Source organism: Aquarana catesbeiana, linkage group LG04 (assembly GCF_042186555.1).
Source record: "Aquarana catesbeiana isolate 2022-GZ linkage group LG04, ASM4218655v1, whole genome shotgun sequence".
Lineage (NCBI taxonomy): Eukaryota > Metazoa > Chordata > Amphibia > Anura > Ranidae > Aquarana > Aquarana catesbeiana.
Genome location: NC_133327.1, coordinates 432,107,512 through 432,939,915, shown reverse-complemented (window position 1 = coordinate 432,939,915; position 832,404 = coordinate 432,107,512). Strand labels below are relative to the sequence as shown.

General features: G+C 41.9%; 2 protein-coding genes across 2 annotated transcripts in view; one reads left to right on the top strand and one right to left on the bottom strand.

Annotated features, from left to right (window-relative positions):
- LOC141140338 (protein-L-isoaspartate(D-aspartate) O-methyltransferase-like) overlaps nt 1-85,596 on the bottom strand; it is a gene marked incomplete in the record, with an annotated part of 92,395 nt that extends 6,799 nt beyond the window's left edge. The window contains 5 exon segments of the mRNA XM_073627398.1: nt 6,694-6,814; nt 14,588-14,692; nt 20,244-20,275; nt 41,263-41,367; nt 85,183-85,596. Coding sequence (XP_073483499.1) covers nt 6,694-6,814; nt 14,588-14,692; nt 20,244-20,275; nt 41,263-41,367; nt 85,183-85,339 — 520 coding nt within the window.
- Nucleotides 85,597-170,887: 85,291 nt separating this feature from the next.
- Nucleotides 170,888-710,835, top strand: NMBR (neuromedin B receptor). Its single transcript, XM_073627396.1, has 3 exons — nt 170,888-171,693; nt 676,528-676,876; nt 704,154-710,835. Exons 1-3 carry the CDS (start codon nt 171,299-171,301, stop codon nt 704,550-704,552), a joined length of 1,143 nt encoding a protein of 380 aa, XP_073483497.1. The 5' UTR covers nt 170,888-171,298; the 3' UTR covers nt 704,553-710,835.
- The last annotated feature ends 121,569 nt before the right edge of the window (nt 710,836-832,404 follow it).

Here is an 832,404-nt window from a genome sequence, read left to right as displayed (position 1 = left end):
CCCTGTCCGTCCCATCCTGCGCTTTCCCTGTCCGTCCCATCCTGCGCTTTCCCTGTCCACCCCATCCTGCGCTTTCCCTGTCCACCCCATCCCTGCGATCTCCCTGTCCACCCCCCCACCCATCCTGCGATCTCCCGTCCAATCCTGCGATCTCCCCGTCCACCCCCCCGTCCCGTCCTGCGATCTCCCCGTCCACCCCCCCGTCCCATCCTGCGATCTCCCCGTCCACCCCCCTGTCCCATCCTGCGATCTCCCCGTCCACCCCCCCCCCGTCCCATCCTGCGATCTCCCCGTCCACCCCCCCCCCGTCCCATCCTGCGATCTCCCCGTCCACCCCCCCCCGTCCCATCCTGCGATCTCCCCGTCCACCCCCCCCCGTCCCATCCTGCGATCTCCCCGTCCACCCCCCCGTCCCATCCTGCGATCTCCCCGTCCACCCCCCCGTCCCATCCTGCGATCTCCCCGTCCACCCCCCCGTCCCATCCTGCGATCTCCCCGTCCACCCCCCCCCCCGTCCCATCCTGCGATCTCCCGTCCACCCCCCCGTCCCATCCTGCGATCTCCCCTTCCACCCCCCCGTCCCATCCTGCGATCTCCCCTTCCACCCCCCCGTCCCATCCTGCAATCTCCCCTTCCACCCCCCCCCCCGTCCCATCCTGCAATCTTCCCTTCCACCCCCCCGTCCCATCCTGCAATCTTCCCTTCCACCCCCCCCGTCCCATCCTGCAATCTCCCCCTTCCACCCCCGTCCCATCCTGCAATCTCCCTTCCACCCCCGTCCCATCCTGCAATCTCGCCGTACACCCCCCCGTCCCATCCTGCGATCTCCTGGTCCAATTCTGCGATCTCCCGGTCCAATCCTGCGATCTCCCCATCCAATCCTGCGATCTCCCCATCCACCCCCCGTCCCATCCTGCGATCTACCCGTCCAATGCTGCGATCTCCCTGTCCACCCCTCCGTCTAATCCTGCGATCTTCCCGTCCCATCCTGCAATCTCCCTGTCCACCCTCCCGTCCCATCCTGCGATCTCCCTGTCCCATCCTGCGATCTCCCTGTCCACCCCCGCCGCATCCTGCGATCTCCCTGTTCACCCACCCGTCCCATCCTGCGATCTCCCTGTCCACCCCCCGTCCCATCCTGCGATCTCCCCGTCCACCCCTCCGTCTAATCCTGCGATCTCCCCGTCCACACCCCCGTCCCATCCTGCAATCTCCCCGTCCCATCCTGCAATCTCCCCATCCACCCACCCGTCCCATCCTGCGATCTCCTCGGTCCCACCGCCCCGTCCCATCCTGCAATCTCCCCGTCCCATCCTACGATCTCCCTGTCCACCTCCCTGTCTCATCCTGCAATCCCCCCGTCCCATCCTGAGGTCTTTCTGGACATGTGGTCCCATCCAGTGCGCTGCGTGTCTTCAGAGGTCAGGATGTATGCATAAACATAAGAGATTTTCTCAGTCCAACTAGATTACATTCTTCTATTAAACTTTAAGCAAAATACTCTAAAAATTGTCTAAAAATAGAAAGACTTGTTAAATTGAGATTATATATATATAAAATTTTTTTTTTTGTCATGTTGCTCATGAAGCAGAGTTCAGAAAAAAAGCAACAGGCTATTGAAATGGTACAGCATTGGGAAGGGAGCAGCAGGCCAGCAACAACGCAGCGCAACAACGCAGAGCACAGGTAAGTGTTATTGCTCAGTTTCACATTTATAATTTCCTTTAATTTATAAACAATCAGGACACCACACTTCATAGTGTTGGTGAATTTAAAGGAGAATCTCCTAAGGTCACTCCACAAGTTACATTATGATTGTACAATCTTTTTTAAATCAACCAACAAATAGTGGAACAACTGGTAGTGGAAGGTCCTGCCTAATTGGATACACTCCTTGGAGTGCTGAAAAAATTATTAGACCCCCGCGCTTATGGTGAAAATGAAAAATGAGGAGATGCAGCATCAATAAATTCATCCTAAGGTGAATCTACAAGAAATGTTAAAAAGAGGGGATAGGTTATGGAGCTGCTCTTATTAAGAGGTGACCTACAACCTCTAAACACTTGAAGGGGTGTGTGTCACGGGTGCATTTAGTGCAAAAAGTGACAATAAAAGTGCAGAATAAATATTTGTATATCCACAAAAAAAATCCTACTGTGCAAACTTTCTAACCGCTTATACATAATACATATTGTGATGTTCAAACGAAAATAAAATAAAATAAACACAATCCTGTGCAAAACCTGCAATTCAAAGTGACATTTCTGTGCAAAAAAATCCAACATATATGACTGGTGTATATTGTTGCTGTGAAACTGGGTTCAGAAATATGCATATACCGTCCTTAAACCCTGGTGTATTTAAAAAAAAAAAAAGAAAGAAAAAAAAAGGAAGTCCAATAAAGTGGCAATGTGCTCCTTCAAATTGTTCTGCGCTTCTTGGAAAACAGTGCCCCATAAGAAACGCACTCACTGCTATTATTCACCCCACAAGGAGGTATTTCACTTTCACAGTATGAGCCACTGTGTAGCCTGTGGAGAGGGAGCAAACTTCCTGTCCTGTGTTCTCCAAGTGCCTCCTTGTCTGCGATGTAAGTGGTCTCCTCACTGTTAACCTCTTAGAAGTTGCCCACATGTAGAGAGGAAAGAGACTCCATAGTGTGATACCGTACAATTATCCAAAAATGTATTAATACTGATGGGTACTCACATTTAATAAAAATCATTAAAAGCGAAAACAGTGTTTTAAAAACAGAAAACCGGAGCGATCTGCGCTCCACGGCTCGAAACCGGAACAGTGAGGAGACCACTTATATCGCAGACAAGGAGGCACTTGGAGAACACAGGACAGGAAGTTTCCTTCCACTCCACAGGCTGCACAGTGGCTCATATTGTTAAGGTGAAATACCTCCTTGTGGGGTGAATAATACCGGTGAGTGCGTTACTTATGGGGCACTGGTTTCCAAGAAGCACAGAACAATTTGAAGGAGCACATTGTCACCTTATTGGACTTTTTTTGTTTTTTTTTTTAAATACACCAGGGTTTAAGGACGGTATATGCATATTTCTGAACCCAGTTTCACAGCAACAATATACACCAATCATATATGTTGGAGTTTTTGCACAGAAATGTCACTTTGAATTGCAGGTTTTGGACAGGATTGTGTTTATTTTATTTTCGTTTGAACATAACAATATGTATTATGTATAAGCGTTATAAGTTTTCCTTGGAGTTCTGGCTTCTTTCTATTACCATCTTATTCTTTATGAATTGGTAGTGATGGTCTTATTCAAATTTATGTAGATGTGGGTTACATCCTTCATGTGCTAATATTGTACTGGATTGGAAACATTCCAGTATACCTATAAGGTCACTATGGTTTATTACATTCTTTTCCACTCAAAGTGGTTCTAAAGACCGAAGGTTTTTTTTTACCTTAATGCATTCTCTGAATGGTAAAAAAAAAAAAAAAAAAAAAAAACAGTCTGTATGCAGCAGCCCAATACTTACCTCAGCCCCATCTTGATTCAGCGCTGTGCATAAGAGTGGTGGCTCACTCCTCTCTCCCTTCTTACTGAGCAGATTGATAGCAGTGGGAGCCATTGGCAACAGTCAGACAGACATGCTGTAGCTGCCAACCCACCACACAAGCATTGCCAGTCTCCACTTTTTATAGTGCTTCTGATTCCCAGTTATCGGAAAAAAGTTGTAAAGGCAGAAGTCCTGGTCACAGGTTCCTTGTTGGAGCACAACATTTCAATTTCTGCTAGTGACCATCTAAGGCCTTTGTTTAACAAAATGTTTTCAGACTCACAAATTGCACAAAAAATATGCCTGTGCAGCCACCAAAACAACACACATAATACAAAGTGCAATTGCTCCGGAAGCAATAGCAAATGTCAGAGCTGCCATTAAAGGGCAAAGCACATATTTTGGCATTTTACTAGATGCAAGCTCTGACCAATTTGACAAATATTTCCCTCTTCTCATTATATATGAAAATCCTACAACAGGGCTCACAGTTACAGAATTTCTAGACATGGTGTCCTGTGCATCCTGTAGAGCCCAAGATCTTTTTGATGCAGTGAACGAAATGTTAAAAAAACATAACGTAGACTGGAACATGTGTTCCACTTATTCTGCAGATAATGCTGCTAACATGCAGGGAAAACACAACAGTGTGCTTTCTAGAAAAAGGGCAGCTCAGAAACCAGAGCAAAAGGTGTACGCTGTTGGATGTCCCTGCCACTTAGTTCACCTAATGGCTGAACATGCAGCAAATACATTGTCCATCAGTGTTGAGGACCTCATTATTGACATATATTTTCATTTCCAAAAAAGTAGTAAAGAGTAGCAGCTCTTCATGAATATATGGAATTCTGCAACACTGGTGTTTGGAAAATAGTGAAACATGTGAAAACCCGTTGGTTGTCACTTGAAAAATCCATTGAAAGAACACTGTTTGCTTGGGATGCCTTGGGAATCCTATTTCAGAAGCACACTGGGTGAAGAAAGTTATCTTGGTGCCAGAGAAAAAAGAATACTTGATTCAATGCAAAATCCTCTGACAAAACTATATTTGTTGTTTTTGCACTCCACCCTACCTGTCTTTAATTCTTTTAATGTGTTGCTTCAAACAGAAGCCCCTATGGTCCATATTATACATTCAGCTATGATCAATCTCTATAGAGATCTTCTTGTAAGGTTTGTTCTGCCAGCTGTAATTGCTGGTGCTAAAAGTTTTCTGAGGCTTAATTATCATGATTCTTCACTTCAGCTGCCACAATCAGATTCTTATTGGCTTTGAAACAAGAAATTATCAAGAAGAGAAAATGTAACTGACACAGCTGGGTACAAAAAATTTGCCTCAGAAACTGTTCTTTTTTTACTGCAGAGCTCTAGACTACATGAAAAAGGCTATGCCTTTGGAGGACCCAGCCTTAGGTTCCCTAAATCCAAATTCATGCCTTTCTTCCACCATTCATGACCTGCAGACTGTAATTTCTAGATTTCCAAATGTTGTTAAGGTCCAGGACATAGACTCCTATCAGAATTTCGGGACTATCAGATCACTGATATATCTTCAGTTGACAACCTCCGGATAGATGCATTTTGGCATAACTTGTCGCAAATTAAAGATCTAGCGACAGGCCTGAGCAAGTACACAATGTCTTGCAAACTGGCCAAGTTTATTCTTCTTATTCCACATAGCAATGCTTCATGTGAAAAGCTGTTTTCCTGATTATGCTAGATCACAGACCAGCGGAGCTCCCTTGGTAAAAATCCATTAACTCAACAGCCAGCTGCCAATGTATATGAGGAGGTCACAACAGTCAGAAACACACTTTGTGCAGGGCTTGCAAGCAAGATTAATATATTCTCCCAAGTGAGATGTCACCAGTGGCAGCCCTCCACACAGCTTCTCAAGAAGGCAAAATCCGCTACATTTGTGGCTTTATCTAGTAGGAGGAAACCAGCAACTGGACCAGCAGAAGAGGCAGAAACTGGAACTGCAGAATCTGCAACTTGGACGGGAAGGGACGAAAACATGGCTTCTATCCCACAGGCTATCACTGGGTCCACCGGTGAACGAATATCCGCAGTTGAAGACTCTCAGGTGGCATCATCTGCTTCTACAAAGCAAAGAGAAAGTGGAGGGGTATCCAAAAAGAGATTTGCCTCTTTGTTTAAAAAACATACTGCAGCTCTGCTGAGCAAAAAAGCTGCTCCAAAGCAGAAAAAAAAAAATCAATAGAAACTAAGCATGTAGCAGACACCAGCAGTGAGGATTAGGACATTTTAGACTAATTTTGTTTTGGTGAATTCAGTTCTGCTCAAGTGTAGCTTTTTTGCATTCTTTAGGTTATAGAACGTTGGGTTATTTATAATTTATATTCTGCATATACTGCAGCCTCAGTAAGTTATTTTGTTTCTTAAAAAGTAAATATGTTTAATATTTTCACTAAACACTACTAGAACGCCGGTTCACATTAGAAGCGGCACGACTTTCAGGTCGCCTCACCGAGGCGACCTGCACACGACTGCCGCGGCGACTTGCAAGACGACTTCTGTATAGAAGTCTATGCAAGTCGCCCCCAAAGTAGTACAGGAACCTTTCTTCTAAGTCGGAGCGACTTGCGTCGCTCCGATTAGAACGGTTCCATTGTACAGAACGGGAGGCGACTTGTCAGGTGGCTAGGACACCAAATATACTTGATTTATTTCAGGAAGATTCAGACAGTTGAAAGCCCACCGATTTGTTGAGTTTAATTGATCAATAAAACATTTAGTATAGTAATGGGCGAAAACTTATATAAGTATAAGTTATATCAGTGGATGCACATTTCAAGTTCTCCAGTGCATAAGCTATACAAGTGATGTGGTGGGAGAAATGTCAGACTTGAACAAGACTGGCCAAGATTCAGCCAGCATTACACTTATTTTTGTAAGCTTACAGTATATATAAAGATCTCCTTTACGTTTTAATGGTAATAGGGAAGGGTTAACCATCTTGTCAGGTTTTTATTGTGGTCTGCTTTAACTGGAATGGAAATCTCATATTTGAGTTGTCACCAGATGTGAGGGATATTTTTCACAGAGATTCTCCTCACTTTAGAGTAATTTCCTCACATTTACTGTTGTGTCTAAAGAAAGGGAGTGAAAGGAAAGATGTAAAGAAAATTTCACACTTACCTAATAATTTTACACGACCTGAAGATAGTAATGCTGGATCATCTTTTTTCACATTATTTACAGAATCATCTACTAATTCCTTGATATGGTCGATTCCCACTACTTGTCCCTTGGGTCCAACCTCGAAAACAGAAAATCATTCTTTAATATTTTTCTTATAAGACCATGAAAAAAACGATATCAATAATTCATTCTAATTGTCTAATTGTTTGCGAATATTTATTATACACTGTTCTTTGTTACATTAATAAACATTCTATTGATTACTATATGACTAACCCATTTTAAAAGGTTTTTAAATTGTTTGGGTTTTTCATATGCTACATATCATCGGATTAGTGTGGTACAAGCTGCTTTCCCTCAGCTTTGGCTTAAATGCTACACACAAGGGCATACTAATAAGGCAGGAAATGTGATATCACCAAAAATTTACAACAACCACATCAACCAGGAAAAATGACCTTCACTTAAGTTCTCAATAACAGTCTGAAACTAAAATTGCTCATGTACAGTAGACACCATAAGGTAGAAGACTGCATATCTGCAAATACCAGGAGAATAATAGGAGACATGTATAAGCTGGAGCTGGTGGGGGGTAAATGTGGAATTATCAAACCTGAAATAAAACATTCAGGTCATTAGCCAGCGGATGGTTCGCTGGGAGGTGGTTTGTTTCCTGTTGCTTGCAATATGCTTCAGCCCCCTCTATATTGACTCTGGGTCATTGGCAGAAAAGTCTTCAGTTTATGAGAGTAACTTCTCTTTGCTACTCCGAACTCTTGTCAGCATGTTTCTGGTCTGGATATGCAGGGTTCTGTCCCCACTTCTGGAGACATGATGTTTAAGCTGGAGTTGGTGGGGGGATGAAATTTGGCATTATTGAACTTTGAAAAAAGAACATTCAAGTCATTTGCCAGTTAATGGGTCTCTGCAGTGTAGGGGGGGGGGGGTTCTTGTAGCTTGTAATGTTCTGCAGCTCTCTCCATACTGCCTCTGGGTCACTGGCAGAAAACATTCTTCAGTTTGCAGAGTAGCCAGTCTTTGCTACTCATCTCTTTAGCATGTTGCTGGTCTGGTTGTGCGGGATTTTGTCCCCACTTCTGTAGGCAGCTTCCCTAATCTACCTGAGCCATTTTAGTTATGCTGTAAACAATGGCTACTCATTGTTGAATGTCCGAACAGACTTAGTGGGTGCACACACCCTCGCAAAAGCTGATATATGTCATCACAGTAACAGTTCATACATATCTTTGGCCACAGCCTCAAAAAACACTCCCGTCAATGCAGTCAAAGCAGGCCTGTAGCCTCAACTTTGTCCACCTCTTCACAGTCTTAAGTTTTTGCAAATTTTAATTTTTTGCCTATAGACTGGAGGAAAAGGAAAATGTTGTCTATATTTTGCCAGTTCGTGGTTACGTTTTGCTGTTAAAATCCCAAGGAATAAAGGAGGAGGTCTGTCTGTTCTATGCTGCCATATATTGTAATACCTTCCTGACGCAGGCTTGAGGTGGGATGTAGACACCAACAAGAAAAAAGGGGGAAAAAATCCAGAGGTTAATCCAAGGGGCCGAGTTGGGCATTTGGCCTAATAACTTAGCTGTAATTTTTTTTCTAAAATTATGTTTTTAACCCTAGTCTTCATTTCATGGAAATTTAGGACTAGAGATCCCTACACCTTGGCAATAATCTGTTTAGTGGCTGTAAAAACAAATACCAATAATTTAGACTGAGGTGAAGAAATATCAATTAGTGTTTAGTTGGGTAGTGTTTCTCGTGGGTCTGGGTTAAACAGGCAGGCTAGAATGACTATATGTCTATATACCTTAGTCCACAATGCTCCACTGGGTACTTTTACCAAATATGCTCAAAAGTGCCAGAATCTGGGCATCTATAAAAGTACGTTTCTTGCGTTTTCATTGCTACTTGCATTGACTTAAATTAAGTCGCAATGAAACTGGAAGTCCAAAATTGCACTGTTCTGCGGCTTTGAAACCGTGCGGAAGTAGCGCAATTTTAAAGCCGCACTAGTGTGAACCAGGGCTTAGTGGTGATTATCTGATCAAGTCTGGTGCATGAGATTCTTCCTCGGTGTCCTCCCCTTGCCAGTTTCCAAATGGTTTATCCCCCTCTTTTTTTTTTTTTTTTTTTTTTTAATCAAGCCTCTGATTGCTTCAGATACTAGCTGGATACACACTATACAATTTTCTTTAGATTTTTCCTTTAGACTTACCAAAACCATATAAACCTTAACAGTTTCAATTTGTATGCAATCAGACAGACCCTTGCACTACATGGTTTTGGTAACTCTAAAGGAAATCAAACAACAAAAGTTGTATAGTGTGTATCCAGCTGTATAATCTCCACTATTGTTTGATCTCTTACTGGCTTTTGCCCACTGCTTGGTTGGACTGCCTTTGGGATGTCTCGACTGTTAAAGAATAGGTACAATTTTTTTTTCTCTCTCATTGAGTAATGTTTGTAGTTCCATAAAATATTTTTCTTGAAGTCCAATGAGGCACACGGGTCACATCCTATGTTATTGGCTCCTATATGGCTTACTCACAAAAGTGAGGCATGGTGATTGAAGGGGAAAGATGAGGGGTTGTTAATAGGAGCTGGGTTAATGTTTTTTAAATTACAGTGTCCCAACCTTCTGTAGACAGCAGTATTACCCAATGGTCCAAGTTTCTACAATTCTTGTGTTCCTCAATGGGCTTACAGAAACGGTAAGTGCAAAAATATTATTTTGTTTGGGTTCCTTTTATTGTTCAGGTTGTTCTAAAACTGCCAACCTAAACGCTTTTCTATACTTAATATAAATGGAATGTGGGCATTCCCGCACATGGGCAGCTTGCCGAGTACAGATCCATAGTTTAGAAGGATCTGAATGCAGCAGTTTTGTATGCTACTGGTCCATGCCTACTGTCCTGTGACCATGGTCCTGTATGTTATAAACCCCCCCCCCCCCTTCCCAAGCAAGGTCATGCTGTGAATTCAATTCTGCCACATAAATGACTCATTCAGGGGGGGGGGTGTAAACAAGAATGGTGTGCAACCAGCAGCAGCCCCTCAGCTGGCTACACATTGTTGATATTTACATGTTAGTCTAAGCCCTCATGCACACAGGCTGTTAAAAAAAAGTTATGAAAATGCCAGTATCTTAGCAGTGATTTTTTTTAAACTTTTTTCAGCGTTTTTGCAATAGCATTTTTTAGCGTTTGAGCGTTTTTCCGCGTTAGCGTTTGAGCGTTTTTTTTTTTTTCAAATTTTTTTTTTTTTTTTCAATGGATCAAAAACGCTAAAAAACGTTGGTAAATGATGTTTTTCAGCGTTAGAGCGTTTTTACAGCTGAAAAACGTCTTTCAGAACCCACTGGTCCTGGGTTTTTTTTACAGCTTAAAAACGCCTATGCCACTTGCAGCTCAAAAACGCCTAGGTGGGCATGAAGCCATAGACTAACATAGACAGGCCTTTTTAAGCTGCAAAAAAGCTCAAAAAAGCAGCTGTAAAAATGTCCGTGTGCATGAGGACTTAGTAGCAGTGGTGGCCAATAATAGGGTTCATGTATGCATGTAAATGTTAGCACAAATGTTACATGCATAAAAACAATATGTTCATGTGCATGGAAGAATAAGGCGTTATAAAATGAGATGTAAGCAATATTAAAGGAGCAATATGAGTGTCTTTGAACACTTTTGGCTTGTCCTGGAGAGGTTTTATCTTTAATGGCAAAACTTGCCCTGTGTGCAGTTAAAACCAAAAGGTGAAACTGAAAGAAAATCCCAATTTTTGGTTTTTCACCAGAACAGAAAGTCAAACAAAACCTCTCTGATGGGATACATATGGCTAAAGAAAAGTAAAGTAAAATAAAAAAAAATATCCGAAATGAAGAAAAAAAAAAAAAAAAAGTTATGGCTTTATTTCTACCTAAAGCAAAACTGTGTTCTAATAAGTTCTCTACTGTAACCACGATGGCTTCATACACAGTTGTACATAAATAGCAACTTCTGGGAGCAGTGTGATACATCAGGAATTGCTGGCAGCTGATGTCTGCTTTCATTCCTGTAATCCTTTCCCTGCAAGACTGCAGCCAACATCTACTGCCAAACATTTCACCTCACAAAATAGAAACCTATAGTTGTCATACTGAAAGACCTCAGCTGGTCCCATGTGGCTGCTTTTCAAAGCTCTCCTGGTACCATTTTCATTGTATACAGTATTTCCTCATGCTTCCAACTGAGAGACTTCTAAATTTGTTTAGCATTCTGGCACAATTAGCTGTTAATTTAAATAGTTACATCTGGGTTTCATTTTTCCGTTTTAAAAATTGCTCCGATTTTGCAGAGTTGTAGAAATGTAAAAGCATATCAGTTTGGACAGTACATTGTCAGAAAATTAAGACCTACTACCACGGCTATCCCCACACAAAAGTAAGTGTGCAAATATTTTTAGCACATAAAAGTGTGGAAATTTAAACAATTTTGGCCACTAGACAAAATAGGCCATTTCATAGGCTAAAAAAATGCATGGGCATCAGCCCAGTACAACTGCTTGAAATCAAATGATGTACCAGGTACATGATTTGGTGGCAAGTGGTTAATTTAATTAATTTTGGCGTGGGGACCCCCCCAAATCCATACCCGACCCTTAGACCTGGAGAACCTACTGACAGCTGAGGAGTCATTGGTTAAGGACACAGTGGCCAGCTTCCTGGCCCACTCTTTAACAACCAGCTATTGTTAAAGACGCTGGTGGCTGCCGTCTCCAAAAATTTGCATCTGAGATCACAGCTGAACCGCTGCTTTGGAATTTCTCAGTGAAAACGGACTGGAAATTCATACTGCACATGTGTGAACCTGGCCTTAAGGTGCTATATAAAATAATGCTTATTATAATTATAGCTGTAACAGACGTCTCCCCACTCTTAGGAGTGAGGGCACACCTTAGTTTGCAGGAGGGCTTCAGGAAAGACTTTGTGGGCTGTATGGGCCAAGTCTTGTGCCAAATGGAAGAAGGGCTGAACGTAGGCTTAGAAGTTGAAGCTTGGGTAAAGTGCTATGGTGCTGTGTTTTGAGAAAGTAGAGGCTGAGGAAAGGAACTTTGGAAATTTCTGCTGGGGAAGGAAGAACCTTTCCTTCTGTGACATTGATGAATCTCTCAAGTACTTTACCAGAGAAACATCCTCCTTCAAAGGGAATATATGTTAGGCATCTTTTACAGGCAGCTTTGGCAGATTAGGCTTTAAAACAGAACTTCATCCAAGTTCTGCTTTAAGTCCTCCTGCCTTCTTCCCCTGTCACATTTGGCATGTCATTTTTTATGGAAGGGTGGGGGCAAGCAGCACTGCTGGCTGCCCAGTCATGATACCGGCACCAGGAACCCAAAGGCTAGTGATAAACTAGCCTGGATGAGGACAGAGCTGGATCCCTGTATGGGTAAGTGTCTTCTTATTAAAAGTTAGCAGCTTCAGGATTTGTAGCTGACTATTATTTTATTTTTTCCAGAGTGAACAATCTCTTTAAACCGTAGGACACTGTCCATAGGAATGGAATCAGAGCCATTCTTGAGATTTGTGTCATTACTTGCTCTAGAGCACATGTGTTAAACACAAGGCCTGTGGGCCAAATTCGGCCCACTATGCCTTGTTATGTGTCCATCACACTCAGTTTTGCAGCCATAACCTAAATTCACCACCTACTGTGCTCTGCTTCCCACTGTCACTTGTAAACACAGAAATGTGTGGTCAGCCAATCCCCTTCAGTTTTAGTCACTTATATTACCTGTATCACCTAGATACTCATATAGATCATATTGCTGGAGGGGTGGAGTGTCCAAAAGGCTTCATATATTTTCTAGGATATGACAGAAGAAATGGGGACTCTGAAGCCCTCTGATTATTGTATAATTTTGCATATACTCTGCTGGGTTTGTCATCTGTGAGCTGGAATCCAAAAAAAACACTACACTATGGAAAAGAACCAAGGCTTCGGACTAAAAATTTGTTTGAATAAATATTCACTTGAGGGAGATTACATTACACACACATTTGTGCACACAAAGTAAAAGCAGCACACATGATGAGCCTACCGTGATTAGTTGGGAGGCTCTACAAATATGAGGCTCCAGGCAGCACAAACTGACACTCACCATCGGATTGAGTGCCAGAGTGTGCTCCCATATGTTTGCTTGTCCGGTCTAAGGTATGCTCAGGTTTACTAATTTGGTCCTTTTCTTGACTGCTTTGTCTGTCCATGGTTTCTCTAGATGTCTCTCAAACCTTTCCAATCCTGACAATAATATTTAATCCTATATTGGTCATGTATTTTCCATTGAAGTTTATATGATCAACAGTTCATGCATATTTATTGAATAATATTTTCTAATTCCAGCTTTGGCATTAGCAATTACTTCATTCATGATCATAACTGCTTTGAAAGTGCATATACATATCAGTTGCTTTAATTTATCTATTAATTTTCCCCCCAATTATTATTCACATATACGCCATCTTGTGGACATTTACTATATTGCAAATTTATAGAGCTATACATCACTATTCCCTAATTAGACCTACATTCACAGGATGTCCCTCTATGTGGTTAATTTATTTAAATTGGTGAGCTTTGAGTGTCAGAGGCGTTTGAAGGATTGATTGCAAATATCCATTGAATTTTTCCTAGACATTCAGGCAGTCTCAAATTAATCAGATGGCCATTATATTGATACATTTTTTAATTATATTTTTCAGCGGCCACTTATTTCTGAGCCCGCTATATCTACTTGTGAATGAGCAAATATTAAATTTACCATCATGAGGTACGATGCTGGAATGCAATATTTTACGTATGGAAATGCATTACTTTCTGATAAACCTTAATCATTATATACATATCTTTATTACTTCTATTTGCAGGGCTCTGCTTCCCCCGACTCCAGCAGTTTTGGGTGTTGATGCCTTACCGGGTTTGTTAGGTCACTTTTCAACAAATAACCTTATGCCTAAGGGCTAGATACCATAGATGGGCATATCCGGGACATACCTCTGTTCTTGTTTTTAATACTTTAAGTGGAATGTGTTGCATATGGCAGTCTTAGCAAATCTTGTAAGTATATATGTGTGCTATATGCATATTTATATGATTATTAATGCATGTTACTATCCTTGTATATATATCTAAACTATCTGTTAATACATTCTAGATACATAATTGATTCTTTTATGTACCCCCAAAGGAGGAGATGAAAACTCCGAAACATGTAGTATTGACGGTTTCAATTCATATGCATTTGTGTATAACATTCCGCCATTTTTATTCTGTACTTCTTACTACATGTATTCATTAATAAAATATTTATAATTTTCTATCTATACGCATTTGAGTGCCTTAAATGTCCAGTTAGGGGTCAGTCCTTTTCTGTCTAGTTACCTTGGATGTGGCACATTTCAGAGACACTCTCTGACAACAATACATTGTATCATTTGTAGACGCTACAACTTTTCCACAAGCCAATTAATACATGAAGAAATTTGTTTTCTTATTGGATATGTTTTATAACAGAATAGAAACAATTTTTTTTCATTTATATAATAGAATAATAAAAAAAGAACAGTGGTGATCACCACCAAAAGAAAACTATTTGAGTGAAAAAAAATGACATAATATGTAATTTGCGTACAGTGTTGCATGACAGCGATATTGTCAGTTAAACTAGCACAGTGCTGAATAGCAAAATATGCTCTTGTCATAAAGGGGGTAAAAGCTTTGAGAGGTCAAGTGGTTAAACAGAAGTGGCAAAAAGTGTGCGACCTGTAGTGTGATGTAACACTTTGTAATCCATTAGACATTAGGTTCTAAGTCAGACATTCTCAGCCAGCCAAAATCACAAAAATTACCATTCTTGCAAAGCAGGCAGTTAGAATTCCACTTCCAGATCCTACATCTAGAGCTTTGGCACCTTCATGTAACTGGTCGTGGAGGAGTTCTAATGCATATGCATGCTACAATAAAGAAAAAATGACAATGTCAGACGTGCAGAGAGGTTTGAGCAACAATGCCAGTGACATTAATCTTCAGAAAAACAGTCCATTAAACATAATGTCAACTGAAAAGATGTCATGCACCGTATTCAGCCGTCAATACAGCTTGTGTGTTTCTGTTTTATACTAAACTGGCATTTTTAAATGCATTTCTTTCTCCATTTGAATTTCGGCTCCCAAAGCAGAATTTCTTTACTCAAAGGCATTCAATAAGTAATCAGGTCAGGCATTTTAAGTGTAAGTATACTTACCATTACTCCAACCTCAGGTAATCTACTCTTTCCTTACCTCCCTCCCTAACAAACGTACCTAACTATTGCAGCTTTAGGCTGCAGCACTGTTTACATCCTTTGCGCTGAATCCCGCTGAGCCCTTTTAGACTATTATACCATTCTTCAAGAATTTGTCTCAGAAGAAGGCTCTCAGTGAATATCTACAGGAACAGACTGTGCAGGAGTACTTAAGTTCAGGAAAGGGAATAAGGGCATTTAAAGTGATTGTAAAGGCTTTTCCTATAAAAATAACGTTATGCTTACCTGTAGACATGTGCAATGTGTTTCGTAACTAATCAAAATTCAGCTGAATTTTGCATCTTTCGGACATTCGGAACCATCCGAATAAAAAAAATAATGAATTTCAACTAATACGAAAGAAATTATAGCGGATATAACAAATGAATTCGACATGATTCGGTAATGCGTTAAAGATCTAATGAAACAAAAGGTCAACTCAAAGTAAATCTTACAGTCCAATCAGCTGATTAATTTTGTACTGGAGGTTGGATTACTGGCAAAGTGCATTCCTGAGAACTGAGTGAGAAGGGTGTTGTATTGTATTTGAGCAGAGAAGAGATATTTTCATTGTGTGTGTTAATAGATTCAATAAACAATCGACTTTCCAAACTACGAATCATTATCACTGATATATATATATATATATATATATATATATATATATATATATAATAGATAGAAAGATATATATATATATATATATATATATATATATATATATATATATATATATATATATATATATATATATATATCTCTCTATATACACACATATATACACACACATACATAAATAAATATCGAATTTCAACGAATGCGATAGAAATTATAGCGGATATATCGAATGAATTCAACATGATTCGAGATTCAGTATATCGAATATCGACACTCTACAGAAATAACAAATTATCCGAAAACGAATTAACGTAACAGAACAAAATTATGTATTTTACGAATGACAACGAAACAAAACTAAACAAAATTTTTTGTTGTGCACAAGTCTACTTATCTGCTCTGTTGCAGTGGATTTGCACAGGACAGACTGGATCCTCCTCTTCTTGGGTCCCTCATCGCTTCTCCTGGCCCCACCCTCACGTTTAGTGCCTCCATAGTTAACAGCTTGCTATGGGGGCACCCAAGCTGAGTCACAGCTCACGGTGTCTATTCAGACACAGAGCCCTGATATGGCCCCACCCCCTCTCTCCGCTGATTGGCTAGCTGACTTTTATTGACAGCAGCGGGAGCCAATGGCGCCGATGCTGTCTCTCAGCCAGGAAGGAGAGTCTCGGGCAGCTGAGACATTTGTGGACATCGCTGGACAGAGGGGGACCTCAGATAAGTATTAGGAGGTATTGGGGCAGCAGCTGCACACAGAAGGCTTTTTATCTTAATGCATAAAATACAAATCTTTACACTTACCGTATTTATCGGCGTATAACACGCACTTTTTTCCCCTTAAAATCAGGGGAAAATAATGGGTGCGTGTTATACGCCAATCCCCCCCCCAGCTGATTGTGAGCGGAGCGAGCGCCGGCCGCCGATATACATACATAGCTTAGTGTACTTGGCTAGTTCCGCTCACAGTCACGCCCAGTCCCGCCCTATGATGGACATAACACAGGGACTGGGCATGACTGGGAGCGGAGCCTGCCGAACCTAGCCAAGTACACTTGGCTATGTATATGGGCGGCGCTCGGCTCCGCTCACAGTCACGCTCAGTCCCTCCATTGGACCTGTGTTATGTCCATCATAGGGCGGGAAAATGAGAGGAGCCGAGATACACAGGACCGGCTCTGTGTATCTCGGCGGCACCATTTTCAAACTGCAGTAACACTGACAAGTCACTGGCAAGGTGGCAAGGCTGCAAATGGACACTGGCAAGGCTGCAAATGACGCTGTGCAAGGCTGCAGCATGGACACTGATAAGGCTGCATTGATGGGCATTTAAATGTAAGTTTTCTTCCTTAAAATTCCCTCCTAATCTTGGGGTGCGTGTTATACGCCGATAAATACGGTAATTGTTCCTAATTTGATCACATAAAAACAAACATTCAATGCATTTTGGGGGGCAAGAATACTCTATCAGGGCATTTCCTCTTACATTTATTATTTTCATCTCCCCTCCTACTCTGGTATACCATTATCCACTGTTTTAATGCTCGTCTGTCATTCAACGAGTGACAGGACTGCCAGTCTGCTTCCCAATATCCTGGGGATCTGTGGACTCCTCCTCCTCTTCCATCCCAACTTCTTTTTACATTTAAAGCTTCATTCTCTTTTTTTTTTTTTTAACACAGTCATGTTATACTTACCTACTCTGCGCAGTGGTTTTGCACAGAGCAGCTCCGATCCTCTACTTTTCGGGTCCCCAGCACTCTTGGCTTTTCCCTCCCAAGCAGTGCACCCAGAGAAAGCTGCTTGCCCTGGGGGCAATACTGTGTGCTTGCTCCCGAGCCGCTGCTCTATGCATTCATAAGACGTAGAGGGCCCCCCCCCCCCCTACGCTCTCTTCTCATTGGCTCACTGGCTGTGATTGACAACAGTGGGAGCCAATGGGAGGGAGAGTCATGGGACAGCCGAGGCTATTGTGACCATTGCTGGATCGGAGGGAGCTCACAAAAGGTTTGGGGGGGGGGTGCTGTGCACAGCAAGTTTTTTACCTTTATGCATAGTATATGCATGAAGGTAAAAAACCTTCAGCTTTTAAATAGCAATAAGCTGCCTGGTCACATCTGTCACTAACCACAGTACATCAATGCAGCAAAAGTTACCAACTTTTTTTTTTTGCTTTCAACACATCAATTTCAGGGACAACATGTTAACTAGATGCATAATAAATCCCACTACTGTAATGACATAATCAATGTTTTTTTTTTTTACCTTTACCTGTCAGTGGTCATGTCATTATCTATATCTCTATCTATATCCACACACATACACACAAATGAAAAATAAACTTGTGCCCATGCATGTATGGCTAACATACAATTTTTTCATAAACTGGCACATAGGAGGTTGTGTGTGTATTATATATATTTGGTGTGACTGTTTGCCTTCAAGCAGCATCAATTCCTCTAGGTACCCTTGCACACAGTTTTTGAGGGAACTCAGCAGATAAGTTGTTCCAAACATCTTGGAGAACCACACATCTTCTGTAGATGTAGGCTGCCTCAAATCCTCCGGTCTCTTCATGTAATCCTAGACAGACTCGATGTTGAGATCAGGGCTCGGTGGGAGCCAAACCATCACTTCCGGTACGCCTTGTTCTGCTTTACACTGAAGGTAGTTCTTAATGACATTGCCTGTATGTTTGGGGTCATTGTCCTGCTGCAGAATACATTTGGGGCCAATCACACACCTCCCTGAAGGTATGGTATGATGGATAAATATCTGCCTGTATTTGTCAGCATTGAGAACACCATTAATCCTGACCAAAGCTCCAACTCCATTTGCAGAAATGCAGCACCAAACTTGCAAACAAACTGTCTCCTGCTACAGCCAAATCATTCAAATTTTGACTCATCAGTCCAGAGCACCCACTGCCATTTTTCTGCACCCCAGTTCCTAGGTTTTTGTGCATAGCTGAGTCGCTTAGCCTTGCTTCCATGTCCTGTGCAGACACAGAAGGATTTGAGGCAGCCTACACTCTCTCATACTGGTCACTGGAAGTTCAATATGGCACTTCATGGCAAAGAACTCTGAGGATATTAAAAAGAATTGTAGCTCTACATAAAGATGGCCTAGGCTATAAGAAAATTGCCAAGACCCTGAAACTGAGCTGCAGCACGGTGGCCAAGACCATACAGCGGTTTAACAGTACAAGTTCCGCTTCGCCATGGTCAACAAAAGAAGTTGAGTGCACATGCTCAGCATCATATCCAGATGTTGTCTTTGAGAAATAGACGTATGAGTGCTGCCAGCATTGCTGCAGGGGTTGAAGGGGTTGAAGGGGGTGGGGGGGTCAGCCTGTCACTGTTCAGACCATACACCTCACATTGCATCAAATTGGTCTGCATGGCTGCCATCCCAGAAGGAAGCCTCTTCTAAAGATGATGCACAAGAAAGCCTGCAAACAGTTTGCTGAAGACAAGCAAACTAAGGACATGGATTACTGGAACCAAGTCCTGTGGTCTGATGAGACCAAGATAAACTAAACTTATTTGGTTCAGATGGTGTCAGGCGTGTGTGGCGGCAACCAGGTGAGGAGTACAAAGACAAGTGTGTCTTGCTTACAGTCAAGCATGGTGGTGGGAGTGTCATGGTCTGGGGCTGCATGAGTGCTGCCAGCACTGGGAGCTACAGTTCATTAAGGGAACCATGAATGCCAACATGTACTGTGACATACTGAAGCAGAGCATGATCCCCTCCCTTCAGAGACTGGGCTGCAGGGCAGTATTCTAACATGATAACGACCCCAAACACACCTCTCCAAGACAACCACTGTCTTACTAAAGAAGCTGAGGGTAAAGGTGATGGACTGGCCAAGCATGTCTCCAGACCTAAACCCTATTGAGCATCTGTGGGGCATCCTCAAATGGAAGGTGGAGGAGTGCAAGGTCTCCAACATCCACCAGCTCCGTGATGTCGTCATGAAGTGGAAGAGGACTCCAGTGGCAACCTGTGAAGCTCTGGTAAACTCCATGTCCTAGAGGGTTAAGGCAATGCTGGGAAATAATTGTGGCCACACAAAAATATAATATTGACACTTTGGGCCCAATTTGGACATCTTCACATAGGGGTGTATTCACTTTTGTTGCCAGCAGTTCAGACATTAATGACTGCGTGTTGAGTTATTTTGAGGGGACAGCAAATTTACACTGTTATACAAGCTGTGCACTCACTACTTTACATTGTGGCAAAGTGTAATTTCTTCAGTGTTGTCACATGAAAAGATATAATAAAATATTTACAAAAATGTGAGAGGTGTACTCAGTTTTGTGAGATACTGTGTGTGTGTGTGTGTATATATATATATATATATATATATATATATATATATATATATATATATATATATATATATATATATAAATAAAATAGTTTTTTTTAATAAAAAAACTTTCTGCCTTTACAACCACGTTAAGCCACCAATAGCACACTCGGCCCATCATGCCCTACTTACAACTATCACATTTTTTGTGGACTTACCCACTGAAATAGCAGATATTAAAATAGTACAACAAATATTTTAACAAGCATAATAAAGGCATGTCACTTACCATGTGTGGAGCACTAATTGTTGCTTGATAACCTATTAGGAAAAAACAAAAATGAAAGATAATGAGTGGATATCTTTTATAAGAGATATTGATCAGCATATTTTAGTTAAGTCCAATGCAGGTATCAAAAACAAAACAAAAAAATCAAATGCCCATGGGACTTTTAAAGGTTACACCATCAAGAAAGTAGATGAACTTTTAAAAAAAATTTTTATTAGTTTACAAAGAGAAAAAATCTCATAACAAATGTAGGAGATATTTAAAAAATAGTAGTGGTGCACCGAAATTAAAATTCCGGTGCCGAAACTGAAAATTCAGTATGCACTTGGCCGAAAACCGAAATGGATAGTTTTAAAAAAAATGTGTGTTTAAATGTAATTAACGCGGCTGGCGTTTTTGCATTGAAGTCAACGAGGGGAGAACAACAGGGCGTGATCTTGCATTGAAATCAATGGGGCGTGATCTTGCATTGAAGTCAACGGGTTGCAGCATGCGATTATCAGCACCTTTTTTTTTTTTTCTATCGACAAAACGCAGATAACCCTATTTTCGGACAATAATTTTCATCAGCCAATATATCGGTGCATCCCTAAAAAATAGAGAAGGCCGATTTAACTATTGTCAATCTACCCAACAGCTTCTTAGTTACAATTCCATATCTGTTGCCTTCAATTGCTTAGAAGATTTCACATAATTCCAGTGAGTAAAACGAAGCACATTACAAATCTCAATTTGTTATGTGAATAGTCATTCACTTCATCAGGAGAAGATGCTACTGATAAGGTGTCTATAAATTAGAAAAACAGGATTAGATTTTTAAAGTAATGACAATAAAATTGCATATTTATCCATTCATAATCCGCTACTAGGGGCTGATAATAAACCATCCCCTGGGGGATAGATATGCAATTTTAATATCAATACTTTACAAATCTAACCCCATTTCCCTAATTTATAGATACCTTGTTAATAGCATCTACTTCTGATGTAGTGAATGAACACTCACTAAACACATTGAGATTTGTGATGTGCTTCATTTACTTACTGGAATTAGGTGAACCCTTAGGCTCCTTTCACACTTGTGCAACTTAAAAGTCATGCGATTTTGCCAGGATTTTGACGCGACTTGAAGCAATGCCTGTGTAATCTTGAGGTCTATGGACCTCAAGTCGCATCAAAGTCGGACCAATGTAGTGTAGGGACTACTTTGAAGTTGCTGCGACTTGGACGCACAGATATGGTACTCCTTGGAAATCATCTTTGCAGTCCCAAGTCGCATAAGTGTGAAAGGGGCCTTAAAAGTAACTGAATGAGAAAAATATGCAATTGTAACTATGTATTTGTCATGTTAAGTAGATTGACAATAGTTAAATCAGCCTTCTCCATTTTTAAATATCTCCCACGTTTGTTTTTAAATCAGTTTTTAGTATACTAATAAAAATCTTTTTTTTATTTATTTTTTATTTACTTTGTTGGTGGTGGTGTACCTTGTAAAAAGTTCCATGGGTAGTTGATTTATTTATTTTTTTTAGATTATATACAGAGTGGATGGGGTATCATCATGTTGCAGGTATCAAAAACACAGATTACCACATCTAAGGGGAGTACACTAAGCATGCTCTGTGCAGTAATTGGGCATATGAACACTGATATCTGCTTAGAAGATAACATCAGACACATGAAAAGCCTGTGGTGTGACTGTAGACTGTAAAAGGGAGACATCTGTGTCCAATGCCATGACATGGACACAAAGATATTTGTATATATTCTGTGACTGTACCTATTAAAATATAAATGTTTTCTTATACATAGACACACTGGTGATGAGGTATAATAAAATGTGTTGAGGAAGTAGATGTTTATCCACAAAGCAGGCCAGAAATGTGTAAAATCTGCAAAATCTCATGAAGCGATTATTTGGATAATCAAAATAACAGTGCGAAAAAAAACAAAACAAAAACAAACAAAAAACACCCTTCTGTGTGCAGCGCTCCCCCCCCCTCCCCCTCCAATCCTTACCTGAGCTCCCTCTGATCTAGCGATGTTAGCGATAGCCTCGGCTGTGACGGGACTCTACCTCCTCATTGGCGCTCACTGCTGTCAATCACAGCCAGTGGGCCAATGAGTAGAGAGATGGGGCGGGGCCAAACTGCGGTTCTGTGTGCCCTATGGACACAGAGCAGTGGCTCAGGGGCTAGCACGCAGAAGTGCCCCCAGGTCAAGCAGCTTTCTCTGGGGGCACTGCTAGAGGGGGAGGAGCCAGCAGCACCAGCGAGGGACCCTAAAAGAGAGGACTGGAGCTGCTCTGTGCAAAACCACTGCACAGAGCAGGTAAATATACCATTTTTGTTATTTTAATAAAACAAATTATAAAAAAAAAAAACAACCAAGATTTAATAACACTTTAATGAACTGTGCCACTGGATTTAGAAAAATGAGAGGAAAATACACTTTATTATACAATATAAGTATTACGATGAAGAAAACTGGAAAATGTAAAAAAAAATGTGTGTCATTTATATATTTTAAAATAAAAGCATTTTTTTTTTTTAATAAATCCAGTGGCCTGATCTTGACTGGACAAATGCAAGATGAAACACTTTGTTTAAATAGCATAATAAATGTATAATATATCAGTAAAAAATGGAATTACTTTTTGATACTAGAGCAAAAGGAGTTCCCCTAGCGGACTTTAAAGGCACATTTTTTAAGAAAATATTTTAAAAAAAGGTATGTAAAGTAGATAACAGTTTATTAGTTACAAAAAATAATCAAGTGAATCACATAGTTACAAAGTTAAAACAAGGAATGCATTTCCATAAATATAGAAGTTGATACCAATACATGTGCACCCGACGCGTTTCGGAGTTACTTATGCCTCCTTCTTCAGGGGTGATTGTAGGGTTTGCAACAAGAATTTTCTATATGGGAAACTTTTTTTACTTTTTGATACTAGTTGGTCTTTAATATCCTAAATTATTTCATTTCATTATTTTAAATAAAAATTAATGATTGAATATATATATATATATATATATATATATATATATATATATATATATATATATATATATATATATATATACATACACACACACACACATACATACATACATACACATACATATACATACATACACAAATTTAGAGAGAGAGAATATATATTATACACATATATATTATATAATACATACACCCACACAAATAGATTTTTCAATTTAATCAATCTTAAAGTCCAAGTTTACTTCCACCTCCTTATATAAATTTATTACAGGATGCTGGTGTAGGTAAGATGGCTATTTGAATATACACCAGGTTGTCTATTTTAGCTAGAGTTACTGCAATTTCCTTTCTAAATATATAGTGCTTTTACTATTTTGTTCTTCTTAAGAACCTAAAGATTTCTTTTTTTTTTAAATGAAGTAATATGTGCTATATTTTGAGTGCACAATAATATCCTCCACAATTTGCTATGTAGGTCAGTTCAAATTAAGTCTTTTCAAAAGATGTCATGCATTAATGCATACCCCATATTTTGAACAATCACTGACATTTATTATAAGAAAATGGCAAGTACAAAGTAATAATCTAATGCAGATTAGATACACGATAAACACGCTTTTCAATTCTTTTTTAGGTCGATCTGTGCTGTTTGAATCATTAACGTAGCCTCCCTGGCGGTATTCCCGAGTGTGGCTCGGGGTTAAAATTCAGTACCATTAGCGGTAACCCTGAGCCACACTCGGGATCGCATTGCAGGATCCTGGGGCGGCTTTACTTACCTTGTCCCCGGGATCCTGCGATGTCCCCCGCAGTGTCTGAGGGCTCCGTCCTCCTCCGAAGCCTCTCCGTGCCAGGCTCCGTTCCCTGCGAGCGGCGCGACGCACGGGGGCGGAGCCTGGCGGCAAATTCAAAAAAATGTCAAAATCATAACACATACAGTACTGTAATCTTACAGATTACAGTACTGTATGAAATGATTTCACATCCCTTTTGTCCCCAGTGCTCTGGCCCATGCCCTGCATGCAGTTTTACATGATATACACTGTTCTTTCTGCCTGGAAACTGGAGATTGTCCATAGCAACCAAAAAGTGTCCCTTTACGTCAAAAGTGGCTTTAGACCAGCTAGAAAACAGCGATAGTAAATTAGAACACTTGCAGAATTGAGCGATAGTGAATTGTGGGGAAATTTATTTTATTACTATTTTTTTTAATTTTTTTTAATTATTTATTTTTATTTATTATATTATAATTTATGTTTTTGTGTTTCAAACTTTATCATACCCGGGATATCTACTAGACTCTGGTTTGGACAGATTTAAGTGTGTTATTGTTAAGATTTACAGACCTACAATATAAAACGCCAAATTTCCATGCAAAATAATTGTACCGCTTTCAGCACCTAAAATCCGAAAGAATCATACCGCCAGGGAGGTTAAGACTTATTCTCAAATTTAGCCTGTTACTTTAAAGCATGCTTGTTTCATTTTTCATGTGGTTGTAGAGCTGCACGATTCTGGCTAAAATGAGAATCACAATTTTTTTACTTAGAATAAAGATCACGCTTCTCTCAGGATTCTAAAAAATTGGGCTAACTTTACTGTTCAATTTTTTATTAATTCATTAAAGTGTATTTTTTCCCCAAAAATTTCGTTTGAAATACAGTGTGACATAAAATATTGCAAGAACCACCATTTTATTCTCTAGGGTCTTATTTTAACTTGTAAGCAAAAGGTGTCAGAAAAAGGTTTAGGTCTTTAAGTGGTTAAACTGACCTCATTTACAGAGCGAAGCTCATCCCATTGATCTAAAAGATCTATGTTACAATGTTTCCCTTTATCTCCACCCAAGTCATGTTGTGAGAAACTTGGTAGGCTGACTGTTTTTTTTTTTTTTTTGACAACTGTCGGCTTGAGCAGAGAACTCTCTGCACTGAATCGAGGAAATGTTTTTTTAAGATCGGGAGGAGGGTAGAATCGCGATCTCCATTTTTTACGATTGTTGGACTTTGCCATCTGTTCTGGGATGCAATAAATGCTATGGTCTCTGGAAAAGAACCACAGTTGCTACAGGAAATTAATTTGGAAGGAAGGAGTGTGTCCTACACCTGTCTGCATTCCTGTTTCCACAACTTTAATCATTACCATTCATTTTTAGCACTCATTAATATTTACAACATATGAGCAACATATTATATAATTAAAACATATTGGTGCCATTCAAGTGACCAGAAGGAGCGCTAAGGATTTATTAACAACAATCAGTGAAGACAGCAGTCCTGTGAGGATGCTTGAGACAGAAGACCATCAGACAGTAAAGCAGCCCATAGATTAGCCTTTTTTTTGTTCAACTAGCTGGTAGAATGAAAAAAAAAAAAGAAAGTTACGATTCCCTCATCCACAACCTCCTTGTTGCGCTATTGTATTCTGACAGTGGGGAGACTTCTTTGTCATCAAAATACACTGATCAGCGCTGGTGATCGAGCAGTAAAACCAATAATCAGAAGAAAATGAGATATTGAAATGAACAATTATGGAATTGGAGAGAAATTCATAGGACTGCAGATGAGCATCAAATATAAAAACTCAACAATGAGCAGGAAAAGCAGTTAGTTCTTATCGGTAACTCTGGTTCCAGTAGTCTTCCAGGGAAGCCCTTGAGAGATGGAGCTCCTCCTCACACACAGGAAATACATTACCAATAATTTCTTTAAAAGGCGGTCCCTCAGGTCCCTTGTCAGTCATCCAAGAGAACCAAAGGCCGGAATCTGAAAGACAAAACACAACCCCACAAGGTTAAACATTAGGGTGGGATTATGCTGCCCTGGAAGACTACTGGAAACAGAGTTACCGGTAAGAACTAACTCTGCTTTTCCCCCCAGTCATTGTCCAGGCAGCCTTTGAGAGGATAACCAAGTACTCACCAGACTACGGTGGGACAACAGCTTGGAGGACTTTCCTACCAAAAGTCTGGTCCTGGCCGAATAATATCAGATCCAGTTTGTAAATGTTGGACAAAAAGTCAAGAATCTAGACCAAGTTGCTGCCCTGCAAATTTGCTTTGGGGTAGTTTCCGCCTTCTCCGCCCCCAAGGCCACTGAAGCCCTTGTTGAATGAGCCCTTAGATCTTTTGGTGGTGTTACTTGCATAACTCTGTAGCATTCCACTACAGGTGACTTGATCCATCTGGCTAGCATTTTCTTGGACGCTTGTTTACCTTTTTTTGTTTTCCAATGTACAGGACGAATAGAGCGTTTGATGCTCTGAACTTATGGGTGACTTCAAGGTACTGAAGAAGACATCTTCTAACATCTAGAAGGCTTAATTTTTGCTCTTTATTAGCTGGTGAACTACAAAATGAAGGTAGTATTATAACCTGGGATTTATGAAAAGTTGATATCACTTTTGCAGTAAATCCTAGATCTGTTTGAAGGACAATTCTGTCATCGTGAATCTTGAGAAAAGGTTCTGACAGACAGAGCCTGGAGTTCCCCTATCCTACGTACTGTAGTGATAGCCGCAAGGAACACAGTTTTGAGTGTCAGGTGTAAAGATGTTTCTTGTAGAGGCTCAAAAGGGGCTTTTGATGATCTTCCTCAATACGACCAACAGATCCCATGTAGGACATTTTTGTGTCTTGGGTGGTCTGTACTTAGCCAGCGCTCTGCAAAAGAGAGACCAACAGGTCTTCTTGTAGTGTCCATTCTAGATACACACAGACAGTGCAGCAATCTGGACCTTCAGCATACTGAGCACTAGACCTTTATCAGCACCTAGCTGTAGGAACTCAAGAATAGTCAGTGCATCAATCTTTTGTCTGTTATTTTCTGCGCACCAGCTGTTAAATTTTCTCCAGGTCTTTCTGTAGATGGCCCTGGTGTTCGTCATCCTAGCATTCCGAAGCGTCACCACCACTTTATCTGAGAGTCCTTTCGATCTCAAGATGTCTTCCTTAGTAACCAGGCCGCCCATTTGAAGCTTTCTTGTTTTAGGCCTGTTAAGGGTCCCTGACACAACAGGTCGTCCCTGCGAGGAAGTAGCCAAGGCTCTTCTGCTGAGAGACTAAGGATCTGAGAGAACCAGGCTCTCTTGGGCCAATATGGTGCCATCAGTATCTACCTGGTCTGTTCCTGTAGGAATTTTTTTATTATTCGAGGAATCAGATATACTGAAAGTGTAGCACATCTTAAAATCCCACGGGGTTTTGAAGCGCATCTATCCCCAGAGGCCGATCTTGCAGGTTTAGCGAGTAGAAACACTTCACCTGTAATTTCCCTGGGCTGTAATTTCCCTGAACACCTCTGGGTGTAATGCCCATTCCTCTTGGGAGATCTCTTGGCAGCTGAGGAAGTCCACCACTTGATATTTTTCCCCTTTAGGTGGACCGCTCCCAGCAACAGTAGATGCCCATCGACAGATCTGGTTAGAGATGTGGCTTGAGGGGCTCCTTGTGCCCCCTTGTTTGTTTACATAAGCAACTGCCCTGGCGTTGTCCGACAAGATCAGGGTGTGATGATTTCTTAGCTGGTTTTTGAAGTGTTCTATGGCTTTGGCTATTGCCATAAGCTCCCTCCAAATCAAAGATGCCTGGACTTCTTCCAGGGACCATTTCTCCCTGGAAGTAGGCTGACCTGCTAGGTGGGCTCCCCATCCCCAACTGCTCGCGTCCGTGTTCAACTTCACGGAGGTTTCTATTTAAAAAAAAAAAAAAAAAAAAAAAAAAAAAAAGTGTTCTGTCCAGATCCTCCGCTGTTTTTTTTTTTAGGGGCCTTAGATGATACTTGGCCCGTTGTACTGCCAGTATCGTTGAGGTCATCAGACCCAGAACAGACAACTCCCTGATGGATATCAGGAGGTTGTTCTGTACACTTGCTCTCTTGGCTGGCCTTGAATTTTTTCCTCGCGTAGGGACGTTTTCTGCTCTATGGAGTTGAGCAGATATCCCAAAAACTGAATGTTCTGAGTAGGACACTGGTTGGATTTTTCGATGCTCAAAATCCATCCTAATGACTTCAACCATAGTTGGGCTTCTGCCAGGTCTTTTACCAGCTGTATTTCTGATGGTGCTACGAATAGTAGGACTTCTACGTAAGGTGCTGCAGTCATCTTCTTCAACCTCAGAGGGGCAAGGACTTCTGCTAGGACTTTGGTAAATATCCTCTGTGACGAGGATAGCCCAAAAGGAAAAGCCCTGCTTTGGAAATGATACTCATTTCCCTCTTTCTCCACCACCAACCTCAGGTATCTCTGGGACTCCTCTTGTATGGGAACGTGGAGATAAGCATCCCTGAGATCCATGGTCACCATGAAAGTTCCTGGTTGAAGAATATTCTTGACTGAGAATATGTATTCCATGCAGAATTGTATTGTATCGCTTGGTTCAGAGTTTTAAGATTTAATATCAATCGAAACTTCCCAGAAGATTTTTTGATCATAAAAACAAGAGTAAAAACCCTTTAGTTTTTCTTCCTCTGGGACTGGAGTAAGGACCTTCTGGTCTACCATCTCCCCCAGCAACAACGGGGGGAGCCCTTGCTTTTTCGGGATCCCTGGGAAGTTTTGATAATAGAAATCTCTCTGGACGATGACAATTGAAATTCAGGGAGTAACCCCTTGCGATGATTTCTAGAATAAATTGGTTGGCTGTCGTCTTCTGCCATTGAGGTAGGAAGGTAGCCAGCCTTACCGGCATTCTATTGTTTTTGGAGTTTGATTAGAAGAGCCAAAAAGAGGACGTTACTCTTCGGCTTCCCCTTGTGACACGTCCAGTGCTTTTTGGGCTATTCTTTCTTCTTACGGACGTTCCGTTCGATGTAACCCAGGTAATCTGCGCTAACCCCGACTCGCTACCATGTTCTAAAGGCAGTGTAAATTGGATAGTGAAAAACAAACATTTAAAAAAAAAAATACATGAAAAAATGAAAATTGTGACTACTAGTGCTGAATATGGAAACTACATCAGCGGTTCCTGCCAGCCGGTTTTGATCTGAGCCCTTAAGACCCCCGTGACAGGGGTCCCACACATCTGGTAAGCGGCCCCCCTCTTTTCAATTTCTTACAAGTTTGTGGCTTCTTAAGAAAAGGATTGTTTTACCTAGCAAAGTATACATCGGGTTGCAGAACTTTTTCTCATTTTTCTATTTCTAACCACCTACCCTTTAAGTGGACTGTGTCATATTACAACCATTTATTCATTGTCACTTTTTGGAGCTTTTTTTTGTATGATACACTTATAAGTTTATATGTGGTACACTATAAAATACCAGCATTGTTTAAAAATTAAAAAGATGACTCATCAGCACACTTAGGCTGAAGGAGTTTTTTTCAGCTTGTTTATTGGTTTGATATTAGTAGCGCACCTGAGTGCACTTCATCGGACGTTCCGTTCGCCCACGAAAAAACCTCTTTGGTGGAGGTTTGTGTTTCTCGGTCGGGAAGGTTTTCTCCCTGTCCGCTGTTCTTTCTAGGGCTTCATCCAAGCCTGTACCGAATAAACAGTCCTTGGAAAATGGGAGGTTATATAGCCTCATCTTGGATGCAGGGTCCCCTTAACAGGTCATCATCCAAATAGCCCATATGGCTGCCACAGCTAGACCTCCTGATCTCACTGCCAGTTTGACGGACTCTGCGAACACATCAGCTATGTAACCGACCGCCTTGGAGAGAACCGGTAGATTCTTCAGAATTTCTTCCCTAGGTGTACCATTTTTTATATGGTATTGAAGTTGGGAGAGCCAAAACGCCAGGTTTGGTGCCACGCAAGTGGTGGCGAGCGCAGGCTTCAGGCTGGCAACACTTGTTTCCCAGGCTCTCTTCAGGATAATGTCGCCCCTCTTGTCCATACAATCTTTGAGATGCCCCATGTCTTCAAAGGCCAATGAGGACTTTTTGGAGACTTGATAGTGGCGCATCCAATTTTGGATTCTTATTCCACACCTTCTGTGGATCGTCACTGAAAGGGAACTGCTTCTTATGGCTAGCTGCAAAAAAGGGTTTCTTTTCTGGGTCTGCCCACTCATTCCTCACGACGTCTGACACCACCTGGTGGACTGGGAATACTTTTTCTTGCTTAGCCCCCAGTAAGTCCTCTACATCTTCTAGGGACAATTTGTACTTGGGGCCTCTTTATTCTTCTCCCTCTTCTTCCTGCTGAGTCTGAGCTGTCTGTAGGTACATCGCTAACCATGCCGCTACCCACTTGTTCCCCGTCTCCTGCGACCCTGAGGCGACTGACCTTGGCGAGGCTATGGGAGAGGAACTTCCAGAGAGCGGTTGGAAGTTTTACCTCAAATACATTTTTGAACATCCTTAAAAAAGGTAGTAGCCAGGTCATCCCACACGGATCCAAAAATGTGTGTGTAAATTGCATCCAAATGCTTAACCAGTCTTTCTATGCATACTTGACACAGCGGTTCTGTGTATTCCAAGGGCATCTTGGTAGCACATTTTAAACACTGCTTCCTAGGAGTGGGCAGTGGGCTTTGGCCAAGACATAAAAACACAGGGGCCCATAGTGGTGAGAAAATGCAACCTCAACCAGCCAGAACAGTGTGCACACCCAGTGACACCTGCCTACCACCTGTAGTGTCCCAGCCTGCTAGAGACCACCACCACTAGCTAGCTGTTCCCAAATTCGACAACAAAAGGTCACCCACCAGTGCCTACCCATGTCCCGCTGGTGCCTGCATCCCTGGGCAGATGAGAACATCGTCCTCTTGCGTCCTGGACCTTCCTGTGGCGTCCATGCTGTCCCCTGCAGCCACGTCCATGATAATGGCACCAGCCGGCAATTCAAACTTCCTGCACCTCTAAGGGGTTGGACCAGTTCCCGGCACACGCCGATGACATCACCCCATCCCAGAAATGACGCGCCGCATCTTTCGGGTCAAGTGGCCTCCAGCCGTGGGTACATGCCCCCCCCCCCCGTCGGAGCCACCAAGGGGATGGTACATTGGCACCTCTCTCCACGCTTTGGCTCAGGAGAAGCTTGAATCCAGGTCACGTCCTGCCCGCAGCCTAAGGAGGGTTGCCCACGGCCGTACGTCCGACCTCCTCCACCCAGCAAATTGGTAAGGGTGCACTCATCCCCACAGCCCAGAGGCTTACACCGCACTCCCCCTGCTGCAGCCATGGGAGGCATGCCCCAGCTCAGCCCTCATGAGAGGGAGCCTCCGGTGGTCTCAGGCAGCATGTCTCCTCTGGATGAAGAAAACACTAAGACTACCAGGGACCACCTTTTAAATAAACTATTGGCAATGTGTTTTCTGTGTGTGAGGAGGAGCTCCATCTCTGAAGGGCTGACCTGGAAAACGACTGGGGGAAAATGCAAACTCAAACTTTCCATCAAATGACATAAAATATGAGAATTACCAGCTGCACACACCGTAACTACCACAGTTTATAACAACAGCGGTGAATTACAGCTAGTAATGAGTGGTCTGAAGCCAAATGAACCAGACACAATTCTTAGAGATAGGAATGGTTCTTTGTAGGGTCGAAACAACTAATCGATTAATTGACAACTAATCAATTATGAAATTAATCAGTTACCATTTTCATAATCGATTAATCGGCCAGTAACATAATGGGGTTAAAAAAAATAAAATTAGCCCTTTATAGTACAAAAAGAGCAAATAATCATCACTGTAAATATTACTTTCACTGTTCCACAGTTAAAAAAAATGAACCCCTTACAGTAGCGATTTGACCCCATCATTTTACTAAACGCCTGGTTCACACCTATGTGTTTTTTTGGTGCTTTTTGCAGGGACACACTACAATTCATTTAACATGGTTTCCTATGGGACACGTTCACATCTATCTCTTTTTTTTCAGCCACTGCGTATTTGGAAAGTGTCAAGGACTTTTTTTTTTAAACGCAAAACGGTGCTTTTTTGGTTCAATATACTTTCATGGAGAAGCTGCAGAAAACCATGTAGTGCGTTTTTGCAGCAATTTGTGTTTTTGCTCAACAAATTGGCCAAAAAAAAAAACAAAAATGCAAAAAGGCAAAATCGCAGCAAAATCACGTATGCAAAAATCAAAATGCACAGCAAAAAGCACTGCAGAAACAGATCAAAAGCAAACTGCATGCGTCCACCGTGCCTTATGCTGGCCACACAGATCAAATTTCAGACGAAAATATTCATACGAAAAATCTTTGTACATTCGCTGAATGTAGTTTGAAATTTTCACTTGCTTTTAACATTCCGTTTTAAAATTAATGTAATTTCTGAACGAAAACCACATACTGTCTAAAAATTCCTTTGATCAAGAAGTTTTCTATTTCTAAATTTTCCTGTCACTGTGGTTGAAAACAAACGTCGATTATACCTCACTAACGATTAGAAAATCGAACGTTCTTAAAATTACATTTTTTTTTAAAAGGAAAACATTGTTTTTGTATGGCCAGCATATAATATATTGCAGTTCTGTTTGAAAATCTGCAAAACAGTCTAACTTTTTTTTTTCTTTAAATAAAAAAAAAAATTTGATCTCTGAGTCTGATATTTACCAGCTTCAACCTTTAATAGTATATACAGTACATCTGTCTGTTATTCTCAAAGTGGATTAGAGATTTTGCTCCCTAACCATATAGTTGGTTATTTATATTTACCACTGCATCAAGGTATTTAAGAATAAATTGCTTTTTTTAAACTTTAAATATTAACTACTTTTTTTTTTAAGGTTATTAACCGACTAATTGAAACAAAAATCGTCCAACTAATAGATTATGAAAATAATCGTTAGTTGCAGCCCTAGTTGTTTGCAGTGGTTTAACAGATTTTTAAAATGGTTTTGTAATCTGCAGCATGCTAGGGAGGTGTACAATCTAAACCTGATTTAGAAAGAGTAATCCAGTTTACTATAGGAATTGGTCTATGGATGAGCATTTAAAAAAAAAAATCTGTATTCAGACTCTTAGGACAAGAGATAAAATAAAAGAATTAATGTGTGTATCCTGATCTTAATATATATAGGAAGATCAACCAAATACAAAACAAGTTTCCCTAGAAGTTGTCACACAGGATAGAAACTGTGATGGAACTTTTAGCCTGTAATAGTCCTGCATTTGAGCATTGACGCTTGGTACACAGGAACATGATTTTAGAGATTTTGAATGAGGATCATTCAGGAATCAAGTTAAATATTTTTATCAGTTACTCCAAATCCTCATGATTTAAATTACATATAAGAGATTATTTATAAAGGAAACTAAATAAAGGCTATAATAGTTGATGAAACAACATTGTGTTGGACAGATGCCAAGCATAAAGATCAGAAGATGAAAACTTATCCAAAATGACCAGGTCAAAGACATGTATCTTAATATGGGAAACAAAGTGAAACAAAACAATTAGCAAAAACCCAGGACCTGGACCCCATTTTCTCAGTTAAGACAGAAATTTGACCATCTGAATCTTGAACATGATAAAATGACGGCAGACCGCAAAGACATTGTCAGAAAATGCAAATCTCAGGAACAGTTGAGGAAGCTAAAGGGTGCCATAGATGCAGAGAGGGTGGTCTGTTTTTGAATGCAAATACACCTCTATGGTAATGGTAGTAAATTAGCATAGACCTGTAAAAATGTAAACTGTAGGTAGAGTTTGTGTTATCCTAATTTATAATGTTTAGCCACTTCCTACCCAAGGTACTTGTATGTCCTTGTGTTTCAGTGGTTATACTGGGAAGATGCCTGCACCTAACAGGCAGTAGTGATCTGAGTGGCCCACTCCCTTCCCCTGCCTTTCCCAGGCTCTCCCTGTTCCATCACGGTGGCTGGGGGCGATGGCTGCCATATACAGAGAGAAAAGGTACTGACGTCATTCTTTCCCACATGCATAAATCTACATAAGCACCCAAGACCTTAAAGGGGCCGGGACCAGAACCACTGGGACTGAGATTTTTCGAAGTGATGGCTGGAGGGTCCCCGGTGGACAAGAGGTCTATAGTAGCTATTACAGCTTCAAGCAGATGGATGAGTGTTTTTCTGCACATATTATGTGCAGGAAGTTGAATCTAGAGAGCATGGAGGTGACTTGAGTGGATGTATACAGAAGCACTGGGATTGATTTACAGATGTGGAAATTTCAATACACATGGAAATTTTGGTACTGAAACTGAAAATGCAGGATTCACTTAGCCGAAACCGAAAATGACAGTTAAAATTTTTTTTATATATAAAAATTGTATTATATTCGACTTTTTAAATTATTATCATCAATTTAAATTAATATGAATTTATTGTTGGCCACTATTGGAGCCTTTAGTGCAAGAAAATCTTAAGAAAAATGCAGTAGACATCTCTTGTATGTCTGCAATCTCTTACTTCAACACACTGCCAATAGCATTAGCACATTTTCCATTCGGTGCACCTCTAGCAGACATGATATGGGAGATGGTCAGAGACTGCAGACATGATACAAAAGATCAATGCAGCCTCACCAGTGCCTGGATCACACAGAGCGGCGGATCTCTCGCTGTGTCACGGAGCTGAATTTGGAATTCCCGGGGCAGGCGGCCGCTGTAACATAGTCCCACCTCCTATGATACACGTCACACTGATTCAATTTCCTAGCATTGGATCAGTGTGCCATCTATCACAGGAGGCGGGACATTGTTGCAGCCTGTGCCAAGGAGAGGAGGGATGGGGGACTGGGGCACACCAGGATGACACCCCCGCAATGCGCGGCACCCGGGGAGGACAGCCCCCTTTTTGGCACTGTCACGCTGAGGCGAAACATTGGGTGGCCATGGAACTAGAAGACTCCAATGACATGGCAAAGAGTTGGTCATGGATAACCTCTCCATTACCGAAGGCTCTCTGTGACCATCCCACCCTCAGCAGCACATTGTTGGTCGCTAGGGATGCTTTTCGACACTCTTCGGCGTCACCATTACCTTCTCCCTTGGTGCCTATACTAGGTAATCCAAAATTTGAACAAGGCCTCCAGAACCCTAATTTCCAGCACCTGGCTTCGAGTGGCCGCCTTCATTTTTGTGACTTTATAGGACCTGGCTGTCAGCTCTCTTCGGCAGGCTTGACCACGACTGACCCTCCACTAGACTACTGGTGCAATCTCCAGTTACACAATTTTCTCCTCCGGTGTTCGAATTCTCCGGGTATACTTTGCCAGCTTACAGAACTGGAGCACATCTGCCATAAGAGGGAACAGATCTGCCATGGTCTTTCAATGATTTACTCCTCCCTGATTCGGCCAGAAACAGGTTATGTCTCTAGGTGCCTTACTAAGTGGGAATCAGACCTTGAAACCCAATTTACTGACTCACAGAAGGAGAAAATCTTAAATTTTGCCCAGAAATCTTTCTTAGCCACTAGGAGTCCAAGAGACTTGTTACAAGATCTTGACACGTTGGTACAGGGTACTCACTACTTTGCACTGCTTTTTTCCTCAGGTTCCCCTAGTACATGCTGGTGATGTGGCAATGCTGATGAACAATGCTACATATTTCCTGGGATTGTCCCAAACTCAGGCCTTTCTGGCAGGAGGTGATCTGTACTGTCAAACTCCTGACGAACGTTGATTTGGAGTTGAATCCTGCGGCATGCTTGTTACATCTATCGAAATGACCTATTAAGAAATATAAGGCTTCTCTTACAATTCAGCTACTGAATGTGGCTAAGGCATGCATCCCCTTGTGTTGGAGATCTGAGACCCCGCTGTCGAAGTCCCTGTGGTTTACCAAAGTCAATGAACTGAGGGATATGGAAGAGCTCACAGCTACCTTAAACAACCGGGAGGAAATCTTTCGTGACATCTGGAGACCTTGGCAGCATTTCGTATACACTGATGCTCATCTTCAGGAGGTCTCGCAGCCTGGCTGATCTCCTGGACTTAGTCTGGACCCTTACTCTCTCTTCTCTAACTCTCCCCCCCCCTTGTATTCCTGGCTCAGCCATGAGCATGTTATTTCTTCAGATGTTTGAATATCCTTTCATGCATTTTTCGTATCTCACTGTTCCATGTCTGGGCCCAGATGGGCATCGAGATGTCCAGCTTCATGATATATTGTTGTGTTTTATATAGTTGCAGTTTTTTTTCTAAATTTTTTTTTTATGTAGCATATCCAAAATAAAACATACAAGACATGAGGGTAGGTATTACATCATGTATAGTCAACAATGAATAAAACAATGATCCAGACACTAGTGTAACCATCAGCAGTCTATGACCACATTGTCCTGAATCTCCAACCCTACCCCGTAACTTGGTACAGTTGCTTTTTATTTTCTTTTTCCTTTGTTTTGTTTTTATGTTTTAACAGTAGAAAACAATCAGTTCAACAACCCACCCCAACTTGCCCTTTAGGAGAAGGAGGTAACCAATCCTCCCTATTCCGTGAAGGGTAGAACCTCCCCCCACCAGGGGTTTCAACGTTCATTTTAGAAACCATGGGCAATGGGATAAAACTTCACATACCCTACATCCTTCTAACTTCAATATTCATTTGTCAATGCATTGTGTTCATAATCCCACCTTCTGGCTGAACACTGCCATTGGGATTACGCTTCTAATATCCACAACTCTAGGTCCCTTCTTCCTCCAGTGTGTTCTTGGAGTCCACCCATATAAACCATACCTTCCTGAATTTCTGGGGGGTACCCCTGGTCTCATACGTCATCCTATATAAAAGTACATCCGCATTTACTACTTTTACCCAGAGCTTCCTGCCATAACTCCTCAGACAACTTCGGTACAATAGCCACCCATCGAGCCCTGGCCTTGGATAGCAACCCCGGATTCCCAGGACCCACTGCCCAATATCTAGAGAGATTCGTTTGGTTGGATCTGGATCGATTAGAACCTTCTCCAGAGCCGTATTCTGTACTTGAAACTCACCGTTCCCAAACTGAGCCACCGCTGCATGACGCAGCTGAGCATAGCGGAAATGCCACGTCCTGGGTATTCCAAACTGTTCCCTCAATTGTGTAAAAGTGGACAATCTGTTGTTCTGGCATGTATGACGTAGATATTTTATACCATACTTTGCCCATAACTGTCCATCAATAGTTGCAGTATTTTAAGTGTACGAGTATTTGTTCTGGGTCTTCCATGCCACCGCCACCTCGTATGCCTTATATTCTCTGTACATTGATGATCAGGTTAATGTTGGTATTATTATATGTACTCATATATACTATGTCTTACCTAGCCTGTTGGCTTATACATCTAAATGGTGTGACCCTCTTGGTTTTCGTTTGATAAATAATGCGTTTTCCTCTTTTGTTTACCTGACTGTAAACCATAACTTTTTGAAAATAAAGGAATTAAAAAAAAATACTAGTGAAGGGGGAATGGCAGTCCCCCATCCTTATGGTTATTACTTGGCCGCCCAATTACAGCATATTGGGGGATGCGAGACCCCGGGTGAAATTCACGCCAGTAATAAAATCATGCTAGAAGGTAATCCACATAAATCCTTGGCAGAAGCATTAGAAGCAGGCTCATTTCAGCAAAAGTTGTCAACATACAAACTGGTAACCAAGGCCTGGCAGATAGCTAAAAAGATCATGGGGTACAAGTGTGTCACCGAGTTTTCACCTATATGGCATAATAAATCTCTGCGGGAGTTGTTAACCGTGGAAAAAAACATCATATGGGAGTGTCATGGTATACATAGACTAGTTCACTTGTATAGGGATAACAATTTGAAATCCTTTACAGAGCTGAGATTAGAATATGGAGTACCGAATAACACATTTTACAGTTACCTGCAGTTTAGGCATGCATTAGGTATTCAATTTAGGACTTGCCCTATGGAGTGGTGTAAAGCGCCGCTCCTTAATAAAATAGTTAAAGCAAAAACCACTAAAGGACTGATCACAGATGTATATAAGCAGTTAATGGATAAAATGTTGACCCAACAAGCAGTCTCGGGCTCCAGGGAGAGATGGGAGGCGGACAACCAGTGGAAAAGAATATTGGAATTTGGTTCGACGGTGTCTGTCTCTCCGTCACAGAGGGCCTCGCACCTCCTCCTGTTGTATAGAGCGTACTATACTCCTAAGAGGTTGTATAGGTTTGGTCGTAGACTAGACGACAAATGTCCTAGATGCTTGGGGACAGGAGATGTTATACATATGGTGTAGAGATGCCCAAAATTAGTAAGATATTGGCCTGAGGTCGTCAGAATAATAAACTCCAGGTTCAAAGTCAAATTAGAACTGGAAGCTAGAGTGTGTATTCTGGGGCTGGTAAAGGGAAATATTGGGAACACCAACACAATTGTTGCTATAGTAAGGTGTCTATACCAGGCGAGAAAACGGATAGCGCAATCCTGGCTTTCAGCAACACCCCCAACTCCAGAGGAATGGCTTAGGACAATGGATTCCTTGGTCTGGACAGAAATGACGGTATATACTAGAAAAGGTAGTTATAATAAATTTATTAAGATATGGAGTCCCTGGCTGCAAGGGCAAAGCACCTGGTACCTCTTCCGGAATTATAGAGACAAAGAAGCCCTCTTATGAGAATAGGAAATAAAGGCCCATAACGTTCGGACTGGGAGAGAGTAAACAAGTTTAGAAGAGATACAGATTGTCCCAAAACACAATAAGGCTCAGTGCTAATAATCTATATGTGACATTCGATAGATGGGGGGAGGGAGGGTGGGGGGCATAAAAGGAATAGGGTTAGGGGGGAAGGGACGGGGAAGAAAAAGGGGAAAATGCAACCGGTTCGTTAGCATATTTATATATATTTAACACTATGGGGCGTAGAGTAGCTGCTATAGAAATGTCTATTTCCTGTTTGTACTGCAATATGGTGCTTTTTGTACACTCTATTTTTTATGGTCATTAATAAAAACAATTAAAACGTAAAAAAAAATAAAAAAACACTGTTTTCGGCCGATCTATTTTGGCGGTCTAAATTTCGGTGCACCTCTAATTTATATAGTTTGTTTTAAGGTTGCACCACATTTGATGCTAATATTTGGTTTCTGAATTGTAGCGCAGCACTTTATACAAAATGTATTTTTTATCATACTGTGGAAACACGTGTCTGCAGCAGCACCATCTATTTTGCTGTCTACCTACAAACAAGATCACATATATTAGGAAGCACACTTTTTTTATTATTTCAACACAATTATAATAATGGTTGCAATACTTTGCAGGCTCCTGTAGAAGACAAATTATAAATGGACATTTTTTTACCTGCAAAATTTGTGCATTTATTAATTTTTTGTTAAAGGTGAACTTGGCTTTCAAAGCAGTATTAAACCTAAAAGGAAAAGTGTAATTAATACAGCTCACCAATTCTTGTGGTGGCATCAGTTTTATTTATTTTTTCCCTTTCTATTATCTGGTGAATCTGCCAGTAGCAGTTGTTTTTCAGGTGGCAGTTAAGAGGGTTGAGACAACCCATTCAACACTAACACGGGTGCTTACAATGATTTTTTTTTTTTTTTTTTTTTTTTTATGTAAGCCTTTTATGTAAAACCTTTATTGCAAAAAGGAAAAAAACTGTTGCGATAACTGCTTAAAAGGGATAGCTATAGTTCAGCTTTAATTTGCTATCTAAATCTACTAGTCCATCTAAGACTACCCTCTCCAAATAATGCTGCTGTCTAAGGGTGTACCCGTTGCTCCTCCATAGGTAGAAGAACCACCCTCAAAACAGGAAGTGTGTTACTGGCAGGATCACTAGAATAAACAAATGGAAAAAAATAATTAAAAAAAAAAAAAAAAGTTTAAAAAAAAGAAAATAAATGCAGCCACCACTTTGAAGGACTGGTAAGCTGCAACAAAACCGTTTTTGCTTTGGGGTTTATTATTGCTATAACTACGGTATTTTACCAACCAGGAGTTAAAGCAATCAGTTGCAGCATCATTTCAAAACTAGCCAAGTGTTACGCATTACCAAGATTAAGGGATAAACACATTTTAACATTCAAGCAAATTAAGCAGTTTGCAAGTGTAATGGCATACCTTTTTCTTTTCTTTACATTTAGGAGCCATCAACAAGACACTAGCCAATTCAAATCTCCTTCTGTTTGCTTAAAGGGGCATGATCATGAAACATTAAGCGGAGTTGCTCATAAGAACTTTATTTTAGGAAGACCCGAAACATGTAGAATGATACTGTAAGTAGTTCCCACACCCATTTCCACCATGCTTTTTCTGGAGCTGTGACTAAGCCATGCCAAAGTTGGTCTTCTAGCATTTTCAGAAGGTGGCCTACAATGGCAGCCCCCGTACGTCTCTCAGAACAGAGTCACTTTAAACAGAACAGATATCTAGTAATGACCATTTAAAAAGCAAGGCACATTGGAATTCCTTTAGGCATGCATCATTCTATAAGGCTGCTTGCAATATGTTTGATGAATCCACATCAGCTGATTTAGCTATAGAAAGATGAGGTATGTGCTTTTTGCAGATCCTCTTCCTAATGTAAAGTACAAAATGTGATTACAAGCAAAAAAAAAAAAAAAAAAAGCATGCATTTTACAAAAATAACTTGATGGCGTCTGCCATTTAACCAGCTATGAGAAGCAGAAAAACGTTCTTGATTTAAAGTGTACCTTGCATCAGAATGCAAGATCTGATTATTCTTTGTATCCCCCATAAAATAATGCTGTATAAAAACATGGAAAGAATAAACTTTTTTCTTACACAGCTGCACTGTGCATGTTTTTCAAGATTTTGGATCCAAAGCCTACCCTGGATCTGATCAGCAGGCCCAAGACGTCCCCTCGTCTAGGTGCCGCAGGTGGAAGCTGAGGTGTAATGCAAGGATATAGATATAGATATATATATTTTTTCACTTTTCTCCAAATGTGTGATTCTCTTTAAAAAGTTGCACTTGGTCTTAAACATTACTGATCTACATTGAAGTCAACTGTGACATTTACACAGCACAACAGAGTTAAAGTGGTAATTGACCATTTATCATCAGGTATTTATATGGAAAGACAAGTATGAAAAGAGCAAAACTAATCAAACAGAAAAGTATACTAGAATCTGGTATTACCAGCAAAGAATGGCAATTACCTATTGACTGTGGAGAATCCATATATGGATTGCACTTTGCATAATGCCTTCGGTCAGTTCCTAGCATTACTTCAAATACTCTGTCTGACTTGATGATCCCGTTTTCTGAAAAGAATTGAAGAAAAATTGTTAATTATTCATAAACTTGCTTCTACGGAGCATTTTTAACTTTCTTGGTTTGTATTTGCATAAATGAGAAGCCGACAGCTGCTACGTGATGCTCTGAGCGGTATGAACGTTTAAAGTAGAAGTCCACCCTAAAACTAAAATCCCTGCATCTATAGACATCAACGATCTAACATTATCCTATCTAGCCCTGTAAAGAAGAAATCTGTATACATACCTGTTTTGAAACTGGTCCGACCCGATCTCCAGTGGAATGAAGCTCCGCAGAGGACACAGCCGACAACAGCTGTGAAATAAATGGGGAGTGACGTCACCCAGAGAGTTACTATGGGGCTTCCATTGTCGGATATGTTCTCTGCACCCACCTACACAGTGAAGCCGCGGTTCTCTGCGTGGCATCAGGTCGGAGCTGCTTCCCCAAAAGGTATGTATACTAATTTTTTTTCTTTACAGGGTTAGTGAGGTTAGTGTTAGATTGTGCATGTGTCTCTAGATGCAGGGGTTTCAGAGTGGACTTCTACTTTAAGGCAACATGTGCCCAGGGACAAATTCTCGGAATGTAGTCTCTTTGCTTGATGCAGTGCCCGGCCCCATTTGGCCAAAGCAACTGTCAGCTTTTCAAAGCGTTTAACAGGCTACCTGAATTGGGGCTGAATTGCCTCATACACCCTGCTAATATGTTCAGTGTGCATGGTGCCTAAAAATTCCATAGCATCTTCCAACAGAACAAAACACATGTAATGCAGATGTGAAATCCTCCCTATGCAGACCCAGTATTTGGATTATTATCTGTAAATAAGCCATTGGGGTAGATGATAGGCAAATAATAAAAATGTGTGTGAGGGTGGAACAGATTGGCCACCAAGAATGTGCGAAGCAGGAGAGGGCAGCAAGCTCTGAAATAACCAGAAGTTTGAGCATTTTATTTTATTGGCGACAAATTTGCTTTAATCTAATGTAACAGAAAGCACCTGGGTCTTCTAGGTAGGAGCTAGGCAGTTGCTGATGTGTGTTTAATAGCATGACTCAAATTATTGATAATCCGATAATACAATTATGGATACATTTTGAAACAAAAATGATTATTTAAAAAAACTATTAATTTTCCTTGTGCGTGGCCTTCATACTGAAAAAACTTTTATTCTGAGATTTTCATATCACTTTGTAAAGTAGAGATGGTTGTGGAAATCTAGATGCAAAAACTAGATGCAAGAAATTACAAGCGCATTTCAATCAACTACTGCAACATCATCACTGTATTTGAACTAATCTCTATTGGCTGTACAGGCAGTTCCCGGGTTACGAACAAAATAGGTTCTGTATGTTTGTTCTTAAAGCGGCGTTCCGCCCACCCCCCCCCCCCCCCCCCTTTAAAAAATAAAAGAGCAGCTACACATATGGATTTTAATGAACACATTTTTAGAAAAAGGTATTCCTAAACCTCTATTAAATAAGGCTTTTCACAGAAACATGCAGTGACTTTACTTACTGTTCAGAGATTGAGAAATGGAACAAACAAATGCAACTAGATTTGTCACAGGCTATAATGACAAACATAAAATAATTACCCAGGCCATTTGTAAACACTGGAAGATTTTGCAACTAGATCCTAAACTCATGCATATAATACCCAGTCCTCCTCAAGTAACTTTTAGGAGATCCAAAACACTAAAACATACTTTGCTCCCAGTAAGCTTAAATCCCTTAAAAAAAAACAAAACAAAACAAAACAAAACAAAACAAACACACACACACACACACACACTACAGACATCCGCTCTTACTTTGATCACAGAACTGGGATATTCCAGTGTCATAAGTCCAAGTCTCACTTGTCAGTTTATATCTCACGGGAAATCAAAAAGGGTAGAGAGTATATAATTAAACAATTTATTACTTGCTCATCTGAATTTGTAATAGGTTTTTTATAACAGCTTACCTGTAAAATCTTTTTCTTTGAAGTACATCACAGGACACAGAGCCATAGTAGTTGCACGCCCTAAGACAAAAAGTGCACTCCCTATATAACCCCTCCCACTACTGGGAGTACCTCAGGTTTGTAGCAAAGCAATACACATGTATACCAAAAAGAAGGGAGGGACCTCTTCGTCCCGTGATGTACTTCAAAGAAAAGGATTTTACAGTTAAGCTGTTATAAAAATAATATTTTCTTATCAAACATCATGGGACAGAGCCATAGTGGATACTATGTGGGATGTCCCATAGCAATGCCAACTGAAGGGAGGCAGACATAACAAAAGTTGGGCACCAAGAGACTAGAGGATTTATACTGCAGCCTGCAGTACACTGCGCCCAAAGGCGATATCCTCGTGACCTTTTACATCTACTTGATAGAATCTGGTAAATGTATGGACTGAAGACCAAGTTGCGGTCTTGCAGATCTGAGCCATGGCGGCTTGGCGATGCACTGCCCAAGAAGCACTAACAGCCCTGGTGGAGTGCACTTTAATATGAAAAGGAGGAATTTTCCTCTTTAAACCATAAGCTTGAACAATCACTTGACGAATCCATTTAGGAATAGTAGATTTCAACACTGCCTGTCCTCTTTTAGGACCGTCTGGCAACACAAACAAAACATCCATTTTACGAATCTGAGCGGTCACTTTCAAGCAGACCTTGACCGCCCTCACCACATCAAGAGAATGTAGTGACCTTTCTTCCACAGAACGAGGTTCTGGAAAAAATGAAGGCAGAACAATATCCTGGTTTAAATAAAAACCTGACACTACCTTCGGTAGGAATTTAGGATGAGGCCACAATACAACTTTATCCTTATGAATAATCAAATATTTTTTCATGAAAGAGCAGCCAACTCTGATACTCTTCTTGCAGAAGATATGGCAACCAAGAAAATGATTTTCCTCTACAAGAGGACTAAGGGAATATCTTGTATTGGCTCAAAAGGCTGTTTTTGTAATGCCGACAGGACTAAATTTAAGTCCCAAGGGTTTAGGGGTGACCTAACTGGAGGATTAATCCGCGTTACCCCCTGAATAAAGTTACGAACCAGAGTGTGTGAAGCAAGTGGTCGTTGAAAAAACACTGATAGGGCCGACACCTGGCTTTTGATAGTACTCAAGGCCAGCTTCATTTCTAATCCCATCATCTGTAGGAATTCAAGGATCCTGGGGTGCCAACCCCTGGATTCACACCATTAGACTTATGCCTTCCAGACTCTATAGTATATGACTCTGTAGGCTAGTTTCCTAACATTAAAAGTAGAAACTACTGAAGCTGACAGCCCATGGTCTTTCAGAATGTGGGTCTCAATAGCCAAATGTTAAATTTAGCGTTTGTAAAGGTAGGATGGAATACCGGACCTTGCGAGAGAAGGTCTGTCCACAGTGGTAGAGTCCAAGGGTCCCCTACCGCCATCTTTATGATCTCGGCAAACCAAGATCTCCTGGGCCACGAGAATGACCTCCTTTCCTTCTTGCTTGATCCTGCAAAGAAGGCGCGGAAGCAGCAGAACAGGAGGGAATGCATAGATCAGTGAAAACTGATCCCATGGAAAAACCAAGGCATCTGTTCCGTATGCTAATGGATCTCTTGTCCTTGACACAAAGTTGTTGATCTTGTTGTTGAACCTGGACGTAAACAGACCCACGTCCGGAACTCCCCATCTTTGACATATTGACAGAAAGATATTTGGGTGAAGGGACCATTCTCCCGGGAACAATTGGCGACTCAAGTAGTCCGCCTGCCAATTCTCTAGTCCTGGAATGAAAATTGCTGATAGGCAAGGAATGTTGTTTTCTGCCCAAGATAGAATATGATTCACCTCTCTCTGGGCTGCGTGACTTCTCGTGCCCCCTTGGTGATCGATATAGGCCACTGCTGTGGCATTGTCGGATTGGATCCTGACAGAACAATTCTGTAGTCTGAGCGTCCAGGCCTCTAGAGCCAGGCGTACTGCCTGAATCTCTAGAATATTGATGGGCAAGGTCCTCTCTGATTTGGACCATTTCCCTTGGACAGATGCTTCTTCCAGGACTGCTTGTCAGCCCAGAAGGCTGGCATCTGTTGCTACCACCTTCCAGGTGAATGGTAGAAAGGATTTTCCTTTTTGAAGATTCCTGGATATGAACCAATTGAGGCTCTGACGCACTTCGAGGGATAAACGCATTGGGAAGTCCAGAGCTTGGACCTTCTCGTTCCAAGTTGACAGGATACTGTTTTGCAGCAGTTTTGAATGAAACTGCACATAAGGAACGGCCTCGAAAGAAGCCACCATCTTTCCCAATAACTTCATGCAAAGTCGAAAAGAAGGATTCTTCTTTGTTTTGACCAACTGAATCAGTTTTTCTTTATGGGACCGATCCTTTCCTGGGGCAAAAACATCTTCTTCTGAACTGTATCTATGATCAGCCCCAAGTAATGCAATCTCCTTGATGGTTTTAAGGAGGATTTCTTTAGGTTGAGAATTCAACCTAGGTATTCCAGGTAGCTGACTGCGGTGACCAAACTTTGGTTTAAGCAGGCTACCGACTGATCTATCAAGACTAGATCGTCTAAGTGGGCTAGTATCGTTATACCTTGAGCCCTTAACCTGGCTAAAGGAGGAGCCAGGACCTTTGTAAACACTCGAGGTGCAGTAGCTAGACCGAAAGGCAGAGCTACAAACTGAAAATGAAGATTTTCTACCTCGAAACGTAGAAATTTCTGGTGAGCGGGGAAAATTGGCACATGGAGATAAGCATCCTTGATGTCGATTGACTCCAGAAATTCTCCCCCTTGTGGGATGGAGACTACTGATCGGATTGACTCCATGCGAAAGGAGCGTATATTCAAAAACTGGTTTAGATCTTTGAGATCTAAAATGGGTCTTTCATCCCAGTTTGGTTTCGGAACTGTGAAAAGGTTTGAATAAAACCCTAATCCTTGCTCTTCAAAGGGGACCACCGATATCACTCTTTGAGACAAGAGATGATCCAAAGCTAGAAAGAGACCTTTTTCACTGGATCTCTGGGAACGTTTGATCTGAGAAAACGAGGAGACGGGAACTCTTGGAACTCTAGTTTGTAACCTAGAGAAATTGACTAAGCCACCCATCTGTCTTGACATTGTTCCTCCCAGACCCTTGAAAACTGTAGAAGCCTTCCCCCGCCCCCTCGAGTGAGCGGGGGCACCCTTTCATAAGGAGGCTTTAGTGTTTTGTTTTGTGAGTTTCCTCCCCCAGGTCCTCTTTTGGCCCTGGGACTGACCCTGAGGTTTACATCTTGAACCTGACGGTGGAGGCCGTTGTGACTGCCTGGAGGCTGACGTTCCCGGCACTGGAGATGAAGCATGTTTAAAAGAAAAATGCTTCTTAAATCGGTAAAAGGGAACTTTTCCCATTAGAAATTCTTTGGATATATTTATCCAGATTATCTACAAATAACCATTCACCATGAATTGGGAAACTGGCCAAAAGCTTTTTGCATGGCGTTTTGGCTGACCAATTTTTCAACCATAGGATTCTACGCACATGTACCAGCCCTAGCATGAGCCGTGAGGCCTGGAGAATACTATCTTTCATAGCATCTACTGTAAAACTCAACGCTTCTGATATCCCGGCCAAATCCTGGGCCTGCTGATCAGGAATAGCCTTGAGCACCTCTATAAACTGGTCCTTTAAGGACTGAGATACATCGATTGCTGCCAGCGCAGGCTGAACGACTGAACCTGCGAGCAAAATATAGTTTTTAAAAAGGAATTTCAACTTCTTATCTGTTGGATCCTTTAGCATATGAGCATTGTCTACTGGACAAGTCAGGTTTTTATTTACAGAGGATGTAGCAGCGTCAATTGCCCATTTCTTATAGAACTCTTCCTCCATAGGATAAAGTGTTGAAAACTTTTTCAGAGGAAAAAACTGATTATCTGGGTGCTCCTACTCAGAATACATAAGCTTTTTTAGCCATGAATGGATAGGAAAAGCATGAACAGATTGGGGAGGCTTTAGTGAACCCAAACCAGAAGTGGGCTCATCGACTGACTGCGTTATTGGCAGTAAAAATGTGGAGCGAACCAATTTAGTGAGAGACTGTATCAACAACCTTTCCTGAGAAACTGATCCTTCCGTATTAGGTTCTTCGGAAGAGGAGAAATCAGCCTCTTCCTGGTCCCTTGAGAGAAATTCGTCATCTCTCGTCCCTTGTTCCTCAGCATGAGGGTCCTGAGCAATGGACCTGCTACGCTTAGTCCCACTTTGAGATGTGATTAAAGCATCAATTTTTTTCTCCAAACTTAAAATGGTTGAAGAAAAAACCTCCTTAGTAATATACACAGGGGCTGCAGTGTTAAGAGCAGCTGCAACACTTGCCCCTCCTGAAGGCTCACTCTGACCAGCCATATTACTCTCAGGAGAGGATGCCATTGTTTCAGAGATGATTCTTAGGGCATGCTAGTGTCCATCACCTGAAGGTGGCCTATAACCCACATAGTAACTACTATGGCTCTGTGTCCTGTGATGTACGATAAGAAATACATACTTCACTGTCCATATAAATCTACTATATGTTGGTCGTACCATAGGAACATTACGCAAGCGTGTGGGTGAACATAGGGGATTCATAAAAGGTGGCTGTGACAAGCATAGCGTCCCAACACTTTTTAAACACACCATAATATTGATAATACATTTCTTGAAGTTATGGCAGTTGAATATATTACAGACAAAACACTGACAGATAATGAGAAATATGCCCTATTTTGCAGGAAGGAGGCTTTCTGGCTATTCAAATTAAACACTTTGTCCCCCAACGGATTAATCAAAGAGCTAGAGTCCAATAATTTAATATAGGTATCCAAAACTTCTAGCATTGTGTACAGGGGCTGACCATTATGGTCTATTTGTTTGTTTTTTTGCTTAATTCTTAAAGATATTATGTTGTGTGTCCCCTCTTGGTATGTGGGAACTAGCATGTACATGTTTGGCTTTAACATATGGTTTAACACATGGTTATAATCATTTTTCATTTATTAAAAAAAAAAAAAAAAAAAAAAAGAGAATCTGTTTTCTTAGCTCTCATTTATGAATTTTTTATTACTATAAATATATATTATACACACACACACACAGGCATACGGATTTTGGATTTTTCTCACTTAACTTGTTCTTTTACATAACAATCTAATTTTAATTAATTTCTCATGTGAGGTCATAACATTTTATTTTTAATTAAGTTTATGGACACAATTTTGTTAATCAAGCCGGGTAGAAATGGGTTAAGTTTTCCCAGAGAGATCAGAGATGTGTTACTGCCAATTGAAGTATCCAAGCTCCCTCAGATATTTCCGGTTTTTAGTCCATTTAATCTTGATTGGGCGCAAAACATGATGTCAAAGCAACGGGACCAACGCGATCGGCTTTCTCTCCAAGTGCCCTTACTCCTCGACTTCAGCATTCATCTGTCGGCGTGGCGAGCGATGTCATCGTCAGACGCCGTTTCCAGTGTTGTCTCCAAGGGGTGAATTGCCACAGCCGGCGGTTGTTTACCTCCCCAGTACCGCTATGGCCATCCACTCAATGTCTTCTAAAAAACAGGTACCCGCTCCCCCCTGAAAGGTGCCAAATGCCACTGGAGGAATCAGATAAGTGTAAGTTACACTTTTGGGTGCAACTTTGCCTTACGTTGAATTTGTATGCAAGTTGGAACAGGTAAATTTTTTTGATTGATAACGCTTCAGTGGAGAAAGCTTTTTCACATAACTCTTTCATGAGTGAATTTCCCATCCAAAGGGTAGATTTTCCTCTCACTTCCTGTGGTCTCCTTCATTTTGTAAGTATGAGTCGGATGTTTGTAACTCGGGGACTGCTTGTACTTAGAATTCGGCTTTAAATGGGCAAAACATTTGGCGATGCTGTCACAATACAATTGATTAGAGCTTATCTGTGGGGAAAAAAAAAAAAATAGGACTTTTGTACTAGCCTTAAAATCCTCTGTGTTCATTGAAGGGCACAGAGTGGAGATACCCAATCACTGACTATTGGGTTATGTTGCCACCTTCAGGAATAGGACACCAGACAAAAACCCACATACAACCTACACAAACGGATGGTGGTCAAATGTCTCCTCGCCTCCCTACATCTGCTAGAGGCAGCTTAGTCTTAAGCATTACATTGAGCAGGTGGTTCTCAACCCTGTCCTCAATTACCCCCAACAAGCCATGTTTTCAGGTTTTTCATCATCTTGCACAGGTGCTTTAAATCAGAATCAATGACATGGTATTTCGGACATCTATTTTATCTAAGAGAAATTCCCAATTATGGCCTGTAGTGGGTACTTGAGGACAGGGTTGAGAACCACTGACAGAACAAGCGGTCAGACAGTAGTATAACCGAAAGGGGAAGGAAAGCTTCATCCCTCGCACCAGATAGGGCATGCATTCCTAGCTTTTAACAACCTGGGAAACACCGATTTAAGACTGGTACACACTATAAGCTTTTTTTCATTCAAACCCAGCAGTCTGAACAAAAAAACCTGACAGATTGCTGTACGAGCACAAGCGATGTTAGTAGAGCAACCTCCCCTGCACTAACACAAGCAACGTTAGTTACCCCTGGCACAGATTCTCTGCCCCCCCATTGGCTGCCAGCTCTGATTTTCCAGCATGCCTGTTCGACACAAGGGCTGCACACACAGGCCAAAAGTTCTGCCAAACTGACCATTTTCAGCCCATGTGTACCCAGCATTAAAGAGTCCTTTCCTGACCTAGGCTTGAAAAGCGAAGCCATTAAAAACCAGCAACTGAATAGCAGAATAGCAAGTCTGTTCTTGACACTAAGGATCTAGGTGGACTGGGAGACAAAAAAGGATAAATGGCACTAGAACATACAAACATGCATATAAAGAGTCCAAAGTAAATGTGAAAAAACATCCAGGGTGTGATAGTCAATAAAATTATATACATATAGAAAAATTGTATATATATATATATATATATATATATATATATATATATATATATATATATATATATATATATTCACTGAAATTAAAGATCTGATAAAAAGCACCAGCGGCAGCTCACTTGAGAGTGGAAGCAGGCAACTCTGAAAAAACAATGTAAAAAACAGCAAGAAGCGCCAATCTAAGTGCAGTATCATGAAACTTTAATGAGATAATTATAAACGGACAAACAGCCAAATGGCTACTCACAAAGATGAAATAGGTTAAGGCAAGGACAAGTAATGGGTCCAGGGACGTCCTCCTCAGATGTGGGCAAAGTGCATGGTGCAGGTTCTCCTGGAAGCGCTGTCCACGTTAGGATGTGCAAGTAGTCACCGGGGTCATCGCTGGGTGCTGGGCTGCAAAACGATGGAGGTGTCTGCAAAGACAACCAGCGTCTAAGCGGACATGGAGAGCCAGAGCCGTCGCAGTAGACAGGAACCGGAAGACAAGCGTGGAACGCAAGGCACTTAGTCCAGGAACCAACAAAGCGGAAGTGACGTATGGACGTGTTGGATGACGCGTTTCAATGCTTCCGCATTTTCTTCAGATCCGATAGGCTAATACAACAGGTGTCCTTTTATGGGAGCTATGGAGTCAGTAACTAGGCAACAGCTAAAAACAAAACACGATATACTAAATACAATAACAATGAGATGAAGAAAATTAGTTCAAAAACACCAGAAAAATGTGAAAGTGAGATATAAAAAAAGGGTAGAAAGAAAAGAAAAGAAAAAGAAAAAGAAAAACGGAAAAGGATGAATAAATAAAATAAAATAAGGAAAATTCAAAAATAAATAAAATTCAAAAAAATATATTAAAAATATATGAAATAAAATATAAAGTAAAAATAATAAATAATAAATAATATAAGAAAATTATAAAAAATTGTTGTTGGAAAAAATAAAGAAAAACCTTGGTAATAAAAAAGAGTGAAGAAAAAAATATATACATATATATATATATATAAAAAATTATTATAATAGAAATAATAAAATAATAATAATAAGTGGAAAAAGAAGAAAGAGAAAAAATGGGAAAAAGATCTGAACGAGAAATATATATAAAAAAATATATATATAAAAAAAGTGAAACCTAAAAGGGGAGCAGTTGATTAAAAACTGTATATGGGCTATAATAGTCACACATGTGTAAATGTAGGAAACATACATATTGACTATTGACATATTGACTTTTTTTTAGGTGTAGTCAATATGTATGTTTCCTACATTTACACATGTGTGAATATATGTATATATTTTTTTCTTCTCTCTTTTTTATTACCAAGGTTTTTCTTTATTTCTTCCAACAACAATTTTTTATAATTTTCTTATATTATTCATTATTTATTATTTTTACTTTATATTTTATTTCATATATTTTTTATATATTTTTGTATATTTTTAATATATTTTTTTGAATTTTATTTATTTTTGAATTTTCCTTATTTTATTTTATTTATTCATCCTTTTCCGTTTTTCTTTTTCTTTTCTTTTCTTTCTACCCTTTTTTTATATCTCACTTTCACATTTTTCTGGTGTTTTTGAACTCATTTTCTTCATCTCATTGTTATTGTATTTAGTATATCGTGTTTTGTTTTTAGCTGTTGCCTAGTTACTGACTCCATAGCTCCCATAAAAGGACACCTGTTGTATTAGCCTATCGGATCTGAAGAAAATGCGGAAGCATTGAAACGCGTCATCCAACACGTCCATACGTCACTTCCGCTTTGTTGGTTCCTGGACTAAGTGTCTTGCGTTCCACGCTTGTCTTCCGGTTCCTGTCTACTGCGACGGCTCTGGCTCTCCATGTCCGCTTAGACGCTGGTTGTCTTTGCGGACACCTCCATCGTTTTGCAGCCCAGCACCCAGCGATGACCCCGCACATCCTAACGTGGTGGGTATTCCCACGAACGAATGGGCACAAAAGAAGGGGGAGGGGGGGTTGTCCATGCACTCTCTACCTGTTATCTTGTCAAGTTGGGAAATATTTTTTTTTAGATACTGGAGGTTTATTGGATATCACGTATGGTCTGATTTGGATCTAGTGGACTACCAGCCGGTGAAATGAAATAATGAGCGGTAAAATTAAGGTGTTGTCATGGAATGTGAGGGGGTTGGGTGATAGGGGGAAGAGACGAGCAGTTTTTGAAGCAATTGAGTTTTAATATTTTTGCAGGAGACCCATCTTGAGCAAGACGACAACGCTTTTTGAAAGATCAAGCGTCCCGTATCAAATTCATGCTGTATACTCCACCTATTCCCAAGGCGTTAGTGTCTTAGTCTCTCGCTCAGTACGGTTCTCATGCAAAGAGTGCTTTAAAGACCCAGAAGGTCGGTGGTATGTGCTATGGTGCTCATTAAATAATAAAAACTTTGTGTTGGTGAATGTTGCTCCCCCATACAATGATGAAGTGTTGAAAAATGTCTTTAGGAAAATGGTACAGTGGCAGAATTTACCAACCCTAGTAATGGGAGATTTTTGGATAAATTGGTTCTTCCAAAACTTAAATTAGAAGAAAGAGAATTTCTTGACAGTCCCATATCCCTGGAAGAGCTAAAACAAGCAGTTGCACAGACCCATAATAAAGCACTAGGGATGGACAGACTACCAACAGAAATTTATAAAAAATTTGGTAAGATTTTGCTGCCAGAATTATTAGAAGTAGTAAATGACGCTTTCCAGAAACAAAAACTTCCAGGGTCAATGCAGGAAACGATAATAATAGTGATTCCGAAACAGGGTAAGGACCCAATGTTACCCGAGTCTTATCGCTTTATCTCTCTCCTCACGTCAGGTTTTAAGATATTGGCTAGGCTTCTTGCAGAAAGGCTAATCAAGATATATTAACATCTTGATTCATGAGGACCAAACGGGTTTTATTCCAACAAGAGCAGCATCAACAAATATTCGTAGACTTTTTTTTAAAAATGCAGTTACCTATGGAAAATATGGGATCCAGAGTAATACTATGCTTAGATGCCCAAAAAGCCTTTGATATGGTGGAATTGGAATATGTTTGGGTTGTATTGGAGGCTTTTGGTATAGGCCCGGGATTTTTAAATGGGTTAAAATGTTATACAGGGACCAAAAAGAAAGAGTAAGAATTAATAATACATTATCTAATCTGTTTATTCTGTCTAGGAGGGACAAGGCAGGGTTGCACTCTGTCCCCACTACTGTTTGCCATAGCAGTGGAACCTCTTGCCCTTGCTATTAGACAGTCAGCGGAAATAGTTGGATTTCGAAGTGCAGGAAAAGAGGATAAAGTGGCCCTCTATGCAGATGACACTCTTATTTTCTTGGGGGATACCTCAAAGTCAATAACGGAACTTATGAGCCTCATCTCCATATTTGGGCTATTTTCGGGCTTTCAGATTAATTGAGAAAAGTCTGTATTACTACCATTAGATGAGATAAAAACCCCTCTAATAAATCAAGCTTCCCAAATTCAAATTAAGCATACAGTGAGATATTTGGGGATAGAGATATCTCGGAATGTAAATGATTATAAAAATCTGAATCTTAAACCTTTATTAGTGAAATTTAAGGACAAATGCCGAAGCTGGTGTAAGCTACCATTGACAGCGATAGGTAGAGCAAATCTTGTTAATCTTGATCTGGACCCCACAATTACTTTGTGTGTTTAATAACTCACCCGTATGGATCACAGTATTCTGGTTTAGAAAAATGTAATCTCTTTTTAAAGAACTTATTTGGAAGAAAAAACCACCACACATTAAAGTTAACAACATTAACGCTAACCAAAGAAGCTGGTGGATTGGCGATTCCCCATCCAAAAAATTACAACACTTATGGGTGGACTGTAAATTTAAGACTCTGATCCTATACAGAATTTTAGTATACAGTGATCTTGCGCAAAACCTTCAGTGTCTAAATAATAATAAACAGCATATCAAACATAAAGGTGAAGGATTATAGATAATAAAGTCCATTCATGCGATTCATTCAGTAAGCCAAGTAATGTAAATAGTGAAAAAAGTAGTCTATTAGTGGTTTTTCAGATGACACAACCGCCATCGCCAACACCTCTGTGCTCACAAAACTCTCACCTCATAGGCATATAACATAAGCCTTGGATGTCAGTCAAAAAAGGGGGAGAACAGTACGCTTTTCTTCCACAGCTACGGCTTCCCACAAAGGATTCCTCCTCACATAAAGGACATTCTGTTCACCATGAAAAGTAAACAAGCCTCTAATGGTGCATTATCACTTAAAAGCATTTATTAGACTAAAAAATGCCTGCTTACACAGCTAAAATAAAGATACCCTTCAGAAACAAATATCGGCGTTCACGCCGCCTCTCACGTCACTTCCGGTCCGCGATGTGCTCCGGCCTCGCCCGCATTATGCCACGACTTCCTCGGGGGAACCGGATTGGATGATTGATGATTATATTTATACCCTGCAGACAGGAAGTGCATCCGACACCATTTTCTTGTAGATCAACGTCAGAGAAGACAATAATGCATCAGCCATTTTCCTATGGATGCCAGATAGTTACCAAAAATGCAAATATATAAAAAGCTACATAGCTAACTGAAGCCATTTTTTTGTAGATCAACGTCAGAGAAGACAATAATGCAGCGGCCATTTTCTTATGGATGCCAGATAGTTAACCATAATGCAAATATATTTCTTAAAATCCAAGCTACAATAAACATCATCCCGAAACGGATGGAATAAATCTTTAATACTTTAAGGTTATGAAAAATAAAATTTTTTTAAAAAATTGACATGGGAAATAATTTTAGTTTTAAGTCTTAATTAGGTGGACATAATTCCGTTGTCCAAACGGAGAAGTAATCATAAAATTAGATCTTTGAGCCAGAAAGAATCAAAATGGATACAGAAAACTTTAGTGCCTGATGGATTAAACGTTGAGTATGATCTCAATTGTTTTATTAGCAATTATTGATTTTTTTCTTCTTTCCTGACTTGTCTTGGACATTTTTGCTTCTATGTAAGCCTCACATTGCATTTCTGGTGTGCGTGTAGTTGCTTAGTATCCCACTTCATTTTTTACTCATATAGTCCCTCCATTGATCTGTTTGGACAACAGAATTATGTCCACCTAATTAAGACTTAAAGTTCTAATTTTTCCCATGTCAATTTCTTTTTAAAATTGTTTTATTTTTCATAACATTTATTAAAAGATTTATTCTATCTGTTTCGGGATAATGTTTATTGTAGCTTGGATTTTAATAAAATTGGCTACGAAGAATTTTATATATATGCATTATTAACTAACTATCTGGCATCCATAGGAAAATGGCTGTGGCATTATTGTCTTCTGACGTTGATCTACAAGAAAAAATGGCGCTGGATGCACTTCCTGTCTGCGGGGTATAAATATAATCAAACATCCAATCCGGTTCCCCTGAGGAAGTCACGTGATATAACGCATAGAGTGTGGCCGGAGCACATCGCGGACCGGAAGTGACGTGAGAGGCGGCGTGAACGCCGATATTTGTTTCTTTTAAAGCGCATCTTTATTTTAGCTGTGTAAGCATGCATTTTCTAGTCTAATAAATGGTTTTAAGTGATAATGTACCATCAGAAGCTTGTTTACTTTTCATGGTGAACAGAATATTCTTTATGCAAGGAGGAATCCTTTGTGGGAAGCCGTAGCTTTTTTGATTGACATCCAAGGCTTATGTTAAATGCGTATGAGGTGAGAGTTCTGTGAGTACAGAGGTGTTGGCGATAGTGGTTGTGTCGTCTGAAAAACCACTAGACTCCTCTTTTCGCTATTTACATTACTTGGATTACTGGATGAATAACATGAACTGACTTTATTATCTATAATCAATCACTCACATTTATGTTTGATATACTGTTTATTATTTAGACACTGAAGGTTTTGCGCAAGATCACTGTATACTATACTTCTGTTTAATTGTGTAGTTGTGAACACTTTAGGTTTTGCAGCATTCCATATATATATATATATATATATATATATATCTATATCTATCTATATATCTATCTATATATCTATCTCTCCATCTCCCATACAGAGTTTGCTACTGTCAGTATATGACGCTTACCCACCGATTTCTCTATTGGAGATGAGAAATCAATTGTCTGATAAAAGATTTGTTACAGGTAAGTTGTTTGACAAGGTATGGTAGGAAATGAAAAAAAAAAAAAAAAGAAAAGGAAATAAAGGGTTACACGTTATATACCCCAATATGGAATAATAGTAGTTATGGGGAATTGATGAAACTGGATGGGTTTGAGATATGGAGGCTCAAGGGACTAAGGTATATGGTACAACTATTCCAGGAAGATGTGATGAAAACCTTTATTGAATTAAGAAATGAATATAATATCCCAAATCAAAGATTTTTTTCAATTTTTACAGCTTAGGCAAGCATTAAAAGCACAGGGTCGATCGCATGAATTGAAATTGAATAAATCAGTGGTAATAGCCTTGTTGGAAAAGAAAACAAATAGAAAAAAAGAGTTTGATATCACAATTATATGAAATATTATATGATAAATCTAAAGGAGCTGTGGACATACCAGCAAGGTCAGCTTGGTCTTGGGATATAGGGCCAATCTCAGCTGAACAGTGGGCACGGGCATTGTCGGCAACACACCTGGCATCCCTAGCCTCAACACAAAATTTAACATAATTATTTATTTTACATAGTATGGTCCACTACACACCAGAAAAACTATTTTAATGGAAATGCAAAGATACAGTCCTATGTCCCAGATGTAAAGGGAGCCCTGATAATTTAATACACATGCTATGGAGATGTCCTAAACTTCATTGTTATTGGCATGAGGTGGTATTAACGATTAACGTTTTTGGGATCGGGTTGTCTCTAGAGCCGGGGGGGATGTCTTATGGGTATCCTGGATGAATTGGGAATCCTGGTTGAATACACAATATCAATAACAAGTAGCCTATTTCAGGCTCGTAAGCTTATAGCGCAAAAGTGGACATCACCATTTCCACCTACAGCAGCAGAATGAAAAATACTACATTTAATCGGCGTATAACACGCACCCAAGTTTAGGAGCGCATTTTAAAAAGGAAAAAAAAAAACTTTTAGGAGGGAAATTTAAGGAAAACAACTTACATTTAAATGCCAATCAATGCAGCCTCATCAGTGTCCATCTGCAGCCTTGTCCATCATTGCAGAATGATCAGTGTCCATTTGCAGCCTTGCCCATTGTCATAGGCAGCCTTGCCCAGTGCCGTTTGCAGCATTTAATTGTTTAAATTTGCCGCCGAGATAGACTGAGCCGAGTGTACTGTGTACTCGGCTCCGCTCGCAGTCCCACCATTGGACGGAGTGTTATGTCCATCATAGGAGCTGGGCGGGACTGCAAGCAGAGGCGAGCACTTAGCTCGGTCTTTTTCGGCAGCACTCGCTCCTCATCCTCTCAGAGACAGCAGGGAGGCGGGATGGCGTGACTGCGAGCGAAGCCGAGCACTCGGCTCTGTCTTTTTCGGCGGTGCTCGGTCTTTTTTGGCACACAGACAGTGGAGATCGGCGTATAACACGCACCCACAATTTTCCCCTGATTTTAAGGGGAAAAAAGTGCGTGTTATACGCCGATAAATACGGTACAAGTAAAAACTTAAATTAACCACTTCAATACAGGGCACTTATACACCTTCCTGCCCAGACCAATTTTCAGCTTTCAGCGCTGTCGCACTTTGAATGACAATTGCGCGGTCTTGCTATACTGTACCCAAACTAAATTTTTATAATTTTCTTCCCACAAATAGAGCTTTCTTTTGGTGGTATTTGACCACCTCTGGAATTTTTATTTTCCGCTAAACAAATAAAAAAAAAAAAGACCGAAAATTTGTAAAGTTTTCTCCTTCACTGATGGGCACTGATGAGGTGGCACCAATGAGGTGGCACTGATGGGCACCAATATGCGGAATTGATGGGACGGATGGGCACTGAAAGGCGGCATGGATGGGCACTGAAAGGCGGCATGGATGGGCACTGAAAGGCGGCATGGATGTAAAGATGGATGCCAATCAGTGCCAAATAACGCCTGCCAGTGATGCCCATTGTGGGCACTGATTGGCATCTCTGAACATCTAGGGTGGCATACCTGGCGGTTCTAGAGGCGTCCCTGGTGGTCCAGTGTGGGCATTCTCGGGGGGGCTGCGCTGATAATCAGCAGACTCCCCCTGCGAGAGGAGCAGCCGATCGGCTCTCCTCTACTCGCGTCTGGCAGACGCGAGTGAGGAAAAGCCGATCAACGGCTCTTCCTGTTTACACTGTGATCAGCTGTGATTGGACACGGCTGATCACGTGGTAAAGAGTCTCCAGAGACTCTTTACCTAGATCGGTGTTGCGATGTGTCAGACTGACACACCACCGATCGCCGTGATGCACGCCCCCACGGGAGTGCGGCGGCTGTTATCCTGCTGGATGTCTATGACGCCCGGTCAGGATATTGAAACCACTTTGCCGCCATCATTTTGCTATCTGGCGGGCGGCAAGTGGTTAAGGAAAAATATACTTTTCTACATAGAGGCTGCCCAGAGAAATTTGAAAAGATATGGAGAAGATGGTCAGATTTTTTGGACGAATGATGAGATGGGAGTATGGAGGGGGGGCATGGGGGCCAGGGGTGTTAGTAGGTTTTTTATTAACCCAATACATGCCTGGCCTATATGTTGTTTTTGCTGTTTTTGTTGTTTGTATGTAAAAGTAATAAAAAGAAAAAAGGTTTAAAAAAATAAACAAACAGCATTGAAATGTCTTCCATCCAAATCTAGTGGAGTAGAAGAGGAAGGTGTGTCATGGAAGGAAAGATATAGGCCAGTAGACGTGTGCAATTCGTTTTGGTCCGAATATAAAATTGGGATGAATTTGGGGTTTTTCGAAGAGTCGGATATATCCAAATCACCAAATAAAATAGTAACAAATTTAGTTGAAATTCAATACATTTCGTATAATCGTTTTCTAACGAATTCCACATTTTTGGAACGATACGATTTGGGATCGGTTGAAAAATGATTGACTGATTAGAATTCTGTGTGAATAGCTGGTTGTTAAGGAGTGGGCCAGGAAGTAAGGTGCCGTGTCCTGGTATGGCTGGGGGGGGGGGGGGCCCACAATGTTTTTTTTCCAGAATTTTCTATTGCGCCATTCTCTTATTTACATTTCAGCTCTCAGCTGGGAAGCCCGCTGACAGCTGATGAGTCATCACTTGTTAAGGACACGGCTGCGGCTTCCTAGCCCGCTTCTTAACAACCAGCTATTCTTCACACAGAATTTTAATCAGTCAATCATTTTTCAACCGATCTGAAGTTGAACCATTTAGAATTTGTTGGAAAATAAACAAAATTTAACAAAACTAAACGAATTCTGAAACGAATCAACAAAATGAAATTAGTAACATAACGAATCTATCCGAAAAAAAAAATTTTTCCGTTCTGTACATGTCTATATACCAGATTAACAATCCAATGGAGCAACTACAGCATCACGCAAAAGCTGGAAGTCAGGAGTTCAATGCCTAATGTCTCACACTTGTGATAAAGATGCTATACACCTCCAGGTGTAGGACTACCCCCAAATCGAGGCCCTGGTGGTGGGGGGGTTCTGCTTGTCAACGGTCTACTATTTGAGTGTAAATGGAAGACCAGGTTGCAGTATGGTCCTGCCAAGGACAGAATCCCTTTCTATTTTGCTTGCCACATCCATATTTTGGGCTTCTCCCTATAGGCTGATGCATGCTACTGTTGGCGTAAAGTGGAAAGCCTGGAGTGACTCTTTAGCCAGGAGGTCCTACATTGCTGGAAACCACTGAATTGCATGCACCTGTGATACTCAGTCACAATAAGAAACATTTGTGACCCATGGGAAGTGAGACTGGTGTACCTGGCACTCCTGGAACTGAGATTCCATGAACTATCAAATGCTAAAGTACATGGGGCACTGGAAAAACAGCCCATCAAGGCTCAGCAGCAGCAAAGTAAGGGTGCCAGGAGTGATATTATCACATGGCTCCCGTAAGTTTGACTCGAACATCGGGTGTTCGCCGAACATTATGGGGTCATCAACATAGACAAGTCCAAATGGACTCGAGCAGCGCTTGTGAGTATGATAAATGAATAATCACTATGGTAAAAAATAAATCATACATAAAAGGTCCATAAATCAATTAAAGTCCATAAAATCAATGTAATCAAGACATTCATTAATGAAAACGGAAGATTCCTTTTGGAATTAACTCCTTTTAGAAGGCAAAAGTCTCCTGCAGCAAACTATTCCAGAGAGGACAGCTGTTTACCAAAACTGTTCCGATCCCCGTGTGGATCCCCAGTAGGAGACGCTGTATAACCTGTGCTTTGCTGATGTTTTGTGAACACCGTATATCTTTTACACATTTTTGTAAGTGTACATCTGGAAGTGGGGTTTATTCCCCTCCTCTTTGTTTTTTACAATAAAATTGATTTAAACGGAATTATGCTATGTCCGATCCTTCTCCCTTGTTGCTTATGTGATTGAATGATTCGAGCGAGGTTCCATCTCGGACAAGGGAAGGAGGATACCGGCTGGGATTTCTATAGTTTTGGTTGACATACACGCTAAGATCAAGCTCTTGTCTGGTAAGTTTCACTAGAAGGGGGTTCTCTTGCACACCCCCTCTCTTCATTTGAGCATGTGTGGTGTCTGGACTCTCTCCTTTGTTTTGGTAAACAGCTGTCCTCTCTGGAATAGTTTCCTGCAGGAGACTTTTGCCTTCTAAAAGGAGTTAGTCCCAAAAGGAATCTTCCGTTTTCATTAATGAATGTGTTGATTACATTGATTTTATGGACTTTAAATTGATTATATGGACCTTTATATATGATTTTTTTTTTACCATAGTGATTATTCATTTATCATACTCACAAGTGCTGCTCGAGTCCATTTGGACTTGTCTATGTTGATGATTGCTTTTCTTTTCCCATTTAGGAAAGATTCTTTAAGGCAGCAGCTGTTGCCATTCAGGTTGGCCACGAAAAATCATATTGGTCTCAGATAAATTCATTTCCCCTTAAGCGCTTGTCATATAGGGAGACATTAGGCCTTGTCTCATTTACATTTCATTAGGAACATTATGCGGTGTTCGCGGCAAATTCGAAAGCTGCCGGAACACTGTTAAAGACTATGGGACATTAACATGAAAAATCAAAAGTGCTAATTTTAAAGGCTTATATGCAAGTTATTGTCATAAAAAGTGTTTGGGGACCTACACCTTTTTTTTTAATTTGGCGCAGGGTTCCCCTTAATTTCCATACCAGACCTGAAGGGCCTGGTATGGATTTTGGGGGGACCCCCATGCAATTGTTTAAAAAATTTTAGGTTCGGGGTTCCTCTTAACCCCTTCCCGCCGAGCGTATGCAGATGTGCGTACTCAGCTTTCCGGGGTTATATGGGGATGATGCCCGCAGCTGCAGGCATCATCCCGGTACCGTTGTTTAGAGCGGGCGATCGGCTATCAGAGTATAACAACCGATGTGGCTAAAAGCCGCTCAGCTGTTATACCGGAGGAGCGGGAGGGGACCTCCCCCCTCCCGCCGCTTTTACCAGGCCTCCCGTTCCATCGGGAGGCCCGATGACCAATCGGCCGCCTCTGGCAGCTGGGGGCAGGCTGGAACAAAGCTGTGGACAGCTTCGTTCCAACCTCCTAATCGTAAACACGGAAGCGACGTCACTTCCCGTTTACTTCGGTGCCAATGGCGCCGGTTTAAAAAAATACACAGTATTCAGAATCGCCGTTTTCGGCGATCTGAATACTTTGAAGTGCAGAGGAGAGGTCGAGGGTCTTTTAGACCCCCGATCCCTCCATAAAGAGTACCTGTCACTGCCTATGTTTACATTCCTTGTGACAGCAATAAAAGTCATCAAAAAATTTTTTTTTTTTTTTTAAACACAATTTATAAATATAAAAATAAAATAAATAATAATAAAAAAAAAATTTTAAGCGCCCCTTCCCCGCGAGCTCGTACAGCAAAGAAAACGCATACGGAAGTCGCGCCCACATATGTAAACGGTGTTCAAATCACACATGTAAGGTATCGCCGCGATCGTCAGAGCGGGAGCAATAATTCTAGTACTAGACATCCCCTGTAACTCTAACCTGGTAACCGTAAAAAAAAAAAATTTAAAGCGTCGCCTATGGAAATTCTTAGGTACCATAGTTTGTCGCCATTCCACGAGTGCGTGCAATTATAAAGCGTTACATGATTGGTATCTATTTACTCAGTGTAACATCATCTTTCACATTATACAAACAAAATTGGGGTAATTTTATGGTTTGGATTTTTTAAAATTCATGAAAGTGTCCCTTTTCCCAAAAATTTGCGTTTAAAACAATGCTGCACAAATACCGTGTAATATAAAATATTGCAACAATCTCCATTTTATTCTCTAGATTCTCTGCTATATATATATATATATATATATATATATATATATATATATATATATATATATATATATATATATATATATATATATGTTTGGGGGTTCTAAGTAATTTGCTAGCAAAAAATAAGGATTTTAACTTTTAAACACCAAATTTCAAAAATAGGCTTAGTCATGAAAGGGTTAATATTCATACCAGACCCAAAGAGTTTTTTTTTCAATGAGTATTATCTATATTGCCGATACCCGACAATTCATTACAGCGGCGATCAGTTTTAATCACTTGCCGCCCACCATATAGCAGAACGACGGCGGCAAAGTGGTTTCAATATCCTAACTGGACATCAAATGACGTGATCAGGATATTAAGCAGCTGCGCACCCCCGAGGGTGTGCTCTGACGGAGACTCTTTACCACGTGATCGGCCGTGTCCAATCACGATGTAAATAGGAAGAGCAAGCGATCGGCTTTTTCTCACTTGCGTCTGACAGACGCGACTAGAGGAGAGCCGATCGGCTGCTCTCCTGACAGAAGGGGTCTGTGCTTATTGTTTATCAGCAAAGCCCCCCCTCGGATCCCGCCCAGGACCACCATCATGCCACCCAGGACCACCAGGATGGCCATCCACAACGGACCACCAGGTATGCCCCCCCTAGACCCCCAGGGAAATACTAATTTGTGCCCAGGCAGCTGCCAATCAATGCCCAGGCAGCTGCCAATCAGTGCCCACTCACAAAGCCTACCACTGCCAGTGCCACCAGGGATGCCTATCAGTGCCTCATAACAGTGCCGCCCATCAGTGCCTCATAACAGTGCCGCCCATCAGTGCCTCATAACAGTGCCGCCCATCAGTGCCTCATAACAGTGCCGCCCATCAGTGCCTCATAACAGTGCCGCCCATCAGTGCCTCATAACAGTGCCGCCCATCAGTGCCTCATAACAGTGCCGCCCATCAGTGCCTCATAACAGTGCCGCCCATCAGTGCCTCATAACAGTGCCGCCCATCAGTGCCTCATAACAGTGCCGCCCATCAGTGCCTCATAACAGTGCCGCCCATCAGTGCCGCCCATCAGTGCCTCATAACAGTGCCGCCCATCAGTGCCTCATAACAGTGCCGCCCATCAGTGCCTCATAACAGTGCCGCCCATCAGTGCCTCATAACAGTGCCGCCCATCAGTGCCTCATAACAGTGCCGCCCATCAGTGCCTCATAACAGTGCCGCCCATCAGTGCCTCATAACAGTGCCGCCCATCAGTGCCTCATAACAGTGCCGCCCATCAGTGCCTCATAACAGTGCCGCCCATCAGTGCCTCATAACAGTGCCGCCCATCAGTGCCCAGCAGTGCCGCCCATCAGTGCCCAGCAGTGCCGCCCATCAGTGCCCAGCAGTGCCGCCCATCAGTGCCCAGCAGTGCCGCCCATCAGTGCCACCCATAAGAACCCATCTTTGCAGCCTTTCAGTGCCCATCAGTGTCACCTATCAGTGCCACCCATGAGTGCCCATCAGTGCCGCCTATCAATGCCCATCAGTGCTGTATATCAGTGCCGCCTACCAGCGCCCATCGTCAGTGCCTGCTCATTGGTGCCACCTTATCAGTGCCTGTCAGTGCCGCCTTATCAGTGCCCATCAGTTAAAGAGAAAACGTACTTATTTACAAAATTTTATAACAAAAGCAAAACCTTTATTTTTTTCAAAATTTTCGGTCTTGTTTTGTTTAGCAAAAAATAAAAACCGCAGAGGTGATCAAATACCACCAAAAGAAAACTTTGTGGGAACAAAATGATGTACTGAAGTGGTTAAATGACTTTTTTCTTTTAGAAATGTCATTTTGCTGCAGTACTGTTCTAAACACGGGAAAACTGTGCCACTTTACAGGAATACTAAGGACACTCCCCAGGCATGATATTTAAAGGAATATTTCATTTTTGTTTCACTTTAAGCATTAAAAAAAAAATAAAAAATCACTGCTCCCAAAAAATGGTCCGTTTTTAAAATTTTTTTTTCATTGATACATGTTCCCTGCTGGGGCAGGACCCAGTTCCCCAAACACTTTTTATGACAAGAACTTGCACAAAAGCCTTTAAAATTAGCACTTGATTTTTCATGTTCGTATCCCATAGACTTTAACAGTGTTCGTGTGTTCTGTCAAATTTTTTTGGCCTGTTCGGACGTTCTGGTGCGAACCGAACCAGGGGGGGGGGGGGCCCATGCCAGGCTGAAAAAGGCAGAGAAAGCCCTCATGAAAGCCAGGAGAAGACACAAAATGAGAGGAGGCTCAAGCTGCAAAAGGGGTTCTTTATTGTTAATGCAGTCAAGATGTGGAACTTCCTTCCACAGTTGGTGGTGTTAGTAGGGAGTGTAGAAAAATAAAAACAAAAAAGTTTCTTAGTGAATGCAATATCCAAGGATATGTAAAGTGGTTGTGACAAACACACAGGTTGAACTGGATGAACCAATGTCTTTATTCAATCTTACCAACTATTTACCCATGTACAAGTATATGGGTAGTAGTGGTTGGGAAAACGCAGGCTGACTAGGGCAAGACAAACCCCACAAGCAGTAATTGTTCCACACCAAGCACAACCGGAACACAACACAGGGGCAAAGGGGATCAAGGGATACCCCAAAGACCACACTGGGCCAGCCAGAACAGGGGGAAAGGAGGGTGTTCTTTAATACTTACCACACATCATGAAAAAGGAGGGAGTACCCTCTTTTTCATGATGTGTGGTCACTCAGTCATATGCACCTCCTGTGACATAACTCACAGGCTACCCCACTAATAGAGCCCGTGAATTTAAAGAGGAACTGCAGTCTGCTCACATAATTTGTAATAAACACATCTTTGCCATTCTGAAGCTTCCCTCCAACCACTTTGCATATTATTTTATATATACTGTGATCCTGTACCTGGCAAATATGCTGCAGAAATCTCCAAGTCTGGCTGCAATAATTTTAACTGTGGGCAGCTGAAGCTGCTGCCTGTTAACTTTCTGGATTTACACACACACACACACACACACACACACACACACACCTGCAGCTCTCATTGGCCCTCTTATGACTCATCCCCCTCCCTTCCTGTCAAACTTTCACGAGTAAGAGAGAGCTGTGCACGATGTCATAAGCCTAGGCTTATTACCAAACAAAAAATAGGATGTGGGCTGTATGAGGTATTTACTGACAGAAAAAAAAATAATGTTTTACTATCCAAAGTTAAAACAAGGGCAGAAATTTTTTTAGATGGAAAGATGAAAAAATTACTGAAGTTCCGCTTTAAGACCGCATGTAGCAGAATCTGCATGCGCTGGTTGGTTGAACTGAACCACTAGGATCTAGATTATGTAGCCTGTCACCAAGGTCAACTGTTAATTGAAGGCCTTGAAGAAAAAACTAAGCAAAATTTCCCAGGAAAAAATAAATAAAAAATATGACAGGAAATGAATATTCACAACATTGAGTTTAGGTCCTTACTTACGCCTGACAATGAAGCTGTAACCCAATGGTCAGACTGAAGATCTCCGTTGTATTATTCAATGAATGGAAGAGAAAATCTCACACAGAGAGCAAAGGATTACATCAACATGCCTAAAGACAGCCAGTATCGCAAAGGGAATCAGACCAGACACACTGAATAGTTAATGTTCATCCATGTGGGAGTTTGAGCTACAAGGTCAAGTCCCCTGTGTAGTTTCATAGTATGCACAGAATGCTCAGTCTTTAAAGAGACCTCGTCACCAAATTAAAAAAAACTGCAGGTAAAAAGCACAGAAAAATAGGATTTTTTACTTACCAGTAGGAATAATTTTCTTGGAGTACAATACAGGACATAGGATCTTAGTCATAACCATGTTTTATGCAACTAGCATAAGGCGATTTGAAAAAAGTAAAGAAGCACTGTAGGGACATCACCTCCTATTCCCAACATAACTCAGTTTTGTAGCAACCATTAGGGAGATTATAAAGAACAGAGAAGAAGTACCCATGTCCTGGCCTCCAAGAAACAGATTTTACTGGCAAGTAAAAAATCCTTTTTCTCTTTAAGTGATTGTAAAGTTTTTTTTTTTAACAAACATGTTATACTTACCTGCTCTGTGCACAGAGCAGCCCCGATCCTCTCCTTCTGGGGTGCCCCCTTGCCGCTTCTGGCTCCTCCTCTTCATCGGGTGCCCCCACGGAGAGCCACTTAGGTGGGGGCACCCGTGCAGGCGCGCTCACGAGTCCCGCTGCTGCGTCCATTGTCACAGAGAGCAGGACTCGGCCCGCCCCCCGTGTCACTGGAGTTGATTGACAGCAGCGGGAGCCAATCTATCCAATGTGGATGGAGACAGCGGCTGGAGTGGGTCGAGTACAGGTAAGAAAAAGGGGGGCTCTGTGAGCAGCTGCAGCACAGAAGGGTTTTCAGCTTAATGCATAAAATGTATTAAGGTGAAAAACCTCGACTTTACAACCCCTTTAATTGTACAGTATAGGGCATAAGATCATGGGCACAGGTGGTGGAGGTTGGGATCGATTGACTCACTGTCAATCGATTCCCCGGGAATTCCCTCACCGTCACTTCTCCCGCCAGGATGCCTTGCCTCATGGGTAGACACCGATACAGGTACTCCACGCAGCCGCAGAGGGGAGAGCTCCTCCCCTGCCTTCTCTCATTTGGTGTCAGCAGGTCTGCTGACTTAATTTTTTAGTGTTCGGCCCACCTCCCTACATTCACTATTTCTCTGGATAGGCGGGGGCGGGAAGGTCCAGTCTCAGCGCTGCCTCTGCCTTCTCCCCTCATCGGGTGAACAGCAGCCAGAGTGGACACACACTCACACAGTGACAGGACAGTTAGGTGGGCCCCTCACACTAGCGAACGGGTGGGTGGCGGGCTCCCCTGAATTGGCGGAACTACAGGGCCCAGTGCTGGGGTCGCTGGGGACGTGGGGCCCCCAGACAAGTGGGGCCCCTGGGCAACTGCCCAGCGTGCCCTTGCAATAAGACAGTACTGAGTCACCATAAAAACAAATAGGCTCTACGACCAAATAGACTTAGGTCTCTGGCTTGGGCAATTTTAAGAAGCCCATGCTGGAGACAATGGGGCGAGTAGACTCAGGCTGCTCTAACACTAAACAAGAGCATACTGCATCAATAAGTGTACCAATGGTATTCTTGAAAGCTTTGTTGAGATCACAGCCAGGGGTGCTGCACCCTGATCCAATTCCCAGAAATTAGAAGGGAGGTTGTGGGGGGGGCAAATCCTCCTCTTTTGCCTTCTTCTCAAGCAGAGCATCAGCCACAAGGGCAAGATCAGACAGCAAAAGAGACTAAAGAATCTTGTTTGTGACCCCCACTATCTATGGCCTCCAAAAAGGACGCCTCTACAGTATATATTATGTAGAAGGAAGGCTATGAGGCGGAGTTCCCAAGGGGAATCAGGTTGTGGGCAGTTATTTGCACTCTATCCTCCCCTCATCTGAAGCCATGAACAAGTCTGAGCTAGGTCAGCGAGGCCATCTGACCTCTTGCCCCACACAACCTTAGCTGCTGCGAGGAGAGGGCGTTATGTGCCAGGCCCTATAAGCTGCTGAAGCTGGTAAGTGTCCAGAAACCACTGTGCTGCGGGGTCGGAAGACCAGGTGCCAAACAAGAGAGCACGCCAGAGGAAGTAAAAGGAGTCTGCAGGTGCAACAGGGTGGATAAAAATCAACAATTTTTTTGATTATCAAATTTATTTTATTAAAATGCTTTTGGCGTAAAAATCTATCCAAAAGATAGTTTTCTATTTAAGATACATTAATAATTTTGTTTATTCAGCATGAAATGAAGCTCAGTTATGTAGCATGAGGCTGTATATTCTGCAATATTTACATTTTTGGTAAACTCATTCAATGAATCCAAGCTCTGCAACCTGAGATATGCACTGTATTAATGTATTCACACAATTTCACAGTAACCATGAGATAAAACAAAAGTTCGGGAATATTCCTTTATCCATTGTTTTGCCACATCATTGTTTTGCAAATCTATGTACACTACAAACTGAATGATTAAATCGGTTCTGATATCGCTGTTTTATTAACCTGACAGCTTGTTATTCTAAATAGGAAACCTTCATTTTGTTTGCAAATATTAAAGATTCTAACTACCACATTTAAAGTGCACTTGTCATTTCAGATCCATCATGGCAGAGCCTGTTAGCAGGCATCCACTCATCTGCTGCCACCACGTCCCTCACCTTGTTGTGTCACTGCTGCATCACCAGCCGTCCCATTAAAGTGAATGGGACTGTCGATGAGTCAACAGCGGGTCAGAGGAGGAGCCACTGCGGGACAGATGATAGTTGCTCTCTAATCACTTCAGCCCCAGAAGGATTTACCCCCTAAATGACAAGGCCATTTTTAGGGATACGGCACTGCGTCGATTTAACTGACAATTGTGCTGTCGTGCGTCGTCGTACCGTAACAAATTGATGTCTTTTTTTTTCCACAAATAGAACTTTCTTTTGGTGGTATTTGGCCACCTCAGCGGTTTTTATTTTTTGCGCTATAAAACAAAAAAAAAAAGACCGTCAATTTCGAAAAACAAACCCAAAAACAATATTTTTTTTATTCTGATAGATATCTATCTAATTTCCAGCTTTGATTGTATGTATTGGTGATGTTAGAGAGGAAGACTGACTGAAGTTTTGCAGTGCTGAAGTTTACAGACGGCTGAGGGGAAAAAAGGGAATAAAAGAGAGATGAGACACTATCCTTTTAAGTTAAAGCTCTTTTGTCTCCCTAGCAGCATGATTTATCCTATAACTTCTTCTGCTTTTACTTTCACCCTCCCTATTCTCTGTTCCCTCAGCACAGACTGTCATTCCTGTTGCTTTCTTCCCCTTCAGCAACCGTAAGGGTGCTTCTCCCCCGGGGGCTGCCCGGCAGACTCCATTTTGGTCAGCATCAAACTGCTGATCCCCGCTCAGCAGGCGGATGACAGGTCTGTCTCCGATTACTGTGCAGAAACGGACCTGTCAGAGTCATGCTCTCCTCTATGGGGAGATCGGATGAAAATGGACTGCCTGTCTGTTTTCATCTGATCCCATCCGATCGACGGATGGAAAATAGGGTCTCCATCCGTCTGGATGTGATGGACAAGATCGGATAGCAGCGGACATGTCACCGCGGCGCAGACATCCACTGCTCCATAGGAGTGAATGGAGCGTCCGATCAAGTCCGCCTGAAAAACTAACAGGGGGACCTGATCCGTAATCCCGTGTGAAAGGAACCTAAATCTTAAAGCTGTCAGCAGATCGGCCTTTAGAAGCTCTCATTTTAGGCACAGTACCAAGAATAGAGAGCAACTGAGCGAGACTCAGTTCTGTCTCAGACTCGCTGATCACAGAGTGCCCTGCAGGGGGCGCACAGGCCGCTCGTGCACGGGACGACGTCAATGGACATAGTCCCGGCAAAGCAGGTCCGCCCTGTAGCCATCATTCGGCTATAGCGTGGATCGCTAGTGGTTAAAAAGTGGCCTGAAGTAATCTAGCAGGACCTAATTTTCTGGCTGAAGTTTCACTTTAAAGTGATAGTAAAGGCAGAAGGTTTATTTTATTTATTTTTTTAATGTTAAAAGGAGGAGGTCCACCCACTCACCCCTGTAAAAATTAGAAGTCAGCAGCTACACATACTGCAGCTGCTGACTTTCTATAATAGGACACTTAGCGGTCCTGGAGTCCAGCGATGTTTCCATCAGGTGTCAAGTGGTTAAAGTATACACCAATAACGTATAATTTTTTGTTTAAAATCGGTCTCTCTGTATCTGGAAGGAGTTTAGCGTTGACATTTCTTGCTGCTTCAACATAAACAGGCAAATATAGGAGTAATGTGAAATCTACCAAATATGTGGAGAAATTAAAGTAAGCTACAAAATCATACCTTCTGAGATAAGTCACAACATGGCTATACAGTATATACACATAGTATATGTATGCAGGTTTGTAGAATGTATGTGCCGCTCACAAATAGGGAAGACATAAACCTCTCACTTCAAAATGATAAATCACTACAGTCTAAACTTTTCATGGAAAGCCTGATACGTTGAAGATGCATGTGCAGTCTTAGGTGCCTTCACTTAAAGCTATTTAAATGCATAAAATCAGAAGTGATGACTTTTCACTAACCAATGATAGGAATAAATGTATAAGCCACAGATTCTAAAACTTGAAGAAACTGCTTGCTACACATACTTTTATATTTGAGGTGCTCCAATAACAGGACTTGTGTGTTTTGACATTTATGTGTGGGCAACTGGAATAACACAAGCTTTCATAAATCCGGGTTAGTCAACTACTGAAAGTGATGTTTTGGAAACGCAGCTGGAATCTGCACAGTAAGCAAGTTCTCAACCATGTTATCCAGCAATGTCAGAAATTGAAGAAAACTATGATCAGAAGCTTCAGTACAAATGTATGTGTTCAGACATAAATATTTGATCAGATTGGTAGAAAATCCAAGTAGTTTATTTATATTTCTGTCAAGAGCTTATGCAGCTGCACCAGTCCTATGTTCTTACCAGGATCCATTTGATAATTGCTCCTTATTGGGGGGAGCAGGAGCTATGAATTCTACCCTATGCACCTCTTACTCAGGCAACAGTTACAACCATACATACTTTAGAACAGGAAGAAAAACAAAATCTATTAGAATAATAATTTAATATCTTATGATAAGCATAAGACTTAGCAGAATGCACCTGCTCAGCAGGGGATCTCTCTGCTGAGCAGGCGGATGGCAGGTCCTGTCAGCTCCACTATGTAGAGCAGACAAGGACAGAGCCTGCTCTCCTTTATGGGGTGGTCCAATGGAAACGGACTGCATATCCATTTCCATCCGATCATATCACTATACTTCCGTTTTCAGCGGATTTTGTCAAATCGGATGCCAGGTAAGTGTCAGAGGGCAATAGGTGGCCCAATCAGGTCCATCTGAAAAACAAACAGATGGACCCGATTGGTCCGATCGTGTGAAAGGGGCCTTAAAGTGATAAAGTCTCCTGGTTTACTTACCTGCTCTGTGGAACGGTTTTGCACAGAGCAGCCCAGATCCTCCTCTTCTTGGGTCACTCGTCAGGCCCCTCCCTACTGTTGAGTGGCCCCACAGCAAGCAGCTTGCTATGGGGGCAGCCGAGCCAAAGCTTCTTGTGTCCAATTAGACACAGAGCCACGGCCTGGCCCCACCCCCTCTCTCTCCTTATTGGCTCACTGACTTTGACAGCCATGGGAGTGTCGCTGCAGTCCCAGCCAATGAGGGAGAGTCTCTTGTGCAACATCGCTGGATCGAGGGGAGGCTCAGGTGTTAGGCGGGCTAAGGGGGAGCTGCACACAGGTTTTTTTTTATCTTAATGCGTAGAATGGATTAAAATTTAAAAAAAAAAAATACTTCTGACTTTACAACCACTTTAAAATGTTACCAGATATTTCTGTTCATATTTAGTGTGTGCATGCCAAGTAATGTGTAAAAAAACACCTGCAGGTATTGATTATCTCTTGAAGTTATTACAGTAGTCCTTCAGACTATGGCTCAACATTCCCTCATCCCCAAGTGGCCAGCACCATCTTTGTTTAGACATCATACAAGATCAGCGCATTTTTAGTGGTCCAAGATGCTGACACAGATAATGCAATCAATATAATTCTGGTGTCTATACCTATCTGCATGTATAGATGTCTAACATACATCAGCTCCGATCTTGTGAGATGTTACAAGGTTTACCGAATAAAAACAGATTGAGAAAATGTTTTCTCTTGCCTGCAGCAAATATCTCTAATAGCTCCTCTTTAGCTTAGGAAAATAACTAAAGTACAAAAACTGCTTAACGCTACAAACATCTTTTAATTAATATTAGTATATTATTGTTGTATAGTGAGACATCTCATTACTGAAAGTTTACTTTAAAAAATGCAGGACACACTTTCTCATACATTAGGATGCTACAGTCCAATAGTTTTGAATGGGCCAACTAAAACCGCCTCAGTACAAAAAAAAATAAATAAAAAAAAGGGTGTTTGCTGTGAGTCCTAAAAGTTATAACCACTACTTAAGAGTTATTCATTGCTTCATTTTGGGGTTATTTATTGTAACACGTGAACACTTTACCTAGGACAGGAAGTGAATTAAACCTCCCCGATAAAAACAAAGAAAAAATAAATAAATAAGGAAGGATTGGCTTGATTTCAACTTTCCATTTATTTGTAATGTATATCACAATAGAAACTAGAACATAGGCCTTGCTCATATTAATTCACTACATGCAAAGAAGCAGGTAGAAGAGTAAAAGTCAAACTATGGCCCTAGTCTTCAGAGAAAACTAGAATAGCGCATTGCTAATGAGCAACAATGAGCAAAGGAGCTCCCAGACTTATTAATACAATGATCCCACTGAGCATACACCTTGCATACATTGTTTGCTCACTTCTGATTTATGGATACGATTCTAGAAGGAGCCCATTGTACTAAGGCTTACAATACTGGATTGCTACCATACTTAAGTACTGAACAAGTTGTAAGTTAGCTAGTAAACAACTTTCTTTATTGATCTGAAATATTTATATATTACATCTTTATTGTAATTCAAACAGTAATCCTACATACATTTTCTAATAACAGAAGACGTGTGTTTCAATAATTATTTCAAAGCAACTTTGTGTGGGCTGTAATGGGGCATTGCAGAGGATCCGAAAATAATATTCTTTGCTCAAACCTTAAAATGATGCTGTAGTGCTAAAATACCTATTGTTATCCCGTGTGCATTTGGCATCCCTTGCATCCTAAGCTGCAGATGTGTATGGGACCTCAACTTTTGGCCAAGTCATGATATATTTGCTAAAGAGAACGGAGGACTTCATGGCAATGTGTCTCAAGAACTATGGAATCCAAAGAAACCCATTTTAAACTTTATTTTCTTATTTTTTTTGGGATGGATTGTTATAGAACAACGCAGACAAGTTCTTTGCTCACACCTCTAAAATGAGCTTAAAAAGGGTAGCAATGTGCTGAAATTCAAGCACTTGGTGGTGCTGCAAATACCTATGATTATTATTGATCCTTGTTTTTCCTTTTGTACCTCATCTTAAGCTGGCCATATATGGATCAAAATTTGATGTATGTATGGGCGCTGTGGATGAACAAAAGTTGATCCACCGAATGACTTGCCTTCAGCCAGCCTGTTGGAAAAATGCTGCTCACTCAGCGCTGACGGTGAGGAAGTCTCCCCATTGTCAGAAAACAGACAGCAGGCAGAATTGCCCCTTCCACAGTAAGACGCCATACACACTATTCAATTTTCTGCAGATTGTTGTTTTCAGATTTACAAAAAACATGTAGTGCAAGGGCCTGCCTGATTGCATACAAATTGAAACTCTTAAAGTTTGACCTCATATTATATGGTTTTGGTAAATCTGAAGACAAAAATCTGCAGAAAATCAAATAGTATATATGGGGTCTAAGTGTGTGGATGGGGAAATTGGGTCAGTTTTTTCCTTCAACCTGCTGGTTGAAGAAAAAAAAAAAAAAATAATAATAAAAAAAACACAACTTATTTATGGCCAGCTTTAAGCTATAGCTGTACAAAGGACAGTTGAATTACTGAGTATTATCTAAGGGGATCCAGACTTCAAGCTGATCTCCAGGTTTTCAAGAACTTTAAAGTGGTTGTATACCCATTTTTTTTTTTAATTTCTACCAACAGGTAAGCCTATAACAGTAATAGTGAACCTTGGCACCCCAGATGTTTTGGAACTACATTTCCCATGATGCTTATGTACTCTGCAGTGTAGTTGAGCATCATGGGAAATGTAGTTCCAAAACATCGAGGGGTGCCAAGGTTCACCATCACTGGCCTATAATAAGGCTTACCTGTAGGTAAAATGAATATCTCCTAATCCTGTACGGTTTAGGAGGTATTCACTTTGCATGCAGCCGCTAACGTCAGCGGCGCATGCGCTGTGAATGCCCAGCTGAAGACTCCCACGCGGGAGTGACATCATCACGGCTCCGGCCACTCACAGCGCCGGAGCCGTGAACCCGGAAGACACGTTGAGGGGAAAATGTCAACTCCCTCGGTGTGGACTGGGATTAGATACCAACGCCTCGTTCTAAGGTAAGTATTTCATAATGAGCTAGTATGCGATGCATACTAGCTCATTATGCCTTTGCCTTACAGGTTTTATTTTTTTTAAACTTTTTTTTTACCCTACGGGTATACAACCGTTTTATATAGTTTGTTTGGACCAAGCTGGTGCAAATGAACCATTTACTTCACTAACAGATGCAGTGGCTGTGTGCACTGTATAAATTCTATGTAGCCACAGCTACAGTGCTGTGTTCCAGCATCTTGTTCATTCTGGCTTGATTTTCTTCTGGGCGCAAAATACTGCTTAGCCATTCACAGGGATCTTTGTATTCTTTGAATGAATACAAAGCTTCCTCCGATTTCCTGAGGTGGAGGTTATGATGTCATCCGTCTGCCTCAGCCAATCAGAGAAAACTGTAATAATTCACAGAATACAAAGCTCCCTGTGATGGCTCAATCCAACTCCATTTTATTCTGGGAGTTCCCGTCTTGCTGCTGGCACACATCCCTAAAAACTATAGGTAGCTAAGGCTACATACTATACAGTTTGTACAATGCTCACAGCCACTGTATTTGTTAAGTAAATAGTTTGCTTGGGCCAGCTTGGTTCACACAAGCTAATTAAAGTTCACGGAAATATGGAGTTCTGCTCCAATGTTAGCAGGAGGCAATCCTCACATACAGCCTAGGCCTAGACAAGTCCTAATCCACAGCATACTGCACATTTCCAGCTCCTATTAATATTGTCACTATTTATAAAGTCTGATCAAATATAAGATATACAACAGATCACCAAGCCAACATTTTTTACATTGACCCAGGTCCAAGATACCAATAAAATTGCTTTTCCTTTATGGTCCCAAACTAGAAGCATAAAACCTACAGCAACAAATTAATGAAGGACCTTTGCACAAATGAATATGTTTGTAGACAAAATTGTACTCAACTGCCTACGACATGACATTCCTTACAGATCTACAACTACGCCTGTAACCATTCTACCCAAAAGCAAGAAGAAAATACACAAAACATGCCATGGTAAGATGCAGCACAAGTCGAATGCTGGCCATACACTTATATATTTTTGAACCAGAATATTCGTACATTCGATACCTGGACAAATGATGTTGGAAAATCTCACTTGCTTTTAACATTAGATCTTAGAATGAATGCAATTTCTGAACGAAAACCACATAGACTTTTCAAATTTGTATTGGAAAAAAAAAAAAAAAACACAACACACACCACACACAACTTCTATCGTGCTCCTTTGAATTTTCTCTTTACTGTGGTTGGCAAAAAAAAAAAACACGGGATTTGACTCCACTAAGGATTAGAAAGATTGAAGATGGTTGAAACAGAAATTTTCAAACAAAAATTTACACTTTAATGGTCAGCGTAAGGCTAGGTTCACATTTGTGTGTTGGGGAAAGGAGTACAAAATGGTGCTTTCCCACAATGCACAAGAATGGGCTGCCCTAAACGCAACATGTGGAAATGTACAAAAATAAGCGTACTCTGTCGCACCTGCACAGGTGTGAACAGAGCCCAAGGGGAGTTCTACATTTTGACGGATTATTGTTTTGATTAGTTGGATAAAAATCTCAATATGCCAGTTTTTCTTTTATGTAAAATAATTTAAGTTTTGTAAATTTTTTTTTTTTTTTTTTTTTAAACACAAACATTCTGAAAAACAGTGTTCCAAAAACTTTGCATTGGAATGTAAGAATGCCAAAATGTTCATATGCTTATGTTGTTTTTTTTACAAACTACATTGCCTACAGCAGAGAAGAGGCGCTCTGATAGCGTGGAGGTACATGGGATACACAAATAGGTTATTTCTCTTGGTTACTCTTTCACCAATTCAAAGGGTTCCTTTCCCTCCTTGGCAAGGAACCTCTCTACAAAATAAGCCTGGACTTCATTTCCTACTTGTATACAAAAGATACGCTGCGCTAAAGGTGAAAATATCAATCTGGAGATTATTACATGAGGTATACTGAAAGGTACCGCATAAGCGGCTTATCCAGCCACAGCAAGGCACAAAGGAGATTATATATATATATATATATATATATATATATATATATATATATATATATATATATATATATATATCGTTTATAAATATTTATTAGATTAAAAGCTCCCTACATTAGGGTACTCACATTTGCAAAGTGCGTGAGTGCACCAATCTGATAACAGTCTCCAAAGTTTGCCTGTCAGGAGGGATAAGCTGTGCATTGCATCTCAGTGGAGTGAAAGGCTCCGTGTTCTGTCCTGGCCCTTCCCCTGCACGTGTTCGACACAGGGTCACGTGTCTTCATCAATCTCCCTGATGAAGACAGGTTTTTTATTTAATAAATATTTATAAACGATATCACACTATCCAGTTTTTCTTTTACTTTATTCCTAACTGTGGAGTTGCTGCTGAAAACTGTGTATCTGGATTCCATCACTGAGCCGTGGGATGGCTCATAAGCGTGTTTGGACTCAGTCTCACAGCTGAGTCGCACGCTCTGAGGTGAGCGGCTGTCCCCGGGGGGGGGGGGGGGTCACTGGATGGCATTTGAGCATGGAATTCTGAGCACTAAGCACTAAGATTAATGCACGCACATTGTATTTTTTATGAACTGTTTTTATGGACTTTATGTGCATTTCTTTCAAATATTGGACTTTAATAATCACGTACCACATCTTGGATTTGATATTCACACTCATTGTGTGGCACTTGGCACTTTGATGTATTTTGCACTTATCACTGTGAATATATATATAAAATCTCTCTATATATAGATATATATTTTTAATTTATTTTATACGGTAAATTTCAGACTATATAAATGATTTTTTCATCCATTATATATACAGGTAGTAGTTCAGTAATCGCTACTCATTCTAATGGTATACATCTAGTATATTATTTACACATTGCACTTTAAAATCACTAGATAGACAGATAGACAGATAGACAGATAGACAGATAGACAGATAGACAGATAGACAGATAGACAGATAGACAGATAGACAGATAGACAGATATCTCCTTTATTTTCAGTATACCTCATATGCATTAATAATCTCCAGATTGATATTTTCACCTTAGCGCAGCGTATCTTTTGTATACATTGTATTGCACGGCATATGAAATGTGTTCTGCGCGGGCAGCTAGGTGATTTCCACATTTGAGGCAATATATACCATTGAGGCTCGCAAAATCCCTTTTATCTATTCATTTCTTACTTGCTAAAAAACATTTATCGATCAGCTTGCTAAAAAACTTACTTGCTTGCCAAAAAACATTTATCGATCAGCAGACACAGGCAATAAACTCATTTCATAAACTCAAACGCAATTGTTTTAGTTTTAGTTGTATTTAGTCGACTAAAATCTCCAGGACATTTTAGTCGACTAAAACTAATTTTAGTCATCTAAAATCTAATGGGTGTAATTAAATTGTAATGCATTATTTAAGCATTTCTCTACAATTTCCAAACTCATATTACTGCTGGAGTGAAAATTTGAATATGTTATTATTTATGGCATTGAGGTATGAGCATGCACTACAGACCAGTGTTAAGTTTGACGTCAAATTTCAATTTAGTTTTAATCTTAGTCTTGACTAAAATGGCATTTTAGTTTTTTGACTAAAATGCTATTTTAGTTTTAGTCATCTCAATTGTTTTAGTCATATTTTAGTCGACTAAAATGGTATTAAGTTAATCGACGAAATTAACACTGAAGGAAGAGACACATCCCCTCTCCACAGTACCCAAAGAAAATGCAGAGCTAAAGATATCAGTCACAGGCTGTGTGCTAGAGCTCTCCTTTCCCATCACCTTTTTAATACTTGGTGTAGGGAAAAGCTATGAGAAGCGACTTATGCTAATAGCAGAGAAACAAGGCAGCAGAGAGAAATCACATTCAGTGCTTTGGATAGAGGCAAGTGCACAGTATACAATGTGTTTTGTTCATATCTGAGGTTTACATCCACTTTAAGGCAAAATTATTCTGCCTCTAGAACCACTTTAAATCACTGGAGTTACTTCTTCTTTATTAGCCGTAATGATAGTATTCAGTATAGGATTTTTCTTTTTATTTCACAGGACTTTATATTTTTCCCCATCTTTACATGCAGGTCAAGTAATCCATCAAAGTAATAGTTGGAACAGACTATTATACTTACAGGGGTTCTTACAATGGTCAACTTTTTAATCGTATCCTTGCTTGCTATTACCATGTACTTGCTGCTGTAAGTGTCTAAAAAAGCTTAGCTGGAGCAGGGCTTTGTTTTGTTGCCTACTGAACGCCAGACAGATACCAAAAGGCACAAATGAATGCAGCTATGTATTCATTACTTACATCATCAAATCTGTATTTTAAATGTAGGCATTGTTCTGGAATTTGATATATTGGCTTCTCAACGTCTACTGTATAGCTTACATTAGAGCTTAGAGCCAGAGGAGGAAAAAGCAACACATCGAGCGAGACAGGTGAGCTGCAGAGTAATAAACACATCTATTGTATAGCTCAGCCCTCAAAAATTCCACTCCCCTACAATTTAGTGGAGGGCAAGTGAGGAGCAGCTGACCAAGCTGACAGTTTCCTGGCTGATCACTTCTGGCAGAAGCAGTGCAGTCAGAGGTTTCCCTGCCCCCGGGCCACTCTGATGTCCTGTAAAAAAAAGCCTGCACCGCTTCTGGCAGACGCAATCAGCCAGGAGACTGTCAGAAGAATAGTGCATCCAGGACACAGAGCGGGAATCTCCCACTGAGACGTGGCTTGTATATGAATAGCCGGCCGATGTCAAAGTCCCGCCTCTTGACCAAGATTGGACCAGTATGCTGCCTATCAGATTCCAGAAGGTGGTACTTCGTTTGACAGTGCAGCTATACATATACAAGCCGCCTCTCAGCGGGAGATCCAGCTCTGTGTCATCTGGCCGCCAGAACCTCACGATTCCTCTCTGGTGCATCACTGGGCACGGATGACTGATGACGCTGCACTGATAGGGCCTCTCTCTTCAGCTGTACGGGGGGGGGGGGGGGGGAGATCTCAAGGGACCCCTGGAGCATGAGACCAGGTCGCAAGTGTGACCCCTGTAACTACACCCCTGTGCAGAGCAATAAACACGCAGATAGGAGAAGAGAACAAAGATATAAAATTATCAGTGTGCCACGTCTTTTTTCACTGCCAAACCAAGGTGTGTGATTGGGAAGGATGCCAAAGTAAAAGTGAAACTGAAGCAGAGAAAGATCAAGTCATACTCCTCTGCTAGACAGGCTGTGCTGTGGGGCAGAGCTGTGTAAATCTCAGCAGGTAGAAAATCTACCTTTTATGCATTTTTTGTATTTAGCCATTTGCCTGCAGATTGTATAAAAAGGATAAACTCACATGGCAACGATCAAAGGCATGTATGACCTCAGATGATGGCTTATTAGCAGAAACGCGTTGGGTGGACCTACTTACATACAACTTTTTTGTTCCTATACATGCCTTTGATGATCGTTACCATGTGAGTTTATCCTTTTTATACAATAAATTTTTTTATATATACGGTATCACGCTATGCGAGTATTTCATTTATCTTTGCATGGTTTATGAATATCGGATCTGAGCCCCCTATTTGAGTATTACCTACAAGCTGCTGTCCGAGAAACGTTTGCATCAAGTTATCATGGCTGATCAAGCAGGTGCACCTTTCCAGTCAGCTGGTTAAAAGTCTTTACGACTTGGGCGGCATACGCCTTCCCAAGTCATCGACATCTGGTACGCCTCCTTACAGCTATTGGTGGTGGCTTACTTATTATTCCAACTTCCTTCCAAGTGATGTCTGATAAATATGCCTCTGGATTTGTGGGATCATCCTCTTTAATTTTTGGACTCCTTCTTCATATCTGTTGACATCCTTTGGACTTTTGCATGATTGGATCATGTGTGGCACACTTTTATATCACTTTAATCTCACTATTTTTCACATTTGTATTCACTTCGTAGTGATTTAAGAGATCAGAGTCACTTATTGTATACTTGTGTATTTATATAAGGTTAATATCTTATTCCCCATTGGGCACATTTGGATTATTATTAACCTTTTTTTTGTTTGTGTGATAAGTTATTTACTCCATTATTAATCTAATGGTCAATTCACGGTTTATAGCGCTACACTTTAACTTTTTATGCAGCACTTTACAACATAAGGACAGACAGTACAATACAATAGGAATCAGAGAGTTTACAATCTAAGAGGGAGGGTCAAGAGATTCAAAAAGGTAATAACTGTGGGGGATGGGCTGATGGAGAAAATAAATGTACAGTTGTTAAGTGGGGACCATATAGGCTTCTCTGAAGAGATAAACTTTTAGGAATCGTCTGGAAGTGGACAGCGTAGGAGATAGTCGGACAGATTGGGGTAGAGAGTTCCAGAGGCTCTGGAGAAGTCCTGGAGAGGAGTGTGGGATGAGGTGTCAAGGGAGCTAGAGAGCAAGAGATCTTGGGAGGAACGAAGAGAATGATTTGGTTGGTTACTTTGAGACTAGGTTAGTGATGTAGCAGAGTCGTGGATGGCTATGCAAGTTATTGTTAGTATCTTGAATTTAATTTGTTAGGTGAGTGAAAGCCAGTGGAGGGATCGGCAGAGAGGGGTAGCAGACGCTGAGTCTGGAAGCAGCATTCATGCCAAACTGAAGGGGGGATAACCTATTTGAAGGCAAGCCCATGAGGAGAGAGTTGCAGTAGTTGAGACGAGAGATTACCAGTGAGTGGATTAGAAGCTTTGTGTTGTCATTAGTTAGTAGAGATGGGCTTGGGCATGTTTGAAATCCCACATGCCCGATCCCGCCAGGAAGTCGACACTGTACGGCATTAATCACAGGCAGTGAGACATTTTCCGGTAAACAGTTGCACAGACTGGGAAATGTCTCACTGCCTGTGATTAGCACTGTGCACCGTCAGCTTCCTAGCTGATTGGGCATGTGGGATTTCAAAACATGCCCAAGCCCATCTCTTTTGGTTAGGAAGGGGGCATATCTTGGAGATGTTGCTGAGATTGAGGCAGCAAGCTTTGAACAGCGATTGGATGTAAGGCCGAAAGGATATTTCAGAGTCCAGAATTACACCTAGGACCTTGGCATGAGGGGACAAGTTGATAGTTGAGCCGTTGATTTTGGCAGAGAAATCAGGTGAAGAGGCATGTGGGGGAGGAAATATTATGAGCTCAGTTTTGGATAGTTTGAGGAAGTGGTGTGACATACAGGCTAATATGTCTGTTAGTAAGTTGGTGATGGGTAAGGAGGCTTATAGAGTGAGCTGAGGGGTAAAGAGATAGATTTGGGTGTCTGAGTAGAAATTATACTGAAAGCCATGGGAGGAAATCAACTGACCCAAGGAGGAGGTGTAGATTGAGAATAGGAATGGTCCAAGAACAGAACCTTGGGGGGACCCCGATGGAGAAAGGAAGAGGAGAGGAGGAAGTAGAGCTGTAAGTGACACTGAAGGTGCGGTGGGATAGGTAGGATGATAATTAGCGAAGAGTACAATCACGAAGACCAAAAGGAGGAGTTCTTTGAGGAGGGAGTGGTCCCCTGTGTCAAAGGCAGCAGAGAGGTCCAGGAGGAGTAGTACAGAATAGTCTCTGTTGGTTTTAGCCATTAGTAGGTCATTTGTGGATTTAAGGTGAGCAGTTTCTGTGGAAATCCAGACTGAAGGGGATCAATAAGTTTGTTGTAGACCAGATGTTCAAGGAGTTTGGAGGAAAAGGGAAGTAAGGAGATGCAGCGTATGTTAGAATTGGTGGGGTCTAGTAAGGGATTTTTAAGGATAGAAGTGTGACTAGTGCATGTTTTTGAGAGTTGGGGAAGGTGCCAGAAGAAAGAGAGAGATTGCAGATGTGAGTTAGAGAGTGTAAAATAGAGCCAGGATTGTGAGTGTAGCATTTGTGAGGGAGCAGGGAGCAGGTGGGCATTACAAAAAAAAAAAAAAAAAAGTTTAAGAATCTCAAGAAGAAGCACTATAAGATCATGGGGTGGCCTAGCCAGTTTCCAGACCCTAATCCTACAGAAAATGTATCCAGCAGTGTCCACAAGTCCCTCAACCGTCTGGGACTCTTCCTCCTGATTGATTGAGACACAGAACCAGCGCCATTGGCCACTGCTGTCAAACTCAGTTAACCAATCAGGAGAGAGAGAGGGGGCGGGGCCAGAGCTCCATTTCTGAATGAATACACGGAGCTGCAGCTCAGCTCATGTGCCCCCATAGCAAACTGCTTGCTGTGGGGGCACTCAAGAGGAGAGAGGGTCCAGGGTCTCCAGCTAGGGGCCCAAGAAGAGAAGGATCCAAGCTGCTCTGTGCAAAACCAACTGCACAGAGCAGGCAAGTATAACATTTTTTTAATTAAAATAATAAACTACGAGACTTTACAATCACTAACGTCTTAAAAAACCCATACGGTTTTCACGGAGCAGCCTCGATTTTCTTTTTTGGGCGGTCTTGGCTCCTCCCCCCTGCTAAGTGCCCCCAATAGCAAGCCCCTTTCTACTCAGGCACTTGAGCAGGCTTGCTTGTGTGAATGGTCATTGTCAATTCACACACACGGAGCATGGCTCGGCTCCTCCCTTTTCCCCATTGGCTCACTGGCTGTAAATGACAGCAGCAGGAGCCCATAGCTCTCACTGCTGTGTGAAAGAGAAACCCAGAAGAGCTGCTCTCATTCACATCACTGGATTGAGATGGGGCTCAGGTAAATTCTGCACCTAGAATATATACATAGACTGCATTAAGGTAGGAAAAAAAAACTTCACTTTTAAAGTGGTTCTAAAAGCAGAAGACTGTTCTCAGCGGCATAAGCAGCTTGAAAAAGTGGGGGTGGAGAACCAGCATTACACCGATTTTCCCAGTTTCCCTGGTTTTGACAGGTATCCGCTCCCACTTCCAGCTCAGTTTGCCATGGTGAAATGAGCCGGAAGTTAAAGAGGAAGTAAACCCTGGTGGGTTTTACTTCCTTCTTATTTCCCTGCAAAGGTAAAGCATAATGGGCTACTATGCATTGCATAGTAGCCCATTATGTGTCACTTACCTTAAACCGAAGCCTGCGATGTCACTGTTGTCCTCACTAGTAGGGAGTGTTCATCTTCGCCCCTCTTCCTTCCGCGGCCGCGAACTCCGGCTCTGTGACTAGCCGGAGTCGTGGGAGCTGCCAGTCACGACATGACCCCTATTGGAAACGGCACGATGTGCCCTTTCTAAAGTGCGCAGTCGCGCCAATGACATTGGCGCACGTGCCGTAGGCTTACTTGTAGGTAAAAGTGGTTGTAAAGGGTGTACAACCACTTTAAGCCCTCCTTCTCCCTGCACAATTCGCGCATGTGCAGTAGGAAACCAGCAATAAGCTCTGCTTCACACTGGAGCGTTTTGACATGTCAAATCAGCAGCAATTTCCGCCAATGGCACCAACCTAATCGGTGCGACACCGTACTGATTTCAAAAAGTAGTTCCTGTACTGCTTTTTGCGATTTCGGGCTGCGATTTACATTGACATCTGTGCAGAAAACTGGATTGGGGGGGGTTACATGGTCCCAACAGCAACTGACCCAGCGTGCAGCTGATTGGACTAATAAATGTTACACAAATTTGATGTGTGGATAGCGGGGAATTGGGAGGACGCACAAACTCATTTCTAATACACAACAGAGGGAGCGCAGAGGTTACCTACATGTTACACTGGATGGTCACATACACATATCATACAAAGATTTTCTCAGATCAATGTGTTTTCCTACACCAAATGTCAAATGAAATAAGTGCACTTGTCATAAATGGAATAGTACACAAAGATTAAAATGTAAAAGCCATAGTAAATAATCGCACAGCACAAGGTGTCCTGTGATGTGAGCACACAGTGATCTACAGGTCTTATACAGGGCACAGAATGAATATACCTCAAAGGCCGACCTGCTGTATGGTAACATGACCACCTAGAACAGCACGGTGCCAGAAAGTTAATCCAGATCCCCCATAAGGAATCATTGTGTGCACTAGAATTACATACAACACGCTGTAGTCATTCCATAGAAATGAATGCACGCTCCAGCATGCAGCTAACACACACATGTACACAGATAGCACCGTGCTGTCACTGCGCCTATGGATGGAACACGACACAGCCTATGTCCAATGATGTCACCGCTCCTGTCACACTCACTGCGCAGGTTGCCGACCAGCTCGGAATGGCTGGCTCCTCCTGACTTCCAGGCCATGACTGCACACAGCGCACGGAGCAGGTACTCTGCTGCTTTCAGCGCGGCGACTGCGCCCAGCAGCTTACCCAGGAATCCCAACACCCCCAGCCAGGAGACGTCATCCGGGGGCCCGCTGGAGGAGGGGGCGGAGCCACGCACATGCTCAGGGCCGTGTGAGAGGTGGATGGCCACGCCTAGTTCGGTCGCACACGACGCATTTTCGGCCACGCCCAGCGAGGGCATTGGTGCACGTGACTCTCTGCCGGGCGCGCGCTAGGTGGGGACGGATGAGGAGTTTTAGTTGGCGGCTGGAGCTGGAAAAGCCGTAGCGTATGTTCATGTCTTCTCCGGCTGTCAGAAGAGGGGTGATAGTGACATAGTTCGCGTCTTCTGTCTGCGGGTGCGGTGTGTTGCTAAAGGCCGAGAGCGTGACGTGACGTGCTGCAGTGCGAGGCGTACTGTGCATGTTCAAAATAGTGGTGACATGGCCACGCCCTCTAGCGGTGGGCCGGCCTGCTGTTATTACATTGTGGCGCTTGGGAGGCCCTGTCATATACCTCATGAATAAATACATGCATCCACAATCTGAAGCAGCAGTGTAAGGCAACCAATCAGCTTCTAGCTTTCATTTTTTTAAAGCATCTAAAAACAGTTGCATTGAAGGCGACTATGAATAACTATCACAGTTGCTTGTGCTATCAACTTGTTAAATAACTGGGGTTGATGCTGAACACTGCAGCACCATGGGAACTGGAGATCAGAGTCCTTGGTTGTACATGATAAGAGGGTTTAGTTGAGCTTGCCTAGGTTTACACTAGTGGCATACCTTCCCGGATTCGCTGGGACCATCCCGGAATATGTAAATTCCAGGGTCCCGCGAATCCGGGCTGAGACCCGCAGCGGAGTTCCAGTACTTGACTCTATTAATCTTTCTGTCCAGTGTGTGCCACTCTGCGGTGCAGCTGGGGCTCGATGTGTACACAGCCGCCCACTTACCTGCCCAGCCTCCTCTAGATCCATTAAAGTACGAGAAGTTAGGAGGAAGGCCAGTTCTCCCCTGTGTGCCTGCCCTCAACCCCTGGCATGCAGCCAATGCTGTGCTGTGAAGGGGTTGTGTGGGCAGGTGATCCTTCCTTCCTGCCTGCCTTCTATGCCCTGTAGTGATCCTGGTCTGGGGACACACTGGGCACCTTTGCTGCCATTGTGCGATTTGCTGGGAGTCCGATGTGCTCCTGTAACTTGCTTTGAAGGCCAGTTATAAGTGGGGGCAGGGGCCATTTGTTTGTTCCTGTAGTGATCCTGCCTTCCATGCCCTGTAGTGATCCATCCTTCCATGCCCTGTAGTAATCCATCCTTCCTGCCTTCCATGCCCTGTAGTAATCCATCCTTCCTGCCTTCCATGCCCTGTAGTAATCCATCCTTCCTGCCTTCCATGCCCTGTAGTAATCCATCCTTCCTGCCTTCCATGCCCTGTAGTAATCCATCCTTCCTGCCTTCCATGCCCTGTAGTAATCCATCCTTCCTGCCTTCCATGCCCTGTAGTGATCCATCTTCCATGCCCCGTAGTAATCCTACCTTCCATGTCCTGTAGTGATCCATCCTTCCTGCCTTCCATGCCCTGTGGTGATCCATCCTTCCTGCCTTCGCTATCTTGCAGAAATGTCCCCCATTCTCAAGTTCAAAAGTTGGGAGGTATGCTAGTGGCAGAGTTTGCTGCTCCCCTAAAAAGCATTGCAGGTGATATGCTGGCTTAGCCACATATATTTCTTAACCACTTCCCTACCCGCCTATAGACATATGACGTCCACAGATGGGATCTCCCATCCTGGGTGGACGTCATATGACGGCCTCGGGTTCCCGGCCGCCTAGGGGGCGCGCGCCCGCCGCGTTGCTCGGGACCCGGAGCGTGTGCCCGGCGGCCGCGATGTCCGCCGGGCACCCGCGATTGCCTGTTAACCGGGCCGGACCGTGGATCTGTGTGTGTAAACACACAGATCCATGTCCTGTCAGTTCAGAGGAGAGCGATCTGTGTTCCCAGAACAGAGGAACACCGATCAGTCTCCTCCCCTTGTGCGTCCCCTCCCCCTACAGTTAGAAGCATTCCCTAGGAAACACATTTAGCCCCTCCCCGCCCCCTAGTGGTTAACCCCTTCACTGCCTGTCACATTTACACAGTAATCAATGCAATTTTATAGCATTGATCGCTGTATAAATGTGAATGGTCCCAAAAATGTGTCCGATGTGTCCGCCATAATGTCGCAGTCACAAAAAAAAATCGCGATCGCCGCTATTACTAGTAAAAAAAAATAAATATATTTTTTTTAAAAATGCCATAAATCTATCCTGTATTTTATAGATGCTATAACTTTTGCGCAAACCAATCAATATACGCTTATTGCGATTTTTTTTACCAAAAATATGTAGAATACATATCGGCCGAAACTGAGGAAAAAATGTGTTTTTTTTTTTTTTTTAAATTGGGATATTTATTATAGCAAAAAGTAAAAAATATTGTGTTTTTTTCAAAATTGTCGCTCTTCTTTTGTTTATAGCGCAAAAAATAAAAACCGCAGAGGTGATCAAATACCACCAAAAGAAAGCTCTATTTGTGGGGAAAAAAAGGACATCAATTTTGTTTGGGTACAACGTCGCACGACCGCGCAATTGTTGTTTAAAGTGCGACAGCGCTGAAAACTAAAAATTGGTCTGGGAAGGAAGGGGGTGAAAATGCCCGGTATTGAACCGGTTAAGCTTGTGGCGTGGGTCACATTTGGTGGCAGTGCTGAATGCCATGGGGGATGATATTTATCCACCACCATGAATCAAAGCATTGCAGCATGTTTATACCTCCGTCCAGCTGCCTTTGCAGTTTGGGGGGGCAATGAAACTTTTTTTTTTTTTTACCTTATTTACACATTTTTACCGACCTTCGAGTATAAATGAGCCCTAAATGAACAAGCTGAAGATAGACACTTAGGCTCCATTCACACCATGGTGTTCCGTTTTGTGGGCAAAATCACCACAATTCTGCCACGCCATTGGGAAATACTGCAAATCACAGGACGCACTTGTAATCACTGTTACTTTGAATGTCACCAAATTGCGCAAACAGAATCGTGGGACGCCCAAAAGAAGTTCTTGTACTTCTTTCGAGCGTCCCGCAATTCTTTTTGTCGCCCGATAAAATTTGCAGCAAAATCATGCCGTGATTTTGTGCCATTCAAACTAACGGGGGATTGCAAGGGCGTCACATGATTTGCGGCGTTTCCGAATAGCGGGCAGAATCGTGGCAGTTCCGCAAAACGGACCACTATGGTGTGAATGGAGAATTATTGGTTACCATGTACAGCTGCTCCAGTTTTCAAAAAGTTCCCCATTGAGGGGATAATACTGAGATAGGAGCAGACTGACTAAGGAACAGCTGTGCATGGCAACCAGTCAGCTTCTGTCTTTTAATTATTAAAGCAGTATCACCCCCCCATTCACACTAAGCCCTCATTCTTATTGCCGCTTTGAAATTGCACCATTTCAAATTCGTATGTCAATGCGACTTGGAAGACATCAGTAGGGCTTCATGCACAAATGTTTATGCAAGTCACACCTGAAATAGCCAAAAGTAGTGCAGGAACTTTTTCAAATTGATGCTGCGCCGCAAAGTTGGCATCGCTTGGATTTTAACAGTGCAATTGCTGACAATAGGATGCAACTTGTCAAGCGATTTGACCTGGCGGGTTGCCGACATCTGTGTGACTTCATCTACAGACGTCTTTGCAAGTTGCACATGAAATCGACAAAAATAGGGCAGGAACCTTTTCAGATCGGTGCAAGTCGGAGTTGCACTGATTTGAATGGTTCCATAGGCACAAATAGGGTGCAACTTGCCATGTGATTTTTAAACAATCAAATCACATGACAAGTTGCACCAGTTGCCTAAACCTGAAAGCAGACATTTATTATATTGCAGCTTACCAATTCTTAAATGTGATGGCTGCATTTTTTTTTCAGGCTTTCTTCTATTCACCTGGTGATCCAGCCAGTAGGTCTGTTTTTCAACTGAACAAGCTGTCCTGCAGATATAGCAGTTAGAGGGCTGAGACAAACCATTCACCACTCACAGGGGTGCTTACAATGATTAGTTTAATTTATGTAAAACCTTTATCTCAAATGGAAAAAATATTGTTTGCTGAAACTGAGTATAAAGTGTAAGCTGGAGTTTGGCTTCAATGTGTTAGTATAATTAAACCTGCTAGTACATCTAACATCTATAGTGGGTATAGAAAATAACCCCCTCCTTTAAAATAATCACATGTTGCTTTGCAGCCTGAAATGAAGACAAACACCATTTTTGTTTTATCCAGCTGTATTTACTCAGTGCAACTTATAACGTCCAAGTGAAAGATAAAACACCATGTCAGAAAAAAAAACAAAATCACTGACTTGGAAAAAGGAATCCCCCCCCATCCAAAAAAAAGGACTTGTATAACTCAATCAGGTGTAGCTAATCACCTTCTCAATGGCACACAAAGCAATTTGACTTTCAACTGTGATCAGCATAAAAAGAGCTTTTCTGGAGCATTTCAGTCCCTGATAGTGCAACTGAAGCAAATAATCAACTATGGGTGGCAGGGCACTGTCAAAAGTTGTGGACAGGCACAAGTTTGGAGATGGATAGAAAAAAAAAGTCAAAGGCTTTATCGATGCTTGGAAGCACAGTGAATTATTAAAGCAGAAGTAAACCCATCAATTTCCGGCACGTACAGGAAATGTAACACTCCCATTGGTTGTGCTCTCAACCAAACTGTCAATCCATCCAATGGCTGGTGTCATAACTGATCATATGTGCAGTATCATGGCAGTTGTAGATTAACCACTTAGCGCAAATCGCCATCATTGTATGTCGGTACTTTGACACTAAATACCATTGTTATGGCAGCAGATAGCTGTCATAACCCCGGTATATTCAACAACGGCGAGCGGCACTCTTTCAGATAAAAGTGGTCTCTGCGGCGGATTTGCTGTGAGATCACTTTTATCGGGGGCAGGAGAGGACCCCCCCGCCGCATTCCAGTCATCTCCGCCGTTTACCGGAGCCGTTATTAGCGACGAAGACGATTGCGTCCTTTCCCCTGATAGGCATGGAGCCGAGTAAGGGAAAGATGGGCCCCCGCTCGGCTCCATAACATTGAATGGCCGAAGTGATGTCAAACGTCACTTCCGCCCAATGGTCTTAAAGGGGAAATTTTTATTATTTTTGCAAAAAAATTATATTTCTTTATTGTACATCACGGGACACAGAGCCACAGTAATTACTGTATGGGTTATAAAGGGACCTTTAGGTGATGGACACTGGCACACCGTAGACAGGAAGTTTAGCTCCCTATATAACCCCTCCCCTTACTGGGAGTACCTCAGTTTTTTCGCGAGTGTCTTAAGTGTTGGTCACGAGTAAAGACATGCTAGGTTGAGCTCCACTGGAATATTCCCTTGATGGGGCAAGCTATGCAACCGGATCCATTCAAAGTGTCTTTTTAGGCCGAATTGAATGGTACCCGGGTCTCGTGTCGGAAGAAAAGAGGTTTTGCCTGTAATGCTTCTCTTTTTAGAGAGCTGGACCCGGGATCCAGTGCTTGCTTTTCTCAGCCATATTTCCTGGCAGGGTGCTTTACGGGTCCAGGGGTGTGGATCCCCTGATAAAAAGGGGCCCCAGTCCCTGAAGTTTTTTTAAATGGAGCCCACTATGAGTGGTGAAGATTGGGTCTGTCTGGTTTACCACAGAACCCTGCAGCTGGATAAGGTAAGTGGAGATTCCTAAGGAAATTTTTAATTCTTATGGGTTTTCTCCTTTAAGTAAAATGTTGTCATGCCTAAAGTCGCCACCGGGGGCTGTCAGGAGTACGTACCTGATTCCATGCTTGTCAGATCTCGCTCTGTGTTATTACAAGCTGCATGCTTCCACCAGCCCCAGCCCCAGGTAAGATGTTGGAAGGGGGGCTTTTCTTTTAGAATCCCCCACCTGGACTGGTATTTCTTCTCTCCAGGAGGCCGAGGGAGCATGAGTCAGTCAGCGGTATGCCGCGCCCGCCGCCACCGCCATAGTAGGGTGGTTTTTCTTCCAGCAGCTCTCCTCCACACCAGCCCCCCCCCGCATGCCGATCTGGTCGCGTGGGAAAGCAGTCCCTTTTAAAAAAAAGTAAGGGGGGGGGCGCAGTGGGAAGTTGGGGGGGCGGGGCTTAGCACAAGGCTGACGTGCTTCAACGTTCACAAACACGGGCTATGTAGGCTATAAGTACACCTTTTTGCAGGTGCATTAGCTGAATGGAGGGACACAGAGCAGACGGGGGCATGTGAGTGTTGGTGACACAGGCATTCCCAGGACACGTTTACTTAAGCATCAGGCTGAGCCTTGATAGCAGCGGCAGTTGCTGGATTATTTGCTCAGCAGTGGGTGCATTTTCTGGTAATACCTCTGCATTTCTGCTTAGCACTATGGGCAGAAGGGGAGGTACAAATACCCCAACAGACAGGGGCTCTAAGGGGTCTCCCTCAGGCTCTGAGGACCCTCCCTCTGCAACGCCATCTCCCCTGAAAGGCCTAGGTAGGCTGGTCAGAGCGAGCTATTGGGGTTGTCAGGGGTTGCAACTGCTTCCGGCATTTCAGCCCCTGTATATATTACTGAGGAGGTTTTCTCCTCAGCCATGATTGGATTGGAGGAAAGATTAGCGGCTTTAATCACATCTTCACAGAGTAGAAGAAAACGCAACAGGACCCTCAAACAGAGGAACAGTGGGAGAGGGAAGATGATTCTCCCTCAGGGGACCGAGAAGAGCCTGATGACTCCTCTTTTGTGGGATCAAGTGGGGAAGGACCTTCTTCAGCTTCACAGGCTGAGAAATTGCTGATACAATCTCTTACTGAAATGGTCTGCTCCACAACATTTAAGCTACCCTTAACTGAGTCAGTTGAAAAGCCCACTTCTTGTTTGGGTTCACTAAAGCCTCCTCAAGCTTTGTGTGCCTTTCCTGTCCATTCATTGCTGGAAAAGCTTATGTATTCTTAGTGGGATCACCCAGCTAAGCACTTTTTCCCTCCTAAAAAGTTTTCAATACTTTATCCTATGGTGGAAAAATTTACAAAGATGTGGGGTATACCAGCAATTGATGCTGCTATATCCTCTGTAAATAAAAGTTTGACTTGTCCTGTCGACAATGCTCAAATGCTTGTTTGATCCAACCGATAAAAAGTTGGAATTCCTGTTAAAAAAAAAAATTTTCTCTGGCAGATTCAGTAGCTCAACCTGCAGTGGCGGCAACTGGGGTGTGTCAGTCCTTGAGAGACCACTTGAAACAGGTGCTCAAGGTTTTCCCTGAACAGCAGGCCCAGGATTTAGCCGAGCTGCCAGGGGCTTTGTGTTTTGCAATTGGCGCAATCAGAGATTCTATTCTCCAGACCTCTCACCTTACGCTTGGGTTGGTGCATATGCGTAGAATCTTATGGTTGAAAAATTGGTCAGCCGAAGCGCCATGCAAAAAGCTCCTGGCTGTGTTTCCTTTCCCCATTGAAAGGTTGTTGTGGGATGATTTGAACAAATATATCCAAAAGATATCAAGTGGAAAAAGTACCCTTTTGCCAATTAGGAAAAGGAGTAAACGTCCCTCATTTAAACTGGCTCTTTCTCCAGTGCCAGGGGCATCAGCCTCCAGGCAGTCGCGACGGCCTCCACTGTCAGGTTCAAGAGGTAAATCTCAGAGTCAACCCCAGGGCAAAAGAATTCCTGGGGGAGGAAACCTACAAGACAGAACGCTAAAGCCTCTTTATGAAGGGGCCCCCCCTAGCTCAAGTGGGGGAAAGACTGCTAGAGTTCTTAAGGGTCTGGCAGGAGGACTTTCAAGACCGATGGGTGGTCTCCACTATAGCTCTAGGTTACAAACTAGAGTTCCGAGAATTCCCGTCTCCTCGGGTCAAATGTTCCCAAAGATCCAGAGAAAAAGAAGTCTCTCCTTCAAGCGTTAAATCGACTTAAGACGCAAAAAGTGATCATGGTGGTTCCCATGGAAGAGCAGGGGTTGGGGTTTTATTCAAACCTTTTCATGGTGCCAAAACCAAATAGAGATGTCAGACCCATTCTAGATCTCAAAGATCTAAACCAGTTCCTGAAAATTTTCTCTTTTCGCATGGAATCAGTCCGATCAGTAGTCTCCATCCTACAAGGAGGAGAACTTCTGGCATCAATCGACATCCTACCACCATGTCCAGACCTGCTACCGCAGGGATCAGTGTTCCATCCTACCTTACAAATGCTAAATTTAATGGTTTGGCTATTGAAATCCACATTCTGAAGAATTGTGGGCTTTCAGGCTCAGTGATATCTACATTGATTAATGCAAGGAAGCCAGCTTCCAGAGTCATTTATTATAGAGTCTGGAAGGCATATGTTTTTTGGTGTGAATCCAGGGGTTGGCATCCTAGAGTATGTTATAGGTAGAATCCTTGCCTTTCTGCAAATGGGGTTAGAGATGAAGCTGGCCTTGAGTACTATCAAACGCCAGGTCTCAGCCTTATCAGTATTGTTTCAATGACCACTTGCTTTGCATTCTCTGGTCCGTAGCTTTATACAGGGGGTAACACAACTTAATCCACCGGTTAGGTCACCCCTGAGCCCTTGAGACTTGAATTTAGTTCTGTCGGCATTACAGAAGCAGCCTTTTGAGCTGATACGGCATATTCCCTTGGTCCTTATGACAAGGAAGCTAATTTCACAGAGCCTAAGTAATAACTTAATGGGTATATAGGCACCTTCAGGTGATGGACACTGTTATACCCAATACAGTGTCATGAGAGGGTTTACGGCGCTATCGGTCTCTTGGATCGCAGTACCAGTGTCCACCAGCGGGTGTCTTCCAACACCTGGGACCTGTAGTAAGAGGTCTCTCCTGCTGGTGGCACTGTTGCATCTTTGGGCCGTAGTACCGGTGTCCACCAGCGGGTGCACTCCGACAGTGTGGAACAAACAGCACACTCTGCGCTCAGCTGTAACATGAGGTCAATTACCACAGCCTTATAAATACCCGGCAAGCCCTCATAGGCTTGCCTTGGTATCTTTCTTCCTTGCGCCCTGACCTGTTATCCCATGTATCTGTATCTGTATCTGTATCTGTATCTGTATCTTATCCTATCCCATCCATTATCCCCCTCTCCTAACCTGCCCTTGTTCAGTTGCTTATCTCCTGTGTATGACCTTGGCTTGGCTAAACGTTTATGTTTCTGGTATATCCCTTGTTCCTGCTGACCTGCTGTGTATGACCCTGGCCTGGCTGACATCTGTGATCCCGGTATTGCCCCTTGCTGTATATATTGTTGTTTGTAATGGGTTTGTTGTGTTGGTTTTTCACTGTTTGTATTTTCTGAATTATCACCTATTTTAATAAATATTTATTCACTTACATGCGTTTTGGGTTATCTCTGTGCAGTCCACACAGTCTGGTCTACTAGTCTCCTGACAGTATACCAAGGCCATCCCTGACCAGACGTGGCTGCATTGAGGAAACCATCCTGGTTTGTCGGGTCTGCTAATATTCCCTGCTGGCAGAAGAGGATGGTGAATATTGTCACCAGATTTTAAAAGGGTGGACTAGTGATCAGCTGATGGAAACTATCTGATCAGCTAATTCCCTAGTCGATCAGGGGTATATGTCATTTGAAGATGTTCAACCCCTGATCCAGTTATGTGCAAAACCAGCCCTGTCATGCATTCCCAAAGGAAGCGATGATTTTTCTCCCCCCTTCAATTATGGCCAAGTTGAATCCCTGGTTTGGTTGTTAGAGGATGATCCAGCCTATTTCATGGAACATTATTCCTGCTGTTCACAGCAGGTGTTGTCTAATTGCATCCAGGCGGTGCAATCCCTGGTTAGTCAGGCTGTGTTTGAATCAGCGTTTGTTCAACCTGTGCTGCAGGCATGGTCAGATCTCTTGTCTTTAGCTAAGCCACAATATTCCAGCCCTGCCATTAATCATCTGCCTTCCCAAGAATCTATCTTCCCGTCGCCTATGGCAACCTCAGCTACAGCCCAGTTTAATCAGCCCCCTAGCAAATACTACTACCCAGTCTCCAAGTGTAGCACCTATCCTGCCTTCAATCCACCTGTCTCTTCTCCCTCCACCTGTAACAGTCCCACAAAACCCTCCTCCAGCTACAGTTCCCTGGTCTTCCTTCTGCCCAGCTACTTTCTTTTCTTACAGCCCTGCACCTACATACAAAACTGCACGGGCTAAACCAAAAAAGAAACAAAAATTCTTCCCTATCCCACACCATCTTGCCAGTAACCCAACCTGCTCCCACTTTTCAGTCTGATGTGCCTGCCTCCCAGTCTGATGTCCTGATGCCTGCCTTCCAGCCGGATGCCTCGGTGCCTGCCTTCCAGCCGGATGCCTCTGTGCCTGCCTTCCAGCCGGATGCCTCGGTGCCTGCCTTCCAGCCAGATGCCTCGGTGCCTGCCTTCCAGCCGGATGCCTCGGTGCCTGCCTTCCAGCCGGATGCCTCGGTGCCTGCCTTCCAGCTTGATGTCTCTGCCTTCCAGTCTGATATGCCCGCTTCTCAGTCTGATGTCTTGATGCCTGCCTTCCAGCCCGAAGTCTCGGTGCCCGCTTTCCAGTCTGATGTGCCTGCTATCCAGTCTGATGTGCCTGCCTCCCAGTCTGATGTCCTGATGCCTACCTTCCAGCCCGATGTCTCAGTGACCGCCTTCCAGCCGGATGTCTTGATGCCTGCCTTCCGGATTGATATCTCTGCCTTCCGGATTGATGTCTCTGCCTTCCAGCTTGATGTCTCTGCCTTCCAGCTTGATGTCTCTGCCTTCCAGTCTGATGTGCCCACCTTCCAGTCTGATGTACCCGCTCTCCAGTCTAATGTGCCTGCTTTCCAGTCTGATGTCCTGATGCCTGCCTTCCAGCCTGATGTCTCGGAGCCTGCCTCCCAGCTTGATGTCTTTGCCTCACAGTCTGATGTGTCCACTGTCCAGTCTGTTCTGATGTCTGCCTTCCAGCCCGAAGTCTCGGTGCCCACTTTCCAGTCTGATGTGCCTGCCTTCCAGCCGGATGTCCCGATGCCTGCCTTCCAGCCGGATGTCCCGATGCCTGCCTTCCAGCCGGATGTCCCGATGCCTGCCTTCCAGCCGGATGTCTCAGCCTTCCAGTCTGATGTACTCGCTCTCCAGTCTGATGTGCCTGCTTGCCAGTCTGATGTCTTCATGCCTGCCTTTCAGCCTGATGTCTCGGTGTCTGCATTTCCACCTGATGTCTCGATGCCTGCCTTCCAGCCTGATGTGCCAGCTTCCCAGCCTGATGTGCCAGCTTCCTAGCCTGATGTCTCGATGCCTGCCTGATGTGCCAGCTTCCCAGTTTGATGTGCCAGCTTCCCAGTTTGATGTGCCAACTTCCCAGTTTGATGTGCCAGCTTCCCAGCCTGATGTCTCGATGCCTGCCTACCAGTCTGATGTGCCAGCTTCCCAGCCTGATGTGCCAGCTTCCCAGCCTGATGTGCCAGCTTCCCAGCCTGATGTGCCAGCTTCCCAGCCTGATGTCTCGATGCCTGCCTACCAGTTTGATGTGCCAGCTTCCCAGTTTGATGTGCCAGCTTCCCAGCCTGATGTCTTGAAGCTTGCCTTTCAGCCTGATGTCTCGATGTCTGCCTACCAGCCTGATGTGCCAGCTTCCCAGTTTGATGTGCCTGCCTCCCAGCCGGATGCCTCGGTGCCTGCCCTCCAGCCAGATGCCTCGGTGCCTGCCTTCCAGCCGGATGCCTCAGTGCCTGCCTTTCAGCCGGATGTCTCGGTGCCTGCCTTCCAGCTTGATGTCTCTGCCTTCCAGTCTGATATGCCCGTTTCTCAGTCTGATGTCTTGATGCCTGCCTTCCAGCCCGAAGTCTCGGTGCCCGCTTTCCAGTCTGATGTGCCTGCTATCCAGTCTGATGTGCCTGCCTCCCAGTCTGATGTCTCAGTGCCTGCCTTCCAGCCTGATGTCTCAGTGCCTGCCTTCCAGCCTGATGTCTCAGTGCCTGCCTTCCAGCCTGATGTCTCAGTGCCTGCCTTCCAGCCTGATGTCTCAGTGCCTGCCTTCCAGCCTGATGTCTCAGTGCCTGCCTTCCAGCCTGATGTGCCAGCTTCCCAGACTGATGTGCCAGCTTCCCAGACTGATGTGCCAGCTTCCCAGATTGATATGCCTGCTGCCCAGCTCGAAGTGCCCATGCCCGCTGCCCAGCTCGAAGTGCCTGCTGCCCAGCTCGGTGTATTCCTGCCTGCTGTCTGCCCGGATGTGCCCGCTGTCTGCCCAGATGTGCTCACTGTCCAGCTTGATGTACCCGATGCCCAGCCTGATGTGCCCTCATCTGTTGTTCGGTTTGAGGCCATGAACTTTGGACAATTTCACCTTGTTGGAGCGTCCGGAGGCCGCTCCTTTGGGGGGGGTACTGTCATGAGAGGGTTTACCCGTTGGTGGCGCTATCGGTCTCTTGGATCGCATTACCAGTGTCCACCAGTGGGTGTCTTCCAACACCTGGGACCTGTAGTAAGAGGTCTCTCCTGCTGGTGGCACTGTTGCATCCTTGGGCCGTAGTACTGGTGTCCACCAGCGGGTGCACTCCGGCAGTGTGGAGCAAACAGCACACTCTGCGCTCAGCTGTAACATAAGGTCTATTACCACAGCCTTATAAATACCCAGCAAGCCCTCATAGGCTTGCCTTGGTATCTTTCTTCCTTGCGCCCTGACCTGTTATCCCGTATCCTGTAAACCTGTATCCTGTATCTGAACCTGAGCCTGCTCCTGAGCCTGAGCCTGTATCCTATCCCATCCATTATCCCCCTCTCCTAACCTGCCCTTGTTCAGTTGCTTATCTCCTGTGTATGACCTTGGCTTGGCTAAACGTTTGTTTCTGGTATATCCCTTGTTCCTGCTGACCTGCTGTGTATGACCCTGGCCTGGCTGACATCTGTGATTCCGGTATTGCCCCTTGCTGTATATATTGTTGTTTGTAGTGGGTTTGTTGTGTTGGTTTTGCACTGTTTGTATTTTCTGAATTATCACCTATTTTAATAAATATTATTTATTCACTTACATGCGTTTTGGGTTATCTCTGTGCAGTTCACACAGTCTGGTCTACTAGTCTCCTGACATACAGGAAGTTCACTCCCCTATATAACCCCTCCTCCTTCCAGGAGTACCTCAGTTTTTTCACCAGTGTCTAAGGTGTTGTTCACAAGTGAAGATGTGCTCCGAGGAGCTCCACTGGAGGGATCCAGGCTGGATTTAATAACCTCCACAGACCGGATCCATCCAAGCCACTGAGGCCAAAGGATGGTACCCGGGCCTCGCATAGAAGAACAAGGTTTTGCCTGTAAGCCTCTCTTTGAGGGCTGGATCCCCAGGACTCTTTTTTGGTCATGCTACATTACCTAAAGTTGTTCCTGAGGGGTGCTATACAGGTCCAAAGGAGTGGAACTCCTATAATAGGGACCCGGTCTTTGAAGGTTTACTAACGCAGCCCGCCGTGATGGGTGAAATTTGGATCTGTCTGTTTTCAGCAGTATTCTGCAGAGAAGAAAAGGTAAGGGAAGAAGCCTAGGAACTGTAAAAAGTCTGCCTATGCCTTTTTCTTCCATATGAAAAACATTGTAATGCCTTTAAATCTCCACTAGAGGGAGTAAAAATATACATACCTTGGTACGTTGCTTCTCAGCAGCTCTGTGTCCATCATAACATCGCGTGTGTGTCCCAGCAGCCAGGAAAGGGTTCTTTATTGAACAAAGGTGTACCTCTCCCCCCCAAATGGGGGAACTAAGGGGCTGGGGGTACAGCATATTGTTATGAATAATGGCTCCTGCTAAGACACTCAAGTGTTACTAGAATACTAAGCCTCATACTGCTGAGAAAACATCCCCCCCCCTCCCGGTGGCGGTTTCCTTATGGGTATTACTATAATTTAGTGTGTCAGACCTGCCTTTTAAATAAGCCTTGTTACGCCCCAGTATGTAGAAATCTGGCAAGAGTGCCAGGCAGCGATTGCAGAGCCTCCTCTTCATCGCACACGCGGACTAAGGTTCATTTTTGAAACAGAGGAGGGAGGGTTACTGGAAGGGGCTTGGTTTAAGGCAGGAGGCACTGTGTGCGGGACTCAGCATCCCAAGTGGAGCACACAGCGCACACGCTGAGGACGCCAATCAGGCTCACACCTGAAGTTTTTTATAAGACAGACGCTCTTTTTTACAGATCTCTTAAAAATGGGGGTTGGTGGGACTTTAATTGAGGTATAAGACATGATGGAAAGTTGTTTGAAGGGATCACATGTTTATTGATATAAAAATAGTACATATATAGGTCATGGGATTGCGCACAGGTACAAAATATAGCATGAATAAAAGAGACATAATGATCATATCAACTTGGAAACGCATGACAATATGGCAGTGCATATATCTAACATGGTACATCAAGGATGCGACATAGTGTCAACTAATACATACATGACAATAATAGTGATCAATGAGCAATTCCCATGGATATATATAGGTAGTAGTAGTGGTGGAAGCAACAAAGTGCATGAAATGACAAAATATCAATAAATAGGGGCATAAATTGTATAAAACTTGGTTGGTTGCTGGTAGAGATGTGTGTCGGCATCCTAGGTTGCCCGACGCGTTTCGTGTTTGTACACTCATCAGGGGCGGATGCTCCCAAGTATCTAAAGGAAATAGGATGTTTAATCTAATATGATATTAGTGATAGTAAAAACAAGGGCAGAGAAAGCCCAACCTATGTACTCACATATGCAAATTGGTGTTTGAAGAGGTTTTGGAGGCTATGGGACCAAGGCCAACTAGGTAATGTCCAACCCGGAAGCTGAGGTGTCGTAGAGCCGCATGCAGCTGGGGGATGTAACAATGGGTTGTCAAGATGGAAGAAATGGTAAAGTGTTCCAACTAATCTGCTCTGATAGCCAAGGATATGGGAACTGGCATTTTTTACAGATCTCTGGCAGAGCAACTGAAGAGAGGAAGTCTGACACACAAGGACACAGGAGCGCTGGGGCACGTAAGGGATGTATACAGGCATTTCCAGTACAGGAAATACATTGTTACTTAGCACCAAAAGCTGATCTTTATGGTGGCATTGTTATGCTAGACTATTACTCAAGTAGTACTTTTTTCTTAAAGTGCCTCTGCTTTTGTGCTTAGCACTATGGCTTCCAGAGTTACCACAAATTCCACTCCCAGGCTCTGGGAACTCCAGTCATGCCTCCACACTGGGGGTCATTTACTATAGCGTCAAAAAATTATCCTGCAGTGCCAAAAAATAGCGCTCAAAAAACGCCACGGAAATCCCTGTAGCATCAGAGGGGGGCGGGGTCACCTGTACATGTCACTAGGTAACCCCGCAGTGTTTCCTCATTGCGTCAGAGGGGAGTGGGATCACCCGCGCACATCACGGGTGGCCCCGCCCTCAGCTATTTAAGAACTGTCACGGCAGGTCTAGCGTCATTCAGCATGCTCCTCCCATGGAGGCGGATCATGTCGTGGCGGCGTCTTTCTCCGTATCCCGGGACGAGGAAGAATTACATCACTGGAATTTTTTTTTTTTTTTTTTAATAAAGGACTTGTCCCATGCTGTGTCTGTGTGTTTTTTACAATTCTTGACACTTTTTTTGTGAAATGGTAGGAGTACAATGTACCTGTTACCATTTCACACGGGGGGGGGCGGGATCTGGGGGTCCTCTTGTTAAAGGGGGCTTCCAGAATCCGATAAGCCTCCCGCCCGCAGACCCCCACAACCACCGGGCAAGGGTTCTGGGGATGAGGCCCTTGTCCCCATCAACATCAGGACATCCTCCCCATGTTGAGGGCATGTGGCCTGGTATAGTTCAGGAGGAGGGGGCGCTCTCTCATCCCCCCTCTTTTCCTGTGGCCTGCCAGGTTGCGTGCTCGGATAAGGGTCTGGTATGGATTTTTAGGGGGACCCCCACACCATTTTTTTTATTTTGGCGCGGGGTTCCCCTTAAAATCACTTCGGGTCTGGTATGGATTTTAAGGAGGACCCCCACACCATTTTTAAAAAAAATTTTGGCAAGGGGTTCCCCTTAATATCCATACCATACCTGAAGGGCCTGGTATGGAATTTGGGGGGACCCCAAACATTTTTTTTTAAATTTTGGTTCGGGGTTCCCCTTAATATTCATACCAGACCCAAAGGGGCCTGGTAATGGACTGTGGGGGAATCCCAGGCCGTTTTATCAATGAACTTTTATGTGTATCGTCGGGACCGACAATTCATTAATAGCCGGTGTTCTGCCGAGAAAGTTCCTCTCGGCGGATAAGGACCCCCCTCTACTGCGCAGGCGCAGCGCTTGCGCAGTAGGAGGTGGCGGAAATAACCGAAGCCAAATAGAATAGAAATCAGCTGTACACGGCGCCTGTAAGAGGGCTCCTCGCGGGCACGCTTCGATCGCCACGCTTCGAGCACGGCCTCGCTGCGCTCGGCACTTTTTTATTCTCCCTCTAGGTCCACTTGGATGGTGCACCTGGACCCAGAGCGCAGGCGCCGTGTACAGCTGATTGAAGGTTTTCATCTTCGGCTATTTCCTAGTCATTCGTACTGCGCAAGCGCAGCGCCTGCGCAGTACAGGGGGGGTTCTTATCCGCCGGGGGAACTTTCTCGGCAAGACACCGGCACTAGCGCTAGCACTTTTAAATTACTTTTTTCTTCCTTTAGAAATGTCATTTTGCTGTCAGACTGTTCTAAACATGGGAAACATGCTCCACTTTACAGGCATACTATAGACACCCCCACAGGTACGAAATTTAAAGGAATATTACACTTTTATTGTTTCACTTTAAGCATTATTAAAATCACTGCTCCCGATAAAACCGCCATTTTTAAAACTTTTTTTGCATTGATACATGTCCCCTGGGGCAGGACCCAGGTCCTCAAACACTTTTTATGACAATAACTTGCATATTATCCTTTAAAATTAGCACTTTTGATTATTCATGTTTGTGTCCCATAGACTTTAATGGTGTTCTTTGCCTGTTCCCATGTTCTGCTGCGAACCGAACAGGGGGGTGTTCGGCCCATTCCTAGTTATCATTGAGAATCATGGGGTACAACTTGTCAAGCAACTTGGAGGTCCAAAGTCGCCCAACTGTGAAACAAGTCATATATATTTAAATAGAAAGGAGCTCTCATTTATACTTGCATTTACATCAGCAGAACAAATGCAGGAAGTGATGTGTGCACATGGGCCAGAAGCAAATGTGTGGGGATGCCAAACAAATCAATGAACCCCACCCACACCAAATATAACTACCACATCCACCCCACATTGATTAAGCACAAGTACATATCATACCCTTATCCAGAAAATGAGCAGCACCTCCTCTTTGCTAAAGAGGGACCTCGCCATGTCCACCTAGATGGAGATCCTGACCAGCACAGGAACTTCCGGGTGATAACAATGACTTATTTCTGGGTCAAAAGGCGAAACCACACTCTTTAGATTGCTGCTGCGAATATTTGATCGCAACGACAATTAGAATTTTATTATTTTTGTTTATTTGCAGATATGCAAATGTGTATTTCTACTTATGATATTTAAAGGTGTTCGATAAGAAATGGTGTCCCTGGGTTAGCAGCAGGTGAATGACAAAAACAAAAGGCCCAGTTTGAGCCCTGGTTCACACTGACAGAGGGAGGAAATCATTCAGCTGAAATCACACAATTTCATTCCCGCATGTCAGTCCCGACTGCAAGGGGAATTTCAGAGAAATCTGTGCAGGTTTCTGCACTGATATCAATACAAATTGCACCCCAAAGTCGCCCCGCTTCAAACGGTGCAATTGCCACCGATTTGACATGTCAAATCGCACCAATGTGAACTGAAGCTGACACATACAACACTGCCTATCCACCAGCTGAATTAATTGCCTGCAATTCTCCACAGCTGTTATATATAAAGATTCCACCTTTATCATTTACTTGCAGGTGTGCAGAAGCCTAGGTTTACATTGGAGCGATTTGTCATGCGATTTGAGAGATCAAATCGCATGACTATTGGCAGCAATGGCACGGTTCCAATCGATGCGACACTGATTTTGTGGCGCCGCACCAATTTGCTTAAGTAGTTCCTGCACTACTTTTGCCAATTTCAGGTGCGACTTCAATAGACACCTGTGTATGAAGCCACACGGATGTCTATCAAGTAGCACCTGAAATCGCGCTGACCTTGCTACTTTGAAATCGCACTACTTCAAGTGAAGTAGCGCGATTTCAAAGTAGCATCAATGTGAACCAGGACGAAGAGATTCGTTTTTTGGTGCACAAATACATATTGAAATAAGATATAAGAGATATTGCACTTTCCCAAAACCACCACCACAAAAACTAAAGCGAAAGAAAAGAAGAAGAAAAAAAAACTACTAGTAGGAAAAAAAAAAAATATGTACATTAATTCACTAGCTTCAAAAAAATTTGGACAGGATATATGGTGCTACATTTAGCAATAAGATTTTAAGGACCCTGCTCGTAGGAGCTTACAATCTAAAATTTGACAAAAACTTAGAGTGGACACAGCTTTACTTTTACATCACATTTTTATCTGCAAGATTATAGAAACATACCTAACAGTCATTATTCTTACAAAGCATTCCAACATAGTATTAAAAAAGACTTATTCAAAACACCCATCACCAGCCCACAATCCACACATACATTGGTGACCATGTTCTGCTGGAAGCTGCATTTCGGTGTACATGATTAAACAACGAGATCAAAAAGAGTAGGTCAGCAGATGCTTCCAAACAATGTTTGCATGATCAGACAGGAACAATACACACACATTGACAGCATGGCCACATAAACCCACTTTTGATTGAAAAAATGCATAAGAATTTCAGCAAATATCCCTAGTTGGGCATTTGTCAATAGGCACAATATCATTCCTTCTCCCCCACAAATCACAGCAAAAAACCTGGCCTTCTCAGGCCAAACGAACCCCCCTACTGCAGGCCTTTATATAAGTGTAGCGATGACATTTTTGTTTTTTTCTAATGCCATATAATGTTAATCTATGGGCTGTGTTATAAATTGGCATTTGGCACCATCTAGTGGCCAAAATGTGAAATGGACTTCGTTTTATTTTCAATTTCAAGAACACAGAGAGATGTTACAGGAAGCGACTGTTTGTTTACACTATACAAGAACTGACCTACCCACAATGCCAAGTGACCTACCCAGCAGCACCCAAGGACTGAACTGCATACTGGGTAGGTTATAAAAGGCTCCGCGCGGCCATCTTTGGTCTCTTCGGGACGCATGGCCTTCCTGCAAGGATCTGTGAGGAGGTGTTCCACAGAGTTGCGGCCTACATCTTGCAGATCGGAACAGAAGCTTTTGATCCTGTCTTACATCACAGCGTGCTGGAGCAGCAGTGTGATCGTTCCAGAGATCCTTGAAGGAGGTAACTGAGGACTCCCAGTCATCCGTGAGCAGCCTTTGATACTGCCTTACATCACAGCATGCTGAAGCAGCAGTGTGATCGTTCCAGAGACCCTTGAAGGAGGTAACCGAGGACTCCCGGTCGTCTGTGAAACAGAACAGCGTGGCCATAGCAAATAGACTGAGATCTGGTGGAGCGGAGGCATCCATCTGTATGGACCCAGTGTGGTGAGAGGAGCCTATTCTGCCGCCCATAGTTTATTAACGCATGTTTATACACCTAAACTTTTAACACAGTGTTGCTGGGACCTGTAGTCCCACAGAGAGGATCTTATTCAAGAAGGACTGAGTTTAGACAGGCTTCAAGCCTACCCTTTTCTATACTACTAGCACTGTGTTACATAAAGTTAATTGCATCGGAGACAGTTGCAGGTTACTACACTACAAGGATAATTTTCAACATCCACTTACCTAACCCTGGTTTATTTAACCGTTGGATTACAGTTTATAATTCCTAAATAGCTAGCAGAAGACAGAAGAAGGAAAAGACTTCATCTATCATTGCAAAGCCTTTCACTCTCCAGTTTATCAGAGGGACTGCATTATAAAGCAGGGGGAGCTCCCTGGGGATTGCATTTGTGCTTTATTTACTAACATTGTCTTCTTGTGGTTACAAGGGCGCACTGGAAGTTGGAAGGTGCCCAGAATGAAGGTTCCCAGAATTAAGGTGTTTCCCATTCTGGCATTAGTCCCACTTGGAGACGCAATTCCAGAGACCAGTTAATATAACCTTATATGTACAAACTGTTGTGAATACTTATTGGGCTCTTGCACTACGTTTGTGTGACAGTACAATTATTGTAATTACTATCTTTATACCAATTCCAGTAAAGTTACGTTCCTGGTTGAGTACAAATTGTGTGGAGTGTTGTTCCTTTTACAGCAGGTGGAATATCAGATACCCAGGTGATAACAAAGGTATATTTTCATCACATTATACATTGTGGGGTTATCCTTTACCATTAGCTTCACACTAACACTGCACCACAGCTGTGTCAAGGGGATTGAGCCAAGTTATAGGGGGTAGGGATAGCAGAGTACAGGCCCAATCAAAATATCAGCAGCTCCTTCGGGGGTTAGTGCTACACGTGGGGGCTCGTCCGGGATATCTGTTACTCTGCAAGCAAGCCCACCCTCTTGGCACCAGTATGGACCTCGACGCTGTGAGTCAGTGGTGCGAGGAAGAAGGTGCCAACCCAGTGTCAAGTGTAGTGATTAAGCTTCCTGGGAGACCTGGACTTATGAGCAGGTCAGTCAGGTAGTGCAGACATTGTCCTTTGGCAAGAAAATATGGGTGATCGATGTCAGACCTGATCGTGAGGCCTCATGTACCCATGTGCTACTGGAATGGAAGAAGGGGATTCCTGACCGTTTCCGAGGATCCAGTGTGCAGTTAGCCGACCAGACGGAGTTTCGTTTAATCCAAACACCAGACAGGTGTCGGGCAAGTACCAGCCGAGTCAAGGCCATGAAGGAAGAAGTCCCATCCATGGCACCTTCAGCCATGATCGGGCCAGAGTTCCTTACAGCCATGGGGGACTTTGTATCCAAATGCCAGAAGGGCAATTCAGGCTGTTCTGGGGCTGACTATCGGAAGCTGCAATTCTTCTCGGGAAGTGTTCCCATTTCCTCTGACGAGGATAATTTTGACACTCGGTTTGATCAAGCTGTCCAGGCAGTCGAAGAATTGGAGGTAGCTGATACAGTAAAAAGACAGAGATTGGCCGAAAGCCTGCGAGCTCCGGCTTCTGATGTAATTCGGAACCTGAAAAGAGACAAGCCCAGCTGTACCGCCTCTGAGTGTTTGGAAGCCCTTCGAGAGAACTATGGGGGAACTGAAGATTGCACAGAGTTATGCCCTGTACACACGGTCAGACATTGATCGGACATTCCGACAACAAAATCCATGGATTTTTTCCGACGGATGTTGGCTCAAACTTGTCTTGCATACACACGGTCACACAAAGTTGTCGGAAAATCCGATCGTTCTAAACGTGGTGACGTAAAACACGTACGCCGGGACTATAAACGGGGCAGTAGCCAATAGCTTTCGTCTCTTAATTTATTCTGAGCATGCGTGGCACTTTGTGCGTCAGATTTGTGTACACACGATCAGAATTTCCGACAACGGATTTTGTTGTCGGAAAATTTTATAGCAAGCTCTCAAACTTTGTGTGTCGGAAATTCCGATGGAAAATGTGTGATGGAGCCCACACACTGTCGAAATTTCCAACAACAAGGTACTATCACACATTTTCCGTTGGAAAATCCGACCGTGTGTACAGGGCTTTACTCTATCTCTTCTCTCATACTTACCAAAAGAAGGGTGAGAAGCTATTGCAAGCGACTAGATCAGATCATACACCAAATCATAATGAAGGGTGGAATGGAAGGCAAAGTAGCAACCAAGAACCTAGTATCTCAGATGATCAGAGGAGCACAGCCACTGGATCCCATTGTGCTACAGTTTCGGACCCAGGGCTCGAGTAACCTCCACACTTACTCTAAGTTAATGAAAATCATTAGAGAAGAGGAGGCCCTCAACACAGCTAAGGACCTAGGGCCTGAGCTTACCAAATGACCCAAGCCTGGTGTCTCAGCTTGCATTATACAACCCGAGCCTGTTGTCGGAGTCAGAGTGGTCAGCACAGAGCTTGGTGTTCTGAAGGCTCAGATGTCCAAAATGATGGAGATGATGAACTATTTGATGGCAGAATGTACTGGATTGTCCGGCCAGAAGCACACGAATCAAGACGTTTGTCTAAACTGTGGAGGTGCAGGTCACTACCAGCGAGTATGTCCTAGCCCACGAAGGGAGACAGAAGAGAGGCATGGATCTCAGAGAAATGACCCAAGGATGGGGAGAAGATCCGGACCTTCAAGAAGAACTTTCTCTGAATCTGAATGGGAACAATACAGAATACCGTCAGTTTATGCTGTCTCAGTGAAAAGTGCTCATCGGCCTCCAAAACGGCACCAGAAGCAGCATTCCCAACACCGAAAGCTGAGGGCAGCACGAATCCGGTCATGCCGACCTACTGTTCCAGATGTTCCCAGCAGGCCTACTCAGTTGGTAGGTCCTCTGCCTATTGTGCCTGTTCTGGTTGAAGGGATCTATACCAGAGCCATCCTTGATTTGGGTGCCCAGGTTACCCTGCTGACCAGAGACTTTTACAAGAGGTACTTGTCATACCTGCCCCTGAAAATGTTAGAAAACGTAAAGATTCAGGGTAATCAAGCAGAAGATTACCCTTGTGATGGATGTCTGTGGATCAAGTTGTTGTGTGATCCATTGAGGACTGGGAAGCCCCAGAACTTTGAGACACTGGCCATTGTCTGTCCTTGGCTGTCAGGGTCCTCAAGAAGTTCATTGATTGTTGGGACCAACACCGACCTGGTGAAGCGGCTGTTAGCCCCTGTCGTCCCCAGATGTGACCCTCGACCCTCACTGCCAGAAGAAGGGTCAGAAGTGCCTACTTTTTCCGCAATGGATGAAGAAAAGTCCAAGGCAGAAGTAGTTGTACAGAAAGAAAAAGCCAGTGAGCCTATTGCACTAGAACCAGTGAATCAGAGGAAACGAAGAATCCTTTCCCAAACCAAGAGACCGGCCTGTGAGGTGTTGGATGAGAGTTCCGAAGAAGTTATTCTCACCCCTCAAAGGTTGCCAAAAATGCCTGGTCTCTCCATAGCCATAGCCATAGCCATGCTCAGTGTCACAAGCAATATACAATATATTGGCCTAAGTATTGGGACGCCTGCCTTTATACACACATGAACTTTAATGGCATCCCAGTATTATAGGGCGTACACACGGTCGGACTTTGTTCGGACATTCCGACAACAAAATCCTAGGATTTTTTCCGACGGATGTTGGCTCAAACGTTTTTTGTCTACACACGGTCGCACAAAGTTGTCGGAATTTCCGATCGCCAACCACGCGGTCACGTACACCACGTACGACGAGACTAGAAAAGGCCGGTTCAGAACCAAGCGCGGCACCCTTTGGGCTCCTTTTGCTAATCTCGTGTTAGTAAAAGTTTGGTGAGAGACGATTCGCGCTTTTTCAGACTCGTGGCTTTCAGATCGTTTTCTGCCGTTCAGTTTGTGCTTGTGGGTTTGTATCTGCTCTTCAGTGCGTGACTTTAGGTAGTCATTGTATTCTTGTTCGTTCGTTACTGGTTTTCAGGTCGCTCTTCACAGGCCTTGCTGTTCTTCAGTGCATTTGTTACTTCGTTCTGAGCAGCCGACCGTTTTCTAGCCATGTTTCGTATGCGTACTCCTCGTAGAGTTCGTGCTGTGCGGGGGCTTGGTGTTGGGGTCCTGACCTTGACACAAGTCCAGTCCATGAACAGGGTGTGGAGGAGTTCATGGACCAAGAATTGGTTGCTTCAGCGTGACCAGTTCTCTCATATGCCTTTGCTCCGTGAGATCCGTGAGAATAATCCTGATGATTTCAGGAACTTTCTCAGGATGACGGACCCTGTGTTTCACCGTTTGTTGGCTTCGCTGACCCCCTATATCAGCAGGCAGGATACCTGCATGAGGCAAGCCATCACTCCGGAGCAGAGGTTGGTCGCTACCCTGCGGTATTTGGCCACAGGGAGAAGCCTGCAGGACTTGAAGTTCTCGACAGGCATCTCCCCCCAGGCTCTGGGGATCATTATCCCAGAGACCTGTTCTGCCATCATACAGGTCCTGCAGAAGGAGTATATGAAGGTAAGATTTTTATCCTTTTATATCACATTTTATTGTATTGAATGTTTGATAATATCTTGTATTTCTTTCCTCATTCCCTAATTACCATGATTGTAATATGCTGTGAATGTCCCCTTTGTTCTCATGCATGCTGGATTTTTATGTAATTATTATTTTAGGTCCTTCATACATATTTGCCCTTCACTAACCTCCCCAGCATGGTGTCTCCTGGCCCTATATTCACCTCATGTAGTCACTTAACAATGTATTTTATCAGCTCCATAGTAGTGCTTTACCCTAAACACCCCCTAAAATGTTTGGATATTTTATTTTTGATTTAAATTCAGGCAGAGTGGCAGAGGCTTTTTTTTGTGGTGTCCCCAAATAATTTTTAGTAACCCTCCCTCCCCCAACTGCTAAGTCAGCTGATCACAATTCTCTATCTATCCTCAATCATCTATCTGCTGACTTTGCCAAACCCATACACACTATACCCATCTCTTTTGTGCTCAGATTTATGGATGAATTCCCCAAAGCATGTAGTGCAAGGGCCTGCCTGTATACTTTCAAATGGTACTGTTAAAATTTTTGTATCCTATTATTATCTTGACAGGTAATAGCAGAATATCCAAATGTCCTCAAATGTGTACAGTGTGTATTTACATCTTTGTATTATGACACTTCTTACCTGTCCAGTGGACTGCCAATAGTGTAACTAAGGAGGGGCTGTTCCAAGTAATACCCATTATTTAGGCATTCATCTCTAAATGAAGTGAAGAGGGTTACCTGTCCAAGATTTCCACACACCCCTTATAATGTTAGAAATGGCCCATGAGAGGGGGGAGGGGGAATATGATAGGTGTACCTTATACTTTGGCCTTGTTAAATTCCCCTTACTAAATGCTATCTGGAGGTTGCCCCATAATGTTTGTGTCTAATCTGCTTGCCATGTTTCTGTGAAAAAATAGTAATGTTTATTGTTTTTTCCTCAACAGTTTCCTTCCACGCCACAGGAATGGCAGACTGTGGCCTCCCACTTTGCCCAGCGGTGGGACTTGCCTAACTGCGGAGGGGCAATTGATGGGAAACACGTCCACATCGTTCCACCACCCAACTCGGGGTCGTACTATTATAATTACAAGGGGTTCAATAGTATAGTGATGTTGGCGGTGGTGTCGGCTAATTACGACTTCTTGTATGTGGACGTGGGGAAGAATGGCCGGATGTCCGATGGTGGAGTCATCGCCCAGACGGAGTTCTACAGGCGTCTCCAGAATGGCAGCTTGGACTTGCCAGCTCCAGAGGACAATGTTGAAGGACTCCCATTTGTGTTCATTGCTGATGAAGCGTTTGCGCTGGGGGACCACCTGATGCGGCCATTCCCAATAAGGACCCTCACCCCGGAACAGAGGGTTTTTAATTACCGGCTGGCCAGAGCCCGAAGAGTGGTGGAGAACACATTTGGAATCCTGGCCAGCCGGTTCCGCCTATTTATGACACCCATCCATATGGCGGAGTATAAACTGAACCATATTATACTTGCGTGCTGTGTTCTCCATAACTTTTTAAGGAAACATTCGGCCAACTATGCTGGCTCAGTTGGGCCTGAGGCCAGAATCATACATCAAACCACACTGACGGCGCTTGAAAGTGGCCGTCCTGGCTTGCCCTCCCTGAGTGCCCGTGATGTCCGGTTACGCTACCTGGAGTTCTTTGCGGGTAGGGGGGCTATCAATATGCCAGACAATCTGTGAAGCCTTTTTATACTAAAAAAAAAATTCTTTGTGGACATTTACTGCTTGTGTTTGTTTTAGCTGACCCTGACAGAAATGTTTTGAGTGCAGAAAATGGCGTGATTGTGTAACCTTATACAAAGCACTGTTGGCTGTTATTTACTAAATGCAAAAACACATTTCACTACAAGTGCACTTGCAACTGCACTGAAACTGCACTTGTAGTGCAAAGTGGATTTGCCCTTAGGAAATAACCCCCATTTTCTCATAAAACAACAATTACATCACCCAAAAAGTGTTGTAGCGTTGAGACAATAATCCATAGATTCTTGATTAACAATCTTTTTAATACCTGCACAATCACGTGCATTTACCAAAGGTTTTTCAAACAAACCAACATGTTTGTTGTATAACAATTTTTGTGGTGGCATTATCCAAAATCAAAATGTCCATTTTATAGAAAACAGGCCTGTGTAAAACCAACAAGAAAAGACACAAATCTTGAACTTACAAACGTCACATTTGGTCGAATTTGAAGGCAATATCAGACATGAGTATTTAGGAACTGTGTTTGATATTGCGTTCAGATGGGGGGAAATCACCCCTGGAAAAGCCAAATTTGGAAGATGCACACAAATTTCCCAATCTCAACATGTGCTAGCTGCCATCACGGGGGATCAAGGGATGTGTTTTGGGGGAGAAACCCCTTCCTCACCGCTACTTTATTATTGAGGAAGGGGTTGCACCCCCAAAACGCGTCCATTGATCTCCCGTGATGGCAGATAGCACATGTTGACACACTGTGTGCATCCTCCAAATTTGGCTTTGGGAAAAATCACAAAAACATTTAGCACATTGTAGCACACAAAAGAAGAAAGTGATTTGGAGGGGTTTTAAACTCGCCCCAAAACATCAATGATGTTTTTATATTTTGGAATAACATCATTGATGTTTTGCTTGATGATTTCCAATTGTAAATTACACCCCATGATCTCCCCGATCAGGATCTGGGCACTTTCGGATGTGAAAGGATCTGGATCCACAACATCACGATCACCTAAAAAGAGAGGAACCCCAAAATAAATTTGGTTTAAAAAAAATGCTGCCATCCATCTCTTATCTGAGCCTGTGGTTGCAGACACTCACCTGTTGTGGTGACTAGTTCCACCACGTCTTCATCCTCCTGCTCAGCTTGTGTTGGGGGGATTTCCCCTTCTTCCAGGGGGGGGGGACTCTGGTCTCCTCAGATGAGGCGTGTCCTCCGAGTCTTTTATCCCCTATGTAAAACAAAAATGGTATACTTAGCACACAGATATTTAATGTCAGAACTATAAATAGGAAACATTGCTTGGAAGTGAGGTACAATTGTCTATTTTAGCAGAGTTCCAAGATGTAGCTTTTTTAGTGTCCTTTGTCAACCTGCATTACTTTACCTGTTTTGTACAAACTTCACAGATGGAGACCCCCCTATAGTATACACTGGAGCACCTGTGTGGCCCCCCTAATAAAAATGGTGTTCTTTTGTCCCACACTATAGTGCTCCAGTGTCCAGATGTGAAAACAGCTGCTCAGTGTCCTCTCCTTACACAGAATCTCGTTTGCATTTCATTCTAGTAACAAAGCCATCTACACAACCCAATTCTTTGAAGACAAGTATAGGGCGTCAAAATGGTGGCCAAATGCATATGGGCTAAACAATGGTATTTTATAGTTGGAACGAAAAATGTTTGATCCGAACGAATAATGTGCCCATGAACATGAAAGTTGCCATTTTAAACTGTACAACAGTTCCTAAAAGCACATGGAGCAGCACGAACGTAATAAACACAAAAAGAATAGGAACACAGCACAACTACTTACTTTTTTGCAGCACTCTCTGGATCTTTCTGTACTGCTCATGTTCTCGTAATTTCAGGTCCGACCACCGCTTCCTGAGCTGATCTTTCGATCGTCGTACCCCGAAATTCCGGTGCAGACTCCTGACCACTTTCGCCATGATCTTGGCCTTTCTGATATTGGGGTTGGGGTAAGGCCCATACTTTCCATCATAGTCGGCCTTCTTCAGGATGTCCACCATCTCCAACATCTCCCCAAAGGACATATTTGAGTCCTTAAATCTCCTTCTGGATCGGGACGTTTCAGGCTCCGGCCTTCCCTCCTCCTCCTCCTCCTCCTCCTCGTTGCTACAATTAGCACGCACCTGCTGTCTATCCGCCATGTGCTCTTCCCCCACTGCGCCGAACTAAAAGGGGCGGGGAATAGACTAGAAAGAACGTCAGGGGCGGGCGGAGTTATACGCATGCGCAGTGTGTATAAAGCGTAACACACGTGCGTATTACGTACGATCTGTGAGCGGAGGAAGGAGCATCGGAGACGCCGATCGTGATAACGAAGGTAAGATCTAAACTTGCACCTATACTGCTTAGAAATGGAAGCCTATATTGTAACAAGATTAGGGGAGTTTTGCCTGACATTAGGGTTTGTCTTGTGTTGTGTCTTGCAGAGAAAATGGATGGGTTCAACGACCACAATTTCCTGCCCCTGTTCATAGACAAGTACAGGGAGCTGCCCTGTCTGTGGCAAGTGAGACACCCCCACTATAATCACAAACAGAAGAGGCAAGCAGCGCTGGAGAAACTGCTGGAGTTGGTGATGCCGGTGGTCCCCACAGCAGCCATCCCTTATTTAAAAGCCAAAATTGGTGGCCTGAGGAGCACTTATCTTAGGGAGCGCAAGAAGGTCACAGATTCCCAGAGATCCGGAGCTGCAGCAGATGATGTTTATGTCCCCAGGCTGTGGTACTACGAGAGACTGCGATTTCTGTCAGACCACACTGAAGTCAGGGAATCCCTCTCCACTCTTCCTTCCACCCCAGCTGAGGCTTCCGATGTCCAACCTGGGCCTTCCAGCCAAGAAGAAGTGGAGGAGCCCAGCTGGAGTCAAGTATAGCATTCTTCTACAGATTTCTGGTCAATAAATAAATGATGTTTACTAGATGTTATTATTGATCACTAATTGCTGATTAAAAAAAGTGTTTTACATATCAATAGACAGTAGTGGGTACCCAAAATTGGGACAAGAATGAAAAATGCTGGGCTCAGAAGGATAGTCTGTTATATTTGTTAACATTCAATTTGCAGCAGTCAGGAGGTGAAAATTGTGTGTGATTGATTGAAAAAATACTAAAACTATGTCCCTTTTTCATACACAGGAAGACCTCAGCCAGGAGGAGGTTGTGGAATGTGGCAGTCAGGAGGAGGCGGGGGTTAGTGGCAGCCAGGAGGAGGTGGGCTAAGTGTCAGCCAAGAGAAGCCTGGGACCAGTCGCAGCCTGACTGAGTCTCAGGTCCCTCCCCTCCGCCTGCCATATAAACGAGCCAGGAAGGCCACTCCGAGTCCCGTGCAGGATTCAGCGTTCAGGCTGATCCAGGAGGCTTCTGCGTCCCTCAGAGCCTTACCCACTCCTGAAGAGACCTTTGCCTGCATGGCTGCCACCAAATTGCAGGACACGCAGGAGGGTCAACGCAGGCTCTGTGAGGACCTGCTTTATAAAGTCCTACATAAGGGGGTGAGTGGGGAACTAACACCCAAGACCGACGTGGTTGAGTTGGACCATCCTCCTCCTCCTCCTCCTGCTGCCACAACTCCACCGCCACAGCCACCGCGTGGAAGGAGGCGTGGAAAGAAGACCAGCGAGTGATGACCCTGGGTTCAGTCTGGTCTGACAGAAGATGCAGTCTCTCGTATGACCACAGCCTGGGGACACAGATGTCATCTGCTGCTTTCCAGATCTCTGGGACTTCTGGACCAGACTGCACTCCCTTAGATAAGGACTCCTCAGGCCACCAATTTGGCTTTCAAATTATTGATGTCTGCCCTGGGGGTCCAGGGCTTCACCCACTTCTGCAGTTTCTCCAGCGTTGCCTCCCTCTTTGTTTAGTTGTGACCCCTTAATAAAATTTTTTAGGTAAATTATACTCTCCTGTGTGTGTTTTCATCCAAAAAGGACAGTTTGTTGGTGAGGATTCAGGTACATTTCTAACATAAAATGTGAAATTAACAAGGGACAACAACACCAAACAATCTCCTACAGATTAAATAGAACAACATATCAATGGTGTTGTGGGAACTTGTCACAAAAAACACACACAAACATTTTCGGGAGTACAAATCAAAATCGCAAAAAAAATAAAAATAAAATACAAACACAAAAAAAGAATCTACATTAAAGCCAAAAAATATATAAAAAATATACAAAAATATGTTGTCAGATGTGAGAAATCAAAATATATTGAGGGAATCACGATAAATAGTAACAAAATAAGTTTGTGAGAAGTGTGTGTGAATATGAGCAGCAAAAATACTTAATTCTTGTCACATTATAAAGAAGAAGAGAGTGCGCTGTATTAAACCATTTTGAACATTGCAGCGTGACGAAAGTGCTGTATCCATTGCGAACGCTAAGTTTACCAGAACGAGCTGTTCCGTCTTGGAATTTCTTCTGAGCATGCGTGGCACTTTGTGCGTCGGAACAAGCCACACACGGTCGGAATTGACGCGATCGGATTTTGTTGTCGGAAAATTTTATCTCCTGCTCTCCAACTTTGTGTGTCGGAAAATCCGATGGAAAATGTCCGATGGAGTCCACACACGGTCGGAATTTCCGACAACACGCTCTGATCGGACATTTTCCATCGGAAAATCCGACCATGTGTACGGGGCATTAGTCTGTAGGGTTCAATATTGAATTGGCCCACCCTTTGCAGCTATAACAGCTTCAACTCTTCTGGGAAGGCTGTCCACAAGGTTTAGGAGTGTGTCTATGGGAATGTTTGACCATTCTTCCAAGTGCATTTGTGAGGTCAGGCACTGATGTTGGAAGAGAAGGCCTGACCTACAGTCTCCGCTCTAATTCATCCCCATGGTGTTCTGTTGTATTGAGGTCAGGACTCTGTCCAGGCCAGTCAAGGTCCTCCACCCCAAAATCACTCATCCATGTCTTTATGGACCTTGCTTTGTGCACTGGTCCAAATGATTTCGTGGAGGGGGATTATGATGTGGGGTTGTTTTTCAGGGGTTGGGCTTGGCCTCTTAGTTCCAGTGAAGGGAATTCTCAAGGTGTCAGCATACCAAGACATTTTGGACATTTTCATGCTCTCAACTTTGTGGGAACAGTTTGGGGAAAGCCCCTTCCTGTTCCAACATGAGTGCACAAAGCAAGGTCCTTAAAGACATGGATGAACAAGTTTGGGGTGGAGAAACTTGACTGGCCTTCACAGAGTCCTGACCTCAACCCGATAGAACACCCTTTGGCTGAATTATAGCAGAGACTATGAGCCAGGCCTTCTCATCCAACATCAGTGACTGGCCTCACAAATGCACTTCTGGAAGAATGATCAAACATTCCCATAGACACACTAAACCTTGTGGACAGCCTTCCCAGAAGCTGTTCTAGCTGCAAAGGGTGGGCCAAATCAAATTTTAACCGTACGGACTAAGACTGGGCTGCCATTAAAGTTCATGTGTGTGTAAAGGCAGGTATCCCAATACTTTTGGCTAAATAGTGTATCTGGAAAAGATTTACAATGGTGGTGGAACCCTCCTACACATAAATACTACATTTAGACACAGTTATAGGACCTGGGAGATGAGGCAACTTCTCTAGATGAAGCAGCATGTTTGGGATTTGAACCCAGATGCTCAGGGATACTAAGCAGAAGTTATAACCTCTAAGCCACGGAGCTGCCATGTGTGAGAACCTCCTACACATAAATACACATAAAAACACATGAATACTGCATTTCTTTGGACATACAGGTGATGGAATTACATTACAACAAGAGTTATTCTTGATTTATTCTCTGATATTTGGTGTTTTTTTGTGGGTGAGAGTAGAATATTACGCTCAAATTTTTGGGAATTACTTTTTGATTTCTGATGTTGGTACACATATCACATTTTTTGGGCTCAAATTATAAATATTTGGAAATAATAAAAAGCACAAAAAATTGTGATTCATTTTAAATTTGCACCAGCAATGGTATTGTTTGTGGATTGTAAAGACACCTGTGTGAGTTTGGATAAAGATTGTTCTGAGATGGAGAGTAACAAGTGAAAGTGACAGAGAAAAATATATTTTAACAAAACATCAAAACATTCCACATTCTAGCATTCTTAAAAACAAAATATTTTAAGTAGAAGCAACAATGTTGCAAAGGAAAATTTATTTCAGAGAAAGATACATTTCATCTCAACATTAAAAGGTTTTTTTTTGTGAAAGTTACAATTGTTCCATTAGAATCAATGGCTAAAACTTGGACTATAATAGAGCAGATTTTCACTTCCAAAAAATGCTCTCTAATTAGCTCTCATTTTGGTATTTACTATAGCGCTGGGTAAAAAAGACACTGGAGCTAAAATGAGAGCTATTTTCAGGTCTGAGCATGCTCAGCTATGTTGGCACCTAGTTGTCCAAAATGGGGAATTTTTCACTTCTCAGACTTTTAAAGATATTTCATTGTAGAAATCACTTTTTCACACAGTTTAAAAGCAGATTATCTTTAAATAATATACCGCATATTTCAGTACCATTTAGGCAATTATATCATGCTCTAATCATTATTTCCATGTGTAATTTTCCAGGTTTTAGCAGAGTAAGGGTTTGGGCGCTATTTGGTATTTTGGGAGTATTTTCTCACCGGCGCTATAGTGAATACCGGTTTAGTGCTAATTACCGCTAAACTGCCATGAATTAGCGCTAATTCGCGGCAGTTAGCGTGAATTAGGGCCACGGCGCTATAGTAAATGACCCCCCTGTCATCCTCTACGGAGATACCAGATATGGCAAGCAAGGGTGAGTCGTTGGAACCAATTGGTGGTGCAACTGCTTCTCACACTTCAGCCCTTGTATCCATGACTGAAGATGCATTTTCCTCTGCCCTACAGGTCCTAGAAGGAAGATTAGCGGCTTTAATTGCATCCTCCATCCAAATGGATAGGAAGCGTGCTAGACCCCCCTCCCCCACTTCAAACCCTTTACCAAGGGAACAGTGAGTATAGGATGAGGAATTACGCTCAGGCGATCACGAGGAAAAACAAGCCGATCATTCCTCTGCGGAGGAAGCAAAAGTTGATGAACCTTTTTTAGCCTCACAATCTGACAGATTGCTGGTACAAACTCTTATGGAGATGATTCGTTCCACTTTCATGCTACTCCTAACAGAGTCAGCTGAAAGTTCGGTTTCTTCCTTGGGTTCTTTAAAACCTTTACAGACTTTTCATGCGTTTCCGGTCCATGCATTACTAGAAAAGCATATATATGCTGAATGGGATCACCCGGATAAGTACTTTCTCCCTCCAAAGAGATTCTCAGTTCTCTATCCCATGGAGGATAAATTCACCAAAAGATGGAATGTACCAGCAGTTGACGCTGCGATTTCCAGTGTAAATAAAAGGTTAACTTGTCCAGTAGACAATGCGCAAATGCTTAATGATCCAACAGATAAAAAGTTGGAATTCCTGTTGAAATCCTCTTTTTCCTTGGCAGGGGCCGTTACTCAGCCTGCAGTTGCTGCAATAGGCATCTGTCAGTCCCTAAAGCACCAGTTCAGAGAGGCCCTTAAGGAGGTCCCTGCACAACAGGCCTGTGAGTTGGCCGAACTACCAAAGGCATTATGTTTTGCCATAGACGCTATGAAAGACTCTATGCAACAGGCATCCCGCCTTGCGCTTGCGCTAGTACACATGCATAGGATCCTTTGGTTAAAAAGTTGGTCAGCCGAAGCACCTTGCAAAAGGCTTCTGACTAGTTTCCCTTTTCATGGGGATCGACTATTTGGGATGATTTGGATAAATACATCCAAACAATTTCTAGTGGGAAGAGTACTCTTTTGCCAGTCAAAAGAAAGTATAAACGTCCTTCATTTAAACTGACTTTCTCTCCTGCACCAGGGGCATCCGCCTCTAGGCAGTGGTGATGGCCTCCGCCGTCAGACTCTAGAGGAAAACCTCAGGGTCAGGCCCAGGCACAAAAGAAGACCTGGGTCCGGAAATCTGCAAAGCAGAATACTAAAGCCTCATTATGAAAAGGCGCGCCCCCTCGCCAGAGTGGGGGGAAGACTTCTGCAATACTCAGAAGTCTGGCAAAAGAAAAATTCAGGACAGAATAGTCATCTCCACAGTGTCTCTAGGATACAAACCAGAATTTCGGGAGTTTCCACCGTCTTGTTTTCTGAGATCAAATGTTCCCAAAGATCCAGGGAAAAGGCAATCTCTGTCTCAAGCATTAGACCGATTACTGGCTCAGGGGGTAATCATACAGATCCCCACAGAAGAGCAAGGTTTGGGGTTTTATTTGAACCATTTTATGGTACCAAAACCAAATGGAGATGTCAGACCCATTCTAGATCTAAAGAATCTAAATCAGTTCCTGAAAATCTGCTCCTTTTGCATGGAGTCGATCAGGTTAGTAGTTTTTATCTACAAGGAAGAGAACTTCTGGCGTCCATCGACATTAGGGATGCATATCTGCATGTCTCTATATTTCCCCACTCACCAAAGGTTTCTGCGATTCGAAGTAGAACAGCAGTACTTTCAGTTTGTAGCCTTGCCCTTCGGGCTAGCTACAGCACCCCGGGTGTTCACAAAAGTGCTGGCTCCACCTCTAGCCAAGTTAAGGGCACAGGGAATAACAGTCTTGGCGTACCTAGATGATCTATTGCTAATAGACCAGTTGGTGGCTCGCTTGGAGCAAAGTGTACGCATTACAACCAGTTACCTGGAAAGTCTGGGTTGGATTCTAAACCTAGGGAAGTCTTCCTTAAAACCGCTAAAAAAAAAAAAAGCTGGAGTATTTGGGCCCGATCATAGACACAGCCCAGAAAAAGGTGTTCTTGCCTCCGGCAAAAATCAACTCCATATGAGAGCTGGTGCAGATGGTCAGGTCGAAAGGAGATCCCTCCATTCGCCTTTGCATGAGGTTTTTAGGAAACATGGTGGCTTAGTTCAAAGCAGTCCCCTATGCCCAGTTCCATTCGAGACTATTGCAAAACAGTATCCTGTCTACTTGGAACAAAACAATCCACGCTTTGGACTTGCCAATGCGGCTGTCCCCAAGGGTGTCCCAAAGCCTAAGTTGGTTACTAACCCAGAAACTGCTGAAAGGAAAATCCTTCAGACCTGTAAAGTGGTAACGACAGATGCCAGCCTTTCAGGCGGGGGAGTAGTACTAGAGAAGACGACTGTCCAGGGACAGTGGTTAAGAACCGAAAGAGCCTTGCCCATCAACATCCTAGAGATTTGGGCAGTGCGTCTGGCTCTGAAGGCCTGGACTTCCAGGTTAAGGGATTGTCCTGTCAGGATCCAATCTGACAATGCCACAGCTGTGGACTATATCAATCACCAAGGACCAAGAGTCTTGCAGCGCAGACAGTGATGAACCATATTCTAACTTGGGCAGAAAGGAATGTTCCATGCCTATCAGCAGTCGTCATTCCAGGAGTAGAGAATTGGCAGGTGGACTACTTGAGTCACCAGCAGTTATTCCCGGGGGAATGGTCTCTTCACCCCAACATTTTTCAGGCTGTTTGCCAAAGATGGGGACTCCGGACATAGATCTTCTAGTGTCCAGATTCAACATGAAGTTAGTCCACTTTGTGTCCAGGAAAAGGGATCCACTCGCACGTGGAACAGATGCTTTGGTGACCCTGTAGGATCAGTTCAAACTGATCTATGCATCCCCCCTATTCAGTTGCTGACTTCTTTGCAGGATCAAGCTGGAAAGAAAACCGGTAATTCTGGTAGCACCAGCACAGCCCAGAAGGTCATGGTATGCAGAAATTGTAAAGATGGCAGTGGAGGATCCATGGTCCCTACCACTACGGCCAGACCTGCTCTCACAGGGGCCGATATTCCATCCTACTTTACGAACGCTAAACTTAACGGCTTGGCTATTGAAACCCACATTCTAAAGAAACGTGGGTATTCTGGGTCAGTTATCTCCACCTTAATTAAAGTGGAGTTCCACCCAAAAATGGAACTTCCACTTTTTGGATCCCCCCCCCCCAGTGTCACATTTGGCACCTTTCAGGGGAGAGGAGGGAGCAGATACCTGTCTAATACAGGTATTTGCTCCCACTTCCTGGCATAGATCACCGCGGCGCTTGCGGTGACCTACGCCACTTCCGGAGCCTACACTGTCCTCCCCCGCTGTATTCTGGGAGACACACAGGTCCCAGAACACAGCAGGGACCAGAGAGGACGTGCAGCCGACTCGCGCATGCGCAGTAGGGAACCAGGAAGTGAAGCCGCACGGCTTCACTTCCTTATTCCCTTACCGAGGATGGCGGCAGCAGCAGCCGAGAGCCGATGGACGGATCGGCTTTGGCTTCGGCTGCCGACATCGCTGGCTCCCTGGACAGGTAAGTGTCCATATATTAAAAGTCAGCAGCTGCAGTATTTGTAGCTGCTGGCTTTTAATATTTTTTTTTCGGTGGACCTCCGCTTTAATGCAAGGAAACCAGCTTCCAGAACTATATATTACAGAGTCTGGAGGGCTTATGTTTCCTCGTGTGAATCCAAGGTTTGGCACCCTCGGAGATATATCATAGGAAGAATTCTTGCCTTTCTACAATTAGGGGTAGAGATGAAGTTGGCCTTGAGTATTATTAAGGGCCAAGTCTCAGCCTTATCAATCTTATTTCAAAGAACGCTTGCTATGCATTCTTTATACCAGGGGGTTTTATGCAAGGGGTGATGCGGATTAATCCGCCAGTTAAATCACCTTTGAGCCCTTGGGACTTGAACGTTTTGTCAGTGTTACAAAAACAGCCATTTGAACTGACACAGCATATTCCCTTAGTCCTTCTGACAAGGAAGCTGGTGTAATTGGTTGCTATATCCTCAGCAAGGAGGGTTTCGGAATTGGCTGCTCTTTCTTGTAAAGAGCCATACTTGATTATTCATGAGGACAGAGTGGTGTTACGCCCTCGTCCAGACTTTTTGCCAAAAGTGGTCTCAGGTTTTCACCTGAACCAAGATATTGTCCTGCCATCGTTTCTTCCAAAACCATGTTCCAGGGAAGAAAAGTCACTACATTGTCTTGATGTGGTGAGAGCAGTGAGAATCTATTTAAAGACAACTGCTCAGATTCAAAAGACTGATGTCTTATTTATTCTGCCAGAGGGTCCTCAGAAAGGACAGGCAGCCTCGAAATCCACTGTCGCTCGGTGGATTCAGCAAATTATGATTCAGACTTATGATTTAAGGGGAAATATTCCTCCTTTTCAAGTCAAAGCGCACTCTACCAGGTTGGTTAGTGCTTCTTTGGCAGTGCGTCACCAGGCCTCCATGGCTCAGATCTGCAAGGCCGCAACTTGGTCTTCAGTACATACATTCACAAAATTTGATCAGGTGGATATAAGGAGGCAGTGTGCTGTAGGCAACTGTATAAGTCCTTAAGTCTGGGGGTACCCTACGGGATGATCTCTCCCTCCCCTCAAATAGCATTGCTATGGGATGTCCCATTAAGTTATTACTTAGGCTGTGTGTCCCATGATGTACGATAAAGAAAATAGGATTTTTATAACAGCTTACCTCTAAAATCCTTTTCTTGGAGTACATCATGGGACACAGAGGTCCCGCCCCTCTTTTTGGGGTTTAGATATATTGCTTTGCTACAAAAACTGAGGTACTCCAGGAAGGAGGAGAGGTTATATAGGGGAGTGAACTTCCTGTTTTGGGTATACCAGTATCCACCACCTGAAGGTGCCTATATACCCATTAAGTTATTACTTAGGCTCTGTGTCCCATGATGTACTCCAAGAAAAGGATTTTACAGGTAAGCTGTTATAAAAATCCTATTTTTTCTGGTGGCCATATCTTCTGCAACAAGGGTATCAGAATTGGCTGCCCTTTCTTGTAAAGAGCCATACTTAATCATTCACAAGAATAGAGTAGTATTGCGTCCTCATCCTAGTTTTTTGCCAAAAGTGGTCTCAAGTTTTCATCTAAACCAGGATATTGTTCTACCTTCATTTTTTCCAGAACCCTGTTCTATGGAAGAAAAGTCACTACATTTTCTGGATGTAGTGAGAGCAGTCAAAATCTATTTGGAGGCGACTGCTCAGATTCGGAAAACAGATGCTTTGTTTGTGTTGCCTGAAGGTCCTAGGAAAGGACAGGCAGCGTCAAAATCTACTATTGCTACGTGGATTCAGCAAGTAATTATTTAAGCTTATGGTTTGAGGAGGAAAGTTCCACCTTTTCAAATCAAAGCGCACTCTACCAGGGCTGTTAACGCTTCGTGAGCAGTGCATCACCAAACCTCTATGGCTCAAATCTGCAAGGCCGCAACTTGGTCTTCAGTCCATACAGTCACCAGATTCTATCCAATTTTTTTTTTAAAAGGATAGTGAAAAAATTAAAAGTAAATAAAATTTAAAGCACCCTGTCCCGCTGAGCTCACGCGCAGAAGCGAATGCATATGTAGGTCGCGCCTGCCAGTGTTAATTTAGTCGACTAAAATGACTAAAACATTTTAGCCGACTAAAATGACTAAAACATGTTAGTCGACTAAATGAATACTATTTTAGTCGACTAAAATACGACTAAAACTACAACAATTGAGATGACTAAAATACGACTAAAAGACTAAAATGAGACTAAAACTAAAATGCCATTTTAGTCAAAAGACTATGACTAAAACTAAATTGTAATTACTGAAATGTACTGGAGATTTTAGTCGACTAAAACGTAGGACATTTTAGTCGACTAAAATGTACTGGAGATTTAGTCGACTAAATACGACTAAAACTAAAACAATTGCAGAAGACTAAAATGGGACTAAGACTAAAATGCCATTCTAGTCTTAAGACTAAAATTAACACTGGCGCCCGCATATGAAAACAGTGTTCAAACTACACACATGATGTATCGCTGCTATCGTTAGAGCGAGAGCAATAATTCTAGCACTAGACCTCCTCTGTAATAGGGCGTACACACGGTCTGACTTTTTGGCTACAAAAGTCCAACAAACTTTTGACGGACTTTTGGCGGACTTGCGTCGGACTTTCTAACGAACGGACTTGCCTACATACAATCACACAAAAGTCCGACGGATTCGTACGTGATGACGTACACCGGACTAAAATAAGGAAGTTGATAGCCAGTAGCCAATAGCTGCCCTAGTGTGGGTTTTTGTCCATCGGACTAGCATACAGACGAGCGGATTTCTGGGTCCGGCGGAGTTACGACGTAAAGATTTGAAGCATGTTCCAAATCTAAAGTCCATCAGATTTGCGACTGGAAAAGTCCACTGAAAGTCTGGGGAAGCCCACACACGATCGGATTGTCCGCCGGATTTGGTCTGTCTGCGTCTGTCAGACTTTTGTAGCCGAAAAGTCCGACCGTGTGTACGCCTCATAACTCTAAACATGTAACCTGTATACATTTTTAAAAGTCGCCTATGGAGATTTTTAAGGGTCAAAGTTTGTCGCCATTCCACGAGCGGGCACATTTTTGAAGCATTACATGTTGGGTATCAATTTCCTTGGCGTAACATTATCTTTTACAATATAAAAAAAAAATGGGCAAACTTTACTGTTGTCTTATTTTAAGTCAAAAAGTGTATTTTTTTCTGAAAAAATTGCGCTTGTAAGACTGCTGCGCAAATATTGTGTGACATAAAGTATTGCAACGACCGCCATTTTATTCTCTAGGGTGTCTGGAAAAAATATGTAATGTTTGGGGGTTCTAAGTAATTTTTTAGCAAAAAAAAAAAATGATTTTAACTTATAAACAAGTGTCAAAAAGAGGCTCGGCCCTGAAGTGGTTAAACAGAGGCAAAGATGGCAGCTTCATTGGCTGAAAACAATAGGGGGGTTTACTTAAAGAAGTGGAAGGCATTTGGTACAACACAGATCCTTCCTGGATCAGGACATCACTCCAAACTGGATGAAAGAGCCAGGAGAAAACTAGTCAGAGAGGCTACCAAGAGGCCTACAGCAGCTCTGAAGCAGTTGCAGGAATTTATGACAAAGAGTGGTCATTGTGTGCATGTGACAATATCACAAATTCTCCAAAAACGTGGCTTGTATGGGGGGGGTTGCAAGAAAAAAGCCACTCCTCAAGAACACACCTTGAAGATTCTGAGGCCACATGGAAAACATGTTATGGTCAGATGAGACTAAAATGGAATTATTTGGCCTCAATACCAAATGATATGTCTGGCGAAAATCCAATACAGCTCACCATCCAAATAACACCATTCCTACAGTAAAGCATGGAGTGGTAATATCCTGTTATGGGGGTGTTTCTCTGCAGCAGGGACTGGAACACTTGTCAGAATAGAAGGAAAAATGGATGGGGCAAAATACCATCAAATTCTTCAGGAAAATCTGCTGCCCTCTGCCAGAAAGTTGTCAATGGAAGAAGGTTTACCTTCCAGCCTGACAATGACCCACAGCACACAGTAAAAATTACCACACAGTGGTTGAAGGAGAAAAAGGTGAATGTCCTTGCATGGCCTAGTCAGAGTCCAGACTTAAACCCAATTGAAAGTCTGTGGAATGGCTTGAAGACTGCAGTCCACAAATGATCACCATCAAATTTAACTGAACTTGCAAAGAGGAGTGGGCAAATATTTCAATGTCTAGATGTGCAAAGTTAGTAGAGACATATCTCAACAGACTAAAGACTGTAATTAAAAGCAAAATGTGGTCCAACAAAATACTGACATAAGGGTGGGCGGGGGAGGGGGGGGGGGTGATCCTTTTTTCCAACTCAGCGATTTTGTTTTTGACTGACATATTGGTGTTACATCTTTTACTTGGATGCCATAAGTTGCACTAAGTAAATACAGCTAGATAAAACAAAAAACTGTGTCTGTTGTCATTTCAGGCTGCAAAGCAACATGTGATTATTTTAAAGAGGGGTGATTCTTATCTATACTGACTGTACATAGCTGCTGTCTAAAGGTGTCTCTGTTGCTGATTCATCCAGAGTAGAGGCACCCTGATACAGGAGGTGTGTTAATGGCCAGATCACCAGGTGACAACAGAGGGCGGAAAAAAAGAAAACTAATGCAACCACCACATCCAATGATTGGTAAGCTGCAATACATATTAACTGTGTAAGCTGATACTATAAGCTGCGCCAGATCTGATAAATTTTGCTTCTATGACATTGCCTAAGCAGAAATATCATTGTGACTGAAAACTGACTCATCTGGGAGTGTCCAATGTTTAGACTTCCAGCCTGCCTGCAGTGTTTTCCACCCAACCTCTACAACTGCAACAAGTACAATCATTTCCAATGATTGGCAGTGAAAATCACTGCATGATAACACCAGCTGTCCTTATTTATTGTGTAGCCAGTTTCAATGTCAATCTCAGGGGATTGTTATACTTGCTACAGAAACACTTTGATTACACAGGGGCTGGATGGAGAAGCATTGCTGGCAGCTTGGGAATCCTAGCACCCAACGCTCCCAGACTGGTTCATGTCCAGTCAGAACTGCAGCACTGTGACTACTTAGGAGGCTCATATCATTGTAGAAAGCACTTCTGTAATTACATGAAATGCAGTTTGCCAGCCAGATTGTGTTTACAGAGTCTTTAACCATTTTCCATCTGGGGCAATTTTGAAATTTTTTTTCTTATATGTTAAAATTTGCATTTTTTGCTAGAAAATTACTTAGAACACCCACAAATTATGTATTTTCTGAAAGCAGAGGCCCTGGAGAAAAAAATGTTGTTGCATATTTTTATGTTGCATGGTATTTGTGCACCCATTTATCAAATGCAGATTTTTAGGAAAGAAACACTTAAATTAGTTTTAGTGCACACAAACAATATAATACCCAATATTTTGATAAAAGATGAGGGGCATAGTCTGGAGCAGCATGGAGTAAGATGCTTGTGGAAGCACTCATGAAACTCATGAACCATCCTTTCTTCTTCATCTTGTGAGTAAACAAGCTCTACTAGACTATCCTGTTACCACCTGGGGGTCTACTTGCATAGCCAACTATGTCTCTCCCCTCAGAAGGTTCCAGATACCAGCACCAAACTTGACAGGTTTCGACGGCAGAAGAGAGTTGCAGTGAGAAGATGGCGGCCTGTCTTCCCCTGAATCAGAGTAGCTGGCTGCGACACAGCAGGCTAGATGCCATCTCCCCATGCCAGGCTTAGCCTACTTTAAAGATAAAGGAGGTGAAGGTGGACATTTTACTGATCTGAAAAAAAAATCAACAAATTGTGGGACAGAATAACCGAGTTGGGAACCTGGCTAGGTTGGATGAAGGACATTCAACCCCGCTACAGGACTCCACTGATCACATGCAACAGCAAATACACCAGCTTACACAGAAATAAGATGATTTGGAGAACAGGCTACGCGGCAGCAGCTTTAGATTCATTGGCCTCCCAGATAACATGGAGGCTTCCTTTCCAGAAAACCTGTTGATCACCACCTATGGCAGAGCCACTTTCTCTGCCACATTTGTGATCAAGCGCACCCATCACATAGTGGCCAGGCAACCACCTCCAGGTGCACCACCTCACAAGTTTATAGTGCAGCTCCTCAATTACAGAGATCAAGACACTGTCCTCCGCCTGTCCAGGGAGAATATTGCATTCCAGAATGGAATTCCAGCCATCTCTTCCCCAGGTAAGCGAACCCCATGCACCAGCCATGCACGTGATATAAAAGAGATACTGATTCTTCAGACCAGTCTACCTTCTTTTATTGCTTCATGGTCCAGTTCTGATACTCACATGCCCATTGTAGGTGCTTTTGGCTGTGGACACAGGTCAGTGTGGGCAGCCTGACCAATCTGCAGCTACACAGCCCCTTGCACAACAGACTAGTGTAGCCAGGTGGTCGCTGGTCAGAAGAACGGGCTTCCCCCTGCTGCTGTGTTGCTGAGAATGGGCAGTACCCTGGTGCCTGCTCTCTCTCTCTCTTATCCCAGCGCAGGCTTTGTGTTGGCTCCTTCTCCTCCTCTCTCCTAACAGCAGCAGCAATGCTGATACACAGGGGAGGAGGACAACAGCTTATCCCCCTCCTTGCTGGATGGTGCAGCACATGGGACTCTGAGAATTGTAGCCCTCAAGCAGTGCTGCATAATTCAAGGAATTGAGCTGCAAATTACAAGGGACATCATTACCGAGGACACACTGCAGCAAGAGGAGGTGAGCAGTGAAGTTTTCCCGAGGCAAATGTGCAGATGTCTGGGCAGAGCAGTGTGGGGTGCCAGAGAGTGAGCCCTGAGAGTTTCTTGCTGCTGGAGCTGGAGGGGCCCGTTGTCATGTGTGCCTACACCAGTAAGGACCAGAGCTGAGAAATGTGAGGACTGAGCCACTGGGGGCCAGATTCCAAAGGCCAACAGCCCACCAAGTATTCTAGACTGGGTCCATTAGGTACCAGGAGTTGTGGACAGAACCAACTATGCTTATCCCGTTACTGCCTGCAGTTAATGCCAGTAGAGACTTTGATTGCTCATTAGCCTAAGCATTATCGACTGCCTACAGTTAAAGAGACAGTAACACTTGTGCCATCGTACAGGTGAGCCCCAACATTAACCGGCTTATATTTGTTAATCAGGTGCCAGGTACTGTGCAGCCAACTTTTCTTTGTGACATTCATGATTTTCATGATTAATGTTGTTCTTATCAATGCTGTGTATACAAATTCATTGTAGCTTAGCCTTATTGTAGTTTAAAGAGGAACTGCAGTCTGCTCACATAATTTGTAATAAAAAACATATTTGCCATTCTGAAGCTTCCCTCCAACCACTTTGCATATTATTTTATATATACTGTGATTCTGTACTTGCCAAATATGCTGCATAAATCTCCCTCCACTAAGTCTGACTTCAGCCATTTTAAGTGTGGGCAGCTGAAGCTGCTGCTTGTTCACTTCCTGGATTTACATAGACACACAGAGGCACACCTCCAGCTCTGCAGCTCTCATTGGCCCTCTTATGACTCATCCTCACTCCCTTCCGGGCAAACTCTCACGAGAGAGAGAGAAAGCTGTGCATGATGTCATAAGCCTAGGTTTTTTATCAGACGAGGAAGTGGGCTCTGAGGTATTTACTGGCAGAATTTTTTTTTTTACAATCCAAAGTACAAGGACAGAAGATTTAATAGATGGAAAGTTGGAAAAATGACTGAAGGTCTGCTTTAAGCCAATTGCCATAGTTGAGGCTAATATTTTCACCAGTTAATCCAATGTATTCATTAACTTGTTTATTGTTCTGTGCTTTGCATTTTGCCTGCTTTGCAATAATACATTTACTTTACCATCAAGCAGCCTGTGGCCTATTTTGCTGTATGCTAATATAGTGTGGTAGCATACTAATACTTAAGCTATACAGGTGCATGCAGCCTTCAAATAATATATCAAGAGTTGTCTATCATATCAAGCGGCTCCTCTGGGGGTAGCGCTACACTGCGATGCCCATTTTTTCTGCTTTATGCACATCAACTTCACTGATAACATGTTAACTTGCTGTCTAATATTATAATATTAATATAATTTCAGTTGCCAAGTTAATGAGATAATCATTATTATTAACTTCACCTGTCAGTGATCTGGGGGGCGGGGCCGAGTCATATATTCGGCGGCTATGGATGCCGAATGATGGACTCGGGAGCGTGCCCGCAAGGTAACCCCCCCGGGAGAGCGCTTCTCCTAGGGGGTTATCTGATGTGGGGAGGAGCCGCCGAGGGACCCCAGAAGACGGTGTTCGGGGCCACAGTGCAAAATGAGCTGCACAGTGGAGGTAAGTATGACATGTTTGTTTTATAAAAAAAAAAATTTTTAATGATCATTGGATTTGATTGACAGCAGTGGGAGCCAATGGCTGGGCTGCTATCAATCTATCCAATCAAGAGCCAAGAACCGCAAACTGAGGAAGAGCGCGTCCCCGCCGGATGAAGTTCCAGGGCTCAGGTAAGTAAAACGGGGGGTTGGGGGGCCGGTCACTGCCAGGTGTTTTTTCACCTAATGCATAGGATGCATTAAGGTGAAAAAACACAAGGGGTAACAACCCCTTTAAATACCCCCCATCTGGCCTGTCAGGCCGGATGTAGACCAAAAGACCATGCTGCGCATGCGCGAACTGTGTCACATCCGCCGCTCTACCCATTGCCGCTGGGTTCCAAAGTCCAGCTCATGAGAGGACAAAAGAGCTCCCTCTGGTGGTCGGAGGGGGATAGTCACTCACAGAGCAATAATGAATGCCGGATAAAGGGGGAAAAAAAAGGAGGAGGACAACGAGAAGTGCACAGACAGCACGGTGAACTGGGTGCTGTCCAGAAAACCTGGATCAGACGCCCTGGGCGTCCATATGGTCACCCCAGGTGCTCAAAGGCAACCCAAGCGGCAGGTAGACTTTCCCATAGATATACAAGTAATATTACAAAAAAAGGGGGAAAAAGAAATTAAATTAAAAAATCATATAACTACATTATTTTCGCTATATAGCAACAACATAATTGTCAAAGTATACTAATACAAACTTTAATATTGTAAGTACATTGCCAATCACATTTCGTGGCCAAAATCCAGGGGAGATAAAAAAAAGGGGGGTGGTAAAACCCTAGATGGAGTAGGGAATGACCAAAGGGCATAGGGTCCACAAGGGAGAAAAGCAAGAAAGAAAAATAAAAAAGAGAAAGGAGGGGAAGGAAGTGGGGAGAAGGGTTGGGGGAATATAAAAAGGAAAGAAATAGAAAAGATTTTAAAGAGTTTTAGAGTAGAAGAGAGAGGAGGTCCTTCAAACAGCAATAGTTCCTATAGAAAACATTTCATTATTAATCCAGGAAAACCTGTAGCTTTTAAAGAATTAATTCAACAGGATTCCAACTGTAAACGTTTTTGATTGTTACTTCCTCCTCTAACATCAGTGGGAATATACCCCAATGCCATAAATTGTATAGTATGCAAACTGAAGCCATGACATAAACCAACATGACAGCTTATTGGGTTTCCATTTTACGTTTTTTAATAAGAGACACATGATCCTTAATTCTCTTAAAAAAAGGGCGTTTCGTCTTCCCAACATAGAAACCATTACAGGTGCATTTCATCAGATACACAATTCCAGGTGTTTGACAGGTTACTCTATGTTTAATTCTATGAATTTGACCATTGGGCAATACTACCTCATTACTGTTTAACATAAATTGACAATGGTCACATTTTCTACATGAAAATGAGCCAAAGTTCATGGTGGATGGTACCGAAATTCTATAATAACTTTGGACCAAACGGTCCTTTAGAAATTTAGCTCGTCTGTAGGCGATTTGTGGTTGCTTCTCCACATATTTGCTTACTATAGGATCAGCCAATAACAGTGGGCAATACTTATTTATGATCTTTCTTACTTGTCTACATTGTTTTGTATATGAGGTACAGTGGAACCTCGGATTGCAAGTAACGCGGTTAACAAGCGTTTTGCAATACGAGCAATTATTATTTTTTAAATCCTGACTCGATTTGTGCAAAACGAGCAGGATTCAAGCCTCTGCAATGTGTAGTACCGCATTTGGTCAGAGGTGCGGGGGCGCCGGTGACACTCAAAATGGTTCGGAGCCGTTCAGAAATACTTGGAAACACTCTTGGAAATACTCCATTCCCGAGTGTGGGAATTATGCTCGTAATCCAAGGTTCCACAGTAATTATTCTCACTGGCTGTGATATTGGTTTGATTTTTTTCTTGTAAATCAAGGTATCACGAACATGAGCCTTAGCTCTATTAAAGGTTTTTTTTTTTAAGATACTATGAGTATAGCCTCTCTCGCGTAAACGTGAATATAAAGAGTTGGCCTCAATTTGAATGTCCTCATCTCTACTACAGTTCCACCTCAATCTGAGGTACTGGCTGTAAGGAATACTGTTAACCAAGGATTGAGGATGGGAGCTAGAGGCGTGCAAAATAGCATTGCCAGCTGATGGCTTCCTAAACAAAGAAGTGCCAAGAGAGACATCAGGTTCAACAAAAATCTTGATGTCTAAAAAACTGATAGATCTTTGATCACATAACATTGTAAATTTGAGATCATATTCATTAGTGGCTATGATACTCATAAACTCAATTAAAGTAAACACCTGAATCGCGCTAATATAAAACCATAAAAAATAAATTGAAAATCTCAACCTAAATTAGGGATACCATATACCCAAGACTACATTGCTGAGATGCATAGAGTCAAATGGGTATACAAGCTATGTTAAATAATATAAATCTCTGTGATCGCTAATGATGTGATCTATAACCAAATTGAATAGATAATAACAAATGAAAGTCTCTGAATAGGTGATAAAAAAAATTGTCCACCCGTACAAAACAAAAGGAATAGTATAAAAGTCCACACACAAGGAAAGGTCTTCAACTGTTGTATAGCGAAAAATTGTGTGATCCACCACCAGTGTAGAAGGGGTTACTCCTTACCAGACAGAGATGATCCCCCATTACAGAGGATCATAGAAGGCATGTCAGCTGTGATGGTAAGTGTATCTCCTGTGCTGGACTGCGGGTGTACCTCAGATCGTCACATTGAACGGATCGGTTCAGATGGAAAGCATGGCATGTAACAAAAAATAGAAAAAACTCAGATCGTGTAAAATCTCTTACATTTATTCAGTATAAAAAGACAAAAACACACTTACAAACGTAGTATCGTAATCAAGCCTAGAGTCCGTTGTGTCGGCCAAACACATACGGACAGACCCGTCCTGCTAGAAGTAAACACAAAGACGGGAGGTGAAGTCAGTGCATCGTCCTGCTCCGCCCTATAGAAATGGCCCAATGGGTTTAAACTTTGTTATTGAGAAAAAACTCATAAAGCTTGGTGGACAGAGGCTCAGAGCAACAGCACCAATCACCCCACAATCCACAACTAAACCATATAACCATCTCTACAGTAGGCTTACCGCTGGTTTATGAGTTTTATGACTTTATGAGTTTTTTCTCAATAACAACGTTTAAACCCATTGGGCCGTTTCTATATTATTTTACATATTTACATTTTTGTGGCATAAGTCATGGTTCTTTGGAGTTTCCATATAAAGGTTCAATGTTAAAAAATTACCAAAAATTTTTTTTTCCCATGTTCCGAATATAGTGGTTTTATCCTATGCACAATGATAATTTTTTGCAGTGCATTATGTGGTTGTACCACTAGATGTCAGTAACCTTCATCATGGCTGTGGCTCCAATTGTCAAAATCTTTTTATTTCCGGTCCTAGATTATCTGTCAGGACTCAAGTGTTTGTTATATATTTAGATCTATTATATCAGTGAGAGGTGTTGGTTATTCGAGCATTCTTTTACGTTCAATTACCAGATATAAGTTATATCAATGCTGAGATGGACAATGCACTCCATGTGGGTTTATCTGTACCATCTTTTTAACATGCCGATTGCATTCCTGTCAAGGCTTGCGATCGATATGGATATGCATCTCTTACCAACTTTTGACCAAATTTTTTTTGGGTGTGTCCTTGATAGATATATTAAAGGCCCCTTTGGTAATATAAAGGTTATTATTAATATAATATTTTTATTTTAAAATTTTTGCATAATATCAGCACTTGATGCCTTTGGCTGAACTTTTATCAGATAAACATGCATGGGTGCCCTACAGTTTTTATTCATGTCATTGTTTGGTGGGATATATGGAGCACCAGAGTGGCATGAGACTTTTGGATCCCTTTTTAATTTAATTTTATTTTTTGTCATAATTGGTATTATCTACTAACACTTACTAGCCATTCGTTTCTGGCCCTGCGGTCCATATCAAGCAATTTGGATGCTCATTGGTGGATCGCAGCTCAGAGCGAAAGCTTGGCTACGAGGTTCTGGTACTTAGGGAGGTGATGCAGCGTGCCGCCGTGCTGACGTCACCTCCAGTCTTTGTGTTTACTTCCAGCAGGACAGGTCTGTCTATATGTGTTCAGCTGACACAACGGACTCTAGGCTTGATTACGATACTATGTTTGTAAGCGTGTTTTTGTCTTTTTATACTGAATAAATGTAAGAGGTTTTACACGATCAGAGTTTTTCCTATTTTTTGTTACATGCCATGCTTTCCATCTGAACCCATCTGTTCAATGTGAGGATCTGAGGTACAGCCGCAGTCCAGCACGGGAGATATACTTACCATCACAGCCGACATGCCTTCCATGATCCTCTGTAATGGGGGATCATCTCTGTCTGGTAAGGAGTAACCCTTTCTACACTGGTGGTGGATTACACAATTTTTCGCTATACATTGTATGGACTTTTATGCTGTTCCTTTTGTTTTGCACAGGTGGACAATTTTTTTTATCACCTATTCAGAGACTTTCATTTGTTATTATCTATTCAGTTTGGTTATAGATTACATCATTAGCGATCACAGAGATTTATATTATTTAATATAGCTTGTATACCCATTTGACTCTATGCATCTCAATGTAGTCTTGGGTATATGGTATCCTTAATTTAGGTTGAGATTTTCAATTTATTTTTTATGGTTTTATATTAGCGCGATTCAGGTGTTTACTTATTTTGATTTGGTATATGGGTGTCATATATTTCGAATTGCTGCTTTTCACAATCATTATTTCATGTTATTTTTGTATTATTCATTTACACATTTCTTAGCGCAGTTTTTATTTTCTTTTTTTCATAAACTCAATTAATTCTTGTTGGGTACCTGACCATATCATTAGTATATCATCAATATATCGATGGAAAGTAATTATATGTTCTAGATATTTACTGATATCTTCCCTTGCAAAGAGTTTCCTCTCCCACTGCCCCAGGTACAGGTTGGTATACGATGGTTCACAACGTGTCCCCATCGCTTCCCCCATTGCAACCCCCTGCACCTGGAGGTAGTGGGAGAGGCCAAACAGGCAAACATTTTTTGTGAGAATAAATCTCAAAAGGTCCAGTATAAACTCATTGTATTTGTAAGCGGTCTGGCCCCGTTCACACAGATGGCCTGCCATAACACGTGCTCCCAACTCATGTGGGATCGCTGTGCTGTCTTGCAGTCTAATTAAGTTATAGTTATTTATATAGAATGTGTAGTTTATCACTGCCATCTAGTGGCCAAAATCTGTAGCAGCTTTATCTCTAGTTATGTAAATTTATCAGATAGGAAGTGACCTTTGGTTTAGGAAGTTCTTCAACCATGTCATTCTACATGGATGCAGCATGTCTGTTTCTCTCTCAAGGGGCTTGAGACATCATCACCTGTAAGTGCCTTTCTGTTGTGTCATCTGTCATTTATGCTAGATTAGTTATTCTATGTGTACTGATATTTTGTTATTGTATTGTATTGCAGTTTCACAAACTAAAAATTAAAAACTAAAAATAAATACAAAAGAAGTAAAATAAAGTTGGATTACTTCAGTAGACAAATCAAGCATTGGGCTTCCGTTTACTGGAGTCTCTGACAAGTGTTTAGCTGTCCGTTTAGAACCACACATAGTCAGTGTTTTGAGAGCTGAACAGTGAAAAGGTGAAGCGCAACAAGCCTGGAGATATTAGTCTTTGCACAGACAGAATGAGTCTAAGATCAGGAAGACAGTATAAGGCTGAAGATCAGCTACCCAGGACACATCAAGGCAGGGAGAGCATGCCAAGTGTCCAGCAAGATGATACACACTCACACTTGTCTAAATCAACAAGGTCCAGTCAGATTTCATCAGCAAGTGCCCTTTTAGTCAGAGCTCGTGCCAAAGCAGAGGCAGCTCGTGTTCAGCTAGAATTTGCTGAGAAAGAGGCTGCCATTATGAAGGAAAGAGCAGAGAAAGAAAAAGAAAAATCAGAACAAGAAGCAAAGTTGCATATACTTCAGCATCAGTGTGCAGCCGCCGCTGCTGCAGCAGAGGCCGCAGCTTATGCTGATATGGAGCGGTCTGGAAGTGGGTCTATCTATGAAGGACCAGATGTGCCTGAGAAACCCCGTTCCTCAGTAGAACGTACAAAGGAGTATGTCCAAGAACTTTTAAACAGCAATGCAACAAAACAGTTTCCCAATCCAGAGTCAGCTGAATTTAAACCAAAACCAGCAGAACCCCTGAGTGTACGAAAACAAACCCATGAAGCCAGCAATGCCAGAACATTTTAAGATGAACCATTAGAGACATATAGGAACAGGCCAAGTGAATCCTTACTACAGCAACCCAAACATCAGAGTGCACAAGATGTCACTAAATATCTTATCCGTAAAGAAATGGTTAATTCAGGCTTTCTCAAGTTCGATGACTCCCCCGAGAATTACTGGGCATGGAAGTCTTCTTTTCTGAATGCAGTCAAAGACTTAGAATTACCAGCAGCTGAGATGCTAGACCTGATGATAAAATGGCTTGGGACTGAGTCAGCAGAGCATGCAAGAAGGATGCGCAGGATACACATATTTAACCCTTCAGCAGGATTTGATATGGCCTGGCAAAGGCTAGAGGAAAGATATGGATCACCAGAAGCAGTTGAAGGTGCTCTAATGAAAAAACTGGAGTCTTTCCCTAAGCTAAACAGCAGAGACAATTTCAAACTGCAAGAGCTGGGTCATATTCTTTGGGAAGTCCAGTGTGCCAAAGAAGAAGGCTATTTAAGAGGACTTGCACATTTAGATACCGCTAGCGGTACTAAGCCTATAGTGGAGAAACTACCTCACAACCTACAAGAAAAATGGTTGAGTGTTGGAGCCAAATACAAAGAAGATCATGATGTCCCTTTTCCCCCATTCTTTGTGTTTTCTAGGTTTGTGCAGCAGCAAGCTAAGATCAGGTGTGATCCCAGCTTTTCCTTTATCACCAACAGTCAACTGCTGAAAGCAGAAAAGCCACCTAGAGCCTTCCATAGGACTTCAGTGATCGCCCATAAGACAACTGTACCCTCTGAGGACCCAAGGTAAACACCTGTGAAGACCCTGACAGACTTTGCCCACTTCATAAAAAGCTCCACCCCCTAAACAAGTGCAAAGGGTTCAAAAGTAAACCTGTCAAGGAAAGGATAGCCTTCCTTAGACAAAATGGCATCTGCTTCAAGTGTTGTGGATCCACTAAACATGTAGCCAAAGACTGCAAAATACAAGCGGATTGCTCAGAATGTGGCAGTAATAGACACATTACAGCTTTACACCCTGATACTTTGCACCAACCATTAGAGGTCACAGAAGCCCCGAAAGGTGGGGACAGGGAGCAAAAAGATAATTCATCTACTCCAGTGATGTCCAAATGCACGGAAATCTGTGGTGACAGTATAACTCCACGTTCATGTTCCAAGATCTGCCTAGCAACAGTGTACCCCACAGGGGAAAAGCAAAAAGCAGTTAAGATGTATGTGGTTCTGGATGAACAGAGTAACAGGTCACTGGCAAGGTCAGACTTTTTTGATGCTTTCAACATTACATCGAGTGCAGTTCCATACACCCTAAAGACATGTGCAGGAGTGATGGAAACTTCAGGAAGAAGAGCTACTGACTTTACTATCGAGTCTCTTGACAAGAGAGTCCATCTCTCACTTCCCACCTTGATAGAGTGTGATTTGTTACCAGACGATAAAGCAGAGATACCTTCACCAGAAGTGGCCCTTCATCATCCTCATCTCAATTCGATATCACACCTTATTCCAGCTATGCAGAAAGATGCCTCTGTTCTTCTACTTCTTGGAAGAGACATTCTACAGGTACATAAGGTACGCCAACAAATTAATGGGCCCTTTAATGCCCCCTATGCTCAAAGACTTGACCTAGGGTGGGTTATAGTAGGAGAAGTTTGTCTAGGAGCAACACATCGGCCTGACAGCGTCAACACTTCAAAGACATCTGTGCTAGTGAATGGGCGCACGTCCCTTCTTAGTCCATGTCAGAACAGCTTTGTCGTCAAAGAAACCCTAAAACCATACTGCGACTCTCCTTCTAATTACAATAGAGACATTAGTAGTGGCATGAAGACTGACACTTTAGGGAACTCAGTGTTCCAGAGAACAAAAGATGATGACAAACAAGCAATCTCCATAGATGATCAAGCCTTTCTCAATATCATGGATAAAGAGACTTTCCAAGATGAAAACAACAATTGGGTAGCTCCTTTACCTTTTCGCACACCCAGGTGTTATTTACCTAGTAACAGAGAGCAAGCCATGAAGCGCCTGAACGCACTACATAAAACTTTGCAAAGAAAACCTGAAGTGAAAAAAGACTTTACAGAATTCATCAAAAGGATGCTTGACAAAAATCATGCTGAAGTAGCACCATCACTGGACGAAGGTAAAGAACACTGGTATCTGCCAATGTTTGGCGTTTACCATCCACACAAGCCAGAACAAATAAGAGTTGTGTTCGACTCCAGTGCTCAACATGAAGGTGTTTCATTAAATGATGTTCTGCTGAGTGGCCCAGATCTAAACAACACACTTCTGGGTGTCCTCTTACGCTTTAAGAAAGAGCCTATTGCCTTCACAGGGGATGTGCAACAGATGTTTTATTGTTTTCTAGTAAGAGAAGACCATTGTGATTACCTGCGTTTCCTGTGGTACAAGGATAATGACACAGATAAAGAGGTGACAGAGTATAGAATGAGGGTGCATGTTTTTGGTAATAGCCCTTCTCCTGCTGTTGCCATATACTACATGCCCAAAGCTGCCCAGAAAGGTGCAGAACATTATGGTCAAGATGCCAAACACCTTGTGATGAGACATTTCTATGTAGACGATGGACTTGCTTCAGCTAGCACACTTGAAGGGGCAATCAACATTCTTAACAAAGCAAAACAAATGTTGGCAGAGTCTAATCTGCGACTACATAAGATAGCCTCTAACAGCAAACAAGTCATGGAAGCTTTCACCGCAGAAGACAGAGCTAAGAATCTCAAAGACCTTTGCCTGGGAATAGACACCCTTCCTTTACAGAAGAGTTTAGGCCTAAGCTGGGATATAGAGAAAGACTGTTTTGTTTTTTAGGTTTCTTCAGTAGAAAAGCCATTCACGAGAAGAGGAATTCTATCCACTGTGAACAGTCTCTACGATCCTCTCGGGTTTGTAGCACCTGTCACCATAAAAGGTAAGGCCTTAGTTCGTGAACTGTCAAGTGGAGAAAGTGAGTGGGATGCCTTACTTCCACAAGAGAGACTCCATGAGTGGGTCCAATAGACAGAGTCTTTACAAGCCTTACAATATTTACAAATACCCAGATGTTATGTTCCTGTTTCATTGTCACAAGCCTGCAAAAGAGAACTGTACATTTTTTCAGATGCATCTGTTACAGCAATAGGTGCAGTTGCTTACTTGAAGGTAAACAATGCAGGAAATGTCTGTCATGTTGGATTTGTTATGGGACAATCCAAACTGAGTCCTAGGCTGGCACATACAATTCCACGCCTAGAGTTATGTGCAGTTGTACTAGCTGTTGAACTGTATGAGCTAGTGAGAGACGAGATGGACCTAAACCTAGATGCTGTGAAATTCTTTACAGACCGTAAAACAGTCTTAGGCTATATCTGTAACACTACCAAGAGATTCTTCTTATATGTTTCCAATCGGCTGAATAGGATCAGACAAGCAACCTGTCCAGAGCAATGGTTCTATGTGCCCTCAGAACAAAATCCTGCAGATTATGCTACCACGCCTACATAGATAGCCTGCCTTCAGAACTCTATATGGTTCTCAGGCCCACATTTTCTGTATCAGACAGTTGTAGATAATCCTGATAACACCAATGTTTACTCTTTAGTGGAAACTGAAGCTGATCCTGAAATTAGGTCAGAAGTAGTAAGCTTCAGTACTAAAGCTGTTGACACTAGACTGCAGTTACATTGCTTCGAAAGATTTTCCAACTGGAGGAGAATAAACAGGGTCATAGCAAGACTAATTCATGTTGCGAAAAGCTTCCAGAAGAAAACCAATGATGATCGACCCGGAAGCTGGGGAGTTTTCCATGAAAGAGTCAGTTTAGAAGAACTTTCACAAGCCAAGATAGTCAAAATTTCTTCTGTACAACATATTTCAGGCAAGAATATGACTGCACTGAACTACAAAAGGTGCTTCCAAAACATAGCCGTCTTACAAAACTCAGTCCTTTTATAGATCAAGATGGACTATTGAGAGTAGGTGGCCGTTTATCCTTTGCCACGCTGTCAGATAAGGAGAAGCAGCCTGTCATCATTCCTCATGATCACCACATTGCTAACTTGATTGTAAGATATTATCACAATCAAATAGTTCACCAAGTCAAGAAAGCAGAAACAACTGGCCTATGGGAATTGTCACAAATACGTTGCCAAGTAAAGATGGTAATGTCAGAAAGGTTGACGTCAAAGTGACGGAACAAGGGACTGTTAAAGTGTACGCCAGACCAGTTTCGGATGTCATTGTTCTCCTTTGAACAGGTATTTCTGTTATGTTGTTGACACAATACATACATAGAGCTTGCCACTGACAGCTTTCAGACGCGACACTTGCCATGAGTTAAAATTCATCCTGTGGATTACAATTGGCATTGGAGATAGTTTGGCCTAGTGCCGCTTTTCCAATCCAAAGATGGATTTATGGACAAAACTATTTCTTCATGTAGGCTATCAGCTTGAAGTACCATAGCCAAGAGACACTGTTATTGTGGACTCATGTTTTAGTTTATGTTGTTACCAGTTCTAGACAGGAACATATTTTCTTATGAGTGTGTTTTTCCCTGTACAGTAGATAAGTATATAAGTAGTGATATAATGTATTATATCAGACAGGGAGTGTGCTGCCTTGCAGGCTAATTAAGTTATAGTTATTTATATAGAATGTGTAGTTTATCACTGCCATCTAGTGGCCAAAGTCTGTAGCAGCTTTATCTCTAGTTATGTAAATTTATCAGATAGGAAGTGACCTTTGGTTTAGGAAGTTCTTCAACCATTTTAGATTGTCATTCTACATGAATGCAGCATGTCTGTTTCTCTCTCAAGAGGCTTGAGACATCATCACCTGTAAGTGCCTTTATGTTGTGTCATCTGTCATTTATGCTAGATTAGTTATTCTATGTGTATTGATATCTTGTTATTGTATTGTATTGCAGTTTCACAAATTAAAAATTAAAAACTAAAAATAAATACAATAAGTAAAATAAAGTTGGATTACTTCGGTAGACAAATCAAGCATTGGGCTTCCGTTTACTGGAGTCTCTGACAAGTGTTTAGCTGTCCGTTTAGAACCACACATAGTCAGTGTTTTGAGAGCGGAATAATCGCGTTGTAAAGAATCTCAATGTCAATAGAGACAAGCCAACCATGTTCAGGAACAGAAATGCCCTCAATGATTTTGATAAGGTCAATAGTATCTTGTACATAAGAGAATAAGGATCTCACATGAGGATTCAGATATGTGTCAATTAAACTACTTGCGTTTTCAGTTAAACACCCACATCCAGAGATGATGGGGCGACCAGTGGAATGAGTGAAAGGCTTATAGACTTTGGGTAGAGCATAGAAGGTTGGAACTTTACGTTCCTGAACATTGAGAAAGGTCCAAGTTTGCTTATCAAATTTTTTTAATAGGCTTTGGCAATGATGCTTCTATATATTTATTACAAAAATATTTAATAAACGTTTGAGAGATTGGTCTATACCATTCTCGGTTTTGAAGAAATGTAAACACTGTAATAGAATGTATAAACAACTGTGACTCCATCTTAAAGATTCTCTTCCATTTTACATAAAGTAGAAGTGAACATTTTGCTGTGTGTATTTGTATTTTACCATAATCAGCTGAAAGGTTTGCATAGAACCGCACCCTATGAAATATTGTGGTTAAGCCGAATTTGTGTCAGCAAAAGTCATTAGCTATTTCTTGTTATCTAGTTAAGCAGCCTGTTGTATAGGCAAAATCATCATCAGAAAATACTGAGTTTGTATAAACTTTTAGAAACATATGCATTAAAACACAGCTCCTCCCTTCTTTTTTTTATGCATATAAGCCACTGTGGTATTCAGTAAAGGTTAGAGATCTTGTTTCCCTGTGTCTTATTTGGTCTCTCACGAATTTGGGGGTCACTGAAGCTCTTCCCGCATTACCTGAAGTACACCTGGGTAGCGTATTACCTCTATCAAATACATGTGTTCATAATTAATAGGATCCATTACCACAAGGTTTCCACCCTTATCGGCTGGTTTAATTATGATCAAATACCACCAAAAGAAAGCTCTATTTGTGGGGAAAAAATTATAAATATTTCATTTGGGACTGAACGGACATACGGGCTTAGAGCTCCACTCCAGGGACAACCACACCGGAGAACTACAAGTCGCAACGGTTCCACAAACGATACCCGCGACCCCCCCCCTAGTCTCAGAGTCCTCTGAGTCCTTGGGATTGCATCGCAGTATCCTGGGAAAGTTACTTACCTTGTCCCCAGGATCCTACGGTGTCCTCCCGCTGTGTGTGCGGGCTGTGTACTCCATTTGACGTACTGTGTGCCGGGCTCCGTTCCCTGCGATGCACGGGGACGGAGCCCGGCGCCAAATTCAAAAAGTGCAAAAAACACATACAGTACACTGTAATCTTACAGATTACATTACTGTATCAAATTATTTCACCTCCCTTTTGTCCGTAGTGCTTTGCCCAGTGCCCTGCATTCAGTTTTATATTATATATACTGTTCTTTCCGCCTAGAAACTTAAGAATGTCCATGGCAACCAAAGATCATCCCTTTACGTCAAAAAGTGGTTTTAGACCAGCTAGAAAACAGCGATAGTAAATTAGAATCACTTGCAGAATTGAGCGATAGTGATTAGTGGGGAAATTCGGCATCAAACACTGAAAGTAATGACAGCGACAATTCTGCAATTGAGCAAATTTTAGTGTTTTTGATTTGATTACATTATTGAATACATTTTATTATTATTATTATTATTATTATTATATGTTATAATTATTTATAGTTATTTTTATATTATAATTTATGATTTCATGTTTCAAACTTTATCATACCCGGAATGTCTACTAGACTCTTGTTTAGACAGATTTAGGTGAATTATCACTAAGAATTACAGGCCTACAATATAAAACGCCAAGTTTCCATGCGAAACAATGTACCACTTTGAGACACAAAAATCTGACATAATCATACCACCAGGGAGGTTAAGCCAGTTTTCTACTCATTTATAGACAGATTTTTCTAAGCCTATAGACTTTAACTTACACATTAGCTGTGGGAAGCTGTGCCAAACATTTGGTAACACTGTAATACAAGAAAAAGAACGGGTACCATTAGGAGACACAGTAAAGTAAATTCCCAACAGCCAAAATAGATGGTGCTCACCCTTAGGTGTAGCCAGGTAAACAAATATGTATAACTAGGGAAAGTTTAGCTTGCAAATAATATTAAGCAACTGGAGAATCTGTGTCTGTAAATCTCTCATTTCTAGGGATCTTCTATAGATTTTGCTGTTGGATAATTGCACAGTACCTAAATGTAACTGTTTGGATACAAAAAATCAAAGGCTCACTTTAGCAAGTAGCTGTGTATGAAATTTATCACGGTAAAAGCAGTTGTTAACATTGCCTGTAGGATGGAAAGAAGCAGAAAGGCAATTTCCACAAGAGAGGTGTAGATAAAAGGCTCCAACTGTAAAAAAAATAACTCAGTGGTTTCAGAGCAACCCATGCTCTCTCTTCAGTAACAACATAAAATGTGAAAACAAACACTTTGGCATATTCCATGTATACTATATCTACAGACATCCCTACATCCATGTTTTTGTTACTTTTGTCTGTCCTTCGTGAATCCATACTAGCTATCGCTTATGATATTGTTTCCTAGAAGATACTTTTATGTGGTCCTCTATCATACTTTTATAGCAAAAACCCTGTAATTACAGCATTTTTAAAAATATGCAGGTTTATAATATTCACATTTTCTCTGAGCACCAGGAGTACTGCCTTTTAAAATGCGCTCGGTGCTCTGACAGGAGAGATGTGCTCTCCTACACAGCAGCTGCACTGCCTGCCCCTTTCATCTGCTGTCTATGCACAGAATACTTTGTATTTTGTGAATGGGCTCATGGTGGCTGCAATCGACTCTGCAGCTGCATGTTCAGAAACCCTAAAGTCTAGCACTGGAGGGCCAGAATAGTATAGTTGTACTCCAGGTGCTCAGTAAAAGTATAAGTAGCAAATAAGAGCGATAAGTCCAAAGGTGGCATGCAGCTTATTGGACTTAACCCCAACACATTTCTAAAAGTGTTGCATATGTGACTGATCATATATGGCCTTTAGAGATGGGCTGAACACCCCCCTGTTTGGTTTGCAGCGGAACTCCTGAACAGGGGAGAAGTTCTAACCCGAACGGCAAACCCCATTGAAGTCTATGGGAGCCGAACAGGAAAAATCAAAAATGCCCATTTTGAAGGCTTATATGCAAGTTATTGGCCATAAAATGGGTATGGAGGTCTGAGTACTGCCCTGGGGGACATGTATCAATGCAAACATTTTTTTTTTAAACTGATCATTTTTTAGGAGCAGTAATTTTAATAATGCTTAAAGTGCAACAATAAAAATGAAAAATTCCTTTAAATATAGTGCCTAGGGGTCCCCTTAGTCTGCCTGTAAAGTGGTGCATGTGTAGCATTCATAGAACATGCTGCAGAAAAAATGAAATTTCTAAAGGAAAAAAAAAAGTCAAATCACATTTAAATTGACTAGTGGTTGCAATTGCTGGCACCTGGCTAGTGAAAAAAAAAGAAAAAATTCAACCCAGCGGGTTGAACGAAAAAATATTGACAGCTCCGGTCAGAGACGATGTACTAACAATCCAATGTTAGCACAGCGATCTCTCCCACTGAGCTATTGTGTTCTGACAGGGGAACGGCCCCCCTCCAGAACACTCCGGTCAGCGCTCTCAGCCATTGGTTTTCCAGCATGCACATCCGACAGAAGCCGGCGGATGTCGCCCAACATTTGGCCCATGTGTACTAGGTTTTAAAACAAATTTATATAAAGCACCAATGTTATTCACAAGGATAAACAAACACAAATACTGATAAAGTGTGAACTAATTGCCTATACAGTATTTCAAGCACAGCTATGAACATCCTAACCAACAAGGTGCAATTATTTCAAATAATTTTAAACCCAATCTAACTGGGAACATCCTTAAACTACAAACCTATTATACTAAGACAAAGGCAACACGTGTTGGCATTACAAAAGAGAGGAGTGAAAGAAATAAACTAACAAGGTCTTGGGGAGTCCATACCCAAATAATGCTGCAATGAGGTATTGAGGACCTGAGGACATCCACAGGATAGCTTCATGTGTATTATTGTGGTGTAGAACTTCCTCAGAAACTTGAAGAATGGTTAAAAACATGTTGTTGTAACAATTACATGCTGGTTAATGCTCAGCTCTGAAGCTTGGTCAGCTGCCCACCTGGCTCCCTTGGTTGTGTTCTACATTTAGGTTTATAGTGAGCCAGTTCCCTACATTGCGCTTTTTTGGAATTCTTTGTGATCACATCGATTTATCTGTACACAATTTATCTGTACACATCAGCCTTGATGTTAGTACTTATGTTTTTAAATAAACCCATCCATTTTTGATCTATACTATGAAAATGCCCTTCTTTTACTTTATGACCTAATTCATGATCATCTGTTGGACGACACGTTAGCACATTGTACCTGGATTTCCAGTGATGGTCCGTCAGAGTTCCTGTCTCTATCCTCATGCTTGTTTGACTCACTGCCACTGGTATGTGAGTCCAGAGTCTCCGATAAGAGTACCTACCCTCTCCCCTTGGTGGTGGACGCACAATCCCGGTGATCCTGTAACAGATGATTATCCATCACTGTCTCCATTGAATAGACATTTTCCCACACTTCTATTTCCAGATTTGTTCAGTTTTTCCTCGTGAACTTTTACATGTGGATGTTGGTGAACTTTCTATCTTTAGCAGAGCCCCATTGTTTTTGCCCATCGTTCAATCCATTGTGGCCATCAGCAATTGATTGAGCACATATGATATGTTTTTATTAGCACTTATGCACTTTAATATTGATACAAATCTATTTAATTAACATTAGTCACATATATGTTTATATTGTGTTGGTGTCATTACACATTTAAACACTTCTGGTTTCATATATTCATGATATATTTAGCGCTGCACTTTTCACTTTCATCCTCTACACAATTTTGTCACATTGTAGTGTCAGCAACTATTTTTCTTTCATTGTAGCACAGTCATTTTCTATTCATTTCTATTAGGGAAACACACAATGAAATTTTGATGCAGAAAAGGTGCATTCCGTGTGTGTTTCCTGCACCACAGGTGAACACGCTGCCCTTGGGAGACGCTCATAGGTGCCAATTAATTGTTATATGGCACCCCAAATGCATCTAGCAAATGCAGCGCATTTACGGACATCAAATTGCATAGTATGGCAGTACCATGCATTTTCATGCAGTGTGATCTGAAAAAGTAGTGCTGACACTACTTTTTCCATGTTCCAGGGAATTTTACGTCACTTTTAAATGAATAGGCTGACAGAAGCGGACTGCACGGGAATGCGCGCATTCCGGTGTGCACTTGCCCCAAGACTGGGACTACAGTATAGTCAGCTACTGCTTTTGCCCACTGCCTGTTCTAACCTCCAGCCTGCATTATTACCATCCTGCCTCATGATTTTTGTACTGCATTTGTTTCTGCTTGTTTAGTCGGCTGTCACTCTTCAGTGATACACAGACTGCATCCTGAGACAGTAGTAGATAGATTGCAGTAGTCAGGAGTTTGCAATGCCCAGCACAGAATGCAGTGGTCTGGAGTATGTAACATACAACACACCACATAAATTGCAGTGTTCAGAAGTATGTGCTGTAGAAAATACTTTATAGAGTGCTTTGGTCAGATGTATGTAATATACAGCACAGTGTATAGAGTGCAGTGGCTAGGGGAATGTAACATAAAACACAGTACATAGACTGCAGTGGTCAAGGGTATGTAACATTTAGTACAGGATATATAGTTTAGTGATCATGAGTATGTAGCATGCAGCATAGTGTATTGGGTGCAGGGGTCAGCGGAATGTAACATACAACATATATAGATTGCAAGGTCAGGAAAATTTAACTTAGCACAAAACATATAGAATGAAGTGTTTAGAATTATGTAACAGTTTATAGAATGCAGTGTCCAGGAATATGTAGCATATGACATGTACAGTATATTATTATTTTTTTATTATTATACAGGATTTATATAGTGCCAACTGTTTGAGCAGTGTTTTAAACAGGGCTTTTTTTCAGCAGGAACGCTGGGGAACGCAGTTCTGGCACCTCCAGCACTAGGGGTCTATTGTTGCTGAGGAGGTCTACTGTTTCTGGTGAGGGATCTCTTGTTGCTTGGGGTAGGTCTTATATTGACTGGGTGTCAATTGTAGCTGGGAGAGATCTACTGTTGAGGGAGGGGTCTATTCTTGTTGGCTGCCGTAAAGTCTATTGATGCTGGCTGTGAGAGATCTGTTGTTGATGCCACAAGTCTGTTGTTGCTTCGGGGGAATTTTGTTGCAGGTGGTCCATTGTTGATGGGGGAATCTATTGTTGCTATGGGGGGACGCTATTGGTACTGGCTGCAGGGGATCTATTATTTTAGTGCTTTTCTTGTTATCATTACTAAATTCCTTAAAAATTCCATACAAATTACAAAATGATACTTGGCTCTGTATTCTCTAAAAAAGGCAGTACTGGGAGATGGGTAGGGGGTGAAACCAAGGAATGGTGCTCGTAGGTGGGTAGGGGTGGAGAAAAGAGATGACTCAGAAAGGGGAAGTTCCTGCACCTATTCTCTAAGAAAAAAAAGCCCTGCTTTTAAAACATGAGGACAGACAGTACAGCTACAATACAATTTAATACAGGAGCAATCAGAGGGCCCTGCTCGTTAGAGCTTAAAATCTAGGAGGAAGGGTCAAGTGATACAAAAGGTAATAGCTGTGGGAGTTGAGCTGATGGAGAAAATAAAAGTACAGTTGTTAGGTGGGGCAGAATAGGCTTCTCTAAAGAGAAGGGTTTTCAGGGATCGTCTAAAAGTGGACAGAGTAGGAAATAATTGCAGATAGTATGTGTATAAAGTAAAGTTTAAAATGTACAGAGCATTGCATGCTGTGTCCCAATAGACATTGATGCAACTGCCTGCCCAGGGATGCATGGAACACGGGTGTTTCCCAGTGCGGGTAAACATGGTCCTGCGTGGGGGTATGGTGTTGTACGCCCTGAGTGAGCAAGGCCTATCTCTATGTAACAACTTGTTCCAACATAATACATAAACATTCCATAATGTACAATGTATTTTAAATATATTAGCAGTTGTATGGTTGCCTCTAAAATCCTACCACAGGGGTTTACAATTTGACAACTTAAGGGATGATGGCAACCACATCCCGAATCGTTAAGGCGGATTTACTCTGTAGTAATACACTAGCATCTGTGTGTTTATATATGCTTGTATATTCTGCACAGGAAGGAAAGAAGTTGTTTTTTTCCTCTGTTCTCTCCTGTAATGCTGTTCTCACACATACTGTATATGTTTTTCTCCTATGCAAGTGTAGCACTTACCCCCGAAGGAGCGGCTGATTAATTGTTATATCCGTAATTCACGTTTACCACCTACCCATCGCAGCCCATAAATTCAGAAACACGGTCCATAATGCTTTTTCTCTTGCTTTATTACATAACATGAACTGGGATAGGAGAAGGACTTCTTCTGAGATGCTCTTTTGTTGCATTATCATCTTTTCACTTTCTCTTATGGAGAACTAGAACCAATTGCATATAATAAGAAATCACTTTGTGTGATTTCTTCAATCAGGGAAGATGGAAGTAGATTTGATAGAGAATAATAGATAAAGAGTCACTCTGAATAGCATCTTCATCTGCAGAACTCCTTAAGAACAGTCTGTATCTCTATATATGTGCTTGCAGCTTTACCGCTACCTTTTTACCACTACTTCCCATCTGCATGGTACTTCCAAGTTGAGCTAAAGAAAAGTCACTCTGAATAACTCCTCCCGCTTGACTGATTGGAATCACGGGGCATTGCTGAACCCAAAGTCACAGGCCATCACCGCCTGTCTCACTGACTTGCGTACCAACATCCCTCAGCCTCTGGCAGTACCCTTCCCTTGGGCTTTCACTCACGTGATCAATAGTCCATGTGCCACTCATAAACGATCGATCGCCCACTTTCCTTCCGCTTTGTTGCTACTTCTTCTGCAATGATTCTTTGTTCTCTTATCTCCGTTCTGGCCCGCTCCCTTCCCCGCAGGGGCGGCCAATGACACCAGGGACTACGTGCTGTACGGTGTCGTCTCTTCTTCTATGGAGACCAGTTCCCCACCCTTCTCGCTAGGGGGGAGCTCCGTTGGCTCCCCGGAGGGGAAACCTCTCCCCTCCGGGAACCAGGCTGGCTTCTCCAAGCTCGAACAGGAAAACAACAACCCTTGCCGGACCATGTGATCAGGCTTTTATATGAGAGTCCCGGTACATTGCCCGACAAATTCATGATTGGAAGAGACTCGCATACAAACTACCTGCCACTCAAATCCCAAATGAACAAACAGGCCTGCTGTAATGGTACAAGCCTGCCTAAATTTACCTGACATTGTAAACTAACAAAAAGGTCACCTACATAAAAGTAGGTGCCTGCTACATACACCCCCCACTTGAATCACAACTGTCCCCAGTTGCGGGGAATGAATTTAGAGTACCTCCATAATTTTAAGGAGGAAAGAGCATCTCATTGCATCAATGGAATGGGGAAAATGGAAAATGAACTTGAAAAACAATAACATCAATATCACTGTACATAATAGCAACATAACATATTTCCTTATACAATTTACATGGCCTGACTGTAGATCCCTACAGCTAACATCCCATACAAGCAGAACCAAAGCACTGCTCCCACAGGAGGAATACTCTGCTTACCACAGGCCTTCATCTGTAAGATAGACAGCCGTCACATCTTCAATATTCCTAAAAGAAGACACAAAACATTTCTAACTAATACTAACTACTACACACACATTACCAAACAGAGGGGGTTATCATCCTCTACTGGGTAATCAATTAAATATGTACAATTATTTATGGCATGTACATTTCTGTTAGACTCCTTTTGAGGGAGCGATGATCCTAACAGACTTCCTGCAGAGCGCACCCTGAACAGACATGCTCAACAAATGAATCCATCTGCCCGTTGGCAAATAAACTTTCTGTTTGGCTCTTAAACAAGAGTCCTTGTAGAAGTACTTGTGCAGCAAAGGGACTTAGCAGAAACACACTCTAGTGTCCATAACTTTGTCCTTGTTAGGCACCATGAATGTGAGTCTCCTGCTGGGCAAATTATTTGGGGAAAACCCACCCTAACCCATCTGCCATCCTGCAGTCAATATGGGTACTGAAATACATTTGTGAATGCACTGCCAACAATCCTGCTCACAAATAGTACCTCGGGTCGGGCAACCTTTTTCAACTGTCCCCTTGTCCTCTCACCGAGATAGAGTAGCTACGGGTGTTTTGTCCTGCCTTTACCACCAACACCCTATCCTTGTGAATCGCTCTTTCAAGTCTCCATTCACGGTGAATGTCTTTAAATCGGACCCAGATCTCACTGTCAGGTGTACTTTTTGGTTTAGGAACATGGAGATAATCCCAAACAAGATCATCCCCCCATGCTTCCCGGGAACTTTCAATAATTTCCATAATGTGTTCCGGAACATAGGGGTAATCAAAGCCCCACTCTTGAGCCACTTTTCTTTGAACCTCTCTTTGAAATCTTGAGAGTCTAGGCAAGTCTTTAGCCTTTCCTCTACCAGGCAAAACACATGCGTCAGTAGCTCTGCTGACCCACTGTTGAAACGTAGCTGTCCTAGCAGGAAGGGTAGTACTCGAAACATTAAACGGAGGTACTGGAGTTTTGACTGTTCCAGATAACTTTCCTGACACTCCTGTGGAGGAAGTCTCCACTGAAGTGGAACTTTCTAGGAAACATTCCTCCTCATCACTTGAATCAAACTCTTCTGGAGATTACGATTCAAACAGATTGTCCATAGATCCATATTTTTTGTAGAATCTGTGGTGATCCCCAATCTACAGCCCAGCCTCCATCTACCATGTCTGGCTCACCCGAGGGATCCCCCTCCTGTAACTTAGGCTCTTTCCGGACGGGCAAATCAAAGGGTTTACTGCCAACCGGCTCCTCAGGGGTTTCTTCCAAAGACTGGGCAATAACTTCAACAGTCCCTGGGTCCCCAGCCAGGTTACAGGCTTTTCCATTAGATCCTACCTGATCCTCTGGTGGTTCTGATTCAGCCGAATCAGATGGGAGCTCCTCCACTGCTGCTGCAGGCAATACACAACCCTCTCTGGCCTTCCAAATCACCTGTTCTTGCGGCAGATAAAGTCCCGTTGTAACATTAGCAGAATAATATTTGACCTCTTGTTGGACAGGTCCCATTCGTGTCAACTGGATACCGCAATGTCCACACTGGGCCCAGGCGGTGACTCCAACCTCCGACATCCGGGACACAGCATACAGAGCCTCACTACTCCATCAATCATTCCCAACACCAGTCCTCTGGTTAGCCCCAACTGAACACCGGTGTAAATCAGAACCCGGTCCTGCAGATCAGATAACCGCTGCATGGCAAGTGTATTCCCAACACCTTCCGCCATCTTCCTCCACCTGTCTCGCTCTGGCGAGTGGCACGCTGAGCGCTGAAAACTTTTCCTCTGGGGCGTGGCTCCACCCCCCACTTGTTGGTTCAGTGCGCGAGGAACTGTAGCTGCACATTTTCAAAGTCCTCCCCAGCGACCCCTGGTGGCAGGTACTGTTATACTGCAGGCTATCTTGGCAACAGTTACTGAAATGCAGACTTCATTGCTATGGGAGATGGTTAGCGGCAAACGTGAAACAGATATCCCGGACGACGCACCCACATGTAGCACTTACCCCCAAAGGAGCGGCTATTTAATTGTTATATCCGTAATTCACGTTTACCACCTACCCAGCCCTAGCCCATAAATTCAGAAACACAGTCCATAATGCTTTTTCTCTTGCTTTATTACATAACATGAACTGGGATAGGAGAAGGAGTTCTTCTGAGATGCTCTTTTGTTGCATTATCATCTTTTCACTTTCTCTTATGGAGAACTAGAACCAATTGTGGATAATAGGAAATCAATTTGTGTGATTTCTTCAATCAGGGAAGATGGAAGTAGATTTGATAGAGAATAATAGATAAAGAGTCACTCTGACTAACATCTTCATCTGCAGAACTCCTTAAGAACAGTCTGTATCTCTATATGTGTGCTTGCAGCTTTACTGCTACCTTTTTACCACTACTTCCCATCTGCATGGTACTTCCAAGTTGAGCTAAAGAAAAGTCACTCTGAATAACTCCTCCTGCTTGACTGATTGGAATCACGAGGCGTTGCTGAACCCAAAGTCACAGGCCATCACCGCCTGTCTCACTGACTTGCGTACCAACATCCCTCAGCCTCTGGCAGTACCCTTCCCTTGGGCTTTCACTCACGTGATCAATAGTCCATGTGCCACTCATAAGCGATTGATCGCCCAGTTACCTTCCGCTTTGTTGATACTTCTTCCGCAATGATTCTCTGTTTCCTTATCTCCGTTCTGGCCCGCTCCCTTCCCCGCAGGGACAGCCAACGACACCAGCAACTACATGCTGTACGGTGTCGTCTCTTCTTCTATGGAGACCGGTTCCCCACCCTTCTCGCTAGGGGGAGCTCCGTTGGCTCCCCGGAAGGGAGACCTCTCCCCTCCGGGAACTAGGCTGGCTTCTCCAAGCTCGAACAGGAAAACAACAACCCTTGCCGGACCATGTGACCAGGCTTTTATATGAGAGTCCCGGGATATTGCCCAACAAATTAATGATTGGTCGAGACTCGCATACAAACTACCTGCCACTCAAATCCCAAATGAACAAACAGGTCTGCTGTAATGGTACAAGCCTGCCTAAATTTACCTGACATTGTAAACTAACAAAAAGGTCACCTACATAAAAGTAGGTGCCCGCTACACAAGTAAAACTGAATTCTATATTCCCCAAGATCTCAGTGCCTCATCTTATCACATATCCAACAAAACCTACTCTTCCATCCTACATGTTATATCCAAAGTATCATCAAAATGCTAAAATGTATTCACTCTAATAAAACGAGTACAAAGAAAAGAAAAAGAAGAAAATAAAAACAAAAAAGCTATAATCTAAGAATAGCATCAATATGGATGGAATAAAAAAGATCTAAATTAGAAAGAAATCTAAATATTGCATACCTACACATGTAAGGAAAATGTATATACAGCAGAATGATATAGATTGGGGTGGGGGGTAAATGGGAGGTAGAGGAAAGTGGAAGATAATAGAGGGTCATCATTCCTAAAACATCAGCTAAAAAAAATATGTTACAACATAGTCTTCAATCAAAATTATGATTTCAGAGTCCAACTGTCATTGTCTAAAAGTCTGAATTTTACTGGATATTGGTGCTAAAGGTATACTTCCTTGTTCCCTGTAACAACCAGAAATCAGCTTCCTTGATTGTTTGTAAAGCAATCTTTGACTCTGTGTTAATAGCTCAGCCAAACTATGTTTAAACATGGAGAGCTTTTTCCACTGCCACCTATTCACAAGCACCTTCCTCTTTTACATATTAGCAAACTAAGACACACTATACTGCATTAGATTGCTTACAGAATGTCATTATAAAGGATGATGATGTGATTTAAGAGCCATGTATATTAGTTAAATCTATCAGTTCTGTGTAAAATACAGCAAATTTTGAAATATTGTACTACTGAGCAATGTGTTTGATGCTTTATAATAACCTCAATCCGTCACTAGATGTCACGTAAAAAACGGAAATAGCTCAGTGCTTGCAGAATAATGCTGTCTGTGACGCTTAGGTGGCGCTGTTTCGCTTAATACAATGAAAGTCCAACAACATTTTCTTTGATCAGTTAGCATTGTCACATCGGGCAGCTACCTTCATACAGAACCACCGCAAATTAATTCCTATGCTGATTCATTAAATCAAAGTTGCCAGCCTTTTCTTAAGGCACATTCAATATGAAAGAATTCAAATTTACCTTTGTTCTTAAGATGCCTGTTGGGATATCTAGTTTAACCGAAAATCTTTAAATTACATCTTTGTGTCTTGTTTCCAGGTCTTTGGAGCTTTCAGTTTAGTAAAAATGTGATTAAGCTGTCTCATAAATGGATGGAAAAATTAGGCCGAGGTATTGAGCTATAAAATAGAAAAAATGTTATTAGAAATATTATAGTGGTGGGATGCGATTTTTCCCTGTGGAAGTCATAATTGTGCCACAATGCTTTGCTTTGTGCCCGCAGTAAAAATAATCCTAACTGTTGTGTTCATCGGGCAGTACTGCCGCTGAAAATGACCCATTCAGGCAAATGTAGCAACTGCCCTGCAACCACAGGTAACGCAAGTACACTGATGCTGCATTGCACTGCAGATTTCTATCCAGCGGTGCCGCAGTGACAATCACATGTACCATCACAGTGCCCATACATGGACCGAATTTCGTCTGGTCTCTGCTGAAGCGGGCGATTTTTGATCGATCTCTGGGCAGCTTTACTGACTTCTTAAGCTGCCCATACATGGATCGAAATTCAGCCAGTTTAACTGGGACCGGACAAATATTGATCTGTATATGAGCACTTTGATTGTACAGAAATTGATCTACTGATTGACTTCTGTACAACCGCCCTGCTGGAAAATTTCCTCTCGTGCAGCTATAGCTATAGCCTGCAGCGCTGATCTGTGTATTCTGATGATGGCAAAGTCTCCCCCACTTTCAGAATACAATGGTACAACAGAGAGGATCCTCCCATCCACCTCAAATGTGTGAATGGGGGAATCAGGGTAGTTTTTTCGTTCAACCCACTGGTTGACTTGACTGGAAAAAAAAACAAAAAAACACTAGTCTATGGGTTGTCTTAGGCTCAACACATACATTACAATCTGATTATACAAACTCCTTTAGATTTAAAAAAAAATGTAATGCAGTTAACTTCCTGGTTAGATACAAAGTGATTGGATTAATTAGGGTGGTCCTCATATTACATTATTTTGGTAAATCTAAAGTTAATTGTACAAAGAATGTATGGTCATATTGTAAGGCCTCATGTACACTGCAGCTGCTAAACGGACGTTTTGGAGCAGTTGGGCATTTTTGTTTTTTTAGCAGCCCCTGAACTCTCCACAATATTATTGTATGTGTACATGTACACTCAGTCAGTTATAGTCAGTTAGAAGCATTTTTTTGAAAGCAGATAAATCTCGTTCAGGAAGGTAGTTTACTGGCATTTAAAATGCCAAATGCTTGTAACAGCGTGTAAATGCGTCTAAACGCGGTAACCCGAGTTTATAGGCGTTTTTAGTTTAAAAGCGTTTTGAAAGGGAAAAAATTTCTGACCATTTACAATGTGGAAAAAAAAGATGAGATAGAGAGAGAATATCTGTAAAAAAAGGCTTCTAAGATAAATTAATACAATTACGATATTTCCCCCGAACGTACTATACCCCAAAAAGACTCTTTCTGATGCATAGGTGGCTATCTCCCATTTGTCACAACATCAAGATGGAGCAGGGAGACTTTATCCATATGGTATGGTCCTGTAATAGGATCAGACCGTTTTGGTTAGCATTCACCACATTTATTGCAGATACCTTTGTGCTCCACAACATGTGCAGCCCCAAGTGGTGTCTCCTGGGGGGTGTTTGAGGACGTTGAGCTTCCTACTCAGACTAAAGCCCCTTTCACACTGGGGCGGTGGGTGCATCGGCGGTAAAGCGCCGCTATTTTTAGTGGCGCTTTACCGTCAATTTTACCCCCCACTAGAGGCCGAGAAAGGGTTAAAACCACCGCAAAGTGCTGCTGCAGCAGAGCTATGCTGGTGGCATAGCCGCGCTGCCCCATTGATTTCAATGGGCAGGAGCGGTGAAGGAGCGGTGTTTACACCGCTCCTTCACTGCTCCAAAGATGCTGCTAGCAGGACTTTTTTTACCGTCCTGCTAGCGCACCACTCCAGTGTGAAAGCCCTCAGGGCTTTCACATTGGAGAGACAGCAGCAGCTCTTTCAGGGTGCTTTGCAGACGCTATTTTTAGCATTATAGCGCCTGCAAAGCGCCCCAGCGTGAAAGGGGTCTAAGGAGTCTAAATAGTTATTGCGGCTATTGCTTTATTATGCCGGGAAAACTGTAGTACTTTATTGGACTCGGGCTGAACCCCTACATATTGGTCTGTGAAAACAAGTTATAAACCAACATCTCCCGTTGTACAAATTAATTTCTGTGGCTAGGGGCTGCCCTGAGAAATTCACTAAAATTTTGACTCTTTGCTAAGCTTAATATCTAGCCCCCCTTTCTAATGATGGAGTATTTGTAATAGTGACAACGCTTAGCCCCGGTTCACACAGGGGCAACTCGACTTGCAGTACGACTCTGTAAGGCGACCTGCACATGACTTCAGCGGCGGCTTGCAAAATGACTTCTGTATAGAAGTCAATGCAAGTCACCCTGAAGTCGTCCCAAAGTAGTACAGGAACCTTTTTCTAAGTCGGAGAGATTTGAGTCGTTCCTATTAGAACGGTTCCATAGTACAAAATGGAACGTGACTTGTCAGGCGGCTGACAAGTCAGCCCTGTGTGAACCGGGGTTTAAGAGACTTTTTATGATATGTACATTTATTAGGTAACCATCAGTGGTTTGTTTACTCTGGTTTGTTTACTGTTCTTGAATAATGTGACAAATGGATTTTGGTGACTAAGAGGCATGTTTTAGTATGTTTTCTCTTTATAATACTGGTAAACCCGTATTTTGTTATATAATACTACGTAGTTTATGGATTGCTGAGATGTGTTCTTATGTTTTTCATTGTACATAACCTGTATGGCTCTTCCGCTTCTTTCAATTAAACAAGTTTAAAAAAAAAAGGCTTCTAAATGCGAACGTGGCATGTCAAAGTAGTAAAACCGTTGTTTTTAACCATCCGTTACTAGCTTTCAAGTTCCAGCATTCAGAAAAGGCTTTCAAATGTCCTGTGTACATGAAGCCTAAAGTGTAAGGTGACTCTCAGCCCCCGTTCACATTGGGGTGACTTGTCATGTGACTTGACAGGCCAAATCGCATGACAAGTCGCAGTCTAATTTCCTGGTAATAGCACTGTTCAAATCGGTGCAACGCCAACTTTGTGGTGCTGCACCGATTTGCAAAAGTAGTTCCTGTACTACTTTTGGCGATTTCGGGTGTGACTTGAATAGACATCTGTGCATGAGGCCGCCCAGATGTCTTCCAAGTTGCACCCGAATTCACACTGACATACAGCTTTGAAATTGTGCAATTTCAGATGACGTCGTAAGGTTTCAAAGCCGCAGTCAATGTGAACGAGGTGAAAAAAGAAAACTAAAGCGATGATGTGGATTCTCTATAAAATAACAAAACACCAAAAAGAAATGTGTAAGCTGCAGCCAACCAATTAGTGCTGTGACACCTGTTGCTATATATCAATATAAAATATGTTGGTGCGTTTATCAAACTATCCCCATCTGTTGGAGTGGTGCTTATATATAAAATCCTAAACCATAAAAATATCTTGGTCTTGAGAAAGTCACGTGACATGTCATGATACGTGTGGGGAGAAGGAGTCAATGACGTCTTCGCATAGTGGTTGGCAAACACAGCGATAGCTGTATGAGCGGTGAAGCTGTGTGACCATTATAACAAAAGCGATTCAGCTACTGCAAATGTGTGAGTGGATTACATTGTTTTCCCAGTTTTGTAGCATTTAAAAACACAGCGCAATGATGTTTTTTTTTATCTCTATGTGAATCATCACCTTGCAAATTTAATCAATCATGCAACTGTGATCTGTGAGAATTGTAATACAAGCAAGTTCATCAAAGGCAATTGATTGGACATTTAGACCTCAGCTGGATTAACACAAACAGACACTATTTATTGCTTTTTTTAAAAATCTACCTATATCTAGGGATGTGTGTTTCCTTATATGTTTTTTGATGCATCTATTTGCATTTATTCACTTTATTGATTGATATATTTATTTGCACCTATTCACTTTACTGATTGTGATATCAGGGTATATGTTTTTTGATGCATTTTTTTGCATTTATTCACTTTATTGATTGATTATTTATTTGCACTTATTCACTTTACTGAGTATGATATCAAGGTATTTTTATGGTTTAGGATTTTATATATAAGCACCACTCCAACAGATGGGGATAGTTTGATACGCGCACCAACATATTTTATATCAATGTGAATGAGGGCTTAGGCTCCATTAACACTACTGCGATCCCTCCTGTGTTTACTGTTCCACTGCAATGCATGACTCTGGAAATCACATTATTCTCTATGGTGCTAGTTCACATCAATGCAATATTGTGCAGTGAATTTTTTGAAAAGGCACAGGTGCTTCATTTGGTGCAGCATAGTGCATTTTTGGCCTCATAGACTTCAATTGGAGTGCATGAAAAGCCTGCATTTTTGACTAGGTTTTGTGCTTAACAACCAGTCACATCATACTAATAATAAAAATTTAAAAAAAAGCATGAAAATGCATCAAAGACACATGTAGAAAAATAAAATACATGATTATACAGCAGCACTAGTGTGAACCTAGGCCTATGAAAATACTAGTTGCCTAGCAGTCTTGCTGATGGTCTACAATACTTGATCTGGAACAAGTATGCAGTTCTGATTTCACTCTGACTTCCTAATCTTCATGCTTATTTTAGGCCATTGACTCAGAAAGTAGCAAAGCCAGAGACAACAAGGAAAATAGTATTCTTATAAGGATGTCAACAAACAGCAGTTTCTGTATTCCTTGTTATATGTCAGTTTAAGCCCTCATTCACACCGGGGCGATCTGACATGTCAAATCGCATACCAAATCAGACCCTATTGCTGGCAATGACACTGTCCGAATTGGCGCGATGCTGACTTTGCGGCACCGCACCGATTCCCAAAATACATTTTTTGCACTACTTTTGGCGACTTCGGGGGTGATTTCAAAAGACATCTGTGCATGAACCTGCACAGATGTCTCTCAAATGGCCCCTGAAGTTGGATATAAATGCAGGTTTTAAATCGTGCGAGTTCAGCTGATTTCATACCCGCATTCAGTGTGAACCTAGGCTTAAAGGAGTACAGAAATTGCAGACAGTGGTATAAAACAATAGTACAATTTAAATGGCAAGGGGTTTGGGATTGTTTACCATGGGTTAGTGTGCATTGCTATTAAGCTTAGTAAATAAGCCTCTGGTGACAGCTTGGTATGTTAGCTGTGGCGAGACATATGGCTTAATAGGAATCTAGTGTAGGACAGTTCTTATGTCTCTTGCAGTAGGAGTGCAGTAGAGAAATGTTTAGAGGATGTCAGGCCAAGCCAGTGATAACAGCCTGTCTGTTTTTCTCTGCTCGTGTTAGCTTCAGACATCTGCTCACTGCAGATAAAAAGTCCCCAACGCACACAACACAACCCAAGCTCCAAAGGAAATTTAATTGTAAACTCAAGTCACTCCGATTAGGCGTAATGTCACTGTCTTTATTATTTTACCTGACTTATTGCTGGAAATATAGGTTATGCTAAATAATTTTGCAGCTAACATTTTAATGATTCTATCACCTCTGATGAGATGTAGGTGCATTTGTAATAATAATGTAGCATAACTGCATATTTAATAAAGTAGAGGCTTAGAAGAGGAGGCATCTGATGCTGTGATAAGATTAAGTTTGTATAGTTAAGAAAATTCCTAGCTAAAAAAGCCTTGCTACGGTAGGCCTGGGAACATGCCTGTGCATTTGTGATTATCTCTTTACCTGTACTTTTAATCGTGACTGTGAAATCTTATGTGCACATTAGCTAAGTATCTATTCTATGCATGGCACTGTATTATGTGTAGATTTTCTATACTGCCTCATTTACATTTATGCATGCATGCATTGCTTATTCATATAAAGGATGTTCTGTCTGTTGGGGAGAGTTGCATTTCAGCTCTGTTTGGAAAGACCCAAAGACCAGTTATCATGCTGATGTATATTAAAATCCTTCAGCAAATGCTCCCACCTCGTCATATGGAAACCTAGACAGACGGTCGAGCTCATGTTTATTAAGCTATGTAGGCTAAAGGCTGTCTATTATCAGAACACTGGGCTATAGCAAACTTTTTCTTTAAGCTTTTCATTGCTTATATTGAGGGGTTTTCAACAGCACAGAAAACATTTATTCCTGCTTAATGTACTCCCTTGTGGGCCCTTTAATATAAGAAAAATACACAAGCAGGGAATTTATTGGGCTGTTATTTGGCATGTGCTTCTTATGCTGAGTATGCTAACTATGTAGTGCAAGGGCCTGCCTGGTCGCATACAAACAAAGTGTTTAGGTTTAATCTCATCAGTGGCGGTCACATGGGGTGCAGGGGCACTGCCCCCCCCCCCAATCCATGCGTCCTGCCTTTAATCTACATGCAGGGTGCAAGATGCATGGATTCCAATGTTTTGTTTATTTTTGTTTTTGTTTTGAAGTACATGATTAGAACCTGAGGCTCTAATTGGCTTCAAAAAAGGGTGGGCTTGGGAAACAGAGCACTGCTCCCAGAGACCATCCAGTTGTGTGACAATAGCAAATTAATATTCGCTATTGTCTTCTTGATTCTCTTCCCAGCCAATCAGGAAGTGGGTTTCCGAGACCCCATTGGCCAGGGCGATCGCCGCCTTCCCATCCATCTCCCGCGCGGGAGAAGGGGGGTGTTGGATCGCCGCCTTCCCGTCTGTCTCCCGTGGGGGGGGGCGATCGCTAGCTACCAGTCTGACTCCTTCGGGGGGGATCGCTGCCTTCCTGTCCGTCTCCCGCGTGCACGGTGGGGGGGGTTGGGTGGCTTTGGTTTGCCACCCCCCCCAAAATTATTGAGCACCAGCCCCCACTGGATCTCATATTACTGTATATGATTTTGGTAAATCTAAAGGAAAAAAATCTAAAGAGAATTGTATCGTGTGTAGCCCGCTTTATTATAGTCATACATGCTTTGATTTTATCATCTTGCAAACAATTAAATTAAATTAAATATGCAAACAATTAAATAGGTGTACCTGTCCTTCCAGTCCATTTAGACTGTCTTCAATCAAGCTAGTTAATTAGCTAGGATGGAAAAATGTTGATCCTGATGTATTAATTGGCACCACTGAGATGCAGATTGTGTGACTAAAACACATATGCGATTGGTAACTTACAATTTCATCTTCAACCATCTATCAAAATCCACTTCCCCATATGTGTCAAATATCAAATACAATGTTAACCATAGATCAATTATTTGTTTCGGGTGAGGTTTATTGGAAGAGTGATCCATCATTTATTAAAGTGTGTAAGGCCCCCAACAATAGACTCCTAGTCAAGCTCATATGTGGACCCTGACCTTGTAAAACAACTCACTCAATTTAACCACTTGAGCTCAGGAAGAGTTTACCCCCTTCATGACCAGGCCATTTTTTTCTATTCAGCACTGCGCTACTTTAACTGGTAATTGCACGGTCAAGCAACGCTGTACCCAAATCAAATTCATATCATTTTTTTTTTCACATGAATAAAGCTTTTTTTTGGTGGCATTTGATCACTGGGCTTTTTGATTTTTTGCGATATAAACAAAAAAAGAACAAACATAAAAAAGACATTATTTTTACTTTCTGCTATTTAACATATCCAATTAAAAAAATTAGAAAGATAAAATTCATAAATTTTGGCCATAAAAAAAAAGTGTATATTGATTGGTTTGCATGAAAGTTATAGCGCCTATAAATGATGGTATATATACTGGAATTTGTATTATTTTATACTACTAATGGAGATCAGTGACTTATAATGGGACTGCGATAGTGAGGCGGGTAATGCTGAGGGGAACTGACTGCCACTGACATCACCAGTGACATTAATTCAGTGATAGTACCATACACTGTCACTTTACTAATGACACTGGCTGGGAAGGGGTTACCATCTTGGACAATCAAGGGTTAAATGTGTGCCTAACTATGTGTAATGTGTGCTGCTTTTACTAATAGATCTTTTAGTTTCTCATCATGAGAAACAGAGAGATTGTTCCCTCTGTTTCCTCTGATTGTCAGCTTCAGCAGGTCCCATTCAATTTGCTGACAGGCTCCTGCTGTATAGAATCACAGTGGGTGCCAGGGGGGAGCGCATGTGCGTGCCCTAAACTCGTAAGCAGACAGCGACATACAGGTACACTGCTTTGCCTGTGCAGACTGCCGTCAGCAGTACACTGTGGACGGGTGGTCTGCAAGTCGTTAAAATAGAAATAAAGGGCAAAATGTTTTAGTGTATATGTGTATATATATAAGTGCTAAATAACCTTTCATATATAAAAAAAAAAAGTGACCACATAATCTCTGTTCTCAGCTGCATAAGGGGTTTAGAGAGGTGGGGTGGAGAAACAGCAATACACTGATCTTCCCATGGGGGGCATGTCAGTGCAAGTCTGATCACAGGAGGATGGGCAGGCTGTGCTTCCAGAAAACTGACCACATTGGGAAGGATATGCTCTCCTGGCTAGTGTGGTCAGTTTAAAATAGGAAAGCAGGGGGGCTGGTAGGATCACCAAGTATTTCACACAAAAGAAGCAAGAAAAAAAGAACAGGATCATTTTTAACACAAGTGCATGGTACAACAAACTCATATAAAGAATGTAAAATTCTGGGGTAACATAGGGTTGCCAACTCATCCCTTTAAATTAATTCAGATAAGGCACCAAGTGAGTTTAATTACCACCTTAATCAGCCACAGAACCTGTGTAATTAATATGTGTTCGGTTTTAAAGGGATGAGGTGGCAACCCTAGGGTAACATATTCTTTCATCTCTTTGCGACTGCATAACACATATATGTGGTGCCAAGAAAAGTGGGCTTTAACGCCCAGCACCTGCACACTAAGCTGTTTCTGATAGCTTTTGATCATGACTTCTGATAGGAAGACAGTGGGAAGGGAAACATAGGTTTAAATCCCTGAAAGGCGGAGAGGCATCTCAGCTGTGCCCCTACACTCACCTCTTAGGGAAAAGGGTCTACAGTGACATTGTTTTGCCTTTTCCTCCCGAAGAAGTGGATCTATCTGCAAATGTAGACGAGCATTTGGACACCCCCATGTGGTTTACCACTTTAGGGGGGCCATACTATTGGTGACCGCTGTATATTGTATAGATAAGCCAGTCACTAAGTGATTGATGTGATTTTATCATCTATCTATGTATATGATTTTGAAAAAGCTTTTCTTTTTACCCTTGTATTTAATAAACATTTGTAATTTTATACTTGTGTTGTTAATTGGTACCGAGATAGTCCACTTATTTTGATAGAAGACCCCTCTTTTTTGCTGGGGGTTGATTCCCCAATTCTTTAGACGTGACCACTGTCATTGGCTCCCACAGCAGTTACTTGATTGGGAGCCCATCCTGCTGACTTCCAATCAGAGCCAATCAGAGCCATCATCAAAAGCTTTCAGTAACAGCTCAATCAGTGTGCAGCAACTAGGAGTTAAAGCCCACTTTTCTTGGTATTGAGGAGTTAAGCTATGTAGGCTTAACACCATTGCCTAACAAACACTTTTTCTTCAAGCTTCCCATTGCTTATAATGCAGGGTTTGCAACAGCACAGAAAGTGATTCATTCCAGGATAATGTACTCCATCGTGAGCCATTCAACATAAGCAAAACCCACAAGCAGTGAATTTATTGAACTATTATTGGAAATATGTCTACAAGTATACATAAGGCTGTCAATATATTTGTTCCAGTAAAATGCATTTGAAAATAGGACAACTCTCCAGCTACACCTATTATAGAAACAATGCATATTAGACAGCCGTAGCCTGGAGCAGTCTATCAGTTCTCACCTTTTATTAATAAGTGGGGATAAAAAGGGTGGCTCTAGATAGGCAGTCATGTCTTTCCGCACAGTGCTTATAGCTGTATTCAGGTCCATTGGTTCATTGACTTACTCATTGGACTATTATTGGACATTAGTCTCTACTCTCTAACAGTACACAAGACTGACAATACATTTGTTCCAGTAACATGCATTAAAAAATAATTCAACTCTCCAGCAACACATATTACTTAAAAAAAAAAAAGCATATAATAGACAGTAGTAGCCTGGAACAGGCAATCAGATCTCACCTTTTATTTAAGTAATAGGAATAAAAATGGTGGCTCTGGGTAGGCTGTCATGTCTTTCCGCACAGTGCTTATAGATGTATTCAGGACTGTTGTTTCATTGACTTACACATTGGACTATTATTGGACATACACTTAGACTGGATTCACACCTATGCATTTTTAGTGCTTTTTGCATTTTGCAGATTTGCAATACAGAACGTGTTCCTTAGGAAACCATGTTAAATGGACTGTAGTGCAAATCTGCAAAATGCAAAAAGCACCAAAAATGCATAGGTGTGGATCAGGCCTTAGGGGGCCGATCTGCTGCAAGGCATACAAGGTAATTGCCTTGGGCGGCATTTTACAGGGGGGGCGCGTCGCCACCCCCAGGCGACCACGCTGTAGCCGAATGATGGCTACAGTACAGTACGGTCGTCCAATTTTGGCAGGATGTCCGTTGACGCCCTCTCAGAACCTCGCTCGCTGCGACGCACACCCGCCATGATCTGCGATTGCTGTGTCCTTCGAACACAGCTGATTACAGATCAGGGTAAAGAGACAATTACAGAGGCTCTTTACCATTTGATCATCTGTGTCCAATAACAACGTAAATACACTTGCCAGTTATTGGCATTCCAAGGAGAGAGCCGGAAACCAGCCAGTGTAAAAGGGGACATCTACACTGATAATCAGGGCACTGATCATCAGTGTCTTGATTATCAGTGCAGCCCCAACAACGCCCATCAGTGTTGCCCATCAGTGCCACCTACCAGTGCTGCCTATCAGTGCCCAATATCAGTACAGCTTCATCAGTGCCTCCTCTTCAGTGCCCACCAGTGCCGCCTCATCCTATGCCCTGTTGACCCCATCCTCTGCTCCATTGACCACATATGTGGCACTTGGAGAAATCATGTCTCAGGGTCACTGTGAACAGCTGCAGCTTCCTCATCAGACCCTGAGACAAGAACGGTATACCACAGCTGGGGTGGGACAAATTTAGATGGGGGGGGGCGCCCAATTTTAGTCTTGCCTAGGGCAGCACAAAACCAAAATACAGCACTGTATACACTATGTTTCTGACAGTGCACAAAACTGACAATACATTTGTTCCAGTAACATGCATTAAAAAATAAGTCAACTCTCCAGCAACACCTATTACAGAAAAAGCATATTATAGACCGTAGTAGCCTGGAGCAGTCAATCAGATTTCACGTTTTATTAATTAGTAGGAATAAAAAGGGTGGCTCTAGGTAGGCTGTCATGTCTTTCCGCACAGTGCTTATAGCTGTATTCAGGTCCATTGGTTCATTGACTTACACATTAGACTATTATTGTACATACAGTATGTCTATAACAGCACACAAGGCTGTCAATACATTTGTTCCAGTAACATCCATTAGAAAATAAGTCAACTCTTCAGCAACACCTATTAGAGAAAAAAAGCATATTATAAACAGCAACATCCTGGAGCAATCAATCAGATCTCACATTTTATTAAAAACAAATTTCCTCATCAATTTAGGTCAATATGTATTCTGCTACATATTTTTAGTCGAAAAAATCCCAATAAGCGTATATTGATTGGTTTGCACAAAAGTTATAGTGTCTATAAACTACGGGATATATATATTTTTTACTAGTAATTGCGGCGATTAGTGACTTATAGCGGCACTACAATATTGCGGTGGACAAATTGGACACTGACATTTTTGACACTTTTTTGGGAACCAGTGACACTAATACAGTGATCAGTGTCTTATAGACAGTATTAGCCTGGAGCAGTCAATCAGATCTCACATTTTACTTATTAGTAGGAATAAAAAGATGGCTCATGTCTTTCCACCCAGTGCTTATAGTTGTATTCAGGTCCATTGGTTTATTACCTTACCCTAGGTTCACCTACGCCTTTTTTAGTGCATTTTGCAGTTTGCAGAAATGCACTACAGTCAATTTAACATGGTTTCCTATGGTACACATTCACATCTATGCGTTTTGTGGCCAGTGCATTTTTTAAAAGGGTCAGGGACTTTTGTTTCTGTGTTTTTCATGTAAAAGACTTCAATGGAATCACACAAGAAATGCAAGTGTTGTGTTTGTGATGCGATTTTTGATGTGATTTGCATTTTTTAGTTTTCTGTTAAAAACACTATATTTAGCTGGTTGCTAAGGAGGGGACCGCGAAGTTGGGCCTCTTCCCAACAACCCTGGCCGGTGGTTCTTGGGGCCTGCGGGCGGGGGGCTTATCGAAATCTGGAAGCCCCTTTTAACAAGGGGGCCCCCAGATCCCGCCCACCCCCCTATGTGAATGGTTATTGGGTACATTGTACCCATCCACCCCAAAAAGCAGTGAAATGTAAAAAAAAAGTGCCGGTTTATGACAAGTCCTTTATTAAAAAAATCTTCTCCCCAAGCCATCTTCTATTGCTCTCAAATTCTCCCGGTGCACGCCTCATGGCTATATAAGAGATGCCACACAGCAGGTGACAACACAACGGAGGAAGACAGCCACAGAAGCAGAGTGGCTTTTTTTTGCGGGTAACCGGTATTGAGGAAGAAGACGGCAACGGGAGAAGATGGCCTGGAACCATTTTTTTAAATAAAGGACTTGTCAAAAACCAGCTCTTGTTTTATTACATTTCACTGCTTTTTGGGGTGAATGGGTAGGGGTACGATATGCTCGATACCTATTCACATAGGGGGGATCTGGGGGCCCCTTGTTAAAGACCCCGCCCGTAGACAAGCCTGGTCGGTGGTTGTTGAGAAGAGGCCCTTGTCCCCATCATCATGGTGGCAAGGTGCTTTGGTATGGGCCTGGGGGGGACCCCATGCTGTTTTTTCCACAATATTTTTTTTGCCTGCAATTTTTTTTCCATTCAGCTGCCAGCGGGGAATTCCGCTGGCAGCTGATGATTCATCAGTTGTTAAGGATGCGGCGGCCGGCTTCCAGGCCCACTCCTTAGCAACGAGCTATATAGAGTGTGTTTACAGTGTGTTTAAAGAGAAAACGTGCCTGAAAAACACATCGAGCATAGCTTCATAGATGTGAACCTAGGGTCAATCTTGTGTATTGTTAGAGACATACTGTATATCCAATATTAGTCCAATGTGTAAGTCAATGAACCAGTGGACCTGTATATAGCTATAAGCACTGTGCAGAAAGACATGACTGCCTACCTAGAGCTCCCCTTTTTTTCCCTACTAGTTAATAAAAGGTGAGATTTGATTGACTGCTCCAGGCTACTATGTTCTATAATATGCTTTTTTTTGTAATAGGTGTTGCTGGAAAGTTGACTTATTTTCTAATGTATGTTACAGGAACAAATGTATTGCCAGTCTTGTGTACTGTTAGATACATAGGGGGTTATTTACTAAAACTGGAAAGTGCAAATCTGGGGCAACTCTGCAAAGAAATCAATCATCTTCCAGGTTTTATTGCCAAAGCTTAATAGAAAGCTGAAGTTAGAAGCTGTTTGGCTACTATGCACAGCTAAACCAGATTCAGAGTGCACACGTTTTAGTAAATCTACCCCTATGGGTAGTGCTTATAGCTGTATTTGGGTCCATTGGTGCATTGACTTACACATTGGACTATAAGTGAAAATACACTAGGGGGTTTATTTACTAAAGGCAAATCAATATAGTGCACTTGGAAGTGCAGTCGCTGTAGACCTGAGGGGCTCATTCAAAGGGAAAAAAAACAGAATTTTTGCTTGCACGTGATTGGATGATAGAAATCAGCAGAGCTTCCCCTAATTTCAGAGCTTCCATTCAGATCTACAGTGAGCTTCTAAGTGCGCTTGAAGTACACAGTGGATTTGCCTTTAGTAAATAAATCCCCCGTCTCTAACAGTACACAAGACTGACAATACATTTGTTCTAGTAACATGCTTCAGAAAATAAACTCTCTCTAGCAACACATATTACAGAAAAAAGCATATTATAGACAGTAGTAGCCTGGAACAGTCAATCAGATCTCACATTTTGTTTAATTAGTAGGAATAAAAAGGGTGGCTTTAGGTCGGCTGTCATGTCTGTCCGCACAGTGCTTATAGCTGTATTTTGGACTATTGGTTCACTGACTTACACATTGGACTATTATTGGACATACACTATGGGGTTGACTTACTAAAGACAAATCCACCCTGCACTGCAAGTGCACTTGCTGTAAATCTGAGGGGAAGATCTGAAATCAGGGGAGGCTCTGCTGATTTTATCATCCAATCATGTACAAGCAAAAATGCCATTTTTTATTTTCCTTGCATGTCCCCCTCGGATCTGCATGGACTGCACTTGCAGCGCACTTGTAGTGCAAAGTGGCTTTGCCTTTAGTAAATAACCCCCACGAGGTTGATTTACTTAAGGAAAATATACTGTGCACTTGGAAGTGCAGTTGCTCTAGATCTGAGGGGAAAAAAAATCTGAAATGAGGGGAAGCTCTGCTGTTTTCTATCATCCAATAATATAGAAGCAAAAATGTTTTTTATTTACCTAACATGCCCCCCTCAGATCTGCAGCGACTGCACCTCCAAGTGCACTTGCAGTGCCCTTGTAGTGCACAGTGAATTTGCTAAATTAATCCCTATGTCTCTAACAGTACACAAAACACTGAAATGCAGTAAAATGCATTAGAAAATAAATCAACTCTCCAGCAACACCTATTACAGAAAAAAACGTATTGTAGACCAAAGTAGCCTGGAGCAGTCAATCAGATCTCACCGTTTATTAACTACTTCCTGCCTGGCCTATAGCAAAATGACGGCCGGGCGGTGGTTCAGTTATCCTGTCTTACAAGATAACTGCCGGTGTGCAGCATGGCAATCGGTGGTGCGGCATGTCAGTCTGACACACAGATACACCGATCTCGGTAAAGAATCTCTGATGGAGGCTGTTTACCACGTGATAAGCCGTGTCCAATCACGGCTGATCACAGTGTAAACAGGAAGAGCCATTTGTCGGCTTTTCCTCACTTGCAGACGCAAGTAGCGGAGAGCCGATTGGCGGCTCTCCTGACAGGGGGGTCTGCGCTGATTGTTTATCAGCGCAGCCCCCCCATGGATGCCCACACTGGACCACCAGGAATTCCGCCAGAACCACCAGGGATGGCCAGAACACATGGATGACCAGGTATGCCCCCATGGCCACCAGGGATGCCACACAGTGCCCTAAAAGATGCCAACCAGTGCCCAGAAATGGTGCCAGTCAGTGCCAACTACAAATGCCTGCCTGATATCTCCTCATTAGTGATGCTCAGCAGTGCCATCCATCAGTGCCACCTATCAGTGCCCAACCTATCAGTGCCCATCCATGCCACCTATCAGTGCCACCCATAAGTACCCATCAGTGCAGCCTTTCAGTGCCACCTATGAGTGCCCATCAATGCCTCCTCATCAGTGCTGCCTTATCAGTGCCCGTCAGTGCAGCCTCATCAGTGCCCATCAGTGAAGGAGAAAACTTATTTACAAAATTTTATAACAGAAACAAAGAAAAACTTTTTTTTTCTACATTTTCAGTGTTTTTTTATTTGTTGCGCAAAAACTAAAAACCCCAGCAGTGAACAAAATGATAAAAAAATTGTTTGGGTGCAGTGTAGCATGTCCGTACAATTGTAATTCAAAATGCGACAGCACTGAAAGCTGAAAATTGGTCTGGGCAGGAAGGGGCGAAATTGCCTGGTATTAAGTCTGAATAAAAAAGGGTGGCTCTAGGCTGTCAAGTCTTTCCGCACAGTTCTTATAGCTGTATTTAGGGCTATTGGTTCACTGACTTACACATTGGACTATTATTGGGCATACACTGTGGGGTTTATTTACTAAAGACAAATCCGCTGTGCACTACAATTGCACTGCAAGTGCACTTGGAAGTACAGTCACTGTAGATCTGAGGGGAAGATCTGCCGATTTATATCATCCAATCATGTACAAGTAAAAATGCTGTTTTTTATTTTCCTTGCATGTCCCCCTCAGATCTACAGCGACTGCACCTCCAAATACACTTGCAGTGCCCTTGTAGTGCACTGTGGATTTGCCTTTAGTAAATAAACCCTATAGTCTCTAACAGTACACAAGACTGACAATACATTTGTTCTAGTAACATGCATTAGAAAAGAAATCAACTCTCCAGCAACACATATTACTTAAAAAAAGCATATAATAGACAGTAGTAGCCTGGAACAGTCAATCAGATCTCACCTTTTATTAATTAGTAGGAATAAAAAGGGTGGCTCTAGGTAGGTTGTCATGTCTTTTTGCACAGTGCTTATTAAGTATTAAGTGATTCAAGACATTTATTTGTCTTCTATAGCCCAGTACAATCCAAAGGTAAAGCCACACACTGATGATATCTTCACAGGTAAAACTTTAATCAGCCAACAAGCTTTAGAAAATAACTATCACATATATAATATGTGATATTTCTGTCTATGTCTATAGCAGTTGAATGGAGTGCACTCTCTATCAGAGAACTCTAGTAGGTCCGTTTCAGCACTGCTGGGAGAACAGCTCCTTCAGCCCCAGCCCACCGGCCGGCTATTGCTGCGCTGCACTGCACTGATTCCATGTAAGTCTAGACTGATACTGGCAGGCATTTGGTCCCCAATGAATAATATGAAGAGGCTGATGACAGAAAGAAGAAGTCCAAGCACACACCTCAGTGTAGGCTCTGAGCTTTGGATGAATCCAGTCCCTCCCCTTCACAGGACCATCAGGCTGTAGACTATAATAGGAGCATTGCTGTGTGCAGCACACAGCAGCTAAACATCTCTGACTGCAGCTTGGTGTTCACCACCCACAAAACTTCCTGGCTCCTGTACAATCTGCTATCCACATAAACTGGTCATTTGTAGCTGTTGAAGCTCCAGAACTGGGCGATGATCTATGGGACACTGGCTTTTATCGATTTTTCCTAAGCTGCTGAAACTTTAGAAAACTTGCTCCTGGTTTGGGCACCGTGCTTGGCTTTTGCCATCTGTTGAAGATGATCACCTGGAACATCACCCTCATCCAGGGTAATGGGAGTCAGGTCCTGCCAGAAAACTCTCCTCCCCAGGGTAGGGAGATGGCATTCTTCATCATCCGTTGTGTCATCCCATCTGTGTATTTAATCATCATTATGGTGGGACTTTTGGGCAACATCACCCTTGTAAAGATCTTCATTACCAACAGTGCGATGAGAAGTGTGCCCAATATATTCATCTCCAGCCTGGCCGCCGGGGACCTGTTGCTGCTGGTGACCTGTGTACCGGTGGATGCCTTCCGATTCTTTTTCGAGGAGTGGATGCTCGGGGAAGTGTGCTGTAAACTCATCCCTTCCATCCAACTGACTTCTGTAGGAGTATCTGTCTTCACACTCACTGCACTCAGTGCTGACAGGTAAGTGCTTTTCCAGCTGCTGCAAATAGCAGCGGATTACACTCCTAGGCTGTTAATAAACGTGTAGTGCACGCTATAGTCATTTTGTACTGTGTTGGTTTAGTAGGATTATGTAGAGATACAGCTGGGTTCATCCAGTGATTTTATTGCAGATGAATATCACTGTTCTGAATACTTATAGCCTATTATTCCTTTGCAACACAATCCAAAAATTGGACGAAAAAAAACCCGCTTTCGTACGATAATCGGATCGTTAGTACAGAGCTTTCAAGAGCCGATCACGACAATTCATCCGATATTATTTGATTGGACGAGCACGATAATTTTCATTGTACGATTTTCAGTACAGTTAGTCAGTACAGTTGTCCGAAAATACAGTACAAATACATTACAACACATGACATCACTTCAGATTTTTTTTTTTTTCTCTGTCGTATGAGAATTTTCGTGACTTTAGTAGCCTATTCAATTTCTACTTGCAACTATTAAGCGAAAAAAGTCGTACGATCTGTCGTACGATATTCGGATCGTGTGTACGGGCCATTAGGCTCCATTCACACCAATGTGTTTTTTTTTTTTTTTTTTTAACATGGGTTCCTGTGGAGCATGTTCACATCAATGCATTTTTGTGCCTCTGCATTTTTGGAAAGGGTAAGGGACTTTTTTTAAACACAAAACTGTGCTTTTTTTTGGTTCAATAGACTTCAATGGAGAAGCTGCAGAAAAGCATGTGATGTGTACCTTGTACCACTTGTACCACTTGTACCTACAGGTAAGCCTATAATACGGCTTACCTGTAGGTACTGTGAATATCTCCTAAACTTGCAAAGTTTAGGAGATATTCAGAGTTCATGCAGCCGATGACATCACAGGCGCATGCGCTCTGAAGGTCCGGCTTACAGTGCTGGGCCTTCAGAGCCAGTGCCATAAACGGCGGCTCAGGAGTGACATCATTGCGCCCCCAGCCACTCATGTAGCTGGAGGTCGCGAACTTGGAAGGAAGACCGGGGGAAGATGTCAGCCTTCTCAGCGGTGACATCTCGGCACTGGAGGGCTTCATTCTAAGGTGAGTCTATCATAATGTGCTAGTATGTCATGCATACTAGCACATTATGACATTGCCTTGCAGAGAATTTTTTTTTGTTTTTTCTTTTAACCACCTGCGGTTTTCTACCACTTTAAGCCCTGGCAATAAAACCTAGAAGCTGATTGGTTATTATACACAGCTGCACCAGATTCACTGTGCACCAGTTTTAGTAAATTCTCCCCATTCTGCTAAACCTTTGGTCAGCACCAAGGTGTATTCACTAAAAATATTGTTATTTCTTCCTTAGCTTTATTAATGTGTTCTCTTTATTTTGTGATACATCTGATTTATACAACTTTGTATATGTTGTGAATTACTTAAAGCTGAATTCCAGGTATAGACTTTTTTTTTTTTGTTGTTGCATGGATACAGTAGTCCAGCTTGGATCAATATAATTAAGCATATGTAATACCTGTGGGATTGCCGTGGAAGTGTAGAATCACTGTAGCATTCACCATTACTCTGTGATCACCACTGTCTTCTGGGTGCTGTGCAGATCAGCTGCCCTGCTGCATAGGGGGTTTCTTGCTTGATACGGGCACCATTCACAGAACGGCTTGCCTTTTTCTCACTGAATGCCTGATTGGACGCAGTGGAAAGGCGGGATGGTGACATCACAATCTCCACCTCATCCAATTAAAGAAGGCTATGCATTCATTGAAAAAAATGCAAGGTGTTGTATATACTGACTTATTTAATATGGAAAGAAAAATAAGCTTACCCAATAGGAGTTAAATGACATATTTTATTGATTGCAGTGATCTGAAATCTGGTGGGTGACTGTGTTTATACACTTTCCACATTATCATGGTTCTTTATTATGCCAAGTATGCAGTTTTAGGGTTTAATGAAAACATATGCATGTATAAATACAAGTTAAATGCTACACCGTTTAAAGCAATGCTGCCTTTGCCGCATGCACAGTGCATTTTTGGTGCTTAGACAAAATCCTTAATATAAGAAGTAAGTATAAAAAAAAAAAAAAAAAATCAGAACAACCTTGCATACTTTTTATATGACTCCATGCTTCCAAAATTACTTTTGAGGATGGACCATGGAAAAAATCAAAGAATTCAATGCAATAATATTAAGAAAAGTATGGATTCTTTGGCCAAAATAAACTTATGATCTCTGATCGTTTTGTGTTTTGATTAAACAATTCAAACCACAAACAATTGGATAGCCATAACTTTCTTTCCGATCAGTCTACTCAATTGTGATTGGATTCAATCAAACTGAGTTGATTGACCAGAGAGGAATGTTATCAATCGTTTTACATCAGTCTGCAGTACCGAGATACTTTATTCATGAATTAGTATTTGGATAGTTTAGATGTTGAAATTACATGGTGGAAACAGATGCAACTGATAAATTACAATCATAAGTTGCAATGACTGAACTGTCTGTTGACTTTAGATCAATTACTACTATCAGAAGAGATTAACTGGGCGGGAAATCCATCATTTATTAAAGTGTATATGGCCACCAGTAGTGAGTAGTAGAGATATACGATAAATATGGGAGTTGTATCAATTAGACCCTAACTAAACAGTTCAGATTGTGAAGGCAAGTTCCTGATGCCTCTGTACAAAAGGATGAATGGCTCAGGTTTATATATCTGAACTGAGAAAAGATGCAAGGTGTAGCCACTAAGGTGTTTAATAAATGGTGAAAAGCTGGTGATTAGCCATGATAAGACTTTTGTATGTTGTAAATATCAGTCGCGCAAAGTATATAACATTTAAAAAAAAAATGTAAATATAAATGTGGGTTAGCAAATGCCAAATACTAGGATACTGCAGCTTAATGGTAAATTCTACCCATGTGCTGAACTCTTCTAATGTTTGCTACGCTTCCTTATAAATATACACAGTGTGTTATAACAAAAATCCAAGTAAAGTGCCAATGTGCTATTTCATTGATTATTCTTACAGCAATATATTCCTCAATTCATATAATACAAACAAATACTTATAAGTATGAAGAAAGTGGAAAATGGATTCAATCCATAGATTCAAAAGCAAGTATGTTGCCAGTGAAAGTGGTGAGTAAAAGTTTGGCTAAAAACCCAAATTCCACTCACATGGTAAAGTGCAGCGTTTTGGCATTGGGAATGATCTGCCAGCCTTATAGTCTGTGAAATCTGTTTTCACCTCTGCTCTGCACTTCCCTGGAGACAATGTGCGTTCTACTTGGCGGAAATTACGTCAAACGTGAACTGTGTGCCCGCACCTATGCATTTCGTCATAAAGACATCATCACCTCAATGTAGTGATATTGTATACCCAAGGCACATAGAAAACACATATTTTCTAGCACTTGGGTGGTTGTAGGGGGTTAAGACAGGGCTGTAGAATGTTCCATGGATCAGCCAAATCAGTTAAACAATACAAAATGTCTATAGTCCCAATCCTGTTGAACGCGGCATTAAGCCAGATACCAAAAAAATGGCAGGAAAAGGAAAGTCCTAAAATTTGGGATTGGATTTTGTGTGTGAAAGAAATTTACAACATAGAGAGTTTGGATTATAGGGGAATGGAACCAGAAGAAGAGTCGGAGTGAAAGGGTAAATGGGGAAAGTGGCAAGCATTTAAAAAAAGGTGGAGATATGTTGAGGAGATTACCCTTTAACGGTAATGGAGAGGAGATGGGATTATTGAGTAGTTGAAACCTACGCCTTCCGAGAAAACTGCAAGAGTGGGGTGGGTGGAGGGTGGGAGGGTTTGATGGGGGGGGGGGGCAAGAATTGGTTGCTATAATATTGCTTTCTATTACGGTTGTTTGGATGTTTATTTAGGTTTTTTACATACAAAATAACTAAAGATTAAAAAAAAAAAAGACAGGGCTGTAGAGTGATGTCAGCTAAGATGGTGTAGGGGGTGAGAAGTGACTAGGTTAGCTTGGGATGGAAGTGGCAGGGTGCAATGTCAGCCAGGCGCAGCAGCCAATGAAGGGAGCAGCACCATGCATAGAGGCAGCAACCGAAGCTCTGAAGAGTCGAGTCTGGGCTCAGACTGATCTACAATGCCAGTTTTAGAGCCTAGAATGCGCGATCCCCACTGCCAGCTGCAGAACCAACAGCAGCTTGAGCTACAGTGTAGGCCTCAGAAGCCAGGGATAAAGCAATTTGCACTGTCTGCTGCATAGCCTAGTAGCCAGCTGATTCCCACTGTCTGCTGATTCTGCACAGACAGATCGTAGTACAAGTTGTTCCTGAGGAATAATCTTTGATCTTTCAATGTGGATCATGAGTTTCCTCACACTGGATGCAGGGAAAGGATAGACCGTGATAATGCAAGCACTGGACCAAGGTTTGTAACATAAATGCAAAGTTGCTTATCTCATTCAGTGAATCCTATTATATCCAGTGTTTGTTTAACAGATCGTTTGTTTCAAGGTGGTCAAATGCTGTCCTTGACAGATAAGAGGTTTACAAAAATAGTCCTAGCCAAGGGCATCATGTTCATCCTCTTACAAACACGGTCAGGTTTCCCTCAATACTTCTTGCAAAACTGAGTGGAGTTTTGCCTCACAAGGGAAAAAATACTTTCCTGATACCACAAAGGAAATTGGATGATAAATACCATACTATATTTTCTGGTAATCTGTTCATGGTGATACCATTAGTAAAGAAACCCATGGTATACTGATGGTAAAATTTTCTTTACTATTTTGCATCCTTTATACATCTTTGAGTTTTAAAAAAATTGGGTAGGCAGGTGCTGGGCTACAGCAATATGGAGATGGAGACATTGCCCCTTATTCTTCTCTCCCTCTACTGAGATATTGATGTTATGCTGCACCTTCCTTCTCTGGCCAGTAGGGGGAGAGCTAAAGCCAAGTAAGCCTGTAGACTTCCATGCAGAGTGTTGAGAATCTTACAAAGATAAAGTTAGTCATACACCAATTAGGCCTATTATCCCCAATTAAAACTGTCTTACTGCTGGAAAATTTTACACTGCTGTCTCATTGCTACCATTACAAATAGGTAAAATAGTATAGTCAGTAAGACCTAACAGAACAGACTAGGGATAAGGTTTGAGTTCTTGGTGACACAGGGTTTGGGAAAGCGAAATAGCCTGTGCACCTACTCCTCTGAAGTTGTTGCAGGAAGTCATACATTTAGTCACAAAATTATTACAACCACTAAGCTGGCAGGGGATTTTTTTCCCCCAAAATGGCACTTTTGCTTGTGTATACTTGCCAGGCATTGAAACATTTTGTTTTTTAATGTCTCAGTATTCTGTAAGCATTATTAACTAATTTGCTCTCTGCTAAACGTTATTTTTTTGCATTGGACATGTCACCCAGGACAATACCCAACTATTCTTACCACCCGGCCCCTGGACATTTTCGCCGCTGTCCTCTTTATTGGACAGCAGGGAGCGGCCGTTATCACAGGGCTGGATGGGGGCGGGAATTGCTGGAGTTAACTTTTTCATTAAACAGCAGGTGATTGGTTGCTGGGCAATCCTAGCAACCAATCACCAGCCTGTTAATGTGAAAAGTTAACTTCAGCAGTTCCCGCCCCCATCCAGCCTTGTGATGCTGATCTCTGCTCTGCTCGCTGTACACCTGTTTAAGGTAGGAGAGTTCTACCTACACAGTGTGTGTTTGTGGGGTGCAGGGGACAGAGGACACTACACTGGGAGGTGCAGGGGACAAAGGACACTACAGTGGGGGGGGGGGTGCAGGGAACAGAGGACACTGTTATTGGGGGGACCCTATTAGGAACCCCTATCACCCCTGGGGACAGGAACCCCTTCTCACTTGGGGACAGGGGCCCCTTCTCCCCTGGGGACAGGAGCCCTATCTCCCCTGGGGACAGGAACCCTATCTCCCCTGGGGACAAGAACCCCTTCTTTCTTGGGGACAGGGACCCCATCACCCCTGGAGACAGGGACCCCTTCTCCCCTGGAAACAGGGACCCTTTCTTGCTTGGGGACAGGGACCCCATCACCCCTGCACCCCTGGGGATATGGATCCTTCTCCCCTAAGGGCAGGAACCCCATTTTCCCTAGGGAGAGGAACCCCATCTCCAGACATTGCTGGCTGGCAGGGCTGGTGCCAGCCACCCTTGGGTGCCAGGATGGGGGAGGGGGGCAGTAATATCTGAATCCTCAATCACATACTTCCTCAGGGTGAACTGGCATTGTATTAGTGAAGCACCTTAAAGTGAGGTATACCTGTACTGTTATTATTACTATGTTAGGATTTTTATTATCTTCATTTATTAGCAGCTGAATGTGGCCCTCCATGCATTCCCATACATTAAATCTGGCCCTTAAGTGGAAAAAGGTTGCTGACCTCTGATCTAGAGAATAAAATGGTAGTAGTTCCAATTTTTCATGTCACTTGATATTACCGCAAAGGTCTAGGCAACATAAAATCTCAGTAAAAAACACACTAATTCACACTAAAGTGAATTTTAGGGCAATAGCAATAAACGTTACAAATTTTTGGTAAAATGTAAAAAAAAGAGGTTGCACTGAGGAAATAGATACCTAACATGTCAAACCTTAAATTTGTGTGCAACCATGAAATGGCAACAAACTTCAGTCCCCTATATTTTCCATAGTCGATGCTTCAAAAGCCCCCTATAGGTCATCAGTTTAGTGTAACGGAGGAGGTCTTGTGTTAGATTTATTGCTCTCACTCCGGCGTGCGTGGCTATATGTAACGTGCATCGCAATCAACGTTTTCACGTGTAGGCACCCCCAACATGTGTGTTTACATTCGTATATATGGGGGTAGGAGCCTCAAATTGTTTTGGGGGGATTTTATGTGGGTGTAACTTTATTTTTTGCTAATTTTTTTCATCACATATGGGGCGAAAAGTCCCCCATGTGATGATTTTTAAGTGACAGGTTCTCTTTAATGAGACATGATGGGTCCCTTTCACTGCCAGGTCTGTAAGACATATGGACCTGGCAATGAAAGGGTTAATATTAATTCCATTTATGTCTCCATGTATTATTTTGTTGAGAAATCACTTTGAGAAACTTGAATCTTGAAGGGTAAGTTCACCTTTACAGGAAAACCTGTAAGGTTAACTTACACAGGACCCCCTCCTCACCCCCCCCCCCAGTCCCGATGACCTGGATCGTGGCAATCTCCCATTCTGAGCCCCGGTTCAACCCCGTCAGGGGTCCAGGGCTTAGAAACCCCTGCAGCTGAATCTCCAAAAGGTACCCCGTCAGGAGGGACATTTCAGAGCATTCCAATTGGTCAGCAATGTCACATGGGCGGCGCCGAACTCATGTAGCCCGTCCTGCCAGCGGGGAAGGAGACGTGTGAGGGGATTTCTAAGCCCCTTACCCCTGAAGCGGCAATACTGGGGTTCAGATAGGGAGATCGCCGCGCAACAGGGCAGTGGGACTGGGGGGGATGAGGAGGACGTCATGTGTAAAGTCACTTTACAGATTTTTCTGTAAAGGTGAACTTACACTTTAAGTAAGGGCAGATTCATGTAGCATTTACTTCCTGGAATCCATCTGCCCTTAGCTCAGGCATGAGAAAGTCCTTCCTACCCTCCTCCAGATGAAAGAAAAAAATGCCATACTCCAAGACTCCTGGGATGTATGACATCATTGTGGCCTAGGCCAGAAACCAGGAAGCAATTGAACAATGTAAAACAAGTAAATACAAAATACCTTCCTATCTTTTTACTAAGGCTAGCAGCATAATGCTTAAAAATACTGTAGATCATGATGACTGAGAGTATTTAGTTCCACTGTAACTCATTAAAGACATTTCTTTCTCTACTCTCACCTACAAGGTGGTATCCCTTGAAGCCAATGCCATCACCTCTGCCAGTCAAGTGTCAGAGTTTTTGCTGCGATGAACTATGGAGAATGTCATTGTAGTCAGCTCATTCTACCAAATTGTTGCTTTTTAACAGTTTCCTCCTTAGCTGATCTTTTAGGCTACTTTCACACTGAGGCGCTTTACAGGCTCTACAACGCTAAAAATAGTGCCTGTATAGTGCCTGTAAAGTGCCTCTCCTGTGTCTCCAGTGTGAAAGCCCGAGGGCTTTCACACTGGAGCGGTGCGCTTACAGGACGGTACAAAAAGTCCTGCAAGCATCTTTGGAGCGCTGTAGGAGTGGTTTATTCACCGCTTCTAAAGTGCCCCTTCCCATTGAAAACAATGGGGCAGTGCCGCAGCTGCAGCGGCGCTATGCCGGCGGTTTTAACCCTTTTTCGGACGCTAGCGGGGGTAAAACCTCCCCGCTAGCGGCTGAATAGCGCCGCCAAAACGATGGTGAAGCGGCGCTAAAAATAGCGCCGCTTTACCACCGGCGCCCGCCCGCCCCAGTGTGAAAGTAGCCTTAGTCCTGTAATTGTCTTTTTGTCTGGTTGCCATTAAATCATCCACATTTAGGTTTTTATTGATTTATTGATTCACTGTACACTATTCTTTTTTTAATTCAACACTGGATACTTAGTTCATTTGTCGGCCTCCATAAGACAAATGTATTCATTATCTGCTTTACAACTCTCATTATTTCCAGTTCTCTTTCATTGTGTTCCTTAAGTGAAACTTGTACCTAGTTTGCATTTCTTCCCCACCAATATTTGTTTCACCAAAGCAGGCATGGCCTTCTAAGTAAAAAAAAAAAAAAAAAAAAAAAAGAATTGAAATATGCACAGTTAAAAAACAAAAAAACTAACAAAAATAAAAGAATCTAATACCTCTATGCTGTAGGCCTTCTTGTCCCTTTTTCATTTAAAAAAAAAAATGGCGATTTCCTAAATTTAAGGGCAGCTATGGAAATAGGAAGGGTAATTATGTGATACTCACTACTTTACTGCACAAGTACACAGTATGATGATGTGATGCAAATAACAAGGGCAGCTCCACAAGTCCTGTTGCAGTCTTTGGCTGTAGATTTTTTTTTTCTTGTAGCTATACCTCCAGTGTGGGGATCCAGCCATCATCAGTAAATTTGTTTGCACAACATCCTCACAGTGGATCATTTTGGGTTTACTCTGGGATGGTGGCAGTAGATCCCCCAGATGTTTCCTCTTGTATCTATTTGTTGCCTATTCAAATGCTTGTGAACTGTCCCGACTCTAGTCAGTTTTTACTAAACAACGTACCTGAAGTCTATATTTTGAATATTATGAGAATAATGATGTACACAGGTATAGGAAGGGATTTAAAGAATGTGGGGTAGTGGATTTGAAGTGTTTTGTGTATTCTGCTTTGACATTTATTGAACGTCTGTGAGAATCGTACTGTTCCATAACACCACATACAGTGCATCCGGAAAGTATTCACAGCACTTCACTTTTTACACATTTTGTTATGTTACAGCCTTATTCCGAAATAGATTAAATTAATTATTTTCCTCAAAATTCTACAAACAATACCACATAATGACAACGTGAAAGAAGTTTGTTTCAAGTCTTCACAAATTTATTAAAAATAAAAAACAAAAATCACATTAAAAATCACATAATACTTATTCACACCCTTTGCTCAATACTTTGTTGAAGCACCTTTGGCACAAATTACAGACTCAAGTCTTTTTGAGTATGATGCTACAAGCTTGGCACACCTATTTTTAGGCAGTTTCTCCCATTCTTCTTTGTAGGACCTCTCAAGCTGCATCAGGTTGAATGGGGAGCATTGGTGCACAGATCTCTCCAGAGATGTTCAATTGGGTTCAAGTCTGGGCCGCTCAAGGACATTCACAGAGTTGTCCCTTAGCCATTCCTTTGTTATCTTGCCTGTGTGCTTAGGGTCGCTGTCCTGTTGGAAGATTAACCTTTGCCCCTGTCTGAGGTCCAGGGCACTCTGAAGCAGGTTTTCATCAAGGATATCTCTGTACATTGCTGCATTCATCTTTCCCTCGATCCTGACTTGTCTCCCAGTTCCTGCCACTGAAAAACATCCTCACAGCATGATGCTGCCACCTCCATGCTTTACTGTAGGGATGGTATTGGCCAGGTGATGAGCGGTGCCTGGTTTCCTCCAGACATGACACTTGATATTCAAGCCAAAGAGTTCAATCTTTGTTTCATCAGACCAGAGGCCAGAGAATTTTGTTTCTCATAGTCTGAGAGTCCTTTGGGTGCCTTTTGGTGAACTCCAGGTGGGCTGTCATGTGCCTTTTACTGAGGAGTGGGTTCCGTCTGGCCACTCTATCATACAGGCCTGATTGGTGGAGTGCTGCAGAGATTGTTGTTCTTCTGGAGCTGGAGCTCTGTCAGAGTGACCATCGGGTTCTTGGTCACCTCCCTGAATAAGACTCTACCCCCCCATTGCTGAGTTTGGCCGGACGGCCCGTTCCAGGAAAACTCCTGGTGGTTCCAAACTTCAATGCTGCAGACATTTCTCTGTACACTTCCCCAGATCTGTGCCTCGATACAATCCTGTCTTTGAGGTGTACAGACAATTCCTTGAACTTCATGGCTTGGTTTGTGTGCTGACATGCACTGTTAACTGTGGGGCCTTATATGGACAGGTGTGTGGCTTTCCAAATTCCAAAGCTAAATTTACCACAGGTGGACTCCAATCAAGTTGTAGAAACATCTCAAGGATGATTAGTGGAAACGGGATGCACCTGAGCTCAATTTTGAGTGTCAGGACAAAGGCTGTTAATACTTATGTACTTGTGATTTTTTCGTTTTTTAATTTTTACAAAATTGCAAAGATTTCAAGCAAACTTCTTAGTAAACTTAAACAACTATGATTTAGCAGCAACATTCACTAATTTTGTCACATCTAACTTTACCCTACTCAAATCCAAAACAATGAGGGCTCCTAAGCTATATTCCTGCCATTGTTTGACCATCACTCCCAAAAAATTTACTCTGGCACACTTACTGTTCTTATAGGAAGGTCGTACAGTTGGGGGAGGACTGGGAACCTTTGGCCTTGGGGGTGTACACAACCTAGTGGCCCTCTTATGGAAAGTAAAGAATCCCTGGTGCTAAATATACATACATTGACCAGTGATTGTTTGGCTTGTTAAAAGACATGGTTTATTAGAACAGCAGTGTAATGACCAGCAGCTGTTACTGACTTTGTGTCCTCCTCTCCTTAATGTCAGAATGGGAAAGTATCTACACTTAGACCCCTTTCACACTGGGGCAATTTGCAGGCGTTATTGCGCTAAAAATAGCACCTGCAAACCGACCCAAAACAGCCGCTGCTGTTAGTTCAGTGTGAAAGCGGTGCACTGGCAGAAGAAGAAAAAAACTCCTGCCAGCCGCATCTTTGGAGCGGTGAAGGAGCGGTATATTCACCTCTCCTAACCCGCTCCTGCCTATTGAAATCAATGGGACAGCGCGGCTATACCGCGGCAATACCGCGGCTATAGCCGCGCTATACGATCGGTTTTAACCCTTTTTGGCCGCCAGCGGGGGGTTAAAACCGCACCGCTAGCGGCCAAATACCGCGGTAAAGCAGCGCTATAAATAGCGCTGTTTTACCGCCGACGCCCCCTACTGCCCCAGTGTGAAAGCAGCCTTAGAGCAAACAGCCCAACATATCTTTTTTTTATTGGCTGGGGGACAAATGCCCCCTGTCCCCCAGCCCACTCTTCCCCTTGTCTACCTACAGTTGGCAAAATTAGGGAAGCTCTTCATAAAACAAAGGTAGATGCTGCATTTGGTATCCTAAAGATTTATGGTTGCATGATGTGGTTCTGTAGTCATGAGCTACTCTATGATTCTTTGCTCTATTCACACCCGATGTCTCCTTGTGTACCGTGAGATCTTGGGCATCATTAGTTTCTGTAAAAAAAATATGACCTTAAAAATACATGCTAAAAGACTGCCTCCACCTGAAACAACTAGAGGAAACAATCACTGAAAACCTGAAATGCTATATCTTTTATATAATAAAATATTTTATATAAAATATTGCGGTGCCATCCCAAATATTCTGTATGTTCCTGAGCAGTGTACCAGACATATTTATTAACAGGTTTGAATGTGATTGCTATAAATAATCCTTGCAAAAAAATTGTTCTATGGCATAATTTGAATAAATTCTAGATATTTTTTTTCATATTTGATAAACAATGTTTATTTACTGTTTAGTAAATGTGTATTGCGCATAAATGTTATAAGTAGAACTGAAATCGAAACCTAATTTTATAGCAAAGATCCTCCTCCCCAGGATCCATGGTTAATAAAAAAGCAGACCTGAGATTAGATGTTTCTTTTCAGCAGCTGCTCTTTATATCCTTTTCCTCTGGGCCAGCTGAGTGCAGTATTGCACCTATGCTAGTGTACTGCAAAGGCTTATTAGCTGCTAGATTTCTTGGGCTGCCCATTGATTGTCTATCTAGCAGACTAGTGCAGAAGCAATACTGTGCTCAATTGTCTCGAAGTAAAAAAAATAAACAAAAAAAAGGAAGTAGGACTACAGATCAGCAAATTTTAAATAGAACATTCGATCTTTTTTTTAAATTCCCTGTAGATGTAGGGTTTTTTTTTTAATTAAATTTAAAACAAAACTGAACTCCATTTACCTATTACTATATGTATTAAATATATCCTAAAGTATTTTAAAAAGTATCACAGGCAGTCTTTACATTGAGAGGGGCAGCAGTGGAAACAAATCAGGCTTTACTACATGACAAGTACTCAAATAGTTAGTTGATAGGAGGACAACTGCGACCCAGCCCCATGCTCCAGGGGGCCCATACAGCTTCTCTGTACACCTGGATAGGAGGGGCGGCATATAGAAGAACCAATGCCCTCCATTTTCCTCCTGCAGCCGCTGAAAGCCTACTTCTCCTCCTCTCCCTTCCGCAAGTATCCAGCAGCTGTAGGAGGAAAATGGAGGTGATCGGTTCCTCTATATGCCACCCCCACCTCCCCTCTTATCCAGGTTACTTGTCTCCTGCTGCCCCCAGGCCCCTGTGTGCTCTCCTGGCTCCCCCCCCCCCCGGAGTGCTGTCAGATTCCCCTCTTCCCTCTGCCGCTGACTGCTGCGTGGAATGTGTCAGGATGGATATCAAAGAAGGGGCTGGAAAAAATGTATTTTACCAGCCCCTTACTTTTCTAAATGAACAGAGTCAGTGATCAGTACTAATTGCTCCTGTGTCCATTCATAAATGACACATAGTAAACAGTGTCTACTATGCTTTGGTTTGTCAATGAACAGGAAGCTCTGTACAGAGCTATTCCTGTTCATTCATTCTGTGCAGCTGAGACTTTAGAGATGGAAATTGAGGGCTGTGTTCTCAATCTCCTTTCTCTGTCTCAAAGTTGAAACATGAGAGGTCTGTTTAGACCCCCGATATTTCACCAAAGCCCCCCGACGGGGGTCCTAAAAAATTGTCAAAAATAATAAAAAATAAAATAATAAAAAAAAATAAAATAAAATGGTAAAACAATGGTAGTAAAGGGCCCCCGGGCTCAGAGGGAAGGGCCCTGGCTGAGGGTCAGGGGGGCCTTTCATGGTTTCTTGCATCGGGGTCCTAAAAGTTCTAGTTATGCCTCTAGGGTTGACCTTACTAGCATGTTGCCATGCCAGGGTAGTCCCTGGCTAAACTGTAATGCTTTAACTGCAGTAGAGAAAAATGTCATCAGATCCTGGATGTGCTGCCAACAAGGATGCCTGAATTATAAAACTATGTGAACAAAATTATATTTTTCACTGGTAAAACTGATAAGTTGTTTTAGATGTTTGCATTAATTTTCTGGACTGAATACTTTCTGGCTTGGTTTTTTTTACGATTACTATTTTCTGTTGAAGGGGGTTTGTTTGCAATGCATTACACTTTAGGCACCTAACACATAAGCATCATAACCTAAAGCTGTGTGTAAAGACCTTGTGTAATGTTGAGTATAGGTGTGTAAAGGTGCTTAAGGGTATAGACGAGTACAATTCTTCTTCATTGCCAGTGTTGCAATATACTCTGTCCTCAATGCTAGGAATGAGCCGAACACCCCCCGGTTTGGTTCGCAGCAGAACATGCGGACAGGCAAAAAAATTGTGCAATTTTTGGGATGCGAACGTGAAAAATCAAAAGTGCTCATTTTAAAGGCTTATATGGGGGGACGTGTATTAATGCAAAAAAAAGTCTTAAAAACGTCAGCTTTTTCAGGAGCAGTGATTTTAATAATGCTTAAAGTGAAACAATAAAAATTAAATATTCCTTTATATATCGTGCCTGGGGGTGTCCTTAGTATGCCTGTAAAGTAGCGCATCTTTCCCATGTTTATAACAGTACCACAGCAAAATGACATTTCTAAAGGAAAAAAATTAATTATAAACTGCTTGCAGCTGTAATGTGTTGTCGAATCCCGGCAATATAGATAAAAATACCAAAAAAATGGCGTGGATGTCCCCCCCCCCCAAATCCATAACAGGCCCTTCAGGTCTGGTATGGATATTAAGGGGAACCCTGCACCAATTTTTTTTATAAATAGCGGGGTCCCCCAGGCCCTATATACTCTGAACAGCAGTATATATATCCTTCCCCATATATACTCTGCACAAAAAGTCAGCCTTAGGTGTTGGTGGTAGCAGAACACTGTAACCCCTCATAGTTACTCTTGTTGGGCGCAGGAACAGGCCCTGCTGTGAAATATATAAAAAATATTACATCAAAAATATAGCAATTTGGCCAAGCTAGCATTTAGATGCTGAGCATGTGGATGGCTGGGACCGAATTTCTTTTTATGGTTCAGCGACTGGGGTAGGGAAATTTGCCTGCTAAAATCAATTGGTGATGTACTCCTAGCAGATTGGCTGCAAGTACTTGGGACACCTATTGCTATACCTTCATTCCTCTCAGTGCAGGTTTTTGAGAGGACTGGAGGTTTAGTAGAGTTGGAGATCCCAGATGAGGAGGAAGGAGAAGTCCGCCTTTTTATATGATGTGGGTCTGTTGCCAATGAACTGTATGGCAGGTCGTCATATGTCTGGTCAAGCATGTGGTGCCCAAGCGGCTGCTGTTCTGGCCACGCTTGATCCTTTAGACATAGGTTGCAAACAGCAACGGTGCGATCTGCTGCATACGTGTTGAAAAAGGCACACACCGAGGAACTTTTAAAAGTCAGCGAGAAGTCAACAGCGCCCTGCACCTTTGGAGCTCTGCGGTGTGATGCAATAGGGTGGCTGCCCTTAAGCTGCCCCCTAGAGGACATCCTGCCTCGTTGGAGTTGTGCCTCCTCCTCCTCACTTGCCTCCTCTCTTCTCTCAGGCACCCAAGTACAGTCAGTGACCTCATCATCCCCTCCCTCCTTACCACTGGAGCAAACTTGGCAGTGTGCTGCAGCTGGGGGAACATGACTGCCAGTTTCTTGTCCTTATGTGGCACCCTCTCTCTCTAGGCTCACGTTACTCCCTTCCTCAACTGAGAACCAACATCGGAGCCTTCAAATCACTGCGCATCCTCCAGAAGCATATAACCGCATGTGGTTGAAGAATTCTGGTGACTCCTCCGTGCATGATGGTGGGGCTACGGAAGGAGTGACTGTGGACAAGAAGCCAGTGAAATAGGCCACTTTGGCAGCTGTGTTGGAAGGCAAACTACTCTGACCCTGGGTGACAGAGGATGAGGAGGATGAGGAGGATGAGGACGGCTTCGTTATCCACTCCACCAACTCTTCTGCATGTTGTGGCTCAATAACATGGCCAGCAGCAGAAAAAAAGGACAAGCGTGCCCCACGGCCACCTGCAGAGAATGCATCATGTCTACGACCACCACTGTTGACTGTAGACACAGAGCCTGCTTGCCCTCTTTTAGTGGCCTATGAGCGTCTCCTGTCCTTGGTGGCCTTCTGGACATGATATATTTTTTATTTTGCAACACCACACTACACTGTAGTGTGTATATATATATATATATATATATATATATATATATATATATATATATATTAATACACTGACTGAATATAGCGTAAACACTGAATACAAAGTCTTTGCTAAATGCAGAGTATATATATATATTATATATATATTCATATACATACATACAGTATGTCACAAAAGTGAGTACACCAGTACACCCCTCACTTTTTTGTAAATATTTTATTATATCTTTTCACGTGACAACACTGAAGAAATTACTCTTTGCTACAATGTAAAGTAGTGAGTGTACAGCTTGTATAACAGTGTAAATTTGTTGTCCCCTCAAACTAACTCAACACACAGCCATTAACGTCTAAACCACTGGCAACAAAAGTGAGTACACCCCAAAGTGAAAATGTCCAAATTGGGCTCAAAGTGTCAATATTTTGTGCGGTCACCATTATTTTCCAGCACTGTTTAAACCCTCTTGGGCATGGAGTTCACTCAAGCTTCACAGGTTGCCACTGGAGTCCTTCTCCTCTCCTCCATGACAACATCACGGAGCTGGTGGATGTTAGAGACCTCGCGCTCCTCCACCTTCCATTTGAGGATGCCCCACAGATGCTCAATAGGGTTTAGGTCTGGAGACATGCTTGGCCAGTCCATCACCTTTACTCTCAGCTTCTTTAACAAGGCAGTGGTCATCTTAGAGGTGTGTTTTGGGTCGTTATCATGTTGGAATACTGCCCTGTGGTCCAGTCTCCAAAGGGAGGTAATCATTCTCTGCTTCAGTATGTCACAGTACATGTTGGCATTCATGGTTTCCTCAATGAACTGTAGCTCCCCAGTGCCGGCAGCAGCAACAATGCTTGACTATAGGCAAGATACACTTGTCTTTCTACTCCTCACCTGGTTGCTGCCACACACAGTTGACACCATCTGAACTAAATAAGACCAAATAAGTTTATCTTGGTCTCATCAGACCACAGGACATGGTTTCAGTAATCCTTTTCCTTAGTCTGCTTGTCTTCCGCAAACTTTGCTAGCTTTCTTGTGCATCATCTTTAGAAGAGGCTTCCTTCTGGGACAACACCCATGCAGACCAATTTAAGGCAGTGTGCGGTGTATGGTCTGAGCACTGACAGGCTGACCCCGCACCCCTTCAACCTCAATAATACGTCTATTTCCCAGAGACAACCTCTGCATATGACACTGAGCATGTGCACTCAACTTCTTTGGTCGACCATGGCGAGGGCTGTTCTGAGTGGTGCAGCTTAGTTTCAGGGTCTTAGCAATCTTCTTTATAGTCTAGGCCATCTTTATGTAGAGCAACAATTCTTTTTTTCAGATTCTCAGAGAGTTCTTTGCCATGAGGTGCCATTTTGAACTTCCAGTGACCAGGGGACAGGATGGTGCAGGAGGCAGCTGGTCTTTCTCACAGTGAACGAGCCTATGACCTCAACAAATTCCCAGCATTTTAAGGCTTTGAATAGAGCGATGCACTTACTCACCAGATACATGTGAGTACCCTGGACTGGGGTTCTTTTGTATAATAAATTGTGTAAAAAAAACTATATCACACTATGGAGTTTTTTCCACTGTTTATATATGAGGAGACAGCATTATTGAGCAGTTCGGGATCTCACAGATAACTTAGAATCCAGAGGTGATTCACATGCGTGATTTAACCAAACTTAAATGTGAGGTCACACGCTCAGAGGTGAGTGGCTATTACCTAAGGGTGGGGAGCACCTGAGTGTGGACACTGCAACATGGTTTTTTGATCATTTCCATCAATGGACTCACAATTATATGTTTAATAAGGAATTTTATGTTATATATGTTGAACAGAATATAAGGTAGATTGCGCAGCACAAAATTCTTTATTTTTTATGCTATCACACGACTATATTGGACATGATTAGTACCAGCAGCTGTCTTTATAATTTTATTTTGAATAGGTAGCTTGCAAGATCCTCACATTTTTTCTAAAAATGGTAGTCTGTGTCTGCTGCTGATAGGACAGGAAAAACAGGGAAAGGAGAGAGGAGAACTCTGATTAGGTACATAGGCAGCACACTTTGGCTCCACGCACTGGCAGGACTGCTGATAGGTGGGTAGAAGCAGTTTTGCCTACTGGCCCTGGGTCCTATCGGGTCAGAAGGTGGGCTTGGGCAAGGCGGTTCTCTTGCTGCATTCTCCACTGACAGATATCCACTCTGCGTGGCTCCCCTCTGATGTCATAATTGCTCTGCATTGATATCCTTTCTGCACAAGAACTAGCTCTGCCACTGATCTACTTCTGAAGCCAGAAGCAACATCTATTGTTTCTCTGTTGTGAGCCAATCTTGCAGCTAATTTCCAGACGCTACCTTAAGCCCCATACACACTATTAGATTTTCTGCAGATTTGTGTCTTCAGATTTACCAAAACCATGTAGTGCAAGGGCCTGCCTGATTGCATACAAATTGAAACTCTTAACATTTGACCTCCATATTATATGGTTTTGGTAAATCTGAAGACAAAAATCTGCCTAAAATCTAATAGTGTGTATGGGGTGTTAGTCTCTGGGCTCCAAAAAACTCGATTATAATCCATCCTTTTAGCTAGCTTTGTGCACCAGTCTAACTCACAGTGCCCCTTTGTGTTCTCCTGCAAGCTGTTGGCATCTCTCTCACAGACTCTAAGCAGCACAGGTCAGTGACCCTACAGCTGAACCTGGGGGGGCCCTGCCCTTCACTGTTTACCTAAAACTGGCCCCACTGTTGAGCCTTGGGAAAATCTCTTCTCTTTAGGGCCTATTCACACCAGCGGCTGCGCTAGAATGCAGCTACTTGTGTGTGGTAGAATGACAGCAGTGCCCATGTGCCAATCCCAACACATTGCATTGTTTCCTTTTTTTTTTTAAGCAAACCTTATTGAAATGTCACAAAGTGACATTTTATTAGAGTAAAGCGGAGTTCCACCCAAAAGTGGAACTTCCGCTCGTTGTCCCCCCCCAGTCCCACATTTGGCACCTTTCAGAGGGGAGGGGGGACAGGATAACTGTCTTTCACAGGTATCCTGTTCCCACTTCAGGGCGTCCCATGACGTCACCGCCCGGGCTCCCTCCTACTCCCTCCTTCTTCCTCGGGCCACCGAGCCAGTAGGAGAGAGGAGCGGAGCCTCGCGCATGCGCAGTAGGTTTCCTGGCGTGAAGCCGTAAGGCTACACTACCGGGTTCCCTTACTCGCAGTGGAGGCGGCATGCGCCCAACAGCTGATGGAAACATCGCTGGATTCCAGGACAGGTAAGTGTCCGATTATTAAAAGTCAGCAGCTGCAGTATGTGCAGCTGCTGGCTTGTAATTTTTGCAGTGGTGAGCGGACCTCCACTTTAAGCTCTCTTGGCAGCAGTGTGGAGCAAGGCTGTGGACTGCGTCACACTGCGCTTAAAAAAAAAGTACTGCATGGCATACTTTTTTCAGAGCACACCACTACAACACAGTGGTGGGAACTGGCCAGGTAAGAGACAAGGCATTCTGCCTTGTCTTGCAGTGGGACTGTGCTAAAATAGCTGCCCAACGCAGTGTCAGAAACCATGAAATAAGGCCGAGACAGAAGTACAGTTAAATCACACTTGTTTAATAATAAAAGTAAAAAGAACAAACGTAGTTAAAACATAGCAAAAGTTCAGTAACCGGAACGAATCCTCAGCCAAGCCAGGAGTCAGGGATCAAAGTAGTGGAACAGCAAGCAGGATCTGTAGCCTGAAGGGATTTCAGCAAAGCCAGCCTTTAAAACAGGAACGCAGGAGATTCTTGTGATGTGACCAAGGTGAAGGCAGAGCTCCTCTGGACTGGATGGCTTAAGTAGGCAGGACTGATGAGCAGGATCGACTTCAGCTGGGTAACTGTGGAGAGAGATGGGAGATGGCAATTAGCCGACAGCTGAGAGGCCAGCTCAGAGAAGGAAGGGCTGATGCCAGCCCTGACAGTACCCCCTCAACGACCCCTTCCCCTCGGAGGACCACCAGGCTTGAAGGGAAAACACTATGGAAATCACTGAGGAGGACAGGGACATGTACATCTGAGGATGAGACCCAAGAGCGTTCCTCCAGACCGTACCCTTTCCAATGCAGCAGTTACTGTATGCGCCCACGGAACCTACGGGAGTCCACAATGGACTGTACTTCATACTTCTCATGGTTCTCAGCCTGTACAGGGTGAGGACATGGCACTGAGGTGGTAAAGCGGTTGCAGACCAAAGGTTTTAATAAGGAGACATGAAATACACTCGAAATACGCATATTAGAAGGAAGGTCTAATGCATAAGCCACTGGGTTAATCCTGCGAAGAATATGGAAAGGCCCAATAAACCGAGGTGCGAACTTCAGTGAGGAAACAGGAAGTCGGAGGTTGCAAGACCACACAGCACCCCATATTGACAGAAAAACACAGAATTGTTGACATTTTTGCAGATTTATTAAAAAAGAAAAACTGAAATATCACATGGTCCTAAGTATTCAGACCCTTTGCTCAGTTGTTAGTAGAAGCACCCTTTTGATCTAATACAGCCATGAGTCTTTTTGGAAAGATGCAACAAGTTTTTCACACCTGGATTTGGGGTTCCCCTGCCATTCCTCCTTGCAGATCCTCTCCAGTTCTGTCAGGTTGGATGGTAAACGTTGGTGGACAGCCATTTTTAGGTCTCTCCAAAGATGCTCAATTGGGTTTAAGTCAGGGCTCTGGCTGGGCTATTCAAGAACAGTCACATAGTTGTTGTGAAGCCACTTCTTCATTATTTTAGCTGTGTGCTTAGGTTCATTGTCTTGTTGGAAGGTAAACCTTCGGCCCAGTCTGAGGTCCTGAGCACTCTGGAGAAGGTTTTCGTCCAGGATATCCCTGTACTTGGTTGCATTCATCTTTCCCTCGATTGCAACCAGTTGTCCTGTCCCCGCAGCTGAAAAACACCCCCACAGCATGATGCTGCCACCACCATGCTTCACTGTTGGGACTGTATTGGACAGGTGATGAGCAGTGCCTGGTTTCCTCCACACATACTGTTTAGAATTAAGGCCAAAAAGTTCTATCTTGGTCTCATCAGATCAAAGAATCTTATTTCTCACCATCTTGGAGTCCTTCAGGTGTTTTTTTAGCAAACTCTATGCAGGCTTTCATGTGTCTTGCACTGAGGAGAGGCTTCCGTCGGGCCACTCTGCCATAAAGCCCTGACTGGTGGAGGGCTGCAGTGATGACTTTCTACAACTTTCTCCCATCTCCCGACTGCATCTCTGGAGCTCAGCCACAGTGATCTTTGGGTTCTTCTTTACCTCTGTCACCAAGGCTCTTCTCCCCCGATAGCTCAGTTTGGCCGGACGGCCAGCTTTAGGAAAGGTTCTGGTCATCCCAAACGCCTTCCATTTAAGGATTATGGAGGCCACTGTGCTCTTAGGAACCTTAAGTGCAGCAGAATTTATTTGTACCCTTGGCTAGATCTGTGCCTTGCCACAATTCTGTCTCTGAGCGATTCAGGCAGTTCCTTTGACCTCATGATTCTCATTTGCTCTGACATGCACTGTGAGCTGTAAGGTCTTATATAGACAGGTGTGTGGCTTTCCTAATCAAGTCCAATCAGTATAATCAAACACAGCTGGACTCAAATGAAGGTGTAGAACCATCTCAAGGATGATCAGAAGAAATGGACAGCACCTGAGTTAAATATATGAGTGTCACAGCAAAGGGTCTGAATACTTAGGACCATGTGATATTTCAGTTTTTCTTTTTTAATAAATCTGAAAAATGTGAACAATCCTGTTTTTTTCTGTCAATATGGGGTGCTGTGTGTACATTCATGAAGAAACAAAATGAACTTAAATGATTTTAGCAAATGGCTGCAATATAACAAAGAGTGAAATATGTAAGGGGGTCTGAATACTTTCCGTCCCCACTGTATATATATATTGTGACAGACCTAGCCGGGAAAGAGACTTTTGGAGGTGACTGTATGCTAGCCTCTTGCCAATCGATCGGGGGCCCTTGCATTTGGGGGAACGGTGCTCTTTGTGAGCTGTATGCCTGGGGACCCTTGAGGTGGTATTACTGTGGATTCGGGTCCTGGTCCCCCAGGACACACAGACTCTGGGGACCCTGTATTTGCCATATTGGAATAGTGGCTGATTCATAATGCTGGGACAGATATTGTTAGGAGATGCTGATGTAAATTCCAACACCTGTCTGTCTATTGTCTGCTAAAATGTGTATTGTAAATAAGTCTACTATGGGATCTAAGAGTCATTAGATCCCCATTGTTATTTGTGTTAATTAACTCTGCTATTGTGTGAAGAAGAGTCTATGTTGATTGTGATAATGTTGATTGGATTTTCTGAACTACAAGACGGCCAGTCTGGCCTAACGGTCATGTCTGAGTCATCTAGGCTGTCTAAAGGGATTAGTTAATTAGCTCATGTTAATTAGGTTACAGCTGTATTGTTAGAGTAATATGAGCAGGAGGTCTGCACCTCCACTTTGAGTGTATAAAAGCCTGTATTTTGCAATAAAGGATATTCCTGTTTGAACTTACATACAGCCTGCCTGGTGTTTGTTCTGAGATATCACAACTGGGTTAGAACATTGGATGACCGAACAATCAGATGTTGCGATCTGCAATCTGATTCTATAGCTGCAGAGGAGTGTCAGGAGAGTGGAACCGAGCGTGCAAGGGGCTCGTTACATATATATATATATATATATATATATATATATATATATATACACACACACTGTATTCAGTTTAGCTAGATCTGTTCCTGTTATTCTCTTCCTACTGACAGGCAGGCAGGTGTTTTTACAGTATTTACAGCTACCTGAAGAAAATTGCTGGTGTTCTTCTGATCCTATTAGTCCTATTAGCTACAGTATTTACAGTTAGTGTAGTGTGTTCTCTGCACAGTGTGTACCTAAAGCTACCTGAAGAAAATTGGTGGCGTTCTTTTGATCCTATTAGTACCACAGGCAGCTGTAGTATTTACAAGTTAGTGTAGTGCATTCTCTGCACGGTGTCGACCTAAAGCTACCTGGAGAAAATTGGTGGTGTTCTTCTGATCCTATTAGTACCACAGGCAGCTGCAGTATTTACAAGTTAGTGTAGTGCGTCCTCTGCACAGTTTGCACCTAAAGCTACCTGAAGAAAATTGGTTGTGTTCTTCTGATCCTATTAGTACCGCAGGCAGCTGCAGTATTTACAGTTAGTGTAGTGCATCCTCTGCACAGTGTGCACCTAAAGCTATCTGAAGACAATTGCTGTTGTTCTGCTCCTATTAATACCACAGGCAGGCAGCTACAGTATTTACAGTTAGTGTACTGCGTCCTCTGCACAGTGTGCACCTAAAGCTACCTGAAGAAAATTGGTGGTGTTCCTCTGATCCTATTAGTACCACAGGCAGGCAGTTAATTCTGCTAGCTGCAGTATCAGTATATATATATATATATATATATATATATATATATATATATATATACATACACATCCCAGCTTTGTGCAGCTACATCTCACTGCAGGCCATTAGTATGTCTGGAAGGCCAACAAGGAGAAGCAGACAGGCACAAGCCAATAAAAGAGGGCAAGCAGGCTCTGTGTATAGAGGCAACAGTGCTGGTCATGGAGACGGTGCATCCTCATCAGCATGTGGCCGTGGGACACGCTTGTCCTTTTTTTCGGGCAGCTGGCCGTGTTGAGCCGCAACATGCGGAAGACTTGGTAGAGTGGATGACCAAGCCGTCCTCATTCTCTTCATCCTCTCTCACCCAGGCTCAGGGTACTTTGTCTGGTAAAGCAGCTGCCAACGTGGCCTCTTCCCTTGGCTCAATGGCATCAGTCACTCCTTCCCTAGCCCCACCATGTCCTCCTGAAGAGTCCCCCAAACTATTTGACCATAGTGTTGGGTACATGCTCCAGGAGGATGCCCAGCGTTTTGAAGGCTCCGATGATGGTACCCAGCTAGAGGAAGGCAGTAACATGAGCCCAGAGAGAGGGGGTGCCCAAGAAGGACAGCAATCTGGCAGTCATGTTCCCCCAGCTGCAGCATGCTGCCAGCTTTGCTCCAGTGATGAGGAGGGAGGGGATGATGAGGTCACTGACTCCACGTGGGTGCCTGATAGGAGAGAGGAGGAGGAGGAGGCACATCTCCAACGAGGCAGGATGCCCTCCAGGGGTCAGCTTAAGGGCAGCACACCGACTGCATCACACTGCAGAGCTCCGCATGTGCAGGGTGCTGCTGTCTCTGCGCGTTATTCCAAAAGTTCTTTGGTGTGGGCCTTTTTTGAGACGAGTGCATCAGATCTCACCTGCTATTTGCAACTTATGTCTCAAGTGTATCTCGCATGGCCAAAACATCACCCTCTTGGGCACCACATGCTCGACCAGTCAAACTGCCATGCAGTTCATTGGCAAGCGTACCTAAAAGACCCACACCAAAGAACAAAGCGGACCTCTCCTTGCTCCTCATAAGCTGGGATCTGCAACCCCACTATACCTTCAGTCCTCTCTGAAACCTGCACTGAGAGGAATGAAGGTGTAGAATTAGGTGTGTCACAGCCAAGTACTTGCGGGCAATCTACTATCGGTACACCGACGTCAGATTATACCAGGCAAATTTCCCTGCCCCAGCTGCTGCACTGCCGAAAGAAGTTTGCTCCCAGCCATCCACATGCCCAGCGGTTGAATGCTAGCTTGGCTAAATTGCTAGCACTTCAACTGCTGCCTTTTCCGTTGGTAGACTCTGGCCCCTTCCGTGAGTTTGTGGAATGTGCGGTTCCTCAGTGGCAGGTTCCCAAATGCCACTTTTTCTCACAGAAGGCGATTCCGGCTCTCTACCGGCATGTGGAAGGCAATGTCTTGGCCTCGCTGGACAGGGCGGTCAGCGGTAAGGTGCATATTACCGCTGACTCATGGTCCAGCAGGCATGGACAGGGACGTTACCTATCTTTCACCGCGCACTGGGTGACTCTTCTGGCAGCTGGGAAGGATGCAGGACAGGGTGCAGTGGTGTTGGAGATTGTTCCGCCACCCCGCCTCCAAAATTCTACTAGTGGTGATTCTGCCACACCTCTCTCCTCCACCCCTCCTCTTCTTCTTCCTCCATGGCCTCTTCCTGTGCTGATTTGTCCTCGGAACCAGCAGTGCTCTGTAGGCTTTCAAGGGGCTACGCAAGCACGCAGACTAAAGATGCCATGCGGTGCTTGAACTGGTGTGCTTGGGGGACAGGAGCCACACTGGGGCAGAGATTCTGTCAGCTCTGCAGGGGCAGGTTCAGAGGTGGTTGATGCCACGCCAGCTTAAGGCAGGTATAGTGGTTTTCGACAATAGCACCAACCTCCTCTCCGCCCTCCGACAGGGACAACTGACCCATGTGCCCTGTTTGGCTCACGTCCTTAACTTGGTGGTGCAGCGGTTCTTGGGCAGGTACCCAGGCTTACAGGATGTACTGAGGCAGGCCAGGAAAGTTTGTGTGCATTTCCGCAGGTCATATAATGCCAGTGCTCGGCTGGCTGACCTCCAAAAGGAATTCAACCTGCCCAAGAACCGCCTAATCTGTGACATGCCCACCAGGTGGAACTCAACGTTGGCCATGCTGCAGCGGCCGCACACTCAGCAGAGGGCCATCAATGAGTACCTATGCGACTAGGGCACCAGGACAGGGTCAGGGGACCTTGGTTTTTTTTTCCCACGCCAGTGAGCTATGATCAGGGATGCATGTACTGTCATGTCACCATTTGAGGAGGCTACGAGGATGGTGAGCAGTGACAGTGCATGCATCAGTGACACTGTCTCTCTTGTCCACCTGTTGGAGCACACGCTGCGTGGAATAATGGACAGGGCACTTGAGGCAGAACAGAGGGAGGAAGAGGAGGACTTCCTTACCTCTCAAGGCCCCCTTTATCCAGACAGTGTTCCTGCGTGCCCACCGATCACACAGGAAGAGGAGGAGGAGGAGGAGGATTGTGTCAGCATGGAGGTGGAGCCTGGCACTCAGCATCAGCAGCAGTCTTCAAGGGATCATTTACAGTCTGAAGAAACCCATGGACTTGTACGTGGCTGGGAGGAGGTGGATGCGGATTAGGTCGTCCTTAGTGACCCAGAGGACTCTGGACCGAATGCCTCAGCAAACCTACGCTGCATGGCCTCCCTGATCCTGCAAAGCCTGCGGAAGGATCCTCATGTTCATGGCAGCAAGGGGAGGGATGATTACTGGCTGGCAACCCTCCTTGATCCACGTTACAAGGGTAAGGTTGTTTTGCCGTCGCAGAGGGAGCAGAGGATGAAACATCTTCGGGAGGCCTTGCAGAAATGTTTGTGCAACGCGTTTCCAGAGCCTGGGAGGTTACAATTTCCTGGTCCTCCTGGACAACATGTTGCTGAGGCTTCGGTCAGTCACAGAAGGAGCGGTGGAGAAGGTGGCCGTCTGACCGATGCGTTCAGACAATTTTTTAGTCCGCAGCCCCAAGGTCTGATCGGTTCCAGCAACCATCGCCAGTGTCTGATTCACATGGCGCTGGATTACCTAGGGCAAGATCAGACTTGGACACCTTTCCCATCGAAAATCCTCTGGGTTACTGGGTTTTGAGATGGATCACTGGCCAGAGCTTGCACAGTATGCAATTGAGCAACTGGCCTGTCCTGCATCCAGCGTTCTTTCGGAACGCACATTCAGTGCTGCTGGAGGCTTTGTAACTGATCACAGGGTGCGCCTGTCCACCGAATCGGTCGATCGGCTGACCTTCATAAAAATGAATCAGTCTTGGATCACCAGCTACCAAGCACCTGATGTTGATGTAACCGATTGATTTTTTTTTTAATGTGAGATCCCTTCAAGACTGCCTATGCTGATGCTGGGGGACTATCCTGTTATGCTGAGTCACAATCCTCTTCCTCCTCAATTTTCATGCTGATAGCTTGTAAGAACATTTTTGGTTCTGGGCACCGCCACAAGTGGCCAAGGCCCAATTTTTCACCCCCTGTTTAACAGGGGCGTGTAATTACAATTTTGGATGCAATACTTTGCAGCAGGGCTCATTCCTGCACTCCGACTATAGCATTTGTGAGGGGTTGTAGTGTTGTGGCACCAGTGCCTAAGGCCCAATTTTTCTGCCCCTGTTCAACAGGGACATGTAATTACAATTTTTGATCTAATATTTCACAGCAGGGCCCATTTCTGCGCCCACCAAGAGTAACTGTGAGGGCTTACAGTGTTGTGGCAACACCACCACCACTACCACCACCAAAGGCCCAATTTTTCTGCCCCTGTTCAACAGGTGCATGTAATTACAATTCTTGATATAATATTTCACAGCAGGGCCTGTTCCAGCGCCCACCAAGAGTAACTGTGAGGGCTTACAGTGTTGTGGCACCAGCACCACCACCAAAGGCCCAATTTTTCTACCACTGTTCAACAATGGCATGTAATTACAATTCTTGATCTAATATTTCACAGCTGGGCCCATTCCTGTGCCCACCAAGAGTAACTGTGAGGGCTTACAGTGTTGTGGCAACACCAACACCTAAGGCCCCAATTTCTGCAGAGTATATAGGGCAGGCCCCTACTTTCAAACATCCAACTTACAAACGACTCCTACTTGCAAACAGAAAGAGACAACAGGAAGTGAGATGAAATCTACCTCTAGGAAGGGAAATTCTCTCCTGTAAGAGTTAATATAGGAAAAACGTGTCTCCTCTTCACTGATGCTTTATCACCAATCCTTGTTTCACTAAAAACCCCAAGTTTTCAAAAAACATTTGTCATTGGGACAGAAAGTGAGGTGAAATCTTCTGAAGAGGTGCACAGACAGCAAAACAAATGTTACAGGGGTGATAACCCTTCCCTATGTTTTCCAAAAAGCTTAAAAATAGATTTTTTGGCTGGAGCTACACTTTAAAAATGTACCAGTTCAAAATTACAAACAGATTCTACTTAACAACAAACCTACAGTCCCTGTCTTGTTTGCACCGCCTGTATACTGCTGTTCAAAGTATATAGGGCATGGGTTCCCCACACCTTTCCTTTTTTTAATTTGAGTGCGGGGTTCCCCTTAATATCCATACAAGACCCAAAGGGCCTGGTAATGGACTGGGGGGTGGGGGGTACCCATGCCATTTGTCTCACTGATTTTCATCCATATTGCCGGGATCCGACATTACATTAAAGCTGCAAGCAGTTTTAAATGACTTTTATTCCTTTAAAAATGTCAGGCATACTATAGACACCTCCCAGGTAGGATATTTAAAGGAATATTTCACTTTTTTTTCACTTTAAGCATCATTAAAATCACTGCTCCAGAAAAAACGTCCGTTTTTAAAACTTTTTTTGCATTGATTCATGTCCCCTGGGGCAGGACCCGGGTCCCCAAACCCTTTTTAGGACAATAACTTGCATATTAGCCTTTAAAATTAGCACTTTTGATTTTGAACGTTTGAGTCCCATAGACTTTAATGGGGTTCTAAAGTTTGCGCAAACTTTCGGTCCGTTTGCAGTTTCTGGTGCGAACCGAACCGAGGGTTTTCAGCTCATACCTACTCAGAAGCATCAACATCAATGATAAAAGGTAACGTAGGATCAGGATGTGCCAACACAGGAGCAGAAACAAAGGCATCCTTGAGACTCTCAAAGGCCTTAATGGACTCCGGAGACCAACTGTGGGTTATCCTCCTTTCTGGTCATATCAGTCAGGGGCTTGACCAGAGACGAGACGTTACGAATAAACTTCTGATAATAGTTGGCAAAGCCCAGGAAACGGGCTTTTCCTTTTCCGTAAACCCACGGGTCGGGGCCACTGTAGGACTGCCGAAAGTTTCTCTGGGTCCATCGTAAAACCAGCGGTGGAAATAACATAGGCCAGGAATTTAACCTGTTCACGATGGAACTTGCACTTCTCCAGTTTTCAATAGAGATTGTTCTCTCTTAGTTACTGAAGCACACGACAGACATCTGTGTGGTGGCTCTCCAGGGACTTGGAAAATATGAGGATATCATCGAGATAAACCACCACACATAACTGCAACAAATCTCAGAGGACATTGTTAATAAATTCCTGGAAAACTGCAGGGGCGATACAAAAGCCAAAAGGCATTACGAGGTACTCATAATGACCTGTTCTGGTATTAAATGCAATTTTCCACTCTTCGCCCTCCTTAATCCTCATGAGATTGTATGCCCCTCTCAAATCAAGCTTCGTGATAACCGTTGCTCACTTGAGGCAGTCAAATAACTCTGTAATCAATGGAATCGGATAAGCATTCTTAATCATGAAACGATTGAGACCCCTATAATCAATACAAGGTTGACCGCTCTTCTTCTTCACAAAGAAGAAACCAGCATCAGCAGGAGACGTGGATTTGTGGATGAAACCTCGAGAAAGTGCGTCTGCAACATACTCCTCCATGGCCTAATCCTCCAAGACCGACAAAGGGTAAATCTGGCCACGAGGGGGTATGCCACCAGGTTGAAGGTCAATTGCGCAGTCATACGGCCGGTGTGGAGGCAAACTACTGGCTTGACCTTTGTCAAAGACATCGCTAAAATCACGGTACTCCTCCGGCAGGGAGGAGAGTAAAGAAGTGCACAGGATCTTGGCTACCTTCTGGAAGCATGTCTCACTGCATTGTGGTGATCAGGAGAGAACCTCAGCACGGAGCCAATCAAGAGGGGTTGTGCCTCTGTAACCAAGGATAACCAATAACCAGCAGAAACTTTAGTGAGGAAATAACTTTGAATTGGATTATCTCATGGTGAAGAGCCCCTATGGCCATGGACAACGGAACCGTCTCATGAGTCACATGGGCAGGCTGTAGAGGTCTCCCGTCAAGAGCCTCAATGGCAAGTGGAGTGTCACGCAGCTGCAGCGGAATCGAATGCTTCGATACAAAGGCAGCATCAATGAACAGGCCTGCAGCCCCAGAGTTGATTAGAAGAGAAGAGAAAACAAACGTGCGCTCATAATGAACATAATCTGTGTAAAAAATACATAATCTAAATCCCTGTAAGAAAATCAGAAATGTGCATCAAAAAAATATTGATAATTAATAAATGGTAAAAAGCTGTGAAAAAAAATTATGCTTAAAAAATGTCATAACATTTCAAGAAAAGTTTTCACAACCCAAATGGATAAGGAACAGTCCTTAGATGAAATACTCCAAGGAGCGAAAGTTCTTATGATGAACAGTAGGAGAGGGAGTCCCATACATAAACAGTTACTTCACAGAAGCAGGAGGAAGCATCCACCTTCCGACCAGTCAGACACTGCACATATATATGGAGAGGGAGGGAAATGAGGATAAGAGCTCTCATATAGTCCCACAGTATTAAAAGGTGGACCCTTACCCTCAATGATGGACCTCCTCTCTGGCGAGGTCTCACACGCAGGCAGACTTTGCCCTCTGCAGGGACTGTGGATGGATGATGTCCGGATTCAGCTCATACAGTGTGCGTCTCCAGCTTGGCTTCTACCAACTCATCCACCTGGGGGGGGGGAGGGAGTGACAAGCACACTTGTCCCAAAGGGAGGTGGATAAAAAACAAAAGAGGGGCTCCGATGGTGTAATAAAGTTTTGGAATTTATTGCTAGTTAAAACAATGGAGTCACAACAAGTGAGCTCCAGGAATACAATATAAAAAAGCCGGCATAAAAATAGCAAACACCCGTGCAAATCATGGGGCGGACTGAGTGATGGCTTACGATGCGTAGCCACGCCCTACTAGTTTCGTTACATCTAACATCTTCAAAGGGGCACGGGCAACGCATCAAGTCATCACCTATATAGTGCAAAGCATGAACCAAGCCTCATTCTGACTTGATATCACCACTCAGCAGTAATCAGACAGCTGGATGGGGATATAACCAAGCCTCTCACTGGTGTTCTTCCCTGCAATCAATGCTGCCATGGTAACCTTTAATAAACAGAGACCAGAAAAGAGATTAACCCCTTAAGGAAGAAATCCCTGGTTCAGTATAATAAGCTATTGCTAACTATACCGCACAGTGCTCACAGTATTAAAAACTCTCAAGTACACTTATCTGAAGTGTTATAAACACAAATAATTTAATTCAATTTATTAAAATTAATAAAAATTAGAATTATATAATACACTGAACGGAACCCAAAATGAAAGAAAAAAAGGGATTTCTCAGTATGCATGTTCCCCTGCAAAAATCAGTACAGTAGCAAGCGCATTCATAGATGGAAAGAACATCAGTGAACCTGTATTAATGATTTTACATTGGGGAGTATATCAACACACTAATTTTTTTTTTTTTTTAAAGTGGATCTCATATATAGTTCCACAAATATGAATAAAATAAACATCATAAAGAATAAAAATATAAAAATATAAAACCATCGGAAATGTATGATCACAGACGATCGTATAGGACCCTCAAACTGAGTCTATTGCCCTCCACTCTATAGTTGTCTAAAAGAGGGGAAAAAAAAGGGGGTGGGGTTATTTCTAGGAATTATCTATAAAAGCATTGAGCTCAATGTCAACATTTAGTCCTCTGGGTCTTAAAGACCAGAGTTGATTAGAGCCTGTATCTCGATGGATAACTGGGGACAAAAAAAACCCACCTAAGGTCTGTCCATGACAGGACCTCAAGGTTCGGGCGTTCCCTGGATGGGTAGGACAAGACTTCAAAAAGTGGCCTGCCTGGCCACAATAAAGGCACAATCTCTCCCTCCTAAAGGTTCTCTCATCCGCAGAGAGAAGCGTGAAGCCCAAGTGCATGGGTTCATTTTCACTGACCAACTCTGTACCAGGAGGCATGGGAGGTGAGGGAGGCACGGGTGGGACTGCAAAGCTTGGAGGCAAATGTATAGGAGGCTTCCGCAAGCACTTCTTAAAAGAGAGTCTTTCTCTGAGTCTGGAGTCAATGAGGATGGCAAACATGATCAACTTCTCCAGCTCAGTGGGTATATCTCGGCCTGCTATCTCATCCTTGATGGAATCCGAGGGAACATGAGAAAAAGCAGCCACGAGGGCCTCATTGTTCCAAGCGACTTCTGCTGCCAGTGTATGGAATTCAATGGCGTAGTCGGTAACATTTCTCGTTCTCTGTTAGATAGACATGAGGCAGTTGGCAGCAGAAGTGGAGCGTGCGGGAAGGTCAAATACCCTTTTAAAGGAGGCCACAAACTCAGGGTAACTCAAGACAACAGGTTTTTGCGTCTCAAATAGAGGGTTTGCCCAGGCCAAGTCTTTCTCAGAAAGCAAAGATATCACAAAACCTACTTTGCTTCTGTCCGTGGGAAACGCCTGGGGCAGCATCTCAAAGTATATCTATAACCTGGTTGAGAAACCCTCTGCATTGAACTGGATCGCCCCCAAATTGCTGGGGAAACGGAGCGGAACCAGATATACCTCTTATAGAGTTAATAATCGAGGTGGGTGCCTGCACAGAGACTGGGGTAGCAGCAGGGACGGCCTGCAACTCAGGTTGTACCGGAGCAGCCACAGTGGGAGATTCCAGGTGAGCCGTGCGACTAGCGTTTGTAACACTATGGCAAACTGATCCATGCAGTGATCTTGCTCATCCAATCTGGAAAAAATATTACCAACAAGTGGATTGGCTGTATCTTCTGAATTCATGGCCTTCGCCTACTGTCAGAAACCATTAAATCAGACCGAGACAGAAGTACAGTTAAGTCACACTTGTTTAATAATACAATTAAAAAGAACAAACGTAGTAAAAACATAGCAAAAGTTCAGTAACCGGAACGGATCGTCAGCCAAGCCAGGAGTCAGGGATCAAAGTAGTGGAACAGCAAGCAGGATCTGTAGCCTGAAGGGATGTCAGCAAAGCCAGTCTTTAAAACAGGAATGCAGGAGATATTTTCTTGTGATGTGACCAAGGCGAAGGCAGAGCTCCTCTAAACTGGATGGCTTAAGTAGACAGGACTGACGAGCAGGATCAACTTCAGCTGGGTAAATGTGGAGAGAGATGGGAGCTGGCAATTAGCCGACAGCTGAGCGGCCAGCTCAGAGAAGGAAGGGCAGAGCCCAGTCGTGATATGCAGTCCTACTGCACCTGGTGTAAATAGGCCCTTACTGTGCACCCAGTTGAGGTTTGTAGATGTTTGTTAAACTTTAATTACTATGCCACAAATAAAAGTCTATCTGGTGGGTACAAGGACTGTGTTATCGTGTACACAGTGAGTAAGCTCAGGTATTAAAGTGGTATTCCTGCCTAAAGCCGTGTACACTTTTCAGCATCAAACGTCCGACGGTCTTTCCGATGGACTTTCGACGGAGTTGGACTTGCCCACACATGAACGGACTACAATCTGTTCGAAAGTCCGTTGGTATGAATGTGATGATGTACGAAGGGACTAGAATAAGGAAGTTCATAGCCGGTAGCCAATAGATATCCTTGCGTCCTTTTTTGTCCGTCGGACTAGCATACAGACAAACAGATTTTTCGACCGGACTCAAGTCCATCGGAAAGATTTGAAACATGTTCCAAATCTAAAGTCCGTCTGATTTTCAACAGAAAATGTCCGCTGAAGGTCCGATGAAGTCCACACACGGTCGGATTGTCCGATGGATTTGTTTCGTCGGACCAATCCGGTCGAAGAGTCCGCCCTTGTGTACATGGCATAACACTAACTATGTTTAAAATTGTCCCCTCCTTATGCCTGTTACCTATGCTGACTAACCTATGTAAAAAAAGTGTATACTTACCTATTTTCAGCCCGCTCCAGTTACGCGATCCCCTGTGTCAGTGAGCGGTGGCAGCAGTGGAAAGGAGGGAGTGCTCATCAATTGCTAGGAAATCTGAGAGCAGTGACATCACCCATAGGGTCCCATGTCCCACCATTGGGGCTTCCTCCTTTCCCCTGCAGCTGTTGCTGACTGACACAGGGAAGCTGCACCACGTGACCAGACTGTAGCAGGCTGCAAATGCGTAAGTATACACGTTTTACATAGGTGAGTAAGCATAGGGAGCAGAAGGGGGGAGACATTTTTAATACTAGTTAGTGTTAGGCAGCAATTCTACTTGAAGTGCAATTTTACCACACCCATAATTTTCAGGGATGCACACTGCTTAATTATTCTCCTCTAGGCTTCCAGGGCTGAACCTCCTCATCAAGAAAAAAATATCTACGGCCCTCATAGAACAGTGTGCAGTTATTTCTAAATTTGTAACCGATACTAGAAGGTTTTAAAGCCAGAGACAACCAGCTTACATTTTCAGAGGCGATAATGCTTTCCATAATTCTCTTACAAGTTTCATTTAGAATATTATTCATCCTTGTATTACATAAATGAAATAAAAGCAATGACGACATTTATTTTCACATGCTCGAAATATCTACACACAGTTTAATGTCAGAACAGGGCTAGAAGCATTACGTCTTGAAAGTTGCAGCTCTTTCACTAGAATAAAAAACATAGTAAACGACACAGAAAAACATCTAATCTCTGATAAAGACAGTAAGGCAGACAACAAAAAGATACTGCATGAAACTGCTAATACATTTCACCCTTCTTATGTCAGCTAACTTGAGCAATTTCTGTAATTCCCTGAAGCACTTTTAAATAGTTTTTGAGTCTAAGATATGTTTCCCCCTACCTTGTCCAGTAATTCATCAAAGCATTCTTCTATCACCTGTATCTAATACTTATGTGTTGTGCTATGGCTGATTCATCAACAAAATTGGTTCTTGGACGTTTGTTTATATTGTGTGAGATTAAATGGTATATTAATCACAACCTGCTATAGAACGAGTACATTTTATCAAATTACCACCATCTATCATTGGGTTCTATTCTTGCCCTATCTATTTCTTCTGCAAATTTGATTGATTATACTTTGAAAAAACTAGTACTTGGAAGTTCTTTTGGCCATTTTAGACAGACAATATACAGTATATACACTACTGTGCAAAAGCTTTAGGCGGGTGTGAAAAAATGCTGTAAATTAAGAATACTTTCAGAAATCGAGGGGTTGCTAGTTTTACATTTTACATTCCAATTTGTTAATTGATAAAATAAACAGAAGACAAGTCCAATTTGAAACTCGGGAAGTAGGTTGTTCTAAACATCTTGGAGAACTAATCACAGATCTTCTGTGGATGTAAGCTGCCTCAAATCCTTCTGTCTCTTCATGTAATCTCAGACAGACTCAATGGTCTTGAGATCAGGGCTCTGTGGAGGCCAAACCATTCCACGACTCTTCGTTCTTCTTTATGCTAAAGATGACATTTCCTGTATGTTTGGGGCCATTGTCCTGCTGCAGAATATTTGGGGCTAATCACAGGCCTTCAGGATGATATGGCATGATGAATAGGTATCTGCCTGTATTTCTCAGCATTGAGGACACTGTTATCCTGACCAATCTCCAACGATTTGCAGAAATGCAGCCCCAAACTTGCAAAAAACCTCCACAATGCTTCATTGTTGCCTGCAGACACTCATTATTGTACTGTTCTCCAGCCCTTCAGCGAACAAACTGCCTCTTGCTACAGCCAAATATTTCAAAATTTGACTCATCAGTCCAGAGCACATGGTGCCTTTTTCTTGCACCCCAGTTCCTATGTTTTCATGCATAGTTGAATCTCTTAGCCTTGTTTCCACTTCAGAGGTATGGCTTTTTTGCTGCAATTCTTGCATGAAGACCTCTTCTGGCCCGATTTCTCCGGACAGTAGATGGGTGTACCTGGGTCCCACTGGTTTCTGCAAGTTCTGTGCTGATGGTACTGCTGGACATCTTCCATCATCGAAGGAAAGTAAACATAATGTGTTTTTCATCTGCTGCATTAAAGAAAAATCTTTAAGGTGAACTTACACAGTAGCTGCCTCATGGCTCTGGGGCTTAGAAATCCCCTCGGCATTCACGCGTCTTCTTCCTTGCTGAGAGGATGGGCTACGCAGGTTTTCATTGGTTGGCACCGCCCATGTAATGGCGCCGACCAATTAGAATGCTCCTAAACATCCCTCCTGACAGGGTACGTTTAGGAGAATAAGCTCCGGGGATTTCTAAGCCCTGGAGCCATGAGGCGGCTATATCAAGGCTCAGAACGGGAGATTTCTGCGCTGACCTGGGGCGGGGGGGGGGGCACCACTGCGTTTACGATCCTCAGTGTTGCCCATTAATTTGAGCTGCTTCAAAATAGCTTGAACAGCACAACTTGAAACCTCAGTCTGGTTTGAAATCTTTGCCTGAGAGAGACCTTGCTGATGCAATATAACTACCTTGTGTCTTGTTGCTGTGCTCAGTTTTGCCATGATGTATGACCTGTGGCATGAAACTGTCTTCCACAACCTCACCTTAGTAGCAGAGTTTGACTGCTCATCCAGTTTTAAGCCTCGTACACAGCTGTTTCTGATACAGTTAACGACTGGGCTTCAACCTACATATGAAATTGATGATCATTAGCATTTGCTCTCTATAATTGGTTAATCATACACCTGACTCTAATTCTACAAGATTCCTGACTTTATGTGGAAGAAGAGCCAATCTACAAAGAACTAATATTTCTGTGTCTTATAAACGCTGTTTATAAGAGTTATGCCCCGTACACACGGTCGGACTTTGTTTGGACATTCCGACAACAAAATCCTAGGATTTTTTCCGACGGATGTTGGCTCAAATTTGTCTTGCATACACACGGTCACACAAAGTTGTCGGAAAATCCGATCGTTCTAAACGCGGTGACGTAAACCACGTACGACGGGACTATAAATGGGGCAGTGGCCAATAGCTTTCATCTCTTTATTTATTCTGAGCATGCGTGGCACTTTGTCCGGCGGATTTGTGTACACACGATCGGAATTTCCGACAACGGATTTTGTTGTCGGAAAATTTTATAGCCTGCTCTCAAACTTTGTGTGTCGGAAAATCCGATGGAAAATGTGTGATGGAGCCTACACACGGTCGGAATTTCCGACAACAAGGTCCTATCACACATTGTGTACGGGGCATTAGTGTTATTAAACCTTCAGCGGTAAATATAAATGTGGAAGCATACCTCACATTCATGCTTGTTGTTTGCTGTCCCCTTTTTGTCTCTGGCTTGAAAAAAAAACAGTTTACATTCTGATATCCATTTTTGCCTATAGGGTGGCTACACTCCTGTGCAGTGTATTCTGGAGCCACCCTGGTGTGTGCATTTCCGGGACTACACCTGTATCTGAAAACACACACAGGCAGCACACAATCCTTTTATTCTAGGCCATCCCTTGCACTCCATTGCTCATCCTACCAGCACTTTGACTGACAGCTAGCGCTGTGCATTCTACCACATAACTAACCATGCACAGTGCAGGCACTCCTTGACTAGATGTACAGGGAAGGAATGCAAAGATGCTCACAACAAAGACATTCTTGAAGGGTCGGTCTAGTGTAAGTGTTCAAAGCCAAATGCAGGAAATTAAATTTATAATTGTAGCGCTACCCCTGTAGGGGCCACAGTTAATAGCTGGTTCTTCCTAAACAATACAGAGACTGCCCATCCTCACAAGGATCAGTCCATGCACACTAGATCCAATAAATCAACCTAGGGGATGTCGTTGATATTTATTGCTTTAAGAACTTTGAACAGGTCAGAACAAACAATCACTGCTCCTTTGACTACAAAAAGAGCCAAACATTACATTTTTCTAGCATCCTATGCTAGGAGGGTGCTACATAATTACAGCTAGTGACATGGAGCTAAAAAGGAAAGAATAGTTATGCATTGAGGGTTTAATGCTACATTAAGCAATCTAATAGTTTATCGTGCTCTTTTATCCATTTTGTTGCTGTCCAACTTATTCCCAGGGCTAAATTCATGATGGCAGCCTTTCTCAATTCCAGTACTTACAACAGATTATTATTGAGCTGTTAGCATTTTCTGAGTATAGTGGAATTGATTGCTTGATCTCAGTGCTGCTCAATTCAGTAAGTTAATGGTGGCAGATCTTGATTCCAGTGCTAACAACAGATTCTTTGATCAGATCATGGCAATCTACATACAGCCACCTTTGCTGCTACAATAGAGACTTCTGTTCTCTACAACTATTCATCTATTCAACTACATGACCTTTCTTCAATGAAAATCAAAGACTGAGGAAAAAATCAATATCGTTCTTTGTGTTTATGAAGTCAATCCTCTGTCTGTGTATACCTAGCGTGTCTTCAGTTACATATCCCTGTTGTTGACTATATGTTCAGAGTCATTGTGATATGGAGCCTCCTTAAACTCATCATTTGTATTTTGTGCCTGACTGACATCTCATTTTTACTTGGCTTGCTCACACTTTGTATTACACTAAGGTATTCAGTAAGTTCCAGGCTAAGACTTTGCCATCACATTGACATACCATGGAACTTCTGTCTCCTCATGGTGGAGTTTAAATATTTATTCTGACTGAAACCCAAATTCTGACACTACCAAGAGGGATCTGTAGTAAAGTCTGATAGTCCACCTTGTGAGCAGTTGATTGCATGTTGCCTTATTGTTACCTAAACAAGGTTATGGAAATTCATGTAAAATATCACAGACACATATATCTGTAGTGTCTTTTAGGCGTTTCATTCAATAGTTTAATAGCATTGATAGTCAGACTGACTTAAAAACAAAGTGTGAGTTTATTGTCACACAGTTGGAATCATAAATACAATGGAAAAAGTATAACAGTTCAGTGTAGGTAAAAATATATCAAACAAAAATAAATAGTTATAAAGCTGTGACAAGCTCATGGAAGCATGTGTGCTTCATGGCTGTGTATCTTTCCATGTGCTTTTCCTTAGTGCAATCTGAGTCTTCCAAGATGACTGCAGGAAGTGACAAAGTATAAGGATACACGACAATTAAAAACTAGAATAAAAGGAGCACCTTATAAATATAAAAAATGGTTATCCTAACCATAGTGTCTCCAGACATTTTAAACTTTTCCACAATAGTGACCCAACACTGTGCACATTCTACGGTATTGATAAAATCTCTAAACATTGGAGGGGTACCCATATGAAGAGACCTTAATCTCAAAACGAAACATATTGGCTCTATAAATTACAGACCATGCAACCACATGGAATGAATATAGAACTAGATTTAAATTGCTTTCTGACCAATGATTAGCTCCTTAAACTACCCACTGACGGTACACATTAATTTCCTTCCATAATTTCCTCTAGTAGCTAAAACCATTCTGTATTCTTAGCCTAGCAGTTCACCCTAGGAATATTCATTGTATTCATCCCATTTAATTGTTGTCTACTAATCATTCTAGCTTAACACATATACATATGATCACTCATATTAAAAAATTGTTTATCAAGTATCTTACTTTGTATAAATCCCTTTCATGACTAAGCCTATTTTTGAAATTTGGTATTTACAAGGTAAAATCCGTATTTTTTGCTAGAAAATTACTTAGAGTTCCCAAACATTATATATATTTTTTTAGCAGAGAATCTAGAGAATAAAATGGCGATTGTTGCAAAATTTTTTATCGCACGGTATTTGTGCAGCGGTGTTTTAAACGCAAATTTTTGGAAAAGGGACACTTTCATGAATTTTAAAAAATCCAAACAGTAAAGTTACCCCAATTTTTTGGTATAATGTGAAAGATGATGTTACGCAGAGTAAATAGATACCAAACATGTCACCCTTTATAATTGCACGCACTCGTGGAATGGCGACAAACTACGGTACCTATGAATTTCTATAAGCGACGCTTTAAAATTTTTTTACGGTTACCAGGTTTGAGTTACAGAGGAGGTCTAGGGCTAGAATTATTGCTCTCGCTCTGATGATCGCGGCGATACCTCACATGTGTGGTTTGAACACCGTTTACATATGCGGGCGCGACTTCCGTATGCGTTTTCTTCGCTGCGCGAGCTCGCGGGGACAGGGGCACTTTAAAATGTTTTTTTTTTTTAATTTATTTTTTTACTTTATAAATTGTGTTTTAAAAAAAAATTTTTTTTTTTTTACTTTTATTGCTGTCACAAGGAATGTAAACATCCCTTGTGACAGTAATAGGTGGTGACAGGTACTCTTTATGGAGGGATCGGGGGTCTGAAAGACCCCCGATCCCTCCTTTACACTTCAAAGTATTCAGATCGCCGAAAACGGCGATTCTGAATACTGTGTACTTTTTTAAATTCGGCGCCATTGGCAGCCGAGTAAACGGGAAGTGACGTCATGACGTCGCTTCCGCGTTTACAATGAGAAGGCTGGAACGAAGCCGCTCACAGCTTCGTTCCAGCCCGCCCCCAGCCGCCGAAGGTACCCGATTGGACACCGGGCCTCCCGATCGCACGGGAGGCCCGGTAACAGCGGCGGGAGGCGGCGGGAGGGGGGGATGTCCCCTCCCGCTCCTCCGGTATAACAACCGAGCCGCTTTTAGCCGCATCGATTGTTATACACGGGTAGCCGATCGCCCGCTGTAAACAACGGTACCGGGATGATGCCTGCAGCTGCGGGCATCATCCCGGTATAACCCCGGAAAGCCGAGTACGCATATCTGCGTACGGTCGGCAGGAAGGGGTTAATATGTCATATTATCTTTATGAGATCATCCCATTGGGATCAATATGATGGTATGAATCTCTATTAACTAGATAATGTAAACCGAGATTGTGGCTGCACGCTAAAATAGGGTATATATATCATCTTTTTTTGAAATTTCCGATGTATAGATATTTATTTTTACTATGTGGAAAGCTCCTAAACTTATTCGGCTATATACCACCAGGGGGAGCACTATCGAGCGTCCCACAAATAGTGCTAATTCCATCAAGTAAACCTTATTGGTACGGATGTATTTTTTCCATCACGCCTTTATATCCGCCCCCTTTTACTATAAAATCTCGTATCCTAGTGACCAACGTACGCTTCCCTGAAGACGTTCATACAAAACGTACGTCGAAGCGGTACGTGGTCACATGATCTCCAACTACATCCGGTTCTCTGGTTTTGCTACTCACGTCGGGTGGAACGCACGCCGAACCTCAAAGCGATGCGACGAGATCCCGATCCTAATCCTACCTAGACAAACGAGCAGCCCCAGTGCCGGGTAGGCACCTACAAATGTAAGCGGCCATTTGGCTTTTTATCTGTTTTCTTATCATTTTAATAAACGGTTTTACACTATGGGAGCTATTATTGTTTTCCATATATCCCATGCCTGAACTATCGGGGCCGGAAGGGTCTTTTTGCCTAGGTATCATCCAGTCGTCCTATGTGAGCAGGCACAACCCTGCACAAGCACTAATGACTCTCTTTTTAAGTAAAGGAGTCATTGGTATCTGGTAAGCAGATATCATTTTCCTACCGCAAGGTGTACTATCTTTCTCTCTTGGTGAAGGAATCTTTATTTGTGAACATCAAGAAACTAATCCAATTTAGAAGAAGTTTATTTTCCTGTGTGTCACTCTCTATCAAGATGGATCACTGCTGAGTCTGTGTCATTGTCACTGATCATTGTGTGTCACTTTATATTATGTGATGTTGCTACATATTTACTATTATTGGTTTTCACTCCATACTTCTCAATTTGTTGTGAAAAGTTCTAGCCAATAATTTTTTTTCCTATCACATTAGTTTTATTATTTATTTTATTTTTTATTCTGTTATTTTTCACTGAATTTGGTCACTAGCGCCCCCTTATTTACTCACTTACAATCTGATCATTATATGTTCAAGTTGGGGAGCAGCTGGGTTTGGTTATTTAAAAATTTTTTAGACATTACTTATCTTATTTGGCGCAGAGTTTTTCTTTTTTTCTTAAAGTATAAGGTTACTCTGAGATAGAATCACCTGTCTAGCACTTGTCAAAGGGTATACTAATAGATGTGTGTGTATACGTCTGAAGACTGGTCAGCCTTCCCCTGTGTGCGTGTCCCTTAATATCGAAGTGTAGCTTTATATGTTACATGTGAATATCATAACCTCACAAAACTCAGAACCTTGTATGGCACGCATTATGCCATACAAGAGGACGTACTAACTCATATATAGATTTGATTGACAACCCCACGTGTAACAGTCTATTCTTGTTTTGTAATGCGTTGTTATTTAACCAAATGTCTACTAAAATAACACATACAGTGCTGTGAAAAAGTATTTGCCCCTTCCTGATTTTTAATTTTTTTTGCATATTTCTTACACTTAAATGATCATCAAACAAAATTTTAATATTACACAAAGATAACCCGAGTAAATCCAAGATGCAGTTTTTAAATGATTATTTCATTTATAAAGGGAAAAAAAAGCTGTTCACACCTGCCTGGCGAAAGATGTGAAAAAGTAATTGCCCCCTCTCATGCTGAATCATGAATGAACTGTGATTAACCACAATTTTTCAGAAAGCTGAGTTAAATTTCACTTGACACATCCAGGCCTAATTACTGCCAGACCTGTTGAATCAAGAAATCACATAAATAGAAGCTGTCTGACAAAGTGAAGCACGCTAACAGATCACAAAAAGGCACACATCATGCCACAATCTAAAGAAATTCAAGAATAGATTTGAAACAAACATGTACCTGTCTAGGAAGGGTTTCAAAGCCATTTCTAAGGCTTTGGAACTCCAGTGAACCACGGGGAGAGCCATTATCCACAAATGGAGATAACTTGGAACAGTGGTGAACCTTCCAGGAGTGGCCGGCCTACAAAAATTATTTCAAGAGCATGACGATGACTCATCCAGGAGGTCATAAAAGAACCCAGAATAACATCTAAAGAACTGCAGGCCTCACTTGCCTCAGGTAGGATCAGTGTTCATGATTCAACAATAAGAAAGAGACTGGGCAAAAATGTCATCCATGGGAGAGTTCCAAGACCGAAGCCACTGCTGACTAAAAAGAACACAAAGGCTCATCTCACATTTACCAAAAAATTCTTGATTATCCCCAAGACTTTTAGGCAAATATTCTGTGGACTGATGAGACAAAAATGTAACTTTTTGGAAGGTGTACGTCCCGTTACATCTGGCATAAAACTAAAACAGCATTTCATAACAAGAACATCATACCAACAGTCAGCCATGGTTGTGGTAGCGTAATGGTCTGGGGTTGCTTTGCAGCTTCAAGACCTGGACGACTTACCATAATTGATGGAACAATGAATTTGGAGCTCTACCAGAAAATCCTAAAGGAGAATGTCCAGCCATCAGTTCATGACCCCAAGCTCAAGTGCACTTGGGTTATATAGCAGGACAATGATCTGAAACACAACAGCAAGTCCACCTCCAAATGGTTCAAACAAAGCAAAATTTAGATTTTTTTAGTGGCCTAGTCAAAGCCCAGACTTAAATGCAATTGAGATGCTGTATCATGACCTTACACGTTCCGTTCATGTTGGAAAACCCTCTAATGTGGCTGAATTAAAACAATTCTGCAAAGAAGAGTGGGCCAAAATTGCTCCACAGCAATGTGAAAGACTATTTCTCATATAAACACTGCACTATTGAACTAAATATAAATATACATTTAAATATATGTGCTGCTACTTAAAATGCAAATAATAAAATAAAGGGTGAAAAACAATGTAGTGTCAATATACACAATAACAGTAGTGCAAAAGAACAATAAAAATTTAAAAGTGTCCATAATAAAATCAAAAATAATGTCCATCATAAATAACTTCAAATATCCAAAAAAGAATCAATTGTGAAAATAGTGCAACTCTTCATGAAGTGGAAAATTGTGGACACCGTAGATCCTTCACCAAAGTACACACGTGCTAATCCACACCCTTCTAGAATGAGGCTTCCTAGATTGTAGATTTCAATCGCATGTGTGATTAAATCACTTTAAGCTTTATGCAGATGATCAACCCAATCTCCACTCAGATCTCCTCAGATTCAAATGGATGACAGCTCTCAGCTTGTAGATTTGAATCGCACGTGTGATTAAATCACTTTCAACTTTATGCACATGATCAACCCAATCTACACTCTGATCTCCTCAGATTCGAATGGATGACAGCTCTCTCCACATGTGTGGATAAAACCAACACAAAGCCTCCAATAGTTTAAAAACCTCTTGGGTAACAGTTTTAAAGGGGTTGTAAAGATAAAAACATTTTAACCTATTACCACTCTCTATTACATACTGATTTATAATAATTGTATGATTTCCTCCCAAAATATTTTCTTACCAGCTAAATGTGTATGTAAAAATTGCCCTCCGGCTATGCCACAGCGATTCTTTCTTCTCTTTCCTGGTTTGCGTGCATTAAAGTGGCGTCACGGCAACCACGGAACTACATTTCCCATTGTGCTTAGCGGCACCGCGCATGCGCAGTGCCCTTTTTGTATATTTCGTCTAACGAGAACGAGCAACATTCTCGTTCACACGCCGCATAAATTACACGCCCATTCCCGCCTCCCCAGCCTTCCCAGCATGCATATATTAATGTAAATGGTAATGTCTAAAATGTTCTAATGTCCACTGAATGTAAAAAGTTTTGCTATTTTTTTCTTGTCTGAGAAAGTCTAGACAAAATGACGATTAGGAATCCAAGTCTGAGGACTGCAAGGGGGCGGAGTTAAGGCGGGGCAGTGAAGATTGGTGCAGATTAATAAGGCATGGGAGGCGGTGCTGCAGCGTCGTAGACACGCCCACTAACCCCCAGCCCCTGTGTCTCTCTGATACGTAGAAAGCGTCTCCACGCAGGACTGTAGTCCTAGGGAGGGGACGAGCACGATCACTCACCACCAGGAACAACGGCTCGACTGACGGTGACAAGCTCCATGAAGACCAACAGGAAGTAAAGATTTCAAAGAAGGATTAGTGACATTTAGCAGAGAACTAGAAGGAACAGGTAAGTGAACTAGCACTGCATTAGCTTAAAAGAAGCTAGTTAGCAAATAAAAAAATTACCTTTACAACCCCTTTAATGAAAAAGTAATACGCTTACATCACAGATAAATTGCCTTTGGTACAGTATATGTTAGTTACGGGTCGGGTGCCTGAGTGCTGCGTCTCCAACCCCCCCTCACTCGCACTCGCAGCTAACACTCTCAGCGTCAAGATTCAGTTGCCGTGTAGCCAAGCCCCTAACATGTTTCGTTACTTCCAACTTGATCATTAAAACTGTTACCCAAGAGGTTTTTACACTATTGGAGGCTTTGTGTTGATTTTATGTCTACAAGTGGAGAGAGCTGTCATCCATTCGAATCTGAGGAGGTCAGAGTGGAGATTGGGTTGATCATCTGCATAAAGTTGAAAGTGATTTAATCACACATGCGATTGAACTCTACAACCTGGTGAGCCTCATTCTATAAGGGTGTGGATTAGCACTTCTGCACGTTGAAGGATCTACAGTGTCCAAAATTTTCCACTTTATGAAGAGTTGCACTATTTTCACAATTGATTCTTTTTTGGATATTTGAATTTATTTATGATGGACATTATTTTTGATTTTATTATGGACACTGTTGAATCATTTTTATTGTTTTTTTTGCACTAGTGTGATTGTGTAGATTGACACTTTAATGTGAAAGACTCATTGCTAGTTACTGCAAATGCTGGATTGCAGTTGTAGCCACCAAGGGTGGCACAACCAGTTATTAGGTTTAGGGGGCAATTACTTTTTCACATAAAGCCATGCAGGTTTGGACAGCTTTTTTGTCTTAATAAATGAAACCATTTAAAAACTGCATTTTGTATTTACTCGGGTTATCTTTGTGTAATAATAGAATTTGTTTGATGATCTGAGTAATTTAAGTGTAACAAATATGCAAAAAAATAAAAAATCAGAAAGGGGACACATACTTTTTCACAGCATTATATTACCAACTTAAACAACATTTAAGTAAATACATACAACTACTATTATATATGAGTGAGACTACACTAATCCCAACTTAACAGTATTTAAACAAATTTGTAATATTCCTCTAACTACATAGTTACTTGCCTATTCTTGACTTTCTATACCAAGATACCTTATATGTCATTCTAAAACTAGCTACACCAGAAATATCTAGCAATTTACTGACTCAACTTTAGCTGAAGAATCATATTGAATCAATTGATCAAGGTCATTCACACATCTTAATATTTTGATTAATCATAAAAAACAAATATATTTTGCAAGCTTGCTATTAATATAACACCTATAAGTGCTGAATTATGAATTTGGAATAATAATCTAACAATTCCTCCTGAATTATGATTAATCATATTATGTTAAATTAATAATACATTTAAATATCATTTGTATCATATACACACATCCTTGTATCAAATGACCGGACATAATTTTCCTCAGAACTGAAGCAGCTAGAAATAACTCTCCTTCTAAACTCTTTTCTCTTTACTTTAACTCCTCTTAGATCTATTTATTCAAATTCCTAAAATAATGATATTGATTTTTAAATATGTATAAAATAATGACTAATATCAATAATTAATAATAATAATTAAAATAATAATTATTAAAATAAGTAAAGGATGCAATTATATATTTCCATATTTGTGCTTAAATAATATTTTAGCTCTTTGTAAATATACTTTACACTCTAAAACTTGTCATAACTTTCCATTGTACTTTTAAGAGTGATATGTTTCTTAAGTTATGAACAAAAGATGTTCTGTTAACTAGTATAATTATGCAGTTGTAACTTAAAAAATGTCACTATATGAATAAGGAAAAATAAGTAAAAATAATAATCATAATAATTCTAACTTAATATGAGCATTAATATCAAAATAATTGGATAATCAAAAAATATATATGTGGACAAATGTTTCAGTCTTAAATTATTATCTATAGTAGATAGATAAAGTTTCTTCTGATAAATTTTTTCTTCATGAAATGTCTATGAAATTTCTTCTTTAAGTTCTGTTAGGTTAGAAAAACCTTGTTGAATAAGATAAAACAGTCATAAATATGAAGTATAAATCTTTTTTCCAATATTCTTCCCAAGAGGATCTCTTCTTTAACTTTGAATTTCTTGATGTTATCTTTGCTCTTCATAGGAGCCTGCAAATAGCTCTCATTTTAGCTTTAGTGTCTTTTTTACCAGGCGCTATAGTAAATACGAAAATTAGTGCTTGGCTAAAATGTGTTTTCGAGAATGAAAATCGGCGCTATTATAGTCCAATGCAAGTTTCAGCCGTTGATTCTAATGGTACAATAAATAAATACTTTTAATGTTGAAATGAAATGTACCTTTCTCTGAAATAAATGTTCCTTGAAACAATGTTGCTGCTTCTATTTTGTTTTTTTCTCATCTATTTTGTTTTTAAGAATACTAGAATGTGGAATGTTTTGATAAAATATATTTTTCTCTGTCACTTTCACAGCTCAGCGAAGCTGGCCCCCCTACAATCAGCACAAATAAAAACTCAAGTGTGTTTCTTTAGTGCTACGTTTGTGCTGTTTTGTGCCGTAAAAATTTACATTTGTGCTGCTTTTATTTTTAAGATATTAGCAATTGTTTTTTCCAGACCATGACATCACCTAGCCCCCCTACAATGTCCAAATGACACAAAACTGGTCTCGTTGGTTAGTGCTACGTTTGTGCTGTTTTGTGCTGCTAACATTTCCGTTCTATCTCTTATCGTTTTTGTGTTATTAATGATTTATTAAAGGTCACCAAAGGTCAGTCAGCCCCCCTACAACGCACAAATGACACAAAACTGGTCTCGTTGGTTAGTGCTACGTTTGTGCTGTTTTGTGCTGCTAACATTTCCGTTCTATCTCTTATCGTTTTTGTGTTATTAATGATTTATTAAAGGTCACCAAAGGTCAGTCAGCCCCCCTACAATGCCCAAATGACACGAAACTGGTCTCGTTGGTTAGTGCTACGTTTGTGCTGGTTTGTGCTGCTAAAATTTTTATTTGTGCTGTTATGGTTTTTAAGTTATAACAGTTTTTTTTTTTTTCAAACCCCACTCACTTTTCCCACCCTACAATCAGCACAAATAAAAACTCAAGTGCGTTTCTTTAGTGCTACATTTGTGCTGTTTTGTGCTGCTAAAAATTCCGTTCTAACTTTTAGCATTTTTGCGTTATTAATGATTTATTAAAGGTCACCGAAGGTCATTCAGCCCTACTACAACACCCAAATGACACAAAACTGGTCTAGTTGGTTAGTGCTACGTTTGTTCTGGTTTGTGCTGCTAAAATTTTTATTTGTGCTGTTATGGTTTTTTAGTTATAACAGCTTGTTTTTATATATTTGTGCTTTTTTGTGTCATAATAATAAAAATTTGTGCTGCTTTTATTTTTAAGATAATAGCAATTTGTTTAGTATCTAATAACATGGGATGCCAAGTGGGTGGGGTTTGATCAAATAAAAACAAACTTTTACAATTAAGAAATCAGAGCAGCACACATAATAATTTTAACAGCACAAACGCAGCTCTAACCAACCAACCCAGTTTCATGTGTAGGGGGGGGCTGAGTGACCTTTGGTGACCTTTAATAAATAGTAAATAACTGAAAAACAAAAAGCGGTAGAACTGATATTCTTTCATGCCTTTTGTCTCTTGTAGGGGGGCTGGGTAACTTTGGTGACCTTTAAATAACTGAATAACTTGGGGGTTCAAACAATAACTGAAAAACAAAAGGAGATAGAATGGAAAGTAAATAGGCACAAACCAACACAAACGTGGCACTAACCAACCAGCCCCTTTTCGTTTTGTTTGGCTGTTGTAGGGGGTGTCAGGGAAGGCTTTTGCATAGCACAAATGTCTCCTTGTACATACATATGCGCATGCGCAGACTGGCAACTGGCTGGGCAGATGAGCGTGAGCCTGTCACCAATGCTGGCACCAGACAGACTATTTAAACAGGCTGCAATTTGGTGTGCCGCTTCTGTGTGTTCATTCCTGATTCCTGTGTTTGACCTCTGATCCTAACCCAGCTTGCTCCTGATCTCCGTTTGACTGCTACCTGCCCTGACCTTGGCTTGTCCCTGGATTCTGCTTCTGCCTTCTCTTCTTGCCTGATCTACCTCCTGTTGCTGACTTGGCTTGTGACCCAACTATCCTGTTGTGTGCCATCTATGCCTGATCTGCCTGACCATTATGGACCCGGCTCATCTGACCTTGCATCCTGCTCATCCAGCCTGCTACAGCTCTTCAGCCCAGCAAGGTCTCATCTGTCTCCTGCTTCCAGTTGCTTACCCACAGTCTGCCACCAGCCAAGCTCAGTGCCAGCTCATCTGCCACCAGCTGGTTCTGCCGCCACATCCACCTACTGACTGCTGCCACTATGCAGTCTACTGGACTGATCACGGGCACTCATACCGGACTGTGCTCCCATGGCTGCTTTCTAACCAGGAGCTCACTAACCAGGTACGTGACAGGAGAGCAGGGTGATGTCATCATCTGGAAAAAACTAATTGCTATTATCTTAAAAGTAAAAGCAGCACAAATTTTTATTATTATGACACAAAAAAGCACAAATATAAAAACAAGCTGTTATAACTAAAAAACCATAACAGCACAAATAAAAATTTTAGCAGCACAAACCAGCACAAATGAGGCACTAACCAACGAGACCAGTTTTGTGTCATTTGGGTGTAGTAGGGGGGCTGAGTGACCTTTGTTGACCTTTAAAAAAATAATAAATAACGCAAAAACGATAAAAGATAGAACATAAATTTAAACAGCACAAAACAGTACAAATGTAGCACTAAAGAAACACACTTGAGTTTTTATTTGTGCTGATTGTAGGGGGGGTAAAGTGAGTGGGGATTGAAAAAAAAAATCTGTTATAACTTAAAAACCATAACAGCACAAATAAAAATTTTAGCAGCACAAACCAGCACAAACGTAGCACTAACCAACGAGACCAGTTTCGTGTCATTTGGGTGTTGTAGGGGGGCTGACTGACTTTTGGTGACCTTTAATAAATCATTAATAATGCAAAAACAATAAAGGATAGAACGGAAATTTTAGCAGCACAAAAGAGCACAAATGTAGCACTAACCAACAAGACCAGTTTTGTGTCATTCGGGTGTTGTAGGGGGGCTGAGTGACCTTCGGTGACCTTTAATAAATCTTTAATAACGCAAAAATGATAAAAGGTAGAACGGAAATTTTAGCAGCACAAAACAGCACAAACGTAGCACTAACCAACGAGGCCAGTTTTGTGTCATTTGGACGTTGTAGGGGGGCTAGGTGATGTCATGGTCTGGAAAAAAGCAATTGCTAATATCTTAAAAATAAAAGCAGCACAAATGTAAATTTTGACGGCACAAAACAGCACAAACGTAGCACTAAAGAAACACACTTGAGATTTTATTTGTGCTGATTGTAGGGGGGCCAGCTTCGCTGAGCTCACTTTCACTTGTTACTCTCCATCTCACAATAATCTTTACCCAAACTCACACAGGTGTGTTTACAAACCACAAACAATACCATTGCTGATACAAATTTAAAAGGAATCACAATTTTTTGTGCTTTTTATTACTTCCAAATAATCATAATTTGAGCCCAAAAATGTCTCTTGTTTAATGTAATTCCATCACCTGTCCAAAGAAATGCAGTATTTATGAGTATTCATGTGTAGGAGATTTTCACATGTGGCAGCTCTGGTTAGAGGTTAGAACTTCTGCTGAGCATCTGGGTTCAAATCCCCAACATGCTGTGTCATGTAGAGAAGTTGTCTCATCTCCCAGGTCCTAAAACGATGTCTAAATGTAGTATTTATGTGTAGGAGGGTTCTACCACCATTGTAAAACTTGCCAGATATACTATCTAGCCAAAAGTATTGGGACACCTGCCTTTACACACACATATGACCTTTAATGGCAGTCCAGTGGGTTAAAATTTGATTTGGCCCACCCTTTGCAGCTAGAACAGCTTCCGGGAAGGCTATCCACAAGGTTTAGTGTGTATATGGCAATGTTTGACCATTCTTCCAGAAGTGAATTTGTGAGGCCAGGCACTGATGTTGAGAAGGCCTGGCTTGCAGTCTCTACTGTAATTCAGCCAAAGGGTGTTCTATCGGGTTGAGATCAGGACTCTGTGCAGGCCAGTCAAGTTCCTCCACCCCAAACTCACTCATCCATGTCTTTATGGACCTTGCTTTGTGCACTGGTGCACAGTCAGGTTGGAACAGGAAGGGGCCATCCCAAAACTCTTCCCACAAAGTTGGGAGCATGAAATTGTCCAAAATGTCTCGGTATGTTGACGCCTTTACAGTTCCCTTCACTGGAACTAAGGGGCCAAGCCCAACCCTTGAAAAACAACCCCACACTATAATCCCCCCTCCACCAAATGATTTGTACCAGTGCACAAAGCAAGGTCCATAAAGACATGGAATGGTGAGTTTGGGGGTGGAGGAACTTGACTGGCCTGGACAGAGTCCTGACCTCAACACAACAGAACACCTTGGGGATGAATTAGAGAGGAGAATGTAAGCCAGGCCTTCTCGTCCAACATCAGTGCCTGACCTCACAAATGCACTTGGAAGAATGGTCAAACTTTCCCATAGACACACTCCTAAACCTTGTGGACATCCTTCCCAGAAGAGTTGAAGTTGTTATAGCTGTAAAGGGTGGGCCAACTCAATATTGAATCCTACGGACTAAGACTGGGATGCCATTACAGTTCATGTGCGTGTAAAGGCAGGTGTCCCGATACTTAGGCCAATATATTGTATATTGCTTGTGACACTGAGCATGGCTATGGACTTAGAGCTGGTTCACACCACACTACAGAGATGCAGAGAACATGTGCGAGGCTGCCTGCTGGCTAAGTGGGTAGCAATTCTGTCTAGCAGCAGTGGGGTTGCTGGTTCAATTCCCCAACATGCTAATGCTTGTGTTGAAGTTTATTTGTTCTCCCTGTGTGGGTTTCTCACAACAATCCAAATATATGCCGGCATAATATCTGTCTCCTGTTGAAATAGTCTCTAATGTGACTTTAGATTGCAAGCTCATTGCAGCCAGAGACTGATGCTAATGGGGGTTATTTACGAAAGGCAAATCCACTTTGCACTACAAGTGCGAAGTGGAGTCACTGTAGATCTGAGGGGAAGCTCTGTTGATTTTATCATTCAATCATGTGCAAGCTAAAACGCTGTTTTTTATTTTCCTTGCATGTCCCCCTCGGATCTACAGCAACTGCACTTCCAAGTGCATTTCCAAGTGTACTTTGCACTTGTAGTGCAAAGTGGATTGCCTTTCGTAAATAACCCCCAATGTTTGTTAGCACTAATCATGCCCAGGCACTTGCACATTTAAAATCGTAAGGTTTACACTGCACAGGTACATATGCTTAGAAAACGGTTGTTTTGTTATGTGCATGCAAATTGCTTTCGATCTTTGGCCTGTAGTTGGAGATTTGATGCACATAGCCAAGGGCAAACACAGTTGCAAATAGTATTATGTGTTCCTGCTCATCAGGTGCAATCACTTTAGACATACATGAAGAGACAGATTGAAAGATACTAGTGGGCGTGTACTTCTATTGGGCATGTGTCAGTGTGCTAACAATACAACCTCTCTTATATAAAGGGCTGCAGTAGGTGGGGGTTGTTTTGCCTGAGAAGGTCAGGTTTTTTGCTGAGATTAGTGGGGGAGAAGGAATGATATTGTGCATAATGACAAATTCCCAACTAGGGTTGTTTGCTGAAATTCTTGTGCATTTTTTCCTTCAAAAGTGGGTTTATGTGGCCATGCTTTCAATGTTGTGTGTGTATTGTTCCTGTCTGATAATGCAAACATGGTTTGGGAGCATGTGCTGACCTTCTACTCTTTGATCTCATTGCTTAATCCTGTGCACTGAAATGCAGCTTCCAGCAGAACATACTCACCAATGTATGTGTGTGGATTTGTGGGGTGGTGGCGGGTGTTATATTTTGAATATGTGGCTTTTTTAATACTATGTTGGAATGCTTTGTAATAATAATGACTGTTAAGTATGTTTCTATATTCTTGCAGATAAAAACGTGATGTGTTGCCCGTTATACACTGAAAGTAAAGCTGTGTCCTCTCTAAGGTTTAGACAAATTTTAGATCGTAAGTTCCTATGAGCAGGGCCCTTAAAATCCAGTTGCTAACTGTTTTGTTAAATGTAGCACCATACATCCTGTAGAAATTTTTTATTTTTTTTTAAAAGCTAGTAAATGAATGTTTCTGTTGGTAAAATAAATATTATTGAGCTTGTTGTGGTGTTCTTTATTTTTTTTTGTTTTTTTTCTTTCTTTTAATTAGTTTTGGGGGGTGGTGGTTTTGGGGAAGTACAATATCTTTTTACATCTTATAATTTCTATAGTTTTTTGGTGCACAAATACATAGTCTCTTTGCCCTGGTTCACATTGATGCTACTTTGAAATTGCGCTACTTCACTTGAAGTAGCGTGATTTCAAAGTAGCAAGGTCAGTGCGATTTCAGGTGCTTCTTGATAGACATCTGTGTGGCTTTACACACAAATGTCTATTGACGTCACACCTGAAATTGGCAACAGTAGTGCAGGAACTACTTTTGCAAATCGGTGCGGTGCCGCAAAATCGGTGTCGCATTGATTGGAACAGTGCCATTGCTGCTAATAGTCATGTGATTTGATCTCTCAAATCGATTGACAAATTGATCCAATGTAAACCTAGGCTTCAGCACACCTGCAAGTAAGTGATAAAGGTGGAATCTTTATATATAAACAGTTGTGAAGAATTACAGGTAATGAATTCAGCTGGTGGATAGGCAGTGTTGAAAATGTGTCAGCCCTGGTTCACATTGGTGCGATTTGACATGTCAAATTGGTGGCAATTGCACTGTTTTAATTGGTGAGATTTGTATTGATATCAGTGCAGAAACCTGCACAGATGTCTCTGATATTGCCCCCGCAGTCGGGACTGACATGCGGGAATGAAATTGTGTGAGTTCAGCTGAACGATTTTCTCCCGCTGTCAGAGTGAACCAAGGCTCAAACTGGGCCTTTTGTCTTTGTAATTCACCTGCTGCTATCCCAGGGACACTATTTCTTATCGAACTCCCTTAAGTTTACCTTCAAATATCATATGTAGAAATACAGATGTGCATATCTGCAAATAAACGAAAATAAAAAATAATCGTGGTTGCGATCAAAAGAGCGTGGTTTCACCTTTTGACCTGAGTCATTGTAATCATCCGAAAGTTCCTGTGCTGGTCAGGATCTCCATCTAGGTGGACATGGCGAGGACCCTCTTTAGCAAAGAGGAGGTGCTGCTGATTTGCCGGATATGTACTTATTCAATGTGGGGGTGGAGTTCATTGATTTGTTTGCCATCACCACACATTTGCTTCCGTCCCATGTGCACACATCACTTCCTGCATTTGATCTGCTGATTTAAATCAGTAAGGACTATGCAAGTATAAATGAGAGCTCCTTTCTATTGAAATATATATGACTTGTTTCACAGTTTGGCGACTTTTCCAGCAAATTTGGACCTCCGAGTTGCATGACAAGTTGTTCCCCATGATTCTCAATGATAACCATTCATATCTGTGCTACTTTAAGTCACACCAACTTCAAAGTAGTCCCTGTACTACTTTGGTGTGACTTTCATGTGACTTGAGGTACATAGGGCACAATATTACAGTATCTCACAAAAGCGAGTACACCCCTCACATTTTTGTAAATATTTTATTATATCTTTTCATGTGACAACACCGAAGACATTACACTTTGCTACAATGTAAGGCAATGAGTGTACAGATTGTATAACAGTGTAAATTTGCTGTCCCCCTTAAAAAAACTCAGCACCCAGCCATTAATGTCTTAACTGATGGCAACAAAAGTGAGTACACCCCTAAGCAAAAATGTCCAAATTGGGCCCAAAGTGTCAATATTTTGTGTGGTCACCATTATTTTCCAGCACTGCCTTAACCCTCTTGGGCATGGAGTTCACCAGAGCTTCACAGGTTGCCACTGGAGTCCTCTTCCACTCCTCCATGAAAACTTCAGGAAGCTGGTGGATGTTAGAGACCTTGCACTCCTCCACCTTCCATTTGAGGATGCCCCACAGATGCTCAATAGGGTTTAGGTCTGGAGACATGCTTGGCCAGTCCATCACCCTTACCCTTAGCAAGGCAGTAGTCATCTTGGAGGTGTGTTTGGGGTCGTTATGTTGGAATACTGCCCTGCGACCCAGTCACCGAAGGGAGGGGATAATGCTCTGCTTCAGTATGTCACAGTACATGTTGGCATTCATGGTTCCCTCAATGAACTGTAGCTCCCCAGTGCCTGCAGCACTCATGCAGCCCCAGACCATAACACTCCCACCACCATGCTTGACTGTAGGCAAGACAAACTTGTCTTTGTACTCCTCTCCTGGTTGCCACCACACACGCTTGACACCATCTGGACCAAATGAGTTTATCTTGGTCTCATCAGACCCCAGGATATGGTTCCAGTAATCCATGTCCTTGGTCTGCTTGTCTTCAGCAAACTGTTTGCGGGCTTTCTTGTGCAGCATCTTTAGAAGAGGCTTCCTTCTGGGACGACAGCCATGCAGACCCATTTGATGCAGTGTGAGGTGTATGGTCTGAGCACTGACAGGCTGACCCCCCACCCCTTCAACCTCTGCAGCAATGCTGGCAGCACTCATACGTCTATTTCCCAAAGACAACCTCTGGATATGACGCTGAGCATGTGCACTCAACTTCTTTGGTCGACCATGGCGAGGCCTGTTCTGAGTGGAACCTGTCCTGTTAAACTGCTGTATGGTCATGGCCACCATGCTGCAGCTCAGTTTCAGGGTCTTGGAAATTTTCTTATAGCTTAGGCCATCTTTATGCAGAGCAACAGTTCTTTTTTTCAGATCCTCCGAGAGTTCTTTACCATGAAGTGCCATGTTAAAGTTCCAGTGACCAGTATGAGAGAGTGAGAGCGATAACACCACTTTTAACACAACTTCTCACCATTCGCACCTGAGACCTTGTAACACTAATGAGTCACATGATACCGGGGGAGGGAAAATGGCTAATTGGGCCCAATTTGGACATTTTCACTTAGGGGTGTACTCACTTTTGTTGCCAGTGGTTTAGACATTAATGGCTGTGTGTTGAGTTATTTTTAGGGGACCGAAAATTTACACTGTTATACAAGCTGTACACGCACTACTTTACATTGTAGCAAAGTGTAATTTCTTCAGTGTTGTCACATGAAACGATATAATAAAATATTTACAAAAATGTGAGGGGTGTACTCACTTTTGTGAGATACTGTACATAGGCATTCCCAGAAGTTGGGGCCAAGTTGCAGAGGCAAAGTGGCTGCAAAATAGTGTGACTTTCAAGTCGCAGCAGTGTAAATGAGATTCAAGGATAACACCTTTGAATTTGGCCCTATTGTCACTTGTGCATCCTGAAAGTGGGGCAAATTCCTTGGTTTGACTTTGATGCGATTTAATGTCCATACACCACAAGATTACACAGACATTGCTTCAAGCCATGGCAAAGCTGTGCAATTTTAAGGTAGCACAAGGGCAAATGGGGCCTTATTCAAAGGTGTTATCAATTAATCTCATTAGGTTACTTTCACACTTGACTTTTCATGCAGCTTTGGACCTCAGAGTCACATGAAAAGGTGTCCCCCATGATTTCCATTCATATCTATGCACATTCACCCATGTTCACATAGCTCTGAAATGTCAAATTGCAGGCCAAATCGGCGCCTATTAACGGCAATGGAACTGTCCGAATTGGTGCGAAGCCACAACGATTCCCAAAAATAGTTCCTGCACTACTTTGCGCAACTTCAGGAGGTGTTTTCTTACCACACAACTTGGGTATAAGGGACACCTATTAGCAAAAGTATGTAGGCATAGGACACACCTCTTAACACTTTCTTAAAGGAGAATTATTCCAAAAAAATATATATATTAGTTAAACATCCAAGTGCTTTTTTTACCAATAATATTCCTTTAGATTGGCTTTGGAAATTTACAAACAAAGCAATTTAGAAATTAGATGAAAGGTTTAGCGCTGGGAAACCCTTTTTGAAAGATAAAAAGTGCATTTTATATACAACTATACAGATCAGAACAAAATGAGGGACAAATGAGGAGGAAAGAGTGACAGAGGGACCTATGTGATTTCACTAGACATCTCTGCAAGAAAGTGCACCGATGTCTCTGAAATCGCTCACAAAGTCGATCTGAGGCCCCTTTCACACTTGTGCGACTTTGGACATCAGAGGCACATGACAAGTCATACCCCATGATTTTCAATGTGTACCATTCATATCTGTGAGACTTCAAGTCACACCGACTTCAAAGTAGTCCCTGTACTACTTTGGTCCGACTCTGATGCGAGTTGAGGTCCATAGACCTCACATTTACACAGGCATTCCCTGGAGTCACGGCAAAATTGCCGACGCAAAATCGCGGGAAAATTGTGCGCCTTTTCCTGCGACTCCTGCGTCCATAGACCTCAAGATTACACAGGCATTGCTTAAAGTCGCATCAAAATCATGCAACTTTCAGGTCGCACAAGTGTGAAAGGGGCCTAGGTCACTGTGCTGAGTACTATTATACCTAGAATATAAAGTAGTCCCACCATCAAACACTAGTAAATGTATGTTCTCAATATAATTGTGCTCAAATGGCTGAAATCACACAGATGCAGCATATGCTGAAAAGAGGCGAACGCCCATTAGCCAATGCCACATCAGCATGATCATGGTTTTTACTATAATATTAATACTTAAAATGCAAAACAATATTGTATTCAAACATTAGTAAATGTATTTTCTTTCTAGGTATGTGCTCAGCTCTGTAGCATAGCGGTATGCCCTGCTGCCCTTAAAGATTCAAGCCATGAGTTCAAATCCCACAGACAGCATCACCTCCTGAAAGTGTGCATTGTACTCAGCAGCATAATTAGCTAATGCACTTTAGATTGGTTTATTCCATATTTTAACCCTTCAAATGCATGCAATGGTATGTACTTATTCAATTATATTATGGTGTGGAATTCCAAAAATCAAGGAAAAAAACATTGTAGGGGTCCCCCCAGTACATACCAGGCCCTTCGGGTCTGGTATGGATTTTAAGGGGAACCCCACACCAAAATGTAAAATAAAATTCACGTGAGACCCCCCCAAAATCCATACCAGACCCTTATTTGAGCATGCAGCCTGGAGGTCAGGATGGGGGGGCGAGCGAGCACCCTCCCCTTCTGAACCGTACCAGGCCACATTCCCCAAAGCACCTTGTCCCCATTTTGATGTAGACAAGGGCCTCTTCCCGACAACCCTGGTCGGTGGTTGTCGGTCTGCGGGCAGGGGGTTTATCAGAATCTGGAAGCCCCCTTTAACAAGGGGGCTCCCAGATCCTGCCCCCACTGTGTGGCGTCTCTTACATAGCCATGGAGCGGACTCTCCGGGTGACGTTATCGGATGGCCACAGAAGACTGCCACAGAAGAGAGGCTTTTTTTTTCATTAGTGGATAACCGGCTGCGTGAAAGAACACAGCAATGGGAGAAGATGGCAGCGACAGGAGAGACAGCTCGGGGAGAAGAAACATTAAACACTAGTAAATGTATTTTCTATGTATAAATTTGCTATGCCCAAAAGGCTAGTGGTCAGCACTTCTAACTTGCAAAACCCAGGCTTTGAAGGACTCATGGGTTCAAATCCCACAGAGAGATACTAAAATATTGACGTCGTGAAAAAAAGGCAAATGACTATTAGCCAAAGCAGCATTTGCTGAAACTTTAATTTGGCTGATTCTATTATATTAACTCTTCATATGCATGCAATGGTATGTAAGTATTCAATAATATTATGGTGTGACATTTCAAACACCACACACTAGCTAACAGGTAATTTAGAATTCGTTGTTTGTTTATTTTAATTTGCTTGTGCACTGAAAAAATAAGCATAGTTGGTGGATGGTATTTGAACCCGTAGCATGAGTGCTGTGGAGACATCTGAGCAGAACACTAAGCCATTGTGCTAAGTATGAGACCTGCATAATAGTGTAGTATGATTGAAGAATGAACATAGATAATTACTGCTTTATAGTCACCTAAATTAAAAAATAAAAAAACACGAAAAAAACAACATACAACAAATAGGTAACCTAAATGTTTAATGTATGTAACTTTACAGAATAGCAGACATTATTATGTAATAATCATTCATAACTGCATTTGTTAGCAAAAGAAGGAAAAAAACTAGGAATACTAATTGCAATATACATCAATAGATGCACATGAGGTAGAGCACATCTCACATAAAAATGTTTCTTTCACATACATGGATCATGGTTACAGTGCAGTGCTATATAACTTAGTAGAAATTGGCATTTGCATATACGCGGAATCGCTAATTAGCGCTGATTTCGAATTTACTAACAATTGTTCACCGCTAATAGTGCTCTTTTTCATTCGCACATTCACCTGTTGAAATTTTAATTGCCTAAAATGGGCACTATTATTTGCAATAGTGTCCAGTACTTCCTGGCGCTATAGTAAATGACCTCCTTTGTATCACTTCCTTTTAAAGCACAATTACCTTCAGTATCAGACCATTTTTGTTCTGAAGACATATTGGTAACTGAACAAACATTACTGTATACAGAGGGATCAATTCACACTGATTTGGGCCTAGATGGATCTTTCCAAATACTTTTATTAGTCACATCAATCACCCACTTTTGTTTATTGATTACAACAATGCCAAGTATATTCTCTGCACCGTGACAAAACCAAATGTCAATGTTAGTTTTTACTAGTCCAGGTACTTCAAATGTTACATTAGACACCTGTCTAGCAGTGGAATTACCTGTATTGTTAAAATCAACTATATTACACTTAGGAGAATTAGGTATCACAGGTATGTTTTCCCTGGTTAGGCTAATCTCAGATCCACTGGCAAGGAGACAATTAATAGTTTTACCATTCAGAAAACCTTGTATATATGGTCTACCATTCTCATTCAATATAATTGGAGCAACATATTGTAATGATAGAGGGATTGAATCTCAATGTGATTCTATTTTTGGCAATGGCAATAAACCATCTCTGCCAGTGACAGCTGCTTTTGCCATGTTGTCTGAACTACTGTTAACAGTCAAATTGCTGATCTGTTTGATTTTGGTGGCATAAGGTAATTCAGTCAAAATTTTATCTTGACATAATAAAGCAGGTTGTACAAAAGCTGCTTTTTCATTCCCCAAATGTTTAGCTTTTATTTGTGAGTCTCTCTTTAATTTACAACAATGTTTTCTTATATGGCCAGATCTATGACAGTAAAACCTTGTGATAGACTCTCCTTGTCTCACTTGCCTGCACCTGTCGTCATCATTCTTGCTGAGACCTGTAGTTTCTGACATGTCTGTAGCCTGACTATTTTTGTCACATTGAATCATAGCTATATGGTGTGTGATTGTGCTTTGCTTCAGTGGTCTCTTTTATCAATGAAGCTTACTATATCATTTAAATTTTGTCATTCCTGTGCTATGGCTAATGAAGTTGGGTCAAGGTATTTCATTTTTTTTTTTTTTTTTATGAAAGCCATTTTCAGACCTGGGTCATCATCATTGTCTACTCAATACATTTCGTATGCTTTGCAGAGTTTAATTTTAAACTCAACAGGGTCTTCTTCTGCAGTAGTCTGTAATAGGTCTAACAGTTCTATGGACGGTGTTTGCTCACCAGTCATACATAGCAATAATTGTTGCAGTCTGTCTGTTGCATCACTATATCTTTCCTGAACTTCTTCATCAATAACAGGTGACTTAATTCGTTTAGCAAAATTAACAGGAACCCACAGCTGAAATATGTAATTGCGATGACAGATTAAAACGATCTGCAAACATTTCAAATAAATCCCAATTAGAAATACATTTTCCTGCAAATCATAAATAGGAAGGTCTTTTAAAATTTTCATAAGTTGGTCATGTATTTGCAATTTTAGTTTTGCAGTTCAACATAATAGGTTTTTATGTTTCATTTCCTCTCCTCTGCCTTCAACCCCCTCCCTCTTACACCATGGGAGCTTTGTTGATGTATCCAGCATGATATCCACACATATCTCATGCATTTGCAGATACCCCACCCATGGCATGTCTTTGCATGTGTAAAAACCCATGAAACCCCTGCGCATGCACAGAAAACAGCAAGTTTATTTCAGTCTGTGGGAGTTGAAAGAGATGTGCAGCATTTATGCACTTGCACAGTGGTTTCATACGATTTCCTGTATGTGCAGACATGCCAAGGGTCTTTTCCAGGTCCCATAAACCTTGCAAAGACCTGCAGCATATCTTTGCAGGATATCGGTCCAAGATGAGCATTGATGAAGAACTGTGGGTGGGAAGGAGGGCAATGCTGGACTACTAAGTATGTTTTTTATATTCACAAACAGGAACAATTACCAGGGACTAGAAATAACATTTATCTAGGTAAGGTGAAATTCCTCTATAAGAAGAGTCCACAATGTAATCTTTATTAAAGAGGGGAATAACTGGAAACTGTTCAAATTTTGTATACAGTTGTCTTAATAATGATAAATACTGTATAATGTAATTCTGCAGTGGAAAGACACAAAAATTACTTTGGATATATTCATTTATGTTTTAAATATTTTTTTGAGTTAAAGTAGGAGGATAGAACTAGCATAGCAGCCAGCGGCTTTTTTATTATTATTAATTTGTTATTTATAAGAATCGGCATTGCAGTTCCATACAAAGAATAGACAATTTGGTTCCAGCTGTTCTAACACAGTATCAGACAGAGAGCAAAGAGTTACAAAGCATTACAACCAGAATCCTATAGTTGAGCCAAAGTATATTAGACATAAAGAACACATATCGTGTTAAGCAAACATTGCTCAAAACGAGCAATTCACAATTTTTGGAATTTTATACATAGTTACTTAGTTGGTAAGGTTGAATAAAGACATATGTCGATCCAGTTCAACCTGTGTGGGTGTGTGTATTCATGTCAAAACCCATTTCTCATATCCCTGTATTCTGTGTTCGCTAAGATGCCCATCTAAGAATTAAAAAAAAAAAACTATCTACACTTTCCGCTGACACCACCGATTGAGGAACGGAGTTCCACATCCTTACCGCTCTGACAGTGAAACACCCCTTACGCAGTTTAAGGTTAAACCACTTCTCTTCTAATTTTATTAAATTTCCCTGTGTCTTCTTATGCCGTGTACACACGGGCAGACTTTTCGACCAGACTGGTCTGACGGAACAAATCCATCGGACAATCCGACCGTTTGTGGGCTTAATCGGACCTGCAGCGGACTTTTTCGGTCAAAAATCAGACAAACTTTAGATTTGGAACATGTTTCAAATCTTTTCGCAGGAACTACGCCGGACCCAGTTCCGCTCGTCTGTATGCTAGTCCGGCGGACGAAAACCGACGCTAGGGCAGCTATTGGCTACTGGCTTTAACCTTCCTCATTTTAGTCCGGTCGTACGTCATCACGTACGAATCCGTCGGACTTTGGTGTGATCATGTGTAGCCAAGTCCGTCTGTTTGAAAGTCCGTCAGAAAGACCGTCTGACCTTTGATGCCGAAAAGTCAGCCCGTGTGTACACGCCATTACACTCCGTGAGACTGAGTGTAACGGGTGGCACAGTGGTGTAGTGGGTAGCACTCTCACCTAGCAGTAAAAAGGGTCACTGGTTCAAATCCCAACCACAACACTACCTGCATGGAGTTTGCATGTTCTCCCTGTGCCTGTGTGGGTTTCCTCCAGGTACTCCGATTTCCTCCCACACTCCAAAGACATGCTGGTAGGTTAATTGGCTTCTGTCCAAAATTGGCCCTAGTATATGAATGTGAGTTGGGGACCTTGGATTGTGGGCTCCTTGAGGGTAGGGACCTATGTGAGTGTGTGATGTATGTGTAAATTGATAGTGCTATATGGGTACCTTAAATAAATAATAATATAATAGATGAGCATTGTAATGAGATGCAGTGTACAGGGATAGGGATAATTGTAGACACACACACTCACTCAGGATGGACTGGTGTCTTTATTCAACCTTAGTAACTATGTAACTGAATAGTTTATTCCCTGTGCTAGAATCACCATTACGATATTTGTATATCACTATCATATCTCCTCTCAAGGGTCTCTTCTCCAGAGAGAATGAGTTTAATGTTTGTAGTTGTTCCCCCATAACTGAGATCCTCCCCTTATTAGCATTCTTGCCCTTTCCTGGACCCTCTCCATTTCCAGCACATCCTCATAAACTTGCTCATCCATGTCTTTATGGACCTTGCTTTGTGTAATGGTGCGCAGTCATGTTAGAACAGGAAGGGGCCATCGCCAAACTGTTCCCACAATGTTGGGAGCATGAAATTGTCCAAAATGTCTTGGTATGCTGACGCCTTAAGAGTTCCCTTCTCTGGAATTAAGGGGCCAAGCCCAACCCTTGAAAAGCAACCCCACACCATAATCCCCCCTCCACCAAATGATTTGGACCAACAGAGTATTGGTAACTGTAAGCGCAAACACACAAGTCCATATATAACAGGAGATATAAAAGGCTGAGCAACTTAGTCCATAGGGGACAGGCTGGAAGTTCAAGGGTTAAGTGGAAACCGGTGATGTAATGGTTAAAGTAGGCTGGTAGGCTAGGCGGCTGCTGTTCCCTCAGAGAGCTGGCTCTGTGATGGATGAGAGAGGGGTAGAGAAGGAAGCGCCACCTGAGTGTAGTATTAACAAATGATGTTTAATGACACCAGGTAAAAACACACTTACAAGATAAAAACATATAAAAGGCTCATCTGTATAGGTATGTGGTCCTCGGTGTTCCCTCTGATCCTATGGTGGTGACGCTGCAGGGATGCTGGGCTGCAGAAGGTGGATAACCAGGCGGGAGCTCCTTCTGTGGCCATCAGGAAGAGACTAGGGGCCGGCGTGGAGCGCACGTGAAGCGTGCATGACGTCACAGGTCGTCCGTCTGCTTCCGGGTTCAGTATCCAGGGGAGGGATCGTCCAGGGAGGAGTGCTAGCAGGAGGTTGAGAGAAGGCCAGGAGATATAAAAGGCTGAGCAACTTAGTCCATAGGGGACAGGCTGGAAGTTCAAGGGTTAAGTGGTAACCGGTGATGTAATGGTTAAAGTAGGCTGGTAGGCTAGGCGGCTGCTGTTTCCTCAGAGAGCTGGCTCTGTGATGGATGAGAGAGGGGTAGAGAAGGAAGCTCCACCTGAGTGTAGTATTAACAAATGATGTTTAATGACACCAGGTAAAAACACACTTACAGGATAAAAACATATAAGAGGCTCATCTGTATAGGTATGTGGTCCTCGGTGTTCCCTCTGATCCTATGGTGGTGACGCTGCAGGGATGCTGGGCTGCAGAAGGTGGATTACCAGCCGGGAGCTCCTTCTGTGGCCATCAGGAAGAGACTAGGGGCCGGCGTGGAGCGTGCATGACGTCACAGGTCGTCCGTCTGCTTCCGGGTTCAGTATCCAGGGGAGGGATCGTCCAGGGAGGAGTGCTAGCAGGAGGTTGAGAGAAGGCCAGGAGATATAAAAGGCTGAGCAACTTAGTCCATAGGGGACAGGCTGGAAGTTCAAGGGTTGACCTCCTGCTAGCACTCCTCCCTGGACGATCCCTCCCCTGGATACTGAACCCGGAAGCAGACGGACGACCTGTGACGTCATGCATGCTTCACGTGCGCTCCACGCCGGCCCCTAGTCTCTTCCTGATGGCCACAGAAATAGCTCCCGGCTGGTAATCCACCTTCTGCAGCCCAGCATCCCTGCAGCGTCACCACCATAGGATCAGAGGGAACACCGAGGACCACATACCTATACAGATGAGCCTTTTATATGTTTTTATCCTGTAAGTGTGTTTTTACCTGGTGTCATTAAACATCATTTGTTAATACTACACTCAGGTGGAGCTTCCTTCTCTACCCCTCTCTCAAATGATTTGGACCAGTGCACAAATCAAGGTCCCTAAAAACATGGATGCACAGAGTCCTGACCTCAACCCGACAGAACACCATTGGGATAAATTAGAGTGGAGACTGCGAGCCAGGCCTTCTCATCCTACATCAGTGCCTGACCTCACAAATGCGCTTCTGGAAGAATGGTCAAACATTCCCATAGATACACTCCTAAACCTTGCCAGAAGAATTGAAGCTGTTATAGCTGCAAAGGGTGGGCCAACTCAATATTGAACCCCTCAGGTTAAGACTGAGGTGCCATTAAAGTTCATGTGCGTGTATGGGCAGGTGTCCCAATACTTATGGTAATATAGTGTACTTACTTGCCAAAGAAGTCTTATGAGCAAAAAATAAAATCCTATCATTCTGTTGTAGGAAAGAGAGGTCCTATGGAGATTAACAAGGCATAGATTTGTGACAAAGAGTGTCTCAACGGCTCTCATGCAAGGCAGGTTTATGCAAATAAGGATAGTTCTCTTTCTGTATTATATTTCACTTATAGGAAGAGAAGATATGCGCTAAGCTGAGCGCTTCAAAGGAAGTCAAGGTCTTTGAGAATTTAAGTTCAATCCCTTGGTTGACCATTAGGCGGTGACTGGTAGAGAGGTGCAAAGGCCTGAAGGACCCGAAGGACCTGCTAAACAGGATATGTTGAGCTTTTGAATAAATTAAACTTGTGATATCAGATTCAGATGGTAGTTTTTTCTCTGATGGCAACCAGTAAACTGGTAACGGCAAGTTAAATTGTATTATGTGTCATGATGCCAAACACAGCATCTGCATTAGAATGCAAACTAATTCACTGTTGGTTTCAGAAAAATCCAAAGTGTTCTGTTGGGATAGGGGTCTGAAGTAATATGTTTATTTTAATGCTGTGCAAACGTAATTTGTGCAAGCATTGCTGCATTTGGTGTACCCTATTGCCTTGTACAAGCTACAAACTATAATGGTTAGTGTTAGGATGTTTCCTTTGAACTGTACTTAAAAGAGAAATGTTCTATAGGATCATCAGAATGTTTTGTGAAATGTTGACCTGGATCAAAAGTGCCAAAGTATATCAGGCCATAATCTCCAGCTATCTCCAGCTATCATTTCTCTCAATTCAAGAGGTTGTTTTTTTGGTGTGTGACAGCATTATCTGCACTCCTGACCAAATACCAGTGTATCACAATGAAATCTATTTTCCTTGTCAAAAGAAGTTTATTGAGTATACAATGTTATAAAGATACATAAAGTAAGTTTACAAGGATCTATAAAGTAAGCTCATTGTTTTACAGTAGGGTTTATATAGGTAAATATCATGAAATTTCAAATATTAAACATTGGGTTCACGTAAACCTAAATTAAAGATATATATCATTTCCTTAGTTACTTTTGTAGGTATTTAAATGATTTATACCTACTATACATATTGTTTACAAGTAGAGTGTATATAGGTCAAATAAATTCTGATAATGAGCTTTAATCGTAAGGTGGAGAAAAGGAAAGAGAAAGAAGAAAAAGGGTTGAAAGGTAGAGGTATGGTCCACAAGGTTGTCCCGCTCGTCAGTTTATTATTCTTTTTAGTTCTCTTTGAAGCCTTAGAATGGGTGTCTCTGTAAGTCATTTAATCTGTTACCATGGCAACAGGACAGAGTCATTGAAGTTTGACAGGAACTGTTGTTTTATCCAAGGATGCCAAAGTTTTTCAAACTTTGGAATTTGATTTTGATCGATCTTAGCATGGGACATTGTATTATTCATTCTGTGAATTGTTTCTGCTAGTACCAATGTAGGAGATTTCCATGCCTTGGCCACTGTTTGTTTTGCAGCCGTTATTAGTTGGATCATAAGTTTGAATTGAGAGAGTGTTAACCATTCCGGTTTTAGATTAAGTAAAGTTAAATATGGATCTGGTTGTATTATTTTTTTAAATATTTTAGATGCAATCACGAAGACTTCCTTCCAGAAGGTTTGGATTACTGGGCACGTCCACCATATGTGTAAATATGTGCCTATTTCTGGGCATCCTCGAAAACAAAGAGCTGAGGTATTAGGTGAATATTTTGCCACTCTAGAGGGTACAAGGTACCAGCGAGTTAGGACTTTATAATTTGTCTCCAGTGCTAAGATGTTGGGTGAAGATGACTTAGATGTGAGCCATATGTTAGACCAGTCCATGTCTTCTAAAGTTCGTCCCAGGTCCTCCTCCCACCTCTGAACGTAAGAGGGTCTATTAAGATTTGCTACTCCATATAATTGATTATAAAGTGATGAAATTGTACCTTTAGCAAATGGATCTTTTGTACAGATTGATTCAAAAATGGATAATTGGGATAATGGTGTATCCCCCTTTAGGAATGGTGTATAGAAATTTTTGATTTGGAGATATCTAAATATCTCAGAGTTTGGTAGATCATATTTTTCTCTAAGCGATGGGAATGAAAGGAATGATTTAGATGCTATGAAGTCATTTAGTGTCTGAATGCCTAATGTTGTCCAAGCTTTAAAAGAATTTGGGAAGATCCATGCCGGATAAAAGGCCGGATTTCTGATAAAAGAAAGGAGAGGATTGTGTGGAGATTGTAACTGATATTTGGTTTTTAGTTTATCCCAGAGAGATAAGAAGTGTTTAGTTATGGGATTATGAATTTTAAAATGGTCTTTAGGATCAAGCCATAATAAATTTGATATTAATAGAGGGTCATTTTCTGAAGCCTCTAACAATACCCATAATGGGATTTCCTGTTTTGCATGGTATTTGGACAGACTGGCCAATTGTGCTGCTCTGTAGTAGTTAGTAAAATTATGGTATCCCAGGCCTCCTTTATTTTTGGGAAGATGTAGTGTGTGTATAGGTATACGTGGTTTAGAAGAGCCCCATATAAACAAAGTTGCTCTTTTTTTGTACTATTCTCAAAAAATAGGAAGGAATTGGAATAGGGAAAACTCTGAATAGATAAAGCAATTTGGGTAGAATAGTCATTTTGATTGCATTAATCTTCCCTATCCAGGATAAAGGAAGTTGCGACCATTGTTTTATTAGATTTGTGATCTGTCTTAATACAGGAGGATAATTGGTTGAGAATAAGTCAGAATGAGATGCTGTTAAATGAATTCCAAGATATGGGATTGATTTTTCTGCCCATGTGAATGGGAGTGCAGCCCTAGCCGGGATCAATTCCATGTTTGTGAGTGAAATATTAAGCACTAGGCATTTCTTAGGATTAATCATAAGGCCGGATAGGGCTGCAAATCCATCAAGAGCTGGTATTAAGTTAGGACCAGAGACCTGTGGTGATGATAGAAAAAGTAATATATCGTCTGCAAATATACATAATTTGTGTGTAATACCTCCTACTTCAATGCCAGTTATAGTTTGGTTTGTTCTGATGTATTGGGCCATGGGTTCGAGAATAAGGGCAAATAATAAGGGAGATAATGGGCAACCCTGTCGGGTACCTCTTTCGATATTAAAGGCTTCAGATTTGTATCCAGCATATTTTATATAGGCTTTGGGTTTATTATATAATGCTTTGATCCATGTTAAAAAGTGGGGTCAAAAACCCCATTTTTGTAATGAATATTGCATATATTGCCAGGATACTGTTTCAAATGCCCTCTTAATATCGAGAGATAGAAAACATAAAGGAATTTTCCGTTTTTTAGCAATATGTGCCAATAACACTGCCCTGCGTATATTATCGCCTGCCTGTCTATTTGGCATGAAGCCTACTTGATCTCTATGTATTAATTTTCCTATAATGCTATTGAGGCGTTTTGCTATTATTTTTGCTAATAATTTAATATCGAGGTTTAACAAAGAGATAGGCCGATAATTCACACAGGAAGTATCATCAGAAAGGGGTTTTGGGATCATACAAATAATTGCCATTAGTGTTTCTTGCCGAAAATAATGTCCATCTAGAAGTTTGTTAAAAGTTTCAGTGAGAATGGGAGAGAGTATTTCTGAGAATGTTTTATAGTATAAAGCCGAGTAGCCGTCTGGGCCTGGTCTTTTGTTAATTTTTAGGTCTTTTATGGCGTTAGCAACTTCATCTATAGTTATAGACTCATCCAAACTGCTTTTTTGATTCTGAGATAACTCAGGTAAGGTTATTTTTGAGAAGAAGGATTCAGCCTCTGTAGGATTAAATTCATTGTTTGTCTTGTATAAAGTTGCGAGATGTGAGTGAAATTTATGGACTATTTTAACTGGATTACAAGTGTAAACATTTTTTGATAATTTTAAACGTATTGGTTTGAAAGATTTGTTAGTTGAATTTAATGCCCGAGCCAAATATGTACCTGGTTTGTTTGTATTCATGTAGAAATTGTGTTTGGAGCGTTTGAGGGATTTATCAACTGACTCAGTGAGAAATAGATCGTATTCCAATCTAGATTTTTCCAGATGAGATTTTGTACTCTGAGATGGATTATCTTGAAATGATATGTAGGCTGCATTAAAATTGAGTTCTAGTTTTTTTGCTAGATTTTTGCGTTCCCGTTTAAATAGTGCCATTTGTCTTTGTATTGTACCACGCAAGACAGGCTTATGAGCTTCCCACAGTGTTATTGGGGAGATGTCTGTTGTATTATTAATTGATATGTATTCCTTTAAAGCTTGTTCAATGGCCATCTGATGTAGTGGGTGTTTGAGCATTATGTCCGGTAAGTACCACGTTGGGTCATGCGCTTTTGGTATGGCTGAGGCTATAGTAGTGTATACTGCATTATGGTCAGACCACGGAATCGGAATTATATCTGATGCAATAATTTCTGGTATCATTCCTATTGTTAGAAAAATATGATCTATTCTGGTGAAGGTTTGATGAGGGTGCGAGAAATAAGTGAATTTCTTTTTCATTGGGTTACTTTCTCTCCATGAATCTACCAGATTGTATTTGGAAAGAAGTTGAGAAAAAGGTAATCTAGAGGTTATTTTGGATGGTGTAAAAGGTGATTTATCTAGAAATGGGAGGAGGACCTGGTTCGAATCCTCACACATTATCACTGTTCCTATTTTGTGTGTATTAATCACTTGTAATATATGTGAGAGGAATGGTGTAGGTTGTTTGTTAGGAGCGTAGTAGGAAATCACCATGATTGCTGTATCCATTATATAACCCATGAGTATCAGGTATCTACCTTCTGGGTCTTTAATTTCTGATGATAAGGTGAATGGTGTGGATCGGTGAAATGCAATTAGAGTTCCCCTTTGCTTGGTACAGGCAGAAGCCGTGTAAATTGTTGATAAAAAGGAGAAATATATTTTGGAGTAGAATCTTTGGTGAAGTGTGTTTCTTGGAGGCATACTATGTGAGCCTTCTTGTTATGGAAAGTACGGAAGGCTTTGGTCCTTTTTTGAGGGACATTTATTCCCTGAACATTCAGGGAAAGTATATTCAGTGGTGCCATGGCAATAGATCAAATAGTTTTGACTTACTTTTTGTTATGCAGAGCTGACTGCGCAGATCAACCTGTGTGGACTGAAGAGATGAATAGATAGAAAAGAAACCAGTGAATTCTGGAGTAAAGAGTAAACAAAAAACATATGAGATTAGATGATACATTGTATAAATTATTTTTTGCAAGTAATCACAATTTACCCATGAAAGAGAATAAATATCTCTCTCAGGGGAATAAGTGCCTTCGTCACACTCCCACATAATATGGTTGGGAGAATGAGGAGGGCTAATGGGGGTACACGGATCTTCCGCTTACAGGAGAGAAGTGCTATGTCAAAAGACATCAAAATGATGTTTCATTAATTGGAGTGCAGAATATAGTTTTTGTTGAAATTATTTATTCCAGGGTGGTTGTATATGGTTAGTCTTGCCCTAGGCTAAATAATTCAGTTAGAAAGTTACTGTTAATAACTTTGGTATTGATGAAGATAGTTTGAATTATTTTGGGATTTTAACCCTTTTAGAGTAAACAATTACATATTTTATTCATATGCAACTGTTTAGATATGTTAACTCATAAAATTGAGGTTGTATTGCTTCAGATTAGAATAAACAAAAACATAATTCTAGGAACTAGTTAGGTAATAATATATTTGTTTTAAGAAAAGAAAGAAAAAGCTTCCATTACTTCTGGATTATTGAACATATTTGTCCTAAAAAGTAATAAATCTATTGTTATTACCTGATAATATATAACTGAACAAGAATTTCCTTATTTCACTTATATATTCTAAGGCTATATGAATCAGAAGTAATAAGAAATATAACTGGAATGTAACATGATCCCACACAGTGTGTGACTATCAGAATGCAGTTACAGTCAGTTATAAATACAGGTTTTTTATAGAGAACCATCTCTTAGTATAATAAATGAAGAGATATAAGGAATTAGGATGTCAGTCCATTGAATCTTCTTGGTCCATGGATGATGTGGCATAACGGCCTCTTTTGTGAGAATGATGATTCCCATTTTGTTCTGAAATTTTCTGGGTGCTGCCTGAAGGTGAAGATGATGCCATTCTTCTGCGTGTGGGAGTGTTGCTGCTTGTGGGTTCTGTCAGATTTAATTTTAAAAGGGTTTGTTGTAGTTCATCTGCTGATCTGCTTCTGTAAATTGTACCTTGGTAGTTAAATCTGACTGAAAATGGGAAGCCCCATTGATACATAATGTTGTGGCGTTGCAGTTCCATTAGTTGGGGTTTCATGGATCGTCTTTTTGTAATAGTAAGTTGGGATAGGTCAGCAAAAATTTGATAATTGTGTCCTTGAAAATTAAGTTCCTTTTTTTCTCTTGCAGCAATTAGTATTTGTTCTTTCGTTCTGTAATAATGAAATTTTGTGATTATATCACGTGGGGGTCCGTCTTTCTTTTTGGCTGTGAGGGCTCTGTGTACTCTGTCCAGTTCTAAACGTTCAATAGGGATATCTGGCTTTAGTTCTTGTAATAGAGCAGTAATAGTAGATTGCAGGTCTGTCACAGTTTCAGGTATTCCCTTATGCACAAGTTTGAACGTCTGGCTCTATTTTCGTAATCTTCGAGCTCAGTTTGAAGTATTAAATTCTCTTTTTTTAATTGTTCCAATTCTGTTATATTTTCTTGGGTTGTAATTTCAATTTCATCCATTTTTATTTCTAAGGCTGCGGTGCGGTTTCCCAGCTCTCTTATTTCTTTGGTTAGGCTTTTTGTTATTTGGTCTGAGGTTTGTTTTAAAGCCTTATGAAGCATCTTTTCAAATTGTAATAATATTACTGGGGATACTGAGGAGGCTTGTGGAGAAGTTTGTGAGAGGATTTGTTCTGTATCTGACTCAAATGGAGAGTCTTGCTGTGACATTTTCTGTCTGTGAGAGCGCCCTGATGCTGTATCTTGTGAGGTGACTGGAGCTGCTTTAGCTGCAGTGAGTGCCTGTGAGCTCTTTGTTAGGTGATTTTTATTTCTGCCACGGTTTCCTCCCAGTACCATATTTCCTGCCCAAACTTTCACAGTTTGTTCCCTGGGGCAAAAAGGTTCAAATGGATACCTTTTGAGCCTGCAGGCTCCGCTTTGTCCTTCTCTTCTCTCCTCAGCGGTGTGGAGCTCTAACAATGCATGTCTGCTCTGCTAGGCTCAGCCTCCTGCCCCCCCGAAATCGATTTTCTAATGCATGTTCTAATACTGGCTTTAGCAAGTTTCAAATCAGATATTGCAATGTTGTGAGAAGGTTTTATTATAATCAGATACATTCAACAATGAAAATCCTGTTGTTTGATTGTCTTTATTAGCCAGCTTGCGCTTCTGTTTCTTGTAGAAAAAGCAGCCCGTAGGATATAATATGATAAAACTTTGGAATTTCAACAAACTTTGGCAGCCTCAAGGAAAGAAAGACAATTTAAAGCATATTATTAAAAAAGAAAAAGGGAACATATATTTTCTGTGCTATTGTTATAATATTCAGTTCTTTTCCTTGATTATGATGATACTCACAGTCTGTCACTGGATGACACATACCCTGACTCCATCTCTTACCTCCTGAAGTACATCTATGATCAAAATGTATTCATTTCCACGTTGTATTTCAACTATTTCTAGCCTACTCCTTCAAAAGGCAGAGTCAGTACAGGAATCAAATTGAAAGTGAACTAAAGGAATGAGGAGGAAATTGCAAAGCATGCCAGGACAGAAAGTGAAGGGAAATCTCCACAATGGAACACAGAGGGCAAAAAACAAAAAAACAAAAGTGACATGGTTTATGAACCTTCCTATCCAAAAAAAAAAAGTTTTGCCTATAGTTCTACTTTAACCACTTCCATACAGGGCATTTTCACCCCCATCCTGCCCAAGCCAATTTTCAGCTTTCAGCGCTGTCACGCTTTGAATAACAATTGCGCGGTCATACAACACTGTACCCAAATGACATTTTTATAATTTTTTCCCCCACTAATAGAGCTTTCTTTTGGTGGTATTTGATCACCCCTGCGTTTTTTATTTCTTGCGCTATAAACAAAACAAGAGCGACAAGTTTGAAAAAAAAACACTATATTTTTTACTTTTTGCTATAATAAATATCCAATTTTTTTTTTAAACAAATGTTTTCCTCAGTTTAGGCTGATATGTATTCTTCTACATATTTTTGGTAAAAAATATCTCAATAAGCGTATATTTATTGGTTTGCGTAACAGTTATAGCGTCTACAAAATAAGGGGATAGATTTATAGCATTTTTATTATTATTTTTTTTTTACTAGTAATGGCGGCGATATGCAATTTTTATCATGACTGCGATATTGCGGCGGACACATCGGACAATTTTGACACATTTTTGGGACCATTCACATTTATACAGCGATACATGCTATAAAAATGCATTGATTACTGTATAAATGTGACTGGCAATGAAGGGGTTAACCAGGAGGGGCACTGTAGGGTTAAATGTGTTCCTAAGGAGTGATTTTAACTGTAGGGGGAGGGGATTCACAAGGGGAGGAGACCGATCGGTGTTCCTCTGTACAAGGAACACACCATCGTTCTCCTCCCATCTGACAGGACGTGGATCTGTGTGTTTACACACACAGATCCACGGTCCTGCTCGGTTACCGTGCAATCGCGGGTGCCTGGCGGACATCGCGGCCGCCGGGCACGTGCACCGGGACCCGAGTGACGCGGCGGGTACGCGCGCCGCCGGCGGTGCACGCGCGCCCCCTAGGGGTCCTGGAAGGCAGCGCTGTCATATGATGGCGGCCCAGGATAACAGCTGCACCGTCCCGCTGTCATATGACGGTGGGCGGGCAGCAAGTGGTTAAACTTTGTAGCAGTATTGTCATCCACACACCAGCTAAGTACATAGTGCAGCCCTCAAATTTGCCACTCAACTGCTCGCATTTGGCGAGTGGAAATAAACTGAGGGCAAGTGGAGCATACCTGCCAGGAAGAAAGATGGTGGTGGGCGCTTCCTGTCCCTTCTCCTCATCCTCCCATTAGCGTGGCTGCCCTGTCTTTCTCTACACATTCATTCAGAACAGAAGAGTCAGCAGCTGCTGCTCTCTGTTATTTTGCTCACGTGTGTATAAATGAGGGGAGGTGCTGTTTGTGTACAGGGGGGCAGAGTTGTGTGTGTTATTATGTGGGTGTGTTATGTATGTGTGTGTGTGTTGTGTGTGTCAGAGGGGACTGAGTGTGCACAGATGTGAGGGGGGGGCTGCCTGCAGGACTGTGCGATGGCCAGTGGGTGGATTTGGTGGGATGGCCAGTGTGTTGGTCCAGGAGAATATTGGCGGTTAGGTCCGAGGGGGGGTGTTGGGGTTTTCTGATGGCTGCCCTGTCCACCCTGCCCTCAATATAATTTGTAATTATTACACTAAATAAGAAAAAAAAATAACAAATGCCAGCAATCGGTAATCACATTTCATTGATCTGACTGTGCTAAATAAAATAAGTAGAGAAATGATAATTTACGAGGGCGTGTTTAGAGGCGGAATTAGGGGCAGGGCAGGGTAGGGGTTGGGTGGGGCAACTGGTGACAAGTAACTCTTAAGGCATGGCTAGTAGCTCAGGACTTGAAATTTTGAGCCATTTAATTGGATTGTAATGAACCTATGTACTAACCTAGCAATAACAGGGAGAGGACAGAAACAAGACTAATATACCCCTCTCCCCTATTTGCCTGTACAGATCTCTTCAAACGATGGTTTTGCTTTGGGGCAGAAAGTGTTGTTCTTCAATTGGTATTCACAATTCGCAGACCTAACTTAAACTAGAGTTCCAGCTTTAACCGAACTAGCCTTAAAAATACTCCCACCCCTCCTAACATCTACATTGACTAGCCTTAAAAATGCCTCATCCTCCCTCCTAACACCTACATTGACTAGCCCTAAAAATGCCTCATCCATCCTCCTAACACCTATATTGACCAACCTATGTAAATAAGATGCATACACTTACCTATTTTCAATCATGTGATCCCCTGTGTCAGTCAGTGGTGTCTGCAGAGGAGGAGAGTACTCTCGACTAAGGCTGGGAATACCTAAAGCAGTGACATTAACCATAGGATTCTATGGCCCATATGTTGTTGAGCACTCCCCCCTCTGCTGCAGCCATCGCTGGCTGACACATGGGAGCCAGATCATGTGACCAGACCAGAGCAGCCTGAAAATAGGTAAGTATATACATCTTCTTTACACAGGTAAGTCAGCATAGGTGTTGGGAGGGGACATTTTTAAGGCTAAGTTTCAGCTGGAATTTCACTTTAACTTAATTATCTCTTTTAACATTAATGCAAAATGCAGTGATTTGACAACTTTAACAATATGAATTTTAGTAAAACTGGTTTTAGGGAATGCCAGGTGCATGCAGGGCTTTTTTTCAGCGGGAACGCGGGGGAACGCAGTTCCAGCACCTCCAGCACTGAATGTATGCTGGAGGGTCTATTGATGTTGGCTGCTGGGGGATCTATTGTCACTGGTGGGGATCTGATTTTGTGTGAGAATCTATTGTTGCTGGGGGGGTCTTATGTTGCTGGAGGGGATCTACTGTTGAGGGAGAGGTCTATTTTTACTGGCTGCTGGAGGATCTATTGATGCTGGCTGCTGGGAGATCTGTTGTTGCTGCTGGGGGTCTAATGTTGCTTGGGTGGATATTTTGTTATTGGGTGTGATATTTTGTTGTCGGTGGTTCACTGTTGCTGCAGGGAATCTATTGTTGTTGGGGTGGAGTCCATTGTTGCTGGGGGAGTCTATTGTTGTGTGGGGTGACTCAGACAGGGGGAGTTCCTGCACCTATTCTCCGAGAAAAAAAAACCCTGGGTGTATGTGCAAGCAGTTAACATTTTTTTGAAGAACAGATGTTGCATATCAGGGAATGTAATTTTTACCGGGTAACTCTTGGGCAAATTTCCAGTAGTTTGGCTTAATGCGTAGGATGAATGATCATCATAAAAGTAACAGGTATCATGAATAATTCATGTTGTAAAGCGCTGCGCAAACTGTTGGCGCTATATAAAACCTGTATAATAATAATGATAATAAATTTACCACACAGTTTTAGCAGAAATATAAAAAATGCTTTGGTCCAAAAGGGGTAGATGAAAGAGGTCTTGGTTAACAAACGTAGCCATTAAACGTTTATGTATGTAGAATTGTATCAGTAATGTCTTTACACTGTGTTGGATTCTAGACATGTGCATTCGTTATCGTCCCAATGCATCTTTGAATGAATTTCGTGGATTTTCGTGTTCGTTTTAACCAAACGATAACGAACACGCATAATCTGAAAGATCCAAAATTTAAAAAATGCTTTATTTTCATATCCATTATATTTTTGTATCATTGCGACAACAGTTCGATATAGATAGAAGATTTAACATGACGGTGACAATAGCAGTCTGTGTCTATCGAACCTGCGGTCGAATGTGCCAAACCTAACTCTATTAGTCCAAGATTATTCGACATAGAGAGAAAAGATTTGGCATTATAGAGACAAGATTTGACGAAGTAACTAAAAACATACGATACATTTACATTAAATGCTCCGCCCATAGGCTATAGAAGAATTCTAATGTTGTTTGACTAGTAATAATAATTAATAATTATAATTATTACTAGTCAAACAACATTAGAATTCTACTATAGCTTGTGGACGGGACATTCGACTGGAAATGTGCGATTGGGGCGTCGTACAGTTTAGCTGTTTTGTCAAAACTTCTTAGAACATCCAACAGACACCGTAAACTTTCAATTGACAGATTCAATTGAAAATAAATAAATAAAAACAAATTTCGGGAGTAACTAAATAAATTTATTTTTCGGACGAAACAAAATATTTCAGTGTGCACATGTCTATTGGATTCACACCTATGCATTTTTCCCCATATTACGTTTAGCATTGAAGCAAATGTTAATGAAAATGTCAACATAAACGGGTGTTGCAAATTTGCAATGGACTTTATATTGAATATCAACACTCATAATGATGTGTATATTAACACGTATTGAAAAGTGTTTTAATGCGTTTCAATTGATTGCAAGTGAAAATGCATCAAGAAATAACACAAAGGAGTGATTCAAAGGACCTACATCTTGAGAAGTACAACAAAGAGTCAAGAAAGAAAATTAAAGATATAACATACTATATACAGTGCCTTGCAAAAGTATCCACCCCCCTTGGCTCTTTACCTATTTTGTTACATTACAGCCTTTAGTTTAATGTTTTTTTAATCTGAATTATATGTGATAAATCAGAACACAATATTCGAAGTTGGTGAAGTAAAATTAGAAAAATATATACATAAAACTATTTTTCAGAAATAAAAAACTGATAATTGGCATGGGCGTATGTATTCACCTCCTTTGGTATGAAGCCCATAAAAAACTCTGGTGTAACCAATTACCTTAAGAAGTCACATAATTAGTAAAATGATGTCCACCTGTGTGCAATCTAAGTGTCACATGATCTGTCATTACATACACACACCTTTTGGAAAGGTCCCAGATGCTGCAACACCTAAGCAAGAGGCACCACTAACCAAACACTGCCATGAAGACCAAGGAACTCTCCAAACAAGTAAGGGACAATGTTCTTGAGAAGTACAGGTCAGGGTTAGGTTATAAAAAAATATCCAAATCTTTGATGATCCCTAGGAGCACCATCAAATCTATCATAACCAAATGAAAAGAACATGGCACAACAGCAAACCTGCCAAGAGAAGCCGCACACCAAAACTCACAGACCGGGCAAGGCGGGCATTAATCAGAGAGGCAGCCCTGGAGGAGCTGCAGAGTTCCACAGCAGAGACTGGAGTATCTGTACATAGGACGACAATAAGCCGCACGCCCCATAGAGTTGGGCTTTATGGCAGAGTGGCCAGAAGAAAGCCATTACTTTTAGCAAAAACCAAAATGGCAAGTTTTGAGTTTGCGAAAAGGCATGTGGAAGACTCCCAAAATATATGGAGGAAGGTGCTCTGGTCTGATGAGACTAGAATTGAACTTTTTGGCCATCAAAGAAAACACTATGTCTGGCGCAAACCCAACACATCACCCAAAGAACACCATCCCCACAGTGAAACGTGGTGGTGGCAGCATCATGCTGTGGGGATGTTTTTCAGCAGTCGGGACTTGGAAACTGGTCAGAGTTGAGGGAAAGATATATGGTGCTAAATGCAGGGATATTCTTGAGCAAAACCTGTACCACTCTGTGTGTGATTTGAGGTTAGGATGGGGGTTCACCTTCCAGCAGGACAATGACCCCAAACACACTGCTAAAGCAACACTTGAGTGGTTTAAGGGGAAACATGTAAATGTATTGCAATGGCCTAGTCAAAGCCCAGACCTCAATCCAATAGAAAATCTGTGGTCAGACTTAAAGATTGCTATTCACAAGCACAAACCATCCAACTTGATGGCCCTGGAGCAGTTTTGCAAGGAGGAATGGTCAAAAATCCCAGTGGTAAGATGTGGCAAGCTCATAGAGATTTATCCAAAGCGACCTGGAGCTGTGATAGCTGCAAAAGGTGGCTCTACAAAGTATTGACTTTGGAGTGGTGAATAGTTATGCACATTGATTTTTTCTGTTATTTTTTCCTATTTGTTGTTGCTTCACAAAAAAAAAAATCTTCAAAGTTGTGGGCTTGTTTTGTAAATTAAATGATTCAAATCCTCAAACAACCCATGTTAATTACAGGTTGTGAGGCAAAAAAACACGAAAAATGCCAAGGGGGTGAATACTTTTGCAAGGCACTGTATGTATATATCTATATTTATGGTCGTGGCCCTATGACCGAGAGAGATGTGGATTACATAAACACGCGACAAGACTTACAACATAAATGGACATGAAGTGTGCCTTGGTGGTCTGGTCGGTATGCCAAGAAAAGGGGGTAAAAGACTCAGATAGGGGAATAACTCTTAATTGATTCTTGTGCTTAGTGAGCCATCTGGGTGAATGCTTGTGCCATTTCTTCCTGAGGATTTTGGATGTATGTGGCAAAACAAGCGCATTTCCATCGGCCTAGTTTCTTGATTACGTGGTCTGGTACTCCCTGTTGGGAGGCAGCTGAGGCTGCTCCAATCCGGAAGTAATGTCCAGAGGATTGACTGGGGTTGAAGCCCAAGTTGCTTAGGAGGATCCTGACATGCATAATAAACTGGCTGCCACTCAGGGAGCCAGTTAGAAAGGCTAGCAACGAGCTATCATCATATTGGCTGGGTAGATGGGACAATAGTCGATCAAGCACCGACACTGGGCACCAGGTGTTGTTAGTCTGAAACAGGTTGATGTCAACCCTGGGGCTGGTTTGTTGCATTCTGCAGACTGTGAGATGAAGAGTGTAATAGTTTGCAAAGCGAGTCAGGTGGTGTCGGAGGAGTGTCTGATTGCTGGAGCCACTGACAGTAAATTTACTAGGCCGTAGGAAACCGTAGAAGGCCTGGTAGATGGCCGCCTGGATGACTAGGCTAGGCTAAGCTCCAAAATGGAGAACGAGTAAGGACTTCAGACATGTCCCTAAGAGGGCACTCGTGAAAGGTAGGTGTTTGTCACTGACTACGGGTTGGTGTTTCTGTATGTCCTGTTGGAGGGACTTGACTGCATGGGCCAAGAATACTGACGGTTTACTGGGGTCCTGTAAGAACAGGAAGTGTTGGACACCGACTAGGTATAGCCTGATATTGTTGTGAAAAAGGGCCAACTGCTTGGGGCAATACGATATGAAGGCTAGGACATGTCTAACGTTACCTATTGCTGCTCCGGGGGAAGAGGCCAAAAACTTGCGGTAAGTGTTCCAAGCAGTGCGATAGGCCTTCAGTGTGTTGCGTGACAAGGAGTGGTTAATGAGCTGGGTTGCGTTGGTGAGATGTGACTTCAGTCCATTGTCAGCAATGACCAGGGTGGGACAGGAGTAGTTGTTGGGTTGGTTCCAGGCTCCTGCTAGAAAAACAAAGCAAGGTTGAAACAGGACAGCTCATCAGCTGCGATTTTGCGTTTGCCTGGAATATGTCTACAGAAAATATTAAACTGGTGGAGTGACAGCTGTACGAGCCTACGCAGGAAGGACATGATGGGGAGTGACTTGAATCTACCTTTATTGATGATGTCGGCCGTGGTGTGATTGTCCGTGGAGAAGAGCACCGTCTGTCCTGTCCGAGTGTGGCCCCAGACCGGGGCAGCTGCCACGATGGGATACAGCTCGAAGAGTGATGAAGACTGGGTGAAAGCAGAAATTAAAGAGAATTTCTGGGGGCCAAGGTTCAGCGAGCCAGTGGCGGCCGAAAAATGGCTGCGAAGCCCGTGGAGGCTGTGGCATCAGTGAACACCCATAGTGGCTCGGCTGACACTGCCTGGATGAACATTGAAATGCCATTCCAGCTAGTGAGGAACTCATCCCACATAGCTAAGTCTGCTACTGCTGCTTGGTCTAGTTTGAGAACTTGGTCTGGATCTTGCACTGGTGTGAGAAAGACTAAAAGCTGTAATATAAAGGACCATCCTTGAGGAATAATCCTCATTGCGAAGTCCGGTATCCCTAGTAAGGATTGCAACTGCCTCATGGTGCACTCTTGTGACCGGGTGAAGTTGTGGATAACTGTCCTGGTACGGGTTAGTTTGTTGGGGGGCAGAGTGACACCTAGGAAGGTGATATAGTATGCCAGAAATGCCACTTTATGCTCGGCCATGGGCACATTGAGATTGCTGAACACCACTCAGCCTGTCCAGATCCACAGGTGGCGTGCCCAGTTGTTCGGTAAGCAGGAAGTCATCGAGGTGGTGCATAACCATCTGACGGTGAGCCTGGTGTGACTTTACCTGAAATGAACTGGCAGGAGTCTCAATGAGTATGAAGGTTTGTTTTTGAGACAACATTGCGTGGTTGCAAGTGTCTCAGTCTGGTTTGCTGAGATGATATTGTGTGGTCGCAATATCGTGAATACTTTTGCAAGGCACTGTAACCACTTCAGCCCCGGAGGGATTGACCCCCCTTAATGAACAGGCCATTTTTTGCGAAACGGCACTGCATAGCCTTAACTGACAAATGCGCGATTGCGCGACACTGTACCCAAACAAAATTAATGTCCTTTTTCCCACAAATAGAGCTTTCTTTTGGTGGTATTAGATCACCTCTGCGGTTTTTATTTTTTGCGCTATAAACAAAAAAGTCTGACAATTTTGAAAAAAAATAAATAAAATTTTTACTTTCTATAGCAAAAAAGTGCAGCGCTATAAATTGATAAATATGTGCAGGGCCAGATTAAGAATCATGGGCCTGGTGCTGAGGATTTTGGTGGGGCTTTTATTGAAAATAAATAAATAAAAATGCAAACAATTTTTTGTTATAAGAAATTAAATGAAATAGAGAGAGGGAGGATGAGAGAGAGAGAGAGAGAGAGAGAGAGAGAGAGAGAGAGAGAGAGAGAGAAAGAAAGGGGATGAAAGAGGGATAAGGGAGGGAAGATGTGCATGCATGGGAGTGACATCAACGCTGCCCGGCCAAGGCAAGTAATCGAAGGCACAGGACCCAGAAGGAAGACCAGGTGAAGAAGGAAGCGCCCGGGACCAGCCAGATTGATCACAGCGCATCGCTGGAGGGCTCAGTCTGACAGGTAAGTGTACCCTAATGTGTTAATATGCTGTGCATACTTGTACATTATGGCATAACCTACCTCAGGGCCTCTAAAAAGTAGTAATGTTAGCAAAGTTTACTACCGCTTTAATATCACAGGATCCCAGGAGCCTGTCATGGGGCCCACTACTGACCCGGTGGCCCTTGGGAAGTGCCCACGTGCATAGTTGTCAACATTTCAAAAATATTTTCAGGGACACTTTTTTGTGGTATATTTAGAGTAGCTGACATCCCCTATTTTCCTCTATACATCACAATAGTAATCACAAAATTAAATGAATATTAATAATGGGCAGAACAAATATGAGGACTGAGAAGATTTCCTTTAGTTAACAAAAGTGTGTCCATTCTAGAGCTGGTAACATTGAGGATATTTAATATAATTTTAAAGAACTGTTTTTGTGGGTAAGAGGCATAGGGGAGGAGTATAGATGGTATACAAGTGGGAAGTATGTGCAGGTGAGGGAGAGGAATGTGGAGAGTATAACAGTGGGCACTATGTACAGGAGAGGAGTGTGGAGGGTATGGCAGTGGGCACTATGTACAGGAGATAAGTGTGCAGGGTATGACAGTGGGCAGTATGCACAGCAGAGGAGTGTGGAGGAGGGTTGAAAGTGGGCACTATGTACAGGAGAGGAGTGTGGATGGTATGACAGTGAGCAGTATGTACAGGAGAGGAGTGTGGATGGTATGACAACATGCACTATGTATAGGGGAGAAGTGTGGAGGGTATGACAGCGGGCATTATGTACAGAGTGTGCCAGCTTGTATTTAAACTGGCCGTGCTATATGTAGCTTCTGACAGGCTGCGCAAGGACCCACATATCTCCGGAACCATAGGTCCTAGGAGCCCCTAATTTTGACCAGTGGTGGGGTAGGTCTTCGGCTACCTACCCCCACCCCCTTCCCCCCATACGACCCTCAAAACTCAATCATTTTTTTTTTTTGCAATTTTATTTTTATTTTTCGGCAAATGGGCCTATCTTAAGGTAAGGGCCTGGAGCTGCAGCTCCAATAGCCCCTATGTTAATCCGGCCCTGAAAATGTGTGTGCCACAACTAAATATTAAAGTGCAAAAGTGCAAACAATATCCATGGTGTAAAACCATAAATCATGAAAATTAATAAAAAAACAATCAATATAGTGCACAACAGCAATTGATTATGTAAATGTCCAATATATCAATAGTGCACAAAATACAAATATCCATATTCTATTAAGGTTAATGAGTGACGTGAGTTCATAAATAAAATCCTGGTGGGCTGTGAAGTGAATCATTCATAAATAGTGGGACATGAAATAGACTTGACCATGTGAGACCACCACCACAGAGAGACAGGAGGCTTATCAGAAAGCCAGTGACCGCCTTTATTCAGGGGGGTCATACAAAGCTTGTTGGATCTGAGATCCTGTTGGAGAAGTATCCTGATAACTGGAGCCTGAAGAGATGTCACAATGTGCCGGGCCTTCACCACCAGATGTTTTCCACAAACTCTGAGCGGTAGTCCAGTCCAGTCCAGTCCCACAGCCAAAAGTGCAAGTGAATGAATAAAAAAAGAAAAGGGGAAAAAGCCCCAATAGCGCAATATTGCTAAAAAAAAAGGCTTTTATTGGAGGGTGATGCAATGCTGCATGTAACAAGATGACCCAAAGCTGAGTCACTCGATCAATCAAGTAAAATCAAGTAAAAAATTGGAATACCAAACAGAATAAAAACACATCAGTGTGTGAGGTTCACTCATTAACCTTAATAGAATATGGATATTTGTATTTTGTGTACTATTGATATATTGGACATTTGCATAATCAATTGCTGTTGTGCACTATATTAAGTGTTTTTTATTAATTTTCATGATTTATGGTTTTACATCATGGATATTGTTTGCACTTTAATATTTAGTTGTGGCACACACATATTTATCAATTTATAGCGCTGTTATATCCTTGTTTTTTTGGATGCACAGGGCAGCTTGGTGTTGGGCCTGGCTGAAAATATGCTATGGAAACAGTTGACTTACTCACCATCTAAGGGTAAAAATCTCGTTGGCTCTGCCCTTGGCATTGTTATCCCTGATGCTTATAATACTTATAATACTTCCAGATGTATGCCTGCCTTAATGCAAGAGATCTTGGGATAGGGTGGAGGAACCCTAATCGTCTTCAACTACTGTGGGAGCACCTCATAGACATTGAAGCCACACTCAGGTTTCAGATCTCAAGGCTAAAAGTTCTCTATCATTTGCTCATCCCTTAGCATAAAAAGCACCTGCTAAGCCAAGGAACATATCTGCACTCTTAAAGTAGATCCTTTCCCATGATCTCTTTCAGTAAGAGTTGGATTGCAGGTGTATTGCCATTAGTTCCCGTTCTCATGTGTCCCTCAGTACTTTTCAATTTTCTTTTTCCTTTTCCAAACTGGAGAATCTGGAATTTGGGCAATGCATTAACTAGTTCTTTGCACCAATAAGTTACTTATAACTATTTCCTAGACTCTAGTAAAAGTGGGAATTATCCCCTTTTTCTTTTCTCTCATTCTGAGAGGATACTGCTTACAGATGTATCATGTTCCCTTCTTCTTGACTCTTGCTCATCATAACAGCGAATTTCCCAAGTTTGAGGGACCTCTCTATTGGTCACTTCTTTTGTTTGACCTCTGCTGGACTTTATCTGAAGGCTACAAGATCTTTAAAGGGTTAGTTCAACTTTACAGAAAAAATATAAAGAGGTGAACTAACATCGAACACCCTCCCTGCTGTATTTACCCCTGGTGATCCTGAGCTGTCAGGACTCCTGCAGCTGGTCCAGAGATCCAGGGTTTAAAATCCCTGCTGTTCTCTCCCTTCTCCATTGGTGCTTCCAGGACTGACTAGATCGATTCTGATTGGTCAGCACTGTTTTTAGCTTCCCTCCCCTACAGATGCCCATCCTACCTTCTTCATTTAACAGCAATTGCCAGCTGTCAAACAAGAGCCAAGAATTGCTTTATTTTACAATGCAGTAGCAACTTTCAAAATGCAGCTGTTCCAGTATAAAGTACAGTACAGTATAGCATTGCAGTAAAGTCTGCAAGTGTCTTTGGGCAATACAGTGTAACAATATGTTGTTATTAATATTTCATTCAAGTGTAGACCTTAGATTCGTATGTGTGACCTTTGATCTGTAAATGAAAGCAATTAAAGAAACCTTTCATATAAAAAAAGTTTTGAATCATATTCATGTTTAATCCCTTAACCTCTTCAGATCCGAGCTATTGCCAAATAACGGCAACAGCGCGGACCTACATTGCCGGGAAGATATCTATGGACGTCGTCCCGTGCATGAGCGGCCTGCGTGCCCCCTGCAGGGCGTGCACGGTGCGCTCGGTGATCAGCGAGTCTATGAGACTCGCCTGATCACAGATCAGAGTAAGGGGTCGGTCCCGAGCCCTTACCACATGATCAGCTGTCAGCCAATGACAGCCGATCATGTGATGTAAACAGAGCCGGTAATCGGATATTTTTGCTCCTCGCGCTGACAGCGTGAGGAGGAAAAAAAAGCCGATCACCGGCGGCCGTGAGAGGGACATTAGTCCCGATCATGGCGATCATCTGTGCCCCCTGTCAGTGGCACAGCAAAAGGCAGCAGTGCCGCCTACCAGTGCCCACCAGCGTCACCCATCAGTGCCCACAGTGCCATCGAATCAGTGCCCACAGTACCATCGAATCAGTGCCCACAGTGCCACCCATCAGCGCCCACATCAGTGCCACAACAACAGTGCTGCACATCAGTGCCACCTACCAGTGCCCATCAGTGCAACCCATCACTGCCCATCAGTGCCCACCATCAGTGCCGCCCATCAGTGGTACCTATCAGTGCCCATCAGTGCCACCTATCCATGCCACCCATCAGCGCCCATCAGTGGCCATCAGTGCCGCCTTATCTGTGCCCATCAGTACCGCCTTATCTGTCCCCATCAGTGCTGCCTTAACTGTTCCTATCAGTGCCGCCTTAACGGTGCCTATCAGTGCAGCCTAATCAGCGCATATCAATGAAGGAGAAAAATTACCTGTTTGCAAAATTTTATAACAAACTATGAAACATGATTTTTTTTTTTCAAAATTTTCCATCTTTTTTTGTTTGTTTAGCAAAAAATTAAAATCCCAGCTGTGATTAAATACCACCAAAATAAAGCTCTATTTGTGGGAAAAAAAATGATAAAAATTTCATTAGGGTACAGTGTTGTATGACCTCGCAATTGTCATTCAAAGTGCGACAGCGCTGAAAGCTGAAAATTGGTCTGGGCAGGAGGGGGGTTTAAGTGCCCAGTAAGCAAGTGGTTAATAACCCTTGGGTAACCCTAATCCATTAAAACCATACTATTAGTATTGTACCTTTTTAATATTTAAAACATTTTTTCCATTTGTTTTGCTTGTTATGCTTTTTTGTGTCAAGTAAAAATATTCACAACAAAAGTTAAAGAAAAAAGAAATTGCGCTAGGTGCATAGAAGAATTATAAAAAGATAAAAAATGAATGAAAAAATTCCTGCTGCTGTGCACTATAACCCTGATATAAGGGCACAAAAAACAAAATATAATATAGAAAGTGCAGCGCTGGACATGTAAAGTGAATGGTGAAATTTGATAAACTAGTTATTAAATTGGTGAAGAAAGTTATTCAAAATCAATATATCAAACTAGTGACCTATATATATAAAAATATTTTTTATAACGTGGACATATAAATTAAAATAAGTGAGAAAGAAATTCCTGTAAATAAAATAAAAGTCCAAAACAGTGTATTTGATGCGATATAGATTTCAGGGATGCATCTTCAATATTTAATGTTGCCCACCACCGAATAGATGAATAAAAGGCTTACCAGAAAGCCTGTGACCGCCCTTATTCAGGGGGGTCAAAACAGGCTTAGCAGATATGGGGGAACCACCACAGGAATACTCCACGGAACACCGATAGACCAATACGTCAGGATTCCTAGCCAGATAGCGAACCAGCCGACAACCACTGTGGATGCTCTCCCAAATCCTGTCCTCTCATGGGGCAAACTTGAAATTACCACGGATCCGGTGCACAAAGATATGGTTTATAATGCCAAAAAAGAAACAAAGAAAAATGCTCCGCTGGTGCAGATAACTTTGGATTTATTGGCAAATTGCGGTATATAGCATTAAAAACCAAGAAAACGAAATAAAAACGAGCAAAGATAAAAAACGACACTACCGCCGTTTGTTTTAAAATCGCGCATGCGCGGTGCGTGCAATGTTGTAACCCTACGGCCGTTTCGTCACAACTGACGTCATCAGGGGTACGCACCGATGCACGCGCATGCGCATTAAATACACAAGCGTCAAAACAGAGGACGCTATGATTGGTTCACCCAAGGCCATGCTTCATTTGGATAGATGCTAGAAAATTAACTACAGGGGATAGTTTACATAAACCTGGAGACTAATAAATCAATTAAGAAAAGGGGTCGTCAGGCTGTTAAACTTCACCCCATGAAGATAACACCATACGAACATTCCACCAGTGCCACCTAGTGACTTTTTAAAATATTACACAAGAACTTAACAGCGGCATATATCCAGGCTGCTAAATAAAGAATAGTGAGTTTAAAGGTGGCATAAAAATAAAAAATAAAATAAACCTATTAGCACATCATGGTTGTTATTTTAATGTCTGTAGACATTTATAGAATTATCAAACTATATTAATTAATTATCAAAGCAACTAACCTCATGTAATACAGGTAGCTACATGAGACGTCACTTCTAGTGCCATCTAGTGGGGTGTTAAAAAATTACACCAGAGTTAATGTTAGCCTTAATTCACATAATTAAATGAAATTAAAATAAAAAAAAGGGATATATATAAGAAGAAAAAGGAGGAAAATTTGTATGATATTTTAAAGAAAAAGGAACTGAAGCCTGTTAGTGCCTATTGTGAAATTAATAACATAGCCTGCTCCTTACATTGATTCTAAAATTACAACATATGAAAATAACCACCCCTATTTTGGACCAAAGAAATTGAAAGAGCTAAATGGTATATGAAGGATATTCAATAGAAGTTTTTGAGATTCTTTAGGCCCACTTCACCACAAAGGGGCATATTCCTGGTATTCAATATTTATCGTTAGAAGTGCGTTAAATAATCAGGATATGGTTGTCGTCAGAAAATATATCGGTTAGAAGATGTATCGGAGTGGGAAATCAACTTCACCAACAACCTCATATATTCAGCTGTTGTTGATAAAGCAGTTGATGTCCCACTCTATATTTAAACCATTGGGGGCATGGGAACCAAGCCTAAAAATCCAGTTGGTTTCTGATCTGGATATGGTTCGCTTGCCATTACTGCCTCGCCAGTGTGGGACATACTTTTCTATCCCTATAAAGGTAGTACCACTAGGGTCTCTATTATGCACTTCATCATAGTGTCTAGAGACACTATGCTTATCGAACCCTTGTTTGATATTGGTGATATGCTCCCCTAACCTTACACTAAGTTTCCTGGTGGTTCGCCCCACGTATTCCAAACCACAAGGGCACCTAAGAAGGTACACCACACACTTGGAAGCGCATGTTATAAGGGAGTTAATAGGGTAAGTGACGCCTGTGCCTACTGATGTAAATTCCGTAAGCCTTCTTTGGCGTAATACATTTACTCTACAAACCCTACATCTTCTACAGGGAGAAAAACCCTTTAGATCACCAAAGAAAGTCGGACGCTGGGGTGGATCGGGAACATTTGGTGCCAGAGTGTGCCTCAAGCTTGTGGCCCCCCTAAACTATAACTATAGTGGATGGTAGAATCACTACATCTACTTTCTTCAAATCCACTGATAGGAATAGTTTTATTCCCCTTAAGTCTTGCCATCATCAATCATGGTTGTCTGCTGTCCCTAAGGGCCAATTTTTACGCTTAAGGCGAAATTGTTCAAATTTGGATGAGTTCTTTAGAGAGGCCTCATCCTTAAAATCTAAATTTCTTGGCAAAGGTTATGAGGCAACTATGTTGGATACCTTAATCGTGGAAGTTGGAAATAGGGACCGTATGGAACTTCTAAGGGACAAACCCCCCCTGGTTAACAATGGTGAGGACTTTAGTTTGGCTTTTCTTACCACCTATTGCAGCCAACACTGGGCCATTAAGAGAATTATTAAAAGACATTGGCCGGTCATTAAAAACGACTGTATTCTTGGCCCTATATTGCCTAATAATCCTCGTGTCTTATTTAGGGGGGCCACGAGCTTGAGGCACACTCTGGCACCAAATGTTCCCGATCCACCCCAGCGTCCGACTTTCTTTGGTGATCTAAAGGGTTTTTCTCCCTGTAGAAGATGTAGGGTTTGTAGAGTAAATGTATTACGCCAAAGAAGGCTTACGGAATTTACATCAGTAGGCACAGGCATCACTTACTCTATTAACTCCCTTATAACATGCACTTCCAAGTGTGTGGTGTACCTTCTTAGGTGCCCTTGTGGTTTGGAATACGTGGGGCGAACCACCAGGAAACTTAGTGTAAGGTTAGGGGAGCATATCACCAATATCAAACAAGGGTTCGATAAGCATAGTGTCTCTAGACACTATGATGAAGTGCATAATAGAGACCCTAGTGGTACTACCTTTATAGGGATAGAAAAGTATGTCCCACACTGGCGAGGCAGTAATGGGAAGCGAACCATATCCAGATCAGAAACCAACTGGATTTTTAGGCTTGGTTCCCATGCCCCCAATGGTTTAAATATAGAGTGGGACATCAACTGCTTTATCAACAACAGCTGAATATATGAGGTTGTTGGTGAAGTTGATTTCCCACTCCGATACATCTTCTAACCGATATATTTTCTGACGACAACCATATCCTGATTATTTAACGCACTTCTAACAATAAATATTGAATACCAGGAATATGCCCCTTTGTGGTGAAGTGGGCCTAAAGAATCTCAAAAACTTCTATTGAATATCCTTCATATACCATTTAGCTCTTTCAATTTTTTTTGGTCCAAAATAGGGGTGGTTATTTTCATATGTTGTAATTTTAGAATCAATGTAAGGAGCAGGCTATGTTATTGATTTCACAATAGGCACTAACAGGCTTCAGTTCCTTTTTCTTTAAAATATCAATCCCTTTTTTTATTTTAATTTCATTTAATTATGTGAATTAAGGCTAACATTAACTCTGGTGTAATTTTTTAACACCCCACTAGATGGCACTAGAAGTGACGTCTCATGTAGCTACCTGTATTACATGAGGTTAGTTGCTTTGATAATTAATTAATATAGTTTGATAATTCTATAAATGTCTACAGACATTAAAATAACAACCATGATGTGCTAATAGGTTTATTTTATTTTTTATTTTTTATGCCACCTTTAAACTCACTATTCTTTATTTAGCAGCCTGGATATATGCCGCTGTTAAGTTCTTGTGTAATATTTTAAAAAGTCACTAGGTGGCACTGTTGGAATGTTCGTATGGTGTTATCTTCATGGGGTGAAGTTTAACAGCCTGACGACCCCTTTTCTTAATTGATTTATTAGTCTCCAGGTTTATGTAAACTATCCCCTGTAGTTAATTTTCTAGCATCTATCCAAATGAAGCATGGCCTTGGGTGAACCAATCATAGCGTCCTCTGTTTTGACGCTTGTGTTTTTTAATGCGCATGCGCGTGCGTCGGTGCGTACCCCTGATGACGTCAGTTGTGACGAAACGGCCGTAGGGTCACAACATTGCACGCACCGTGCATGCGCGATTTTAAAACAAACGGCGGTAGTGTCGTTTTTTTATCTTTGCTCGTTTTTATTTCGTTTTCTTGGTTTTTAATGCTATATACCGCAATTTGCCAATAAATCCAAAGTTATCTGCACCAGCGGAGCATTTTTCTTTGTTTCTTTTTTGGCATTATAAACCATATCTTTGTGCACCGGATCCGTGGTAATTTCAAGTTTGCCCCATGAGAGGACAGGATTTGGGAGAGCATCCACAGTGGTTGTCGGCTGGTTCGCTATCTGGCTAGGAATCCTGACGTATTGGTCTATCGGTGTTCCGTGGAGTATTCCTGTGGTGGTTCCCCCATATCTGCTAAGCCTGTTTTGACCCCCCTGAATAAGGGCGGTCACAGGCTTTCTGGTAAGCCTTTTATTCATCTATTCAGTGGTGGGCAACATTGAATATTGAAGATGCATCCCTGAAATCTATATCGCATCAAATACACTGTTTTGGACTTTTATTTTATTTACAGGAATTTCTTTCTCACTTATTTTAATTTATATGTCCACGTTATAAAAAATATTTTTATATATATAGGTCACTAGTTTGATATATTGATTTTGAATAACTTTCTTCACCAATTTAATAACTGGTTTATCAAATTTCACCATTCACTTTACATGTCCAGCGCTGCACTTTCTATATTATAAAAATATTCACAAAAAAATGCCCTTTTTAATTTGCAATTAACTGTGTTATGCTTTGTACCAGAAATATAATTTAAATATAAATTTGAACTGGATAAATGATAGAATATAATTTAGCCCTGGTTCACATTGATGAGATTTGGTGTGCCAAATCGCATGCCAAATCGGTGGCTATTGCCAGCAATGGCACAGTCCAAATCGGTGTGACGCCACATTTGCGGCACCTCACCGATTCCCAAAAGTAGTTTCTGTACTACTTTTGGTGATTTCGGGGTGCGATTTCCATTGACATCTGTACAGCAACTCGCACAGATGTCTCTGAAATCACTCCCGAAGTTGGAACTGACAGGTGGGAATGAAATTGTGCGAGTTCAGCTGAACTCACATGATTTCATTCCCACTGTCAGTGTGAACCTGGGTTTAGAGTAATGCTGCGTACACACGACTGGACTTTACGGCATACTTTGCCCGGCGGACTTTTCGTCGGATTTTATGACTGACTTTCCGAATGAACGGACTTGCCTACACACGATCAACCAAAGTCCGACGGATTCGTACGTGATGACGTACGACCGGACTAAAACAAGGAAGTTCATAGCCAGTAGCCAATAGCTGCCCTAGCCTCGGTTTTTGTCCGTCGGACTAGCATACAGACGAGCGGACTTTTCAACCGTACTCGAGTCCGCCAGATAGATTTGAAACATGTTTCAAATCTAAGTCTGTCAAACTTTTGATAAAACAAAGTCCGCTGGAGCCCACACACGATCAAATTGTCTGACGAAATCCGGTACGCCAGGCCAAGTCTGCCGTAAAGTCCGCTCGTGTGTACGCGGCATAAAGCTACTTTTTTTCTTAAAACTAATTCTGGTCACACTAGAAAAACATGATTTAATTATGGTTTTCTGGTTTGTTGGAATACAATGTTAAGTGGACATTCCAGTTAATATTAGATTGGTTTCACATCTGATCTTAAAGTACTGACAGTAGAAAAGAATTCTCCCGATTGATCAAAGTATTATCTCTTAAATGCTTTTGACATGCAATCTCCTCTAGCTTTACTCCACAGTCCCAGCTGTATTGCCTTTTTTCTTATGCCTAATGTTTTCAATTACACACGATTGATGAACATTTGCAGTTTAGGCACAAACACTGTAGAGATGGTTTGTGAAAACTAGAGCAAAGGAAAGCAAAATTGTTGCTCACCAGACCTTTCTATGATTATCAGGCATTAAAGGTTGCTTTAGAGCTTCCATGTCTGGGCTTGCCAAAGATTTTATGGCTGACATGATTGTTTTGGTTGCATAAGAGCTATATATGAGCAAATTATTGTGTAACTACATCTAGTGTTTACCATCTTCAAATGCACAAAATTGTCCAATTTGGTCAAACTGGATTTTGCAGATTAGGGCACCTGCAGCCAAAAAAGAAGTAATTGGCAGCTTGATATGGCTAGCCATGTATAGCCAGCTTTAGACTTTACCTAAACAACACTGCTGAGGATATACAGGATTATTTAGCCCTTTATCTGTCATTGGTTTATTTGTGAAGGTGAAACAGAACATTTTAGGTCACATTGGTCTAGTAACTCTTATTACAGCTTATCACGCACTGTAAACTTAAATACATTTTTGTACATTTAAATGGCGGCCACGACTAGAAGATCGTATGTGTGAATATGACTATTAATCACAATCACAGGAAATCTAAAATGTAATTTGTAAGTTGATGTCAAACTTTTTTATAAGAGAAATCTCTACTTCACTCAGAATACGGCAGTGCTATGTTCCTCTGATGTCCTTGGCACCCTTATAAGCCTTAGCAGTGCGTGGCTGAAGTTTAAATTGCAATTTCTGGCCTTTCATATGACTAAATGCTGGTCATTTGTGGGCCACCCAGTCCTTTTGATTCCATAAGGATGGTTAAAGCATGGTTGAGCATAAGAGTTTGGTGAACTCTGATTCACAGAATTCCTTCTTTTATGATTAAACCCAAAAGTGTTCAGTTCTCATTCATCAATAATCCCTGATGATGTCCCATGTACATTTTCATAGCTGCCTTTTCAGCTCCCTTATAGATATAAAACTCGTAAATGAAAGTACAAAAATAAAGTATGGAAATGCAATCTACAACACATAAACATAAACACAGTTTTGTCTTTTACATATAGTAGACTGCACTTTTTTGGATTTGTATGTGCTTAAAATGATTTTTATTTCAAGTTTCTTTTTTCTTTTCTTTTTACAATAAACATTTGCAAAAGTGTAGTAGGACATGCAAATTAAAGGGAAATTTGTTTTTATATGTTGTCTGCTTTTGGAAGATGTGCTATGCATGGTATTTGGCAAACGTTAAAGAATAATCACTCATAGATTTCTTTAGACTAATTAAACTTACCAGTTAAACGATATCAAATCCGATCCTGTGAACTTTTTAGCTCTTTGTGCTATGTGATTAAATTTAGGACTGTGTTAGTCACAAATTGCAAATGTCAGCTAATTACCTTGATCATTCAGGAAAAAAAAGAAACTCTACAATTGTAAGAATTAAACATATTTTAACTTCCATTTGCCTAGCGACACATATAAAAACAGAATACCATAAAACACTTTAATGCTTTCAATGTTAATTAAACTAACTAGCATGTCCAAAATAAGAATGTAAGTTTGCTCTTGATGAAATTTTGTTCCATTTGAGTGACTGTCTATCATTTGCAAACTGAATACATCAATGAGGCATAGTGAAGAGACAGTGTATTTACTGGATATGCCGAGTACTTAATTAAATGTTCTGCTTTTTATATACCTCGTTCAAGATTCTGCATCAGAAGACTGAGAACAGCTTGATGTGTTTAACCCAATGCTTTTCCCCTTCTTTTAACTACTGGGAAATACTATTTTTTTTACCTGCTATACAGTATATGGATTTATAATTGAATGTGACCCATTTTGCAGAAGATATTGTAAGTGCTGCATGAAAAAGTCAAGCATTTCATTTTTATTTAGTACCACTGAATAAATAGAAATAATAAATTGCATTTCTAGTAGCTTTTCATTTACCCTTGAATGTGTAACATTTTTTTCCTGTGTGTGCTTATGCATTTATTTGCAAAGATGTGAGTATATATGATTACAGAAAAGTCATAACTGACATCAGTGAATAAAACAGCTTAGAATGCTGAAATATTGACCTGAGCCATTCATTTAAACCCCTCTTGTTGCAAATATTTCATTAAATGTCTCCCAGGCCTTTTCCAACATTTTTCTTGTTCACTGAAAGAAATGTTATGGTGTTTTAGTGACTATACAAGATCAGATTATAGGAAAATTAACATATAAGCATTAAGAGTATATTTTTAATATACATACAGTATATATCTATAGACTATAAAATGATGCAAAAAACTATGTTCACAAGGGATCCATGTGTAACTGGCTCAGAAAGGAAAGTGGCAAAAATGTTAGAATGCAGTCTGTATCTGTTCTGACTTATATGACAAAAAAGAAAAAAAAGAAAAATGTAAAGTGTCCCCATACCACAGTGCTTATGCGCATGCATACATTACTCCCCCACGCATATGTAAGCGATGATCACACCACACATGTGAGATATTGTCGCAAACGTCAGAGCGAGAGCAACAATTCTAGCACCAGACCTCCTGTGCAACTCTAAAATGGTAACCTGTAAAGGCATTTAAAGCGTCGCCTATGGAGAATTTTAAGCATCCGTAGTTTGCCACCATTCCACGGGCAGATGCAATTTTAAAGCGTGACGCGTTAGGTATCTATTTACATGGCGTAACATAATTTTTCACAATATACAAAAAAAATTTGCCTAACTTTATTGTTTTGTTTTTCCCCCAAAATTATGTTTCAAAAACTGCTGTGCAAATACCGTGTGATATAAAAAATTGTAACACCCATCATTTTATTCTATAGGGCCTCTGATAAAAAAATATATAATGTTTGGGGGTTCTAAGTAATTTTCTAACATGTAGTAGTGTCAAAATTGGCCCAGATACGAAGTTGTTAAAATAAGAATTATTTACACTGAAACAAAAATCCCTCTAAACATGAGCAAACAGAAAACACAGCAAACATGAAGATATAAGTGAACAAAATACCTAACAAGCTACCTGAGTAACAGAAATCCTAACAAGCAACAAACTTTATACAATATTTTCAAAATAATGAACACAGATCACAGGGAAAAACTGGAGAGGCAAGGAAAGGGGGAACCAGGCCTGGAATCAAGAACAATGGGAGCAGGTACAAGGCCGCAAGAGGAAGGATAAAAGTACAAGACTGGATCAGAAATGAGGTTCAGGATGACTCAGCAAGCAAGTCTCTGGCTAGCAGGCAAAATACTGTAGTGCAAGGGAACAGTAGAAGAGGAACTAAATACCTTCCCAGCAGCCCGCATCCGAAGACCGATTAGTGGGATCTGCTAGCTGCTGGAAGTCACCCACTGGTGGATACTGGAACTTCAACCCTCCGCCCAGGGAACCACAGTGCTGCCAGCAGGTGATCCAAGTACTGACAATTGATAAAAAACATCTATAGTGACTGAGTGATAGCATCAAACAGGAAATCACCAAGGAGATCACACAAAAAACTGTTTGTGCTTAGAATCCCACACATCCCATTTGGTGGAAAAGTATAATGATAATGATTGCTGGGAAAAATTTAATTACATTGAGATCTAAGGTAGATTCCGACCCCGTAGCTGATAATGGCCCTCGTTTGTTTCCCTTATGCCTCTTTCTTCCCCTCCTTGTTTTTCCCTGTTTTTTTTTCTTCTTTTTCTTTTTGTTGGTGCCATTGACGACCTGGTTTAAACCCTGTGTAATTACTCTGCGAGCAGCCTCAGTCGGCCAACCTGATTCAGGAGATGAGTCTGAAGCTGTTACTGCTAAGGTGTCATTGGCTGGCTCACTCTCTGGGTCAGGGAAGCTGACATGCTTCTTAGTGGATACTTTGCATTGGCATCCAGGATGAAACATAGGCTTTTTCCATGTACAGGTATATACATTGTTGGTTTAATAATCAATACAATCCCTGATTAGTTTCTCCTTTTTAGTTGAAATTACACTTTTTTCCAATTAATCTAGTCTCTTGTTCAGCTGGCCATCAAGTTCAATGAAGCCAGCAAGATTTTGTTGTGTGATTTACTCTTTGTGGATAATGGCCATTTCACCCTGTACATGATAAAGTTCCTTCTTTTTTGATTTAACGATGATTTGCATAAGTTTGAAAGCGCAAGTGGAAAGGGTGTTTGTCCATTTTAATTTGAGATCATCGTCAAAAAGGTTGAAAGTGGAAAATGTTTTAATCCTGAGTCCGTGCGGTATTTGTTCCAATGTAAGGTATTCTGTTATGGTATTCACATCCCAAAATAACCTGATCTCATTTGCCATCAAGCTCTCTAGCCTCCGGAAGGTTTGTTTCAACATCAGATCGCTGGTATCTGGAAATTGTAAAATTCCACCTTGCGGATTGTCGGATGGCGATGTAAGCACCGACCTACAGTGTGAAACGTGTTAGCCATTGCCCCCAAACCTCTGCATCGTATGGACTGACTGATTTGGATTTTATATTTACATAATAAAGGTGTTGTATCAGTGTGCGGCAGTCCAGGACTTTTTTGCTCTTTGTAATAAAAGAGGTGTAGACTCCAGAGAGGAAGACATAATTTTTTCCCTGCATAAATCATTAGTAAAACCCTGTTTGGAATATGCAGTTCAATTTTGGGCACCAGTTTACAAAAAGGATATTGGACAACTGGAGAAAATGCAGAGAAGGTCAACCAAACTGATAACAGGCATGGAGGAGCTCAGCTATGAGGAAAGATTAACTGAACAAAATATATTCCCTCTTGAGAAAAGGTGATTAGGGGGGATATGATCAACATGTACAAATACATACAGTAAGTGGTCCATATAGTGAACTTGGGGTAAAGTTAATCACTTTTAGGTCATTACAAGACAAGGGGCACTGTTTAACATCTGGAGGAAAAGAAATATAACCTTCACAAAATTGAAAATATTCTTTACAGTAAAAGCTGTGAAAATGTGCAATAGACTCCCTCAAAAACTAGTTCTGGCCAGCTCAGTAGACTGTTTTAAAAAAGAGCTAGATACATTCCTAAATGCAAAAATTTATTTTTTAGAGGTAATATCGGCAGAGGTAGTTGATCCAGGGAATAACCATTTGCCTTATGGGGGATCAGGAAGGAACTTTTTCCCCACTGGAGCAAATTGGACCATGCTTTATTGCAGTTTTATTTTTATTTTGTTGCCTTCCTCTGGATTAACTGTGTATATACAGTAGGGTAGTGTATATGGAGGTTTTCTATTTGTGTGTGTTTTTATATTATTGTTTGCATTTTTTAGTTGTCAAAATTTAGTAAAAGGAATAATGTTGGATTCCTCTTGGATAGCTGAGAGGGTAACTAATAAGTGAGTTAGATTTCCACCAATAAAATTGAGCAGAAGAGGGAAATGCTACTGCAAAAGAAGGATCTCCTAGAAATAAAGCCCCATGGCCAAGTCTGAGATCAGCTGATATTTATGTTTATGTAAGGACCACAGTTTGAAAGATCAGGAAACTAGTGCAATAAGTGGAGAGAGATCACTGTATGAAATGGATTTGGACCGAATTAGGATAGGTATATAGTAAGGTCTAATAGAAGAAGCTTCAAATTTGATCCACAACACTTTAGAGTAGGAGGTATTCCATTGTGCTATTTGAGAGAACATAGAAGCCAAGTACTAAAACCAGAGGTATGGAAAGCTGACCAAATGAACTTATTAATCTCAGATTGAATCTTATCTAAAAAGGATTGTGGAACCAAGACGGGAAGTGCCAATAAGTAGAAACTTTTAGTTCATAACTTTTTATTGCAACCACTTTATTTAAAAAATATACTTTTTAAGTGTACCACAGCTTTAACATATCACAAATTTTGGTTAGGAAAGAGGGGTAATTTAGTTGAAATAATGTAGTTATAGTAAGTGTTAGGGAAATGTCTAAGTATGATAGATTCAGTGGACCAAGTGAAATTAAATTAGCAGTGGAGAGATTCACACTGAGAAGGGGGTTTGATTTAGAGAAGTATATTGTAAGCTCCAAGTGTGAATCAAAATTGCACAAAACTGTGAACAAATTAGGTAAGGATGTAGTAGGATGAGAAAGAAAAAAGACAACATCATCCGCATATAGGGGGAAAAAAAATATGGCGAATAATACAGAGAAGTGTGACAGTAGTAAAAGGGAGAAAAGTAAAACATATCACAAAGTAATACGCTGATAATTAAAGGAGAAGTATGGGTTTGTTTTTTTTTCTCCCATTATACTTACCTAGGTGGATGTAGCATCGGTCCGATGCTGCATCTGTCCCCTGGTGTCTCTGCACTGAGAACCCGAGCCATCAAACACTGCCGATGGCTCGGTTCTCACAGCTCCCCCAGCAGAGAGCAGCTGACTGTTGATCAGCAGCTCTCTTGCTTTGCTCCTCCACGCTCAATGGATCGCTGAGTTGTGGGGGGGCGGCTCGCTGAGAGGCTGAGGCGGCCATCAGTCCAGGCACCTGGTGGAGCCAGATTTCCAGAGTCGGGATGATGCGGTGCCTAGACTGATCTGTGTGATGTCAGCAGAGAGCGGACTTCAGACCACTTTCTGCTGAAAACGGGTCACAGGAGTGCAAAACGGATTGCACTCCTGTGACTCATAGGAGATGCCCAGCCGAATGAGCGCAGGCTGGACTTCTCTTTTAAGAAGAAGTCCAAACAAATTAAACAAGACCAAAAAAAAATAAATATTTTTTTTTTAATAATTTGTTATATAATTTTGTAAACAGGTAATTTCTCTTGTAGAGTTGTGTACGACTAAGGTAAACGCCTAGTGTTTAGCACCTCATCCCAAATAGTCAAATATTCAAAGAAGGGAGAGAAGTTGGGTAGGGATTATCACGGTGCTTGCAAATAATAATAGAAACCGTATATATATAAAAAGTTGTAGCTTACTAAAGACTAGATTAAAAACTAAACAAAGCCGTTTGTTGAGTAATGTTTAACATTTCATTGTGATGGTGGTCACATGGTGAAAGTTCATGGTGAAAAGGGATCTCATGTTCGTATATTAACCCAACATGTTTCATCTTATGGCTTCATTAGGGGATAAATACGAATCAACCAATGACTATGTGAGACTGTACAAAAAATAGAAAATATACATAAGCAAATTATATCAAATATAAACATACATCAATGCATATAACAAACAAATTGACATCAAGCAAGGGACCACCACGAGGGGGGAGGCCTCCGTGGCTGCGTAGTGCCTCCCCCTCGTGGTGGTCCCTCTCTTGGTGGTGGCCCTCTCTGGGAATTTTGAGGCAGTAGGCTCCCTTTTTGGGTGCCCAGGTAAGTACCTAGGTAAGTATAATGGGGGAAAAAAGTCCCCAGTCTCCCCAATAACTGCCTGGATAGGTTGAAACTCTTGATATGCTACTATTTCGTCTACAATACCTACCTAATGTGCCTCATATAAGCTTTTTTTCCTGTGAGCCAAGTTATAATAGATGGTTTGTTTGATTGCTTATATTTTCTTTCAGTGCTCATTACTAAATTGCTTTGATCACATCTCTTTAGAACTTTTTACGATATATGATTTTGGAAGTGTAATGTTTCTAATGTTATTACTTAAATAATTCTAGGCTACAACTTTCCATTCTCAAAGGCGTTTGAACCATCCGAGTGGCTAGGTTACCCTCCCTGTATTTCCATCTATGCCTCCACTATAACTATATTGGTTTACACCATAGAGCAATTCAGTTTTTGGGTTGATATCATAGCATTGTGATAAATATTTGAGTTGTTGCAAATCTTCCAATTCAGATCATATTACTGTAATTGTATTACTGCATGGCACATTTTTCTCTGTACAATGGCACTTTCAATGCCTTTTTTTCTGTTCTGTATTACTTATTAGAAAAATAATAAAAATGTCAATTAAACAAAATAAGACACAGGAGTTTAATCCAATGTCATTTTACTTCAGCAAATTGGAGTACAGAGGATGTTTTTTTCAGTCTTATGAAGTGTAAGAAGACAATGACTTTCCTTAGCCCTATCTCTGCAAACAAACAATGACTGAGGAAACATCAAATAAATGGGGAGGGTCTAGCTAGGACAAAACTAAAGGGCACTTGACAGCAACGGAAGACAGAGTGTGATACCAAAATCACATAGTAAACAAGTTACAGTGGCCTTAAAATTTTCACTATATGTTTGCATATACTACACAAAAAATGATAACCTCATGCAGATCAATATAATACATACAACATACATAAAAGTGGGGCAGAACAACAAACATTGTATTACATAACCTGATATTCTTATGACACAGAGATCTTGCTGACATACCAATCTTGGTTGAATATCTAAATAAAAGAAATTGGGGCCTTACTTTCACTTATCAGACACATCTGACCACCATTGACTACCTTGACATCACCTTTACCAGTAACCAAGACAGTACCATTACTACCACCATTTTTTTCAAAACAGTCAATAGTAACAGTCATCTTGAACAGTTGCCACCACAAACCATAGCTCAGAAATATCATATTTGGTCAGTTGATGCTACTCAGATGTAGCTGCATCATGGATACTTAATTCACTGATATTTAACCACCTCCCACTCGGCTACTGCACATATACGGCCGGGTGGGTGCTTCCTCCTTCTGAGTGGACGTTCAGGAATATCCCTCAGAAGGAGGGGGATCGCGCGTGGACACCGATCGGCAGGAGGGCTCTGTGATTGGCCCTCCTGATCACACGATGGCTGTATCCAATCACAGCCGTCATGTGATGTAAATAGAGAGCCGGTTCCTAGGGGATCAGCTTTCCTCTCCTCACACAGAAGTTGAAAGTGAGGAGAGCAGATCGCTGCAGCCAGCAGGTGATCAGTGAGTAGGAGCTGTTTTTTACAGCTTTTTACACACTGATCCCCACACATGTAAACACACAATGTAAACACACAATGTCCCCAAAATAGTGTCCCCAAAACACTGTCCCCGCAAAGTAAAAACACCTGTCCCCAACATATGTAACACTAAAATCATATGTCGAAATGATCATCTGCACACATATGTCCGTGATCACCTGCACACATCTGTACATGATCATCTGGGTACATATGTCCGTAATCACACAAACCAATTTTTATACACTTAACAGGATTTTTTTACCAAAGACATGTAGCAGAATACATTTTTGCTTAAATTTATGACAAAATTAGTTTTTATTGGATTTATTTTAAAACAGAAAGTAGAAAATATTTTTTTTTCAAAATTTCCACTCTTTTTTTCACTTATATCGCAAAAAATAAAAAAATTGATTTGTGAATAAATACCCCCAAAAGAAAGCTCTTTTTATGTGCACAAAATGATAAAAATTTCATTTGGATACAGTGTTGCATAACCGCGCAATTCTTATTGGAAGTGCAAGAGCGCTGAATGCTGAAAATTGGCCTGGGAAGGAAGGGGGTAAAAGTGCCCGGTATTAAAGTGGTTAAGTCAAGATTTAAGGCCAAAAAAAATCCCAACCAACTCATTGAATAAGCATTTGAATGAACCATCTCATATGACCAAAGTCTTAGACCATGAACTTTATTCAGACCTACCAAACCATTTTCACTATGTAATTTCATCACAAGTTACAACACCAATCACATCTCCATCAAGAACATCCTCTCTAATCATTGGCATATTATTCAACATGATTTACTCCTCAAATCGAATTTACCCCAACTGAAGGTCATGTTCCAAAGAGCCAAAAGTATCAAAAATCATGTGGGTCCAAGCAGAATACCACTGATGCAAAATTGACCCCACCCCCACAGACAACATAGGTTTTTCAGATGCAACATTCTGAATGCCTTTCTTACACTATCATGAAAAATGAAAAAACAAGGGGGCAGGAGGCGGAGCCTAGCGGAGCAGACATGCATTGTTAGAGCTCCACACCGCTGAGGAGAGAAGAGAAGGACAAAGCGGAGCCTGCAGGCTCAAAAGGTATCCATTTGAACCTTTTTGCCCCTGGGAACAAACTGTGAAAGTTTGGGCAGGAAACATGGTACTGGGAGGAAACCATGGCAGAAATAAAAATCACCTCACAAAGAGCTCACAGGCACTCACTGCAGCTGAAGCAGCTCCAGTCACCTCACAAGATACAGCATCAGGGCGCTCTCAAAGACAGAAAATGTCACAGCAAGACTCTCCATTTGAGTCAGATACAGAACAAATCCTCTCACAAACTTCTCCACAAACCTCCTCAGCATCCCCAGTAATATTATTACAATTTGAAAAGATGCTTCATAAGGCTTTAAAACAAACCTCAGACCAAATAACAAAAAGCCTAACCAAAGAAATAAGAGAGCTGGGAAACCGCACCGCAGCCCTAGAAATAAAAATGGATGAAATTGAAATTACAACCCAAGAAAATATAACAGAATTGGAACAATTAAAAAAAGAGAATTTAATACTTCAAACTAAGCTCGAAGATTACGAAAATAGAGCCAGATGTTCAAACTTGCGCATAAGGGGAATACCTGAAACTGTGACAGACCTGCAATCTACTATTACTGCTCTATTACAAGAACTAAAGCCAGATATCCCTATTGAATGTTTAGAACTGGACAGAGTACACAGAGCCCTCACAGCCAAAAAGAAAGATGGACCCCCACGTGATATAATCAAAAAATTTCATTATTACAGAACGAAAGAACAAATACTAATTGCTGCAAGAGAAAAAAAGGAACTTAATTTTCAAGGACACAATTATCAAATTTTTGCTGACCTATCCCAACTTACTATTACTAAAAGACGATCCATGAAACCCCAACTAATGGAACTGCAACGCCACAACATTATGTATCAATAGGGCTTCCCCTTTTCAGTCAGATTTAACTACCAAGGTACAATTTACAGAAGCAGATCAGCAGATGAACTACAACAAACCCTTTTAAAATTAAATCTGACAGAACCCACAAGCAGCAACACTCCCACACGCAGAAGAATGGCATCAGCTTCACCTTCAGGCAGCACCCAGAAAATTCAAGAACAAAATGGGAATCATCATTCTCACAAAAGAGGCCGTTATGCCACATCATCCATGGACCAAGAAGATTCAATGGACTGACATCCTAATTCCTGATATCTCTTCATTTATTATACTAAGAGATGGTTCTCTATAAAAAAACCTATATTTATAACTGAATGTAACTGCATTCTGATAGTCACACACTGTGTGGGATCATGTTACATTCCAGTTATATTTCTTATTACTTCTGATTCATATAGCCTTAGAATATATAAGTGAAATAAGGAAATTCTTGTTCAGTTATATATTATCAGGTAATAACAATAGATTTATTACTTTTTAGGACAAATATGTTCAATAATCCAGAAGTAATGGAAGCTTTTTCTTTCTTTTCTTAAAACAAATATATTATTACCTAACTAGTTCCTAGAATTATGTTTTTGTTTATTCTAATCTGAAGCAATACAACCTCAATTTTATGAGTTAACATATCTAAACAGTTGCATGTGAATAAAATATGTAATTGTTTACTCTAAAAGGGTTAAAATCCCAAAATAATTCAAACTATCTTCATCAATACCAAAGTTATTAACAGTACCTTTCTAACTGAATTATTTAGCCTAGGGCAAGACTAACCATATACAACCACCCTGGAATAAATAATTTCAACAAAAACTATATTCTGCACTCCAATTAATGAAACATCATTTTGATGTCTTTTGACATAGCACTTCTCTCCTGTAAGCGGAAGATCCGTGTACCCCCATTAGCCCTCCTCATTCTCCCAACCATATTATGTGGGAGTGTGACGAAGGCACTTATTCCCCTGAGAGAGATATTTATTCTCTTTCACGGGTAAATTGTGATTACTTGCAAAAAATAATTTATACAATGTATCATCTAATCTCATATGTTTTTTGTTTACTCTTTACTCCAGAATTCACTGGTTTCTTTTCTATCTATTCATCTCTTCAGTCCACACAGGTTGATCTGCGCAGTCAGCTCTGCATAACAAAAAGTAAGTCAAAACTATTTGATCTATTGCCATGGCACCACTGAATATACTTTCCCTGAATGTTCAGGGAATAAATGTCCCTCAAAAAAGGACCAAAGCCTTCCGTACTTTCCATAACAAGAAGGCTCACATAGTATGCCTCCAAGAAACACACTTCACCAAAGATTCTACTCCAAAATATATTTCTCCTTTTTATCAACAAATTTACATGGCTTCTGCCTGTACCAAGCAAAGGGGAACTCTAATTGCATTTCACCGATCCACACCATTCACCTTATCATCAGAAATTAAAGACCCAGAAGGTAGATACCTGATACTCATGGGTTATATAATGGATACAGCAATCACGGTGATTTCCTACTACGCTCCTAACAAACAACCTACACCATTCCTCTCACATATATTACAAGTGATTAATACACACAAAATAGGAACAGTGATAATGTGTGGGGATTCGAACCAGGTCCTCCTACCATTTCTAGATAAATCACCTTTTACACCATCCAAAATAACCTCTAGATTACCTTTTTCTCAACTTCTTTCCAAATACAATCTGGTAGATTCGTGGAGAGAAAGTAACCCAATGAAAAAGAAATTCACTTATTTCTCGCACCCTCATCAAACCTTCACCAGAATAGATCATATTTTTCTAACAATAGGAATGATACCAGAAATTATTGCATCAGATATAATTCCGATTCCGTGGTCTGACCATAATGCAGTATACACTACTATAGCCTCAGCCATACCAAAAGCGCATGACCCAACGTGGTACTTACCGGACATAATGCTCAAACACCCACTACATCAGATGGCCATTGAACAAGCTTTAAAGGAATACATATCAATTAATAAAACAACAGACATCTCCCCAATAACACTGTGGGAAGCTCATAAGCCTGTCTTGCGTGGTACAATACAAAGACAAATGGCACTATTTAAACGGGAACGCAAAAATCTAGCAAAAAAACTAGAACTCAATTTTAATGCAGCCTACATATCATTTCAAGATAATCCATCTCAGAGTACAAAATCTCATCTGGAAAAATCTAGATTGGAATATGATCTATTTCTCACTGAGTCAGTTGATAAATCCCTCAAACGCTCCAAACACAATTTCTACATGAATACAAACAAACCAGGTACATATTTGGCTCAGGCATTAAATTCAACTAACAAATCTTTCAAACCAATACGTTTGAAATTATCAAAAAATGTTTACACTTGTAATCCAGTTAAAATAGTCCATAAATTTCACTCACATCTCGCAACTTTATATAAGACAAACAATGAATTTAATCCTACAGAGGCTGAATCCTTCTTCTCAAAAATAACCTTACCTGAGTTATCTCAGAATCAAAAAAGCAGTTTGGATGAGCCTATAACTATAGATGAAGTTGCTAACGCCATAAAAGACCTAAAACTTAACAAAAGACCAGGCCCAGACGGCTACTCGGCTTTATACTATAAAACATTCTCAGAAATACTCTCTCCCATTCTCACTGAAACGTTTAACAAACTTCTAGATGGACATTCTTTTCAGCAAGAAACACTAATGGCAATTGTTTGTATGATCCCAAAACCCCTTTCTGATGATACTTCCTGTGTGAATTATCGGCCTATCTCTCTGTTAAACCTCGATATTAAATTATTAGCAAAAATAATAGCAAAACGCCTTAATAGCATTATAGGAAAATTAATACATAGAGATCAAGTAGGCTTCATGCCAAATAGACAGGCAGGCGATAATATACGCAGGGCAGTGTTATTGGCACATATTGCTAAAAAACGGAAAATCCCTTTATGTTTTCTATCTCTCGATATTAAGAGGGCATTTGACACAGTATCCTGGGAATATATGCAATATTCATTACAAAAATGGGGTTTTGGACCCCACTTTTTAACATGGATCAAAGCATTATATAATAAACCCAAAGCCTATATAAAATATGCTGGATACAAATCCGAAGCCTTTAATATCGAAAGAGGTACCCGACAGGGTTGCCCATTATCTCCCTTATTATTTGCCCTTATACTCGAACCCATGGCCCAATACATCAGAACAAACCAAACTATAACTGGCATTGAAGTAGGAGGTATTACACACAAATTATGTATATTTGCAGACGATATATTACTTTTTCTATCATCACCACAGGTCTCTGGTCCTAACTTAATACCAGCTCTTGATGGATTTGCAGCCCTATCCGGCCTTATGATTAATCCTAAGAAATGCCTAATGCTTAATATTTCACTCACAAACATGGAATTGATCCCGGCTAGGGCTGAACTCCCATTCACATGGGCAGAAAAATCAATCCCATATCTTGGAATTCATTTAACAGCATCTCATTCTGACTTATTCTCAACCAATTATCCTCCTGCATTAAGACAGATCACAAATCTAATAAAACAATGGTCGCAACTTCCTTTATCCTGGATAGGGAAGATTAATGCAATCAAAATGACTATTCTACCCAAATTGCTTTATCTATTCAGAGTCCTCCCTATTCCAATTCCTTCCTATTTTTTGAGAATAGTACAAAAAAGAGCAACTTAGTTTATATGGGGCTCTTCTAAACCACGTATACCTATACACACACTACATCTTCCCAAAAATAAAGGAGGCCTGGGATACCATAATTTTACTAACTACTACAGAGCAGCACATTTGGCCAGTCTGTCCAAATACCATGCAAAACAGGAAATCCCATTATGGGTATTTATAGAGGCTTCAGAAAATGACCCTCTATTAATATCAAATTTATTATGGCTTGATCCTAAAGACCGCTTTAAAATTCATAATCCCATAACTAAACACTTCTTATCTCTCTGGGATAAACTAAAAACCAAATATCAGTTACAATCTCCACACAATCCTCTCCTTTCTTTTATCAGAAATCCGGCCTTTTATCCGGCATGGATCTACCCAAATTCTTTTAAAGCTTGGACAACATCAGGCATTCAGGCCTTTCATTCCCATCGCTTAGAGGAAAAATATGATCTACCAAACTCTGAGATATTTAGATATCTCCAAATCAAAAATTTCTATACACCATTCCTAAAGGGGGATACACCATTATCCCAATTATCCATTTTTGAATCAATCTGTACAAAAGATCCATTTGCTAAAGGTACAATTTCATCACTTTATAATCAATTATATGGAGTAGCAAATCTTAATAGACCCTCTTACGTTCAGAGGTGGGAGGAGGACCTGGGACGAACTTTAGAAGACACGGACTGGTCTAACATATGGCTCACATCTAAGTCATCTTCACCCAACATCTTAGCACTGGAGACAAATTATAAAGTCCTAACTCGCTGGTACCTTGTACCCGCTAGAGTGGCAAAATATTCACCTAATACCTCAGCTCTTTGTTTTCGAGGATGCCCAGAAATAGGCACATATTTACACATATGGTGGACATGCCCAGTAATCCAAACCTTCTGGAAGGAAGTCTTCGTGATTGCATCTAAAATATTTAAAAAAATAATACAACCAGATCCATATTTAACTTTACTTAATCTAAAACCGGAATGGTTAACACTCTCTCAATTCAAACTTATGATCCAACTAATAACGGCTGCAAAACAAACAGTGGCCAAGGCATGGAAATCTCCTACATTGGTACTAGCAGAAACAATTCACAGAATGAATAATACAATGTCCCATGCTAAGATGGTAGCCATCGATCAAAATCAAATTCCAAAATTTGAAAAACTTTGGCATCCTTGGATAAAACAACAGTTCCTGTCAAACTTCAATGACTCTGTCCTGTTGCCATGGTAACAGATTAAATGACTTACAGAGACACCCATTCTAAGGCTTCAAAGAGAACTAAAAAGAATAATAAACTGATGGGCTGGACAACCTTGTGGACCATACCTCTACCTTTCAACCCTTTTTCTTCTTTTTCTTTCCTTTTCTCCACCTTACGATTAAAGCTCATTATCAGAATTTATTTGACCTATATACACTCTACTTGTAAACAATATGTATAGTAGGTATAAATCATTTAAATACCTACAAAAGTAACTAAGGAAATGATATATATCTTTAATTTAGGTTTACGTAAACCCAATGTTTAATATTTGAAATTTCATTATATTTACCTATAGAAACCCTTCTGTAAAACAATGAGCTTACTTTATAGATCCTTGTAAACTTACTTTATGTATCTTTATAACATTGTATACTCAATAAACTTCTTTTGACAAGGAAAAATGAAAAAACTTTCACTCCATTAGCTCTTCGGCAACCTGGACGATCACATGTCATTTCAACTGTGCCTCCCAGTCTGTCATCTACCTAATCATATGGTCCTGTAGTATGCAGTATGTCGGGAGAACCATCCAGAATTTCTGCCAGCATTTCAGCAAACACAGATTTAATATCAAGAACAGTTTCCCAGACCACATTGTCTCCTGTCATTTCTCCAATCACCACAACAGAAATCTGGATCTAGCAATAGCATTGACCATTGATCAAATTCCATGCTCCACCAATTACAATAGATTCACTAAGCTGTGTCATCCTGAATAAGTCAATAATTCTCTGCTCTGGTGACCTATGTCTAAAAAAGAGGTCAATAATTTCTGGTAAACCTTTATTTTTAAGAGAGAAAACACTGCTCCAGGTCCGCCAGCCACTTTCTAAATAAAGGTGATTTCTACAGTAGTGTGGCCGTCTGGACCTCTTTTTTACTTCATCATGGGCCTTTCCATATAGCGTTGCTAGCGTAAAGATCTATTAATTTTGAAAGCGCTGTGACCCACTTTGTAAAAGAAGAGGGTCAAGAAACGTTATATACAGTATATAGTTATATACAGTATATATACTATTGATTACCTATAATTAAGTGGTCAGCATATTCAGATGAGTCTTCAAGTTATTCTGAAAACATTGAACAGGTAGTGGAAGAGCTGGGACTTTATATTATTGGACTTTTATGTCATTGATTGCACTTTAATATTTTATTTCACATATCATATTTTTTCACATGTATTCATTGTTGTCACATCACAAGAATCTGATCACATCACATTTATTGCAACAAATTTATATAGATAATAATTTTCTGTTATGCCAAAGGGAAATATTTTGGATCCATCAGCTGGATCTTTTCACCAAATGACCCAAATGAAATAGAATCTTGCTAAACCTTCAAGATTTGAACACTCTTTATAATCTATCATATAGTCATAGCATTCTTAACCTCCCTGGCGGTTTGATTATGTCAGATTTTTGATGCTCAAAGCGTTTTATATTGTAGGCCTGTAATTCTTAGGAATAACCCACTTAAATCTGTCCAACAAGAGTCTAGTAGACATCCCGGGTATGATAAAGTTTGAAACACAAAATCATAAATTATAATATAATAAATAACTCTAAATAATTATAACAAATAATAATATAATAATAATAACATTTATTCAATTATGTAATCAAATCAAAAACACTGAAATTTGCTCAGCTGCAGAATGGTCACTGTTCATGTCATGGGGAACTTCGTCATCAAACACTGAAAGTAACGACAGCTCGTTACTTTCAGTGTTTGATGACGAAGTTCCCCATGAATCACTATCACTCAATACTGCAAGTGATTCTAATTTATTATTGCTGTTTTCTAGCTGGTCTAAAACAACTTTTGACGTAAAGGGACACTTTTTGATTGCTATGGACATTCTCACGTTCCCAGGCAGAAAGAACAGTATATATATAATATAAAACTATATGTAAGCATTAGGGACAAGGTCAGACTTTAAAGGCACTTTGGACGAGAGTTGAAGTATAAAAATATATTTTATTTGTAACAATTCATGAGGCAATAGAACAAAAAAGAAAAAAAATACATATCATATAATGGACGAGATTACATGGCGCAACAAATGAAAATCTGCACCACATGAACAACAGTGAGCCCCTGTGCGTCAACGCGTTTCGCTGTTTTGCTTCGTCAGGACAAATTCAGGGGTTGTTGGAAAAAGTGGGTCTCCCTATCTAAAATAAAACATATGAATAAGACTTTGTGTAATAATCACATATATAAAAAAATCATATAAAACATGAAACGTCAACATATCTGGGTAACATGCATAGCATAAGTACAGCTACCTTGTCACGAGAAGTCCACTAAGCATCAAGCGACACCATATATAGTGTTCAAATACATGTGACCAGGGGTAAGCTGGAATGATTTGTATAACAGTAAATAATACTATCATGTATTTGATCTAGTGGTATTTTAAATTAATGTGCAAACCGTATGAATATACTCACTAGCCAAAAGCATCACTCCAAGTATATATTAGTACTATAGTATTCCTCCAGAGTAAGTAAGGAGAAGATAAAACATACCAAAAAACAAAAAAGAGAGTGGGGGGGGGCTGTGTGGACACAATCCTAGCAGGCTATCATTCAACCATAATACTAATGGTGTTCATATAATATATACAGGGCTTTTTTTCAGCGGGAATGTGGGGGAATGCAGTTCCGTCCACCTCCAGCACTGCATGTATGTAATGACATTACGTGCTGGAGGGTCTATAGATGCAGGCTGCTGTGGGGATCTATTGTCACTGGTGGGTATTTTGGTGTGGCGGTGTCTTTTGTTGCTGGGGGGATCTGTTGCAGGAAGGGATCTATTGATGCTGGGGAGATCTGTTGTTGCAGGAAGGAAACTATTGTTGCGGTGAGGGATCTGTTGTTGCAGATGGATCTATTGTTGCAGAGGGGGTCTATGGTTGCTGACTGCAGGGGATCTATTTTACTGTTTTTCTTGTTATCATTATCAAATTCCATACAAATTAATTAGCTCCACAAAATGATACTTGGTTCCTTAGTCTCTAAAAGGGATGTTGCTGGGAGGTGGGTAGGGGTGGAGATAAGGGGGTGACTCTAAAAGGGAATACCTGTACCTATGATCTGAGAAAAAAAGCCCTGAATATATATATATCTATTTGTTGTCTCATCAGAACCACATTTTCATAAACAATGAGCAACCTGAACTGCAATTGGTAAATATTTACGGAGAATGACTAACTCCTTAAAGCCATCCGAAAAGAGAAAGAAGAACAAGGAAAAGAAAAAAGGGGAAAAGGATAACAGCAGACTGTTAGTATAAAAGGCTACCTCTAAAAGACTCTAGCAGTATCTATGTCTATATAGCTGCCAAAGCTTACCATAGCTGAAGTTGCATCCAGTCTGCCCCCTCACATATAGAGCACGTCAACCACACTGAGAGTATCACACAAGGAGCTATTTATAGCCGTGTGATACTCTCAGTGTGGTGGACATGTGAATTGTGGCTACAAGCAGAACCCTCTGCACGTCGCATGAGTCATAAGCCGCATCGCCGGCGCGGCCGAATGACGTCACATGTTCGTACAGCTGCCGACGCCCCCACCTAACGTCAGTGGGATCCGAGCTGCCAGTGTGAATGTCATAGCTGTGACGAGAGAAGTGGAGGGGGGAGGAGGAAAGATCCACTATCCTACATCACCCTATCAGTACACAGCTATAGAAGAAGGGGCGGAGGGAACAGCGGACACAAAACAGCCCATATAGACCAGAGTACAATCTAATCGCAGACAACTATTAGGACAAAAGACAGCCTAGCTGCATTGAAAAACACACGCACAGAAGCAGGGGCAAAGAAAACAAATAATAATGAAAACGAAAGAACATAAATATGAAATTGAAAATAAATAAATAATAATAATAATAAAATTAAATTAAAATAAAGATAAAATGCAAAAAAAAAAATAAAATAAATAAATTATAATTTAGCAACAAAAGAGGAAAGAAATAATCAGAGGCTATCGATGCAATTGGCTAATGGAACAAAAAGGTGGCTAGCATGGTATCTATAGAGTGATACAAGTCAGTGAGAATCCATGAGTCCAGGTAGTACAGCATGCCCTACATGTCAATCGGATATGGAGAACAGTCTCAAATAAAGAATTGTTTGCTCAATGCCGTTATTAGTATGTTGTAACCTAATATAAATCATCGTCCTAAAGTCTGTATAATATCATATCAAATAACTCATACGCTAGATATATATTTATATTGTCAACGCGTTAATTTATATATACCAGTAATATTGGTGTAATCCAAGGCATTGGCACAAACTCAAACATTACAGACACAACAAAACAAAAAACAGGAAGGGCTATGAACAGGAGTAAAGCATGAGATTGGCTCCTATAGTTCACATACAAATAAAATCCAGTGTATATAGATTGAACCATATATCTACAAACCCCAAATGGAAACTACAAAAGTGGTTTGAAACTCAGAACATCGTTCAGACCTGAGAATGATGTAGCATGTAATTTGAATACCCATTTAGTTTCTTTTTGTAGAACCTTTTGATTAAAATTGCCCCCCCCCGTGGGTTTTCATAGACCCTCTCGAGGGCGGCAAATTTGAACACATGGGATTGTATTTATGTTTAAGGGCCTTGTGGCGGCCTATGGCAGTGTTGGGAAGGCCACATATAGCATAGTACATGTGGTCCTTCATTCTTTTCCAAAGAGGTCTGATGGTCTTGCCAATGTAGAATGCTCCACATTGGAATAGCATAATATAAATAATACCTTTGGTTTGACAAAAGAAATACTGGCGAATTCTATGAGTTCATCCATTGGGGAGCATGATTGAGGAGCCCTCCATAAGTAAGTGATAATAGTCACATGATCCACATTGAAATAGACCTGGTCTATCTTGCTGTTTGTTGGAAGATCTAGTATATTGACTTTGCACCAAATGGTCCCTGCTTGATGGTGCACGTCTAAAAGTAATTTACGAATAGGTACCCAAATATTTTTGAAGTGTTGGGTCCCAGAAAAGTAAATGCCAAGGTTTTTGCACAATTTGCTGTATATGTCTATGTTGATCTGAAAAAGTTGTTATGAACCTCACCCTTGAGGAGTTCTTAGGTCTAGGTCTCGAAAATAGAAGTGTGTCCCTGGATTTACTCTGAGCTTTTTTGTAGGCTTTTTTAAGGCAAGATTTCTTATACCCTCTGGCTAGTAATCTGTCAAAAAGGACGTCAGCCTCATACTTAAAAGACTCTTCACTTGAACCATTCCTCCTCAAAGTACTGACTAAAGGGGATACTCTGCACTAACGAGTGCGGATGTGCATTTGAAGTGTGCAGAATAGTGTTCCCTGCCATAGGCTTACGGTATAGAGACGTATTAGTTGTGCCATTTGAGTCAATGCTCAAAGTGACATCGAGGAAGGCAATACTACTCTTATTGAACTCCATGGTGAACTTCAGATTGTAATTGTTGGTATCTAGCATCAACATAATTTGGTACAGGGCTTCAGTTGATCCTGCCCTCAACATAAATACATTGTCGATATATCTAAACCAACATAGTACACAGTGCCTTGCAAACGTATTCACCCCCTTGGCTTTTTACCTATTTTGTTACATTACAGCCTTTAGTTCAATGTTTTTTTAATCTGAATTATATGTGATCAGAACACAATATTCTAAGTTGGTGAAGTAAAATTAGAAAAATATATACATAAAACAATTTTTCAGAAAAAAAAATTGATAATTGGCATGTGCGTATGTATTCACCCCCTTTGTTATGAAGCCCATAAAAAGCTCTGGTGCAACAAATTACCTTCAGAAGTCACATGATTAGTAAAATTATGTCCACCTGTGTGCAATCTAAGTGTCACATGATCTGTCATTACATATACACACCTTTTTGAAAGGCCCCAGAGGCTGCAACACCTAAGTAAGAGGCACCACTATCCAAACACTGCCATGAAGACCAAGGAAAGGACAATGTTGTTGAGAAGTACAAGTCAGGGTTAGGTTATAAAAAAAATCCAAATCTTTGATGATCCTTGGAGCACCATCAAATCTATCATAACCAAATGGAAAAAACATGGCACAACAGCAAACCTGCCAAGAGATGGCTGCACACCAAAACTCACGGACCGGGCAAGGAGGGCATTAATCAGAGAGGCAGCACAGAGACCTAAGGTAACCCTGGAGGAGCTGCAGAGTTCCACAGCAGAGATTGGAGTATCTGTACATAGAACAATAGAATAGAGTGGCCAGAAGAAAGCCATTACTTTCAGCAAAAAACAAAATGGCACATTTTGAGTTTGCGAAAAGGCATGTGGGAGACTCCCAAAATGTATGGAGGAAGGTGCTCTGGTCTGATGAGACTAAAATTGAACTTTTTGGCCATCAAAGGAAACGCTATGTCTGGCACAAACCCAACACATCACATCACCCAAAGAACACCATCCCCACAGTGAAACATGGTGGTGGCAGCATCATGCTGTGGGGATGTTTTTCAGCAGTCGGGACTTGGAAACTAGTCAGAGTTGAGGGAAAGATGGATGGTGCTAAATACAGGAATATTCTTGAGCAAAACCTGTACCACTCTGTGTGTGATTTGAGGCTAGGAGGTTCACCTTCCAGCAGGACAATGACCCCAAACACACTGCTAAAGCAACACTTGAGTGGTTTAAGGGGAAACATGTAAATGTGTTAGAATGGCCTAGTCAAAGCCCAGACCTCAATCCAATAGAAAATCTGTGGTCAGACTTAAAGATTGTTGTTCACAGGTGCAAACCTTCCAACTTGAAGGAGCTGGAGCAGTTTTGCAAGGAGGAATCGAAAAAAATCCCAGTGTTAAGATGTGGCAAGCTCATAGAGACTTTTACAAAGCGATTTGGAGCTGTGATAAACGAAAAAAGGGGCTCTACAAAGTATTGACTTTAGGGGGGTGAATAGTTATGCACGTTGAATATTTCTGTTATTTTGTCCTATATGTTGTTTGCTTCACAATAAAAAAAAAACAAAAAAAAATACACATCTTCAAAGTTGTGGGCATGTTATGTAAATTAAATGATGCAAATCCTCAAACAATCCATGCTAATTCCAGGTTGTGAGGCAACAAAACACGAAAAATGCCAAGAGGGTGAATACTTTTGCAAGGCACTGTATCGGAAAGAAACTCAGTGTATGTATCATTGGAAAAAAGATCACACTCCCCCCAGGTACAGGTTGCCATATGATGCCACACAACATGTGCCCATAGCCACACCCTGTACCTGGAGGGAACCATCAAACGAAAATATATTTTTTGTAAGAATATGAGAAAGGAGCTGTAAAATAAATTTGTCAAGTCTGTTGGATGTAAGGGCCCCTTTCATTGAGGAATCTGGATATTACCTCTATGCCTGGTTGGTGAGGAATAGATGAATATAAAGCCTCAATGTCGATTGTGACCAAGAGGCATCCTTGTGGCACATGTAGGCCATCAAGATTTTTGAGGAGGTCTGAAGTATCTTTTATATATGAGGGTAGTGCAATTACGCGTCGGCGAAGATATTCATCTACAAATCTACTTGCTCTTTCGGTTTTTGATCCTATTCCCAAAATTATTGTCATCCCAGAGGATTAGTCAGATTTTTATATGTTTTTGGAAGAGTATAGAATGTTGGAACCTTTGGAAGTGGGACTTGTATACCTTCAAAAATCTCTTTTGTGATTATGCCATCAGCATGGGCGGAATGTATGATATAATTGTATTCTTGGTTAAATCTAGTCACGACTTCCTCAGATATGGGTTTATACCATGATCTATTTTTTAGAATATCCCAACACATATTTCTGTATTGTAATTTGCTCATAATAACCACATTCCCGCCCTTGTCTGAGGGCTTAATCACTATTTCAAAATTATTACTAAGATTGTTCACTGCAATCCTCTGTGGGGGACTTAAGTTGGCATTAGTAGATCTCAAAAATTTTTTTTTTTTCTATCTCTTGAATATTTTGGGTCAAAAACACCCAAATATTCGAGTTAGTGTGTAATGGTGGAAACTTGGCAGATTTTTTCTTTCTAGTATTGCCTAAGGCTCTAACTTCGTCCTGATTAGGGATGAGCTTCGTGTTCAAGTCAAACCCATGTTCGACTCGAACATCGTCTGTTCGATCGTTTGCCAAATTGCGAACGATATGGGCCATTCGCGCCAAATTCGAGTGGCACGTCGCGGCCCATAATTCACTGCGGCATCGCAATGCATTGCTGGCTGATGATTGGCCAAGCATGCACTATGACCCGCATGCTTGGCCAATCACAGCGCCGTCTGTACAGAGAGCTGTAATTGGCCAAAGCCAGGGTGGCTTTGGCCAATTATTGCTTAGGGGGTTTAGTACATACCCCACACTATATAAGGCCGCCTACACGTCAGCCCTGTGTAGTGTGTTCCGGCGTTGAGAGACAGAGACAGAGAGACTGTGTCATTTGATTTAAGTTAGATAGATTAGGCAAGACAGTCAGTCAGTTAGCTGCACTTACAGTGTATTGTGTATATATGCATCCCAGGTGTTGTGTATATATATATATATATATATATATATATATATATACACTGTATTTAGCTTAGCTAGATCCGTTCCTGTTATTATTTTCCTACTGACAGGCAGGCAGGTAGGTGTTGTTACAGTATTTGAAGAAAATTGCTGGTGTTCTTCTGATCCTATTAGTCCTATTAGCTACAGTATTTACAGTTAGTGTAGTGCGTAGTGTGCACCTAAAGCTACCTGTAGAAGATTGGTGGTGTTTTTCTGATCCTTTCACTACCGCAGGCAGCTACATTATTTTTTAGTGTAGTGCGACCTCTGCACAGTGTTCAGCTAAAGCTACAAGCTAGTGTTGTGCGACCTCTGCACAGTGTTCAGCTAAAGCTCCAAGTTAGTGTAATGCGACTTCTGCACAGTGTTCAGCTAAGGCTACAAGTTGGTGTAGTGCGACTTCTGCACAGTGTTCAGCTAAAGCTACCTGTAGAAGGTTGGTGTTGTTTTCCTGATCCTATCACTACCGCAGGCAGCTACATTATTTACACGTTAGTGTAGTGCGACCTCTGCACAGTGTTCAGCTAAAGCTACAAGTTAGTGTAGTGCGACCTCTGCACAGTGTTCAGCTAAAGCTACAAGTTAGTGTAGTGCGACCTCTGCACGGTGTTCAGCTAAAGCTACAAGTTAGTGTAGTGCGACCTCTGCACAGTGTTCAGCTAAAGCTCCAAGTTAGTGTAGTGCGACCTCTGCACAGTGTTCAGCTAAAGCTACAAGTTAGTGTAGTGCGACCTCTGCACAGTGTTCAGCTAAAGCTACCTGTAGAAGGTTGGTGTTGTTTTCCTGATTCTATCACTACCGCAGGCAGCTACATTATTTACACATTAGTGTAGTGCGACCTCTGCTCGGTGTTCAGCTAAAGCTCCAAGTTAGTGTAGTGTGACCTCTGCACAGTGTTCAGCTAAAGCTACAAGTTAGTGTAGTGCGACCTCTGCACAGTGTTCAGCTAAAGCTACAAGTTAGTGTAGTGCGATCTCTGCACAGTGTTCAGCTAAAGCTACGTGTAGAAGATGGTGGTGTTCTCATACTAATAATACTACAGGCAGGCAGTTGATTTTGTTAGCTGCAGTATCAGTATAATATATATATATATATAAATCCCAGCTTAGTGCAGCTACATCTCACTGCAGGCCATTAGTATGTCTGGAAGGCCAACAAGGAGAGGCAGACAGTCACAAGCCAATAAAAGAGGGCAAGCAGGCTCTGTGTCTAGAGGCAACAGTACTGGTCGCGGACACGGTGCATCCTCATCAGCACGTGGCCGTGGGACACGCTCAGCCTTTTTTTCGGCAGCTGGCCGTGTTGAGCCACAACATGCGGAAGACTTGGTCGAGTGGATGACCAAGCCATCATCATCCTCCTCATCCTCGCTCACCCATGCTCAGGGTACTTTGTCTGGCAAAGCAGCTGCCAACGCGGCCTCTTCCCTCGGCTCAATGGCGTCAGTGACTCCTTCCCTAGCCCCACCATGTCCTCCTGAGGAGTCCCTTGAACTGTTTGACCACAGTGTTGGGTACATGCTCCAGGAGGATGCCCAGCTCTGATGATGATACTGAGCTAGATGAAGGCAGTAACATGAGCACGGACAGAGAGGGTGCCCAAGAAGGACAGCAATCTGGTAGTCATGTCCCCCCTGCTGCAGCATACTGCCAGGTTTGCTCCAGTGATGAGGAGGGAGGTGCCTGATAGGAGAGAGGAGGAGGAGGCACTTCACCGACGAGGCAGGATGCCCTCCAGGGGCAGCACACTGACTGCATCACACCTCAGAGCTCCGCATGTGCAGGGCGCTGCTGTCTCTGCGCGTTATTCCAGAAGTTCTTTGGTGTGGGCCTTTTCTGAGACGAGTGCATCAGATGGCACCGCTGCTATTTGCAACATATGTCTCAAGCGTATCTCGTGTGGCCAAAACATCTCCCACTTGTGCACCACATTCTTGACCAGACATATGTTGACCTGCCATGCAGTTAGTTGGCAAGTGTACCTAAAAGACCCACACCAAAAAACAAAGAGGACCTCTCCTTACTCCTCATCAGCTGGGATCTCCAACCCCACTATACCTTCAGTCCTCTCTGAGACCTGCACTGAGAGGAATGAAGGTGTAGAATTAGGTGTGTCACAGCCAAGTACTTGCGGGCAATCTGCTATCGGTACACCAATGTCAGATTGTACCAGGCAAAATTTCTCTGCCCCAGCTGCTGCACTGCAAAAAGAAGTTTGCTCCCAGGCATCCACATGCCCAGCGGTTGAATGCTAGCTTGGCAAAATTGCTAGCACTTCAACTGCTACCTTTCAGTTGGTAGACTCTGCCCCCTTCCGTGAGTTTGTGGAATGTGCAGTTCCTCAGTGGCAGGTTCCCAAACGCCACTTTTTCTCACGGAAGGCGATTCCGGCTCTCTACCGGGATGTGGAAGGCAATGTCTTGGCCTCGCTGGACAGGGCGGTCAGCGGTAAGGTGCATATTACCGCTGACTCATGGTCCAGCAGGCATGGACAGGGACATCACCTAAGTTTCACGGTGCATTGGGTGACTCTTCTGGCAGCTGGGAAGGATGCAGGACAAGGGGCAGTAGTGTTGGAGGTTGTTCCGCCACCACGCCTCCAAAATGCCACTACTAGTGATTCTGACACACCTCTCTCCTCCACCCCTTCCTCTTCTTCTTCCTCCATGGCCTCTTCCTGTGCTTTGTCCTCGGAACCAGCGGTGCTCCGTAGGCGTTCAAAGGGCTACGCAAGTACACAGGCCAAAAGATGCCATGTGGTGCTTGAGCTGGTGTGCTTGGGGGACAGGAGCCACACTGGGGCAGAGGTTCTGTCAGCTCTGCAGGGGCAGGTTCAGAGGTGGTTGACGCCAAGCCAACTTAAGGCAGGAATGGTGGTTTGCGACAATGGCACCAACCTCCTCTCCGCCCTTCGACAGGGACAAATAACCCATGTGCCCTGTTTGGCTCACATCCTTAACTTGGTGGTGCAGTGGTTCTTGGGCAGGTACCCGGGATTACAGGATGTCCTGAGGCAGGCCAGGAAAGTCTGTGTGCGTTTCCGCCGGTCATATAATGCCAGTGCTCGGCTGGCAGACCTCCAAAAGGAATTTAGCCTGCCCAAGAACCGCCTATCTGTGACATGCCCACCAGGTGGAACTCAACGTTGGCCATGCTGCAGCAGCTGCACACGCAGCAGAGGGCCATCAATGAGTACCTGTGCGACTATGGCACCAGGACAGGGTCAGGGGAGCTTGTTTTTTTTCCCCACGCCAGTGGGCCATGATCAGGGATGCATGCACTGTCCTGTCACCATTTGAAGAGGCCACGAGGATGGAGAGCAGTGACAGTGCATGCATCAGTGACACTGTCCCCCTTGTCTACCTGTTGGAGCACACGCTGCGTGGAATAATGGACAGGGCACTTGAGGCAGAACAGAGGCAGGAAGAGGAGGACTTCCTTAGCTCTCAAGGCCCCCTTTATCCAGACAGTGTTCCTGCGTGCCCACCGATCACACAGGAAGAGGAGGAGGAGGATTGTGTCAGTATGGAGGTGAAGCCTGGCACTCAGCATCAGCAGCAGTCTTTAAGGGATCATTTACAGTCCCAAGAAACACATGGACTTGTACGTGGCTGGGAGGAGGTGGCTGCTGATCATGTCGTCCTTAGTGACCCAGAGGACTCAGCCTCAGCAAACCTACGCTGCATGGCCTCCCTGATCCTGCAAAGCCTGCGGAAGGATCCTCGTATTCGTGGTATCAAGGAGAAGGAACAATACTGGCTGGCAACCCTCCTTGATCCACCTTACAAGGGTAAGGTTGCGGACCTTATCTTGCCGTCGCAGAGGGAGCTGAGGATGAAACATCTTCGGGAGGCCTTGCAGAAAGGTCTGTGCAACGCATTCCCAGAGACTGGGAGGTTACAAACTCCTGTTTCTGGACAACGTGTTGCTGAGGCTTCGGTCAGTCAAAGAAGGAGCGGTGGAGAAGGTGGCCATCTGACTGATGCGTTCAGACAATTTTTTAGTCCGCAGCCCCAAGGTATGATCGGTTCCAGCAACCATCGCCAGCGTCTGTTTTACATGGTGCAGGAATACCTAGGGGCAAGATCTGACTTGGACACCTTTCCCACCAAAAATCCTCTGGGTTACTGGGTCTTGAGGATGGATCACTGGCCAGAGCTTGCACAGTAGACAAGCACACTGAAATATTTCGTTTCGGAATTTCGTTTTAGTCCGAAAAATAAATGTATTTAGTTACTCCCGAAATTCGTTTTTATTTATTTCATTTTTCGTTAAAAATTGCATTCGTCCGAAAATCCAAATTAAGGTCGAATCTGTCATTGAAGGCTTATGGTGTCTGTCGAATGTTCAAAGAAGATTTGACGGAGCAGCTAAACTGTACGACGCCATATAGTTTACCTGCTCCGTCGAATCTTCTTAGAACTTTCAACAGAAACCATAAGCCAAAGTACGTGTGTACTTAGTTCTAGCTATTTTACTGCTCCTCCTCTTTGGTTACAATCAGTCAATAACATTCATCATCATCATTATTTTTATTTATCTTTTCTCCCCTACGTCAAATCTTTTCTCTCTATGTTGAATCTTTTCTCTCTTTGTAGAATAATCTTGGACTAATAGTTAAGGTTAGGCACATTCGACCACAGGTTTGATGGACACAGATTGTTATTGTCATCATCATGTTGAATCTCCTATTTATATCAAACTGTTGTAGCAACAAAAATGAAAATAAAGCATTTGTTTATGTCGGATCTTTCGTTTTTCGGATTCTGCACTTTCATTATCCTTTGTTAAAACGATATTGAAAATACCTGAAATTCGGACGAAAATGCATTCGGACGAAAACGAATGCACATGTCTATTGCACAGTATGCAATTGAGCTACTGGCCTGTCCTGCATCCAGCGTTCTTTCAGAACGCACATTCAGTGCTGCTGGCAATATTTTTTTCCTCAATGATCATGCTGATAGCTTGTAAGAACATTTTTGGTTCTGGGTGCCGCCACTAGTGCCTAAAGCCCAATTTTTCAGCCCCTGTTTAACAGGGGCGTGTAATTACAATTTTTGATGCAATTCTTTGCAGCAGGGGTAGTTCCTGTGCTCCAACTAAAGTATCTGTGAGGGGTTGCAGTGTTGTGGCACCAGCACCAATGCCTAAGGCCCAATTTTTCAGCCCCTGTTTAACAGGGGTGTGTAATTGCAATTTTTTTTATATATTCTTTATTTTATTTTATAGTAATACATAAAAAGTAGCAATGTATATATTTCCCTTCAGGGGAACATTAAACACATTATAAACCAAGGAAAATACATTATCCTATCCCTCCCACCCCTAGCCCCCCCCCAAAAAAAAACAAACAAAACCCCCCCAACAAAACTCCCATCCCCCCCATCCCCCCAAACTCCCTCTCCCTTTCCTCATATCTTCTCTGCCTCTATGACTCCATCAGCAACAAGAGACACTCCTCCGTTTTCCTGAAATCGAGCCATTTCTGCCATGTCTTAAGATATTTCTCTTGTGTACCTTCTATTAGGTGTATTGACTCCTCTAAGGATCTCACCCACTCCACTCTTATCCAATCCTTCACATTTGGGGCTTCCGGAGCTCTCCAGAAGCGTGGTATTAAAGCTTTCGCAGCATTCAAAAGAAACGGTACTAATAACCTACAATATTGGGGTACTTCCATATCTACATTGTGGAACAAGCACGTCCAGGGTTTTTTTTTAATCTGTTCTCCCGCTATCTGTGTGATTTTACCTGTGATTTTTTTTCCAGAAGGGGTAGATTTTGGGGCAGTCCCACCATATATGCGCAAAAGTACCCACCTTCCCGCACCCCCTCCAACAGGTCGGGGGACTTTCTATCCTATAATCATGCACCCTTTGCGGGGTCACATACCACCTTGCTAATAATTTATAGCTCATTTCGTATGTCTGCGTATCTCTTGCCAGTGCGTACGCCATTTTAAGTATCTTAAGCCTGTGTTCCTCATCTCTCAAGGGTCCTATTTTTCTTTCCCACTTATCCAGGTAGGCAGGGAGCCGCTTGTTTGCTTTGTCTCTCAATATTTTATAGATTTTAGATATAGTGCCCATTTTGCTCGGGGGGGGGGTGCTTATACTTTTTCTATTGGTCTTAATTGACCTTTTCCTCTCAGTGGTTGTGGAAGACAATTTGTGAAGTGCTGTAGCTGTGCATATCTCCATTTATCCAAGGGTTTACTCCTCCATTCCCTCGTGATTTCTGTGTATGTGTAGAGTCTGTTACCCCTCATCACATCCTGTAATTGAATTACCTCTTTTTGTGCCCACCTTGTGAAATATAGATATTCCTTCTTTCCCGGCTTAAAATCATTTGTGTTGGTGAGTGATATGAGTGGTGAGTTATAATCCCATTTAAATCTCTTACTTACCCTATCCTAAATCCTAAATGTGTTTTTCGTCAAAATATTTGTGTGTCGCCTAACTCACGAAACTGTGGCGGAATCCATACCATTTTTTCTAAATCTACCCCACATTGTGCTCTTTCAATATCCACCCAACTTTTCCCTTTTCTATCGTGGAACCAATCTACAATCCTAGCGATCGAGATTGCTTCATATTATTTTTTTTAAATTCGGAGCACCCAATCCTCCCTGTCTTTTGTCCCTGGTCATAGTGTTGTATGCTATCCTAGGGCGTTTGCTTGCCCAAATATATCTCAGTACCATAGATTGTAGTTTTCTAAAGAAGTCAGGGGGGAGCACAATTGGAATAATTGAGAAGGAGTAAATTAGCATTGGGAGGGCAAACAGCGTTTATCCTGCCAATCCATGACAAAAAACGATGCTTAATCGAGTTCAACTGATCTTTAATCTTATTGAGCAAGGGGATATAGTTGACTTTAAACAGATCCTTTGGGTCTGATGTCAGTTTTATGCCCAGGTATCCCAACTCCCTCCTCCGCCAAATAAAGGGAATCTTAGACTGGATTGCTCTCTGCTCTCCCAACTGAAGTGTTATATTTAAGAGTTCAGATTTACGCATATTTATTTTAAAATTCGTAAATTCCCCGTATCGTTTAATCTCCTTGAGAAGTATAGGAATTGTTGTTCTAGGGCTGGAGATAAAGCAGAGCAGGTTATCAGCAAACGCCGCCACCTTGTATTCCCTTTCACCCGCCTAGATTCCCTTGCTATCTGGATGTTTACGAATTGCTGCTAATAGGGGTTCCAAGGTTAATATAAACAGAATTGGGGAAATAGGACATCCTACCTTGTACCATTAAATAATTCAAGGGAAGAAGACAGGGTTCCATTCACTCTGATTCTAGCTCTTGGGTGGTGGTAAAGAGAGGTAATCCACTTCATCATCCTCTCACCTACTCCCAGATACTGTAGCGTTTCAAACATAAACCCCCAGTCCACTCTGTCGAAGTCCTTTTCGGCGTTTATTGACATGAGTATTCCCGGAAGGCCTCTCCTACTTATCTCCTGAATCAAAAAAATAGATTTCAGGGAATTATCCCTTCCCTCCCTGCCCGGCACGAACCCCACCTGGTCATTTTGCACCCACCTAGGTATCCAAACCCTTTTTAGGACAATACCATGCAAATTAGCCTTTAAATGTTTACTTTTGATTTTGAACGTTCGAGTCCCATAGACGTCAATGGGGTTCTAACGTTCGTGCAAATTTTTGGTCCGTTCGCAGGTTCTCGTGCGAACCGAACCGGGGGTGTTCGGCTCATCCCTAGTCCTGATGTTGAGCCATCTGGAATTTGAGACCCAAAGTCTCACTTGATACATCTGGGTCCACTTCCTCATCCATTCCCTCATTTTAATGTAATAGCAAAACCATATCCCTCAGGGCTCTAAATTCCGGAACAGTGACATTTTTCCAGATCTCTTGATTAGAAATGTCAGTCTGTTTTTCCGGTCTCTCGCCATCAAACATATATTTATAGGTGAGTTTTCTTGCAAATAGGTATGAATCTTCTCCATTTGATGGATGGAGAATTGGGGCAAAAACTTAACCCTAGCTGTAACAGCTCCTTCTCAGCTTCATTTAGGGAATATGGAGACAAATTTATAATTTCTACATTTTGATGATCAGAATTGGTTGATTGTATCGGTGCAGGTATCAAATCAGTGAACGCAGGTACAGAGTCAGCACCAGAAACAATTTCCTTAACATTTTTAAAGAATTGACCAATATGTCATTGTTTTTTATTACCCCTATTCTTTACCACCGCTCCTGCTGCAGCTGAACTTAATGGACATGACTGGGCCATAGTTTGTGCGCAACTAATAATTTGTGACCAAGTGTCCGATTCCATATTTGTGTTTGCGACCGGGATAGATGTAGACATATTCACAGAGTCACCCAGTGCCTTAGTGCCCAAAAACATGGAAACTCCCTTATTAATTGGAGGGGTAGGTGGATGTTCAGAAGATTTACCTTCCATTGGTATATTGGAATTATCTACTAACCGCTTTTTATCCGTGCCAGTTTGGTACCCACCACAAGTTTTTATGTCCTTTCCTAGATGTGCGTGTTCTATGGCGACCTCGATCCGAGGCTTGTGAGTTCTGGGAAAAATTAGAGTTAGAAGAGTCAGAGTCATTTACTTTCTCTTTGGTTTTATATGATACATTCCTTTGTGGGCCAGCTTGTCTCCGCCCCCCACATGGGCTGTTTATTTGGGGCCAAGTATAGGCATATTTGCCCGCAAAGGCGAGTTTGTCTCTGGATAGCTTCTCCTCTTTTTTAAGGAACAGATCCTTGGTAAATGTCTGAATGTGATCTTTGAGACGTGCATCAAAGACTCCAAATTCAGGATTATTGAGTATCAGGGTGTTATCGTCATACAATCGTTTGATTTCACAATCGACCAGTTTCAGTTCTTTCATGTAATATTCAGTTAGTAATTCCATCATTTTTTTGGAACATTCTTGGAGGTTTGACTCCCAACGTCTCTTGAGATCAGGATCAAGTGCCCATATGTTGGGGAATACCTGAACTCTCAGGCCCTTGGGATTCAAACCTTCCACAATATATTGTTCAATATATTGTTCAAAGTTTTCATTTTTGCATTTTATTTTATTTATCTTTATTTTAATGTATTATTATTATTATTATTATTTATTTTATTTTATTTTTATTATTATTTATTTATCTATATTTTTACTTTTTATTTTATTATTTTATATTCATATTTATTTTTAATTTTTTTAATTTTCAATATCATATTTATGTTCTATCTTTCCTGTTCGTTTTCATTTTTATTTGTTTTCCTTGCCCCTGCTTCTGTGTGTGTGTTTTTCTATGTAGCTGGGCTGTCTTTTGTCCTAATAGTTGTCTGCGATTAGGTTGTACTCTGGTCTGTGGGCTGTTTTGCATCCGCTGCTCTCTCCGCCCCTTCTTCTATAGCTGTGTACTGATAGGGTGATGTAGGATAGTGGATCTTTCCTCCTCCCCCCTTCTCTCGTCACTTATGACTCACGCCACGTGCACAGGGTTCTACTTATAGCCACAATTCACGTGAGGGGCTATAAATAGCTCCTCGTCTGATACTCTCAGAGTGGTGGACATGCTCTATATGTGAGGACGGCAGACTGGAAGCAACTTCAGCTATGGTAAGCTTTGGCAGCTATATAGACATAGATACTGCTACGGTTTTTTAGACGTAGCCTTTTATACTAAGTCTGCTGTTATCCTTTTCCCCTTTTTTCTTTTCAAATGGCTTTAAGGAGTTACCCATTCTCTGTAAATACCTACCAATTGCAGGTCAGGTTGTTCATTGTTTATAAAAATGAGGTTCTGCTGAGTCAACAAATAGATATAGATATATATATATATATATTATATGAACACCATTATTATTACGGTTGAATGATAGCCTGCTAGGGTTGTGCCCACCCCCCCTCTCTTTTTTGTTTTTTGGTATGTTTTATCTTCTCCTTACTTACTCTGGGGGAATACTATAGTACTAATGTATACTTGGAGTGATGGTTTTAGCTAGTGAGTATATTCATGTGGTTTGCACTTTCATTTAAAATACCACTAGATCAAATACATGATAGTAATACAGTATCTCACAAAAGTGAGTACACCCCTCATATTTTTGTAAATATTTTATTATATCTTTTCATGTGGGAACACTGAAGAAATTACACTTTGCTAAAATGTAAAGTAGTGAGTGTACAGCTTGTATAACAGTGTAAATTTGCTGCCCCCTCAAAATAATTCAACATACAGCCATTAATGTCTAAACCGCTGGGAACAAAAGTGAGTACACCCCTAAGTGAAAATGTCCAAATTGGGCCCAAAGGTGGTTATTTACAAAAGGCAAATCCACTTTGCACTACAAGTGCAAACTACAAGTGCAAAGTGCACTGAAACTGCACTTGATTTGATTTGCCTTTCATAAATAACCCCCAAAGTGTCAATATTTTGTGTGGCCACCATTATTTTCCAGCACTGCCTTAATCCTCTTGGGCATGGAGTTCACCAGAGCTTCACAAGTTGGCACTGGAGTCCCCTTCCACTCCTCCATGACGACATCACAGAGCTGGTGGATGTTAGAGACCTTGCGCTCCTCCACCTTCCGTTTGAGGATGTCCCACAGATGCTCAATAGGGTTTAGGTCTGGAGACATGCTTGGTCAGTCCATCACTTTTACCTTCAGCTTCTCTAGCAAGGCAGTGGTTATCTTGGAGGTGTGTTTGGGGCCATGCAGACCAATTTGTTGCAGTGTGCGGAGTATGGTCTGAGCACTGACAGCCTGCCCCCCCCCTTCAACCTCTGCAGCAATGCTGGCAGCACTCATACGTCTATTTCCTAAAGATAACCTCTGGATATGACGCTGAGCATGTGCACTCAACTTCTTTGGTCGACCATGGTGAAGCCTGTTCTTAATGGAACCTGTTAAATTGATGTACGGTCTTGGTTGGCCACCATGCTGCAGCTCAGTTTCAGGGTCTTGGTAATCTTCTTATAGCCTAGGCCATCTTTATGTAGAGCAACAATTCTTTTTTTTCAGATCCTCAGAGAGTTCTTTGCCATGAAGTGCCATGTTGAACTTCCAGTGACCAGTATGAGAGAGTGAGAGTAATAACACCAAATTAAACACACCTGCTCCCCATTCACACCTGAGACCTTGTAACACTAATGAGTCATGTGACACCGGGGAGGGAAAATGGCTAATTGGGCCCAATTTGGACATTTTCACTTAGGGGTGTACTCACTTTTGTTGCCAGCGTTTTAGGCATTAATAGCTGTGTGTTGAGTTATTTTGAGTGGACAGCAAATTTACACTCTTAAACAATCTGTACACTCAGTACTTTACATTGTAGCAAAGTGTCATTTCTTCAGTGTTGTCACATGAAAAGATATAATAAAATATTTACAAAAACGTGAGGGGTGTACTCACTTTTGTGAGATACTGTATGTACTGTTATACAAATCATTCCAGCTTACCCCTGGTCACATGTATTTGAACACTATATATGGTGTCACTTGATGCTTAGTAGACTTCTCGGTGAACTCTGCTGACAAGGTAGCTATAATTATGCTATGCATGTTAGCCGGATATGTTGATGTTTCATGTTTTATATGTTTTTTTTATATATGCGATTATTACACAAAGTCTTATTCATGTGTTTTATTTTAGATAGTGAGACCCACTTTTTTCAACAAACCCTGAATGTGTCCTGACGAAGCAAAACGCGTTGATGCACAGGGGCTCACTGTTGTTCATGTGGTGCAGATTTTCATTTGTTGCGCCATGTACTCTCGTCCATTATATAATATGTATTTTTAACTCTTTTGTTTTTTTTGTTCTTTTGCCTCATGGATTGTTACAAATAAAATATATTTTTATACTTTAACTCTCGTCCAAAGTGCCTTTAAAGTCCCACCTTGGGGCAGTTTCTGCTCTTTTCCCCTTCTTATCAATTTTCAAAACGGATGTGGCCATAGGAGAGCTCTCTCTTTATATTTAGTGTACTGTATGTATTATGTGTTCTTCACTTTTGGAATTTGACGCCGGGCTCCGTCCCCATGCGTCGCAACGTTTGCAGGGAATGGAGCCCGGCACTGCGATGAAAAGAGCGGAGTACACAGCTCACACACACAACGGGGAGACATCGCAGGATCCTGGGGGCAAGGTAAGTAACTTTGCTTGGATCCTGCGATGCAATCCCGAATGTGGCTCGGGGTTACCGCTTTTGGTACTAAAAATTCACTCCGAGCCACACTGAGGAATACCACCAGGGAGGTTGAAGTGGTTATCAAGTACCTGGTTTCAGAGCCTTCAGTGAAGCAGGTGGGCTGGTAGACAGCTGGAGGATCGCAGACTGAAGCAGGCTGGCACTGGTAGCAGAGTGTAGAACAGCAGGATGTGTCAGGAAGCAGAGGCAGGCAAGCCGGGTCATATACTGGCAGGGCAGATCAGGTACAGAGGAGCAGGCAATAGCCTGGTCTGGGTACAAGCCAGTTCAGGAGCCAATCTGTGCAATAAAAGCAAATGGAGCAGACAGAAGCAGGGGTCAAGGGCAAGCAGGGGTTGATGCAGACGGTGTTCAGTGAGTGGTCAGACAAGCCGGGTCAGCAACTGGAAACAGGATGCGGGGAAGGCTGAAAGACAAAGCAGCACTGATCCTGAGAACTAGCTGAGTTTAAATAGCCTGTTTGGTGCCAAAATCTGTCACAGGTGCCAGTGTGTACCATCGAGTGCGAGAATGCGCGGCAGCTCATGTGTGCACGTGCATTCGTGCATGCGCATATGCATTTGGCAAGGCTCAATTCTTGCAAGCAGAAAAAGAAACATGGTTTAGGCTGTGCGCAGAAGGCCTTTCCTTACAGTAGTAGTAAACTACGCTTGGTGACTTGTAACTACAGGTAACCTATAACCAATAAAGCCTACCTGTAGGCACAAGGAATATCTCCTAAACATGCACTATTTAGGAGGTATTCACTATTTCTGCAGCCGGTGGCATCACCAGCGCTGAATGGCATACTGAGTATGTCATCCATTCACAGTGCTGTGCTGTGATCTTGGCTCCCGTGCACATACGCAGGGTGTGACATCATTGGGTCTTGGTTATTCCAACGCCCGCAGCCGCAAACCCAGAAGGAAGACCAGGTGAAGATGGAAGCCTTTTCAGCGGTGATAGCGTGCAACTGAAGGGCTTTGTTTTAATGTAAGTCTTTCATGATGTGCTAATATGCAGTGCATACTAAAGAACATAATGGTATGTTTCCCTTTTTAGTGTTCTTTTGCACATTAGCTGTGAAGAAGAGGGATGCCTTTCATGCAAAATGTGGGGGCTGTATTTGATGCTCTCAACAAAAAACATTTAAAAAAGACCTCTGTACGTTTGTACTATGCACAGGGCTGGGTTTCCTAATTGGCAATGTAGGTATGTGCCTACAGGTGCCCTTCCTAGAGGGGCGCTCGCCGCCCATGCCCATCTGTGTAAGTGGAGAGGAAGTGCCCAATACATCAGGCCAATTTTTAGTAGCACAGCACTTGGGGCTGGGGTGCTCTCAGTGATCGTGCATCCAGCACTAAAAGAACCCCCGGCACTACGTCGTTATCTCCGCCCGATAGGTGGAGGCAGCCTCCTCCTCTCTCCTGTTGTCATTTCCAGGGCAGGAAGAGAGAGGCACCACACAGGAGTCACAAAGCATAAGGTAGGAGCAGATAGACTTGAAAGCAGTGGGCAAAGGAGAACATGCAGCTAGATACATTTAGCTTTGCACAGAGAAGTGTTTAACCCCTTGAGAAGTGAAGGGTTAATTGACATTGCTGATAGCCAGTAATGAAAGGGGTTATTAAACACTGTCAGTGGAAACAAATGCAGCATGAATGGAGTTACTTAACACTGTCCCTGGCCATTGCTAAAGTAGTGAACAGTGGCAGTGTTTATTAACCCCTTCATGCGGCATTCTTGGCCATTGGCACTGTTAATTAACCCCTTTGTGCTGTGCGATAGGGTTTTTTTTGTGTAAATCTGCACCAATGCTAGGGGTTATTACTTCAGAAATTGACGCCAATCTGCAGGATTAATATTGCATAAACTGGCACCAATTCTGTGGGGGGTGTTTCAGAATTATTTGCCTATAGGCTCTTGATGTAAATCTGGCCCTGACTAGGTGCTTTTCAATACCTACTCCAGATTTCCATGTACATGTCTATATAACATATTTTTTTAATTCATAGAGCTTACCAGCAGTTGTGACTAGTCTGCAGCTGTAAGGGGTGGAGTTACATCTCCTTGTAGCTTGTTGCACCAAGGAGAGGGGATACTGAACATTATGACTTCATATCTATTACCTTCCAGCTGCTTCCTTGGTCTTGACTATGAAGTACATTTCATATACGTTTAAAGTTTACTACCGACACTTTGAATCAAGTTCTTTAGACAGACCTAGATTTAGACAACTTACCAGTGTGGAGATGTCTACTAAGGTCATTCATCGGAGGTTTGAAGTTTTATTTATTACATGTATTTAAATAGTGCCAACAATTTACGCAATGCTTTACAAATTGTACACTCACCTTAGCAGAAGGGAAAGAGAGGCACCAAGCCACCCATAGTGTAGCGCAGTTTATTCACAGCAACAAAAAATTACAGTACAAATGCACTCACAGACATCCAGGGTGACAGGCATATGATAGGTATGTATGTACTGTATGTTGTTTTTTCTCTACATTCACCTCAGTACCTGCCCTCAATGAGCTTACAATCCAAGGTCACTATTTAAAATGTATACATACACATACCAGGGTTAAATTTAGACAGGAGCATGTTCAACCTACCAGTATGTCTTTGGAGTGTGGAAAGAAACTTAGTCAAGCATAGGGAGAAGATATGTTTGGAACTAGAAAGAATTAGAGTAGAAGCATGGACTTTATAGGCACATGTGTATATTAGGTAAAAAATGGAAAGTTTTTTATAGGATAAAGTTAAAACCATTGTATACAAACACATTAAAAAACATATAATTGAGTGACCTCAAGGACTCTCCTGATAAGTGCCCCCATAGACCAGCAGCTTGCTATGGGGGCACCCGAGCCGAGCTGCAGCCCTGTGTGTCCATTCAGACACGTAGCTTCTGTTTTTGCCCCGCCCCCTCTCCCCCCGATTGGCTAACTGACTTTGATTGACAGCTGCGGGAGCCAATGGCAACACAGCTGTGCCCCAGCCAATCAGGAGGAGAGTCCCGGACGGCCAAGCGAATCGTGGACATCGCTGGACAGAGAAGGGGCTCAGGGTAAGTGTTGGGGGTTGCTGGAGGGCCTACTACACACAGAAGGTTTTTTATCTGAAAAAAAACTTTTGCCTTTACAACTCCTTTAATTTACCTTATCTGTATTTTCCAATGAAAGCAGTGTGGATGTCTGCATTTGCCTTGGTATCAGCCTTTTGCAGTCCCTCTACACCAGGGTGAGGGAAAAAATACCACAATGGGGCCAGTCAGATGTGTCACAGTGCTAGAAGCATGCTGATAGGAGGAGAAAGCAGAGTGACAGAGAGTTTAGCTTATCAGTGTGCTGCTTCTCTTTTCACTGTCCAGTTACAGCATGGGGATAATAATAATAATTATAAATGGATGGATTGAAACCCAGATAATTTTGACAGGTAAAAAACAACTCTCATATATGTGTTTCGTCTGTTTTAAAGTTCTGAAACATTTTCTGTCTGAATTCTGTTCAAACTACATAGCAAACGTTCAGAAGCAGTCATACTGACAGCAGCATGACTTCACATTGCACACTAATGAAGGATTAAATGTCTGTCCAATTTAAAGATGAATAGATTTGCCATATGTTATACTTACCACACTATTTTTAGCCTGAAGTTTAAATTGACAGTATTTACAGATATAGCACACATGTTATTACCTATAGATCATAAATGCAAATGCCATTATCTATACAAAAACAAGAATAACCAAAGTACCACACTTTAATAAAAATGTATTAGCTCTGATTTCAAAATGACTTTGCACTCCTCTGCACAATAATACACAAAGTCATGTCAGCTCCCTTCAATCACCGGCAATGCAACCCAGTAGTTTATCCTCGCATAGGTATTTTCCCTGTGGATTAAAACAGCTGGCCTATGATTTCATACAATTAATATCACTTGTCATATGGAGGATAGAACATCAAAGTGTTGTGCAATTGACAATTGTCCCCAAGCGATATTAATCAGATTTCACTGGTTCATTGCAGTCTGATCAGAAAAAGATGATTTTGATAGTTAGTAGGGATTTTCACATAGCAACTATTAAAGTGGTTCTAAAGGCTGAGGTTTTAGAGTGGTTTTAAAGCCTGAAGGTAAAAAACCTTCAGTGTGCAGCCCCCCTCAGCCCCCCTAATACCTACCTAAGCCCAATCTTGATCCAGTGATGTGCACGAGAGCAGCGGCTCTCCTGGGTCTTGCTCTCCTCGTTGGCTGAGATGTAACAGCAGGAGCCATTGGCTTCCAGTGCTGTCAATCACAGAGCCAGTGAGGAGGGAGTGGGGCAAAGCCACGCTCTCTCTGTCTTATGAATCAGAGAGCTGGCTTTGCAGTAAGCACGCACAAGTGCCCCCATAGCAAGCGGCTTGCTATGGGGACACTTGGTAAGGGGGAGGGGCCCAGAGCGCCAATGAGGGGTCTGAGAAGAGGAGGATCAGAGATGCTATATGTAAAACCACTGCACAGAGCAGGTAGGTATGATATGTTTGTTATTTTTTTTTTTAAATGTACAAACACTTTTAAACAGTGTTAATTGTGCTATGAAAAAACAGTCTATGCCTGATTACCTAGCATGTGCATAGTGCAGTGGTGTAAATCGAAGGTAAGCTATACATCACCTAATACATGCAGGGGATACCAAAATGTATGCATTGAATCCACTTTGGTGGATTGCTTTTGGTGGTAGAGCAGCAGCTTCCAGGTGTTTTAAACCTTTTTTTTTGGATGACAGGAAACTTTTCTTGTACTGCACCTCAAACACAAACCAAGCATTTGGCTCACAGTTGTGGCATGGTCAGTTTGACTGAACACGTTTGCCATGCAGTGCCACCTGTCAAACTCAATAACTTGAGTAAAATTCACTGTGCACGTGAAGCAAAGTATGGCGTCAACAGCATGTGTTCACCCTCCTCCTCTGTCTTCATGTTATGTTTTAGATCTGCAGCTCAACCGCCTGTTTTTACTGCACAAATGTAAACAAGGCCTAAGTGTTACAAACAGTGGCCCGTGCTGTTGTGCCTGTGTGGGCAGGTAATATGAAATGCAGCAGCGCTGCTGAAAATCCAGAGACCAGTCTTGGATGAACTGTGATTGAACTCGCTGTGCGTGGGCTGTGGGTGCCTCTGGGTTTGGGATGCCCTTGGAAGAGAGTCTATGTAGTTCCACTACAGGGACAAATTTTTGCCTGAATTTGGCCCTGAAATGGAGCCAAAGACGCAAATGATTCCTGTGCAAGCCACTCCGCAGCCACAATGGAGATATGTTAACTGGCTCCATAGAGAGCCAGTCACAATCTCTTGTCATGCAAATTGGATGTGGAAAAAGAGCATCCAATTCGCACTAGTGTGAACCCAGCCTAAGTGTTTTCACCATAGAACAGGAAGTTTTTATATACTGGATCACAAAGTAAAAATGAAAAAGTACAGTAGTGGATCCCACACATCTAAGAGCTGGTAAACTGCAAAATATGATATTTTTGTTACTGGGTTTAGATGTACAGCCAATCAGTGCCTCTGTCTCACATTATAATCAACCCTTGGTTAAAACCAGAATACTCACAGAAGTACACTGACCCAGAAAAAGGATTTTAGTAAGTTTTTTTTAGTAAGACTTTAAGCAGGCAACAATTCCCATAAAGTGCTCACTGGTTCCTCCTCTGACATCCACCTATTACAGGATAGAGTAGTGATGCAGAGGTCATCAGCAGAAATTATCCAATTTGCCACGGTCGATTCACAAGAGGTTTGTTTGAATCCACAAAACCACAAAAACCACACCTTAGCTGCAAACCCCAGTAAAGTATGGAGGGGGGATTGGCTAGAGGATCTTGAATCTCAGCCATTTTCAGCGCTAATTGGCTGGCTATTTTCAAAAAAAGGACATGGGGACCTGGGCACTGCTATAGGGTGCATTTACAAAGCAAAAACAAATGTTTAAATACCAAACATTTAGCCAAGGGTCTTTTTAATGCAACAACAAAAAAAATAAAATACTTTACATTACATGCTTGGGAAATGCCTTCAAGCTGTATGTGGTGTTATAGAACAGTATAGTTTTTATGGACAGCTTCTGTGACACCATCTTCTGCCATCACATATCTTAAATCTGTGGCTGCATTTTTTTAAAGTTTTACATTTCACTTGGCTACAGCAGCACTCTAATCTGATTCATTTCAAGTGAAAAACATATTTTTTAGGTAAATTTAACAGGGACATCTGATTTTTGTTTAATCAAACAGTAATAGGACTAATAGGAAGTAGTAGCTACAACAGATCTTAAAGCTATAGGAAAGCTAAAACCCCCAACTTTGTACAAATTAATTATTGGCAAATTAGCTTAATAATATAGTTTGTGGGCTTCTTTTTTTGCAGTACCACACTGAGTGCACAAAAACATTTCCAATATTCAACCCCACATTTCCAGAATCTCCTCCCATCCTAGCATCCCCAGGTATTGCCAAAATATTCAAAATATAGACTTGAGGTATGTGTTTGGTAGAAATTGGCTCAGTGTCAGGACAGTACACAAGCGTCTGAATAGGCAGCAAGTAAAGAAAGATAAGGCAGGTTTTATCTTGTAATACAAATTAGGCAGCAAGTAAAGAAAGATAAGGCAGGTTTTAGCTTGTAATAAAAAGTGTTTTATCTAACAATAGCCACAATAGCCAGTGGCTGGTTATTATGTAAGCACTACTTTGTTTCTACATACAGTGGGACCATGGAAAACAAATGTAACCACCCTTTAATAAGACTTCAGACCACAGCAGCATAAAAAAGGAATTTGGATATTTAAACGAGGCTGAGAGAAATAGGCGTTTATTTACTATTTACTTCAGTCCGCTCTCTGCTGAAAACAGGTCACAGGAGTGCAAAACAAATTGCACTCCTGTGATCCATAGGAGAAGCTCAACACAATGAGCTTTGGCTGGACTTCTTCTTTAAATATGTGGTAATATTGTTTAAAGATGATATGCTTTTAAGGTGCTTAAAAAAATGTATGTATATGCTAAAATATCATTGAAAGTCTGAGAAGAGATAAATTCTCCCTCTTTCTATGACTATGTACCAGCACAAGTGCGCATGCGCAGACAGGCAAAATAGTCACAATTCTACTCTCATTCATTTTTAACCAAGCGCTATAGTAAATTTGCAAATTCGTGAATGACAAGCATGCGTTCACGAATGTGAAAATGTGCATTATATAGCCAAATGCAAGTTTTAACCATTGATTCTAACTGTACAATTGTTACTTCCATAAAAAATACATTTTAATTTTGAGATGAACTTTTTAATTCTAAAAAAAATGTGTCCTCGCTCGGTTTTTATGTTGCTTCTTATTCCTTTTTTGTTTTTAAGAATGCTAGTAATGTTTTCATGTTTTTGGAAAATATATTATTCTCTCACTTGTTGCTCTCCATCTCATATAAATCTAAATCAAAACTTTCACAGCAGTATTTCCAAATGATCATAATTTACAAATCAAGAAACAGAACTCCTGACTGATGTCATCCCACCACCTATAGGTATATGTCCAAAGTAATGCAGTATTTATGTGGCGGAGGGTTCCACCACCATTGCAAATTGTGACATATGTTTTCCATGGGAAAGGACAAGAATCAGCCTTGCGAATTCCCCACCAGCACCAATTGCAGCCTCTACCAAGCAAAAAGCACCAAAATAAGAGATGGCTCTTTAGCAGCATGCTGACAGTAATCAGCCATACCCAGCCTTCAAAACAGATGACATATCACACAAACAGGTTGTTTAATGGTTCTCCAGCCTTCCAGAGTACATCTGCATTTATTAACTTATTGCACCCCTGGGACTTAGGACTGTTTGACACCACAGAGATGGATGTAGCAGCACAGTTGCAAACTGGTTAGAACATCTGCCCAGCAGCGCTGGAGTCATTGGTTCGAATCTCAAATATGCCGCTACCTCGCTAGAGGTTTGTATGTTCTTCCTCTGTTGTGCTATAGTTTCTTTTTCACAAGTGATTACATATTTGATCGGTTTCACATAATGGAAACCCAAAAAAAGATAAATAAAGTGAGTGTGGGTTTGCGCCAAATCTATAACTGTGTGTTTTGGTGCAGAGATGGATGTATAACTCTGGTGTGATCCTGCACACATATTTTAATGTATGCTGATGACAAATGTACTTTGTCAACAATTTGTGTGAAGCAGCCCTCACAAAGTTGTAATTTCCTGTTTTGGACCCTCCACATGCCCAACAACTTACAACTTCAATATCTTTTGATTTTTGGTATCACTGATCATGGCCAGAGCCTTGGACATTTATTATTTTTTGGTTCACCCTGCACAGATACATATGCTGATGCATTCTTTCATTAGGAAAGAATGTGTGTCCCTGATCAACAGGTGTGAGCACTTGAGGCATACATGAAGAGACAGAATGAATTACACTGGTGGGTGTGTCCTTTACTAGGTGGGTGTAGGTGTGCTATCAATCCTACTTATGTTATATAAAGGCCTACAGTTGTGGTGGTTGCTTTGCCTGAGAGTAGGCCAGAATATTTGTTTGCAGTGCTTATATTTTTTTTACAAATAGATATATATTTTTTATTTTTGGGAGGGGGAGTGTGCATAATGGCTGACCCACACCCCACTAATGCTGTTTACTGGAATAGATTTGCATTTAGGCCCTCACAAATGTTTTTTTTTTGTGGGCATGGTTTCTAAATGTGTGTGTTTTTGTCCAGTCTGACCATGTGCTTGTTGTTTGTGAGCCTCAGCAGACCTTTATCTTGTTCTAGTTACTTATAAATCTGACATGTTAGATTTACAACTGCTATTGTTAATCTAGTTTATGTAATGGTTTAGATGAAAAGGAAGCTTCCTGCTAATTCCAAACATAAATGTGTGTGTGTATTTTGTTTGTGTGATGCCTTTTTTGTTGTTGTATTCATTTTGTCTTTTTTTGTTGTTGATAATCCTGCACTTAAACTTTTTATGGCTTTGGGGTGGTGAGTTCTGATCGCCTAAAATGTTTGTCATGCTTATTAGCTTTATTTGTATCCCTGCTTTTATAATGTGAATTTTAATGTGTGTCTAATTTTTTGTGTTGTACCCTTGTAGATTGTAAGCTCTTTCGAGCAGGACCCTTCTAACTATATTGTCAAATGCTGTAGCATCATTTTATTGCCTTGTTTTTTTGCTCAAGTACAATACATTATTGTACCAAATGTTGAAAATGTCTAAATAAAAAGTTGATTCTTTTCTGCATTATGTTGGGCTTTTGCAGACTATAAATACATACTTTATAAGTGGAAACTATTCACACCCCTTCAATCTAGTTGCATACAAAAGCATTTTATTGTGCACACATGCAAGTCATTGAATAGAGTGTAATGTATAATATTCCCAGCTCCAATGCTGAATTTCATGGCTCTATTAATTATTTTGTGGACTATGTAAACCATGAAATGTGTCAACTAAATCTTAATTCTAAACACCCAAAGACAATAAAATAAAACAAATGCAACAATTTACAAGCAGACTAAGGGGACCCCCTCAGACACTCTAGTGCAGGGGTCTCAAACTGGCGGCCCTCCAGCTGTTGCAGAACTACAATTCCCATGAGGTATTGCAAGGCTGGCAGTTACAATCATGATTCCCATGGGCAGAGGCATGATGGGACTTGTAGTTCCGCAACAGCTGGAGGGCCGCCAGTTTGAGATCTCTGCTCTAGTGAAACTAAAATGTCACTTTTATTGTTTCACTTTAAACATCCTTCACATCTTGGCGCCAGCCCTTTAAGGGCTTTCTATTCTGAGAGGCGGGGTGGGGCTGCTGGTGCTATTGCATGCAAATATGCATCCACTCGATACCAAGGCCCGGGTACCGGGAGGCCGAATATCAGCAAAAGAAGCAAAACAAGTAACGTCTACAAATTTTTGACGATTTAGCAATGATCTTGCATTTGTATTTTAAGAGAATGTAGATTTTCTTGATTTATGTTGATTCGTTAATCATGGTATATTGTATATTCTAATTTTCATCTTCATTTTCATCTTCATTTTCATTTTCATTTTCAATGTGCTCATCTCAGTGGCTTAATAGTTGACCTCCTACCTACGATCACTCTGACCATGGGTTCAAATCCCAAGCATGGTATTACCTGTTTCAATTTTAAACTGCATAATATGCTGAAAATAGGCAAATGCCTATTCGCCGCTGCCACATAAGCATGGTTGTTACCATAATTTTCATGCAATGGTATGTTATTTAGCAAAAGTATTATTGGGTGGGGAAAAAAGATAACCAAACCCCAGTGAACACACAGGGTGTTAGCATGGTTGGGATCGGAACTCATGACCTAAGTGCTTTTTGTTCATGAGTGTAGGGCAGTAAGCCAATGTGCTGCTGAGTACAATTATAGCTAGAATCAAAAGTAGTACCATGATTACAGAATGAACATATATAAATAGAACTCAACATTCTCCTAAAATAGGAATTGGACATTAAAAAATTTTGACATATATATAATAGAACCATAACTCTTACATCAATGATAATAATATAAATATCTGCAAAAGAAGCAAAACAAGTCACGCAATCAAATCTACTAATTTTTGACAATTTAGCAATGATCTTGCATTTGTATTATAGGAGAATATAGATTCTCTTGTTCTGTGTTCATTCGTTAAACATGGTACCACTGTATATTCTTAGTAGATTTGTGCTCGTGTCAGTGGCAGGAGTTTGCACTCCTACCGAAAAACACTCTGGCCATGCACAATAGTATGTTATTTAGCAAAAGTATTATTGTGTGGAGAACAAATCAAACACTAGTGAACACGCAGGGTGTTAGCATGTTTGGGATCTGAACTTGTGATCTAAGTGCTTTATGGTTCTTTAGTGCAGACCACTAAGCCATTGTGCTGAGTACAGCTAGACAGGCATAATAGTTCAGTATGATTCAAGAATGAACATACAGTGGATATAAAAAGTCTACACACCCCTGTTAAAATGTCAGGTTTCTGTGATGTAAAAAAATGAGACAAAGATAAGTTATTTCAGAACTTTTTCCACTTTTAATGTGACCTATAAACTGTACAACTCAGTTGAACAACAAACTGAAATCTTTTAGCTGGAGGGAAGTACAAATAAAAAACTAAAATAATATAGCTGCATAAGTGTGCACACCCTTAAACTAATACTTTGTTAAAGCACCTTTTGATTTTACTACAGCACTCAGTCTTTTTGGGTATGAGTCTATCAGCATGGCACATCTTGACTTGACAATATTTGCCCACTCTTCTTTGCAAAAACACTCCAAATCTGTCTGATTGTGAGGGTATCTCCTGTGCAGAGCCCTCTTCAGATCACCTGACAAATTTTCAATTGGATTCAGGTCTGGGTTCTGGCTGGGCCATTCCAAAACTTTAATCTTCTTCTGGTGAAGCCATTCCATTGCTGATTTGGATGTATGCTTTAGGTTGTTGTCATGCTGAAAGATGAAGTTCCTCTTCATGTTCAGCTTTCTAGCACAAGCCTGAACATTTTGTGCCAATATTGACTGGTATGTTCCAAACAACAGCCCCAAAGCATGATGCTACCACCACCATGCTTCACTGTGGGTATGAGGTTCTTTTGGTGATGTGCAGTGTTGTTTTTTTGCATCAAACATATGTTTTGGAATTATGGCCAAAAAGTTCAACCTTGGTTTCATCATAACACATTTTCCCCTATGTTTTTGGGAGACTCCAGATGTGTTTTTGCAAAATTTAGCTGGGCTTGGATGTTTTTCTTCATAAGAAAAGGCTTCCATCTTGCCACTCTACCCCATAGCCCAGACATATGAAGAATATGCGGGATTGTTGTACATGTACCACAGAGCCAGTACTTGTCAGATATTCCTGCAGCTCCTTTAATGTTGCTGTAGGCCTCGTGGCAGCCTCCCTGACCAGTTTTCTTCTCATCTTTTCATCAATTTTGGAGGAACGTTCAGTTCTTGGTAATGTCACTGTTGGTAATGTCATATTTTCTCCACTTGATGGTGGCTGTTTTCACTGTATTCCATGGCATATCTAATACCTTGGAAATTATTTTTTACCCTTCTCCTGACTGGTACCTTTAAACAATGCATTTACAAAGATCAAAGCATACAGAAGTGTGTAATATCCTCTAATAACATCAGACTGCGAGCACAACTCTCACCACCCTTTCATTGAAACGAACCAGGCAGTTCCTGGGTTGAGAGGCACAATCACTTCTGTACAGATCAATCGCATGGTCACACTCTAATGCATTTCGTAGGAGACTTCATCAGAGGGCATAGCCACACTACTCGACTGCTCATTCATATAGGCCAGCACACAACAAGAATCTTAACCCTGTGTGTGCTTAAATATACAGTATCTCACAAAAGTGAGTACACCCCTCACATTTTTGTAAATATTTTATTATATATTTTCATGCGACAACACTGAAGCAATGACACTTTGCTACAATGTACAGTAGTGAGTGTACAGCTCGTTTAACAGTGTAAAGTTTCTGTCCCCTCAAAATAACTCAACACACAGCCATTAATATCTAAACCGCTGACAACATAAGTGAGTACACCCTAAGTGAAAATGTCCAAATTGGGCCCAAAGTGTCAATATTTTATGTGGCCACCATTATTTTCTAGGACTGCCTTAACCCTCTTGGGCATGGAGTTCACCAGAGCTTCACAGGTTGCCACCTCTTCCACTCCTCCATGACTTTACAGAGATGGTGGATGTTAGAGACTTTGCGCTCCTCCACCTCCTGTTTGAGGATGCCCCACAGAGGCTCAGTAGAGTTTACATCTGCAGACATGCTTGGCCAGTCCATCACCTTTACCCTCAGCTTCTTTAGCAAGGCAGTGGTCGTCTTGGAGGTGTGTTTGGGCTCCTTATCATGTTGGAATACTGCACTGCGGCCCAGTCTCCGGAAAGGAGGGGATCATGCTCTACTTCAGTATGTCACAGTACATGTTGGCATTCATAGTTCCCTCAATGAACTGTAGCTCCCCAGTGCCAGCAGCACTCATGCAGCCCCAAACCATGACACTCCCACCACCATGCTTGACTGTAGGCAAGACACACTTGTCTTTGTACTCTTCACCTGGTTGCCACCACACATGCTTGACACCATCTGAACCAAATAAGTTTATCTTGGTCTCACCAGACTACAGGACATGGTTCTAGAAATCCATGTCCTTAGTCTGCTTGTCTTCAGCAAGCTGTTTGTGGGCTTTCTTGTGCATCATCTTTAGAAGAGGCTTCCTTCTGGGACAACAGCCATGCAGACCAATTTGATGCAGTTTGCGACGTATGGTCTGAGCACTGACAGGCTGGCCCCTCACCCCTTCAACCTCTGCAGAAATGCTGGCAGTACTCATACGTCTATTTCCCAAACACAACCTCTGGATATGACGCTGAGCACGTGCACTCAACTTCTTTGGTCAACCATGGCGAGGCCTGTTCTGAGTGGAACCTGTCCTGTTAAAACACTGTATGGTCTTGGCCACCGTGCTGCAGCTCAGTTTCAGGGTCTTCGCAAACTTCTTATAGCCTAGGCCATCTTTATGTAGCACAACAATTCTTTTTTTCAGAGTTCTTTGCCATGAGGTGCCATGTTGAGCTTCCAGTGACCAGTATGAGAGGGAGAGCGATAACACTAAATTTTACCAACCTGCTCCCCATTCACACCTGAGACCTTGTAACACTAAGGAGTCACATGACATCGGAGAGGGAAAATGGCTAATTGGGCACAATTTGGACATTTTCACTTAGGGGTGTACTCACTTTTGTTGCCAGTGGTTTAGACAATAATGGCTGTATGTTGAGTTATTTTGAGGGGACAGCAAATTTACATGGTTATACAAGCTGTACACTCACTACTTTGCATTGTAGCAAAGTGTAATTTCTTCAGTGTTGTCACATGAAAAGATATGATAAAATATTTACAAAAATGTGAGGGGTGTACTCACTTTTGTAAGATACTGTATATGCCTTAACAATCATGACCTCTTTGTTCTTAAACACATAAACATCACCCGGAGGCATATGCTAAACCTGACAATATCTCAATAATATACTAGAGCCAACACAAATTGTCTCTAAGCGAATTTTGTAAAATAATGCATAAAATTAACTTTGGTGCATTACCGAAGATATCCAGCAGAGTTAAAGTGGAGGTTCACACAAAAATTGAACCTCCGCTTTTCTGAACCCTCCCCCCCTCCGATGTCACATTTGGCACCTTTCAGGGGGGTGCAGATACCTGTCTAAGACAGATATTTGCACCCACTTCCGGCATAGACTCCCACGGGAGTCTACGCCCCCTCCCGTCCCCATCGCGCTGTCTGCTGGGACACACATGGGTCCCAGAGACAGCGGGGACCAGTTAGGAAGCGCAGCGCAACTCGCGCATGTGCAGTAGGGAACCGGGAAGTGAAGCCGCAGCACTTCACTTCCTGATTCCCTTACAGAGAATGGCGGCAGCAGCTCCTGAGGACCGAGGGACAATTCGGTCTCTGGTGCCGACATCGCTGGACCCCGGGACAGGTGAGTGTCCTTATTTTAAAAGTCAGCAGCTGCAGCATTTGTAGCTGCTGACTTTTAATTTTTTTTTTTTCGCGGGACTCCCTCTTTAACATAAACTCAGTCTCACTGAGCAGTTAGCCAGAGTAAGCTTTTCATGGGATATTCGTGATTGAAACAGGATCAGATTGGTCTGGCAGTGTATGGGTCCTATATAGTTCTACATCCTCAAATTGAAGAGCAATCATCCATTGTGATAATATAAATGGTTACAACTGGATTATTTCTAACCCACATATGCGTCCGGATATATAATCCAATAAAATAATATATATATATATATATATATATATATATATATATATATATGTTTATTTTATTGGATTATATATCCGGACGCATATGTGGGTTAGAAATAATCCAGTTGTAAACATTTATATTCAAAATAAAATAGACCAATCCTAAAAACCATTCGTATGCCCCTTACACACGGTTGGATTTTCCGATGGAAAATGTCCGATCGGAGCGTGTTGTCTGAAATTCCGACCGTGTGTGGGCTCCATCGGACATTTTCCATTGGATTTTCCGACACACAAAGTTTGAGAGCAGGCTATAACATTTTCCGACAACAAAATCCAATCGCGTCAATTCCGACCGTGTGTGGCCTGTTCCGACGCACAAAGTGCCACGCATGCTCAGAAGAAATTCCGACACGGAACAGCTCGGTCTGGTAAACTTAGCGTTCGCAATGGATACAGCACTTTCGTCACGTTGCAATGTTAAAAATGGTTTAATACAGCGCACTCTCTTCTTCTTTATAATGTGAGAAGAATGAAGTAGTTTTGCTGCTCATATTCACACACACTTCTCACAAACTTCTTTCTTTATTATTTAGCGGGATTCCCTTAATATATTTTGATTTGTCACATCTGACAACATTATTTTGGTTTTGTTTTTTTTTGTTTTTTTTGGTTTTAAGGCAGATTAGTTATTTTTGGTTTGTATTTTTTCAAGGTTGATCTTTGTTTTATTGGATTTTTATTTTGACTCCAGAATATTTGTGTGTGTGTTTTGTGTGTCAAGTTACCACAACACCATTGATATCTTATATTATTTAATCTGTCGGAGATTGTTTTGGTGTTGTTGTCTGTTAATTTCACATTGTACTTTAGAAATGTACCTGAATCCTCACCAACAAACTGTACTTTTTGAATGAAAACACACATAGGAGAGTATAATTTTCCTTAAAAAAATCATTTATTAAGGGCTCACAACTAAACAAAGAGGGAGGCAATGCTGGAGAAACAGCAGAAATGGGTGAAGCCTTGGACCCCCAGGGCAAACGACAACTATTTTCAAGCAAAATTGGTGGCCTGAGGAGTCCTTATCTAAGGGAGTGCAGTCTGGTCCAGAAGTCCCAGAGATCCGGAAAGCAGCAGATGACATCTGTGTCCCCAGGCTGTGGTCATACGAGAGACTGCATCTTTTGTCAGACCAGACTGAACCCAGGGCCATCACTCTCTGGTCTTCTTTCCACACCTCCTTCCACCCTGTGGCTCTGGTAGTGGAGTTGTGGCAGCAGGAGGAGGAGGAGGATGGTCCAACTCAATCACGTCGGTCTTGGGTGTTAGTTCCCCACTCACCCCCTTACTTAGGACTTTATAAAGCAGGTCCTCACATAGCTTGCGTTGACCCTCCTGCATACCCTGCAGTTTTGTGGCAGCGATGCAGGCAAAGGCCTCTTCAGGAGTGGGTAAGGCTCGGAGGGACGCAGAAGCCTCCTGAATGAGCCTGAGCGCAGAATCCTGCATGTGAGTCGCCTTCCTCGCCCTTTTGTATGGAAGGCGGAGGGGAGGAACCTGCGATTCAGTCAGGCTGCGACTTTTCCCAGGCTTCTCTTGGCTGACACTTAGCCCCGCCTCCTCCTGGCTGCCACTAATCCCCGCCTCCTCCTGGCTGCCACATTCCACAACTTCCTTCTGGCTGAGGTCTTCCTGTGTATGAAAAAGGGACATAGTTTTAGTATTTTTTTCATCAATCACACACAATTTTCACCTCCTGACTGTTGCAAATTGAATGTTAACAAATATAACAGACTATCCTTCTGAGCCCAGCATTTTTCATTCTTGTCCCAATTTTGGGTGCCAACTACTGTCTATTGATATGTAAAACACTTTTTTCAATCGTCAATTAGTGATCAATAATAACATCTAGTAAACATCATTCATATAATGACCAGAAATCTGTAGGACAATGCTATACCTGACTCAAGCTGGGCTCCTCCATTTCTTCCTGGCTGGAAGGCCCAGGTTGGACATCGGAAGCCTCCGCTGGGGTGGAAGGAAGAGTGGAAGGAAGTGTGGAGAGGGATTCCCTGACTTCAGTGTGGTCTGACAGAAATCGCAGTCTCTCATAGTACCACAGCCTGGGGACATAAATGTAATCTGCTGCAGCTCCGGATCTCTGGGAATCCGTGACCTTCTTGCGCTCCCTAAGATAAGTGCTCAGGCCACCAATTTTGGCTTCTAAATAGGGGATGGTTGCTGTGGGGATCACCGGCTTCACCAACTCCAGCAGTTTCTCCAGCGCTGCCTGCCTCTTTTGTTTATTGTTATAATGGGGATGTCTCACCTGCCACAGACAGGGCAGCTCCCTGTACTTGTCTATGAACAGGGGGAGGAAGTTGTGGTCATTGAAGCCATCCATTTTCTCTGCAAGACACAACACGAGACAAACCCTAAGGTCAGGGCAAACTCTCCTAATCTTGTTACAATATAGGCTTCAATTTCGAAGCAGTATAGGCCCAAGTTTAGATCTTACCTTCGTTATCACGATCGGCGCCTCCGATACTCCTTCCTCTGCTCACAGATCGTACGTAATACGCACGCGTGTTACGCTTTATACACACTGCACATGCATCTAACTCCGCCTGCCCCGACGTTCTTTCTAGTCTATTCCCCGCCCCTTTTCATTTGGCGCAGTGGGGGGGGAGCACATGGCGGATACACAGCAGGTGTGTGCTAATTACAGCAACGAGGAGGAGTGGGAGGAAATGCCAGAGCCTGAAATGTCTGGATCCAGAAGGAGATTTAAGGCCTCAAATATGTCCTTTGGGGAGATGTTGGAGATGGTCGACATCCTGAAGAAGGCCGACTATGACGGGAAGTATGGGCCTTACCCCAATCCCAATATCAGAAAGGCCAAGATCATGGCGAAAGTGGTCAAGAGTCTGCACCGGAATTTCAGGGTACAACGATCAAAAGATTAGCTCAGGAAGCGGTGGTCGGACCTCAAATTACTAGAACACGAGCAGTACAGAAAGATACAGAGAGTGCTGCAAAAAAGTAAGTAGTTGTCCTGTGTTCCTATTCTTTATGTTTATTAAGTTTGTGCTGCTCCATGTGCTTTTCTTAAAAGTGTACATTTTAAAATGGCAACTTTCATGTTCATGGGCACATTATTCGTTCGTATCAAACATTTTTCTTTCGGACTATAAAACACCATTGTTTGGACCATATGCATTTGGCCACAATTTTTACGCCCTACTTGTAGTATGAAACTAATTTGGTGGTGTAGATGGCTTTGTTACTAGAATGAAATGCAAACTAGATTCTGTGTAAGGAGAGGACACTCAGCAGCTGTTTTCACATCTGGACACTGGAGCACTAGTGTGGGACACAAGAACCCCATTTTTCTTAGGGGACCCACACAGGTGCTCCAGTGTATACTATAGGGGGGTCTCCATCTGTGAAGCTTGTACAAAACAGGTAAAGTATTGCAGCTTGACAAAGGACACTGAAAATGCTACATCTTGGAACTCTGCTAAAATTGACAATTGTACCCCACTTCCAAGCAATGTTTCATCTTTATAGTTCTGCCATCAAATATCTGTGTGCTAAGTATACTATTTTTGTTTTACATAGGGGAGAAAAGACTCGGAGGACACCCCTCATCCGAGGAGACCACAGACCCCCCACCTCTGGAAGAAGGGGAAATACCCCTCAACCCAAGAAGTGCAGGAGGAGGAAGACGTGGTGGAAATTGTCACCACAACAGGTGAGTGTCTGCAACCACAGGCTCAGGTAAGAGATGGATGCCGGCATATTTTTCATACCTGTTTTGTTTTGCTCTCTTTTTAGGTGATTGTGATGTTGTGGATCCTGATCCTTTCACATCAGAAAGTGCACAGATCCTGATTGGGGAGATCATGGGGTGTAATTTAGAATTGGAAAACCTCAAGAAAAACATCAATGATGTTATCCAAAAAAATAAGAATATCATTGATGTTTTGGGGCGAGTTTAAAACCCCTCCAAATCACTTTCTTCTTTTGTGTTCGACAAATTTTACAATGTTTGAGCGATTTTTCGAAAAGCTAAATTTGGAGGATGCACACAGTGTGCCAACATGTGCTATCTGCCATCACAGGAGATCAATGTAGGCGTTTTGGGGGTGCAACCCCTTCCTCGATAATAAAGTAGCTGAGAGGAAGGGGTTTCTCCCCCAAAACACGTCCCTTGATCCCCCGTGATGGCAGCTAGCACATGTTGACATTGGGAAATTTGTGTACATCTTCCAAATGTGGCTTTTCCTGGGGTGACTTCACCCCATCTGAACGCAATATCAAACACAGTTCCTAAATACTCATGTCTGATATTGCCTTCAAGTTCTACCAAATGTGAACTTTGTAAGTTCAAAGATTTGTGTCTTTCTTGTTGGTTTTACACATGCCAGTTTTATCTTAAATGGACATTTCTATTTGTGATAATGCCACCCCAAAAATTGTTAAACAACAAACAGGTTGGTTTGTTTTAAAAACCTTTTCTAAATGCACCTGTGATTGTGCAGGTATTAAAATGATTATTAATGAAGAATGTGTGGATTATTGTGTCAACGCTACAACACTTTTATGGTGATGTAATTGGTGTTTTCTGTGAAAATGGGGGTTATTTCCTTGTCAAAATAGTTTTATTGAGTACGGAGATTATGTACAGATAACATTGAATAATAACATACATTCAGTATAAGGAAGCTCATTTACAATTAAAGAATAGTTAATTCATTAATAATATCATAAAACAAGACAATGTATTCTAACACAAGGCAATATATTTTAAAAGGAAATAAAGAAATAGGAGAGAAAAACAACTTTGGAGTCTTTGTCCATTTCAAAAGAATAGAATTAAATGAGTTATGTAAGTTCTGCTACATCGTTTGCCTTGTTTTATTTCTATTTCTAGACAATAATTGAGATTATTATTTAAATATCAATTAGAGCTTCAATATCATAGAATAATATTGTATAAGGAAAAGAAAGGATAGAAAGTATAGTAGGAAGGGGAGAAGAGAAGAAGGTTAAGGGAAAGAATCCGCGAGGTCAGGCCGAAAGTCACCACAACAACTAGGGCTGAAATATAGCCTATATCATGTTATCACAACTACCATGGCAGTAGAACACTCTTGTCTAGGGTTGGCATGGAATATGTAATCCAAGGCTGCCATATTACCTCAAATCTGGGGATCGTGTCCAATTCTATAGCTATCATCTTGGCATGAGTCATATAGTAATTCATTTTAGCTTTTGCTTCATTTATATCTAATGTTGGTGATTTCCAAGATTTTGCTAAAGTCTGTTTAGCTGCTGTGAAGAGATATACCAACAATTTTAATTGGGTATGCGTTATGAATTCAGGTTTTAAGTTGAGAAGGGCCATTGCTGGATCGAAAGGGATTGTTTTCCCAATAAGGTTAGTTGCAATGTTAAAAATTCCCCTCCAGAATATTTGAGCTAATGGACACGACCACCAGATATGAAGGTATGTGCCAGGGTCCAAACAACCCCGAAAACATTGCGCCGAATAATTTTGCACATATTTTGCTACTCTAGTAGGTACTAGATACCAGCGTGTTAAAACTTTATAATTAGCCTCAACCGCCAATATATTAGGGGAAGCTGTTTTTGTTGTTGACCATATTTGTTTCCAATCTGAATTATCAAAAGTACGCTCAAGGTCCTCTTCCCATTTCTGGACATAGGATAATTTGTCTTTACTGGAATGAACCAGCAAGTGAGAATATATAGTAGAGATTGTGCCTCTAGCATGCGGATCTTTTTTACAAACTTCTTCAAAACTAGTCATATGTGTTAATGGGGATGTGGTAGACACTAAGGGTGCAAAGAAATTTTTAATTTGGAAGTATCTAAATAATTCCGACTGCGGTAGACCATATCTCTCACAAAGGGTTGAAAAAGGGATGAATGATGAGGAATGTACAAATTTATACATACACAGTACGTCTCTAGATACCCATTGTTTAAAGGAATTAGGGAATATCCATGCTGGTTAGAAAGCAGGATTTTTATAGAATGACAACATCGGGTTATGAGATGATTGTAAATGGTTATTCTTTTTGAATCTATCCCAAAGGGAAATGTAGTGTTTAGTAATTGGATTCTTTAGGTCTATGCGATCTTTTTGAGTGATCCATAGTAAGTTTGATATTGGAATAGGATCGCATTCTGTGGCTTCAATATGTACCCATAAAGGGGTCTCCTGATAAGCATGATATTTAGCCAGGCTTGCTATGTGTGCAGCCCTATAGTAATAAGCAAAATTAGGGCAACCTAGGCCTCCGTTTGATTTTGGGAGATATAGTGTATGTAGTTGTATGCGTGGTTTGGAGGAACCCCATATGTATGATGATGTTTTCCTTTGTAATATTCTTAGGTGATAAGCTGGAATAGGAATTGGTAATACACTAAATAAGTACAGTAATTTCGGTAGTATCGTCATTTTTACCGCATTGATTCTTCCGAACCACGATAATGGAAGATGAGACCATGAGTTCATTAAGTTTGATAATTGTTTTAAAATTGGAGGGTAATTAACTGAAAATAGATCTGCTAATGATGCTGTAAGATGTATGCCTAAGTATGGGATTGATCTGTTCGACCATGTGAAAGGAAGACTAATTTTAGCTGAAGTCAGTTCAATGTTAGAAAGAGATATGTTCAATGCTAAACATTTTTTAGGGTTTATGTATAAACCAGAAATGTTAGCAAATTTATTGAGAATTGGGATTAGGTTTGGGCCTGACACTTGTGGAGATGAAAGAAATAGGAGGATATCGTCTGCAAACAAACAGAGCTTATGTTGAAATCCTCCCATTTCTATCCCTGTTATAGTGGGGTCAGATCTAATTACTAGTGCGAATGGTTCTATTAGGAGGGCGAATATCAATGGGGATAGGGGACATCCTTGTCTTGTGCCTCTCTCAATGTTGAAGAAGTCAGATTTATAACCTGCGTATTTGACATACGCTTTAGGTTTGTTATATAGAGCCGTAATCCAATTTATAAAATTTGGACCGAATCCCCATTTCTGCAAGGTATAATTCAAGTAAGGCCATACAATAGAATCGAAAGCCTTCTTTATGTCAAGTGAGAGAAAGCAAACAGGTATGTGACGTTTTTTGGCTATGTGTGCCAAGAGGGTTGCTCTTCGTACATTGTCACTTGCCTGTCGGGAGGGCATGAAGCCTACTTGGTCACGATGTACGAGGGAACCAATGATCATATTAAGTCGGGCTGCTAGAATTTTTGCCAACACTTTAATGTCCATGTTCATCATGGATATGGGGCGATAATTTGTACATAGAGAATCATCTGAGTGAGGTTTAGGAATCATGCAGATGATTGCCAATAATGATTCTTGTCTAAAGGATTTATTATTTAATAGGTCATTAAACGCTTCAACAAGCATAGGTGAGATAATGTCTGTAAAAGTTCGATAATAAAGGGCTGTGAATCCGTCTGGTCCCGGCCTTTTATTTATTTTTAATGTTTTAATAGCCTCTGCTACTTCATCGCTAGTTATGGGTTTTTCTATTGACAATTTTTGGGATTCCGTCATTTTGGGTAGGTTGATACGTGAAAAAAAGGCATCAGCTTCCTCAATGTTAATTTTATTTGTCTCTGTGTATAGAGTTTTCAAATGAGAGCTACATTTTTGTACGATTTTAAGAGGATTACTGGTGTATACATTGTCTGCTATTTTAAGTCTAATAGGTTTATAAGATTTGTTGATAGACTTTAATGCCCTTGCCATGAGAGTACTTGGTTTATTGGAATTCTTATAAAACATATGCTTAGTTTTCCTGAGGGATTTGTCAGCAGATTCAGTTAAGAAAAGATTATATTCTAGGCGGGCTTTCTCTAAGCGAATTTTCCCTTTCTGGTTAGGATTGTTTTGAAAAGCTACGAATGATGCATTAAATTCAGTTTCTAATTGTCTAGCCAATTTTACACGATCCTGTTTGAGTATACCTGCTTGTTGCTGAAGTATTCCTCTCAGAACTGGTTTGTGTGCCTCCCAAATTGTGAGTGATGAGATTTCGTCACTTGTGTTATGTTCTACGTAGTCATTTAGAGCCTGTTGGATTGTTAAACAGTGAGAAGGGTGTTTAAGTAGCACATCTGGAAGATACCATGAAGGGTCATGCCCCTTGGGTATAGTAGAAGCCACCGAGGTATAAACTGCATTGTGATCTGACCAGGGTATAGGGATAATTTTAGATAAAATTACTTCAGGAACCATCCCTATTGTTACAAAGATATGGTCTATGCGACTAAAAGTTTGATGTGGATTAGAAAAATATGTATAATTTCTTTTAGCTGGATTAGATTCTCTCCAAGAGTCAATCAAATTGTGCCTAGAAAGAAGTTGAGATAAAGACCTAGCATCTTGTGTTCGTGGTGGGTTTTGTCAAGAAATGGAAGGAGGACCTGGTTGGAGTCCCCACATATAAAAATTGATCCCATCCTATGACAACGTCCAATAGGACGAAACGTACCTCGGAAGGCAGACGCGCTGACGTCATCGTTTCTACCCTACTGTGAACGGGTGCATGCAGGCCGGCCGGCTGATTTACAATACATGCTGTTACTCGAGATTTTAATGTGAGTGTGTTACTTTCATTTTTTACTCATTAAATTGTTTATACTGATTCACACTATGGAGGATGTGTCTTTTATTCCCCTGGGTTCCTCATGCTGAGTTTTTGGCTTGTATGTTGGAGAGTTCCGGGCGTTCCTCCCTCTATGCTGTGATCGTCGGTGGTGTCCCCGCTGAGTGGCTTTCATACATAAGCCTTATGAAAGCTTGCCTTCGGTAAGCATACATCCTTATAGGTGGTGGATCCTTCTCACGAGGTGTTTTTTGTTCATCAAGCCCGTAGTCACTATTGGTGAAATTATTTGCAATAAGGACTGTCTTTATTTGAAGTCACTATTAGCCACGGACTTATTCCTTTTTTTTCTCATCATTTTTTATCATTTTTTTCACTAATTTATCTGCCTATAGTCACAATATTTAATATTTATAATATTAATCACGATCATGTGGTGTTGATATTTGGGTCTAGATTATAATATGTTGTTTTGTTTATAACACTATAATCAAGGTAATAGGTTGATGGGTATTTATTTACTTTAAGATTTATAGCGCGGTTCTGTTGACTGCTTTAAAAATTGATCCCATTTTGTGGGTGTTAATGATATTAAATAGGTGCGATAGAAAGGGTACAGGACGATAATTTGGTGCATAGTATGAGACCACCGTTACAGCTGTGTCCATAATGTATCCCATTAGAATTAGGTAGCGACCCTCAGGGTCTTTAATTTCTGAATGTAAGGTAAATGGGGTAGAGCGATGAAACGCAATGAGAGTTCCACGTTTGTTAGTGAGCGCCGAGGTGGTGTAAACTTGGGGATAAGAAGTACTAAAAAATTTAGGGGTTGAAGTCAGGGTAAAGTGAGTCTCTTGAAGACATACAATGTGTGCTTTTTTAGACTGAAAACTGAAATTAAGACTACTCAAAAACTGTATATATCAAATTAATGAAGAATTTTAAATAAACTTCAGTTAAAGGAAGATTTTCCACCCTTGGTGGTTGTTTCACAGTTTTACATTGAGAAACAAAAAAAGGAGGAGGAAATATAATAATATAAAAATAAATAAAAAATAAAAAATGTGTATATATATATATATATATACACTGAACAAAAATTTTTATACACACACACATATATATATATATATATATATATATATATATATATATATATATATATATATATATACATACATACATATACATATACATACACCTACATACATACCTATACATACATACATGCTAACTTAATCAGTCCACCATACATTAGGGACCATTTAGGTGCTCAGAAAGTAAAAATATTATCTGAACGCTTATCACACCATGTTTCTAAAATAAAAAGTACTATAAAAAGGGAACTTAAATTCAAAATAAAAATGTTGTTATTTCAAAATTTTATCTTGAGAAACAAAAAAGGAGGAGGAAATATAATGATATGAAAATAAATAAATAAATAAATAATAAAAAATAAAAAATGTATACATATATATATATATATACACACCTACATATACATATACATACACACATACAGAATAAAAAAAATACATATAGATATATAATAATTTAATCAGTCCACCATATAATAGGGATTGTTTAGGTGTTCAGAAAGCATAAATATTGTCTGAACACTTACCATACCATGTTTCTAAAATAAAAAATACCAAAAAAGCCATTGAGAAACAAAAAAGGAGGAGGAAATATAATAATATAAAAATAAAAAATATATATATACACACACACATATATATATATATATATATATATACACACATACACATATATATATATACATATACACATATATATATACATATACATACACATGCATACACATATTATATACATACATATACATACATATACACACATATATACACATACCTACACACACACACATACATACATACATATACACACACACATACATAAAAAAAAAAAAAAAATATATGTATATAATATTTTAATCAGTCCTCCATACATTAGGGGCTATTTAGGTGTTCAGAAAGTAAAAATATTATCTGAACATATACCATACCATGTTTCTAAAAAAAAAAAGAAAAAAAAGAAAAAAAAAATGTAATAAAAAAAAATATAAATAAATAAATAAAATAAAAACTAACAAAAAAGGGAACCTAAAATCATAATAAAAATGTTGTTATTTAATTATAAACTTATACCAATAAGGTATAAATTAATAAATTAGATAATCTAGTTCATAGTGTATGTCCAATTGCTCACTAGTGAGCTAGATGGAGTATTAGTTTTTGGTTTAGGAAGAGTATTCAAAAATGTATTTACAATTCTGTTCTCCCAATAGGTGCTGTCTTAGCTGAAATGGCTATATTATATAAGTGCATAATACTCAGTCCATGGCGTCATCTTGTTCTTGTTGTGAGGATGCGAATCGTCCTCTTTTGTGTGTATGATGGTTTCCATTTTTTGTCTCAGAGGAGGATGTTTTCTGAATGGAGGAGGCAGAAGCTGATCTCCTACGCGAGGTGGAGGCTATAGTTGTACCGTCAATCAATTTGAGGTCTTGGAGTACATGTTGTAGTTCTTCAGGAGTTTTGCATGTGAATCTGATCCCCTGGTGGGTGAATTTTAGGGAGAACGGGAAGCCCCATTGATACTTAATGTCATGACGTTGAAGTTCCAGTAGATGAGGCTTCATTGCACGCCTCTTAGATATTGTTAACTGGGATAAGTCAGCAAATAGTTGATAACTATGTCCCTGAAATGTTAGATTATTTTTCCCTCTAGCCGCTTCTAGAAGTTGTGCTTTTGAACGAAAAAAATGAAATTTTGCTATAATATCCCTGGGGGGGCCATCAGTTTTTTTGGGCATGAGTGCCCTATGTACTCTGTCCATTTCAAGCCTTTCCACCGAAATGCCAGGTAGTAATTCTTGGCATAATGCTGTGATTGTTGATTGCAGATCTGTGATTGATTCTGGTAAGCCTCTGAATCGCAAATTCGATCTTCTGGCGCGATTCTCATAGTCCTCCAGTCTATTCTGTAAAATAATATTTTCCTCTTTGAGGACATCTATTTCAGAGAAAGCATTCTGTGTAGAGTTTTCTATATCTTCCATTTTCATTTCCAATGCTTCGGTGCGTCTCCCCAGTTCTCTGATCTCTCTAGTCAGATTACTAGTAATTTGCTCTGATGTTTGTTGTAATGCTTTATGTAACATTTTTTCAAATTGTTTCAAAATGTTAGAAGGAATATCAGAGTTTTGTTGTGAAGAATGTAACATATTTGAATCAGGTTCAGAGTCAGAATCCCCTGAGGAGATAGCTTTTGGCTGCTTGGATTTGAGTTTCTTGTCTGAGGTAAAATTACCTGAGGAGACTGGCGCCTTTTTCATAGTATGTCTTGCCTGGGTGCTGCTATTAGAGCTAGTTTTGGTTTTATTCCTGGCACCTCCCAGCACCATTATTCTTGAATAATGTCCCCCTCACCTCTAGGGTGAATAGTAACAAGATTTTTACAGTTTCTGTGTCCGTGGGCTGCCTTTATTTGTGGTTTATTCTCCCTCACAGAGCGGAGGTCTAGCACGGCATGTCCGTCGTGCTAGCCTCCCACACAGTGACTCACCGGGGGTTATTTCCTAAGGGAAAATCCTCTTTGCACTACAAGTGCAGTTTCAGAGCAGTTGCAAGTGCACTTGTAGTGCAAAGTGTCTTTGCCCTTAGTAAATAACACGCAACAGTGCTTTGTCTAAGGTTACACAATCACGCCATTTTCAGGACTCCCCACATTTCTGTCAGGGTCAGGTAAAACAAACACAAGCAGGAAATGTCACCAAAGATTTGTTTTTTTGGTTTTTTTATTTGATAAAGGCTTCACAAATTGTCTGGCATATTGATGGCCCCCCTACCTGCAAAGAACTCAAGGTATCCTAACCGGACATCACGGGCACTCAGGGAGGGCAAGCCAGGACGGCCACTTTCATGCGCCGTCAGGGTTGGTTCATTGATCATTCCGGCCTCAGGCCCAACTGAGCCAGCATAGTTGGCAGAATGTTTGTGTAAAAAGTTATGGAGAACACAGCACGCCAGGATTAGATGATTAAGTTTATACTCCGCCATATGGATGGATGTCAGAAATAGGCGGAACCAGCTGGCCATGATTCCAAATGTGTTCTCCACCACTCTTCTGGCTCTGGCCAGCCGGTAATTAAAAACCCTCTGTTCTGGGGTGAGGGTCCTCATCTGGAATGGCAGCATAAGATGGTCCCCCAGTGCAAATGCTTCATCCGCAACGAAGACGAATGGGAGTCCTTCCACATTGTCCTCTGGAGGTGGCAAGTCCAAGCTGCCATTCTGGAGACGCCTGTAGAACTCCGTCTGGGCGATGACTCCACCATCGGACTTCCCCACGTCCACATACAAGAAGTCGTAATTAGCCAACACCACCGCCAACATCACAATACTATTGAACCCTTATAGTTGAAATAGTACGACCCCGAGTTGGGTGGTGGGACGATGTGGACATGTTTCCCATCAATTGCCCCTCCGCAGTTAGGAAAGTCCCACCGCTGAGCAAAGTGGGAGGCCACAGTCTGCCATTCCTGTGGCGTGGAAGGAAACTGTTGAGGAAAACAAAAAAATTTGTATTTTTGCACATAAACATGGTAAGCAGACTAGACACTAACATTCTTGGCCAACCTCCAGATAGCATTTTTTAAGGGGAATTTAACAACACCAAAGTATAAGGTACACCTATCATATCCCCCCCCCCCCCTCTCATGGACCATTTCTAACATTATAGGGGGGGGGGAATCTTGGACAGGTAACCCTCTCCACTTCATTGAGAGATGAATGCCTAAATACAGGGTATTACTTGGAACAGCCCCTCCTTAGTTACACTATTGGCAGCCCACTGGACAAGTAAGAAGTGTCATAATACAAAGATATAAATACACACTGTACACATTTGAGCACATTTGGACATTCTGCTATTACCTGTCAAGATAATAATAGGATACAAAAACTTGAAACAGTACCATTTGAAAGTATACAGGCAGGCCCTTGCACTACATGCTTTGGGTAATTCATCCATACATCTGACCACAAAAGAGGTGGGTATAGTGTGTATGGGTTTGGCAAAGTCAGCAGATAGATGATTGAGGATAGATAGAGAATTGGGATCAGCTGACTTAGCAGTTGGGGGGAGGGAGGGTTAATAAAAATGATTTGGGGACACCACAAAAAAAATGCCTCTGGCACTCTGCCTGAATTTAAAGCACATATCACATTTAAAAACATTTTAGGGGGTGTTTGGGGTAAAGCACTACTATGGAGCTGATAAAATACATTGTTAAGTGACTACATGAGGTGAATATAGGGCAGGAGAGCATGCTGGGGTGGTTATTGAAGGCAAATATGTATGAAGGACAAAAAAAAATAATTACAGACATATCCAGCATGCATGAGGACAAAGGGGACATTCACAGCATATTCCAATCATGGTAATTAGGGAATAAGGAAAGAAATACAATACATTATCAAACATTCAATACAATAAAATGTGATATTAAAGATAAAAATCTTACCTTCATATACTCCTTCTGCAGGACCTGGATGATGGCAGAACAGGTCTCTGGGATAATGATACCCAGAGCCTGGGGGAGATGCCTGTCGAGAACTTGAGGTCCTGCAGGCTTCTCCCTGTCGCCAAGTACCGCAGGGTAGCGACGAGCCTCTGCTCGGGAGTGATGGCTTGCCTCATGCAGGTATCCTGCCTGCTGATATAGGGGGTCAGCAAAGCCAACAGATGATGAAATACGGGGTCCGTCATCCTGAGAAAGTTCCTGAAATCATCAGGATTATTCTCACGGATCTCACGGAGCAAAGGCATATGAGAGAATTGGTCACGCTGAAGCAACCAATTCTTGGTCCATGAACTCCTCCCCACCCTGTTCATGGATTGGACTTGTGTCAAGGTCAGGACCCCAACACCAAGCCCCCGCACAGCATGAACTCTACGAGGAGTACGTATACGCAACATGGCTAGAAAATGGTCGGCTGCTCAGAACGAAGTAACAGAACGCACTGAAGAACAACAAGGCCTGTGAAGAGCGACCTGAAAAACAGTAACGAACGAACAAGAACACAATGACTATAAGTCACGCGGAACTTGCTTGCACGCACTGAAGAGCAGATACAAACCCACAAGCACAAACTGAACCGCAGAAAACGATCTGAAAGCCACGAGTCTGAAAAAGCGCGAATCGTCTCTCACCAAAGTTTTACTAACACGAGATTAGCAAAAGGAGCTCAAAGGGTGCCGCGCTTGGTTCTGAACTGGCCTTTTCTAGTCTCGTTGTACGTGGTTGACGTCACCGCGTTGTTGGCGATCGGAAATTCCGACAACTTTGTGCGACCGTGTGTATGCAAAACAAGTTTGAGCCAACATCCGTCGGAAAAAATCTGAGGATTTTGTTGTCGGAATGTCCGAACAAAGTCCGACTGTGTGTACGGGGCATTAATCATAAAATATTAAAACCAATTAAAACGAAATATGTATATGTAAGCACATTAGTAATCACTAATAAAGCAGTTGAGATCTAGCTCTATATTCATCCCATTCGTCTTAAACTATTTTTTTTAAAAATCCACTTTGTTTCACATTTGGACAGATGTTTATATGAACAAAGAGGTCATGACTGTTAAGGCATGTATAATTAAGCACACACAGGGTTAAGATTCTTGGTGTGTGCTGGCCCATATGAATGAGCAGTGGAGTAGTGTGGCTGTGCCCTCTGATGAAGTCTCCTACAAATGCATTAGGGCGTGACCACACGATTGATCTGTACAGACGTGATTGTGCCCCTCAGCTCTGGAACTGCCTGGTTCATTTCAACGAAAGGGTGGGGAGAGTTGTGCTTGCAGTCTGATGTTATTAGAGGATATTACACGCTTTTGTATGCTTTGATCCTTGTACGTGCAATGTATTAAGGGTGGTTTTTATGGATTAAAATTATCATAACAATATCATGCTATGTTAGTGTCTTTTTCATGGTGGCGAGTTGATATAGATGAAGAGTTTGACATTCAACAAACCGCAAGGCAAAGAGATATTATCATATAAGGCTTAGCTTTTGCTATGATCTGGTGAGTCGTTACCCATTGGGGGGTCTGTCACAAGGTGTGGTGACGGGAACTGTCATTATTGCAACAATCTCTTGCCATTCAACCCAGATTGGGAACAGGCTCACAGGTTTTAGAAAGTTCAAACGCATGTGTGTAGTATCTTTATTTGCTATAGTAGCAGCTTTGGAGGAATTATTTAATTGGTTCCAATTGTGCTTTATTTTTTATCCTTATTGTTAGTGAATTAGGCCTATAGAATGTGCTTTTTGAGTTATGAATACATATAGAGAACCTCAGTGAACAAACAGCATTATACATTCTATGCATTAAGATAACAAAAACCTTTTGTGTGTGTAGCAGCCACCCCAGCACCCCTAATACTTACCTGAGCCCCATCTCTCTCCAGTGATGTCCATGAATGTCTAATGCCGCGTACACACGGTCGGACTTTTCACCTGCAAAAGTCCGACGGACGCCGCCGGACCAAGTCCGGCGGACAATCCGACCGTGTGTGGTCTCCATCGGACTTCCGACGGACCGTTTCGGGCTGAAATCCGACGTACTTTAGATTTGAAGCCTGCTTCAAATCTTTACGTCGTACCTCCGCCGGACTCAGTTCCTGACGGAAAGCCCATTCGTCTGTATGCTAGTCCGAAGGACCAGATACGACGGAGGAGCAGGTTACTGCATCTCGCGCTCGCTGCAATAGGAAAAACTAATTTTCCCATTGCGGCGAGCGCGGGGGGCATCCCAGGCCCTTAGGTCTGGTATGGAACTTTAAGGGGAACCCCCTACGCCGAAAAACCGGCGTGGGGGTCCCCCCAAAATCCATACCAGACCCCGATCCGAGCACGCAGCCCGGCCGGTCAGGAAAGGGGGTGGGGACGAACGAGCGCCCCCCCCCTCCTGAACCGTACCAGGCTGCATGCCCTCAACATGGGGGGGTGCTTTGGGGGAGGGGGCGCCTTGCGGTGCCCCCCCCACCACAAAGCACCTTGTCCCCATGTTGATGAGGACAAGGGCCTCTTCCCGACAACCCTGGCCGTTGGTTGTCGGGGTCTGCGGGCGGGGGGCTTATCAGAATCCGGGAGCCCCCTATAATAAGAGGGCCCCCAGATCCCGGCCCCCCCACCCTATGTGAATGAGTATGGGGTACATGGTACCCCTACCCATTCACCTAGGTAAAAAGTGTCAATAATAAAACACAACACAGGTTTTTAAAATAATTTATTAAACAGCTCCGGGGGGGGGTCTTCTTCCGTCTTCGGGGGTCCCTCTGGTTCATCTTCTCCCGGCGTCCGGTTGGTTCTTCTCCGCTCTCCGGCCTCTTCTCCCGGTGTCCCAGGTCTTCGGCCGGCCCCTCCGCTGTCTTCAGGTAGCTCTATTGCCAGCGGAGGTCCGGACTTCTTGGCTTCTTGGCTTCTTGTGTTCTCTTCTCTTCTCTTCCCCCAGATGTTGACACGACGCTCTCTCCGGCTGGACTGGTCTCTGAGGGCTGCGTTGTGACTTATATAGGCGGAGACCCCGCCCCCATATGATGTCACAGTCCCTGGGCATGCTGGGACTGTGACGTTTTAGGGGGCGTGGTCGACCACGCCCCCTAAAACGTCACAGTCCCAGCATGCCCAGGGACTGTGACATCATATGGGGGCGGGGTCTCCGCCTATATAAGTCACAACGCAGCCCTCAGAGACCAGTCCAGCCGGAGAGAGCGTCGTGTCAACATCTGGGGGAAGAGAAGAGAAGAGAACACAAGAAGCCAAGAAGCCAAGAAGTCCGGACCTCCGCTGGCAATAGAGCTACCTGAAGACAGCGGAGGGGCCGGCCGAAGACCTGGGACACGGGGAGAAGAGGCCGGAGAGCGGAGAAGAACCAACCGGACGCCGGGAGAAGATGAACCAGAGGGACCCCCGAAGACGGAAGAAGACCCCCCCCCCCAGAGCTGTTTAATAAATTATTTTAAAAACCTGTGTTGTGTTTTATTATTGACACTTTTTACCTAGGTGAATGGGTAGGGGTACCATGTACCCCATACTCATTCACATAGGGTGGGGGGGCCGGGATCTGGGGGCCCTCTTATTATAGGGGGCTCCCGGATTCCGATAAGCCCCCCGCCCGCAGACCCTGACAACCAACGGCCAGGGTTGTCGGGAAGAGGCCCTTGTCCTCATCAACATGGGGACAAGGTGCTTTGTGGTGGGGGGGCACCGCAAGGCGCCCCCTCCCCCAAAGCACCCCCCCCATGTTGAGGGCATGCGGCCTGGTACGGTTCAGGAGGGGGGGGGGGCGCTCGTTCGTCCCCACCCCCTTTCCTGACCGGCCGGGCTGCGTGCTCGGATCGGGGTCTGGTATGGATTTTGGGGGGGACCCCCACGCCGGTTTTTCAGCGTAGGGGGGGTTCCCCTTAAAGTTCCATACCAGACCTAAGGGCCTGCGACGGGGCTCGCAAGGTTTCAATCTCGCCAAAAAAAGCGGCGAGATTGAATTCCTTTTCTAGTCCCGTCGTACCCAAGTCACGTTCAAAATGAACGGACTTGTCCGTGTGTGGGAAAGTCCGTTCATTCTGAAAGTCCGTCGGGAAGACCGGATTCCGGAAAGTCCGGCCGTGTGTAGGCAAGTCCGGCCGTTCAGAAAGTCCAGCGGTAGTCCGCTGGAAGTCTGGCGGCAAGTACGTCGGACCTAGCTTTCTAGAAAGTCCGACCGTGTGTATGCGGCATAAGCCATCTGGGACACTCCTCCTGATTGGCCGAGACACAGCAGCGGTGCCATTGGCTCCCACGGCTGTCAAACAAAGTCAGTCAGCCAATCAGGGGAGAGACTGGGCAGGGCCGGGGCTCCATGTCTGAATGGACACACAGAGCTGTGACTCTGTGTGACTCAGAGCTCCAGTGCCCCCATAGAAAGCTGCTGACTGAGGGGGCACTGTATAAGAGGGAGGGGCCAGGAGCAGCAAAGAGGGACCTGAGAAGAGGAGGATCTGGGTTGCCCTGTGCAAAACCACTACACAGAGGAGGTAAGTATGACATGTTTGTTATTTTTTTAAATGAGACTTTACAATCACTTACATTTTTCCATATTTTACTTTAAAGTGATTGTAAAGTCTTGTTTTTTCCCTATAAAAATAACAAACATATTATACTTACCTGCTCTGTGCAGTGGATTTGCACAGAACAGCCCTGATACTTCTCTTCTCGGGTCCCTCTTCTGTGATCTTGGCCCCTCCCTCCCTTTGAGTGCCTCCACGGCCAGCAGATTGCTATGGGGGCACCTGAGCCGAGTCACAGCTCTGTGTGTCCATTTAGACACGGAGCCCTGACCTGACCCCACCCCCTCTCTCCCCTGATTGGCTAGCTGACTTTGATTGACAGCAGCAGGAGCCAATGGTGCTCCTTCTGTGTCTCAGCCAATCAGGAGGGAGAATCACGGAGGGCTGAGACACTTGTGGACATCACTGGACAGAGAGGGACCTCAGGTAAGTATTAGGGTGGCTGAGAGGGGCTGCTGCACACAGAAGGCTTTTTATCTTAATGCAATACATTAAGATAAAAAAACCTTCTGCCTTTACAACCCCTTTAAGAGAAAATACTAATAGATGACCAAGATTTCATGGAGGTGAATATCCTTGAGCATCTAACCATAACTGAAATTTTAGTAGATTGCAGTCTATTGCTTCATTAAAATACATGCTTGTATTCTTGTATGTGCCAAGTGCAAAGTAGACTCCCTCAGCAAAGTTGATGTACACAAATCAATGGAATCTTAAATATGCTTTAACATGTAAATGAATTTTAAAAGTAGTTTTAAGTATGTTTAAATCAATTAGAAGGAATATTATGGTCTCTGGGTACCAATAATTGCTGAGATGTGCAGATCAGAAGGACTTTATTAATGTCAGGGTGTCTCAAAATTAGATTTGACAGATAAACCCACAACAATATTCATATGAGTAAGTATTCATATGAGTAAGCTTACACCCTTGGGTGCTATAACTAAAGTAAATTTTAGATAGCTAGGTAGGCAATTTATGTGCTGACTTCCAGTTTCACATTTGTATGCATAACATTGATAAATATCTATTTTCTTTGCTCCAGCACACTTTCATGATCAAAATTATAATAATGTCTAAACTGGGGAGAGCACCATGTATTTGTCTAAGATCTGATTTTCTGATAGTCCAGCAAATTATTAATTCCTCTCTTTGAGAAATGGGTGTACTGAATGTAGATAAAAAAAGCTACAGCTCAGCTCACATTTCTAATAGCTAAATGGAGTATGTGGATATTATTATTCTGTTCTTGATGATTATACCAAAGCCCGATTACCAGGGGATTCCATTGGAAACCACACTATATAATAAACACTAAACATTTCTGCTACTACAGTATTTTTCAAGAAAGGCAGTTACTGTTCCAGTTTTCATATATCATAATGAAGACGAAAGTTAAAATGTAGAGTTTCCAGTTCTCTCCTGCGGAGAGAGTAATACAAAACCATTCAGTCAGTTTTTATAGGAAACTAATGGACAGTAAAATAATACAGTATACTGTACATGATGAAAAAAATGATGACAATAGACCTAAATGTCTTGTCTGGAAGGGTCAATTTTATCAAGAATAAAAGATATTTTTTAAAGAATAATGCTAGGCTGTTATTATGTCTTATTATTTTAAAAGGCATCTCATTACTTACTTGATAATTTGGGAAAAGCATCCTTGATATATCAGATTTTATATTAAGATTAATCCTCTTGATGTCACTAGTCCATTGGTATCTGCAACTGTCTAAAAAATAAATGTAGCTGAATTCAATAGGGCAGGTGGATTGCCTACATTATTACTTTTAAGTGGACATGTTCTTTAGATTGCCAAGAACATATAAGGTAAGCGTCATGTTCAGAGGGTAAGATCACCGAGGACTGTAACTCAAGATTAGAGTTGTGCGAACAGTTCAAGCCGAGCAAAAGTTGGGCTCGAACATCGCCTGTTCGCCCATTCTGCGTGTTTCACAGTGCATTCTAGGGCCCTAATTGGATGAAGCAATGCACTTGACCACTGTCAGAGCCATGATTGCACAAAGTCATGATGATGACTTTGCCCAATCATGGCTTAGTGCCCCATTGTCCCTCCCCGCACTATAAGTGGTTCCTTCCCACAGGAACCTTTTGCAGTGTGTTGTTGGAGTGGAGATAGATAGAGCAGGGCTCTGTTTGCTACTAGTGAGTTAGTGTGTTATTGTGACTCTGAATGTAGAGTGTCAGTGTAGTGTTATTGTAGTCCGAGTATAGTGTGAGTATAGTGTAGTGTCAGTGTAGTGTGTTAGTGTAGTGTGAGTATAGTATAGTGTGTCAATCTAGTGTCAGTATAGTGTGAGTATAGTGCAGTGTTTAACACAGCATTACATAGCATTTAGTGCTGTATACAGTGCTGTATACCCCCCTTTTTTTTTTTTTTTGGTTGCTGCGTTTTTTTGTTTTTTGTTTTTTTTTGTCCCGTGCCTGCCTGCTTTTTTTAATTTGTCAGCTGCAGTTCTTCTGACTGCGACGCTGTTGTTCCCTCTTTTTAATTTTTTTTATAGTATTTACATTTCTGTCAGCGGCAGTCCTCAATTTAAAGTGCACTAAACACCACTTTTCATTGAATACAGTGCATCCAATTACACATTTCCCAGTATCTATTACATGGGGTAATAAGTCCCCCATCATGTCTGGGAGGCCCACAAGGAGAGGCAGATGTTTCCACGCCACTATGATGGGGCCAGCAACATCTATGTCCACAGGGAAAGGTGGACATGGTCCGTCCTCAGGCAGGGCACGTTTTTCTCTGTTTAGTGATGTTGCCTGTGCTATCCAGCCACAGCATGCAGAGGAGGTGGTGGACTGGCTTACTAAACCATCCTTATCCTCCTCATCCTCTAATACCCAAGCTGAGACTACTGCTCAGTCCACCGCAGCTGCCAGAGTGGCTTATTCTGCCTCCTTGTCCACAGCTACACCTGCCATTGCCTCAGCATCATTACATATTTAACCACCTCAATACAGGGCACTTACACCCCCTTCCTGCCCAAGCCATTTTTCAGTTTTCAGCGCTGTCGCACTTTGAATGACAATTGCGCGGTCATGTTACACTGCACCTTAATTAAATTTTTATCATTTTTTTCCCCACAAATAGAGCTTTCTTTTGGTGGTATTTGATCACCTCTGCGGTTTTTATTTATTGCGCTATAAACAAAAGAAGAGGGACAATTTTGAAAAAACACAATATTTTTTACTTTTTGCTATAATAAATATCCAATTTTTTTTTTTTTTTAACAAATTTTTTCCTCAGTTTAGGCTGATACATATTCTTCTACATATTTTTGGTAAAAAAAAATTGCGATAAACGTATATTGATTGGTTTGCGCAAAAGTTATAGCGTCTACAAAATAGGGGATAGATTTATAGCATTTTTATTATTTATTTATTTTTTACTAGTAATGGCGGCGATCTGCAATTTTTATTGTGACTACGATATTGCGGCGGACACATCGGACACTTTTGACACATTTTTGAGACCATTCACATTTATACAGCGATCAATGCTATAAAATTGCATTGATTACTGTGTAAATGTGACTGGCAGGGAAGGGGTTAACACTAGGGGGCGCTCGAGGGGTTAATGTATGACCTAAGGAGGTGATTCTAACTGTGGGGGGAGGGGACTGACTGGGGGAGGTGACCGATTGCTGTCCCTATGTACAAGGGACACGCCATCGGTCTCCTCTCCTCTCTGACAGGACGTGGATCTGTGTTTACATGCACAGATCCACGCTCCTGCTCTGTTACCCAGCAATCGCGGGTGCCCGGCGGACATCGCGGCCGCCGGGCACGCGCACCGGGTCCCGAGTGACGCAGCGGGCGCGCGCCCCCTAGTGGCTCGGGAGGGCGAGGACGTCATATGACGTCCTCCCAGAACAACAGAAGCCTCGTCCAGCCGTCATATGATGGTGGGCGGTGGCTTAGCGGTTAAACAGCGTCAGCCACTTGCTTCTTGAGGCATTACATGATTCTGATGTTGGTTCTGAGGTTGAGGAAGGGAGTAACATGAGCCTACAGAGAGGGAAGAACACTGATAAACAACAATTTGGCTGTCATGTTCCCCCAGCCACAGTGTATTTCCAAGTTGGCTCAAGTGATGATGAGGATGGAGGGGATGATGATGTGATGATGATGAGGTCACTGACACGACTTGGGTGCCAGATAGAGTAGAGGAGGAAAGTGAAGGGGAGGCACAACCCCAATGATGCAGGATGTCCTCCAGAGGCAGCCAACATGGACCAGTACAGAGCAGCCACCCTATTCCATCAGATTGTGGAGCTTTTATCTAGACATGTGCATTTCGTTTCGTTCCGAATCGAAATTCAGACAAATTTTTCATTATTCGGAAATTTGGATGCATCCAAATTTCCGAATTACAAAAGTGATCAATTTAAACGAATCCGAAAAAAACTAACGAATTCCGAAAAACAAATTCGAATCGAATTCGAAAACAAATTTGAATCGAATTTGAAAACAATAGAAATCGATTTTCTAAAAAATACAATTAAATAGAATATAAAATCATAAAGCAATAGAATACATATATATAATATTTTTTTCATTCTGTTTTATTGTTTTTCTATGCTTTTCTTTTCTATTATTTTCTATTCTTTAATAGTCTTTTCTATTCAAATTCAAATTCATTCTATACGAAATTCGAATTTCGGAACATGGTTTCTGAAGGTTGAATTTCGTATAGAATGAATTTGAATTTGAACAGAAAAGATTAGAATAGAAAAGAAAATAATAGAAAAGAATAAATTAGAAAAAACATATATTGTATTTTATTCTATTCTGTTATATTGTTTTTCTATTCTTTCTTATTATTTTCTATTCTATTCTAATCTTTTCTATTCAAATTCAAAATCCTTCTATACGAAATTTGAATTTGGGAAAATGGTTTTATAGATAGATAGATAGATAGATAGATAGATAGATAGATAGATAGATAGATAGATCGATCTATATATATATATAACCATTTTCAGAAATTCTAATTTCGAAAATCGAATTAGAATAGAAGAAAATAATAGAAAAGAATAGACTAGAAAAACTTTATAGTTCCAACAGTTGCTGCGCTTAAAAAAATGTTGCTTTATCCCATCAAATCTTTAGAAAAAGATTACAAAGCAAGTAGAGTCATTCTAAACAGAATCATTACAATCAATTGTTCAAACAAAGATTACGTTTCAGGCTGATTTGTTCGCACCCTTCCTTAGATCAGTCAGAACACATCTGAACTTTATTTTTATATATACAAGGTCGGTGGGAGGACCTGTTTGCTGACACTAGATGCTGTGAGCTGTGTGTGGTTCTCCTCTACACTTCAATCTATATATATATTATATTTTTTTCTATTCTGTTCTATTGTTTTCTATGCTATTCGTCTCTATTATTTTCTATTCTATTCTAATCTTTTCTATTCAAACTTGATTTCAGTCTATATGAAATTTGAATTTCGGTAGATGTTTTATATATATATATATATATATATATATATATATATATATATATATATATATATATATATATAATTTTTTTTTCCATTCTGTTCTATTGTTTTTCTATGCTATTCTTTTCCATTCTAAACTTTTCTATCCGAATTTGAACTAATTCTACACGAAATTCGAGAATCAATTCGAATTTGAATAGAAAAGATTAGAATAGAAAATAATAGAAAATAGACTAGAAAAACAATAGAACAGAATATAATAAAATATTCTATATATAGAACAGCTTCTGTGTAGCTGTTCCCCCACTCCCTTTGAATTTAATCCAATACTCTCTCCTTACACAATCCACTCTCTTGTAATTTGGGCATATAGGATCCCCTAAAAACTACCCCTTCTAGAAGGATACACACAGAGATATATATATATATACGGCCCCCCTCCCCCCATTCTTTCTGTTATATGCCCATTTAGGACATGAGGGGGACCCTGTATATTGGTAAACAAATTCATCTCTTATGGTATATAAGTTCCCGATACATACATATAATGGTGATATATGATAATGTTAACTCCCTAGTCTAATACATACATGTGGTAATTCAATCAGGGGAAGAACAAACTGATAGGGCTTAATGGTGAGGTTATGTAATGATATGGACACTTTGATAATAGCCCTAATAATTAGTATGTCAAGAACCATTTGGGATAAGGAGTGGTAGTACTAAAACTTACCTATAGGGGTCTCTCCCTATGATGGTATAGGCCTCCCCTATGACCCTATAATTCAAGTGCATAGACTAGGGAAATGGTATAACCAAACTAACAATCTGAATCAGTGGTAATTTATATTATATGGAATAAACCTACTTGTCTTGTTTAAGAGCATATTATATTGTTATACATGTTTGCCTCTTATGTTGGTAAGCGGGAATATAAGGTTTCATAACATACGAACATCTTAACAAAAACCCTAATATATTGAACCAACCCGGTAGGAAAGGATTGTAAAATACGTAATTAATCCGCCCATGGGAGGAGCACTGTTGTAACTGGGTATCCCCGCTTGCCTACATATAGCTCAGTAAGAGGGACGCTAGCTACGCCTTTGACAACGTCGATGACGAAACGCGTAAGTCGGAGCTACGCGATCACGTCACACGCGGAAGTGGAAGAGAGTGTGGAACGCAGCTGAGGCGCACGCCGCTCAGCTGACGGCCTGGATTTCACTAGCTCTCTGTGTGCACACCACTTAACGCAGTGTGAAGGCTTGGCTTGGCTTTTTGCTTTGTTTTTATTCTATATACTTTTACTTAATAGCCCGGAATGTTGGGCATATAAAAAAATTTTTTTTTAATAAAGTATTTTTTAAAAAAACGTATTACACTACGGGAGCCCTGTTTCCTTTCTTATGTGGATTACCTATTCCGGACGGGTTTTTGTGGCTGAAACGGGAGGACCCAGGAACTACCTCATTGGAACCTAGGATACCATACCAGAGTGTAACACTACATGCCTACTACCCCTGCAGGGGTACAGGGAGCTGGTGAGTGGGGATCCTTGAGGGGGAGCACCGCAAGTCACTGGATGATAGCTGATTGCTTGCACAAAAGTCACTAATCACAAAGAATACTGCTGGAACACCGTTGGAATACATTATATATACACCTTTTTGCTGGAACATTTTTTTTGATTCATATATATATATATATAATGTCATGCTGGGACTGTTAGATATTTGTATATATATAATGGCATGGTGGGACTGTTAGATATCTATATATAATTTACATTTTTTTCTTCACATGTGGGATTGGATTCTCACACTCATAAGGACTTCTTATGTTTCCTATATTTTTTATGTTTTATGTGGTCACGAAATACCTATAATATTTGGTTTGCTCATTTATTATTTAATACCCTTCTCATCACTACCTGAGAGGTCTCTGGATGGATGGAGGGTATTAAACACATGCTTTAGAATAGTTTTCACGTGGTACCTAATGATTAATTAACTGATTGGTTTATTACACATATTTCAGAGGGGACGTCTGCAGAATAGATTCCCCCATTAACACAGAGGTGGGGACACATCCATGCAAATAGCTTTTATTTTTATTTTTATTTAAATTGATTTTTGATTTTTTTCCTTCAGAGTGGGGGCTCTTAAAAATACACATTCAGCACCTATTTTCACAATAGATACCCCAATAAAGGTAGCGCCACTTACCCCTATTTTTGTAAAAGATCTCTAGTATTAGCCACCCTCTAGAAGGGCTGTCTAAGGGGAGGCTGCACACCTAAGTCTGTGAGCGCGGAAATCCTCGTATTTCATCTGAACCCATCCTGCCCTCGCAGAGGGAGCACAGGATGAAATATCTTGAGGACACCTTAAAGAGGAGTTTATGTAACACCTTTGCAGACACTGGTAGATTACATTCTCATGGAAAAGGTAGTTTTAAGGCTTCTGTTGGTCATAGGAGGAGCGGTGGAGAAGGCAGCCGCCTAAGTGATGCACGTAAAAAAAATGTAGTCCTCTGTGCCCAGGGCTGTGAGCTTCCACATTCCATCAGCAGAATCTGCATCATATGGTGGAAGCTTATCTAGGAACAAAACCAGACATGGCAAGCTTTCCAGTAGACAATCCACTGGGTTACTGGGTCATGGGAGTAGATAACTGGCCAGAACTTGCCCAGTATGCAATTTAGCTACTTTAGCTACTGCATCCAGCGTGCTTTCCGAACAAGCATTCAGTGCTGCCGAAGGTTTTGTGACAAATAAAAGAGCGCGTCTGTCCACAGATTCTGTTGACCGGCTGCCCTTTATCAAAATGAATCAGTCCTGATTTAGCAGCAGCTATCAAGCCCCTGATGCCGATGTTGCTGATTAAATGTTTTTGGGATCTGGAATCTCTGCAAGACTGTTTAGGCTGCCCAGTTTTGTGGGTGTTGATTTTATCTTGAAGTAATTTTTTGGCATAGGTTTCATGGGCACAATTAACACCCATGGACCAATTTTTCCGCACCTGTTTAACAGGTGCATATAATTAAAATTTTTTATAGCAAGGCCAATTCTTGCTTTCATCAAGAATACCTCTATAGGGTTATGATGTGAAGGCACCACCAACACCCAAAGCCCAATTTTTCCACACCTGTTTGAAAGGTGCATATAATTACATTTTTTTACAAAAAGGCCAATTCTTGCTTTCATCTAGAGTACCTCTAGCAATCTCCTGCCCCCTTCCGGCATTGTGTTCTCAGAGCATTCTGCAGGGATATTTTTTTCTTCCTTTCACTGGTCTGTAGATCAGCGGTGGCTTCAGCAGCAGAATGAGTTTGCCACTAAACTGTAAAACCATTCCTTATTGGCCTTACTGGTAAGCCAGTAATAGTGAAATGGAAGTGGGGTATGGAATACAAGGGATACCTGATCTCTGTAGGTGGCTACATGAACATGCAGCTCGCCAATACAGAAGAGTATATTGATGAGGCATTGTCTGGACATCTGGGAGAAGTTTTAATATGGTGTAATAATGTATTGTACTGTAAATATTGAGTAGAAGAGGAGGAAGAAGTAGCAATTTCCAAATTAGTTTTGTAAATTTATTTTGAAACTTCTCTTTTGAGGTTATTGTTGGACATTATTTTTCTTAACAGAACATACAAAAACAAACAGATTTTTTTTTTAAGAATACCTCTATAGGGTTACGATGTGAAGGTACCACCAACACCCAAAGCCCAATTTTTCTGCACCTGTTACTTCTATCCAAAGTCTGTGAAAGAGACACCAGACTCTATCTAAAAAAAATTGTTAATTTTGGCCTGAGTGTACTATGATATGGCTTCTTCGCATAAGGCTTGCTCACTGTGGTGCAAAAATGTGTTATTTCCATCCAAAGTCTGCCAAAGAGAAACCAGAATTTATCCACAAAATCTCTAGTCTTGTTCCGAGTGCACTAAATTGTGGCCTCATCATACAGACTGGCTCCCCAAGCCATTGTTTACAAAATAAAGCTTGCAGGGAAAATCAATTTAATTGTCATTTTTCTTCTTTATACACACTATATTACCAAAAGTATTGGGACGCCTGCCATTACATGAACTTTAATGGCATCCCAGTCTTAGTCCGTAGGGTTCAGTCTTGTGTTGGCCCACCCTTTGCAGCTATACCAGCTTCAACTCTTCTGGGAAGGCTGTCCACAAGGTTTAGGAGTGTGTCTGTGGGAATGTTTGACCATTCTTCCAGAAGCACATTTGTGAGGTTAGGCACTGATGTGGATGAGAAGGCCTGGCTCCCAGTCTCCACTCTAATTCATCCCAAAGGTATTCTATCGGGTAGAGGTCAGGACTCTGCAGGCCAGTCAAGTTCCTCCACACCAAACTCACTCATCCATGTCTTTATGGACCTTTCTTTGTGTACTGATCCAAATCATTTGGTGTAGGGGGTATTATGGTGTGGGGTTGTTTTTCAGGGGTTGGGTTTGGCCCCTTAGTTCCAGTGAAGGGAACTCTTAAGACATCAGCATACCAATACATTTTGGACAATTTCATGCTCCCAACTTTGTGGGAACAGTTTGGGGATGGACCCTTCCTGTTCCAACATGAATGCCCACCAGTGCACAAAGCAAGGTCCATGAAGACATGGATGGGGTGGGGGAACTTGACTGGCCTGCACAAAGTCCTGACCTCAACCTGACAGAACAACTTTGGAATGAATTAGAGCGGAGACTGTGAGCCAGGCTTTTTCATGCACAACAGTGCCTAACCTCACACATGCGCTTGTGGACAGCCTTCCCAGAAGAGTTGAAGCTGTTATAGCTGCAAAGCGTGAGCCAACTCAATATTGAACCCTATGGACAAAGACTCCTTTAAAGTTCATGTGCGTGTAAAGGCAGGTGTACCAATACTTTTGGTAATATAATGTATGTCAGTTTTGCTGCAGCAGGTTCCATACAGATGCGCCACTTTAAAGGCAGACTAAGGGGACCCCCAATGCAGTATTTTTAAAGGAATTTTTATTGTTTCACTTTAAGCATCATTAAAATCACTTCTCCTTTAACCACTTCCATATTGGGCAATAGTAATATGACGCCGGCAAGAACCTCTTCTCCTTCCGGGTGGAGGTCATATGACATCCGCCCGTTCTCACGGGTCCTGCTCGCACCCGTGGGCACGCAGCGTGGCAATCGGGGATGAGGCATGTCCCTCAGGACACAGCCCATCCCCGATGAGGTTAAAGAGCCAATAACAATGGTTCTTTTCCATGTGACTGGCTGTGTCCAATCACAGCCAGTCATATGTGCTGTGCTCACTCTCGCCCGTTGTGCGCACCCCCGGGGGGCACGCTGCGTGGCGATCGGGGATGAGGCGTGTCCCTTGGACACAGCCCATCCCCTATCAGGATAAAGAGCCAACAAAATTACAACGTGGCTGGCTGCTTTCCAATCACAGCTGGTCACAAATGTCACCAAACAGCTGTAGTGCTGTTTCCAGGTTTTCCTCCTCAGTGTGTGAGGAGGAGAACTGGAAGTAAAATGTACAGTGACAGGCTTGTTTACCCGCAAATAAAGAGTACATGTCACCAGTAGGGATGGGCCGAACACCCCCCCGTTTGGTTCACACCAGAACATGCGAACAGGCAAAAAATGTGTTTGAACACGCAAACACTGTTAAAGTCTATGGGACATGAACATGAAAAATCAAAAGTGCTCATTTTAAAGGCTTATATGCATGGTATTGTCTTAAAAAGTGTTTGGGGGCCTTGGTCCTGCCCCAGGGGACATGTATCAATGCAAAAAAAAGTTTTTAAAATGGCCGTTTTTTCGGGAGCAGTGATTTTAATAATGCTTAAAGTGAAACAATAAAAGTGTAATATTCCTTTAAATTTTGAACCTGGGGGTGTCTATAGTATGCCTGTAAAGTGGCGCATGTTTCCAGCGTTTAGAACAGTCTGACAGCAAAATGACATTTCTAAAGGAAAAACTACTCGTGGCTATAATGAATTGTTGGTCTGGCAATACACATAAAAGTTCATTGATACAGGGGAACCCCAAACCAATTTTTTTTTTTAAAGGTGTGGGGGTCCCCCTAAATTCCATACCAGGCCCTTCAGGTCTGGCATGGATTTTAAGGGGAACTCCGCGCCAAAATTTAAAATAAAATTGCGTGGGGTCCCCCCAAAAATCCATACTAGACCCTTATCCGAGCACGCAACCTGGCAGGCCGCAGGAAAAGAGGGGGAGGCGAGAAAGCGCCCCCCCCCCCCTGAACCGTACCAGGCCACATGCCCTCAACATTGGGAAGGAGCTTTGGGGTAGCCCTCCAAAGCACCTTGTCCCCATGTTGATGGGGGGAAGGGCCTCATCCCCAAACACTTTTTATGACAATAACTTGCATATAAGCCTTTAAAATGAGCACTTTTGATTATTCATGTTCGTGTCCCATAGACTTTAACGGTGTTCGCATGTTCAAACAAATTTTTTGCCTGTTCGCTAGTTTTGCTGCGAACCAAACCGGGGGGGGGGGGGGGGGGGGTTGTTCAGCTCATCCCTAGTAATAACACACTTAAATCTGTCTGAACAAGAGTCTAGTAGATATCTTGGGTATGATAAACTTTGAAACAAGAAATCATGAATTATAATATAATAAATAACTATAAATAATTATAAAAAATATTATTATGATTATAATAATAAAATGAATTTCCCCATGATTCACTATTGCTCAATTCTGCAAGTGTTCAAATTTACTATCACTGTTTTCTAGCTGGTCTAAAACCGCTCTTGACGTAAAGGGACACTTTTTAGTTGCCATGGATAATCTCAAGTTTCCAGGCAGAAAGAACAGTATATATAATATAAAATTGCATGCGGGCCACTGGACAAAGCACTAGGGACAAAAGGGATGTGAAATGATTTGATAAAGTAATGTAATCTGTAATATCACAGTGTTCTGTATGTGTTATGTTTTTTGTACTTTTTGAGTTTGCCGCTGGGCTCCGCTCCCATGCGTCGTGACGCTCACAGGGAACAGAGCCTGGAACACAGGACATCGAGCAGATGATCCGGCGGAGGACACAGCGGGGGGGTCATCGCAGGATCCCAGTGACAAGGTAAGTATGTTGTACCAGGATTCTGCAATGCAATCCCGAGTGTGGCTTGGGGTTACCGCTAATGGTACTCAAATTTAACCCCGAGCCACACTCAGGAATACCGCCAGGTGGGTTAAGAAAAAGGCAACATGGTTTCACGAAAGACAGAAGTTGTCAAACAAATCTGATTCCTTTTTATAAGGTAGGATGCAAAAACTTAAACAAAGGAGTGGCTGTGGATATAGTATATCTATATTTTGCAAAAGAGTTTAATGCAGTTCCCTACACATGGCTAATGTGCAAGTTAAAGTCTACAGGTTTGGAAAATTTAGTTTGTAAATGGATAGAAAACTGGCTAAAAGACCACATTCAGAGACTGGTGATTAAAGATTCATACTCAGAATGGTCCAAGGTTATCAGTGGTGTACCCCAAAGTTCGGTGTTGGGACTCTTACTTTTTAATATATTTATAAATGATATAGAGTTTGTAAATAAAAGTACCATTTCAGTGTTTGCAGATGACCCAAGCTATGTAGTGGAATAGCGTCCACACAGAATGTCTCCAACTTACAAGCAGTCCTCAATGCGCTGTTTAATTGGGCAACTATGTGGCAAATGAGGTTTAATGTTGATAAATATAATGTTATGCACTCGGGGGCTAAAAACATGCATGCATCATACATACTAGAGAGGAGTACAACTGGGAAAATCAATGGTGGAGATGGATCTGGGTGTTCTGGTAGATATTAGATTTTATAATAGCATGCAATGCCAAGCTGCAGTTTTTAAAGCAAGCAAAATACTTTCTTGTATTAAAAGAGGCATAGACTCCAGAGAGAGAGAGACAGAGAGAGAGAGAAATAATTGGATTATTGGATTATGATACATTATTTTTTGCCTTCCTCTGGATCAACTGTGAGTATAGAATGGTGTATATGGAAGTTTTCTATTTATGTATGTGTGTTTTTTTTTCTTTTTCTATTGTTTGAACTAGATGGACTAGTGTCTTTTTTCAACCAGATCAACTATGTAAGAGACAGTAAGCTTATTGTAGCCACTCTGCCTTGATCAGGACTGACTCTTTAAATTGATTTCTGCTGAGCTGTAACCAGCCAAAGATTTATCCTAGTATCAGGATCTGGTTCACCTGCTGGTGGCACTATTGTTCTCTGAGCTGAAAGCTGTAGTTCCAGTGACCGCCAACGGATGTCTCCCAGCAGCCATCAATTTCCTGCAAGCAGTTCCACCTGACCTAAGCTGCTGGGAGGGTACTTAAGTCCCACCTCTGCTATTGCAATTCATGTCAGTGTTTTTAGTGCCTTGCTTGCTGCCAGATCCATCCTGCTTTTGAGCTATCCTTGCATTCTGTTCTCTTACTGCTGCTTACCTTGTTCCTGTACCCAGTTCTGATTCTCCTTTTTCTTGCATTGCCCCTGTTACCCTTGCTTCCCATATTGTATATATTTGTACATATTGTATATAGTTAGCTTTCTAGGTTTTCGCTACTTAGGCATTTTGGTTGTGGGTCACTTGTTGTTTGTGCTTACTATTTGCTGGTGTGTGTATGTCTATCACAGAGTCAACCCAGCTGCTGCCACCAAAAGCACCTAGCCATCATCCATTACTGGCAAGTTTAGTTTCACAGGATTCTTGTGACCATGGTAGTGGCCTGCAAAGAGACCTACTAGCACCAGAAGTCAGTAAGCCAGCTGGGATAGTGGGAGGGGAGGATTATGTTAGAGGGACTGATAGGCATAAAACTAAATTTATTCCTGCTTAGGCACTGTCTTCGGAATCTGACTCTGACTTGCTTTTTTATCAAGCGTCAGACACCCCAGATGTTTCTGTATCACTGGAGGGATTATGGTTATATAGACAAGATGAGGATTGGGAGGGTGAGGAGGACTCTTCTGTTGTTGCCCCTGGCCAGTAACAGTCACAAGTCGACTCAGTGCTGGTTGTTGCCAAACCTCAGTCATCCCTTGCTTAACGTTTGTTGGATGAGGAGTCCAATATTATAAAAGCTAAGTGAAGAAAAGTGTGCAGCAGGCTGGTGTTTTGGTTGAGCAATATAACACTTCGACATTTGTGTGGAATATACAGGACTGTTTGTGCATTTATGAACACTAAGGTACTTTAATATAATCAGTTTAAAGGGGGGTTCTATATACACTATGCACTGTGGATATAATGCACTTTATTAATATTTATTAATATTATTTGCCTGCTCAAAAAATTGCATACCCTGGTAGAAATTGTGGAATTTTGGCATTAATATTGAAAATATGACTGATCATGACAAAAAACTGTCTTTTATTTAAGGATAGCAATCACATGAAGCCATTTATGATCACATCGTTTTTTGGATCCTTTTTAAATCATAATGATAACAGAAATCACCCAAATGGCCCTGATAAAACGTTTACATACCCTGGAATGTTTGGCCTTGGTACAGTACTACAGACACAGAAGGTGGCACACACAGGTTAAAATGGCAATTAAAGGTTAATTTCCCACATGTGTGGCTTTTTAAATCACAATTAGTGTTTGTGTATAAATAGTAAATGAGTTTGTTAGCTCTCACATGGATGCACTAAGCAGGCTAGACACTGAGCCATGAGGAGGTAGAAAAGAACAGTCAAAAGACCTGCGTTAGAAGGTAATGAAACTTTACAAAGATGGAAAAGGATATAAAAAGATATCCAAAGCCTTGAATATGCCAGCCAGTACTGTTCAATCACTTAATAAGAAGTGGAAAATGTGGGGATCTTTTGTTCACTGTGTGATAATAAATGGCTTTATGTGATTGCTATCCTTAAATAAAAGAGTTTTTTGGCATGATCAGTCATATTTTCAATATTAATGCCAAAATTTCACAATTTCTGCCAGGGTATGCAAACATTTGAGCACGACTGTGTGTATATATATATATATCTATATATATATATATCTATATATAGATATCTATGTGTATATATATCTATATATAGATATATATATATATCTATATATATATTCTTTTTAGCACTTTGATGCTTTGATGGTGTGGCGCTGCAGATAATTATATTCTAAAACCATTTTTACAGTTTGCAATTGAATTTGATTTGTATTTCAAAATATCTCTACAGGACAATATTGTTCTTGTGTGCATTGCATTGGCATTTGACAAAACAATGTATCATTTGTAATATTTTCAATTTTTTTAAATGATGTAAATATTATAGGATACGACAACTTTTCTTTCTAGACTTTTACTTTTACATTTCTTCAGCTTTATTTGATGTCTTACAAAAATACCATTATATAGCAGGATAAACCTTAGGCTCTTACTGATCTCCAGAGTTTCTTACCATCGGTAGAACCCCAGAAATATTCTATAAAATAATAATTTGATAATGTCTAAAGTCATACAATCTTAAAGAGCTAAGGGGCATTGCAAATCTTGCCTAACCGATTCTGAGCTTCTTACAAACACTTTGTCACTTCATTTGATGTCTGTAACTGACATATTACATGTCATTTTCTAATTTTTATATTAAAATGGACATATAGTGAAGATGCATTGCTTTCCTACTCTGACCACCCTGCTCACAAAAACAAATAGGTGGCTATTTTTGTATTTTAGTACATGACACAACACCACAATTAACTGACACTATACTCACCTTCCATAAATGTTCCACAGCAATTTTGCTTTTCATTCAATAATCCTTATTGATTTTTTTCTGATTACCACATTTTAAGTGATGTTAAACAAGTTATAAATGATCTTTATTGAGTATTTTGTAAAAATATAAGAGATACACAAGTGTACTTCAATTTCATGGAATTATTCTTTAGAAAAAAATCAATATAATATAATGCAATTTCATAAAATGTTGGTATTTAATTAGATTGATTGCTCAGAAGACCTTCCTGTGTTCTGTTTCTAGTGAGGATTTTCTGCTTACAATTGCCTACAATGTTTTGTATCAGTGATTTATTGCTAATTCTTATTAAACCGTACACAGGAAATGTAATTTAAGTACTTAGTGTTTGAAAAAAAGCTCAGTTACTTAGCAATGTGTACTAAGCATACAACAATACATAAGGTACTCAGGTCCCATTGAACAATATTAACATCAAGAAAAAAAAATCAATTAAAAAAAATAATAATACATAATTATAAAGGTAATGGTGTGAAGATAAACAATAATAATTTTACATTGACACTGATTTGTTTGTTTTAATGTGAAGAACAACAACACTTTAAAGTAAGATGATACATAGAAAGATTGCAATATTATAAATTAGAAAGTGTAATGTTATTAATCTCAAATTGTGGCAATGACCAGGAATTAAACAATAATAATAATTTCAATAAGTCAGGGTGATGCATAATTTGGCAATCTCACAGCATCAGGGAGAGAGCTGTACCTCAGCCTGGTGGATCTAGCCCTGATTCTGTGTAACCTTAAGGGAAGGAGGGACCAAAAAAATCCATACACAGGATAAAAAAATCCCTCATAATATTGAGGGCCATCTTTCTACACTTGCTGTTATAAATATTGCTGATGATGGCAAATTGCTGTCAATAACCCTATGGACAGACAGATTCTAGACTTCCTGTCTGTACTGATGAGTCCCATTATTGCCATATTATCTTCAAACTTCACAATACAATTAGCTGAGCAATCATAGTTCAGTATTGTGTATAGTAATAGGCTTAAGATGCATCCCTGGGGAGAAAAGGTTTTAAGGATGATGACAGTAAATGAAATATTGTAAATTCTAACAGACTGGGGCCTTTTTGTTAAAATGTCCAGTATCCATTGATTGATCTGCTAAATCTGGACATTCTGCAACAGAGGCTTTATCAGACTGCCCATATATTCTCATGGTTAAATCTGAATGATGTGATATGGAGACTCCTGGCTCAAATAGAGTCAGTAAAAGATGTGTCATCGTGACTGCATATGCTGACAGACATGGTCTTGATCACCACATCAATCTGTAATGTAATGTTGACTTTGAAGGGTCATTATTATGGCTTAAAAAATCCCTAAAATAACTAATTTACTGCAATTTGAATTTGTGAATGAATGCAGGCCTTTGGGGTACTATTTGGAGTGTTTATGATATTTGCGAATAATGATTTCGAATGGTTCTAACAACTTTTTTGTGAAGGGAATGAGACTACAGGTTTTTTTGTCATTGTCTGTAAAGTATGTAAGACTCTCTCAACTCTAACTGTAAGCAACTAATGTTTCAACTGCAACATATAATAAGATGCAAAGATATGCAAAGTTATACAAATTCTCTCTACCTATGCTTGCTATTCCCTAATGTTTTGAATAGCCGGTTCTTCTAAATCCTTTAGACTTTTAGACCCTTCACTCAACCTATCTTTACTTAACATGAAATTTCTATAGTGAAGTACTCCAACATGAAACAAGAGTACTCTCATTTATTCAAATTTTCTTAATCCTGCAATATAAATTATGCGTGGGAAGAACTTGAGTTAGTGACATAAAGGTAAAATTAAAAATGTAGCTACATTCAACAGCAAATCAAACTTTTATTAATAGTATATAACTTAAACCTGAAATCCTACCTTACCTTTTTTTCTGCAAGAGCTAGCACTGCCTCTGACATGCACAAAGATATTAGTCTGAATAGCCTCCCTGCTGTCTTTTTTGAAAACACATATAATAATACAAGCTGTCTCTCTGGCACCTCATCCACTTCTTTGTTTAGTGACTCACTGTGAGTCACTAAGTGAGTCTAGGAGTTGCTCCCTTGGCCTGCCCCGTAAAGCTCTTGGGTCTCCCTGCTGTCAGTCATTTCCTGCAGAATGAGCTTGGTGGGCATGCTAATTCTGTCTGCATCATTTGTGGGTGTTTCCTTTTTTATTCTACTTGTTGGTTGTTACCTGATAAGGCTGTATTAAAAAACAATCAGTCCCTCTCCTGCACACACAGCTACCTTACATAATAATAATAATGTCAGGAAAGTTAAGGCTTTATTTTCATATGCACATCTTTATGGCTCTTTTAATATATGTTCCAATGCTTTTTGTACATTTTACATCATCTTGTCTGAGCACTCTGGCACAAAGACTTGGCTGCTGCTGCAGGTCATGATTGTGGGAGATGATTTTTGGCATATGTGGCTTAGTGATTCTGATGTATGAAACACATTCTGGTTTACAAATGAGTCATTGCTATTGCTAATTCAGCACTGGCAGACTTTATTGCAGCAGTCATCGTTATTTTTATAAAGCTTATAAAGTATGCCAGTGCTGAATCAGCCATGGCTCCCCTAGGTGGACTTCTGATTGTTTTTTCATATAGGCTGTGCTGCAGACCAGAACTTTAAGCATGGCAAAGAGCAGCTACCTGCAAGGTAACGCCCGGGATAGCGTTTCTCTTAGAGGGTTATCTGATGCGGGGAGGAGCTGTTAGAGCTGCCAAGGGACCCCAGAAGTCGGTGTTCGGGGCCACTCTGTGCAAAACGAACTGCACAGTGGAGGTAAGTATGACGTGTTATTTTTAAAAATAAATATTTGAAGCTTTACAATCACTTTAAACCTTATACTATACTTCAACGTTAACACGTGTGACAGAAAATACATGCTGCAAATGTGTAGTATCTGTTTTAGTCTCCTTTTTTTTTTTATGTGTGCCTGAAGTTATACTTATCAAGGCATAGAGTATATAAATATTTTTAAAGTGGTTGTAAACCTCAGACATAAAAAAGGAGCAAAGCACACCAAACTATAATTTGTACTAACCTAAATCCAAAGCGCTGAGTCCGGTTCCTCTCTGATCTCTCCTTTCTCTGCCACCTGCACAACTCACTTCTAATAGATTAAGCCAAGACCCCCCCCCCCCTCCCCAGCACACAGCGGATACCTCATACCAATATGTAAGGCCTCACAACCACTTTAAGTGGACCTAGTATCAGATACATTTTTGTTTAGTGCATGTAAAACAGATGTTGTGTAAGTGTAACACATGCAGGTATTAATCCCTCTCAAAGAGACCACATGACTCTTCCTGACAATGCCTGCATCTTCCTTTTTCTTCAGAATTCAGAAGCCATCTTTGTTTAGGTATCTTTCATGGTTGGCAATTGCTTCCTGGACTGTGACGCTCACTGTTCGACTGTGTTTGCACATTGTCTGATGTTAATCAACCTAGTGGCTTTTCACAAATTTGCAATGTTAGAGTCTGATTACTGAGAGAAAATGATGACATCTTCTCAGTCTAGGTTTAGTCAGTTGATTGGGTGTCTTCTTTTAAATAATAAAAAGTACAGATTAAAAAAATATATATTATTACTACATAATGCCGCATGTTATAAAATTACTGATAGGTTCCAACGCTCCCTCACCTGCTGACATCTTCCAGGCTCCTCTTCCAGATTCCAATCTTTGGCCGCTTTGATTGGCTGGGCTGAGATGACATTAATTCCTCACATGCTTCTTTGATGTATTTGGCTTTAATGTTTAATAAATTATCTGAAACCTATGAACAAAGTAAAGCAGATTTTAAGTAGATTAGCTAAGTAAAAGTAGTTTGACAAACATGGTACTTGTTTCCATCCACTGAAAAAAATAAAGCTTTGCCATAGTTTAAGCCATAGTAAGAGTATTTGCATAGTCAATTTTACATTCATTTTTCAGGTCTTCATAACTCAGTAGACTTTCTGAACTTTTATTATTGGGCCTGGTACTTTACATATGAACTTTTATAAGAGCAAATCATAGTTGCAAACCTTTTAATTTATAAAGTCAGAACAAGTTTAAAACTTTTTAAAAGACCATCAACTAACTAGACTTTTCTAGTTTCTCAATGTTATATATTTTTTAAAATGTATTTTTAAATATCTTTTAACAAAGATTTTTCCCCACAATGGATGAAACTATGATCTCATTACCCAGATAAAAAGAACCTTTTACAATGAGCATTATGGGAATCATTGTACAAGGATTGCACCGTACTGGAGGTTTCAGACCCTTACATTAAAAAAAAAAAAAAACAAGTGATTTTCTAACTAGAAATGAATAATAGCATATGCTCAGTAATGCTCAAATATAGCAAAACGCTTTAAAAATAGCTGTTAATGATGCCAGTTACCACAGTGAAGCACTAACCACCTAATAGCTGCAAAAATAAGCAGCTTATTTTCTAGATAGGCTAAGAAAGCCTAGTAGATGTAAAACTGTTCTTAGAATTATTCACTGTGATGAACTTTTGTTTATCAAAAGCCATAGGCATTGCACAGACGAGCTAGCAAATTGCAGGATTTAATACAAGCTGTGCTCTCTCAAGCAAGTCCTTCTGCCTGATTCATGAAATGCACTCAGTTACATTAATATAATGCACGTCTCCTATTTAGCTGAGGTTTTCTTGTCTACCTAATTATGTGGGCATTTCCTGTAATATTCTGTGTTTTCTTTGCTCTGGATTCAGTTTTATTTTTGATGCCCCTTTGTTCTCCAACATATCTGTTCTGCTGCCACATTTCAGCGTAGTAAAATGGTGCATGTTTACACATTCATGACAGGCAGATATAGCACTTTTTCTGCCATTCCCACACACCCTTTGTATAGACCCTGAACAACATTTGATGGGGACCTTTGAGGCATAGCAGATAAAATGCACTGTTGCTTCCCTCCAGCTATGCTTGTTACAAGCAGACTTAAGTTTGGGATGTTTGGAAATTGAACAAGCTGTAATGTTTAACCGACAGGAATAAAATTCACGGGATGGAATCATTTTGATTTAGCAATTGTTAACTACCCCAGGGGGGATGAAACTCATGAGTTGAAGAAACTTTATCAAAGACATAAAGTTTTGAAAGCTGTGCATAACATAAATTGTACTGTACGTAAACCCATTAGAACTACTTATTGTATATGAGCATTAAAAAATACCCTTACAATAACTGGCAATCATATCACTAAGGTTGAATACCTTTTTTTTGCCTCTTTTGCCTTTTGATTACTTGATATAGCCCATTTACCTCCACATCTCACTATCCAGTAATGGGGCTGAGATTAGTTTAAGCATGTGATGAAGCTCTGAGTCCAAGTATGAAAAAACATACTTTAGACTTGTATGCTCCTTCATGATTACCACTGGATGGTGCAGATTTTAGCTGTGCAATCTGCTGATTATTTTACTTGATTACACTATCAGACCTGTCTTGGGAACAGATTGCACATGTAATGTCTGAACACATGATGGCCATCAGGGAGGAACATGCACATCCATAGGAATGTTGGGGATGTGCAATTTCTTATAATGCAGAATGCAGCTTTTTCCCAGGTGAAAACTGGAGTGGCGGCTGGTGCTCAATTTTTTTTGGGGGGGGGGGGGGGGGCGGCGAACAAACCTGGTTCTGCGCCCCGAGCCCACCCCTTTTGAAGCCGATTATAGCCTCAGGCTCTAGTCATTTGCTTCAAAAAAGAAAACCCCCATTGAAATCCATGCATCCGGCACCCTGCATGGAGATTAGGGGGTCCAGGCACTTGCATAAGGGGGGCGGTGACCCTGCGCCCCTTATGAGCGGCCGCCACTGGTGTTGAAGACAGAGGATCATCTGAAATAGTGTTGCCACTTTGGATAAGGAAGTAGAGGAACATTACAGGATAAACCAGGTATTTATTATCTAAGAATATAGTAATGAAATAAATGTGGGTTAATTTACTAAAGGCAAATAAGCTCTTCACTTTGCACGGAGAGTTGCACAGTGCAAAGGAATTTTCCCCAGAGCTTAGTAAATGTGGTGAAATGTGAAATTTCAATTTGCAAAGAATACCCAATCACTTTCAAGGGAAAAAAAAACAGCATTTGTGCTTGCACATTATTGGATGATGGAAATTAACAGAGCCTCCCCTCATTCATTAAGCTGTGGGGAAATTCTCTTGCATAGTGCAACTTCCCCTGCAAAGTGAACAGCCTATTTGCCATTAGTTTAGCTCACAGCAAGAGCAATTCATTTTAGAATCAATGACAAAGATGTGTTTTTAGGATTTACAGGCTCTTTAATCATATATATAAAATGTAGCATTTCATCTCTTCCTAATTGGTACTATATTAAGCCCTACTTATAAATGAAATTACAAAGTTCAACAGAAATGTTTAGTAATACAGTAGTGACTCATGCTCACTAAATTAGGGCCATATTTATCAAGAGGTGTAGTCAAAATTTCCTAACCCGTTTTTTATTTTAGTTAATGAGTAACTCAGACAACAATGACCCTACCATAACTGGTCAGATATCATGTGGACCTCCTTATTCAGTTCCATCTATCCTCTTAATAGGTATATCCCTCTCCTTTTCCTCCCTCTGCATATATTCTTTAACTTTCTTTTCTTCGTTCTTTATTTTGCCCCCTTTTCTTTACTTCATTGCGATTATTGGGCCATCCTGGGTTGGGGATTTCCCCCACAGCTCTATATCATTTAATGAACATCATACAGGTTTGAGTTCATTGCCCCTTTAAATTGTAACCTGTTTTCCATGTTCTTTGCCTCTAATTGTAAAATGTGTAAAACTCAATAAAGAATTTTAGGTGAAAGTTGTGCCAATCCTGTGTAAAAATGTTTGTAAAAAGAACCCTTAGAGAAATGTTGAACAACACAAATAGAACATTCAGGTCTTCCCTGCCTCCACATATTTTGAAATATTATACTGTATACATTGAAGTCATTTTGATTTGAAATAAACTATCTAATGCTAATGCTTTTTGGGCAGGTTTATTAATCTTGTCAGCTTTTTTTTTGCTATCCCTGTCAGAGAAATACATCCTCTCTATTTGGCTGGGTTACCATTGTCACTAGCACTGACAGGGAGGGAAATCCAGAAAAAAAGTTGTAACTGAAACAGAAATACAAGGAAAACCTTCCAATGGGGACTATTGTTTCAATAGCAACTTATTAAGAGAGGATTTCCTCTCACCTCCTTATGAGTCTGGGGGGGGGGGGGGGCAGAAAGTGACATAGTTACATAGTAGGTGAGGTTGAAAAAAGACACAAGTCCAACCTATGTGTGTGATTGTATGTCAGTATTACATTGTATATCACTATATGTTGCGGTCATTCAGGTGCTTATCTTAAAGTTTTTTTAAACTATTGATGCTCCCCTCTGAGACCACCGCCTGTGGAAGGGAATTTCACAAACTTGCCTCTCTTACAGTAAAGAACCCTCTACATAGTTTGAGGTTAAACCTCTTTTCTTCTAATTTTAATGAGTGGCCACGTGTCTTGTTAAACTCCCTTCCACAAAAAAGTTTTATCCCTATTGTGGGGTCACCAGTAAGGTAATTATAAATTTAAATCATATCCCCTCTCAAGCGTCTCTTCTCCAGAGAGATTAAGTTCAGTGCTCGCAACCTTTCCTCATAACTAATGTCCTCCAGACCCTTTATTAGCTTAGTTTCCCTTCTTTGTACTCACTCCATTTCCAGTACATCCTTCCTGAGGACTGGTGCCCAGAACTGGACAGCATACTATAGGTGCGGCCACACCAGAGTGAAGGAACATCTCTTCAGTGGAACAAAGATTTACACAAAAAGTCCTGATAGGGGTTTTAACCATTCCATGCTCAATGCAAAACAAAAAAAAAAGCTTTTGCTTTAACTATACTTTAACAGTTTTGTGACATGTTACAGGCTTAAAGCCTAAGTTTAGTCAAAAATAAAAAAAACAATTGACAAAAAGGACATTACTTACCACAGTGTTTCTCAACCTTTTTCCAGTCTAGGCACCCTTGAAAAGTATTTTCAGTCTTGAGGCACCCCAGGCTAGGGCTTTGTTCACATCCTTGCTTGTTGGGGAATGCATCAAATACTTTCAGCTATTGCCCCCTAAATAATACACTCTGCCTAGCAAAACTGCTTGCATATAGTGCATTAAGAATGTACAATATATCTGTCTGTTGTAAATGCGAATTTTTATTTCATGATAAACCTGCCTGGTCTCTCCTTCCTAAATTAAAAACTATTAGGCCTCATACACACGGACGTTTTAAAAAATGAGCTGTAAAGCTAGTACCAATGCCAGTAAAAAAGCGGCATTAAAAACAAGATTTTATCAGCGTTTTTTATTAGCATTAATGCGCATTTAGCGTCGGTTTTTAACGTTAGTGCTAAGGCACTTTTTTTTAAAAAGAAAACCCTCTACTATTTTCCACTCCCAAATTACCCACAATGCCAAGGAAAATAAATAAAAAATGTTAGCTATCATGCGACATGCCATTTTGGTTGGAGAGAGAGAGGAGAGAGATAGTAAGTGCGAGTTTGTTGGAGTTTTTGCGATTTTGCATTTTCTTCTGATTTTTTCATTATGGATCCTGTTGTGCAGAAGATTGATGAAGCAATCCTGCTTATTATCTTGTGGAGGATTCATAGAAGGTGACAGTTGGAGGAGGAGTGAAGCAGCAGACGATGTCGCTTCTGGACCCATCCACTGGTATCCCAGCGGCTGTCAGTTGGGTACTTCACCCAGATGTATGCAGAACTGCGCATACATCCGGAAAAATTTTACAACTTTACCCGGAAGTCTGTGACACTCTTCGATGAGCTCTTGGAGAGACTCTGGCCAAGATTGATCAGAATGGACACTGTCATGTAGCGCTCTGTGTCACCAGAGGAATGTCTGCTAGTGACACTGAGGTAAGTGAAATGATAAATAACTACACATATGGGTTAGGGGTTAGGGGATAGGGTTTGGGGGTAGGGGTTAGGGTATAGGATTTAGAGAATGGGGGTAGGTTTTAGGGGTTAGGAGGTAGAATTTGGGGTTAGGGAATAGTGGGTAGGGGTTAGGAGTAGGGTTTAAGCAATAGGGGTTTGGGTCTGGGGTAGGGGGCAGGAGTTAGGGTTTAGAGAATAGGGGTAGGGTTTAGTGAATAGGGGTTAGTGGATAGTGCAAGGCTTAGGGGTAGGAATTTTTATTCGTATGCTGTTTTTAGTTAAATATTTTATCATTTTTGTTAGGTTCCGTGCTACAGGACAAAGTTTTGTGTCCCTTCACCATCACTTCCTCCTTGGTGTCGCAACGGTCTCTGCAGTAACGAGGTCAACATGTGTGGCAATTTGGAAGGAGCTACACAAGTCAGTCTGTTAGGTACTTGGTAGTAGAGCCTGACTTGTAGGAGGAGACCTCTTTTACAGCGCTGGTTCAGGAGTCACTGGAATGGGTACAGTGGCCTTGTGAACACAGTGGGTAGGAGTGTCTGTGGCAGTGGTAGCAGCCGGCACGCAGGGATGACTGGACTGCAGATGACAGCGGGCAGAAGCAGGTCAGTGATCTGAAGAGCTGATAGATGCAGCAGCAGCGGCAACTGGAGCAGATGAGAAGAGCCAGGAGTACAGCAACACACTGAACGGAGTAGCAGGTAATAGCAGGGTCAGACAGTCTGGGTCGGCAGGTAATCAGGCAGGTGAACACAGCAGGCTATAGCAGAGTCGGTATAACAGGCAGAGGTCGGCAACGGATCACAGGCAAGATTCAGGCAGAGTCAGGCAGGCCGGGGTCAGATTGGAGAGAGCAGAAGGGTCAGACAGAGCCGGGTCGGTATAGGTAGATCAGCAATCAGATACAGGTAATAAGGCACAGAGCTGAAGATGAAACAGCGCCGCACCATTGCAGCTGTAAGGCTTTTAAAAGTTCTGTGGTGCCAAATGGCGTTAACGCGCACTCGCCGCACACACCTGAGGGGCACGCTGGTGAATACTGGTAAGCAGACGCTGTTGCTTAATTCGGAAAAGGGCGCCCGCGGGCATGTGTGCACGCATGTGCCCCTGTTTGGTGCTGGCAAGTCCCTGACACAGTCATGCCGGAGCCCATCGAAGAAATCTGGGAATCTGTTGTGCATGGATTCTGGGAAAAGACACAATTTCCTAATTGCATCGGTGCCCTGGATGGGAAACACATCAGGGTGAAGAAGCCTCCCCACTCCGGATCATTTTATTTTAATTATAAAACATATTTTTCCATGGACCTCCTGGCATTGACTGATGCCCATCTAAAATTCCTAGCAGTGGATGTGGGAACTTATGGCAGCCAAGGCGACACCCGCATATTTAGAGAGGCTGCATTCGGACGTCATCTGCATGAGGGACGCCTCAACATACCAGCCAGCAGGCCTCTACCCTGCACTGTTGGGTGCAAGTTTGGTGTCTTGAGGGTTTTGCTGTCCTCCATGCAACTGGACGTGGAGAATGCAATCAAGGTGGTCCTGGCATGCTGCGTCCTTCACAATTTTCTGAGGGACAATGAGAGGAGCAATGTGGAACCAGAGCCCAGCAACCCAACACATTGTGTTCAATTTATGGACTTGCGATCAACGGCATGGGTCATGACAATCCGCAACCAATTTGCCCAATATTTTGTATCACCTGATGGAGAGGTGTCATGGCAAGATGATCATTAGGAATGAGCTGAGCACCCCTCGGTTCGGTTCGCAGCGGAACATGCAAACAACAGCAAAAAATTAGTTCGAACACGTGAACACCATTAAAGTCTATGGGACAGGAACGTGAAAAATCAAAAGTGCTCATTTTAAAGGCTTATATGCAAGTTATTGCCATAAAAAGTGTTTGAGGACCCAGGCCCTCCCCCAGGGGACATGTATCAATGCAAAAGCAAGTTTTAAAAACTTCTGTGTTTTCGGGAGCAGTGATTTTAATAATGCTTAAAGTGAAACAATAAAAATGAAATATTCCTTTAAATATCATGCCTGGGGGATTGTCCTTAGTATGCTCGTAAAGTAGCGCAGCCCCCAGTCAATTACCAGGCCCTTTGGGTCTGGTATGGATAACAAGGGGAACCCCACACCCACATTTTTAAAAAAAATGGCGCGGAGGTCCCCCAGGCACTATATACTCTGAACAGCAGCATATATACTATACAGCCTGCCCTATATACTCTGCAGAAAATTGGGCCTTAGGTGTTGGTGATACCAGAACACTGTAAGCCCTCACAGTTACTCCTGGTGAGAGCAGGAACGGGCCCTGCTGTGAAATATTATATCAAAAATTGTAATTACATGCCCCTGTTGAACAGGGGCATAAAAATTGGGCCTTTGGTGGTGGTGGTGGTAGTACCAGAACACTGTACGCCCTCACAGTTAATCTTCTTGGGCGCAGGAACGGGCCCTGCTGTGAAATATTATATCAAGAATTGTAATTACATGCCCCTGTTAAACAGGGGCAGAAAAAATTGGGCTTTTGGTGGTGGTGATGGTGGTACCAGAACACTGTAAGCCCTCACAGTTACTCTTGGTGAGTGCAGGAACGGGCCCTGCAGTGAAATACTATATCAAAAATTGTAATTACATGCCCCTGTTAAACAGGGGCAGAAAAATTGGGCCTTTGGTGGTGATGGTGGTGGTACCAGAACACTGTAAGCCCTCACAGTTACACTTGTTGGGTGCAGGAATGGGTCCTGCTATGAAATATTATATCGAGAATTGTAATTAGATGCCCCTGTTAAACAGGGGCAGAAAAATTGGGCCTTGGGTGGTGGTGGTGGTGGTGCCACAACACTGTAACCCCTCACAGATACTCTTGTTGGGCGCAGGAACGGGCCCTGCATTGAAATATTATATCAAAAATTGTAATTACATGCCCCTGTTAAACAGGGGCAGAAAAATTGGGCCTTGGGTGGTGGTGCCACAACACTGTAACCCCTCACAGATACTCTTGTTGGGCGCAGGAACGGGCCCTGCTGTTCAAATATTATATCAAAAATGTTAATTACATACCCTGTTAAACAGGGGCAGAAAAATTGGGCCTTGGGGGGTGGTGGTGCCAGAATACTATAACCCATCACAGATACTCTTGTTGGGCGCAGGAACGGGCCCTGCATTGAAATATTATATCAAAAATTGTAATTATTTTCCCCTGTTAAACGGGCAGAAAAATTGGACCTTGGGTGGTGGTGCCCTAAACCAAAAATATTGTTGGAAGCTAGCATTATCAAGATTGAGGAAGAATAGGATAGTCAGCATAGGCAGTCTTCAAGGGATCCCACATCCACAGAAAATTCAATCAGATACATCAGCATCAGGTGCTTGATAGCTGCTGATCCAAGACTGATTCATTTTTATGAATGTGAGCCTATCAACAGAGTCTGTGGACAGGCACACTCTATGATCCATTACAAACCCTCCAGCAGCACTGAATATGCGTTCATAAAGAACCTTGGATGCAGGACAGGCCAGTAGCTCAATTGCATAATGAGCAAGTTATGGCCAGTGGTCCATCCTCAAGACCCAGTAGCGCAGTGGAGGCTCTGTTGGAAAGGTCTCCAAGTCTGCTCTTGCAACTAGATATTGCTGCACCATGTAATGCAGACGGTGGCGATGGTTGCTTGAACCAATCAGACCTTGGCGCTGATTACTGAAAAATTGTTTAAAGGCATCGGTCAGCAGGCCACCTTCTCCACCGCTCTTCCTCTGACTTAACGAACATGTTGTCCAGCACCAGGAAATTGTAACCTACCAGAGTCTGGAAATACATTGCACAAATCTTTCTTCAAGGACTCCTGAAGATGTTTCATCCTCTGCTCCCTCTGCGAAGGCAGCATGAGTTCTGCAACCTTACCCTTGTAACGTGGATCAAGAAGGGTTGGCAGCCAGTAATGATCCCTCTCCTTGATATCACGAATCCTAGGGGCGTTTCGCAGGCTTTGCAGAATCAGGGAGGTCATGCAGTGTAAGTTTGCAGAGGCATTCGATTCTGAGTCCTCTGGGTCACTAAGGATCACATGATCCGTACCAACCTCCTCCCAGCCATGTACAACTCCTTAGGTTTCTGGGGACTGAATACATCCCTTGAAGACTACTGCTGAGTGTTATCCTCCACATCCATGTTGACACAATTCTTCTCCTCCTCTTCTTCCTGTGTGTTTGGCGGGCCCGCAGGAATGCTATATGGATAAAGGGGGCCTTGAGGGGTATGGAAGTCCTCTTCCTCCCGCTGTTCTGCCTCAAGTGCCCTGTCCATTATTCCATGAAGCATGTGCTCCAACAGGAAGACTAGAGGGACAGTGTCACTGATGCATGCATTGTCGCTGCTTACCATTCTTGTCTCCCCAAATGGTGACAGGATAGTGCATGCATCCTTGATCAGTAGCCACTGGCAAGGTGAAAAGAAGCCAAGCTCCCCTGACCCTGTCCCTGTGCCATACTCTCACAGGTACTCATTGATGGCCCTCTGCTTTGTGTGCAGCCACTGCAGCATTGCCAACATTGAGTTCAACCTGGTGGGCATGTCACAAATGAGGCGGTTGGTGAGCAGGTTGCATTCCCTTTGAATGTCAGCCAGCCGAGCACTGGCATTGTATGACTGGCAGAAATTACCACAGACTTTTCTGGCCTGCCTCAGGACATCCTGTAAGCTTGGGTACCTGCTCAAGAACCGCTGCACCACCAAATTCAAGATGTGTGCCAAACATGGAACATGGGTCAAGTGTCCCTGTCAGAGGGCGGAGAGAAGGTTGGTGTCATTGTCGCATACAACCATTCCTGGCTGAAGTTGGCATGACATCAACCACCTCTGAGCCTGCCCCTGTAGAGCTGACAGAATCTCTGCCCCAGTGTGGCTCCTGTCCCCTAAGCAGACCAACTCAAGCACCGCATTGGCATCTTTTTGCCTGACTGCTTGCGTAGCCCCTTGAACACTTATGGACCACCCCTGGTTCAGAGGACAAATCTGCAGAAGGGGCCATAGAGGAAGAAGAAGAGGGAGTGGAGGAGAGAGCTGTGGCAGAATCACAACTAGCATTTTGGAGGCATGGTGGTGGAAGAAGCTCCAACAATACTGACCCTGTCCTGCATCCTTCCCAGCTGCCAGCACCGTGAAGGAAAGGTAACCTCCCTGCCCATGCCTGCTGGACCATGAGTCAGCAGTAATATGCACCTTACTGCTGAGCACCCTGTCCAACAAGGCCAAAACATTGCCTTCCACATGCCGGTAGAGAGCCGGAATGGCCTTCCAAAAAAATTATGTTTTGGAACCTGCCACTGAGGTACAGCACATTCCAAAAATTCAAGAAAGGGGGCAGAACCAGCTTAAAATGCTAGTATTTAGACGCTGAGCATGTGGATGGCTGGGACAGAATTTCTTTTTACGGTTCAGCAACTGGGGTAGGGAAATTTGCCTGCTAAAATCAGATGGTGGTGTACTGCTAGCAGATTGGCTGCAAGTACTTGGGACATTTATTGCTATACCTTCATTCCTCTCAGTGCAGGTTTTGAGAGGACTGAAGGTATAGTTGGGTTAGAGATCCCAGATGAGGAGCAAGGAGAAATCCGCCTTTTTCTTTGATGTGGGTCTTTCAAGTGGTCAAGCATGTGGTGCCCAAGCGGCTGCTGTTCTGGCCACGCTTGATCCGCTTTAGACATAGGTTCCAAACAGCAATGATGTGATCTGCTGCACACGTGTCAAAAAAGGCCCACACCAAGGAACTTTTAAAAGTTAGCAGGGAGTCAGCAGCGCCCAGTGTGATGAAATAGGGTGGCTGCACTTAAGCTGCCTAGAGGAAATCGTTTGAGTTGTGCCTCCTCCTCCTCTCAGGCACCCAAGTGCGGTCAGTGACCTCATCAGCCCCTCCCTCCTTCTCTAGGCTCACGTTACTCCCTTCCTTAACCTGGGAATCAACATCGGAGCCTTCAAATCGATGCACATTCTCCAACAGCATGTACCCGACACTGTGGTCGAAAAATTCTGGTGAGTCCTCCGTGCATAATGGTGGAGCTATGGAAGGAGTGACTGGAATACGCCTCTTTGTCAGCTGCGTTGGAAGCTAAACTACTCTGAGCCTGGGTGACAGAGGATAAGGACGGCTTTGTTATCCACTCCATCAACTCTTCTGCATGTTCTGGCTCAATAACACGGCCAGCAGCAGAAAAAAAGGATAAGCGTGCACCACGGCTACCTGAAGAGGATGCACCATGTCCACCACCAGCACTGTTGACTGTAGACACAGAGGCTGCTTGCCTTCTTTTAGTGGCCTGTGAGCGTTTGCTTCTCCTTGGTGGCCTTCCAGACATGATGTATATTTTGTTTTGCAACACCACACTACACTGTATTAGATACTGTGTACACTACCAGAAGTGTAGTAGAAACTGTTCACACTGTATTAGATACTGTGTTCACTGCCTGCACTGTATCAGCAACTGTACTATGGCTGCACTGTATTTTATACTGTGTATACCACCAGAAGTGTAGAAGAAACTGTACACACTATTAGATACTGTGTACACCACCAGAAAAATAGTAGAAACTGTACTACGGCTGCACTGTATTGTGTACTGTGTACACCACCAGAAGTGTAGTAGAAACTTTACCCACTGTGTTAGATACTGTGTACACCACCTGCACTGTATTAGCAACTGTACTAAGGCTGCACGGCATTTTATACTGTGTACACCACCAGAAGTGTACTAGACACTGCACACACTGTATTAGATACTGAGTACACCGCCTCCACTGTATTAGCAACTGTACTATGGCTGCCCTGTATTGTGTACTGTGTACACCACCAGAAAAGTGGTAGAAATTGTACTATGGCTGCACTGTATTGTGTACTGTGTACACCACCAGAAAAGTAGTAGAAACTGTACTACGGCTGCACTGTATTGTGTACTGTGTACACCACCAGAAGTGTAGTAGAAACTGTACACACTGTATTAGATACTGTGTACACTGCCTGCACTGTATTAGTAACTGTACTACAGTTGCATGGTATTTTATACTGTGTACACCACCAGAAGTGTAGTAGACACTGTACATACTGTATTAGATACTGTGTACATCCCCTGAAGTGTATTAGAACACAACAGAATTCACTGTAGATATAGGCTGCACTGCAATGTAAAGTAGTGAGTGTACAGCTTGTATAACAGTGTTAATTTGCTGTCCCCTCAAAATAACTTAACACACAGCCATTAATGTGTAAACCGCTGGCAATAAAAGTGAGTACAAAAAAAAAACATTTAAAATTGATGCGCTCTAATATATGATCAGTCAGCATAAACTAATGTGCAAATTGTGCATATAATGGACCTAAACCATTACCATAAGAATGTGCAAAGCCTATAATAAAATCATTAGTTGAATGATCCTGGTGCTAATACATACACACCAATCCGCTGCAGTGCTAAATACTCCTGTGAAAAAACACATAAACTATGCCACTCTGAGGAATAAGGCACATATGTGAATATATAACCATAACTAGCAAGTGTGGAGTGTAACAAAAAACCTGGCGCTGTAAGCCACAAAAAACGCCATAAAACTCAATCAAAATGTGAACAAATTATTTTGTGAAAACCACACTAAAAACGCCACAATACTAAAATTTATGTGAACAAAATTATAGAAACCACTCTGGTGTATGTTGCCAATAGGTGCAATTATAGAGAGAGAGTTTTCAGTGAAGATATATTACTCCGGAATCAGAATGAAATAGTTCCAGCAGATCAATCCTTAATAAGCTGAATTAATTAATTAGAGTGTTAGATCGTTGTTCCTGACTTATTTTAGCATCCTGCTTCAGCCATATTCATGTTGGTCATCTGGTTCTCAACCCCGGCGATTTTATGAAAAACAAGCAGGGAAATGCATCATTGCGTGGTGAACTGAATAAAAAAGGACACAAGCAAACCACTCAGAAATACACTCACGTGCGCCCAGTTGTGTAAAAGCATATAAGTATGCTGATTGCAGTCAGCCGATGTGGATGAGACTTTTCTCAAAAGACCATTGCAGTTCAACTCGAAGTGTCAAACTACAGTGAACGTCCTAGGCTCCTCCCACGCGTTGCGTCATCGTCACGTGACTTTCTCAAGGCTAGACTCAAGATGCCACAGTCTCAGTATTTAAGTCCAATGGCATTCCAGTCACCTATTAACCGCTGTGTTAATAGGGTCATCATCCTGCTTGCTGCTTCTACTTATATGAGTGTTTATTAAAAACAATCTTTAATTGATACAAGTTTTAAAACAATTAGTGGTAACAATACAAATAAACCAAAATAAAAAATAAAAAAATATAGACTGGGTAGTGCGGGCGATGATAGACTTCCTCCAGTGGTGTAAATCAGTATTACACACTCACAGTTAATATAAAGAGGACGAGATATTCTGTCTCCCGTGACAAGACCCATTAGCTAGATCCATCATGGGGCAGCCCAAAGTAAATTCACATACACCATTACGACACCACATTGCGCCCCCTTGTGGAGCAAATTCCAATTAAATTCTAAAGTGCTTGATGCATACTACAAGGTTACGTTTACATACATAGATATATATAAATTTAAATAATTTATACATTGCATCATTGTGCCAAAATCATATAAAAAATCATCATATATCTTATATTTTCGGATAATTAAAAAACTACATATATGTAAGAAAGAAAGAGAAAAAAATTAATTAAAAATTAAAACTCTAAAAATAATTAAAATTCCTTATATATACTAAGCTGGATAAAATATTTAATAATCTGATATAAAACAATTAAGATCAAATTTGATGTTCAAGCCATTAGGCACGAGAGTACCCATCTCAAATATCCATTTTGACTTGTTTTTGCTGAGTTCCCTGATCTTATTTGAGCCTCTCCAGTGTGGTTTATATCTCTGTATTGCCCAAAATTTTAAATCTTTAGGATCTCTATTGTGGTGAGTAGCAAAGTGTTTGGAAACACTATCCTTTGGGTAAGCATTTTTTATATTTTGGATGTGTTCCCTTATGCGCTTCCACATAGGTCTTTTAGTTCTGCCTATATATTGCAGTGAGCAAGAACATTGGAGGACATATACTACACCTTCAATTCTACATGATATGAAGTCCTTAATATCATATTCATTTCCGGTGCTGGTTGATGTAAACTTATGACACTTATACCCATTTTGTTGAGTGTTTTTGCAGGCATAACACCTCTTGCAGGGAAAAAAACCCCTACCTTGGAAGAAAGACAATTCTGTCACTCTTTTAGGAGGATCTGGAACATTTTTAGCTATTATATCTCTTAGTGTTGGAACTCGCCTATATATGAACCGGGGTCTCTCGGGTAAAATACTGCAGATAATTTTATCTGTTTTTAAAAGAGGCCAATATTTATTAATGATTTTTTCCATTTTTTTATGTTGGACACTAAAATTCATTATTAGAGGTATATCATTGTTAATTTTATTATCCTTAGTTCTATCTTGAATCAATGTCTCTCTCGGGGTCTGATTCACTTCTTGAATTTTATTCTGGATAAATTCTTTGCTGTAACCTTTATCTTCAAACTTTTTTCCCATCCATTGTGCTTGTTCTAGGTATTCTTTGTTGTCGGAACAGTTTCTTCTTGGGCGTATGAACTGTCCCTTTGGGATATTGATTAGCCATGGCTCATGATGACAGCTATCCACTGGTATATAGCTATTCCTCTCGACTGATTTGAAAAAAGTTTTGGTACTAATAGACTTATTCTTTAGCTCTATTTCTAGATCTAGGAAATGAACTGTTTTCTCGCTGATTTCATATTCAAGTTTAATATTCTTCTGGTTTAGATTCAGCTGGTTAAAGAATTGGATTAGGCTTGATTCATCCCCTCTCCAGATTATAATACAATCATCGATGAATCTTTTGTAAAGTACCATCTTATCTGGGGTGTCGGAAAAAATTACTTCATCCTCCCATTTAGCCATGAAAACATTGGCCACGCTTGGAGCATATTTGGCTCTCATTCCAATACCAGTTAGTTGTCTGTAGTAATTTTCTTTATACCAAAAATAATTGTGTTGTATTCCAAAGGCTAAGCTTCTCAATATAAATCTTTTTTGTTTGGAAATAAGGTGGCTAAATTTATCCATAGCCCACTTTGATGCCTCTATTGCATCACTATGGTCAATTACTGTATATAGCGAAGCTACATCAGCTGTTGCAATGATATATTTCTCTTCAGGTTTCAAGATTAGGGTCTCCAATATTTGTATCAAGTGTTTTGTGTCTCTGAGGTATTCTTTGGTTTGGGGTACTAAGGGTTGTAGAAATTTATCAACATATTCCCCCAACCTGGCATTTATCGATTGAATGCCATTTATGATGGGTCTTCCTGGCGGTTGTTCTGCATGTTTGTGTATTTTAGGCACCGTATAAATAATAGGAACTCTGCAGGTGTCAGGCACCAGGTATTTCGATTCTTTTTTAGTTAAGATGTTTTTGCCGACTCCTTTTAAAATTAGATCCGATAGCTCCCGTTTATATTCCCTTGTTGGGTTACTTTTAAGTTTGATATACGTATTTGTATCACTTAATTGTCCTAATAGTTCCTGATTGTAGTATTCTTTGGATAATATGACAATTGCTCCCCCTTTGTCTGCTGGTCTCAATACAATATCCTTATTTTGTTCCAGCTGTTTGATGCCACCTCCCTGCAAGAGGTGTTATGCCTGCAAAAACACTCAACAAAATGGGTATAAGTGTCATAAGTTTACATCAACCAGCACCGGAAAAGAATATGATATTAAGGACTTCATATAATGTAGAACTGAAGGTGTAGTATATGTCCTCCAATGTTCTTGCTCACTGCAATATATAGGCAGAACTAAAAGACCTATGTGGAAGCGCATAAGGGAACACATCCAAAATATAAAAAATGCTTACCCAAAGCATAGTGTTTCCAAACACTTTGCTACGCACCACAATAGAGATCCTAAAGATTTAAAATTTTGGGCAATACAGAGATATAAACCACACTGGAGAAGCTCAAATAAGATCAGGGAACTCAGCAAAAACGAGTCAAAATGCATATTTGAGATGGGTACTCTCATGCCTAATGGCTTGAACATCGAATTTGATCTTAATTGTTTTATATCAGATTATTAAATATTTTATCCAGCTTAGTATATATAAGGAATTTTAATTATTTTTAGAGTTTTAATTTTTAATTATTTTTTTTCTCTTTCTTTCTTACATATATGTAGTTTTTTAATTATCTGCAAATATAAGATATATGATGATTTTTTATATGATTTTGGCACAATGATGCAATGTATAAATTATTTAAATTTATATTTATCTATGTATGTAAACGTAACCTTGTAGTATGCATCAAGCACTTTAGCATTTGATTGGAATTTGCTCCACAAGGGGGCGCAATGTGGTGTCGTAATGATGTATGTGAATTTACTTTGGGCTGCCCCATGATGGATCTAGCTAATGGGTCTTGTCACGGGAGACAGTATATCTCGTCCTCTTTATATTAACTGTGAGTGCGCAATACTGATTTACACCACTGGAGGGAGTCTATCACCGCCCGCACTACCCAGTCTATATTTTTTTATTTTTTATTTTGGTTTATTTGTATCGTTTTCACAAATTCTTTTCTTGTTACCACTAATTGTTTTAAAACTTGTATCAATTAAAGATTGTGTTTAATAAACAGAGTAGAAGCAGCAAGCAGGATGATGACCCTATTAACACAGTGCTGTATCCATGGTGATCGGAATGCCATTGGACTTAAATACTGAGACTGTGGCATCTCGAGTCTAGCCTTGAGAAAGTCACGTGACGGTGATGCAACGCGTGGGAGGAGCCTAGGACGTTCACTGTAGTTTGACACTTGGAGTTGAACTGCAGCGGTCTTTTGAGAAAAGTCTCGTCCACAGTGGCTGACTGCAATCAGCATACTTATATGCTTTTACACAACTGGGTGCACGTGAGTGTATTTCTGAGTGATTTGCTTGTGTCCTTTTTTATTCAGTTCACCACGCAATGATGCATTTCCCTGCTTGTTTTTCATAAAATCTCTATTGTTGAGAACCAGATGACCAACATGAATATGGCTGAAGTAGGATGCTAAAATAAGTCAGGAACAACGATCTAACACTCTAATTAATTAATTCAGCTTATTAAGGATTGATCTGCTGGAACTATTTCATTCTGATTCCGGAGTAATATATCTTCACTGAAAACTCTCTCCCTATAATTGCACCTATTGGCAACATACACCAGAGTGGTTTTTATAATTTTGTTCACATAAATTTTAGTATTGTGGCGTTTTTAGTGTGGTTTTTTACAAAATAATTTGTTCACATTTTAATTGAGTTTTATGGCATTTTTTGTGGATTACAGCGCCAGGTTTTTTGTTACACTCCACACTTGCTAGTTATGGTTATATATTCACATATGTGCCTTATTCCTCAGAGTGGCATAGTTTATGTGTTTTTTCACAGGAGTATTTAGCACTGCAGCGGATTGGTGTGTATGTATTAGCACCAGGATCATTCAACTAATGATTTTATTATAGGCTTTGCACATTCTTATGGTAATGGTTTAGGTCCATTATATGCACATTTTGCACATTAGTTTATGCTGACTGATCATATATTAGAGTGCATCAATTTTAAATGTTTTTTCTATGCTCTGTGGGATTCTGATGACCTTTCATTGATAGCAGCTTTATTTTTTTGATTAGTCAACCCTTATTGGGATTTTATTTTATTGTATTTTTTCCATTTATTTATTTATTTATTTATTTATTTATTTATTTATATCCATCTCAGTGCTTGTTTTTTTACTTACTATTTTACAAAAGTGAGCACAACCCTAAGTGAAAATGTCCAAATTGGCCCCAATTAGCCATTTTTCCTCACCGATGTCATGTGACTCATTACTATTACAAGGTCTCAGGTGTGAATGAGGAGCAGGTGTGTTAAATTTGGTGTTACAGCTCTCACTCTTTCATACTGGTCACTGGAAGTTTAATATGGCCCCTCATGGCAAAGAACTCTCTGATTATCTGAAAAAAAAATGTTGCTCTACATTAAGATGGTCTAGGCTATAAGAACATTGCCAAGACCCTGAAACTGAGCTGCAGCATGGTGGCCAAGACCATACAGCTTTTTAACAGGACAGGTTCCACTCAGAACAGCCCTTACCATGGTCAACCAAAGAAGTTCAGTGCACGTGCTCAGCGTCATATCCAGAGGTTGTCTTTGGGAAACAGACGTATGAGTGCTGCCAGCCTTGCTGCAGAGGTTGAAGGGGTGGGGGGGTCAGCCTGTCAGTACTCAGACCATACGCCGCACCCCGGATCAAATTGGTCTGCATGGCTGTCATCCCAGAAGGAAGCCTCTTCTAAAGATGATGCACAAGAAAGCCTGCAAACAGTTTGCTGAAGACAAGCACACTAAGGACATGAATTACTGGAACCATGTCCTGGGGTCTGATGAGAACAAGATAAACTTCTTTGGTTCAGATGGTGTCAAGCGTGTGTGGCGGCAACCAGGTGAGGAGTACAAAGACAAGTGTGTCTTGCCTACAGTCAATCATGGTGGTGAGAGTGTCATGGTCTGGGGCTGCATGAGCACTGGGGAGCTACAGTTCATTGAGAGAACCATGCATGCCAACATGTACTGTGACAAACTGAAGCAGAGAATGATCCCCTCCCTGCGGAGACTGTGCCGTAGGGCAGTATTCCAACATGATAACGATCTCAAACACACCTTCAAGATGACCACTGCCTTGCTAAAGAAGCTAAGGGTAAAGGTGATGGACTGGCCAAGCATGTCTCCAGACCTAAACCCTATTGAGCATCTGTGGGGCATCCTCAAACGGAAAGTGGAGGAGTGCAAGGTCTCAAACATCCACCAGCTCTGTGATGTCGTCATGGAGGAGTGGAAGAGTGGCAACCTGTGAAGCTTGTGGTGAACTCCATGACCAGAAGGGTTAAGGCAGTGCTGAAAAATAATGGTGGCCACACAAAATATTGACACTTTGGGCTCAATTTGGACATTTTTACTTAAGGATGCACTCCTTTTTGTTGCCAGTGGTTTAAACATTAATGGCTGTGTGTTGAGTTATTTTGAGGGGACATCATATTTACACGGTTATACAAGCTATACACGCACTACTTTACATTGTAGCAAAGTGTCATTTCTTCAGTATTGTCACATGAAAAGATATAAGAAAATATTTACAAAAGTTTGAGGGGTGCACTTACTTTTGTGAGATACTGTATATATTAATACACTGCCTGAAGTTTATTAGAAACAGTACACCACAGAATGCCCTGTAGATATAGGCTACACTGGATGCAGACTGTATATATGTATCAAATACACTGCCACTAACTGAATAACCTGCCTGCTTAATGTACATTAACTCAAGCTATCTCTCTGTCCATGCCAACAACACTACACAGGGCCACCGCGTAAGCTGCCTTATATAGCGTGGGGCGTGGACTTAGTCCCCCCTCAGCCATGATTGGCCAAAGGCACCCTGCCTTTTTCCAATTATGGCTCTCTTAGCGGAGGGCGCTGTGATTGGCCAAAACATGCAGGTCAGGTGCATGCTTTGGCCAATCATCATACAGCAATGCACTGTAATCTTGCACTCAAATTTGCCACAAATGCTCCATGTTGACATTGAATAAATCAGCTTGGATTTCGGTCTTGTTTTTTTCGTTTAATAAAACACGTCACATTCGTGTTATTTCTTTTTGTGTCCATGTTTCTTCTTTTGTTTCACGAGTCCATTCCATTCTGCATGAGGCAAATGCATGCTAGCCCTATTTGGGCTTAGCATGCGTTTGTTCCAAGCAGCGTGAAAATCGGTCTCTTTCATTCTGCGTGAGGCAAACGCATGCTAGGCCTATTTGGACTTAACATGCGCTTGTGTCAGGCAAAGTGCAAAGGAGTCCATTCCATTCTGCATGAGGCAAATGCATGCTACCCCTATTCAGGCTTAGCATTCGTTTGTCCCAAGCAGAGTGAAAAGTGGTCTTTTCATTCTGCGTGAGGCAAACGCATGCTAGCCCTATTTGGGCCTAACATGCGTTTGTCTCAGGCAGAGTTCAAAGGAGTCCATTCCATTCTGCATGAGGCAAACGCATGCTAGCCCTAACTGGGCTTAGCATATGTTTGTCTCAGGCAGAATGCAAACGAGTGCTGTTGTGCATCCTATAAAAAAAATGAAAACAATCAGACGAAATTTGTTAATTAAAGAAATTTTTATTTATCGTATATAAAATCACAACTGGTGATATGTGTGGTGGGATGCCTAATAACCTTGGGGATGTGGGGATTGAGGACGGGGGAAGGAATGGGGCTGGCGCCCATGCATATAAGGATGGGCAGATGATGGTGCACATTCTTCATAGGAGTGTGGGGGGTATAATGTAGTCTGTGGCATGGTGGGTGGTGGCTGGTGGAGAGGAAGTTGCTGATACAGAGAGGGGTGTGCTTTCACTGCTGAGGTCCTGGGGGCCATTAGGGGATCCTGAGAAACAGTGTATAGATCAATTGAAGGTGGAGGTGGCACCCAACTATATTTTGCCTGTCTGTATTGCAAACAGATGGTGTTCAATCGATCCATACACTGAATCTCTAGGTCTCCCCCCCATGTCCTCCAGAATGTTGTACATGTGGAGGCAGAAGCAGGCGTGCTTGTTGCTTGGATCAAGGAAAGCTTTAAAGCTGCGCCTCTCCTGCTGCACTTCCTGCAGCACTGCAAGTACCCTGTCCTCAGTCTCTGAAATGAACTCGCCCACCCTCTGCTGCTGGTTACGCCCACACCCAGGGCCACGGGCACCTCCACGACCATGCACCTCCCCGTGTTGTTGGCTGACACTGGATTCCTGCAAAAGAAAAAATATATAGATTGGCATGTAGGTAGATAGACAGACATTGAGATAGACAAGCAGACATAACGGATGGACAGTTACCTCATGTGTTGTCTCCTCCGTGTGGCTTTCAATATTGCTGTCATGGGGAGATGTGTGGGCTGAGCTGTTCGTGGCACTGGTGGTGGGTCTGTCCACCGCCGGCTCTTCCCCTGCCTCCCCTCTTCTCTCGGCAATATTGGATATCATCCTACAAAGAATAGAATTTAAATAGTTAGTTGACATTATACATAATAAATTCATATCACCTGCAAAGAAATGCACAGGGGGAATTATAAGATGTAAAAAGAAGACAATAAAAAACATACTCTCCGGTGCTGTTAATCATCACTTGCCTTACGAAGGCCAGGTTCTGATGATAAACATATGGCTTCTTTTTGTGCGCTGGCATTCTGGACCGGGCTGCCTTTTCCTCTTCCGTGGGGTCTCTCCTCATGCAATCGCGGAAGGATTTCCACCGCCACTGAAGGACTTTGCCTAAAGAATAGTGGACAAGAAGAGAAAAGTGAAAAGGAAGAGGTTAATATGGGTTATGCATTCTACATTTACATTACAGAACAAACAGATCATGCATTCCATGAACATAGACTTACTTGTTTCTTTTTGTTCACCATGTGACATGGGTTCCCACCCCGAGGTGAGCGATGAGCTGATCTCCATCTACACTTTATTTTTTAATATGCTATCCCTATGCTGTGGGTGCACCAGGTCTCAAAGCTCAGGATTGGCCTCCACAGCTGAAATTAGAGCTGGCTGTGACACAGAGCTGGCCATGTCTTGTTCCTCCTCTTTCTCTTTCCCACAATCACCTGGGTATGTAAAGGACTTTTGGGTAATTACTGACAGGAATTTCCTGTTTTTACTTACATACGTGACCAATCACGTAATACATATTTTTACAGCTTAAAAACATTGATGCTCAAAAACACTGGTACAGCGCCAATGCGCGTTTTTGAGCTTTTTTGGCATTGGCATCAAAACAGCTCTAGCGCTGGGGCCTCAGAACACGCTCGTCTTGGGAACGCCAACGCCTGTTACAGCTTAAGAACACCATGGTGTGTATGAGGCCATTGAATAACATAAAGTGGCATTTTTAAGCTGCAAAAAAAGCTCAAAAACGCCACTCTAAAACCGTCCATGTGTATGTACAATATTTGTGGCTGATGTCTCTGAAATAATACACTGTAATGTTCAATTCATGATAAAACCAGACTACTCCCTCTTAAATTGCAGCTTTGATCACATTGCGTGAGGAATATTCCGGAACTAGAGGAAGAGAACTGGGAAGATATATGGGGATTTCCCTTTCATATATTGGTCTGTCTATGAGATAGACTTATACAATTTAAGATAACACACAGAGCATATTACACACCCTATTGATTATACAAAATAAGTCCATCGAACTCCCAGAACTGCTGGAGATGCGGGCAACTTCTGGAAAATTCTTGCACAGGTTTTGGTCTTGCCCGGCTATCATCGCGTTTTGGGCAGAGGATGCGGACGTAATTGGTACAGTTGCGTCAGTTGCTCTAGAAAAGGACACAAAGATTTGCCTTTTAGGATTGGTGAGAATTAATATTTCTATAGTGGCAAAGAGAACACAAATAAGTTTACTACTCTTTTATGTGAGAAAGGCAATTGTAATGAGCTGGAAAAACCAGCTCCTCCTTTATTAGCTTTTTGGAAATATTTAGTAAACGATAATCTACCTTTGTATAAAGACACAGATTGTAACAGAAGAAGCCCGAAAAAATATGAGAGTTTGGGCTAGTCAGATAGCAGAACCTACAACTGCCTCAGAACAACATATGGATTAAAAATAAAAATAGTTAAAAAATGTATCAGTCAGGCCGTATGGGATTCTAGAGAGTAAAGAATTAATATTAATGTGATTTTAGATAAGTGAGTGGAGGGATATACAAACCACACCATGGATAAGGTGTTTTTTTTTTTTTTTAATTGGGAAGAATGAGGTGAAGGTAAATATAGATAGATTAAAGTTACATGGAGGCTCCTTGTGAGCTCAATAAGGATAGAGGCTGAATGTATATGTACAGTTGTGCTCATAAGTTTACATACCCTGGCAGAATTTATGATTTCTTGGCCATTTTTCAGAGAATATGAATGATAACACAAAAACTTTTCTTTCACTCATGGTTTGTTTGGCTAAAGCCATTTATTATTAATCAACTGTGTTTACTTATTTTAAATCATAATCACAACAGAAACTACCCAAATGACCCTGATCAAAAGTTTACATACCCCAGTTCTTAATACCGTGTATTGCCCCCTTCAACATCAATGACAGCTTGAAGTCTTTTGTGGTATTTGTGGTTGAGGCTTTTTATCTTCTCAGATGGTAAAGCTGCCCATCCCTCTTGGCAAAAAGCCTCCAGTTCCTGTAAATTCTTGGGCTATCTTGCATGAACTGCACGTTTGAGATCTCCCCAGAGTGGCTCAATGATATTGAGGTCAGGAGACTGAGATGGCCACTCCAGAACCTTCACTTTAATCTGCTGTAGCCAATGACAGGTTGACTTGGCCTCGTGTTTTGGATCATTGTCATGTTCAAGTACGTCCCATGTGCAGTTTCCTGGCTGATGAATGCAAATGTTCCTCCAGTATTTTTTGATAACATACTGCATTCATCTTGACATCAATTTTGACCAAATTTCCTGTGCCTTTTTTAGCTCACACATCCCAAAACATCAGCAATCCACCTCCGTGTTTCACAGTAGGAATGATGTACCTTTCATCATAGGCCTTGTTGATTCCTCTCCAAATGTAGCATTTATGGTTGTGGCCAAAAAGCAAAATTTTGGTCTCATCACTCCAAATGACTTTGTGCCAGAAGGTTTGAGGCTTGTCTCTATGCTGTTTGGCGTATTGTAAGCGGGATACTTTGTGGCATTTACGTAGTAATGGCTTTCTTCTGGCGACTCGACCATGCAGCCCATCTTTCTTCACGTGCCTTCTGATTGTGCATCTTGAAACAGCTACACCACATGTTTTCAGAGAGTCCTGTATTTCAACTGAAGTTATTTGTGGGTGTTTCTTTGCATCCTGAACATTTTTCCTGGCAGTTGTGGCTGAAATTTTTGTTGGTCTACCTGACGGTGGTTTGGTTTCAACAGAATCCCTCATTTTCCACTTCTTGAGTAGAGTTTGAACACTGCTGATTGACATTCTCAATTCCTTGGATATCTTTTTATATCCCTTTCCTGTTTTATACAGTTCAACTACTTTTTCCCGCAGATCCTTTGACAAGCCTTTTGCTTTCCCCATGACTCAGAATGAAGAAATGTCAGTGCAGCACTGGATGAAAGATGCAAGGGTCTGTCAGGAGTCCAGAAACTCACTGACCTTTTATACACACATACTAATTACAAGCAAACAGATCACAGGGGAGGATGGTTACCTTTAATAGCCATTCAACCCCCTTTGTGTTAACTTGTGTGCATGTTATCAGGCCAAAATCACCAGGGTATGTAAACTTTTGATTGGAGTCATTTGAGTAGTTTCTGTTGTGATTATGATTTAAAAAGAGTAAACACAGTTGATTGATAATAAATGGCTTCAGCCAAACACTAACCATGAGTGAAAGAAAAATTTTTGTGTTATCATTCATATTCTCTGAAAAAATGGCCAAGAAATCATAAATTCTGCCAGGGTATGTAAACTTATGAGCACTGTATATTGAAAAATGTAATAAAGAGAATTAAAAAAATAAATAAAAATTACAGCTTAGTAAAAATGTTTACATAGTGTGCATCAAGTCTGTACAATATTTCTTTCTGTTACAATAATACACTCTTTTTTATTTTTTCAAAATAAAACTTGCCTAATGTCTCCCTGTTAAATACAGCCTAAAAAAATGTTTAGGCAGTGTACATCAAGTCCGTACACTATTTCTCTCTGTGGCTGCTAAAATAATACGCTCTATTTTTATCTCATGATAAAGCCTGCCTGGTGTCTTTCTTTTAAACTACGGCCTACTAAAGCTACTTACATAGTGTACATTAAGTCTGTACAATATCTGTGGCTATTATCTATGAAATAATAAACTATAGTTTTTATTTCACAATAAAGTCTGCCTCATCTCCCTCTTAAATTGCAGACTAGTAAAACTGCTTACATAGCTTGCATTAAGTCTGTACAATATTTCTGTCTGTTGCCTCTGAAATACTACCCTCTGATAAAACCTGCCTATTCTCTCCATCTTAAATTGTGGCGTACTACAGTGGCTTGCATATTGTGCATCGAGTCTGTGTGATATTCCCAGCTATTGTCTCTGAAATAATACACTCTAAATTTAAATTTTTAATGATAAAATCTGCCTTATCGTTCCCTATTAAATTGTGGCCTGCTAAAGCTGCTTTCAGTGTCCATCATGGCTGTACAATATTTCTGGTTATTGTCTCTGAATTAATACATTGTAATTTTTATTTCATGATAAAACTTGCCTGATCTTTTCCTTTTAAATTGTGGTCTGCTAAAGCAGATAATAGGCTCAGCAATGGCATGCAATGCCAAGCTGCTGCTAACAAAGCAAACAGAATATTGGCATGTATTAAAAATGGGATCAACTCCAGAGATAAAATGATAATTCTCCCACTCTACAAGACTCTGGTCCGGCAGCACCTGGAGTATGCTGTCCAGTTCTGGGCACCAGTCCTCAGGAAGGATGTACTGGAAATGGAGCGAGTACAAAGAAGGTCAACAAAGCTAATAAAGGGTCTGGAGGATCTTAGTTATGAGGAAAGGTTGCGAGCACTGAACTTATTCTCTCTGGAGAAGAGACGCTTGAGAGGGGATATGATTTCGATATACAAATACCGTACTGGTGACCCTACAATAGAAATAAAACTTTTTCGCAGAAGAGAGTTTAACAAGACTCGCGGCCACTCATTAAAATTTAGAAGAAAAGAGGTTTAACCTTAAACTACGTAGAGGGTTCTTTACTGTAAGAGCAGCAAGGATGTGGAATTCCCTTCCACAGGCGGTGGTCTCAGCAGGGAGCATTGATAGCTTCAAGAAACTATTAGATAAGCACCCGAATGACCGCAACATACAGGGATATATAATGTAATACTGACACATAATCACACACATAGGTTGGACTTGATGGACTTGTGTCTTTTTTCAACCTCACCTACTATGTAACTATATAAAGCTTTAATTATTTCCTGTTCTCTTTCATTGGGTTCCTTGATTAAGACTTCCATCTCCCGTGATATATTAGTGTTCAACTTCTGAGTTATGCTATCAGTACCCTCCATTTACATTGTCATAAGAGCCAAGGGATGTAGTTGGAGGCCAAATCAAAAAGGTGTGTTACATCAGAGAACAATGTGCAGATAAGTCCTGCAACCTCTGTGTGGACAGTGTCTGAGCTGGTTGCCTTCCCTGCAAGGAACCCATTGTTTACTTTTTTGCATAGGGACAGCCTATGCCTTTAAGTTTTCTCCCTAAAGTTGTGTCTAGAGTACAGTGGATTTTTCTATGCACTCAGATAAGGCTATGCTGTGCCCACTGCTGGATGGTGGCAGTAGATACCCAGAAGTTTCCCCTTGTATCAAATAGAGGGAAAACACCCTCATTGAGGCTTCCCCAGAAAATGTTCTTCTCTTCACTGCTAGGACCCCAACATTCCTTCTCCTAATTGCCAGCACCCCAACACCCCTCATCCTTGTATTCCACCTGTGCCTCCTGCTACCTCATGATATACCACATGCTCATAGAGTATAGGAATGGCCCTCTGCATAAAATAAATGGCACTGGCTCTGGACCTTCGGGTTTAAAATAATGGAGGTTGTGTACCTGCCATTGTGATGTATGGCAGGTCACAAAAATTGGTGCATTATCAGTCCAACTAAAAATGATTTGGGAAGAATGGGCAGCCTATGGGCATAGGATTCTACATCTAATTTTTGTTTCTGCCTGTCCTTCCCCATGGTATAATTTCCCTCCTTTTCATGTTGCCTGCCCCTCCCTCTCTACCAAAACATACAGTATCTACACCAGAAAAAAGTTAGGTCAGTGAAGCCTACCTAAACGAATCTGATGAATTAAGCGGATCATTTTTACATGTATATGCAAATCTAAGAATATATGTTTTCTTTTAATGAGATTGATGCCACCTTTATAAAAATATATAAAATTTAACACAGTTCATAAATATAGTATCTTAATGATATCCATTTTCAAATAGATCTATTTTTTAAGAAATACTCATTACAAAAATGTCCATTGTAATTATTTGTTGAAAATAGTATTAACATATGAAAGTTATACCCTTTTTTTAGACCAAGTTTCTGAACAAAGAAGCCCTAGCGACTAAGTTTGCTAGATGACAGTGACAAGAATTTAATGCTGATCTATAGCCAACCCAATAAAATAGTTTTTAGATTTCATAAAAGTAGAGGGAAGGAATCAAACAGAAACACCACGTCCCAATATTTAATGCAAATTGAAAAAAGAGGGACTTGAGGCTTCCAATGAGACCATGGGACTTCAAGGGTGCTCAATAGACAAGAAGAAAAATAGCAAGAATAAAAAAATATATATACTTTATTAATAAATCTTTAAAAAATATTTTTTTGTGTAAAAAGACAGACATGAAACAACACAACTGATATCTTTCCAAGATGAATCTATACAGATATGATACAGAGCTTAATACCACTTTCTTGACATGTTTCGCTTTCTAAAGCTTCTTCAGGAGATATAGTGTGGCATCTGATCAACTATAAAATGAGAAATGAATAAACAAATGTTCATGTCCGGAAAGACAGTTTGTCTCTTACAAATTTCTTTTCTTTTGTCTTCAAGATTTCAGCCACATAGGTCTCTAAATGTGTTTTTAGGGCGCCCTCCCAAACAGGAAAGGGGTCATAAAGCGGGGATTTCCCCGCTACCTTCTGGCATTCCTTCCTGAATGTGAGGCGGGTAACGTTGTGGTCCCTCTGGCGGACCACCCCTGTGTCCTCTTCTATTGCTTCCACCAGTAAGTTTCCTTATTCCCGGCGGATGCCATAGATTTGTCCTTGAATTTCTCATATATTATATTACTTTTCATTCATCTTTTCATTGGCTGATTCTTTTGAATTTATAGGTTCCCATTTATGGGAAGCACAGCATCTGCGCAGGCTGTCTGACCTACGGGATCCATTTTATGGGCCAGTCATACATCTTGCAAAGCAGCGCTTACTCCCCATCTCTCCTTAAGGAGCCCTCCACATAAGAGGCAATTTTGACTTTAACCATCTTTCTTTTTTTGCCCCTCTCTGCATACCTTCCATGGGAGGCTAGTCTTGAAGGGCATAACGCATTGTGCATAAATTTGATCTTCCAAGTTACCTTTACAGACATTTCCAGTCTCTACAACATTAGTAAGGTGAAATCAGATTTAAAAAAAGAAAAAATTATATATATTTTTTTTTCTTTTTTTTTCCTTGTTATGTATGCCCATTGTAATTATTCACCTTTTAAATGTGTGTATTTTTTCTGCAATTTCTTTGATACATCATGCCTGTGATATTTGTACCCTGTAAATGCTTACACAAAATGCACTGATGTATACTAATTTAATGATGATATATATTGAATGTAACCAATGTGGTTATTATGCATATTTCCGGACATGAACATTTGTTTATTCGTTTCTCATTTTATAGTTGATCAGATGCCTCACTATATCTCCTGAAGAAGCTTTAGAAAGCGAAACATGTCGAGAAAATGGTATTAAGCTCTGTATCATATCTGTATAGATTCATCTTGGAAATATATCAGTTGTGTTGTTTCATGTCTGTCTTTTTACACAAAAAAATATTTTTTAAAGATTTATTAATAAAGTATATATATTTTTTTATTCTTGCTATTTTTCTTTTTGTCTATTGAGCACCCTTAAAGTCCCATGGCCTCATTGGAGGCCTCAAGTCCCTCTTTTTTCAATTTAGTTTTTAGATTTCTTTGCTTTTGTTGTTTTTTTATCACTATCAGTCTCCCCAATTAACAGCACATGTATGGCAGCAGGAGAATGTCTGTAGCCACAGTGGAAAAGCCCTTGTGAATAACAACGGTTTAGGCAACAGTACACCCCATCTCTCAACCGCAGCAACAGGCTCTTTGCAGATCATATAGTTGGTGCTACTAATTGAGCTGAGCATGTTTTCCTTAATCCCTCCTCTTTACCAGTGCCTGTGTTACCACTCTGCAGCCAGACATTTTTTTTATGGTCTAGCTGTATTACATGGCATAGATGACTGTTTTAAAAGCTATAAAATGATGATCTGGTGCTGGGAACAAGAGGTCAAATGAATATAGCATATAAAAGATGGTAAAATAATAGTTTGAGCACAAATGTGCAGATTTGTAATGAAAGCACACAGTAACAGTTCACTGAACCCACTTAAATATAGATGGCATGGGATTAATGCCATCTGCTTTTCACTGCTTCAATTTTTCACTGCTGTTTCTCTTTACACATCAAGCTGATATAAATAAACTAAACATTTAATGAAATATATATGCATGCATACAAAATTACATAAAGAGATTACATGGGGGAAAAAAAAGAGTAGAAACTACTTGTGCTTAAAGTAAACCTTTGCTTAAACCATACTGGCAAAGCTCAATTTACTGTATGGTGCATGCAAAGCCAGTACTTACCTTTTCCATACTCTTATGTCATTCTGATCTGCTGCCAATGCACCCAAAAAATATTTCATGCTTTTGAGTAAGAGAGAACATGCTGTACACAACTGCCTCCTTACAATAAAGCCCCTGGTGCCTATATGACTTATCACTAAATCTGAGTGCTGGGGGGGGGGGCAGACTTACATAGCCTGTGTAAATTTAGACTTGGAAGTTCAGGTGGGTGTCAGCATATAAGAATGGCAGGGGATGCAGTTGAAAGTAATTACATGCAATTAAAGCCTGAAACAGGAACATTTCCCCACTGTATAAAAATGTATTTTGTTCTATTTTTAAAAAAATGGCCTGGCATTCTACTTCAGTGTAACAATTTGTCTATATTTTAACATATGGGAGATAGGGCCAAAGCAATTTAATTTACAAAAGAGATTTGTAACAGTTACAGATCAATCTAATTTCTTTTTTATCTGGCAAAGTATAATGCAGAATTAGCAAGCCAAATTGAGGGATAATGAGGTTCTGAATCATTTTTGTTGTAGTTTTTCTAGACTGGGTGCACTCTGTTGTGCTGTGGTAATGCGTGTGTTACCATAAACAGAGGAAATGCATTTTGCCATGCTATATTGTCATTCATTCACTTAGATGCATTTTTGTACATGAGGCAGCCCAGTCAAAGTAGAAGGCTGCCTTTATGCAATGCAATGTGCACAATAATACATTTTCATAACCCCAGCTGCAATCAAGCGTTGCGGTCTTATCCTGCATGCATTAAATAATTTCGACCCACAATAAAAATGTCTGGGTTGGAGGCAGCAGTGATGGTAGTAACAGCTCATGTGACAAATTGAGGGTGGAAACCATAAGGGTGGGTAAGGCGATGGGGAGTCTGAAAGGAGGGATGAAAATATTCACTTGAAAAATTGTGTGAATATTTACTTCAGTTAGGCCACTTTCACACTGAAGCCGCGGCTTTAACAGCACTTTTCGGCTGCTAGCGGGGCACTTTAAAAGCGCTCGCAAAGAGCCACTGCTGAAGTGCTTTGCAGATGCTTCAGCAGCGGTGGCCATTGATTTCAATAGCAGGGGCAATTTGGGACTGGTGTAATCGCTCCCATAGCGCCCCAAAAGATGCTGCTTGCAGGACTTTTTTTCCTGCAAGTGCAACCCTCCAGTGTGAAAGCACTCAGGCTTTCACACTGGTGTGACAGGAGAGGCGCTTTACAGGCACTTCGCAAGCGCTATTTTTAGTGCTAAAACACCTGTAAAGCGCCTCAGTGTGAAAGTGGCTTTATCTAGCCACGTGAAAACTAAATTCCAGTACATCCTGAATATTCAGATGTTTTTCACATGGTATGGATAATTTAAATAAATTTTCATATAATTTTTTGAGTAAAAATTCTCAGCTCCTTTAGTAAATAATCTCAACAGTTTCTGTTGTTATATCTAGCTGTACTGCAGAAGATGTGGCTGAGTCAGGTTCCAGTGATAATCTAGTGGTTGGCAGGATGCATGAATTGTAAATTGTAAATAACTTGGAAAAAACCCTTTTCCCCTATAAGGTTTATGCTAAGTTTGTAAAAGTGTGTTTATGACCTAAATGGGTGAGGCATACAGGATCCTAAAGGAGATATTTTTTTTTCCCCATAAAAAACATTTTCATTATATAAATGTAGAAATTGGGAAAAATGTTTGTTTCATAGCTGATTTTACACCCCACTCCATTTTTTATTATCCAGAAGCTCCCCCTTTGTGGTAAGAGTACAGTTTTTGAATGATTTGCCATTTTTTCTAAATGATGTATAACAGATGCTATATGGATATTGTGACAGCATGAGGCCCTGCCACTGTGAAAATGGTTTACACATATGCAGAGTGTGGGGCTATGGAGTATCAGTTATGAATAGATAAGCCTGTTTTTACATCTTTCTCTGGATTTGGGTACTCCTGGATTGAGTTCCAGAGTTTGGAAATTTCAAAGTGTTTTAGGAGGGAAACAATCTCCATCCTAGTGTCAAGGTCAAGAAGAGTTTACAGGTGTGCACAGCCGTTATAATGATAGGCTTGAACATTGTTCAGAGCTCCCATTTGGAGACAGGTGTGTGTTCCTGGTAGGAGACAGAGTTGCTCTATTCAAGAGACAGCACTTCATGCTGAAGGATAGATTCTATGTCCATAGAACTTAGAGAGATGAGGTGGCTAAGCGAGTGTGGGAGACTGAGAGATAGGCAAGTAGTATGTAAGTCTCAGGGGAGTAAGAGACTTAAGAGGTGTCAGGAGAACCCATATCAAAAGGCCAAGAATTGGCTTTACAGCAGGTTGCTGTAACTACAGCAAGAGTGAGCCAGGAAAGCCCAGAGAGCCCGGAGAGCTGGGTAAGATGGCCTGAGAGACCAGTGACAAGAGCAGCGTTACTGCTGAAGAATGAGTCCGGCGGCTTAGTATTTTCGTTATATGTTTTGCTGGTGAAAATTCCCTGCTTCGGCAATTGTTTGCAAGTTCTTCTTTTGCTTTTGTATAATAAAAATGGGCTGACAAATCCTAAAACCTAAAGTTTGAGCTAGCATGGGCTCACTACAAATGATTCTACCACTGAGCTGAATTGACCAATATCACAATATAAAGAGACTTTTGATATATTATTCTGATCTTTTGTATGTCTGCTTATGCCAGTTGCCCATTGTATTAAAATAATATATTCAAATCCTACCAATCTAGTGTTTTTAATGTGCTGTGACAGGGAAACATATACATACATATAATTATTGTATTCTTGTGAAATAACAAACTTAAATCCTTTGATCAGTTTTGCAGACAGTATTCTTGTCATTTAATGAGTACATGCTTTGTATTACAACAGTCTATTCAATATAGAACCTATAATACAGCTAAATAGCTGTAGCATCTGGGAAAAAAATAAGAAAAAATCATATTTTCATCTTTATGTCTCCAAATGCCAGCACTGACCATTGTAGTCCAAAAGAATAAAACAAAAACTTTATTAAATATTCATGAACCCACAGTACAAAAACTATAAACCTGGTTGACACATCTCAGCTGTACAGAGGCTTAGTCATAACCACAATAACATAAAACAGTAAAATAAAACATGTGTCAGAGCAATAATGGCCCACCTATAACCAACAGTATACTATCCACTTCAGCCCCGGACCATTATGCTGCATAAGGACCAGAGGACTTTTTCCAATTTGGCACTGCATCGCTTTAACTGCTAATTGCGCGGTCATGCAATGCTGTACCCAAACAAAATTTGCGTCCTTTTCTTCCCACAAATAGAGCTTTCTTTTGATGGTATTTGATCACCTTTGCCATTTTTATTTTTTGCTCTATAAACGGAAAAAGACCGAAAATTTTGAAAAAAAATGATATTTTCTACTTTTTGTTATAAAAAAAATCCAATAAACTCAATTTTAGTCATACATTTAGGCCAAAATGTATTTGGCCACATGTCTTTGGTAAAAAAAATGTCAATAAGCGTATATTTATTGGTTTGCGCAAAAGTTATAGCGTCTACAAACTAGGGTACATTTTCTGGAATTTACACAGCTTTTAGTTTATGACTGCCTATGTCATTTCTTGAGGTGCTAAAATGGCAGGGCAGTACAAAACCCCCCAAATGACCCCATTTTGGAAAGTAGACACCCCAAGGAAATTGCTGAGAGGCATGTTGAACCCATTGAATATTTATTTTTTTTGTCCCAAGTGATTGAATAATGACAAAAAAAAAAAAATATTTACAAAAAGTTGTCACTAAATGATATATTGCTCACACAGGCCATGGGCCTATGTGGAATTGCACCCCAAAATACATTCAGCTGCTTCTCCTGAGTATGGGGATACCACATGTGTGGGACTTTTTGGGAGCCTAGCCGCGTACGGGGCCCCGAAAACCAATCACTGCCTTCAGGATTTCTAAGGGCATACATTTTTGATTTCACTCCTCACTACCTATCACAGTTTTGAAGGCCATAAAATGCCCAGATGGCACAACCCCCCCCCCCCCAAATGACCCCATTTTGGAAAGTAGACACCCCAAGCTATTTGCTGAGAGGCATGTTGAGTCCATGGAATATTTTATATTTTGACACAAGTTGCGGGAAAGTGACAATTTTTTTTTTTTTTGCACAAAGTTGTCACTAAATGATATATTGCTCACACAGGCCATGGGCATATCTGGAATTGCACCCCAAAATACATTTAGCTGCTTCTACTGAGTATGGGGATACCACATGTGTGGGACTTTTTGGGGCCCCGAAAACCAAGCACCTCCTTCATGATTTCTAAGGGCGTAAATTTTTGATTTCACTCCTCACTACCTATCACAGTTTTGAAGGCCATAAAATGCCAAGATGGCACAAAACCCCCCAAATGACCCCATTTTGGAAAGTAGACACCCCAAGCTATTTGCTGAGAGGCATGTTGAGTCCATGGAATATTTTATTTTTTGACACAAGTTGCGGGAAAGTGACAAATTTATTTTTTTTGCACAAAGTTGTCACTAAATGATATATTTCTCACACAGGCCATGGGCATATGTGGAATTGCACCCCAAAATACATTTAGCTGCTTCTCCTGAGTATGGGGATACCACATGTGTGGGACTTTTTGGGAGCCTAGCTTCATACGGGGCCCCGAAATCCAATCACCGCCTTCAGGATTTCTAAGGGCGTAAATTTTTGATTTCACTCCTCACTACCTATCACAGTTTCGTAGGCCATAAAATGCCAAGATAGCACAAAACCCCCCAAAATGACCCCATTTTGGAAAGTAGACACCCAAAGCTATTTGCTGAGAGGCATGGTGAGTATTTTGCAGCTCTCATTTGTTTTTGAAAATGAAGAAAGACAAGAAAAATTTATTTTTTTTCTTTTTTCAATTTTCAAAAGTTTGTGACAAAAAGTAAGGTCTGCAAAATACTCACTATACCTCTCAGCAAATAGCTTGGGGTGTCTATTTTCCAAAATGGGGTCATTTGGGGGGGGGGGGTTGTGCCATCTGGGCATTCCATGGCCCCCGAAACTGTGATAGGCAGTGAAGAGTGAAATCAAAAATTTACGCCCTTAGAAAGCCTGAAGGCGGTGCTTGGTTTTCGGGGTCCCGTACGTGGCTAGGCTCCCAAAAAGTCTCACACATGTGGTATCCCCGTACTCAGGAGAAGAAACAGAATTTATTTTGGGGTGTAATTTCACATATCCCCATGGCATGTTTGAGCAATATATCATTTAGTGACAACTTTGTGCATAAAAAAAAAAAAAAAAAATTGTCTTTTTCCCGCAACTTGTGTCACAATATAAAATATTCCATGTACTCGACATGTCTCTCAGCAAATAGCTTGGGGTGTCTACTTTCCAAAATGGGGTCATTTGGGGGGGGGTTTGAACTGTCCTGGCATTTTATGCACAACATTTAGAAGCTTATGTCACACATCACCCACTCTTCTAACCACTTGAAGACAAAGCCCTTTCTGACACTTTTTGTTTACATGAAAAAATTTTTTTTTTTTTTGCAAGAAAAACCCCCAAACATTATATATTTTTTTAAAGCAAATGCCCTACAGATTAAAATGGTGGGTGTTTCATTTTTTTTTTCACACAGTAATTGTGCAGCGATTTTTCAAACGCATTTTTGGGGGAAAAAACACACTTTTTAAAATTTTAATGCACTAAAACACACTATATTGCCCAAATGTTTGATGAAATAAAAAAGATGATCTTAGGCCGAGTACATGGATACCAAACATGACATGCTTTAAAATTGCGCACAAACGTGCAGTGGCGACAAACTAAATACATTTTTAAAAGCCTTTAAAAGCCTTTACAGGTTACCACTTAAGATTTACAGAGGAGGTCTACTGCTAAAATTACTGCCCTCGATCTGTCCTTCACGGTGACACCTCACATGCATGGTGCAATTGCTGTTTACATTTGACGCCAGACCGACGCTTGCGTTCACCTTTGCACGAGAGCAGGGGGGGACAGCGGTGCTTTTTTTTTTTTTTTTCTTTATTATTTTTTTGATTTTTTTATCTTATTTTTAAACTGTTCCTTTCATTTTTATGTTTTTTAATCATTTTTATTGTTATCTCAGGAAATGTAAATATCCCCTATCATAATAGGTAGTGACAGGTACTCTTTTTTTTAAAATTGGGGTCTATTAGACCCTAGATCTCTCCTCTGCCCTCAAAGCATCTGACCACACCAAGATCGGTGTGATAAAATGCTTTCCCAATTTCCCAATGGCGCTGTTTACATCCGGCGAAATCGAAGTCATGAAATGCTCGTAGCTTCCAGTTTCTTAGGTCATAGAGATGTTTGGAGCCATTCTGGTCTCTGATCAGCTCTATGGTCAGCTGGCTGAATCACCAGCTGCATTTTCAGGTTCCCTGTTGGGACAGGAGAGCCAGAGAAAAACATGGAAGACGGTGGGTGGGGGGGGCATTTTCTCCCACTGCTTGTAAAAGCAGTCTAGAGGCTAATTAGCTGCTAGGATTGCTTTTACATGAAAGCCGACCGCTGGCTGAAAAGAATGATACCAAGATGATACCTAAACCTGCAGGCGTCATTCTGGTATAACTACTCAAAGTCCAGCAACATACCAGTACGTTGCTGGTCCTTGTTGGGCATATATCGTAAACTTTTTTATCATGCAGCCTGTGGGCTGAACGAAAAAAAGATATTGATCGGTGGGTATGCCCACCATTAGAATACCTCCCTTCATCCACCCACTTCTAATGATGGGCATACATGCACCATTTATATATGCCGAAGCATGGGGGCATCCTCCCGCAAAAGGCAGGAGCAAATCGCTCCTCCACGCACTGCTGCCCCCACGCTTCGGCATATATGCTGAAGTATGTAACTGTGGTGGTGAAATCACCTCCGACATCGCTGGAGTCACGGCTTTATATATCGTGGGAGCAAACGCTGTTGCTGTCAAGATAAATAAATCCGTGCTGCAACTGAATGGCGTGCCTGCTAAGCAAATGATGGTTAACAATAAAACAAAGTAACATTACAGTATAACAGTAATACTTACCATACCTGCAAAGCAAATACAAAAAAAAACATAGTAAAAAATAAAACATTTAACGCAACCTGTGCCTAAAATATATATATGTCGAAGCATGGGGGCATTCTCCCACAAAAGGCAGGAGCAAATCGCTCCTCCACCCACCTGCTGCCCCCACGCTTCGGCATATATGCTGAAGTATGTAACTGTGGTGGTGAAATCACCTCCGACAGCGCTGGAGTCACGGCTTTATGTATCGTGGGAGGAAACGCTGTTGCTGTCAAGATAAACAAATTCGCTCTGCAGCTGAATGGCGTACCTGAAAACAAAAAAGTGGTTAACAATAAAAAAACAAAGTATAAAAAAATTGCATACCTATAAAGCAAACATGATAAAAACATAACAATAAAACATTGCAGTATAGAATACAATAAAAAAGAGCAGAACAATAGAGAGAGAATAGAGAGAGAACAATAAAACAACAACTATTTTTGGTTTTTTTATTTTATATTTTTTTTGTGTTTTTTTTTTTTTACTTTTTTTTGTTTGTTTTTTTTACACTTTTTTTTTGTAACTTTAACTTTTTTAACTGGTACCAGGTTTGGGTCTCTCAAAATGCGATGGCATCTTGGGAGACCCTGTGAAAGTGTGTCCTAGTCTGTGCAGTGCTGTACCCTACGCTAATACTCCACTAGTGTATAGTAGCGTTCAAAACATTCACCCATGCAAAGACCAGGGTGGTCAGGACAGGAGGGACAATAATACCGGGTGTCACACCTAAATCCGCGCTTGCTGCAGACACGACATCTTTTTTTGGGGGGCTCGTTGGGTAGGGGTACTTGGGAGGACATATTGAAAATGCCTCTCATGCAGCCGGCTTACTGCATTTGGTTGGGGAAGGTGAAGCACCGTCTGGATACAGAAGGGCTCTGACGATTTCTTCCTGGAATTTAAGGAAGGATCCAGTCCGTCCTGAAGCTCTGTATAGCACATGAGCGTTCAGCAAAGCCAATTGAAATAAGTATACAGACACTTTTTTGTACCAGCGTCTGGCCTTACGGGCAACTAGGTACGGCGCAAACAACTGGTCGTTGAGGTCCACCCCTCCCATATTTTGGTTATATTTTTGGACACATAGGGGTTTCTCCACAACACCAGTCGCCGTAGGAATTTGGACCGTCGTGTCTGCATGAAGGGAGGTAAGAACGAAAACATTCTTATTGTCCCTCCACTTCATAGCGAGCAAGTTATTACACTTCAAGCAGGCTCTCTCCCCCAGCCTAAGACGGGAATCTACAAGCCGCTGGGGAAAGCCCCGGCGATTAGGTCGCACGGTGCCACATGCTCCAATCTGCTGATCAAACAAGTGACTAAAAAGTGGCACGCTCGTGTAATAATTGTCCACGTACAAGTGGTACCCCTTTCCGAATAAGGGTGACACCAAGTCCCACACTATCTTGCCAGCGCTTCCTATGTAGTCAGGGCAGTTTGTCGGCTCTACGTGACTATCTTTGCCCTCGTAAACCATAAATCTACATGTATAGCCTGTGGCCCTGTCACAGAGCTTATACATCTTGACCCCGTATCTGGCACGCTTGCTGGGAAGGTACTGTTTGAATGACAAGCGGCAAGAAAATTTAATCAGGGACTCATCAACGCAGACAACTTGATGGGGAGTAAACAAGTCTGCAAAACGTTGGTTGAAGTGGTTTACGAGGGGCCGAATTTTGTAGAGCCGATCGTATTCAGGGTCTCCACGAGGACGACAGAGTTCATTGTCGTTGAAGTGCGTGAACCGCTAAATCTGCTCGTATCATGCCCTGGCCATGGAGGCAGAGAACACGGCGCATGGTAAATTGGGTCAGTGGACCAATATGACCGCAACTTACTCTTTTTATTCAAGCCCATGTTGAGGGAAAGGCCCAGAAAGATCTTAAATTTGGAGACCGTAATAGGTCTCCAATCTCTGGCAAGGGAGGACTGGGGATTAGCGGCGATGTGTTGACCAGCGTATAAATTGCTTTGGTCCACAATAGATCTATAGATATCTTCGGTGAAAAACAGCGAAAAAAAATCCAGTGGCGTAAAATCAGCTGTTTCCGCCTGAATTCCGGGTTGGCCAGTGAATAGGGGAAGTACGGGTGCTGCAGAAGTGGTGGGTTCCCAATTCGGATTGGTGAATGCAGCAGGAAGGGCACTATGGGCACGATGGGCCTGTCTTTGTCTTCTTGGTGGCAGCGGGACACTACTAGTGCTTGCCACCTCACCAGCTTGAACTGCACTTATGGGACTCGCCACGTCACCACGTGATACTGCAGTGCTGGATATACGACCAGGGTGTACTAGGCCGCTGGTGCTTGCCAGTTCACCAGAAGGAATAGCGGCACTAGTACTTCTCTGCTCCATACGAGGGACCTGCGGTTCTTGCACTTCAAGGACAGAAGAAGAAGTTTGGGGTCTGGTACGCCTGACCTTAGCAAGGACCACATCTCCGTCGTCAGAGCTATCTGTCATGGAGCCGCTGTCCTTTACAGGATCGTATTCTGAGCCTGAATCTGACAGATGAGTGACTTCCTCTTCACTATCTGTCATGCTCAGAAACGTGTAGGCCTCTTCACTAGTGTACCTTCAATTTGCCATTTTGGGCTCTAAGTTTAGGGGTACACTAGTGAGACTCACAGGCAAAAAAGCTCCTGACTGTTAGCGACTGTATCAAAACGCTACCAAAAAACTGTTAGCGATCGCAGGGATCAGGCCTGACTCTGCGAACGCTGCAGTTGTGTGCTTAGTGTTTTGTAAGTGTCAGTGATCGATCGATACTGCACTTGGATGGGCTGGGCTGGACCGAGGGGCAAAACGCAGGGTTTTTTGGAACCCTAAACTGCTGGGGATTATAGATCTGATCGGATCAGATATCCATCCGTTCAGATACTATAGCACTAAGGGAGGTGTATGCTGCGTGCGTGGGTTTTAGCGGTACTGGCGCTAACGTGACTCTGCCTGGGGCGATGCAGACCTTATCTGATCCTAAAAACGTAACTTATATCACCGCCGGGCAATTAGGGGGTTAAACCTTTATAAGGTAATAAACGGCGGGTGCCCTAAAACTATAATAAACTACAAAAAACAAACCAACTAACCAGCGTCACTCGTAACACTTATACGGTGCTCACTGGTAAAAGGGTTAACTAGGGGGCAATCAGGGGGTTAAAACCTTTAGTTGGTAGTATATGGGGGTCCCTGTCGCTATAAAACACTGACAGCGAATCTATATACTTACCTCCCTAACTAGTGTCACCTGTGTCACTAATACAGCGATCAGAAAAACGATCGCTTAGCGACACTGGCGACGGGGGGTGATCACGGGGTTAACCTTTATTAGGGGGGGTTAGGGGGTACCCTAGACCTAAAGGGGGCTAACCTAACAGTCCTAACACTTATAACTGTCACAAACTGACACCAATGCAAAAAAAAAACTGCTATTGGTGTCAGTGTGACAGGGGGTACAGGGGGGTGATTGGGGGGTGATCGGGGGGTGAAGGGGGGTGACAAGTGTGCCTGGCGTGTTCTACTGAAAGTGTAGCGTTGTGCAGACTTACTTGATGTCTTCTCTCCTCGGCGCCGGATCGAAAAGACCGACTCGAGGAGGGATGACATCACTTCCTGTGCCTCTGTTTACATTACAGAGGCACAGGAAGGATTTTCATTCACCGGGAGCGATCGGGAGGGGGTGGCCACAAATGGATGGCCTCCCCCTCACCTCTCATCAAATCTACAAAACCCTACAAATCCATGAAGCCTCTTTTTTTTTTTTTTTTAAAGAAAGCATCTCAATGTGTTTCATATACATTTTTTCTGCTGGCTATGGACCTTGGACAGGGCTGTCTTTTCCATTGGGCACGCTGGGCAGTTGCCCGGAGGCCCCCGGGCAACTGCCCAGCGTGCCCAATGGAAAAGATGGCCCTGTCCAAGGTCCATAGCCAGCAGAAAAAATGTATATGAAACACATTGAGATGCTTTCTTTAAAAAAAAAAAAAAGAGGCTTCATGGATTTTCCCCAGCGACCCCAGCCAAGCATTTATGTGTCACCCTCGCTCCAATTTTCTGTGACCCCGTGCTCCGGCCTCCATGTCCAGTCTCAGGCCAGCCCCTGGCACCCTGTGATTGGGCGAAAGGGGTCATGTGCGGCAGGTGGGGCTGGCCTGTCCTCAATTGCGGGAGAGCGGGGCTGGCCTTCACTGCTAGCTGTGGCCACTGTCTTCTCCTCCTCGTCTCCGGGTCACCGATCATGTCCCCGCCGGGGCATGCAGCCTGTGCCCAATGTCTTCTTCTCCTCCTCCTCTCTGGGTCACCGATCATGTCCCCGCCGGGGCATGCAGTCTGTGCCCGATGTTTTCTTCTCCTCTCCTCTCCTCTCCGGGTCACCGATCATGTCCCCGCCGAGGCAGGCAGTCTGGCAGTGTGACAGGCGGCGGCGCAGAGGCAGAGCAGATCATGAAAGAAAAAAAGGTAAGAGACCCACTTGTGAGTTTTGTTGCTGGCTTGGGGGGGTAAGATATGGTCTGGGGAGAGGGAGCAGCCAGAATGTCAGTGTATAGTGCAATGTGTTGTGTGTAGTGTATAGTGTATTGTGTGTGTGTGGTGTATAGTGTATTGTGTGTAGTGTATTGTGTAGTGTGTGTGTGTATTGGTCTGTGGGTAGAGTATTGTGTAGTGGTCAGTATGTAGTGTATTGGGTAGTGGTCTGTGGATAGTGTATTGTGTAGTGGTCAGTGTATAGTGTAGTAGTGGTCAGTATAGAAATCAGGTAGGGTGGTGTGGTGTGTAGTGGTCAGTGTGTAGTGGTCAGTGTGTAGTGTAGTGGTCAGTATAGGAATCAGGTAGGTTAGTGTGGTGTGTAGTGGTCAGTGTGGTGTATAGTGTAGTGGTCACTGGATATAGTGTAGTGTAGACAGGGCCCCAGTGCACTGTATTGCCCAAGGGCCTATAATGATCTTAAGATGGCCCTTACCTTGGATGAACCAGGCAACAAATCTTCTCATCTACATTGCAATAACAGTGATCTGGCTATCCCAATAGGCCAATCTGGGTAACATGTGGCCCTTACCCATCTGTCAAGACTTTTGCTTTTTTCAAAATGTTCACATCATTCCTCTCTAAAAGTGGAAGCCTTCAACCTTATGTGTCTCAAGGTGCTTTCATAGAGTAATTACTTAAAAATGTATCACATCCAATTTGGTATTTCTTATAAACTGTAAATTAAAATCAGTGTTATGTAGAAACATGACAAAGGCCTCTATTTGTTCTGATGTAACACTCCAGACTAACAGGAGGTCATCAATATAAAGGTTGTACTATACTACACTATAGTATAGTACTATACTATATATGATCACAAAAAAAGGTTAGTACCTTAGTGGATTGGTACCTTAGAGGATTGGTGGAGCTCATCCCACCAACCCATATTTACAGTATGTTAGTGTATGTTAGTGAGAGATGGAAATAAATTGGCTCCCATAGAGGCTCCACAACATTCCAGGTAGTAAACACAGTTTACTATGCTTCAGTTATGAATAGGCACAGTAAATGATCAGTATCAATCACTCACTGTGTTCATTTAGAAAAGAAAGGGGCTGATGGGGCAGGGGGAATCGTCTCTGCATGGGGTAATTAGGGTGTGCACAGGCACACTTGTGTGCAAGTTCATGATGCTATTAAGCGTTTATACTTCTTCAGTTACATCTCTGTAGCAGTTGTTTTTTGCACGTTTTCTAACGTTTTTTTTTCTTCAGTTGTAACAATCAGAGACATCAATTGCAAAGAACATTTACTTAGTATTTGATTCCACAAATTCTGCATAGTAGACTGTATAGGGGATTTTCTTATACACAAAGCCTTAGGTATCATTTTTGTTTAGATATTTATTTATTTAAACAATTCATGTTCTGCCACACCCTTGCGTCCCAAATCTATCTAAATGGTTTGAGGAATCCATAATAACACCTATGCCCATATTCCAGACATCAATGGGATTTGGCTGGCTCATAATGTGTTCTATGTTGAATTATCGTATATAATTTAAATTATATAACAAAATATTATAATCTTTATAAGTATAATCTATACAGACAAGAAACCACCAAACAGAAATCAACTTATATAGAACAATCAGAACAATCCCTTTGTACTTGCAGTAATAGCAAAACAGCAAAACCCTGCACTGTTTGTAATTGCAGCAATCAAAAAGATAATTTTTTATGCTTGTGACAATGACCAATAACAGAATCCTGCACTGTTTATAGTTGCAGCAATCAAAAAGATATTTTTCTTATACTTGTGACAATGACAAATAGCAGAATCCTGCACTGTTTAAAATTACAGCAATTGCAGAAACTTGCACTGTTTGTGCTTACAACAAAACCAAATTTGGCAGAAACTTGCACTGTTAGTACTTACAGCAATAGCAAAAACGTGCACTGTTTTACATGCAGCAATTATAAAACAGCAAGAACTTGTTACAATTACAAACAGTGCAATAGCAAAATATCAGAAACTTGCACAGGCTGTACTTACAAATAAAAGCAGAATAACTTACACTGTTTTTATTTACAGCAAAAGCAAAATAGCTGAACTGTACTTTTGGCAACAGCAATATAGCATGAATTTCCAATGTTTATTCTTCCAGAAATTGAAAAAAAGAATAACAGAAACTTCACTGTCTGAACTTGCAGCACTAGCAAAATATCAGACACTTGCCCTGTTAGTGCTTGCAGCAACCTCAAAATAGGAATGTATATCAACGTGAAATTATCTGAAAAAGTTCTGTTCTTACAGCAAAACGTGCCTCTATTGGGGACTTTATGTTGAGATCAATGACATCTGGCAGGATCTTTTCTCATAAAGCAGTATATGAATTGTAACGCATACAATTTTGTGTATATAATAGGTTGCTAGTGTCTAATACCTTAGTATGTAGGCTGCCCTATTCACCCTGTAAGGGCTAGAAATAGAGAGTACTATTGTCTGTTTTCAATGTTTCCAGACATTTTTATAATTTATATGTCAATAAACCTACGCCAAATAATAAATAAATAAATAAATAAAATAAATAAAATAAGTGGCAGCTGCTGTTCCAAACCTATGAAGTGAATTGCTAAAATGTGCACAAATCTGGATGTGCAAAACAGCGCTTGCTAGTAACCAATAAGGTGAAGATAAACAATGTGAACTGCATAGATACTAGTGCAAACAAAATTGATGTGAATAATAATGAAATGATGTGAAACAAAAAAATGTATAGTTGAACAGTCTTTAAAATATACAGTATCTCACAAAAGTGAGTACACCCCTCACACGTTTGTAAATATTTTATTATATCTTTTCATGTGACAACACTGAAGAAATGACACTTTGCTACAATGTAAAGTAGTGAGTGTACAGCTTGCATAACAGTGTAAATTTGCTGTCCCCTCAAAATAATTCAACACACAGCCATTAATGTCTAAATTGCTGACAACAAAAGTGAGTACACCCCTAAGAGAAAATCTCCATGTCCAAGAGGGTTAAGGCAGTGCTGGAAATAGTGGCCACACAAAATATTGACACTTTGGGCCCAATTTGGACATTTTCACTTAGGGGTGTATTCAATTTTGTTACCAGCAGTTTAAACATTAATGGCTGTGTGTTGAGTTATTTTGAGGGGTGAGCAAATGTATACTGTTATACAAGCTGTACACTCACTACTTTACATTGTAGCAAAGTGTCATTTCTTCAGTGTTGTCACATGAAAAGATGTAATAAAATGTTTACAAAAATTTGAGGGGTGCACTCACTTTTGTGAGATACTGGGGGTCATTTACTATAGCGCCAAAAAATTATCCTGCAGTACCAAAAAATAGCTCTCAAAAAAGGCCAGAAAGACTTCAACTCTCAGAAAGTCAGCGCTAATGCAAATGGAAAACAGCGCTATTGCCGGCAATAATGCCTGTCAGATCACATATGCTGGAATAGTGGAAGTCAATGGGGCGTGAACCTGCAAAATCCAAAGTTCTCACTGAAGGCTTATATGCAAGTTCTTTGCCATAAAAAGTGTTTGGAGACCCAGGTCCTGCCCCAGGGGACATGTATCAATGCAAAAAAAAAATTAAAAAATGGACGTTTTTTCAGGAGCAGTGAGTTTATTAATGCTTAAAGTGAAACAATAAAAGTGTAATATTCCTTTAAATTTCATACCTGGGGGGTGTCTATAGTATGCCTGTAAAGGGGCGCATGTTTCCCATGTTTAGAACAGTCTGACAACAAAATGACATTTCAAAGGAAAAAAGTACTCGCGGCTATTAATGAATTGTCGGTCCGACAATACACATAAAAGTTTATTGATAAAAACAGCATGGGATTTCCCCACAGGGAAACCCCGAACCAAAATTTTTTTAAAAAAATGGCATGGGAGTCCCCCTAAATTCCATACCAGGCCCTTCAGGTCTGGTATGAATATTAAGGGGAACCCTGCGCCAAAAAAAAAAAAAAAAAAAAAAAAAAAAAAGGTGTGGGGGTCCCCCTCAACAAGGATGGAGTAACATGTGGTGCCATCAAAGAATGGTGTGGGTTCCAAGAGGAGGGTGTGGAAGGGACTCCAGGGCCAAAGCCAAAAACTTCAGCTGTGCAGCAGATCAGCAACTCCTCGTATGGCTCCATGATGGGAAGTAATACGGCCATGCAGTTGGAGCCAAACTAAGGCTTGGAGGGCAAACACAGAGTGGACACCGGGCGATGACGTCACTAATGTGCGACGCATTTATGAGTCGGCTCACTATGGATGGAGAGGATAGCGGCACTCCTTTATCAAGCATAGGGACAAGGTACTAAATGATGGGGTGGGGCCAGGAGTCATGATCATGGAGAATAAATATAAAGGACAGAAGAGCATGATAGCATGTTACTGAAACAATGACATATCTTAAAAAAATATATATGGGGGAGAGGAAAAATACATAGAACGATAAACTGGCATATGATTTAAAATGGGGCATGCTCACAAATCAATTAATAATTAGATGGAATCATTAATTAAATAACTGCACACATAAGTCAGGATATATGGATCATAATTATGCAATACAGTTATAATAATCAAAACATATGAAGAAATATATATATAAGAAGAAATATGTATATAAAAATATTATATATATAAAAAAGGGGGTATCAATATTAAAAAAAATATATATATATATATATATTTGTATAAACATAATAAAAAGTGGAGGATTAAAAAGTGAAGAATTAAAAATAGGGAGATGATTGATCATGATATGTACCTATATGGATGATATAAAAGACATATGATGTATGGCTGATGGGAAAAACATATATATAAGTGTGCTAACATATATAGATTAAGCAACCGGTATATGATAGGTATGGACATGATGAAAGGAAAAGACATTTAAGAGGGGAAGAAGGGAAAAGGGAGGGGGGGGGGAAGGGGAAAGGAAAGGGGGGGGGGGAGAAGAACAGACTAGGGAAGGGAGGGGAAAGGAGGGGAGGGGGGGAGGGAGAAGGGGGGGAAGAAAAGGGGGAAAGGGAGAAGGGAAGAGAGGTCACATACTTACTGAACTGGACACCCGCCACCCCCATGTCTATAAAGGAATAGTGTATATATATACATATATAAATATAAAGTACGTATACATACATATATATATATACACACACACATATACATGACAAGCCTGTAAGGACAATGAAAAATGTATATGACTATGATTATATGGCAAAATTCAGGAAAAATAAACACTGAAAGGGGGGGGGGATAATTGGGAAATGACTGGTGGCTGAGTATTTAGAGGACAGTGGCTATCTCAATACTCTCGTTAAGGCCACCAGGTGAAATGACATTGAGAGTATAAATCCAGAAAGTCTCCCTTGCGCAGGGTTTTTTGAAGCGTTCAGCTGCGGTGAGAGACTTAGGGATTTGTTCGATGATCCAAACGAGAAGGCCCATGGTGAATTTTTTGTGAAATTCTGCAAAGTGCTGCGGAATGCTGTGCATGTCCTTACCACCCTCAATTAGCCTGCGGTGTTGGCCGAAACGCTGCCTAAGAGGGCAGATCGTTCGGCCAACATAGATCAACCCACAGGGGCATGTAAGGGCATACACAACGAAATCAGAGGAGCGATTGTAAAATTGATCCAATTGATAGGTTTTACCTTTATAAGAAAAAGACTTTTGTCCGTGTGTAATAAAAGAGCATGTTTTGCACAAGGCCTTTTTGCATTGATACATACCAACTAACGGTATGAGAACAGTGGGATGATCGGTAGTGTGAGTATTTTGTAATTTGCTGGGTGCAATTTTGTTTTTGAGATTAGAAGCTTTACGGTAGGTGATTCTGGGTGTGGTAGGAAGGATGGTTTGAGGAGGTCCAATCACGGCTGATCACGCTGTCAATAGGAAGAGCCGTTGATCGGCTCTTCCTCACTCGCGTCTGACAGACGCGAGTAGAGGAGAGCCGATCGGCGGCTCTCCTGGCAGGGGGGGTCTGCGCTCATTGTTTATCAGCGCAGCCCCCCCGCAGATCACCACACTGGACCACCAGGGATCGCCACTAGGACCACCAGGGAAGGGGCAACATGTGGATGGCCAGGTATGTACCCCATGGCCATCCACATGTGCCCAGTGTGCCAAATCTGTGCCAATCAGTGCCCACAAATGGGCACTGATTGGCACCATTATGTTGCAGTGATGCCCAGCAATGCCACCCTTAGGGGCATCACTGCAAACAAGCAGTGTCATCAGTGCCATCCATCAGTGTCCATTCGTGCCACCTGTCAGTGCCCATCCATGCCCATCAGTGCCCATCTATCAGTGCCCATCCGTACCAACTATCAGTGCCACCCATAAGTAACCATCAATGCCACCTACGAGTGCCCATCAATGCCACCTATGAGTGCCCATCAGTGCCGCCTATGAGTGCCCATCGGTGCCACCTATGAGTGCCCATCAGTGCCGCATACCAGTGCCACCTATCAGTGCCCATCAGTGCCACCTCATCAGTGCCACCTCATTGGTGCCACCTCATCGGTGCCCATCAGTGCCGCCGTATCAGTGCCCGTCAGTGCAGCCATATCAGTGCCCATCATTGAAGAAGAAAACATACTTATTTACAAAAAGTTTTAACAGAAACAAAGAAAAACTTGTTTTTTTTCAAAATTTTCGATCTTTTTTTATTTGTTGCGCAAAAAATAAAAACCGCAGAGGTGATCAAATACCACCAAAAGAAAACTCTATTTGTGGGAACAAAATGATAAAAAATTTGTTTGGGTACAGTGTTGTATGACCGCGCAATTATCATTCAAATTGCGACAGCGCTGAAAGCTGAAAATTGGCCTGGGTGGGAAGGTGTCTAAGTGCCTGGTATTGAAGTGGTTAATATATATATATATGTTAGCACACTTATATATATGTTTTTCCCATTAGCCATACATCATATGTCTTTTATATCATCCATATAAGTACATATCATGATCAATCATCTCCCTATTTTTAATTCTTCACTTTTTAATCCTCCACTTTTTATTATGTTTATACAAATATATATATATATATATATATATATATATATATATATATATATATATATATATATATATATATATATATATATATATAATTTCTTATATATATTTTTTTTATATTGATACCCCTTTTTTATATATATATATTTTTTTTTATATACATATTTCTTCTTATATATATATATTTCTTCATATGTTTTGATTATTATAACTGTATTGCATAATTATGATCCATGTATCCTGACCTATGTGTGCAATTATTTAATTAATGATTCCATCTAATTATTAATTGATTTGTGAGCATGCCCAATTTTAAATCATATGCCAGTTTATTGTTCTATGTATTTTTCCTCTCCCCATATATATTCTGTCCTTTATATTTATTCTCCATGATCATGACTCCTGGCCCCGCCCCTTTACGGACTATTTAAAGCCATCATTTAGCACCTTGTCCCTATGCTTGATAAAGGAGTGCCGCTATCCTCTCCATCCATAGCGAGCCAACTCAGAAACTCGTCGCACATTAGTGACGTCATCGCCTGGCGCCCACTCTGTGTTTGCCCTCCAAGCCTCAGTTTGGCTCCGACTGCACGGCCGTGTTACTTCCCATCACGGAGCCATACGAGGAGTTGCCAATCTGCTGTACAGCTGAAGTTTTTGGCTTCGGCCCTGGCGTCCCTTCCACACCCTCCTCTTGGAACCCACACCATCCTTTGACGGCACCACATGTGACTCCATCCTTGTTGGTGTGCAATACATTAGACTACATACAGATCTTTCTACCACTCATCCCTGATGGACATGATGTGATGCCAGCGCAAGGATTTTCTGTCACCTGTAGTCCTCCTCTCTCTCCTCTGCCTGGAGATGTGCCAGAACTCTACTTCTCAGTTTTACTTATGAGTGGATACTGTTTTTACTATTAAAGTATTTTTGATATATATTCAGAGGCGCCCCTTCTCCGTGCTTTCTTCCTAGACACATTGGATGTGGCTTCCGGTCCCCCTAGGTGGCTGCCTTGATTGATACTGTGCATATATTATTCACACATATTTATATGCATATTTCTTGCCCTTGGACTATTAGGAACAGTTTATTGAGGTACCTATATATTGCGCCTTTTTTACTTGTTTGTACAGAAGCCTTCTTGTGCTGCATATCTAGACCTCTTTTTAAACATCACCTAGTCTTTTTATTTTTTTCTCATTGTTGTTTACAATTGGTTCCTTGTATAACTACAACAGATCTATTACCACTTATTGCATCTGCACTAGTCACTTTGTATTTTATGTATTGGTTATATACACATTTATGAATGACCCTGTAGTGCATCTTACCCTACCTCAACTGACCGTAGATACCTCAAATACTATTATTGATTCATTCTTTCATGGATTTCTTAAAGGACATAGTGGGCCACAGATATAGCATCTTGGAAGAACTATTTAACATCTTACCGACCCATATTTTCTCCCATGATATCAAATTATCCGGTACCACTAGATACTCTCTATGTGGTAAATAAAAACACTTGGAAAGGATTATTAAACACACAAACCAACAATGGTGGGATAGATTCTTTTTAGAAAAATATATCTCCACCAAAATCTCACCTAGAGGCCTTAGGGTCATCAAGGATTGCCCTTTTCTTAATAATACCAGTAAAAAAGAATGGGAAAACATTTCCGAATTCTGTACTTCAAAATGGATGGAAATCCTTATTAAACACAGATTACATTTGTTTTAAAAACTCAGACTAGAAGACAAAACACTAGCTGAAGAAATCACTGTTCCCTCCTCTTGGCTTGTAATATTAAAGAAGAACACCAAGTCTGATGAAGACTTTTTGATCAAAACCAAAATAGGCAAGTTCAAGAGAGATCTTGATGATTTCAACCTAGATCGTGTATTTAATTGGAAACGCAAATCTATGCTTTCCACTCACAATATCAGATCCTCACACCCTTCCCATTGTTACCCTCCACCATCCATTCCACCAAGTATACCCACACATATTGGGCATACACCTCCACCATCTCATTTACAGCCACCACATCGTTCCCACAGTCCCCCCCCATGGGACTTTCTATTCCTCAGAGGAATACCCAGTACCGTCGGCCCAATAATAACACTCATATCACTCAAAGCAATCTTCCACCAAAACTTCCAATTTACTAGCTGATTTAAACAAATTCTGCAATAGACCCTCCTATGTAGGGAGAGGCACCAATGCTGTTACTATGGCCCCTACATCCACTTTGAGTGTGACTTCAGACACTTTGTCTGTAGGAGTATCTCATACTGCTACAAGCCCATCCCACCTGGCCATGCCCGGGAATACCCATGCTGACACCCTATTAGCAATTACCGTTGGTCCCTCCAACAATACACACTTGTTCAACACGAGTGCCATATACATCTCCAGTTTGTCTAACACTAGTTCCCTTCCTCCTCATTCTGTTACTCTTCCTCCATTCACACCATCCACACAGTCACTGCATGCTCCCTGCCTCCCCCCTCCTGCAGGCTCCCCTTTTTTAGTTCACAGTCCTCCTCCATCCAACCGGAGAAAAAGAAAACTTACCGGAGGGGCTTACCGGAGGAGGACGAAACAGGCTCAGACACCAACCTACTAAAATTCCGGAAACTATAAAGATTTTCAATTTATCCTCCCGAGAACTCTCTACTGCAGACATCAGTCTGTTGAGCAGGGAACTAAATTTTGCCCCCATAAATAAGCTCAATCCTTTTCTTTTATTCAAAGACATTAACGTATATATCTGTAATCTCACCTTGAAAAGGTTTTTTTACGCTAAACAACACCGACCCAGTCCCGATCAAGTGGATTCTTCCTCATCTGTCATACCCAATCCCCCTCCAGATGTCTTTGAATATGATGGTGACATTATAGACATACTGGAGTCTATAACAGAAGAAGGTGATGATACACTCACTCTCTTTATACAACACCTGGCCACCTCACCGCCTATAGTGCATTCTTCTCTCAAACCCAAATCAGTGTTTTATCCTGCCCAATCCAAAGGTCCATACCTAGAGAGCTTCTATAGAGTCGTGTATGCCGACTTTGTCAAGCTCTTCCGGTCCTCCTCCACCATCCCTACCCACAAACATAACCTTACTGCTGCAGAAACTTGAGCTTTAGACTCCTTAATTCACGCAACCGATATTGTCATAAAATCGGCTGATAAAGAGGAGGTATGGTCGTACAAGACAGGGCCGACTATATCACTGAGGCCTACAGACTGCTTTCTGACAAGACTACATACACCAAACTTAAAAGAGATCCCACTAGTGAATTTGCTCTTGAGGCTAGTCATTTGATTAAATCAGCCCTCACTAATGCAGTGATCAGTAAGGTCGAAGCCTCCTTTTTCTTAAAAAGTTTCTATCACGTGCCATACTTTTACCACTTGCTCAAAGTTCACAAAAATCTCACTTCCCCTCCATGCAGACCTATTGTGGCGACCATGGACAGTGTCACGACAGGTTTGAGTCAATACATTGACCAATATTTACAGCCCATAGTCCAACAGTTACCATCTTTCATTAGGGACAGTTCGCACCTCCTAGAACTCTTGGCACCATACAGGTGGGAATCCACCTACATGTGGCTTTCTCTCGATGTCATGTCACTATATACCTCGATCCCACATCATTTTGACTTACAAGCCCTTGAATTTTTTCTTGCCCAAGACCCCCTATTAAATTCCAGACAGGTAACATTTATCCTGGAGGCTACTGATTTTTTGTTTGCGTCACAACTATTTTGATTTTAATGGCGAGTTCTTCCTACAGTTACAGGGGACCGCTATGGGAGCAAACTTTGCTCCCTCTTACGCAAACTTAGCCATGGGATATTGGGAGAAAAACCACATTTGGCAAAATAATCCTCACTCAGCCAATATCGTCTTTTTTGGACGTTACATAGACGACCTGATTGTGATCTGGGACAGCCCTGCAGATCTAATTGGTTTGTTTGTGGAACACTGTAATAAAAACCCCTATGGATTGGCCTTCACTCATGTTTTTAATTCCACCAGCCTGATGTTTTTAGACCTGGAATTAAGTCATGCGGATGGCAACATCATTGCCCGCAACTACACCAAACCGACTGCTGGTAATTCCTATTTACATTTCCATAGTTGTCACTACCCCAAATGGATTAGCAATATACCCAAAGGACAGTTCTGTTGTCTTAGACAGAACTGTACCCTAGATACTGATTATGCTGCATCCAGTATTCCACTCAAAAAGAAATTCGCAGACAAACAATATCCCAAAGAATTGGTAGATGCTGCTTGTACTCTATATTCAAAAGGTAAACCTGCCAGAACAAAGAAAAGTGAGGTTGACCACTCTACCTGATTCATTACTACATTCCATTTTCAGTATAGGAAGATAAGGTAAGTATAATGAGCAAAGATTGGACTATCTTATTGCAAGACCCCCTCCTCAAAACCATAGTTCCTACCACACCCAGAATCACCTACCATAAAGCTCCTAATCTCAAAAACAAAATTGCACCCAGCAAATTACAAAATACTCACACTACCGATCATCCCACTGTTCTCATACCGTTAGTTGGTATGTATCAATGCAAAAAGGCCTTGTGCAAAACATGCTCTTTTATTACACAGGGACAAAAGTCTTTTTCTTATAAAGGTAAAACCTATCAATTGGATCAATTTTACAATTGCTCCTCTGATTTCGTTGTGTATGTCCTTACATGCCCCTGCAGGTTGATCTATGTTGGCCAAACGATCTGCCCTCTTAGGCAGCGTTTCGGCCAACACCGCAGGCTAATTGAGGGTGGTAAGGACATGCACAGCGTTCCGCGGCACTTTGCAGAATTTCACAAAAAATCCACCATGGACCTTCGCGTTTGGATCATCGAACAAATCCCTAAGTCTCTCACCGCAGCTGAACGCTTCAAAAAACTCTGCGCAAGGGAGACTTTCTGGATTTAAACTCTCAATGTCCTTTCGCCTGGTGCCCTTAACGAGAGTATTTAGAGCCACTGTCCTCTAAATACTCAGCCACCAGTCATTTCCCAACTTATCCCCCCCCCTTCCCCCCCTTTCAGTGTTTATTTTTCCTGAATTTTGCCATATAATCATAATCATATACATTTTTCATTGTCCTTACAGGCTTGTCATGTATATATATATATATATATATATATATATATATATATATATATATTTATATATGTATATATATATATATATATACTATTCCTTTATACACATGGGGGTGGCGGGTGTCCAGTTCAGTAAGTATGTGACCCCTCTTCCCTTCTCCCTTTCCCCCTTTTCTACCCCCTCTTTTCCCTCCCCCCTCCCCTCCTTTCCCCTCCTCTCCACTTTCTTCCTTGGTCTGTTCTTCTCCTCCCTCCCCCTTTCCTTTCCCCTTTCCCCTTCCCCCTCCCTTTTCCCTTCTCCCCCCCCCCCTCCCTTTTCCCTTCTTCCCCACTTAAATGTCTTTTCCTTTCATCATACCTATCATATACCGGTTGCTTAATCCATATATGTTAGCACACTTATATATATGTTTTTCCCATCAGCCATACATCATATGTCTTTTATATCATCCATATAAGTACATATCATGATCAATCATCTCCCTATTTTTAATTCTTCACTTTTTAATCCTCCACTTTTTATTATGTGTATATATATATATATATATATATATATATATATATATATATATATATATTTCTTACATATTTTTTTTTTTTATTGATACCCCCTTTTTTATATATATATATTTTTTTATATACATATTTCTTCTTATATATATATTTCTTCATATGTTTTGATTATTATAACTGTATTGCATAATTTTGATCCATATATCCTGACTTATGTGTGCAATTATTTAATTAATGATTCCATCTAATTATTAATTGATTTGTAAGCATGCCCCATTTTAAATCATATGCCAGTTTATTGTTCTATGTATTTTTCCTCTCCCCCATATATATATTTTTATGATATGTCATTGTTTCAGTAACATGCTATCATGCTCTTCTGTTCTTTATATTTATTCTCCATGATCATGACTCCTGGCCCCACCCCTTTACAGACTATTTAAAGCCATCATTTAGCACCTTGTCCCTATGCTTGATAAAGGAGTGCCGCTATCCTCTCCATCCATAGCGAGCTGACTCAGAAACGCGTCGCACATTAGTGACGTCATCGCCCGACACCCACTCTGTGTTTGCCCTCCAAGCCTCAGTTTGGCTCCGACTGCACGGCCGTGTTACTTCCCATCACGGAGCCATACGAGGAGTTGCCGATCTGCTGCACAGCTGAAGTTTTTGGCTCCGGCCCTGGCGTCCCTTCCACACCCTCCTCTTGGAACCCACAGCATCCTTTGACGGCACCACGTGTGACTCCATCCTTGTTGGTGTGCAATACATTAGACTACATACAGATCTTGCTACCACTCATCCCTGATGGATATGATGTGATGCCAGCGCAAGGACTTTCTGTCACCTGTAGTCCTCCTCTCTCTCCTCTGCCTGGAGATGTGCTAGAACTCTCAGTTTTACATGTGAGTGGATACTGTTTTTACTATTAAAGTATTTTTGATATATATTCAGAGGCGCCCCTTCTAGTTGCTTTCTTTCTCCCTCCTGAACCGTACCAGGCCACATGCCCTCAACATTGGGAGGGTGCTTTGGGGGGTCCCCCCCAAAGCACCTTGTCCCCATGTTGATAAGGACAAGGGCCTCATCCCCACAACCCTTGCCCGGTAGTTGTGGGGGTCTGCGGGCGGGCGGGTGGGCTTATCGGAATCTGGAAGCCCCCTTTAACAAGGGGACCCCCAGATCCCGGCCCTCCCCCTGTGTGAAACGGTAAGGGGTACCCCTACCATTTCACAAAAAAGTGTCAAAAATGTTAAAAATGACAAGAGACAGTTTTTGACAATTCCTTTATTTAAATGCTTCTTCTTTCTTCTATCCTCTATCTTCTATCTTCCTTCGGTTTCTTCCTCCATCTTCTTCTTCTTCCTCCGATCCTCTGCTTCTTGATCCAGTGTTCTCGTCCGGCATCTTCCTCAGCGGCGTCTTCTTCCCTTCTTCGTGCTCGGGCAGCTCTGCATCCATGATGGGAGGCTCGCGCTGTGTGAGGCTTCTTGTCTTTTGACGGTTCTTAAACAACGGAGGGTGGAGCCAGCCGGTGACCCCGCCCCCCTCTGACGCACGGGGACTTCCCCGAGGCTTTCCCCGTGACGTCAGAGGGGACGGACAGGGAAGTCCCCGTGCGTCAGAGGGGGGTGGGTTCACTGGGTGGCCCCGCCCTCCATTATTTAAGAATCTTCAGAAGATGAGAAGCGTCACACAGCGGGAGCCTCCCATCATGCATGCGAAGCGGCCCGAGCACGAAGAAGGGAAGAAGATGCCACAAAGGAAGATGCCGGACGAGAACACCGGAGCAAGAAGCAGAGGATCGGAGGAAGAAGAAGAAGATGGAGGAAGAAACCGAAGGAAAATAGAAGAAAGAAGAAGCATTTAAATAAAAGAATTGTCAAAAACTGTCTCTTGTCATTTTTAACACTTTTTTTGTGAAATGGTAGGGGTACTTTTGTACCCCCTTACCATTTCACACGGGGGGCCGGGACCTGGGGGTCCCCTTGTTAAGCCCCCCGCCCGCAGACCCCCACAACCACTGGGCAAAGATTGTGGGGATGAGTCCCTTGTCCTCATCAACATGGGGACAAGGTGCTTTGGGGGGACCCCCCCAAAGCACCCTCCCAATGTTGAGGTGATGTGGCCTGGTACGGTTCAGGGGGGGCGCTCTCTCATCCCCCCTCTTTTTCTGCAGCCTGCCAGGTTGCGTGCTCGGATAAGGGTCTGGTATGGATTTTTAGGGGGACCCACACCTTTTTTTTTTATTTTGGCGCGGGGTTCCCCTTAAGATCCATACCAGACCTGAAGGGTCTGGTATGAAATTTGGGGGGACCCCACACATTTTTATTTAAATTTTGGTTTGAGGTTCCCCTTAATATTCATACCAGACCCAAAGGGCCTGGTAATGGACCGTGGGGGGGAATCCCGGGCCGTTTTTAGCAATGAACTTTTATGTGTATTGTCGGGACCGACAATTCATTAATAGCTGGTGTCATGCCAAGAAAGTTCCCCCGGCGGATAAGGACCCCCCTGTACTGCGCATGCGCTGCGCTTGCACAGTACGAACAACTATGGAGCCGCTGAAAGTCTACAAAGTTGAACAGCTGATCGTCAGCTCTACACAGCGCCTGCACACTACATTCTGCCTGGAGTCCAGGTTCAAGCCCCACCATCCAAGTGGACATAGAGTTAGAATAAAAATATGCCGAACAAAGCGAGGCCGTGCCCGAAGCGTGGCGAGCGAAGCGAGCCCACGAGGGGCCCTGTTACAGGCGTCCTATACTGTGCAAGCGCTGCGCCTGTGCAGTACAGGGGAGTCCTTATCCGCCGGGGGGAACTTTTGCGGCAGAACACCAGCACTAGCGCTAGCACTTTTAAATGACTTTTTTCTTCTTTTAGAAATGTCATCTTGCTGTCAGACTGTTCTAAACACGGGAAACGCGCGCCACTTTACAGGCATACTATAGACACCCCCCAGGTACAAAATTTAAAGGAATTTTACACTTTTATTGTTTCACTTCAAGCATTATTAAAATCACTGCTCCCGAAAAAACAGCCATTTTTAAAACTTTTTTTGCATTGATACATGTCCCCTATGGCAGGACTCGGGTCCCCAAACACTTTTTATGACAATAACTTGCATATTAGCCTTTAATTTTAGCACTTTTGATTATTCATGTTCGTGTCACATAGACTTTAACGGTGTTTGCATGAATTTTTTTGTCTGTACGCATGTTCTGCTGCGAACCGAACGGGGGGGGGTGGTTTGGCCCATCCCTAGTTATCATTGAGAATCATAGGGTACAACTTGTCAACAACTCGGAGGTTCAAAGTCGCCCAACTGTGAAACAAGTCATATATATTTTAATAGAAAGGAGCTCTCATTTATACTTGCACTTACGTCAGCAGAACAAATGCAGGAGGTGATTTGTGCACATGGGCCAGAAGTAAATGTGTAGGGATGCCAAACAAATCAATGAACTCCACCCACACCAAATCTAACTACCACATCCACCCCACATTGATTAAGCACAAGTACATATCATACCCTTATCCGGAAAATGAGCAGCACCTCCTCTTTGCTAAAGATGGACCTTGCCCTGTCCACCTAGATGGAGATCCTGACCAGCACAAGAACTTCTGTTGATTACAGTGACTTATTTCTGGGTCAGAAGGCGAAACCACACTCTTTTGATCGCAACCACAATTAGAATTTTACTATTTTTGTTTATTTGCAGATATGCAAATTTGTATTTCTACTTATGATATTTAAAGGCGTTCGATAAGAAATGGTGTCCCTGGGTTAGCAGCAGGTGAATGACAAAAACAAAAGGCCCAGTTTGAGCTCTGGTTCACACTGACAGAGGGAGGAAATCGTTCAGCTGAAATCACACAATTTCATTCCCGCATGTCAGTCCTGACTGCAGGGGGAATTTCAGAGAAATCTGTGCAGGTTTCTGCACTGATATCAATACAAATTGCACCCCAAAGTCGCACCAATTAAAACAGTGCAATTGCCACCGCTTTGACATGTATGTGTCCATGTGAACTAAAGTGGACACATACAACATTGCCTATCCACCAGCTGAATTCATTACCTGCAATGCTCCACAGCTGTTATATATAAAGATTCCACCTTTATCATTTACTTGCAGGTGCGTGGGTTTACATTGGAGCGATTTGTCATGCGATTTGAGAGATCAAAGCGCATGACTATTGGCAGCAATTGCACTGTTCCAATCGATGCGACACTGATTTTGAGGCGCCGCACCAATTTGCTAAAGTAGTTCCTGCACTACTTTTGCCGATTTCAGGTGCGACTTTAACAGACATTTGTGTATGAAGCCACACGGATGTCTATCAAGTAGCACCTGAAATTACGCTGACCTTGCTACTTTGAAATCGTGCTACTTCAAGTGAAAGTAGAGTCAAAGTAGCATCAATGTGAACCAGGGCAAAGAGATTAGTTTTGATGCACAAATACATATTGAAATAAAATATAAGATATTGTACTTTCCCCAAAACACCACCCACAAAAACTAAAGAGAAAGAAAAGTAGAAGAAAAAAACACAACAAAGCTCAATAATGTACTTTTATTTTACCAGCAGAAATAAAAAAACATGTACATTCATTTACTAGCTTCAAAAAAATTTGGACAGGATATATGGTGCTACATTTAGCAATGGGAATTTAAGGGCCCTGCTCTTACAGCTTACAATCTAAAATTTGACAAAACCTTAGAGTGGACACAGCTTTAATTTCAGTGTATAATGGGCAACACATCACATTTTTATCTGCAAGATTATAGAAACATACTTAACAGTCATTCTTACAAAGCATTCCAACATAGTATTAAAAAAGACTCATTCAAAACACCCACCACCAGCCCACACTCCACACATACATACATACTTTGGTGACCATGTTCTGCTGGAAGCTGCATTTCGGTGTACACGATTAAACTAGATCAAAAAAAGGGTAGAAGGTCAGCAGATGCTTCCAAACAATGTTTGCATGATCAGACAGGAACAATACACACACAACATTGACAGCATGGCCACATAAACCCACTTTTGATTGAAAAAATGCACAAGAATTTCATCAAATATCCCTAGTTGGGCACTTGTCAATATGCACAATATCATTCCTTCTCCCCCACAGCAAAAAACCTGACCTTCTCAGGCCAAACGAACTCCCCTACTACAGGCCTTTATATAAGAGAGGTTTTATTGTTAGCACACTGACACACCCAATAGAAGTACACGCCCACCAGTATCTTTCAATCTCTCTTCGTGTATGTCTAAAGTGATTGCACCTGATGGGCAGGAACACATAATACTATTGGCAACTGTGTTAGCCCTTGGCTATGTCCAACAAATCTCCAACTACAGGACAAAAAACAAAGTCTATTTGCATCCACATAAACAGTTTTCTAAGCATATGTACCTGTGCATTGTAAACCCTAAAATTTGAAATGTCCAAGTCCCTGGGCATGATTAGTGCTAACAAACATGAACTTCAGTCCCTGGCTGCAATGAGCTTCCAATCTAAAGTCCAAAAGTAACTTTCTTACATTAGAACCTATTTCGACAGGAGACAAAAAGAATGCCAGCATGTCTTTGGATTGTGGTGAGAAACCTACACAGGGAGAACATATAAACTTCAACACAAGGATTAGCATGTTGGGGAATTGAACCAACATCCCAGGTGCTGCTAAACAGAACTGCTGCCCACTTAGCCACCAGGCAGCCCCACACATGTTCTTTGCATCTCTGTGGTGTGAACCAGCCCTAAGCCCATAGCCATGCTCAGTGTCACAAGCAATATACAATATATTGGCCTAAGTATTGGGACGCCTGCCTTTAAACGCACATGAACTGTAATGGCATCCCAGTATTAGTAGTGGGTTCAAAACTCATTTGGTCCACCCTTTGCAGCTATAACAGCTTCAACTCTTCTGAGAAGACTGTCCACAAGGTTTAGAAGTGTGTCTATGGGGATGTTTGACCATTCTTCCAAGTGCATTTGTGAGGTCAGGCACTGATGTAGGACGAGAAGGCCTGACCTACAGTCTCCTCTCTAATTCATCCCCAAGGTGTTCTGTTGTGTTGAGGTCAGGACTCTGTCCAGGCCAGTCAAATTCCTCCACCCCAAAATCACTCATCCATGTCTTTATGGACCTTGCTTTGTGCACTGGTCCAAATGATTTGGTGGAGGGGGGATTATGATGTGGGGTTGTTTTTCAGGGGTTGGGCTTTGCCTCTTAGTTCCAGTTAAGGGAACTCTTAAGGCGTCAGCATACCAAGACATTTTGGACAAATTCATGCTCCCAACTTTGTGGGAACAGTTTGGGGAAAGCCCCTTCCTGTTCCAACATGACTGCACACCAGTGCACAAAGCAAGGTCCATAAAGACATGGATGAGCAAGTTTGGGGTGGAGAAACTTGACTGGCCTGCACAGAGTCCTGGCCTCAACCCGATAGAACACCCTTTGGCTGAATTAGAGTAAAGACTGCGAGCCAGGCCTTCTCATCCAACATCAGTGCCTGGCCTCACAAATGCACTTCTGGAGGAATGATCAAACATTCCCATAGACACACTAAACCTTGTGGACAGCCTTCCCAGAAGCTGTTCTAGCTGCAAAGGGTGGGCCAAATCAAATTTTAACCCTATGGACTAAGACTGGGCTGCCATTAAAGTTCATGTATGTGTAAAGTCCATGTATGTGTAAAGTCAGGCATCCCAATACTTTTGGCTAAATAGTGTATCTGGAAAAGACTTACAATGGTGGTGGAACCCTCCTACACATAAATACTACATTTAGACATAGTTATAGGACCTGGAAGATGAGATGACTTCTCTACATGAAGCAACGTGGTTGGGATTTGAACCCAGACCCTCAGGGATACTAAGCAGAAGTTCTGACCTCTAAGCCACAGAACTGAAAAAGGGGGAGAGCCTCCTACACATAAAAACACATAAATACTGCATATCTTTGGACATACAGGTGATGGAATTACATTACTCAAGAGTTATTCTTCTTGATTTATTCTGTGATATTTGGTGTTTTTTTTGTGGGTGAGAGTAGAATATTACCCTCAAATTTTTGGGAATTACATTTTGCTTTCTGATGTTGGTACACATAACACATTTTTTGGGCTCAAATTATGAATATTTGGAAATAATAAAAAGCACAAAAAATTGTGATTCATTTTAAATTTGCATCAGCAATGGTATTGTTTGTGGATTATAAAGACACCTGTGTGAGTTTGGGTAAAGATTGTTGTGAGATGGAGAGTAACAAGTGAAAGTGACAGAGAAAAATATATTTTACCAAAACATAAAAACATTCCACATTCTAGTAATCTTAAAAACAAAATATTTTAAGTACAATGCTGCAAAGGAAAATTTATTTCAGAGAAAGATACATTTCATCTCAACATTAAAAGGTTTTTTTTGTGAAAGTTAGAATTGTTGCATTAGAATAAATGGCTAATACTTGATTTGGACTAGAATAGAGCAGATTTTCACTTCCAAAAAATGCTCTCTAATTAGCTCTCATTTTGGTATTTACTATAGCGCCAGGTAAAAAAGACACTTGAGTTAAAATGAGAGCTATTTTCAGGTCTGAGCATGCTCAGTTGTGTTGGCACCTAGTTGTCCAAAACGGGTAATTTTTCACTTCTCAGACTTTTAAAGATATTTCAGTGTAGAAATCACTTTTTCACACAGTTTAAAAGCAGATTATCTTTAAATAATTGACCGTATATTTTAGTACCATTTAGGCAATTATATCATGCTCTAAACATTATTTCCATGTGCACTACTCCAGGCCTTAGCAGAGTAAGGGTTTGGGCGCTATTTGGTTTCAGGGAACTATAGTAAATTCAATTTTGTGAGTATTTTCTCATCAGCGCTATAGTGAGTACCGTTTAGCGCTAATTACCGCTAATTAGTGCTAATTAGCACCGCAGCTCTATAGTAAATGACCCCCACTGTATATAAATGACCAAAATTAGTCCAAATGTGACAAAGTCCCAAAAAAATCTTTCAAGTACTCCAATGGAAAGAAAATCTTCCTACATGGATCATATGGTGACAATTAAGTGTGGATGTACACTCACCAGATGTTGTAGATCCCCCTGCCTTATGACAAGAGGGAATTGTAAAGGGCTTGTGGGATTTCCCCGACCTCCTCGGGTCTTTTAGGCAAATCTTCCAGTGTCCCCCTCCTCAAGGTAGAGCGTAACTTCAAGACGGGATGTCACCAGCGGTAAAGGAAGGAAAACCAGAGGAAGGACTCTTCATAGTGTAAAACCATATAGGTAGTTTTATTAAAAGCCTAAATGAGCTGCATCATAAAACAGGTAAAAACAGTCTATGACCCTCCAAATGTGAACAACCGTAAACATAATGGGGGTTGTGGAAAGCCGTGTAACCCACAAAAGAGTCAGCGTGCGTTCCACAAAGAAGTGACGTAGTGCAATGTGTGTTCCAGCCTACGTCACGTCTTTGTGGAATGCGTGCTGACTGGTGTAGGTTACATGGCTTCCACAACCCCCATTGTGTTTGCAGTTGTTCGAATTTGGAGGGTCGTAGACTGTTTTTAACTGTTTTATGCTGCAGCCCATTGAGGCTTTTAATAAAACTACCTATATGGTTTTACAATATGAGGAGTCCGTCCTCTGTTTTTCCTTCCTTTACCGTTGCCTCCTTTTTTATTTTCATGGTATCGAAAGGGTGTTTCTGCCATAAAGGGGAGGGGATCTGAGATGCTTGCTTTAAAAAAAAAAAGCTTAATGGATTTTTAAATTACAAACAAGTGTCCCATTTGGCCTTAATCATAAATGGGATTTGGCTTTACATGCATAAGTGCATTTAACCTTCAAGGTAATTACTGTTGTAATGCACTGTCATAGTTGTGTAAAATTTTATTCTTGTATTTGCTAGGGATTGATGCATGGCAACATCTCCACTGCACACATAACTACCGCACTTAACATACCCTGTCCAAAACCACATTCAATACTTTCCTCTTTTGACCTTGTTACTATATAAGAGGTTGCCAAACTTTTCTCACAAGCTTAGTTTGCCACCTGTCCACTGGACCCACCAAGGTTTATTCATTCATTTTTCTTTGAGTGTTTTTTGAAATGTAACCTTGTTCATCAATAAACTTCATATATATTTTTTTTCATTTATAAATATGTACTCCTTCATTGCTAGATCCCTGTGGCTCATTTAAGTGGCACTTTGGATTGCATCCTCTCCTTGATGCGATTTTCGCGTTTTTCCAATTGTCCTTGTCCTTTTTAAGTGAGTGGATAAGCTATAAATAGTCTTTAAACTAATCATTTTGATCCTCTATTATTTCAACCCACCTATTATATGCTTCAATTCTCAGGGTACAGGTGACCCTTTCTTGGGAAATAGTAGGTCATTTGGACCTTTTCCTTCCACCATTTCTATCCAAATCCATTTATAAATGTGGATTGTTTGAAGCTATTTTGTGGATAACTGGTAGTGTGGATTGTATCTACAATTTATTTATTATTTTTCATTTGGTATATATTATTTTCATTTTTATATTCTGTCCTTAACTTTTGCAATATGGCATATGTTTTGGGTGAGGAAGTTGATGTGGATATTAGGGATGGGCCGAACACCCCCCGTTCGGTTCATACCAGAACATACCGAACAGACAAAAAATTTGTCAGAACACACGAACACCGTTAAAGTCTATGGAACACGAACATGAATAATCAAAAGTGTTCATTTTAAAGGCTTATATGCAAGTTATTGTCATAAAAAGTATTTGGGGACCTGGGTCCTGCCCCAGGGGACATGTATCAATGCAAAAAAATGTTTTAAAAACGGTCATTTTTTGGGAGCAGTGATTTTAATAATGCTTAAAGTGAAACAATAAAAGTGAAATATTCCTTTAAATTTCGTACCTGGGGGGTGTCTATAGTATGCCTGTAAAGTGGCACATTTTTGCCGTGTTTAGAACAGTCCCTGCACAAAATCACATTTCTAAAGGAAAAAAAAGTTATTTAAAAGTACTCGTGGCTATAATGAATTGTTGATCCCGGCAATACAGATAAAAGAAGTCATTGAAAAAATGGCATGGGATCCCCCCACTCCATTACCAGGCCCTTTGGGTCTGGTATGAATATTAAGGGGAACTCCGAAACAAAATAAAAAAAATTGAATGGGGGTCCCCCCAAATTTCATACCAGGCCCTTCAGATCTGGTATGGATATTAAGGGGAACCCTGCGCCAAAATTAAAAAAAAATGACGTGGGGGTCCACCTCAAAATCCATACCAGACCTGATGGTATGGATTTTAAGGGGAACCCCGCACCAAAGTAAAAAAAAAAATGGAGTGGGGGTCCCCCCAAAAATCCATACCAGACCCTTATCCAAGCAACCTGGCAGGCCGCAGGAAAAGAGGGGGTGGCGAGAGAGCACCCTCCCTCCTGAACCGTACCAGGCCACATGCCCTCAACATGGGGAGGGTGCTTTGGGGTACAAGGGCCACATCCCCACAGCCCTTACCTGGTGGTTGTGGGGGGCCACCCATTTACGTAACCGGATGGCCCTGTCCCCCTCTGACGCCCCAGGAAAGCCATGGGGAAGTCCCTGTGCGTTTGAGGGGGTGGGGTCAACCGGTAACGTCACCATGTGGCCCCACCCCCAGTTATATAAGAACTGTCAAAGCGAAGATGCGTCATACAGCGGGTGTCTGTCGGCGCATCGAGAGAAGATGAATGGACTTCGTGAGACATTTTTATTATTTTATTTTTTGATAAAGGACTTGTCCCAAGCTGTATCTTGTCTTTTGTACCATTTTGACACTTTTTTGTGAAATGGTACCGTTACCATTTCACACGGGGGAAGGCCGGGATCTGGGGGTCCCCTTGTAAAAGGGGGCTTCCAGATTCCAATAAGCTCCCCGCCCGCAGACCACAACCACCAGTCAAGGGTTGTGGGGATGAGGTCCTTGTCCCCATCAACATGGGGACAAGGTGCTTTGGGGGGCTACCCCAAAGCACCCTCCCCATGTTGAGGGCATGTGGCCTGGTAAGGTTCAGGAGGGGGAAAGAAAGCAAGGAGAAGGGGCGCTTCTGAATATATATCAAAAATACTTTAATAATAAAAACAGTATCCACTCACATGTAAAACTGAGAAGTAGAGTTCTAGCACATCTCAGGATGGTTCAGGATGGGGGGCGCTCTCTCGTGCCCCCTCTTTCCTGCAGCCTGCCAGGTTGCGTGCTCGGATAAGGGCCTGGTATGGATTTTTGGCGGGATCCCCACGCCATTTTTTAAACATTTTGGCATGGGGTTCCCCTTAAAATCCATACCAGAGGTCTGGTATGGAATTTGGGGGGACCCCCGCAAAATTAAAAAAAAAATTTGGTTCGGTGTTGCCCTTAATATTCATACCAGACCCAGAGGGCCTGGTAATGGACTGGGGGGATCCCATGCCATTTTTTTCAATTACTTCTTTTATCTGTTTTGCCGGGACCGATAATTCATTATAGCCGCGAGTACTTTTAAATGACTTTTTTCCTTTAGAAATGTCATTTTGTGCAAGGATTGTTCTAAACATGGGAAAAATGTGCCACTTTACAGGCATACTATAGATACCCCCCAGGTATGGAATTTAAAGGAATATTTCACTTTTATTGTTTCACTTTAAGCATTATTAAAATCACTGCTCCTGAAAAAATGGCCATTTTTAAAACTTTTTTTTGCATTGATACATGTCTCCTGGGGAAGGACCCGGGTCCCCAAACACTTTTTATGACAATAACTAGCCTATAAGCCTTTAAAATGAACACTTTTGATTTTTCATGTTAATGTCCCATAGACTTTAACGATGTTGCGGCGGCTTTCGAATTTGCCATGAACACTGCATATTGTTCGGTGTTCTGCAGAACATCCGAACGACCAAAGTTCGGGCTGAACTGTTCGCCCATCCCTAGTGGATATCAATGCAACCCTAAGGGTTGATCCAACAGGTTCTGTAACTAAAGAAGAGGAAATTAAAAGACGTTTTATAATTCTAAAAAAATTATTGATAAAACATCTAAATAATAAATGGGATGTCTCCTTTCTAAAAACTTATATTGCACAAAAAATAATCCCAAGAGATCTAAGAGACAGAGTAATTCCTGCTGAACATCTACATAACGATATATTTATTCCAAATTGGAAGGAATTGTGTATATCCCGAGGAATAGATCTAATGAAATTAATTGTAGAAGACAGACAGCATAGACCTTAGATTTGAGTGGATATAATTTAGACCCCTTCAAAGAAGAGGAGGAATTCACTAGGCAAAATGACATGGTTGAAAAAGAAGTAGAAAAGAAATTTAACCACTTGCTTACTGGGCACTTAAACCCCCTCCTGTCCAGACCAATTTTCAGCTTTTAGCGCTGTCGCACTTTGAATCACAATTGCGCTGTCATACAACACTGTACTGAAATGAAATTTTTATCGTTTTTTTCCCCAGAAATAGAGCTTTCTTTTGGTGGTATTTGATCACCTCTGCGGTTTTTATTTTTTGCTAAAAAAATTGAAAAATGTCCGAATTTAAAAAAAAATGTTTTTTTTTTATATTTTGTTATAAAATTTTGCAAACAGATAATTTTTCACCTTCATTGATGTACGCTGATGAGGCAGCACTGATGGGCACCGATAGGTGACAGTGATGGGCACTGATGGGTGGCAATAATGGGCACTGATTGCTTACACTGATGGCAGCACTGCTAGGTGGCACTGATTGGCACCACTTGTGGGCATTGATAGGTGGCACTTGTGGGCATTGATAGGTGGCACTGCTGGGCACTGTGGGCACTGGTGGCAGGCACAGATGAGGCAGATGTGCCTCCTGCCTCTTTGGGACCGATGTCCCTTTAACGTAAGCCGGTGATCGGCTATTAGCGTGAGGAGAAAAAAAAAAATTTACATCATGTGATCAGCTGTCATTGGCTGACAGCTGATCACATGGTAAGGGGCCGGGTTCGGTCCCTTACTCGGATCTGTGATCACCCGAGTCTCTGTGACTCGGTGATCACAGCGCGTGCACCGCTTGCCCTGCAGAGTGCACTCGGGGCATGTGCACAGGCGAGGACATCCTATGACAGCCTCCCGCAAATTGAGGTCCACGCTGTAGCCATCATTCGGCTATGGCCCGGACCTCAAGTGTTTAAAGAACACCAAACAGGAAAAGTTTAAGAGGGACCTTTTAGATTGGGAGATGGGTAATATGTTTGATCTGTCTTCTCAAAGAGGCAGAAACAAATCGAGACGTAGAAGATTTCGTACCTTTTAACAAGTGAAACAGACAATGAAGGATCTATTCGATCAGTCTCTTTTTTAGATCGAAGAGGGGACAGTTCTCTTTCCCCAGTAAAAAACAAAGCGAAAGTAGGGATTCTGAAAACAAACAAGAAAAAACAGAGAAGTAGAAAAACAAGGAGATTAGATGCTAATTCTCCATCTCTTTGCTTAGATAGTAAAGTAGTTAACCTCTCTGACTTCCACTTACAAAAGAGACATGTGCAGATGCTATGTAAAGGGTTATCCTTTTCCCCCACAAATGATATGGAGGAATTTATGATGTTTAAAGATGTTAATGTTTTTCTAAAGTGAAAGTACTCCTTCACTTTATATATGATCAAAAAAGATAGCAACTATGGAATTAGTGAGTCCCAAAAAGCACTGAATTGGATGAGGGATTTTTCGATCCCGATTATCCAATAGAAGACAATGCAATAATCCTTAGACCTAGTAGATCTCCCATATAGATCTAAAAATAATTTACCGTTTTCAAAAAATAAACAGGTGGGCCAGTTCTTTGATTTAGTTAGTGAAGACCTTAAGAGACTAAATTGGAAGGGTCAAAATAATGACAATTTTACAAAAAATTAAAGACAAGTATTACAGGAGTTAAAAAATGCTAAGGATATAATAATCAAAAAGAGCGATAAGGGAGGCAATGTAGTCCTTATGAAGGTAGAAAATTATGTTAAAAAAATAAAGAGGCAACTAAATAACTTTGAGGTTTTCAAACTCTAGTAAAAAGAAAAACTCAACTATAAATTGACCCTGGCCTATGAAGGAGGACTACTTAGTAAAAAAAGGAGCTACATTTTCTAAAAGTTGAAGAATATAATATTCCAGTTCTTTATATCATCCCGAAACTCCATAAAAATCTCTCAGATCCGCTGGGCAGACCTTTTGTGTCTGCCATAAATGGACCCTTGGAAAGAACAGGGCAATATATAGAGGAGTTTTAAAAACCATGGTACCTACTCTCAGTTCCTCTGTTAGAGACACAATAGATGTCTTGGGCAAAATCTATGACATTAAATTGGAGGAAAGTTGGTTATTGGTGGGCATTGATGTTTAGAGCCTTTACACTTCAATTCCCCATTTTTGGGGAAAAAAAGCTGTGACTTTCCTTTTGGAAAAATTATATCCTGAAATGGCTCATCAAAATGAGTTTATTCTAGATTTACTAGATTTTGCCTTACTCAATAACTTCTTCCAGTTCACTGAAACCTATTACTAGGGATGAGCCAAACACCCCCCGGTTTCGTTCGCACCAGAACCTGCGAACGGACCGAAAATTCGCGCAAACTTTAGAACGCCATTAAAGTCTATGGGACTCGAATGATCGAAATCAAAAGTGCTAATTTTAAAGACTAATATGCATGGTATTGTCCTAAAAAGGGTTTGTGGACCCGGGTCCTGCCCCAGGGGACATGTATCAATGCAAAAAAAAGTTTTAAAAACGGCCGTTTTTTCGGGAGCAGTGATTTTAAGGATGCTTAAAGTGAAAAAAAGTGAAATATTCCTTTAAATATCGTACCTGGGGAGTTTCTATAGTATGCCTGTAAAGTGGCGCATGTTTCCCATGCTTAGAACAGTCCCTGCACAAAATGACATTTTTAAAGGAATAAAAATAATTTAAAACTGCTTGCGGCTTTAATGTAATGTTGGGTCCTGGCAATATGGATGAAAATCAGTGAGACAAACGACATGGGTAACCCCCCCAGTCCATTACCAGGCCCTTTGGGTCTTGTATGGATATTAAGGGGAACCCCACACCCAAATTAAAAAAAAGGAAAGGCGTGGGGCCCCCAGGCCCTATATACTCTGAACAGCAGTATACAGGCAGTGCAAACAAGACAGGGACTGTAGGTTTGTTGTTAAGTAGAATCTGTTTGCAATTTTGAACTGGTACATTTTTAAAGTGTAGCTCCAGCCAAAAAATCTATTTTTAAGCTTTTTGGAAAACATAGGGAAGGGTTATCACCCGTGTAACATTTGTTTTGCTGTCTGTGCACCTCTTCAGAAGATTTCACCTCACTTTCTGTCCCAATAACAAATTTTTTTGAAAATTTGGGGGTTTTAGTGAAACAAGGATTGGTGATAAAGCATCAGTGGACAGGAGACACGTTTTTCCCATATTAACCCTTACAGGAGAGAATTTCACTTCCTAGGGGTAGATTTCATCTCACTTCCTGTTGTCTCCTTCCATTTGCAAGTAGGAGTCGTTTGTAAGTTGGATGTTTGAAAGTAGGGGCCTGCCCTATATACCCTGCAGAAATTGGGGCCTTAGGCGTTGGTGTTGCCACAACACTGTAAGCCCTCACAGTTACTCTTGGTGGGCGCAGGAATGGGCCCTGCTGTGAAATATTAGATCAAGAATTGTAATTACATGCCATTGTTGAACAGGGGCAATAAAATTGGGCCTGTGGTGGTGGTGCTGGTGACACAACACTCTAAGTCCTCACAGTTACTCTTAGTGGGCGCTGGAACAGGCCCTGCTGTGAAATATTATATCAAGAATTGTAATTACATGCACCTGTTGAACAGGGGCAGAAAATTGGGCCTTTTGTGGTGGTGGTGGTGTTGCCACAATACTGTAAGCCCTCACAGTTACTCTTGGTGGGCGCAGGAATGGGCCCTGCTGTGAAATATTAGATCAAGAATTGTAATTACATGTCCCTGTTGAACAGGGGCTGAACAATTGGGCCTTGGGCACTGATGCTGGTGCCACAACACTGCAATCCCTCACAGATACTCTAGTTTGAGTGCAGGAATGAGCCCTGCTGCAAAGTATTGCATCAAAAATTGTATTTACACGCCCCTGTTAAACAGGGGCTGAAAAATTGGGCCTTAGGCACTGGTGCTGGTGCCACAACACTGCAAACCTTCACAGATTCTTTTGTTGAGTGCAGGAACAAGCCCTGCTGCAAAGTATTGCATCAAAAATTGTAATTACACGCCCCTGTTAAACAGGGGCTGAAAAATTGGGCCTTAGCCACTGGTGGCGGCGCCCAGAACCAAAATTGTTCTTACAAGCTATCAGCATGATCATTGAGGAGGAAGCGGATAATCACTCAGCATAACAGGATAGTCACTCAGCATCAGCATAGGAAGTCTTGAAGGGATCCGACATTTCAAAAACATTATTCGGTTACATCAGCATCAGGTGCCTGGTAGCTGGTGGTGATCCAAGACTGATTCATTTTTATGAAGGTCAGTCGATCAACCGAGTCAGTGGACAGGCACACCCTGTGATGGGTTACAAAGCCTCCAGCAGCACTGAATGTGCGTTCTGATAGAACGCTGGATGCAGGACAGGCCAATAGCTCAATTGCATACTGTTCAAGCTCTGGCCAGTGATCCATCCTCAAGACCCAGTAACCCAGAGGATTTTCGGTGGGAAAGGTGTCCAAGTCAGATCTTGCCCCTAGGTATTCCTGCACCATGTAAAACAGACGCTGGCGATGGTTGCTGGAACCAATCATACCTTGGGGCTGCGGACTAAAAAATTGTCTGAATGCATCAGACGGCCACCTTCTCCACCGCTCCTTCTTTGACTGACCGAAGCCTCAGCAACACGTTGTCCAGGAACAGGAGTTTGTAACCTCCCAGTCTCTGGGAACATGTTGCACAGACCTTTCTGCAAGGCCTCCCAAAGATGTTTCATCCTCTGCTCCTTTTGCAAAGGCAAGATAAGGTCTGCAACCTTACCCTTGTAACTAAGATCAAGGAGGGTTGCCAGACAGTATTGATCCCTCTCCTTGATACCACAAATACGAGGATCCTTCCGCAGGCTTTGCAGGATCAGGGAGGCCATGCAGCGTAGGTTTTCTGAGGCATTCAGTCCAGAGTCCTCTGGGTCACTAAGGATGACATGATCCCCAGCCACGTACAAGTCTATGGGTTTCTTGGGACTGTAAATGATTCCTTGAAGACTGCTGCTGATGATGAGTGCCAGGCTCCACCTCCATGCTAACACAATCCTCCTCCTCCTCATCCTCTTCCTGTGTGATTGATGGGCACGCAGGAACACTGTCTGGATAAAGGGGGCCTTGAGAGGTAAGGAAGTCCTCCTCTTCCTCCCTCTGTTCTGCCTCAAGTGCCTTGTCCATTAGCAGTTGAAGTGCTAGCAATTTAGCCAAGCTAGCATTCAACCGCTGGGCATGTGGATGGCTGGGAGCGAACTTCTTTCGGCGGTGCAGCAGCTGGGGCAGGGAAATTTGCCTGGTACAATTTGACGGCGGTGTACCGATAGCAGATTGCCCGCAAGTACTTGGCTGTGACACACCTAATTCCACACCTTCATTCCTCTCAGTGCAGGTTTCAGAGAGGACTGAAGGTATAGTGGGGTTGGAGATCTCAGCTGATGAGGAGCAAGGAGAGGTCCGCTTTGTTCTTTGGTGTGGGTCTTTTAGGTACGCTTGTCAACTAACTGCATGGCAGGTCGATATATGTCTGGTCAAGCATGTGGTGCCCGAGCGGGTGATGTTTTGACCATGCGAGATACGCTTGAGACATATGTTGCAAATAGCGGTGGGATCTGATGCACTCGCCTCAAAAAAAGCCCACACCAAAGAATTTTTGGAATAACGTGCATAGACAGCAGCGCCCTGCACATGCGGACCTCTGCGGTGTGATGCAGTCGGTGTGCTGCCCTTAAGCTGGCCCCTGGAGGGCATCCTGCCTCGTTGGAAATGTGCCTCCTCCTCCTCCTCTCTCCTATCAGGCACCCACGTGGAGTCAGTGACCTCATCATCCCCTCCCTCCTCATCACTGGAGCAAAGCTGGCAGTATGCTGCAGCTGGGGGAACATGAGTGCCAGATTGCTGTCCTTCTTGGGCACCCCTTCTCTCTGGGCTCACGTTACTGCCTTCCTCTAGCTGGGTACCATCATCGGAGTCTTCAAAACGCTGGGCATCCTCCTGGAGCATGTACCCAACACTGTGGTCAAACAGTTCGGGGGACTCCTCAGGAGGACATGGTGGGGCTAGGGAAGGAGTGACTGATGCCATTGAGCCAAGGGAAGAGGGCGGGTTGGCAGCTGCTTTGCCAGACAAAGTACCCTGAACCTGGGTGAGAGAGGATGAGGACGGCTTGGTCATCCACTCTACGAAGTCTTCCGCATGTTGCGGCTCAACACGGCCAGCTGCCGAAAAAAAGGACAAGTGTGTCCCACAGCCACGTGCTGATGAGGATGCACCGTCTCCACGACCAGCACTGTTGCCTCTAGACACATAGCCTGCTTGCCCTCTTTTATTGGCTTGTGCCTGTCTGCCTCTCCTTGTTGGCCTTCCAGACATACTAATGGCCTGCAGTGAGATGTAGCTGCACAAAGCTGGGATGTATATATATATACTGATACTGCAGCTAGCAGAATCAACTGCCTGCCTGTGGTACTAATAGGATCAGAGGAACACCACCAATTTTCTTTAGGTAGCTTTAGGTGCACACTGTGCAGAGGACACAGTACACTAACTGTAAATACTGTAGCTGCCTGCCTGTGGTATTAATAGGCGCAGAACAACAGCAATTGTCTTCAGGTAGCTTTAGGTGCACACTGTGCAGAGGACGCACTTCACTAACTGTAAATACTGCAGCTGCCTGCCTGTGGTATTAATAGGAGCAGAACAACAGCAATTGTCTTCAGGTAGCTTTAGGTGCACACTGTGCAGAGGACGCAGTACACTAACTGAAGATACTGTAACTGCCTGCCTGTGGTATTAATAGGAGCAGAACACCACCAATTTTCTTCAGGTAGTTTTAGGTGCACACTGTGCAGAGGACGCACTACACTAACTGTAAATACTGTAACTAATAGGATCAGAAGAACACCACCAATTTTCTTCAGGTAGCTTTAGGTGCACACTGTGCAGAGGACGCACTACACTAACTTGTAAACACTGCAGCTGCCTGCGGTACTAATAGGATCAGAAGAACAACAGCAATTGTCTTCTGGTAGCTTTAGGTGCACACTGTGCAGAGGACTCACTACACTAACTTGTAAATACTGTAGCTGCCTGCGGTACTAATAGGATCAGAAGAACAACAGCAATTGTCTTCAGGTAGCTTTAGGTGCACACTGTGCAGAGGACACACTACACTAACTGTAAATACTGCAGTTACCTGCGGTACTAATAGGATCAGAAAAACACCACCAATTTTCTTCAGGTAGCTTTAGGTGCACATTGTGCAGAGGACATACTACACTAACTTGTAAATACTGCAGCTGCCTGCGGTACTAATAGGATCAGACAAACAACAGCAACTGTCTTCAGGTAGCTTTAGGTGCACACTGTGCAGAGGACACACTACACTAACTGTAAATACTGTAGCTAATAGGACTAATAGGATCAGAAGAACACCAGCAATTTTCTTCAGGTAGCTGTAAATACTGTAAAAACATCTGCCTGCCTGTCAGTAGGAAGAGAATAACAGGAACGGATATAGCTAAACTGAATACAATGTGTGTATGTATATATATATATATATATATATATACACACACACACACAACACGTAGGATGCATATATATACACAATACACTGTAAGTGCCGCTAACTGACTTGCCTGCCTACTCTATCTAACTGAAATCAAATGACACTGTCTCTCTCTCTCTATTTCTCTCTCAACGCCAGAACACACTACACAGGGCCGACGTGCAGGCAGTCTTATATAGTGTGGGGCGTGTACTAAACCCCCTGAGCCAAAATTGGCCAAAGCCACCCTGAAAACATGAATGAATTAACAAAACTGTGATAATCCAAAACTCAAAACTGACTGCGAAACCTATTTATGTTCACAATACACAGATAAAAAAAATTAATAAACAAGTGATCTTGCGCAGTAATAAATTATCACAAACAATAATGTAATATAAATGTGCAAAAATGGCGTATTAAATCGAGTCCCAAAAACATCTAATCCATATGGTTCTTTATGCTAGGGATGTTTCTAATATATATTCTTTTTGTGCCTATTCACTGTTTTAAGTTGAGAGTTCTTTGAGCACATAACAGATGTGTGAAGGCACAAAAAGAATATATATTAGAGACATCCCTAGCATAAAGAACCATATGGATTTGATGTTTTTGGGACTTAATACACCATTTTTGCACATTTATATTACACTATTGTTTGTGATAATTTATTACTGCGCAAGATCACTTGTTTATTAACTATTTCAAATTTACATGACTTCATTTATGAATTAAATGATGATCAGTTGAACATCAAACGTACCTATAATTTTGATTTGAGATCAATTGCTTTTCTAGATCTAAAAATCACTAAAAAAGAATTAATCACATGCACTGGTCAATTAACCACATCCACTTATAGCAAACTGAGGTAGCGAATACACTTCTTCACGCAGACAGCTTCCATCCTAGACCTATGGTGCATGGCATCTTGGTTGGTCAATTTCCCTGTGTCCGAAGGAATTGTACCAGTAACTCTGATTTTCAGAAAGAGGCATGAGACCTATATGCCCGTTTTGGAGAAAGAGGCTATAGCCATAAAGTTAAAAAAAGGCCAAATTAAAAGCAAAGGACATCTTTGTTACAGGAAAGAATTCCTATACCATCTGGACAACAGTAAAGGGAATCGGTGAGGTTCATAACACAGTATGGCAATCAGTGGCCTAAAGTTAGAGAAATTCTGTACAAACACTGGTCTCTTTTGTCTCTTTGCCCCACGCTATCGATTATAGTTGGTGATTATCCACATATGTGGCCCATAGGGCCCCTAACTTATTTGATATCCTTACTCAATCGGAATATGTACGGAGTCCAGGGGAGTTTTTGCTGTCTTTCTTTCCAAGAGCAAATGTTCCAATGTGGACATTGCCAGATTTGAAGATTTGTGGAACGCACAGAGACATTTACAGACGCAGACAATGTGAATACATTTAAAATTAATAGTCTGAATCACTGTGCAACCACGAAGGTAATCTACTGTCTCCAATGTCCATGCCAAAAGATGTATTTTGGAAAAACTAAACGCCAATTGTGTATTAGCATAGGGGAACATTTGGGTGACATAAAACACAAAGAACCCCAAAGCCCATTGGCATAACATTTTCTTCTACATAATCAGTCAAAACCCAATGCCAGAAGAGGTGAGTTTGATAAAGTGCTTCTTAAAAAAAGAGAAATTCTGGATATATAGATTAAACTCATTGATGCCTAAAGGGTTAAACAAGGAGTTAAATCTTCAGGTGTTTTGGGGCTAATCAACTTATCCTTCTAATTTTCTATTCATTTATTGACTTCTCTATAACTTTCTGTTTTCTTCATGATATGTTTTTTTGCCATGAGTGAAGTAGACTTGTATTGATGGATTAAATATGCAATAGGACAGATATACAGTGCTGTGAAAAAGTATTTGCCCCCTTCCTTTTTTTTAATTTTTTTTGCATATTTCTCACACTTAAATGATTCAGATCATCAAACAAATTTTACTATTACACAAAGATAACCTGAGTAAATCCAAGATGCAGTTATTAAATTATTATTTCATTTATTAAGGGAAGAAAGAAGTTCAATCCTGCCTGGCCCTATGTAAAAAAGTAATTGCCCCCTCCCATGCTGAATCGTGAATGAACTGTGATTAACCACAGTTTTTTGGAAAGCTAAGTTAAATTTCACTTGCCACACCTAGGCCTGATTACCGACAGACCTGTTGAATCAAAAAATCACTTAAATAAAAGCTGTCTGACCAAGTGAAGCATGCTCAGCCTGGGTTCACACTAACGCGATCTCAGAGATCGCGTGTGATCCACACCCGCACCGCAGGTGCCGATCACATGCGATCTCTTAGCAATGTGAGTTCAGCCATACAGTTGTATGGCTGAACTTGCATTGGATTCGTACAAAAAATAGTGCAGGGACTTGTTTTTCCCCACGCTAAAATCGGATCACATGGATGTTCTCACCTATGCGATCTGATTCCTGTGCGAGTTCGCACTGCGATCTGTGAAACTGGGGGTGTCATTAACTTTGCAAAATTTAGGTTTTGGAGTGGCCTAGTCAAAGCCCGGACTTAAATCCAATTGAGATGCTGTATCATGATGTTACACAGGCCGTTCCTGCTGGAAAACCCTCCAATGTGGCTGAATTAAAAACAATTCTGCAATGAAGAGTGGGCCAAAATTGATTCACAGCAATGTGAAAGACTCATTGCCAGTTATCGCAAATGCTTGATTGCAGTTGTTGCCGCCAAGGGTGGCACAACCAGTTATTAGGTTAAGGGGCAATTACTTTTTCACATAAAGTCAGGCAGGTTTGGACAGCTTTTTTGCCTTATTATCCATCATTTAAAAATATGCCATCATTTAAAAACTGCATTTTGTATTTACTCGGGTTATCTTTGTGTAATAATACAATTTGCTTGATGACCTGTCTTTAAGTATGACAAATATGCAAAAAAAAAAAAAAAAATCAGAAAGGGGCAAATACTTTTTTACAGCATTGTATATGTGTGTCAGGCATATTGTCACGGACCAATGAAAGACTATTGTCATGCAATTTCTCCTTTTGGCCACAAGATGGAGATATGGAGATGCTGACTTGTCCTTCCAGAAAACTTAGACAGAGAGGACACTGGGAAAAAGGGGAGTTTCAGGAAGAGCGAAGGAGACTGAGGTGATTTCAGAGGAAGAGAGAGTCTAGGAGGCCAGGAAAAGAAAAGGCTCTGACGTGACAGTGCAGAGACATTGAGAAGAGAAAAACTGTTCCCAAGATTGTCAGCCAGAGAAAGAGAGAGTCTGAGTTGGCAGAAATCCACAGCCATTTGGGTAATCTCCTAAATCTGCAGCGAATTATCGGGGCCAGTGTGGAGAGAGGACGAGGTGCCATTGGAAGCTACTACAGTGTGGGGAGGCAGTTCTGGGACCGGATCGTGGAGAGACGGAGCCATTTCCAGGATGCTGTCTTTGCTGTGCTGCCTGCCAGAGTCACCCTAAGCAACCTAAGCGAGTTTACGCCTGATCGGAGGAGCAACTAAATCAGTGTTACCGGGACTGGTGAGCGGGCCTTGCAGCCAATACTTGCTACCACTGCTAGGGAATAAAGTGACTAGGAGCTACTTACCCAGGGACCCTATAGCTCTAATAATGCCTGCGGCCTCCAACATAACTTAGGACTAAGGACTGCCCCTAGTTGTAACTACCTTGAAGCTCTATCTGCTGGCCAGTTTAAAGGGGTACTATACCTCTGTCTATTCGTTTGAGTGCACTCAAAACCTAGTGTGGATTTATAAGTACCCTTGTTGCATTTAAAGTTTATATGCATTGTTTATTACTAACCTGCCTGCTGAGTGTGTTCAATTTGGTTTAACTATTACTTACGCTATAATAGTCAATCAATAGATTAAGCATATTTACCACTAAACAGGTGTGTGTGTGTGTGTGTGTGTGTGTGTGTATTTATTGCCATATCCCACAGCCAGGCAAAAGTTATTTCTCACTTGTGTTGTAAATTGTACTTGCAGTCATTTTATTCAGCCAGGCGTACCGGGGGGGCTGAGGTTGCTCTTGGAGTCAAGGCGCAGAACAGAGAACCCAAAATTTAACCAGCAGCTCCTTCAGGGGTGGCACTAGATATATATTATTTTTATTGTAGATTTGTACCATTTTTACTTAATTTTTTTCATTTTATTTCATTTCATTTTACTATGTGGAGCATTCCCAGTTAACTGCGACTATTCACTTGGATCCGCATGCAATCTGCATTATTTCAAAAGGTCATGATGTGTTAATGAAGCAGTAGGCACCCGCTAATGAAATACCTGTGGCTGGATTCAAAAGGTGTATAAATACCGTTCACAGCCAGAGTGCGCTATGTCCTGATGAAGCTAGGGTTCCCTAGCGAAACATGTAGATGTCTTGTCTTCACACGCCTGACACCATTACATGATCCTGCCTGCCTCCACTGTAGCTTGGACGGTTCAATGGTCTAGTGCACGCAGTTCATGGGAAAGACATCACATCTCTGCAGCTTCACCATCATCTGCTGCCCCTGGGTTTGGCATGAGGTTTTGCTATAATTAAGGCAAGCAACCATCAGCATGTCTGGAAAGGAGATTTCTTCATCACTAAATTGCCTAACCTCTGTTCCATGGTCGAGCCACACATTCTGGCAAGGCGTTTGCTTATCTCCTGTTTACAAGGTTCATCACCCTGAGAAGCTAGGACCAGCTTGCAAGTTACTACAAATGTTTGGAGACATTCCTTTCTCTCACAAGGAATACGTAAATATGCATGACTGTTTTTGCTTCTCATTTGCCTTTTTTCATTAGCCTCTGTGCTCACTTTGGGAGATTAAGCTTCTGTCATACACCTGTGCCAGCCACTGTCAGACTCTGAACAGACTTTTTGTTTGACATACAAGGGTGTTATTTTGCTTGTGAGGTGATTAGATCAGATTGCTACATCTGGATACACCTCTTTCATCAGTCACCAGAAAACTTTAATTTCTCTCCCCCCTGTTCTCTGTGATGCCATCATCGTCACAGTTTGGATGTGATTTCTATTCATTTCACGCTGGACTGTTTCACTATTCAATCATTCAATTATCTGATCTTAGCATGTATGTGTATGCTGTCTGAGTGGTGTTCTGACGTTTTTAATCCATAGACAATGTTGTCTTTATTTTACAATCTTGGAAGGTTTATTTATTCATTTTTCTTTGAGTGTTTTTTGAAATGTAACTTTGTTCATCAATAAACTTCATATATAGACACAGTGTGTATATATATATATATATATATATATATATATATATATATATATATATATATATATATATATATACACATACAGTATGTATATATATATATATATATATATATATATATATATATATATATATATATATATGAATATATATACACATACAGTATATATATATATATATTTTTTTTTTTTTTCTTTTTTTTTCAATTATAACTATGTACTCCTTCGCTACTAAATCCCTGTGGCTCATTTAAGTGGCACTTTGGATCGCATCCTCTCCCTGATGCGATCTTTGCATTTTTCCTACCACCTGTTCATTGAACCCACGTTCCCTTGCAACTACTACAGTCACCCTCTTGCTCTGTTCTATACTTCCTCACTCACATCTTCAATCTCTCCCTTTCTACTGGCACCTTCCCCTCCCCTCTAAATCATCCACTGATCACCCTCATGCTTAACCACTTGCCGCCAAATCAAGTACATGTTTGTCATTTTGAGCAAGTGGTTGTACCGGGGTGATGCTTGCAGCTGGAGGAATCAACCCAGTACCGTTTTTAGAGCGGATGGTCGACTGTCATGTGATAACAACCGATGTGGCTAAATAGCCACTCGCCCATTATCACAAGCAGTGGGAAGGGACATACCAAACCCTCTCGCCACCTTCTGCTGCTCTGCCCGGGTCTCCCATCCCATCAGGATTCTCAAGCAACCAGCCGGCACATCCGCTGGCTAGCCGGAGACCGAAAAAAGCCGGAATCGGCTTTTATCAGGTCTCCGATGTAGTAACCCGGAAACAACGTCACTGCCAGTTTACTCGGCAGCCAATGGCGCCAATTTTAAGAAATCCAAGTTATTCAGAAATGCAGATTTTGACGTGTTGAATACTGTGTGCAGAAGAGGGGTTTGGGGTCTTTTCGACCCCAGATCCCTCCATAAAGAGTACCTGTTACTCCCTATTACTGTCACAAGGGATTTTTACATTCCTTGTGATAGCATAAAAAGTGATCAGATTTTTTTTTAAAGGAACAGTGTAAAACTAAATAAAAAAATAATAATAATAAAAAAAAAATATTTAAAAGCCCCCATCCTCACGTGCTCACACGCCAAAGAAAACACATACATAAGTCACGCCCGCAAATGTAAACAGTGTTCAAATCACACATGTGAGGTATTGCCATGATCGTTAGAGCGAGAGCAATAATTCTAGCAAAAGACCTTCTCTGTAACTCTAAACAGGTAACCGTTAAAAATATTTTCGCCTATGAAGATTTTTAAGTACCATAGTTTGTCGCCATTTCACAAGTGCGTGCAATTTTAAAGCGTAACATGTTAGGTATCGTCTATTTACTCGGGGTAACATCATATTTCACAATATACAAAAAATTGGGCTAACTTTGCGTTTAGTTTTTTTTAAATTCGGTGAAGTATATTTAAAAAAAAAATGCTTTTGAAAGACTGCTGTACAAATACAATATGACATAAAATATTGCTGGGACCGCCATTTTATTACTCAGAGTCTTTGCTAAAAAATATATATAATGCTTGGGAGTTCTAAGTAATTTTCTAGTAATAAATACTGATTTTAACTTGTAAACAAGTGGTCTTGAAGGGGTTAAAAAGCCCTTACTGGACCCTACCAGCCTAAACAACTTAAGACCCATCTCCTTGCTCCCATTTACCCCTAAACTTCTGGAACTCCTAGTCTACAACCGTTTGAGAACCTACCTCATTGACAACAACCTTCTTGATCCCTTACAGCTTGGCTTTTGTTTGCAACATTCCACAGAAACTGCCTTACTAAAACTCACTAATGATTTACTAACTGATAAAGGCAATGGCCACTACTCCATACTCTTACTACTAGACCTTTCTGCTGCCTTTGATATTGTTGACCACCCACTTCTCCTAAAAAAACTCCACTCCCTTGGACTCCAAGATTCTGCTCTTTAATGGTTCTTCTCCTACCATTCACAGCGTTCCTTCAGTGTTGCCTACAACTCTGTCTCCCTAGGGGTCCCCAAGGTTATGTCCTCAGACTCCTTCTCTTCTTCATCTCCATCTCCTCCTTTGGTCACTGGATAAACTCCCACATCTTCCAATACCATCTCTATGCTGATAAAACCCAAATCTATCTCTTTACTCCCCACCTCACCCCTTCAGTCTCCTCTTGCATTACTAACTTATTAACTGACCTATCAGTATGGATGTCACACCACTTCCTCAAACTCAATCTTTCTAAAACTGAGCTTATAATATTTCCCCCAGCCTGTGCCCCCTCTCATGACTTCTCCTCAGGATTAATATTACAGCTATCAGTCCCTCCCCTCGTTTCAGGGTGCTAGGTGTAATCCTGAACTTGAACCTGTCCTTGCAACCCCAAATCCAATTACTATCTTGCAGACTTCACCTCCACATCTGCAAAATACTCCCCTTTTTAATCAATAAAAAATGTAAGCAACTCATTCATTCCCTTGTTATCTCTTGCCTTGACTATTGTAACTCCCTCTCATAGGCCTACCGCTATGCAGGCTATCCTCCCTTCAGTCTATCATGAATACCGCTACCAGACTCATAAACCTTACCAAGTGCTAAGTGTCCTCTGCCCCTCTCTGCCAATCCATCCACTGGCTTTCATTTCCCCAATGCATAAGATTCAAATTACTAACAACAACATACAAATCTATTTACAACTCTGCCTCAAGCTATATCACCAATCTTGTCTCAATATATCACCCAAACCGTCCTCTCCACTCCTCCCAAGACCTCTTGTTCTTTATCTCTCTTATAGGGATAAAAGGCAAGAAGCGCCAATCTAAGTGCAGTATCATAAATGACTTTATTAAAATATATAAATATATATAAAATATATAAAAATATATAAAAACAGCCAAATGGCTACTCACAGGAACAAAGTAAAATACAGGCAGACAAGGACATGTAGCTGGTCCAGGGACGTCATCTCGGATGTCAATGGAGGGTCACGGTGCAGGCTCCAGGCTGAGTGGTCACTGCACTAAAAAGAGAGTGTGCAGACGGTCTGTGGTGTGGAAAGTCTCCGCTGTGGGTTCTGGGCTATCAGGAGGATGGTGAAGTCCGGGTGTCCGCAAGGAGAGCCGGCATCTAGTCGGACACCGAAAGCCAGGACCGGAAGGAGGACGCAGGAACCAGATGCAAACCAGCGTGAAGCGCACACTGCACTAGGAACAAGAGAGCGGAGGTGACATATGGACGTGTCAGATGACGCGTTTCAATGCTTCCACATTTTCTTCAGATCTAGCGGGCTAATAGGGCAAGTGTCCTTTATATGGAAGCTCTGGAGTCCGTCGCTAGGCGACGGCGTCAGCAGAAGAAAAGATAATGAGAGGAGCAAGTGGAGATTAAAAATATGAGAGATGAAATAAGTACACCAAGCAAGAGAATAATAGAAAGCTGGAAATCGGTATGAACATGAAACGTGATAGTATATATGAGAAGAATAAATAATGATAATGAGTATATGATATGTATATAAAAATAAAGTACAGAAAGAGGAAATAATGTTAATGGTTAAGAATAAAGCAATGGGCAAAAAATATAATGATAAAAAATAGAAATGATAAAAATGATAAAAGGAAAATAAAACTGTAACCCATTCCATAATTTCCCTACAGTCCCTCTCCTTAGGCCTCTTCACATCTATATGTAGCGCTCATTATAATTCTAATCTCGTTCATTATCATTATCCTATTATTGGTTGTTCTCCGTCCCATTTTCTTATTTTTTTCAATTATTCCCTTCTTTCATCCATATGCATGAGTATCTTTTCTTCTGCTGACGCCATCGCCTAGCGACGGACTCCAGAGCTTCCATATAAAGGACACTTGCCCTATTAGCCCGCTAGATCTGAAGAAAATGCGGAAGCATTGAAACGCGTCATCTGACACGTCCATATGTCACCTCTGCTCTCTTGTTACTAGTGCAGTGTGCGCCTCACGCTGGTTTCCATCTGAATCCTGCTTCCTCCTTCCGGTCCTGGCTTTCGGTGTCCGACTAGATGTCGGCTCTCCTTGCGGACACCCGGACTTCACCATCCTCCTGATAGCCCAGCACCCACAGCGGAGACTCTCCACACCACAGACTGCCTGCACACTCTCTTTTTAGTGCAGTGACCACTCAGCCTGGAGCCTGCACCGTGAACCTCCATTAACATCCGAGATGACGTCCCTGGACCAGCTACATGTCCTTGTCTGCCTGTATTTTACTTTGTTCCAGTGAGTAGCCATTTGGCTGTTGCTTTTTATATATTTTAATAAAGTCATTTATGATACTGCACTTAGATTGGCGCTTCTTGCCTTTTATCCCTATATTGTCTTTCAGAGTTGTTGCTTCCACTCTCAAGTAAGCAGCCGCTGGTGCAAAGTATCTGATTAATTTGAACTGCAGAATCTCATTGCTACTTTTAGTGTCATTTTCTGGACTTTTTAGGCATAATATATATACAGGGGGTCCCCGGGTTACAAACAAGATAGGGACTTTAGGTTTGTTCTTAATTGAATCTGTTTGTAAGTCGGAACAGGTAAATTTTTTAAGTGTAGCTCCAGCCAAAAAATCAATTTTTAAGTTTTGTAGATAGCATAGGGAATGGTTATCACCCCTGTAACATTTGTTTTGCTGTCTGTGCCCCTGTTCAGAAGATTTCACCTCACTTTCTGTCCCAATGACAATTGGATTTTGAAAATTTGTGGTTTTTAGGGAAATAAGGATAGGTGATAAAGCAGTGGAGACACCTTTTTCCCATATTAACTCTTACAGGAGTGAATTTCCCTTCCTAGGGGTAGATTTCATCTCACTTCCTGTTGTCTCCCTTCGTTTGTAAGTAGGAGTCGTTTGTAAGTCGGATGTTTGTAAGTAGGGGACCCCCTGTATGTGCCCTGCATACCCATATCTATACGGTTTATTACAGCCATATATTGCCGTTTTGGACTCTTGATCATTTGGGACTTTTTTCTTTTCTTTTTCTTTTTTTGAGTCATTTTACTTTTTCATGTCTGCTTGAGCTCTTGCACCATTTTTTCCTTTTTTTATCTTTATCTCTCTTGTCTCCTTCTCCTATGCTCATCTCCAGGACTTCTCCAAAGCCTCTCCCAGCCCCTGAAACTCTCTACCCTTATCTGTCCGGATTTCTCCTATTCTGTCAAATGTTAGGCAATCCTTGAAAACTCATCTCTTCAGAGACACCTATCCTGCCTTCAGCTACCAACTGAATGTTTTATTTCTCCCATTAGCTCATCCCTCACAATTATTACCTTTTGTTCCACTTGTCCCTCCCTAATAGATTGTAAGCTGTCATGGGGCAAGGCACTCCTAACCCCCTTGTATTGAATTGTGTTGTTACTGTACTGTCTCCCTTTACACTGTAAAGCCCTGTGCAAACTGTTGGTGCTATATAAATCCTGTATAATAATAACAAAAATCATTTATGGGTATTTATTCTGTTTTATATTACAATCTAAAGCTGGGTACTGTTGAAATGTCAACCAGTTTTTTTGTTTTTGTACTGTATGTTCCTGGATATTTTTTATTTTGGTGAGTGGTGGCATTTGGAGTATGTGAAACTGCACAAGAATAGGTGTAGCCTGAATACCTAAACATGCTTGCCTGGGGATAAAGGAGGAATAGTTGAGCAGCACTAATTCCAGTTGAGTTTTCATGTCTAGCCCACATGAAAAAACGTTGTCTTACCAAACACATTTTATATATTCTAATAACAGAGGTGTTTAGAACTATAAATATTATATTGAACTTTCGATATCTGTGAAAGCTTTCACGTTCACCCATTAAAGCAAATTTATGGTCAAAATGTAAAATTATATATTTATTTACACATTGTATTTCAGTTATTTCGAGCCTACTCCTATTATTCTAAATTATCATGAAGTTTGACAGATTACTTTGTGAAGATCCCCGCACATTTACTTCCTTGAATTCTGTGACACATATTTACTATACCCTGTTGATGGGAACTGCGGTGTCACACATTTTCCAGAGCCTGCCTTCTCAACTACAGAAGTGCTGAGGGGAGGAGTTTCAGGAGGTGGAGTGAGTACAGAAATCACTGCTTGCAGACAGCAAGGTACCATGGGATATGTAGTCCTTAGAAATTAAAAATAAACATTAGAGGAGAAGCTGAGAAGCTGCAAATCATGCAGGGAATCCAGGAAGTTGTTGTAAGAGATGACCAGCAGACAGGCAGCACTTACACCATGAAAGGAGATTTTGCATGTAAGCTATTGTTTGTATTGTTTTTACAATGCTGTTGTTATAAAATTAAAGTGTATGCTGTGGCCATAAAACTCCTTTGAGATGCTTAGACAAATTTGCTTGAAAACAAACGTCTTCTGTATTTTATAATTTTTGTACTGTCGCTTTATTTATTTATTTTTAAATTACATGTTTTTGCTGCCTGTACAAACATAAGTGCAAAATAGTTAGCATAGCAGCTGCCACAACACCCAAGAGCCATTTAAAGCCCATTGCATATTTAAATCCCCTCCAAAACAACCTTAATTTTACATTTCCTATCGACTACAATGCATGTAGCCAAAATATCAAAAATATGAACATTTTCCCAAAATGTCATATTTTTTGTTAAAATTTGGGAATATACAAACTCTCAAATTTTCATCCCTAGTAGTGGTCATCTTTAAAGTGGAACTAAACTCACATAACAATTTCTCACATTATCCCTCCATCTTCCACTTGCATAAATGCTTACAAAATGTATTCTAATATTGACTTTGCAGTGCGCGTGTGGTGAACTATCGTGCATGTGCAAAAAATGCCTTTGGGAGCTATACTGCCTATCCACCCAAAGATGGCATGCATTTGTGCTCATGTACTGAAATCCACTGCGTGTGCACAGATGCGTCAATGGTCTCTTCCAGCTCCCAAATGCCTGCAAGTGGGCGGTCTGCACACATGCAGATTTTGTAAAAATGGCAGCGTGGAAAAGGGGTGGGGTAAGGCAATTCAGAATCAGTTTAGTTCAACTTTAGGGAGGTTTAGGCACCTAAGCTCAAGACTCCCAGTGGTCTCACTGGAACATAAATCATCAGTGTCTTGAACCCCCATTCCTGATCTGTCTGTTGATTAAAAAAAGTCACACTGTTAAGGCATATGAAGTAGATTTTGAGGCAAGAAGGCATAAGAAGCAGATTTTGAGGTCACTGGGTTCTGTTTCCATTCTTTCTGCCTAAAACACCCTCTTTATGCAAGTTTAAAGCCTGGGCTCAGCAACCAACCGTTAGATCAGGAATCTTCAAAACTACGGCTCTCCAGCTGTTGCAGAACTACACGTCCTATGAGGCATTGTAAAACTCTGACATTCACAGACATGACTAGGCATGATGGGAATTGTAGTTCCTGAACAACTGGAGGGCCATAGTTTGAAGACCCCTGCATTAGATGCTGCAAAGGTTTAAAGCGGAGATCCGCCCACCGCTGCAAACATTAAAAGCCAGCTGCACATACTGCAGCTGCTGACTTTTAATAATCTGACACTTACCTTTCCTGAAGTCCAGCGATGTCGGCACCGCAGCTGATGTTTCCATCAGCTGTTGGGTGCATGCCGCCTCCATTGCGAGTAAGGGAACCCGGCAGTGAAGCCTTACGGCTTCACGCCAGGAACCCTACTGAGCATGTGCGACGCTCTGCTCCTCTCTCTCATTGGCTTGGCGGCCGGGGAAGGAGGAGGAGGGAGCCTGGGCAGTGACGTCAATACCCACAGCTGAGGTTCCCGGAAGTGGGAACAGGATACCTGTGAAAGACATATATCTTGTCTCCCCTCTCCCTCGAAAAGGTGCCAAATGTGGCTCCGGAGGGGGGGGTGGGAGTACAATGAGCGGAAGTTCCACTTTTGGATGGAACTTCGCTTTAATTTGCATTTACTCGATAAAAAGTACTGGCTATACAGAGAGTGGAAAATGCATTCCATCTTTCCTGACACAACATAGTGTAATAAATCAATGTACTGTATAAGGCTGTTACATGGCCAAAGGCGAAGAGATCCACCAACTTGGCAGGAGAGGTTGGAGTGTGGTCCAGATAGCTGGAGTATTGAGGCTTAGAGAGCTGAAGTGGATTGTAGGTGTGCCCACAAACTACAGTAGAGATGTAACATATATTTAAGAAAACAAAAAAACTGCGCTTGGAAAAATGTATATGTGGCAAGCTGCGGTTACAAGTGAGGCACACCAAAACAAAATTTATAACAGAGAAACCGCGCTATAAATGAACAGCATAATAGACATCAATATTACGAAGTCCCATGTGCATTAAATAGTCCCTTGTGTAAAACAAAATTAAGTCTTGTCATAAATGAGTGACGTGGATTTCATTCAGAAAAAATATGTTGTGAATAAGGCATAAAACGGGAACTCTTTAGTGAGGTAGTGTGCTTACCAGAAGTAAGCCAAATTGGGGCAAGTGGCTTAAACCCAGCCTGGGCCTTGAGATGATCGGTCCTCGGTGAGGCAGGATAAACACACTCGTCCCGTGTGTACAGTCCACAGAGGTTTAACCAAAAATAAATGAAGCAAACATAGCGTAATACTGATACGTACAACACTTCAAAACAAGAATGTGCAACACTCAATCATAGCCCAAAAAAATCATACGTGATCATAAAAAATCATACGTGATCATAAAAAATCCAGTGCAGGTGACAACTGGGGGGTGATTATATGAGTGTCAGGAAAACATGCAAAATATGAGTCCCAGAGTGAAAAAATAAAACACGTGAATGACATCCAGAACTGCTTACCAGATATAGAGGAAAAATTAGGCCTGTAATAGTCACCCAGGAAAAGACAAAAATCCCCCTAGGTGCAACAAATCACATGTGCAAGCTGCTTACCAGATAAGAAAACAATGTGAGCGGAATAAATCTGACCAAAGACTGTCCACCATACATAGAAAAACACCGGATGCAAAGCAGCAGCAAACCTTCAGGAGATCCTGCTTACCAGAACCCAAACTGGGATAGACAGATGAAACTAAATCCCAAAAAGAGCTCCTATAGGAACGGTGAGGATACGTCCTGCCACAGTAGGTTCCAGGCTCAACTGCAATCAGCATGTGGCCAAAGCATGACCATGTGGCCAAAGCATGACCATGTGGCCAAAGCATGACCATGACCAAGCAGTTCTGGATGTCATTCACGTGTTTTATTTTTTCACTCTGGGACTCATATTTTGCATGTTTTCCTGACACTCATATAATCACCCCCCAGTTGTCACCTGCACTGGATTTTTTATGATCACGTATGATTTTTTATGATCACGTATGATTTTTTTGGGCTATGATTGAGTGTTGCACATTCTTGTTTTGAAGTGTTGTACGTATCAGTATTACGCTATGTTTGCTTCATTTATTTTTGGTTAAACCTCTGTGGACTGTACACACGGGACGAGTGTGTTTATCCTGCCTCACCGGGACCGATCATCTCAAGGCCCAGGCTGGGTTTAAGCCACTTGCCCCAATTTGGCTTACTTCTGGTAAGCACACTACCTCACTAAAGATTTCCCGTTTTATGCCTTATTCACCACATATTTTTTCTGGATGAAATCCACGTCACTCATTTATGACAAGACTTAATTTTGTTTTACACAAGGGACTATTTAATGCAGATGTAACATATGTTGATTATCATTTATTGAATATCTTGACTAGATTTGCAAGCAGTACACAGTATGATATAGAGAAATACTGTATGCATGTGCTGTGGTGGGGTAGAGACTTAAACCAAAAAGAGCCCAGTACCCAAGGTACACTTAAAGTAATATAAGCCTTAGCTTTTTTTAAACACTTTCAGCAGTTGATTTAATCACTTACTGAGTATGCATCTTCTTTATCCTAACCACTAAGGACCGAGCCTCTTTCTGAGATTTGTTGTTTACAAGTTAAAAACATTTTTTTTTGCTAGAAAATTACTTAAAACCCCCCAAAATTATACACTTTTTTTTCTAACACCCTAGAGAATAAAATGGCGGTCGTTGCAATACTTACTGTCACACCGTATTTGCGCAGTGGTCTTACAAGCGCACTTTTTTTGGAAAAAATACACTTTTTTGAATTAAAAAATAAGACAACAGTAACATTAGTCAATTTTTTTTATATTGTGAAAGAAAATGTTACGCTGAGTAAATTGATACCCAACATGTCACGCTTCAAAATTGCGCCCGCTCGTGGAATAGCGACAAACTTTTCATTTCAATATTTTTATTGAGCATTGTCAAAGTGCAGCAATTACATATTGGTACACCAAATACATCAAAATGACAAAATAATAGCATTGCCCTCTCCCCCCTTGATAGGATAGAGATATGTAGTCAAGAACATGTATATACGAAGTCGAGTACTTGTATTTAAGAGAAACAGATAATAAAAGAGATGAACCTGATTAAGAACTTATTCACATATCAGGACAGGGGTAACACCGATATGAACATGACGTAACGTAAGAACCATTTATGTTAAATAGTTAGTAAGTATAATATAAGTAACTTATAGTGTTAGGTGAACAGTTCTTCTTTACTATGACCACATATGATTTTTTGGATTATGAGTTATGTTGTTCTCAGGTAGTCGAGGTAGTGAAGCAAAAATTGTCATTCAATGTTGTAGAAGAATTGCTATATAAAAGAATCAAATTACGAATAAAAAAATCAAAAACTAATACAAGGTCTATAAGATGAGAGGGGGAGAGGGAAAAGGAGAGGGAGGGAAGGGGGGAGGAAAGGGAGTCGAAAATTAGTGACCGCTCCCGGAGAGTCCATCGAAGAAATAACAGGCAAGTATAGCTTTTAATTTACCCGGTAGACATCAGGGGGGGTGTGTGTATATTTTGCCCAAGGTTCCCATATGGCTTCAAATTTCTTCTTTTTGTTGAGTAGGATACTGACCATCTTCTCTTGGGTCATTATCCACAAAATTTTTCTTTTTGCCATATTGAAGGAAACCAATGGTGCTTTCCAGGCCTTGGCTATGGTTAATTTGGCTCCCGTAAGGAGGCGACAAACTTTTACCCTTAAAAATCTCCATACGCAACGTTTAAAAAATTCTACAGGTTGCATGTTTTAAGTTACAGAGGAGGTCTAGAATTATTGCTCTCGCTCTACCGGCAATACCTCACATGTGTGGTTTGAACACCGTTTTTATATGTGGGCGCTAGTCACTTATGCGTTCGCTTCTGCACATGTGCTTGTCGGAATGGGTCGCATTTAAAAAATGTTTTTTTCTTATTTATTCTACCTTTTTTTTACATTTTTACACTGTTTCTTTTAAAAAAAATGGTGTCACTTTTATTCCTATTACAAGGAATGTAAACATCCCTTGTAATAGAAAAAAGCATGACAGGACCTCTTAAAAATGAGATCTGGGGTCAAAAAGACCTCAGATCTCATATTTACATTAAAATGCAATAAAAGAAAAATTGTCATTTAAAAAAATTGAAAAAAAATTGTCCCTTTAAGAGCTATGGGCGGAAGTGACGTTTTGACGTCGCTTCCGCCCTGCAGTGATATGGAGATGGGTGGGGGCCATCTTCCCCTCTCTCGTCTCCATGTCAGGCCACAAGAAGGACGTGATCACCTCCGCCGCTGCCGACAGCTCCGGTAAGCAGTGGAGGGCACCGCATCGTGGCGGGAGGGGGGCCCTCTCCCGCCACCGATAAAAGTAATTTTGTGGCGAATCCGCCACAGAGAACACTTTTATCCTAAACCAGACCGCCCGCTGAAGATGAGGATACCAGGGTTATGGCAGCTAGCTGCTGCCATAACAATGATAACCTCCTTCAAAGTACCGACGTATAATGGCGGTGGACGGTCCGGAAGTGGTTAAGGCTTGGTTCACACCTAAACCGGCCGCGGATTGCACAGCAACGCTGTCAGGGCAGAATCTTTGCCTGAATTAGACCCTGAAATGGGGGCAAAGACGCACAGCCGCCCCGGAGACATGTGAACTGGCTGCATAGATAGCTGGTCATATTCTCCTGCTATGCAAATTGAATGCGAGGAAACCCGCATCCAATTCACCTAGGTGTGAACCCAACCTTAAACCTTGCCTATCTTCCAGTTTAAGATGGCGCAAGGACTGCTGCCCCAGGTTTCCTATTTCAGGGTGGATCCTTTCTCTTGCAGCATCCTATGGAGCCACCCTTGCATGCAGGGACTAGAGTCGTCTCCCTACACTGTGTGCATCAGTAGAAACAACATAGCCCTGTGGCCTAGTATGACATGGCACTCCCCTGCTCCTCTTGCTTCCTTCCCCCTCCGTTTTTTAAGCTAGCAGATTTTCTGGAGACTGCACTGTCCACTATTAACCCTTTCCTGTGGGGACCAGAAGTTCAGGGAAGCAGCACTGAGAGAACAAGAGCCATCAACATTGAAAGTTGTAAATTGCAAGTGCTAGGGTAAGAGTTTTAACAAATAGTTTACTGGGTAATGTTTATTCTATTGCACTCAATGTGTTAGGCAAAAAAGTGGTTTGAAAACTATTTGGATTTTGATTATGTCTACTATATTTGATTTTGTCTCCAGGGAAAGATTTCACACATTTGGTAAATAGCCAATCTATAACAGAAAAGCATACTTTGCTGTTTTTACTTGCCTCAATGTAAGGTCAGCTGAAATTAATAAAATGGTGCCTTATTATTGTAAAATGTTGCACAGTATGGAAAGCATCAATATAATTAATATCAATATAATGTAATAGCTTATTTCACATATAACTTCCAGCTAACATACATGGGGATTCTGACACTTTCTAGTTTAACCTTTTCTGTGCAAGGTGCAAGTTTCAGCCAAACCTCCCACCTCCCTTTGGCAGCTAAACTAACCTGTTTATGAAGGGTTACATATTTTCTAGTTTATTTTAACTTTATTTTAGAGCAGTTAATCTTGCAATTATTACATATTTATCTACATCAAAAGCACACAGTACCAGAAATTAAAGTTTTAGTATTTTTAACAGGATATATTATTGTAACAGCATTCAAAGTTGCATCATCAAATTATAGTCTGTGCCCCAAAGTTGGTATTGCTTTGCAGATAATATTGACTCTTTCTGTTTGCATTAAAGATGCACATACACATACTTTAAGTGCTATAAAATTAATTTAGAGGTGGGCAAAGTATTAACATTCAAAATAATGTCTTTTTTTTGTTTTTAATATTTTCACATTCGGAAGTTAGAAATACAGTCACTTGACAAATGAACTGCAATGCCTTTTCCTCCTGAAGCACTTTAAGAGTCTTGCCTGCTAATTCATTTTGTAAATTCATGTGAGAAAATATGCAGAAATTAGCATAATAATATTTGAATTTCATCCAGTGTATTGTTGTAGATGAAACAGTTATTGCAATAACATGTCACAGAAGAAGCAGAAAGTGAGAATACTTTCTGTGTCCTTGAACGGTGTAAAATTAAAGTAAAACTTTTAGATACAATTGAAAATCCTTAGGCATATGTTAAACATTATTATTATTTTATTGTACTTGTTTTAGTGGATTGTAAATTATTATTCTGTTTTTTTTTTTTTTTGTAGCCTTACTGTAAACAGAATAGCCCTCAAACTGAGCTTTAAAATGTTATCACATACATCACCAATTCTCTTATAATACAGTATATTGAGCAACTAAGCATCCATAAATGTTGACCTACAGCATTGATATAGCCTTATATTGTACAGACATTTATTCTATATTTCATACAGATGTTTCTGGCTTTTGGCTCCCCTCTCCATACCCTGACTACTTATATTTTTCATTGTTACCCAAGTCCTTCTCATAGTTAAGGGGGCCATCAGTACGCATAAAATCTCATTAGTGGAACACCACAAATCACACTATGTTTGCCAGATGAAATCACAAATTAATACAAGACATGTTAAGGCATGCAATTTTATGTTGTACATGATATTATTTTGGGAAGAAAAGCCTAATATAGATGTATAGGAGAAATATGGAAAGAAGTGGAGTGTACAGATTGTAAGATAAAGAGATGATAGATACAGATAGACTTACTGATATTGTTTAGGAAATGAACAACAGTGGAGTCTCAGATTAAATTAAAGCTGACCTTCACCCTCCCGAGGACGATCCCGCCTCTCCACCCCTTCTCCCTTCCTCTGCAGGAATAGGGCATTGTTTTTTTCTTTTGTTTATGTCTTTTTTTTTTTTTTATGTAAGTTCTGCCCTCGCCTCCCCATGCATGTCACTCACCTTAAGCCCGCTGTGCCTCCCAGGATATGAATGCAACATATCCCAGGAGGCATAGCCTTTTATTCAAGAACAGGAGGAGGGGGCGGGCCTTTAAATGCATCATTGAGAGGCCCGCCCGCTGAACCCAGAACAGTCGGCAGGTTTCTCGATGACATCAGGGAAAACATGGCAGCGCGGGACAGAGCTGTGGTTGGACATGAGGTGATCCATTGTATGGGTGAGTATCTGAAATGTCCAGATACCACCATCAGGTAAGCAGGGGGAAAAAAAAAATGTGGGAGGTCGGCAGGAGTTCCTGTAATTTTTTTAATGAATTATGCATTAAAGTTTCATTTTAGATTTCTGGGCCGGGTGGACATAGTAAGAACAGTATACAGTATATTACATAATTGTTAAGTAATTTTCAAATATAAAATTTGATTTCCCTGAAAGCAGAAAAACAGTGTTGGAAAATGTCAAGATTTTATTAAGGCTAAAATTGATTATTAACAGCCAGCAAACCAGCATTTTCAGAAGTTGATTAGCAATAACAGCCTACATATATCTCTCAGTAGAGGTTTTTGAAAGCCTTCTTAAGAAATTATTTACAGATTGAATACATACAATACTTGCAAATAAATATAAAAGTATCACCGTGACCAAGTTGTTTTATTTGTGAGATGTCACAACACTTGTTTTGCAACAAAATATAATAATTTAATGGTGTTGCAGTATGTACAGTATGTCTTGGCATTGCCAGACATTTGTTCCAAGCAGATTTAAAACTGTTGCAGGTGGAAGAGGTACTGGCTGGTCTTGCATTTAAGCGAAATAAACAGTTTTATTGGTAAACGTTTCGACAAAGCACTGCTTGTCTTTCTCAACATCAACCAATAAAACTGTTTTTGTTGCTTCAACTAAAGAACCACTAGTGCCTCTTCAACCAGAGTGTTTGTATCTGCTTGCTTTGAGTGCACTCAGGCAGTCCACAATCCCACCATTGGATTAATGTATATTGTGAATAAATCTTGTTGAGAATACATACAGTAAACGATCACCACATTCAGTAGTGGGTTTTGCATTGTCTACAATTATACAAAATTACCAGAAAATGTTTGCTATTAAGTTTAAAAGTGTTGCAGCTAGAGCAGAAATATTTGTTTTGTCTCTACTCATTTTTGCATAGAGATGCTGAGAGCTTGAGCTAGCCCCTCCCACCCTCTCCACAGATCAACGCTCCAGTGAGCATTGAAGGGGCATAGCAGAGAGCCGGTGACTGATGGTCACCACTTTCTTCTCAGAGCAGAGGGTAGAGAACTGAGTGATCAGCGATCACCGGGTAGAGCTGGCAGCTGCAGCTGGGGTTGGTGCTGCAGCCATCTATGCGAGTATGATTTTTTTTATTTCTCTGTATTTCTGCACTTCTCTTTGAAACCTAAACTTTTGGCTGATTATCTTGTTTATGTAAAGGACCTTCTCTCCACTCTACTTTTTCATTTTGACATTGGTTCATGTTTCCCATAGCAGTGCCTGGTTTGATAAGCCTTGCTCATTAGCCCTACAAATGGACAGAATTGAAAAACAGAATTCACCCCCATGGATTTAATTGGGGTTAGCCTCATTTTGATCAAGATATATGAAGGAGATTGCAAAAAGAACCCAGGCCTGTTCGATCATCACAACTGAAGAACAATCCAGACCTTCTGCAAATTTTGTTTGTGGACAGGAAAATTAGTCTACTTTTTTCTCTTTTGACACAATGTCCTACTACTAATGGATCTGCAAACTCACACAACTGAACCTTGTGTTAGAAGTAGTACTCTTTTGCCTCAAAGAGGGGCCACGGCAGTTGACTTTGGCTGTGTTGCTGTCAGGCACTGATATGGAGGAGAAGCTGTGCAGGGACAAGTGAATGGAAGCTACAAATCTTTTTAGAACTATAAGGAGGAGTTGACTTTTTCACTGCCCCAGTAAATTATACAAAAGAAGCAAAACACTGTCTTGACCACGTGCATTAGATTTTGCTGGCTACCATCCATCAGGTAACTTTTTTTTTCCTACCTTAAATTTCCTGTTTCCATATTTGGACACACAGACTGTATTGTGCTGGCTACCTGGGCACAGAAAAAGCTAAACATGTCATTTTTAAAATAAGTAGAATACTTATACTTTCTCTCTCAAGATCTGTTCCCTCACTGCCTGTTGTAGACCTTCCACTTCTGCATGCAACAGTAAAAACAGCGTACCAACATTTAAAACCACTAAAGTTTGCATAATCTAATGGCCATCCCTTTATAGTTGCAGCACCATATTAGATAATACCACTAAAGCCATAGGCAGCAAATAATGTGATAAATTACAGAGACAAAACTGTGTACCACAACCACTGAAAAACTGATGTTTTTGCAAACTTTTAGGTTTGGAGACCATTTTGGCCACCTATCCCTTGCTTGGATCATCCATTCTAAATGCTGACACTATTGCGAACACAACTATTACTGATACTGAGTATTCTGCTACTGACTTCTATCTATGTATATTGATGGTATAGTGCTTCTGCTAATACATATTTTCCCCCCATAAAAGAAATAAAAAATTTGCTTGTCTGCTCACATCTCTTGAACTCTGATAGTCCTGCATGAATAAGAATATTTTTTTCCAGACAGGAATGATCGTATCCTATGAGAATTGAAATTGGTTACAGCAGAGATGGATCATTTAAATTGTGTTGCCCCAATACCGTTTTTAACTGTATTTTTAACTACATCTTTCTTAGACACATTTCTGAAGGAAACCAGGATGGTTGATAGGAATGGCTTTGTCCATAGCGGTCTCATATTTCAATGAGTACTAGATACAGTACACTGATGGAAAATACATAATACAAATGATATCCTAGATTGATAGATTTCTTTTCCATGTTTTCAGTAGTGAGAATTTTATGTTTCTTCTATTAATGGAATATTTGAAAAAAACTGTACACTTCTGCAGTCATGGTTTGTTGGCTGTAGTTATGAGTTTTAATTTCTTTGTAGTTTGTTGTTCATCGGTGAAACTGTACTGCACTGTCTGGCAGGTTTACATCTCAGTAGCCTATAGAAAGATAATTATGAAGCGCCCCCCCCCATAAAAAAAGACAGTAAAACCAACTTTTTTTTTCTTGATCAAATATTTTTAAATAAATGTGCAAAGGGGAATGCTGTGGACTTTGATGTAAAGAGGAACACTGTGGACGATGATGTAAAGGGGAACACTGCGGATTGTGATGTAAAGGGGAACCCTGATGTAAGGGGGTCTCTTGTCAACAGAGCCCTCCTTACCCAAGAGTCCCCAGAGTTCCCCTTACATCAGAGTCCTCAGAGTTTTTCTATACATCAGAATCTGCAGGGTTCCCCCTTATAGTGCAAGGGGGAACTCTGTGTAACCTGATGTAAGGGGGACACTCTGAACTGTGATGTAAAGGGAAACTCGCACAACCAATAATATTTTTTAAAATAACCAATTTTCCACTCTAGTTCAGACAATCTATTACTCCAATAGAGGGAGGTGTAGAGATTGAAAGATTTTCCTGTACTTAAATCTGGTGACTGTATATGTCTAATCATTTGTGAGTAAAAATCTCTTTATTTTCCCAGCACATGACTGACCATTTTTTGTGAAGAAAATTTCCCCTCACTTCATTTACTAAACTGTAACCGATAACTCGCTTTGCAAAATGATGATTGCTTTACCCTTAGTAATTCAGCTCCAATGTGATCTATAGCAGGCTATGTGTAGTCTGTAGATGAGCGATCAAAAGTGTGAACTCAGGCTAAATCGTGGTCCTATCCACCAGATCAGTGTCAATGTGACCATGCAGATACAGTACATATATAGAAAACAGGTAGAAGAGTGGGGGTGCAGGCTACCTGTCCCAGAAAGGGGTTAATGGAGCAGACATGTCACTGTCACGTACCTGGTAGGTGAGCCTGACGTGTAGATGAAGGCCTCTCATACAGCTCCGGCTTGGGAACCACTGATAGTGAGACAGTAGTCACAGGAGCATGGTGGTGTATGAGTGCCTGTAATCAGTCCAGTAGTCTGCAGGACAGCCATAAGCAGATGGTTGAGGCAGCAAGCAGGCTGGTGGTAGAAGAGCTGGCACGAAGCCTGGCAGGCTGAAGGCTGAAGTGGACAGCTGGAAGCAAGAACCAGATGAGGACTTGCTGGACTGGAGATGGTAGTAGGCTGGATGAACGGATGCAGGGTCAGACAGGCCAGGTTGGTAACAGTCGGGCAGATCACGCATAGACAGTAAACAGCAGGATATTTGGGTCACAAGCCAAGTCAGCAACAGGGAATCAATCAGGCAGAATCAGGAGGCAAAAGCGGAATCCAAGGACAAGCCAGGCTCTGGGTATGTAGCAGACAAGCACAGGTAGAGGTAAGCCGGATCAAGATCAGAGGTCACACGGAAGTCAGGAACACACACAGAAGCTGCAGGCCAAACAGCAATGAATCTATGCAGAAGCCCTGTTTAAATAGCCTGCCTGGTGCCAGCATTAGTGGCGGGCGCGTGCATTGATGTGCAAGTGTGCATGCGCGTGCGCCAGTGTGTGAGTGCACATATGTGAGTCTATAAAGCCCTCTGGTTGAGCATTAAAGCTGTCATTTTGCAGCCTGCGTTTGCTTTATTGCTTTTATGAAATGGCCCATCTTGCCTATTCCTTCCATAGTCATAACTTACCTGAAAAGTTTTCCTTTCCTCACCCACCTCCAGATCCCTGGGATCATCCCAGGGAGGGGGGTCGGATTAGGGTTAATGAGAACTAATATAAAAAAGGTCACATCAAGACCATTTTACAAGGCTGCAATAAAAGCCACCAATTACTGTTTTACAATGACAGGGGCTCCGCCAGGGAAGCAGGATTGCATTCAATATTAATCTGGGCTTATCGTAAAGGCTGGAAACAGTGGCAAGGTCAGGGTTAATGGAGCAAGAGGGGCGGCCCGCAAGGACAAGGGCCAGTATGAACACTCCCTATAACCTCATTGTGCCCCGAGCAGGAAGAGAAATCATCAGCGACAAGTTGGCTGAACAAACAAGCGGCTGCCAGGAGTCCATATTCAATCGAGAGCAAAACTTAACTCCTTGTAATCCCAGACACCCATTTCCCGTCTGATCTCTATAGGGCCTCAGATCTACCCGGAGTCCTCACACACCACCGCAATCAATAACGCTGATGATCGGCCCTGTATCCTGCAGAGAATGACATCCTGAGGTGGCTGGATAGCACATTCAGAAAACGTGACTGCTGGCAGAGCTCCCCTCCATACAGACAGAGCCCTCACTGCCTGCTGTCACCACCTGAAAGATGCCCCCCCCCCTGCTGGGAAGGGCACCTTAAGGCACATGCCTTTGGTGACTATTGGGAAATCCGGCCCTGGTCAAGAGTTCTTATAACTCACATCCTAAAAACTCTAGGGGTGCTGCAAATGTGAATAAGATTCCCTCAACTACAGAAATGTCACATGGCTTCTACAATAACTCAGGAATATATTGCTGCTTCCAGATTTATGGATATGAGCATGTTTTCTCCATTTATTTTAATCTTACTCATGAATTCTCACATAGTTATGGAATTATGTTATCATTTTACATGTTGAGCCCTGGTGAAAAAAATGTAAATTTGTAAATGAAAAATACTTTGATGGTGGGTGCATGGGTATAGGTTAATATGCAACCACCCAGGCCAGGAAGTGTGTGATATATATATATATATATATATATATATATATATATATATATATATATGATGTGCCTGGTGGGCCCCCTCCCACCCCCATCTTCTCTTTGATTAGGGGGCGGGGGCTCCGCCACTGTGCATCAGCGTCACGCATCCCAATCTGGACATGCAGCGTTCTATGGGCGCTGTCGCGTCCACCTGTGTGGTAACTATGCTCATGAGCAGACTCGGGATTGTTGTTGCTGGCTGGCCGGGCATTGGCTCCCGACCCACCTTGCCCCTCCCCCTCTCCTGCGATGCGGCGTGACATCGGTCGGCGTTTCCATAGCGGCGCTCATAAGGGTGTCTTCCGGGCGGCATTTGGTCCACGAGGCTCCTCTCTACACACCGGCTTGCACCCTTCCTGGATCTTTCCTGGCCCTACCCCTGTCCATTTTTGTATTTCTCATATTTATTAACCTTATATTAATTTTCTTACCCATAGTTACATCAAGTGCTTGCTCCTGACGAGTGGCCCCCCCAGCCATGAAACGCGTAGAGCTGCCAATTACTATGTTTCTGATGAGAATATATATATTACCGTACCAGCCAATATTGAATACCATGTTTCTGGATCAATGAGGCCAGAGGTTTTTGCAGGCATTAACTTTTATTATACATTTTACCCAAATGCGTTATTGGTGCACTCTGAAGGCTATTGTTTGCCATATCATGCGTTATTCTAATTATGATTAAGATGTACTGTATTACCCCTTGTATCATTCAATTATGGTTATGTATTTTTACATGATGTATTCCAATTGTACTTTATGGCAATTAATACATTCCAATTATGTTCACCAATGTTATTCTTTTGCAACCACATACCTCATTTAAAGTCCCACCTCCCTTGCCCTTCCCCTTTCTTGATTACAATAGGGATGGAAATATGTGACCTTACCGGGTCACAATTTTACTCAAAGTCCAGAGGGATGGAATAATTGACCTTACCAGGTCATGTCTTCAATTAAAGTCCCTAATAATTTAGCCCCATTTTTTACTAGAACTAGGGATGGAAGCACGTGGTTTGCGTTTCTCTTTGTATCTTATTAACTCTCTTGCAAATTTTGTTTGACCCAATATTAGCCCTCTGATCCTTCTACCGTTTTATCAGTATTAATCTGTTATTCATTTTATCTCAATTACTTCCCTACTATTCCTTCAGCCTAATTTTTTATGTCTCGGTTCATTGATGGAGGTGGTGTGAGTCCCGGCTGGCTCTGCTCGCCACCTGGGCATGGTTCTCTGCTTCCGGGAGCTGTGATGTGCCTGGCAGGCCCCCTCCCACCCCATCTTCTCTTTGATTGGGGGGGCGGGGGCTCCGCCACTGTGCATCAGCGTCACGCATCCCAATCTGGACGTGCGGCGTTCTATGGGCGCTGTCGCATCCACCTGTGTGGTAACTACGCTTGCGAGCAGACTCGGGGTTGTTGTTGCTGGCTGGCCGGGCATTGGCTCCCGACCCACCTTGCCCCTCCCCCCTCTCCTGCTATGCGGCGTGACGTTGGTGAACGTTCCGTAGCGGCACTCATAGGGGCATCTTCCGGCGGCATTTGGTCCACGAGGCTCCTCTCTACACACCGGCTTGCACCCTGCCTGGATCTTTTCTCTTCCCCCTGGCGTTTTTTCCATCACAGGTATATCCTCACCATGCCCTTGGTTTTACCTTCACTTCTCCACTGGCCTTGGCGGTCCTTCTTTTCTATTCACTTGCTATCCCATCACCTTTGGCTGCCAATTCATCAACTGCTCCCTTACTTATCACGGTTCGTCTATCCACCAATGCATGTTACCACCTTCCAAAGTGAACACCCTGGTTCACCTTCCTAAATTATTCATTTGCCACTCAGGTTGCCTTCTGGTTCTATGTCTGCCCTGATTGATGCCTGTTGGGCTCCCCTGCTGGGATACCCACCCCAACTCCCGGTTGGGAGCACTTTCGGATGGCTTGCACCTGCCCTTCCCCTTTCTTGAATATATGGGAGGAGTTTCAGTGATTTTTTTCAATCTATTAGACCATGCAGTGTGGGCTCAAGGAAGTACACAAGAGGGATTATATCACGCTTCCCCTCAATTCCTCAGTTTCCTGAGAATTAATGCCTACAAGTACCATTATCCATTACAGGTTGTAGTTTTCAATGAGCTGTAGGGGGGCTGGTGAGTGTTGAGCTAGTCCATTTATCTTTCTACTCTTGGGCAACTGCCTGCCCGTATGGGGTAGGAGTAGACAGTCATCCTGAGAGTCTGCAGGAGCTGTATATTGCACCTGTGATCTGCTGATTATTATTATTTTTTTAAAAGGTGAAATCCTTGAATCTCCCTGTTTGCCACCAAGGAATTCCCTCTGTGGGTAGACCTGGAAGCTTTCTGTTGTTCACATGTGACCCCCAAGCACCCCTTTTTCCAGCTCCCATCCTAATCTATGAACCCCTTAATGCGACATTACAATGTGTGATTTTCCCAAATATTATTTCAAGTAAATAAGCCCAAGGTAATCCAATTTTATTACCTGACCTTGAACCACCTAGTGCTTTCTATTGGTTGAGATCCCAAATTTGTCAAATTTATGTAAATCAAACATTAGCTTATGTCAGTGACTGCTGACAGGGATCTCACAGCTTACCGTAATTATCTATCCTTTTAACACATTTGCTGTCATATTTCCGCCCCCCCCCCCCAAATTTCTAAAATCTATTTCTAACCTAACTGCCTACCACAGCACATAGCTGTGGTAGGCAAGATGGATCTTACAAGTACCAAACTGAGGAGGACTAGCAACAAATTTGAAAAAGAAAGATGTGCAAAAAAAATCTACTGCAGCCAGCATAAATTAGGAAATATTCCAGGTGAAAAGGAAAAACACATGCAGCCTGCTATGACTGCAGTACATGGTGACAGGCACATGCAGTGAAGTAAAATTAATTGCAGTCAACAAAAACAGTAAATACGCCCAGCAATAAACTCATGCAGCCTGCCATGTCTGTAGTGCACACGAAGAAGCCATCAAAAAGCAGCAGGAAGAACATTACATTAATTACATTAAGATGTAAAGTTCTCCCCATTCCCCACTTTCAAATTCCCCAGGATGCACAGCATTTTGCTACCTTAAAACATTCAGTAGGGATTTACATTTAATTTAAGAGACCAGTGCTTTCAAGCTCTACACTAATCTGTCTAGGCTTTCCCTATCCCTGCTAAGCATATTGTCAATATGGCCACTTGGAACCCAACCTACTGTATATAGTAAAGGGACTGGCTTACCCAAATTTCCACTTATTGTTCCTTTTAAGACATCTGATCAATGTCCAAAGGCCAGGGAGTGCATTATTGCTTTTTGGTTGCTATGGTGGTGAAATTGAGCATTATTCTGGTAGGTCCACAAGCTGCAAACCCATGCTCGACCCAAATCCAAATCTCATCCCTATTTTCTAATGTTGTACATAATCTTGGATCAGTGGACACTGGATAAATTACTAAAATATTTTCATTTCAATGCTAAAATTTATTTTTGCCCAGAGATAATCTTTAATATCAGCTTCCTGTAATCCCCTGTAAGCACCACTAAAACTGGGAGGGGGAGACATAGCACTCTGAGCCTTGTTGCTTTGCATAGGCATACTTAGAAGAGGAGGTAATTAAGGGATAAGCTCATTAATGTGCTGTTACTTTTGCAGTCTCAGGCTGGTACATATCCTAGACAAGGCTGTATTGCTTCCCTTCCCTCAAGTCTGCCCTCAAGGGGTTAAAGATATGCTTTTGGTGTCTGACAGGGTTATTGTATCACAAAATTCAGGTTTACATACAGGACAGGATGTATAAAAGTGAACTTTTTAAAAGTCTAATGTTGCCCATAGATGGGTCTTTTTTTGATTAGCCTGCGAGCTGATTAAAAAAACAAAAAACAAAAAAAACAAATGGATTGCCCTATCTACCCAACCAATGTGAATGGAGGAATCCCCCCCCCCCTGCAATTGTATTCTGACAGCAGCTGTCAGAATACACTGAACAGTGGCTTCAGCTGATTGGCTGCAGGCTCTGATCAAATTAAAATTTTCCAATTGTCAAGTTTGTCAGAAGTCGACGGAGAACAGTCATAGATGGACTGAAATTCAGTTGGTCGCTGCAGAACTGACCAAATTTTGATCCATCTATGGTCATCTTTACCCCTTAAATATCTTTAATTCAGCACAACCCCAAACTCCCCTTCTTTGGCAACATGGTGAAGATAGGGATTGCTGCACATTATATAAGAGCAGCATTCTACCTCTGCACTCCAGTCAGCAACATTCAATCTATTTTCTGATTGGAGTGCTGTAGTTGTGACTGTTCGGGGGTTATGTTGGATTGCTGGAACTAGACTGCTCTTCTGATGCAGAGAGCAGTGGACCTTCTCTGGAGCTCTATTAAAGACAAAAAAGGAAGGCTTTTGGAAAGCTCACTTTTTGTACACCCTGACATTGCTTAAGATTTAAAACCTGAAGCTACGATTGGACAAAATTTGTGCACCCCCCCCCCCAAAAAAAACAGACCTTGACCTATTACGCTATTTGGAACGAACAAATCCTCAAATGTACTCATTTATGTTTTTGAGGGGTATTCTTGTGATGTTCCAAGTCAGCATTCCTATTAATTGCTGTAAAAATGTTCTTGAGAACAGAACTCTCCATAGGTCACTGAGCAGAGAAGCAGGGATCCTTATGGTCTGGGTCAGAGATGATGATGTAAGTGTGCCTGGGAACACTTGCTTATAGTATATGCCAGTGTGAGTGCAAACCAGTGGGGAAGTGAAGAGAGTGGACAATAGAATTTGGGCACAGTTCAGTTAAACTGTGTCTATTTTGACTATTCCCTTATATGTTTGAGCAGTCCATAAAAAAAAAAAAAACAGAAAGAAAATAATATTTCCACAATGTAAGAGGATTGGAGTCTGGAATAATATTTCATAACTTTCTACTACTATATGCTATATATTTCTAAACATAGCTAGAATTTTCTTATTCCCTATGGTGCAAATTATTTGGTTAAAGCAGAACTCCAAGTAAACTACTGAATTCACATTTTAATAACTTATTTGTGTTTTTCCTGCTACAGAATTGGTAATTCTGTTTAGCCAGTCTTGTGTATCACAGACACCTGAAATATTGTCTGGGCAGACAACACCACAATTTCCTGTCTTAGTTTTCACCTCTTTGTATTACTTTTTATTCTCCTGAATATTTATGTCTGTTTACGGAGAAGCAATTTAGGAGCATTTTGTGCTTCTTGGATTTTATGATTCTTTGCAGACTGGACAAACCTGCATGCATGCTTTCAGGTGCGTAAAATAATTTGCAGTGCAGGGTTTGGAATTCAGCCCCTATTTCCTGGTTTTATAAAAAAAAGCTAAATTGTCAAAGAACGTGGTACATTTGAAACTGTTGTAGATTTGTATACCTGCACTTGGATTTATATGTAAAAGAGTAAAGAGCAATTTAAAAGATTTATGGACTACGCATCCTTAAATTCATATATATATATTTATATACTGTCACCAGAGAAGATCAATAGACAGAGCAGTACAATGTTACCATAGTGAAACTCTACTGCTTAGGGAGGGGTGATTTGTTTCTTTGCCAGGCAAACAGCAACAGTTTGGACATATATTGGCCCCTGGTTTTGAGTATTGACATCATAGAGAACCAGTCCTACCTGTTAGTTCTCTTTTTCATTGGACCGTGTGGCCTTCTGCCTTCCCACAGCTCCCAGGACGAATGTCGGTTGATGGTGGCCATGCATAAAGTCTTCTGGTTTTATTTTTTCTTCTTTTTTTCAAATTTGGTTAACACCCTGTAAGATACATCTGCTCCTAATGAAGTGAATTAATATTCATAAAATGCACTGAGATTCATAATATAACCCAGCCATTCATTAGTGTCATACATTCTTTGGAATATCACCTTTGTTAAATGTAATTTACATATTTTTTTGTTTGACAGAAGTAAACCAATTGTTATGTTTATTTTATCTGTTTGTATGCACAATGAGAATTGTTTTTAAATTTGTTGGATATCAAAAAGAATAATACTGTTTTATAAATATTTGTGTTGTTTTGGCGTGCCTCCATAAAATCCCATGCGCACTGGTTTTTTGTGCATTTTGTAGTATAAGGGATGGAGGCACATCTTTCTATGCACCAGACCATATTGACCAAATTGTATTATCTTAGATTGCACTAAATCCAAAAATAGAATTCATAGAGCAACAGACTTGGCTTACTACAGAACAACAAAATGCTCTGACCAGTCAGCTCAGTGAAATGTTAAGCTTTCAGACTGACTTATAAATTTGTAAATGTGAGAGGAAGCTGTTAAGACATCAGTTTTTGTAGCATTTAACCTGTCCACACTCTGCTTTGCCAGGGGCTTTATGATGGGAAAAGTACCATCGTGATCTTCTAAACTTTGCAGGTTTGCCTCTCTGCTGAGGAATGGACACTGCCAGAAACTGCTGTTTTCTGTAACCTGTCATCTGTTATCAGTTAGCTAAATATTATTTTTCACTGTTGTGTGTTTTGCCAAGAAACTTAAATTGTATGTTCTAGGTTTTCTTGCCGTCATTGAGAATGAATTTACGATTAACAGTGCCAGACAATTGTAGATATTTTTTTAAGATCTGATTATTGAATTAAATGTCAAAGGGCCATAGCCCAACAGTGACTACTTTCTATGGCTGCTTTCTTTATAACTGGCATAACTGGTGTAGAAGAGCATAGTGTCTATTACCAGTGGGCTTTTGCTTGCAGTGGGGGGGCGTTTGTTCCAGCTGCTGCTGCATTAGTGAATGAGCCCTTAGTTGCATTCATCAGCGGAATCCTTAGGGCTTGTTCACACATAAAGTTGGGGGGGGTGGTAAAACCCTGTTGTTGAGTCGTGGTTTCACCACCCCCAATCCCAACCCCCTTTAGCTGCTGAGCCGGCAGCCAAAGATGTACACATGCCACAGCAGGAATTAAGGCGCCTGTTGCTTTTGGTGGGTGCTACCGCCTGCCAATCATGACCCATTCAAGTAAATGGGGCCAATCTGCAAGTGCCCTGCAACTGCATGCTTCTGCAGGGTCCAAGGGGTGAAAGCTGGTGGTGAGAAAGCAACACAATACTGCCTGCTTTAACCCCTTGTTTGCTGTATTGCACAAGGTTGCTGGGCACTTGCAGAGTGGTCTCATTTACTTGAATGGCTCATGCTTGGCAGGTGCTACATCTGCCAACCATGACGTGGCATATAACTACTGCTGCAGCCACGACATGTGTACACCCCTGGCCACTGCAGCTAAAGGGGGTGCGGTTGGGACAGGGGTGATAAAAACACCTCCTAACTATGGGGTTTTACCACCCCCCCAAACTGCAAATGTAAACAAACCCTTACTGTTCTTATCCCCCTATAAGGCTGCTTTCACACTGATGTGCCGCGGTATACCTGCACCGTGGGTGCAGCACAGTGCACCTGCAACTTTCCTGGGTTAGCTGCACTTTGCCATAGACTTCTATTATATTCCGCATTTTCTTAAAGTGCACCAAAACTCCCGCATTCAGAAAGTGCACCAAACCTGCAGTATATAATAGAAGTATATGGTTAAGCACAGTAAACCTGCAGGAAAACTGCACTGCACCGTATACTATTATTGGATCAAATAAAGTTATGATACCTCATGCTATTTAAACTTCTTTTTAAATAAAATGAAAATGTTGTCAGGTAAGACAATTTACACATATGCATTTCCACTGTACATCTAGCTAATTGCTGGGGGTTTGGCTTTGGAATCAAATTATAACAATTTAAGTGACTATTTTAAACACTGCTTTCTGTGTTCAAATTTCCAGATGTCTGCACAAGCCCATTACAAGAGAAGTTTTTTTTTTTTTAAATCATACTTATCTAGGTGGATGCATCATTGGTCCGATCCGGCCTCTTTCCCCCACCGGCTCTAGGGCTGAGAGGCTGAGCCAGTTGCTGGTCCAGGCATCTGGGTGGATCTCGACCGAATGGTTGTGATCTTTCCCAAGCCTTGACCAGCTTTGTGACATCAGCCGACAGCGGGCTTCAGAACGGACTGCACTCCTGTGATTCACAGGAGAAGTACAGCCAAACAAGCTTTGGCTGTACTTCTTTAACTAGTTGCCGCCTGCCCCGCCATCAAATGGTGGCGGGGCAGTGCGGCTCTTGTTCTGGGACGCCGTCATATGACACCGTCCCAGAACAGCCGCTCTTGCGTGCCCGCGGGGACGTGCAACGCAGCTATCGCGGCCGCGCCATGTTGCTAGGACATGCCGCGACCCTGAACTCTGTAAAGAGCTGTGTCCGCGGCTCTTTAACTATGTGATCAGCTGTGTGCAATCACAGCCTGTCACATGAAAACACGGAGATGCCGGTAATCGGCGCTCCTCACTTCACACTGACAGAGTGTGAGGAGAGCCGATGAGCGGCATCTCCTCACAGGAGATATCTACACATGTAATCAGGGCATTGATCATCAGTGCCCTGATTACAATAGCACCACCAGTGCCACAAATCAGTGCCAGCGATGAGTGCCCACCAGTACCAGCAATCAGTGCTCACCACTGCCCACAAGTGCCACCAATCAGTGCCCATTAGTGATGCCATTCAGTGCTGGCTACAGTCACGCTTATCAGTGCTGCCCATCAATGCCCATTACTGCTGTCCATCAATGCCCATCAGTGTTGCCCATCAGTGCCACCCATCAATGCCCATCAGTACCGCCTATCAGTGCCACCTATCAGTGCCAATCAGTGCCACCTATTAGTGCCCATAAGTGCGGCATATTAGTGCCCCCTAATCAGTGCCCATAAGTGCCACCTCATCAGTGCTCATAAGTGCCACCTCATCAATGCCCACCAGTTCAGCCTATCAGTGCCGCCTCATCAGCACACATCAGTGAAGAAAAATGACTTAATTAAAAAATTTAGTGACAGAAACTAAGTAAAAAAACTTTTTTTTCCACATTTTTTGGTCTTTTTTTTTTTTTTAGTAAAAAATAAAAAAAACCAGCAGTGATTAAATACAACCAAAAGAAAGCTCTACTTGTGTGAAGAAAATACTAAAAATGTAATTTGGGTACTGTGTAGCATGACCACGCAATTGTCATTCAAAGTGCGACAGCGCTGAAAGCTGAAAAATGGCCTGGGCAGGAAGGGGGTGTAATGCCGCATACACACAATCGGATTTTCCGTCGGAAAAAACTTGGATGGTTTTTCCGACGGAACTCCGCTCAAGCTTGGCTTGCATACACACGGTCACACAAAAGTTCTTGGAACTTTCGACCGTCAAGTACGTGGTGACGTACAACACTACGACGAGCCGAGAAAATGAAGTCCAATGCTTCAGAGCATGCGTTGAATAGTTTAAGAGCATGCGTAGGAATTTTGCGTGGCGGAATTGGTACAGACGATCGGAATTTCCGATCTGAACTTTTTCCGACTGAAAAATTGAGAACCTGCTCTCAATCTTTTGCTGGCGGGAATTCTGCCAGCAAAAGTCCAATGGAGCATACACACGGTCGGAATTTCCGACCAAAAGCTCACATCGGACTTTTGCTGGAGGAAAATCCGATCGTGTGTACGCAGCATAAGTGTCCTGTAGGCAAGTGGTTAAGCATATCAATTTATCTAATTTCACATATAATCCTAAACTAAATTATATTTTAAAATATAACAGATCTTTTTCTATATACTAAATATTGGTAAATATTCCAAGCAGCAGTGAAAACATAAAACAGATAACATACAAATGGCAAATATTCCTCCAACTTTAGGGGTGGCTTCTTTATGGTACTGCAGAAAAATGTTTGTAGACCTTTTTTGTTATTAATTGAAGTTAATAAAAGCTATATTCACACTGACTCTATCTGACAGATGTTGCCTTATTGATAACAACAGTATTAGGGATCTGCTGGAGATTAACTTAGCTCACTGTTCAGCTAAATATGTGCATTAGATTAATATTGATTTTCCGTCCATTTCTATTAAAAATAGTTCAATATATTTACATTCTTTGGTAACAAGTTATCACATGATTGATTGTTATGCCAGTTACATTTTAGAGAAATATAAATAATCTTTGACTCAATTATTAATGGCATCTTTTATAAATAAAAGTTTTATCTAGAGACAAAGGCAGGTATCACGCACAATTTGTATTTTAATTTTGCAGGGAGATGCAAAGACACATGTAATCTACCGTATATAGATAAACACTAGAGAGAAAGTAGCTGTAGCAGAAGATGAAACGGACATAACTTTTTAACTGATTCACTTTGAACCACAATAACAGACATTCTACTGAAAATATGAGACTGGGTTACTAAAGGAGCTGAGAATGTTCACTCAGAAAACAGCTAAGATTCACTTAAATTATCAATGTGCAAATGAAATAAATAAATAGTATTTTGCTTTTTATATGATTGGATAATTGAAATGAATCATCACTCTTTTGTTTTGTGTGAACATTCTCATTGCTTTAGTAAATTATCTTCAATGTATCTATCATATACTGTATATACAGCAACAGCTGTAATAATAGTTAGATTCAGAATGTGCATGTGTCTTTAATGGAATGTTTTGGCATGCTTATAGAAAATACCAGTGAACTATTTTAAGCTGCATGTAACCTTAGGTATAGGTATTCTCAGGTATAGAATATCTAAGAGAACAACACTGCATCTTGTGGTGTCTGCAACAAGCCATGAATACCTGTGTGGTTATATATATCTATATACAGTGTACATTTGTGTGTTTATATATACACACTCACACACAGTATATACTGTGGCAGGGCGAGTCCATGCCACTCTTCAATATAGTGGTCTGGGCCAGGTTTTCTTGGAAGCAGGCACACTAATGATGCAGGTGTGTGCTGCATTCATTTTAGAGCCAGGGTTAGAGCTCAGGGCCCCACCTTCCTGAGGGGGTCAGTGATTGCAAGGGAGCTGTGAGAAGTGCACGTTGCACCATATTGTCCGGGACTGGACAGATTGAGGCACGAGCCTGAGAAAGAGACAGTCTGGGACAGACGGAGCAGCTGGGACGTTGTAGAAAATACACAGAGCTGAGGTGCAGTGTATGTGCACAAGCACTGGATGTGTTTGATGGTCAGGAAGACCAAAACTACTAAATTGAGCAGTAAAGCAGTAAAGCTGCATAGAGAGCCTTGAGGCTGAATGTTGTTTTTCCTTATCGTATTAATGGTGAGAACCCACTGCGTGGGAAAAAATCTATGTGAACGTTTGTGTTACTTTGAAATAAAAGTGGGCAGAAAAAGCGCTAAACTCACGGTTTGGCACTACCAATGAGCTAAAAAATCCCCAACCTGTCACTATATACAGTATCTCACAAAAATGAGTACACCCCCCACATTTTTGTAAATATTTTATTATACCTTTTCATGTGACAACACTGAAGAAATTACACTTTGTTACAATGTAAAGTAGTGAATGTACAGCTTGTAAAACTGTAAATTTGCTGTACCCTCAAAATAACTCAACACACAGCACTTAATGTCTAACCATGAGTACACCCCCTAAGTGAAAATGTCCAAATTGGGCCCAAAGTGTCAATATTTTGTGTGGCCACCATTATTTTCCAGCACTGCCTTAACCCTCTTAGGCATGGAGTTCACCAGAGCTTCACAGTTTGCCACTGGAGTCCTCTTCCACTCCTCCATGATGAAATAATGTAGCTGGTGGATGTTAGAGACCTTGAGCTCCTCCACCCTCCATTTGAGGATGCCCCACAGATGCTCAATAGGGTTTAGGTATGGAGACATGCTTGGCCAATCCGTCACCTTTACCCTCAGCTACTTTAGCAAGGCAGTGGTTGTCTTGGAGGTGTGTTTGGGGTCGTTATCATGTTGGAATACTGCCCTGTGACCCAGTCTCCAAAGGGAGTGGATCATGCTCTGCTTCAGTATGTCACAGTTCATGCTGGCATTCACGGTTCTCTCAATGAACTGTAGCTCCCCAGTGCCGGCAGCACTCATGCAGCCCCAGACCATGACACTCCCACCACCATGCTTAACTGTAGGCAAGACACACTTTTCTTTGTACTCCTCACCTGGATGCCGACACACACGCTTGACACCATCTGAACCAAATAAGTTTATCTTGGTCTCATCATACCACAGGACATGGTTCCAGTAATCCATGTCCTTAGTCTGCTTGACTTCAGCAAACTGTTTGCGGGCTTTCTTGTTCATCATCTTTAGAAGAGGCTTCCTTCTGAGATGACAGCCATGCAGACCAATTTTATGCAGTGTGCAGCATATGGTCTGAGCACTGACAGGCTGACTCCCCACCCCTTCAACCTCTGCAGCAATGCTGGTAGCACTCATACAACTATTTCCCAAAAACAACCTCTGGATATGACGCTGAGCATATGCACTACACTTCTTTGGTCGACCATGGCGAGGCCTGGCTGAGTGAAACCTGTCCTGTTAAACCGCTGTATGGTCTTGACCGCCGTGCTGCAGCTCAGTTTCAGGGTCTTGGCAATCTTCTGATAGCCTAGGCCATCTTTATGTAGAGCAACAATTCTTTTTTTCAGATCTTCAGAGTTATTTGCCATGAGGTGCCATGTTGAACTTCCAGTGACCAGTATGAGAGAGTGAGAGTGATAACACCAAATTTAACACCTACTCCCCATTCACACATGAGACTGTCTGTAAAAATTAGGAACAACGGTCTGGCAATCACCTGACTGAGTTCCCTAAGTACCCTCGGATGCAAGCCATCTGGTCCCGGTGATTTATTAATGTTAAGTTTCTCAAGTCTAATTTTAATTCCGTCCTCTGTTAACCATGTAGGTGCTTCCTGTGTTGTGTCATGAGGATAAACACTGCAGTTTTGGTTACTGAATTCACCGATTCACTCGTGAAGACTGAGGAGAAGAATAAATTCAATACCTTTGCCATCTCCCCATCCTTTGTAACCAGATGTCCTTCCTCACTCTTTATGGGGCCAATATGGTCTGTCCTCCCTTTTTTACTGTTTACATACTTAAAGAATTTCTTGGGATTTTTTTTGCTCTCCTCCGCTACAGTACCTGACTGCGAGATTGTGTTTCCAGCGCGATACCATCGCGCTGGTTCTCGGCGACAGGGTACTGTGAATGTCGCGCTGGCTCGCTCACCGGGAAAGGAAAACTTTGTTTTCCTTCCGCGATGAGTGACAGGCAGTGCTGACAGCTGTTTAGTATGAATCCTCAGGCGGGAACACCGCGCCAAATTTTAAATGAAAAAACCGTTGTGGGTTCCCCCCTCGGGGGCATACCAGGCCCTTAGGTCTGGCATGGATTGTAAGGGGAACCCCCTATGCCGAAAAAATCGGCGTGGGGTCCCCCCCCAAATCCATACCAGACCCTTATCCGAGCACGCAGCCCGGCCGGCCAGGAAAGGGGGTGGGGACGAGCGAGCACCCCCCCCTGAGCCGTACCAGGCCGCATGCCCTCAACATGGGGGGGTGGGTGCCTTGGGGGAGGGGGGGCACCCTGCGGGCCCCCCCACCCCAAAGCACCTTGTCCCCATGTTGATGAGGACAAGGGTCTCTTCCCGACAACCCTGGCCGTTGGTTGTCGGGGTCTGCGGGCGGGGGGCTTATCGGAATCCGGGAGCCCCCCTTAATAAGGGGGCCCCCAGATCCCGGCCCCCCACCCTGTGTGAATGAGTTTGGGGTACATGGTACCCCTACCCATTCACCTAGGAAAAAAGTGTCAGTATAAAAAAAAACACAGTACACAGGTTTTAAGAATAATTTATTAGTCAGCTCCGGGATCTTCTTCCGACTTCGGGGGGTCTCCTTCCGACTTCTCCCGGTGTTCGGCCTCTTCTCCCGGGCCCCGCCACTATCTTCTTCCAGCTCTATTGCCAGCGAGGGGCCCGGTCTGCTGCCGCTGTCTCGCCGCCGCTGTCTCGCCGCTTCTTCTCTTCTTTTATTCTTCCCCGATGTTGACACGACGCTCTCTCTGGCTCGAATGCTGTGTGCGAGCTGCGGAGCCATTTATATAGGCGGTAACCCCGCTCCCTTACGACGTCATGGTCCCAGCATGCGCAGGGACTCTGGCGTCATAAGGGGGCGTGACCCCAGAGTCCCTGCGCATGCTGGGACCATGACGTCGTAAGGGGGCAGGGTTACCGCCTATATAAATGGCTCCGCAGCTCGCACACAGCATTCGAGCCGGAGAGAGCGTCGTGTCAACATCGGGGAAGAAGAGAAGAAGCGGCGAGACAGCGGCGGCGAGACAGCGGCAGCAGACCGGGCCCCTCGCTGGCAATAGAGCTGGAAGAAGATAGCGGCGGGGCCCGGGAGAAGAGGCCGAACACCGGGAGAAGTCGGAAGGCTCGGGGGGGGGGCGCTCGCTCATCCCCACCCCCTTTCCTGGCCGGCCGGGCTGCGTGCTCGGATAAGGGTCTGGTATGGATTTGGGGGGGGGACCCCCACGCCGATTTTTTCGGCATAGGGGGTTAGGGGGTTCCCCTTACAATCCATGCCAGACCTAAGGGCCTGGTATGCCCCCGAGGGGGGAACCCACGCCGGTTTTTTCATTTAAAATTTGGTGCGGTGTTCCCGCCTGAGGATTCATACTAAACAGCTGTCAGCACTGCCTGTCACTCATCGCGGAAGGAAAACAAATCTCGGCGCTGGCTCCTGTGACGGGGCTCGTAGGTGTCAAATCTCGCCGAGAAGTGCGGCGAGATTGACACAATATCGCGGTCACCTACTGTATGTGTCTTTCATGTTCTATCTTAGCCATCCTAATTGCACCCTTACATTTCTTATTGCATTCTTTATAAATTCTGAATGCTGTGGATGATCCCTCAACCTTGTATTTTTTGAAGGCCTTCTCCTTTGCTTTTATATGCATTTTTACATTGGAGTTAAGCCATCCAGGATGTTTGTTCGCTCTTTTAAATTTATTACCCAATGGGATACATTGGCTAATGCCCTTATTTAATATGCTCTTAAAGCAAACCCATCTCTCCTCCGTATTCTTTGTTCCTAATATTTTATCCCAATTTATGCCTTTTAGCAAGGTTTGTAGTTTAGGGAAGTTGGCTCTTTTGAAATTCAGTGTCTTTGTGTTCCCTTCATGTCTCCTATTTGTGTGATTTATACTGAAACTAATTGACCTGTGATCGCTGTTACCTAAATTGCCCCGTATTTCCACATCTGTTATCAGGTCTGTATTGTTGGTAATCAGTAGATCTAGTAATGTTTTATTTCTAGTTGGTGCGTCTACCATCTGACCCATAAAATTGTCCTGCAAGACACTAATGAACTGGCGAGCCTTAAATGAATGCGCGGTTCCCTCCGCCCAGTCTATGTATGGATAATTAAAATCCCCCATAATGATAACACTTCCCATCCTTGCTGCTAATCCAATTTGTGATAGGAGATCCATCTCCACTTCCTCCCTCAGGTTAGGGGGCCTATAGCATACTCCCAGTATTATTTTCCCCTTAGCTTCATCCCTTTGGAGCTCTACCCATAAAGATTCCACCTCCTCCCTAGCCCCCTCAGTAATGTCATCTCTCACATTCACTTGTACATTATTCTTGATATATAGGCATACCCCTCCCCCTTTTTTACCCTCTCTATCCTTGCGGTATAGGGTATACCCTTGAATGTTTGCCAGCCAATCATGAGAGCTGTTAAACCAGGTCTCTGAAATTCCCACAAAATCCAAATCCTCCTTGTACAACAGTATCTCTAGTTCACCCATCTTGTCCGCCAGGCTCCTGGCATTGGTGAACATGCCACATAGTTTAGACCGGTCGCATATTGTCCTCGTATTGGGTGTTTCAAGATTGCAACTTGGACTTGCTACTATACTCACCTTGTGTTTTTGTGCTTTGGTTAACCTACCACTAATGCCCCCAATACTACCCTCTGGAATATCTTCCGCGCTGGCTATCACTGTCTCTGGACCCTCCCCCCCATCGCCTAGTTTAAAAACCCCTCTAACTTTTTGGCCATCTTCATTCCCAGCAGATCTGCACCCTCCTCATTTAGGTGCAGTCCGTCCCTTCTATAGTACCGGTTACCGACTGAGAAGTCGGCCCAGTCCTCCAGGAACCCAAACAACTCCTTACTACACCAGCTCTTCAGCCACTTGTTTACTTCCCTAATCTCCCTCTGCCTCTCTGGTGTGGCTCGATGTACCGGTAGTATTCCTGAGAACACTACCTTGGAGGTCCTTTTCCTCAATTTAGCTCCTAAGTCCCTAAAATCGTTCTTTAGGACACTCCATCTGCCTCTGACTTTGTCATTGGTGCCAACGTGCACCATGACAGCCGGGTCTTCCCCAGCCCCTCCCAGTAATCTGTCCACAAGATCCGTGATGTGCCGAACCCAAGCGCATGAAAAGATATAATAAAATATGTACAAAAATGTGAGGGGTGCGCTCTCTTTTGTAAGATACTATATATATTTATATATATATACACACACTATATTGTCAAAAATATTAGGACGCCTGTCCCTAGGGCTCAATATTAAGTTGGCCCACCCTTTGCAGCTATAACAGATTCAACTCTTCTGGGAAGACTGTTCACAAGGTTTAGGAGTGTGTCTACGGGAATGTTTGACCCGACAGGACACCTTTGGGCTGAATTAGGCTGTGAGCCAAGCCTTCTCATCCAACATCAGTTCCTGACCTCACAAATGCGCTTCTGGAAGATTGGTCAAACATTTCCTTAGACCTAAACTTTGTGGACAGCCTTCCCAGAAGAGCTAAAGCTGTTATACAGTGGATAAAAAAAGTCTACACGCCACTGTTGAAATGTCAGGTTTCTGTGATGTAAAAAAATGAGACAAAGATAAATCATTTAGAAATGTTTCCACCTTTAATGTGACCTATAAACTGTACAACTCAGTTGAACAACAAACTGAAATGTTTTAGGTGGAGGGAAGTAAAAATAAAAAAATAAAAATAATATGGTTGCATAAGTGTGCAACCATAAAGCACCTTGTTAAAGCACCTTTTGATTTTATTACAGCACTCAGTCATTTTGGGTATGAGTCTATCAGCATGGCACATCTTAACTTGGCAATATTTGTCCACTCTTTTTTTTGCAAAAACACTCCAAATCTGTCAGATTGCGAGGGCATCTTCTATGCACAGCCCTCTTCAGATCACCCCACAGATTTTCAATCAGATTTAGGACTGGGCTCTGGCTGGGCCATTCCAAAACTTTAATCTTGTTCTGGTGAATCCATTCCTTTGTTGATTTGGATTGTATGCTTTGGGTCGTTGTCATGCTGAAAGATGAAGTTCCTTCTTGATGTTCAGCTTTCTAGCAGAAGCCTGAAGGTTTTGTGCCAATATTGATTGGTATTTGGAACTGTTCCTAATTCCCTATGCCTTGACTAAGACCCCTGTTCCAGCTGAAGAAAAACTGCCCCAATGCATGATGCTGTCACCACCATGCTTCACTGTGAGTATGGTGTTCTTTTGGTGATGTGCAGTGTTGTTTTTGTGCCAAATATATCTTTTGGAATTATGGCCAAAAAGTTCAGCCTTGATTTTATCAGCCCATAACACATTTTCCCACATGCTTTTTGGACTTTTGATGTGTTTTTGAAAAATTTAGCCGGGCTTGGATGTTTTTCTTCATAAGAAAAGGCTTTTGTCTTGCCACTATACCCCATAGCCCAGACATATGAAGAATATGGGAGATTGTTGTCACGTGCACCACACAGCCAGTACGCTTGTCTATTTGGGTGGTTAAACACCCGCTCCCTTTTTAACACATAAGAGACCCAACATGAGATGAGGCATATCCCAATTGTTTGAGGATGTAGCCTGGATAGATTGTATCAACTATTCAGGCATAGGAGAACAATACTCCTGGGATGAAGGAAAACAATCATTTTTCCCTCCCCATCTTTCATCCAATTGGTTGACCTAATATGCTTTCACCTCCTATAATAAACAATTAATATAATAACACAATATGTATATACATGACTAGATTCAATTGATATCTCTGTGCATTCAGTTCTATATTTGTTTATTTCATATCATGTTTTGGCACTCAGTCTTCATTTTCCATGGGCCATTGCGTTCAACTCCCCTGCACTGGGTGGGGGTTCCCCTTTCCATCCGGCTTCCCGGCACAGGGGGAGATGCAATTCATTTTGCGTTTTTCCCCATCTGTGTTTCCTGCAGTTAGGCCTTTTTATCAAGGGCCACTGTGGGGAGCCTTTAACGTGCCGGCGGCATTCCTTTTGATCAGCGCTGGACTGTCGGTGATATCATACACGCGCACTATTCCACGCAATTGCGTCGGAAGGGGGCGGCAGTTGCTGCAGCTCACGCCCTCCGGGAACGCCAAGGGGGCCACGCAGATGCTGCTAGTGTAGCGACAGGGACGAGCAGGGGAGTTCCTGACGGGGAGGAGTTTGGCACCGGCAACCTATGGGTAATTCATTGAAACATAATATAAATAGGCAATTCCCAGATGATCCCAAGGTGATCTCGGGAATGCCGCCATTACACACACGACTAGGCTAAGCAATAGGTAAGTGAAGCACTTGGAACACACAAGACTGGCTGACATCGGTACTTTTTTGAACATCTCATTCATTTACATTATATTCCCCTTTTGGGGCTTTTAATATAATCACTATTTAATATAGTTACTAGATTTCCCCATTATTTAAAAGAAAAGTTTTTATTGGGGTGTTAATAAAAACACCCCAACACTCATACTTAGCACTATACAACCTCTATTCTGTTTATTTAACCAAAACATGGATTTTTTTATCTATATCATTATCTATATTATTTTAATTAATCCATCCTATTGTATTTCTATCTAATTTATCTTATTTCTAATAATTAAAATTAAACAAATTATAAACTAATCTAAACAATAGTCAAATCATACACTAAAACCATTAGGTCCAACCAATATGAATTAAATATTTGTTTCAGTACGGGCCAGTCGGTAGTCGCATATGTACTAGATACTTACAGAATACCTTAATACTAATACTTAATACCCAACTGCAGGTGCCTTGCCCCCGTCCTCCCTTCCAAGGGGCGTGTGGCCCCTTGCAAGTCCGATGGACTGTGGGTCCGCCTGGAGAGCGTGGAGGGAATATGTGTGGTCACTGGGATTTTTGAATTCGGATGCTTTTAACAAATCTGGTTTGTGCGATGCATCTTCATCATATTATCCACTTAATGGTAAATACACCTCCATATATATGGGGAGACATTTTTTTTGCACAATTTGAAATGGTACAATGATGTTCTATACTGACCAAAGTTCCAATTTAATTATACTTCTTTTGATACATTTCCCTAGAATCTAAATCCCCCTGAAGAAGACCAGAATGGGTGGAAATGCATTGGGGTATTCATGTGGATAACAATGTTATTAATGTTGTATATGTAACTGTCAAGCTATGTTCTCCTGGGGGCATCTTTGCCATGAGCAATGTAATATGTTGTTGTTTGTTTACCTGAACCAGAGTTTGTATTTTTTAATAAATCTATTGCACATTTGAATATACCTTCCATTTTTCGATCTACTCTATCAACATTAATGTTTTGCTGCTAAAAAAAAACCCTGGGGAAACCTTCTATATTCTTTGGAACTCTTTTTGGGTTGTGCAGCTTCGGGTACTCTCACATATGTGTTTCTTTATTTACACAGCCAGTACTTGCCAGATATTCCTGCAGCTTCTTTATTGTTGCTGTAGGCCTCTTGGCAACCTCCCTGACCAGTTTTCTTCTCATCTTTTCATTAATTCTGGAGGGACGTCCAGTTCATGGTAATGTCACTGTTGTGCCATATTTTATCCACTTGATGACTGTCTTCACTGTGTTCCACGGTATATCTAATGCCTTGGAAATTCTTTTGTACCCTTCTCCTGACTGATACCATTAAACAATGAGATCCCTTTGATGCTTTGGAAGCTCTCTGTGAACCATGGTTTTTGCTGTGGGATGCGACTAAGTCAGAAAAGACCTACTAGAACAGATGAACTTTATTTGGGGTTAATCAGAGGTACTTTAAATGATGGCAGGTGTATACTGACTCTTATTTAACATGAGTTTGAATGTGATTGCTTAATTCTGAACGCAGCTACATCCACAGTTGCAAGAGGGTGTGCACCCTCATGCAACCACATTATTTTAGTTTTTTTTTATTACTTCCCTCCACCTAAAATATTTCAGTTTGTTGTTCAACTGAGTTGTACGGTTTATAGGCCACATTAAAGGTGGAAAAAGTTCTGAAATTATTTATCTTTGTCTCATTTTTTTTACATCACAGAAACCTGACATTTTACCAGGGGTGTGTAGACTTTTTATATCCACTGTAGCTGCAAAGGGTAGGCTAACTCAATATTGAACCCTACGGACTAAGACTGGGATGCCATTAAAGTTCATGTGCGTGTAAAGGCAAGCGTCCGAATACTTTTGACAATATAGTATATGTATATATATACACACACACACACACACACACACATACACAAATTTTAGTGCAATTTTGTTTATGTTTAGATTCTTGCTATGTTAAATAGCAAAAGTGTGAGCTGCAGGAAATTTTTGTGATATTTTTATAACCTGTGTGACTATGTTGAGCCTCCTGGATCTGAGGTCAAGACTCTGCCCAATCCTTATGCTAAACCCCATTGAAATATTCAGCTGTATACTTTTCAACTGGTGTTAATTTTGGCACCCTTTTTCTTTAGGGTTAGGTAGTTTGGGCTTGGGATTTTGTTAATAATACCTGCAGACATATACTGTACAAGAGGTAAATATTACATTACTAGCACCTGTGCAGATATTTGCAACCAACAGCACACAAGAGTGTCCACAGTCCACTCAGGAAGATGGCTGTCAGAAGCTGATGTAGTTGTTATAGGTCAAAAAGTGAGCTTTAAACCCAGCAGTCCGATCCCCCAAAATGCATACCCTCCTTCGCAAAGAAAGTAAAGATTTCCTCAATAAAGAATCTGTACCTCAATATTGTGTTCAATTGTGTTTTTCTGCTGTAAGCCATTTCTGCACGGCTAGCAATGAGGCCTCCACCATCTTCATGGTTTTCCTGTGTGTCCTTCCTATTTAGATGCTTCTTCCCTCAGTGCTCCTCACCATGGGAGATGGGGGATAATGTAAACACAGCAAGGTGCTCTGCAGATATTGGCATAGTCAGGATGCCTTGAATGTGACTTAAAGTGCACATGCACTGTTGATATGACTTTCAGCAAAATCTCTGCAACTACTTTCAGCAATATTTCTGAAATGTGAAAGATGTTCAGGGTGCTGCCAAAGCAGAAGTAGGTATTAATAGCACATTGATATAAAGAGTTACATTTGAGTATAATTCCTTTTTAAGGAAAGACCAGTTAAGGATAAAAAACAAACAGGGCGGGCGCATGCGCGGAGTCTAGCAGGACGGTTATGCTCAGCTAGAGCTCCGCTAAGTGAGGAGATTACCCACTGAATAGAGGTAACCCGGCGAGGTTACTATCGTCATTTATACTGGAGAGGTGAGAGGAACATTTTAATATAAAAATGGTGCTTGGAGGAGCCCGCATTAAGCCAAAATCCAAATTAGGAGGCACACAAGCACAGGTGTCACATAAAATGGTGCAAATCACCTCAGAACGCAGCGCTAAACAAAAGCTAAAATTGAACTTAATACAGCCTGTTTCCTCAGGAGATTCTGATAATGAGTTATCTGTATCTCATTCAGCCCCACAAGAAACTACTTCTCCTCAAAATATTTTGAAACAATTTGAAAAAATGCTACATAAAGCGTTACAACAAACTTCAGAACAAATCACTGAAAATCTTACTAAGGAGATTAGGGAATTAGGACACCGCACAGCAGCACTTGAAATTAGAATGGAAGATATTGAAAATTCAACACAAGAATTCCTGACAGAAATAGATATTCTTAAAGAAGAGAATATTGTATTACAGAACAAAGTTAGAGGATTATGAGAACAGAGCTAGAAGATCAAATCTGCGTATCAGAGGGATTCCAGAATCCGTTATAGATATACAATCCTCAGTCACAGCACTATGTCAATAATTATTACCAGGAATACCATTGGAAAGATTGGAAATGGACAGAGTGCACCGGGCTTTCATGCCCAAAAAAGCAGACGGCCCCCCCGAGAGATATTATAGCTAAATTTTTTCAAAACAAAGGAACAATTGTTAATTGCTGCTAGAGAAAAACCTAATCTAGTCTTTCAGGGTCATAATTACCAGTTATTTGTGGGCCTTTCCCAACTAACTATCTCCAAAAGACATGCAATGAAACCTCAATTAATGGAACTGCAACAAAACAATATAAAATACCAATGGGGGTTTCCGTTTTCCCTAAGATTTACCCACCAAGGTACCAGACACATTTACAGATCATCTGAAGAACTTCAACAAGCATTACAAGATCTAAAGCTGACTGAATCTCCTCAAAATGCTCCAGCCTCAAGAAGAAGAACAGAATCTGCTTTCTCACAAAGAAATGCATCTCATTTTGGGGAAAAATGGAAAACAACACCAACACAAAAGAAGTAGGCATGCATCCCCACCTCAAGAACAAGAAGATGTTATGGAATGAAAATCGCAAAGAGGGAAATCGCAATTATAATCCCTGCATGGAAGAGAATTTCTGAATATCCATTATCATTGGTAGATTAACTTACTCCCAATAACAAATGGATTACACATTTTTGAATTATCCCAGAACCTGGACATAATATCATACTTTTTATTTTTATTATTATTATTTTTTATTAACGTATTTTAATTTCTAATTTTTATTTTTTAGTTTTATTTTTTTTTATTTTTATTTTTACTTTTATTTTTAATTTGTAAATTTCAAATTTATATTTCTATCCATTTTTCCAAATTGACCCTTATGGTCCTTTTGATTTATATATATTTTTTCTTTTTTTTTTTTTCTTTCTCTTAACTATACATTATTGTTGATTTTAATCATCATGAATGAGTTTCATCCATAAGGTGGCATGTTTTATTTATTACAAACGTCATTATGATGTTTACATTTAATATATTTTGAGACGAGTGTTCTGCTCACGGAAGATTCGTGCGCCCCAATTCGCCTTCGTTGGATCCCTAGTTATATTATGAGGGGAGTCAGTGTTGGCAACATTCCCCCTGATGGAGGATTTTATCCTACATCACGGGTACACCTTGACTGTTTTATTATCTTTATTGTACATATTTGTTACATGATCTCACTTATCTTTGGTTCCTAACCCACTCCAGATCTTCCTGGACCTTTTTCTTTCCCATTACTATCTTTTTCTGCGGACATTGGGGCGAGAAGTCAGCATTCTGATTTATATGGTAAGATTGGTTCGCTGACTGAACAACTGTTATGGCACCATTGCATATTCTATCCCTGAATGTTCAGGGTTTAAATATTCCGCAAAAACGTACAAAAGCTTTTAGAACTTTTCAGGCCAAAAAAGCACATATTGTGTGCTTACAAGAAACACACTTTACGAAAAATTCAACACCCAAATTTTATAATTCCTCATACCCCCAGGTATTCACAGCCTCAGCTGATGCCAAGAAACGTGCTACTCTTGTAGCTTTCCATCAGTCTACTCCTTTTACAATACCAAATGAAATTAAAGACCCGGAAGGTCGTTATCTAATACTTACCGGATTTATTGTGGACACAGCCATTACTATTGTTTAGTAACAAAAAAACCCTTTACCCCTTCTATCACACCTTTTTCAAGTAATAAACTCCAATAGAATAGGATCACTTATCATATGTGGAGATTCCAACCAGGTCATTCTCCCATTTTTGGACAAAACCCCTTTTACTCCTCCCAATAATCAATCTAAACATTCTTTCTCTCAGCTCCTCTCTAAATTTAACTTAGTGGACTCTTGGAGAGAAAATAATCCTACTAAAAGAAAATAGATATTTTTCGCATCCACATCAAATTTTCAGTCGTATTGATCATATCTTTTTGACTATAGGAATGGTGCCAGAGATCTTTGTATCCAATATTATTACAATTCCTTGGTCCGACCATAATGCAGTCTTTACTTCTATAGCGTCTACTATACCCAAAACACATGATCATACATGGTACCTCCCAAACCTATTATTAGAACACCCATCTCATCGCATATTAATAGAAATAGCCTTAAAAGAATATTTCAAAAACAACGCATGCTCAGACATTTCCCCATTGACTCCTTGGGAAGCACACAAACCCGTTCTAAGAGGAATAATTCAACAACAATCAGGAAAACTCAAACGGGAACATATAAATTTAGCAAGGAAACTAGAAACTGATTTTAATTCCTCTTTCATAAATTTCCAAAACAATCCGACCCCGGCAACAAAATTTAAACTAGAAAAAACATGATTGGAATACGATTTATTCCTTACAAATTCTACTGATAAATCACTGTACCGTACCAAACATGCTTTTTATGTTAAACCAAATAAATCGGGCACGTACTTAGCTCGAGCACTGAAATCCATTAATAAATCTTTTAAACCAATTAAACTTAAATGGGCTAGAAACACCTACACCAGTAACCCACTCAAAATAGTGAGAAAATTTGGATCTAGCTTATTTTTCTTTTACTCTGAAACTAAAGATTTCAACCTTATAGAAGCTGAATCCTTCTTCTCACATATAAATCTTCCTCAAATATCTTCCTCCCATAAGAATCTTTTAGATGAACATATAACTACAGAGGATGTAATGATTGCCATTAAGGATTTAAAAATAAAAGACCAGGCCCTGACGGGTATACAGCACTTTATTATCACACTTTTGCAGACATCATTTCCCCTGTGTTGGCGGATGCATTTAATAATCTATTATATAAAAAGTCTTTTAGACCAGAATCATTAATGGAAATCATTTGCACGATTCCGAAACCTAATTCTGATGAAACGTCTTGTTCTAATTACCGTCCAATTTCTATGTTAAACACCGATATCAAAATTCTAGCAAAAATTCTAGCATCTCGTCTAAATAAAATTATTGGATCACTAATACATCAAGACCAAGTAGGATTTATGCCCAAACGTCAAGCGGGAGACAACCTGCGAAGAGCAACACTGCTAGCCCATATTGCAAAAACACGACATATACCTGCATGTTTTATTTCGCTAGATATAAAGAAAGCCTTTTATTCTATATCTTGGCCCTATATGATTTATGCATTGCAAAAATGGGGCTTTGGTCCTAATTTTATAAATTGGATCATGGCATTATACAATAAACCACAAGCATATGTAAAATATGCAGGATATAAGTCTGAATTCTTTAACATTAAAAGAGGTACAAGACAGGGATGCCCACTTTCCCCTTTATTATTTGTGCTTTTAATTGATCCACTTGCCCAATCAATAAGATCAAATAATACTATAACAGGCATTGAATTAGGTTGATATCAGCACAAAATATGTCTTTTTGCAGATGATATATTATTATTTCTTTCTTCCCCACAAGTCTCAGGCCCCAATCTTATTCCTGTACTTAATGAATTCGCTGCTTTTTCTGGCCTATCAACCCCAAAAAATGCTTAGTGTTGAATATATCACTTTCAGAATTGTAGCTAACCTCAGCAAAACAAGGTCTTTCATTCAATTGGAATGAAAAGTCAATCCCATATTTAGGGATTAATCTAAATACTGCGTCATTGTCAGATCTTTTTTCACTAAATTATCCTCCAACTCTGAAAAATATATCAAACCTAATAAAAATCTGGTCTTACATACCACTTTTTTGGTTTGGAAGAATAAATGCAATCAAAATGACAATACTTCCCAAAATGTTATATTTATTCAGAGTATTACCAATTCCGGTGCTTGCATACTTTCTGAGAATTTTACAGAATAGAATATTGTCATATGTATGGGGTTCCTCTAAGCCGCGAATACAGAAATACACATTATTTCTCCCTAAATTAAAGGGGGGTTTGGGATGCCCTAACTTTGCACATTATTATAAGGCAGCTCATCTGGCTAGCATTACCAAATAATATGCAAATTACGAAATTCCTCTATGGGTGCACATAGAAGCTGCAGAGTGTGACCCATTGTCGATTTCCAATTTACTCTGGATTTCCCAGAAAGACCATAAAAACGTACGTAATCCTATAACCAAACATTTTCTTTCTCTTTGGGATAAAACTAAAACCGGGAACCGACTATAGTCAATGCACAATCCTCTCCTCTCATTTTACAAAAATCCAGCTTTTTACCCTGCATGGGTTTCTCCTAAATCATTTAGGGAATGGGCCTCCCTTAATCTCTTGTCAATGCATAAATTCGTAAACTCCTCATCTTTTATCTCCTTTCCGACTCCTTGTGAATCATATGGCTTGCCCCAATCTGAACTATTTTGTTATCTCCAAATAAAAAATTTCTTTACACCCTACCTAAATTCTAAAACCCTACTTAATCGATTCACTAGTTTTGAAACAATTTGTAAAAATGACCCACATACTAGAGGTATAATATCGCTATTATACTCCCAGATATTAGAGAATCCTGAATTGAGAAAACATTCATATGTACAAAAATGGGAGTTAGACTTGGAAAGAACATTAGAAATTGAAGATTGGAACAGTATCTGGTCAATAACAAAAACAATCTCCCCCCGATGTAATGGCGGTTGAGACCAACTACAAAGTGTTAACTATATGGTATCCTGTACCAGTCAGGACTGCTAATTATGTGCAGAATAGCTCAGCACAATGTTTCCGCGGTTGTTCAGATCTAGACATATACTTTCATACCTGGTGGGTATGCCCTAAAAGCACAAATTTTTTGGAAAGAAATATTTAACATGGCATCTAAATTATTTAAGAAGGATATCCCTATTGATCCTGTAATGGCTCTCCTTAATTTAAAACCGGAATACTTAACACATTACCAATTTAACCTGCTGGTTCAACTTTTCACAGCAGCAAAACAAACCATGGCAAGGGCCTGGAGAACTCCAGACTTGGTTATCAATGAAGCAATGAATAGAATGAACAATACTATGTCTCATGCTAAAATGATATCCCTTGAATTAAACACAATTCCTAAATTTGAAAAAGTATGGCAGCCATGGATAGATAACTTTCTATCCCCAACATTTGACCTAAAAGTATTTTGCCATGGTAGTTGATTGAGAAGATATCAACCTGGATGTATTCATTTCAGAAATATTGGAGGCTCTCGACTCAATTCCGCGGATTCCTTCCCCTTTTCTTAAAAAAAAAAAAAAAAAACTATTTATGTGGCGCTACTTACTCCTAAGTAAAAGAATGTATATATGCAATATATAGAAATACAAAATAAATAAAAGTGCAGTAGTGCATAAATATCATAAATACATAAATAATAATCATAAAATATTAATCATACAATACAATGAAGAAGGAGGTAAACTCATATAGAGTGAAGTGCGATTCTTCCAAAATACATAAACAATGTGCAAAAAAATTCATATAAACCCGTGACTCACGAATGTGTATAATAAATAGCCAAACAATTAATAATAAGTGATAAATTGGGCCTTAGCCACTGGTGGCAGCGCCCAGAACCAAAAATATTCTTATATTAATATTACTATCAGCATGATCATTGAGGAGGAAGAGGATAATCACTCAGCATAACAGGATAGTCACTCAGCATCAGCATAGGCAGTCTTGAAGGGATCTGACATTTAAAAAAAAATGATTCGGTTACATCAGCATCAGGTGCCTGGTAGCTGGTGGTGATCCAAGACTGATTCATTTTTATGAAGGTCAGTCGATCGACCGAGTCGGTGGACAGGCGCACCTTGTGATCGGTTACAAAGCCTCCAGCAGCACCGAATGTGCGTTCCGAAAGAACGCTGGATGTAGGACAGGCCAGTAGCTCAGTTGCATACTGTGCAAGCTCTGGCCAGTGATCCATCCTCAAGATCCAGTAACCCAGAGGATTTTCGGTGGGAAAGGTGTCCAAGTCAGATCTTGCCCCTAGGTATTCCTGCACCATGTAAAACAGATGCTGGCGATGGTTGCTGGAACTGATCATACCTTGGGGCTGCAGACTAAAAAATTGTCTGAACGCATCGGTCAGACGGCCACCTTCTCCACCGCTCCTTCTTTGATTGATCGAAGCCTCAGCAACACGTTGTCCAGGAACAGGAGTTTGTAACCTCCCAGTCTCTGGAAATGCGTTGCACAGACCTTTCTGCAAGGCCTCCCAAAGATGTTTCATCCTCTGCTCAATCTGCAACAGCAAGATAAGGTCCGCAACCCTACCCTTGTAACGTGGATCAAGAAGGGTCGCCAGCCAGTATTGATCCCTCTCCTTGATACCACGAATATGAGGATCCTTCCGCAGGCTTTGCAGGATCAGGGAGGCCATGCAGCATAGGTTTACTGAGGCATTCGGTCCAGAGTCCTCTGGGTCACTAAGTATGACATGATCCGCAGCCACCTCCTCCCAGCCACGTACAAGTCCGTGGGTTTCTTGGGACTGTAAATGATCCCTTGAAGACTGCTGCTGATGCTGAGTGCCAGGCTCCACCTCCATGCTGACACAATCATCCTCCTCCTTCTCCTCGTCCTCTTCCTGTGTAATCAGCAGGCACACAGGAACACTGTCTGGATACCTTGGGAGGTAAGGAAGTCCTCCTCTTCCTCCCTCTGTTCTGCCTCAAGTGCCCTGTCCATTATTCCACGCAGCGTGTGCTCCAACAGGTGGACAAGAGGTACAGTGTCACTGATGCATGCACTGTCACTGCTCACCATCCTCGTGGCCCCCTCAAATGGTGACAGGACAGTGCATGCATCCCTGATCATAGCCCACTGGCATGGGGAAAAAAACCCAAGGTCCCCTGACCCTGTCCTCATGCCATAGTCGCACAGGTACTCATTTATGGCCCTCTGCTGCATGTGCAGCCGCTGCAGCATGGCCAACGTTGAGTTCCACCTGGTGGGCATGTCACAGATTAGGCGGTTCTTGGGCAGGTTAAATTCCCTTTGGAGGCCAGCCAGCCGAGCACTGGCATTATATGACCTGTGGAAATGCACACAGACTTTCCTGGCCTGCCTCAGGACATCCTGTAAGCCCGGGTACCTGCACAAGAACCCCTGCACCACCAAGTTAAGGATGTGAGCCAAACCGGGCACATGCGTCAGTTGTCTCTGTCGGAGGGCGGAGAGGAGGTTGGTGCCATTGTCGCAAACCACCATACCTGCTTTAAGCTGGCGTGGCATCAACCACCTCTGAACCTGCCCCTGCAGAGCTGACAGAATCTCTGCTCCAGTGTGGCTCCTGTCCCCCAAGCACACCAGCTCAAGCACCGCATGGCATCTTTTTGCTTGCGTCGCCCCTTGAAAGCCTACGGAGCACCGCTGGTTCCGAGGACAAATCGGCGCAGGAAGAGGCCATGGAGGAAGAAGAAGAGGAGGGGTGGAGAAGAGAGGTGTGGCAGAATCACCACTAGTAGAATTTTGGAGGCATGGTGGTGGAACAACCTCCAACACTACTGCACCCTGTCCTGCATCATTCCCAGCTGCTAGAAGAGTCACCCAGTGTGATTAAAGATAGGTACCGTCCCTGTCCATGCCTGCTGGACCATGAGTCAGTGGTAATATGCACCTTACTGCTGACCGCCCTGTCCAGCGAGGCCAATACATTGCCTTCCACATGCCGGTAGAGAGCCGGAATTGCCTTCCATGAGAAAAAGTGGCGTTTGGGAACCTGCCACTGAGGAACCGCACATTCCACAAACTCACGGAAGGGGGCAGAGTCTACCAACTAAAAAGGCAGCAGTTGCAGTGCTAGCAATTTAGGCAAGTTAGCATTCAACCACTGGGCATGTGGATGGCTGGGAGTGAACTTCTTTCGGCTGTGCAGCAACTGGGGCAGGGAAATTTGCCTGGTACAATCTGACGTTGGTGTACCGATAGCAGATTGCCCCCAAGTACTTGGCTTTGACACACCTAATTCTACACCTTCATTCCTCTCAGTGCAGGTCTCAGAGAGGACTGAAGGTATAGTGGGGTTGGAGATCCCAGCTGATGAGGAGCAAGGAGAGGTCCTCTTTGTTCTTTGGCGTGGGTCTTTTAGGTACGCTTGCCATCAAACAGCATGGCAGGTCGACATATGTCTGGTCAAGCATGTGGTGCCCAAGTGGGTGATGTTTTGGCCACGCGAGATACGCTTGAGACATATGTTGCAAATAGCAGTGGTGGGATCTTATACACTCATCTCAAAAAAGGCCCCCACCAAAGAACTTTTGGAATAACGCGCAAAGACAGCAGCGTCGTGCACATGTGGAGCTCTGCGGTGTGATGCAGTCAGTGTGCTGCCCTTAAGCTGGCCCCTGGAGGGCATCCTGCCTCATTGGTGATGTGCCTCCTCCTCCTCCTCTCTCCTATCAGGCACCCATGTGGAGTCGGTGACCTCATCATCCCCTCCCTCCTCATCACTGGAGCAAAGCTGGCAGTATGCTGCAGCTGGGGGAACATGACTGCCAGATTGCTGTCCTTCTTGGGCACCCCCTCTCTCTGGGCTCACGTTACTGCCTTCCTCTAGCTGAGTACCATCATCGGAGCCTTAAAAACGCTGGGCATCCTCCTGGAGCATGTACCCAACACTGTGGTCAAACAGTTCGGGGGACTCCTCAGGAGGACATGGTGGGACTAGGGAGGGAGTAACTGATGCCATTGAGCTGAGGGAAGAGGCCGCGTTGGCAGCTGCTTTGCCAGACAAAATACCCTGAGCCTGGTGAGGGAGGATGAGGACGGCTTGGTCATCCACTCTACCAAGTCTTCTGCATGTTGCAGCTCAACTCGGCCAGCTGCCGAAAAAAAGGACAAGCGTGTCCCATGGCCACGTGCTGATGAGAATGCACCGTCTCCACGACCAGCACTGTTGCCTCTAGACACAGAGCCTGCTTGCCCTCTTTTATTGGCTTGTGACTGTCTGCCTCTCCTTGTTGGCCTTCCAGACATACTAATGGCCTTCAGTGAGATGTAGCTGCAAAAAGCTGGGATGTATATTCTGAAGTTAGAAGAATCAACTGCCTACCTGTAGTATTATTAATTATTAGTATGAGAACACCAGCAATTGTCTTCAGGTAGCTTTAGGTGCACACTGTGCAGAGGACACAGTACACTAACTGTAAATACTGTAGCTGCCTGCCTGTGGTATTAATAGGAGCAGAACAACAGCAATTGTGTTCAGGTAGCTTTAGGTGCACACTGTGCAGAGGATGCAGTACACTAACTGTAAATACTGTAGCTGCCTGCCTGTGGTATTAATAGGAGCAGAACAACAGCAATTGTGTTCAGGTAGCTTTAGGTGCACACTGTGCAGAGGATGCAGTACACTAACTGTAAATACTGTAGCTGCCTGCCTGTGGTATTAATAGGATCAGAAGAACACCACCAATTTTATTCAGGTAGCTTTAGGTGCACACTGTGCAGAGGACACAGTACACTAACTTGTAAATACTGCAGCTGCCTGTGGTACTAATAGGATCAAAAGAATACCACCAATTTTCTTCAGGTAGCTTTAGGTGCACACTGTACAGAGGACGCACTACACTAACTTGTAAATACTACAGCTGCCTGCGGTACTAATAGGATCAGAAGAACACCACCAATTTTCTTCAGGTAGCTTTAGGTGCACACTGTGCAGAGGACGCACTACACTAACTTGTAAATACTACAGCTACCTGCGGTACTAATAGGATTTCACTGCACTAACTGTAAATACTGTAGCTAATAGGACTAATAGGATCAGAAGAACACCAGCATATTTCTTCAGGTAGCTGTAAATACTGTAAAAACACCTGCCTGCCTGTCAGTAGGAAGAGAATAACAGGAGCGGATCTAGCTAAACTGAATACAATGTGTGTGTGTATATATATATATATATATATATATATATACACACACACACACACACACATAACACCTAGGATGTATATATATATTATATATATATATATATATATATATATATATATATATATATATATATATATATATATATATATACACAATACACTGTAAGTGCAGCTAACTGACTCACCTGCCTACTCTAACTTAAATCAAATGACACTGTCTCTCTCTCTCTCTCTCTCTCATCGCCGGAACACACTACACAGGGCCAACATGCAGGCGGCCTTATATAGTGTGGGGCGTGTACTAAACCCCCTGAGCCATAATTGGCCAAAGCCACCGTGGCTTTGGCCAATTACGGCTCTCTGTACAGACGGTGCTGTGATTGGCCAAGCATGCGCGTCATAGTGCATGCTTGGCCAATCATCAGCCAGCAATGCATTGTGATTCTGCAGTGAATTATGGGCCGTGACGTACCACTCGAATTTGGCGCGAACGGCCCATATCGTTTGTAATTCGACAAACTGTCGAACACGCCATGTTTAAGTCGAACATGGGTTCGACTCGAACTCGAAGCTCATCCCTATTCTCTGCCTAGCTGTTCATTTTTTCACAATTTAATTCAAGAAAACTTGAATACATGATGGAAGGGTGGAATGTACAGTAGATACCAGCTCTTTGAAAAAGTTTTTTTTTTTAAGTTATTGTTGGGGTAAACGATTATATAATTTTTTTATTAGGAAGAAAGAACAGTCAAAATTGTCTTTGCAATCTACTAACAAATTTTAACCCACATCATTTTTCTTCTTGTATTATGTCTTACATATCATAATTTTTCTTCAGTCTCCTCTTCTTTTCTATTCTGTCTACGTATGCCATCATTTTCCTTTGTTGCTTGATTGGTATCAAAGATTATCTAGTGTATTAAAATACCATTTGCTTCAGAATGATCACTATGAGTTAAAGATTTTTATACTGAGGAGAGTTGGAAAAGTAGCAGTTTGAGATGTTGATAAGAAATGATTAATGAATTAAAATAATGAAATGTGGAAACAAAGCTTTCAAAAATAAAATGTGAATGGTTAAAACCAAGCAAACAGAACACCAAGCAAATATAAAAGGACACAAAATCATGCAGCTCTGTATTCATTAACATCCTTTTTATAAACAGTGTAAGTACCTGAATTTGTCCTGGTAACAGCCTCTTGCATTTCCTGTACAGCAGAACTTATACCCAGCACACTTACCAGCCAGCCTGCAAAACAACCAATTTGTCCCTGTCTAACAGTTTGCGTTAAAAATTGAGGGTTTTGTTTGCATGCATTTGCAAATACATGTGTAAGCCACAGTGCCCATGTCAAGGGAACCTCTGTATATACTCCAGACCTAACTCTAAAATTTCCAGAGCCTCTATAGTAGGAGCACATATATCAATGGATAGGTTAAAGGCAGGTGTGCCTGGAAGGAACTCCCCCTTCTTAAAAGCGCAGGGATGCACGTGACACCCAGCAATATCACAATGGCAGCAAAGGTATTCAGTTGGTCCCTGAACCCAATTCAACCAACTGTACAAAAAATGGCAACCACCCCAACCTATAACCAGCCATTGCAGCAAGGTGCACATGGTAGGAAAACGGACATCTCAAACAAAGATTACCTAGCACACTTACCAGCCAGCCTGCAAAACAACAAAATTGTCCCTGTCTAAAAGTTTGCGTTAAAAACAGAGGGTTTTGTTTTCATACATTTGCAAATACACGCATAAGCCGCAGTGCCCACGTCAAGGGGCCTATGTATAAACTGCGGTCCTAACTCTAAAATTTCCAAAGCCTCCATAGTAGAAGCACATATATCAATGGATAGGTTAAGGGCAGGTGTGCCTGGATGGAGCCCATCCAATGCCCTGGCCCTGTCTAGCAGTTTTTGTTAAAAACAGAGGGATGCACTGGATGCCTTTGCCACCATTGTGCTATTGCTGGGCGTCATGTGCGTCCCTGTGCTTTATGGAAGGGTGAGCTCCCTTTAGGCACACCTGCTCTTAACCTATCCATTGATATATGTGCTCCTACTATGGAGGTTCTGGAAATTTTAGAGTTAGGACTGTAGTATATACAGAGGTCCCTTGACAGTGGCTTATGCATAGATTTGCAAATGTGTGCAAACAAAACCCTCTGTTTTAACACAAACTATTATACCTGGCCAATTTGGTTGTTTTGCAGGCTGGTTGATAACCCACTTAAGTGACTGGAATGCAAGGGAACTTCCCTGCTTTTGACGTCGAACTTTGATGACCAAACACGCCAAGCTAGAATCCCGCATAAGTCGCTTCCGGCACAGATGGTGGAACACACGCTGATCTGCAGACAGCGTGACCTTACACAAACCGCCAGCAATACGGGGGACGTTTGGTTAAGTCACTTTTTAAAATATTTTAAAGGATTTTAAAAGGAAACAGTTATTGTAAGATGCCTATATTGAATAAAAGTATGTAAGGATCTAACACCATGAGGAGCCTTTTCTTTGTATATTATATGCCTGCACACCTTGTTCCAGGAGCGCTGTCATAGGAGGCAAGCTACCACAGCGGGAGTACCCAGTGGACACCGAGTTGGGATAGGTCCCCCCCAAGAGACCTCAATGCACAGCTGACTCTCTTTGCCATAAGGTAGAGGAGTCCATCCTATCTGGTGAGTGCGGAACCACATAGCCTCACTAGAGGAAAGTCACCGTTGGAGCATGGAGCACAAGAGCACTTTAATAGACTCTGTCTGCACATGTAGTCACAATATTATTTTACCCATTAATTTATTTACCAGTCAATGCCAGGTTGCGTCGGATAAGGGTCTGGTATGGATTTTAGGCGGGACCCCTACGCCATTTTTTAAAATTTTGGCACAGGGTTCCCCTTAAAATCCATACCAGACCTGAAGGGTCTGGTATAGGTTTAGGGGGGGACCCCTACGCCATTTTTAAAAAATGTTTGTTCGGGGTTCCCAAAGGGCCAAAGGGCCTGGTAATGGACTGGGGGAGGATCCCATGCTCTTTTTTAAATGAGTTTCATCTATTTTGCCGAGACCCGACAATTCATTACAGCCGCGATCAGTTTTAAATGACAATATTTCCTTTAGAAATATCATTTTGCTGTGGTACTGTTCTAAACACGGGATAAATTTGCCACTTTACAGGCATACTATAGACACCCCCCAGGCACAATATTTAAAGTAATATTTCATTTTTATTGTTTCACTTTAAGCATTAAAAAAACCATACCATAGAAATACCAGACCTGAAGGGTCTGGTATGGATTTAGGGGGGGACCCATACGCCATTTTAAAAAAAAATTTGTTTGGGTTCCCAAAGGGCCAAAGGGCCTGGTAATGGACTCGGGGGGGGGGCACGATATTTAAAGGAATATTTAATTTTTATTGTTTCACTTTAAGCATTAAAAAAATCACTGTTCCCGAAAAAACAGCCTTTTTTTAAAAAAAAATTTGCATTGATACATGTCTCCTGGGGCAGGACCCAGGTCCCCAAACACTTTTTATGGCAATAACTTGCATATAAGCCTTTAAGATGAGCACTTTTGATTATTCATGTTCATGTTCCATAGACTTTAACGGTGTTCGTGTGTTCTGCCAAATTCTTTGCCTGTTCGGTATGCTCTAGTGCAAACCGAACAGGGGGGTGTTCGGCTCATCCCTATTTAGGAGTCACACATTCAATTATGGAATACAATAGCACAGAATGGTCTACTTAAAGTCACTTGTTTTAACACAGATATAGTTATCACATGTAGATCAACTAACTTGACCATTGGATGTGGTGAGGCAAGCGCTGTATAGTTATAGCACTCACAGCAGCGGCCTAAACAATTATTCCACGCTACCAAGGCGTGAGTGTCACACACTTTCATATGATTGGTAAATTTGTTCGGTAATCTTTTGTTTGTTTGCGATGGAGCAGAGATAAGTAGCACAAAGAGCACACAGTGCAACTGAGAGAAGAGAGAGCAGAGTAATAGAGTTCAGATCATCAGTCTGTTGCTTTTCCTTTAGGGAAGGGGAGGGGATTTGTAAATGTTACTTAACTGTCACAGAGAATAATCAGTTCTCCCCTATCAGAGAGGACTGTGCTGTGTGACAGGGCTGTGTAAAACTCATGACTGGATGGAAATAAATGCAAATCTATTGACAAGTAAACAGCTCCCATATATGTATTTCATCTATGTATTTATTTGTTTGGAGTTCAGCTTCAAATATGTTCTATAAAGTGATGTGTTGATGTCAGTGCTGCATAAAGGTGACAAATAAACACATTTATAGTAATTAAGGTGGGTAGTATTTATGTTTAGGACCTGCTTATTTTAAATATATAGCAAAGCAACTCTATTCTTTCTGATGATGTGCAGTGGGAGACAGCTTTGATGCAATTCATATGTTCTCTCATTTGTATTATAATGGCCCTCAATTCGAGGAATTGTTTTTGTTTATACATTTTCTATGAATTGTACTTTACCCTGTTATTTGCAAGACAAGAAGGAAAAGGAGGAAGGAATATATGTTTCAATGCATACTAAAACTCGTTGGCTCTGCATACACAGTTAACATGGGGTAAGGGGTGGCTTGTCAAAATGATTTGTGTGCCTTCATCCCCTATATTTCAAGGAGGAATAGACATTTTGGTGCTTGAATATGTGATGAAAATACTGTATAACTTGCTAATGCTGTCTACTTTTAAGAAGTCAGTCCTGTAATTCAAAGTTATTCACAAATGGAGTTTGTACTTAACTTTGAGTAGCTTTTAGGATTCAACTTTATGTGTCTGGCTTAGACATCTCATAGGGATTGCGGTTTTCAATTTATTGAATATAAAACGATTCATTCACTTGATATGCGATCTTTAAAATTGAAAGCTGTTTGAAAAACATTTGATTCTTCCAAGCATATTTCATTACTTTAAACCTGTGGGTTTTTTCAAGAGTGAAACAATTTCAAACAGATATGGGAAATCATACTGTATCTTTGCATCACAAAAATGTGTCCTGAATAATCTTATCAATAATAGTTTTTACTTAAAAATGGTTAATGTGCTATTCACAAGAGCAAAGATAGTGTGATGGGTGGTGGGGAAACTCTTTTGAAGGGATTGAGGGAAATTCTTTTTCTTGCTTCAGCTCAATAATATACAGTGGGGACGGAAAGTATTCAGACCCCCTTAAATTTTTCACTCTTTGTTATATTGCAGCCATTTGCTAAAATCATTTAAGTTCATTTTTTTCCTCATTAATGTACACACAGCACCCCATATTGACAGAAAAACACAGAATTGTTGACATTTTTGCAGATTTATTAAAAAAGAAAAACTGAAATATCACATGGTCCTAAGTATTCAGACCCTTTGCTCAGTATTTAGTAAAAGCACCCTTTTGATCTAATACAGCCATGAGTCTTTTTGGGAAAGATGCAACAAGTTTTTCACACCTGGATTTAGGGATCCTCTGCCATTCCTCCTTGCAGATCCTCTCCAGTCCTGTCAGGTTGTATGGTAAACGTTGGTGGACAGCCATTTTTAGGTCTCTCCAGAGATGCTCAATTGGGTTTAACTCAGGGCTCTGGCTGGGCCATTCAAGAACAGTCACGGAGTTGTTGTGAAGCCTCTCCTTCGTTATTTTAACTGTGTGCTTAGGGTCATTGTCTTGTTGGAAGGTAAACCTTTGGCCCAGTCTGAGGTCCTGAGCACTCTGGAGAAGGTTTTTGTCCAGGATATACCTGTACTTGGCCGCATTCATCTTTCCCTCAATTGCAACCAGTCGTCCTGTCCCTGCAGCTGAAAAACACCCCCACAGCATGATGCTGCCACGACCATGCTTCACTGTTGGGACTGTATTGGACAGGTGATGAGCAGTGCCTGGTTTTCTCCACACATACCGCTTAGAATTAAGTCCAAAAAGTTCTATCTTGGTCTCATCAGACCAGAGAATCTTATTTCTCACCATCTTGGAGTCCTTCAGGTGTTTTTTAGCAAACTCCATGCGGGCTTTCATGTGTCTTGCACTGAGGAGAGACTTCCGTCGGGCCACTCTGCCATAAAGCCCCGACTGGTGGAGGGCTGCAGTGACTGCATCTCTGGAGCTCAGCCACAGTGATCTTTGGGTTCTTCTTTACCTCTCTCACCAAGGCTCTTCTCCCCCAATAGCTCGGTTTGGCCGGACGGCCAGCTCTGGGAAGGGTTCTGGTCATCCCAAACGTCTTCCATTTAAGGATTATGGAGGCCACTGTGCTCTTAGGAACCTTACGTGCAGCAGAAATGTTTTTGTAACCTTGGCCAGATCTGTGCCTTGCCACAATTCTGTCTGTGAGCTCTTCAGGCAGTTCCTTTGACCTCATGATTCTCATTTGCTCTGACATGCACTGTGAGCTGTAAGGTCTTATATAGACAGGTGTGTGGCTTTCCTAATCAAGTCCAATCAGTATAATCAAACACAGCTGGACTCAAATGAAGGTGTAGAACCATCTCAAGGATGATCAGAAGAAATGGACAGCACTGAGTTGAATATATGAGTGTCACAGCAAAGGGTCTGAATACATAGGACCATGTGATATTTCCATTTTCTTTTTTAATAAATCTTCAAAAATGTCAACAATTCTGTGTTTTTCTGTCAATATGGGGTGCTGTGTGTACATTAATGAGGAAAAAATGAACTTAAATGATTTTAGCAAATGGCTGCAATATAAACAAAGAGTGAAACATTTAAGGGGGTCTGAACACTTTCCCTCCCCACTGTATGTATTTTTTAAAGTGGTTGTAAAGGCTGAAGGTTTTTTATCTTAATGAATTCTATGCATTAAGATACTGTAAAAAGCCTTGTGTGCAGCATCCCCCTCAGCCCCCTAAAAAACTTATCTGAGCCCCATCTCGATCCAGCGATGTTACACAAAGACTCGACTGCCCGGGACTCTCTCTCCTCATTGGTTGGAAAAGCAGCGAAGTGCCATTGGCCCCCGCTGCTGTCAAAGTCAGCAAGTCAATGAGGAGGGAGAGGAGCGGGGCCAGTCTGAATGGACACAGGGAGTTGTTGCTCGGCTCGGGTGCCCCCATAGCGAGCTGCTTGCTGTGGGGGCACTCAACAGACGGGAGAGTCCAGGAGCAAAACAAAAAAAACAAAAAAAACAAATTGACACTAACAATTTATGTTAAAAACAGAGGTTTTAGTAATATATGTGGATGCCACACTGCCTCACCAAGGTTCCCCTCTAAAGTGCAGTCCTAAAGATTGGTTAGAAAATCATGCGCAAACGGTCGGTTCAGCAGGAACCAACTAGCTTTCGGCTTGTGTGTATAGCTGTTTGTTCTACCCAAGATGGCCTTACAACTGGCTTCTGTCTAAAAGGCAAGCTGGAAAACCAGCATCTGACCATCATCCGATTAGCACTGGCATTCAATGGATGCGGGCACTAGGGATGGGCCAAACACCCCCGTTTCGGTTCGCATCCAGAACATGCGAACAGACCGAAAGTTCACGCGAACATTCGAACACCGTTAAAGAGTATGGGACTCGATCGTGAGAAATCAAAAGTGCAAATTTTAAAGGCTAATGTGCAAGTTATTGTCCTAAAAAGGGTTTGGGGGCCCGGGTGCTGCCCCAGGGGATATATATCAATGGAAAAAAAGTTTTAAAAACGGACGTTTTTTCGGGAGCAGAGATTTTAATGACGCTTAAAGTGAAAAAATAAAAGTGAAATATTCCTTTAAATATCGTACCTGGGGGTGTCAATAGTTTGCCTGTAAAGTCCCTTTGGGTCTTGTATGGATATTAAGGAGAACCCCGCACCCAAATTAAAAAAAGAAAAGGCGTTGGGCCCCCAGACTCTATATAGTCTGAACAGCAGTATACAGGCGGTGCAAACAAGACAGGGACTGTAGGTTTGTTCGTATGTAGGATCTATTTGTAATTTGGAACAGGTACATTTTGTAAGTGTAGCTCCATCCAAAAAATCTATTTTAAAGCTTTTTGGAAAACATAGGGAAGGGTTATCACCCCTGTAATATTTGTTTTGCTGTCTGTGCCCCTGTTCAGAAGATTTCACCTCACTTTCTGTCCCAATGACAATTGGATTTTGAAAATTTGGGGTTTTTAAAGGAAACAAGGATTGGTGATAAATCAGTGGAGGAGACACCTTTTTCCCACATTAACTCTTACAGGAGAGAATTTCCCTTCCTAAGGGTAGATTTCCTCTCACTTACTGTTGTCTCCCTCCGTTTGTAAGTAGGAGTAGTTTGTAAGTCGGATTTTTGAAAATAGGGGACCGCCTGTATATACTATACGGCCTGCCCTATACACTCTGTGGAAAATTGGGCCTTAGGTGTTGGTGTTGCCACAACACTGTAAGCCCTCACAGTTACTCTTGGTGGGCACAGGAATGGGCCCTGCTGTGAAATATTAGATGAAAAATTGTAATTACACGCCCCTGTTAAACAGGGGCAGAAAAATTGGGCCTTAGGCACTGGTGGTGGTGCCATAACACTGCAACCCCTTACAGATACTCTTGTTGAGCGCAGGAGCGCCCCTGTTAAACAGGGGCAGAAAAATTGGGCCTTAGCCACTGGTGGTGGTACCCAGAACCAAAAATGTTCTTAGAAGCTATCAACATGAACATTGAGGAGGAATAGGATAGTCACTCAGCATAACAGGATAGTCATTGAGCATCAGCATAGGCAGTCTTGAAGGGATCTCACATTCATAAAAAAATTAATCAGTTACATCAGCATCAGGTGCTTGGTAGCTGGTGATCCAAGACTGATTCATTTTTATGAAGGTGAACCGATCAACCGAGTCAGTAGACAGGCGCACTCTGTGATCGATTACAAAGCCTTCAGCAGCACTGAATGTGTGTTCCAAAAGAACGCTGGATGCAGGACAGGCCAGTAGCTCAACTGCATACTGTGCAAGCTCTGGCCAGTGATCCACCCTCAAGACCCAGTAACCCAGTGGATTTTCAGTTGGAAAGGTCTCCAAGTCTGATCTTGCCCCTAGGTATTCCTGCACCATGTACAACAGACGCTGGCGATGGTTGCTGGGACCGATCATACCTTGGGGCTGTGGACTAAAAAATTGTCTAAACGCATCGGTCAGACGGCCACCTTCTCCACCGCTCCTTCTGTGACTGACCGAAGCCTCAGCAACACGTTGTCCAGGGGGACCAGGAAATTGTAACCTCCCAGGCTCTGGAAACGCATTGCATAAACCTTTCTGCAAGGCCTCCTGAAGATGTTTCATCCTCTGCTCCCTCTGCGATGGCAAGATAAGTTCCGCCACCTTACCCTTGTAACGTGGATCAAGAAGGGTTACCAGCCAGTACTGATCCCTCTCCTTGATACCTCGAATCTGAGGGTCCTTTCACAAGCTTTGCAGGATCAGGGAGGCCATGCAGCGTAGGTTTGCTGAGACATTCGGTCCGGAGTCCTCTGGGTCACTAAGGACGACCTGATCCGCAGCCACCTCCTGCCAGCCACGTACAAGTCTATGGCTTTCTGAGGCCTGAAAATGATTCCTTGAAGACTGCTGCTGATGCTGAGTGCCAGGCTCCTCCTCCATGCTGACACAATCCTCCTCCTCCTCCTTCTCCTCTTCCTGTGTGATAGGCGGGCCTGCAGGAATACTGTCTGGATAAAGGGGGCCTTGAGAGGTAAGGAAGTCCTCCTCTTCCATCCTCTGTTTTGCCTCAAGTGCCCTGTCCATTATTCCTTGCAGTGTGTGCTCCAACAGACAGAGAAGAGGGACAGTATCACTGATGCATGCACTGTCACTGCTCACCATCCTCATGGCCTCCTCAAATGGATAGTACAGGATAGTACATAGGATAGGACAGGATAGTACATGCATCCTTGATCATGAGCCACTGGAGTGGCAAAAAAAGCCAAGCTCCCCTGACCCTGTCCTGATGCCATACTCGCACAGGTAGTCATTGATGGCCCTCTGCTGCATGTGCAGCCACTGCAGCATTGAGGTCCACCTGGTGGGCATGTCACAAATGAGGTGGTTCTTGGGCAGGTTGCATTCCTTTTGGAGGTCATCCAGCCGAGCACTGGCATTATATGACCTGTGGAAATGCCCATAGACTTTCCTGGCCTGCCTCAGGAGATCCTGTAAGCCTGGGTACCTGCACAAGAACTGCTGCACCACCAAATTAAGGACGTGAGCCAAACAGGGAACATGGGTGAAGTGTCGGAGGGCGGAGAGGAGGTTGGTGCCATTGTTGCAAACCACCATTCCTGGCTGAAGCTGGCGTGGTGTCAACCACCTCTGAGCCTGCCCCTGCAGAGCTGCCAGAATCTCTGCCCCAGTGTGGCTCCTGTCCCCTAAGCAGACAAACTCAAGCACCGCATGGCATCTTTTTGCCTGAGTGTTTGCGTAGCCCCAGAATGCCTATGGAGCACCGCTGGTTCTGTGGACAAATCTGCACAGGAAGAGGCCATAGAGGAAGATAAGGAGGGGGTGCAGGAGAGAGGTGTGGCAGAATCACCACTACCAGTATTTTGGAGGTATGGTGGCGGAACATGTTCCAACAAAACTGCACCCTGTCCTGCATCCTTCCCAGCTGCCAGAAGGGTTACCCAGTGCACCATGAAAGAAAGGTAACATCCCTGTCCATGCCTGCTGGACCATGAGTCAGCAGTAATATGCACCTTACCGCTGACTGCCCTGTCCAACGAGGCCAAGACATTGCCTTCCACATGTCGTTAGAGAGCCGGAATGGCCTTCCGAGAAAAAAATTGGCGTTTGGGAACCTGCCACTGAGGTACCGCACATTCCACAAATTCTCGAAAGGGGGCAGAGTCTACCAGCTGAAAAGACAGCAGTTGGAGCGCTAGCAATTTAGCCAAAGTAGTATTCAGCCGCTGAGCATGTGGATGGCTGGGACCGAATTTCTTTCGCCAGTTTAACAGCTGGGGTAGGGAAATTTGCCTGCTACAATCGGATGTTCGTGTACCGCTAGCAGATTGCCCGGAAGTGCTTGGGAAACCTAATTCTACACCTTCATTCCTCTCAGTGCAGGTCTCTGAGAGGACTGAAGTTATAGTGAGGTTGGAGATCCCAGCTGATGAGGAGCAAGGTGAGGTCCGCCTTGTTCTTTGGTACTGTTGCCAACGGACTGCATGGGAGCATATGTCTGGTCAAGCACATGGTGCCCAAGCAGCTGCTGTTTTGGACACGCTTGATACGCTTCAGACATATGTTGCAAACAGCAATGGTGCGATCTGCTGCACACGTCTCAAAAACCCACACCAAAGAAGTTTTGGAAAAACGCGCAAAGTCAGCAGCGCCCTGCACATGTGGAGCTCTGCGGTGTGATGCAGTCGGTTGCCTGCCCTTAAGCTGGCCCCTGGAGGGCATCCTGCCTCGTTGGAGATGTGCCTTCTCCTCCTCTCTTCTATTTGGCACCCACGTAGAGTCAGTGACCTCATCATCCCCTCCCTCCTCGCCACTGGAGCAAACCTGGCAGTATGCTGCAGCTGGGGGAACATGACTGCTAGTTTCTTGTCCTTCTTGGGCACCCCCTCTCTCTGGGCTCATGTTACTGCCTTCATCCTCAACTTGGGTACCATCATCAGGGCCTTTAAAATGCTGCGCATCCTCCTGCAGCATGTACCCTACACTGTGGTCGAACAGTTCGGGGGACTCCTCAGGGCATGATGGTGGGGTTAGGGAAGGAGTGACTGATGACATTGAACCAAAGGAAGAGGCCGCTTTGGCAGCTGCATTGGCAGACAAAGCACCCTGAGCCTGGGTGATAGAGGATGAGGAAGATGAGGACGGCTTGGTCATCCACTCTACCAACTCTTCTGCATGTTGTGGCTCAACATGGCCAGCTGTCGAAAAAAAGGACAAGCGTGCCCCACGGCCACATGCTGAGGATGCACTGTGTCCATGACCAGCACTGTTGGCTGTAGACACAGAACCTGCTTGCCCTCTTATAGTGGCCTGTGAGAATTTGCCTCTCCTTGGTGGCCTTCCAGGCATACTGTACAATTAGATTAGCAAAACAACTCCTGAAGTTTACTAAAAACAGTACTCCAGGAATGGCCTACAGTCAGGTATAGGCTTGGCTGGACTACAATGCAGTGGATATATATTTTATGAACTGCAGCTCACTGAGTCACCCGCCTGCCTGAAAGTGTCTAATATATATATATATATATATATATATATATATATATATATATTAAATGCATTGCAGCTAGCTGAATCAACTGTCTGCCTGAAGTATATTAAAAACAGTACACCAGGAACGGTCTGCAGTGAGATGAAGCTAAACTGTATACAGTGTATATATGAAATACACTGCAGCTAACTGAATCAACTGCCTGTCTGCTCAAACTAAATGAAATGAAAGTCTCTCTGCTTTTCTCTGTCTGTCTCTCTCTAAACAACACCACCAACACATTACACACGGCCGACGTGCAGGCGGCCTTATATAGTGTGGGATGTGGACTTAACCCCCTGAGCCATAGTTGGCCAAAGGCACCCTGCCTTTGGCCAATTATGGCACTCTTTGCTGATGGCGCTGTGATTGGCTAAAGCATGTGGGTCATAGTGCATGCTTGGCCAATTATCAGACAGCAATGCACTGCGATGACGCAGTGCATTATGGGCCGTGACGCGCCGCTCGAATTTGGCGCGAACAGCCCATAATGTTCGATCTTCGTTGAACGATCGAACAGCCGATGTTCGAGTCGGACTCATGTTCGACTTGAACAGCCAGCCCATCCCTAGTGGGCACTGATCAGTGTGGAAGAGATCACTGCACTAACATCTCTTGTGTTAGTACGGTGATCTTTCATTTTTTTTCCATTCAGCCGTTGGGTTGAATGAAAAAACTTCCAGTGTGTACCCAGTCTAATGCCCTGTACACACGGTCGGATTTTCTAACGGAAAATGTGTGATAGGACCTTGTTGTCGGAAAATCCGACCGTGTGTGGGCTCCATCACACATTTTCCATCGGAATTTCCGACACACAAAGTTTAAGAGCAGGCTATAAAATTTTCGGACAACAAAATCCGTTGTCCAAAATTCCGATCGTGTGTACACAAATCCGACGCACAAAGTGCCACACATGCTCAGAATAAATTAAGAGACGAAAGCTATTGGCTACTGCCCCGTTTATAGTCCCGATGTATGTGTTTTACGTCACCACGTTCAGAACGATCGGATTTTCCTACAACTTTGTGTGACCGTGTGTATGCAAGACAAGTTTGAGCCAACATCCGTCAAAAAAAATCTATGGATTTTGTTGTCGGAATGTCCGATCAATGTCCGACCGTGTGTACGGGGCATAACTCTTAAATTTGAGAGTTTCAATGTGGAAGCATATACAGCAGTGGATGAATTAAGGACAGATATGCATGGAGGGAGTCCATTTCTTCTTAAAGACATAGGCGTCCAGTGTCCCCATGCCGAATCCAGCAAACAAGCTATACAAGAATGGCAACCACCCCAATTTATAACTATATTAAACTTTGCATCTAATAGATCACATAAATTAGTGATCTATTAGAGGTCTTTTGGTACAGGTTTCTAATTATGTACTTTTCTAATGTACACATATGGCATAACTAACACATTACAATGTTGGGTGAAATTAAAAGGAAAGCATAGCTTGTTTTCCGTAAGTACATATTCTGTGTTTACTAAAGTATTTAACTTTAAGGATATCAAAAACCAAAGCCTTTTTAAAAAAAATGTGGATATAGTAGGGAATGGTTAAAACTCCTGCTAGGTTTTTTTATCTTCATTTGTGTCATCTGTCCTTCATTTGGAAAATTTCTACTCCATTTCAGTCCAGGTGAAAACTCAACATTAGGGATGAGCTTCGACTCGAACATTGGCTGTTTGCAAGTTCGCCGAACAGCGAACAATTTGGGGTGTTCGCGGCAAATTCGAATGCCGAGGAACACCCTTTAAAAGTCTATGGGAGAAATCAAAAGTGCTAATTTTAAAGGCTAATATGCAAGTCTTTTCCTGCGGCCTGCCAGGTTGCGTGCTCAGATAAGGGTCTGGTATGGATTTTTGGGGGGACCCCACGCCGTTTTTTTTTAAATTTTGGCCGGGGTTCCCCTTAATATCCATACCAGACCTGAAGGGCCTGGTATGGAATTTAGGAGGACTCCCACGTCATTTTTTTTTTTTTAATTTTGGTTCGGGGTTCCCCTTTGGGGAATTCCCATGCCGTTTTTATCAATGAACTTCTATGTGTATTGTCGGCAATGCAATAGCCGCGGGTAGTTTTAAATGAGTTTTTTCCTTCAAAATGTCATTTTGCTGTCAGACTGTTCTAAACACGGGAAACATGCGCCCCTTTACAGGCATACTATAGACACCCCCCAGGTACGAAATTTAAAGGGATATTACACTTTTATTGTTTGACTTTAAGCATTATTAAAATCACTGCTCCTGAAAAAACGGCCGTTTTTAAAACTTTTTTTTGCATTGATCCATGTCCCCTGGGGCAGGACCCAGGTCCCCAAACACTTTTTATGACAATAACTTGCATATTAGCCTTTAAAATTAGCACTTTTGATTATTCATGTTCGTGTCCCATAGACTTTAACGGTGTTCGCGTGTTCGAACGAACATTTTTCCTGTTCGCATGTTCTGGTGCGAACCGAACAGGGGGGTGTTCGGCTCATCCCTACTCAACATTTTGGATTTCCCTTACCTTCAATCCTGGTAACAGCAAGGGTTACTCTCCATAATGAAGACACAGACGGTATTAAAAACCAGACAGAGGTTTTTAATCCTTCCCTGATCAATCCAAAACAAAACAAAATGTTTGCATTTACATAAACTTTTAATTAATTTTTTATGTATATTTTCATTTTATGAAACATAGGGATTTGTCTATTAACCAGAGACAGAATTAATTTATTGAACACGGGTAATGTGGAAACATGAAGGGATTTTGCAGGGGAATGTCAATTCTTGTAAGAGTACTGTGCATCCTAAAGTAATAAGAGACTTGCCCTTACAAAGAATAAAACCAATGAAATTTGTGAATAAATTTACTCAGAGAAGTAGCTATATGTCTATATAAAAAAATAGGAAGTATAATAGGAATCAAGATTAAAGTCTATATACGTATTTAAGTTGCCTATTTCCTAAAGGAGCATATTGGGCTACCCCAGCAGGTACTTTATGTCAACAGAATACACAGAACCATAACGAAAGAAGGAATATAAACAACAGCCAACATACATGTTTAAAAGAACAACTGAAAGAGGCTAAAACCACATCTACCTTCCTTATAAAACTGAGTGTCTTAAGGAGTAACATTTAAAGCCCTCTGGCACTATACACTCACCCTCCTTTCCCCAGATGATCCAAATGAAACAGAAAAGTGTCCTCATTATCAAAGGAAGAATCATTGGGTACCACCCCTGGGAATCCCGGGACGGGTGTAAAGCAATACTCCGTACAAAAGAAAAGTAAGGGAAACTAGCTCCTTACAGGTTATATACAAGTACTTTGTACCTCAAAGGCAACTTGGGAGAAGGGGAAGAACAGCACTCCATATACTGTACTCGTGTCATGAAGAGAGAGCTGAACTCAACAACCCAGTAACATGTGCAGAGTCATCATTCCCTGTTGTGCCTTAGATGCTGGTCATTCTGCTTTTGCCATACAGTCATCTCAAAGAAATGGGTCATTTGCTGGGCAGTTGCTCTCAGTTTGGCCAGACCTAGCATTGCATATTGCAGCCTGAGACATTGTGTTTCTTACCATCTGCAGTCTTTGATCATCTCCTCTGCACCTTCGCAAAAAAGAAGTCAGGAAAAACCACAGATGTATTACACTATGTAATGTTGGAAAGCATGTCCTTCAATGTGAGCTCTGCATCTGAGTTGGAAGGGTTGGCATCAGCCTATGTCAGGGTTTGCACAGGATGTTGTTGCTAAGGCTTTGGAGGAAATATACTCACTGTAGCTGCTCAGTCTCCTCCAGGTCGTCTATACCCACAGATTCACGGTTGCTGGCATCTCTAGAGGCTGACGAAATAGCCAAGGGGGATGACTCCCTAGTTGGTATATGTGTTACCCTCTCAAGCTGAGTTACCACTTTCTTAGCCATTTTTGCCTAATCTCTCAAGGCTTCATGCATGATAAAGCTCTGCTATTTTGCCTGTCTGCTGTGGTCACCAGATCCTTTCGTCCTTTGCAGATCATAGCATTAAAAATCCTTACAAAAGCAAGTGCGCCATGCTCAAGATTGTTATCCACAGATGTCTGGACCAAAAGAAGTAGACAGGGATCAGTTCAGAATAATGCCTGGGAGCTCTGTGAAGCACCTCTGGTCCCATGCCTGTCTCCTGTCCCCTGGTGTTTCAGTTTTGAGAAGAGAATGAAGACAAAGGGTCCTCAACCTTCTTTTTTTTCTGTAGCCTGGCACTTACTTTCATGTTCAGTACTGAGCTATTCCATGTTTACGAACAAATAGAATGGATAGTAATCATGCAATTCATGTTTACTATATCTTCAGTTATGAATGAACACTGAAGTGTTTAGCACTGTGTACTCCTGTGTTCATTCTGAAAAATGGGGTCCATAAACAAGTCTGCCCCACTCACCATCATGAAGAGATTTGATCCTTTTTGCTATGTGCCCGCAGTATGATTAACTCCAAAACCCACTTTCTCTGCCAGGAGAGGCAGGGTGAGAGCAGTGGGGATCAAAGCACACAGAAGGGAGAGGACAATTGTGATCAGAAGTCACACAGCAGGGGAGGACAGCAGTGATCAGAGGGCACACAGAATGGAGAAAGCAGTAGTGATAAGAGGGCACAGGAGGGGGAGGACAACACATTAATAGGATTTACAGCTAAGTTGTGAAAAGAGTTTTTTTTTGCTTTCTTGGGAGGGTGCATGTGATCGGCATGGGACCAATTAGCACTGTCCAGATAGAGGGTCAGGGGTCCTGCGTCCTGATAGGACAGTCAGTGCAGAATGAAAACTCCTCCTGCAAGCTTTAACCAGACACTCATAGATGTCACAAGACTGCTATATACTGCTGATGAGAAAATGTGTTTAGCAGTTTATATTTACCAAAATAATTGCATTTCCATGTTCTGTGTACTGTGGGAGACCAGATATAGTGAATGCAGGGTCCTGGGTTTAGGAACACTTTAAGAAATGAATTATTGGGCTTATGTGTCCATGACCTTTTAATCTTCAACACCTTTAATTTGCTGTTATTGAAACCAGGCTTAAGTGAACTGACTCTGCCTCACCAGCAGCCCTCCCCCCATGGTGACCTCCAGTGGATCTATTCATCCAGGCCCAATGGAAAAAAGAGGTGGATTTGAAGCTATTTTATCTCCACAAAGCAATTTTTGAGTTCATTGTACAGCTCCCTCTCTGTCCATCTTTGCTTTTAACCCTTTTTGCTGCAAGGCCCTGCTCTCCATTTTTCACTTATTTAAAAGTGCCCATTTTTCCAATATTTACATTTTTTGTGAAGCAGTGAAAACTAGATGTAGTGTGTGTGCGCATATGGGGGAAGAAGAGCATAGTGTTTTTTTTTCAGTGCTATGTTCTATTTATTTTATTTTTTTAATTGTCACGAAAGTACTGTCACCGGGGGATAGAAAGGCCCTTGCTGACAGTATACTGTATGTTCCAAGAGGTCCCTGATGTTTCTCATTTGTAATAGAGAAGGTGATCGAGAACACAGCATCTTGAATCTTCTTCTCCCATGCTGCCCTGCACTTGCTAATGAAATCAGAAGTGCTTAGTACTGTGTTCTTCTGTGTTCACTCACAAACTGAAGGAAATAGTAAAGATGTCAATCGTGTTTACGCACCTCCTTCAGTTTAAGTGAAAATGCTTGGTACATGTGTGTTACTCAGAAAGTAAAGAAGGATAATAAGCATCAGAGTTATGTCACCACCACTCTGGTTGGCTGTTTCTTCTTACCACTGCAGGCCTCTGTCACCACCATCTCGAGGAACCACCGCTGGCTCCCTACGGCTAATGCGTGAGCTTGTGCAGCACTTTGCAAATGATCCAGTGATGTGCACGAGCGCAGCGGCTCCAGCCGCTGTTGCTCTTCTCGTTGGACTGATTGATAGCAGCAGTAGCCATTGGCTCCCGCTGCTGTCAATCAAAGGCTGTAACACATTAGCGAGGGGGCGGGTCTGAGTCCCGCTGTCTGTGTCAATGAACACAGCAGCAGAACCTGGGGGTACCCAATAAAGAGGTGGAGCCAGGAGCGCTGGTGAGGGACCCTAGAAGAGGAGGATAGGGGCTGCTCTGTGCAAAACCATTGCACAGAGCAGGTAAGTATAGGCATGTTTGTTATTTTAAAAAAATCTTAGGTTTGCAATCATTTTAAGAATCACGTAGCCATGCATTTTATACTTTCTGAGGAAGATATCTAAAAGTACTTTCAGCTAATAACAAAGTTTAACATTTTCACTGCTCTAATAGTAAACCAATTCTCAATTTAAAATCAAACCTCCAATTTGGAACAGGAGTTATACCCCCCTCAACTCTTCCCCTCTTCTCTTTCTCTCTTTTCAGTCTTTACTTTTATACCGCTTAGGTCTTCTTGCCTAGTCCCTATAACCCTAGAAGAGTTGCTACTTCTTCAGAGTGAAGACCGGTTTCTGGGTGATGAGGGACGTGGCTTCCTTTTCTGGGAGGTATAGGTCCTCTTCCATGAACGTATACTGTTATTATCAGGTGCATCCCCCAGTCATTGGGGTTTACGAACTGACCCTAAGATTGGAAATGCAATATGTAGTTGCTCTGTCCTTTCATTTACAATGAGCCTGGGATGTGCCTTGTTAATGTATTATTTAGAGTTTTGAATAAGTTCTGGGATTAACCCACATTGATAGTACCATCTATACGGATTGTGAAAATTCTTATTTCGAAGAACGCCCTTTTTATATGTTCATCTATGTTTAAAAATGTTTGGGCTTTTTACCCATCCAGTATTTTATATCACAGAAGAAACACATACTTTGTTGTAACTTTTGTATTTATTCTTGTGAAATACTTCCAATAAAAAATATTGAAATAAAATCAAACCTCCAACCATCCAATCTTAAATTGTGGCTACAAGTTTTTTTCATGTACCTTAAAGTTAAAGTATAACTAAAAGGCAAAACGTTATCTTTTACATTTGGACAAAGTGGAGAGGGATTAGAACATCTGTCTGGGTCTCATTGCTACCTGTGCCCCGTTAGGGAGATTCACCCTCTTTCTTTGTTCTGTTTACCATTATCATCAAAAGTAAAAGAAAATACCACATTTTGGGTTGTTCCCAGAAAAATATTGGAGGAGAAATCTTCCAATGGGGACACTAGTTCTGGTGGCCCCAGTGGCTTCCCTTAGGGTTCATTCACACAGGGGCAACACGACTTCCAGCGCGACTTTGGGAGGCAACTTGGACATGACTTGAGTATGAATCACAGCTCGACTTGGGGCAACTTACAAGCAACTTGATGTTGCCTCCAGGACAGGGGACTTTGCCAGTGACCAATCACATAATAATCAGCTCTGTGGGAGGGAGGGGTTTGCCTAGAAAACTATTTTTACTTCCTGGAAGTTGCTTCAGTTAAGACAGGTTATCCAACTTGGAGGCAACTTCCATTGAAATCAATGGGTACAAGTCACCTAGAAGTCGGATTGATGTAGTACAGGAACCTTTTCTGAAGTCGGAGCGACTTCAGTAGTGTGCATTAAGACGGATCCATTCACTTACATTGATTTTTTCATCTAGCGCGACCTTAGGTGACTAGGGGCGACTTGAAGTCAGATCCAAAGTTGCCCCTGTGTGAATGGACCCTCAAATTGTAGGGATTTCTTCTCACTTCCTGTTTTGGCTCGCAGACAGAAAATAAAGGTAAATCTCCCCAGTGGCACACAGATGGCAAAAAAAAAACTGACAGGGGTTACAACCCACTCCTACTCTATCCAAAATTAAACAAAAAAAGTTTAAAGTTCTATTTTAACAGGATATTACTGTTGCCTTTGATATACAGTATTTCTACACTGGGATCATATCCCCTTTAAGTGCTTCTTCTCTTGAATGAATAAAGGTAATCCTTGTATTTGTTCCTCATATCTGAGATCCTCCAACCCCTTTATTCATTTTACTGACCTTCTCAGAACTCTTTCCAGTCCCTTACCAGTTCCTCAAATATTTTACATACTATTGATGTTAGGCTAACTGGCTTGTAATATCCAAACATATATTCCAACTTTTTTTTGGAAATTGATACCATGCTTGCTTTATGCCAGTCAATTGGTACGAGAGCTAAGCACTCTCGGAACTCAAGAGTGTAAGCCATCTGGTTCTGGCAATGTATTTAAATTGTTGATTTTTGTTTTTTTAAATTTCTGTTGTCTGTTCTGTACAAATAGATGTCTAGAGCTAATAAGCTGGGCTGGTTTATGGGGGCTTTTTCAGGGAAGCAATGACACTCCAGGCAGAGATTATGCTCAAGCAGTACGAAGGGACCAAGAAGAGTCAGCATCGGGTTACAGAATGTATTTAGGGCATTTTATCTGCCAAATAGTTACACTCTAGAGATGATTTCTTGATATTCAGATGACTGGTATGGGTTCAGAATGGGGTCCAATAGAGTGAAGTCAACGCATTTACTGTGTAAGTACTTACTGGAATACTGTATGTTGGGTGCTTTTTCAGAGAAATTAATGCACTGTAAAAAAAAATGAATTTATGTTGGCTGGTGTGGGTTATATTTGAATGTAACCAATAAAAGTTTCTAAATACTGATAAATGGAGTGAGTAGAATATTTTGCCTTTTTTACAATTGAATAAAATATTTGATTTCTTGATTTGTAACCTGCCTGTTTGTACCCTATGAAACTGAGGCCTACAAAAGCAACTCACATTATAAGGTCTTTTTTTTTCATTGAAATAATACACTCTAATTTTGATTTATTGACTGAAACCTGCCTGATGTTTCCCCCTTAAAGTTGCGGCCTGCTAAAAGCTGCTTGCATTGCACGTTGAACCTGTCCAATATTTAAGTTTTTTGTCTCTGTGAAATAATGCAGTTTTAGTTTTTTTTAATTATAAACCTGATCTCTTTCTCCCTTTTTAATAGTGGCCTTTAAAATTTCTTACATATTGTGGAGTCGGTTTGCAGAGTATTTCTGTCTGATATCTCTAAAAAAGAGATGGACCGAATACCCCCTGTTTGGTTCGCAGGAGAACACCCAAACAGGGGAAAAGTTCTAACCGGAACGGCGAACCCCATTGAAGTGTATGGGAGCCAAACTACAAGAATCAAAAGTTCCCATTTTGAAGAGTTATATGCAAGTAATTGGTTAAAGGGGTATGGGGTCCAGGTACTGCCCTGGGGGACATGTATCAATGCAAATTAAAAAAAAAAAAAAAAAAAAAGGATTGTTTTCTCAGAAGCACTGATTTTAATGATGCTTAATCACTTAAGCCCCGGACCATTTGGCTGGCCAAAGACCAGAGCACTTTTTGCGATTCGGCACAGCATCGCTTTAACTGACAATTGCGCGGTCGTGCGACATGGCTCCCGAACGAAATTGACATCCTTTTTTTCCCACAAATAGAGTTTTTTTTTGGTGGTATTTGATCACCTCTGTGGTTTTTATTTTTTGTGCTATAAACAAAAAAAGAGCCACAATTTAGAAAAAAGCAGTATTTTTTACTTTTGCTATAATAAATATCCACAAAAAATGTATAAAACAACATTTTTTCCTCAGTTTAGGCCGATACATATTCTTCTACATATTTTTGGTAAAAAAAAAAAAAAAAAATATTGCAATAAGCATTTATTGATTGGTTTGCGCAAAATTTATAGCGTCTACAAAATAGGGCATAGTTTTATGCCATTTTTATTAATATTTTTTTTTTACTAGTAATGGTGGTGATCAGTGATTTTTATCTTGACTGCGACATTATAGCGGACAGATTGGACACTTTTGGCGATATCTAGGGACGATTCACATTTTTACAGCGATCAGTGCGATTAAAAATGCATTGATTACTGTGTAAATGTGACTGGCAGTGAAGGGGTTAACCACTAGGTGGCGCTGTAGGGGTTAAGTGTGTCCTAGGGAGTGATTCTAATTGTGGGGGGGTGGGGCTACGTGTGACACGACACTGATCACCGCTCTCGATTACAGGGAGCAATGCTCAGTGTCATTAGGGAGAACGTGGAAATGCTTGTTTACATTAGCATTTCCCCATTCTCCCACTCCCTGAAACGATCGCGGGTATCCCCACAGACATCGAGTCCGCGGAACCTGCGATCACACTCACAAAGCTTCCGGCAGGCACGCACCCCCCACAAGCTGCCTCCTAAAGGACAACGTACAGGTACGTTAATCTGCCTGTACGTGCCCTTCTGCCGCAGTATATCTGCGTGAGGCGGTCGGGAAGTGGTTGAAGTGCAACAATAAAAAACAAAAAATTTCTTTAAATATGGTGCCTGGGTGGTTCCCTTAGTCTGCCTGTAAAGTGGTGTATCTGTAGCATGCATAGAACATGCTGCAGCAAAAAATTACATTTCTAAAGAAAAAAAACAAGTCAAATTACAAATAAAATGACTTGGGCTGGTCTTGCATCCTTCCCAGCCACCACCCTATTTGTCATGAAGATAATATACCATTGCTGGATATACTTGCTGCACCTCTTGTCTGTAGTCTTAAAGACTGGCAGCATGGTCCAGCTGGTGGATGGCAGGAATGGCTGTCAGGGCCATCTTAATAACAACATGGGCCCCTGGGCAAAGTAATGCACTAGGGACCCTACCAAGGAGAAGGTGACCTGCGGTGCACTGTGGCTAAATAATGCAATAAAGGTGACCTGCAGTGGGTGTGGCTAAATAATGCTACATTTTGGGCATGGCTTTTAAGTCTGATTTGAAACAACAAATACAGAAAACCATGAAATTATCCCAAAATAAATTCAACCCCTATACACACTGTCCCGCCCCCTCTACACAATGCCCCCCCATATACACTGACCCCCTGTATACACTGACTCTACTTCCCTGTACACACTGCTCCCACTCCTATTTGAAACTATCCTCCTCCCTGTACACATTGCCCCCCTGTCATAAATGCCTCTCCCAGCCATTTAGCAGCCTGTATTTATGTATGACTGTACACAGTAGGGGGGGTAGGAAGGCACATTACAAGGTGTAGTTATGTATAGTGTCAGGTTTTGGAAGTATAGGGAGGTATAGTGGTAGGTTTGGATGGTATAGGGCAGTACAGAGGTAGGTTTGGATAGTATAGGGCAGTACAGTGGTAGGTTTGGACAGTATAGGGCAGTACAGTGGTAGGTATGGATAGTATAGGGCAGTACGGTGGTAGGTATGGATAGTATAAGGCAGTACAGTGGTAGGTTTGGATAGTATAGGGCAGTACAGAAGTAAGTTTGGATAGTATAGGGAAGTACAGTGGTAGGTTTGGATAGTATAGGGCAGTATAGTGGAAGGTTTGGATAGTATAGGGCAGTACAGAGGTAGGTTTGGGTAGTATAGGGCAGTGCATTGGAAGGTTTGGATAGTATAGAGCAGTACAGTGGAAGGTTTGGATAATATAGGGCGGTATAGTGTCAGGTTTGGATAGTATAGGGCAGTATAGTGGTGGGTCTGGGTAGTATAGGGAGGTATAGTGGTAGGTCTGGATAGTATTGGGCAGTATAGTGGTAGGTCTGGATTGTATAGGGAGGTATAGTGGTAGGTCTGGATAGTATTGGGCAGTATAGTGGTAGATCTGGGTAGTATAGGGAGGTATAGTGGTAGGTGTGGATAGTATAGGGAGGTATAGTGGTAGGTGTGGATAGTATAGGGAGGTATAGTGGTAGATGTGGATAGTATAGGGAGGTATAGTGGTAGGTCTGGGTAGTATAGGGTGAAATATTGGAAGGTTAGTGCAGTATGCAGTGACATGTGCTCAGTCACTTGCTGGATGCAAAGACTCCCGGGTTGCTGTGGTCTTTCCTCCTCAGCTTGAGTGAATGAGTCTTCGGGAGGAGTGGAGGAGGCAGCCACACCCCCTTTTCTCATTGAGGTGCTGCTACCACCCAGCTATTTTTATGTTTTCTTATGCATGTGATAACACAATGGCTGTTTGTAGGTGATACTTTATTAAAAAAAGACCCACACTGCAGAACTCATTCAATTTGCTTCCTATCCACGTGCTCGTGTTCTGCCCTGAAGCTACCCAATTTCAACCAAGCATACAATATACCTAAAGTCTTTATTTCGAATATATGAGAAAAACTGAGGATACTAGGATGGAAGAGGGGGGTTGGGGAATGTGGGATTGTGTTTTTGAGGAGGTCTTTTAAAAAATGTGGTGTATTAGTGCTGTAACAAAATAATCATGCCAATATATTATCAAACTGTTGTGTCAATTGCCATTTTGTATAAAGTTAATGGCTTAAGCTTTATTGTTAAAGAATACCATTTTCTATAGCTTTTAGATGTGTTGTTGGCTGCCTGCTGATCCCATGGGTCATTCAGGCCTGTCACAGTCATGCGAAAAGTCAGGTGTTGCATTCAAAACTACCAAAAGAAACCCAACAAAAAAAAACATTTTTTTTCCTAGATATAATAAGAACTACGGTAATCAGAATAGGGTGCTGCTGATTCTATATTGAAGCCAAGCGATATTATAACATTTCAAAAATGTATTATTATCATATCACCCAATTTCAGAGTATATCTATGTTAAATCAAAACAAAGTTAACAATCTCCTTAGAAGACCTGTGCAGATCTAATCCAAAAGTAATGTGCTCTTGAACACACTTGTAAAGTCACCCAGTGCAGCCCACCATTGAATGGACATCATGCAAGGCAATCAAGCATTTGGACTCTCTCACAGACTGCAATTCCCTGGCTGTCAGCTCCTCTCTGCAAATCTGCTTCATCAGCTTCAGATAAATGACAGCTAGTATCTCAATAAAAACAAGGTGCCAAAAGTCACACCTACTCATATAAAAATCATAACATAAATGCTCATTTGTCAGGCATGAATAGCAATGAATAGATGCAGTCCATTTATGCTGGAAGTAAAGTCTTTTATCTTTTCACTCCTCAGATCACCCATTCAATTGACTTGCGCGTCACCATTTCACAAACTGACATATCAGTCTGGATGTCACACTACTTCTAAAAACTCGGTTTTTCCAAAACGGAATTCATAATATTTGTTCTCCCCTGTGTAAAATATATATCTCCCCCTGTGCCTCCTCTTATGATTTTCCCATCAAGATCAATAACACAACTCAGTCATTTCCCTTATTCTATGGTGTTATCCTGAACTCTCCATTTGGTTCTATATCCAATCACTGGCAAAATCTTGCTGCACCTCCTTAACATTTCCAACAATAGTGCATATTGGTGGTTTTTGTGCAAGGGTGATCAGATTATGGATTTCTTCATAGGTTGTTACATTCAATCTCAAGAAAAACCTCCAATGAAGCTCTCCTCTTCAAACCCATAGACAATCCCTTTAGTGCTGAATGACAACTCACTAATCACCTATTTACAGCGACTAAGCCCACTATCTATCGCCAGTGCATGAAGCTCTCCCATCCTTAGTTTTGAGGGAGTAAAGCACTACATGAATGACATCATGATAAATGAAAAACTGACAGCCATGTTGACCGACATCCACAATAAATTCCTCCGTGTCTGGCAACCTTGGATACAGCACTTTTATCCATCGCATTTTGATCACTCGCTAGTAAGAGATCTGAGGTTCCTGCGCTCCTGGCCCCTGGGATTTCTCTACCACACTTTTCTTTTGCTTTATCTTCTCCTTTTTTCCTCCTTTTCCATTCTCTTTTCTTTTTGATTGCCTACTGTACATACTGGTTACTCTGATAAATGCGAGAGCTGTGCGTCAATCTCTCTATGCACAGAGCTTACTAAGTCCTTAAACATAGCTTTTATTCATACACAGCTAAAATAACATATGTTGGCAGAAATTTAAAAATCATGAACCTGGAAGTGGATGCAGGGGATACAAAATCCGGTAGGCATATTTAAATTAGGTTAACCATGAAGAGAACCCTCCACCTAACTTATGTCCAAAAACAAGTCATGAGTGCATCCCACAGCAGATTATTTTTCAGTTTTACCCTGCATTCCCTGATAATATAAAGCACATCAAAAAGTGAGCACTCCAACCCCATATGTTTCACCCATAAAAAGGGCTTTGTCAGGAGTGAAAAAAGTGCCATTTTAAATAAAATATGTGCAATGAAGGCAGTTGCCATCTATAACTCTTCTTTATATATTTTTTTTATCCCTAGGAGGCAAACAGGAATCCAGTTCAGACAAGCCCTCCATCATACTAAAAGAGCTCCCCCCCGTGGTAAATTTATAAACTACTATCGATTGTATCAGTTGCACCATACATGTTTGGATTCATTTTGCCAATCTTCTTTGCACGTTATTACCAACTTTTAACCGTTTCAAGTGCATAACTTTATTTATTAGGGAATCAAGCATAATCAGTTTATTCATGTATAAACGTCAGGAATGTGAAACCTTCATTAAGGCTTGAAGGGGCCCTAGATCCCAATCTAAAAATCCATCTAGCGTTCGCTTTCAGCAGCATTCTATTCATATCCCCCTATCCCTGTCTCAATTTAATGTCCCGTACAACCCAAAATTTTAGATCATCGGGTTTACCCCTTGGGTTTATTGGGTTTATCATTGGGTTTATCCCAGAAATGCCTCAGTACTGGTCTATCCTTCCTCAAGTGTATATCATTTACATTTTCTAGGGCACGTCGCCTTAGTTGTCTGATTGTTTTCCCAAAATAACTTAGTTGTCAAGGACAACTGGCGACATATCTAAGCCCACTGGAACTATGGTTGAAAAAGGATTTTATCTGTATTCTTCCACAGTTTTTTGGTCTGTGAATTCCTTCACTGTGGGAACAAAAGAACATGATTTACAATGGCTGCAATGAAAGAAGGCATTTGGTTTTTGTGGCACTGGCAGCCATGTTGACAATTGCCTGCCCCCTCTATCCTGTTCAAAATGACTATGCACAAGTATATCTCTTAAACTCTTTGCTCACTGATAGGTGACAGACTAGGTGATAAACAGTTTCTCAGATCTTTATCATCCAGGAGAACTGGCTAATCTTTCTGTTACATATTATACAGTACATTTTGTCCGATTGTCGAGAGTAGGTGCCTATCAGTCGCACCACAATATTATCGTCTTCTGTCTTTTTATTCATTAGTAGTACGTCTCATGGTGTGTCTCTCACTTTACAAAATGGTCTAAAATGATTTCGTTTGGGGTAACTCCTAGCCACAAACTTTTTAAAAAGCACCCTGCTTTCATCCAAAAAGGTTCCCTGCGATGAGCAATTACATTGCGCTCGTAAGGAACATTAAGAAGTTTAGAAATTCTTCTGTAACCAATGCCATCAGTATGTTTTGCAACAATAAGGTTGCAAATGTCTTGAGCGCACTCTTTGCTTTTACCCATCAGGAGATGTTTCTTGTGTGACATCTTGATGATGAGACACCTTTTTATAGACCATCAGCTGAGACTGAACCAGCTGATATTAAGCACTGACAAAGGACAGGATTGCTTTCTAATTACTGATAGATTTCACCTGGTGTCTTGGCTTTCCATGCCTTTTTGCACCTCCCTTTTTAGATGTCAATACTTTTTCCCTGTGTGATTCCATTTTATTACCCATAACTTAATTTCTGAACTTATTTGTTTTGGTTTCTTTGTATGTATGGATTGCATTGGTTGTTACCGACATGTGGTGAAAATTTCATATCAATAGCACCTTTAGAAATATATTTACCTAGAAAAATAGTGAGCTGTTCAATACTTATTTTACCCGCTGTATATGTTGCCAGTTGTCCTTTCCCACTACTTTATGTTGGGGGGAAAGAAATCTGACAACTAAGGCGACGTGCCCTGGAACATGTAATTTATATACTCTTGAGGAAGGATAGACCAGTAGAGAGGCATTTCTGGGATAAACATAGGGGTAAACCCAATGGTTTAAAATTTTGGGACAGAAAAAGGGTGGATGAGAGCTGAAGCTAGATGAATTTTTAGATTGGGATCTAGGGCCCCTTCAGGCCTTAATGAAGGTTTCACATTCCTGCCATTTATACAGTACATGAATAAACTGACTATGCTTGCTGAAGTCTGATGTTTCTCTCTGTGTGCATCTGTTTTGGTGATTAGCTAATATATTTAATAAGTTATATACTTGAAGCTAATAAAAGCTGGTAATAACGCGCAAAGAAAATTAGCGGTATGAATCTAAATATGTATGGTACAATTGTTACAATCAATAGTAGTTTCCCAATTGACCACAGGGGGAGCTTTCTTAGTATGGTGGAGCTCCTGTCTGAACTAGATTCCTGTTTGCCTCATAGTGGTGACTAAAATATATAAATAGAGATATAGTTGGCGGCTGCCCTCATTGCACATGTTGTTTGTGTTTGAGCATATTTTATTTAAAATTACACATTTTTTTCACTCCTGCTGAAGCTCTTTTATGGGTGAAACATGTTTTGGGGCGCTTACTTTGTGATGTGCTTTATTTTAACAGAGGATGCAGGGTAAAATTGAAAAATAGTCTGGTATGGGAGGCACTCATTAGTAAGAACTGTTTCTGGACATAAGTTAGGGGAGGCTTCTCTTCATAGAAAACCTAATTTGAATACTCATACCAGATTTTTTTTATCCCCTGCATCCACCTCCAGGTTCAGGATTTTTACATTTCTGCCAGCATATGTCATTTTAGCTGTGTAAAAATAAAATGTATGTTTTGGGGCTTAGTGGGCTCTGTGCAAGATTGACGCACAGCTCTCGCATTGATTTATGAGTTGTGATTCTCACACAATTATTTGGTTCTAAATAGTCAAGCAAATTTATTGGTTTATAGTATCATACTGGCTACTCGTCAAATACCCCCACCCATTTTCTTTGTCTTGAGATGGGGCAATGGACCACAGTTTCACCAGTTAAATGTTGTGAATTTTGGGAACTCCCCTTGATTGCAGGATTTCGCTGTTTATATTTCACATGTTTTAGGCTACTTTACCACTGAGGCATTTTAGGCCATTGATTTCAGTGTGACTTTTCACACTGGGGCGGTGCGCTTGCAGGATGTTAGGAAAAGTCCTGCAAGCAACATCTTTGGGGTGGTTTGGGAGCACTGTATACAGTGCTCCCAAAACACCCTGCCCATTGAAAAGAATGAGCAGCACTTCCAAAGTGCCTCAAAAGCATGCCTGAAGCACCTTCTTTGGCCACTAGCAGGGGTTAAAAGCACCTCGCTAGCATCAGAAAAGCGTGCAATGCTTTAGCGTTAACGGCCGTGCGCTGCAGTGTGAAACTGGCCTTATTGTTTGCCTGATGTATACGGAACCTGCTCCGGCCGCGTTTTGCCCTGTTTTTCTTTATATGTACCATCTGTACATTTCCATGCTCTATTTCTGATGCACAGTGTCTTTGTATTTTTGCTGAAAGTTAATAAAACCTTTTCTAAAAGATGTAGTACTATGTATCAGATTTTCTGCAAAAAGACCTATTTGGGAAAGTTAAGCTGCTAAAATAAATAGTTTTAGTGGATTAAGTCAAATAACCTTGACAGTTTTATGAGACTTAAAAAGCTGCAAGCTAGAAAATACCAGTTTACAAAAGTTTTTATCCAAATCACAGTGTTCTAAGAATAATTTAAAGCCCATTTGAACCTTCTTAGAACTGTTTCATATGAGCTTCAGCTTGTCTAGGAGCAGTGTAAAAAGCAAGCAGTAATTCAATTTACAGCAAGATTTTTCAAAGCTTGAAGCCTTTAAAGCATCCTTCAGCTCCTGTTTGAAAATGTTATGCTCAACTCTTAATGGGAATGTTGATTACCAATTTAAACAAGCTGCTAGCAGGCTTTAAGCAAGCTTCAAGTAGTGTTGAAGGCTGCTAGCAACTCCTTTAACGTAGCAGTCAGCACTCCCATTAGTATCTACTTTTAACATTTACAAACTGGAGCTAAATTGTATTTTTTAAAAGTTTCAACAAAGCTTGCTGAAAGCTCTATTAAAAGCTTTGTAAGGGCTTGTTAACACTTGTGGTTGGGGGTGGTAAAACCCTGTGGTTGAGCTGAATTTTTTCATTCTCCTCAACTGCTCCTCCTGTTTGTGAGGCAGCAGCTGGGGGTGTACACCTGCCTTGGCCGCAATGCTTTGATTTGTGGTCATGGCAGGAATTATACCCCCTATCATTCAAATGAATGGGGCCCTACTTCTACCACCTCACAACCATGCACAACGTATGTGGGTGCCTGGTAATTAATGGTTAGTCCTCATGCACACGGACGTTTTTACATCTGCTTTTTTGAGCTTTTTTTGCAGCTTAAAAAGGCCTGTCTATGTTAGTCTATGGCTTCATGCCCACCTAGGCGTTTTTGAGCTGCAAGTGGCATAGGCGTTTTTAAGCTGTAAAAAAAACCCAGGACCAGTGGGTTCTGAGAGACGTTTTTCAGCTGTAAAAACGCTCTAACGCTGAAAAACGCTCAAAAACGCTCAAAAACGTCATTCACCAACGTTTTTTAGCGTTTTTGATCCATTGAAAAAAAAAAAAAAAAAAATTGAAAAAAAAAACGCTAAAAAACGCTATTACAAAAACGCTGAAAAAAGCTGAAAAAAGTCACTGCTAAAATACTGGCGTTTTCATAACGTTTTTTTAACAGCCTGTGTGCATGAGGGCTTAAAAAAAAGCATTGAAGAGGCAATAAATCACCTCCTGTCTATTGCTATCTAAGCCCTCATTTACACCAGTGTGATGTGTCATGAAATTTGACTGTTCCAAATCGCATGACAGGTCACACTCCATTGCTGGCAATGGAACTGTTCAAATTGTTGAGACTCAGGTTGCAGCGACTACTTTTTCCGATTCTATTGCAACTTACTTAGATGTCTGTTAAATGAAGTTGCAAGCCTCAAATCTCACTGATCTGCTGCTTTGAAATCACGCTGAAGTAACACAACTTCAAAGCCGCACTGGTGTGAACCAGGGCTTAAGCACGATCCGAACATGGATCAGACTGTAAACGAGGCCTCAAACCTTGCTGTGCTGAAGCTTGTTTGAAAAAGGCCTTTAGCCCTGGTTTACAGTGGAGCGATTTGGCATGCGATTTTTGCTGAACTCGCACGATTTCGTTCACACCTATGCATTTTTTGTGTGTTTTCAGTTTTGCAGAAACACAGTACACTCCATTTAACATGGTTTCCTAAGGATGTAGCTCACATCTATGCATTTTATGGAAAGGGCCAGGGACTTTTTTCTGGTTTTTGGTTCCATAGGCTTCAATGGATCAAAAGCATGTATTGAAAAACGCAAAATGCACCTGGAATATGCAAACTGCAACCTGCATAGGTGTGAATCAGGCCTTAGCCCCCGGTCACACTGGTGTGACTTTTCATGTGATTTTATAAGTCCAAATCGCATGACAAGTCGCACCATATTGTCGGAAATGGAACTGTTCAAATCGGAATGATGCCGACTTGTTGGCTGATCCACCAGTCTTCATATTATTCTCCCCTAGAAACATTTTCTTAAATTGTCTTAGGGCTTACCTTTATTTAGAGCGTAAAACAATGCGGGGGATGGTACTTACATGCAATGTGAAGTGTCCCTAGTGCTGTCGGCTGCTCTCTTAGTTGAAATCTGAAGGCCCCCCCTTTTAACCTAACAGTCACAATCTTTCAGTGTTGTGGGGGTTAATATGAGCACAGGATCGGTCTCAGACATTTGTCTGCAGACAATGCCCGCCCTTTCCACCTCCCTTCATAGAAGCTGTACTGTAACTTCCATCTATAAGAGCCCTTTCACACTGGGGCCACCGTGCGTTTGCGGTAAAGCGCCGCTCGCTTTAGCAGCACTTTTCCTCTGTTTAAGCTGTGCTTTTTGGCTGCTAGCGGGGCGTTTTTAACCCCCGCTAGTGCCCAAAGAGGGTTAAAAGCACCCATGCTGCTGTGCTTTCAAAGTGCTTTCCAGGTGCTTTGGAAGCACTGGCCATTCATTTCAATGGCCAGGGCATTTTGGGAGCAGTGTATACAGTGCTCCCAAATCAGCCCAAAGATGCTGCTTGCAGGACTTTTCCTAACGTCCTGCAAGTGCACCGCCCCAATGTGAAAAGTCACACTGAAATGAATGGGGGGCGGTTTTCAGGCGCTTTACAGGCGCTATTTCTAGTGCTAAAATGCCTGAAAACCGCCTCAGTATGAAAGGAGTCTAATGGAGGAGGTGAACCTTTAATTCAAACACCCATCCTCCATTCATACAGCGTGTTTTATTGATGGAAACAATAGCACACAGACAGCATTGGCACAAGCAGAATAGTGACTGCCAGAATTCTATATTTGAATAGCCAATTCACAGAACTGAATTGTAATGAATGGCCCTTAAATTTCATCCTTGGTTGTGTGATTACTAAAGTTTTTCTTAGGAGCTGTAAAAACAAAAAGACTGCAATGAAAACATATTTAGCTGTTCCTACATTGTGATTTTGCCAAGTGTGGTGGAGTGGATTGATTGCTTTTTTCACATGAATGTTAGATGTGATAGCTGACAGGGATTTTCTACTGACTACTAATATTTAGCTATTATATTTCTAAACTCTCTAAAGCTTAGTTTTATAATTCAGAGGCTGCAAGTTTGATCCTCAGGTAATCTATTTCCTTTATCATTTTTTTTTAAACTGCAATTGTAAGAAAATACCTATAAAGATCCTTTTTTTTTTTTTTTATATTTAATCTTTTATTATGGATTTTTAAATATACAAAATACACATCATCAAATGCTACTATCAATTATACATTAATATAACAACCCCCTCCCTCCAATCTTGATCTGTTGTCCTCGTAATCTAGTTCCTTTAGGCCCCATTCACACTAGCGCGTTTTTTGATGCATTTTGCATTTTGCAGAAATGCACGGGAATTTTTTAACATGGGTTCCTATGGAACATGTTCACATCAATGCTTTTTTGTATCTCTGCGTTTTTGGAAAGGGTCGGGGACTTTTTTTCATGCAAAAAGCAGCGTTTTGCATGTAATGGTTTTCAATGGACAAGCATCAAAAACGCAAGTGCACCGTTTTTGCAGCGTTTTTGATGCGTTTTTGGTGCGTTTTTGGTGCGTTTTTGACGTTTTTTTTTTTTTTGTTTTTTTTTTATTTTATTTTTTTTGTAATTTTTTTTTAAGACTGTAAAAAAAAATGAAAAAAAAAAAAAAAACGCAAAACGCAAATCGTGGCAAAAACGCGGCAAAAACGCGGCTCAAAAACGTGCCAAGCATGAAAAAAAAACCTCCAAAAACGCTCAAAAGCAACATGCATAGGTGTGAATCGAGCCTTAGACCAATTCAGACATTCCCTGTGAATACTTTTCCAACGTTTTAAATGAGTTCCATCCTGCCCAGGTTACTCTGTAAATATCAGTCTGTCCCTGCTCGGCGCTGCTTAGATACTCCATATGGCCAATGTGGTCCACTCTCTGTAGCCACTCTTTAATACTTGGCTTCTTAGCGCATAGCCAATTTTTAGGGATAAGCCCTTTTGCTGCATTGAGCAGGTACGAAACCAGAGTTTTTTTATATTGTTTCCTTGTTTTAGTTGTACCGTGGAACAGACAGTTCCAAGGATGTTGAGGAATCCTTTCTCCTTTTATCTCCTCTGTGTACTCCAATATTCCTTGCCAATATTTCTTTATCTCTGGAAATTCCCACCATATGTGATATGTAGTCCCATGTTGATTACAGTTCCACCAGCAAAGTGGAGACTTAGCTGGCTGAATTTGATTAATTCTATCTGGTGTTAAATGCCAGCGTACCATGCACTTGTAGTTAGCCTCTATCGAGGTTATGTCCGAAGCATAGTTGTATACTGCCCCTATCATTTTTCTTTCATCTAGTTTTATGCCCATGTCCTGCTCCCATTTTCCTAGAAAGGGTAGGATTCCTTGCCCATCTAATTCAGATAGTATATCATAGATTTGAGATGTCCTGTGTCTTAAAGGCTTTTTCATATTACAGAGCTTTTATATTGGTGTCCACTCATTCTCCTCTCTAATTGGTTGGGGAATAGTATTTATAAAGTGTTTTAATTGTAAAAACTCCCATTCATTTAAATAAGAGATCAGTTTTTAAGCTAATTTCTTATGGTTGCAGTTTGAAGGAAAGAGGCTTGCAAAGAGAACAACCACCTGAGGGATTAAAACCCCTTTCACACTTGTACGACTTGTCCTATGATTTGGGACTGCAAAGTCGCATGACAAGTCGTTCCCCATGATTTCCAATGGCACCCATTCATATTAGTATGACTTCAAGTCGTAGTTCGACTTCAAAGTAGTCCCTGCACTACTTTGGTCCGACTTTGATGAGAGTTACACAGGCATTCCCTGAAATTGTGGCAAAACCGTGATTGCGAAATCGCGGCAAAAGCGTGCCACTTTGAAGTTGCGGTAGTGTGAAAGGGGCCTTAACTTGTTTTCTAAATTACTATGGTTTAACAGTTGAGCTATCCAGCAAGTAAATGAAACAAATCAATAAATCAGGGCCGAATTTTCGCCTGGATTCAGCCCTGAAACGGAGCCAAAGACGCACAAGCCACTCTGCAGCTGCAACAGAGATATGTGAACCGGCTCCATAGAGAGCCGATCACAATCTACTGCTTTGCGAATTGGATGCAGGGAAAGCCGCATCGAATTTGCATAGGTGTGAAACCAGCCTAAAGCCTCATACACACAATCGGATTGTTGGCCAACAAAGCGTCAGACTGTTGTTTGAAGGGCGTGTGCCGTGAACTTGTCTTGCATACAAGCGGTACACAATTGTCGGCCAACAAACACGAACATAGTGATGTACTAAGGGTACTACGAGCTGATAAAGAGGAAGTTCAATTGACATGAGCCACCCTTTGGGCTCCTTCTGCTAATTTTGTGTTAGTAGAAGTTTGGTGAGTGTTGATTTGCACTTTTTAATTTGTTTCTGAATGGCCGTTCGTCAATCAGCCATGTTGCGGAATCGGAGGAGAGAACATGCTATTATTGGCCTTGGAGTTATTGCTTTGACTCAAGTCCAGTCCAGGAACAGGAGGAGGAGGAGTTCTTGGATGAAAATTTGGTTGCTTAATCATGACTAATTATGTCACATGCCTTTGCTGCGGGAGCTTCAGGAGAATAATCGGGATGCTTTTCTGAATTATCTCCGGATGAGGGACCCCTGCTTTCACCAACTCTTGGCATTGGTGACCCCCTATATTACGAAGAAGGACACATGCATGAGGCTTGCCATCACTCCAGAGCAAAGGCTCATAGCCACCTTGCGTTACTTGGTGACGGGGAGAAGTCCCCATCCCCAGGACTTCAAGTTTACCACTGGGATCTCCCCCCAGGCTCTGGGACTCATTATTCCAGAGACCTGCTCAGCTATTATTCAAGTACTGCAGAAGGACTATATTCAGGTATGTTTTTAACTTTAAGATCACATTCTATGTATTAATGTTTGCTAATGTATTGTCTTAATTTGTTGATTCCATAATTATCAATATTGTAATATGCTGTGAATGTCCTCTTTGTCCTCATGCATGCTGTAAGCTTTTCCTGCTCCTTTGTTGGCCTACATGCATATTTTCCTTAACTAACCTCCCCAGCATGCTTTCCTGGGCACATACACACCTAGCCTAGTAACTTCACAGTGTTTTTCGTCAGCTAAATTTTGGGGCTTACCCTAAACAACCCCTAAAATGTGCAAGAGACCATTTTTTGGGGCACAAACTCATTTGAACCCCCCCAAAATGCAAAGTTAACAGATACAAATACTCTATGTGCTGACATTGCCAAACCCATACCCACTATCCCTCTTTTGTGTTTACATTTCTGTCTAAATTCACCCAACCATGTAGTGCAAGGGCCTGCCTGATACCCACAAATTGTAACGTAGACAGTTTTTGTCGCCTATTATATTGATAGGTATTTTTAGAATGACAAAATGTGCTGCAATTTGGACAGTGTGGATCCATATTTTTAGATTATGACACTTCTTACCTGTCCACTGGGCTGCCAATAGTGTAAGTAAGGAGGGGCTGGCTAAAGTATCACTGATTATTTGTGCAAACAGCTCTCATGGAAGTGGAGAGGGTTACCTGTCCCAAACATCTACCCATTTCCTCCCCCCACCCTAAAATTTTGCTAATGGGCCACCAGAGGGGGAGATGAATCAGATAAGATGACCTTACCCTTTTGTCTTTAAATACTCATTTAAGTTTTCTCCTTATGTTGGCTAAGCATGTTTGTGTCAAATCTGCTTGCAGTGTTATATGCAGAAGTATAATTTTTTTTCATTTTTTAATCCAGTTTTCTTCCAACCCACAGCAATGGCAGGATGTTGCAGCCCAGTTCCACCACCAGTGGGATTTTCCCAACTGTGGTGGTGCTATTGATGGCAAGCATGTCCGGATTGTCCCACTACCCAACTCTGGCTCATATTATTTTAATTATAAGGGCTTTTTCAGCATAGTCATGCTAGCTGTAGTGTCTGCCAACTATGAGCTTTTGTATATGGATGTTGGGAAGAACGTCCGCAACTCGGAGGGGGAGTGATTATGCACACAGAGTTCTACAAGCGGCTCCAGAATGGCACCTTAAACTTGCCACCTGCTGAGGAGAATGTGGAGGGCCTCGATTTTGTTTTTATTGCAGATGAGGCCTTTGCTCTGGGGGAACATCTGATGAAGCCGTTTCCTATGAGCAAACCAGAGCAGAGAATCTTCAATTACAGGCTCTCGTTTGCCAGAAGAGTGGTCAAAAACGCCTTTGGCTTCGTTTAAGGCTGTTTTTGACTCCAATCAACCTGGCACTCTACAAGATCAACCATGTGGCCCTGTGCTGTTGTATTATACATAATTTCTTAAGGAGGAATGCTACTAGCTACCTTGCCTCACTGCCAAGTGACGTGGACCCTGCAGTGGCAGGCCCAGCTGAAGAGGCTGCAGCTCCGCCGTCTGTGGGCATTCTGACGGCTCTTGAAATGCCCATGCTGGATTACCCTCACAAATAGCCAGTGATGTACAGCAGAAATACCTAGATTATTTTGTGGGTAGAGGAGCAGTGGCTTGGTAACAAATTGTAGCTGATTATGCCCAATATAATTTTGAGATCATAAACTCAGATTTCAACTACTGTTGTCTGTGTTTCTTATCTGTCTAATATGTTCACAAATGAGCTTTATTTTGGCCACTTGCTCCAATAGTGCAAATGTACCTTATTTGCTACATGAGGTGACAATATTTTCTTCAGCTAGCTATTATGGTGTGCTGTGGGTCAGCTACACACACACAATATTTTTGTTCTTAATGGATCTAATGCATGAAGTTCAAAAACATTATGGCTTTTCAAATTTTCAACTCTTATAATTTTTGGGAGGAGTAAAAATTGCAGGAGTTGGCCACATTTAGAGCATTGGTATTGAGCTTTGAAATAATAAGCCACACATTGTTTAGTAAAACATTTTTTACTCCAAGCACATTCACATGTGCATTTTAAGGTTTTAAAACAAATAAACATCTTGGTGTATAGCATGTATGTTTTGCATTAGCTCCCCTTTTTTGGGGCTAAACAGGCATGTTCCAAAACATTAGATACACATCCCAAACTCAGGAACTTACAAAGTTAGATTTTGGCAAAGTGAAGGCCAAATGAGACATTAGTATCCCAAGACTGTGTGGATGTTGCCTTCCCCATATGGGGTGATCTCACCCCTTTAAAAGCCAAAATTTGAATCCATATACATGTAGAGGCATAACATTTAAATTACCCTTATGATCCCATGCCACAAATGTGTGTAGTTACAATCAAATTTTTTACTAAACCCACAAAACACACAGTGTGTCACCTCCCATCATGGGGTATCAATGGACATGTTTAAGGGGTGCAACCCCTTCCTCTAAGCAGAAACACTGAGTTCGGACACTAAACTTTCTCATTTAAAAGTCCGAAAAACATGGTAAATATTAAAAGTGCAAACAGGAGCCAACAAGTGGAACAAGAAACTTCCAAACAGGGGGGGCGTGGCTACCGCGCAGCTGAATGGACGCTTAAACCCACAGCTCTGCTCCAGCTTCAGGAACCGAAGCTTTGGGAACGACACAACGAACCTGCTCAACCTCAAAAACGAGCCTAAAAGCCCTGCAACTATTGCAAGATGACCCGCAGGAAAAAGGACAACGAACAGCTGAAGAAATTACCGGATTTCTTCCAGATGAAAGACCGCGGCCTTCTCCAAGATGGCGCCGGCGCCATGCGAGATCCTCCTTCCCCCACAGGCAGCGCGCGGTCTGCGATCTCCAGCCCGGGCTCACAAGCAGGCTCTAAGCACAGCTCTCCTGGAGCCTCCACACCCATGTCCCGCAGCCCAGCAAAATCCAAACCTCGGATGGCGGAGAACATTCAGCAAGACAGCATGACTCCGGACACCATGGAGGACACAAGGGAGCTGGTGGACCCGTTCACAGCCTTCCCAACAACGGGTAAGCCTGTATCAGACACCACCTTAAAAGACATGCTTGTCTCCCTACGCAGCTCTATGCATACAGACATGATGCAGTGTGTACACAACTTTAAAACTGAACTAGGAGCTATAGGGGGAAGAGTTGACCACATAGAGGATAAAATGGGGGATTTTGCAGCATCCCACAATACTCTGATTGACGCTCATAACGACCAGTCTGATGAGATTACATGGCTCAGGTCAAAGGTCGCCGACCTTGAAGACAGGTCAAGAAGAAATAATATTAAGATTAGAGGGGTCCCTGAAAATGTTCTTCCCCCACAACTCCAGCAATATGCACAGGATCTAATCCAAACCTTCTTACCTAACATTCCAGAAAATGAAATCTATATAGACCGCATTCACAGACTCCCCAAACCAGCACACCTCCCTGACAACATACCCAGAGATGTGCTGATGCGAGTGCACTTTTACCAGACCAAGGAACAACTCATGTCTGCGTTCCGTAAAAACCAACAACCCCCAGAAAGATTTGCACATCTCCAACTGTTCGCAGACCTCTCACAATTCACCATGCAAAAACGAAAAGCCTTATTGCCGGTGACCAAAGCTCTCCGCAACCACAATATACCATACAAGTGGGGATACCCCGTGAAAATAACAGTTACCCATGATGGTAACACCACGGTAATCACGGACGTGGAGGAGGGACTCAAACTACTCCGATCACTAGACATACTACCTGATCGCCCCTCAGAGGGCCCTTCACCCCCTGCAAAACTCGACACTCAATACGAATGGCAAACAGTGTCCAGAAAGAGCAGTACCAAACGAAACAACTCAAAAACACCCAAATATAAAAATTAATTCTACATCATCGCATCAAGGTTCCTACTAAAACCTGGAGCATGTACCAAAGTTCCCCCCCGCTTGAGATATGGGCATTTACTATGCCCTCAGATGCAAGTTCAACCCCACAGTTATTATGCAATACTTGTTTTTTTTACTATTACCTTTTATTTTTTCCCCTACTATGATCTCTATCTCCCTCTACTGGTCTGAACTCCAAGTGGTCATCCTCTTCAAAGTGGACCTAAGAAGCAACAACCAACCCAACCAACGTCGACTCATCGAAACAAGATGGACTACTCCAAAGAGACCAAGGTACTACACGCACCACTCCCCATACTACACTAAATGGCGCTTAAAATAGTTTCATTTAATGTAAACGGTCTCAACCACCCAGCCAAGAGAGCTTCTGCATGGAAAGAAGCAATAAAGCTCCAAGCAGATGTCTTATGCCTTCAAGAGACACACTTTGCCACTGGTAATACCCCACATTTTCAACACCAGCAATTTCCTCATGTTTTTCTTGCCTCAGCTCCTTCAAAACAAAAAGGGGTCCTTATCGCCATCAGAGACTCTGTGGCCTTTCAACTTTTAGAAACACATGTAGACCCTGCTGGAAGATACTTAATACTCGTAGGAAAGCTCAATAACAAACCCTTCACCATCGCTAATCTCTATGCTCCTAACTCTCACCAACTCCGTTTCCTGAGGAGACTTTACCGTAAAATTTCTACCATTCAACAGGGATCTCTGATTGTCTGTGGAGACCACAATATATCACCTGACCACTCTCTGGACACTACTTCCAAGGCCAAACGTCCTCCTCCTTCACTTCAGCCTCTGCTACACTCGGAAAATATATTCGATGTATGGCGCTGCCAACATGCAAACGAGAAGGACTACACCTTTCATTCTGCTAGACATAATTCATATTCCAGAATAGATCTGATTATGGTTGATAAAATGTTATTGCAGGCAGTGTCCTCCTCCACCATACATGACATAACTTGGTCTGACCATGCTCCTGTATCGATCGTGGTGGTGGAGGGGCACACTCCAAGCCCGGCATATATATGGAGAGCCAACACACGTATTCTTCAAATGCCACAGCATGTTAAAAATTTAAGTAAAAATCTAACTGAATTTTTTGAAGCCAATACTGGTTCGGTATCTGATCCGGCAGTATTGTGGTGCGCCCATAAAGCGTTTGTTAGAGGGTTGCTGCTTCAGATAAGTGCAAGGGAGAAGAGACAGAGGACGCATAAGCTAAACTCGCTAATCAATGATATCAAAGACCTGGAGACAGCAAACAAACAAAACCCCACCCCTCACAATGCCCAAAAATTATCCCAGCTCCGCTTGGATCTCAGACTCCTATTGATCGAAAAATATGACAAACACATACAATACCTTAGAATGTCTCACTACTCATCGGACAACCGTGCAGGCAAATTCTTAGCCCAGAGGCTCAAGATAGCTAGAACCAAATCCAAAATTCCCTTTTTGACACACCCCATCACTAAACACAACATTTACAATCCCAAAGACATAGCAAACTCCTTTGCTGAATACTACTCTACACTATACAATCTGAATACAGACCCTGATACTCCACAGCCAACTGAAGAGAAAATTCAGGCTTTTCTAGCACAACTCAATCTTCCTTCTCTATCTCATACACAACTTGAGACCCTAAATGCCCCTATAACTGAGTCTGAGATCCAAAAGGGAATACGATCACTCCCCCTGGGCAAATCTCCAGGCCCAGATGGCCTCCCTAATAGGTATTATAAGGCATTCCAATCCATACTAGCCCCAACCCTACAGACAGTTTACTCTGCTGCGATGTCCTCTGCCTCGTTTCCCCCAGAAATGCTTAAAGCATATGTGGTAACTATCCCAAAGCCTGGTAAGGAGCCTACCTCCCCGGCCAACTTCAGGCCAATATCATTACTTAACACAGATGTTAAGCTTTATGCAAAAATATTGGCCCACAGACTGCTTCCAATCCTCCCACATCTTATAAAACCCGACCAATCTGGCTTCACGGCGGGAAGACAACCTGCCGATGCCACCAGAAGGGTCATCAACATAATACAACATGCCGGGTCGTGTCGGACGCCTTCTCTGCTCCTCTCTTTGGATGCGGAGAGGGCGTTCGACAGGATACATTGGGGTTACATGAACCAAACCCTGCAAAAATACGGGTTCGCTGGCCCCATCCTATCTGCTATTCAGGCATTGTATTCTTCTCCCTGTGCACAAGTCTTTACATCTAATTTACTATCTGATACCTTCAACATATCGAATGGGACTAGACAGGGATGTCCCCTCTCCCCCTCAATTTTTAACCTACTGATAGAACCCCTTGCAGAAAGAATCAGAACACATCCGAAAATTTTAGGCTTCTCCATACAAGGGAAATCACACAACATAAATCTATTTGCAGATGACATCATCTTATTCCTCTCTCAACCCAAAATATCATTAAGTCATGCACACGTTACCTTAAATGAGTTTAGCAACATCTCATATTATAAAGTCAATTTTACAAAATCAATCATATTAGATTTAGGAATACCCCCCTCCTTAAAATCCGAACTTCAGACATCCTTCCCCTATACATGGAGCAAGAAGAGCATCACCTACCTAGGTCTTACATTGACCAAAAACCCAAATGATCTAGCAGAAACCAACTACTCCTCTTTAATTACTAAACTCACCAAAGAAACAAATAGACTAGCCAAAATAGAACTAACTTGGTCGGGCCGTCTTGCCTCATTCAAAATGTTAATATTACCCCAAATACTATACATATTCCGAACACTAGCTGTCCCAATACACAACACACATATCAAAGCCTTAAATACTCTACTTTCCAGATACATCTGGCAATCCAAAAGACCAAGGTGCTCTAAAATCCTCCTGGTCAAACATAGAGGAGCGGGAGGGATGGGACTAGTGGACATCAGGGACTATTATCGTGCCGCAATTCTTACACAACTTAAAGAATGGTTTGACCCAACATCTGACAACCTATGGTGTGGAATTGAAAGAACTATGATTCCTTCTAACAACTTACAATGCTTCCTACTCTTAGACGTATGGAAACCACACCCACTACACACCCTCCCACTCACCCTCCAAGCATCATTATCTGCATGGAGAGACCTATGTAAAAATCCAACCATGCCACCCCAACTCCAAGAAATCCCTATACCCATAGCAATTATCTCCCAAGCCATCCCCAATCTTAACATGGGAGATTGGCACAACAGAGGTATAAAATTTATCACGGATTTATATTCCAATAACTCCCTCATCCCCTTCACCACACTACAGGACCAATATAATCTATGCCCTGCAGATCAATATAAATATAACCAAATAGCTCATCTCCTACGCTCTATTAAATCACACCATATATACCTACCAAAAGAGGCGTGGAAATATCTCACCTCGAAACCCACTCCTCCAAAAGGTATCTCTCTGTTCTACAATATTTTTCAAAACAAACTTGATTTTATCAAATCTCAACCTTTCCAGAAATGGGAAACAGATCTAAACGTGCGCATTGCGAACTCACAGTGGCAGTGTGCATTTAGATCACTCTATAAAGCCTCAAAATGTGTCAACCACTGGGAACTTTCCCAGAAAATTGCATTACGCTGGTATCTTACACCTTACAGAATTTCAAAATTTGGAAACAATGGCTCCCCGCTATGCTGGAGGAAATGTGGCTCCATAGGTAACCTTTTACATATGTTCTGGTCCTGTAGGCACCTAACTAGCTTTTGGAACTCTGTCTTCCGGATTATTTCTAGCATCACGGGGATTCTGACCCGACCTAAACCAAGCTTGGCAATTTTAAATGTGGGTATTGAGAAATTCCCTCCTGAATTCAAAACTGTAATCACACACATTCTTCTAGCTGCTAGAACACTAATAGCCAAACACTGGAAGGCAGACAGGGCTCCAAATGTATCTGAAGTCCTCACAAACACCCAGACACACTATGTATATGAATCTCTGATAGCCATCAAGAATGGCCAGAAAGAAAAGTTTGATAAAAATTGGAAAATTTGGACAACATGGTTTAAAGGTAACTGACTTTAACAAATAATAGATGAACTATTCAAAATCTAGATGCTTCCACTATGTCCACATGAGATCAGACCATGGATGAACCTTCTTCAACCTTTCCCCCTCCCCCCCCTACTCCCCTCCCTTCCTCCCTCCTACCTTTCTTCCCTTTATGTTATTTTGTTCTTTATACGTTAAACTTCAAGCAACATTATATCGGCATACGGATAACATGTTATTCAGTTATAACCATAATAATGATGTTAATACGCCTCACGAGACCATTACCTTAATAACATCTTGATATTACATTGTCTAAATAAAATAGATATACCTATGTTAATGTAATATGGTACAACATAACGGTGTAACACTGTACTCTATGTATAACATGCAAAACTCAATAAAAATCATTTAAAAAAAAAAAAAGAAACTTCCAAACAAGCAAGAGGAAATTAGAATTTTGCAAGCATGTTTACAAAATTTCTGATTCTTCGCTGTAAAGCAGTGGCAGCCTCCTTTATTTGCTCCAGATCCTTCAAACAATGCAACATATCTGCACTCATTTGGCTAATTGTGCATCTTGTAAGATCATGACCTAGTAAGAAGACAAAAAAGGATTAAGGGAACGATGGTCAAGTGCCTGAGACCCTACATAGTGAGTTATGATCAAGTTACTATTCAAATTCAGGAAACACTTACCTACCCAGTCTATTGTTGCTTGCAACCTGCTTGCCCTTGAGACACCTAAACTACTAGGAATGTACACACTGCAACTACTCAGTAATCTTGGCCCTGGTGCCTGGGTCTCCAAAACTCGGGTACCTAGCAAAAATGACAGCTCCTTCCACCTCTTCCTCCTCCGTGCTAATGTTAAGGCACTATATACTTTGTTAATGTGTGGAGTGGGTGTTTTGTTTGTTCAGCTAAACACTTGACATGTAGACACATTTGAAGCCAGATTCCACTAATACTTATTTGTGCACACAAGAGGCTCCCGAATACTTTTTTTCTCTTCGGGTTCGCTTTGGCCCTCAGTGTGACTTGCATCAGGGGATTTGAGGTCGACAATGGACAGGTCTGTGCTGGGGCCAGGAGTCAGATCCCATGCCTCCAATCCAACATCCTGGGTGAGCTGACCACACTCACTTTTCTCTAAAAAGAAACAATACACCATTCATTAAGCCACCCGTACTTCCATCTATTTCTAGCATCCATTTTGCTACATTAGTTGACCAACCTTGCACTCTGTGGGCCCCCCTCTAGCCATGTCAACACTGGCAAGGCTGCATTAATGGGCACTGATGAGCCAGGCAGCAACCAGAAAGTGTTCTTTACCCCTTAAGTTCTGTCCTAAGCCCATGGCCTTTTGCCCATCTAGAATCACCCCTGTCGGTGGTTAAATAAGTGTGTTTGAAGTTGTCACTTACATTTTTGTGTGAAGATGGCCTTGTTGCCTCCCCTGTTGGGGCCTGAGAGAGGGTAGCCTCTCTTCGCCCCTTCTGGTGGCTTGACTGGAGCCTAATTTTTTGGCGCCTCCCTGTTTAAAGAAGAGAAAACAATGATGTCCAAAAATAAAGAAATGTCCAAAAACAGAACCCAATAACAATGTTCATATCTGCTTTCTGTTTTACTTTATCTTTAAAATAACAATTCAAAGATTATAGAAAACATTATATATAATTCTCTGGAGCTATTTGGAGAAAGCACATATACAGACAGCTAATTTACACATATCCATATTTGGTTAGATACAAATATTGCTTACTTTTTTTGATGCTCGTATGTATGGACTCCATCTGGTCTTGCTCACAGTGTTTGAGATCAGACCATCGTTTTCTGATTTGGTCCTTTGTTTGTTGCACCGAAAAAATCGCCCTGCAAAAAGGCAATGACCTTCTCCAAAAAGCTGTCCTTTTCGGCTGTTGAGCCTTTCGTAATTGCGCAGCTTGTAGTCGTGCTTCTCGAGGATGCGCACCATCTCATCCTTGCTCATGGGGTTTGCTTTGTGCCTCCTCTGAGCTACACCCTGTGGGGCTGCCTGGAATCCGCCATGTTGTCCCTCCCGAATGTTCTGCCGTGTGTGTCGCATGCAGAAGAGAGATGGGCATGCCCCAGCATCAAGACGCACTGAGAGTGGAGTTTCACGCATGCGCAGTATATATAAATCCATAATGCACGGTCGATGGAATGGCCGTAGGAATGATCTTGGCTTGGAGGATGAAAGATCCCCATCGCCAACACACAAAAGGAGCCAGAAAATGAAGGGACAATTGGAAATTTGGGCATAGGTGGTTAGTGCCCTATACTGCTTAGATAATTGGCCTAGATTGGGAGCAGCTTATGAGTTAAGCCAGACATTATGTTTTGTCTTGTGTTCTGTCTTGCAGGCATCATATCATTTATCATGACGAATAAATCTACTGCGCCTGATTTTTTTGCCCCAATTCATTGACCTGTACCGGGAGCTGCCCTGTCTCTGGAAGGTCAAGAGTTGAGACTACTCGAATAAAATCTTGAGGAAGGCAGCGTTGGAGAAACTGCTTGAGTTGGTGAAGCCAGTGTACCCCAGGACAGGCATCAACTATGTCAAGACCAAAGTATGAAACCTGAGGAGTACTTTTAAAAGGGAGCTTAACAAGGTGATGGACTCACAGAGATCTTGAGCATCAGCAGATGACCTATATGTCCCCAGGCTGTGGTATTACCACAGCCTGCGGTTTTTGTCCGACCAAACTGAACCCAGGCCATCGCTGTCTACACTCCCTTCGACATCTGCTGAATCCACAGCTCCAGAGGTCTACCCAGGTCCTGCTGCACAGGATGAAGATGTGGAGGAGCCCAGCTTGAACCAGGTATAGCATTGTTGAACATATTTGTATCCAAAAATACATTGATGATAACTAGACATTATTGTTAAAATATTTCTTCCTTAATAAAGTGGTTTCCATATCAATAGACAGTAGTGACCAAACATTATTTGTACAAGAATAAAAAATGCTGAGGTCAGAATGATAGTCTTTTCTGTTTGTCCACATTCAATTTGCAACAGTGAGGAGATCAAAATTGTGTGTGATGACCAAACCCTAAAAAAAGATTCTAATTATGTCTCATTTTCATACACAGAAAAGTGTCAGTCAGGAGAAGCCCGTGGCCAGCAGCCAGACAGAGTCCCAGATCCCTCCCCTACGCCCTCCTTTTAAAAGGGCCAGGAAGAGCAGGAATCTGGACAAGGCCACATCTGCCTTCCTCAGCCAGGCCACTACTGCTATTAGGACAGACCCAGATGAGGCTGAGGGATTTGCCGTGGTGACTGACAAATTAAGGCAGATGGATGGTGAGCAAAGGAGCAGGTGTGAGGAACTAATCCTGCAGCTCCTTAACAATGGGGTGAGGGGCCAAATTAAAGAAAACACACACCTGTGTGATTTTGTGGCCTCACATCCACCACCTACACAGCCACCCCTCCCCCCACCACAGCTGCCCCACCCACCACAGCAGCATGGCGGACAGTGGCAATACCAGCCACAAGACCCCCAACGAGGCTGCTGGACTGGAGATTTTCAGCCCTTCACAAATTACTAATTTCCTTTTTTTTTTGCTTTGGAATAATGATTTTATTTGTTATTTTCTCTATTTTTGTATGCATAGAATGCACTTTTTGGTTAAGTTCTTTATATTTGTTTGGCAGATAGCATCTCTAATTTAATGTTTTTTCTTTTTTTAATGCACAATAAAAAAAATTGTATAGAATAATACTTGTGTTTTACTTGAAATGATAGTTTGTGAGTAGACCGTTACATTTAAAAAAATACAAGGTAAAATTACCAAGGGACACCAACATAGTTGTATCTTTGATCTTCAAAACTATGGGATAGTGTTGTAGTAACTTGCACAAAAAAAAAACAAGCATAATAATATTATTCTTGATATCACTAAAAAAAAAGTTTGTCAGAACTCCATCAGTATCACCAGCAAAGCAGCTTCATTATTATCCCATTAAAGAAGAAGAGAATCTGTGCTGCATTTCGAGATTTCATAATTTGCCACATCACGAATGTTAATTCTCCATTTTGAAATCTAGTTTACAAGACCGACTGCTTCCGGCATGTCCTTGCTTCCGAGCATGCGTGTTTGTACTTTGGACTTTTGTGTGACAGAGTTGTGTACACACAAGAAGAAAATCTGACAACAGACCGTTGTCTGCCGAAAATTTACTAGCCTGCCATCCAACATTTGTTGGCGGAAATTTGGACAACAATTGTCTGATGGAGCGTACTAACAGTCGGATTTTAGGCAAACAGTCTGTCATCACACAAATCTCGGACGAAAATCCGATTGTGTGTACGAGGCTTTAGAAGAGGTAGTATTGTCAGTGAACAGAGCTGGTGTGCTACTATTATAACAAATATGCCAGTTACTCATGTATCTTCGTTTCCTTGTGGGTTTGTTTGGCACTTCCTCTTGTATTAGGAAATTAAATGTAGCTAAATCAGCAACAGTTTAAGGCATAGTATTTAAAATGACTTCTATGTCAACTTTTTTGCCTCCTATTCTCAGTTTCTTTTTGTGTTTTGTCAAGTCTCTTTGCACAATATTTTAGCGTTTTTTAACTTTCCATTTGGTAGAGTTTTTTTGGACAAATCCTAACTAACTTGTGAAATCTACACCTGGGTGTACACTTTAAATTTGCAGTTTCATATATATAATCACTGCCAATTGGATACAATTTGTAGTCCTTTTTTTTTTTTTTTTTTGTGAACTTGATATAAAGTAAGACCAGCCAGTCTCTAGGGAATCAGTTTTATCAAAGTAATACTAAACACACACTGTTTAATGTACACTGTCCCTTCTATTTCTGTATGTGGATAATGGCACTGTAATTATTTTAATTAAAAAAAAAAAAAATCTAAGTAGCTTTAGAAAAAAACAGCCTTTGAAATACAGAGTAGAAATAAATAAAATGAATAAACTGTTTTCAATTGGTACACAGATATATATTTGAAAACAAATCGTTATTATTTTGTCGAAATAACGTGGTGTGGTTGGATTTCTGCCAGTCCCAGTCTGTGTCTTAGAATAAGAGTGAGGTGAAGCCACCATTAATCTACATTTAATATCCCGCCCCCATTGTGTTTAGCTGGTTAGTGAGCCTGGAGGAGGAGGGGCGGAGTGGGCTGTCATTTACCACTGTGTATACACCCACATGTGTGACTCTATACTCACATGGACTGCTCAGACGTCATAGGGAGGAAATGCTAAGCATAGAAACTCACTGAAATCTGAGCATGTGCAGAGTAGCCACAGCAGCTGAAAAATCCCTAGCTGAATGAGGGAAATGGAGAGAAGGTGGAGATAGAGAGCAGCAGTATCAACCAGGTTTTCTGAAGAATACAGAAAACAAATCCCATAGTGACTGAGTATGAACATCATGTAATACAGCATTTTTCATGATGTGGGTTTAGTGACACTTTAAGTGGGTTTGAGTAAATGTGGCATAATTCCAGGGCTGGATAATAGATCACCAAGACAAGAGTTGATTCCTTGGCCACTTGTGATTTCAAAATAAGTACACAGTGGAAAAAAACAGTACATGAATGACATCTACTTGACATTCTTCTGTACTGTGGTCATTATGAGATGGATAATTAGTGAAACTTTGGGAGCATGCACAAGGGGGAAGAATAGACAGGCATTAGTGCTACCATTCTTTCATGTTGTCTTGCTACAGTTGAATAGTATTCTACTATCTTCTGCATGTACAGTGAGTACTTGTCAACATATTGTATGTCAACTGATAATTTATAAGAAAACCAATAGTGCAGTGCTTAAATACCAAACAACATATATAAATGAGTAAACACCAATAGTTTATAAAGGTGAAAATCGTGTGTAAATAGTCAAAAAACATAAGGTCCAAAATATCCAAAAGAAAAAGCTGAAAGTTCCAATTGCAGTAATCCCACAACCGTGATGGAAAAAAAAAAAATCCTTAGGAAAGCCAGGGGACATCCTTCACTCTCATGCACTGCTTACCAGATATCATGTGATATAAGAGTGGTCAACATGCTCATCTTACAGAGATAATCTGACATCCCAGGTATGCAGGAGGGTCACTTTAAGATTGATGAACAAACAGATCCAGCAAACAAACAATGGCAGCTCAGCAATCATTCCAGAGCAGAACCAGGCCGAATATAAAAGAGAAAAGATGGCTGCTCAGACATCATAGGGATGAAATGCTCGGCTTAGAAACTCACTGAAAACTGAGCAGGTGCAGAGTTGCCACCACAGCTGCAAAATCCCTAGCTGAATTGGGGACATGAACAGAAGGTGGAGATAGAGAGCAGCAGGATCAACCAGGTTTTTTGAAGAATACAGAAAACAAATCCCATAGAGACTGAGTGTGTATGAAAGAGAGGTCACCCAGTGGCTGCACATGCATACCTTATGCGTTTTGTCACATCTGACATCATCAGGGGCATGTACACACAGGCATCATGAGAGGGAAGGGATGATTGTATAGCTGCTGCTTAATCTGTTAGCAGGTGGGTGGAGAGATAGATTGCTCTGTCTGCATTTTTGACCAATGACGAGGATCCTTATTTGTTAAGTGTTTTTTGTGTCAGAACACGGTGCTTAGCAGCTTTTTATTTTTTACTCTAAGAGCAGATTTTCACCAATTTTGATTAACTGATAATTTTGTATATTATAATTATAAAATGCAGCACTACATTTCCTTTAGCTTATAATTAAAGTATGTAGTTTATGTGTACGCTATGCTAATATCATGACAGCCTTGCTCATATTGTCTTTTGTCTAGACCAGTAGCTCACACTGCCTGATAATAAATGCACCCAAGGTGGGAATGTTGGATTGTAACTTCCTCTATGACTGTACTTTATAATCCAAAATACAGTCAAGTATCTAAATACAATTATTATACCTATAGGGTAGCTGTTTTACCTGCTAAAAGATGTGTATTTCTCTGTATCCAGTCCTGAGGTTAAGATAGTGATGTCAGATAGCAGGGCCAAGTTGGTGACCGGAATTATTAAGTTAAGTCAGTTCTCCGCTCCAGCCTATGACTGGACAATGAAGGGGCAGCATCAGACAGATGAGTCATCCCTCTGCTCACTCCTCCTGTCATCATGTTTCTTTGTGAGAACATTTAAATTCAAAACACCTGGTTGGCTAAGACCACTGACCCTCCATCTTCCAGTCTGCTGTAAGTACAAGAGGCTGATGCCAACACAAAGGAAAATACACAAGTTTAATCTAAAATACAAATGATGATTTTTTTTTTATGACTATATAATTGCATTTACCGATTACAATTTTTCCATGGAGGTCAGCATTTAGATCTGGCATATGTCATTGTGTTTTTTTAAAGAAATATTGTCTTATATATCTCTTGAAGAGATGGGTTCATTTAGCTAGGGCTTTCAAGCAATAACACATTTTTCAACATAAATTGAAAGTTATAAAATAAATAAATTGTTGTTTGCTTTCCTTGTACAATTGTGTATGCAGTTCTAATTTCTTTTATTTGTTATGCTCTGGCAGTCAGAGGTGGCCTTCACAATACATTTGTCACAAACCACTTTCTGTGCCTGGAATGCCGTTTGTCATTCACTAAACATAGACACTCGCCTGCAACCGTGGTAATGTAATTTAATCCGATAAGCCTTAGCATCAATAAGGCTAAATGTCTCTGAAATCTTGCTCCCGAATTAGTAAATAACCTGAGCCTACAGAATATCTTGAAGCCACTGGCTTTATTGAATACTACAGACAAATGTTTTTTTTTGTCTTTTTTGTCAGATAACTCGCCTGACAAATAAATATTTTTTTTTCTTTTTGAATGAATATTGCTTTAATCAATAGCTTAGAAAAGCTTTCAATTTTTCTTTGATGCTATTTAATTTAATTGCAATTTTAATTGCAGAAATATTGCATTAGCTTGGTGTAACCTATGCAATACGTTTACTATTTTATTTTTATTTACATATTTTATTCATACTGGGTATATAACATAAAAGCCATATTACCTCTAAAAGAAGGCAGTAAATACTTGGTTTTCCCCGTGCCCACCACAAAACAATGCTCTGATGCAAAAAACAAAACAAAACTGCCCCTGGTGAACAACCAGCATTCATTTTAACATTCTATTCCAAAAGGGACAATTAAAGTAGTAGTAAACCACAAAAAAAAAAAAACAATCTTCTCCCTGCAAATAAATGTCATATTGTGCTTGTATGCATCGCATACTAGCATATTATGAAAAACTTACCTGAAAAAGGAGCCTCCCAGCCGTGTGCAGTCACTGCTGACACCTGATCTTCTTTCCGAGTTTGTGTAGAGCCACCGTTTGATTGGCCGAGCCACGATGCCAGCACACCATACATTAAGAGCGAAATGCGCATGCGCCGGTGACAGCATACACACTGCTAAAGTAAATATCTCCTAAACGGTACATGTTTAGGAGATATTTACTATACCTACAGGTAAGCCTTCTTATAAGCTTACCTGTAGGCATAAATTACAAAAACCTTTACTATCACTTTATATATTTTGATTGAGTTTCTTATTACAGGTTATTCTATTTTCCATATATGGTTGTACAAACATCTGCAGAAGATATGTTTCTTTAACCCTCCTGGCGGTATGATTATTTCAGATTTTGGATGCTCAAAGCGGTACAATGTTTTGCATGGAAATTTGGCATTTTATATTGTAGGCCTCTAATTCTTAGTAATAACACACTTAAATCTGTCCAAACAAGAGTCTAGTAGACATACCTGGTATGATAAAGTTTGAAACACAAAAATATAAATTATAATATAACAAATAACTATAAATAATTCTAACAAATAATAATAGAATAATAATAAGAATTCAATAATGTATTCAAATCAAAAACACTGATTTGATTAGTTGCAGAATTTTCGCTGTCATTACTTTCAGTGTTTAATGACAAATTTCCCCACAAATCACTATCACTCAATTCTGCAAGTGATTCTAATTTATTATCGCTTTTTTCTAGCTGGTCTAAAACTGCTTTTGATGTAAAGGAACACTTTTTGGTTGCTATGGACAATCTCCAGCTTCCAGGCAGAAAGAACAGTATTTATAATATAAAACTGCATGCAGGGCGTTGGACAAACTACTAGGAACAAAAGGGAGGTGAAATAATGTGATACAGTAATGTAATCTGTAAGATTACAGTGTACTGTATGTGTATTGTTTTTCACTTTTTGAATTTGGCGCTGTGCCCTGTCCCCGTGCGTCGCAACGCTCGCAGGGAACGAAGCCTGGCACTGTGATAGATCTGGTGGAGGACAGCTCGCACACACATCGGGGAGACATCGCAGGATCCTGGGGACAAGGTAAGTAACTTTGCCTGGATCCTGCGATGCGATCCAGAGTGTGACTCGGGTTACCACTTTAGGTACTGAAAATTCCCCCCCCCCCCCCCCTGAGCCACACTCGGAATTACCGCTAAGGAAGTTAAAAGTTTAGTTCACCTGCCAAACTGCCTATGCAGGTAAGGGGCACCTGTAGATAAAAACAAACTGTTTAGCTCTGACTAATGCCTGGTACACACAATGAGATTATCGGATGAATGATCGTATGTTTTTTGTTTTTTTTTGCATGCTAATCTCATATCAGAAATGAAGAGTTTACTAAAGTTAGGAAAATTCTCGTAGGAAAGAATAAAAATTCAGAAGTGATGCAATGTGTTGTAGTGTATTTGTATTGTATTTCTGAACAACTGTACTGATATTCTGACTCCGATTGTTGTGAAGCGACTATCCCTTGTGAGACCTCTATGCCTGGCCTATATAAGATATAATCACTGAGGACAATCCTCATCAGATAGTTTTAACTCACCAAAATTCCATCCACAAGATGCTTTTATTCTGAACATCAGGTTACAGCAGATGACAGGATACAAACAGATGAATAGGTTGTAGTATTTATGTGGTCAAAAGATGATATTGTCTGTAACTTACAATACAATGTGGCTTGTAGCTGCATCCATGACACAGGAAGTACAATAACAGGAAGAGGGGGGGGCATTACATAGAAAGGAAGTATGTCATAACATAAGGGAAAATGAACATGTGAAAACAAGTGCATTACCACAAAAGGTCACTAGATGGCAGCATGTGAATTAAATATAAAACATCCATAGAAATGGTTAGGAAAGCAATCTATATAAATTCTATGCCCCATTGGGGCAGCACACTCCCTGTCTGGCATGGTAAATGTCACTATATACATCAGAATGGTAGTTATGCAACTGAAAATGACAAACAGTGTAATTTGTTAGATGTCTTAAAGACCTGAAAGACAAAAAAAGAACATGCATATAATGCAATGACAATAACTCCTCATTTAAGGCTTCAAAGTTATGTCAACTAAAATTCAAGACACTTTCTTCTTGAAGTCACAGGTAGGATTCAACAGCATAGGCAAACAAGTTAATTTGCCAAAGGATAAGAGCAGAATAAGTTCCGTGATAGGTCTGATGAAAGTCTTTACAGTCCCTTGTCTTGAAACCTTCACCTCCACCTCCACCTTATGTACCTTACCGTCATCACTAGGAACGCTCTTTACAATAAGTCCCATGGGCCATTCGATTCTTTCAGCTTGCTGGTCCTTGAGCAGGACAAGATCTCCAACTTGTATGTTAGGGTTCAGCCGTTGCCATTTCCTGCATCCTTGCAGAGTAGAAAGATACTCCATCTTCCAACGATTGTGGAATTAAAGTCCATAAGCATAGAGTGCAATATTTTATGTGTGATGCCTATCCTTCTCTCCCATGAGCCACCCATGTGGGAAGAATGAGGAGGATTGAAAATCCATGTACAGCCTTTTACAGCTAAAAGGTCTTGGATTGTCCTAGCGTAGAGCTGTAACTCTTGACAGGCTCCAACTAAATTAGTTCCGCAGTCATATCATAGTGTCTTGACTGGTCCTCTGATGACTAGGAATTGTCTAATGCCGTGTACACACGAGAGGACTTACCGGCATACTTGGTCCGGCGGACCAGGGTCCGCCGGACAATCCGACCATGTGTAGGCTCCGTCGGACTTTTCCGGCGGACTTTTTCCCAAAAGTCTGCCGGACCTAGATTTGAAACATGTTTTAAATCTTTCCGTCGGACTCAGTTTCTGACGGAAAGTCCTCTCGTCTGTGTGCTGGTCCGACGGAAAGCCCGCTCGTTTGTATGCTGGTCCAACGGACCAGATATGACGCAAGGGCAGGGTATTGCATTTCGCGCTCGCTGCAAAAGGAAAAACAAATTTTCCTATTGCGGCGAGCGCGGGGCATACCAGGCCCTTAGGTCTGGTATGGATTTTAAAGGGAAGCCCCTACGCCGAAAAAACGGCGTGGGGTCCCCCTAAAATCCATACCAGACCCCGATCCGAGCACGCAGCCCGGCCGGCCAGGAAAGGGGTGGGGACGAGCGAGCGCCCCCCCTCGTGAACCGTACCAGGCCGCATGCCCTCAACATGGGGGGTGGGTGCTTTGGGGGAGGGGGGTGCCCTGCGGGGCCCCCCCACCCCAAAGCACCTTGTCCCCATGTTGATGAGGACAAGGGCCTCTTCCCGACAACCCTGGCCGTTGGTTGTTGGGGTCTGCGGGCGGGGGACTTATGGGAATCTGGGAGCCCCCTATAATAAGAGGGCCCCCAGATCCCGGCCCCCCACCCTATGTGAATGAGTATGGGGTACATGGTACCCCTACCCATTCACCTAGGGAAAAAGTGTCAATAATAAAACACACTACACAGGTTTTTAAAATAATTTATTAAACAGCTCCGGGGGGGTCTTCCTCCGGCTTCGGGGGTCTTCCTCCGGCTTCGGGGGTATTCTTCCGGCTTCGGGGTCCCTCCGGTTCCTCTTCTCCCGGTGTCCGGTTGGTTCTTCTTCCCGCTCTCTCTGGCATCTTCTCCCAGATTTGTTGCTCACATCATATGTAAGTTCACAATTTCCTTTTTCACGTTAGTTAGTAGCGCAGAGGTCCTATCAGTCCAAACTCTTCTCCCAGTGTTCCAGTTCTTCGGCCGGCTCCTCCGCTGTCTTCATGCCGCTCTTTTGCCAGCGGAGGTCCAGACTTCTGGGCTTCTTGTCTTCTTCCCTCTTCTCTTCTCCAGATGTTAACATGACGCTCTCTCCGGCTAGACTGCTCTCTGAGCGCTCCGTTGTGACTTATATAGGCGGAGACCCCACCCCCTTATGCCGTCACAGTCCCTGGGCATGCTGGGACTGTGATGTTTTAGGGGGCGTGGTCAACATCACCCTGCCTAGATCGAGTTTTTGTGCGTAAGGGGCATCATCAGGTCCATTGCACTGCTTGCGTGAACTCTGAGAACATCTCTTCCTAGCAAGATCAAGATTTCAGCATTCATGTCCATTGCAGGAATTTCATTAACAAGGTGCCTCAAGTGAGGATAGTGATATGCGACTTCTGGAGTAGGAATTTCTTCCCTTTCGTCTGGTATCTGGTCACACTTGACTAATGTTGGTAGGGGTATTCCCTCTCTCTTATTGATATGGGAGACCATGAACCCATTGGCCCTTCTACCGAAGGTCTCTTCACGACCAGAACAGGTTCTGAGAGTATACGGTGATACGTGTCCCTCTATACCAAAGTTCTCAAAGAATTTAGGCTTAACCAGGGATCTGTTGCTCTGTTCATCTATTATGGCATACATCCTAATAGCTTCCTCAGGTTGACCCCTTGGGTATATCTTGACTAGGCATATCTTAGCACAGCATTTGTGATCTAAGCCTTCTCCACAGACTTCTGTGCATGAAGCAGAAACGTTAGCTGTAGTTGGAGCATGACCTTGTTGCTCCCAGCCATGACTTGATACAGGGCTGGAGGTAGAAGGCTGCTGTGAATTGTCTGAGGGTGGGCCAGGATGCATAGCTGTAACATGTCTGTCGCTACTGCATTCTGTGCACTTGATGACAACTTTACAATCTTTAGCAAAATGTCCATAACAAGCACAGCACCTGTAGCATATTCCAAGTTTCTGAAGAATCTCCCTGTGCTCTTGTAACGTCTTTGCCCTAAGCCCACGACATTTCTTTATGGGGTGAGGCTTCTTGTGAATAGGGCACTGACGATTAGGGTCTTTATCTCTGTCACCCGAATCGCTCTGGTGAGCAGGAGAGGATATGAGTGGTGAGATGTCTGTCCTTTTAACAGATATTGCTCTATTAAAGTCTCTACATTTAGCTGCTATGTTATCATACCTTGAGGAAGATGATGATGATGAAGCGGGCAAGTTGGGTTCAATGAAGCTGAAGCTGGGATCGTTTCTCATCCAGGCTTGATCATTGATGAACCTGCAAAAATATGCGAATGGAGGAAAAGATACGTTATAGTCTCTTTTGTATCTTGAGCCCTGTTGTGCCCATTTCTCTTGCAGGCCGTATGGCAGTTTAGACACCACTGGATTGACACCATGAGCAGTGTCCAGGAAGCTTAGTCCAGGTAGACGTGGGTCTGTCTTTGCCAACTCCAACTCCATGAGAAGATCACTCAGATCTTGGAGCTTGCGATAGTCTTTGTTCCCTATTTTTGGGAAGTTTTGCAGTCTCTTGAATAAAGCGCTTTCTATGGCTTCAGAGCTACCATAGGCTTGCTCAAGTCTTGCCCATGCAGCAACAAGACCTGCATCTGGGTGGTCAACATGCACTGTCTTTTAACACGATCTGCAGATTCAGGCCCCAGCCACTTTATGAGCAAATCAAGTTCCTCCTTGTTAGTAAGGTTGAGATCAGCAATGGAAGCTTTAAAGGTTGATCTCCAGGCCCTGTAGCTCTCCGGACAGTCATCAAACCTTGAGAGGGTAGTGTTAATAAGCTCACAGCGTGCCATATATCTGGCAAAGTCATTCAAGTCTGATCTCTCACTCTTCGGTGCCAAAGCAACCTGTGGAACCCCTCGGGTGTGAAAGTTCTCTGGTGAAGTAGGGTGAGGTTTACCAGGATGAAATGATGTAGCAGGAGCATTTAACTGTGGTGTAGTCCCTTATGCCGCATACACACGACCGGACTTTACGGCATACTTGGTCCTGCGGACCGGAGTCCATCCGACAATTCGATCGTGTGTGGGCTCCAGCTGACTTTTTTCCCCCAAAAGTTCGATGGACCTAGAAATGAAACATGTTTGAAATCTTTTCTACGGACTCGAGTCTGGTCGAAAAGTCCGCTCGTCTGTACAGTAGGTGACCGCGATATTGTGTCAATCTCGCCGCATTTATCGGCGAGATTTGGCACCTGCGAGCCCCGTCGTGGGAGCCAGTGCTGAGATGGCTCACTCATCGGGAAAGGAAAACTTTTTTTTCTTTTGCGATGAGCCACAGGCAGTGCTGACAGCTGTCTGGTATGAATCATGACGGGGAACGCCGCGCCAAATTTTAAATGAAAAAAACGGCGTGGGTTCCCCCCAGGGGCATACCAGGCCCTTAGGTCTGGTATGGATTGTAAGGGGAACCCCCTACGCTGAAAAATCGGCGTGGGGGTCCCCCCAAAATCCATACCAGACCCTTATCTGAGTACACAGCCCGGCCAGTCAGGAAGGGGGGTGGGGACGAGCGAGCGCCCCCCCCCCTCCTGAACCGTACCAGGCCACATGCCCTCAACATGGGGGATAAGTGCTTTGGGGGAGGGGGGCGCCCTGTGGCCCCCCACCCCAAAGCACCTTGTCCCCATGTTGATGAGGAAAAGAGCCTCTTCCGGACAACCCTGGCCGTTGGTTGTCGGGGTCTGTGGGCGGGGGGCTTACCGGAATCCAGGAGACCCCTTTAATAAGGGGGCCCCCAAATCCCGGCCCCCCACCCTATGTGCATGAGTATGGGGTACATGGTACCCCTACCCATTCACCTAGGGAAAAAGTGTCAATAAAAAAAAACACACTACACAGGTTTTAAAAGTAATTTATTAGGCAGCTCCGGGGGTCTTCCGACTTTGGGGGTCTTCATCCGAATTCGGGGCCTTCTTCCGTCTTCTCCCGGTGTCCGGCTTCTTCTCCCGGGCCCCTCCGCTGTCTTCTTCCAGCTCTTTTGCTAGCGGGGGCCCGGTCTGCTGCCGCTGTCCGGTTCTTCTCTGGTATCTTCTCCCGGGCCCCTCCGCTATCTTCTTCCAGCTCTCTTGCTAGCAGGGGGGCCCGGTCTGCTGCCGCTGTCTTGTCGCTGCTGTCTTGTCGCTTCTTCTCTTCTCCTTCCGATGTTGACACGATGCTTTCTCCTGCTGGAATGCTGTGTGCCCTCAACATGGGGGGAAGATACCAGAGAAGAACCGGACAGCGGCAGCAGACCGGGCCCCGCTAGCAAAAGAGCTGGAGAAGACAGCGGAGGGGCCCGGGAGAAGAAGCCGGACACCAGGAGAAGATGGAAGAAGACCCCGAAGTCGGAAGAAGACCCCCGGAGCTGTCTAATAAATTACTTTTAAAACCTGTGTAGTGTGTTTATTTTTTATTGACACTTTTTCCCTAGGTGAATGGGTAGGGGTACCATGTACCCCATACTCATTCACATAGGGTGGGTGGGCCGGGATCTGGGGGTCCCCTTATTAAAGGGGGCTCCCGGATTCCGATAAGCCCCCCCGCCTGCAGACCCCGACAACCAATGGCCAGGGTTGTCAGGAAGAGGCCCTTGTCCTCATAAACATGGGGACAAGGTGCTTTGGGGTGGGGGGGCTGCAGGGCGCCCCCCTCCCCCAACTAAAGCACTTACCCCCCATGTTGAGGGCATGCGGCCTGGTACGGTTCAGAAGGGGGGGGCGCTCGCTCGTCCCCACTCCCTTTCCTGACCGGCCGGGCTGTGTGCTCAGATAAGGGTCTGGTATGGATTTTTTGGGGACCCCCACGCCGATTTTTCGGCATAGGGGGTTCCCCTTACAATCCATACCAGACCTAAGGGCCTGGTATGCCCCTGGAGGGGAACCCACGCCGTTTTTTTCATTTAAAATTTGGCCCGGCGTTCCCCCTCAGGATTCATACCAGACAGCTGTCAGCACTGCCTGTCGCTCATCGCGAAAGGAAAAAAAGTTTTCCTTTCCCGATCAGCGAGCCAGCGCGACATGCACAGTACCCTGTCGCAGAGAACCAGCGCGATGGGATCGCACCGGAAACAGAGTTGAGTTTGAACTCACCAAATAATCAATCCACAAGATGCTTTTATTCTGAACATCAAGTTACAGCAAATGACAGGATACAAACAGATGAATAGGTTGTAGTATTTTTGTGGTCAAAAGATGATATTGTCTGTAGCTTACAATGCAGAATACATGTGCCCTGCTACATATGGCTTGTAGCTGCATCCATGACACAGGAAGTACAATAACAGACGATCCCTTAAAACCCTTCTCTACAGAGAAGCCTACCCTACCCACACCTAACAACTGTATTTTCATTTTTTCCATCAGCTCATCCCCCACAGTTATTACCTTTTTGTTTCTACTTGACCCTCCCTTCTAGATTTTAAGCTCTAACGAGCAGGGCCCTCTGATCCCTCCTGTATTGATTTGTATTGTAAGTGTACTGTCTGCCCTCATGTTGTAAAGCGCTGTGCAAACTGTTGGCGCTATATAAATCCTGTATAATAATAATAATAATAACAACAGGAAGAAGGGGGGAGCATTACATAGAAAGGAAGTATGTTATAACATAAGGGAAAATGAACATGTGAAAACAAGTGCATTACCACAAAAGGTCACTAGATGGCAGCATGTGAATTAAATATAAAACGTCCATAGAAATGGTTAGGAAAGCAATCTATATAAATTCTATGCCCCATTGAGGCAGCACAACTGATTAAGCAAAAATTGTAGATCTAGTATTGTACAAGAACAATTTTCATGCTTGTGAGATTGGATAATATCAGATGAACTGTCATGATTGGCTCTCAAAAGCTCTATAGTAATGATCAGATTATCGTACGATCACTTCAAAATCTGTATTTTACGTATGATTTTCTGATCATGTGTATGGGCATTAAAGTTGAATAACCATGAAGGCCATTTATGTATCTACAGACACCCCTTATCTTCATAGGCAGTTTTTAGGTAAAGGTAAACTATGCCTAAACTTTTTCTGGGAATATGTGCTGAGCTGCAAATGCTATGATACGTGAAATTGTAGTAATGTTTTAAAAACCCAGGTAATAATCATCCAGTCGCTCCTCCCAGAAGTGAAAAAGTGCCAGAGAATTCTTCTACTGAAAAAGGATACAAAGAACAGAAGTCTCTCAAACAGCCATTATTTTTCCATTTTTTTTTCTAATGTAACTGTTTCATGGCACTGTACTATTGAATATGACATGAAATGGGGGCACCACTTTCTGTAGTTCTTTAACCAAATGTGGTTGCATGACTGCAAAAAATGCAAAAAATAAAGAATTACACAAAAAACAACAACCAAAAAAACAACAATAATCCAGTGGATTTTAATGGGCCTTCTCCTGCCCTAACAAGTACAGGTATAAATCATCACAGATTCCTTTTTTGCTCTCCTATATGTCTGTGCTATATCTGCAGAACAAACATTTGTTTTGTTCTCTCCTGGGATAAAAGTATGCTGCGCTACAATTTGCCTAAGAAACATACCCCAATTACACATGTGGATTGGAGGATAAAACATTTAAATGTACAGTATGTATTGTGTATATATATATTTATATATGCAATGCACTAAAGGGAAACGTTTTTCACTCTTCAAAGATGTTGTTTCTATGTGTGTGTGTGTGGGGTATCTTAGTAGCTGTGAATGGGACATGTATGTACAGTTGTGAAATATATGCTTGGTGCACTTTTTAAGTAGGCATTTGCAGTGTGGCAAGTCCTTGCTAGCAAGACATACTTCAAGCCAAACTCCAGGCAAATAGCTAAAAACACAAATGAAATACAAGTATGAGAGCTGTCTTACCAGTCAGAAGATTTGTATTTCAGTCTGGACAGTTCTGAGATTTACAAAGCCAGGATAGATAGTACAGCCAACCTGGTGAACTGAATATTGTTTGCTGCAGTTAGGCAATATAGTTAGGTCACCTCCTTGTGTCCCAACCTATATTAGGGCAATGAAGGAGCAGCAACTAATGCCTCGTTTCCACTGAGCGGATCGGTTCGGTTCGGTACGGTACGCTATTTTGGGTGTTTCCATTATGAAAGCGTCCCATACAACCGAACCGAACCGCTCCATTCAGGGTCCTGCTTCAGATGTGGGGCCATAGAAAATGGAACGGTTCGGTTAGGGCAGAGCTACGATACATTCCACTGATTGGCTGACAAAAAGCCCTCTGCTGTGCTATGCTGAGGCATTTTTTCTAAACCCTGTATGGCCCCTTGTGGTCCCACTTGCAGTGGAAACGCTCACCAGAATAGACCAGACCATTCTAGGCCATTCAAACTTTACTGACCCGAACCGATTCGCTCAGTGGAAACGAGGCATTACTGAAGAGATCTTCTGTATGCAGCATGTCTGACTGGTTACCTGTGATGCCCCTCCCTCTTCCTTTCTGTTCAGGGGATTGCAAGAGACTAAAAGTAGGTCAACTTTAGGTATTTATACTAGCTGCAAGTACAGTTATGTTTCAATAAATATATTAAATTTACTTTTTTTTAATGCCAAAAGTTCAGTTAAAAAAAAAAATGAAATGGTAAGCCGGACGTACAGTAAAATATCTGCTGTCTGACAGTGTTCTCAAAAAGCAATTTATCAAATGTACAGGAACTCTAGTGATTAGTGTGAGATCTTTTTCCCACTCTATTTCACTGTAAGGGATGATGCTTTACACTAAACGTCTAACTAGCCCTACCTACAATACTTCCCAGTTCACAATATTTTACATGACAGCCTACTACTGCATACTGAGGCTTTTGTATTAGGAAATATCTGAGCACTTCACTTCTGCTTGTTGGCTATTGCAGAGGGTGGGAAAGCTCTTTCTTGGAAGGGATGCTAGTCCACATAGGAAGACCCAGCAATTTCACAACAAACACATGACAGCGCAATGACTTATTTGGGAACAATGGATCACTCATTAGTTAAACAGCTGATCCAAGCTGCTTATGAACAACTGGAAAATTAGCTTTGATAAACTGTGAAATGTCTTCATAAAGATATGTAGAACATGTTTGGTTGAATGTGACTATAGTAACTACTACTATCTATTATCTAAGCATATTTAATCCTCCAAAAACTATAACTCACGTGGTTTGGCTTGCTCATCCACACTAGTTTAGGAGGTAGCTGATTGCCTATTTTTAAACAAAAATAAATACATTTCACGTAGGCACCTACACTGAGAGATTTTGATTTTAGTGAGAAGCAAGTTATTATACTTCAATCTGCAGATCATTTCAGAATAGGTTACCTTGGCAACCTTTTTTTAATTAATAATATCCAGTTTAGTTTTTAAATACATTAAGGAAATATGGACTCCGAAACATGGAATTAATATGACATGAGTGAAAAAAATTGAAAATGGACTTAACAGCTTATTCAAATAATGTAAGATACAAAAACAAAGTCTGCAAATCTTTAACCACTTCAGCTCCGGGAGGTTTACCCCCCTTCATGACCAGGCCATTTTTTTGCGATACGGCACTGCGTTATTTTAACTGACAATTGTGCGGGCATGCGACACTGTACCCAAATAGAATTTATGTCCTTTTTTACCACAAACAGAGCTTTCTTTTGGTGGTATTTGATCACCTCTGTGGTTTTTATTTTTTGCGCTATATACAAAAACCCCAACAATTTTGAAAAAAAACCCCAATATTTTTTACTTTCTGCTATAAAACATTCCCAACAAAATTTTTTTAAAAATCGAATTTCTTCATCAATTTAGGCCAATATGTACTCTGCTACATATTTTTGGTAAAAAAAAATCCCAATACATGTATATTGATTGGTTCATGCAAAAGTTACAGTGTCTACAAACTATGGTATATTCACAAAATCTACGTATCAGACGTAATTGTTCTAGCGAAGATGATTTCTCAAAGGGATCAAAATTATTGAGAATTAGGCTTTTGCAGAGGGGTTATACTTAGACTACCCTAAAAAAAGCCTACAATAAAGTGTGTTTAAAAAATAGACAAGAACTATTGTTTGATACAAAAATAAAGAAAAAGGAAAATACGGTCAGGATCATTATTACCTACTCCAACAACCATGATATGGTATGATGAAAAAAACCTTAGAGAAACATAGGCATCTCCTTACTGGGGATCCAGTCTTGAAAAAATAAATGAAAGAATATCCCCAAGTCACGTACAAAAAATGCAGGTCGCTAAAAGATCATCTGGTCCATAGCCATTTCCAAGAAGTTATGGGGCCCAGTGAAGATCTAAAGGGCATGTTTAGATGTGGAAGCTGCAAATACTGTGACTTGTTTCTGGAGGGAGGTTCTTTTATATTACCCAATTGCAGGGTACACAGAATTGAACATTTTGTGTACTGTCAATCGAAATGTGTCATCTATATTGCTCTATGTAAATATGGACCATTCTATATAGGTAAAACGTTTAGAAACTTTTGGAGAAGGATTTATGATCATATATATTACATCAGAAAAAATCTACTCTTTACCCCTATTGGGAGACATGTCACCCTCCAGCACAAGCATGACACCTCAATGATACAATTTACGATGTTAGAAAGGATCGTTGAAGATCCGAGAGGAGGAAATATTGATAAAAAGCTTCTACAGCAGGAAGCTAGATGTTTTGGATTTTTAGTCTTAATGCCACCTCTCCTCCTGGCCTTAACGAGGCCCTAAGCTATAAACCATTTCTAGGTTAAAACATTAGCTAGTCTCTATGTTCTTTCTTTTCTCTCTCCTTGATGGAATTTGGCGAAATTATTCTAACAGAATGATTGTTTTGTCCCTCCCCCATCTGGCTGTATGGCTCTGACTAGATTAATGATTATATCATGAAGTTTGATTATGTAATATATTACTGAGAATTGATCTTTTATTATTAAATTGTTTAGTGTATGGTATTAAACATGGGAAGTTAGGATTACCAGTGCAGCAATTCTTACATTATTTCAATTAGGATCAATGGTCCTTTTGGCCTCAATTCCTATAGTTTAGTCTAAAGTATACATGTGCGGTATGGTGCATTTTGGATAATGGCTCCATTTCGGATCTAATCATCTGTTTTTGTATATTGTTCTTGGAGACCCCCGTCATGGATAACATCTGGCTACAGTTTGGTTTTTTTAGCCTCTGTAGTACCAAGGTGGTGGTGTTGCGGTGCTAGGCATCAGGGGTATCCCCTCTTTTTTTCTTATTAATTTTTTCTTATTAATTTTATTATTTTTTTATTTATCTCTACTAAAATTAATGTATTATATTTTGTATGGCAGACTGTCTCTGTATTATCTATCCTTACTATTTGCCTCTTGTGGTTTAGTTCTGTAATAGCGGCTCACTGTAGTAGTTAATCTCGGGTGGTGTCGTTTTTCTAAGTGTCCATTAGAGGCCATTGCGCATAAGCGCACTTCTGGTAATCTGTGATCATTGAGCTTTCGATCGCGCATGTGTGGGTAACGGCGAGACTAGCTCCTCCTAGAGGCCAGTGCGCCAATGTTGCCAACCTAACAGATTGAAATTTACTGACACAACACCCAAAAATTACTGGCACAGCCAAGTTTTTACTGGCTTTTCCAAAAGTTACAAAATTACAGTTTTAAGTACAAATTTCACTATTTAGGCTACAAACAAGTAAAATATGTAATTACCAATGAGATCTAAGGTAGATAATAAGGCAAAAAACATATATTACTTATTTTATTTTCGATATAGTATGTAAGTAGCTCAGGGACAGGACTTAGGAAGGCAAGAAATTATAATGGCCGGCACACACAAGAAATTGACTCACAGTGATACTGACAGCAGTGTGCAGCAGTACAGATTACCGACATGACACGTCCCCTCCTGAGTCACAGTGACAGTCTCTCTCCAAGCCAGGTGGTCCCTCCAGTCCAAACATCAGTGATGGTCCCGCTCCTGGCCTGCCTTGCTCCCATCCCGCAGACCCACACACAAGGCTCTGGCTGCTCTGCTTGGCTCCCTTGCACCATGACATCACAGGACATGCTCAGGCACTGCCTCCACAAGAGCCGCCCAAACACACTGTAGCAGGCACTCGTATGGTCTCAGCTGGCTCTGGACTAAGCGTCACAGCCATATTTTTTACTGGCAACCTTTTCTTTTTACTGGCAGAAAAAATTTGGCTGTTTTTTACTGGCTGCCAGTAAAAATACTGGCGGTTGACAACACTGCAGTGTGCATGAGCACACTTTTGGTAATCTGTGATTATTGAGCTTTGGATCGCGCATTTGCGGGGAATGGCGAGACCAGTTCCTTTACACCTGTGGGGGATTCCCTACCCTTAGACCTGCACACGCCCTACATGCTCAGGTGCAATGGTACAGCCCACACAGCTGATTATAGTGAGCTGTTCTGGGCTGTGAGGTGGCACTGATTATCGGCCCTACTTAAGGATCAGATGTGGGAGCTGTCTGTGGCGGCAAGTTCATCCAGGACGTTCAGGAACAGGTTAGTCTACATACCGGGACTCTCTCTGTCCATTTCATTCAGGACATCAGAATGATTAATTAGGCTGGGGAGTAATCTATGTTATTTTGCTCCTCAGATCTATACTTGCAATCATCACTAGCACGGATTTGATCTAGTACCTGCTTATGCAGATCATTGGAGATTATTTTATGCCAGTTCATTGGTAAGTCCTATTGCAATGTGGTTTGCTTTTGTTATAAGCTGAATATTAACTAATGGTGATTGCCACACTCTCTGGTCTATGTAGGTTCTAGTTGATCCTCTGCTGGTCACCTGGAAGCATTTACACAGTCCACTCTATTACTGACCCTCATCCTGAACCATTTTATATAGGTATTGGAACTATTTGTATCTATTAATTTTGGATCTTTATTGTCACAATATATGACATTCTATGGCGAATACTTATTTGTGGTCTGTATATATCTAGGTTACATGGTAGGAATCAATAGGAGGGCGGCCCTAGATACTGTTGAAAAGGAATGGTCACACTGGTGTAGTGATGCTGTGAATCTGCTGGTCCTGTGAGTACCATGTCAAGATGCTGTCACTATTAATATATCTTGCCCCGCATCCATATATGGGGCCTATTATATATATATTTTACTACACTTTTCTCCTTCTTAGATTGAGGCACCAGATGTATTTTCTGATCGTCTTGATCTGGGGAATGTCACGCTGATCTGATTGCGCCTGGGTAGCACATGGCATGCCGCATATGAGAGGGCTCTATTTACTATGTGAGTGGTACCCCATATACTTTGTCCCCACACTATCTATGGGGTTTATATTATCATATGTAACTTTTCTGCATCTGTCATCCTTTTTAAAAAAAAAAAATCTTTTTATTTGTTTTTTTCTATGCAAGGTATACAAACATACACATAGAGTCCGAGAGGGCAACATACCCTCCCTCCTCTTGGCCTCGCAGGGCCATGATTCAGAACTAACATAGTTCAACTAAACAACCTATATAAAAACTAGAAGACCCCCACCCCCCTAAAACTCAACCGTTAGCACCAGTCCTGGAGGAATAGAGCACCGGTAAGTTGCAATCAGAGTTCTGCTGTGTCACTTGTCCTTCTGGATGCAGGAGGATGATTAGTAGAATGATCATCTATACCTGTAGAGCATGCCCCTCAACATCAATATCAAGAATTTACATTACTCAAGGCCTATCCATGGGATTATGTATTCCAGTAAGCTAAATGAAAAGAAAAAGAGAAAACTAAAATAGGGGGAAAAATTGCTAGCTTAATTGCATCAGCCCACTTTTGTAGAGGAATCCAACCATGGCTGCCAGACCTTAAAGAATTTTTTCTTACAGCCCCTTGAGATGTACGTGGCCTTATAAAGGTGGATAACAGTGTTCATCAGGCCCTTCCATTATGGTATTTTAGGAGCATTTGCCTTTTTCCAATGTAGTAGGATGGCCTGCCTACCATAGAACAATCCTATATTAAGTAAAGTGCGGTGAGCTAGAGAAGAGACCACCTCCTTCACCAAAACTATGAGACATACTCTTGGAGTCGTAGGGACTGGAAAACTGAGAACCTCAGAAAAACAGGAGGTGACCACACACCAGAAACACTTGATCTGCGGGCAACTCCAGAAAATATGTTCTGCATTTGCATGTGAGGAAGAACACCTTCAGCATTCATCAGTGGCAGAAGTGTAAATGTGCGCCAGCCTAGCTGGCGTGTAGTAAATCCTATGTAGATACTTAAAGTGAATAAGGTGGTCCCTAGCGGATAACAAATGTTTGAAAGGGTGGTCCCACATATCTTCCCAGTCTTCTCCTTGGATTTCAGGGATGTCTGCTACCCATTTTTCCCTACATCTACCCAGTGCCGGTGGCGTTTTTTTGAAAAAGGATTTGTATGTAGCCGATAAGGGTTTGAGCAATTCTTCACCCGCCAAGAGATCCTCCAGGGCAGATGGTAATACCTCCACCCTCTGGGTGGAGAATTGTGACTGAAACGCATGGCGCAGTTGTAGATTTTGGAAAAAATGTGTGTTAGGTAGATCATGTCTCGCTTTTAGTTGGTCAAATGATATGAGTTCCCCCTCCCTTGTAATATCACCTAGAACTTTAACCCCCCTACTAGCCCAAACCATGGGGTCCGGTAGGGAATAGAAATAGAACAGGTTAGGGTTCATCCACAGAGGGGCAGACAATGTGATTCCAACATAGCTAGGGGACATATGGGTTGTGGCTACTTCCCAGGCTTTAATGGTTGCTTTCATAGATTCTGTTAAAGGTAGGTTAGACTTTGGACCGCTATAGAGCACTAGTTTTAAACTCTCATAGGAGCCCAATTGGGCAGCCTCCAGAACCGTGGCTGAGTCCCCATCTTCTGCCAACAGCCAGCGTCTTGCAAAGACCATCTGACCATCCAGGTAGTACTTCTGTCAATCAGGAAGTGCTAACTCCCCTTCCCCTATGGTTCTTGGAGTACTTTTATACTTATGCGGGGTGACTTGGGAGACCAGAGAAAGGATCCGATAATGCTTTTCAGTTTGTGGAAAAAAGATTTGGGAACTCATATTGGAGAGTGTTTTAGAAAATATAATATGACTGGCAAGAACTTCATTTTCAAGAGGTTTATGCATCCTATTAGCTATAGGGGAAGCCTCTTCCAAGCCTGTATTTTTTGTGTTAGCCGGGGAACTAATGGAAGGAGATTTAGTGGTATGTAATCCCGTATCTTTGCGGTAACTTTTACCCCTAGGTAAGTGATGGCGGAAACCCATGGCAGTGGGAGATTGTCGTTGTCCCCCCTTCGCGCCTCCAGCCCCAACGGTAGTATTGATGACTTGGTCCAATTCACCCGAAGAACCAAGAAGGAGGCAAACGTATCAAGTATGCGCAATGCTGCCTGTAGAGATGTTCTTGGGTCTCTGAGGAACAGAAGCAAGTCATCCGCATAGAGTGCAAGGCTTTCCTGTATGGAACCCACTTGAATGGCCCCCACCTTTTGAGATTGACATAACGCACTTGCTATAGGCTCCATCATCAGGGCAAAGAGGAAGGGCCAGAGAGTACAGCCCTGCATAGTACCCCTTCCAAACACAAATGGCTCTGAAGTGAGGAGGCCCAGCCGAATTGCCGTCCAAGGGCCACTATACAGGAGAGTGACCCATCGCCGGAAATTAGGTCCGAAACCCATTTTCTCTAACACTCTGTGCATATAGAGCCAGTCGACTGAGTCAAAGGCTTTTTCTTTTTTTTAAATTATTTTATTTATTCAAGGAACACAGTCGAACACAGACATCTGGGCAATCACAGTGTGTTATCTTACATTACATTGCATATACATGTTATACACCATAACATTTTATTACCTAGTAAGGACAATATGACATTTTGCTATCAGAAACATCTCTGTCATTTTATGTGACAGTTGCTATAGGCAGCGTCTTTCCTCTGGGTGCACATTAGATAGCAATCTTAATGGTGCAGATGTGTTACCCGTCATCCGGTCTCCAACCGGTCCCAGTCCTTTTTAAAGTTTTAATACTAGAAGAGTTTAGGTCCCATTAATTTGGGACTAAATGTCGAAGGCTTTTTCAATGTCGATAGACACTATTACTTTTTCTGGGGCTTCTGTAGTGTCTAATTGTAGATGCGTAAACAATCTCCGGAGGTTGGTGTCCGTGGATTTCCCGGGCATGAATCCCGTCTAGTCAATGTCCACCAGTGAAGGAATGACCTTGGCCAGTCATGATGCCAACACTTTAGTTAGAATCTTTAAATCTGTGTTTAGTAATGCACTCTTGTAGGTCCTTGCCCGGTTTCAAGAGGAGAACCATGTAAGCTTCCATCATTGAACACGGGAGGGCACCATTTTTAAGACAGCGGTCAAATAGGACACTGAGTCTTGGGGCTAGTTGTGCCTTAAAGTGTTGGTAAATGTCTGCTGGAAAGCCGTCTGGGAGACTTTTGTGGAGGGAAAGCTAACATCGCCGCTTCTATTTCCAGAGCGGAGATATCAGCATCCAGAAGGGTAACGTCTAACTCTGACAATGTGGGGAGAGAGAGGTTATTCAATAGCTCATCCTGGTCACTGACATCATACTGTGATATAGGGGAGTACAATTTAGTATAGTACCTCACAAATTCTTTTAGTATACCAGAAGGGTTCGTAATCACATTCCCCGCTATGTTTTTAATGACCGGAATACTAACTGGTGTTGTTTGATCAGCCGCCAAAAGGACCAGGAGTTTGCCATTTTTGTCCCCCTGAGCAAATAGCGACTCTGCCCTCTTCCCTACCTCAGTTCGGCCCAGTTCTGAAATGTGTATAGCAACAAGTCGCTGAGTCTTATGCAGAGATATATAGTTAGTCTCTGTCGAAGAGTCGGCATGGGCATCTGCAGCTTCTCGTTCCCTACTGAGCAGTAGTTCCCCCTGTGCATTATGGTCTCTCCTGGCTGCTTTAATCGCAGAGATGCATTCACCTCTTGCCACAGCTTTAAATGCATCCCAAACCACTGTTGGGTCTCTCGTATCAACATTGGATGACCAGTAAGCTACAATGGAGTCCTGGACCTGCGAGGTAACCTGTTCCTCTTGTAATCAGTCTGGTGACAACTTCCAGCCACCCCCACCTTCCCCCAGCTGGGACTGCCAGGGAGACCGAAAGTGGGCAGTGGTCTGAAGTTCCCCTGGCCAAGTATTCAGTCTCATTTACATACATAAACAGTAAAGGGTTGCCAATTCTGGCAGATGATCTGTGTGTAGCAGACAGGTGGGAGTAGGATTTAACATTGGGATGCTTCCAACGCCACAGCTCAGTGAGACCCATCCCAGACATCCAAGTACATAGATCAGTTGAGGCCGGTCTATTGACATTGGACGAGTCCAGCATAGGGTCCAAAATGGCATTAAAGTCTCCCATAAATATGGTGGGTAAGTTAAGAAAAGGAGCTAGTTTTACCATAAGGTCATAAAGCACTTGTAACTGTATAGGAGGGGGCAGATATATATTCACAATCACCATTTTTCGATAAAGTATGTCCAGTACCACAGCCACATATAGACCGCCAGAGTCAGAGAACACCTGGTGGATGGTGCAAGAATCAGCCTTGCTAATCAGGATGGAGGTCCCTCTAGCGTATGTGGAATACGTAGATTGAAATGACCGTTGAATCCAGGTCTTGCGCAGGGAAAAAATTTTACTTCCCACCAGGTGAGTCTCCTGCAGGAGGACGACATGTGGCTTCACTTGTTTAAGATACTGAAAGACAGCTGCTCTTTTAAATTTACTATTCAAACCCCGTACATTCCAGGACACTATTTTAAAGCTGCTATCCATTGGTAAAAAACAATTGAATAGTTAGTATATGTGAACCAGAAGCTTTCCAACCCCTGAGATACATTTTCAAAGTTAGAGCAGAATTTGGTGCTAAGCATCTAAAAAGACAATTAAGGAACATGCTAGACGGTAAACTCCCCCCCCCCCCCCCGCCCCTGTTATACCAGAAACTTACAACCAAAAAAAAAAAAACAAAAAGAGTCCGGTATGCAGCTTCTACCCTGCGAGCAAAAAAAGAGGTCCAACCGTTGGTGTTGGTAGTTCGGCATTGTTAGATGAGAAACTCTGTCTCTTCATCCAGAACTCCGTGCCCACCAAGTATAGGGGCGGAGCCTCCTTCAAACCGCAGGTTGGTGCGCCATCTTGATAAAAATACAAAGAAGAGAGAATAAAACATAGAAGAACTCACGACAGCACTTTCTAGTGCTAGTCAGCACCGCAATGGTGGGGGCACATTCATGGCTTTTAAGAACTCTTCATGTATGTCAGGGAGCACAAAAAAAAAAAAACAAGGGAAGAAGAGAGAACCAAAAACAGCACAGGCCATAACCAGGAAGGAATAGACTCACATGAGACTTTAAGGGTTGCCATCTAGCCAATCAGACGCATCTTACGGAGTATCAAAGAACTTGACCAAGCCTTTGTATTGAACCCGTAGATGGCTGGGATACAACATACTATACTTTAATTCTTTTTCCCTGAATCTTCTGCATACTTCAGTGAAGGAGCGGTATTTCCTCTGTCTCTGCAGAAAAATCTGGAAACAGCATGATGCGAGCATTTTCAAACTTTAGATCTTGATGTTTCCTTGCTTCAGCTAGGAGCATATCACGGTCTCTGTAGTTTAGAAACCTGACCAGGAAGGGCCTGGGTGGGGAACCAGGGGGTCCAGCACCTGTAGGAACCCAGTGTGCTCTTTCGACCACGTAAGTAGGTGGAAGATCTTCCAGGGAGAGCAGGTTTTTAAAGAATTGTTCAGCAAAGAGAACCGGTTTAACTCCTTCTGCACTCTAAGGCATACCCACCACCCTCACATTATTCCTCCTTTGTCTGTCCTCAGCTTCATCAGCACGGTGCTGGAGGGATCTTACCATGTCCTTGAGTTCAGACAGCTGGGAGCCCTGGGAATGTGTGGCATCCTCTACCTCAGAGATGCGGTCTTCTGCAGTTGTAAGTCTGCCCCTGATCTTGTCCAGGTCATGTCTGATCAAGTTGCATTCAGAGGCCAGACAATCAATGTGCCCCATGAGTTCTGTTTTGGAGGCCGCAATCGCCTCCAGGATCGGACCCGTGGTTACCGCTGTATCTACCTCCATCCAGGGAGGTAGAGGTGCTGGTAATAGCTCCGGTACACTGCTAGCCCGTCCAGAGCCCGACTCCAGCTCCATCCTCGCGCTCTGCTGTTTGGCGCGCTGTGTGGACAACACAGGAGCCAAAATGGAGGGGGTGGGGCCAGCGTCTCCTCCACACTGAGACCGGAGCTGCCTCAGATCCTTTGGCGGCAGGGGATGACTCTCCTTGGGCTTTTTTGCGGACGAGGACGGTATCTTTGTGTGCTCTAGAGTCTGCCCTACCAAGTCCCACGTAGCTTGCCGAATAAAAGTTGGTTTGAAGGGCTCCAAATGGGGTATTTTGCAGGAGGATAGACGGAGCTTATAAGAATCACGTCTTGGCCTGATCACATCTGGCCACGCCCCTCATCTGTTATCCTTTTGATGAAATTTTTCATACTGTTCTTTTTCCCATGCAGAAGCCCTTTGCTTGCAGTCAATAGAAATAGGTCCTGAAGAAGCGACAACAAAACGTTGGCCTTGTTTGACTTGGCAGTGATAGGAAATCTATATCTGTGGTTATATAAATGAGAGCTCTAATTTCTCTTGTTTTTATTTAACTTACACTTTTATCAACTTTGTAACATTAAATAAAACATTTTTTTTGTATAATTATATAGTGTTCCTTTCTGGTACCAGTAAAGTCCGTTCAAATGTCCAAAAACAATTTTCTAACAGTCTACATTGGATGTGGTACACCCTTAGCCAGCTATCTTTTTTTTAAAACGATGGTATATATTATTTATTTTTTAATTTTTTCTTAGTAATGGCAGTTATCAGCGACTTTTAGCGGGACTGCCAGGCTGGCCCTACCATGGATCCTGGTGGGTCCGTGGGACCCAGGCGGCACTTTAGAAGGGGCAGCAACAGAGGCGCACTGCCGAAGACCCGAGGCTCCCTTTCTCGAGCGTGCAGAGTCATCCTTGCATCGTACTCTGCTCCCCTGCTCCGCTCTACTCCGCAGCAGTACAAGTTGTACTGCTGGGGAGCGGAGTTGGGCAGGAGGTGGGGGAAGGTGCAGCGTTTCATTCTTGGACCCAGGCAGCACAATGTCTTGGGCCAGCCCTGGGAACTGCGATATTGCAGTGGACAAATCGTACACCTAACTGACACTTTTGACACTTTTTGGGGACCAGTGACATTAATACAGTGATCAGTGCTAAAAATATGCACTGTCACTGTACTAATGACACTGGCAGGGAGGGGGTTAGCATCAGGGGCAATTAAATAGTTAAGTGTGTTCCCTGGGAGTGTTTACTAACTGGTGGGGGGTGCTTAGACTGGGAAAATGTAAAGATCCATGACACAGGATTAGCACATTCCCCTCTCTGACTGGCGATCTGCCTTGTTTACTTTCACCTGAGTGTTCGGCGGGTCCCGACAGATGTGATAAGTTCCCGCTGTGTCCAATCACAGTGGGAGCGGGTCGCCGGTGGCGTGCACACACGCCCTAGACCCGGAAGTGTCAGATCATGTACCAGGTACGTGATCTGGTGCAGAGCGGCTGCTCTGCCACAGTATATCTATAGTGGGCGGTCGCTAAGTGGCTAACAAGCATACTTTCAGTTTGGATATTGAATCAAAAGGATAGGTTTTGCTGGAATAAGTGAAAAATACCATACACTCTAATTTAAAGTGTAATTCAGGGCAAAAAAACATGTTCAGTGCATCTCTGCAATACATGCACATTTCCCTATGTTTTTTAACTTTTACCTCCTAACCCTGCCTCCCAGCAGTCCTGTAGTAGGCTTAATGCTTAGGAGGTTGCACGGCTTCTGTATCATGTGACTGCTGTGATTGGCTCTTATAGCAGTCACATGTTTGGGAGCCTGTTCCCACTGACTCCTGATCAGAAGACTTGACCAAGAGCTATTGGCGACTTCTCAGTCAGTTTACTGGAAGCACTTTCAGCACACAACTTCATGTTGCCATGGACGCATATGTGCAGTGGTTGGCAGTTAAAGCCCCTGCAGGTATGGCAAAAAAAAAATGACATCTGTCAGAAATGTATGTAGACTGAATGATGTCCTGCCTACTCTTTATAGTCTTCAACATAGACACTAATCATCATGTAGTCCCAGGATAAAATCTAGGGAGCCAATTAAGCCAAGTACAACCCAGCAGGCTGAACAAAAAAAAACAAAAAACAAGGAGCTTGCAAGGAGCAAAAACTAAAGAAAGAGGAACATCTAGGGGGCAGAGCCTCCCATTTGTTCATGTGGGACTTTTAAGGATGTGTTTTTGTTAGCTAGGCAGAACGTGAGACAGTTATATTAAAATCAATTACACTTTATCATAAATTGTTAAAATTATTGTACAGTTGGTACACTTTATTATAAATTGATAAAATTATGGTAGTCATTTCCTAAGCTGGTATCAACTATTTATTAAGAAGCTTGCAAGGATCTCGCTGTACTAGCTATGCGGTTAGTACAGCGATCTCCCCACTGAGCTCTTGTGTTCTGTTTGTAGGACTGCCCCCCTGCCAGAACACATCGGTCAGAGTTTACAGCCATTGACTGCGAGCTCTGATCAGATGATGGTGGGCTTCTGATTTTCCAGCATGCAAGTTAAAAAAAAGCCGGACAGGCTGGTGTACACACTGGCCGAATGATTGTCCGGTTTCTGTTGACCGGTCGATATCGCCCGATATTCGGACCATGTGTACCAGCCTTTACACTTCTTGAGATAATACAGGAAGTGAAAGTGTGTATGAAACACAGGACTCCAAATTTCTGACATTATCAACTGTAATTTAAAAAAAAAAAAAAAGATATAAAAATACCCTTTCGGTGGTATATAACAAACCAAAAGCAAGAAAAGAAGTTCATTGATAGGGGTTATATACATTTTAAGGTAAACTGGTTAAACCTTTGAAAAAATTGAGGCTTATATTTTCCTGGCTACAACAATGGAAGCATTAATTCATGAATTAGATCCCACCCAAGATGCTAGCAATATACTGAGACAGAGTGATAGCCAAACCAATGACGTAGGAGATATTTATTGTAATACAAGATAATCAAACACATCTAGTCGATCCTGCAACACACTTTATTTGTTGAGATAGGTATCAGCTTAACAAAACAAGAGTCAAATAAACATTGAGGGGAAGAAGGAAATTAATATAGCAAATGAAAAAAAGGTAAACGCCAACAACCTGCAGGAAATTAGCAGATTCATGCTGTGTACAAAAGTATAGTTGAAAATACTAGCATTATATTATTCTCCCTCTTATATTGTTCTAAAGAGAAAGCATCAATCTAAAAAACATATTTACTAAAAAAAATATTTTATAAAAACATTACAATTCTACAATTACTACTACTACTTCAGTTCTTGGTGAAACAAATTTCCAGAAATTAGAATATACAATATATATCTAATGAGTATTAGTAAAATTGACCTGTGCCTAATTATCTATTGCTACATGTAAGTGTTGCAGATAGTCAACATATAACTAGACAATGTTATAAAGGGATATACACTATTAAAGAATGGATTCCAGCTATAATAACTGTCCTGTGATACACATGTACATGAAATAAGATATGGCATATATCGTGGATGTGTGATAAGATTGCTGCTTATCTTAGTACATAAGTATAGATCCATTACATACATGTTAGATCCTTTCTTCCTTTAGATACTTTAAACTCAGCTGTTTCATGTGCGCCATCCCCACAATGAAACTCATTTTAAGTCCTTGACTTGCTGTAGGGTAAACAAGGATGTTTCACCACATTCACTAAACTAAAAGAAAATTCCCTTTCAAAGTACAAATTTCCTTCAATATCATAGGATGAAGAATCTTGTACTTTCAGCTGGAGATTCCCAACTGACAGGTGAAAAAGAATAGCAGGGATCGTGCAAAATTTAAAAAACAAGTGTGAGGTCCCATCAAAATTCAAACCAGGCCCTTTAGGTCTGGTATGGCTTTTTAGGGGGACCCCATAAAAAATAAAAAGCATGAGCCCCCCCCCAAAAAAAAAAATCCATACCAGACCCTGAACTGCGCATGTATTCTGGGTGGCCAGGAAAGGGAAAGGGTGAGCGTGCACTCTCCCTGAACCATACCAGGATACAAGACCACATGCCCTCAACCCTCTGGCAAAGCACCCTGTCCCCATGTTGATGAGGACAAGGGTCGCTTACCCACAACCCTGGACAGGTGGTTGAGAGGATCTGCAGGCAGAGGGTATATTGGAATCTGGAAGCCCCCTTTAAAAATAAGGGGCCCTCAGGTACCAACCCCTACTCATTCTAAAAACAAAATGCACCCTAAAATAAAACACACCCTACCTGATTTATATGGACTCTGCTCAGGGGTATATATGCATACCTCTCATGTATTGTGTTAGTCTGAGCTTGCTGGGAACATTTTGTTTAATCCTAAAGGGTTTCTCTGCGCTATTGTATACTGTAACAATAATTTCTATATATGATGGATCAACAATGATAGTTCCTATTGATATATGTAAGTAGGGGTTCTGTTTTATCTTTATGCTTTATGCCAGTATGCTAGCATTTGGCTTAGCGATCCATGTGTATTTTTGCTCTGTCCTGTTTGCAGAAGTTGCCTTCTCCCTTTGCTGGTCGAATGATCTTACCCTTTGAACTCTCATGGTCAAATGTTCCTAAGCTATTTTTTTCTTAGAATCAAAAATTAGGGGTTGTTACAGTTGCCAAGCAAAAGGCAACAAGGAAACTATTACATACATATTACAAAAATTATGGGAATTACGGCTTCCCTGGTGGTCTAGTTTTGGCACATGAGGGGGGGCTGCACTGTTAAACAATCAGCGCAGACCCCCCCTGTCAGGAGAGCCTCCGATCGGCTCTCCTCTACTCGCGTCTGTCAGACGCGAGTGAGGAAAAGCCGATCAACGGCTTTTCCTATTGACATCGTGATCAGCCATGATTGGACACGGCTGATCACGTGGTAAAGAGCCTTCGCTGAAGGCTCATTACCAAGATTGGTGTAGCGGTGTGTCAGACACCGATCGCCGTGATGCGTGCTCCCACGGGCGCATGGCGGCTGTTATCCTGCTGGACATCATATGACGCCCAGTCAGGATAACTGAATCACCGCCCAGCCGTCAATCTGCTATAGGCCGGGCAGTAAGTGGTTAAAAGATTTTATTTTGGAACAGCCAATGTGTTTTGGGGGCTCAGCACTTCTTCTATATCAACAAAATCAGAAAGAGCTAAAACTAATTTTTGAGAACTTTCTTTCCTTTATTTTGCACGGGACTTTACTCTTCATGGAACACTTTATGCATATGGATGATAATTGAACACCTTTTATTTTATTGTTATTGAATTTATAGTTTTTTTATTAATATCACAGTTGAAATATTTTGCGTTTCCCTAGTAAAGGTGACACATGATATTGTGTTTGATGTCCAGTATATGCCCTTTATTATTATATTATGCACATTTACACTTTTTGATAGGAAAAAATTATTTTGCACTATATGTAAATGAAGCTTTAAATAGGAGGTAGTAGTGCTGTTCACTTTTTATTATTTTTTTTTTATGTTTGCATTAATAGAATAGCAGCTGCACCATTAATTGTTCATTAGAAAACTTGTGGCATAATTCTAATTGTTTATAGCAGGTAGCATCCTACCCGTTTCTTTCAACATGGATTTAATTGAACCCCTTAACGCTTAACCATCTGAATAACCTAATCCTTGCTAACAGTGAATACATATTTTATTAGCAGCGAAATTATCTGGAGGCTGCAAAAGCATCCCATACTGAGTCATTTCGCTGATATCTCAAAGCACCAAGTTTGCAGCAATAAATACAATTATTTGTTACTTAACATACTACAGAAAAAGAAGATGAGGATGACACTTTGAAATTGAAAAAGATTCAGGCAACTATTGCATAGTCAGTATAACCAACAAGCATTTTCTCTCTTTTCTATGTACAGTGCCTCAAAAACGTATTCATACCCTTTGAAATTTTCCACTTTTGTCATGTTACAACCGAAAAAGGAAATGTATTTTATTAGGATTTTATGTGTTAGACCAACACAAAGTGGTACATAATTGTGAAGTGGAAAGAAAATGATAAATGTTTTCAAAATTGTTTACAAATAAATATGTGAAAAGTGTGGCGTGCATTTGTGTTCAGCCCCCTTTACTCTGATACCCCTAACTAAAATATAGCGTGAACAATTCAATCTTTCGGGTCTGTCAGGTGGCGTGATTAATGTTGGATGGACATTGCGGGACACTTTTTTTTTTTCTTTTTTAAAAAAGGTATTGCCAAAAACTGTCTATTGTGGTTTTTACTTTTTGATACTTTTTTTGGTGAATGGATAGGGCTACAATGTACCCGATACCCTTTCACATAGGGGGGAGGGCGGGATCTGGGTGCCCCCTTATTAAAGGGGGCATTCAGATTCCAATAAGCCCCCTACCCGCAGACCCCGGCAAACAATGGCCAGGGTTGTCAGGAAGAGGTCCTTGTCCCCATCAACATGACCCCAAAGCACGCTCCCTATGTTGAGGGCATGTGGCCTAGTATGGTTCAGGCTCGCTCGCTCGCCCCCCCTATCCTGTCCTCCAGGCTGCATGCTTGGATAAGGGTCTGGTATGGATTTTGGGGGGAACCCACACCAATTTTTAAATAAAAATTTGGCCTGGTATGGACTGAGGGGGGGAATCCACGCTGATTTTTTTCCTTGATTTTTAATCTATATTGCCTGCAGCCGGCAATACATTACAGCAGCGAGCCAGTTTAAATGACATTTTTGACTTTAGAAATGTCATTTTGCTGCTGCACTGTTCTACACATTGCACAGATGCACAACTTTACAGGCAGACTAAGGGGACTCCCTAGGCACGATATTTAAAGGAATATTTCATTTTTATTTTTTCACTTTAAAGGGGTTGTAAAGGCATTTTTTTTAAAATAACAAACATCTTATACTTACCTCCACTGTGCAGCTCGTTTTGCACAGAGTGGCCCTGAACCTGGTCTTCTGGGGTCCCTCGGTGGCTGTCTCAGCTCCTCCCTGCAAGAACTAACCACCTTCATGCGAGCTCTCTCACATGGTGTTTAGTTTTTGCAGGCGCGCTCCCGTGATACAGCTGGCGGCTATAGCCGCTCAATGTATCACTCGGCCCTGCCCCCTGGCGTTGGGTGTGATTGACAGCAGCGCGAGCCAATGGCTGCGTTGCTTTCAATCCATCCACTCTAGCCAATCAACGGCTGAGTGGCGAAGAGGACATCGGGGGCGAGTGCAGCGGTGAACGGGCTCAGGTAAGTAAAAGGGGGGCTGGGGGGGCGGTATTTTGGATTTTTTTCACCTTAATGCATAGGATGCATTAAGGTGAAAAAAACGCAAACCTTTACAACCCCTTTTAAGTATTATTAAAATCACTGCTCCTGAAAAAATGGCTGTTTTAAAAACTTTTTTTGGATTGACATGTCCCTTGGGGCCGAGACAGAAGTACAGTAAAATCACACTTGTTTATTAAAAAAATAAAAAGGTAAATGGAGTAAGCGTAGTCAAAGCATAGCCAGAGTCGAGGAACCAGATCGGGTAGTCAGTCAAGCCAGATTTCAGTAACCAGACTGGGTAATCAGCCAAGCCAGAGTTCAGTAACCAGATCGGGTAATCAGCCAGGCCAGAAGTCAGGGAACCAAGTAGAGGAACAGCAAGCAGGATAAGGAGCCAGAAGGGATGTCAGCAAAGCCAGTCTTTAAACAGGAACGCAGGAGATGGTTTCTTGTGATGTGACCAAGGTGAAGGCAGGAATGAAGTGAGCTGGAGATCTTTAAGTAGGCAGGACTGACGAGCAGATCCACAACAGCTGGTTAACTGTGGAGAGAGATGAGAGCTGGCAATTAGCTGACAGCTGAGCGGCCAGCTCAGAGAAGGAAGGGCTGAGCCAGCCCTGACAGTACCCCCCTCCTCAACAACCCCTCCCCCCGCAGAGGACCACAGAGTTTGAGGGGAAAACATCTATGGAAATCACAGAGGAGGACAGGAGCATGTACGTCCGAGGATGAGACCCAGGAGCGTTCCTCCGGACCGTACCCCTTCCAATGCACCAGGTACTGTATGCGCCCATGGAGTCAACAATGGATTGTACCTCATACTCCTCATGGTTCTCAACCTGTATAGGGTGAGGTCGTGGCACTGAGGTGGTAAAGCGGTTGCAGACCAACGGTTTCAATAAGGAGACATGAAACACATTTGAGATGCGCATACTAGGAGGAAGGTCCAAGGCGTAAGCCACAGGGTTAACCCTGCGAAGGATACAGAAAGGCCCAATAAACCGAGGTGAAAACTGGCAGGAAGGTTCAGGCAGGCGTCTGCGGTCAGCATGGAGTCTGTACCTATCATTAGCATGACAGAAAGCCTCCTGGACTTGTGCCCAAGTGGAATGAAGACCACGGAGATGCGCCTCTAGTGCAGGAATACTCTGCGGAACAAACGAGTCAGGCAACATGGAAGGCTGTAAACCATAATTCGCCATAAATGGAGACAATCGGGAAGCAGAATTCAAGGCACTGTTGTGTGGAAACTCTGCCCATGGTAACAGGGCCGATCAGTTGTTGTGATGGTCAGAAATATAGCAATGTAGGAATTGCTCCAAGGACTGATTTGCTCGTTCTGCGGCCCCATTAGACTGAGGGTGATACGCAGAGGAGAAAGCAAGCTGAATTCCCAGCTGTGCACAAAAGGCTCGCCAGAACCGGGACACAAACTGACTAGCCCTGTCCGAGACAATCACCTTGGGTAGCCCATGTAAGCGAAAGATCTCCCGAGCAAAAATGGAAGCCAGTTCCATAGAAGTGGGCAACTTTCTAAATGGAATACAATGGCACATCTTTGAGAAACGGTCAACCACCATAAGGATAACTGTGTTGCCTTGGGAGTTGGGCAACTCCACAATGAAATCCATAGACAGGTGGGTCCAGGGCCTCTCTCCTTTGGGTATGGGTTGTAGGAGGCCCACTGGAAGGTGTTGTGGAGTCTTACTCTGAGCATACACGGAACAGGCAGCTACGAAGGCAGTTACATCAGCACATAGACTAGGCCGCCAGAATTGTTGGGAAATGGCCCAAACGAGTTGATTCTTACCAGGGTGGCCAGCTGCCTTGGGAGAATGGTAAGTCTGGAGCACGGCAGTACGGAGACACTCTGGGACAAAGCAGCAGTCACAAGGTTTCTCAGGAGGAGCATCGACCTGAGCAGCAAGAACTTTGTCACCCAAAGGAGAAGTAAGACTGGTGCGAACCGTAGCCAGAATACGATCAGGAGGAATCATAGGAACCGGAACCGACTCCAACTTGGAAGTGGAGGAAAATTGTCGTGACAAAGCGTCAGCCCTTACATTCTTAGTACCGGGTAAGAATGAGAGAATGTAATTGAAACTTGACAAGAAAAGAGCCCATCGCGCCCTTCTGGGAGAGAGTTTAGCCTCAGACAAGAATGTCAGATTCTTATGGTCAGTAAGAATGAGAACCGTCACAGTGGTACCTTCGAGGAGATGTCTCCATTCTTTCAGGGCTAAAATGATTGCCAACAGATCTCTGTCACCAATCTCGTAATTGCACTTGGCAGGTCACAATTTATTGGAAAAGTAGCCACAATGATGCATAGCACTCTCAGAGGTAGGACGTTGAGACAGAAGGGCACCAACACCAGTCCCAGAAGCATTAACCTCAAGGATAAAAGGTAACGTAGGATCAGGATGTGCCAACACAGGAGCAGAAACAAAGGCAGCCTTGAGACTTTCAAAGGCCTTAATAGACTCCGGACACCAACTCTGTGAGTTACTGTTCTTTCTGGTCATATTGGTAAGGGGCTTGACCAGAGATGAGAAGTTACGAATAAACGTCCGATAATAGTTGGCAAAACCCAGGAAACACTGCAGAGGACGTAACCCCACGGGTCGAGGCCACTGTAGGATTGTTGAAAGTTTCCCTGGGTCCATCGAAAAAACAGCATTGGAAATGCCCAGGAATTTAACCTGTTCCCGATGGAACTCACACTTCTCCAGTTTACAATAGAGATTGTTCTCTCTTAATTTCTGAAGCACACGACAGACATCTGTGTGGTGGCTTTCCAATGACTTGGAAAATATCAGGATATCATCGAGATAAACCACCACACATAACTGCAAAAAATCTCGAAGGACATCATGAATAAATTCCTGGAAAACTGCCGGGGTGTTACAAAGGCCAAAAGGCATTACGAGATACTCATAATGGCCTGTTCTGGTATTAATCGCAGTTTTCCACTCGTCACCCTCCTTAATCCTCATGAGACTGTAAGCCCCTCTCAGATCAAGCTTAGTGAAAACCGTTGCTCCCTTGAGGCGGTCAAATATCTCTGTAATCAACGGAATCGGGTAGGCATTCTTAATCGTGAAATGATTCAGACCCCTATAATAAATACATGGTTTCAGTTCACCGCTCCTCTTCTTCACAAAGAAGAAACCGGCACCAGCAGGAGACGAGGATTTGTGGATGAAACCCAGAGAAAGTGCGTCTGCAACATACTCCTCCATGGCTTTATCCTCCAAGACCGACAAAGGGTAAACCTGGCCATGAGGGGGAGTGGCACCAGGTTGAAGGTCAATTGCGCAATCATACAGCTGGTGTGGAGGAACACTACCGGCTTGACCTTTGTCAAAGACATCGCTAAAATCACGGTACTCCTCTGGCAGGGAGGAGAGTGAAGAGGTACACAGGACCTTGGCTACCTTCCGGAAGCATGTTTCACTGCATTGTGGTGACCAGGAGAGAACCTCAGCACGGAGCCAATCAAAAGTGGAGTTGTGCCTCTGTAACCAATAACCAATGATAACTAATAACCAGCAGAAATTTAGGAGAGGAAATCACTTGGAATTGGATTATGTCATGGTGAAGAGCCCCTACGGCCATGGACAACGGAACCGTCTCATGAGTCACATGGGCAGGCTGTAGAGGTCTCCCGTCAAGAGCCTCAATGGCAAGTGGAGTTTCATGCAGTTGCAGTGGAATCGCATTCTTTGATACAAATGCAGCATCAATGACCAGGCCTGCAGCCCCAGAGTCGATTAGAGCCTGTATCTCGATAGACGACTTAGCCCAAGAAAGGGTGATCGAAACCAATGGCTTATCCTTCTGGATAACTGGAGACGACACAACAACACCTAAGGTCTGTCCATGACAGGACCTCAAGGTTCGGGTGTTCCCAGGACGGGTAGGACAAGACTTCAAAAAGTGACCAGCCTGGCCACGATAAAGGCACAATCTCTCCCTCCTCCTAAAGGCTCTCTCATCTACAGAGAGACGCATGAAGCCCAAGTGCATGGGTTCATCTTCACTGACCAACTCGGTACCAGGAGGCATGGGAGGTGAGGGAGGCACGGGTGGGACTGCAAAGCTCGGCAAACGTACAAGAGGCTTCCGCAAGCGCTCCTTAAAAGAAAGTCTTTCTCTGAGTCTGGAGTCAATGAGGATGGCAAACGAGATGAAGCTCTCCAGCTCAGTGGGTATATCTCGCGCTGCTATCTCATCCTTTATGGAATCCGAGAGACCATGAGAAAAAGCAGCCATGAGGGCCTCATTGTTCCAAGCAACCTCTGCTGCCAGAGTACGGAACTCAATGGCGTAGTCGGCAACAGTTCTCGTACTCTGATGGACATGAGGCACTTGACAGAAGCGGAGCATGCGGGAATTTCAAATACCCTTTTAAAGGAGCCCACAAACTCTGGGTAACTCAAGACAACAGGTTTTTGCGTCTTCCATAGAGGGTTAGCCCAGGCCAAGGCTCTCTCAGAAAGCAAAGATATCACGAACCCTACTTTGCTTCTGTCCATGAGAAACGCCTGGGGTAGCATCTCAAATTATATCTCAACTTGGTTGAAAAACCCTCTGCATTGAACTGGATCTCCCCCAAATCGCTGGGGAAGCGGGGCGGGACCAGACATACCTCTTATAGAGGTAATACTCAAAGACTTTACTAGGGTTCAAATATTCGTTCAAACTTTTAGCCTGTTCACATGTTCTGTTGTGAACTGAACCTGGGGGTGTTTGGCTCATCCCTACAAGCCAGGCAAGAAGAGCATTAATCAGAGAAGCAGCCAAGAGGCCCATGGTAACTCTGGAGGAGCTGCAGAGATCCACAGCTCAGGTGGGAGAATCTGTCCACAGGACAACTATTAGTCGTGCACTTCACAAATCTGGCCTTTATGGAAGAGTGGCAAGAAGAAAGCCAGTGTTGAAAGAAAGCCATAAGAAGTCCCATTTGCAGTTTGTGAGAAGTCATGTAAGGGACACAGCAAACATGTGGAAGAATCTGCTCTGGTCAGATGAGACCAAAATTTAACTTTTTGACCCAAAAGCAAAATGCTGTGTGTGGTGGAAAACTAACACTGCACATAACCCTGAACACACCATCCCCACGGTGAAACATGGTGGCAGAATCGTGTTGTGGGGATGCTTTTTTTCAGCAGGGACATGGAAGCTGGTCAGAGTTGATGGGAGGATGGATGGAGCTAAATACAGGGCAATCTTATAAGAAAACCTGTTAGAGTCTGCAAAACACTTGAGACTGGGGTGGATGTTCACCTTTCAGCAGGACGATGACCCTAAACATACAGCCAGAGCTACAATGACATGGTTTAGATCAAAGCATATTCTTGTGTTAGAATGGCCCAGTCTAAGCTCAGACCTAAATCCAATTGAGAATTTGTGGCAAGACTTGAAAATTTCTGTTCACAGATGCTCTCCATCCAATCTGACATAGCTTGAGCTATTTTGCAAAGAATAGGCAAACATGTCACTCTCTAGATGTGCAAAGCTGGTAGAGACATCCACAAAAAGACTTGCAGCTGTTTTTGCAACGAAAAGTGGTTCTACAAAGTCTTAACTCAGGGGGGCTGAACACAAATGCATGCCACACTTTTCACATATTTATTTGTAAACATTTTTAAAAACCATTTATCATTTTCCTTCCATTTCACAGTTATGTGCCAATTTGTGTTGGTCTCACATAAAATCCAGATAAAATACATTTATGTTTTTGGTTGTAACATGACATCATGTGGAAAATGTCAAGGGGTATGAATACTTTTTAAGGCCCTGTAGGTGGTGAACATGAGGCAAGCTCATTGTCTTTTTTGAGGGCTAATGTTCTACTGGGTTATATTGGGTTTGTGCACCACAGCTGTAAATCCTCTCCAAATCAGACATTTATATGATATATCCAGTGGCGGCCAGTCAATAAGGGGCACAGGGGTTCCGACCCTCTAGTTTGTATGCGGGGCTCTGGACTAATGCCTTTCTATGAGGTCTGTCTTTTTTTCAAGCACATGATGAGAGCCTGAGGCTTTAATTGGCATGAAAAAGGTTGTGCTCAGGATGCAGAGCACTGCGCCCTGATCCCTTCCGCTTGTGATACTAGCGAATCAATATTCGCTATCAGTTTCAGGCTTCTCCTCCTGTCCAATCAGGAGGCAAATCTAAAGAAGACCGGGTTAGCTGGAAGGAGAAGCTGGGGAAGCCGCGGACCTGGGGGAGTTTTTTTGCCACCCCCCCAAATGTTTAGCACCAGCCGGCACTGAATATATCTGTAGGGATTCCTTGGACGCAGGAGCTATAGGAGAAAAAAAGTAAAAGTAAGTGCAAGAGCCTCCTGGAGACTGCTATTATGCTATAATTACTGTTTTTTTTCCCCGCTTATTACTAGTGATAGGTTTGCTTCAAGCAAAAGGCTTACTTTTTTTAAAGTTATGTTAAAGTGTAACAAAACTATCTAGGTAAGATTATCTGTAGGTAGAACCTTGCACTGTCCTTTGGGTCTGCTTTTGTTCTTTAAGAGCATATGAATATCTAGAGAGAAAATTAAGCAGTCTCAGAGGCAACTGCAAAGGTTGCTCTTCAAGAGTATGAAAGAAGCAGGCAGTCTGCCATTGCAGTCTTCTGGGTTTATGTAGAATATTGTAGAATATTGTATTTTCAGACGCTTCCTTATACTGTATAACCCTAGTTTATTGCTTGAAACTCTTATTACAAGTTATAAATATTATTGTCAATGCATCCAATGGTGTTTCAGCACGTGGCTTTTAGGATTTTAAAGAAAGAACAGTTAAAATTCTTTCACTTGCACTATAAACCTCAAAATTGTTCAAGTAACAAGTTTCATAATATTTATGAAAAATGCTTTTAAATTGTAAAAATGTTAAATTGTGTATAAAATGTTAATACATTTTGTAAAATGGCAATCAACTCTAGGGAATTACATGGTCCATTAAATGAGATACATTAGAAATTATGTGTAGCAAATATATTTTGTATAATTTTTAGTAACTAAAAGTATTATAGCAAGGTATTTCTCCCATTTATCCCATGGCATGGTTCCTTCAAGTGGGTGTGTCCTAGCCTAAATGTTTTCTAAGGTAACAGTGGTGCTAAAGAAGACCTGCAAGTAAATACTGTATGTTTATCTTAAAATTGATCCCTATTCAGCTCCTTCAATCTCAGATCAAGGCTGTGCAAAAGACTATGATTATGACATTCCCTCTATCTTTCACGTGTCAAATGGCAGAACTTCAGTGAGCAGTAGAGTCTCTGAAAATTGACTGTTAAATGTCCCGGGCGGAGCTAAGCCCAGGCAGTGGCAGGGCTTAATTTCAATTTGTATTAAGATCAAAGGCCCCATTTGCAACCTTTTCCTAGCATGCACAGGGATATTACCTGCTGCAAGTTTATTTTCATTAGAACTTTACATCTGATGTCAGGCATGGCATGCTACTCCACAGGCCTATGCAGATACGTTAATAATAAAATACTTTTATATTGCTACTTTGAATTAGGCTGTGGTCATAAGTTTACAGACTAATATGATGATTTACTGAGCACTTGGTACTTGCACACAAGTACCAATGAATAATTTCTTAACCAGTATTCTAAATGAAGTCAGCCCTGGGGATTAAAAAATAGAACATCAAGATGCTCTCCATCAGTGATTTAAACATATCTGTCAGAAGCAAAATTATGATTTTGAAAAACTGGCAATTTGGAATGGAATGAACATATGTAGATAATAAACTCTTTCCTATTTTAATAAAGACTTTAATGGTTTTTATTTTTGTTGTGAATTTACATTTTCTAATTTGGCTGTTAAATGATTCTGAATGACAGAACTTGATACTCATTATCATTTCTACTGTAATTGCCTTATGGCAGTTAGTAGAACATGAAAACATTGAGTTTCGTCTGCAATTTTTTTTGTACTATTTATAAGAAATCACATAACCATAATGTAATTTTATGGAGGAGACGTTAAAAAAAACTGATACACAGGAAAAAGTGTATTGAATAAAGAAAAATTATAATAATTTGTTGGATGTCTACACTTTTTACTGCTTGTAAACCACTCTATATAATACATATTCATGACAACAATCTACCTTTTGTCTGCCTTGTGTGGTACTTATTCAATTGTATATTTTGTTTCCCTTTTTTTAAACAACCAATAAACCTAAATATCACAGTTATGCAAATGATCTGCCTATTTTAATATGTTAACTGACATATTAGGTCCTAAACACATACTGTAGTACACATACATAAAACTGAATTCTAGGCAGATTTAAAAGACACAAGTAAATGCAGCTCTGTAGTCATTAACTCATCATCAAATTTCTTTTTTTTCATTCAAGCAGTATAAGTATCTGATTTTGACCTGGGACTGGCTTCTCACTCTCCTTGTATTGGAAGATGCAGTAAAAGGAGCCAGTTAGTTTATGTGCTGCAGTGGTGTCGCTAGGGGGTGGCTTCTGGGGCTATAGCCCAGAGTCTCTTACCAGGTGCAGTGGTCCACTCAGGGCCACACTGGCCGACCAGAATACTAGGAAATTTCCCAGTAGGCCGGCAAGGCCGCCTGCCCTGGGGATGCTTTGAGGGCAGTGGCACCCGTAAAAGATATGGCTGCGGGCCTGGGCCGACATGTCAACTGCGCATGCTCTGTCGCTCAGGAAAGCCTATACACGCACGCCCCTTTTCAAGCAGGCAGGTGCATGCGCAGTGACATAATGGCACTGGGTGGTGCCATTTTTAATGTAAAGCAGCAGTGTCACCTCTGTGAGGTCTCAGCAGCCTCTCATAATGGCCGGGTAAGACCCCTCTGCAGCCTCTGACTACCTCTTGTTATTGCTCTCCTGCACCACAGCCTCTGACCATCTCCCCCTGCACCATGTTCACAGCCTCTGACCATCTCTCCCTGCACCATGTCCACAGCCTCTGACCATCTCCTCATGCACCATGTCTGCAGCCTCTGACAATCTCCTCCTGCACCATGTCCGCAGCCCCTGACATCTCTTTCTGCACAATGTCCGCAGCCTCTGACCATCTCCCCCTGCACCATGTCCTCAGCCTCTGACATCTCCTCCTGCACCATGTCTGCAGCCTCTTACATCTCCCTCTGCACCAAGTCCGCAGCATCTGACTATCTCCTCCTGCACCATGTCCACAGCCTCTGTCTATCTCCTCCTGCATCATATCCGCAGCCTCTGACTATCTCCTCCTGCACCATGTCCTCAGCCTCTGACATGTCCTCTTGCACCATTTCCGCAGCCTCTGACATGTCCTTCTGCACCATGTTCGCAGCTTCTGACATGTCCTCCTGCACCATATCCACAGCCGTAGCCTCCCTGGCGGTATTCCCGAGTGTGGCTCGGGGTTAAAATTCAGTACCATTAGCGGTAACCCCGAGCCACACTCGGGATCGCATTGCAGGATCCTGGGGCGGCTTTACTTACCTTGTCCCCGGGATCCTGCGATGTCCCCCGCTGTGTCCGAGGGCTCCGTCCTCCTCCGAAGCCTCTCCGTGCCAGGCTCCGTTCCCTGCGAGCGTCGCGACGCACGGGGGCGGAGCCTGGCGGCAAATTCAAAAAAATGTCAAAATCATAACACATACAGTACTGTAATCTTACAGATTACAGTACTGTATGAAATGATTTCACATCCCTTTTGTCCCCAGTGCTCTGGCTCATGCCCTGCATGCAGTTTTACATGATATACACTGTTCTTTCTGCCTGGAAACTGGAGATTGTCCATAGCAACCAAAAAGTGTCCCTTTACGTCAAAAGTGGCTTTAGACCAGCTAGAAAACAGCGATAGTAAATTAGAACACTTGCAGAATTGAGCCATAGTGAATTGTGGGGAAATTTATTTTATTACTATTTTTTTTAATTTTTTTAAATTATTTATTTTTATTTATTATATTATAATTTATGTTTTTGTGTTTCAAACTTTATCATACCCGGGATATCTACTAGACTCTGGTTTGGACAGATTTAAGTGTGTTATTGTTAAGATTTACAGACCTACAATATAAAACGCCAAATTTCCATGCAAAATAATTGTACCGCTTTCAGCACCTAAAATCCGAAAGAATCATACCGCCAGGGAGGTTAAAACCATCTCCTCCTTTAAAAATCTAAAGTGAGATATATTGTGTAAATATCGTTGAATTTTTTAATATGTATCAATTATAACAATCCATGGGATCTGCACTCAGATATGTAATGATATTTTATATATATATATATATATATATATATATATATATATATATATATATATATATATAAAAATATATAATATATATATATATATATATATATATATATAAATATATAATATATATATATATATATATATATATATATATATATATATATATAGACACACACACACACACACACACACATATTATATACATGTGTATGCCCGCCCAAGCATATTACTTTCTTTACTTCGCTGCTCTAGCCCCAGATCTTTTGTAGACCTAGCAACACCCCTGATGTGCTGACAAGAAGCATACTGATTGGAAGATAAAGTGTTTGGGAGATGAGCTAATCACTGTGCTGCTTCTCGCTATACTGTCTAGGAACAGGTTGGGGCCAGTCCAATACAACCAAATGCAATAGAGAAATTAGATGAATAGTGCTAGCTATCAAACATCTAGTGAGACTAAAAGTACTGCAGAGTAAATCTCTAGATTGAAGCCTCTGACATCTCCTCCTGCACCATGTCTGCAGCCTCTGACATCTACCCTGCACTATGTCCGCAGCCTCTGACTGCACCATGTTCACAGCCTCTGAACATCTCTCCCTACACCATGTCTGCAGCCTCTGACCATCTCCTCCTGGACCATGTCCGCAGCCTTTGACCATCTCCTCCAGCACCATGTCCCCAGCCTCTGACCATCTCCTCCTGCACCATGTCCGCAGCCTCTGACATGTCCTCCTGCACCATGTCCGCAGCCTCTGACATGTCCTCTTGCACCATGTCCACAGCCTCTGACATGTCCTCTTGCACCATGTCCACAGCCTCTGACATGTCCTCCTGCATCATGTCCGTAGCCTCTCACATGTCCTTCTGCACAATGTCCACAGCCTCTAACCATCTCCTCCTTTAAAAATCTGAAGTGAGATATATTGTGTAAATATTGTTTAATTTTTTTTTACATGTATCAATAATAACAAACCATGGGATCTGCACTCAGATATGTAATGATATTTTATATATATATACACACACACACATGTATATCATATACATTTGTATGCCCGTCCAAGCATATTTTGTATAATTCTTTACTTTGTTGCTATGGGTTTTAGCTCCAGATCTTTTGTGGACCTAGCAATGCCCCTGATGTGCTGACAAGAAGCATACTGATTGGAAAATAAAGCAGTGTAATCACTGTGCTGCTACTTGCTATACTGTCTAGGAACAGGCTGGGGCCAGTCCAATACAACCAAATGCAATAGAGAAATTAGATGAATGGTGCTAGCTATCAAACATCTAGTGGCAGACTAAAAGTACTGCAGCGTACATCTCTGCATTGAAGTTAAATATTGTAGAAAAATATTTTTTTTTTCCAATGGGCTCTTCATTTTTATCTTGTTAATTTTGGCTGAAGTTGTTTTAACCAAATTCTGGTCTAAAGAGCATCATCTTTGGCAAGCCTTTATAAAGCATTCAAAATAATTTTAACAAACCTAAAAATAAAAAATTATTATTCCCCAACGGCTTTATGAGCGAGTAGCTCTTATAGCTAGACAAAAGGAACTGATGACCTAGGGATGCTGCTGTCCAAACAGAGGTGAGACTCCATCTGTAAGACAAAGAGAAGGCAAGGGAAGGAGAGGCAGTGTGATCACCTTGGTGTAGTAAGTTCCGAGTAGGTTTAATTACAATGAAAAGTTAAAAATGAATACTCACAAAAGTATAACAACCACACATGTGTATATGGGAGACCACAGGAGAGTAAAGCCTGTAGTAAAGGCACAGTCCTAAAAGGATGCAGCTGGATTGATTGATGATGAGCTGCTGCAGGCACAAAGTCTGGATCTCTGTGCCACTGGCTGTTAATGGGGAAATGGCTCTGACGGCCAAGTAATCATGTAGTGCAGTGCTTTCCTTATTTCTGGTGTCAATGGCCAATGGATGGTAATGTCCACCTGGAGTCCAGGGCAGGGGCGGATCCAGGGGAGGGGGCAACGGGGCAATTGCACCCCCCGAAAATATCACTGCAGTCCTGACCGAGTCTCTCTCTTTCACATCAGTGTAATTAGCCGATCAGCAGCGCTGAGAGAGACTCCGTGCTGTGATCATTTCGCTGCGCTGGACCTGGAGAAGATGGAGGGAGGAGGTGGGTGGAGCTGCTGGCTAGTGTATCCTGCACTGGTTGCTAACGCCTGGGCCGCCTGGCGTGTAGCAACCAGTGACGTCAGTCACGTCGGAGGCTGGAGCCGCTGCTGAGGAGGAGAACCCAAGCATTCATAGCGGAGCCTTCTTTGTTCTCCGCCCCTGAGTGTTGGCTCCACCCACCTCCTCCCTCTATCTTCTCCACAGCACGGCGTGAACACAGGAAGAAGCAGTGACTGTGTGTCACTGTCATCTGATGCTGCCGGCTGCACCACCTGCTAATGGATCCTGCTCCTCTCCATTGCTCCTGCATGGGAGCCTCCCCCCACCAGAGCACCAAAAAGTGAGTAAAAGAATTAATGAATGTGTAAAACTGCCATTATTTATGGAAAGCAAATGCTGCCCTTTTAGTCTTGTTCAATCTAAACCCCTTCAGCTCCGTAAAGTTTTACCCCCCCCCCCCTCATGAACAGGCCATTTTTTGCGATACTGCATTGCGTTACTGTAACTGACTGACAATCGCGCGGTCCTTCCACACTGTACCCAAGTAAAATTGATGTCCTTTTTTTTCCACTAATAGCACTTTCTTTTGGTGATATTTTATTTTTTGTGATATAAGCAAACTGACAATTTTGAAAAAAAAAACAATATTTTTACATTTTTTCTATAAAAAAAAATGTCTTCCTCAATTTAGGCCAATATGTATTCTGCTACATATGTTTGGTAAAAAATCCCAATAAATGTATATTGATTGGTTTGCACAAAAGTTATCGCATCTACAAAATAGGGGAAAGATTTACGGCATTTTTATTTATTTTTTCTAGCGGCAATCAGTGATTTTTTTTTTTTTTTTTTAGCGGGACTACAACATTGTGGCGGACAGATCGGACACCTATCTGACACTTTTGACACTTTTTGAGGACCAATGACACTAATACAGTGATCAATGCTAAAAATATGCACTGTCACTGTACTAATGACACTGGTTGGGAAGGGTTAACATCAGGGGTGATCAAAGGGTTAACTGTGTCCCTAGGGGGTGCTTGCTAACTGTGTGGAGATGGACTCACTACATGAACAGAGTGATCCATGTTCCTGGTTAGCAGGAACACAAGATCACTTTGTTCATCTCTGACAGAATGGCGGTCTACCTTGTTTACATCAGCAGACCTTTGTTCTATTCCTTTTTGGGAGCGATTGCAGGTGGCCAGCGGATATCACTTCCGCCGGACTCGCTGATCGGCTCCCCCTCTGGCCAATCAGCATGTGTGCCTTTGCTGGCTATTGCACAAAATGGCATAAGGTACACCTTATTTTCTGGCAGTGCCCCTCCCGAGACTAGACTCTGGATCCGCCCCTGGTTCAGGGTCACAGGACACGTTTCAGGGGACCTTCCTCTTTCTCAACTTTCCTCCCTTCCCAACAAGCTTTTAACAGCTTTCTTGAAGCCCTTCAAGAAAGTTCCTTGCTCCAATCTTAAGGCTAGTACACACGGGCAGAATGTTGAGTGACACCGGCCAGTTCAATAAAAACCGTCCGACATGTGGCCCATGTGTATGGCAGTGTACAGCCGGCTTCTGTCTGAGGAGCATGCTGGAAAACCAGCAGCTGACTGACTCCTGATCAGAGCTCTCAGGCAATGACTGGAGTGTTCTGGAGGGGGGACCCTCAACCTGTCAGAACAGCAGGGGAGATCTTAGTACAGCGACTCTGACTGGAGCTGTCAGGTTTTTTTTTTGGTCAACCGCCGAGTTAAACAAAAAAAGACTGGTGGCGTGTACTAGGCTTTGGAGTGTTGAATAAAGTGGTGTAGACTGCTAGGTTGAAACAAGCTTCTACGAGGCTTCAGCTAATTTTTTTCAAGCTTCGGCTATACAAGCTTCTTGCTGAAATGTGTTTAAAGCTAAAGTCAAGTCTTTAGTAAAGCTCAACTCCAGGCACAAAAACTTTAAATAAAATATATAGCCAAAAATGGAATAACTCCACTTTGTGTGCACCAAATGCCTTTGAAAACCTAGGTATTACCTTGTAAAAGTATCAGTGGCCTCATCACTGTGATATACATACCCTGTGCAGAGAGCAGAGCTGTGGGAGGGACCGAGCAGGCCCACCCACTACACACTGCTTGCACAAAACTACAGGAGGGGGCGAATGTATCAGAAGCCTGTATAACATATTTGTTTTTATGTTTTAACCACAGTCCTACTTTAAATATATAGAAATGTTAAACATTTTAAAGCTTATCTATACAGCAAACTTTTTCAGTGTTACTGCTTTTATTAAAATTTTTAATTCTAATTCTGCTTTTTTAATTCTAATTTTACTATTAGTAAAGTTTACTAGTTTACTAGTCTTCATTGGGGAAATTCCGTCACCTTGTGTCTGGTAAAAAGGTTGTCCCCAACACACATGAGGGGACAGCTCTCTAACAGCAACACAAACAGGAGTACATTTTTTAAAAGTTATATAGGGAAACCCTAGAACCTCTGTCATCTTTTTATTGTTGTCTGTTTCACTGTTGCAGATTTTCTCTAATGTCCCAATAAAAGTAAAACCTGACAGATTCTTCAGAATTTCTCCCCATTCTATCAAAATCAAAAATGTTTAGGGTATAGATACACTCCATGTTAAAGTTATTAAGCACTTATTTTCCATTTGGCCAAACCATAGTGCACTTTTAATAAATCCACATTTACCCGAATTTACCCGCACTATGTGTTTCAACTAAAACCCAATAATAAGTGGTAGCTGCTGCTCATAATAATATAATAAACAAATAAAGTGATAATAAATAACAGAACTTTCTATACAGTCAAATTTTATGTTAATGTCCATTTTTTCCCTTAAATTCCATAAAATAAAGTGCTCGGTACAAATAATTCTTCCATGCAATGCTCCTCTGTGCACACTCCATGACATCCATGCTCGCACTCACCAGACAAATATGACCCTCAGCTATAAGCTTAGGAGTCAACCAGGCATATTTGGATGCTATCTCTCCCGGGATCTTCATGTACTCCTGTTAAAGTTAGAAGTGATCTGTATATACTGTAAAAATATATATTTTAACCTATACTGTAAACAGGGAGAAAAAATACACACACACAGAATCATTGCGAGAAAGATCTCTCATCTATTGAGACACTAACAACGGCTTTAGTACAGCTTAGATATACGAATAGATCACTTGTGAACAATACATTTCCATGTCTTAGTAGACACTCAAGGTCACAGCTGGCTATGGAACTAGGAATAATGTTATCTCATTTTTCTCATGTAAACGCAGCTGAAAATAATCTTTAAAGAGGAACCCTAAGTGTATAACATTGACAGCATATTTCAATATGAGGAAAAATGGGGAGGAGAAAACTTCTACAGTGTAATATTTTATTTAAAATTGTGCATTTAAAAGTATTGCACTCGCATGTCCTATAAACCTTGCCTGCACTTGCTTAGCATGTGCTCCATGGGCTGGAAATGACAACACTGGAATTTGCAACCGGAAACCCTATCCAATGTGTTTCGCTATTCCTATTGGGCGGCTTCAGGAACAAGCTGTTTTGCCAATCTTATTGGGCATCTTCAGGAACAGGCTGTTTTGCCAATCCTATTGGGCATCTTCAGGAACAGGCTGTTCCTGAAGACACCCAATAGGATTGGCGAAATGTGTTGGGCGAGGTTTTTGCTTCTGACTTCCTGTGATGTCATTTCCAGCCCATGGACCACATGCTAATGCACTGCCTCTGGGTCTGTATGGGATATTCAAGGACAATATATGTGAGTGCAATAATTTTAAATATATGAGAAGTATGTATTTTACTGTGTCGCGGATTACATTTTATTGGGAATACCCCTGCTGCTAACCACCCCTATGCATTTGAAACACAACCTGAATTAAAGTAAAAATACATTGTGGACGCTAGGTACCCTCTAAAAGCTATGGAGATATGATATCCCTTTATATATGAAAAATTAATAATTACTATTTATAGTGCAATATTTTGTATAACACCACAAATTGTGCTCATGAATTCATAGTGTCCATAAATCATAACACTATGTAAAAGTCCACTTGTTTGCTCGATGATTTATATGCTTATAGGTCATATAACAACATATGCAAATTCACTGTAGTGCTCAGTGATTTAATCTGATTGTGCTCTGATCATACATAAAAAGTGCTTTGTGCTGTAAATCTTCGTGATTCTCTACACGACTGCACACACTGACACTCACCAGACTCAAAGACCCAATGTTTTGTAGGTCAGCTTGCGCTCAGATATCCTCCCCGTCAGCTGGGCTGTCAAATCCCCTATCCTCTCCTACTCTCCTCGATTCCAGTAAAGTACTCCAAAAAAAGAAATCAAACACTCTCCATAGCGTAAACCGGTTTTAATAATAAAATTCTTAAAAATGGCAAAGATAGGAATAAACTCACATGATCCAGTGCCTGAGCTGGCACCGAGAAATCTTAACAGTGTTTGTTATGGCCACCGGCCGCCTTCTCCCGCATGGGGTATCGGCGTGCGTTCTAACCAGCGGATGCTGAGATACTGGATGTAATATAAGGGGTTATGTAGTTTCTTACATAACATCCAGTGACTTGGCTTCCAAAACATTGGGTTTTTAAATCTGGTGAGTGTCAGTGTGTGCAGTGGTAGTGAGGATCATGAAGATTTGCTGCACAAAGCACTTTTTATGCATGATCAAAGCACAATCGGATTAAATCACTGAGCACTATAGTGGATTTGCACATGTTATATGATCTATAAGGACATATATCACTGAGCAAACAAGTGGACTTTTACATGGTGTCGTATGATTTATGGACATTATGAAGTTATGAGCACAATTTGAGGTATACAAAAGATTGCACTATAAATAGTAATTATTCGTTTTTCATATACAAAGGGATATCATATCCCAATAGCTTTTAGAAGGTACTTAGCGCCCACAATTTACTTTTAAATGTACAATTTGAAATAAAATGCTACACTATGCCTGTTTTCTCCACCCCCTTTTTCTCCATACTGAAATATGCTATCAACGTATACTGTCAATCGGGCTTATGAAGATCCCAGGAGGGATAACATCCAAATAAGTGTGGTAAAAAAATGTGGTAAATACCGCACTGTCAAAAAACAGCTGCTAGCACCACAAATGACAATTGCAAGTAGTATAAGTGAAAAAGTAATGGTGCAGCGCTAATAACATTTGAAAATAAGTTAAATGAAAATCTAGGTGATCTAAATTGAATAAAAAACCTTAATTGACATCATAATATATCAAACCAATGATAACTGTATATCCAAATGAAAAAAATTTCCAAAAACACCAGAGTAAAACTGTATGAATACAATAATACTGCAGTGCTATCACAGTGCTTGAAAAATGTGAAATTTAATAAACAAATTTAATACAAACTATAAATAAATATAGAAATGCAGTGAAAACAAAAAAAGGAAAAAGTCCACTTAGTGGCAAAAAGTGTTGATAGATGAATATATCTTAAAATATATGAATCTTGATAGCCCAAGCTTTGATTTTCAAACCACCACTGAACGTGCATAAAAAAGAGAGGATGGAGCACCACCACCGATAATACTGAGATTTACCGGAATGTATAGATTCAATAGGACATATGCCCCATGAATCATTTAGGATTGTCTGTGATTACACACCAGAGATCGAACAACCTCAGTGGATTTAGGCGTTGGAACAATCATATATGTAGCAATCCCAATCTTCTCACAATGACCACGGTCAACAAGAAAGGAGGCTCCAAAGGTATATAACGTGATGTGGACTCATATAAACTCATGACCACATATAAATGGTCAAAAAGGAATAAAAAAGCGCACGTAGCATGAATCCACATAACAAGGAATTTATTAATAAAAATTGGAAGGTTACACTCGCATTTTTGAGAAGTAAAACAATCGCTTGTTTATCTGGTAAAATGACGCAATGGGAACAGTAGGCAGAAACTACCCAAATGACCATGATCAAAAGTTTACATATAGCCAGTTCTTAATACTGTGTATTGCCCCCTTTAACATCAATGACAGCTTGAAGTCTTTTGTGGTATTTGTGGATGAGGCTCTTTATCTTCTCAGATGGTAAAGCTGCCAATTCCTCTTGACAAAAAGCCTCCAGTTCCTGTAAATTCTTGGGCTGTCTTGCATGAATTGCACGTTTGAGATCTCCTCTAGAGTGGCTCAATGATATTGAGGTCAAGAGACTGAGATGGCCACTCCATAAACTTCACTTTATTCTGCTGTAGCCAATGACAGATCGACTTGGCCTTGTGTTTTGGATCATTGTCATGTTGGAATGTCCAAGTACGTCCCATGCGCAGCTTCCTGGCTGATGAATGCAAATGTTCCTCCAGTATTTTTTCATAACATGCTGCATTCATCTTGCCATCAATTTTGACCAAATTTCCTGTGCCTTTGTAGATCACACATCCCCAAAACATCAGCGATCCACCTCCGTGTTTCACAGTAGGAATGGTGTACCTTTCATCATAGGCCTTGTTGACTACTCTCCAAATGAAGCGTTTATGGTTGTGGTCACAAAGCTCAATTTTAGTCTCATCACTCCAAATGACTTTGTGCCAGAAGGTTTGAGGCTTGTCTCTGTGCTGTTTTGCATATTGTAAGCAGGATACTTTGTGGCATTTGCGTAGTAATGGCTTTCTTCTGGTGAATCAACCATGCAGCCCATCTTTCTTCAAGTGCCACCTTATTGTGAATCTTGAAACAGCCACACCACATGTTTTCAGAGAGTCCTGTATTGCACCTGAAGTTATTTGTGGGTTTTTCTTTGCATTCCAAACAATTTTCCTGGCAGTTGTGGCTGAAATTTTAGTTGGTCTATGTGACCGTGGTTTGGTTTCAACAGAACCCTTCATTTTGCACTTCTTGATTAGAGTCTGAACACTGCTGATTGGTATTCTCAAGTCCTTGGAAATCTTTTTATATCCCTTTCCTGTTTTATGCAGTTCAACTACCTTTTCCCATGGATCCTTTGACAATTCTTTTGCTTTCCTCATGACTCAGAATCCAGAAACGTCAGTGCAGCACCGGATGAAAGATGCAAGGGTCTGTCAGGAGTCCAGAAACTCATTGAGCTTTTGCACAGACACACTACCCTGTTTCCCCGAAAATAAGACCTAGCGTGAGTGTCGGTGATGGCTGCAATATAAGCCCTACCCCCCAAACAAGCCCTACCCTGTTTCCCCGAAAATAAGCCCTACCCTGAAAATAAGACCTACAAGGACTTTAACTAGGGCTTGTTTGGGGGGTAGGGCTTATATTGCAGCCATCACCGACAATCACGCTAGGTCTTATTTTCGGGGAAACAGGGTAATTACAAGCAAACTGATCACAGGTGAGGATGGTTACTTTAATAGCCATTCAAACCCCTTTGTGTCAACTTGTGTGCATGTTACTAGGCCAAAATCACCAGGGTATGTAAACTTTTTATCAGGGTCATTTGGGTAGTTTCTGTTTAGTTTCTAACTAAACACAGTTGATTGATAATAAATGGTTTCAGCCAAACACTAACCATGAGTGAAAGAAAACATTTTTGTAAATATATGATAAATTCTGCGCTTAGGATAAATGTGGATTGCAGCCCCCCCTATTAGGTTCCCAAAGGAACTTACAAGAATGGATATAAAAAATGGGGTGATTGGCGCTACCCTGTGAACCAGTAAATGAATAACTAAAGAGTTATAGATAATGTAAGGTACTAGACTAAAAATTTTCTTGTAAACCGAAATATAAGTGTGCGTACCCCCACTGGTGAATGTGATAAGCAAAAGTGGGCGTATGACAAGTGTATCAAATTATAACTAGAGTACGCAAAAAGTAAGAAAAAATAAAAATAAAAAATGAAAAAGTGAGTATGTCTTTGAGTGTATCTAAATAAAGTTAAGGATATCAGCTCAGGTTGGGACTACTGAGGCACATATACTCCCTTAATTATCCAACCATGTGACCCAGCTATTAACCATGTAGTATCCCAATTCATTGTACCACAAAACAATGTGATAGGTAGATAGTAAACACACCACTGTACATAAAATACAAATATAGTCCACACCTATAACATAGAAATAATGTGTGATCAATATAAGAATCAAACTCCCTCTTAAAAAGTGAAAAGAAAAAGAAAAAAAAGAAAAGGCAAAAATATGATCCCAGAGTGTCCAATATTGGATATATCAGGTGACTTCAGTGCACAGCACATAGTTTGACTTTAGTGCTCCCCCCACTGGGTCCCTACTCACCAGACAAAGAGTGGGTGGCTGTGGGTGAACCTCCTCCATGGTAAACTGTGCTATGCCATCTGTTCCTCCACTGGGTTTGTCCACTTGTTCATTCAAACTCCGGGGTGTGCTCCAAACAGGACCTCCCAGGTCGTTCCACAGTAACAAGTGGTGGGGTCCTCACAGAAAAAAACAAGGGGCTCCCATAGTGCAGTATTTAAAATTGTAATTTATTAAAAGTATATATAAAATCAATAGCTTCCCATCGCTGGTAGGCAAGAGCAAAGAAATCGCAATGAAATTAAGCAGGAAGAGCCGGTCCGCGGCATGCGTACCATCTGCGTTCCAGGCTCTGTGCTTCCGGGCGTGACGTAAGAGCGTGGCTCCGCCTTACACGTTTTGTCACTGGACGTTCTCAAAGGCGGTGCCATCACTCCACGCTTCACGTCTCATATAGGCAAGCAGACATATCGATACCTCCCCTTATGTAAACCAGCAAATGAGCGGTCAGGATCGACGGGGAAAAGATGGCCATAGCATCACATCAGAGGCAACAGACCTCCACACCACATTACCCCATGTCCGTTCGTCTAAGAGAAATAACAGACAAAAATACATAGGAGGCATAACAGACATAATACCCATAAGTATATATATATATATATATATATATATATATATATATATATATATATATATATATATATATATATATATATATACATAACCACAGGTACCAAAAACGTATTGTAATAACAGACCATATAGGTGAATCCACTGAAGGGTAAATATATATTACATAAAGTTAAAAATAAAAATAAAAAGGGGGCCAGGTGGCCGACTTTGGTACTGCATCCAAGCCCATTACAATGATAAAGGCTAGAGTAGTACCAGATATTACCATGTAAACCGTATGTGCAGCCATAAGTGATAGTATAATTAAAAGTGACTAAAAAAAATATATTGTATTAAATAAAGAAAAAGAGGGGGGCCAGGTGGCCGACTATGGTACTGCAACCAAGCCCACTGCAATAGTAAAGGTTAGAGCAATACCAGATATTACCATACGTGCAGCCATAAGTGATAATATAGTTAAAAGTGACTAAAGAAATATATATAGAACCACTATATATAAAAATGTGCACAATGTGCAGATCTGCTAAAGATATGGGAACAGTCCCATCAATAAAGTTAAAAATATTAGTTCTGAAAAATTGTGGCCAAGGTTAGCTGTATTAAATTCTAATATGACCATCAGTGATTGCCAGTCAGTGGGGTTCACCCCTTATGGTAAGTTATAGAGAACAAGGGGCTATAGTAATTAAGTAAAGGTGTCAACCATAGGTAGCATCTTTAAATGAAAGAACAAATGAAAATGTGAAAGTACACACAAAAAAATACACACAATAGGATACATTGAAAGCCCCAAAACCAACTAAATATAAACCTTATAACCCTATTCTCTGAAAAATGGCCAAAAAATCATAAATTCTGTTAGGGTATGTAAACTTATGAGCACAACTGTATGTGTTCTTAATTCTTTTTTTTAAATCATAATTTTCTGAGGTACATTTCCTGTTACCCCAATGTTATAACTTAAAAAGTTACTAAATGATACCTATCTATAATCCACTTTAATCTGTTTGAACATTCTCTTCTTATGTAAAATAAATAGATGTGAAGCTAAATAAATAATGTGCATTATATTAAGTCAGTGAATAACCTTTTTATATTTAATGGGTTCAATTGCAACGTTGAAAGCATGAGAAAGTTAAGGGATTAAACAAAGCGGAAAACTGAAAACGGATTCAAATTAATCAAAATCAGTACTATAATGTAACTTGGAACCTGAGTGTATAAAAAGAGAGGGTGGGAATTGCAATAATTTAGTTATGTTTTCCACTGATCTTGGCACAAGACCATCTCAATAGCATGCCCTGTTTGTGTTGGTAAAAATTGACCAAAACAATTCAAAACGTAACTTTCATGAATGGCTGTTGGTATTATCGCACATCCAAATGAGAAGTGAAGGAAATTAATCTTCTTTTTTTTTTTTTTGTTAAACTGTTTACTACCTGCTGCTGCCTGGCGTTCTATGCCTCAGATTGCACAACCAATAAAACCCACATTACAAGAAAGTTCACAGGAGACCTCTAAACATTTCAAAAAGAACTGGACCCATGTAATTATAAAAAGTGTATAGTCAATTTTGTACATTATATAATAGTTGAACAATTGTTTTTTTTATATATATATATATATATATATATATATATATATATATATTTTCAGTAGAAATAAAAAAAAAATATATATATATATATATATATATATATATATATATATATATATATATATATATATATATATATATTCTTATATTCTCTAACATTCCAACTAAGAATAAAAGATCATACTGTGCTGAATTCATTAATAACAAATATACCATATGTGCATGCAATCTAATGTGCTTTTGCAAAACAGTGCAAAATATCAGAAATCCCGCAGTTAGAGAGATTACATAAAATCTCATTGCAGATGTATCACCTTCAAACGTTAATCTTGAAAAGAGACAATCCTAAATCTGTTTTGCTGCAGAAAACGAAACACGTGTTGTCTTAAATTTGTAAAAATTATCATGAATGGGCAAATAAAGGGGACAGATTGTTAGCATGCACAATGAAATAAAAGCAAACAGCTTTATTTATATCTGAGATTAAAAATCATAGGGACACATTGATATAGGCTTCAAAGGCAGGGATTGGCAACTCTTTGATCGTGATCTACCTGACGATTACGATCCCAATATGGCGCCAGCTCCTGACTGAGCCTGCCATCTGTCAGATCAGAGCAGCAATCTATAATATGTAAAGCTGAGTCAAGGAACATAGGGGCGGAGCTTCATGGAAATAAGAGAGACGGTACCAGTTAGTGAGCCACCGGAGTCCATGACCAGACAGCACTGCACAACTATGAGCTGTGTCTGTATTAAGGCAGCCACAAGAGAGCCTGGTGGGAATTATCTTGCAATAGAGGTAATAAAGGCTGGATATGGATGAAAAGACAGCAGGGGGCAGTGCCAGGAGTCAGCAGGCTGTAATGACAGGACCTCAGTGCTGGATTGGTAGTGTTACTGTATCTAAGGGTGCTGCCTGCAATGCAGATGTGTGAACCTGCCAGATATCAACAATTATTTTGCAATATAATTGCAGCTGTTTGAAAGTTGGGAACAGTTAATGGCCAGGGCAGCACATACAAACAGACAGCTGCTTGTTACACAACGCTGACTGCTGCACTGTGCCTTATGTACATCTAACCTCTGCTTACATTCCACTGACTCTGTACTGTGTGTTCTTACTTACCACTGAACAATGACCCCTATTCTCTACCCTTCTGACTTCTGTCCTCTGCCCTGTTGACCCCTATCCTCTACCCTGCTGACCATGTCCTCTGTCCTGCAGACTTCTGTCTTCTGCCCTGCTGAACCCCTGTACAGACCCCTAAAATCTGCCTCCTGTAGGCTTCCCAATAAACTAATGACCTTTGGGCACTGCCTTACGAACTGATGACTCTTGTACTCTGCCCTATCTACTACTGACCCCTATACACTGCCCTATATTCTATTGACCTTGGTACACTGCCTTGCATACTACTGACCTCTATGCACTGCCCTGCAAACTGCTGACTCCTGTACTCTGACTCACCTAATACTGATCTCTGTACGCTGCCCTATATCCTATTGACCTCTGTACACTGTTCTACCTACTATTGACCTCTGTACACTGACCTACATACTACTGACCTTTGTACACTGCCCTACATACTACCGACCTCTGTATATTTATCTACATACTTCTACATCAGGCTTGTGGGGGTGACCAGTTATTAAAATATTGTGAACAAATGTGAATGCTGAGTTTCTCACTGAAGCTATCTTTTAACCACTTAAATACAGGGCACTTTTACCCCCTTCCTGCCAAGGCCAATTTTCAGCTTTCAGCGCTGTCGCACTTTGAATGACAATTGTGCTGCCATACAACGCTGAACCCTTCTAAAACATTTTTATATTCTTTCACACAAATAGAGCTTGCTTTGGGTGGTATTTAATCACCACTGGGATTATTTGCTAAATTGACAAAAAAAAAAGATTGACAATTTTGAAAAAAAAAGCAAGTTTTTCATTGTTTCTGTTAAAATTTTACAAATAAATAATCTTTCTTCATACATTTAGGCCAAACTGTGTTCTGCTATATTTATTTGGTGAAAATAACCCAAATCAGCGTATATTATTTAGTCTGTAGGAAAGTTATAGAGTATAGAAACTATGGTACATACAGTATATCTGAAAATTGATCTATCCTGATGTACGGATGGCCTTTCTCATTTCTTGAGGCCCGAAAACACCAGGACAGTACAAATACCCCCAAATGACCCCTTTTTGTAAAGTAGACAGTCAAATGTATTTAGTAAGAGGCATGGCGAGTTTTTTGAAATTGTAATTTTTTTGTCACAATTTTTTGGAATATGAAGAAATAAAAAAATAAAAATTTGCACACTTTTTACATACTGTCACCAGTGCAGTACAGCATAATTTTTATTTTTTATTACTTTTTTTAATTATTTTTTTTTTACACACTGTGACCAGGATTTTTTTTCCATATTATGATTGCTTATACCAGTGAATTTCACTGTTTTATAAGCAAACATTTTTACTGAATAAAATTAATTCATTCAGTGTTTACTATTGGGGTTAGCTGTGACGGATTACAGCTAATCACATGGTACAGGTGGGTTGTGATTGGCCCTGTCTGTACCATATGATCACTGTGACCAAAAACAGAGATCAACACAATTGTACACCATGAATGGCACCATTCATGGTGTAAAATTGTCATGTGATCTGCTGTGATTGGTCACATCGATCACATGGTACCGGCGGTGGCCAGTACACTGATCAGTCATCCACAGAGGGTAACAGATCGCATTGCAGCGTGGCCAGTTCCTGTAGGGCGTCATTTGATGTCCACCAAGAATGTCGAATGTCCTGCCCAGCCATCATTTGTCTATAGGCCTGGCGGGAAGTGGCTAAGGTAGGATAGGTTTATATTTTTACAGTGAAGTTTTTTTCATTATGTTTTTATAACTTTTCTTCATGCCATCCTTACTTTTTATTGGGGCTTTGCTAGTTGATTTCTGCAATAAAAATAAAAGGCACCACACCCCAGTGAACTTTGATCTCTTTCATCTTTGTCAGGTAGATCTCTACTTCTCAAAGGTTTCCTACCTAACTACCCCTGTTCTAAGGGTAGTGTAAATGTTTCTAAGGACTTTTTTAAATTATATAATGTTAAGCAAAATTCTAATAAACCATCTTGCATGGATAAAATTCAGCATATTACCTAAATCTCACAGGATCTAACCACCATTTGTGGGAATAAGATATTGCTGAAACGGAACCCTTGCACACTTTATCTGAGATGGCAACAGATAAGGACAAGTACCTGATTTATTTTCATAGGGAATTTAAATATATCTTCTTTTTTTATTTAGGTATGTATGCAGACTATTTAACTGATGGTAATAACCCTCAACATGAAACACATGGTGCACATATTTCATTGATTCATAATCAAAGTAAAGACCCTACTTTGCCATCAAGCCATAGACCAATTTCACACTAAATACGGATTTAAAACTTTACCAAGTCACGTATTGGACGCAAAGACTTTATCAATCTTATCTCAACCATTTCTCAACTGATGAAGCTATCTACCCTCCCCTAATCCAAAAAATCCATAAATTACTAAAACAAGGGGCTACTGATTAGATCTCCTTCCTGGGTAGAAATAATGTTCTAAGGGCCCAGTTACACACATTACAAAATTCCGTTCTTAACTTAATTTAAACCCCATAAAATATCCAGCTCAATTCCTTTCTAAGGTGGTTTAAGGTGGTTTAGGGGCACCAGATTTAAATAAATTATACTATGTGACTCATCTAGGCCAAATACTATCATGGTCCACTAGCAATCACTGGTCAGAATTATAATCAGGACAGCTGTATCCAGTGTATCCGTAGTAACTGAGCTGGTTTCCTTCGGATGCCATTCAAAAATCAGCACACCACTTATTACTTGCCCTTATGATTTTCACTATCCGGATTTGGAAAACTTGTAACAAGAAATACACTCTAGCTCCACCTTGCTTGCTTATGACTGATGTCCTACATTCCTGGAATACCGGAAAGTCTATTGTGTATACAAATGCTACCATGTGCACAGGAAAGCATTTTCTAATTACAACATCTTATAAATCCGGTGGCCCTTAAGTGTTGTTCCTTTGAGGAATTCCAGACTAGGAAGAAATGGATTCCTAACCAGGCTTTTATTATTATCTCCAATTTAGGCATTTCTTCTCAGCCCTGCAATCTTCCTTAGCTTTAGATCAACCCACAAGCTTGGAAAAGATTTAAGCTCAGGGCCCCTCCCAGCCTCATTTAATCTCTTTAAAAAGGAGTCTAGCTCTCCATTGTTCTATCCCTCATGCTGGAGCAATATCTCGGACTTGGCATCCAAATCCTCATGTGTAGGTGTGTAGATCACAATGAAAATATCTATAAAATGCTAATGTTTTAGTACAAAACTCCTGATGTTCTACATACCTACCTACCATATATCTACCTAGGATAGAAGCACTCTGTTTCATTTATTCTGGCAATGCATATGAATACATCCTCTTCAGGTATCCCAAAGGTTACAGATCTTAGAACAAATCCTAGATACCTGCTTGCAGGGGCAGCCCGTCCATTAAGGGCGCACAGGCGTCGCCTCCTATTTTCATTGCCGCCACCCATTATTCATGTCCGGCCCCTTTCAGGATGCTGGGCGCATGAATTACAGCAGAGGTTTTTTTTGTAAATACCTGATTAGAGCCAAAGGCTCTAATAGGCTTCAAAATAGGATGGGCTCCGGATGCAGAGCATTGCGCTCGGAGCCCACCCTGTGTTAGAATAGCGAATGAATATTCACTATTTTTACACTGAATCCCCTTTCCGCCAATCAGGAAGCGTGGGTGTGAGACGCATTTCCCGATTGGCCAAAAGGAGAAGCATTCTGATTAGCCGTCAAGGAGGAGGGAGAAGACGGAAGCCGCTGAGCAGGGGAAGGAGATGCCCACTTGTGATGCCTGTGGAGGAGAGCCCGGGAAGCTGCCCATGGTAGAAGTAAGTGCACCAACCAACCGGACTAACCTGACCACCAGCCACCACTGCCTGCCTGCCTCTGGATCCTCACCACTATCTCCCGGGATTGCCTTTATTCATTTCTAAACACTCCAAAAAGCTTACCACACCCATCTTATCTAGCTAGGAAACTCAAGCTGGCCAAAGACAGTTTGAATTTTTGGCCGGTTCAGCCGGGTCCAGCCTGAAATTCGGACAATCTATGAGCAGGTTGATTGTACCCAAGAACAAATGGGAAATGGAGCGCTGAGAGGTGCTACTTTTGAAATGAAAAATGGGACAGTGGTGTGGATAAGGAAGTGTGGTGTTTGCAAGAGGCAGACAGTTAAGGTGGTCGTTAGACCTACAGTACTGGGTTCAGATGGATGGGGTAGGCGGCAGCCAGCTTCTCAGAGCAGAAGGGGACTCTGTGGGAAAGACAAGCAGAAAAAAAGAGCAGCGCCGTTCTAAGGGTAGTAGTGTGTATAAAAGGCTTTAATAGTGTTTAAAATATGCACTTACATTTAGGCTGATAAAAAAAGGCATGTAGTGTTACTCTTTAACATCATGAGATCACATCCGGTGGACCACTGGGCTGTGGAGGAGGCGGGACGTAGATGACTACACGTCATCCAAAGTCTTCGACTGGAAAACTCCCAAATTACCTAACATCCCCCTTTACTCCCCACCACCTACCCCCTCGTGCGGCAAGCTCCGCACCCACATACACATCCCAGGCCTCATAGCCACCATGGGCCTCGCCCCACCCAACCATCCTATAGAGCCCCCAACCCTAACCGCATAAACACGCAGAAGAACCGGTTACCTCCAACTTCTCAGTCAGAGCCTCACTCCTCGACTTCCCATCTTCAACTTCACCAGATTTTTTTGTTGGTACCCTTTTTCTTGAAATCTTTTGATCAGGATCTCAGCCTGTGCTCCAAAATCTTCCAATGTGTGACAGTTTCTACGCAATCTCAATAATTGGCCTTTAGGAATATTACCTTTCCACTTGGGATTATGGCAGCTGGAGGTTGGTATATAACCATTACGATCTGTTGTTTTGAAGAATGTTTTGGTATGTAAGCCTTTCCCATTCTTAAAGATCTGCAAATCCAGATAGTCAATCTGTTGGTAGTTCCACTTCCCAGTGAAGGTAATTCCATATTTGTTTTAATTTGATTCTCCAAGGAACTTTTCAAAGGACTCAGTCATTCCTTCCCATAGGATGATCAGGTTGTCTATATATCGACGGTACAATTTGATTTGGGGTATCCTCTTCTCGTAAATATGTTCCTCCTCCCACATATTCATGAAGAGGTTATCAACACTAGGGGCATAGCATGCTCCCATGGCTACCCCTTTGGTTTGAACGTAATAATTCTTCTTGTACCAGAAGTAATTGCTCTCTGTGGCTAGTTGGAGACCTTCCAGAATGAATCCTATTTGTTCCTGTTTTAATCCGGTGTTTTTATGTAGTGCCCTCTCTACTCCTTTTAGTCCATCCTTCTGTACTATGCTAGTATATAGTGAATTGACGTCTATGGTGGCCAATAAGTGCTTATGAACCCCAGTGATATTTTGAAGGTCTACTAGGTGGTTTCTCTATCCTTTTCTGAATTTTTGGCATGTAATTGTAAGGGCTTACCTAGATTGGCGTCCATGGCGCAGAGATGGACACTCACCCTTACAAATAGACATAGCCCACGGTAACAAAGAGATAAGCTACCTGGGCTGTGAATCTGTGCACAGGGCTTGACAGGAATTTGCCAAAGGATTGTCCATGTAAAGCCATAGTCAGGGATTCCAGAAGTCAGAATAAATGATAAACAAGCCAGGGTCAGAAGCTGGGGTCAGTCTTGGAACACTGTAACTTGCACACAGGAACACAGGAATACCTAGGCAAAACAAGAGACACAGGAACACAGGAACTTTTGGCAATGATAGAGACACGAGACAATGAACTGACAAAGCCCTCAGAGTGAGGCAGTGTTTTATACCCAGCTGATTGGATAAACTGCCTCAGCTGAACCAGGAGTGACAGGTACTAATTGCAACAAGATCCAGAATATGGCCCTAGTATTTTATGCAGAACTGTGCAAAGCTGGAAAGCAGGCTGAAAGGAACTGAGGTGTGGCTCAGAGGCAAAGTAACATGAGCACTAAACAGGCAGTCATAGGTTCGATACCTCTTTGAGCTACTTGGGACGTGACCACGCCTGGCCGTCTGCATGACAGGACGTGACAGTTCCCTCCCCTTAGGAATGCCCTCAAAGCATGGAACAGCCTATTTCCTTTGGGCTTTCTTTGTTTTAGAAGTTCCAGCTGGGGAGACTTTTGTCGCTCGCAAGGCTCTTTCGAAAATCTTCAGGTCCTGCTTACGGACTATGGTGCCATTCGAGGCATACGTACAGTCAGGAGGTAGCGGGGACACAAGCACAGGAACTTCAAGCAGGGATACCGGCACAGGAACTCCAAGCAGGGACACCGGCACAGGAACTTCAAGCGGGGACACAGGCACAGGAACTTCAAGCGGGGACACAGGCACAGGAACTTCAAGCGGGGACACAGGCACAGGAACTTCAAGCGGGGACACAGGCACAGGAACTTCAAGCTGACACCAGCACAGGAACTTCAAGCGGGGACTCAGGCACAGGAACATCAAGCTGGGACACAGGCACGGGAACTTCAAGCGGGGACACAGGCACAAGAACTTCTAACTGGAACATGGGCACAGGGACAGAAGACCGGGCAGCAGGTACCGGAACATTAGACTGAATAGCAGGCCCTGAGACGTCACACTGGGGCACAGGAACTTCAAGCTGGATAGCAGGCACAGATTCAGGGGTGGCAGGAAGGATCCTAGTAGTACCCACTTGCTGAAACTTTGGCTGAGGTGGACGAGTTGGGCAGAGAGAGATAAGGTGCCCTCTTTCTCCACAATAAAAACAAAAACCACAGTCTCTCCTCTGCTCTCTTTCACCTTTAGACAACTTGGACCAGATGGCCGCGATCTCCATGGGTTCCACATCATCCAGGGTAGGTGTATGTATATCCTCTGTAGCGTCTAGGCTTTGTGGGGAAAGTGCTTCATAGCTTGGCACATACTGGGATGGCTTGGAGTTGTATCTGTACAGGGTATTCCAGTCCCTGGATACCCGTAGGCCACGTGAACAGAGAGAAGACTTGGTTTTCTTTGAGACAGGAATGTGAGAGTCCAAAGCTAACATGAATGCTTCCCAGCTGTCCAAGACTGGACTCCTCTCCTGTAAAAGCTGATGAGCCCATGTTTTGATTTGCCCAGTGAGCAGATTGATGGAAGCGCGTACCTTTATATAGTCAGTGGCATAGGTCCTAGGCTTAATAGCAAACAACAGCTCACAATCCATCTTAAAGCACACAAATGATGTAGGCTACCGTCAAATCTCTCTGGCATCTCCACAAAAGGCTCAGGACATGCTGGTTCCGGGGCTTGGCATACTGTACCTTTAAATAACAGAACTTCTTGCTGCAGCTCCGAAAAGGTCTGGCCCAGGCTGGAGACTTGCAGAGCAAGGGAGGTGAGTATCTTGTACATCTCTGCGGACTCCATGTTGGTCAGTTCATTATGCAAGGGCTTACCTAGGTTGGAGTCCATGGCGCAGAGATGTACGCTCACCCTTGCAAATAGACACAGCCCGTGGTAACAAAGAGATAAGCTACCTGGGCTTTGAATCTATGCATGGGGGCTTGACAGGAATTTGCCAAAGGAGTGTCCAGGTAAAGCCGTAGTCAGGGATTCCAGAAGTCAGAATAAATTATAAACAAGCCAGGGTCAGAAGTCGGGGTCAGTCTTGGAACACTGTAACTTGAACACAGGAACACTGGAACACAGGAATACTTAGCCAAAACAAGAGACACAGGAACACAGGAACCTTTGGCAATGATAGAGACACGAGACAATGAACTGACAAAGCCCTTAGAGTGAGGTAGTGTTTTATACCCAGCTGATTGGATAAACTGCCTCAGCTGAACCAGGAGTGACAGGTACTAATTGCAACAAGATCCAGAGTATGGCCCTAGTATTTCATGCAGAACTGTGCAAAGCTGGAAAGCAGGCTGAAAGGAACTGAGGTGTGGCTCAGAGGCAAAGTAAAAGGAGCACTAAACAGGCAGTCATAGGTTCAATACCTCTTTGAGCCACTTGGGGCCTGGCCGTCTGCATGGCACGGTAGGGACCGTGACAGTAATATATTACTGGGGTCTTGGTGGATTCTGATATGAGATATTCTGCTTCTTTCTTAGTATTCCTTTTCTTTCCCCTTTCTTACAAAGGCCTCCCGTTTCTTCTCATATTTTTGCTTAGGGTTCCCTTTTAGCTTCTTGTATTCTCCACTTGGAGAAGGTTGTCCATCTCTTCTTCATAGTCCTTTTTGTTCAATATAACCAGCCCTCCCCCTTTATCTGCCGGACGTATTACTACTTCCTTCTTCTTCCCTATTTCCTTAATGGTTTTTCAGATATTTTGGGTCTTTATATCCTTCTTTTCCAATCTTCTAATAAAAATGGACAGGAATGTGTTATTTATCAAAAAAGCAAAGAAAAAGGAGAACCAAATGGATGTGGCTTTTATCACCAGATATAACACACAATACCAAGCCTTCGAACACATCATTAAAAAATATTGGCCCATTTTGAAGGAAGACCGAGTACTATCCAAAATCCTACCATTGAAACCTAAATTCATGTATAGAAGAGCTCCCACACTCCGAAACCATCTAGTCCATAATGTGAGTGACCCTCCCGAAACCCGATAAGATAGTCTCACAAATAAATGCCAAACATGTCTGGCATGCAGAGTGAGCAAAAAGCAACCACGAAAAAGAGAAACATTCAAGTCCAGGGTGGACCACAAAGAGTACCAAATAAAAGAATTAATCACATGCAACATGTGACATACGTTATCAAATGTCCTTGCCATCTCCAGTATGTGGGCAGAACCACACGACTCTTGTTTGTGAGAATTAGGGAGCACATTAATAATATGAGAGGATTCCCCAAACACAATCTGTCATGACATTTCAACAAACTACATCATTGAGACCCTAGGGGGCTGATATTTTATGGAATAGACCACATCAAGGATCATTGGAGAGGAGGCAATAAGAAAATCTTAATCTCACAAAACAAGACAAGGTGGATATACAGGTTGGGGTCCCTGGCGCCTGGGGGCCTCAACCTGGATTTAGATCTAAACTGCTATCCAACCCTTAATTGCCCCTATCTTATTATGGTAACCTAATATCAGTTAGGCCTAGTGTGCACCATAGGTGTGGGAATACTTTAGACCTGTCACCCTAAGAGTAGAAAATCCTTTGGAATAAGTATGTACGGAACATGGCGGAAGATACATATACAGTGGGGACGGAAAGTATTCAGACCCCCTTAAATTTTTCACTCTTTGTTATATTGCAGCCATTAGCTAAAATCATTTAACTTCATTTTTTTTCCTCATTAATGTACACACAGCACCCCATATTGACAGAAAAACACAGAATTTTTGACATTTTTGCAGATTTATTAAAAAAGAGAAACTGAAATATCACATGGTCCTAAGTATTCAGACTCTTTGCTGTGACACTCATATATTTAACTCAGGTGCTGTCCATTTCTTCTGATCATCCTTGAGATGGTTCTACACCTTGATTTGAGTCCAGCTGTGTTTGATTATACTGATTGGACTTGATTAGGAAAGCCACACACCTGTCTATATAAGACCTTACAGCTCACAGTGCATGTCAGAGCAAACGAGAATCATGAGGTCAAAGGAATTGCCTGAAGAGCTCAGAAACAGAATTGTGGCAAGGCACAGATCTGGCCAAGGTTACAAAGAAATTTCTGCTGAAGAACCCAAAGATCACTGTGGTTGAGCTCCAGAGATGCAGTCGGGAGATGGGAGAAAGTTGTGGAAAGTCAACCACCACTGCAGCCCTCCACCAGTTGGGGCTTTATGGCAGAGTGGCCCGACGGAAGCCTCTCCTCAGTGCAAGACACATGAAAGCCCGCATGGAGTTTGCTAAAAAACACCTGAAGGACTCCAAGATGGTGAGAAATAAGATTCTCTGGTCTGATGATACCAAGATAGAACTTTTTGGCCTTAATTCTAAGCGGTATGTGTGGAGAAAAACAGGCACTGCTCATCACCTGTCCAATACAGTCCCAGCAGTGAAGCATGGTGGTGGCAGCATCATGCTGTGGGTGTGTTTTTCAGCTGCAGGGACAGGACGACTGGTTGCAATCGAGGGAAAGATGAATGCGGCCAAGTACAGAGATATCCAGGACGAAAACCTTGTCCAGAGTGCTCAGGACCTCAGACTGGGCCGAAGGTTTACCTTCCAACAAGACAATGACCCTAAGCACACAGCTAAAATAATGAAGGAGTGGCTTCACAACAACTCCGTGACTGTTCTTGAATGGCCCAGCCAGAGCCCTGACTTAAACCCAATTGAGCATCTCTGGAGAGACCTAAAAATGGCTGTTCACCAACGTTTACCATCCAACCTGACAGAACAGGAGAGGATCTGCAAGGAGGAATGGCAGAGGATCCCCAAATCCAGGTGTGAAAAATTTGTTGCATCTTTCCCAAAAAGACTCATGGCTGTTTTAGATCAAAAGGATGCTTCTACTAAATACTTAGCAAAGGGTCTTAATACTTAGGACCATGTGATATTCCAGTTTTTCTTTTTTAATAAATCTGCAAAAATGTCAACAATTCTGTGTTTTTCTGTCAATATGGGGTGCTGTGTGTACATTAATGAGGAAAAAAATTAACTTAAATGATTTTATCAAATGACTGCAATATAACACAGAGTGAAAAATTTAAGGGGGGCTGAATACTTTCCGTCCCCACTGTACATAGTTCAAATACTTCACCTGAGCAGGGATGGTACCCAAGAGTATAAGATCCTATGGAACATGGTACATGACCCATGGAGGAAGTCAAGTATACACAGTTCAAACATCTCACCAGAGTAGGGATGGTACTTAATACCACATCGGTTGGCATCCAAGCTTCGGTACACTGAATGGCTCCCACAATTTGGCCCTTGATCTCGGAATACATCTGGGGACCTCCCTCCTAACCACAGGAGTTTGGTTGTCCCAGTAGGCATTAGGGTAATGGGGCTGTGGACAAGCATTGATGAAGGTTGGTAGTCACCAAACCAAATAGAGAGTGTAGTAATTTATAAATACTACACCCAGTAATGAATTACAAGTTGTGTCTGGGGCACACCAGGCTTATTCAGCTGTATGAATCACTAGTTGTGCCTGGGGTACACCAGGCTTATTTAGACGTATCTAATACAGATTTAATATCCCCATAAAGCCCCCCTTTTCCTAGGTAGAATCTAGGTTTACTAGGTAATATCTGGATTGCAAACGGCAAGTCTAGCTGCTAGCTGTTAACCCCCGAGCAACTCCCTAGTAATTCCCGATCTGACCACTGGGGTGGATGAGAACAGGGGGGCAGAGTTATGCAAAGGGCAGTGTTGATGACATGTAAAGTGAAAATATACACAGCGCTGCCATTGCTGAGAAGATGCACTGATGTTTTGGATAGGGAATAATAATTTATGTTTTTTAAAGAAATCGGGGCTGAAATGAAAAGCCTATATACTCTCTGAAATGTATATCTGTTTATTTCCTAACACCAGGAGTGTAATGGGTGAGCGGTGATGTGGGCTATTATCTAGCAACTGACTCCAAGGTATATAAGTTAGGAATTTAACGTAACCCTGAGTGTTTAAGCATTGCAACCACATTGGATAACAATGCTAGTTTTAAACATTAATGCAATTGGATTAGTGTTACCTACTGCCCACTCGCATTCAACATAAACAAAGGGGGTGGATCCTGCATGGCTGCTCTCCATAAATGACGTGAGGTTTATGAAGATGGCGTCCCATGATGATACGCATAAGGCGGGGCTATGCACACACGTCATTTCCAGTTAAGCGAGGCTCCGGTAGGTGGAACACAGACCTAGAGCGCTCATTTTTCAAAAGCGGATCCGGGCTGGTGTTTACCACCCTTTTAGTTAGACAATATTTGTTTTTAAGAATTTATTTTTTTTAATAAAATTATTATCTGTAATTACACTATCTCTTTTCTTAATGAGGACACATTTTCGGGGTCATAGGGAAGGAAATCATTACCATCTGACCCAGGGATAACAGGATATCAAAGAGTGTCCCCAAAGGGCCTGGATGCTCTGCCTTTCCCAAGACAAGGTATAGGAGGGAAGATCAGTCCGGCAACCGCCGCACGCTCACCACATGCCCCTGCAGGGGTGCCAGGATCTAGTGAGTAGGGATCCAAAGAGGGAGCACAACAGTCTCTTTATCACTTTGGTATAAGGATTGGAATCAAGCGCAAGCAAAAGTCACTTTGAATATTGCACAATTCACCAAAGAATTTTTGTCACTTATTTTTATACTGGACTGCCTATTTACATATATTTTCTATTTTTATTTGTATTATTTGTATTATCTTTTCGTTTCTGCACAGTGCTCAGTGGGGCACTCAAGACACTATCACTTTGAGTGTGATCATAAACCTTTGTATGAGGTGGACTCTATTTGACCACTCAGAGTGTGGTCACAAACCCATATATTAGGTGTTTTTCATCTGATCGCACTAATAACTTATAACTAATAGAGGACATTTTAGGAATACAAATGTTTACAATAGATGTTGGTAAATTAATGATAATGCACGTAATGGGAAATTGTTAAATGCACAACGGCACTGTACTAAGGATACAACAAGTTCCATTAATCACCATAGGTGGAGCTAGTGAGCGCATAACAAAAATTGTTCTATTTCACATGTGATATTCCATTACAGTGCATGTTCACCTGTGAGCTAGATTACTTTTTAGTTCATAGGCAGCACCACTCACCCCCAACTCACATATATAAATATTACATTATTAGAGCTCCTTCTTGGGGTTCCCTAGGGGAGGCTGTAGCCTAGCCTATACCTAAGGGCTGATTCATTAATACATATGGCTAACAAATAAGTGACACAAAACAGCTTAAATAGTGTAGACTAAATCACATGGTCAACCTCAAGGGTCATATGACCCAAAAAAAGGGGGTGGCGGCAAATATCAAAACATACATAAGAAGAGCACTATAAGCATACAATTGTACATGAATGTATATAAAAATAAAAAAGGAACAGCATTGAATATAACAAAAGAGTATGATGAAAAAGTATACTGAAAAAGTATATACCTCCAGATGTCGTTTGTGTGATACCACTAAACACATTTATTATTTATCTATTCAATAATGGTTACATGCACTTGTTTCAGGTTTATTCATTATTTTATTATATCTGTGTTCTAGACTCTCTGGCAGGCATTTGTTTGTTTCACAATGATACTTTAGGATTGCGCAGTGCAGCACTGGTTCTATTTATTACTTTATTTCTTATGCCTTGTACACCCGACCTGTTTTGCCGTCGGAATAAACTCCGACAGGGCTTCCATCTTTCCCCAGTCTTCCTTCCGGGTTTGCGGGCTCTGGCTGTATGAGTGACCAGGGCTGCGATGATGTCACTCCTGCACATGTGGCATGGAGCTCTAAAGGAGCTCACGGTATGCCGGACCTTCAAATCGCATGCACTGGTGACGAAATTAACCTTCTATCCTTACACAATTGGCCCTACTCTGAAAATTAGCACCAAAACCCTTTCTGAGTCTTCTCTAATTCCTGGCATCTCCCCATTCTACCCCATCTTGTGGAATCCACATTTTCCTCCAGGATTGCTGGATGGCCCATTTCAAATCCTGCTTCATTCCCATTGCTTCCAAGCCTTTCACTTCCTGGAATCCTCCCGCTGGCCTTCCATTGTCTTCCTAACACAAGTTTCTGGTACATTCCATCTAGACTTCTGGAGAGTGCTTCAAATTATACACTTCCTTCAATCACTCCCACTCCCCCTTGTCTTCCCGAGAGCATTATCTCCCCTGGAAAAATTATGCTCCGATAAAGGATGAATAAATCACTTCCTTTCCCTGACATATTCCCTATTGAATACCCCATCTGACATTTATAAACCTAATTAGCGCTGCGAAAACTGTTGGCGCTATATAAATCCTGTATAATAATAATAATTATTATATTGGCAGGGTTTTTTTTCTCAGACAATAGGAACTCCCCCCTTCTGAGTCACCCTTGTCTCTGCCCACTTCCCACCTCTGAGCGCTGTCCCCTGGTTTCACCCCAAACCAACTCCCAGCACCACCTCTTTTAGAGCATACAGAACCAAGTATCACTTTGTGGTGCTAAGTAATTTGTATGATAATTGTTAATGATAACAAGAAAAGCAATAAAATAGATCCCCTGTAACTAGCAACAATAGGCTCCCAAAAGCCAGCAACAATAGACCCCCCAGCAACAATGGATCCCCCCCAGCAGGCAGCAACAATGGACCCCTCCAGCAGGCAGCAACAATGGACCCCTCCAACAGGCAACAATGGACCCCTCCAGCAGGCAACAACAATGGACCCCTCCAGCAGCCAGCAACAATAGACCACTCCCTCAACAGTAGATCCCTCCTAGTAATGATTGACCCTTCCACAACATAAGACCCACCCCTAGCAACAATAGATAATAAGCATGGATTATAAAAATATAAAAAGTTTTTTATTATTTAAATCCTGTGTTGTGCCATTAAAGTCCACAATTAATAAGTGGTTTAGAAGGAAGGCAGATTCTCTTCTCTTTTACCCCAATTTTGGAATATTGCTTGAAACCTGTTGCTGAATTGTGACAATTATCATTCTGGTTGCTCTCTAGCTACCTAACCACTTATCCTCTTACCCGTGCCTCCCTCCCCCTTGTTTTTTTCTATAATTTTATGGTTGTTACTTCCCCCTTCTTTTATTATGACCACATATGCATTCATTTCAGTGCCATTAACAGTGCCATTGACTCCCACTACTGTCAATCAGTCAGTGAGCCAATGAAGAGCGAGAGGGGGCAGGGCCAGGCCGTGGCTCCATGTCTGAATGGACACACAGAGCAGTGGCTCGACTCTGGTGCCCCAATAGCAAGCTGCTTGCTGTGGGGGCACTCAACAGGAGGAAGGGGCCAGGAGCCCTGAAAAGGGACCTGAGAAGAGGAGGATCGGGGCTGCTCTGTGCAAAACCACTTCATAGAGCATGTAATTATAACATGTTTGTTATTTTCAACAAAAGAGAAAAAAAAAAATTAGACTTTAGTATCATTTTAATGTTCTTTTACTGGATGTGTTCTTTGTTTTCTGTTACAGTGAATGTTGATATGACCTGTATGTTCAAATGTAAATTATTACATTCTTTCTATTAAATAAAGAATATACAAAAAAAATACAATTCTCTCCTTTGTGATAAGGTCATGGCAGCTGCTAAGTGGAGAGAGCTTATCTCTGGGGATGAAGGGGTGAACATCCGCTGCTGCAGTGCTAGCATTAAAGGGTCATTAGATAGCTTTAGGGTTGCTGTCAGGTCCTGAAATTCTCCTGCACTAGATTTCATTAGGCTGTTCTTCTCAAACAGAAGTAATAAGGATGTCCTTGAGAAAGTCAAGAGCTAGGGAAAAGTGACTCTACAGAAATGCATGTAGAAAAGAGCGCAGAAACCTAGCAGAAGTGTGCTCAGGAATTGGGACTAGAGGAGGGTGGGTGTGTTCATTGAAGCAAGGAGAGAGTGTGGACTGGGGGATGCAGATCTGACAGTAGTAGACAATAAAGCAGGGATGGGTAAAGGTGTAAAGCATGTGAACAGGGGGTTCAAGCAGCAGTGTGCAGTGGAGCTGTTATGGAAAGTTTGTGTGTGCCGAGTAGGGATGAGCTTGATGTTCAGGTCGTACATAAGTTCGAATCGAACATCGGGTGTTTGCCTGTTCGCCGAAGAGCAAACATTTTTGGGAGTTCGCGGAAAATTCGAGCGCCGCGGAATGCCCTATAATGAGATTGCAGTGCATGCTGTATGATGATTGGCGAAAGCATGCACCTGACCTACATGCTTTGGCCAATCACAGCACGCTCTGCTAAGAGAGCCATAATTGGGCAAAGGCAGGGTGCCTTTGGCCAATCATGGCTCAAGGGGACTAAGTCCACACCCCACACTACATAAAGCTGAATACACGACGGCCTTGTGTAGTGTTGTTGGCGTGGACAGAGAGATAGTTTGATTTAGATTAACTACTTGCCACCCACGCTATAACCGAAAGACGGCTACAGCGCAGGCCTTAATTGCCGGGGGCGTCCGTGGACGTCCTCCCGAGCAAGCACTGTCAACGCGACCCTAGGGGTCCTGAGCAGCGCGCTCTGTGATCACTGAGTCTATGAGACTTGGCTGATCACAGATCCAAGTAAGGGGTCGATCCCGGCCACTTACCACGTGATCAGCTGTCAGCCAATGACGGCTGATCACATGATGTAAACAGAAGCTCGGTAAACTGTATTTTTTTTTTTCCTCACGCTATCAGTCACTCCTTCGGTGGCCCCACCATCTTTCGGTGGCCCCACCATAATGCATGGAGGAGTCCCCAGAATTATTCGACCATAGTGTCGGATACATGCTGCTGGAGGATACGCAGCGATTTGAAGGCTCTGATGTTGGTTCAAAGGTTGAGGAAGGGAGTAACGTGAGCCTAGGGAAAGGGGGTGCCCAAGAAGGACAAGAAACTGGCAGTCATGTTCCCCCAGCTGCAGCATACTGCCAAGTTTGCTCCAGGGACGAGGAGGGAGGGAAGGATGAGGTCACTGACTGTACTTGGGTGCCTGAGAGAAGAGAGGAGGAGAAGGAAGAGGAGAGGGAGACACAACTCCAACGAGGCAGGATATCCTCTGGGGGCAGCTTAAGGGCAGCCACCATATTGAAACAAACTGCAGAGCTCCGCAGATGCAGGCCTTTGCTGACTCCCCACTGACTTTTAAAAGTCCTTGGTGTGGGCCTTTTTTGACATGTGACGTGACGTGTGCAGCAGATCGCACCATTGCTGTTTGCAACCTATGTCTGAAGCAGATCAAGCGTGGCCAGAACAGCAGCCACTTCGGCACCACATGCTTGACCAGACATATGACAACCTGCCATGCAGTCTGTTGGCAACAGCACTTGAAAGGCAACGTAAAAAAAAGGGCGTACTACTCCTTGCTCCTCATCTGTGATCTCCATCCATACTATACCTCCAGTCCTCTCAAAAACCTGCACTGAGAGGAATGAAGGTATAGCAATAGGTGTCCCAAGTACTTGCAGCCAATCTGCTAGCAGTACACCACCAATTGATTTTAGCAGGCAAATACTCCTACCCAGCAGTGAGCAGCCACAAACATGTTTAGTTCCATCAGGAGAGAGCAGCTCAGATCCATCTGCGGATCGCGGCAACTTCTCACCTTCTGTCAGCATGCCAGCTGGTCTGGCGTCTCTGACACGTGAAGCACGAAGCTCGGCTCTCCATCTTCCCACTGACAGCTGCCTCCGCCCCCTCCTCCAGCACGTTCAGCTGTCCTCTACACATCAGTGAGCGGGTCTCCATTCAGCTGAAGCACAGCAGAGACATTGGCACCTCCCCTGCTGTGAGGGTTTTACCCCACACTTGGATGCCATCAGCCCCCTGTTGCTCTGAGGACCTCCAGTGACACCGTAAGCCATTTACATTCCTTTTCATCTCTCTCCACCTCTTCTTGCATTAACAACAGGATTTGTTCATATGTGTATTATTGAATAAACTATTCATGTTTATGTTCCTCTGCCTGTTGTGAGACTGCTTTCTCTGTTAGCCCATTGGGCACTGGATCATTTTGTTGTATAATGCATGCATCAGTGACACTGTCCCTCTAGTCTTCCTGTTGAAGCACACGCTTTGTGGAATCATGGACAGGGCACTTGAGGCATGTGACAGACTTAGCCGGGAAAGAGACTTTTGGAGGGGACTGTATGCTAGCCTCTTGCCAATTGATCATGGGCCCTTGCATTTGGGGGAACAGTGCTCTTTGTGAGCTGTATGTCTGGGGACCCTGGATTTGCCATATTGGAATAGTGGCTGATTCATAATGCTGGGACAGATACTGTTGGGAGATGCTGATGTAAATTCCAACACCTGTCTGTCCATTGTCTGCTAAAATGTGTATTGTAAATAAGTCTACTATGGGATCTAAGAGTCATTAGATCCCCATTGTTATTTGTGTTAATTAACTCTGCTATTGTGTGAAGAAGAGTCTATGTTGATTGTGATAATGTTGATTGGACTTTCTGAACTACAAGACGGCCAGTCTGGCCTAACGGTCATGTCTGAGTCATCTAGGCTGTCTAAAGGGATTAGTTAATTAGCTCATGTTAATTAGGTTAATTAGGTTACAGCTGTATTGTTAGAGTAATATGAGCAGGAGGTCTGCACTTCCACTTTGAGTGTATAAAAGCCTGTATTTTGTCAATAAAGATAGATTCCTGGTTGAACTTACATACAGCCTGCCTGGTGTTTGTTCTGAGCTATTGCAACTGGGTTAGAATGGCACAGAGCTGTAGTTCTAATTCCGGAACCTTGGATGACCGAACAATCAGATGTTGCGATCTGCAATCTGATGCTATAGCTGCAGAGGAGTGTCGGGAGAGTGGAACCGAGCGAGCAAGGGGCTCGTTACATTGTGGAACCGAGCGAGCAAGGGGCTCGTTACATTGGTGGCAGCAGTGGGATTTGCTCTCCAGTTACTGGGACACTCCAAACCAACCTGCAGGAGAGCCACGCTGAAAGACTTACTTGAGAGCCGTGGAGGGAATGGTGGGATCGTGCTTCCTTGCCGTGAACACATCCAAACCATCACCTGGATCCAAGGTAGCAGGATAGCAGGAGAGGAGAAATACCAGCCACCATGGATGAGGAATTCAGAAGGAGGTTGCGAGAGGAGATACAGCACAGAGGACCAGTATCAGAGCAGGTCCTGCTAGGATGGTTTGATTCTGTCCGCTGTGAGCTCTGGAAAGAAGCGCTAGCCCGTGAGCAGTGACACCAGGGAAAAGTTCTCCCCTCCATCCATGTGAGGTACTGGTCGCAGTATGAAGTGCGAATGCTGTTTTTGGGGGAACAGCCGAACCAGGATTGGACAGCCGAGTTAAGCAGGCTGATCTGGGCAGAAATGCGGTTGGACGAGAGCTACAGAGCCCTCCAGTGGTATGTAGCCCAAGTGTGCCCATGGACAGCGGATGACAGCCTCACGGAAGGCTTTGACTACGATGGCCTGGGATTGTTATACTGGAGGCTGTCCAGGGACCCTGACTTTGGAAGTGATCGGGAGGGGCGTTTGGAGGAAATAATGGAGCACAGAGAGCGGAGACTGAATGTCTCAGAAGTGCACTGGGCACTGGAAGATTTGGAGTTTCTGGCCGTTCAGGAATGGGAGTTGGAGATCGCCTACAAACAGCTGTTAGACTCTGCTCAGCAGCAGAGTGCTGCTCCCTTTGCCTGGGACTATCAGGAAATACCAGTTGACAACTCTGAAATCCTGGCTGAAGAGTTGACAATGTGGCAGAGTAATGGTGTGCTTTGCCAACCTGCACCCGCAGCTATGGAGGCGGAGGTCTTATGGCAGATGCAGCAAGTGCTGACTGACCTTGATGAACCTGTTTCTGCATTGGATGATCTTGGATGGAGGAATGTGCCTGTCCAGCAGAATGCCAGAGAATCGGGAGTGGAAAATCTAAAGATTGCCGTCCCCAAACCTGAAGTGCTGACAACAGGGCAGAGCTCTGCTAACCTCTGCCCAGCATTGATAGCATCTTCTGGGTTCCACGGAGAGGAGATGGTGAACCTTTATCCCCAGACACCAGTTGCAGAGACAGGGGATTTGAGCAAGCAAGGGGCTCGTTACAAGGCAGAACAGCGGGCGGAAGAGGAGGACTTCCTTACCTCTCAAGGCCCCCTTTATCCAGATAGCATTCCTGCAGGCCCGCCAAATACACAGGAAGAAGAAGAGGAAGAGGATTGTGTCACCATGGATGTAAAGGATAACACTCAGCAGCAGTCTTCAAGGGATGGTTTTCAGTCCCCAGAAACCCAAGGAGTTGTACGTGGCTGGGAGGAGGTAGTTACGGATCATGTGACCCAGAGGACTCAGAATCGAATGCCCCTGCAAACTTACACTGCATGGCCTCCCTGATTCTGCAAAGCCTGCAAAAGGACCCTAGGATTTGTGGTATCAAGGAGAGGGATCATTACTGGCTGGCAACCCTTCTTGATCCACGTTACAAGGGTAAGGTTGCAGAACTCATCCTGCCCTCGCAGAGGGATCAGAGGATGAAACATCTTCAGGAGGCCTTAAAGAAAGGTTTGTGTAACGCATTTCCAGACCCTGGGAGATTACAATTTCCTGGTGCTGGACAACGTGTTGCTGAGGCTTCGTTCAGTTAGAGGAAAAGCGGTGGAGAAGGTGACCGGCTGACCAATGTTTTTAAACAATTTTTAAGTCCTCAGTGCCAAGGTCTGATTGGTTCAAGCGACCATCGCCAGCATCTGCATTACATGGTGCAGAAATATCTAGGTGCAAGAGCAGACTTGGAGACCTTTGCAACAGAGCATCCACTGGGTTACTTGGGTCTTGAGGATGGACCACTGGCCAGAACTTGCTCAATATGCAATTGAGCTAATGGCCTGTTCTGCATCCAGCATGCTTTCTGAACGCACATTCAGTGCTGCTGGAGGGTTTGTAATGGATCAAAGAGTGCGCCTGTCCACAGACTCCGTTGATAGGCTCTCATTCTTAAAAATGAATCAGTCCTGCATCAGCAGCTATCAAGCACCTGATGCTGATGTAACTGATTGAATTTGCTATGGATGTGGGATCCCTTGAAGACTGCTGATGCTGACTATCCTATTCCTCCTCAATCTTGATGATGCTAGCTTCCAACAATATTTTTGGTTTAGGGCACCACCACCACCCAAGGCCCAATTTTTCTGCCTGTTTAACAGGGGCATGTAATTACAATTTTTGATATAATATTTCACAGCAGGGCCCGTTCCTGTGCCCAACAAGAGTATCTGTGAGGGTTTACAGTGTTGTGGCACAACCTCCCAAGGCCCAATTTTTCTGCCCTTGTTTAACAGGGGCATGTAATTACAATTTTTGATATAGTATTTCACAGCAGGGCCTGTTCCTGCGCCCAATAAGAGTATCCGTGAGGGGTTACAGTGTTGTGGCACCACCACCACCGCCCAAGGCCCAATTTTTCTGCCCCTGTTTAACAGGGGCATGTAATTACAATTTTTTATATAATATTTCACAGCAGGGACTGTTTTTGCGCCCAACAAGAGTAACTGTGAGGGCTTACAGTGTTCTGGTACCACCAACACATAAGGCCTAATTTTCTACAGAGTATATATGGCAGGCCGTATAGTATATATACTGTTGTTCAGAGTATATAGTGCCTGGGGGAACTCCACACCATTTAAAAAAATTTGGGTGCGGGGTTCCCCTTAATAACCATACTAGACCTGAAAGACCTGGTATGGATTTTGGGGGGTAACATCCACTCCATTTTTTTTTGGTATTTTTTGGTATTTTTTATCTATATTGCCGGGATCCGACAATACATTACAGCCGCGAGCAGTTTTGAATGACATTTTTTCCTTTAGAAATGTCCTTTTGCTGTGGCACTGTTATAAACATGGGAAAGATGCCATACTTTACAAACATATTAAGGACAGCCCCCAGGCATGATATTTAAAAGAATATTTCATTTTTATTGTTTCACTTTAAGCATTATTAAAATCACTGCTCCCGAAAAAACGTAAGTTTTTAAAACTTTTTTTTGCATTGATACATGTCCCCTGGGGCATAACCCAGGTCCCCAAACACTTTTTATGGCAATAACTTGCATATAGGCCTTTAAAATTAGCACTTTTGATTTTTCACATTCGTGTCCCATAGACTTTAACGGTGTTCGCGTGTTCAAACAAATGTTTTGCCTTTTCACATGTTCTGCTGCAAACCGAACCGGGGGGGGGGGTGTTCGGTTCATCTCTAGTGCTGAGTAGGGATGAGCCGAACACCCCCCTGTTCGGTTCGCACCAGCGAACAGGCAAAAAATTTGTTCGAACACGCAAACACCGTTAAAGTCTATGGGACACGAACATGAGTAATCAAAAGTGCTAATTTTAAAGGCTTATATGCAAGTTATTGTCATAAAAAGTGTTTGGGGACCTGGGTCCTGCCCCAGGGGACATGGATCAATGCAAAAAAAGTTTTAAAAACAGCCGTTTTTTCGGGGGCAGTGATTTTAATAATGCTTAAAGTGAAACAATAAAAGTGTAATATCCCTTTAAATTTCGTACCTGGGGGATGTCTATAGTATGCCTGTAAAGGGGCGCATGTTTCCCGTGTTTAGAACAGTCTGACAGCAAAATGATATTTCAAAGGAAAAAAAGTCATTTAAAACTACTTGCAGCTATTAATGCATTGCCGGTCCGACAATACACATAGAAGTTCATTGATAAAAACGGCATGGGAATTCCCGGCATGGGAATTCCCCACAGGGGAACCCCGAACCAAATTTAAAAAGAAAATGATGTGGGGGTCCCCCTAAAGTCCATACCAGGCCCTTCAGGTCTGGTATGGATATTAAGGGGAACCCCGGCCAAAATTAAAAAAAAAAAAATGGTGTGGGGTCCCCCTCAAAATCTATACCAGACCCTTCAGGAGGAATGCCACAGGGAAGTCACTGGGAACAGAAGACCTCTGACATGTCCCCTGTCAGAATGGGGATCTGCTTTGTTTACAAAAGAAGATCCCCATTCTGCCTCTGTATTAGGTGATCGCGGGGCGCTGGCAGACATCAAGTCCACCCGACCCGTGGGCACACTTCTGCAGCGTGCGCGAGAGCAGGCGGTTCATGCAGGAGAGCCGACCCATCGCAGTACAACTGCAGCGGGTGGTCGTTAAGTGGTTAAAGTGATACTTAACAGAGAAATGTTAATTGCCATAATTCATTAAAAATAAATCAAGGACAAAGAGTGCAGGACATTTTAGATGCATGGACATATGGTTACACAGAAAGTACTTAAAATAATGAATTTTATTAAATTACAAAAATAATATTAAAAACATCAGTACAACCATGTGTTGTTATCCATCATACATGGACTGCATGTTCTTTCAACATGCTTACATTTCAACATGTTTCACCATACCTTCTTCAGGAAAAAGCGTGGTGAAATTACTAATAAACAAACACAGAGCAAGAGTCAAGATAATATAATATCAAACAGTTAACATTCCCTAATTGTATGCCAAATTATCATGTAGGAAATGTATCAGGTCACCTTGAGGCTAGGTGACAGATGCACTCTGTAGGAGTCGGAAGTGCACCGCTAAGTAGTGGACCCTAGGACTGACTGCTGCGGATTGAACCCTGGGAGGTTCAGGAAGCAGGTCTACTGGATCACTAACACAGATCCCACTGGGAGCTAGAGCATAGATTCCCCAGGGTGCGGAGTCTAAGAGCCAGCAGGTGTTCGCCAGAGCCCCTAGTGGTGAGGATGGACTAAGCTGCAGTCTGGCTCCAGGTCGCGGCCCCCAGGGTCTCACAGCTCACGCTCACGGTAGACTACAGGAGAAGAGGAAGTAGGCAGCAGGCTGGAACAATAAGGAAAGTAAGGAATAAGTCAAATGTCAGGGCGACTAGCAGACAAGGATAAACATAATACACCAAAGGTCAGGGTCACAAGCAGACAGGGAAAGTCAAGAACAGGCCAAAGTCAGTAACTGGAATCAGACATAGGAAACACAGCAAGTACACACGAAAGCTAACACACAATGGTTGATCAGCACTGCTGGCTTACAGTGCACAGGTTAATATAGGGTTCCCTGATAGGAGCTGGGGTGGAGCCATGCTAGAGGAGAGTTTATAAAAGCAGTCAGGTGAGGGTCAGCTGGTCTCTAGAGATGAACACATGGAGACAGGTAAGCTGACAAACTCTATTGCAAAACCATGACAAAATGTTAACTGTTTGATATTATATTATCTGAACTCTTGCTCTGTGATTGTTTTAATAGTAATTTCACCACGCTTTTTCCTGAAGAAGCCAGAATGGGGAAATATGTTGAAAAATATAAGGGTGCTGAAAGAATATGCAGTCCCCTGTATGATGAATAAGAACAAATGGTTGTAATGATGTTTTTAACATTATTTTTGTAACTTAATAAAATTCATTATTTTTAAGTACTTTCTGTGTAACCATATGTCCATGCACCTAAAATGTCCTGCACTCTTTCTCCTTGCTTTAGTTTTCAATACCATGGGATGTTGGTGCTCTTAGCATTGTCGATCTGGTATTGTCCAAATAACTGTTTTACAGCTCCCAATATATCTTTATTGAACATCAAATGTGTATTTTTTGTGCATTAATATGTAGGCGGAGTCAGAGATGATTGGCACTAGCTTTAATTTTGTTGAGATGGCATCTGCATCAAAGCCTCTTTTTTAATTTACCGGTATTAGCAATTACATTAGATATATTTAAAACTGATATGTATCAGAACAAAGCCTTTTTGTGAGTTTCTTAGTGAATGTAATCAATCAGCATACTATATGCCGCCTCCATAGTGTTTAGCAATAGGAGGACATGGGAAGGAGGGGGGTGTCATTTACCACTGTGTATAAGCCCACATGTGTGACTCTATAGTCATTTGGGCTGCACAGATAAGAAAAAGGAGCAAATGAAGAGCATGGAAGCAAACTGAAATAGAGCATGCTCAGCAGAGACACCAGCTGGTCTACACAATCTCAGGCTACAGTGGGGACACAAAGAAGGTGGGAGGGACAGCTGAAAGCAGGATGGGCCAGGTATATTTCACGCTACACAAAATAAATACTTTAGTGGCTTTGAGAGTATGAACACTCTGTCATAGAGCTTGTAATACATGTTTTTTCATAGTCTGAGTTTATTGACACTTTAAGAAAAGCTGAGCCAAAGCCACTATGCATAATTATTAAAACTAAAAGATGTGGAAACGAGGATGGGACTGGAACACTAATTACCCAGTTAGGTGCACAGTGCCAAGAACTGAAGCAGATAATGGTAAAACACTGGCATATGCAACACATGTGTCTAAGACTTGCTGAAGCTGTTGGTTTACAACCTTTAATAGTGGTGAGATGAAACAGGAATCATTGGCATCATTTGGTTCATTCTGAGTTAATTGAAAAATCTACAAGGACATGGCTAGGAAATATCCCTAGGGTTAAAGGGATGTACCCATGGGGACAATGTCAAATAATATCCCTAGGGTTAAAGGGATGTACTCATGGGGACAGTGTAAAGTGTACCCATTCATGCATAGAAGTAAGAAAATCTCTAGTGCAGATGGGACCAAAATATTCTGGATTAATCCATTCATTACCTGTGCCACCAGTAGGATAATGTATATGCTTAAGTGCCCCTGTCCAAAATCTGTGTGGGCAAAACATCATATATGTGTTAGAGTATGAGCGCATGATGGCCAACTAAGTGGTTTAAAAATTGAAGGAATCCATGGGGTTGATTTTCTAAATAGATTGTGCACTTTGCATGTGCAGTTTCACTAATTTTCCTTAGTAAATGCAAATGTAGTAAAGCTTCACTGTGAAAAGAATACCCTGTCAGACGCAAGGAAAATTTAAAAACAGCATTTTTGCTTGCACATGATTGGATAACGGAAATTAGCAAAGTTTTGCCACATTTACTAAGCTCTGGGGTAAATAAGTGTGACGGCACTTGCAAAAGTACACAATCTATTTGCCTTTAGTAAATCCAACACGTGTTAAACTTATCTTCAGGTGGTGCGATTTTGATCCTGTTGTCCTACAGAAAGAAAAAATGTGAAGTATATAGTTTAGGCATGACTAAATCAGGTAAATTACTATGTTTTGTATTACTTTTGTATTTTGAATATCCTGGTCATCAGTGTACCTTGCAAGGAACTGTTTACCAGTAAAGACACAATTTTGGGTGAGGGTGCCCTGCTTTAATTAAGGAATGGCTGTTATGATTTAAAAGTCCATAAGGATTGATTGCCCTCCAGTCCTGACGAAGCCTATATTGGGATCGGCCAAAACACATTGACATCACAAATGTCCAGTTCTCGCTCCACCTGACCTGTGCCCTGTCTCCAAGCCCCCATGCACCACCTGTACTGGGAAAGGCTTACCAATCCCCCAGTTAGTGGAAAGCAACCTGAAGGGAATGGAAAAGTTGGGACTCCACAGCTGATGATCAAGCTTAATTTTGGACAGCACAGCCACAGTTTTACACTGCTTGAATCCTACTGTAGGAGATTGGCATTGGAATATGCTCTAAGCCTTATAAGTTTGGGAGTGTGTGAAGATAGGGCAGTATGCTCAGGCTTTGATGATTGCATTTCCCTCCTTCTGTTACTACTCAGCTTTGCTTGTTACAGCTGCCTAAAAATCTGTGGTGGCTGGATACTTTCAATCTGACGACGTGCTTTGATGTCCCTAATCAGGGGCTTTTCCAAGCTTGTCTTGCTCTATCTATACCTGTTGCTGCTTTCACTCAGGCTTACTTACTGCATGAGTTGTGAGCATCTAATAGTAGACTTTACCCTTAAGTGGAATTACAGCAGCCTAAAGATGGAACTTCCCACATTGTCCACAGGGACACAGGGAAGGTGTTGCTCTAAGAGTATTAACAACCCCATTGATATTACGGCTTTATATAGAGGAAATACCCTGGGTCTAAACATCAACATTTACATTACTACACTGATATAGTTGCCCTTAGATCAACAATAATTCAATGGCCTTACGCCCAGTTTCTAGGATAATTTTACTGGGTTGAGTAATTGTGACTTAGGATCTAAGAGGGGTGTTTAGACCAATGTTTCTCAACTCCAGTCCTCAAGTACCCCCAATAGGTCAAGTTTTTACATATTAAAAATGTGTATACTGCGCTAATGATATTAATATGAATATGTGAAGAAAAAAACAAATCTGTGAAAGAAAAAAAAGCAGCGACACAAACAGGCAATATAATAATGTAAAGAATTGGTAAATGGAAATAGTTGCGCTAATTAAAAGTAACCCAACTATGAATCTAAAAAAAACCAAACACATTATAATTCATTAGAGATAAAATAAAAAGTGACTCATAAAGCAATGTCTCCGAAAAGTGAAAAAAGTGAATAAAGTAAATCGTGAAACAATGTCTCTGAGAAGTGGTAAGCAGATCAGGTTCTATGGCGATACGGGTCTGGAAAGAGGGGAAGAATTTTCAGAGTTTCCATTAGCGTGACTATTTCCATTTACCAGGTCATGTTTTTAGGCTTTCCATTATTTTGCACAGGTAATTTAACCAGTTTCACTGCCTTGGTAATTACCACAGCCGTTTCAACTGATGCAAATCATGAAAATATGACCTGTACTTGAGGACTGGAGTTGAGAAACATTGGTTTAGACACAATGGGCATTATTTACGAAGAGGCAAATCCACTTTGCACTACCACATTTTCCCCATCTGTGACTTCTGTTTTGTGACCCTTTTATAGGTCACGCTAGTTTTTGGTGTAATTATTCTGGTTGGGAGGACAACATTCTAAAAGATGAGTTGTCAGTTCCAATATAGGAAGTGGGCTGTTCCTGAACTTCTTTTTATAGTTGTTTTTTGTTTGTCGCGTGCCCCTAGAAAAGGCATTAGGTGCCACAGGCTTGCTGACTTCTAGGGCCCACTTTTGCCTAATGGTTAGCTAATAGAAAAATGCTTGTAACAATGAACACAAGCTATTTTACAATATTTTGACTATATGATTTTTTTATCTTTTTCATTAAAATTTAACTTGTAAATTTGTTGTATGCTACTAATTTGTCACTTGTGCAGTTAATTAGGTAAGTGTGAGGCAAAGTATTGTTACAAAGTCTAAATACATTAATTTGTTGCTAAACCTTTATTTAGCTTCTTGTGGGAGTATGAGCACCCTATAAAGCATCTTCTGTTAGCTTATATCTAGCATCAGTCCTCTTGGCACAGGTGATCTCTGTATTCGAACAGAAGAAGGAAATAAATGCAAGCAAACATTCCTAAAAGGCACCAGATGGTGTAATTAGCTAACTAGGCTGTACAAAGCTGGAAGATGATGACATAAAATTATCTCCTTTGTTTTTCTCTGCCAGTTATGAGTAAAACACTCCAGCAGCCAATATTTCCCTGTAATCATTCTACTTATCTAATAGGAAACACAGAAATGTTTTATTTGTTTAAATGTTTTATTTTATAACTTTAGCTGCCCTGTTACTAACATCTATTAAAATTAATACAATATAAATAATATATAATATAAATAATATCATGAATCACTGGATCCTGGAGTTGATTGCAAGATTTTAAAAACTGCAGATTTTCAAGGTCTACTAATATTACTGTTACGCAATAATACATAAACATGTAAAAATATACCAGCTTAATATAGATAATGAGCTCCATAAGATGCCACACAGCATTTTTGAAAAAAAAAAAAAGTTTGGCATTCACTAAAAAACACTACTAAAATACCGTATTAGCTATTTTATGAAGTTATGCAATATTTTAATAGTGAAAGACTGCGACAATTTACTGCCAGCGGTGGCCAGCGTCCTTAACAAACACTGTAAATAGCTGGTTGTTAAGGAGCGGGCAGCTGCCTGTGTCCTTAACAACCAGTAAACAACATATTCCTCGCTGACAGCTAAATGCAAAAAAAATAAATTGCAGGCAATGAAAAATTAGGAATAAAAAAGCGTGGGGTTTCCTCCCCCACAATCCATACCAGGCCCTTTGATTCTGTTATGAATTTTAGGGAATCCCCGTGCCAAAATTAGGAAAAAAAATTGTGTCAGATCCTCCACAAAATCCATATCAGACCCTTATCCGAGCATGCACCCTGGCGGGTCAGGAGTGGGGGGGTGAGTGAGGAGGTGGGAGGTGGCGGAGCTGTCAGATGGCAGGATCCTTCATTGGGAGTGGAGTTCTTTTTTTTTAAGGAGGTCAGTGTCCCTGATCACCACCATACCAGTTATATTACGATATTAGTATGGGAAGTTCCTGCGCTGTCTCTGCGCAGTAAAATATATGGAATCGTAAAAAATTGTCTACAATACCTACCATATAATCAACAATGTCTTCTATAACAAATGACAAAGCATAACAATAAAAGTTTATATAGTGCTGTGATTCTTCAATATCACGATGATTCCTTTAAAGTGCCATCCGTGCAGAAATATATGGCAAAGGTGATGAAAGTGCTGTGCTCCTCTTCCTCCTGTGCCCTCACTCACCAGCTATCCATGTAAAGATCGCCTGTACTGGTGAAATATATCTTTAATAGATTTGTCGTTATCCTCTTCCGCATGTCCCCAATCGTTAGACATATTCAAAGGATAAGAAATAGAGCATACATGGCGTGATATCGTTTTTATTATAAAATAATATCAACTCACATGTTGGGCTTTCATGACAAGCATATAAAATGCCATGCAATCCGCAGTTTGTGTTGCAAAATCCAGGAAATTATGTCACCAGAATTCTCCATACCTAATGCATTTCACTCCACCCCGGGAGTGTCATCAGAGGCTAGAATATTCCTGGTGGCTGGTGACTTATATATCAATAACCCCTCCCAATGTTCCCTCTGGGCCCTCCTACTACACCCATTGTGAGCTTCCACTTATCTAAATGGTGGCCATTAGTATATGGATTGTGGGGTGCTATTCCCCTGCGGTTTGGTCTCTATAATTTGCACCAGAACATATTGTGTTTTTAAAAAAAAACTATAAAAATATGACAAAAAAATTTATAGCAATATAAGAATAACATAAAACAATAAAAAATAAAAAAAACCCATAAAGGCTAATTCTCCACTAGTGCGACTCCAAAGCTGCGCGACTTAGAGTGCAGCCCTGGAGTGCAACCCCGACGCGACCCTGAGTGCAGCCCCGATCCAACTTTACAATCTCTAGATCAAAGTCGCATCAAAAGTTGCATCAAAGTAGCACAGGCACCTCTACAAAGTCACTGATTCCTTTGTCCGCCGGCCTGATAATTATGTTTTTGTTTTTTCCAGTTTTTCTATGCTTTTTCTATTGGACAACGTTATCCATCCTATACTAAAGACAGTGGAGACTTGATAAATAAAATAAAAAACACAATAATCAATGAAAATTGCATACTGGCCAGCATTGACTTGAACTTCAGCATTGAAAAAGCACTTTTTGCGATTCGGCACTGCGTCGCTTTAACTGACAGTTGCGCGGTTGTGCGACGTGGCTCTCCCACAAATAGAGCTTTCTTTTGGTGGTATTTGATCACCTCTGCGGTTTTTATTTTTTGCGCTATAAACAAAAAAAAAGCGACAATTTTGAAAAAAAAACGCATTATTTTTTACTTTTAGCTATAATAAATATCCCCAAAAAATATATAAAAAAAACATTTTTTTATAGCATCTACAAAATAGGGGATAGTTTTATGGCATTTTTATTATTATTTTTTTTTACTAGTAATGGCGGCTATCAGCGACTTTTACCATGACTGCGGACAGATCAGACACTTTTGGCATGATTTTGGGACCATTCACATTTATACAGCGATCAGTGCAATTAAAATGCATTGATTACTGTGTAAATGTGACTGACAGTGAAGGGGTTAACCACTAGGTGGCGCTGTAGGGGTTAAGAATGTCCTAGGGAGTGATTCTAACTGTGGGGGGAGGGGCTATGTGTGACATGATACTGATCACCACTCCCAATTATAGGGAGCTGTGATCAGTGTCAGTATCACTAGGCAGAATGGGGAAATGCTTGTTTACACAAGCATTTCCCCGTTCTTCCTCTTTATGAGACGATCGCGGGTATCCCTGCGGACATCGAGTCTGCGGGTTCCGCGATCACACTCACGGAGGATTCGGCGGGCGCGTGTGCCCGCAAACCGTTTCTTAAAGGACAACGTACAGGTAGATTAATCTACCTGTACATGCCCTTCTGCTGACATATATCGTGAGCCGGTCGGCAAGCGGTTAAAAAACATTGGCCTATACTACGCAGGGACCTCATATTAGGAAAAATTCTCCCCAAAAACCCACATTTCATATATAGACGTCCTCCCATTCTCAAAAATAGATTGGTAAAAAGTTTGCCGGACCCCACTAAAAAAAAACAATCACTTTTTTGGACCAAATTGGCTTTTTTTAGATGTGGTAAATGTATAACATGCAAAGTGTGCCTGGGTCAAAGAAAAAAACACACATTTCCAATCAAAGCAAACAGGAGAAGGATTCAAAGTTAAAAAGTTCATCTCGTGCTATAGCACCCATGTCACTTATTTGTTGGAGTGTATGTATGGGTTACAGTACGTGGGAAGAACTACCAGGTTATTGAGAGTCCGATTGAGAGAACATTTGAACAATATTAAAAAAGGTTTCAAATATCATAGCCTTTCAGAGAACTTTATAAAATACCATGGAAGGAACCCTACATAATTAAAAGTATGCTCCATCAATAAAATCGAAGATCACTGGCAAGGAAGAAATAAAAAGCAGGGGGGTTCACAAAACTAAACATTTTGGATACATGAATTGAGATCTATGATTCCAACTGGCCTGAATGTCAAGTTAGTTTTTTATATAATAAAAAATTATAAAAAATTTCTTAGTCAAACTTGTTTACATAGATTGCTACCATTTTATTTAGGCACCCAAAAACATACTGTATATATATTCACATATCCTAATTACCATGCAAGGGAAACAGAAGGCAAGAGTAGCTAGTTTTTCAGAAACAGCATTGTTTTAATTACATTTGTATTTTTTCTGTATATTATTTTCATAACATTTTAATATATATATATTTTTTTCATTTTTGGGCTCCATTACCACTGTTGTGATTTGTCATGCGACTTTGGACACATAAGGTCGCATGGCAGGTGACGGCCTGTTGATTTCGATGGCACCTGTTCCCGTCTGTGCGACTTTGGGAATCGGCTATTTTAAAGAGGTGACTGTGCTACTTTGATGCGACTTTGATCTAGAGAGTGTAAAGTTCGATCAGGGCTGCACTCAGGGCTGCACTCCAAGTCACGCAGCTTTGGAGTCACCTTAGTGGAGAGGTAGCCTTTATGTTTTTTTATTAAATATTTTAATGTTTTATGTTATTCATATATTGCTATATATTTTTGTCATATTTTTATAGTTTTTTTTTAAACACAGTATGTTCTGGTGCAAATTATAAAGACCAAACCGCAGGTGAACACCACCCCACAATCCATATACCAATGGCCACCACTCAGATAAGTGGAGGCTCATGATGGGTGTAGTAGGAGGGCCAGAGGGAGCACTGGGAGGGGTTATTGATATATAAGTCACCAGCCACCAGGATGACTCCAGCCGCTGATGAGGCTCCTGGGGTGGAGTGAAATGCATTAGCTACGGAGAATTCTGGTGACATAATTTCTTGGATTTTGAAACACAAACCGCGGTATGCATTTTATATGCTTGTCATGAAAGCCCAATATGTGAGTGGATATTCTTTTATGATAAAACATTTTTAAACAAGGAGCTACAACATGGCGCCAAGTAGCAGTGTGAAGCTGTGAGCTCCTAGGTGTTCCCCCCGAGCGAACATGCTAAGAGAGACAAAACTCTCATTGTGAAGCCGGCCTGTGTTCCCTCCGTGGAAGTCTTTTTTCCTGTCTGTTGCGTGCTTGATACTTGTATGGATTCCGGATTCCAGCCAGCCTACCATCTCTCCCTTATCCTTGGCTGAGCAATCTGCAGCGAGCCGTCTATTGGCGGCGTTGGCGTGTGGAGGAAAGGGGTTGGAGGCTGTAGCTGCCTGCCCACGGTGTGAGAGGTTGGGGGCAAGAGCATTCGTGAGCGGAGGTCGGAGGTCGGTTGGAGTGGAGCCAGAGCCAAACGGAGCTTGTAAGGGATCCACAAGGTGGGGAAATGTTGAGGGGTGGACTGCCCTCCGGAACTCCCCAAGGAGCACCGAGAAGCCACCGAAAACAGAGGCTCATTGAAGGAGCAGTGAAGGAATACGGAGGCTCACGGAGGAGATAGAGAGACTGACAGAGCTGACTGAGCCTTACAACGCAGCTGGACCAGCTTAACTTGCAGGAGTGAAGATCGGGTAGGAAGCATAAGGCAGGTTTGTTTAAAGGTGATGAAAAAGGAAAACTAAAGCAGAGTCATTACCCAGGCAGCTGGCTGGCGAAGTAGGAATTAAGGGAAGGACTGTTTTAAGCTTGTAGATGCCTGCTCTAGTCTGCTTTAGTTTATAAGATTACATCTGTGGACTATTTACTTTCCTCTATATTCTTTTACCATCTTTAGAAGATTGAACTCTTCTACCAGCTTGACTGAATTTACCTGCATATATCTATTTGCATAGCTGCTTACTACCCATCGGCATAACTTTTTATCATCTGATAATTATACTATAAAATTCCTACAAAATACCTATAAATCTACCTGCATTTCTACCTGTATACCTACTTGCATACTTACCTGCATTATTAATGTGGAAGCTATTGAGGAAGAACTATTTTTAGCCTACAGTGGCTGTTTTGTCTTGACCTGCAGAGACTGTTCTGTGGATTGTCTGTATCCCTCCTCCAGAAGTGGAAATAGAAATAATACATTGACTACATATACTTATATAGGTCAGTTTCCATATCTGCCTAGTTACCTGTTGTGTGTTTACATAACTACCTGCCAGCCAAATAACTTTATGCAGTGCGATTTTTGTATCCGAGTGTACCTGAATAATAATTACAAATTATCTATATACTCACCTGCATCTCCATCTGCATTCCTGCCTGTATCTCTACTTGTATACCCATCCCCATACCCTCCTGTATACTTGCCTGCATATTGACTGCATACAGATTTGCATATCTACCTGCATATTTACCTGCATCTCTACCTGCAAATTCATCCACACCTGCATACTTCACTTGGGAATTCAATTGAATTGCTCATATGATGGTTTATTACTCTGCATACTCAAGTGTATATCAGTTTGCATAAGTGTAAAGACTGCTAGCAGTGTTATCTGCATACTCATTTGAGATTGAAGGGGTTAAACACCAACTGGTTTGGTATCTCTATCGGTTTATCTTTTTTTGTATAATTACCAGCATAAATTCTTGCATAAGGTGTTTGCACACTCGTATGAATGATCTGCACAGTCATTTGCATATCCATTCGCATATTCACTTGTAGACCCCTCGATACAACTTCTCTCTGTATAATTGCCTATCTGACTGGACAATAAGTTTATATTCAAGGCAGTGAACATACAGAGTGAATAATATTTGGTGGGAAGGAATAATGGGGAAAAAAGGAATAAAAACCAATCAAGCAGGTAGCGGGAACTATAATTCTATAAAAACATACATGGTGCAGGATAAAGCGGACCAAAGAACGGAACAAGTAGTTGAGAGCATAGAGGAAATAACCTCCCCTCCAGAAGGGCAAACAAACAAAAATATTGGTCTGGGGGAAGAAAGAGCCCCGCAGAAAGACCAACAACAACAGATAATGGAAAAGAAAAAAACGGATAGTCTACAAGCACTTCCTACAAAGCAAGATATGGTAGAGATGTCTCACTTAGAATGCATGATTAAAGGAGAACTGAATGCTACTAGAATGGACATACAGAATGTACAACAAAGGGTAGAAGAATCTGAAGTTCATTTAGATGAGCATAAAAAAGTGATGATGGATTTGTGGGAGAGGGCTGAGCTGGATAGGTGGGAAATGAGGAATATTCGATACAGGCTTGAAGATCAAGAAAACCGAAATAGACGGAATAACTTAAGGATTTGTGGACTGCCAGAGTCCGTGAAAAATAGTTATCTAGAAAATACGGTCCATGAGTTGTTCAATAAAATACTGAAAAAAGAAGTATCATCCCCTATACGCTTTGAAAGAGTACATAGAATACAAAAAATATCTACGTCATCAACAGATACTGTGAGACGTAATAGTGAGATTCTCTCACTATGAAATAACACAACAAGTCTCATACGGCATGAGAATTGCTGCACGAATTGAATTCAAGGGAGCTGAGATACTTATCTTCACAGATTTATCACAAGAGACTTTGGCCCACAGGAGGGCTCTGATACCCCTGATAAACCAGCTACAAGCAAAAAATATTTCCTATAGATGTAGTTTCCCAGTTTGCTTAATAGCAAAAAATCAAGGGGGTCTCAGCTACATTGCGATTCCCAGAGGACTTGAAAGAATTTTGCAGCAAATTAGATTTACCATTGGTTAATTTGGAAAACTGGGAAAAAAAAACCCGGAATGGGGGAAGTTAAAAGATCAGCTATGGAATAAAGTATAAAGCCATAACAATAGAAATAAAACAGGGGATAAACAAATAAGCGGTATAGTGAGCGGTAAGGGGAAGATGGGCCGGTAAGGAAGGAAGATTTGCACTGGGGTCTGGCAATGCCTGCCTGTACGTTCAGAACCATTTCCAAAATGGGAATGAGGTCTGGGGACCCATGCGGGCATATAAAAACGCCCAAGGAATGCCCTGCCTGGCTGGGTGCCTACAATCTACGCGACAGTCTGGTGGGCCATATCATTGATATTCAATGTAGCGGGGGTTGGGAGGGGGAGGGGGAGGGGAGATTTGTATAAGGAAGTTAGTATGGGGTAAAATAGATTATGTTGTGTTGTCAATTTTTTTTTATTTTTGTGTTAGTTGAATGGATCATCCCCGGAAAATCAGAAGTACTCCACTTACTTGAGAGATGGTGCCCTTAAAGATAGTTACCTACAATGTTAGAGGTTTAAATAGTCCCAGCAAAAGGTATCAAATACTGCAGGACTTGAAAAGTTGGTCATCAAGCATTGTTTTTTTGCAAAAGACTAATTTTACATGGTTGTAAGTTGGATTGAGTTCTAAGGGTTTTCCAGTGTGGTTCCATGGATATTCTCCTAATAAAAGATCCAAAGGAATAGCTATAGGCTTTGATAGGAACACACCATTCATCCTAAAAGCAATGGAGTCTGACTCAGATGGAAGGTATTTATTAAGGGTTCCTTGTTCAATAATGAGAACACATTTGTCAACATTTATTGCCCCAGTATCCACCCTTGTCTCTTTCTGAGAAAGGTAATGAATAAGTTAGAAAAATTTAAAGAGGGTAAAGTGATCATGGCAGGAGACTTTAATTTTCTGCTTGATCCAACCCTGAATACCTAACCTCTCTCTCTACACTCAGAAGGAAAAAAATCTCAAGGCAGTTAAACAAAAATTACATCAGCAGCAACTAGTGGAGGTGTTGAGACTTCTACACCCTAGGGGGAGGGACTTTACATATTATTCTCAAGTACACTTCTCCTATTCGAGAATTGATTATGTTTTTTTAGATCATCAGCTTTTAGATGGCTTATTAAAGGCAGAAGTCAAACCAATCACCCTCTCGGATCATGCTCCAGTCATGGTCAGCTTGGATTTAAAGATATATCAGATAGGTAAAGATCCTGGAGGTTGGATGAATCACTTTTATATGATCATGATATATTAGAGGACTTAGAATAAGTAAATGATCAGCGCAACTTAATACTATAAATAAATATTGATGATTTAGCACTGTGCGATAATCTGTGCAAAAATTGCAAAAAAACGCTAAAGATGCTGTGCAAAATTGCTAGATGCAAATATGAGTCTGTGCTAAAATAAATCAATGCTAATGAACGCTCATGGCGCTGTGAAAAATACAAATATGAACCTGTGCACATAAGATAATTTTGGTGCAGGAAAAAATAAATAAATATAGATATAAATGATAAAATTTCTATGCATATGCAATATATCAATGAGACACATATAATTTGTATAGATTAATATAATAATAATCCGTATAATCTCTCTTTATTACACTGCTAACAAAACAAATAGTGGTGATGTAATAGTTCATAAAGTGAAAGTAAATAAAGTCTATGGTAAAACAAAGTGCGGACAGTGCTTCAATACAGTGGGCCAAAAAAGTATTTAGTCAGCCACCAATTGTGCATGTTCTCCCACTTAAAAAGATGAGCGAGGCCTGTAATTGTCATCATAGGTATACCTCAACTATGAGATACAAAATGTGGAAATAAATCCAGACAATCACATTGTCTGATTTTCGAAATAATTTATGTGCAAATTATGGTGGAAAATAAGTATTTGGTCAATATCAAAAGTTCATCTCAATACTTTGTTATATATCCTTTGTTGGCAATGACAGAGGTCAAACGTTTTCTGTAAGTCTTCACAAGGTTGTCACACACTGTTGCTGGTATGTTGGCCCATTTCTCCATGCAGATCTTCTCTAGAGCAGTGATGTTTTGGGGCTGTCGCTGGGCAACACGGATTTTCAACTCCCTCCAAAGGTTTTCTATGGGGTGGAGATCTGGAGACTGGCTAGGCCACTCCAGGACCTTGAAATGCTTCTTTCGAAGCCACTCTTTCGTTGCCCAGGCGGTGTGTTTGGGATCATTGTCATGCTGAAAGACCCAGCCACGTTTCATCTTCAGTGCCCTTGCTGATGGAAGGTGTTTTGCACTCAAAATCTCACGATACATGGCCCGATTGATTCTTTCATGTACATGGATCAGTCGTCCTGTTCCCTTTGCAGAGAAACAGCCCCAAAGCATGATGTTGCCACCCCCATGCTTCACAGTAGGTATGGTGTTCTTTGGTTGCAACTCAGCATTCTGTCTCCTCCAAACACGAGTTGTGTTTCTACCAAACAGTTCTACTTTGGTTTCATCTGACCATATGACATTCTCCCAATCCTTTTCTGGATCATCCAAATGCTCTCTAGCAAACCCCAGACGGGCCCAGACATGTACTTGCTTAAGCAGGGGAACATGTCTGCCACTGCAGGATCTGAGTCCCTGGCGGCGTAGTGTGTTACTGATGGTAGCCTTTGTTACGTTGGTCCCAGCTCTCTACAGGTCAATCCCTAGGTCCCCCGTGTGGTTCTGGGATTTTTGCTCACCGTTCTTGCATTTGTTATGTTAGCAGTGTGATAAAGAGAGATTATATGGATTATTATTATATTAATCTATACAAATTATATGTGTCTCATTGATTTATTGCATATGCATAGGAATTTTATCATTTATATCTATATTTATTTATATATTTTTTTAATTTATTTTTTCCTGCACCAAAATTATCTTATGTGCACAGGTCCATATTTGTATTTTGCACAGTGCCATGAGCGTTCATTAGCATTGATTTATTTTAGCACAGGCTCATATTTGCACCTAGAAATTTTGCACAGCATCTTTAGTGTTTTTTTGTACAGTCGCATTTTTTAGCAATTTTTGCACAGATTATCGCACAGTGCTAAATCTTCAATATTTATTTATAGTATTAAGTTGCGCTGATCATTTACTTATTCTATACCATTTTAGTGCACTCATACACTTTAGATCCAGCTGCAATTTATCCATTACTATATTATACATTCACTTTGATAGCGCGAAGGACCTTACTTATATATATTAGAGGACTTGGAAAAGGATTTGAATCTGTTATTTAAAGAGAATAATATAGAAAATATTGCGCCAACTGTACTGTGGGAAACTCATAAAGTATTTATGAGAGAGAGATTAATAGCAAAGGGGGCTAAGAGGAAAAAAATCTGGATAGCACAAAAACGGTCTCTTATACAAGAAATTCAGGAACTGGAACAGACACATAAAAGATTAAAAGATAAAAAGGTAATGGTCGAATAACAGGAAAGCGGGAGGCATTGAGGGATTTGATGGAGCAGGATACTAAATGGGCATTCAGTAGAACAGTTAAAAGGCAGTATGAATTTGGTAATAAATCTGTGAGATTGTTGGCGGGGGTGATTAAATCTAGAAGGAATCTGAATCAAAATGGAAATTTCGAAAATGAAAGACAAAAAGGGGAGATGAAACACTCTACTAGGGATATTAGCAACATTTTCATGGAGTATTATCAATCACTATATAAAGTAAATGACACCCAAAATGTTGACGATATACAAAATAGAAGAAATAAAATAGAACAGTATTTACGGAAGATAAAGATACCAGCCATATCAGAAGAGGATTCAAGTAAGCTAGATAGTGATACCTCTAAGGCAGAAATAGAACAAGCAATTAAAATTAGTAAGGCTGGAAAAAGTCCTGGCCCAGACGGGTACACGTCTTTATACTTTAAAATGTTTTTAGGAATCCTGACTCCCTATTATCACCTATATATGAACTCCATTGGGGTAGGTCTGAACATACGTGAAGAAGCCTTGGGGGCTTACATATCACTCTTAGTAAAGGAAGGGAAGGACCCAACATTGTGCTCTAGATTTAGGACAATATCCCTGATTAATGAAGACGTAAAAATTTATGCAAGGATATTGGCTATCCTCTATACTCTAAACTCTATATGCCTGAATGCATAGGAAAAGATCAAGCAGGCTTCATGCCTGGGAGAGAAGCAAGGGATAACATACCAAAAAAAACTCTTTTAATGCATGAAGCAAAAAAAGGAAAGAAACCCGTTCTCTTCCTATCAATAGATGCCGAAAAGGCCTTTGATAGGTTAAATTGGCATTATATGTTGTGGATGCTGCACAAATTTGGCATAGGCCCATGTATGCTTAGGTGGATAGAGGCTTTGTACTCTAACCCCACAGCCCAAATTCAGGTAAATGGAACCTTGTCAGAAACTTTACAAGCTCTATAATGGTACACATCAGGGCTGCACACTTTCCCCTTTACTTTTTTTGTTTTCTTTAGAACCCTTTTTAGCTTCTATAAGAGCTAATCATAAAAATTGAAGGCATAGAGGTCATGGGACAAGAACACAAGAACATAAGATATCCACTTTCGTGGATGATATTATGTTGTATATAACGAACAAACACTCCCAAAGATTCTGTCAGAACTGAGTAAATACAGGGTTGTATCGAATCTTAAGATTAATATGGAGAAAACAGATATTAAATATCGCTGTTTCCTTAACTGAAGGTAGGGTCCTTAGAACTCTCTACCCCTTTATGTGGAAGCAAAAAGGATTAAAATACTCGGGAGTATCCCTGTCAGTATCAACAACAGATCTATATCAAGATAACTACCTACCTCTATTGAATAAAATTAAACAAGATTTGAAAGGATACCCGGCACATACAGTTAGGTTCATATATATTTGGACCCAGGCACAATTTTCATACTTTTGGCTCTGTATGCCACCAGAATAAAATTAAAACAAAACAATCCAAATGAATTTGAAGTGCAGACTTTCAGCTTTAATTCAAGGGGTTGAACATAAATATCAAGTACAAATGTTAGGAACTGCAAGCATTTTCATACACAGTCCCTCATTTTCAGGGGCTCAAATGTAATTGGACAAATGAATATAATCATAAAAAAATTGTTACATTTTAATATTTTGTTGAGAAACCTTTACTGGCAATGACTGCCTGAAGTCTGGAACCCATGGACATTACCAAAGACTGGGTTTGCTCTCTTCTGATGCTTTGTCAGGCTCTAACTGCAGCAGTCTTCAGTTGTTCTTTGTTTGTGGGTCTTTCTGCCTTTAGTTTTGCCTTTAGCAAGTGAAATGCATGCGCAATTGGGTTAAGATCAGTGATTTTTCCTTTGAAAGCTCCTGAGTTGCTTTTGCAGTGTGTTTTTGGATCATTGTCCATTTGTACTGTGAAGCCCCAACCAATCAACTTTGCTGCATTTGGCTGAATCTAGGCTGACAATATATCTCTAAACACTGCAGAATTCATCCGGCTGCTTCTGTCTTCTGTCACATCATCAATAAACCCCAATGACACAGTGGCACTGGAAGCCATGCATGTCCATGCCATCGCACTGCTTACAACATGTTTTACAGATGACGTTGTGTGCTTTGGATCATGAGCTGTTCCAAGCCTCCTCCACACTTTTTTCTTCCCAACATTCTGGTACAGATTAATCTTAGTTTCATCCGTCCAAAGAATGCTTTTTCAGAACTGGTCTGGCTTTTTTAGATGTTTTTTGGCACAGTCTAAACTAGCTTTTCTATTCTTGAGGCTTATGAATGGTTTGCAACTTGTGGTGAACCCTCTGTATTTGCTCTTGTGAAGTCTTCTCTTGATTGTAGACTTTGACAATGATACGCCCACCTCCTGGAGAGTGTCCTTTACTTGTCTGGATGTTGTGAATGGGTTTTTCTTTACCAAAGAGAGGATCCTGCGATCATCCACCACTGTTGTCTTCCGTGGACGTCCAGGCCTTTTTATGTTGCTGAGCCCTCTAGCGCGTTCTTCTTTCCTCAGAGTGTACCAAACTGTTGATTTGGCCTCTCCTAATGTTGCTGCTATCTCTCTGATGGATTTGTTTAGTTTTTGATACCTGTTTCACTTGCATGGACAGCTCCTTTGAACGCATGATGTAGGTTCACAGCAATAGCTTCCAAATGCAAATACCACACTTAGAATCAACTCCAGACCTTTTACCTGCTTAATTGATGAAGAAATAATGAAGGAGTAACCCACACCTGGTCATATAACAGCTTTTTATTCCATTGTCCAATTACTTTTGGTCCCTTGAAAAAGGGGGGATGGCTATTCTTAAGAGCTGTAATTCCTAAACCCTTCCTCCGATTTGGATGAACATACCCTCAAATTAAACCTGAGAGTGTGCACTTTCAGCCCATATCCATTATATAACTATAGCTTGAATATGTTTTGGTAAATACCTGAAAAAATTAAAATTTTGCCTGTGTCCAAATATATATGGACCTAACTGTAGACTGTCATGGTTTGGCAGGATAAGTGTGATTAAAATAATGATTCTCCCGAAAGCCCTGTATATCTTTCAAAGCCTTCCGATTAACATCCAGGGGCTTACTTTAAAACCCTTAGATTGTTACTGCAGAAATTTGTATGAAATAATAGAGGCAATCGTATTGCCTATAAAATAATAAGTAGACCAAAAGAGAAGGGGGGTGTATTCCAGTACTGCAGAGAATTTTGGATTGGGTTTATGGTTCTCTGCATAAAAAGTAGGTGTCATTGGAGGAAAATATGAATAATTCTGCTTTGGGCCAGATTATCTGGATCCCAAGGCAATACAGGGGTCTCTCTGGAGAAATGGCCCCAATCACTATCAGAAACATTAAGAGTATGGGATAAGCTACTTAAAAGTATATCATGGCAGCATAATAGATCCCTGATGCCCCTGACAGGTAATAATTATTTTCCGCCGGGAAAGATAACAAACTGTATTTAAATTGGACCCTCTCGGATCATCTGAGGCTAAAAGATGTCCTGAAAGGAAATGCCCTCTGTTCATTATTGGAGCTGCAAAAAAGATATGGTACAACACCATGGGATGTGTGGAGATACAGACAACTTCAACATTTTGTAGAGTCTCTCCCAAAACCTCTCTGCGCGGCCTGTAGGTTAAACCCATGGGTAAGATTAGTCGACCAAGGGGGAATAAATAGACAGGGGATTTCAAGTATTTATAAGATGTTGATGTCCCCTTTGGACGATGGGTCCATGTGTCCTTTGGAGAGCTGAGAAATAGAATTGAACCAGTCATTGCCTGAAATAATGAAAAATAAAGTTTTAGATTATGTCCATTCCACTTCAATGGACACACGGACAAAAGAAATTAATTACAAATTACTAACTAGTCCCATTAAAATTGCATAAAATGAACCCCCACATATCTCCTCTATGTTGGAGGGAATGTGGGGAGGTTGGAACCCATGCTCATATATGGTGGCAGTGCCACCTGATTCAGTCATACTGGGTGGAAGTACTTATTCTAATTAAGAAGATCAGTGGGAATGAAATTGGGCTAGACCTGTGGCAATGCTTGTTTCATGTGATAGGTGTCTCAAGGAAGAAATACAGAGCAGCAATCACTCCATTCTTGTTGAATGCAGCAAAGGCATTAATCCTGAAACAATGGAAGTCAAAGAAAGTACCGAAGATAAAGGATTGGCTTAGGGAGGTAGGTAAAACTAGACTTTCTAATCATTCGCAAAATAATTCCGTAACAAGATTTGTTAGCACTTGGAAAGGTTTGTTGGAATTTAAACAATCCCTGGTATATGTGAGTTATATGGAAAGCAAGGGCAGCATTTAGAAGCCCAGCACCTGTCCCCCTTCCTTCCCACCCTTTCTTTTTTATACATTTTTTTTATTCACACACAAAGAAATGCACGATTTGCAGGGGAGAATATAATGGTGGTAGAGAGATGAGACTCTCTCCTTCTCACAAATAAAGGGTAGGGGAAGGTCACAGATTCACTTATATAATAAGAAGCCTGCTAAGAGCATTCAATATTACAGGAAGGAACTGGAGCAATTATTCACTAATATATAATTTGGTAAGAGTAAATAGATTGAGGATTAGGGGATAGGTTTTCCACGGTAAGGAATAATGGGTGGGGGGGAGGGTTTTTTTGTTTAGGGGGTTTTCCTTTTCATTACTTTTTCTTGGGGGGGGGGCTGGAGGGGGGTTGATGGTGTAATATTTAACTTTAAAAATTTGGCTTTCAGAGAGGTGTGTGCTATAGGATAGATCCATTTTTGTGTTTTTGTACTTTTTTTGTGTTTTTGTATATTTCTTGAATGTTTTGTATATGTGTCTTTGGAATGATATGGATGGTTTTATATGTGTATAATAACTTAATAAAAATAATTGAAATAAAAAACCTTTTTTAAATGATATCATGCCATGTATGCTCTTATTCTTATCCTATGAGTACTATTGGGGACGTGTGGAAGAGGATAAAGACACATCTATGAAAGATATATTTTCACCAGTACAGGCAATCTTTATATGGATAGCTGGTAAATGAGGACACAACAGGAAGGGGAGCACAGCCCTTCTACGCCTTTGCCATATATTTCTGCACGGATTGCACTTTTTAAAGAACTTTTTCTGCACGGTTGGCACTTCAAAGGAATCATTGCGATATTGAAGAATCACAGCACTATATAAAATTTTATTGTTATGCTTTGCCATTTGTTATAGCATACATTGTTGTATTGTAGACTATGTTTTATGATTCTATACATTTTACTGAGCATAGACAGCGCAGGAACTTCCCATACAAATTCTTAAAGGAGTACACACCTTTTTCTTGCAGCAGTCAAAACTTAATTTAACTTAAATTCATTTGAGCATACCACAGCGTGGGGACACTTATAGTATATTACGATGTTGTACTGCAGTGGTGACAGTATGTAAATAAAAAGTGAACAAAAAACTAATTTTATTAAATTTCTTCATTTTTAAAAAAAATGTGACAAAAAGGTACAACTCCAAAAAACTCGCCATGTCTCTTACTAAATTCCTTGGACTGTCTACTTTCCAAAAAGGGGTCATTTGAGGGGTATTTGTACTATCCTGGCATTTTCAGGCCTCAAGAAATTAAGCCATCAGTACATGGAATGATCAATCTTCAACTATATATACCATAGTATGTGGAATACGTTTTAGCCTAATTTTATGAAGAAAGATAATTTATTTGCAAAATTTTATAACAGAAATGAAGAAAAACATGTTGGTTTTTTTTCAAAATTATCAGTCTTTTTTCATTTATTTAGCAAAAGTTAAAAAACCCAGTAGTGATTAAATACCACCAAAAGTAAGCTCTATATTTTTAAAAAAATGATAAAAATTTCAAAATAGAAAGTGTGGCATCGCTGAAAGATAAAAAATGGCCTTAGCAGGAAGGGGGTGAAAGTGTTTGGTATTGAAGTGGTTAAAGGTATATCCCACCCAATCCTGCTTCTTATTTCTGGACTTTATTGAGTGTTATTGATAGTGTCATTGGGGTGGGGGAGCTGGGAACAGGAAAAACTGTCCAGTTATGGCTTGTGCCTCCACTATATGGTGGCTACCATACAGTGTGAAAAATGTGGATTTAGGCAAAACAGCAGCTGCATAATGTTTATCATCAGTGTTATGAACTAATAACTCAAAATATACAGTGCCCATTTCTACAATTTCCCTTTAATATCTGAATTAGAACCAATGCAGCCTTTGGAACATTTATACCTTTTATTTGTTGGCACAAAAATAAGGGGAAAACACTAGTGGAACAGTTCCAGGGACATTGCCTATTGGTTCTAGTCTAGAGAGTTAATAGATCTTCTGTTTCAGGGGTGTTATAAGAGGCATGACATTTTGGACTTATTCTTTGGCCTCAATTCATTAAAGAAAACACCTCATATTGTCAAATCATTTGAAATGCAATACATTGGATCTATTTATTTTTGAGTTCATATTTTCTCAATGGCCGACAAAATTTAAACCCTGATATTAACAAATTGGCATATGCTTTAATATGATACTTGGTTGCTATATAGGGTCTGTTAAAAACTATTGTTTTATTTTAGCAAATTCAAAAGCAGGCAAATTTGCATATGGCTAGTCTTATTTCTAAGAAATGTATGCCATCAACTTTAGGAAGGTAGGTTTATCAGTGTATGTAATGTTGTACATTTTATCACCTATTGCACATTGTTTATGGTTCATATAATTGTTTTCTGCATCACAAATGTAATTGCATGAAAGGTGAGTATCAAGTGCACTATGTTTCCATGGGAACTGGTATATAAGCACAAATATTGGTAGCATATGGACATGGAGTACATTGAGGTGAATCCTTATGCTTCATTTTTCCAGTTTTTGGCACAAAGCCTGTGCATGTTAAATGGTATCTTGGCTTTTGATGACAAACATTAATTTAGTAACTTTCGAATGCTGTATCCATATTTCTGTTTCATTATGGTTTTCTAGTGCATTATTCAATTATGGTGTTGGGGGGTGGAAGGGGAGTTAAGGGCAAACATGTCAATTTTATTTTAAGTGTTTAGTCTGTGGCTATTCACTAAAGTTATATTATAACATGATTATATTTCTACCAAAAGGAATAAAGTAATATGGCACTTGATATTCTGCACCAATTGTTAAACTGCTACTGTACAATGACAATTTAAAACTTGCTACACAGAGGAGTCTTGGAAGGAGGATAAGCACACACAGATGATTGTAACTTTTTGGATTTGAATAGTAGTGGTGGCGTTGGAGCGGGGAACATTGTGGGAGAGGCAGCAAGTGAAATTTTCAAATGGTTTGATGATATTTTTTTCTGTAGTGAAAGTAACAGCAGGATTGCCTAGGTGCACACAAGTGATCTAGTGATGTAAGCAGGAGTGGTTTGAGTAAAGCTGGTGGGGAGAGGCCAGGAAATATGCCTGTGAGTGGTGAACAAAGGATATATTTATATGATTAAATAGGGGAAGAGGACAGGGGGTGATGAAGGTGGGCAGAGCGCTGAAGGTACAGTTGCCAGAAGCCCAGGAGGGCATCCAATAAAGGTTGGGTGAGGGAGGGATGAGACTGCAAGAAGTGCAGCAGCTGAAATTACACAAAAGAAGTATCAAGGTGAAAATGGCAGATGAGCATTGCTACCAGAAAGACATGAGTGGTAGACTACCCCTGAACAGGTCGAAGAAGATTTTCAGAAATAATTGAAGCAAACACGATGAATCAGATATAATGGGTAAGTGTTTCTTTCCACTCATATCTTTGCATTATTGTAAGCTTCTTAGCTCAACAGGCTCTTTTTCTCATATTGTAGAAATTAACAACAGACGTAACCCACTAAAAGACAACAGAATATAATGTCATGGATGATAGACACATTGGTGAGACAATCCAGGTAAATATTATGCTACCCACTTCACCCACAGGTATCTTTTCCTTTTCTACCTTCATACACATTTTTGTCTCCACAACAATATTCATCCATCCAACATACAGTACACCCATTCAAACGTATCTCCATCCATCCCTCTTTCTTTAACCACTCATTCTTTTACCCACAAATTCCTTTCTTGCTCCATCCATTCCTGGCAGTCTTTAATAACTTTTATTCCCATATAACTGATGTACAATGCAAACTTGTCTCAAGAAGCTATAATTTATTTTCTTAAATACTGACCTTCTATGCATGCACAAAAGTTGAAGTAATTCAAATCATTTTAAAGACAACATGAAAAAGAAGTTAGATGAGCTAAACAGAATGCAGACCTTTAGGCTGATGCAAAAGGCCAACTTTCATATCCAATTTATGTCAATATACAAAAGCTATCCAAGCAAAATCTTTCTATTGCTGTAAACCTGTAGTTGTTTTAGTGCTTGCACCTTCAAGCTGTGTTTAACATTACAGCTGCCAGGTGAGGTCAAGTTTAGGATCAACTGGAAAAAATTGCTGGTGCAATATTACATTTTTTATTAGTTTACTTTTACCACTTTGTGAAGTTTTTTTATGATTCTCCCACCAGTCTCATTCATTTGTTTTCTTGTTGACTTAGCTGATAATGGTTTGCCATACTAGGACTACCGTGTCTTAATACTTGGGTGGATAATACATTTTACATTTTTCCACAGATAGAAACCAGTCACGCAGAATAGGACTCTTCTATCCCTCTTTCTATTTGTTCTCAAACCACCATCTTTCCTCCATTGCATCATGAAAAAATGCCAGTGATATAGTGCTGTAATAGTCAGATGGACAATGTTCTTACTGTGTGTCTTTTATATGTACAGGTAGAAGACATCCAGAAACAAGTCATTGGTATTTTCCAGTCCATGTGCTTAGACTTTCCTGCACCCCCCCCCCCCCCCCACTGGTTCCTCTTCGCAAGAAGGGGTGCTGGACACTTCCTCCAAGGTTATGCCCAAGGAAGCTATTTAAACCTGCTTGGTGCATTTGGAAGTTGACTGAGCAAAGACCTCTCTGAGTATCTGTTACCAGGCTCTTGTACTCATTATCTTTTCAAGTTCCAATACCTATTTCCAACTAGGTATGAGCTTTGGTTTCAGGTTGATCATGAGTTCAACCCAAACCCAAATCTTTTGTGATTTGAGAAAAAGGTGAAATAACGTGGCTCTTCGTGTCCATAGCAGCCAATTACCAACAATACACCTCCTGTCATTTGAACTGTGGTCAGGTCGCTTAGAAGGTCTTTACAGAGAATAAAAAGTTGCTGACACACTACTGCTAAACTGTATTCCTGCTTAAAAATCTTATGTTTATAGTCAGTCATATGCACAGTCAGTCAGTGTGTGTTGTAAACTTGGAGCAGATAGGGAGAGGTTTACAGGGAGTTGCTGCTATTTTATACAGTTCTGCTGAAAACTGCTATACACAGTATATATAGCACCACATTACAGTGGATTTGCAGCATGGTGGCCTGTATACTGTGTACCCCTGTGATCATAGTGCATAGACCTCATGGTTCTTTCTAGGGCTTTGTGTGAGCATCTGCAATTTGTTTTTGTTTTTTTAATAGTTTTTTTTTTTCACATTTTCATGTTTTTTAAACTTAATCCCCCAAAATAGGCCTGATGTTTAGTATTTTAGGGGCCCGTGGTTTTATTGTTTTAGGATTTGTGTTTATTATTTAGGTTTTATTTTTTGAGGGAGGTATATTTGTTTCTTGAACTTGCTCCTAATAGGGGCAAAGCTGCCGTTTGCATCTGCAAATGTGACCAAGCCATATGAATCACTCTTTAAAGTAAGAAGTGGTCCCCACTGACTATTGAGTGTCCAGGTTGGACCATGGCTGTAGCATGTATAGTACAAAACCTGGTCTGTGCCTTTAAAATTGTGACCTACAGCCACTTACATCAAGTTTGCATCTACATCTGCATGAAGTTCTGGCTTGTTTCTGTGAAATAATACACAGTGATTTTAATTTCTTGATTATAAGAAAACATGGCCTAGTAGAAAAGATTTTAAAACTGTGCATGAAGTTAGTACAATACTTTTCTGCCTGTTGTCTGTGAAATAATACAGTCTAATGTTATGTTTTCTTTATTACAAGCTGCCTCTCTCCCGTTCAAAATAAAGCCTAATGAAAGTGAATAAATAATGGACATGGAGTCACTACAATATCTTGTTGGCTTTTTTCTTGCTTAAAATATAGCTTTTTCAGTGAAATAAATACAGTAATATGCTGATTTTGTGATTTAAAAATGGCCTTTGAAATAGTGGCCTGATCAATAATATATTGTGCATGTAATCATTAAATGTTTTTCAGCTAAATAAGTACACTCTTATGTTGATTTCTTGATTAAGGTGGCGATCTACCTGAACAATATAAAAAGAGATCAAGTATCTCCGGGGTTTGGCACCCTTTTTTTAACATAAATTAACTAGCAGTGCCTACTAAATAGAAAGGAAAACTTATAATAAGTAAGGAAAAATATAATAAATGTCACTGTAAAAAAATAAACTTAGCCTACCCCCCGATAGCAGTGTCCTATGCCCCCCTTCCCCCTATAGCAGTGTCCTTTCCCCCCTATTTCCCCCATTGCAGTGTCCTCTGACCCTTTTTGTGTTGCTGACAGCCTGCCCTTGGACATCTCCGGGCAGCAGGGTGCAGAGGCAGTTAGTGAGAAGGCAGGAGGAAGAGCTCGGAGTGCTGGTAGTGTGGTAGGTATTAGGAGAGGAAGAGCAGCACTGTGATAATATTGCTGGCTCTATGTTGCTCTCTGGAGAAATGTGCATGCCCCTCCCCCTCTGCTTACTGGGAAATACTCCCAGAGGAGCATCCTGAGGCACATGGCGTGTCAGAGGGAGTTGCAGGAGCCTGTCTAAGGGTAACCAGAGGCCAGAATATGCCTGAAAAGCTATGGATCCCCAGGGCAGAAGAAGAGCTTGGGAACTACATGACTGGCTCCAGCACCATCTTGGGCCCCACCATATTAACACCATCACCCTGTGTCCAATCAACCAATCACCTGCCAGTTAACTTAAAAAGTTAACTTGGCCAGTTCCCACCCTCTGCCCTGAGCTGTGCTGCCTCCTGCTCTCCACTCTCCTATGAGGATGAGAGCAGCAGAGGCTTGGGGGAAGGAGCGGCACCCAAGTGGGGGGGGGGGGGCAGCAAAGCAGGGACATTTTCATGATCAACCTGTACCTGTTGCATTCGCTTGACATTATAATGTAGATTTTTGGTTTAATATGTGGCCTAGTAAAAGTGTTAAAGACTGTTTATGGTGCCAGTACACTGTTTTGGCTTTTTGTTTGTGACATAAAAGACTCTACGTTTGATTTCTTGACGATGAACTTGCCTGTTGTCTCCTCATGAAATTGGGCATGAACTGAATAATCTTTCTGCCTTTTTTCATTTAATTAAAAGTTATTTATTGAAGACTGCTTGCTCCTGCGGCTTACAAGATCGGCTTATAAAATATGCTTTGAGTCTGTGCAATATTTCTAGATTTTTGTTAATGAAATAATGCACTGTTTTTTTCTTAATTGCAAGCCTTGGTTGTTTCTTCTTCAGAAATTGCAGCCTTGTAAAAGTGCTGACACACTAAGTAGTGAATAAAAATTAATCAAACAGTGTAATCAATAAAAATATATGAAATTGTATTCCCTGCACAAAGGATAGTACTAAAATGGGTAGCTGCTGCTATTAATATGGCATGTGCCACATGAACACTGATATTAAAAAAAAAGCTGCGCTCACACTGTGTAGAAAATACTTGTACTGGAATAAGATATGCCAAAAAAAGCACAAATGTAATTATTACCACTTATGTATGTTATTTGTTGGGTATCCAATGTATATCAAATACCATACATCGAATCAACCTCAAACAAAAAGTGCCCAGTGCCAATCAACAAGTGCCAATAATTAAAAGTGCAAACAAAGTTCCTATAAAATACAAAAAGGACAAGAGAACAGCGCCCTCTAAGTGCAGTGTGCAAGTATATTTAATATAAATAAAGGTGTCTTAAAATACACTCACAAAAGTGCAGTGGGAATAGGCATGTAACATCATGTCATCTGCTCCGACTGCCGGGTGAAGAGGAAAGTCCAGTGCTGTTTGTTGTGGATGTGTGTCCGCGATCCTGTCGGTCCTCCGGCCACACTGTTGGTGCACAGGGCTTCCGGATGGTGGGGACAGTGTTCAGTGGCGTGCACGGATGGACGTCACTTCCAGGTCGGGTCACAGCGTGGTGCTTCACGTGCGCGGCATGCATGTCCCTTCCTCAGGCTTCAGTAGAGGCCATATTGGGTTAGGGAATTTTATACATACACACATAATGCTCACATGAGCAATTACCATAGCAACTTCAAAACAGTTCTTCTATTGCATAGATGACAATTATCCTTTTTCTCCTTTATTAAAATTAAAAATTGTTTAAGGTTTTTTAACGTTTTCCAATGCCGTATGGGGATGACATATGATTGAGCCAATATCAGTGGCTCACTACCAAATTTCCCCATAGCCGACAGTCCACCGTCATATCGATGCTCGGGTCGTACCTTTATGAGGCTAACTTGTAGCTGACGGCATCAAGCGCCGATCGCAATTCAACTTGCATCTGTGCCAGCTTATAGATAACCAAGAAAATGGCCGCCCCCATGAGCCTTCAGGAAAATGGCCGCTATGGCTTTTCCCCATTGAACTACAAAAAAATGGCCGCTCTACATTAATCAGGCTATAACTATTTAAAGACACCAGTTTGCACCTCCTAGTATCCCCTGATGAAGTCACGTGGTGTGTGACATCACGCGTAGGGACGGGACAGGCACTTTTTACTGATTGATGCGTACGAGTTCGCTGCTCGTTGGTGATTTGTCATTGCTGCTCTGTTTTATGTGAGTACCTCATGTTATTTTAAATAAACTCCGTTTATGGTCAAACAATATTACACTATGTGGCATCCCTTCTTTCTATCTATGACCCCCATACCCACTGAGGGACTAAGGTGTTTGAAGAACAGGATTCGGGTCCAAGAACAATAATAGAGGGAGCCAGTACCAGCACTGCTGCTAACGCTGATACCTCATTACCTTGAGGTAAGGGGCCATTACTTATCAGTGTGGGATTTCTTTCACGAAGAGGCGTCACTATTGTTTCCTGGCTTAAGCACCTCACGGTTACCTTCTGCCTAACAGAACACTCTGTAGAGGAATACCTTTTTATGCTTGAAATCACTTGATGTTGCATTGGCACAATATGGACTGATTAGAAACCTTTTGTCACTGTATTTATTGCACCAGGCACTTTATTTATGTATTTATTTATTTGTTATATATATTTTTTGTATTTACAAAATACAGATGGATTTGTAGGTTTGTCACAGAGTTGATCTTTTGCACTGGACACTCTGCTATTACGGTGCGTTGTTGATGCGTTTATGATACACATAGCATCATATTGTCTGCACTGGATTTCTGCACTTTTCACAATCAGTTTTCTGTTCTGATAGAAGCATGCACCTCTATCTTTAGTGCATTACTATTGAGTTTTATTGGAATGTATTATATATTTTTTTAAGAGGCATTTACGCACCTTTATTGCACTCTGCACTTTACTTTGGTATATAATTATGACACTTAACAATTTTAGTTCCAGTTAAATACTAGTAGTACACTTATTTTCCCCCTTGGGTTATTTGTGCCACTTATATATTCACCCATACTGCTACCTTTAGCACTATAAATTTTTTTTGTTTTGGATTAGCGCAGCACCACACCTTATACTCACGTCATCAATATATCGCCCATAATAAACTATATGGGATGCATAAGGGTTATCATGCTGAATGTAATGGTGTTCCCATTGGCCCATTGTCAGGTTGGTGTAACTGGGGGCAAAATTTGCCCCCATAGCTGTACCCTGGGTCTGGATATAAAAATCGCCATTAGACTCAAAATAATTGTGCGTAAGACAGTATTCAAGAATTTCTAAGAGGAATTCTATCTGGCATGAATTGAGTAGCTGGTCTTCGTTTAGATAATATTTTGTGGCTTGTAGGCCAACCTGATGGGGAATTGAGGTGTATAGAGACACTATGTCCAATGAGAGCCAACGGTACGTAGGTTCCGAAGAGTAATGATGTAACATGTCCAATAGATGTAAACTGTCTTTTACATATGAAGGGAGGTTGCGAACTATAGGTTGCAATAAATGGTCCAGATAAATTGAAAAATAGCTGGTGACGCTCTCCATGGCCATAACAATCAGACTGCCAGGGGGATTGCTTGGGTCTTTATGTACCTTTGGGAGGTGGTAAAATTAAAGCCTTTTATAGAAGTCATGTATGAGTAACGCAACTTCTGATTTGGTGACAATTCTCTGCCCTGCTGCTCTTAGGACCAACTCATGGGCCTCACGTGAAAAATTGGGCAGCGTGTCAGTAGACAGTTTTTGTATATAGACGTATCTGATAGGAGCCTGTCTGATTCAGATTGATAATCAATATGATTTTGGACCACAATGCCCCCTCCTTTATCAGCAGACCTGATAATTAGCTGTCGATTATCTGAAAGCTCTTTCAGGGCCTGCGATTCTGCTGTTGTAAGATTAGAAAAAGTGTTAGTTGTCGACTGCTGACAATGGATGTCGGCGTATTTCTGCCTTCTAAACTTATGAACTGGCAGCCCTCCATGGACAGTTACCTGTTTACCTTTTATCCTTACATGGACTAATCCCCTATAAAGAACTGCTTTATTCTATTATTGTTTAATTTCATTATTCCCTTACCCATACCATTTTTAAGGACATTGTCATATCCAGAGTGTGCCGTATTAGCCTATTGTCTATATTTCTTATAAAGTACATAAGTCGATTCAAAAAAGTACATTAAGTGAACTGCAACAGATCTTCAAAGCCAGTGTGACTGTGCTGTATGAAAAAAAGGAGAGGGATAGACTCCACTTGTATCTCCCCTTATCTTTCTTCCAACACCACCAGTGCTCCTACCTGGTTGTACACTCAGCAGAATGTATTGACCACCTGGGCTTATGATTTGCCAATAACCAGCTTTAGGTTATTCATAAGCCTGTGCACTCCATGCCTAGATTGTTATAAGAGAGAGGGAACCAAAACTGCCATCATTGTGTAGTATATTAATTAAATGCCACTTTAAAATATATAAAAGTACTGTGCTTACAATTTTCTGGTGGCTCTGGCACCTGGAGTCCCCTACCTATACTTTTACGGAACCCCTGCTGCTCCAGACCATCCATGGAGCTGGCATGCATTCCAAACAGTGGAAATGATGATTTAACTGGAAGTCCCTGGACCTATGCATTTTGTCACTTCTAGGACGTCATCAGGAAGCACGTTATCCTAAAGCAGACACACACTCATGCACATGCATTGTATTTTAATGACTTGGATTAACCACTTGACCTCCGACAGGTTTTGCTATTCAGCACTGTGCTACTTTAACTGGCAATTGTGCGGTCATACAAAACTGTAAGCATAATTAAATTTATATAATTTTTTCCACACAAATAGATCTTTATTTTGTTAGTATTTGATCACCACTTTTTTTTTTATTGTTTTTTATTATATTATATAAATGAAAAAGACAAAAATTAAAAAAATATATATATTTTCTACTTTTTATTATAAAACATAACATAACAAAAAATGTATCCTGCTACATGTCTTTAATAAATACCAAACTGCATTTTTGGGGACACTAGCATAGTTCTGATCATGATCAAGATAGATATATATATATATATATATATATATATATATATATATATATATACATTAATAAATTTGATGTAATATAATATTTGATTAATTTTTGTACAAGACACATTTCTTATGTTTATATTTTATACATGATATATTTTATTGATTACACTATTTGAATACATTTTTTTTTTTTTTTTTTTTTAAAATAAAAAAAACTTTTAATCCGGCCGTGCCAAAATTACGCTTGAAAAATGGTAATTTAACACAAAATCCACAACTTGTAGTCCACACAGTTTAGTTTATTTAATGTGGTATCATTTTTTAGCTCTTTATTAGAGTTTAAAGGTATAGAACAGTCACAAAAAATGTTTTTTGTTTACTTGAAATAATATTTTTTGCATTAAGTGACCGCGGTTTAAGAGAGAGTGTAATAGACGGGTTTTGGCACAATCTTATTTATTTTGGTGCGTTTTATTAGTTTATACTAAGTAGTGAATCTGTACAATATTTCTAGCTGTTGTGTCAGAAACCATGAAATCAGACCGAGACAGAAGTACAGTTAAATCACACTTGTTTAATAATAAAAGTAAATAAAACAAACATAGTCAAAACATAGCCAAAGTTCGGCAACTGGAACGGATAGTCAGCCAAGACAGAAAGTCAGGGAACAGTGTAGTGGAACAGCAAGCAGGATCTGGAGCCAGAAGGTATGTCAGCCAAGCAAGTCTAACAGGAACACAGGAGTCTCTGTGATGTTGACCAAGGCGAAGGCAGAGGTCCTCTGGGCTGGACGGCTTAAGTAGGCAGGACTGACGAGCAGGATATCAGCAACAGGTGAGTAACTGTGGAGAGATAGGAGCTGGCAATTAGCCGACAGCTGAGCGGCCAGCTCAGAGAAGTAAGGGCTGAGCCCAGTCCTGACATGATGTCTCTGAAATTGCACACTGTAATTGTCAGAGAACTCACATAGCAAGCGCTCATCTCCCTGCAGCAGTGGCTAATTCCCATTCCGCTAATGCCAATGCGCATGCGTGGAGTCTCAGACAGAGACAAGCGAGATCTAGAGTGGGCATGCGCACTGGTGCATCCATACGAGCGTGTGTGCACGTTAGCGTGCACTCTTGCACGCTGCCTAGTCTGTCTAGTGTCAGTGCTGGATTGCCTTCAGCTTGTCCTTGTGTTCCTGATTGCTGTTCCTACCTGCTGACCTTCCTCCTGAAAACCCAGCTTCCTTGACTACTCTCCTGGATCACACCTGCCTGTTCATCCATCTCTGCTCACGATACAGACCTTGGCTTGGATTTACGACTACGGCTCCGCCTCCTGATTGTGTACTTCGCTGCCAGCCCCTTGCCAACCTCTGCCTGTCCCTGACTACGGTTCTGCCTCCTGATTGTGTACTTCGCTGCCAGCCTGTTGCCAACCTTTGCCTGTTCCTGACGCTGCAGTTAATCTTGAGTCTGTACTTACCTACTGGCTCCCTCTGAACAAGTCTGGTGATCAGTTTCCACGCCTTCTCCAGAGAGGTTCCTGTATCTCCAAGCTTCAGCCTTCTGCCTGCAGGCACTGGCACCCTTTTGTTGCCCTAGCAGTCACTGTTTCCACTACCAGGGGTGCTTAGACGGGAACCGTGCAAGAGGCAACCCTCAGCATTTTGGGCTCCGCTGTAAGATATGTGACAGTAATGTTTATAATTTAAGTTCTGTTTTTTGCTTTTTGATAATTAGATGGCACTAGGCAGTTATTGCTGACAGTCTGTTCAAGAGCTGCATTTATTGTCCCAGTACCTCACAGCGTCCTTTGAACCCCCACCCCCCACCAAAAAAGTTTTTGGGAACTTCAGTTTTATATCCATTAAAATGTTTAAAGTAGAACCTTTTTTTTTTTCATCTTGGAAATTGTAAGGGAGGGTTATAACCCCTGTCAGTTTTTTTTGCCATTTGTGTCCCATTGGGGAGATTTCCCTTCACTTCCTGTCCCATGGCCAAAACAGGAATTGAGAGGAAATCCCTGCAAGTTAGGGGAATCCCTTGGGGACCACCATGTCACTAGATCTAGTGTCCTCATTGAAAGATTTCCCTTCCTTGACTTTTATGGGGACGGCCCAAAATATTTTAAAATGCTATATTCTAACATAAACCATTTATCTGGGGTTCCAGCAGGCACAAACTGAACTGGGTCACTCTGAAACATCCCAAAGATCTGGAAGGCCTGGCACTGTCAGACTTCACATATTTTCCACAGGTGCACTGCTGAAACTTCCTGGTTTATACACCTTATGGCTCCTGATAGTACTACATCTCCCCTACCCTCTTGCTATTAATTGTAGGTTTAAAGGTTAAACTGGCCTACAGTCTTCCAGCCTAATGTTGACCAGATGCCTCAAGCTATGGGGCATAGCTATGTCTAAACTAGGTATTCTAGGAATTAATAGTCATGCCCCGTTTTGTCGGAATTGATCTTTGCCTGAGTTTTGTATGGCCCCACATTCTGAGCTCTGGTGTAGACATAGTTTTACTTGTTTAGCTCAGATCTTAATTGGTTGGCAACTCAATTTGTTTTCAGATTGAAAAGAGGAACTTAATTTGCCAAATTCTATGCTTTTCTGATGCCTTCAGCTTAGAAACATGTGGTCACCAGGAAATTGCCAATGTGCTTAGAGTAGCTCTCAAACAAAATATTTAAAATTATGTACAGCCCCTTTAAGAGCCCACAGCACTAACCTAGACTTATAAAAGAAATAATTTTGAGTTGATGATGATGACCTGGTAAAAGGTTCTAAACTGCCATCGATTAGTCTCCCTGAAAATTATTGATAAGGTCATCCATCTACAGTATTTACACATCATTACACCAAAGCCAATTTGGTTAGCAAGATATAAACTGCCTTATAATCCATTATGCCCTAAGTGTCAAGGAGCTCTGGCTCCTTTTTCCACCTGCTCTGGTCCTGCACATAGATACAAGCTTACTGAAAATAAATTATAGCCTTATTGCATGATGTTATAGGTTCCCTAGTACAGCTAGACCCACATCTATGTCTTTTGGCTCCTAAAGTCTCGTACACGTGATGAGACTACCAGACGAATGATCCTTGTTTTTTTTTGCATGCTAGTTTCCATTTCGAAAATGAAGTGGTTACTAAAGTTATAAAAATTCTCGCAGGAAAGAAGAAAAATTTGGATGAAATGTATTGTATTGTATTTGTAATGTATTTCTATATGAAAACTGTATTAAATGAAAATTGTACGAGTAAAATTTTCAAGCTTGCCCATTGGATAATTTTGCACGATCTGTCCTGATTGGCTCTTGAAAGCTTTGTACTAACAATTAGATTATCGCATGATTGCTTCGAAAGCTGTATTTTTCGTATGATTTTCTGATCATGTGTACTAGGCTTAAAGAGGAAGTAAACCCTTGATAAAAAAGTTTTCTTCTCCCTCCCCTGCAGAGTAAAGACATAATGTGCTAGTATGCACCACATACTAGCACATTATGTGACACTTACCTGCAAACAAAGCCTGCGCCATCCCTGCTGCAGGCCGCATCCATCTTCGCCCCTCTTCCTTCCAGGGCCTGCTCATGTGCGCAGGAGCCACGGGTCACGGCACTCGCTACTGAAGAAAGGGCACGGGTGCTCATTTCTTCAGAGCGCATGTGCCGATGACATCGCCAATGTAAATATCTCCTAAACAACGCACCTTATTATAGGCTTACCTATAGGTACAAATTGTAAAGGGAGGTTTATAACCTCTTTAAGTCTTTGGAATTAAACATTTATCTTTGTACCTTTGTTTCTTTGTTTGCAAGAGGTGTAGTTTATTGCCAAGAAACTGATAGCTAAGGTGTAGACCTTACAACAATGCAAAGCAAAGAATAATAAAATGCTCCCATATAAGAAAAAGATCTATGACCACAGAGGTTGCAGGAAAAAAAATCTGAAAATTTGTGGCAGGTAAAATATTCTACTTGCTGTCCAGACCTAGCTCTTTTTTCATTTTGAACAGTGTTTCTTTTTTTTTTAACTCTTTTTATTGAAAGAGGTACATGACAATGACCGTTATCAAATGCGCTAAACACGAGCGAACAAAACAGTGCGGTACATCTTACAGTGCAAAAATGTCAATGTCTTTACAAGTACACTGCATTTCTCAGCATATTGATCCCGATACACATGTTATAGAAAACACCATAGAAACACTAAGGTACAATAGCTATTTCTCAAATCTTTTAGTGATATAGATACGTGTGGGTTACAGTAAGGCCACGACACTACCTGCCTGGAGTTTGCATGTTCTCCCTGCCCTGCGTGGGTTTCCTCCATTTACTCCGGTTTCCTCCCACACTCCAAAGACATGCTGGTAGGTTAATTGGATCCTGAATGTGAGTTAAGGACCTTGAGGGTAGGGACTGATGTGAATGTACAATGTATATATAAAGTGCTGCGTAAATTGACGGCGCTATATAAGTACCTGAAATAAATAAATAAAATAAATAAGGGCAGAAGAACACCAAGCATCCCACACTTTATTATACTTAGTTGGGCAACCCCTGTGTTCAAATATGAGTTTTTCATAGGGTAATACCTGATTCACTAACCAAAGCCATGCATGTGTGGGTGGAGGTGTGGGCTGGATCCACTTAAGTGCTACAGCTTTATGGGCCATAATTAATGTCTCCAGTAGCATGGTCCAAATATGTCTTGGCCATTGCTCCTCATCGAGGAACCCCAGCAGACACACCAGTGGGGTACATGGAACCGGAATTTATAAGATCGCAGACAATATCTCTGTCACCTGTTGCCAGTATCTCACTATAACTGGACACACAACATGCGCAAAATCAGCGCTCGTACAGGTGCACCTAGTGCAGGCAAAGATAGGTATACGGTGCATTGTGTGCAGTCTGACCGGGGTCAGGTATATTTGATGTAGCATATAAAGGTGGATTAATTTATTGTTGACTGCAGGAGATATAGATAGATGGGCAGAGCATGCCTCCTCCCAATCCTCATCAGACAAATGGGGGACAAGTTGTTACCACTTGATGCGCACCTCCAGAGATAATATAATATACATTAAACATAATAAAAAATAGTATAATATATATTCCACTACATACTCTAGAAGCTACTAAGATGGTCAGATCTCACCATGTTTAGCTTAAGTAAATAAAAACACAATTTTTTACTATAGTTTACACATTTATGTGTAATTGTTTTGCAAACTATCTTAATAAAATAATCTATTAAAAAAATCTTTATTGACAAGTGTTTTATAACAATATTAAAAATGTGTGTCTTTCTAAAAATATTTAAAACAAATTTAAAGAGTAATTCAATAGAAGTGAGAAATAGAAATACTGAAATTCATGCTGAAACAAAATAAGTATATTTTTTAAACATGTTTTGTTCAAAATTCAAAGTTTGCACATTATCATAGGGCTTGGATCGATGAGTTTCTTACCCAATGCATTACTTTTTCACAGCTTGTATATATTAGTATAAAAAATTTATAGAGGTGTTACAATGTTGGAAGATTGGGTTCATGTAAAGGTTGCATGCTAATAATTTTGTGGATCACTATTAGCTTTGCATCTAACCTACCTGTATATTCAATGTAGATGCACAATGATTAAACAAACAAATGTTGTAGACTGTTTTGTAACTAGAAGAAGAAAACCTAAAGCATATCTCCAGGAAAAAATCTGGATAGATTGGGAAAGGGTTTGACCAGGGGTCAGCAAACTTTTCTCTGTCAATAGCCATTTTTACAAGCACTATATAACTGGTGTGCCAGCGAACAGTAGAGCACTATAGTCATATAGGGGCTGATTTACTAAATATGGAGAGTAGGGATGAGCTTCAAGTTCGAGTCAAACATTGGCTGTTCGCCAGTTCGCCGAACAGGGAACAATTTGGGGTGTTCGCCGCAAATTCGAAAGCCGCTGAACATCCTTTAAAAGTCTATGGGAGAAATCAAAAGTGCTAATTTTAAAGGCTTATATGCATGGTATTGTCATAAAAAGTGTTTGGGGACCTGGGCCTTGCCCCAGGGGACATGTATCAATGTAAAAAGAAGTTTTAAAAACGGCCGTTTTTTCGGGAGCAGTGATTTTAATAATGCTTAAGGTGAAACAATAAAAGCGTAATATTCCTTTAAATTTCGTACCTGGGGGGTGTCTATAGTATGCCTGTAAAGGGGCGCATGTTTCCCGTGTTTAGAACAGTCTGACAGCAAAATGACATTTTATAGACATGGTACATGGTATAGAATTTAGGGGGACCCCCACGCCATTTTTTTTAAATTTTGGTTCGGGGTTACCCTGTGGAGAAATCCCATGTCGTTTTTTAACTTTTATGTGTATTGTCGGACCAACAATTCATTAATAGCCGCGAGTAGTTTTAAATGACTTTTTTTCCTTTGAAATTTCATTTTGCTGTCAGACTGTTCTAAACACGGGAAACATGTGCCCCTTTACAGGCATACTATAGACACCCCCCAGGTACGATATTTAAAAGAATATTGCACTTTTTTTGTTTCACTTTATGCATTATTAAAATCACTGCTCCCGAAAAAACGCCCGTTTTTAAAACTTTTTTTGCATTGATACATGTCCCCTGGGGCAGGACCCAGGTCCCCAAACACTTTTTATGACAATAACTTGCATATAAGCCTTTAAAATTAGTACTTTTGATTATTCATGTTCGAGTCCCATAGACTTTAACAGTGTTCGCGTGTTCGAGCAAATTTTTTCCCTGTTCGCATGTTCTGGTGCGGACCGAACAGGGGAGTGTTCGGCTCATCCCTAATGGAGAGTGCAAAATTTGGTGCAGCTCTGAATAGTCACCAATCAGCTTCTGGGTTATATTGTCAAAGCTTAATTGAACAAACTGAAGTTAGAAGCTAATTGGCTATTATGCACAGCTGCACCAGATTTTGTACTCTCCAGTTTTAGTAAATCAACCCCATATATAGGCCAGAAGGGCGTGTAGACAGAAGGGCGCCAACTCCAGTCTCAGAAGCATTAACCTAAAGGATAAAGGGTAACAGAGGATCAGTATGTGCCAACACAGGAGCCAAAACAAAGGCAGCCTTGAGACTCTCAAAGGCCTTAATGGATTCCAGAGACCAACTCTGTGGGTTACCGTCCTTTCTGGTCATATCAGTCAGGGGCTTGACCAGAGATGAGAAATTCTGAATAAACTTCTGAAAATGATTGGCAAAGCCAAGAAAACATTCCATGGGTCAGGGCCACTGTAGGACTGCAGAAAGGTGCAGAGTCTCTGGGTCCATCAAAAAAACAGCAGTGGAAATTACATAACCCAGGAATTTAACCTGTTCACGATGGAACTCGCACTTCTCCAATTTACAATACAGATACAGTTTTCTCTCAGCCTCCGAAGCACACAACAGACATCTGTGTGGTGGCTCTCTAAGGACTTGGAAAATATGAGGATATTGTCGAGGTAAACCACCACACATAGCTGCAACAAATCTCGGAGAACATTGTTGATAAATTCCTGGAAAACTGCCGGAGCATTGCAAAGGCCAAATGGCATTAGGAGGTACTCATAATGGCCTGTTCTGGTATTAAACACAGTTTTCCATTCATTGCCCTCCTTGATCCTCACAAGATTGTATGCCACTCTCAAATCAAGCTTTGTGAAAACCGTTGCTCCTTTGAGGCGATCAAATAACTCTGTAATCAATGGAATTGGATAAGTATTCTTAATCGTAAAAAGCTTGAGACCTCTATAATCAATACAAGGCCTCAGTTCACCACTCTTCTTCTTCACAAAGAAGAAACCAGCACCAGCAGGAGACGAGGATTTTGTGATGAATCCTCGAGAAAGTGCATCTGCAACATACTCCTCCATGGCCTTGTCCTCTGAGACCGACAAAATGTAAACCTGGCCACGAGGGAATATGGCACCAGGTTGAAGGTCAATTGCACAATCATACGACCGGTGAGGAGACAAACTACCGGCTTGATCTTTGTCAAAGACATCGCTAAAATCGCGGTACTCCTCTAGCAGGGAGGAGAGTGAAGAGGTGCACAGGACCTTAGCCACATTCTGAAAACTTGTCTTGCTGCATTGTGGCAACCAAGAAAGAACCTCAGCACGAAGCCAATCAAAAGAGGGGTTTTGCTTCTGTAACCAAGGATAACCAATAACCACCGGAAACTTAGGTGAGGAAATGACTTGGAATTACATTATCTCATGGTAAAGAGCCCCTATGGCCATGGACAACAGAGCAGTCTCATGAGTCACATGGGCAGGCTGTAAAGGTCTCCCATCAAGAGCTTCAATGGCAAGTGGACTGGCACAAAGCTGCAGCAGAATCGAGTGCTTAGATACAGAATCAATTAGAGCCTGTATCTCGAAGGACGACTCAGACCAAGAAAGGGTAACTGGAACCAGGGGCTTATCCTTCTGGATAGCTGGGAACGAAACAACGCCACCTAAGGTCTGTCCCCTACAGGACCTCAAGGTTCAGGCTTTCCCTGGATGGGTGGGACAAGAATTCAAAAAGTGACCTGCCTGGCCACAATAAAGGCAAAATCTCTCCCTCCTCCTAAAGGTTCTGTCATCCGCAGAGAGACTGCATGAGTTCCACTTCACTGATCAACTCGGTAGCAGGAGGCAAGGGTGGGACTGCAAAGCTTGGAGACAAATGTACAGGAGGCTTCCACAAGCGCTCCTTAAATGAGAGTCTTTCTCTGAGTCTGGAGTCAATTGGGATGGCAAATATGATCAACTTCTCCAGCTCAGTAGGTATATCTCGGGCTGCTATCTCATCTTTGATGGTATCCGAGAGTCCATGAGAAAAGGCAGTCACGAGGGCCTCATTGTTCCCAGCAACCTCTGCTGCCAGAGTACGGAATTCAGTGGCGTAATCGGCAACAGTTCTCATACTCTATTTGATTGACATGAGGCTCTTGGCATCAGAAGTGGAACATGCGGGAATGTCAAATACCCTTTTGAAGGAAGCCACAAATTCTGGGTAGTTCAGGACGACGGGTTTTTGCATCTCCCACAGAGGGTTTGCCCAGGCCAAGGCTGTCTCAGAAAGCAAAGATATCACAAAATCTTCTTTGCTTCTGTCCGTGGGAAATGCCTGGGGCAGCACCTCAAAGTATATCTCAACCTGGTTGAGAAACCCTCTGCATTTAACTAGATCACCCCCAAATTGCTGGGGAAGCAGTGCGGAGTGGAACTAGACATACCCTTTAAAGACGTAATACTCGAGGCAGGTGCCTGCACAGAGACTGGAGCAGCGGCAGGGACAGCCTGCAACACAGGTTGTATAGGAGCAGCACAGTGTGAGATTCCAGGTGAGCTGTGCAACTCAGGAGCGTCTGTAATGCTAGGGATCAGAGTACTTCAGAACAGGCCAGGGAATCAGAAAACTGGAGAATCAGCATAGTGGAACAGCAAGCAGGATCAGGAACCAGAAAGGACGTCAGCCAAGCAAGTCTTAACAGGAACACAGGAGAGAGTCTCTTGATATGTTGACTAGGGATGAGCCGAACACCCCCCTGTTCGGTTCGCACCAGAACATGCGAACAGGAAAAAAGTTCGTTCGAACATGCGAACACCGTTAAAGTCTATGGGACACGAACATGAATAATCAAAAGTGCTAATTTTCAAGGCTTATATGCAAGTTATTGTCATAAAAAGTGTTTGGGGACCTGGGTCCTGCCCCAGGGGACATGGATCAATGCAAAAAAAAGTTTTAAAAACGGCCGTTTTTTCAGGAGCAGTGATTTTAATAATGCTTAAAGTCAAACAATAAAAGTGTAATATCCCTTTAAATTTCGTACCTGGGGGGTGTCTATAGTGTGCCTGTAAAGGGGCGCATGTTTCCTGTGTTTAGAACAGTCTGACAGCAAAATGACATTTTGAAGGAAAAAACTAATTTAAAACTACCCGCGGCTATTGCATTGCCGACAATACACATAGAAGTTCATTGATAAAAACGGCATGGGAATTCCCCAAAGGGGAACCCCGAACCAAAATTAAAAAAATAAAATGACGTGGGGGTCCCCCTAAATTCCATACCAGGCCCTTCAGGTCTGGTATGGATATTAAGGGGAACCCCGGCCAAAATTTTAAAAAAAAAATGACGTGGGGTTCCCCCTAAATTCCATACCAGACCCTTCAGGTCTGGTATGGATTTTAAGGGGAACCCCGCGCCAAAAAAAAAAAAAAAAACGGCGTGGGGTCCCCCCAAGAATCCATACCAGACCCTTATCCGAGCACGCAACCTGGCAGGCCGCAGGAAAAGAGGGGGGGACGAGAGTGCGGCCCCCCCTCCCTCCTGAACCGTACCAGGCCACATGCCCTCAACATTGGGAGGGTGCTTTGGGGTAGCCCCCCAAAACACCTTGACCCCATGTTGATGAGGACAAGGGCCTCATCCCCACAACCCTGGCCGGTGGTTGTGGGGGTCTGCGGGCGGGGGGCTTATCGGAATCTGGAAGCCCCCTTTAACAAGGTGACCCCCAGATCCCGGCCCCCCCCCTGTGTGAAATGGTAAGGGGGTACATAAGTACCCCTACCATTTCACGAAAAAAGTGTCAAAAATGTTAAAAATGACAAGAGACAGTTTTTGACAATTCCTTTATTTAAATGCTTCTTCTTTCTTCTATCTTCCTTCATCTTCTGGTTCTTCTGGCTCTTCTGGTTCTTCTGGTTCTTCCTACGGCGTTCTCGTCCAGCATCTCCTCCGCGGCGTCTTCTGTCTTCTTCTCCTCGGGCCGCTCCGCACCCATGGCATGGGGGGGAGGCTCCCGCTCTTCTCTTCTTCTCTTCTTCTTTTCTTCTTTTCTTCTTTTCTTCTCTTCTTCTCTTCTTCTTCATTTTCTTCTCCGGGCCGCTCCGCAATCCATGCTGGCATGGAGGGAGGCTCCCGCTGTGTGACGGCGCTCCTCGTCTGACAGTTCTTAAATAACGGGGGGGGGCGGGGCCACCCGGTGACCCCGCCCCCCTCTGACGCACGGTGACTTGACGGGACTTCCCTGTGACGTCACGGGGAATGCCACAGGGAAGTCCCGTCAAGTCACCGTGCGTCAGAGGGGGGCGGGGTCACCGGGTGGCCCCGCCCCCCCGTTATTTAAGAACTGTCAGACGAGGAGCGCCGTCACACAGCGGGAGCCTCCCTCCATGCCAGCATGGATTGCGGAGCGGCCCGGAGAAGAAAATGAAGAAGAAGAGAAGAAGAGAAGAAAAGAAGAAGAGAAGAAGAGAAGAGCGGGAGCCTCCCCCCCATGCCATGGGTGCGGAGCGGCCCGAGGAGAAGAAGACAGAAGACGCCGCGGAGGAGATGCTGGACGAGAACGCCGGAGGAAGAACCAGAAGAACCAGAAGAGCCAGAAGAACCAGAAGATGAAGGAAGATAGAAGAAAGAAGAAGCATTTAAATAAAGGAATTGTCAAAAACTGTCTCTTGTCATTTTTAACATTTTTGACACTTTTTTCGTGAAATGGTAGGGGTACTTATGTACCCCCTTACCATTTCACACAGGGGGGGGGCCGGGATCTGGGGGTCACCTTGTTAAAGGGGGCTTCCAGATTCCGATAAGCCCCCCGCCCGCAGACCCCCACAACCACCGGCCAGGGTTGTGGGGATGAGGCCCTTGTCCTCATCAACATGGGGACAAGGTGTTTTGGGGGGCTACCCCAAAGCACCCTCCCAATGTTGAGGGCATGTGGCCTGGTACGGTTCAGGAGGGAGGGGGGGCCGCACTCTTGTCCCCCCCTCTTTTCCTGCGGCCTGCCAGGTTGCGTGCTCGGATAAGGGTCTGGTATGGATTTTTGGGGGGACCCCACGCCGTTTTTTTTTTTTTTTTTGGCGCGGGGTTCCCCTTAAAATCCATACCAGACCTGAAGGGTCATTTTTTTTTTTAAATTTTGGCCGGGGTTCCCCTTAATATCCATACCAGACCTGAAGGGCCTGGTATGGAATTTAGGGGGACCCCCACGTCATTTTTTTTTTTTAATTTTGGTTCGGGGTTCCCCTTTGGGGAATTCCCATGCCGTTTTTATCAATGAACTTCTATGTGTATTGTCGGCAATGCAATAGCCGCGGGTAGTTTTAAATGAGTTTTTTCCTTCAAAATGTCATTTTGCTGTCAGACTGTTCTAAACACAGGAAACATGCGCCCCTTTACAGGCACACTATAGACACCCCCCAGGTACGAAATTTAAAGGGATATTACACTTTTATTGATTGACTTTAAGTATTATTAAAATCACTGCTCCTGAAAAAACGGCCGTTTTTAAAACTTTTTTTTGCATTGATCCATGTCCCCTGGGGCAGGACCCAGGTCCCCAAACACTTTTTATGACAATAACTTGCATATTAGCCTTTAAAATTAGCACTTTTGATTTCTCCCATAGACTTTTAAAGGGTGTTCCGCGGCATTCGAATTTGCCGCGAACACCCCAAATTGTTCGCTGTTCGGTGAACTTGCGAACAGCCAATGTTCGAGTCGAACATGAGTTCGACTCGAACTCGAAGCTCATCCCTAATGTTGACCAAGGCGAAGGCAGAGAGGATCTGGACTGAACAGCTTAACCACTTAAGGACCGAGCCACTTTCTGAGATTTGTTGTTTACAAGTTAAAAACAGGTTTTTTTTACTAGAAAATTACGTAGAACCCCCAAACATTATACTTTGTAATACTTTCTGTGACACCGTAGTTGCGCAGCGGTCTTACAAGCGTACTTTTTTTGGAAAAAATACACTTTTTTAAATTAAAAAATAAGACAACAGTAAAGTTAGCCCAATTTTTTTTATATTGTGAAAGATAACGTTACGCTGAGTAAATTGATATCCAACATGTCACACTTCAAAATTGCGCCCGCTCGTGGAATGGCAACAAACTTTTACCCTTAAAAATCTCCATAGGCGATGTTTAAAAAAATCTACAGGTTGCAAGTTTTGAGTTACAGAGGAGGTCTAGGGCAAGAATTATTGCTCTCGCTCTATCAATCGCGGCGATACCTCACGTGTGTGGTTTGAACATCGTTTTCATATGTGGGTGCTACTCACGTATGCGTTCGCTTCTGCATGCAAGCTCAACGGGACGAGGCGTGTTTAAAAACTATTTATTTTTTTCTTATTTATTCTATCTTTTATTTTTTTTATTTTTACACTGTTCTTTTAAAAAAAAAAAGTTGTCACTTTGATTCTTATTACAAGGAATGTAAACATCCCTTGTAATAGAAAAAAAGCATGACAGGACCTTTTAAATATGAGATTTACACTAAAATAAAATAAAAAAAACAAAAATGTTGTCATTTTAAAAAAAAAAAGGCACTTTAAGAGCTATGGGCAGAAGTGACATTTTGACGTTGCTTCCGCCCTGCATTGGTATGGAGAAGGGTGGGGGCCATCTTCCCCTCACTACCCAGAAAGGAGAAGGATCCGATCGCCTCCGCTGCTACCGACAGCTCCGGTAAACGGCGGAGGCCACCGGAGAGCGTCAGGAGGAGGAGCCCGTCTCCCGCCACCGGTAAAAGTGATCTTGCGGTGAATCCACTGCAAAGACCACTATTATAGGAAACCAGACCGCCTGCTGAAGAAGAGGATACCTGGGTAATAGCAGCTAGCTGCTGCCATAACAACGATATTCCTCTTTAAAGAGAGGACGTATATCTGTGTGTGGTGGTCCAGAAGTGGTTAAGTAACCAGCAGGACTAACGAGCAGGATATCATCACCAGGTGAGTCACTGTGGAAAGATTAGAGCTGGCAATTAACTGACAGCTGAGCGGCCTGCTCTAAGAAGGAAGGGCTGAGCCCAGCCCTGACACAATCAGCTTAGAACTTCAGCTTGTTCAATTAAGCTTTGACAAAAACAAACCTGGAAGCTGATTGGTTTCTATGTAGAGCTGCACCATATTTTTCACTGTCCAGTTTTAGTAAATCAACCCCACAGTGTAGACACATACAATAGGTTGTACCTGAGATGTATCATCAAGAACATATCACTCTGTACAGGCTTAGAAAAACTGCATATGCCATACAAAAAGACAAGACATTATATGAACCTCATGCATATTCACCTTGTGGTGATACCAACATTAGGAGTAGAAAAACATGTAAAGCGAAACAAGGAAAATGAAAAAAAAGCATCACTCTAAATTAAAAAAAAAAAAAAATAGGCTTTGGTAATAGTTATATAGAGAATCAGTCGAAAAGCGAGTGTCTTTTTGAAGACCATATGTCGATTAATAGCCAACATTTAAGAGTTAGTTAACGCCAACAAACTTAGTTCCCCTAAACACAGCTGAGCGGCACAGAGGGAATTTGAATATTGTATATAACGTTTATCATATCCATTATTTCTTGCCAGTATGTGAAAGTTTGGGACACTGCTACAACATGTGGATCAGGTGGATTGAGTAGATTGAGTTTAGTGTTAAATGCTTTGTTTCTACCTTGTAACTGCTACACCTGCAAGACAGCATGTTCTTTTGAAAAAACAACAGACTTTCTGGTCGGATCACCAGGTGAAAATAAAGCCTAAAAAATTTAATCAATGCAGCCACCACATCTAACAATTGGTAAGCTGCAACATATAAATGTTTGCTTAGTTTGGTAACACACTGCAAGTAAAAACAGAATCAGATTATTATTCTTTTGCTAAATAATATATTATTTTCCTGCACTGTACACATCCCTCAGACTCTTTATATGAACTTCCTATTGAAATAATCATGCTCTTAGCAGCATCTAAACATCACAGTTTTACTGCAGTGATTATGGAAGAGCATGATTTAGACATCTTTTGGAATTTCGTCAGTGTTTAGCACCAAAAATGATGGTGATTGCGCCCAATTATGTACTTGTCAGAGTCAGGAAAGTAGACATTCCAAGGTATTTAGTAAGAGGCATGGTGAGTTTTTGAAGTTGTCATTTTTTCCCACAATTCTTTGGAAAATGAAGAATATTGTTTTTCACAAAATTGTCATATTAACAGGTTATTTCTCTCATACGGCATATGCATGCTTGCAACTACACCCCAAAACACATTCTACTACTCCTCTTGAGTATGGCAATACTACATTTGTGAGACTTTTTCACAACCTAGCTACATAGAATTTATGGTTGAACTGGATGGACTTGTGTCTTTTTTCAACTTGACTAACTATGTAACTATATAGAGAGGCCCAACATGCACAGAGCACAGTCAGCTGCTCTAGGGACCAAAATTACACGTTTCATTTCTTGGCTACCTATTACACCTTTGAAGGGCCTGAAGCACCAGGACAATGGAACTACCCACAAAATGACCCCAATTTGAGAAGCAAACATCCCAAAATATTTTTTTTTTACACAAAGTTGTTATATTTACAGCACATAGCATTTACTGTACATACCAAAAATTACACCCCAAAATACATTCTGCTACTCCTCCTAAATATGGTGATACCACGTGTGAGGCTTTTCCACAGCCTGGCTACATAGAGAGGCCTAACATGCAAGGAGCACCATCAGATTTTCTAGGGATATAAATTACACATCTAATTTCTTGACTACCTATTACACTTTTGAAGGCCCTGAAGCACCAGAACAATGGAATTACCCACACAATTACTGCGTTTTGAGAAGCAAAGACCCCAAAGCACTGAAGAATAGCAGAGTAAACTCACTGTTGGCACCGATCTCTCTCCTTCTCTCACACTGGGTCTCTGTGTGAGGGAAGGAGAGCTGTCAACCGCTGATGAGCTAATTTGTTTACATTTGAGATTGCTTGTCATTGGATGCAGGGATCAAGTGTTAAAAGGCTGCTCTGTTTGGCTATTTATCACTATCTCACTATCACTATCCCTATCCAAGGGAAACAGCAATTACAGATTCTTCCCGATACGTGCCCGAGTGGGCGTGCGGGAAGCGTGTCCTTGTGAGGACATCTATGGACGCCCTCCCGACAATGTGAGTCCAGCTGTAGTCATCTTTTGGCTATAGTGCTAGTGGGAGGTGGTTAAATAAGAAAAGTTCATTAGTGGCTTCATCAGACAGGTCGTCTTAGAGTCTGTTGGTTAAAAAAATAGGTAGATTTCCTTTTGTGTGTGGACATTAAAGCAGTGCAGCTACTATTAAAATGGCAAGAGATTTTGCCATCAGATCAAATATTTTGCCACTAAAAACTGACTAACATGTCTGCCAGAGCGGATAGAGAGGATAGGAAGAATGATAAGGGGAAGGAACAGGAAGACCTGGAAAAAAGGAAATTGTCAACTTTTTGATGCCTTCATTTTGGAGTTGTAACGTATCTGTGTAGCCAGGTGCTTGACTAAGAATGGAGAGCTGGAGAAACACTGGCTGCAGCTGCTCTTTTTAACAGCTATAGCAGCAAGAGGAGATGGGTGCTGCATTTTCTCAGGCTGTAAAGGATACGGCTTCCTCTTGCCATGAGGGAGCCTGGAGAGTGCACACTGCAATCCGGTGTGCACCACCACTGCTGCATACCAACAGCCTGAGTAGGATCCGGAGTGCTGAGCCCAGATGTGCTGACAGCCAAAATCACCTGGGTGCAGAGCAGAGAGAGGACTATTTGCTGTGTGTGACTGGATGGTGAGCTACAATATCGATGGGAATGGTGAGCTACTGCTGTGGGGATTTACTATCCGCTGCTAGAGAGACTGATTTGGTTGGATCACTAGATAAAAAGAAAGAAAAGAAAGTCTAAAAAGGAAAACTAAAGCAGCCATCACATCTAAGAATTGGTAATCTGCAATATCATAAGTGATTGCTTTTGGGTTTAATACAATTTCATTACAGCTAAGCCTTGTCCCCCCCCCAGCCTGTGTTGGAGAGTGAAGGAGAAGCATAAAACAGATAACTTATCTTTCTGTGACTATACTCTCTTCTCAGCATGCTTCCTGCACTTCATCACAGCAAATTAGCTTCAAATTCAGATACTTGCACTGCATGCATTAAAAAAGTACATTTTAATTATATATTAATCAATACAGAGGTGCATTGATTTGTGTCTTTTATATCTGTTTGGAGTTCAGCTTTAAAGTCTGTTTATTGTGTATGCATATTTTTCACATCAGATATGGATTAAAGAAATATTGTATTTGTAGTCTCCTGTGCGCTGGCAGTCTGTGCTCTTTAGTATTGTCATAGCACACAGATAATTCTATTATTTATAATAGCATAAATATCCTCTTTAATACACTATTCCTGAGAGGTAATCTAAAAGAGCTGTTAACAGCTGCCACAAGCCTTTCAAATTAAAATGGCATAAATCTATTGAATGTATTCTTGTCTATAAATTTTAATGCTGCAAGATATAGTAAGAAGTGCAGTAGACACATTTGAGGTTTAGCAGGAATAATACTGTTTTGTCGAGCCAATTTATTGCAACAGAGATGTTAAATGGATATTTACTCAAAGAGAGATAACGCTACAAATATGTGAGCTCACGTTTTCAGTTATTATTGTTATGTTTAACTTAAAGTAATTTTTACCTTAACATTTTTAAAGGAGATTAAGCTTTGTATGTATAGTTTCTGAAAGGATATGACTACTATTATGGTCTTTTGATATCTCATACTGCTCTGGTAATCATCTGTCATGCATAAAACATTTATTTGTAAAATAAAGCTTTTGTGTATATATATGTTCTAGAACACAAAATACAAAACATCCATTGTAATCTTTTCTTTAGTTTAGGAAAGATTGAGAAAGAGTTATACCCACTGTCAAGTTTTTACTAGACATGTTGCCACTGAAATATTTCGTTTCGGAATTTTGTTTTCTTCCGAAAAATAAATTTATTTAGTTACTCCCGAAATTCGTTTTTATGTATTTAGTTTCATTAAAAAATGCATTAGTCTGAAAATCCGAAATAATTAAGGTCGAATCTGTCATTGAAGGCTTATGGTGTCTGTCGAATGTTCTAAGAAGATTCGACGGAGCAGCTAAACTGTACAATGCCGCAATCGTACATTTTTCGAATGTTCCACCTACAAGCTATAGTAGAATTCTAATGTTGTATGCTTCGTCGAATCTTCATGTCGAATCTTTTCTCTCTATGTCGAATAATATTGGACTAATAGTTAGGTTAGGCACATTCGACCTTTTTTGCTATTGTCTCTATAATGTCAAATCTTTTCTCTCTATGTCGAATCTTTTCTCTCTGTGTAGAAAATTCTTGGACTAATAGAGCCAAGGTTAGGCACATTCGACCACAGGTTCGATGGACACAGATCGCTATTGTCAGCCTCATGTCGAATCTCCTATCTATATCGAACTGTTGTCGCAACGAAAATGAAAATAAAGCATTTGTTTATGTCGGATCTTTCGGTTTTTGGATCCTGCACATTTGTTATCATTTGTTAAAACGATAACGAAAATACCGGAAATTCAGACGAAAATGCATTCGGATGAAAGTGAATGCACATGTCTAGTTTTTACTGATATCTGTGTTCTCACTGGATAGAGTCACAGAATCTTTTTGTCCTGGTGACCATTTTCACCAGAGAAGGAGATGATGAAAATCTAGATTTATAAGGCTCCATTTATACAGAGTGAATGGTTGCATGCCCCTTGTATGGATGTGTGTTACCGACATGGGGTTGGACAGGTAGTGCATGCATCCCTGTGCCACCAGTTCCATAGATGTGTATTGGAACACGTGGCTGCATGGACACATGTGACAGTCATGTGGGTGCTGGTGCAATTTTCGGAATACACCCAGGGTGAGTTTGTCACCAATGTGAGATGTCACATTGCGACACATAGGGGTTGATTTACTTAAGGCAAATGGACTTTGCACTTTGCAAAGTGCAGTTGCACTCTCCAAGAGCAGTTGCTCGAAGAGCTTAGTAAATGAGCAGAAGCTCTACTGACTTCCATCATCCAATCATGTACAAGCAAAAATGCAGTTTTTTTTATTTTCCTTGCATGTGATTGGGTACTCTTTGCAAAGTGACGCTTTACCTCATTTGCTAAACTCTGGAGCAACTACACTTGCAGAGTGCAACTGCACTTTGAAAAGTGCACAGTCTATTTGCCTTTAGTAAATCAACCCCATAGTGTCCATGCAGCCACGTGACCCAATAGACATATATGGGACTGGTGTTGGTAAAAGAAGGCCCACATAGCTTATCGTCCCAAGTGAACAGGGCCTAAAGTTGCCACAGGAACAGAAAGTAAGAGGAAATTTTCCTATGGAACATGAGTTCCAGTGACAATTATAAAAAAGGATTTCTCTTCACTTTTAGAAGATTTCCTCCTACTTCTTGCTGCATAGCTAGGACATTAGGTGAAGAGAAATTCCCAATAGAACACTAAAACAAAACGGACATAGCTCTTAACCATTTCCTACTACATTGAAAAAAAAAACAAACAGTCTTGGCTCTACATACACTTAAAAACATCACGAACGCTGCAAATAAGCATAATCAGGGTGAAATGCATCCAAGGGGCATAGCTTAGGGTACGGACTTTGTTGAAAGCCTGTTACATTGAATAAACCTTGTGTGACTTTGTTTTCTGACTTGCTATTCATGCTGAGTGGGACAAGCTCTTAGGGCTTTCACCTGGTGAAGGACCTGAGAATTATACACAGAGCTTGGAGCGGAGCAGTTTTTCTTTGAGCTTCTATGGTAAATAAAATTATTAACTTAAGAAACATAATGCTTTCACTTTACATACTTGCAGAACAAAACATTTTTAGACAATATGCTTTCAAAACATTAACACACATTGATAAGATTATAGTTAACTAATCACTGTCACACACACATACACACACACACACACACACACACACACATATATATATACAGTTGTGCTCATAAGCTGACATACCCTGGCAGAGTTTATGATTTATTGGCCATTTTTCAGAGTATATGAATGATAACACAAAAACTCTTCTTTCACTCATGGTCACTCATGGTTAGTGTTTGGCTGAAGCCATTTATTATCAACCAACTCTGTTCACTCTTTTTAAATCATATTGGCAACAGAAAATACCCAAATGACCCTGATCAAAAGTTTACATACCCTATTTCTAAATACCATGTATTGCCCCTTTAACATCAATGACAAGTCTTTTGTGGTATTTGTGGATGACACTCTTTATCTTCTCAGATGGTCCTTCCTCTTGGCAAAAAGCCTCCAGTTCCTGTAAATTCTTGGGCTGTCTTGCATGAACTGCACGTTTGAGATCTCCCCAGAGTGGCTCAATGATAGAACCTTCACTTTATTCTGCTGTAGCCAAAGACAGGTCGACTTGGCCTTGTGTTTTGGATCATTGTCATGTTGGAATGTCCAAGTACGTCCAATGCGCAGCATCCTGGCTGATCAATGCAAATGCCCCTCAAGTATTTTTTGATAACATACTGCATTCATCTTGCCAACAAGTTTGACCAAATTTCCTGTGCCTTTTGTAGCTCACACATCCCCAAAACATCAGCAATCCCTCTGTACCTTTCATCATAGGCCTTGTTACTCCTCTCCAAATGTAGCATTTATGGTTGTGGCTAAAAAGCTACATTTTGGTCTCATCACTCCAAATGACTTTGTGCCAGAAGGTTTGAGGCTTGTCTCTGTGCTGTTTGGTGTATTGTAAGCGAATACTTTGTGGCATTTGCATAGTAATGGCTTTCTTCTGGCGACTCGACCATGCAGCCCATCTTTCTTCAATTGCCTCCTTATTGTGCATCTTGAAACAGCCACACCACATTTTCAGAGAAACCTGTATTTCACCTGAAGTTATTTGTGGGTTTTTCTTTGCATCCGAACAATTTTCTTGGCAGTTGTAGCTGAAAATTTAGTTGGTCTACCCGACCGTGGTTTGGTTTCAACAGAACCCCTCATTTTCTACTTCTTTATCAGGGTTTCAACACTGCTGATTGGCCTTCTCAATTCCTTGGATACCTTTTAATATCCCTTTCCTGCTTTATACAGTTCAACTATCTTTTGCAGCAGATCCTTTGACAATTCTTTTGCTTTCCCAATGACTCAGAATCCAGAAACATCAGTGTAGCACTGGATGAAAGATGCAAGGGTCTGTCAGGAGTCCAGAAACTCATTGACCTTTTGCACACACACACACTAATTGCAAGCAAACAAATCACAGGTGAGGATGGTTACCTTTAACATTCAAACCCCTTTGTGTCAACTTGTGTGCATGTTATCAGGCCAAAATCACCAGGGAATGTAAACTTTTCATCAGGGTAATTTGGGTAGTTTCTGTTGCCATTATGATTTAAAAAGAGTAAACAGAGTTGGTTGATAATAAGTGCCTTCAGCCAAACACTAACCATGAGTGAAAGAAATGTTTTTGTGTTATCATTCACATTCTCTGAAAAATGGCCATGAAATCATAAATTCTGCCAGGGTATGTAAACGTATGAGCACAATATTAAGTAAATCCCTTTTTTTATTAAGTAGATTTCCTTTGCCACCAAAACAGCTTATTGTGCTGCCAAAACAGCCCTGACCCATGAAGGAAAGCATGGACTCCACTAGACCTCTGAAGGTATGCTGTGGAGCCTTCAGTAGGAGATCCTTTAAGGACTGTAGATTGCAAGGTGGAGCCTCCATGTTCCGGACTCGTTTTTCCAGCATATCTCACAGATGCTTGATGAATTGAGAGCTGGAGAATTTGGAAGCCAAGTCAACACCTTAAACATGTTGTTGTATTCCTCAAACCATTTTTGCTATGTAGCAGGGTACATTAAAAAAAATAACACGAGTTTGCCTGGATCAACCAAAATTAATTACTAATAAATATGAACCACAATAGCAAGTGAGTATAAATCATTCATCCAAATGAATGCAGTTGGATGCAGTTCTGATTGCCCTAAGTGCATACAAGAAAAACCAAGAGAATAAAGTTCTCTTAAGAGGGTCAACACAGAATACTAGGATAAATACAAACTGGCTTTATTAGTACAAAAAAGTAACCACTACAAATGAACAAAAAAAAAGGGGAGGGGGGGAAGGGCAATAGATAGATGGCTGGCACAGACCTATTAAAACTAAGACAACTTTGTCAAAGGATTAAAAACAAAGGGAGCCGCGGCTACACATCCCACACATACACACCAGATATTCACCACTAACACAAACTATAAGTAGACTGATTGTTTGTGAGTACAAAGCATGAGTAGGAAATACTTGATGAATAAATTATTCCTATAGAGAGGCTCCCAAGGGTGGAATTCAACAAACATAAACCAACAGTGTGGTATACTGGTTTGGTGGGTGGACGTTCTGAGTGTGCTGATCTGGTATAGCAAATTAGCAATACATCGGGGTCATTACAATATAGGAGCACAGACCCTAAGCATGTATAGGTGATCAGATTGTAGCATATGAAGCAAGCAGCATGGCTAAAAAGTTAATTTGTCAGCAAGAATGAAAAGCAGGTGCAGAGGCAGCGGATGTATATTCATGCAGATAACATCATCAGGGGGAATATAATGGTCAGTAAGGACATATAATACAGGTGCTGAGTGGGGCATAGAAACTCTCACCAATCGCACAGAGTCCGTCATCCATCAATAGCATAACTTTACCCCTGGAACGCTGTGGCCATGAATGCCGCTCCGTACTGGCCAATGGATAAGTGTCAGGAGCCAGGGAGCGTCTCCGCTCGCCGGGCTCCGGTGCGCATGCGCGGGGGATTGGCGCTTCGCCGCACACCCGTCCGCGGCCTGATGGTGCAGCGCGTGCGGGTGCACGGCGGACCTTGGGTGCGCACCGTCGCCCATGCGGGTGCCCGGTAGCGCGTCACACTGACGCGCTCGCCGGGCAGGGAGACTATATCTGACGGCTCCAGCGCCCAGTCGGGTTGCTGGTTTGTCGTCAGCTCTCCCTGCTCCCTGTGCCTGTTGAAACCTCTGATATCTGCTTGTCTGTATACTGAACCATTGGCTTGTCTAAACTACTACTCTTCCGGATTGCCCTAATTACCTGCCTGATCTGTGTACCGAACCCTGGACTGTTTAACCATTACTCTGCTGGTCTGCCCTAATTACCTGCCTGATCTGTGTACCGAACCCTGGACTGTTTAACCATTACTCTGCTGGTCTGCCCTAATTACCTGCCTGATCTGTGTACTGAACCCTGGACTGTTTAACCATTACTCTGCTGGTCTGCCCTAATTACTTGCCTGCTCTGTGTACCAAACCTTGGCCTGTTTAACCACTACACCACTGGACTACTTGATACCCTGGTCACTACCTGCTAGATACCTAACCTCTGCTTATTATTCCAGTCCTGCCTCTGCCTTACTCCGCCCTGATCTCCGGTCTCTCCTGCGAACCTCAGAACACCCGCTTCCAGTCTAGGAACCTACTATCTACCGGAAGCCCGTGCCTCCGCGTGCCCTCAGCTTCCTGTACCCATTTCGGGGGTCTGGGTGCACGTGGTCGTAAGGGCGAGCCGCTCTCGGCATCTCGGCCTCGGTGAGTATAGTCTCTGACAGTACAAACCAGCCAGATGTCCGAGGCCGACAGAGCGCGATCTCCTCTGGAGATCCTGTGTCAACAAGTATCTACCCTCGCTGACTCTGTACAGAAATTACAGGAAGGTTATACTCAAATTGATAACCGTCTTCAGCAGATCACAGGGTCGCTACCTTCCGCAGCCGCAGCTCCTGCACCCAGCAGTGGGGGTCCGCTCCCTCAGGCTTCTGCCAACCCCACCGTCGTCATGGCACTTCCTGAACCCAGGGTCCCTACGGTTCTCGGGGGACCGTAAGAAGTTTAGTGCCTTCAAAAACGCATGTTCCCTCTACTTCGCTCTACAGCCGAGAACCTTCTCCTCAGAAATCGTCAAGGTGGGATTTACGATTTCCTTATTATCCGAAGAACCCCAGGCTTGGGCCCATGGCTTGATGGAACAGAGCAGTCCTGTCCTGAACACCATCGAGGCCTTCTTTGAGAGCATGTCCCAGCTCTACGATGATCCGCAGCGTATGGCTACAGCTGAGGCTATCCTGCACCATCTGTCCCAAGGAAGAAGCCCTATTGAGGACTATACTGTGGAATTCCGTAAGTGGGCGGCCGATACCAATTGGAACGAGCCGGCCCTACGTTATCAGTACCGCCAAGGCTTGTCCGAGTTACTCAAGGACGAATTAGCTAGGATGGAAACCCCTGCTTCACTGGAAGAACTCATTCAAGCAGCCACGAAGCTAGATAGACGACTGCGGGAGCAACGCTCGGAGCGGTTCCAGGGGCCACGCCCCACCTGGGCGTTGCCAAGACCCCACTCCGCACAAACCCCGACCTCAACTTCAGCTGCTGCTGCACCGGTCCCTGAGGTCGAACCAATGCAGCTTAGCTTGGTTCGAGGCCCGCTAACCTCCGAAGAGAAGCAACGCAGGCGACAGTCGAACCTATGTCTCCACTGCGGGGGAACCGGACATTTCCTGCGCAGCTGTCCGATCAGGCCCAGTAAGTCTCCTCAGCCAAATGTATTAAACTATCCAAACAATAACATTCCCAAGACTTACGTGATGTTGTTTATTTCCCTACAGCTTCCGGAAAGGGAGATTCGCTTGCAGGCCATCATTGATTCCGGAGCATGCAGTTGCTTCATAGACTCTGCCTGGGCGCACAGTTTGAATATTCCGCTACAAACTAAAGAGCAGGATCTACGAATACATCTGGCCGATGGATCCCTTCCTTGCTCAGATCCCATCACCCAGGAGACCCAACCCATTCCAGTAATCACTGATTCCGGCCATCGGGAGTTCTTACGGCTCGACTTGATTCATTCACCTATATTTCCCGTTATACTAGGCTTACCCTGGTTATAGGCTCACGATCCACAGATTAGATGGAGCACTAAGGCAGTATCCTTCTCCTCTCAGTATTGCTCTCAGCACTGTTTGCTCCCAGCTCCCAAAGTTTGTGCCACCATGGTTGTGCCATCAGGCAATCTCCAACATGTTCCCTCCGAGTACCTTGAGTTTCAAGAGGTCTTCAGTAAACAGATGGCTGACCGCCTACCACCTCATCGGTCCTACGACTGTCCAATCGATCTCCTTCCTGGATCCGAGATTCCATTCGGCCGGATATTCCCTCTCTCCGAAACCGAGCTGGAGGCTCTTAAACAATACATAGACAAAAACCTCAAGAAGGGCTTCATCCGTCCTTCATCCTCACCCGCCAGAGCGGGTATCTTTTTCGTTGGGAAAAAAGACGGTACCTTAAGACCCTGCGTAGATTATCGACAGCTCAATAACATTACAATTAAGAACCATTATCCGTTACCACTCATCCCCGAGTTATTCCAGAGGTTCCGATCAGCTAAGGAGTTCTCTAAACTTGATCTCCGGGGGGCCTACAATCTCGTCAGGATCAGGGCTGGAGACGAATGGAAGACGGCTTTTAGGTCCAGATTCGGGCATTTCGAGTATTTAGTGATGCCATTCGGACTCTGCAATGCCCCAGCCACCTTTCAACACCTGGTGAATGACATATTCTGAGAATATTTAGATGACTTCCTTGTATACCTGGACGATATTCTTATCTTCTCCCCTACTCTAGAGATACACAAGAGGCACGTAAAAGAGGTTCTTGCCATACTTCAACAGCACAAGCTATACCTGAAAGCTGAAAAGTGCGAATTTGAAAAGTCAACCATACAGTTCCTGGGATTCATACTTTCAACCAATGGGGTCGCAATGGACCCACAGAAAATTCAGGCAATTCAAGAGTGGCCGGCCCCATCTAACAAGAAAGGAGTACAGAGGTTTATAGGCTTCGCCAACTTCTATCGGAAATTTATAGTTGGATTCTCGGCCATCGTGGCACCTATTACCCAATTAACTCATCAGCACAGTTCTTTTCAGTGGTCCGCAGCCGCTCAAGAGGCTTTCCCAAAGTTAAAGAAGTTGTTCAGTTCCGCCCCAATTCTCTGCCATCCTGACCCGACTCAACCCTTCGTATTAGAGGTGGACGCATCGGAGATCGCAACTGGAGCAATTCTCTCCCAGAGACAGGGACCAAAGGCCATTCTACACCCGGTAGCTTTCGCCTCTAGGAAACTCAGTCCACCGGAACTCAACTACGATGTGGGTGACAGGGAGCTGCTGGCTATCAAGTTCGCTTTAGAGGAGTGGAGGTATTTGCTGGAGGGGACAGTACACCCGGTCATGATCTTTACGGATCACAAGAATCTTGAGTACCTCCGAACAGCAAGACGACTAAAACCCCGCCAAGCCCGCTGGGCCCTCTTCTTTTCCCGTTTTAATTTTCATATAGCCTACAGACCTGGAGCAAAGAACGGAAAGGGCAATGCTCTTTCGCGGATGTTCTCCGCAGACTCTCAAATATCAACACCCAGCATGATCCTCTCTCCTCAAAATTTCCTCGGGTTAACTCAGGCAGACTTAATGTCATCTATCAGATCCTCATCAGGCTCGTGCACAGAACCAGTAGTGCACTCCTTAAAGAAATATGAAGACCTCTTCTGGATTAAAGGAAAAATATTTGTACCACAAGTGACTCGGCCCTTAGCTCTTAAGATGTGTCACAACCATAAGATGGCAGGACACTTTAGGAATAAGAAGACGGCTGAACTTCTTTCTCATTCTTTTTGGTGGCCAGGATGGAGAAGAGACTGTAAAGAATATGTGGCGTCCTGTTCTCTGTGCCAGCGGAACAAGGGCCCAAACACCAAATCCTGGGGCCTGCTCAGACCTTTGCCCATCCCGGAACGGCCATGGGCTGATGTGTCCATGGATTTTATTGTTGACCTACCTACCTCAGAAAATTTTTCTACCATCCTTGTCATTGTCGACCGCCTCTCCAAGATGGCCCATTTTTTGCCCATGAGAGGTACTCCCTCTGCCGTAGACACGGCCAGCGTCTTCCTAAAAGAGGTTGTTAGGCTCCATGGGATACCAAGAAGCATCGTGTCAGATAGGGGCGTTCAATTCACGTCCAAATTCTGGAGGGAACTCTGCAAGGCCCTGGGCATCAACATTTGTCTCTCTTCAGCCTATCACCCCCAAAGCAATGGCCAGACGGAGAGGACCAACCAAACGTTAGAGCAATACCTCCGCTGTTTCTGCTCGGGTTCTCAGGATGATTGGGCGAGTCTTCTTCCCTACGCTGAATTTGCGTACAACAATTCAATTCATGCCTCTACCAACCAGACTCCCTTCTGGGCCAATTGTGGGTTCCATCCCACGTCCTTTGCTAACAACATTCCCGAAATGGCAGTTCCTGCAGTCCAGGATAGGATAACCTCGTTGCAATCTAACTTCCGGAAGATTCAAGACATATTACACAAGGCACAGGAAGACTACAAGAAACAGTACGATCGGGGCAGAAAGGCAAACCCAAAGTTTGACTTAGGAGAGGAGGTCTGGCTGTCCACCATTAATCTTAGATTACCATTGCCATCTCGAAAGCTTGGACCTAAGTTCATTGGGCCTTTTCAAGTCAAGAGGATCATCAACCCTGTGGCTGTTGAGCTGGCACTTCCCAAGACATATCGGATTCATCCTGTCTTCCATGTGTCACTATTGAAGCCTGTGGTGCCTAGTCCTTTTCCGGGAAGAAGAGAGCCTCCTCCTCCGCCAGTCAGAATCGATGGCGAGAATGAATTCGAAGTGGAATCCATTCTGAGTTGTAGGAAGAAGGGTAGGCAGCTACAGTATCTGATTCAGTGGAAAGGGTACCCACCTGAAGATAATTCTTGGGAGCCCGCTAGGAATCTGCACGCTCCACGGTTAATTCAAACTTTTCACCAAGATCATCCAGAATTGATGGCTGACCTTGGCGTCCAGTGTCCGCCCTTAGGAGGGGGGCACTGTCAGGAGCCAGGGAGCATCTCCGCTCGCCGGGCTCCGGTGCGCATGCGCGGGGGATTGTCGCTTCACCGCACACCCGTCCGCGGCCTGATGGTGCGGCGCGCGCGGGTGCACGGTGGACCTCGGGTGCGCGCCGTTGCCCGTGCGGGTGCCTGGTAGCGCGTCACACTGACGCGCTCGCCGGGCAGGGAGACTATATCTGACGGCTCCAGCGCCCAGTCGGGTTGCTGGTTTGTCGTCAGCTCTCCCTGCTCCCTGTGCCTGTTGAAACCTCTGATATCTGCTTGTCTGTATACTGAACCATTGGCTTGTCTAAACTACTACTCTTCCGGATTGCCCTAATTACCTGCCTGATCTGTGTACCGAACCCTGGACTGTTTAACCATTACTCTGCTGGTCTGCCCTAATTACCTGCCTGATCTGTGTACCGAACCCTGGACTGTTTAACCATTACTCTGCTGGTCTGCCCTAATTACCTGCCTGATCTGTGTACCGAACCCTGGACTGTTTAACCATTACTCTGCTGGTCTGCCCTAATTACTTGCCTGCTCTGTGTACCAAACCTTGGCCTGTTTAACCACTACACCACTGGACTACTTGATACCCTGGTCACTACCTGCTAGATACCTAACCTCTGCTTATTATTCCAGTCCTGCCTCTGCCTTACTCCGCCCTGATCTCCGGTCTCTCCTGCGAACCTCAGAACACCCGCTTCCAGTCTAGGAACCTACTATCTACCGGAAGCCCGTGCCTCCGCGTGCCCTCAGCTTCCTGTACCCATTTCGGGGGTCTGGGTGCGCGTGGTCGTAAGGGTGAGCCGCTCTCGGCATCTCGGCCTCGGTGAGTATAGTCTCTGACAATAAGTTCGTCCAGAGGGGGATCCCTCGATGTATATTCGCTGCCTCGGTATCGTTCATTTCAGGAAGGGGAAACAGCCGTCAGCTGTTTGTTCCGTGCTGACAAACACCGAGATTGTAGAGCGCGCGGTTACCAGTGATGTGCTGATGTCACGCTGCTCACGCATTTCACCAGCCAGTGGACGCTGGTTTCTTCAGAGCAGGGAGGAGTCGGACAAATAGGTATAAATAGGCTGTGGAGGATGCAATTATTATCAATAACCACTAGATGTCGTCCGAAACAACTCTCAAGCAGAACATTCAGCAAAGGAAGAAAATGCTTACAAAGTGCACTGACACAGTAATAACAAAAAGAATTAATTAGCAATAGCGGCTGAGATGGAGACAGTAAGAAATTAACCTCATTAAGAATTAGATTGCCACAATATAAGGGGAAAAGAACAAGTTTATTCCATATAAACAGAAAAGGGGAATTATATACTCACTTATAGACATTTCACTTTTCTAAGAAAGGCTGTAAACTGCATTCAGTGTTTAACCCTTTGGGTACCATAAAGTCCAAATAGTACATCCACATCTTCTCCTTTTGGACAAGGATGGTATCAAAGTGGCCCCTCCTAGGGGGCAGATTTAGCACATAGATCCCCTTAACTGTCAGGCCTTTTGGGTCCCTATTATGAAATTTAGTAAAATGTAGGGGGATCGGATGATCATCATCCTTCTTCTTAATACTACCGATGTGTTCGCCGATCCTAATGCGGAGTTGGCGTTTAGTTTTGCCTATATAGATTTTATTGCAAGGGCAAGTGAGCATATAAATGACAAGTGTAGTTGAACAATTAATAAACTGTTTGATTTTGTAATTTTTACCTCCGCGTGGATTGGCGAACACATCGATTTGATGTATATATTTGCAAATGGTACAATGTCCACATGCATGCATGCCAGGGGGCGGTTTAGACCCAGTGAGCCAGTTCTTACTTATGGTTCGCATATATTCAGAATGAACTAGGACGTCACCTAGATTATGTGCCCTTTTAGCAGTCAGTAAAGGTCTTGGACTAACTATGTTGGCAATTAATGGGGCAGATCTCAAAATATGCCAATGTCTGTTAAGGATCTCCTGGACCTTAGTCCATTGAGAGCCAAATCTAGTGATGATCCTAGGAAAATCCTGCTCAGAATTATTAGATTGCAGGGGCTTCATTTTTGTGGCGAGGAGATCAACGCGTTTCTTCTTTAATGCATTATTTTTAGCCTTATTAAGAGAGCGATGCGAATATCCTCTTTGTCTAAATTGCTGGTACATCTCACGTGCTTCATTTTGGAACTGTTCATCCTCAGAGCAGTTCCGCCTTATCCTCAGAAATTGTCCTGTGGGTATCCCATTCATCAAGGATTTTGGATGGTGGCTCTGTGCTAGGAGGAGGGGATTGGCTGCTGTCTCCTTACGGAAGGTACTAGTTATGATTCTATTTCCAGATTTAGTAATTTGTAAGTCAAGGAATGAGAGCGTATCAGCATGGCAAGAGTAGGTTAAATGTATGTTTCTTTCATTGCAATTCAGTTGAGACATAAACTCCACAAGCTGTTCTGCCGAGCCCACCCATACCATGAGGACATCATTGATGTACCTCAGCCACAGAAGACAGCAGGGTACATTATCCTGCTGACAGAGACCACTGCCATCAGGAATACCATTTCAGAAAATGGGGTATACTTGGTCACTAACAAAGTTTAGGTAGGTGGTACCTATCAAGTAACATCCACATGAATAGCAGGACCCAATGTTTCACAGCAGAACATTGCCTAAAGCATCACACTGCCTCCGCTGGCTTGCCTTCTTCTCATACTGCATCCTGGTGCCATCTCTTCCACAGGTAAGTAACATCCATGCACCTAGCCACCCACATTATGTAAAAGAAAACATGATTCATCAGACCAGGCAAACTTCTTCTATTCCTCTGTGGTCCAGTTATGTTGCTTACATGCCCATGGACACCCTGACTGATTATGGATTTATTTCCTGGTTTTATTTGACAGCACTTGGCCAATCAGGAGGCACCAAGTGCTGTCACATGGGTGAGGAACAATGAGTCAAAAGCCCAATTATACCCAGAAGCGGTCGTCAATTCACTTCACTCTATGGCTTCCAATGGCTGAATGAAATAGTATGAGTATTTGCTGATGGGGAAGGGTAGTAGTTAGGTGACCTTTCCACTCAGCTCTGCATAGGCAAAATAAAGGTATCTCTATATTTTAAAGATAACTTTACTGGGTTTTGAATTAGTGAAAACTGGATTAACTAATGCAATCATGCTTTAGCATAGGTATGCAGAGGAGGTATAGCACATATATGAATAGTGTTGTGGTTTGCTTTCTGTTGCTTAATATCGCAGTAATGAGTGAATTACCTGTACTTTCTAATGCCCTGTACACACGGTCGGACATTGATCGGACATTCCGACAACAAAATCCATGGATTTTTACCGACGGATGTTGGCTCAAACTTGTCTTGCATACACACGGTCACACAAAGTTGTCGGAAAATCCGATCATTCTGAACGCGGTGCCATAAAACACGTATGTCGGGACTATAAACAGGGCAGTAGCCAATAGCCTTAGTTTCTTAATTTATTCTGAGCATGCGTGGCACTTTGTGCGTCGGATTTGTGTACACACGATCGGAATTTCCGACAACGGATTTTGTTGTCGGAAAATTTTATAGCAGGCTCTGAAACTTTGTCTGTCGGAAATTCCTATGGAAAATGTGTGATGCAGTCTACACACGGTTGGAATTTCTGACAACAAGGTCCTATCACACATTTTCTATCGGAAAATCCTATCGTGTGTATAGGGTGTGTACAGAGAAATAAAGATAAGTTGAAGACCAAAGGTTATACTGTTTGTAATCAGTTTTTTATTCAGCATATAACACAAAAAAATAGAGATTATAATGGGATGCAGCACTAATGCCTTGCTAGGATACCAGTTTGGTTCTTATCTGGGTTTGATTTTATGAATGTATTTTAATATACAAGTGATCGACTATAGTGTTTTCCTACTTCAAGTAAATGTTATGTTCTTTATAATAATTGAAATACATAAAGAAATAATCTGGATATCTGTGCCTAATCTTAGAATCAGCAGCTCCTTTGTAAGAAATCAAGGCACACTTTGAATTAAGTTCATTGAGGTGCATGACACTTCCTGGGCTTAGCTCTATTATTTATATTTCACAGCTTTAAAGTACTAACAGAAGACAGCTATCGCTGTAGTTCTGGGAGAGCAACACAGATCCTTCTGAGCTCTGCATCTTGAACAGGGGAGTCGCTGTAGCTGCTATGACTGCCCCTCCTCTCCTTCTACCTAATCACAGAAGCCTTGGTATTATGTGATCACATTCACAAAATACCAAGGCTTCTGTGAATGGACAGCAGAGGGGAGGGGCGGGCATAGCTTCTCTGAGTTTCTCTGTCTCTCTGGCAGAGCAATAAACCTGCCACATGTAAATAATAGGGATAAGCCCAGGAGATGTCATGCAGCTCCTTGGACTTAACTCATAGTGTACTTTCCCCTTTTACAAAGTGGCTGAATTCCTGTAATTCAGCTTTCATTTTAGAAAATAATAGAAAAGAAAATTTCAATACATGTTTCAGTTGGATAAATAATTGTTATTTTTAAATTGTGTTAATAAAAGAGTAGATTTTCTATAGTAATGACTAAACATACATCATGTTTCTTTCTGGAAACAAATCCACTCGATTCAATCAGTAGATCCAGAGTATCCATTAAATACTATTTTGCCTGAAATTATAGCCATGCTTACTGCCTGTTGAATTAGTTCAGCACTTTCAGTTATTAAAAAGAGACACCTGTCTATGTAGACCTGATCATTCTAATACCTGGTATAATAAATGTTTATTTATTTATTTATTTATTTATTTTTTTTTTTTTGTAGATACAAGGCTATTGTAAATCCAATGGATATCCAAACATCGAGTGCTGTTCTGTGGACATGTTTAAAAGCTGCGGCCATCTGGATTATTTCAATGCTTTTGGCAGTCCCTGAAGCCGTGTTTTCTGAAGTGGCACACATCAATGGGTCAGACAATGTCAGCTTCACAGCTTGTATTCCATACCCACAAAATGATGAGATGCATCCTAAGATCCATGCAGTGCTAATTTTTTTGGTTTACTATCTTGTTCCACTTACTATTATCAGTATTTACTACTATCACATTGCAAGGACTTTAATTAAGAGTGCTCACAACATTCCTGGGGAATACAGTGAGCATTCTAAGAGGCAGGTGAGTAAATTTTTATATAATAGAGATATGTAGCATGGTACCACCATCATTTCTTGCTTCCAATACAGCAGCTGTGAATCCAATCAGTCAATATTAACCAACTAAGCTCCAGAACCATGTTCCTTTTAGACAACTGGCCTATTCATTTTGCAATAATTTATAAATATTTCCATACAATATTTATACAACTTTCATGTATTTTACAATTAGATTATATTGGAAAGTGTGTGAATCCTGGGTGAAAGTTGTTGGAATGTATATATATAATATAATATTTTTTTTTCTTGGGGGGGGGAGGCAAAGTTTTATTTTGCAGATATTGTCCATCAAAGGTGGTTACATTTTTTTAATAAGATAAGTAAATAATAGAACATATATCATTTTACATGTTACTATGGATACTGTATATACTATTTTTGACAATTCATCCCATTTCTCAGTGTATCAAAATTATATATCTGATACAAAGTGAAAAGTTATTTTCAAATTAAAGGCAGTTTTGTAATTTTGTTTTTACACTTCAATAGCAAAAACTAACTAAGGTGGTCAGGGCAAAGAAGAAGGAAGTCTGGGCCAGTAAGAGAAGCAAGAGGTTGGTCAGGGGTTAAATAGATAGGACTATTATTTTAAAAAAGACACTAAACTTTTTATACATTCTGGTTTGGTAAAGAGACTCTCTCACTTTAAAAATGCTATAAGATGCTGACAGGTATGAGATGAAGGCATCCAGAAATAGATACCTGCAACAATTTTCAGTTTCTTCTGATTTGCCGGAATGCTAGGCTTTTCTTATGCTGGGCTCTTCTGACTGGGCAAAGCTCCAACTCTTCTGGATAGTATTCTAAAAAATGACTTTTGAAACTGATCTCTCATTTCTCCTGTTTGCCCCCTCATCTCCCCTCTAACTGATCACTTGCACTTTATACTCACTTAAAGCCATGGCCATGTGATGCTCCAGTCCCGAGTTTTCCCCTTTCTTCTGTATGTAGGTGGTGAGGTCCTTCTTCAGATGTCCATGTCACTGCCTCCATGACATAGACACTTAATATTTGGATGTCCAGTGGAGGGGTCCTCTCAGAATGCAGAAGAGTAGTCTGCAGCAGTGACATTGGTGCAAGGAGACTATCAGCAATTGGTCAGCATGGCACATCTGCAGTGCTGGATTAGACTCCCCACCACCCCCTCGATTGGTTCAGGTAAGTATATCTTGTTTAAAAAGGTAAGAAAAAAGTGCAGGATCAGTTAAAGAGGAGTGGGAGGTAGGGTGGCAATGTAGTTAATATGTGCCTGGAGATAAGCTATAGAGCAGATCCTGTCTAAGCAAAATAGCTGCAATCTAACTAAAATGCACCAGTTTTTTTAACATTTTAACAAGCACCAAGCAAAAACAACTGTTGTTGCTGAAATAAGTAAATATAGTAGCCTGCCTGGACAATTTGTGACATCTGCTGCCAAATCGACAGCAGGTCCCAGCAGCTACGTACATGAGTGTGTACTCAGCTGGGAAAGCTTAACTGGCTAATATTAGCCTGCTTTCCCGCCACTTGTATTATATGGAAATTATTTTTGGCCTCTTTTCTATAGCACATGCAATTGAACCTATGAATGGATACTCTTTTGGCTATTAACATTATTTTTTTTAATAGGCATCTTTTAAACACTGTAGATGCTTCTATTTTCATACTTACGATTAGTGGACACAACTGCTGTTACTAAACATCTTATTCTGCTTATAATAGATCACAAATATTTTGGAGAATGTAAAATGCCATTATTTTCATTATTCCCTTCTACTTTGGTGTACACTCACTCACACATCTGGATGGAAATTAGCACACGTATTATATCTTGTTGAACATCCAGAAAGAAATGCTGTATTTGTTGATCAACCCTATCTTAATTTTGTGTTTTAAATGTTATGGGGCCATTATATTATATTAAAAGAGAACATTCTAAGCAAATTGCTCAATAAAGGTTAAAACGTTTGTTTAATAGAATTTATGTATATCAATGTCAACCATTCACTATTAAATTCTTATTTGTTTTTTCTCATTTGTTCTCTTTCATTAAAATAGGATAAAGTGATATTCTTTTCTTATCTATATACCATAACTCTAGTATGAATTACTAAATAGAGATAAAGTAGCTATTAGTACATTGAATTCTGGGGGATCCCGTTGCCTAGCTCCCATGCCATCAAAGTTAAAGTAGGTATAAACCCTATTTGAATGACATTTAGTTCAATGCACTACTGTGTAGTATAAACAACTTCCATATTTTATTTGTAATAAAACTCTTTTTTATTCTTTATTGCATCTCAGTGCTGCTGATATCCTGCATCTTTTTTTGAGGCTACCTACTTCCAATATGCATTCAAGTCTGCTTGGCATTTCTCAGAGTGAATTTTTCAACAGCAGCAGTGGACCATGCCCGTGCAATGCGCACTTGAACAACCACTTGTAGTCTCCATTTGTAGTCTCCATTTGAATATTAGGGAGACCAATTTGGAGATAGAGACAGAATGGTGTCACATTAAAACATAAAGTGCTAAAACAAAGATCTTAATGGAAGGATCGCCAGTTGTTATTTTAATGAAAGATGCAGATTTACAATATTAAAAATTATGTTTGAAATTCCATTAATATGTTTAGAATTATATGGGATTTTAGCTATTGAGTTTTCATACACTTAAAGTGGTTGTAAACACAAAAAACAAAAAAAAAACTTGCAAGACAAAGGCATAATGAGCTAGTATGCATCGTATACTAGCCCATTATGAAATACTAACCTTAGAACGATGCTGTTGCAGAGGTCTCCGCACACCGCTGTGACCAATAACATGTCTCTCGGAGTTAATTCCGGGTTCGTGTGCTCCAATGCTGTGATTGGCCGGAGCCGCAATGACGTCACTCCGGCACATGTGCGCGGGAGCCGCCGGTCGCGGCACAGGCCCTGAAGAAACGGCACGAGCAGGCTGTTTCTTCAGTGAGCATGCGCCGATGACGTCAGCGCAAGTGTATACAGTGAATATCTCCTAAACTGTGCAAGTTTTATTATAGGCTTACTATATACAGGACTATAAATGGGGCAGTAGCCAATAGCTTTTGTCTCTTAATTTATTCTGAGCATGCGTGGCACTTTGTGCATTGGAATTGTCCACACAGGGTTGGAATTTACGCGAACGGATTTTGTTGTCGGAAAATTTTATAGCCTGCTCTCAAACTTTGTGTGTCGGAAATTCCGATGGAAAAAGTCCGATGGAGCCCACACATGGTCGGAAATTCCGACAACAAGCTCTGATTGCATATTTTCCGTCAGAAAGTCCGACCGTGTGTACAGGGCAATACACACACACACTACCCTGTGGAATAAACTCACTGTCCATCAGCACTGTGTTGTTTCTTTAATAGGAAGTGCCATGTGTTTACTCCTAAAATCAAATACATAGAGTTGCGCTAAAAAAATGGTGGTGAATTATACAAATACATATATAATTAAATATACTAAATAAGTATAATGTTACAAATAACAACAAAGTGCAGTAAATGAAGCATATGATAATATCCACAATGTATAGCATAAAAGGGACAAATACACTCCTGATGTGTGATAAGTTCCAAGGTGAGAAATGATAAATATTAAGGAACTCCCAGGGGCTGCTATAGTGGATGAATGAATCTCAAAGACAGAGTGGTAATCTGTGTGTGCAGACCCTTACCAGACAAGGTGGACCCCCTCCAGCGCAGGGTCATGTAGGCAGACAGATTACCCTCTGTAAGGAGCTGTGGATGTATGGATATTCTCTGTCTCCAACATCCGGTTCCCTCAGATGGAAGTAGATGTCAGACAGGGGACGGAAAAAATACCCGATATGCCGCTTCTCTGGCTCTGAAAAAAGACCCACTCGGGCTCCGAGCCCCGAGTGGATAAGCAAGAGAGAGGGGGACGCCAATCGTCTAGTAGAAAAGCGTATTTATTAGGTAAAACGTGCGGATGCCCGCAAATGACAGTACAGGACAAACAGTAAAAAGCCAGCTAAACAAATAAAAACAAAACACCCCCGTGCCGGACGGGGGGGGCAGGGCGGTGCATTGTGCTGACGCCATCACGCCACATGTGACCCCGGCACGGGGGTGGTGGTTTATTTTTATTTGTTTAGCCGGCTTTTTACTGTTTGTCCTGTACTGTCATTTGCGGGCATCCGCACGTTTTACCTAATAAATACGCTTTTCTACTACACGATTGGCGTCCCCCTCTCTCTTGCTTATCCACTCGGGGCTCGGAGCCCGAGTGGGTCTTTTTTCAGAGCCAGAGAAGCGGCATATCGGGAATATCCATACATCCACAGCTCCTAACAGAGGGTAATCTGTCTGCCTACATGACCCTGCGCTGGAGGAGGTCCACCTTGTATGGTAAGGGTCTGCACACACAGATTACCGCTCTGTCTTTGAGATTCATTCATCCACTATACCAGCCCCTGGGAATTCCTTAATATTTATCATTTCTCACCTTGGAACTTATCACACATCAGGAGTGTATTTGTCCCTTTTATGCTGTACATTGTGGACATTATCATATGCTTCATTTACTGCACTTTGTTATTGTTTGTCACATTATACTTATTTAGTATATTTAATTATATATGTATTTGTATAATTCACCACCATTTTTCTAGCGCAACTCTATGTATTTGATTGTATTTATACCGTAGAGATATTACTTGGTTTCTAGTTGCCGCTTTATATACTATATCTAGCGCGGTATTTTTTCTTTATTTGTGTTTACTCCTAAAATGCCCATCTAGTGCTAAACAGCATACAGACTAGGGTCAACACAACAATATGGCATCTCACACTTTTGTAACCATATCTATTTTGCTTGGAGCTAAGAAACATACTAATTTTTTTTAAAGTCAAAGTGCATCCAAAAACAGAAAAATCAGTACAAGAAACATCCCTTCTGTTAGTAGAGTCTTACTCCATCCTGAAGGCTGCTGCCGGTACCATGTGATCACTATGACCAATCACAACAGATCACATGAGAGTTGTAAACAAAGAATAGCTTTCACTCATAGCCATTCATTGTGTACTATTGTGTTAATTTCTGTGATTGACACAGTGATCAAATACATGGTACAGACAGGGCCAATCACAGTGCATCTGTACCATGTGATAGCTGTGGCCAATCAAACCTTCTCTATAGTACACACTGGATAAATGAATGACATGCATAAAAATTGACTGCTTATAACAGTTATTATCACTGTTTTAAAAAATCAGAAAAAAAATCTTCATTGGTAACACTGTACTGCACTGGTAACAGTATGTAAAAAAAAAAAAAAAATTTAATAAAAATTAAAAAAAAAAAAAAATGTACATATTGTCACCAGTCAGTGTCCCTTATCACCGTCCTACCAGTTAAATGATGATACTGTACTGCACTGGTGACAGTATGTAAAAAACAATTGTGAAAAAATGAATTGAAAACTTAAAAAAACTTGCCATGTCTCTTATTAAATACCTTGGATTGTCTATTTTCCAAAAAGGGGTCATGGGGGGGTTATTTGTACTGTCATGGCATTTTAGGGCTTCAAGAAATTAGATAGGCCGTCAGTACATCAGGACTGATCGATGTTCAAATATATATACATAGTTTGTGGACTCTTTACTTTTCCTACAGACTAAACAATATACACTGATTTGAGGTTTTTTTTACCAAAGAAATGTAGCAGAATACATTTTGGCCTAAACTTATTAAGAGAGATTATTTATTTGCAAAATTGGATAACAGAAACAAAGAAAAACATATTTTTTTCATTTACTTAGCAAAAAATAATAAAACATGGTGGCAATTAAATACCACCAAAAGAAAGTTCTATCCGTCTCAAAAGAAAAAAAAGATAAAAAATGAATTTGGGTACAGTGTTGCATGACTGAGTAACTGTCAATTAAAACATGACAGTGTTGAAAGCTGAAAATTGGCCTGGGTAGGAAGGGGGTGAAAATGTCCTGTATTGAGGTGATTAAATATCACCTAATTAGAATTTGGACTATGGAAGTTTGGACTGCAGAAGTGGAATGGACAAATAACTGATAGACGTATTATTTTTTTAATCTTTATTTAGTTGAGGAATCCCATCATACAATACCTAAATGAATGCAGGGTACAACTGGACAGTACATGAAGGTGAACTGTCTCTAGTTTTGAATTTTAACATTGCAATAAAATAAAGTTTGAAGTAATCAGGCACTTATGTGCTATCCAGTATCTGTTTCCAGAGTATGTCCAGGGTGAGAGCCCTCAATCCCATTTTCTCATGGGTTGTAAAGTCAGAAGTTTTTTTATCTCAATCCATTCTATGGATTAAGATAAAAAACCTTCTGTGTGCAGCAGCTGCCCCAGCACCCCCCTTATATGTACCTGAGCCCCATCTCTCTCCAGCGATGTCCACAAGTGCCCCAGCCATCTGGGACTCTCCTCCTGATTGGCTGAGACACAGCAGTGGCGACATTGGCACCCGCTGCTGTCAATCAAAGTCAGTCAATCTGTGACTCCGCTTGGGTGCCCCATACCAAGCTGCTTGCAGTGGAGGCACTCAACAGGAGGGAGGGGCCAGGAGAGCCAAAGAGGGACCTGAGAACAGAAGCATCTGGCCTGCTCTGTGCAAAACCACTACACAGAGCAGGTAAGTATAACATGTTTGTTATTTTTAGAGAAAAAAAAAAAAAACAAGACTTAACAATCACTTTACGAAGAAGAATAGTTAAATATTTCTTATATGTCCTTCTGGACTGTGTGCTCATGTGAAGTAGGAAGGTCACTGTGCTCTCTCCCAGAGTGACATCTGTCAGCTTCTGAACAATATTCCATGCATGAGACCAGAAACACAGACATATTTTTAATTTGATATTCAATAGCAACCTGAGGAGGTGATGCTCTGCAGACGTCTGTCATCGAGTCATGTGCAGAAAAACACACTGTTTTTTATTTTCCTTGCATGTTATTGGTTACTCCTTGCAGAGGGAATTTTCACCGCATTCACTAAGCTAAGTGAAAATTCCCCTGAAAACTGAAAATACCCTTCCAAAATAAACAGACTATTTGCCTTTAGAAAATCAACTCCTATGTGTCTTGTGCTCCAAAATAATACAGCACATGGCTGCAAATTTTAAACCATATAGTCTATCCTGTAGTATCTTTGTAATGAAACCTAAAGAGTATATGGGTGCATCTGTATATAAACATTACATATATGATGACAATGATATCATAACACCATTTTGCCACCCATGTCATTGATCAAGGTTATACGACTGTTACTTGAATGTTCAAATAATGGAATGTCATGACTGCTTAACAGCAAACTACACAATACAATAGAAAGTAATAACCTTTGAATGTATTCTTCTAGAGCAATCAACTGAAAATTTCATTTGTAAACCCTATTCATTATCCATTTGTTCAGTACTGTTTTGTTTTTCTCCTCTAAATGCAGTTCAATCACTTAACTGTCATGGTGTGGGATAATTATTAAAAACATAGAATGCTGTTCAAGATTAGGATTATACTGGAAAAAATCTGAATAGCTGGGAAGTGTTTATGCAAATAGTTTTTGAAGTGCAGGGGAGATAATGGTCTAAAAACTGTGCAAATAAAAGAAATCTCAAGCTTTACCATAAGGCTGAAGGATAATTGATTGCAATATAAATTTACTGGCTAGATCTGGGTTTTATGAACGTTAAATGAGGTTTCTGATAGGAAGTAAAGACAGTAAAAGAATACAGCTAAAGCAGGGCACTAGGAAAACACTCTTGTGTTAGTGACTTCTTGTTATTGTACCCTATGTTCACACCTATGCGACTTTTTGTTATTGTACCCTACGTTCACACTTGAACGCCTGCGTTTTTTTTTTTTTTGTGTGTTTTCCAGTTTCCAGAAATTCACTACAGTCCATTTAACATGGTTTCCTAAGGTACATGTTCACATCTACAGTGGAGACGGAAAGTATTCAGACCCCCTTAAATTTTTCACTCTTTGTTATATTGCAGCCATTTGCTAAAATCGTTTAAGTTCATTTTTTTTCCTCATTAATGTACATACAGCACCCCATATTGACAGAAAAACACAGAATTGTTGACATTTTTGCAGATTTATTAAAAAAGAAAAACTGAAATATCACATGGTCCTACGTATTCAAACCCTTTGCTGTGACACTCATATATTTAACTCAGGTGCTGTCCATTTCTTCTGATCATCCTTGAGATGGTTCTACACCTTCATTTGAGTCAGCTGTGTTTGATTTTACTGATTGGACTTGATTAGGAAAGCCACACACCTGTCTATATAAGACCTTACAGCTCACAGTGCATGTCAGAGCAAATGAGAATCATGAGGTCAAAGGAACTGCCTGAAGAGCTCAGAGACAGAATTGTGGCAAGGCACAGATCTGGCCAAGGTTACAAAAAAAATTCTGCTGCACTTAAGGTTCCTAAGAGCACAGTGGCCTCCATAATCCTTAAATGGAAGACATTTGGGATGACCAGAACCCTTCCTAGAGCTGGCCGTCCGGCCAAACTGAGCTATCGGGGGAGAAGAGCCTTGGTGAGAGAGGTAAAGAAGAACCCATAGACCACTGTGGCTGAGCTACAGAGATGCAGTCGGGAGATGGGAGAAAGTTGTAGAAGGTCAACCATCACTGCAGCCCTCCACCAATCTGGGCTTTATGGCAGAGTGGCCCGACGGAAGCCTCTCCTCAGTCCAAGACACATGAAAGCCCGCATGGAGTTTGCTAAAAAAACACCTGAAGGAGTCCAAGATGGTGAGAAATAAGATTCTCTGGTCTGATGAGACCAAGATAGAACTTTTTGGCCTTAATTCTAAGTGGTATGTATGGATAAAACCAGGCACTACTCATCACCTGTCCAATACAGTCCCAACAGTGAAGCATGGTGGTGGCAACATCATGCTGTGGGGGTGTTTTTCAGCTGCAGGGACAGGACGACTGGTTGCAATCGAGGGAAAGATGAATACGGCCAAGTACAGGGATATCCTGGACGGAAACCTTCTCCAGAGTGCTCAGGACCTCAGACTGGGCCGAAGGTTTACCTTCCAACAAGACAATGACGCTATGCACACAGCTAAAATAACGAAGGAGTGGCTTCACAACAACTTCGTGACTTTTCTTGAATGGCTCAGCTGGAGCCCTGAGTTAAACCCAATTGGGCATCTGTGGAGAGACCTAAAAATGGCTGTCCACCAACGTTTACCATCCAACCTGACAGAACTGGAGAGGATCTGCAAGGAGGAATGGCAGAGGATCCCTAAATCCAAGTGTGAAAAACTTGTTGTATTTTTCCCAAAAAGACTCCTGGCTGTATTAGACCAAAAGGGTGCTTCTACTAAATACTGAGCAAAGGGTCTGAATACTTAGGACCATGTGATATTTCAGGTTTTCTTTTTTAATAAATCTGCAAAAATGTCAACAATTCTGTGTTTTTCTGTCAATATGGGGTGCTGTGTGTACATTAATGAGGAAAAAAATGAACTTAAATGATTTTAGCAAATGGCTGCAATATAACAAAGAGTGAAAAATTTAAGGGGGTCTGAATACTTTCCATCCCCACTGTATGCGTCTTTCTGCCAGCACATTTTTGGAAAGGGTCGGGGACTTTATTGGAGTCACACCAGAAATGCAAGTGTCTCAATTTTGGTGTGTTTTGTGTTTTTTCAACACACTGTGTATAGCTGGTTGCTACGGAGTGAGCCGGGAAACCAGCCGCCATGTCCTTAACAACCGATGAGTCATCAGCTGTCAGTGGGCTTTCTCGCTGACAGCTTAATGTGAAAAAAAAAATGCCGGGGAAAAAACAGTGTGGGGTCCCCCCCGCCAAATCCATACCAGGTCTGGTATGGATTTGGAGGAGAACGCAACACCAAAATGTAAAAAAAAAATTCCTTCCTCTGCCATATTGTACTATTCTTAGGAGTTGTCTTTTTGTGATTTATTGCTGGTAAAACTTGTAACAGGAGTAGGCATGGAACACTGCAAAACTATTAGCAATTGGCTGTGAGAGGACAATCTTCTCTGTAAACATTTGTGAATATTGGACAGTCTATTGCCCCGTACACACGGTTGGACATTGATCGGACATTCCGACAACAAAATCCATGGATTTTTTCCAACGGATGTTGGCTCAAACTTGTCTTGGATGCACACAGTCACACAAAGTTATCGGAAAATCAGATCGTTCTGAACGCGGTGACGTAAAACATGTACGTCGGGACTATAAACGGGGCAGTAGCCAATAGCTTTCGTCTCTTAATTTATTCTGAGCATGCGTGGCACTTTGTGCGTCGGATTTGTGTACACACGATCGGAATTTCCGACAACGGATTTTGTTGTCGGAAAATTTTATAGCAAGCTCTCAAACTTTGTGTGTTGGAAATTCCGATGGAAAATGTGTGATGGAGCCTACACACGGTCGGAATTTCCGACAAAAAGGTCCTATCACACATTTTCCGTCTGAAAATCCGACCGTGTGTATGGGGCATAAGGCTTCACAGCTGGAAACCATAGGCCAAGTCTCTTTTGCACCTGGTTAACCTACACCACTGAACAGCTGTTGGTACCCAGTACAATCTCATAAGCACTGTGCAATACAGGGGGGGCATTTTCTATAAGCTCACAGCGCAGGACACTGCTGAGGATAAGGAATGGCCAGTATCTGAGACCCTATGAGAGCAGTATCAATCCAAGCAACCTCTGGCACTTATATTCCAAAAGTACACAGTCACCAGGAATCAATTCAGGGTCATTACTCACAAATCCCCAGGACCACTGCCACTTTCAGTTTCCCCTGGACATGGTCCAGTGAGTGAGACAGTTCTTCCCTAGATCAGATCCCTTTGGTGAAGTCCTACAGTCAGTTTCAGATCACTTCCAGGTCCCAGCTCTGCCACCTCACGGAACAGCAACACCATCCACAACATGCCTCAGGGTCAATAGTCTCCTAAAGTTCAGAACTCTCCTTGCTGGGGAAATACCCTCTCTCCAGGGCTCCAGGCTATTTATAAGAATCCTAGCCACCTTCTGTGTATACCTCCCACAGGGATTGGCTAGGCCCTGATCAATATCTAGGCTGGCTATTTGAATTATACCTCCCTAAGCTTTAGAAACTTCTTCTAGAGGCAGGGGAAAGCAATCACAATCCCAGCCTGTGAAACTCTGAACAGACCAGACCAAATAACCACTGCTCCCTTGATTGCAGAAGGAGCCAACAACAAAATGTACCTAGCATCCTGCACTAGGAGTGTGCTACATCTGATTGGGTATTCAAATTGAACAAGATTTTGCTTTTCACATAATTGGATATTTTAAATAAATATTCAATCAATGTTTTCACTGAAAATTCACAACTTCTTAGTAAAGCAGCCTCAGGATCACCACTACAAACTACATTAAGGGACTCCAACCAAAAAAATTTTATTGTATTTGATAGATTATGGGAAGGATTAAAACTGGTCAGGTCTTGTTTTTTTTGTTACTTCCTGTACCAATGATAGGGTGTCACAGGGATATAAAGTGAAAGGAAATCTCCCCAAGCAGCAAAACCCCAAAAAATATTTTTTGTTCAGAGGGAAACGATTATAAACTTTGTTGCTGTTTGTGTTTTGTGCTATCATTTTGCATTTCACTGCTGTTCATTTTTTGTTTTGTCATTTTTCCCAATGAGGTCACATAAACTGACATGAAATATGAACAAAGCATATCCCTCTATAGCATGTACTTGTCTCAATTAAGAACACTAATGCCGCCTACACACGAGCGAAACATGTTCTATTTTTAGGTCCGTCAGAATTTGACAGAAAGGGTCCGATGAAGCCCACACACGATCGGAATGTCCGACTGAATCGTTCCGTCTGACCTTTTCTGCTGGACAGTCCGCTCGTGTGTACGCGGCATTAGTGTAATTTCTGTCTGCTGTTTCGTTTCTATGCTATCAGCATGAATAACTTCTGACAAGTTTTCCAGACACCAAGAGAAAAAAAAGGTGACAAGGAAGGGAGCTTTGGTACATAGCTTGTGATTGAGAGCCTCAGTTCTGTTCCTGTGTGCTCTATGAAGCACACAGGCGGAGTGCTCTCAGAGCTCTACTCAATAACCTCTGCAGTGTGTCATTTCAGCTCTCTGACCCTTGTTTTCTGACAGTTGAGACAAGCTTTTTTAATTCTGGACTTTGAATGGCTGTAGAGAATAGAAAATGCTGATAAACAGGTACAACTTATATAGGAGGATTGGTTTAATCTCTGTGTATAACCTGAGGCCAGTCACTTCACAGGGTATTGGTAAGGGTTTACAACTACTTTGACTTGTATTTGTTATTACTCAAAGGTCAAGTGGTTGATTTACTAAAGGTATATGTGCACATTGCAAACTACAATTTTCATAAGACTTCGCAAATATGGTGAAACTATACTGACTTCAATTGCCCTAATATGCAAGCAAAAATTCTGTTTTTTTTATTTTTCATGTACTGTACATTATTTGGAAAGTGAATTTTCACTTGAATTCAAGTTTTACGTTATTTACTAAGCAAAGTTAAAAATGTACTTTTCAAAGTGTCCATGCTCTACTCCTTCAGTAAATCAACCCCATATGTGTCTACTTTATTTTTCAGAAGGTATTGAGAAAGTTACTGTGAAAATTAGGATATTTTCTACTAAAGGTATACTTATTCAGTAAAGTAAAACTGAAAAACGTGTTGTTTCCATAGCGTGAAGTGTCTGACCATCTGTTAGGTACATTAGCTTTTGTGTACTAAATGGGCAGCTTTACACTAATCCTGCCTCAAAGGAAGTATAGAGAAATATCCCTAAGCCCACCCTCACATTGGGCAGATTTGGCATGCAATTTGACATGTCAAATCGCATGCCAAATCAGGGGCTATTGCTGGCAATGGCACTGTCCGAATCGGTGCAACGCCAACATTGCGGCGCTGCACCGATTCCTAAAAGTAGTTCTTGTACTACTTTTGGCAACTTCGGGGGCAATTTGAATAGACATCTGTGCATGATCCTGCACAGATGTCTGTCAAATCGCCTCCGAAGTCAAACTGCATTGCCGGTTTGAAATCATGCAAGTTCAGCTGAACTTGCACAATTTCAAACCCGCATTCAGTGTGAACCTGGACTTAAGGGGGCTAAAACAACAATGTAATCTGCAAGAGAACCTAATCTTCGTTCTGGTGATAGGAAGTGAAGGGAAAATTTGCCTAATGGGCACAGAGAGATGATTCCTGAAGTTCTACGTCAGTATCAAATATCAGACAAATTAAAAAGTGTGCTTTCTGTAGGCAAATGGCAAAGATCATGATGATGATTAACATAGTGTAGGTGTTATTAAATATTTCAAGACAATGTATACTCTGAAGTAGTAAAAAGTACTTTTACTATAGTGGGAGATGTAACATCAAAAAGCACTAACTTGTTTTAAAAGATTTTACACCTATTGCACCAATCAATAAAGCATTAAAGTTAATTATGCCTTTTTTTCTTTTGAGTATGTACTTGCCATAATGGTATTCGCCTGTTTAGGACAATATTAATATCCCCATTATAAAATGGTGGCTAGTTAATATGTCTCTTTGTGCTCTTTCATGAATGTCAATAAAATATATTCCATAAGTGTTAATTAGTAATGCTGTACTAGATGGTAAACATAAGTCATGTAGTACATTTTTTTGTTACAAATGTCTTTTAATCAATATTTTTGTATTAGCTTCCTATCACTTATACTAGCTTTCAGAAACGGATGCTTTTTTTTTTACATTCTTTGTTCTTCAGTAAACATACAGTCACTATCAAGATATAGAATTGTACAACTGAATACATTACATGGAAATCCAATGTTAAATGTTTCAAGTGACAAAAAAAGGGGCTATGCTGGTTATTATTGTAAAGATCATTTGAGGAAAGGCAACTCTGTATATGAGAATGAGCATTATGATTAGGGATGAGTTTCGAGTTCGAGTCAAACTCATGTTCGACTCGAACATCGGCTGTTCGCCAGTTCTCCGAACAGAGAACAATTTGGGGTGTTCACGGCAAATTCAAAAGCCGCGGAACACCCTTTAAAAGTCTATGGGAGAAATCAAAAGTGCTAATTTTAAAGGCTTATATGCATGGTATTGTCATAAAAAGTGTTTGGGGACCTGGGTCCTGCCCCAAGGGACATGGATCAATGCAAAAAAAAGTTTTAAAAATGGCCGTTTTTTCAGGAGCAGTGATTTTAATAATGCTTAAAGTGAAACAATAAAAGTGTAATATTCCTTTAAATTTCGTACCTGGGGGGTATCTATAGTATGCCTGTAAAGGGGCGCATGTTTCCCGTGTTTAGAACAGTCTGACAGCAAAATGGCATTTCAAAGGAAAAAAAGTAATTTAAAACTACTCGCAGCTAATAATGAATTGCCGGTCTGACAATACACATAAAAGTTCATTGATAAAAACGGAATGGGATTTCCCCACAGGGGAACCCCGAACCAAAATTTTTAAAAAAATGACGTGGGGGTCCCCCTAAATTCCATACCAGGCCCTTCAGGTCTGGTATGGATATTAAGGGGAACCCCGGCCAAAATTTAAAAAATGGCTTGGGGTCCCCCCAAAAATCCATACCAGACCCTTATCCGAGCATGCAACCTGGCAGGCCGCAGGAAAAGGGGGGGGACAAGAGAGCGCCCCCATCCTGAACCGTACCAGGCCACATGCCCTCAACATTGGGAGGGTGCTTTGGGTAGCCCCCCAAAACACCTTGTCCCCATGTTGATGGGGACAAGGGCCTCATCCCCACAACCCTTGCCCGGTGGTTGTGAGGGTCTGCAGGCGGGGGGTTTATCGGAATCTGGAAGCCCCGTTTAACAAGGGGACCCCCACATCTCGGCCCTCCCCCCTGTGTGAAATGGTAAGGGGGTACAAACGTACCCCTACCATTTCACAAAAAAAGTGTCAAAAATGTTAAAAATGACAAGAGACAGTTTTTGACAATTCCTTTATTTAAATGCTTCTTCTTTCTTCTATCTCCTATCTTCCTTCTTCTATCTTCCTTCGGTTTCTTCCTCCATCTTCTTCTTCTTCTTCCTCCGGTGTTCTCGTCGGCATCTTCCTCCACGGTGTCTTCTTTCCTTCATCTTCTGGGCCGCTCCGCATCTAGCATGATGGGAGGCTCCCGCTGTGTGACGCTTCTCCTCTTCTGACGGTTCTTAAATAACGGACGGCGGGGCCACCCAGTGACCCCGCCCTCCTCTGACATCACGGGGAATGCCACAGGGAAGTCCCCGTGCGTCAGAGGGGGGCGGGATCAACGGGTGGCCCCGCCGTCCGTTGTTTAAGAACCGTCAGAAGAGGAGAAGTGTCACACAGCCGGAGCCTCCCATCATGCTAGATGCGGAGCGGCCCAGAAGATGAAGGAAAGAAGACGGCGTGGAGGAAGATGCCGACGAGAACACCGGAGGAAGAAGAAGAAGAAGATGGAGGAAGAAACCGAAGGAAGATAGAAGAAGGAAGATAGGAGATAGAAGAAAGAAGAAGCATTTAAATAAAGGAATTGTCAAAGACTGTCTCTTGTCATTGTTAACACTTTTTTGTGAAATGGGGGAGGGCCGGGATCTGGGGGTCCCCTTGTTAAAGGGGGCTTCCAGATTCCGATAAGCCCCCCCGCCCGCAGACCCCCACAACCACCGGGCAAGGGTTGTGGGGATGAGGCCCTTGTCCCCATCAAGATGGGGACAAGGTGTTTTGGGGGGCTACCCCAAAGCACCCTCCCAATGTTGAGGAAATGTGGCCTGGTATGGTTCAGGGGGGAGGCGCTCTCTTGTCCCCCCTCTTTTCCTGCGGCCTGCCAGGTTGCGTGCTCGGATAAGGGTCTGGTATGGATTTTTGGGGGGACCCCACGCCATTTTTTTTTTCATTTTGGCGCGAGGTTCCCCTTAAAATCCATACCAGACCTAAAGGGTCTAGTATATATTTTGAGGGGGACCCCACGCCCTATTTTTTATTTAAATTTTGGCCGGGGTTCGCCTTAATATCCATACCAGACCTGAAGTGCCTGGTATGGAATTTAGAGGGACCCCCCACCACATTTTTTTTTTTAATTTTGGTTCAGAGTTCCCCTGTGGGAAATTCCCATGCCGTTTTTATCAATTAACTTTTATGTGTATTGTCGAACCGGCAATTCATTAATAGCCGCGAGTAGTTTTAAATGATTTTTTTTCCTTTGAAATGTCATTTTGATGTCAGACTGTTCTAAACACGGGAAACATGCGCCCCTTTACAGGCATGCTATAGACACCCCCCAGGTACGAAATTTAAAGGAATATTACACTTTTATTGTTTCACTTTAAGCATTATTAAAATCACTGCTCCCGAAAAAACGGCCATTTTTAAAACTTTTTTGTGCATTGATCCATGTCCCGTGGGGCAGGACCCAGATCCCCAAACACTTTTTATGACAATAACCTGCATATAAGCCTTTAAAATTAGCACTTTTGATTATTCATGTTCGTGTCCCATATACTTTAATGGTGTTCGCATGTTCAAACAAATTGTTTGCCTGTTCGCATGTTCTGGTGCGAACCGAACAGGGGGGTGTTCGGCTCATCCCTAATTATGAGTAATCCAAGGCATTAGGAACTGGTTTTCTCACAACTGTACATTATGTCTCTTTTTTAATCTACCGTATAAAAAGAGATTAAGGTAAGGGAAAGGGACAAGAAAGTCATAGGGCGGTGTAGTCAGGTAGGGTGGTGTTAAGGGGTGGGTTATAGATGCTTGTTTGGGTGAAGGGAAGGGGAGAGAACCATTGAGGTATAGAAAGCAATGTTGCTAATAATATAATTAGAAGTGGATATGGTGAAAGATGTATGAGATCAGGAAATGAAAGATCTCAGGCGAAAAAAAATGTAAACACGAGCTGCTTTAAGGCTGACCAGATAGTAGGCACTTACCTGCACTTGAAAAAGGGAACTGAAGTCTATAGAACCAGGTCTTATTGCCCACATCAGACTGTTTTATGTGTGCATGAGTCAGATCTTCCATTCTTCTATTTTCTTCCATTTTGTTTGGCCAAAGTTGTTTTGAGGGAGGAGATTCTTCTCTTCAGCAGGCTCGGATGCATGCTCTAGCAGCATTTAAAGCTCTGGGAAGATAAAAAATGATCCCTTACAGTGGGGTTTTGTCCACACCGCAAGAGTTAATAGCTCATTTTGTCCAGGGGAGAGGAAAAACTGTTTTACTTACATGATCCTCCACTCCCCCAGCTGGAGGTGCTCCCACGCAGTCTAGCAATGGACTGTCCCTTGGCACCCTCACATCCTCTGATCTTGATGACTTAAGGACCCTACACAGGGACCACTCTGGCTGCAGGAAGGAGCTGAGGATCAGGTAAATATATCTGATTTTATTGTTCCCCTAGTTATAAACAAGCAATTAACCCTTGCAATGCAGGTGCAGCCCCATTTAAAGGGATTTTTTTTATTTGTCCAAAGTTGGGCTGTAGGGCCCCTTTCACACGACCGTTCTGATCATGTCCATTTGTCAATTTTTCAGGCAGTCTTGATTTAGAAAGTCCATTCATCCCCAAGGACTGGCAGATGTAAATAGACTTGTCCATTTATACCCACCTACCTCCCATTCGATGCAGTCTGAAAAAACAAACGTAAGGGCATCAGTTCTCCTTGTAGGCAGATCTGATAGGCGGTAGTCTGGTGTAAACAGCTAGCAGAGACCATTTACACCCAGCCACCCATAGAGCAAAAAGGCCTTTGTCCGTGTCTGCTTTGCATATACTAAATGGACACGGATCTGTCATCTGCCCACTCTGCTCTGGTTAGCAGGGCATCTGTGAGTGGATCCCCTGCTGTTTAGAACACAGTCTGCCCCGTGTGAAAGGGGCCTTAGAGGTGTCCCAATAAAAGTGTCCCAGAGTTGTAGTTTTTAGATGGTGGAAATACCATATTTTGAAAAGTTTAAAAACAATGTAAAATGCAAATCCAGACCTCCCCCCTTGACACCGGGTGGTAGTTTCTCTTCCTATTCCGGCTGTCACATTTAAATAACAGGCTTTGCCCACACAGCCACATTATTCATTCATAGGAATCTGTAAATGAGAGAACTACAAGTCTCGTCTGCCACCGCAGCAGATGATTTGTGGGTCACAGTGAAGTGCAAGGGTGCTGATGAGTTTGCTCATAGCTCATTCACAAGCCCTCCAACTTTTAAACTGACAGCGCATACAGAGGTACGGCCAGAAAGCTATAGGAAATGTCTACAGGAACCTGACATTGCATCTGTGATGCTCTAATCATTGATGCAATGCTTTACCGGGTCCTACCGGAAAAAATAATAAATATACTTTTTTTCTGCAAAATAATTGTCCATTTATTATTTTTTTAATTGTAGTTTTGTATGCATTTAATATGGTCTTTTACCGTGTGTGTGTGTGTGTGTGTGTGTATGTGTATATATATATATATATATATATATATATATATATATATATATATATATATATATATATATATACACACACACACAGTATCTCACAAAAGTGAGTACACCCCTCACATTTTTGTAAATATTTTATTCTATCTTTTCATGTGACAACACTGACGAAATTACACTTTGCTACAATGTAAAGTAGTGAGTGTACAGCTTGTATAACAGTGTAAATTTGCTGTCCCCTCAAAATAACTCGACACACAGCTATTAATGTCTAAACCGCTGGCATCAAATGTGAGTACACCCCTAAGTGAAAATATCCAAATTGGGCCCAAAGTGTCAATATTTTGTGTTGCCACCATTATTTTCCAGCACTGCCCTAACCCTCTTGGGCATGGAGTTCACCAGAGCTTCACAGGATGCCACTGGAGTCCTCTTCCACTCCTCCATGATGACATCACAGAGCTGGTGGATGTTAGAGACCTTGCGCTCCTCCATCTTCCATTTGAGGATGCCCCACAGATGCTCAATAGGGTTTAGGTCTGGAGACATGCTTGGCCAGTTCATCACCTTTACCAACAGCTTCTTAAGCAAGGCATTGGTCATCTTGGAGGTGTGTTTGGGGTCGTTATCATGTTGGAATACTGCCTTGCGGCTCAGTCTCCAAAGGGAGGGGATCATGCTCTGCTTCAGTATGTCACAGTACATGTTGGCATTCATGGTTCCCTCAATGAACTGTAGCTCCCCAGTGCCGGCAGCACTCATGCAGCACCAGACCATGACACTCCCACCACCATGCTTGACTGTAGGCAAGACACACTTGTCTTTGTACTCCTCACCTGGTTGCCGCCACACACGCTTGACACCATCAGAACCAAATAAGTTTATCTTGAGCTCATCAGACCACAGGTCATGGTTCCAGTAATCCATGTCCTTAGTCTGCTTGTCTTCAGCAAACTGTTTGCGGGCTTTTTTGTGCATCGTCTTTAGAAGAGGCTTCCTTCTGGGATGACAGAAATGCAGACCAATTTAATGCAGTGTGTGGTGTATGGTCTGAGCACTGACAGGTTGACCCCCCACCCCTTTAACCTCTACAGCAATGCTAGAAGCACTCATATGTCTATTTCCCAAAGACAACCTCTGGATATGACACTGAGCACATGCACTCAACTTCTTTGGTCGACCATGGCAAGGCCTGTTCTGAGTGGAGAAACGAAAAAGAACAGTGCCCTCTAGGTGCAGTATACAGGCTGGTTTAATCGATAAAAAAGGTTTTAAAAACACTCACAAAAGTGAAGAAACAATGGGCATGAATTGTCATCTGCTCCCGATGGCCGGGTGAGAGTGGGGGAGGTCCGTGGGATGTGGCGGTGGCTGTGTCTCCTGGATCAGATCCTATGCCGGTCACACCGCTGGTTTGCACTTCCCGCTGACCCAACCTGGAAGTGACATCCGCTACAGCGAGCAGTGTCAACCAACGATCCTCTCTCCTATTCACCGGACAGCACAGTGAACCAGCGGTGTGACCAGCGTGGGATCTGATCCAGGAGACACAGCCACCGCCACATCCTACGGACCTCCCCCACTCTCACCCGGCCATCGGGAGTGGATGACAATTCATGCCCATTGTTTCTTCACTTTTGTGAGTGTTTTTAAAACCTTTTTTATCGATTAAACCAGCCTGTATACTGCACTTAGAGGGCGCTGTTCTTTTTAGTTTCTCCATTCCAGAGTTCTTGTTCATTCTCACTCCGTACTGGCAGCCCTCTGTGGACATATTTATTTCCTTTGTATTTTTATATCTGATTCTAACTGTTTTTATATGATTTTTTTTAATATCGTTTTTAACCATTGTGTAGTGTCACTGTCTACCATACAGTGGCAAAACACTATCCGTAAACCACTGTTACATTGCTTCATGATTTGTATATACAGTACTTGATTGTTGTAACCCGAGAGCGCTGTATTCTATTCCTTTTCATCTGTTCTGATTGGAGCCTGGAGGTCTTGACAATCTTCTTATAGCCTAGGCCATCTTTATGTAGATCAACAATTCTTTTTTTCAGATACTCAGGGAGTTCTTTGCCATGAGGTGCCATATTGAACTTCCAGTGACCAGTATGAGAGAGTGAGAGTGATAACACCAAATTTAACACACCTGCTCCCCATTCACACCTTAGACCTTGTAACACTAACGAGTCACATGACACTGGGGAGGAAAAATGGCTAATTGGGCCCAATTTGGACATTTTCCCTTAGGGGTGTACTCACTTTTGTTGCCAGCGGTTTAGACTTTAATGGCAGTGTGTTTAGTTATTTTGAGGGGACAGCACATTTACACTGTTATACAAGCTGTACACTCACTACTTTACATTGTAGCAAAGTGTTATTTCTTCAGTGTTGTCACATGAAAAGATATAATAAAATATTTACAAAAATGTGGAGGGGTGTACTCACTTTTGTGAGATACTGTGTGTGTGTGTGTGTATATATATATATATATATATATATATATATATATATATATATATATATACATACATACATTCTGATGAGGAACTTCAGCAATTGAGTTCCTGCCACGTGATTGGCTGATTAGCAATTTGTGTTACCAAGCAACTGAACAGGTATACCTAATAAAGTGGCGGGTAAGTGTATATACACTATATTGCCAAAAGAATTGGGACGCCTGCCTTTACACACACATGAACTTTAATGGCATCCCAGTCTTGGTGCATAGGGTTCAATATTGAGCTGGCCTACCCTTTGCAGCTATAACAGCTTAAATTCTTCTGGGAAGGCTGTTCACAAGGTTTAGGAGTGTGTCTATGGGAATGTTTGACCATTCTTCCAGAAGCACATTTGTGAGGTCAGGCACTGATGTTGGACGAGAAGGCCTGGCTCACAGTCAAAGGTGTTCTATTGGGTTGAGGTCAGGGCAGTCAAGTTCCACCACCCCAAACTTGCTCATCCATTTCTTTTTGAACCTTGCTTTGTGCACTGGTCCAAATCATTTGGTGGAGGGGGGAATATGGTGTGGGGTTGTTTTTCAGGGGTTGGGCTTGGCCCCTTAGTTCCAGTGAAGGGAACTCATAAGGCATCAACATACCAAGATATTTTAAACAATTTCATGCTCCCAACTTTGTGGGAATGGTTTGGGCATAGCCCCTTCCTGTTCCTACATGATTGCGCACCAGTGCACAAACAAGGTGCATGGACATGGATGAGCGAGTTTGGGGTGGAGGAGCTTGACTGGCCTGACCTCAACCTGATAGAACACCTTTGGGATAAGTTAGACCAGAGACTGCGAGCCAGGTTTTCTCATCCACATTAGTACCTGACCCCACAAATGCACTTCTGGAAGAATGGTCAAACACTCCCATAGACACACTCCTAAACCTGGAAGCTGTTATAGCTGCAAAGGGTGTGCCTACTCAATATTGAACCCTAAGGTCTAATGCTGGCCATACACTATACGAAAAATCGGCCGAAAAATCGTTCGTATAGACACTTCGTTCGTTTTTCGGCAAATTAATGGGCACAAATCGATAATCGTTTGTGACGTTTTTGTGGGAAAAAACGAACGGGAAGTTTGGAAAATTTCTGCCGAATGTACGATAAATTGCAAGGTTAATGTGTTTCCCGTCCGAACTGTCTGCACTAGGTATATGTAAAAAAACGAACAAAAAATTATTTATTCATGTCCACTGAACAATTTATCGGTCATTATATGATGGCACGATCGTTTGCGGTCACAGTCGAACGTTCGTTTTTCGAAAATGGGTTTGAACGATTTTCTGTATAGTGTATGGCCAGCATTAGACTGAGATGCCATTATATATACATAATATATATATATATATATATATATATATATATATATATATATATATACATACACACATACACAGTATCTCACAAAAGTGAGACACCTCGCATTTCTGTAAATATTTTTTTATATCTTTTCATGTGACAACACTGAAGAATTGACACTTTGCTACAATGTAAAGTAGTGAGTGTACAGCTTGTATGACAGTGTAAATTTGCTGTCCCCTCAAAATAACTAAACACAGCCATTAATGTCTAAACCGCTGGCAACAAAAGTGAGTAAACCCCTAAAATAAAGATGTTCCAATTGGGCCCAATTTGCCATTTTCCCTCCCTGGTGTAATGTGACTCGTTAGTGTTACAAGGTCTCAGGTGTGAATGGGGAGCAGGTGTGTTAAATTTGGTGTTATCGCTCTCACTGGTCACTGGCAGTTCAACATGGCACCTCATGGCAAAGAACTCTCTGAGGATCTGAAAAAAATAATTGTTGTTCTACATAAAGATGGCCTAGGCTATAAGAAGATTGCCAAGACCCTGTAACTGAGCTGCAGCATGGTGGCCAAGACCATACAGCGGTTTAACAGGACAGGTTCCACTGAGAACAGGCCTGGCCATGGTCCACCAAAGAAGTTGAGTGCACGTGCTCAGCGTCAAATACAGAGGTTGTCTTTGGGAAATAGACGTATGAGTGCTGCCAGCATTGCTGTAGAGGTTGAAGGGATGGGGGTGTCAGCCTGTCAGTGCTCAGACCATACGCCGCACACTGCATCAAATTGGTCTGCGTGGCTGTCATCCCAGAAGGAAGTACTTTTAAAGATTATGCACAAGAAAGCTCGCAGTTTGCTGAAGACAAGCAGACTAAGGACATGGTTCCAGTAAACCATGTCCTTAGTCTGCTTGTCTTCAGCAAACTGCGAGCTTTCTTGTGCATAATCTTTAAAAGTGGTTTGATGAAACTAAGATAAACGTATTTGGTTCAGACTGTGTGAAGCGTGTGTGGTGGCAACCAGGTGAGGAGTACAAAGACAAGTGCGTCTTGCTTACAGTCAAGCATGGTGGTGGGAGTGTCGTGGTCTGGGGCTCCATGAGTGCTGCCGGCACTGGGGAGCTACAGTTCATTGAGGGAACCATGAATGCCAACATGTACTGCGACATACTGGGACTGAGACTGGGCCGCAGGGCAGTTTTTCAACATAATGACCCCAAAAACACCTCCAAGACGACTACTGCCTTGCTAAAGGAGCTGAGGGTAAAGGTGATGGACTGGCCAAGCATGTCTCCAGACCTAAACCCTACTGAGATCTTTAGCAAGGCAGTGGTCATCTTGGAGGTGTGTTTGGGGTTGTATCATGTTGGAATACTGCCCTGTCGCCCAGTCTCCGAAGGGAGGGGATCATGCTCTGCTTCAGTATGTCAGAGTACATGTTGGCATTCATGGTTCCCTCAATGAACTGTAGATCCCCAGTACCAGCAGCACCCATGCAGCCACAAACCATGAAACTCCCACCACATGCTTGACTGTAAGCAAGACACACTTGTCTTTGTACTCCTCACCTGGTTGCCGCCACACACAGTCTGAACCAAATAGTATATCTTGGTTTCATCAAACCACAGGACATGGTTCCAGTAAACCATGTCCTTAGTCTGCTTGTCTTCAGCAAACTGCGGGCTTTAAAAGTACTTCCTTCTGGGATGACAGCCACGCAGACCAATTTGATGCAGTGTGCGGCGTATGGTCTGAGCACTGACAGGCTGACCCCCCACCCCTCCAACCTCTTCAACAATGCTGGCAGCACTCATACGTGATATGATGCTGAGCATGTCCACACAACTTCTTTGGTCGACCATGTTGAGGCCTGTTATGAGTGGAACCAGTCCTGTTAAACCTCTATATGGTCTTGGCCACCATGCTGCAGCTCAGTTTTAGGGTGTTGGCAATCTTCTTATAGCCTAGGCCATCTCTATGTAGAGCAACAATTCTTTTTTTCAGATCCTCCAGATCCTCAGAGAGTTCTTTGCCATGGGGTGCCATGTTGAACTTCCAGTGATCAGTATGAAAGAGTGAGAGCAATAACACCAAATTTAACACATCTGCTCCCCATTCACACCAGACACCTTGTAACACTAACTTACTTTTGTTGCCAGTGGTTTAGACATTAATGGCTGTGTGTTGAGTTATTTTGAGGGAACAGCAAATTTACACTGTTATACAAGCTGTACGCTCACTACTTTACATTGTAGCAAAATGTCATTTCTTCTGTGTTGTCACATGAAAAGGTATAATAAATTATTTACAAAAATGTGAGGGGTGTACTCACTTTTGTGAGATACTGTGTGTATATATAGATATACATATATTAGTATAGGGAAAAAAGAAGGGAGGCACTGCAAGCTTGAATCTTAATTAACTTAGGTTAGTCAAACTTTCTTCATTAATCGATGACTATCACAGTACAATCCTCTACTGCTAAATATACTTAAAAAAAACATCCCTCTAAATAAATTTATAAAAGTTGATTTTTGTAAATTAAAAAAAAATGATTCAAAGATGAACTCCGGGCAGAAACTTTTTCCCCTGTTGTTGCTCGTGCATTACTACCTTGAGCAAATATGTAGCCCATTTTTTCCTCAGTCTTTAAGCTAAAGCCCCGTACACACGATCAGACTTTCCAACAACAAAACTGTGGAATTTTGTTCGAAGGGTGTTGACTCAAACTTGTCTTGCATACACATGACCACACAAATGTTAGCCAACAATTACGAATGTAGTGACATACTACGTGTTTTTCCAGCTCTTTAGCGCCACCCTTTGGGCTCCTTCTGCTAATTTCGTGTTAGTAGAACTATGGTGAGTGTTGATTCGTGCTTTTCTTTTTGCGTTTTTCATTTTGTGCTTTTCAGTTCGTTTCTGAACGGCCGTTCGTCAACCAGACATGTTGCGGAATCAGAGGAGATAACGTATTATTTATTATTGGCCTTGGAGTTATTGCTTTGACATTATTTTTTTGGTTGAATAATGATTTGATTTGGTATATTTTTAGATGCAAAGAATGCACTTTTTGGTTAAGTTCTATTGGCAGAGAGCATGTCTTTTTTTTTTTAATGCACAAATAAGAAAAAACAAAAAAAACATAATAATATTATTCTTGATATCACTAGAAAAAATAGCCTTTGAAAGTTTGTTTGCAATAACTCCATCAGTATCACCAGCAAAGCAGCTTCATTATTTTTCCATTAAAGAAGAAGAGAATTGTGCGCTGCATTTGGAGATTTCATAATTTGCCACGTCACGAATGTTAATTCTCCATTACAAATGCTAGTTTACAAGACCAACCGATTCTTTTGTTCGACGGACTTTTGTACACACGATCGTAAAGTCCAACAACACACATTTGTTGGCAGAAAATTTGAGAACATGCTAGCCAACATTTGTTGGCGGAAAGTCCGACAACAATTGTCCGATGGAGCATACACACGGTCAGACTTTCTGACAATGAGTTTACGTCCAACATTTCCCGTTGGAGAGTCTGATCGTGTGTACGGGGCATAAGAGAAAATAAAGGTTAAAGGTGCATTTTTTTAAATCACTGATTTCATTCCCTGTGGTTTCTGCTTTTTACGACTGGTGGCCTCTTTGCCTTCTATTGCCCCATTTTGCAGTCCCGCTAAAAATTGCTGATCCACTGCCATTACCAGTAAAAAAAATAAAAAAATAATAATAAAAAATGCCATAAATCTATCCCCTATTTTGTAGACGCTATAACTTTTGCACAAAACCAATCAATATAAGCTGATTGCGAATTTTTTTTTATACCAAAAATATATAGAAGAATACATATTGGCCTAAACTGATGAAGACATTTTTTTTTTACATTTTTTTGGATATGATTTATAGAAAAAAGGTAAATAAATTTATTTTTTCAAAATTGACAGTCTTATTTTCTTTATAGTGAAAAAAAAATAAAAACTGCAGAGGTGATCAAATACCACCAAAGCTCTATTTGTGAGAAAAAAAGGACATCAATTTTGTTTGTATACAATGTCGCACGACCGCGCAATTGTCAGTTAAAGCAATGCAGTGCTGTATCGCAGAAAATGGCGTAGTCATTAACCACTTAAGGACTAGCCTCGTTTTGGATTTTAAGTGTTTACATGTTTAAAACAGCTTTTTTTTGCTAGAAAATTACTTAGAACCCCCAAACATTATATATGGTTTTTCTTCTAACACCCTAGAGGATAAAATGGCAGTCGTTGCAATACTTTTTTTTGCACCGTATTTGCGCAGCGGTCTTAAAAGTGCACTTTTTTTGGAAAAAATTCACTTTTTTGAATAAAAAAATAAGACAGCAGTAAAGTTAACCCATTTTTTTTTTATATTGTGAAATATAATGTTACGCCAAGTAAATTGATACCCAACATGTCACGCTTGAAAATTGCGCCCGCTCGTGGAATGGCGTCAAACATTTACCCTCAAAAATCTCCATAGGCGACGTTTAAAAAATTCTACAGGTTGCATATTTTGCAGTACAGAGGAGGTCTAGGGCTAGAATTATTGCTCTTGCTCTACCGGTCGCTGCGATACCTCACATGTGTGGTTTGACCACCGTTTTCATATGCGGGCGCTACTCGCGTATGCGTTCGCTTCTGTCATTCAAACTGAGACAGCACTGAAAGCTGAAAGTGGCCTGGGCAGGAAGGGGGTAAAAGTGCCCAGTATTGAAGTGGTTAAACAGATGAAAGTAGAGTATACATTTTTTATTGAACATAATTTTACCCTTCTCTATATGATAACAATCCAATTATGTAATCTTGCCCATTGTTATACAAATGTATCTTAGCCAGTGTTATTTGATATTGGACAACATTCACTGAATTAATTGACTTTGACATAATCATGTATAGTTGGAAAATAAATTGTTGAATAAACTAACTTTGTTCAACTTCTTTTTTTTTGCAGATGGAAACAAGAAAGCGTCTTGCAAAAATTGTCCTTGTATTTGTAGGCTGCTTTGCTCTCTGCTGGTTCCCAAACCATGTGTTATATATGTACCGTTCCTTCAACTATAATGAAATTGATCCTTCTTTGGGACATATGATTATTACATTGGTAGCACGTGTGTTGAGTTTTTCTAATTCTTGTGTCAACCCTTTTGCACTCTATCTGCTGAGTGAAAGCTTTAGGAGACATTTCAACAGTCAACTTTGTTGTCGGAGAAAGAGACGTCATGAGAGATCAACTAGTTATCTACTCAATTCATCTGCTGTTCGCATGACCTCTATAAAGAGCAATGTTAAGAATACAGTAACTAGTACTACACTTCTCAATGGTCAAAGTCGTCAGGAGGTATCCTTGTGATCATTTTGTAAAAAAGAAAATCTTTACTCCAATTAATTGAAAGTTCAAACTGTTGCAATGGAACTGGGGTTGTAAAATGAAAAGATGTGCAGCTTCTTATGTTTGTGAAGAAATTAGAATGGATCTTCAAAAAAAATTACATTCCAATATGTCCATACTTATTTCATGTAAAATGCCCATTTTAAAAGTAATCTATAATATTAAAAAAGCAAAAAACGTGTTCCTTGATTTTTAAAGACTGCTGTGTGTACTGTATACATTGAATAATACAAGCTGTAAAAAAAATGTGTTCATTATGGTTAACTATTAAGTAAAAAAAAAAAAATCCATTGTAAAATATAAATAAGTTCAAATATGTGTAGTGCTTAATAAATTTTAATAATACTCAACGCATTTATCATCAGCTCATGATATTGCTGACAAAATGAATATGGAGTACTCAATATTACTTATTGCAAGTGTGCGTAAGTAAATTGTCTTGTGAATTGTAGTACGCTGGTTGAATTCTGCACATCTGTGATTGCATAGGAACATTTCTGGACACAAGCATTAATGTACAACATGTACCTGGATCTGAAGTTATACAGTTTAGGTAATATACTTAGCTCAGAGTAACTGTGAAAAATGATCATCTGTTTTTATTAAAAATATTGTATTACAACATAACTGTCAGGAAAACCAATTGTGAAATGGGAAAGTGTTAAAAACACATTCTCTAACAAATTAAAATGATAGTAATTATTTTAGTGGTATAATAGATGCTATAATACCTACTTTATCCCTTACTTCCTAGGTAGCCAGTGCTCTCCTTTTCTTTCTAAATCTCTGAGTTGTGGGCAGGCCCTCACCATCCTTAAAAGATTCACATTATTTGGGAATAGTGGGGGAATAGTGGGAAAAGTGGGGGCTTCACTGTATTTTGTTTTTCATCATTCACATTAAGGGACACTGAAGGACTAATTTTGGGGTTTTTCACATTTGTATGATTTATATTTTGGATGTTACGATTTTCACATTTTATTTTATGTATGATATTGTGTTTCAGGGATAGAACCATTTAGGTCACTTAAAAGAATGATTTTGTATAAAATATATAGGAGTGCGGCACCATTTGATTTATATATATATATATTTTATACACAATCTATGATAGTGTGTTGAGATTTGAGCGATCCATTATAGTTGAGTTTGAGTCAATATACACATATAATTTGTTCTGGGATCATTACAGCGTGCAAGCAACCTACATTTTTTAGTACCTACTGTCTCAAAAAGAATAAATTAGCCCCTCTGTCTTGGACATCCACTCTTTAACCACTTGAGCCCTGGACCATTTGGCTGGCCAAAGACCAGAGCACTTTTTGCAATTCGGCACTGCGACACTTTAACTGACAATTTTGCGGTCCTGCGACGTGGCTCCCAAACAAAATTGACGTCCTTTTTTTCCCATAAATAAAGCTTTCTTTTGGTGGTATTTGATCACCTCTGCGGTTTTTATTTTTTGTGCTATAAACAAAAAAATAGCGACAATTTAAAAACATATTTTTGGTAAAAAAAAAAAAAAAAATCGCAATAAGCATTTATTGATTGGTTTTGGGGAAAAGTTATAGCGTCTACAAAATAGGGGATAGTTTTATGGCATTTTTATTGATAATTTTTTTTTACTAGTAATGGCGGCGATCAGCGATTTTCATCATGACTGCGACATTATGGCGGACAAGTCGGACAATTTTGGCGCGATTTTGGGACCATTCACATTTATACAGCGATCAGTGCGATTAAAAATGCATTAATTACTGTGTAAATGTGACTGGCAGTGAAGCGGTTAACCATTAGGTGGCACTGTAGGGGTTAAGTGTGTCCTAGGGAGTGATTATAACTGTGGGGGGGGCTGTGTGTTACACTACACTGATCACTGCTCCCGATTACAGGGAATGGTGATTAGTGAGAGTGTCATTAGGCAGAACGGTGAGATGCTTGTTTAGCCACCCCCGTTCTTGCTCACTGTGAGACGATTGCGGGTATCCTTGCGGACATCGAGTCCACTGGACACGCGAGCACGGTCAAGCTGCCTCTGAAGGGGCAACGTACAGGTACGTTAATCTGCCTGTACATGCCCTTCTGCCGCAGTATATGTGCGTGAGGCGGTCGGGAAGCGGTTAATAAACCGCCAAGATTGCTTTTGGTAAAAGAAAAAAAAATCCCTTCTTCTCCTGGTGGTTACCCTTAAACACATATACAAACTATTTATGATAGTGAGGCTATATTTTCCTTCTCTTCATCATCCTTCCCCTCTCCCCTACTCTCCTAGGTAGATACAAGGAGCCCCTTTAGAAACCATAGGGGAACATCAGAGACAAAAAAAAATTCCTTTAGCTTTGGCATTTATTGTGCTTATACCCTTACCACCACTTCATGTTGATCCTAGGGAGCAGGATTGACTACTTCTAATGTGCAACACATAGCTGGTCTAGAGTGCTTCACATAAATAACGTTCTCTGAGAAAGAGCTGGTAGGATGGTAGTCTGCATTCCTTCAATTTCCATGGTACCCCTCTCCCGGGCATATCTCATAAGAAGCTTAAATTTGACAGAGAACATCACTTGTTTTAGTAGAATTGGTCATGGGAGACCAGTGTTTTTTTGGATCTTATCTAATTCTAAATCCGTAGTAACAGGTTTCCCCAGATAGGTGTTGATTATAGCAGTCACTTTCACTTTCAAATCGCTGGTTGAGACCGACTCTGGAATTCCCCTTATTTTTACATTATTCCACCGGTTGCTGTTTTCTAAATCATCCAGTACCAACTAGGTAATAATAAATCTCTGCTGCAGCAAGGACTGAGCCTTTGCAATTGCATCTATACGATGTGTCATACTGGAATTAGCTTGTTCCAGCCGGTCAATTCTGGATCTGGTATGGTTAAGATCTACACAGATATTTTCCAATTCCCTCCTAAAGGTCAACCCCAAACATCCAGATGTTATTTTTTTGGTAAAGTGGCAAGAAGTACAAACAGCTTTCTGCTGTCTAATGTGCCTGAACTGGTCCCCTGCACCTGTGCTGACGCCATGTCAGAGGATTTTGTGGGCGGTGAATAAACACTGAGAGAAGGCACAGGGGGCTCTACTATTAAAGGCTGAATTGTACAGCCACTGATGGGGGGTACAGGGGGTTCTGAAGGTATGGATCTGGATTCACCTCCTAGAACTTCAGATGGCCTAAGCATAATTCTGAAAGATTATTCAATGAGAGAGTTGGTAAAGAAGATGACAACCTAGCCCCTCCAGATGGTTCTTCAGAGCGTTGTACAGCTGAGTGGTTCACAAAAGTGCCAGTCTGAGGTGTTTTGTGATGATAGATTTATCCCATGTCTGTGAAAAACCTAATACAATTGAAGCTAATGATGCATAAAAGGTTTTTATCCCCCGGCTGACAAGTATCAGCAATACAGCAGCAGACCAGTTTATAATTAGTTAAGTAAGTTAGATGGTAAAAATTTGAAATAAATTAGAATTTTACTTGAAGCGGGCTTGAAGTTCAAGTCTGGATCAGAGTTCAAGTCTACTGTTATATTGCTGCTTTTTTAGGGTTACTAGAGCTTGCAGCTAAATTAGACTTTGCAGCGTGGGATCAGGATTTGGATCAGGTTTGATAAGAGATAATATTTAATGATGTGGCTCTAGCTGTGGTAGAAGGAGCGCTAATTAGCCACTAGGATGGCTTTTACATAAAAGCTGGTCACCTCCTGAAAAAAACAATACTGGGATGATGCCTGTAGCTGCAAGCATCCTTCCGGTATAACCACTTGAAGTCAAATAATGTACATGAACATGATTTGGCAGCAAGTGGATAACTTACCCTCGCCGTCTGCTGAGTTTGATTCCGCTACCTATGCCCAACATCTTTGCAATTATATTGAGGATATGGCTCTCTTACTCTAGACCAGTGTTTCTCAATTTCAGTCCTCAAGGCACACCAACAGATCATGTTTTCAGGCTTTCCATTACTGTGTACAGGAGATTTGATCAGTTTCACTGCCTTAGTAATTACCACAGCCGTTTCATCTGAGGGAAATCCGGAAAACATGACCTGTTGGGGTGCCTTGAGGACTGGAATTGAGAAACACTGCTCTAGACAACACAATGAGGGATTTCCTTGATTGTTCATTTCCCCTGGCAAAAGCCTGAGCCCGGGTGGGCTTACTCTTTTTACAAAACATATATATGGAACATCTTGCTCCATTCTTATTGACAGTTTTTAATTCAATTGAAGAGGATACTCAATTTCTGCACCAAACCCTGGAAGCACAAATATCCCTTTATCGCCCTATTTTGCTCTTTGACATGGATTTGAAACTATATTCCAAAATGATTGCCTTTTGTTTGAAGCCTCATTTACTCACACTTATACATTCGGATCTAGTAGGGTTTGTGCAGGAGAAGGAGGTGAGGGATAATATGATCAAAACTTTGTTACTCATGAATTATGCTCAAATGTCTAGTATTTCAGCTCCCTTCTCTCCATAGACACAGAGAAGGCATTTGACCAGGTTAGTTGGTTATTCCTTAAACAAGCGCTACTTCAAATAGGAGTAAGCCCTTCTTTGTCGCATAAAATCTTGGCTTTGTAATCTAAACTGAATATCAGGGTCAGGATAAATGGCTCTTTGACAAAGAGGTTCTTTTTAAGTAGTGGCACCCAAAAAGGGTGCCCTCTGTCCTCCCTGTTATATGTGTTGGTAATGGAGCACCTGGCAGTTGCTATCCATAATAATCCATCCATTTAGGGTATTACTTTGGGATCACGAGAGGTGAAACTTGCTCTTTTTGCAGATGATCTATTGCTTTATGCTACCAATACCCATATCTCAATGCCATCCATGTTGCAGGAGTTTTATTGTTTTGGCTTGTACTGGACAATAACTTTAAGTTTAATCCCACTAAATCAAACCCTAAAGTTTCCTTATCCTCATCTCAAGTCGAAAATCTTCAAGATAATTTTCCTTTTAAAATTTTGTACTTCAGCTATCAAATACTTGGGGATTTATATCTCCATTGACCTATCCCAACTATATGTCTTGAATCATAATCCTCTCTTACATGGACACTCAATGATCTTAGGTCATATGACAACACTTTTACTCCTGGTTTGGAAGACTAAACATTTTTAAAATGGATATTAAGCTGTTTTTTTTTAAATCTTTACAAATGGCTTTCTCTAATTTTATTTGGGGTCATCAGAGGCCACGGCTTCTGAGAATCATTCTATCTCTTCTAAAATCCAAGGGTAGTGCTGGAGTCCCAGACCTTTCTCTGTACCATGCCACTGCAGTATTGACCAGAATGGTCAAATGGTTCTACCACAGCCTGACTAAACAGTGGGTCTATATAGAGCAGACTATCACCCCCTGTGATCTTTGAGCACTCCCTTGGACTGAGTCTGCCCTCATAGGTGGGCTCCCCCCTGCCTTTACTTACACTTCAACTTTGGGTTAGATATATGGATAGGCTTTTTCTATCATCTCTTGTGGGGTTTATGACCCCTCTTTTTTGGGACCCTGCTCTATTCTGCACAACAAGGCATGAGGTTCCCCAAGAAATACATACCAAACCCCTTGGGTCTGTTACCAATTTGAAGTTGCATCTACATTAAAAAAAAAGTTGAAGTCCCCCTAAAAAGGCAAATTAGACCTCTAATCCAATCATGCAGTATGGCACTTTGCACTAATATTTTCTGACGCTTTCTCCCTTATGCACATACATACATTTTTTTTCTCTTCAAATATCCATTTCATTCCATCACAATTTTTTTTTTTCATTTGCAGGCTTATTACTGGCAAATCCTTTTCAGTCTTCGAAACACATGTTGCTTCTTAGACTTATAGCACATAGCACACCCAAAACACATTTTCTATCTATATACTCTTACATTCTTTCTCATCAAACCCCCATAACATGTAGGTAGGGACTTTATACACCATGAGCTGAGTTTATAATACCAATTCCCCTAAAGAAAAGGCAAACATTCAAATTTTGATTTTTGTTGTATTGCTTCCATTTTATAATTCTATGATCTGTTCACATGATGTATTCTTTAGCAGTGTTTTTTCCTTTTTCCACTTAGCTGCTGGCCCTCAGCAACATGTCCCAGGTTATTGAATATTACCTACGAGTTAACCCACAAACTTTTGAACTCTTTTCCCAGCATTTATGATGGTACATTTACATTCAATAGACACTTGTATGGACAAATACTGTAATTTACTAAGCCAACATCAATGGGGCAGAGTGGTACTAGTTTCTGTGCTTGCTTACCACCAATAAATAAATATATATCTCATAAATGTTTTATTGTGTATTTGCCTCCTTGTATATTACTATGTTACTATTCTTGTATCTAAATAACTGGAAATATAAAACAGAGATCACTATGATAGGTCTTTTCTTTCTCTGCGTATATGTGTATATACACACACACAACATTGGATTTGCTAATTATACCAGCAGAGGTTGATGAATTTTAATCTTCCAAATAAAATTGAACATTTTATTGTGAGATTGAGGAGTAATAGTGATTGAATAGTGTCTTTCTTAAAAATCAGATGACTAATCCTCCCATGTGGACATGTTAATAAAATAAATTAAAACTAATTATTTTATCTAGAGGAACTGCTCAAATGTTTTCTTTTATTGTTCAACCTAATTAAAAAATTATATAATTTTCCAGCTATGGGTTTTTTTGTTACCTATTTATTAATTTATTTAAGCAGTATAGTATTGTACAATATTATCCATCAATAAAAGCAGAAAAAAGTAACTAAAGCATTATTGACCAAATCTATAAATTATGAGATTTCATATTTTCCTGATATGATTTGGTAAATGAGAGTTCTTACCCAGAAGTAAAAACTTCAAACATAACAACAGAAATGTATTGGTAAATAGTATGAAGGTCGAACAAAAAACTAGTTACATAAAAGAAACCTTATTAGGAAAGCTCTAACATATTACTAAATACAATGAGAAAGAAAAGACATAAGACAAACATTTAGATATAAGTGCAAGGGATATATTACCATGGAACTACTAGTGCGGGCTAGGGATGAGCCGAACACCCCCCGGTTCGGTTCGCAGCGGAACATGCGAACAGGCGAACACCGTTAAAGTCTATGGGACACGAATGTGAAAAATCAAAAGTGCTAATTTTAAGGGTTAATATGCAAGTTATTGTCAAAAAGTGTTTGGGGACCTGGGTCCTGCCCCAGGGGACATGTATCAATGCAAAAAAAAGTTTTAAAAACGTCCATTTTTTCGGGAGCAGTTATTTTAATAATGGTTAAAGTGAAACAATAAAAGTGAAATATTCCTTTAAATTTCGTACCTGGGGGGGGTGTCTATAGTATGCCTGTAAAGTGACGCATTTCTCCCGTGTTTAGAACAGTCCCTGCACAAAATGGCATTTCTAAAGGAAAAAAGTCATTTAAAACTACTCTCGGCTATAATGAATTGTCTATGGGAGAAATCAAAAGTGCTAATTTTAAAGGCTTATATACATGGTATTGTCATAAAAAGTGTTTGGGGACCTGGGTCCTTCCCCAGGGGACATGTATCAATGCAAAAAAAAGTTTTAAAAACGTCCGCTTTTTTCGGGAGCAGTGATTTTAATAATGCTTAAAGTGAAACAATAAAAGTGAAATATTCCTTTAAATTTCGTACCTGGGTGGTGTCTATAGTATGCCTGTAAAGTGGCACATTTTTTCCGTGTTTAGAACAGTCCCTACACAAAATGACATTTCTAAAGGAAAAAAGTAATTTAAAAACACTTGCGGCTATAATGAATTGTCGGGTCTTGGCAATACAGATAAAAGTCATTGAAAAAAAATGGCATGGGATCCCCCCAGTCCATTACCAGGCCCTTTGGGTCTGGTATGAATATTAAGGGGAACCCTGAAACAAAATAAAAAGAAAAAAATTGCGTGGGGGTTCCCCCAAATTCCATACCAGGCCCTTCAGGTCTGGTATGGATATTAAGGGGAACCCTGCACCAAATTATTTTTAAAAAAATGGCGTTGGGTCCCTTTCAAAATCCATACCAGACCAATTTTAAGGGGAACCCCGTGCCAAAATAAAAAAAAAAATGGTGTGGGGTTCCCCCCAACAAACCATACCAGACCCTTATCTGAGCATGCAACCTGGCAGGCCTTCAAGAAAAGAGGGGGGGACAATAGAGTGCCCCCCCTCCTGAACCGTGCCAGGCCACATGTCCCCAACATGGAGAGGATGCTTTGGGGTAGCCCCCCAAAGCACCTTGTCCCCATGTTGATGGGGACAAGGGCCTCATCCCCACAACCCTTGCCCAGTGTTTGTGGGGGTCTGCGGGCAGGGGGCTTATCGGAATCTGGAAGACAAGGGGACCCCAGATCCTGTCCCCCCTGTTTGAAATGGTAACGGGTAAATTGTACCCGTACCATTTCACAAAAAAGTGTCAAAATGTCAAAATGTTAAAAAAACAAGACACACCTTGGGACAAGTCCTTTATTAAAAAATAAAAATGTCCCACGAAGTCCATTCCTCTTCTTCTATGGCTCCGCCGATGGACCGAAAAATAAAATAAAAAAGATCCGCCTCCATGGGAGGCACCCGCCATATGACGCTTCAGCGCCGATGACAATTCTTTTATAACTGAGGGCAGGGCCACATGGTGATATACCCGGGTGACCCCACCCCCCCCTCTGACGCATGGGGACTTCCCAATGGCTTCCCCGTGGGGTCAGAGGGGGTACGTAAATGGGTGGCCCCCCTCTAACGCCATGGGGAAGCCATTGGGAAGTCCCCATACATCAGAGGGGTCGGGGTCACCCGGGAACATCACCGTGTGGCCCTGCCTTCACTTATAAAAGAACTGTCATCGGTGCTGAAGCGTCATATGGTGGGTGCATCCAATGGAGGCGGATCTTTTTAATTTTATTTTTCAGTCCATCGGTGGAGCCATAGAAGAAGATGAATGGACTTCGTGGGACATTTTTATTTTTTATTTTTTAATAAAGGACTTTTCCCAAGGTGTTTTTTTGAAATGGTACGGGTACAATGTACCTGTTACCATTTCAAACAGGGGGGGCCGGGATGTGGGGGTCCCCTTGTTGAAGGGGGCTTCCAGATTCTGATAAGCCCCCCGCCTGCAGTCCCCACAACCACCGGGCAAGGGTTGTGCGGATAAGGCCCTTGTCCCCAACAACATGGAGACAAGGTGTTTTGGGGGGTTACCCCAAAGCACCCTCCCCATGTTGAGGGCATGTGGCCTGGTATGGTTCAGGAGGGGGGTGCTCTCTCATCCCCCCCTCTTTTCCTGCGGCCTGACAGGTTGCGTGCTCGGATAAGGGTCTGGTATGGACTTTTGGGGGCCCCCACGCCTTTTCTTTTTAATTTTGGCCCAGGGTTCCTCTTAGAATTCATACCAGACCTAAAGGGATGAGGGGGATTTTAAGGGGGACCCCTACACCATTTTTTTAAAATTTGGCTCAGGGACCCCCTTAATATCCATACCAGACCTGAAGGGCCTGGTATGGAATTTAGGGGGACCCCCCCCCACGCAATTTTTTTTTAAATTTTGGTTTGGGGTTGCCCTTAATATTCATACCAGACCCAGAGGGCCTGGTAATGTACTGGGGTGGATCCCATGCCCTTTTTTTCAATTACTTTTATTTGTATAATTGCCGGGACCTGACAATTCATTATAGCCGCAAATAGTTTTAAATGACTTTTTTCTTTTAGAAATGTCATTTTGGGTATTACTTTACAGGCATACTATAGACAACCCCCCAGGTACGAAATTTAAAGGAATATTTCACTTTTATTGTTTTACTTTAAGCTTTATTAAAATCACTGCTCCCGAAAAAAAGTCTGTTTTTAAAACTTTTTTTGCATTAAAACATGTCCCTTGGGGCAGGACCCAGGTCCCCAAACACTTTTTATGACAATATCATGCATATAAGCCTTTAAAATTAGCACTTTTGATTTCTCCCATAGACTTTTAAAGGGTGTTCCGCGGCTTTCGAATTTGCTGCATCAAATTGTTCGCTATTCGGCGAACACCTGATGTTCGAGTCGAACTTACATTCGACTTGAACATCAGGCTCATCCCTAGTGAGTGCCAATTCTGGTAAATGGTGTTTCAAAGACTTCTCCCCTCATCTCTATTCCTTCTATTCAAATCTTGCTAATTCTTTTTAAGATTGGTTAAAAGAGAAGTATGTTTTTTTTTCTAATCATACTTACCTCGGTGGATGGAGCATCATTCCGATGATGCAACTGTCCCCCGGTGTCTCTGCAATGAGAACTGAGCCACCGAACACCGCTGATGGCTCTGTTCTCACTCCTCCTCGAGCAGAGCGATGCTGGCACTCCTGGTCTGCTTCTCCACGCTCATTAGAGCGATGAGCTGTGGAGGGGCGGGGAGAGGCCATCTCAGCTGCTGAGACTGCCATCAATCAAGGCAGCTGGCAGATCCAGACTTGGAAAGTTGGGATGACGCGCTGCCTCGACTGATGGCAGTGGACAGCGGACTTCGGACAGTGGACAGCGGACTTCAGACCGCTCTCTGCTGAAAACGGGTCAAAGGAGTGCAAAACGAATTGCAATCCTGTGACCCTTAGAAGAAGCCCAGCCTAAAAAGCTCAGGCTGGACTTCTCCTTTAATTCCCAATCCCTGTACTTTGCATAAGTCAGCCCCCTTTTAGTGTGAATCCTTAGCACAAACTATTTTTGGGAGGGAAACTTAAAGGCTAAGTTCACTTTTTTTCCCCTAAATTCCCCCTTCTCTGTGTGCCAGTATAGCTGTAATGTAGCTCTTATTGAGCATAGAGAACTCTTTCCCTCTCCCCAGAAGCAGGCCTTACCTCAGCCAGCAGTTGCTTGAACAAAAATCACTTCTTATCTTCCTGTAATCTGTCCAGAGCACACTTTAGGATGGAGTAAGGAAGTACATAGGCTCTGACATCATTGAACACACCCCCATGACCCCAGGAGAAACCTCCCACTAGACCAGAAGATTCCTCCACTCGCCTCCCCAGTATCAACCCACAAGTGCTTTCCTAGACCCGCCCAGCTGTCAGCTTCTACATTGTGAGTGGGCTGCTCTCCCCAATCACACACAGCTAATACAGCAACCTCCTCCCCTCCCCCTATGTATTTCTTCTGATTTCCTTCTCCTTGTGTGGAAGAATGGGGTTACAGGCTGAGCACTTCAGCAGGAGAGAGAGGAGAGTTTACAAAGTATACTATCTGCAGCTAAGCAGACTGTCAGTGAGAAACATTATAAACTGGTTCTACCAATACATTTGTGTTCTTAGAGCAACTGACAAGAATGCCAGAAAAGCATTTCTTATGAGAAAAAACGTGACTCCTCTAACTTCTCATACTAACTCACCACAACTTACATTAATTAGTAATGTAATTACATTAATTATAATGTTGGATGGATGTGCTAACCCACTTTGTGAAAAAATGATGAAAACCAAATTCACAAATATGATACAGAGTACAAAAGTGATGCAATTACAAAAGTGGCATAAAAAAATAAAAAAAAACTAGAAAAGCTACAATTTAGGGGGAAATTGTGTGAAGTGTTCTTGCCTCCACCAGTAGTCTACAAGCATTATCAAGCCTAGCAGATGAAGGTATGACCACATGCATTTGGGGGGGTCTCAGCATCTTGACGTAGAATGGAGGTGAAGGTGTGCTATCAGTTTGATGATAATCAGTGTTTACATTCACTGTTTCCTGGCAACGCTCATGCCCTGTTTATGCTTCACAACCACTGCTGAAAACACAATAAGCAGGATCATGATAGCTGTAATAACTGTGCAGTACTTCAAACGGTCGTATTTTAAAAACTATAAATCCTACAGTGAAGATCTTTATATTGTGAGAATCACAAGACCCAGACCTAGATTTATAATATGTCTCTGAAATATTAAAATTGAAGGCACAGTCACAGTTTAGATATTGCCCTTCAAATTTGGAGGGGGCTAGAGTAGAGTTTCAATGAATGTCAATGGACGGCATAAGTTACAAACAAATGGTCATATTGTGAAAACTATCAGGACTATGGCTTAGCTGTGGACATGTTTAGTGGCAGCAGGGATAGCTGAACGTTTTGATATAAGATTTGTGTAGGTGGGCTTGAAAATGAGGGAGTGGTGGTAGTTTAGAAATCATGTCCTGATTTTTCAGCTTTTGTCACCTCCCACTCTAGTTTTGAACATTTCCCCATTCATTCCTATGGGACCAATTTCACCGCAAAAACAACGATATTTCGTGAACCATTCGGCGAAACGTTCCACAAAGTAATAGCACACCAATCAGGAACAATCCACACGTTTCGGTATATTACTTGTCTATGTAGTGTAAAAACTGTGGGAGGAGTTAGGGTGGTAAATTTGGCTATAATAATAATAATATATATGTGAGATAACAGTAAGTGGTCTTGCTATGCAAGAACACTTAAATAAAGTGATACGTGCAATAAACTTATGATCAAGTTCATCTATATTATATACCAAAGCAGATCACATGCAGCCTATTAGACGCTACTTCAATGTTCAACCAAAAAAAGTGACATGTGCAATAAATAAGCTGTCTGCAAAAGTTAATCTGGACAAAATGGACCAATGCTGATCTCCTTCTGCCTCTTTTTTATTTACAAAATTTACAATAAGCACAGAGGTTTTTTACACATATGGTACATTCATTTAGATCTACCAACAACTATGTATTGCAAGTTCCTGCCTGGTTGGATAAAAATGGAGTGGTTGGATTAGGTGGGTCCTCATATTACATAGTTTGGGTAAATAGAAAGTTGATTGTATGATCAGATTGTAACGTGTATGGTGAGCCTAAGACCAGGCAGCTTAATATGGCATTTTGGTTCAGGCAAAGCAAATAATTTTTTTAATTCCAGGCATACAGGTGTATAAATCTGTGTTGAGCGTCTGAGACTACAATTAAAGCTCTAGCTGCTCACAGGTTGTCCCAGGCGGAGTGCTATGTAATTTACTTCAGTAAAGCCTCGTACACATGGTACGATTGTTGGCCAACTGAGCATCTGATTTTTGTCAAAAGGGCGTGTGCCAGGATCTTGTCTTGCATACTAATGGTACACAGTTGTCGCGCCACAAACGCAGTGATGTTCTACGAGGAATTTCAGCTCTTGAGTGCCACCCTTTGGGCCCTTTCTGCTAATTTTGTGTTTGGTGAGCATTGATTCCGAGCATGCATGTTTGTACTTTCAACTTTTGTGTGACGGATTTGTGTACTGACCATACGAAAATCAGACATCAAGCCGTTGTCCGTCGAAAATGTACTAGCCTGTCATTCAACATTTGTTGGGCAAAAGTTGGACAACAATTGTCAAAAGGAGAATGCTAACTGTAAGATTTTAGGACAATAGTCTGTCAACAGACAATCCCCTGCCAACAATCGTGCCATGTGTAGGAGGCTTAAGGCTCGGTTCACACCTATTTTTTGCACGCATGTTTTTTTTTGCACATTTTTCGTGCTTTTTGTGTGTTGCATCTGTTATGCTTTTTTTTTGTAATTTTTTGGCCAGCTTAGATTTGGATTAAAAAACACAAAATGCAAATTGCGGCAGAAACGCACTACATGTTTTTCTGCAGCTTCTCCACTGAAGTCTATATCCAAATCCACATCCGATTCGCACCAGTGTGAACTCAGCCTCAATGAGATGTGTACAGCACAGAGATTCGGGTGCTCAGGCTCAGCACTTCTGGAAAGGGTGCAGATACAGTCAGACCTATACAGCATACATCTACACCTAAACACTTTTACTGTGATCATCATAAGAAAAGTGAAATGCTTATGCTGCTTGTCTTCATTATCATGATGATCACAGTAAAAGTGTTTAGGTGTAGATGTATGCTGTATGGCTTTGCAAAAATGATCCCCTCTGTTGTGTTCAACAGGGATTACTGACTGCCTGCCCATTCAATTGAATGTGTGCAATACATGTGCTGCTGCGTAGCTTAAGTGGTTAAAGCAGGTTGTGAAAAGGTGTTGTCTGTCAAATGGTCTCTGAAGTGTGATCCAGATTGTGGATTGCTCTTCAGAAAATACTAGTGTAAAATAGGCCTTAGGACTCAGACTAGCAATGCTCTCTGATGAGCAATCCATGTTCGGATCACTCTTCATAGAGCATTTTAGGCAATACAATGCCTCCTTACCACCTTTAAAAATGCTCTATGAAGAGTGATCCAAACACAGATTGCTCTCGGTAAGGATGAGCTCGGGCATGTTCGTAAGTCCAATGACCAAATCCTTTTGGGTAAGGAGCACCCCACTCCCTCATTAAAGCGGAGCTCCGCCAAAATTTTTTTTTTTTAAAGTCAGCAGCTACAAATACTGCAGCTGCTGACTTTTAAAACATGGACACTTACCTGTCCAGGGCGCCCGCGATGTCGGCACCCAAGGCCGAACTGTCTCTCCGTCCCCGGGTGCTGCCGCCTCCATCTTCGGTAAGGAAATCAGGAAGTGAAGGATTGCGGCTTCACTTCCCGGTTCCCTACTGTGCATGCGCGAGTCGCGCAGCGCAATACGGATGGTCCCTGCTGTCTCTGGGACCCGTGTGTTTCCCAGCAGACAGCGGGGGGGGGAACGGGAAGTGACGTAAATACCCGCAGATTCTGCGGATATCTATGCCGGAAGTGGGTGCAAATACCTGTATTATACAGGTATCTGCACCCCTCTCCCCCCCTGAAATGTGCCAATTGTGACACCGGAGGGGGGGAGGAATCCGATGAGCGGAAGTTCCACTTTTGGGTGGAACTCCGCTTTAAGTACCTCTCATTAGTGTCCACTTGCGTCATGGGTGGAGACCTCAATATTCTCCCATTTAGAAGAGTGTCGCTCTCATGGTTCAGAGAAGCAGGATCTCCCAAATCTATGGATAGTGTAGGACCCACTAATCATGGGGTACTTTGTCGCAGTAAGTGGGCTTAGCACCATATAGCAATGTGACCAAATCCCCATATTTTTTGATAATGTTTTTTTGAAAATGTTCAGGTGTTTTAAACTAGCCTTGCTGGAGGTAAATGTCTTTTTTGCATGTGTGCGCTGTAATATTTTCTTCTTCCGTAAGTCCACATGGCCATGCCCACCAGGAAGCTGACACTTCAAAGCACTAATCACAGGCAGTGAGACATTTCCCAACCTGTGCAGCCGCAGATTGGGAAATATCTCACCGCCCTATTTTATGATGCAGTGAAACATAGACTGATGGGAAATTAGGTTTTCTAGATGTCCCAGGAAGTCAGGGCTTCCAAAGTATTTCAAAAAACAGTCAGCAAGCATGTTCAGTTTCTAAGCTGATTTACACATTGTAGGTGAGAGATAAGAACATTGGGATTGCTGGATTGAAATTATATTACAAAACACTTTTTTATTTATCATGAAAATTAAATTCAGACAGAAAAGGTGAACTTATCTTTTAAGTTTGCAAGTTTGTTTTTTGAACTTTTTCAGAGAAATTAAAGAGGTTGTAAACCTTCGTTTTTTTTCACTTTAATGCATCCTATTATTAAGCTGAAAAAACACCTGGCAGTCACCGGCCCCCCAGCCCCCCCGTTTTACTTACCTGAGCCCCTTCATCTCCTCGGCGGGGATGCGCTGTCCCTCTCTCCACAGGGTCCTGGCTCTTGATTGGATAGATTGATAGCAGCGCAGCCATTGGCTCCTGCTGCTGTCAATCAAATCCAATGACGCGGGCGCCAGGGGGCGGGGCCGAGTTCGGCATTTGTATCTATGGATGCAAATGCTGGACTCGGGAGTGCGCTTCTCTGGGGCGGGGGTTATCTGATGCGGGGAGGAGCCACGAGAGCCTCCGGGGGACCCCAGAAGAGGATGTTCGGGGCCTCTCTGTGAAAAACGAGCTGCACAGAGGAGGTAAGTATGACATGTTTGTTATTTTTTTAAAAATAAAAAACGATCCTTTACAATCACTTTAAGTATTCATGACAGGCTCGCCACCTTCATTGCATATCTAAATGAGGGATTCTTTGAAGTGAATATTTTGTACGACAAAGAGGTTTGGGTCCCATTGTTTAGATAAACAAAATCAGGAACCGAACTGTTTGTGAAAAGCCTTCTCACATACAGGAGTAATAAATAGAATATTCCCCCTTGGCAACTTAAACCATCCCCACCTGTAGAACAAGGAGAAGATACAGTCTCTCACAAAAGTGAGTACACCCCTCACATTTTTGTAAATATTTTATTATATGTTTTCATGTGACAACAATGAAGAAATGACACTTTGCTACAATGCAAAGTAGTGAGTGTACAGCTTGTATAACAATGTACATTTGCTGTCCCCTCAAAATAACTCAAAACATGGCCATTTATGTCTAAACCGCTGGCAACAAAAGTGAGTACACCCCTAAGTGAAAATATCCAAATTGGGCCCAAAGTGTCAATATTTTGTATGGCCACCATTTTTTTCCAGCACTGCCTTAACCCTCTTGGGCATGGACTTCACCAGAGCTTCACAGGTTGCCACTGGAGTCCTCTTCCACTCCTCCATGCAGACATCATGGAGCTGGTGGATGTTAGAGACCTTGCGCTCCTACACCTTCCGTTTGAGGATGCCCCACAGATGCTCAAAAGGGTTTAGGTCTGGAGACATGCTTGGCCAGTCCATCACCTTTACCCTCAGCTTCTTTAGCAAGGCAGTGGTCGTCTTGGAGGTATGTTTGGGGTCATTATCATGTTGGAATACTGCCTTGCGGCCCAGGGATCATGATCAGCTTCGATATGTCGCAGTACATGTTGGCATTCATGGTTCCCTCAATGAACTGTAGCTCCCCAGTGCTGTCAGCACTAATGCAGCCCCAGACCATGACACTCCCACCACCATGCTTGACTCTAGGCAAGACACACTTGTCTTTGTACTCCTCACGTGGTTGCTGCCACACACGCTTGACACCATCTGAACATAATAAGTTTATCTTGGTCTCATCAGAACACATGACATGGTTCCAGTAATCCATGTCCTTAGTCTGCTTGTCTTTAGCAAACTACTGGCTTTCTTGTGAATGAACTTTAGAAGAGGCTCTCTTCTGGAATGACAGCCATGCAGACCAATTTGATGCAGTGTGCAGCATATGGTCTGAGCACTGACAGGTTGAACCCCCACCTCTTCAACCTCTGCAACAATGCTGGCAGCACTCATACGTCTATTTCCCAAAGACAACCTCTGGATATGACGCTGAGCACGTGCACTCAACTTCTTTGGTCAACCATGGCAAGGCCTGTTCTGAGTGGCACCTGTCCTGTTAAACCACTGTATGATCTTGGCCACTGTGCTGCAGCTCAATTTCAGGGTCTTGGCAATCTTCTTATAGCCTAGGCCATCTTTATGTAGAGCAACACTTCTTTTTTTCAGATCCTCAGAGAGTTCTTTGCCATGAGGTGCCATGTTGAACTTCCAGTGACCAGTATGAGAGAGTGAGACCGATAACATCAAATTTAACACACCTGCTCCCCATTCGCACCTGAGACCTTGTAACACTAACAAGTCACATGATACCGGGGAGGGAAAATGGCTAATTGGGCCTAATTTGGACATTTTCACTTAGGGGTGTACTCACTTTTGTTGCCAGCGGTTTAGACATTAATGGCTGTGTGTTGAGTTATTTTGAGGGGACAGGAAATTTACACTGTTATACAAGCTGTACACTCACTACTTTACATTGTAGCAAAGTGTAATTTCTTCAGTTTTGTCACATGAAAAGATATAATAAAATATTTTCAAAAATGTGAGGGGTGTACTCACTTTTGTGAGATACTGTATATCACACACCCGCACTGATACAACTTCAACTGAAATATATTCATAATTACAATATAATTTCCCACTGTTAATGGGGATTTCACATAAACTCATTATGTACCAGCAGGTAGACAGTATAGTTCTGGAAGTGATTTAAGGTTATTTGTGCTTTTGTAAAATACTTGATTTGCTTATGGGGACAGTTCATACATCTACAAGTAATCGTGACTTATTTTAACATATTCAGAAAGACAAACAGTCTTTAAGGATCAATGACATTAAATTGCCATTCACTCTGGAAAAGAGGTGCATAAAGCGGTAGTAAGCCGCCCCCCCCCCCCCCCCAAAAAAAAATATGCCATAATGTGCTAATATGCACTGTATACTAGCGCATTATGACTGTTTTCTACACACACAGCCTTCCAGTGCAGCGCTGTCATGGCTCCCCAGCGCTTCCATCTTCCCAGTCTTTCTTCTGGGTTCATGGACTCCGGCTGTATGAATAGCAGCTCTGATAGTACATATGCACCCATGACATCACTGGCTGTATCCTATATTTCCTAAACAGTGCAAGTTTAGGAGATGTGCACTGTACCTACAGGTAAGCCTTATTATACAGCAGGCTTACCTGTAGGTACAGGTTAAAAAGTGGGCTTTACTTCCACTTTAAGAGGGAATGTGAATGCAGTTCATGGTCAGTTTGGACATGAAATTGTCTTGTACTCTTCAACAACACCCATATATTGACAGTGACCACCATTTAGTTTAGCGAATACCGAAGATTGCCATGGGCCTTTTAACATCCTACCTGTTTCCCATTTTTGAACTCCTGCACTTTTCTACATTCTTTGCAGCTGACACTACCTCTTTTCCCTGGTTACACCCCTGTATCTTTCACACACGTCTCCTCATACATTCTCTTAATTTTTCCTGTAAACCTTTGTTACTCTTCAAGGTTTCTACTCACATATCTTCCGTCACTTGCCAGATCCCCCAAATATAGCCATATCACCCTTCCTCCAAACCTTATTTGCCAAACTCCTGCTCAAACTCTCCTTCACAGTGGATGTCCAGAGTTGTGTTTGCTAACGGCTTGCTTTCACTTTGCAATTACATGGGAAATGCAGGCTGCACTGTACCCCCAATATCAAACCTTAATTCCCCAAAGACAACCATATGAAATAATAAATCGCTGCACTTTATTTTGGTTTGAAACACATTTAAATACCATATATCAAATTTCATCAATACAGAATAACTCAAAGTATTAATATCTCATTGCTTAGTTATAAAAACTTAAGCAAACAATATATTTAAACATAAATCCGCCCCCCCCCCCCGAATTTCGATGGTGACAAAACCACAAATAAGTGCTCGCGACGGGTCGAAGGGTGGCTAGCTCTCTTGCTGTGATGATCCAAAAGGAAGACATACCTGTGCTGGGTCCCTTATATAATGTGCCCCACGATTGGTGGGTTATATTCTTTTTGATTAGCTGACCATACCTGTACAGCCAGGTGTGTGAAATTCTTAAAGAAACAGTGCACTAATGATTAATGTTACAAGCATGTGGAACACGCAGACCATAATTGGTGAAGTAGACCTATAATTAAGAGGGAAGGAGGAGGGGAAGGCAGCAGCAGGCCCATGCAAGTGTGCCCAAATAAATTGAGCCCACTTGAGCATGAAGTGAAAAGTTGTATGCATTTCTGTTCACCCTCAGTTAAATTACTATCCTGTGTGGGTTCAGCTTCATACAGTAAACAAATAAAAAACCAGACCCTTTGCTAGGCAATGGTTTCAGGGCTGTCACAATTCTGGGCTCTGTCTGTCAACAGTATAGACTTCTATAAACATATTCTCCAGTCTAAAGCCTCGTACACACAATCGGATTTTCCGATGGGAAATGTGTGATGACAGACTGTTGGCGGAAAATCTGACCGTTTGTACGCTCCATTGGACAATTGTTGTCGGATTTTCCGTGGACAAATGTAGGATGGCAGGCTTTAAATTTTTCCGCCGACAAATGTCTGTTGTTGGATTTTCCAAGCGTGTGTACACAAGTCTGTCGGACAAAAGTCAAAAGTACAAACACGCATGCTCAGAAGCAAGGACGAGCCAGAAGCGGTTGGTCTTTTAAACTAGCGTTCGTAATGGAGAATTAACATTCGTGACGCGGCAAATTATGAAATCTATAAATGCAGTGCACATTCTGTTCTAATAATGAAGCTGCTTTGCTGGTGATACTGATGGAGTTATTGCAAACAGATTTTCAAAGGTTTTTTTTTCTAGTGATATCAAGAATAATATTATTATGCTTGTTATTTATTTATTTATTTATTTTTTTTTTGGTGCAAGTTACCACAACACCATTATCCAGTGGTTTTTAAGATCAAAGATACAACTATGTTGGTGCCCCTTGTTAATTTTTACATTGTATTTTTTAAAATGTAACTGCCTACTCCCAAACTGTCATTTGAAGTAAAACACATAGCTAAGTATTATTCTCCACAATTTTTTTTATTGTGCATTAAAAAAAGAAAACAAATAAAATTAGACATGCTATCTGCCAATAGAACTTAACCAAAAAGTACATTCTATGCATCCAATATAGAAAATATACCAAATGAAATCATTATTCAACCAAAAAATAAAATAAAAGCCTCATGCATGTGTCCTGCTTCTTAACCAGTTGCCGACCGCCGCACGCCGATGTACGTTGACACAATGGCACGGGCAGACATAAGGGCTTACCTGTATGTACCTGCCTGCCCGCGGGTGGAGTGTCCGATCGGACCCCCCCGGTGCCTGCGGCGGTCGGATTATCATCAGGAGCGATCCGAGCTGAAGGGGAGGCCACTGATTCATGGCCACCCCCTCACGATCGCTCCTGGCAAATGGAATGCTTCCTCTGCTGCTGTAATGTAAACAGCGGCAGAGGAAATGATGTCATCACTCCTCGTGAAGCCTTTTCGTTCCGGCTTCCGAGGAGAGAAGACATCAAGTAAGAGCCCTTTCACACTGGGGCAGTTTGCAGGTGTTATTGCGCTAAAAATAGCACCTGCAAACCGACCCAAAACTGCCGCTACTGTTTGTTCAGTGTGAAAGCCCGAGGGCTTTCACACTGAAGCGGTGTGCTGGTAGGAGAAGAAAAAACTCCTGCAAACCGCATCTTTGGAGCGGTGAAGGAGCTGTGTATTCACCGCTCTTTCACCGCTCCTGCTCATTGAAATCAATGGGGCAGCGCAGCAATACCGCGGCAATACCGCGGCTATAGCCGCTCTATGTGAGCGGTTTTAACCCTTTTTAAGCCGCCAGCGGGGGTTAAAACCGCACCGCTAGCGGCCGAATACCGCCGCAATAACGTCGGTAAAGCAGCACTAAAAATAGCGCTGTTTTACCACGCCCCCATCGCCCCAGTGTGAAAGTCTGCACCAACACTACACTTACAGTAGAACACTCTAGGCACACTTTTCACCCCCCCATCACCCCCACGATCATCCGCCCTGTACCCCCTGTCACAGTGACACCAATAGCAGTTTTTTTTTTGATTATTGCATTGGTGTCATTTTGTGACAGTTATAAGTGGTAAGGCAGTTAGTGTTAGGCCCCTTTAGGTCTAGGGTACCCCCCTAACCCCCCCTAATAAAGTTTTAACCCCTTGATCACCCCCCCGTTGCCAGTGTCACTAAGCGATTGTTTTTCTGATCGCTGTATTAGTGTCACAGGTGACGCTAGTTAGGGAGGTAGTTAGGTTTGCCGTCAGCGTTTTATAGCATCAGGTACCCCCATATACTACCTAGTAAAGGTTTTAGCCCCCTGATTGCCCCCTAGTTAACCCTTTCACCAGTGATCACCATATAACTGTTACAGGTGATGCTGGTTAGTTTATTTTTTATAGTGTCAGGGCACCCGCCGTTTATTACCTAATAAAGGTTTAACCCCCTAATCGCCCGGCGGGCGATATAAGTTAGGTTTTAGGGTCAGATAGGGTCTGCATTGCCCCAGGCAGCGTCAGGTTAGTGCCAGTATCGCTAACACCCACGCACGCAGCATACACCTCCCTTAGTGGTGTAATATCTGAACGGATCAATATCTGATCCAATCAGTTCTATACTAGTGTCCCCAGCAGTTTAGGGTTCCCAAAAACGCAGTGTTAGCGGGATAGGTCAAGATACCTGCTAGCACCTGTGTGTTGCCCCTCCGCCCAGCCCAGCACACCCAAGTGCAGTATCGATCGATCACTGTCACTTACAAAACACTAAACACATATAACTGCAGCGTTTGCAGAGTCAGGCCTGATCCCTGCGATCGCTAACATTTTTTTGGTAACGTTTTGATCCAGTCGCTAACAGTCAGGAGCTTTTTTGCCTGTGAGTCTCACTAGTGTACCACTAAATTTAGAGCCCAAAATGGCAAATCGAAGGTACACTAGTGAAGAGGCCTACACATTTCTGAGCATGACAGATAGTGAAGAGGAAGTCACTCATCTGTCAGATTCAGGCTCAGAATATGAACCTGTAGACAGCAGCGGCTCCATGACAGATAGCTCTGATGACAGAGTTGTAGTCCCTGCCAAGGTCAGGCGTACCAGATCCCAATCTTCTTCTGCTGTTGAGGTGCAAGAACCGCAGGGCTCTCGTATGGAGCAGAGAAGTACTAGCGCCGCTATTCCTTCTGGTGAACTGGCAAGCACCAGTGGCCTAGTACACCCTGGTCATACATCTAGCACTGCAGTAACACTTTGTGACGTGGCGAGTCCCATAAGTGCAGTTCAAGCTGGCGAGGTGGCAAGCACAAGTAGTGTCCCGCTGCCACCAAGAAGACGAACACAGGCCCATCGTGCCCATAGTGCCCTTCCTGCTGCATTCGCCAATCTAATTGGGAACCCACCACTTCTGCAACACTCGTACTTCCCCCATTCACTGGCCAACCCGGCATTCATGTGGAAACAGTTGAGTTTACGTCACTTGATTTTTATTCGTTTTTTTTCACCGAAGATCTCTATAGATCTATTGTGGACCAAAGCAATTTGTACGCTGGTCAATGCCACTATTCCCCAGTCCTCCCTTGCCAGAGATTGGAAACCAATTACGGTTTCCAAATTTAAGATCTTTCTGGGCCTTACCCTCCTCATAGGCATAACCAAAAAGAGTGAGTTGCGGTCATATTGGTCCACTGACCCAATTCACCATATGCCCGTGTTCTCTGCTTCCATGGCCAGGGCACGATACGAGCAGATTTTGCGGTTCATGCATTTCAACAACAATGAACTCTGTCGTCCTCGTGGAGACCCTGGATACGATCAGCTCTACAAAATTCGGCCCCTCGTAAACCACTTCAACCAACGTTTTGCAGACTTGGTTACTCCCCATCAAATTGTCTGCGTCGATGAGTCCCTGATTAAGTTTTCTGGCCGCTTGTCATTCAAACAGTACCTTCCCAGCAAGCATGCCAGATGCGGGGTCAAGATGTATAAGCCCTGTGACAGGGCCACAGTCTATACATGTAGTTTTATGGTTTATGAGGGAAGAGATAGTCACGTAGAGCCGACAACCTGCCCTGACTATATAGGAAGCGCTAGCACGATTGTGTGGGACTTGGTGTCACCCTTATTCGGAAAGGGGTACCATTTGTATGTGGACAATTATTACACGAGCGTGCCACTTTTTAGTCACCTTTTTGATCATCAGATTGGAGCATGTGGCACTGTGTGATCTAATCGCCGGGGCTTTCCCCAGCAGCTTGTAGATTCCCGTCTTAGGCTGGGGGAGAGAGCCTGCTTGAAGTGTAATAACTTGCTCGCTATGAAGTGGAGGGATAATAAGAATGTTTTCATTCTTACCTCCCTTCATGCAGACACGACTGTCCAAATTACTACGGCGACTGGTGTTGCGGAGAAACCCCTCTGTGTCCACGAATATAACCAAAATATGGGAGGGGTGAACCTCAAGGACCAGTTGTTGGCGCCGTACCTAGTTGCCCGTAAGGCCAGACGTTGGTATAAAAAAGTGTCTGTATACTTATTTCAATTGGCTTTGTTGAACGCTCATGTGCTATACAGAGCTACGGGATGGACTGGATCCTTCCTTAAATTCCAGGAAGAGATCGTCAGAGCCCTTCTGTTTCCAGACGGTGCTCCACCTCACCTTCCCCAACCAAATGCAGTAAGCCGGCTGCGTGAGAGGCATTTTCCTTATGTCCACCCAAGTACCCCTACCCAATGAGCCCCCCAAAGAAAATGTTGTGTCTGTAGAAAGAGCGGATATAGGCGTGACACCCGCTGTTATTGTCCCTCCTGTCCTGAGCGCTACCATACACTAGTTGAGTTTTAACATAGGGTACAGCATTGCACAGACTAGGCACACTTTCACAGGGTCTCCCAAGATGCCATCGCATTTTGAGAGACCCAAACCTGGAACCGGTTACAGTTACAAAAGTTACAGTTATAAAAAAAAATGTAAAAAAAAAAAATACACAAAAAAAATAAATAAATAAAAAACCCAAAAATAGTTGTCGTTTTATTGTTTTCTCTCTCTATTCTCTCTATTGTTCTGCTCTTTTTTACTGTATTCTATTCTGCAATGTTTTATTGTTATTATGTTTTATCATGTTTGCTTTTCAGGTCTGTAATTTTTCCATACTTTACTGTTTACTGTGTTTTATTGTTAACCATTTTTTGTATTCAAGTACACCATTCAGCTGCAGCGTGGATTTATTTATCTTGGCAGCAACAGCGTTTGCTCCCACGATATATAAAGCCATGACTCCAGTGCTGTCGGAGGTGATTTCACCACCACAGTTAAAAAAAAGAGCATATATGCCGAAGCATGGGGGCAGCAGGGGTGAAGGAACGATTTGCTCCTACCTTTTGCGGGTGGATGCCCCCATGCTTCGGCATATATATATTTTAAGCACAGGTTGCATTAAAAAATGTTTTAATTTTTTACTATGTTTTTTTTGTATTTGCTTTGCAGGTATGGTAAGTCTTACTGTTATACTGTAATGTTACTTTGTTTTATTGTTAACTATCATTAGCTTAGCAGGTACGCCATTCAGTTTCAGCGCAGATTTATCTTGACAGCAACAGCTTTTGCTCCCATGATACATAAAGCCATGACTTCAGCACTGTCGGAGGTGATTTCATCACCTCAGTTAAAAAAAAGAGCATATATGCCAAAGCATGGGGGCAGCAGGGGCGGAGGAGCGATTTGCTCCTAACTTTTGGGGCGGATGCCCCCATGCTTCGGCATATATAAATGGTGCATGTATGCCCATCATTAGAAGTGGGTGGATGAAGGGAGGTATTCTAATGGTGGGCATACCCACCGATCAATCTCTTTTTTTCATGTAGCCCACAGGCTGCATGAAAAAAAAATTACAATATATGCCCAACAAGGACCAGCAACGCACTGGTATGTTGCTGGACTTTGAGTGGTTATACCAGAATGATGCCTGCAGGTTTAGGTATCATCTTGGTATCATTCTTTTCAGCCAGCAGTCGGTTTTCATATAAAAGCAATCCTAGCAGCTAATTAGCCGCTAGACAGCTTTTACAAGCAGTGGGAGGGAATGTCCCCCCCCCCACCCATCTTCCATGGTTTTCTCTGGCTCTCCTATCCCAACAGGGAACCCGAGAATGCAGCCGGTGATTCGACCAGCTGACCATAGAGCTGATCAGAGACCAGAATGGCTCCAATCATCTCTATGGCCTAAGAAACCGGAAGCTACGAGCATTTCATGACTTAGATTTTGCCGGATGTAAACAGCACCATTGGGAAATTGGGAAAGCATTTTATTACACTGATCTTGGTGTGGTCTGATGCTTTGAGGGCAGAAGAGAGATCTAGTGTCTAATAGACCCCAATTTTTTCAAAAAAGAGTACCTGTCACTACCTATTGCTGTCATAGGGGATATTTACATTCCCTGAGATAACAATAAAAATGATTTTTAAAAAAATGAAGACGAAAGGAATGGAAAGGAACCATTTAAAAATAAGATAAAAAAGCAAAAAAAATAATAAAGAAAAAAAAATAGCACCCCTGTCCCCCCCCTGCTCTCGCGTAAAGGCAAGCGTCGGTCTGGCGTCAAATGTAAATAGCAATTGCACCATGCATGTGAGGTATCACCGCAAAGGTCAGATCGAGGGAAGTAATTTTAGCAGTAGACCTCCTCTGTAAATCTGAAGTGGTAATCTGTAAAGGCTTTTAAAAGCTTTTAAAAATGTATGTAGTTTGTCGCCACTGCACATTTGTGCGCAATTTTAAAGCATGTTGTGTTTGGTATGCATGTACTCGGCCTAAGATCTCCTTTTTATTTCATCAAAAATGTGGGCAATATAGTGTGTTTTAGTGCATTAAAATGAAAAAAGTGTGTTTTTTCCCAAAAAAATGTGTTTGAAAAATCGCTGCGCAAATACTGTGTGAAAAAAAAATGAAACAACCACCATTTTAATCTGTACGGCCTTTGCTTTTAAAAAATATATAATGTTTGGGGGTTCAAGGTAATTTTCTTGCAAAAAAAAAAAATTTTTCATGTAAACAAAAAGTGTCAGAAAGGGCTTTGTCTTCAAGTGGTTAGAAGAGTGGGTGATGTGTGACATAAGTTTCTAAATGTTGTGCATAAAATGCCAGGACAGTTCAAAACCCCCCCAAATGACCCCATATTGGAAAGTAGACACCCCAAGCTATTTGCTGAGAGGCATGTCGAGTCCATGGAATATTTTATATTGTGACACAAGTTGCGGGAAAAAGACAACTTTTGTTTTATTGCACAAAGTTGTCACTAAATGATATATTGCTCAAACACATGGGCATATGTGAAATTACACCCCGAAATACATTCTGTTGCTTCTCCTGAGTACAGGGATACCACATGTGTGAGACTTTTTGGGAGCCTAGCCGCGTACGTGACCCCGAAAACCAAGCACCACCTTCAGGGTTTCTAAGGGTGTAAATTTTTGATTTCACTTCTCACTGCCTTATCACAGTTTCAAAGGCCATGGAATGCCCAGATGGCACAACCCCCCCCAAATGACCCCATTTTGGAAAGTAGACACACCAAGCTATTTGCTGAGAGGTATGGTGAGTATTTTGCAGACCTCGCTTTTTGTCACAAAGTTTTGAAAATTGAAAAAAGAAAAAAAAATACATTTTTCTTTTCTTTCTTTATTTTCCAAAACAAATGAGAGCTGCAAAATACTCACCATGCCTCTCAGCAAATAGCTTGGGGTGTCTACTTTCCAAAATGGGGTCATTTGGGGGGGGGGGGGTTTGTGCCATCTTAGCATTTTATGGCCTTCAAAACTGTGATAGGTAGTGAGGAGTGAAATCAAAAATTTACGCCCTTAGAAATCCTGAAGGCGGTGCTTGGTTTTCGGGGCCCTGTACGCGGCTAGGCTCTGAAGAAGTCCCACACATGTGGTATCCCCGTGCTCAGGAGAAGCAGCAGAATGTATTTTGGGGTGCAATTCCACATATGCCCATGGCATGTGTGAGTAATATATCATTTAGTGACAACTTTTTGTAAAATATTTTTTTTTGTCATTATTCAATCACTTAGGCCAAAAAATAAAATATTCAGTGGGCTCAACATGCCTCTCAGCAATTTCCTTCGGGTGTCTACTTTCCAAAATGGGGTCATGGGGGGGGGGTTGTACTGCCCTGCCATTTTAGCACCTCAAGAAATGAGATAGGCAGTCATAAACAAAAAGCTGTGTAAATTCCAGAAAATGTACCCTAGTTTGTAGACGCTATAACTTTTGCGCAAACCAATAAATATACGCTTATTGACTTTTTTTTACCAAAGACATGTGGCTGAATACATTTTGGCCTAAATGTATAACTAAAATTGAGTTTATTGGATTTTTTTTATAACAAAAAGTTGAAAATATAATTTTTTTTTACATTTTTGGTCTTTTTCCGTTTATAGCACAAAAAATAAAAACCACAGAGGTGATCAAATACCATAAAAAGAAAGCTCTATTTGTGGAAAGAAAAGGACGCAAATTTCGTTTGGGTACAACATTACATGACCGCGCAATTTGCAGTTAAAGCGAAGCAGTGCCAAATTGTAAAAAGTGCTCTGGTCAGGAAGGGGGAAAAACCTTCCGGGCTGACGTGGTTAATATAGGGGGTCAACAATTCCAGGAGTTGGTGAAAGCAGGGGTCCGTCATCCGGAGATAATTCCACAAATCATCTGGATTATTCTCCTGGAGCTCCCGCAGCAAAGGCATATGACATAATTGGTCATGATTAATAAAGTGAACAATTTTTGGTCCAAGAAATCCTCCTGTTCCTGGACTGGACTTGAGACTCACCAAGATTCTACTAACACAAAATTAGCAGAAGGAGCCAAAAGGGTGGCGCTAAAGAGCTGAAAAACCACGTAGTATGTCGCTATGTTCGTGTCTGTTGGCCGACAATTCCTTGACATTTGTATTCAAGACAAGTTCCAGGCCAACGTCCTTTGGACAAAAGTCCGAGGTTTTGTCTGCAGAAAATTAGATCGTGTGTACGACTCTTAACAGACAGATGCACTCTCTCCCCAGCTCACTTTCTCTGATCTAGGAAAACACAGGGTTTTTATTCCTGGCTGTCAATCATTTTTTATATTTTTTTTATATAAAAAAGCACTTGTGAACCCCTAAAGTATATCTAAAGCCAATTTTTTAGACAAAGTATGGAAGAGCTAGAGCCCCTGTCTGGTTTTTGTTTTTAAACTGTTCATGTCCCTGCTTGTGTGATTCACCCTCTTTATTTATCCTAGTGGCCACTGTCATTGGGACTGAAAGTGAGGGAAAATCTTCCAACGGTAACACTTGTTTCAATGATGACTATGTAAGAGGGTATTTCCTTCACTTTGGAAAACAGATGAAAAAAAATACAAATTAAAGAAAAAAAGGTTTGTAGTTATGTACAGTATTATGTTTCTTGTTTAACCATGTACATTGTGCTGTCAAGATCTGAAAATAAAGTGAAATGCCTAGTTGGAATTTGTTATAAAACACCCTTTTTTGCACCTGTTTTTTAATTAGACTTATTGTAGTGAATTGTTTTTTAATACACTTAGGGTCAAATTTAGAAATCAAAGAATAAATATAGTTTTCTACTTTTGTACAGTTTTCCATTAACTGCCTCCTTCTACCACCAATGTTTATACTCAACACCACACTCCTGCATGGCATGATCTCTGATGTGCATGTGCCTAGTAGGAGCCTCACATCAGCCACTGTAAAAGCCTCTTGGCTGGGTTGGGTCTTCTTCTGGCATGGGTGAAAATGCATAATAGAGATGTCTATTATGCATTCATAGGCACCCTATCCATGCATATGTAGGAGATGCCGCCTGGCCTAGCAACTTTACAGCAAAAGAATAGCGCATAGTAGGGATTTTACTGGAGTGTAAACAAGAGAATATAAGACTTTGCTAAACAGGGAACAGTATAGTAAAGAAAAATTTAAAAAGTACACTTATCCTATGATATTTGATTAAGCCCAGCACTCAATACAAAAAATAAAGTGAGAGGAAAAAAAAGACCTCTGAAAAGTGAAATAACACTCTGAAAAGCGAGCACAACAGTAAATAGTATGACTCATATACCCCAGAAGGGCAAACCAACACTCTGGAGCAGGGTTTTCCAAACTATGGCCCTCCAGTTGTTCAGAAACGACAATTCCCATCATGCCTAGTCATGTCTGTGAATGTCAGAGTTTTTACAATGCCTCATGGGATATGTAGTTCCACAACAGCTGGAGGGCCGTAGTTTGGCGATCCCTGCTCTAGAGAGTTAGCTCAAAAACCATTGTGAATACAAATACAATATGCAATGTAAATATGAAAAAGAAAAAATAACTCTGAAAAGTGAAACGACACTCTGAAAAGTGAACTCAGTTGTGAATTTATAACTAGTATCCCTCTGAAGGGTGAAACCAACACTCTGAAGAGCCAGCTCAGTGACCACAATAAATATAAGATCAGTATTCAATAACACAAAAAAGTCCTCTAAAAAGTGAGCCCCTTGCACAACAATAGTCCTCTGAAACGTGAGTTCAAAACTGTATAAGCAGGACATCTTGATAATTTCACTCTCAATGTGTATTCTCCACAAACACAAAACTCTATGAGGATTACCAGAGCATATGCGATCTCCACATGACAAGTCACAAACAGCTTTTGCTTCATCAAGATGCTCCTCTGCACCATGGTACATAAGGTAATCGCACGTCTTTTCCGATCTCTAACTTCGCGCTCAGTATCATACATGGAATAAAATGCAAATAATGCTTCCCATAGTGTATAACTGATTAATACAATTAGTAGAAGCGATAGGAGACCCCACATGAAATAGTAGTCCTTTAAAGCGGGGGTCCACCTATCTATCATTTTTTTTTTTTTTTTGGAGTTCATTCACAAACTTTTCTTCTCATGATTATCTACTCACATGTTCTGTGTAATAAAACCGCCTGTGTCCGATTTTGTTGTAAAGAATAACTTATAAAATTCACTGAAGGCGGTTTCCATCTTCATTGTGGGCATTTGAAGCCCACAAGCATGTATTTCCTGGATGCGGTGAATGCTGTGCTCCCAGCATTCATCCAGATGTTGTGATGACACTGTTGCACAATGCATGCTGGGAAGCCTAAGACTAGCTCCCAGGGGACTGTGGGAGGTCTGGGAGAGGCTAGAAACAGGCCTACTCCCATGGGAGGAAAACCAGGAAGTGCTAAGAAGATTAGAAAAAAAAAGGTAATTACGGCGATTTAAATTTTTTTACACAGCATGTCAGCATCTAGGCAAGGAAGAGAATGCATAGAGATAATGTTCAAAATTTGGGTGGAACCCCGCTTTAATAGACTATGTGGAAAGGTAACTCAGTGAATCCACTCTCACCAAGTGTACTCCACAAGATAGAGTACTCTGAGGTTTACCAGAGCATATGTGACCTCCATATCATACAGCGTTTGTATTAGGCAGCGCTTGTACTAGGCAGATTGTTCCTCCACACTGTGGCACATGGGACAATCACTTAACTCCAAATTGCTCCCTCAATATTTGGCAGGAATACATCAACATCATACATGTAATGAAATGCAAATAACACCTCCCGTAGTGTAAATCTGATTGCTACATTTATTACAATTGGTTAAAAACACACTTACAAAATAATGGCTTGAAAATGGCATATAAGAATCACGTATCCCAAAATCCTCAGCAATACGTGCACATGTGTAGAATAGTCATTGCTTCAAGCTTCACCCAATAGGTTTACTAAAAAATGACATCCTTAGGGGTATGAAGCATACTCAAAGCGTATTTCTTATATAACAAAGCCACTTAAAATGCTTATCCTATGAGCCTTAAAAGAGCAATCTATCCAGTGTTTATATAATTCATTCAGGTATAGACACATCTTAAAATTGCAATATTATTAATAATTTGGTGATGTTGGAATACCATTTACTGAATGCTTTGAATTTATAGGCAAATTTCAGTCTCATCCATTTTAGGTCCTTGTTATTTCTTACATAGAGGACTTCTATGTAAACTTTAAACTGCTGAATCATGTGGCAAGCATAAGAAATCATATCTTACAGCAGGATTACATTAAACTAAGTTTAAAATTAAATAATTCAACTTTCTGACTTGAAGTGATCGTAAAGTCTTTTTTTTTCTCTATAAAAATAACAAACATGGTATACTTACCCGCCCTGTGCAGTGGATTTGCACAGAGCAACTCAGATCCTTCTTTTCTCAGGTCCCTCTTCTGTGCTCCTGGCCCCTCCCTCCTGTCGAGTGCCCCCACAGCAAGCAGTTTGCTATGGTGGCACCCAAGCCGAGTCACAGCTCCCTGTGTTCATTCAGACACGGAGCCACAGCCCCTCTCTCTCCTGATTGGATGACTGACTTTGATTGACAGCAGCGGGAGCTAGTGGCGCTGCTGCTGTGTCTCAGCTAATCAGGAGGGAGAGTCTCGGACGGCGGAGACACTCATGGATGATGCTGGACAGAGATGGGGCCCAGGGAAGTATTGGGGGGGGCTGCTGCACACAGAAGGCTTTAAGATAAAAACCTTCTGACTTAACAATATACCCTTTAATTACAACAACATTTTTTGTTCCTGAATAGTTGCTTTCATGTATAGAAAATTCACTCCTATACCAACATGTACTGTTAATTCAACAAATCATTTTGAAGATGTGTTAATTTAACTTATGCAATAGATTTGCACAATAGTTTTGGCATACAGTGTGCAAGAAGTCTATATTTTATTAGGTATTGTGAGAACACCTTTACTGAGTTGAGCAGTGATTAAAATGATTTAAGCCAGGCATAAGGAAGGAAAGTTTTGCCACATTACATAGATTGCAAAATATATGGATAATTTAGGAAATACTTAATATTTACAAAATTTGTTTTAAAGGGATGTGCGATGGATTGTTATTTTAGTGGAATTTGTAAATCATATGTATCTGGCCTGCTCAGTTGTGCACCATTTTATATTTTGAGATCATTTTAAGCTTCATTGAATTTTAGTATTTCTATAATAGAACATGTGACAGAAATACAGGTGGCATAATATGTAATGGAGGTGGTAATTGAGGAACGTCAGTAAGCTGTTGCAAATAGCATGAGTAAAGAGCTGGAAGAAATAAAAAAATTTAAAAAAAAGACGAGGCATTGAAAGCATTCATTGCTGCCATGACATTTTACTGAAAAAGATAATTGTGCATACAATAAAATGGCACAGTATGTAATGTTTGCACCATTTGGATGTTTGCACAGTAGACCCATTATCTTAGCAGGCGCTACACTCTGTTATTTGGTGTATAGTGGACTTCAACTAATGACAGATTTTACAGCTAGATTACAGCCTGTTCAAGCTCTTTGATTTCTCTATACCTTGGATATAAAGCAATTGTTCACTTAAAACAGCATTATATTTCTAATACTCAGCTCTCAAAGATTTCAAAGAAATAGAATTTTACCATTTACTGAACACATAGATCCACACTTTTTATTATTAAAGGTCTGTACATGTGTTATTTATGGGATGCACTGCACACATAATATAACATGAGCAAGACAGTCTATTAGTAGCCCATGGCTGATCATTGGCTTTGCAGCAAGATGCATGGACCCATAAAATGTGTGTGCCATTTGTATCCATAGCAATAAACTGTCACCTTCTGCAAATTCTGCTGTCAGTTGTGTGCTAGCATCAGTAAATTTCTGGCATTCTACCTTTGCATAGATATTAGATTATAGTCTCTCATTTCATCTGTTTTTGACTATATTAGGTAATGATCCAGTATTTATAGAGCAATGCAAATGAGTACTCTCTGCAAATAAAAAAAAAAAAAAAAAAAAAAAAAGGATGGATGGACAGGCTTAAAAAAATAGTTTTTGTGATTTTTTTCCCTGAGGCTGGTACTTTCTGTGTTTACCTACCCCTCCCTCTTCCATTGACCTTAAAGGATATGAAAACCCAAAACAAAATTTAGATACCCTAATGCCCCGTATTTTTTCAACGGAAAATGTGCGATCAGAGCGTGTTGTTGGACATTCCGACCGTGTGTGGGCTCCATCGGACATTTTCCATCGGATTTTCACAAAGTTTGAGAGCAGGCTATAAAATTTTCCGACAACAAAATCCGATCGCGTCAATTCCGACCGTGTGTGGCAAGTTCCGACGCACAAAGTGCCACGCATGCTCAGAAGAAATTCCGAGATGGAACAGCTCGGTCTGGTAAAATGAGCGTTCGGAATGGATACAGCAATGGATACAGCACTTTCGTCACGCTGCAATGTTTTAAATAGTTTAATACAGCGCACTCTGTTCATCTTTATAATGTGAGAAGAATGAAGTAGTTTTGCTGCTCATATTCACACAGACTTCTCACAAACTTATTTCTTTATTATTTATCGGGATTCCCTCAATATATTTTGATTTGTCACATCTGACCAATTTTTTTTTTTGGTTGTTTTTAATTTTTTAACATTTTTTTTCAAGGCTGTTTATTTTTTTTTGGGGGTTTGTATTTTTTTCAAGACTGTTTTTTTTTTTTTTTTTGCTTTTTTTTGCTTTTTACTCCAGAATATTTTTGTGTGTCAAGTTACCACAACACCATTAATATCTTGTATTATTTAATCTCAATGAGATTGTTTGGTGTTGGTGTCCCTTGTTAATTTCACATTGTATTTTGAAATGTACCTGCCTCCTCACCAACAAACTGTTTTTTATTAAGGAAAACACACATAGGCGAGTATAATTGAAACAAAAATTCCTTTATCAAGGGCTCACAACCAAACAAAGAGGGAGGCAATGCTGGAGAAACAGCAGAAATTGGTGAAGCCTTTGACCCCCAGGGCAGACATCAATTCTTTTCAAGCAAAATTGGTGGCCTGAGGAGTCCATATCGAAGGGAGTGCAGTCTGGTCCAGAAGTCCCAGAGATCTGGAAAGCAGCAGATGACATCTGTGTCCCCAGGCTGTGGTCATACAAGAGACTGCATCTTTTGTCAGACCAGACTGAACCCAGGTCATCACTCTCTGGTCTTCCTTCCACTCTTCCTTCCACGCTGTGGCTGTGGTGGTGAAGTTTTGGCAGCAGGAGGAGGAGGAGGAGGATGGTCCAACTCAATCATGTTGGTATTGGGTGTGATTTCGCCACTCGCCCCCTTAGTTAGGACTTTATAAATAAGTTTCTCACACATGAGGCGTTGACCCTCCTGCATGCCCTTCAGTTTGGTGGCAGCCATGCAGGCAAAGGCCTCTTCAGGAGTGGGTAAGGCTCTGAGGGACGCAGAAGCCTCCTGAATGAGCCTGAGCGCTAAATCCCGAACGTGACTCCCCTTCCTGGGTCTTTTGTATGGAAGGCGGAGGGGAGGAACCTGCGATTCGGTCAGGCTCTGACTGGTCCCAGGTTTCTCCTGGCTGCCACTTAGCCCCGCCTCCTCCTGGCTGCCACTAACCCCCGCCTCCTCCTGGCTGACACATTCCACAGCCTCCTCCTGTGTGCCACATTCCAGAGCCTCGTCCTGGCTGAGGTCTTCCTGTGTATGAAAAAGGGACATAGTTTTAGTTTTTTATTCATCAATCACACGCAATTTTCAGCTCATGACTGTTGCAAATTGAATGTTAACAAATATAAAAGACTATCATTCTGAGCCCAGCATTTTTCATTCTTGTCCCAATTATTTTTGCCCACTACTGTCTATTGATATGTAAAACACTTTCTTAAATCAGCAATTAGTGATCAATAATAACATCTAGTAAACATCATTTATTTATTGACCAGAAATCTGTAGAAGAATGCTATACCTGGCTCAAGCTGGGCTCCTCCACTTCTTCCTGGCTGGAAGTCCCAGGTTAGACATCGGAAGTCTCAGCTGGGGTGGAAGGAAGAGTGGAAGGAAGGGTTGAGAGGGATTCCCTGACTCCAGTCTGGTCTGACAGAAATCACAGTCTCTCATAGTACCAAAGCCTGGGGACATAAACGTCATCTGCTGCAGCTCCTGATCTCTGGGAATCCATGACCTTCTTGCGCTAAGATAAGTGCTCCTCAGGCCACCAATTTTGGTTTTTAAATAGGGGATGGTTGCCGTGGGGACTACCGGCTTCACCAACTCCAGCAGTTTCTCCAGCGCTGCCTGCCTCTTTTGTTTATTATTGTAATGTGGATGTTTGACCTGCCACAGACAGGGCAGCTCCCTGTACTTGTCTATGAACAGGGGGAGGAAGTTGTGGTCATTGAAGCCATCCATTTTATCTGCAAAACACAACACAAGACAAACCCTAATGTCAGGCAAAACTCTCCTAATCTTGTTACAATATAGGCCTCAATCTAGAAGCAGTATAGGCCCAAGTTTAGATCTTACCTTCGTTCTCACGATCGGCGCCTCCGATACTCCTTCCTCCGCTCACAGATCGTACGTACTACGCACGCGTGTTACGCTTTATACACACTGCACATGCGTGTAACTCCGCCCGCCCCTGGCGTTCTTTCTAGTCTATTCCCCACCCCTATTCGTTCGGTGCAGTGGGGGAAGAGCACATGGTGGAGACACAGCTGGTGCGTGCTAATTATAGCAATGAGGAGGAGGGGGAGGAAAGCCAGGAGTCAGAAACGTCTGGATCCAGAAGGAGACGATTTAAGGCATCAAGTATGTCCTTTGGGGAGATGTTGGAGATGGTCGACATCCTGAAGAAGGCCGACTATGACGGGAAGTATGGACCTTACCCCAACCCCAATGTCAGAAAGGCCAAGATCATGGCAAAAGTGGTCAAGAGTCTGCACCGGAATTTTGGGGTACGACGATCGAAAGATCAGCTCAGGAAATGGTGGTCAGACCTCAAATTAAGAGAGCATGAGCAGTACAGAAAGATCCGGAGAGTGCTGCAAAAAAGTTAGTAGTTGTCCTGTGTTCCGATTCTTTTTATGTTTATTACGTTCGTGCTGCTCCATGTGCTTTTCTTAGCTGTTATCCATTTCTAAATGTGAACTTTCATGTTCATGGGCACATTATTCGTTCGTATCAAACATTTTTCGTGCGGCCTAGAAAACATCATTGCTTTGGCCATATGCATTTGCCCACATTTTTTAGGGCCTACTTGTCTGAAAATAATTTGGTTGTGTAGATGGGTTTGTTACTAGAATGAAATGCAAAATAGATTCTGTGTAAGGAGAGGACACTCAGCAGCTGGTTACACATCTGGACGCTGGAGCTCTAGTGTGGGACACAAGAACACCCTTTTTATTTGGGGTCCCACACAGGTGCTCCAGTGGATACTATAGGGGTGTCCCCATCTGTGAAGCTTGTACAAAACAGGTAAAGTATTGAAGCTTGACAAAGGACAATAAAAATGCAACATCTCTGCCAAAACAGACAATTGTACCCCACTTCCAAGCAATGTTTCATATTTATAGTTCTGCCATCAAATATCTGTGTGCTAAGTATACCATTTTTTTTAACATAGGGGAGAAAAGACTCGGAGGACACCCCTCATCTGAGGAGACCAGAGACCCCCCACCTCTGGAAGAAGGTGAAATCCACCCAAGCAACGCAGAGCAGGAGGAGGAAGACGTGGTGGAAATTGGCACCACAACAGGTCAGTGTCTGCGACCACAGGCTCAGGTAAGAGATGGACGCCGGCATATTTATAATACATTTTTTTTTGGTTTCTATCTTTTTAGGTGATCGTGATGTTGTGGATCCAGATCCTTTCACCTTGGAAAGTGCACAGATCCTGATCGGGCTGATCATGGGGTGTAATAGGGACTTGGAAAACATCAAGAAAAACATCAGTGATGTTATTCAAAAAAAAAAAGAACATCATTGATGTCTTGGGGAGAGTTTAAAACCCCTCCAAATCCCTTTGTTTTTTGGTGTGCTACAATTTTTAAACTTTTTGTGTCAAATTGTAGAAAAGCCAAATTTTGAAGAGGCACACAGTGTGTCAACATGTGCTATCTGCCATCACGGGAGATCAATGGATGCGTTTTGGGGGTGCAACCCCTTCCTCAATAATAAAGTAGCTGAGAGGAAGGGGTTGCACCCCCAAAACACGTCCCTTGATCCCCCATGATGGCAGGTAGCACATGTTGACATTCAGCTATTTGTGTGCATCTTCAAAATTTGGCTTTTCCGGGGGTGACTTCACCCCATCTGAACGCAATATCAAACACAGTTTCTAAATACTCATGTCTGTTATTGCCTTCTACCAAATGTGAACTTTGTAAGTTTAAGATTTGTGTCTTTCTTGTTGGTTTTAAACATGCCTGTTTTATCTTAAATGGACATTTCTACTTTTTCTAATGTGACCCCAAAAATTGTTATACAACAAACATGTTGGTTTGTTTTAAAAACCTTTTCTAAATGCACATGTGATTGTGCAGGTATTAAAAAGATTAGACATGTGCACACTGAAATATTTCGTTTCGGAATTTCGTTTTCGTCTCAAAAATACATTTTTTTAGTTACTCCCGAAATTCGTTTTTATTTATTTCGTTTTTCGTTAAAAATTGCATTCGTCCGAAAATCCAAATTAAGGTCGAATCTGTCATTGAAGGCTTATGGTGTCTGTTGAATGTTCAAAGAAGATTCGACGGAGCAGCTAAACTGTACAATGCCGTATAGTTTACCTGCTCCGTCGAATCTTCTTAGAACTTTCAACAGACACCATAAGCCAAAGTACGTGTGTACTTAGTTCTAGCTATTTTACTGCTCCACCTCTTTGGTTACAATCAGCCAATAACATTCATCATCATCATTATTTTTATTTATCTTTCCTCCCCTACGTCGAATCTTTCCTCCCCTACGTCGAATCTTTCCTCCCCTACGTCGAATCTTTCCTCCCCTACGTCGAATCTTTCCTCCCCTACGTCGAATCTTTCCTCCCCTACGTCGAATCTTTTCTCTCTACGTCGAATCTTTTCTCTCTACGTCGAATCTTTTCTCTCTATGTAGAATAATCTTGGACTAATAGAGCTAAGGTTAGGCACATTCGACCACAGGTTTGATGGACACAGATTGTTATTGTCATCATCATGTCAAATCTCCTATCTATATCGAACTGTTGTAGCAACGAAATTGAAAATAAAGCATTTGTTTATGTCGGATCTTTCGTTTTTCGGACTCTGCACTTTCGTTATCGTTTGTTAAAACGATAACGAAAATACCTGAAATTCGGACGAAAATGCATTCGGACGAAAATGAATGCACATGTCTAAAAAAGATTTATAAGCAAGAATGTGTGGATTATTGTCTCAACGCTCCAACACTTTTGTGGTGCTCTAATTGGTGTTTTCTGTGACAATGGGTGTTATTTCCTAAGGGCAAATCCACTTTGCACTACAAGTGCAGTTTCAAGTGCACTTGTAGTGCAAAGTGTCTTTGCCTTTAGTAAATAACACCCAACAGTGGTTTGTAAGGTTACACAATCACGGCATTTTCAGGACTCAACACATTTCTGTCAGGGTCAGCTAAAACAAACAAAAGCAGTAAATGTCACCAAAGATTTGCTTTTTTTTATTTGAAAAAGGTTTTACACATTGTCTGGCATATTGATAGCCCCCTACCCACAAAGTATTCAAGGTATCTTAGCCGGACATCACGGGCACTCAGGGGGGGCAAGCCAGGACGGCCACTTTCAAGCGCCGTCAGGGTTGGTTCATTTTGAATTCCGGCCTCAGGCCCAACTGAGCTAGCATAGTTGGCAGAATGTTTCCATAAAAAGTTGTGTAGAACACAGCACGCCAGGATAATATGATTCAGTTTATACTCTGCCATATGTATGAGTGTAAGAAATAAGCGGAACCGGCTGGCCATGATTCCAAACGTGTTCTCCACCACTCTTCTGGCTCTGGCCAGCTGGTAATTAAAAACACTCTGGTCCGGGGTGAGGGTCCTCATTGGGAATGGCCGCATAAGATGGTCCCCCAGCGCAAAATCTTCATCCGCAACAAAGACGAATGGGAGTCCTTCCACATTGTCTTCTGGAGGTGGCAAGTCCAAGCTGCCATTCTGGAGATGCCTGTAGAACTCCGTCTGGGCGATGACTCCACCATCGGACATCCGGCCATTCTTCCCCACGTCCACATACAGAAATTCATAAGTAGCCGACACCACTGCCAACATCACAATACTATTAAACCCCTTATAATTATAATAGTATGACCCCGAGTTGGGTGGTGGGATGATGTGGATGTGTTTCCCATCAATTGCCCCTCCACAGTTAGGAAAGTCCCACCGCTGGGCAAAGTGGGAGGCCACAGTCTGCCATTCCTGTGGCGTGGAAGGAAACTGTGGAGTAAAACAAAAAAAAAATTAGTCTTTTTGCACATAAACATGGAAAGCAGATTAGACACAAACATTCTTGGCCAACATCAAGATAACATTTATTTATGGGAATTTTTAAAGACCAAAGTATAAGGTACACCTATCATATTCCCCCTCCCCCCTCTCATGGGCCATTTCTAACATTATAGGGGGGGGGGACTCTTGGACAGGTAACCCTCTCCATTTCATTGAGAGATGAATGCCTAAATAATGGGTATTACTTTGAACAGCCCCTCCTTAGTTACACTATTGGCAGCCCACTGGACAGGTAAGAAGTGTCATAATACAAAGATATAAATACACACTGTACACATTTGAGCACATTTGGACATTCTGCTATTACCTATCAAGATAATAATAGGATACAAAAACTTTAAACAGTACCATTTGAAAGTATACAGGCAGGCCCTTGCACTACATGCTTTGGGGAATTCATCCATAAATCTGAGCACTAAAGAGATGGGTATAGCGTGTATGGGTTTGGCAAAGTCAGCAGATAGATGATTGAGGATAGATAGAGAATTGGTATCAGCTGACTTAGCAGTTGGGGGAAGGGAGGGTTCCAAATGATTTGGGGACCCCCCAAAAAAGCCTCTGGCACTCTGCCTGAATTTAAAGCACAAATCACATTTCAAAACATTTTAGGGGTGTTTGGGGTAAAGCACTACTATGTAGCTGATAAAATACATTGTTAAGTGACTACATGAGGTGAATATAGGGCCAGGAGACCATGCTGGGGAGGTAAGTGAAGGCAAATATGTATGAAGGACAATAAAAATAATTACAAAAATATCAAGCATGCATGAGGACAAAGGGGACATTCACAGCATATTCCAATCATGGTAATTAGGGAATGAGGAAAGAAATACAATATATTATCAAACATTCAATACAATAAAATGTGATATTAAAGGATAAAAATCTTACCTTAATATACTCCTTCTGCAGGACCTGGATGATGGCAGAACAGGTCTCTGGGATAATGATCCCCAGAGCCTGGGGGGAGATGCCTGTCGAGAACTTCAAGTCCTGCAGGCTTCTCCCCGTCGCCAAGTACCGCAGGGTGGTGACTAGCTTCTGCTCCGGAGTGATGGCTTGTCTCATGCAGGTATCCTGCCTGCTGATATAGGGGGTCAGCAAATGGTGAAATACGGGGTCCGTCATCCGGAGAAAGCTCCCGAAATCATCAGGATTATTCTCACGGAGCAAAGGCAAAGTCACGCTGAAGCAACCAATTCTTGGTCCATGAACTCCTCCCCACCCTGTTCATGGACTGGACTTGTGTTAAGGTCAGGACCCCAACACCAAGCCCCCGCACAGCATGAACTCTACGAGGAGTACGTATACGCAACATGGCTAGTAAACGGTCAGCTGCTCAGAACGAAGTAACAGAATGCACTGAAGAACAGCAAGGCCTGTGAAGAGCGACCTGAAAAACAGTAATGAACGAACAAGAACAGAATGACAAGAGTCACGCGTCACTTGCTGCACGCACTGAAGAGCAGATACAAACCCACAAGCACAAACTGAACAGCAGTCTGAAAAAGCGCGAATCGTCTCTCACCAAACTTTTACTAACACGAGATTAGCAAAAGGAGCCCAAAGGGTGTCGCACTTGGTTCTGAACTGGCCTTTTCTAGTCTCGTAATACGTGGTGTACGTCACCGAGTTCTTGGCGAATGGAAATTCCGACAACTTTGTGCGACCGTATGTACGCAAAACAAGTTTGAGCCAACATCCATCGGAAAAAATCCATGGATTTTGTTGTCGGAATGTCCGATCAATGTCCGATCGTGTGTACGGGGCATAAGAGTGTGAGTATACCTATGTTAGTTTTAGAATTACCATGTAAAAATAGAAAGAAAAAAAAAAAAAAAAATGAATGCGGATACCACAAGAGAGAATTTATAAGCTGAAATTTTTGGGTTTAGATACATTTTAAAAGAAGTGCTCCTGCCTAGGGTAGAAATGAGCATAGATAACCTCAAGAGACAGATAAATCATGTATGCACATCCAAATGTTCTCAAACATCTATGACCAGCCTTAGTCTAAGTGCATAATTTTATATGGTGGTCTATATTTAAATAAGTTACTTTTTGTTAAAATGCAAAACTTAATATGAATGTATTTAAGAAAAATATTTACATTTTCTTTCTACGTTTTCTAAGGCAAGTTTATTCTTTTACATTAGACAATATATCATGTTATATAATTTAATTAACCTGTTGCCGACCGCCCGATGTACATGTACCGGGGTGGCAGCAGCTCTGTGAAGAAACACGTACCTGTACATGATCTGCGCTTGCAGGCAGGGGGCACGCGCATGCTCCCACCAGCCTGGCGCTGCCCTCATTCGGGTTCGGAACAAATCAATCTTCAGGTTCAGGCCAATGATTTATGGCTTGGACCTGCTGATCAGTTCTGACAAATCACAGAACCTCCTGTGTCTGTGATTGCATTACAATTCCACATATACCCTCGGCATGTGAGAGCAATATATCATTTAAGTGACAGCATTGTGTAAATTTTTTATTTTTTTTGCAATTTTCCATAAACTTGTGGAAAACATAAAATATTCCATGGACTCAAAATGCCTCTCTGCAAATAGCTTGGGGTGTCTACTTTCTGAAAAGGGGTAATTTGTTGGGGTTTTGTGCTATCTTGGCATTTCAGGGCCTCCGAAACTGTGATAGATAGTGAGGAAGTGAAATGAGCAATTTTCGCTCTTTAGAAAGCCTGAAGGCGGTGATTGGTTTTCAGGGTCCTGTACGCAACTAGACTGCCAAAAAGTCTCTCACATGTGGTATCCCCGTACTCAGGAGAAGCAACAGAATGTATTTTGGGGTGTAATTCCACATATATACATGGCATGTGGGAGCAATATATAATTTAAATTATAAAAAAAAAAACTTTTTTGTAATTTTCCAGAAACTTGTGGCAAAACCATAAAATATTCCATGGACTCAACATGCCTCTCAGCAAATAGCTTGGGGTGTCTACCTTCAGTGTCTACTTTCCAAAAGGGGTAAATTGGGGGGATTTTTTTGTACTATCTTGGCATTTCAGGGCCTCCAAAACTGTGATTGGTAATGAAGTGAAATTAGCAATGTATGCCCTTGGAAATCCTGAAGGCGATGATTGGTTTACTGCACCCATGCGGGCAGGGACGGACTGACCGGTCGGTCCATTTGGCCATGGTCCGAGGGAAAGGAGCCCGCCAGTACCACCAACTCTCAGGGCTCCCGCAGTCCCCCAGCAAGCATATTTTCAGGCCCACCCAGGCCCCAGCGCTGCCTCTGAGTGTTTCACACTGCTGTAATCGCACGGAGCCCAGTTCAGCTTTATGATTGGCAGAACAGGGTCATGTGCGGCCGGCCGGCATGGGCATCTGTGATTGGCTCGGCAAGTTGGCCACATGTGGAGGCGGAGCTGGCCTGTGGATAATCGTGGCCGATTGTTCCTGAATTCCCGCCTCGCTGCCTGGTGTGCTGTGTGTCTCCTGAGGTCTCTCATCTGTCCCCTCACCCCCTCTCTGTCAGCCCCATCTCCTCTCTGCCAGCCCCAATCTCCTCTCTGCCAGCCCCCCATCTCCTCTTGTTCAGCTCCCCATCTCCTCTCGTTCAGCTCCCCATCTCCTCTCTTTCAGCTTCCCATCTCCTATCTGTCAGCTCCCCATCTCCTCTCTGTCAGCCAGCCCCTCTCTCGCTCACTCACTCACACACACCAGGGCGCACCATGCCAGCCACTGACCCACAGCAGAGGACACACCGTGCCAGCCACCCACCCACTGACCCACAGCAGGAAGCCAGCAAGCCACAGCAGTGTGCACCTGGCCAGCCATCCACCCACCCACAGCAGGGTGCCAGCCACAGAGGACGTGGGAGCCAGCCACACAGGATGCAGCAGCCAGCCAGCCACAGAGGACATGGGAGCCAGCCAGCTACAGAGGATGCAGGAGCCAGCCACAGCTACAGTAACCATAGTTCGGGTAAGAGGAGGAGGAGACCCCCCTCCAGGTCCCATTAGACTCTGTTGTAGTCTCTGATGGTGCCTGGAGGGGATGCTTTCTAACAGACTCTCTAATGAACACAGAGAGGGCCTCTGTTAGAAGGAGACCCCCCCCTCCCCCAGGTTCCATTATACTCCTTTGTAGTCTCTAATAGGGCCTGCAGGGGGGTCTCTCTCTAACAGAGCCTCTCTAATGGCCACTGAGAGGGCCTCTGTTAGAAAGCATCCCCTCCAGGTCCCATTAGAGACTACAAAGGAGTATAATGGGACCTGGAGGGGGGTCTCTCTCTAACAGACCCTCTAATGGCCACTGAGAGGGCCTCTGTTAGAGAGAATCCCACCTCCAGGTCCCTTTAGATTTGCTTCACTTCCTGTATTTTGTTTACTGTTGAATGTGAAGAGATTATGTGAAGCTCCCAGGGAAACAAAAACCCTCATGCCGCGTACACACGAGCGGTTTTGCCATCGGAATGAACTCTGAAGGTTTCTCCGACGGAATTCTGATGGAATCCGCTCAAGCTGTCTTGCATACATATGGTCACACCAAGTCCAACCGTCAAGAATGCGATGACGTACAACACGTACGACAGGACTAGAAAAAAGAAGTGCAATAGCCAGTGTGCCACCTTTTGGGCTCCTTCTGCTAATCTCGTCGGAACAGCATACAGACGAGCGGTTTTTCTCTATCTAAGTCAGTCTGAATTTTCGACTGAAAAAGTCCGATGGGGCATACACACGGTCGGAATATACGATGAAAAGCTCCCATCTGACTTTTTCTGACGGAAATTCTGCTCGTGTGTGCGCGGCATCAGAGTTTATTCTGATGGCAAAACCGCTCATGTGTATGCGGCATTAGACCCCTTTGACACTGGGGCCGCTCCACGTTAGCGGTAAAGCGCCACTCGTTTTACCGACACTTTGCCATCATTTTAGAGGCACTTTTCGGCTGCCAGTGGAGCACTTTAACCCCGAAGAAGGGGTCAAAAGCGCCTGTGTTTCGGCACTTCGGAAGCGTTTTTCAGGCGCTTTGGAAGCGCTGACCATTCATTTCAATGGGCAGGGCGTTTTGGGAGTGCTGTCTACAGCACTCCCAAACTGCTCTAAAGATGCTGCTTGCAGGACTTTTCCTAATGTCCTGCAAGCGTACTGCCCCACACTGAAATGAATGGGAGGTGGTTTTCAGGCATTATTTAGAGGTCATTTCTAGCCTGAAAACCACCTCAGTGTGAAAGGGCTCTTAAGGGGAGTATCTCTGTGTATGAGTGCATTTATACACTTTTTATTAAAAAGTGTGTGTGTGTATGTATATATATATATATATATATATATATATATATAAAATTTTTTTTAATTATTAAACTGTATTGTATATGCTTTTATTCATTTGAGCAAAATGTACAGGTGGGGCCTGACAGGGGGCCCTTGCTTTATTTGGTCCGCCTGTTGTCAGTCTGCCTCTGCGTACTTTGCTAAGCTCCCAGAAAAGTATCACACATCTGGTATTCTTGTACTTAAGAGAAGCAGCAGAATGTATTTTGGGGTGTAATTCCACATATACCCATGGCATGTGTGAGCATTATATCATTTAAGTGACAACTTTGTGTAAAAAAATATTTTTTTGTTGTCATTTTTCAAACACTTATAACAAAGAAATTAAATATTCAGTGGGCTCAACATGCCTCTCAGCAAATACCTTGGGGTATCTATTTTCCAAAAAGGGGTCATATGGGGGAGATTTGTACTGCTCTGCCATTTTAGCACCTCAAGAAATGAGATAGGCAGTCAGAAAGTAAAAGCTGTATAAATTCCAATATATATACCCTAGTTTGTAGACGCTACAATTTTTCTCAAACAGTATATATATACATATAATATATACTATATAATATATATATAGTAAATATACAGTACGCTTATTGGGATTTTTTTTTACCAAAGACATGTAAAAAGATATGTAAAAAAATGAAACAAATTTAGTTTATTGGCTATTTTTTATAACAAAAAGTAGAAAATATAATTTTTTTCAAAATTTTCTATAATTTTTTTATTTATATCGCAAAAAATAAAAATCCCAGTGGTGTTCAAATACCACCAAAAGAAAGCTCTATTTGTGGGAAAAAAAGGACATACATTTCATTTGGGTACAGCATTGCATGGCTGTGCAATTACCAGTTAAAATAGCACAGTGGCAAATTGCAATAAATTCTCTGGTCAGGAAGGGGGTGAAACCTTCCGGAGGTCAAGTGGTTAAAAACAAAAACATTTTATAATTACAATATTTTTGTGCTTTTCATTTTTAAAAGTCAAGACGGAAAATTGTATCAAATACTTACCGTAATTTTCCTTTCCTGACGCCAAACCATGTCAGCATACTTGTCATAGAGCTCCGCCTTTTGACCACTCCTCTAGGACCAGTAAATAGCATAAATGAAGGCATGGATAGCCGCCACCCTTTTCTTTGTAACAAGCCACATACTGGAAGGCACATGGGTGGGCTCATATGCTGCCATGGTTTGGCGTCAGGAAAGGAAAATTACGGTAAGTATTTGATACAATTTTCTGTTTTCCTGATGCCAACATGGCAGCATACTAGTGATAAATAACTAGCTGACAGGATGGGTAATGCTTGACAAACCAAATTTATTTTTAATCATAACAGATTTCTGGGAAGCGGCACAATTAAGACACTTTTTAAATACTGAGATACTACCAGGTCTTTTGGACCGTAGTTTTACGCCATTTGAGAAATGTTGTATGGAAAAGGAGCCAATCACGCATGCAATATCTAAAATGTATGCGTTACTGTCTAAACCACCGGAGAACTTTCAGTTGCCTTTCTTTCGAAAATGGGAAATAGATCTGGGGAGGACCTTTTCGGAGGATCAGAAAACAAATATGATACAATCCATATTTAAAACAGCGACATGTACAAAGTTACAGGAAACAAATTATAAAATTATCTCACAATGGTATAGAACCCTCAAAATACTTCAAAAGTGTTTCCCGAACACATCAAGTGAATGCTGGAGATGTCAGAGGGAACAGGGAACACTGTTACATGTGTTTTGGTCCTGCCCGAGAATTGAGAAATTCTGGAAGGAAGTACGGGAGATCATTCAAAAATTTAGTGAAGTAGAGATACGCAAAAACCCAGCGTTATTTTGTCTGCATGTCAGAGATCCTGAGGAAAACATATAGGAATTCCATCCTGTGCCAAGGCATGCATACCCCTTAGGTGGAAACAGACACAACCACCTACTGTGAGTATGTGGCTTAGGAAAGTGGAGGAGGTGAACAGGATGGAAGACCTAGTATGGACAGCCAGGAAAAAAAGAGAAATATATTTGGAAATCTGGACACCATGGAATTGCTATATTTCTTCAGAGGAAGGAAAAAAGAAAATTGATACAACTTATAGAGGGGGTGGGGGGGGGGGAGAGATGAAAACGGGAACTTGGGGTTTTCTTTTTTTTTGTTTTTTTTTTGTTTTTTTTTGTTTTTTTTTTGTTTTTTTTTTTTGGGAGGGGAAAAAAGCAAGAAAGAAATAATAAAAAAAAAAAAATCATAACAGAAGACTGGATAGTCCTCCTTCCGAAATCTACAGATGACAAAGCGCCTGGGTCGATTCTATAATGTCTTAAGAACATATTTCGCGAAGACCAAGATGCTGCACTACAGATAGTTTCCATAGATAAATTCAAATGAGCCACCCAGGATGCTGCCACTGCCCTGGTGGAGTGTGCAGTTACCACTGTAGGAAGATCGCCGCCCCTCGTCCTGTATGAGTTTGACAATCCATCCTGCCAAGGTTCTTGCAGTGGCTTCCTTCCCCCGGTACCTCCCTGTTGGGACTATAAAGAGTTTCTCCGAAGACCTAAATGGTGCAGTAACAGATAGGTATGTCTTTAACGTTCTGGAGACATCCAATTCGTGTAGAATTCCTGATCTCTCTTCTGGGAAGTTGGGTAAGGCCCAAATACCAGTTTGGTGGAAGGGTGTTGCCACCTTTGGAACAAAATGTTCGACTGGCCTTAGTTCAACCCGATCTGGAAAGAATCTTACATGCCTCTCTGAAGCTCCCAGGGCTTAAATCTCTGACACTCTCCTACCAGAGGTAATTGCTGTTAACAAAACTGCCTTGTACGTTATGTCCCAAAGGGAACAATCATCAGTTGGAGCAAAGGGATGGGCTGAAAGAAAGTCTGCTAGAATTGACAGATCCCATTGAGAAAAGACTCTCTTATTCGGTGGGCGAATTTTGGTAACTGCTTTTAAGAATTGTTTGATTGGCGGTTGCTCAGCCCATTTTAGCTTTGTTATTGCCAAGACTGCAGATATTTGCACCTTTAATGATCTGAGGCTAAGGCCCATGTCTACGCCCGACTGAAGGAAGTCCAATACCGCCGATAGAGGTGGGGTTGCTGGATTGAGACCCCTCTCAGTTAGTAAGAGTGTGAATCTGTCCCAGATTTTGTTGTAGACTTTATTAGTAGTGGGTTTTCGGTCCCTCAGTAATGTGGCAATAACTCCAGAGGAGCACCCTAAGTTGTCCAGCCTCCCCCTCTCAATAGACAAGCCCGAAGATCAGGCCTGCGTATGTTCAGGTGCAGGAACTTGCCTTGTACTAGTAGGTGTGGAAATGCCGGCAGGGGGATTGGATGTTGTTTGCTGAGGTGTATCGCCAAAGGGAACCAGGGCCTCCGTGGCCAGAATGGGAGGATGGCTATGATTGTCACCTGCTCTCTCAGTAACATCAGGAAGAACCTCATGATTAGAGCTTTTGGAAGATAGGCGTAAGCCAGGCTGCAATTACAGGGTGTGACTAGCGTATCTGTTCCTTCCACCAGAATCTCTGAAGCTTGCTGTTGCCATGAGAAGCAAAGAGGTCGATTTGCGGTAGACCCCACTTGTGGACCAATTGAGTGAATACTCTGGGATTTAAGGCCCATTCCGTCTGATTTCCGTGAAAGATGATCCGCCTGCGCATTCAACCTCCCAGGAAGGTAGACTGCTCTTAAAGACTGTAGGTGTATTTCCGCTCAGGTCATTATGGGTTCTACTTCCATCATCAATGTGCTGCTGCAAGTTCCTCCCTGGTGTTGAATATAGGCCACTGTGGCCTTGTTGTCCATTTGTAGAGTAACTGGGTGATTCTTGATTCTGTGGCGTAGAGCCTGGAGAGCCATAAATGCTGCTCGAATCTCCGGTACGTTTGAGACCAATCCCCTGGTGGGGAAGCTCCACCTGCCCTGGACTGACTGACCCTCGCAGTGCGCCCCCCAGCCTGCCTCGCTGGCATCGGTCATAACAATGGTTCAACTTAAAGGACCCAAGGGACGTGACTTTTTTAGGGATTCCACTCTCAGCCACCACTGCAGGCTCTTCCTCATAACGACAGTTACCGTTATCAGTTGTGTTAAGCTCTGCTACCTCCACTGTGATAGGAAGCCTAGCTGAAACTGACAAAGATGCCAGTGGGCCCATGGAACCATTGGAATGCACAATGACATGGTGCCTAGAAGACTGAGGCACCGAGAGGCTGAAAGGCGAATGGACGTTGCTGCTGCTAAAATTCTCTTCCTGATCACCTTCACCTTCTCTGGTGGAATAGACACGGATGCCTTCTTCGTGTTGAACAGTGCTCCCAGGTACACCAACTGTTGAGTTGGGATGAGATGGCTCTTTTTGAAGTTGATGATCCACCCAAACTTCTGCAGAGTGTGGACGAGGATCTCTCTGTGTGTTATTAATTCTTCTTGATCCCTTGCCAGTAATAGGACGTCTTCCAAGTAGTGGTGGACTCAAAGCTCCTGCACCCTGAGCAGGGCTAGCATAGGTTCTCGGGGTTCTCGGGGACGTGCACAGACCAAAGGAAAGGCTTGTAAACTGTAAATGCGTCTGGCCGACTGCAAACCTTAGGTACCTCTGGAAGGGTGGCAAGATTGGAATATGGAGGTACGCCACTTGTAGATCCACGGAGAGCATCCAGTCGCCCGGCTGTATGGTCTGAATGATGGTGTGAATGGACTCCATTTTGAATTTTTCCAACAGAATAAAATGATTTAGACCGTTCAAGTCGATAACTGGGCTCCACCCTCCGTCCTTCTTGCGTACCATGAATAGGGTGGAGTAAAACCCTGAGTACTTTTCTGAGGAGGGAACCGGTATTACTGCTTTCTGCTTTTGGAGGGAATAAACATACTGCAGAAGGACAGTTGCTTTCTGCTGCGTCTCTGAAATCTTGGTGGGTAGAAAGCGATCTGGAGGGGGTGTGCTGAGAAACCTCCAGGAATGGCCCTGTGAGACCGTGGATCTTACCCAGGCGTCTGTAGAGTTTTTTGCCCAGATGTTTGCAAAGTGTGCCAGTCTGGCCCCTACTGGAAGCATCTGGGACTGCGCACTGTCAAAAAGATTTACCAGGCTCCTGAGAGGCACTTGGCTTGGCTTCTGCTTGTGGGCTGTAGGAAAAGATGATTGTGCCCCCCTCCAGCCCTGGACTGCCAAGAGAATCTAGAGTCTCTGGATCTGTAGGAATGAAACCTATTGGAAAAAGGCTTTGACCTTTGGTGTTTTCTGTCTTGTGGGAGTAGACTAGACTTGCCCCCCCGACATTCTCGAGATGGCCGACTCCATCTTGGAACCAAAGAGGAACTTGCCATCATAAGGTATCTTACACCAAGACTTTTTCGAAGAAGGATCCGCTGACCATGGTTTTAGCCATAGGGCCCTCTTTGCTGTTACTGTATGCAACATAGCACTGGCAGAGCACTTGACCGTGTCTATTGCTGCTTCCCTTATAAAGCAGTTCAGTTCATCCAGAGCTCGAACGATATCTGCCCTTGGCATTCCCTCTTTCAAGGCCATCTCGATGTTCTGAATCCAAACTTTCAGGGCGCTAGCCAATGAGGAGAGGGTTACAGCAGGACGGCAGGCTGCCCCAGCTGCCTGATAGGCTTTTTTAAGATCTAAGTCTATTTTTCTGCCCATCAAATCCTTAAAAGAGGACGAACCTTCCATAGGTAGAGTCACATTCTTTGCCAAGCGGACGACTGCTGCATGGACCGTAGGTGGTGAGTCAAGTGATATTCCCTCTATCTCCTGTAGAGGATATAATTTCTGCATACGGTTAAGTGAAAACCTCCTTTTGTTTTTTTGCCACTCCTGCCTTATGTCGTCTTTGATTTCATCCATGAATGGAAAATAGGTTTGACGTTTCTGTAAAAAAGGGTAATAGGATTTTGCCTTCTTTGGCCATTCCTCCTCTTCCCATGCGATCGCCTGTTTTATTGCCAGAATGAAGGGTTCCACCAGAGAGAAACTGAACCCAAGTTGTTCTGGATCCTCCTCTGATGAGGAGGAACTATCCTTCTCCACAGGCTGAGCAGACTGCAGGAACATCCCACTGGGCATGGTCATACTGCTTGCTGAAGTCCCCGGCTGATCCTCCAATGGGACCCTTTGGGCGGGTGGCTGGGCTGATCTAAACTCAGATAAGGAATCTCATACTACCTTCTTTAGTAAACTCCTCTAGACAGTCTTTACACACCAATTTATTGGATAGGGGGACTGCGCCACAAGCCCAGCATGATTTCTTGCTGGGACGCCTGTATTGCTCTTGAGGAGAGGAGGCGCAACATGCTCTTTTGTATTTTTTCCTTGACTGGGAGCGAAGTCTGGATCTATGCTCCTTTGAAGAATGCCTGTCCTTTCTTGTTCTTGAACTCCGAGAGCGTGAGTGTGAGCGCACGGGGCTGAAACAGATCAAAGCAAACCGCATTAGAACACTCTTTTAAGGTTACCTGAAAACTTACCAACTGGTGGTCCCCCTACCTTAAGTATTGAGGGTCTTGCATAAGTGGTGACCGACTCATGGTAGTAGAGAATAAGGGACGGCCAGCGGGAAAAAAGAGAGATAGCTGAAAAGAGAAACAGAAGGATGGAGATTGCCCGTAATCTTCTAACATGAAAGTCTGAAAACTACAACAAAGCAAACAGCTGAAACAAACCAAAGGTAAAGAATGTACTTTAAATAAAAACAAAAAAACACAGAAAACTTTCCTACCAGCAGATGGCGTCACAGAAGGTTGCTGAGACTGGATCCAGGAACAAACTTCAAGTCAGTCAAAGTCAGGAGACACAGTCAGGAGGCTGTATTCTGCCTGTCCCACAGCAGCCCACTGACACTTTTAAGTGATCCTGGGACAGGCAGAACCCGCCCCCAGGCTCCTCCTGTTGTTGTGGGCAAAACTAATCATTTCGCCCAGAACCAAAATGGCGCCCAGAGCTTCCGTCGGCCAGTGAGCATGTGCGAACCGGGCGCGGCCCTCTGACATAATCGGGAGGGCATAGGCCGGTAAATACAGTGCTTGGTGGCCGCCCCACGCCTATAGGGAGACCCGGACACCTACTGCACGGTGCGACCCGCTCCTCACTCACCCGGAACCTACCTAAAGCCAGATAAGAATGGAGTAGAGATAGAACTGAATAAAAACAGGTAAAGTCATAGCTTAACGGTCAAGGAAGCCCATAGTGAAGGAAATGACAGGCTGGCCCCCCCAAAGCTCCAGAACCAAATCATGCTGAATGGCAAATTTTGTTCCTAAAGAGGAAACACTGCAGGGACCCATCAAGACCACACAGACGAGGGTTTCTCAGGCTTTTCAGGGCGATGTTAGCAGCCCGAGCACTGGGACTACGCACTGGGAGAGGCTTAAACCCAGCCAGTTACTGCTCAGTGGCAGGGTGGGGGACATAAAATTCCTTACTTCATCACTGGTGCGTGGAGGTATGAGGAAAAAAAGAAGAATGGGTGGCGGCTATCCATGCATTCATTTATGCTATTCACTGGTCCTGGGGGAGTGGTCAAGAGTCGGAGCTCTATCACTAGTATGCTGCCATGTTGGCATCAGGAAAATATGTTAATGCTTAATTAGTAAAAAAAAAAGTACTTTTTTTAAGGGGTTAGTTCACCTTTACCAGAAAAACTGCCTATGCAGATAAGGGCTGTCTGTAGAAAAAAACAAACTGAATAGCCTTGACTAAAGTTGAATAATGTCTTGCTATAGGTGTAGGCCATTTATGTACCTCATGAAGCCTGCCTGAAAAACTCCCAGGACATTGCTGGGATGCTGCTAAGAGATGCCTGGTTCTTACTGTTCACCTTCGGCATCACAGGAGTGAACTCTCAAGCACTGAGCTCAGAGCTACTGCATTAAGGGAGAAAAAATCAGAGAAAGAGCTTGCTCCTGTAATGGTGAAGGTGGACAGTAATGGATAGGTCTCACTTAGCAATGTCCTTGGCAACATCCTAGGAGTTTTCCAGTCAGGCTTCATAAAGTACACTTACAGCAAGGCCATTATTCAACTTTGGTCAAAGCTGCACAGTTGTTTTTATCTACAGACACCCCTTTTGACTCTTTTGACACAGACAATTTTTTGAAAAGGTGAACTGTCTTTAATCATGTCATGCAGTAATACTTGGCATACCACATGAATTGAATTCATTCATGATTGGGTTTACTGCTTATTGAAGTGTGACATTAATTATAGCTTGTGGTGTATTCTTGTGTGCATTTGAGAAATGCTTGCTTATTTAAAAAAAAAAGTGTCTGTGGTTCCTTTTCAAACTGCAAATGTACAGGTTACGTGATCACTCTTTATCCCTGTGCAATTCACAGACCTGTGAGTGGGCATGTACAGAGCAGGGTAGACATCATTGCAGAAAGTGATGTAATGCCGCTGAGCACCAGCGTTTCCAAGGTGTTAAAACGCAATCATACCTGATGGCATTACATCAGTTCCCCCTTTCCCCAGCGGAGTCAAGTGCAGTGGCGGCTGGTGCTCCATCAGTTGAGGGGGTGGCAGACGGACTTGACCACGGACCCCCCCGTCGCTCCAGCCCACACCACGCACCATACCCACATCTCCCCCGGTCCTCCCTCCCCTCCTCCTTCCCCTTTCTCCTCATAGACCAATAGTATAGTTTCTCCTTTCGGCCAATCAGGAAATGGGTCTAACGGGTCATTGTACTGCCAACCAAAGGGTGACCAAGAAAGAAATTTTTGTTTTTTAGACGAGAGAAGAATTTTTCTCATCTACCTTGAGGTCACCAAGACCTTTAGAAAAACAGACGCCTTGTTTGTCCTCTTTTCAGGAGCACCCAAGGGAAAGAGTGCATTTAAAGCCACCTTGGCTAGATGGATAAAGCAAGCTATTTCTGAAACTTACAAAATTAGGGACGTTCCTCCACCTTTTTGTCACTGCGCACTTAACAAGAGCCTTATCTGCGTCTTGGACTGAGAGGGCTGGAGCCCCACCGCAACAAATTTGCAGGGCTGCCACATGGTTCAGTTTTTCGACATTCATTAGACATTATCGCCTGGATCTCCTATCTGCTCAGGAGCGAGCGTTTGGTGGTAAGGTCCTTCAGGCAGTTGTCCCTCCCTAGACTGGTAAGTTCTGGCTCATCTCATGGACTTTCCTGGAAGATGCTTAGAGAAAATCTGAGTTAGACTTATTGGTAACTCCTTTTACTCCTTTTCTGAGAGTCTTTCAGGACAGCTGGATAACCAACTGGTTTTGTCTTGAAGTTACGTGTATTATGCATATAGAGGAACGTCCTACGGTTCTCAAGAATACTGACATGGGGCCTGGAGGATCTCCCTTTTATCTGGTGGGGGTTAGGGACGAGCTTCGAGTTCGAGTCGAACTCATGTTTGACTCGAACATCGGCTGTTCGCAAGTTCTCCGAACAGCGAACAATTTGGGGTGTTCGCGGCAAATTCGAATGCCGCAGAATACCCTTTAAAAGTCTATGGGAGAAATCAAAAGTGCTCATTTTAAAGGCTTATATTTATGGTATTGTCATAAAAAGTGTTTGGGGACCTGGGTCCTGCCCCAGGGGACATGGATCAATGCAAAAAAAGTATTAAAAATGGCCGTTTTTTTGGGAGCAGTGATTTTAATAATGCTTAAAGTGAAACAATAAAAGTGTAATATCCCTTTAAATTTCATACCTGGGGGGTGTCTATAGTATGCCTGTAAAGGGGCGCATGTTTCCCGTGTTTAGAACAGTCTGACAGCAAAATGACATTTCAAAGGAAAAAAGTCATTTAAAACTACTTCGGGCTATTAATGCATTACCGGTCCGACAATACACATAGAAGTTCATTGATAACAACGGCATGGGAATTCCCCACAGGGGAACCCCAAACCAAAATAATAAAAAAAAAAAATGACGTGGGAGGTCCACCTAAATTCCATACCAGGCCCTTCAGGTCTGGTATGGATATTAAGGGGAGCCCCGGACAAAATTTAAAAAAAAAATGACGTGGGGGTCCCCCTAAATTCCATACCAGACCCTTATCCGAGCACGCGGAAGGGGACCCCCAGATCCCGGCCCTCCCCCCTGTGTGAAATGGTAAGGGGGTACAAAAGTATCCATGTCCCCTGGGGCAGGACCCATGTCCCCAAACACTTTTTATGACAATAACTTGCATATAAGCCTTTAAAATTAGCACTTTTGATTATTCATGTTCGTGTCCTATAGACTTTAACGGTGTTCGCGTGTTCGAACAAATTTTTTTGCCTGTTCGCATGTTCTGGTGCGAACTGAACAGGGGGGTGTTCGGCTCATCCCTAGTGGGGGTTAACGTGTTTCCTGTCCTGGTAGGAGGAGCCCTAGGTCTCATGGGCTGTGCTGGAAGACTCTCAGAAAAGGAGTTACCAATAAGTCTAACTCAGCTTTTTTTATGTGGACCCAGATACAGCATGTTTTTTCCAACACCCAAACAGCTTACTTGGAATAAAAGTGTTTGAAAGAACAAAGCTTGTGCAGACTAGAATATAAATAATCACTTTGCCTAAAACCCATTTTGCCTAAAACCCGTTGCAAATTCTGAATTTCAAACCTGTACCTAAATACAATTGATGTCTATAGGAGGCAAATATTGAAAATTAATTATTACCATTTTCAAGATTACAGGCTAGAGACTATGAAAGAATATGGGGAGCTGTGCGCTGCCATGGAGGACATGTACCAATGCAAACATTTTGTCTTCTAGATGTCGTATAGTGGGGAGAGGTTCTACCTTTTTAATGCTACTTCAAGGACAATATGTGAAAACACTGATTCTTTTAATGACATGCTTGGGAGATGCCATTAATCAGTATGTTGTGGAACAGTATGGTCCTCACAGATAAATTCTAGCAATGACATATTTTGCATGTGTAACAGATTTTTTTTACTTTCTCATAATTGCTTGGCTTAAATACAGCAGCAGCACCCCAATCTGATTTATTACAAGTTAAAAAAAAAGGCTTCTTTGGGTTTTTTGGCACCCGATTTTTCATTCAGCAACAATAGGCCTGAATTTAATGGTGGAAGTAGGAGCCCCAACAGATCTAAAAGCTTTAGGAAAGTTTGCTGCACGTTAACAGGGTACAAAAAATTACTCCAAAACCACAACCCCACATTTTCCCAAATTTTAAAAATATAGACTTTGGCTGTGTTTTTATAAAATTGACCAGCTTCTAGATATTACACAAGCACATGAATACGCAGCAAAGTGAAAGAGTTCTGCAGTGTTGGCCTTTTTTTTTAATTTCTGCTGCTGACAGCACTGTTGTGATCTGCAATCTCCTCCTGTGGAACATTAGCAGTGGTGAAAGTAAAAGCTATTTGGGTACTATCTGCATGAGGAAACAAATGAATCCACAGAGCATGGTGATAGCATTTCAATAGGACAAGCCAGTAGATATGTGCAATTAGTTTAGTCCCGAATTCGTTTTTTTTTTAAGAATTTTGACAAATGAGTTAATTCTAAATTTTCAAATTTCCGAATTTTTGAATTTCCAAATTTACAAAAATATGAAATTTCAAAATTTAGAATTTTTGCATTTCGGAAATTTGGAATTTATTCAAAATTTCGGAAAATCGAAAATCCCAAAAATAAGAATGAAAATTCAAAAACCAAAAATCTGAAATAATAACTAACTAATAATAACTTAACTATTACTAATTATTAAATTATAGGTATTGGAATTTCCATTTAAATTTGGCTGTTAGTGAACGTAACGAATACGAATTAATCCAAAGTTACGAATTATCCGAAATAACGAATGCCGTATCTAAACAAATGGAACGTAACAAATTAATAATAATAAATAATAATAATAACTTTTTACTATTATTATTTATTATGTTCTGTTGCATAATTCGCAACTTTAGATACATTTGTAATAGTTACATTTACTAACAGCCAAGTTTGAAAGGTAATTCCAGTACCTATAATTTAATTTTATGGATTTTCTTGATTTGATTTTCTTGATTTTCAAATTTCCCAAAAACGCACACATTTTTCAGCAGTGCACATGTCTACAAGCCAGTAATAAAAGGCATACTAACAGTGGGGTGATATGGCGCACTCTGGATATGGCTATATGTTACTAACGGGGGATATGGGGTAAATTACTGAACTGGGCAATAAAACAAGTCCATATGAATCAATAAGTCCATGTAAGGAATATAAAATGCTGTCCTTGGAAGGCTGCCAGCTCAAAAGTTAGAAGAGACCCTAGAACATAAAAGGGACAATAAGCAGCGCCTTCTAAGTGTAGAAGGTTTAGTATTTATTTAATAAAAAGAACATAGAAACACTCACAAATGAGCAATATTTTCCAGCATTATGTGTCTAGTAATCATTCGCACTGTCCCAGGGTGGTGCATGGCGTCACTGGCTGATGGTAGAGGTCCGTGATCTGGCCACAATCCGGCCGCACTATTGGCTCACAGCACTTCCGGATAGCTGGATCGGGGATCGGCGGTACACAGAAGTGACATCACTTCCGGGTACAAGGTCAGCGTTCGGAGCATGCATGCACCTTACTCGGGCTTTGCTGGTGGCCATCTTTGAGTGAGTTATTATATACCATACAGGAAGAAGTACTAAAAAGCTTGCACGGGTAACCATGGAAACTGACTTAATACGGTGGCAGGGCAAATGACTATAACATCTAATTGACTAATTTATTAAGCTACAGTATTTACCTCAGACGACCAGTAGAGCCATGATAGCCTGACAATAGTATGTCTATGAAGAAATGAGTAAAAATTGATTAAAAAATGATGATGATTAAGAAAATAGATATATTATATTATAAACCAGCGCATATATGTAAAAGAAACCCGTATATATAGTAACAAATAACAAGTAAATTTATCGGTTAATTAAATTCATAGACATAAATTACCAATTAATAATGTATGGTAAAAAATATATCTCCATATATATATATATATATATATATATATATATATATATATATATATATATTTATATTATACATATGAATAAAGTCACATATAAGATGAATAGAGAATGAAAGAATGGTAACACATATGGATGAAGATAATAATAAATAAACCACAGATAAAAATTACAGCTTAAAATTAATTCAAATTGACCAGATAAATTTACCTAAGTGATGTCCAAATTTAAACATGAAGGTCATGAGGGAATGTTCATAATTATTATGGTTGGGAAAGAGATAGATGTGAATATGATAATATTTAATCAATGCGTTCTATCAAGGCAATGGAATTATTATAGAAAATTGATTTCAATGTATTCATTTAGGCCTCCAGGCGATAAACTATCTAAAGTGTAAATCCAATAATTTTTCTCTAACATAACCGTTTTTAGCGTTCAGCAGTGGGAAATGTATTGGGAGTGGCTTCTATAACCCAAACGCGTCATCCTAGAGATGACTGTTTATGAAACGCTTTAAAATGTCATGGGACACTGTGTTTGTCTGAGCCCTTTTACACAAAATTCCGATGCTCCCCAAACGAAAAGTGCATATAGTGCGACCTACATAAAGCAAGCCTCATGGGCAGGTCAAACAGTATACTACGTACTCGGAGGAACATGTAAAAAAGTTAGGTAAAATGTACTGTTTCCCGTTACAGGAAATCATTTCTGTCTATGTGTTACGTGTTTGCATGTGAGACATAAGGGTTTCTTACACTGATACATCCCCTTAATATTGAAGAAGGTTAGGGGGACTAGCGGTGGGGCTAATGTTTTTATTTTGCTGGGAGCTATTTGGCTTTTATGTTTTTTGCTCATCTATAGGTGAGTAGAGGTCGGTCACTTAGTGTTGTTTTTAGATGGAGACCTCACTCAATGAGGCCCTACTCCTCTTATGGATTGTGAACATAGCACTTTGGTTCTTATGAAGAGGATTGTAGTATATTTAGGCATGAAGGCCCTACTGTCAAAGAGGTTACCTGGTTGGGTGCCGGTGCACGTTGGGGCACAGTGGTGCGCGTGTTCCTGTGCGTGCTGGGGTGCGTGTTCCTGGGGGCGCCGGTGTGTCTAGTCCGGCCGGCCATGGTGTGCAGGGTGGCGTCCGGGCGCGCGTGCGTCCGCGCATCCGCCTATGGGCGTTACTGAAAGCGTGCCTAGTGGTGCTGGCGTGCACACCAGTGTTCGGGGGCCCGCTCGGGCGCATGCGGGTGTGCGGGCGTATCGGCGCGCGCATGAGCGCGGCGTTGGGTGCCAATATGCCTATTTAGGTCTGCCTCAATCCCTGATCGGTGCTGCCTGATCAACAGCTCTGTGCCAAAGTTCCGTGATCCTCTCTGTGTTCCGTGTCTCTGAAGTTCTGACCTGTTACGACCCAGCTTGCCTTTTGGACCTCCCTGACTGCTGCCTGAACCTGACCCCAGCTTGTTTGACCCCACTTTTGCCTGCTCCTTTTGTACTTCTGCTGCCAGCCCGTTGCCAACCTCTGCCTGTGTGTGACCAGCCTAGTAAGCTCCTGCTCAGCATCAGTTCCAGTGTTCCTGAGTTCTACCTGCTGCTAGAAAGACCACCTTTCTCCAGGATCCATATACCAGGCCCTCATACCACACCATACTCGCGGGCTTCCTGTCTGCTCTATCAGGGGCCCCGAGTCGGATACGTAAGGGAGCCTACCCTCTGCCCAAGCGGACTCACCTGTCTGGTAAGTGTGGGACCTGACACCTACTCCTCTCATGGATTGTGAACCTGGACCCTCTGCTCCTTTTCCTCACGTGTCGTTTCATCCTCCAGCTGGGAAGTATAGCAATCTTAAACCCTCCCCACATCCCAGATCAAAATGACCTTCTCCTTTACCTAATAATCACACCAACCGTTCCTGCTCCCCTATAGAGGGGCCACTTTCTACTAAATCGAAAGCCCCAGTTAGAAATAATATGAACAAAACTGATCATTCCTCTGGTCCCACATCTGCTTCAGCTTCTAACACCATCCAGTTAGGAGTGAATGTGGAGTCTTGTTCCCTATCTGTAGTACCTGGCTTCAGTATTTCAACCCCTAGTACTACATCTATGACCTCTAAGGAGGTACAAAAAAAAAACAGCCAAGCATTATTTCCATTGTAGTAGACTCTTCCCCTTCCCCCATAGTTCTCTTCAATCCTAGTATAACAGAATAACCACAACCTTGTACATAGACATAAAAAGGAGGGAGAAAGTATGCAGACTATAAAGATCTTTAATCTATCTGATCACATTCTGTCCAAACCCAAACAGTTACTGTTGGCACGTGGTCTTACCTTTGCTCCCACGGCATCTCCTAATCCCTTCTCTCTTTTTCTTGATCTAAATAGATTTATTAGAAACATTACTGTCAAACATTACTATAACATTCAAGCTTTAAAGAAATGTAATGATGACTTAGACCAGTGGTTCTCAACTCCAGTCCTCAGGACCCACCAACAGGCCAGGTTTGCAAGATAGCTGAAATACATCACAGGTGATATCACTTGATGCTCAGTGATTGCAGTATTCTAGTCTGCAACTCCCCAAGGTAATACTTAAAATCTGGCCTGTTGGTGGGTCCCGGGGACTGGAGTTGAGAACCACTGACTTAGACAGTGATATCAGCCCTTCAGGGTCCAGTTCAGCAATAGGACTCATCTGATCTTAGGCAATCAGCATTGAGGGCTTTGGATCATTTAGAGGATCTACAGTATCTTACACAAATGAGTACACCCCTCACATTTTTGTAAATATTTTGTTATATCTTTTCATGTGACAACTCTGAAGAAATGACACTTTGCTACAATGTAAAGTAGTGAGTGCACAGCTTATATAACAGTGTAAATTTGCTGTCCCCTCAAAATAACTCAACACACAGCAATTAATGTCTAAACCATTGGCAACAAAAGTGAGTACACCCCTAAGTGAAAATGTCCAATTTGGGCCCAAAGTGTCAATATTTTGTGTGGCCACCATTATTTTCCAGCACTGCCTTAACCCCCTTGGGCATGGAGTTCACCAGAGCTTCACAGGTTGCCACTGGAGTCCTCTTCCACTACTCCATGATTACATCACGGAGCTGATGAATGTTAGAGACCTTGCACTCCTCCACCTTCCATTTGAGGTTGCCCCACAGCTGCTCAATAGGGTTTAGGTCTGGAGACATGCTTGGCCAGTCCATCACCTTTACCCTCAGCTTCTTTAGCAAGGCAGTAGTCATCTTAGAGGTGTGTTTGGGGTCCTTCTCATGTTGGAATACTGCCCCGCGGCCCAGTCTCCGAAGAGAGGGGATCATGCTCTGCTTCAGTATGTCACAGTACATGTTGGCATTCATGGTTCCTTCAATGAACTGTAGCTCCCCAGTGCTGGCAGCACTCATTGAGCCCCAGTCCATGACACTCCCACCACCATGTTTGACTGTAGGCAAGATTCACTTGTCTTTGTACTCCTCACCTGGTTGCCGCCACACACACTTGACACCATCTGAACCAAATAAGTTTATCTTGATCTCATCAAACCACAGGACATGGTTTTAGTAATCCATGTCCTTAGTCTGCTTTTCCTCAGCAAACTGTTTGTGGACTTTCTTGTGCATCAGCTTTAGAAGAGGCTTCAATCTGGGACTGCAGACATGCAGTGTGCGGCGTATGATCTGAGCATTGACATGTTGACCCCCAACCCCTTCAACCTCTGCAGCAATGCTGGCAGCACTCATACGTCTATTTCCCAAAGACAACCTCAGGATGTGATGCTGAGCACGTGCACTCAACTTTCTTTGGTCGACCATGGCAAGGCCTGTTCTGAGTGGAACCTGTCCTGTTAAAACGCTGAATGGTCTTGGCTAGGGATGAGCCGAACACCCCCCAGTTCGGTTCGCACCAGAACCTGCGAACAGACCGAAAATTAGCGTGAACTTTAGAACCCCATTGAAGTCTATGGGACTCGAACGTTCAAAATCAAAAGTGCTAAATTTAGAGGCTAATTTGCATGGTATTGTCCTAAAAAGGGTTTGGGGACCCGGGTTCTGCCCCAGGGGACATGTATCATTGCAAAAAAAAGTTTTAATAACGGCCGTTTTTTCGGGAGCAGTGATTTTAATGATGCTTAAAGTGAAAAAAAAGTGAAATATTCCTTTAAATATCGTACCTGGGGGGGTGTCTATAGTATGCCTGTAAAGTGGCGCGTGTTTCCCGTGCTTAGAACAGTCCCTGCACAAAATGACATTTTTAACGGAATAAAAGTCATTTAAAACTGCTTGCGGCTTTAATGTAATGTCTGGTCCCGGCAATATGGATGAAAATCAGTGAGACTAACGGCATGGGTATCCCTCCCCCCCCCCAGTCCATTACCAGGCCCTTTGGGTCTTGTATGGATATTAAGGGGAACCTCGAACCCAAATTAAAAAAAGGAAAGGCGTGGGGCCCCCAGGCCCTATATACTCTGAACAGCAGTATACAGGCGGTGCAAACAAGACAGGGACTGTAGGTTTGTTGTTAAGTAGAATCTGTTTGTAATTTTGAACTGGTACATTTTTATTTCTTTACAAAAAATTACAATTTCATATACAGCGATTGTACAATTTTGCCATATACAATATAAGTATTTCTTTTAGAAAGGTAGACAATTAATTATTCCAAGTTTATAAAACGATTTGCATGAATGAACCAAGGATTCCATTTTTTATCAAATATATGTTTTGAGTTATTTAGAGTGTGAAATATTTTTTCCATAAGAAGGATATTGGTGATTCTTGTTTTAAGTTGGGGTAAAGGTGGTGTAGGAGATTTCCAGTGGTATGCAATGAGCCAGTGTATGGCAACGCATATTGTATGGACCAGTCTCATATAAAAAATATTTAGACCTTTGATAGGTGTGAATAGAAGACAATTGGAAAGAGTGAGATTAACATTATTTTCGGATATAATGGATGCAAAACCTTTGAGAAGTTTCCATACCTGGGAGACTTTATCACAGTACCAAAAAATATGGGAGAATGAACCTGTGGCGATGCATCCTCTAAAGCATATATGAGGAACTGATGGAAAAATGGCATGAAGTTTAGATGGAGTATAATACCACCGTGTGAAGAGCTTAATTGCTGTCTCTCTAATTGTGATTGACCTTGTGCATTTGAGAAGATTGGAGATGCAATCAGACCAATTTTCAGTGGAGAAGGTGATATTGCATTCTTGTTCCCATTTAAGCATATAGGGGTGTTTATCTGGACTATTGGTGCCTATCAGATTTGAGTATATTTCTGAGATTAAGCCAGCGGCTCTTGGAGAATGAATACAATTTTTTCAAAAAATGTGTGTGATAAATTGGATGAAATCTGAAAATAAGTGTTGTAATAGTGTCTGATTTGAAGGTATCTTCTGAATTCACTATTGGGAGTCTTGTATTTTTCTTTTAATGCTGCAAAGAAAGTGAAAGTAGAGTCTACAATAAGGGTCTTGAGGGTGGTTAAATTATTTTCAATCCACCATGTGAAATGATCTGAGTCTTGGTGTAGTGATAAGAATTTGGGGTCCCCTATAAAGGAAACGAGTGGGGGCGTGGTTGACACCATATTAAATTTTTGATTATGTAATTTCCAGAGTTGGTAAGAATTGGCAACCACAAGATTAAGATTAGCTAGTTTGTGGATTGGGGTTTTGTGACCCCAAAGTAATCCAGCTATAGAATAAGGGAGAATCAAACTTAACACAGGGGATTTTGGAATTTTGTATGTGCCATTGAGCTAATTGGGACCATCTAGCTGCAAGATAGTATAGCCAAAAATCCGGGAGACCAAAGCCACCATCTTTCTGTGATTTGTATAATACTGTTTTGGAGATCCTTGGATGAGAATTTGACCATATAAATTTGTTAACATCCAATTGGAATTTGGAGATCAACGTTTGATTAAGTCTGGTTGGAAGTGTGCAAAATAAATAAAGTAATTTAGGTAAGAGAGACATTTTTATAGCTGTTATTCTACCTAAAAATGAAATATTAAAGGATTTCCATAGTTTCATTGTTGATCTTAATTTTTGTAACATGGGAAGAAAGTTTTTGCTAGCTAGATTATTAATATCTGGGGTGAGATGTACACCTAGGTATGGGAGAGACTCCGTTGTATATGTGAAGTTAATTGAAGATCGAATGTTGTCTAGTTGTGAGGTTGGAATATTTATCGGCATACCTATTGAATTTGAAACATTTACCGATAAACCAGAAAGGGAAGAGAAGATTTTTAATGTTTGTGTTAGGTTTGGTAATGTTATGTTAGGTTGTGATAAAAACAGAATCCTATCATCTGCATACATACTGAGTTTATATGTGTGATTGTTTGCTGTGTAACCTTTAATATCTGGGTTATGTAAAATTGCTGTAGCTAACGGTTCTATTGCAAGGGCGAATAAAAGGGGTGAAAGGGGGCAGCCCTGTCTGGTTCCTTTGCATATCTTAAAGAAGTCTGAATTACAACCAGGTAATTTTATCCTAGTGGCCGGATTGTGGTAAAGTGCATGAAAAGCGTGTATGAATGCTCCATTAAATCCATATTTTTGTAGTACCAAATCTAGGTATTTCCAAGTTACACTATCGAATGCTTTATTAATATCTAGGCTTAAAAGGAGTACGGGTCGTACCCCATCACAATAGAGGAATTGCAGAGAGCGGTAGGGGGGATGAAACCGGGTAAAGCTCCGGGTCCAGATGGGATGACAATACAATACTACCAAACACTTCTGACAATATTGGGCCCCCATATGGTGAAGATGTTCAATGGACTAGGTAAGGGGGATCCCTTACCGAGAGATACCTTACGAGCACACGTATCTCTCATACTCAAAGAAGACAAGGACCCAGCAGCGTGTGGCAGCTATAGGCCCATATCGCTCCTGAACGTAGACCTTAAACTATTCACCAAAATCCTAGCCAACAGACTGACACAATTTATGCCAAATTTAGTTCATTTGGACCAAGTGGGATTTATCCCTGCCCGAGAGACAAGGGATAATACCATCAAGGTACTCAACCTCATCCATGAGGTAAACAAACAACATATCCCATCCGTCTTTCTCAGCACGGACGCTGAGAAGGCGTTTGACCGTGTTAACTGGGTATTCATGCTGGCGGTCCTCAAGCATATTGGCCTGGGACACAAAATGATACATTGGATATCTAGCGTATACTCTACACCCACAGCACAGATCAAAGCGAACTGACTTCTCTCAGATTCGTTCCCAATAACAAACAGTACCAGACAGGGATGCCCGCTCTCGCCCCTCCTTTTTGCCCTAACGTTAGAACCCTTTCTTTGCACTATAAGACAGAATTCTGATATATCAGGTATAACAGTAGGGGACACTCCATATAAAATCTCGGCTTATGCAGACGACCTTATGTTCACCCTAACTAACCCTACAGTGTCACTTCCGAACCTGTTGAAGGAATTTGGAAAATATGGCACTCTTTCCAATCTAAAAATCAATTTTGATAAGTCAGAAGCCATGGGAATTGATATACAGCCAAACAGACTGAGCTCCTTAAAATCACAATTTAAGTTCAGATGGTCAGATACATCCCTCAAATATTTGGGGACCTTGATTCCCAGGGACCTAAGACACACCTTTGACCATAACTTCCCCCCTCTGCTAATTAAATCTAGAATGCTGTTAGAAGAGTGGAACAAGGGGTTACACTCATGGTTTGGTAGATGCAATCTAATTAAAATGACCATACTCCCGAAATGTTTATATTTGTTCCAAACCCTGCCAATTAAAATCCCGCTTCAATATTTTAAGCAAATACACTCTATTTTCATACAATTTATATGGGGGAAATCAAAACCTTGACTACGTAGAAGTTATCTTACCCTTCCCAAACACTGTGGAGGACTAGCCCTTCCAGATTTAAAAAACTACTATAGGGCAGTACATTTGGGCAGAATAATAGATTGGTGTAGGCACGGCGACAACAAGTTGTGGATACAACTAGAACAGGCACAGTCCGAGGCCTCGTTGCAGGGAGCAGTCTGGTGCTTTGACAAACTACCTGAGACATTGAAATCGCATCCTCTAATTGGCACGTCACTTAGGGAAGGATATGCCGCGATACGGGCAAACTCCTTATCCACAGATAGCTCACCTCTATACCCAATTCTGGGTAACCCAGGTTTTCCTCCAGGCCTGGAACGTTTAGGATTTGAGTCACTTCGAGTGACAGGTAGAGATCGTGCCTCTCATTTTTTGATAAACAACAAATGGCCGTCCATACAATCCCTAACTCTAGAGAGTGGCCATTTTCGACTCCCATTCTGGCCTGCAATACGTCTACATCACTTTCTCTGTACGATCCCCAACCCATCACAGTTTAATCGTGACCTAACGACTTTTGAAAGCTATTGTAAGGACGAGGGAAATTTGCCTCAAGTCCTGTCCAAAACATATGCTTTGATTAACTCCCCTTCGGAACAACCTGCTTTGACGTTTATACGTGCATGGGAAAACGACTTACAAAGCACATTTACTAGTGCCCAAATACAAATGATTATCACATTTTCCTTAAAATCATCTATATGCACCAAAATACAGGAACTTAATTATAAGATACTGACTAGATGGTACTACACGCCAAGCAGACTTCATGAATACTTTCCGGATACATCTGATAAATGTTGGAGGTGTCAAGCGAGTAAGGGGACGCTCCTCCACATCTTCTGGTCTTGCCCACTCCTGCATCATTTTTGGACGACAGTCCGTATGATAACACAAAAATTCACGGATTACACAATAAGTGATGATCTGGCGCTAATTCTACTTCACGCAACTACGATCTCGCCTCGAGCCTATAAAAGATCGATAGTACGACATTTGCTGAACGCAGCTAAAGCATGTATTCCTCTCCTGTGGAAACAGATGCTTCCGCCGTCTGTAGGGCTGTGGCTGCGCAGAGTGGAAGAGATCAGGAGATTGGAGGACCTGGTTCAAATGGCGCAAAACAAACAAGATCAACATTCACAGACATGGAGACTGTGGAATATGTTCATACTTTCAGATGAGGGAATAGCCCTTCTGGCAACATAGAACAAAACAATTTAAAAACAGACGGTTCACCTGGGTCGAATACCCCCCCCCTTTTTTACCCAACCCCCCCCCCTTCTTCATAAAACTTATCTGCCTTTCTCGTCTTTCTTCCCTTTCTTATCTACTTTCTTCTTTGTCTCTTTACTTTGTAGTGTTCTTCAGTGGAATCTATTTGCCTCCTTTATTGTATTTCTGGTTTTTAAGTTGGAGGTACTACATGACCGTAATCTCAAAACATCCCAGAAATGAAATATACATCGTACGTAGTAGGCGCAGACTCGTAATATCTGTAAACACAGACTTGGTTAACCGGATGTCAACCAGCAATTTTGAACTCATAAACACAAATACCAGATTACTGTTATGGTCAAAATATGTTTTCAACTGTGTATAATGGATGACATGCTGGAGAATGTAATACAATGCTATTTTTTGATTGTTACTTTCCTTTTTTGAAATAAAAACTTATATTTGAAAAAAAAAAGGAGTACGGGTCGTGATTTAATATTGGTGTCCTGAATTATATTTGTAACTAGTCTAATGTTGTCTGTAATTTGCCTGCCTAGGATAAAACCTGATTGGTATGGGGAAATCAGGGAAGGGATTATTGTTGCTAATCTATTTGCTAATAGTCTGCTAAAAATCTTAAAGTTGTTATTAATAACAGAGATAGGTCTGTAGTTTTGGGGCAATGTGTGATCTTTATTTGGTTTTGGGATTAATGCCATATTAGCTAAAAGCAAGTAAGGTGTTGAGGAAAGACCTATAAAATGTGTGTTGAGTGTAGTTATCTGATGGTCTGACCAAGTACATGGATGAATAAGTGCTTGAGCGTTGAATAGAATTATGGGAGTACATAAAATATAGTCTAAACGTGAATAGGAATCATGTGGGTGTGAATAAAAAGTATACTCACGTGCACCCACGTTTAATGCTCTCCATGAATCTATGAGTTGTAAGTCGTTTATGTGTTTAGAGGTTGTTTTGAAGAATGTTTTTGAATTTATATTGTGTCTACTACGATCTAAATTTGGTTGAGCAACTGAATTAAAATCTCCACATAATATGATATGTGGTGAATGATAACATTGCAGGGTGTTAAAAAAAATGTGTAAAAAATGTGGTTTGTGTATCGTTTGGTGCATAAACATTAGCTGTTGTTAGTTCTCTACCAGACAGGATACCTTTAATTATAATAAATCTACTGTCTTGATCTTTGTAAACCTGCTGAACCTCAAGTGAGAGATTGGTGAATAAAGATGGCTACCCCTTTAGTTTTGGAGGATGATGAGGTGTAGAAGGATTGATTGTAGGCTTTATGAAAGAAATTTGGATGATTGTCCCTCATAAAGTGAGTTTCCTGCAAAAGGATTATTTTTGCGTTTAATTTCATATACTGTAAAAAGGCTTTTTTTCTTTTATTTGGGGAATTAAATCCTTGTACATTGTGTGAAATAGTTACAATGGTCATGGTGATATGTTTTTTGGGGGGAATCTAACAGAAAGTGATAATATGTATTGAAAAAAAAATGTATAATTTGTATTATAAATACAACCTTGAATTATTATTTCTGTAGATAAATAGGTGCACAGGTAGTTAATGGAAAAAGCGACTCGCTTGATACTTTTGAGGAAAATAAAGAATTTAAGCATTGTACAGTAAATTTTTTTACATGTAGAATTAACAATATTTATGTTAAACCATATGAATTGTACCTTAAATCTATTATAGGAATAGAACATGGGGTTGGAAAAGATGTGAGTCTCCAACCGACTGAGAACACATATGAGACCACAATGTCTCAAACTCAGTCTGAACACTTTTTGAGTCAAAATATTGGTAATGAAAAAAATAAAAAAATGTCATGTAGAAAGTTGATAGAGAAGATGTAAATCAATATATCTAAATGACTTGTAGTGTCTCCTAAATACTGGAGAGTGGGTAACGACTGAGAGGGGGTGATTCATGTCGACATGTGGGCAAACGGCCACCATTAATAGGTGCTATATTAATAATAGTGCAAATAAAAGAACAAAAAGAACTTGTCTGCAAGAATATGTATACCTTATGCAACTAAACTTGCATAATTTTACTAAAGACACCACAGGGTGCAACATGAAAAATTTTAACACTTGGACCAATATCTACTAATGTAGAGGTATTAATAACCGATATGTATACACATTCAGCAAAGATATTGTGTAGTTAATTTTACGGAAAGGTTTTCAGTAATAATTAGTCCTGTGCCTCATGTGCATACCAAACTAATAAAAATTTTGAGGTCAAGTACATTAGAAACACAACTCAAATTCAAAATTATCAAATTGAGTTAATTTAAGTAATAATTACAAATGTAAAATCTTGAATTAGATCATATATATGGATGTTAGATTCTATTATCTTGAAGAACTGAGGAGTGTCCGTAATACCATATATAGTCACAAGATGTCAGCGTTGCAGTTTTTATAGGAGTTATTGTGTGCATTAGATGGAGGTGAGTGATGTATACTCACACTTCCAGTGAAAAGCTGAAGGTGTCAGTGTTGAGTCCTTTAAGGATAATAACATCATCATTAGCTGCTAAAGGAAATAGAGGAGATTTAATGTATAAGAACAATAAAGTAACGTGTGATAGATTCCGCCTGAAAAAATAAGAAATTAAGTAGAAAGAGAGCCAATAGGATCTCAAATATCAATTATGATTCACCGACACTGAAGGCTCATCGTGGAAGCATAATGTTGATTAGGACTCCATTGGCCCACTTCATGTCTAGGCCTGTGTCTATCTCCTCTGTGTGAGGGGGTGTTCCATATCGGGGCTTGTCTAGGCATAGATGGGGTGCGTGGGAGATTATTGGGGTTCCATAATCCTAGCTTAACAAGAATATCCTGGCCTTCAGGAACAGAGGAGGCAATATATGTTGTGCCGTTATGCGGGATAATCAGCTTAAAAGGAAAATCCCATCTGTATCTGATTCTGGCCTTGGAAAGAATTGTAGTAATTTCTTTCATTTTCCTGCCTCAGTCCAGGGTGGCTTGAGAGATATCTGGGTATAACTGCAATTGTACTCCAATTGTACTCCATCTAGAGTAATATTTCTGAGAGCCCTTGCAGCCCTCATTATTTCTTCTTTCTTCCGTCGTTCATACAGAGGATTATATCTCGAGGAGGTTTGTCTGGAGGAGGTTTAGCTCTTAAAGCACGGTGTATGTGATCGCGCGTGAAGGACTGGGGATTTTGCTCCGGTAACAACATCAGGAATAGTTTGGTGGTATACGCTGGTAAATCCGTAATGGTTTCTGGGGCCCCCCTAATTCTGATATTATTCCTTCTATTTCTGTTATCTAAACCCTCCACGTGCGCTTGTAATTGCGTGAAAGCTGATGAGAGGTTTTCATGCTCCCTGGATAAATCATTGAAAGCAATTGCAAGTTCATCATGCTTGTTTTCAAGTAAATCAGTGTCGGGAGCCTAGGGCAGCTATTTCTTGGGACAAAGTGGAGGTAGATTTTTGCAGCTCTGAGTGAGTAATTTAGTGCAGAGTACATCTAAGCCGATGTCCAATTCAGCTTTTGAAATGGGGGGTGTACTCACTGTTTTCTGGTATTTGTCCTCCTGATGCTGATGCCATAGGGTTTTGCAGCAGAACTTCAGCAGGGGAGTGAGACTCTGCTGTGGAGTGCAGGGAGCCGGCGCCATCTTGAGACATGCTGCCTCGCTTTACTGATCTCAGTCGGTATTGTGTGAGGGTTTTTTGAAGTCCTCCTCTCCTCCTTTTCTTTGTGATGAGCGTGTGGATGTCACAAAATATGCCAGTGATATAATCCCTGTTTAATGCAGCCGTTTGCCCTAGGAGGACGGAGCTCTTCTCAGCTGCGTCCGCTCCTCTCCATGCCGCGCATGCGCCCCCGAACTGGTACATTTTTAAAGTGTAGCTCCAGCCAAAAAAAATCTATTTTTAAGCTTTTTGGAAAACATAGGGAAGGGTTATCACCCCTGTGACATTTGTTTTGCTGTCTGTGCACCTCTTCAGAAGATTTCACCTCACTTTCTGTCCCAATGACAAATGTTTTTTGACAATTTGGGGTTTTTAGTGAAACAAGAATTGGTGATAAAGCATCAGAGAGGAGAGGAGACACGTTTTTCCCATATTAACAGGAGACAATTTCCCTTCCTAGGGGTAGATTTAATCTCACTTCCTGTTGTCTCCTTCTGTGTGCAAGTAGGAGTCGTTTGGAAGTTGGATGCTTGAAAGTAGGGGCCTGCCCTATATACTCTGCAGAAATTGCGGCCTTAGGTGTTGGTGTTGCCACAACACTGTAAGCCCTCACAGTTACTCTTGGTGGGTGCAGAAATGAGCCCTGCTGTGAAATATTAGATCAAGAATTGTAATTACATGTCCCTGTTGAACAGGGGCAGAAAAATTGGACCTTTGGTGGTGGTGTTACCACAACACTGTAAGTCCTCACAGTTACTCTTGGTGGGAGCTGGAACGGGCCCTACTTTGAAATATTAGATCAAGAATTGTAATTACATGCACCTGTTGAACAGGGGCAGAAAAATTGGGCCTTTGGTGGTGGTGCTGGTGCCACAACACTGTAAGTCCTCACAGTTACTCTTGGTGGGCGCAGAAACGGGCCCTGCTGTGAAATATTAGATCAAGAATTGTAATTACATGTCCCTGTTGAACAGGGGCAGAAAAATTGGACCTTTGGTGGTGGTGTTGCCACAACACTGTAAGTCCTCACAGTTACTCTTGGTGGGAGCTGGAACGGGCCCTACTGTGAAATATTAGAAAACAGAAAAAAATTAGAATATTAGAATATTAGAAAAATTGGGCCTTAGGCACTGGTTCCACAACACTGCAACCCCTCACAGATACTCTAGTTGGAGCGAAGGAACGAGCCCTGCTGCAAATTATTGCATCAATAATTGTAACTACACGCCCCTGTTAAGCAGGGGCTGAAAAATTGGGCCTTAGGCACTGGTGCCACAACACTGCAACCCCTCACAGATACTCTAGTTGGAGCGCAGGAACGAGCCCTGCTGCAAAGTATTGCATCAAAAATTGTAATTACACGCCCCTGTTAAACTAGGGCTGAAAAATTGGGCCTTAGCCACTGGTGGCAGTGCCCAGAACCAAAAATATTCTTACAAGCTATCAGCATGATCATTGAGGAGGAAGAGGATAGTCACTCAGCATAACAGGATAGTCACTCAGCATCAGCATAGACAGTCTTGAAGGGATCTGACATTTAAAAAAAAATTATTTGGTTACATCAGCATCAGGTGCTTGGTAGCTGGTGGTGATCCAAGACTGATTCATTTTTATGAAGGTCAGTCGATCGACCGAGTCAGTGGACAGGTGCACCCTGCGATCGGTTACAAAGCTTCCAGCAGCACTGAATGTGCGTTTCGAAAGAACGCTGGATGCAGGACAGGCCAGTAGCTCAATTGCATACTGTGCAAGCTCTGGCCAGTGATCCATCCTCAAGACCCAGTAACCCAGAGGATTTTCGGTGGGAAAGGTGTCGAAGTCAGATCTTGCCCCTAGGTATTCCTGCACCATGTAAAACAGACGCTGGCGATGGTTGCTAGAACCGATCATACCTTGGGGCTGCAGACTAAAAAATTGTCTAAACGCATCGGTCAGAAGGCCACCTTCTCCACTGCTGAGTGCCAGGCTCCACCTCCATGCTGACACAATCCTCCTCTTCCTCCTCCTCCTCCTCGTCCTCTTCCTGTGTGATTGGCGGGCACGCAGGAACACTGTCTGGATAAACGGGGCCTTGAGAGCCTCCTCTTCTTGCCTCTGTTCTGCCTCAAGTGCCCTGTCCATTATTCCACGCAGTGTGTGCTCCAACAGGTGGACAAGGGGGACAGTGTCACTGATGCATGCACTGTCACTACTCACCATCCTCGTGGCCTCCTCAAATGGTGACAGGACGGTGCATGCATCCCTGATCATGGCCCACTGGTGTGGGGAAAAAAAACAAGCTCCCCTGACCCTGTCCTGGTGCCATAGTCGCACAGGTACTCATTGATGGCCCTCTGCTGCATGTGCAGTCGCTGCAACATGGCCAACGTTGAGTTCCACCTGGTGGGCATGTCACAGATTAGGGGGTTCTTGGGCAGGTTAAATTCCTTTTGGAGGTCAGCCAGCCAAGCACTGGCATTATATGACCTGCGGAAATGCACCCAGACTTTTCTGGCCTGCCTCAGGACATCCTGTAAGCCCGGGTACCTGCCCAAGAACCGCTGCACCACCAAGTTAAGGACGTGAGCCAAACAGGGCACATGGGTCAGTTGTCCCTGTCGAGGGCAGAGAGGAGGTTGGTGCCATTGTTGCAAACCACCATACCTGCCTTAAGCTGGCGTGGCGTCAACCACCTCTGAACCTGCCCCTGCAGAGCTGACAGAACCTCTGCCCCAGTGTGGCTCCTGTCCCCCAAGCACACCAGCTCAAGCACCGCATGGCATCTTTTGCATCTTTTGGCCTGTGTGCTTGCATAGCCCCTTGAACGCCTACAGAGCACCGCTAGTTCCGAAGACAAAGCAGCACAGGAAGAGGCCATGGAGGAAGAAGAGGAGGGGGTGGAGGAGAGAGATGTGGCAGAATCACCACTAATAGTATTTTGGAGGTGTGGTGGAAGAACAACCTCCAACACTACTGCACCCTGTCCTGCATCCTTCCCAGCTGCCAGAAGAGTCACCCAGTGTGCGGTGAAAGATAGGTAACATCCCTGTCCATGCCTGCTGGACCATGAGTCAGCGGTAATATGCACCTTACCGCTGACCGCCCTGTCCAGTGAGGCCAAGACATTGCCTTCCACATGCCAGTAGAGAGCCTGAATCACCTTCCGTGAGAAAAAGTGGTGTTTGGGAACCTGCCACTGAGGAACCGCACATTCCACAAACTCATGGAAGGGGGCAGAGTCTACCAACTGAAAAGGCAGCAGTTGAAGTGTTAGCAATTTAGCCAACCTAGCATTCAACAGCTGGGCATGTGGATGGCTGGGAGCGAACTTCTTTCAGTGGTGCAGCAGCTGGGGCAGGGAAATTTGCCTGGTACAATCTGACGTTGGTGTACCGATAGCAGATTGCCCCCAAGTACTTGGCTGTGACACACCTAATTCTACACCTTCATTCCTCTCAGTGCAGGTCTCAGAGAGGACTGAAGGTATAGTGGGGTTGGAGATCCCAGCTGATGAGGAGCAAGGAAAGGTCCTCTTTGTTCTTTGGTTTGGGTCTTTTAGGTACGCTTGCCAATGAACTGCATGGCAGGTCAACATATGTCTGGTCAAGCATGTGGTGCCCAAGCGGGAGATGTTTTGGCCACGCGAGATATGCTTGAGACATATGTTGCAAATTGCAGCGGTGGGATCTGATGCACTTGTCTCAAAAAAGGCCCACACCAAAGAACTTTTGGAATAATGTGCAGAGACAGCAGTGCCCTGCACATGCGGTGCCCTTAAGCTGACCCCTGGAGGGCATCCTGCCTCGTTGGTGATGTGCCTCCTCCTCCTCCTCCCTCCTATCAGGCACCCACATGGAGTCAGTGACCTCATCATCCCCTCCCTCCTCATCACTGGAGCAAAGCTGGCAGCATGCTGCAGCTGGGGGAACATGACTGCCAGATTGCCGTCCTTCTTGGGCACCCCCTCTCTCTGGGCTCACGTTACTGCCTTCCTCTAGCTGGGTACCATCATCGAAGCCTTCAAAACGCTGGGCATCCTCCTGGAGCATGTACCCAACACTGTGGTCAAACAGTTCAGGGGACTCCTCAGGAGGACATGGTGGGGCTAGGGAAGCAGTAACTGATGCCTTTGAGCCGAGGGAAGAGGCAACGTTGGCAGCTGCTTTGCCAGACAAAGTACCCTGAGCCTAGGTGAGAGAAGATGAGGACAGCTTGGTCATCCACTCTACCAAGTCTTCCACATGTTGCGGCTCAACACGGCCAGCTGCCGAAAAAAGGACAAGCGTGTCCCATGGCCACGTGCTGATGAGGATGCACCATCTGCATGACCAGCACTGTTGCCTCTAGACACAGAGCCTGCTTGCCCTCTTTTATTGGCTTGTGACTGTCTGCCTCTCCTTGTTAGCCTTCCAGACATACTAATGGCCTGCAGTGAGATGTAGCTGCACAAAGCTGGGATGTATATATATACTGATACTGCAGCTAGCAGAATCAACTGCCTGCCTGTAGTATTATTAGGATGAGAACACCAGCAATTGTCTTCAGGTAGCTTTAGGTGCACACTGTGCAGAGGATGCAGTACACTAACTGTAAATACTGTAGCTGCCTGTCTGTGGTATTAATAGGAGCAGAACAACAGCAATTGTCTTCAGGAAGCTTTAGGTGCACACTGTGCAGAGGACACAGTACACTAACTGTAAATACTGCAGCTGCCTGCCTTTGGTATTAATAGGAGCAGAACAACAGCAATTGTCTTCAGGTAACAAGACACTGGTCACCGCCCACACCCATAACTGGCCTTCACAGTAAGGAGCACATGGAGGGCATATACATACAAGAAAAAGACTTTTGTCTTTTTCTTGAATTGTCTTCAGGTAGCTTTAGGTGCACACTGTGCAGAAGACACAGTACACTAACTGTAAATACTGTAGCTGCCTGCCTGTGGTATTAATATAGGATCAGAAGAACACCACCAATTTTATTCAGGTAGCTTTAGGTGCACACTGTGCAGAGGACACAGTACACTAACTGTAAATACTGTAGCTGCCTGCCTGTGGTATTAATGTAGGATCAGAAGAACACCACCAATTTAATTCAGGTAGCTTTAGGTGCACACTGTGCAGAGGACACAGTACACTAACTGTAAATACTGTAGCTGCCTGCCTGTGGTATTAATAGGATCAGAAGAACACCACTAATTTTCTTCAGGTAGGTTTAGGTGCACACTGTGCAGAGGACACGGTCCACTAACTGTAAATACTGCAGCTGCCTGCCTGTGGTATTAATAGAAGCAGAACAACAGCAATTGTCTCCAGGTAGCTTTAGGTGCACACTGTGCAGAGGATGCACTACACTAACTGTAAATACTGTAGCTGCTTGCCTGTGGCATTAATAGGATTAGAAGAACAACACTAATTTTCTTCAGGTAGCTTTAGGTGCACACTGTGCAGAGGACACAGTACACTAACTGTAAATACTGTAGCTGCCTGCCTGTGGTATTAATAGAAGCAGAACAACAGCAATTGTCACCAGGTAGCTTTAGGTACACACTGTGCAGAGGACGCACTACACTAACGGTAAATACCGTAGCTGCCTGCCTGTGGTATTAATAGGATCAGAAGAACACCACTAATTTTCTTCAGGTAGCTTAAGGTGCACACTGTGCAGAGGACGCACTACACTAACTTGTAAATACTGCAGCTGCCTGCGGTACTGTTCTAATAGGATCAGAAGAACGCCACTAATTTTCTTCAGGTAGCTTTAGGTGCACACTGTGCAGAGGACACACTACACTAACTTGTAAATACTCCAGCTGCCTGCGGTACTGTACTAATAGGATCAGAAGAACACCACAAATTTTCTTCAGGTAGCTTTAGGTGCATACTGTGCAGAGGGCGCACTACACTAACTTGTAAATACTGCAGCTGCCTGCGGTACTGTACTAATAGGATCAGAAGAACACCACTAGTTTTCTTCAGGTAGCTTTAGGTGCACACTGTGCAGAATACGCACTACACTAACTTGTAAATACTGCAGCTGCCTGCGGTACTGTACTAATAGGATCAGAAGAACACCACTAGTTTTCTTCAGGTAGCTTTAGGTGCACACTGTGCAGAGGACGCACTACACTAACTGTAAATACTATAGCTAATAGGACTAATAGGATCAGAAGAACACCAGCAATTTTCTTCAGGTAGCTGTAAATACTGTAAAAACACCTGCCTGTCAGTAGTAGGAAGAGAATAACAGGAATGGATCTAGCTAAACTGAATACAGTGTATATATATATATATATATATATATATATACACACACACAACACCTAGCATGTATAGATATATATATATATATACACAATACACTGTAAGTGCAGCTGACTCGCCTGCCTACTCTATCTAACTTAAATCATATGACACTGTCTCTCTGTCTATCTATCTCTCTCTCAACGCTGGAACACACTACACAGGACCACCTTATATAGTGTGGGGCGTGTACTAAACCCCCTGAGCCATAATTGGCCTAAGCCACCCTGGATTTGGCCAATTACGGCTCTCTGTACAGATGGCGCTGTGATTGGCCAAGCAAGTGGGTCATAAAGCTTGCTTGGCCAATCATCAGCCAGCAATGCACTGCGATGCCGCAGTGAATTATGGGCCATGACGCGTCACTTGAATTTGGCGCGAACGGCCCATATCGTTCGTAATTCGGCGAATGGCCGAACACATGATGTTCGAGACGAACATGGGTTCAAATCGAACACAAAGCTCATCCCTAGTCTTTGCCATCATGCTGCAGCTCTGTTTCAGGGTCTTGGCTATCTTCTTATAGCCTAGGCCATCTTTACGTAGAACAACAATTCTTTTTTCAGATCCTCAGAGAGTTCTTTGCTAAGAGGTGTTGAACTTCCAGTGACCAGATGAGAGAGTGAGAGCGATAACACCAAATTTAACACACCGGGGCCGCCCAGTGGTGTAGTGGGTAGCACTCTCACCTAGCAGTGAAAAGAGTCTATGGTTCGAATCCCAATCACAACACTACCTGCCTGGAGTTTGCATGTTCTCCCTGTGCCTGCGTGGGTTTCCTCCCGGCACTCAGGGTTCCTCCCACACTCCAAAGACATGCTGGTAGGTTAATTGGCTTCTGTCCAAAAATCGGCCCTAGTATATAAATGTGAGTTGGGGACCTTGGATTGTGGGATCCTTGAGGGTAGGGACCGATGTGAGTGTGCGATGTATATGTGGAGTGCTGCGTAATTTGACGGCGCTATATGGGTACCTTAAATAAATAGGGATAATTGTAGACACGCACCCACACTCACTCGGGTTGAACTGGATGGACTGGTATCTTTATTCAACCTTACTAACTATGTAACTATGTAACACCTGTTCCCCATTCACACCTGAGACCTTGTAACACTAACTAATCACATGACAGCGGGGAGGGAAAATGACTAATTGGGCCCAATTTGAAAATGTTCACTTAGGGGTGTACTCACTTTTGTTGCCAGCAGTTTTGACATTAATGGCTGTGTGTTGAGTTATTTTGAGGGGACAGCAAATTTACACTGTTATACAAGCTGTACACTCACTACTTTACATTGTAGCAAAGTATCATTTCTTCAGTGTTGTCACAAAAGATATAATAAAATATTTACAAAAATGTGAGGGGTGTACTCACTTTTGTGAGATACTGTATACACTGAGGATCCAGATGATTATGCTGAATTACTCACCCAACATTTGTCTACATCTCCGCCTATTCAGCATATTAAATTTAGACCCAAATCCATATATGACCCTACATTCGCCAAAGGTCCCTATGTCCAAAGCTTTTATCAGGTAGTCTATGCTGATATTCTTCACATGTGTCAACAATCCACCATACACATGCAATCACCATCGAATTTGACAGCTGCCGAATCCATGGCTCTAAAGCAGCTCACTGACAATCAACAGCTCATCAGGTTAGCAGATAAAGGGGGGAGGGATTGTGGTTCAAAATCGCTCAGACTACCAGTCAGAATCAGCCAGGCTACTCTTTGATAGTTCCACATACCTTAAACTCCCTAGTGATCCATTACCCAAGTTTTCCATTGAAGCCCATGAATTGGTTAATAGAGCTGCAGTGGAGGGTATTGTCACGGCACCCGAAGCTGCATTTCTCAAACATGATCTTTATAAAAGGCCATATTTCTATCATCTCCCTAAGATTTATAAGGACCCGGTTCATACTCCTGGTAGACTGATTGTTGCGGCTATGGAAAGTGTTACTTTTTCATATATATCAATCATTTTTTGCAACCTATAGTACAAAATCTCCCCTCATATATTAAAGACAGTATTCAACTACTAAATATGTTACAACAATATCCTTGGGAACCCACGTATCGTTGGCTCTCGTTAGACGTAGTCTCTCTGTAAACCTCCATTCCGCATAACGTTGGGCTACAGGCTGTACAGTATTTCCTTAACGAGGATCCACAATTCAATCCACGTCAGGTACACTTTCTGTTGGAGACCCTAGTATACTGTCTCACACTTTGAATCCAATGGTAGCTTTTATATTCAGACCCAAGGCACAGCTATGGGGGCAATTTTTTCCCCCAGCTATGCAAATCTCACTACGGGTTATTGGGAACATCTCCATTTGTGGCAGAATAACCCATATGCTTCTCACCTAGTTTTTTACAGACATTACATTGATGACGTGGTCATCATTTGGGGTGGTCCAGAACATTCTATTTCCGCATTTGTACAACATTGTAATTCTAACACTATGGGTCTGTCATTCACGTCAGTATCTGATAGCAATAAGCTTGCCTTCTTGGGTCTGGAACAATTTAATTAAAATAACATCATCTGTGGACAGAACTATATCAAACCCAACTCCCCTTCATTAGCTTCCCTCTCAATTCATCCGTGCCTGTTCATAATTTCTCCCCCCCCAGGGATTTTGTCTCCAGCAGTCATACAGACGCACAGGGCATGCATTGTCATCATCAATGCATGCCGGTCTCACACCAAGCAGTGCCGCCGGGAGCTCCCTATTCCCTGGGTAACGCATTGGTGTATTGCCCCTTATTGCACCTCCATCTGTGCCATTTCCACCTTAGCTGCCTCCCCTGGGTCCTGCTATGGGGATGGATGCCTATCACGTCCGTCTCACTGTTCTCTGTGTTGACGGTCTTGACTCCTCCCTCCCCAGCAGGGCTCTATGGGTAGTGTAGTGAAAAGGGATTCCCCGGACTCTTGCGCATGCGCTCTGGCGTCTCTTCGTCCGCATCGAGTCAGTGATGTCAGACGCCGGCTCAATGGAGGACAGATAAGACCGGCTTGTCTGGCTGTCTGATCAGCTAGAGCTGGAGGGCCAGACTCCATGGAGTGGTGTCTCTTTCACTGGTAAGTTCCGCAGCTGTTCTAATATCCTTATCTCACCATTCCTTAATACTCTACTGCCTACTTGATATTTTGTATGGAAGTTTTATTATACCACTTTCCTAACCCCATTCACTGTCCAATTCATTTCCATAAGTACGGGTCCCTTTCCAAACGGTGCCCTATTTACTAGAAACTAAGATTTTTGAGAGACACTGTCCCACTTATTATTGAAAAGTTTGTAACCATTTCACCCCTGTGATCCTATGACTCATCTTCTCTATACAATATTCCGATATAGTATATATTTTTCACTGAACCTTAGATATTCATATATCTGCAATCTCAGTTCTTTCATTGGAATTTAGTTTCTTCCTTTTCATCTATTTTTTAGCACTACTCCCTGCAGTTAATATCGGTGCAGGTGGTCTTAAGCTGAGTTTGATCTCATGTGTTCAGAACTACACTGCCCTGAGTAAGTATTTATTATTTGAGACATTTTTCCCTATCTCATACTTATTTTTATATAATTTTTTATTTTTTACATTTTCCTTTACTAATGGAAAATTAATAAAATTTTCTTGTTCCATAGTCTCGCCTTTCTGTCCTCTATGACTGCATTTGACCATCTCCCTTGTGTATGGGGGGTCCTATGGGATTGTTGAGCCTGGCTTTCGTTTGTCTTTGGTGGGAACTTGTAATAGGGTGAGCGATCTTGTTCGTGATGTCTGTTTCAACACTAGGCTCTCATTTATAAATAACTATATATTTATTTTTTGGCAACTCATTGTAATTTTCTGTCTTTACATCTGTTTTATTTAGTTCTTTACGCTACTTTTGTCCTGATTTGCACAATCCCCTGAAGAAGCAATCATCGAAACATGTTGGGCTAGTGTGCAATGTATTGATTTGCTTGAACCTACTAATCTTTGTGACCACTATATTATTGTTGTTACTGTGAATGTCTTTTTCTTTATATTTTTTAACTTTGTTAAAATAAAATATATTATTATATATTAAAATATATTACAAAAATATTTTTAAGCAAATGTATTCCTTTGGGACTCTTTTTGGCACCGCAAAAATCCCCGCATCCTCCTTGTTCTAATTATTTATATTTGGGATGAGGTGCCTTTTTGAGTGGGTGTTTCACCATTAATCAGACCACCTCTGTTCTATATCAAACCCACCTCTGGCAACTCAGTCAGTTTTGCTGTCTTAAACACAAATGTGCCCTAGTACAGGACTACAATACCCATGGTAATTTACTAAAGACTAAATTTAAAGAAAAAGGCTACCCCGAAGATATTGTTGAAGATGCTTTTCAACATTATCTCCACAAAGATGTAAGGAGCAGTAGAGATGCCAAGCCTGTTGACAGTTCGCAACTCGTTTGATTTGTCACGCAATTTCACAACCAATTCAGGAAGATGGAAAAGATCTTTATAAAACACTGGTCTATATTGAGTGACCAACCTCTAGTCATGTATAGACGAGCAAAAAACATAAAAGCCCAAATAGCTCCCAGCAAAATAAAAACATTACCACCAGTGCCCCCCTAACCTTCTCCAATATTAAGGGGATGTATCAGTGTAAGAAACCCTCCAATCTCACATGCAAACACGTGACACAGACAGAATTTTCCTTTAAAGGGAAACAGTACATTATAACTGACTTTTTTACATATTTCTCCGAGTACGTAATGTACTGTTTGACCTGCCAATGCGGCCTGCTTTATGTAGGTCGCACTATATGCACTCTTTGTAAACGGTTTGGGGAGCATTGGAATTTTGTGGAAAAGGGCTCAAACAGTGTCCCGCGACATTTAAAATTTTTCATAAACAGTCATCTCTAGGATTACGCGTTTGGATTATAGAAGCCATTCCCAATACATTTCCCACTGCTGAACGCTACTAACCGTTATGTGAGAGAGAAAATTATTGGATTTACACTTTAGATAGTTTATCGCCTGGAGACCTAAATGAGGGCATTGAAATCAATATTCTATTATTTCATTGCCTTGATAGGATGCATTGATTAAACATTACCATATTCACAACTATCTCTTTGCCAATAATAATAATTCTGAACAACCCCTCATGACCTTCACGTTTAAATTTGGTCATCACTTAGGTAAATTTATCTAGTCTATTTGAATTAATTTAAATTTTCAGCTGTAATTTTTATCTGTGGTTTATTTATTATCTTCATCCATATGTGTTACCAATTTTTCATTCTCTATTCATCTTATATGTGACTTTGGACATATGTGTGCATATGTGGGCATCACAGGCATTTTACTTTGAGGACTGCTAATATGTAATTGTCCTCTTTTTATTTCTGCTAATCCTGCTGTAGAAATAGGAGGGTTAGGGTGCTGGTGTTGAGGAGGAAGGATGTGGTGCTAGCGGTGAAGAGGAAGGGTGTGGTGTTGGCATTTAGGAGAAGTGTTGCACAAATAAATAAGCCTGCCAATCCTTGCAGCATAAAGAAAAGAACAGGCAGCAACAAATGGAAGAGGGAAATTATACAACTGGGGTTAGGGCAGGGCAGGGCAGCAAAAGAATAAGTGTATAATCACATGGCCATAGGCTGCTTGTTCTTCCTAAGATTTTCCTTTGTGGAACAGAACAAATTATGAAGGCAGTCTCTATCGTGACATCAGTGTCATAAACTGAAAATTGTGTATTTTGTGCGCCCAGATACATTTTTATTGAATAGATTGTACATTCCGAAAAAAGCTATGAGGGATCTTAATAGATAGCGTATGCATTAGATAAAATATTTTTGGCAGTGCGTCATCTTAATAATTGCAGCATGTTCGAACCAAGAGAAATATTTAAGATGCCATGACTTAAGATCGTGCTCAGTGGTTCTAAAGAGCGGTGGAAAGTTGCAATCAAAAAGGGCTGGCAGGCGATGTGTCAGCCAAACACCTAAATATTTGATTTCTGAGGGTACCCACTTAAAGGGGCAATTACCACATACTGCGGTAAGTATCTCTATCGGTAGGGTGAGATTTAGGAAACATAGCCATATAAAGAGAAAGCCTGTAGCAATTTGGGGACCATAATATAAGGGTTTGTCAGCAAAAACAATACATCATTGGCATATGCCACAATTTTAAATTAGGAAAGCATAGCACAAAGACAACGCTCACAACAGGAAACACACCTCATAGATTAAGAGTGGAGCCTTTCACTGGGTGCTCTGGCTCAAATGGCCTCCAGCCATTGAATACGCAGCTCCAAGAAAGATGTAACTGGCAACTCCAGAATCCCATGAAAATCTTTATTTACTACATGAAGATCAAGATTAAAAACAGCTTGCAATATTATTCAAAAATAGGCACTAACTGCCACTTTCTAAACTCACATTACTAATGCTAGAATAACTTGAATTTTACATCTACAATCTAGAATACAAAATCAATATACATAAATGAACAATACAGTATGCATATCTCTGTAAAGTACTAATTGAGTCTTAAATATTTCTATCCTATTTTGCAAAAACAGAATGTTTTTCTCTATCATTGTACCTTAATGCTTTCAAATGTTACACTGAAATGTTGTACGATTTTCGTATGGTTACTCAATAAAAATTTTTGAAAAAAAAAAAAAATAGGATTAAAAACAGCTGATGTGCTTCACCATACAGCTTTGTTCACAGCATATTCACAAAGTGAATGACATAACATTTATACTACATACCTCATATGAGGAAGAGCAGTGTCAATAAAACAATTATTCAATAAAAATCAAAAACTGGCAGATAACAGAAAAAAAGTTGCACTGGATTCTCTTCATATCAGATGTGGGCTTACAAAACTATAAAAACATTCAGCATATCAAAAAGACACCATGCATAACAATAGACTTGTGCAAGCTGGTATGTAGATTGATGTTGTGATCTACATCAAAAAGAAAGCACTCCATTAATAAAAACAATACAGGTGAAGCAGCAGGTATAAAACAACCAGTGCAATCAATACTTTATGTTATTTATTTCCACACTACTTAAAGCATTTGTTAACCCAAAAAAGAAAAAAAACAGATCCTGTTCCTTTTTAAAGCATATTTTACAGCACAGTGCTTGAACTGTGTCATTTGGCACCCTATAACACCTGTAATACCTGGCTATACCCTCCCCTCTGCAAACTGACCACCATAATCATGGCTGCTGAACCCTGACATTGTGGTTCGTTTGCATGCTTCCATCATCTGCAGCCTGCTATCTGCAGCTCTCCTTGTGTCTTCTGTGTTCCCCTCCCTCCCCTCCCTGCTCGTACCCCTGCCCCCCCCCCTTTCTCATATCTGCTAATAAATTGTATTATCCACTCTGTATCATAATAACATGTGTCCCTGTGCCTGTATAATGTAGAAAATCTGCCGATCTGTACCTGTATAAGCACAGCTCCCACCGCTCAGCTGATTGTCGGCGCGTTCTCTCTCCTCTGTTCCCCTCCTCCCTGGCTGATGTCAGCGGGATGGCTCGGCCTCACCCACTGCAACTGTGAGGCGGAGAAACAAGGGAACTGACAAGTCAGCTAAGCGCCTGGAGCGCAGCTTATACAGGTACAGATCGGCATATTTTTTTTACATTACCCAGGCACAGGGACACATGTTATTATGATAATAATAATTTATTACAAGTGGGTTAACAACCACTTTAATACAAAATATTCCATATTTCCAGCATGCACATGTTTAAATTGTTTTAATACATTTAAAAGATTCCTGTCGTTAGAATAAGCTGCAACATTATAGTGTTCACTCATCCTGGCCCTAAGGGATCTGGAGGTGCATCCTACATATTGATGTCTGCATTCTGTGCATTCTACAACATACACAACATTTCTTGTGCCACAATTAATAAAATATCGAATGGTGTATTCTCTGCCAGTAGATCAAGAGACAATGGTCTTGTTATTCCTACTGTGCTTATCACAATAACAGCAGGTTTGCAGGCCACAACAGAAAGAGCCATGAGTGGTTAACCATGTTTGTCTGAAACCACCTGATTGAAAAAGGCTAGGTGACAAAATTTAGTGGTGTGGAAAGGGTTAATAAACTTCCCAATGGAGGTGATCTCCACCATAGACTACTTGAGAGAGAGATTTGGTGGATATTCACTCTTGGTACTGGAACCCTTGCAGGTATGAATTCCAGGTGAGATTTGGATTTATTTCTAAAATAAAACGAATAACATAAAGTATTGGATATTTTATACTTGCTGCTTCATCCTCATTGCTTTTATTATTGGAGTGCTCTCTTTTTGTTGTAGGGCACAGCATCAATCTAGATACTAGCTTTCACAAGTCTATTGTTATGCATGATGTTATGCATGTCTTTTTGATATGCTGAATGTTTTCATAGTATTGTAAGCCCACATCTCATTTGAACAGAAAAAAGCAGCACTGAATTCTATTATCTGCCAGTTTTTTATTTTAATTGAATAATTGTTTTATTGATACTTCTCTTCCACATATGAGATATGTAGTATAAATGTTCTGTCATTCACTTTGTTGGAGCTGAGCAATTTTAAATTCCCTGCCAGCATCGGGAAACCCCTTGATGGACCTATCAGCATTAACTGTCCTAATGAATGGCTCTAATGATAGAATAAACAGAAAAGGTGACAGTGAGCATCCTTGCCTGGTGCCATTTTGAATAATTACCTCCTCAGACACGGAGCTTTTAATCTTCAGCCTAGCAGTTGGATTTCTTTAAAGAGTAGATATCCAGACCATTATATAAGAGCCCAGGCCTATGAACCTACAAGTCTCCAACATGTAATCCCAAGCTACATGGTCGAAGGCCTTCTCCATGTCCGTGGACAGGAGGAGACCCTTGACCTTTTGTGTGTTGGCGAAGTAGATTAAGGTAGGGGCCTATTTGACATTGTCTTTTACTTCCCTGCTGGGCATAAAGCTTGATTGATCAATTATCCCAGATAGGAAAAGCCGTAGATGATTGGCTAAAATTTTTGCCAGCAGCTTTACATCTAAAGTTAGCGTGGAAATTTGCCTATAACTGAAACATTCATTGGGATCCTTGTTTAGTTTAGCCAAGACAGTACAATTGGCTGATAGGAAGGATTAGGGTATATCCTGTTGGTTGGCTAGAAAATTCAACGCTTATCAGAAAGGTTCTGCTTGGAGACCCCCAAAGGTTTTATAGTATATAGAGGAGAACCCGTCTGGACCGGGGCTCTTGCCAGGCTTAAGGTCTTTAATAGCGCACAAGAGTTCAGTCACATCAATAGGTCTCTCAAGATTATCAATAGAAGTTTTACTCAGAGTGGGTAAGGCACTTTGAGTAAGGTAGTCATTTATAATTTGCATCCTTCTACCATGCGTACCTGAAGGTTTGTGTTGTGGTGGATAGTTGTACAATTTAGTGTAGAAATTATTAAAGCGTTGTGCAATTTTCTCTGTAGTGCTGAGCTTCCCTTCCCTATTTCTAATACTAGAAATATTTTGGGTCAATTTAGGATCTTTTAATGCCCTAGCTAAATATATGCCAGATTTGTCCCCAGACTCATAATAAATCTTTTTCCCCAGGAACAGAATGCATTTAGCGTTGTATTCTAGTAACTGTTTTAAGGCTTTGTTGTCTTGTGCAGATTGAACAATCAGAGAGCATTTATGTAATGCCTCAAGTTTTGACATTTTCTCAGGCAGTGCTGCAATCTCCCTCTCACGTTCACATTTGCATCATGCCCCCAGGTTATTTAATTCACTTGGGATGGTACATTTATGAGCTTCCCATACAATTAGGGGATCTATTTCATTAGTCCTGTTGCTGTTCCTGAAGATTTAATACTGGGTGGGGAAAAGGGGAAGAATTCAGTCTCCAAGTGTATGGTTTATCATGAGCGGAGATCAGATCCATGGTCAGGGAGATAGGTGCATGGTCCAATATTGATTGAATGCCTATGTGTGCCTCTCCAACAGCAGGGAAGCCCCCTTGGGAGACAAAGATAATCAATATGAGAATATCGATCATGGGGGTTAGAGGAGAAAATATAGTCCCTGCTGTCTGGGTGTTTTAGTCGCCAAGTATCTCCTAATTGCAGGGAACTTAGGAGAAATTTAATTGATGAATTTTATAGGTGACACGTTTGCTCCAAACAAGTGTCCTGTCCAAGATTTTTTAATGGAAGATTGAAGTCCCCTCCTAAGATGAGGCAACCAGAGGTGAATCATTCAAGTTCATGGATAAGGTGTTGGCAGGTAATGTGACACTTATTCAGGAAATAAACATTTGCCAATGTAACAGGTTTTCCGGAACATGTACCTTTTAATAAATAGGTACCTACCTTCTGAATATGCATGCCAATTGATCCAACAAATTGAAGGAATTCTCCTTGCTCACCAAAATTGAAACACCTTTTGTTTTAGAAACATTGTTGGTGCATGATAGACTGCCAGGAAAAAGGCGTTAGTGAGCTTAGAGACATGTTGGGTTTTAAAATATGTCTCTTGTTGGAAGACAACATTTGGTTTGCATTTTCTTAAGTTTCCTAAGCAGTGCTGTCCTTTTCTCTGGAATATTCAATCCCTTAACATTGTGTCACAGTATTGTAGGGCGGTGCTCCAGAGATAAATACGCCAATGGTATAGTGCACTTAGAAATAGTCTAGTAATAGTAGTGGTCTCTGTATCTGAAATCAGCAGCAGTGGAGATTAATCACAAAATAGAAGAAACAGGGGGATAAAAATAGAGAGAGAAAAAAGAATAACTGTAAGCTGTAACAAACCTTAAGATAGTAAACACTACCTCAAAGGATTATGAAATAGTGAACAATTCTAACAACAGAATAATTTGCTAGATAGTCACTTGTTGGGGGTAGTAGGAGGTGTGGACCTAACCAAGCAACACCTGCAAATAACCATACAGTAAAATAAGTAAAATATGTATAAACACGCTAAACGGAGGATAACACCTCACAGCTATAAAAAGGAGTATTTGAAAAAGGTTTAGATGTCATCCCTGAGGCTCTTGACTACTATTTCTAATTAAGACTGATGTTCACATTTTGAGGGAGTTGAGAATCCACCATAAGAAACAGACCCCCAACACATACCCTCCAAATACAGACCTCAAATCAGTTTGCGCAGCCTTAAACAAAATGAAAAATGGTAGATAGAAACGGAATCCAGGGCTAGAAAAAAACAAGCAGCCATGGCAATATGCAGGTGTTGTCCAGCTCCATGGAGCCCACATCATTTTAACCAAGCAGAACCAACATGTCAAACAAAGGTTAGTCATTTACTGAAAGTAAAAATTCTGTATATAATGTCTGCAAAACCGAGTTTAAACTATAAAGCATCAGTGACACGTGAAACCTCAAAAGCCCACTTTAATGGGATTTAGGCCCTCAGACATAAAGGTAAGAGTAAATGGCTTAAAATGTCAGTTAGTACCAGCAGAAAAGAAAAAAAAAAAACCTTGACAAAAGTCTTTTTTTATATTCCAGATCTTCCCTTCCAAAGAGACATGAAGGGAAAGTTCAAAACTCAATTCTAGCACAGTTTCTGATCACGTCTCTTCAGTAACTCTGGGAGGCTTAGATCGTTGACTGGGGGTGCCAAAGCTCAACCTACCATGCCGAGTGTGTTTGATTTTCTTGAATTGATGCTTGCCAGGGGAAGAGAAGGGGGAGCATGGTGGACTCCTTTCCAAGAGTGGAAGTCTGAATTCTTGATACCACTGTAGGAGCTTTAGAGATCCCAATTGCAGAGAGTCACACAAATCCTGTAAGTCATCTGGAGGATGTAGGAGATGTTGCTTCGCATTGTATGTCACACTAAGAGCAAAGGGAAACTACGAAAGATAAGTTACACCCTTTTCCATCAGTCTCTCCAGCAAGGGGTGTAATAACTTGCGAGTTTTCAATGTGATTTGGGATAGATCTTGGAAAAGAGTGATAGTTTCTCCATTAAAAGCTATCAGCTAGGGGGCATGGCTTGACCTTGTAGAAGATGGCTGCTTAACTTCAGAGCTCCTGCTGACAGGGATAGATTTCTGACTTCCATGGATGGTTATCGAACTCCCACATACCCAAAAAACTATGGGTACAGCCTCCAGAAACTCCTTGACCTCCCGATCACATTCTCTCCACAATTTATCTGGAAGATCCAGTCAAAACATCCTGGAGATGTTCTGGGCCCAGGCGGGTAATATGGTGTCAGCTCCCACCTCACAAGGCCCTCAGCGACAAGTGGCGGGCTCTAATGGAGCCAATTCTCCATCACAGAATGGGCACACTAATGGAGGGATTGTCCTCACTCACTCACACTGACCTCAGATCCGTAGCAGCAGACATCAAAGATACCTTGACGGCAGCCATCACAGATATAAAGATAGATATTCAGGCTATTACTGGCAGGGTCCAAGCAGTAGAAAAAACAACTGCCCTGCATTCTTCAACGATCCGCAGAAATCACCTGGCCGTAGACACTCACACACGGCAACTCTGAGATATGAATTGCCATTTAGAAGACCTGGATAATCGTGGCAAACGCCATAATCTCCGCTTGAGAGGCTTAACAGAAGTTGTGGATGTGGAACACCTACAGGATGAGATAAATCATATCTTTAACAACTTGCTTAATAGACCCAGAGACATACCCATTGCAATGGAAAGAATCCATCGTGCTCTTAGACCGAAGGGTAAGGATTCACACCCTTCTAGAGATGTGGTGTGCTGTATCATGGACTACCGCTTCAAAGAAGAGCTTCTGAGAAAAGCGCGCACCATGACGCCATTCGTACATTAAGGTACAGAGCTTCGCCTATTTCAAGACCTATCACGCATCACCTTACAGCGTAGGAAGAAACTGAAACCTCTTCTGGCAGTACTCCGCAATAAATATATAGCTTACCACTGGAAATTCCCCTTTGGTCTGGCGGCAACAACACAAGGACGTTCTGCTCTCCTCAGAGTCCCTGAAGACCTCCACCATTTTTGTGAGACAATGGACATCCCACTCACGGAAATACCGGTGGGGTATCGCACTCAAGAATCGAACCAATGGAGACCCAAGATGTCCGCTATCATAGACACCGCTCACCGTTGGAAGCTAGGGCACATCATCTCGGTCCTCGTTCTCCTTCAACCAACAGCCCGACGAAGCCTAGCACACTCACAGAGCCAGAAGGGGTCGGTAAAGGAACGAAGCTCATACTACAATAGCAGAAAGTTCTCCTCTGACTGATGAGGTTTTCCTATGGTTGTCCGTTTATGCCCCTATCTGGCATTTCTTTTTTTTTTGAGGCTCGATTTACCAAGTGTCCCTTTCTCTACATTTACTATAATAACTGTGTACCCAAGTTACAACTGAGACTGACTGGAACAGAGACATAAACTGACCGATTGAACCCTGTGCAGGATCACTGCAGGGGAAGGATCTCCCTCATGTATGCCTTCGGTCTGCACTGGATTCTCTCCTTCACAATACTTATGCTCTTATTTATATTGCTTTTGCATCGATAAGGGCAAATAAGCTTAAGATATGTCTGCTCCAAAACATGGAAGGGAGGGGGAATCGGATGGCACAACGTTCACTACCATTTCCAGCTGAATCACATTCCATTACTGTATTCCATTTTAGGGTAAAAGGAGGGAGGAGGAGCCGAGGAACGATGTAACACGATCTCCCTCAAAATGGCTTTCAAGCAGTTCAGTATTCCTCCCAACAGGTGGGAACATGTCTGCAGTCTGGACATTGTGCCATTCTACCCTCTGTGTTTTCCATTTGTTTCTGATATGATATGATTATCCCAATACCTCCCCCTATATTCTCCTTGCGCTGATGTGGACTCGGGTTTTGCTTTGGCTCTGATTGTCTCTCCTGAGATGTCAGGTGGAAACAGAGCGATAATAGAAATGGCGCTAGTCTCTGTCTTGGGAGACTAGATGCACACTCACTGCTGATGTCTCATGAGAGTCGGCTACAACACCGATCTTGAATAGTGAGATACACACATATTTAGTCATCTCTAACATACATGCTTAGGCATAAAATGTGGGGATTTTCCATCTCCTAAGTGACAGACATTACCTCCTCGCAGGCAGATGATACCCATTGTAACAAGCCCCTTGCTCTCTCGGTTCCACTCTCCCGACACTCCTCTGCTGCTATAGAATCAGATTGCAGATCGCACCATCTGACTGCTCGGTCATCCGATGCTCCGGGATTAGAACTACAGCTCTGTGCTGTTCTAACCCTGTTGTGATAGCTCAGAACAAACACCAGGCAGGCTGTATGTAAGTTCAACCAGGAATATCCTTTATTGCAAAATACAGGCTTTTATACACAAAAGTGGAGGTGCAGACCTCCTGCTCATATTACTCTAACAATACAGCTGTAACCTAATTAACCTAATTAACATGAGCTAATTAACTAATCCCTTTAGACAGCCTAGATGACTCAGCCATGACCGTTAGGCCAGACTGGCCGTCTTGTAGTTCAGAAAATCCTATCAACATTATCACAATCAACATAGACTCTTCTTCACACAATAGCAGAGTTAATTAACACAAATAACAATGGGGATCTAATGACTCTTAGATCCCATAGTAGACTTATTTACAATACACATTTTAGCAGACAATAGACAGACAGGTGTTGGAATTTACATCAGCATCTCCTAACAGTATCTGTCCCAGCATTATGAATCAGCCACTATTCCAATATGGCAAATCCAGGGTCCCCAGGCATACAGCTCACAAAGAGCACCGTTCCCCCAAATGCAAGGGCCCCCGATCGATCGGCAAGAGGCTTGCATACAGTCCCCTCCAAAAGTCTCTTTCCCGGCTAGGTCTGTCACATTTCTCCCCTTTCAGCAGGAGGAGACCCCAGACGGGTTGACTCCGAAGTTAGTCAGTAGTTCCAGTCCTCTAATGCCTGTACCCACACAGTACTCCAAACAAATTGTTCCAAACAAAGCATTACTCACCCAGCCAACCTCTGCCTCTCTCAGAGAACATATCTGCTGCTGGGGAGAGGCCTGGACTGGCCCTTCTCCCTGGAGTCCTTTCTGCCGCTGGAGAGAAGACAGGGTGTCTGGGCTCACTCCGTCATGCTGTTGGGGATCTGGGCCGACTGACCAGCATCCCTGGGGTATACAGGTGGAAACTGAAGTCCCATCCAACTTCACAGGACATCCATCCTCTGTTAGTTGAGGGCAGAGTCCAGCAGTACTCGGCCCTGTTGCCAGCCCTTCTGCTGGAAACCCACACCATCTGCTCCGGCTAACTGTTGGGGAGGGACGACGAACACCTCCTCTCCCTTCTCCCCCTGTATCCTGATCTGCTACTGGGACGTGACCACCTCCTTCTCACCCTGAGCCTCTGGAACTGCCGCAGGTGTAGGGCAGAGATCTTGGACCCTCTGTCCGGTTGCTAGCGCTTCAGCTGGGGAAGTTCCTTGTGACTTCACAGATACTTCTGTTGGTGCTGGGCAGAGCATAGTGAAGTTTGGCCCTAATAACAGCTCCTCTTCTGCTGGAGGCTCACCAGGTTGTTCTTCCTCAGCAGAAAAGTCTATCAAATCCCCTGTCTCTGCAACTGGTGTCTGGGGATAAAGGTTCACCATCTCCTCTCCGTGGAACCCAGAAGATGCTATCAGTGCTGGGCAGAGGTTAGCAGAGCTCTGCCCTGTTGTCAGCACTTCAGGTTTGGGGACGGCAATCTTCAGATTTTCCACTGCCATTTCTCTGGCATTCTGCTGGACAGGCACATTCCTCCATCCAAGATCATCCAATGCAGAAACAGGTTCATCAAGGTCAGTCAGCACTTGCTGCATCCGCCATAAGACCCCCGCCTCCATAGCTGCGGGGGCAGGTTGGCAAAGCACACCGTTACTCTGCCACATTGTCAACTCTTCAGCCAGGATTTCAGAGTTGTCAACTGGTATTTCATGATAGTCCCAGGCAAAGGGAGCACCACTCTGCTGCTGAGCAGAGTCTAACAGCTGTTTGTAGGCGATCTCCAACTCCCATTCCTGAACGGCCAGAAACTCCAAATCTTCCAGTGCCCAGTGCACTTCTGAGACATTCAATCTCCGCTCTCTGTGCTCCATTATTTCCTCCAAACGCCACTCCCGATCACTTCCAAAGTCAGGGTCCCTGGACAGCCTCCAGTATAACAATCCCAGGCCATCGTAGTCAAAGCCTTCGGTGGGGCTGTCATCCGATGTCCATGGGCACACTTGGGCTACATACCACTGGAGGGCTCTGTAGCTCTCGTCCAACCGTATTTCTGCCCAGATCAGCCTGCTTAACTCGGCTGTCCACTCCTGGTTCGGCTGTTCCCCCAAAAACGGCATTCGCACTTCATACTGCGACCAGTACCTTACATGGATGGAGGGGAGAACTTTTCCCTGGTGTCGCTGTTCACGGGCTAGCGCTTCCTTTCAGAGTTCACAGCGGATAGAATCAAACCATCCTAGCAGGACCTGCTCTGATACTGGTCCTCTGTGCTGTATCTCCTTCTCTCGCAACCTCCTTCTGAATTCCTCATCCATGGTGGCTGGTATCTCTCCTCTCCTGCTATCCTGCTACCTTGGATCCGGGTGATGGTTTGGATGTATTCACGGCAAGGAAGCACGATCCCACCATTCCCTCCACGGCTCTCAAGTGAGTCTTTCAGCGTGGCTCTCCTGCAGGCTGGTTTGGAGTGTCCCAGTAACTGGAGAGCAAATCCCACTGCTGCCACCAATGTAACGAGCCCCTTGCTCGCTCGGTTCCACTCTCCCGACACTCCTCTGCTGCTATAGAATCAGATTGCAGATAGCACCATCTGATTGCTCGGTCATCCGATGCTCCGGATTAGAACTACAGCTCTGTGCCGTTCTAACCCAGTTGTGATAGCTCAGAACAAACACCAGGCAGGCTGTATGTAAGTTCAACCAGGAATATCCTTTATTGCAAAATACAGGCTTTTATACACAAAAGTGGAGGTGCAGACCTCCTGCTCATATTACTCTAACAATACAGCTGTAACCTAATTAACCTAATTAACATGAGCTAATTAATTAATCCCTTTAGACAGCCTAGATGACTCAGCCATGACCGTTAGGCCAGACTGGCCGTCTTGTAGTTCAGAAAATCTAATCAACATTATCACAATCAACATAGACTCTTCTTCACACAATAGCAGAGTTAATTAACACAAATAACAATGGGGATCTAATGACTCTTAGATCCCATAGTAGACTTATTTACAATACACATTTTAGCAGACAATAGACAGACAGGTGTTGGAATTTACATCAGCATCTCCTAACAGTATCTGTCCCAGCATTATGAATCAGCCACTATTCCAATATGGCAAATCCAGGGTCCCCAGGCATACAGCTCACAAAGAGCACCGTTCCCCCAAATGCAAGGGCCCCTGATCGATCGGCAAGAGGCTTGCATACAGTCCCCTCCAAAAGTCTCTTTCCCGGCTAGGTCTGCCACACCCATATTAACAGGCTTCATACACATTTTGATATGAATTATATAGAAATATTTTCTCTTATGCCAGCCAGTGTGTGCATATCTGCCTGCGAAGTGTGGTGTCATGTACCTTTACTGGGATGGATCTGACTGTAAAGGTTATCTGATGCCTTGGTAATTTAGACAAACACACCCTGCTTAGATACCCAGGATCGAATAGGGTGAAGACCCTTAGCCACGATTGAGACGCATGGGTCTCATCACACAAACGTAAAGTGATAAGCAACCAATAGGATTTAACAACGTGCTCACATTGTATCTCCAGATCTAGCCCGGTCTTCTAACAAACAGGATACACACAATGTTTAGCTCAAATATGTTCAAATCGTGCATCTCTGTTATCGATAGGGACATTTCTTGTTTTACATGATTTGAGGAAATGCTTTCTAATGTTCTGAATTTTCATACTTCTCTGCTCTTCTGATTCTTTGTTCTCTGTTTCGCTGTTCCTAGAAATTGGATCCACTTTATTAGGATCTCAGATATTTCCCTGTGGCCATGTATGCCGCTGATCAAGGTCACTCCTTATAGCGCCTTCGCGATACACTGCTCACATCAAAAGGATTTACACCTACATTGTGTTAACAGTTATCATATACTTACCCTAACTTCTACAGTCAACTACATGAACTTTTACACCCTTGAGATACACAGCAGATATAATCTTAAATAGATTTTCAGAAGCCACCTGGTTCTCCAACATGGATCGTGATCAGGCTACGTAATCCCGATTATTAAGCTTTCTTTACCGCACACAAACCATCCTCAGATCCTGCCCTTTTTTTTGATTCTCCTATGTCAGTGGGACTCAACCTAAGTTGAAAGGTTTTTTCCTACACTAAAGTCGATTCACCTTCCCACACAGTGGTTTTAATTGAATACCTGAATTACACATTCAACCTTGACCTGAAACACCACTGACCCTTTCCGGTTATACTCAGTTCGGGACCCGACCCGAATACGGACTAGCGAGCAGGTATCGCTAGTCACCTACTTTCATCTTCAATATCTACCACTTCAGTACAACTGAGGCCAGCATACTCAAACCTCTTCCCTCCTCAGTTACTCGCATTTCATACCCTACTCCCACCCGACACTTACCCCTTCCAGTTAAGATCTCATCGGGTTCCCCGACTAGGGATACCATACCTAATACTCTACCCTGCGTGCAACCTTCACATATTATCTCTCTTATTCCTACGACTGAAACACCAACGACTTTCAGATTAAAACAGACCATTAAACAAAGAAGCAACCCCAGATTACATAATGTCTCAAAATATGAATGATTCTACAAAGGCTAACCACAAAACAACTACTAAGTTAGTCTTGCTAAACGCAAGGGGCCTCAACATGCCTGAAAAGCGTACACAAGTTCTCCTATCTATGCGCAAGCTTAAGGCAGACATTGTATGCATTCAAAAAACACATTTCAAAACAGACAATGTCCTCAAATTCTTAAACCTACATTATCCAACGGCTTCACACGCTACCAATAAGGAATCCAAAGTAAAAGGGGTTTCTATCCTTATTTCAAAAAACTATCCGATCCAAATAGCAGACACACTGATAGATGAAGAATGACGTTTTCTATTCATCAAAGATTCACTATTTGGTAAACGACTAACCATAGCGAATGTTTATGCCCCCATTGTCAAACAAGTTCCCTTTTTTAGGCGAACAATGCAAAAACATACCTTGTTTCAAGAAGGCATCTTGGTAGTGGGAGGAGATTTTGATGCCCCTCTAAACCCTATTCAGGACACTTCATCGGGCTCGTCTAAATTACCCTTTACCACGTTGTGTGCAATTAAGAGATGTCAATATTTAACATTACACGACTCCTGGCACACTTTAAATCCTAAGACTAAAGACTATACCTTTTTTTCAAACCCCCATGGAAGTTACTCCAGACTTGACTTTTTGTTCTATCACAGAGAGACCTCCCCATGCTCATGAAAACCTCCATCGAACCAATGTACATTTCGGACCACCACCCGATCACCATGTCTATTGAATTCTTGACAGATCAGTCTCGCTCACAAATATGGTGCCTAGATCCATCACTACTTACGGATACTTAGATAGTGTCCACCATCCACGACAGTCTCACGCACTACTTCCATGACAATAATTCACCTGAAATCTCCCCAATGCTAAAATGGGAAGCTCATAAGTGCACTATACGTGGGGAACTGATAGCGATAGCCTCCAAAAGAAGGCGCGAAAGGCAAGCGCACATTTCCAACCTCGTCAAGCGTATTCACGACTTAGAAAAAACACACAAAAGACCCAAGCAATCTCCGCCCCCCAAGAACTCACCTTTGTTCTGGATAGAGTGGCAAGGGACAATACCTTGAAAGCAATTAGTATTCATAAATGGCTGACTTCAACACAACAACACGGGTTCCTTTTTTCCCTGGATGCAGAGAAGGCATTCGACAGGGTAGCCTGGGATTATTTGACAGAAGTCCTCAAACAGATCGGCATATGGGATTGTATGCTACAATTTATATTGGCTTTGTACTCAAATCCGACGGCTAAAGTCCGGGTAAACGAACACATGTCGGATGCCTTCTCCATATCCAATGGGACTCGGCAGGGTTGCCCACTTTCCCCGCTAATTTTTGTTCTAACGCTAGAACCATGTCTCACACGCTTAAAAGACAACCAGGACATTAAAGGTATATCCATAGCACAATCAAAGCATGGTCGACAGGATTATTTTCTCGGTTCGGTAGAATGTCTATTATAAAAATGACTGTATTGCCAAAATTACTCTATTTGCTTCAAACGGTTCCCGTAAAATTACCACAAACATTTTTCACCTCCTTCTGCAAATCCTGTATGGAATTCATAGGGAGCCCGAGCTAGATTGAGCTTCAATAGACTGACTATACCCAAATTGAAAGGTAGTCTGGGTTTACCTGATATTCGAAAATACTATTGGGCTTGTGAACTGTCCAGGATAGTTGATTGGAATGTCCACGCAGAAACCAAAGCGTGGATTACCATTGAACAGGCCTTCTCGCACTTACCGCTGAAACACCTACCCTGGATCAACTCAAGTCACATTTCACAACAATGCAAACAACATCCCCTCATTGGCAACACATTGACATCTTTCAATACAACATGTCGCCAATTTCGAATCTTGTCCTCCCCAAGATTAGACATAACCCTGACTTCTTACCTGGCATTGCCCATTCTTTTCTGCATGAACTGGGGCCCCATATGAACTCGAGAGCGGGAGACTTCTTCTCTGAGGAGATAATATTACTGCTATCCACACTGAATACACAGGGTGTCACATACCTGATCTGAAGCCAATATGCAGAGAGGGGCTCCCCTTGTGGCTAGGTGCGGTATACCTCTGAAAGTGCCACAGAAGGTACACAGCACAAAGTAGCATGGGTTGCTGGCATAATCTGGATGGGTCCAGAAGAGCATCACCTTGTGAGGACTGCCAGGGCATGGTGGTGCACAGGCGATCAGGAACTTCCCACTGTGCTTGGAATAGACTGTGCTTCAGAGGACAGCAGTGGACACTCAGCTGAGGGTCAAACACAGGATGGCCAGTGAACACCTGGCTGAAGGTCAAACACAGGATGGCCAGTGGACACCTGACTGAGGGTCAAACACAGGATGGCCAGAAGCAAGAGCAAGTCAGTGAAGTAAGCTGAGGTTATAAACTGGTAATCAAACAGGAGCAAAGTCCATATAGCAAGCCGGGGTCATGCACAGGTAATCAGGCAGAGGCAAAGTCCATATAGCAAGCTGGGATCATGCACAGGTTATCAGGCAAAGGCAAAGTCCATATAGCAAAGCCGGGGTCATGCACAGATAATCTGTGCAGATAATCAACAAAAGGAAGGTCAAGGAGCAAGCCAGGGGATGAGCCAGGAGAGGAGATCAACAGGTCTGGAACGAGCCGGGTCTAGAACAAGAGATCCAAAAAGTAACACAGAGGTTCAGGAGTACAGGAAGCTGATAACAATCCAGCAATTTGAGTCAGACAGTGGCAGCCTTTTATAGGCCAGCAGGGGGATCCATCTGTCACATGATGTGCCTATGGTGCCCATTTCTTCTACTGGCAAGATTGCCAGTACTTCCACAGCCATTTCCCTGACAGTGCCCCCCCAAGGGGCAGCCTCCGGATGCCCAAACGGGCCACTTTCTCAGGGTGTCTCCTGTTAAAGTCCTGTAACACTCTTGGAGCATGTATATTGCAGGAAGTCTCCCAAGAATTATCTTCCGGGAGGTAACGCTTCCATTTAATTAGGTACTGGACTTGCGTACCTCTCTTCCTGCAACCCATGATGGCTTCCACTTCAAATTCTGCTTCACCTTCCACCAACACTGGAGGTGGTGGCAATTCTTCCCTTCCAGGAAAGGGGCTGGGAACCGCTGGTTTGAGAAGAGAAACGTTGAATACCGGGTGGATTCTATAGGAGTCTGGTAATGCCAGTTAAAAGGCTACTGGATTAATTATCCTCTTGACTTCAAAAGGGCCAATAAATTTTGGTCCAAGTTTTTGAGAAGGGCAAGAGAGTTTAAAATTAACGTCCGATAACCACATATTTTCTCCTACCTGAAAAGCAGGACTTCCTCTCTTACCTTTGTCATGGAATTTCTTGTAGCTTTCCTGAGCCTCCTGCATTGCCTCCTGAAGTCGCTGGTAGTTAGCTTGAATAAAATTTACCCGATCCTGGACTGCAGGGACTGATGGCTCTGGAATGGTATTCGGTAGGAAAGAGGGATTAAACCCATAGTTAGCCCAGAATGGAGATTGGTTAGTGGCAGCATGCAGGGAGTTATTACAGGCAAATTCTGCACAAGGGAGGAGAGAGACCCAGTAATCTTGAGAGCAGGTACAGAAACACCGCAGATATTGCTCCAAAGTCTTGTTTGTTCTTTCAGTCTGACCATTGCTCTGAGGGTGATAGGCAGATGATAGACATACCTCAAAAGATAAGGATTTACAAAGATCTCTCCAAAACCTGGACGTGAATTGTACTCCTCTGTCTGACACAATATTGTCTGGTAATCTGTGCAGCCTGATGATTTCTTTAACAAATATGTTGGCAGTGTCTACCACAGAGGGTGTGCCCATCATGGGCAAGAAGTGGGCTATTTTAGAGAGACGGTCAACTACTACCAAGATGGTAGTGAACCCTTCTGAGGGTGGTAATTCTACAATAAAGTCCATAAAAATCTTTCTTCATGCCTGATCCGGAATGGGCAATGGTCTTAATAGACCCCAAGATTTGGCATTGGACCCTTTGTTCTGTTGGCTGATAGTACAAGAGTTTACATACTTCCTGCAGTCTTGACTCAGGCTGGGCCACCAAAAAGAACATTGGACTAGCTCAGAGGTCTTTCGTATTCTGAAATGTCTGGCAAGTTTATGATCATGAAAAGTCCTCAAAACCCGAAGTCTGACTTGCTGTGGAACAAAAATTTTATTTTGGTACCAGAGCAGGCCTCCCTGGTTTCTTAGAGAAGACACCTCTGGCTCTGTACATTGGGTAGATGCCTGTCTAATTGCTGTTCTCAAGTCAGGCAAGAGTAATAAAACATTTTTTGCAGACAGGATGGTGCAGGGTTCTGTTATTTCAGGGGTATCAGGGAACATCCGGGAAAGTGCGTCCACTTTCCCATTTTTTGGAGCCTGGTCGGTATGAGATCTGGAAATTAAATCTGGAGAAGAACAGTGCCCAACGGGCTTGTCGGGATCTTAGCCTTTTAACTGTTCTGTGATATTCCAAATTCTTGTGGTCCGTAAAAATCAAAATTGGGTGTGCGGCCACCTCCACTAAGTATCTCCATTCCTCCAGAGCAATATCAATAGCCAGCAACTCACGGTCACCCGCATCATAATTCCTCTCTGGTGGACTCATCTTTTGAGAGGCAAAAGCTACAGGATGCAACAGGGCTTTAGGTCCCTGACGCTGGGATAAAATTGCACCTGTGGCTATCTCTGAGGCATCAACTTCTAGTACGTAAGGCAAGGCCGGGTCTGGGTGCTGTAGGACTGGTGCAGAGATGAACAGCTTCTTAAATTTGTCAAAAGCTATTTGAACCCCTTGGGACCATTTGAATAGCACCTGATGGTGAGTCAACTGGGTAATGGGTGAGATAATTGCAGAAAAGCCCTTCACAAATCTCTGATAAAAATTAGCAAAGCCAATGAATCGCTGGATGCTTTTCTTTTCTGAAGGAGCTGGCCACTCTAAGATTGCCTTTATTTTATGGGGATCCATGGCAATCCCATCAGTGGAGATGACAAATCCCTAAAACTGAATAGATGATTTTTCAAAATCGCATTTCTCAGCTTTAACGTATAGTCCATGCTCTCTGAGTAGACAATACCCTTTTTACATGGGTACGGTGGAGCTCTAGGGTGGCAGAAAAAATGAGAATGTCATCAAGGTAAACGATAACAAAGTTGTCCAGGAATTCTAGGAAGATATTGTTTACCAGCTATTGAAATGTATTTGGGGCATTGCACAGGCTGAACGGCATAACGAGGTATTCAAAGTGTCTGAATCAGGTTCTAAATGCCATCTTCCACTCGTCTCCCTCACGTATTCGAACAAGATTATAGGCTTCCCGCAGATCTAATTTGGTGAAGACCTGCGTGGTTCGAAACCTTTGGAACAGTTCAGGAATGAGGGGCAGTGGATACTGATTCTTTATGGTGACCTTGTTAAGCTCCCTATAGTCCACGCAAGGTCTCAGTGAACCATCCTTTTTTCAACAAAAAAGATGCCAGCCCCAGTGGGAGAGGAAGAGGGACGGATGAACCCTTTTTCCAGATTTTCATCGATGTATATTCGGAGGGCCTCCAACTCAACTTCAGATAACGGGAAAATTTGTCCAAATGAAATTTCTGCCCCGGGGAGTAATTCAATGGGACAATCGTAGGGCCGATGAGGTGAAAGAACATCAGCCCTTTTCTTATCAAAAACATCCAAGAATTCCTAATAAGCTGTTGGGATGTTTTGATGTAAGCTGGATGTGGTTTGGATGGCAACACAGTTGGCCAGACTGCCTGAACCAGGGACAAAGCAATGCTGTAGACAATAGACTGAGGAGAAGGAGATTTCTTTTTTACCCCAATGGATCTGGGGCTATGGGCTTGCAGCCAAGGAAGTCCTAGGATGACAGGGAACAAAGGGGAATGTAGTACATCAAAACAAATTAATTCCTGGTGGCTGGAATCTGTAATTGTCTAGTTTTTTGAGTGGCAAGTCCAGAGCTAGGCACAGACCCATCAGCCAAATGGACTTCAAGTTTCTGTTTTTTATCATGAAGTGGTATGCATAGTCTTTTAGCCATAGAGGAATCCAGGAAGCAGCTGCAGGCCCCTGAGTCAACGATCGCCAAGAGCCTGATCTCCCCTTCCGCCACCTGTAAGGAGACAGGAAGAACAAGGTGAGAGGGGGAAGATCCAGATACCTGAAAGTTCATAGGCCTTTGTTGAGAAGACTTACTGGGTCTTATGTGGCAGTTGCGCAGGAAATGTTCAATTCCTCCACAATAAAGGCAGAGGTTTGCCTGCCGGCAGCGTTGCTTCTCTTCAGGGGCAGAGACCTGCGGATTCCTGGACATCATCCAAGTAGGTCGCGGGTTTTGGAATCGTTCTGATCGCCATTCCCGCAGGTGTCTATCCAGTTTAATAGCCAGTTGAATCAGATCCTCCAAGGTAGCTGGGGTCTCAACCCGAGCCAGTTCATCTTTCAGGATTTTGGATAGCCCTAGACGGTACTGGTACTTGAGGGCTGCTTCATTCCAATCAGTGTCAGCAGATCATCTACGAAAATCAACAGTGTAGTCTTCTGCTGTGTGTTTCCCTTGGGTCAGGGTGTGCTGGGTGGACTCAGCAGTGGCTGTACGCCCTGCGGGTCCTCATGAAGTTGGGCCATTGTTTCAAAGAAGGAGTCCACAGAATTGAGTACAGTACTCTTTTGCTCAAGCAGATTATGAGCCTAGGCCTGGGGTTCTTCAGATAATAGGGAGATGATAAACCCAACTTTCACAGTCTCTATAGAGAAGGTTCTTGGATGAAGGGCTAGGTAAAGCATGCAGGCATTTTTAAAGGCCTGGAATTTCTTCCGATCACCAGGGAATCTTTCGGGCATAAGTACTCGAGGATTAGGAGGAGGGATTACCACTGTAGGAGCTGCAGTGGCGCGTTCTTGTGCAGAGGAAGCTGAAGCAGCGCTGGTGGATGGTGGACTGGGATCAGCCATAGCAGGAGAAACTGTCAGATGCTGCAAACACCCTTACAATTGAAATAACCCTCCTGGAGTCTTTGAACTGCCTGGGTAAGGGCGGTAAGGCCTCTGTCGGCTTCTGACATGGCTGGATTGTACTGTCACATACCTTATCCGAAGCCAATATGCAGAGAGGGGCTCCCCTTGCAGCTAGGTGCGGTATACCTCTGAAAGTGCCACAGAAGCTATACAGCACAAAGTAGCATGGGTTGCCGGCAGAATCAGCATGGGTTCAGAAGAGCGTCACCTTGTGAGGACTGCCAGGGCTTGGTGGTGCACAGGTGATCAGGTACTTCCCGCTGTACTTAGAATAGACCGTGCTTCAAAAGACAGCAGTGGACACTCAGCTAAGGGTCAAACACAGGATGGCCAGTGGACACCCAGCTGAGGGTCAAACACAGGATGGCCAGAAGCAAGAGCAAGTCCGTGAAGTAAGCTGAGGTCATAAACAGGTAATCAAGCAGGAGCAAAGTCCATATAGCAAGCCGGGGTCATGCACAGGTAATTAGGCAGAGGCAAAGACCATAAAGCAAGCCGGGGTCATGCACAGGTTATCAGGCAAAGGCAAAGTCCATATAGCAAATCAGCAGAAGGAAGGTCAAGAAGCAAGCCAGGGGATGAGCCAGGAGAGGAGGTCAACAGGTCTGGAATAGGGATGAGCCGAACACCCTCCGGTTCGCATCCAGAACATGCGAACGGACCGAAAGTTTGCACGAATATTCGAACACTGTTAAAGTCTATGGGACTCGATCGTGAGAAATCAAAAGTGCGAATTTTAAAGGCTAATATGCAAGTTATTGTCCTAAAAAGGGTTTGGGGAACCGGGTGCTGCCCCAGGGGACATGTATCAATGGAAAAAAAAGTTTTAAAGACGAATGTTTTTTCGGGAGCAGTGATTTTAATGATGCTTAAAGTGAAAAAATAAAAGTGAAATATTTCTTTAAATATCGTACCTGGGGGGTGTCTATAGTATGCCTGTAGTGGCGCGTGTTTCCCGTGCTTAGAACAGTTCCTGCACAAAATTACATTTCTAAAGGTATAAAAGTCATTTAAAACTGCTTGAGACTTTAATGTAATGTCGGGTCCCAGCAATATGGATGAAAATCAGTGAAACAAATGGCATGGGTACCCCCCCCAGCCCATTGCCAGGCCCTTTGGGTCTTGTATGGATATTAACGGGAACCCTGCACCCAAATTAAAAAAAGAAAAAGCGTTGGGCCCCCAGGCCCTATATACTCTGAACAGCAGTATACAGGCGGTGCAAACAAGACAGGGACCGTAGGTTTGTTCTTATGTAGAATCTGTTTGTAGTTTGGAACAGGTACATTTTTAAAGTGTAGCTCCACCCAAAAAATCTATTTTAAAGCTTTTTGGAAAACATAGGGAAGGGTTATCACCCCTGTAACATTTGTTTTGCTGTCTGTGCCCCTGTTCAGAAGATTTCACCTCACATTCTGTCCCAATGACAATTGGATTTTAAAAATTTGGTGTTTTTAAGGGAAACGAGGATGGTGATAAATCAGTGGAGGAGACACCTTTTTCCCATATTAACTCTTATGCCCCGTACACACGGTCGGATTTTCCGACGGAAAATGTGTGATAGGACCTTGTTGTCAGAAATTCCGACCGTGTGTAGGCTCCATCACACATTTTCCATCGGATTTTCCGACACACAAAGTTTGAGAGCAGGATATAAAATTTTCCGACAACAAAATCAGAAATTCTGATCGTATGTACACAAATCTGACGCACAAAGTGCCACGCATGCTCAGAATAAATAAAGAGATGAAAGCTATTGGCCACTGCCCCGTTTATAGTCCCGACGTACGTGTTTTACGTCACCGCGTTTAGAACGATCGGATTTTCCGACAACTTTGTGTGACTGTGTGTATGCAAGACAAGTTTGAGCCAACATCCGTCGGAAAAAATCCTAGGATTTTGTTGTCGGAATGTCCGAACAAAGTCCGACCGTGTGTACGGGGCATTACAGGAGAGAATTTCCCTTCCAAGGGGTAGATTTCCTCTCACTTCCTTTTGTCTCCCTCCGTTTGTAAGTAGGAGTCGTTTGTAAGTCAGATTTTTGAAAATAGGGGACCGCCTGTATATACTATACGGCCTGCTCTATACACTCTGTGGAAAATTGGGCCTTAGGTGTTGGTGGTACCAGAACACTGTAAGCCTTCACAGTTACTCTTGGTGGGCACTGGAACGGGCCCTGCTGTGAAATATTAAAGCAAGAATTGTAATTACATGCCACTGTTAAACAGGGGCAGAAAAATAAAATTGGGCCTTAGGTGGTGGTGGTGGTGGTGGCACAACACTGTAAAGCCTCACAGATACTTTTGTTGAGCGCAGGAACAGGCCCTGCTGTGAAATATTAGATCAAAAATTTTAATTACATGCCCCTGTTAAACAGGGGAATAAAAATTGGGCCTTAGGCAGTGGTGGTGGTGCCACAACACTGCAACCCCTCACAGATACTCTTGTTGAGCGCAGGAACGAGCTCTGCTGCAAAATATTACAGCAAAAATTGTAATTACACGCCCCTGTTAAACAGGGACAGAAAAATTGGGCCTTAGCCACTGGTGGTGGTGCCCAGAATTAAAAATGTTCTTAGATGCTATCAACATGAACATTGAGGAGGAATAGGATAGTCACTCAGCATCAGCATAGGCAGTCTTGAAGGGATCTCACATTCATAAAAAAATTAATTGGTTACATCAGCATCAGGTGCTTGGTAGCTGGTGATCCAAGACTGATTCATTTTTATGAAAGTGAGCCGATCAACCAAATTAGTGGACAGGCGCACTCTGTGATCGGTTACAAAGCCTCCAGCAGCACTGAATATGCGTTCCGAAAGAACGCTGGATGCAGGACAGGCCAGTAGCTCAATTGCATACTTTGCAAGCTCTGGCCAGTGATACATCCTCAAGACCCAGTAACCCAGTGGATTTTCGGTTGGAAAGGTCTCAAAATCTGATCTTGCCCCTAGGTATTCCTGCACCATGTACAATAGACGCTGGCGATGGTTGCTGGAACTGATCAGACCTTGGGGCTGTGGACTAAAAAATTGTCTGAACGCACCGGTCAGATGGCCACCTTCTCCGCCGCTCCTTCTGTGACTGACTAAAGCCTCAGCAACACATTGTCCAGGAGTACCAGGAAATTGTAACCTCCTAGGCTCTGGAAACACATTGCACAAACCTTTCTGCAAGGCCTCTCAAAGATGTTTCATCCTCTGCTCCCTCTGCGACGGCTGGATAAGTTCCACCACCTTACCCTTGTAACGTGGATCAAGAAGGGTTGCCAGCCAGTACTGATCCCTCTCCTTGATATCACGAATCCAAGGGTCCTTTCGCAGGCTTTGCAGGATCAGGGAGGCTATGCAGCGTAGGTTTGCTGAGGCATTCAGTCCGGAGTCCTCTGGGTCACTATGGATGACCTGATCCGCAGCCACCTCCTCCCAGCCACGTACAAGTCCATGGGTTTCTGGGGACTGGAAACGATTCCTTAAAGACTGCTGTTGATGCTGAGTGCCAGGCTCCACCTCCATGCTGACACAATCCTCCTCCTCCTCCTCCTCTTCCTGTGTGATAGGCGAGCCTGCAGGAATACTGTCTGGATAAAGGGGGCCTTGAGAGGTAAGGAAGTCCTCCTCTTACTCCCTCTGTTCTGCCTCAAGTGCCCTGTCCATTATTCCACGCAGCGTGTGCTCCAACAGGAAGACAAGAGGGACAGTATCACTGATGCATGCACTGTCACTGCTCACCGTCCTCGTGGCCTCCTCAAATGGTGACAGGACAGTGCATGCATCCTTGATCATGAGCCACTGGCGTGGCAAAAAAAAGCCAAGCTCCCCTGACCCTGTCCTGGTGCCATACTCACACAGATACTCATTGATGGCCCTCTGCTGCATGTGCAGACGCTGCAGCATTGCCAACATTGAGTTCCACCTGCCGGGCATGTCACAAATGAGGCAGTTCTTGGGCAGGTTGCATTCTTTTTGAATGTCAGCCAGCCGAGCACTGGCAGTGGAAATGCCCACAGACTTTCCTGGCCTGCCTCAGGAGATCCTGTAAGCCCGGGTACCACAAGAACCGCTGCACCACCAAATTAAGGACGTGAGCCAAACAGGGAGCATGGGTGAAGTGTCCCTTCACCCATGCTATAAAATGGGATGCATGTATATGTACTAAATACACTGCAGCTAACTATATCGCCTGCCTGCCTGATGTAAAATTAGCAACAGTACACCAGGAATGGTCTGCAGTGAGATCTAGCTAAACTGTATGCAGTGGATATATATACAGTGGGGACGGACAGTATTCAGACCCCCTTAAATTTTTCACTCTTTGTTATATTGCAGCCATTTGCTCAAATTGTTTAAGTTCATTTTTTTCCTCATTAATGTACACACAGCACCCCATATTGACAGAAAAACAAGAATTGTTGACATTTTTGCATATTTATTAAAAAAGAAAAACTGAAATATCACATGATCCTAAGTATTCAAACCCTTTGCTGTGACACTCATATACAGTATTTAACTCAGGTGCTGTCCATTTCTTCTGATCATCCTTGAGATGGTTCTACACCTTCATTTGAGTCCAGCTGTGTTTGATTATACTGATTGGACTTGATTAGGAAAGCCACACACCTGTCTATATAAGACCTTACAGCTCACAGTGCATGTCAGAGCAAATGAGAATCATGAGGTCAAAGGAACTGCCTGAAGAGCTCAGAGACAGAATTATGGCAAGGCACAGATCGGGCCAAGGTTACAAAAACATTTGTGCTGCACTTAATTTTCCTAAGACAGTGGTTCTCAACTCTTGTCCTCGGGACCCACTAACAGGCCAGGTTTGCAGAATAACTGAAATACATCACAGGTGATATCATTTGCTGCACTGTGGCCTCCATAATCCTTACATGGAAGACGTTTTGGATGACCAGAACCCTTCCTAGAGCTGGCCGTTCGGCCAAACTGAGCTATTGGGGGAGAAGAGCCTTGGTGAGAGAGGTAAAGAAGAACCCAAAGATCACTGTGGCTGAGCACCAGAGATGCAGTCGGGAGATGGGAGAAAATTGTAGACAGTCAACCATCACTGCAGCCCTCCACCAGTCGAGGCTTTATGGCAGAGTGGCCCGACGGAAGCCTCTCTTCAGTGCAAGACACATGAAAGCCTGCTTGGAGTTTGCAAAAAAACACCTGAAGCACTCCAAGATGGTGAGAAATAAGATTCTTTGGTCTGATGAGACCAAAATAGAACTTTTTGGCCTTAATTCTAAGCGGTATGTGTGGAGAAAACCAGGCATTGCTCATCACCTGTCCAATACAGTCCCAACAGTGAAGCATGGTGCTGGCAGCAGGGAGTTTTTCTGCTGCAAGGACAGGACCACTGGTTGCAATTGAGGGAAAGATGAATGCGGCCAAGTACAGTGATATCCTGGATGAAAACCTTCTCCAGAGTGCTCAGGACCTCAGACTGGGCCGACGGTTTACCTTCCAAAAGACAATGACCCTAAGCACACAGCTAAAATAACGAAGGAGTGGCTTCACAACAACTTTGTGACTGTTCTTGAATGTCCCAGCCAGAGTCTTGACTTAAACCCAATTGAGCATCTCTGGAGAGACCTAAAAATGGCTGTCCACCAACGTTTACCATCCAACCTGACAGAACTGGAGAGGATCTGCAAGGAGGAATGGCAGAGGATCCCCAAATCCAGGTGTGAAAAACTTGTTGCATCTTTCCCAAAAAGACTCATGGCTGTATTAGATCAAAAGGGTGCTTCTACTAAATACTGAGCAAAGGGTCTGAATACTTAGGACCATGTGATATTTCAGTTTTTCTTTTTTAATAAATCTGCAAAAATGTCAATATTTTTAGTTTTTCTGTCAATATGGGGTGCTGTGTGTGCATTAATGAGGAAAAAAAATGAACTTAAATGATTTTAGCAATTGGCTGCTATATAACAAAGAGTGAAGGGGGTCTGAATACTTTCCGTCCCCACTATATATATATATATATATATATATATATATATATATATACACTAGACTGACTGTGTGTATATATATATATATATATATATATATATATATATATATATATATATATATATATATATATATATATATATATATATATATATATATATATGAAATACATTGCAGCTAACTGAATCAACTGCCTGCCTAAAGTATATTAGAAACAGTACAGCAGGAACACGGTTTGCAGTGAGATCTAGCTAAACTGTATGCAGTGGATATTATATATATATATATATATATATATATATATATATATATACTAGACTGACTGTGTGTATATATATACATATATATATATATATATATATATATATATATATATATATATATGAAATACATTGCAGCTAACTGAATCAACTGCCTGCCTAAAGTATATTAGAAACAGTACAGCAGGAACACGGTTTGCAGTGAGATCTAGCTAAACTGTATGCAGTGGATATTATATATATATATATATATATATATATATATATATATATATATATATATATACACTAGACTGACTGTATATATATATATATATATATATATATATATATAATGAAATACACTGCCGCTAACTGAATCAACAACTGCCTGCTCAAACTAAATGAAATGACACTCTCTCTGCCTCTCTCTCTCTGTCTCTCTCTTAACAACGCCACCAGCACACTACATACGGCCGACTTATATAGTGTATATAGTGTGGGGTGTGGACTTAACCCCCTGAGCCATAATTGGCCAAAGGCACCCTGCCTTTGGCCAATTATGGCTCTCTTTGCTGACGGTGCTGTGATTGGCCAAAGCATGCGAGTCATAGTGCATGCTTGGCCAATCATCAGCCAGCAATGCACTGCGATGACGCAGTGCATTATGGGCCGTGGCGCGCCGCTCAAATTTGGCGCGAATGGCCCATAAAGTTCGATCCTCATTGAAAGATCGAACAGCCCATTATGTTTGACTCGAACAGACAGCCCATCCCTAGTCTGGAAGGAACCGGGTCAAGAACAGGAGATCGAAAAAGTAACACAGGGGTTCAGGTGTACAGGAAGCTGATGACAATCCAGCAATTTGGGTCTGTCATATGATGTGCCTATGGCACCCATTTCTTCTACTGGCAAGATTGCCAGTACTTCCACGGCCATTTCCTTGACACAGGGACTAGACCGCCAGATCCCTTTATGGTCTTATATGCAACTCAGACATTTTCTCAATGACCCCCAAACACGCCCAGAGTTCTTGAGGAAACAATCACAATTTGAATCCCTCTGCACCACCACTGAACCGCAACGCTATTTAATTTCCATCATTTACTCGATCCTTTTTGATGAACATAATCCCAAATCAAATATTGCTAGTGCACAATAGGAAAAAGATCTCTCCATCAACCTCTCTGATGCAGAGTGGGTGAAGATATATACTAACATACACAAAGGCTCGATAATTGTAACAGCCCAGGAAAATGGGTATAAACTGTTTTCCAGATGGTACAAAACCCCACTCAAATTACACAAAATCAACCCGGAGATTCCACCCAACTGTTGGAGATGTAACACCAAAGAAGTTTCGCTTCTTCACATATGGTGGGAATGTACCTCGATCCTAAATTTCTGGACTATTGTTTTTCGCCTCACTTCCCAAATCACCTCCCTCCACTTAGATAGACTTCTCCCCAGCCTAAGCACTGCTACACCACTCCACGCTACCGATGAAAACATACCATAGGTTTCTAGTCCTGCATCTTCTTAACGTTGCAAAACTATGTATCCCAGTACTCTGGAAATCATCTAAGCCACCCACAATAGCAGACTGGATTAAGAGAGTAAACAAAATAGCTTCAATGGAAGAACTTGTACACCAGGCCCATGGCTCCTCCACCACATACAGGAACACCTGGGCTTGTTGGCAACACTTCCAAACAATACCCGAATACACCCAACTTCTCAGTTAGAGGCTAATGCCCTGTACACACGAGTGGAATTTCCGTCGGAAAAATCTTGGATGATTTTTCCGACGGAATTCCGCTTGCATGCACACGGTCACACAAAAGTTCTCTGAACTTTCGACCACCAAGAACGCGGTGACGTACAACACTACTACGAGCTGAGAAAATGAAGTTCAATGCTTCAAAATTGCGTCAAATTGTTCCCGAGCATGCATGATTTTTTGCGCGTCCCAATTGCATACAGACGAACGCATTTTCAGATAGGAACTTTTTCCGACTGAAAAATAGAGAACCTGCTCTCAATCTTTTGCTGGCTGAAATTCTGCCAGCAAAAGTCCGATGGAGCATACACACAGTCGCAATTTCCGACCAAAAGCTCTCATCGGACTTTTGCTGGCGGAATTTCCGCTCGTGTGTACAGGGCATTACACCCATCAGATTATAAAAAAAAATATATATATACCCCCCATATCCCTTGATAATAAGCACGCATAGAAAGGGATGAGGCCAATATCCCTACAGCTGACAGTTAAAGGTATACTACGCTTACACCTGGAAGAATAATTTTTTTGTTTGCTTCTGACAATAGGTGCTTTCCGGTTGCCCCAAGGCTGAGCCAGGGACTGGAAAGATTAAACCCATCAATCTAGTATAATAGGTTACGATATTGTTATATGATCCGGCACATGACTAAACACAACACCCTCCTCCTGTGAGACGCAAGTCAGGATTACTGAAATATTCTATCTCAGATACATAGATCAACCTTTGATTTAGAAAAAACATTACAATACACATCGATCCTTACAAGATAATATTAATTAGGAAAATTATTGCAATGCTTTCCTTATAGGGATAAAAATGTTAGATAGCAGTTTCAAGAAGTAGGTAGTTTTTACATTGTAACCTACACATGATGCTGTTTTCTATGTATTCTTGTTTATTAATTTAATAAACTTATTCTTGGGGAAAAAAAGCTATCAGCTCATTCTGTCTTGCTTTACGCAAGATGTTTTCCTTCAATGTGAAATTTTGCAGGCAGAAAATAACATCTCTCGGATATGCGGTATATGGGCCACATGCTCTCGGAGCCCTGTGGGCTTGCACAAATTCAACCTCTGTTTCAGCAGGTCTTTCCAGAACATCATTAAATATTTGCTGTAAAGCAGACGTAATTTGGTCTCCTTCAACAGATTCCAGGATCCCCCCAACCTTTATGTGAGTTCTCTGTCGTCCATTATCGAGGTCCCCAAGGTGCCTGTTCATTTCAATGGAATGAAAAGAATGTGTGGCAGTCACCTTTTCCAGTCTTCTAATTACTTTCTCCTTGTGCTTTCCTGTTGGTTCTGCAAAGGCTAATTGCTCAGAAAGAACTATTAAGTCTGCTTTTAGGTCTGTGATGGCTGCAGAAAATGTAGATTTTATATCTGCTGCGATGTTGGTCATGTCGGCATATGTACGTAACAGGGTGACCAGTATGCAGTGCCTCTCTTACCGTGTTCTCTGAAGCAAACTGAGATCCTTCCTAAATTCCTCTTCCCGGCCCAGCGCCATCTTGCCTCCAGCCATGCTGTCCCGGGAGGACAGTTGAGTTTTGAAGAGATCCATTATGTTTCTGGCCAAGGAAGCAGCCAAGGAGCGATGAGAGCAAGGAAGGGAGATATGTTGGGTCAGTTTGCCCATAATATTGCTAGTACTAAGCAGGGAATTGGGCTGAGAGATATGAGGCTGTCAAAGCCCCTCTAATTTGCAGCCATCCATGCTGCGAGCCAGGCCATGCCCCTGGAGAATGTGTATTTTGTGTTTATGGCTGGTATATAAAGTTTACACATGTTATTATTTACATTTTTCGAATTTATTAAAAAAAAATATTTACTTTTATAATTTTTTTAATTGTAAGGCCATCCTTGCCCTTGCAAAGAAAACGCAGACAGGAACATTAATGCAACCAGGATACTCTCTTAACAAAATAAGATGGTACTAGGCTTACACATCACCGTGTCCCTATGCAAAAAAATAAATAAAAAAGCTTGCCTGATCTTACATAATGCAGGGGGGAAGGTGGGCATCAGCAACTGGGGAGGGAGAAATTCTACTGTAAGAAAGAAAGATAGCAGTAGCAAAAAGTTAAGCATTAAAGCTATAGGCTGACAACCCTTTCCCACATTTTTCTTTTTTTGGTCACACTTTATCAGAGAGGCAGTGTGGGGAGGCTCTGGAGATCTGGGTTGTTTTTCCACCTCACTAGTGGTGAATAGCACAGGAGGTAGTGAAGTGGCTCTTTTAATTCTTCTAGATGCAGAGCAGCCACTTGCCTACAAGTTTGTCAAATGTAGCCCTCGCTTCTACTCATAAATGCATATCGCCCCCCCTTTTTTTATTCCTAATGTGCCCTTTTCCTCTAAGGGTGCATATCAGCCATTATTTTTGACTCTTAATGCAGCCATTTCCTCCTAAAGGGCACATTGCAGTTATGTTTTTGGAGTGCTGTCAGGTAGAACAGGCAATAATAATCACACATACAAAATAATTGTAAAGCAGCACAATGAATAGATTTGGTTGGTGAAGACATCAAATAAAGTATTTATCCAGTGTTGAAATGAAAAAAAATATTGTACAATGGGGAAGAAAAAAAACTGAAAGATGTTTCAATTGCAGTCAAGAAGACAATTAAAGGACTGAAAGGTCAGCTGAGGTTCAAACAGCTGCAAAGCAGCAAGATAGAAGAGCCAGGTGGAGAGAATGAAACTGTCCCTCCATTGCCTTGCCAAAAGAATTTACACTAGACTGGCAGAGGCGATGGCTACAAGGAATGTCATATTATTCACCAGAGCACGCCATAAGGAGTAATAGACTGGTAGATGTACCAGATTTCTTATACTATTGACAGCTGACCAGAATAACCACAGTGATGAAGAAAATCCTCCCACAAAAGCTGCTGTTTATCTGCAGCCCTCTCTTCCATAGCCTGCCAAAGTACACTGGTCAGATGGATTTTCTAAGCTTGCAGGAAGCAGGTGGTCCTGTGCTGACATCACAAACAGCACAGCACAGAGCTAAGTGTCATCTGACACTCGAGTAAAGGGAATTCATACTCCCCCTCCACACAGTCTCATAGCGATCCATGCACACCTGAGGCTGTCAATCACTTGTTTTGCGCTAGAAGAGGGGGGCAGGGCTTCACCATGGATTACCCGGTGTCTGGGAAAACTGTCAGAAGTGACAGATGTAGATTGCAGGGGAAGGAGAGAGCAGTCAAGATCCACATTAGGTGACTCAAGTTAACTTTATATGATGATATGCTTTGTTCCTTTTGCCTTTCAAAGGTTTACAACCACTTTAGATTTAATTTTATATTCGTTTACAGTTTGGCATTTTTAATCCTTTTCATTTATTATTTTTTTTCTCATAAGGCAATTCCTGCCCTACTTAGTCAAACACTGTAGGCAGGGACAGCAAGACTGTAAGTGAAACATTTCCAACTAGCAACCATATTTTCTGAATTAAAGGGTAAGTTCACCTTTTGTACACTTTTTTTTTTCAAAATTCCAGCTCCCCTATGCACCAATATAGCATGAACATTTTTGGTAAAAATATCAAAGCTTTCCATTAAATCTACAGTCACTTACTTTTCTTCTCTAAATCCACGTTTCCAGACGTATCCATTCGTAATGTCTTCTTCCTGATCAGACTGTAGATCCCCATAGTACCAAGTCAGAAAGTTATTAGACCATAGTTTAATATTTGATTCATGAGATAGGCGGGTCTCTTGCAGTTCTTTTAAGTTCTTTTAAATCTTGTGTCTTTTGGTGGGTGTGTTTAATCCCCTTACATAATATGTCATAAAGTTTAATGTTGTCATCTTTCTCCTGGTTGCCTATGCATGACTCACTCCTCTGATCTATAACGAGTTTTTTCCACTCTTTTATACATTTTGCACAGGGTATCCCCCCTCTCCCTCCCCCTTCCCCCCGGCCCCAAACTGGCCCCCGGATCGTTGAGGGCCCTGGATACCATGGTCCTCCCCGGATCTCTTTATCCTAAGGTGAGACTCTGAGTGTACCTCCCTATCCCTCTCCACTTGATGGAAAATGTGGGTGGGGTAGGCCGGTTGCCAACCGAGCACCCACCCCCGGCCAACCCATACCCCCCAAGCACCCCCCCATCACATTTTAGGTTGAATCTCTGACTTTCAATTCTTCATCAACGTCTTCCTATTAACCTCCCATTATTCCTCTGTCCAACCAGGCGGCTCTGGCACCTGCAAGTCTAATTTGTTACAAAATTCCACCAGTTCTTCTGGAAACCTAAGTCTGGCGGATCTCCCTTCCTTGATGCCCACCAAACAAGCTGGGAACCCCCAGCTATATTTTATATTTTGAGTCCTCATCAATTCCAGCAGGGGTTTTAAGAGTCTCCTTCTGCCAGAGTTTCTGGAGCCAGATCGGTATATACCTGTAACTCAGATCCTTCATGATATAAAGGCAGTTTTCCTCTCATTTTTGAAATAATTTCAGCCTTCTCTTCATAGAATCTGAATCTTATTATTATAACTCGTGGCCGAATTGGATCCGTATTGTACAGTCTTCCGACCCAGTGCACCCTCTCTATTTTAGGGAATTCTTCTACTCCTCTATCTAATAGGGGGCCTAATAATGTAGTTATGATACTCCTCAGATCTTCACCCTTTTTTTCTGGAACAGAACGAATTCTGACATTTTGCCTTCTGCTTCTATTCTCTTGAACTTCCATTCTGTAGAGAATTTTCTCCACCCAAAAATGGAACTTTGACTTTAAGGGAAGGTGACCCCCTGACATGCGACATTTGGCATGTCATTTTTTTGGGGGGGAGGCAAACCCTCTTTTTAGAGGGTTCCAGCTCCCAATTCCTCCCGGGGAACAGTGGCGCCAGAAGGAAGATCACCTCTCCCCCCTCCCTCTCGGCAATCATCTGGGACACGTCACAGGTCCCAGATGATTGCCCGACCAGTCACAGCGCGCAGCGCAGCTCGCACATGCGCAGTGCATGCCCAGCAGTGAAGCCACAGCTGGGCGCCCACAATGACAATGCCAGCGCTGCAGAGAGGAGGGGGAGATGAGCGGGGCTTCGTTCCCCCACATCGCTGGACCCTGGGACAGGTAAGTCTCCGATTATTAAAAGTCAACAGCTGCAGTATTTGTAGATGCTGACTTTTAATTTTTTTTTTTAAGCGGAACTCCGCTTTAATTTGTTATGGGGATCACTTGGAGACAAAGTAGATCAAAGCTTATGAGAATTTTCTGATTGACAAAGCAGACATTACTTCCTTGCACAAAACACATAAACCCATCCAGCGCATAGAGTTCTGCCTCGGAGTCTACTTGTGCATTGGATCATTAAAAGCAATGGAATAACATGTTTCAGGTATGCTTAGTCGATGCAGCCCTTCTCAGATTGGGGAATCTAGTAGATCTAGTAAAAGAGCACACAGGAGGGCACGCACATCTAGTGCATTACCGAAGGTTAATTGAATAAAACAAAACATATAGCCAAATGGATACTCACAAAAATCAATGTATACAGGTGCTGTATAACTTTAAATCTCAATCCAGTGTGGGAATAGCGTGGCCAAACACACTGTAACACTGCGCTGACAAGCTGACACATTTTGGGGACACACCCCCTTCTTCAGAGCTTATTTTTGTGAGTATCCATTTGGCTGTATTTTTTGTTTTATACAATAAACATTTGGTAATCCACTAGGTGCATGTGCCATCCTGTGCTCTTAACCCGCATACATGCGATCGGATTTTCCAACAGGAATTGTGTGATGACACACTGTTGTCGGAAAATCCGACCATTTGTACGCTCCATCAGACAATTGTAGGATTTTCCTTGGACAAATGTTGGATGGCAGGCTTTAAAATTTTCCGCGGTCAAATGTCTGTTGTTGGATTTTCCGAGCGTGTGTACAAGAATTCGTCAGACAAAAGTCCAAAGTACAAACACGCATGCTCGGAAGCAAGGATGAGCTGGAAGCGGTCGGTCTTGTAAACTAGCGTTCGTAATGGAGAATCAAGATTCGTGACGTGGCAAATTATGAAATCTCGAAATGCAGCGCACACTCTCTTCTTCTTTAATGGGATAATAATGAAGCTGCTTTGCTGGTGATACTGATAGAGTTATGGCAAACTAATTTTCAAAGGCTTTTTTTTTCTAGAGATATCAAAAATAATATTATTATGCTATTATGTTACCACAACACCATTATCCCGTAGTTTTTAAGATCAAAGATACAACTATGTTGGTGTCCCTTGTTAATTTTACATTGTATTTTTTTAAATGTAACTGCCTACTCATTTGAAGTAAAACACATAGCCAAGCATTATTCTCCATGATTTTTTTTATTGTGCATTAAAAAAAGAAAACAAATACAATTGGACATGCTATCTGCCAATAGAACTTATCCAAAAAGTGCATTCTATCCATCCAAAAATATATAAAACATAACTAATCAAATCATTGTTATTCAACCAAAAAATTAAATAAAAGCCTCATGTATGTGCCCTGCTTCTTAATATAGGGGGTCAACAATGCCAAGAGTTGGTGAAAGCAGGTGTCCGTCATCCGGAGATAATTCTTAAAATCATCCATATTATTCTCCTGGAGCTCCCGCAGCAAAGGCATATGACATAATTGGTCATGATTAATAAAGCAACCAATAAATAACACTTTATCTCCTCCAATTACACAACGTGGCTGGTTGACGAACATCCGTTCAGAAACTGAATAATGCGAAATGAAATGTGTGAAATGAAAAAGTGCGAAATGAAAAGCGCGAATCAACACTCACGAAACTTCTACTAACACGGAATTAGCAGAAGGAGCACAAAGGGTGGCGGCTGACAATTGAACTTCCTCTTTTTTCGGCTCGTAGTACGTCTAGTACGTCACTACGTTCGTGTTTGTTGTCTGACAATTGTGTACCGTTTGTATGCAAGACAAAGTCCAGGCACATGCCTTCAGACAAAAGTCAGAGGTTTTGTCTGTGGAAAATCCGATCGTGTGTACGCGGCTTTAGACATTACTTCCTTGCCTGACGCAGAGGTAGTTTGATAAGATGCAGCAGCTAACTTTGCTTAAACAATCCAGAGCTTGCAGCAGAACCACCTTTTTTGTTGGGGAAAAGGAAAACACAAACATTATGGAGCTCATTGTGTAAGGCCTAAATGAGCCCAGTACAACCACAATATACAGTACTTGTGCTTATGCCAAAGGTGACCCATAAGAGAAAGTCCAAATATATCCAAAGAGATATTCCATCCTTGAAGGGGTTAATTAGGATAGCATTACCTTGCAGCTCTTTAATCAGCGGGTAATAAAGACTGTAGAAACACAAAGAAGTGCACAGGCTCTGGTGCGAAACCTTTTTATTACATAGATATAAAGCCAATAAAATAGACACACTCACAAACCTGAGGGGACTGAGTCTCCTGTCAGCGTATAATGTGGCAGTAGCTTCAGCTCCATACTGTGTTGGACGCACACATGAGACATTCCACGCTGAGGAGTGGGATCATTGGATGACATGCCTGTATCTACTCATGTTTGTGAATGTCCATTTTATTGGCTTTTTATCTATGTAATCAAAGACTTTGCACTCTCTTTTTGTTTGTGTTTCTTAGTCTTGGTTCACACTGACAGCCATCAGAAATTTTTGGGCCCCTTCAACAGCTTTAGGCCTGCCCCCCCAAGCCTGATCACCATCATTCCCCAGGGCTTGCCCTCAGGCCATCTGTCAGGGCTGGGCTCAACCCTTCCTTCTCTGAGCTGGTCGCTCAGCTGTCGGTTAATTGCCAGCTCCCATCTCTCTCCACAGTTACTCATCTGTTGATGATCCTGCTCGTCAGTCCTGTCTACTTGGTCACATCACAAGAAACTATCTCCTGTGTTCCTGTTTAAATGTTGGCTTCGCTGACATGCCTTCTGGCTCCAGATCCTGCTTGCTGTTCCACTACATTGATCCCTGACTTCTGGCTTAGCTGACTATCCATTCCGGTTACTGACCTTTGGCTATGTTTTGACTATATTTGTTCTTTTTACTTTTATTATTAAACAAGTGTGATTCAACTGTACTTCTGTGCGGGCTGATTTCATGGTTTCTGACAGTAGGCGAAGGCCATGAATTGAGAAGATGCAGTCAATCCACTTGTTGGTAATATTTTTTCCAGATTGGATGAACTGGATCACTGCATGGATCAGTTCGCCATGGAGTTACAAACGCTCCTGAGTCGCACAGCTCACCTGGAATCTCCCACTGTGACCGCACCGATACAACCTATGTTGCAGGCCGTCCCTGCTACTGCTCCAGTTTCTGTGCTGGCACCCGCCTCGAGTATTACCTCTATTAGAGGTATGTCTGGTTCTGCTCCATTTCCGCAGTGATTTGGGGGCGATCCAGTCCAATGCAGAGGGTTTCTCAACCAGGCTGAGATATACTTTGAGATGCTGCCCCAGGCGTTTCCCACGGACAGAAGCAAAGTAGGTTTTGTGATATCTTTGTATTCTGAGAGAGCCTTGGCCTGGGCAAATCCTCTATGGGAGATGCAAAAACCTGTTGTCTTGCGTTACCCTAATAGGGCGTACACACGGTCGGACTTTGTTCGGACATTCCGACAACAAAATCCTAGGATTTTTTCTGACAGATGTTGGCTCAAACTTGTTTTGTCTACACACGGTCGCACAAAGTTGTCGGAAAATCCGATCGTTCTAAACGCGCTGACGTAAAACACGTACGTCGGGACTATAAACGGGGCAGTGGCCAATAGCTTTCATCTCTTTATTTATTCTGAGCATGCGTGGCACTTTGTCCATCGGATTTGTGTACACACGATCGGAATTTCCGACAACGGATTTTGTTGTCGGAAAATGTTATCTCCTGCTCTCCAACTTTGTGTGTCGGAAAATCCGATGGAAAATGTCCGATGGAGCCCACACACGGTCGGAATTTCCGACAACACGCTCCGATCGGACATTTTCCATCAGAAAATCCGACCATGTGTATGGGGCATTAGTGTGTGGCTTTGTTTAAAAGAGTATTTGACGTTCCTGCATGCTCCGTTTCTGCTGCCGAGTGCCTCATGTCCATCGAACAAAGTAAGAGAACTCACGGATGAGATAGCAGCCCGAGATATACCCACTGAGCTGGAAAAGTTGATCATGTTTGCCATCCTCATTGACTACAGACTCAGAGAAAGACTCTCTTTTAAGGAGCGCTTGCGGAGGCCTACTGTACGTTTGTCTCTGAGCTTTGCAGTCCCACCCGTGCCTCCCTCAACTCCCATGCCTCCTGGTACCGAGTTGGTCAGTGAAGGTGAACCCATGCACTTGGGTTTCACACATCTCTCTGCGGATGAGAGAGCCTTTAGGAGGAGGGAAAGATTGTGCCTTTATTGTGGCCAGGCAGGTCACTTTTTGAAGTCCTGTCCTACCCGTCCAGGGAACTCCCGAACCAGGAGGTCCTGTCACGGACAGACCTCAGGTTGTGTTGTTTCATCCCCAGTTATCCAGAAGGATAAGCCCCTGGTTTCGGTCACCCTTACTTGGGCTGAGTCGTCCGTCGAGATACAGGCTCTAATCGACTCTGGGGCTGCAGGCCTGTTCATTGATGCTGCTTTTGTATCGAAGCACTTGTTTCCGCTGCAGATGCGTGACACTCCACTTGCCATTGAGGCTCTTGACGGGAGACCTCTACAGCCTGCCCATGTGACTCATGAGATGGTTCCGTTGTCCATGGCTGTAGGGGCGCTTCAGCATGAGATAATCCAATTCTGAGTTATTTCCTCACCTAAGTTTCTGCTACTTATTGGTTATCCTTGGTTACAGAGGCACAACCCCTCTTTTGATTGGCTCCATGCTGAGGTTCTCTCCTGGTCACCACAATGCAGTGAGACATGCTTCCAGAAGGTAGCCAAGGTCCTGTGCACCTCTTCACTCTCCTCCCTGCCGGAGGAGTACCGAGATTTTAGCAATGTCTTTGACAAAGGTCAAGCCGGTAGTTTGCCTCCACACTGGCCGTATGATTGCGCAATTAACCTTCAACCTGGTGCCATACCCCTTGTGGCTGGGTTTACCCTTTGTCACTCTTGGAGGATAAGGCCATGGAGGAGTATGTTGCAGACGCACTTTCTCAAGGTTTCATCTGCAAATCCTCGTCTCCTGTTGGTGCTGGTTTCTTCTTTGTGAAGACCTTGTATTGATAATAGGGGTCTCAATCGTTTCACGATTAAGAATGCCTATCCAGTTCCATTGATTACAGAGTTATTTGACTGTCTCAAGGGAGCAACGGTTTTCACAAAGCTTGATTTGAGAGGGGCATACAATCTCATGAGGATTAAGGAGGGCGACGAGTGGAAAACTGTGTTTAATACCAGAACAAGCCATTATGAGTACCTCATAATGCCTTTTGGCCTTTGTAATGTCCCGGCAGTTTTCCAGGAATTTTTTAACAATGTCCTCAGATTTGTTGCAGTTATGTGTGGTGGTTTATCTCAATGATATCCTCATATTTTCCAAGTCACTGAATAAATGAATGAATAACTTGTATAGCGCTACATATGCGAACTAAATCGCTTCAAGGCGCTTTTGCCACCAGTGTCCATCTGGGTCTTCAGAAGAGATGGGTTTTGAGCTTCTTCCTGAAGGCCAGATATTTTCTTCCAAGTGGATGTCCACGGGTAGAGCGTTCCATAGCCATGGTCCTTGGACTGCAAACCTTTGTTCTCCTTTTAATTTATAACGGGTCTTGGGGATGTGGAGGAGGTTCTGATTAGTTGACCGGAGAGAGCAACCTGGGGTGTAGTGCTTTATTTTGTCACAGAGGTATTGTGGGGCTTTTCCTTGTGTACATTTGTGAATGAGTCAGAGGATCTTAAATGTAACCCGGTCCTTTACGGCTAGCCAATGGAGGGTCCTCAGGGACGGGGTGATTGATTCCCAGTGATTTTTCCAGTTACCAGTCTGGCTGCTGTGTTCTGGGTGATTTGTAGACGTGAAATTTGGTATTTGGGAAGTCCTAGGTAGAGGGAATTTGCAAAGTCGAGTCGGGAATTGATGATTGTTCCAACTACTGCTGCTGCATCCCCTTCCGGGATGAAGGGGATGAGTCTATGCAATAGGCGAAGAAGATAGTGGGATCCGCTGACTACTGATCCTATTTGTGCATCCATTGTCATGTTTGAGTCAAAGATGACTTCGAGGCTTTTGGCATTAGTGCTGGGGGTGATGGGTTGTCTGAAGATGGTGAGTGGTTTGGACATCGTGCCAGGGTTTTTGTTTCGGTTTGCGTGGAGGAAGAGGAGTTCTGTTTTGGATCCGTTAAATTTAAGGGAGTTCTCCGTCATCCAATCATCAATCAATGAGAGACAGTTTTCCAGTGCCTGATATTGGTCTTTTTTGTTGGTGATGCATAGGTAGAGCTGGATGTCATCCGTGTAGGAGTGATAAAGCAGGTCCTGTTTGCTGATGATTTTGAGGAGTGGGAGGAGATAGATGTTAAAGAGCACGGGTGACAGGGGTTATCCTTGAGGGACTCCGCATGTAATTTTACGTGCTTCCGAAGTGAAAGCTCCTAGTTTCACTTTCTGAGATCGGTTCTCTAGGAAGGATGCGAACCAGGGTAAATCTGAGTCTGCAACTCCAGCTACTTCTGTGTGATGAGTGAGCAGGGTTTTGTGGTCTACTGTGTCAAAAGCTGCACTGAGGTCCTGCAGCACCAGGAGACACAATTCTCCTTCATCTGCTGCTTTGAGGGTGTCATCCCAGATTTTGAGGAGTGCAGTTTCTGTCCCGTGGCCAGGGCGCAAACCAGATTGTAGTGCATCCATGAGTATATGGGTGTCCAGATGGAGTTGTAGCTGTTGTACTACTGCTTTCTCAATGATTTTGGAGGCTTGTGACAGGTCTGCAGTCGTTTGGGTCTTTGGGATCGAGGTTAGGCTTCTTTAAGAGGGGTTTGATTGTGCCTTGCTTGAGGGAGGCCGGGACAATTCCTTCTTTAAATGACTGGTTTATGAGGTATGTTATGATGGGTGCCAAGATGTCAGTACATTCTTTCAGAAGTTTTGTGGGAATAATGTTGTTTGGCGATGTGCTGTCTCGAAGGTTTCTGATGATGGTTTTGGTGGTGTCAATGGTGATTGGGACCAGAATAAATCTCGGTGGTTGTAGAATCTTTGTGTGGTTTTTGTCTTCCTGCTCTGGCCGAGTGGGGTATTTGTTATGTTCTGCTGAATTATTTCCCGAATGGTTGCGATTTTATCAATGAAAAAATCAGATAACTCATTGCAGAATTCTTACATAGTTACATAGTTACATAGTAGGTGAGGTTGAAAAAAGACACACGTCCATCAAGTCCAACCTATGTGTGTGATTATGTGTCAGTATTACCTTACATATCCCTGTATGTTGCGGTCATTCAGGTGATTATCTAATAGTTTCTTGAAGCTATCAATGCTCCCCACTGAGACCACCGCCTGTGGAAGGGAATTCCACATCCTTACCGCTCTTACAGTAAAGAACCCTCTACGTAGTTTAAGGTTAAACCTCTTTTCTTCTAATTGTAATGAGTGGCCCCGAGTCTTATTAAACTCTCTTCTGCGAAAAAGTTTTATCCCTATTGTGGGGTCACCAGTACAGTATTTGTAAATTGAAATCATATCCCCTCTCAAGCGTCTCTTCTCCAGAGAGAATAAGTTCAACGCTCGCAACCTTTCCTCATAACTAAGATCCTCCAGACCCTTTATTAGCTTTGTTGCCCTTCTTTGTACTCGCTCCATTTCCAGTACATCCTTCCTGAGGACTGGTGCCCAGAACTGGACAGCATACTCCAGGTGCGGTCGGACCAGAGTCTTGTAGAGCGGGAGAATTATCGTTTTATCTCTGGAGTTGATCCCCCTTTTAATACATGCCAATATTCTGTTTGCCTTATTAGCAGCAGCTTGGCATTGCATGCCATTGCTGAGCCTATCATCTACTGGGACCCCCAGGTCCTTTTCCATCCTAGATTCCCCCAGAGGTTCTCCCCCCAGTGTATAGATTGCATTCATATTTTTGCCACCCAAATGCATTATTTTACATTTTTCTACATTGAACCTCATTTGCCATGTACTCGCCCACCCCATTAATTTGTTCAGGTCTTTTTGCAAGGTTTCCACATCCTGCGGAGAAGTTATTGCCCTGCTTAGCTTAGTATCGTCTGCAAATACAGAGATTGAACTGTTTATCCCATCCTCCAGATCGTTTATAAACAAATTAAATAGGATTGGTCCCAGCACAGAACCCTGGGGAACCCCACTACCCATCCCTGACCATTCTGAGTACTCCCCATTTATCACCACCCTCTGAACACGCCCTTGTAGCCAGTTTTCAATCCAGGTACTCACCCTATGGTCCATGCCAACGGACCCTATTTTGTACAGTAAACGTTTATGGGGAACTGTGTCAAATGCTTTTGCAAAATCCAGATACACCACATCTACGGGCCTTCCTTTATCTAGATGGCAACTCACCTCCTGATAGAAGGTTCATAGATTGGTTTGGCAAGAACGATTCTTCATGAATCCATGCTGATTACTGCCAATGATATCGTTCTTATTACTAAAATCTTGTATATAGTCCCTTATCATCCCCTCCAGGCTAACTGGTCTGTAATTCCCAGGGATGTTTTTTGGGCCCTTTTTTAATATTAGTGCTACATTGGCTTTTCTCCAATCAGCTGGTACCATTCCAGTCAATAGACTGTCTGTAAAAATTAGGAACAACTGTCTGGCAATCACCTGACTGAGTTCCCTAAGTACCCTCGGATGCAAGCCATCTGGTCCCGGTGATTTATTAATGTTAAGTTTCTCAAGTCTAATTTTAATTCCGTCCTCTGTTAACCATGGAGGTGCTTCCTGTGTTGTGTCATGAGGATAAACACTGCAGTTTTGGTTACTGAAGCCCCCCGATTCACTCGTGAAGACTGAGGAGAAGAATAAATTCAATACCTTTGCCATCTCCCCATCCTTTGTAACCAGATGTCCTTCCTCGTTCTTTATGGGGCCAATATGGTCTGTCCTCCCTTTTTTACTGTTTACATACTTAAAGAATTTCTTGGGATTTTTTTTGCTCTCCTCCGCTATGTGTCTTTCATGTTCTATCTTAGCCGTCCTAATTGCACCCTTACATTTCTTATTGCATTCTTTATAAAGTCTGAATGCTGAGGATGATCCCTCAACCTTGTATTTTTTGAAGGCCTTCTCCTTTGCTTTTATATGCATTTTTACATTGGAGTTAAGCCATCCAGGATTTTTGTTCGCTCTTTTACATTTATTACCCAATGGGATACATTGGCTAATGCCCTTATTTAATATGCTCTTAAAGCAAACCCATCTCTCCTCCGTATTCTTTGTTACTAATATTTTATCCCAATTTATGCCTTTTAGCAAGGTTTGTAGTTTAGGGAAGTTGGCTCTTTTGAAATTCAGTGTCTTTGTATTCCCTTTATGTTTCCTATTTGTGTGATTTATACTGAAACTAATTGACCTGTGATCGCTGTTACCTAAATTGCCCTGTATTTCCACATCTGTGATCAGGTCTGTATTGTTGGTAATCAGTAGATCCAGTAATGTTTTATTTCTAGTTGGTGCGTCTACCATCTGACCCATAAAATTGTCCTGCAAGACATTAAGGAACTGGCGAGCCTTAAATGAATGCGCGGTTCCCTCCGCCCAGTCTATGTCTGGATAATTAAAATCCCCCATTATGATAACACTTCCCATCCTTGCTGCTAATCCAATTTGTGATAGGAGATCCGTCTCCACTTCCTCCTTCAGGTTAGGGGGCCTATAGCATACTCCCAGTATTATTTTCCCCTTAGCTTCATCCCTTTGGAGCTCTACCCATAAGGATTCCACCTCCTCTCTAGCTCCCTCAGTGATGTCATCTCTCACATTCGCTTGTACATTATTCTTGATATATAGGCATACCCCTCCCCCTTTTTTACCCTCTCTATCCTTGCGGTATAGGGTATACCCTTGAATGTTTGCCAGCCAATCATGAGAGCTGTTGAACCAGGTCTCTGAAATTCCCACAAAATCCAAATCCTCCTTGTACAACAGTATCTCTAGTTCACCCATCTTGTCTGCCATGCTCCTGGCATTGGTGAACATGCCACATAGTTTAGACCGGTCGCATATTGTCCTCGTATTGGGTGTTTCAAAATTGCAACTAGGACTTGCTACTATACTCACCTTGTGTTTTTGTGCTTTGGTTAACCTACCACTAATGCCCCCAACACTACCCTCTGGAATATCATCCCTGCTGGCTATCACTGTCTCTGGACCCTCCCCCCATCGCCTAGTTTAAAAACCCCTCTAACTTTTTGGCCATCTTCATTCCCAGCAGATCTGCACCCTCCTCATTTAGGTGCAGTCCGTCCCTTCTATAGTACCGGTTACCGACTGAGAAGTCGGCCCAGTCCTCCAGGAACCCAAACCCCTCCTTACTACACCAGCTCTTCAGCCACTTGTTTACTTCCCTAATCTCCCTCTGCCTTTCTGGTGTGGCTCGATGTACCGGTAGTATTCCTGAGAATACTACCTTGGAGGTCCTTTTCCTCAATTTAGCACCTAAGTCTCTAAAATCGTTCTTTAGGACACTCCATCTGCCTCTGAATTTGTCATTGGTGCCAACGTGCACCATGACAGCCGGGTCTTCCCCAGCCCCTCCCAGTAATCTGTCTACAAGATCCGTGATGTGCCGAACCCGAGCGCCCGGTAGACAACATACTGTTCGGCGCTTCAGGTCTTGGTTACAGATTGCCCTCTCTGTCCTTCTAAGAATTGAGTCCCCTACCACCAGAATCTGTCTTTCCTTTCCCTTTGCTGCCCCCCCACTCTCACTGGAGGAGTTCTTCCCCTGGCAGCTAGGAGAGTCCCTCATCTCAATTCTTGTGTTTCGTTTACTGGAGACTCTAAACATGTGGGGTTCATAGTCTGGGCGACTAGTTTGAAGAGTGCTCGAGGGCGGTTTATGGCTTTTGAGATGGTTTTGGAGAAATGTTCTTTTTTTGATATGAAGATGGCTTTGTGATATTTTGTGGTGAGTGATTTGTAATTTGTGTGATTTTCCATTGTTGGGTTCCTTCTCCAGGCTCCTTCAGCTCTTCTGCATTCTTGTTTCAGTGATGTAAGAGAGTCATTGAACCAGCCCAAATTGTTTTTGCGGGTGGGTGCTCTGCATATTGGTGTGACTATGTCTGCTGTCTGTAATAATGCTGTGTTAAGGGAGTTGAGTGTGTCTTCAGTTGAGTAGTTTTGGGTTAACACCGCTATTTTGTTGGATAGTGTAGTTTTGAAGAGTTGGGAGTATAGTTTCTTCTGTGATCTTGTCCAGTATATTGTTGTTGAGTGTGTGGGTATTTGGTAAATGATGTTTATTTTGAATTTGATTTGAACGTGGTGGTCAGTCCATGGCAGTGGCATGTTATCAAGTGTGTTAATATCAATGTTTTGTTTTGAAGATGAGGTTGAGGGTATGGCCAGAAACATGCGTGGGAGCAATTATCAGTTGCTGCAGACCTAGTGCGTCCAGTTATGTCAGGGACCTGTCAGCACCAGATGCAGGCATATGCGTGCGCGCATGAGCCTGTGTGGCCCTGCCCGAGCTGTGCAACAAGGCCCATCTACTGGTGCACATCAGCGTGCCCCTCAGGCGTGTGCGATGGGTGCGCGTGCGTGCGCGTTAATGTTGTTTGGCACCACTGAGCGCATAAAGGACTCTCAGCTGCACTGGCGCGCTGCTGTTTCGTCTTCAGCTTCTGTGATCTGTTACCTGCACCTAATTGTTCTGCTAATACCGACCCAGCTCTGTCTGACCACCCTGCTCTCTCCAATCCGACCCAGCTTGCCTGACTCTGCTACC

Coding starts and splice junctions, on each gene's coding strand:
- NMBR (XM_073627396.1), top strand. CDS start 171,299: ATGATCACCTGGAACATCACCCTCATCCAGGGTAATGGGAGTCAGGTC. Junction 171,694..676,527: donor ACTGCACTCAGTGCTGACAG/GTAAGTGCTTTT, acceptor TTTTTTTTGTAG/ATACAAGGCTATTGTAAATC. Junction 676,877..704,153: donor GTGAGCATTCTAAGAGGCAG/GTGAGTAAATTT, acceptor TTTTTTTTGCAG/ATGGAAACAAGAAAGCGTCT.